This window comes from Strix uralensis, chromosome 2, assembly GCF_047716275.1.
Source record: "Strix uralensis isolate ZFMK-TIS-50842 chromosome 2, bStrUra1, whole genome shotgun sequence".
NCBI lineage: Eukaryota > Metazoa > Chordata > Aves > Strigiformes > Strigidae > Strix > Strix uralensis.
The window spans coordinates 79,147,519-80,300,951 of NC_133973.1; the positions used below are offsets into that span (position 1 = coordinate 79,147,519).

At 40.3% G+C, this 1,153,433-nt stretch overlaps 9 protein-coding genes and 4 long non-coding RNA genes across 33 annotated transcripts; 7 read left to right on the forward strand and 6 right to left on the reverse strand.

Moving 5' to 3' along the window:
* Nucleotides 1–501: 501 nt before the first annotated feature.
* MBNL2 (muscleblind like splicing regulator 2) lies at nucleotides 502–113,094 on the reverse strand. Of its 7 annotated transcripts, none has more exons than XM_074859400.1 (10): nucleotides 112,964–113,094; nucleotides 74,228–75,081; nucleotides 35,529–35,693; nucleotides 32,276–32,476; nucleotides 30,855–31,118; nucleotides 24,294–24,347; nucleotides 23,493–23,646; nucleotides 20,131–20,166; nucleotides 18,624–18,718; nucleotides 502–3,448 (listed from the first exon to the last, which is right to left on the reverse strand). In XM_074859400.1, exons 2-10 carry the CDS (start codon nucleotides 74,399–74,401, stop codon nucleotides 3,434–3,436), a joined length of 1,158 nt encoding a protein of 385 aa, XP_074715501.1. In that variant the 5' UTR covers nucleotides 74,402–75,081; nucleotides 112,964–113,094; the 3' UTR covers nucleotides 502–3,433. The 7 variants fall into 7 exon arrangements, with proteins under 7 accessions (XP_074715501.1, XP_074715500.1, XP_074715504.1 ...); XM_074859399.1 differs by lacking the exon at nucleotides 112,964–113,094 and adding an exon at nucleotides 96,202–96,858; XM_074859403.1 differs by lacking the exons at nucleotides 24,294–24,347; nucleotides 112,964–113,094 and adding an exon at nucleotides 96,202–96,857.
* A 68,362-nt stretch (nucleotides 113,095–181,456) lies between these two features.
* On the forward strand, nucleotides 181,457–183,565 carry LOC141940005 (2-oxoglutarate receptor 1-like). The gene is given in 4 exon segments (XM_074860778.1): nucleotides 181,457–181,616; nucleotides 181,619–182,158; nucleotides 182,161–182,457; nucleotides 183,537–183,565. Coding segments are annotated over 4 exon segments (1,026 nt in total).
* Nucleotides 183,566–210,439: 26,874 nt separating this feature from the next.
* Nucleotides 210,440–211,414, forward strand: OXGR1 (oxoglutarate receptor 1). Its single transcript, XM_074860979.1, has one exon. It carries the CDS (start codon nucleotides 210,440–210,442, stop codon nucleotides 211,412–211,414), a length of 975 nt encoding a protein of 324 aa, XP_074717080.1.
* Nucleotides 211,415–254,125: 42,711 nt separating this feature from the next.
* Nucleotides 254,126–578,943, reverse strand: HS6ST3 (heparan sulfate 6-O-sulfotransferase 3). The gene is made up of 2 exons (XM_074859406.1): nucleotides 578,587–578,943; nucleotides 254,126–259,913 (listed from the first exon to the last, which is right to left on the reverse strand). The coding sequence occupies exons 1-2, from the start codon at nucleotides 578,868–578,870 to the stop codon at nucleotides 259,208–259,210; spliced, it is 990 nt and encodes a 329-aa protein (XP_074715507.1). The 5' UTR covers nucleotides 578,871–578,943; the 3' UTR covers nucleotides 254,126–259,207.
* Nucleotides 578,944–587,856: 8,913 nt separating this feature from the next.
* On the reverse strand, nucleotides 587,857–595,312 carry LOC141940207 (uncharacterized). The gene is made up of 4 exons (XR_012627918.1): nucleotides 595,279–595,312; nucleotides 593,661–593,716; nucleotides 589,737–589,816; nucleotides 587,857–588,417 (listed from the first exon to the last, which is right to left on the reverse strand). It is a non-coding gene; the product is annotated as an uncharacterized LOC141940207 (long non-coding RNA).
* A 238-nt stretch (nucleotides 595,313–595,550) lies between these two features.
* UGGT2 (UDP-glucose glycoprotein glucosyltransferase 2) lies at nucleotides 595,551–687,886 on the forward strand. Of its 3 annotated transcripts, XM_074859407.1 has the most exons (39): nucleotides 595,551–595,724; nucleotides 597,164–597,246; nucleotides 605,179–605,309; nucleotides 606,448–606,560; nucleotides 610,859–611,033; nucleotides 612,989–613,085; nucleotides 614,114–614,195; nucleotides 616,175–616,275; nucleotides 619,418–619,517; nucleotides 624,128–624,188; nucleotides 630,866–630,957; nucleotides 632,526–632,676; nucleotides 633,672–633,791; nucleotides 636,403–636,488; nucleotides 640,206–640,341; nucleotides 641,895–642,026; nucleotides 643,459–643,623; nucleotides 644,063–644,186; nucleotides 644,265–644,363; nucleotides 646,221–646,315; nucleotides 648,978–649,184; nucleotides 650,539–650,670; nucleotides 652,496–652,623; nucleotides 654,235–654,330; nucleotides 655,988–656,090; nucleotides 661,796–661,875; nucleotides 663,546–663,735; nucleotides 664,611–664,769; nucleotides 665,940–666,025; nucleotides 670,718–670,802; nucleotides 672,492–672,577; nucleotides 676,533–676,631; nucleotides 677,907–677,991; nucleotides 678,423–678,605; nucleotides 679,789–679,949; nucleotides 680,245–680,359; nucleotides 683,997–684,113; nucleotides 685,366–685,507; nucleotides 686,364–687,886. In XM_074859407.1, the coding sequence occupies exons 1-39, from the start codon at nucleotides 595,576–595,578 to the stop codon at nucleotides 686,384–686,386; spliced, it is 4,569 nt and encodes a 1,522-aa protein (XP_074715508.1). In that variant the 5' UTR covers nucleotides 595,551–595,575; the 3' UTR covers nucleotides 686,387–687,886. The 3 variants fall into 3 exon arrangements, 2 of the variants coding, with proteins under 2 accessions (XP_074715508.1, XP_074715510.1); XR_012627602.1 differs by lacking the exons at nucleotides 679,789–679,949; nucleotides 680,245–680,359; nucleotides 683,997–684,113; nucleotides 685,366–685,507; nucleotides 686,364–687,886 and having other exon boundaries at nucleotides 677,891–677,991; nucleotides 678,423–678,542; XM_074859409.1 differs by lacking the exons at nucleotides 595,551–595,724; nucleotides 597,164–597,246; nucleotides 605,179–605,309; ... (2 more) ...; nucleotides 612,989–613,085; nucleotides 614,114–614,195 and adding an exon at nucleotides 617,756–617,807 and having other exon boundaries at nucleotides 616,213–616,275.
* LOC141939517 (uncharacterized) lies at nucleotides 687,125–697,511 on the reverse strand. Its single transcript, XR_012627603.1, has 3 exons — nucleotides 696,902–697,511; nucleotides 691,304–691,408; nucleotides 687,125–687,161 (listed from the first exon to the last, which is right to left on the reverse strand). It is a non-coding gene; the product is annotated as an uncharacterized LOC141939517 (long non-coding RNA).
* A 6,487-nt stretch (nucleotides 697,512–703,998) lies between these two features.
* Nucleotides 703,999–744,761, reverse strand: DNAJC3 (DnaJ heat shock protein family (Hsp40) member C3). Of its 4 annotated transcripts, none has more exons than XM_074859412.1 (13): nucleotides 738,105–738,215; nucleotides 736,298–736,355; nucleotides 735,435–735,503; nucleotides 735,008–735,132; nucleotides 733,872–733,946; nucleotides 721,544–721,696; nucleotides 720,070–720,251; nucleotides 717,920–718,039; nucleotides 716,094–716,199; nucleotides 715,866–715,986; nucleotides 710,959–711,091; nucleotides 709,970–710,118; nucleotides 703,999–707,823 (listed from the first exon to the last, which is right to left on the reverse strand). In XM_074859412.1, exons 4-13 carry the CDS (start codon nucleotides 735,074–735,076, stop codon nucleotides 707,666–707,668), a joined length of 1,266 nt encoding a protein of 421 aa, XP_074715513.1. In that variant the 5' UTR covers nucleotides 735,077–735,132; nucleotides 735,435–735,503; nucleotides 736,298–736,355; nucleotides 738,105–738,215; the 3' UTR covers nucleotides 703,999–707,665. The 4 variants fall into 4 exon arrangements, 3 of the variants coding, with proteins under 3 accessions (XP_074715513.1, XP_074715511.1, XP_074715512.1); XR_012627604.1 differs by lacking the exons at nucleotides 735,435–735,503; nucleotides 736,298–736,355 and adding exons at nucleotides 709,647–709,718; nucleotides 744,493–744,761 and having other exon boundaries at nucleotides 707,703–707,823; XM_074859410.1 differs by lacking the exons at nucleotides 735,435–735,503; nucleotides 736,298–736,355 and adding an exon at nucleotides 744,493–744,761.
* A 9,935-nt stretch (nucleotides 744,762–754,696) lies between these two features.
* On the forward strand, nucleotides 754,697–796,960 carry DZIP1 (DAZ interacting zinc finger protein 1). Of its 2 annotated transcripts, XM_074859413.1 has the most exons (20): nucleotides 754,697–755,235; nucleotides 760,490–760,558; nucleotides 760,633–761,136; nucleotides 764,644–764,728; nucleotides 766,232–766,356; nucleotides 769,371–769,532; nucleotides 770,330–770,467; nucleotides 770,971–771,033; nucleotides 772,269–772,409; nucleotides 774,843–774,891; nucleotides 776,197–776,253; nucleotides 783,393–783,452; nucleotides 786,510–786,655; nucleotides 786,979–787,171; nucleotides 787,531–787,660; nucleotides 787,858–787,908; nucleotides 789,915–790,117; nucleotides 790,468–790,598; nucleotides 795,430–795,601; nucleotides 796,385–796,960. In XM_074859413.1, exons 2-20 carry the CDS (start codon nucleotides 760,556–760,558, stop codon nucleotides 796,465–796,467), a joined length of 2,496 nt encoding a protein of 831 aa, XP_074715514.1. In that variant the 5' UTR covers nucleotides 754,697–755,235; nucleotides 760,490–760,555; the 3' UTR covers nucleotides 796,468–796,960. The 2 variants fall into 2 exon arrangements, with proteins under 2 accessions (XP_074715514.1, XP_074715515.1); XM_074859414.1 differs by lacking the exon at nucleotides 783,393–783,452.
* A 1,417-nt stretch (nucleotides 796,961–798,377) lies between these two features.
* On the reverse strand, nucleotides 798,378–858,890 carry CLDN10 (claudin 10). Of its 2 annotated transcripts, none has more exons than XM_074859417.1 (5): nucleotides 858,731–858,890; nucleotides 805,918–806,079; nucleotides 805,675–805,756; nucleotides 799,472–799,579; nucleotides 798,378–798,743 (listed from the first exon to the last, which is right to left on the reverse strand). In XM_074859417.1, exons 1-5 carry the CDS (start codon nucleotides 858,798–858,800, stop codon nucleotides 798,629–798,631), a joined length of 537 nt encoding a protein of 178 aa, XP_074715518.1. In that variant the 5' UTR covers nucleotides 858,801–858,890; the 3' UTR covers nucleotides 798,378–798,628. The 2 variants fall into 2 exon arrangements, with proteins under 2 accessions (XP_074715518.1, XP_074715516.1); XM_074859415.1 differs by lacking the exon at nucleotides 858,731–858,890 and adding an exon at nucleotides 812,352–812,657.
* Nucleotides 812,946–819,881, forward strand: LOC141940209 (uncharacterized). Of its 2 annotated transcripts, none has more exons than XR_012627919.1 (2): nucleotides 812,946–813,243; nucleotides 818,255–819,881. It is a non-coding gene; the product is annotated as an uncharacterized LOC141940209 (long non-coding RNA). The 2 variants fall into 2 exon arrangements; XR_012627920.1 differs by lacking the exon at nucleotides 812,946–813,243 and adding an exon at nucleotides 817,088–817,284.
* A 14,409-nt stretch (nucleotides 858,891–873,299) lies between the features above and the next one.
* On the forward strand, nucleotides 873,300–885,251 carry LOC141940210 (uncharacterized). The gene is made up of 2 exons (XR_012627921.1): nucleotides 873,300–873,506; nucleotides 885,004–885,251. It is a non-coding gene; the product is annotated as an uncharacterized LOC141940210 (long non-coding RNA).
* Nucleotides 885,252–891,291: 6,040 nt separating this feature from the next.
* Nucleotides 891,292–1,047,163, forward strand: ABCC4 (ATP binding cassette subfamily C member 4 (PEL blood group)). 7 transcript variants are annotated; one of them, XM_074859423.1, is made up of 32 exons: nucleotides 891,292–891,480; nucleotides 905,120–905,230; nucleotides 908,934–909,054; nucleotides 909,691–909,912; nucleotides 914,483–914,572; nucleotides 915,648–915,811; nucleotides 919,475–919,600; nucleotides 922,369–922,618; nucleotides 926,498–926,602; nucleotides 930,907–930,996; nucleotides 931,334–931,525; nucleotides 933,058–933,152; nucleotides 933,259–933,345; nucleotides 943,742–943,838; nucleotides 944,943–945,158; nucleotides 947,110–947,250; nucleotides 948,626–948,663; nucleotides 949,595–949,695; nucleotides 952,721–952,867; nucleotides 980,165–980,244; nucleotides 998,504–998,654; nucleotides 999,295–999,414; nucleotides 1,003,282–1,003,392; nucleotides 1,004,784–1,004,884; nucleotides 1,007,059–1,007,254; nucleotides 1,010,257–1,010,309; nucleotides 1,011,541–1,011,696; nucleotides 1,015,731–1,015,820; nucleotides 1,016,281–1,016,453; nucleotides 1,022,743–1,022,848; nucleotides 1,037,941–1,038,075; nucleotides 1,042,869–1,047,163. In XM_074859423.1, exons 1-32 carry the CDS (start codon nucleotides 891,407–891,409, stop codon nucleotides 1,042,974–1,042,976), a joined length of 4,047 nt encoding a protein of 1,348 aa, XP_074715524.1. In that variant the 5' UTR covers nucleotides 891,292–891,406; the 3' UTR covers nucleotides 1,042,977–1,047,163. The 7 variants fall into 7 exon arrangements, 4 of the variants coding, with proteins under 4 accessions (XP_074715524.1, XP_074715521.1, XP_074715523.1 ...); XM_074859420.1 differs by lacking the exon at nucleotides 1,010,257–1,010,309 and having other exon boundaries at nucleotides 1,007,059–1,007,250; XR_012627605.1 differs by lacking the exons at nucleotides 1,010,257–1,010,309; nucleotides 1,015,731–1,015,820; nucleotides 1,016,281–1,016,453; ... (1 more) ...; nucleotides 1,037,941–1,038,075; nucleotides 1,042,869–1,047,163 and adding an exon at nucleotides 1,008,002–1,008,175 and having other exon boundaries at nucleotides 1,007,059–1,007,250; nucleotides 1,011,541–1,011,611.
* Nucleotides 1,047,164–1,153,433: the final 106,270 nt, after the last annotated feature.

The window sequence follows — 1,153,433 nt, forward strand, 5'->3', positions numbered from 1 at the left end:
TGCTCTCCCCAGAGGAACCAGTAGAGTACGGGGATTATTGGTTGGTGTAATATTCTCTGAGATGTAGGCAAGAAAAGAGGATGCAGAGGATACACTGGTGAAAAAATCCCCCAACGGTTAGGCATCTGCGAGCCACACCGCTGAGATAACCACTGCCTGCCTGCATCCCAGCATGCACGGGCAGGCAGAAAGGGCACGAAAGGCCTGTTAGGGGCTAAAGCCATGCAGCACGGCATCCTCAGCACGCCGTCTCCAGGGGGAGAAGAGTACATGCTTCCTCACATAGCATCTACCTCTGTCCCGCACCTGGGGATTGCACTTAAGGATTTGTTACTTGAACATGCAATTAAGGAAAAAATAGAATAAAATAGAAAAAAAAGAATAAAATAAAAATAAAATATACTTTTTAAAGACTCCTCCACTTTCTTTTGACTGTTTTTGTTACCCCAGACCCCTCTTCCCAGAGCCGCGTCACAAGAAAGGATCACCGTGACTCCGCTCTCATTTTAAAATGCTTCTTTTTATTTCAGTGGTTGTACATTGGGTGAATGAATTTAACGTCACAACAGAAATAGAATGGCTATTTAACAGACCACTAGTAGTTATATGCTGAAAAAGAGTGAATGGAGGGGTTTCTTTTAACTGTTACCGAAATATTCATCGTACACGTTTGTCAATTATGTTGGATGAGAGAGGCAAACAAAAAGGTATTTTGGTGAGGTGCTGTATCCTTTGAAGAAAATAAACACTGAGACACCTCAAGTCACTTGAAATCATGTCCCAGCTACGCTATTCACTGTCTCTGTGTTGGCCCATCTCATGGTTCTTTTAGGGGGTTTTATTTGTTGGTTTTTTTTTTTTTTTAATTAAACAAAGCATTTAAAATTTAATCATTTTCATTAGACTTTTTTTAAAATATAAACAAAGTTTTGGCAAATAATATTTATACAGAAAAATAGTTTTAGATCTTCCCAAATTTTGAAATAGTCTATAAAATTACTTTATAAATAAATAAAATGCAGAATCTGTTGTACACGTATTTGCACATCTCTGTAATTGCCTCCTTACTGTTAGCATAGGTTTGTACTTGTACAGTTTTCAGGAATATTACAAAGTCATAAAGTCGGAAAGTGGATCTCTTATTAAAAATACATTTTCTCTTTTTGTCTGTCAGTTTATCTGGATGAAAGACCTGATGTATCTGAAGCTGTGTCATCCATGGGCAAAAAATAGTAGTATTGGATTAATTGTAAAAAACATAGAATAACAGTTATTTTGAAACATAAAAAGTTCACACAAAACAATGTCTTGAAGAGTTATCTACATAAAATATTTAAACAACATGGATAATTTACCATTTAGTATTATACAATAAGCTACCCAAATGCCTAAATTAACTATTATAAAAAAATAAAAACAACTTTGACAGATATAGGCAAGTTGCAGTGTCAACTACCTAGTTATAATGACTGAGAAAGTCTACAAATATTAGTGTTTTAATAGTATATAATGGTGATACCTTAACTGCTAAAGTAACAAGTTAAGATACATTATTTTTCCACAAATTAAAACTAACGCAACGTTACAAGCACTATGTTAATTTTACAATCAAATTGTGATTATTTTTTTTCTTTCGGATGATCAATCTCCAGCTTTATATATAAATAGATAGTAATTAGACATCGGACAAACAAGATTTAGCCCGGAAAATAATTTCCTAGACAAATAGTTATATGGTTAGTGCCTTCAGTCGTTCAGAACAGGCAGTGCTGCCAAAGTTTAAAATAGTTTACAATCAATCTGAAGAGGTTAAGTTAAAATACTGCAATCACTAATAATGTCCACATAGAAAACTTATGCTGCAAACAATTATACATAATATCCATTTATAACAGCTGTCTTGTTTTTTTAAACAATAATTTAAAAACTATGTCATTTATGTGATACATGTGCAACATATAAAATGTGAAATATGAAATATTTGGTACAATAGTGCTTGAAACAAATCTCAAATCAAACAAATGAAATTTTAATTATACATATATAATTACCTTGTAAATCAACAAAGTATTTAAAAAAGTAAACAACATTAAAATCTGCTTCATCCATATATATGTATGTATGTATATATAACATGTATATAATTGTATTAAAGATATCTTCATACTTTTGTGACATAAAATATGTTTTTAAAGAAAAACAATTAAAAGAACTATTTTTTTTTCTCCACTCTAATCTGGTTACAATCTTATAATCCAATTAAAAAAATGTAAATACAGTAATGATTTATTAAACTGAATCTCATTCTACATTCTTAGTGTTCAGTTAATAGTCTAGATTAAAGTCACCTACGAAGTTTCAGTGACTCAACTGAATTTTAATTAAATTAGAGTATCATACAAATCTCTTCATCTACAGCCTTCTTTTTCGCCTTTTCTTAATTTGGTCTTTTGTTTTGTTTTGTTTGATTTTACACTCGTAGAAGTTATTTCTTAACAGCTTGGATCTTTTCGGTAACCTGACTATGAGTTTGAAAGATTATTCGCTTCTGGTGAGATTTGACTGTTGGCATCAGGCTCACTTTCATCAAGTCTGATGTGACAAAATTTAGGCACTTCTGCAAAGTCTCTTTTAAAAACATTATAAATATACTCGTAAAATAATATTCTCAAGACTTTGTTCTTTTGGGGATTGAAAGGGGTATGAAGTTCATACTGTGCAAAATTTTTAAATTTTCTTCTGCTATTCTGCTATGATTCAAATGCAACTTCTCCATACAAGTCAAACACCAACCATGTGCATCTAAAGAATTTGTGCTTTACTTTGGACTTCTGGCTAAAAATATTCAGATTGGCAGGGTGTTGTGCAGGACACTGGGCTGCGTTTCACTTCCTCTGTCTTGGAATCAACTCGCTAGGGGAGCAAAACCAAGATTTTTTTTAACCGAGAAGAAAAACCCCAATCATAGTTCGGGTGAAAATTAAACCTGCAACTGGGATAAGTTTTTAGCCAATACAACTTAATTATTGCTGAGCTCGAAAGATCCATAAACACTGAATCTCACGAGACTAACTCAACTGGACCATTTCCGTTAGGTATAGTTATGGAGAAAAGACAATATTTGCAAGAATTAAACTATGCTTAGAAAATCTTTAAAACTAAATGTTACCCTTTATGTCTTGAAACATCACAGCTGGTATCAGGTAGTTAACTATTTTAGGTTGGAGTATAGTAAGCATACCATATTTAATATTCATATATGACATAGCAGCACTAGCTTTTTCGAGTTTGTGATTTGTCCATAAGAACAAATTCTTGACTTAGCATGCAGTTTGTGGCAACTCTAGAGAGGAGGAGACGGGGTAGTATGTACAGTAGCCGTGCTTGGCCGTCCGCAGGGAGGCTTCGTGACACTCCGTTCCGCTCCTGCTGGCTATTTCAGGATTATCTGTTAAGAGAAAGGAAAGCGTGATCGTGCTTTTAGGTGATGCAGGGAGAGCAGTTCACCCAGACGGCTGGCGCTGGACTAACTAAGCTCGAGTACAGCATCCCATATGGGACAGCATCCCATATCCTCACGCTGCCTGGGAGGCGTTTGCATTTCACAAACCTGGTCGTCTTCCTCCCACACACTTCCTCACGTGTGTGAGAAGATGCAGAAGGGGTATTTTACATGTCAAAATACTGGAGATGGCGCCGAAGCCACAAAGGAAGGGCCTGGCTGTAGGTGGGGTGTGCACCCTCAGTGCCCCAGCTGTCAGTGGAGGGGGAAGCAGCCCTGCACCTCCCCAGGAAGCTCAAAAGTGCATTGGTGCCTGGTACAATTCTCCAGCTCCCACCCTGCTCCCACAAAGTCAGGAACAACCAGGGCAAACGGTGGAGGCAAGGACCCTCACCACTAACAAGCAAAAAAATGTACTGGGCTGGGTGTTTTCAAGAAGCTCAAGTGTCTTTTCAATGCACTTTTAGCAGCTGCTCATTTCCTAAAAAAATTATCTGCAGGTCAGCGAACTTGAGAGGTTTTTTCATGCTTCCTTATGTCGGGGGATCCAAGGGGCTGATCATAACAGTACCTCTGTGTGCCTAGCTATTCAGTAACCTTGCTGCTTTACCTCCACAATGTCTCAAACTGAGGGTGAAGCAACCATTTCACAGATTCAAACTCCCGTGCTTCCGATACTGCGAAGGTTAAATGCACAATGTGCCCACCAACTGACTCAACCTGCTCACAGTATTGGGAAACAGTCCAGATTTCCATCACCTGCCTGAAACAGCTGTTGGTGAAAGTGATGTCAAAAGCCAGGGGTGTGATGTTTTATCACGCCATTGCTAATCTGTGCTCCAGATTTAAGCACAAGTCAAGGAATTAGAGTGCATTGCCTGCTCTTCCTGTTTAATTTGGCACTTGACATATTTTTGAGCTGTATTTGTAGGTGGTATGCAAGACAGTCATGACAGCAGTTTGACCTACTTGTGTATTACGAAGCTAGACCGCTGCTTAATGCAATATTTATTTTAAAAGGAAAAAAAAAAAAAAAAGGTGTTTTGAAAATAACTTTAGCAACATACTACCTCTGACATACAGATTGCCTAAAAGAAACACACTCGCCTCTGCGTGAAGGGCACTTGTTCCAGTCCCCTGCCCGGTCACATTTTAACACACCTCACAACCGCAACTGCCTTTCTCTCTGTACCCAATGACCAGCTCCCTGACCCCACCTAACTTGCTGGCATGCCAAAAAGTCATCTTCAATTACCATCAGCACTGAAAATCTGGTGACACGCGAGGTCCCATTGTAATGACACTGTACAAACACCTGCTGCTCCAAAGGGCTTAACATCTAAATACATCATACATACAACAAGGACATATATTTTTAATGAACTTCCACCCATTGTGAGTTTGTTAGCTTATCGCCTATCTTCTGTTTCCTATTGAAATAACAAAGAAATACCCTTGCTGAAATAATAAAGCCCTGCCTGTGATAACCCTGGCTCAGATGCAGCACGGTGATTTGACAGTATGTACAAAGAACGCAGCCATGCTGAAAATAAGAAGTGACCAAGATTATCAGCACTGATATTTTTAGCATGTTACAACCCAACATGTCAATGTAATTAATAAAGCAGCTTTAGCTATACTGGGTTAGCCATAATCACACGAGTGTACTTAAGGGATCCTAAGGTCTGATTTAATGGGACACAACCTGAAATCTACTCAGTGTAAAAACCCAGAATTTCAGACACTGAAGCTGCCTACATTGTCTGCCAGCTTCTGAGGGGATAAACTTGCATTTTCCTGTAGCTTTTTTCTTCCTGTACAGGGAGACAAGATCACTCCCCTTATGCCGAGATGTCCTAAAAGGTCAAACAGCCCCTCAAGGCTGATGCTCCCAATTCCCCCAAAATGCATGACAGTGGAGGCAGAAGGCCTAATCTCAGGCTGTTTCTTGGGAAAAGGGTTAGACTATCCCTAGTGCTTTGATTAACCCAAGTGCAACTCACCCTGCCACGTGCTGGGCAGGATGGAGGCGTCCTGGACAGTGTGAAAGATCAGGGACCCCTTCTCTGCCCTGCTCTGGCCAGCGGCAAAGCCCAGGTAAGGACTTCCACCGCCCTGTCCCTACTCCTGCCGTTTCTCCCCTCCTCTTGAAACTCAGGAAACAGCGAAGACAATGTAAACACTTTACTTTTGTGTGAGAGCACGTCCTGTTTATGGGGCTGCGGGTGCAGGAGGAGCAGCTGGAGCTCTGCCCACCAATGCTTCTCCCACTGCCAGTGGCTCCAGAGCTGGCTGGCTCCCGCCGCATCGTCCTCGCCACGCTGCCGCTCGTGCAGGGGATGTAACTAGGGCATGTTGCACCCCGGCTATTTCTAGTACACGTAGGAGTCCTCCTAGGAAAAAACCCTCCAGTCTCTCCTTCAGAACAAGCTTCTCCAGTGTGGAGACACAGAACTGTGGAACTACATTTTTTTTAACCTTATCCACAAAGTGTAAAACATATCCCGTAGTCTTTAATTATACGTTCACACCCTATTTCTCAGAAGATAACACAACTCTGCCATAACTACATACACATGTATCAGCTTCTGCAACTGTTTTTTTCACTGTGTCTGACAGAGAAACATAAAATGCTACTTTACATGGAAAGCACACTGCAAACCTCTTCTGTTTAATCTACAAATGAAGTAATAAACTGTGATGGAAGATGGAGGCTATCTTAAGTCTGCATCACTGCTAATTGCTCCACTGCTTGCACGCTGAAAAAGGAGAAGCTGCGCAGAACACACTGACAAAGGGACAGCCCTGCAAACACTTATTACAGAGTCTGTGCTCCCTCGTTACTTGTAAATAGGTCCAGCAACCTTCATGTTCACTACTGTTTGAAGAATTACATCTCAAATTTACATATATATGACTTGTCACATTTGCACTATTATATCATTATATTTCACAGCAACTTGATATAATGTATTGACATTTTTACCATAGTAATAAGCATAAAACCCTGAAAAATAGGACTATACAATGAGTTTGCATTGTGCCATGTACAAAGGCCTACAGGTCAAGCATGGGAAAGCATTTTCTCATGCTCTGTATGAATAAGATCCATAGGTATGCATACAGACATGCCAGAAAACACACCTTCTGCTGCTGCAGTAAGAGATCTAGTAAGAACACTATTTCTAGCATAAGCAGAATGGCCTGGCACTTACAGTCTGGGGTAGTAATGCACAGAAGATTTAATAACAGCAAAGGCCATTTTCTGGAGGCAGTCACAGACATAGGGTACACATTCCATTGCCTTCTTGCTTGGTACCTGTTTGAAGTGCCAGAAAGCTGGCTACTCTTTAGACTAAAATCACAAAAATTGTGCCAATGTTAGTTACTAGACCTCACTGAAACTAGTAACACATAGTGAGCCTAAATTTCTGCAAACTACTTTCTAACAGCCAAGAAGCATCTGCTCTTCAAAATTTTCCAGCTCTTTAGAGGTGACGTTTTCAGCTCCCAAATGCCAAGACTTTCTCTCTTTTCTATCAGAGTATGACTCTTTCAGACCTTTACCTTTAGGACCTCTGAGTGACCACAGTGGTCATTAAGCCCCTTGTGCAACACAGAACATCCCTAAATTCAGCCATGCTCCTATGGGTGATGCAGTTCTGCAGTGTCATCCATGGAAATGACAACCAAGAGAGATGCTACTTGCCAATGGTTTCAGCTTCTCACTGAACTACCAACCCATGATATGCAGCAGACAAACTGATGTCAGCTTGGGGTTTCCTCAGACCCAGCAAAGGCGGCTGAGATCAGTCATTGTCTCAAGACTTAAAAAGTAAAATTGAGAATCTCTTTTAAATTAAGGTGGAAATTCCACCTTTGTGAACTCTTTTTTGACACCCAGGTTACTATGTGCACAGCTTTACTTCATACACTTCACAGAATTAAACAAATAACCTAGAATCACAACTGGGTACTAGGAATTTCAAGAACACCATTTGGCTTGAGATTTTCTGTTTTTAAGCTATAACTCACGAAGCTTCTTTATTGTCTCTGTGTTAAATTCTGTTTCCAGTTCCAGATTTATTAATACAACGATGAATACAGAAGATTTACCATTCTGCATGAATTCAATGTACATGAACTCTTGTTCAACTATAGATCTGTCACAGTGGATCAGCTGGAAAACGTAACTTTGCATCTACCTCTGACATGTTTCTCTTTCAGAAGTTTTGAAATTATTTCTCCAAATCACACTTTTCTCTGTAACCATTAATATATTTTAAGGGCATTAAGATCGTGTTTGACCTCCACACTGTGAAGCCCTTATCCCTTCAAAAATGAACTCATACATAGTAAACATTTTAGACTGCTCAACCTTTCATTTTAAAAGCAATGTAGTAATAGGAGCTTCCTGTAGACAAGATTCATCTCTGATGATTTCAGACTTGTACGCCTCAGCTGGTCACCCTATTTTACATCTTCCTAGCCTACCTCAGGCAACTTATTTTAGCATGAGACAGATTATCAAGTCATGATGCTTTTTTCCCCTCCACCAAATGTAAAAGTCTGTGGCAAACAGTTCACACTGAGGTATTTAACTTTTAGACACCCGCATCAGGGCAGATGAATCCTTCCACAGTGACATTTTCTATTTTCATGTTTTTCACACAAGTAGCAAACTGGTCAGATATATCTAGGGTATACATTAAAAATGACAGATATTTTCAGACAGCCAGCTCATATCAGGCTGTCTCATAACTTCTCCTGCTTTCTAAAAATAAAACTAACACCATGTATTTCTTCCCTTTGACATGAAACCCAAGACTATTTATATTTCCCCATGCCTTTGGGAAATGTCTCCATCTCTTTATTTTTCATTTTCTCTTAGAATGCTCTTTTGTGGCATGTGTCGTTCTTTTTCTTCAAAATAAATCAGTCTTTTCTTTTTTAAATCAAAAGTGGAAAAGGATGAGTAAATATTCAGATATTTACTGAGAGCAATCACTATAGTATCAGTTATGCTTGGTCTTACTTTATTTTTACACAGCCTTACAGATGGACTTTTTCACCTCCTATTTCTCCATAGCTTCAGCAGCAGCAGCACCTCCACGGAGCACCAACCTGAGCTCTTTCCAATCCCCCACCCCAGGACTCCCACCAACACTCCCCCAAGGGACGGGGTTTGCCCCTGTCCTTGACTGGCTAACAGCCCAGCTGACTCCAACTCCCTCTTGCATTAAAAGCATCCTGTCTGCTCCCAGTGCTCAGGGTGGAAAGGTACTTGGGTACATGTGCCCCATCTCTCCCACCTTAGCTGCTGTCCTTCCTCCTTTACTGGTCCTCGCACTAGCTGTAATCCCCCGCTGGAAGCCTCTTCCTAACCTACTGTCTGCACTACATTGCAGGTCTTGTCACTGCTGCAAGAGCCCCCCTTCCTTGTCTCTACCGAGTATGTTTGCATGTTTGTGCACCCATCTAACCCCAGGCCTGCCTCACTCATTTGTCCCTTTCCACTTTCAAAATTCATCGTCACCGGTTTCTACCCCTGTCAAACTAGTGTCCTTCTACAGGGTCATCTGCAAACACTGAAAAGAAAAAAACCTGAATAAATGTATTGCCAAACAAAACCTAGAGGAACTACTAACAGAGTTGGAGGGACCTGCTGAAAGCAATTTGTTACCCCTACTACCACTGCCGTACATTTCATCACTTTTCACAAACACACTGAGCTCCACCTTGTGTCGCTGGCTTCTTTCCTTTGCTACTCCTCCTCTCTTGATGGCCAGAAACCTCATTCTCATCTCCAGCATATTATGATTTAATCTATACGTGCTTTGTTTTTCTCACTAACTGTGGACCTCTCCTCAATTCAGGGTTGAAGGAGGATTTTTATCTTATTGCTTCTCCATTAACCCAATGCATCCCCAGTACATTTGTCTACTCTGCTTATCAGTAAGGTGACCTCTGATTTGTATATAAAGGGTGAGATGTCTAGGCCACAGATGATCTCCTTGGTTGCCTGCCCATACGGTGACTAATATGGGGGGCATCAGGTGTTTTCTGAGGGGTAGAGGTCCTATTTGCTTGGCTTTCTCACAGCCCATCTCCTGCCACGGTAATTCCGGTGCCTTGCTCCATCCCTAAATCTGAGTGTGCCCAGTTCTGCCTGTCCCATATGTTGATGATATGCCTCTGGAAATAGCTGAGGGTCAGATGTCCAAGCTGAAGTGGACACACCTGCTAGTACATTTTCATTCCATCAGGTACAAGCTGTTGGCCATCAGGTTATCATAAAGCTGACAAAGACTTTGTCTGAATCCAGCTCTTCATGATGATCTAAAGAAAAGATCAAGGCAGCTATGGGATCCCAAAGGGCTCACGGGTTCAACAGCATCATTCTTCTCATTTAATGTTCACAAGATCCTGAAAAAGAGTCCAAAGCCACTTGTGCTGCCAACTCTTTAGCATGCTTATGAGCTTCAATAGGTATTCACTCAAGTAATAATGTATAATATTTAAGTTCAACTTAATAGGTATTTACTCACTCTGAAGAAACAGGACTAGTTGTTTTAAAAATGAAAGCAATCTGGCTCTATTTATTCTTCCTTAAAGTAATAAATAATGCAGTACTAAAAATTGATCATAATATAGTCTAATATATTCTACCAAAATCTATTTTAAACTAATCGCATAGGCAGCAGACAGACTACATTAGAAATGAGAAAACCACTGCTGTAATATTTAGGAGCACCCGTACAGCGACTGTTTTGAATAGCCACTCAATTTTACCTTTCATCAGGTCTGAACTACTGCAACCATCTGTGTTTTTCACTTCCTATTTTCAGGTCGTTTTCCTTCTCTTCTTGAATTTAAGAAACTGCCAGAATAGGCTTACATAGAGGAACTGAGAGCACAAAGGAGTAAAATTTGTGCATTACCTGTGAAAGTGCCAGTATTCCTCTTGTATGGGTGTTACTCCTCCAAGCCTGCATTTTCTTAGGTGTCCTCACCTAGCCTTTTCTTATTCTTTTAACAAAACCTGCTTCATATTTTCCTCTTGTACATCATTCACGCCCAAATCATGCAAGATGAGGCTGCCACTACACAGATGGCATCCCTTTTAGGCAAACACTGCAACTGCACGCAGAGCATGGCCAGCACTACTGCAGGTTCCCCAGCAGTAACCACTGCCCTGAAACCTCTCCTCTCCCAAAACCTGGTGCTCCAGCTCAGACTCCCTTCCAAGTGAGAGACAGTCCACTGTAACATCCAGAACTTAAACACAGAAAGGTACCAAACTTATGTTCATCAAGGTTACTCATCGGACACCACACTTATAACACATCAGTTTCATGAAACTCACCATACTTATAACTTCTCTGAGGAAATCCTACTGTTCCTGACATTTGACTACTTACTGCTTCCTTAATTTTCTTCTTACTGGAATACTCTCACATAAGCAGACATACATACTATTGTGTGTCACTGCAGATAATACTGCACCAAAAATGAAGTCAGTCAGAGTTAACAAATCCCTGCCTCAAGCTGAAAGTCATAACAGGTACAACAAACAAACAAATAAATAAATAAATAGATGTTTCCACTGCAGTTATGTGGGCAGCTCTCTGCACACTCCAAGCCAAAGACTGGCATTTCTGGCGGGCAACAAATCATAGACTGAGATAAAAATATCATGTTCGTTTAATTCAAGGGAAAATAGTTGGAACAGCTAGAGATGTCCAGATGCAATTATTTCAAAGAACAGAATCCCAAACAAGTACAACTGGAGCTCTGCACTGCGTTGTTAAAATTTTATGATGGAAAAAACCAGACTCACATGAGCTGTGTGTATATGCTAAGCACAATGAAACTAACTCATTTTTCCCCAATGCTACAAAATGAGTTGACCTCAGAAAAATTTTCCTATGTTTAAATAAGAAATATATGCCCCAGAAGACTTTTACTCAACTTGTCAAAGTATCATTTGTTGAATAATTGAAAGCAAGAACACAAAACAAAGTTATCGTATCAAATATAAATACATTTTTCTAATTGCAATGATATGAAAGCTAAGCCAGTCTATAACAGGAAAGGGAAATATGTCTTGATTTTTGTTATATAAAAGAAATAAGTGTTTGCCTTTGCTTACTGCTCATGTTATGTGATACTGCCATCTAGCAGGCTATCAGAGGAAGTCAGATTTCAGTCCTCTACAGGGGTGGGGGTGTGTGAGGAGGGAGTTTCTAAAAAAAAAAAAAAAACCAAAACAGAGACTTTCCATTTCTTCCCACTGGCTTCTTGTATATAAGCATGTGATCTAAAACTCTGTATGAAAGCCTGCCAGAAGTATTCATCATCTATACAGAAACAACATGCTATCTTAAGAGACCAAAAAATGTTATTAAAACAAAGACTTGGTTAAAGTTTGCATGAGACCTAAAATAGAGTTCCTTTAAATTTTCCAGGGTAATCTTTTGGCTTTGTTTCTTCACTGCCTTACAGTTTAAGAAAACAAAGTTTTGCCACGTATTTTGTAACGTCAGTTGTTTCAAGGCAATTCAAAGGCTCTTGACACTGCTTGAGATTTGTTGTGGGCTTTAAGGTTGGAAACTCTCACTTCTTGAGTCTGCAAACTGTTAATTCTGAAAGTTACAGCTACTTACGTGTAACTCAGTGTCTTCAGACTAGATAACTTGATTGAATTGAGGCTTGTGATTCTTGGGTGTCTAGCATGAAAGAGGCAGCAAGTGGTTTAAGTTTGCCTCCTACTGTGACAACCTATTGCTATTCAAATACCTTCTCTAGAGAAATGACTCTTTCATGATCAAGGATCATTTCAGTTCATTTTCCTGGCCTGGTGCAGGTGCAAGGTGAGATGTCCAGTCCTGCATCCCAGATGCCAAGGCTTGCTCGTACCTCTACATGCAGCAGCATGGCACCATACATGGGCTTGCTAGATGCCCAACACTCTTCTGCCTAGGGCTCGCTCCCTGTAAGCATCCCTCTGATAACATCTCTGAGAAAGGAACCTGTTCCTCCATCTCCTTTTTTTGACTTTTTCATGTCAGATTCAAATCGCCCTTTCTGTTGCTCAAACAGAATTTTCTACAGGAGTATTTAATTTGGGACTTTATGAAACTTTTAGACCAAAACTTTTGGTCAAAAAAAGAGAGAAAAATTGTTTAGATACTTATTATTCACAGCAGAAGTGCTTTCCTACCTGTTTCCCCATTCCCTTAGAAACTGCAATTAAAGCTTTTCAAATCACTAACCAGAATTTTGCATAGGCTCTCATTTGTAATGTATACTGGCACTAAAGATGTAAATAACATTTGTTTCCCCTTCCCACCTTCCTTCTCAAAAGCTTGCTTTTAATCAACAAAAAAGGCTGTTTCCTACTACCTTCCAGATTTTTCAAATAATTTTCACAGTATACTGCTACTCTTCTCCCCATTTACAAGTTCAGTAGGTTTCCACAAGGAAGAAAGGGAACACGAGACAGAAAAAGCATTGTCAGCAGCGCTGAGGACATCCCTCTGCCCTACCAGAATGGTTCCCATGGCTAGATGGGTAGCCTGGAGAGGAAGCCCTTTTTGGGGACACCAGGGAATATTTGCAAGAGAGAGAGCAACTGGCGCTTCTGCTTTATGCTGAAGCAAAAATTAGCCGAATAGGTGCCACATGACATTTTGGTCTAAGAAGAATCTGCCTCCTTTGGGAGTGGCGGCTGCCTTTGTGAGCACCTTGGCAAGGAGAGGTGCTGTGTTGCTGCACGTCCCAGCTCTCCTCCCTCCTGAGGGGGCTGCCATGCACGGCACCTCAAATCCCCGTTAAACATTTGGCATGTTTGTATTTTATGCTATGTTAACTACTTTTTGAATTCCGGGGCAAATATTTTAATTGTCTTTTTGTTTGTGGCACTTGAATGTAACATAACTATTTTTATTTTCACTTCATTGTATTTTTACAGATTTTGACAAGACTGAAGGCTACTGAATGATTTCATAATTAATATCTGCATAATTGCCACCTAATTTAGTGTGAACGCTGATGCATAATTTAAAACAGCTGTGCTAGATAATCACAAGCCTTAGCATGAGACAGCCTGTTGATCTGATATTTCTTTTCAGACACAGCCTATGAGTATTTCATTTTTCTACTGGATCTGCCTTTGAATTTTTCCTTCTTGGTTAAAGGTCATATAACCAGTATAATAATGTTGTCACTAAATAACTTTTTTATAGAGCATTCTCTGTAATGCTATTTCTATACTGTCAGTTTTTGGCCCAAGTTCATTGCTACAGAAAATAAAACCATGTACTGTTCTGTACTGAAGTGATGTGAGCAATACTATTTTCTTTAAAACCATCAGGAACTTGGTAGTTGCCCTGTAATAACCAAGAACTAAGGAAGCACCCACTGAGCTTGAGGACACAGATTAAGACACAGAAATGCTGGTGTCTTAACATCCTGCTGCAGTCAGTGGGGTGATACAATCTAGTCAGTAAGACAAGAAATCCTGGAGATCGCTTCATGTGATCACCCACTGCAGGCTCAGGTCATTTGCTCACCAGGCTTTTAGTACCATTTGGGCTAAGGTCTCCTGCTTGTAATCCACCTGCCAGTTCAGAACCGTGCAGATATGTCTGTAGGTCCTGTATTGCATCTGCCAAGCTTGTCAAAATGTCTTGGGTAACCTAGACTTCCAAGGTTATCTTGGGACAATCTTAAACGTTAGTAGACAAATGTTTAGGCAACTGAATGAGTTCTGAAGGGTAAGCCAGACTGTTCTCCAGACTTCATCTGACTGTGCTGATAACCTTCACAGTCTACAATGGATACTTAAACTTCTAGCTGGCATGTACACACCCACACTCAGACAGCAACACTTAGGTGTCTTGATTTTGGGCAGAGTCCTAATCTTTTAATCCTTATAGGACTCACCAATGAGTGTATGTAAATGAAGCAATAGTAAGGCTTTCTACTTAGAAATTTAAAGCCCCCAAAGCAGGTGTTGGCATTATTCAAAATTGAAATTCAGTCCCAGAATTCAGAATAATACCTCTCTAAAATAGTGCTAGGATAGGTCATTCTCTGTGAAACCTGTGAGTGAAGCTGAGCAGGTAACAGTTTCCTTGCTTGCTTGAGTACTTCTAGTCCACTAGCTACAGGAATAATAATTAAAAGCTTTGTTAAAGATCTCTCAAGTATTTATTTACACACAATTACTGTTTTAATATTTTAAATAAGATGTTTTACATACCTCTGCCCACATCCATGCACTAGAGGGAGCTAGGACCAAACTGTCCATATACATGCCCTAATGCTGCTTCTCACCATCATTTCACACTACTTGCTGGTTCCATCTTCCAAGAAAATGTTGTCAGCATCCCCAAACAACAACTGAACGTAAGTTTATGAAGGATCTAACTCTGAAGCAAGGCTAAGCAGCTGTGGCTTCCAGCTCCACTCTGGTAGGAATGGCTGGAGCAGTTGTGAAGGGGGGAAAGAGGAAAAGGGGAATGATCTCTCACCTCTGACAGGTCATGCTCCTGGACTTCTCACATACCTTTGGAAGTCCACCTGTCTTTCAGTGGAAATCCCAAGCTGAAGTCCTCCCCTCTGTCCCCTCTCATCACAGCCTGGCAGCTAGAGTAAGTGGGGACACCCCCTCACAAGATGTCCACACGCAGTGAACAGCAACACCAGCAACTCTTGTATCAACCGACTTAGATTTCAATCAGGATTTGTAAAACAGGGTTTGCTAAAGCACTTTTGCTCCATCCTGTTTTCATTGCACTGAGCCAAAGCAATTCTTCCCACCTCTGAAGAACTCTGCAAGAAAATTATTTTGGTTTTAAACCTAACTTCCGTAAGTCTCCAATTTTCCATATATTCTTAACTTGTGCCACCCTGCATGGATGTACTACCGTATAGCCTTTAACCCCACACAATTTTCTCACGTGCCTCATGCCATACATTGAACACACAACGCATAGAGCTGCTGGCCAAGCATGACTGACTGTGTGTGTTCAATGCAGGCACATTTTGAGCCTCCTATTTTCAAAAAGAAAGGACATATAGAACACATGAGACACAGTTCATCTTTTTTCAAAATACAAGCTGACAGCACATGCTAAATAATTTACTGGACCCAACAGAGTTTTTAGGGTTTTTTTAGCCATCAGCTGAGACTTTGTAACTTTTGGAATGCTGACTTTTCCTTCCACTGGTGCTTCAAGGATACCTGGGTCATCACACTCAACCCAAAGAAGTCCAACAGACCTTCCTCAGGGCAGAATACTAAGTCAAATGATACTGAGCTAAATGATTAAGTCCTGCTACAACTTTCTTCTCATGCCTGGCATTGTGAGGAGAAGCCATGGGAGCTGAAGTGGGACAGGCTGAAGACTGCAGGTTGGTTAAAAAAGTGCAGTAGAGACACTGGAAAGAGGAAACCATATCCCACAGATACGTAAAGCACAGTCCAGGAAAGGAAATTTTATCTAGATGCGAATAAAAAAGTCCTTTTCTGAAATACACAGGAGAGTTTAAATCCATACAAGAGGACACAAAGGACATTATGACCATGAACAAAGTCTTAACCCAAGTTAATTACCTGCTTCTTCTGTGTTTCTTGGGCTAAAGAAATACTGAGAGTTAGGACCTACTATAGGGACTTTCCCAGTGTGGTAGCTTTGTCTCCAACTCTTAGGAGGTTGTAGATAAACAGCAAACTTGGAGATTTGCCTCTTATGAAGAAGAAGTAACTACTACTACTTTCCCTACTTTAAAATAGAGTTTTTTTACAGAAGCTTTTAAAGATTTACAGTGACTAAAACAAAGACAGGAGTGAGAAGAAAAAGACAGTGATGGCACATGCTACAGAAGCCAACAAGAAAAGCTGCTGGGGTGGGACTTGTCTCCTCCATGTGCAGTGGTGCAGAGCTTTGGTTATGCACCTACGCTCCTTCCACAGGCAAAAGAAAGAGGCAGGACCCTCCAGGGCAATTCATCTTGCCCTAACACGGACTTCTAGAAAAGCAGATGAACTGGATGCCGAACTTCCAAATGGCTGAAGTTAAACAAGTGGAAACCCATCCCAGTGTTAAACTATCCTTTAATTTCAGCATGAAGTTTTATGTCTACACATACACAAATATATGCAACTAAATAAATACAGGCAGACACTTTTTACAACTCCTGCTAAATTTAAAATGCTCTGATTGTCCAATGCAAACAAAATCTGCACTGGGAAAGGAGGGGCTCTGCTTGCTATACTGCTAAATGAGAAAGTGCATTAAAGCACACCTATTTCTACCCAGTGGTAGTTAGTAGTTACTCATGTGAAAGTATTCCCATTAACTAAAAAAAAAAAAAAAAAGACTGCTTACTGGCCCTCTTGTAGGTATACATGTATTTATTCTACTTCAGCCACAGTTGGCCTCACTGGTGCTCAGGAGTGCAGGTGGTGGAGCTGCCCTGGCTGCAGTCCTGTGCTGGAGAGGGTCCCCAGCTGACCCCCTCCCCAAACCGCCCTGTTTTCTCATAGTCCCTTAGCATCTTCAAGTCACTCTGTCACCACTTTGGGATCACAAAACTACACTGGATACCACCCATCAATTTTCTGCTGCAGACGCTGTTCTGGGAAGGACAGTGAAATGCACCATTTTCTTGCTGCATCTTCCTCCTCATCCCAAGTTCATTAAAACAAGCTAGCTCTCAGAAAAGAACACACAAAACGACAACCCTCTTTTGATGAAAATGCTAGAAGCACAAACACCACAATGCTGGCAAACGAGCCTTTCAAAGAAAATAGAGAAAACGGACTTGTTTGTGTTTCTTTAAGAAAGTAGTGTGTATTTCAGAGGTAGTATATTTTTCCTAAATTATTATAAATAAACTCTTGCAGCAATATTTTTCCATGGGATAATTAAATAGGTTTGGACCCAACAGTAAAAAAAAAATAAATCTGCTGGTATAACATTATTAAGCAAAACATTTTCACTGATTTCTCTGTAATTCCTTGGCAGGTGAAGGGGAATGAATCAACACGCGAGTGTTTCTACTAGGTCTGCAACAGCTTGTTGGTCTGGCCAGGAGCAACACGAGGAAAGGTGATGGTGACATAAGCCCTTTGCTTTCTCCTGGTGAGCAAATCTGCTTGCTTCCTCCTCAAGTTAGACTTCTCAAAACCTGAGGGAAAAGAGCTCTCAGGTGGAAGTGCCCAAGCATGGTCCCAAAGCAACTGAAAAGCCAGAGCAACCCAACTGCTGTGCAAACCCGTCTCCTGGCAGAGTCTGGGTGCATCGGGGTGGGAATCTCTACACCCCCAACAGAGGAGTCAAAGCTACACATGCTGAGTCTACCCTGGGAATGAGGTCCTACAGGAGGAGGGGGAAATCCCACTGATATGAAAACTGCCATTAACATAACAAACCGCAGAAGAAAAGGAGAAAGTATTATCTTTCCTAGCCTGCCTCTGCCAATAACTCTAGGGGTTCTTTGTAACAATGTCTTTCCTTAGGGAAATATAATTCCTGGGTTAAAGATATGCTTTCAAACATAAAGCAGGCATAGTCATAAATATCTCGAGTGCTGTTTTGATCTCTAGCACTTACAGAAGACATTCAATTTTGTTTCTTTTCTTTTTTCAGCTGCCTTGTCCCACTTGTGATTTTAGACAGCTTCTATGCTTACAAATTAGTCACTTCCACACACCACATGGAGAAGGCTACGTTAACACACCTGAACATTTGAAACCTGTGATGATCTCCCTTTTGAACTTAGGAGTTAATAACAGACTTTTGTAAGTACTTCAGTACTAGGGTGATTCTAACTCCAGCTGGGTTAATTACACAATAATTAGGTACAAACATCGCAACACAAAACACAGCTACATCATTATTTGCAACAAATGTTAACTCTAAATAAGTGCAACCTGTCCCACAAACACTTGCTATAAACGACTTAAAAATAAAAGTAAAATTTGATGGGGTAAACACAGAAAAAAAAATTCTCTGGGAGAATTTTTTTTATTAAAAAAAATTAAAATAAAAATCTCAGCACTCATTTAGAGTTCGGGATCTTGTGAAAGAAAGCTTTAAAAGGAGCAAACCTGATTTGCTGTGGCTGTTGCGGCGAAGGGAACACTTGTTGCAGGAGTTGTTGCTGCAGAGACAGTGGCGGCCGTAGCGTTGTGCATCATGGGTACTTTCAGGAGGGGAACCATGGAAGCAATGAACAGGAGGGTGCAGCATTATGGTAAGAGAAGTGGTATTTTTGGCATGGTGAATATCAAGAGCAGCAAGCCATCATCATGGGTTAAACCGGCAGATGGCATGCAATCACAGTGCAAAGCGAGAAAGCGTGGCGGAGAAATAAAAAAAAAAAAAAAAAGGGAAAATAGCTTATTACAAGTACAATTAAAAGAAGGTTGTCAACACAATCGGCGATTCCCAGAAAAAAGAGCAAGGACCACTGAAAACGCAGGCGTTATTTCTAAGAGGAGGATTATTTGTGCAAATGAGGTCTCTACCAAAATAGGCCGTTACCTGAGAATTTTTACATGGGCAATTTGTTCTCCCCCAGGATCAATACAAAGCACTCCAAAATAAAAATCTACTTAAAAAAATACAGTGGTTTGTACTGGGAAGGAAATTGATAAATGTTTATCTTCAGTTTTAAACACAATTAAAAAAGAACTTATTTTCATGTATCTTCATTTTGAAGTAAGCCAGATACTCACTGTCTTCCTTTATAATCCAATTCATGCATTTTTCTACTAGCACTGCATAACTGTTAGACTTTATCAGAGTTAAATTACCATCTGCTTTGAGGCAAAAATCAGGAGCAGGATGATAATAATTTTTCTGATTTAAATACTACTTTGTTTGATCTAAAAAAGCAAGGTCGATTTTGTGAAAGTCGCTTCTTTTGCTCATTTTAAGAATTAATCAGCATCTTCATGGGAGAATTAACTTGATGTTTTAAAGGCTTGATATTTTAACTGCTTATCTGAGTAGTCCCACAAAAAAATAAATCACTGGGATAGGACTATATAATAGAAGAAAGATTACTTTTCTGTCTTAGAGGCTGTTGCATTGGACTTCCATTTTGCATGCCCAAAATGTTAATTCCAAGCTGCAAATATATTTAAAGGAGGAGCAAGATTCAGATCATGGGTTTCAACAGAACCTCTGTGGATCAAAGCAGGCATTTCTGGGAAACGCTGATAAAACTTTCTAACACACAGCAAAAAGGAGAAATAGGCACACCACTATGAAACTTTAAAACACTGATGAAATTTGCTGGCTTTTTCCAGTATTTTATGATTTTATAGTACTAGACAATATAAAATATAAAGAGAAATAAAACTTCGGAAACTGAAAAGCAGACTGGAATTCATGGTATTATGCTTTTGCAGTGTAGTTGTTATAGCAGGTGATATCATATCTAAACTGCAGCTTTCATCTACAAATCTAAACACTCTTCAAAGTCAACCAGAAGGACAAGCGAACCTTTAATTCTAGTCAGTGCCTACATCTTGCCTAGGATTTTTGAAACAAGTGAATATACATAATATACAGTATAAAAAGAGATCAATAAAGAAATTTGGAACCTACCAATACTGGTAGCGGGTGTCATGCACAAAACTGACCCTGCGTGTCATGCAATGGTAGGTGAAAAAAGTGGATAAAGGGAAGAAACAGGTTAGCCGTTTAGAGTTAACATTCAAAGTGAGATTCAAGCATAACCACAGAGAAGTAAGTTAGTTAAATGAAACTGTAAGGTCATTCATAGTTTTGCTTTAACACAAAAAAGGTGATTGTGTTCTTTCTAAACTCCTGCGTATACTGTGTGACTTTTGGCATGTTTCTGTGTATATACAAGATACTTCATAAACTTTTTTATTTAGTACTTTTATCCTTTCACCTAGTACTTTTGCAGCAACAGGTTTTTGCTTATAGAAACATCTTTGGTTAAATAGAACATTATTTGGGGATTTTAGAACTCATTGCATAATTCAGACAGCTCAGTAGTGTGCAGATCAACATTCACCAACTTTCTGATGTGCAGCAGAGAAAGAAATTAAAATGGAATTAGCTGATATTGTTCTGCAAGGGCTTTGCCACATTTGCATTTGATGTTAATATACTCATTCTTAACATAATGCTGGAGGTGGAGAGGTGCTTCCGACCAAAGAAAACACTACTGTGACAATTCCCCAAGCTAAACACCTCGAAGTGTGTAACGCTCCAGCAGAAGGCTCTCAGCACACCTCAAAGATGCTCTGGAAGGATGGCTCGCCTGCCATGCAGTTTAGTTTTGGTGCCTAGTCCATCTTTAACCTTTCTGAGAAGACCAAATGATAAAAAATCCCTGTGTATTTTCAGTACAGTGCATATAGCAAGCTGGTGAAAGTGAGCAGGTAAGACGACTAGTCCCAGGTACCTGCATATTTGATACAAAGTCAAATATGCTTCCTGTATTCCTGCTTAATTACTACTGCAGCCCTGTATCAGACCATCACAGCAGCAGTGTAACTATGAATGACCTTATCCAAGAACAGTTCCCAGAGAATACACAAAGTTCCTCCTCTAGAGGCTATAGAAACACTAACAAACAGCAATGGGAAGAGAGAAAAGATCTGTTGTTTTTAAGATCATCCACTAAACAATAAGGAGAAGGTGACAAAGCAATCAAACTGATGTAAAACAAACAAAGTGCAGAACTTTGGAGGTAAGCCATGCTAAGTCAAGCCCCACACTTTTTATTAGGGGAGCAAGTGGTTAAGAAAGCAGAGAAGTTATATAAAACAATTAAGTTTTATATATATTCCAGCAGCAAAACTTATCTGAAAATTTAACTTAACACACACACACACACACACAAGGAACACATTTGAAAATTTATACCAGTTCAGAAAATATCACATATTTGTTTAAAATCCAACAGATTATGTCATGCATTGCTCCTTAGGCCTGGGTGGCATGACAGTCCTTACACCCTTCCAACCTTCCCAGGAAAGGTGGGAATATCAGACGTAGCATCTTTAACGAAAAGTTCATGACACCCTCTCATATAGAGGGGGTTCCCCTTTCCTAACCTCCTTCCATACCCCACTCCTCTTCCTAACATCCCTTCTAGGTGCTCTTGGTGTTCACAAAGAGCAGGAGGTTCAGCACTTTGAGAAAGGTTTTCTGCTCTGGGCTTGGGCTCCATCTGCTATGTTATCCCTCTATTTCTTCTTTTTTCATGCACTTGTTTTGGGGCTTGCTAACAACCTGGCCCTTAAGGTTTGGTTTCAAGATCCACCCTTCCTACCATCAGAAATTTGTAAGATAAAACTATAATTACAACCATTAGTTGAAAAGAGGGATGGACAATAAAACGCACAAAGAATGAGCTACTTAAGGAAGCATGAGCACTCCAAAAGTCTGGAAAATAACCAAATGCTATTTCACTGAAAAAGGTTTAAACTACTGTATTTTCCATAGTTAATTTAAAATCCTTGGCAATTGCAAATAATAGCGACAAGCCCTGAAATGGAGTGCTTAAGAGAAAGAATAATGCATATCCTACTGCAAATTCTCAGGGTTACAATGTAAAATAAATTTCTGGAAATTTCTGTATGTCTGTAAGCACAGGGCAGTCTTCCATTCAAGTCCAAATAGGCAGTCTCACAATTTATTTATTTTTTTCAAACACTTCCATAAATGTCAGTATGTTTTCTGCCACAGATATTCTGGTGGACCAATGTGCTAAAAATACAGCATGCTATAACTTACTATTATAAATACAGGGGCAGGCTCCAAGGTTTGTTACTCAGGCCTTATAGGAAATTCCATGAAGTCAAAGCCATCTGTGTTTGTTTTTATCTTTAAAAACATATGGGAATGCTGATAGATTGGGAAATCATCATGTGTTGCATTTCATTCCTTGTTTAACCTACATTATTTCTATAAACTAAAATAACATCACTGAAATGTCAAGTGCATTTGCAAACACATAGTTTTAAACAATTCTGGAAGTTCACACTCGGTAACATTCTGATACTAAAATATGTAATTTGTTAAATTACAAATGAAATCACAGAGTTCATTAGGCAGGATATTTACCTTTGGGAAGTTTGGAGTGGGGGTGACTGACATAATTTAGAGGGTTATGTTGTTACTGTTTACACGAGCACCTAGCACATTCTTTCTCTCGCAGTGTTAAAGAGGAGCCCTGCCATAAGCCACGGTGCAGTTCAAGCCATCTCTGAATGCTCTGATTTTTACAGAATTCTGAGCACTGAAATGCAAATTACGTTCACTCGTCTTCAGATCACCCCTTTGAAGAATTACAACCCCAGCTATTAGCTGCAAATGCTAGGAAAAGTTCTGGTGGCGTTCCAAAATGAAAACCATGAAAACGTATCTGATGCCTCAAAGCCCTTTACTGCAGCTGCAACGTGGGGAGCAACGTGGTTCGCCAGTGCTTCCACACAGGTATCGACTGGAAGGTTACGGCTGGTGCTCCCCTTCTTGCTCTGCTCGTGTGCGGCTGGGGTAGTGCCCATGGCTGCAAATCAGCACCCGAGGCAGCAGGAGGATGTGCCCCAGCCACGGCACACTTTGTGTGGCATCTCTGGAGCATGGGGCTTTTCCCAGCATTTTTGTTGGCGGAACTTTGCCCTCTTGTCTCCTAGGAGAGTGCTGGCAGATAAAAGTCAAAATACAGACAATTTAAGGTAGGAAAAAAGGGGCAAACTCTGGACAACGATGAACGAGGCCATGAATGTGAAAAGCAGCCTAACGGCATGTTGAAATTTCTGCTTCAACTCTTGTACTTTGCAGGAGGAATTAAAATAATGTGTAAATATCTGTGCAGACTTCACCTCAAGTAGGGCAGGGAGCATAATAAAACCTTCAGTTAAGGGCAACTGCCTGACACGGAGGCTACCTAAGGAACACAAAATTGGTTCAACGTGGGTACAACATACCTGTTGGGATAAATGCTGCATGTTGCTGCAACTGAGCATTGGCAAGAGCCTGTTGATAGTGCAAGACACTGGGATTGAAAACGGCACTGGCACCATTGCTTTTTTCAAGTGCTTGTCTCTTTGGTAAAGGGTGAAGAACACCAGGAGGAAAGGCCTGTAAATAAGAAAGTTAGTTAAAATGGCGTCATTTTTAAGACATTGCCTGTAACACATACATAAATACAAAAACTTATTATTTTTTAAAGCAGCTAAGGATGCCTTGCCATGCATATTAACTCAAAGCACAGCAATGTAAAATGAGTGAAATTTTGTTATTGATAGCAAAAGCATGGTACTATTAACCTAAAACTGTAGCAGCACAACTACTGAAAAGAAAGGCCTTTAAAGCAACAAAAATGGCATTGCCTTTAAATAGGTTTTCAAATATTATAGGGAGAAAAAACCACTTGTGTTTCATTGCCAAGTATTTTCTTTTTTAGATTTAAATATCATTTCCTATTATTATACAGATTAATGGATTACGTTAAGCGTTTTCAATTACAGAAGCAGTTTTATCTCAATTCGACTTTTCATGAGAGGATATTTAAAAAAATGAAACCATGTTAGGAACCAAACTAAATCGTCTGCGTTTATTACGTATGAGAATGAGATGGATAAATAGAGTTTCTGGTAAATTAACGAGTATGTGAAATCATTTCCAGTTGATGTTCAAAAGTAAAGCGATACAAATTTCATTAGTTGCTTCTCTGAAAAAAAAAAAAAAAAGCTACATGCAAAGCAAAAGGTGAAAGGTCAAAGTACCAGGTCTACAGTTGCTTCGAGAGGTCGCTTCATTGCTTTGGCAGTCGACTGAGTCTTTTAATAACAGGCAGCGAGCACATGATGGCAGTGGGCCAATGGGATTCAAGCGAATTAACATACAGGTAAACAGCAAGCAGAGGTGCATCATGGGAACGGCATTGCATTTGTGGATAGGTGAGAAGGAAAAAAATATTCTGAATGCAATATACAACATACAAAACACTAGGCATGCACAACAACAAAAATGTCTTCTAAAGAAATGAATATTACATTTCGAATTAGTACCGAAGCAAAAATGCATCTACTATACCTTAGTTAAAAGCATATAAGAGAGTAAAATATAGATGTTTGAAATTCAGGAAAGTTGAGTAAAACAGCAGCTTGCAGACACTATTAAGCATCGTATAAACACTTCACAGAGATGCAGAAAGTTTTAAGGATATGCCTATAAGAATTCCTGATAAGTTAGTGAAGTCACATTTTAAAGCGGAAATATCCATTCGGAAGGCTACATTTTCAAATACAAAGCACTAATGAAAGTTGCAATGCATTACAAATGCTATTAATATCAGTGCTTGCAAGGTGAGGGTCTTTGAATTAAGAGAAGTGTGTCACTCCATAGATTTGGGGTTCAAAATGAAAGAGGTTCTCCTCTTCAAATACAAAGCAGAATAAACAGTATGTCTAGTTACACTAACTTATCATTAATTCCATTTTTTTTCCCCTACAGCTGGGTCATTTTTGTAGATTTTTTTTTTTTCCTTGAAACTTACCACATTACATTGAGAGGGGAAAAAAGTCTTTCAGAATTTAAAACATATTTTCTAAAATTTGCTACAACCTGCAGAACTAGCTTCAGAAGCAGGGAGTAAAAGTACTGCTCTAAATTCATAAGCGAACATTAACGTATAAGTTATGATACTAGTCCTGCATTATTAATTTTTTTAAAAGAAAGTATTTAGGCATAGTACATAGACATATACATTTATGTATACTTCCATAATAATATCAAACTTATGGCTGATATGATGGCATTTTGTTAATAATCTTCTCATATGAAATACTACTTTCAAGTTTTATAGTGTAAATAATTCTTACAAACCTTTAGAAAGGAAAGGAAGATTTACTTAGAAATCAGAATTTTTACTTTTGTTTTTTAAACACAGGCTGATATTTAGCTCTTTTCAGGATATGCAGATTATGTCTATCTTGACATCAGCATGTGGAAATAGGGAACAAAAGTGAAAAAAAGGAGGACAAGGCACAAAATGCCTACAAACAGGTTATGGTCACAAGATTAGCTGTTGCCAACATTGTATTTTGCAGGATAGCCCTCACTGCCTATTCCTTCTTCCTGGTTCTGTTGCATCTACGTTGCACGGGGCTTCCTTCCCCATCTCTCCTTCAGCACATTTCTGGATTACATACCCTGACCTACAGGATCTGCTCATCTGTTTGGGTGCAAGACTCAAGATATAACAAGAAACACCTGGTGCAAAGTGAGGATCTGAAGAGCCTTCTTGTGTCTAAGCAGGGTGCTGTGGCAGCCCACGTGTGGTAACCACCCATGGGTACCCCCGCAGGGGACATCACTCCATCTGCACGGGGCACAGCCTCAGACCCACTCTGCATCCACCATGGATGGAAGTCTACATGGAAGTGAAGCATTACATCTGAATTCAGCATTATGTGATGATGAAGTCCACAAATTCAAATCAACATCATTAAGAGTAAAGCACTTCAGTTAATGACCTTCATTATCCAAATACAGATCTTATCTGATCTCACTTGTTAACTTACTATCTCTCTGTTTATGATGGCCTTTCTCCACTTCTTCTCCATGCTCTTCTTAACCTCACCTCCCTATTTTGAAGCTTTTTGCTGGCTTTCCCCTCATCTTCCACAGCAAGTTCGGCCTCACTGTTTTCCCAACCTGAAGGCTTTAACTTGAACTGTTTCTAGACCTGCTCATCAACCTTGTTTGCATGTAGCCCCTGCCTCTTTTCAGGCTTTCAGACTGACTGTCCATTTTTCTCTCCCACCTTCATATTTTCTTTCATTTTGTCCTGATAGTAAAACCTCCTTTGGCTCTTCCTGTTCCATCAGGTTATCTCCTGCTCAGCATTTGATCTCCTACGTAACTAACAAGCGAAAAAATCAATAGCTACAGTCTGGAGAGGAAAAGGCTACAGAAGGAAATAAAGATGATAATAAAAATGATCAAACATATTGAGGCATAGTATTTGTCTGCCGTATGTCACATTGGTACGCTATGCCTCCTGGAACGTGAGCAAGATCTACACAGCAGAGGCCTGCATGTATGTGCAAGGAGCTCCTCACCAAAAATCAAACACAAGAAGGGAAGCACACAAGAGGTGGAAGAAGGGACAGATGGCCCAGGACAGAGGGAAACAGCCTGAGCATGCAGGGATGGGTTAGAAGAGCCAAAGACCACCTGGAGTTGAATCTAGCAAGGAATGTGAAGGACAACAAGAAGGGCTTCTCCAAGTATATCAGCAACAAAAGGAAGAGTAGGGAAAATGTGGGCCCACTGCTGAATGAGGCAGGCGACCTGATGATACAGGACACTGAGAAGGCTGAGGTACTGAACATTTTCTCCACCTCAGTCTTTACTGGTAAGACAGGCCTTCAGGCCAGTGGGAAAGTCTGAAGTGGAGAAGATTTACCCTTGAAGGAGAAGGATCAAGCTAGGGAATATTTAAACAAACTGGTTGTACACAAACCAATAGGACCTGACAGGATGCACCGACTGAGGTGCTGAGGGAGCTGGCCAATGTCACTTCAAGGCCACTCTTAATTATCTCTGAAAGGTTCCTGAGACTGAGGGAAGTTCCCGAAGATTGCAAGAAAGTCTATGACACTCCTATCTTCAAAAAGGGCAGGAAGGAAGGTCTGAGGAATGACAGGTTGGTCAACCTCACCTCAGTGCCTGGGAAAGCAGTCAAGTAAATCCTCCTGAAAACCATCTCCAAACACATGAAAGCCAAGAAGGTGAAGAGGAGTAGTCAGCATAGATTTATGAAGGGGAAATTCAGTCAGTGCTTAACCAATGTAACAGCCTTCTACGATGAGACTGGCTTTGTGGGTGAGGGGAGAGCAATGGATGTTGTTCCCGTTGACTTCAGAAAGGTTTTCAACACTGTCTCCCATTTCATCCTCATAGACAAACTTATTTCATATGGGCTAAACAGGAAACACTGAGATGGACTGAAAATTGCCTCAACTCCCAGGCTCAAAGGGTTGTGATCAGCAACACAAAGTCCAGCTGGTGGCCAGTCACTAGTGATATAAAACTTGGAGGAGTGAACGATACACAAAATAGATGTGCTGCCACTCACAGGGACCTGGAAAGGCTGGAAAAATGGGCACAGAGGAACCTCTTTAAGTTCAACAAAGAGAAATACCAAGTCCTGCACCTGGGGAGAAACAACCCCAGACACCAGTACAGGCTGGGGGCCACCAAGACTTGGCAGAAAAGGCCCTCAAGGTCCTGCTGGACACCAAGTTCAACATAAGCCAGCAGTGCGCCCTCACACCAAAGGCAGCTGACAGCATTCTGGGCTGCATTAGGAAGAGCATCACCAGCAGGTGGAGGGATGTGATCCTTCCCCTCTACTCAGCACTGGTGAGGCCACATATGGAGTGCTATGTCCAGGTCTGGGCGCCCCAGTACAAGAAAGACATGGACATACTAGTAAACAGTCCCTTAATCATCCCCAAAGACGATTAAGGGACTGAAGCACCACTTATATGAGAAAAGGCTGAGAGAACTGGGACTGTTCAGCCTGGAGAAGAGAAGATGCAGGGGAATCTCATAGGTGGATATAAATACTTGACAGGGGAATAAAGATGGAGCCAGGCTCTTCTCATCAGTGCCCAGTGACAGGACAAGAGGCAATGGGGACAAATGTACATACAAGAAACTCCATTTAAATGTAAGGATTTTTTTTATTTTTTTTATTTTTTTTACTGTAAGCATGATTTAACCATGGAGCAGGTTGTCAATAGAAGTTGTGGAGTCTCCATGCTTGGAGACTTTCAAAAGCTGATTAGGCAGGTCCTGGACAATCTGGTCTAGCTCACCTGGTTTGAGCAGGGGGATTGAACTAGGTGATCTCCAGAAGTCCTTTCCAACACCAACTATGAATTCACATTTTAATTTAGGTTGTACATACTTCAGTGACTTTTTATGCTCTCTGATGCACCATATGAATATTTGGAGCTCCCTGAGTACAGTGATAGATGACACCGTCTTCTAATACACTTCACATTTAAGCTATACACTGTCTATAGCCTCTTTCACAGTGTCTTTTCCATTTCTTTTTACTTCAAATGATGAGGTCACCTAAAATATTTGAGTAAAAAGCCCTAAACTTCAGTGTACAGAAATACAGACAGGGCATTTTCTACAAGGTCACAGATTGCAGAATTCATTGACCTTCAATGATCTTATAAGGTTTGCCTACAGTGCTCTAACCCTATCCACAACGCTCACCTATACGAGCACCTCTGGACCAGAGCAATGCAGCCAGCTCCCCCAGGAAGGAAAATGTCTCGGACACAATTTCAGCCTGGGAGCAACCTGCAAGTGAACCCTACAGGGAAGCATTTCCGCCTTACTTCTGCTCTCTAGGTCCAACTGAGTATTCTCAGTTGTTCGTGGGTGGCCTTGCAGGCATATGTCTTTTCTATCACTTTTTTGTTGTTATTGCCATTCCGGTGATTTTTCATTCGCTCTGATTGTTTCCAATCTATATTAAACAAAAAATAGTTGGATTGTAAAGAATCTTTCCTGTTTGGTAGTCTAAACAAGCCATTAAAATATTTTGTACGTCTTTTTCTGCAAAAAGTTACCCTGAATTACAGGTCCCTGCCTTCTTCTCTGTGGCATTAGAATGCTAACATTTCAATTCTGTGTTTCCAAAGATGCCTCATATTGCTTTGAGGCTAATGCAACTCCAATTACAGCTTATTTAAAATCACAGGATATATATCCAATCATTACTGAAGTGCAAAAAAATTAATCCCCTCATCTCTCTCCTTTCTTCTTTAGTATACTGCCTAGAAATATTACATTCTCGAAATGGACAATAAATATTGCACAATAGAAGCTAATTAGAAAAAAAACTCCACAATCTCCTTTGCTTTAATTTCCAGATGGTATTCAATTTCTACAAGCACAGGAAAGTTTAACTAAAAATCATCCAATTTGAAACAGAGACTGGGGATACTATAAGAACATTAAAACTTAAGGAATGTTCTTCGGTTTAGAGGTTTGCTTTCTTGCATAACTTACCCTTTGTCCCTCAAAAAGTCTGGTCTTTGCTAATTTGCTAAGTACAATAGCTTGGGGTAGTTATATACTGTACTGTATTGTGTTTCTGGCAGGCTTTTTACCCAGAGAATAACTGTATTGTCTGTAACTATTGTATGCACTGCCCACAAGTCCACAAACCACATCTGCTTAATTATTCGTCCACTGCCAGCAATGAGGACAATGATTCTTTGATTTGCTGCCAGCAACTTTGTCTCCCAAGTCAGATCCTGCCTGCTCGATTTATTTAACTTTTATCAATACCACTCTATTTACATTTGACAACCTTCCTGGTAGCAGCCGTAAGAGAGATCCAATACTGGTTAAATGGATGGGCTGACTTGTCTGAACAGTTTTAAGTAAGAGCTTAAAATACCCAATAATAGAAAGTCCTCAAATCTCCTTTCTTCTGACTACAGTTACTATGCTGCTTCTTAATGATTCCCATTTTAGTTTTCTGCTTTAAACCCTGTGATTCAACTAACTTGCCTGTGACAGTGGGAGAGGCAAGAAAAGTCTCTAGGTGTGAGATTCATCTAACCAAAGTTCAAAAAGATATAGTCAACACTTTTTAGTCAGTGGGGATAGACGTTTATCTATAGAACACAGTTCTTTCTCATCCACAGACAGGTACTAATGATAGATCAGATGAATGTGCTGGGTTTTTCCAGTACCTATAAAGTGAGACCAAGGTGGCTAGGCTAGGCTCAGATATCTAACTGTCTGACATCTAAGGTGGGGTCAGTTGAATCTTAACACAGGTTTCTTTTCTACTACCGATCTCTGAGGCAAAAGCTCTCTCTTTGCTTTTCTTCCTTTTCTTCCAAATTTCCACATGTATATCTGTCATCAAAGAGCTAAAACAGCATCTGTGCCCCTATTTTCCAGGGGACATTGAAGTTTATCAGTTTTGTTTCTGTTTGGAAATACTAGGGGCAAATTTAACATATAATCAAGGCAGAGAACAGAAGTGGTATAGAGTGTCATTTGCTTCACTGTCTTGGATAGAAATACAGCATTAAAATAAGGGCATAAAAGAAAAAAAGTGCTTCCTCCCATCAAGCAATAGTAATAATTTTATAAATTCTTATCTTCTATCAAAAAAAAAAAAAGAAAAAAAGAGGCAAAAGAGAAAAGAAAGTATAAGCAAACAGCATTAAATTGAAGCAAAATAGGCATCAAAGAGCTTCTGTCAAAAAAAGGCAGCCATATATGCCAGCACTTACCATCACAGTCGCAGCTGCCGCAGCTGCCTGGGCTGCCACCGCAGCCTGGTTGGCTTGGTGTTGCGCCGCTTTGATTTTGGCCTGCAAATGTGCAGGAGGGTGAAAATACTTGCATTTCTCCCTCATGCAACGACCTTTTATGTAATCCATACACACGGTTACGGTGTTGTCGTTTGTGTCAATCATTGTGCTGTCTGCCGGGTGCGCAAAGCGGCAATCAGTCTCTCCACGCGCACAGTTTCCCCGCTGGAACTCCCTGCACACCTACGTGCAAAACAACACGCGTTGCAGGGGAAGAGCTCGGCGCAATGCAAAAGGGCAGGGAGAGCCCCGCAACCCCAAAAGACAGACCTGCCCCCTTCCCCGGTTAGTTCAAGTTTTTCAGCAAATTCAATTTAATAAACCCTTCATCTTCTGGGAGAGGGAAATGCATCTATTTCACCCTCACATGTTTGGCTCCTCAGGTAGCTCTGCGGTATGGTGGCTAAATGAACTTGACATGCAACAGAAGCATTCCCAAATGCCTTTCCTTTTTTCTGTCTAGAAAACACCTGGGAAGGATACTTACTGAAGTAACTGCCCTTGCAAAACTAGCTGGGAATCACAACATATTCAGTCCCTTTCTGACTACACTTTATATTCTTGCAGGTCTGGTAGGGAAGAAGTTCCTCTTGCTGAGACCTGGGGAAAATATGCGTCAGATGCCCTCTATTTTTTAGGGAGTCTACAAACAAAATGGAGAGGCTCCTTAAAAATAATGAAGACGTTGATTTTCCCAAGAAGAAACATGCTCTAGACACTAGTGCTTAGGCTTTTGGGAAAGGATATTAATTTCTGCAAGAGCCGTTTGGCCTTCTTGTGTACTTGGTCACAGATTCCACTGAGCCCAGTCATGTGGGGATCCACCAACACCAGGGAGGCTCTGCACATAGCTGGGGGCTTGCCCCTTCAGCCTGATGCAGGGTTGGTAACATTCGAGATCTCCATTTGTAGCTCAAGGCTGAAGGGCTATACCACTCCCCTAATATCCACCTATAAGGCTATAAAATCCCCTAATATCAAGGCATAGAAACCTGGATAGAATTAATACTGCAATAAAAATATGCTTGTTAGATATTTCAGCGAGGCATACCTTTACAGTCATGTATACTTGAGGTATTTTGGAAGAGATTAACTTTACGAAAGATTAAAATTCATGTTGATGTCTGTGTATTAAACTTGAGCAAACACACTACCTTAAAAAAAAAAGGTGTTTAATTACCACTGGCTGCAAGTGTAGAAATCCTGTCTGATTACAAGGTCTTTATTTGTAACAACTAAATTTAAGCATCGTTTCTAAAACAATAAAGTTTTTCCCTCTAGGATCTTTCACACAGCCTAACAGAGGATTGCATTTCTAGTTACAGCGGTGTCTACAGTACCTCCAGTTTATCAGTCCTGAGAAGTTTCTGGGTAGCAGTTGAACCGGGGACTGAAACCGGTGGACTTCCAGGAACAATGACAGGCGGCGTGGGTAGGATCTCAGTCGGGACTAAGCCAACTCCCGGTGTTACTGGCGTTAGGTAAGGAGCAAAGCTAATAGCCGTGTTCGTTCCTATTGTGGGACCCACTGGAAATGTGGGCTGCAAAAGGAAAACACAGACCAAGATGAAAAAAAACAACCCCTTAATCAAGAGCTTACTAGTTGTCTTTTGTGTGTTCTTTCTGGCACTGATTCATTTTCTTTAATGAAAAAATTTCAAACAGCTGGCAAAACACACGGCATACTCTCTTCTTCTAATCAGGTAACACATTCCAGCAGCATATGAAAAACCGCCTTTGTAGCTCTATTACTAGAAAAGAGGTTGCTGATGCAAAGGAAGTTGTACTTTGAACCTGAATCTCTACAGAGGTCCAGCTTACATTGCAGGCTTATTTACACATCTAAACGTAGAAATAACATAGACTTTATTGCTTTTTCTCAATACTTGTTTTCCTTGGGAAAACAGGCTATTTTTCAAAGTACCAGATTTCATAGGTGAAGCATTATTAACTATATTTAAGCCATATTTCTAATAGGCGTATATATAATGAACTCTTTGGCATGTAACTTCCATCTGTTTGCATGCTGTATTTTGCCACCTCCTGCAATTATACATTACTATGGCTCACACATCGAAAAAACCTCACCTTTGCAAATGTTTGTGTGCTCAGCTGTCACCAGTGGCAAGCAGAATAAATATTATAATCTCAGCTGGACACAATATTTAGAAAGGGATTATTCAGGCTTAGCTAGAGTTCATCTTACGAAAAGATTTGATTGGAAGGAATGATATGGGTCTAAAAATCTGTTTCATGCCTTCCTACAGCAAGTCAGTGAAGTCACAAGCACAAGAAAGAGCACTTGTGTGATGCTAAAACACCACCCTACCAAGGCAGAATGGTGGGTTTGTTACTGCCAGCTCCGTGGAGGGTGGAGGCAGAACATCACCATGGTCAGACCACGGTCAGACCTGGAAAGTGCTTTAGTTCTGCAGAGCTGATGTTTACCCCAGAGACTGAAGCTATGATTATAAAGGAGAAAAAACTATGCAGAAAAACAGGACACATCTCAGATTAGCTTTCTCAGAAATTAAGTTCCCAAAGAAGCCGGCAGCTAGAAATGAACCATACAACAACAGAACACTAAGGAAAGACTTAAAAATGCTTAATGAAGGGGGAGTGTCTTTCTCATCAAGGCAGCCTGCATGGCCTTTGTTGGTGAAGGAATGCCAGCCATGCACAGTATATAGAAAATATGCAAAGAGAAAGCATAGGAGCTAGAAGGCTTATTTCTGGTTTGGTTTGGTTTTGTGTTTTTTTGTCTTTGGAATCAATTACTAAATTATAAATGAACGTGAGTTAGTACCAAGAAGGTGCTCTGAGCAGCAGATTAGCCAGGATATCCAACTGTAAAGAAATGGCATCTACCTGCCCTAGAGAGTTAAAAGTAAATAATGCTCTGTTTTTATCAGAGATGAAAACTGCTTGATATCAAACAGCCCAGTTTATATGTCAAGAGCGAGTGAAATTCTTTGGAGCATAATAACAAACATTTATATGAAACAACGGTTCAACTATGTTGAGGACAATATGTGTTATGTGAAATATAAATAACAGCTTTGTATCAGATATAATTTTAAGAATAAATCCACATGTCAAATGACTTCTATGGAATTTTCTTTCAGTTTTTATCCATTTGGTCAAGACTGAGTCATCTTAGTCTGTCAATTTATGCAAGATGAAGAAATAAAACCCAGTACTTTTATCACAGCAATCAGTACAGCAGGCATTACGTCAATGAAACTCTGAAGTTCTAATGATGAAATGGGTGAGTAGAAAAAAAGTGTAATTTTGACACTTCAATTTTTCTCATAATACTAAGAGATGGAATCTATTACTTCATCAAAACTTTTTCTGGTGAAAACTCACACAGTAAAAAAACCAGGAAATATCAAAACATATTATGTGCCAGTATACCAAGATACATTGCAATGAACATGAAATTCAGGGACTCCTGACACCCAAATTTTGTTCATGCCTCCCACCCTACAGCAGATATTTCATGTGTAAAAACTCATTTGAAAAGGGGATCTGGAGTGAGCTTCCTGTGACCAAATACAGATGTCTTCCTCTGAGATGCTTACACTTGGCTCCTGTGGTAGCCGTGGAAAGACAAAGGCACTTAAAAAAACAAATAATCTAACCCAAATGCAAACGTTTGAAACAAGCCAAGCAAATAGTAATTAGAAGTGCCTATGTCTTTTGATAAACTATAAATGGACCTTGGAAGCCCAATGCAGAAGTTGATGCCAACACTCCAGATGCCTCAAGTTAGCGAAAGAAATCCCACTCCAGTGGGATGCCTTACACTAGGCATTCAGATTGAGAAAACATCATTAGCAGTCATGTGTGAAAAGTTTAATTCAGACTACTTGCCTAACCATGCTTTGGAAGTCTGGTACAATGAGGAGCTCAAGTGCAAAGGCAGCCCAGAGCAACTGATCATTTTAATGTATATCCAAAGGTGTTGCTCATGCATGCAAGGCTATAGTTTTATGTCACCTTCTGGATTTGAAGTGTTCCAGGCACCGTATGCATTACCTTAAAATAAAACATGGAATTTCTAAAGTGCATGCATCAGCAATGTCTTATTCTGGGACACTTCAGATTTCAAGAGAGTAAGAAAATGCTACCCAGAATGACAGTAACTTTTGTTCCTGGTACCGGGATTAAATACTATTTAAAGCCATTCAAACCCATAGACTCCTGAGAAACTCTGCATTCCTACTCAAATAGCTTACTAGCAAATTATTATTATACAGATTTTCACCTCCAGAAGTAGTATGGATAAAAACCTTGCAAATCTAGATTGAACCTGACATGAACAGAATGAAGGAAAAAAAAAAAACAAAACCAACCAGGAAAAACATGCAAATTATTCTGGGATAAAAAACTAGATCAAATCTACAGCAACACTCCATTATATCTTCAAATGTAAATATAAATGAACATATCTCTAGCATCTCAGCAATTCCTTAAGTCAACAGATGAGGACTATTTTTATTGTTACTAGTTTAGAGTACTTTTGCAGGTCAGTATAGTCTTCTACTTCAACTTTACTTACCATTAACACCATCAGAGAAATATACTTACCACTGGCTGTAGTGGTGTCCCTGGAAACATGAACTGCATTTGCTGGGCAAGCATTGCTGCTGCAGTTTTTTGTTGGATTAAGTTGTTTCTGCCATTGATTTCCAGTTGAGTTTTTAAATGTGTTGGTGGATGAAGGTACTTGCAGTTCTCCCTTGTACAACGACCCTGGAAAAAGAAGTCACACTAATTGGTCTGCTGCTTTTGATGATAGTTTAATGCCTTCAAGCAAAATATTACACTATAAACTAAGCAATAACTAATGAAATACAGGGTGTTTCCTGGGAACTATGTAGCAGACTGGGAGGAGCTGATGGCCTTGAGCTCTGCCTCAGCCCACTACCTCTGATTGATCATTAAGGCTATTAGCCATGAAGGAAAAAAAGAGAAGGACTTTGAAACAGCATTTTCATTGTTAAGTATAGATTACTGCTATACACTTAATATTGAGTATTATCCAGACTGCCTGAACTGCCTCTCATGGTATCTTGGCTAGAGTATCTGGTGTTACCATAACATAAATATCTTTTATAAATTACATTACATTATGAACAACAAATTTAAACCTTCTTTAAAGAGAAACACAGCTTTTAAGTACATTATATTAAAAAATAATTGTGTGTCCACAGCAGTAAGGATCTAAAGTGGCTGCTCTCTACTTGTGTTCTCTCATATGTTCACCCTTATTCCAGTTCACTGCCTTCTGGCCTCCTGTTTTTATTACATCAGCACTACTTCGAACTATTTCCATTCAAGTATAAAAGAACAGAAGTCAAGCTGGTACTTTCACAGCCTAAATTTAGAAGCAGTGCATGGAGCTAAATCTGAAGGTACACAGCAAAAGGAGAGCTCCTGGTCAGCCTGAAAGCAGGAATTTTTAGACAGTTATGAGACAATAGAGACAATAAAAATATGGGTGGGCAGTCACCTCTGAGGTGGCTTGTGCTGGAGAGGATGGACATGGAACTCACATCTACAAGCAGTACATCCTGACCAAAAGGTAGGTAGTGCAGCATAAGATGTGCTGATACATTTTCCCCCAGAAAGGGAAATCGTAGGGTGCATCAGCAGGTTGTGCAGCTTACAGGAGGGGACTTGCTGAGATCAGAAGCTCCTCGATGACACGGCTCACAAACAGTCACAAAATTTTAAGAGCTGTGACCAGAGGACCTAGAGCATTAGACAAACTGCATTTGACACACTCAACTTGTAGAAGGTAAGTTTCCAAATTGAGGTATTTTTTAAAAGCGCTTTTTAAACTTTCCATTCCCTTGTATAAAGGCTTTACAATTTGTATCCAAGCAGGAATATCCTCCTATAGCCAAGAAAACATTAAGATCCCTATGCAAGAACATCACACCATACACATGTACACTCTGTGTATGCATACACACACATGCACACTGCTACAAAACCTTTAATACACTTCAAATGTCCCAGAACAACAGTGTTAATGTTGTATTTTTTACTCAGACACTTAAACACTGCTGATTCTGCCTCTAATCTGCTGTAAGGATGTAATAAGCACCTACACAGGAGTGAGTTAAACATGTTCAGGAAGGTTCTCCTGCACGGAGACTGACAGGAATGCAAACAGCTATTGCCACACTATGAAACTATTGAGAACAGCCCTTTCCTGAACTGCACCTGGCCACTACTTGGGAGCATGCTAAATGGCAGAGGCCAGAAGAGTTCAAGCAAGCTAAAAATTGAAGAAAAAAACCTGGTCTTGGCACTCAGGAACACTTCTTGGTGCTGTTTTAACCTGCTAGTATAGATGCAGCCATTTTCAGGACATCATGCCTTCCTTCTGACTTCTGTTGTGCAAGTCACTAATGTTTTCTGGAACATTACTCTGTCAGCTGGCATGAGCAGAACCAGAAATAGTCATGATTTGATGGACACAGAAGAAGGCTGGCTCTTCCATTCGAGGAGAACAAGGCCATTGCCTTCATAATGTTAAATTGGAGCATGCTCAGTGCAGGCAATGAGCAAATGCTTTTATGCTGGCTGATGAGGCCAACTGATTAAGACATTTTAAACTGAGATCTCTTTAACCTTAATCTATTCTGTAAATGAATGGTTCATACAGCAAATCTGAAAATTAAAACAGCAAAATCAAATCAAACCACTCTACCTGATGGAAATACCTGCCTATGGAAACAGAAGTGCTGCTCAAATAAGGATTGAGAGCAACTCTCAATCACAGTGGCTTTTGAAGTACCTTAAGCCTGGAAAGTGCCTTCAGTCAGCCCTCCAGTCTTACCTCTGAAAGCACATGGCTACTATATACCATCACTTCAAGCTCTGCAAAGCAACCCACAGTGCACAAAAGACTGGTTATTTCAGAAAACTTTCTAAAATAATCCAACTATACAAAAATGTACTGTCCTCTCTAAACTTATTCATGTCTGTGCCTCATTTACTAGTTTTTTGAGCTCCTGGTTAGCAATGAATGTACTATAAAAGAGCTGTGTGGCCCCGTCACACTACTACAGAAAGTGCTGTAAACAGATCAAGCCTTGTTGAAATTAAATGACCCAAAATAAACCGCAGTGGAATGAGCACTGAAAATAGTGAGCAGATTAATCCAGCCCTAGCTACCAAAATTAAATAAATTCTGTGACCAGCTTACATTTTTTGGACCTACAATGGTTGTGGGAGAACGCCTATAAGCAACTTTTCATTCCTTTTTTAACAAATGTTCCGTGTCCCACTGAACTCCTGATGAGATTAGTTTCAGAGAGGAACCGTGCTGATTCTCAACTACCGATCATTGCAAGAACAAAAATTCAAACTTGTAATGTCATCTCAGTCTAATGAGACCCTGGATGTTTCTGTTTATTAAAAAAATCAAATATGAAGTCCAACTGAGATGACAGCATATATCCACCACACAGCAGAACAGGCAACTATACACAACGTACAGGGGTATTCAACATGTTGGCTGGGTTAACATCTATAGTAAGAGTCCACTTTGGATTCTTGCAAAAAACTACTATGCTAGCAGGCCACCTCATTACAAATACTGAGACAAAACTGAGTGCTTTGACTTGTAGGATGCATCAGTATCAAGCCTCTGGAGTGAGGCTTGGTTCACCACAGCTCTTAAAACCACAGCAGTTCAGGAGCTGCTCCCCAGTCCCCTCCGGAGCACGGCAGCACAAACTCTGTCAGCAGAATGAGGCAGGCAGCAGGGAAAATAATTGCTTCATACAACTTTTAACCTGCTCCCACATATGAGTCAAGAGTCCTGAAACTGAGGGCGCCAACAGATTGGTTTGAAACTTGGTCCCTAGAAGCTCCTGTCACCCGTGAAGCGAAGGTTATCAACAAGCACATCATAAGCTGTTGTGTATTTCACATGCAAATTCACCCAAAAAAGTCACTTTCAATGAGCTGTCTCCTTATCTGCAATGGATAGTAACAATGAACAGACATCAGATTAAATTCCCAGCACTCTGTTACTCCCCTCATCTTGCAAGGATGGTACCTACCTCTAACCTTTCATTTCTCTGCCTTTGCCCTCTACAGCTAGCCTACCCTAATGCATAGAGCCACATTTCAGGCAGGTAATGGAAAATTTTAGCAGAAAACCTACTTTTCTACCGCTAATTATCCAGACTGGGAACATGCTGTGGCTCGCATCGGGGGTGTGCCACAGGCTTCATTCCAGTAAAGAAGTAGGAGAAGGAAAGCATGCACCAAGGAGCTGGGAACTCAAAGGACTCCAGTGAGCATCAATCACCCAGGCACAGCAACAAGAGGCTCCACTTCTGCAGGGACAAAGGTCTTGGGAGCTGCTACCTGGCTGGCTTAATATCAAAACCACATCCCTTAAGCCATGCCACACCACTGATGTTTTTTTAAAATCAATAGATTTCCCTATTAAGAACTATAGGTAGTCAGCCTAAAATCAGTGGCACAAGACAGCCCACAGGCTGGAGTATATTAAAAAGCTAGGTATGTGCTAAGAATTATGATTTTAAAATAAGCAAAATGAGGCGAATGCAAAGTAACACCCTGTAACTTTGCATATTAAAATACTAAGAACCCATTTCCTGTCTACAAGTTGTATGGCCGGTCACATTTCTGTCTTCAATATTTTATAAATCCACAGCTTTCCTCAGTATTTTACTACTGCTCTAATAGTAACAACAATAATAATAATTCATCCAGGCTTAGACTGGGAATTGCTTATGCATAATAATGAGTTAGTTTTTGCTTACTAAAATTATGTTTCTCTTTCATAGAAAAAAGATGTTTGAATTAATTTTTTTTTTAAAAAAAGGCAAAACAATGTTTCTTTCACCTCTTAAGGCGAGAATCAACCAATGCATCCACGAGCATTTTGCTCAGGTACTGAATTGACTAACTCATCTACAAGCGTTTTGCTCAGATACTGAGTTCTGCTTTTAAGATGGGGGTCAATACATATTCTTAGCATGCTTACTATAAAAGTCCCACTAGTGAATATAACAGCCCCAATCTATACAGTCAATCTAGAACTGCTGTAAGACTCTCTTCTGCAGCACAGTGTGGTGGGCTTTTTTTGGCAGAAGGAGAGGCTAATTCAGATTGGAAGGGGCCTCAAGAGGTCCGCAGTCCAACCTGCTCAGAGCAGGGTCAGCCCTGGGATCAGCCCATGTTGCTCCAGCCAGGTCTTGGAAACCCCCACGGGTGGAGCCTGCACAACCTCTCTGAGCAATCAGATCTACTGCTTGGCTGTCGTCATGATGAAGACGATTTTGCTTATATTCAGTCTGAACCCATCCAGTTTCCACTTACACTGGCTGCCTCATGTCCTCCCACCATGTACAGCTGTGAGGACCTGGGCTGCACCTTTGGACAACCTCCTTGTCCTTGAAGGCTGCTCTTACAGGAGGAGCACCACCACGCAACATCGTCGTGTTGTCTTCTGTTAGTGTGGCTGTCTCAGGTTTGAGCCCTGAGGGATACGTGTTATTTTTTTAAACCATACCAGCTAAATTAAGACTCCCTCTATGCTTTACCTCATACTTTGGGAAGGCAGCAGCCATGGTTACCTGCCATCCTATCAAAGCAGCAGTGTTATCCATCATCAAAGCAAGAAAATTATTTACATTTTCCTTAAATAGTTGAAATGGGGAAAGTCCAGCTTGAAGCTGGGCATATAAATCCAAAGTTAATTGAGGCAATTTATTGATACTATTAACGGGAAATAACAGAGCATGCCTCCCCCACCTCACAGCATAGCCTAACATCTGACATGGGACACCCCATCACCTTTAAAAGACAGGTTATCCAATGAGGAGCAGAAACAGGGAGGCCTACTTCCTTGCAGGCATCTGTCCCTTGTTCCTAACCTTGCTCCCCAGGGTGCTTCCAGCTCCTCCTACCCACCTCTGTTCTCTCTAAACTCGCAGCTTCCTCCTGTACCCCACCTCCCTCCTTCCTTCTCCCCACCTCTCCTAACTATAGACCAGGAAACAACTCACACGATAAATATAACTTGCTCAAGCTGTGCACGTCCTGAAGGGCCAGCCAAAATGTGCACGCGGCTGGCAGACCACGCTCAGGAGTGGCTCAGTGCATGCTCTAGCCTTTTCCTTAACGGGGCAGTAATTTGGATCTTCCTCTTCAACCCAGGCACTGATTTTTGCATAACCAGTAAGAACTTTGCAGTATGTCTTTAAGATATCTGCTTCTAGCAACTTTGCTTGAAATTGGCCAGGGTGTTCAAAAGTTATTAGGGTGCCACGATGATGCTGGCAAAAATACGGATAGTGCAATTATGCAAAACTTGTTTCCTTAAGAAAACAAGCTAAAACTAACAAATGTAGATGAAATTGTATGATCTCTCAGGATTAAATATGCAGTCTTACGGAAAAAAAATAAAATATATGACTTCCAAGACATAAATGGTTTTACAAGGCATCTGAGCAATTGGCTCTACAAGGACAAAAAGATTTTCTGCTTTCCAGCTAGAAACTCTGAGATCCAAATATTTGCTGGAGGTAGAAAAGACACACCAAAACAAATATTTATTTAAAAAAAAATAATCACCTGATTTTTGCAATTTTCTGTATCATGCAGGTTCAGCAAATTTGCACGTGCTGCTGAAGATCAGATCACACTTTGATAAATTAACACACTTGTAATTGCGAGCATGCTGGTTAGCTAAACATCACCTGCTTGATATTGATATTAGATACCTGAAGATATTACATACTGTTCAAACCTTGGCAGAGCAAAAGCTAGCACAGGCCACTGTCTGGGGCAGTGGCAGCACACAGCAAGAATAGCCACAGAGACAGCAGTGTCAGCAGCTGCAGAGGTACCTAAGCTGTAAATACTCCTCTGGAAGTTTCTGACAAGAGCAGAAACTGTTTCTTCTCCTTTGGGATTCCTCCTCAGCAGCCCCTCAGCAAATTCTGCTTGGGAACATGTGTGGCCTCACCCAATCAATTTAACAATTTCACCATTGCATAAACCAGGAACTTTTCTCAATTCCAATAATCCTAGGCTCTCTGGGCCTAAAAACAGACCCAGTCAATAGAAGGGCAGGGTATTTTGAGATATTTAAGCTTCTGCTCCTGTCCATAGACATCCACACTAAATGTACCACCCCAAAACATACAGTTAAAATGTTATTTTTCAAATGCAGAAATACCAAAAAGGAAAAAAAAAATCATCTGAAGAAAACATTGACTGTGTATTCATATCCAGAGAGGGATGATTCCTCTTGTTCTACAGGACTTGCATTTATGCATTCCCCTATATATTTTAGTACATGAGAGCTCCGTCACCAACAGTACTTTCAACGCTCAAGGAAAACCACTACACTTCAGTTTGGACTGAGTTAAAAAGTATTTTCCATCTCACATCAAAACACGGGAATTCAATTTTCCTATGCAGGTCTATCTGCTTCCTAACTTCTCTCAGAAAGTGAAAAACCAGATGCCACGCCTCCATTAAAGTATTCCCTTTGCACTTGCTGTGAATACGTACCATCTCAAACAACCTGTAGGGCTACACATGTCCATAGAGTTAAGCATATGTGCAAGGACTTAGGGGATTTAGTTAAGCCTTAAGAATGGCTACTCATAGATTTTAAAAAATGTAACTCAGCATTTTATTTCTTCTTTAAGGCATACAAAAAAATCTTCAAACATTTTCTGAATTTTGCATAATTTCACATTGAGGGTATGTTGGCCTGCAAATACGCATGCCTATGATGAAAACATGATTCCTTTAGCCCAAGTAGAATTGTATCTAATTTTATGGAAAGAAATGAGGATCAGAGTAAGATCCCCTTATCTTGAAAATGAGACATACTTGAACTATTTGAGGAAAAGAAAAATAATTTCAGAAGGACAAAACTGACTAGTAACAGAAATATTAAGCTTCTGATGGAGAGTTCAAACACCTCACACTTCACTTGTTGCCACACACCTTACCAGCACAAAGACCTAAAGGAAAAAATGTCTTTCAGAAAACCACAAGCATCTCTTATATTACACTTGAAATATTTCAGCTGTTGCATCTGTTTTCTTGGAAAAAAACGCCCAAACAACACAATACCAAACAAAAACCACTAACAAAAACAACTTAGAAACTTCACTGAGATATTAATTCTGTATTTCTAAAGCTACCTTGCAAGTCCACCCACCAAAGTTAGTGAGTGTGCATACATATTTATATGCACCTACACACTTCCGTTTCAAGAAAAAGTAGAAGGCAAATTCACTTTCTTACTTTAAGTAGAAAAGGAAAAGAAGGGAAAAAATTCTCAGGTGACTTCAGCTTGATACAGTTTCCAACAAGCTAAGAAAACCCATTAGCTGCTCTTCTAATGATTTCAATTATTTGTAAGAAACGACAAGCTGGTAAAATGAAAATGATCATTTTATTCATAAAGTTAGAGAACAAGAACTGCCTGTAACCGACAGAAAAAATAGAAAAATATTGAAGAAAAATGGAAGTCTTACAAAAAGATGGAATGTCTAGATGATGTAAGAGTCTTAACTCTAAAGACTTAATAGGAGATATTTATTTAAATGGAAAAAGACAAAATGTTCTACTGAAGAGCACATTTGCAATGCACAAAGAGCTCAGAGTCTCTCAAGATGCTCTTTCAAACAAATGTTGAGAAGGGTGGCTATAGAGAATGGTTTAATAATTTGCTTTCCAATATCAAGGGAAGTGTACTCAATATTAAATTGCACAGAAGAGAAAGAACTCAAGCAGTTATTGCAGACACCAAAAAAAAGACACTTATGAAATTGTAAGTCGTTTGACAAACATCCTCAAGATTACTCTAATAAGACAAAGAAAATTCAGACAAAGAAACAACAGTTTAAACTAATATAAACTTATTTTATTTCTGTGTTTACCGCCTTGAAAATAATTTGAGAATAATAGGGAAATAAAGATTATTTCTTCCCCTTTTCCCATTTTTTCCCCCTCACTGGCACTCAAAATCTAAACCACTTATTTTTATCTTAGCTTCATGTTTGGCTACCAGCATCAATCAGTACATCACAAGCAATTGTGGACAACCCTTGAAATAAATCTTCACTCTAACACGCACAGGCAACTTTCATGGAACGAGAGGCATCCAATGCATAGTATAGGGGAAGAGCCCTATGGAATGAACATAAAGAAAGCAGAGGGAAGCATGACCTCGTTTAGTTAAAATTCCTTAAATATCTGATTTCTATTACCTGGGTGGTGAGACTCTTCACAGGATGCGAAGTCGCCTTGTGCAGGGCTCTAACAAAAAAACCAGCTACTCCCAGGGTAGGACTAGATGCAGCCAGCCATGTGACTCAAGACGGGTTGCAGTAGTAGAGCGGTGATTTAAACCCTCCAACTCTGCCTGTTTGGAGAAGTCAACATATTCGCAGATTCCTGCATTATAGAAAAAATGCCTAAAACCTTTATGGAGTCTCATGATACAGCATTACACACAGTTAACTGATGGTTGGGCAGCTTTAATGCACCCACTCATCACAAGGATCAAGTGTTTTCGTGGAAGACAGAAGAGAGCTGTGTAAATTGCAGGTGAGATCACACAGTAACTCAAGGTGACACAGATTTTTTGCTGGTAAACAACATACTCCACCATTAAGTTTAACTTGACTGAACTGTAAAAGAAGTTAAGAGCTTGGAAAGAGGCAATTTTCTTCAAATTTTCTCAATATCTCAAAAGCAGACAAAAATAGTCATTCCAGAAGTAATGCCAGTAAAGGAAGGCAAGTTGTTTAACTGCAGGTCAGCTGGCAAAAGAAAAGGCAACAGTGGTGTAGCAGAAGACCAAGCAAGAAGATGTGCATAGCATGGTGCTACTTCCTGACATATCTCTTTCCTCACCTCCTTTACAATTCCTATAAAAGCCTTCAAGCAGACATATGCTGACTTTAATGCAAGCTTGTTCATATGAACAGGACTGAGATTAAACTCCCTTGGTTTGGAAATACCATTTTTCAGTGAAAACATAGGCAAAGACAACTGCAGAACTGACAGTCAAGCCCTGAGACACCTTATTTATCTCTTGGTGGCCTGTGAAGGAAAGCCACCATGTCTCAGCACAGGGACTACACCCTCCAAAGTCCATCCACACATTCTCCACCATAACCAGGCTAGAAAAGAAAGAGCAAGTAGTGAGGACAGGTCTTTGCTGCTGGGGTGCCCGTGAGCCCAAATGGTAAGCAGCCCAGCAAGGACCAGGCGATGGGCTGGTACACTGGCAATGGTTCCCTCAACGACACAGAGGGAATCTTAACATGCCTCAGAAAAAGCCATAAAATCAGTTACATGGCATCAAAAAGGAGCAGGAGACATGCCGTGGCAGTGAAGAGCCCAACTGACCGGATCAGAAGGAAATGGGAGGAGATCGCTGTAAAACCAATCACATTAGCCTCTTATATCACCTGCCCGAGGGAGCCTTGAGAAGATGCTTCATTTGAGAGCTGCAGTGAAAGGAAAGAGATTTGGAAAAGGTCCATTATTTGGAAGAGTCCTACCATATGGAAAAGGTCATCAGCACAATGTAGCAAGTCCCTTACATATCAAGGGACCCCATGGGTGTGCTATGGAGAAGGGTGGACCCAACATACTGGGAACAAGTGACCACCTTGGCCACCACCATGCCATAGCCCCCAGCTCTTGAGCTGGATGCCCAGCAGCCATGAACTGCTACGGGGGTGACCTGATCTGCTGTCAGCAAGTCTCTTTGCTGTTCCTTGCAGGGACACTTTCACCCTGGCCAGGCCACCCTGCACCCATGTGTGCACTGAACAACATTCTGGGGCTCCCAGTCCAGCTGGGGCTTTGCTGGGCCTCTTTCTTCTTGGGGATTTCACGCTTTCTTGACAAATCACTTTACAAACAAAGTGAAAAAGCAAGGGCCGAGTTAAATACATGAATTGCCAAGGACACCTTATGTAATTGCAGAGGTGAAAAGTACACTGTCTTGTCCCTCTGCAGAGGAGGAGTGTTTACCCGCCTTCAGCCGCAGCACTGGAACCGCAGCTGCATTATTAATAAATCACTGGCTTCGCTCTCGGGACGAGCCAGCCAGGGCTCGCGTCTGACAGCAGCTCTCAACTCGCTGGAAAGCTGTTGAAAACACACAGAAACTTCTGTCTTTTAGAAACTCCATGTATTTGGAACTGCATTAAAAAGCACAAATTAAAGAAAAAACTGCCCAACATTAAAGTATATTTGCATTTCCAAAGAAGAATTACATGTAAAATCCCCCGTATTATCTATAACTGCATGAGAAGCAGAAAACAAATTATCGAGATGAAAAGACACCATATCACTAAGGGACTACTTACAGAGAGCAAACAAATGTGCCCAATCTGAAAAGCTAAAGGTAAGCAGGCACCTTTCCTAGCCTTTTCTATACCCAATCCATGCTCCTCCTCTTCTGGGAACTGGTTTCTTAACATCAGTGATATGTTTCAGTTTCTATCTTTTCTTGCAGTCCAACACACCTTGGATTTCCCTCTTCAGGGAATGGGGAAACCAGCACTACCAGCAGGAGGGGTAGTGAGACCCCTGCTCTGAAGCAGCAGGACATGAGAGTTATCAGTGAGAAATACCCAGAGAATCAACAAACTAGACCAACTTAAAAAAAAAAAAAAAAAAAAAAAAAAGATGGGAGGAAGATGACAAGAGGTCCAGAAATTCAAGCAAGAGGAAAGAATGAAGCCCTGGCATCCCAGTAACCAAAAAACCACCTTTTCTCTTTGCTGAAGGGCTACCTGTCACCCTCCACCTGCTATTAGGAAGCTTCCAGAAGATCTAGCAAAAATAGCAAGACGTATAATGCAGTTACATTTATCTCAAATGGTAGCTTACAGAATTAAAGAGCCAAATCATGGTTATGAGAAAAGATAAGACACATTAGGATGTATTATTACCTTCCTTGAATTCATCTAAGTACTAGAATATGTGATTGTGGTCTTGAGAGTGCTTATAACTTTTCAGTGCTGTGTTGAAGGAGCAGATAATTATTTTCTTCCTTAAGACAGATTCAGCACGAACTAAATAAAGTTCTAGGTTAATCTCAAATTAAAATGCTGTCTCTAGGTTTTCCAAGGCATATATCTGTGCCTTTCAACGGATTCCCTACCATTTATTATACTGCAGCAACATTGTCAGTGTATTCCAATGTCCATGGTACCTGTCTTCATCACTGTCGTGAGTAGATGAAGTGATACCAACTTCAGTTACATGACTGCATCTACTATTTTACACAGCCTTCTTACCCAGACAGAGAATAGGCAGTGGAATTGTATTTCTTTTAACTCTGACAGTCAGTGGGTAGCAGTACTCTAACACACGTTCATCTATCTCCTGGCCCGAATGCAAGATATTCACTTCCTTTTGGGCCTATCCATAGGGCTGGTTCTGTAAGATCACATTAGGAATGGCTCTTCTAAAATTATTGATGGATCTCTTGGTCTTCTTGTGAGATTAGACAGCATTACTCCCACTCTACACAGAATAAAGTGAGACCAAATATCGTTAAAGAGTTGAGAAGTGCCCACAGTTTTTGGCTGCACATCTCTGCCCTACTTCCACTTTGCCGTTGAATCCACGTGGCACATGCAGATGTTCCACTAGACTCCTACTGCTCTTGGGTTTGGGGAGTCCAACCACATAAGGGCTAGTGGTAAAGATACCAGTTTCAGGGACTCACTCACTAGTCTCCAGAGAAGCAACAAATGCCTGACCAGGAGGCCACTGTCTGCCTCGCTTGCTGCACCAGCACCCTTTGGATGGAGACCTGATCCCCCCACGTGCCATCCCTTCTCCAGAAAGCTGTCTGTGACATGCACCCCCTGAGGCAGAGGAAAATACAAGGCTGGAAGAGAGCACACACTAACGTTACCTGGACTGCACATCTCCAACACATTTTCCGCAGCTCTTGGCTCCCACCCAGTTCACCTGGGTGACCCAGCTCTCCTCTTACTCTACCTTTCCTCACCTTCGACACTGTCTCTTCCCTGCTCCCAGCACGTGACACCAGATGGAGTAAATGCAGACAGAACTGTTGCTCGGTCCTCAGTCTGAAGCCAGCTCAGTGCACACGGAGCCTGTCTGATCTGCACGCCAGCCCATGCACAGCCTCTGCTAGGCATGCATAGATGGTGAGTTTTCACACTTGTAAAATGACCAAGTTTGGGTGAAATTTCACAAAAATAGCATAAGGCAAATTACTGATATCAGAGCAATCCTTCTGCTCTGTTTCGAGGTTCAGCTGTAAACAATGAGAAATCAAGTTTATTATTGAACCAGTTTTAAGAAACACTTAAGAAGGAAAAACAAGGTATTTACGTCTCAGCTGTTTCTCAAAAACCGTTGATGTGTTTGACCAAAACTTTAAATAAACACTCTGACTCAGTCACTCATATGCTTCAGCCCAGATAATTGCATTTTGAGAGATTTACAAACCACAGAAAAGGATAATATTGTTTGGAAAGTGGTGGGCAAGATTAAATCCAGGTGATGATGATGGCACACTGTTGGTAATAAAACACTCATGCGTGCCTCATCAACACACCCGACCAAAGGCTAATGATCACAGGAACTCCAAGCAGTTATGGGGAAATAGAAGTATTTAAACAGAATTACAGTAAACAAAACATTTAGTAACATGTTAAAAATGAAGTCTGCTGGATCATTTGTCCAGAAATACTTTAATGCAAGTAGTCATTACGTGTCCCAGCTGACGCACTCCACAGACAGAATAAAAGCTACCGAACAGCATTTTGGAGAATATAATGCCTATAAAGCATATAAACATCATTTCAAGGCAAATTCTTTGTTATATCTCAAATTGCATTGAAAGGGATCATTACTTGGAGCCATGTCTTTCCAGTGTCACAGCAAAGCCCTAGTGATCTACGCAGAAAGAAAAAAAGTCATGACCATCTGACTTGAACAAGGACTTCTCTGTTTTCTTCAGCATTTTGAGGGTGATATCTTCCCACCCTAACTCTTAACAGCTAAAATAAGTTCATCAAGTATTGACAAGCTGTTACGAGATCTACTGTAAAATGTGCAAGCCCACTTGGATAAAGGAACCACCTTTGTGACTTGTTCTCCCTCCCCATTAAAGTTTCTACAACAGACAAGCAGGCTCCCCTGCAACAGTGACAAACTGACTGCTTTCAGTCTCTATCTCTCGGAAGACTTCTGATTGGGTTTGCGTGGCAAGGTTTTGGTAGCAGGCAGGCTGCAGGGGTGGCTTCTGTGTGAAGCTGCTAGAAACGTTCCCCATGTCCAACACAGCCAGTGCCAGCTGGCTCCAAGACGGACGCGCTGCTGGCCAAGGCTGAGCCCCTTCAGCAATCATTGTAGTGCCTCTGGGATAACATATTTAAGAAGGGGGGAAAAATAAACATTGCAATTGCAGCTGGAGGGAAGACTGAGAATCAGTGAGAGAAACAACTCTGCAGACACCAGGTCAGTGAAGAAGGAGGGGGAGGAGGTGCTCCTGGTCCTGGAGCAGAGATTCCCCTGCAGCCCGTGGTGAAGACCCTGGTGAGGCAGGTTGTGTCCCTGCAGCCCATGGAGGTTAACGGTGGAGCAGATATACACCTGCAGCCCATGGAGGACCCCACACCAGAGCAGGTGGATGCCCTGAAGGAGGCTGCGACCCCATGGGAAGCCTGCGCTGGAGCAGGCTCCTGGCAGGGCCTGTGACCCATGGAAAGAGGAGCCCATGCTGGAGCAGGTTTGCTGGCAGGACTTGTAACCCCATGGGTGACCCATGCTGGAGCAGTCTGTTCTTGAGGGACTGCACCCCATGGGAGGGACCCACACTGGAGCAGTGTGAAGAGCTGCAGCCCTGTAGGAAGGACTCACATTGGAGAAGTTTGAGAAGGACTGTCTCCTGTGGGAGGTACCCCACGCTGGAGCAGGGGAAGAGTTGAGGAGTCCTCCCCCTAAGGAGGAAGGAGCAGGAGAGACAATGGGTGATGAACTGACCGCAACTCCCATTCCCCAGTGCCAATTTGGGAGAAGAGGTCAAGAAAATCAGAATTGAAGTTAAGTCTGGAAAGAAGGGAGGGGTGGGGGAAGGTGTTTTAAGATTTGGTTTTATTTCTCACTATCCTACTCTGGTAATATTAAACTAATTTCCCCAAGTCGAGTCTGTTTTGTCTGTGATGGTAATAGGTGAGTGATCTCTCCCTGTCCTTATCTCAACCCACAAGCCTTTCATTATCTTTTCTCTCCCCTGTCCAGTTGAGAAGGGGATTGATAGAGCGGCTTTGGTGGGCACCTGGTGTCCAGCCAGGGTCAACCCACCTCACCTTCACAGGTTTGGCACCACTCTCATCTGTTTCTCAGGAGAAACTAACACAGGGTCTGAAATACCGTTCTCTTAACAGGAACCAAAGTACCACATAATTTATGACTTTCTTTTGTGGGTAAAGTGTTTCCACTGCCTGCACCTTATCTGGGCAGCAGTCACAAGACAGAGATTCCCATCAAACATCTTTTTGTCAAATGCTTCCCTTTGTTTGGGTGCCAAGGAGGAAGAGGCAGGATGCAGTCAGAAGCCAAGGGCACAGCCAAGGCTTCCATCATTGCTTTTTATGCAAAAGTGGCAACAACAACTGAGAAACTCTAGGTGAAGATTGCACCATGCCCCCCAAGCAAGAGCGGAGAGAACAGAAGCGCTGAGAACTTTCCTCTCTGGAGTAAGAAGGAGGAGAAGACCACAACCACCAAGTCCTCAAAACTACACACAGATTTTGAGACGATATCTGGCTCACCACCTGGCCTGGCAGGATGGATGAGCCATGTCTTCATCATTCCCAGAAGAATCATTCATCACAGCTACATCGCAGGACTTTGGTTTAAATGTTCTTTATAAACATCACAAGGCTGAAGAACATACTAAACCAAAACTTCACAAATCAAAACAAAGTTTTATGGAAGAAAAAAAAATAATGCATAATGATCTCATGCTTTTCACAAGAGCACTCTCTCACAGCCAGGAACCATGAAGTATTTGTTTCTATTTTCTATTTTTATTTGTCTGATACACACATCATAAAGTGATTACAATTGCCGTGGCATGTCAAATTCAACCTGAAGGACATTCAGGTTAAAATGTAGTATGGTATGAAATGTTAATCATAATTGAAACAATCTTGATTCAGATTCTTCAAAAAGCCTTTGTAATTGCAGACAGTCTGGAAAAGAAGTATTTAAATGGCCAAATCAGTGTTTTTTCCCATCCTGCTGCTTTTCAGTGAAGAAAAATTGTGATGAGTACCATACACCAGGATAAATAGTCAAAAAATGAGATCACTAACCAGCATCTAGACAGGGTTTAAACCAAGTCCTTTGTTTAGTCATTGGGGATTCAGTGTCTAGATGGAGCGAGGGCAGGAGAGAGTTTAGACGACTCTACAAATTTAACACTAACATATTAGAAACATTTTAAACAGCTTGTAGTACCTAGCAATATTCATCACAGCAGAGAGAGGACTCTCTCGACCAACAGCGACTGCATGAAGGCTGGCATATGTAGCACGAAGAGCTATTTTACCATGTTAGCAAGACAAAGACTAGAGTTAGGTTTTCTTTATCAAATGTAATGTAAAATCATGCCCAAAAGATACAGGTCCCGATACAAGCTGTCATTTACTTCCTACCACTCATTCACAAGGCAGCCTACAAAATATCACTCTTCAGGCTATTAAATCCCTATGCTATACTACTTAGTAAATAAATAAAATAATGAAAGCAAAAAGAAAGGTCTACTTTCAAAGATGTTTTCACATCTTCAGGCCAGCCTTGGGGGCACATAAGCTGCTCTGTAGGGGTAAGTACCAGGGTACCAACAAATGCAGTATGGGAACCTAAAACTCATTAGGGGTCCTCTGGAAGACCTATGAGCCAGATGAAGCATCTTCATACGAGGGCAAAGCTCTGACCCTACGCACTGCCAAATAGACCGCAAGCACACAGGTGAAAGATGCAGGAGGATGGAAGGACTGCACTCATCTCCCCTCACTGTTAGGCAAGCCATACACTACATGATATGTGGATTATATATATAGGCAGACATGTACAAAAAGTGAGTTTTTTATAAGGGTACCTCTATACCTCTAAAGATACAGCCTCTGATGCAGAGATTGCTTTGGAGATGAGTTAAAAACAAATGCACCCCAAGCACGTTATTATTAACTCTACAATTATTTAGTTCTATTTATTTTTGTAGATTTTTGGATACCTTAAAAGCAGAAGTATCTTGCCTTCCTACAGCAGATCATGTGGAATATAGTAAATAATCTCAATGTTCATTGGAAAGTAACTTCAGTAGAAGGGAAGAAACTGCCAATCGGGAAAACATCTTTTAGTGAATTTTAAATTGGCATTAAGATTACAGCAGCGCTGTTAACATTTTTAAAGAAAATTATCTCCTCCAGTAGTGTCACAAGGCTTTTTATTTATTTTACTTTACTATCCCACACTGAAAGCCCAGTGTTTCATCAGCAAGTATTTATCCGCATTCTTCTCATCAATGGTAGTCCCAGTCTTAAAGTTTCAGTGAATAGAGAATGCCAAATCAGCTTTAAATGTCAACTCTGCTTTGAGAAGAAGAACCACAGTGAATTTTAAAGGTATCAAGGCCTCAATAGAAGGTTCATCATATGTACAGCCACCCACCATACTGTAGACCATGCTTTATTAGTTTTCCCATGCTATAATCCTGAGAACAATGAAACAGAGAGACAATAAAGAATGGGGATGCATGTCTGAAAGATTCCGTTGGCTGGCTGTATTTAACAAATAAAGCGTTCAGTTTTAACTAGTTAAGGTACATTTGATTAACATATCATAGCAAAACCAAAGAAAAGGTAAGAGCTATGAAAAATCTTTCCAAACATCAAACAGAAATAAAAGCAGCTTATAAATAGAGTTGTCTGCAAGCAAACAATTTCTGGAATGTACTGGGGAAGCAAAGGAGAATCCCACAACAAAGGAGATTGCAAAAGCCAACCCAGTTTAACAAGTGGAATTACCAGTTTGAAGACTACAGGGAAACAATGAAAAAACACCAGCAAGTCTGATACAAAGAAATTTTCTCAGCATTTAACAAAAACCCCAACATAAAGGTCAATTGCTAAGCAATTAAATATGGCTCTTTGGAAATACAAAGCCTTACACAGAGTTGTTAACTACTTATGGAGTACTAGAATTAATGAGGAACTGAAGGTCTCTCAAAGTAAAGCTGAACAATTTCAGATACATCTGATCACAGCTGGAAAATGTTAAGCTATTTGAGTACGAGACAACAATTTATGTATCAAACAGCTGTCTGCCAATTTATCATGTACTTCTTGCAGACACACAAAGAGCTGATAACCTATGAAGATCTCTAAAACATGATTCTAATGCTTTAAATCTACCTTTTATGATTGCTATTAAAACCAAACTCACACACACACTAGACCCTAGATGTACAATGAAGTAGTTTTCAGATCTCTTTGACTGCAGCTAAGAGGACGATGGCAACCTTGTTATAATGGAAACGTGATGGCTACCACTGCTCTCCAACACTCTAAAAGAACTCCACAATCCCACCCCAGTGCTGTAGGGGAGTACGGATAATTGAGCATTTGCTAGTCTGGGAATGAGAGAGTCATTCTGCGACATTTCTCCGTGTCTGTGCATGGCCCAAGGAGGCACTGTGGCTCATGGATCCAAGCAGTGAGCTGTCTATGGAGGCTGGTGGAGTCCCCCGGCTGTTGGGCACCACACTGCACTCCACAGCAATATTCAGTGTTTGCAGTTCCCATTGCCTCTTTCCACATGGACAGAAGGATTATCCAGGATGCTCTGAGTAGCTGCACTGGGAGGTGTGGGATCGCTGGTGCTGTCTACAAGTCAATGCCCGTCTCTGAAGATCCAACAGAAAAGACAGCAAAGAACCCTACCCAACCCAACCCCCCTCACCTTAGCACTGGCAGATGCCACAAAACACGGGGTGGGCCAGCCTGAGCTTGTGTATTGAAATAATTAGCTATACATAAGCACCTATTTAATGCTCTTCAGATAAACATCATCTTCCATTTGAAAAAGCAACTTATATGCAAAACAAACTGCAGACGGTCTTCTCTTTGGCTCATGTTCATGAATAGATTAGGGGCTAACACTAACATTCCTATATGTCTTTAGCTGCCCTATAGTTAGGAAAAATAAAATTCATATTCCAGAAGTTTAAATTTTTCTTTGTTAAAACAAAACTACATGTTGGCATTCCTTAAAATGAAACTGCTTCAAGGACAGTGGAGTCAGATAAAAATATATTTTCTGTTGGCTAGTTCACCATCACCCGAGAAGTGAAAACTGCTATTCCAAGTAATGTAGCCAGGAAGTATTTAGGACAGATATTCAGCCAACTTTAACTAACTCCCGAGCAACAAGTCAACAAAGTCAGTATCTGTACATGCTCTGACAATTTATAACATAAAAATAAGGGTCAAGGTTTTCAAAATTTTGAGCTCCTTTTAAAAATATAAAAAAGAACATAGAGGTAGAAGGTGAATGAATGATAAAAATTAAAAAAAACCAGTATGTGAAAAACACCAACCTGGAGGAAAATAATTAAATAGTGCACTTAATTACAGAATCAGTTCTGATGACTAAATGGGTAAAAGTACAGTAAAGGTAAAGTAAAAGTCTAACTTTGATGTCCAAATGTAGAAATTGGTTGGAAATTCTGTGAACACAATCCTAATCCAAAAAAACCTTTCACCTTTCCATATGGCCACATACACAGGTAAAATTAATGCCCAGGAATCTTAAAAGACCTCACTCTAAGGCTATCATTGTAAGAGCATCTTCATTAGTCCAGTGTCAATAACAGTGTTTCTATGATTCCCAGCCATGTCTAGGCTCACGGCAGCATACCACAAACCTGTTACTGACTTCAGTGGTATATGAATTAGGAACACAAAAAAAAAAAAAAAAGAACATTACAAGGCAGTAAAACTCACATCTCCATGTCTGCTTCTTAAAAAAAAAAAAACAAACACACTAACTTTTTATTAGTCTACATATTAAAAGGAAAAAATATTTAAAGATCAACATTAATGTCAAAACATAGACGCTTCAAAAAGAAGGTGTAAAAGGATGTTGTGGGCCCTTAAAGTTTTGCTAAACTGACTATTTAATAAAACATTTACCATCTACAATTTTGATAAGGTATTATGGAATTTGGATCCCCCCCGAGCTGTCTCCTATTCCCCTTCCCAAGCAGTGGCAACAACAGCTACCAAGTCTCAGGCAGATTTTGTTCCCTTTTGGCACCCCTTTTTTACCCCCCAAGCTGGGGTAGCTCCCCTCTTTCTCTGCTGTTGGGGTCTCTGGCTCTTCTCCTCCTCAAACATCCAGACTTTCTGCAAGTTGCACACTTTATTGCAACACAGACTTACTGCCTCTGCACTCAGCAGAAGGTTACAATTAGGAACACTTTTGTAATTACTTAGATGAGCTGTTGTACACCTCTGAATTTGTCTTCATTTCTCAAGAGCAAACCACAGACTCTGCTTCTCAAGAGCCACTGCAGCAGCATACAAATAAATAAAAATCACCTTTTCTGACAAATGATTCAGCGTTCAAGAAAATAAAAACAGCTGTACAGTGTTAGACCAGGGTCCATCCAGCCCAGTATCCTGTTTCCAAAAGCAGTCGGCAGCAGATGCCTAGGGAGTAGTATAAGAACAAGGAAACCATTTAATGATATATATTGAAAATATTTTTCACATATCCTTGATGAAAAACAGAGATGGAATTTTGACAGAAGAGGGAAAAAAAAGCAAAAGAAAACAAAGAGTCCAACACACACTCTTTGCAAAAGCATGAAACATTCCTTTCAAAAGAAAAAGAGAACTGAGGGAAAGATAAATCTTACAGATTTCCTTCTTTTTTTAAAAAAAAAAAGTCGCCTGCAGGAGTGAGAAAGAAACAGAATCTCACTTGCTATTTGCAGCAACAGTGTAAGCACATATTGATGCACATCATTGGCCAGATAATTTTTAAGAAACCTTGACTATGAGTGTCAACGGCTTTTCTCTTGTGCAAGGGTCCTCACAGAAACCTACAGGTAGGGATTCATGTTGTGATATCAGAGCTAAGAGCTCCCAAAGTATTTAAATTAATGGATTTATAAATCCAGCTTTGAAAAATATATACCTCAGACAGAAAGAAAACCTGTTCCACTTAATTCCCCAGGTAGAGGAACAACCATTAAGGCATCATACTGGAAACAGTCAAAACAGGCTGCACTTAGAAAGGTACAGAAAAAGTGGGGACAGTGAAGTGCCCCATGAAATCAACTAGAGGTTTACAGGCTTAGCTGGACATCAGATCAGTCCTAGGAGAAGTCATCCATGGGGACACAGGCTGGAAGGCCTATAAAGTCACAGATGCAGAAACTAACTGCTTTGATTACACTGTTAAGCTTCGTATCTCTGGGGCACCAGATCTGTTTTTTTCAGAAGCTCCAGATAAGCTAATGAAATGTGCTGGTGACTCAAGCTCATTTGGCAATGGGAAGAGAGAAGAATCAGGGTATGACAGAAGATGATGGCCTTGAAATACAGAGAACAAGAACCAGTATGAAAGAACAAAGTATTTCTAGCCAGTGACATAACACATCAGTGCAGACACAGATAGGAAGGTGTTCGACTATAAACTGGGGATGGAGCTGGCCATGGCAGAGAAGAACATCATGGATGCTTTGATCAACCTCTGACTGACAGTGCAGACACAGGTGTGACAAACCATGAAAAAGGGAATCACAGCCCCAAGGATGTATCAAACAAGGATCGTCCAGCAAAGGCAGCAAGCTGCTGCAGCAAGGCTTCTTCTCTCGCAGCAAAACTCTACTTGCAATGCTGTGTGTGTTTCTGGTCACCAACATCCAAATAAGATGGATTCGGCCTGGAGCAGGCACAGGCAAGGGCTGCCAAGGTGACTTAAGTAAAGGAAAGCCTGTCTTACAAGCAGAGAAATAGAGCGTGGTGGGGTTTTTAGGCTGAATAAAACAAAGGCCAAGGAGGGGTATATGCCTGTTTCCACTGAATGTCCCAGGAGAAGTTGGGGCGGCAGGGAGGGGTGGCAGGAAAGGGGGACACGGTTGCTTCAGCTCCAGAATAACAGCAGCATTCTGGTGAACAGAGGTAAATTGGCAGTGATTAAATCCACACTGGAAATGAGAAGAATGCACTTGAGAAGTGAAGCTGTAGAAAAGTCTTCTGATGGAAGCAGAAAAAAATCCTTCCAAAAAACCCCACCCACATTTAGTATGGAGATTAGTACATAACTTTAGTGAGGAGGTGACATGGCTGCCTGTGATAACAGCATGGAAATCTCTGCTTTCCACAACTCCCTCAAAGCTATCTTTCTAACCTGTTAGGTATCTGCTAATGTACTGGAATGGTACTGGGAGTTCAGAAGTCCTTGCTCGATAGAGCACTAATAAGCAAAACACTCGAGTGCGCTCAGGTCCTTCCTGTCTCAGCAAATCACTGGGCATAAAATGCTGCAGTGGAATGCTTAAGGGAAAACCTTTGCTGAGGAGCAGGCAAGGTGAAGGAGATATATATATATATATATGTGTATATAAACCAGATACCATACACTTTTTTATATATATGGTATCTATTAAAAAATAAAGAAACAATCAACCTCACTGGATTTTTGAGCCTTCAATTTCACACTGAAGAGTTGCATTACAGGTAAAAATTAAAAAAGGTGTGGAAGGATCGCATTCAGATTTTACCGTACCTTTCCAGGATCAGTTTTGATGACTAGAGAAAACCTCAACAGAAGAGCACACTTTCCCACTCAGAAATTAAGAGAGAAGATTACATCAAGCTTCAGCAGATATCCTAGCATGAAAAAACCCTCCTGTGTGCTTGATAGGTTTTGAGAATCTCTGGCATGCTTTACTTTTAAAAAAGATGGAAATGAAGTCTCACTCCCTGCAGGAGCAGACGTTAGTCTCTTCCAGTGCAAATCAGCACATGTAACCCACTCTCTGCAAAGCCTTCAGTGCAGCACTGGGCTGTGAGTGTGGCTGTGGGGTGCCTAGGCCATGTCCCTTTCTCAGGAGGCTTCTCATGTAACCTGCCTCCACTTCAGGAAGCCCAAATTTAAACATCTAGGCCAACAGCTCAAAAGGGAGAGACTCGACTTTAGGTACTACATCCAGGGGACCTAAATTAATGACCTGTGCCCTGAGCACTGGATTCTAACTTACACTTCAATCACCAGCTGCTAGAGGTAGATAAAGGTCCCTCTGTAATTTTGGGTGTGAATCTCTTCTCCGAGCTGCAGAAGCAATCTATGGTGCTCTTAATCGCTCTTAATTCTACTGCTTCACCCTAATCTACCAGTTTTTTGGGTGTCAGGAACTCACAGGCAAATTCCATTGCACTGCAGGAGTGACTCTACTGTCGATGCATTCTGGGTCCACCAAATCTAGTGCACAGCACACACCAAATATTCTGCGTCTCTTTCTCTCTCTCTCTCTGTATGTGATCTATGCATTCATGGACTCCTAGGTGAGTAATAAGTTGCATTACTGATGCAGTCTCCTCAAGATATTTGAAAGTGCTATTTTTTTGATGAGTATTTACAGACATGCTCTATATTTCCAAGACACTCTATAATTATCTGTAAATATGACCCAAAGAAAGGCTTGTGAGCACAAAAGTTTGCCTGTTTTTTTCCAAGCTATGTTAGCAGGTCTAATAGAAAGTATTGTCTCTCTTTACTAACCTTGAACAGCTTATTGATTTCCCCTACATCTAAAGGAAAAAGAGAGGATCAGTGAAAAAAACCCCCACAAAGCAGAGTTATATCCCTTTCACAAAAGGGAAAACAAAGGGACAGGGATGTTGATCAATTTGCTTCAAATAATATAGCACATCATGTCAAAAGCCACTATTTAAATAAACATCTTCCAATATCCGAGGTTATCTATTTGTTGTCCAATAGAGGTCTGCTACAATGTGAGTGGTTACTATGACTTGTAGACTGAAGACTTACTATTTCAGCTTAGAACAGGCAGATACAAGTACTTTGCAAGCAGAGGTGGGCTTAAATATACATACAAAGATTGATATCTTCTGATTTACCACTCACTGATTTTAAGATTGGTGTAAGAGAAAGTCATACCCATAGCAGACCTATAACTAAGAAAATATTTATAAATACTGTAAATTTTACACATATTAAGAGGTCTGCGCTGCATTGTCAGATAAATGAAGTCTTATAAAGAAAACAGAAAAAAATACCACATTTAGGAAATTGTAATCAAATAAAATTTAAGCATGTCTCCTACACAGTCTTTGGGGAAGAGAAAGCATGCTAAAGTTACTGCATTTATAATGATAAGTTATGGTTATTTAAATTGGGGTCTTAACTGCACAGAGTATGCACATAAGAAATGCAAACTCAAATATCAAACTAATCAATTTTAATAACGATCCTACAGATGCCATATCAGAAAGTTTCAGCCCTCCCTTCAGATCACTTAAGGTCTTTTTTCATTTTTCTTTGTTTATAGTTGCACAGCAAACGTTTATACCATACGCTAATGCTGTTCTCCAAGTCAGTCTGAACTAAACAGCCAAGCCAGAGAACATGCAATACCATCTAAGCACCCTCATAGCAACACTGACATTCCCATGCTCTCTGTACCTGCTGGTTTTTATCATCATACCAGAAAACAGTGAGTTTAGAGAGAACATTGCTTCACGTTACGTGTAACAGCAGCACACAGCTCTGCCCGCAGCTTTCCCCTTTCTACATGTCTGCCTTGTTCTTACAACTGTTGCTGAAAAACCAGTGCAGCATTTTCCAAACTGTGTTGTCCTCTCTGCCATCTTCCCCTGGCACCCTCAGTGATGCAGGGCACCAGTGTCTATTGCTGGGCTCTGCTACCTCACCAGTGTCACCCTCTCTTCCTTTGGGATGCTCTACTCACATCTTGTTTCAATCAATAAAGTAGTCTAAGATCACAAGCACGCTGGGATCAACAAAACCTGTTAGGTGTATCAATTAATTAACTTCTGTTGAACTGAACCAAAAACCAATTTGCCATCATTTCTTTACAGTGTCTAAAGAAACTACACATTTATTAACTTATTGCACTACTTTTCCATTTGATATTTGTACATCTATATCAATAAGTAAGCCCACTAAATAGAATTTGACCATGTGTTATGAATTAATTGATCTTTACTTGCTTCACTTGCACTTAATTAGTCGGTGGTAACATTTCACATAAAAAACTTGCTGGCTACTTTCACACCCCTGATTCTCAAGTGCATTGCTGAGATACACGGCTGCTTTATATCAAATCAAAGCACACCAACACACAATTAACACATCACAGTGGATCTTTTTGCAGCATCCAGGACTGAAAGGCAAATAGCTAATTATAAAGAACAGTCTTATTAAACTCCCTAATAGTAAACTCCCTTGCTCATTAAACACATTACATACATTGTAACAGCTGGCATGCTGAACTATCTGATAAAGGAAAACCTCCTTATAGTATTGTTGTTGCTTTAGGGAAAGCTGGCTAAATATGTTTTCTTTTTTTATAGTGGTACTTGTTTGAAAGATCATCTATGCATGGAACAGTGGAAGATTTAATTACACTGCAAAAATGTCAGGTTTGGGGGAAGAAAGAAAGAGAAAACATCTCTTAGGCCAGCATTGAGTAATGCCAAAGACCAGCTTACCCCTGCACCGGGATACAGGAAGAGTCTTGTGGGATGCTGTCCTGAAAACAAAATGAGATGCTACAAGCTCAGGACAAAATGGCATATGGTTCTTACATGAAACATAGTCATCTCTGCTTCCAGGACAGTGTTAATTTTTTTCAATCAAGTGGCTGTCTAAAGAAAAAATGCCTCAAGAAACCTAGCAGCAGAGATAGTAACTGCAAACTCCTTCCTTCCAGATGAGCTCTAACCACATACTCTAGATAGTTACATCTTCTCTTGTTCTCTTAGGGCCTTTTATAATTTCTGTGGTGCCTTCCATAAAACAGCCAGCTTCAGTGAGGGGTGTCAACCTCCCCACCTGTCATCCAGGATCCTTTCACTGCCTTGCACACCCATCTAAAATAAGACCTAAACCTGCATTCCTAATGGAAACTTCCTTCCCCCTGAAGAAAAAAAAAGCAAACCTAAGTACCAATGACTCAGTAAAATAAATCTGCTATTTGAAAAGGTCAAAAAGGAAAATATCATGAAAACTATGCTTAACAAGCAAGTGCAGGCAAAAGGTAAGAGGGAATGACTGCAAGCAGTCCTCTGCAACAGCTCTGCTCAGCACAAAGACCGTTAGTTTCATTAAACAGGTGGTACCGCAAGCACTGGCACAAATGAAGGCAGGGGCTTTACACATTTGCTTGCAAATCCCAAAACCTGGCTTCCTTGTGGTTAACTAAGTTTTAAGGATCTCCTCCTTCCTGTGCTCCCTGAGAACCTCTTCTTTCATTTGGGAGAGCTTACAGGTCTCTCCCTTTTTCTCCACCCTACTATTTGGCTGCAAGTTCTTAAAAAACTCGTAGAAACTTAATTATCCTCAAGACTATGATCTCTTTGTCAAACTTGGCTGAAACTGGCCAATGGGTTCACAAGTTAGTGGGGGAGGAGGGAAAGAGAGGCAGCCTAACTGCATAAACCTCATTTCCTCAAGAATCCAGGCTAAAAACAATTATAGCCAGAAGGTTCAATTAAAGAAAGAGAACCGTAGACTTTTCCTGCACTTCGAACACAAACCGGTTCATGCATACTAATCAGCTAATGCTGTTCTCACTGAAGTAATGAGAGTTTTGCAGCAAATTAATATTTTTATTGATTTATACTGAAGACTGTCGCAGGTTGGAACTTCAATGGCATCAACGTGTTCAGTATGAAGCACAAAACTGCCTTCATACCCACACTGTAATTTACAGAGGCTCACAGTATCTCCATAGCCATATCCACACACCTCCATCTCTGCACATGCAAACCCCATGCCTCCATTTTTACTAACACTGACATATACTGTATGACCAGTGCTATGAAGCACACTAAGTCAAAATGTGTTTGGAGAAGTAGCCTACATTTTCGTGAACATTCATTGTTATCCACTACCTTAGGAAAACCACCATTAAGATACTCTTTGAAAAGCAAGTATTTTTTCCAATTTTATATCAGAAACCAACTACATGCATATTTGATGGCACTTGACATATGTTCACATCTGCAAATGAAGTAATGGAGAATTATACTTCAGGGGAACGGGATTTCTTTGTTGCAACTTTCATGGTTTTTCAAATGCATAGACCACATTCTGGTTAACTTCTAGCTTTAAAATCTTCATGAAGAGGTAGTTACAGTTGCTATTCAATTGAAATATGCAAAAGGTTGCCCATATTTTTATTTTGTAAATAGACAGAGTTCACTGTCATAACATCCCTATGCCTAGAAAGATTCTTGTCATAGATAGCAAAAGATGAGCCCACTTACATTGGTTACAACTATTTCAAATTAACAAGTTTACATTAGCTGTTAGCATTACTAATGGTGAACTATAAAGTACACGCTGAAAATGTTCATCCCCTTCTTGGTCTCTGCAAGGGCATTTTTCTGCTACAGAAGACAGTTGCTTCTGGGTTTGGTTTATATCCCAGCTTTCCTCTCAGCCAGGTCACCACTGTGGCAAATGCACTGTCCACCTTCTTACTCAAAGCAGTTGACGTCAGAGTCTCCAGTTAGTACACAAGCTAACGCTGCCTCATGAGAAGGGCTTCACCCTGTTGCCATAGAGAAGTCAGCAGGACCATGTGGAGCACCCTGGGGCATCCTGGACCTCTGCATGGTACTAGCCAATGACACACTCCTCTGACATGTCACTGGAAAGCCATCAAGAACACTCTAAGGTATCTCAAATAGTATCAGATGCCTCTTTTTGGGCAACTGAATCAAGTCCAAAGATGCAAGTCCTATCCACAGCAAATAAATACATATTAATTTTAAAGTGATGGCCTAATCTAGAAAGTGATCTTAGGAAAAAAAAAAGCATTATACATCTCTTGACTCACATGTTACACCTAGCTTAGAGAGTTGGCTTTTTGTATCGGGTCTGGCTGAGCCAGAATTGGTTTTCCCCTGTAGCAGCCCTCATGGTGCTGTGTTTTATGCTGGGAGCTGGCAGGGTGTTGATAGCACACTGGTGTTGTGGCTACTGCTGAGTAGTGCTTACACAGCACCAAGGCTCTTTCTGACATTTCCCCCCACAGTGGGACGGGGTGGGCAAGATCTTGGGAGGGGACACAACCAGGACAGCTGACCCGAACTGACCAAAGGGATATTCCATACCATATGACATCTGCTCAGTATAAAGCTGGGAGAAAGGAGGAAGGGGGTGGGGTCACCCTTGGTCCTCCGAGGCAACCACTACGCGTATTGGAGCCCTGCTTCCTGAGAAGGCCCGACATCGCCTGTTCATGGGAAGTAGAGAATAAATCTGTTTTCTTTTTTTTTTTTTGCTTCCGCGCGCAGACCTTTGCTTCGCTTTGCTTATATTAAAACTGCTGTTGTTTTACCCACAAGGGTTGTTTTGTTTTCCTATCTTATTTTCTTTCCCTTCTTTGCCCTATTGAGAAAAAAAGGGGAAAGGGGGGGAAGTGATAGAGCGACTTGGTGGGTACCTGGCATTTAGCCAAGGTCAAACCACCACACTTTTGTTGATTTTTTTTTTTACTTAGCTGGGAGTAAGGGCTAGGGGCCTATCTGACAGCAGCCCATGGGGCTTGGTCTAGTGCCTAACATGCTGGATTTTGGTTTTTGGCTTACTGTGAACCAACAGAGAAGGTCCCAGCAGCTCAGTTAGCTTCTGAATCACAGCCGAGCTGTTCTTACAATCACTGTGTAACTCCACAGGTGCCATCAGACTGACACTCAGTAAGCTCCTCTCCTGACAACATGTAAGATGGTACCTGAACCTGTTCAGTCAGAGGTATAGCTTCACTGTGGAGTACTCAAGGCCCAAACTGGATTTCAAACAAAAGTAAATGAGGTTTTCAAAGTTTAAAAGGTGTCTGGCCTATAAGGCATGCAGGTGAGGCAGCAGCAGCACACCCAATGTGCTGCTAGCCCAGGCTGTCCGTGCAGCTTCCACAACATTGCACACCCTAGATCCCATCTTGTTCAAGCCAAACCAGCCCAGGAGGAAGCAAGGGCTGAGAACTTGTAATGGCTCATGAAAAAGGATACATCTACACCGCAGTGACTGCACCAGGTCACCTTTCAGTCAGGGGCATGGCACTGCACAGTGCCATGTTATGGAGCAATGCGTGAGTCCGCAGGGAGGAGGACGGCTCCATTGGCCCCTTGAGCTTCCACGTGCACACAAGGGTGTTGCACCGCAGCAGCTACGTGTCTCATACATTTTCATGCAGTTTTCCACTGGTTGTCGTCTTCTTTCTTTCTACCACTCAATGATTTGTCTTTCCAAGCACCGGGGCTATCTGACTTTCAAGGCGTTGTTTGCAACACCCTGCCACACAGCTCATTGACAAAGTGGATGAGAAGCCAGTTTCTTTTCCCCATTATTATTTTCTTTGTTGTGGTCAAGACTTTGCAGGAATCTAATCCTGGATGGCACAGCATGCCCACAGCCACAAGAAACACATCAGTGTGGAAGAAAACAGATACTTATGATTTCCTCTTACATTTCAGTTGTGGGACGGGTACCTCACAGCAGGCTTTCAATGATATGTTCCAGCATCTTGTAAATCTCTAAAACCATAACAGCTTTCCTGCTATTGCAATGGGTTTCCAATACAATCCACCTCCTCAAAAACAAGGTGCCAGTCTTTAAATGAGGAGATATGAGTTGGGAGAGGGGTATGGTTGTCAAACAGATTTGCAAATAAACTCCCCATTTCTTGTTGTGTTTGGTTTTTCACATTTAAAATATTCTTCTGGTGCTGGGGATGACCCAGGCTAACAGGAACATGGGTCTTGTCTCTGCTAGGCTTTTACATCAGGAAGCTCCCTGCATCTGAGCGCAACCCTGTCTTTTGTATTGATGATGCAGTCAAAGTAAAACAGCTTGGGAAGAACAGCTGACACTTGAGCTGAGAGAAAACTACATACACAGGGCCAAGGGGAAAAAAAAAAAGCCTGGAATGAAAGAGGAACCACCTGCCAGAAAAATAAAGGAGTAGGTGGGGAGACCTGGAGAGAGCAAGCCTGTGGGAACAGTGAGTGACCTGAGTTAATAGGGAGCGTGGGGGAGGAGTGGGCAGCGAGCAATTGCTCTTGTGTTCAAAATCCTAGTGATGGGATGAGTCAGAGACTCTGATTGAATTTTGCCTTCACTACACCCACAGACTGGTTATTATAAAGCTTAGGGGAGCACGGGTTGGTGCAGCAACAAAAACTACACAGTGAATCAATAGGTATATGAAGCACCCCCAAGTGCCCAAAAATCTGAAGAACATCTGCCAAACACCCTGCCCTTTCACACAAGGTTTCCTGCAACTAACTAGTCTGTGTAGCTGCTCTTCTTTGTGTAATAAGACTTAGACTGATAACCAAGTTGCAGCTGCATCTGAGATGAAGGGGTACGTCAGACTACCTGGGAATGCTCTTTGTGAGCCTGCTGGAGCTTCTGAAAGCAGCAAGCTCCCAGAGTTAACTCAGCCCAGCAAGACCACTGCCCAGGAACTACTAAATACTCTTTTAGTCCCTCAGGACAACACAATTCAGTGAACAAGAAGATATATTTGTATTATGTACTTCAGTGACTGCTCTTTAACTGCCTTTTCTTTCAACCATTTCTGCTCTTAGTGCTCATCCTCCCCAGGCCAGGGGCCAGGCGACCTGCTCAGCAAGTTCTACCACACAGAAACCAACAGTGAAAACTCCTGGTAAACACCCACTGGCTCCCATCAGGTGGTCCTAACTGGTCAAGGGAGGCACAAGTTCTTGACAGGTCTCCTGCCCATGAAAAGCATCTGCTCTGAAAACCAAGAGACTTTGCCATTTTACTGTGCAATTGGGAAGAAGGGCTTCCCACGCCTTCAGAGGGAAGGAGGGTCTGGGTAGCTCAGTGATCAGGTGTCCAACCCATTTTTCCTCTGAGAACATAACATATCAAGTTAAAACAAGGTGCACAGGTTTAAAATCTGACAGGTCAGGTGGTGACAGGGGACACCAGTGACAGCCAGGAGAGCTTCATGCTCTCAGTGCTGCTGCCGAGAGAGAAAAACAAAGATACAAAATGGGGCTTGAAGGGGAGACTCAGCTTTTCTAGCAGCCTACATAATGAACTTCAACTGGTTCAACATCTCTGCTTTTCATAGTTGCAGTTTGAGGGCAGAGACAGTGGCAGCAGGTTAGGACTTGCTCCTCCGAGTTGACTTGATGGCTAGTGCACCTCTGCTGCAGGGGCCAGCCCTTGGCTCAGCCCTGGCAGCCCGTCGGGGGCTTCTCCTGCGGGTTAAACAGCGCAGGCGGCGGGGCTGAGCTGTGCCTCCAGACTTTGCTTCACAACAGATGAGAAATGACCCTCTCAAAAGAGGGACAAATCCTAGCGAGTGGCACAGCCCCCTTCACGGTGCACAAACGTCCACAGCTTTGTTTTTAAAAGCTAAACACCATGTAACATAACAGTTAGGCTTATTTCAGTTTTGTTTGATTCTCTCCTAACCAATTCAAGCCAAGCTCATGGATTTTTAAGGGTGTCCACCCAGCAGCTCAGCTAGTTGATTTTTAACCCTACCTTTAGATAAGCAAGAAGAGCTGGCATGGAGACAGCTACATGAATAGATGGGCAGGAGGCAAACAGGAAAAAGGAAGTGTTAAAGGAACTTGTGCATACTGGGAGGACTACAGGAGAACATTCAAAAATAAAAATAGGCTTTTTTCAGAAAACAAACAAGAACAGGTGACTGACAACACAGGGAATAAAAGCCTCTAAACTCAACGAAGGGGTCTTCAGAAAGAGATTCCCCTTTCTTAAACCCCATTGTATCTCAATTTATGCTAGATGCTGCTCCCTAAATTCATAGTTCAACCTTATATTTAATGCAGTTCTTCCCTTTCCTTTGGATCACCTCAAAACAAGTTGCATGGCCGCATGATCACTTGAACAGAGATAAAAAAGGGAACTAGCTGTGATAAGGTACAGGACTGGATGTAACCATCTCTTTTTAGCAGCAGCACAGTTGCACGGGTTGGGTATAAGGTGAAATACAGACTCAGGAAATAGGATGGCATAATTTCATGCAGCATCTGACGCCCTGCACTTTATTCTGAGCCAAAAAATTCCCACAGCCTGAAAAATCAGGGCCTTCAGCAATCATACCTGTCCTGGGAACAGTATTTTCACACAGTAGATTTAAAACAATGAGTCTTCTCTCATGAGACTTCCTTTGAACTCACTGGGGAGAAACATGCCCCTTCCAAAGACAAGTCAGTGGAAAAAAACCACCCAGATTCATCCTTAGGACAATTCACAGAAGACTGTCTTCTGCTTTTCTAATACAAGAACTGGGGGTATCCACGAGGCAAGGAGGTTTGAAATGAACAACAGAAGTTTGTTTCCATGCTGTACGTAATAAAGTTGTGGAAGTCTTCGCTGTGGGTACTGAAGGTGTACACGATTCAAAAAGCAGCAGGACAAATCCAGGGGTCAGATGGTCACTGAGAGCTATTAAGTACAACCATATCATGCCTGGCTCTCAATGTCCCTGAGCAGCACACCACTAGGAACCGGGAAGCACCCCAGGAAGCCATTGCATGTTTGTATATCACCTCCTAAATATTCACTACTGGCTGTTACTGGGTCACTGGGCTAAATGGGGCTTTGGTCTGATCCAGGGTGGCCACTACTATTCTGAATACAGAGGCAGCCTACAGAGTTAATTCTCAGTCATCTAAAACTGGCCTTGATTGACACTTTCTCTTCATGCCCACACTTTGCAGCAACTCAGACACATAAAAGCTTCTGCCAGGTGGTGTTCTCAGACTACCTGTAGTTTATTGGACTTTTTACAAGAAAAAACAGAGGTGGGTGAAAAAGAAAGGATGTGACTGAACTTGTTGCTCTGCAGGAAGAGTGAGATCTGGATTCTGCAATCCCCCACCTGGAAGGTTTCAGCAAGCAACCTCCACATCCCCAGAGTCCACAACTACTGAAAAGGGCTGCTTATACGCCCCCCATTCTGCTGAAATTGGGTCACTGTGCAGCAAAGCAGGCAAAATTCATGAGCCTAGAAAGAATATACCACTCTGTTGCCCAGGGGAAATGAGTCTGCCTGTTTCAGTCATTTCCCCCCACCAGCTATAGGCACAACCCTTGAACTCACCTTGTCTTTGAAGTGTCACACCATGTAACCAGGTGATGGGCAGAAATTCAGCCAGCTAGGACACTATGAGCTCCCATTTAAATGCTTTCTAGTATAGATAAAACTAGCCAATCCCTTCTGCATATGGTGTTCATCTACAGTCTGTCCAGACTGCCTCACCTGCCAAGTGAGAGCACTATCACCTACTTCAAAGTGTGAGATGATGCTGAGTCCTCGACATTTGTAAAACATTTAGAGACCCACAAAAGAATCACAGGAAGGCAAATGACTACCTACAGCATTCCAACTCTGAGCTCACTCTCTTACGAACAGGCTTCTCACTTTACAAAGACTTTGTTTTCCTTTTTCCAAATAAAGGTGAGGCAGTCTTAAACAGATTCTTTTCAGTTCCAGATATTTCAACAAAGTGGATGTTCCTAAATTTTCTGTTTTTTCCTGGAACCCTTTTAACTTGGTAAACAGGTATCTGTGTAAAGCTTTCAATTACCTTTTATTCTGTGATGCCAAATGAGACCAGATAGGCATATTCTTAAAAGGCTTTCATGAAAATGCAAATGAACAGTTCACTAGTCTGCTGGCTCAATAAATAGAACAGTTCGAAGTGTTTAGACACTAGTAAATAGATTAAAAAATACAGAAAAAGCCATCTGTAGCCCTAAAGAAGCTTTCGTTTTCTTGCTACCACCATAAAACCTGCAATAACAGTTATCTTCAAGATACCTCCTCTGTTATCTGTATTAGCTTAGACAACATTTCCTTCTAGTAGCTGACCTGCAGAAAGGGTATAAATCTGAGCTGAGAAATAACACCAGAGTTTAAAACACAGACTTGCCTGCAAACATAAAAGAGTCAACTTCCAGCAAAATGCACAAGATCATATTTTCTCATCTGCCAAGCTTTTTCCCTCTCCCCCTCCGAGACATCACCATTAATTTTAGTTTTTTTTAAATTCCAGCTCAAATACAGCAGTGTTGCATGTTCTTGTCCCCAAACATTGTATTATATATTAGTATTCCTTTGAAAGGATTTTGGTTTTACTACTAGGCCAAGAAAGCCTTGAAAATAGGTTTGCTTATAGTGTCCAACTTGGAGGGATCTAAATGTGATATATTAAGTGTTATATATCCAGGTTCTTCACTTTTAAATTAAGCTACTTGAACCCAGTGACAAGTATAAAAACAAACAGACCAGTTCCTGAAATTCAAAATTCCCAGTTAGGCCTCTTCACAGACCCTTCCCACTGCACAAACACTGCAGCATCCAAAGGGGAGCCTGTAAGGGCTCTAAAATGGCTTTGGGAGGGTTTAAGGCAGCAGACAAGTCTCTGGCAGTGCTTCCTCAGCATCCTCCATCTTCCTGTCCACCGGCAGGGCTCTGGGCCTGGCCACGGAAGTACCCCTTCATTCACCGCAGGCCCAGTCAACCCAGATTAGCTTGGAGACACCTTCATCCTCACATTAAGCATCCCGAGGCCACTTGACTAGCACAGGTTTGGGCGTGCCCACGTGGTCATACCATCTGGCCAAGTCATGAGTGGCTTCTGCTGGAGGAAGCCCCATCGCTGGAGGTGATGCTATGACCAGCTAATGGACACGCATCTGGCACTGATGCATCCACTGGATGCACAGGAATGATCCACCTACACTCTCCTAATACCCCCAAAATGCCTTGCTCAGAACAGACCAGGCTCTGTCCTTCACCAAAGAGCAAGAAACAAATGCTGAGCTGCCTCTCAGAAGCGCGTGCGGTAGAACCTGCCTTGAAATCAGCAAGTTTTTGGCCTGAATCTGAACCAGGCTCATTAGTCTTTAGCTATTTCTGTCTAGCCTGAAGCATCTCACAGATGAAGGATATTCAGAGCCCAGAGAGTCTTCAGCAGTGAGCATTTTGGATCCTCAAAACTGTAATCAGTCCAATGGCTTGCTGTTGCAACTTTTGCTGGGTTTAAAGTCAAGTATTGCAAGGACAGGTATTCCAAGCCAAAAATTCCTTTTGAGTTAAAAGCAAACAGGGTCCGCTGACCTTTTACTTGGAACCATCAGACCTACAAATATATTTTAATACAGGAAAATTTGGATTCTGATGCAATCATGTTACTCCAGAAGCCTGGCCTAAGGCCACAGCACTATCACTGGCAGAAGTGACCCAGTGCTCTGCTGGTGCCACACGGCCCCTCTCCCTTCTATCAGCAGCAACTGCAACAACTTAGGTTTAACCACAATCAATTTACCAACCTGGTACACTGCACAATCACAAAGACAGTGGTGGGAGCACAGAGGAGTACATGGCACAGCATGGAGGCAGGTGTCCCTGGCTGGGATTATTTTTTTCAGTCCCAACACCAGCTTTTGCTAGCTTAGAACAACCCTGAGGCTACAAGCAAGTCAGTGTGAAGATGCTTCTGGTCACGCAATCACAGGACAGTTGAAGCTGGAAGGCTCCTCTGGATGTCAACTGGTCCAACCTCCTGCTCAAGCAGGGCCACCCAGAGTCAACTGTCCAAGGACCACGTCCAGACAGCTTTTGAGTATCTCCAAGGAGGGAGACTTCACAACCTCCCTGGGTAACCTGTGCCAGTGCTTGGTCACTCTCACAGTGACAAAGCGTTTCCTGCTGTTCAGAGGGAACCCCCTGTGTTTCAGGTTGTGTCCATTCCCTCTGATCCTGTCACCAGGCAAAGCCTGGCCTGTGTCCTCTTTGCAAACTGATGAGATGCCCCTGAGCCTTCTCTTTTCCAGGCTGAACAGTCCCAGGTCTCTCAGCTTCTCCTCATACCAGAGATGCTTCAGACCGTTCATCATCTTTGTCGCCCTTCACTGGACTCTCTCCCCTAGCTCCATACCAGTGCTTGGCAGCCTGATCCAGCTGGCAGATACTGATACCATGCTCCCTCATCTACTCTAGAAGTCTGGAAAGAAGGTGGCACGCAGGAGAGGGCATGTCCCTTCCCAAAAAAGAGGCTGTTTTGATCGATCAGCATGTAAAGGAGAGCCTGTCTCAAGAGTGCTGTATCTTGCAGTTGACTCACTTCTTAGGGAGCAGCTGTAACTACCAGGCACCACCTAAATGTAACACATACCTCAATCTGAGACTAAAAAAATTCTCTGTCTTCTCTGGGTAGGAAGATGTTTATTCAAAGAGACTCAACGTACTCACTATAATTTATTTTTACAGCAGGTACACCAAACCACGACAGTTAAAATGCTAAGTCTCCAAAGCTTTAGATATTATGTAAATAAACTAAATAATTGCCTGCATTAAAGTGTGGTTCAGTGTTCAGCAAGAAAAACAACTCTTGTTTTTTTTAATTAAATTCTGATTTTATCTATAATTCTAGACTGTTCTGTTTGTTTATTTACATGAAAAGTTATCCTCCTTGTTGAGTGCCAAAGCCTTATTCTGAAACTCTATGATTAACACCAGCGTTTCCAAAAGCTACACATCAAATAGATTTATGTGACTAATGACATAAGTCCCTCGACTGGCAGTATAAGCTAACTGAGCCAACCAAGCACATTCTTGCTGTACATACAGCAATTTAGAAACACTCTTATGAATAACGGAGATAATGGCTGCGAGGATACCAGTTGATACAGCCAAGAGTCATGCACTCGCAATGATTCCCAACAGCTTTTTACGCACTGCAGGCTCAGGCAGCACTCCGAAACACATGCCTCCAACTCATGCTCAGTGGCAAGGAGCTGCAATTGAAGACATTGTCATCCCGTTATCAGATCTCCCTCTGCCTGCAGCAGGGTTGGCAAGAAGAAACCTGTAACTCCACCTCTGCTGCTTCAGGCCACAATCTGGCTTTTTGGTATAATCCCATCTCTACCAGCAATTTAACCCAATAGACTCAACTAGAAAATGCAAGACTGGAGGCCCAGGTGCATGCTCCCTTCTGCCAGCTGGGAAGAGGGTGATGATGGGCAGTGGGACGGAACAGCACCACTTCAGCAACCAGAGCCGGGCTGAGTGAGCTGGCCCCTCAGAGCAGATGCCCTCCCACACTAGGACAAAACACTCCTGCTTGCTTTGACTAAATTTTTCACATGGTTTTGGACTCCTCTCCACTGAGCAATGATGCTGGCTGTCAGTAAGTTATCCACAGCGATCCCTCTGGATTTCTCTACATGGCATTATTAGTTTGGGCTGTGACTCCAGTTTCAATTCGTGCATAAAAGTCTCCAGCTCGAATAGCTGGCACCTCCGCCATGAGCGCCCTAAGCTGCCAGGAGAGCAATGCTGTCCTCAGGCAGTGAGGACAGGCGCATCACCGCTTCGGCCAGGATGATGCAGCAGCAGCACCTCTTGCACTGCAAACTACCAGCCCAGGGGTGACCAAGCCCTGTTGTCCACCTTCAGCCTCCCAGCCACAGTCCCGAGTCTTTACAAGAGTTAAAAACTGTATTTAAAAAAACTTCTACTGATTTGCTTATTTCTCATAAAAGCTGACTGTTGCCCATTTCCTGCGGACACTAGCCTGCCTGTCGAAAAAAAATTATCCTGTTGGCAGGCAACCAATATACAAGAACATCTACAAAGAAGCTGTTACAGTTTATCATGCAGTAATACATGGATTAAGGTCATTAATAGCACTCGATGACATACTGCCATGACTCCAAAGGTGCTGTTCTGGCTTGCAGGATATACAGAATGTAACCCCCTCACAAACATTTCCCCTGAGTTACTTTCTTCGAAATCTTCAAAAGAAGAGAAGAAGTGAGAAAACCCTGAAGACAGACGCCTAGCACAATATCTTGCATTGCACAAAAAAAGTTATAATGAAAATAAATTAACATTCTCAAGTAACACTGAATTTTCTTCTCATTCACACTGATGTTCTCACAGTAGGAGTTCTTGGTGAGTAACTGAAATTTTGATCTACAGAGCTAAATTTAAAAAGCAAACCAAGACATTCTCCCATGCCCAAAAGACAAAGCCACAACTAAAACTTTCAAAATAAAACCTGAAATGCTCAATTTTGCCCTTTAATTATTTACATGAAATAAGCTTTTTCCTTCTGTTGACATGAGAACACATGTATCATCACAGAAAACTCCCCATATCCCACAGGGCCATTAATCTTCTTTTATGCAGTACACAAAGTATTTTCACAGAACTTTTAAAATAGTTTTCTAAAGCTTGCCTGATGTCATTAGGAAGGCAGAAGAAGTTGATGGACTGACAACATAATTGCTAAATATCCTCCAAAGGACAGAACCCTTCATTCTGTTCTAAACTTATGCTGCTATCTGCACCATCCATACATGTAATTATCAATGCTATTAAGTTATCTGAGAGTCCCCAACACCAACGGTAAATAATCTGTTGTGTCAAAATTGAAGTAATGGATAGACTTTTCTTACTTCTGTTGATTTAAACAGAAGAATCTATGCTCTTTCCATTTGATTTGTTTCATTAGGACTCTGGTAATGGCCTAGGACTGTGCCACTGTGTATTTCCATTTGCCACGAAACAATGATAATTCATAAAATGTGCTCGGGAGAATACAATTGTCCCACCAGCTGTAAGCAATCCTGTATCCCACAGTCATATGAAATTTTTGCAAACAACATACTGACAGTGGAAAAGAAAATCCTTAGAAAGAAATCTTTTCAAAGCTTCAATAAATAAAAGTTACAACAAATAGCATTCGTATTAATATATATCTTGCCAAGAATAAACCACTTCCTGATTAAACTGGTTTAGTTGTAACTCATCATTTCACGTTTTACTTTCAGTACAATATAGTAGCATTTTCACTACACATGCAATTTTTTTTTCTTACCTTTAAGGAATCAAAGCAGGCAATAACTCTTCCATTTTCAACCTGGCAACTTTTAGGGGGGTGTGCAAATTTGCATTCTTCATCAGAGCGTGAACAAGTTCCCCTCTGAAATTGCCTGCACACTTCTAGTGTTAGCCATTTTGTATCTCTTACTGGAGCGACATTCAAAGCCATGATGAAGAGCTGATTTTGAATTTGTAAATTTCTGTCAAAGGAATTATGCCGAAGAAATTTCCAAAACTAATGACAAAGGGAAGTGAGAGAAAAAGAAAAAAATCAACAACAAACAAAAAAAACAACCAGAAAAAAATAATTTCAATTCCAATTGAAAAGAAGGTTTAAAAAAAAAAAGCAGGGGACGATTAACGATGTCCAACGCACACACAGCAGAATAAACAGAGAAAGTTTATCAGCAAGCAGTCACTCATCAATCATTAAGTCCCGCTTGTAGACTTTTGGCTGGAAAAAAACATGCTCAGTCGCATTTCTGTCTGTAAAACATGTGGGCTTGTTGATTGTATCACGGATGCACCAGTTTTAAGCCAAGATCCTTCAATGCAATGGCACTCCTTGGTAGAACAGTAGTTCTCTGACAGTTGCTTGCTGGTATTGATTACAGAAGGAAAGCAATGCAGTCATTTGTTTGTGTCCACGAATAATAATAGTTCTTCTTCCTCTTTTTCTTCTTTCAGTTTCCCATCAACTGATTGGCAAGTGGAGACAGCTGAGGTATCTTCCGCCAGGTGTAAGGTGAAGGCAATGTCTGGCTGGCAAAAAGAGGATTTTGAGAACACAGGCGTAGCAGTCCTCGCTCATAAAAGTGACTTGACAAAGGCACTTTTTAAGTCACTCACCTGACAAAACAAATACAGTATCAGTTCATGTGCAACTCATTCAAATCAACATTATGAAACCTATCATCCCCTTTTATCAGATATTATAAACATACTGCCAATGCTCACTTGTATTTCTTTTTTCCAAACAAAATCAGCCTCCTTCGTGAAGTTACGCGTGACAAGGGAATAACCAGTTGAAACACATACTGCAGTAATATTCTAGGCAGCAATCCAAAAGTTGGGAATGTTTTAAATAGATGAATGTGGCAGACACAATAATTAGGCATGCTGGTTGTGAAACAATTCAATCTAATGTGCTTCGTCTCCAAAACAATATACAAAACCCCATTTCCATTAATTTATCATTTGGCCCTTTAGATTGTGTTACTACATTATAAGCTGTTACTTGTTATTTGTTCTTCCTTAGAAATGAGGACAGTAGTATTCTGTTCATATTTTTTTCTCTTCCCCTCTGTTTCTCAAGGGAAAAAAACCAAAAAACAACCCCCAAAAAATTGTCATTCCAAAATTACAGGGAAAAAAATCCCTTCCATATCCAGAAAAGAGTTAGTTTCCCTGTTAAACTAAAGGCTGTTTCATAAAGGCTTCATGAAACGGCTCACCACTAAGTCATCATCCTCTAATGAGTTCTTTCTAATATGAAGCACTTAATCTAAATTTTCCTTTGATTAAGTTAGCTTTCATGTACCTTTACAAATACATGGTTCAGCATCAAAATCTAAGACTTAAACGTGGGACTTAAGCTATTTGGGGACTATAAAATACCTAGGATATTTTATAGATAAACAGATGTGAAAATCAAAGGGTTAGATATTATAAATAACTTTTAATAAATGACTATATTGTGTACGCAGACGGTGAAACCACGGACATGATGCTTCCTTCTATTCAGCTTCAAAGGAACACAACTTTCACTTTGCAGATACCAGCCAGAAAGTGTTGATGGATTATTTTTGTGCAAGAATAAAGAAAGGGGGAAGGACTGGAATAAGTGTGGTTTTAAAATGCATCAATAAAAATAGCTCTAAAAACACTGTCAGCTTTCCCATGCCAGAATAATTACCATTCTGTGCTTGGATTCATCTGATTTAATTGAAGTCAGTACTGTTAGTAATGCAAGAATTACTCACACACAGTTTCAGGAACAGATCCCAGTTCTGGCTTCCAGGTCTTCACATCAAAAGGCTTTTCTATTACTTAGTAATGTTACCAGAAAGGGTTTTACTACTTTACTGATACCTACACCAAAATTTGGTACTGCTAGCATGAATAAAAGGTAATGCAATGCTAATTGCTGAAAAATTCAGTTCCAAGACCAATGTGCAATTAGATGGGTCTGGATGATACTTAGCTAGCTTTACCTGGCCATCAAGAATGACGAGTTGCAAGATAATTATACTTTTTAAAATAATTCTACACAATTGTAGTACAGTACATGAATTAAATATTCCTCAAATTAAATATTCCACCAATGTTGTCCCACAGCATCAATGAAGAGTGAGGTTAAGCTGAAAACGCACAAAGAGGTGAGAAATACTCATAACTGATGAAAAGGAAAGAGGGGGAAAGACAAGGAGAGCCTCTCCACAAGAGCTTGTTGAGCTGATAGCTTGTTGGGCTGATGATTTAGCTGGCTAAATGTAAAAGAGGAAATATTCTCTCTAGAGCCACCCATTCCAATTCAGAAATGTCAGTAACGGTTTTCAGTAATAGATGTAGGAGACAGATGGAAATTTTGGGAAAAGGGTAAATGTTATACTGCACACTACTGAAAGTCACAAGTAGTAATACTCTGCCAGGTTGCATACTATTAAAATTGACAAAGTCATTTCTCAAGTAGTAGGTGTTAAGACTGAAGAAAACCAGATATTGCACATGGGGGCAAAGCAAACAGCATGCGCTATATAAGTGGCAGTAGCCACGGTTTTAAAAAAAATGTACACAACAGAATCACATACAAGATTTGTGAGATTGCAGCAAGAATTAATACGAAAAAACGTTTGGGGGATAGAGGGTAGAAGAAGAGTAAAATACAGCGTCATCTTATTTCCTATCTTCTTACTACATGAATATTTTCTTTAGAAAGGGAAGTATGGAAAGTATGTCTCAAAAATCATGACACTATCTGATTTCTCAAGAGATACTGTGTGCTTCAGCAGTTTCTACCGATGCAGGCTTAGAAGAGACAGAGCCGAGACCTTTCTGAAGGAGGCCATGCCTTCAGCAGAAGGCAGGTGCAAACATGGAGACAGAATTTGGAGTGCTTTATTCCTACCACTTACATGCCCTATGTGTTCATGACCACATCCTTGGCAGCTGCCATACCTCCTCTGCCCATCACCTGCACCAGAAGGGTGAAGGAAGAGATGCCACCTGGAAAGCCTGACCATGAGGGGGAAGCAATACAAGGAGAAGGGAGAGGAAAGACAAACTGGGGAAAAAAAATTATGGGAGGAATCAAGGAAAGTAGAGTTCAAGATATGAGGAAAGAGCTCAAGAGAAGGAAAAAATGGGAGTGGAAGGTAAGAAAGTGAAATAGCTGGTTGTGGATGAGGAAGGAAGGGAGAGGTTTCATGGGAAATGAGGAAAAAATAAGACAGATGTGGAAGAAAGAAGGAGGGAGGATGTGAACACCGGGGGAGAGAAGGGCGAGACGGAATTTTAGAAGGAAAGCAGAAGAGACGACGGTTACAGGGGAAAACTCAGCAGTTTGAGTAAACAGAGGGAAGTAAATGTGGGAAAAGAAACACGGGATTTCCAGAAGAAAATACAATAATAAATAATAATAATAAACCCTAATAAAATGCCTCCCAGGCCACAGGCCATTATTAACATCACAGCCCACCCTGACCTTACATGTTGCAAAACCCACCCATATGGAGAATGCCAGGGCCTCCAGCAAATGTGAATTCTGCTCTTCTTTCCACTACTTCTATTTGTGTCCCAACATTTCAGCCAAAGTTAGCTGTCCTGCCAAAACTGACAGGATCTCACCAGTCTAGAGCCCTCAGCACCAATGGGGTCCCTTATCCAGGCAGAAAGTTTGCTTTTTGGTTTGCCTGGGGTTTTTCCTTCATTGTTTTGTTGTTATTGCCAATGACTGATTCCAACTCAAGCCTACACTCCCCACTGTAGCTAAACAAACTACCAAAACTTATACGTTGACAACTGAAATACAAAATGTTCTTGCTGAAGCCGAAGAAAGCCCTCAACAGAATAAGTACAAAAGAACTAATTTTGTTTGGTTTTTTACAACTCCTGCTGTTTATTTTCAGTCTCTCACACACTTGGATCAATGGAACTGATCCAGAACACACATCTACAAATGCAGTTTTTCGTATGCCAAGTGAAATAAATTCGTGGACATGTATTTGTAAAAACTACTTAGCTTTAGACCCCTCTTTTCAGATAAGCATCACTTCCCTTCTGCAGAAAGCTAGCCAGGCATGGAGGAGTAGGAGGCTTTTGCCAATCTCATGTTCTCTTGAGAGAGCGGGAAAGAGTCTGTGTTAGGCTACAGATCTTCTTTTTGTTCTAAACCACAAAAATCACTTCTCCTTTTTCAAGTAAGCAAAAAAAATCCTGGTTAAAAAAAAAAATCCTTTTAATTATTAAACAAGGCAAAGCATACAGGCACTAGAAGGCCCTAGTAAAAGTTCTCGTTCTGAGGAATGCTGGGCAGCCAGCATCTTTAGGAGTTGCAACCGAGCACAAAGCCCTGACCTATTACTAACCAGCTGGATCTCTCAGATGGAAAATAGGAGCTCTTGTTATATACAAAATATGGGCTGCTCTGGTACAGTAGTTTTACTTATCAGACAGATTATGTGGCAATGGATTATGTAGCATCTGTCTAATGGAGAAGCTGAGGCTTCCTAGACATGTTGTATTCATGCTTCAGTAGATAACGTGTAGTAATGAGCAAAGACCTCGTCTTCAAAAAGTCATCTCTGCAGGTGATGACTTCCAGTAAAGGAGCAGAGTCCTCTACATGGTCCCAACATAGATCTCTAGTGGAACTGCTAAGTTAACTCAAAAGGTGTTAAAACAGTTTTTCACTTTACCCTTACAGAATTAAGCACTCTGTATTATTCAGCACATTAAAATCTTCAGCAAGAGATGTCAAGACTGGGGCTCAATTTTTTGCTCCTACTGTCAAAATTTATCAACATAACCCATATATTTCTTCTATATATACACCAGAAACTCAAGAATTAAAAAGTTAGAAACCCCTTAGTTGTACCTAAGAGAGATTGCACAGTTTAAAGTATACAAACTCTTCTTTCCCAGCAAGCCAGAAGAGATGTGCTAAATATACCTAGCTTTACAAGTTTGATCATTTACACTGTGGAAAGTGGGTGTTCCTCCTTTAGGTCACTAGCAGGGCAGAAAACAGATTTCTGCCCAAATTCATTTAAACACCTGAACTCAGGTGGGATAAAACTCACCTTCAGGACCTACCTACAGTCACCAAAATCGACCTGCTGGAATCTCTAATGCCAGGACAATGTCTTGAGAACTTAGTTTTCAAACGCAGCAGGCATATACTGCAACTCTTCAGAGAGAGACTGTTAGTTCTGCTAAACGTGGGAATGCTCTCAAGAAGACCAAAGTCACACCTCTAATCCCAGGGAAATGGTACTGCCCAGTTTTAAACCCTGGACCCAAAGCAGGTTACTGCTACAACGTTTATACACTTCCATGTAAACACAAGTTCATGTTGCTTACTTTCAGAAAATCATGTCCATAGTCTTAAATTTGCTTCAGGAATCTTTTACCAAAGAGACAAAACAATGACCCTGCAGTAGACACCAGGCACAAAGGACTTCAGGTTGAAATTTTAAGCTCTGTCTGGAAGTTGTAAGCAGCAGAAAACAGGCTCTCTGCCCTTCGACACAGTTAACACTGGCTTCACACTCCACGAACCAGCAATGTCTTAACCACACATTACCTTAATTCAGATTCTTATGACATTCTTATTTGTCCAGGATATAAACTAATCTATAAGAAATAATATCCTCAATTTAGCCACTCCCTTCAGCCTGGATTTACTAGTTTTGAGTCAGTGACTTTACCTGGGAGAAGCGATGTGGGGCAAAATACAACCATTCCCAGATGTCCCAGGACATCCTATGACATTCAAACACAAGGATTAACCAATATGCCCCACTCTACAGATGCATCTTCAGACTACTGACAAGCATTGTGTTCCTTCAAAAAGCTGCCACTCCAGCAGTTGACCACATTTGCAAAGGAAACTTGCTTTGCAGTTCACTATATTTATAGCCAAAACCTAGTGGAAAGATTCCCTGTATAAGTCTAATACATAGGGATCCTTCTATAACCAGATTAAGTGTCTTGAACATTCACGATGGAAATACAGATATTCGAAGACTGACAGCTACTGAACCCTCACCCTTTAGGCCAGGAAAAGGCATCCAAATCCTGCTAAGTCATACCTCTTGTTTGCAGCTGCACAGTGGACTCCACTTTCAAAGCACTTAAGACACAGCCACACGTTTAGGACGCATTGGCAGGTGTTTTAGTCCAAAAGATGGTGGGACCGTGCTTCAGTTTTTCAACTAAACCTCACTGTTACATTCTTTTAAATGTCATTTTCCCCCCATTGTTTGTACTTTAAATAGCATTCAAGGTCTCCAAACTGAAGAGAAGCTGCACGCCAAACAACTGCTGTGACCCCACGAGCACACTCCAGCATCATTTTCAATTCTAGCTACCTGCCATTTCCTTGACTCCCCTGCACTGTTTTCTCTTGCCCTCCCTCAGACTCCCTGCCGAGGAAAGCAAGGCTGCAGCTTAATCCTAGGCTAAAGCTAGATCCATTATGATTTGCCTCCCCAGGTGCAGAATAAAGCCAACACAGCAGCATAAAGCACCCTGCATCACACGTGCTGGCCAACTCAACCGAGATGTGCCCACTGGCCCATGCCCCACACCTGATGGAGTAAAGAGCAGGGCAGGCATGACTGGGCACAATGGCATGGGCTGCAGCCTCACTCCCGCCCCTGCACCCCACCGGCTGCAGGTCTGGCTCCTCGTTACAGGCTCCTGTAATTACGATGCTGTATCCCATGGGACGTGCTCCCCGTCCCTGGAAAGCAAGGCTGACTCTCAGTCATTGCACACTAATTTTAAGCCTCACTGTGCAAAATTCCCCACTAACCAATACAGAGAGGACCTTGTATCAAAGATGCTAACATGAATGGAAAAAAAAAGGTAATTTTCCAAACAAATAATGTGACAGTCAGCATGCTTATTAATCACATTTGAATAAATTACATTCTTAAAGAGAACATGCAAGAGATTTTTCGTGTGGTGGCTAGGCTTTTCTCACTCTGTCAGGCCACCAGATTACGAAACAGGACCAGAAAGTGATGTGACAGCACAGAGCTATCATTCATCAGTGAGTGCTATGTCCATTTCTATTCCTCTCTTGAACCAATTTCTAACATTTATATTTTAATATGTAACATAATACTAGATATGTAGTAAGACTGGACCATGTATGGTAGAGTTTAGTTATGTCTTTGCATAGTTCAGTAAAATTACAGCATTAAGACCAGAATCAGGCTTCTGGCTCTCTTCTGAATTGTTGTGAAGTCACAAAAAATAATATTCCCTATATTCAAGAAACTAGAGAAAACAAGACAGACTTCTATGGGACATCATCCATTCTTTGATGGCAAATACAAATGAAAAACCTTTCTGCCGTCATAACATTTTAAAGAAATTATAACAGAATGTGATGAATGTATTTTCTTCTACAAATTTCAAATGAAACTTATGAACATTTCTTTAATCATTTTAAGGGTTTTTTTCCCACTTTAAGATTTTAAGTAGCTTCCATTTGGCATTGAACAAACCAGCATTGCTCAAATGAGAAAGAAGCCAGAACTGCCCTATTAGAGAAGCAGCCCACTAGTTTGACCAGGTGGCCAGGAGCCAAAAATATTAAAATTCTAACCCTGATTCCTGTATTGATTTGATCTGAACTCAGCTGAAGTAAAAAGTATCCTGACTTACAAAAGAACCATTATTTATTTTATTTGCTTGACTTGGAGATGACTATTGCAACATCTCTCTTTGCCTGTTATACAACCAGAGATGAACGCTTGTCAACTGTAATTCAACACTTTACCCAGTCAATCCTAACTATTTTAGTTAAGCTGAGAGAAGTCCAGGTACAGGGTAGGAAACACCAGTCTGTTCTGTTTAAACCGAGCATGACCTCCAAATATCAGTTTTGCTAAGTGACCCATATTCTCCTTGTCAAGATCACTAATGTGCCAGGTTCAGGGTTTTTAGTATGTCCCACGCTATTTACAGTATGGCAATGAGCTTCTTATTAAAACCTGCCGGTTCACTTTGAAGCTGGCTTTACAACTTAATAACACTAATGTCCTTTGTCCCTGGGGAAGCAGGTGAGGAGGAAGGTGTACCACTGACTGTGAAACAACAGACACAGCCTGGGACCTTTTCAGCGATCCACTGTACTACTTCGCTAATGGACCATGAAATATTTTTGCTGAACTCTAAGTCTGTAGATGGCTGGAGCTCACAAGAGTATTTTCTAACATCAAAGTGCTTCGAAGTCATGCTGATAAAACTAATGCTCATTATGCTTCAGTTAAAATGCAATTGCAGAAAACAGTTTTTCTTCTTCTAGAAAACTTCTTTTTTCCCCACAATGATATTCATCCCACTCCACTTAACCTTCTTCTCCTTTCTTGGTCTGTACTTTCTCTCACAGTCAGAAACAAGAAGTGTTTAAGTTGCAAAGTTCAAAGAAACCTGATTTTATCCTCTAGGTGTATGAATTTCATACACAAAATTCTGCTCCCACCTTGACAAGAGGGTAAAAGCAATTTCTGTTTCTGTGCCTCTGCAAGACGAGTTAATCATCCCCGGCAGCAATGACGTTATCACTTGGCCTCTTGTGGACACAAATGTTTTGCTTTTGGCAGAGTGCACCACGTAATAGCTATTAATCAAACCCAACTCCCCAGGGAAGGGTACCCCAGTGCATTAGGAGCTTCCACTCACACCCAGCTGCAGACATGCATTGTATTTATTTTTTTAGGACTGTAAAAATATTTATAGAAAAGTGTGCTTATGTACTGTGAAATTTTTATAGACTGGCATGGAGGGAACACGTGATCAAATGACTGTTCTCACCTGCCAAAGGACCGATAACATGCTGTTACACAGGAGCACAATTTAAAAGAGCTCAGGCTGTTGTCAATTTTCTATTTTCTCTACTCCGGTTTCGCATGAAGCCAAAAAGGCAGAACTCTTACTGAGGTATTTGTTTGTGACAAACAATATCCTTTCACACTGAAAGACAAGGACAGGTCTGAATAAACCAAGGACTCCATGTAAACTCAGATATGTTGAACTCACAAACTGAGAATATGTTTAAGGCTGCCAACAGCATTATTAATAATATACTCCAACAAATTACCCAGCTCTGGGAAGTTTCATGGCACATACAAACAAAGCTCCTGAGGCGAGGGCAGCAACAGCACTACCTAATGCTATTAAATCCGATCGCCTCTTAAGCACTAAACCCATTCTGATGAACAGATTCCCTGCACAAAATCTAAGCAGCATCACTGTTCTGAGATAAAATACCTATATTTTTGCTGTTTTCTCCATTTGCAATTTACCTGAGCACAGGATACCGAAGTACACAAGGATGACTTTAGCAGGTCAGCCAAAAAGTCCATCTCGCCCAATATCCAGTCTCCAACCACGGCCAATACCAGATGTCTGCAGAACAGTGCAAAACCAGGGCAGGCAGAGCATAATTTTCATGAATCTTCTCCCAGCAACCTGTAACTGATGTCTTTGTATTTAATAGGTCTCGATGGATTTTTCTTTCATGGATTTGCCCACTCCGTTTTTGAACACTGTTCTTCAGAAGTGTCTTTCATCATGCGTGTGGGAAGTAGGATACTGAGAGGGAGCCTCACTGATTTTCACAATTGTTGACAAAAGCCTGGATTCTCAGGAGACGAGTGTGGATATGGAAGGAAACATTTCAGGGCTTTGGAGATTTACAAAAATTTGCAAAACAACAAATGGAGTTGGGGAGTAAGATGACTGATTACAAAACTCCTTTAAGTATATCTGTGTTGTTACTGGCTTTTTATTACCCCTGAATGGGTTAAACTAAGAGAAAACGTACCTTTTCCTTCCAGCAAAAGTGAAGCTTGGAGAAAATCACTTTTAAAACCTACCAGAAGAGGAAGAAACACTAAGACCCCTTCTTCACCCCAAGCTGCATCACCTAGAAGCATTCCCAGAAGCAATGCTTTCTTAACAATCCAATGGAGAAGGAGGAAAACCCAAGAGCATGCCCAAAGGAGCCCAAGCGAGGCACTCTGATCATGTTCTGCCAGGCCTGGAGCACTTCACAACCATCTCAAACACATTTTGGAAGCAGCAACTCATCACAATGGAAAAGAGCTTCCAACAGGGAAAAGAATAAACCTCAATAGTGTCTTTATTCTCAGAGGGCTGCCCAAGCAAGCCTTCATCAGTGTCCATTTTATCGCAGGGATTCAATTCCCCTTTCTGTCTCCATTAGGACTGTGCACGTAACACGCAACAACAGTTTTATTTACTTCCAAAACTAAAGCAATCCTCATGAAGCAGAATATATGCAAGTGCTTTACTTCTTACATGTCTCATGGGACATACTGCAAAGCCAGATTAAGCATTTATGTCGGAATACTTTGTATTTTACAGCAGTTAAAAAGATGGAACAGCAACCTAACTTTAAAGACACCTATGGAATAGCAGATTGTTATCAAGTATGTTCAAAGGCAATTTAATTTTTTTTTAAATAATGTTTTTTATGCTGACATTCAGACAGCAAATGTTTTATATACAGAAGCTGAAATCTTCCACTAAAAGCCTTTTTCAAAGACCCTTCCCAGTCAACGAGAAACCCAGTAATAGTTTTTTTTTGGCACAGCTCTGAAGAAAAAAAAGCAGTATTCAACAGGTTATTGGTGTCTTCTGAAGGCAGGCTGCTTTTTTGTATTTTGAACAGAGATTGCTTCCTGCTTGATTATCTTTGGTCCTCCAAGGCAAATAAATAAAATATCTAATCAAGCTCAGTGTGAAGATGACAGTAAAAAGCTTTCTTTTCAAAATTCAAGCCATTTATTTGTCCACAAAAAACCCCCAAACAGCCAACATTTAAAACTTCAGAGGCTACCTGTGTTGTGTTTGACAATACATAATGGAAATTTATTCTCACTGGAATAAAATAAATTTGCATCCAGTGAACCACTATTCTGTTGTCAAATAGGTACCAATGGTTCAGAAAGAAAACACTTTTCCTCTAAAATTGTTTTTGCAATTGGTGGCAAGCAATGAAGAGCTCTTCACAGAGTACTTGTATGCTCTGGTGAACTTCTGGTTTCCTGGAAATCTTGAAAACTTCTATTTAATCCTGAGGCAGATAATGGAGTTACAACTGGAAAAAGCGCACAGTAACTCTCTGCAGATATTGCCTACCAGAGTAAACGCTTTTTTTTTTTTTTCTGACACTAGGATGATGAATTTGGGGTTTGGTGTGCAGTATGGCTACTGACTCTCCTTTCTGCTTGAGCACCAGTTAAGAAGCGCTGACCCAATAAAAATGGGTCATATCGATCTGTTGTTTTAATTTGTATAACATGTCTCCCTCAATCCAAAAAGCTAACCACCCGTTGCCACTTGAAGAAAGTTACTTTTTAACCCAGTTTCATTTCAGAAAATAAACTTTTTTTTTAATAAGTAACAGGAGACAAAGTACTTAACACACAGAGAGGATACACATGAACAAACCCAGAAAGTTCATTAGCCTACAGTAAGGACACTGGATGAGTTCATACTCATTTTTCTGCCATGTGCCATAGTTCAGCTGTCTGCAACAGTAAAAAGGGGACATAAACTACATTCAGACTTCTGGAAAGAAAAAAAAAAAACACCCTACCACTGCCTTGTAAAAGCAACTTTAATGTACAGAGCCTTCCTCTTCATTTCCGTTAGCTTAAAAGTTGAAAAGGGAATGGATTCAGGCAGCAATACTGACTGGTTAGGCAACATTAATCCAGTACTCCTAGAGCCCAGACCCAGGCATGTCCCTACCTTAAATCAAAAAATTTCTCAGTATTTAAATGACAATCCCTCTCTATTTTAACTCAGCTATTTAAAATGGAAAGAGACCAATAGGAAAAAAAGTCTTTCATACTCTCACTAGGTCTTGTTGAAATCTTTCCTGAAGGAAACTTCAGCATCTGAATGCCTCCTCTGACTGAAAGGTGAAAATATTGGGGGCAAAAGTAGAGGTATTTTAGCAATATTGAAACAATTCCACCACAACCTGTTATTTTCATATGGTTGAATCATTTTATTGTAACTTAAATATTATCACAGATAAGCACACAGTTATTCAGGAATACACTGTGTGTTTCAATAGGGAAGTTGGAAAAGAGTTCTTTCATCCTTTGACACAATGAATTGCAATATTTTTGCAGTGAAAACTGAATACATTTCCCAGAAATGTTTTGACAGAGCACTTTTCCAGACCTTTTTCTACTGTGTCTGCTTACCTGTAACTGCAGAGATTTCTCCTTCCTGCTAATCACAGCCCGGCGTTCACCAGCACTTCCAAAGCAATGGATATGCTTGTGATGCTGAGTATAAGCAAGTGGCTTTTGGCAAGAAAGAGTTTTCTGCTCACATTGCAGTGGAAAATCTGGACTGGTTAAAATAAGTCTTGACAGTTTTGTCCTTTTCAAAGGTTTAATTCATTTGTTGTACTTCAAGCCTAGTCCCAAATGGGTAAATCCACATTTTGTTTATGCACTGTACAATTTGTATTGCCTTGCACAACTTCTGTGTTAAATCATTAATTCAAAAACTTCCTTTAACCCTGCATAAATCTCACATTGATAGACAGCAGTATTTTTGAAAGACAATGTCAAATTTTCCATGTTACAAAGTCAATAAATAGCAGAAAAATATTTTTGATTTGGTCAAAAAAGTAACATCAACAACAACATTCAGAGATAAAGAAACTGTCCATGTATAAACATAAAAAGTGGACTGCTGCTGTTAACCTTACACACATTTCTATTCCAAGAAAACAACTTTGCAAAAATGACTTAAACTTCTGTGTTGAATATGCCTCACTTTAATGCAATATTTGCTTAGCTTGTAAAAAAGAGATTTTATAACTTCTAACCTCCAGCCTATGTACACACACCAGCCCCTGACATTTGATAGGACTTCTTTCCATTCCATACAAGATTTCCAGGACAAAGCAGGTGAGACACAAAATCAAACCAAACCAGAAAAACAACCAAACAAATTATCCGACTCTCTCAGTCAAAATTATGCCCTCCAGTAATCCTCTGCAACTTTATGGGCTGCAAAGTATACATTACCAATATTTGGCTTTCACAGAAATATTCACTTTATTACAATGCATAGACTCTAGAAATCTTGAAAACCTACTTGAAAGGCCCTTTTCCACGTTTATCCCTCTGTCCATCATCTGAAATAGTAGTAACCATGGTACCACTTTATAGCAACTGAACAGAACTGCCTGTCTGCTACCAAAAAGCAGCACTATTATACTCTGAAAAGACAGAAAAGGGAGAGACTAAAAAGATGCAGCAGTATTCTACTTTTAAGTTTTTAGGACTTCTTCTCAACAAAGTTCACCCAATTTACATATGAAGAGGGTTGGGTTTTTTTAAATTTAATTATTATCATTCTGTAAAGTTGGATGGAAATCCACAATTTAAGATCCCAGGTTTTTTCTGGCTTCGTTATTGCCAAACATTCACCAGATGAGCAAGGTCCACCAGGAAAAAAATTAAAGAACAATCCTGCTGATGCACAAGGCACAACACAATCTGTATTTCATATCTGCAGCACTGGAATCAATGCAGCCACACAACTAAAGAAGTTTAGTATTTTTAAATCAGAAAAGTACAAACTTGCCTGCTGTTTCTAAAGTCCTATTTCAGGGCAATCATTTTTACCTCCAGTAGAATACTTAAAAGTTGAAAACCATCACATTTACCTTTTCCCTAAGTGAAAAGAATGCTGACATTTCACTGTCTGGAGGCTAAGAGGGTTGAGATACAGGTAGTTATCTTTACCAAAGCAGACCATTACTACTAAGTCTGTTTTACTTTCACTTCCCTTTAAGAAAAAAAACCACCACACAACAAAACAGCAAACCTATATTGATTCCTACAAGAATCCTCAAGTTTAAGGACCCACTACACAATCCTACTGCAGCACAGCTAGCTCTCACCTCTTTCACTGGAAGCCTGAAAATATCAAGTGCATTTCATAAAGCCTTATCATCTACAAGTATGTTTACGAGGAACTGTCAGTTTTTATTAAAGAGTACAATTTTGACAACTGTAGAGAAGAGCTGGAAAATACAAATCCTAAAAGCTCAAAATTAAGCAAAATGAAGGCAAATGAATCATCCCATCCTTGTAACCTGATGATTTTTGTGGGACCTGGTTCTCATGATGACAAGACTCTTAACGGATGTTAAAAGAAATTTAATTTAAAAGGTTAGCCAGAGTGATAAGCATTTACAGATAGTATGAAGACTGAAGTCAGAGCAGAAGTTCAGGGTCAACAAATTCTACAAAAGCCTCCAAATCCAACAGTCTCACATGGTTAAATATCATGCTTTTACTTCTAATAATCTTCTGTAATTTTCATAATGAACTTTACCAACAGAGTTGTCATCCTCTGCTTTGCAACATAACCATTAGCAATAAAAGATAGTTTGCAGTTAACATAAAATTTTTGCAAAGTCAAACCTAAAGCCAACTGTGAAGAGTTACAAAAGGATCTCATGATAATGAGTACGCTGGATGATAAAATGACATAAGAGTTTAACATAAAGATAGGCAATTCAATGGGAACTTCAGCAAAATACTCAGCAGTTGATGGAGTACAAAGCAAGCAGAACATTTGGCAATACTGAAGGAAAACAGGAAAGAATTATGCTACTAGGTATAGTCATGGAGCACATAACTCTTGAGTGATAAATCAAGTTTGGTACCCCCATCTCAAAGAGATTACAGTGGAGCTAGAAAAGAGGGGGAGGACAGCAACAGCACCATCAACACTACAGAAAGGCTTACACATACAAAGGATCAACAGCAAGGCTTCTGACAACAGAAAGAATATGATATTTGTACAGACTGATGATAAGGACCACTAAATTTTGACTAGGAGGCAGGGGGCACTCAGTGAATTACCAGTCAGGAAAACAAACAAAAGACAGTTATCTTTGCATATGGCAAACAAATAGAGTGTGAAGTTAAATGGCAAGTGATGTACTGAAGGTCAAAATATGAACAAGTTTAAAATAAACTTTTCAATTTAAAAATCAGATTTAAACAGTCATCAGAATCACCAACGGCTACTAAATTCAGTGGTTGAGAAGGAAAGTCCTCTTTGGAAAGCCTCTCACCCCTGGTGACCAAAAGCTAGAGTCATGCTCCAATCTAGGCACATACTGCTGTCCTCAGCTTACCCTCCTGCCTTCTCCACCTTCGGACAGCAGCTTCTTAGAAGCAGCCTAGATCTGCAGCCAGAGCTGGCTATGGATCCATAGGGACACGCTGATCCTCAAGCCCTCCCATGAGAAACTCAACACTTTCATCTCCTATTTCAAACAAATGGATTTCAGAAATGGAGAACTCGTTCTGCCTATCTTCAGGCACTTAAATGTGTCACTGGCCATCAAAAAGCACAGTCTCCTTCATCGTCCTCGTGCCAAAGGGGAGACAGGCACTTCCAAAGGATAATTCAGTACGTGAAGGCACAGCTTTACCTCCTCGGGCCACAACGATGCCACCAACCTAACCAGACAGACACATGCCCACAAGGACTGGCAGATCACTCAAATGACTCTGCCACCTGCTCTGCACTCCAGTGGGATGATTTACCGACTTGGGAAGGCAAAAAAACCCCTCTCAGAAACACATGTTTGTTCTCAGGCCTCACTCCCTTGCCCTTCAGTGGTTGTGTCCTGCTTCTCAAGAGACTGGGGAGCAAAGTGGGGGACAGAAAGAGAGTGGGAAACCAGAGAGAGAGAGAGAAGAGAGGGACTGGATCCCTCAAGTCCTACAGAAGTGTCCAACCACTTCCAGCTGCACAGGCGAGGTCCAGGTCCAGGAGACGGATTTAGTTCCAGGTATTGCTCTCCAGCTTCTCCCCTTAAGATGGATGTTGTGGCTTCTTACCCCTTAGGACCTTTTACACCAAGGATTAAGCCACTGGCTTGTCCCCTGCTGGCGTTTCCACTTCAAAGAGCTGCTACTGTGGATACCAAAGCCTTTGAAAGTGGCCTCACCGCACAAAGTCGTGAGCATTAAATGAGGTCTTAAAAAAAAAAAAAAACACTGGCTTTATAAACACATCAGTGCAGCCACTTTTAAAGCCTTTCATGCCTTCTCCACTGTGGCAAAGAAAATCTCTGGATTTTTGGCTTCCCCCCCCTTAAAATTATGGCAGTAAAGCAATCCAGCCCCAAAGCGTGTCCCAACATTAGCAGCGGGGAACTAAAATACACACTGGAATTATGAAAAAGAAATAAATAAAAATACACAACACGTGAAGGAAAAAGTTTTTAAATGCAAGCGCTAGAGCTCCAGGAGAGCAGCGCGCTGTGCTGCTGGTGCATGTTTAGCATGCCAATAAGGACTGCAGCACTGCAATCCCTAGCACAAGCAGCCCACACGCTGGCGTCCTCCTCCGCAAAAGCCTCTCGCCAGCCAGAGGAGCTGCCCCAGTCCCCACCACTTTTGGGCTGCGAGGCAATAAGATGAAGGTGGGAAAGCCAGCGTTGGTTTCCTCATAGCAGTCAGAGGCCGTAGCTGGTGATGCTGTGCCACAGGTGAACGCGGCCATCAGTGAAATCCCGTATGTGTTATGGCAACCTTTTAAATAAATAAAAGCGAGGCAGTGCCGAAGTCCTGAATCATTAACTGGGCACAGATGTATGCTTCCATCAACGATAGGCCTGCCCATCCCACTAGAGGCACAGCTAGAGGTGTTTGCTGACAAACCAGGGCAGCTGTAGGATTGAAATATGCATATAGCTGCTGCTAACAGCACCACAGAATGTCTGAAAAGTAGGAAGGAATGCCCCCCCCCCAAAAAAACCACCCAAAAAAAGGACTGAAACTAGGCTTTGATATCCTACAAGGCAGCCACTTCCCCTACCTCAGGAGTCTCACAGATAGCTGCCAGAGGAGAGCATTAAGGTGCAAACCCAACACACCAAAACCCAGCATTGAAAAAATCATCCTTCCGAGAGCTTGAAAATAAACAGAAATCTTGCCACTTTGCAAATTAAGGTTAGTTTTTGACTAAGTTCAGAACACTGCCCATATTACCTATAAAATGCAAAAATCATGACAGATTCAGGAAATTGGGGGGTGGGGGGCTGAGTCATTTAGTATACCTGAAGCACATATAACAGAGCATTTGAAAAAAACAGAAACACAAAAATCCTCAGAAACCTAGGAAAATAAAAAGTATTCAGCCTGGATAGGAGTGTATACTAGAGGGTTAAAAAAAGACTAAAAAAAAAAATATTATTTGCTAGGCATCTCTTAAAAGTGATGACACACACACAAAAAAACATATCCAAAAGTTGCCTTCAGTATTCACAAAAAGAAAAAAAAAGTCATTTCTAGCAGAGTCCTAGTTTCCTTCCATAAAACTAGAGGGAAAAGATTTCTGCATTTTTCCTTACTTGTATTCTCTAATTCTGCCAATTGTCAGAGGCGCTGTACTCTCTGCAGGAGAGAAGATTTTACAGAACATGAATCTCCACATCGACCTTGTCTCTATTCATGAGTTCAGTAGTGTGCGACACCCAGACCTTCCTGAAATGCTGTTTATCATCCACTCAGAAACTGATAAAAAATTATTGATCTAAAATAGAAAAAATTAATAGACTCTGATATGAACCATCTGTTCCTATTTCTTGATCCATTGCTTTATGCAACAACTGTACCGCTAATTCCCTCCTACTGTCTTTATTAGCTATTGGTTTTGTACTGCAAAAATCACAAAAATGAAAATGCATATTTTTATGAGTGTGTATATTACATATGTGAGTATGCATTTGAGGACATACATCTAGGTATAAAAATGGAAGAGGGCAGGAAGGAAAAAAAGGAAAGGAAAAAAAGAGGAGCAAGTACATGTGCATTTATCCCTTTTGTTTATAGCTGAGCTCATCTATCTTGCAAAGTTTAAGGTATCACAAATCCACCAGGTCCTTTGTCAGACTTATGGCTCCAGGAATCCTACAGGTCTTCTGCAGAAGCGGCAAGTTGCACACTGACAGTTCTCAACAGCTTTAGTAATCATCAGTAGCACAGAGTCCCCTACATAATTAGTATTTCTTTGTGTTAATTATAAGGATTTTGCATTTAATCTCCTGTTAGGTATGGTCTTCAATTTTCACAGCCCCAAAGTTTTCCTTTTTAAGTATGCCCAAAATACTGAGCTAAGAACCTTACATCACCAGCATTGTCAGAGGGAGTGCTCAGTGTTTTAACAGCCTTATTAGAACAGAGTAATTAAAAAAAAAATTAGGACATCAAGAAGTTGGCAGATTCTAGAAAGGGGCTGCATGATTTCTTTCTCTTCACACACCCCTCTACCCCAAATAGAGCCAAAAAGTTTGTTTTCAAAAGAAGACTTTGGACTCCATATATCAATAACCAACAACTGTCACTGCATTTGCTAATAATGTGTAAGAAGATTAGTTTAATTAGTCAAGCAGTTAATACCACTATTATTTGAACTAGTTTTCAGCATTGACACCCTCTTGAAACGCGTTTTATTTTCCTCAGGCTATAATTTCAGTCTGTTTACAGACCAGTTACATAGCACTGGTTCACACTACGGTTAACCATAACACATCGTATCAAACATATCAAATTAGCTTCACAATCAAAGTCTGGAAAATGGTTTTGAAAAGAAAATATATACTAAAAAACTCTAAAGCAAGTGATTTTATTCTCTTTTACTACAATATTGTAACAGCCACATTCACAAAAGAGGAAAAATCATTGGGTTTAAAAAAAAAGTGTTTCTTCCATGAAAAAAAAATAATCCTCAAAGTCAGAAAGTTCTAGTAACATAGAAAACAAGGTAACACTAATAGCTATTATGTGAAATTTAAATCTTAACAATGTGTCTATTTAGGAAATTAAAACCATATGTGAAATCATTAATGAGGAATTTCATTTGAACACTAAGTCTTTTTCTTATCTCTCAATACTATAAAAACTGAACAGACTAGAGTTTTTTTTACAAATAAACACACTACAGATTATTCCTGACATACTTGTGAGCAACAGAGAACATTCATTCACAGCAGAGATGTTACCAGATCTGAGTGCCTGAAATCCCACATAACATTAAGAGCTGTTTTTCTTGCTCAGAAAAAAAAAAGTATTTGTAGCACATGATTATCTTAGATTTCTATAAAATGTACACTTACAAATGAAGAACTTGATTTGACTGTATAAACACTCTACAGCCAAACACTATATTTCAGGACTTAGAAACTCCTATCTTAGGAAAATGAAGAAACTGATTCTAAACAAGAGTAATTATTCCTTGAAAACAGACAGACTGCACACAGTAAGACGTTACTGCGCTAATAGCTCTAATGAAATCCACAGAGCAATTAAGCAGAAAAGATACTACTAAATGAAAAGAGCTACCAGAATCTGGTCCACAATACTTTTATTACCACCTATTTACATAATAAATAGTCACTACCACCTCTACACTCCAAGACGAAAGCCCACTTACCTATCCATATAAAGTAGTAGTATATATACACCTTGAGGAGGAAATATTTTTTTTTTAAATCCTTTTGTCACTTGATTGTCTGTAAATAGTTTGATACAAACTGTTTGATCGAGTGATGGATGTGAATTTTCACTTTGGCAGTCAGGCATAAGGAGGATAATTCTATACATTGCCATCTCCAAGGTATGAAAAACAGCCACTTAAATTATTTGAAAGTAAGAGTCTCAAAACACGAGACTGAGACGGTTTTTTTTGAAAGCTATGCATGACAATGGTTTTATCTGCAAAAATTAAAAATTCAGCTCACATTTTATAGCTTGAAAAAGATTATTTGACTTGCTTCTAATTATCAATCTTCACCTCACATGCTTAACACACTCGGCACACAAACAGCACATTTAAACATCAATAGTGATAGTTAAACATATACATACATACCCTATGGATTTTTATTAATAATGCTCTATACACTGATGTGTGTTTCACTTTTTAGCAGTTTCAAATTCTCAAAAGACACAAAGCTGATTTTACTTAGAAGAGTGTAGCATTTAAAAATAACCAGTTCATGATCTAAAGATGTGTCCACAACCTAGCTGCAGGTCTTCCGCTAGTATTTAGCCAGGGAGCAGGGAAGTTAAATCCACCTCCTCTGAGCAGAGTCAGCTGTGAGGAGCCAGGAGGCGACATCAGGAGTTCTGAGCCCATGTCCTGTACTTCTCCTTGGAAAAGGGGGGTGGGGGTGGGGGGGTGGACAGTTGGTCTAGAAGGGCCTATTTAATGCAATACTTTTAAAACTAGTGTAACTTGTTCTAGGATTAGAAAAAAATCTTGAGACTTTCCCCAAAATCTCAGCACTGAAAGCTTTTCTAGGCAGTAAAATGATCTTTTACCTGATTTCTTCTTTAAAAAATCATCTTTAGTCTTCCTCAGCTCATACACTTAATTTTTCTACCGACATCCTATTTGAATACAAATATCTATGTGCAGTGTTCTTGGCTATTACAGGAGAAATAAGATGATAACATTTTCTTGCTGTTTCACTAACTGTTAGTCTTGGGAAAAAAAATTAAAAATCTTATATACAGTACATATACACGATGCTGCTGTAATGCAACTGATGACAGTCTGTTAATTCAGGTCGCTAATTAGGTGGGATCCTGAAAGGTAGTGAGCACCATCAATGCATATGGCAGTCTAAGAAAGTTGAAGAGGCTTCAGGCACATCACAGGATGAGGCAATGTCCTCAGACCCCTCCCACAATATGACGGTAAAGTTTGCTTCCAATCTAATAAATAATAATAATAATAATTAGTAACTCCCCTATTCTTCCAGAATTTTACAGACGTCTGCCTAAATAATCCTTTTCCTTCTCTCCAGAACATTTAACATAAATCTTCTCCATTCCTTCCTGTGTCTCCTCCTCAGCAAGAAAGTTGATGTGCCTCAGTACAGTGAAATCATTGCTCTAAAAGCCAGCCTGCTCATTAAATTATTCTGCTAGCTGTGTGTTCTCTCATTAAAAATGTATAAAGATCAGATAATTGTAGCACGTATTATTAACCTTGTTTTCCTTGTTTTCATGTATAGGTTCTGTTTTGCTGCCAAGAAAAGGCAGGGGAAATGCTCAGCTGAACTACAATACAAAAAACTCTCCCGACTTGCCTTCAAGAGCACAAGGAATCACGGTGCAGTCAAAAATGCCCATACTTTTTATAACTGGGTAAAAAATTGTAATCTTGTTGAATGCCTCCTACAAGTCTAAGACAGGCAGTCTTGGCTTTAGTTAAAGCGTCTGATAGGGAATTATTTAGATCAGCCAGTCTAATTCACCTAAATCTTCAAATATATCTGCTATAAACTTCACAGATTTCCAGGTTGACTCCTTCTCAAAGCTAGGAAGCACTACCAGATGACAACCCAGCTAAAAATCCAATTAGGGTAACAGCACTTCTGAAACACACTGACCTATTTCTTTTTTTACTTGCGTTATTTTAATATGCGTATACTCACATTCTATTTCTGAAGAGAGCTATTTACATTGGAAATTAATTCCCTTTGAAAACAAGTTACCATAAAATCCACTTATTGCATCCAAACAGAATACATTCACCGGACAAACATTGTTTCCCCGACTCCCCCAAGCAACACATACAGCATGCAGCATACTGCAGCAAACTCTTTAAACATTCAATAAAAGACAACGATCCTCCTACCTTGTTTAGCCCTGTCTATTCGGCACATTCCCAACGTGAACAGGAACATCTGATATAAACAAACAGCCATATCTTTCCCATCACATCACGGTAAGTCATTTTCACATGAAACAATGAGCAGCCTGTAATTTTTTTTTTTTTTTTTTTTTTTTTTTGTGCTCAGAAAGCCTTGTGCCTTAGCTGGGGATTTTTCCTCAGATGATGAAGCAAAGACACAGCCTAAACTCTGTTGCTGAAAGACTGCAGCCCTTCCTTCTCCCAGAGCCCTCCCAGCATATGGCAGCCAATCACAGCGAGCTTCGTCAGCCCTACTGCTCTTAAACTGATCCTAACGGAATGATTGACACAGCAACACAGCACTTCTAATGTGTAAAAACAATGCATCCATACTGATGAACCAGGAATTTCCCTCACGCAGGGAAGGAGTTTTACCGGTGAGGTAAAGCGATATCTCCATGAAATAACATACGCAGCAAAAGCAAACAACTCCCTTCCCCTCCCCTGCAACAGCAGCTACACCATTTCTTGCACAAGGATTTTTGAAGCTTTTGCTAATCATAAATGCTTGCACAACGTTTCCAAAACTGCAGAACTGCAATGATGCTGTTTTGGTTGTAGAGGTGAGCTGTGCACTATAAACCCATCTACCCTTTATTTTAACATGCAGATGAAATGCACTCCAATTCAGGCAGTAATAGTCTCATTTTAATACTGCATAATCTTATGCGCAGTGTTTGTACTTACAGCAATACACGCATAACGTCTTTCCAAATATTTGAGACCAGTTGTTAGGGACTGCAGGTATGGGATGCTTCTCGATGAAAACAATCTCTGTGATGGTGTTTTAACATCCTTGGCAGACAAATCACAGCAGCATCTAAACTGCAGTTTGTATGATTAGCTTACAACTGATGTTTGTTTGTTCCAAGGTACTGGCATAGGGACTATGATACCAGTTGCCATTTTCAAGTCAGACTATGGGCAGCTCGATACTCTTGGTACACAAGGTCTGCTGTCAATCAGTTTTCCCACAAATTTTGCTGAAGTTTTAAAACAAGAGAACAAAGCAGCCAAGGATTATTGAATGTGAGTTGCAATTAAGCAAAATACAAAAAGGAGCTTAAACCGAAAGTCAGTCTTTATCCAGAAAAGGATAAAGATTGCAGTGCAATACTACTTCAGACAGCAGTTCATGCAATTCAAGCCATTACGTAAAAAACATGTAAAAAGTGTTTAAAATTCCACTAAAAGTTTAGAAATATGAATAGACAAGAGGAAAACAAAGCTCTCATTCACTGGCAGCTCTGTCCCAAGGCCCCATTGTTTCCTATGGACTGTTTTGCATATTATAAACGCGGCTTCCCAAAAATCCATTATTCCTCTATCCCGCAAGTAAAAACTATCTTTTGGGCTCTACCATCTCCCATCCCGTTTGTGAAAACTCTCCCCTCCCTGGCATGGCTGAAATGCGCTCCTGCCAGCCAGTCCTCGCTCTCTGCTCAATCACCCCCTCCACTCTGCTCTATTCTGCCCTATATAAAAAAAAACCACCAACACAAAACCAAAAACCAAACCACCAAACAAAACCAAACCCCGCAAAAACCCCAAAAGCTGATTCTGGTGGGTCTCAAGAGACCCCGGGGACAGGAGTGGTAACTCCACCCATTATTAATATGCCCTGGTGCATGTGGTATTTTCCACATTCTTTTGACTTTGCCGAACTCAAGCTGCCTGTGTTAAAAATTTTCCATGCTGGACATCTGCTGCAGGATTTATTTACTTTTCTGCCAAAACACAGTTTGCCCATTTCTGAGATAGCTGAGACAAAAACATGTTGCTCTGCCACCCTTGTAACTCACCCACTGGGGAACTCTGGCTCTCCTGCCCATGTTGGGGCAGTCTTGAAATCTGGCAGTGCCGATCCCTTACTTTTTCAGCTGTTTTTTTGTTAAATCAAGGATACATTTTTTTCTATACTTATGATAATATTTTCCTATTTGACAAAGCCTTAAAACCTGCTAGAATTCAGCTGACACACATCATCTTTTTATTTTTTTTTCTGATCCCTACAGTGCAAACCTCAGAAAATGTTCTGCAGTAACCGTCCACCTCCTCCTCCAGCCGTCCATCCGTCCGTATGCGGCTGGAAAGGCACCAGCCCCACAGTGCGACTGAGCATGTAATGGGCTCAAGTTACAGGAGATTAGCAGGATTTCCCCTGTAACTGCTGCTCCCATCTGCCAGAGACCAGACATTGGAGCTGACAGCAGGAAGACAACCTCGCCTGTTGCTTTCATGACCCTTAGGCTGGTGCCCCACGAACATGCAGGAGACAGGCCCTTGAGAGCACACTGCAGAGGGGCTGTGAGAAAGGTCAGGTGGACCAAAATGTGTCATGAAGCTGGGCAGAAGAGGAAAAGACAGTGATGAGAGGGAAAGGGAGGAAGAGATGCAAGAGCCAGAGTCTGGAAATCCCGGGTCCAGTCAAGCAGAAAGTTTCAACAAGGAAGAAGATGGTGCCCAAGCCAGGTGAGAGCTGCAGAGAGCAAGTGGCACAGTCCACAGACCACCAGTCAACAGGAGCCAGCCACCCTCCCCATGGACCGCATGCACGTTCATAAGGCAACATGTGCCAAGAGCTTTTGTGATCCATTAGCTTGCTTCTAAAGAGGAAGGAAATTTGCAAGTTACCTCAAAAAAACCCCACAAACCCAAGACGAGTCACTACCACAACCCCCTGACAGGCGAGGGTTCAGCACTGTCTGCACACCCCTATTTCAGTGCCACCGCTTCACAGCACATACGCCAGCCAGTCTTCAACCACTGCGGAGCTTCAAGTGCAGTCAAACAGGGTTGAGGCACTCTGAGGTATCATTCCTAGGACTCTCAAATCACTAACACAAAACTAGCAGCCACGTGCCCACCCAGCTCCTCGCGTGGGTTATTACGCTTTGGTTCCTCCCTTGCCAAAGGATCAAAGCTGATCAACTCAGAGCATGCTGAGAACAAATCACATTTGTGAACCATTTGGCTAGGCCCCCATCAAAAAGCTCAAGAGAAAATGTATGATCTTTCTCAAAAATGACGCTTTGAGTAGTGTGCAGCAAATAATGCATGAGTTCATGCACTGAAGAAAAAGAGATTTTTAAAAACACCTGCTTGGTACATTGAGGAGTGAGGAGTTCCAAAGTGACTGATCTTAAATTGAGATATGCACACATGCCCATTTGTTTTTCACATCAGTTACAAAGAAAAAGGCCAGGATTTCAATTTTCAGGACGATTTATACAATCATATTATATATTTAATTGCAAAATGACATCAGCTTAGAGATGCTGAGAAATTCAGATGTCAAACCCAACAAAGAATAACAAATAAAGTTAAATTCCCAACTCAGAAAATGCCATCTGCTCTGCTTGACATGCTCCTATAATTAATGAATCAAGGGGAAACTGCTGCTAAAGGTGACCGTTACACACAATTTTCTGAAGGGTGTAGATATAACTTTTGGAGAAAAGTGGACTATTTTGGAAGTAATTAAGAGGAGGAAAACTGGAACATGCAGAACCCTCACAGCTGTTTTTCCTTCTTTACTCTTGAATCATAGCAATTAGGTCTAATCCCAGAAACAACAAAACTTCTCAATTTAAAGGGAGTTTTGCAAGAAGCGTGGAATGTATATAACACTAATGTTGAAAACATCAAGCAATTTATGTGACATTCAGTACAGCAGAAAGATGATTTTGAGCCTTGTATGGAAGACCTATGGCAATATTGACATTTTGGTAAGTTCAGCAATGGCAAGAACAACTTCAAAACTATTTCCTGTGTCAGTAATAGACTCTTCCCTTAGTAACTTCCCACAACTGCTACAATCAGCAAAATTCAACTTTGGTAGCTATGGTCTGAATGACAGCATGAAGAAAAGTCAAGGCAGCTGCCAAGATTTTAAAACTAGGCACCTAGACCTATTCAGGCATAACACCACTGATGCCAGCCTTTGCAAAATACCTCTCTCTCTCTCGGGGCTGAAGTGATGGTAGAAATCGTATGTTACAAAAATAAAGAGTAATGCCAAAATTCAAGTTACTAACTGGAAATAGGTATGCTATTCTGAAGAGGCACTGCTAGGTCTAATTTTGGTATTAAAAACATGCTTATCAGAAGATCTTTAATTTCAGAATTTCAATTGTTTTAACTTCCTAGCACCCAGATATCCCAACATCTCCCTAACCTAAGAAAACTGGAGATTGATTGTGGACAGACATGAAAACAGACTATTCTATTTTCATCATAAATGCTGAGAGAAATATGAAATGAAAACACACCACAGAAGCAAGCATATATTCAAGTCACACGTTAGGATTCAATCTTACCAAAATTAAGGTGGCTTCTGGAGGCCTTCCAAATCCCCTCTCTCCTTCCGCTGGTTGCACAAGAAATTTAAGCCATGTCTAAACTGTGAGATCCAAACACATGGGTTCAGGCACGCATCCAGTCTACATCCTGACTTTATTTTGGGATGACACCAATTCCCCATCAGGATGAAAACTGAGTACACGTGCACCCTTCCTTCAGAGGGTGGTTCCAGTTGGGAAGGGTGATGAAGGCACCAGCCAGAGGAGAGCTCCAGTACGCTCCAACCAGGCTTTGTAGGTGAACGTTTGAGGCACATATCCTGGGTGCCATGGAGAGCTGAGCTGCCTCTGGATTGTAGCCTTATGCACTTAGCTTGAAATATATTTGACCAAATATAAACAACCACATCTCACTGAGTCACTCTACTCCCCCTCTCTCTTTATAGTCACTGAAGAGAAATAGGCATTTGTGGGCTGTGATTCATCCTATCCCAAAGCAGCTATTCTAAGAGATTCCATCATATCCTAAAATCATCTGTGTTTCTCTGTTGGTTACCTGAGATGGTCACCCTTAGGCTCATTCTATCACGTCCTTCATTAAACATATAAGAGGTGAAATCTTACTACAGAAGAAGCTTTATTAGGAACATAAATATTTAGACACCTAAGTTACATGCACTGGATAGCACTTTTGATTTTCAAATTCATTTAAAATAACTAAAAACATTAACATATAGCTAAAGAACACCTGTATTTTGACAATGTACAGTTACAGCTTTGGTGTAAATCCTCAGCTTGCCATAAGCATGTTCCAGCTATGTTGCTATATAAGCTACATAAGCTTGTTCTCTAAGCTATGCTGAACATGTTCCAGGGTTTTTTTCCCCTGACTGAACATCAATCCTTGCACTCACTCATGCTTCCTTCCTCTGAACAACTGATTGACACCAAATTAACCCAAGAGGAGTTGGTACTTGGATCCTCCTCTTGATTTTCTTTTTGGTTTTGGAGGGGGGGCATTTGGGTGGAAGGGGTGGGGGGAAGGTTGGTAAAACAACCAATATCTTGCTGACTGTCTATATAAGCTAGGTAATATAAACTGGCAAAATAATAAGCTAGGTAAAATAAATTGGCAAACCACCTATATGTCCTTACTCTCAGAGTACAGACTTATGCAGAAGCTTTTTCAGGAAAGCGATGCTATTTTTCTTTATGACAGCTGAAAAAAAGCTATTTGCAATTTGCTGATATGAAATACCAAATCACAGAAGTATTAAAACGTTAACATTTAAATTTTAGCCATTCAAACCCAGACATCTAGTGCCTCCTTAGATGCCCTAGGGAATTCCTGGTGGCCTCCAGTGGCCACTACTGTAAAGACTGGGTTACTGGTATGTCCTGGCTTTTTTTTATCTGCCAGCCCCGTGCAGATGTCCCAGATATAACACAGTCTAGTGTCATTTTAGATGCCATATATTTAGGTACCTGTATCCATCCAAAAATGTAAACCATTTCCTCAATACATATCAGAGTAGATCTTCCCAACTCTTCTAGGAGAATGTAAAAGGGTTACATACAAAACAGTAACCCTTTATCTTCAACTGCTGAACCCTACCCAGAACAGATGTTTTATGAATCACAAGGAATCATAGGGTAAAAGCACAAGCACTATTTAAGCCAGCAATATATATCATAAACTCAAGATAAATCCTCTTTACTAACCGACTTCATGTCCCCCTATTTTGTACAGCATCTTCCACAACCAGTGAATTATCTGATGGAAGTCTCCCAAGTCTCTCACTCCAGCTGAAATAAACACCAAATGCTTAAACCTTCATAAAAATGTATTTTGAATCCATGTGGTTATGAAGAATACTTTCCAAATGTGTCAAATTAAAAAGAAAGCAAGTGTTGTACCCTTTAGTCTTTAATACCCAGTCAGAAACAATGCGAAAGTGTAAACCACCACTACTCACTAATGCCTAAATCATCCTTAGTGAGACCCCCGTACATTGGGAAGTTCTTCCATTGCTGATAAAAACATTCTCCTTCCTCCTCAGATCCCTCCATGACTAATTTCCTCCATAGCTATTGTTCTGGCCTCAGATTTGGAGTAGCTCCTATTCAAACCCACAACAGGAGGAAACCGTTTGATAAATCACCTTGTCAGAGAACCTACTAACTTCCGCCACAAAGTTACATGGGCATAGGAAAACCCTCTTGTGTTTCAGGGAGCATAGACGGAGGATGCATACACTAAGATTCTGCCCCTTATCCTGAGAATTGGCTGGCTTCCCGTAACAGCCAACCTACTGGGAAGACACAGGAGCAAGTTTTGTCCTCTAAAAAGTTCCCAAATTACCAAAATTAATACTTCACATAACTGCATGAGAGAAGTATTCCAATTACATTTTCCACAGGTAAAACAAATATTTTTTTTGTCTTCTATGAAGCATTAGTTATCAGCCTCTAATGAAACCCAGATCCTGCATATAATTCAAGCAATGGCTGCAAATAATAAATCTTCCAAACAGTGATGTAATGAGGACTCTCTAATTATTCTTTAAATCCTAAAGCTCTATTTTATTACTCCATTATAAACCCAAAGGGAAAAAGATGACACTGAAACTAAGCTACATTTTGAATTTTCCCATCTTCAATTAGCACAAAAATAATTCCATTCACTCTAATTCATTAAAATTATCCTACTCTTTTTGCACACTACTGCAAAACAGGTGTAAAACATCCCATTGCTATTTAACAGGTGATGCTAGATCTCATTTCCCTACAAGCTGCCGCTCAACAGCCTGAGTCTGTAGGGTAGTTGCTCAGGGGCATGCAGCAAAATCAGCAAGCAATCTCCACTGTAAGCAGAGAAAATAGGCTCCAGGAAACTTCACAGAAAATGAGAGCCAATTGGATAATATTTGTTTTTTAAAATCAGTAAGAGTAGGATTCAATCCCTCACCTTTTACAGCAATTAATAACCTGCACATGTAAGAGCAGAGGACTCCATATAATTAACAAAGCATTACTTTGGCAAGGAGGGAAGGCCTGGAGTATGTAAGTACAGGGTTTTATTTCTTTCTGTGAAGTATGGATGACAGGTAGGAGAAAGCTATGCCAAGTGAACTGCTGGCAAGCAACTAGTCTTTTGGTTAGCAGGCAGCTCTGTTTTGTGAAGTCTCTGAATTTGTGTTCACATAGACAAGCTTTTCTTTAAACATCAGACTTACATGCATTCAGTCATGAGTTTTGCACCAAATTTCCATTTTCACCTCAAAAGAGGTTGTTTTGTTTCAGCTTGCTCTCTGATTGCTGTGAAGTGCCAGGAATACTTTTATTTGTATAATGTTTTTAAACATTACATGTAGATCTTTGCCTAATTACTTTGCCACATAATACTATATATATATGATCATGAACTTTCGTTTTTCCCAATGTCATGTTACAGAAACCAAATAAAGAGCTGTATACACACAAAGCAAGAAGAATTGTTTTCAGCCAGGAAAAATAAGCAAACAAGTAAGAGCATATGAAGGGCAAGAAACAAGGTCCTCTAGCAGAAGCACTAGGTGTGGAATAAAATGGCATCCAAAAGCCTGATCTTGGATGACAGCATGTTTCAAGCAGCGCACGTCAAGATTTAATCCTGTCACCTCAAAAATGAAGTAAATTACAGAAAGAATCAAAATGCACACAGGACTTCATTCACCAGAAGTCCAAAGGTAGAACAGAGAGTTTATTTGTAGGGAAAAGTCTGCAAGGGGATAGCATGCAGTATTCTAACATGGTGTACTTCACCTCTTCAGCATTTTTCTCTGACTCTCCTCTCTCTCAGGAAAAAAAAAAAGTGCTATAAAATTGACAAAGCCATTCATTTGGCTACTCCCCCTCATACCAACTCTAATAACGATAACATATGAGCACTAATACATATTAGGAGAGCCAAAATAAGATTAGAAGGCATCCTGTCTGCTACCTTTAGCTTATTTAAAGGTAGTACCAGGCAAATGGGACTGCAAAGGAAAAGTGCAGGATGAAGTTTACACAGATCTTTTGCTGGGGGTATATAGACTTATGAATTTAAGATCATAAGGCCAATTTCATTGCAGTCCACCTGTCCTCTTGGGGATTGTAATGCCACCTCGTCCCCTGAAGCCATCTTTGACACAAGGAGGGGTTTGCCTGTTTAGGCAGTATTAACCATCAAAGAGCTCTGCCCCTTCCCTCTAGGCCAGGTGAGAGAAAAAGAAACCTGTTGACAAAAATAACCTGCAGGTCCTCAGGTCATAAATACAGGCCAATAATACTGATCTCAGTATTGATCACTGAAGCATTATTGTATGAACTACAAGAGTTGTATTGAGGACATGAAATTAAGTTTACCACTGAGCATCCCACAGTAGCTGGTCAGCTCAGTTCAAAGTTGCCCCAAAAAATTCTTCATTTTGGGGGGATCTGAGCCAGTCTCCTAGAAACTTTGGTTGGAAGAAACCTCTGGAGGTTACCTAGTCCAGTCCCTGACTCAAATCAAGACTCTCACCAAGAGCAGATCAGGCCAGCTGTGGCTTTGCCTTGACAAGTCCTGAAAAGCCCTAAGGACAGATATTAGCTTCTTCGGATGACCTACAATAGTGCTGCACTACCCTCTTAGTAACAAGGTTTTCCCAACATCCAACCTAAAACTCCAAAGCAACAATTTGTTGTCATTGTCCCTTGATGCCATTTGGCACTACTAAGTAGAGTTTGGCCCTCTTATCTTCATAACCATCCTCTAGTAGCTGTAAACAACTATAAACAGCTACTGGATTGTCCCTTAACCTCCTTTTCATCCAACTAAAGCAGTCCAGCTCCCTTAGACTAGACCCCTACTAGACAGCTACTATTAATAATAGTAGCTCTTCACTGCATCTAGACACAGCAACAGGACTTCATCTGAGCTGTAAGTATAGCCTTTGACAAAAGCAGTGACCATGTGCTAGTTCCCAATGGATGAACTAGCTTTATCTCTTCCCTTTACTGTTGGCAGCATATACAAGGGAATATCACTCACATGTTTTGCATGTGCATTCAAAGATTCTTCTTTGAACTACTGACAGAAGGGATAGGTTAAAAGCTCTGGATCCTGTACAGAAACGTCCACAAAATTTCAGACCTTACTATTTCAGTCCTCTTGCATATCTTGCATATCAAATGCATTTCCATTTTACAAAGAAATCTACGACCAAGCCATCTAACAGCAAAAACTGAAGTCACCAGTGCTTACTTTCTGGAAAGAGTTCTTTACAGGTCCTTCAAAAACCAAAATCTGAGGCAGATATTTCCAATTACGGCCATCTCCAAAGGTATCTTTTTGATACAATGTAACTTCAAGTGCATTGGCAGCCCCAAAAAAACCCCCAACCTTTAAGGATATCCCATTCATTCTGCTCCATTTTTCAATCTATTATGCAGAAAGCAAAAAATAACTACGAACCCACTGGCAAAATTGTGCTGAAGTAAGCAAAGTAGAACTACAACAGTTTCAATCGTTCCTTCTCTTTAGAAAACTCACCTCAATCCTAAAAGCCTTCTACACAAATCGACTTTTTCCCTCTTTCCAGTTTGTTTCCAGCAGCAGGCTCCACCAGGGACCCAGCAGCAGCAGGGACCAGATCTAGCAGGTTTGGTACTGCTGGTTGCACATAAGAAAGAGTGCCTCAATCATCTTTGAAATTTGTAAAGAAGAATGAGGTAAGCTTTCTAGAAAGCAAGAACAATGCTGTAATAATCCTCCTGTCAGCCGCAGGGCCATCACCACAATTCAGATGACCAAACCGCTCTGCTGCTTCATGAGGGAGGAGTACTGAGCTCCACCCAGATCTGGCCTCCAGTTAATGCCACACTATTAGTCAAGCTCTTTATAGCTCAGAAAGTGTATTGATTTTTCTTCCCTCTTCCTCTAATTCACAACAGCGAAGACAGGTTACTTCAAGAAAATGACTGACTGAAGCCACCAACAACACCTCCTTCTGATGGAATGTGCCTTAATCTTACCATTATGGCTATTATGCCCTCACCCTTCCTGTCCACACTCACCGCTGCTCCCACAGGATGCATATCCAAGTCTAACCGTTCCCAGGATTCAACAGCTTGCACCTCCAGAAAGAATCACAGGGTGTCCTTGCCTCTCCTGTGGCACCCAGCAATCTGAAATGCACAGCCTACTTCATCTGCCATGGTATAAACTGGAATTGGCTGTTCAAGGAATTAGGAAAAGAACCAGAGAAATCAGATACCTTCTAATAGCTGTAAGTAGCAGGAGAAATATGCTCCACCACAAACAGGAAGCAAAGAACATAAAGCATTATGAAATTAAGTGAATGAATTGAGTAACATTAAGACCTACCTCTAACTGCCAACAGGCAATACACAATCCCAAGAGTGAAATACCTGATATGAATTGCATCACCCAAAGCTGTCTAGATGAGATCTAAATCCCTGCCTTACCCCCCCCCCCCTCCCCTTACTATAGGGAGTCAAAGACTCAGGCACAAGGAGATGGCAGGAAGCACTTCGTTCACCTGTTCTGCAAACGTGAAATCTAAGGCGCTCTAGTAAGGCATCTTTACTAGATTTCATTAATCTGAAAAGCTAAAGCTAACATTTATTCACTTAAAGACAATAAACAAACAGCTCTAGGAACACTAAGAACTAATATTTTGTAATGGAAGGTAGCAAAATGTCCCAGAATGATAAATCTCAGGAATTTCAACAAATATATTGACAAGGCTGAACATGCTGAAGTCTGCAAGATTCATCTTTTCATCTTTTGTATGAAAAGACAGTTTTCCTCATAGTCCCCTTGGCACCTTCACAGGTCACCTCTGGTCCAGTCTGCAGAGTTGGTCATATTTTTGACCTGACACTTGATAGAGAAGTTGAACATTAAGGACATCACAACACTGCTGCTGTTATGGAAAGAGCATCACCTCATTCAAGCAAGTGAAAGAATGTCCAGTTTTCCAGGAACTAGAGAAAGCCTCAGTAGAGCAAAGACCGAGAAACTCCAAAATCTTTTACAGCTCACAGAAAGCCAGCAGGGCAAGGGCCTGAGGGCTCAGAGAACCACATGCTAGCGATGATCAAAAATACAGTCAACCACTGCTCCAGTAACACACCCCAAAATCACCCTGATGTTTTCAAAATCTTACCATATACACAAATAGGACAGAAATTCCAGATTTGGGAATAGTAAATAAAGGCTGAAATAACTAATGCATCAAACCCTATGCTAAGGCCTTCAATGCTCTGTGCCTATGACATCCATATAGACACACTGCACTGCAAGGAATCGCTCTACTTGTGAAAACCTTGCGTGCACTTGGAAAGCCCTCTCAGGTAACAAAAATGCACTTCACCCATACGCACCAACTGCCAGCTTACACAACTGAAGTCAAGCACATTTAGATACCCCTGTACCTTAAAACAGTTTTCTTTTTCTCTGAGACCTGTGAATTCAACCCATACTCCTTCCAGTCTTAAATCATTAACAAAATACTCAGAAGTTTCCTTCCCCCTTGAAAATGCAATAGTCCTACCATTGCTGAAGAAACTCGCCATGGATATACTCTCTTGGGCAACCACTGGCTAGTGCCAAATCTCCCGTTCCTGAAAAAGGTCAGCAACAAAGCCAACTATCGGCTCACTTAAATGAACATAACACTATACACCAGGGACAGAGAACATGGACCTTCTTATACTTCAAATTATCTCCTGTCAGAGGAGGTGTGGGCTCATATATATTCAACCTCCCAGACCTCCTTTTGGATACCAACAGGCATGAAATATTTGTCTCCCACCAGTGGGGTAGGGACACCTCACAAGGGCCCACAAAAATATGAACAACAATGTGGGTCCTTCCCGGATAAATTAGGAGCAATGGGGAAACAAGCAGCAGTACAATCTAGCAGCAGTGAGAAGCTGCTTCATGACTCGATCCTTCCCCTGTAGAGACCTACAAAGCTCAATTCCCTCTATGCTACATTCTAACATCAGTGTTAAACCACCAGGTGAACCAGCCAGAAAGAGTTTCAAATTCTCTCAATGTGGAGGCACAACAGACCTATTTATCCTTCAGCACAAACAGTTGCAGAACCATCAAAACAAGGAGGAGTAGCTGAAGTTAAACCTAAACATGGAATTTGGTGGTAAGCAGAGGAAAACACTGTCACAGACAGACCTTGGTTTTGTGGCTTTAAGATACATGATCCCAACTGGTCATAGGTCAGAAGTATTTCTGGACTTTACACTGACATTATACTTTCGCACTGAAACATTACTCAGTGACAGTGTTGCTGTCTCAGCTCTATATAGGCAGAGTGACTTGCATCTCCAGCACGCCGTGGGCAGCTCAAGAAGCCTTCTAGTCTAGAAAATTTGATTACTCCAGAACGTGTTATGTCTTTCCCCAGTAACACAGCTGCGTACCATCATTCTCCCATCTTTCAGGCTGCATCCCCACAGTGCTCAAACACCTACCCACAATCTTACAGCTCCCTGTGGTCCCAGCCAGCAAAAGGGCTACCTTGGGCTCCACAAAGTAACAGCCCCTGACAGTCATCATTGTCATCAGTCACCCAATGTGAGCCAAAAATGTTGGTGTGCAGCTGCAAATCAAGATAAACTGTTGAGTTATTCAACACTTCAAGCTCTTTGGGTAAGTCTACTCTTCCTTCATGCCTGTAGTTGATTGAGCCATACTGACTACATTTTTATTCCAAATTTAGTTGAGTGTTTCGATACTGTGTTTCTCTGAAGCCATAAGCAAATTGACTGTGTCAAACCCAGTTATCACAAATAATCCAACCACAATGATCAAGACAGCAAAAAGCACAGGGGAAATATCAGCAGTAGAAAAGAAAGAGATTGTTTTTGTTTTTAAAGGTTTATTCACCAGAAATGAGTGACTTGAAACTGAAAAGTATTTCTGATCAACACTCTTTCCTGACTTTCACTTCAATGACATTTTAATGAACACTTTCTAACAAGCTCTACTTACGTAAAGTTGCAAATGAACGTGGGAGAATATTGAAGAAAGGTAATGGGGGGGGAAAAAAAAAAGAAAATTCCATCAGGCATTTTATTTCTTGGATGCCTCTGAGAAAACGAATAATAATTCATCTGGGGAAAAGTGATCCAGCAAAGATTCGATTGGTAAAAGACATCTGGAAAGGAGTAATAAGTAGACAGAGAGTCTGAATTATGATAGAGGGACATGAAGAAAAATACAGTGAGATCTGGAAGCCAATTAGGTTACTTAGTAATTCTGCAAAGATGAAGGTAGCATGTTCACATCTGTCCTGAGTACTTCAGCCCCAGAGAGCTAACAATAAACTGCCAGAAGAAAATTTATAGAAGAGCAGTAAATGTGATTGTAGGACTGGCTGGAGCCATGTGAAGTGAGATTTCTACCCTGATAACTGACAGTATGAAAATACCCTCTTTGATAACAGGTTTAATATGGTTCATGGTTCATTATTTCTGTTTTTATTGACAGGTTGGACCAAATTCTGAAACCTTCCAGTAGAACCACAATAAAACCTATGAGGGCCTATTAAAAGTGGAAAAAAAAAGGCAACATAAACAAGCAGACTGTTCATTCACCTAGCATGGCAGGAGTTTCAGTGAGAACATGCCAAACCTAAATAAATTAGGTTCTATAATTTTACTCGGCAGCGTAAGGAGTAAAATAATCACACAGTGCTGCTGAGATTCCAAGAGCTACCCAGAGGATGAGAAAACATCTAACACCATCAGGCAGCAATGGGAATACCAATTTAATACACTTTTTCTTCTTCCTGCCATAAATTGGTAACAGAACTTTTTCCAGCGTCTTGTAACCAAGCTTTTAATCCAAGAAAAAGCAAGACCAAGAAGTTCCCAAAATGGCAGTCATATGCCACTGGTGGCAGGACTCGCATATCACTTTTGCTATGTTAGGTATACCACAGTTTAAAAATCCCTAGGTTAGTAGAAAAAGTAGTCTATTTAGTACTGCACACTACAGTTCTACAGACTCTGCAACCAGCAGAGAAACTACAGAGCAGCTGTAGTAGAAGAGATGAAAATTTCACCCACCAAGTGTTAGCAGCAAGTAGACTTTATTTTTAATCTTCTTATGACAACTGTTATTCTGTAAAAGCCAAATTTAAGAAAATGATGCTCAAATGAAGATTTCGGCATCACAATCCCAAACATACCACCGCCAAAGATATGAGATTTTGGCAGGTTTACTCATGTCTAAAAACAGGCCATCTCTTCAGAGAGAGGGCCGTAAATGATAAAGGAGATAAGTTTCAGAAAGTATGTTGAGGTGACACATGTCATGCCACCCACCCATTCCACCTGCACAATGCAGAAGTACCACTCCTGTGGTGACAGCAGGGATACCAAAACAAAACTGCCCATCTCTTCAGCTACAGGAAAACATCACTGTATAGCCACCGTCCTGCAAGTTACCTTGGACGGACAGACCGACCCCTACACTAGTGCAAATCACCACCACAGCCCACTGATATTCCAAATGTCACTCACACGTAGATGAGCCATAGCGTACACCAGCAACCATGGCAAGTGCCAAAGACCACCGTGCCCCAGCTCGAAGCTCCAGCCTGTGTCAGAAGTTTTGTTGCTACGATCTCCAACAAGCAACACCAGCTGGCACCCCACCACCACCTTATCACAGGAGAGAGGAACCGCAGGGCTCCACCCGGGGTTCATATACCCTCTAAAAGCATACGAGGTTAACAATACACAAAAGGGCCTTGTCCGTAGTGGGAAGAATTACATGCCGTCCAGCAGCGGTATCAGCTGTACTGACTGTATGCAAATAGCGTTAATGCCAAACACAAGTTACAAATTGGCATCACTGATGCTGAACCATTTTTTTTTTTATTTTACTGAACATCCCCAAAAACTGTATGAAAGATGCTTTCCACTAGTCCTTGACAGTAACTTCAGAGCATTTCCTGGAAGAGTTTAAATATGTATTTGTCCCTAAAGCCTACCACAGGCACCTTTTTAATTTGCGCAGTGTGGTATGTGCACTCACAAAGGGAAAACGGAGGACAGATGGCTAAATCTATGCATATTTACCAAGGTATGAATACCATGTTAAAATCATAAGCACTAGGCCAAGTCACATGTTTAAAATTAATTACACTTCCGCTACTACCTACAAGTCCACACTGCTTTAAAAATCTACAAGTCTGAACAAGATACGTCAGTGTGACATGATCGCTTAAGTATATTAATCCCACATGGATACCCTCTGCAGCTGAATTAAAGGCACACAAGTTGTTCCATGCTACTGTTCAAATACGTATTCAGCAACATTACTGCTGTCTGCTCCCCTCCCAGCAGAAATGCAAATGAGCCTAAAAGAAACAGAAAAAACATCTGGAAAGAGAAGCCTACAAGCAGCGTTCTCAGAGCTCCACAAAAATGTGTATATATTCCATGTATACATAGGTAAGCGTTACATATATGTACATACAAGGAATAAATATATGGTGTTTCCGCACAAAACTAGTAGCAAGAACAACACTTAATTTGTGACAGCTTTTCCCTGCTGTCACACTCACCTTCACGGGTGGCAGTTCCCCCCCCAACCTGCCCAGCGTTGCTGACCACAGCGATCCCCCGGCCACAGCGCTGAAGTGGGGTCGTGGGGAGGGGAGAGATTTGGAGGAAGCCGCTGGGGCGGCCACGGCCCCACGCAGCTCTTTTCCTTTCCCTTCCAGAAGTAACAAAAACTTATGCCTCCCGCTCGCTGCTGCTCCCCGCAAGCACGCCGTGCCAAATGCTGACTTAACAAAACCATAAATCACCGCTGAACCAGATGCAGCGGGCAGGCAGCAGCGCCCGCCGCCTCCCGCCCCGTCGGCTCCCCCACAAAACCGAAGGGGACACGAGTGGCGGGGGGAGGCGGGGGGAGGCGGGGGGCACCCGGACAAGTGCCTGCCGGGCTCGGGGCGCCTTCCCGCGTCCCCGGCGAGGCGGCAGCAGGCGGAGAGGCCGCGGCGGGCTCGGGGGCGGCCGCCGCCCGCCCAGGTGTGGCGGGACGGGCAGCGGCTGGGCCGGGCGCGGCCCGGCGGCCGCTCCCCGCGCAGGGAGGCGCAGCGGGCCGGGGCCGCCGCCAGGCTCCCCCGGGGGCCGCCGGCACCGCCGCCGCGACTCCTCCCCGGGGCGGCGGAGAAACGAAACTCCCGCCGCCGCGCACCCGCAACGTCCCCGCGCGGCCCGGCCCGGCGGCGGGTGGGGGACACGGACGGACGGACGGACGGACACGGGGACATCGCGGGACCCGCTGTCCCCCCCGCCGTGGCCCCGCCGACGCGGGGCGGAGGCGGTTGCCTTACCTCGGAGCGGGGCGCGGAGGTGGCGGCGGCGGGGAGGGGGTGGTGCTGGGGGGGGGGGAGAACGGGACACCCGCTTCTCCCACCCGAGCGGAGGCGGCTCCGCGCAGCAGCTTGTCACCTCTCCCGCCGCGACGGCGGCGGCTGCTCGCGTAGGGGCGGTGCGGCCCCTCCCTGCCGGGGCCGAGCGCCGCGCCGCGCCGCCCCGGGGCCGGGCCGGGTCGGGCCCGCCCGCCGCAGCCCGCACCGCACCGCCCCTCGCCCTGTCCCGCCGGGGCCGGGGTGCAGCCGGGGGTGCGGGCGGCCCCGCCGTGTTGTGTGAGTGGCCAAAATACTGGGTTTGAGGCGTGTTGTTCTGCGTCCTTTTTATTGCTGGAGCTGTGGAGTGTTACCTGTTACTGTCGGCGATTTTCTGGAGGAAACAAACGCGCGGTTAGGCTCCCAGAGCAATTCTTCCCAGATTTTGACCCGAATTCGTGAGCAGTTTCTGTTCCCCTTAAGTGACGTTCCCAGGCGAAAAAGCGCTCCCCCCTCGCCTGCGGCGGCCCGCGCAGGCCCGTGGTAGCCCTCGGGCCCCGGCCTCCTGCAGGCAGCTCTCCCTGGAGCGAGGGTTGGCACCTTGCCCTAAAAACCGCGGAATATCCCCAGCCAGAGAGAGAGGGGGGAGCTGCAGTGGTTCCCGCTTTGCCTCCAGCCCCTCAAACTGCGCTGATGCTCTGCCAGGTGAAGCTAGAGGTGGGGTTCAGCCGAGCTGTCGGGGCACTGCCGACTCCGGCTGTGCACCCCCGGCAGCTCCTTGGCCCCCCCACGATCTCAGCTAACCCCTGCTCTGTGGGCTGGAAGGGCTGAAGCCGATGACAAACGCCATAACCCCTCTCCAGGCAGTTTATGTCCCCGAGCCGGCTCTCTAGAAAGCCAGGCAACGAGGAGAGGGTCACGCGTGGCCAGGAGTGAGGCTGCCCCACCCTCAGTGGATCTAAATTGCTGCAGCATCACAATGGGGGGGGGGGGGGGAGGGGGGAGGGGGGAGGGGGGAGGGGGGAATAAATCAGAAAGCATCCGCACTTCGATTTCATCTAAATTCCTTTAGTTTGTGGCTGATGTCTTCTGCAAGAATCAGTAACTGGACTTTCAGATTTCTGCTACTGCAAAATGTGTTACGTTTTGAGAAAGTGAGCCTTTCAACTTAGCCACCTCCTTTAGTGTTCAGAGGCTGAGAGACAAAAAGAAACCCCTTTTTTATTTTAAAGTAATGAGCAGAGTGATGAATTAATATTTTAAGGCTAATTGGAAACCAGTTCTAACCAGTCTGTTCCAGGCGACCCCATGTATAAAGGTGTTTAAATATAACCAATGAGAAAAGTATGTTAATATTGCTCTACTTTGAAAGGGAAATATAATAAATGGAATAAATACAAAGCCCAGCCAGACCCTAGCTGAGGATGCAACCAGGTACAATAAGCACCCTCACCCAGTTGGTAGGAGGAGAGAATGGCTTTGAAAAGGGCCAGGGGAGTGGGGGGGGGGGGGGGGTGGGGGGGTTAAGAAAAAAATTCTGCTGCTGCTCCAGCTTAACCCACTGCTGAAGATGGTGGTCCCCAGGCGACCAGGAGCAGCAACAGCGTCTCTACTCATTCCTTCCCTCCATTTGTACGATTTTGGTCTTGGTGAATGGCAGTTCTGTGAAGGAAAATAAGTGAGATTGTAAAATTTTTTCCCAGCATGTTGTTTTTTAATCTTCATTAAATGAGAGAAAGCAGCACAGAAAAAGACGTTAAATATGCAAAAAGTCTCAGCAGAACGTTCCATCAATAAGACTTTAGTACACAGCTGATATTACATAAAACGCGGATCTCCCGAGGCCTTCTATTAGACATCTACTCACAGTAAAGCAGGATTAAATATATTTCAGGTCAAATTCAACATTTTTTTTTTACCCTGCCTTAAAAACCTCAAGTGAAGTGCCTGTTCTCTTCAGGCGAATTAACGTGCCCATTAACTGGTTTTGTGCAAGCCCCTCTTTCTGCAAATTAACACCATTAAATTTTGTCTTCCTCTTGTGAGTGTGGAGGACAACCGATGTTATCCTATTTACAACAGTCTTTTACATATACGTCTAAATCTATCATGAGCTGTATTTTCCCTTCAGACTTCACTTTTTGATACAAATGGTCATGTTTTCCCAAACGTTTATCGTTCTTGTTGCTGTCCTCTAGACACTTGAATGTCATGTCCACAATAGGGCACTGTGGACCAGCCAAGCCTCAACAGTAATGAAGAGAGTAGCATAATTAACGGTGACTTACATAGAGTGTATTTGCCAATAAATTGCTCAATGAGATTTGTTCTTGTTGCAATGGCAACTTTATGTTGACTCATTGAGTAGGGGGGCAGTGACAACAGCACCCTTTCTTCACCAGCTCTTCCCTGTTTGAATTTCATGCCTTCCTAAGTGCCCACCCACCACTTGCCCTCATCTTGTTCATTTTCCATACTCTCCACCAATGGAGAATATTTTTTAGTAACAATAGTTTATCAACATACATTCCAAAGTGGCTTATTGATATTGGAACATGGATCATTAATTTTGCGTTTTTCTTTAAAAAATAATTTCTAAAAGTTTAATGAAGCTTAGTCAATATTATCTTGCTTTGTAAGGTGCACCCTAGAAAACTGATGAGAAAGCAAGACAAACACCATTAACTCTTTCATATTTGCAGGGTTATTTTGTCCTGTTTGTATTATTACTTTTTACTAAGAAAATACCACAAAGACTGAAGGTATCAACAAAATACATGAATGGCCCTATTCATATTTTACAAAATGATAAAATGATATTCAGAAATTTTGCATAGACTTAAAGCCAATCTGTCAAATCTTTTAGGAGAGCATGAGATCCATTCTTCTGGTCTCCACTCTCTACTCCCTGCTGCACCATTTGCACCCTCAGGGGCTTGCCCTGAGGCCACCAGCCACGTCCCTTGCCTGGAGTCCTGGAGCGTCATACCAGCCAGCCTGCAGAAGGTGCCAGCAGACATCCATTTTCCACCAACAGCCATCCCCCGCCCAGTGGTGCCCTCATGTGTCTCCACACGTGAATTTCAAACTTTGGGATTCCAGGAATTTGTTCGACTTTTACCTGACACCAGAAAACTGGCATATGCAATCTGTATGCTGTGCAGCCCCTTTCTCTGGAGCCTCAAATCAGTTTGGGAATTTCATACAAGGGAAGACATATGGAGTGAAATAACTTGAGCCCATACTGGCATAAGCCATGCTTTTAGTTGAGTAATAGTAAGTACCAAGAAAATCCAACAATTTGTTTTAGATCATGGCAAACTCCTAAATTCAGACATGAATTCTCTTTGCCCCTTAATTTTCAAGGCTACCAGTAAAAAGAAACTTTACAAAAGACCTTTTTAGTATATATATATTCACATGCTACAGCAAGGGAAAATTTGGCATGCTTTCACTGACATTATGCCTGTCTACACAAGCTGAGATTAATTTGTTGTTTCAAAGGCAGTCAAGTCAGTTCAACCCTATCTCATTTTTTTTAAAGAACAGAAAAATTCTGCTGAGTATGAAGTTTTCCTGTATGTGGGCACTTATATGTACATACAGAGGCCTTTAGGATTCATAGACAGTTCTATAACTCATTCTTTTATTTCTTTTTTTTTTTTTTTTACTAGTAAGGAGAAAACATGAAACTTAACCTATGAACTCATGCAACTTAATTGAACAAATATTTTATTATTTAATGCTGGATCATCAGGTTTCCCTAAACAATTCACCCTAAGTTTGTTCAGTGCCATCATTCAAGAAAACTAAGTCTGCAAGCTGCTTCTTCTGCACAAGTTTTACAATGCCTTTTTTCCATGTATGCCACATTAAATTTGTTCACATGATGACTGGGGCATCTGCCCCATCTGTTCAGGATGCTTTTTGGAAATAGTACTTCAAATACCTTCACGATACATTTATTAGGAAGTTTCACAGACCTTCATTATTTCAGCACTTAAGGCCATAGTGGATCAATAGATTGCAGACACCATGTGCCATGTACTATTAAATTTTCTCAAGACACAGCCACAGAGAGCCAGCCCAATGACTTTGTTACTCATCTTCAGCAGTCACAGCAGAAGCTATCTTATCCCATAACAGACTGAGCTTTGCGTGCTATACTCAAAGAAAAGGAGTCAACTAAGGTTGACCAAGGGCCTGGTAGGGGCTGGCTTCTTCTTTAATCTGCAGTGGTGCCATATCTCCAGATGATCCTAAGAGAAAACTCATGTTCTGTGCTTCAAAGGAAGGTAGGATCCCCCTGACTTGGAAGCAAATTCTTTCCCATTTATAAATTTGTTGAATGCTTTGGCACTTTGTTCACTGTGTGAAAAAGCTGTAGCAGACAAGCATCTGAGAATGAAGGTTCTTCATATGATTTCAGAAAATGAGTGTGTCCTGGTTTCGGCTGGGATAGAGCTAATTTATTTTTTTTCATTCTTATTAGCTAGAATAGTGCTGTGTTTTGGATTCAGTATGGAATTTGGTATGAGAAGAATGTTGATAACATACAGATGCTTTTAGTTGTTGATAAGAAATCAAGGACTTTTCAATGTCTCATGTCCTGCTAGTGCACAGGTGCACAAGAAGCTGGGAAGGAGCACAGTCAAAGCAACGGACCCAAACTGGCCAGTGGAATATTCCATATCATATAGCATCATGCTCAGTAGATAGATGAGGATTGACCAGGAAGCTCACTCTGGCTTCTGGGATTGTGGTTTCAGGATTCTCTCTTCTCCGGGAACGCTAGCTGGGAATGGGATAGTGAGCGGATAGTGAGCAATCGCATTGTGCATTACTCGTTTGTATTTTCTATTATTACTATTATTATTGTCATTATTATTTTTCAATTATTAAATTGTTTTATCTGAACCTACAAGTCTTCTTACCCTTACCCCTTCAACTCTCTGCCCCGTTCCCCGGAGTGGGGGAGGGTGAGTGAGCAGCTCTGTGGTGTTTGGCTGGCAGCCGGGTTTAAACCACGACGGAGTGCTTTCCCACCAATGTTCCAGCTCCAGGAGAGACTCATTTCCCGTGTGTCAGAGGGAGATAACCCTCTACCCACAAAATACAATTGGGCTTTTGTGCATCAGAGAGGAGCCTTTCCTTAGTGTGACAGCCAACCAGCTGAAGTCCAGACATACAAGATTTTAATACATTCATTGTCTTAATGAAGAGCTGCAAATGTAATGAACATGCTCCAGGCAATACAGTGCTCATATCCTCCAGCAGGACTGCAGAGGGACACCTCTATACTACTACATGCAACTCTTCTCTGACCCTATGGCCAAGTGACACAGTGTGTGTTGCATGCACATGGATAAACTTTCTTCTATGCTCAATAAAGCTGTCCGCATCTGTGATGCGGGGTGTGCACAGGTATTCCCTGAGTTTAGGGGATGGTGTTGTCTGTTTACACGTTCAGTATTGTCTGAGTTAGCTGTTGTGTGACTATATCATGTGTTAGGTAGTCATAAACAGTATGGACCAGTGCAGATTGCCATGATGAGCCCATACTCTCACCCTGTGCAGTTTACTTATGTACGTGTAACCTCATAGAGTCCTCAAATAAAAGAAACATGCAGCAGTATGACTGTCCATCCTGAAACTAGGCTAAACTGCATGTGTGGATAAGAATTCTGATTAGGTTTTCACCCACTTAGTAAGCATGAGTCCTCCACCTTCCCCAATAACCTATTCTGACAGTTATGTTTGCTGCTAGCAGGCTGTCTCTCATTTCAAGTTTGTTTTTAGCCAACTTCAAGTTTTGAGACACTGAATAACGTTGTACCTTTGACGTTCAGGTTGAAACGCCAGCCCTGACTGAGCTCTCTCCTTTGCTTGTTGCTATACCTAGCAGTCAGTTTAATTCTCTTCAGTCTCTGATAAACCACACGCACTGCATTTCTCAAGTCTCTTATTGTAAAACTCTTCTGACCCTGAGTCTCCCACCCTATAGATACAGCTAATGTTGTTAGATTCCTTGTGTAATACATTGTATTTGGGCCTTTTAATGTGCCTTTTTGTTGGACTGTAACTCTCAGTGAGATAACTCAGACCCACTGGCAAAAGTAGTACATGCTTTCCAATATTTATTATCATCTGCAAACTTTACCATAATATTTTATGTTGTCTAGATCATTGATAAAAGTATTAGGCAAAAAAAATCAATTTCTGGGAAAAAACCCTCAACAATAATTTTCCTTGTTTATGTATTTTCATTAACAGTGACATCTGGAGATCAACCAGGGAGTCAGTTTTTAATCCGTGTAACGTTAATTTTGTATAATGGAAGTTCTTTTAAATCAAAGTGTTATTGTGGTATTGACTGAAAAGCTTTGAAGGAATCAATGACTGTTATGTGAACACAGTCGTCTTTAGCACTCAGAATTACATACTGTTCAAAGCAAGCAAAGAAGCACAGACACCCCCCCAGCAAAAGAACTATAGTAAGATCTACCTTCTGGGATGTCGTGTTGACTGATTTTAATTATATTTTAACCTCCAATTTTTGTTAATAAGATCCCAAAATAGCAATCTCTTTGCTGTGGTTATGAATGACATCATTAATTATTCAATAGGTCCTTTCAAGGTTTTAAGACTTTGACAATACTCTTCTGGAATTACCCATGACCTAAGGAAATGCCTTATTAGCAGCTGAAGACAGGTACTCGCATAACTCTGTTAAGGCTGAAGTTTAACTTGAACAGATCCTGGCCTGCTTGCTCTCTTGCAGGGGATATTTATTCTTTTTGCCTCTTTCTCACAAGGATACAATATCCCTTTGCTCCAAATACCAAACAGAAATCTCTTCTACTGTTTATCTGGCATACTTCACATATACTTGATGTAGGATTCTTCCTTTCTTTTTTTCCTAATGCTTATTAAAAGTGCCCTTTTACTGCATTTAATCCAGTTGCCCACTAGTACTCCAGTGAGTAACTTTTAAAAAATCTTGTTATTTTTAATCCCTGTCATTAATTTCTTTGTTTCCCACCTGAGTCTTTACAAATTGATTTTCTATTTTCTCATTTCCTCATTTCATTTTTTAACCAGGGTGGCTTTCTGCTCAGTAAAAGCTTTACATACTAATGAAATCATGGATATCTACATATCCAACTGGCTATCTTTGAACAACTGGCAGTTTCTCTTAACACTTCCTACTTCAAAGCCATGTTCTCTGTCCGTTATGCTGACAATTAGTCTAAGCTTTGGGTAATTAGCTCTTTTAGAGTTTCATAGATGAATGTTGGTGCTACCATGTTTACGCAAATAGAGTGTAATCAGATTCTAATCAGAAATACATAAACAACAGAGTAATTTTTCTGAGTGACAATTAACTATTGTTTGTCAAGAGAAGGTCTGATAATGAGTCATTCCCTTTGGGAGCAGGGCATACTGCATTAAGAAGCTTTAAAAAGAAAATAACCCTACTCCTTGAAGTTTGTCACTTATTTTTTTCCATACAAACTGTCCAGCAAATATTCCCTAGGTCAAATTAACCAATGGTATGTATTTTCCATCTTGATATTTTATATATAGTTCATAAACTTTAGCATAAACCAATTTGTTGTTAGGTAGGATCCAAATGTTTTGACAACGCATATATAGAAGAACATATTTCATGTGTTTTACCCTACAGCTTTTTAAGGCCAGTAGAGACAACATCAATAATCCCATCAGACCTGCATTCAAATAGGACCTACATCCAGGCCATATCCCCCTAAACTCATCAAGAGGTCAGATGTTGCACCAGTTATTCCTACTGCCATGACATTGTCTAAATCAGGGTAGAACTTAATGCTGCAGATGCTCATCTGCTAGGGAAGTTGTATTTTTAAAATAATATTTTTTTTTTTTTTTATACAAAACCACCGTGTACCTGTTTCTACACATGCTTTTTAAAATACAATTTTTGTATCTAAATGTAACCAAACTGTATAACTCTGTAAAAATATAGCACACATATTTTTAACTATTCTTAGTTCCCTACCAGAGAAGTTTTCTCAAACTCATTAGTAAGATTGCTAAAGTTCATACTTTACAGTTTCACCTGTATCTATGTAATAATTTACAAGGTGAGAATTGCATCACTGAATTATGTTTGAACAAAGCACTTAAAGTTAAGCATTTGTTTAAGTTCATTGCTATTTGTCAGGCCACTTAAGTGTGTCTTGAAGTTCCAGTGGAGCCTTGGTATGTTTAAATGATTTGCTGAATAGAGATGCATTTAAGTACACCCGTTTGTTTGTTGGGTTTTTTTCTGAAATAGAGACTTATTCTGCAATTTAATATATACTTCAGTGTTTCTCCTACTGAATGTCTAAGAATGATAGATCTTTAAGAACTTTGATTTTAAAATTACCTAGGAAAAGTATGCAAATATTTTTTGTAATATATCCTTTGAAATACAGAACAAAGCATTGAAATATCCAGTGGCTTATAAACTATAGTAAATTTTTAAAATGTGCAAATGACTCTTATAGGGATATGCCCAATGAATACTTAACAGATCCCTAAAGCTACTGGCACAACTTCACAGAAGTTATGTCAGAGTTTTATACCTATGCAGCACTGCTGCAAATGGATAATGTTTAAATAATTCATTTCCTTCTACATGCAATGCATTGACAAGCATAGGTGCCCTCCTAGTTACCTGAACCTCAGTTATGGTGTTTAAAACCAGTTAAGATTTTCTGGAAGCACAGAGGTGTAAAAGTAACATAATGAAGTAAACTGTAAATTCAGACACGAAAAATGAGCACTGAAAACAAGAGGCAACTAATCTATTTAAATTTGTTAAAAATCCATTTAAATTAAAAAAAAAAAATTTAAAAAGTACAGTAGAATTGTCCCAGCTGCAATGAAGCAGGCTCACAACCAGGCAATACTGAGTGCCCCAGTTCCTACTGCCATCTGAGCTGGGTATTGCCACACACGTGGTGCAATCAGGGAGCAAAGGCTGGGAGAGGCCAGCCAGGAGCGGCAGATGAGACAATCACGTTGGGCGACCCTGGCAGAATGTGGAACTGGAACTGAGCAACCGATCAGAGCAAAACCAGAAGGGTTTTTATTTTCAAATCAATAGAGAGAGCAATACAAAGTGAAGTTGCAGATGGGAAAGTGATACACGCTTTCACATCTACATAATTCACCACTAATGTATGATTCATATAAGCACTTTCTTGTGGAGAAATCCCAACGCTGCTCCGTGAAGAAGCAGTGCATCTGTAGGTTAACTAATAGTGTATCTGGCACGGAACGGGGAAATCTTGTACTTGATTTTACATCTTGTACTGATGTTACATATGGAATAAAACTGATTTGGCAGCATCCTATTTCTAATTGTGATTTGGCTAGTCTGGACTAAATTTACAGCATGTACGGTACAAATGGTGTCTTAAGTATGTTGAACGTATGCTTTTACACTTAAATGGCTGTCTGTACTGTGTTTTACAAATCTGAAGAGGCACATATGTTGGGTATAATCCCCATTATTTTATCTTTGCATTTTCTCTCCTACAATTTAATGAGTGCCCCCCTTTTTTTTTAAATCAGCATAACTCAAAATAACAGTGGAAGTCCTCTGGCTACCCAGGTTAGACCCTTCTTTATTTAAAAACCTTCAATAGAGTTTTATTTGGGAAAAAACCCTTTAAAAAATGAAGCTGTGAAACTGTTTCACCTGGAAGCATTATGGAAACATGGTTCTTCACCAGTGAAAGCTCAGTTGTGGTTTGTGATGTTAGAAGAAATATTAGATAGTATATAAATATACAATATAATTTCATTTTACCTAATCTTATGGGTAAAACACTCATCTTTAAAAGTATGGTTATTTTATAGCAACACATCTTAAGGGAGCTGGGTAGGGTTGAAATTATATATGAATATTTCTGTTCATTTTTGATGGATTTTAAACTGGATTGCAAAAACCAGCTGCAGCTAAAAATTGCAACCATATGAAGTCCTAGGTAATAACAAAGGTCAGCCCTTCTTATTTTGTTATTTTACCTACCATTATCTACCTTTAGATGTACCATTGCTGGGGCACTTGAGTTCTCTGCAAAGTAAATTCAATTCAGTGGAACTATAATATAAGGTAAGAGTGGCACCATAGAAAAAATGAGTCAGGCAAAATGGATATGAAATCACTGGATAATAAAAAAAAAAGTGCACTGTGTATAAATTGAGGGGGTTGTTGCAGAACTATTTCTGTTACTGGTCTTTCCAATAAATTTGGAAAACCAGAGGATTACACAGAATAATTAACTCAGTGGAAATCTAAGTTTGGGGCTTCGATTTCTCATTGCCAAAAACAAGAGCTGGGAGACTGATACAGTTGTTTGTACCCCCAAGTAAACTACCACAGTCTTTTCAAATACTCAATAACATCTTTTGCTGCATGATCAATACTTCACAGCACTTTGCCTCTTCAAAGTGCAACATAAGTGCTACAAATTCAATATAATGTTATACTAAAGTTTAATGGGCTAAGGATTATATTCATTTAAGAGAATGCTATAAAGTCAGAAATTACATTAAAGTAAGTCCTCTTATTTGTGTTATTGATTTCTTCTAAGCTGCCTTTTCTTCTAAGACTCAGTGCTATGCCTACCTATATGGGTTCTGTCTATTTAACATGAGAATAACACCAATCCTAAACCACCTTATTTCTTTTATTCTTTCCCTGCCTGAGCCATCACAGGGTTTATACACTTCATACCAATACTACAATATAAACAAAGTCCCCATATCTTTAAAGAGGCAAAGGCTCATGCCTTAATAATCTGAACTGAACTTAAGTCTTCGTACTGAATATATTTTAGCAGATTGTGTCAGAACATCCTCTTTTTTTTATATATATATCTTTTAATTATGGATGTATCTATACTAGAGGATTTTCCTGTTTGCTCCCATTGCACCTGCAATAAATACAGTAAGGATTAGTGGTAAATATTACTATTTTGAAAATACGTCTTATGTATAAGTTTCCTGAGATGGTGCCTCATATATCAGGGAGAAAATGCAGCAATGGCACATTTCCCCTTAGGACAAGACGTAAAGGCTGCCTGGATCACGACCAAACAGCCTTGGCGCACATACCACAGGTATATATTCTCAGTGCACCAAGCTGCCTGGGCTCAAGAGCAGCCTAAGCAAATGGGAGACTTTATTTCTAGGCCCTGCAACAAAACTAACACGCAATATACTAATCCAGAGCCAGAGAGCATGGAGAAAATGATGTTTTTGAGAAAACATGGCTTCTCCAGGGGGAAGATGAATATGGGTGACAGAGGCTCTGGAAAGAAAACAGTTTTGTCCAGATCCCAAAACACACTGGGCTTTCTTAAGGATGTAAACTGGATCTGTTCCTTTCTTGTATCTGAAGAGGGCCACTCCAGTAGTTAGATGAGATGAAAATGTAAGTTGTTTGCTAAAGAAAATAATTTATAAGCAGCAATTTACTCATTTTGCTAATAATTTTCAACTTGCTTTCAGAAGGCTCTTTTCTCATCTCTATCATGATTACCATGACAATGAGAGGTTGACCCAGGAGACACAGAACCATGTGATTCCAGTCAAAGGAGAGGAATGCTATGAAATTCCACACCTACCTGTGAAAGGGTCAAACGCTTAAAAGCACACACTCATTTGCTCTTCCAAATCACACGCCACTGCTTTGCTGTATTTTATAAAATCATTGCACACCATATAGAATTAAAATAGCATCTGGGAATTGGCTCAGAATTCCCAGTTTCCATATAATCCTCAGCCATATCTTTCCTATTCATACATATACCTTGGATATCTTCTGAATTATTTATATCGTCTACTTTCTAGATGACAAAAAAGCATATCTATGTGGTTCTTCAGGAATTTCTTGGCCTGCTGCATTTTTTTATTCCAACACACAAGACTGGAATTTTACATCCCTTTTTACTTATAAGAATCTGTACAAGATGATCAGTACCATTTCATCCTTGTATTTAAATCCCCATCCAAAATCTTTTTAATAGTATTGAAAGCAGCACCCATATAGCTGTGTGTTTCCACTCTTGCAGATAATTCTGAAGACCCTTACATGCATTTTGCAGCTGTGTACAAGCATTGTAATGCTTCCAGACAATCCTTCAACACTCAGCACACACATGCACATAGAGAGAGTCTGAATAATATTCTCGATCCTTTATAACGATGTTTTTTGGACAAACAGAGAAGTGGATGTCTACAACCATTTCAGATTCCCAAAGAGACACATAAATGAAGCTTGTGGTACAAGTTCTTATTTTTCATCAGATAGATCCAGAAAGAAATAACAGAGAGAGGGATAGACTTGGACACGTAATTTTATTATTCTGGAATTCCTTACAAGAGGAACTGTGATACCACAATCTTCTTCAAATTGTCTTCTGGAGCATGTGAAATGGCAATGAGCAGTGACTGATATTACACTTGCATTATTTACAACTCTTTAAAAGGCAGATTTAAATTATTCTTTTAGTTACTATGGTAATCTAGGAGACCTTTGCAGCCTCCAGCTTTTCTGAGTAACTGTTGCTTCAAAGCACTTTCAATATTGCTACAGAAGATTATTTACAATGCTTTTTTTTTTTTTTTAATCTTTTCCTTTTATACTTGTTTGGCTGGTAACACATTAGATTGCTGTCATCTGGAGTGGTGACTTCAATGTAATAATTCTGGCAACAGATCTGTAGACAGCATGGGTTAAAGATGCTCAGACTTTTATCCTCATGTGTAAAGATGTAAACCTAGATTTGCCCCATATCAGATCATAAAGGTACACCTGATTAATAAAATATGAGGTAAAAATTTGGAATTTATTTTATTATAACATTACATAGACTTTTCCATCTTTTTTGTATGTCTTCACCAGAGGATTTACATTGAACGTAAGATTTACGTTACCCTTACAGATGCTCTTTTTCTGTTGAGACTTACGAGAAATGTTTACAAGTACTACCTCTGAACTTCACTGAATAGTACTAAACATTGGTAAACTGCTTTAAAATATTACTCTATTACTCAATTTTCATGCAATCTCTATGCAAATAAATAGATTTTTTAGAAGAATTACATAGCTATGAAAGGTGACAGACTGGGAGGGCACACACAGAGAAGGTGTGATGCTGAGTAGTGCAGCACTGCAGGTTTGCGTATGTTGTCTCACCATTCTGCCCAGACCTCAGATGAACATGGCAGTGGGCTTAAGAAGGCATTTCTGTCTCTATGCTCCTCCACCTGCTTACTGTCCAGATATCTGAGTCATTTGTTAGATCTGGTGGAAGTGTGGTGGAGAGTTTTGTGATACACCCACAAACATTCAGGGAAATCAGACTGACATCACCTCAGCTGCTTTAGAGAATGGTCATCCTGATGATAACAGCTTTCAGTCATTACTGACCTGGATTTGATTGGAATCAAAAATCAAAGGATTAGCTTTAAACATGATTTATAGTTGATTTTTTCTTGTTTGAATGTCAGTAGATGTAATTCATATTCCTTTCATCCTGGGCATAATTCCCAGTGTTGATTAGAAATCATAATTTCAATCAAAAAATATATTTTAAAAATTTTCTTCTGCTGCATTTTTCCCATGTTTGCAAAGGTAGAGGCACTTAAGCATTCAAGAGATTTAGGTAGGCTTTGCATTCAAATTACTTTCTTTGTCCAAACTCCTGTATACACCTCATGGAAAATTTCACAAAAATATAACTTAACTTGTAAGTTTCTGTAAACAATCACACTGCAGTGGTAACCACCATCTCAGGACTTCTCATAGCTTAACTTGTTTCTCTGGCGTTTAAACCCATTCTCTATGCAGCATCGTAACGTTAAGTAAAATTCATATTGATAAAACTCATGCTTCTTTCCAGAGGAAGCCATTGAAATAAAACATTTGGATTTTCCCACCTCATTATAGCCCGTTCTTCAATTTCAAGCTACTTTTATGTGGTCTTTCAATAGAAGGCATATGGAATGACAGTGATTTTAAGTTACATGAACTGTACACATCTTGTTGATCTGAAGAAAATGTTGAACAAGTGACCAAATATAATTAGAAAATGAATTAGGCTCTGTCTACATTTTGTCATTTTGGCTTGGACCCTTAAAGCAGTTTTGAATGAAATTCCCCAGTTGTTCACACTTACTGCATGTTGTTGCGTAAAAGGAATGGGTTTTGTATATACAAACTAGATTTCTTTCAGAGAAACTGAATCTCAAGCCCCACACCAGGTGTTCCCCAAATGTGCTCCACCCCCATGCGGGGTCCAAACCACAGTGCCCAAAACAAATGTCAGATGGTTCCTAACTGCCTGTGTGCCAGAGACATTTGGTCCAGAACACCACATTAGACCTACTCTGAGTCAAAACTTCAGACCACATTTACTGAAGATGTAAAAGGCTCAGCATCTAACAGCAGATCTATTGATCCGCTCCTAATGCATCACATTGCTGGCTGACATACTCATAGCCTCTGTTTTCTCTGTGTGTGTAGGCCTGGTGCAGCTAGAAGGAGGGATGTGTCTGCATGCTTTTTGCAAACCATTGTGCAAACCCAGGTGCCGAGAGAGACATCTCTGTGGTTGATGGAATCACAGCTACTAAACCTTGCTCTGAGACATGCCGATCATCGCACTAACGTTGCTACATGGCTACTGTGCAGCTCAGTGTGCAGGCCAGCTCACGTCTGCCCGCCAAAAGCTGCGTGCCCATCCTCAGGGCGCTGCTCCACATGTGCTGGATGTGATTCTGCACAGAGCTTCCTTGAGAGCAGGAAGATCACCCAAAGATGCCGCTCCCAGGCTGGGGGCCTGTTCCGGTGCCCCTCAGAGGAATGTTTTAATGATGGCATGCAAAATTATACAACGCTATCAGATTTCAGCCAAATCGGACCATAGGTCACGTACAACACAGAGATGTCTGGAAAACAGATGCTCCTCATAGCTCTGGTTATCTAAATGTATGTGGTTGATTGCCTTTTTCACATTAATGAATAGAAATCATGGGAAGCCTTCAGATAAGAGATTAAAATAATCATGACTGCTGTGGGTCCAAGAGGTCCAAAGATGTTTTGCAAACACGCTTAAAAATGCAACAGTTCTGAAACTACAGTGAATACTTGACACAAAGAGTCATCTCTGTCAAAACGTATAATGTCCCCCTTATTGTTGTTGATGAGATATTCAGAATAAATTTCTGAGGCTTATTTTTAAGCCTATTTGTGGATTACTTCCAGCAAGTCGGTTTTACAAAACAATCCTAACAAAAAGCACACGGTGTAGCTCTTTATAGCAATATATTTCCTATTCCTCTTTTTTATAGACACTTTATAGTCCACCCATCTTATCACATAAAAGGAAAAACACTTTCATTACTGAAAACTGGCTTTCATATGAAATAGCATAACTCAATACTTTTCCGCTAGATTGGAAAATGAATCCTTCCTTGTTAAAAAAAATTGTTTTCATTTCACTCTTTTCTCTTTATCAACCAAAGTAAAGATGAGCAAACTTCAAACATATGTTCAGTATTTCAGCTAAAAATCCACCAGTGTATTGGAAAAAGTCAGACTTCAAACAGGCCAGAAGACAGTTTCTCTCTCATGACACAACTTCGAAGGACATTTACCAGAACACCCACTCACTTGGCCAGAAAACCTTCTAGTAACCAGAAATGACAGTTCAAGCATACATTTAAGTGGTAAATTCTAATGCCCAACATTAAATGCTTGGCCATCTCTATGGCCATCAGGCAAAAGAGCTTCGCTTTCTTTTTCTGTCTTCCAGTTAGTTCAGCTGCTTGCCTGTACGCATCTCTCCCTTTCTTATCAGACATAGAGACATCATAAGACTAATATCTGTAACAGCTTGTTCAAAAAATAGCATTTTTCCTGCAGGGTACAGAGGACTGGATGGCCAAGCAGCAAAATTTGCTACTGTGAGATTTATTCCTATAAAGTAAATGAGGAAGAAGTCAAGAAATTATTAATCTCTCTTTAAAGATAAATTCTGGATGCAACCTTGAAATGTTTTCTAGCATTTCACAGCATTTTATTTTCATAGAATTGATCCTACTGCTTAAAACATCAAGCAATAAAAGAAAAGGAAGGAAGGAAAAGCTTAAGTTAGTACCTCCTGACTGTTCTAGACCAAGACAAGTCGTCTTCATTGTTCTAGAGATACTCACTGAAGCTGTTGTCACTAGCCAGAGGTTCAAAGTCAACGTATGTCTCAAGGCATTTTAAGGAGATGTTACAGAAGCAGAAGGTAGTTTGCTCTAGTGCAACTCAATAGTGAAAAAAGAGTTAGTTGTGGGTAAAAAAGGGCGTCTTGCCTTCAGCAATTCTTCAAACACACTTGCTGCACAAATGTAAGCACTTTCTTGCTGCTTTTGAGAATGAGTCTTAAATCAGCCGAGATAGTCCTGTTGGAGTCAAGCAAAAATTAGTACCACCTAGTCCGAATGTGACCTCAGCTGGGCTCCCGTGTGCAGCTCTGCCCACCCATGGTTAAGAGAGAGGAGCTGAAATTCCAGCAGTTGCAAATGATATTCAGATAATCCAGGGAATGGAGAGCTTGTTTTACAAGAGGAAACTAAAAGGCTTTGGATTGCTTAGTCTAGCGAAGAGTGGCTGTGGGGGAATATGATTCATGTCATGTGCTTGGGCTTGTTCCAAGCTGTGTGAATTCTGACCAGCAGGCCAGTACACACGTGCTAGCTGGCTAACAAGCAAGCTGAACACATCAGAGTCACGCTGGAGCCTCTCCAACAGTGGCCTGCTGATGTGGTTGCCTACCTAGCAAAACTTTTAGTTCCTTAAAACTCACGAAAACTTAATATCTGAACTTCCAGTCCTTCTGACAAATTCAGCTGAACCTGAGCCATGGCTTGAAAAGATACTGAGTCTAGAGCAGACTGAAATGGACCGACTGACAGGCAGAGAGACAGAATCAATAGTTTCTTAGGAAAGCAGCTGTGGACACTTTATTAAAAATGTATAGTGACAGTAAACATATCTTAAACAAGGAAACAATCATGAGGCAGAGAGGTAAGGGAAGAGCAAGAGGTATTTCCATACATAAGCCAGGAAAGAGAACAGTTCTTTTGAGACTTTGATCAGCAGGAGAAGTGTATTACATTTTGAGTTTCTCTAATAAACAAATATAGACTGCAAGTAGAAATAACTACATAAAAGATACAATAAACAGCATACTATATTATTATTTCAGATTACAATGGTCATAGTTTAGGGAATTGCACTGAGGTAAGAAAAATCAGCAGTGTGGTTAGTGAATCTATTTGCACTACTATAGGTGCTACCTTTCAGCATTTAAACACTTATTTTAAGAGGACTGGTTCACCAAGGTACCCGTATAAAGAAAGAGATGAGTGTCTCTGAAGACCTATACCCCTTCACTTCCCAAAGAACCTCGGTCCTTACTTTGGGAATGGTGATTCAAGAGGCATCTAAAATTGAGGTACAAGTCAAATATCCAAGATGTATGGATTAAACATGATCCTTACAGTGAAGTATGATTCTTTTTCAGTCACGCTTTATTTACAGGAAGCAAGACAAAAGTTTATGACTCCACAGACCACCAGACTGGAAACACTTGTAGTCAAGAATTAAATTCTACTTGAAATACTCAAACATCATTGCCTTGTACATATGGCTTACAATCAGCAAGACCCATTGGTGACACTTCCTGCTAGTGGCCAGGGCTTAATTAGCACTAGGTATTGATTGCAACAGGTTGTCAGTAACCTACAGACAGATTTTCTCAGGGGGATGAAGGCAATGAGAAATCGTAAAAGAATATTTTGTGAGGGGTGGAGGGGGTCCTGTACCACCTGCAACAGGAGGACTGCCAGGAGGGATTGGTTCTACATCATTTGTGTGGAGCGGCATGGCTTCTGAGACACACGCCCACAGCAGAGAAGAACTGAAAAAAGAAAGAGTGCAGGGGATCCCATGTCACTCGTGGGCAGCTACAAGGAGGGGTGCTGCATCGTATCAGTCAGCAGGGTGATGTACACGGCACTCCAGGGGGCTAGGAGACACCTTTCTCCAAATCGCTGAAGATGGCGGCTTCTCTGCCTTCCCACTGCCAGAGGCAGTGCATGCAAAAAAGACTGAAATCCAGATGTTGGGAGCTCTCTAGTGGCCCTTGTCTTCTGGATTTCTACCAGAAAACATGAGAGAGTAACAGTGAATGTACTATGTTTGTCTGACAAACATGTCCCCATGAAGAAATCATATGGAGAGTCAGAATTGCAGCTTGACAGAGCTTTTACAGAGGTGGGGACTTCTTTTGAACAAAATCCTAACTCCTAAAAAAAAAAAAAAAAAAAAAAAAAAAGAGAGAAAGAAAAGGAAAAAAATTGAAAAGAAACCCCAGCCTTTTCTCTCTTTATTCAGCCCACTGGTATAGAGATCAGCCTGGCTTTTTATTTTGGGCTGGTTTTCAGTCTAGTTCTCCACAGGAAGTCTGTCTAATCTAATAACTGCCTCAGACTGACTCCAGGCCAGTAACTGGACCTGAGCAGGAGGACCAGCACATTCCTCTAAAGCCCCATTGAACTGGACCACCTTTCAAGATCAGGTCTACCTAGCACCATAATTATGGAACAGTTTTTCAAGTGAACATGATGTATTTCAAGAAATATAATGCATTTAATACTTACAGTATCCTAGCACTTGTGTGAGACATTAGAAAGTGCGCAGCAAAGCACAGTCTTGGCAGATGGACTGGCTGATCCAGTATAATGAAAACTTTTCATTTCTGACATCTGTAACAATGTCTCCATTTCAGGCATTTGTGACAATGATCTTTACTTGCTGTATTTTGGATTAGTCGTCCAAGTGATATCCTTTCCAAGTATTAGCAGACAGAATAATAATAGCTCATCGTTGTAGATGGCAGCAGGCATAAACAGTAGGAGACATTAATTATCACCCTTTTGGTTTACAGCAGCAGAAATCACCATTATAGAAAAAGAGAAAACCCTAAGTACAAGATAACTCTTCACTATCAAAGCTTCATTTCCTACCAAAAGGTGACCTAAAAAGGAAAATAAAGTTCAGACTATGCCAAATTTGGGTTGTGTTTTTTTAACACAGTACAGGGGCAATCTGCAAAAATATTTTTAATCTGCCTATTGGTTCCATTTGAAATTCTGATGTGTAATATATGGAGAACAAAAGGGATGGGGACCTGAGATGTAGCAGTAGAAAGTGAGCACAGGAAGAAGGAAGGGACTTACTCAGATTACATGTTTGACTATCTGTTAGTAGTGACAAGTCCAGGGTAAATGGACAAAAGGATGAGTAGCACAAAGCATAAAATACCACTTCCACCTCTGTTACAACACACAAAAAAAGTAGCCACATTATCTTTTGCTTGGTGTGACAGTAGACTAGTATCAACTCTTCTTTGCCCTAATTGCATTTTCTTATTTTCTACAAATATTTTGGGCATTATTGCAGGGAAGGCTTTCATAAGTGTAGTAATTTTTGGTATCAAATCAATTCATAGCAGCTGAAGCAGTGATACAGCTATTGACAGCATAAGGTGTAGGAGTCTGGGCCGCGCTGGACGGAAGTTAGTGCAGGAGGCAGAAGAATGCAAGGATGAAGACAAGGCCAGCAAAATAAGGCTGGCAAAAACACACAAGATAGCAGATAAGTGAGAAACATCTGTGGTCAGCAAAAGCACACAAGTCTGAGCAAAACAGGGTATGAGATAAGGGAGTTTTGGCAAGTTTTGGGCTTTACGTACTAATTGCAATTAACCAATGCAAATGCTTGTAGAGGCGCATGAACAGTGCGTGCAGATAACCTGTAGCCTATTAGAAGATAGATGAGTGCATGTACGGAACTTAGTAGAATATAAATGTAACCAGAATTGGGAAATAAAAGGTGGACGATCTGATCATCATATTGGTGTTGTGTTGTTCCTGTTCCCACATGGAGAAATAAGGACCCTGGCTAATGGTGACCCCGACAATAAGGTTCTCTACCTGTATCATGCTTCCCAACTTTATTACTATTTCTCTGAATAGACAATTTTTGCCAAGATTTTAGAAAAGATAATAAGAAGATCACATTAGCTCTGAAGACTTCCTCAGAAAGATACGGATTAGGGAATCTTCTCTTAAAAGGAGATGTGATTTAAGGTGAGGTTATAGCAATATACTAGAAGCATTTAAAAACAATTGGGATAGAACTGAACTTAAATCATATAATGTGACTTTACTCTGGAGATCTTTCAATGTCAGATCTCCATCTTGAAATAATCCTGCAATAATTCTGTTTTAGCAGTTTCATCTATTTTAGATTTTCTATTTGTAATCTTGAAGTTGACCCGAGGTGTTTGATATAAAGGCTGCATAGAAGATATTCAGGAAAGAGCATGCATTAAAAGCAAAATCTTTTATCCCACAGATCTGACACTGATCCAATTGACCCGTCACAGTATAAACAAATTGCTGCTATACCACATCAGCTTTTCCAAAACCAACCTGTGTGATTTATTGGATTGTGTGTTTGTGATCTCATCCTCTAGGTTTTCAAGGCTAATGATTCTTCATATGCCTATTGTTGGAAGTTTCTAATAGCCTCTGCTATGTATCTGACGTTTGATATATATCAAACCAATTCAATTTAATTTTTAATGCAGCGCCCCAGCTCTGCTTTTCAACAATATCTAATGCCAACATTTGGATGAAAGTTCTTGAAATCTCCCTTCTGATGGGATTCCAGGAAGGAGAATTCTGGGGCATGGAGAGGCACACACAGCAAACCCCTGTTGCAAAGGCTTCAGCTGAGGCGTTCAGCTCAGGTAGCATCAGTCTCTTCATTGGTAACAGATACTTCTGCACAAAGCTTGTTCTTACAAAAGCATAATCTGTCATTCTTAAAAAGGCTGTAAGTCAAAGAGTGCTTAATAGTTTAAGATAGCGCTGTCGCTGAAAGAAGAGGTCCCTAATCTCCTCCACTCTCAGCAGCTCATTCCCACTTCTGCACTACTGCCGCCCTTTTGTGGACACAGCTGTTTCCACAGCTACATGCTCAGTCAGACAGGAGATGGGGTCAGGCCCTGCGTTAGCTTTCAGCCTAGTCTATTCCCCAGCCTAGGTCATGGCATAACCACGCAAGCATGTATGACTCTATAAAGCAGGGAGAGAACAGCTGGGGACTAGTGAAAGCTTATTCTGTCTTAAAGAGTTCCTCAAATTACAGGCTTGGCTATAAGCCACACACAGTGATGGCTACTCAGGCTAGTCAAGTCCTGAAAAGACCCCTAGAAACATCAGAGGGACTTACCTGGGTGAGGTAAACAAATAGCACAATCAGATTAAGCTCAATGTCACTAGATAACACATGTGGGAAGGGAAACTTGAAATTATTTGGGATTTTTATTCAGGAAGGACACCTGCTTACCACTAGGGACAGCTCAAGTTAAAACCTTTCTTTAGTACACAACTATGTTCAGAAACAAAACCCAGCATTAGATTGCCTGAGAACAGCACTGAGAAAAACACCAAAAAATACTACAAACCCATTATATTAAAAGAAAACAGGTTGCAGAAGTGATTGCACCATCTGCCAACAGAACACGGTACAAAACAGAGGTTGTGGGTATTGAGAGGAAAGCAAAAGAAATGATGAGGAGTACAGAAAAACCATGCACAAATAGACTGAAATGATTAGGATTGTTCGTTTCACAAAGCAGACATTTGAAAGAGAACATGATAATAGTATTTAAAGTAAGGAATGGTACAGGCAAGGTAGATAGAAAGCTTTGTTGAGACAGCTTTGTTCCCTGGCTCAACACAAGACTGTGGAGACATTCAGTGAAATTGTAATGTAGCAAATTAAAAACTGATTAGAAATAATGCTTTTTAGCACAATATGTAATTAGAGGATGCAGTGCTGGTGCAGGAGGTGGGGTGTATGGAGTAATTTGAGGTTTCTTACCCCTCAGTGAAAGAATAAGCTACTTAGCATGAAGGGTAAGGTAAAAAAGCATGAAGTTAGGTAGTTACTATAGAGCAACACTGATTGCCACCAGCTGCCAATTTACACTAGCTTGCTGTCTGCCCTGACTTGTAACCATCCACCTCCTGTCTTGCTGAGGGGTTCATAGTTTGACAAACAGCAAGACTCCCATCTTCTGAATAGTATGGGAGGTGTCTATTCCAAGGAAGTCAAATACATTCACTTTATGGGATTAAAGGTATGCAAGCACAGAATCATGTAGAAGGGCATTTCCTAAAAAAGAATGGTTTACAAGGGAACTCTCAGTGCATACGGAAGAGATACATCACCACAGAACATGTCTGTTCTGTTTCAGAAGAGATAAACTGTCATGTCCAAAGATTTAGGCCAATTTGATGTACCTGACCCTCAGTACGGAGCAGAGGCAACAACTCTTGTTTTCCCACCATTGGGCAAGCAGTGAAGACCAATACATGAAGTCATCAAAATAAATTACTTTGGAAATGAGATCTAAGGCTGTATTTGTCAGAATTAAATAAAAAATCTGCACATAAATCACTTCACAGGGGGGAAAAAAAAGCAACATTTCAAAGCAGACTGTTGACAAGTGACATTATCCTGCCACCTGCTAAAGACAAATGACTTGTCGAACACAGCTACCCTGGATGCAGCTGTTATTTCACTGCTGGGTTTTCTGGCTCCTGTAGTCTCTCGCTATCACAATGTGTGTCCATGAGACTGTGACTCAGCGTTGCCAGACCAGGCTTTCCCTAAGGAAGGTTTTGCCATACACCAGAGCACGCTGGTCCCCAGCCCCTGTCTCAGCAGGGCTGGCATCCCTCTCCACCACCGAGCAGCGCACCATGGCAGCCACAGAGCCGAGGGCTGGGGGGGAGCCCCATCCCTCAGGGACACTGTTCCTGCACCGACCTTGCATGGGGAAGATGGCTGCCGGCCACGCCAGCCACCAGCCCCGCCAAGACCAAGAGGGCCACGGATCCCTGGGATCCTCCCACCCAGGCACAGGCAGGAGGAGGGAGGGATGGGGCGGTCTGCCCGCTGCTGTGAGATGCTGTGAGGCAGCCTGGTGGCCCACTATCAGGCGCAGGCGGTTGGACCTGGCAGCGAGGCCTGTGTGTGACATGGCTCCTCGCCCTGGAGGGCTGGGCTGGGCTGGGCCAGGCCGTGCACCTCTGCTGCCCGGGGTGTCACAGGTGTGTGGGAGGGTGATGCCTTGGCTGTGCTTGGGGCCAGGCTGTGAGGGCAGGAAGGTGCTGGCTTCCTTGCCTCTCAAGAGGCGTGACCTCTGCTCCATGACACCGTGGCCTTTGAGGCTCGGGCTCAATGGAGGTGTCGGGAGAACTGTGGAGTTTTCAAATGACAAGTGTATTGGGCCCAACAACCCTAAATAAAATTGTAATGCTGCATTTACAGTACAGCTGGAAAAGAGGAAGCCACATGATAGAGTTGGGGTACAACATAAAACCAAGGGATGGTTTTATTTCAGCTTCTTGGCACTAACAACCCCTTTGAAAGAAAGAAAAAATGAGCAGTTGCTATAATTTTAGTCATGAACTTACTAATTTTTTTTTTTGTAAGAGGAAGCGAAGACTCAGAGAAGCACTAAAAACTAATACTGGTTTCTCCCACTTTAAGGTCATTCTCTGTCCTGTCAGCTCTGCCCACCTGTTCTCTAAAACTATTTTCCTCTTTGGTGAGCTGACTCTACCAGGCCAGCCATTCTGCTCCCCCTCAATCCCCTCTGCTGATCGGTCCTGCAGCTATGAAAGTCGCTTTTCTCCCTGCCTCATTCAAAACCGAATTACAGTAGCAGAACCTTTGCTTCATTTTGGAATTACCTGCTGCTATCTCTTTATGCAGCATAGCCTTACGTACACTGTTATCTTCTCTCTTTCTTAGTCTGACCTTTCATCTTTAATAATGTTTGGGTTTTATTCTGTTATGTTATTCTGTGTTTGGTGATTGGGCTTAGGAAGGAGCAGTTTCTTGGTCTAGTTATGATTAGATTTTTGCCCTCCTGTGACTTTAATATACATTTTCTGACTTCTCCCTTCCATCCCATTCATGAGGGACACAGCAGCTCTGTGGTAATTTATATATATATGTGGTGTGCAAGGTCAAGCCACACTCTTTTAAGTATCTAAGCATCTTTGGTTTTAATAGGGCTTCAATAGGTCTGGAAACACTTGAGGATCTGGGCTTGGTTATTAGCATAGTCACAGACAGATTATATTACTTTAGTTTGGTAGCAGTTTGTTGACATTCCATGAGAACACAAGGAGAAGACAAGACAATAATTTAGCAAAGTCTTTGCAATTTGATACAGAGCACAGCAACTGTCCACAGAAGGTTAGGACCTATTTGTCGAAGAGCTCACCAAATCATTTTTGACTAGCAAGGTCAAAAACTCTAGGAAATGAACCAGAAAACAATCTAAATTGACAAGGACATTTTTCTATGGAGATCTGGAGAGCTGTTTGTGCAGAACAAGCATCTGCCTGGAAGGCTGCAGAAGACTGTGGAAGAGTACATTCTGGGCATTTTATGATGGCAAAGCTTTGCCAAACTAGGTATCTCTATAGTCCTTATAGGTTTGGGGAATGGCAAATCCTTCAAAACTATCCTTTCCCTTGACTTAAAATTTGCTTTAATCTCTGAATGATGTTTTGATAAAACAATCCTGTGTTCACAGACTACTAAGGGGAAGAGTTATACCCAGACTGCCAGTATGTTTGGTACACAAGGTGATAGAAGAGTTGCAGAAGTGGCACCCTGAAGTTGTCAGACCTCACACTTGAGGGGTCATACCCAGACAGGAGAAGAGACAGTTTGCTTGGTACTAATGGCGCCTGTGCCAAGAACTGTTAAGTTGTCTTGAGTTCATGGAAATGTTAGCAGTAGCACTGAACAGTACCTCTATGTTTACTGAGTGAGGAGACAAGAAGGAGAACAAGACAGTAGTAAATCCAAATGACCTATTTGTAAATGTAGAGGTCATCACATCCGTTTTGTAACAACTTTTGTTAAGTAATATTAGCTATATAAAAGTGCTCAAAATTGATGTTATTCTGGGCATGTTTTTCTCTGAGGCAAGTAGAAGACCATTTTGGCTCCTAACCTCAATGTATGTCCTGTCACTGTTTTGAAGGAGAGCTACAATAAGCCAGTGAAGTCAAGCAGAAAATGCTGGGCATAAGTGAGAAAGATAAAAAGAAATCCAGTGTTTCTCCACATAGCTAAAACAGACCAACACTGTTCACTAGTTGAAAAAAAGCTATTTGTTCTGTCAGCAGAAGCACAAGTTTCAGAGTTTACCAAGAGAACCAAAGCAGAGACAAATATTAAACTGCCTAACTTTTAGATGTCAACACAACTTACATTCAATAATTAAGTATGAGACTGACCTATTGAGACAGGTGATAACCGTATTTCAGGTTCAGTGGTTCTCAATAACAGCACTGGAAGAATGCAACTGAGACTGGAGACAAGAAGGTTATTTTTAGAAGCACTAATGCTAGGGCAGTGATTAGAAAGAAATAAAGATGCTTTTCTCAGGTAGTATCTTAACCAACAAGCGTAATTCCCAACATTTTGAGACAAGACTGCGCGCCATAAGTTAGGACCAAAAGCTTATATAGGAGCATACCTCTACTGAGCAAAAAGCAAAAGCAAAGATTAACTGCTTGAGGAAAGAGAAAAAGGGATGTCTACTATGAGATTTTCTATAGTGTAATTAAGAACCAGCTGTCTGCTCCTTTGGACAGGGAGAAAAGAAAGAGGAAGCCCCAGAAGCAGGCTAGAAAACTTAAGTCAGGACATATGAAGGAAAAGACCAGCACTAGCAGTTAATGACGGGTAAGGAAGGAGACTTCACTAGGGCCATGGCCAGCCAGTGTCTAGAGAATGTAGAAAGTTCTTGACCTAGCTCTTTACTCCCAAGCAGGTCTGCAAGAACAGGGAAACAAGTCCATGCCAACAGCAATCCAGTAGCCTCATACAAGCCTTGACTTACAATTAATCTAAAGAATGAAGCTGTGGCCAGTGGCATAACATGGTGAAGTTCCACACACGTGATTGAGACCCCAACCTTGAGATCACATTTTGTGGAAAGAAAATGCTGGCTGTGAGTTTTATTTGGAGGAAAGTGAACCCAGAAAAATATTCTCACCCTGAGCCTCAAAAAGTAATCCTATGGAATAAAAGATTGGTTCTGTGTGGTGTTTTCTACTAAACTTTAAGTGAATGTGTAGAGGTTTTGGTCTCACTGAAAACTTTGTAAAAAATCAACAATGCAATGATCAATATTTTTGAAGAGACATTAAAACTGTCTTGATGTATCTGGCATCCTTGATTTATTGTACTTAAGATGAGGTTTAAACTAATCCATTGACATTTTGTGATCTGCCGCTTACAGCTATTAAACCCTACATGCATTCATCAGTGGAAACATTAATGGTGACTAGTACTGCTAAAAATTGGGTATTGCAATGGGATTACATGTAACAAATTCTCTTGACCCCAATGAATGTAAAATATTGCTGGGTTTTTAGTAGTAACCCGCGGGATGCAGAAGAGCATTTCTGCTGGTATGCTAAACTGATCTGTGATCAATAAAAACTGTATGAGGACACGAGACTGGATAAATAAAACTGTCCATATAATTAATGTATTCTCTTCTCTCAGAGTATTGCATTGCTCTTCTGTATCTCTGAACTGTGCTCCCACTGCACTGTTGTAGCTGGTTTGCATTTTTATCCTCTGCTATTTTGTTCTGCCTTCTCCCTTGTCATTGTTTTATAGTGTGTCAGGGACAGAGGAGGGAAATAACGTTGTGGTTTTGTCACATGGGGGACAACTGGGGGGAAAAACCCAAACCTGCTGACCAAAACAAATATACTAGCTCATATCAGTGACCCATTGTGAGAGCAATGGGATGAGGAGACCTTGAACTACCAACAGCCTGCTATTCTGTAAATCTACTTATTCCAGCTGTGCAGTTCATTAAAATCCAAAGCACTTTTGATATAAAATCCTAAGTCTGCCAAAAACCCATGCTATGCAAAATGACATTTGCCAACCAAAATATTCATGTGTCTTCCTTTCCCTTGGCTTTTCCACTGACACTCCTTTGTCAGTCATGTTGTCTCATCTATGGGCTAGTGAGTGAGCGAGTGAGTGTGCCCCCACTACTCAGCATATCTACTCCTGAAAATGATGTCCTTTAATGACATTTTACTTTTGGGCTTTTGAACAACAGAATCCAATGAAAATTCACAGATTATCGGAGCAGTGTCATCAACAAAACAACTAATTTCCAGTGCCCATTTAACCAGGTGAAATGACCGTACTTTAACGGAGGTGAAATGACCATACCTTAATGGAGGTGAAATGGCCAAGTCCAATTAGATCATTGGTATTTGTGGATGAAATAGCCCTGCCATTTTCAGCAGTTACCTCAACACATTTAGTAAATCTCATTGTCTATAAATTAACCTAATTCTCAGTGTAAGTTGTACTGTGATACTGATTTGCAGTGTTTTGACCCACTGGGGAGCAATGATAGCTGATGACTGCATATAGCATGCAGTAACTTTGTGGAAAGGAATATATTGATGGAAATCCTCTACAAGCAGTGCAGATGAAGTTGGTTTTGTTTCTGTGTGCCCAAGACAGATAACCAGGCTGTATTTTCAGCATCTACTTTGCAGAGAGAATGTCCCTCTCCAGAAGAGGAGGACTGGCTGCTCCCTGGGGCTGGTGGTGATGGAAGTGGAGGTGGCTCCCCGGGGCTGGGTGGGTGGTAGGGCAGGGCATTGCCAGCCAGGGCTCTCCCACAACTCCAGCCAGGAGCAGGGCAGCCTGGGGACCTCAGCCCTGGCTCAGTGTGGCCCAAGCAGCAGCTGCCTGGGTAAAAATTCTAGCAGCAGAGTGTCCAACCAAAGCTAGAGTACAGAGGCAGCACCAGGTTTTCCAAACTTCACTACTGAGAATTCTTATGATTTCAGAAACTTCCTAGAATAAATACATTACTTAAACTCCATTCAAAGCAGCTACTTTGAAAACTCTCTTACATAACTCTAAATAAGCGTATAACCTCTGTTTAACACAAAAGTGTTTACTAACCTCTGAAACAGAGGTTAGTACTAAAGAGCTGAAAATACAATTAATTTGCTGCTGAAAGTAGTTTGTCAATTTGTAGTACAAGGTCTTCAAAGGTTAAACAGCTATATTTAAAATAATTTGAACAGATTCATGATTGCTGGAAGTGTTCTGGAAGCCCTGGGTTGTGAAAGCTAAAATGTTGCCTTCTTAGTTTTAGAGAGTGAAAGACATCTGAATTCAGTCCTTTCTTATCTATATATTTATTTGTATAATTATTGTATCACAGAAATAGATTCTGTAGGGGGGAGAGAGCTGCTGTTTTGAAAAGATTTATATCTCTGTCAAACTGGGAGCAAGGATAGGGGAACAGGGATGTTTCTGTCTGAGGAATTTCAGGCTGTTAGGACTCACTGAATGGATGACAACATAACCTGAGATGATAGAAAATATTTAAGCATTTTACATTAGACCGTACATTACACAGTTCCTTTATCCAATGTCCCACAAAAGGAAAAAAACAAACACTCCTCGGTTTTTGCCTCTGAACCACTATGTTCACTGAGCACAAATGATGAGCCACTTTTCCTGCAGGAATGAGAGACAGTTGTGGTATATGTAACTGTGTATACAGTGTGTACACAAGTACATAAACAATCCCTATCTCCTTCTCAACAGCCACGTTCTCTCCAGGTTTTTCTATTCTGCTGAATGTGCAGTGTGGTAGTTATTGTAGAAGTTCTAAAGATCAAAAGGTTTTGAACTAGACAGTGCCAGACCAGATATTGATTTTCTCCAGTGTGGAGCAAAAATACATTTCTCCATCACTTACTATAGGGAATGGGTGAAGGAAGGTTCATTCTACCCTGTGTTTGAAGACTCAACTTTGGTTTACTGAAAGAGAGCAGAAGTTTGTCCTAGATCTCCTGCAAATTCTAGTTCAATATCTAAGTCACTTCCTGCATATACCAAACTCAGAAAAGTTCACACCATCTAGTTGAAGGCATCTAAATGAGGTGCCTCCATTGAAAAATTGGCCACCCATGGTCCCTGTGGGGAAAGTAGAGGGAGACAGCCCTCTAGAGGTGTCTGTTTTGCCCTATTGAGATATGAATTCCTTTCTGGAGATACCATTATAGGAAACATTATGAATCTGCATTGTCATTCAAGTATTTCAGTTAAGTAGTTAAAATGAGAGAGCATGAATTTTTGCCAAAGATCTCAAACAGAAATTCCCTTCCTCGGATTTCTGTTATCCAAGTCTTTGAACTATTGCTTCAAGACGTCTTTAGTCACTGCCCAGGTTCCTTATAGAATTTATTGTAGACAGAGGTCTTACATGCACCTTTCCCAGCATGCCATCATCATCTGCAACTTCAGAACTCCTGAAATGAAGACAATGAGGAAGCCTTCATGGCCAGGTCAGGGTGATGTGTGAACAAAGGTGTTGTTAAGCAACCAACAAGGCTCATTATAGGGTTTTCCAGGGCAAGGGGAGGGGAACAGTGGTATTAAAATGTATATTGTTCTGGAATGCTTTTGTGTATTCCATATTCTCTACGACCAGATCCTCAAAGGCTTCCACCTGATACTGAGGTACCTGAACTTCTACCAAAACCTAACTTAGACTTAGGAGCTTGGTTGCCTCTGTATATCATGGCCTATGGACACTGTGTTCAGGGATATGAAAAGCTGATGATCTATTTATGAAAGGCCTTGTTTACTGGCATGTAAATAATGCAGATAAATTTTATTTAGTAATGAGAATAAATTTTAGTTCTGTTTCCTATATTAACAGTAAATGGCTGCTGTTTGGTATTCCTTGTGCAAACAGTGGATCACACAGAACAAGACAGCTCCTAAAAGGCCAGATTAAATTAATTTGAGGTTCATCTTGCCCTAACAGAGTGTACAAGACAGCAAGAGTGTGACTTAGGTCCACAAAAAGACTGAAAAGAAAAAAAGGAATAATACCACTTGTAAATCATACCTCAAAGACTCAGTAAGTTGCTTCCTTCTGTATCAACCTGACTTGAAAGTCCAAATGACTTTTAATGAAAGTTAGGCTGCATGGTGCATATGGCATCTTGAAAAATATAACTTGTACTCTTAAAGCTTTGATAAAGTAATAAAAGCCTTGAAGAAATGTACAAGTGCAAAACATTGCCAGACAGTTGCTTGGTCTGGGAAGGAAATAGTGATTTGGGGTAGTGCTGTGGCCTGACTATACGCAAGTGCTTGCTTTAACACCGAGTACTGTAGAAGAGTGCTGGGGACTGATGCCATTCTGTCTCAAGTCCAGGGAAAACATTCCACTGTCTTCAGTGAAAGCTGGACTGAGGCCTTGATTCTGAGATAAGAGGATGGTCTTTCTCACCCATGGTAAAAAGGCAGGCTGAGTTGTAGTCAACTTGACTTTATTTTTTCTTTTTGTGGTTTTTCACTTTGTAGATGCCCTTGCAGGCTTTTATCTATTCTAGGAGTCCCATGAGACAAGAACTTTCACGCTGATTTCCGGGAATGGACTGAGAAGTTTCAAGAGGCTCTCTGAGAAGCAGTTTATGCCGCTGGCTAAAATCTGAAATACAAATCTACAAGAGAATAGGGAATTAGGCTAAGAAAAAGGGTAAAAAAAGAATGATACAAGAGACAAAAACATGGCTACAGCAAGAAAACCACATTTATCTCTGAAGCCATGGGCTATTACATTTTGTACTCTATAGAGGGAAGAAAGAATTAGAATTCTACTTAGGTATCTTCAATTGAAATGCATGGAAGTAGGGGATTGAAAACAGACGCTGATGGCTCCAAATAATCCCTTTTCTAGAAAGGGACTAGAAAGTTCATCCTGTAATGCAGTCAGAAATCTGCTTACCTAAAGTCACCATCATTTTAAGAGGAACCTCATTACATGTTTGGTACTTGAGAAAGAAATCCCATATATACAAAGCTTCCACAACAACAACAAAAAAAGAAAAGCTAGACATTGGTTTTTATGTGTCCACTCATTTCTGAAGGTCTCCATCATAGCAACATCTGACCATCTATGGATGCCAGTCAGACCTTCAAAACATCCACAGAACATGCTAGAGTTTCTCTCATTTACTCTTAATGGATATTATTATTTCTTATCACAAGTTGTTTCAGACTAGAATTTAACCTCTTCTACATGTGTTTTTTTCCGCTTTCCACTGGTATATATGGACTGTATTAGTATTTGGAGAGTACAGTGGAAGGAAAAGTAGTAGGATAAAAATGAATGGTGTTTACTTTTCTTTGATTAGATCGAACAGCAAACAGTGTGAATTTGGGTAGACAAAGAAGCCTGTTATTCCATTTTTGGGTGAGATTAACTGCTAAGTAACACTAAAGCTTGCACAATGGTCTAGAAAACTGCTATCAGACTAAAAGGATAATAAAATGTTTTGGACAGAAATCCAAACAATGGTGAATAATGAATATCTAGCGATCTATAATTCTGACAAAGGTTTTTCTTTGAGGCTATGTGTTAGAATTACATGCACATACACATGCTCAAAATACTGCAGTACTCAGCATGATTTATGTACTTGATAAAATGCCTCATAGTAGCACAAAAATAGAATTACACCAGGTGCAAAACAGACATGCTACTTTTAAAAAACTCAAGTAAGCCAACTGGAGTGGGAGCCAATGAGAGCAGATGATCAACATATTTATTTTGAAAGCATCCAGAATGCCTCAACCTTCTTCAGTCACAACTATATAAACTAAGTCATGGTAGCCCCAGATTCAGCTAATCCCAGTTATGGCTTTGTTATCAGGTGAGAGTAACAGTAATTCTTTTACTCAGGCCAACTTTCTCGTTTCTCATGACTGTCATCATTGTTTGCTTTCACTGTCCATGGTCAGATAAACCTGGGGCTTCCTAAAGCCATGACCTAAGTTCATATAACCCAATGTCCAAATTAAAACAGAGAGAAGTCCACAAATCCTGCCCCAGTAGCCCCAGGCTCCAGGAACACAAGAAAATAAGCCAGTGACACAAAGAAGCAAGTGGATACAAAGTCCAGGGGAAGGGAACCTAATTGCTTTGGTGGAGCTGAAGGACAAGAATGACGACTCCTGCCAGTATAGTGGCGTCTTGGAAAGAGGTAGACTGCAACTCTGAATAAAAACTGGGCATTCCTTCTCAATAATTTTTGCTAAGCAAAGGAAAACATTTTTGAATGTTTGGATTAAAATTATAGATTTTAATGTAAATGTTCGAGAAATAGAAGTTAGGATTGAGAAATTTTAACTTATCAAAGGAAAGTAATTTTACAAAATAATTTTTTAAGAAATAGTCTGGGTGGCAAGGAAAATCATCGATACAACATCAAAGTATGGTCGATGGTAGAAAACAGGGGAATGGGATAAGCATATATCTGGTGAGAAATAACGATTTCCCAGACTCTAATTCTAGCATCAGAGTAACAAAGATTCAGCAAAGTGGAAATTCTGCTGATATAAAGTTATCATTACCTAAAAGTTTTAAGGGAGAAAGTAAGACTCGTGTCTGTTAGCTGTAAGAACAATGTACTATTTGGTCAATTTGGTATCTTGGCTTTCAGAATTTATGGATGGTGAAAGAATTACCTGATAAACAACCTAGGTGTGGAGGTACTTTGTAGTGAACACAAATAACTGCATAGGACAGGATTGGAGAGAAGAGTCAGGTAGGAAGAGAAAATACAAGAACAAACAAGCAGATCTGGAATCAACAGAGGAAAAGGATTAATCAAAGGTTTATGTAAGCAGACAAAAAAGTTTGGGGATTGTGATAGACAGGTGAAGTACAGGAATCGGACAGCAGAGGAGGCAGCTCTCATGGAAGTATCTTAACAATGATACAGTGATTTTACCTTGAGAACAGGTTGGGGATGTTGGGAGAGAAGGTTAGGAAACCAGAAAGAAATCAGAAAGAGAGCACTTGAACAAAACACATACAGCAAGACTGGCAATGCACAAAGAGAACATTGTTCATAGACTTAGAAAGCAAGCTGTTGATGTGGATTTCAGTTGATGTGTTGTGTTGGCTGTGAGAAAGGTATCAAAATGGAGACCCATTTAATGATGTAGATCTCTCCTGAAACTGCGATAGCGTACTTTTGTCGATTAGCATTTTAATGAGTCATAATAAAATATAATATGCGGATGTAATCTGTGCACAAATGCTTGAGGAAATGAAAGACTGACTAACAACTATTGCATAATTTCAGCATGGAGAAGTTATTGCCCAATTCAGATGTCAAAACCATGCAAATAGAGATGCCTTGGTCCTACTAGGTTAATGTTCAATTTGTTCTATTACCATTTCAAACATCAAGGAACACAGGCAATAATATTTCTAATTTGGATATTTAACCTTTATTCCAGTAATTTCTCTTCTGGATGAAATGAAGCCTAGAGCTAAAGCAATCTAATTGAGAATAAGGATCTTCACCTAATTCTGTGATTAGGCAAGGGTCTTCACGTAATAAATCTGGCAATATTTTCTCTTAAATCAATATTTCCCAGACAAAAAGGTCTGTTCTGTAGACCTTCAATTCCTGATTTATTGAACATAGCCATTCTCAAATCCTGAGTTCCTTTAGAAAAACAGATAGTAAAACTGAGGAACCTTTTTTTTGCCATTTTTTTTCAGTAGGAACATGTCAATTTATTGAAACCTCAGTGATGTCTGGATTCTGACCACAGCACACGGATCCCCAGCTGAAATTATGTCAGGCCAGCTCCTAAGACGAACAAATACTTCCTGATTAAAAACCCCAAACTTTTAAAATAATCCTTTTTTTTTTTTTTTTCCCCTCGCAATGTTTGATTTGCATGCTTCATCAGAGTAGAAATGGATTTTGAAATCAGTTTTCCATACAGTTGGCAAAGGTTCTTTCTTAAACGACTTTTCTTGCACAATGATATTTAATGTTCCCAAGAATAGCAGGGAGAGAAGAGAATACAAAGTACCAAATCAGGGAACAGAGAGTTTGGTAAATACGGAATTTAAAACAAGGAGCAGTTAAGCACACTCCTCTTAGTTCAGGAGTGAGGCCTTTTCAAGGACAAGGGAAAAACAAAATGTAAAATTCAGCTCCGTGACAGTAGGTGTAACATTTTAATAGCTGGCACACTGCCTGTATCTGATGCACTCGCTCAAATAGGCAGATGCTGGATTGGATAAATGGAAGGGCATGTAAGGACACGGAGTCTAGCTCCTTGCTGCATTTATTATCACAGTATCTCACCGACTGCAGAATGTGGGAAGAAAGTTCCCTGGATGTTAAGGGAGCCTTTATACTGACAACCCAAGCTGGAGGCTTTTGCTGTGATTAATGGAAACTAAAGTCAGAGAACAACTAAAACTATTCTATGTTCAACTCAACTACTGCTTATAACATTTACTAGTGTAAAAGCCTCTCTCCCCCAACTATCAACGCAAATTTAACTCACATGATTTATATTCTTCAACAGGTAATCTTATACTACTAAATTCTTTATTAGCAGGTATTTTAAAGACTGCATACTTTCATTGTTATGCAAAAGTCAAATGCTTTTTTTTGACTGGGTATGATGGATGGCTTAGCTGATTAGAGACCCCATGTCTGTTATTTCCATGCTCCATGTCCCCCTCTAGCACCCAGCTGGTGAAGCCTGGGAATCAGTAGACTGATGACAAGAAAGCTCACCTTTTTAGAGCAGAAAGATGTCAGGTTTTCCTTCTTGTTTATTATGTTTTAGGGCTGATACTAACTTTTGTCTCACCGAAACCACTGGGAATATGATTTTTCTTTAAAAAAATGGAAGACTCTCTATTTGTCTGCATATGATTCTTCATACAAATTTGTTTGAGTGCATTTGAAAAGAAAAGCTGATTTTTAACCAGTGTGTATACTTTTAGTCTTTGATGGTAGCACACCACACATTTTATGTACATATGATGTTATTGTCACTAAAAAATGTCTTGAGAAAAGCTCTAACCCTATCACCCGGTTTCTAAGGAAAGATGCTCAGATTTGCAGAGCTGCAGAGCACCTGCTTGTGCTGGAGTGAATCACAGTCATGGAGGGTGCGATACCAGTTGCCCAGGTACGAAAAACAGCTTCTTAGAAAGTATATCCTCAAATATCTGTTGCTGCCATAAACAACGTCACAGGTGTCCATGAGTCAGCACTGCAGTCCATCCTATTTTAACGCAGAGATGAAACCAAAAACTTCCGCAAGAAAACACAGCATGCAGCCGCGGCTGTAATGTGCACAGGGATCCTCCCGCCGGCTCGTAAAATGAGTTAAAAAGAAAGGAAAATGTTTATTTGCCCGTGCAGCCTTGGTTTTTGGTGGTGTTTGGTTTTTTGTTTTTTTTTGTTTTTTTTCGGTGAGTAATGACTGCTCTCTGCTACTTGACAGCCGAGGCTGGCAGCACTATGGCAACCGGCTGCAGGAAGGGCGGAGGGGAAAAGTCGCTTAGCAACTGGAAGCTTTAGGCAGGCAAGGCTGGTTTAAAGCACAGCAGTTGAAAACAAAAACAACAAAAAAACCCAAAACAAACAAAAAACCAACAAAAATCCCCTCCCAAAACAAACGCACAGTTGCTACCGTCAAAAAAGATGAGATGAGTAAAATATAGATGAGAAGAGTTAAGGATTTAGAAGAAAAGGGGGAAAAAAAAAAAGGCATGACAAAGCCAATAAGAAAGAAGATAACAGCTTTGGGGAAAAAAAAAAAAAAGTAGAGATATTTTACACTGCTCATCCTAGATGCAAGCTTCATCAATGCAAACAACAGCCCTAAACCAGCCAAGGCTGTTCCCTGTCAGATCCCAATACTGTTCCGCCAAGTAGAACTCCAGAGGCGTTACCTCCGCGACCCCCTGAGCTCTGGCCTTGAGTCCGGAGGGGCCCGGCAGGTGCAGCCCCGAGCCCCCGCACAGCCCCTGGGCAAGGCTCCCGTGGGCTGCTGGCACCCAGAGCCCACTGGCAGCGGGGCCGCCGCTCCTTGGGGAGGTGGAAGGAACAGCGCATGCGTAGTCTTGCTCTTGCTCGTTATTATTTATAGCCTTCCTCCAGCATGATAAGGACTCTACGGGCAAGAAAAAAAAATAATACGAAAGGTTATCCAATACACCAATTCAGATTTTTAGTAATAATTTTCCAGAGAGTTTTTTCCAGTGCTCCAGGCACCCTAACACTTCATTAATAATGCAGTAAAATCCCAGCAACATTACATTAATCACGCCGGTGGGAACCCAGCCAGTCAGGCACCTCTTTTTCAGTCCTCCATCCTCAGCCTTCTCTAAGCACTGTCTCAAACAGACGTCTTTCACTGCATGCTTGGAAACTTGCCAAATTTGAGCTATTTTGGACTAACAAAGGGACAATTTCATCCAAAGACACAGAACCCCCACAGAGCTGCTGCCCTCCCCCTCTCCAGTGCAAGGGGGGTTGGGTGCTTCTGCTGACCATCGACCAGGCAGAAAAACATGAAAGGAGAGACTACATTGGTCTAACCTTCCCTTTTAAAGTCTACCTGGAGACCGAGGGGGAGCTAACTCTCATCTGCAGGTACGAGGAGCCGCAGACTCCTTGCAGAGTGCAGGGTCCAGCAACTGAACTGCGACAATCTGCACATGCCACAGGGTTTGATTTTGGTGTTGTTTTTTTGATGCAGAGAAACCAGGTTACTATTGGAAAAGCCTGATCAAGCAAAAATCAAAATAGGCACTGGGAATGTGTCAGTCTGGTCAAATATCAGCATAGTCAAGTCACAGGCAGGCTGGCAGGCAGATCTGGATGGCATAGTTTTTTTTCCAGCCGAGCAACCCAACTGGCAGCCAGAACGAAGACACTGCCCAAGCTCCCGGCTGCCCCTGCGCCCTGGCCGGCCCCAGCAGCCAGCCCTGTCCTGGCTGCCTGCCGGCTCCCTCGGCCCCTGCTGCAGCCAGCTGCTGACGGGCAGCCGCAACACCAGCCACAGCCTTGCCACCTCCCAGGCTCCAGGGCTCCTGGCTCAACCAGTGGTTTTAGGGCTTACAATGCTACAGGATTTTTGTGTTCGAGTCTACCGGCAGCATTGTGTCCCCAGTAGATAATGCTGACTAAATTGATACTTTACAAAGGCACAAAGGAGTCAGCTTGTGACTGATACACAATACTGGTTAACAAGACACATACAATGGTGGTATTAGTGGGAGGAAAGAAAAGCTCAACTTTCTGTCAGTCATAGGTTCATTAGAAAGTAAAGAGTTGTTAGCAAGCAGAAAAGCTCTTTACATGCATGAAAATGGTACCAGTTCTGAAAAAAAAAAAAAAAGGAAAAATGCTGGTGGAAGCTGTCTTCCCTCAAGTAACCTTTCTTAATAGAATTCTGAAATGGGTATACTAAAAGAACAAGATCTATGAAAAACCCATTTTTCTTTGTTAAAAATACCCTCAAAGCATCTTGCATACTCTTTGACCTGAGATTGATACTGTCAACCTGAAGCGTCTTGAGGAATGTCAGACATTATTGTAACACTAATAACCCATAAAAGCTTCTAGAATTATAAGAAATAAGTAATGTGAAAGGTACATTATCTTTTCCTTTTGGCTCTTCTAATGTTCTTCTAGAGTTTGGGGAGGTCTTTCAGTCAGAGGATGTGAGAAAGATGTATATAAAATGCTTTAAATCGTCCAGTCACATACAGAGAAAAGAGGCTAATTGTTGCAGACAGTCTGCAAATTTTTTCTTCAAAAAAAATTCAGTGATTCTGGGGTTTAAAAGTCTGAGAGACATACCAGCATGCCCTAATACCTAGGTGTTTATTTCGTCTTTTTTTCTTTCGGCAGCTTTGTGCCCGTCGGATGAGCTGTCAGAGCCTCCAGCACAGCCTGGGAGTCTTGTTCCTTTATTGCTGTACAGCATTTTTGGCTGACAGGTTCTACAAACCTTATTGCAGTTCTGTTTGTCTTGGAGCAGAAATGGCAAAATGTAACCCACCTCCTTCACATGATATTACAACTCAAATAGCTGTAGATTTTAACATTGCCCATGGAATAAGGTACCACACTCAGTCTAGGACATAAGAATCCCAATACAACTGTGAATATGTAGGTTCACTCATTTCTCTACACTCTCACTCAGAACTCCACTTGAAAAAGTCCCAAAGCTAGAAAAGTCCAGGTATTAAAAACATCAGTGTAAGACATATGAATATTGTGAAGTGCATAGGCACTATCATTTACCAGGCTACTGGCTGCTGGTGACACCAATGAGCTACTGGATTAATCTATATAAGCTGTAAGGGTTAGTTTTGCCTTGCTTTGGATGCCATATATTGCAGCAAACAATGTATGTATTGGTAAGGACAGGCAAATGAATTAACTTTTTGTTAAATGGTAACTTTTGGGAAAAGACAGTGATAGGATCTAATTTTAATATAATTCTTACCATTTGTTTTCTGTAACAATATTCTAAATTATATATGCCCTTAGAGAATAAATGAAAACAAAAATATGAAAAAATGAATGTGATATGTGCAAATTAAGATTGTTGTAACAGATGCAAGAACAAGATATACTTACACAGGCAACCTGTTTTCTCTGCTAAATTTTGAGTATTTCACCTTGAAAGTTTAACGGTTTTCACCAGAAATTTCTTGCACCCTGAAAAGCCTGACCATTTTCTGCTTCTAGATGCATGGGCACTTTGTTATTAAGATTATCATCGCTGGGAAAGCCTGTGAAGACAAAAGCGTTGTCCTGGTACCATCTAGTGGAGGGAATGCTGGAGAGAGATTTTAATGAAAGGAGAATAAATTATTTGAGGTGGGAGCCAAGCTCATCAGGGCAGAGTCAGTTCTTTGGGGAAGAAATACGCAAACCTGAGAAATAGTCGTTTTCAATTTGCGCAGAGACTTTTTCAAGGTTTTTTCTCCCCAAGTCCTACAGAGATTAGTAAACTACCTAGGACTGAAATGCCTTTTAATAATACAAACCATCAAGCTTAAGAACATTTTGAAATTTTACTCTGTTTTATAAAGAAATTTATAGGCAAACCACATGTCAGTGATGCCACCTGTTTCTTATTTGACAGCAACCATCTGGACAGCAAATACTGTAAAGCCAAGAAAGTCATTGCAGTCTGCAAGGCAAGACAGAGAGCTGTAATTTAAATGCCCGAATGTCAACCACAATATGAAGAATTATACGCGGCCCAAGGGAGGGATGCATGAAATGGAGAGCATGCCTATAGCAATAAGCCTTGTATTAGAGGAAACTGATTAAATATGTAATGTATGGCCTTGAATGGCTTCCTACTCACCCTCTTTCTGTTTGCAACAACACTAGACAACAGAAGAAGCCTTTCCAGAGATTAAACCAATTTAGAGGTGGAGCGAGCAAGGCAACAGTAGCGAGAAGACACTCCTCATGACCTCTTTCTTTCACACCCTCTGGACAACCGTGAAGTAAACAGCTTGTGCCCACAGCTCAAATTCAGCTGACTTTGGACTGCTGGCTGCTAATCTGACTCTCTTCTTCCCTAATATTGCTTTTCAGTGTCCCATCAGTCTTGTGTTTACCTTCTCCTCCTTATTTCCTTCTACCCACCTATTTGGTTCCTAAAGATTAAACTAAAATTAAAAAAAAAAAAACAAAACAAAACACCAAACCTGAAAGAGCACTAGGAAAGTCCTGTATCTCATTGTAGCAGTGCAGTGCTCTGCACAAGTAAGAATAAAATTCTATAGAGTATAGGGCAATAAGTCAAAAATAGGGAAAATATTGGAAACTGAAGCGTATCATTTGCTTGTGCAAGGTGAAGTACTGAAGCAGGCAGAATAGAATAGGGTTGATTTTTAGTGCGGCTTGACTAGCTGGCAATCCTCCCATCTTCAGATAGTGCTAATTTTTAAACTACGCAAAGTGTCTCCTGGGGCCACAGAGCATATCTGGAAATGAAAGCCAGGGGATGAAGAGTAAGCTTCATTGATGGGCACTAAGCACAAGAGGAGGGCCTCAAGGTAGCAATGAGGCAACCAACCAACCAACGCTTTATTTGCATTCCCCAAGTTCCTTATAATAGTAGTGGCCACATAGCAGTGATCAAGAGATGAATTACCAATGACAAAAAGAGGAGGGAATTACTATCAGGCAAGGCCATAGATGTAGCATGCATTAGATATGATGGGCATGCTAGATCCAAGATATTTTGGAATCAAACTTGAGTACCTGATGCTTTCATCAGGAGATGGAGTAGAAGGTCTTTTCCATGTCATTCTCCCAGACATGGGTATTGCAAGTATGAGACTGTTATTTCCATGGCTGCTGCTGAGACAGCCCTACCTGACACCTACAGCAGTCCACAGAAGACTTTAACTAGGCCTCCACCTCCTTCAGCACCAAGGGGGAGTGCGCCTTTAGTGTCCAGCTCCACGCTGGAGGACCTTGAGGTCCCAAGCCAATATCCCCAGTACTCTTGGTAGTGTGTGGAGATGCTAAAAACACAGCATGGTTATCTAGACCAAAATTCTTGCTGCACATACATCTTGCACCTAAAATGTGTGACTTTCTATTAGAACATTCAGCTAGAATGGTGCCTCTGCAAGCCATGCCCCAAGACCTGCTTAGAGAAAAGGTCTAGAGTGGATGGTGTGGCAACTCCTGAGACCATGAGCCTAGAGGAGATGGCATGGTCATAGGTATCAATGCTACTAACTGTGCAGCCATGCAATATCCCTAAGGCTTAGTCTGCAGGAGGAGGAGGGTGTTCAAGTAAGCACAGGCAAAGGGAATGGAGGTAAAGAGCAGGAAGAGCCCATCTGTCTCTGCCATGTGATGAGTCCCATGGCACTTCCCTGCTGTGTCTGTAGGCTGCACTGCCAAGTGATTGGAAAGCCTTATGCTATTTCCAGTGTCTTGCTGGGAAAAGGAGAGGACATTCAAGATCAATAATAGAGCTTTGGCTAGGTTTGCTGAGTGACTGCTGGCATGTGCTGTGCTGCTCACTGGCAAGATCTGGAAATGCTACCAAAAGCCCTCTGCTCCCTGGGAATTGCCTTCACTGATCAGGAAATGGCTGCAGACTGTCCTGCATGAGAAGTTTGCTTCCTTCTGCTAACAAAAGTGTCTGCATGTGGCCAGGGGAAAATGTAATGTTCCTGCAGGAGCCTGAAATCCCAGGGAGCTCTGCCCAGAGTTGGTATAAAAGGTTTCTCCCCAGTCTTGGGGGAGACACTACCTGCTTCTGTTCCTCTGTCCTGAGAAGGGAGCAGTGCCTCTTTTGTCCTAGACAGCATGCAAGAATCTTCTCAGTCAAACCAGTTTCTTTAGGATCCTGTCCTGCAAGTGCCACCCTCTGACCGGAACAGCACACGGAAGGCTCTCCGTGCTTGAAAGTGAAAGCTTCCATGTTATGCAATGTCTTCCTCTTGCCTGACAGAAATTATGGTCTGTTTAGCCTAGCCCACATGGTTAGCACTCTCAGCTCATCATTCCCCAGCATTTGAAACACTGGGCTTCTGGGCGGCTGGCTCATTATGTTATTCCAAAAAAAGTCAGTAGTAGAAACATGGGCAATGTTTTGCCACTTCTTAAGCTCCTTGGACACCAGAACAGACACTAAGTCTCAGGCTGAACTGTGGAGAGTGACACACAACAGTAAGCTGTCTTGTATCTCCAGTTTGGTTCAACAGGGGGTAGACATTTCTGCTGAGCTCCTGGCTCTCACTAATGCCTGGGCTCACTTCTGCAAACTAATTAACTCCAGGACAGCATGGCCAAGACTGCATGAAGTGTGACTCCTTCCATCCTACACAATCTTCCAATGTTATCCCAGCAGGTTTTACAGCCTCAGACATGCTGTACACATATGCGGCTCCATGTTCCAAACCCACCACTCTGGCAATCTGCAACACAGGTTATACATTTGCTTCAGACATCTTGAACTGGGCAAAAACACATGAAAAGAATCATTTTCCATTGAACCTCATGGGCACCCCACAGAATGAAACAAGTCACAGGGGCAAGAGCTATGTAGCATGGATCTGTCTGTGCTTACCACTTGGCCTCAGCACTGAGAATTATTTCCTGTCTCTCTTCTATTTAGCAGTGTAGCTGTAGGGTCTAAGTAACCTTCTCCAGCCCTATCACAGCTAAAGTTGTAATAACATAATCCTATTATTCTTAATATAGGTCAAGCTTAGGAAGTCATTGTAGAATTCAGCCCTCTTCCATAGGTACACTTCCAGACTCTTTGAAGGATAAGGATCAGCATTTCTGAAGAATAATTTCATCTTGGTTTAGATCCATATCCTGCATCAATAAATACATTCTAGGCCAAAGAACATATGTATAGAGGTGTGGTTCTTATTTATTCCAATTTCTTTTATATTTGAGAAGATTACAGGTTACTTTTTTCTTTTTTGATCAAGAAAAAGTATAATGTGGCATGCATATGGCTATGATATAGGTGCTGTATTTGGAATTGCCAGAAAGATCAAATTTACTAGGCATTTCAAGAGCTCTTCATCTGAAATAATAAATCAAACATCATGGGCCCAACAGTGTTCTCTTTATACTGTAGCAGCCAGAGTGAAATCAATTCATAAAAGTAGAGCCAGAAGGATTTGGCCAAATGCCTATTTACCTTAAGGAAGAGTTATAAAGAAAAAAATAATGACGCTTTGGGAAGATGTCAGATTGATAGCATGAAATACCCATAACCAATAGTAAAAATCTACTCAGTTAAATGGATGCCATCTGTGTATTCTGGCATTTGGTAACATAAACAGCTTTTGATATATTTGGACTCAGAAGCAAAACTAGAACCAGTAAAGCTTCCAGAAATCATAAAAGAGAATAAAAGAGTATGAATTCACATGTTTCAGCAACTCATATTTCACACTTGTAACTCAAACTTTGTTCCATGACTTTATGACAGAAACAAGAAGAGGGACTACTGTTACAGCAGCCAGAAAATGTCTTTGTCATTGACAAGGATTAAGGAAAGAAATAGGAGAAGATGGCTACAGAGGCTCAGTGCCAGAATATAGCCCAATAGACAGCCATGATACAGATCCAGTCTGCTATGGTCTTGCCTGGGTCTGGGTCATCTGTACTACAACTGGACAGTAGTATTCTAACATAAAAACCATTTCTTTCATCACAGCTGTTTGCATTTGAAATGTAAGCTTCTAGTAACTTGATTCACCTGTGAACCAAATATAAATTCATCAGATCTATGTTATGGGAACTCTAGTCTAACACACGTCCACTTAAATCTCTGAGCTTACCTTACTGAGGTAGGTTAAACTGACTTTCCTTAAGTCTTTTATAATTCCTTTTGCTAAATGATGACATGGAAAAACTCAATTCTGAGGCAGATTTGTTTGGAAAAAAGAAAAAAGAACCATTGGAATGGAGTATCATTTTGAGATCATATTGGAAGATGATAATATTTACAGCCTTAGCTAAAGCAAAATGCTATCCTAAACACTGCCTGAGTGCAATTGGGTTTCAGAGGAAGGCTGGTAACTATTTATACGAATCTAGCAACAATATGTAATAGTTTTAAACTTGGCAGGGAGCCAAGGAAATGCCACCAGCATTTGAAATTGCTGCAGTAATATGCCTATTGCCTATCCCAACTGAATGTGATCCAGAACACTGAAGTTAATATAGCTGCTCTGTATGGAAAAAAAAATGTAATTGGGCTCTGAAATAAAGAGAAGTCAGGAATTTGGAATTCCTTACTCTCTAGCTGTCTGCTCTCCAAGAGGACTGTACCTTTTCTCAAATGCACACAGGGGACCTGAAAACTGGCAGTGCCTGTAACCTGTCTGCATCTTGGTGCTGTCTGAATCACTAGGCACTTCTCTCCTTTGGGCTGGTAGGGGTTTGGTGGTGACAGATGGTGGCAGAGCCAGCCACAGTCAAGAGTGAGCTGCAGAGCAATGGAGGTCGGGTTGCATAAAGCGATGAAAGCAGAAGTAGGTCTGTTTCAGATAGGTACCTAGACATAGATGGGATGTATTACACTCACAGGTGCTTCTTAAACCACAAACTGGTTGAAAGCACCAGAGAAAAGATTTTTAAAAAATACAATGTTGGTTTTCAATGTTTTCGGAGGAAAATAAAAATTACTAGATCCGCGGAAGAAATTAGGCACTAGAGTGCTGTGTTTTCCGCTGAATACTTAACATAAAATGCTTTAACATTCATTGCAAATGAACTGGGATCCAGGCTGCTATTATACCGTATAATTGCCAAGGAAGCAACTGGCTTCAGTTTCTGAGAACTGAGTGCAAGTTGCAGTATCATGAATGACGCATCCAAAGAGCCCGCAATGAAAGCCTGATTTATGGCAACTCAGTGTTAATGGCAAAAATCATCTTCCCACTTTGCACTCAGCTAGGCTGGAAAGGCCTAAGCAAGATGGACTATCTGTCCAAAAGTCTGCAAGTATCAGATATTTTAGGAAGTAAATTATGAAAAGAATTTTACAAGGTATTTTGTGAAAATATTGACTGCCCTAAAACTCTTTAAAAAACCCAGTGTTGTGTACCCATGCTGAATAAACCACATAGTAATTTATGAACTTAGCACTGAAGTTGTAAATGTAAGTATTGACATAGTAGCTGTGCTATACATCATATATGATAATGAAACATTAATCTTGGGCAAAACAATCCTTCAAAGCTGTAAGCCTTGGTCCTGCACGCTTTTTTTTTTTTTTTTTTCCTGTTGAATTTACTAAGAAGTAGCAAAGGCAGAGGGACAGACATCATAATTTCCCTTCTGCCAGCTGAAAGGATTTTATGGGGACATTGAAAATATGAAATGCTTTGTTGAATAGTTGGCACTAATGTCTTTTTTAGGAGCATAGAGAGAGCATGGCAGTTTGTTTTCATGGTGTCTGGAGAACTTTCATCAAAGAGGGACTCCATAAACAACTGCCACACACAGAATTTAGAATGTACAATGCTATTTAAGCAGTTGATTTAAACGTGAGGTAGTACCCTACACATTCAAAAAGGTTATTTTCTTTCCTACCGTCTGGTTTCCAAAAAGGGCCTTTGTCAAAATGTAGTTTATAACATATCATACAACATATTTGAATAGAATAGCTGAGATGAGTTGTTCTTCATCTAAAAATTAAAGGGCCCCCCCCCCCACCATCATAAATGCTGTGTTACCTTTGAGGTTTGGCAGGCTTTTAAGGTCACCTCTCTTTAAATTTGAAAATGCTTGCTCACATTCAAGTCTTCCTGCCAGGAGGACTCAATTCATTAACTTGCATTTATATGGATGGCTATTTTACTGTTTCTTTAACTGAACTTTTATGCTGGCTGCCTGCTGTGTCCTGAGTGTTTCGAGCATTTCAGAAAGTAGGTGCATGCTGTGAAGGCAGCCCTCTCTGTAAATAATGTTCCAATTAATAAGACAATTATGCAGCACTGCAGTACTTTATTGGTGTTCTCTGTTACTGCAGTGTTGGTCAGAGCACAATAGTTAAGATAGCATCAACATTTTCATGTAAGCCTTTCTCTCCAGAAGCTTAGACTTAGAAATTCATACCACTCTGAAAATTCAACATAACAAAGAAGCAGAAAGGCATGCATTTTCCAGTGGTTTTATATAAAATTGTTTATAGATTATATGAGTAAAATTAAAATGAGAAGAGGAGATTTGGTTAGAGTCTTTTTATATGAAATGGTTTATACTTTATGGGTTATAAGAGTAAAACAGAATGGAAATGTATCTTCAGTTACATTTTAAAATGTTTACTTTAACTCTCCAAAGGCATTTTAAACTGAAATTTTACAGTTCATTAGTCTGTTATATGAATGGGTCCTGGAACAACTGTAGATTGAAATTTCTAAGGTCCAGACACAACCTGTAAAGACCTGTGTAGAATTTAGTTGCCCAGCACAAAAGAGCCTGCACCCCCCTGCTGAGCTACTGTGTCACTCTGGGGATGCCTGTGGTCTACTACCACTTTGCTCTTCTAGTCTGAAGTTCTCCAAATGCCTCAGTTTGTGTTTCTGGGCACAGAAAGCATTTCTGTCTAAACCACTTGGTAACTATGTCATGTCTCAGCCCAAAAGAGATGCAAGAAGTAGTGGCTCTTATTGCCTCTGGGCCCTGACACTGTAAGGGAGCCTGAGACTATCACTTTCCTGGTAATGATGCCCTGAAAGGCTACCAAAATCCCACTACTGCTTTCTTTTAAAATACGTGAGAAGAAGATTTTGTCTTTTTCCCATATGACAGCTTTCTCATCAAATAGTCAGAGAACTAATGGAAGAAGAAGGATGTCCAGGGTGTGGTCAAGAAATAAATGAAAAAAACAAAGCAGAAAGAACAGACCTTACAGCCCAGTGGTGAGAACATGCATGGTAGGCAACAGTCCTGGGTCTCTGCATGAAATACAGATACAGTCTTCCATCAGGTTCACCTGTAATTGAGTACATTGATATATACACATATATAATCAGTGTAAATGTTATAATTCATATATATAGAATTCCTATATATAAATCCTATAAAGGATGTAATCGTTAAAATTACTACTTTAAATAATACCAGCATCATTTTTCCATGCCTCTGTTGCAGTTCATCCAGACATGATCATTTTAATTCCATAAAATGTAGAATGTCTCTTTTGTATATTTGTGCAAATTCCAGCACATTGGAGTTCTAATACTCAGTTGGGATCCTTCAGCTCTGTGATAATATTTAATAAGTATCAGGTTTGCCTGTCTTGTGCACACATGTGGTTATGCATTTTTCAGATTATCAGTTTGGAAATCCTGCTCCTTTCTGTCCTTATCAGCTCTCACAGCATTATTGCAGGCTATTTACTGTGGCTTAGATTTTACAGTATAAAATACAGAATACAAACTTCAGAGGCTTTTCTAGTCTATTTATTTGATGTTAAATCCACTGGAGAAATACCTGTCCTCAGCACCACTTACCTGACAGGGTGAAGCTGTACTTTAAGCTGACCATCAGCCAAACCACATGAATTTGCACTATTGTTGTCAAAGGATGGGGAAAAAAATAGCTGTTCATGTGCCTGCATTCACTTTTCAGAAGCCCTCCAAGGTCAGCTACTAAAACCAAGCTGTGACCTTCCCTCCAACTTCATTTGGCCTCAGATGAGGTGCCTATGGTGAGGGATACACACCTGAGCTGGGTATCTCGTCTCCCATTAAACCCAAAACTGACCTCATCAGTTAGTAAAGTCACTGGTGTTTTAAGATGAAGCAGAATTGCTCACTGTACGATGAAGTGACTGCAGCCTATACACTACTGACTGCATTGTCTAGCTTTCCATCCCTCGTGGAGACAACCTAGATTGTTGTTCAGCCATACTGAGGTGAAGCCACTCATGACTTTAGCATTCCTACTGACTGCAGAGCACGGGCAAACTCGAAAGCCACCTCGTCATAAGTGTATATTTATGCAGTTTTTTTACACTGGGTCAGTACAGTGAAATCCTGAGGAGAAAAAGAGAGCTCTACATTTATTGCAGATATGACAAACCAGGGAAGTAGAAGAACTAGCAAATCTAGCTAAGCTACTGACAACTCTTATGGGGCTGTATGGCAAGCCAGGTCCAGAAAAGTGCAAACCTTCCCAGGGTTGCAGAGAAAGTTTTTCCAGTCAGCCACACTCAATGTTGCTGAAGCTCATCACATTTCAGTACCTGGACGCTCAGCTCAGGATATCCATGCTACAACACATGCGGACTGCATTATGCTTACCTGCAACTTCATACCAATAGTTTAGTCTGAGCAGGGTATTTACATCACTCATGTGTTTCAGAGACACTAGCACATGAACATGGCACAGGATGGATAAGAATATAAGCAGAAGTAGAAGCCATTTTCATTGTCTGGGCAGAAGAGCAATGCTAAGCATGACATAGCTGAGCTGCTTGTAGGGTGTTTCACCTCCTCCCTTTTGTCCCCCAGCTCTAGCAGAGCTGTTGTCAGTTCAGTGCGGAGGCCTCGGGTAGCACTTACGTCCTTGCTCACTTTTATCAGGCTGGCTCAGGTGCAAAATAATGTCACATTTGAGAAGACAAATTGTCTTAGTTGAAACATTAGTTTGTGAGGCTACACATGAAGGTCTGTCAATGAACAGTGGGAACCACTAGTGTGAGACTAAGAGAAAATATGGGCCATATACAGGTTGTTGTTAGTGAGTTTAGTCTACTCATGCCTGCAAAATATAAACAAAGGTTTTCATTAGGCTTTCTGGGGGTGCAGATGTTCCCTCTGTTGGGTGCCCAACATGGTGCAAAGGAGGTGCACTGGTGTCAGTAGGGCCTGAGCCAGACGAAAGGCAATTGTGGGGAGGAGAAAGAGGAAGCACGACGCAGCAGGAGACACAAATAGACCTTGGTAACGTGATCTTTCTCCACTGGAAACATTTCTCCTCCTAATACATTGCCTCTTCTCATTGCTGTTGGTGCAAAGGTAGGAAATGAAAGCCTCTGGAGGAAGCCAGGTTTCCCCTTCATAGGGCTTGTGGGAAGGTGTGGAGACACCTGGAGTGGGAGAATTTCCCCATATGTATGGCCGTGGGGAAGACTGAGATGGGGAAGGAGGTGTACCCAGGAGCCAGGCTATGCTGCAGGTCTTTGGGAGAGACGAATGCCCTTGCTCTAGAACTTAGGTGAAAAAAAGTTGTGACAGCTAGAGAAGGTTGGGGAAGGAGGAATGAGTGAGCCAGCTTCCACCACTGACCTCTTTTCCACCAGAAACCAGTGGGGAGTAACAATGGCTCTGTCCTTGTCACATCAAACCCCCGCTGTCCTGCAGACAGGGCACTAATGACTAATGAGGTTTATCCCCGGCAGCCCGGGCTCAAACACTATTTTGAGTGCCAACCATCACATCATGCAGTAAGTTTACAGAGAAGTGTCACACACAGATCCCGATGCCTGTTATGGAGATTGGTGTGGCTGGAAGTGGTGAGCAGAATGGCTATTTTTGTGCTGTTACTGTTACCCAGCTGAACAGCTGGCACTGTGCTTTGACAGCCACTGAGGAGAGTCCAGCATGGCTTAAGAGCAAGAGAGCAGTGCACAAAAGAAATGCTTCGTGGGGTATTGTGATGCCCTGATCAGGTTGTCAAGATCCTTGAACTTCTTTTGGTAGTGTGTAAGAGAAGCAATAGAAGCAGGAGAAATAGTAAGAGAATCAACACTTATATGTCTACTTTATAAAAATATATGTATGTATTTCAAATACCTTATTGTTAGGTTTCTCCAGGCACCTTGTTTTGGGTTTGTCTGTGACATTACTTTTTCATTTCAGTGTTATAGTATTATTCTGGAAGCACTTACTATGAAAGGTATAAATTCATACAAGCTTTTTTAAGGAAATTGCAGTTTTCTGATGGGCTTTGTGGAGAGAGACTGTTATAGTAGGTCACTTGTGTGATTACTCTCCAGTGCTTTCCTTTGTACAGCCGTTACTGTAAGCCAAAGACCAAGAAAGCAGGCCGAAATGAGGGCAAACACTGAGTACAACAAAGTTATTTATAACAACCATAAAATTAAGTCTTATCAAGTGACAGCATTATCCCATGGTAATAGACAAATTCTTTGTTCAAAAAAGCTAATTTGTATATAAAAAAATTCAGGTTGACAACTGAAGCATGATGGTTGTTGATATGTGCAAGATGACTTGCTTTCCAAGGTTTAGCACATTTATTGCAGCTCTGAAGGCTCAGATGAACTGTTTACATGCCTAACCAGTGGCCCAAAATGTAAGATGTTTGCAAACCTCATCATGTTTTCAGCAGCTCCATTTCAGGCTGTTGAAAACCATTAATAATGCACCACAATAACTGGTTAAAAGAAAAACATGCTGTTCAAACAAATCTCCATTAAACTGTCATCTTTATTTTTATAATTCTATTGCAATTATGGGGATTTGTGTGGTTTTTCTCCATTTTCTCCATCTCTCCAACAGAAAGAGGTAGAAAGTGACTGACTAAATAGACTTTTTCATGCTTTGAAGTGTACACAAATTGAACACTGTGCACAGAACATGGAAACAACACATAGCGGTGCCGCTTGTGTTTGCAATTAAGAGATGCAGAGTCATAAAGGAAGTTCAACTACAGCTCCTGCAAATATCAGAGTGATAACTTATGTCTGCTTCTTGCTCACGGGCAAATAACCTTCACCTGGGCCAAATAAACTGCAGTGATTCTGGCCTGTGCATTAACAGCAAATAAATGTCAAGGTGGAAGAGTAGGAAGTTTATTAGATTGAGATACAAATAACAAATGGCATCATAATGAAGCTTTTAGTATTTAAACCGTAAATGAAAACAAAATGACAGAAAAATGCTGAGCAGACTGTCAGAGGAGTATTTTTTAAAGGCCAGGGAAGGAGCCCTTCCCTGCCTCCCCTGTGGTGATGGCCTCCCTGGGGTCCCCATTACCTCCTCTCCACAGGACGAGGAGTGAGGCGTTAGGGCTTCCCCACTGAAAAATCAGCCAGGCCCCACAGGAGGTATGATCAGGGTGGTGGGGGGTGCAGCCAGGCTGTGCTGCAAGGAGGGGAAGCAGAGTTTGGCTGGCGAGAGAGGGAGGAAACCCAACCCTTCTCCCAGGTGCCCAGCAAAGGAACAAGGGGTGACAGGGTCACTAGTGGCAGTGAGGAAAATGCCAGTGGTATGTTGTCCTGGTTTAGCCAGGATAGTGTTAAGTTTCCCCAGCAGTAGGGGGGGAGCTCTAGCCGGGTTATTCAGATACCATGGGAACATCACATCCTGGCTCTGAAGCGGGACAGTCGGTTACACGGGTACTGTGGGATTTGCTCTGTTCTCGCTGCTGTATTGGCAGATATTTTGCTCTATTCATTGTTATCACTGTTACTGTTATTGTTATTGCTGTTGTTTGTTGTGTTGCAGTTGCACTGTTGTATTAAACCTCTCCTTATCTCAGCCCCGGGGCTTTGTATTTCACTCCCTTTGTGGGGGAGGGGCAGCGGCCGCGTGGTCTCAGACCCCGGCAGGGACTAAACCACCACATATGTAAAGAAACAAAATCTTCCCCATGAAGGTGGTTAAGCGTTGAAGCTGTTTGCCCAGAAGGTTGGTGGATCCTTGGAGATTTCCAAAATTAGGACGGTGTTTGTTATTCTAGTTTTCTGTACAGAGTGAGGGACACCGGCAGCACCACGGTCTTTTGCGCTGCACTTGCATATAACCGCGTTAGTATAGAGATGTTTAAAAATACTGTGCTCTGTAGCAGCATGACTCTGGTAAATATTTCTGGTGTCAAAGTGGCCTTAGCCACCCATGCCTCCGCAGTGCCTACTGACGAATTAGACTATGAAGGTCAGAATATCCTATAAACTGCATAGTACCCGCGATGCCTTTTAGCTCCTGCCAAGTCACTTGCTCGTGACTGCAGGGGGAAACAAATGCGTGCCCTTGGCAGCCATGCAGCTTTCACTATGCTACAGTATTTAATCACATGCTAGGTAGCATCGGATACAGCAAGCTTTTCTTCCCCTACTCTGTTGTTTTGGTAGCTCTTTTGCAGTTCTCTTCCCAGTCTTAACACTTATTTCAATGCTCTTACCACTTTGGGAAATCTGTAGCATAGCACTAACTCTACCTTTCCATTTTCCTGTGTGAAACTTCGACTCAGTTTTTAACAGTTAAGTGATTAGTATCATACTAGCAGCTCCAAGTTACTTTTTTAGAATTTCCTTTTGACAGAAGCAAAAAATCCAGGTGACATCAGGACAGTTTTCCAGCATAACCCCCCCGTGAAAAAATCTTCAGTGCTTTCCATGTAGGCTCGAGTTTGGTGAACAAGGTTAGTGATTAAAAAACAGTTGAGAATATCTTGAATATTGATAACTTGAAACTACTGCAGTATAACTAAAAAGTATTTTAAACCATGATACATAAAGTTCACACAGTGTAAGAAAGACATTAAACTATAATGTCAGGAATGTCAGTTGCCATTCATGGATATGGAGATTGTCAACAATTTAATCAGTGATTTGAAAGCACTGATTAAAAATATCCAGTTGTCAGCGTTAAAAGATCATATACTCCTTAAAAGACAGCAAATGACCAGAGAGCGTTCCAACTATATTAATTCCACTCTAGCTGCAGCTTTGTAACATTTTCTTTACTTTTGTAACATTTTCTTGACTTCCAATGAAAATTCCAGTTCCTGCTGAAAAGTAACCTGTTTCTGAAGTTTAAGCAGAAATGTTAGACGAGCTTTGAGCAGGGAAAATACTGGAAAAAATACCTCTTCTGACATAAATATATACATATATACACATATATTGTATATACACACCTTATTTATTTTTCTAAACAACTATTTAGGCAAAGTGACTGGGGAAAGATACTGGAATTTGGCCAGAATATAGCCAAAAAGAGGGCCTTTTAGCACTCTTGTGTATATTGTCTTACTTCATAGTGATGATCCTTTAAAAAAAAAAGTGGGGTTTTTTTCAGTCAATACATATATTTCTTTGTATAGCCATGCATTGAATCTAAGGCCCCAGCGCACATGTGCATGTGGCTTACTGTATAGTTTACTTCTTCAGCTGTCATGCACTCAGCAAGGTACAGAACAGACTTTTGTAGATGACAGCAGGTAAGGCAAGGCTGATGGCAAACATAGGAGTAAGCTCTCGCATTTATATCAGTAGGAGCACAAACAGTTGCTAAGAGAGAGTAAAAAAAAAGCCCTTTCCAGCAGTTATTTTAATGCCCATATTTACTGTTCGGGGAGTTTTCCTTTGAGCTCCTAGCAATGAATGATATCATGGCAATTATTATTGTTAGAGTTGGGTAACATTTTTTTGAGAAAACAGTTAACACGGCAAAAATGGTGGGTTTGTTTTTCCCCAAGTCGATACCAATTTTCCTGGTTTTTAAATCTGAAATCAGGGCTGGAGTGGAATGGGAAGCTATCATCATAAACATTGCAGACAATTTGCTGCACTGAAAAACCCCCTGACTGGGTGGCCAGCAAGCTACAGTGCTCACTTGGGAAGTGGGCAAACTGGCTTTAACTTCTGGTACTGCCACCAGGGTTTTAAACCCGCATATTCTGGTTCTCAGGAGCATGCCGTACCCTCCTTGTTATAAGACACATAGGATGGAGCAGGAGAAATACCCTCAAACCCTCTTGTTGACAGCACAAGACCCTTAGTAACTGAACATCCAGTTGAGCAAGGAGGAGATATGATCTCCCCATCCACAGGTGAGCAGCAAGCCCTCCCAAGTGAGCAGCTACACTCCTTCCTTCCTTTCCCAAAGACTTCCTGGGTCCTGCACTTGGGTCACAAAAACCCCATGGCTTGGGGAAGAGTGGCTGGAAAGCTGCCAGGAGGAAAAAGCCCTGGGGGTGCTGGCTGACAGGGATCTGAATATGAGCCAGCAGCGTGCCCAGGTGGCCAAGAAGCCCAATAGCACCCTGGCTTGTATCAGAAATAGCGTGGCCAGCAGGAATAGGGAAGTGATTGCCTGTACTTGACACCGGTGAGGCTGCACCTCGAATACTGTGTTCAGTTTTGGGTCCCTCACTACAAGAAAGAGATTGAGGTGCTGGAGTGTGTCCAGAGAAGGGCAACAAAGCTGGTGAAGGGTCTGGAGCACAGGTCGCACGAGGAGCGGCTGAGGGAACTGGGGTTGTTTAGTCTGGAGAAGAGGAAGCTGAGGGGAGACCTCATCACCCTCTACAACTACCTGAAAGGAGGTTGCAGCAAGGTGGGTGTTGGTCTCTTCTCCCAAGTAGCAAGTGATGGGATGAAAAGAAATGGCCTTAAGCTGCACGAGAGGAGGTTTAGATTGAATATTAGGAAAAATGTCTTCACTGAAAGGGTTGTCAAGCATCGGAACAGGCTGCCCAGGGGAGTGGTTGAGTCACCATCCCTGGCAGTATTTAAAAGACATGTGGATACGGCACTCAGGGACATGGTTTAGTGGTGGACTTGTCAGTGTTAGGTTTGTGGTTGGACTCAATGATGTTAAGGGTCTTTTCAAACCTAAATGATTCTGTGACTTTTTAACAATATGGAGCTATACCACAGGAGAGACTGCCAACCAGCCAGCTTTAGAAATATCGTTCAGGTAGCTGAGGCAGGAGGATATAACTCTTACTTAGGACAGACAACTGTGCTCTCCTTGAGCCATTGAGTAAAAGCTAGCAGGAGCAGGTCAGCTTTTGGGGGGCTTTCAGTAATATATATAGTATTTTAATTCTACTACTTGTCTTGATGATCAAAAATTTAGTTTAGTATTTTATACTACAACATACTTTTTTCATTTACTTGTTGAGTGTACACTATCTGTGAAAAGTGAAAGAGGACTAAAATGTTTCAGGATCTTATTTTTTTACTTTTTTTAAAAAACAAAAACACAGTGTGCGATTGGAAGGAAAAACTGCACCATTATTGCCAAGAATATAGTCCACTAGAGTGTTCATATAGCACCATAGACACCACTGTGGTGCCTGAACACTGCCCAAAGGGCTGTGGGTGACCTGGAGAAAATTTGCTACATAGAAATTTGTTTAATTTTTCTGTCCAAGGGAATTACCTCTTAGGAAGTTTCTAAAATGCTTTTTATTAGGGTTTTTGGTGATGTTTTAACAGTTTTATGTACTCAGTGCTGAAGTCAAGGTGAAGAACAGAGTACCTGTACTGGGATGGAGCTGGTGGTACTGCCATCACTGATATCCAGGGCAAAGTGGGTCTTCAGCAAGTCAATCCTGGTGGTTTTTTGCAGCCTGCAGGAACCTTCCACGGGGGGTGAGATTTACCTTCACCATGGAGGTCTCACAGTGTCCCGTCTCCTCTCAGGGCAGGTCATGATCCTTACCTTAGTGCTTCAGCTGCCCAGCACTTGAGGACGAGCTTCACTGAGGCATCATGAAAGTAAGGACAGACACTCTCACCGTTAGTTGCTGTTGAGTGGAAAATCATTGTAAGCAGGAGATGGTACAGCCAAGCTGTTTGCAACAGTCTTTGCTGCTGAGGAGCTGCTTTACACTCTGTATTAATATCCTAAAAGGCAGCACACAAAGCTCAGGAATATTGTCATTCAGCATGGTAAATATGTGTATAGCTACTGCATGGTGTTTATAGAGGCCTTACAGTCTGGTATAATAGTTCTGTTTCAAGAAATATCAAAAAGAACACACTTGCATGATGTTTATAATCACATATTTGATTCAAAATATGTCTACAAAGCCCAATTTTCCTGTCCTACCAAACTTGTGCTCACAGTAGAGTGTGAGGCCAGTGTAAGTCTCCCACATCTTTTGTTTGCCTGACAGGCATGTGGCTGTGTAGTGAGCTGATAATCAAAGGCTTTACTTCAGAGCAGCCATATTTTTTGTGGTCTCTCCATAAAAACTTATAAACCTTTGAGAAATAATTCATGTTTGAGCCTATGTCTCCAAAGGAGGGTTGTGGGTTGTTTGATTTTTGTAAGGATGAAGACATTACCACCTAGTGGCAAGGCTTCAGAACATAGCAAACCTGGTGTCAAATCTTGGATCAAAATCAGGTATCCTGAGTTTCTATGCTTGGCATGGCAGGCATAATGAAAAAACAAGAACACGATGAAAAACAATTTTAATTGTAAATGCAAACAGGAAGCAGAAAACTGGGTGTACATGTGTGGGGGGGTGTGAATTTCTGAAACTCTCAAGCCAAAGCCTGCTGCTTGCCAGTTGCAACCAGTATGTGCTGGTTGTAAATTTTCATCCCACCTGAACCAAACAAACATGGCACATCCTGAATCCTCCAATTAATAAATAGACATGAGATAAACCCTGCAGCTAGGAGGCTGATCACACGTTGTGCTTCTGCACACAGACTATTTAGACCGGGAAAATTGGGCTCAAGGTGCTGGAAAGAAGAGTTGGTGCCAGTGAGAGGGGTTCCCAAAACAAAGTAGCAATCTCAGAAAGTAGAGGGGAGCCTAGAAAAAATAAAGCAAAAATCTTGCTTGAGGGAATAACCTGGCAGTGGGGGAAGATGCAGGACACCAGACAGCTTGTGGCCCACAATGCCTGAGACTGTTAACAAAGGGCAGCAGCACAGCATGAACCAACCTGACTTTCTGCTTGACCATCCTGGGCCAGCAGCAACCTACCTGCTGAGATGCATGGTGCTGGGGTGACCATAGTGCTGGGGTCAGCGAGGGAGTGGGTGTCTCAGAAAGTAAAGTAAAACTCTTGTCTCATTGTTTCTTAATTAAACCCCAGTTATCCAGAGCCACTGCAGGCTGTTGTTGTTCACTGTGTCTCACCCATGACAGCATCCTATTTCCAAATTACCCTTTTCAGCCAAATACAATTCCCAAACAACGTAAATGGCTGGATCCATGAGGTTTCCCTTCATGTTAACTAAACCCCTTGGTTTAATTAGACTTGCACAGTTGTCAATGATTTTTTTTCTCCTGACACACTACCATCCTCTTGCATAATGTCCTAGGTGGATGCGACTTGCTGTTATGAAAGAAATTGTACATTGAGTTCCTCTGGAGAAATTCAGGAACTGCCAGACTGACATATATCCCTGTCACTGTCTTCATTAGGGTTATTAATAACACCGCTAATTTGATAAATCTTAGATTTTTCAAAGATTCTTCTAAAAAAAAAAAGCATTTAATGCTTGACTGAGATCTCTGTTGGAGTGGGTATAGGGTGGGATTCGGAAGGAAAGGAGTCTATAGCAGATGTGTATTAGTGAAATATCTCACCTTCAGCATCTCTCTCAAGTGATGCCCCAGTTGTGTAATTCCTCCATTTCTCCTCTCTCTTGAAATTGCGTATCCACAGCAGACATTAATAATAAGGACAATCGGTGTCTTGTTTTGTAAACACCTTCTGGTCGTGTATAGTGAAACCCAGACACAACTGGAAGCATTTATGTAGTAGTTATATCAAAACACAGCATTTTTCCTGTTAGGAAAATTATCTTATGTGAGAAGTCTTTAAAGTGGTCACATTTGAGAGAGCCTGATTTCGACAGGAGACCACCAGCCAGAACTCGAGCAGAAGTCAGAAATTACTGTGATTTTTGCACATTGCTAAAAAGTGATGTTTACAGTGGGGTACAGTGAGAGTTGTCACCCCTGTGAAAGCAACTAATATTTCTCTTCAGGGAACCTGGTTCTTACCTACCAAGAAAAACAGATCAAATAGCACAGGTGCTTCCACAGGTTGCAACTTTGCAGGTGTTTTACCCCTGCCTGGGCACTGGTCTGGTCTCCCAAGATACTCAGAAGGACTCTGAACCCGTTATTAAAAAATAAGTGAGGCATAGCGACACACACGATTGCGGTATGAATTTCTCTGCAGCCTTTTGAAAGCTCCAGCCCTTGGTGCTTGTGAGATAACTGCGCTGAGGTGGTTGCACAGCTGCCAGAGAGCTGCTGAGCAGAGAGAAACGCAGGCTTTGCCTGCATGGTCCAGGCTGGCAGCCTTCCGTTACCAGACATTACACTATGGCAGGTACTGGAGTGGGTTTGGTTTCTTTTTCACCCATAAGATGGATGGCCAAGAAATTCTCCTTCAGCCCCCCAGTACTCAAATTTACTATTAAGTTTCCACTGGTTTATGTATTAAAATGGCAAGTTTTTGATGAGAGGGGCAGTTCTGCGTAATTTAGCAGGCCCCCAACACACATTTCAAAGACTGAGCTAAAAAAATCCAACACCTGTACCTAAAAAAACCCCAGAACTAAACCTTTCATTAAGGATTCAATATACCTTTATTTGGGATTCAGAACAAGGTGTGGATACAACATCTTGCCTGGGAAAGAGAAGGCTCCGAGGATACCCTATTGCAGCCTTTTAATACTTAAAGAGGGCTTATAAGATGATGAGAGACTTTTTACCAGGGCCTATAGTGATAGGACAAGGGACAATGGTCTCCTTTAGACGATTGGATGGTCTCTAAAGGTCCCTTGAAACCCAAACCATTCTATGATTCTATAAAAGTTTTCTATGCAGACATCTTTTTATCTGAAAATAAAGTTTTTCCTCAGTAGCAGTTATGATCAGCAGTCACTCTTTCCCCCGCTCCCATACACACTTAGAAAGCATCCATCCTTTCAGTGGAGAAACCAATCTCTATATGTTAGGCAAGAGTGACATCTACTGTGCACCGCCACCGGCAGCCGCAGAGCTGATGCATCGCCGTCCCGCTGGATGCCCCCGTCCTCCCGGGGTCACAAGGACACGGGTGGAGACAGACCCTTGCATTTCTGCCCTCCAATCTTCAATCCGTATAGTCAATTAAAATGAATGAGAGTCACTATTTCAGTAAATATTAGCAAATCACCCAAACTTCTGGTTGATGAACAAAAATAAAATTTGGAATTGTTAGTACCAAAGCTAGGACATGTATGAACAAAGCAGTACTACTAGCAACTCAAAACCAATGAATCAGTAGGGTGGGAGCTCTCAATAATTGAGGGTACATAACCAGAGAGCCAAATCCTTTTTCATTTTGAAGAGGAGTCTACAGGGAATGAGCATCCAGGCTGTGAAATCAAACTCAAATCAAATACGCGATTTGAATGCTGAAGCATTTTTATATTGAAAACAGATTAGAATGTGTGAATGAAGACCTCAGAGCTTCCTCACCAGGACTTGTATGCACTCCTAGCCTTGTTCCACAGTGCAGGCCGGAAAGAAAGCATTCCTGTTAAACAGAAGCTTGAAAATTTGTTTATCAGAAATTAGATGAAACAATAGAAATATTTTTCAGGCCACAAGTCAAGTCAAATGAGTAATTTCAGGATACAAATTTCTGTTTAAATCCAGGCTGCTTTCTGCGTGTGAATGCTGGGGGTAACCAAGCATGCACATATGCACACAGCCATACATGTCCTAGGTATGAAAAAAAAGAATATAAAGAACTGCACAATCGCTTACAACTTCAGTTTTGCAGCCTTCAAGATTCCTGAGAAACAGGGATTGGACAGACAAGCCTGGCTAGTAAACAGGACTTTCTAACTGTGGAAAAGGATTGGATGAGGCCTAGGGTAGCTTTACTATATCATTATTTGTCTTTTCTGAAGCAGTAGGATACTTATGTACTTCTCTTGAAATGAGGGCTCTTTGATCTTGCTTTTGACTTTTACAGCTTGCAGACTTCAGAGGATCAAAAGATTCTGGAAGCAAGCAGGTCGGAAGGGACATCAGGAGGCCTCCAGTGCAAATCACCTACTTAGAGCAGGGTGGGCACTAATTTCTGACCAGGTTTCTCAGGTCTTTGTCCAGCTGGGACTTGAAAATCTCCAGGGATGGCACCTGCACAGCCTCTCTGGGCGGCCTGTTCTACTACCTAGCTGCCTTTACAGAAAAAAGGTTTCTCTTACCATGCTCTCCAAATTCTTTTCCCCACAAAATTTGACTGGATGACATTTTCAGTTTTTAATTGCTAAAAGGCAGCAACAGAGGGAATAAGGGAAAACACAGGCCTTGGAGAACACCAGCTGGTCCATGGAGCAGCTGAGCATGCAAAGGGAAGAATATGCAGACACCAGCAGACTGGGTCAGGCACTGCTTAGGGCTAAGAAGTGTTTGATATGAGGGCACCATCACACCTAGATCTGTACCATCATCTGCTCTTCCACTGTGCATGCTCAGTGTTTGGTTACTGGTGTCTGCGCTGGACAAGGATGTCATATGCAGGAGTTTTATTCTTGTCTTCCAGTGAAAGGACATAAGGGCAAAGGTGATCCATGGCAATGTTTGCTTTTTTTGCCTGAGCTTGTCTTCACACAACATGAGATCTTATGGACTTCCTGAGACTCATCTTCCTCCTTTCCCAGTGAGCTCTGTGCTTCACTTCTCTGCCTCTCTGTTGGCCACCACTCTCTTCTTGCCTCTCCACATTCATGCTGGTCTTGTTTTGGCAAAACAGGATCTCTGCAGCTAAAGAAAAGCAGCAGGTTCAGCTTTAACTACTATGAAGTGGGCATGTAAGTAACTCACTGCAAACCCAATAAAGGGAACAGGAATGAGGAAATAACCTCAGAGGATTCAGCTGAGCTGCAGAAAGACCTATCTGTAACACCCACCCTTGGCAAAACACACACCCTGAAAGATAAGAGAAACCTTCAACAGGGTGTAGTACAAACAAGGCAGGATGATTTTCTCAATGCCATGCCAGAAACAGAAGAAAAATGTCAAACTCTTGAAAGCTGAAGTGAAAGCAGTGAATAAAACTAAGTAGCATGAACTTCTAGTTAAGACACAGGCTGTGGGCCCCCAAGTGTGATATATAATAACCCATCCCTGAAATACATGTTCTGCAGTAGTTGCCTAATTTGCCATAGCACTACAATTCCACTGAACTTAAAAAAAGAAAAAGTGCTACAAGCAAAATATACCAAAGACTAATGTACCAATTGCATACCCTGTTGTATAAGGACCCATGGGTATTTTCCACATTCGTCATTTTTTTTTGTTTGTTTCATTCCAATAAACGATTACAAAACATGTGAGAAAATAAATTGGGAACAGATGTATTTCTTTGGAATATACACATCTGACCTGCAGAGGTGCCATGCACAGGAAGGGTGTGCACCTCCCTACCCTGCTAGCTCCTGCAGGCACACCAGTACTCCCCTGGGGCACAAAAATGTTATACCAAGAAAACAGAGATATTAGCATCACATTTTAGCAGTCTGAGTTTCCCGCTGAGTGCAGGAAGGAAGTACTCAGTGCAGGAAGGGGAATGAATGGCCGGAAGAAGGCGTGATGTAGGTGCTTTAGTGGTGAAAATTGCCAAGCTGCCAACTCTCACGGGATAGCTGCACCCTGGGAATTCTGTGCAGAATAAAAGGAGAAGGAAAGTTTTACCCAAAGGAAAAACTGTGGGTGTGAATGGAAATATATGCATGTGTTGTTCATGTTTTAAATCATCTTCATGACAATTGGCAACACATTTCAACGGCGGGCCCTTAAAATGTCTCTATTGCAGGTATAAAAACTCTCTGTGGGAGAAAGAGACAGAGGGGAGAAACACAGGAGGAAGGAAGCACTCAGCCAATGAATTTAGAAGAGATTTATTAGAGGAATCAAGGGCAATTAGTATCCAACCCCTGTTGATGCCCATAACGCTTTGGAAAACCTCCTATCAGTCAACATGACATATGACAAATATAGATAACATCTTTGAAGCCTTCAGTTATAAGGGACCCAAAACATCATGCAAAGTCAGAGCAATTTCAAAGACATTCTTTGCACAGCATGAAAATGGTTCAAAACTGTATATAGGGAGATTACACAATGGATCACATGGAACGTGTGTAAAAATACATGCTAAGGAACATCTACATTTGAGCAAAGAATCCAAGCTAGCTAAATTATTTAAGAAAAACTCTTTCCAAGGAGAAAGATACAACCAGATTTCACTGGGAAAGACAGCAGGGGGATCCCATTTATTTTCTGACAGGAGGAGGAAATCTCTGACAACTGAGTCACCTTAAGGTATTTTACCATGACATTTTGGAAGCAAGCTGAGGACAACATAGCACAGCGTAGTCAGAGCTGAAAAGCAGGAGAGAGACTCTGACAAGTCTTACATTATGGAGGCTTTCCTTGCTGACAGTGCATGACACAGGTTGCTTTGCGGCATGACTTCACTGCTCTATATGCTAAAAGTTGGCAGAATAATACACTCCTTGTTGTATTGTTGCTGGTGCAGCAGCAGAACGGATTTTTGTGTGATCCTTAGACTCTATTCATTGCAATTCTTTTCTCTGCCTTTCCCACCCTGGGTGACGGTTTCCTAGCTCAGAGTATCTCTTAGCATTCCTGTCTTTCCACCATGGTGGACTAGAGGAAGATTTTCTTCATTTCTAGATTCTTCAAGAAGACAGGGATACAATGTTCATTTCTCTTCCCCTGGCAGGACAGAGAGTGCCCACAATAATCACTTGGTGCTCCAGTCATGGTAAGAACAAATACCTGTGCAATCAGTGAACGAATGGACAGAGAGGCCCCAAAGCAGGAAGGATTTCCTGATTGCTGCAGGAGAATATTAGGGCTCAGGAGGGTTGGGTGTGCAGAACAGGCCACCTTTGACATCCCTCAGCAGAATCCTCCAGGGTAGCTTGGGCAGAGCTGACTGGTGCAAGCACACTGAGGATGCCCAGAATTTCTGCAAGTCTGGTACTGCAGGCAGAAACACGCCTCCAGCCACGTTGCCCAAGATGCGGAAACCCAGGATAGAGGATGGAGGACATCATGTTCTACCTAACAAAGCCAATGGGAGGAAAAAGAATAGGCTGGAGAAGCCCAGATGCTTCTCCAGTATGAAAGGTGGGTTGGATTATAATGTTTAAATACTTCCACAAAAACAAAACACCATTGTTAAATGGTCTTCTCTCTCCTGAGAGCAGAGATATGTATGAAGTAGTTGAAAGGCTGGAAGCATGAACTAGAGAGACATATTAAAGTCTAAGGACATGATTTCAGCTGTGGGCATGATTCACCTTTAGAACAAGCTATCAAAGGAATAAGAGGATTCTCCTTATCTCCTCCTAAAAAAAAAAAAAAAAAAAAAGTGCTAAATACAAGTTACTGGGAATTCTGAGCTAAATCCCATGGCCTTGGGTGTACAAGGCCTTGGGAATACAACCCTTTATACCGGGTTTTCTAGAGATCCTTCTAGCCTTTAAAACCTATGAATCTCTCCTGCAAAGTTGCATGACGGTATCATCTCACGTTGTTCTGTGACTGTACAAATATCTATGCAAAAGACACTCAATCTTATTTTAAAATTCCAAAGTTGAAGAATCTACCATATTATTATGGGGATTTGTTTTAGTAGCTACCCACCCTCACTGAGAATTACTTGTGCTTCACTGCCAGCCTGGATTGGCATAGCTCCAGCTATGCTGATGCCAGGAGTCTCTTCCCATGGATGTGATCATGGCTATCATCTATTCCTATTTAAATCTGTTCTTGAATAAACTAACCAGAGAGAATCCCTAAAGCCTCAGAAGTCTTTCAAGGCATGTCACAACATCTCCCCATACTCCATTCATTCCTGAGCTCTTTTTCAGCTCCTCACAATTTTTCAAAATCTTTTCCTGAACTACAAACACTAAGCCTCAGATGAAGTATTCAAGTAATGAACCCATTTTAATATAGTTTGAATCATAATACCAGAGCAATATCCATTCTTTCTCAAAAATACCATACCAGAGCAGACAAATATCAAATGAATTAAAAAATAAATAAAAAAAAAAGAGCCATGAACTTGATATCCTTTATATATTGACAGGAACTTGTGAAATACAGAAAGTTCTTCATCTGTGTGTGTAGGGATAAACTGGGACTCCTGAGAACATACAGCTTCATGCCCCTGGTCTTTCCATGACTCACCATATGCCCTTTGCAAAGGGTGTTTCTGCATTTTGCAGAATGTACAGTTTCCATGATGCAGAGTACTGAAATTACTACTATCTGGTAGCCAGTCACATGGTAAAAAGCGGTTTCAACTCTTTCTATAAACAATAGTGGCTCATATCAGCTGTTAGTTAGGGCTGTGTTGACAACTGTCAGTTTATTTCTGAATATTTGTATTTAGGACTCCAAAAGTAATGTTCACATTCAACGTTGATGTGGCTAAACTTATACCAGAAAGAGTTAAGAAGAACAGATTATGTATGGCCAGAAAGCGGAAAGTCATTCATGTGAAGATGACAAATACTGAAAGCATCAGGTAAAGAAACAGGACAGTTATGCAATCATTTTAAAAGTTGTATTTACTAAATAATTTGAGCCTGATTCACCATTACATTATGCAGTACATAATTGTCATGTTTCCAGGTTCACATCTCTTATCACCATGAGAAAGTAAATAATAGCTTCAAACGAGATCTGAAATTAAGTTCAGTGTTGGAAAACATTCAAATTCTTTTCAGCCTCATCTGAACATTTCCCTCTCAAGATAATAACTTTCCTACCTGTTCACAGAAGTTTGCAAATATTTAATTCAAAATCAAATCTGGAATGCTTATGCTTTTGAAAGTGTTTTCTTCATAAAAAAAAAAAGGGAAGCCTGAAACTGGTCTAAGGATCACTGCTTTGAAACAAGGTGAAAGTCAACAGAGCACAGTTAGTCCAAGAGTCAAAACCTGTTGAAAAGGAAGAGGGAGAGAAGATCAAGCAAAATGTGTAAATACTGGCTCTGTGGAAGTTCTCCGCAATGTCATAGTCTCAGCTAGCACCACAGACTGCAAAGCTAAGTCACCCCATAAAATCTTCCACACCATAATTACCCTGGCACCTCTGGGTGGGCCCATGCTCCTCACAGTTCACTGTGCAAAGGAAATAAAATCTGTGTTGCAGGGGACCCCAGAAGGTGCCTGTGTCCTTCTTCCCTCTCCAAAGGGAGCAGAGATTTCTGCTAGCCCCTTCTGAGGGTTGGCCATCACATTCAAGGAAGTGCTGGTCTTCCTTCTGCTTTATTGTCTGGATATTTGGGGACTGTAAAATGCTCCAGATCACACAGCAGGCTGGGTATTTTTTCAAACCATATACAAAGGGACCACATCGTTTGACTTAATTCCTAGTCTTCTTCATTCCTCTGACCTCTGGACAAGTCATGCCAGCAGAAAAGCATGTGATACAGTGAGGATAGATGTCTGTCAGAGTCATGCAATTCCTTTCTCCAGCAAAGCCCTCCTCCACCCATGTTGACCTCACAAGCACATGGTCTTAGATACCTCTCCCAGCCACAAGACCCTGCTTGTGCCCCAGTTGCACAATCCTTGCTCTTCTCAGAGCCAGGTCCCTCCCTGCAGAAGGGGCAGCTGGTCCCACCAAGCTCCCAGTTTGGAGAACATGTGTACCTTCATGCTCCTTGAGAGGCAAGGGTTTGATCTCAGCTCCCAGCATCCACCTACCCTCTGTAGGGCAGCTCTGGCCAGTTTGAAACCCTGCTCTCCTCCCACCTCTCCCCCCCATCTCCCACCTCTCCTATACTGTGCTCTGAGACTTGGGGAACAGATACTCCTTCAGGTGGGCACTGCGATGGTGCTGCTTCTCCCTGCCTAAGTGCTGCTGGCCTGCCTCCCTCACCAAAGCCTGGAAGCACCTGTAACAAACCTCTCCAGCCAAACTGGACAGTGTACAGACAGTTCCAAATGATTTTGCAAGTGACACAGGGCAGGTCCCCACATCCCATGCCAGTGGCAGAGGCCAGACAGGAGGGCAGCCAACACCAGGCACAGCCCTTCTTCCAGGGACGTGACAGCTAGCCCACAAGTAGGCAAGAGGGGTCAGAGCTGCTCTTACTCAGCACTGTGGAGCCCATGCTACCTTCGCCTGGCAGACACCTGGGGACAGAGTCAGAGCGTTCCCACAACCTGCCCAGGATGTCTTTCCCAGACAGTGTCACTGCACAAGCCTGTGGAATTTAAAAGCAAACCCTGCCAGCTGGAGTAGGATATTTAAGGAACCAGTGATGAAGAGGAGAGAACTCAACACCAAGGATTTACAGGTAAAATTCATACTTTGATTTACAGATGCAAACTTAGAGGGAGGGCGAAGTGGAGAGAGATGAGCAAAGGGTTACAGGATGATGGAAGCATGGAACAAATTAAACTTATCTGGGATGCATCAAATACTCAGGTTAAATCCACATACTCTTTCTGCATGGAGATACCTCCCTGAAATATAAAGGGTAAGGGAAGGAGTATCCTCATCCCTAAATATATCATTTGTGTCTCTTAAATCTGAGCCAGTGGAAGAGTTGAACGCTGAGCCAAATCCTATTTAATTTATTCAGCAACACATCTGTGTGAAATATAGTCAAATTACAGGCATTAGGTTACTTTGCCATGGCTGCAGCCATTTGGCTTTTATTTCCAGCAGGCTCTAATTAAATTATCACAATGCAGGAGCAGACAAGTTTCCCTTATACTTGACTGCAATTAAAGACATGCAATCACAACATTTTTTAAAGTGACTCCAATCAATTGGTTACAGTAAAGACTACCATGTAATAGAGCGGTGACTCTGCCATTAAGACTGAAAGAGGGTTTCTATTTCAATAATCTAGTTCCCTTTTATTATGAGTTCTGCTCTTGGATAATTTATTTAAAGTTCATTACGTGTCTACAGCATATATCATTTGCCCTCAGCTTGGGCTGCAGAAGTCCCATTATGGCCAATTACTTAGTGTGATAAAATCTGCTACAGTACAAACTGTTCCTTAATTAGATTTAAGTTTTGTCTAAATTCTATTTGTAATTCAGACAGCAAAATAATAACAGCAAAGACTTGCAGTCTCCTTTCCTTGGTCCCTGTGGTAACCTCTTAAGTCGGATGTAATCTTAGGGCAGCTCAGAGCCGAGACCCCACACCCATGTGCTTTTCCCGCAATACCTGTCCCCACTTTGCATTTCCATAACCACTGCAGGGCTTGGGAGGTGCCCTGGCCTGTGAGGGAGTTCCTCCACCCGAATCCAGCCCTACCAGATACCTGATCGAGAGCAAAGGGTACGGCTTCAAAAGCACCTGAGCACGTGAGGCTGTCAGTAGGGACTGCAGCAGCTGAGTGCCACTGCCACGTTCTTCAATGATCGTAGCTATTGGCTCTCCAGCCCCTACAGGTTAGCTGCAGCCGCATGCTGGTTGGTGGAAATAAAGCTGCTGACAAAACGGTAGTCTCACAAAACCACAAAGAAAGTGATGCGGGGAGCAGCACCCAGCCGCGACCTTCAGCTGCCTTAACAGCTGTGCACTGTAAACACCACAGTGTGCACAGCCCTGGTGCTTCCAGCGGCAGACAGCATGTCGTGACCTGCTATTGCAGGATGGGCCCTTTGCTATTAGCCTGATTAACAATTAGGCATACCAGAGGCTTCAAGTGTGTTTGGGGACAACAGTATCACTGCATAACTTCTTAACTGAATTAGGGCCACTGGATTTATCGAAACCATCCCCTGCACCATTTCCAGTCATGAGAAGAGGTTTGAAGCTGTCTTCCTCTTTAAAAACAAATGCCAGTTTGGCATGCATCTCCACAAGCTCTAGCTTCAGTTTTCAAAGTGTTTTAAATATGTTTGAACCAAATGTTCTACACAAATTTGAATTCAAATCCTGCAGCCTGTCTCTGTGCGATCTCACAAGTGAGTGAGGGTAGAAGCTACATCAAGAAAATTTGGAGTGGAACAAGAAATAGAAGTGGTGATTCAGTGGGATCCATTTTAAGAGATCCAGGCCACAGTAATCTGAAGACAGGCATCATCCTGTAAGAAGCTGCATCCCTCTGGAAAAAACTACACTAGAGATTTATTCATTTTTTCCCCTCAAAACATTTACTGGACTTTAAAGAAGGCATTCACACAAATGCACTTACTGGATGCCATGTTAACAGTTACTTGTCATGTGCTTCAGCAGCCCCGTATTTTCTGTTGCAGAAACTATATAACAGGCTATCTTTACTTCCCTTGAATCCTGCTCAAGTCCTATATTATATCTTGCAAATGGCTGCTTTGCAAAGTTGGATGAATTTATTCTGATGTTTCAGAAAACTTATATTGAAGACTAATGTCAAAGCAAACCACCATTTTAAAATTTTATAGGGATAGAAATTTACAAAGCAGCTAATGACAAGCCTAAAAATAACCTATATTTTTGCAACATCAATCTTGTTAATGAACTAAAAGAATGAAATATTCCTCTATCGGTTGTTTCCAAGAAGCAGGGAGAAAAATGTTAACTAACTCCAGTATCAAAAAGAATATGAAAACATTTCAACATCCACCCTGTTTTCCACTTAATTAACAAGGCTGCAAATAGCTTTTATGGAGCAGTTATGTTCTGGACATTTCTCTCTATACTTTTGGTCAGTAGCACAACATGACTAGTCTGTCCTTCTGCTCCACTTGACCCCTGAGGAGAGCAGAAAGTGAACTTTATAAACCAGGGGACACACACCTCACACTGTGGGGCTGGGAATCCCTTATATTACAGCTCCATTGTCCCGGTGCAGACCCTTCCCTGAAAATGCATATTTTAAAATAAAATTCTATAGATCATATATAGACATGATAAAAGGCCTCTAGATCAGGACCAATTCTCATCAAAGCATCAGGGCCTTTCCTTATTCAATAAAGGCACTTAATAGTGGCACTGATGGGAAGTTGAAAGGAAAGACCTTGTTATTAGATGTTTTTAAGACTCCACGAGGTCTCATCAGTGAACATTAAACATTTCTCTCTTTCTTAAGCAGCAAGGAAAAAACATGAACACAACAAATGATGACTTAGCCAACCCCACCACCTGGCAAGACATTGAAGGTGATTTTCCCTATTGCACTGTTGCAGAAGTCAGTCTGAAGACTTTGTACCTTCCCATTATGTATAGCATTATCTTCCCGGTGGGCTTCCTGGGAAACATCATTGTGATTGTGTTTACAGCTTCAAGATGAGGCCTTGGAAGAGCAGCACTATAATCATGCTGAACCTGGCACTCACAGACCTGCTCTACCTCACCAGCCTTCCCTTCCTGATACACTACTATCCCAGTGGGGAGCACTGGATCTTTGGTGAATTCATGTGCAAGTTCATTCACTTCAGCTCCCACTTCAACTTATACAGCAGCACCCTCTTCCTCACAGTGGTGGTTTGTGCAGCCATTTGGGTGATCTCACTGGCAGCTGTCAGCCCTGTCAGCTTCTTGATCTCCTCAAAAGAGGCACAAAACAGATCCTTATGCCTCCACCTTAACAGCTCTGAAAACCTGGGCACAGTCAGGTGGTGTAACTGGCTGCTGACCAGCCTGGCCTTCTTGACCTTGCTGATGGTGACTCTGTGGTATGTGCCCATTATTCGCACCTTGGCTACCAGGCCCCACACATGGGCTTGCTACAGACAAAAGGCTCACAGACTCACTATTGTCCTCTTGGAGGTCATCTATGTGTGCTCCCTCCCCTTCCACGTCTTCCGGTGGCTCGGTTTGAACTACAGTTGTGTCCAGTCAACTGTCACATGGAGAAGCAAATCCACTCCACCTGTATCATCTCTCAGCCACTAGCTGCACTCAACACATGTGGCAACCTACTACTTTATGTCGTGATTGGAGGTAACTTCCAGCAGGCCATGCTCTCTCTTTCAAGGTGTAAATGGAGCAAATATGTCCAGCAGCCCAGGAGTAACAATTACATGACCAAGTCAGAAATTGCATTAAAGTTACGAAGGAATCTCTTGAAGAAAATCCCAGCAAACCCAGGATGGCTTTGGTGTTGTAAATTCCTGCAAAGGCAGGTGTGTTCACATGGTAGCAAGGACTGTAGCTGGCTTTGCCCTCTCCCTGCAGTAGAGCACTTGTCAAAAAGCTGTCTCAGAAACAGGTTGATATATACTTCTCTTAGCAACCAAAGAAAGAGGAGTGAAAAGAAGAGATTGTTAGCCACCTCAAAGGTGAAATCTAAACCCACCCAACCAGACTGTTTCCAAAGACATTTGAGAAACACAGGGTTCTCTCGCTCCAGGCTTTGCAGTTGATTACAGAAACCTGGAGAGCTTAGTCTGGACATGAGAACAACTTCCATTGATTTCAGTGTTGTCAGTGATGTAGTGCTTTGTTTATTACAGCCTGAGCAAAACACAGCAGATATTGTCACAGTTACTGAAACCACTGAATTACATGCTTAGAAAGCACCTATATAAATCAGATGTTTTCAGATTAGATGGACCTGATGAACTTCAGCATAGGGCACTGAGGAACTGAATGGTGAAATCTCAGAGCTGGCCTAGGGGAGGATGAGAGAAGTATCAGAGGAGGACATACATGGTGAATACAAGGAGAGATATATATATATACAAGGAGATTATATATAAGTGTGTATAAATATATGGGAAAAATGGAAGAACAATTAATTAACAGTCATGCTAATGTCCATCTCAGAAAAATAGTGAAACAAACAGATGATAAGTCTACAGAAGATGAATACAGGTGAGTACCAGCCAGTATGGATCTATCAGCTATGTACAATCCCAAGTCATTCTGATTTCCTACTACAACAAACTAACAGGCTTGTATGTGAAGGAAGAGATGATGTCATATATCTTGACTCCAGAAATTTTGACACTCTCTGAGATGACACATCTGAGATGATGTGTGTAAGCTAAGGAAACAGTCTGGAGGAAACCATTTTTGCTGGTTACAGAGTTGCGCTCAGAGTGGACATATTAGTGATTTACTATCAGGGCAGGGGGAGCCACTGAGTGGGGATTTGACCAGTCTGTCCTGGGTTTAGGGATATTTAGTGTTTTCATTAACAAATTGGATGATGAAATAAAGTCTGGTTATTATATTTGCAGATGACAGGAGGCTGAAAGGACAAAATTGACAAATTGCAACTATGGTCTGAAAAAACACAGGATGCTATTAGACAGTGACAGGTGCAAAGTTCTACGTTCAAGTAGAATAATGAACTGTGCAAACACTAAAGGAGAAAAAAATATTTAGGTAGCAGTTCAGCAGAGAAAGATCTGTGGTTACTGTGAATCACAGGCTGGAATGAAGCCAGTAGTTTCAGTGGGCTGACAGTGTCTGTTGTAGCAAAAAGGGCAGATGCAATGCTGTGATGTATACATAAGAATATAATGTGCGAGATCTGTGTAGCAGCCCTTACAGCCTTTTCAGAGTTGTTACCCTCCCAGCTGGAGCACTGTGTCCAGCCTTGGAGGCTGCCCTTCAGGGAAGGCACAGATGAGAGGAGCATAGTAAGAGCACTCAGCAAAATGTCCCCAAATGAAGGAAATGGACAGAAAACCAAATGGTATTCAAACCCTTCAAGGATGGGTATCAGGAGGGACTTTCTCTCAGGGCAGGTGATGAAGCCCTGGTAAGGACAAGAGGTCTTTCAACTGCCACGAGTCTCTAGGAGCAGGGTAGCCAGGCACTGGGCCAGAGGAACACAAGCCTGCCTGGCGTCTGGAGGTCCCTTTTGGCCAAGAGGCTCTGTGATTAGGCATACATTGCCAGTAACATTGGTGCTAGCAAAACAAGCAGTGCCCAGGAGCATTGCCGACACCAGAGCTCATCCCACCATGCTGCCATGGCTCTCGGGAGCCTTGGGCAGGCAGCTGGCCAGCAGCAACCAGTGTACTGCCAGCAAAGACAGGGCACCTGCCATGGGTTAGTACTGCACCCCAGTGCACACAGGCACCTAAGTAGGACAAACGATGACACCATAGTGTTTAAGATGCCTTGTGGATATTTAGAATACTTTATTTGGTAAAGGCTCAACCATCAGATTCATCTTTCAGAAGCAGTGCCACAGGCCTTTTGACAGGTTTTCTATTTTAGATTGTCTTCTTCTGTAACCACAAGCCATGAAAGCAGAAGCCCAGGGAAGAGGGAGAGCCTCCGGGCGCCTCCCCGCTGAGCCGGAAGAGTGAGCTGCCGCTAATGAGGGCGGCAGTGAGTCAGAGTGGGCAGAGACTGGAGTGACACCCCACGCCCCTCACGTACAAGAGCAGCCCCCAGGGAGCTCGAGCAACCAGGAGCCCGGTGAACAGGGTGTGGCATGTCACAAGGGTGAGGCGCGTCACAAGGGTGCAGCGCGGCAGTTCGTGCAGGCAAGGCGAGCGGACAGGGCGCAGTCCCTCTCCGGGGTCTAGAGCTTATCTGAGCTGGTTGTCATCGTCTTCCATGAGTAGACTGAGCCATGGCCTCCACTCGGGTCAAAACCACCACCAGAAAGAATGTGGCGACCCAGACGGAACTGCCACGCAAACATGCAGCGGTCCAGGTCCCAGGCTGCAGGGAGTGTCTGAGACTGTCAGTCCTGTCGGAGGGCAGCAGTGACAACACCTGTGTGCGCTGTGATCAGCTGGATGACCTGCTCAGCCTGGTGGTGGAACTCGAAGAAGAGGTCGAGAGATTAGAAGTATTAGGGAGTGTGAAAGAGAAATTGGTTGGTGGAGTAACAGCCTAGCACCCCTAAAGCAACAGGAGCAAATGGAGGCTCCAAATGAGGCAGGCAATCCCTCATCCTCTTGCTACCAGGTAGAAGGAGGGGACCTAAGAGATGGGGGAGGCTGGAAACAGGTCCCTGCTCAGGGAGGCAGGAAAATCCTCTCCTGACCTCCCTCACCCTCCATGGTGTCCCTTCACAATAGATTCAGGGCCCTAGAGCCTTTGAATGAAGAAGAGAAGGAGGAAGAGAATGAGACAAACAAGGAGGAAGACCAAGGTCCACCAAGGCTGAGTTGCTCTAGACCAGGTATTACAACCAGTTCTAAAAAGAACCCCAGAAGAGTCATTGTAGTGGGCGACTCCCTTCTGAGGGGTGTTGAAGGCCCCATATGCAGACCAGACCCGTTTCATAGGGAAGTCTGCTACCTCCCTGGGGCCTGCGTCAAGGACCTCACAGCAAAACTCCCTGCTCTAGTGAGACACAAGGACTACTACCCTCTCCTGGTTTTTCAGGTAGGCAGTGATGACATTACCAGGAGAAGTCCTAAAGCAATGAAGAGAGATTTCAGGTCCTTGGGGAAAGTGATTAAAGGGTCGGGGGCACAAATTGTGCTCTCCTCCATCCCTTCAGTTGTGGGCATGGATGAAGAAGAATATCGGAGAACTCAACAGATGAACTTGTGGCTCCGAGACTGGTGTTACCGTCAGGGCTTTGGATTTTTCAGTCATGGGTTGGTATACAGGGCACTAGACCTTTTGGCATTAGATGCAATGCACCTGTCCCAGAGGGGAAAAAGGATCTTGGGCAGGAGTTAGCTGGACTCATAGACAGAGCTTTAAACTAGATTTGAAGGGGGAAGGGGGCAAAACACCAGCCCATCTGAAGTGCATGTATTCCAATGCACACAGCATGGGTAACAAACAGGAGGAGCTTGAAGCCATGATGAAACAGGAAAATTATGATGTTGTGGCTATTACAGAAACATGGTGGGATGTCTCCCATGACTGGAGTGTGCCAATTGATGGCTACAAGCTCTTTAGGAGGGATAGACAAGGAAGGAGAGGTGGTGGGGTGGTGCTGTATGTTAGGGACTGTTATGATTGCTTTGAGCACAAGTGTAGTGAAGACAGGGTGGAGTGTCTTTGTGTTAGAATCAGGGGGAAGGCCAACAGGGCAGATGTTGTAGTGGGAGTCTACTATAGGCCACCCACCCAGGACAGAGAAGTGGATGAAATATTCTATAGGCATTTAGGAGAAATCTCACGATCGCTTGCCCTTGTTCTTGTGGGAGACTTTAACTTCCCAGACATCTGCTGGAAATACAACACAGCAGAGTGGGACCAGTCCCGGAGATTCCTGGAATGTGGCAGATAACTTCCTGACACAGCTGGTGAGAGAACCAACCATAGAAGGTGCCCTGCTGGATCTCCTCTTTGTGAACAGAGAAGGACTGGTGGATGATGTGGTGGTTGGAGGCCGACTAGGGCACAGTGATCATGAAATAATAGAGTTCTCTATTCTTAGAGAGGCCAGGAGAGGGCTAAGCAGAACTGACATCCTGGACTTCCAAAGGGCTGACTTTGTCTTGTTTAGGCACCTGCTTGAAAGGATCCCTTGGGAGATGGTCCTGAAGGGTATAGGGGTCCAGGAAGGCTGGGCACTCTTTAAGAAGGAAGTCTTAATGGCACAGGAGCAGGCAGTCCCCAGGTGCTGTAAGAGAAGCTGTCGACAGAGAAGACACCCCTGGCTAAACAGGGAGCTTTGACTACAACTCAGGGAGAAAAGGAGAGTTTACAGCCTTTGGAAGAAGGGACTAGCTACTCACAATGATTACAAAGATGCTGTGAGGCTATGCAGGGCAGAAATCAGGAGGTCTAAAGCCCAGCTGGAAATTAATCTGGTTTCAGCAGTCAAGGACAACAAGAAATGTTTCTATAAGTATGTGAGCAGCAAAAGAAAGACCAGGGAGAGTCTCTATCCCCTGCTAGATGCAGGAGGAAACATGGTAACAAGTGATGAGGAGAAGGCTGAGGTCCTTAATGCCTTCTTTGCCTCAGTCTTTAATAACAAGACTAGTTGTACTGAGGGAATCCAGCCTCCTCAGCCAGAAGACAGACTGGGAGAACAACCCCCCCACAATCCTGGAGGAGATAGTCAGTGACCTACTGCATCACATAGACATACACAAGTCTATGGGACCAGATGGGATACACCCGAGGGTGCTGAAGGAGCTGGCTGGGGTGCTCGCCAAGCCACTTTCCATCATTTACCAGCAGTCCTGGCTGACCGGGGAGGTCCCGACAGATTGGAAATTGGTCAATGTGATGCCCACCTATAAGAAGGATTGGAAGGATGATCCGAGAAATTACAAGCCTGTCAGCTTGACTTCAGTGCCCGGGAAGCTGATGGAGCAGCTCATCCTGAGTACCATCACACAACACATGCGGGACAACCGGATGATCAGGCCCAGTCAGCATGGGTTTATGAAAGGCAGGTCCTGCTTGACAAACCTGATCTCCTTCTACAACAGAGCGACCTGCTTATTGGATGAGGGAAAGCCTGTGGATGTTGTTTGCCTTGACTTTAGTAAGGCCTTTGACACCGTTTCCCACAGCATTCTCCTGTGAAACTGGCTGCTCGTGGCTTGGATGACCACACGCTTCGCTGGGTAAAAAACTGGCTGGATGGCCGGGCCCAAAGAGTTGTGGTGAATGGAGTTAAATCCGGTTGGCGGCTGGTCACAAGTGGTGTCCCCCAGGGCTTGGTTTTGGGGCCACTCTTGTTTAACATCTTTATTGATGATCTAGACGAGGGGATCGAGTGCACCCTCAGTAAGTTTGCAGACGACACCAAGTTGGGTGGGAGTGTTGATCTGCTCGAGGGTAGGGAGGCTCTGCAGAGAGACCTGGGCAGGCTGGAGCAATGGGCTAAGGCCAACTGTATGAGCTTCAATAAGGCCAAATGCCAGGTGCTGCACTTCGGCCACAACCCCCAGCAGGGCTACAGGCTTGGGGAGGAGTGGCTGGAGAGCTGCCAGTCAGAGAGGGACCTGGGGGTGTTGATTGACAGCCAGCTGAACATGAGCCAGCAGTGTGCCCAGGTGGCCAAGAAGGCCAATGGCATCCTGGCTTGCATCAGAAATAGCGTGGCCAGCAGGGACAGGGAAGTGATCTTGCCCCTGTACTTGGCACTGGTGAGGCTGCACCTCGATTACTGTGTTCAGTTTTGGGCCCCTCACTACAAAAAGGACATTGAATTACTCGAGCATGTCCAAAGAAGGGCAACGAAGCTGGTGAAGGGTCTGGAGCACAGGTCGTATGAGGAGCCGCTGAGGGAACTGGGGTTGTTTAGTCTGGAGAAGAGGAGGCTGAGGGGAGACCTCATTGCCCTCTACAACTACCTGAAAGGAGGTTGCAGAGAGCTGGGGATGAGCCTCTTTAACGAAGTAACAAGCAATAGGACAAGAGGGAATGGCCTCAAGTTGTACCAGGGAAGGTTTAGACTAGATATTAGGAAGCATTTCTTTACAGAACGGGTTGTTAGGTGTTGGAATGGGCTGCCCAGGGAGGTGGTGGAGTCCCCATCCCTGGAGGTGTTTAAGAGTAGAGTTGACATAGTGCTGAGGGATATGGTGTAGTTGGGAACTGTCAGAGTTAGGTTAATGGTTGGACTGGATGATCTTCAAGGTCCTTTCCAACCTACATGATTCTGTGATTCTGTGATTCTCTATTGTTCTCAAAGTCCGAATTTTACAGGTTGCCACTAGATGGTGATCAATCATGGTCAAGCTACCTGGTTTCACATATGCATGGTTGATTCAAATCACAAATACACAAGACAATTCACATGAAATAAATCTTTTCTGATGTAGATTCATAACATTCCAGCTCTTCAACATGGGCAAAAAGTACAAACGCACTGCACAAATTCTCTTCCTCTTCCACATAAGTGAAAGCACAAGATATATCTATGAGTTACACATACACATCTGAAGGAGTGGATTAAAAATGATCTTTTTTCCTGTATCAGAGCATTTTTAATTCTTGTTCTCAGAAGCTCTTCCTTCTTAAGCCCAAAGTGAGCTTTTCACACATGAGCAGAAGCTCTTCAATACAACTACACGTACAACATAAAATGGAGCAGCTAAAGGTGAAAAACGTGAAGTAGAAGTGCTCAAGGCTTGCCATCTCTAACAGCAACAGTCCCACAGTTTCGGTGACCTGGAGAGGGGCTACCTTTTTTCTTCCTCCTCTCTTTCCTTAACATAGCTGTTGTTTGGTTGCCTTCTTCCTGTCTCACCTGCTCATTGGCCACCTCTCCATTTAGTTTGGACTAAACTACCTGATTTTAAAGTGCTGAAGTAGATTAAGGAATTCTCCTGGGAGCCGTAGTTCTCTGGTGGGGCAATAAGCTTCAGGAGAAGGGCAGTCATGTCTTCCGGTAGCATGGTTGAGTCTGGAAAAGGTGAAAAGCAAAACCTCAACACGTGCATTTTTAAAGCATTCAAGGACTGCTCAGGTGCTCTGCAGGACTGAGAGATCATTATCTTGTGTGACATTCCTTTTGCTTACTGTGAAGGGTGACATCTCGATCACTTCCATTTTTAGCAGCTGTTAAGTTTACTGCTGAAACAAGCATAAGTGCTTCCATTGCAGTAAACAGGAGACACTTTCCAAGCTCAGTACACAGTGTGACAACACAGCTACATAAATTACTACACTATTGCCAGCTAATTCACAACATAGATATGCTCCAGTAACCAGGCTTCTATCAAAAGTCTCCTGTAGGTTTGTCTGCAAAGACAGTCATTTCAACTCAGGTACCTACCAGCAAGTTGCTCTCTGCCTGGGACCACAGAGGGACCAAGAGAATAACTTTCAAGGTAAATCTCTCAGGGGGATGCCAACTCTGATGATACTAAAGATGAAATTTTGAAAGTGCCAACTGCTTTTGTAGACATGTTGAACCATATTCTTCCCAGTGACTCATGTACTGTCACAGATTGCAGCAGAGCTATTTTCTACCCTTAATTGTCCAGGAAGGCAATCAGCAACCTTTTTCCTTTTCTCCCCAAATCATGTGTTCCCATAAGAAGTGAAAGCAAAAGGCCCTCCTTGTACTCAAACCTCCCAGAGAGCAAAAATACTGACTGTAATGTGCTCCATTTAAAAAAGAAAAAAAAAAAATCACAAAATCTGCCCTAATCCAGCTGCATCTAGCTGCCTTCCAAGCAATTCCATGTCGTACTGAACACCTAAGCAGAGAGTGTGAAGCAGATTGCATGTAACATCAAAATTAATAGCTTGGTAAACATCTAGTAGAGAGAAAGGCTAAAATAGCTTGAGAACGGTCTACTCTTACAAGGTCTGTGTTGGATATTGATGGGAGACAAGTCTGCAATTTTATCCCGATGTAATGGTATGTGCAGTTTGGATGCTGCTGCATTAGCTGTACAGTGCAACTGTACGGTAATGATCCACCACATGAAGTGGAGGGTAGTGCCAGGCTCACCACCGAGTCATTTAGACCTCGGATAGATGTTGTCATTTCTCTGATAAGGCTAAGTGAAAAGAATAAACTTTGAATGACTGCTTCCATCTGTCAATATTTTCTACTCTGAAAATGCAGGTTGAGTGAACCTAAACTTTAAAGTAGCAAACAACAAATGAACACATTGCTATTCAACTCCTACCAGCCCCAAACTGTATTTGCCTTTCCCCGCCAGCAGAAAAGGAGAAGAGATGTAAAGGAAAATATTTTGTGTGTTCCCTTAAAGCTCCCTTATGTTTTGTGACAGTAGAGAGTTTCAAAGGTGCCAGCTGATGTCACGTCAATGTAAAGGCCATGCAATTAAGTCTAGGAAGGAAAAAAGTTTACTCTAAAGAAAATGTATTTCAAGGCCTGTTTTCTGAATAGTAACTGAAAAAGAGCAGTACTTTTGACTAAGGTGTCTTGCTGACTTGATGCCCTAGACTACTGGGTGCTGTGGTGGAGAGCAGAGTGAGTTGGATGCCTAAAGCAGGACAAAAAAATACATTCCTGCTTTTAGTCAGAGCTGTACTTTGGGGCCCAGAAGGAGAAAAAGTAAAGTTGGTAAACACTGAGCTAAGTGTCTTTCCAAAATAAAATTTAAAGATCAAATGCTGCTTTTTTAAAACACACAGAGGGAACATGATTTTTCAGGGCTGCTGCAGGCAAGTATAATGCAGAGTATGTTCGATTCATCATTGCTAGAAGCTTAAAAGGCATTCGAATTAAAAAGTATTTTATCTTCTAAGATCTCTCCTCTGTTTCTTTGCTCCCCAAAATGGTTGATACCACTGATTTCTAAACCAAAAGAGAGGCACTTGCCTGGAAGCTATAGTACCAGTGATGGTCTCCACTTTTACAAGGAAAACAAAGTTCTGAGCTTCTGTTTTTTTTAAAAGAAGGGAAATATGTGTTTTCCAAATTACTTTATGGATTTCCTTTTACTTTGTAAAATATTGGAAGAAGATAAGGCGAAGAAGAAAGAAATACAACTTTGTCCACAGAGAGACAATGTCATACTGAATCCTAATAAAGCAAGGTAGAAGGTATAGTTCCTGGAGACATCTTCCTTCACGTGTTTTCATTAAATATGGTTGCATTTCCAGCATGCTCCCTGTTACCCAAGCTAGCAAACCTGACACCAGGTTACTTGGTCCTTCCCTCTCCTTTCACTGCATCCAGCCTGTGGCTCAAGACCCATCAGCTTTTTGAAAAAATGACTAAGAAACTCATTTTGTCCCTTCTAGTGGTTCTGCTAAAATCTTCGTGGTTCTTCTTTGCCCTGATCAGCACAGGCTAGTTGGCAGGATCCCAGGGCACTTTCAAGACAATTCTCATGTGTCTGGCAGAATCCATTTTTTGTCGATGGATCTGTGACAAGGTATTTTGGTGTTACCCAATTACAATTATCTGTGATATTCTCACCTCTCTCCTCCAATTTTCAAGGACTTTCATTGTGCCAGCCACTGTGTGAAGTGATGCCCTGGACCTGCAGCTAACAGGGCTAGAAAACACCTTCTCAGGGAGTGCCTCAAAGAGCATCCAAGGTCAAGCCTCCTGCTCTGCTCGTGTTACAGATCTGTCAAGCTGGTCAAAAAGGAGGTGATTTGACACAAAGCGGGAGAAGCATTATGGGTGGATTTATTTCCAGCCCCAAATGATCTCAAAGGAGCAATTTTCCACTGAGTGAGCCAGGCTGGCCCAGTCACTTACGGCCTCAGCAATAATGAAGAAGACCTAGCAGACAGTGGCATACAAATGCACTCTGCAAAAATTTCAAGCCATAAATCTTTTTGAAAATTCCCTTTTCCCTTCACTTCATGATGCTTTTTATCAACAGGAAGTTATTTTAACAGACAAGGCAGCAGCACCTGCCTACAGGAGTTTCCTTGCACTTACCTTTCTGCTAGTAAGCTGCTCTGAGATATTTATATATCATCCCTGTTTTACAGGTGATGAAACTGAGGCACAGTGGAGTTAAGTGACTTGCCTCTGGTCACAAAGCAAATTAGCAGCCAAGCAGAGAAGAGATCAGTTCCCAGCCCAGAGCTTTTACAAAGTGCATTTTAGGCTTAGGGTAAGATTTTCAATGGAGTCTTGATTGCTCAGTTGTGGCACTTCAGTAATAAAAGTTGAGTTAGAGCAGTATTTGCGCTACTCAGGCCCTGGTTCATTCCCAGCATTGTACTCTGCAACTGTGGAAGGGGCACTTCTGTTTTCCTTCAGAGATGGTTTTGGGGGACCAGCTCTTTATCACCAAAGTTATTTGGCTACCACTGTGTGTGATCTCAGCCAAGAGAGCGAAATTAGCTGGTTTTATCCCATTTACAAGCCTGTATGAAGTATTTGTTAATTTGCAGGTTAACACGAAATGTTAGCAGCATCTAGGGAAACCTTTCAGGCCGAAATGTGCGCACTGCACCACAGGTCGGGAAGTTGTTTTCTGTAGGGTGCAGAGGTCAGAAATAGGTTCCATAACTAGCGTGCTGCCTTCACCCAAGGGGCAGGGTAGCACTGCTCACCATGTATGTACATATGCCGACGCTGGGAGAGTACATGGGTTCAGCTAACACACCTCAGAGCTAGGGCCAAGCCCCTTCCGAGCACACCCTAATTCAGATCCAGTGGCCCATGTTCTGCCTTCAGATACTGCTGTCAGCACTTTTCTTCTACCAGCAGCAGGGCAAATGGAGGTAAGATGCAGATTTATCATACATCTTCTAAATTTCCATCCTCACTTTGACTCAACATGATTAATACAGCTATACTTACTTATCAGAGCTAAATATTTGGCCAACAAACACCAGTGAAAATCTAAATCTGTCCCTCTACCAGAACAAAATCCTAGCAAACATAGCCCCTACCCTTTTTCCCAGAATGCAAACCTGAATCTCACTGAGGGAGGGGAAGGACAGGAATGGGGCATCGTGTTTGCTGAAAGATCCTGAAGACCAGTCCTGCAGTAATTCCAGGCTGTGCCCAAGGGGGTCCAGCCTTCTGTACTACTGCAGCGCGGCTCTGCCGGTGCTATAATTCAAATTCCCACTAGAGGGCAGACAAAACTCTTCCAGTAAAAGGATCTCCCTGGAAAAGCCCAAGTATGCGGGGAAACGGTGTCCGATTTGGGAAAGGAGATCTGCGGTGGAGAAGCGGCAGAGAGTAGGAAACGGAAGAACAAAATTATGTTCACACCATCTGTGAGAGCAAGGTGGGAACATTGTTCCAACTTTCTCTAAAGAAACACAATCTCTGGTTTATATTTTTATATCAAATACAGCTAGAGTGACTATGTGGTTATAAACATGTAAATCGTAAATCAAATACAGCTGATCTTGCCCCCAGGGATGTTATCTTACAAACAGTGATAGAAGCCAATTAAGTATATCAAACAGTTAGGAAGGATAAATATAGGGAATTGGAGTTTATCCACTTTGGGGCAACAGTGAATTCACCCCCTCCTGACTGCCCAGCCAGAAACATCAAATGGTAGATTTCTCTCTCTCTTCTATTGTTGACCACTCTACTATTTCAGGAAATAATGGCTTGCATTTTCTCCTCACACATTTCCCTACTGCTGAAATGCAGACAGGTTTCTCTGAACCTGGCTGCGGGAGTGGAAAGTATGGCTGTGGGCATCAACACATCTTTTCTTGCTCTCCCTGAAGGAGTAGATGCTTCTCCAGGTGAGCCAGACTGTTTCAGGTTGCTCCCTGTATTGCAGATAAGGGCAAAAAGATTTTCTCACCACATATCTGACTTCTCCAAAACAGGCTTTCACTCTGATTTAACAAGCCCAATGCTAGGGAAGCCAAAGAAATTTAGAGTTTATTTTCTAATTTAGTCCCAGATCTACAAAGATGGTCTAAGACCTAGAAGCATCACCTATGCAATCTAAATGCCATTTTTGAATGCTAAGCAAGGATTTGATTCAATCTTCTTAAATGTAACTTGTTTATTCTGACAGAGGTAAGAATCAAAGAAGGCCCACCAAAGAATGCCCATCAAAGAAGCAGAGCTCACAGAGGTTTTTCCTGCAGCTGGGACATCTCCCACAGATAGGATAATTAAAGTCTGAATTAACTGTACTTGGGAAGACAGGCATGGCAATGTTTGCTACCACAAGCACTGTGCTATTGCATCTCCCCTAAACAGATGTGGGTTTTTGAAAGAAAACATTGCCCCTCTGTTCTGGATGGGTCCCATCTACTGGTCCCACATAGTCTTGTGGGTGGCAGTGACTCTCTTTCCAGTCAAGTGAGTTGATGAAACTGGGTGAGACATGGCACTACAGGCAGTAGTCTCCACAGCTGTAACATCAAAGGCTAAATAGGAGGCGTGCCTGAGGACGGATTACATTTGTGGCCCTAATGAGCCAAAGAGAGGACCCCTTGAGGCAGACGTGTGTATTTTCACAGCATCAAGGCACATGAATCCATTGCAAGGAGATTTTCACAGCACCATGTTGGGAGTGAAAGAAGAAGCATTAATGTTGAAATACAGCCATGTCAAATGAGGTTAAATTATATATTCTCTATCTGACTTGTACTGTAAGGTGTCTGTGATAGCTCTGCTGGACACTGGCATGGGCTAAGGAAAAGTATCTGGAATTTGGCACAGGGCTGCATTTGGTGTCTACTAGACTATTTCAGAGATCACATTTCTCTACCCTGTGGTTATCAAAACCTCTACCACCTGTCCTTGCCATGACAACTGGGAGAACTACTTAAAGTGATGCAGCTTTCACGTAAAAATCTCCTGTCTTCATCACTCTGAGAAAAAAAGTAGTATTTTATTGAAGGAAGAGTTATTGTTATACAAAAGTTTGTGACAGCAGATGAAAAGTAGCAAATCTCTGTTGCAGGGAATCAAGAAGGTGGATTTGGTAAGGAACAGAGAGATCTTGGCAGCTGTGCTCTTTCACTGAGTAGTTGCCTCAGGGGGGCAGCTGATATTAAATTTTGTACAAAATTTCCTGTTCTTGCATGAACTAAAGATATTGAAATAGAGAGAGCTGACTTTTACTCTGGGACCCTCTTACCTATTCACTTCTGAGGCCTTTGGAGAAACTGAAGGCTCTTCTATCGGTTCAACAAAGCTTAAACCACACACCTGGCTTCAACTGTACAGTAAGTCCTCCTTGTTGCTGTCTTTCTGGGTTCCATGAAATGCATCATCACATCAACACAAGTTTCCACCCTAAACCTTTCTGCTCCCAGGCGGATGAGCTAGAGATACTGGAAGGTGAAATGCCACACTAAGCAGATTCTGATCTAGGTCTTCAAAGAAAGAATAAACTATATCTCGGCTGACTCCCTCTTTCTATTACTTGCACAGCCCTCTCTGGTAGACAATTTATTGATAGCTTTTTGATTCTCAGAGAAGTAAGGAGGGGGGTCAGCAGAACTGCCACCTTGGATTTCCAGAGTGCAGACTTTGGCCTGTTTAGGAGCCTGGTTGATGTAGTCCCTTGGGAGGCAGTCCTGAAGGGCAGAAGAGTCCAGGAAGGCTGGACATTCTTCAAGAAGGAAATCTTAAAAGTGCAGGAGCAGCCTGTCCCTACAAAAGATGAGCCAGTGGGGAAGAAGACTGACCTGTCTGAACAGAGAGATTTGGCTAGAACTCAGGAAAAAAAAGAGAGTTTATGACCTTTGGAAGAAGGGGCAGGTAAATCAGGAGGACTGAAGGGATGTCTTGAGCTTATGCAGGTAGAAAATTAGAAGGGCCAAATCCCAGCTAGAACTTAATCTGGCTACTGCCATAAAAGGCAGTAAAAAATGTTTCTATAAATACATTAGCAACAAAAGGAGGGCTAAGGAGAATCTCCATCCTTTACTGGATGCAGGCAGAAACATAGTGACAAAGGCTGAGGAAAAGGCTGAGGTACTCAATGCCTTCTTTGACTCAGTCTTTAATAGTAAAACCAATTGTTCTCCAGGTACCCACCCCCCTGAGCTGGATGACGGGGATGGGGAGTACAATGAAGCCCCCATAACCCAAGGGGAAATAGTTAGTGACCTGCTACACCACTTAGACACACACAAGTCTATGGAGCAGGATGGGATCCACCCAAGGGTACTGAGGGAGCTGGCAGAAGTGCTCACCAAGCCACTTTCCATCATTTATCAGCAGTGCTGGCTAACTGGGAAGTCACCATCCCTGAGGGATTAAAATGATGTGTAGAAGTGACACTTACAGATATGGTTTAGTGGTGGACTTAGTAGTGTTAGGTTTACAGTTGGATGCAATGATTTTAAGGGTCTTTTCCAACCTAAATGATTCTATGATTTTATGATTTGCATAGAAGCAGAGCTGGGATCTGACCCAGCAAGAGCCATCTCTGGGCAACTTAAACAGTATTCTCTGCCTGGAGACCTGGTAGAATTGGGTACAAATTAAAGAAATGGTGAATCCATTATCTACCTAAAATCAAGTCAGACAATCCAAGAAATGTTCTTCCTCCTGCCCCGATTCACACTCCTAGATTGTTAGGTGTGGAATGAAGAGTTTTGCAGTCCATCCTAAGCATTTTTGCAATTGTAAAAGGCAATTGAAAAAAAAAAAGTTAGTAAAACGCCTGCAGGACTTGAGCAATAACCAGTGAATACACAGAAATCTTGCCACTGAATTCAGTAGTTTAGGAAACTTCAGAGAATTACAGGAAAATGAGAAAAAAAAAAGGTCTGAAGTGGAAGTTGGCAGAATTATGAAAACATTTTAATCCTTTTTTATGCTGCAAAATTCAGGACAAATTTTCACGTCAGGATAAATTTCTCTAATATTCAGCTCCTCATTGGTAGTGGAGAAGCCTGAAAGAGATCTGCAAAGGTGAAGGAACTGGAAAAATCAAAGCCTCCAGCATTTGGAAAATAAAGAACAACATAAAGTTGGTTTTGTTTTTTTTTTTTTAAATTGAAGAAGAGGACAAAAAATTGTAAGCCTCAAGTGAGCTGAAAAAAGCATATTCTGAGAAGTAATTTCCCAAGGATATATCACTAATTTTTCTTTTTCTCTTCCTTCAGAATGTTTTAGAGATAAAGGTTTTGCACTGTGGTTATGCCAATCAAAATAATTTGTAGTTTACTCAAATTAAAATTTTGGGAGTGACCTCAAACATCTGGGAGGTGACGGTGTTGCAGAATGGGGAACCCATCCATTCTCCTCATGTTGTGTCCCATGATGGTCAAAACCATTGGTAAATCAATGGTTTATAGGCAAATCCTATCATTGCAATTAGTTACGTGCTCTTAAATGCTTGGAGATTCACCTCTTGGCTGTAATATAATTTCTAAAATATATTTCTGTATTGCAGTAAAACCACTGACATCATAGAAGTAAGAACGCAGGGTGCTTTTGCAACAAAATTTTTTTCTACAGAATTAATGAAGTCTCATCACAAGTCATGGTCACACTGATCAACAAGACCCCCCCAGCTAAAATCAGTTGACATTTAATTTAAGTTGATTTAATTTACCACCATTTCTACAAAACTCAGTGTTCTGTTGAGTCCCATTTCTTTCTGCCTTTCTTTGGGAAGCCAAAAGATAATGTAGTAATATATTAAAATATATAATTATTATATAAAAGGGATATACATAATACAAATAAATTATGTAAAATCTATAGCAGCACAGCATAAGATAGTGCAATACAATATAATATCATACATAATATCTAATGTAATATAATATGTACTATAATATGTAATATTATAGGATACAATATAATATAATGTGATATAAATAACCAAAGAGATTAATTCAGAAGGTAAAGTGACGTAATCTGAAATATGAACCTGCCATCTTCTATGAGCTGCAGAAAACCATGACACCTTCAGAGCAGTGTTACTCATCGCCTTTTTTTGTCTGTTTATCAAAGGTCCTGGAAATCACCCGCCCTGAACTTGAATTAGGTAAATACCACACATTGCAATGGAGCTAAAATGTCTGCAACGAACACTGGCCATGTCTTTGATTTATTAAAATACTTTGCACTATAAACATGTACAGTCAGTTTGTATTATTACGTGCAGAAAGGAGTTGTGGTTTGGGGCTGAGCCCAGCCAACTACACGCTGTTCTCGTAAGGCGGAATTTGGGGTTTTTAAAACATGATGGCACTTCAATTTCAATATTAAAATATGAATGTGAAATGTGATTTCCCTAAGTGGAAGTTCTGGCTGACATCCCGCTCACTGCATTTTATAAAACTATTAGCATGAATTATGGGTATATCAGCCGATAATTCTGCCCACATTTAGCTTCCATCTTCATTTATGCGTCATGATGACGGAGAATTATTTAAGGGCAATCACGTGGATTGATTTAAAATGAAAAGATGCTTCAGTTGTTGTTGATCTATAAAATGCTAAGGCAAAAATCCTTGGAGGTATTTTGTATGACCTTAAACAGGCACTCATGTTCTCCAATGTTTTGATCTGAATTTGTGTAAAATTAAACTTGATGTTTTGATGCTAACTAAAAAAGAATTGGTCTTGAGGTTTTGTTCATGGAAGGAAAAGTTATAAGCTTACCAGGATACTGGTTCACGTTAAAGACTTTTTGTATATCAGAAGTGCAACATACAACCTAAACAGATCAATAAAGAACATTTCCAATTAAATTTCATGGGATTAAGTGTCTGCCAAAGGTAGCAGTAATCTCTAGAGCCTTGTGCTTAAAGCCCACTTCAATGGTTCCTCTGCACATTAAAATTCTGTAATAAAAGAGTTAAATAGCCAATGTCACTCTGATTATAGGACTAAATCTATGGAGACTTCCCAATACTGTAGGGAAATTAGAAACCCAGTAAAAACCAGGATCACTTCAGATAAAACTTGCCACATATTGAAAAATATTTTGGTGAAAGGAACTTGAAATTTTTGTGCTGTAACATCAGAGATGCTTGTATGTGTCTTGCAATGTATCACACTGCAGGTAGTACAGCTGAAGTCCAACAAGCTTAATTTTCCATAGAATTCAATGAGCAGCAAAATTATACTCCATTTGTTCATTATAATAATTATGCAAAAGCTTTTTAATTTTTCAACCAAAAAATTAATTCAACCAGAAAATTAATTCAACCAAAAAATTAATTCAATGAAATTGAAGGCATCTGCTTCTGGTCAGCACAGGGGCTCTTCTGCTCTTGGTGTTTCTCTGCTCTGTGCCAGCATTTCTTCCCTCCTCCACTCATTTCAGTCAAAATATCAGCCACGAGCAACCCAGAGATTTCAATTTGATGGTGAAAATGCATGTTTTCTCACTGCCAAAAGATTATTTCCTTCAAGCTACAGAAATTCTGTTGCCCAATGTCTTCTTCCAAGTTCTGGTATTTGGCCAAACTGTGATGAGTGTGGGTTGAAAGTCAGGATGTCCTCACTGAGGTGAGACTCAGTAGAGAAGGTGACCTTGTGCAACCCTGTGACTCCAAGTTTCAAGGGAAAATCTTTAGCATTTCTTGCCATCACTACAGTCATTGGGTAGCAATGGCTAACTACTCCCTAAGGGACTGGGGGTTGAGCTTGGTCACATAGCAAGGCAAGATCAGCTCAAAGTCCAGACCATCAGGCACGCCCATGGTGATGAGGCAGTTCCAAGGTCAAGGCAAGAACAGCCCAAAGCCCAGATCATCAGGCAAGACTGTGGAGATGAGGCAGTTCCAAGGTTAAGGCAAGAAACACGGGTTGGGATGAGGTTCAGTGATGGTAACCAGGGTCAGACACAACTCAATGGTCCCTGGAGAAGCCAGATGGGATGAAGCAGATCCAAGGTCCAGCTGAAAAGTCCACCCTCAAGTCACGGTACAGCTCAGGGAGGCCCATGGCCATGCACATCCATGGGTCTGGGCTAAAATGGGCATAAGGAAAAGGGTGGAGGACACTTGTGAGGCTCATAAAGGGTCATTAAGGCCCTTGACAATAGGAGGGCTGAGTCTCTTGGGTGCCTGGGTTCCCTGGACATGTGGGTCCCCTCAGACTGTCTGTGTCACCACCCCTGGCACCGGGGTCTCTCAGAAGATGGGGTCTCAGACAACTTGGTATCTGGAGTACTGCATCCAGCTCTGTTGGAGCAGGTCCAGAGGAGGGCCAAAAAATGATCAGAGGGCTGGAGCACCTCTCCTATGAGGACAGGCTGAGAGAGTTGGGGTTGTTCACCCAGGAGAAGAGCATGCTCTGGGGAGACCTTATATTAATTAAACTGGGCTTAAAAGAAAGATGGGACAGACTTTACTAGAGTCTTTTGCAGTAGGACAAGGGGTAATGGTTTTAAACTAAAAAAGGGTAGATTTAGACTAAATATGAGGAAGAAATGTTTTACAATGAGGGTGGTGAAAAACTGGAACAGATTTCCCAGAGAGGTGGTAGATGCCCCATCCCTGGAAACATTCAAAGTTTGGACAGGGCTCTGAGCAACCTGATCTAGCTGAAGATGTCCCTGCTCATTGCAGGAGTGTTGAACTAGATGACCTTTAAAGGTCCCTTCCAACCATTCAAACCATTCTGAGTCTATGTTTGGAAGTGTTCAAGGCTAGGTTGGATGGGGCTTGGAGCAATCTTATCTGGTTGAAGATGTCCCTGCTCATTGCAGGGGGTTGGACTAGATGATCTTTAAATGTCTCTTTCAACCCAAACCATTCCATGCTTCTATGTTTCTATGAAGGGTCTATGGACCAAGCCACCAAGACACGTACTCAAACACAGTTTTACACAGGTAACAATGTGAGTCTGGAAGCTCAAGGCTGGTGTCTGCACAGGGTTGTTTTCTGACCCAGCAAGAGCCCATTCCCCAGCCCCAAACACTCACCTTTCATCTCTGCCCAACAGTGGTGATGGCAGCGTCTGGAGGGGCAGGATGAGGCTGCCAGGAGCCCCCCATTTCACAGGGCTGGCTCCTCTCCTCTTCTTCAGGAGAGCTCCAGCATGGCCTCCCAAGCTGTGCATGGGGACAGCTGAGTGTCAGCCAAAGGTCCTGGCTCAGGGGGTTTCCTCTCCTGAGGTGAAAGCAGCCATCAGCTCAGCTGCTTGGAGGCTGTGAAAGAGGCACAAGGCTCATAGGGGCAGATGCGGCCCCAAACCCATCGTGTCCTCAGGCAGACCCCTCCCATTGTGTCCTTTCAGGTGGCTGCCAGAGATCCCAGGGGACTCCTCTGGAAAAAAGCAGCCTGTGACCGGACAACTTGAGGGCAAACCCACGCCCAACGACCAAGCATCAAAGAAGAGCCAAGTGCAGGCAGTGAAACCTCGGAGGAGAAAAGCAAGCTCCCACCAAAAGCAAATTACTGTCAATTAGCTCTGAGGCCAGCGCGCCTGAGAAGTCCACCTACAAGGTCTTCATTCAACAACAACCAAGACCTGAGGCAGCACAATTACTAAAATCAAGGCCTGAGATGTTCTGGTCAGTGCTAAAAGAACCGCAGAAGACCATATTAGCGGGATACAGCTGTGAGCCCTCCCTTTTGATGCCACCAATGTATGAGCAGCCCAGGTCCACGCAATGCCACCCACTGAAGTCCAGATCAGAGGTTGCCAGGATGTAGTGGCCGTGGCTGGCGTGATCAGGGCTCGGGGTGCCCGGAGCAAAGGGAGCACCACCTGAGGTGGCCAGACAGGTATGTGATTCAGATCTGTGTTGTGCTTGGATGCTATTTCCTTGTTGAAATGCAGAGTTAGAGGGACAGTGAGGACTCTTCAAAGAGCCCTTCATTCTGACTGATGTGCCCACCTTGGGCTCCTCCACCAGCGGGGCCAACGTACTTATTTTCCAATGTTGCCCTCTCTTCCATACCCTCAGGGAACACACAAGGCGATGTTATTTAGCCATGTTTGGAAGGCCTAACTAACCACAAGGCTGCTCTGGACTGCTTCTTCCCAGCTCATTTCTCCTTTAGATCCCTGGTGGGAAAAAGTGCTGCTGCTGGAGAGGCTGCAGAGAAACGGTAAATGGAGAGAAACAGCTGCCTTGCCCTCAGTGTCCTTACCTGAAGCCATCCAAGGTGTCTGAGTGGGAGCAAAGATCTCCCAAAACCCGCATTATTGATTCATAGGAGTGTCTCTTCTTTTTCAGAAACCCATCTGTCTTCAGGATACAAGGAGCTCAGGAAAGAGATGAATAAAAACACAAAGAAGCTGCAAAAGCGTGTCAACTTTTCTAATTGTTCGCAACGGTCCTTCACCAAGCAGAGGGGAGAAGGGTTTTACAGTTGCCAACAGCTCTGAGATCAGTCACATGTGGTGCTGGAAGCAGGGCCATCTGAGGGACCTTCCTGAGGGACCTTTTCCATCCAAGGGCCTTTTTCCACGATCACTTTCAAAGAATTTCAGCAGCTGGTAGCTGGTCCCAAAGGGAGACCAGCGCAGTAACGAAGAGACCCAGGGCCCTTCTGCCAAGATCCAGGCATTAGCTAAGGGCTGGTGTTAGCTGAGGGAATGGTATCTGGCTAATAGAAAGGCTCATCTTTGGCTGTGTATATTAAATTCATGTGTAGAATGCTGTGACGGTACAAGTTACTTTCTGAAGACAAAGCTTTATTAGAGTATCCTAAGGCAAAGGGCAGACTTTCCTTCACGTGCCATAGCACCCTTCAAACAAATTACAAGAGCAACGGTACCGCAACAGAATATATCTTCAGTGACTGAAAGCCTGCTTGTATGCTGGAGGCCACATTAACAGCACCCTTTGCTGAATCCAGCACTGACACATTACTGGAAGCCCAGGATGTACATCTCGTCTCACAAGAGTTTAGAGGCTGCTTCATCTTGGAAACGAAAAAAACCCAAAATAACAAGGCAGCAAATTGGTCCTCTCTGTTTTCAGACTGACTAAGCTGGGTCATTTTCAGGAAATGCCCCATTACCTAAAACAATTACAACTGTTGTCACATCTCCGATGAGTTTAGTTTGGCTTTTAGTGTCTGCTGGGAAAACTTCAACTGGTGCAGCTGCTGTGTTTAATGCCACTTCATAGCTGGGTGCTCGTGTGGTGGTTTTTTATTCACTGGTTTATGGTCTTGCCTGTACTGTACCAAGGTACCAGAGCACATACTGGCTTTGAGCAGGCAAATTGTCCCATTGCCTTTCCTCTCCCCACTCCCTATAGGGCAACTGATCGCCTGAAAGTTCAGCACCCATCTAAGGGCTGCAGTAGATTTTATCTTCTCTGCCCTGTAGTTGATGAGCACAAATTCACTTCAAGGACTAATATTAGCCATAAAATAGTGCCTCGGATCCATACAGGCTATTTTTGGAACTGTATCGAACTACTTCTGCTCAGCTGATGTGGCAGCAGCACTGCTTATATTCCAGATTATATATGCAATTTTCCTAAAGTAAAATATTCCTTTCCAGAAGTTTTCATTAAGTCTCTATTACCTACATAATTGGATGGCAGCATTTAACTGTGATTAATTTAGAGTTACCATGCATTTAGGGATTAAAAAAATGCTGTCCTTACCAGTCTGTCTCAGGGGAGAAATAATAAGGGAGAGCTGGAGCAGATTTCCCTACGTGATGAAGACGCACAGTATCATTCTCAACAGAACTGAGCATCTCCTGACTGTGGTCTGGTAACAACTGTAATTAGGTATTCAATCACAGACACAGAGTAAGATCAGCCCAGCAAATGTATGTCTGCAAAGGGAAATAGCCCATGGAAAGATTATATGTTTGCTGAACCAAAAGTAAAATGTATAATGAAAGCTCTTAACACTTGGAGCATAGCCCTTGCCCAACAAACTGCCTATTTTCCTACATAGTTATTAGTCAGAGCTACCCTTGCCATTTCTACTGCACCACACTGGCTGCTGTCATGTCTGAAGGTCTGAATGGATTTTAGATCAGGTTTTATGAGATGAGAATGGCCCCTGTGCTGGAGGAGCAACTTGTGGACCCTCATGCCTATGAGTCCTAATTATAGTCTAGTCCAGCGGTGATGCTGACACACCACAAAAAGCCCTGCTATGACCTCTTCCACCCCAATGCCCTCAGAAGCTAACGGGCAGCCTGTTGGGAGGAAAGAGACATTGTTTGCAACCAACCACATGTGATTTCATAGAACAAAGCCAAACAAAAGCACTGGACTTTGTTCTCCACTTCTGTATTTTAGACAGATTGTGTGCTCCAGGTCTGCAACCTCACCTGTCAACCTGTGCATCCTGTTCACCTGGCCACCACAGAAGGAAAGATACAATATGAAAAGATGATCCTATTTACATCAGGCACTCTTTGATAGCTGACCCAGCCTATAAAGTTTTAAGAGGAAGTATTTAATTCATAATCCTGCCACCAAATCATTCCAGTTTCTATACAGTGAACTATATGAACTTGGTACATATAGTGAACTACACATGAACTCTGTAGGATATTATAATGATTGTTTCAGGAAAGGTGCAAATAGCTAGCTTTTTGCTGTTGGTTTACTGGTCTTTGCAATTCTTATCAATACTCATCAAATTAGGAAAGATGACAGCCCACTTGATGAATCAATCCAGTCTGCCTGGAAGACTGTTGGAACAAGAGATGAGTGCTGTCTCCAGGGGGAGCATTGCTGGAGACCAGCTTCAGCTGAGGGTGGCTGGCTGCTGGTAACAAGAGAAACACCACTCTACAGCAAGACCCCATGGTGCAACCTCACTGTCAGCGTAAGCTGGTCCACCTCTGCTGTCTTCCTCTTGCCCCTGGTCAGTCCCTCTGTGGCAGGTGCATCTGCCTAATGAAAGCAGAGCTTCTTGGCTGCTGAAGTGTGGCAGCTTCTGGCTGCCTTTGTTCTCAAGGTCTCGTGGTAGTTGGGACCTTTGGCCAATGGGAGCCGCTATTGACTACAGGTCAGATTCGGCCTGGGTATAAATGGAGTCCCCTGGGGGAGCCATTTTGAGCTCGTCCCCTGGAGCAGCATGCTGCGGTCGAGGACTCTCCCCTTGGGTCAGGACGCTGCCCAAGGAAACTCCTCGAGGTGTCTTGGGTCGGACGCTGCCCTGAGCAGGTCCTCGAGGTTGAGAGCCCTCACTTGTCAGGTGAGTGATAGAGCGTTTTGGGTTGCCGTTAAACCCTAGGGAGTGGGGCTTTGTTCTGCGTTTTGGGTTGCCGTTAAACCCCATAGAGTTCTTTGTGAAGCGTTTTGGGTTGCCATTAAACCCTAGAAATTTGCTCTGTTCTCCTCTCACAGACATTCAAACCTGTAATTTACGGAGAGCTAGTTAACTGTGTTATTAATAATAATTTTTTAATTTTTTTAATTTTTGGTGGTTGGTTGTTTATTTGAGAGCCTCCGTGACACCCTCTCACTGCTTCCCTTAAGCCCTGGAGCTCACGCATCCATGAGAGGAGCCATAGTCCCTCACCAAAATGCCAGAAAGCTAACCTGAGAGTAAGAGAACTGATTTGTTTTCAGTCAGCTCACTTATCCAACACATCCCATGACTGCACAAGCACTGAGGCTGTTGAAAATATGTGGTTTAGGATGAGAGAGGAGGGAGGTGGTGCTGCCAACTCTTTTGACAGCAGCCTGCAGTTAGAATCACTTAAGACAACTGCGAAACCTCAGGCTATTTTGATTTCCCTCCAATGCTTATAGAGGGGAGTGGGGTGAGGATAACCCTTAATGCACAAAAAGGGCCATGTTTTTGGTAGGGATCAGACTGGTTTACCTATAGGCAGACTTAAACTGTCCTTGGACATGAAGTGGAGAAACGGTAAAGAGAAAAGGCCCACAGACTAAAGAGCTGAAAGTCACACTGCAGGATAAGCCTTAATTCGTAGAGGTCCTACACCATGCCAGGCAAGCAGTTTCAATCAGATATTCACAATTAGCCCTTGCTTATCCATAATTTCCCAAGTGCCTGACACAAGCCCCTGGGCCAGTCGCATGGCTGACATCGAAGCTGTTTCCAAAGGTCCATGTGCAATGAGGAGTTGCTGAAAGCCTGGTGAGGGATGCAGGGAAGCCGGGGAGAGGCAGGATCATGATCTCTACAGCTGATGAGAGAAGATCTGGGTAACCTAAGGAGCATAGCTTGGCCTCCATGCACAGCAGCTCTGCATGAATGACCCTCTATTAGTCACCCTCTCTTGAAATTGCTCTGAAACTGTGTGGTTTATTTTCTTTTCCTGCTCAGAGTCAGTCAGAGGTGACCCCAGTGCCTGCTTGAGACCCCAGTGCCCCAAATCCCGGGCAGTTCTGGGCCACAGTGCTGGGAAAGCCCATTTCTGCTACACATAAGGCACTGCCACTGCCAAGGAAGGATAAATATCAGCCACTGCTGCACAGGTTTTCTACCGCTCAGGGGTATAATGGATTAAGTAGTGGACACATTAAATGATCCCTAACTATAATTAGCTCCCCCTGTGCTTATAACACTACAGCCTCATACAAATGGTTTCTAATGACACATGCAGTGTCTAGGAACAGGGTAATAGCTATTTAAACAGTTGCTGATCCCTGAGCTGGTACGCGACAGTGTATTTTACAATTATTGAGAAACTTTGGACATGTTTTAAAAGGGCTGTGGGCATTGACCTAGAGAAAAGCTTGGTCAGATGAGAATGGAGATGATGCCCTTCCCCTAATGGTAACAGATAGATAATGTTGTAGTTGTCAGACATTACTGCTGCCCCAGTCTTGATTGTCCCCATTACCACTCTTTCCCTGCAGTATGATTAGGAAAACAGATAGCCTTCTCCCAACTCATGCCTATGCTACAGGCACTCAAGGAGAGTCAAGACAGTCTTCCCAAAAATATTCTTATCTGTGTGGTTCTCAGTAACTACACTCACATACATAATGTTCAGAAATGAAATCTTGCTCATTTAATACCGTATCGTAAGCCTCATCAGCGAGTAGGACCTATAAAATGGATCCAGGCCAAAAGGCTGCAGGCCATGCTGGGCACCTGGGGCTTCTTTGCATGGACCAGGTTGCAAGCTCAGGGACTGAAGCCTGCAGTTTCAAAATTCAAGATACTATGACTTTTTTTCTTTTTACGTAATAATATCTTTTCATCTTATTCCTTGAGCTAAGGACAATAATGAGATTTTTATTCAAGAACAGTCTTTTGGTTCAAGAAGCATAGAAAATTGCAGCTCTTGTGTATCATGAAGCCCAAAAGCAAAGGCTCAAAAGAAAACAAGTTTGCAACTTCAGCTCGCCCAATAATAACCAGTCAACACCAATTGTAGATACTTTATTCACCAAAAATAAGCAGGAAGTATGGCACAATTCCTGAAAAACACATTGTGCCAAAAGAAACCTTAATTTCTTACATGAGATGAAAATTGTACTGTGTTAGAAATTTGCTTTTAATGAAGACAGTATGTCACAACATTTTTTACCTGGTCCTGAAATGGCAACAAGCCTTATTCACTTTGGTGATCAGATTTCACTTCACAGGAAATGGAGAATAAAATTAATTTTCTCTTTTGTAAACACATGCACACACACAAATTTAAATGTGATCTGCTGCTATTTGAATACTACAGGTCTACCTCAGCACACAGAACTGCTGCCAGCAAAGCGTGATCTGCCCACTGAAGGCAAGACAGCATGAATGACAGAGGGTAAAAGAAATCTTATCCAGCCACCCAGGTCTAAGAGCCAATACTTGAGCCAGTAACTGAAGTTTTCAACCAGTCTCCTAATTTATGGCCACATGGAGTCTCAGTCTGCCAAGGAGAGAATGTATATGGCTGCAAAGCCATATTAAAGCCTGCTTCACTATAAGGGAGACATAAATACATTTCATTTGTAGTGCTCTTTGCTCAAAGCAATATCAAAGGGAGAAGCAGAATTGCAAGTTTTCAGGTAAGCAATATTTCTCCATTTTCAATTTGGAGGGTTCAAGATCGCAGTGAAGAACCAATCGGCAGTGCAGGAAAACTAAACTGGGGAAGAATCAAATATTCTTGAAATTTTTGACTGACTTTACTTGAAATATACCAATGAGAGGCATAAATGTGTGTGGCAGTGGTGTCACCAAGCAGCAGAAAAGAAAGAAAACGTGTGTATCCCTAGCTTTTGTCTGAATGTAAATCTGGATTTGTTTAAAACAAGCTTCATGGCCTTTAACTAATGCATCATTGGCTGCAAAGCTGCTATATCAGAGCTAACGTTCATGTTGAAAAGCATTAGCATTTTAACTAAATTAGGGGGAGACTGTTCAAATTTCTCTCTGAAGTGCTCCTGAGTAAAAAAATGATACCCATCTTTCTGACTGGTTATGATCAAATAATTCCTGTTGTGTCCCAGCTTTAATGACTGGCTTTGTCAAAGAATATTTGTCATGTTCTACCACTCATTGGGATAATGCAGAAACATCCATACAGGTAACATGCTACATGCTGTTAACTGAGTCACATCAAAACCTAATTCTATACACAGGATTTCCAGGACTACAATAAGGTACACTTGTTTTGTTATTGGTTTTGGTTTTTTTGCTTGTTTTTTTTAATGTGATGACTATATCTTGGATGTTCAGTGTAATATTGGTTTACTTTAAAGACTGTTTCTGGTACAAGAGAGAGGAATTTAGGCTTGATAGAACCCTGTCTAGCACTTTATGAAGTCACTTTAAAATATTTTCTCAGATGGACTAGGTTAGGATCTGGAGCAGTGTTGTTCACCTGAGATGCTGAAGACCACAGTGGCATGCCTCTTGCCTCACTTGAGACATCTGAAGGTTAGACATGCAGATCTGAACTAGTCACCTTGGGCTGCCTTTGTCATCAATGGAAAGAAATAGGTATGCCAAAGAAGTAAATAATTTATCTCGGAAACCTCTCTTCTAGGAAGATATATTATGTCCTGGAGGAACCGACATCTCTCCCTTGATGATAAAGGGGGGCTTAGGATGACTGGTTCCACTTTAAGCATCTAACTTTTTGATATCTGAAGTTAGATTAGATGATTTTCATCCCTGGTTACCATTCTTTCAGGTTAAAATGCTACCAAGAAAGGTTATGTCTTGAACTCACTGGGGAGAGACCCAAACTGGCCATGGCAGACAAGAAACCTTTTCAGAGACAAGTCTATCTAGTTCCAATTCGCACAAAATGGAAAGCAAGATCAGTGCCTTCACTCAATGTCCGTGCTTTCCACCCTTCCTCTGTGCTTTGAGAAAAAGTCTTTAACCATTTAAATCTGTTTTATGCCACTATGAAACTTGAATTTTAAAAAACATTTGGCTTTCATACAAGTTTCATACTCTGATGACTCCAAGAGAATAAGATCATATTCAGGGAACAAGCTATCATTGTCAGGTTATGGGAGCATCAGGTCCTAAGATCTGTATCTGAACCTAGTATCTTTTAGTTTTCATGAAACCGGAACAGCATCTCTGGTTTCATCAGCACAAAACACTGTTTAGCTCAGATTAATGAAGATAAGATATGGGTACAATTCTGCTTTCTGAAAGGCTAAGACTAATTCACAGTTTTGAAAAATCTAAGACCAAACTCTAGCTCTCTAAATGTGTGCTTCCTATTCCTGAAGGTTTACAGATAAGCAGTCTTCTTCGACGTAGGAGGTTAAATAAAGCAAGAATAAAAGTAATCATTATCAAAATTGAACATAAAGGAGAGGAAAGGCTGAGATTAAACATTTGAGTGGGGTTATCTAGGTCAGAGCTGGGTACGTTAGCAAATCCTCATTCCCTCCCTCTACTATGCCTTGTCAAACATATGACATTTGCTCCAGCAACAAAAGATTTAACTGAAGGCATTTGCACCAACAAATCAATTAAAATTAACCTCTGATTTTTGTAAAGCTTTAAGCAGATTTCTGCAAACATGGCATCTGAACACACTGGAAATTTTACTGCTCTGCCAGGCCACACAGACCCATTGACAATCTGCAAGGATGAAGACTTCTTACAGGTGAAATCCTATCTCTCTGTCCTTTACAGCCTAATCTTCCTGGTGTGCTTCCCAGGGAACATCGTGACAATTTTTGTATACTTTGTCAAAATGAGGCCCTGGAAAAGCAGCACCATCATTATGTTAAACCTGGCTATCACTGACCTATTATATGTAGCCACACTTCCTTTCTTTATACACTACTCTGCTAACGGAAATAACTGGATTTTTGGGGACTTCATGTGCAAGTTTATTCACTTTTGTTTCTACTTCAACATGTACAGCGGTATTATCTTCCTTAGCTGCTTCAGCATCTTTCGCTTTTTTGTAGTTGTCCACCCAATTAAATGCTTTTTTGTTCAAAACCGAAGATGGGCAGTGGTGACTTGCATAGTAGTTTGGATGATTTCCCTGGTGGCCATCAGCCCCTTGGGCATCTTGATTGCCACAAGGCATACGCAGAACAGGACGATCTGCCTGGACCTGGCTGCTGCTGAGGACCTTGACACTAGTCGGTGGTATAACTGGCTGCTGACAATGTTTGCCTTCTTCTTGCCCTTGTTGACAGTCACTCTGTGCTACATGCTCATTATTTACACCTTGGCTACTGGGCCCCACACACAGGCTTGCTACAAACAAAAGGCTCGCAGACTCGCTGTCATCCTCTTAGTGGTCTTCTACGTGTGCTTCCTCCCCTTCCACATCTTTCGAGGGATTCGGCTGGAGTTCCGAGTACGACCGGTTAGCTGCCACTTGAAGAACACAATCCTTTTTATGCTTATTATAGCTAAACCTTTAGCAGCGTTAAATACTTTTGGAAACTTACTGCTCTATGGAGTGACAGGAGACAACTTCCAGCAGGCGATCTTCTCGCTCCTCAAGTTTCGGACAAACAAGAACTTGAAGTAGAAGAGATTGATGACATCAAAGAGTTATAGAGGAAGGGTCCAAACCTGCCCTCAACCAGTCAGGAACAACATCCCTGCTATCAGAGTACTCATGTTAACCCTGCCAATGCCAAAGGAGAGTTAATCTGTTCTGTGCTTTGAAGTTACAAATTGATCATCAAAAGAGAAAACATAATTTAAATTAAAAAGCTTTAAATAAAATACTAAAAAATTTAATGTGAAACTTCTCAGAAATTTCTCTGCCTTTGCTTCCTGAATTCTTGATACCTCTTTTGGAGAATGGCCAACAGCTCCCAGTAAAAAATAGTTGCTTATTAGTGGCATATACAGATTCAATGTGGGAGTAATTTAATTTAATTTTAGTAACTTAGAAGTTAAGTGTCTAATCTAAGCTAGGTGCCTGCCTTTGACTTGTCTGCTAAACAATGGAGAGGGGTAAAACCCTCCAGAGGGCAATTCATCACACCTGTCTTAGACCTGTAGGAGGTTCATCTCATCTCCCTGGAGACATTGATAGGGTAAGTGTATGCATATAAGCTAATCACTTTGTCCTCCCATTATAATGGAGAGAAATAAGCAGTTTTAAAGCGTGATTCACCTAGTTATTCTTGATGCCTATATTTGGACAAGATGAATCATGACCTAGAAGTGCCTGTTTCTCTCCATTGACCATAAAAAGTAAGTAGATCAGACACAGAGCCAAATGTTCATGCCAGCCTTTACACAGCTGAGGCCCAGCTTTAGCACAGAGTGGGATGGATCACTCTTCAGACCATGTTCAGTGCCTTCAGCGATCATCTGAAAATTAATGGTGCACTACAAGACCACTCCTGTAAGGGTTTTCCATACTACCGTGATTTCTGGATTAATTTTAGTCCAGAGGTGAGAAGTGAGTGGTTACATAAATGTGCCAGATCCATAGAATCATAGAATCACAGAATGGTTTGGAAACGGGCCTTTAAGGGTCATCTAGTCCAACCCTCCTGCAATGAGCAGGCACATCTTCAACTAGACCAGATTGCTCAGAGCCCCATCCAACCTGACCTTGAATGTTTCCAGGGATAGGGCATCTACAACCTTTTTGGGCAACCTGTTCCAGAGTTTCACCACCCTCATCTTTAAAAATTTCTTCCTTATCTCTAGTCTGAATCTACCCTCTTTCAGTTTAAAACCATTACCCCTTGTCCCACAGGCTACAGGCCCTATTAAAAAATGTCTTTCTTATAAGCCCCCTTTAAGTATTGAATGACCACAATCAGGTCTCCTCAGAGACTCCTCTCCTCCAGGCTAAACCACCCCAACTCTCTCAGCCTTTCCTCATAGAGAAGGTGTTCCATCCCTCTGATCATTTTTGTGGCCTCCTCTGGACCCGCTCCAACAGGTCCATGTCTGTCTTGTCTGAGGACCCCAGAGATGAACACAGTACTCCAGGTGGGGTCTCATGAGAGCGGAGTAGAGAGGCAGAAATGCCTCCCTCAACCTGCTGGCCACACTTCTTTTGATGCAGCCCAGGATACAGCTGGCTTTCTGGGCTGCGAGCACACATTGCTGGCTCATCCCCAGCTTTTCATCCACCAATACCAAGTCCTTCTCTGCAATCCATAGGCAATAAAAACTCATTATTGCCCATTTCTTTACTCAGTGAAGCTCTGCTTGGTCATACCAGGTGAGGAACAGCTTTGGGTAATAACATATCTGATGGGTAATAAGGGCTGTCTCATAGGAAAAAAAAATAGACTTGCAGGAAAATGTGAGTCCAATACTTGCAGATACCATCTAGAGAGGTCCCAGGACCATCTGAGGTACCCCAGACAGCACCAGTACAAAACTAATTAGCAACATAATATTCAGAGCCCAGAAGTATGGCCACAGAGTGAACTCTCCCATACATTTTTATAACAGCCTTATTTCTTGTTTCATTTTTTTTTGCTCTCCACTCTGAAATGTCCATTAATCAACAGCAACGCATGTTGCCACAAGGCTCTCATGTGACCCTTCTCCTTATCCAATCCCTCTCTGCATGGCCTGGTCTTCATGTGACCACCAGACCAAGACCACCAGACCACCATTCCCATTAAGCGCATGCCTGAGTGACTGGCAGATAGCCTGTGACTCCTCTGTGGCATGGGGAGCCCATTCACTGCCTCTCTTAGGGTCAACTTGGGGAGAACAACAGGTAACAGAAAGTAACAGGCATGTTGAGGGAACAAGAGGAGATAAGAAACCATCCCTGACACAGGAAGGAAGCAAGACGGGGAAATGAAGAACAGCATTTGTCCGGGATAGGGTAGAAGTTTGGCTGTGAAGGAAAAGTTCTGGCAGAAAGCAGAGGAGGAAGCCATTTTTCCTGCAGAAATAGCCCATTTGATTTTAATATGCCTCTAGGTATTTATCAAGGTAACTATCCATCCTCAAAAATGTGGATAAGCCCTTTAGGTGAAGAGGGAAGCTCAGCTAATACAAAGTAGGAGAGATGTTGCATGAGGCAAACATCCAAAAAATGTAAAGCAAATGGCTCCCACCCCACATGATGATTGGTTTTGCCAGTCTCCAAGGGGCAGCACCATCTCCTCTACTGCACCCACAGTGCTGCTCACAACCACTTACTCCTGAGACACCAGAGGCAGCTGACCCACCGTGAGAAGGTAATGCTGAACATGGCATTGTAGATGTTTTTTCAGTTTAGGGTATCCCATAGACAAACCACCAAGTTTTCTGGAGCAAAATCAGGCTGATATATTATCTTTTAAGCCTCTACTGCATATAGACACAAGAGTTTTATTAACTCTAATTGAGTCCTACCTTAGCATCTACATCGTGGAGTCTGGTTCTTCTGGTGTCTGAGATAGAAAAGGAATTCTCTCTGGTTTTGCAGCAATATAGGAGCACTTTTTACTTTCAACTTCAGATGAAGCTCTGTATTAGTCCCCTTTCAGGTCCACTTGATATTTCCTGGATAAATTACTCAGCACACTCATTTGTTCTTACATCCAGACTATGTACTCTTTTTTAAATGCAAGATGTCTGGAGCATCTTCAGTACAGCATCCTTGTCTGGAATGATCTGGGCAGGTATCATCCTCAGTTGGCAAGGGGATGAAACAGATCTTGATTTCTCAGATTTTTCTACAAACTGTGAAGAACAAACCTATAAGCAACCTTATAAATGGTACATTTACAATTTCAATAGAAGTCATAAAAAAAAGAAAAAGAGATCTGTACAAGAGTCCTGCTTGCTCCCCTCCTCATCAATACTGGTGTCCCATTTTCATATTGCTCCATGCTGTAATAAGAAAACCTTTACATGTCTTCTGTGCATACATACTTGCATTTTTCTCCTGCCCTCGACTCAGTAAAATGTCAGAGTGAAACATCATTCTTCATCTGTCTATACCAAGTCACCTTCTAATGGCCAGGAAAAAAGTGAGAAATATTTTTACGCAAACACAGGAGAAACCCATTCAAGAAGAAACCTGGGGGTGCCAGAAGTGTGACAGTGGCAGATTGTCAGGCATTGCCTGTTAGCAGCACGGGGCTTGGGGACTTTGCAACTGTGCCAGTGAAGAAGGGGACAAGGCTAGTTTTTCCAGGTGTACAACATACCCACCTCATTTGATCCCCACCTCTAGGGAGACAGATATACCTATTTTTAGGATGCTTAAAGAGCCCAGCAGATAGTCCAAGCCTACCTAAGCGAATCACTTACTACAGACGTATGTGTGTCATGCATGGGAGTGCATAAAGGACAATGAACTGGGGAGGGGAAGAAAACCCATCTCAATTTTGATGAGACTCTCATGTCTGAATGAATGAACCCCACCCTTTCCTTTTGCTTCTTTAATATTGTTTTCTTTTTCCTCTGGCAGCCTGTGCTCTGGGATACCTCTGCAGACCCCACAAGGAGTGGGAGATACAGGTCCACATGCCCAGCACGGCTGTGGGGAGGGAAGGCACTGCACACAAAGACTTTGTAGAACAACCCACAAAACCAAGTCAGATGGTTACATGTAGTTTAGAAGGGTAAACATACAAGGCTGGACATACAAAATGCTCTTTGGTCTTGCAGCAGCAGTGGAGGAGAAGAAGTTTATGCCAGTTTATCAGCTGTGTCCATTCCCAAGGAGTAAACCTGAACCTTAATTAAACATACCATTATTTAAACATTGTATTTAAAAACGATGACTGCCACTTTTCTTTTTGTATATGTACAAATCCAATGCAAATAGCCATCTAGAATATCCCCACAGATCCATCAGCAGATTTCCACTTTATAAAACCACCTACCCAAACATTAACCTCAGTGGCTGCTCATGGGTTTGCATATGCAAACCCTGAGGAACGGAGACAAGGATGAATTAACTTGCAAGAAAGCACATGCACTAGGGTGGGAGCATGAAACAGGGGTTCAGGCATTAGCCACAAATTATGTTCAAGTTTTGAATCTGTTATCTTAAGCCTTCCAAAACTTCTGTGACATCTTGGGCCAGCATCACAGGGATGGTGGCAACACCAAAATAAATCATGGGTTTGTACAGTAGAAGGAAATGAGGGTGTTAGGGTTTTCTCAATTTCACATAAATCCACCAATGGAGGTACAGTGGACAATCACACCAGTTTGCAGATTTTATTCTCATTGCTGCACACCACAACCACAAACAAAGATCTAATTCCTACTGCTCTTCAAAAGTGACTTGAGCAGGCTTAAGAAAGCAGTCTGTTTAACTCACTCTCCTGGTCACTTGGGCATTTCCTCACCAGAGATATGGTAACACGGGAGCAAAAGAAAAGGCCAAACAGCTGCATTTGTACAACCATGTTTCTCCTCCACTACCCACAACAGGGCTGAACTGAGTACATAGCAGCGGTGATCTGGCTCGTCCTGGAACCAGCAGGGCTGACAACCAATACAAATGCAAAGGTAAAAAACTGCAAGAGTCACCAGTGCAAACCAAACCTCCTCATCCTGAGCAAACGCAGGCACCTTATTTTCAGGCTGGCGCTGGCACCTTGGCTCCAAAGAGGGCTGGGGGTTAAGGGATGTCCCTGTGCCTTGCTTTTCATGTCACCTCCATCCAGTGCTCAAGGCAACCTCTCTCCTTCCCTGCTCAGCTATGGCCACATGTTCGAGATGAGGGCCTGGACTTTAGGCACGGAGATGCCAGTGTTTTGGGAGAGCATCGTGGAAGGCTGACACACAGAGCCGGGAAAGGTGGCATGTTGGGGGTGTGTCAGACCTCATTACTCCTTGGGGGTTCCTGTCTGACAGCAATGTCCCCTTGGGGACAGACCTAGGCATCTTCCTCATACCTGCCCTTTTTTTTTATGTGTGATGGAGAAACAAGCCTGTATCAGGGAAACACTTTCTTTCCCCCTTCTACCTCAAAAAGAAGTCCAACAACAGCAAAATCTTTTCCTTACATGAGTGTCAGGCATGATTCCTAGCAAGTATGCATGTGGGAAACCAGGACAGATTTATGCCATGAGGGGTCTTCTCTGGGAGGGGATGATATTGCTGTGCAGCTCAGCAGGGGTCAGGGACATCCTGCCATCCACTGGCACAAGAGGGAGGGACAATCTGGTCATGAGTCCAGTATAAAGCCAGTTAGTGCTGCTGATTCGCCAATAAATCAGCGCTGGGCAAGTATGAATGCTTGTTCTGGTCCTGGAGCTGACCGACCCTCCCATCTAACCAGATAGAATCACTTTATCTCCCCCTAATTATTTCCTCTGCCACATTTTATCCTCTTAGAGTTACACACTCTTTGGGGCAGATGTCTTAGTGGCTGTGGCACAGCAGGACCTGAATCCCAAATGGCCCCTCCTGGCATTATGAAAATTCAATCAAGGGCTTCAGCCATAAAAATGTAAATGATGTAGCTACTTATCATTTGCACGTATAGAGACACATAAACACACATATGCAGATACACATGCTTGGGGAAGCAATGCCTAATGCAAAAATATAACTCTTTTAAAATAACAGCGCTAAGTTGTGTTTCAGCCTCTTCCTTTGTATATGAATATACATTTTACTTGTTCCTTTTCTCTCCTGTAGAATAAAAATTGTGTGACACTGGGGACAGAAGTTGGCTGAACAGAAATCACTTTTCAGGACAAAAAGCAATTGCTACAAAAGTAATTCCAGCAATGCGCAAGATCTGAAGCAGCTTTCAAAAGTTTTATATTTTTCAGAGTTTATTTTCTGCCATATACAAATTAATAAGGTTTTACTACTGATTTGAAGACCAGTCTCTAAGTATGATGTTTTATTTATATTTAATATCAGTAGCATCTGGCTATTTAGCTTCTTTTTTTGTGCCATGGAAACACGCTGTATTTGCCTGTGTGATAAATGATAATGTTCTGTAATAAAATGGATTAGGATGTGTATTCAAGGGTAGGTTGTTCAAGTCTGGGGTATTTGCTTGTGCAAATTTTGATGTAAATTTTGCTGTTAAGATGTTGATATTTCAAGACGATTGTGTGGCTTTCTGCACTGCAAAATTGAGTGTCTCACCATCCCAGCAGTTTAGTCTTATTCATGTACTTAGAATACAAAGAGCATTCTCATCTGACTTGTTTTAAATATGTGTGTTGCATTATACTGTTGTATCACCCTCTTAAGGTGACTATATTTGCCCCATGTACTGTAAAGGAACTGTTTTTTTCTCCTCTGAAAAAAATAAAGGTGTCTCTCTGTCATACCTTTTTGCTTTATTTTAATATTATTTTTTTCTTAGCTGTCATTCTGGGTAAAATTTCCTCAGCCAACCTCAGAAAACATATAGGCCTACCTTTGAGATCGCTGTCTGGGGTGTTTTTATAGTCAGCAGAGAGAAATGGGAGCTTGGAGGGTCCAATTAATCCCCTCCCTTCGTGGGTCAGATGAACTGTGCCTTAGAAGTGCCTGCACCAGGAGTCAAAGGTGGCCACACTTCTGAGGCTTTGGCATGATGAACCCGGTCCAGTGTCTCATCTGTAGGTTGATTGTTATTTCTATATGAAAAGTTTGGCCAAAAAAAGGGTGTAGGTTTTGATATTATGACAATTTTTAAAGTATATCTGCAGGGCACTTTAGTGAATTTTTACAATGTCTGCTCGATCATCATTATCTTCAGGTAACCTAGTTTAAGAAGTCAGGATTATATTCATGTGCCTTGCTAAATGAGAGGCTACAGTTATGCAGGAAAGAAGAATACAGAATATCCTATATATCTCCTCTATATGTATGCTATATATTGAGAGAATATATAATAGAACACATGGAATTTTGAAGAAATGAAAGTAAGTCTAAAAACCTTTAAGAACAAGACCCAGCTCAAATATGTGGTACGTGAGAGCTGGGGTGTCCCAGGTTCTGCCCATCCCCAGTCCTCAGGAAGCATCCCACCCTCCCTGCACACACCCACTGGGCACACACCCCATTTAAGGGGTTGATTCACCTGTGCAAGCCAGGTGCTGATGGGACCCCACTGCGTGGGGGAGCATAGGGCAGACCAAGGGAGAGGATTGTGCTAGGGTTTGGCTTTGGGCATCAGAAAGTAGCAAGAAGGGAATTGGGAAGGATGACAGGAGCCCATTCTAAGAGCTAAAAAGAAAGAGCCTGGTGAGTTACAAGAAAAATAATTTTTTAAAAAAAGAGCTTACCGGATTCAAAAAATGTATAAAAAGTTATGAGCAAAAAATAAATAAAATAAACAGGCAGGGAGACATCACAGTGGAAGAAGAGTCCAGTGTGTCAACATAGGTGCAGATACACACATACACACAAACACAGTTAAGAGCAGGAGAAGCTGTTCAGAGGGGCTGCTTATGCCCGAGTCCTGTTTGTGCACATTTGAAGTGTTACTGCTCTCTACCTCTGCAAACTTTCTGAGTTTGCTGAAGAACTTATCTGAATGGCCCTTACAGGAGCTTGTCCAAAAAGGATTACTCATTAGACCCCTTTAATTTCCCATAGCTCTGAGATGGGACACCTGTGACTGATGACTTAGATGGGGTATTAAAAAAATATTAAGGAAATTCAGAAGTACAATTTATGGGAGATTCCTCCCTGTAATGTAACCAGACTATTAAATTTCTTCATGAAACTTCTGAAATACATAATTTTCAGCAGTGAAATTGACGGACTGCCAAGTGCCTGAGAAATATAGGTGATGGGGAGATTAAAGTGAGTGGCAACCCACAGGATGACAGCTGCTGAAGAGATACCTTCACCACCTGTGGGACCTGCTCCGGAACTGACAGGTGTTAATGTTCATTCCTAATACTTAGTAATCTCTAAGATACATGTGTAGTTAGAAACTGGCACAGCTGAAAATTTGTCTCAGTTACACCCAAGCAATGTCCACGTCAAAGCATACGATACAAAAATATCTTCCATTTACACAATAATGCAACATAATGGCTTAAACAAACATTGTGAGATGAATGCGGAGAGACTATAGAGGGATGTATGTGATTTATTCCTCATGTCATAAAGCCTTTGCCCTGTCTTGTTGATCCACCTGTTTTTAAACTGACTGTTCAACATTACCTTTGTCCTTTAAAATTTACAGAGACATACTTACCAACCACAGCAACAAAGTAGGAGATTAGAGAGCCCCTTATCTATTTACAGGATCTGTTTTCAAATAATCTGCCCTAGCTCTTCATAATCTAAGTTTATTCAGACACCCAGAAGGGCTCATAAATATAGGTCATTCTGATAAATTTTCCTGTCTTGCTTACAGTGTTGTTTCCCTAAGAGAATTGTGCTTTTCCTTCACCCTGGGGACTTCTGCGAGATGATGAGCTGGAGACACCCCTCTGCAATCCGGCCTGGCAGATCGTGGGCTTCATTGCAAACACACTCGGAAATCCATCTGCTCAGGATGGGACCTAATGTGTGACTACAGCTCAGAGGCTGGAAAATCAGTGGCCAAAACATTAAGTCCCTTCATCTGCCAGAGGATAAAGGCAAGTACCCTTGAAGGCTGGGGGATGAAGGGCCCTCTCTTCATCTATCCACAGCCCATGGTCTGAGCTCATCCACTTGGTCCCACCTCCAGATAGTGGAAGGAGGCAGGCATGCTGGAAGGGATTTGTTTCCTCCTAAGCCAGCTGGCATGAAGCACCCATGGAGTATCATTTCCAGGCATCTGGACATCCACAGGTTACACATCTGCATGTGGACAACACAGGGAATCATAGAATGGCTTGGGTTGGAAGGGACCTTCAAAGATCATCTTGTCCAATATCTTCCACTAGATCAGGTTGCTCAAAGCCCCGTATAACCTGACCTTGAACACTCCCAGGGATTGGGCATCCACAACTTCTCTGGGCAACCTGTTCCAGTGCATTATACATACAGGGAAGCTAAGCTAGAGGTGACTACATCATCCTCAAAACATACCGAAAAGCCCAGACCTTGGGTTCAGTCTGGTGAGACCAAGGGCATTTCAGCCTGAGTTATCTCTTGCAAACAGGCATAGCTCAGAGTTCATCCAGGGGGACACGGTCTGAAGTGTCACCCTGCCATTCCCAGCTGTTGTGACAACCACCAGCCAGCTCCCTACCAGCTTCATCTATCTCTTCCCCCCAAAAGTCATGCACCGGGAACTCTTCTTTTTCCCTGGACCCCCTTATTTTCAGGTTTATCTTCATCATTCACTTGCATACCCATGTGATTCCTTTTACTTCTATTTTAAGATGAAGATTTGCTTATTATTCAGCTTTCATTTCTGAGGCAGTGGTCATTTGTCACAAAGTATGTATTGCTATAAATATTGCCACATGGTTGTCACCCTCACTTGTCTAGTAGAGGGTTTTCTGACACAGACTAATGACACTGGGGCTGACTGGGGCCACCACTACCAGCTCTTGCCTCACCACTGAGACAGCATATTTGTGTATAACTACTGACTTGGTGCCAAGGTCAATGGAAAAAGGACCAGAGCAGTGATGAATACCTACCCAGGACAGGCCCCAGCTAGTGCCAACATCTTCTTTTGTCCCTTTAAACAGCTTTACCAGAACTTATTCCTTGCACATGCTTTGCAATCACCAGTGGCATTGGTTATCAGAAGATGTGCTTCTCAGACATGTGGAAATGTCCTGGTTTAACCAGGATAGGGTTAAGTTTCCCCAGCAGTGAGGGGGGAGCTCTAGCCGGGTTATTCAGATACCATGCGGATGTCACATCCTGGCAGGTCACATTTTCCTGGCGCGGAGCGCGGTGCACTCGTGGTTTTGTACATCGTGCTTCAAACTGCTGTATTTGGTAGCTATTTTGCTCTGTTCATTGCTATCACTATTACTGTTATTGTTTTTGTTGTTGTTGGTTGTGTTGCTATTGCACTGTTGTATTAAACCTTTCCTTATTTCAGTCTTGGGGCTTTGTATTTCACTCCCTTTGTGGGGGAGGGGCAGCGGCCGCGTGGTCTCAGACCCCGGCAGGGGCTAAACCACCACAGGGAAGTACCACACCAAAAGCACCTCTTGGAGCAAGAGAGTTTATTTACCTTATTCTAGGAGGAGAAATATTTTGTTAAATCTGGCTGCAGCTGTCATAGGATAATTAATGTACATACCTTCTATCCGTGACTATTATTTGAATAAGCACCTGCATCTGCCCCTGAAGTTGCACATCAGTTACACAGATTTGTCACCAAGAGATAAACAAATCTTATCTTTGAAATCATGATTCATGTGCTACCCTAGAAAACCAAATTCTAAGTTTAATTAGCTCCTGGACTAATTACTTAATTTTATTTGAAAAAAAAAAAAATTCCTCTAAACCATTCCTAGCCAAGCATTTGGGAGACTGTTGCTCATCTGAAAGGTACTAATGAGCCACCAGTGGAAGATAAAGTCAACAGCAGATCCAGTGCCTGGGCATGCAGCCTGCCTCTGGCATTGGAGTACCACGGCCTGGCTTACTGACGTTTACTGCGACAGGGAGATCAGATGGTTCTTCTTTCAGTAAGAAACTGAACTTGGGGGTTGACCAAAAGGGTCACAATAAACACATTAGGACAAACTGACATTGGGATTCACTGGTATGGACTCAAACACTCAGGTTAGTATGAGTAAGCAGCACAATACTGCCCAAACAAGAAAACATGTGGTCTAAAAAGAGGCCACAACTACACTGAAGACAGCTCATATTTAAACCTGATTTTAGTCCCACTGTCAGTGAGATTTATTCAACTGCTTTACAGAATTGGGATTTAGGTAAATACCTCCATGTATATTACATAGGTAAGAATTTTAACATGAAGCTTTTTCAGTCAGTAATGCTTTTCAGATTGATAATTCTGATAAACACAATTAAATAATGACTAACCAGTAAAGACAGTACATTGAATGCTTTTTCATATCAACCCCAACAGGACCTAAGAGTTGTCAGGGCTTAATGAGCCTGAACATTTAAGTAGTTCAAAGGAAAAAGGAGGCCAGAATCAAGTCTGCATGTTCAAACCAGGAGTGAATATTTAAGTATACTTGAAGAGGTAATATTTATCTGTTATTTTAATTAATTGTAATTTTAATTAGTATTTCAGTGCTCTGCAAACTCACAAAATGGAGTCTGGTTCACTGCAGGTGGTTTTCGAGGTGTTGGGCACCTCTGGTGACAGCTACAGATTTTCTCCCTTTTGACCTGAACCTTTGGCCTGAAACATGAGCTGTGGCTCTCTCTGTAGTGGCTAGAGGGCAACCCCCTCCAACCCCTCAAAATTCACCTGACTCCAGGAGCTGGGGCTGAGAAGCAACCAGATAACCTCTGGTTCCCAGGATCCCCCACTAAGCCTAGAGGGAGTACCCTACACTCAGGTCAATGCAGGGGTGATGGATGATGTCTATGCCTGACAGTATCAGAGCAAGACACTACACCAATGGCCTGCAGAAAAGCAGAAAACATCGTCCACCAGTGTTGTGAAATAAGCTGGCCCTAATATACAATTATCATCTGTGCAATGTTTAAGGTAAGCTGCCGTTTATATACTTCATGCAAACTAGCTTCTATTGGACTTGCACAAACATTGCCAGCAGAGATGCACAAAGCCTTAAGAGCAAGAGAGGGAGCATAATAGTTCTCAGCAGTGTACTTCTTGCAGTCTGTAACATACATTAACAGACAAGGAGTCAGTGAATTTATGTATCCACTGTAAAAGCCTGGTCTCACTCCTAGCTTGTTTTACTGGGAGCACTTTTTGTCAAGTAATAACTATCTCTCTAATTAAAGACTATGGTCCCAGTCCTGAGCTGCACCCTGTGCACCCCAACACTATTGAGGGCTGCAAAGTTCAGCTTGCACGTGTAGCCACCAGGTAGGCATTTATTTGTTGCATAATGCATAGTCGTACAACCTGCATATTTGTATCAAAACCCCAATATTTAAAACAGAAAAATCAGTTCAAGATCCCTTTCAAAAGCAAGCAGGACAACAAAGCAAAGCAGAGAAAAAAAGCAGAGCCAGCCCATTCCATACCATGTGCAAGGAGCCCTGAACCTGTGCAACACAAGAACTGAAGTATTTTTATGCCATAGGATGTTCAGCTACAGATTGGACCCTGCCAGTTGTGAATCGTCTTTACCTCTCAGCTCTTTGGGCCTGTGGAAATTATTTAGCTGGCAGCTAACCCAGAGCCAGGGGACTTGAGCTGAAGCTGCAGTCCTTGGCTGAAAGATGGGGAATATCCTCAAGAAACTACTGAAATAATTAAGAAACAAATAAAAAAATATCCACAGCTCCAGTTCTTTCTGCCAGTCTGCTCCTCACTGTCATTCCCATTCTCTCCCTATGCTCTTCCTTATCACGTCACAAATACTTTGAACATTTATTTAGCCCAAATACTGGAGAATTGGAGCATAACAACATGAGCAGGAACACCACTGTTTTTTGGGTCAATAATTCAGTTCCTCAGATCATCAGGATAAACTACGTGGCCTTGGAGAGTATTCATCCACTGGGGAATTGGATTACAGCCTCATAAAACAGCACAGCACTCCTATTATCACCTAAATAAAGCTGCCATCATTCTGGAACAAATAGGTGGAAGTAGTCAGTCACCGAGTATCCAGAGTTGAAGCGAAGAATAATAAACTGACATACAGTTCTTAAGAAATTCTTCACAAGGAGGCAGATTTAATGCCCTGAAAGCTAGGCTTTTACACATACAAAAACATACACTCATCTTTTTTATCACTGTCTTATCTAAAACACTGAGGACTCTGTAAAGACAAGATCCAGGTGCAATGCTTTCTGAATAGCTGATGATGACAATGCATCCACGGTGTTATCCTCTCTCGCAAGAGGATGCCCGAGAAGTTTCTCAGCATTCATAAGCTAGAAAAAGAGCTGGTTTTGTTGCAGCTGCCCAAGATTGTAGCTGGCTCAATACAAAATCCTGGCTGATTAAAAACATCTCGCTGCAGGTTTCTGCAGTTTGTGGTGGAAAAACAAGTTGGTGAAGGATAAATTCTTCTACAGTATCAGCTGGATTCTGTTCTGACTCCACTGCTGAGCCACTGAACAAGTCAGTTTAACTTTGTGTATGTATATAAGGGGACAGGCTCATCTTTGCAAAAATCTTTGGGCAAGTCGCTATAGACAGTGATTTGTAAGTGTGATGTGCTGCCACTCTTTTTTCTTCTCTGGGTATGGGGATGGAACCGTTCACCACATAGCTGCCACAGCAGACCAGCATTTGCAAAATAAGGATGCACAACCTATTTAAAAGGCCTGTTAGCAAAAAGACTACTCCTTTTCTTTTCTGGAAATGCTCACACAGCTGTTTCACAAGGATCATCAGTTAAGATCTACCATCAGTACCACACTACCATGGAAAAATAGTATCATTTAAGGCCTAGCATCACTGCTCCCAAGTTCTTATCTGCAGCACCTAAGGGCTTGGGAAGAGGCAGGCTTCCCTCACAAGGACCAGCTCAGCCTGTGCACAGGCACCAAGAAGGGACATGTCCTCTCCTGCCTTCCTCTTCCCTCTCCCCACTCCCAGCCCTTTGTTCCTGCCACTTGCCTTATGCCAGTGAGTGGCAGATGCTCCGTGAGCCACTTTCCCTCACATAATTGCAGAAAACTACCTCACGAAAAAAACATCAGCCTGTGTAGTTTTCTGCTGTTGGAGTCAGCTGAAGAAGCTCACCCAGGAGTTTGAATAAGAGCCAAGCCTGCACAAGCTGGTAGGGAATACAGGCAGAGGAGTGGAGAGAATCCGTGGAGACGGGGAAGGGCTAAAGCCTCCCCCCAACAGCATCAGAAAACAATGAGGAGTCATGAAACTGGCCCATTTGTCTGCAGTGAGGGATGTGAATAAGCTCAGACAGTCACCAGGCAAAGGATGGGGATTTCTGCTGTACACAAGAAGGTGGTGTCACTCCTGCAAGCAGCACTGTTGGAATCAGTACCAGACCACTGTGTATGCTTTGGGTGCCCACACTTCAAATGGATGTTAAACACAGGTTTCAAAACACAGTTACAGGAGTAAACATACTGAGAAACCCCTGATGGTCAACCTATTCAGGTTAACAAGAAGGGGCTATATTGAGGTAGTCCCATTTTAGGTATAGCTTCATGATGAAATCACTGCTAATAGAAAATTCTTTAATCTAACAAACAAATACATAACAAGCTCAGCCCCCGGGCAGGAAACAGAAACTATATTTGAGCTTCAAAATGAGGTGCGCAGACGTGGTTGATTCCCTAGTACTCGAGGTGTTTAATCAAGGCTGGATGCCTTTTTAAAGGCCATGTCATAGCTCGACAAGAAGCTACAGGCTTGATGCAGCAATCTCTTGATACAATTTTATGGTGTGTAATACACAGTCCTTGCTTGCCTTTAAAATTTCTGGAGGACCAAATTCGTGAACAAAATGTGGGTTCTGTTTTTGCATTGTTGGATCCCCTGCAGTGCACTGGGCTCCTACGAGCCAAGCTGCACTTGCACCAGTGTGCACCCAGGTCTGCTCCCCAGCAGGGTGAGGAAACTACATACTCTTTATGCTGCCTGGGCAGCTGTGCATGCTGGTGCTGCTGCTGCAATGGATAACACAAGCACAGCTGGGGCCAGACCTGGCTGCCCTGGTCTCAGCAGGCATCACGTGTCCCCGTAGCAGCATCCTGCTCCTCCCTCTTCCCAACACTCTTGCCTCTTATTGGTTTTGCTGCCCTCACTTAGCACCTTTTTTGGTTTTCAGCTATGGAAGAAATCACTGCTCGGAGTCTGAATTGCTGAGGTTTGCCCCATGAGGCACACACCACTGGCCCAAATGAAATGTGTAGCTGGGACTCTGTGTGTGTGTGAGACATGGCAGGTGGAAAAGAGCAGGTACAGAAAAGACTGGTGCTGCCAAAGCACAAGGGGGAGGAGATGGAAAGTGTGCTGCCCAGCCCTTCTCCCAGAGTGCATGCCATGAGCATCACCAGCTGGAACAACAAGCCTTTCTTTCTTTCCCAGCATAAACAAACATTTTCCATACTCCAGACAGGACAGTCACTGTCCTTCAGGGCTTTGCAGTCATTTGCAAAGATGAGAGAGACCTGAAGGTCTCTCCAATTGGCACATGCAAGTTTTGAATCTATTCTTTTCAGTATTAAAGTAATATTTGAGGTGTCTGAGCAAGTGGATGTGGTTGGCAGGTTGCTACATGCTTTAAGGTGTGACACCCTGGTACAAGGTACTGGCCAGCAGTTCCCAGCTGCCAAAGGGGACACGGGATAGATGGAGCAGCCCTGAAGAGCAGGTGTGAGACCCTGATAGAGAGCCCCAATCCACACACACTTCCTCTGCCCTGTAGCTTACAGGTCAGCAGCAGGCACTCCCCAGCCTAGAGGCCAGCCTGCCCTTCCCACCGTCCCCATCCATCCCAACAAAGCCCAAGATGATTGGGTTTTTTCCAGATCTCTAGTCACACTTCTCCATACTCATCCTATTTTAAGACCCAAAGATCTCAGCTTACCCTTGCAGCTTTTAACATGGCCATAACAAGCTCCTGCAGCACAATGCCCATTTTAAATCACATTTGCTTCTGTTGCCTGACGGATGAGGCTGTGGCAGCACTGTGCAGTATTATGACATCCAGTGGTCACTCAGGTAAATCACCATTTCTTTCCAAGATCCCTCTTCCCAATTTAAGACCCAGAAGAGGTGCAGGGGTGACCACATCTTCCTTTGTGCTGGAGCAAGGTGAGCACAAGGTCAGCTTCCAGCGATAGTGCCATTCTCTAAGCATGCAGACCTCAGCTCATTCCAAAACCTGTTTGTTTGTAAACATATTTAGCCAGGAAGGCAATAACTTGTTAAGGCAAACAGCTATCTGCTAATCATACCTCAGGAGACAGAGATGCTGTGTGAGACCACCAAAAGAAGTAGACTGATGTGTCCTGTGATTACACAGACTCTGCAAGGTTTCCCTCTTTTCTCTCTCTGTCCAACTCCAGCAGAAGCAGAGAGACACAGGGAGCAGGGTGCTGACAAGTCTTAGCAGCATCAGCAAGCAGGACCTAGTGCAGATGCTTGCTGAAGCAACTAGAGTGACCAGCCTCCTCGATTTCCATGGCTAATTCTGGGGAAGGCATCGGTGCTTTATTGAGCATAAATGCAAGAAGCGCAATCAAAGAGCAAACTTAGGAGCAATGATATCGGGAGCAGGATATATTTAGTTTTCCCCAAGGACAGACAGCGATATAACCAGAATTATTACTCACTGTTTCGCAGATGAACTGTTTTTTCAGATCCTGCGAGGTGGCGGTTGCTTTCTTGAGTGCTGAATTCACTCCACTCCCACTCATGTCAGCAGCTTGGCTCGCAGCTGATTTTGTCTTTTAGCCCAAATTGCCACCTTCTCCCCTTGTGAGTGCTCTCACCAGGGAGCCTTCCTGAAAAGCACAGCAAGAACTAGATTGCTCAGGTTTACAACAAATTGGGAGAAAGTGGAGTAGGAGCAACAAGGCAGCTGCTCCCCATCAAACATCGCAGTAAGGACCTGCTTTCTCAGCTCCTCGAGGATAATGGGGAGTTCAAAAGCCTCTTCCTGGAACTGAAATAATAATTCTGCAGTCATCAGCCTTAGCATGTGGTCTTTGATTTTTATATGTGTTTCATTAAAAGACAGATACTGAAGAACAATGTAATTTAACAAAGAACTGGAAAAACACCTGAAGATAAAGCTTTCATTTGAACAGAAGTCCTTAATTTTGGCACAACATTATTATTCCTCTATGCTACATGGCCAGTGCTGTGAAGTTACCGCTTCTGTGTGTTCATATATCACATGTCTGTATGACACATCACTGAGCCAAACTATTTCTTTTCTTCAATCTCACTGCTGTCTGTGTGATCAACCCTCCACCTCCAGGCTGTGCCAACCCTTAGAACATAGCTTGAAATCCTCATGGTCCATGAGAGCAGAGGATACTTGGCAAGAAAATAGTGCCTCTTATCCACACTGCAAAAGCAATGATATGGAGTAATGGTAAAAACCTAGGTGAAGAGGTTGGGTGGCTATTGGGAATGTAACCCAATGTTGGAGTTAGCACACCTGGCACGCAGGCCTGCAGGGAAAGATGTGGTGCCTTACGCATCTCCATTTCCAGAGGAGGAAGAATTGGGCTGCTGTAAAAACATCCAGAGGTTGATCCAATCCAAGTAAGAGGAAATACTGGGCACCTCTGTCCTTACAATCTGGTTTGCATATGTTTTATATATGGCACCTAATGCAACAGGACCACCTTCTTTAGATGACAAATAGCATGGACTCTTAGGTAGTTATAACTTTCCCAAGAGGCAGGGAGGAGAAGCTGGGCTCTCTCAGTTTTAAAAGTGCCTGTGGCCAGGTATTGTCCCATCCCCTTGGCCCTGGGGTGTTTTGGGGAGAGGGACACCCTCCACACGTGCCACAGAAGCTTGATGCTGCTCATCCCAAGAGCCTAAAACAGCCTGCCCCTCTGGGAGGGGTGGCTGCTGGAGCATGGGTTTGGCACCAGCTCCACACTGAATCAGAGATGGTCCTGTCAGGAGGGACTGCCAGGTCCCAGCGGAGGGCACAGCACCTGGGCTAAGCACCAGCTCTCTTCTGGATCTGTTCTGTTGGTTTGGGTTTCCCTCCAGCCTGGTGCATCAGGCTGCAGGTGACCGCGCTGCTTCGTGAGCAGCTCAGACTCCGCTGCCTCAGCGGCAGCCACCTCTGAAGAGCCAAAGGACAAGGTGAATGGGTGGGGGGGTGAGAAGAAGCTTCTGCTGTCCAATTTTAATCTGCAATTGCAAGGCTGTCAACCTCTAATCCCAATTTAGGCAGCCTGGCTCCCACCTTTAATAAGAGGATGTGAGGAAGAGCTTCTTAAACTGTCTCTCATCTGTGTCTGGCTGTGAGTGTTTTTAGCCCATTGCACAGCAATGTCAGACGTTAATGGTGATCTACGTTCTTGGATATTGCCTGGAGAAAGCCTGGGATCAGTGGCTGGACAGCTACCACAGAAAGCCGAGGGGCTTAAGAAGCTGTCCCTGTTCAGGTGTGAAGTTCCTCCTTCCTCCTGTCAGTGTAAATACTCACCTTCTGTTTCGGCACAACAACAACAAAACATGTTCATTTAAACTCTGTGAGTGCAGCCAGGAGAGGAGCCTTTGAACAATTAGGCACAGCTCAGAGAAGGTTTAAGTGCTTTAGTGCCTCTTTGCCATTAGTGGCTGCCTCCCAGCTGAGATGCGGGGTCTGGCTGTCTGTTAATTTGGATACAGCAATTAGAGGCTGAGAGCTCTGCTGGGCCAGATCCTAGCCCCGATATGCAATGTAGATATAGCTATAGCTGTGTTTCTGGCATTTGTGGTGAAAAAAGACCTTTGCTATTTAAAACACCAGGTTAAATTTTATACACTTTATTTCCATCAAGGCTGTCTTGGTAATAGATAACATTTGCCCAGATGAGAGAGTGCCCGGTACTCCTCCAAATCTGAGGAGACCTGCATTTGAGCCGAAATTAAAAGCTGGTGACTTCAATGGTTGGGTCACTTTTGAAATAATAATTTTTAAAAATTAAAAATAAAAGAACTGCTACAAGAACTTGGAAGAAAAAATCACAGTATAAAAAGTACATTATGGTACTTGAAAGGTCATCTCGGTCACCTTAAATGAGAGAATGTTCTGGGGATTGGTCCCCTCAGCATCAATCCGGCTGCACATCAGTGGGGTGTGGGCACAAGCCTGACTTCCAGGATGGGGAGCAGGGAGGACGAAGGCCCACGGTGCCATTTTGCCCCTTGTTCCATGTTAGCACAGGAGCATCTCTGGGCGAAACCCCAAGAGTGTGGCAGGGTTTGGCAGCAGCACGCTGCTGGGGTAGGCAGGGGATTGGGGAGCAGGAACTTCTGGGTCCCCTCACCACAGTCAACAGCATCCTCTCCACAAGCACCCCATGGGTGTCCTTAGATATCTCCTAAGCTAATTTTCTTCTAGCATATTATCTTCCTCTATGATGATGTGCCTGTTTATCAAAAGCATTAGACTGTTTTTTTAAATCCTTTCTGTCTCACTGCAAACAGCTTCACCTGATGTCTCAGCCATTCACCAACCAGCTGCATGTGATTTTTCCCTTTCCAGCTTCTAGCCAGCCCCCCCTGAGGCTATGAGGACTTGTTTTTTCATTTAAGCAAGCTTTTGCTAAGAAGAGGTATCTGAGGCATGCATATACTGTTCTTTAATCCTTTACCTCCCACACGTCCCTTTTTTCTTAAACCAAGCTGTTAATAAGAATGCAGATTACTGTAGCCAGAATTTATAGCAAGAATTTGCAGTAGCCAAATATAAATTTAAAAAACTGGCAGCAGCATGATCAAACCACAGTTCTGCTCCTAAACATTTCTACAGTATATATTTTCCACAGTTTACCTATCACAGTTTACAGCCATAGATAGAGCTTTAAATGAGTAGGCCTGTTTTTAAGGATTTCCTGTGTTATAACCATCAGAGACAGCATTTCATATCTCAGTGTTTTTAAGTCTGCAGTAACTGTGAGGTCCCAATGTGATTATCACATGTAAATAGCAGAAAAAGTAAAGAAAAAAGGTGAATCGCCCCACAAGTCCTACTGAAAATAGAGAATGCTCCATATAGCTGTGGTTTGGGGAGGAATTGAGCAACTGAGTGTCTCCCTGAAATGGCAAGCACAAGATGGAAAGGCAGAAGAAGTGCTTTTTCTTCTCCATCAAGAAGAAAATTTTGATTTGGGTTTGAAAGACACACTTCGGTTGCTCTTGCCTGCTTTGGGGGTTCACAGCCCCCCCAGCCTCTCACCAGAGGTGTGGGGTGGGATGCCAGGGAGCAGTGAGCAGACTGAGAAGCAGACAGGCATGTACAGAAATGGGGACAGCCTTGTGTGGGCACACAAGTGTAGGTACGCAGTGTTGCACAGCACAAGCCCATGTCAGGTTTAGGACACAAAGCTAGTAGCAGGGCAAGCTGGGCTAGAGCTCGATTGCTTTGCAAACCTGTAGCCACCTCTTTGCCCCTTCAGCTCCTGTTCAGATGTCTTTTACTCCTCTTTTCCTCACCCTTTTCCTGCTCAGACTCATGGTGGCACAAGCCCATCAGCAGTGGTGGTCAGACCGGTGCTCAGGATGTTCCCAGGGCTCTGTGGACCCTGAATTGCCCTGCTGGGAGGGATGTCCAGAGGCAGCTGCAGAGACTGGGGGCTCAGTTGGAGGGAAAGCTCCCCCCTCCAACATGTGTGTGTGTCAGAAGGTGCCATTACCTCCCTCATGCTCCTCTTGGTGCACAAGGTGCAGCACAGCAGGAAACCTGTCACTGCAGCTAGTGCCAACCCCAGGGTGAGGAAGGGTTTCTGCACAGCACCATGGCTACTGTGCACACTCAGCCCTCCTCTTGTGTCAAAGCCTTACCTGGGATCACTTCAGCTTAGACTTTCTTCCTCACCTCGACGGTGAGTGGGAGCCATGGACTGATGTGCACCATCCCTGAGAGCTACTGCGCATCTTGGCCAGATGGGACCATCCTGCAATTTAGCTTTATTTTCATGTAAAATAGCACAGAAAGTATCTTTCAATCATAATTTACCACAGTTGCATCTCTCCAGAGGTACCTTCCTGAGTCAGGAGCTTATGTATGTGTGACTTAAGTACCCACCTACCTCTCCTGCCTTTGACCAAACCTCCTGCCAACTGCTGGCTGCTAGTTCTGAGCAGCTGCTGCTGGATCCCTGCACTGCTCAGCCCAAGGGGCATGTCCCTGCCTTCTCTTGTATGAAGCTGTACTGAAGGTTTGTAGACATTTTTCTTTGTAAATTTTTTACGGTTTGCACACAGCGTAAAAACTTACAATTAGACACATTTTAAAGGCGTAGTTTAGCCTAAGTACATTAGTCTCAGCTGAGTGCAATATCACTTTTTCAAAAGGCAGTAACCCATCACTGTAAAGGCTTCTCCATTAGTAGCACTTATGCCACTTGTGCATATTTAATACAAAATTGCCAGCGAGTAAAATGGCCATTACATCTCTCAACTAAATTGACATATGCAGGATATGCAGATCTCACATCACCTTTGTACCCTCATTCACTGCTCACTGCAAACCTCCATAACACAGAGGCTCTCCCAACAGTTTTCCATGCAAGGAGCAACAGGGAAGGACACCCCGACACCCCCTGACTCCTACACCATGTGGCATTTAGCACATGTGCCCCTGTTCACACTGGGTAAGCCATGGCCAATGCAAGTGATATTAAATGAAAGTAAAAACTTATTAGCCATGTTTCTGAGAGATGGTGAGTTTTATATTGTCGCAGTCCCTCACTTCATAGCTAAAAACCATGAGATGTGACAGCGCATTCATTATTTAAAGATCCGTTTCAGTCAGAGGATGACAATGCTTGTAAAGGCAGGGAAGATAAAGCACGTTACATTTTCAAGTTCACTGCTAGGAGCACAGATCACAATGTTTAGACAGTCCGTGATGCTGAAAATCGACAGCCTGCCAATGGCTTTCTGCTGCACCTCCAGTCTCTCCAGATAGGGGATGGGGTGATGGGTCTCAGCAGTGAGGTCCTGGGTCTCAGACAAGGTGCAGAGAGCAGGGTGAGTCCCTGGAGAGCAGAGGAACAAATGGAGAGCATGCCCGATATCAGAAGAGCAGCTATGCTGAGGGACTTGTGGCCACAGACATTTTTCAGCTTTTCTTCTTTATCACCTGCTCTAAGGAAATCTGAACTTCCGACATGCAGCAGCCCTAGTCATCTAGTCAAACTCATTTTGCTGCTGGTCAGAGAGATGCCTGTCAGCTGAAGTAAGCCAGCTTTGCTCTCTCTTTCCTTATCAAACTCTTTTATGAGGTTCTGACCCAGACTCCTCAATCGCTGCTGCTCTTTGTACCTGCTGCGAAGCTGTAACTGCAGAAACTCCAGAGAGGAGTGAAAAATCTTTGCCCTCAAACACTGTCCTCTTCAGAACAAGCACCTGCTCAGTATGATGTATCTTTTAGGGGTGGGGGGGGTCCCACATTATGCACTGCTCTCACCAGCTGTCCAAGGTCTCGGGCAAACATCTCCGGTGTCTCCCAACCTGCTGTCTGGCAGCCCCCAGCGGCTCAGACTGGCCAAGTCTATGAGCTATTTTCTGTAGAGGAATGGAGGAGGCAGCTGGCTACATCTACACTAGTGGTCTGAAGTGGGTCAGGGCCAAACCGAGGTGCTGTTTCCTTGTTAATGTTCTCCCCAGCACAGGTCTGACCTGGCTTTCTCCCAGACACTGGCTGCGGTGGTTTAGAGGATGGTAGAGTCCGGTAGCAGCTCCTAACGAGTTGCACAGGCAAAGTCAGCCTGGTTTGTGAGGAGGGAACAGCATCTGACCATGCAGACATGAGCTGGGTAACCCAGTCTCCCATGGGACCATGCAAGCTGTGGCAGTGCAGGTGTTATTTGTGCAGCCCCTGCCCACCCATCCTTTCTTGTGTCACTGTCTCATGTCCTGCTGCAATGGGCCTTCCACCCACCGAGCTGGGACCTTCCCTTACAAAACTACACCTGCCATTACTTATGGTTAATGGTTGTTGCAATTCCTGATCACACTATAAATTCAGATGTCTGCCAGGAATTTGCAGGACCATTTCAATGTGCTCCCACAAAGTGGTCGCTGTAGGCCCAGGAATTGAATCACCCCCCAAATGACATTTCACTATAGCATGCTGGAGAGCTTGTAATGCCATGCGTGTGAGGCACATTCAAGATCTGGCCACAGAGGAAGATCTATAAGCTACAATGACTAGATAGCTACTGTGCAAATAAAAACAGAAATAGCCCATTTCTATACCTGGGACATCCTAAACTACCTCTTAGACAAAATGATTTCATCAGATGAATTGTACATCAAGCCCTGAGCCCTCAGTTTGAAGCTTGGATAAGTAGGGAAGGGAGAGCAACTTCTCTCTCCCCTTGTCATAAATCATCAGCAGAAAATGCCACCATGTTCACTTACTATCATTTCAGCAGTGGGCTAACAAACTGAACAGTTAGGCCAGGCATCACCACATGCAGGGCTCTGGCACTAAGGCCTTTTTAGTTCTTGGATGATGTATATTCAACAACAGTATAGCCTATGTGTCTTTGTGTTGACCAATGCATCGACCACCTAATGACATTGCATTTCTGTTGCTGTCCCCAGCATGGTTCTCTGGTTCTCCTTCAAAGGGCTTTTTTGTCTTCAGACGTCTGTTCCCTAAAAACATGATGTTTATTATTTCTTAAGACAGGCCATATCAATTACAGTAGTTAAAGAATTCAATTTGCCATAGTTTTCCCGGAAACCTCCTTGATATTCATTACCTGCTTGGCAGATTGCATGAATTTGAATGCTGATTTACAGAACAGAGCTTAAAACCAGTGTGATATATCTAGCCAGTTGGAGAACAGGACACGAGGTCTCATTTCCAGGTTTATTGAAAGGAAACATTAAATGCTCTGTTTTATTACAGCAGTTCTGATAAGGGCCATGTTATGCTAAATGTCGGTTTCTATATTAACCCAAGTATAGGTTTAGGAGGTCCTAAACTTAACATGGCTTCCACTTCTAACAGAACAGAAACTAAAGTAAGCTATGTAGATTAAAAAAACCTCCACGTTACTTTAACATCCTCTCCTCAACCCCACCTTTTCTATTTCTGACAGTCAAACTCTTCCAAGTCCCACAATTTTCTCCCCACATAGTCCTCCCAAACACCCTGTCATCAGAGTCATTAGATGCTGGACCTCTCCAAGCAGGAGGTGCAGTGCCATTGCACTGGACCTGCGTGGCCAAGACCAGCTCTTGACCTGTCTCAGTACCAATGATGGACTTGTGTCCTCCTTCAAAACCATTATTTAGCTGGTGGCTTAGGTATAGCCAGCATCAGGTTACAGAGCTATGGTCTCTCGTGTGTTTTCTGTGCCTCAGCGGGGACCCAGAGATGGTGACTGCAACAGATGGCTCCATGTAGTAAATTGGCACCTAGGGTATAGTTTGCAAATATAAGACAAGGTGATTCAGATCTTAATGTTTGCTAGGGGAGGGGGAGTCAAGCCTTTTCATATTCAAGCCTATCCTTATGGAAAAGAATGGTAATATTTTCCCTGCCATTTTTGAGGTCTATCTCCTGTTAGACTGATCCACACGCAGGCCTGGATCTTGTGTTTGATAGTGCTTAAGGCACAGCCTTGGAGATGGAGTGAGATCTCCGAAACAACGCTGAAGTGTGAGAGCTATGTACCAAACATTGACCTTGAAACAGCAGCACGTGTGTAAGAAAATACGTCTCTTTGTGCTGGATAATTTATTTGAACTTGACAAACCAAGATTGAATGTAAGATCCCCGGCAAAAAGAACATGAGGTCAGAATCAAAAACCCCTCTCCACATGGAGATGAAGAGGGCAAGCCAAACAAATCCACAGACCTCAGCCGACCACTCTCCCTAGGAAACACAGGGACCCAAAATATTTTGTTGAGATGAGCATCTAAGAGGCTGTCACCTCCTCCACAGTCGCCCAGCTCAGCTGAAAATGGAGCAGAGAAGGTTGCTTACCTGCTCTTAACCGTCCTCCTCCCCCTTCAGCTTGACTCTGCTGTCAGCTGAACAGATGGCCAGGCCAGGCTCTTGGGAAGAAAGACCAGTAGGCTCGAACATCCTTGGGCCAGATGGATTTACAACCTACATTTATACATTTTAATCTCACTTTCTCCTCCCATTACGTTTGCAAAGAAGAGAGGTGCAGGGCATCCAGACCCACATGCATGAGGTCGGCACCAGAGCACAGGAAACGATGCACCACAGTTTGGCAGAGATGTCCACTGTGGCTGGGTAGGCACTAAATGCCGAGGTGGAGGGAAGGCAGAGGCTCTGGGCACTGCCCTCTCTTTGGCATTTCAGACCAGCTGTTTCAGGGCCCAATGTGATGGGTCCCACTGGAGCCCTCTGTGCTCCCCACCAACCTCTAACTTGTCACTGTAAGTGCCACTCCAGGAGCTGAGTGCCAACTTTTAGGCATTTCAGTGTGAATATCACCAAACCTATTATGTCAGTGGCTGGTAGTTAAGGAAATATTCTGCATTTGACCTGGCATACTGCCTTGGCATTGGCCTTTCCAGCAGAGGTCTACTCCTCCATGCTTAGGGTACAAGTCTACAGAGACACCAGTGACACATCTCAGTCACACAACCACAGCCATCAAAAATCCTACAACTGAAATACTGATTTTCATCTCCCTTACAGGTGAGATTTCATGGGAAAAAAAAAAAAAAAAGGTAAAAGAAACTCTGTGATGACATCTGTCTGAAGAAAGCCTGTGAAGCTTATTGCAACTGAAGGCATTTTGCAAATGCTTTACCTTGTTTCACTTGTGTCAGACAATCCACCAGGGACAGGACTTGTTGCCCTTGAGAGGAATGTATCCATCTCTCAGAGGCAGGAGAAGGGATAACCAGGATGGTTTCTCTTGAGCCGGGTGTCACTAAGAAGTCTGGAGGGCTTAGAGAAACCAAGCAGTGACCCTATTCTCTCACCTGTGGCTGCTCACAGCTGGCGCTGCTGATACCTGCTCAGCTGGTGCCCGGTGGCAGCAGCCCCAGTAGGAGGGATCTGCCCAGGTCTGCAGCAGCTCTCCTGGCCCTCCCTCTGCTCTTCCGCTCTTTCCCTCCACAAAAGTAAGATGTCCTTCCCCAGCTGGCCTCAGAACTGGTCATCGACCACAGCCAACCTCTCCTCCCACTTGCAATAGGGCTGAAAACATGAGGAAATGAAAGGTGGTGAGCTTGTCTGAAATGCTTTCGAGGGTAGTCCCTGGCCTGTGTCACACCTTGGCCTGTGCCTGGGCACCGCGTAAGAGGGTGCTGAGTGGCATGGGCATGGCAGGCAGGATGCCGGCAAGGACGTGCCATGGGCTTAACCACAGTCCTGGTCTGTGTGGTTCAGCAGCAGAGGTACAGTGTTCACAAACCATAATCCATATTTATCCACGTAAAGCCCCCACTGCTCAATTATACAGGCTCTACCAGATCCTCAAGAAAAAAAACCAAACCAACTCAACCCCCCCCAGACCTTAGGGTTTGTCCACAAGGGAATGTGCTTCTGGTATGAATTTTCCCATAACCTTGTGTTGGTGTGGCCATGATGACACCCAGATGGCTTTCTCTGTGACAGGTTAATTAGTCTCCTGCATAAGATAGTGTGGCCATGAGCCACCCAAACTGCTGTAACTGTTCCCAAGGGAGTGACACCCCACATGCGATGTCCCACCATGTGCAATGTCCCACCAGCCCACTGTGTGGCAGAGGGTCTGTTAATGGCTGAGTCTCCTCTGTCTACACAACTGCAAAACATTAGCATTACCCAAACAGAAAAGATAAACTTTGGGAGTTTGCCAAAGACTTAAACAATTAATAAGCTAAATTTCTTTCCCTCCTCACTGAGTTCCCAGTGTTGTCAGAAGGGCATCAAGGATTTCTCTTTGTTTATTGGAATTAATTTACTTTTTCCCCCAAATGACAACTGCAGCTTGGTTAAAGCAGTCAGTCTCACACTAATTTATTTGTTCAGTGAGTACCATTCAGCTCTTCACAGAAGTTACCAAATTAAAAATTGTCAGTTTCTGTAATGGCCTGACCTTTTCAAGCTGAAAAAGTTCAAAGTCTGTCCCAATGGATCTGAAAGGAAAGCTGCCAAGAGGAGCTGCCCACGCTGGAGCATCAATGTAAATGTTCCAACAGGTAAATAGTCACCCAGAGAGCTTGGGAAAATATCTTGCAAGTTGAGCAAGAAGACAAGGTGTCATGTGTAGAGTAAATTAAAAAGGAAATACCATTTTAGTGATATATCCTAGGGAAAAGACAGAGCTCAGGTATCTATCTAATCAGACCCAGACACTGGAAGTTTATATATTTCCATACTCTGGATTCAAAAAAGGGGAATAACCAAAAATCCAAGCTTGCCTGAACAGAAGCTATTAACTCTTAACCGTCTTTTGCTTGCTTTTCCTTTTTAGTCAGTGTCCTTACTCATTAGTTATCTTTAGCAAACTTAGGCTTTGGTAACACTCAGAGCCCTCGTGGTACCATCAATCCAAATGCACCCTTGGAGACCAGCAGAGTTTGTGCTTGCTGTGGTCTCACTGTAAGATGTTGCTGGAAGAGATACCCCCAGTCTTCCCTTTTCCCCTGTTCCCTGAGCACCCACAGAGGGAGTGGGGGTCAGCTTGAGCACCCTCCCCAGGTCTTCTACCATTTGCTATCTACTTGGTGGCCACACGACTGCTGGCTCAGGTGCAGGAGAGGCTGTGTGTCAGTGCATGCAGGCAGGGAAGAGCAAACCTGGCCTCTCCCCTGGTAGAGGAGATCAAGCATAATATAAAAATTCACCCCAATGCCCCGATCCTGTTCCACCTGCTACATGAGCAAACCCTACACAGTGCCAGGGCCAGGTCACACAGCCGCTTACACTGGCGCAGGATTAGGGCTGGGTTTTAGCCAGGCACAGATGCAGAAAATTAATGCAGGGAAGGATGGGGACTAGCTAAAGCATTGTGTTAGGATGCAGACCTTGGGCTGTTTGCTGTCACTTGCTCTAACATGGATTTGCTGGAAGGGTCTGGGATTTTGTTTTTCTGTTTGCAGTCCTCGGAAGCACCATGTGGAACTCCTGCGACTCCCACAAACAGATGACTTCTGATGTAAACTTACTGACACATTACAGCATATAATTTGTTAATGGTCTTCCCACTAATGATGCAGATTAAAAACAACAGCTGACAAATCCTTGTGCAGAGGAAAGCTTACAACTCTCGCAAGCCAGCAAGGCACAGAGAGCAAATCTGAGGGAGGAATTTGTGCAACCATTCCTGCTTTTCATATAGTTGCAGCAACAATGGGGTTAATGCACATGGTTCCTTGGGATTTATATCACATCTTTGATGAGCAGAGAAAAAAGATGGTGTCTCTCTTGCATTTTCTAAGTCCTTGATAAGTTTCTCAGTGACTAAAGATTTTCTTCTGGCTTCCTGGCATGACAGTTACCACAGAGTTTAAACAGTAATTGCTCCATGGGATGCTCTCTGCATCAACAGAGAGCAGCTTTGGTCCCTTGGATTTTATTTTTTTAATCAGAGATTCAACCATTTTACTAATATCTAAGAGGCAAAGTTGAAAGCTACATGACCATGTGCTCTAATTACACTATTTCTGATAACAGTGGGGGTCTTCACAGGTTTAAGTATTTGAACAAAGATTTTGGGGGTTTTAACAATTTTTGCCAGAAAAGGGAGGGCACTGAGAGGAGAGAATCAGCAGAGAGCTTACTGACTAATTACAGCCTAGAAAATACCGTTCCTGGTCCCTGAGAATACTCTGTTTTGATTACTGCACTTCAAGACCTTGTCACTGGCTCTACAGACCTCTCTGAAAACATTTTTCCAGTGGAATTAGGAAGTCAATAATTGATGTCACCAGGCCTCTGGCAATTCCTGCTGTCTACCTGGCTTTTCTTCTGCATGTGGTTGAAAGTATTGAGCACAGTTAGCTTTTGCTTGCTGCGAATGTTTTCTTCATGAAGAGTTCGATTTTGCCTGCCTCCTACATGTTTGACTTGGTGTCCTGCAAGCACCTCTCAGCTTCCTTCCTCCCTGCCTTGAGTCACTGGAACTTCCTCCCCAAAAGGGGTCCAGACCCGTTCTGTTCCCTCCATTGGGCCTGCTTTGCTGTGATGAACGTCCAACCAGAAAGTGGGTGGCTTGCAGGGAAGGTCCATCATAATTTCATGCATGTGAATGACACAGGGCCTAAAGAAGTTTTTAGTGTGCAAAAGAACATGGAAAAACATTCATGTGGTGCGCCTTTCTTCCCACCAATGAAGCTGCATGGGGGTAGACATTGTCTGATGTGGTCTCAGGAAGTTTTATTTTAATTCTGAGTTTTCAGTGATATATTGGGGTATTCAAGAACCTCCAAGGGACTCCCTTGATGGTTGGTGCACAGGCACAACGTGTGTGATTTTTTCCATGCCACATCCCTCAGCTGCTGTACGGAGACCTCCCCATTGGTGGGCAAGAAGGTACTGAGGGTTTCAGGCAAGTTGTCTCACTCACTGCTAATTAAGAGTCTTGAATTAACTCTCCACTGAGAAGCAAAGTCAGATATATCATTGCAGACCTTAAGACATCTGTCAGCTGAGGTTCCTTACCTGGGGTTTTGGTAAGAGTCAAGGCAGTGCACTAGATGCCTGAAGCAACCAGCACCCAAAATTCCCACTGGGCAGAAGGACCCCCCTTGACCCTCCAACCCCACTCCAGAGTCACCCTATACCCGTGGGCAGGCAGCTTTTTCTCCCTGCTTTAAGAAAGAGTGTATCAATATTCGCTATGTATTTACAGCCTTGGCGTGGAAATGCATCTCCTCATACTGCTGTATTATTTATAGGCTAGGCTAAACACCGGGATATTGAAGTAAGGCTATGAGACATTTTCAGTTTCAGAAGCACCTCATAAATAAGAAGTTAAGTCTTATATTTTAAGAAGAAACGTTAAAGTTCTTGTCCTTGAGCCTTACAGGAAAAAGCCGAAGAAAATACACTCCACAACACTGCCAAAATCTATTAACCTGATTCTTCCCCAGCTCACCTCTGCTGTAAACCACCTTGGTCCTGGGGCTGTCCTGCCACCAGAGGGGAACCAGGCAGCTGCTCTTTCTGCAGTGAAAAGGGCAAAGGAAGAGGGATGGTTTCACCCAAAAAGTCACCTGAGTCCCTCTGCAACAGCTCCTTCTTCCAACCATCTCTTGCTCACCTCCATTTCCTGCCGCTCTCCAGTGACTGACCACAAGAAGAAAGATGTCCACCTAGCCTTCAGCTGCTACTTTTCTCCTCCTAATCTGGGATTTCTGGGGGACGGGTTTATGATCCCTGTTTTTGCTCATCATGAAGGTTGGCTTGCTTCCAACAAGTGAGGAATTGGGGTTATTTACCTCAAAATGGCTTCAGTATCCTTGAGCACCAACCCTGGGTCAGCTGCATGCTCCTGGAGAAAAAATACCACAGATACAGACTGGGATGTAGCAAGGTATCTTGGCTGATCCCACTTGTTACGGCTTCTAGAGTTGGTGCCTCCTCACTCATGTCTCCCTACTGCAGACATCCAGAGAAGTAAACGAGCCTGAAATGTTGCATGCTATTGAAATATAAGCATTAAATCATTGTAATTATACCTTTCTGGCAGCTGCTAGGGTGCCAAGTTTGATTTTTGAGCTTCTAAACCAAAACACAATTAATGAGGTTTTTGCAGAACTAAAAGCACCCCCTCCTCTTCTTGACAATCTCTGCATGTAGCTCAGCCTTGCTTCCTACTGCGTGTAAATAATAATGTGGCTATCAATGCATTTTTGCTATAATTTCTAAATGCAGTTGGAGCAAATTAAATCAGAAAAGGAAGTTTATAGCACTTCACATTTTTCCATATATGGTTTCATGCTGTGTTATACACAGTGTTCATCACATTCTCCGTACCTTATTTGCTGTGAGATATCTGAAATTCTTTGCCTTATCTTATCTATGATTTAAGATTCTGACCTTTTCAGCTTTCTGTAATTTCACTGCCAGCTCACTCAATATGCCTTTGTTTATAGCCTTATAGCAGAGAGACCAAGTGAAGACAGGAGCTGCTTATGCACTGGAAAGACAGAAATTTCTGTTTGCCAAAATTTGCGTGCAAAAGAGGGAAGCAGCGATATAATTTCAAAAGTTTTTAGAGAATCTGAGAATACAGATGAGAAAGGGGATTAAACACCCTTTCAGTATGACTTTCTGCTAAAGAATGAATGAAAAAGCAATACCTTTCTGTTAATGGCAACCTGTGTGAAAAGCAATTTCAACACTAATAAAAACTGATTTTTCAGCTCCATGGCAAGAGCAGCAGAATGGCAGCATACATCTAAGCACTTTCATCAAAATGGTTGGGAAGGCAAATGAAGCCTTTATATCTGCTACTGGGATGTTATGTCAGCTTGCCTCAAGTTCTGCTCCCCTGCTGCCTAGGCAGGTTGCAGAATGAGCTCTGTGGACACTAATCTGTGCTGGAGAATAGCTGCTAAATTATTCAGGGTACTAAAGACAAGGGCTGAGTGTGAATTGCAGAAGACCTTGATGACACGGACTGACGGCAATAAAATGACAGATGAAATTCAGCTTAGATAAATTTAAAGTGAGGCACAATGGGGGAAAAAACCCAATCTAACTTCCCAGGCACTGTGCTGAGTTCTGAATTGACTATTGCTATCTGGAAATAAGATTTTGCCATTAGAATAGATAACTTTATGCAAATGTCATATTTGTGCTCAGAACTGGACAGAAAAATCCAAAACTGAATTCTAGGAAATATTATGAAAGGAACAGTAAACAACATAGAAAACATCACGCATATTCACCATACAAATTCTTGGTGTGCTTGTGTATTGAGTACTGTAGGCAGCCCTGGTCCTTCTACCTCCAAAGAAAGATGTAGTGGAATGAGAAATGCTGCCGGCAAGCTCAACCAGGATAATCAGAGACATGGATGCTTACTGAACAGTCTTACTCTCTTCTGCCTGGTATAGACACAGAGGAGAGAAATACAAATGATAGAGAACCATGAAATCATGAGCTGCATGAAGATGAGCAGGGACCTGTTGTTCGGTATCTCTTCCAATGTAAGAACTAGGCATGCTTAAATGAAATTAGAAAGTGTCCAACTCAAAACAATCAAAAAGAGGTAGTTTCCTGTTGTGTTCATGAAATTTTCATCACAGTTAATCTAAAAGGTGCTTGAAGTTAATACTTAAGTTCAAGGAAGAAAAAAAGCCCATGAAAAGCCCTGTTAAATTCAGAGATGCTAAATTTGGCCAAGAAGTCCTTGACCTGAAAATGACTGGCAGCTAGGAAACAATTGATCATATATATATATATGCATTCCAGCTCTTATAAGAAGCCACTATCAGAGGCAGGATGCAGGTCTAGTTGGCTCTAGTTCAACTCTTCCAAAAAACGTTTTTAATGTAAATCTTTATAGCTTTGTTCATAGGATGCTGTTGGCAGAGGGAGATGAGCCAGGGAAGTTAAGTTAAAGAAGTCACTGTAAGCTTGGGTTCGTCCAGTGGGCATGGCATCAAAGCAGATAGAGTCTACAGATACAATTCATTTGCTTTAGATTTCTTCAGTTTACCTCCCTTTGTAGTACACAGAAATAAAAAGGCAGATTAGTATGTCCTGGTTTAGGTAGGTGTTTCAGGAGATGAATCACCCTCTACTAGTGTCTACATTTCCCAAATCTGTGACCATTATGACTCAACAAGAGTGCATATTTTGCCCAGGAGTACCAGAAATACACATTTCCTACATATTCATTCACTCAGATACTTATTCCACTTTATGATTTATTTAAATAGGTTTGAAGTGGCATAAACAATGTTGACTGATAAATTCTGCTTGGAGTTTATAAATAAAGATGCTTCTTTAAAACAAAATCTGGCAAAGACAAGCCTCGTTCAGAGTCAGGAGAAGTTTAAATTCAGCCCATGATCTGCTGAGCTAGCTGCCCAGTTGATCCAAATAGAAGATGAAACATCCCATGATTGTTTATCTAAACCTTTCATAATCTGCAATTCATTTATTTGACATTTAATTCCCACAAACATACAGCTGAGTAAACCTATGGTTGTGCAATTTAGATGGTCATTGCTGAGGCCACATGCCAAAGTCTTGGTCACCACATGACTCACTACAACTTGGGTGGCTGTAGTTCCCATTTAAACCAACTGTTCTTGTTTTCTTTGTGTGGACAGCAGGAGGCTTGGAGGGGGCAAGGGTATCCCTATGCTCCCCCAGTATTGAGCTGGGAGCCAGAAACTGAGAAGAGCTCCCAGTTCATGAATAGCCACAGGAACTAAGCGCTTGTGAGAGCATATGAGAAGTCAAAGGGACTCACAAAGTGAGGAAGAGAAAGCAAGGAAAGCTGTGAGACCAGATAAGGTCCGAAGAAGCTACCTTGAGATAGGGACTTGCTCCATGGTTCATAAAAGCAGCCTGATCCAGAGGAAAGGATTCGCTAGAAGAAGCATTGGTCCCCAACAGGGCATTGACACAAATTCCTACAGCATGGCCAAGAATGGTGGGGGACTGAGGAAGGGATTTAGTATTTCTTATCCTATCTTCATCTCTGAAATGAGTACTGTCTTAGAAATGTTCTGTGTAACCATTTGCTACCACCAGCCAGCATTTAAAAAGAGCAGAGAGACAACAGAAAACTCATAAGGCTCTGTCTCATGGATGGATGCTCTCAAGCTAGCAAGTCATTGCCACACTTTTGGCAGTACTGCAGATAATGAAAAGCTCCTGCTCTCAGCAGTTTTTGCTGGATGGAGGACCATTTCTCTGTATCCGGTCCTTACATTAAAATATCCCCCAAATCAAAGGCAGATGCATGGCTGGGGTCTCTCTGACTGGGAATCCAAAGCATATGGGTCTAGCATGTAGGAATCAATCCAAACTGTATGCAAGTGGCCAGCAGTGGCATTTTGACAGACACCATGTATACGTGTGGGCATGCAGACACAAGCATACACACACACATATTAACCCCACCACTGCCCAGGACAATACCTGGAGCTGGACAGCATTAAAGTCTTCCAAAACATTCATGCTTCCTTGGCAGTGTTTATTTTCACATGATCTCTTTGCTGAAACCCTGTCCTGACTGGATAACCATGCATCCGCAGGCCAGTCAGATTGCAATGTTAATTACAGTAATGATGAAGTTTTATTTTGGTCTGCTGCTGATGGATTTCACCTAGGGTTGTTTTGTTTTTCCTATTTAACATCCAGCCATTTATTAGATTGCATATTCCTGCATCCTGTTAGTCAGAAACATTTTCACTTCCATGTCTGTGACACTGTCATCACTGCTTGTCATAAACATCACCAGTCCCAGATTTCCAGTCTCACAGTTGAAGCAGCAAACCTGACACTAAACTTGACGTAGACAAAGGGAGAGATCACTTGGCCTCTGTGTGTCTGTGTGGCAATAGAGGGGTGCTTGTTTTGTCACTTGGATGTCACACCATGGAAGTGAAATCCCAGAGGGACTGCTGGGTGACCTTGCTTGGTTTTGGCAGAGCACGGGTAGTCTCATATGACCTTGCAGACCCTGCCTCAATATGTTGGGCCTGAGGATACATTAAATACTCAGTATAAAGTTTTCTGAGTAAGACAGAAGTCCACCAAAATTGACTGCCAATTATTTCCTTGAAATTTGCATAGCTAAGTAGATTTTTCAGGGGATCTTCACATTCACTCTTGCCTTTTCCAGTGGGTGCTCTTTGGCTCTCTGATGCTTGCACACCCCTCCACTTGTCTCCTGTTTCTTTGCTACCTCACTCATTACAGTGGTTTCGATCATCATCTTTGTACAGAGGATCTCCTGATCAGCTCGTTCAGTCCTTAATTCTCTCCCTCTAGTCTTTGTTGAATCTTTAAATTATCTAGACCTATCCACTTGGAAGCCTTACTTCCATTTCCAGTGCAGTCTTTCCAAAAGTGAAGTGTTGCCCCCTCATCCTCTTTCATGCCTGAGGATTTACCTCCTCTAAAGTACATTTGGGGATTGTTTCCCCCTGTTTATGAACAGAGAGGGGAATGAGACATTTCTGGGGTGAGAATCTTCTTACACCATTTTAAATGTTTAAAGCAGACCAGATCTTCAGGCCCTGAAAGTGCATTTGCCTCCATTGCCCGTAAGGAGATCCCCCAGGGGTTGCATGAGGAGGTTGGCTGCCAGCTGACCTCTACTTACGTTCCACAGAGAAGTGGTGAGCTGCTTACCCAGTGGACAAACTCCTGCAGTAGCCCCTTTGTCTGAGTAGGACAGGCCTTATTCTCACCATTACATGTTTTCAACACTATGGGCTTTTACAGGACAGTTTTATAAGTCACTGACTTACCTTCATATTGTCTAATCTCACAGAATTGTAGGGGCATATTCATAAATTTCTTAGGAAATGCTGAAAGGTGTCACACCTTGTATAGCCTCTGTAAGTAAAATACAAATAAATGAATGAAACCTTAAAAATCAGAGCCTTTCTCCAGCAATACATAATACAGTCCAGCAATGTTCAGTCTCGCTCTTGCTTTGAACTGTGGCATAAACTGCACATTACAGTACAATTTTCTGATGTAATTTATTGAATGTAACCATATCATAGAATCATAGAATCATAAAATCATAGAATCATAGAACAGTTTGGGTTAGAAGGGACCTTGAATATCATCTAGTTCCACCCCCCCCTGCCATGGGCAGGGACACCTTCCACTAGACCAGGTTGCTCAAAGCCCCGTCCAACCTGGCCTTGAACACCTCCAGGGAGGGGGCATCCACAGCTTCTCTGGGCAACCTGTTCCAGTGTCTCACCACCCTCACAGTAAAGAATTTCTTCCTAATGTCTCATCTAAATCTTCCCCCTTTCAGTTTAAAACTGTTACCCCTCATCCTATCACTACACTCCCTGATAAAGAGTCCCTCCCCATCTTTCCTGTAGGACCCCTTCTCTTCTCCAGGCTGAACAACCCCAACTCTCTCAGCCTATCCTCACAGGGGAGGTGCTCCAGGTGCTCATCTTCAGGGTCCTTCTCTGGACCTGCTCAAGCAGGTCCATGTCCTTCTTACACTGGGGTCCCCAGAGCTGGACACAGTACTCCAGGTGGATTCTCACAAGAGCAGAGTAGAGGGGGAGAATCACCTCCCTCGACCTGCTGGCCACGCTTCTCTTGATGCAGTCCAGGATATGGTTGGCTTTTTGGGCTGCGAGTGCACGTTGCTGGATCATAGTCAGTTTTTCATCCATTAATACCCCCAAGTCCTTCTCTGTAGGGCTGCTCTCACTTGGCCTTTTCTAACTTCATGAGGTTTGCACGGGCCCACCTTTCAAGCCTGTCCAGGTCCCTCTGGATGGCACATCCCTTCCCTCCAGCGTGTCGACCACACCACACAGCTTGGTGTCATCGGCAAACTTGCTGAGGATGCACTCAATCCCACTGTCCATGTCTCCAACAAAGACGTTAAACAGGGCTGGTCCCAACACTGACCCTTGAGGAACACCATTTGTCACTGGTCTCCACTTGGACATTGAGCCATTGACCACAACTCTTTGAATGTGACCATCCAGCCAATTCCTTATCCACCAAGTGGTCCACCCATCAAAACTATGTCTCTCCAATTTAGAGACAAGAATTGTCATGCAGGACAGTGTCAAATGCTTTGCACAAGTCTGGGTAGATGATGTCACTTGTTCTTCCCTTATCAACCAATGCTGTAACCTCATTGTAGAAGGCCATCAGATTTGTCAGGCACAATTTGTCCTTAGTGAAGCCATGTTGGCTGTGACCAGTCACCTCCTTATTTTCCATGTACTCTAGCATAGTTTCCAGGAGGATCTGCTCCATGATCTTGCCAGGCACAGAGGTGAGAGTGACTGGCCTGTAGTTCCCCAGGTCTTCCTTTTTTCCCCTTTTAAAAAATGGGGGTTATGTTTCCCCTTTTCCAGTCAGCGGGAACTTCACTGGACTGCCATGAGTTCTCAAATATGATGAACAGTGGCTTAGCCACTTCATCTGTCAGTCCCCTCAAGACCTGCGGATGCATCTCATCAGGTCCCATGGACTTGTGTACCTTCAGGTTCCTTAGATAGTCTCAAGCCTGATTTTCTTCTACAGTGGGCAGTTCTTCATTCTCCCGGTCCCTGCCTTTGCCTTCTGTGACTTGGGCAGTGTGACTGGAGTACTTGCCAGTGAATGCTGAGGCAAAAAAGTCACTGAGTACCTCAGCCTTCCCCATATCCTGGGTAACCAGGTGTCCCATTCCCTTCCGGAGAGGGCCCACATTTTCCCTAGTCTTTATTTCATCACTGATGTACCTATAGAAGCTTTTCTTGTTGCCTTTGATGTCCCTGACCAGATTTGATTCTGTCAGGGTTTTGGCCTTCCTAACCTGATCCCTGGCTGCTTGGACAATTTCTCTGTATTCCCCCCAGGCTATCTGTTCTTGCTTCCACCTTCTGTAGGTTTCCTTTTTGTGTCTGAGTTTGTTCAGGAGCTCCTTGTTCATCCATGCAGGTCTCCTGGCATTTTACCTGACTTCCTCTTTGTCGAGATGCATCGTTCCTGAGCTTGGAGAAGGTGATCCCTGAATATTAACCAGCTTTCTTGGGCCTCTCTTCCCTCCAGGGCTTTATCCCATGCTACTCTGCCAAGCAGATCCCTGAGGAGGCCAAAGTCTGCTCTCCTGAAGTCCAGGGTAGGGAGCTTGCTGTGTGCTCTCCTTGCATCCTTAAGGATCTTGTACTCCACCATTTCATGGTCACTGCAGCCAAGGCTGCCCTTGAGCTTCACATTCCTCACCAGATCCTCCTTGTTGGTGAGAAAAGGTCCAGCATAGCACCTCTCCTCATTGGCTCCTCTGTCACTTGGAGAAGGAAGTTATCATCAGGAACCTTCTGGATTGCTTATGCCTGCTGTGTTGTTCCTCCAACAGATACCAGGGTGGCTGAAGTCCCTGATGAAGACCAGGGCTTGTGAATGTGAGGCTGCTCCCATCTGTCTATAGAGGGCCTCATCTGTTCACTCTTCCTGGTTGGGCGGTCTATAGTGGACCCCACTATAACATCATCTGTCCCTGCCCTCCCTTTAATCCTGAACCATAAGCTCTCAATCAGCTCCTCATCCATCCTCAGGTGGAGCTCCATGCACTCCAGCTGGTCATTGACATAAATGACCATGTATGTGGAAAAAAATTATCTGTCTTCTGGTGGCAAAATGCATTTCTCCTTTTGCTAGACAGTAATATTTAACAGCAACACAGATATTTATTTCATTTACCATCTTTCTGTCCCTGCTTCATAACTGATTTCACCACACTGCAGGACCCAGAAATGTAACAACATTCATTTTGCTCCTCCATCACTCACACTGCCCTACATTGCATTTAATTTTGTGCTCACAACTGGTGATGATGATGAACTCTCAGCTTGCAGATTGTCTCAAGTGATGCCCTCAAATGCTACAAACACTGTGAGAGCTATTTATGTTCCTAACCATAAGTCTTCAGGAGAGAGACTGTTGTTTGGAGATCTGCAGGTATCTGAGACATCTACACAGGGTTTACACATATGACAAAGCATCTATTCTGAGATCTGCACCCTTCTGGAGCCACAGCTGAAGGTCAGGTGGGCAACCTCAGGGCACCATAAAATATTCTGTTTAGCAGCCTGATTGCTCCCCAGTAATATGAACTGCCCACGCCATCTGGCCTTCAGTGTCAGGATCCAGCCTTCATGCCCACTCAGCCATCAGCTTCTGGGGGTTTGGTTTCAAACAACAGTATGAGTTTCCAGATGGTGGCATCTGTCTCACAGGAACTAAGCTTGTTTTACAGCAGTAATCAAGCAAGCAATGAGATACTACCACCACAATCTAGAGAAATCTGGATATTACAAAGTCCTCCGATCCTTTTGCTTTCCCAAAATGTTATACCCTAACACAGGTGGCATGAGAACAGAACCTTGCAGTGGGGATTTCATTAATAGCACTGGAAAGGGCTACAAAAGGTTATCTAACACAGTCCCATTGCAAGGCATATGTATAGTACCTAGTTCTTCATGATTATTAACCTGATCATAAGGCTCTCCAATATAAGAGTCCAGATGCATATACACCACATATATAGAATCATTGAATCATAGAATCACAGAATCATTTAGGTTGGAAAAGAACCTTAAGATCATTGAGTCCAACTGTAAACCTAACACTGCTAAGTCCACCACTAAATCGTGTCCCTAAGTGCCACATCTACACTTTTAAGTCTTTTAAATCCCTCCAGGGACACCTTCCCCCACCCTTCCCTTCTTCCTGGGCTCAGTTTTGCTCCTGATTTCTCTACCTCCTCCCCCCAAGCGGTGCAGGGGGGCAGGGGATACGGACTGTGGTCAGTTCATCACCTGTTGGTTCTGCTGCTCCTTCCTCTTCAGGGGGAGGACTCCTCACACTCTTCCCCTGACCCAGCATGAGGTCCCTCCCATGGGAGACAGTCCTCTATGAATTCTCTAATGTGAGTCCTTCCCATGGGCTGCGAACTGCTCCAGCGTGGGTCCCTCCCGTGGGCTGCAGTCCTCCCAGCAACAGACTGCTCCAGCGGGGGCTTCCCTCAGAGTCACAGCCTTCTTCAGGCACAGTCACCTGCTCCGGCGTGGGGTCCTCCACGGGCTGCAGGTGGGTATCTGCTCCACCATGGACCTCTATGGGCTGCAGGGGCACAGCCTGACCTCTCACCACGGGCTGCAGGGGAGTCTCCACTCCGGCGCACCTCCCCCTCCCTCCTCATCCTTTCTTCAGCTGACCTCAGTGTTTGCAGAGGTATTTCCCTCACAACTCCTCCTCTCCAGGTTCCCCTTCTTAAATATGTTATCACAGAGGCGCAGCCACCATCGCTGATGGGCTTGGCCTTGGCCTGAGGTGGGTCTGACTTGAAGCCGGGGGAGCTTCCAGAAGCTTCTCACAGGAACCACCCCTGTAGCCCCTTCCCCCACTACCAAACCCCACCACACAAACCCAATACAGATGGCACTCAGGATGATCTGTTTCATAACATTCCTCAGCACCAAGCTCAGGCTGACAGGCCTGTAGTCCCCCGGATCCTTCTTCCAGCCCTTCTTGTGGATGGACCTCACCCAGTCAACTGGGACATCCCCGGTTAGCCAGGACTGCTGATAAATGATGGAAAGTGGCTTGGTGAGCACTTCTGCCAGCTCCCTCAGTACCCTTGGGTGGATCCCATCCTGCTCCATAGACTTGTGTGTGTCTAAGTGGTGTAGCAGGTCACTAACTATTTCCCCTTGGGTTATGGGGGCTTCATTGTACTCCCCATCCCCGTCATCCAGCTCAGGGGGGTGGGTACCTGGAGAACAATTGGTTTTACTATTAAAGACTGAGTCAAAGAAGGCATTGAGTACCTCAGCCTTTTCCTCAGCCTTTGTCACTATGTTTCTGCCTGCATCCAGTAAAGGATGGAGATTCTCCTTAGCCCTCCTTTTGTTGCTAATGTATTTATAGAAACATTTTTTACTGTCTTTTATGGCAGTAGCCAGATTAAGTTCTAGCTGGGATTTGGCCCTTCTAATTTTCTACTTGCATAACCTCAAGACATCCCTTCAGTCCTCCTGATTTACCTGCCCCTTCTTCCAAAGGTCATAAACTCCTTTTTTTTTTCCTGAGTTCCAGCCAAATCTCTCTGTTCAGACAGGTCAGTCTTCTTCCCCACTGGCTCATCTTTCATAGGGATGGCCTGCTCTTGCACCTTTAAGATTTCCTTCTTGAAGCATGTCCAGCCCTTCTGGACTCCTCTGCCCTTCAGGACTGCCTCCTAAAGGACTACATTAACCAGGCTCCTAAACAGGCCAAAGTCTGCTCTCTGGAAGTCCAAGGTAGCAGTCCTGCTGACCCCTCTCCTTCTCCAAGAATCAAAAACACTACCATTTCATGATCGCTATGCCCAAGACGGCCTCCAACCATCACATCACCCACAAGTCCTCTGTTTGCAAACAACAGGTCCAGTGGGGTGCCTTCCCTAGTTGGCTCCCTCACCAGTTGTCAGGAGTTTTCTTTCACACACTCCAGAAACTTCCTAGACTGTTTCCTCTCTGCTGTATTGTATTTCCAGCAGATATCTGGTAAGTTGAAGTCCCCCACAAGAACAGGGGATAGCAATTGAGAGACTTCTCCCACATGCTTCTAGAATATTTCATCTGCCTCTTCATCCTGGTTGGGTGGTCTGTAACAGACTCCAACCATGATATCTGCCTTGTTGGCTTTTCCCCTGATTCTTACCCATAAACACTCGACCCTTTCATCACCATCATCAAGCTCTATACAGTAAAACCACTTCCTAACATACAGAGCAAGGTCTTCGTATGTGAAGACTTCAAGAGGAAACCAGCAGTACAGATGAATTCAGTGTTCAAGTGAATGGGGCTAGATAAATGAAAAAATGGGAGACTAATATGAAAATAAATTCTAGAGAGGTACTGATTACTATAGGCTCAAACAGCCCCTGCTTACAATGGTGCTTTTAAAACAGTGAGTCTAAGGTGCTGTGAAGAACAATTAAGAAAACAAAACTAACCAGAACTTTTGAGATCTTCCTTTCTTCTGCTACCTTCATTTAATGTTGGCTTTTTGTGTCCCAAGAAAAATTTCTCATGCAGACTATTTTTTTTTTTTCTTACCATTAATATAGCTTTCCACGGCATTTAGTAGAGGTCAGTTGACTTTGATCAAAAAGGGGTTGGTCATGGTCATTATATCCTAAATTGCCGCAGTATGGCCTTCTCTTTTAACCAGACTCATCTCCAGGGATGTGGCATGTCTGAAAAGCTTGTTGTTGGGAAAACTGAGAAATGTGAAAAAGTTTTGATCTGATAAAATAGTCATCAAACAGGGACCTGGACTACTCTTGGAAGGACCAGATCTAATAAAGGGCTTCAGTTACTCTGTAAAAGAGAGGTCAGTGTTTCCTCCTTACTTAAGTCTGTACGTACTTCTCCATACTCCCATCCCAGTCCTAGTTCACTGTATTCACACACTTACATGAAATAGTATGGCTGAACATGCAATCAGCTCCTCCCAAGGTCCACGCACCCTCAGAAGATATAAGGACACACATATGATGCTAACAGTGAGGCAACAGACTGCAGCTTCTCATCCTTCCCCACAGGAGCTTATGAGATTATCCCGACAGTTTGGACTGGTCCTCAGTGCTGCTGGAATAGAAATGAAGTCTAATGAATTCATTACCATTATTTGCATACTTAAGTCTTAATTCAGTCCAAGTATGGTAATTCTGACACTGGGGTCACTTGAAGTAGTGCTGGTGACTATTCAAGTCTTGGCTCTCCTGTCTTAATTCAATCTGAGATAAAGTCTATCAAAGTCAATTGGAATCAAAAGATTTAGTATTGGGCCCCAACGTAATTAAATAGTAAGTTATATCCACATGATTTTTCTCCATGTACATTTTGTTAAAAAAACATAATTATGGTCATGGTGGATCTTTACTAATGCTTGAAACTGGTCCAACAAGTATTTGTAATCATTTTTTATAGCTATGTAGATAAGATGGAACCTTTAGTGTTTCAAAAACGCAAACAATGTTTATTTGTTGCTCATAAGTAATTCATGGACCCAACAATATCCAACAAAACTTCTTCATTTTTAACAGATTTCTTAATGAACATCATTTTACAGAAAACCACCAACAAATAAATATAGGAAAACAATTGCTTTTGACATCACAATGGTTAAACACATTAAATAATTCATTAAATTGTGCTTTACATCAATGAAAATCCCTAGGTCTACAAACTATCTTGTAAATAGGAATAAAAGTAGATATGGTTACTCACAATACAATCTCTTAGTAGCAGAGTTCACACACATTATTGCACATAAACAGAAGGAAAATTCCTAAAGAATAAAGTAATTTACAGCCTATTAATTTACCCTTTCATATCTCAAATATGGCAACTGATGGGAACTCTTGATTTTTATGTTCTTCACTTTCAACATTTATTTGAAATCACAGAGCTAGTGATATGGCCAAGAAGAAAGCCAAGGATGTTGTAGGCTATGGAACCCATTTCCTTCCACAAAATATCAACAATGAAATTATTATAAGAACCAAACTGAAAGAAGTGTTTCAGTGCAAACTGGGTACATTTTCCAAGTATGCTTCTGCCACATATAGGGAGGTACAGCAATCTGCTCCAGCAGAATGATTTTATTGTGATTGTTCATCTTGTACAGGATAGTCTCCACCAGGCTGGAAAGAAGATATTCCTTATCTCAGACCAAAAAGGAATAATTCCACATATATCAGAGGAACAGCAACAGAGGGGAAAAAAAGTGTCAGTGACATAAGTTTTATAACACCTGTGCTCATAACTGATAGAAGACTGTGGGTGAGAAACAAGAAAACACTAGTGCAGAAGGAAGCATGTGTTAACAGGAAGAGCAGTTTGAGAAACCTCCCAGTTTAGCAGTGGACATCAAATCTAAAATATCTCCAGATGCAAAGGTGATGTGACCTGCCATTTGGTTTGGTTGAATGGATATGCTGCAGTTAAGAAGTTTGGCTCTGAATCTGACTTCCACCACTTTTTTGTTCTGTACTTCTGTTTTTAGTGAACTGCAAATAACTACGTATACTGGGCAGAATCGCAGCCTCATTAACACAACTGCAGTAAAGAACACCTAACATCAGAAACGGTGATTTTTTTCTTTCCCCATGGTGAAAAAGCTTTTTATTAGCACTGATGAGTGGGGAAGAGGGGACAAATTTTCATTTCTTAATAAAGTATGGCCCGTAGGCAATAGGCTGTGTTCTTGGACTAGACATTGAACTACCAGGAACAAGTTTTAATGACACAGCATGTTTCTCTGTCTGCTCCAAGCCTACAGTGAAGTATTACTGGAAAAGGCAGCTAGTGCTGAGGATGTGATGGGGGAGATTAGCAAGTACATCTCCATTACAAAAGAATGAGATCTATTTCAGCACCACAGTAGCAGAAGTCAAACTGCCTTGTTTAAGCAACAAAATAATGCCAGGAAGATGGACAGAAATCCTATAGCATTGTTGCTTATGAAGGTTTTGAAAGAAACACGCTGTGCTCTGATCTTATACGAGCCAGTGTAATTACAGTGAAGTCCGTGCTGTCAGAGAACCTGGGATAACAGAGATATGAACCAGGGCCTTTATTTTGCTTTTGCGTTACATTTTGGGCGCAGTGCCCAGGATGAGAAAAGCTGCAAGCCTGTGTCTTAGAAGTCAGCCTGAAAGTATTTCCGAACTGCTTTATTTGTCATGTGCCAGGAAGTTCTGCTAAGAAAAACGGTATTGTTGGGACAGTGAGTTTGCTGGATCTACTGCTGGAGCTGGGGAAGGAGGTGCTGGGTCCTTCAGTCCCCAGGGGTCTGGACAAGATCCCAGCTGCTGGCTGCCCCCCTGAAACTACTCCTTCACAACCAGGGTTATCTATATGGGCTCCAAGGAAAAAAAAACCAACCAACAAACCAACTTCATTTTTAACTAAATCCCAAGCCTTAAGGCAAATCCCTATAACATAGATGCTACAGCACATTAACAGCTCTTCAGGACCCTAATCTTGTCTCCTGGGAGATGACTGAGGAAAAGGTTAGGCATGGCATTAAGGTATTGTCAAACTATTAAAGCTAATGTAAACTGCCCAAAGACTGCTGCTTTCCTCATTAGGCTTTGTTTTGTGTCAGGCAGAAGGAAGAGTCTGGAGAATGGTTGGTGTGCTTAGACAGCTGAAACTGATACTTACCATCACTGGTGAGGCTCCAGGGAACCTTTCCTGAGCTCTGTCTCCTCTCCCCCGAAAAGATAAAACTACATTTTCTAAATGAAAAACGAGTGCCCCATTGCAGTGAGCGGCACAGAGAGGTGGCCCTCTGGGGAAAGCGGCAGGGACATGAGGAAGAAGACCCCTTTTTTGTGCTTAGGAGGAAAAAGAAGGGATCCTTTACAACAAAAGATGGTCTGGGACTGATTCTACTTCCTTGCTTATCTTTCTCCTTAATGTGAATTTGGCCTTGCATCCTCCCTCCCACGCGGCTGGCTTCTCTCCTGTGCAGCCCTGCCTCTTGCCAAGCCCCATGCCCTGCCTGCCAGCCCTGCCTCTACCACACACCCCACACCACTGCCCACCTTGTCTGTGCCTCTGCTGGGGGGGCCTTCAGGGTCCCCCCAGCACCCCTAGCCTCCTGTGCTCATGGAAACAAGGAGCACACCTGCAAATCCTGGACATATCAGGTGCCAAAGGCATCCTTCCCTTCTCTTGTTGCGGGGTCTGCAGCAAGATGCAGCAATGGGCCCAGGAATCGGGAGATGCAACAGCTCCCCATCATCCCTGCATCACCAGCCAGAAAGTTCCTTCCCTCTGCAGGGCCAGGGCCAGCCCAGCCTGAAACCCCAGTGCCAGTGGGTAAGACGTCAGAGCACTGTGAATTACCTGCACTGTGCTAAAGGTGCAAAAATAATGATCAGACTTAGCTCTTCATGGCCTTGCTGTCCTGCAGCCAGTACACCCAGAGCAAGCTTCAGTCCTAGGCTGTAAACATTTCAATTTAAATCTCTGAAGGCAGGTGTCCATATACGAGTGAGGTGTCTGAGCGTCTCTTCCAGGTGATGGGGATCCAAGCAGTACTATTCGGGGCATCTAGAGAGCTCCTCACTCTTCTCTAAGGCAGACATCCCATGCTCAGGCAGAAGAATAACAATTTGCAGTCTTGCGTTTTCCATGACTGAACTTGGAGGTGGGAGGAGATGCAAATGATCTACCAGTCGAACAGGTATTAGGGACCAAAAACCACCGCTACTCACCCCAAAAGTAGCACATTGACAATCAGGCATAAAGCAGCATATTGCTAATAAACTACATTGATAATGAGGCATCATCCTGGTAGCCCTCTTCTCTTCTTAATAGCCGTTATGATATTCCACGTTTAATGTATTATTGTATGCATTAACTCTCAACAGGATCATTAAAACATATTTTTGATATTGTGCATAGATAAGTAGCATAGCATTGTCGGAAGAAAAGAAGATACAGCATGCACTAAATAAAAAAAGACTTGGAAATGAAGGGACAAATTTTCAAATTCAGCCTCTTTTTTTTCTGTAACACATTATTTTTTTTTTACCAACGGGATAAAAACCTTGAATTTTGAAAATGTGCATCCACATCAGGTACTCCGGTATTTCTAATTAGCAAATCTGTAAGGTAAAAGCCATTCATGCATGCAATAATATACTTTCAGCATCTCGATTTAGCAGCCACGTTGAGGCACTTAGAGAAATTTCCTCCTAATGCTTTACATTTATGCTAGAAGAAGGAAAAAAACTCTCTCAAAAGATCTATGGTGCACAGGACCCTCTTTTTAAAATTTCACTATTACGAATGGAACAACATAAAATCTTGGAATAAATAGATGCAGTTTAGCCACAAGAATGTAATATGTGGAGGAAGAATTGAATCTTTTTCTAGACAAGGAAGAAAAACAGATACAGATCTCTCATCATGAAAACAATAAATTTACAAAGAATCTTCATACAGAATAATAAATATCAAGGCTTTCCACATATCCATTATGTATCCTATAAAAATGAAAGCTGATTTTTTTTCTAGACACTACTGTAGTTAGAGAGAAAACCAATTCAAATTGTATTCACTTGGCATCAATGTATTTTAACAGACAATATCATAAACCTGCCTACCTTCACAGAAATATATCTCCAGGCTTTTACAGCAAATCTGGAAAATGTCACACTAATATTTAAGCTTTTTCTGCTCTCTTTCCTCTTCCCCATAGTTTACTTGGCCCCTCTTCACCTTTTTGTGAATGTGAAAGCTGATTTCATTGCCTCCAGCCAGATAATCTCCACGACATGTGCCCAGCTGCCGCGTGGACCTCATTTCTCAAGGCTTTCCCTTTGCCACACGCACTCAGAAGGATGGCTGCTACCTGTCTGGGTTCAGTACTCTCAACATCTGCAGAGAAATAAGCTTACCCCTTCATCACTTCACTTATAAATCACCTCTGATTGCTGGCTAGTAGAACAGAACAAGCGATGCTCCAAAGCTACATTTCCTAAGTCTTTTTTAATCACCTCAAGAAATTCTTCCCTTAATCAAAACACAGCACGTAGAAGTTTGAAGGGCAATGCGCTTTCCTCCATTTCATTCACTAGAAAGCTATGCACTACAGTTGCAAAGGACAGTATGAAGTAAACCAGCTCTCATGCCACAGAGGAACCAAACCAGGGTTTTTTTCCCGATTTTTCATTCGTGTTTGCACAAGTTTTGGTAGCTCAGGTTGTATAGGGTACATTTGTTAACGCAAAGGATATAGATCACTCTTCAACCCATCCTCATAGCTTAGGGCTTTGAAGGAAGTCTTTTTGGACAGGAATCTATTCTACTGCGATTTAATAACACTAATCAATGCCTATTGAGAAAAAAATACATTCTCCTCACTGGCAGAAACCAGGAAAAACTGAGAGCAGGAGGGGTAGTTGTTAGATGGGGTCTCCTTTACCAAAGCAGTAGGCCTTCCTTGGCTAATTCCCAGGTAGTCAAATTGCACAAACTCTCTGATGCTCTCATCAGTTAGTCAAGATGAAGGAACATCACCACCTTGCAACCTGACTATTATAATCTTCAGTAACAGCTACTTCTGCTGCCTCTTCCCTTGGCCACTGGTGAGCTCTCTGCTCCCGCAGCAGCCGCCGCTCCTCTCTCCTCTTTAACCGGTTCTTCTGATGTTCCTCTTGCTTGGAGTACTGGAAGCGCTGTAGGAACAGGTCCCTTGCATATTCATACAGCTGCACATCCAAGAAATTCAGCTCCTCTATCCGTTGCCGCACATCCTCACCAATGTCCACATTGGAGGCCCGTGTAACATTGAATTGGGTGAATGGGGAAATGAATTTCAGGTTGAATGTCCTCTCAAAGAGATACTGCGTTTTCCTCTGAAATTCTGTGAGTCCGAAGAAGGCCATATTTTTCAGATTGTTCTTGGCGCTTTGGAGAAGAATCATATTTCTTTCACTCTCATTCATAAAAGTCAAGTTGTAGCATCCCACCAGGCTGAGGTCTGCCAGCATGCGCACCTGACGGTTGTTGGCCAAGTTGTAGCTACAGTCCATGAATTCCTGTAAACTGACTCCAGACCAGTCATCTCCTTCGTAACAGGTAGGCAGTTCATCTGGTGTTGGGCTTCTTCCATCGCACATATGAAGGGAAGTTTTCCACGTTGCACCCCTCTGGACATGCTTCCATTCACTCAAGTACCGTGACACTGGATCCCTCAGCATTGTGATGTAATAGAAGTTCCTGAAACATATCATTAAACACAGTTTTAAGATTCAGTGGATTTCACTTCTTTACTCTCCAATAAAATGATTACCAGTCACCGCCACCACCCCCTTCACTTTTTCCAGTGTAATGTAGGCACTTTAAATGACTACTCAGAGACAGTAAAAAGTTTAAAGCTTCATAAATACTGTGAATAAAATACAATGTAAATTGGGAGAAAGAGAGATGAAAGAAAATAAGCAGCTATCAGAGAAATGGGATTACTTTGACCTATCAGCTGTTCAGTGGTAGTTACTTCATGTAGAAGCCAATTAACTGGAGTGTACTCCCCTCTACTTTGAAATGCTGTCCTCAGTCATATCAGAAGCAGTGGGAAAGGAGATTTATATAATCTTGCCACTTCTCTTCCGAACTGAGACATGCATGTCTCACAAGATGCACAAGATGATAATCCATATAGCGCTCGGTCAGAATATAAGAGAAGCACAAGCAATTTCATGTGGATGCTGCAAGCGCTAAAAATAACACCATGTGGAAGACTGGCATGAGCCACCTACTTAAGAAGAACACTATTATTAAACGGGTTGGAGCAAAGATAATGAGAGACCCAAAATCAATTCATATGACTTAATTTTAGACAAGTGCTTGACTGAAATTAGTTATAATTGTGTAGTACAAAAGCATTTGTTGATATAAAGATTATCATTATTCAACCTCATCAGTCACGAATACAAAAAAGACACCAAGAAATATTGATTTGAAATAGAGCAAATAACTGCAGAACTCACATTGTCAGTTCATCTTTTAGCTATTGAATTCAGTTTGTACATCTATTTATGGAAATCTGAAATGAACGGCAATGGAGTATGCTTCAAGCAGGCTTTCACAGATTGAGGTTTTTTACTGAGAAATGTTTTATTCAATAACAACTCACCTGAATTACAGGGTGATATCATAAAGACAAAGCAAAACCAAAATACTTATGGTTTCTGTCAGCTAGAATAACCAGCAGAAGATTCATTACTAAAATTAACACACAGTCTGGTACAAAAATAGACTTGCGAGTTTGCATGACTCATCTGACTGCAAACAATACATTAATAAATCATGAGTCTTAAGATTTCTTAAGAAAAGTCTGATCTCAGTACTCTTTCTTGAGCCTAGAGAAGGGGCAAGCTTGCTGAAGACAAGTTACCTTGTGAATAAACCAACACTTTATGAGGGCCATCTCATACAAGAGCTAACTCCAGTTAAATGAAAAATCTCAAAATTGGTAACAATCTCCAAGACAATAACCTTTCTTTTTCAGATATTGCCCATTTTCTGCTACTAAAGATTCCTCATAAATTCTCCATAAACCTCAGGTTTGTCATAAAAATAGGTATTCCCCCCCCATATTCCTAAAAATGCAGATATATTCCCCAGAGCAGATAAAGCAAAAGGAAACAGGGCTGAATGCTTTCTCCTTATTCATTCTGAGTTCTCCACCTACAGGATCTACAATGTATTTGCTGGAATAAGGTTATGAGGCCAAACTACAGACTATGTTCTGCTGCAGGGTCATTTCTTGAACTACTATCTAACGGAAAGAGCTGTTTCAAGAATTATTTCACAGCAGAAGGGTTACAGGTGGAAGGATATAAACTAGGGAGTGCCATGGATTTCATTATCACTTGCATTGGAAGCCATGATTTGTGTTAGCATCAGATGATACTCTGAAGGGTGATATTTCCAAAATAATTTGGAGCTTGGGGTCTCTGGCTGCTGCTCACACATGACCAAACTGCACTTCAGCTGTTTTCATCCACTTCAGTTGCTTACACAGCCCACATCAACAGTGAACCCAAGGATCACACAACCATTCATAGACAGATATTTCTAAAATCTCTCTTCTATTCCTGCAGAGCAGGAAATACCAGAAATCCTCCTGTGTGCTCTGCAGTATAGTTCCACTCTGAAAAGCACTGTCTTTAAGCACTTCAAGCACAGCCTTCCCTTCTCAGATTGGATGTTCATCTTATCTTGGCTCTACTTCTCATGTATGAGAGCACATTAAAAATTGCTTTCCAAATAACAGGACAAAAAGTGGACACATTTCACTAGTGTTGTGCAGATAAAGCAGCCCAACTCTCAAACACCCATCAGCTCTGAGCGCAAGACACTGTTGTTGCAACATCCAGCAGGGACTGATAGGGTTGTGACTGAAGCTCTGAGGGAGCAGAAATGAAAAAAAAAAGGTCAAAGATTCAGAGGCAGTTGCCAGCATCCACATCGACAGAGACATGGCATTGGCTTAGTCCTTGTATTGCTGCCCCTCCCTTCTTTGGATAATTTTGGATGTTGATATGTGGTAACAGATGGGTTTAAAAGTTGCTCTTGACAATTATTTATACCTCTAATAATAGTTCTGTCTTTCCTCACCCATCTCCAGCAGTCCCAGTCAGGCATGACTCAGAGCAACAGCAATTAACAAAAATACCTCCTTTGCATCAATCATTTCCATTTCATCCCTGGATATGTAAATGTGTTTGATGTGCAATAAACAGGAGTACAAAGCAAATGCAGGGAAATGAGAATGTCTTTGGATAACATCCGCAGTTTCCCTTATGCAGACAGGGTGAGAAACTTTTGCCAGTCTGTTGCTGCTCCTCCTTGTGACTACCTGACTTCTGCATCTGTTTATACTATCCTGATTAATATGCTTCTAGTTTGTGCATCTTTCAGAGTGTTGCCTTCTTGTGTTATCAACTGAATGGCTTCTTCATCTGACAGACAACCTTTAACAGCAGCTTGACACATATTTAGTTTCCGAGACACCAATAACTAAGAGTGCAGCCATCCCTGCCTTATTCACACTTAACAACCTTCTGTTTAACCTTCTGTTAGTGACTCTCCATCACCCTTTTAACCAATCTGAGGCTGGAAGACCTTAAGATTTCTTCCACCTCATCCTGGGCACTGTCCAGATAACACTGTTACAACGCTACACAGAGGACTGGGGGATGCTGCATAGCAGTCATGGTGCAAATTTTTCTTTCAGGGAAAAGGATGTCATGTCTCTAGAATAATGATTTAAGTAAAAATACATAGGTCGTGCACATTTGTTTCAGTTGGAAAATGATAAAAATTATCTTAGGAAATTGTTTTCAAATGTTGACATTTATGGATTAAATATAGCAGCATTTCAGAGCTCTCTGTGCCTAATACAGTGTTCAATCACACTAGGAATGGCTGAGTCGTCATCTCATAATAAAGACAAGAAGCAGTTCATAAAAACATTAAACTGGGGATGGCCTTCAGTCTCTCCTTTCTTCACTGTTCAGTGAAAAAGCATCAAGTCAGCTATATACTTGAACATGCCTGAGTCACTCTGAATACAGGCATGCACTCGTTCTCATCAGTGTAAATAACGCCCTTGTGCCACCCATGCTTGTGCTTAGGCAGCTGTGTTAAACTCCACAGCTACCCACTGTGGGAAATGCTCAGCAAAGAATTAAGTAATATCTTCTGTTACCCTGTTTGACAAAGCAAACTCATCACAGACTTACTGGCTTCATTTCAATGGACTTCCATCATCGATTATTCAAAGTGCTGTCACAGACAGCCTCAGTGCCTAAAGGCTAGCCAAGCAGAATACACTGGCACATCAGTGAGAAGATGTTTTACACAAAACATTCCAACTTAATTAAAACCCATACAAATTATATCTATGTCTAAATCATCTATATCTATATTGGGGGGTGTGTGTATGTGTGTGAGTAAAAATTTACATTGGAGTCTGGCCATAAGCTACAGTTGTCAATGAAAGAAAACTCATAGTAAATGCATAGTGTGTATTTGCTGATATATTTTGTGACTGTCTGTATAAACATGTAGACATGTATGAACAGTTTAGATTACACTTCAAACAACACCAGCCCACTAGTCACGATGTTAGCTCCTCCTGAAGGGAAACTTCGTACAACTTCCCCAGATTAAACAATCTGCTTTTGAGCATAATGTACTGAGATTTAATGGGTTATAGAAGTCACCACTATGAGACAGTTGATTTTTTGGACAGATGCTAAACACCATGATGGTCAGGGCAAGGGCCTGATGATCCATGCAAGGGCCCAAACAAACACCAGTGTGAAGCATGGGCTGCACACTACTGTTCACAGTAGAATTAAAAAGCACTTGGGAATTCAGAAGGTTCTAGTCTCACTTGCATGAAATCCAGTCTTTCTATTAGCATTAGGCAAAGAAAACCTTTAATTAATAGAACAGCTAAAACGAGCTTCTAGTTATAGCCTAAGAACATGTGTTTCTTTCACATTATAAGGTATTTTAATATAAATACTCTAATCTTACATTAATCCTTCAATAGTATTGGTCTGGTTTAGAAATTAATTTCAGAGGAGCAGGCTGCTATTAGCAGAGGTGATCCCACAGCAGGGCATTTTTGCCTCTTCTATCGCTATGGAACAGACGTCCCAGCTGAGTGAGATTTACTAAATATGTGAAGGATCACCACACAGAGAGAACAAAAACATCCTGTAGGGCCTCCCAGGGAAGAAGGATGAATGGCATCTTCTCTGTTGCTCCTGCCCTCGTGTGGAGCAGCCAGCACAAGGAGAGCTCACACAGCACTCCCAGAGGCTCAGAGAGTAGAAAAAAAAGAAGTTATTCCCTCTTCTTTCAAAGCATGAGGCAGGACCTTATGTGCAGAGAGCAACGAGCTTCATAAAAAGAGAACAGCACACACATAGCAGCTGATGCAGAAATGGAGGAATATTTGAGGTGGAGAAAAAGAACCATTGGGGAATATTTCAGAAGATGCTAACAGACAGAAGAAAGAAGAACCAAAACGACTGAAAAACCCAGGTATATCATAAAACTATCCACATTTTGGTTCTTCCTGGTAGCAGGGAAAATAAATGCCCTGGTCAAGTTTATAACCCAAGTTGAGACAAGAAGTTAGTAGCTTTAATTCTGGAAGTGAGTGTGCTCCCGAGGAAAGGTCTGAAATACTCTGCAAAAGCCAGCCTGTCAGCACACTTCTGCTAACAACAGAGGTTGTGGCAAGACAAAGGGTTAAGAAGGATCTGCATGATGTGAACAAGAGCCTTATGTTTCCCAGTTTTATCCTGAAGCCCAAGTTCTCAGAGGCAGTAACAGAGTTAACCATCAATCACCAACCTCTCTTCAGGCAAAGTACCATCAGTATGGGTAATGATGAAGAGAAGAGGGTAAACAGATGAAACAAAAGTAAGGATAATACAATACATGAACAATTAGGGAACAACAGCATGCAACAAGGATGGTGGGAGGAGGCAGAAAGGAAAGAAACATTGTTGGGCTGATCGGAACCGGTCAAAGTCATCCTAACATAATGCAGATGCATCAGTTCATGGCTGGCAGCATTATTGTGCAGAGTGTCACTGCATCTATGCTGTGCTTAATTTACAGATAACCAGCCCAATGTAACAACTGACTGTATACTTTTTATTCAGAACAACAGTACTGTAACGAAAAAGCTATTTAACAGTGCACAAACTATAAACCTGTCCCTCTGGCTGCAGGAAGCATCATACACCTTATCCACCAAGCCAGACAAACTCTAGCTAGCCCACAAACTTCTGCATCATCAAAGATGATGTAGCAACAGCACATAGGTTTCTTAAGCTTAGCATCTGTCACAGGATGCTAGACTACTGTGGTGGGAATGGTTTTCTAAGACATCCTTTACAAAAGTTTGTGACCTTAATATTATTTGCTGTCCTCTCAGGTTTTCATGGATTTCTTTACAAAAGACTTCAGTAAAAGATCCTGCTCTTCCGACTGAACAGACTTCACACCATCCCTCCTGGCTAGAAAGACTGTTATGACAGATAGAGCCCAAAGTCATGGACTGAATGAACTCAGTGGACATTTGTGGACATTTTAAAGAAATATTACAGGGGTGGTCCATAGACTAAGGAAATTATATCTGTGTACTATACCAAATGATGGGAAGGGGGGTTGTGGTTAATGAGGATGTATTGAGAAGTGTGGGACCTGAGCATGATATAAATGGTATGGAGTAAGGGGTGGAGAATGTGCTGATTTTGGCTCAGGTAGAGTTAATTTTCTTCATAGTAGCTATTATGGGGCTGTGTTTTGAATTTGTGCTGAAAACAGTGTTGCTAATAAAGGGATCTTTTAGTTATTGCTGAGCAGTGCTTACACAGAGTCAAGGCCCTTTCTGCTTCTCACCCCACCCCACCAGTGAGTAGGCTGGGAGTGCACAAAAAGTTGTGAGGGGACACAGCTGGAACAGCTGACCCCAACTGACCAAAGGGATATTCCATACCATATGATGTCATGCTCAGCATATGAAGCTGGGGGAAGAAGAAGGAAGCAGGGCACATTTGGAGATAATGGCGTTTGTCTTCCCAAATAACCGGTATGTGTGATGGAGCCCTGGTTTCCTGCATCTTTTACTCAGTCTTTTACCAAAAGAACAGCAGTTACCATGAAGAAGCCAATGTTTATCCACTCATCACATCTATCACCCATTCAACATGCAGGAAAAACACTTAATTGGCTGTTTTCTCAGGGGATCTGAGCACCCACCACTTCTGCTGTTTTTAACTGGGATGATGAGCACTGTGCTTACTTAAAACAGTGTCTGTAATGTCCTGTAGACACTTATTCCATATTATAGGAGAACTTGCCATTGACTTCAGCAGAGTTAACTAAAAAAACTACATAGAGGTAGAAAATTACAAAATTTTAGATATGTCTCATTATTCCTCTGAGATTTTGTCCCATGGTTCTGTATTCAACCAGAAAAAAACTGGCCGCTGTTTCCTATCTCCAAATTGGCCACAGGTTTCTGTTGGTTAAATACCCTTTTCGCTATCCCAGTGACATGTAGTGCAGCTTAATCTTTAGGATATGCCTGCTCAGAGAAGGGACTGGATACTACTTCCAGGATAAGATAGCTAAATGCAGTAGTTTACATATAAGCTAGACACCTAAGCAGTCTCTGAAGCCAGCGGGGACCTGCTCAACACAGGCAGTGGTGTGTGTCCAGGGAGTGACGCAGCTGGCCCCGGGTAAGTGCCAGCTCTGGCATGAGCAGTACCACTTAGAGGCTCCCGAGGCATTGCACCGTGTACCTTGACCAAATAGGCGCTTAGATACCTGCTAACCTGGAGATATCTACATTGTAGGCACCTATATACAGGTGTCTCCAACTGTAAGGTGAACCCTATGCCTGCAGTCAAAGATTCCCTGCCTGAATGGACGTATTCACAGAGTGCAAACTTCAGACCAACCTCAAAAACTAACCAGTAACATACCATTTTGTAACGAGTGAGAGGTAACTACAGAGACCCTCCATTTCATGACTTTTTATACCTATGATATAGCTACCAGTCACGTTAGGATATCTAAACATGCTTTTAGAGCTGAGACATTTTCGACATAAACAGAAGTTTTAAATAGGTTTTGCTTTATTTCACACAAATCTCCAAACCAGCAGTTAGAAAAACAGTCTACCATAATTTTGTTGTCCTTGCTGATATATCAGCATATCAGTGAGGCAGGGGGAGGGCTTGGAGCCAGACAGCTGGGATTATCTTCCTGGTTCTGGGAAGTGAAGGTGGTTGCTCAGGAAGTTATCTGTGATGACACAGTATGTTACAGTGAAGAGAAATGTGGTGTTTGGGCCCTGGGAAGCACTTAGGAAATGGGAAACCTCACATTTTGTTGCATGTTAGCAGAGATACTCCCTGTCACTAACTTCAGGTTTTTTTACATTAATCTGTTGCTTTAGGATTCATTATAAAACTCACGATTTTTCTGTTTAGAAATTGCAAGCCATTTAAAAAATTTAAATATCCTCTGAAATATCAAAATAAATTATATCTTTTCTGAGCTATCAGAAAAGTCTCGGGAAAGCTTTACAGCATTATTTTATTTTTATGCATGGCTGTTGATCAGAAGATTAGTGTCCCACACCTGATTAAAGAATGACAGACGAGCAAGAGTGTCTTTAGAAATCACTCACTCTCTGACATCAAACAACTTTTAACAGCAGCAACTTATGGTAATCCAGAAGGGTAGAAGAAAGAGAGTGAACCTGTGGCAACACAAATGCTGCATGTACAACACTAGGAATTCTTCCACCTAGAGTCCAATTTTTCTTGAAGTGAAGCTAGGTCAAATTCAGTAACGGTGTAGAGGGATGCGAGGATATGAGAAGAGTGAGATACTAGGTAAGCTATTTAAACGTAGCCCTGTTTTAGATTTATATAATATAGAAATAAGATGACATTCAAAATCCAGTGCTACATCTGTACCACTGTGGTGGTTTGACCTTGGCTAAATGCCAGGTACCCACCAAGTCGCTCTATCACTTCCCCCCCTTTCCCCTTTTTTTTCTCAATAGGGCAAAGAAGGGAAAGAAAATAAGATAGGAAAACAAAACAACCCTTGTGGGTAAAACAACAGCAGTTTTAATATAAGCAAAGCGAAGCAAAGGTCCGCGTGTGGAAGCAAAAAAAGAAAACAGATTTATTCTCTACTTCCCATGAACAGGCGATGTCGGGCCTTCTCAGGAAGCAGGGCTCCAATACACGTAGTGGTTGCCTCGGAGGACCAAGGGTGACCCCACCCCCTTCCTCCTTTCTCCCAGCTTTATACTGAGCAGACGTCATATGGTATGGAATATCCCTTTGGTCAGGTCGGGTCAGCTGTCCTGGTTGTGTCCCCTCCCAAGATCTTGCCCACCCCGTCCCACTGTGGGGGGGAAATGTCGGAAAGAGCCTTGGTGCTGTGTAAGCACTACTCAGCAGTAGCCACAACACCAGTGTGCTATCAACACCCTGCCAGCTCCCAACATAAAACACAGCACCATGAGGGCTGCTACAGGGGAAAACCAATTCTGGCTCAGCCAGACCCGATACAACCACAAACAATGGTAAAAACCACATTTGTGGAGACTCTAATTATTTTTTCTTTCTTAAAGACTTGAGGAATGAAGACAACTGGCTTGGCACTAAGTAAACTGACAACTTTCTTTTAAAACACTGTAGGCTTTTGGAGTTAAGACCTGTGACTTTTTACTTTTTTTAAAGTAATGAATAACCGTTAAAATAATATTCACATTTTCTACATATCACATTGTCACACGCCCTTCAAAATCATTAGTGAAAATGGATCTCAGGACCTACTGCTGCAAAAGGAAACTGGGACTGCTGAGACCTTTTCTCTTGACATATGAGAATATAAATTTGTGAGGATGCAGATTTTAATGAAGTATTTGAAAGACATGTCTAAGATGTTAGGTGGGGACCAAACAGCAGCCTTCCAGGACCTAAGAGGGGGTCAGTGAGAAGGTGAAGCCAGGCTCTTCACTGATGTGCAATGATGGGATAATGAGAGACAACAGTCATAAATTGAAAAAGGGGAGAATACATGGAAAATAATTTTCACTATGAGAATAATTAAGCCTTGGGAAGGCTTTGCCCAAAGAAGCTGTGTGACCTCCATCCTCGGAGGTTTTGAAGACCCAGTTGGACAGAGCCCTGAGCAACCCCATCTGCGCTCAGTGGTGACCTTGCTCTGAGCAGGGAGCTAGACTAGAAACCTCCTGAGGTCCCTTCCTGCCCCAGGGGTTTTGCAATTCTGTGTGACAGTGCACAGTCTTCTGTCACCAAATGTACAGTCCTGTCAGAAAACACATCAAACCAGAACCAACTCGCCAACTAGATCATACCTGTTCTCTCTTGTTTTTTCCTGACTACCCTAGGCAGAGTACAGGGAATGTGCTTTGCCTTTTATGAGATTGGGGTTTTTTGTATATGATTTTAACTAGGGCTATAACACTCCGAAGCAGCACACCCTGAATTATTGAGCAACTTCATTAATATTTATTTCAATGATACTTTGTTCAATATAAAGTCTCTAGAAACTGGAGAGGACAGTGCAGAAACCACATGTCCCTAAAGAAATTAATTCTGTTCACAGGTATCAAGTCTGGATCTTGAACAGCTCCTAGACTAATGAAATTATGTAGCTACCCATGGTTTTAATCCTGGTATTTTAGAAAATGCACACGAATAGCATATGAATATATGTCAGCTTTCTGAGCTAATATATGTTTTTCCTGTGTGTTGCCTTTAGGATTTAAGCATAAATTTTCAAACACAGAGCATAAAGTTAGGCATCTAAATCTATATTTAAACATGTAGATAAACTCAGCCTCACTGTCAGTGGAGAAAGTAGCAGGAGCTAAGGATGCTCAGTTACCCAGAAAACATGGTCTGATGATTTACTTAGCAAAAGGAGGCTCCCAGAGCCATGAGAGTGCCCTTCCCTGCCAGCTCAGATAATGGCACTCGATTATCCCCTTCATAAAACATCCTAGCCCCTTCTGAAATATCCTCTACATGCCACTGCTCTCATTGGAAAGAACTTGTGAAGGTTGCTTCTCATGGTTAGGAACATGAGTCTCACTCCCAGAATAAACCTGTTCTTGGTCTATTTACATCCAGCTGTTCTTGGGTTAACACTGCAAATACTTCAAGAAGATTTATAAATGTAACAACAGAGAAGGAGAAATAGCATTTAAATTGGAGATCAGAGAGCAATCACATTGGCTTTCATTTTACAAAGCTGAACTAGTTGTTGTTGTCTTTTCTGATAAGACAAGCCAGAAGTGACGATGCTGCAGTCCCCTAAACACCTTTGGTCCTGCTTAGATCTCTTCACCCAGAGATTCACCCTGAATTTTCCAACATTTCAGCTCTCAATGCTAGCTTTTGATAAGAGGCTCACAAGAGTAAGACGTGCTGGAAGCTCCTGAGATAGGTTCTGGTTTTTGATCATCAGTCCTTCCTGGCATTTGACCTTGCATGACTTCACATTTCACTACACATGGCTAGAATTGGGCAAATTTTACATGAGGCATTAGAAGGTCCTGCCCTGTACAATAAATACTTGCTTATGTCCACTGGCAATGTAAGCTCTGATACATCCTCATGTTGCATTCATTTTTTTTATAGGGCTGCGTAACTCCAGAAACTCATACTCACTGTATTGTGGGCTAATATGTAGAAGTCTTTCTGCTTCCCCTATTTCAGCTGATAAGCACTCAGTTGATAGAGGAAATCTGTTTCTGCTGGCCTCAAATGCATGATCTTGCACTTCACACTACCAAACTTCATTCCACCTCTTCTACTGAAATCCTCAAGGTCATTAAGCAAATTCCATTAACATACTTCAGCTTTTTGTGCCAACATCATTAATGAAAACATGAAATAGGATCAGAGCTAAGACCAGCCCTGAGGAAATTCATTAATAACTTTCCTTTAAACCAGAAAGTTCCTCTTTCAGCACATCCTGTTTTGTTACCAGCTTCTTGTCCACCAGAAAATTCTTATGCTCAGCTTCATGTTTTCTGCCTTTTATAATAACTTTGCAGATGCTGCTCAATCAAATATGTTACTGAAGGTAAATTTCCCTTCTCCTATCAGAGACAGATGCTGGGTATTTACAAGTCTCAGCCCAAAGGCTGATAATGGTTGCCCCAGCTTTGTTGCGTGTGAGAACACAGAGAATGGTTAAGATGGGGAAATGACAATTTATTTGAGAGTGAAGAGGTCTAGAATAGAAATGTACAGATTAGGCAATTTGATGGAAAAACAAATCTGCCACTTTCCATCAAGCAACCTCAATACAAGTTGTAAATCATTTCTTGATGAGACACAAATCTAACAAAGTTCCCTCCAGAGATTTTTCTTCTTTGCCTAAATTATATCAAGCTCAGTTGTTCTAAGTGTTCTTTAAATTGCTGAAAGGAGTGAAGTAGCAAGAGTGACACTGAAAGAAATATAAAATGCAATAATAAGTCAAATAATAAGAATTTGATTGTTCTATCAAGCACACACATAATAAAAACCTTGTACCTTGTAAGAAACGGGGTGTGAGCACACATAGGAGAAAATACTATTCAAAAGCAATAGATACACATAGTGTCTTGTAAGATCCTTTAAAGATCCTCTATGCAAGACCATGCATACCTTTGTGCCAGAGAGAGTAACAAATCCTTTGTGGCCAGGACTAGCAAAGGAGGACTCCATCGCCCCCATTCTATCTCATCCCTACTGTGCACAGATCTTTGCTGGGTCACAAAAAGACCCGTGAAAATCTGGGGCACGTGTGACACTTTTACTCAAAAGTTTCTCCTACCTCTGCCTTTTCTGTGCCACTGCACAGAAGGGAAAATGAAATAAGGATATATTTGCACTACTGTACTACCCGCCTCTTCCCAGAGCTGCCTCCAGCTTGGGGAGGAACCTAAACCTTCCTTTCTCAGAGAGATGTCATGAGTACAGGAGAGACAAGCTAAGGTGATGACTCACAGCATCAGGTGGCAGCAGAAAACAAGGGCTGGCCAGAGAAGGGAAAGGTGATGACAGGCAAGGGACAGAAGAATAGCAAACCTGGAGACAGTGCAGCACGAGGGACCTGCAGTTCAAGCTTGTTTTGCCAACTTAGCCTCCAAGGGTTACAGAAACCAGGTTGGGAAGGGACCCTCCTGATCAAGTATGATGCCCATAATCATGGGTAACAGTTTAGCACAACAGGATTCATAAAATATCCCTTACGGACACAGGACAAGCCACAAAACCTTCCTCACTATCAGGTTGCAGTCTCTGACCAGCTGCCAGTAAGGTTAGAGCAAGTGCCCATTTCAGGAGGAGTCTCCCTGAAACAGATTACTGCCTGGGCGACTGAACACTCCTCCAGCTCTGTGGCAAAGAGATGGGGATGCAGAACCCCTGCCTATTCAGTAACTTAAACAACATAAGGGCTTTTGTAATGGTTATAAAGAAAAAAAAACCCTACACACTTCCAAGCAGCATTATATGAGAGATCTGTTATCACAAGAGTCCTGGCTGCCTACAAGAATACACCTGATTGATTGGTAAAATTCAGTTTCAAAGAGCCCCTGAAAAGACAAATAAGATGTAGCCAGACCCTTAAATCTTCTGACATTTATATTTCTTCAGTCAGATTTTGTTAAGCCTGAAACAGAGCAAAAATATTTATTCAACTACAATGATTACTTTCATCCTCTTCCTTGTTTTTGAAGGAACTACTACTATCCCATTTTATTCTCTGGCTAGGTAAGACTAAACAGCACAGGCATCACCAGCGTTCCTCTATAGCTGGCTTCACTGGAAACCAGTTTGTGCCGCAAGTGGCATGTATCAAGGCTCTCTCCCTAACTAAGCAGTCTCTGATTTCCAACTAATAGCTCAGTTGCAGACACTCTCTTCCAAATCTGGGATGCTCAGATGAAAGTTCTGTGGGATTTTTCACTGCAATGCATTTTGAATCAGTACAGTAATTCTGCTCAATTAATAAAGTAATTAACAATAAAAAGGACCAGTAATTGAAATCCCTTTGAAAGTACATCAATTTATTCTCTCTAAGCTTTGCCTCAAGTCTTTATTAATTCTGACATCAAGCATAATGACCATAAATTATAAATGATCATCACAAAATCCAGGCATCACAAACATTTTCTTGTCCTACGTGCCGAGTTTCTAAAACATTTAGGTTTGGTCATAACTTTTGAGATTTGCCTTCCATAAGGTAAACAATATGACAATATGGATATTAAAGAATTTCAGGTGTTTCAGCTAATGAAAACATTGTAAGAGTAGTCTTTCCTATTCATTCATTGAAACAATTCACAAAAACTAAGGAAATCGCTCAGCTGTAAGACAAAAATGCTAACTTTGTTTCCTCTAACATCCCTCTTCTTGTGAAGTAACTGCACAATTTTTCCTGTAAGACATTAAATAAGCACATGATGGGGTATTTCAGTTGAATACTTGTAAGACAGATGCCTGACTTCCCATTTTACACTGCACATTGTGTTTCCACTAAAATTCTTGATGGGATCTAATCAAACCCAGAAATACTTGCTATGTGAATAATACAACTCAAAGGTAGAAGCAAAATTGTCATCTTCCCCCTCCACCGACCTAACAGATTTATTTCCATGTCAGTTTAGAATATGTATACGTGTGTATATATACACACACACACACACACATACATACAATCTCCACAAGGGGGCCCTCTTATCTTCCCCAAATCTTAGCAAAAGCTTAACATGCTTTCCAAACTTTTGTGACAAGGCTTTTGTCTACAGATACTATGTTATCTTAGAAAAGAGTTTTTACCAACTAGAATTTAGTTTATGATAGAATTTTATACAATGAAAACTGTAATTTGAAAGGGAATCAGTTTTTATGTACAATTTCTATTATATACCTGGCATACAGAGAACTTTGATAAAGCTTTTCCAAGTTTACTACTTGCAATAACCAGCCAAAATGAGACCTTTTATACACACACACACACACACACACACACACACACAGAGTCAGCTCACACTGCCATGGCGAGGCAGCCTCCAGGACGCAGGCCGGCTCCACATTATATTGCAATTTGCAGGGTAAGCCCAAAGTAAGCCACTATTAGTGATTTCAGCTCTGTGTGAATGCATCCCCTAGGCACAAAAGTTAAGGTACAAATGGTATTAAAGTTATTTGCACTGTCCTCTCAACTCCCAGCAGATATGGAAAACAAATCTTGTTTGGGATACCTTGTTATTTGCTTTAATATTCTGAATGTTTTATGGAGACAGTGTTATATGTCCTCATTTTCTTAACTCAATTGTAGCTCTGTGAGGTTTGTATTATTTACCATCCCTCTGACCTTGGAATACCTGATAGAAATCGGACCATCTCCTTCTCCTGACCTCAAACCTTAATGAATCAAGCACATGCCAGGCTGTGCACTGTGCTGTATTGCTGTTGGCTGTGGAAGCTATGCTCTGAGAAAGAAGGTAATAAGATGAAATAAAGAAGCCTAGGCTTTTAGCCTCCAGCTTTACCTTTCAGAAGAACTAGCAAGCACAACCCCCCCAATCTGCTAACTCATTTGAGTAAATCTCTGCACCTTGATCAGCAGCGCAAGCTTTAAGCAAAGTTTTCATGATCGTTCAGCAATACTGCCATATGATAAGGTTATGTTTAACCGATGTCAATGACAGAGTTCAGGCTGCTGCAATACTTGTGCATTCAGGTAAAATACAATACCCAAGGTGCTGATGGGACTCCATATGAATGACTGGCTGCAGCAAGTCATTGGGGATGCCTTTGGCTCTGCAACCCTCCTCTGGAATGGACAAATCCTAATCAATGAAGCACATCTGTACAGTGGACGAAAAGCACTTCCCAGTCCCTTCAGGCCATGAACTGACTCCTTGAAGCATGACATTTGATTTAGCCTTATTATCTCAACTCATTTATATATAAATGTTGTTAGGGGCCGTGAAGCCATCCAGCCTTGATTAAAATCCAGCCACAGTCTCTGAGCTGATGTTCACACTCTTCTTCCTTTTTGTTTGTAAAAACAAGGAGGAATGTCTTTTTTTGAACTGTGGGTTATCATCTCTGCAATTTTATTATTGCAAAATAACCTTCTCCTCTTACATTAGTGCAGCAGACAGTTGTCGTACCCCCTCACATATGCAAATAGGTCAGGCTTTCTAGCCTCTCCCTACAGAGATAATTTGACATTGAGACTCAACATGATCTAACATCTTTCTGAACTAAAGGCCAGGGGAACAGTGTGCGGACTTTATTTTCAAATGTACCTCTCACGGAAATTAATGAACATCTGTGCAGACACTGAACGTGAATTCAGGCAGCAGAAACGAAACCCATCTGAAATTGGAAATACCTAGGAATACCTAATGGTAAGGATCTTTGTCTTTGCAAGTTGAGGATTTTTTCCCTCCCCTTGAAGAGCCAGAGTGCTCTTCAGGTCATAAACTTATCTTGCTCTAAAGGAAATGGGATGATAACAGGGTTATGAATGATATTTCTGCATTAACAAGGAGCAAAGGTGCTGATGTGTACCCTAAGTAACACAAGGATTTGAATATGAAACAATCATTAGGATTCCTTTATAGACTCTATAAATTGCTTTCTGTTTCATACAGAATATTACTGTCAATACAATCCAGCAGTGATGCAAACAGGAAAGCAAAATTCATGGTAAAATGTCATATCATGAACATTTTTCTACAGTTGTAATGATTTCAGTGTTCACATCTTTTATCTAATAGAGTAGATTACTTAGTCTGGGTCAATCTTATTTTTGATACACATAATGAATATTATATAATTTTACATAAATTAATACTTGTGAATTTAAAAAAGAAATCTCATCATAGTTTCCTGAGCAACTGAAGATATGCTACCTGCCTAATAAAAATAGCCAAAAAAAGAAAAGGATGCAAACTAATTTGGTTTTGCTTTTTTGCTCTCAAGATATTCGTTTTCAATGGGATTTTTCTAAGGCAAAATTTTTGTTTATAATTGTATCATTTTTCATATATGACAAAACTATACATTCCAACAGTCTCACCAAGTGCTGTTTAGCAATTGTATCTCCGCTCTCCATCTTGAGATAGCAGCTGCTGTACATTCAGGCTAAACTACGGCTCTGCCCAGATGAAAAGGAAGTTTGTATGCACATAGACCTTTATTGGTGACACTTTAATTTGCTCCATGGCCTTAATAAATACACCAGCATTAAGCATACTCATGCAAACCACAGCTCTAAAAATAACTCACTTCAGACATTCAGACGTTTTTCCATGTTGTTTCCAGTAACGCCACTCTTACTGCTAGGAGCAATGATTAGCACAGGCGAGGATTTATCATCAAACAATCACACTCAGAAAAGCAGCAGGGATCCTCAGAGGTGTAGCAGGGGACTAGCTGAGGGGTCACATTAGTATTCCCTGAGCATTAATGGAAAAAGACTGGCAGTGTATCTGGGCCACTGCGGTGCGCATGGCCAATGCTCCTCGTTCATCACACTGGCATCCGACTGCGGGGCCCACAGGTGATGGCTCGGGGCAGTGGCCACCAAGCTGCAGAGTCTCCCCAAAAGGTCCCTGGGGAGACGTTTTCCTCAGAGGCCAGAAATCCACCTCCGCCAGTCCAGCACCCCTTCCCAGACTGAAGTCTTCCTTGGCAGACACCCCAGCCCACCTTGTGGGAAGCAGACGGGCTGGTAGGAAGGGACTGTACAGACTCCCCTTCTCCTTAACTTCATATAGACTATCATAACTTTGCCCTAATTGAATTGCTTTTTCTTCTTGTCCCAGTATTCTCAACAGAACAGGAAGAAATATTCACGACAAATGCTGTGCAAACAGTAATAAACCAGGCAATGATAGAATACACAGGTTTCTTGAAAGAGTTTTTCACTTTTAAATGCAATTCTCTTATCTGATCCCAAAACACGCCTGCATTTGTTGTAAAAAGGCCAGCAAACTGAATATATAGAACAAACCAATGGCCTACAAACACACACAACCCAGAGAACCTTGAATTTAAAAAAAACAACCTTATGTTCATGAAAAATCCATGCTAAATGCCTTGGAGCAATGGATCTGCTGATATAATTCTTAAATCGGTGATCCCTGAGCACAATCTCAATGCTCAAACTGGGAAGAGAATGTTGTGATTCATCAGAGGTATGAAAACGGCAGTGTTTCTCACTTAGTATATGTGCTTTTTTCTTTTTCTTTTCCTCCCAGCTTCTCTCTCACTCTTTGGCACCACTTTTTTTTTTTTTTTTCCCTCTATTTCTTTTCTTCTTTTCCCCCTCATTATTTGTGTCCTCACACAGCAGCAGCATAACTCTACGCCTGGAGGAGCTGCAGAGGAAACAGAGCCTTTCCATCTGCAATGAACTGCTGGGCCGATACAGATGAAAACTGACTTTGTTTCCTAGCTAGGGTTAAGCCCATTTGCTCCTGCACCAAGTTTCTCTGCAGACTGAGCTGGCTGCAGAGGAAAACTGCGTGGGAGTGGGATGGTGTCACTCAAAGCCCTCGCCAGCCGCAGTGCTGTGCTTGCTGCTTGCGGGGTCGGAATAGGGGCTGTGCAGCCGGCTCACGAAGCCAGGCTGAGGGTGGGCGTGTGGCAGGCGGGTCCCACCCAGGGATGTGTGGGTTTAGGTACACAGCTGCTTCCCCACAGGCCATTTTCATAGCACTGCCCTCATTTGTACCTCTCCTTCTATGAGTTATTGGGATAGGGATTTTTGTTTAATCAGGATTTTTGAATTTTAGCTCATTGAAACTTGATCAACCTCGTTTTTGCATCCCAGATACACAGACCCTCTGAGGGCTCAGTTAAGATTGCTGTGCATTAGGTATATCACTGTCGGTTCAGGTTTTCTTAACAAATCTGAGAGCCAGAAATTATTCTAAAAACCTGTGTGTAACTTTCAATGCTGGACATCCTATAGCAGTTATAATATTATAGTACTGCAATTGGACTTCGTTCTATTAAACCTAGCCTGAACTTGGCTTTGGTTTTCTAAAAAGGCTTTAGAAGAACCATGTTCTGTAGAAACAGCTGAACTAAAAATGTCTTCAAGAAGCTACTTGACTAGTTCATGGAAGATAAACCCATCAAGAGCTACTAGATACATAGACATCTCCACTAAGCAAGACATTCTCATTTGAATTTTTCAACCAGAGGGGTATATTCATCAGGGCTAACATCATTACGTGCTGTCCTTGTTCTTGTCCTCCTTGGACATATCCACTGTTGGAGACAAGGTATTAGGCTAGATGGACCTTTGGTCTGACTCTGCTTAGCCATTCCTGTGCTACTTCAAGCCACCCACAGTCGTACTCTTTTTTCTTAACATTGATGAAAGAAGTTATCTCACATGCTGATGAGTTAATTCAAAGCAAAAAAAAAAAAAGACAAGACAAAAGATCTGTACAGTTTTAGTCATAAGCGTAGAGAAGAATTTGGATGTCATGCTTACCATAGAAAATGTTCTCTCACCTTCAATAAGAAATCTGTTTTCTGTTTTCTTAAAAATGGATCTCGCAATGTGGGTGTTACAAACAGCAGTTCTTTCTCTACTGCTTGTAAAAATGAACACTTTCCATTCATTTACAAAAAGACTATCAGAAAATATATTATTACCAGGGGTTGGTAGGAGGCAACATCAAACAGCATGTCAGCTCTGAAAGAGAAATGAACCATGGAAACAGACTGAACGCAGGAACCAACCACCGAGGTTCATCACGCAGGAGATGAGGATCCATTGAGGCCACAATGCAAAAACGGCAGCTGAAGAGATCTTCAGGTAGGCTGAAAACTGGCTCAGCCCCTCCTGACACCTCCACCAGGGTCTGTGTGTGTATCAGCGGCCTGGCAATGCAAATATGACCCATGGCAAACACGGGCAACACGAATTAGCTAGAGTACATGATATGGTGCCTATGTTGGCTTTATATGTTCACGTGTGCCAGAAGTGAGAGGACAGATGATATCAGATGGGGCACAGGGTGATGCAGAGCAAAGCCACCTATTCTGGCACAAAGTCTTTGGGCACAAAACCAATTTATTGACTCCTCCTGAACAGCTTGAAATGGCACAGCGAGTTTATGCCAGAGTAGCAATTTACATCATTTGTTCACCTCTCTTTTAAGCAAGTTCTACGAGATCTAACACCAATTTCACTGTATTGTCAAACTATGGCCTCGGTACCTAACCTGTTACAACTGTGCAGGAATTACTTTGGATTTATGAGCGTGCAGCCACACCAGGACAATCTGCTTAGGTTTGCTGCCCTAAGCGCTTCTTCTGTGTCTGTCCTAACTTACCTAACCTCTGCAATTCTTTCCACATAGCATACATTTCCTCGCTCCAGTGTACTAAAAGTATACAGATGAGAAGAAAGTAAATGACACAACAGAAATATTAAATTCTTTAAATGTTGAATATCACATATAAAATTTAAAGGAATACAACATATTTCGTAACAATACTGTGTCAATTCCATGAGAAAATAAATGTATGAAAGCCTCTATTACAAGATTAAATATTGTCTTCAGAGTTAGAAAATGCCAGAAATTATATTATTTGTGCAACTTTATTCTGCCACTATGATACCCTATTTATTTGCAATAAAAATTATTATTTTTCCACAGGACCCCTGCTTTGTTCAGTGCACAGAACAGGCAGTGCTCAGCAAGTGAGATGCCTGTTCAATATTTCTTTTTGTCATCATCTGAAAGCACATAGTTCAATGTTTTATTTACACCATGTCGCACAGACTCTGCTCAGGGTACAAAATGTCACATCTCCTCATCGCTTTTACTATCACAATCATCCTTGCAGTACATTGTACTTAATTCTTTGGTTTAGTGTTTCCTACGACTCCTATTATAGTCATATCCTCATACTTCTGCCCACTGAATCTTGATTTCTTTTGGGTTAAAAGGAAACAGCACCAAAACAAAGACTGGGGACAAATTCCTTCCTCAAAGAGGCAGGAGCCACAGCGCTGTAATGGTCTCGTGGCCAATGGGAGAGGCAAGCTTGAGTCCCTCAGGCAGAGGAAGAAAATGAAGAAAAACCTCTCTGTCTATCCACCACGACCAGCTTTTGACAAAAGCAGCTGTGACTACTATTTGGTGTGGCACTTGCTTAAATCTGCATATTGCACTGCATGGCTCCTGAAGCAAGGTGTTCCCTACTTGTGCTTCCTGAGAAGGACTTGTGGGGCATCTCAGACACACCCCCCAAAGCAGGCAGCTGTACTGCACATCCACAATAACACAATTGGAGACTCCTAAGAAACCTTACTAATGGCAACTAAGGCTTCCTGTGACAGTGAAATTGGGTAAGGTTTTGAGTATGACTCCCAGCCTTGGTACTTGCTCTTGATGGCTTGGGGTTTCAGACTACTTCATTAAATATTGACATCCTTGGAAATCAGGCCACCCCTTTTCAATTCCAGATGGAATCCTGAACTTGAGCAACAATATTTTAAAATATCAGCATCTAGATTTAGTTAATTTATCTACCTTATAGTCTTGCTGTGTGTACTGATTGCAAGGGTGCATGACCCAGGATGATGAAATGGTTATTGGTATGAAAATATCATTACTACTACATGATCCATTCTCTCTCTCACTTTTTGTTTGGAAATGGCTGTCTCTTATTTTTCATTGCATCTTTCAGGCAGTACAAATCTTAATAAGGAAATGACTGACATTAATAAAGCAGTAACGTGTTTTCAGAGCAACCACTTAGGGGCAGATGCTAGGAATAACTAAGACACAGGTAATGAACAATTAAAAGAAGGATGTTCACATGACATTGCTTATTTTTGTCCTCATATTTCTCATCAAGAAATATATTCCTGAGTGCAAGAATTGCCTCCAAACAGTTGATAGGGGAAAAAAATGCCTAATAAAAAAGGAATGTGTTATATGTCCACAAATAACACAAACCTTTCTGTTTTGTTTTAATCCAGAGGACATATGGACAGAATATATTGTCAGTCAATCAACAAGTAACATTAACATCCTTTAAAAATAAGTACGTCTAAGCTACATGGAAAACTTGTTTTAAAATCAGCCTGCTGCTTTATACCCACTAATAAGCACAACTTCACAAGCAAAGTTACTTGAAGACAAGAGTAACAGTTCTATGAGATGGTACAAGGGATCAGTTGGCTATCTTGTTACCATTACTACCTTGTACAAAGTTAAAGACGGGCCCGCGCACTTTGCTGAATAAAGACAGGCTTTAACTGCCTTGCTGAATGACTTCAATTATTTGTGGTTATTATCTAATTCATTATGCAGAGAGAAAGTTGTGAGCACAGTAAATTAGCTGGATGATAGGTGGACTGTACATGCTCTGAATTAAAGCAATCACAGTTGTGTTTTCTCCAACAGGGATTTATTCAGTCAAAGCACAAACAAATGATGTAAATATGGGTAAGCAAATAATTATTGCAATATTGCTTCCGTTCTGGAGATGTTTTGCATTTATTTGTGTTTGAAACCTAACTGCTTCAGACCTCAAGAGTCTGTGAGAAGGAGACACCACAGCTGACAGGAACAGAGAAGCAAAGGCTACAGGAGACCTATCTCTGTCCAAATGCCTACAACAGCCCAGACTGAAACGCTGGGGTGAAGGGCCAGGTAAACCCAGTGGGATACTGTGCCTCTGACTCCTCAAACAGCACCACCGTGCAGGGGTAAAGCAGGAGAGAGCAAACCAGTGTGCTTCAAAGAAGATAGACTCCTTCAGTTTAATTTGTCAGATAAAATGGATGTTTTCCATCTTTAAAATATGGAAATACGCCCAAAATAGAATCATATGATTCTGTGGCTTAAAGTATCAATGATTATGAACAAGATTTTATCTGATGTTTGACTTCTTCCCCATCCCTGGAAACATTCAAGGTCAGGTTGGACAGGGCTCTGGGCAACCTAATCTAGTTGAAGATGTCCCTCCTCATTGCAGGGGGGTTGCACTAGATGGTCTTTAAAGGTCCCTTCCAACCCAAACTATTCTATGATTCTATGATTCTTTTTCAATGACTGAAGTTACATGCTTTCAGACGATGAAAGCTTTGGAGACTCTTTGGAGCCAGTAATTCCATAAAATTTTTGATTTCTTGTATTTCCTCTGGTCTTTGAAGTCTGTAGGACACTACTGAACTCTTGAATATCTCTTTTTTTTTTTTTTATTTAATGTTCAGTAAATTGAAATACTGATTTTTCTGAGTTCTATTCTAAATAACCATTGCCCTGATCTATAGGCTCTGTTGGCCAAATTTCTTCTCACTCTTCCCAGTTGTGACCTCAGAATTGCCATGCGTGTGTTTTGCCATGAAGCGCTGAAATGACTGGTGTCTGTAAATGGTTTTAGGCTTAAATGTCCTTGCTCTGGATGCCTTGGGAGTGCACTTTGCCAGTGCACTACAGTGCAGCACAGATCTTGATGGTTTGGGAACAGCTGTGTCTAGGTCTTGCTTACCCTTCTGACATTTTATTTTCATTTGGCAATGGGAATGGGAACATTTATCTAAGAGAGAAAACACGTAACTTACAGGTGTTCAAACACAGATTTTCTTCTGAGCTATCTCTTAAATGTTAGCCTCTCCCATTTATAACCTATCTTTCAGGATGAAAATGGTTAGTGTAAGCACAAACATTCAAAGCATCTTCAGTTTAACACACTTTAACATACTGCGTTTTGACTTCTGCTGATACCTACCTTCTCTCACAGAACTTTTATGGTAAGACGTATTTCACCTGCTGTCAGCCAGTGTTAAATATCTAGTCTCAATTAAGCATTTCATTTCCCTCTGCAGTCAACAGAGAAAGGCAGGTACCTTCAGAGATGATTTATCCCCTCCTAAGACAGCTGTCTGTGACACATAGAATGAATCCGTCTCTGAAGGTGTGCTCCAGTTGAGCTCTATACAGTTATATTTACTTTTGCTTGCAACCCCCTGCCACAGTCATCATCAGTGAGGTTAGATCAAATGCAACTCAATGATTGACAGTCATCACATCAAGCGATTAACTGCTTGCACTTGGTAGATGCTCCTTTTTTTTCAGCAACTGGTGAGCAACATGGCAATCAGTCATAGTCTTTGATGACCAGCTGGCAAAGATATTTTCCCCAGATGACGTGCATTACATTACTGGAAAAATTACTCAGTTGCATCATTTCTTTTACAAAATGCTGACTTTTAAAGGATAGTTATCTCCTTGGCATTTGAAAAGTTGAGTGCTACTTGACCTGTTTCCCTGTGTGCTGAGTTCTCCAGCTTCGTAAGTGTGGCTGCTCAGTGATCCATTGAGTCATTGGTTTATTGCCATATCATTCAAAATAAATGATGGTCCAATTCATTTTTCAAATTTCTTTTGTGTCAGAGTTTTTGCCAAGACTTGGTCATTGCTGTCAGTTGGCAGAGGACATTACGATGCCATTTGGTGTGTGCATGGTAAGTGTGGGGTTATTTGGTCCCTTCTGCTTCTGATAAGAATCAATAACATTGAGGGATTTCACTGAGAAATGCAGTGGTGGCTTGCTTGAGCCAAGCGCTTGATAAGTGATAGCAATTTTGCCCATAAATTGTAAGCTCAGACACCAAGATTTTTAGAAACAGGGGATGGAAATTAGGCTTTTAAACGTATATCTAGATTCCAGTAGAAGGCAGCTGACTTCTTGCACAGCATGAACATGAAGGGATTTCAGTCACCACAGTGCAGGTATTAGAGGAGTGCAATCAATGTATACAAACTGCTGTAAAATCTAATATTGTCCCTTAAATCCATGAAAAAAATGCTAACATTTCTCAGCTGTTTACGTGGTTATACAGACTGGTAATTAAATGATGGGGAAAAAAATATAAATTAACATCAAGTTTGAAAACACTACAAGGAGGAATTTATAATGGGTGCTACTTTGATCAAGTTATTGGATGCAATGTTACCTAGTGTAATATACAATTAAATGCTTTAAGAGAAAAGATACCAAGTGCACTAATTAGTTGTGACAATGACACTAAGTTGGAAGATGCCAATTAACTGCATGAGAACAATATAAAGATACTTAAAGAATTTAGTTTAAAAAAAATAGAAAATTGTATGGAAACACATGAAGAAAAAATATAATCTGAAATAAGTATTTTATGGGATGGAAACATTTTAGGACTCAGAAATATGGAATAATATGGGAAGTGCACTTACATATACACTTTGGGGAAAAAAGGAAAATTTGTCACTTCACACTCAAAAGTATCCCTTTGTATGGTATGACTTTGCTCATTTAAGCATATTGATGTCTGAATTAATGACAATGTATTTGGGATAAGAAAAAATACTAACAAGCTGGAGGGAATGGCAGCAAAGTGTTGACAGGACAGGAGCAAATCTATGGAGCTGGGCTATATTAATTCTTGCTTCTTGAGCCCTGAAGACAGTGGAAGTCAACTACAGCAGTTTGCTCAGGACCATGTCCAGCTGGGTTTTGAATATCTCTGAAGATTAAGACTCCTCAACCTCCCTGGGCAACCTGTGCCAGTGCTTGGTCACTCTCACAGTGAAAAAGTGTTTCCTGATGATCACAGGGACCCTCCTGTGTTTCAGGTTGGGCCCATTGCCTCTGGTCCTGTCACTGGGCACCACTGAGCAGAGCCTGGTTCTGTCCCCTTGGCACCCTCCCTTTGGGTATTGTACATGTTGGCAAGATGCCCTGAGTCTGCTCTGCTCCAGGCCAAACAGTCTCAGCTCTCTCAGCTTCTCCTTATACATCCAGTGCTTCAGGCCTTTAATCATCTTAGTGACCCTTCACTGAACTTGCTCCAGGATGACCATGTCTTATACTGGGGAGCCCAGAACTGGACACACCACTCCAGGTGTGGTCTTGCCAGATGTGGTCCCACCAGTGCTGAGTAGATGGGGTGAATCACCTCTCTTAAGAATGATGCAATTTAAAACTTTATAACTTAAAGCATACAAACAAAGCAGAGAAAGAAGTCAATTAGGGAAAAGTAAATGGCTAAACAGTAAGGAAAGACATTACAATAATTTAAAACCCCTGTAAATTAAAGAGAAGAAAAGATACCTGGATGGTGGAGGCACTATTTTCTCTGAGAAATGATGGCAATTGTACTAACTTAAGTCACTTGGAGTTGTATTAAGCATAGCCAGACCTAAGCACTGAGAACAAATACTGGCACTAGCAGAGGGAAAAACAATGTTAGAAAATGCAATATGTCTCTTCCATTTTTAACTTCTAGGAACATGTGTTGCTTCTTTTCTGAATGCTCGCAGATGTCAGCGCCCTGCAGACTGGTTTCTCAGTGGAGGAGAAATCAGAGTGGATATACTCTAAAGGCAAATTGAGTAATTTACATTTAGACACTCATCCTGGAGCAGAGATTGTCATAAATAACACACAGGCGATACCTTCTTTCAAGACACTCAGCCAAACCCCAATGCCCTGTTCCCAGGGAGCAACTTCAATCAAAGACATCGGCCAAAAGCAAACTCTCTGGCCTCTCACACAGCGATGCCCTCATCAGAAAGGTATATTAAAATGTCAGCAGGAAAGAGATGCCAATCTCTGCATTTCCTAGCGCACAATGACATTTTGAAAGCAGTGCCACCTGGTGACACCTGCCAAACAACACTCCGCTGCTCAGCAGAGTGTACACTGCCTCAGAAATAACTCAAAGAAGGATACGGAATTGAATGAAACCAAAAGAAAACAAACAAAAAAAGTGGATATTTTTTGTATTTCCTTATTATTCCTTGTCAAGTTTCGACATGTAAAATTTTTTTTTTTTTTCTGAATAGTGGTGAGAGCAGGCGATGGGTTTAATCACTGGCATCAGTTCCTGCCTACTGGCACCGTAATTTATCTCAGCAGAGTGCAGCCCTCCCCTATGATAAGCTGCCGTGCTATCACGAGTTACGAAACCTCTTGCTAACAGCAAAGCTGACCCATAACCAAAAATACCAATCTTGGTACAAAGCGCGTTTGGAAGTACACTTAAGCTGACACAGGAGTGATCACACAGCCTTTAAATGCTGCAAACATTCAAATGCAGTCTGGAGCAGCATCGCCTCCTCACATGGCCAACACAACAGTTTTGTGATGCTGGCTACCAAGGAGCAAGCCTTCTGTGTCAGTAACGCAGAAATCTGTCTATCGGGGTTTGTTTAGAGGAGGTGGGTCAGCTCTCTTGTGGTTCAGATGCTACTCTGTCAGAGGAAATCCCACCCTCATTCACTGGTATTCATCCATCTCCCTAAAACAGCTCTTTTTTTTTTCAGTTTCAGTTCCACATCAAACTATAAACTGTAAGTATAAGGGAGCCAAGAACCTGCAGGCTGAGAGGCAAGCCAAAGCAGTACCTTCTCCATAAGCATCTCAAATATGGCAGGGCTGTTACACAAAGCAAAAAGCTATTGCTTTAAACTGTCATATCCTTCAGCTGCTGTAAAAGTAGTCTTTTATCTGTTCTCTGGATCTATTTTTACCTGCCTATTCCCAAGTATCAACATTCAGCCAGCAGAGAGAAATCTGTTGCTGCTGAAGATCTGTTGCAACTGAAATTCCCCTTAGGTCCTATGTATGACATCCTCTCTGTCCACTGAATGATTGACATTAATTACTTCAATCACAGCATGGACACTAGCTCTGGTGAAAGGGAAAGGGATTAAAGCAGGAGCAAATGGAGGAAATTTTCTGTGGGAGGATGCAACACCTCCAGACTCAACAGCAGCTTCTGCTGGTGCACTGTATGCTGCTAAAATCCATCCCCATGCTAGAACTATTTGGATATTTGTATGCATCCAGCCATCACAGTGTTTCAAGCCCAAGGAATGGATATGTCATCCCATCCAAGTAGGAATAAATTACCATCCTTGCCTTTAGAGAGAGATTAAGTAATCTCAGAGTCACACAAGGAGTCCACAGGAGAGAGAAAAACTGCATCCAGCTTCCGTATGTCTCTGGTCACTCCCAATTCATCAATAGGTCTTTGCAAAACCAAACCATCAACTACTTACGGACAGAAAAGCTACTTTTACTTCATAATATTCTAACTAAAGAAGAGACGGTAGATGAGTGAATACTGAATATTCATACCCAGCGTATTTTCCTTGCACCCTTCATAGACTGGCATGAAGTCAAAGAGGCAGGCACCACCCCAGCTCTTTGTGTTTGTACCTATCCCATCTGACATATTTACATGTCAAGTTTGAAACACAGAAGAAAATGTAACTCGCCTAACCTATTTCTCCCTGTCCTTTAAAGACAAAACTGTAGGAAAGGAGCTTGCTAAATGCTTCAAGTTGGTTGGTTATTTTTCTCCATCTTCCAATTTGCAAATCAAAAGACTTGCTCATAAAAAGATTAAGAGCAGTCTCTGAATAATGGAACACCCAGTACACATGCAAATAATAAAAACATTAGAAAAGAAAAATCACTTGTCAAATTTCCCTTAGACTTCTGGGTGGTTTTTTTTTTTTAGAAACAAATGTTCATTGAATTGGATCTGAGAGGTGTTTTTGATATATGTAACCAACCAGCTCCTGAACATGAGGGTAAGCCAAGAGAAGCCAGAATGCCACCATGAGAGGTTCAAAGCTCTTTAGTCATTTTCTTGTTTCTGTTTAAAATGGGGGTTTTTCTTCCTTTTTAAAGAGCTCTTAAAACAATGAGAGAGCTAGTGTCAATCCATGCTCTGGATCTAAATATTTTAAAAGGCAAGCAATAACACTGAAAATAGCTGTATGCATATATTCCACCATGAGTCATTATATTTTAATATTTCGGTGTCTGGCAAATCACTGAGTGCATCACTATCTACCCTGTGAGATAATTAAGTTTAAAAGTCATAACAAATGTAAAATAACACATAATGAAACAATCCAAAAGCTATGCATTCACATTCTCCTTGGAATATTTTCTGATTACCCTCTTGCAAATTGTCAGCTACCCAGTGATAGTAAAATTGTTTGAATAATTTTAAGAGAAAAATCAAACACATTAACTTTTAATAATATTTTATGAGACTCATAATTCTTTGGGATGTAATAACCTCTTATCCTACTGCGATTAGTCACTCGGATCCATCATGTTGGTCCCCTGGTACTCAAGACAATCTAAATTTTGAGTAATACTGGAAAAGGTAAGAGAGATCCAAACTTAATACAGTGCTTTTTACTTGTAATGTTATCCCTAATGGAAGCTTTTTTTAAAAAAAAACCAAACCTGAACAAGGGAGCAAATTGTGAAGAGACAGAAGATGACATAATTTGCAGGAGACAACACTGTGATGGGACCCTGGTACAAGGATTTAATTATTATCTTGAATAATCACAATTCTAATGATAGTTGTCTAAAACAACACTAGACACTGAAACTCCCTACTGTCAAGGCCAGAAGCAAGAGGCAGGAAGACAGTAAATCCCTTTTCAACTTGATGGAGTGCAGGGAAAACGTTAGCAGCCCACAGTTTACCAAGCCCACCATCCTGGGCTGCGGGAGGTACTCTGTATCTCACAGAAGACGGCCGCATTTCTCCTGTGTTCTTGTCATTGGCACTGTTCACAGTCACGTTTATCAATTTAATACCTTGGCTAATTTCACCCCAGAATAATGTTTGTTTACATAAATCTACTCTCCATGGTAAAATAGCTAATGGTTGAGTGTTTCAAATGTTACCCTATTAATGGAAGACAGGATGGTGAGAGCAGACATCCTATAGAAAATTACCACACTCTCCAATTGCCTGTGTTAGTCCTGCCTGTCGGTAAGTGGTGATTAACACCCCGCTGGCTGCAGCTGTACTTCTCAATATAGATTCTCTGAGTAGGAGGATGCACAGAGAGTACCTCATTACTATGTCTTTAAAGCTGTAAAGCAAGGAATAATGCAAAATAAATCCTTTAAACTAAAGGTCATAGACCAGAATATGTCTGCATGAACACCTGCTCGCACTTTTTTTCTGATAAAATCACAAAGATAAGTGATTTATCCGCTTTTGTTCTGTTCCCTTCTATTGCAGGTATGCAGAGGCCACACAACTGGATGTTAATAATTCTCAGCCATAGCGCTATGTTTTTATATAATGCTAGGAGAAAAGCTTAGGAGCTTAGCTAACAGGCTGCTTGGCTGGCTGAGACAGCAGAGCTGGCATTAACTATTTCCCCTCCTTGCCCCAAGCTTGTTCACTGCAGACTGGGGGAGAACAGACCAGTCATCCTGTTCCCTCCACGCTTCCAACACTGAAAAGTTTGTTCCAATTCAAGTCCTTTTTGTGTGCATATTCAATCCGCAATCTGACAGGTAAAACCTGGCTGTATTGCTAAGCTATCAAACCCAGTAATGACAAGCTTACTTATATGAGAGAAAATTATTGCCTGACAATGCAAAGAAGGCCCCATAGTCACCACTTCAATAGATTTTGGTCTCCTCAAGCTTAGAGGCCGTGCAATTTCACAGACAAGGGCAGACAACACTGCTGTACGTAAAACCTAGCAGTGCTCTGGTGTGGTCCCATCAACTCTCTTTCTAGCTGGAGACAAATCCTTTGCCTTTGGCCAGACAGAGCGCTACCCTGCACCCCTCGGCACTGATGGGTGCTGCAGGAGTCCAGCCCCGGCACGTCGGGGAGGCATTGCTAGGCTGAGAGCAGGCAGCTGGTCCTTCTCCAAAGGACCCAGCACCCCTTGGAAAATCTAGTTCCACATATACACAGTGAATGTATCTAAAAATATACCCATAAATGAGCAAGACACAGTCTTCTTGCCCTACTGCCTACCATGGGCATGGTGGAATAGATACAGCTTCCACCACTCCATCTGCCACAGAGGTGAAAATCAGTCTTGGGCAGACACTAACAAATAAAAATAAAAATAAAAATAAAAATAAAAATAAAAATAAAAATAAAAATAAAAATAAAAATAAAAATAAGAAAGAAAACCTGACCGTTGCTGGTGAAAGAAGTATAGGCTGATTCAGAAGTACTTGGACAGGAAAGATTTTTACTCAACTGAGTCACTGGAAAGCAAAGTGATCACATCTCCTGCTGCTGCGGGAACTGAGCACAGCACCCCTTTAGATCACAAACGCCTCGTAAGACTGAGTTGTCCTGAGAAGATACCACCTCTCACTGCGCAGAATTATCCTCCCAGGCACAGGGTTCACCCATGTCCAGTCTGGCTGAGCATCCTGCCAAGAACTCTGCCAGGAGGAGAACTGGGAAAACATCCACCTTGTGTTTTGGTGACTGAAAGAAACAGTACGATGGAGACTGAGCAACAGCTCTGAGAGCTCTGCAGAGCTGTGAGATGATGTCTTAAGTCCTGCTTGGGGTACTGCAATATTTAGGAGTTGAGGGTAGATTTCCTGCAGTTCCCTGCTTGTCTTGCTTCTCAACCAAAAAGATGCCAATGATACTAGTCCTGACAGGCTCTGTGATTAACCAACATCTACCTTCTACCCTAAATCACTTCGTAGTATTATCACAACTTCAGAAATTACTATGTTTCTGTAAAATTCACAAACCACTGCTGAACCTAAAACTTGTGCTTTCTATTTGTTTCTGAACTGGCTTGTTGAGAAAACAGGCACAGCGTATCCCACTGGGACTCGGGATTATTCTTTGTCAGCTCTTGGCCTGAAGACTTCCACTGAGATGAAAGGTCTCCTTTCCACAGTGAAGGAAAACACATTCTGCTGGGCCTCTGAAAGACTCGCTCTGCCCTCTCCCAAAATGCTGTTAGTGCTGCATGAAGAACAGCCAGGAAAAGCCAAATTCAAGTAAGACTGAGGTATGGGCTGAAAGAAAATAGGCAGCACTCTCAAGAATTCAAAACTCTGTGGAGTTTTGAAGCCACATGGAGACACCACTCCTTAATTCAGTAGGTTTACTGACAGATCCTGGGACCTCTGAGGAGCCACAGAAGCCAAGGGCACCAAGTATCACTGGAGACGGGCAGACAACTCTCTGCTGCCCACCCAGCCTCTTGGCCCTGACTGCATGTGCTGCCTCTAGGCCAGGTCAGTGCAGGTCTTCTGTAGGCAAGGAGCTCTGCTTTCCCTGTGTAAAACGGGGCAGCCTGGAGAAGACACAAGATGAAAAAGTTCAAGGATATGATGGAACCACCACTTAGGCATACATTCTGCCCTGGCAAGCCATGTGGTGTGTAGTGTGATTCAGCTTTCTGAACTGACATTTAATATTTGCATTTCTCTCTAATGCACACGGGATTATGCCTGGATACCTGACAAGTCACCTTGCACTCCGTAATCACAACTGCCCGTTAGGATAATTAAACTGTCACCTAACAGGGGGGAAGCTTATGAGTGCAGGGAACAAACCTGATGCAAGAGCCAAACCTGGACTATTGAACATTTTATTTATCTACTTACTTATTTTGCCAGAGATAAGAATAGTCATGAAACGCATGCCAATCTGTAAAAATTTAGCAAAGCTTTTCCTCAACATGTCATTTACAGACATAAGCACAGAAAAATTCATAATTACAAAACTCATCACATCTAGAGAATTACAAGAAATAGAATATTTTTGCTTTTAAATACTTGGGAGACACTGAGATAGTCTGGTTATGTCAGAAGGCTTTAGATTAGATTGATAATGCAAATACGTCAAACTTGCCCACCTGGAGAGATGCAGTACAACTAAGATTAATAAACGTGTCACCAGGAAAAGCTTATGTACCAGAGACTGCAGATTTGCAGCTCAAATTGTTGAGGCATTCTTGGGGAAAAAATCCTTATAGAACAAAAACGTGAGAAAAGTTCAGAAGAGAGAGTCCTGACTGCAGCAGTCGTTACTTAGAAAGTATTTGAAAGGGGAAACATCCCCTGTTTCCCATCATTAAAACAAATCTGGAGATACCAAGTGGGCCTCTGGGCTATTCCCAGGCAACTGAGTTTACCTTCACTGAAAACCTTTGTCCCCTGGAATGCAGAAATCTGGAGGAAAATCTGAAATACGTATACTTTTGCATATATTTTGGCTGAAATGGTGAATAGAAAAAGCCCTCAGGCAGCTGCAAACTTCTTCCTTCCAAGAAGGCTGCACTGCAAGATGGCAGAACAGGCTGGGAAGTCACCCCACACTACCACCAATGGCCAAGGCTATTAGAGGCACCCAAAGAGAAATTATAACCATTCAAGACAACTGGAGGAACATCCGAGAAATTAGTCACTGATCAAGGCAATCCCCTTCAAAGCCTCCCTGGCTGTATCACTGTATTATGGGCTTGTCTTGCCATTGCTGTGTCAGAAAGAGGCTCGCCCCTAAAACAGGGTCTGTGCTGGGGTGGGATGCCAGTACTTTTCCTGAACCGAGCTGAAGTTGTGATGGCCAAGAGCAGTGAAGACAGCCATGCTCCTTCAACCCACAGATCCTTGCTGAGGCAGCGTCAGACCAGACTGGCAAGCATTAGGACAGACACCGAAAAGAGAAGGATGCCGCCATCCCTATCTCTCAAATGCATTTTTTAAGGCTGGATGGAAGTATATGACAAGGGCCTCCATCAGTCAAACTCAAGTCCTTTCTTCCATGGCTATTCTCACTAGGTTTGACAGCCAGAAAAAAACTTTTTTAAAAAAAAAGTAGAGACTGTGATGCTGTCAACAAATTCAAGCCTCAACCACTCACCATTAGGGTAATCCTGTAGGGTAACCGCAACTGCTGAGGAACCAGCACTGAGGAGGTGCCACTCCAACCCGAGCCACGCTGGCACAGACCGTGTGGAGATCCTGATATACATGCTTAATGTATATTAAGTGTAACATCTTCGATCTCATGAAGAATAATTATGCCTTATTGTGTTAAAGGCACGGTTTGCCATGAGCCACCAAAAATCATTATGGAGATTACTCCTCACTTGGAGATGAGCTGAAACACTTAAATAACACCTGAACCATGGCATAACTGCTGCTTTTCTCAACAATGAGAAAAATGTTTCATTAACCGTATTTTTAAAAAGTTTTAAATCAATTAACCAAGTGAATTTAATGTTTTTTAAAAAATGGAGATTACGGGTTTTTTCTTAAGTTCTGTGATTACATTTTTAAATTAAAAAAGGGAGAAGTGTACAATATTTTGAGTGCCTCCATAATTTCACTTAGACCCCAAAATAATTAATTACAATGCAGTAAGTTACCTTGGAGTATGAATATAGACTGTCCAAAACAGTTTAACACTTTTTAAGTCTTCTTGATACTTTCATAGTCATTAACTATAACTCAATAGGATGCTCCTGGGAGCTCCACACCTAATTGCCTTTCATAGGTAAGAAAAGTTTTAGTTGAGTATTCATACTAAATGCATTCTCTCAGGAAAGAGTATGTCTCAAAGCTACATTATTACAAAATATGTACAAATAAATGCATCTGTGTAATTTGTGGCGGCTTGTTGATGTATTAGAATGAAGACTACAAAAATTATGAAAAAAATCTGACATTTTTCTTAAAAAGAAATACAGAATACATGCATAGTTAATATTCTCCATATGTACAGCACTCAACTAAAAGATTTTCAGAAACAGTCTCATTCTATGTCATGGCAAGAAACAATACAAAACATTTTGGTTATCAAACCGCTGGCATGAATTTTTACTACGCATAAAGAAGCATTAAATTGCAGCATGCGAGTTACCCAGCTGCCTTAACAAGAAGTGCATATGATCACATTATTTTAATTCTGCGATATGGATTCTTCATGAAGACATTCTGCACAATGTTTACTTATTTGTGCCACATGAAACAAAAACTTCCCCTGATAAAAGGAAAGTGCTGTTCAGAAATAATTATGGTTCACAAAGTTTAAAATATTCTTTAATTGGGTTTTATTTAAACATGCTAAAATTTCAAATAGATGCTTATAATCTGTTTGACAAATTTTGTGTAGTATCTAGTACTAGACGCCATTCTTGCTTGGGATTGCCTTCAGGAACAGACCTGCTACCTTCTCACCATGAGAGGAGCGGTCAAGCATGATATAGGGGATCAGGCCTGATCAATCCAGGCAATCAATACAGCTGTAATCCTTATGTTTGTTTTGCAGCATGTCCTGCCTATGTGAGAACAAATACCAGCAGAAAACATAACTTCCAAGCAATTAATTGTGTAGAAGGAACAAGCCGCTTTCCTACTACTTCCTAACTAAATTTTAGAAGTTTTACTCAAGTCACCACAGCAGACTGATCAGTCCTACCAGAGATGTAAGAAAACAAAGAGAAGCTGTGTGCAAGTGAAGTTCAGCGGGAGCCTGCTGCCAGGCCAGTGCAGCAAGGAGGCTTTTGGTGAAGAGCCTGAAGGGAGGGGGAAGCACTCAGTAGCAGCTCGGTGCCATGTAATTTATCACTGCATAGCCACAGGCTACAACGTATGGTGCTCTCAGTGAAGCACCGGAAGGCAGCTTGGTAGGGCTCTATGAAGATCAATGATACACCAAAGAATACCATTAAAAGACACATTCATCTTCCCCTAATCAATAACGGCCTTAAAATGATCTCGGTGACACACTATTCTTACAAGCATTGCTGCTGGGCTTCTTCAGCTCACTTGTCATCCTCTGGCTCAAGTCTTATTACTGGCAACTACTTCACATGCTCCCCTTAGTGGAGGAATTTGGCTTCCCCTGAAACTTAACAGACAGAACAAGGAAATATAAAAGTGGTATCAAGTTCAATGAAGATACTGAAGTGCATTCAGTCTCTTCAGTGACCTCTGATACAAATGTGCAGGTGGCAAGTGATTTTTTTGTCTTTTATCAGACCAGAACAGTCTACTCTTACACAATGTTCATAGGTTTTAGCAAGCCATTGCCAAGGGGATTCAGAATTAATGAAAAGCATCCTCAGATCTGACTAAAAAGCAATTAAAGAGAAAGAAGCAGCAGACTAAAAATGCAAAGCTTGATTTATCTTTTAGTGCAGGCACAGTGTTACGTGAATTTGTGTTCCCTCCATCGACAGGGATTCTTGCCCTCCTGGGATAAGCTTTATCCTCTGCATGGAAAGCCGAGGGTCGCACCCTGATGCCCTTGAGGGTGCCAGAGTCCCATATGTTTCTTGATCAGCCTGGCTAGTGTCCCACCTCCTGCATGAATGGAAACTGCTAGTGGCCCGTGTCCATGCAGCTCGGCTGCCCTCAGGGTTCTTGCTAGTGAAAGGTCTCTCTGTGGTCAGGGGAACACAGAGAATGGCAGTACTTGCTATCAGACTTTCCTTAGTTTTTGGAAATGTAGATGGTCAATCCCTTCTTCCACACACAGGCATCACACAAAGAGGATGCCTGTGGGTCCTCAACCCTCCCACCAGGAAATGATCTTTCTAGGCAATGCAGTATTCACTCCCTGAAAAACCAAATACTAAGGTTTTGCTTTGGCTGAGACAAAACAGATGCTGCTGTTAGCAGGGGGAAGGGGACTCACACATGAGTTAACACATCCTAGATAAAGCCCTTTTATTTCTGTTGATCCTTCTACATTGGCTTGTCCAAGCTGTTAAGTCTAGATATTTTGAGCATGAATGTCAGAGTAACATTGCTCATCTGCCTTATAACATGCTCGGTTAGCACTACTGAGCAGAGTTTACCATCGCAGTCTTCAGTGCAGTAACTCAGAAGCCATTTAGGAAAGGCTTCCCACAGTCTATGTCCACTGGTATCTCTAAGAAACCTTCTGCACCTATGACACACAATTGCCCCTAAGTTCACCACATCTGATTTACTGCTCTTTGGCGTGTTGAGCCATGGATAGAAAGGCCTCTGCTTTACTGCCTAGCTGGAGCTTAGTTCTGCTTCATTAAAAACACTCTACCTAAATGAAAGAGATTTCATTAGCATCTTGACAGATATTCATTTGGTAGGGGTCACAATCATGATACTACATAACTATTTTTCCTGCACCTAAAACATAGTTCCATCCAAGTTACAAAGTTCAGATCTGAACCCACTATGCTGGGAAATCCAAAACCCATACATATATTTGAATTCAAAATTGTGCTTGAGAAAGGAAAACTATGGGATAACCAGATGATCAGGCCCAGTCAGCATGGGTTTATGAAAGGCAGGTCCTGCTTGACAAACCTGATCTCCTCTATGACAAGGCGACCTGCTTATTGGATGAGGGAAAGGCTGTGGATGCTGTCTACCTTGACTTCAGTAAGGCCTTTGACACCGTTTCCCACAGCATTCTCTTGGCGAAACTGGCTGCTCATGGCTTGGATGGGCACACGCTTCGCTGGGTAAAAAACTGGCTGGATGGCCGGGCCCAAAGAGTTGTGGTGAACGGAGTTAAATCCAGTTGGCGGCCGGTCACGAGTGGTGTCCCCCAGGGCTCGGTTTTGGGGCCACTCCTGTTTAACATCTTTATTGATGATTTAGACGAGGGGATCGAGTGCACCCTCAGTAAGTTTGCAGATGACACCAAGTTGGGTGGGAGTGTTGATCTGCTCGAGGGTAGGGAGGCTCTGCAGAGAGACCTGGACAGGCTGGAGCGATGGGCTAAGGCCAACTGTATGAGCTTCAATAAGGCCAAATGCCGGGTGCTGCACTTGGGCCACAACAACCCCCAGCAGGGCTACAGGCTTGGGGAGGAGTGGCTGGAGAGCTGCCAGTCAGAGAGGGACCTGGGGGTGTTGATTGACAGCCGGCTGAACATGAGCCAGCAGTGTGCCCAGGTGGCCAAGAAGGCCAATGGTATCCTGGCTTGTATCAGAAATAGCATGGCCAGCCCCTGTACTCGGCACTGATGAGGCCGCACCTCGATGACTGTGTTCAGTTTTGGGCCCCTCACTACAAAAAGGACATTGAATTACTCGAGCGTGTCCAGAGAAGGGCAACGAAGCCGGTGAAGGGTATGGATCACAGGTCGTACGAGGAGCGGCTGAAGGAACTGGGGTTGTTTAGTCTGGAGAAGAGGAGGCTGAGGGGAGACCTCATCGCCCTCTACAACTACCTGAAAGGAGGTTGCAGAGAACTGGGGATGAGCCTCTTTAACCAAGTAATAAGAGATAGGACAAGAGGTAATGGCCTCAAGTTGCACCAGGAAAGGTTTAGACTAGATATTAGGAAGCATTTCTTTACAGAACGGGTTGTTAGGCGTTGGAATGGGCTGCCCAGGGAGGTGGCGGAGTCCCCACCCCTGGAGGTGTTTAAGAGTCGCGTTGACATAGCGCTGAGGGATATGGTGTAGTTGGGAACTGTCAGAGTTAGGTTAATGGTTGGACTGGATGATCTTCAAGGTCTTTTCCAACCTAGATGATTCTGTGATTCTGTGAAAAGTACTGTTACAGACCGAGCAGAGAGGCTACACCCCTACAGCATCCAGAATTAGTTGCTTTGCAACTGAGCCTTTGCCCAAGATGATTCTCCCATCTGATGCTGAAACTTGCAACTGTGAAAAGGTTTATATATACTTAAGAAAAAATTACAGCTAGTGATGCAGAAATAATTCCCATGCCAAAAATATTTCAGAAATGAGGAGCAAATATAACTCAATTTTGATTATAATTAGGTTTCCTGTGGTTAGTTTAATGTTTTCTCATTTACCCTTTCATTCTAGCGGTGTAATCAGTCACCTGGTTCTTTATGAACTATGCACCACAGTGTACATGCAAAACTGGCTGGAGATAGTCTCAGAACCAGCTTCTGCGAATGTGATGCCCCAGGCAGGAAACAGGCATGGGGCACATACATATTAAGAAAAATAATAATAATAATAGTAATTAAAGAACAAAGCTTAGCGCCACTTTATTGCTTAAAACTGATGTAGTTATTATACCAAGCAACAGGACTTTTAATTTCTAATTACTGTATTTATTTTCCTAAACAGATTTCAAAGTTGTTGCAAAAACCTGCATAATTATTTCACATGAGCAATTAAATATTAAGACTAAATAAACAATATTCATTGGATAATTATGTTGAACTACGCAATTATTTAGGAAAACAAAAATGAATCAATCGTTTACATTTTCTAGCCTTTGGGGAAGAAACCATTTTTGGAATTTCTTATTAAAAGTCAAATGATTTTTCATATCTTGTAAAATTCAGACTTGGGCTAGTTCAAAGAGCTGCTTGAAAACCGGATCTGTATTTGCAACAAACATAAAAACTCTAAAGAACATTTTTCACTGCTTAAAAGAAACTACTTTTGAGTATAAGACTCCTTAGTGAGATTTTATTTTCCTTTAAAGGGAAGGAAAGGTTGGCAGGAAAGCTAAACAGGGTATAACAAAAAAATGAACTTCTCCAAATCGTTCTGCATTTGGTTCCATTCCATTCCAGCTTCTCTGCTTTGCAGGAGAAATCAATAAAACATATTCACACCTTTAAAGGAACATAGAAATGGAGCAGTTCCAGCAAGTATCCCATTTACTACCAGTAGGTAAATTAAGATGACTCTTTGTGATTAGGTGCTCTGCATAGGCTCTCACTGAAGCTCACCAGCAGTTCATTAGCACTGCTCTAATTCCAAGACCACTATCTGCATTCCCACTTAAACTCTGTATTTTACCTGTACTGAAAATAAAGTGCAATATATGGTTTGGGTTTTGTTGTGGGTTTTTTTTTTTGCTAGAAGTTGCACAGAGTGGGTAGGACAGCATCTAGCTGTGGCTTATTGACCTATTGCTGCTACGGTTAAAATTTTGCAGTTCAGTTTTAAGTGCTTTCTCCTATGCTGTTCTTAACTTCAAACATCCAAACAGCATTTTCATCTTAAATGTTGTGTTGAGTTTGTGTGTGGCAGGATTTTTGGGGCTACAGCGGTGGCCCCCTCTGAGAAGCTTCTTGAAGCTCCCCCAGCTCCAAGTCATACCCGCCTCTGCACCAAGGCCAAGCCAATTAGTGACGGTGGCTGCACCTTTGCAATAACGTATTTAAGAAGGGGAACCTGGGACAAAGAGTTGGAGTTGTGAGGAGGAGAGTGCGAGGAGTCCCTGACCTGAGGAGGAAGGAGCAGTGGGACTGACTGCACCCCCCCATTCTCTGCACCCTGCGCTGCTGGTGGGGAGCGGTTAGAGAAATCAGGAGCAAAGCTGAGCCTGGGAAGAAGGGAGGGGTGGGGGGAAAGGTGTTTTTAAGATGTAGTAATACTTCTCACTATCCTACTCTGTTAAGTGTTGTTGTTAGTGTCTGAATTAAATTGATGTTTTTTTTCTTTCCTTAAGGAGTCTGTCTTCTGCCCATGACCATAATGGGTGAGTCATCCCTCTCTGTCCTTATCTTGATTCAAGAGCCTTTCGCTTTAGTTTCTCCTTCCCATCCTTGAGGGCAAAGGAGTGAGCAAGTGGCTTCGTGGTGCTCAGCTGCCCTCTGGATTCAAAACACGACAAGTGTTTCTTAGATCAAGACATTGATCTTTCACTGTGGTTTATCACTTTGAGACTGGAAACATATGAAACCTTTACTTTTTTTTAACCTTTAATTGTTAGCTGGCATGAGAGTAGCATCATAAAATCATGCCAACTATTTCCTAGATAATTGTATGTACTTGCGCATCCACATGTGTTCATTTCAATATATTATCAGTATTAATCAGCTGTTCTCTTTACTAAGTACAGGGAATACAAGCAATACTCTAGATGCTGATGTCACATCTAATTGCCCAAAATAAACCTGACAATCTTCTAGGGAAACGCACCACAGGTTCACTACATATGCTCACTGGGGGATGTCTAGTGAACAGTCAAAACAGAGCTTGGAATGGCAAAAAACACCAGCGTTCCCACCTAGGTTTTAAATACCATGGACTTTATCAAAACTAGTGATTGCCAGATTTTGAGCTTATAGATATTCCTCCCTCTTGGCTGCATATGAGTTCTGGCTCCATATGACCACAGCGGAGCAACTGGCCTAGTATTTGCAATTATTTTTCATAAGGAAAAAAATTTCAAGCAATACAATACCTTACAGAAAGGGAAAATTTTATTTGGGAGGCGTACATGACAAAGTCACTCATCCCCTAGAAATCCTGACATGTTTTACAACTAACAGTTTTGTAAAAACAAGGCAAATTGCAGAGCCAGAAACCCGTGAGCACAAACAGTCCCAGACAATTTATAATTCTGTACCATAAATAGCTGGTCCATAATTCATTGACGGAGAGTTAATGAGAATATTTGTAACTAATACCCATAAGAAAGATAAGGGGTGGTGTAATGCAGTTTATACTTTCCTACAATACTTTTCAAGGACAGCAGGGAAAGCTTCCTGACAGCACAAAGCAACAAGAAATATTGCACTGACCTACCGATTTCCTACATTCCCATCAAAGTAATCCATGTGTAGAGACATTAAAGAACAATTTGTCCCAACTGACAGTTTCCAAATAACTAGATGCCTTTTAATTGCTGGCATCATTAACCTTAATAGTATAATTGTGTGGCTCCAAATAATAATAATAATAGTAATATAATTTTCTCTCACTTCCAAATCGTTCAGCAAAACTAGAAAAAAATGATGCACAGAAAAAATTCTAAGAAGGAAAAACCAGATAAGAATGTGAACTTTATCAGTTTTATCTGCCACAGCTCACAACCTTTAAGGAGTAAGTACCTGCACGCAAACTTCTTTAGACAAGTAATAAATATTAATAATTGCCAAATGCCTATAGGTTTTAAGTGACCTTTTCAAAAAACATGTCAGCTCTCCCCATTCTGAGGACACACTGTAGAACATCGTATAAAACCAGCATTGTCTTGAGTGGTTCATTCCTGTGCACACCCAGGCTTCAGCAACTCTACCTGCTAGAGTATCCTCTACTGAAGACATGATGACATACCCTTTTATATAAGTTTAACCATGCATACAAAAAGGGAGGTATGTTCTTTGTCACTAAACAGCCAAAAAGGCCTTTCCTACCTAGTCTGGAGTTCCTGAGACACACAAGGTTGGGTACTAGTCACCACAAGTTGCCTCTGCACTCAAGAGAAAAGGAAAGACATCTCTAAAAGGCAATTCTGATTCAATGATCTGAATGACTCTCTGGGGGTAGTAGATGGCTTTATCTGTGCCTAGTTGGTGGTGAGAGACATTTGGATTAGTATCATCTATTGTGTTTTAAACAGAATAGCACAAGGAAAATTCATTTTGTCAGACAAATCTGACTCGCTAATTGTCATTGATATAAATAACCAAACTATTATATTGTTTTTGCCATAGTCACGTTCATGGAAAGGGAACAACCCAAAAGATCATTTTGTTATGCATTAGGGATGTAGCAAATGTCTGATTCAGCACATCAACAGCTGGGTAAAGAGCACTGGCCTTCAAGGGAAGACAGTTCCTCAATGTTTAAATACATGCGTAAGTCCTGTATTAAATATAAACCCCATGCTATGCAGTTCTCTATGTCAGTGAAAAACACAGAACTAAATGATAGAACCTGAATATTAATCCTAGGGAGAAAACATCATTAGAAAGCAAAGAATGAGGAAGAATTGCCTCCTGGATAATGTATGAGGCTGGTCCTCGGCTCTGTTCCTATTTTGGCTATTGTTGTACACTTCCAGCTGTCCTTTACCAGTCTCTTCGTCATCTCTTTACTCTTTCCTACACACAAAACAGGGATAATGACTCTTAGCTCCTTTAGGTAGTGCTTTGAGACCCACTGATAAAAAGCTAATCACTACAGTGAGGTTTTCTACAGTAATCGTAATTGTCCTGAAAGCCAAAAAGGTATAGAAAGAGTCCTTAAGCTTTGAACTGTATGTAAAGTATGCTTCACAAAAATAATTAATGGAAGTGTCATTTCCTAAACGTTAAAAATACAGCAAAGCAGGAACCTTACAAAATTTCTGATTCTCATACTTTCAGTTCTGCATTAGGTACACTGATTTTTCAGTGAAGGAGCCACAGCCAAAAGCATTGAACACTTTCTTTTGAATCTATATTCTCTGATGAACAAGTATTATACTGTTTCCTGCAAATGTATTTCCAGGGAAGACTCCAAGTTTATTTTGCTTTAAGCCCTCATCGATTCCTGTAACATCCTTATACTGCTGTTTCTGAGTTTGGTCTGACCCATGTGGGGCCTTCTGTATCTACCCTGCTCTGCCGCACTACAGCAGGCAACAGCTACTCTCCACAAACGTTTCTTCCCTGAAACAGACTATAACGTGACCAGTTAAAACTAGACAGGCGCTGGTGCACCTTCAGATGTGCTATTTTAATTCTTGGGACAAAGGCACAAAGCTTCAAAGTTAGCCACAGACATACTTAATGTCCTAACTAGAAAGGTTATGGGGTGGTCTGAGGGCAGCTGTATGCACCATCTCAAGTATTTTGGAATTTAGCACTTTCGCTGAATATTGCATTTTCCTGCCCACTCTATGCTCAGAATTGATGCTTACATGTGAACATCATATTGTGGGACAGATCTTTCAAAAATCAAGAGGATTTGATTCTTTGATTTTAAAAAAACTAAACCAAACCAAAATTTGAGTAACAGATGTTTCTGTAAAGGCTCAGCTCTAGCAAAGCTATCTCCAGTGCACTATGAATATTCTTGTTAAAAGGGACATTTAAACACTGTGGGTCTCTAGAGCTGCCTTGCTGAGATCTATGTAGCAGGAGTATTACACATGGAACTCCCAGCAGAAAAGCTGAAAGCTTGAGACGTCCCATAGACAACCAGTAGCAATCGTGTCATCAATCATCTCCAAATTTTATCCAATCCACTCTCATAAACTGTTATTTAATATGGCTTTGTCTGGAGAGAGCTCCTAGGAGAGCTCCTGCTTCCAAACAGAGGAAGAAAAAAAAAAGAACTGTTTCTAATCTTTCATGCTAAGAAAACAAGATTGAACTAATAAAATACAATTAGCAAATCTGTTCAGTACAGTGAAATTCAGCCAAGCCTGCTGCTTTAAAACTTTCTGCATTTTTGTTAATGCCAATTTTTGGTTTTTTCTTTTGCATTTTTGTAAATTCCGAATTATTCTCTTTTTAGCTGCATGGTTTAGGTATTCTATTGGGATAACTGGACATGGGCATTGGGGCATAAATGTTCCTCTGTGAAAAACTCTGGAAAGGTGGGGCAGATTGCATTTTTGCTTTGCCATCAAAAACCTCTTTTGTCTTAATCTTCTCTATAGACACCCTTAGGGCTGTGAGAAGAAAATCATCAAAAAGAAACATGCAGGTTGTCTCTTATAAAATGCTGGTATCAGCAGAACACAGACTTTTTGTACATGGAGGTGATATTTCCATCCATTAATACTTCAGCCAAGTATTATTGCTTTTTGTCACCTATAAAAGTATGTCTTGTTTTTAGGCTGCAGACTAGCAGTTACATATTGGGAGATAGCTGCATAAACTGTATTTGCTACATGCTGCATAGCAAAAGAGCTGACATTTCTTGGGAACAAGTCACCACACTCACAGGGCTCTGTGCTACATTTGATATTCAGAGATGTTGTTCATTAGGTTGTGACAGCTGTTGCCAAGTTTTGCTTGAGAATGTACTGTAAGAATGAAAGCATGCCAAGATCAAAGGTAAGCTTTATGAAAAATGACTGCTGTAGAAGAGTTAGAAGAGCAAAAGTCTGGCTACTAAAAATCACATAAGACTCCAGGACCAGCTAACTGAATTTCACCTTAAACAAGTTCATCTCCCCCAAGATGAACTAAAAAACTGACTTTTTGGGACCTCTGAACTGAAGAAGATTCTTAATTCTGCAAGTGATCACACAAAAGGAACTCTGCAGGGATAACTGTGATCAAAAATATCTGCTCTGTGTAAATGAAAGTGATAACATATATTAAAAACATATTTCAGACAGTTACAATGAGCAATGAGCAATTCTGCTATTGATGTGCTTTAAGAAGCTAGTGAGAGTAAGACTTTAAAAGGGAGGTTACAAACTGGATTAAACATTGAGGAAAAAACATGTACACTTCCAGGAGCTCTTGCTTAATTTGATAAAAGCTCAAGAACAGTTTCCCTCCAGACCACAGCAACAGATGATTTGATTGGGGCAAGAGTAATCCTGAGAGTCATGTCTCATGTCTCCTCCCTTTGGGTCTTCTGTTTGCTCATTAAAGCTAGGAAAGTTATTCCACAGCTCTTCAGACAGGCTTAATTGTGCCTTTCTGTAAAGCTCTTAGCAGGAAACAACTGCAATTCATGAGACCGAGTCACATGTAGTAGTTTTATCAGTGTGTCACTGACTGATACTTTCCTTAACTTTTGCTATTATAACTAGATTTTTTCAACTTCTTTTCTCCTTTGGCACATGACTGTTATCAGTTTATATATACATGTATATTTAAATACCTGTGAAGAAGTACAGTTTACATTTTGATGCTTAATGGATCAAAGCATTCTGCAAGCACAAGGTAGATGTGTTGTAGGCTTCCTTACTTAAGCTGATCAGATGGTCACGTTATCCAACTGGTTTGAACTGTTTCTACGTGACACAGAAAGAGAAGACTGATAAAAATGTAATATAGAAGATGATGACAAAAGAGATGTTAAAGAGAAGAAAAAAAAGGTTTACTGTTTCAAGTTGTGTCCAAGAGAAGGCATTACGCCCATTTGCCTGCAATCACAGTATTAAGCTGCACAGCTGTGAGGTGGCTTGCTAGTCTCATTCTCTAACTGGCATCCCTTTGTTGACTGGCACTTCAGCAAGGAAGGTACATCACTCCCCATCCAAGCTGGTGGGCCAGTAAATAGCAAATAGCTCATAGTCCCAGAAGTAAGGCCCTCATTTTTGAAAGAAGTCCCTCTATTCCTATGGAAATACTGGAATACAGTTTCCCAAAAGACATATTAATCAATTATGTTCAGCTTAATGTATTCAGCTAAAAGCTTATTACATTCAGCTCACAGGTTCCTTCTCCCTCTTTCAACAAAATATGCCTACTTCCCCTAAGGTGTTTTAAAAACAACAAGCTGTTTGCAACATAAACCAATGTCCCTTCAAATTAAGTCCCATCAAAAGACCAGTCAACTCTCAAAATCACTCAAGGTTAATGAAATGCAGTTAACACTGAGGAATCTCAGTGGTCTTCAACGACGCTATGAGAGGTTTCTTTCTTTTAAGAAGCAGTAGGTCACTAACATGATAAATTCTAGAGCTGAACAAGAATGACTTGCACCAGAAATTGTAGCTCAAGTAGCAGTCAGGCCCCTTAAGAAATACTTATTAGCTCTAACAATGTTCATGAAGTGCTGTTTGTCCAACATACAAAGGATTCCTATAAAAACATCTGGCAACCCTTGGAGCTTGGATCATACAAAGAAATTATGTAAGGAGAATTTTAAAATTCAGTTTACACATTCACTCCAATCTTCTGTTCCTGTTTCCATTTTTTCTGCTAGGAAATGTATCTAAGGCAAAAGGGAGTAATTCACTTTTAGGGGACAGTGTGATCTGGTTTGGTTTAAAAGCTTCTGGTCTGTAAAAAGCACAGTAAAAGAACACACAATGTAGTTTCTGTTTACTTAAAGCAGCATTTCCGCAGGAATTCTGGTACTGTCATAAATATAATTTCTTCCTTTTATTGCTTTGGAGATATTTCCCTTTTTCAATAATTCTAACAGAACTAAATTGTTTACATAAATTTTGCCTTCTTTCCACTAACATTACCAATCAAGCCTATATGATAGTAAGTAGTGTCAACATTTTTATGAACATTGTTCCTCTAATAATTCGGTGCAGGCAGCACTTTGTTCTTTTGAAATGGGCCAAAAATTAGACTGTTCAGGGAAGAAATATCTGGCACTTCTGTGTATCAGGCATAAACACCCTTCTCTCTTTCATGGCCACTATCAGCCTGACAGATGGAACAGAGGGCCAGCCACGTCCTGTGCAACTCCCCCCACTGTGGGTGTCCAGAGGTTCTCCTTGTCCCCAAGCTGCAGCAGTGGGGATGGGGCTTGCTTGGGATGCACAGATGAGACACTGTGGTTTTTGGAGCATCTGGGTCAAATCCATTTTCGAGATCTACTGCTCTTTGTGAAGCTGGCTCAGGAAAGGACACATCTCCATTTGGCCTCCTGTTAGATGTGAATCTTAGTCAGGAAGCCTCTGTGGCTCCTGGACTACCTCGTTCACTGCCTGTCTGGAGGTAACCTTGTCTCAGATGGTCCAACGCCTGGGCACAAATGCCAACCTACACCTGAATTCTCCAACAGTGCCTTGAACTTTGATCCTTCTGACCACTCAGTGAGAAAGGAATAAGCCCTACCTTCTTCCCTGGGGTCGAGCACATCAAATGGATTAAGTCCAGATATGCAAGGAAATGCCTATTTCAAGAGTGCACTACCAGGACATTGGCACCATCTGAGTTATGGCTTGGCAGCAGCACCTACGTGGATGCCGCACTCCGACCACCACAAAGGAGCAAAGAAAGGCTGAACAGCAAGCACGTGAATGACAGAGCTTAGCATCACTGAGGAACTATGGCAAGGAAATCTAGGTACACCCAACAGAAATTCAGTAAGTAACACTATCACAATGTCCCTTTCTTTTTGTATTTGGACGGCTGTCCAGAGGTCACACTGCTGCTACATTTGCTTCTCCTAACTTTTAGACAAAGCATTGTGTCATGTCCGAGACCTGCATGAGAGTTTGTATTTACTTGGATGAAAATCTGAAAAAATAAGCTCTTATTGTATGGCACTGGCAAGTTTTTATTGACCTTTTTCTAGGGAGGACAATAACTTCTAATGTTTCTCCAAGATATTCATATAGCTTTCCACCTTCTTATCATAGGCAAAAATCCTTATCTCTTGTGTAATGTGCTTAAACCTAGGCACACTTAAGGTTACTCCAAAGGCTATACAGTGTCTTATCTAAGCAGTTTGCTTCTTAGTTGTTGTGGTTTAAGACCAGAGGGCAACTGAACATCAGAGCCGCTCTCTCACTCCTTCCCACCTTGTGGGATGGGGAGGACAAAATATAACAAAAGGCTCAGGGACTGACGTGAGGACAGGGAGCGATGACTCACCAGTTATGGTCACAGGCAAAAGACAGACTCGACTTCAAAGAACATCAATTTAATTTGAACACTATCACCACCACTAATTTACCAATCAAATCAGAGTAGGATAGTGAGAAATACAACCACATCTTAAAAAAACCACCTTCCCCCCACCCCTCCCTTCTTCCCAGGCTCAGCTTTGCTCCTGATTTCTCTACCTCCTCCCCCCAAGCGGTGCAGGGGGGAAGGGGATACGGACTGTGGTCAGTTCATCACCCGTTGTTTCTGCTGCTCCTTCCTCCTCAGGGGGAGGACTCCTCACACTCTTCCCCTGACCCAGCATGAGGTCGCTCCCATGGGAGACAGTCCTCCATGAATTCTCCAATGTGAGTCCTTCCCATGGGCTGCGAACTGCTCCAGCGTGGGTCCCTCCCATGGGCTGCAGTCCTCCCAGCAACAGACTGCTCCAGCGGGGGCTTCCCTCAGAGTCACAGCCTTCTTCAGGCACAGTCACCTGCTCCGGCGTGGGGTCCTCCACGGGCTGCAGGTGGGCATCTGTTCCACCATGGACCTCTATGGGCTGCAGGGGCACAGCCTGACCTCTCACCACGGGCTGCAGGGGAGTCTCTGCTCCGGCGCACCTCCCCCTCCCTCATTGTCCTTTCTTCAGCTGACCTCAGTGTTTGCAGAGGTGTTTCCCTCACAAGTCCTCCTCCTCTCCAAGTTTCCCTTCTTAAATATGTTTTCACAGAGGCGCAGCCACCATCGCTGATGGGCTTGGCCTTGGTCAGAGGCGGGTCTGACTTGGAGCCGGGGGAGCTTCCAGAAGCTTCTCACAGGAGACACCACTGTAGCCCCCTCCCCCCACTACCAAAACCCCACCACACACAAACCCAACACATTAGTAGTACACTCCTTACAATAGGTCTAATTTCCTAAGACTTTACTTACTCCTCAGTCCTAAACAATATTTCTAGCAGCAGTTCAGACACTTGTTCTCATTGATTGGGTAACCACAGATTCATGCTTCTTTCTGTGACTTCCTCAGTTCCAAAAAACCTGTGGGAATTAAGATCCTACTGTGGATGGGGCAGAGGGGTACAGGAGACAAAGAATATTCCTCCAAATGAGTTTAATGGCCCCAAAGTGGACACAAGGAAAAATGGCTTCTCCTCCAGCCTACAGGTTGAAATACTACCACCAAAGTGGTGTGAACACAGAGCTTGAAATTCTCATTTACTTCCCTACATGAAGTCTCCTTATCCTTGACTTGAGAAGAGCAAGATGAATTTCACTGATGGAGAATTTCAGGACAGTGCTTGATGCATACTGGCTTTATAATTAAAAATATACAACTGAAGAAAAGATGGTCATAAAATGTTGCCTAGGGCTATATCTAATACATGATGTTGTTTCAGTTTCCTCCTTACATTATATTTTTATCATCAACCCAGGGAGTTCATTAAATCTGTAAAGCTGTTGGAAGTTATCTGACAGCGGATTGTATTACTAGAGAGAACTATCGATCCAGGCTACTCGATCCCATTACCACACACTTCCATAAAGCTTGTGAGAGGCAGCAATCTGTTGCTTCTGCACTGACTACAGTTATTTCTCATGGATGGAATAATGAAATGTTTTCTGATGTATAATCATGACAGATTTTATCTGGAATGAGTAAAACAAGTAAAAGTCAGTCATAAAATATAGCATGGCTTGAATCAAAGGAAGTAAACTCCTCTGCTCTTCTATCAGATTGACAAATAACTAGCACATTGTGCAGCTCCTTGTATATGACATTAAATCTCAATCAGTTGTTTTCCTACTGTGAGATTAAAAGAACTATTTCTCTGGAATATGAAAAAGGGCACTGCATCATGAACTCTAAACTTCTTGTTTTGATGCAGTATCTTTCCCAATAAAGACTAAACAATGTCAAATAGACTCCTTCACCACTGAAGATGCAACATATGAAACCTTCACCAGGGCAGGGAACTACCACTTGAATCTTAAAAACAATTATTAAACAGGGTTTGTGTCATACATAATTCTTATAACTGGAATTCACTAGCCTGAAATTCATGAGGAGGAACTCAAGCAAATTTGTAACATGAAGGACCCAGAGGAACTCTTTCAGCAGGTTTTACATAATGAAATACCAAATTATATGTACCAGTTTATGTTACTATATTGACAACTGGCAGAATTGTATCCCACTAAAGCAGTGCCATACTTTCATATGATAATTTCAGTACTCACAATTTAATCAGATTTGAATATTTGGGGATGAGATTTTCAAAGACTAGTACATGCACAAAGTTATTTTTTTCTCCTGGAGAGTCAGTGTTAGAGAAAAAAAATAAATCTCTATTCTTCCTAATATCCAGTTCACATGTAAGAATTTAGAATTCACTTTATGGAAAAGCCTGAACATGATCATGTTTTGGAGCAACAAATCACAGCTTAGCTGCTACCCTAGTGTCAGAAGCACATGCATGTTGTGTTGAGGTGTTACCAAATTTGGCATGTTATACCACTTCTGCAAAACAGCTCATACATGCCAATACATGCAGGACTTACTACCTTGGGGAGGGAAGGGTAGTGGTAGAAAAAAAAGGTCAAAGAAAGGCTGGGACCACGCTTCCACACAGAATTTACAATTTAGGGACCTCTCTGCAATGCTGTGCTGGCAGAAGACAGACCTGGGTAAGTGAAAACCTCACAGTCCTTCAGCCTGGCTGCTGCTCTACTCACTAGCAGTTACCTGCTACCTCATGAACTGAAAAGGTCTGCTCCCTGCTAGGATGCAAAGGAGTCTTCTGCACATGATTTGTGTGAGACAGTTTGCATCAAGTGCTGTATTTTGGCACCTTGGCCCACCTTCTCCCTGCCTCCTATCCAGCACACTTCTTAATATTTAAATTAAAAATGGTAAGATGGCACAGTACAACCAGTGAATGAAGAATTCTGCATGCATCAGGTCATCCACCTTATAATACAGATTTGGTCCTTGTGCACTATCTCACTATAATCACAAAATAAGCTAGTGTCAAGGTGAATATACATAATAGGCACCTGCCGGTCTAACATCTGGATTATAAATTATACACATGAAAGAACTAAATTAAAACAGTATGAAACAGCCTTATCTCTGGCATTTCTTGACTTCCACATACTTAATTTGACATTTTAACACTCTTCTGAAAGCCTTTTTTTTTCCCTGCATGCATGCATGTCTGCCTTTTATACTGCTACAAAGCGTATTGTACTTTCATTGTATCCTCTAAGTGTCTGTTCAGTATTGGAGTACTGCTTAGGAAGAAGCATGACAAAATGTAATTTAATTTGGAAAAGGATGCCCTATAGATGCACTGTATGAGAGGAATCAAAATGCAGCAGAAGATACCTCATTCGAGCTTGCAACATCAACAAACATGAAGGAACAGAAGTTGCGCATCTGGGCTAAGGCTCAAGCTCCAGTCGCATCCATTTCTTGTGGTTAAAACATGCAAAACCTTTCTGTTGTTCTTTGCTGGAGGGAGCCCACATTACAGACCTTCCAAGCAGAGCTCCTCCACCCAGCTACTTCACTTTATGAAATGCATAGGGATAATAATCTGAGACTTTCCACCGCTATCAAAATTTTCCAGCAGATTCACTGAGGAAAAACAGGCAGACAAACATGGTACAATCACATAACCTGGAAATTACTTTGATAAAGTGCTGTTGAGAGCTAAACAGAACAGAACCAGCAATCAATAACTCAAATGCTGCAATTTGACAAGCACAAGACAAGCAAAATTGACAAGAAAGACAACTGGCTGCAGAGAGTTCACACATACGTTGCACAACACGGTCAGTTCTGTAACTAGAGAAGTGCAGAAACCTCCTTTATAAAGGTGTCCTTAGATGCTGCCAAATCATTTCACAAATGGCTTCTTGATACTTTTGCACAGGGTGGTTTCAGAGTTTAGATCACAATATCACAGCTTTACTTCTGAAAAGCTGAGTTCAAATTCAGTGGCTGCGCTGGGCTTAAGAATTAGCTGAAGATGAAGCACAAATAATTCTAGCAGATCTCCTACTGGCCACAAAGCAAAAGCACATAATACAGTAGGTCTTTTTTTGCCATTAAAAGTGCCCATTCCTTCCATAACCTCTGGACTGCCACCTTGAATTTTTATTTTCTTCTTTGGAATGTAGTTTCTTTGTTTATCAGAGACCATACAAAAATCAGGAAAATAAAGAGGAACTCTCCCCTTCCGTTCTCCCAACGATTAATGATATGGTGTCCCTTTTCTCCCCAAAATGGCAGATAAGTTGGACTGAGTGAAGATGTGACGCAGACAATGCAGCAAAGATACGAAATGTAATCCTGGGTTGGATAAATGGAGCAACAATAGGAGAAAGATAACTTTACCTCTAAATATTGCATCGATGGAGCAATACCAGAGCATCATATAGCATTCTGCTATTTTCCTTTTACAAGAATAAAATAAAACTGGAGAACCTCTGTGATGCTTAACTGAGAGCTGGGAAAAGGTGTTATAGTGAGGGACTTCAGAAGTTAAAACTGTTTAGCTATTCAAAATAGACCAAGAGATTTGATTACAGCAAAGCTGTTACCTTTTCAGGGAGAAAATGCCAATACTAAAGGCCTATTTAATCTAATGGGGAATGACATAACAAGAACCAATGACTAGAAGCTGCAGCTAGATAAATTTAAATAAGAATTAATGTCTCTACTCCTAGCAGAGAGAGTGATTAACCTTTGAAACAAACTACCAAAGGAAGTGCTAGATACTCCATTTATTGAAATTGTGGATGAATCCTTTCCTTTGGAAAATATCCTTTAGTCAAACAAGTCAGTGGGCTCTGCATGTGAAGTTTTTCTGTGATTTCCTTAAGAGTGGAATCTACTTCACTTCTTGAATGACAGCACTAAAGCCCTACACACTACCACCTTCACTTCATAAAACCCCAGCTCCCTCCGAAGTAAGAAAAGCTTCAGTATATTTTATAAAGAGACTAAAGAACCCAAGACTAAATTGCTCCTCTTCCCTTCTCTCTCCGCATTAAAAGCAGGGCAGGGTATAGCTCCCATTTAGCATTTTCACTTGGAGGGCACGGTACTGGACTCCCAATGAAAAGAGCACGTGTTCTTGGTGGATCCCATACTGCTCTTCAATCCCAGCTCAATTCAGCCACACACCTTACTAAAAGATAACTAAGCTCTCATTACAACAGTTGGAAAGGTACTCAGTGGTATCAGTCACACGAACTGCCCTGTTGCTTAAACTTCTATTCATGCTTTTAAACAGGCACTCTCCTCCACAAGGAAGGGGCTGTGGGTGGTTTGGGAATAATGACAGTGATCACCAGAGTGATGGCAACTATCACATCGGTGCACCTCACCCCTCCAACCTGCCACAAGACCCAGAAGGACTGTGCAGCAGTTAAGTCATATGTTTTTAAAAGTGTTTCATTTAATAAGGCACAGAGGGTTTCACTCTTGAATTACCACTGTATCATATGGCATGAAATTTTAGTAAATTTATGCGTGTTTCTTAACAGGATGATTAACTGATTTTCTCTATTAGAAAAAGGTGGCATCTTAATTTAGGTGCAAATTATATTATACTGCCACCCTGACACCACTGAGAATAAAGTCTCTGCATTTTGTCAGGTAATGCATATGCAAACCAGGTACAAAAAAAATGACAGTCACCACACTCAAGTCATCGTCACCTTTCCATCTGACCCATTCTGATCCTGTTACTTTTGTCTTCTCATGCTCCAGAGCCCAGAAAAGCTTTACCTACTTCCTTCTTCTGCTCTTTTCCAACCCAAAGTCATCCTGTCCTCACCTACAGAGGTCTGCTCTGTGAAAAGTTCATGTGAGGGAGAGAAAACTGTTAGGTGACACAGTGCTGTCTATCCTTGCTATCTGCTGGTTACTTGGGTGATATTTACAGTGAATAGGTACAAGACAGGCAAAGGAGATTTTACCACCAGTCACATCTCTCCTCTCCTACAAGACACTGCACAAGACTCACAAAATTGTGGTGAGCCAGCCCAAGTGTATTTATTCCAAAGATCCCCATTCACTGCTTGACTTTCTACTGCTGTATGTGGCATTTTAAAAGTCTACCCCACTCACGAGCTATTTCTGACTGCAATGATATTCCCTATATTTAAAAGGGGGGGAATTGTCATTCCACGAATCATACAAAATATTTTTGTATTCCTCACTGCAAAATGTCAAGTACACAGTTTTCTATGATTTCTAGAAAATAAAGTTTAAGCTTCTCTTTGTTTCATGCCCACTTTAGTGCAGTACACATCCCTCTACTTTGGCTCAGGCTTTTCAAGTTAACTGTGGCTGGCTATTTTGCCAGGGTTAAAAAAACACTTACCTGATCTGTCACTGGCAGTCTTAAAGATAGATCAGCTAAGTTTGTGTAAGTAGTACCTCCCCCCCAAATATTTAAATAGCAGGTAATTAATATGCTATAATAAAAAACTGCCTGGTCCTGACAGCTTCAGTTTGCAATGAAAAGAGTGCAACTGATGGAAAGAAAATTCTAATAATTAGGCAAAAATGTTCTACAGTTCCATCAGCAAATGACTGCATAACAGTTTATACATGACCCCCATAACCCAGAAATAGAAATGTAAACTCTTAACTCCCCTTGTGACATGGGTGACTCATTGTCTCTCCAAAAAGCAAATCACAGGTTTGATCTATTTGATACTATCAGGTTTGATCAAGTTTTAGAGGTATTGCATTTAGAAAGTCTTTACATATTCTTTGAGGTATTTGTGACTGCAATGATAGTTCCTGCATGTGTAAAAGGGGATATTGCTGGGAGGAAAACCAAAATGGAATATTTAAGTGTATTCATTTACGAAGCCTCCTTCAACTCGGCTGAAAAATCAAAATGCTGCTTGCCTTGTTGTCAAAACTAATTTCTTTCAAACTTCTTGAGTATAACCAAAGAGTCAGTGCCAAGTATACCTCTCTTAAACCACTAGAAACTCTGGTGAATAAGGGACAGTTCACCAAACCAGCTCCATTTTCAGTGCACAGTCAACCTGAAGCATACCCAGAAATACATTTCTCTGTGATCTCACCACCTCCTTCAAAGCCATGGCTTGAATAGGAAGTTCATTAAACACTTTCTAATGGAAGAATTCCACTCAAAAATTCCAGAGTAAAAAAGTGATCTTGTGAAGCTGTCAGTTTTAATGAGGCTCCTGAAGGAAACACGAGACTCCCCAGACTGCTGAATTCTTGTATCCAGCTGGCCCATGGACCCACGTGACCACCCCAGCACATGCATGGTCCTTCACTATGCATTATCTTAAATTACCTAGAAAACATCGCCTACATTCAAAAGATGTCCTGAATTTCTGCATCTGCAGGAACAGTTTCTACTGATTATGGACAAGTGTCTTGCCTAGGTACAATCTGGTCAATTCTGCAAAAGAAACCAGCTGGGGAGTCTCATATGAACAGGTTCTCTACTCAAGATGTTAACCAACAGGTGGAGGCACAAAAGTAGTGCCTACCAATTGGTGCAGACATGGCAGGAGCTGCCTGGTGAATTTATAGTTCAGAAATTCCCATCTGGAGAGCTCCTGCACCAATTAGTCAAATACTTTGCTGTGAAGGTGGCTCAGAGTTGAGTTAATCACATTGTCTCAAGTTGGTCCATCATCTCAAGTCAATCCATTGCCTCATCTATGCACATGACTTAACTGGGGAGCTCCCAGACCACACAGGAAATTACTGATTTGTGTGTGCACACAGATACAGTTCTGATACTCAGCTACCCCACAATTATAACTATAGGACATCCTTGAATTTCATCCTTGTAGCTAACTTGTAATTTACACTTCATAGCTCTGGCCACAGTGGGAATCTCCCCAAAACACAATTCATCTAATGGAATTTGAATAGTAAATTATATTTAGCTTTTACAGAGTATGTTTCACCAACAGAAATCAAAGGATTAACATTATTTTTCTCATTTTACAGAGTTCACAGGTAACTTTAAAAGGGCAAAGAGACTTCCTCAAAAAATTCCTCAGCCCAGCACTGATACAGAAGGGAGAACAGAGCAGGGTAGCAGGCTTAATTTCTGTCTTCTCAAACTTTTCATCAAAATGATGGAAAAAATGTTCACCTGAAAGGTTGGTGTCATCACCTCAATTCAGCAACAAGGGGACAGGAGATGTCAAGGGATCTAACTAGGAAACTTGTGGCTGAATCACTAAGACCGACATTTTTACTGACTCTGTGTTACATGCTTTTACTCATTAAGCATTTTTCCTATATATACGATCAGAAAATACATTAAGGATATAAAGATGTACATTCTGTCTGTTTGAGTATAAGACAGACTAGAAGCCAGCTTCTCAGATCTATAATCTTGCCTTCACTGAAAGAAAGGAACCTGAAGACAGAATACACACACACACACACACAAAATTACACTTTTCCTTAAAGCAAAAAACACCTCCTCACCTTCAAAAGGCACCCTTTATGATGCTTCTCTCCTTTTTAAGTACAAAAGCCCAGGAACAAAACCCATCATGATTTAGAGGAACCACTGATAAATAAATTATAATTCAGCACTACAATTTTTAGGATGCATGGTTCTTTTATTAAAATCAGCCTTCGAGCACTAAAATGAGAAATCACAGGAAATTAGACCTATGTTTCTGCTGCAACGCAATGGCTCTGAAAATACAGAGCACCCGCTGATTTACAACACTGACGTTGCCGATTCCACCAACTGATGACTACCTACAGGCTTTGCTGTTGGTTTGAAATAGCGCTGAACTTTAGCCAGTGCAGGAGTTTGATTATGGAGGCAATCTCTTCTCGTTCTATTCATTATGCTGATAAAACAGCAGCTAGCACTTCACATTAGGTGGAACTTCTACTTTAATTACAGGATTTTTACTAAAGCTTGTCTTTCGGTGACACTTCAGGAAATGTGGACTCTGCATGTGTAATGTAAAAACAACTAATTGATTCTGTATCACTGCTACTTGCAGTAGATTATGGTTCCTGGTATTTAAAGTGTGGAGAAGTAATATAGTGATATCCACTTGCTGCCTAAGAAATATTCTGTTATGAATAAAGGCCTTTTCCTGGATGGTAATGCAAGCGTAGAATTAAGTTCTTCCATTGTATCAGATAAAACTTTATATTAAATATACAAAAGTTTGATTTGAAGAATATTTATAAAAATGGTTATCTATAGATGGTGAGATTACTCAAGTTTAAAAACTGTGTCAAATGTTGAATTTAATCAATACGTGATCTCAATGGCAAAGTCAGATTCATGAACATTATTAAGTGCAAACCTGCTAGGAATAAAAAACAATTCCTAACTAGGAACAAGTGGCACCTCGCATGAATGCTGATCTTCCCAGCTTTATCAGTGATCAGAAGGAAATACAGTTAGCAGTGCAGCATTGCAATAAGTCCTCTCATGGGCCACTGCATTCCTGAAAGTCTTAATGAAGGTCACAGGCTATGGGACATTACAAACACTTCCAAAATTACATTTTTTTGATTTCTTTTCAGGTGTTATCCATTTTCAGGAATCAGTTTTAGTCTCTCTCATCAGGCCCTCAAAGAGTCACCTTGACTGCCTAGGATAGCTGCAGATGCATCCACCAACAGCCAAACAAGTTGCTACAGACAGGCACTTCAGGGTCACAAGTCATCTGATCCTTTTGGATGCCTAAAGACATACTTCTAGAATGTAATGAATTGTGCCTTAAAAGTGTATGTTTCTCTCCATACACTATAAGAAGAGCCCAGACAAATAACTCTGATGCAGCCATCTGCAATTAGTCAGATGAATCCCATCTTCCGTGTCGCTACAGAGACTCAAGCCCAGCAACCTGGATGCACTCTTCTCATACAAAGAGGATCAGTATTTTCAGGTATGCAGAACTTCTTTCCCATTCTCACTATTTTCAGTGTAACACAGGTAATAAGTGACTTGCCACAGTAAAATATGTTTCACAGCCAGGAGGAACCTCTACGTAGCAGAGATACTATCTTTCTCCTCTGGTGAGGGGGTGTAAGTGCCTAACAGCAAATGGGAACTTGAGGACTTTTACCCTTGGGTTGTACAGGATAGTTGCCTTACTGCCTTACAAGTAGCACCATGTATCAAACCTAGGATAGCTCTGTTTGACCTATTGCAATTCTGAACTGGTTGATGGATTTAGTTCAGCCACATTCCCCACTCCAAGAGGGATCATGATCACCTCACCCAACATTTCTAGTAAGAATAAAGAATCTATTCCAGAAAATTACTGATCTAAGCATACTTTCCATAAATTAACAGTTCTGTTTTCAAAAGTGACCTACCAGCCATAACTTAAATACAGATACCGAATGCCCTGACATCAGCAGCAACACTCAGTACCAGACTATAAATAAGTGTGACCCAAGTCTGCCCAGCTGCCACCATGAGTAAAGCTGTAACTGTCCAAGAGGCCTTACACGGAATGGCTTGTTTGCAGAGAGGGACTATTAAGTGGCCATTTAAAAAAGAAACAAACCAAAAATGGATATTGCATATTTTTGCAAAATTATCTGAAAAAAAAACAATTAAAAGGTGAAAGGCAATATATAGACTTAAGAGCAGCACTTACTTTCCCTTCCTCCTACCCACCAGCTTGTCCCATGCTTCAGTGGGCTCAGTGGTGGCTGCTATATCACTAGCATGCAGCATGCTGGATCATCACTTGAATGGGAGCCAGCCAGCCATGGCAAGGATAGACTCACAGGCACTAAATAGAAAAAAGTCAATTTTGAGGTAATTACGTGTTGAATGCCCTTCTTAACCTGCAGCTGTTGGGGGCATTCAGCACATATGGTTAAGGTTGATGAAATTTTTAAAGCCACTGAAATTTATAAGGTTACCTTGGCAGGTCACCCAGCTTGAATTTTTTTTCTTGCTAGTGCACAGAAACAGCTAAGAGTGAGACTTCACTGTTTACTGATTGCAAAAGGGGAATGCAGTCACACTGCATCAGGAACTGCTCAAGAACCAAAACAACCAAAACTCCTCAGTGCTCCAGGGCAAATGATTGAGGGAGAAGGAGAAGAAAGACAAGAACAATTATCCATCGTCTCCTTTAAAGTACCGTATCACTGTCCTGGCTCTAACCATCTCTTTCCCTCAACCTCCAAAGAGAGGGAAGCATTTGCAAAGACACTGCTTCCCTTTCTGGCTGTTGCATGCCTTTGGATGTGGGTAGCTCCTGCATTGAGCGGGGGAACTCCTTATGGCCCTCAGACTATTTTTTAGCTCAGTGAGGAATTTTGACAGTATTTTTTTGGATGGAAAATTCCTTGAGAAAGATCACTTCTCTTTCTTTTTTTCAAAGAAACACATGGACAGGAAGGGATTGGCTTACAGAGTCTTGACCACTTGCTGTTCCCTTAGATTTCTGTCACATATCTCATGATATCAGGTGTGTGGCTTCAACTATAGCTGAAGCAAGTAGCCTTAGAAAGGTATTATTTTCTAAAACAGACTGAAGTCAGTTGGGGTTCTTATTTCTAGTCAGTGCTTTGTGCCATTCCCCACTGTCATAGAGCTGAACTCTTGGCTTTAAGAAAAGACATGCACTGAAGAGCTGTCAAGACCCAATAAGCCTTTGTGGCCTTGATGGTGCCAGAATGCTCTTCCCTTACTTACTGATACCTCTTTCTGCTCTCCTCTGACAACCAAGGGGCCTCAATCACAGCCTACAATTAAAGTAGCCATGACCTTGCTCTAAAAAGTTCACTCACAAAAGAGAAAATATGTTCTACAGATTTTCTTGCTTTTTATTTTCTGAGTCAGTCTTTAAAACTGTCTGTTGTGTGCCTACAAACAGGTCTTACAAACAGACCTGTACAACATAATATAAGGCAGTAAGACATTAGCTGAACTGTGCAGCACAAAGCAAGAAATCATCTGACTTGGAGGATCTGAAATGATCTTCCCCAACAAAAGGGTGTGGCTCCTTTGTATTCATGACTCCATAGGAAGGCTCCAGTGTTCAGCCCTGTACAGCACAAGTTCAGTGTTATTACAGAGGATTTCCATGCAAGTCACTGTGGAATTGTGTTGGCATTTTCAGAGAAGTAATCATGATAAATGTGATGCAAGCTTCTTTACAGTTTTTTTTAATGAGTAAAAATGTAGAGCTGGGTGATTCATAGAAGATACAAGCTTTGGATGTTCAAAAATTGTGTTACAAGAAATCATAATAGCAGGACAACCTAAGTCCTTGCCATTTACAGGTCACGACCTGATACAACAAGATGTAAATAGACCTGCTTTTTGGAAATCTTATCATTTTTGTATTGAAATTAGTTGAAAATTCTTGATTAAGTACAGTAATGAAGTACAATGGTGTAAATAGTAACAACAGTCTGCACTTAGAAGATCTGGTTAAAGTACATAAAGATCTTCACTAGAAGCGAAGATTATTGAAGGAGTTCAAGGCAAAAAGAGGCTATGCATATGCATGGCACTAATATTGAGGAGTACTTACAGAAGACTCAAATGCATTCATTTACATGCAGCTGGTCCCATTGAATAGTCTCATGGCATTGCAGAAACACAGCCACATACTGGTCAGATGACTGATAAAATTAGGTGAGTAAAGTACAATTAAACTGATATGTATGCATAGTGTAATCTCAACAATGTGTATTTTGACATAACATAGAACTTGAGAGAATTAAGCGAAGCTTTAAACATGGCAAGTAAAAAATTACCTATATAATCATCCCTTTTTGAAAACTAGAGTAATTTGTAGCGCTGATCAGTCTTGCAACAGAGGAAGAACAAAATGCAGCCATAATGGGCAAAGGCAGTCAAGTATCTCAGCCATCTGAAAGGAGGCAAAAAGATCTTCTGCTTTAGGAACAGAGTTATGAATGCTGCACACAGAAAACTTTAAACTGTAAGTGTAGGTCACCTGCATGGGATGACAAGCCGAGTCACCAAGTATTAACCAGAAAGTGAATGGGAATCACCTTATGTTAATACTTCCTATGTAAACGTTATTAGAAGCTCCTCATCCTATACCCTGAATATCAAGAAAGCAGACTAATAGAAGTCATTTTGAAAAGGAAGCCAGACTCCAGATGTATAAACTGACTGATGGAGGTTAACCATGCTGGTTATTCTGCTGCAGATACCTTTACTGCAGGTCTGTACTCATAAGAAAGAAGGGGACAGCAAGCCACTGCTGAGACAAAAAGTCACATAGTGGTTTCAAGAGACTTTCCCAGGTAAAGTCCATTTAAAGTGCTTTCTTCCACCACAGCTTGAAGAGCAGTGTACTTTACATTACCCAAGAGTAATGATGGTGTTCAGCAGCCATGTGCCTTAACATCACATCCTGATACACTCTGTGAGGTATAAATCAGACTGCACAATACAAATAGTCTAGCTGGGGCTACTGGAAATAATTAGAGAGCAGAGTACTACCTATTGCATATTATGATATTACTGCATATGACTAAAAGTATGTAAAAATTCAACCAACTATACAGTCAAACTTAACTCAGACAAATCAAAAAGGATTTCCTGACTCAAATGCTACAAATAGTTATGAGGGACCTGCTCCAGTCTCTAAAGCCAGTACAAGTCTCCTGACTGGAAAAGCTACTAGACAGGCTTGTTGCTCCAACCTCTCTGAATGGATTTGGGATTACATTGCCATGACTTGTTGCCCCAAAAGATGGGAAGAAAATAAGCCTTTCCTGTTCTGCAACCTCTAGGACAGTACCTTCTTTAGTTGTGTAATGCCTTACAGTATCTCTGACTTTGGAGGTGGAAGGGAGAAAGGAGCTGAAGTGAAGAGCCCTCTCTGCTCTCTTGACTGACCGGGCTGAGAGCAACAACATGTCCATGCAGGGAAAAAATTAACCTTAGTGATGTGTGGTCTTTCCCTGGTAAAATGAACCATCTTGTGAAGTGAGAGAAGATTAGAGAATTTTTCCCAAGTCAATCTAGAAACTGGAGGAAGGTGAGTGTCCACCAGAGAAAGAGTCTCTGCTGAAAATGGAAGATGGCAGTATTATCAGTGAGTGGGGCAGCAGACTTGGAAGAAGTCAGCCAAGGATTCTGTCTGAGAGGGATCACCTTGAGAAGATCAAGGGCAGAAGTGATAGAAACTGGAAAGTCAGTTTCATTCAGACAAACTGCAGTCTAGAGAGGAATGGAGCAAGTAAGCTTCATGGTTCAAACTGTGCGACATCTGTAGTGCCATCACTGTGTTGAGATATTGTGCCCACTTGGCGCAAATGCTGTGTCCAACATTCAGCGTCTTCCTTACCCACAGAAAAGTCATACTGCAATGAGTACTAATTTCTGCAAAGGAAACAGTTAACAATAAAGCACACCTAGTTTTAGTTAAAGTTCTCCTGCTGTCTACAGGAGCTAATTGCAATCACAGACTTCTTCCTTTCCCAAAGCACTAGCGATAGGTAATGGAAACATTTGTCATAATTATCCTTTCTGAAGAAGCGCAAATCAAATAAAATCACCACAACACTAGCTGTCTTGAAAAGGTATCAAGATGATCTATTTATAAATGTTGATATATAGCTAGAGAGTTAAGATGAAGCATTGCCTGTGCCCACAATATAGTCCTATTCACTAATCACACTGGGACACTATCAGCATCTTCTCTTTTGAAGAATTGGGCAGAAAGAAACCAGACAAAAAGAAAGGCTGAAAAACTCTCCCTGCAGTGATCTTATGCAGGGGCACTATATTTGCATCCTATATAAGGCACTTCAGCAGACCCATATGTTGTTACTACTCCTTTATCCATCCTTTATTCGAACTTCACCGCTAGTGTGGGAAGTGTGTGACAGATACACAGTTAGTACTTCCAATAATGATACAAATGAATGACATTCTATTCAAACAGTTTAGACAACGGTGATAAAAATAAAAAAGCACACTAGAAAAGGAAGGGGAATGTGTATGTCAAAAAACTACCTGTAGCTTGCACGATGGAGGAATAATTTAAAGGGTGCTATTAGAGCAGCAGAATTCAAACGAGTATCAGGCAAGTTTGAGGCTAACTTGCTCATAATTCCTTTGATCACAATCTTTCACATGTGATGGAGAGCTTTCACTTATTTATGGTAAGAAAAGTAGGGTACAAATTATTAATAGCCCATCTCATTCACCAAGTGTTAAAAAGTAGCAGAAGGTAGTGCAATGGCTGTTTAGGAAGCTCTCCTCCTCAGGAAGTTTTAAAGGAAGATCACATATAGCCCAAGCTGCTAAAATCCTTTGAAAAGATAATACAGGTTAGTGATGCCACTTCAGGGCAATCTCCTAGAAATCTTTCAGTGATGCAGAAAGAACAAAGCCAGCATTCCAGCCAGTGCTCTCCCATTTCAGTGGTAGTCACTAGCATTCCAGGTTTCCAACTCAACACATACAAGTTCTCAAATTTGACTCCCATGGTAAACCAACCAGAGGAATGATCTGCTTTTGCTGGACCAGAGCAGAAATCTTCAAATAGCCTGAAAACTAGCAAAGATGTGAGGCTGACAGAAAGAAGGAACGAATTGGGAAATAAAAAAACCACAAACCAAACCAACCAAAAAAACCAAAAACAAAAGCATAGTAAAACTTGCTGACTCTATAACGTCCATATCCTATGAGTTCCCTGGGAAGCCTAAACACTGGAGTGCAAAAAAACATATATATTTCCCCTGCAGCTGCCCAGAGCCTGGGTCTCAAATTCCATCACTGTAAGTCTCAAGAATCAGGCCAACACCATCCATCCATCTGCCATCTGAGGGGCTGATTAGAAAACCTGTTAGGTTAGGAATTGGATGTGAGTTCTGGTGGAGAAACCTTGGGCAGTTATTCACTGCATGCTCCCATACTTACACTATTCTTGACAGATGTTTCTCCAACCTATTCCTAAAGAACTCCACAAGCTCCATCTACTTCTTCATTATCCCAACTGTTGCAAAGTTAGCCTGATATGACCTGCAGCTGGCACAAAATACCAATTCCTTCCCCTGAACAGAGACTAAGCTTGTTGAAAACCTCCACAGGTGCACTTAGGTATCTGTGTTTACTTGTATTTTTAGAAGCACGCCTAATCCTAAGCATGTATAAACTAAAATGAGCAATACGTTAACCATGATTTACATTTTAAGACTCTCTAAATAACAACTTGGACTGCCAAAGAACCTCAAGTTGCACCTTAACTAACTGTATAGAAAAATCACTTCATCCACGAGCAGTAAGCAGACACCACTGAGATAAAACGCACCATCTGCTTAACAGAACTCCATGACACAACAGTTTATGATAAAAGTGAGGTGCCAGGAGGAAAGCAAACTGATTTAAAAAAATCTGTATCTATTACTCAACAGTTCTCCTCCCCGTAAGTCTAGTAACACCTGCTTTCCTCAGTGTCTAACATCTCCTTTTTTGCTCCTTTTAGTTCTGCCTAACCAAGAGAGTTATGGCAGCAAAAGCTCCAGCTCTGGCCAGCACATCATCAATGGAATTGTTAATTAAATCGCAAGGTCAGATTTCAACCTCTCTGTTTCAATATAATGAAGTACATAACCTTTGGAACCTCACAAAACTGAGCTGAAAGCATTGGGAACATAAAATACTTAATTTCTCAATTTTTTTTTTTTTTAACTTCCCTTTTTTAGTGGATGAAGCAGATATTGTGAGATCTGTGTGACTTTTAGCATCGGTTTCAGAAGAATTTGGGCTTTGGGACATGAAGGCTGCAATTTTTGGCAGAATTTGGCAAGGGCATGCAGACTAATATGGAATTTCTATGAGGCCTCAGTTAACACTTTCAGAGAGTTGAACTGAACCAGCTTTGGTTTGACCAATCATAAAGTTGTAGCAATAAAATTAGGGTCATAAATTTACCTTGTATGGATCTTATTCTATATACATCTAGCAATTTCTCTACGAAGGATGAAAACCAAACTGTGTAAGACACTTTCATAGAAATTAGCACTCATACTGGAAAGACATATTGGTTCACACATACCCATAACTGAAACAGCTATATTGGTACAAAAATCTGTCCTTAGATTACAATGTGTAAGAAGATGCTTTTTCAGTTCTCCACACCACTGATGCTTCATAATTCTTACAAGGCAGCACAGTTCTAGCAGAAAAGATTGAGAAAAAGCCATGCATCGATTCCATACCACAGTGGCTAAGGCCCCCCTTGCAAAATCAAGTCCTTTCCCTGTCTAATTCAGAGTAAGGACACAACCCAAGCCTCCTCCATCCTGTTCCACACTGCTACCATTCTAGGGTAGATCACCAAGTCATTCCTGCTGGAGCTGTTCTAAGACTGACTGAGAGCTTGTATATGCAGAAAGAAGACTGACCTTTAGGCAAATGGATTATTCATCTAGAGCTTGCAAGGGTCAAACTGCTACACCAAAGAATTTAATATGCCGTGAAAGAGCTCCAGCATGAAAGAGGCACTCTGGGACAGCCGGTGGGCCGGGGGCTTTGCCAGTCTCCTGCCATGTGGAAGAACAGAGGTAGGAAGAAGACCTGACTAATGAATTCATGCACTTACCCAGTAAGGACATTAGATACCATGTTATTACACACACCCTGGATTGTCCTGTCTGTTTTGATCTGAACTGTTTGTTTTACTGAAGTTTTACTGGAACTGGTATTTTCACTTGAAAATACTAATTTTTGATGAGCGAACATTTTCTGATAAATCACTTCCCAGCATATTCTCAGCCTCATTTTAGATGGATACATGTCACATTCTGAACAGCCATTACGCTTCCCGAACACCCTCAGATATTTTCCCATCTAAATGCTAACTAGAGGTGATATTGCCTACTTAGAAAAGTCAAATGAAGCCATAGCCCATGTTACTATAACAGCAATAAAAGGGCAAGAAAATGAGGAGCTGTGCTATTAAACATGCTGAAAATAATAAATGTTGTCAAATTTGCAAATGGACTAGGAAATATTTTGAGTGCAAGCATTTTTCTTCCCAGTCTAGAACAGAGCTTGGTAATGAGGTGCAGAGTGACAGAAGCAGACACGTTGCACCGAGACATGCTGGAATTGGTGGATCTTTCCTGCCTGCTCACTGCAGATTAGGCAAAGAGTGTAATGCACTCGGTGTACTCAGGCTGAAAAATCTACTACCTACTAGAGGACAAGGCAGATTTCAAGGAGACACTGGCACTTTACAGGGAAGATACTGGGATTTTGCTATACCGATCACTTTATAGGAACGGCTGAAAGTGGGTCTCAAGGTCTTTTATAGTCAGGTAATAAAAATTCAGAACTTTGTGAGAAAATCTTCCACTGTAGCTGCAAAATGATTCTGAAGCTGGGAGGAAAAAAACCAAAACTTTTAAAAATAGAATGAAAAAGTTACTTTTTTCTCCTTGGGGAGTTATATTTCTTTTTATAAAAAAGAGAAGAAAGAAACCGCCTCAATTTTAATACTGTCCTTACTTAGGTGCATCCTTACAGTTTAGATTTACCCTCCCACCATAGACTGCTTGCTGGTAGCCAGCACCAGGCTGATCAAAGTATTGTTTACATCCCGGCCTTGCTGTGAGTTATGCTGAGCTAATCCACTTAGCGCACAGCTATCCATCTGCTGGCCTCAATCTGCCCCTTCATCTCTTCCTCAAAGGAGGAGATGAAACCTCGTTACACTTACTCAGGCTAATCCCACATTAATCACGGGAGCTCTGGTAGGCTGGGTGTTATTTCCCTCCTCACACCTTAAAAATGTGCAATGATACAGATGAGAAATAATGAGTCCCTGAAGGTGAGTAGATATAACTCTTCTCTGATAACACGCCCTCAGACTTTCACAGGGGGGACCACACCTTGAGCAGATGAAATATCTCCTGCAGAGGCAGTTCACTCGCTGGCTGGAGGAAAAGAGTATGCAAGATGCAAAATACAGGCCAGTCCATATGCCACATTTTCATCCATTTAAATAACATGGAAAAAACCCCGCTTAACTGCAGAGGTGCAAGTTTCTATGCAGACAAGCCCTAACACTGATACAGTCAACAAAGGAGGAGAGGAGCAGCCACTTGCACTGAAAATAACCATTGGCTACTTTCTCCACTGTTCTCCACAGTTACTTTCAACTAATTCATTCAGAAACAATAACTGCCCATCTTGTCATGGCAGACTTTAAGTTAGCTTAAACATTTACAGAGTTTAATGCAGCCACTCGAACGTTTCAGTTTAGACAAGCTATGCAGCCAGGATAAAGCTAACTGATGTAAGCCACTGGATTTTCTTCAGAAGCAAGTCAAAGGCTGTGAAATAAACTCCAGGAAGATCCATGAATAAATACAACCCACACCACTCAGGAGCGAAGCACGCATCACTGATACTGACCTCAGCAGCAGGCACACAAAGCTGTAACATACTGAATTATTACAGAAAACCAAGCCACAGCAGGCTTTAATTTTTCTTCCAAGAAAAGGAACATGGAAAGAGTGAGATATGATACAGGCAGCTTAGAGTACTCTGGGAAGTACCAGGATGCCATACCTTTGAAACACTGAAACTTCAGCAGAGGAAAAGACAATTCAGTTTGTACAGTACTTAATTTTTAATCTGCTATCATGCAATGGCTAGTTTATTCGAGTTGTGTTTTTACGACTATAGCTTCAAATCTGGCTTCTCAGTCTTCACTTCCTTTCAACACACATACACGCTCTGTTTTCCTGATATCTACATCAGTTTTCAAGGAAATTACATTACTATTCCATATGCTTTGGTGTTTCCTACAAACATGACTGATCTCTCTGTTTCTTCTTCCATGGATTTGATGAACAGTGGCTTTACAATCCCTCTCCCCATAGCCATTCACATTAATGGAGTCCATCTTTATGCCCCACTCCTCTTAATACCGTTCTTACATTCTGGATCATGTCCTCTTTTTAGTTCTCACAACTCTGGCTTCATGTTGCATTGAATATTTGGTGCAAAATCAAAATATTTTCTTTTGTTGTTTAAGACTGACAGAGGAAGCCCTTTTTGGCTTTCTGTAGGGGTGGGTCTCTGTGGACAGATGATCTCAAGCAGCGTATTTCAAGACTACAGAGCTTTTGCATGTGTCACTGAAATTTAACAGCCATCTTGCCTTGTGGCATCTTTGGATCCCTTCACCTCAACCCCTTTACTTATTTTAATTGAAAGAAGCTTCACTTCCTATTAGCTTTTATTCACTTCATAACAAATCAGAATTAATATAGGCTAAGAAAGCTGGAAAAAAATCAGAAATTATTTTCCAGCATCCCAACACACAGCCTCTAGGGAAGTTATTGGGCTTGGTCTACAAGACTGCTACAAGCTGCTAAGACTTCAGTGGACAAAATGTTGTGACCATAACTAAAAAGAAACATCTGAAAGAACACAAATACCCTGCTATGATTTAGGTTTAAACAAAGACATAGGCATTATGAAAGGATTTGATTTGTGGTGAACATGAAAAGAAATAAAACTAAGTGTGTGTGCTGCTATTTCATGACCCACTGTGCAAACATTGCTGTAGGCACTGTGGGTTTTATTGCTCATTAGTAAATAATCAAGTTAAAAATAAGATGGTTGGGAAACTGCTGATTGATGAGGAATAAAATAATATGACATAAACATCTGTCTCCTGATCTAATATGTGTTAGTAGAGGAAGACATTGCTAAGGCACTTGAATGCTCAATGCACTGATGTGATAGTGATTATACTGGGAACAGTGTAAAGCAACTACAGCTGCCATTCCCTTTCCCACAAGGGGAACATTACACAAATGCAGGTCCTGATTGTTTACTTCCAGAATGTCTTTAATCCCCAGACTTCCACATGGCACAAACTTTATTTTCATATAAAGCTGTGTTCCCAAGCCAGCTCTCAGGCTCTTGCTTGCAACATGAATCCCTCCTTTACTGGAAAGCCCTTTCTCAGCTACAGTGACAGTTGACATGCCCTCTCACCTCAGGCATGCCCAAACCTACTTTATCAAACACAAAGAAAGACCTGCATTTAAGAAAGATATCCCACACAGGTGTCCCTACTTCATTAAGGAACTTCCCTGGCAGAGAAGGAGCAACACACAGACTCTTCCACTAAGGCATCTCCTTCAGTGGTTTCCTCTGCCAGGCTTCAGACCTACAGAATTAAAATCACTACAAATTTTACTACTGAACTCAATAATTCACTCAATGTCCATCCTCCATCTACTGAACTCAATTTCTGTCCTCCAAAGAGGACAGAAATGCCCTCACTCCCAGATGCCACATGTACCCTTCTCTTTTGGTCTATCTTCACATAGAGAAGAAAGGCTGCATTTGCAGTGGCCATCTCTTTGTGTTATTAAAACTGTAATGATCACACACAGATACAAAATAGCCTCACCCTTTTCCCCAATTAAAGATCAAAACACCGAGCTAGTATCTAGCACTGACAGTCTTCAGAGCTCAAGCAGTGCTTTGTGTTTTCCATACTTATATGAATAAAACTACAAAGCTGAATAAATACACCCTGTAACAGATGCAAATAATTTTCAAGATTTTAGCATTTACCTCAGATTATAATACACTTATTCAGACTTTTAACAGGCTGCTTTCAGACAGAGTTACAAGTAAGAAGATACCAATTTTATATTTAAAGGATCTACCTACTTTCCCTGGGCACACCACTAAAAATGAAACTATTTATGCAAGAGTTAGAGAAAAAAATGTTAGTTACTACCACAAGTGTTAAAACTTGGCTGAAAAAGAAGAACCTTGACTTTGATTTTATGTTTTAGTTAAAGAATCAGTAAGGGAATGAAACAGAAGCAGTATTTTCAGAACCCAGTCAGAGTATAACACCATACCAAACAAAACTCCACCTGAAAAATAAATGCACACGCACTGAAAACTCTCTTAAAAGAATATAAATGAAGATCACTAACATAGCAAGTGAAAACAGTATGAAACAAGGAGAAATAAAGAAGAGTCCAGAATAGTACTGATGTCTTGGATTAATGTAACATCCTCATTTACAACTTAAAACCAATAAACAATACACTAATTTCTAATTTGACATATTAAATTGGGAGTAGGAAACAGCTAGATCAGGGGGAGTGAAAAGAATGGGCAGAAAACAGTACCGAGGCAGAATACAAGAGATAAACATCTAAGAGAAATATGCATGACTAGTATACCAAAAGAGACAGAGACCGCAAAAGCAAGAATGAAAGTAAAGGCAGGCAGAGAACAGCAAAGTAAGATTAATTTGCTGTCCAACATGGCTGTAGAGAAGGCGCAGCAAGCTTGTCAATCTGCACAGACAGAGCACACCGCAAAGTCTGCGGCCAAACCTACATCTGATCAGACCACCACGAATGGCTGCCACCTTACCCACTATTCAGTTTGCCTTCCATAAGCACCACCACAAGAACATGTTTCAGAGTCCACCACACACATAGATCAGCAGGTCCCACACAGGAAGTAAAACCATGTATCTTTTGATATGGTCACAGCCAGCATCAGCGCCTCCTGTTTCTGACCTATGAAAGAGCCCTGTGATGGGTTAGACTTGGCTAACAGACAAATGCCCACCCAGTTGCTCACTCACTCCCCCTCCTCAGCAGAACAGGGGGGCAAAATAGGATGAGAAAGCTCATGGGTCAATATAAAGACAGGAAGATCACTCACCAGTTACCATCATGGGCAAAACAGATTCAACTCAGTGAAAATTAGTTTAATTTATTGACAATTAAAATAGACTCAGGTAGTGAGAAACAAGATAAACATTAAAACCCGCATTTCTTCACCCCTTTGCCATGTTCAACTTCACTCTAGACTCCTCTACCTTCCCTGAGTGGCACAAGGGCAGTGTGTGTGTGTGTGTGAATATGATCAGTCCACACCAGTTTCTCTGCCACTCCTTCCCTCTCACATTTCCTCTGCTCCAGCATTGGCTGCAGGGGATATGTGATCTGGCACCATGGAGCATGTCCTCCTTGTTCTGTAATCTTGGTGTTCCCCCAGCTGTTTCTCACTTTTTCCCCCTTTCTCCTCTGCCTGTCTGGGCAGCTTGACTAGGGGCTCCTGTAGCGTGTCCTGCAGTGGGTCCATGGTAGCCAGCTGGAACCTTCATACAGGACCAGGCATGGGAGTGCCTGGCCCCAGCACTCTGTGTGTCAGAAGCTGGGGTAGTGTCTGGGACTGAAAAGGTCTGGCTGTGAAGACCCTCTGGGACAAGGAGTGTTGCATGCCCAGAGGGAAATGGGAAAGGAGAGGCTAGCCTCTGAACACAGTATTGCAGTCCAAAGCCCAGAAATAGGACAGATGGGTGGCTTCTCCTGAAAGCCACATGAAAGAGGGTGAGGGGAATGGGAAAGAAGGTCATATCTCACTTTGGAGGATTAGTTTCTTCAAGGACCTCTTTTCATCCTTCAGGGCCTTATTAGTGAGTTTTGCCCTCTGCCTCCTTCACACCTGCCACATTTCCCCCTCACAAACTGCAACAGCTATTCTCCCAGCCCTGTGAAGCTCCTCTTTCCTCCCACCATCTCCTGTCAGCTCCTTGCAGAGCCACGGATAACTAAAACATAATGTCCTCTTGACCTTCCCTTGAGCTGAATGTACCAGGACTGCTACAACCATCAAGTAGTGTCTCTGGGAAGTGGCTGTACCTCAAGATACAAGGTGGGGAGTGGTGTCATGAGGGTGCTGGAGATTGTGTTGGTGTCACACACCAAATCCAGTGCACAGAGGGTCAGGAAAGACGTACCCAGAGTAGCCATTCTGGTCAGGAGTGACTGTGGATCCAGACCACCACGAAGCGTGCAGATGAAGCAAGCAGTATGCAAGGGGTATGACATGGTCCCCCATCCCTCACTAGGGTTGGAGAGAAAACAGGATAAGCAGACATTTGGGGCATCTACACTTTTTAGTCTTCATATTACAGTAATTACATTTGGTAAGGCATTGACATTTAAGTGTATTCCCTTGGTCCCATTCAGTCCACTCCTGAAGGTACAGCAGTGTTCACAGCCTTCACCAACTGGGCACCAGACAGTGCTAAAGAGCATGCCCCATGCATGTACAGGGGGTGCAAAGGTCCAGGCTGACTGCTGCTGCAGACACTGTTCTTCACTATTCCAGTTTGGATTGATCTTCTAGGGCTTAAAGGGCTACATAGGACAGTCTCCCCTCAGAAGGCTTCATACTATTGTAGGAGATGTCCAGTCAAGCAGATCAAGCTATACCTAATCTAAAGTAACCCTCCCCAAAGATATATAATGAAGATAGGATGTGCAATATGTAACGTAATCACAGCTGATGAAAACACCATCAATTAAATAATTTAAATTACTCAGGAATATTTGTTGGGAAGTAATGTTGCATAAAGAGGGGAATTGAAGAGATGACCCGAAAAGTTTATTTTTCAGTTTTCACCAGTCAATAGGCAAAACATTTCACAAGCTGACTGGGACCTCTGCTGCAGACAAGAACATCTGAAGGAAAAAATATATATCTCTTACAACTATACTGTAGAAAATTAAACTAGAAGATCCCAATAATTACGAATTATAAAATTCTCAGGCAGCTAAGTTGTACAGTGTATTCAAATAAAAGATGCTACCTATACCTTCGGTGTACAAGCTGTTGACTCAAGATGAAATCCATTCAACAATATCTCAGAAAGCTGAACCTCTTGTCACTTGATAGAAAAACACAAAAGGTCTTCAAGAGCCACACAACGGAAACTCCTGCTCCTACTGAAAGTGTGGAAGTTCTTCCCTCAGCTTTGCTGCTGGTAGGTTTCTACACTTTTTAACTTTTCTTAGAAGTATAAAGAAGCTTTGCCAACATTTGCCAAAAGTGTAGTACTTTATGGAGTCAAAGACTTAAACAGTGTCTTGGCCCCACTAGATAGGGTCTTGCAGTGGTCACATCCTGATATTTTAATTACTCTTTCTTTTCATGATTCACTATTTCACATTTTACATTGCTGCGTTTTGTTGTTATAGTTGATGCTGTTCTTTCTGATGTAATGTGAATTACGTAGGGTTTTTTTCTGTTCCACACTTTGTCATACAGACAAAGGAAATATATTTGTGTCTATTTTGAGATTATATTCTCAAGGTCAGCTTCCCAACTTCTCCTGTTGTCAGTCAGCCCAGAATGCACTTATGCACAATGCTTAACTTTAAGCATGATAATCATCCTACTGTATAGTAATTTCCATAATGAACTCAGGGTAAAAACTCTCTCACCAGCTGCCTCAAAATTAAGAGACATGGAAGGTCTCAAATCAACTGCCCAAGTACATAAATTCATTACCACTCTCTTCAAAAGTCTATATTTACTAAAGCAAAACTACTGTAGTCTTTGGAACCCTATTGTCAGCATCCTTTCCTTCTGAGATTGCCATTTCCCTCTAGTGAATAAAGTCAAACCACCAGAAACTGAGCAGAGTTCTGCTATTAGTGGTGGTTATGCATATGCTTTGTATTAATAGAATCAATTGCCCCGAGGAATTAGCCATCTATATTCATGAACTAAATGAAATAGTATTCACTAAGCAGTTGATGACAGCACAGCTGCAGAGCAGGTCAGTTCTTGTATTTAGAAAGAAATCTTTGCTTTCCATTGCAGATGAAGGATATTCTCTATGGGCTCAATAGTGTTCCACCCAGACCCTTTTCTCCTTTCACCAGTGCTTCAGTCTCCTTCTCAATGTAACTGAGACGTGTCACTAATTGAAGTATGTTTCATGGTGACACAAGAGAGTCCAAAGAAAATTTAATTAGGGAACAGGCATTAGTCACTAGTAAGGCAAAATGCAAATAGCAGATAGCTTTTGAAGATATACTAGGTGCTTTCATATCTTAAATGCTATCTTCAAGCCAGACTACTGTACCATGATTATATTATCAACAAGGGGTTCAGCAGTTGTCGTCCTCTCAGCTAAAAGGTTCAATGTCCATTTATTGATCCATTTGAATAGTGAGATATTCAAAACACAAAGATGGAGCAAAATAACGAGTGTGTACAAAACTGGTCTGAGGTAATAAAGGAAGGAAGCAGCACTGTATGGTCAGGTGCTAAGTTAAGACTTACATTAATTACCTTTTTAAGGTGTTTACTTCCAGTTTTATCTTTGCACTACATCTTTTTCCCCTTTTCAGTGACTCCACCATGACACATGTGAAAGAGCTTCTACTGTGAAAGGGGTTCAGAAGTTACCTTCTCTTTATTCTGAATGTTCACTTCAGAAGAAAACCTAGCAACAGATTGGAGAGACCAAACAAAGGGTGAGTAAGAACAGATATTTCATTACCAGCATGCAGAGATACAGTCATCGGATGTCAGAGCCATACATGCAGCCTTGACAGAGGGACTTCACCTGAATGTGTTCCTGTACCAGGTCACTATGCTAATGGGCTCAAGAGATTTCCTTGGTCTGGATAAGCTCTAGGATTTGGCCTTCCCCTGGTGCCTCTGGTGTATCCCTTGGCAGTAAGCTCCCATCCTATGATAACTTTGCAAAAAATAAACCCATACCTTATCCAGTCTGCATCTTCAGGACTTGTTTGCCCTCCTTTGCTTTCTATCCAACAATTCCAATAAGCACACTGTTCTTGAATGTGAACATCTTTGTCTCTCTTGATTGACAGTATAACGCCTGTAGTGCCCTATAAAGTTCATTGCACACACAGACCTGGTGCAGGATGCTGAAACATACATCACTCTCTCACGCTTCCCTTACAGCTTGGGAGCATTTTACCAACAAATGTGAGCTCCTCCTGTGTCTCCAAGTCATGGTGGAGACTGCTCCCATCTTCTGGTCAGGACAGCACTCTCCTCCTTACCCCTTATTCTCAATCCTGCCCAAGGAAAACATGCTCCAGTTTCATTCTCTCTTACTCAGATCTTCTGAGCATTGTCTGCAAGTCTCGAGTGCTCATATTTCCAGACACCAGTTCTCTTGTTCTGCAACTAGATACTTTCACTGCTCCCAAACCCCTTCTTTGCATATCCTCCGTTAACATGCTTGATGCTTAGTCATCGTTAACAGCATTAAGCTTAACGTCTCATCAGTATTCCTCATCTGCTAGTACATGTGGAAAAACTGCCAGGCAATTCACATAGACCAAGGTGCTCTGTGAAAAAGCATTTTCCAAAATTTGAGAATTTTGCACAGCTGGGATCTCAATGTTCATGGTTGTAAATGCACAGAGTGTCCAAGGTGATACAAAATAATATCCATGGCATTACTTCAAGAAATACCAAAGTCTTCTTTGTCTCCTCAGCCTGTGGAGATGCTTTTCTATCTTCACATCACCACATCACACTTGTTTCTACTTCTCTGGAAACAACATACACCTTTTTTTTTTTTTTTTTCCCCTTATGGGTCTCAGCCGAACACCACACACATACTAACACAGAAATTAAACATTTGCTGAGTAGTTTCACATAAGTTTAGAAAACAGTAAAATGAAGTAATCAAACTTACCCCAAGAAAATTACTATCAGGATCTTTTCAACCTTGGCACTAAAGTTTTAAACAAAATAGAGCACAGTGAAATCCTCTGGCAAAGACTGTGCCTGCCAGGTAGTTAGGGAATGTACCTTTTCACTCTGGATCCAACTAACTTCACTCTCATTTACAGTTTCCCATTTGATATTTAGGTAACTTTACAGCATTATTCATTATTAAGGCTGGATTCAAATCAGTAACCTTAAGATGGGAAGTTACATGTCCCATTTGTTACTCAGTTTTCCAGATAAGCACTTCTGCCTCAAAATCATGCATCAGTTTTGAACATGGAAGTCACAGCTGATGACAGGGAAAACCAGTATTCATTGAAGTGTTGCTGATGCACTCCTGAGTCTGACTAATTACACACAATCAACTGATTCTCAAACATCAGGATGCCGAATGTTGCCTTAAATCACTCTTACTTGATGGGAAACTTTTCCATTGCCTGAAGAGGTGAAAACAGTTGAGTTAGTAACAAAAATCAGATCCCAACATTTTGAGAGCAACCTCTTAAAGGCAGCTACATAGAAATTAAGACCTTTAACACTGTTCCCCTCCCGTGACACAGACAATAACCTCAGCTAGCATTTTTCTTTCCTACAAAACTGAATAAATGTAAGACAATAAAAACTAAACACAAAATATTTAAATGTGTGCAGTAAGGGTGTTGTTAAAACTCTTACCCGACTAAATTTGTATGTCAATACACTGCCTGGAAAACTGGCAGTTCTGGCTCTTTATCCAAGAAACACAATTCCACATGAAATTCCACACACTTCAGAACAGAATCAGCCTTTTGCAGATAATCCACTAGGATCATAATCTAAAATCAGCAGTTACCTTCACTCTGGATCCAAATAATTTTGCTTTTATTTAGAGTTCCCCGTTTGATATTTGAATTAGCTAATGGTTGGTTAATGGTTGGACTAGATGATATTCAAGGTCTTTTCCAACCTAGATGATTCTGTGATTCTGTAATATTGCTGGTCAAGACACCTTGAAACGCCAGCCATTAACTAACACAGAGGGATCTGGTAGTGGGAGACTGTTTCTGTGTTTGCAGATGCCTGTAAATTTGCAATAGCTACAGAAACAGCAAGACAACAATGCTAAGGAATACAGTAGCTGATAAAATAGACTAAGATGAAACTACTGATACCATTCTTCCTAAAACAGACTGTACCATCAATGCAGTTTCACTTCCCAGGCTAAAAGTAAAAATTATTTAGGTGTTACAAACCTACATAACTAGCAACTTGACTTATATCTGTCAATATGGTCTCCAAACATTTAATGCTGAAAAACATGGAGAGGAGAAATGTACAGAGTGGAGTGTGCCAAGGTTTGACTGCCCTCCCTCCAGGCACACACCCGTCCCTGCCCTGAAACCCAAAGTGCATCAGTGCCCTCCTCTGCTCTGCTGCCCAGGTTCTTGGTGGTGCTCCCTGACATGAGCCTTATAAAAGGGTTTAGGCATCTACAGTGGGACTTCCGAGTAGGTCAGCAACTCATGCCTGAGTCAGGTTCTCAAAACACCCATGTCTTCATAGTTTCTGCTGTTAACACAAAACATCCTGTTCAATACTTTGCACTGTTCCCCACACTTTTGTTTGGGTAACCTGACCGCTGTTTTCCAGAGTTATGACTGTTCCCTCATTTGTGCTCAATCTTTAATATGGCCTTATTTTGAAAATTTAATTTCATAACCAAAGAAAGCAGGGGGAACAAAGAGCCCCTAAACCCAAACAAGCTAATTCCCCATCAGTTCGGACATCCTTAGACTAAAACCAAGATTGCACCATTTATCTGTTTCCAAAGAACAGCATGAGTATAAGACTCCTGGGGAGGACTGTGGATGATCTTGCAATGGCTCAAAGCTGACAGTTAAGCCCGGAAAGGGTCAGAATTCAAGGTACAGCCTGAACTGCAGCACTTAAGTTTCTTAATTTAAAGCATTGCTTTCCACTGTGCATCTCTTCTGTGTGTAACTCTCCCAATACCTTGTAAACAGAAGTCAGGCACCAAGTTCACAGGTATGGATGCTATTCTGGGGACCTGGAAATGCTGAGTACCACCAAGAACAAATGATTTACAGGTATAGTACAAATGCACATGGCATCATCCATGTATGTGCAGGATTTCTATGTTTTTTTCCTGACTCTCCTGAAACCAATCAAAACTGCAGTGCTGACTGCCGTTGCAACAAGAAGCAGAGATGCCCCCTTGGAAAACAGGCATCCATTGACAGGTGGTCATCTCAGTTGAAGTCGTGAGTAAGTGCACCTAAATCAGCCCTGAAAAATAAAACTTTTTATGGTAGCTTTGCATCACTGTAACTGGAAATGGATCTGCAGCTTTGTATTTTAAAGGCCAAATCCATCTATTTCTTTGTTCTCTTTTCTTCTTTTTCCCTTTCCTTCCATCTTCTCCAAATTAACATTTGAAACACTTGAGAATGCTAATTGAGTTTCACTTCATTCAGACAGGAAATAATGACCTCAAGCTAATAAGACAAGTTAATAGTCCCCTGCAGGTAAATTAACACAAGACCAAATGCTTTAAGACCTTGAGGATCACAACTGTTAAACATAAGTATGCATAGAAAGTAACTCTGAGCATCTAACAAAGCAGGTCACAGATCATAAATCAGAGCTATTGAAAAAAAAACCTCTTCAGAAAACCAAGGGAACTGCAGAACACATGAAGTTATCTTTCTTTTAACATCTACTATAACACAACCAACTGAAAGAAGATTTTAAGTAAATAGATAAAAAAGATTAAAAAAAAGATAAAAAACCACAACCTGAATGCTCAATGTGTATGGAAAGGAGTGCTCAATGAAGACACTAACTCATCCCAAAAACCAAACAAATATGTTTCAGTAAGCCATCTATCAGAGACAGCTGCCTTTCCATTGCAATAATACAGCATTTTCTTCTTGTAATCACTTTATAGGCTTCAAAATACAAATCTGATTATATTATATCCATGAAGACACAACGCTTATGGAAATCATAATGCTGTTTAAAGTTACAAAACAAACATTATGCAGCCCATAAACTGAAAAGTGCTATAAAAGTGCCCAAAGCATAACAGTCACTCCACAAATCATCTTCATGTCAGGATGGACAAAAATGTATGACCTAAAATAACTCACAGAAGAATATAATCTCTCTTTAAAACAGAGTTGTTGACAAATAAATGGGTAATTTTGAGAAACTACTCAAGTTTAAACCCACAACCCTCTATTAAAATAACACAAATGTGTTTTAAAAGCTAGCATATGTTGCTGAATCATGTACAAATTAATAAAACATTGAACACTGATTTAAAAAATAGACAATTACGAGAAATCCAAAATTCGGGGGTACAATATCGGTGAAACGGTAGTTTCATAGATATCACCATATTTTATAATCCTTTAAACTGCCAAATTAACTTAGTGTTTAGAATGGAGAGAAAAGCTGTTATTCACAATTTTCTAGTTTTTATTTGGAGCTTTTTCCTTAATTACGTTTGGTTTCAGCACAACTATCAGGTGTCAAGAGCGTATTTTCTTTGATTGCACAATGTGCAACAGCACAGGTGGGCAGCTGATAGACCTTTCAGATGCATCTCAACAGGCTCTGAGCGGTAAAGCCATTACAGACCTTGGTTTGTTTGGTGCTTCATGTCAGGGCAGGCCCAAGAGGAGAGAGGATGCAAAGGCTCTTGCAGGCTGTAGCTCGAAAAGGCTGAGCACTGCCTGCTAGCCAGTTTTATTAGCTCTCCTGATAATCGTAACAACAACAACAGAGCTACTGAAGACATAAGATTTACAGAACATTGTCTCCTTTGAAGGGCTGCAAGCATAACCCTGACACTTTATCTGCTGGAACACACAGCTGAAATTTCTACATTGATATCTGCTTGGGTATCCAGAAAACTCAGTCCAACAGTGACTATTGAAATTTAGTAAATCTGTTGCCTTGAAGTGAAAACCAGACACTGCCAGAACTACAGTAATAAATATAAAATAAATGCAATCACTAAAAATCTGATTTAAAATTCTAGCTTTTTTTTTAAGCACTCATTTCCATCCAAACAGGAAGGGCACAAATCTTGAATGAAATAATAAGCAAATATGAAATATATCAAACTGTTTTCTGCATAGTAAAAATTAAACAGAATAATTTGATTGGAGTTTGCTAATAATTAAACTGCTTGAATTAATGTTCTGCATAAACAATATTCTGGGTTTGCAAAGAGAACTCAAAATTGACTGTGAAAGATTGTTTCAATTAGAAAAAAATATATGAGTGATTTTTCCTGGTTTTGGCCTTTCTACTAGCAACAAATGCAAAATGAGATTAAAATAAACCACCCAAAACATCCTTGCTTATTTTATCACTGCTATTATTACATTAAGTTATCGTTACAGACTTTAAATCTTTTCTATTTAAGCCAGCTTGCCCTTCTCATATCTGTGCAATTTCCTGCAATCTGTTTTGCAATGATTTTGGTTTTGGTCCTCTATAAACATCATGAAAAGCACATTCTGAAGAAGTTTCTATACAGTTTTGTCTGTAGTGGTTACATACATCATAGCAGTGCTTTCCCAAACAATGCTGATATTATCTTGTGGTTTCTGAACAAAGCTTTGCAATCAAAAGGCTGCATCATCCAGGTTCAGGATGGTTCCTGAGGAACCTGAAATGGCTTCCAGAGGCTTCATGCAAGTACACACAGGTCACAGTTACAGCAACTGGCCCAAAGCAAAGAGAAAAAGGTGCTCCAGAAGAGAGCTGATATTCATCCCAACATTTTGCTGCCAGTGCCCCAATCTAACATGAAAAGCAGTCAGAGCACCTGCATACATGCAAATGCATCCCACACCATTAGCGTAGCACTGGTACTGTTCCACACATCATTCCAGCTCTAAATAGCCTTCTCCATTGTTTCATTCTTGTTTTCAATCAGAATGGTTCCTCAAAGTCCTGTGCAGCATCCCACTGATCTGTTGCCTTCAAACTAAAGAGTTCAGAGTTTTTACAAGAAATATTGTGGTTGACACCAGTTTTAAGTACCAATGGGGGTGAAAATCTACCCCGAGAAAAGAACAATTAGGTAACTGGACCACAGTTAGAATAATACAGGCCAACCTAATTAGGTGTCTTCTACTAAACCAAATAGATATATTGATTACCTTCCAATTGGTTTAATAAAGTTATCTTAATACTGGGAGCAGGTCTCACTTACCTCACAATGGAAGCTAGCATCACCCATAACCTTTAAGAAACCTAAATCCTTGTGTTTCCCAGACTTTGTGGCATCGTCCTGAATGCTACTCTATCCTAACTTGCTCCTTAAAAATGAATGCCAAAAAGATCTGTGTAATATTTACAGTATGTTATGCTGCCATGTACAGCACACTTTCTATAAACACCCTTGCACATAAATAGAGCATACAGGAATACCTCAGTTTCATTAGTATAACTTGTACACAATTAAATTCCAGATGTGGCATTCAAATAAGTCTTAATTTTTCTACCCTGAGATATCACAGCCAGAGTTGCTCTGGTTTACTCATTTATGCCAAAGAAGTACAGGTGCTGCAGTGCCTTGCTTAAGGAGAGAGAAAAGAAAACGGTATGGCATTTCCATATGAAGTTCTGAGGAATTATGCATGACTCAACCCCAATTGAATACAGGTTCATATTGTCCTTGTTTAGATGCACATATGTAATAGCCAGATTTAATAATATCAGAGATCTGCTTACAGAATTTCAATGCTCAATGGGTTCAGTCAACTTGAAAAAATCATACAGCTGTGGGAAAATATTAGACATTGTTACAATTAAAATCTTACATGACAATGACTGAAAAAAGGTCGTGAAAAAGAAAGTTAATTTCAGTATTTCTTTACGTAGTTTGTCAGTTCGTCTTTTGCTGTTATAAATACTCACAGCAGACCAGAAAAAATATAAAAATGGTAAAAGAATTTTTTGTTTGCTAAAAAAAAATAAAAATCTAATTTGTCTTCTTACAGTGAGCTCTCACCTTCTTCCTATTACCAGCAGCTTTGACTACCCATTTTAAAAATTATTTTTTAAGCCTTCTCCTTACTTTCCTCCATTCTTCTAGGGTTGGGAAGAACTCAGCATGGAAATTACCAGCTCCTCGTCTCTTTCGGTTCCTTCTTTAACAGCAAGTCTTCTGTTGTGATGCACATGCATTACTAAATATGATTACTTTGACATTGCATTTATGAAAACTGACTTCTGTTTTTAGTGTCTATGCCTCTACCTACATTCTGTCCTTTTACTCATCTGTTCCCTAGTCAAAATTGTCTGAACTTGAGCCAGTTTGTACACTGCTTTATAGTGCATGCCTGGCTGAGGCCTTAAATTTTAACTGATACTCAAGGACACTATTCCTTGCAGAACTGAATAAAATATTCTTAATAGTTGCTGTATTGGTTAAAAATTTATCCTACTGCCACACAGCCAAAAATTCTAGGGACCAGACACACACTGTGATTTTTCCTATGGGTCTGCAAACACATTTCACCCAGTAGCTGGGTGTTGAAAAACAACCAACTTCTTGTTGTCAGGAGATTTTGGAAAAGTTAGTGGTTCTTGGTAACTTTTGAGGTTATAAGCCTTACTGGAACAAGGACTGCAAATGGAAACGAGGTGGCACTGAGAGATACTTGGGAACAGACAGCACATGACATCCCAGATACCTGATGCATCATTCTGCACCACCACCACTCAACCACTTCCCACACGACTGGCCACTGTCCCTCTTGTGTCTACCTCCAGCATGAAAGGACATGGCCTACAGAAGGCAAATATTCTTCACCTAGCTTGTTTTCAAGCTGACCAACTGAAGACTAGGTAGAAAACACCCCTTAGTTTTTTTATACATACAGTTGGTATATAAAAGTTTGACTTTTGTCTTTCACGAGTATGAGGATGTCACTCCTAGTGATCATCAGCACTTGCTTGAAGACCTGAACTTTCTGCACATACTGGAAATGCATTTAATTCATATTTTTACATCATTTTTTACATCCACTGCCTTCCAGCTTTAGAAATAACATATAATATTCTAAACAATAATATTCTTTTAAGAAACAGAAGGGCTGAATCCAACTCAGAATAATTACATGCCTAACTTAGTCCTGTGGACCAGAGCAGGGAGCATCCTGTCTGCCCACCACACACATTTCTTCTCTGGAGCAAATAAGTTCCCCTGAAAGTCCACATAACTGGGTATCTTCTTGCCTCTATTAGCTCACAAGGAATTTGTGCACTTCCAGAGGGGGTCTAAGCCTGCTCAAACTGTGCATCTATTTCTTCAGTGAAAGAATAGGGTACCACCTGGAAATGGGAAGCACGTTCAGTCAATCAGATCCAAGACTGGATTTTGCTTTTGTCAGTAATGGTGTAATTTACATCCATATTCTGGGGATCTCTGAGCTGGAAGGATCAGTTCAGCATCCTCCTCACCCATTAAACCAGTTTTCTTCTTATCTGTGTTCTTCTTGGGCCCAGCTTCCACAGCATAAAAGGTGAAAGCTCTTGCTGAGGACAGCTCAAGACCTAATAGTCAGGACAATTCCCTTACCAGAAGGTTAGGTCATACTTCTCCAGGTTGATAAGCAACCAGAACCTGTGTCCCCCACACCTGGCTGACAGCTCTAACCATGAACAATAATGTAAAAGTGCCTACCATCAAAATCCATTTCAGACATGCCCATATCTTGTATAAATCTTCAAGAGATGCCCAGAAAACACCACTTTCCTAAATTAATCTGATAACACCTACGGGGCCTGAATCTTCCCAGGCCACTGGAGTTAAGCATTTAGAGACCTTAGTGAATAAGTAATGAGTTCAAGAATGCAATTAGGCAGCCCTTGAAAGTCATCAGACTGGGTGTCTGTCTGAGCTTAAACTCTAGGTCTTAACACAGCAGGGTTTAGGAGTCTAATCTCACACTCATCCATGGTCATCTACAAATCACAGGAGCTGCATCATAAACAGCTCATGATCTAGGCCTCAGCTGAATTTCCACAAAAGCGAAAATGATCTGAAATCTATGGCCTCAAACTGCATAGGTACCCCTGAACTACCTGTATATATGAAGTGTGTTGAATAAAAGCAATAAGTAACTCAAAAGGTTACCTAAGCCATGAGTATGTACAAATGCTTTCCTGACAGATATTATTAAAACCTTTCAGTACTACCTATGGAAACTGTGGCATCACCCGTGCATTCCAGTGTTTCATTACCCTCACCGTTACAAGATATTCCTAATATCTGACCTATATTTGACCTGACCTATATTGACCTGATCTATATTTTTTTTGGTAGTGAAGTTTGTAATTTTGCCACCTTTGCAGCAGCATTTATGTATCAAGACTACATTTAATATAAAACTTTCCTTAATTCATTGAACATCTCAAGTTTCCCAAGTATCACTGATGCCAAAATTATAAATCTGTGCTTCATAAAGTGTAATAGCTGCTTCATTAATTCAGAGTAATTACAGTCATTTGAACAAGCCTGAATTACACCCATCCAACTAAGCACACCAGCATGATCCAAAAAGTTCCCAATTGCAATTAGCTGTTTCTTTCTATACCTGAAAGTACTGTGACCATACTGACATATTTGAGGGTTGCTGTTCAGTTCTCCAGACCAGTAACCACATTATAAAAAGTACTATAGAATATGGTAGCCTCTTGGAAGAGACTAAAGGAGTGAGGGTGTTCGGAGTTGTCACCCACAGGACACTCTGTCCTGTTTGCTAGTTTGAATTAAAACTGAAGGTTGGGAATGACAACCTGCCACCTACCCTAAGCTTAAGTTAATATTAAACAATTGTGCAAAAGGCGATGCTTTCAGGAGAGAAACATTCTCTACAGTGACCTGGGGAAAGCACGCAAGATGCAAAAATCCTGTTTCCTCTTACTACATGAATCCTTAACTAATCAGGGCTTCTGATCATTACATTGTTTCACTTATTTTAAATTAATACAATATACCTTATAATAAAAAAAGCATAGCTCCATATCTTGCACCTTGAGCGCATCTGCCTTAAACTGAAAACAAAGACCAAAACAAAACAAAACATGCAGTACAGAAGGACTGCCTAGAAATTTAATCAGCTATAACCCTTTGCTCACCCACTTTCCAACAGCTAGGGAAAAAGGAATTGAGCTGTAAAATTTGTTCTGGGCAGGAACTTGGCAGAGCCCAGAGCAAATTAGTGTCACAAATTTCAAATACATTGACTTAACTCATGTAAATCAAAAAACCCCAGCTTTGACTTAAATCATGATTCTGGCAGGCGGTCACACCCATGCATGGGGCAGCAGGGATCCTGGCAAAGTGAGAACAGAGGGCAGAAAAGTCCCAGATGATTTTGGCCCGGTAGGGTGATGGACTGTTTGACATCTGTTTTCAAATGCTAGTAGTAGATGTAAATACCAGTTAATCCATACCTGTGTCTCCCTCATGAAGTACTATTTAGTCAAAAGCCTCTGAGTACTGCATTTTTTGATCCCATTCTTTTTGACTAGGAAGTGTCTCAGACTTCATGCTAGCGGAAGGCCTTTTGGCTGTTCTCTAGAGATGTTATTTGCATTTGTAGGTAGGACTCACCAGCAAACAGCAATCCTGTTCTCTCTCAAACAACTCCCAGCTTTAGAAGATATGCTCAAAGCTAAAATGGGGTGAACTCCCTACTGTCCAATAAAAAGCACAAGCAACGCAAATAAGAAGCAGAGCTGCAGAAGGAAGACCTCGTAGTCCAAATAACCCCAAGGATGATCATACTCTTGGAAGTGTAGGATAGAAGAGGGTAGATTCCTCATCTTTGGTAGATCAATCTCACCATAAACAAGCGGCAAAATGGGGAGATATACTGAGATCTCTCATTTAAAATTTATCCAAAACGACAGAATGTTTTACTTTTGCTTAAAAAGAAAATATCTGCTAAGGTAACAAAGTGCGTTTCGTAACATTGTAAGACAGAAGCATTCACAGAATTTGCAGTAATAAGAAGGTGAAATACCTTCTCATCAGTATTCTTCAGCGCTTTTGTTATCTGAAATGCTCTTTTCAAAACACTTCTATCAGTCATCAGAGATTATAGTCTTTAGGGGAGAACAGAATTAATGTGGCATTTGCCTTACCTCTCTTCAAACTAATTCATGCTAGCACAGTTCTGATGTCTTCCACGTTAACTTGTACACCTGCTGTTGGCTTGGTATCAGAACAACACACTACTAGCTTCTACAGTGAAAAATATTTGGGTTTCTATTTTCAAGAAGCAGTCAGAAGCATTTCATCAAACATGTAAAAGGGTTGGGATTTCCAGAACAGATCAGGTTTCCTACATGACACAAGCCCAATCAAAAAGACTGCTCAGTGCTTAGAAGAAAATCCACCAGCAGATGAAGTGCTTAGTCTATGGTTTCACTCTTAATATTAGGTATTATTTTGGTAGAAGAGTTTGTAGAATAGCTTCTTCACCTATTTTTAGAACTGTCACCTTCCCCAGAATGTACGTATAACTGAAATTATTTTGGCAGAATAATTCATAGTTGAGATTTCCCGGCAGCTTGTTTCCCCTGTACAGCACCATTTCAGGACACAAAGAAACATGAGAGCAGTTTGAAGACAATCATATTACCTACAGTGTCTTTCTACTGCCTGTCTTGTCGTGGGGAAGAGGTCCTGTCTTAGTTTGTAAGCTAAGTCAAGGATGGAGGTAGGACCTGGAGAAGGCAATTTCATGCAGCAGAAATATGCAATGTTTTACTTATAATTGGATAGCCACTCCAAACACATTTATAAGTCCCAAACAGTTCTTTCCATTCACGTATGTTTTAGGTGCAGTGATTTCAAAGATATTTCACTATGTGGCGCATATTTTGCAAACACCAACACATAATTATTTCCCATAATAATTTAAAATAGTTCTCAAATGATTTCTTTTTGACATTACATTACTGTGCCACTGGAACCATTACAAATGATCATATTGTTTAATTATCCAGTTTCTCCTAATTTCTTCTACTATTAAGATTTTTAATTAACATCTCATTGCTCTTAAACTGAGTATAATTACTAACAGCTCACATGAAATCCAAACTAAAACTGAATCTTTTAATAAACTGCTATTCTGAAAACTGTAAGGAAATACAATGTTTAATAATTAAGCATTTCTTTGGCTAAAATCCTTATCTATTCCAAATGAAGAACTAGTTCAACAGTCCAACAGCATGACCCATCTATGCACAAAAAGGAAACATAGAATAAAAAGTCTAAGGGTACAGCAGTCTCTGTTTCAGAAACTAAAGTAATTGTACAGAAAAAAGAGGATGTTGCATCCTATGTAAGAAAAAAAAAAAGGAAAAGAAAAATCATGTTCTCACTTTCAGCTTCTGGAAGAAGTGGAAAGCAGAGTTTTGACTTCGTTGAAGATAAAGGTCACAAAGAACACAGCTAAAGTCATGGTTGGGAGCTACCATTTCAGGAGAAGGCAAGGGATTGATTTCTACAATCAGGGGAAATACTTAGGGGACAATCCAAGCTTTGGGAGGTACAAGAGAGACTGTTCCTAAAGATGAAGGAATCTACTAGAGAAGCAAATATTTTAGATTTGAGATATATTAAGGGGAAATAATTGGGAAAACTAAGTGGCAGTAAGCTCAGTGAAGATGAGAATAAAGCAAAAGAACCTGCTATTTTAAGGAAACGAATCCATGGGAAGAGAAGGGCAACCGTCTTGAGAAGTGGAATTCAACCTACCCAGGGAATAGGTTGAAAGCATCCCCTGGGAGAGAAGCATAAAGGATGGAAGTGTTCTGAAGAGCTAAAAGAGTCTTATTAAATACAACAGCAATGAACTATGCTATTGCAGAGGAAGGGTACAGAGAACAGTGATAAAATAGTATGACTGCATTTAGAGCTCTTCAGTGACCTCAGAATAAAAAAAAAAAAAAAAACCTATACAGAAAGCTTAAATAAGGACACCTATTTAAGGACAAGAACAGAAGAACAGCACCAGCATGTGGAAGTAACACTAGAAAGGTTATGACATAGGACAAGTTATAGTTTGTAAGGAACACAAGAGGCAACAAAAAAAGGTCAATAGAAGAAATGGTTAGGGAAATAGAGCTTATTTCTGTAACAGGAAAAGAGAGCCCATAAGGGATGATACAGGGAAGTCTTAAGTATTCAATGCCTACCTTCCTTCAGTCATTTATTCTCCCCGACCTCAAATTAATTAACCCAGCTTTACCAGCTGAACAGGATTGTGAAGGCACCAGCTGGGAATTACTGAGTAAGCCAGAAGTATTTGAGTCAGGACAGCCTCTGAACTGCCCCTTACCCTCTTCTAGGAAGTAGTTGAAGATGTCTCTGAACCTTATCCACCTCAAAATATTGTCAACAATGTGAATTTGTTTAAAGGCAAAAGAATTGGACTGAAATTTCTTCTCTAACTACTTCAGAGCAGGAATTTCTGCCAACGTCACCCTTCTCACTAACTCTCCTGGAGCATAAGAGCCTAAAATAGTGTCCTCAATATTTTGTTGGAGCTGTTCCCTTTTGCACAAAAAGCTTTTCCAGCAAATGAAACAGACAGCAAGAAGAAAAATACTCTGTAATTTAGGTGATTAGATTGCAGGCATCTGGGTGCTAGTCCTTGTCCCAGTGACTGTTCTCTTATCCAAAGTGGAAAGCATGTTGGTAGGCAAGGCGGAGGATGAGATCTGGTGCTTAGGTGTATTTCAGATTTGGAAAGTTTGGGTTTGTGCCCCTGAGGTAGAGAGAGGAACTGAATAAAGTTCTCCCACATTAAGGGTGAATGCCCTAATCACCAAATTAGTTATGGGATTAACGAAGAGAAAACTTCCAATTAAGCCTTGGATTTTTTTCCAGCCACAATTATTTGATGCATTCAAATGCTTCTGAGACTTTAAATCACACTGTTCAGCAAATTTGCTGTTTCTCAGTAAATATAAACAGACTCATACAGCCCTAATGATTATTGCCTGAAGGTGAACAGAGAAGGAAAGTTATAATTAGTTGAGCCAGGATACAACTTTCCGATAAAGTGTTCAGATGGCAGTTATGGCTTTCATCCCTGCCATCCCCCTTCACTCTGGCTTCTTCTAGTGGACACTCTCTGCTGGCGCTGCCAGCTGGGAAAGTGCTGCGCTTCCTGCACGGCGTGGCAGAGCTGCAGAGCAGCAGCAGCTACTTCATCATAATACCATTTACATAGCATAAATATGGAGAATTAGGGCCCATTTTTCGTAAGACGTGCTTTTAAGCTCCATATGTTGCTACCACTGTTCTCACTCGGAGTTCTCACTTGCTTGTCCCCCCTTCTCATCTTCACATTTGCAAAAATAACACGGAGTTGTTATTCAGTCTTCCTTACATAAGGCATATGCAGAGCACTAATTGGCAACAAAGGGTGAGAACAGCGTATTAGCTAATTCTTGAAAATATTTCTTCACGCATCCATTATGTCCTTTTATCAGGCTCCCATCTGAGTCAGCAATTTTGCCCAGGCTGTTGTTCCAGGAGCAATGCAATATCCAGGTGACAACAGTATCATCCACACCATCTTCATATTCAGTGCTCACTGAGAGGAGGGAAATGAAGCCAAATTTAACCCTAAGAAAAGGTCCGGGGAAAGCAGTGTAGCTGCTCATCAGATCTGGACTTCACCATCACTTCTCCTGACTGCAAGCCATCAACATATTGCAGGGGATTGAGACTGTTCAAGAACTGCCAGTTTGTCTGTCTTTTTTCTGTGGCTATAAAATATGTTATCAAAGCCATTACCATGTGTTTTCCTTAAGAAGACTGGGGACTGATAGATTTTGATGGAGTTAGCTCTTCTCCATCTTTCTCATAGATTTGCATGAGGAAACCACTGTTATCAAGCTATCATTTTAAACTACCACATTTATGTTGAGCCAGGAATTTTGTATTTTCTCTTTATATTTAAAGCCAATCATCTTAAATGTTTCTGCTGTGTGCCAGCTATGTTTTGCTATGTTTGAAATGGAAACTCTTAAACGTCTTATTTTCCACTATAGGACAAATCCTATAAGATTTGGTAAGAGAAGTAAGGTTCCTTGAGCAGCAGTCTAAGGTTTTAAATCCTTGCCTGTCATCTTCGGTAACCGTGCAACTGAGCTTCTCAAAAGAGCAGCCTCAATATCCTTCAGGCCCTGAGTGGCCTTTTCCCAACAGAAAAATGTTGGCTTAACAAAGCACAAGCTATGCTATTTGCTTCCAGTTCAAGCATTGCGGGATGCACCATTCTAAAAAGTCGCCTTTTACACTCAGCAAAGCCACCATGAATCTTCCAAACATGAAAGCATTTGCATTAGTGACACAGGAACTAGCAACATATGACTATATGAACCTATATGGCCCTACTCCTAGTCCTATATGAAAGGAATCAAGAAAAACCCGAGGGGCATGAGTGACAACTCACTACATAGCTTGAACTCATGCCAAATGCACGTGCTACATTATGTGACTTGTAGCTCCATGTCACACAGTATGTGCTAGAAAAAGGAATTCAAACAGAAGAGTGAACATCTGCTCCTAAGTGGAAAAAATTATTATATTCACATAGGAATAGATGCATTTAAAGAATTCCTTGTGGAATTTTAATATAGTTTAATTGTATTTGTTCAGGATAAGCAGCAGCACATTATAGGCACCCTGTGATTAATATCACCCACAGAAAATGAAAAATTTGCAGCCAGCTGTAATAGCAGTTAATACAATAGAGACAACCATTTGTTTTAATGAAAGTTACTTTCAGCTTCCAACTAGTTCAAGAAGCCAGGAAAACCTCTCAGGATCCATACTGCCAGACTTGCAAACTGCATTTCAGGTGCCTAGAAAAGCACTCCTCAAAGGAGTGGGAAAGAGGCAGGCGTCCCTGAAGGCTTCCAGAAGGAAAACCTCTCTGCCCAACTTTAAGCCTTTTTGTTACCAGGCATGTTTGCCTAACATATTTTAAAAGTTTCATCTCTAATACCAGTAGTTAATGCTGTATTATTAAATACTTCACTTTAATTATGAAATAAGTACTTGTCAATCTTCCTTGCTTTCATTCTGGATGTAATCTCCCTTTCAGGCCTCTGTCACTAAAAATGAAAGGCTTGATTTTAGAAGTTGGTAGATGTTAGATTACTGGAGAGCTTCTGCACAGGAAAGGACCTACTACCAATAACAGAGAAAAATATTGAAATCATACATAGAAAAGTTGTAAGGAAAACTTGATATGCTGGGGAAAAAAACCTGTAAATTCAGTATGTATGATTTTCTCTCATTTTATGTACATAGCTGCAGAATATCTCAATCAAGGAACAGTTACTAAAGCTGAGAGAAACTGAACAAGTAAGCATTCCTGACTGGCTTCAGTTATTGTAGCTAAAAATAAACCATTACAGAAAAATGTATTTTTAATTTCATCTTGACACAGAAAGAAAATGAGGTTCATCTGTGTTGTTCCCAAAGTTCTTCCAAACCAAAAAGCTATGTAAGAGTTATTATTAGTTATATAAATCTTGGAAACTTGTTGCAATCCAGACTGTAATCACTAATGACTACAGCGCAGAAAACACAATAAAAATTTAGCAAAGTGACGATTTGTCTACCTGAAGCATTTAATGAGCTGCCCCACACTCTTCCTAATGACTTCAACCTCTACCTGCCTGACCTGTTTTAGTTCCGTGTTCCCATCACCATGAGATCTTCATTTGACCTGCAGCCGTGGTTTATCTCCTCTATTCACAAAAGCCCATTCATCTTCACCACATACACAGCTGCTCTCTCAGAAGCCTCTGTTGCTCCACTCTCCCTTTCCAGGCACCGCTAGCGCTCCTCCTCACTCTTCCCTACTTACATCCTCACATCCAAATTCTATGTGATTTATAGTGCCTTAGGCCTGATGACTTTTTAGCGTAATCCAAGTCTTCTTCATGCCTCTCCAGTGACTAAGCTGTTGAAACTGTTCATCTTTCAATCACCTTGCTCTTGTTCCCTTTACGTAGCCCATGCTGCCATTCCCCTGTGCCTGGATCATTCTAATATTTGCCTCCCCTGTGCCTACTTTTAACTCTACCACGCACATTTAGTATACACTGCAAAGTATCCCTAGTGACATTCACCATCACTGGTTCATCCACTCTGCCTTTAGCTCAGCCATTCCTTTTAATACCTTCATTTTAACTTCAGGGAATCCCACGGTGACAGTCCCAGAGAGCTTTTAGATGTCCAGGATTTGTTCCTCAAAATCCCAAAGCATTTTCTGCCTCTACTTCTCTCACCACACAGAATCTCTCTGATTTTTTTGAAAAGTACTAAACGAAAAATTATTTTGGCTTTTCTCTTCTTTTCAGTCCTACTTTCGATTGAGAAAAATGAGTCAACCTGGCTCTGCCATGATTCTCATCTCTTTCTCCTATAAAAACTGTGCTTCCCACCTGTGTCATCAGCTGGTATTCATCTCACCTCACTCTAACACATCTGCACTGCAGATGTCTACAATGGAGTCAGTTAGACTCAGCTGGTCATTTTTTGCCTTTTTGTCAACAGAGAAATATGCCCTCTTAGGGCACAATTCACCTACCCCCAAGTCAGCTTTTAAAAGAGGACAGGTGAATTGTGCTCCCCAAGTGTCTGCTTCTCTGCATCATCTATAACAGGAATCTTGACAACTAACTCAGTCAGATGTAGCTGGTTAAAGTTATGCAACAAAACAAATCCCCAACTTGTGTCCTGACAGCTGCCAATGCAGCTTAGTCATGTTCAACATGACTAAGCAAGCATGTTAAATCTCCTTTCTTGTTTCTTCTGATCACAACCACAATACATATCTTGGACCTGCAACCTGTACATCAGACTTAACTCTAACCTTTTTTTTTTTTTTTTTAAAAGATCTGTTTATTCAGGAGATCACTAAGTCCTGCACATTCTTTCAAATTAATGCAAAACTGCAATTTAAATCTCCTCCCATGGTTCTCCATTGCCCCAACCTCAAAAAGCTAAGCAGATGGTACTCTGCTCTTGTGCAAAGGTCATTGTTTATCATATTACCATTTGGAGTGTTGACTGACATTCTGTATTGTAAGAGTAACTGTAGCGATACTGTATTGTTCTTTTCCTTGTTCTCCTGAAATGATCTCGTCTCTTGTCTTAAATTTAGATCACAAATTCTTAGGGGCAGAGATAGTATTTCTGTTGTGCATTTATCCAGTGCTTCTTGCAACGGGGTACTGTATCATGACTATGCCTTTGAGATATTATAAATATAAATAAATAACAAACACACACACACTAACACAATTACAGTTTGGGTTTGCTTACAGCTATGCAATTTTGCGTGGGCATTAAGCAAAAGAAAAATTAGACCTAGCATATGTAAATGCTTCTGTGAGACCCCTCCAAATTATAATATTTCCTTATATTAGAAATGCCATGTAATAAATAAAAGAATAATAGAAAAACATTAGCAGATTTACAAAAGGACCAAACAGCACAGATATTATTATATCTACTTTAATTGCTAATCTGTAGGGCTCAGAACACTTCTGTACATTTACTTTCCTCTCTTTTCATGACTGTTCTAGTTTGCTCCTTTTGCAGTAGCTCACACACTTGATGGACTTGACCACACTAGAAAAATAAGGCAAGCCTACAGTTAAAGTGTTTTTCACAAATTCATCCAGCTCTAGGAAAATGTCCTGGTTTGTGTGAGTGGCAGGGTTTTTTTGGTAGCAGGGAGGGGGGCTACAGCAGTGGCCCCTGTGAGAAGCTTCTCAAAGTTCTCCCGGCTCCAAGTTGGACTCGCCTTTGCACCAAGGCTGAGCCAGTTAGTGATGGTGGCTGTGTCTCTGGGATAATGTATTTAAGAAGCAGAACCTGGGAGGAGTTGTGGGAGTTGTGAGGAGAAGTTGCGAGGAGAACATCTGTGCGAACACCAAGGTCAGTAGAAGAAAGGAGGAGAAAGGGGAGGAGGTGGCCCAGAGCAGAGACTCCCCTGTATCCCATGGTGAGACAGCAGGGCCACCCTCCTGCCACCCATAGGGGTCTGTGGTGGAGTAGATACCAATTTGCAGCCTGTGGGGGGCTCCACGCCGGGACAGATGACTGCGCCTGAAGAAGGCTGGAACCCCATGGGAAGAAGGCTCCGCCGTTGCGGTTTGGCACTGGGAGGACTGCAACATGCAGGGTGACCCGCACGCCCATGGGAAGGAATCATGTCGGAGTTGGTTTGTGGAGGGCTGTCTCCTGTGAGAGGGGGACCACACTGGAACAGGGGAGGAATGCCAGAAGTTCCTCCCCACCCTGAGGTAGAAGAAGCAGCAGGACTGACTACACCCCCCATTACTTGTCCCTGCACCGTTGTGGGGGAGGTAGAGGTACTGGGAGCAAAGCTGAGTCTGGGGAGAAGGGAGGGATGGGGGAGGGTGTTTTCAAGATATGGTAACACTTCTCCCAGCCCTACTCTGCCTGTTACATATTGTTGTTGTTAGCATCTGCATTAAATTTATGTTCTTTTCTTCCCTAATGAGTCTCTTTGGCCTGTGCCATAATGGATGAGGTCATTCCTCCCTGTCCTTATCTCGATTTCCTGGATCTTCTGCTTTATTTTCTCCTTCCCAGCACTGGAGGGGAAAGGACGAGTGAGCAGCTGCAGGTACTCAGGTGCCCTCTGAGCTCAAACCAGAATGCCCTACTTATTTTGATATTCTGCAACTGTAAACCTTTCCAAGTTTTCAAAGGTAAGGTTTTAAGAGAAATTCCTTACATCTGTGAGAGGCATTTAGTTATTCCCATCCATCAGTTAAAAATCAGAAACTGCCTTCTTGGATGACAGGCAAAAGACTAAGCAAAGTCACTGCTGTAATCTGAAGTCTTTTAAGATCTCTTAAGCTCTTTTCCAGTTCTGCTTATAATCAATCCTACAGTAATAGGAGTTTTCTTCCTCCAACAATAAATTCATTATCTTAATGTTGAAGAAGCATGAAGGTATGAATGGAGCACAAAAATTTTCACTACTTAGACTATGCATTATCATATTTGATTATATAGTTACTAGATTTTTTATATATATATACACACATACGCAAACAGGGACAGGCTCATTTTCAGAGCTTTAATTTGATGATTTTTTTTCTTTTCTTTAACAGTTGTTGGTTGAAATCAGTGTCTTAATGTTGCACAGCTTTGTCTTTTGATTACTGCATGCGATTAAGGCAACCAGTGGCAGTAATTTTGCACAGCACTATAAACCAAAACAAAAGAACACTTTCCAGTTCTTCATTTATTCATGTAACATAAAATATAGCTGGAAGTTCACTTGGATTCCATTAATGCATGCATATGCAGAGGACAGCCAGCCACAGTCAAGGCAGTAAAGCTTTAATACGCCCTGCCCACAACGCGAGAGAATCCTACGTTGGTTATAGGACATAAGGTTATTTATTTTTAAGATGTCCATCCTTCTGCTTTTTTGTAAGAATCTTTCAAAAGATGGATGAAACACATTTTATGAACCATAGAAGTTGAGCACAATTACCATATAGTTACTCGTTCAGCCTATTAAAGAAATAATCCATAGCCCAAGTCAGGCAGGACTGATACAAAAACGTATAAGGGCAAACAAGAATCTCTCTGTTTTGCTGTTGATGATATGTTTAAAGATTGCTATTCCTACAGATACATCTTCTGAAGCCTGATAGGAAAATGATTATTTATGATACCGAAATTCTAGAGTAGTAAAAATAATCTCAGTTAGGCATACATTACAAATGCTACTGAATTATGCGCAACTTGCAAATAATAGGAGAGTGAAAGCAGGAATTTTACAGAATAATACACTTTTAAAAATTAACTGTTGTGTGGAAACAAACTCTCTTTGGTATATGGAAAAGCCAGCAACCAACAGGACTTTTATACAGGTGTCCTGTGCAGGATTGAACCACGTTTTTCAGAGATGAACATTTCGGCTGAGAAAAACCATATCTATTCCATTGTGATTATTGATCACCTACCTTTACTTTGGGGTGGGCTTTTTGTTTCTGTGGCCAACAAGCCCATGTCCTTGAGCAGCCACTGCTCTGCGCTCAATATTCTCATCCACTCTGCTCCGTGCACCAGCAGGGAATGAGAAACTCCCTATCTCAACCCCTTGGAGGCCAAATGCAATGTTCCTCTTACGCATCTGAGCGTGGTGACCCAGGTATACTCTGTGTTGGGCCAAAGTGAAATTAGAAAGCAAGGCTGCAAGCGAAAGACATAATATAGCATAATGACAAACAAACCCGAGAAAATACTGAATCAAACCAAAGGACAAAGACAGCTTCAACTGTTTTAAATGAACATTTCTTACTCCACCTTTTATTCCTCATTCAAGCCATTCTTCCTGATGCATAAAGAAATACCTGACCCTGAACACTTCTTCAATCATGCTTCCATCTAAACCTTCAACCTCCCTGAAGCTCACTGACAAGGCATCTTCACTATGAACTGGCACTTTCTCTGTGAGCTGAGGCTGAGTTGCTGATAGCCACTGGCATAACTCTGTACACTGCATCCTCTTGACCAAACTTCTTGGATGGCCAATAGGAATAAAACACAACAAAAGTGTTGTGATTTGAGCCCAGAGGGAAACTGAGCACCATGCAGCCCCTCACTCACCCCTTACCCCTCAGGAATGGGAAGGAGAAATAAAGCAAAAGGCTTGGGAATCGAGATAAGAACAGGAAGGGATGATTCACCCATTACGATCACAGGCAAAAGACAGACTCCTTAGGGGAAGAAAAACAACATAATTTTAATTCAAAGACTAACAACAAAAACACTTAACAGACACAGTAGGATAGGGAGAAGCATTACTACATCTTAAAAACACCTTCCACCCTGCCTCCCCCTTCTTCTTGGGCTCAGCTTTGCTCCTGATCTCTCTACCTCCTTTCCCCCCAGCAGTGCAGGGGGCAGGGAATGGGGGGGGTGCAGTCAGTCCCACCACTTCTTCCTCCTCGGGTTTTGGGGGACACATTCCTCACAGTCTTCTCCTGCTCCAGCATGGGGTCCCTCTCATGGGAGACACATCCTCCACAAACTTTTTCTGATAGGAGTCCTTCCCATGGGCCATGGTGTTTCCCAAGCTGCTCCAGTGTGGGTCACCCCCACATGTTGCAGTCCTCCCAGCACCGAACTACAACAACAGTGGGGACTACTTCTTCCCACAGAGCCCCATGGAGCCTTCTTCAGGCACAGCCACCTGCTCCGGCGTGGGGTCCTCCACAGGCTGCAGGTGGGCATCTGCTCCACCAGTAACCTCCATGGGCTGCAGGGGCACAGCCTGATCTCTCACCACGGGCTGCAGGGGAGTCTCTGCGCTGGTGCACCTCCCCGTCTTCCTCCTCCTTTCTTCCACTGACCTGGGTGTTTGCAGGTGTCCTCCTTGCAACTCCTCCTCACAACTCCGACAACTCCACCCAGGTTCCCCTTCTTAAATATGTTATCCCAGAGGCGCAGCTAATTGGCTCGGCCTTGGCCAGAGGCAGGTCCGACTTGGAGCCGGGGGAGCTTTGAGGAGCTTCTCACAGGGGGTGTAGCCCCCTCTCCCCCTACCAAAACCCCCTGTCACGCACACAAACCCAGCACAATAAGCATTCAGAAGTCAGCATGATTTTTAAACATGTTTTTGTGATAATTCTCTATGTCACATTTAGCAAGAGGAATTTTAGTTTCCTTAGATGTATAATATTTTTTTCGCGTTTCCTCTCCCAAGTAGTTACTTCACTCCTTTTAATGACTTCTAACACTGAGAAAACTAAGGATATATGCTGCAATTTATTCGACCTGCATTTCACAAACTTCAAAAGGAATAAAAACATTGTTAAAGCTGCATAAATGACAACTTAATCCCACATCAGATAGAGGTAAACATACCAAGAAGCCAAATTAAATGCCATCTCTTTTTCTGTTTTTCTCTTTGGACTGCCACACGCCAAACATTTCACATGATCTATGAGGTTTCCAGGATAATAAAGCAGAAAGATACATTTGTATAATTCTTTTTGTATTTACAGCAAGACAAATTGTCTTGTTTTGAAACACCAGGGCTGACTTGAGTTGTACAATGGGGTATAAAATTGTCATTGCAGCAGTCTGTGTTTGTGTATAGTCAAATATCACGTTGACAGTATAACAGGAGTTGACTGCACTTTGAAAGAATTGTATCTACACATTGTTATCTGAACTAAACCCCTCAAACCTTGCTTTACACTTCTAATCTTCTAATTTTACTTTGTTTCTAATGTGCACAGATTGATTCAAAATGCAAACACAAATGTGGAAGAATACCAGAAAGTTATTTTTACCTATGTTGTGCTGGCTCTACCGAGATGTTTTGGTATTTACATAAAAACATGTTTTCTGCTTTCAATTTTTCTTCTGCTTGTTCTGTGAAAAGCTGAAGTTATAGCAGCCAATGTTTTCAATGGTGATGCCTGAAATTATCCTTCCAAATTTATGGTCTCCATAAAAGCAGACATACTTAAAAAGACATTGGGAACAATCCTATTTTCAACAAATTGATCATGATCTGAAAATCTTGCACCTTATTGACCGAATAAGACCAGATGCTTACATGTGGCACAGTTGATACAGTCCACTTACACTCAGGACTCAGGTTTTGAGTGGGACTAGTTCACTTCACAGGACAGCACAAAGACAGATGTACAGAGTCAGATCAAAGGGTCCACAGAGTTCAATATCAGGGGGCCACAGAGAAGTTTAAGTGTAAGCATGGATATACGCCTCGCATGCACCAACTTTTGATTCATATCCCCAGAGGGAGCAACTTTTGACTTAAGTAGATTTTTCTTTCATTAATTTGTTCGATGCCTTTTTGAACCTCTAAAAACTTACAACATCCATTCATTGTCTTCCAAGCTGTCCTGGTTTCGACCAGGATGGAGTTAACTTTCATTGGAGTATTTCATACCATGTGACGTCATGCCCAGGGATATAGGTGGGTGGGCTCTCTCGGGCAGGCTCGGGATTTTTGGGTCCAGCTTGCGTGCGTGTTGCTGTGGAGGCAGTCGCCATGCTCAGTAAGCTACTGCTGCATTTTACCCGTTTCTTTTTGGACTCACTATTGTTACTGTTGTTCTCTTGTTATATTTAGTAAATTCCTTCTTTGTATTCAACCTATGAATTCTCTTCTTGTCCCTCCCCTATTTCACCAGAGAGGAGGGGCGGGGGGGGGGATGTGAACGGCCGGTCACGTGGCGTCTGGCTGCCGGCTGAGTTCAAACCTCCACAGTTTTTGGCGCCCAGTGTGGGGCACTGAGGTTTTTTGTTTGAGATAACAACAAAACAAGTAAAATGTGGATTGCTTGGCTCCTTAAGATCTTATCACCTCGTGTTTCCCATGCTGTTTCTCACCTTCCATGAGAGTTGGGTTAAGATTTTGTTTCTGTTGTACTATGTGATGCTCATCTATGATAGCGTGCAGTCATCGGTCCCAGCGCTATTTACAGTTGTGTTTGAAAAATTTGGGGAGTTCAAATATCTTTGGAATGTTGACATAAACATGGTTGCCATGCTGTTAGGAGCTAGTGTGTTCCTGAATGTGGTTCTGGTTTTGTTTATGGTTAAGCAACTATTTAAGAGTATCCCTTGGAAACCTACCCCAAGGTTGGAGAATTATGAGTGGCTGGGGGTGGTGGAGTAGCATGGTCAAGTACCTAGAACAGTGGACACCTACGGTGCATTGGAGCTTCACTTCTGCACAGGTGCAGAATCCTGAGGAACTAGTAAAATATTTGGAAAAAGTATGTTGCCACTCTCTGGCACAGCTCACTGCAACATGCTGGGGCCTAGCCCACGCTTACCAAGCACTATTAAACACTGTTCAGCACCCTCAAAAGGAAGAGAAGGCCTCTGGATCTGATAATCAAGTAACAGAAACTGCAGCCACTATAACCCCGAGGACAGGTGCTGCAGCTGAACCACAGAACCAACCCATGACAGTGTCAGTTGCTCCCATACAGAAGAAGAAACACACAAGAAAATCCCCTTGCAGTGTACAGGGTGATGATGAACCAGGCCCATCATGAGAACAGGAGGAGGAGGCAGAGCCAGTGATAGTCACCCGATCCTTATCCTTGAGTGAGTTGTGAGATATAAGAAAAGGTTACAGCTGCCATCCAGATGAGCAACTCATTACCTGGCTGCTGTGGTGCTGGGATAGCAGGGCCAGTAGCATGGAACTAGAGGGCAGGGAGACAGGCAGCTGGGATCCCTGTCTAGGGAAGAGGGCATTGACAAAGCCACTGAAAAGGAGACACAAAATCTCAGTCTCTGGAAGTGACTTCTGTCAAGTGTGAGGGACAGGTATCCCTTCAAGGACGACTTTACATGTTGATCAAGTAAGTGGACCACTATGGAAAGAGGCATTCAATACTTGAGGGAGCTAGCTGTGTGGGAGGTAGTTTACTATGACACAGATAATGCATGGCTACCCACAGATCCAGATGAAGTCCGATGCACCCGGCCCATGTGGAGGACTTTTGTACAGAGCACGCCATCATCATATGCCAGTGCATTAGCAGTAATGGACTGGAGAGATGAAGAGGGACCAACAGTGGATGAATTGGCTCACCGACTACGACAATATGAAGAAAGTGTCTCTTCCCCCATCATCGTAGCTGTGAACAAATTATCTCGAGATGTCCAGCAACTTAAAGAGGACATGTCCTACTCCCCACCTGCACGGACCAGAATCTCGGCTATTAGGAGCAATCATTTCTTTACTCAAGAGAACCAGTATGCACCACGGGGGAAGCTGTGGCATTGCCTGCGTGACTATGGAGAAGACATGAAGAATGGGATGGAAAACCTACCTACCTCCTGTAAGAGCGGGTATGTGAGCTGGAAGGAAGAACAAGTACAGAACATGTCCTTTCAGGAGAAATGCTGCTCCAGTTTCCAGTAATCAAGTGCCCAAATGGAGCAGAAAGGTTGACTTTGCTCACAATCCTATGAGAAGAACTTCTGATTTGTATTCACAAGAAGTGAGTGATCAAGATGAGACTGAAACCCGTGCACACCACACTAACCCATTTGTCGTTAGCAGGTATTATGACCAACATTAGAGGGGCCCTGCCTCCAGCCAGGCGGAGGACAGGGACAATCAAGTTTACTGGGCTGTGTGGATTCGATGGCCTGGCACATCTGACCCCCAGCAGTATAAGGCTGTAGTGGACACTGGTGCGCAATGCACCCTAATGCCATCAAATTTTAAAGGAGCAGAACCTGTTTGTATTTCAGGAGTGACAGGGGGGTCTCAACAGTTGACTGTATTGGAGGCCGAGGTGAGCCTAAGTGGAAAAGAGTGGGAAAAACACCCCATTGTGACTGGCCCAGACGCTCCATGTATTCTTGGTATAGATTATCTCAGAAGAAGGTATTTTAAGGACCCAAAAGGGTATCGGTGGGCTTTTGGTATAGCTGCCTTGGAAACAGAAGGAATTAAACAGCTGTTTGTGTTACCTGGTCTATCAGAGGATCCTTCTGTTGTGGGATTGCTGAGGGTTGAAGAACAACAGGTGCCAACTGCCACTACAACCGTGCACCAACGGCAATACCGCACCAACCGAGACTCTAATCCCTATCCATAAACTGATTCATCAGCTAGAGAGCCAAGGAGTCATCAGCAAGACGCGCTCCCCTTTTAACAGCCCCATATGGCCAGTGCGAAAGTCTAATGGAGAGTGGAGATTGACAGTAGGCTATTGTGGCCTGAATGAAGTCACACCACCACTGAGTGCTGCCGTGCGAGACATGTTAGAACTTCAGTATGAACTAGAGTCAAAGGCAGCCAAGTGGTACGCCACGACTGATATTGCCAATGCATTTTTCTCCATCTCTTTGGCAGCAGAGTGCAGGCTGCAGTTTGCTTTTACCTGGAGGGGTGTCCAATACACCTGGAATCCACTGCCCCAGGGGTGGAAACACTGCCCCACCATTTGCCATGGACTGATCCAGCCTGCACTGGAACAGGGTGAAGCCCCAGAACATTTACAGTACATTGATGACATCATTATATGAGGTAATACAGCAGAAGAAGTTTTTGAGAAAGGGAAGAAAATAATCCAAATCCTTCTGAGAGCTGGTTTTGCCATAAAGTGTAGTAAAGTCAAGGGACCTGCACAAGAGATCCAGTTTTTAGGAGTAAAATGGCAAGATGGACGTCGTCAGATTCCAATGGAGGTTGCTACGTCCCCACCGACTAACAGAAAGGAAACACAAGCTTTCTTGGGTGTTGTGGGTTTCTGGAGACTGCACATTCCAAATTACAGTCAGATTGTCAGCCTTCTCTGTCAAGTGACCCGGAAAAAGAATGATTTTGTATGGGCCTGGAGCAGAGACAGGCTTTTGAACAAATTAAGCAGGAAATAGCTCATGCAGTAGCCCTCGGGCCCGTTTGGACAGGGCAAGATGTTAAAAATCTGCTCTACACTGCAGCCGGGAAGAACGGCCCTACCCGGAGTCTCTGGCAGAGAGCACCGGGGGAGACTCGGGGTCGACCCCTGGGGTTTTGGAGCCAGGGATACAGATGATCCGAGGACCACTATACTCCAACCAAAAAGGAGATACTGGCAGCATATGAAGGGGTTCGAGCTGCTTCAGAGGTGATCTGGACTGAAGCACAGCTCCTCCTGGCACCCCGACTGCCAGAGCTGGGCTGGATGTTCAAAGGGAGTGTCCCCTCTACACACCATGCAGCCAATGCCATGTGGAGTAAATGGGTCGCATTAATCACACAACAGGCTCAAATAGGGAGTCCCAGCCATCCGGGAATATTGGAAGTGATTACAATTTGGGCAGAAGGCAAAGATTTTGGAATGGTGCCAGAGGAAGAGGTAGCACGTGCTGAAGAGGCCCCACCATATAATAAACTACTGGATAATGAGAAGCGATATGCCCTGTTTACCGACGGGTCCTGTCGCATTGTGGGGAAACATTGAAGGTGGAAAGCAGCTGTGTGGAGCCCCACACGACAGGTCGCTGAAGCTGCTGAAGGAGAAGGTGAATCAAGTCAGTTGGCAGAGGTGAAAGCCATCCAGCTGGCCTTGGATATTGCTGAGCGAGAAAAGTGGCCGGTGCTCTACCTCTATACTGACTCATGGATGGTGGCAAATGTGCTGTGGGGGTGGTTACAGCAGTGGAAACAGCAACTGGCAGCGCAGAGGCAAATTCGTCTGGGCTGCTGAATTATGGCAAGATATTGCTGCTCGAGTAGAGAATCTGGTGGTGAAAGTACGCCATGTAGACGCTCATGTACCCAAGAACCGGGCCACTGAAGAACATCAGAACAACCAACAGGAAGATCAGGCTGCCAAGATCAAGGTGTCTCAAGTAGATCTGGACTGGCAACATAAGGGTGAACAATTTATGGTTCGCTGGGCCCATGACTCCTCAGGCCATCAGGGAAGAGATGCAACATATAGATGGGCTCGTGACCGAGGGGTGGACTTAACCATGGATGCTATTGCACAGGTAATCCATGAATGTGAGACATGTGCTACAATCAAGCAAGCCAAACGGTTAAAGCCCGTTTGGTATGGAGGACAATGGTCAAAATATAAATATAGGGAGGCCTGGCAGATTGATTATATCACGCTCCCACAAACTCGGCATGGCAAATACTATGTGCTTACAATGGTGGAAGAAGCCACTGGTTGGTTGGAAACTTATGCCGTGTCCCATGGCACTGCCCGGAACACCATTTTAGGCCTTGAGGAGAAAGTCTTATGGCGGCATGGCACACCAGAAAGAATTGAGTCAGATAATGGGACACATTTCCGAAACAACCTCATAGATGCCTGGGCCAAAGAACATAGCACTGAGTGGATATATCACATTCCCTACCATACACCAGCCTCTGGAAAATTGAGCGATACAATGGATTGCTAAAAACTACACTGAGAGCAATGGGTGGTGGAACTTTCAAACACTGGGATGTGCATTTAGCAAAAGCCACCTGGTTAGTCAATACCAGAGGATCTGCCAAGCAAGCTGGTCCTGTTCAATCAAACCTCCTACATACCGTGGATGGGGATAAAGCCCCGTAGTGCGCATTAGGAATATGTTGAGGAAGGCCATCTGGGTTACTCCTGCATTGGGTAAAGGTAAACCCATGCGTGGGATTACTTTTGCCCAAGGACCTGGGTGCACTTGGTAGGTAATGCAGAAGGATGGAGAAGTCCGATATGTGTCTCAGGGAGATTTGATTTTAGGTGAGAATAGCCAATGAACCAGACTGTCAAATAACCCTGTCATGGCAATTGGTGCCTTGCAACATTCCCATGCCACATCCAAAGCTTCCTGCTCCACCGACTGAGTCAACTTCGCCTCATTCCTCCAGCCTTATAGACTGTTATGACAGATGGAACCCAAAGTTACGGACTAAATGAACACAGCAGACATTGTGGAAGGATGGCCCATAGACTAAAGGAATGATATCTGTGAGACCTGGGAGAAAAGGGGGTGGTGATTCCTTAAGATGTATTTGGAAACCTGAGCATAACATCAATGGTATGGAATAAGGGATGGAGACTGTCCTGGTTTCGACCAGGATGGAGTTAACTTTCTTTGGAGTATTTCATACCATGTGATGTCATGCCCAGAGATATAGGTGGGCGGGCTCTCTCGGGTGGGCGCGGGATTTTTGGGTCTGGCCCAGGTGTGTGTTGCTGTGGGGGCAGTCACCGCGCTCAGTAAGCCACTGCTGCATTTTACCCGTTTCTTTTTAGGACTCACTATTGTTACTGTTGTTTTCTTGTTATATTTAGTAAATTCTTTCTTTTTATTCAACCTACGAATTCTCTTCTTTTTGTCCCTCCCCTATTTCACCAGAGGTGGGGAGGGGTGGGGGGTGAACAGCCGGCCACGTGGCGTCTGGCTGCCGGCTGAGTTCAAACCTCCACACAAGGGGAAAAAATTCTACAGCTCAAATAAACACTGTGTGCAGAAGCATTTATCTTTCAGAGTTCTGCTCATTTTTGTCATCTATCTCCAGAATTACAAGTATTGACAAGATTTTCTCGTCCTATCCAAAACAGACTCTAAAATACAAAGACTATCCAGTTCTAAAAATCTCCTCCTCTCTGAAGTGAGCCATTGCAAAGCAATGTAAATCTAGTATGAATAACTAGGAAAATTTCCCAGCCTGCTTGGTGAAGGCACAGAATACTCTTCAATATCTGTACTCCAGGAGGGATTTGCATACACAAGATTTTAAAAACGGGACAGAGAGAGAGAGAGAGAGAGAGACAAAGAGTGAGAGACACCAATTCAAGTCACAAGGAGCCAGCAGAGAAGACATACTTCACTTGAGGTCCAAAGCCTCAAGAGTTAATTGCTTGAAGTGGTTAGGAATGTCAATAGACACAAGATTTTTTCTCACCTCTTTGTGGTGAAAATATTGATTGGCTTTGCATAAAGCTTTTGCACTGGGAAAGATGAAAACCAAGTCAGCTGTACTGCATAGCTATGAGTATGAAAACTGAGCTTATGAGGGGTATGGTATATTGCTTCTAATTGAGCAACTAAGTCGTGAAACAGAAAATCCTCGCCTACCTGTTAATCCAACATTATCCAGCAAAACACAGTCAAACCCAGGTCATTACAGGACTTCACATTTCCCTTAGCTGAACTTCATGAGGTTTCTCTCAGTCCAGTTCTCCAACCTGTCAAAGTCCCAATGGCAACCCAACCCTCCGGTGTATCAACCACTCCTCCCATTTTATGTTGTCTGTAAACCTGCCAAGGGTATACTCTGTCCCATCATCCAGGTCATTAATGAAGATGTTAAACAGTGCTGGCCCCAGTATCGATCCCTGGGGCACACCAGTGGTTACTGGCCTCTAGTTGGATTTTGTGCAACTGATCACAATGACCCTCTGAGTTTAGCAGTTCAGCCAGTTTCCAGTCCACCTCACCGTCTGCTTATCTAGCCCATTAAGTCACCAACAGACAATCATATAACCATTCTCTACTAAACAGAATCAGACAGAAAATCCCAGAACCTTTTGGTGCAAAGTACATCATTCAGATACTTCAGTTCAGCTTCATTCACCTTCAGCTGCAAGGTGCCTGCTGTGAAAAGTGGAGTGGAACATCCAGTGCCATAGGGCACTGTCAGTGGTTGTAGTTCACCAAAGGTACAGACTTTCACTGTAGACAACATGACATCACTGATGCAACTTTTTCTTTAGCTGTTGTCCCTTAAGATTAAAGATAAGGTCCTAAAGTGGAAAAGTATATGCCTCAATATGTAGCATGTAACAAACCAATTCCCTTAAGGAGTGGATTATCCTATGGTCATGTGGGTTTTCTGGGATGTGTTAGTCATTGTGATGTCCGTCAGACATCATGTTCTTTGCAGCTCCACAAGGAGCACCAGATCTCACAGCAGGTCCAGAAAGAGGGTCTTCATTGTTCAGCTGCTTTGCAGGAAGCATGCCCATGATCATAGTTTCTCTCTGTCCCACTGTATGCTCTTTCCAAAATCCACGTTTTTTGTAGAGCCTGACTGGACCATTGGTCACTCCCATCTAAAACCTGAACAGGATTTCACAGGCCTAGTCTGAGTTTGACATCTGCCGCTTAGAGCTCTGTTGAACTTGTGGGATCCATATGGTGGGACAGGGTCCACAAACTGGCACATTGCTCTGTCACCCATTTCATGGTGGAAAGACTAAGGCATTAGCATCTTACAACTAGCTAGATAAATTCAGAGGCCACATGCAAGTGAGATCTAGAAGATTTTAATCTGTTTAGTGTGTCTATGCTTTCTTTTCAGTATAAATGGGATTTCAGTTAAGAAAAAAAATCAATAGTAGCTCTGCCTTTGAGTCTTGTTTCTGAGGGTTAAGCAACCCTTTAGCCTGTTAATCCATAAATGGCCTGTTCCCCATTCTTTTCTGTTTCTCATTTCATACCCTTGATCCTCTCAAAATCTATTTTCCCCAGGCACTTACATCTGTGATTAATTCAGATATTTCACACTTTGCTGTGTGTGGAAGTCAAGTTTACTTACAATTGTAAATGAACTAGGCTAGAAATAAAATTATCACTGCACAGTCTGATTCATAGAGCTCCCTTCTTTTTCAGGTATTTTTTTTAATATATCCAAAGCATCTGTATTACAACCTGTCGGTCCCAATTAAAAGAGGATGAAGAGGCATAGGGCTAATTTCACCTTTTGTAGTTACTTGCCACCAGACAAAATGAATATAAAAATGCAGCTATTCCATTACAATATGATTTTAAAACTTTTGCACTGACAAATCTGGAGCAGCACACTTTCCAGCTACAATCTCATCATTAATTTTTAAAAATGAAGCAATCATTATATTTCTCCTCTAATAAAGTCACATGAAATAATGCAAAATCTTAAAGAAAATTATCTATTGCCTGGTTTCCAAACTAAATAGTCGCAAATGCTGAGATCAGTACGAACATGTCTCTTCTTTATTATTCCAATCCTAGAGAAATTACTGAAAAACTGCATGTGCACTTCTGTTTTGCCAAGGATCATTGAGAATTTCACAATACATTTCAGAGAATCCCAGAGTAGCAAAGCATCCCAAAATGTCTGCAGAGGATAAAGCACTCTGGCAATAGACTGCTGTCTGCTGATCCAGAGTAAAAGCAACACAGGTGAGAAAAGTAACTCAATAATTTGAGAAGAGCTTGGTTACAGATGATTTTCAGAAGATCATCCTTTTTTTTTTTTTTTTTTTTTGGTAAGCTAATAAAAGATATAATCTCCTCCTGAAAATCAAAGGTCAAAAATGCACAGAAAAAATGTTCATATATGAAATGAAGGCCTGCAGAAAAATGTACTAGGAGGAAAAAGCAAGGGGGAAAAGGATGTTCTGCTTAAAGAAAAGCTGTATGTCACTATCACATGCAAAATGAATTATCTGTATTTGACTAAGAAATTGACAGGTTTGTGTACAACTCTCATCAGAAGCCAGAAATGAACCATTTAACTGATAATCTCTACATACTGTTCAGGTGGGGGGCTTTTTTCTTTATTTTCTTTTTGACAACCGTGATAAAAGATGATACAGGTAGCAGTAGGGGAGCACATGGGAGGAGGGTGTCAACACCGCTACCACTTCACAGGCTCGGGGAAGTCGCTTCAGAAAGTAGGAAGAGTTGGTGGCACATCCTGAGTTTCCCTGGCAGAAATCAATAGCATGTCCTAAATTTGCTCAGTACAGGTAATGTATGTGTGTCTGCCTTCAGTAAGGGCTCTGGTGTATCTCCATAATGAAGTTAAAGAGCTGAAGGAACTTCTTGTGTGGGAAGGAGAATGCAAAGCATGCTCATTGAAGATATAACATTTAATTTTTCCAAGTATCAAATTCAGAAAAGACTGATTAGAAATGCCTACTGAACCACTAATTCCAGCTCGGGGTTCAATTAGGAACGTAGGCTCTAGCCTTTGCCTACAGATAAAAAAGTAAAGCCATGCCCTGAGGAAACTGCAGGGAAAGGCAAGAAAATAGAACTTAAAAAAAAAATCAGGAAAAATAAAAGAAATAAAATTTCAAAGAGTCTTTACATTGACTTTCTTCTGTAAAGAAAGATTCAGGATAATTTCAGTAAAATAAACATGAAAAGTCCCCTACCTCCTCTGGAAACCTTCTGCAGTTAAAAGTTTAAAAGATTTTTAAAAAGATGAAGTTAGGTTAGTGTAGACTTGGCTCCATCCTGCCATACTGGACAGAAATTACCATAATTAATTATGACATATGCCAAGAGCACTCTAGGAAAAAATTACTTACAAATTAATTTTAATGTACCTTTAGATACAAAAGATTATTTTGTATCATGCCATTACATTGTAATGACAAATTGACATCCCAGGTTAATAATTCTCTTCTAATGTAAAACCTAAATGCATATTCCTTTATGTCCTGTAAAGCATTCAGCATTACTTTTTTTGGTTGTGGGTTGTTTTTTTGTTTTTTCTAAGTACAGTCTTCCAATCTTAAGCTTTTTTGTAAAATTTTTATGAACGTTTATAACTATGCTGGTAATTAACCTAACATTCAAAGTTATTCCGGAGCCAAAGATACTGGAAAGTAATTCAAGTACTCTTGTGCCAACATAACAACATCCAGCCACGGAACTGAACAGCTTCCACTGTCAGTGGTAAAATACCTAAAGCCATTTAGCTCAGTCTAGCACTATTAAAATCTTCACAAAAACCTATTTGTGATCTATTAGCAAACCATAAGATGATTTCTTTGAAAGTTTTTAATAATTATTTTTTTAAAGTGTTTCTCTGGAAAGAGCAATAGTTCATGGCACTGCCCACAGAATTGGTCCAACATAGGAGGTTGGTCGTTGATCTGATTTAATATGAGTCAGCAGTGGCAAAAGAGAACTGAATCTAGACACATTTAATTTCTACACACTGAATTGTCAATCATATCCTATCTACTCAAAAAACCCAAAGTAATATACTCACTGATAACCACTCCTTCATATTCTACTACTTTTGGGCTTTAGATACCATGGTTACAGAAACAGGAGTTGGAGCAGGTGTCATTTTCCTTTAGTCCCACTCAGAATTTCGTACCGATCTCTATTAAAAATACAACTATCTTCTAACTAGACATGATTCGGAAACAGAAGGTGAGTAGTTACACATAAAGATGTGCTCATGCTGCTTCAGTCAAGGTGGCCAGACAACATAGAATAATGCTTTGGAGACCTTCTTCATCTAGCAAGGTCCTTTCAAGGAAGAAGGAGGGTCTTCATTTTACAAGATGCAAGCACTTAAGAGGCAGTCACTGTCATGCTATTGTCACCAAGCAGACTGGATTCTGTAACTGTTTCTAGCTCCTCAGCATACAGATACTATACATTAAACTAAAAATGTAGGCCTCACAAGAAGAATATAACTCTTGGACCTTTGCACTAAGGTGCACTAGTCATGAATAAGCAATTGGTAAAAAATCAGAAGTATTTTAAAGGAAAGCAACTGGATTTCTATGTTTTAAGAGACAATTCCTAACACAACTGTCCTGTCACTGACTATGTATACTAGATCCTATAATGAAAACACAGGAAAGTCATAGAAGTAATCAGATAATATTTTTAGATTACATAAAAAAATGAATATGATTATTTTTCATGGTTTTCCAAAAAGGCATGCATTTTTCTCATTAGCAGAATCAATTAAGTTATATGTTTTGATAACTGCAAAGGAGTTAATTTTTTTTCATAAGTTCATGCAAAATTTCAACATGATCAAATACCATTTATTCGAAACTAATGATTTGGGAAACCTTGTTATAGCTCTGTTGCTAGTGCTGGTTCTTTCAACAGATCTGCTTTGAGTACACTGATCACAAATAAAATACTGTCCTATTCTTTTAATCTTCGTAGCATCATTCCCAGAAATTTGTATGTGAACATCTTAATGTTTTTGCACTGACATGAGCTAAAGAGTACTTAAAACACTTAAATGACACACTGAGGTCAGCATGCTGCTGCTTGGTACAAACCTCCCACTTTCCTCCATTTCAGGGCTTTGAGAGCCAATCAAGTTCACAACCACTTGTCATTTTCTTTCTTAAAGCACAAATAGCTTTCTACACAGGAGACTCACAACAAAGCAAAGCAAATACACAAAACCAACCAAGCAAGCAGGCCCATCGTGTAACAGCCTATCTGTTGGGCTGGGAGAGAATTTGCACTCAAATTCTTTTTCTTCACTTTTAGGGCTGGGAAAGCAGAAGCCAGGTGTGAGGAAGCAAGCAGGAAAATTGCTGCATATATCTAAACCCCCAGAGCTTGTAGAAACATCACAGGAAACTCTCCTATTTTTTGTCATAAAACTTATCACATGGGAAAGTATCCTTACATTCCAGTTTCTAAAGGCAAATAGGGAATCTCAGCCCTCATTTCTATGCACACACACATATACCCCAATCTATATTTGCTTCTAGCTTTCATTAAGATCAACGTCGTCTGGCTACAGCAAAACAAGAAACGTATATTCATTACTGACTAGGCAGAGGGTAAGCGACAGCCACACCATCCTGTGACAACAAGTGGGTTTGCATCGATCACAGCTGGCTGCTTGGGTGGGAAGGTAGATGCCTTGTGTGCTGCTATCACTCCTATAAATCAGACCCCTTATAGTCCCTAATTTTTTCCTTCAGTTTCTTTTTTTTTCTCAGACCTAAAACTGTTTGGAGTGGTCCTTCTAACTGTACACCAAGAAAAAGATGGTGTAGAGCTGTAACACCTTCTTAATCCCCACACTTTTCTTCAAACGCAATGGACCTGTTTCTTGTGTCCTCTCTTTGCTCCTTTCCAGGCAAGCAGTGGGAGTATGATAAACTGCAAGTTTTGCAAAGCGGTGAGCAGAAGCAGATGCAGGGTCTTAAAATTTAAAAACTCACTGAGTAATATACTTAAGCTTGCAGTTGCCAGCCAGGAGGACCACATGGGAAATCAACTCTTGCATTTTCCCAGCAAACAGACTCACCCCACATTTTAGTGCCTCCCTAGTAAGTCTATTTATGAAAAGTAAAAACTAAAACCCCAAAAAACACAACAAAGAAACCCAGAGATACAGCTTGAGAAGCTCTCAAAAGTGAAGTAATTAGTCAGGGCCAAGCTGAAAAAAATCCTTGCCTGTAAACTTTTAATCAGCACACTTAGAAAATCCTCAGGAGTGGTCAGCTGTGCTTTGTTTTACTGACTGCATCGTGAAAAGCCAGGTTGTCAAGAATATGTTGCTTTTCAACACACAAGCCTGGTGTTTCTTATTTAAATAATTACCCACTAATGTCCTCAAGTATCTGTCCCCCTTGTGCACCTCTTGCTTTTTCTGACACTCGTGACAGATGGTACAAATGCTTGACATACACCTGTTGCTTCAGCGCAGAAAAGGAAAATGACACCAATGCTGAAACCCTGGACATGGCCCTCCTGAGCCAAGGCTCACGGCCTGAGAAGAATGATGTCTGAATATTAAGTTGTGAGGGTCTGGATGACTTGATGTTCTTTGTGGTATCTTTTCCCTCTTATTTTTCAGACCCTTTCTACCTCTTCTCTATTACAGACTGAATCCACTGGGTGTTAGATGTTTCCACCAGACTGCAAGACACCTTGCAGAGCAGAGCAGTTATTTCCAGCACATTATTCCAAATCCTTACAGGAATATGGGTAAACAGCTCTCTGATAATTTACAAACCAATTGCCTGCTTAAAGTAAGTAGCTTTTGAAAGATTCCTTGAACTAAATGAATCTATAGAAGCGTTGCATTTAATGCACAGATGCTCCTAGTAACAACATAACAACTTAGTACCTGACGGTAAACTGCCCCTCCTCTTAAACTGGGAGTAAAGGGCAGTACAGCATCAGTGTCTTTGACTAGCTCTGCCTAATAAACTAAGTGTGAAATTCTCATCTAACCTGCAGCTTCAGTGTGGTCTCAAGATGAGTAGGAAAGTAACATAGGTACCTTGAGATTAGCTAAAAAATAAATAAATTAAAAAAAAAAAAAATCTCACACTGGCTTGCTGGTCAAAATTGACAAGCGAAGCCGCCAGATATCTCTCATAAATGTTGCTAGGTTTTTTCCTTGGAAAACCAGATTCATTGAAATGGAAGGGCCTCAAACAAACTTCTGAGTAGAAACTGGAAGGTAGCAACTCAACTGGTTTCCTGCCAACTCACCCGATGAGATGCTGAAAACCCAGGACTTCGTGGCAGTGCAACTCTGATGTGGTATTCAAGATCCTGGGGTCTTTCAGCCCCTTGCAAGAGAGCGAGGATACAGGAGGATGGCTTTCCAGTGGGGATCCTCACAGCTCTGGAGCCACAGCCAGTACCAGGACTTGCCAGGTGCTCAGGCACTAGCAGAAGCAAGGGCTCTGGTAAACTAAAATTACAGAAATGGAGCTGCCAGTTCACACTTGTTTGGTTTTTGGTTTTGTGTTTTTTTTTTTTTTTTTTAACTGAGTATTTTCACTCTTTTGAAATCCTTCTTCCTAGAAGCTTTCTTCAAATGAAGATTTGCAGTTTTACACCCAGAAAAAGGGAATTGAAAATGACTGAATGATCATCATCCTACTATGAAAGCTGACTGTTAACAACAAAACTGTAAGCAAATGCAAATGCATTAGATCATATTTTGGCTACATTTGTGTGCATTCTCCACAAACAACCTAAACCAGCTTTGTTTCTCAGAGCCTGGTGTTCAGTGATCCAGATTTCTCTGGGACCTTAAGATTTCCAAGACAATGCACAAAAAAACAAACAAAAGGAAATACATTTGTTCAGGCTTATATTGTAGCTTCTATCTTAACTTGCCACCTAGCATTGCTGTAGAACAAAATATCAAAAATACTATCAAGAACATCTATACAAGCAGTGGGGTAATTTGAAATGCGAACGAAGAGTACAGAAATATCTATCCCCAGGGCACAGGATGCCTACTTACTCTGTCTACCTTTGTGAGTTTGTATCTGTGTTAACACTGTATTAACAAAATCTTTGCAACTACATTGACCTGCAAAGTAAAATATTTTAGAGAATCAGTTGTCATTTTCTTCCTCTAAGCATTTACATTAATTTTGCATTACGCATGCAACTCCACATTTTCCCATTTACTAGATATACAGTAAACTCTGATTGAAGTCAATAATATACATTAATAGCCTCCAACTGTATGTTTACTAAGGTATTCTTGAGTACTCGATGCATAGCATGAACATTTCACAAACCATTTCAGCTGGTGTACATTGTGTATATTTTCCTGCTGGCATAAAGGCAAGTCTACGATACCAGTACCTAACATACATTGAAAGGACATTGTTTTCTAAATCTTGTCAGCACTCATATGCTGGAAGGCATTGTGGGGCTAACTGGATCATATTCTTCTAAAATTTTACCACCAAATGGCAGAAAAAGGTGATGTTACTTTTTATGTTTTTTGAATTTGATGGAAAGGCAAGGTTCCCCTGTTAAGCAACCTTTGCCAGAGACTAATTCACTGGAAAATTGCTTCTCTAGTGCTAGGTCTTTTTCCCCTTGAATTGCATCTGATTGTCTCCAGTGGCAGATTAGTACACAAACATGACAGACATGGCCAAGTACTACTTCACCTTTTCTGATTTCAAATAACATACATTAAGCATTGCTCTATATTATTCTTTTTAATATCTGAAGTATATTTTTCTAATACGATAACACTCCCAAATCATTATTAGGAATATAAATTTTGTCAATGCATATTTTCTCCCAGCTTAGTTATGATTCTCTAACATTTTTACGTAGTCAATCACTGAGGTAAGAAAGAGCTCCACATAAAGAACACAAAAGCTAAGAGGGAAAAAAAAGTCCTTTCAATTACTCTAGGAAGAAACTGGCAATTTCTTTGGATGGACAGATGTGGGCAGATATCAGGTAACAGAAAAATCTTTCCCAAATAATAACCAAATTAGCAGCTTTCCCCAATGTCTCAAGATCTTTTCTCCTCATCTGTCCATCAGCATGCCACAGATCTTGTTAAGAATGAGGCAACAGAGTTTTGTGGGATTCCTTGATTAAGCTACAGACAACACATCATTGAAACCATCAGTGTTACTGTTGGACAGCATCTGAAAACCAAACTGACACAGAAATAGATGACCTTTGCCTAATGAGATGCTAGACATTTGCATCTCCATTGGATTTGTATGCATTTTTGTGTCATATAAGTGACGTAAGAAACTTTGTTACGGTGGTAAAGTCCATTATTTTCTCAACTTAGAATTGACAAGACTGTGTAAAAATGCACTTTGAACAAAATAAACAGCACATATAGCTTACCTCTTAAATAACAAAGAAGCATATAAATAAGAGCAGTTTAACAGAAGTCACACAAATAAATTCATTTCAGTGTCAGCACTTGAATTATCATTGGAAAAAATTAAAACCAAAAAAGTTCTTTTAGTGCAACTGATGTTGTACTGTCTCTTTCAATGAAATTTTCATTTGCCAGTCATTATCATTTTGGTGGAAGACTCAATTATTTGCTGCTTGTCAGTGAGGGGCAGAGTGTAGACGAAATGTAAGAAGTTGACAAGTTAGATGATAGAAATGAATAAAATTTATGTTCTTATGAACCTAATGGCAAGTAATTATCTCTGAACCAGCAGTACAAATGTGCTTTTTCATCATGAATACCTGACGTGTATTAGAAATTTCCAGAAGACATATTATTTATACAGCAAAGCAACAGAGTGGAAAACTTGTTAAATATATGGCTTCTGCATCCAGCATTTAATAGAAAAGATTAATTGAGTGGTGAACCTTTTAGAAAATTTTTATGTCATGTTAAAAGGCAGATGCTAAAAAACAACAACAAAAAATATCCCCCTAAGTCAACATCCTAACTTTTTTTTTCCTTTTTAACATTTACCTGAATCCCTGATTTGTCTGCCTCATATGTTCTGGTTACAGACTCCAGCATTAACAAAGCTGGTTGTAAGAGGATGTGTATATGTGTGTTTATGTAATGCATCAGACAATATCACAAAATACAGCACTGCATAAGAACAGTATTAAAGCTGTAAGTCAGCAAAAAGTTGCAGTTATCAGAATTGTGGTAGACTGTCCTACCTTTGTTCTTTTTCATGTGCTTATGTACATTTACATACTCATCACAGAAGTCTTGATTTGCACTTTTTTTTTCCTAAGATAGAAGCTCTGCCTCATTTGGATGCACAGCTCTCTATTCAGCATTTTGTGTATGACCCTGTACCTCATTTAGTAAACAATATTCAAATCCTGCTAGAAAGACAGAATGTTTAATTTCCTTGTAGACTTTACAACATTACTCATCCCTTAAGTACTTAAGTGCTTCACTAATAATTTATCCTCACAATATCCCTGAAAGATGAACAGCTGGTATTATCCAAACTTACAGAGGAGAAAACAAAGCACTGAGAAATCAAGGTCAAATATACCTATTAAACGTAGGTGCCTATTTTGAGTATCTAGATCACGTTATTGCAGAAAACACAGCACAGCATAGCTACAGCTGCAAAATGTTCAAGAGTAGCTGGAAGGATCCACCAGAGGAAAGCTCAGTGAGCTCTTCCTGCTCTGACTGGAACCATGATCGGTCACCCTCAGTGACAGCCCAAGCCCAGCTTCTCCAAGACATTGTCACGGAGCAGCAGATACAACACAGCAGCTATTTGAGACCTGTGTCCTTCCAGAGTGGCAGCTGGAGGCCAGGCAGGGAATACTGCAGTGACTCAATGACACTAGATGCCAGCATGTGGGCAACTGCCTTGTGCCCATATGTGGTTTGGAGTACAGTTTTCTTTATAAAAAAAGAGAAAAAAAATCAATTGGGAGAATATTTTTGCCATAAGAACTTTCATCTAGCAGTTCTCTTTAAAAGAAAATAGTTTTCTTATTGAGAAATAAGGAATTCTTGACATGTCCTGTGCTTTAGTCTACTGAGAAATTAAATGCATGTGTCTTGGAAGTTTTAAGAAGCAAAGCAGGCCTACTCACTGTATTTGGTTTCAAAGTACTTTTGCAAGAACTAAGTATTTTTAAGTTATGTAGGAGTACTACAAGGTCAACCTGTATAAAAATTATCTCAAAGAACATCTTATATACAAGTGGGCAGGAACTGCTAACTGATTTTTGGTGTTGATACATCCAAAAGTGACTAAGCAAGTATGTCTGGTACTTTGGTAGTGTTATTTTTATACAATAATAATTCATAAAAAAACCCTGAGCACTGCCTTGGAGCAGAACAATGCAGAACAGGACAAATAGTCCTCTACAGAACTGACAACTCCAAGCAGATATAAAAAGCTACATTTGCCAGATTGCCTTGGGCTCTTCAACTAAATAATACCAAACCCTTCCTTCCCAAGAGGAAAGACATAGGTGTGACTTAAGAAAACAGCGCTCTCGAAGGATGACAACTACTCCCATAAGCACCACCCCATCGTTCCTCCCTTCCCCAGAAGTGCCTATGCTCTCTCATAAGCTAGCAGGACATTGCTTCAGGAAGGAGGATCCAGGACTTCTAAATAAATAGGAATTAAGGAATTATTAATCCAAAGTAAACATTCAACCAAGATACTAAACTGAAACAGCAGCAGTCTTCAAAGAAAATAAGAGCTCTTTTCTGGCCTGCATCAGAACCAGCTGTGACAAGCAAAGTACTGAACTGCTCCTTAGCACTGCTACACTACCTGAAAACATAGGTTCTGGAGAACTTCTGAGAAAACAAAGAAAAATAATTCTGTATTCAGTCAAAGAGGCCTTTGGTACCACACAGCTTAAGCATCAGAGGTGAATCTCGCTACTCTTTGAGGATTTCCTACAAGGATGTATACAAAAGTTAAGACAAAAAGTCTTGTTCTTTTTATCAGCTGTATGGCAACCCTGGAGATGATGCACATTGTTTATTCACAGCCCTAACTGTATTATTTGGAAGACGATACACCCAAAGTGATTACTCTCTAGGTTCTTCCATACTGATGGCTAAGAAAAGGGTATAGCCCACTTGGATTTTCCCACATTTTAATAAAGCTGCCCACCACAGGTAACATTAGTCTCAGGACACATCAGTGTCCTATTATTAAGCTGGCATCTCAGAGAGTACAAACAATGGAAAGAGCTTAGTTAAGTGAAAATTAACTTGGCTAAAGTTAAAAATTTTCAGTCATCAAAGAAGAAAATTAGGGGGTTTTAAACGTGGAATACATCACACCTGTTTCCCTTAAAATACTTCAAAATACAGTTTTATTGAGATTATAGTGTTTAAATCACACAAGCATGGTCCCAGCCTGCATAACTCTGTATAAATTCACTAATTTTACTCCATGTTTTGAGAGGAATAATTTTTATCCAACTACATTGGTACATTTGGCACCTACTGTAAGTCACTGTGGAGATGGACAGAAACACACCACGAGGCATTTTGTCACAGTCGCCTCTAACATCCATGTGAGGATGGACAAGAAATGGCCTCTGGAAAGGCTCTTTCTCATTTGCTAGTGAACACAAGAAGGTGCCTAGATGATGAGCTCTGACCATCCACTTACACTTTATAGCCCATATATCACATATATCCACCTTTGGCAGGATCAGTCCCATCCATCATTGTCACACCAGAGTCCATCCTACAGTCCCACCGGAATACAGATAAGGAGGGCTTGTTCAAGAGCTTTTTTGACTCACATTCCCAGTGTCCAAGTCATTACTTGACTCTCAGCAAGTACACTGCCCCATGCCCATCGATCTCCTCTTACTCACCTTCACCTACCAAACCTACCACCTGACCACAGCACGAGCCATGTTTTCATCCTGCCTAATGACTTACTGTGCCATTTCTTTCTGGAACACCTTCTCCCTGGCTGACCCTTAGGCAGGAAAGGAAAGTGCAATCAAAGCCTGTAAATAACATCCCCATACTCCTTCAAATTCTTCATGAAAACATCTCTTTTGTGCTCTTCTGCAAAACACAACACCCTTACACTAATGAGGCCACTGTGAACTCGTGACTACTGATTTATACGTGCAGTCCTTCCCTTATCACTTCCCTAAACATGAAACTCCCTTGTCATCAGGCTTCCCAAAGCCACGAAACAAATGCATTTTATCTACCTGTTGAATCCTTCCATAATCCTAAACTTAAAGCTCTCTGGTTGTTTTAAATTTTATTAGTACATACAGCATACATGATTATATAAGCCTCTATCCAATGGCTACTGTCTTGCACATTATTACAAGTAGTTGTTGCAGCCTACTGCTCCTGGGTTATAAAACAAATTTGTTTTTAAAAAGAAGATTATAGTATCTCTCAATCCTCCCTATAAACTCAAGATTTATCAGAGCCTGAGAACATTTTGTTAAAAGTGTTAGCAAACTATACCTAGTGTAGCCACCTCCTCTGAGGATTTTCCTCTGACTTCAGTAATTCTTTTAAAAACTCCTTTCAGAGTTAAAATCATTTGCAGTGATCTTTCTTTTCACATGAAACAAAGAGCTAAACACCGTTTTAGCCCACAAAAGCGTAATCATTAAGTTAAGGTGACTAATTTAGCACTAAAACTACCTCCAAAGTGCCTTTTACATCTCAGTTACCTAATTCTGAAAGGGTCTGTCTTCCTCTGTTGACTAGAAGGAAAGTATAAGCGATTGCGTCACTAATGCAGGTACTTTGGAGAAGTGTGTGAAAGTAGGTAAACTGAATATATGCCTCATGACTGTGGTGTGAAGCTTGGAAACACAAAGTCTATGTGTTTGATAAATAAGAGACAATTAAAATCTCAGCACTATTTTTTTAAATCCTTTCATTTTAAAGGCAGCATAAGTTTCAGATCCTACTCCATGATTACCAATCTACCACATTTTGGAGAAAAATAATAAGGCACAGTACTTTTGCAAAAAGTGTGACGGGTAATTTAAGTCTAAGGAGACGTGCTGAATGCGTGTTCCTTCTCCGTGTTAGCTGAGCACAACCCAATTTAGTAGGTTAAGGCAGATGAAGAATGGAGGCTGTGAGAGTTCTTGTTTCGAGTGTGAAGCTGAGCTCAATAAGACCTGTCTGAAAAGTTCCAGTCTCTAAGCAGGATTTTAGCCTGGGCTTGTTATGTGTTTACATTGCACAAGACTGTAAGTATTATCAATTGAGCCCTTTGGCCTATTCTTTCTTCTCTGCATTTTATTTTATCACACACATGGAGTAGTCGCTGACCTCATTTGGAACACTTTCAGTTGACTTTGAATAAAAACTGTATCAGCATCGATAGGCAAATTTACTAGTATTCACCCAAGCATTACAAAAGGTAAAAGCTCGTGTTTCCCTGCGCTGGCATTCATCAAAGCCAGAGACACACACACAAAAGGAAGGGCGCACTCCAATGACATACACTCAGCGATGGGAAACCTGACACATCATCAGTTCAGTGCTTCTCAGTCACAGTACACAGCATTTACACAGGCTGCTTAGTCTGACCCCTAGAAACCTGTTCATTTGATGTAATCCCTACTTAGCATCCACAGTCACTTCAAGAACCAAATTTTTCCCAACGAGCAGCTAGTTCGGTTATGCCCACCTTTCCTCTTCAACTGGCAAATAACTAATTTGATAAAGATTATCAGTATTCAAACACATGTTCAATTTCAGATGGGAGGGAAAAATAGAAATATTTTAGAATATTTTAAAATATTTCTATTTTCCAGAAAAAATAGAGTAGAAAGGAGAAAGACTAGAAAGGATAAAGAATAGAATATAAAGGAGAAAGTGCTGAGTCTGTTGGTTCAACACCGGTGTTTCTATTTTGGGGATTCTGCTTATCTGATTGAGGATTCAGACAAGCTCCTTTTTTCATCTTTTCTTGTGCACTGTCAGTGGCGATAAAGGAATGTAAAAAACCCACAAAGGTTACCCTGCACTGCTGAGCACACCATTGACTTAACAGGAGAAAAAGGAAGGACTGTCAACTAAAATTGGGTGTCCTGCTCAGAAGCAAAGCCTCTGATCTGTGCCACCCTGCAGAATCAGGGAATAGACCTACTCAAATAACTCTGCAGAGTGCCGCTCATTAAAAGTAACCGTCTCAAAACAGATGGAGAAAGAACAGGCAGAAAGAACAGGCAGAGCAGCTCAGACAACAACAAAAGCGCCCCTTCTGTGACTTCTGTGACAAAGAGAGAGACTTCCTCTCCCCCCTCTTCCCCAAATTAATAATTTTATAGGAGAAAAAAAAACAACAAACTGGATAAAGGAGAGAACACAACAGTGAGCTAATGGATGAAAGGTAATCAAAAAGTCAAGACATGCAAGGTATAAACTAAAGGATTAAACTGAAGGACCGTACTGGATCAGGCATTTGTGCGCCTGGATGAGCTGGTTCAGGATTTGAACCTGCTGAAAAACGGTGGGAGTTTTTGGAGGGGCTGTGGGGTCAAGCTGGGCTACTTCGCAGCCAGCTCAGGTCCCTAACCAAGGTGACTGTGTGGCCTCAGAAGGGTTCATGCCAGCATAGCACAGGGGTGTGAAAGAGCAGAAACTGCTTTTTTACTGGTAGAGCTGATTGAAACAGTACATACTCTGCACAGAAAACGCTCTGTTTCTGCAGCTAGCAACGGCAATTTGAGGCAAGAAACAGAGAGGGTGTGGGAGCTAATGGCAGAATACTGGCCCTGCAGACTTCAAGTTAAGCTGTTTCTTAGCATGGCAATTTTAATTTCAGCTATTTAACATTGTTGCTAACACCTTGAAAAATTACATGCCACAAAACCTGCAATTTTTTTTCCTGTCACACTTTCAAATCAATATGCATTGAGTGCTCTGTAACACTTCAGTAATGACCGCTCCGACAGCTCATGTGTCCCTCTGCAGCACACCTGGAGAAGTCACATGCATGGACTTCATTCAGAGACCTCGCCACAACCTCATTTGTATTCCTAAATAATAGCATATGTTCCTCATGCATTAACCACCCACTATTGTGTCCTTTTATTTCTTTTTGCTTCACATGCTTGACACAGCTGTCCAGCTGTAATGGGACCCTGGAGCAGGGAAGAGGCTGCAGGATTGCTTGCCACTGCAAACTGGGTGCTTCCCAGCAGGCACTGTCCCAACAGGAGCCTTTCTAGGAAGCATGAGCTCATGCTACAGCCTTGTACCCACAGCTTTCTGCTATCTGTCTGGCACTATCTCAAGAGATGAACTGACACACTGAGACTTCATGAATTAGAAAACTCTGATGCGGTATTTCTGAAAAATCATGAGATCTTGGCCCTGTTCACCTCCTTGCCACTCTAATTTTCAATCCAAGTTTGTGACAAAGCACCAACTAGCTGGGAAACATCCTATTACACACTACAACGCCATGCCTAACCCCATCCAGCGGAGCACCTGACAGAAATGCCTAGAAAAGCAATCAACCCAGCTCTGAAAGCACAGCTGGAACCGCATGGTGCTGCATCCCTGGTGGTTAACCTGAGATGGTGCCTGCTGAGGTCACCTGCAGTTTCCCTTGGTTTGGTTTTGTTTGTCTGTCCATCTGTTCTCTTAAACCAGCAAATCATTGATTTCATAATGACCACCAGTATCAGAATGCATGTCAGCATTCAGACGGATGGGAAATAAAATGGTAAAAACTATGGTGAAACTAGAACAGTTTTCCCTGAGGTCAGACTCAGCCATTTTGTATCATTTATATCCCTCTCTTCTTGGTTTCACAGCCACAAGAAGCAGAAGGAAAGGACGGGTCTTCATTGCAAGTCCATGGACAGATCTAAAATTAAAAGCCTCAAGACTGCAGCACCCAGCAGAGCCAACCAGAAATAGCACACATGAGGGATGATGCGCCCAAAGCTCTGTTGTTTCCAGTTACAGCAGTATCCTGACTCAGTTCTCAGCCTAAAGATGACAGGAGTCACAACTAGCTGCTATTGTGCTTAAACCCACCCAAGGGCCTAACCTCATAAGGTCTCTGGTTTACCAGCTTATCTTTTCATAGATGGCAATCTACTGGGACCACATTCCTGGGACGGGGGACACTTGGGTCCCCTGCCTGACCCACAGTTCCCACCTCCCAGCACAGCACCCACCCAGGGCTATGAGCAACTGCATCAGGGTTTACCTTGCTTGGGAAGATGGGCCACTGCACAGCTCCAAACCGCACTTCATTACACCAAAGACAGAATAAACATGTGCAAACCTAGTATCAGATTCCACATGTGCATGTGTATTCCACATATTGTAATTTTTCTGGATATGTCAAAATCATACTGCTTGTTCCTATTTTTTGGTGACACTCATGACTGCAAGAGGGTTTTTTTCTTAGTTCTACACTTCAGTTATCTTCATCTGTCTTTCTTTTTGGATAGTGTTTTTGTAACACCATCTAGTTGATGTGTAGGACCATGTGCTCACACAAGCCTCAAGAAGCACTGTTTTATTCACTGACTGAGGAAATTGTACCTGAAATGTGTAAGGATGAGGCCCTATCTGTGTTCCAGATGCTAATACCTAAATTCTCTACTTCAGGAGAAGCAAGCAAATAATCCACCATCTTATGCTTCTCTCTTCCATATGCAGGGAGACAGTTGCCCACATAATCCTAAATACTTGTGAAGTCCTTCATTTGCCCATCTGACCTCTAAGCAATCTCTTATCTTCAGAGCATTCCTCACCATCACCCTTCAGTGCAACCCAACATGCTACACTTGCTGCTTTGCATGTTAGTAGCACCCAAAGACTCTGGGACATTTCCTGTATCATTCTTTGATCAGAGAAATAGATTTATTATCTCTTTTGGACTTAGCAATCAGACCAGGTACTAGGTCAGACTGAAACCAGTAGCAGCAACAAGACCATCTAAACTTATGCCTGACACAGCATTAACTTGAACCAAGGGCATAATTCTGAGCGATGCTCATGATGGCATGGTGCAGTGCTGGTCAGCAGCTGGCTTGCAAATTGACCACAGGTCTGTAGATCAAATCAAACATTTTAATTATCTTGTATTTTGCATGAAATCATTACGTCTCCTATAATCACCACCTGTAAAATTACTGTAGGGATAGGGAACTTTATAACCATCTCTGAGGCAGTCAGGCATTTTATTCTGCCTCCTCAGTATCATTCACGTCTCATATTCCTATTAAGCAGCCAGGTCTGACACCTGTCTCTTTAACCCACTCCCACAGATAACCACATACATCTGCATGTAAATGATTAACACTCCCCTCTCGTGAAGCCACACATCTTTGCGCTCCAGTGAGAATAACTGCTTATACTATTGGAAATAATAAAACGTGTCATTCAATCCTTGTAATAAAAGCTTAAAAACCTATGTGAGGTGATGTGGGTGTAAGTCAACATGAGCGATTTGGACTCAGAGGCATTTTAACACTATTCATGGGATCAAAGATGAGTAAATAGGCTGTGCTGGTTTCTGTACCCTACCGTCATCCTAGTATTCAGACTTCTACCAAGAATAACCTATTACATACTACTCAAAGCCCCACAGTGATCATTCCTCTTTGTCTACTCTCCCCTCTTCATTCTGGCATATAAATTACACTAGCTTTGGTTGACAAGGGAAAATGCAAAGCTGATGTGTAGAACAGTGTAAACAACCCATATTTAATACCTATCAAAAAGCTTACTTCATCTTCACAGATGGGCATATGTAACCTCACAAAACAGTACAATATTCCAGGAGACATTTACCGGTGCACTCTTATCCAACTGCAATGTATTTGTAATACCATCTTCTAACACAGTGAAGGTTTCTAGCATATGTAAAGACATGTATTCTGTCCTCCGCCATAGACTTCCAGCCCTAAATAACTGAGATCCAAAGGTGCATGTTTCTCCTAACTGTATCATACTGTGAGATTCTATCATACAGCCATAGAATGGTTTGGGTTGGAAAAGACCTTAAAGATCATCTAGTCCCAACCCCCCTGCCATGGGCAGGGACACCTTCCACTAGACCAGGTTGCTCAAAGCCCCGTCCAACCTGGCCTTGAACACTTCCAGGGAGGGGGCAGCCACAACTTCTCTGGGCAACCTGTTCTAGTGTCTCACCACCCTCACAGTAAAGAATTTCTTCCTTATATCTGATCTAAATCTACCTTCTTTCAGTTTAAAACCATTACCCCTTGTCCTATCACTACACGCCCTTGTAAAAAGTCCCTCCCCATCTTTCCTGTCGGCCCCCTTTAAGTACTGGAAGGCCCCTATAAGGTCTCCCTGGAGCCTTCTCTTCTCCAGGCTGAACAACCCCAACTCTCTCAGCCTGTATTCCTAGGAGAGGTGCTCCAGCCCCCTGATTATCTTTGTGTCCCTCCTCTGTATCTGCTCCAACAGGTCCATGTTCTTCTTATGCTGGGGGCCCCAGAGCTGGACACAGTACTCCAAGGTGGGGTCTCATGAGAATGGAGTACAGGGGGAGAATCACCTCCCTTGACATGCTGGTAATGCTTCTTTTGATGCAGCCCAGAATACAGTTGGCTTTCCGGGCTACAAGCACACACTGCTGGGCCACGTTGAGCTTCTCATCAACCAACACCCCCAAGTCCTTCTCTGCAGGGCTGCTCTCCATACACTCATCTCCCAGCCTGTATTTGTGCTTGGGATTGCCCCAAACCATGTGCAGGATCTTGCACTTGGCCTTGTTGAACTCCATGAGGTTTGCACAGGCCCACCTCTCCAGCCTGTCCAGGTCCCTCTGGATGGCACATCCCTTCCCTCCAGCGTGTCGACTGCACCACACAGCTTGGTGTCATCAGCGAACTTGCTGAGGGTGCACTCAATCCTGGTGTCCATGTCTCCAACAAAGATGTTAAACAGCACCGGTCCCAATACTGACCCCTGAGGAACAGCACTCGTCACTCATTATATGAGCAAAGGAAAAACACAGAAGCAGCATAACTAACGTTTTAAATTGACCCAGTATTAGTTAGTTAGAAAACAGTTTTTCTTCCTAGTTCTTTGCTCTCCCAGGGTAGTATGATTTGTTTCTGGTTTTAAAAGTCTATTCAAAGAATCATGATGCATGACCTTCCTTCTTTCCACTAGAATAATATGTTCTTAAATGGAGCCCACACCGTATTTTACTCTTAACTGCTGCTAGAAGTGTTCTTGCTCTTTTCCCAGAATCAAGCAAGCCTCCACTAGAGGGAATGCTCAGAGGTGCAAAGAAACCAGATCTACCTTCAAAGCGTTTGTGATTCTGGATGCAACAGTAGTGACATCTGGGTCACGTAACTTTGTGATGACATTTTTTTAAAACAGAGCTACAGGAATCAAATCACTTTGGTAAATTTACTGAAACAACAAAAGCAAAGGACATTCAGAAAGACATGCAAGTATCCCCTTACAGGGAGGAGGAGCTGAACTAAAGCATTTGAAGTCTTACACTGCTACTATTTACACAGACCTTTTTGTGAATACACTCTGATCGCCTGTAATTTATCAGCTTTGCCCAACCTACCCAAAAGGTGATCTAAGGGCTCATATGCCATTTCCATGGGAGATGGGACATTAAAATAAAATATATTCCAGCTCTTTGATTCCCATTGATTTTGTGGGTAATACAATAACCAGAATGAGATAGCTGAAACCAATAAAAACTGATTTATAGCATTAAAGGCATTCTTTATAGCACTTATTTATGGTACATTACATCTGAAATCCAATTTCACAGGCTGCTGTTTGAAACTTTCTGTTCAATCATAAATACACTACATACAGCATAGCTCAGTGCCACAGAGTCAGATTATACAAATGCCTATGTTCCCAGAAGGAACTGCACTTCTGCTGCAATTGTGGTAAATGAGTTTGACAGTAATTTTTCCCAACCAGCTTCCAACCAAAAAGTTCCAGTCAGCACTCAATAAATTTAGAATATACTGTTACTCCTTTAATCATAATAAACATCTATTTATTCATATACTTCAGTTATTGAAAAGGCATTAACAGAAATCACAGAGAACAAACTTGGCATATGTTACATGATAAACTAGAAGGTACATTTAAGCATGCTAGCAGGGGTACTCTTTGAAAAGCACACACAAGCAGGCACGAGTACCACTCCCATTTATGGGGATAGGAACATGACAATCCTGCTAGTTTAATTTTCAAAGGGTGAAAAGAAGAAGCCTCCCCAATGCATCTCAAAGCTGCTCACTTCAAAGGAACAGACCACAATCAGGTCATTTACTATAATCACTGTCCAGAAAGTGGCAAAAAATCAGATCTGACTTTTACAGAGACACTGTCATCTGAATCTGGAGCAAGTCCTTGTTTATTTGAAAAGGCTCTTCCCTGAAAGTAAAAATCACTGCAAACTATGTTTGTCAGGCTTTAAAGAAATTCAAGTTGAAAGATGTATTCTCCCTGTCTCTGATATGAAGGCAGACTTTGTCTTTGTGTGATGCTTCCCTTCTTGGTTATAAGAGATTATTTTTAAAGGTGTAACTACATTGATGTGTTACAAAAACAGAGTACCTGTAGTGTTACTACTTAAAAAACTAATGAAAAAAAAAATTCCTATTGTGGCATATCACGTTTTGCTCCTCTAGAGACACACTACTCCACAGAGAAATAGAGCGAGACAAAATTAAATCTCCAAACATACAGGAATATTCTTGGTCTTTGGTTCCTCAGCTATAAAGCCACAGACTCCTGTGGGGAATAGAAAAGCTATCAATATTGTAAAAGCAGACAGTGGCTGGAGACCTAGTGAGAATAACGAAAAATATGTCTACTTGGTATACATTTGGGAGTAGGGAGGAGGAAAAAGGAAAGGGGAACCTAAATCCCAGGTTGCCAGCTGAGAACAGACTTGACCTGACATGTATTTTATTCAAACCTCTGCAGGAAGCAGAAGGGAGAGAAGGACACTTTCAGTGAGGAAAGTTGAGACTGCAAAGCATTAATAATTTCATATCCAGACTTTCACTTCTAGAACACCAATTCAAATCCAATTCAGTGACCCAAACTTATTAACTGGCCTGCATGTTGAAATGATATGATAGACTTAATTTGTACATGAGATAAAGCTGGCCACTACCTTTGACATTCATAGCAAACTATACAATGGGTTGAAAGCGGTAGATGAGAAACACTCCCGCAGGATAGACTTCCCCCTCCAGTGCAAGTTGAGACAGTTCTCAGAAGAAATACTCCCTCATATGGGAAACAAAAGGAAGCTACCTACTGTTAAAGCAATATAAAAAATACACTGACGAGAATTTGTTACCTTGTGGCATGTATTTTTCCAAAGAATAATTACTGTAAAACATGGATATTTATTTTATTTTAACTTTTTGACACTGAAAAAAAGGTTTGGCCACTAAAAGCAAGTACTGAGCAAGACCACACAGCTAGCTGACATGGACATGAGCAACCATTTGACAGCTTGTATTCCTCTAAATTGTAACACAGATCCTAAAGCTGTAGCATAGTGAACCCAAGGATGAAAAAAGGCAGAATTGAAAGGAACTGCAGATCCCATTATCCAGGTCCTGGTCACAGACAGAGAAACACTTTTCCATTTTCCTTGACATCAATTAAAATGACTTGTACTTGAGAAAATACATAACTGTGTACCATCTTAGAAGTCTTCTGGACTCTAAACACAGACTCAGAAGCCTTGTGGAAAAAACATTTATATACAAGTAATTGAAATGAAAAGACACCATAGAACCTTTTTTTAAAATGAAATAAAATTCACTAGGCTTGAATCATAAAGTGTCCACATCCACATCAAGATTTCACTTTAAGACAAGGTATATCTAAGTACATAAGCATATAGCATTTCCAAAAGAGATTTTAATGACATTTTCAGACTAAAGCCCCTTCCACATTCCTCTTACATGAGTAGTACAGCTACAGAAACATTTTTTCCATTTTTCAGCAATCCAGTGTTTTGCTTACACTGCAGTTGAATTCGTACAAAAATTTGTGAAGAGTCTGCTCAGAATATTAAATGCAACATGCTAGTACTTTGATGACCTTTCCCATGGAAAAACATCCCCAACCAAGCCAGAAAACCTAGAAATTCTGTAATCTCTCAAGGAGAGATTAGTAGGGGCACCAAAGTTTGCAAATTAGAGAAAAAATTTCAGTCAGTCAATCAAGATTTAAAAAGGCCTAAGGTCATTAGAAATACTTCACTCAGATCAATGTACAATATTAAACATATTATTGTATACAATGTATAATGCTTAGAAAATTATTTGAATCACTCATACTTCTGAATTCTTCATTAAACCGCTCCAATGTGAGAAGAGTGAAATTTATAGTGGATAGTTCACTGACAATCTCTGCTTCGTGTAGAGATTCAACTAGGAAGATGGAATGAATTTGAAAATTAATTAAAACATTAAACCTTTATGTTATATATTGCAAACATGCACTGAATTGCTTTGTTCAGTTTCAGTAAAGCATACTCTTTGAAAAAGAATATACAAGTGTCAGAGGGATCCAAAAACACAGTGAAAGTGGTAAGACATGAGAACATCTCTTTAAGCAGATAAATTACTAAAATGATAAATTATGCTTGTATTTGCATTTCTTTCCTATAAGACAAGATCAAATTCAAAGGTAATACGCTTAAGTCTATTAAAGGAACTTTTTTAAAAATTATATATAATACATGCTCACATAAACGGCAAGCTAGGCTGCTAAAAACACAAAAATATAATCCAAATGATGTTATGGATTATGACAGCACCCCAAAATTACCCTAATGTTTGGGTTTTGTTCTTTTTAAATGAAATACATAACTCCTTAGACCTGCAAAAAGTGACAAATACAATGCTGGTACAGGTGTAATGCTTCACACTGACATATAGCTTTTCTCTGAATACCTGAGTAGGAAATTAATAGCATAACAGACACCAAAGTAAACACCTCATGAAATCTAGATCAATCTGGCTAACCAAAGAAAAGCGACAAAGAATCACAAAACGGATTCAGCTGCAGCAGGAGTTCAAACTTCACTCAGTTGCCTATGGGGTAGACTGATGGGTGGACAACAGGACACACTAAACATCTTCAGCAAATTCTTAGCCTCCAACATCAGGGTAGTTAAAAAATACAAGTGTTCTCCCTGTTTATGCATTGTGTTTGCTGTTATCTTACCTCAGGAAACTTACTAAAAAAACGCAGAAAACCAACAGAAATGGAAACATATGTCTGGGGATAGGACCTCTTGGGTTCTCGAATTTAGTCCCCTCGAATAACAGCTACCTCTCCCGTGATCCCTCTCATGAATGGATTAAGCGCCGTTTCAAAAGCAGCTAAGGGGGCGATTAGACATACAACAGCCTTGCACCCTAGGAGAGACATTAAAGATAGGCCATATGCAAAGCCTGTATCTCTCACAAGAGAAGTCAGGTTCAAGGACAAAGGAAGGAAGCATGTCATACAATTTACACCGAAGAACAGCACATAAATCTCAGAGTACATTACCTAGAATCCCACCTAACCTCATCTACGCTACAAAAGGAGGGCCAGGGTCTGATTATTCACCCCACTAGAAGCTCCATTTTCTTTTCAGCTAGTCCCATGTAGGCCAGACTGAACTGAGCAACATTATTTTTGTGTGTTTTCAAAGCACTTGAAATGTCTGTGTTGCAATAAACAAGAACGGGGCTTCATAGCAAGAAACTAAGTAGGCACTTGCATGCCATGGCAGGCAGTGGGCAGGCACGTGGCCATACTTGAGAGTGCCAAGTCTGCTCAGATAGTGTCAGAGAACTGCATGGAAGAGAGAAAGATGAACCTTGTGCCTTTTGTCCACAATATTGTTTGAGAGCAGTCCCTCAGTGAACTATCCCCAGGCCAGGTGAACTCATACCTGGTATAATCATCTGCTGTTAGGAATGCGATGCACACCCCAGGAATGAGTCCCTCCTGAAAAGAGATCAGGTGACCTTATCATCAAAACTAGATGCCTTAGAAATGGGACAAATGGTGGAGAGATGGTCAAGGGCCAGCACAAGAAGGGCATCAAAACCATTCAGAGGAACACTTTTATCACATATGCCAGCCCCGAGTTGCAACACTCTCAAAATCCTCTGAGGCCACAAGGAGGAAAGGCACACAGATTCTGAAATGGCCCCCCCAGCAGTCTCCTGCTTCCCGCTCTGAAATGGCTGGAGTCTAATAAGCCGTTAGTTGGAAAAAAAAAAAATTCTTCTTTGTTATTTGGTTCTGACTTCCAGGGCAATTTAAAACATACTACTTGATCTAAGTTCTAAAGGACAACCAGAAGACCTCTGTCAATGTTTTCCATGTGCAAAGAAAAGTTTGAAGATCACAGTACATAGACAATCAAAGTCTGAAGACACAGTACTTCCACCTACCATAAAAAGATCCTTCTTGCATTACAACAAAAGGATAAGGAAAGATGAGGTAGTGCACTAAAAAGAAAATTTTAAATGGTATCCCAAACACTGCAGCACAAACATTTTATGACGCATATTATGCATTTTCCTAATTTTTCCTTTTCATTAGAATCTCAGAAACAGGCATTTCATTACTGTGCAATCTACCATAATTCAGGCACCAAAAAAAATGTCAGTCTCAGCAATTCAGAGCTAAGATTTAATAGCATAATGTTGAAGCACACAATAAAGAATTATAATTATTAAAGCAAAGTAGACTTTGTATTTCATTTTCTTTTATTTCACATCTAAAGACTTTATTATGTTTTATTTACTAATTCATAAGATTTAAAAATTTGTAAAGTGCTTTCAATTATTGATGTGACTTAAGCTTTCAAATGTGCTCAGAATATTCCTGGTCTCATAATCTAAAGCCTAGAGGCTCTTAATTGTTCACGTAACTCCTGTCCAGCTGTGCACAGAGAATAAAAGGGAGACTCCCCAAACCAGCCACCACCACGCAGCATATGAGACCTGGGGAAGATTAACCTTGATTTTACAGTCTGATGTTACAAATCTCGATAATAACTGGCAGAGGAAGCCACCCCCTACGCCCTGAGGATGGGATACAGTGTATTTCGTTTTGTTTCCGGAGTACAGGTAACCACAGAGAACATGTTATCATTAGAAATCTTCCACATTTGGAGGGCTTCACCCACTCTTTCTGTAAAATGTTAAGAACTTTAAATGAGAGAATCTCCACTGCAGAGTGTTTTTTTCTTAGTATGTGTGACAGGTAAACAAAATATACTTGCTGTGTTTGCTCTAAATCTTTCAAGAGAGCATGTGTCACGTCATGAATGTTAGAAATTCTCGCTTTTAACTGACTTTTCACTAATTAATAACCGAAGTGCTTCTTATGTTTTTATGACCACTGTTAATGAAGTTCATGAACTCACTGCAACTGGGAAAGTTACAGCATGCCAGAAGTGCTTCAAAATTATTTTAAGTTGACGAATAATTTTTATGACCAGGTTGATCAAAGCCAATTCACTTCATTTTCAGTTAGGAGTATTTTTAAAGGGTATTGTGTCTGCAGCAGTTGTACCAGACAGCAACCAAGATGCCCTGCTCTTTTTTGGAAGTTCATAACATCCCTTCATCAGTCACCTTCTCTACTGTAATCCAGTATTATATATTACTGAGAGTTTCTTTGAAAAAACAAATCATAACTGCACAAAGAAAGTATTGCCCAATATGCACAGCCTCGCAAACATCTTTAAATTGGATCAACATTTTTTTCATTTTTTTTAAAGTTAATTTTTAATGTTTTTGTAGTAATTAAGCTCATAGGGGCCTGAGTAGATTAAAAAAAAAAAAAAAGTACCTGACTTCAAGTGGTGGCCTACAGAAATAGCTTACAGAGATGTAATCCTTGCAGCTGAAGCCAGTACCTGAGAAACAAATTGTTAGTGATCTGCCAAAGTGGTCTACTGAACAGTGCAGCTCTATGAAGCTGTCTTGCAGTTAGGAAAGTGAGATCACGTTCCCATTACCCGTTACTTCCACACTACTCAGCACGATTTCTTTGAGTGGTAGTGCTTTAACTTTGACTGTAGGAGCAGGAGGGTACAAGTGCTCAGGTATAAGCTCACTTTGACTATGCCTTTCTGACATGATGGGGTGTACAGCAACTTCCGCAATTCTCAAGGATGTCTGTACTGAAAAATCTCACCACATGTACAACCCCTTTGGATATTGACAATGTACTGCCAAGAAGCTTCATGGGTTCCCACTCTAAGCTCTCCAGTTTCTTGACTGCAGAACTGAAGCTGCAACCAGGAGATCTACTTTCTCCGATTTGTGTAAGGTGATGGGTGATTTCTCCATAGCCATGAGCTCTAAAATATTCCTACTGAAGTTCTCGGAGTCAAGGAAGGACTAATCTTTGACTTTTTGCTCTTCCTAACAGAGGCCCAGCAGAATAACCTGGGCAGAGATGATAAAGGCTGACAAGGTGAATAGCAAGGCATGAGCATGCCAAGCCTCGCTTACTTAAATTGGACAAAATACATTTTTGGGTAAGTCATTTTCCTAAACAAAATGATCAATAAACTTGCCCATTATGAAACGGAAATGCTCTCACAGAGAGCAGGGAATTTGGGAAGCAGCATTTCAGTCCCTGAACTTTTAAATATCCTCTTCTCCAAACCAAGGAGAGGGAAAGGAGAAGAGCTTGAGTACCTGCTAAACTAGCTAAACTTGGAAGGAGGTACCAAAGGATAAGGTCCTATTTCAGAAATATATGCAAAAAGTCAGATGGTAGGATAGCTCAAATTGAGCACAGATACCAAACAGCCTGGCTCTAGGCAGAAGCACTGTGGAGCCTGCAATTTATGCTGTGAGGGAAGAGAACTGCAGAAAAACCTCATGAAACCGAGTGATTAGTCAATAAAATGGCAAGTGAAATTCAGTGTAAACAAATGTGGTGCACATAGGGAAAATAGTAATCTGAACCATGCATTCAGCCTAGCAATGAGATCTTAATGGGCTGTTTCCACTCAGGAACAAGACTCTGAGATAACAGGAATTTTTATGAAAGCATAAGCTCTGGACTGATCATCTGCATACACTCCAGGGTTGGTGGGTCATCTGAACCAGATGTCTTTCTCTTTCAAACAATATATTCAAATGTCTTTCTGCTACACATTTCTGTTTCAAACATCAGATTCTGAGGCTTGGGCTGTAATTTGCTTTGTGCTTCAGCACTGTTAACATAATCATACTGGAACGGTTAAAATGCTCTGTTAGGTCTATTTAGGTAAATCCTACTATGCAGTTTATTATCTTAGAATAATATTATGGTAAATTGCTCTTCAGCCATCTTCCCATCTTAAAAATAACACCAGGACACTCAACATCACTTTCCTTTTTTTAAAAAAACTGCACCCTTAACCAGGACTTACCCTTCATGGAAAGGGCTTTTCCCAGTACCTAGAAATGCTTATTCCTTAAAACAACACTCCCTGGAAACACCTCACAAAACAGTTACACTGCTTATTCAAATAGGCAGAGCAGTAATGCATATTTACAGAACTAAGAGACTCAAATATTTTCTGCTGTTGCAGCAAAGCACAAAATTGAGGTCCAGCCTCAGAACACACAGACAACCACACACCAGCTCCTTCTCCATTGCCCCTCTTTAGTACAAAAGAGGTGAAATAGAAATAAATGAAAAATGTTTTGCACAAGTGTCTTTCTACTCAGCCTGTCTGTCAGCTCTGTTAATCTCAGCAAAGAGAAGGGTCAGAGCAGCCTAGGAGCTATACAAAGTGTTCAAAGTCAGGTTAGATGGAGCCTTGAGCCACCTGATCTACTGGAAGATGTCCCTGACCATGGCAGGGGGGGTTGGACTAGATGATCTTTGAAGGTCCAACTCAAACCATTCCACAAGTCCATGCTCCATGCAAATTAAGACTTTGGCAGCAACAACACAGGAGGTCCACGTAAGCAGCTGAGAGTAACCAGAACACAGCATGCCTTCACCACCTGCTCTCCTACTCACAGCGCAGAGGATCACCCAGAATAACAGGAGGGAAGGACACTGATACAACCCCACTATTTATTCCTCCTTTGTAACCCCACAACAACATAAGGACCTGTTGAAGACAGGAACAAGTACAGAAAAAGCTGGAATCACAGCAAAGGTTAACAGGAAAGGTATAGTTCATGCCATTTGTCACACTGTATTTTTTTTTTTTTCCCCTCTTCTCCAACAACTGTCCCGTCCCTGCACAGAAAGGAATCCTTTTTCAAAAGGTAGTTTCATGGTATGAAAGATTTAATGAGTAGTTGGAACAGCAATCCATTATCCATTAAAATATTGCAGTGGGTTAATCCAGCAAATAAAAATGGAGAATGAAGCAGATGGCCGTTTATAGTTCTCTTGATTTCTTAAATATTCCTTCCCAGTGCACAGCCATTCTTGTATTTAACACAAAATGCACAGTTCTCACCATGTGCACATTATGCAACCATTCATATGACCTCATAAACATTACATCTTATAGAGCAATTATTTTTTATGCCTTTTTTTAAAGGAAAAGCTGTATCATTTCCTGGCAAATTATTCCCAGATCTCAGATATCTTGAAATAGTTTGAAGTAGCTGCCAACAGCAAATGATAAATCCACCAAATGCAAATATTTGCTCAAGATACTTTTTGGATGTATCTTAATTTTCTGGGTTCAAGAAATAATACAGGAAAAGCACTTTGACATGGGATTTGGGTGTGATATTTCAAGTATTTAGTATTTTGTCAAACACATGTGCCAGGAAAATAGGTATCTAAGCTCCTCTCTCAGTGTGATAAACTGGAAATAGCTGCTTCATTAAAGAGATTACAATTTATACTGAAATAGCAACCGAATCTAGGTGACCGCTAGATTTCTGGATTTCATAAAAGCATATTCTGTCACTAAAAACAGTGAATATAAAAATCAGTGATTGTCTCTTAGTTGTCTGTATACATGGACAACCAAGTCCAAACCTTGTCCATGTTCCTTGCAAAAAGTTGACCGTGTAAATAGCTTAAAAAATACACTTCCTCTATTCTGAGAGCCACATAAAGTTAACAATTTCTAAAAATAATTTTTGTCATTAAGATGTACTAAGACGTTAACACATCAAGTGCAATTAATGTACCACAAATTAAATCTGCTGTGTGCAAAAAGCCAATATGAGTCTTACACACCAACTAATCTCAATTATACTGAGAGGTAATGTGGCACTTATATACATATTTTGCAATGGGGCATTGCACACTAGGTAAAAATCAAAGTGTAACCATGATCAGGTTTTATACTTTTGCTTCTTTTTTTATTATTACTTTGGTAATCTACTACAGTGTAATCTAATGTGCAACCAGGACAGCACCCAGGAAGACAGGAGTGCCTAGACAGAGCCTGAAGAACCTCCATGGAGAAGAGGCTGGAAGAGGCAAGAAAACGATCTGAAAAAGGAACCAGGCAAAAAGAAAAGACAGAGCAGGACAGGTCAGAAGTGCTCTGCTAAAAGGAGGCAGAGATGTGCACACCCAGAACACAATTTATTCCAGAGCTGGAAGGAACCCTGAGATTTCCACCACAGAAAGCCAGTTTGTACGAAGCTACTGGGAAAGGGCAAGTCATTCAGAGGATGCAGCTGCTGACTGCTAAACTAGGTTTAAAAGCAAACCTCTGCACAGTGGATCTCAAATTTTTCAGCCCTTATGATGATCTGTGCATGTACTAGCTTATTTGCTGTTTTCTTCCCAATGGATCTTCTAAAACTACTGGAAACTGCATGCACAAAATTTTGTTGAAACAACCTTATGATGATTTTAAGTCAAGCACTCCAGAGATATAACAGCAGAAATTGCTTTCCATCTGCAAATTTAACTTACTCCCTGCTATGCACACACACTAAAATTCAGTCTTTAATTGCCCGACCACAGTAGTTCATGAAGGCTGCATTCAAACAGTGGGATCTATTTGCAGACTGATGCCCAACAAAATCCTGAAGCAGCAGTCTGGCTGTAAGTGACGGCTTGTGACGGGCAGTACGCAGTGGCTGAAAACCATAAAGGTCAAATGAAAGCATCCTTAGGATAGGTAAACCCATCTGACAGACACAGCAACTGGACCATGGTGATACTTGCACAAATACACCTCTTCTTATGTACTACACAGAGCAGTCTACAAGTGAATCTCATGCACAGGAAAGAAAGATATTGCAGAAGCTTTGTAACAAGGTCATATCATGACAGAAATAATAAGAGCAAGGAATGGAAAGGAACCGTTGTGGGTTTTGGGAGTACAAGCAGATATTACATTCCTGATGTACCTATCACAATTACATGTTTAAATTCAGATGGCAGGAATCCACATCAGGAAGCCCTCAGTCTAGGTTGATTCCTGGAAGTGCTCTCACAGTTGTGTTTGAAATAAGTATAAGCTCTGTCTTAGAGCGCTTGTACAATGTCTTAGCATTACATGATATTTTACAAAGCAAGGACTTGAAAAACCTAGGTCCTACATGCCTGAATACGGTCAACTGAAGCATAATAATTTTCCACATAGTTCTTCAGTGACTCACTCCCTTAGCTATACACCAGGCAAAACACCATTCTCTGAGGCACTGACAAAAACCACACATTTATGAGGCAAACAAATCTTACTGTGATGAGGAAAAGAAATTTATTCTCATATAGCCAAGTTTAAGAAATATTAGTAAAGTAAGACACGGAGAATAGGCTGAACAAGAATATTATAGCAAGTTATTATATTTAAAGGAATGCCATGTAATCTACTGAAAGAGCAAGGAAGAGATTTTGTATGAAAAAATAAGAGATCATTTAATTGAAGACTATGTCACAGGCATAAAAATTAAGTTTGTATGCTGCTTTTGCAAGCTTATTATGGGTCTTTTAGCAATTTCTATATTTGCAACAAATTTATATTAATATTTCATGCTATACTGAAATAGATGCATTTAAACTGGAAATAATTGGTCTTCTGCTGTATTTATTTATATTCAGCAGTTTGTTTTTCTATTTCATATATTTAATTTGCATTTATTCTGGATAACATAGAATATATAAAATGGGTATTACAAAGTCAAAGATATTCTTACAGCATGAAAGAGATTTTGAGAGGAAAAATTTGTCGGTTTAAAATTGGAGCAAGCGTAATTGAATAATGAGAAGAAATTTGAACCATCTAAAAGAATTATAATTAGAGCCCAAGTCAAAGATGACAAATTTCACCATTTAGAGCTATCATGATGAAAATGGTAAATATGAGTTGTCATGCTTTAATTAAAAAGGAGTGGAAACGGCATGAAAGCATTCATTGTTAAAATGTTCTTAGCACTGTAATTATTTTTATTGATTAAAGTAATTATTAATTCATGAACAGGCTCTAAAATGTTGATACTGTACTTCATGAAATGAAGAAAGGAATATGCCATCTCATTTATTCATGAAACTCTTGGATTTCCATAAATAGATCTTTATAAATGCACGATAGCTCAAGAAAGCATACCCCAACCTGAAACAAACTTCTGAAAACATCCAAACTTAGAGTGCAGTGACTAAGAAATTTGCCCTGTGCTGCTTGGCATGAAGTTCAGCCCACCTTTAAATTACACCATTGCTCAGCTGCTCACTGCATGTGAATAGCTTTTCAGCAGAACTGCTTTCAATGTATTAGCTTGGTGACAAGAATACTATTGGTATATTACAAAAACAGGGTGCTCTTCCCCCAGATCTGTTCTATTCTTCCTCGTGGAGACTTGTGACTGGGTGGCAAACCAAAAATTGAGCCTCTATTTCTAAAATATCTGGGACATTTCAGACCTACCATAAATGCACAGGCTGGTCTGGATGAATGAGACCCCTGAATAAACACTGCGTTGCTAAGCATAAGCACAAGTACGGGAGTTTCCAGCTGCGTCAGGCTCGCTGTACATATAAGTGTATATGCACAACAAATGGCAGCTTCTCTGGACTGCATGTACACCGTCCAGTGGAGCTCTGGCTGTGTACCTACTCCAGCACATCCTGAATGGGCAGATGCAGCTTTGTGGGCTGCACCTGCACCACTGGAAAGTGAGTAACCTTTCTGAATGGGTTGAGTTTGCATTTCTTGGCTGGTGAGGAGGTGCAACAGCTAAAACAGCTAAAGGTGACATGCCCAGAAACAGCCTTGAAATAATAGCTGGATCTCTGCTCATTTGTCAGTGCACTTATGATGTACATAATATGTGTAAAAAATCAATACATTTCTATCTACAAAACAAGAGGATGAGAGCAAATTGTTTTAAATTAAATGCCTTTCAAGAGGGAAAAAAGGAAAACCAGAAAACCCGTGCAGCCTACCAATTGTTACACTTGGTGGGGGCTGAAAAAGTATAGCCACGGTGACATTTAAGGTCATGAGTTTCCCAGTCATGTCTGATACGAGGAGAGTGGGCTAGTATGAAGTTCCATCAGCTGTGAGCCAGATGGATACCAATCCTGTGACAGGATATGACTGTAAGCAGGCTGTCGAAGAGATTTTAATTATGCAACAACTTAAGTCTAAGTAAGAAAAAAAAAAGGGGAGGGGGAAGCTCATTTTGGGGATGTCAAGAATACTTTCTGTGACAGATTGCTACCTTCTTTTGTTTAGGAAGCTAGACAAGGGTCATAAGTGAGAAATAAAGGGAGCACAGCAACTGTTCATTTGTTTTTAATACTCACAGCTTTTCTTGCAGATTAGCTTTTCATCATGCCATAGTACTTGAGGAAAGATCCAGAGGGTGTTGTACAGCATACCATGCTCACATCACTTATGATTATCTACCTGCTTCCATAAAACAAGCACCCCTAACACAAACTGGAAAAAGAGAGTGAAAGCTTGGTGATTTTTGAGTTTGTCACTGTATCTTAAGAACTGCTCTGCCAGTGCACTTCTCTGACATTAGACTATAACTCCAAGTCATGAAACACTATGAACATACAAGAAATACAAGATATGTTCTCTGTTCATGGGCACACAGTAACTTTTCAAACTAGCACTTCGGGGCAGTGGAAACAGAAATGGAAAATACCATATTAAATGGCAAATGGAATGCATGATCACTTAAAGAAGATATCCTTATTGTACATATTCTGGACGCATTTGCATTACTATACCTACACCTCTGACACTCAGCATGCAACGACTCAGCCATTTACTGTCAGGGTCCATACTAGAACACCACACAGTCTACAACTACTAATACTGATAAAATGAGTGCAAAAACCATCCAGTGAATTACAAGAAACAGATGGTCTCTAACAGAATTTGTTTCCAAAGACTACACTTGAACTACTGCAAATCTGTCAGAGATTGCCAAGAAGCCACCTGATGCCCAGCGCAATGCTATCATACAAATAAATGGAAGACACAGTGGACAAAGACACAGCAATTCTGACATCCAACCTTTGTCATCTCCTGAGCCTAACAATCCTACAACCATAACAACTTCAACTTTCTCTATAAGGTGCAGAGAACTGTTTGCCTTCAAAAAAGAGATGCAGAACAATAACTGCTCCCATGATCTTTAAGTCCCAGCAACACCATGGGAACAATCTGTGTCATGTGAAATAGACACTCTGACATCCTGCAGAGTCCTGCTTCATTGAGGACCATAAATACTGTTGAGTATCACTTTGCCTAGCAAGCTCTGTGGAATCCTTTCTGCTTTGAATCCTCCAGAAGAATGGATACAAGAGAGGCCTCTGAAGCTACAACTGCTAGCTGTGCGGAAGAAATTCCACACTGGAAGCTGCTTCATGACAAACTGGACAAATCAATTCATTTCCAAAATCTGCTTAAGCCCTCCTAAGTTTCCGTAGACCTAATAATGCAGAATAGACAAGACATCTCTTCCCATCTGTTTTTACAGGAAATGATGACATAGCCTTAATTAAATGAAGATGATTCATCATTTATGGAAACATTCTCATTTCTGACAGTACAGGAAAAGAAAAAGGCATTAGCAAAGTTAGATTCTCTTATCTTTTTTGCACCATGAAAATGCCTACCATAATCAAGACTCAAAGAGAAGCCTCTTCCTCCTGCAAACGGAGATGGGAGATTTGTTCTGCTAGAACTGATGAAAGTAAGAAAAACTAGAAATAGTCGGTATTTGGGCTACAAGCAGTTTTCAGAGGCATTACTGCAAGAGAGAAGACTCAGCAGAGGAGAGACTGGCCAGAAAAATTTTACATGGCTCTGGCTGTCAGATGAGGAAATTTCACCCTTTACTGCCTGGCCTGTATTACTAGTATCTATAATCCCTTTGCTTTGCACTGGAATATTTTAACACTATTTTTAACTACTGGTACTATAATACCTGTAGCCATATTTATTTATTCTGGACAAAATTTTATCTGGGTAACTCACCCAAAGAGACACAAACTTTGAGGAAGGAAAAGAAATCTTAAAATGAAATGCTTATGTATGCCAACTTCTCTAAAAGTGCAGACAGCTATCTGAGTTTGCAATTAGGATATACACTTGATTGCCTACAGTTTCCGAAAAGAGAAGAAAAATATTAAGGAAGTGTAGTTTTCTATTTTGAATTGAATTGCCCCACAAACAGAAGACATTATTCTGTTTGTTCTCTGTCCAACATGTCATTTTTGCAGACTTTTGGTTTAGTTGGAAATATAATCTCCTGTGATACTTATACTACAGACTTTAAAGACAGTTACCTGCCAGGCTTTGAATCTCTTCAATGAGAACAGGAGGTAAATAAATTCAGAGTGTCTTTAAAACTGCGTTTACTAACTTTTCATTGTGATAACAGAAAACATCAGTGAATAAAGTATTCTTCAAAGAAGCTGCTAGGCCATTACATTTAAAACATCCCAAACCATTTCCTCAATCATACATTACAGTGTGTATCACTGTAGTTCAGCGATGTACTGATGACGGTTCATCATTTGTAGAAATGTGTGCAGGAAAAGAAAGGGACATCAGCAAAGTTGGATTCTCCTATCTTTTGAAAAGCATCATTGGAAATACATGTGATCCCATAAGCCCCAGCATCCCCTGGAGCTTAGTATGTCACTAACACGCACTCGAGCAGCTTCAAATCCTGCCGGGAATGCTCAAAGGCATCCTTGCACGGACCTGGTATAGATAGAAGACAGCTGAACACACAAGTAGTGTGCTCCTGCTATTGTGGCTAGGAGTGGTGTGGATGCAACCAGGGGGTCCCACCACAGGACTTCTTTAATTGCTATTTCAGCATTGTGTTGTAAATAGTCTTAAGCAAGGAGGATTTTATGAACGTGAGCATCCTATTGCTCTTCTTCCAAAGCTCTGCCCAGCATTACTCAAGCTATCATGTACACACGAGCTCACGTGTGCATAGTCCTAACTCAGTGATTATTCATTATATTAAAAAGTGAAGGGCACATATTTTGCAAACTCTAAGTCTAGAAGTTTAATCAAATCTCACAAGAAGGTGGTACTACTAGGACTCCAAAACTTTTGCAAGTTAGAAGCTTGACTTCTGCATGAACCCTCTTATCAGAACAGAAATCAGACTCATAGTCTTTCAAGGACAGAAACATCAAGCAAATTGAGTGATGCTATAGAATTAAATGTTGCTATGAAAAACTGTTGAAATTAAACTGACTAGATGCTGTAATCGCAGTCCTACAAGTGTGAGTTAGCACTGAGTTAGTCTTTGTATCTTATTTTTACAATCATATAAAAGCCAAAACATTTCCTTCTAAACTGCGAAAGTAGATTCCTCTATTGATAGGGATGCTAACAAAACAACTTCTACTACAACAGAAGCAAATTTTAAATGCACCAAATTATAAATGCACCATCATTTAATTTGACACTGAAATACGACTAAGCTGCCTGATTGAAATTAAACAAGAAAAAAAAATGCAGTCTTGAACGTCTTCACTGATAAAAATAAGGAAACCTCATAGCACCTTCTCCCCACAAGGATACTTCCTCCCCATCTCCTCCCTTACTTAATTACTGAATTCCTGAGGTACAAACTGTACAACAGACACAATGAAAAATAAAAATTCTCTACCATAGATTAACAAGAAACCTCATCTCTTGCTAAAAGTATGAGCTATTTTTTGCAGTTCCTAATTAGCACTCAAAAGCCCATTATTAGGTAGGATAAGGAAGAATTCAGGAAACTGAAGGACAAAAAAAGTCCAGAACAGCTTAGCACTAAAGCAGCAAATGAAAAAGGATCTCTCATTAATTTCTTCTCCCAATTTTACCAGCAAAGAAACCCATACCAATTATTTTAAAGCATAACAACTGTCAAGTTGTGCATTAATTCAAGCTCCATAGCATTATAGGCATCAAAAAGAAATCTGCAAACAGTGGCAAAATGCCTTTGCAAGCCTTGGCAGGCAATCACATGGCCGAAGGGAAATGCAAGTGTACTCCTGCTCACATCTACTGGTGATTTGATGAAAAGAGAGGCCAGGATGAGAGAAAGTTTAAAAAAGGACTTTTATTTTAAAAAATCTCAGTGTCTTTCAAAAGTTTGGTATTGATTTCTTTGAAGTCAAACCCCAAAACTAGCAAGAAGCAACAGATACATTCTTGTTTCCTTACTTCCTGCTAACAAGAAGTTTGATGTAGTCATCTTGATTGCCATGATGTTGAGCACTTACGAGTATTTTTATACAGAGGAACATTCTAATTATTCATTTAAATGTATTTAAAATGTATGTATTTCCTTTTTATAGAATCCTTTTAGTAGCGTCAAAGACTAAAATGGGTGAAAAACATAGAGACTCACCATAATTTAAGCTTAACAGTTTAGTAAATCATGCATCTGTTGTGAAATCCTCTACAGTTGTGAAATCCTCTAGAGTTCAAACAAAACCAATCTTGATAAATAGTCACTGAAGAGGTTTGATTTCTAGGCCCAAAAGACCCTTGATTATCAGATTCTTCACAGGCTTACTAGCTAGCCTACTATATTGTATATACGTAGCAGAGATGCAACGAAAAGGAAATAAACAGTTCACTGTTTTGTTCTAAGTATTGTTGTTTTATATATAGTCTAGAACCTAGATATACCTATACTATATATCTAAAACTATATATAACTATGTATAGCTATATATAACTGTACTATATATAACCTATATATAAAATATATATTATAACCTATATATAGTATACGATCCAACTGCAGATTTTTGTATTACAATTTAAAAATCCAAGCAAAACAAAACCAAAACAGGCAAAACGCCCAGCCTCCTAGAGACCTTGTTAAATGTGCAACCAGAACTACCTTCAGTGTAGAAAGGACAAAGTTTAGGCTGCATCCCTTTGAACACAATTAAGTATGCGACCACAGATACTGTTCCACAGAACCCTATCACTGGAGATATTTATACACATGTTTTGATGACTTCTGTTTACTGTACTACCTAAGCAAGCACCAAACACAGCTACAAATAACGGGATTTTTTTTTTCAAATTAAGGCCACAAAATATAAGGTGTTTAGAAAAACAGATATTCTCATTGATTGTGGCGTAGTTCCACTGCACATTCCCTGCTCAGCAGCCAGTGCCTGCCTGCAGCAGAGTATTGTGTTTTCCTCCTAGACGATGTTTCCTACCACAAGGAAATGCTAGAGTAGCTAAGATCCTTCCAAACAATGTTCTCTTCACTACTCAAAAATACTTGTCCTTCCTATAATGCTTCTACAAAATGAAGAGAAATTACATTTATCAAAAAACAAGTAGGGTGTTTATTACAAAGGGAAAAATACGCAAGCACATTCTAGACCCTGAAACTGCTAAAGTCCATACACTCCCTCGTTCATTTCCCAACATGCACACTAAATGGAAAATTAGTCTCACTGGAAACATGTTCTTAAGGACTGCAATATATGGATGTGCAAAAGGAGGTACCAGTAAAGTGAAGCAGAGAATTCTCTCTTTACATTTACAGCTTTTGAAGTTTTTCATCACAATACTTACTGTATATTTGCTGGTAAGTTTTCTATGCATTCCAAGCAGAAAAATTAAGAAAAAGAAATCCCACTCCATTCCAATTTATCAGACAGTGGCAACACTTTCACTATAGATGCATTCCACCGGTGAAAGAAAATGCTGCATTTTGTATTCATTTTTCTGTCTGGAGACTAACAAGTGGAATAAAATAGGAAAATACCCCTCCAGCTTGCTATGCCAGGAACATTTCATTTAGAAGAATGGACAAAACTTTCCCCATGAAGTGGCTTGTTCAAAAGTACATAATTTTGGAAAAATACTTCAAAATAAAATAAAATCAGTGTGCAAACTCAAGGGAATAGTGTTTATTTCCATCCAGTTTTGAATGCAAATGTAACTTACATGAAAGGCCTATGTTAAAAGCTGACCACGTGATTTCTGAACCATCCTGATCTATTTCTGAACTCTCTTTCTGCACACTCTCTAGGAAGCCCAACAAGACCAGATTGCTAGCTTAGGTAACTCACAAGCTTACACAGTTAACAGATATGAATCTTCCCTTCTCTCCAGCTTTTAAACAATCTCCTAAAAAAATGGCAACGATTTCTTAAAATGTTAGGACAGGGAGTTATATTTTCATTTTATAAGGGATCTTTTTTGGAATAAATTAAATTCACAAACCAATGAAGAGTTCATGAAAAATGAAAGAAAGAGCCCATGAAAATAAACCAAGCAATGTTTATTCTCCTATGACAGTAAAAAAGGATGTTAGTGCACTGGAAATATTCCAAATTTGTACTTGGGCAGCTAACGGAGGTGGCAAATTGTTCCCAAAATACACTAAACTTAAGAAATTGTAGGTTACTGTAGATGGACATTGAGATTGAAAGAATGCTTACTTAGTCTCACCCGTACCTTGTACTAAAGCCTTCACTGAAGTCAACAGGCTTTGCTCAGGACAGAGCTAGACATACAGCATCATTTATGCATTTCTATTGCTATTGTCTACCGTATACTACTCTGACATTTTTTGAAAATAATTATTATCATATTTTAGCCAGACATACCAAGTGGATATTGAAGTCACTTATATGAAATTTCTTGAGTGAGTGTAGAGAATAAAGTACATAAAATCCTACAGTGCAATTCCATCTTCTTTGAACCTGTTATTCTTAACATTTCAGAGAATGAACACAGTGGATAACATATATACCCATAGTAACTTGAAAAAAGCAATTTCATTACTTCAATCCTCCATAATGAAGTTTTATCTTTACCTTTGCACTGAGTTGAGATAAATCCTTCATTTCGTTTCATGTATTATAATGTTCTGCAAAATTTGCTATTTTGGTGGACTTACTTCATCTAGAAGTCTCTTTTGACTTCATAAGAAGTATCAACTAAGACTCTTTCCATAAAGAGTTTTTTGATTGATGAACAGATGCTTAGTTCCTAATGATATTTCTGAGGTTAGTCTACTCTAAATGAAACATACTTAGATTAGCTAGTTTTTAGTCTCTAAAGAATCATCTTAAATAAAGGTCACTGAACATCTCACTATGCAATTAATAAAGATTCAGCTAGTAATTCCTTGATCAAATATTAGTATTTTTGATTGGTCCCAGAAGAAATATCCTTTTTTATGTAAACCTGGCACATGAATCAGAGCCACAGCTGCTGCCTGATATAATCATTGTACAATATTCTAATCCCATGAACTCTGACTCAGCAAGCATCTGCTTTCCAAATAAACTTTATCAAACATCATTTTTTTCAGAACTAATTTTGTCACCCAAGATTTAAAAGGAGACAAATTTCAAAACCTTTGACAGAAGCACTTTGAAGTCAACCACTGTATTTCAACTTCTTTCCAGAAGACCTTCCACAGCAATTCAAATGGTTATGATACTGAGTTAGACTGTTTCATTAGTAAAGACAGTACTGTTAAGTTTTTTTACTGACATTTTATGTAGGCTACAGTTAGAGGAGCTGTTGGATCTACAAGGCTTGATGTGCAAGTTTTAAATACTAGTGTTTTACTATACCGATAGTCCCCTGGCTGATAGGAACTAAAGTAAATTTATAACACCTGCACTTAAGACTGTACATTGATTATGTGTCTAAGCACAGAGGAAGACATAAATAGTGAGGGTCCAAGGCCTGAGACAACAGCTACCATTCTCTCTTACTACCTTGCAATTAAAATCACAATTTTGTTATTGCAAATTCCCCATGCAGCTTGCAATTTCCCATACAGTTTGTAGACTGAGACCTTTCCTACCACCAACAGAAAAAAATTTGGTTGCAGATTCTTTTAGAAATTAACAATATTAATACCAAAACACGTTGACCTTCCAGGTGAGGTATAATGCCAGTTTTTTCTCATCTTTTTGCACTAATGCTTTCTAAGGTGCAATCATTTGGATTGTAAACAAGCAATCAGATCATTCTCCACAGCTGAGGGCAAGTTGGAAACAAGGACATCACAGCAACATCAACTTCTAAAAAGGAAAAGCACAAAATTATAGAAAAGGTGTCATAGGCCCATGTAACTGAGGTCCAGCCAGCCTCCCACTCAAACCAGGACTATCACCAACATTATACCATTAGGTCACCTGTAGCTTTATCTAGCCAAGTCTTGAAAAACCTTCAAGAATGCAGACTTCACCACCTCTCTCGGTGACCTATCCCAGTGCAGCATGACCCACCTTATGAAGTTCTTTGTCTCATGTTCAACCTAAACCTCCTCATACTCTGTCTGCCATTGCCACTTGTTATGTTCTCCAGCACTACTTAGAAGACCGTCATATCTGTAAATGCCTTTCAAGGCTGTTATTAGAGTGTTCCTAGCCTTCTTTACACAACCGGAAAAGCCCAGTTCCTTCAACATCACTCACACAGGATGTGGATTCTAGCTCCTGCTCATTGTGGCAGCCCTCTGTAACACCTTTGCCATTTCTCAACATCCTTACAGCACCAGGAGTCCAGTCAAAGCCTTCCAAGTGCAGCCTCAGAGGGTGACACAAAGATGAATAAAACCTCCTCTCCACCTGTTGGTCACACCCCTTATTTTGCCTGTATACACCAGCGAAGAACTGCTGCGGAGAGAGTTAGACTGGTGTAAGGAGGAAATACAAAAGAGTCTTATCATACCACACACCATTCATGTACCACTGATAGGTGCACAGGTAAAATGAAGCGCAGAATACGGGGACTCTTGCTCCATTGCTTCTTCCTAACTTGAAGTAGGTTGAGTTCCCAAACAATGTTACTCCACCATGAGGAATACACTTTCTTTTCACCTGCTTTAAGTGTTGGCTTTTATTCCTAAGGGCTTGCCATGCCAGCTTTGCTAATTATAACAGATCTTAGTATGTATGGCTTAAGTGGTGGCTATTTTAGGGTGGATTAATTGCCCCCTGAAAGCATCTCTCTTACTCAAGTGAAAGTGGAGGGAATCTAGAGGTGCGATTCACTGTGCCTCTGTCAGAGCTCTACAGAGTAGACATCTACAAATGAACTAGTTATTTCGGGTGGATACATACAGCAAAACACTTTCACAATCTTTTTTTTTTTTTTTTTTTTAAATCAATACAAGCACCTTTTTCAAACCAATGTTACATTATATCCTTTCAGTTATTGACAGGTTTGAAGACACATTAGTATAAAATAAAACAGTTTACAGACAAATTATTGCTATAATTGGTTAAAATATTGTTCTCTACCCATCGTATTTTATATTAGGAACATTCCATAAGCATTCAATCAATATGGATTCATTAAAAATAACTGCCACATGGAGATTATATAAAGCCATCATCTAAAAAATAAACAAACAAAAATGAGTTGCCTAATAATCTAGAAAAGCTCCATTATAAGACTCCATCTTTCTCCAAGTGTTACAGTTAAAATAAAGACCTATTTCTGTATTTAAAACTAAATGTAAGAATTAGCATAAGAAGCTATAATTAAGGTAATAGCATAAGAAACATTATTCCCTATTATTTCTAATAACTGCTAGTAAGTTCAGAGTAAAAAGTATCCTGTACTAGCTGAATACCAAAATATAATTATCTAGTACAAAAATAAAACAGTTAATTTCAGTGGAGAAAGTCTTTACACAATTCTATTGCAGTGCCATGGGATGGAAAAGTTCACCATCCAGAGACTAATTTTTTTAGCCTACTTCAGTAATATACTCCAATTTTAAAAAGCTACTTGTACAGGCCAAATTTGATATTTTTATTAAAGCTTCTGTTCAGCTCATAGTTATATGCTGTATTAGTTTTACTGATTTTGGTCTACACGATAATTTTTAATCTACTACACACTCAAAAGCTTCTGCAGTTCTATAATTGTTAATGACAAGTTAATAGCTGTAGTTTCAGGCCTCATTGAGCTAGACCCAACTAGCAGGTCACACTCCAGGTCATGCCATCATCCTCACTGAGGATTTAAATCTTATGCAGGTCCAAGAGGCAGAGATATGAGTATTACAGAAGCCTGTATGACACAGTGCTCTTGGAATGGCAAAGGGAAAGGGATCATTGCAGGGTTCCCAAAACACGGCCTTCATGAGGGAACAGAAGAAGTTGGAGAGCAAGCTTTAAAAATCCCTAGCCTTCCTTCAGCCTAAGAGGTCTGAAATGGCAGTTGGTGTGGGAGCCAATATGACTGCCCTCGAGATGCATGCTCCAGCATGTACGAATAACAGAGAAGATGCATATATGCTGGAGGAAGGAGAATCTCCAAGGAGTACTGTGAGCTGCAAAAGAGGGGCAAAGCAAGATTCCTCTAGCTATCAAAAGAACAAACTAGAGGCAGAACAGGTAGAAAGGGAAGAAGACTATGAATATGGGATATCCATGAAGAACATAAAAATGATAAAGACTAACCATATGCTGACAGGGAAGAAAAGTAAATGGAGAGTCACAAGGAGGGGGTGGGGCAGGAAAGTGAGAGACTGAAGAAAACAACAGAGAAATCCAGGAAAGAGAAAGCAACAGTGAAGTCACAACATTTTATTTATTTCAGATTTATGCATTTCTATATTCATTCGTTGAAGGCAAGATTCCTTCTGAACCATCAATCATTTCTGCAAGATGTGACAAGTAGTTTTTCATCTAGACTCCCTTTTTCCATTTCCTTTTTCTTTGCCTTTTCAAAGACTAACAGATCACTTCACTAAGCTATCTATCACCAGCACTGTATGGCAAGGCAGCAATTTTGGGTGCACAGGCAAACACACACACTCTTCCTCAATGATGCAGCTGGTCTGCTGACTCCACCAGTATCTACAGCTCTATACAAGTATCAATTCTGTACACACTTTTTGAGGCTGTTCAACATGACTCTTGTTCTTTTGTGTGCATATGACGCACATACTTAACTTTGGAGTGCATGAGTGTCTAAAAGACAGAAGGCATAAGGATAGAGATCACAAGAGCTTTACTCAAGTCCTCATCACCCACAGCAGTGGAGCAATGGTTTCTTGTAAACTACCAGGCAGGTTCTCTGCAGATCCTCGACATTGAGAAGTTTCTCAACCACCTGCAGGAGTAGCCTGGAGTTCTAATAAAGGGAGGAATATATCTGCTAGAGGTAGGTGTATGATCAGAAGAAGGAAGTTACTCATTTGGAAATTGTTGAGTTAAAACTGGTCTAGTTTCTACCCATTCACTCTACAAAGTGAATAGAGTGAGGGCCTGAGAGACTTTGCCCTGCCAGGGTAAATCAGTAGAGTTTCAGTGATACTAAGTGTATTGAGCCAACCTGCAGCTATAGTGAATAATGTGTTCAGGGAAAATGAGGAATATTCTAATTAAGCTGAAAGTCTATAGAGTTAGTATCAGTCAGCAATTTAGACATCATCTCTGTATAATATTGCCTCAGAAGGCTCAGATAGGACTTCCATGCCATCTATATCCTAGTAGATATGATGCATATGACAAAGATATGTGCTTGCAAGCAAGTTGTTATCAGTTTATATAATGTCTCCTGCAATCTATTAGGACAAAATTTGACCCCTAAAAATATACAGTTTCTAGTAAGATGTAATAGTCTTCTCACGACACAAGTGAATTTTACCCATTCATGAATGGGGATGAATAGTTGATGTTGTGAACTTGAAAAATTTACATATTAGATACGTCTCTGCCTTTTTAAGATGCAAGTGGTAGTTCAGGACATTTTGTGTTCTCATAAAGAGGTACCTGTGGCTATGACTGCAGTGCAAAAAATATCTCTGCTAAATAAAGCACATGATCCTGGTGGGTCCTTTTCTGCAATTCAGGGGAACATCCTGAACTGCCCATTTCTTTGTGGACAAACCAGCCATTCTGGAAGACCTAGAATAAAGAACCTGGCCCTAATACAGAGTTATGAGATCCTTCGTGCCTAGAGGTAAGTTCATAATCTTTTACAGACAGAATGACAAGGTAGATGAGCTTAAGCATTTCACCTGTCTGAGGCTATGAAATAATTTCAACATGGCCTTCTAAACTTTACTTTAGTACAAGAGGGAGTGCAGAAAAAGCATATGTTAGACCTTAAAAGGAAAGCTCAAATGCATGTGTATGCTTGCTTATATTTTTGCACAAGCGTGTGATGTTCCTTCAAAGTAAAAACAGGCAGGAGGAAGCAGGGGAGACCACCTTTCTTCTGGGGAACTACTGAGCACAGCCAGAAGGACCTACCTTCCAGAGACTGCGGTGCGTGCCAAAAGAAAAGGGAGTCACAGCTCAGACTGGGAATGCTGCAGCTCACATACGAGATTGCCCAAGCCAGGAGCAAACACTCAGACCTCAGAGAGAGAGATGGAAGGCAAATTCCTCAGTATCAGAGGAGTCAATGCAGCATTTACTGCTATTTAGAGCCATTAAACTGCCTGGAACCAAAACCCTTTTGAACAGACTCAGTGGGTAGCAGATCTTTTAAATCAACGAAAATGGTATATACTTTCTTTTCATTCCATCTTACCTAGCTACTGTTTGTTTGTTTGTTTGTTTTTAAGAAGTTACTTCTAGCTTTGACTCAGATAAAATCTGGCTTGAGTTCAAAAGCTTTTCATCTTCTTCAGGCTGCTTATTCTAGGAGAAAAATCTATGCACATCTACCTTAAAGGTCTGACTCAAGGCTTTATTCACAGTGTAAATGAGGAAACCAGGAACAAGCCTTCATCTAAAGACCACCTTGTTTTGCCATGAACAGATTAACATTTAGGCTGCCACTTTGTGACCTTGCCAGAGCATGCTGCTGCATAAGCATGCATAAGGACACATCCATGTTCCTGGAGGCCAAGAGAGCTAGAAATTAACCTCACTTTAATCCAGAAATTCCTGGGAGACTTGCTGATCTGAGGCAGAGCAGTGCAGAATACAGTGAAAATGTCCAGTGCAATTCAGTCCCATCCCATGGCTTCCCAAGAAATGACGATAGTTTCCAACAGCTGTGCAGGGAAAGAGTGCTCAGGCCAGACTAATTGACTGCCCTTGAAAAGAGCAGACACTGGCTGTAAGAGACAAGAAATGACAGCAGCTGGAACAGGTCTTCTCTGTGATTTAGATCATCTCAGGCAATTCACAGCATACTAGGTGTGACTATGTTGATGGTTACTGATCAGATGTTGCCTCACAGAGCTTACTCAAGTGACTTAATGGATAAGGACCCAGTATGGAGGATTTCAAGGAAACCTCTGTGACCTCCTGTGTTTAGCAAAAGTTAAAAAAAAATCAAGTCTAGATGATGTCTGGATGATATGCTGTAACTGAGGAGAAACTGTAGGTATGAATTTCTGTGGAACATCCAGAAACAACTTAAAGGCAAAGGTAGAACACCATGTGCAGTACCAGAGTCATCACACAAAAGTTTTTTAGAAACAGAGTGAAGTCCGTTACCTTTCCAATTAAATTACTGAGGAGGAAAGGATGAGTTGGAAGCTGATTTTGACTGAATTTACCTGCCAACTCATGGTACATGTCATGTACCTTGGTAACGAAGACTTTTTTCCCTTTCCTCTGGAGTTCCCTGAAGAGATTCCAATACAAGTGAGGATGACTCCAAAATGAAGGCCATACACTCAGGGATCACTCAAACATGAGAGGAAACAACTAAAGCCCAGGTTTCTGAAGTGCAGGGGTCTGTAATTACCAAAACAAAAATTGAAGAGCGATTTTTTCCTTTAGAGACAGATGGTAATACAGGTCACGCTACACTGAGGTCACTAGTTACATTAAAAGTCTTTGTGTTCTCCTCTACAACAGATGTGTGCTTTCATCAAAGTTTTCAACTTTCGTCCCCTTTGTCATAAAAAAGACAACAAAAAAGCTTAAACTGACAGAAAGCAACATCTTGCTTTCTTAAAAACACAGGTCTCCATGAGCAATCAAGCAGCTATTTCCAATCCCAGCTCTCCAGCCCCCTAGGTTTCCCTAGCATCTTTTCTTCCAGAACTATGCACTCTAAATTTTATTTCCTGCAACTATGAGATGGTCACTGGAGCAAATCAGGATGTCCTGGTCTTTAAAATGTATTTAGCCAAGTGATAACTGATGAGCATTGGCTTGTAAATGTTTACTGCTGCTTCACACCTTACTCCTCCCTTGTTAAACCGCTGTAAGACGACTGCATAACTTGATGGATGCATACATACAAGAACAAGAGGCATAAGAAATTCCTACATTACTGCTAAAATGATTGAGACCATGTGATTACAGAAAGCTCCATAAAATGCTGAAAAAGCCTTTGATTCAGTAGGGTGGAATAATATCCTAATGAGGTCCCAACATCACGTTCTTCAACTGGACACAAGTTTCTTTACTGAATAAAAAGACGCATAGGAAAGAGTAGTATTTTCCCTTTGTTCAAAACACCAGCAACGCCTATTCCTCTCTTCTCTGCACTGCATGTAAAGCAGTTATCAAATCTAAAATAGTAATGTCTATTTTTTTACTCAGTTATATCAGTAAAACTGCCATGAAGCTTTGAAGTGAATTTAATAGTTTTGGGACACTACAATATAAAAAAAGGTCTGGAAATTTTTCAATGAAAACTTAAGAAAATGTTATTTGTTTTAAAATAAGCCAGAATAAAGTTATGTACCAATACAATTCAGCTATATTATCTTTATTTTAATTCATTATTAAAAAATTTGAAGCAGTGCTATTACTTCTTTGCTAGACTGGATCAAAATGATTCTTCTGCCTCAAATCATCTTTTAAATCCAGACATTTCTAATCAGGCTGTTCTCAAGAATGGAAATGAGTGAAGAATGCAAACTGAAAGATATTTTATTTCATATCAAAGAAAAAAAAATACATGTATGGTCTCAATAAACCAAACATGCTGCACAAGGCAGCAAACCCAGACACACAGGTCTGTTACCATTCCAGATGGAGGTTTGTAGACTTTGCATTGACAAGTTGTTTCAGCATCCAAGAATGGCCTTGTTCTGAAAAGCCAGTGGAACTACTCTGCTGGCATGAAGTAAGATAATACATAAACTGAGAACTCTCTCCTCACTGTTCATTCCCCAAACAGCAGCCTAACACTAATTCAGGCATACATAGCTAGACAAACCAATGAATTTTCATGTTGGGCAAAATCAGGAGGCACACAAACTAGGTCAGCTGTATATAGGACCTATTGCAAGGGGATGGAGAGTCATATTGTGCTAGGCTATCCCAGTCCACACTTCACCTGTTATGATCAGACACCACAGCTAATCGTCACCATTTAGGTTAATTTAGGTGTCTGAAATTAAAGTCTCCAAATTTTGAGTTACTGTTATCACCCTGAGTGTGCCTTTAAGTTATAAGACCTACACAGAATAAAGTGGATCAACAAGCAAGACCTGCTGCCTGGTGGATGAGTATCAATCCACTCAGATAACAGTCAGGCCCAGTGACAAGTAATTATGAATTGCACTGACTATTAACACAGGAAACTCTGGTTTGAAAAGGACGATCTGATAGCTAGCATAGGAATGGGCTCATCATAAACCATGCAGACCAGCAAATCAGACAGCAGAAAAAGTCATAAATCTTGAACATCTCTCAGCCTTTGGGAAGAAACACCTTTTGGTGTTGAAAGGTAAGCTATACTTCATCAGCTTCGTATTTTTCTAAGAAAAACAGAAATAAACCAGTTTGACAGAGACAAAACTGTTGTACCCTTAGGGATTGATTAGTTCTTGTATGTATTCAACTGTCACTGTACACAAATGTCCCTGATACAGATGTCCAAGTGCAGATAACAGAAAACGCAAAGTGTATGCCTGGCGGGCAACTACCTGGGAAAGTAAGGAACAAGTTATGGCACAAAAGCCTTTAAATACACATTTCACTTGTGCAGCATTTGTGTAGCATGAGTACAAATCACAGAACGAGCATCACTCACAACTTCTTACAGCTTTTCCAGCGGCAGGTGTGTGACACATCTGTACTGTGCCAGCAGTCCCGGCAATACATCTGTATCACGGCATACATCAAAGAGGCAGTGCTTGTTTGGCACGTTCCCTCCTCAAATTCTGTGTATCGCTTAATTTTCCTAGGTAACACTAATCATCCCAGGCACCTTTTACAGTCAAGAGAGAATAATACATCCAGAAGGTGACTCACCTGGCCTCTTTTAGGTGCCTGTCTTAGGATGGTGAAATGTCCCTCGGAGTATGTTTCCCCGCCGCCGACTATAAATATGTGAATCGCCTCAGATGAATTAGCCAACTAATTCAGACTAACATGTAAAGTCTGGACTTCTAAGTTACATGAAATAAATACGGCCATATGCTTTATATAAGATGTTGCTCAATGGAAAAAAAGTTTACATTTTAATCAGTATCCATAGGTTACCACCACGTACCTATACAAATTTTTTATCAGTGGAAATGTAGAGGAAACAGCTTGTCTCAAGGAAAAAGGCAAAAATGCATATTCAGATATTTGATTCAAAATATTGATACCACTAATACTAACACTACAAAAGAAAGCAATTCAGAAATTCTAAGTACAAAAATATTTATAAACAGCTGAATATTGATGCTTGAGGAATGCAGAAACACAGCAAGCATTATTATTTGAATTCACATAGTCTATAGGAAAAATATTTTTGAGCAGTACTGTAATTCAACACAATAAATGCAAAATAATTTTCAGAAAACCTATTAGTGACTATGAGCTCCTCTCAATTAATGACATAATTTTTGAGGACATTACAAAAGACAGTACAAGACATGAGACAATCTTAAAGAATTATAGCTCAATTAGTAGGAATTGTGCTGTTATCTTCATGTCTGGAAGAAAAAGGCTTTGAACTCACAGTTACAGAAGCATTAACACATCAGATTAAAATTTAACAAGAATAATAGCAACAGACAGTGCTGTTATAAAACACATGCTTGGCCATTCTAAATGGAAGAGAAAGAGGGGAAAAAGATCACCCCCAAAAAAGTATTTACTAGCTTTTAAACTGGAGAAGTTTCAGTGTCTGTGAGAAATTAAAGGAGATGAAAACTTTTTAAGTAAAATATGAACAAACACAATGTTTTTCAAAATTTTATGTAAATCTGAACACTTCAAATGCTCTCTACCATACTTGAGGCATGAGCAAAGCAATTGGTTGCATCTTTACATATTCTCTGTATTGTTTCACTCCTTAAGTTACCTTGAGATTTCTTATCATTTGCTACCCTGATCTCCACGAGGGTAGAAAGAGATGCATTAATGTGAAATTTCAGAGAAAAACACAGAATAAATTACAGTATGTAGCTGAGCTGGTCACTAAAATGCAGGTAAAAATAGGCAGCCAGGCAAATCTGAGACTTTAAAGAAAAACAAACAGAAAGCAGTGTCTAATCTGCAAAGGCAATATCCAAAAGCCTATCCCACATCAGGAGGAGCAACTCAAAGCCAAATGGAGTAAGACCCTGCTTCTGGATACAAAGCTATTCAGGATTACTTTAATAGAGAACACTTAAGTAATCATGTTTGATGGGTGAGACTGCATCATTTATCAAAAATCTATGGTAGAATTTAATTTTCCATGTGAGTCAAAGACAGCAGTGGCAGCACTGCTTGTTGTTGCTGATCTGTGCCTGTTGATGCCTTCTGAAGTGGAAATGATGGATGCCACATGTTCTAGCTGTGATTAAATTTGCTTTGACAAAGCAGCATGGAAATCTGATTTTCAATAGACTCTTGCATTTCACCCAGTGCTGAGTAAACAGATACACAACATAATACTCTATGGTTGTCAAGCTGATGGCTAATTCATTCTGCCAGTCCAATCAATCTATCCATTAAAATATTACCTGTCAATATCAAGAAGGTTCAGCTTGGAAATTGCACGGAAACAGGAAGCTCTTTAGAAGTAAACACTACCAAAGCCGAATGTGTCAAAGTTATTTCTCCAGGTCCTCCCAACAGCTTCAGTCAGCACTGGTAACAAGGTCAGCAGAAGATTTTTGCTTCAGCGTGCTTGATGCTTCTCAAACCTGTCATCATCCAATTATGCAACAGAATGAAGGTACAACGTACCAAAACCCTCTCTTCCTGTGTTACTGCTTGAAGAGAAGGAAGCAGAAAATCACATTAAGAATACAGCTTATCTAAATGCTATTATCTCCATACTTGAAAATACTGTACCTACACTGCCTTCAGAAAGAGACATCCTTCATACACTGACTGATAGGGAATAGGAGTTGGCAAAACACAGTGACAAAAGATCTTTGACTGCACTGAGCTCAGGCACCCTTACATAACCTTTTAGTTTTACCCTTCATTCGGAGGAAATTAGGATATTACCCAGTAATCTTTATCAGCAGCAGCTCTGTAGACATTCTTGCCCTCTCCACAGTGCCTGAGCTCTCCTGTCAGCTGTCATAACCACACATGCATGATGCTCCCAATATTATCTCTGCTTTCAGCATTTAGCTTCTCACCATACAGCAAATCACCATAGCAAGTGGTATGAGTGGTACTGAGTATATCCTGTAAAAAACAAAAACCTAAAACATCTGTGTAATGATTTTTTCTTTCCTTTTTTTTTTTAAAAACAAACAAACAAACAAAAGGATGTCTATAATCATAGTATGGTTGCTAAACTGTAAAACAACCCCCACCCCTTGACAGTGTCAAACAGAGCAGTAATTAGAGAGGGTTATTTTAAGCTTAACTGAATCATGATGAAAAGAAAAAACTGCTAATAAGCACTACCAACCACTTCTTATTCTTCCGCTATTCAGACCTTCAGAATTTGAAAAAACAATCTGATTTAATACAATCTCCTTCCTAAGAGAAAGAAGAAGGGAAAAGATTTAGTTCAAATTACACCAAGAGAAAGCTGAAAGCCCTTGGCTCATGGTCACATAATTTAACAGGAGTTGCACCCAGTGCTTGGCTTTGTCAGAAAACCATAATGGAATAATGCTTTTTATTTACAGAAAATGAAAAGATACTCAAAAGTTCTTAAAAGTTTATGCAGGGACTTATACTGTCAACATAAGACAGAATGAGACAGAATGTTGTCCTTCTCACCAGCACTGCCCTCCAGTCCAAAACATAACTATATTGAGACAGTTTCTCTGTCCATACTCTTGCCTAACACACCTGGAACTGTTATGTTCATCATGACAGAAAGGTCAAGGCAGTGAACAACACCGAAAAATTACACCAACTGAACAGAACAATAATTAGTATCTCAAATTTCATCAAGATCAAAAATCTGCCAGTCTGCTTATACAGTACTGTTCACACACAGAACAAAAGGACCAAGTCTTGAACATGACTGCTATCTTGCGCCTTTGAGAAAACTACTTCAAATTTGAAATATGGTAGCTTCAGCATGTTTGTAAGGAGTACATCCATATTCTCATCATTTTGAAATACCTGTTTTCTTGTTTGCTTGTGGTTTGACTGCTGTCGTGTTACTTGGGGCTGAAACATGCAATTCCATGCCAGACAACATCCAGAGTCCACCTACTCAACAAGTACCTAACAAGGATGGTGCAAGAGAAAAATTGTACATATTAATACAAATCTTACAGAAAAGTTTTTAAAGATTCTCTAAAGCAAGCTTGATCTTGACATAAAAAATTACTTTCAGAGCTTAGTGTACTGATTCAGAGAGATGAACAGATGAGTCTGAGATTTAAGCAAAAACCCAAAACAGAAAGATTTCTGCAAATACCCTTATTTGTGAAAAAATGGATCATAAGTTATTACAATTTATTTTAAATTTGCTGATTATGTTTTGCAACTTATTGAAAAAACAGCTGGTTTTATAGAATTTATGTCAAACTTCTCTAAAGCTGCTGAAGGCACACCCTCATCAAGTAATACATTACAGGATGCAGATGCTCAAGGCAACTCTGACCTAAGCTAATACATCCATAGCACTTATGCCAGTTAGACACAGTAATTTGGGTCAAAAGGAATGTAGTTCTGTAAAAGTAGAGGTCAAAAAAACCAGTTGATAAGCTCTATCTCTTTGTAATTACACTGTTCTTAATTCCAGAGCAGCCTTGACTGAAGACTTGCCCAGTTTCATCAGAAGACATTTTATTTTCACTTTGGTAAGGACATGTCAGGTGCCCCATAACCATCTTACATACTCATATATATATTCTGGAGGTTTTCTCTCTAGAAGATTGATCTTTTTTCACACAGAATCTGGTTAAACAAGCCTTCTTTGGATGAAGTTGTGGGGAGGTAAAAGTGCAGTCAGTAGTTCTTCCTGCTATTATTTGCCACTGTAAGGCATTTCTTCGTCTCCTGACTCTGGGAATCCTGATGCATATACCTTCTATGAAGGTGGTATCTTCTTCATCCACTTTGAAGAATGAGGTGCATGAGCATGGCTTTTGCCATACTGTAAATTTTCTGTGCCTTTTGATCAGGAAACTTGCTTTGTTTTCAGCTAGTTCTGTTGAAATCCTTCTTTATTCAAAGTAGGTTGAGGTTAAACACAAGTATTAATTTACTGTATCCAAAGTAGTCAACACAGCTACAAATAGCTGTAAGAAACAAAAGTGAGGAACTGAAGGAAAAAGGATTTAGCCTACCTACACCAGGATCAAATATGAAAGCTTTCTCTCCCCTTTTATCTAGGTGACTTTGACAAACACTGTGAGACTTTCTGCATGCCCTATCCTAAGAGATAGCTTTAACTACAGAGAGCCCATGCCTCGTAGCATGCCCTCACTTTCACAGGTAACATCCTCTTTGCACCCCTCTGGGGGTTCAGACTGAATTAAGTTTCCTCCCCTGAAATGTATTTACTACTTCTGCCACCACCCCCATAATTTAATTACTTCTAATTTATTCAGGAGAGAGTCTTCCCATTCCTTGAAAGTAACTCCTCTTTCTTGCTTCCTCAGTTAGTAGAAGTTCTATGTTAGATTAGGTGTCATCTCCTGAGTACATAATCAACTGCTTCCCATTTCACTCAGAGCTGAACTCTTCCAGCCTCCCTTACACAAATCAATGCACATGTTTCAATCTGAAGAATCTCCATCCCCTGAAGTTTACATTTTGTACCTGTGTACATTCACAAACATGTCTGGAACAAATATGTAACTGGTAGAAACATGAGAAGGTCTCCATGGACTCCCTCAATAAGACAAGCAACACCAGGGACGGCAATGGGCTGAGGGTGCTCCTCCATCCAGCTAATGGGATAAAGGAAATGACTCCTGGTAATGCTGAGCTGGTACAAGTTATATGGCTCCAAGACAGTCTTGCAGACCTAATGCTAGACAGGATAACAGAATAAATGCAATCCAGAAACAATGTCTTGAGGGCAAATCTGAGAACCCTGTCTTTCCAGGCCTTTTAGAAGGAATTGCATCCGGGAATCACAAAGTCTTATCACTTTGCAGAAAAAACTCAAAATCGCTATCCATCCACCCTAGCTGCTGGTAAGGGTCTACTTACAAGAAGCACTATGACAGCAGACATTATTATCTGCCGCCTTTGTGAGATTTCCTGCCCTTCATTATACCAGAAGACTACAAAAACTGAGCAGTCTGAAGGCTATGGTTACATTAAGTATTTGAGGTGGCTGATGTTTTAGCGCCTAAATGATACACCAGGCAAATAAGAAGAGGAAATATCACATAAGGTATCTGAAAAGTTTCCACCAGGAAGAATATAGAAGGGGCAGTTGCCTGGTGTCACATGGAAGAGATATAGCATGTTCAAAGATCCAAAATAAGAAGTCCTGGAGCATTCAAATGCGTTGTCTAATTTTCACGGGACATGAGATAGAAACTTTTTATTATCAGATGTGTTGTAAACACCGTTATAAAGTTTCTAAGTAGAAGGAAATAGGATGAGACAATATGGTACAGGCAAGAAGCTCTAACTGGCATGAGGGGCATGGTTCGAACAGCGCATAATTCTGTTTCACTATTAAAATATTAGACCGGTTCCATTTTGTTTTATTTTACAAAAAAGGTCTAAGATTTTGGCCCAATAAATTAGCACTGAAACCTGAAACCTTCACCAGCACTTACGCTATGATAGACTGTACAATTAAAAGTTCTAATGAAAAGCTTCACTCTAAAATGCTTTAAAAACTGGTTCTTAAACTCTTGTATCATTCATTTTAGAAGTTTCAAGAACAGGTTCATAATTAACTGCCCCATCTTCCTACATTTCTGTGAAAATTTTCAAGTTGAAACTATTGAAAAGAATTTTTGGAGAACCAAACTCGCTGGTATAGGAAAATATCAAACTTAAGCTCTGGGAAAATATACAGCAAATAGGAAAGCATTAATTTGAGTGTCAAAATAGGCTCTGGACAGAAAAAAAATGAGGTCCACAGACTACTGTTAATCATGTCTTAACCAGATTAGCATTAAAACTAAGAGATAAATTAACCAGAAGAAATGAAGTAGTAGGATTTCTCTCAACACCAACACAAACAGAACTAGCAAATTTATCTTTGACAAAATAGAAACACCTCCCGTAATTAAAGGAAAAACAGGGTAATATTTAATGAAAGCAGAACAAAACACTATCACCAATAGCAGATGGAAGGAGAGACGGAGGAAAGGTACAGAAAGAAGAAAACCACTATGTGAAAAACACATAGATAAACCAAAAACTTATGATAACAAAGAAAAAATCCAAATATGTCAGCCCCAAACATTTTCCTTAAGGAAATTTCATAGGAATAAACTCACTAGAAGTAAACCTCTGAATACAAGACTTGCAAAACAAGAGTATCTCCTAATTTGGTTAATGGAGAAAAAAGCCATTTTTAAAAAGAAATTTTGAGTAAGGATGAAATATTGTTCTGTTGATAAGAAAAATGATATAGTGGTCATGCCAGCAGTACCTGCAATAATAGGTGATAGCTGCTTGCACAACTAATTTTTAATTATTCCTTCCAATTTAATTCTTTTTCACAGCAGCATAACCAAATTGTTGCAGAAATCAAGATGGCTACTGGTCATCATTACTTTGGAAGGGGTAAATACGTAGCTTCCCAAATAAAACAGAATTATCCTTCCCTGAAAGACTTGAAAATTCTGATACTCATTCTGAATTTACAATTTTAAGTTTTTTAATTTCTCACAGAATCACAAATTTGAGCTTCACTTACCAAAAAGAGTATTTAGGATACACTTTTGAAACCTGTCACTGACAATCAGTCTAACCAGATATTGAGAGCAAAACAGTCTTGATTCAGGGAATTTTACTTTAGTTTCCCTCCACTGCTTCTTCCTGCACCTCTGCTCCTTTGTGGGTTCCTCTGGTCTCTTCCACAGGCCACAGTCCCTTCAGGTGTGTTCGTGCACCAGTGTGGGTTCTCCACATGCTGCAGTCCCCTCAGAGGTATATCTCCTCTGGTGTGGGTCCTCCATGGGTGGCAATCCCTTTGGGGACGTATCTGCCGCAGCATGGGTCCTCCATGGGCTGCAGTCCCTTCAGGGGTATACTTGCTTCTGTATGGGTCCCTCCATAAGACACAGTCCTCGTCTGGGGGTTTCTAGCTCCAGCAGTGGTTGCCTACAGGCCACAGTCCTATTGGGAGTGTTCCTCCTCTGCCATGGAGTATCTTCTTCCAGACGGGCATCTCCAACAATGTCCTTTTCCACACCTCTCTTTCGTTCCTTCTCCCTGTTCTCCAAACACACCTCTTCACCTACCTCCTCACATATCTCCTCCTATGTCTCCTACTCATAGCAGTAAAGGCTTTTTCTTAAATGTGTCTAAGCTGATGCATCATACTGGCTCCCCTGGCTGGCTGAAGTTTTGGCACACCATAGGGTGTTTCAGAGCTGGCTTGAACTGCTTGTGTCTCACACAGGACAGTTCTTGGCCTCCTCCTACAAGAGGTACCCCCATGGCTGCACCCTGCTACTGAAATCCTGTTGTTTATATCCCATACACCAGAATACCAGTAAAACGCAAAAAAATTTTACATTTTCACTACAATGGAGACATGGAAATGTTGCACACAGTGGCTTTAAAGGCATCAAACATCAGAAGACAGAAAAGGGCATTTTTCTTACAGACGACATCAGATTCATGGACGATACTTGAGGGTGTTTGCAGTCTACTAGGAGAACAACATGAAGAGGGGTACTGAAAGACTCAAGAGTGTATTGTCAAGATGTTAACTAGTTTTGACTATTCAACTACTGAATATTGCTAATATTCAGCCATTGAATATTGCTTTTGGTTTTTAATATTTTTTTACTTTTAAGACTAAATTGCATTTTAATAATTTCATAGCTAAGGATGCTCAAAAAAATGTATAAGCTTTAGCATGTAGACTACACTTCAGAACATTTGGTATGTTCATTTTTCATTGCAAATTATGCATGATTTGTCACTAATTCATATCCTACTGCTTCTAAGTCATCATCCAACACTTTAGAAAGCCAACAACACCAGAGTAGCTTGGGAGTTGAATTTCAGAAGGGAGAGGATGTGGGAAACAGGTCATCCAATGTTTTTATCATGAAAAAATACGGTATAATTTTCAAACAAGCATCTTCAGAGTTTTTTTACTCTTTATGACATGGATCTACTGCCATGGGTAGCTGATATTATTCTTGCAGCATTGCATACCATTAAGGTGTTGAGCAGTGCAACAAATTTGTTGTTATCTTGGTTCTAGAGAGTATGATGTGTTTCTCTGGGATAACAACAGACTTACTGCGTAGTGTCTATGCTTGTTTTGTTTACATTTTTTGGACTCTACAAGCAACCTATCTGCTCAGCTGGGAAGACTATATACAATTTAGCAGTATTACTGGCTTCCCATGTCATTGCTTTTGTCATTATGCAGTGGTAACACAATGTTTTGAAACCATCTATAAATTCAGAAAGCAGTTCTCCACCCAAACCAGACGTGAATAGAAACGTGAATAATTGAATCTAGAAGACATGCAGATTCACTCTTCCACAAAGATTAATTTGATTCTAGATTATACACTCCTTGAAAAAAAACACAAATCAAAATAATGTATCGATTAGCAACAGACTATGAAGGAGGATGAGCCAACATTAATGCACTACCAGAGATAAGGAAACCTAGGAAATACTTTATGCCATTTACTAAGATAACAAAATAAAATAATTTTTATATCAATTTTTGCTTTGACCCGCAGCATTTTGATGAGTGGCATTGATTAATACATTGGTTGTAGCTCTAAGTTTTCATCTGACCACCCAAAATCAACAGGGATTTTATTGTTATTCAACTACTGTCAGGCAAAAACACGGGTAAATATAAATCATAATGTTATCAAAAGCCCACAGCAGTGAGAGACTGAATATAAAAAAAAGAAAAAAAGTTTTGTGCAAGAACAGTTTATCAGTGATAAATAAGCAATATGCCACTGAGGCTTGCTACATAAATCAGGAAAGAACGGGCTGAGACAATGTTAGTCTGACTAATACCTTGGTTAACAGTTCACATCAGAGACCTCACTTCACTCCCAGTGTTCACAACTAAATATTTAGTCCTTCTGCTCTGCAAGCCTCTGTCAAGGACAGGCCAGCTCCCCCAGCCACTGAGAGTGCCAGAGGCAGAGGGCACATGGAATGAGGAAATTGTCACATACGTATTATTACCAGCCCCTGTATAATCTGCTAGTGATCATTATCTTTTACATTAAAAGCACAGGAAGGTTAAACAATATACTGCATAAAGTATACACACCACATCGATACACACAGTAACACATGTAGATGTAAGACGCAGCCAGATAACTCTTGGCAGTTAGTGGTGGGCAAGCTCTGATAGCTCTGTCATTAGGTATTTTGCATACACAGTTTCAAATTACAGTGAATTAATAGTACAATTTTTATCTGCAGATAAAACTAACTCTTTCGTTGTCAGATATTAGCTCTCTCCTTCATCTTTAAATTCATGCGTGAAATACTGAGGACACAAACAAAACTTTCAGCCTTAGCAAGAGTATGTTAACTCCATCAGACGTTATTTATGTTTTACAATCAAAAAATGTAACAAATCATTTGCTAAGTACTTTCTTTTCCAGATGCTTCTTCACTCAGGACACTCAAACTTGAATCCCAAATAACTGAACATTTGGCTTTCAAGTTTTTTAGTTAAATTAGATCAAAGTCTCTGATTTGGAATATAAGTGAGTACACTTAGTTTTGTCTCAGTTTTTAAGTGAATTAAAATAAATCAAATTAAGGCCATTGCAATTCTGAACCAGAAAGCTTAAACAAGGATTTGATCTAATTTAACTAACTTACATTTGGCCATTTAGTGAATTCAAAGAGATGGATCCTAATTTAATTAATCTACTTTAAAAATCAATTTGGATTAGTTTTCCTGAATGACCCTGTGTAGACAAACCCCCATTCTCCTAACACAGATAAAAGTATTACTGGGCTAGCCTGCACATATCAATAAGAGATGATTAGCTCTTAGGTAATAAAGTGCTGAATCAGCTAACAAATATCCCAGGTGGCAGCAAAATTATTTACCTCTGCTAGGCTGACCAAATTGCTATGAATTATTGTCAGCAGAAGCATGCAGAGAAGCAAAAACTTCCTATGAACTTTCCAAGCTCACTGTCTTGGAATGGTTTTGCTTTTGTACTGATGACTGTTATTGAAATAGCAATGAACAACACCAACCAGCTGACATCAGCCACATGGGTTCCTTGTTCACTTAAGTCCTGGTCAGCATCAGTGACAGCTTTCAAGAGAGTTGCACAAAGAGCTCAGCTGGGGTAATGCCAAGAGCGACCATGTCCTGTCATCCTCAGGTGCCAGATGGATATTCCTAGATCTGCATCACCTCCTACATACGTGCCCTATACTCAACAGAAGTAAACGAGCTAGCAGGAAATACTGGGGAGAATGTACCCCGCTGTAGCCTGGCATCTGCCTTGTGGTATACACTGTGTTTTCATTGAAGGCCAGACTCACAGTCTGCATCCACACTTGCATAGTTTTGACTGATGGGAGTACAGAGCACTGAGACTTTCTCATATATTTTTCACAGTACTGACCAGAACAGTTCTTTACTTCATCGCCTGCTGCAATCCACTTAGGAGAATGGTGATCACCACATTATTGGTTAAGAGTAGGTATTTTCACAGAATCATGTAGGTTGGAAAAGACCTTGAAGATCATCCATTCCAACCATTAACCTAATGTCAACAGTTCCCAACTACACCATATCCCTCAGCGCTATGTCAATCCGACTCTTAAACACCTCCAGGGATGGGGACTCCACCACCTCCCTGGGCAGCCCATTCCAACACCTAACAACCCGTTCTGTAAAGAAATGCTTCCTAATATCCAGTCTAAACCTTCCCTGGCACAATTTGAGGCCATTACCTCTTGTTCTATCACTCATTACTTGGTTAAAGAGACTCATCCCAGCTCTCTGCAACCTCCTTTCAGGTAGTTGTAGAGGGCGATGAGGTCTCCCCTCAGCCTCCTCTTCTCCAGACTAAACCACCCCAGTTCCCTCAGCCGCTCCTCGTGCGACATGTGCTCCAGACTCTGCACCAGCTTCGTTGCCCTTCTCTGGACACGCTCGAGTAATTCAGTGTCCTTTTTGTAGTGAGGGGCCCAAAACTGAACACAGTAATCGAGGTGTGGCCGCACCAGTGCCAAGTAGAGGGGTAAGATCACTTCCCTGTCCCTGCTGGCCAGCTGGTGCCTTCTGTTAAAATTGTGGTGCTGAGCAGGAAAAAAATAGCCTCATTCTGGGTTTAGAGGCAGTAAGCAGATGGGACTAGGATGCTACAATCAGCAATAAGAACAGGGATACAGCCAGGGGTATCTGCACAAGCAATCCTGAGAGCAGGATGAGCTGGACAGCTTGGCTCCCCAGTGCTCAACCCCTGGGTTTCAGAGCCATGCCCCACACTGATTGCTTGCTCTGCAGCCACAACCATCTCTTCCTACTCTGCATCAGAAGCAAAAGCATCTCAGCTGCAGAGATGCACTCTTACTTGGCTTTGGTTATTACCGGAGTGCTGCCTCTCATGAAAACCACCGCAGAGCACCTAGGTCCTATTCACTATTTACAGAACGAAGGCACACAACTCCAGATTGTGAATTCTGTCTAGAGGGTCAAACGTGTAAAGCTTAAGAGCTGCAATGCTGAAACCCGTAAGTCTAGGTCCCGCAGCCAGAACATCACCGGTGTAGATCAGAGAAGCTCTCCTAAGGCTGAAATTATCCAGTCTGATGCTGAGAAAATCGAATGAAGCAGTCCACACTTAATGACAGCCCTAGCAGAACTGCAGAAAAAGGCAAAATGTAACTGATAGCCAGGTATTGCAATAAAATCAGATCCAGAAAAATTACAGAAAATACGTTTTCAGCTGGGCAGACAATTGGCCTCATGTTTCAGCATCTCTGCCCCTCTTACAGGGCCAGCATACATGTGATTATTATGATGATGATTGCCATTGCCTCCTACTACCTAGAATTTATATCCAGGAGTTTCAGGACTAGCAAAAACGGATATAAAAATAGATTGTTATTTCTGTCTGTGAAGAAGGCTTCTGTAGTTCCCAAAACTGTCACTGATTTCAGTTGCATCCATTTACCGAAAGCTACAAAAATAGCTGCCTTCAATTTGATAGAAGAAGCTGTGAGACTACCAGATATGTACTGCACCCATCCTCTACAGCTCTGTTCTTGTGAGTCACTGCATGGCACGCAGCAGGGAGCGCAAGACTGCACGAGACCACCTATATTTAGCTACAAATAAATCTAACCACTGTTGTTTCATTCACCATACTGAAAAGGAGCAAGTACCAAACCTTTCACACAAACCCATTCAAAATCAAACACTTCACAGAAGAATCGTGGGGAGGTTAGTGAGGATTGCACTGTCCTGTTTGAGAAGACGAGCGCAAGCTAAGACATTTCTGTTGAGATGATTCCCAGGGAGTCTGAGGTTTCTTGCACTTTAACTGAGACATCTTTGAATACACCTTTGATATTTACTACCTTTCCAAAGTATGTGAATATTACCATGCTTAATTATTTATATCCAAATTTCATCACTTTGGTAGTTTCTTAAACTACTGGCAAGAATTTGACCACAGAATGCAGCTGTACTGTTCTATTTCAGTGTTTTCTTGCTATTCTCCTCTCAAACTACCAGCAGCTATTGAATTCAAATTGCCTTTCTCTCCCTGTCATGCATTTGCTTTAATGCTTCAGAAGTTCAGAGAAATGTTTGCACAAGCCCTTGGGTGTTGAACCAAGAACGCTTAATACTGTAATACACATAAACTAACATACTTGCATCCAAACACTGTTTATCCTTTAAGTACCTTAGCCATTTCTTTGAATCATTACACTTTAAGCTCCCTCTACAGCAGGTTCTTGCTGGTTTCCTAATAATTTCTCCCAAACATTTTCAGATGCAAATATAACCAGTTGTTTTAACTGGAGGCAAGCATTAAGTAGTTTGGTGCCCATACATGAGTTTGCCAATACTATCACATTTGGAGCTCCTGTTTTTCCTGCTCTGTCTGGGGATCCTAGTTTTTAACATACACGTTTGAGAAAACACAGATGAACACAAACATCACTCAAATTTTCTTACTTCTCTTTAAACTGAGCAGATATAAATACATGACAAATAAGTATTTAACAAGTATCAAGCATTCAGCAGTTAGGATGAGTCCTTGCTTACTTTTGCCTTGTGGGCTTTATACCTTGCAGTGTCTTTATGCCATGCCTTGCTTATTTGCGTAAAAGGAGAGGAATGCGTTTTTCTTCTCTTCTACTATAAATTCAAACATATATCATAGATCTAATACCAAAAGCAATGGCAGGGACAATTGCAAAGCCACATGGAAGCACCTACACCAAATGCTGCTGGAAGAGAGTTGAAAAGACTGTGAAGAGAAAGGGCTATAGTTTCCTTCACACCTGCTCCCATTGGCTACAGCCTGAAAAAAAGACTGTATTTGAGTTAGATGCAGCTCTTCTGTGACATCCTAACAGTAAAATGCAGCAAAACCCCCTAATTTTTATATGCGTTCTCTTATATACTAACACTCCTGATCAAATACATGCCTCATAATTCTTCGACTTCCTGACTTTCAGTTATTATTGTTTCCCCAAATATTTTGAGCGCATTAATCAAATAATAAAAATCAACAGGAAAATAGATTTTCCTCATAAAGAAGTTAATATATTATTTAGTGAATCAGATCACATTTATCTTTCTAAAATCTTTTTTCACACACTTATTTTCTGAAAGTAATTCAGATCAAAAAAAGATGATTCCAAAACAAATGTGTTTTAACATATCCTCAAAAAGATCCAGAGTTTAATTCCGGGTCCATACTGTTGTGTAACTACCTACAGCCTTAGGCAGTGGAGTATTTTCAATACTCACATGACTGGACACAAAGCAGAGTTTTAAAACATGTTAGTGGAAGGGTGACATGAACACGAGTGTTTTTTCCTTGAATTTAAAACCTGTACCATTTTAAGACCTCACACCATCTCATGACTCTCTAATGTTTCTATACTGCAATGAGCATTTTCAGACAGATGAAGACATACTTCTGAACAAACTATATTCAGGAGAGAACCAAGGAAATGAAATGAGGAAAGAATCTGAGTAACAGTCGAAGAGTTAGTCCCTATACTCAGTTTAAACTCCACTTCTAAGAGTCAGCAGCTCTCTACTAGGTTCTCATACATGGGAAAATCACCACCCTGTGCGATCATTACTTTCTTGAAACAATTGTATAACTTTTTTCACATTAGGTATCCGACTGTCTGCATGTACATCTATACACACTACATATAAGAAGAGCTGTTTGATCTAAATATGAACATAACTGTGAACCACAAACTTTTTTATTGCCACTACTGAAACAAAAATGTAAATGGAAGCGATAAGGATGCCCAAATGGCTATTTCATTAACTGGATTCTTTCACACTTCTTCAGAGTATCGTAATGACAGTCATCAATTCTGGCATTCAAGGACAGCAAATGATTCATAGCCAACTACACTAAACTAATTAAAAGCATCTTGCATAGCGCAAGATGAAAACACTGTCATCTGCTCTAAGCAGGGCATAGGTGAAAATTATGCTGCGGAAATATTTACAAGCAAGTTTCTTACCTGTTAGAATTTAATATATACCAAGTAAAAGTCAATGTCCCCAGTGTTCACATGGATGACAGATTTGCCATTCAGCATGATCAGATCAAAGGGAAAACAACATGAAATTAAATTAGGAGTTTTATATTCAATAATACTATCTATGCTCCCACACAGTACTTTTCCTTAGTAAATATAAAAGCACTTGATTATAATTACAAAAAGCTAACAATTAACCCATTTCAGGGTATAATTTACCAGGTGTTTTTACAATTTTCTATGCTAAAAAGATCTGCTGACTTTTAATGAGGGACTAATGAAAATAAATTTGGACTTTTATCATTGTTTTATAGAAAAATGAGGGGGAGAGCATTGAAGATGTTGATGGCAGTGTATTTTCCTTTCACTTAAGGTCTAATTTAAGGATTCTCTTCTCTTTGACACAGCAAGTTGCCACTACCTTTCCTTTGAAAGTTGCAATCCTTCACAGGTATTGCTTGATGCAATCAGCAGGCGTCACGGCCAAAGGCAACAGGCAGAGTTTATATGATGCATGTCCTGGGGAAACAAGGAGGCAGGCACATAAGCAATATGAACAGTAAACTTGTTTTCCTAGAAGCAGTGAGCAATCAGGCTTGCAATTAAGATAGAAAAAGGTGTGTGCAGTGCTACAGTAGTACCATATGAGCTGTCTAAATTCCCTGGGAATGCTTACGAGACTAAGCTCCTGATCAGCAGTAGGTCTTAAAAGTACATGCAAGAGGCTGGATAAGATCACTCTGTTATTGGAAGAGACTATCTAGTAGGTGGGGTAGAAGAGTCCCCATCCCATGAAGGACTAAATTTCTTAAATTAATCAGGATTTGTGCAACGTGTTGTCATTCTTTTTGCTACAGAACCTGCTTGGGGATTCCAGCTCACCTTGAAAACACAGTTCTCCAAACAAATTTTTAAAAATCTGAACAAAGAACCTAAAATTCCTCAGCAAACTATCTAGTTTGTTGTACGCTTTTCCCATCAGCTTTTGTGTAATGCAGCACACAATTTCTGTCCACTTACAATATATTTACCAAGAACTTGGTCATACTTGGCAAGTGAACAAAATGTAATTATGTGTCTGGTTTTATCTTGCTATAATACAGGTTAACACAGAATATACGACTGGTACTTCTTGTCATCTATCTCAAACGTAAAAGCTATAGCAGGTAGTATGTAGAATTTAAAAGTGAACAATGAAAAGACACAGAGATATTTAAGGTGCCTCATAACGAACAGAAACCTGAGATAGGAAGGGCAGAAGTAAGCAAAGTAGGATACATAATAAACCAATGCAGAGATAATACATTGACTGTTTTCTATTTATAATCTCAGAAAAGCAAAGGAATAAAGAATGAAACTGAAAGGCAAAGGTAATATATTTAATAAAGACCTTCTAATTTTAACATATTTTTAATAACTTAATAAAGTTGGGGGTTTTTTATTTCTAAACCATGAATAATTAACCATGGAAGTTGTTCCATGTATATACATATGGAAAAAATATTGAAATATGTGTATGTTATCCAAAAAGCTTAGAGGGATTTGAAATGAGATTACATACTCACATAAAATGACGGGAATACACAATTACAACAGATAAGATAAAAAGAGCATAAACCCCTGCAGTGCTTCACAGAATAAACCATGAGAGATGCTTTTTGTGCAGCATCACCAGATGTGAGATATTGGAAAGATGATATTACTGGTTTACTCCAACACAGCCATTCCTGATTTTGCATTGACACTGCTGAAAGTCAGGGAATGAGAATAAGAAAAGCACAGGCATGTGGCGTTTCAACTATTTTTGCTTAGATTATGACTTTGGCATTATCAGATGGACCCATATTCTCAGAAATTTTGAGGATCTAATTCTCATTCCCAGTTCCCCACTAACAGTTCACTGGCTCAGGCATGTATCATTGTTTTCTGTGTGAAAAGGAGATGGAAAAGATGACCTTTTCAGTCAACATCCCAAAGGTGAAAAATGTTTTGAAAGAAATGAATGCAGGAAAGGGTAATACTGTGGTTGAAGCACCCAAACATAAGACTTTTTTAGGCAGCAGGAGGAAGATCTAGACATAAGAAATTCTTTAGTATCATAATAATCAACTTCAGAGTTATAGGAAAGACAGTAGCTCATATGAATGCTAGGGATGTTCAGGGATAACACAAGAAAGGCTTTTGAGCCAGCTATTTACGACTGAAAATCTGTTAATTAATGGAAAGCCTGACGGGATAACAAAGGACTGATGGCAGTCCACTGAAAGCTGAAAGGCAGCACCTCCCTCTTAGGGAAGGCATTTTAAGAGGGATCATCAGCAGAGGAAAGTTGTCCAACATCAACCCCCTTCCCATATCCCTCAATGCCATTATCAGTCAGGTCAGTATCATTACCCCAGGAATCCTGCCTGCTTCCAGCCCAACTAGATGGCAGAGCAGAGATTAAGGATGCAGAAGACAACAGAAGGCTGTTCTGCCAGGAAGGGACCAAGTCGGAGTCGTTAAAAATCTACCTTCAGTTTTGAGTCATGGGTCCCTGCCACAGGAGGCAGCTTATTTACAGAAAGCGCATGCCATGAGTGGAGGAGAAAAAATGCAATGGTAGTGAAACAGGATTTTGGTTTCATTATTTTCCCCTCCAGAAGTTCACTGAAAAGGAAGTGCAGCTGGTGCTCCCACTTCAAACCCCCACAGATCAGTGAAGATGTATGTTCTTCTTTGCAGCGCTGGCCATTCAGTCGGGAAAACACCAACCAGCACTCATTGGGATCCTGCAGGCTACCCAGAGAAGCCTGGGGTCTGAAATGATAGGGACACCATGGTTGCCTGAAATTGCAGCCTTTAACAGCAGTTTTTCTTCCAGCACAGAATGACGGTCCTGGGAAAAGAGAGAATTTCCAGCCATCTGCGTGTGTGTGTGAGAGAGCTAAAAGATACTACAGCAAACACTTTGGTTTTCACTCAGCTGTAGAGCCCTCCATCCATTTCTCTGCAAATTCATGCAGTGGTTGCATAATCACCAGGAGTGGCCAGTATGTCACTTAACAGGTGAGAGGCACAAATTCTCAGCCAAGCCAGTATGGGCAAATCTAATGTCTTATTTGGGAACCAAACATATATTACCCTCCAGTGCTGAATTACAGCTTCAGTCTCTGAAATCTACAGCATGGACATCAAATTGTTCCTATTTCACTACTGCCTCTGTAATACTCTCTGTAGAAGCCCCTGATACATTTTCAGCTGTAGTGAAATCATCTACTTGCAGCTTTGTCACACCCATGTCACAGCTCTGCAACCCTTAGACAAAGATGACTACCAGTCCCCCACATCTACATTTGTTCCTCCTTTGTTTTAATGCACAATTCAAAATTGCCTTCTCCTTGGTTTTGAACTCCTTTACTGATGTGTGGCAACCAACCTCAGATTGCGCTGCCCTTTAAATCAACCCTTCACTTTGCATTGGCCATCGAATATGCAGCAGGCATGAAAGGTCACATCATCAAAATTCCTTATCTTTAATCAGACTTGCCTTTCCCACCTCTGCTTTAATCACTTTCCATCTCATTTCAGATCTCAGCAGATGTTTTTCCCCCTCCCTCATTCTTGAAGTTTTCCTTTTGCTTGCTTATGTGATAGAAAGCTCATCTGCACCCATGTACCTTCTATTACTACTTATTTCTGTAGCTATGTTATTTAGGTCTGCACAGGGTTTTCAGAGCATAAAATCCATGGACAATTAAAAAAAATCAACAAGTCTAATATACTCTACAACCTCTTATACTACATTATTGAGGACAAAAAAAGCAAGCTTAGACTCCTTTCTGGTAATGAACAGAAGAGAAGCAGATGACAAGGCTCTGGCCAAGAATCCTTGATGGGCTGGTACACTGTAAAGATCTGTTCAGATGTCTGTTACAACTGAATGAACCTTACTGTGCTGCTCTTTTGAACTCTAGCCTCTCACACAGCAAAAGAAATGAAAGAGCAGTCTTACTAAGTCAGACCAAAGGGTCTTTTAGCTCAGGATCGTCATCAAAAGGACAGGAGTGATCACACAGAGACACATGCTAGGGATATGCTCCCAAGCCGTATGCAGACCAGCACTGTCCTGAGTCACAGGCATAGTACCTGTGAGCTTTGATAGAGATTTTTCTGGGGTTTGTAACACATTTTGATTCCATTTTACTCAATTTCACTTTGTTTTCCGAATCCATGTAAATGTCTGGAACATACAATATCCCTGATCACGTAACACATGAAGCATCTCCCTTTGTTCTGAACCTGCCATCTGTTAGCTTCATTTGTTGCCCCCTGAGATCTGGTGAGAGACAAACATCCTGAATGAGAACACTCGCTGTTCACCTTTTCCATTTGTGTTTATTATTTCCAATGCTCAATCTTCTCATTCCAAGGATGGCAAGTTCTGGTTTATTTAATCATTTACTTGTGCAGAAGATCTTCCATACCTTTTTTTCTTTATTACTCTGCATTGTACTTTCTGCAGTTCTATTCATTGCTTTTCAAAATGGAGGGACATAACTATACAAGTCATAGGTTTCTGCAGTGCTCCTGCTTTGTTCTTCATTCTCCAGATAATCATCCCCAATATTCTGTTTCTTTGACTACTGTTGAGCACAGAGATAATTCTTTTATGGAATTACCTGTTATAATTCCAAGATTTTTTTCCTGAATGGAAATAGAATGTTCAAAGCTCACTGCCCCACATAACAAGATAGGGTAATTCCTCCTATCCCACCTCAACACACAGCTTAATATTTTATCCAAGAACTGAATTTCATCTGCCATCACCCAGTCACTCAACACTTTTAATCATATAGTTCAAATTAGTATTAAATTGAATAAACATCTTTCTTACATGTTAGTGTTCACTCAGTGAGCTTGCATAGCTTAGGTTACATTAAGCAGAAAACAAACTTTCAAAACAAGTAACAAATACTTGTTAGCTCAAGTAGTGTTACCCTCCCTCCAATATAAGTTTACTCAGCTGATTTATTACTCACACACTGCTATTACACAGCGCTCTAGTACCTTGGTGTGTTCCGTTTTTGGTGCAATCCAGGTAGATTTTGCTTTCTTCCCACCAGGTAAATTTGTTCAGATAGGCTCAAAACACTAACAGCTTACTATATTTACATTATCCAGCAAAGCAAAGCAGCATACATGGGAATGATTTCAAGTATTCATAGATGCCTTGTTTTCCTTGTAATCAGTTTAAGCTGACCCTCTGCCTTCAATGCACATCAGCAGCTGACACACCAGAAGATACATAAAAGAAGGTAGTCAACATGTATAGGCAACAAAATACATTAGTGAGAAGATAGGTGAGCTGAGATAGTACGTAGTTTTCCCTTTTGTGACCCTCTAAAAATAAAATACCCATCTAAATAAATAAAAAGGTATCTAAAAAAAGGTTTGACTGACCAGAATTTTTACTGGTTTGTGGAATTTAAAACTTGCTTACATTTTTTCCTGCTTTTTCCTTCCCTAAAGGCTAGGGGAGCAAGGGGTTTATTTACTTGTTTGTTTGTTTCCTTCTTCACACCTGGGAACATCTGAAAATATTACAGGTTTTAAAATCATCACGCTGGGTTTAGGACCATGCCTGAGATGCCAGCATTGCAAGACCAAGCTGTTGGCCCAGCAGGTGCAGGAGCAGCCGGGCACCTGGCAGTGCACACTCTTACTGGGCAACTCTTACAGTCACCCAAAGCATCTCAAATGGTGTCCCGCTTCCCAGATTACAACTTAAATAATGGTAGATCCAGGCTAAAAACTTGGTACTGTAGCAACACGCACATCCCTCGGTGACTGTTCCTCACATACATAGAACAATCCTCTTCAGTGAGACAGGGCTGAATGAAGAGCCCATTCATTCTTGGGCTGTTACATGACCTGCTGCCCCTTTGCCAGGAGCAAGGAGTTGGGGAAAAGCAAGGGCCATGAACTCCAGAAACCACTGAGTTTTTGGGTGAAAGAAGAGCAGCTTCTGCTGCTACCTTTTTTTTTCCACAGGACAGGTGGGAAAAAACACGAAGCCCAAACTGAAAGCCCAGCTATCTAGGAGCAGTTAGACCTGCAGAGCTGTTGGGGGAAATGGCAAAGTAAAAGCAGAGAAACGCAGAAGAGTAAGAAAAATCAGGCCTGAGGAGCTTAGGAAAGAAGATTAATTTGAACTGAGTGAAAAGTTAACTCAGGAAGCAGAGAGATAATTTACATGCAGGACTGATTTATTTGTCCAAACAGCAAGTCAAAGTCCCAACGAAATGAATCCACGCTTGCTGATCCTGGCTGCACAAACCAGGCACTATGTGACTGCAGCAGAGCATTCAGGATCCCAAGCCCGCAAGCCAGTTCCCATAGGCAGACACACCCAATGTCTGTAAAAGAGGTTTCATAAATGGGCAAAGTGATAGGCCGAGTCTGTCCAGGCAGTAGACACAGAAACTGAACACAGGGCACCATCACTCTTTGCCATTCCCCTGCTCACCACAGCAGTACAAAGACACACGACAAGCAGAGGTGACTAGAAAGCAGTACTTGACTGGCAGCACCTAGCTGGCTTCCAGCCAGCCATTTGGCTCGATGTGCACATCTTCTAAAAATACCGATGAGCATTTTTTTTTTTTAAATTGTATGTTCATGCATCATGTCACATTTTAGTTGCTGGACAAAAGCCAAACTGCCCTGCCACTAGCAGCCTGTGTTAAAACGGAAATCTATTTTACAAATTATTGAAGTATTAAGTCATGCGGTATGTACACAGCCCAAAGTGTTAAAGGGTCAGAAAACTGTAGGGTACAAATATATGCATCTTTAAATTCAGGTTAAGATATATTTAAGAAACGAGTTTACATCTCTCATACCATCCTTCTGCATCTCTAAATTCCTGAATCCATGTGCTAGGTGACACCCCAGAGCTACAATGAATCATCCAACAGGTCCAGTTTGCTGCAGGTGGTCCAGCTTTTGTGGTAAGGAAATACAAGTGAGCCCCCAGAGAGAAGCCATGGGCAGACACCCCTGTGAGGGTCTCTGGCTGTAAACAGTTCTGCAAGAAATGCCTGTACTTACAGCACAGGCAATGGTAGCAAGCAGATCCTACTGAAGTGAGACATCTGGAACCTAGGCAGAAATTAGATGTCTGAAGCTACTACCTGTCACTATAAGCATTTTTATGCATAGAGATTACAATGTTTATCCTATTTTTATGCCAATTTCTGTTCCTGTTCCAAGAATAGCTATGAAAAAAGACAAGGAAGCATCACCCTCTAACCAGTTTCCCTTTTTTCATGCAGCACAAAACTGCAGTACCAAAGTATTAACCACTAGTTTGCTGCCTAGAGCTGCTCAGAGCAGTTACAAACACTTAAACCCAACTTATTTTTATGCACATCTGAACCAACATTGTTATTCTTAACAGAATACACTGAATTTGTTTAGGCCTTCTGCCTGCAATTGTGGATGGAAGTATAGACAAGCAGAAGACTACGCTTGCAGAGCTGTGGTCATTTCTGTATGTGCTGCCCAGCTGTTACCTACTGTAACAGATACAACATCATAAAAAATACAAAGTTTCTTTTTCTGTTCTTAAAACACTAGTCCTGGAAAACCTGTGATATTCATTGACTATACTCACACAGGCAATGTTTAGGCATATGCAAGAATAAAACAGAGATAAGGCTCCTAGATGTGTGGATCAGAATCTGCTGTGGACTACCTTTAAGCAATTTGCTGTAATCTATGATCTGAGTTCCTGGTTCTCAAGGAACCTGAATTAGGGCATCCTTACACTTGTACGCTCTTATTTTAGAAAGAAAGTCACTTGCGGTATTTCACTTCAGAGGAAGACTAGTTACAAAAATTGCAGTAAGGCACCCAACCCTCTGAAATCTAGCTATCGCATCTTTTACTGACTCACGTAACTTCTTGCTTGTGATAGGCATGAAACTATTGTTTAAAAAAGATAAAAAAAGAAAAAAACATTCCACCTAAAAGTACTACAGAATATCCACAGATAATATGGCAAGTACCATGAAGATTCAGGAAAAATTATTTTCCCTAACATAAGGTTGAACTGCTCCAATGTAACCTTAATTTCCTCATAAAATAAAGTACACCTTGATTTTAGTATAGTTGTTCTTTAACAGGCTGTGTAAAACAAAAACAAACAACAATTTTCCCACACAGTTATTATCAGGTAACACTTTAAAAATTAAATAGTAAAACGAATAAAATTAACTACCTGCAAGTGAATAGGAAAAAAAGACATTAATGGGGCAAGGATACTGAAATACTAGGAAGCCAAAACTGTCTACCCAGGCTAATTTATTTCCTTTAAGTGCTTCATTTAACCCTCCTCAAAAAAACCCAGCCCAAACCCTGTTTCTATTCTCTAATGTATAAGGGTAAAAGGCAGGCAATATTTTGCAAGTTGTTTACTAGGAAGGACACTCCGGAGACGGGAGTTTAAATAGGGCTGAGCAATGACTAGCAGGGCAAGAGGGCAGCCTGAAGAACCTTCTGCCGTTCTGCACTTCTTGAGATTGAAATTCTCTTCTCTGCTCCTCCTCCAGTTAATAAATATGTAAATACAATCTGGTGGCAGAAGTATAGAGTGTGGGAATTAAGTAAGACTCATGGTGAGAGCTGGAGAAGCCAGTTACACAGCAGCCAGGCTATGCTAATAACCTCCACTCTCAATGGGTATGGTCTACTGCAGAACACATTTTGATAGAAACCTACTAAAAGAGTATGTGCAGCCACGGCTTCACTCCTAATGTCCCAGCATAGATCAAAAAGAAGGATTCAACTAAGCCAATGATGGAGAAAAACTAATTTCATGGTAAAATAATTCTAAAATATATTTAAGGTACATTGGCAAGGCTACTTTAAAGGGAATCTGCATTACAAAACACGTAAGGGAATTGAAGACTATATTCTGATGTTCTCCAGCTGCTAAAAAAAATAGTTATTCTTTATCACTTTGACTACAATATTTTATGTAAACAATTTTCTGAGAAGAATACTTCTTCCTTTCTTCGCTGTATTGGTTAGGGTTTTATTTTTAAGACAGAATAGAGCGAGCTGCTGCTTCTCCATCATCCAGAATTTCTTTCTTCCTCTTAGAGGACAAAGAAAAATAGGATGGAGAGAAGAATTGAAAATAACATTTTAACTAAAAAGGCAACTGTCTAAATGTGAATCCTAACACCTGCTTACTAGAAGTTACTTAGAACAAATGTAAAATTGTGGTTTGGCTTTTACATGTGACAGTACCAGGAGCCACTGCAGAAAACTTGTCAAAGCAGCTGTACCTAAACTTTGCACATTTACAGAGCAAGAAATGAAGGACTGCTCTGCACCCTCTCCTGCAGCAAAATGTTCGCAGGAATAGCAGCTTAATCTTAGACAAAAATGGAATAGGTAGGTTTTCAAACCTGTGCTTCTCCAAGAACAAAATATTAGATGTTTGAACAATACCTGTGATCCTGAAATGAGGACATTAACTTTTGACTAGAACACAGAGTACCTGAAAATATCACTAGAGATCATAGATTGCTACCATATTCACTACCAGGTTAAAAAATCCCAATCTGTGAAAGATCAAATTGTTAGTACATGTGTATTTTAAACAGAAGCATAGCGTAATTTTTTCAAAAAGCAGAATTATAAAGGAAAAAAGAGCTAAGACCAACAGAAATGTAAATACATTTAATAAAGAGCTTAATTAAAACATGCAGTGCCATTCAAAATCCAAATGTCTGGTTGATGCTCATTAATGTTTGCAATGCCAAACTTCATTACAAAAATTATATATAAAGAACATTTTAAATATAGTATTTTTCTCTCATTTATGTATCTTGCAACTGGAGAAGCAAGTCCTTTGGCCAGAGAAAGCCAATTTAAAATCACATTACTTAAATCATATCACTTTTCTGTAATTGCAAGGTTTTGTCGTTATTAAGTGTGATGCCACTAGATGTAGCATAACTCAGATATAACACTGAATTTGCAGAACAGAGCCAAAAAGGAGTATTAATTTCCATAGTTAAAAAAACAAAACACAACCTGAAATGGACCACATGTGGAAATAAATAGGTTCATTTCACGCATAATGTGAAAATAAATGGTCCAAAAATGAAAGATGAACACAATATGACACCACTCAATTACATTTCTTTAACAACTCTTACTGGTCTGTAAGATATATTTTGTTGTTTGAATTTCAAAATTATTACAAACCCCATGGCTGGTTGCTCTACAAAGGTTTTATTTGGTTAGAAAAAAGATGTGGAAGAAGACCATAACAGTAAGAGTATTTTTTTTCCTTTTTTTAAAAAAACAATCTTATTCTACCATTCTCTTTTATAGACACTAGCCTGTAACAGCAACTTATCCTCTTGCTTTCTGTAGATCCTTCCTCATCGCATCTGATGCTGAAAATAGTTACGAAGGAAATCTCATAAATGCCGACCTGTACTGCATCTTGACATGTGTGATGTGATCTGCACTGCAGCCAAATTGACCTTCATTTGATTCTTGACACTGATCCATGTCATCTGTCCAAGGAGCTCCACTGGTCACTAGAGCAATACTGCTGAGAACAAGTTTTATTTATGCTTCAAAACAGTAAAATACAATCATCTCTGCTTGCAATATCCCCCACCTAGCCACAGACCTTTTTCTTCACGTTCTTGTTTCTCAGAAGAAAATTTTAAGATTATGTTTATTTTTATGCTTATAATTAAGATTATTATTAGCTCACTAGTTTTCTCACCGCTCAGAGGTTTCTCAGGTGTTAGCAGACCCTTGCTCAAGCACTGTCTTAACCCATGGATTGCACTGCAGTCTTGTCTTACCTGCTTCTGCCTATATTCTGTATTCATTTCACCAGCTCCCACTCTAGTCCCTGTTTTGCTAACGGACTTGCTGCCACAGCATATCTAAAAGTAATAGTAATATGATCAGGGAATTTCAAGTCCCCAAAATGCAATCTCAAAATGTTTTGCTTTCTATACTGTGTTGTTACTATAGCAAGTAAAAAAGTTCACAGCTGAGAAAATGCCAAGAGCAGAGAAACCTAGAAGCCAAAATCGGACACTGCAGCTCAAACATCAGATGTATCTGTATGAGAACCTTTATCCATTTGTAATTGGAAACAACCTTGCATTATTGTTTATCTGAATTTTAATCATTCACTTCAGATAACCTTTCTCACTTGAGAAAATATATCACACAAATAACCTTTTATAATTAAACTGATAGACTACCTATGCAAAGCACTCCAGTCCTATGCATTTTGGAGCTTTACTTTTGGATCACATAACTGAGTTGAGCAGTGGCCCTGGGCAAAGCAATTAATCTCACTTTATCCTGATTTCTCTCTAAGAAGTTACACTATTACTCTTTTTATCTCACAGAATCTGTGAGTAACATTGGTAAATATTCTGAAGGTGAAATTTTGCATCAAAGGTCTTCCAAACCTAAATCCAGCATTGGCCCATGATGCCTCTTTCCAGTTCTTGCTAAAAACAAATGTGTTTCAAACCAAATGTTTACAAAAAGAGAATCATTATATGCAGCTAAGAAAAGATGGATAAAATTTGCCAAAATTAATATTATGAAAAAACTGTACTCTTAAAATTAACTGGGGAAAAATTCAAGAAACTTGGATAGACTTGTGCATTTTGAACCAAAACTTGTTTTCTGTTCCACGTCAGAGACACATGATGATGATGTTTCCAGGGCTAAATTAACATGGCCAACATTCTGCAATGTAAATAGGCGCCTATTGATTAAATTAAGCATGGGGGTGAACTTAAGCTGTTTTATATGACCGTCAGTGAATGTTTTGCTGGCTAGGAATGTCCCCAAAGAGGAACAGAAGTGCTTGGAATCGATACTGTCCAAACCAATTTTTTCTCACTGTTATCAAGGACAACCCTGTAATTAAGAAGCAATTCCCTTAAACTGCCCACCACAGTACACAGGAATGAGAGTCTAAGACAGCTTCTAAGACATATGGTTTGCACCTTGCCTGGTGGGTTTGAATAATGTTATCATCCAAGCAGACTCTTAAGTGTATATAAAAGGTTTCATTGCAACTAAATCTTATTTTGCTGGTTCAAGAAAACTGCCCTTCATATTTACCTTGGTTTAAACAGACATCATCCTGAAGAACTCAGGGCATATTAGATAAATTGCATAAAGTCAAATTAGTCTGACTTTTTAGATTTGTAATAACCTCGATATCTAGGAAATCCTAGCTACACTGCAGAACTATGGGAAATTTACTCTAATCCACAGAGATAACACTGCTTATCAATCTGCCCAATAGCTACTGCAATGTTCGACTCGAGAGATCCTTACTCAACACACTCCAAATCATATTCAGTAATTTCATCACAGCAGTAGCTGTGACACATCCTCACAATGTATTTGTTCCATCCATGGCCCCATCACAGACCTCCCTCCTGAGATCTGATGTTTGCAGAACATTTTGTGTGCTGGCCTTATTTTTGTACCTTCACACTCTCTCTGTATTTACGTCAAGGTGGGAAACAGTTTTCCCTGCCCAGAATTCACAAGGTTTCAAAAAGAAAAACCTCCTGAAATTCAAATTACATAAGATGTAGAAATGGTTACTGACCAAAATAAGAATCAAAAAGTTTACAGTGAATTTCTAAAAGATAATTTATTGAGTTGAACAGTCTTACTGTAGGTTTTCTTTTCTCTTTTTTTTTTTTTTATTTTTAGATTTATTTTATCCATATGAAACATCAACTGTTTTCTAAATCACCTCTAAATCTGGCAGAATTTGGAGTTACCAGTCATTTTATTAGAAATAAGGTAGAACAGAAATAGAAATAAGTTAAAATGATGTTCAGCTTCCAGTACAGTACTCAAAAACAACTGTACAACAAATGTTTGAATCAAACAATTTTGTCCACATGAGCTATCTGTTAGAACTACCACCCGTCTTGGCAAAGACTACTGATTATTTAATAACCCTTGTGATTGAAAAAACAAACAAAACAAACAGTAACTGGCAAATTATTTTTGGCATGTGTGTTCTTTGTTGAGAAGCTGTTTTCACATTATTAGATAAATTTAAAAAGTATATATTTTAGGATAAATTTACCTATAAACCTGAAGCATTTCTTTTGTGTCTGTTTCTCGGAACCTGGAAGGGTACATTAATAGGACTTCTCAGAATGAGTTATAAAGCACAGCAGCTTGGAAGAAATGAAGCACTGTAATTTTGCCTTTTTAGTCATTAATACTTCAGTGCCCTGCAGACCTGCTTCTTCTCACCAAGCATTTGAATAACGTGTGGTTCCTCAAGTCCTGCAGCTCCTTCAAGGAACATCATCAACTTTATAGAAAGGAAAGGGGTTTTAGGTAAAAAGTGATGGCTCAAGTTAGATGGTGCTTTAAAAGTTATTTCAGCTGTAAGACAGAAAGGGTAAACTATGGAAATGTTCTTTAAGAAAGGAAATGGAACTTGGTGAAATCATGTAAGACCTGTGTGATTGAGATGTTTTCCATTTATCAGGCAAGATAAACAGGGTAAAGGAAATGTTAGCTAGAGATCACAAGAGTTGACAAAGTTCCTCTAAGCTCAGAAAGCATTTTATGTGACTATTGTTCCGCATCAATAGTCAATCAGCTGCAGGGTAGGTCCCTAGAAAAGTAAGAGTAAAGAAAAGCAGCAATTGGAAACAAATAAACCTAAACCAGTATTTATGGTTAATACCAGGCCTAACGATCATTTAATACTATGATTTGGCTAGGAATTAATCTAAGTTAGCTAAAGTAATGCAACAGTTGTTCTTACTCCCTGTGGGAAACAGCATATTGAGTTTTTTAGGTTAAGAATGTACACTGCTGTAATTTCACAATGATATCAAAGTCACAGATCTTAAGGAAAATTATTTTGGAAATTTGGTTCTTGTTTTAATATTTGCTTTGTAAGTAAATACAGGATTAGAAACTTGGGGGAAGATTAGATAGAGCGCACTTGGAGCTGAAGATGTGCATGTTAATGCAGATGCAGAGAGATGCGACTTCCTCTACCCTGCACTCCAAAGACGGTTTGAGAGAGGAGCAACACCATCCAATGTCCAAAAGATACACACACCACCGCCACAGAACCCCCCAAGATATGCACAGAGGGAGAGAACAAGGTGCCTTCTGCTCCTAAGGCAGAAAAGTATGCAAGACTTAAAAACCAGAGGGGTGAGATCAGGGAGCAGCACTCAGGAGGAGATTAAGCACTCTCTTGGGGGGAAGTGAAAGGATTTCTTGCTCCTGAACTGCCCAGCCTTATTCATCATCCAATGGCTGCCTTATCAGGGAAAGGTATGAACAAGTTTCTATCAGGAATTGGTATTGTGCAACTGCTCCCTCTCATTTTACAATCCTAAACACTATATTACTGAGCGAGACAACTGCGTTGAGACACTTACAGAAGTGTCTCTGCTTCTCAGAAAGTCATGGTGAACATACTATGTACATCATTCATTCTGTCACTTATATACAGGGTGATCTGTACACACACAAAGGTTATTCAGCGACGAGAACACTCAAAAGTATTCAAATCTGTGTATGATGTACAGACTTCTCAGCTTGCACTGCTTGACTTTCAGGCACTATGGGAATTTAACCAGAGTTACATTAGCTAAAAGTGTTTATGGATTTGGGGCTTGATGGAAGTTTGGCAAAGGTTAGGATGACACAATTAGACTCTGACACTTAAATTCCGCCCAGGTCCTACTTCACGTCTATCAGCCTTGCTTGGATTGAGTTCTTAGTTGTTTAAAGAGAAGAAGAACAGAATCAACTTAAAATTAGGTTATGACTAAAAAACAATGGCTGTATGGAGAAAGAGACAACTCTTATTGCAATCTTAGCGTGATAACTAGGAATGAAAGAGAACCCTTTACTCAATATAGGAAGATGTTTCTGAACCCTGTAGAGGAGAGTTCATGAACTACTTGCATTCAAGAAAGGGGAATATTTTTAGAGTAACTCAGCAGACCCAAATGTCATAGAGAAATGGATAAAGGTAGCAAAGAACAAGTTAGAAACATCCTTAGAATAAGGTGAAATTTTGCTGTTCCCATTTAAAACTCTCTATTTTAGATTAGTAAAAGGAAACTGAAATAGCAGGGATTAAACTTTTGAAGCAAGTATGTGAGGCAGAACCAAGGACTCTATGCTGGGAATGTTCCATGAGCAACTTTCTGATATGGAAAAATAAATTAGTAAATTGATGCAAAACCTCCAAGTAAACAAATAATTAGCAACCATAATGCTGGCTAACCCTTTCCCTTCTGAAATCTAATGCAGCTATTACTCAGCCAAAGGAAGATGCTGTGTAAAACCAAAGGTTTTTAATCTGCTATCCTGTTTCTGACATTGTCCAGTAATAGAGACCTAAAAGAGATGATAAAAATAGGCCAAACCTGTAATGCTTTTTCCTTAGCATGTCCTTCCAATTTTAGTGGAGATTTCAGATCAGGGATTTCCTTAGCCAGAGATGGCATTTTAGTGTTTAATAATCCTCAGCAGATTCTTCTTCCATCAACTTGTCTTTTCAACAAATGAATACTTCTAGCATACAGAACCATCCTCCGGTAAAAAGTTTCACCATTTCATTAATCCATGTGAAAAACTATCTTATTATGTTTATGGTGAACCTGTCAGTTGCTGACATTTAATAACTCTTAGTTCTTATATTACAAAAGGTAATGACAATCACGTCTCATATAAAACATTATTCAGCTAGAATGTTGTTTTACAAATGCTCAGAAGATCCCTTTTTCTTTTCTTGAAGCAAGAAACCTAGAGGAAAAAAAATTGGTGCAAGGCAAGTAACAGTAGAAATATTTAATATATTGAGTTCTTCTCCTGCCTTATTTGCTTGGCACATAATCCTAAGTGTTTATTGCATATTAAGTTCAGAGTTGTCATGCTAAGACTGACATATATTTGCTGTGTCTTGATTCTGTAGCAGTAGTTTATCATTCTGCAAGCAGTAATCTAAAAGGATAGGACATCCACAGCATAACCAGCTTCAAAACTCCCATCAGAGAGATAATGATCCAGTCTTCTTAACAAGGGGAGTTTGCAGAAAAGGAGAAAAAGTATGCCATGGATCCCACCAATTAATTTTTAATTTTTCCTGTACAAGCAAAAAGCTAATTATGTTTCCTTTCTTGAACAGCATTTATATTTACAGTAACTTGTGAGACTTTTTTTTTTTGAAGACAGAAAATCCAGGTCTTATGGAAGTCACAGAATTTGTTGAAGTTACCAGGTTAGTTCTGCAATATCTTTACATTCCATTTTCAAATTTTGAGAGGCTACAAAAATAGCATTAGTCAGGAGACCCTACACCATGTGTTACTGTAAAACCACAGCCAAGCGTGAAGTAGTTACTATGACCACGTTGTTTTCTGTTGACAATTTCATATTGCTGTATGGCTTTTTGGTTCATACTGTATAACAAACACTAAAAGCTGATAAGAAAAATGTAATGTAAAAGTAACATACATGTTGTGACTCTCTAGTACACTATTTTAGACTCCAATTTCTGATGGCTTCAAAGTTCTCAAATGTGAATCATAGCTTTTTTTTTTTCGTTTTCCTAGAAATATTAAGCATCTTTCATCACTTGATGAATGATGAAGAAAAACACAAAAAAACACAGGGAAAAACATCTATGAGCCTTTATCAACAATAAATTGTGTTATACAAATAACGGACTTTTGCAACATTTCAAAATGTCAAAAATCCTTTTAGGTACTTTAAGAACTAAAAACAATTAGAAGTATGCATTTCACGTCTCAAACACATTTAGTCTAAATGTTCCTCTTTTCACAGTATCTTTTCTATTTGAAGGTGGCAAAGCATTAATTAATCCAGCACAATGAATCATCCATTGCAGCATCACAAAAGTAGCTTACATGATCGCACTGTACATGGGTAAATGCTTATGTTTATTTTACAGGAGGAAAAACAGCACTGTCAGGAGTTCTCAAATTCTTATTTTAGAAAAGAAAAGCAATTAGAACCCAGTTTAATCTTGTACCTGAAAATTTTGCTTTCATTTTCCAGTCTCGTTCTACTGGTAACTGGTTTGATGTTTGTAAACACGTAGATAATTTTGTATGGTAAAATAAAATAAAGGACTTTTGCCTACACTGTAGATTATCAGTGAGCATACAGATGCTCCTGAAACAACAGCTTCAGAATATCAAGTGAAATTCAGATTGTCTAAGAGTTTCAGTCAGCACCTAACACTCAAACAACAACGCACAAGCATCCATTCTCCTAAAGCCTAAAACCATAGACACCCAGCTGCTGAAATGCTCCCTGACTCTTAACCCAGACATAGTCAGATGTACTTTGAAAGCTGGCTGCTTAACCCACCTTGAGTTCTGTTACAATCCAAGCTCTCAAAACACAATATGAACTCCAACCACTCAGCACTGATACAGCCACAACTGCAGTACTGGACTTAGCACTGGAGAGAGTCCAGGAGACGGCCACTAAGAAGATGAAAGGACTGGAGCATCTCTCCTATAAGGAGAGGCTGGTAGAGCTAGAACTGTTCATGTCTGGAGAAAAGAAGGCTCAGGGAATCTCATCAATGTATATAACTACCTGAGGGGAAGGTGCAAATAGGAGGGAGACATCATTCCCTCCCTATTACTTCCATCCCTAGTAGTGGCTGGCATTGGATGCCTAGGAAAAGAATATGCCATCCTATTTTATAGAGCAATGCCTCCTTCCCTCTGCCCAACCCTCCAGAAACCTTTCATCTTCCCGTAAATTGTGGTTTAGGGATTCCCAGTTCCCATCATTGTGCTTAATAGCCCTAGATGGAAGTATCCGTCATGAATTTGTCTAATTGCTTTTGAACCCATTCAGACTTTAAGCCTCCACAACACTCTGCAGCAATGAATCCTGCAATTTAATTATGCACATCATGAAGAACTACTTCCCTTCATTTGTCTTAAAGCTACTACTTGATCATTTCACTGGATATCCCCTTGCTCTTGTGCTATAAGAAATAGCAAATAATTATTCCTTTTTCACCTTCTCGACGACATTCATGATTTTACATACTTCTCTCATTTCTCCCCAGTCATTTCTTTTCTAAAGTGAAGAACTCTTTCTTATTTAAAGTCTCTTCACACAGATGTTGTTCCTTCCCCATGATGTAAAATCACTATGGATTTGTACAAGAGCACAATGGTTTTCATTTATGTTCTCTCCTCCTCTCCTGTTCATTCCTAATATTATCAAAACCCTCCTACAACTCCTCCTTTTCAAGCTCAAGAACTTAATTTAATCTTCCTGTGTGCAGAATCTGTTCCATCCTTTGCTTAATGCTACTACATCCTTTCTGAGGCTGGGAGACCAGAACTGCATCCACAGAGATGCCATGCACAGTAACACAATGTGTTTTGTTTTGTTCAAAGGCTGATGCTACCTGGAACAATTCTATTTTTATCCCAGATCTTAAAATCTAAGCTTTTTCACAAAAGTAGGAAGACGTCGAAATAATATGAGAAACAGCCCAGGTCAATTGAGAGAGAACACATTTGAGTTTCACTCCAATCAACAGACAGGTTTTTAAACAAATCTCAAAACAGACTGGAGATGTTCCTATGACAAATACCAGCCAAAAGGTTCATATAAGTTAATAAAAAATCAATATCACCTTGGAAAAACATCTCTGTGTGTGTAGTACCATTTATTACCACTAAGTGATGCAATGGCAGAAAATATGTTTTAAGGTATTGTTTCAACAAAGAATGAAAGCCAGCCATTAGCTTAGCCATGCACACACAAGCCCAGCTCTCCTCATTCTGTCAACTTTGCCGATGTGCAACACACAACAGAAACTGTTATCTGGATGACAAAATTAGCACTGCAACAACACACACTAGAACTAAAACATGGTAGTACTATTTCATCAGTACTCATCTATGTAGCATTGTGTTCTGTGGGCAAACTCAGTCTGTAAGTTTTAGAAAAAGATTTTTTTTTCTTTAAAGCTCTAGTCTTTCTCTGCTGTACCAAATTCCAGGACCTTCATGTTTTGGAACGGTTCTATTCTAGCAGGCAGTTATGTTCTACCACCATGGACACTTCTTTAGCCGCTTCCTCCAGATGGCTTGTATATAGGTCTTTGAAAAATTCTTCCTCACCTAGATCAAGCCTCGTACAGAGATGGAACATCTGAGCAGCTCCATGCTCTGAAGATGCCATATGCACTGCCTCTCAAAACTCCTGTGAGCTCATAGCACACTGTAGACATCATCTTCACAGAATTAAGTAAGCTCTAGGCCAGATAAACACAGATCTAGCAGACTATTTTGCAAGCACTCCTGCTGCTTCTTGGGAATCACTAGCACTTTCCTCAAATTGTAATAGGAAGACTCTGCACTGCCCCTCTTGAGACAGCAGGAAAGAGGATAAATAAGCACTTCTTGGAAGAATGAGGAATGTGAACAAAATACATATATAGGATAGAAAGAACAGAGACAGGAAGGAAGGGGATGCAAAATGGCAGTGGGAAGAGAGCATAAACAAAGCCAAAGCAGAGAAGGATGGGATACAACAGCTTACAAAAAACCTGTAGAGAACAGGATAGAAGGCATAAGCATGAACATTCATGAAAGGTATATTACATTAAGGAGAAACAAGAAACATATTATGGGCGCTGAGAAAAGGGGTGCAGGTAGGATTATGATGAGTGAATAGCACTTCTTCATAAAATAATCTCTGTTCTTCTGGAAGGTTTGCATTCTTTGCTGATCTCTCTGGGATGGTTTATCATTCTCCAGCAATGCTATCTAAATTAGGAAGATTCTCCTGACTTGGCTACAATAGGTAAATGCCTGAGCAAAGTAAAAACCACTTTGTTGTCACTTTAGCTCTCCACCATCATCTAGGGCAAAGTCTGTACAGAGATGACATTCTCATCATGCTAAGAAAAGCCTGATAGGTGAGCCTGCTGTAAAAAAAAAAAAAAAAGAAAACCAAACAACTCAAATATTACAGCTGATCCATCAAGGGGAAAGAAAGGAGAATCCACAGAGTTTCAACATATTCAGATTTTTCAAACTTGGACATTTAGAATGTTCAAACACAAAGAGGATGCTAAAATTTCAAGTCCACCATTCAAAAATCAGGAGATAAGAAAACAAACCCTGCTTAAGCAATGTTAATTCATCATCTGTGTGTTAGGATGCAATATGTAATTACATGATCATGTACTCTTTTCTCCATTAAATTACATAAAGGACAGACTAATCTAAGAATGTCAGTGATACTTGTCTACAGAATCAGCCATATGGCTCTTCTTATTTCTGCTGTCACAAAAGTTAGAAAGTGTATAATGAATCAGGAGACTTCAGAAGACAAGCAGATCATACAGTTCAGGGTGGTTTCTGCTCTCAAGATCTGGAGAACTGTATGTCATCTCTAACAATGCTGTGTAACCTCTGTATGATGTTGATCAAGACTCCTCTCTAAAGATACAGATTCTTCGCCGCTAGCTGGAGGTATTTAAGTCAGGTATTTACAACAGATGGTCAGAGGTAGCCAGGTGGACTGACTGCTCTCTTGGAGAGCTTTTCTGCTCTATAGACTTGAGAGGATGTTGGGCATCCAGCACTCTCCATCTAGATGCCTTTCTGCACCTTTATTTCACCCAGTATGACAGCTTGAGGTCTGATTCATTACTTAATAAATCCAAATAGCTGTAACTGCTGTTGATATAAAAACACAGTAAGACAGTACTAAATAAAAATGTCCAGTCCCAGACATTCTCAAACTCTTCAGTCAAACATTATTTATTATAATCTCTGTGCCTTATTTCCTCATGTGTGTGCAGTGATTACAGCATACCTCACTTCACGGGGATGCTCTAAAGATTGTTTGCAAAGATCTAAGAGGTTGCTGTAATCAGGGAGGGAGGGTGTTTTTTTCTAATGTGCCTTTGATAACCTTACATCCTACAATGAGGGCTACAAAGAACAGCTCAGAGAAATGAAAAGATTGTATCTGCTGTAGGATGCAGCTGTCATATGTAAATGACACACGAGAATGCGCAATGAACACGAGCAAACAGCAAGTGCGTGTTCACTCAACACAGCTAACCCTCTGGGATGAATAAGATGGGGATTTTTGCTGATGACAAGATGCTTGAAGAGTCTTCATATTTTCAAGAATGTTTTCTTAACACATTTTCAGCTTTTCTGTATTAAAAAGAAAGATAAAGAATCATATTTGTGCTTCTACATATCCAGTAAAAACAAGGTAAAAAGCAAAAAATTTCACTGGTTTTTCATTTTTGATCACAATAAAAATGCAATTTCTGTCCTACTTGCAGAGGGGAGGAAAAAAAATGGATTTATAAACATCAGCAAGCCAGGTTGATTTCACATCTCCATAGCCCATGGAAGTTATCCCCAAGTGAAATAAAGATGTTATAAAACCAAATGCCCCAAGAATAGCTCATTAAATAGAACACTGCATGGCTTAAGGACCCATATTTGACAAAAATAAGTAATTCCTTCAGTGAATGCAGACTTTTTACTACTTTCTGAAAAATACATTTAAAAAAACAGGAGTGAATATGCAACAGGGTGAATCATCTAGGTAATGTATTAGTTCCATTTAATTCTTCAGGGTTACTTTACAAATTAAGTCTGATGAGATGTCTGAGTCAGTAGTGCTAGAAATGTCAAAGGAATATACCCCATATATAAATTTTTACAATTTTGAGTTACTACAAAAGCGTGTCCAGTTTTCTGTTTTTTTAAAAGCTGTTCCCCAAGCATCTGCAAGCATGTGATCACAGAGCATGTACACTGTATTTTAAAAGACATTAACAGTTTCAGTGCTTTGTCTAGGATACAGTCACATAAATCTCAATGTCTGTTTGGGCAGCATAAGTGTAACCAATTACAGATCCCAGACCGGAGACCTCAAACATCATGCGTGTATGAATGTTGTATAACGTTACAAATAACAAGCGTTATTTGAAAACAGACTATCTGAAAATGGTTACCTTCTACTATCCCCTTCTGAGAAGTGTCATGATCTTTCTCATACCCTAGGCTATACAGTGTTAGCACAGTGAAAGGGGAGAATACACTACCCAACTTTCAAATCACACTTCTCATTTGGAAGTGTGTACTGCCTCCACTACTTCCTAAGGAAATAAAAACAACTCAAAGTACTTGTGCCACATGTAGCTAGGTCAGATGGTTGGTTATGATTAAATTATGCTTCAGCTTACCGACTTGAATAAATTCTAAGGCACACAGAACAAGACGATAAATTCTCACCCAACAATACCAACCACCTTCTCTAATAGCTGGATGATGTAGAGTGATTCAGTATTACTTACAGGACATTTTAAAACATAATCTTAGTTATGGCTTGTGTGCTGATTTGGACAAATTCACAAATTTACCAATGGGATTGTGAAAGGCACCTCGAAACATTTGTGATAGATTACGGTAAAGAAAAAATAACCTTTGTGATAGATTACGGTAAAGAAAAAATAACCTAAGAAAACCTTGAAGAGTATTCTCTCCTACTCACAACTATCTTATTAATTTTACTTTAAAGTATTTTAATCAATGTCATGTGACAGTATGTTTTATATCACACAATGTGCCAATCACCCTGATTTATTCCTCTGTAAATATCAGGTGATCTTGGCTCAGCACTTCACAGCACAGAATTATACAGAAGGCCAGAAAAACAGGCTTGCCAGAATATTTTTTTTTCTTAATCTATTTCTTTCCAGTTTCCACAATGCACTATACCATCTGGCATCACTAAGACACAGCAACTCACTTCTGAATACATGAACAAGTTTGAGCCCAGCACATATCCAGATCATTATCCATTTCTTCATTTATCCTTATTTAATGGATATGTTTTTAGATCTTCCCACTGAAGGTTTTCTGATTTCATAAAGCATTTCTGCTTATGCATATTATTGATTGGCTCTCTAAGGAGAATAAGGTGCAATTTACTAGAATATAACATATTTTCCTTTAATCTACTAATACATACTACATGAAAAATTAAGTCTTATCAATACCTTTTTACCCATGACATATAAACATCGTTCAGAAGTGACATAAAATCCCAGCAATACAAGATGAAATTCTGATACCACACTTGAAAGACTTTGATACAAGATTCAAGTTTGTATGTAGTGTGTCCGCTTCCACTTAAACTATTCAATTATTTCCATAAGATAGTTATGAATGCATGCTACTAAAATAATTTGAAGATTGTATCTTCTATTATACACTACTGCCTACATAAATTAGCACTAAATATCAGTGACTAATACTGCTGGGGCAAACTTCATAATTAGAAGAATATAGAGGATTGAAAAATTGAAGTATTAACATTTCCTGTATTCTGATACTTGGACAGTTGTTAATATACTTCTGCTTTCACATGTTTCTTTGAGAATAACATTAAACGTAATATATGCAGAATAGGAAAATAATAAAAAATTCTATAGCTGGTAGATCCAAAGGAGCATTTAGGGTACTACTGGTGCACAAATCAAAAGTGTGATGCAACCTCCACTCTTCATTCTCTCCTTGCAATGCAGTGCCTAAATTCACTAGTCTTTCAACATAACAGTTTCCTAAGTATCTTTAGGGTATGTTGTGCACATGTTCTGTTGTCTCCGTAACTGAACAACCAGCTACCCATCTGATTACATCGTATTTGAGGCCAGGAAACTACATAAAGCAATGCAAGAGCTCCCTGAAAAGCCGGCCACTAGACATGTTCACAGCATCCTACAAAGGACTAGCTTCATATGACCATCCCAAAACCAGAACTAATTATTTTCTTTTTAAAACTGAGCTACTGGAAGAAAAGTTTCCTCACTTATTAGCCTCCCATGCTCAGCTCTCCCTACAGGGTACAGAATTAAAACTCATGTATCTTACCACTCTCAACAGCTCTGCAGCCCCCAGGTTAGACTAGAAAGGCCACCTTTTTCCAGTCCTATTGGAACTTGGCTGACAAAGCCACAATCAGTACAAGATCTATGGAGCATGGGGGTGTATTGGGCATAACTGGCAGGGGTGGGGTGGAACTTGGAAGGGTGACCTGTGGAAGAGGAGGTCAGGGACTGCCCCTGTGCTGGTCACAGCCACTTCAGCAACAGAGAAAATGGACTGTCACCTACCAAAACTAGACAAGTCGGAGAAATATATAGTGCCTCTGCAAAAACATATTTAAGAAAGGGCAGTAACCTTTCTGGTTAGGTGCAGGAGAGACACTGGAGAGAAGAAGAAACAAGAGCAGATGCCTGAGCAGGGGCAGACACACAGAAGACAACACAGAAGTAGGAACACCTCTGAGGGGATTACAGCCCATGGGGAAACCCACACCGGGGCAGGTACAACCCCCAAAATGGACTGCAGCCCATAGAAGAACACATGCCAGAGCAGGTACAACCCCTGAAAGTGACTGCAGCCCAGGGAGGAACCCACATGGAAGCAGGCAGAGCTCCTGAAAGGGACTGTGGCCACTTCAGAAAGCCACACCACAGCAGCTGAGTAAGAAACGAGGAGGGGCAAAAATCTAATGAACACCACCACACTGACCCCACGCTTCTGCACTGCCTGTCACCTCAACGAAGGGACTGTGTATAACATGCAGCCAGGGAACTGCAATGACAACAGTCATACCTGCAGGGGTGGGGGGGGTAACTCCCCAATGACCCCCAAGCCCACTGACCCACTTCCAGAAGAATCTGAAGGTACAAACTACGCATGCACCAAAGCAAGGAGAATTCAAGAAGCATAGACTGCGCATGATGCCTAATTTGCCCAATGAGTCCAAGTGCCTGCCCGGAGGAAGAGCAGGGAATTACAAAGGGGCACGAGTCAAAGCCCTGGGTGGCTGCGACCCTCTGGAACCGGACATCTAGGCTGGCTGGACCTACACTGGAACCAGGACTGGTAAAATCTTTTTTTTTTTTTTCTTCTTTCTTTCTCTCCTTTCTCACTCTCTTTTTCTCTCTTTCTGTCCTTTTCTCTCCCATTCTCAAGGCTTGTTGGGGCATGTTATAAGACCTGCCACTAGTTGGTGTATGCTGTAAGGTTTGTCAATGTATGTTGAGGTTTACTGCTTGTTGCAGAGGTTGCAAGGCTGACTGACAAAGTTTCATGACAATATCTGTTGTGAGCAAATAAAAATTGAGTTTTGTGAATTTAAGAATCCTTGGTGTCATTTCACCTTAATCCTGACCTAGGAATCAGCGAATCTGAGTCATTGTCCCGAGAAATTGGGATGTGACAAGTGAGATGACAACAAATTTTTTTTTAATGGCTTTGATGGATGACTTTTAAGTTACAGACTCACAACATCAAATTACTGTTAAACGTGCCATCTTTTTCTGAATCAGTTTGAATAGTCTTATAATTCTCTTCATCCAAAAGACATACATTCGGATGTAAGAAATACAGTAACTAACGTATGGAACAGTGTCACAGGAATTTATTGTGCTGTTACATGAAAACTACTGAGGATATCAATTTCTCAGGCTTCTGGGCACAGAGTGAATCACCATTTAAGATCCATAAGGATCCATAGGGACCCATAATCTTCTGCGTAACGTGTCATACACAATTTTCCACTCAGCTACAGTTCTCCACAAGTTGTCTTCCAATTTTATCTTTTCAAGACAAGTTGAAAATTATTAATTCAGTATAATGAAAGTCCAAAGCTCTTCACCTCCTGGTTTAACATTTCTATCAAACAACAAACCCTGTGTTCCTTTCCACATTTTTTTTCCCATAGTCTTCCACTTCTAGGTTTTCTCTATGCTATTTTTAAACCCTTTTTTTCCACACAACTTTCTTTTACAATGTATTTCGGTAGACAGGCTGGAGATCCAGCTCCATAAACTTTAGGTCTCCCCTCATATTCAGGAAAATCTGTCTCTTAAATCCTGGCAAATTTCTCAGCAACCCTTCAATTTCTAACCCCCAGTCTCCCATTGGACTATAGACCCCTAAATGCTCTTTTTATTATCTGATAGCTGAAATAGGAAAGACATGACACAATCTTTAAAAATGCAAACCAATATTAAACTTGAGAAACTTAATGGAACTTGCCTTGTCAGCAGTCAAGCAGAGCTAACAGTAAAGCTACAAGCACACTACCACCTGCTCTAAAGTCGCTCCTAAAGTTGCCACTTTTTAACTGTTTCTAATAATCAAGACCACTACTCACCAGAACCAAAGCTTTTTATATACACACTGTATAAGTGTCCACCTCTTGTCACTGTCTCACCTCTACAATTGCCATTTATCTCTGCTATACCTTTAACACTACAGATCATAGAGACCTACTGGTCTAGACAGAGGACCACCAGAGACGCATACAACTACTATTTGCTCCATCTATTCTGCATGTGCTGCTAGAAGACTATTTACGCAGTCATTTCTAAACATATACCTCTTACAGTTAAATGTTAACCTATGTGTAAGACCAGCTGTACTAGGTAAAACCAAATGTCAGTCTAACCAAACCCCTCTTTCTAATAGCAGCTGTAGGAGATGCAGAAGAAAATGGCATTAGTGAAGGAAGTATGCAACTAACTTCCAATTTTCAGCGATCTATTTTAAAGACTTCTGAAGCTGAAGAATCTGTACACATCCTTGTGTTTATCAGTCCTTGATTTAACCTCCCTGCCTAATCCATTCAGTGGACATTCAGATGTTTGCCCTTTGCAAAGAGATCCACAGAATAATTAGGTACAGCATGAAAACTATTTCTATTAATTTTAGAGATGCTTCCTGTTCATTTTACTGAATATCCCCTAGTCTAGCGTTCTCCAAGACATTTATGATTTTTATATGTTTTTTATATTTATATATAAAATCAGTTTCTTCTCAGTCACCTCTTTTGTAAACTGGAGAACCCTCATCTACTTAATCTCTCCTTGTACAGTAGCTGTTTCCTACTCAAGATGCAAGTGCTCAATACATTTATAAAATACTTTGCATTTTGTTCTCACCTCCTCTCCTCGTCATTTTTAACATTGTTCTGACTGGTACTAAGCACAGCACCAGTATTTTCAGCCACCTATCACAATGATTTCCAGACCTCTTTTCTGAGTGCTAATGGATAATTTATAGCCCATCACTGTGTTAGCAGCAATAGTTTTATCCCCTATGCACTACTTTGAATTTATTGCTACAATTTCATTTGTTGCATTATTGCCCAGCCACTGAGTGTCATGAGATTCTTCTGTAATTCTTTGGTTTTAATTTAATGCTTTAATTATTTGATGCTTAAGAATTATGTCTTTTCACTATTCATCCTTTTTCCAGATTCAGGAATATGTTGAATAGCACATATTCCAAGAGACTATTGTTAGGTCCCGATCATAATCTCCTGCCAGATTTCTGGTAACCTCCCCCACAAAGAAATATCACGTTAACTCCATACATTGTCTCATACTATTTCCAAATTGAGTTTTCTAATAAAAGTCAGCTCTACATATTCCTGCCCAACAAAATAATGATGCTATCTCCAAGATCCCAAAGCCTCAAAGAAATTAATGACTAGAAAAATGGAATTCATGATCCCTGAAAGAAGATGAGGGAAGACAGGGATTAATGTATTCCAGTGACTGCCATGATTCCTCAGAGCTCTTCAGCTGATCCTCCTGCTTTCTCCATGTGCTTTCTTAAACAGGATTTAATACTTCAGACAGCACCGATATGAACAACTGAATATTACTTTTAGAAAGTGTTGGCTAAACTGGCCCAGACTAAGGAAGCAATCCCACAACTAACAGCTAACCTAGCAGTTCACTATTGCTTTAAGAGCAACAACCTTACTCTTCCCCTACTGAAGCAATCCTTTTGCATCAGCTGTAGCACAACTTTTCACAAGCTGATTCATCTCACTAGCCAGAAAGGAATTCGATTTATTTCACTAGCCTAGTTTCTTTCCAGACCAGTGAGTTTTAACTGTTAGGCAAAGAGGTACGGTAAGAATCAGAGACACTGAGTGGGAGCACAACTGCCTCCTTTGAGAGAAGTTCCTCCTGTCTCACACAGCCCCACACCATCAGGGGCAGGGGAGAAAGCAAGTTGCAAAAGCAAGGCTGCCTCTCCCCCTCCCACGACATAAAAGCTTTAACCTCCAACTCAATAGACAAATATACTCATCCAAAACCAGAAGTTTCCTTTTTAAACTGAGTCTTCTCTAGATTACCAGAAAATAAATGTTTTTTAAATCATATTAATAAATTTCAAAATAATATTCAGAATTACTACATCAAATTAGTCATCCCCAACTCATCATTTATTCCTCTAGGAAATATGAAGATTAATTGCCTGTAAATTCCCAAAGACACTGAACACTATCACTATTAATGTGTATTTACTTTAATTAAACTGTAAACAAGCCTCTGGTCTTGAGACTTAAATGTCCATTCAGTGTTCCAGTGAAACTGTTATTCGGTGTCGAGGTCAGAATATTATTTTCCTATCAATATTATAAAAATTCTTTTCAACTAGTGCCTATGATCTGTGCACCTCTAAGTGAATTTACACTATTCTGATCATGGTACAATTCAGAGGGAGGAAAGCTTTGGAATGATTCAGTCTGCTGTAAGAATCATCATCTGTACAAAAAAAAAATTCACTTGAGTGAATGCATTCAACACCCAATTCCTCTCCAGAACCATGGGCTGATACCTATCAGCTAAAACCATAACATCGGGTACCCCAATCCCAAAGTAATTGCATCCTTATTAGGTGGGGGACAGACAAATCTGCTCAGAGACACAGGGACTGTGCTCCATGTGTCTACAGCAGTTGTGCAAGCATTAGTTGCCTTTGGCTACTCTATGACATTGTATTAGTCACATTCGATGGCTGACACTGCTTCAAGTTATGCCAGTTAAGTAACAACTAATTCATCCTGCTCTCAGCAACCAGGCTCTAATGCAGCTAAATCTCCCAGAAACGTGCAGTCAATTGTTATTAGATTATTACCAGATCCTCTCTGACCTTTGGTGTCTTGAAATTAAGCTGCTTGGGGACTGAAATAAGCATCTCATTTAGGTGCACAGCAGTAATCTCATCTGTCATGGTTTAACCTTAGCCAGCAACTGAGCACCACACAGCCGCTTGCTTACTCCGCTCCTGATGGGATGGGGGAGAGAACTGGAAGATATGTGGGTGCTGGAGCACCTTCCTCATGAGAACAGGCTGAGAGAGTTGGGGTTGTTCATCCTGGAGAAGAGAAGGCTCCAAGGAGGCCTTATAGCGGCCTTTCAGTACTTAAAGGGGGCCTACAGGAGAGATGGGGAGGGACTCTTTATCAGGGAGTTTAGTGATAGGATGAGGGATAATGGTTTTAAACTGAAAGAGGGCAGAATTAGATTAGATACAAGGAAGAAATTCTTCCCTGTGAGGGTGGCGAGACACTGAACAGGTTGCCCAGAGAGGTTGTGGCTGCCCCTCCCTGGCAGTGTTCAAGGTCAGGTTGGACGGGGCTTTGAGCAACCTGGTCTAGTGGAAGGTGTCCCTGCCCATGGCAGGGGGGTTGGAACTAAATGATCTTTAAGGTCCCTTCCAACACAAACCATTCTGTGATTCTAAGGGTAAATGTAAAAAAACTCATGGGTTGAGATAAGAAGAGTTTAATAATTGAAATAAAATGTGATAATACTAATAAATTGCAATGAAAATGAAAATAACAAAGAGAGAAATAAAACCCAAGAAAAACAAGTGATGCAAATAAAAAAAATGGTTGCTTAGCACCAACCGACCAATGACCAGCCTGTTCCCGAACAGCAGCCCCCCAGCCAGCTTTCCCCCTAGTTTATATGCTGAGCAAGACGTCATATGGTCTGGAATACCCCTTTGGCCAGTTGGGGTCAGCTGTCGCAGCTGTGTCCCCTCCACCTTCTTGCACACCCCCAGCCTACCCACTGGCAGGGCAGCATTGGAAGCTGAAAAGTCCTTGACTCAGTCTAAGCACTGCTCAGCAACAACTAAAACATCAGTGTGTTATCAACATTATTCTCATCCTAAATCCAAACCACTGTACTATATCAGCTGCTAGGAAGAAAATTAACTCTATCCCAGCCAAAACCAGGAAATCATCTTAAAGTATAATGACAGGAAGCCATTTATAAGTATTTTCTAGGGTATTTGAAACTGCTACTTAGTAGTTGACATTTCCGTATTACACACCTCCTGAATTATTCCATATGGGGTATGGGGTAAAATGGAATCTAATTCAGCTTCTCATGCGCTTAGCTACGTGGAACTTACCTTGCTTTACGTTCAAAACTTTGTGCACACATTCATCGATCCACCTTCTAGGGGGCTGTTAGGTGTTTTCCTTAAATGCCTACAACAACTGTTTCACACATAACAAGCAGAAGTGTTCTAAATAAAAATGATTTAACTGTTGAAGAACTTTGTCTCTCATCTGTGCATATGCAGATTTGTTGGAAGTAGGAATTGTTCACTCTTTTTCTACACACTTTAAAGTTGTAGTAGGTAGCTTTTAGCATCCCACTGCATCTGATTATCAGGGTTTCAAGACTCCTTTAGTCTGAAGAACACACTTTGTTTCCTATCTTATGTTCACCTGTTTAAGTAGGTAAGTGTCAAAAAACTGTGGTTCTCTAACTTTTCTAATTTCCACTGAATTTCCACAGAAATAGTGTAACAAATTTCCCAAACCCCTGCAATAGAGATAATGGAAAGTGTGAAGGGAAAATAATTGCCTGCTTCACCTATAAAATGCCAAAATATTGTTAACCACATTTATAAAACTTTACAAACTACAGAAAGAAGTGTGGAAGACTAACAGTGGTTTACCTGGGAGGACAACATTCTGAACTCCTTTTCAGCCAAGGAACAGTGATGTTACTTTCTGCAAACAGGAGTTGAACTGTAAGACAGAGAGGATAGTGGGGAGCTCGTGGCTAAGTTTACACCTGACAGAATCAACCTCAATTCCCATCAGTTGTGGTCTTTTGGACCTACTAATTTCAGGGATGAGCTTACACTAATGTTAATTTAACTTCAGTTAACAGATTGACACAAGCTGTTTATAGTTTTTCAATGTTTCTGAACATATCCAATTACTTGTATAGGGTAATAAAGCAAGCTCAAAGCAACTCTCATACCTCGCAACCAAGACTAAGGAAAAATGTATGACTGCTAAGAACTTTTTGTGTTCAGTTTCTTTGAATAACTCTGGAATTGTTTCTTAAGCAGTTTAGCACAGAAAACAATAGAGCTGTGTAATATAACTGACATGACTTTAAATAGAAGTTTTATTGATTTGATAGGCACTCTGAGCATCAAATACTTTTGCAGAGATGCTGTAGACATACACCATTGTTGTAAATGTGTCTACAGGTGAGAAGTTCCCTAACTCTGCCACTATTTATTTAGAACATTTTATTACATTCCCACCTTAACTTTCAGTTTTCACATATTGAAACATTAATGTGTCAAAATAAATAAAAATAATACAAAATTGTCAACAGAAAGTATCAGTCTCTTAAAGAAAAGGAAAGATCTGGAAAGCTGGAATAGCAATGAGTTTAACAGTCATTGTTCTTTATACTAGCAGAGGAGGACAACCCAGGACAGAAGTGAAAAAACCTACTGAAGTCCAATACTGAACAAACTCGATCACTTTACCTGCCTGCAGGATGATCCTTCAGAGTCAAAATTCAGAAATCTATTCTATATATTGCAGCACACCGAATATAATACTTGGCTTATGTCCTCCTCGAATTATTCTGTCATTTTGTATTTTCAAAATAGTCAATACACTTATACTAAAATATTCAAATTAAAAAGATGAATCTAAGGAATGATGCAACATCTTAGGAAGGCCATTATTACTTGTGAAATCTCTTTTAGATGTCTACCTAGCCGGCTTTTAATCTGTCAGGAAATACAACAGATTCTGCTTTTGGACCGGGGACAGGAATAGATGACCATCCCAGTAAGATCTCCTGTGACTTTATCAGCTGCTGATAACCTCTATCTACAGCAAGACTCCAAATTAATTCTCGTTACATTTGCAAACCTTACAGAACAAGTGCAAGCTACTATTAATGCCATAACCATGCAGAGCAGGAATAACATAACACACTTACAAAAGGGCAGTAAGTGGTAAGACACTGTGAACTCTACTAGAAACAGACTTTGTCCCCAATTTCTCTTGCACAGGGGAAGGAAGACATAGAGGCTGTCTTCCTGATACGTCTAAGTTTTCTAATGAACTGGGTCAGACTTTGGCGGGTATGGTCAACAACTGAGCTTCACTGTTGTGGAACAGACAGAACAATTTTCTTTACCTCTCATCATGACCTGTGATGCTCATAACTCATAACATGTGAAGGGACTGGATATTGCTTAACCAGAAGATGATAGTAACAACGTGACCAAGCTCACTGTTTGACAAACACATAGCTCTTGAGGTCCTTCAACAGAAACACCATGATAGCAGGGTGAAAGAGTAAACAAAAATATAAATATAAAGTTGTTTTTGTAGGAGATCAAAACTGAAACCTAAACAGATGTTACTTGAAGGAACATAGGGAAGGTAAACCAGTATAAGAAGTGAAAAGAACAAATGATACCTGTAGGTGTTGCATAACTGGCCTCCCTCTCCCAGAAACAACCACCACAACAGCAAGAATTAGTCTCAACTGCCTTTCTTCCTCCTCCTACAGATCCCAGGCAGGGATTTGATGGTGTGGCTTGGACAGCAGAATAGTTTTAAAGCCTAGACTTACATGAACCAGGGCCATCCCACCCAGACCAAAACCGAACAGAAATTCCACTCAGCCATCTGTACTCTACACTCAGTTGCAATAGTCTACAACATGCAAATGCAGTATCTCCTTGTTCACAGTAGCAAGATAAGAAAGTAATTTACTTTGTAGTCCAGACTAGAAGAGATCAAGCTTCTTTTTTGCTTTCATAATGAACTGGTCAGTAACTCATAATGAACTGGTCAGTAACTCGAAGACTCAACTGTAACAACAGGCAGTGGTAGATAGCTAAAGTTTTCAACAGACATAAGAGTTGGCAGAAGGCCAACAGACATGTGGCACCATCAAAGGACTGCAGGAATTAAAGATAAAATCAGGAGGGTTAGTGGACCTGAGCTCTGGAGTAACAGTAAGAGAGCGGACTCAGATCATATTTTCCTGACGTGCTCCCTAACTGAGATTTAGATGTATGTACAACAGGTGCGTGGTTAAATATACATGAATTAATAAAGATGCTGCCTGCCACTTGAAGTGGCACTAGAGCATCTGTCCCACCCCCTGCCTGAGGCTCGAGACTGACCTAGACCCAAAGCACATGCCAGTCTGTGAGGAGGAATACTCATTTCCACAGTTTGCTTGGCAGACATTTCCAAGTGTATCTCTTGTTGATAAATCCGTAAAATGTACTTGACGTAAATAATTAAATATTTCTCCCTTAAATCCATGAAGTGTAATTGTAATGCAAAGAGGCTAGCAAACAGATGTTGCTACAACCAAATGGTAGCAAGTGCTGAGGATTAGATAAGTGTTCATTAGTATTCTCATACTCAGTTACAGTGAAATATAAAAAGCTATGAACTGCTCGTGTCCAACAGGACAACTCATCTAAATGAATCTCCACAACCAAGACATATAGGTCACAAAGCCTGCAAAGACAATGATGCCGATGAAGTTGGAAGCTGTTCCGCTGTAACCTTGAGATCATTTCTTTATGAACACTAACCAACAGTATTCAACTAAATCCAGCTTACTGCTCTGACGGGAAAAAAAAAAATAAATCAGAAACCAAAATTGAAATTTTACATTGAATAGAATCATAGAATCATTTAAGTTCAAAAAAAACTTGAAGATCGAGTCCAAATGCAATGACCCTACAGAAAACTCAAAAGTTTTCACAGCCATCTTGAAAGATTATCAAACCAAGGCAAAACTGCAATTCTTTTGGATCCCCCCTCCAACTTTTTGCCAGTCTTACTTGTTCCTATCGGGAACAAACATATGTCCTGTAGGCACTGAATAAAGAAGGTTTTATTCTGAATTTCTTGTCACAGTTCAAAGAAAGTATTCATAAAACAGTGGTTTACATGAGCTTTTGAGATTAGGAATTCTACAAGCCAGCGTCTAGCCAGTATTTTTGAATTCTTTTTCCAAAAAAATGTAATGAACAAAGATGTGTGCCACAAAGCAGAAAGATAAGCCTCTGTGTTATCTTTTAACTGCCATGATTTGTATTAATTAGCCAACAACGTGACTTAATCTTAATTTTTTCCTATGAGAACCTAAAAAGAAGGTATGAACTCCTACCACCTATTGCAGAATTAAGCCCTTCTGTTCACAAATATCACAGTTACTTTTGTAAATGTGCTGCACTCAAGATGTGCAAGAACCAAGTCACCATTATGTGCACATCATACTTCTCAGATAACCTTTAAAAATGTTGTCCCTCAACATTAGATAATTTACCCAGAGAAGAAGTATACAGGAGAGAAGATTTTCTCTCCTGTTGCAGAAGGAAAGGGGAAGGGAGGCTTTTTCCTACCTTGGGCCAGCCAAACTTTTTATCTATCTTGTTGGTAAGTTTAGTGTAGTACAACCTCTATCACTGCTGTATCGTACTATCATTGCATCATCATATTATGAAAGAGCTAGTCATAAGAACATAACAGGGCTTAAAATGCACTGGTACTATTGCAGACAAGTAAGATTTAAATATTCATGAAGTGAATCAAGCACTGTGTCCATTTACTGGATCACCGGGAAACAAGGATCAGTGACACAGATCTCTTGCAGCTTTTCTGATTTGAGCGAGTTTGGTAAAACTTCACATAAAGAATATACACATTCTTCCCCCACATTAATTTTGAAGGATGGAAAGGATAAGAAAAATAAGCATTGATAATTACATGCAAACAGATCTGACATGATTTTATTTGAACAAAAAATAGATCATTCAAAATAGCACAAACAGCGGGTGCTGAGATGGATTAGTGGTAAGTAATCCTCCCAATACTTACTTGTAACAGCTGATTGAATTGTTTGCAAAACTGCAGAAAAGTTGTCCTCTATTTTTCTAAGAAACTCACATCGTAATTTAGTTTGTAACCATCCCACCATACTGGGCATTCTATATTTTATTACCCTCATTAGAGCTGTCAATAACATGTTATAAGCAGATCCTTAGGATTTTTTATTTCTTCTTGTAACGGGACCACAACCTTGAGCTACTGTGATTTTAAGGATAGGTCTGCATTACCCAGCCAAAACAAAGATTCCACACATTGCAGAATAGGACATAAAATATCTGTATGAGAATAGGACATGCTGTACCTCTGACTCCAGAATACAGTTGCTAGGGTTATAACACTTTTATGATTCTGAAATGCATTATGTTTGGAAGATACCTGCAGAGCTACAGTGCAGTTATTCTGAGTTGCTTTCTTGGAGAATTTAGTCCTCTCAGGATTTAGTTTGATGGAGTAAAAACTCAACAATCTGCATTTGTTCATAGCTGGCCAAGCTGTGTTGATTCAACAAAACACTATCCGTCATTTCTTTTTATGCTAATATGATTTTTTTTATCCATAGCATAGATATAAGACCTTCAAGATGAGGTCCTGTGAGCCCCATAAAAGCCTTCAGCAAACAGCATTGCCTGTGCAATTTTTTCCTCAAAAAGCAGTGAAGTTTTTAAGGACAGGTAAGATACTAAGATACAACCTTTTGAGTGATTAAATGCCTTTTCACCAGTCCAATAAACAACTGCAACAATTTTCTGTAGGTGTGCTCAATCTCATTTCAGCAATGGTGCAGGCATAACAGCAGTTCTCATTCTGTAAGTATGTTATTTATCACCACTGTCCTTTGTTACTAAAAGATCTGAAAAGATGAGGGATTTCTGCAATCTCATTGGTACATCCTGTGATACTTCAAAATGCAGAAAGAAAATTAATTATCATTCTTGCCTTTTTTCCCTAAATCAACATTAAGATTTTTCCACCTCTTCCTAGTCATGAGCCTGTAGCATTGGACTGATTTCTCTTGATCTGAACGTATTTTAGAATAAAAACCTCACTGTTTCCCTCCATTTCCTAGCTGTAGGTATTTTCCTTGGTGCCCTTCCTTTACTCTTTCTAAAGGAACTCCCAATTTTCTGTCTATATCTTCCTCCCAGACAATTTCAAATACAGATTTCTTCAGTTCTGGGAAATTAGCCCTTTTGATATAAGTTTGTGATTGGACTTGTCCACTGTTTGCCTATACTAAATATAATCAGGTCAGGATTACTGGTCCCTAGGCAACCATCAGCTTCCAGTCCAGTGGTTAGTTCATCTTTATCCATCAAAATGAAACCTGGAATTGACTTATATATTCAATGCAATACCCTTCTGCTTTAGCAAATTATCCTCTATTTTCTAGTAACAATAGCTTGTTTTATGTCCAACTGCACAGATCTTGCACTAAATGTCTCTTAAATTGAAGTTCCCCCATAACACCACCATTTTATTAACTGTGAATTACAGAGGTACTTAAAGTAACTCTTCTTTTCTGTAGTATCATTTGATGGTTGGTAACAGATCCCTCCAGCAGCATATCGATCCACACACATTCAAAAACCCATGGTTACATTCTCAGTAACTCTAGAAAGGTAATGAAGTCTAAAAAACGAGTGCTACCTGACTTGTTATTCTCTGTTCTTCATACAATGACTCTAATTCAGTTCAAATTATCCTACCAGTTATATACAACTTCTCATCACACCTTTTGCTTGTTACCTAGACATCTACCATAATTGAAAAAGGAACTGAAAAAAATATTCTCCGTACTATATGGAGATTCACCACAATTCTTCTAGATGCACCAAGTTGCAGTCTATACGTATTTGCCTCCTTACCAACTTATGAAAATGGTAATTTAAAACCCTCCCAGCTTTTTGTAGGAAGTTTTCAATCAAGATAATTAATCTTCTTCCTGCAAGGTGCAGAACACCCTGTTTCTGTGGCTCTCCTGACTACAGATGCAATGTCGGGTTTCATAAAAAAGGACTTTCATAAAAAAAGGACTTACAGCTTTACCTCCACCAGAATACCTGTGCTTAACCTCCAGCACTTTCCGGAGTCACAAGAGAGGGAACGCATAAAGATCTCCAAACAGATCAAAATCATCCTGTGAGTTTTGGATTTTTTTTTTCTTCTTTATACAAAGCAAACATTTGTCTTCCTAGGACAATCCCTTTGGGAACTATTAAGAACATACATGGTGAATACCTTTGACTTCACTAAGCATCAGTGACAAACGATCAGTAATGCTTTTTTTTTTTTTTTGGTACTTCAAGCAGATCATGCTCATTTAAAAGGTTCAAATTCAAGTGATAATGAAGAAATTAATTAAAAGACATGGGTTTTCTGATAAATTAGTCTTCCCCTTATTCATAGTATTTAAATAGAATGTTACAACATGAATAAATAAATCCTGTCTTCTATACTGAACTATGTTACATGGTTCTATTTAAAATTTATAGTTAAATACTGCTTAATATCAATTATTTTTTAATCTTAATTCTTGTAAACTAGTGTTACAGATTTTTTGGAAGTCCAAAATACAGAAGTATAGCCCCCAGTTTTGATAAGAAAATATCTAGATTAATTTTCAGCTCTTATCTCCTTGACTTCATTGTTCTCTGAAAGGAAGTTGGCTATTGTCCAGCTTAACTCCTGTAACATTTTGTTGCTTATGTTTAATGTAATTGCAAACATGACATGCATTCATAATTAAGCCCAAAGGGTAAGCCTAGAGCCTGAGACATGCTGGAAAACGCTAAAATAAGAGTGGCTAATCTCTTCAAGAGCAAAAAGTGGAAAATATACTACTAATGAAAATAAAACAATAAAAATATCTATTATAGTTCAAACATGCTGCAACACCATTGCCCATGACATTGAAAAGTATATAGCCACTTTACTAATGAAATTAAATTATACTAGTTATAACAGACGTAAGTCTGCACAGCCTACTTAATGAGTCTGTAAATCTAATCAGAGGAACCTGTGATGATACTCTGGTCCTGCCTGGACAGACCTGAAAAGCTGGAAGGCTTTCACTGCTACACAGCAATAAATCTTAAAAAACCTTGCAACACCACTTCTGATACTTGCCCCTTCCTCTACCTTCACTCCATCTGCTGGAAATGTAGTATCCTACATAACCCCATGAAGCCTTTCCAAGAAATCCCCAAACACTCGAATAACTGTGGATGCGTCCACACAGACCACCTTTGACACTATGACTTTGCCAGAGACAAATTATATATAGTCATCTTTATAGCACTTGGCTGTACGGAAGGGGGAACTAAGATAGACTCTGAGCATGATTGATGGAAGGGGAGTAAATGTTTGCCTGGAGATTACTGATGGCAGTATCCCAAAAGTAACATGAAGAAATAATCCTAATGATCAGTACCCAAAAGTAAAATGAGAGAGTAATCAAAGAGAATAGAAAAGGGGGTATGAGATGAAATCATTCGAAGTAGTACTAGATTCAGAGACTCGTATAATGCTCAGGCCAAGAGATTGGTGACATCACCTGGCATGGTAGAGCAATATTGGCAGGGAAGAGAGGGAAGATCCTCCAAAGACCTGGAGGAACATTAGCCAACAGGACTGCCAACTGTGCAGAAGCACTGGAGCCTTTTCCTCATCATTGGACCTGGGACAAAACTCTATGTTGGTCCCTGAACTGGACCATGGTCAGCACAATCCCATCCTGGTCAGTGATCGGAGCCCAACACAGGTAGCCTCCCTCAGCCACCCCTCAGGATGGATAAGCAGGGGCAAGACCTCTCTGGGTAGCCACTGCATGGGCAGCAGAGAGTAGGCAACTAGAATAGGTGATAGAAAATGTTATTATTTGTTATTGTTTAATGTAGCTTTTTCTTTAGCTTTACTGCTTTACTAACGTCAGGTACTTTAATCAGTTAATAAAATAAGTATTTCAGTTAAGCAAGGGTTTTACTATTTCCCTGGCATTGCCTCATGCACATTAATCGATTGCCTGTCACAGCCCTACCGTGATAAAGTTCAGTGCACAGCATGTGGGCAGGAGGCACTGAAGGTATCGAAAGCTGCAGATCGATCCCCACACTCCAATGGCACAGCTGCCCTCTGACAAACTGGGGGAGCACATAAGCAGCGTGAGGCTGCCCCTGCAACAAATAAATACCCCCATTAACTCAGTAGAAAGCAACTTAAATGCTTCTTGGCACTTCACCCCCACTGCACAAAAGACCATGATATCAACTGTGTATTTATTTTCAAAGACAATGTGATGCTTGCATAGATGCTCACGTCCAGTTTTAGAATACAGCATGTTGTGTCTTATTTTCTTCTCAGAGTACATAAATAACGAAGAGAAATTGTACTAATAGGCACCAACAACTATGAATAATAAGAAGGGAGAACAAAACAAAACTCTATAGCACATATTTGTATCTGGCTGACTGAAGGAAAAAAAAAATATCACCTACAGCCCCACAGAAGAAAATCCTTAGACTTCTCATACAGCAATGGGAGACTGATTACCAGGACGACATTAGCATATGCTTATGTACCACAGTTTAATAGCCAGGCTTATTCCTCAAATTTACAAAGCTGAGGGCTACTAAGATGGCAGCAACCCCAGGGGAAAAAAAAAAAAAAAAAGAAAAGATCTTCAACATTTGGTGTCCCAGAGGATACAGAAGAAACTGGAATAGCTTATGGTATTATGAACTTATAAATCCACTGTAGTAAAAAGATCAAAAGAAAAGCCTGCCCTTATGAAGTATGAACAAATCGTATCAGTGCAACAGCGTAAGTATAATCAGAGTTATGCTGGATTTTACTGATCATTCCCATCCATATCTAAAGAAAAATCAAAAATGGAAGTAGATTAATTTTGATGCGGGACAGATTCTGAGGAAGTATCTAATAAAACTACAATACACAGAGGAAAGACTTGACAGCAACTGGTATCAGTCTACCCAGGCAATAATAGGAGAAGTAATACGTGCGCAAAGTCCCTTTTCCCATAACGTGTTTCATTTTTTCCCCACTTGTATAGCTCCAGGTCTACAAAATCTACAGTTTTACAGCAAGTACAAAGGACTTAAGAGCTGTTCTGAGACTGAAACGTAGAAGCTGGGAAACTGAAAACCAAACCTAACCATACAACTCTCACACAAGAGCATATTGTGAAAACTATGAACTCCAAGATGCTCTAGAGCTGAATAAGTTGGCCTGTATTCATTTTTGAGAAAATTGTAAAATTTTTGCAATGTATGTATAGACTTAAACAGCATTTTAAAAACTAACGCTAAATAGCTTAGCAGTTAAAGTAAATCAATAAAAAAAGTAAATTAGAAACAAATATTGAAACACTGCCAAAAATGGACAAAAGAAAAAAGCTAAAACTGCCAGGTGCAACAGAGCAAGAAAGCAGTAATATGGCTGATTACGTGGGGACCGCCTTAACTTAAACACTAGGTGGCCTTAAGACCAACATGAAACATGACAAAAGCCACAGCCTCCTCGAAGCTCCTAAGCCTCCCAGCACAATTTTTAAGAAAAACTCCTGTATAAAGCTTTAAGAAGAATCTTCCCATGTCATTGTTGTAGATCTGTGCATAGTATTTTTACACATGCTTGCTAAACCCTGCGTGTGTAAACATAAAACTCAGACTCATCCACTAGCTAGCAGGAATACTAACCTTTTACATTTTGGGAATATACTGAAAATTCTCATCCTACCCATGTGATCACTGGATACCTTTACATTACAAATTTTATGAGATTCTCCTTTATTATGAAAAATCAGACACTGACAAGGCCTCCTCTAAAACAGAACAAAACACCCAAAAAAGCAACAACAAAGAAAACCAAAGCAAAATGAAACAGCAAAAAATTTGTTGACGTCCTATCTTACAATATCTAGCTTCAGCACAACTAAAGAAAAACATGGAAGGTACTCTCAAACCTGCAGTTCACTGTCCAGTCTGCAGTCTCTACTCACCATAGCAAAAACCAACAGACATCCCATTTTAAGAATTTTATAAATAAATGTAAGAGGACCACATGAATACAAGTGTAACAGGGCAACTGGAAAGGGAAGCACGACATCTCTGTGCATCTTCCTCCCCAGCAACAACATCAGGCAATAGCTGCAGGCTTTCACACAAGAAACATGACAGTTGGCAAAAATGGAAATAATACAATTTCACATAAGTATCTTTTGCCTCCTCACCTTATTAGGCAGTTGAAAGTTGTGTGAGAAACAGCAAAACTGTAAGCCTCTGTTTCTATAATTTCTTTACAAAGCATAGAGAACAAGCATGCTAAACAATTATGTCAGTACAAAAGTACTAAATAAATCAATTAGAAGACATTGTATCTTATGCAAATATAAATATCAAAGCATTTCTCATTCATATTTCAAACTAAGGATTAAGAGAACAACCCAATTATTCACTCAATCTGCTCATTTAAGAATCCATCAACTAAAGAGATTAACATGCCTTATGGTTGTGAAACATGAGACAGCTTTGTCCCCATATCTTATATTAGTCCTTATTAATAAATGCATTCTTAGCATGTATTAACATTTTTTAGCTGTCACCTGTGATGTGACCCTGAATTTGAGGTAATGAAAGCATTCCACTTTCACTTCTCCTTTGTACCATACAATAACTACAGTAAGGAAAGCCAACTCATAATTTATTTTTAGCAAACTAATCATTGAAAAGGGTTGTTCGTTTTTTCTTTAGGAGACCAAATAAAATAAGTGAAAGAATATTTAAGTCACACTATTTAAAGTGTAACTACGTAATGACAAGCCTGTAAGCAGAGATACTCTATTGCACAATTACAAGTAATTAGAAGAATAAGAGGATGGTAATAGCTACTTTACCTAAAAAACCCACACCCTCATATAGCAATACAAAATCATTTTTCATTCACTGAAAACAGTAAAGAATAATTAGCCAACTGAAAGACAGCTTGCCATCCCATATTACAAGATGTCCCGCAAGGAACTGAGGAAGAAAAACCAACCCTGGCATCGCCATCTCCCCCTCCATCCACAAGCCTTCCCTGTCTACTACCACTCCCAAATTGAGGATGAGCAGAGGAGAGGCATTATCAGCACTTGCTCTTTGATGAGAGGAGAATACATGCATCTCAAACCCATCACTGCGAGTCCATTATTCGAAGAGCACTGCTATCACTGTTGCTTCAGCATTGCTCTCAACCACACAGGAACCACAGCACTGCTCTGAGGGAGCACCACCATGCTTGGCCACAACCACCACCATCCAGATACCTGAAGCTGAAGCAAGAGGGGTTGCAGAACAAGAAACAAAAGCAACACCTACCAAGTGTCAATTCAGATTGCTTCTATTTGGTCACATCACCTTATTTATAAGTTATGCTCATAAATAAATGCACTGGTTAGCCGGGTCTATATAAACAGCATTCTACATAACTCACAATAACTGTTGGGTTACCTCACTGCTGATTCACAAGTACAAATGGCAAATATGCATCTCAAATTCAGCACGACCTCTTACCGCTTACCATAAACCAGAGGATTAATATAGATAAGGTTATAAGAGAAATCTAATCTGAATTCCACCTTTTTTCCCCACATGGTGTACAGAAAGATAGCTATTAGGGTGACAGAGCACAAGAGCAGGCAGAAAAGCAGTTAGGTACCTTGACTGCAATAGCCTGCAGTATTGCTATGGAAAGTGATTAAGACACAACAAGGTCTCACCTTCAAAACCAACTTCAAAGAACAGGCATGTTAAAAATGGAAGTCTGAAATAACCATAGCAATTTCTGTATCAAGGAGACCTGAAGAAAGGCATTGTTGCAAAGTGCATCTGCATGAAAACACTCATTTTTAAAAAATGTTTGGGAAACAACATTGTGCCTATTTCATGTCTACAATGATGCTATGCAGCAAGTCAATCCAATTTTCATGGCATTCTTTACGTCCTGAAAACTGATTCTTTATTCCAAGTTTGCCTTTTTTGATATTCTGTCATAACAGCTTTAGACAGAACATCACAACACAGCACATATCTTCACAATAGGATCATGCTTCAGGCATTTTATTTCCAAATATTATTTGCTAAAGCTGTACTCATGCCTGCATTCCTTTTCTGTACGAGTACAATATGTAAGCAGTGCTCAGTAAGATACATATCTGATATACAGACTGAAGTGAAGGTTGGTCTCAGTTCTGAATAAACACACTGAGTATGTTAACTAAAAAGCTCAGCAACTGCAGTTTGTAAGCCCATTAAACCAGGGGAACAATAAAGGAAGGTACCCAGCACAATGCATAGATTAAGATGTATTTTCTATGTACCTGGCCATACAGTGGATCCAGATACTGCAGACACTTGTGGAGGAAGCTTGTCTTTACAGTATCTATAATGTGTGAAGGTATAATATAAGACTCTTTCTTTTGCTCTACAAATTTAGCAAAAGCAACATGTTATCTTTCCCCTTGACTCCCTCTCACCAGGGGGCTATCAGGGCTGCCACCCTCAGAGGATAAGCCTTGAACCCAATCAACTTTAACTAATTTCCATTGTTTACTGTCCCTGGCCTTCTTGTTTGTGTGCACCTTTTCTCTATAGGTGACTTCAAGTGTAATACATTCAAACTCTCAGACTGAGACACAAAACGCAAACCCAAAACCTTTTGGAGAAGCGGTGACTAAGACAACTTATTCAAGTGGAACAGCACTCCTCAGTACATTAGCACAGTACTTACAGGGTGGCTGTAATTAGTTTCAATTACAAATAGCTAGGATTAGGAGAAACGGTTGCTTTGAAGATATTAGGAATAACAATCATTTTTAAACAGTCACCCTGAGCTCCTGTGAAGTATGCTCTCTTTACCAGAAGTAACTCCATCTTAGCTGGCTCTACAGAGTCTTGGACAAGGCTGCCACCTCATTGAATAGCCACTTAAAGGAGACTGCTGAACTTTATGGTTTCTTAGTTACTCACCCATTTACAGGAAGGCCATCTGAATGGCTTGATTCTGGGCAAGTAGAAGGACTGCTTTCCACACATGGCTTATGTGCCAAGCATCTCCAAGCCCCTCATTCTACAGAAGGAGGCCTGGAGAAAAGCAGAGGCAGCTGAATTTTGTGAATCGGGAAAAAAAACAAGAGTTGGGCACAACATCAGGAATGGACTGAAGATGGACACAGAAAGAGCTTACTCCCTGTTGTATGGGAGCAGGGGGCAAGGGAAGAGAGACAGAAACCTCTCGGTCTCCTACTAAAGATGATAACCGCCAGAAAGACCCCTTTCCTAAATCTGAAAAAAGTTCCCAAGACAATCTTCCGAAATGTTTGGCAAGCCCATGAGATGTACCAAAATCAACTATACTGAACATGGATTATTACACTTCCAGAATTCACATCTCTTGAGAGAAAAGAAGGGATCTTGCACCACTATGCCAGCTGATGTAAAACTGAATCCATGGAAAAATACAATCATGTGCTCCAGAGTGCCTTGAGGTTTAATGCAGTTGGTGTTCTTGAAGGACCAGTTCTTCAACAGAAAAGCTGTCCCAGTCAGTCTGGGAAGGCAAGAAGAGCATGTCTCTGCAAACACTGAACAGCCCTTACAGTTACCTGCAAGGAAGATCAGGTTGATCTTGGAAATAAGAAAGGTCTACTCTGAAAGCACTTCCTCTGTTTCCTGAGGACAGGATAACATGACCTGAAGGCAAAGCCAAGAACTGGGTGCCATACAGGTGTGGAATTGTCTCTCTTCCAGAGCTGGAAGACAGATCCTAAGAATCATAAAATGAGCTCTTACAGCTAAGAAACTGTCTTGTGACACAGATTTTGGAGTGACAGAAGACACAGTTGTCATGACAAACTTCTGAATTTACAGAAAGAGTAATTATCTTTGTACATTCATCAGAAGACAGAAAAGATATCTATAACATTGCCTGGAAGGCATTTGAAAACTCCTTAGATAAACCTGCCCTTTGCCACCAAAACAGAGATACAGGACTAATCCCCCCAGCTATTAAGTCTCAGACTGATGATGATGTCACACAGGGCTCATAACTGAAAGCTCCAAGCACTTTGTGTAATCTGCATGTGGTCTGGTCTCCTCTCCTTCTCTCTCCCCCTTTCAAACAGCAGTATTAATATATATATATAGGGAGTTCCTACATCTTCCTGTTTAGTTCAGACCCTATAATTTAATTCTGTCCACCAGTGAGTCCCCCTTCAGCCCATGCTTCCATTCATGAAACCATCTACACATACTCCTCAATTTAAGAGGGGCTTCGGTTGTTTCCAGGACCTCATCAGAAAAGCACACTCCATATGGGGCAAGACCTGAGCACACAGTGGTCTCTCTCATGGGCTGGTTTCCACTACCCCACAAGCACCCATAACCCCCATAAGAACAGAGACACCCTCCAAACAAATGTTCAGTCCTTTCACTGGGGCAGCTGGATCCCAATACGCACAGGCTTAAGTGCAGACTTCAGTAAAAATGTGTAGAGGCCACATACAACAGATTTTGCACAATCTTTCCCTAATACCTCTGGTAAATTTACAAACTAAATCCAGGCAAACCCTCAGTAGGTCTATGTTGTTCTACTTCCATCAACATCAATGAAGCTATGTAAGGCAGCAGAGGATCTTGCATCAGACAACTACGTGTCATCCTTCTCAAAATCTTACACTGTGATCCACATGAAAAAAAAATCTTTGCATACCTGAAATGCTAAATATCCATTTTCCCTTGCTCTTCATTGTTCTCTAGATGACAATGGAAATCGCACATTGCAGATGTTTTGGCAGGAAGACAGACCCTCAAGGGTTTGGTTTTGATGCTTACTCCAAGTTTTAAATGCTTAACCAAACCTGTCAAAACCCCTTGTTGCCTCATAATCTAAGCACAGAACACCTGGACACATACAAATTTCCACGTCTACTTCTGCCACTGATCAAAGAATAAGATGATTAAAGAAAACATTCAAAGGTTTTAGTTCTATTTGGATAAAACAGACATCAACAGTTCTGACTCTTGGCCAAAGCTTCTTTGAACTGTAAGGACTACATCTGGCAAGGAATTTGAGAGTTAACTTCACACTAAAGCCTAAGAGCCTGTACTTTGTGCATCACACAAAACAACAAATCTACTTTTCCTATTAGAAAACAAAAGCTGATCTATTCTTGAGCAAAGAAAGCACAAGCCTATGGGGCCAGACTGTCAACCGCTTTTACAAGTTATTGGTTAAAAACACCACACAAAATCAAAATGGAGGATTCAGTGTGGATACCATTCCTCTGAAAAGGCAACAGACACACACAGGGCCAGAGTGGAGACCAAAACCACCAACTTATCAATGAAAATGAACCCCAAGTGTTGGGGAAGAAGCCTTCATTCTCTACACTTTGACACACATTTTAGCACAGAAAGTTATAAACACACAGTGCTTAGAATGGGTCAATCAACTGAGTCCCTCAGCTTTGTAGTTTTTTTCTTTTCACGTTCAACGTTGAGGCTGGCTTTTCTCTTCACATGTAAGAACATGGGCAGCCAGTGTCAGCTGGACACTCCAACTAGCCCTTGGTTGTGACTGTGACCTTCCCCTGTCTGCATTCTGAGTTTTGTTTGTGATTTTTTTGTTTCCTTTCAAAGTTTTAACAAAAGCCTTTCCTTTCCCACTATTACTTTTATCTCAGACTGCTCAATAAAAAGCAGTCTGTTAAAAAAGCAAGAGTGGATGAGCAGAACAAATACTGACTTCATTTAAAATGAAAACTTTAAAAGTTTGAGCAGTGTCAAAATATTTTTCCCTTATAAATCATCTACCCCATGTGCCAGACTGTATGATTCAGCTTCAGGTAGAGATACCTAAACATAAGTGTCTTCATAGCTCTTCTCCTCAGCAGAGATCTAGTTGCTACAGTCAGTGAAACCTAGAGAGTGACTTTGCTCTCCTGCAACAGACACCTATGGCTGGTCAGCTAAATCACTATTTATGTTCTGACACTACAGTGATTTTATCTCCTTTGACTAGGATGGCATGCTCATGTATAGGTAAATAAGTTACAGATGTTTTCATGCAGTCTCTTAATTTGGTATGGACAGCGAGTAAGACTAATAACCAAAACTGTGCATCTGATTCTTTGGTGGGACACCACCCCTGAAGAAACCAAGCCCGTTCACGTCAGTGGAAATGCCAAACTGAAGGTGTGAGACCAAACCAGGCTCTGCCAGTACCAGCTCGCTCATGCACTGGACCAGTGGACCAGCTTGAATGGACCAAGTCAGACACACTATTGACTAAAAAAATGTGTGTGTGAAGTGGTGTTGATGTGACCAAAACTGAATAATATAAAGCTAGGCAAGATCCTTGTTCCTCTGAGTTTTTAGTCTTAATACAATACAAAAATTCGATCTACTTGAAAGTCTTAATTCAGAATATTTAAAAAAAATAGGCTTTTGAAAAAATGGGAGTTCACCCAGGCAATATTCTACTATTTTTACCATTATTATAGTTGTTGGTTGCTTTGGTTGCTTCCAAAGGTACTTTTGTTGCTATAGCGCCCTCTACTCAAAATAGGAAGATTACGTTTCGCAATTTATTTTTCTGAAAACTAAACTAAATGAAAGCCAACTGTACAGGCTTGCCATACCAAAGGCAGCAAGCTGTTATATAAATAGGTCAAAAAATTACAGATTAATATCATGGCTTTTTTACTGGTCTTGTTGAAGTGATATCCTAAGTTGAAATCAAAGTAAACCTGAACCCTGCCCTCTCCCTATGGCCTCCCATGGAAGTTTGTGTAAGTAGCCAAGTAACATATCAAGGCCTAATAAAGCAACTTACCAAAGGCTCTTCCCTCCATTGCAGGATATTCTCACTCATTAACTAGATTTTGATGTTTCCTGTTGACACTCAAAAATGAAATGATGATTTTTTTCTCTATAATAAGCAATTAGATAACCCACAAGTAGATTGAGAAATTATAGAACACAAAAATCAGCCAAACCCTACACTGAAAATGTGAACTTTCTACTTGAGAACAGTACCCTTAAGGTAGAAAGCTTGTAATTTAAGCAGGTTGTATAAATATACACTAAAGTAAGTTAAATACAGTAGTTTATGTTAGGCAAGTTAAGGCACACAAGAAATAAAGGTGACATGACATAATTAGATGAAGAGGCAGCAGGTTCAGCAGAGTATTTCATATGGGTTGCCTATGGTTGGGGGTTAAAGTGCTTGTGGCAGTAGTAATGGCAATGCTCCTCAAGGCAGTCCATAGACTGCAGGACCAAACTCAAATCCCTCTGCTCCAACTTACTCAGCTCTCCATAATATCCTATAAACAGATCACAGTGTAAGTAGGCACAGGTGCATACAACAAAACACTTGTTGTATCTATCTTCACCCAATTGCATAAAACAGGCCCTTACCCCTCACCTACTTCTTCACATTGAGTAACCTCTGCCAACACCTGCTGCTGTTTCCTGCTATGTAGATAGGAGAGTTAGAGTTAAGACCTTTGTGGTTTTCTCAACAGGGGCTTTAAGAACACCTGATATTCAGTAATATTTCTGTTAAACACAGTTAAGGCAAAAGATTAATCTAATAGCACAATATACCAAAATTTATTTTTCAATTTTCTAAACGAATGCATTATTATTGTCATATTATCATGAACCGAGATGCACTACTGAAGCCTATGTAAAATTAAATAATGTGTCATTCAGACCCTTCTTTAATTTTTACCTAAAATCTTTACCATGTTGTTTGATCTCCATCTGCTCTAACAGCAGCGGTCACATCTCCTGCTCTCTAGGAATCCAATCTCACTCAGGTCACAGTCAGTCTGATTACTGTATGCTTTCACAGCCACTGTTTTTACAGAGCAAGTGGAATACAGGAATGAAACACTGAAAAGAAGGAAAAATGAAATAACACAAAGCAGTACGTAGTTATCAGTGAAATACTGCACTACAAGCTGCTTCCTCATCCTAGATAATCAACAACACAGTTTTCAGATCTCGATTATGTTACAATTACCTGTGCGAAGTGAACTGGAATTTTTATACTTTCCCTCATTTGGTTAGTGGCATTTGAAAGTAGTTAGAGTTAGTGTAAAGTAGTCCTTTGGTTCATCAGCACTCCTACATATAACATTTGTGAATAATGACCATAATGACCATTTTTAAAAGCAATAAGCCATTAATGCATATTTGTGCTTGATTAATTTTGTTTTACAGCTTTTTATCTTGCAATAAGTACTCTAGATATGCGAAAACAAAAAAAGAAGCCAAAAACAGAAGAATGAAGCGTAAATAGGGGGTGTGTGTGCAGAATTCTTTTCGAAACCACCATGATCCCAGGCTAATTACATACCATTTAGGTTTTACATCTACGCAGCAACTAGGTGGAGTGAGTCTATTGAGCTAATTGAGGCAGCATTAATCTATCTCAGGGGGATACCAACAGGTCTCAAGGCTGAGCAGCCAATCCAGACATGACCCTAGGCTGATGTTCAGCACCTGAATCTGCTGACACCACTATGGCTTCATTGCTTCTTGTAACTCAAAATCTGCTTGATTACACATATCCACGCCACAGTCAATTCTGGCTTTTGGCTGGACCAACTTTTATGGTATCAGCAAATGGCAACTTGCCTTACCTGTGGAAGAATATACAGACATCCGAGATGGAGCTGTGATTGCCATCCTGAACTTCCATAGTGACAAATTGCTAAATGCTGGTACATTTCTGAGCTCTTCTGGACCCTCACAGATTTTGAATACAGCCACTGGCTCCAGCCTCTCACAAGACCCTACCCTGATGCCCCTGCCGGTGACTCCAATCCCCAGATCCACCAGCTCCAGCAAGGCCTCCCAGAACCACTGTTCAACTCTACCTGTCTGCCTCCACTCACCTTCAGGACTGAGCGAAAGCTCAGGCACACACCCCATGCTTCAACTTCCATCTTTACCATCATTTGCTTAAAAAGTAAACCTCACAGGACAAAGACTGCAGAAGCTGAGAATATACTCATTGCTGTGGAAAATTCTGTACAGAATAAGGGACCTGTGGACAACCAAACCTGCCCACAAATTGCACAGCTATGACAACTTTTATTTGTTCTTTAAAATTTGATCAGTGCCTGTTCAGGGTACCAGAACTGCGCTCAGTCCTCTCCTGCACCTCCTGTTCACATCGTTTTCTTGGTGAAGAGGATCAATATTCAGACGAAGTGTTGTTGCCATAAAGTTTCAGTTCTCCCTGTGAGGTTACTTCAGTAACCCTTATACCTTGACCAAAGTTCCTGATAGATAATCCACCAACTAAGGTGAATCTGCCTGGGTGAATGGACTTCATCCAAAGATCTTTTTACATGAACAGAAACTTTAAAAACAAACAAACCACAACAACACTATTAACCCTTTCAATATTCTTTTCTACCATGAAGTTCACTCTTCCAAATGAACGCTCAAAACTGGGAAGATCTGTTGAAGTACCTGCCACAGTAGATTCTTGAACCTTTTTAAACTTTGTCTTCACACTGAAGAAATAGCCATCTGCTACTTTTCACTGAACTCTGGATTAAATATTTCTTTAGGCCTAGAGAAACCATGTTCATCCTCCATCCTCCTATTGCTGCACACACTTATGAAGCAGGTGTGAGCCTCTAGTACCAGTCTGAGAATCAGAAACTCTGCCAGTCTGATGTGTCCTTTGGGATCAGGTTGTGACCCTGGTGACTCCTATTCATGTTGGGAATTTGTAGCATACATGTGGGCCACTGTCTCTGCTAATTTCATAGAGAATTCAGGGAAGACTATGAAAATAAACATTAAACACATTTTTATTATTTCTCTCTAGATAATTTCTGAGAGTCAGCCAAGGACAGATTCACCCACAAACCCAGTTCCTGTGCTCTGTTAATGGCACAGACATCACAAAAGGACCTTGTCTGCATGGTGCAAGTCCCTCTACTTCAGCAAGAGGTGGATCTTTTACAAATTCCACCATACAGGACACTCCAAGAAAACAGACTGCAATACCTACCTCTGTACATCCTCCAAGATTTTGGCTCCGTTGCTTACAGTTTCACACTCCTCAGATGCTAGTATACAGAGTGAGTAGGGTGACGGTAAGTAAAACTATCTTTTATGAGAAAGACACAAGGAACACACCATCTCCAATATCCATTACAGACATACTGAAACTGTGCAAGATGTGTTATGAAGATTGATTCTCCACTAGCTACCAACGTATCTCTGCACAGCATAAAGCTGTGGCACACAGACAGAAGTTAAAACTAGTTGGGAGCCCCAAAAGCAGGAGAGTTGCAATGCCACCAAGAAGCCATATGCAGCCCAGGTGAGGAAACAACAGTATGCTTTCAGTATTCATGCCAGCTTCACTGCACTGCAAAGTAACACACAGCACTGATGCTCCCTGAATGCCCATTTGTCAAGAGACCAAATGTCTACCAGCTTCCAGGATAAAGAACTCTATCTTCCTTGATAAAAACTCAGGCATGAAAGTATTATAGAGGTATGTTTCAAAAAAGTATGTATGCACACATGTATATACACAGATAAATTAATTTTAGGTAAAGGATACAGAAAGCCACCAGCTGAAAATCTGCCTAATGTTGGGACAGTATCTATACTTTTCAACAGTAAACCAGAGAAATGGAATTTAGCAACTCATGGAAACCGAGCTTACAATATTCTCCATATTATACCACCCAAATACTTCAGCTGGACACATCTGAGTCTTTAGACTTCCAATTTGCACACAATTATAAAATAAGACTTTCAGAGGCATTAAGCACCTATTTCTTATTCTTACAACAAAACCTTGCTTTGCATAGACAGACAACTATTACAACCAAAAGAGCCTAGCATAGAACAGCATTCTTGCCAGCAGACTTGGACACAGCACCTTAAAAGTACTAGTAGTTGCAATGCAACTCTGACTGCCCCACACACAAGTATCAGCTGGAAGTAAAGTGACATTCACAGGGATGAAGGCTCAATCCCAGCCCCCAAGGAAAGGAACCACTTCAGCTTTCCCACTTTTCCACCTCTCAACTCCTGCATTTCTCTGCAAGCAAACACCGCTCATCCCTCTCCCCCTGCCAGATCATCAGCAGCATGGTGAAAACAAAGCCAGCAGTAGATCATTTCAGTTTTATACTACAGATTTCTTATTTTTAGAGGAACACATTCAAAGGCAGACCTGTTACTAACATTTCGATTTATTTTGTAACAGACATCTCATGTTTTACACTCCATCAAATACTAGTATATTCACAGATCTAATGATAGGACAGTTCTCAAAACTTTGCTCTCTTTTTCAGTCATATCACCTTGTTTAACAGATAGTATTACCTCCTTTAAAGCCACTTTATTCTCCAGGATATTAATAGTTCTTAGTAAATCCAAAACCAAACAGCCAGCTTGCTGGGCTTTTTGCTGCTACCAAACAGCTAACTCCAGATGATGGACTTATAAATTCAAGTCAGTGCTGTTATTTTTTGGAAATCAAAATTATCCTTGCTGACTAGTCCACTATCATGAGACACTTACAGCAATATGAACATACTTTATATGGTGTTTGTGCGTTCTGGAACTCAACCAGCTTTGTACATGGTATATACTAGTTTTAAATTTAAAAGTAAATACAGATTATTTCTTTTCAATAACAGACTGGATTCTCACTCAGTAATATTAAACATATTATTTTTAGTCCTAAATAATATAAAATATTAAGAAAACTTTTAGAAAGTTGTTTTCAAGCACAAGTTTCAGACTCTGAAAAGCTAGTTCTACATTTTCCACTTCAGAAGGGACTCTGTAATCCTCTTGTCCTCCCCCCATTTCATTCTTATTCAAGTGTAATGAAGCAACATGAAATCATTTTGCAAAATGTCCAAACCTCTCCATTCTCCATTCTTCAATTGTTTTTGCACAGCTGCTGCGGAGAGGACAGAGGCCACAGTGAGGAGCTAACAAACAGGCAGGTATGACTAGAAGGGGCACAGAATAGAAAATAAAACTGTCAGTAGTTTTTCCTTTGTCATTCCCAGAAAAAACTTCAACCTTAAAGACTGGAATATATTTGGTTCTTAGGAAATGCTCTAGAGACCAACTCCATGCTCCATAATAACAGAACTGACTTGAGCAGTACAGAGATAAACGTGACTTGCAGCAGCAATATGGCAGCAGTTAACAATACTCCAAGAATTTGGGTATTTTAATAATTATACTTTCTGCTCATCTAGACAGAGGACTAGGAAAAAAGGCAATCTATTGACTCATATCTTGGTTTCATTCCCAAAAGCTCAAAAATCTTAATATTTACATACTCCACTGCCATCAAATTTGAAAGGAGAAGAAACAGTCACTGTGGGACATTTTAAGGTCCAGCACTGCTGCTTTCTGTATCCATCATTTGTTCTAATTTTCACAAAGGGAAAAAATTGCTCAGCTGCAGAGATTTACCACAGCTGAAATAACAAGGGTCTATAATATCAGCATTTCATCAGGAGAAAATTGGAGGAGATGCTCTTTCCTAACCTAATACAAAAGAAACTAAACTAACCAACATTTTGTCTTTGAAACACTATGATCTGTGGGTGCAACCTGTTGCATTAGTTGTGTGACATGGAAAAGTCTAGAACAAGGACATAACAGAGTGCATCAGTATTTAAAGCTTAAGACAGTTTTGGAGATGAAGATCCAGAATGCTCAATTAAAGACTTTGATGACCATCTCTGATTCTATAGATCTAGGTATTCCTATACAGACAGACTATCTCACTGAATAGGACAGAGAAACTACAAACTAAAAGTCAACTTTCACACTGGAAGTGGAGGAGGAGGATCATTTGGAATTTTTGTTTTCACTAGTGAGAACAATGTTTTTTATCTTTAGTATCACTGTGTATCTACTTCTCAAAGTTCTTGCATTATATGGACATTTCACTCCTGTAGTTGAGCACTACAGTTTCTTAAAAGGGAATCCAGATTGTGATGCTGAGCTTTATTACAAGTAAAAGGTCAGTCCCTGGCTGTACCCATTTCCCACAACACTATGAATTTTGCTTTCATATCGTGCTTCTCTGTCCCACTTCAGGAGCAGAGTGGAGACTGACAACTTTTACTTTAAAGCTTCTCAGATCCCAGTGTCCAGGATGGTATTCTGAGATGCGGCGGAGGAGGTCAGCTGAAGCAACAGCCAGCAGCTTAGTCTTCCTGACTGCTTTACAGGCAAAACTAGCAAAGGTATTTGCAAGGGGAGGATGGTGTTATTAAAAAAACTGAGAAGAGCAACAAATAAAAAGAGCAAATTAACCAAAAGTTCCTGTTCCGATTTTCCCTCCCACATCTGGGATCACCTCTCCGTAAGACAAAAACAACACGATCACGTGTATAGTTACCCACTGAAACAAGTTCAAGTGGATCACATCTTACCAGGTTGACAACAGCTGACATTTTGCCCAACCAGGCAGGACTCCTCTGTCTGAGCAAGTGGTCTGCAGCAAAGCATGTGTCCCATGGCCAAAGGGAAAAGATACCTGGTCCTGGCTAGCAGCACTCTGGGATCTACCAGCACATGGAAAAACTTCTCAGTCGACTCTCTAAATGCTGGGACACACCAGAGTAAGAACTCACAGAAAACTCTGCCCCAAAGTTTAAATATTTATGTTGTCTCTAGACAGAATTCTGTTAAACTTATTTTCCAAAACTTCACCAGAGCAGCACTTTAGTCATCAAAATGGATTAGTCTCCAATCTATACACACTCTACTATGACTCTTTTTAAAAAAGTAATCTCAGCACTTAAAATAGCTATAGAAAGGGATGCTGCATTTAGTTAAAAAGAAAATCCTACAATGAAAAAGTACACTTTATACAAATATTTCATGGCTGCAACATTAAACATCTCATTACACACTTAAATTATTGATATGTTTATCCATTGTTATGAAAGTAAAACCACTTGTATTTTATGACGTTGATTTTCTGATGGTTTGAGAACAAAGCAGTTGAAGATTTAAGAGTATTTTCAGGTGTAAATTTATTGTTACAGATTATTTCCCCATCATAACTGAACATGCACTTTCATATAGAAAAAGAAATACATACCAAGTTATATCAAGAGAAAAACAAGCCAAGCATCATATGAGATTTAGATATTAATAATGAAATCACAAGTATAAAAATAAATTCTTATACAGTGCAAAATTCTTGAGCATCATACCAGTAAATCAATATTTAGAAACAACACTAGAAGAAAAGAGAAAGAAAATAGCTTATTCATACCAGGAACAAGAGATCATTGTCATGATTTGGGGTTAGCCTTTGAACTTTGGTGTTAGCATTTTGGGTTGTGTCTGCACCCCTGCTATCAATGTTTAGAAGTCCTACTTGCTAAAAATAACATACAGAACCATATAGCAGCTGCCGGAGAGGAAAGGGAATCTATACCTTCTACTACTGAACCAGAGGAACAGATAAAGGCAGCCAAACCTCATTTGCATGTTTATAACCTAACATCACTGAATCGGGGTGAATAAAATTAATGGTGTATCTTTACCACATCTCCAAGAGGCAAAGCAAAGCAACTGTACTCACACCCTATGCAAGCAGCCATCTTAACAAACATCAGAACTACTTATCCTGATAATGGAATTGCTAAAGTAAATTGGTAAATTCAAGTGAGAGAAAACATGTGTTGCCAAAGAAAAAATCATAAATCCCATTAAAGGCATAGATGGGTCATAGATTCAAATAAGATTTCAAATAGATTCAATGTGTGACACTGCTTGTAAACAATACAGATTTTTCATAGGAGCAGGGTTGGTTTGTTTAGAGACCAAAATTAGTGGTATTTTTTGTTTACCAGAATAGGAAAAGCAAAATTTAGTGTTGAAATGGAAAAGTCAACTTTCTCAGCACTTTCTACTGATTCTGGGTGCTTCAAAAATTCTCTTCAGGGCTGAGCAGCCAACCTGAAATGATCTGATATGGGTCTTGAAATATTTCAACAGATATGCTAACAGAGAAGCAACCTTGCAACCTTTTAAAATTTTGAACTTAGAAAAGCGAGTATACAAAACTGCACTGCATCCCTCTTCAATAGTAGATAGTTTCACATCTGTGAGCAGCAGGGTCTATGGAAAAGTGAGTTTTTAACTACAGAATTTAGCTTTGTAGTAGAGAACTGACATATTTTTGAGGACAAAGTGTCAACAGCCAGTCTTTTAGACAGATGTCCACAAAGTCAGAGTTGCAATATAAAAGAAAGGAAGGGAGACTGAAGGAGACTTCCTTAGATTGCTGTCTCAGTCGGATCTGGTCATTCCATGGGAGTACTATGGGAAAGACAGCCACATGTTGTACAGCACATGAAGGTCACAGAATAGTCACAAAAAAAGGAAAAGGAAAAAGACAAAAAAAATTAGTGTCCAAAGATCACCTGACATTTCTGATTTTTCTTTGGATTTTCTCCTCCCTTCAGACAGAAAAGGCAGAAAGAGTATTTAAACAGATCAAAACTGGGAGTTGATAAGCACTCTTCAATCAACAAAACTAAAATATTTTCAGCTCACTACCCCAAGAATCTTACTGAAGAAATATTTCAGGGACAAAACATTAGTTTGAACACCAAAGCAACCATTACTGTTGACTCAGCTTTGAATGGTGAAGCAAGAGGGTTCTGGAGAAGTCAACAGGGAGGGATAAAGAAATTGAAACATCCCTCACACAGGTATTGTGATCACTAGCTTTGCCTACTGATTTTTAGAAGACTATACACCAACAACATCAACTAGAATTTAATGAAGAAACTTGTATATGGTTTGAAATATTATTCATCCCAAACTCAAGTGATTGGAGGGGGGGAAAAAATGGACAAATTAAGATTTTTAAATGGTGGTTACATAAAATTAAACGACAGATGCACCAATGACTCGTTTACTTCAGAAAACTCATTAGATGCTGAATTAAGAAGTATCATCACGCAGCATGTAAGAAGAATGAAGAATAAGTACTGACTACTGGCCCTACTAGATCTGTAAATCTAAGTTGGAAAATTTAACTATTTCTCATTGAAACCTTGTAAGGATATATGACTTAATTGCAAGGACTATCTTGAGAAAATAAATACAGGTATATTAATCTTACAGAAAAGAACTGGCGGCATACCAGGTTAAAAAAAAAAATATATATTGAAGAGACAGGTTCTGCTTTGATTTCTTTTCCCAACAAAAGAAAATTTAACAATGTTTTCAGAGGAAGATGAGAAAAAGGAGGCACTAACAGAAAGCCAAGCATTGAAAAGAGCGCTGAGGACTTCTTTACCTGGGAGGTACAAAGCTATTGATAAAAACTTTTAGTGATTACTCTCAGCTGGGTGTGCCGAACTGTAATCTAGCTGCTCCTAGTGTGATAATTGTGACTGCTACTGCTCTCAGTCACATCACAAGACTGAAGCATATTATAGAGATACTACTTAAACCACACCATGAAAGCAAATGAGACCTGAATTCATTCCACTACCACTCAGGAACAAGTCTTAGTAATGAGGTATGCTCCCCTCACATTGCACGAGTGTGTGGCTGGACAGGTCTGTCACTTTTCAATTTATAGTCCTGTCACAGTGTAACCTGAAGGTAATTTCAGCAGAAAATACAAACCTATCTCCTACTGCTTGCATTCAAATCTCATCTTCACTCAACAAGAAGCAACTCCCCACCATGACCTTACTATTTACACCTGGAGGCGCAGCATTTCCAACTGAGAGCCACCAAATGAACTGATAGTTTTCCTAGATACAAACAAGTATAAATTGTTCTGAGGTTCACTGTGGAGATGGTATTTCAATCGTACCACGTGCATCACTCTGATACAATAGATGACCCTGAGTAAGGACAGAAGATGAGGGAAGGGAGAACAGACAAGATGGCTATAGGATAGAATAAAGATATTATCAGAATCATTTTTGCAGGAGGTGCTGTTGCACAAATGTTTAAATCAATTAATTCTGTTCACCACCTCTGTAGATCTTAATGCAACTCATAACAACTTACACTGTCTTACGCTCGTACATTCTACATGTTTTAAAAATAAATAAAATTGTGAAAGTTTAATATTTGTATGTATTGTTTCCATACAGGCCAAAAAACATTTCTCTAAGGATGAGCCATTTGCTCACCTTCTCCCCCACAGCTATTAGAATCCCCTGAGTAGTCTAAATTCAGAACAAGTCCCTGGGAAAATGGATTAATGGGAACACCAAAGCAGCATGACAAATGTGATTTCAGAGCAACTGTGTAATTCTACATGTGTATCACACTCCACAGTACTTTACCATGTTAACATGTTACTTTACACATACTTTTAACATCGTAACATGGGCAACATACCAGGTAGTAGTGCACTGTATCTGCTCTATAAACAGGTAAGGACTCCATTGACAAGGCTGCCTAAAAACCACTTGACTCATTTAGAACTGGAAATTTTTTCCATAAAGAAAAATGCAAATATTCCCCTTATTAAAGAGGATAAAAGCATATTATCAAAAAACTCTTGAGTCTCATGGGAACACATGATCTCCTGAGTCCCTTCTCTGACATTGGTTCAGCATCTCCTACAGTCTCCTGAGAGGTCAATAAAAGACCACCAGCTTGAGGCATTCACTAACAGTGACTCTGCCTCTCACACTACATCACATGAAATAAAATGTATCATGACATTAAAAGCCTTTTTAGAAGAAACCTTTATTGTCTCTAAGCAATCAAATCACTAGGTTTTCCCTTCTACTGTTGCTCATATCCTATATAGTGGAAAGACAAGAAATTTACCCAGATGAATGGGTTTTGCACTTGACACCAATATGAGTGTTCTCAAAGTACACTAAATCCCTTAAACAATAATTAAGCACCAAATGAACCATTTAAAAATTCACCACTACCATTAGACCAAACTAAATTAAGCCAAGATTAGCATATTAAATTTGCTCAACCCAAAAGCAGATTATTTTACATAGTTCCTGTTTAGCTATGTGTAAACTACTTTTCAAAACATCTGACCATAAGAATGGGCCAACAAATAAATGCAAATAAGCAAATCAGATAACTGGGTAACTTATATTCAAAGTATAATGCTGAACTAGCTCTTTATTTTTTCCCCTACAGTAGTTAAGATGCTTAGTGTCCACATTTCTGCTGATGAAAATTAATTCTCACATATTCTATTACCCAATTTATAAAGCTGTGTCCCTTGTGATCAGCACCTGTATTTTATCTGCTGATTGCTGTGGGTAAGAAGTGAATAAGGAGGGAATTTCCACAGGATTCCTTAGATATCTAGAAAGTCTATTTTACTGAAAACTGTTTTGTTCATATATGTTTTGTAATTTGTGACAGACCTGCGACCTTTATGTCAATAAGGACAGCAGGATCTAGGTAGCTGCAAAACTTCAGTACAGTAGGTTATCTTCTGTGTATTACTCAAACCGGGAAGTCCCAAACATGGGGTCATTATACAGGGCTGTATGTTAGATTTAGAAGTTTGAGTTATTCACAGAAATAATCCAAATTTCAATAATTAAGTGGAAAAAAAATCAAAACCTTTTCAGACACACATGCATATTCTACAGCTTACAAGTAAAAATAACTTAAGGTTTTAATTAAGTGGAGGAGGAAACTCTCTTGGAGAAATATCTGTTACCCATCAGCAATCATGGCAATGATAAAGGGGTAGCATTTCCTTGCAAGAATATTTACAGGTTCAACACCTTTTACTCCTAACACTGGTATTTTTTTAGTTTGTACTATGCAAGCAAGCAAATAATTCCTATAGGAAGCTAAATAGGGCCATCCTTTTGAGTAGTCACCTAGCAACTAGTTAGGAACTAAATAGCTCACATTTTATGTAACAGTAAGTGTCAATAAAGATGATGAACCTCTCTTTAAACAGTTTAGAGAAGTTCAAAATTATAAAGAAAGACACCAATGTTAGGAAAAAAAAATTCCAGTGCTTCCCATGTTCCAAATGTTTCAAAACATTTGGGTTTGTTCTTCATTTCACCAAAGGACAGAACAGAAGTATCTTAGTATGAAATTCCTAATAAACCAGGTTCCCATGAGATGACTATTCAGGAGTATAGTAAGGTTGCAAAGTTTTCAAATTAAAAAAAATGCTTGACAACAGACCAATTTTCAGTGCAACTACTGTTTATCTTACTCAAAAACCAGCTACAGTCTCTTGCATTCACAGTTGCCTCCCAAAATCTTTATATTCTTTTCATACAGAGTTTTAGTATAAACTAACCAAATAGGAATCAAAAACATGGGCAAAATAAAAAAGCTGAAGACTTCAATACTGTGTCTGAAGACCAGTTTATGCTGTTGATGATGTCCAAGAGTGGCTACTGTTGTGCCTTGTCCACACAGTTATAACATGAAGAATAGAGAACACAGTGTAACTCTTCTCAAAGCTACAAACCTCCCAGCACAAACTGACTAACATGACATGGCAAATAACATTTAAATTTCAAAGGCACTGCAAAATAATCTTTTCAAGGAAGTTGGACATGGCATTTTATTGCCAACTGACACAGCTTTCACATTTAACATTACTTACGCTTTTATATATGCTACTTGAAAACCTAATTATCCAACACAGTCATTCTAACCAAGTCTGAAAGCTACCTAAAATTGAATTTGACTGGTATATCAAAACTTCACCTCATTTTCAATTCAGTGATTAAGCCATAATTACATTATACATTTCTTTAGATTGTATCTGGAAAATAAAGAAACATATCAATAGAATAAAGGATATTGCAAGCACCTTTTAAAGTTTCTACTTAATTCTTCAGTATTTACTAAGCAATAGAGAGAACAATGCAAATAGATGTCAGTTATTATGAAAGAAAATTTAACAACCCCTTTAAGAACAGCTGAGGGTTCTGGTGGGGGTGGTTCCATTTTCTTGAGATTGCCCCATCACAGCCACAAGCTCCTCAGGCATGAATCTAGAAATTATAATTCTTCGCAGCTTGATAAAACATTTTTCTCTGTGCTATATACTATTGCAAATTCACAATTAACAGCTCTTTATAGTGGTGGTTTTTTACAAAGACACTGAAAAGCCAGAAGCAAGTATAATACCTATTCTCACTGGCTCACATAACGTCTATAATCAACAGTAACAAATTAGGATCCCCTAATCAACATCTCTAGTCTGCCACCAGCAGTACACTCTACACAACAGTTTTGACAACAGTCTACACACTCTTCAGAAGACCTACAAGAAGTGGTCATAAAGGCTAAATACTGTGCAGGATTCTTTGTTTACGTGTTAATTGTTTCATACCCCTTCACAAACAATTGCACAATCACAGGAGTGAGATCAAGTGTGACCTTGTATGGTTGAAAGCCAAATTCAGTACATTAAGATTCCTTTTTTTCTTTGTCAGTTCCACTCTAAGTTCTACCTATGTTCTGCTCCCACACCCCTTTTCCAGATCTTTTGTTTCTAGAAGTTTTTTCAACTAGTGGTTTGGTTGTTTTTTTTTTTTAAATAACAGTAGCACACCATATGAACATTTTAGGAACAATTTCACTGGGAGCAGAAAGATGCCAATCACCTTTGTAATACCCGTTCATGGTTTTTTGGTTTGTTTTTTTGGCTTGGGAGGAAGGGGGGGGTGGGGTGGGGTGTTGGTTTCTGGGTGTTTGGTCACGTTTTTTTAGCAAACAACCCTATTACCAACGACTTTATCAAACTGGACTTCAAAGGCTTTCTCTCAACACTCAGGAGATAAATCTCCTCCCACCATCCTAAGAGATCTTCATGCACAGATTTGTTGGGAAAGTAAGGTAAACAGTTACAGATATTCAGAAATCACATTAATTAACAACATAGACCATTTATCACTGTGTGTGCTCACAGCTACCATGCATTATGAAGCTCCTAGTTTTTACCAGAAATCAAAATACTGTTATACTCTACCGCTTCAGGTCATAGCCAAAAATACTGACTGAAAAAACTTGAAAGACATACAGCATGCCTAAACTACCCAATAATAAATAATTTAAATTTTTTGCAGAGACAGGACATAAATCAGTGATTTTTTCACTGAAGTAGTTCACAATACATCCAATGGATGGCAAAACTTTCTCCTTAGAAGCAATTAGACTTCCTCATGCCTCTGCAAGGTCAAGCACATTGAGAAAGATCTACTGGACTAGAGGTACTCATGATGTCAAATTGGTAAAATTGAAACAAGTGTCCTGCAGCCTATTTCTCTTTCTCCCTTCATGAAAAAGAGTTTCTATTGCCAGAGGTTCTTTTTTTAATCTTGTCCCCACTCTCAAGTTCACTACATCTTTGTCAAGGCTCTAAATGTTGGAGCAGGAATGTAATATCAGGAGCGCCACTGACTTTGAGTTTAGGGTTTCAATGTAGCCGTACTGAAACACTTCTAGCATTATAGTTAATTAGTCTGATCTTAAAGACACTGAAGGAACGAAGTACTTGGCATATTCACAATACATACTGCACTGCAGTTACTGTCTAACCTATGCTTCGCAGCAGTACAAGAATATACAAGATGTATAGGCACTGCTTATGGCAAAACCTGTCTTGCTTTGGTACAGGTGACACGAACACCCACTTTGTGAATGCATGCATAGACAAGGGAGACCACCATCATTAGATCTGCTCCAGTTTTTGATGAATTATGCCACAGAAGCCAGCACACGGCACATGTAGTCAGGCATGACAGCACCCATGCCCAAGCCAAAAAAGAACATGCCTAATTGGTTCACATACATTCTTGTCAGCCAAAGGTCACAGCTTTTAGCTTAACACAGGCCTTAAGTGGAAGACCATGGACCACACTGTAAGCAGGGATGTGAAGTTTCATTTGCTGGACAGCAGAATTTGAAGATTTAGAAAAAGGGTGATCTCAGGAGAGGAACAAGAAAGAAAAAACACCCACCCAGGATTCAGTCCCTTCCCTACAACATAGCAGAGTCTGAAGTAGAACAGCACAGAAATTTCTTCCACAAAGCAATAGAAATTCAGCTGAAGACCCAGACCATCAGGCCACAGACACTGGCCTTGAAAGCAGGTACTGCACTGTTTTCATATCCCACTCAGCAACTACCAGCTGACTGTGCAGCTGTTCCAAAAGTTATTACAAGAGAATGACTCTGGCACCAATATTGCCTACATGTGAAAATTATTATTGGAATAAGAAGAGTTGGAAAATGGAGAAAAGATAACAGATGTTGTTCACAACATATAGAAGACCTACAAGAATACAATACAGTTGAGAAAATTCATATTAAGGCTCAAACTAGTAAGTTAAGACCTCTCACTTTAAAAAGTGAAAGCAGTTGCTAGATGTAGAGAACAGCATAAGGGACCAGAAGCACATCAGAACAGAATTAACCCAGTTGAGGTTTTTATTACGAAGAAGGAAGCCTAAGCAGTGAGACAGATTAGTCAAAACAACTTGCAGAGTGGATTCTGGGTGCTTAGGAAGCCAGAAATCTGCCAAATTGGATTTTGCTGATCATGGGTTTTACATGATCAGAGGGTTCACTCTGAAGCTGCCTGCCTGCAGTGCACACCTGCAAGACCAGTGCTTGTCAGTCACGAACATACATACAACAATGAGGAAGAATTTGGGTTTAAACAGGAAACCGAGATGACATGTAAGCATAAAAATGCTCCTCTTTTGTAAGCAAGGATCCAGAAAAGCCTCCAAAATTAAAGTATCTAAGAAGCTTACAGACATTTGTATTGCAATTATTTTAATTGAAATTCAATGCCGCCTTCTTTTAAAACCAAAATGAAGTTAGAATACAATATTTCAACACAATTAGCACTGTTACTTGGTTAATACCAGAAAAGGGCACTCTCACTTTCTGAGCAAGAGGTTAAGTATACAACTGTAAGCATCAAGGAACTTATTCAAACACCAAGGGAAGGAAAGAAGAAAGACAGAAGCGGAGGAGACGGGTGTTGCAAGACAGCTCTGAACACAAAACAGACTTCAAACTGGGACTCTACCCCACAAATGCCATAGTTGAACAAATCTAATTTTATTCAGAAAACAATATGAAGAAAGAAATTGTTACAGACCAACAGCAGCAGCTGTTCTAAAATGTTAAACCGATTAGAGCAAAAAACTACTTTCCCCTTCCCGCAGTATCATTTCTTTTATTTATATTATGTTCAGGGACAATAACAGCAATAAGCTTATTGCAAGATTACAGCAGTAATTGAGGGGTTAAGATTAAAAAAAAAGTATGCACTACAGTAGTGGTATTGTAAAGTGAGTTTTTTCTTCTCTTTGCAATGATCTTCATATAAAGCTGTATTTAAATGTTATCAACTTCAGCATCAGTTAATCATTTTCACATTTCTTTTACATGAAATCAGTCCTCCTTTTCTCAATAACTGGTGGAAGGTGATGCCAATCCAAATGAAGCAATTATGTCAGAAATCAAGTCAAACCATTTTCCTTTTTATTCACTATAACAGTCTTTAAGTGTGATTAATCAAATCAACCTTTCCTTTCCAGGCAGAGCTGTAATTGCTAAGTGCAAATTAAAGCATATTATATATGACATACGATACTTAATCTGAAGACAAATTTTTATTAAGGTTTAAGTCAAACTTCATTACATGAGTTAAAGATACCCACTGAATATATCTTAACATTACGTAAATGCCCTATGGGAAAATAAAAAAATATTATAAAAATACTTCAAACCCAATAGATAATCCAATTGCTTGACAAAAAAAGAGTAACAGTAATAACATGCTTGCAAGAATAAATAGAATATCTTCACAGATCCTATCATGCAGTTTAAAATGGGATGGCAGATAATTCCACACTATTATAAAAAAACAAAACAAAATATCCCAAACCTAGTATCTCCAACCTAATTCTTTTTCAGCATAATGCACAACAATCCTTCACAAAAATAAAGCAGAGCTACATTCACTACTGGAGTAAGCTGATACAACTTCTATGATTTTAATAATTGTTGACAACTGTTGTGAAATCCATTGCTACCACCCTCCCCTAAGCAAACAAGGGCAAGGCAATTACCCCAGTAAGGAATTTAAAGGATGAGAGTTGAGATTCTTATTCAATATCCCAAGGGGTTTTTTACCTTCTTAATTTTGCATCTATTGATAACCATATCAATGCTTTGTGATGCGATTAAATAAAATTCTTTGTCCTACTATGTGTGTAAGTAACTGTGAAGCTATTTTATTAACAAAAGCTGGAACAGAACAATATTGTCTCAGAAATACAAATAGGAAGAAGCAGCCTGCAGAACCTCTGAAAAACCTTCACAAGCTAACAGGAAAAACAAATCCAAAAACAAACATACAAAACACGACATAGGGCTTTTGTAGGTTTTTTTACCTACAAAAACATGACCTGGGATATTGCTTTAGTTCAAAGAGGAGAAAAAAAGCATTTGGGGACTGTTAATAACAGAAACCATCTGTGGTGCTGAACAGTCAAAATGCAACATAGTAAAGGATCTACGGTTATGAAGAGTTAGTCAATTACTTTTCGGACAGTGTTCTGTCCTATGAATAATCCTTCTCAGAAAGGGTTTGCCCCACCCCCATTAGACTTTATTGTTTAGGTATCAGAACAGCTAATAACACTACCAGTCATCTTAAAAAATATGTACCTGAAATAACTATGCTGGTTTGTATTTATCAGAAAAAGGGTATTGTATCAGATGTTTTCTACCCAATTCACATTATAAGCCATCCATTTAGAATGTAAGTACAAAAGCAAAGTAATTTAAATTAGGTGTGAGATTGTCATACACTGAGATGATTTTAAGGCTGTAAATCCTCTCAGTTTAATGTGAATTAAGGCAAAATGGAAAAGGGTTGTCAATATCTAAAATCAGTTCTGGAAAAACTCTTTAGTTGAAGTTCAACTCGTGTAACAATGCCATAGCACAAGCAGTGAAATGAGAGAACTTGGTCTCCAGCAAATGTGTCTTCTTAATCCCATGAATGTCTGCAGCCCAGCCCCTTAGGTCAGCTTTCCTCTCACACGGCCCATGACATCCCTGCTGGACAGCACACTCTGACACCACACATCCATAAGGGATCCAGCAGGTGCATGATGACCAGACAGCTGGCTGCCACTATATGGAACAGGATATGGGCTCAGTTCCCCCCTCAACAGGGAAGAAGTGCCAGTTTATTTCCTACTTTCAACAGTCACAGTACAGGAAATCTAGTACCTTTGGGAACCCTGTTTTTCTTTCCTATCTGACAACTGGCCAATAGCTTCAGAAATTATTTTAGGGAAAGGAAAATGCATTTGACGAGTCAGATGACGGACAGAGAGGAAGCCTTTGACCTCCACCTCACCATGTCAGAAATCCAGGATGAAATGTCCTTGTGGGTAAAACTCACATAATCCAAGTGTGAATTTGTCCTATTTGATTCTCATTTTTCATTCAGTAAAATCAGTGTTTCCTGTAGGATGGATATATCCAGAACTACCCACACAATAGAAAATAAAGTAGAGAAGCTAAAGGTAGATTTTCAAGAAGCCTTCATTCCTAGGAGCCTCCTGGGTGTGAAAGCTTAATGCAGACTTACCTATTCCACCAAACAATACCTTAGACTGACTGGTACCTGAAATACCTTTTTAAACTCAACTCGAGGCACACCTAAACCAAAATGCAATTACCATACTTCTCTTTTGGTTTTCCCACTATTTTTTCCCATTAATTGTTGAATAGCATTTCTAATTGGCTATCACTACTTTAAAATACTATTACAAAGCCTAAATCCATCCATGCTGCATTCCTGCCATTACATACATTTCAAATTACCAATTTAATACCTCATCTCACTTGGGTTCACCTGGCATGGACAGCAGGGTATGAGGAAGGGAAAGAAGAGACAGACAAAAAAGTGGGAGAGGAGAAATAAAAAGGTGCAGTTGACCAAGTAGTATAAGAAACATCTAACTCTCCATACCTCGTCAAGACAGCATTTCATAGTCTGGCTTTGAGTCCAATAGTAAATACACTTTTACTTCTGAAATCAGCCATCTTTAAGTGCAGTTTTCCTTATACTGTACACTTCTGGCAGATGCGTATCTAACTGCCTTTACTACCTGTTTTTTTTTCCCCCATAAACAGTCATCTCTTAAAGCTAACCATGTTATTTGAGAAATATTTCAAAATTAATAAACACTATGAAAGTCATGTGGTGTTCATTCACAGAAAGCAACCTAACAGCTCACCACAGCAGGCAGTGCAGGGTTTCTTTACCAGAAGTTTTAGCGTGGACACATATCTGCTGCAGAGCTGCTTCTCCTGTTTCACTGCTTAGGTGAGAGAAATGGAATATTTCTCCCTCACCCAAACAGTGCTCAGGATCCAAAGTGTAAACCACATCTTCCATGCGTAAAGAAAGAAGTATCAGATTCTAAGCTGTCAGTCATCAGAATGACACTTCACATGCATACTACGCTATTATTTGCTGTACATATAAAAGTATTTTTCATCCTCTTTTCCTTTCATGACAGTCTATCACAACTGCTATTTGTTGTAAAATTCTACACAGAGTGTCCCTTTTTGCCTGAACATACCCAGACATCTCATGAAGTCTCTGGATTTACAAAGTTTTCTTTGAAGCTGCCTTAATTATGGGAAAGTTTTAGGCTTTTTTTTAATTAACAGTTAAGAGGAGCCAAGGACAAGATGATTAGTAGTCACAACATCAATCTTTTTGCTGTACTTAACAACTTCATGTACCATTTAAGACACAAACCCTTGTGGAGTTACTGTTCTGTTGAGCTGAAGTAGATGTACTTGCTAGGAAGTTACTTCTACCTCTTCTGCCCTCCTCTGAGATATAAGGCATGCTCTCTCAGGAAACAATCTGATAGCAAACACTCTCACTGACTTCAGTGAACTCTTACAAGGCTACACAGAAAAATAAGGGTCACAAATGACAAAGGAACCCAACACATTTCATTTAAATACAAAGACTTTGCTGTCAGTGAGAATGAATTCCCACATCAGCAATGAGATTTAGAAAACATATAGTCTGTTAATGTTATCATTACCACTTAAGAAAGGTGCACTTTAACAATTTCCAGGACAGACGTTACATACACTGCTTTCATTACATACATTCCTTTCACTGGAAGGGAATAACACAACTCATACAGTACACATTAAACAGCAGACTCCAGCCGTTAACTTCCCAGCACAGTTGAACAGCTTCATGCTACATTAGTCTAGTAATGCAAAAAGAACCCAAAAATAGAGACATTTTTAACCTGCACTGTCTAAGCCTCCAAGGAAATGATGCTTAGGCAGTCCCACATCTGTTCATTTGTCACGTTTAACTTCTAAACTTGCTGGCCAGTTTCAACTAAATTTGATAAAGGGTTTGAAGACTCAAAAATAACTAAGTTCATGCAAATTCTACAAAAAATCAGAAGTTGAGTAAGGAAGAGACATAATGCTCTTACTGAAAGCAAAGGAGTTTTGACCAATCTATTATCCATCACCTAACTAATGAAATAAACACAGTCACAGTGTGTGTGTGTGTGTGTGTGTGTGTGTGTATGAGTGTATATATATATACATAGTGTGCATATATATTTGAGTATATATACATTGTACATATTCAAAACCTAACTGGACGTGGTCCTGGATAACCTGCTCTAGGTACAACCCTGTTTAAGGAAAGGGGTTGGACTAAATGATCTTTAAAGGTCCCTTCCAACCCAAATCATTTGATGTGATTCTATGATCTCAGGAAGTCCCATCCAACCCAAACAATTTTGGGGTGGGAGGGTGGTGGTGGTGTCCTGTGTGTGTGGCTTCACTAATACAAACTGGGATGCTAGAAAAGAAACTCAGGGGGAAAAGGAAGAATAATTCTTTGGAAGGTAAAGGACATAAATCCAAAAGCAACCAAGCTTTAGCAGTTAAGCTGTTAATGATCCTTTTTCTTCAGTGACCTTCAGAATTTCACTGAAGACTTGTCACTCCACTGCTTATGTGCTATTAGCAGAATCATTTTAGAAATCATCTCTAGGGATACAAGCTACACAACTGTAATTACACTAATGTAAAACATACTTTTGATAGAAAAGATCATTCCTCTAACCTTTTATACTGATGTGAATGTACCCACATTAAGAGTTGCATAGCTTTCTAAAACATACACTCCTTATTAAATGATTAAACAAATACAAAACTGTAGAGATGAGGCTTAAAAGCTAAATTTATTTTGACCTGCCATTTTGGTGGAGGAAAGTATTGGATCACAAATTTTGAAACAATTGCTAGGGAAAAAAATGAGAAGCAGCAAACTACAGCAAATGGGAACTTTAGGGAGATGACAAACACTTCCAGCCTAACTGAAAGCTACAGAAGAGTCTTGTACAAACAAAAGAGCAAGAGTGGGGTCTGGCGGACCCATGGCTGGGTCCTCCCCACCAGCAGACCACCATATGGACACCTCTTGGACAAAGTGTACAGGAAAAGAAGGAAGCTGAGAGGAAGACAAAGGCATTATGTAGACAACGGCACAGTAATACCACAGCAGATCCAGGGTGGAAACCTGGTAAGCAGAAAAGTGATAGCTCCCAGGAACAGGATTACCCTGGAGTGTGGACATGCAAAAGTAGGTATCTACAAATGAGCTTGCCATCTAAATTCCTCTTACAAACAATGGGCCATCAAATTCATTCATTCATGAAGACTGGAACAATCCCACCTTAGAGTCAAGTCAAATGAGGAATTTAACCACACCAACAAATAGGACAGAAGGCGGCTTCAGAAGCCTGAGAAATTCTAGGTTGAAATTCTGTGCCTAGACAAGAACTAGGCTACAGCTCACAATGTGGTCTGGATGCTGACAACAGAAGCAAGATGCTGAAGGGATGAGGCTGCAAGGCCAAGAAAGACCTATCAAGGGCAAATGTCAAGACCTCACAGAGTGGGTGAGCACTTGGTTGGGGTACAGCGCCCAAAGAATTGAGACAAGAGTTGAAATTCGAAGAAGCATATGGAGAAGCAAGTCTTCATATGGCTTGGATCAGCACATCAACCAGGTTCATAAAACTGTTGAAAGGCTACTCAGGCACAATGTACCTAGATTCAGCGCTCCTGCAGGAGCAACAGAAGTTGAAGGGTTTACTAGCATTGTGCTTAATTTTAAAAATGGAAACAGCGTGAAAAATCATGAAACTTTTGCAAAATATTATAAAAAAGGAAAAGCTTTCTGGGTAATCTCAACACTATTTAACAGCACTGTCCTAAAGGGTAAACTGATGCACACCATCTATCAAAGTATTAGAGAAAATACAAGTGAAAACTATATGGCTGAGCAAAAGAATAATGTAGGCTATTAGAAGCAAAATGTATTTTTTAAAATGGGCCTATTGAAATTACAAAATTATAATTCTGACAGGCCAAAAAATAAAAGGCAATAAATCATGCCCAAAACAACTAAGGAACAATCTGGAAAAAACATAAAAACTAATGCCACTTCTCAACTAAAACTTCCATCATGCCAAAAGACTAACATGGCTAACGCCATACTAACCTTTGAGAAGATCTGTGCAAGTATGGAGCAGTCAGCTTCGTAAACTACACCAGTCAAAGTGGAAGGAACCATTCTGAAAAACAGTATTAATGGCTACACAAACAGGACATATTGCAAAAGAATTAAAGCTTTTGTAAAGTGGCATCATGATTGACAAACCTTAAAAGCAAATTCCACATGCAAGAAAAGCAAATTAGAACTCCCGCCAGACACTATTAACAAAAAAAGCAGCTTCCAGTGTCCTTCACAAAAAGCTCTTAGACACAAAGCTGCAGCACAAGAGGACCATCCTTGTCCAAACAGATAACTTTATGAAAGACAGAAACCAAGGAAAAAGAAATGGGCAGTACTAACCCTGGAAAGACATTGCCCAGCAGTATTTAATGGGATTCTGCACAGATCCACTGCAGTCTGCTATCTATAGACAATGCAACTATTCAGCAGCAGGAGCAGAGAACATCATACCCTAGTAAGAATTCATGGAGCAACATCTGCAACACTCTGGGCACTTCTGATTCCTCTTCTCACAAAAAGGGATGTAAATGGGAAAGTTACTGAGGACTTCAAACATATGGAACAGATTAATCTGGGGAACCATTAAGACACACGGACTCCTCAGTCCAGATGATAACTGAGATATGACAGTAATTTGTAAGATAATGAATAGCATGAACATGGAGACAGAACAACTGTTTGGTGTATTATCCAAATCAATAACCAAGGAACATTAAACGGAGCTAATATGTGGCAAGTTCACTGAGAGCACTCCTCACTATTTGTTATCCTATGAATTTCCTTGCTCAAGTACCTGCAACAGATTCTGAGAAGTTTCATACATTTAAAAAGCAACTGGACATATTTTTTTGACTAACACTCCTCCAAGCTATAGAAAACAAAAAACACCACAGGCTTGGAGAGTATCCTGGGGACTTTGTCCAGCGACAATGAAAGTCTCTACCTTATTGCCAACAGGACACTTCAGTTTAAGTCAGTGCACCCGTCTGTATATTTTACTGACACATTTCAAGTAAAAAGCATTGGGATAATGACCATGTTCAGACACTTTGACAATGCAAGATCCTCTAACTTTGTTCTAACCTTCAACACCATATTCAGAATAAGATAAAAAAAGATTTGTGCCCAACAAAGAGACAAAGAAAACTTGGCTTTCATATATGAATAATTCAGAAGACAGACCTACTGGTGATTATTTATATCATCCCAGATTTCCATGAAAATCTGTATGTTACACATATATAATAAGCTTGTATTACATAACTGAGCTGTGTGATCAACTTAAAGAGGCATCAAAAGAATTAATCTCAGGTCTTTATATGCAAAGCAATGCTTTAATTATATTTCTTGGCCTTAACTTCCAAGGCAGGTAGGGAAAAGTCAAAGTAGCAATATATGTGAAGTGTCCCAAGTTTGTGCCTTTTCCTGTAACATATACAGCATAGATATAATACCACAGAAAAAATACTTCAAAATCTTCATATATTCTACATTAACAAAGTAAGACAGTTAAATGAAAGTCCAATATAGTAAAGGTAGCTGGAGGCACAAAGGGGAGAGGAGAGCAGAGGGAAGCAAGATATGATAGGTGTTATGTATCCCCAATTATGTGAACAAATTATTTTGTTTGCACTTAATCTTACTATATCCTCCTTCCCAAGCTCTGAATTTCATTTATCACTGTATGTCAGTAAGCTGTCTGATGCACAAGCAAGGCTTTCATATATTTTTTTGCAAGAACGATAGAAGTGTGTTCCTTATTAAGGCTTCTTGAAGGAAAACAACAAACCACAACAAAACAGTAATTTATACTACTTTTATTTTCCATCTAATAGAAAGGGAACTTGTTCCACAGAACCAGAATATTCAGTTTCCCTAGGGGCATGAGGGGGAATGTTACTAAAACAGAGACAAAGTGTTTGGTTTGCAACCTGTCATAATAGGTTAACCAAAGTTTGAACTGTGAAAAGTTGACATAATACATGTTTTATAAGATGAGAGAAAAATTAAAAAGAAGTTCAAAATTATCTTTTGAGGAGATACATATACTATTTTAAACAAAACTTTTCTTCAGGAACCAGTTTTGAATCAAAACAATTCTTTCAAGAACATGATCCAAAATCTGCCTACAGAGCTGAACAATATCTATAACAGAACTCACGCTTATTTCCATTTTTTAAAGAGGTTAAATTAATAGTTCCTCTACAGTACAAAACAACAAGAGGAAGAGAATTTGAAGGGTAACTCAGACTCCTTGCATGGCACTTAAGAGTAGAAGAAAGAACAAAATCTTTGAACAATTCTCATTCCTATGAAGAAACATGTATTGAAAATATGCTGAAAAATTAAAGCCATACAGTGAAGCTGTTGGAGAATATAGACTGTTCAACCATCCCAAGATCTGTAGGATAACTGTCAAGTTCCATGGTAATAGTTGAGAAACTCCAGTTATTTTTACAGGATGCCTTCAGAGATACATCTCCAGAAAAAGATATAGAAAGTAATACCTTTAACACTGCAACAGTGCCAACGTCCAGAGTTTCCTTTAATATGTTTAGGAGGGTCAGAATTCAAACAAATTCTTAGGACAGATAACAGTATTTTATCTTTAGGCAGTATTTGGTCTTCTCATAGCTATGCAATATAGACTTCTATATGCATCCTTAACATATTCAAGTCAGTGACACGTATAAGCATATCTACATAAGTCATTTAGCTGTTCATGGACTGTGCACACTGAAATACTTGACTAGCAGGTAGAAGCTGTGTACCCAACTTACTATACATGCAGGCATACAATATAAGCAATTAACCAAAAGATAACTTTCAAGTATGTTATTGATTTGCATATTATCTTGCACACAGAGCATATTAAAGCAAATCTCCTGAATTTTAGCTGCTAGACCTTTTGCCAGTTTTTTTTTAGCCCTCAGGGTCACTACTCACACAAGGTCTCGTAACACCTTAGGATGAGTTTTGATGGCCCATAATCACTTCTGGCTACATAGTAACATATATATCAAGTCCTAGAGACTATATTTTTCTGCTTAGAAAATCAGTCCAAGAAACTCTTGTCACAACACAGCTTGAATAGATTCAGTCTTCCCATATTCTGAAGGGAGGCTACAGAACAAGAAACTTTGTGAAGTACTAAAGTCCCAAGAGAAAACCGGGTACATCTCACCCAACTGTTCTTTCAGCTGCAGCCAGTGATACAGCAGACATTGGACAGCAGCTGCATCCACTATTCCCCTATTAGCAGAGGCATCACCTTGCCCTTTGATTTGACTTGAAAGAGAAGAAACTTAACCTCTCCTCTGCAATGGCATCTGTCTCTAATTTCTAAGCAAGAACTATGACACATGACAGCTCCCAAGAATGATGGAACTTAACAAAATGCTGAAGCTTACACTACCAGCCCACAAGGTCACAGCACCTTCTAAGAGGACACCTATGATGTCAAGATATCCCCTTCATCTTCAGTTACTACTCACATCCACATAGCAAGGTATGAATCTTTTCTCCAAGGCTGGGACCAGCATCAGTACTAATGTTAAGCTGCAAAAAGCACTGCTAGTACAACAGAAAGGGGTGTAAGGATTGGTTGGAGCAGTTTCAGCTATCCTTTAAGAGCCCCTGGTCCCCCAAAAGTCATTGCCAGAGAACTTGCAACACTTGGACAGCCACAAACCAAAGCACATCATAAAACAGGGCATAACACAAGTGCACATCTGCTGCGGTTTAGGCATGTGCAAAGTCTGAGGGACTAAGCAGGAAGAGAGCTTCACGAGGATGCTAGCCAGCTGGCACACAGCAGGTACACCAGTTGTTCATGTTCCCAGTACAGCCCAAGAGACACCTCTGTTCAAGCAGAGGTAAGTGTGTGGGTGGGTGCACACTGATGTGTATACACACATAGTAAGTATGTATGTGTATAGGCTGATGCAAGTGGTAGCAGTCAAGCACAAAAAAAAGAACAACCCTGCACACACTAAGCCAGAGCTAACACAGGACTTCTTAACAGACCTTTGAAAAATAGCCCAGTTGTAATGAGTGTATTCTGTTATTGCGATCTCAATAACATTTTAAAAAATGTTGTCTTCCAACATCAGTTTCATGCCAAGTACTTCACATTTACATTAACATAATTTGTTTGAAAATTGTGCTGACACACACCATTTCATGGTGTTATACTGTGTCAGTATATACTGGGTGTTAAATATTCTCTTTGTTAGTCAGATACTCCATGTTAGTCACAAAATAACACCCAAACAATTTTGATGGAAAGGTGGTCTGTTTATTGTACCAGAATAAAGAACCCTTGATGAAAATTTAAAGGTTGGACTAGATGATCTTCAAGGTCCTTTCCAACCTAGATGATTCTATGAAATACACAACAGCTTCATGTAGGGCAGAGCAAGTGACAGATGCAGTTCACTGTCTCCTCATCTTTGTAGCTTCAGCTTCAAAACAAGTTTTCAGTATACAACAATTAGTTTAAGGAAATTTCTATATTGCTTCCTTTAACTCATTACATCCCATGACTTAAGACATCCTGTTCATCATGAAGAGCAGACCACTTCATTATGACGTTCAACTGGTAAGAATACTCAAGTAGATGCTTTAGTGCAATATGGATCCCTGTCAACAAACCTGTGCATATAGACAGCAGTTACTCAACTGAGCCCATAGTATAATGCAGGTATCAGTCATAAAATTAGTCAGATACAACAGTTACTAATTTTAATCAAATTCTCACTGTTTTCTGTATTTAGCTTCAGTCTGTGTGCACTACACATACATTGTTTGTATTCTGAAACCATTTGCTTATAACCTGCTGTCCTGGTTTAGCCAGGGTAGGGCTAAGTTTCCCCAGCAGTGGGGGGAAGCTCTAGCTGGGTTATTCATATATCATGCTGACGTCACATCCTGGCGTGAGCGCGGGAAGAATCGGTGATCGCGTGGGTTGGCGCAGCTGGTTCTCTCTTTGCTGTATCGGTATATACTTTGCTCTGTTCATTGTTATCACTGTTATTGTTATTGTTTGTTGTGTTGCAGTTGCACTGTTGTATTAAACCTTTCCTTATCTCAGTCTCGGGGCTTTGTATTTCACTCCCTTTGTGGGGGAGGGGCAGCGGCCACGTGGTCTCAGACCCCGGCAGGGGCTAAACCACCACACCTGCTTTAAACAAGAGTGTATGATATACAACATGGTAAAGACCTACACATGGAATTTACTTAGATGGTCTAAAAAGTAGGATTGTGGATAACAAATCAATAAGCTTTCGGACTAAATAATCTCCATCACCAGTCAGATCAGCTTAACCCATCTGAAGAAATGCACAAGACTTGCAGTACTCTTGCAACATTGATTAATGTATTCAATTTAGAGTCATTTTTGCATGTGAAGATTTTATTGAGGTACTAAAACCAATTTAATTCTGACTTGTGCTTGGAGATAACCTGTTGCTTACATCACCACCTCCTTTTGGTAAAAAAAGAAAAAGTTTAACTCTACCCACAGACCTACCAGCTTTAACTTGTTCCTAAGAATAGCTAAGGCAGCACAGTAATTGTGTGAGAAGTCAGGAACAAAAAAAGAAGAGTGAAAGGAAAAGAGGTATCGTTTTACAAAGAACATCTATGCAGAAACTCTTTTTAGACAAAAAAAAAGTAATGTAAAAACGGTTTTGCCTGACATCAGTTTTTACTGACCTGATTCTCTTTGGAATATAATATCTTAAAAGATAACTTATGTGCTCAGTTCTCCTCTCTTTTTATCTAATAATACACACAAGCAACAGTCTTTTGAAACTTTTACAGAAACACTGTCAGGTACTTAGTTTCCACTGAAGACAAAGTATTGAACTACACAAAAGAAAACCAGCATGATAGAAGTTATATACCTCTTAACTTTGGGGAATGACAAAAAGGCAGGAATAAATAGCTACAGTTAAGAGAAAGTAACACAAAAGGATGATCGCAAGCAAAGAGCTCTTACCAAACACAGATGCATACAAGGCACACCTGACAACAGTTCAAGCATTAAAACAGTTGAATGCATTCTAAATTTGAGGAGGGGGGCTATTACAGGTAATAATACCACCAAATTTCATTAATACTTGACACATGATAAAAAGTTTTGTGCCGAAAAACATGTAAAAGCCCCAGCACAGGTAAACTTACAAACATTATATCATTAATTGTATTAAATATTCTAAAAACACTTACAGAATGATCACATATATGTATTTTCTGTTTAATTAAATTCCTTTAAATAAAGATTTTGACAATGCCTCTTGGCACACAAGATAAAGATGTTTTGCTCCTGACTTCAGTCAACACAGGAATTAGTTAAACCTCAGAGAAAAGGATGATAGGAAGGGAAGGGAATGCGTCTGTTAAATGTAATGTGTCAATAAACAAAATGAACAGGTAACTATTATCATTGTAGTCAACTTATCTTCACATCCAGGCCTCAAGTTCCACCAGGAGGTGGAACATCCAAGAGGACCGAAGGAGTCTATGCGGGAGAACTCAGTCAATAGACTAAAGGTTATTTTATTTTTTTTATTAATGGTACTAAAAAATTTTTTTTCCTGCACCACAACAGATTTGGCATACACCCCGCTTTGGATACCACTGGTCTCTAGCACCAAGCCATCTCTAACCTATGTACTAGTCCCACAGTGGGACAAAGGGGCTGCGTATTCAGCAATCCAGGACATTAAAGTGCACAATGGAAATACTTGCTTGTTCTGCAGAAACAACCTTGAGTGGTACTCAACCACAACTCAGTAACCATACAAGCTGATAGCACTGATTTCTCTTTGCAGCTTTTCTATGACATCTTATATAAACAAATTATCTGGATTTTTCCAGTCTCTCTTGTTGTGTTCCAGACTTTGTCCCAGATGATGAAGAGCTGACGGTGGATCTGTCTTGCTATTTCAGTCCTACTCCTAAACAGCTGGTGTGGAAATACAGACATTGACTGCTATTGCTCAGCTAGGGTGAAATTACATCTTACAATTCAAGACATTGTCTTAAAAAAAAAAAATTAAGAAATCAATAGGCTAGGATATCTATTGCCATTTCACTGTCAAACTAACTAATCACTATATAAAACCCAAAAACCTAATTATTTCACACTATTAAAATAATTTTAACAAGAGCACAAACCAGCATTTCTCCCTCTGCCACATGCTGCTTAAAAGATGTAGCTGCAACAACAGAAAGAGGAAGCCACACAATCAGCAGGACTCCTAAAAAAACCACACTGAACACACATCAACACTTCCTAGAGAAGAGCTCCTGAACAAGAGGAGGTATCATTTGTCCTCACAATTATATGCACAAACTTAAAAGGGTTTTTTTAATTTAAAAAGTACTCTACAGTCTCAATTTATTGCAAAAATAAGTGTAAAACAATTTTGAAGTGTCACCATCTGTTACATGAAATCAAAACCAGCTATCAAAACCAGCTTTTGTATTAAGCAAACTAAGACAAGGCAAACCTTCACTGCAATAATGACCATGTTGCAAGGTTAACATAGTAGGAGTGATCAAATTAAACTTGCCTTCACAGCTGGTTCTCCACCTCAAAAGCCTTAGATTACACAGTCTCTCTCCACCTTTTCAGCCACAACATATAAACTGACCAGTGAAGCACAGCCTCTTGCACAAAGACTGAGCTCCAGAACCAAATGCAAACATCACATCCCAAGCCCAAGAATTGAATAGTACTAAAATCCAGAGGCCTTTATGCACATGCAGCATCTTCAAAGTTTATAGAAGGTGACTATAACACACAGTTCCTGCTACCTCTCAGCTCTACATGACTGTCCCTCTCTGGCTGCTACCCACACTGACAAAAGCAGCAGGCTCAATTCAGAGAGTAGAAAGCCCAGTTACAGTCACTAGATACACCATCTATTTGGGCTTCATAAGTTCTTCAGCATTTTTCCTAATCTCAATGCCAAGTTGCTCTATTTGATTTCAGATTCCTTTCATTTGATGCTTAATAGGTATTTCTCTAAAACAAGTTCAGAAAGTGAAGACATTCAGCAGAAAATTAGGCAATTTGTATCTATTCCCACTGCTGCTTCCTCCCAACTTATGTGTGTATAAATAAACATATCAAGTCAGTCAAATGGAAACAGCAGCCCCAAAACATCCACTGCTTCAGAACAGCATCACCTCTGGTTGCACCTGACTGCACTGGAAAACTGTGTCCCACCAAAATTCCGTGAAGAGCACTGTTATGTAATACAACCTCATGGTCTATTTACTGCTATACCGGCACAGTCAAGCCAAATGCCCTCAAGTAACCATGCCTGCATTAGCTCAGTAACAAGTGCTCTACCAATCAACTGTTTGAGAGAGAGGCCGCTCCTACTCTCTTATGAGTAGTGCTAGTCAAAGAAAAAAAAAAAAAAAAGGCAAAACCCAGATGTCTTCCCTCCCAAGCAGGGAGGAAAACCAAATGAAACCAATATCAAAAAGAAATAATCGGAATTATTTCCTGAAACAGCATCTTGCTCCTATGGCAAGCCTCCACAGCATGCACGTGGTGGTGAAAGAAGTATCTTCTCATAGACTCATTCCTTCACAATGCAGGTAAGGATGATTTTTAAATTACTAGTCCTCCAAAAGACTCCTTTTAGCAGTTACATTAACAAGTCATTTAGACATGCTTTATACATAAGGACAGTTAGAAACCTTACAGCAGACTAAAAATCAAAATTTATGCTCATTTATTTATAGCTGGGTAACTTTAAGACTTTAATCAAGATAGAGCAGTAGGTATGAAACAAAGTTCTCAAAGAGCTGTTGGTTTCTCAGTTGCAACAACCAACTCAACTCAGACAATTCAATCTTCATTTTTCTAATTTTCAAATTTCTAACGTTCTGAAATGCTCAGTGTAAGGCTCAAAACTAACACCTTATTTTAACTTGATTTCAATAGTTTGCAAGAAGTACCATTTTTCTCAGTTCCATTTTAACAGCTTTGACGATATTGCACAGCACACAGAAAAACACAGCCATGAAAAATGATAAAACAACCCACTTGGATGGACTTAGCGTCTTAGTTTCTGTGAAAGCACTGAAAGGCATGAGAAACAGGAGATATCAGAAAAGGCGTTAGCTTGTGACTGTAACTGCATACAGGAGTATGACTGTGGTGTAGATTGTAACCCTGTCCTGCCCCTATTCCACTCCCCTTCCCTGTTTTTTAATGGAAGGACCAATCAGAAATCTCAAGAGTACTGGCTTGGCACCCCCCACACTGTCACAGAATACCCTCTGCCCAATGCACGTCCAGTTTAGACACCGCTGCACAGTGCAGGCCAAGTGTCTGGCAGATGTGAGAGCTGGAAGATACCATCCTCACTGAGCTACTTTTGAGCGCAGTTTGCCTCCTATGCTCTGCAGGTGCACCCATGGGTGCTCAGGTTGCACAAGTTCCTTTTTAATGAGAAGAAAAACACCGGCAATGCTGAGTATTTCACAGGAGAAAAAAAAAGGGGAAAAAAATATTTAAAGAGTATCAAGGACACTTAAACTGGGAAGAATAATCTAACAGAGCAGAACCACCTCCTGTTTCACAGCTATGAAAGTACAATGACCCAGTTGGTATCTCCTCCTTTATTGGAAACAACCTGCAAGTTCAGGGCAGCTAGAATACAAGGTCCAGTGCAACTCTACTCACACCATTACTCTTACCCTCCATCCCCAAAAAATTATTTAAAAAAAAAAAAAAAATCACAAGCAAGCAAGGAAAAGTAGCTCATTTCAGAAGCACAACAACTCCCATGCTTTGGAAAACATGGACATTACCTTGACGGGAAAAATAACCTGGTCTTCTATTAGGTACACAAGGTGACCTAAGATTTGAAGAGTGCAGCTAAAACCCATGTCATTTAGGTATTAACCTGAATACTGTTTGAGTTACTTGAAACAAACTAATTCATCTTAGCCAACACCAGAACCACACAGAAACATAGCTGGTCATTGCAGGAATTGGGTATGTGTTCTTTGCCTCTGCAGTACCTCCTTTTTTTTTCTTTGTATATCACAGTATTTTGAGTTATAGATGCCAGACATCCCAAAAAACTGATGAGGAAACACTGTTTCATTGCACATACTCTTTGAGAAGTCCTTCCGAATTCAAAAGTTGCTCTATTAAATTATTACTACATTCATCAGCTCAAAATGAAAAAATATGAACACAGCAGATATAGATTAGAAAAGTATGGAACATGGTAAACACTAAAATGTCAACACTTTAATTGTCAAATCTTGCTTTGCAAACATTTACTTACAACTCTTACGTACTTGACTAAATAGGAGTTTCTATATCTAAACATTTTTCCTTCTCTATTGAGCTGCTTTTCCTCTATTTAAAGGGAAAGACAAAGCTGAAATTATGTAGTATCTATGTGCTTTATACATTATCCAAAATTATGTAATCATTTTTTCATGAGGATAGAAATATGACAATCATGTGCAAGCATACTTAAAATCTACTATTTTGAAAATTTTGATTGTTTGTTGCTGCAGGGTCCAAAATCCCCAAATAATTATTGGAAAGGCCCACTGCCATCTAGTTGTATAAACACAAATAAGCCTAAGATAACACCCCAAGCACCAAGAGTAATGACAGAGGTGGAAGAGATAGTTTAGTCAGGCATGAAATTGATTTTATAATAGCAAATATCTGTTGCCTTCCATGTGCTAAGTAAATAATTCTAAAGAAGAGAGTAAAGATATTAAAAAAAAGTCATTAACGGCTCCTACTAAATCAAATGAAAGAGAGAAACCTGTTCTCACATTGACCCTGAAACCTGTTTAATAGCTAATTAAAGCAATTACTCCAAGCATGACAAAGTCGTTAATCATCAACACCTTCAGATGCAGAGGAGATTTATTGTTGGGAGTTTTTTTTCTTACACTTTCTTCAAAGATATTAGTATTTTATTTAAATGAGAAGTTTATACCAACAGAACTTTCACCAGTTAGTCGCTACACTGTTAACCACTGACAGAGTCCCCAAGCTTCACCTACTCTGGTTAACAGATGATATTCTGCACAGACTTAACCAGATTTGACTACTCGGCAAAAGGAATATTACAGTATTCAATGATTTCAGTGCTTCTATAAAAAGATTTCTCTAAAACACCTGAAGATAGCCCTAAAATTGACTTTTTTCCTCATATTCAGAAACAAACTCAGTAGCCAACAGAAATCCAGTATTACTGCAAGGCAGCTACAAAAACAACTCTGCTGGAACCCCCCCACACACACACACAGAATAGCATCTGGAATTCTGCAGTCTTTTACATCACTTACTCTTTAAAGCTTACCTCAGCTACTTTTCTCCTCCGCCCCAAAGCCATCTGACACAGCATTAACTTAGATTCCTTCATCTCTAACTTCCAGCCACAAACAATGTTTTATTTTTAATAAAGCTTTATGGTCATTAACTTTTCATAGCCTTTTAATAATCACTAGTTATCTAGAGCCATTCCTACTGCTCTACTGGAGCTAATTAGGTTGCTGGTTTGAACACTGATCATTTTCAAGTTACTTAACTTTAGTTTCAGCACTGTGACAGTACACAGAACAATATCCTGAACTAACAGCTTGACCATTATGAAGTGTTCAGCTTGACAGTTTATCCAATCATAAATTAGACAACTAAAAGGTTAACAAAAAGCAAAAGTAACTTTATTAAACTTTACCTTGAGCTTTGCTATTTCTGCCTACACTTAAGCTCCAGAAAAACAAAGTATTCTTGTGTAGATCATACAGAGATGGAAATATAGTATTAAAAACACAAGGGAAATTAATTTCATCCTATTTAAGAAAGATCTAGAGCAATTATGAGCTAAGGCAGGGAAAGCTCCCAAATAAATTTTAAGTTGGAGTACGTAACACATTACTAAAACAGAAATGCTCAAAACACTTCTATAGAAATAACACTGCTGCCAATAACACAACAAATGGAGGTACGCTCTCTAAGAACTAGATATTCCCAAAAACCTGAAAATTGCATTTAACTAATATAGCAAAGAACCCTGCCTTTAACCAACCTGTCCTCCGTCTACTTTCTAAGCTTTACTAGTTCCATATGGAATCTTCTTCTGGCAGCTTATTTTAAGATTTTAACTGATGCCATTTGTGTGGGTTTTTTTCTTTATACCTGTGAATTAGTATAGCTATGAAAGTATTATTCAGATAAGCTGGCGACACACATTTCCCCCACTCACCCACCCAGTTTACCCCTCTCCTACCATCCTGACAGTTTTTTGCCGCTGTGCTGCAAATATTTCAACAGGAAGCTACAACTAAATCAATTCTTCCTTGCCTGTGATGAGCCTCATGTACCAGGGCTAGAAGGGCTGAAGAGGAATTTAATTTTATTATCTCCCCAATAAAATAAGTATGCTTTCATAGGCAAATAAAATAGTGCAATTTGATAAACTTATGTTAAAAGCACCTCCCAATAGATATTCACATTCTGTCCCCGAAAACTAACCTAACACAGTGATAAAGTAAAACAATACTCCATTTTTATCCTAGAAAACAGTCAAGAAAGCAAAAGAAATACTAAGGATGCCACAGATCTAGGAGAACAGGTCATTTTAGAAGAATATATTGATTTTTAAAAAAGCATGCATTATATCCACTTCAGAATTAAACCCAATTTAATTTCAACAAGTAATTTTGGAAGGGAAGACTCCCTTTAACAACCTTCACTTCTTCAGTCTGAGTTTTCCTCAATTATTCCTAAGATATTATCTTATTTCTTCATCCACTTCTAAGGGTCCTCTTCCCTCTGGATTTTGCCAGGTTATACAAAACGATAATCATACATTTTTGTGCATATCAAATACAGACATCTTTAGCATTTATTTTAAAAATCCTGTAATCTGGCTCCCTATAGAATAAAAATACAAAAATACTAATTGATAACTACTCGCACTAACTTTTGAGCTCACTGACAAGCTTCAACTGAGTTTGACAAAAACAGAATCCTCAAATACATCTAGTTCCTACATACTTTATTTTAAGCAGTATTTTTCAGTACCCGGAAGAAAGAAAAAGGTCCAAAGCACTGATGCTTCTAAAAGAAAGACAAAGATGGACAATCTTGATTTTAACTTTGGGAATTACCACATTGTAAAATAAAATAGGAGAATCTGAACCGATTTTTTAGAGTTTTACCATTATTTCTTGGTTGATTCAAATTACACCAGAAAAGGCATTTCCCCTTAAAAAGGAGAAGTTACAAAAAATGGCTGCTGGTTTAAAAAAAAAAAGTGCCCTGATGTCGTTTGAGTAGAGACTAGTTCTTATCATATATTCAGATTCTGTATATATAATAATGTAGGCATGTTGCATGCACTATTAAAAAGAAACCATGGCTCAAAGGTTCTCCTGGAAAGTAAGAAAAAAAACAACTTTACAAGACTCCTTTCTGACCTGTATCTCTACAACCGCAAGGTAAGTGTTTATCATATATAAACCAAGTATTTTCTGTAATCATTCAAAAGGACTAGTATTCCCTGAGGTTGCTGACCAAAACCCAAAAGAGAGCTGCTGCTGTCCTCATTGTAGAAGGTACAGAAGACATTTACTTACACACACCCTCACCCACACAAATAGGGAAGAAGGGGGAAGGGAACCATTTTAAGAGAAAAGTAGCATGTGATAGTTTGTCAGAAAGACTAATTGTTGAAAAGGCAGTCAGTAGTGAGCTGTATCTCATTATTGCTTACATTACATTCAGAAGACTTTCCAGTCACTGAACCTATTTTAAGAGGTAGATAAGCCTTCACTCCTCTAAGGAACAAGCAGCAGTATATGATACACTTCATACACACAAGAGACATCTTCTTTACTAAGGTAAACACAAAAGACTGCTGAAACAAAGGTAAGGGAAGTCTTTACTACTTTTCAATCTGTTTACCATTTCATTTATTCACTTTGGAGGAGCTCCAGGGGCCATAGTGAATAGCACAACAAAACAGAAACTCAAAGACAGGCTTTAGGTTCCCTTTTTTATAGTCCAAGATGGAAAAATCAAACGAAAGTTTTCTGAGCTGTCTAGGCTTGTCATCCTCAAAGCCAAGCTTATTAATCAGTACCATTCCAAAATTCATTGAAGTAGTTTCAGAAACTGATGTTTCATATAATGGATGTTTCATAAGTGTCAAGCAAACATCTGAAAAAAGTAAAATGAAGCTTTATGATTTCAGTGCAGTACAAATATACCTCAGGTGTAAATTTTAGTTTGCTGCACCAAACCTTTCAGCACTCCCAGAAGCCCCACTCATCGCTACTGAGTCCAAATTTCTTCCTTCTCTTCTGCCCACGTTGTGGGAGCACAAGTGGGGGACATGGTCGACTGCCGTGTAGGATTCCCATGATAGTTTCTCCTAGACATACACTGCCAGTAGGCATCACACACCTTCCTGAACACATACAGGTGCACTCTCCAGATGCCAAATCCAGCTAGAACTAACGCTTTCAGTTAACACTTTTCAGAAACTACAGATCAGAAATAACAGCCTCGTAATACCTAGTCCTTTACTTCACAGCCATCTGTGCTATTCCCTGGAATACTACATCTGTTTCCAATGTGAGCATGAAAAGAGTTTAAAAAAAAAAAAATGTTCTGAAGAAAGACTGCCTGTACTTCAGAGGTGCTACCTGAGCTGCCAACAAAGGTTGCAATACCATGTATAAAGGCACTATACATAGCTTGTTTCATATAGGATGAAATATCTCGTATTGCATTGACCTGGACAAAATTCTGCTTACTACACTCAGGACTCGAGTATTTGCATGTACCCTGAAGCATCTGCACAACATAGTGCTCACTTTCAGATTTCCAAAAAGTTAAAAACTGGCCCTTAGATTCACTTGGACGCATCTAAGGCATCTGTGAACTAAAGCAAGCAGGGCCACAAGATAAGATCACTTTTGGCATGCCCAGGAATACACATAAACTTTAAATCTTTCTGCTGCTTTCATAACTTTTGAGCTCTCTGCATCTTTCGTATCTCTTCAAATACAGCTCTCGGGAAATCCATATATCTGAGCTACAAAGTAAGGGCTACAGTCCGATCAAGATACACCTCTACGCTTGCATGTTCTGATTGCACTGACACACCACTCCATGCATCTGCTTCAACTCTACACTCCTCACCAACAGTGGCTTTTTTTCCCCCTCAGAACTGGCTCATATATACAATAACTTTCAACACAAAACCTAAATACAGTAGACTGTGAAGACTAAGCACACTGGAAGGAAGAGCTGGTTGGAAGGAAGAGGGGAGAGGGAAAAAGTGCTACATCCATAATGCTTCCACAATCTAAGATTAGAGCCAAGGTAGGAAATCAAACTTGTTATTGAAATAAATTTTAGTGCTTACATTTTTGGGTTTTTTATTTTATTTTCCCCAGAAAAAGTTTGCCCTCAGTGGGATGTTTTCTTTTCTAGCTGGTATCCAAACTAGAACACTGGCATTTCTGATGGCCCAGACTGAAAAGAAAACAAACACTCCAAGAGAAGCAAACCATTCCCTAGGGAGACACACAGCAATCTCTTCTCTATCCAGAATAATTGTGCCTTCTGAATTTAGCCAGCAGTAACTGCTACCTAACTGTGCAAATCTCTGAGCTATCTGAAACTTTTCAGTATTTGGCAAGACAGCTGAGATACAGAAACTTCATCACTCACCTGCTCCTGGGTCTGGGAAGCAAGAAACATGACAAAACCCAACACACTTTGATGATGAAAGATGTAAATGAGGACATTTAAGAATGAGGTCCCTATCAATAAAAGCTCATTCATCTTTCAAGAAAAATTAAAAATTCACTTGTAGCTAAAAAGCTAGCACAACAACACTCATTTTTGTGACTAATCCTTTGGATTTCTATATTGCATTTCATTTTAAAAAGCTAAATGGAAGAAATCCTAAATTCAATTATCATCAACTTTAAATTTAGAGAAATTATTTCTGAAACACTGACTGGTTAAGTAGCTGGAACACCTTACCAATTGCATTATCTTTCCAAAAGCTATCACACTATTCCAGTATCCAGATGTTAAGGGAGTAAGGATAACCTGGCACCCCTTTTTGCAATGAAAAAGAATGGAATATATTCCATTTGCTACCCCAGCTAATAACTATATTTCTACCTCATTCTTTGTTTCTCTTAGGGAGAAATGTTTTAAGAGACTATCACATTTTAACAGAAAGACAACAGCCTCTGCTCAGTGCTCTGATTTTCCATATCTGTCATGCATTTATGTAAAAACACACTCCTTACAAGTTTACAAATACTCAAGAAACATCCAGGTAGGAAGGTACATCTCAAAACTGTACATAAAAATTAATAAACTGTAAAGTAGTGTTAGGTGGTGGTGCTGCTTGGTTTTTGGGGGGATGGAAGTTGTGTTTCCTTTAAGGTAAACCCTAACTACATCCCTCCACTGTTCATAGCCATCAACTGGAAGTTCAGAACTTGAAACAAGAAGCAAGGACCGAAACATCATACAACAGATGACAGGATTTAGTTTTTAGTCAGTTATCTCCCCAAAAAACTAACAACTAGTGAAATGCATCTCCTGAAGCCGATTCAGATAAATTCTATACCATATCCTAACAAAAAAAAAGGTACAAATTGCACAGCCACACTAAAAAGAGAGAAGGTTAATGATGCAATACAAACCCTCCTTTGTCTTCAGGCTATGAACGTGTGTGTTTTTTTCAAAGCATCTATATTATATATAATAAAACCAGTATCAAGTAACCTATGAAGAGCTGAAGTTTCCTTCAGACTAACAGAAGAAAATCAGGAAAGTATGGGCACCAGGACCAAAGGCAGACTTCCTCAAAGCTGTCTACCAAACAAAAGAGATACAGACTCCCTGAATCACCTTGACTGCACAGAAGATCAGCCTGAAGGTTCATCTGCAGAGGAAATTCAGAGCAGTTCCATAAACCAGTAACCAACCTCCAGTTAACGGTCTCAAACGACTATTAGTTTGTTACTGCTATACCAGATTACAGATTTTCTCCTGTTCCCTCTTAGCCTCTCCTTCCTCTCCAGATACAGCAGCACAGATTCATAGAATCATTTACGTTGGAAAAGACCCTTAACATCATTGAGTCCAACTGTAAACCTAAACACTGCCAAGTCCACCACTAAACCATGCCCTGAGGTGCCACATCCACATGTCTTCTAAATACCTCCAGGGATGGTGACTCAGCCACTTCCCTGGGCAGCTTGTTTCAGTGCTTGACAAGCTTTTTGGTGAAAAAAATTTTCCCAATATTCAATCCAAACCTCCCCAGGCACAACTTGAGGCCATTTCCTCTCATCCTATCACTTGTTACTTCAGAAAAGAGACTGACACCCACCTCACTACAACCTCCTTTCAGGCAGTTGTAGACAGTGATAAGGTCTCCCCCTTCAGCCACCTTTTTCTCCAGACTAAACAACCCCAGTTCCCTCAGCCGCTCCCTGTAGGTCTTGTGCTCTAGACTCTTCACCAGCTCCATTGTTCTTTGGACACACTCCAGCACCTCAATCTCTTTCTTGCAGTGAAGGGCCCAAAAACTGAACACAGTATTCAAGGTGCAGCCTCACCAGTACTGAGAACAGGGGGATGATCACTTCCCTAGTCCTGCTGGCCACACTATTGCTGATACAAGCCAGTCTGCTATTGGCCTTCTTGGCCACCTGGGCACACTGATGGCTCATATTCATCCAGCTGTCAACTAACACCCCCAGGTCTTCTTCTACCAGCCAGCTTTCCAGCCACTCTTCCCCAAGCCCATAGCGTTGCATGGGGTCGTTGTGACCCAAGTGCAGGACCTGGCACTGAGCCTTGTTGAACCTCATACAATTGGCCTTGGCCCATCGATCCAGCCTGTTCAGATCCCTCTGTAGAGCCTTTCTACCCTCAAGCAGATCACACTCACCCAACTTGGTGATCAACAACCTTACTGAGGGTGCACTCGATCCCCTCATCCAGATCGTTGTTAAAGATATTAAACAGAACTGGTGCCAATGCTGAGCCCTGAGGGACACCACTCGTGACCGGCCACCAACTGGATTTAACTCCATTCACCACCACTCTTTGGGCCCAGCCATCCAGCCAGTTTTTAACCCAGAGAAGAATACACCCATCCAAGCCATGGACAGCCATTTTGTCCAGGAGAATGCTGTGGGAAACAGTGTCAAAGGCTTTAGTAAAGTCCAGGTAGACAACATCCACAGCCTTTCCCTCATCCACCAAGCAGGTCACCTTGTCATAGAAAGAGATCAGGTTAGTCAAGCAGGACCTGCCTTTCATAAACCCATGCTGACTGGGCCTGATCACCAGGATATCCTATACATGCTGTGTGATGGCACTCAAGATGATCTGCTCTATAACCTTCCCGAGGTCAGACTGACAGGTCTGTAGTTCCCCAGATCCTCCTTCTGGGCCTTCTCATAGATGGGCATCACATTTGCTAACCTACAGTCAACTGGGACCTCCCCAGTTAGCCAGGACTGCAAATAAATGATGCAAAGTGGCTTGGTAAACACTTCCACCAGCTCCCTCAGTACCCTTGGGTGGATCCCATCCTGCTCCATAGACTTGTGTGTGTCTAAGTGGTGTTGCAAGGCGCTAAGCATTTCCCCTTGGATTAGGGGGGGCTTCATATGACTACCCTTTTCAAGAGGCAAGCAACACCCCCAACACACATTCAGCCATTAACTGACATCTCCAGCTGGAGGCAAGAATGAGGCATTAGGAAACACTGAAAGGGATCAGCTTTTGGCAGAACAGCAACATCCTTCATTGGCAACAAATGCACTTTTCAAAAGTTTCTGTACCAAGCACCTTTAACTGGCAACTAACTCCTGTTGCCTTCTCCTCTCTCCTTTAAGGTCACTACGGGGTGGTTACAGTTGATTCAGGTTCTAATTAGGAGAATGGAAATATGCAGAGACATGTAAATTTTCATCTGAAAACCACATTAAATACTTTTTTGAAAAAAAAATCAACTACCAATTTCTCTCTATTGCAGTCACATATTCCTAATGTGTCTCAATAAAAAAAGATAATAGAGTCCAGAGAGATTTAATAAGCTCTCATGAAAGCTCCATCAGCTACTTCATTCCTGCAACAACAATCTAAAAAGACAGTTGAACAAATAATTTATTTACAGAACAAATGTAACTAATTACTCAAAGTAACAAATATCTGTCATTCTATGAGCAAATATAGACAAGACTAAGGAAAAGTCAGACTTTAAAGGGCCCATTTTGGGGAGTTTGTTTTGGTTTGGTTTTTTAGTATTTTTTATATAGTGCTGCCTTATTAGATTTAGAGGCTTAGGTAACTCGTTCCCAAAGTTAATCCTCAACAAGTTCTTTCAGTGCCACAAGAGAATTTTAGAGACACAAGACAATTCCACCACCCTTAACAACTTGTGTCAACTCAGTTCTGTTTTGATTCTACAACTTTAATTATGTTTACAAGTGGCAATAAATCATGTTAAGAGTTTATTTGCCCCCCTTGCCCTTTTTAAAAAAAAAAAACAAAACAACCCACACCACTTTCAACGTTGATTTTGAGGTCACTGACTATGTACCCACCAAAAGATACTAGCAGATCTCTGAACTGAAATAAAACTCTGGACAGTCACACTTCAGGAAAAAAAACAGCAAACAGCACGTGCTGTTCATCTTTCTTCAAGCTAGCTTGATACCTCTTCATTTTTTAATTGTTAAGAGCACAGATTTCCTTATGCTTCCAATTCAATTTCTTCTAGTGAAATTATACTGTAGGTAGGTCTAAAAGAATGTTCCAAACTTCCTGCATGTCATTTCCAAAAAGTCCATTCAAAACCAAGCTGTTATCTTACTGTTTCAATAACATCACGTAAGTATCTGCATAAGATCCTAGTGAACTTTCTTTCATAGCAATAATGAATGTCATCATAGCTACTTTCCTTATACATGAATTCCACTTTGAATTTTTAGTATAGCAGTTACATTCACAGGAAGTGAATTATCCCAATTTCTATCCTTTCAGGCATGATGGCTTTAGTTATGATAAAAATTGCTTCTTTTCATGGGAGAATACAGTAAACACATGCCACTAGATTTTCTCTTACAGGATGTTCTTAATATGATTAAACTGTTTTAATGTTTTTATCAAAATGAAATGATTGCCATTTCAGGCCCCCTCCTACAAAGCAGCATCTCTGTCATACAGATTTAAACTTTTTTTAAACTCATATATACTCCTAACAACTCTACCTACCCCCCATAACCTTCACAACATCGGGGATGGATAAATAATTCTAGCTTGCAAATAAGGTAAAATACACATTACAGATGTGTATCAGGACTCAGAAAAGAAAGATCCATGTTAATTCAGTGGTTAACTTTTAGTGGGCAGTCTTTATTTTGACAAGCTAGGGTCTCTCTCCACTCCTTAAATTCATACTGCTGGCAATGAAGATTGCTGTTCTATGTATGCATGAAAGTTTACTTGAAAGAGCAATGGAGGAAACATGGCATTCAGTGGTACCACAGAAACATAAAACCAGAAAAGGAAATATTCAGACATTAAGAGCACTGAATGAATATTATTCTTTATGTGTTTGCAAATTTCTATAAGGAACTTGAAATTTCAAAGTACATTTTCATGATTAAGTATGGTTGAAATATTAAGCAAAACTTCTAGCTAGCTGCTGAAATTTTTTCAAGACAAAACAAGCCAACTTGCTGATAGGATGCGGCTGTTGCATCCCAAACACCTTTGGAAGAAACATTTCCAAACAGCACCCAGGATGAAAATAGGTTTTTCATTACATTGTTATGTCTCCTCTCGTATCATAAAATATATTTCACAGATAGGAAGACTGAAGAAGTTTCTCAAGTCCAGTGTGTTTCAGAGTATTAAAAGCAACAGTTCTAAAAAAAAGACTAATGGTAACGCAGCAGGAGTGAAGACACCCTGTAATGCTGTACAGTTTGGAAACAATTCTTAAAAACCACTGCTCTGAACAGCACTATACACATAGTAACTTCTGACATTCACTTACTGAGAATCACAAAGGAAACTGGTAATACTGCAGAGTTCAGCAGGGACTTCAACTGTATGCATTGAAAACAAATAAATTACCTTTACAGTGACAAGCTCAATGATAAAGCCGTTCAGACATCTCCATCCCCAATAAATGGACTGTTTTAAAGTCTTTAAAAGGTATTCTCTGGCCAAAACCCAAAATGCAATACCAAGAAAACAACATTTCATGTATCATTATTTCATCTTCTGCAACTTGTATGCAATAGCTAAGTGTCACTACAATCAGTAAAAAGCAGTGTTAACAGTCCTTTTATCCACTGCTTTCTAACCACAATACACAAATTTATATTCTTGAAGATTTCAAACTGACTGTGTAAAGTCAACTGTAGTTACTGCATAGATTAAAATACTCTATTGTAAACAAAAATCTCACTTGAAAAGGGCTTATGGTAACACATCTGTGGCAGGTGCACCGCCCAATGAAAACAGAGCTTCTTGGCTGCTGAAGGGTAGCAGCTCCTGGCTGCCTTTGTTCTCAGGGCCTCGTGATAATTTTAAATCTCTGGTGCTGATGGATTTGAATTTTGGAGGATTCCCATGAAGCAAAGTGAATGTGTACCACACTCAGCCTTTTCCAGTGCTCATAGAGCCAATGGAAACTTTCAAACCAGGACAGTGGCAGGCAGTCAGGCTGATCATCTCTTCAAAATGCTAACCCTTGTTGCTCAATGGGAGCTGCTATTGACTACAGGTCAGATTCGGCCTGGGTATAAATGGAGTCCCCTGGGGGAGCCATTTTGAGCTCGTCCCCTGGAGCAGCACGCTGCGGTCGAGGACTCTCCCCTTGGGTCAGGACGCTGCCCAAGGAAACTCCTCGAGGTGTCTTGGGTCGGGACGCTGCCCTGAGCAGGTCCTCGAGGTTGAGAGCCCTCACTTGTCAGGTGATTGATAAAGCGTTTTGGGTTGCCGTTACACCCTAGGGAGTGGGGCTTTGTTCTGCGTTTTGGGTTGCTTAAACCCTAAGGAATTGTGCTTTGTTCTGCATTTTGGGTTGCTGTTAAACCCTAGGAAGTTGTTCTGTTCTCAAACCTGTAATTTACAGAGAGCTAATTAATTCTGTTAATAATAAATTTTTCATTTTTGGTGGTTGGTGGTTTATTTGAAAGCCTCTGTAACAACATCTTGGTTCATAGAAACATTTCATCAACATAAGTTACCTGCCAATCAGTGACCCCAACTTTTTAGGAATTGCTCATGATAAATCACCTGTTTTCACTGCTAGGTTTCAAAACTTCTTCTCACATGGCCCTGAAGACCATGGACTGGAAACAATGCAGGACACTCGGCATCTGAAAGCAAAAGCCAAAATGTCTTCTCATGAGAAAGCACTGAAGCAAGCAACTGCCTTTCTTCCCCAGATGGATTTCCGATACATTTTTCTGAGCAGCAAAGAAGTTGCACTGGCATACTACCTATATACAAAGCAAAGTTAATCCTACCCCTATGCTATCCATTTGAATAGGAAGAATTCCATTTTCATTTTTAAAGTTCTACAAACTACTCCATGATGCTTAGGATGAAAAAAGGCTGACCAAGTGGGCAGGACTGATCTGGAAGCTACCTGTCATCACGAAGGATGACAAATTACAAGCTAGTTAATGTATCAGGTAACCTTAGTCTTAGAGACCATCCTCCAAAATGGCCTTTGCTACAAAATATTTCTGGAAAGCAGGAAAATGATTTCTTGGTTTAACTGTTTATAAACAAAATGTCAAAAGCTACTCTATTCACTCTTGATAAAACAGTCTACCAACACAATTTAACTTAACATGCTCCTTCAGCAACATCTGGATATTACCCCCCAAAAGTCATCCAAACCAAAGATCTTAAAATCTGAGGGGGTGAATGTCCTCAGGACCATGCATTTTTATCAGATCATTTCCTCCCCACAGTATCAGAACCAGGACAAAAAAATATCATTCCTGAAGTCCCCTGCACTAACCTGTTCAATTGAAAATTCACCTCATGCGCATTCTTCAAGCTCTGGACGTTAGACAACTAGAAAAGGGTTAACAAGGGAAGCGTACCTGAACTGCAAATTGATACTATCTGTTCTAGCAAATTATATGGCTTAAACAGAGGGTTAATGCTGTGAAATGACATGACTAACTCAGTTCTTATTTGTAGATTCTACCCTGTTTATCCATTAAGCAAATACCTCCGAGAGGGACTCCTAAGCTTTTTCTGGTACTCCAGTTGTAGCCCCATGATATGATGACAGCGGCCTAGACACAAACACAAAAATAGAGAGCATATTGCCCATGTTTTAGTCACTGTTCAATCAGACATATAATTTTAAATCTCTGGTGCTGATGGATTTGAATTCTGGAGGATTCCCATGAAGCAAAGTGAATGTGTACCACACTCAGCCTTTTCCAGTACTCATACAACCAATGGAAACTTTCAAACCAGGACAGCTGCAGGCAGTCACGCTGATCATCTCTTCAAAATGCTAACCCTTGTTGCTCAAGAAATAGGAGTCTGAGTCCTAATTCTCACACTGAAGAACACTTAGGTTGGAAAAGACCCTTAACATTGTAAAGCTCAATTGTAAACCTAAACACTGCTGTGGTGGTTTAGGCCCTGCCAGGACCCGAGACCACGCTGCCGCTGCCCCTCCCCCACCCTCGGACCAGACAGGGCAGGGAGTGAAATACAAACCCCGGGGCTGAGATAAGGAGAGGTTTAATACAACAGTGTAACAGCAACAAACCGAACAACAACAAGAACGATAACAATAACAGTAATAACAATGAACAGAACAAGAGATATACCAATACAGCAGTGAGAGAAGCGACCGCACCAAAAGGGCAACTACCAATCTTCCCGCGCTTGGGTGCCCGGACCTGATGTCAGCATGGTATTGAATAACCCGGCTAGAGCTCCCTCCCCACTGCTGGGGAAACTTAACCCTATCCTAGCCGAACCAGGACACACTGCCAAGTCCACCACTAAACCATGTCCCCAAGTGCTGTATCCACACGTATTTTAAATCCCTCCCACAATGGTGACTCAACCACTTCCCTGGGCAGCCTGTTCCAAAGCCTGACAACCCTTTCAGTGAAGAAATTTTTTCCCAATATTCAATCTAAACCTCCCCTGGTGCAACTTGAAGCCATTTCCTCTCACCCTATCACTTGCTACTTCAGAAAAGAGACCAACACCCACCTCGCTGCAACCTCCTTTCAGGTAGTTGTAGAGGACGATGAGGTCTCCCCTCAGCCTCCTTTTCTCCAGGCTAAACAACCCCAGTTCCCTCAACCGCTCCTCACAGGACTTGTGCTCTAGACCCTTCACCAGCTTTGCTGCTCTTCTCTGGATGCACTCCATCACTTGATATGCGGGACACCTCAGCCACTGGACATGTGAAAAGAAACACACCAAAGGGCTAAGTTCCTCCGCAATAAGGCAAAAACAATAGGTAAACAACAGGTAATCAGTGCAGAAAATTTATCAACAGGGCAATTCACTAAGTGATGCAAGAGCAACAGAAAAGTCTCTTCTGACAGTTTTGATGCAGATCATGCATTGATTGAATAGGCCAAACAAGCAGCATGGATATTGCTTCTTTTAAGAAGTGGTATTTTGCTAGAGGCAAAAAGAACTGAAGAGAAAGAATTAAAAATAAATAGCCCAGAAAAAAGCATATTTTCAATTTCAGTTGCAAAACCAATGTAGCAACAATTTTCTCTTCTTTTAGTATGAAAAATAATGCTGGCAAATTGCAATGTCACCAACGTAAAACAAAGACTGAACACCAAAGAATTTTGGGTGCTTGCTTTTCTTCACTATTTCAAGAGAAAACTGTTTGCTACACTAAGAAGTTTCTTTGCATGTAGTGAAGGGAAAGTACAAAAACAATATGTAAATCTAATATGCTCAATCTCTGTATTTCAGTTTCCACTGAAATAAAACAAATTATACTTCAGAACTATTTGAACACTTAAAGACATCTCAAAAATAAGGCTCACACTTGCTTAATTTGCTTTCAGTCACTAGGATTTTATTTACACATGGTTTAGCATTTGTTCCAAAGTGACTGTACATAGGCCCCAAAAAGCAGTAGTTTAGGTCATGAAGGCCAAATAAAATTCAAAGATCAGACAAACAGATTTGGGAGGGACCTTAAGCTACTGATTGTAACAAATGCGTTTTCTATTTTGTTCCTGAAGACCTCAGACACTGTAAACAAATCTCTGGGCTCCCTTGTATTGCTGTTAACAGTCTGCCAATCCTTAACAGAAAAAAGTTTTATTACAATTTACTGTTGTTACTTCTTGCTAGGTCTATTAGAGACAAATGGAGTCCTTTCCTCTCAATACTGCAATATTATTACCACATCATTTCTCAGTTATATTTTTATGGGTTAGGATAAACTATTTCTACTCTTCGCTTCTCCTTTGGAAGTCACATATTTTACACATTTTTCTGAATAAGGTAATGTTTCAGGGATTGAGTCTCCTGACTTCTGCTGACTGAATTTTGGTGAAGGTGTGAAAAGAAACATTAGATGCCATCCACATGATCTCTAGTAAGCTCTTGAAATGGGATATTCACAAAGTATATATGGGAAGAATGGCTTAGAGGAGAGGAATGCAAGTCAGGTCCAAAACTGGTTTGCAAACTGTATCCAGCACAGTTTTCAGCATTCTACTTTTGCAGGGAATTACTGTATAGTTCTGAGGTTCATCTGTCTGAAGACAGCAGTAGTTAGTGTGCTAATGAGATAGATGTTTGTGACAGAGTTGAGAGCATCTGCTAGAATGCTGAAGGGATAGTTTCAGAATTTCAAGGGAGCTTGGTAGTTTGGAGAAGTGGTCTGAAGTAAATGAGGCGCTGACTTCAGGATTGGTTCTGCACTACTCCCTGCCTAAGCTGCTAACGTGAACCCCACAGATGAAACACAGGAATAACTCATTTACTTTTCAGTTCTGCAGAAAATGGTATGAGGCTGTAGGTGATCCCAAGTTGAATGTAATTCAACCATGTCAAGCTCTTTTGATGAAAGACAAGTTATATTGGGCTGTATAAAGAGGAACACTGCCTGCAGGCATACTGCACATGAAGTAAACTTTCTGCCCTGGTCAGCATTGGTAAATCCTCTACATTATTTTGCCCCATTTTGGGCACCGTATTTTAGGAGGGATAAATACCAGGTAAACATGATGCAGGAAGAGAGAAATAAGAATACTCCAGGTCTGGAGTACGTGACTTCCAAAGGAGAAATGAAGAGTAGAGATAATTTATCCTAACCTATAAAAATGTGTACGTTTACATAAATATTTATATTCATACCTATTTTTATACTCTTTTTCCTCTAAGCCATTTCTTCTGTGCTTACATGGTGAATATTTCATTTCAAGAGCTCACAGAGCTGTGGATGACACATGGATGACATAGTGTTTGTTTTCATACTTTCACCAAAATTTGGTAAGGAAAAGTCAGGAGACTCAAGTCCCACCTCTGAAATGGACTTCTTCACACACTGAGCTCCTCATCTTTAAATAGGAAGCATTACCTTATTCAGAATGGCAATGCTCTGCTTTCTCTGTTAACTGAGTTTTTATTAGATTTACTTAACCACTCAGATTCCCCCAGCTGATCCTACCCACTTTTTAAAGTTGGAATTCTGACTTACCAAGGGAACTGGAGGGCTGATAGGGTCACTCCAACTTCATAACCTTAAATATACAAGCCTAAAGACATGCAAGTCAGGTCACAGGTGGTATTCAGACAATACTATTCAGAAGGTTTTCAGCACATAACACATGACATTAGCACATCTAAAAGAGGATCCAAATGGATGTAATTTTAAAGAAACATGGCTACTAAGTATAGCCTTCATTCATATACTAGAAAAGTATTCTGTTGTAAAATAAATTAGTATTTGAGCTGTTTGAATTTTAAATGGTTTTGTTGTTTGAGTACTTTACCGAAGCATGAAATACTTAGTTTGACTTCAGCTGATATTAAGGTTACTTAAATCCAGAACCTTGGAAGATAAGTAGATACTTAACTCCTAACCTCATCAAAAGCCGGTAAGGTGACTAAACACATTTGGGGTAAGGTGACTAAACACATTTGGAAGTCTGAGCCTTGGTCTCTCTGATTCTCAAGTGCCCATCTGCGAAATGGTGACAATTTTTCCCTGCTATTTCCCATCATATGGGGGCAAACTAGTCTCTGTGACCATCTTATCTGACTATCTAAGCAACTGCATTGGTTTAATTTTTGTATTTTCTATTACAGATTTCAATACTTTTAACATGTTTGGGCTTCCTCTAGCAGTACATTTTCATGCAATGCAAGATATGTATTTATACACCTTTGTTTCTGAAAGTATTGCTCTTAATGCTGGCACAAGTGCAGCAGAAACAACAGTAATCAATTTGATTTGGCCTTATGAAACAAGTGTCATTTTGATAAATGATCCTAATTAAGTTGATATTTCAGGTAGAAAGTGTATTGAGTTAATGTGTTGGCACCTCTCTAGTTATAGTCAGACAAGTACAGATGTTCAAATAAAGTAGCAATAGTACATTATTAACTTTGCAAGTCACTCAGTTTGCATTCACAGAGTTTGATCAAAGCCGCACAACTCAGCAACTGAAACAAAATGCTGATTTTAAGTTTTAATTATTCAGCAACATACACAAGTAGTAGCTCCAGGAAGTTTCAAAGCTATAGGTCATTCTTTGATGATACCTCTCCAGCACGGAAATGATTAATTAGTCTAGTGGCAGCACAGTACTTAGGGCAGAGAGTCACGTTTATTTAGAAAACCTTGCCTAAACAGCAAAAGACAAAACCTGTGTTTCTTCTCTTTTACATAAATCTAATTACGGAATGTCCTGTTAAGGCTAAAAGACACCATACATTTACATAAATCTAATTACAAGATGTCTTGTTAAGGCTAAAAGGTATCATATGTTTATGCAATGCTTTCTTATGCTGTGGAAGTCTTTGATACATGGCTCGTGGTTGGCAAATACAAGTTTGTTTTCCATTTAGCAACAGTAGCAGATAAAATAACACGCTAGTCATCTGCTCTGAAGTCAAAGCACCCTTACATTTTCCCCATTTTTCTACTGAGTCCTCTGTAGCTCTAAATCAGTTTATTGCACTTATCATTTTATACAGACCTGCAGCTACCCTTACTATTAAAACACAACTCTCTTGCAGTGAGGGAGCTGCTTTCTTACCTAGCTCTCCCACGACAGGTATGACTGTAGAATATCAGCTTGAAGCTCCAGCACCAGTAAAGGCAGTTATGCCATAATCAGGTAGGTAGGTAACCACAAGCACCAGTGAGACTCCATGCAGTTCTCACTGCAAGTCTGTGGCACTCAACACAGTCTTGAACTAACTTCTGAGATAAAAGCTTCCTCCCTCAGACACCACAGGGCTACACATGTCTTCTGGAATTGACAACGAGCTGCCAGCCTGGTGTGCGGCAAGCAGCAACCTAACTCAAAGGCTCCTTCCCACTCTCAAAACACATCTTCTTGGAAACATTTCCAGAAGCACAGAGACTGAGAGGGACAAAGCACTTCCTACCTGCAGCAAGTTTCAAAGGAGTTTCAAGAACCATGCCACAGCTACTCAAACCCTGGCCGTCTGGAAACTGTCTTCCCTTCTTCTATCAAGGTTGGCCTACTAAAAACAAGCGTGCGCAGAAAATAATTTCTGATGTTTCTTGTATCCAATTACCCATCTCCTCAGGGGTTTCCTCTTGCAAGACAGCTGAGAGAAATGCTTTATTGTATTTTCTTCAGATCCACAGAAAAGTTCCCTCTAGAGCATAGAAAAAGATTCTGTTCTTGATATCTACCTGACAAAAATCAGGATATTCTCTGCTAGGTGTTTACCCCACAGAAAAAAATCTTGACATTAGATCAGTCTACTTTCATGTTGTAGACCATGAGGCAGGGATGAGTCACCGTGGTTGTAACATCTTTCAGGCTGACACATCAACTAAGCCAGTCTAGAAATGGATGTACCATGGGCATGACAACACAAGAAAATTACTTCAGGCAGCCATGCTTCTGTCAGATTCAGATAACTCAATACAAAAAAAAAATTTTAAAATTGCACACCATAGAAGAATATGTATTTTCTATACTGTAATGAGAACAGCCATATAAAGAGCAGAGACAGGGAAAAAAAGAACAATAAATTCAGTTGAATGAAACAGTAAAATACTTTTCTCTGGTCACAACTTAACAGAATATTCAAGCATCATTCTAGAAAATGGGACAAACTATATACCTATTTACTTGATGAAACTATATAATTAGTAGCATTGCCAGTCTTTAATAATAATTATTTATATCCACAAAATAACCATGAGAACACCAAGAAAACATCACTTTTCAGCAGACATGTAAGGACATAGTTAATTTTCTCAGTTTTCCCCATAATTGTGTATTCTAATAAACTGTAGCCAAAAATAAAATTCTAGAGCAATTCAGATGTGGAGCATGAAAAAAACTCACATGTACTGTTACATTTATCACAAGATGAAAAAGACATGTAAGTAGTGTGGGATTTATTGATAATTAATATTTGCAGAAATACAGCATGCAAACAGCCAGGTGGTAATCCAACTGATACAGAATTGAAAGTATCCTTCAGCTGTGAAGCATCTTTCTAGCAGATACTAATATCTAACAACGCCACTTAGGTTTGAAAACCTCTATCAGGACTTCAACAGGAGGAGCAAGTCAAATAAACTAAAATGACACAACTCCATAGTGGTGCATACTCTCTCCCTTTTACTCACTAGAAAATCTATTTTGACTTGCCATTTGGCATGTTTAGCACAAATACAAATGCCAGACAGGCACTGGAAGGCTGAAATTACTCATATGATTTTTCAGGATTTTTTTTTAAAATCTAAAAAAAAGACATTTTCATTTTCTGCAAAGTTTGCCAAAAAAGCAGGGTACATAACACTGCCACAAATCTTGCTGGATGGATGAGGAATATTAGGAGTCAAATATTTCTCGTTCCTCGCAACAGTTGTTCCAATGCGGACAAATCTTGTAAGGCTGTCAAATAAGTCTTAATGCTTTAAGATCATTAAGCACTAGTACTAATGCCAACGAGGCTGACTCGTGTGCAAGAACATAAGTAGCCCTAGCAAATGACAAAGTGCTCTGTACATTCATACCCACTCTTCACAGATCTGTTCATGCTCACTCCTGCCATCAGATAGGGAATTACAAAGAAAAACAACAACAGACAAAGTTTCATTCAACAGCACCAAAGCACTGGTGAAGTTACCTATGTTGTTGCTATAGTAATGATTGATACAAGGATTTCCAAGAGTCTCATTTACAAAAATGGCTCTACCTGTCAACATCTGGTATCTCAGCAATTTTCGTAGAAGCTGTGTTTTATCTTCTCTGAAACTAAAAAAAAAGTTACTTTGAGATAACTGATGTCTTCTGTGCATTGGGGATATTTCTTGATGCTTTTCCTAGAGGAATTGATCCTGGTTACGTGGTTGCTTCCTACAAGAAGGAACAACTAAACACTAGGTATCTGCCAGGAGTAATGACATCACTGCTGATGCAGAGAATTAAAGAATTATCACCATCAGCCACAGCACTCAGCTAGTGGTGTCTGCAAACACAGCTTGAGGGAAACACGTCATGTGTAGAAGCTGACCTGGAGACTGTAGCAACTCTACCAACACTCTTACAATATGATTCGAACTGTTCTGAGGATAAAAACATTTTCACTTCTTCCCAGACTAGCATCAGGTTACACATTCACCTGACACAGAACTTTGCCTGGCTCTGATGCAGAGATGGGAGTGGTAGCCAGCAGAAGGGAGGCAAGAGTGGCTCATCTCCACTCAATGCCATGTATGTTTTACTGACACAGTTGCCAGGAGTTTTGCAGATACTGGCTGGCTAAAACTTCAGATTAATAGTATTTTTCCCATGACCCATCCAAGTTACAGTTGGAATCTCTTCTTGTGGACTGCGCTGACAGCTATCTCTGATCTTCCCTGTCTTTACTAAGAAGGTCCAAGACAGACACAGAGTCCAATAAAGAAAATGCATTAAGGCAGAACATGCAGCTTTCTGTGGCTTTATGTAAAGGAGTTAAAACAGTGTCTAAGAGACCAGAAGCACTGAGGGGTCTGATGCTTTGTTTTGGTGACAACCTGCTAACACATTTTCAGAGAGAGGAAGGGAACACCTCTGCTGCTCAAGGAAAAAAAAAAAAAAAAAAAAAAAAATTAACATATTAAAATAATACAAAAGAGAAAGGGGGGAAAAAAAAAAAAAAAAAGAGAGATACTTCCTAACATTATTATAGCAGTAAAGCTACTGAAGGCTAAAGGAGGAGACACCACTGGAATCAGGCACTACCATGCCAGCAAGATGCATTTGTCCTCAGGTGGTACTGCAAGAGGCACCCCTGTATGTCAGTTTCGCCCAGAATCAACTGTTTTGTTTCCAGGCTTGCATACATCCATTTATAACAAAGCACAAATTGTAAGGGAATTGTAAAGAACTGTTTGCTTCATTACAAAACTAAAAATTACCATGGCCATAAAGATATACGAGAAGAGTTAGAGATTTGGAATCCAGAAGAAACAAGTTTCAGTATCATCATCACTTCCACCTTAACCATGGATAAATCTATTTTAAATATTCCTTTACACACACTGCATCTATAAAAGGGACAGAGTTCAATACCAATAACGTTCAATGCTTAAACAACAATCCACTATTTAGTTGAGTAATTTTGCTATTCTATTTAATCATTTTTCAATGGAAAAAGCATCTCTGCATTAAGCACCACTCAGAACAGCTTCTAAAAATGAGGTACACCTACCTCTAGACTTCATCTTTACAAACTTCCTTTTGAATTTTTTTCCCCAACACAGATAGCTAAATATTCCTGCATTACTGACTTGGAAGCAAGAATACATAAAAGTTGCAATTCATTTTACTGCACCATCTTGTGGCTAATAGTAGCAGCCACACCAAGAATGATCCACAGCAGATTGTTAGGTGTTGGGAAGACCTCTGCGCTGCTCCACGATTTTGGGATTAAAACCGATTCTTTCAAAGCATGCCACAAAGTCTCATTCTCCCAGTCAGGTTCCAACAGAGAGCAGAAAATGATGAAATTTCTCAGTTATTGGGTGTTTATTTGGTTATGCAGCAAGTTTTAAATGCCCACAATCATCCAGCCTTGTCATCTTTCCTCCTTAACTCTGCATTTTACTCTTCCCTTCACCACTTCACAATTCCTACAGACAACTGTACATTACAAATGCAACAAAACCCACAACCGACCAAGTTCAGGCATACAAGATGACAAACTTGTGGCACGTGGCATCGCAAAGGGGTGTATCACCTTACACAGAAACTCAGGTCCAAGACAAAGCAGAGGTACTCGTTTAAGAAACTTAATGCACTACAGCTCTTTGAATATTTACTTCATAGAAAAAACCACAAGATGTTTGCAAATAGCCACAGCCCCCGGCTAACACTGACTACAGTGATTATATTCCCTCCTAGAAACTCTTGTGCATGTAGACGAGGCAAGGACAATTTTTATACAGGTACCATCAGCATGAACACATTTTAAAAACCAGTCCAGCATTTTTTGCTTTCCAGTATTCTTAGCCCAGACTGAAAAAAGGACATTTGTGCTCTTACCGCTGTATTTATAAATGTCTTTTGAGATTACATAGATCTGTTAAAGTGAATACAGCTATTTTACTACATAGGGCAGTCACAGGGATGAAAGCCAGTGAACGCTTCACTAGATCAGTCAATACATTCCTACGAAGATAAGTTTTTCATGACAATGAATATTCAAGTACCTGATGTTTGGAAGGCATTTAAGCTTTGCAACTAAATGACAAAAAGCTACATAGAATTGGATATTTTGCAACAGAATCACTTTTTTAAACTTTACATAATATCAATAAAGTATTAACTTTCCAAGAGTAGAAAGCTATTAGCTCATTCCTATCAGTGAATTTAAAACATTCTCATCTCCTTGAAAACCATTAGCCACCAAAATATTTATGCACAAGCTGTTATAAAAGCCACTTTACTAAAACTAGATAATTTTACTATTCAACACTGACAAATGAAGCAGATATTGGTATAAATGAAGAAAAGTACTTAAAAGATCACTAAAGGGAAAAGGAGGGAGCCCCCTCACTATTGATGATGCAAATGAAGACCCCCTTAAAAGGCTAAGTTTTAAATGGCACTGTTATTCATGGAAAAGTTACTAACACAGTAAATCTGTATAAATAACTTTAAGTGTTCTAGTGCTGATTCAGTAATGCTTAGAGCCGTCAATGCAATTACTAGCTGTTAAACCTGAATAATGAGCTCTCATTTCAGCAACAAGTACAAATGAAAGAAAAACGCTCCATCTTAAAACTAGGCAGATTTTTCCTCCTCAAACACACTGGCCAATTAACAAACACTGTTTCAACACAGCATTGTTGCTCCACAAAAATCGTGATACCTCTCTGTTAGTCTACATACCTCCCAATCAACTTTTATCCTGCTCGCTGCCTGCAATTACTTCACCTACAATATTCAGATCACTAAACTGAAACCTTTCATTATTCTATTGTGTTCATGCTCCGCACAAGATGAAGAGCATGGAGCTTGTTCAGAAACACTCGTATTTCCCTTTCAGCTGTAAACATCAGAAGCACCAGCACAAGGTACTTCCCAGACCCACATCAAAGGCATTTAGCACCCTCCTGCAACAGCAGTATATCTACTCTGACAAAAAGTCATTAAGCAAAAAGTTACCATCACTACTCCATGACAGGCTAATTTGCTTCATAAAACAAGCCTATATCTTACATATTTCTTCCTAGAGTTTACATCAGCATCTTTGATGCTGTATTAAAATGCTTGTACTGTCCAATTTGCAAAAAGCAAAGCAGAATAAGTTTATATATAAAATTGATTTATAATATTCTTTTTAACCAATCTAAAATTACATTTAAAATTATTAAAATCTATGCTAGAAGCTAACCTAACTAAAATCTGTTCTAGAAAGTTTAAATAATGCATTAAAAAGTAGTACATGTCTTCTAATAAAATTAGAAGTTGCACCAGTGTCTGACACACATGGAACTACAAATTCCCAAAGCAGTAACCCAGTTTTGCCGGTAGCATCCTCTTCTGCAGGACAAGAGGCATTTTTTGCATTCTATTTTGTTCAACTGATTCCACTCATTGCCTACCTCCTTTGTAATTAAGGAGCTGACTGGGAGCTGAAAAGGCAGGAAAACTTCATGTACTTTCACATGAAGAATGAGTATCTTGAAGTGGACAGGACAACCCCTATACACACACACCCCCACACACACACAGCAGTAGAAGAACGTATGTCTGATGAGAAACAATGGAATTACTATAGTGTAGTTTTAAGCAGACTTTTGAAAGATGAGGTAAAGGCAATTTCACAACAAATAAAGGAAAAAACTTCAGAGTTCTTAGTGCAGTATCAGCAGGACTGTTAGAGAGATCATACAAGAAAAAAGATTTTTAAAAAGTAAAAGGATTACTAAGTACAAAAAGATAGGAGCAGAAGAAGAGACTGTTCTGTTAAGTCTGACATTCTTTTCAAAAACATATGCAGTTTAATATGAGAGAAAAAAAAAAAAAAGAGAAGACAGGTTTAAGTGGGAGGAATGATACATGATAGACCCTAATAAGATGAATAGAAATGCACTCCTCTGTTAACTTTTTCTACAAAGGTAAATAAATGAGGGCTTAGTTTCATACACCAATAAAAAGCATATGTACAATTTTATATCTTAACATCTTTCTATTTAGGTTCACACCACCATTTAGCTTTGATGAGCACTGCATATATTTCGCATCCAAGTGAGCAGCACAGTTAATAAGGCAAAGTAATTTACAGCAGCTTCTCAATTTAATCAATTCATATTAGGTTCCAATATGGATGTAAAGACAAGATTTGTTACTTTGTTGCAACCCAGGATCTAATGGACATGCAATTAAATAAATTAGACTTTCAGAATAGTAGTATAACTCCAAATGTTAAGAAATGCATTTAACAAAAACAGCCTTCCAGAAAAATCAAACCGTGTGCAGGCATTTTCAAACATCAAAAAGAACATCTGAACATCATTTTACCTTCATCAACTAAAAGCCCTTTTGATCAAGTAAGTGGAAATATTTTGTCCCTTTCTGGCTCCTTCTGGTCAGCTGTTTGTAAATTATCTTTAAGGCAAAGTATTTGTTAGGGATTGTTTACTCTTCCAGGACATGGATTAGGATGAAGAACATTTCAAAACATCTTTGGAGAAGTCGGGGGGGGAAAAAGTGGAACCACACATCTAAAATAAAATCATTCTAATGCCTTATCTCACAGCCCTTCCCATCATGGTCCATATTAGGTTGGGTTTATGATTTTTGCTTTTTTAAAATAAATACTGTATTCTACTTTTGGTACTCAAAGTCCTACTTAAGACAAGCAAAACCCCTAGACGAAACTCAAGAGATGAATGTTCAAGACTGCTGAATACAAAGTAAGTTCAGAGTTACTTTGATAAAATGTCTGTGGTTTCTTATTACCACATATAGCTGCGCAAACTTATGTTACTGTCACTTTTGATCCTCCCTACCGCCCCCTACAGCAATTAGCATATCTGGAAAGGAATGAGGCATACGTGTGGGAGGGAGAGAGAGTCTACATTCCAAGTAGTAACTACACTAGATTAAAACTCAAGCAACTTCAGGATTTTTATGCTTTATGACATAACATTTTCATTATCAAAGGATCAGATGCGGATCTCTGTTTTGTTATGAATTCCATGTTTCCTCTTTCTTGAATTTCGATTACTTATCCTATGCACAGGGCATACAATGAAAGTCAACAACAAACACATGGCAATGTATTTAGGAGAGTCACTGTCCAGAAATGAATTATGGAAGTAGAAGTATATGCAGACTATATCAGAATTAATCATAACTATCTCCAGAAAACAACTATCAAGACAAATGACATTCAAATGGGCAAGACATTCCTACTCCTTAATTCTTTCTGACAGTACTGAAGGCTCCTTGGAGTGAAAATTTAAGCTTTTTATAGCCTATGAAAGATTATAAATTCACAGTTATCGAACAAGGAAAGAGGCTTCAGCTCCCATATGAATGGCTCAATGAAACTGAAAGTGCAGTTGCTGCTTAAAACAAACTTGATCTAAGCAAACAAAAATAAAGCACTGGAGAATAACAGGGGATGCCTATACATAATTCATTGGTGTAGCCTCCATTATAACACTACATACTGTAAATCTCTAAAAATCCTGACATCAGAGTGAACTCAAAGAAATGCCACACAACAGATACAATACAGAGAGACTGAAAAGAATTAGAATGGTTTCCATAAAAAAGGAATAAGAGCAAACAAGAACAATCTATTATCTTATTAAAAAGTTGTAAGCCTCTGTGGTATATACGCGGATAGTTAATAGATACCCATCTGTTCTCCATACAGAAGAGAACAGTCAGTAAAATAAGTCAATAAAAAGTCAACAAAAGAAGTGGCAAACAGTAAAAACCATAACATGACATGTAAGACTTCAGCAATGATCACCAAAGTTCATCAATATCAGAACTCAGAAGGGATTGACATTAATGGACTTACCACAGTTAATGAAAAAAATACAGGCATCCAGCTGCTTCTGGCAAAGCAGAATTGAAGAAGAGAGAGCATAATCATATCCCACACTGACCCTACAGAGTCATTTGGTTTTGGGGTTTTTGCTAGTTTTGCTGTTTGGCTGTTTTGGGGTGTTGGTTTTTTTTTTCCTTTCAAAGGTCTGGTAGTGAACACAACTAGCTAGCTGACATCTAGATAGCCTAGAGGATTTCACCCAGCATGGCAAATCTTACTTTTTTGTATGTTTTTCTCTGTGCTAGTGCATGTTGCCAACAATGACATAATTTGCAAATATCAATAAACCAAGTTGCATATGCAACATTAGAAAGCCTTCAAATTAGAAAGACGCCACTAAAAACATGAGCTATCCAGCAAGCCTGCTTTGTACATCACCAAATCAAAATAATTTTGGTTGGACAGGACCTCTGGAGCTCACCTAGATCCAAACACCTGCCCAAAGCTGGTCTGATGAGATGGCACTGAGCAGTGTCCACTCGTGAACATTTCCAATCACAGAGACTCCACCATTGTATGTGACATCTCATCCCTGTATTTTGACAACCCATGTGGTTAAAAAAAAACCAAAACACCTAAGTTTCCTAGTCTCTGGCTGCAACATCTCACATGCCTCGCTAGCTGCTGAGCCCCTTCAGAGGTCTCCAAGGCCCCATGCTGCAGCCCTGCTAGACGCTCAGGGGGATGCACCCCAACACCACCAGCTGGTCCTGGACAAGGCTACCCTACCAGCAGGCAGCACCAGGGCCAAGGCTGTCCCAGCACTACACCACTGCCCCAGAGACCTCTCAACTCCTGCAACCCCATCTTGTCACCCCCACAAGCTCCCTGACCAGCCAGGGGCTATGGCCACCCAGACACCCCCCCCCATGCCCAACCTCTCCAGCTGGCCTTGAAACCCTCCTCCAGGTCACCTGCAGCTCCAGGGCACAGGCCCCTCAAACACCCTCCAGCCTGAGCCATCTTCCCTTCTTGCCAAACTACGAGCCCACCCAAAAGGTTCACCCCTCACTCTACCTGCACCCATGGGTGACCCTGTATCCCCCCTCAGCCCACCCCAGCACCCCATGCCCAACACTCAGCACACCCGACTGCTTCGTATGTGTCCTGGAAATCTTTTATTTTTCACTGAGGTAGAAATCTTGAAATATAATTAATGTACATAAAAACAGCAACATCAGTGCAAAACCATGGAGAAGCACCTTCCATCGTTAGAGCTCTGCAGGCAGTAAAGAAACCCACAGAAAATCCCAAGTTGTCTAGAAGAGCTGATAGAGAGGGGGAAGACATGAGACTTATTTGCTAACAATGGCCCAGGCAGGAGCAAAAAGGGGATGAGCAGCACAGGAATGAGTTCAACACTGTATAGAGAATCAAAAAAACCCAACCAGCTCTTGCTTACAAGCAGAGAAGGAGCATATATTTAATCAGACACTTATTAGCCAGAAGCTTGGAGAGTCTAAAAGTACACAGGATCATCCCTTTTCTGATAGCTGTAAGAGGAGGGTTGGGGGTTTTTTGGTGTCTCACCCAGGTATTGGCTCTAGACAGCATGGCTTTCTGTTTCATATCCCAACTGCATCTAGCCTTCAGTCTGGTAGGCTTTTCAAACCCTGTGACTGGGTGGTGGGATTGATGCTTGGGTGGGTGGGAGATACATGGAGACAGAAGGAGCAAGGAAGTAACAGGACTAAAACAGGAAATAAGGGTGAGGTAGAAATATGGCAGAGAAAAACAGAAAAAAAAGACAGTAAGAATAGCAACCCAGTGGCATAGAAAACCATGGAAAAGATTCTGCAAATTGCAACCAGGAAGAAAAAAGAGGAGGTGGAAAAAAGTAGGGGAAAAAACCCAACAAAGAAGAGACAGCAAAAATCTTTGGGTATAAAGTAAATTAGATATTTTTCCAGTACCAAAGTTCATTCACAAAGCCACCCATTAAACACAATGCTCCAGAACCAACTCAACCTTCATATTCTCTGGGGTAAAAGGAGTGTAGCCTTGTTTTCCCTTCATATTTTGAATCTATTTGTTCATGGTGAAGGAAGAGATGCTTTTTGATTCCTTAGGACTCTATGCCTGATGTTTCCATATGCATGCTTCTTCACTGCTTGAAAATGTCACCTGTGAAAACTGGTGAATCCTAAATGCAGATTGTGATGGCAAATGCTAAAACATGACAGAGACACCATTTCATATCAAATTTGATCTGAGTGTGATCTAAAGCTGCAACTGTATAGGCTATTTCTACAGCTACTAAGCTCAACTGATTGATTGTTACCCATGGCACTAATCAAGCTGGCAGAAGAAAGAACAGTCTCAGCCCTCCTAGCCCCAGTTGTTATCCTCACATTCTCTTCCTTTCCTTATATGCAGCTGCACGAACATAAATATAGCTAATTTTAATTGAGATAGATCTCCAAACCTATTCAATTCACAGTTACGCAAGCTCTGGGAAGTTGGGGGAGGCAGGGGAAAGAGAAACAAGCATTGGCACAGTAACTGAGATGAGGGAGAAGAGCGCAGGACTTTTTTTGAAAAAATGCCAGTTTATCCTGGCTTGAAGTCTTCTGCTGTAGTTTCATACTCATTTTAAAGCAGCTCACAGGACTACCATCTCTATGAACGCCTGCAAGATCTCCTCTGAGACAGTAAAGATATAATAACCTGCTTAACCACAGCACAACCATTTTTTAAAGGTAAAACAGTAAGGAAGGCATCTTGTGCCAGGTACCTAGCCCCATAATAACCCCTCATCAGCTTCCTTAATTTTAAAAATAAAAGACCTTTCCTCTGCATGACCACATTTCCAGAATCAGCTGTGAACAGCTAAAGGTGGACTGGAAGTGAAGGCACCTACTTGTTTAAACGTCACAGGCACAGATAGCCAGCTTCCCAGACTTGGAAGAGGAGAGAGAACCTAGATAAACAAAATCCATGTATAATATAAAACCTACATAAAGTAGGCATAGTGGATTTTGCATATTAGGCATCTAAAAAGATAGTGGAGAAAATAAGGTTCAGTAATGCTGCTCACTGAAGAACACAGAAATTCCCAAGCCAGCACTAATACAGATTTCTCACCTGGATTCAGATGCACTGTTTTGGACCAAGTAAGCCTTAACAGGCCTGGTTTGTACAGAAGCTATGTGACCAACACTGCTTATCTCCTTTCGGATCATTTGCCGTTCTGAGATTTGCATGTGTGCAAGGAAACAATCTATTTTTTCTGCACTGACAGTATATTTCATTCACACTAGGATAATCCAGACATGGGAGTACAGGCACTTCTGTATGAAAAACAAATGAGAGAAGATAGTATATGTCTGTATTAGCTCAGACTAAAATGAGAAGGGAAGGGGAAAGAAAAAAGAGCACAGTTTAAGTTTTAGGGAAGCATACAGGTTGCCTTACCCAGGTCTCAGGAAAGTCAAAAAAGCATTGAAGTGAGAAAGCAAATGGAACGCCTACAAGTGCCAATAAATTCTTACAAGGGCATTGCCTCAGTGGAAAAACCTCTTCTTCCTACAGTCAAAAGCAACCACAGTTGTATAGGTCCTGCAACCAGTCAGTAATTATTCAAACTTTTCATACTGCCATGAAGCAGGTCATTCCCCGCCAGATATGTGACTAAGGAGTTTGAACAAAGAAATAAAGTGTTGTCTTTTCTCTTTCCATGAGTGCCTTGAACTTACACTAAGGGATACACTGAATGTTTTTCCTCCACACTGTCATCACCACAGGCTACCACAAATGAGAAGGGAGTTAACAGGTACAGTTACACTGAAATTTACTGCACTGGGTAACCAGTCCACCAAAATTTCTTACAGCTAGAGATAAACACAATAAAACTACAGCATTCCTACAGTTTTATTTGATCTAGCATCCCAATATACGAAAACATTGGAGGATAAAACTAGAAAAGCTTACCCTGTGATGGGTATTTTATTATAGAACAGGTCAAACAATGAGATCTTCTAGAAGACTCCTGTAACAGCATCCTTAACATTTCAATGATCTAAATTAACACCTTGTAGAACTAAAGTGTTAATTAGGCAACAGTTTGGGAGAGCCAACTACTATAATAACCTGCTGTTTACTATAGTATTGATTGATATAGTATTGATTAATCTTACTCTCCATATGCTTACATGTAAAATTTATTATATCCTTCAAATAAAAGCCTGCTACAATTCAATAATCTTCCAACTAAACATTTTTAAATAGCATATAATTTTTTCCAGAAGTTATCCATGGCAGATTGGGAGCAAATATTAATACATTTTATCACAAAAAAAAAAAAAAGCTTTACTGTTCTGTTATTCAGTCTGGTGACTTTCTTACATAAGGAATCCTTATTATACAATTAAAACAAATCTTTGATTTTCTAAAAAAGTACTTTTTTCACTACTCTAGCTTAAGAAACTAATGCTGAAAATCACATGCAAAAATACTTTAGTAGTTTGGGGGGTTAAGTGTTTTTTTATTTGTTAATGATTAGGTAGAGAGGAGGTTTGGGTTCATTGGGGGGGGGTGTTCCTGTTAAGAGTTAGGAGGTAATTCTTACCACATTTTGCAAACTACTTCAAGATACAATACTAAATCGGACAGAGAAGCACACGGGCCAGTACATTCACACAAATAAGCATATGTACGACAGGTGACTAGACATGAAAAACCCTCAAAGAATTAATCTTTGTCAATAAGTGAATGTTATAAAAACAATTAATTGCACACCAAAAAACTTCAGAGGTAGACACAGGCACCAGAAGAACAACGCAAAGCAACTTATATAAACTGGTTACTCTTGAGAAATACAATAAAAATTCTAAATTTGTAACAAGAATCTTCCTGTCTGGGACCTCTTGGGCTGATGATCTCCAGAGGACCCTCCCAACCTAGACCACAGAATCACAGAATGGTTTGGGTTGGAAGGGATCTTTGAAGATCAGTTAGTCCAACCCCCCCTGCAATAGTCAGGAACACCTTCCACTAGATCAGGTTGCTCAGAGCTCAAGATCATTCTGTGATACTAAGAAACATCCCTATGATAAGGTCTTAAAAAGCAAATCACAGAATGAACAAACTGTAAGAAAATAAGAAAACTATATTGTGTAGACCAGATAAAATGTCAGAGTATAGTCACTTGTTCATAAATGCTTACACATTCATATATCCAAAATGTAAATGAAAATTTTAAAATAACCAAGACAGTAAACAGGTCACGCCTATTCATAACTTTGTGGTTTCTTCCTCCATTAGTTACAGTGTACACAGATTACTTCAAAGTTTGGCTAACATTTTAACAATGGATTCACAGAAGGACAAACATAATTTCAATGGCTTTTATCTGCTTTAAGGTGTAAGAAGACACTGACCATCCGTTCACAACACTGGCAACCAGAATCTGCTTTTTGTACCCATAACAGCTAAAGAGTAGCCAAGGCATTTTGATTAATATTATACTGAATCAAAAACATTTGAAAAAACACTCCAATTTTGTTTCAGCCTTCAGCAGGATACTCAAGTGATAGAAATACAACAGCTACATAAAACACATAAAACAGACAGAACAGTTGGAATACCTTCTTAGCCTTAATTCCAAGCACATTTCTTAACTATTAAAACTGTTCCCAATTTATTGCCCACTGAGTTAATTCACTTCCCACTGAGATGGTTTTTAACAAAAATATTCCATTCAGTAATGTCAATACCACCAGGAATGGGCTTCAGTATTGATACAAAGATGACTGCTAATACAATCATCTCCTATTACTTTCATTTTAATTTATAACATAGTAGTGTCTAAAACACAGTACAGGCAAAAGATTTACCCAGAGTTTTTCTTTCCTGCAAGTACACTATGAACACCTGCCTTATAAATCCAGAAAATTATTTGGTCAAATTGCCTTCCCATGCATTTTATGCAAAGAAAGTCTTTCTCAAATATTGTTTTACATAGAAACACAGAACAGTTTGGGTTGGAAGGGACCTTAAAGATCATCTAGTTTCATCCCCCCTGCCATGGGCAGGGACACCTTCCACTAGACCAGGTTGCTCAAAGCTCCATCCAAAGCTCCTGACCTTGAACACTTCCAGGGAGGGGGCACAGAACCTCTCTGGGCAACCTGTCCCAGTGTCTCACCACCCTCACAGGGAAAAATTTCTTCCTTATATCCAATCTAAATCTTCCCTCTTTCAGTTTAAAACTGTTACCCCTCATCCTATCACTAACTCCCTGATAGTCCCTCCCCATCTTCCCTGTAGGCCCCCTTTAAGTACTGGAAGGTCGCTATAAGGTCTCCCCAGAGCCTTCTCTTCTCCAGGCTGAACAACCCCAACTCTCTCAGACTGTCCTCATAAGGAAGGTGCTCCAGCCCCCTGATCATCTTCATGGCCCTCTTCTGGACTCACTCCAACAGGTCCATGTCCTTCTTACACTGGGGGTCTCAGAGCTGGACACAGTACTCCAGGTGGGTCTCACAAGAGTGGAATAGAGGGGGAGAATCACCTCCCTTGACCTGCTAGGCATTTAAGTTAAATTTTTATAATAACAATTATGATAATATAAGAATTGCTAGTCTTATTGAAGATTCAATAACTGGAAATACATCTCGGGTTACACAGGTGTGTAGGAAAACAATGCAAATGCAGGTTGTGGATAATATGGCCTCCCCTGAAAACTCTCTCAGCATCCAGTGATTCTGCACTTCTGACACCTTTGTATAGCTCTCGATGACTTTTCTTTCCATGACTTTGTCTAGTCACTTTTTACAGGCTAGTTTCAAAAGGAGCAAAGCCTAAGGTACACCTTACTCCTTTGCTTTTTCTCACGACACTAAGAAAAGTCATTTTTAAAGCCACAGAAAGCATAGTAAGAATAGTGAAACAGGTGTTTTTAAGTTACACTGAAGTCTTTATGCAAACTCCAGGGAAGTTTGCAGCTGAAGAATTTGTTTTGAAGAAGCTAAGGATTACTTCCCTGTCAGATTTACTTGTAGAGATAGAAAGCTTGCTTCTTTAAGTGTTGTGCTGGCATTAGAAGTATTTTCTACGATACACATTTGAAAATGTTTTTATCTAATGATGAGTCTTTCCATAATAATTTTATGATTATATTCTCATAGGAATAATAAAATGTTATAAATACAAGATGACTTGATGTTGTAAGTGATTACTAACAACATTTCTATCACATAAAAAATAAACTACATGCTGTTATTCACGCAACTCCTAATCAAAGACAAGAATCTCTTGAGAACTGCCAGAAAGAAAACACTCTTGCTGGCGAAGTATAAAACAAAGAAATATAACATAAGTCTTTAAAATGCAGAAGAGATAGGAGATGAAGATTTTCTATGAATTAAATATGGCAACAGATTATCCTTCAAGCACAAGCAAGTCCTCAAAAGAGGCATACCTTCCAGCTTTGAGAAAGGCTGTGGAGACCATATTATTTTTCACACTTTTCTTCACTCTTACAAACGAGCATACTCATAGTACATCTGTTTGCATCACAACAGGCAACAAGTGGCTAAAACATGAAGAGTGGCAAGAGAGCTAACTGATATGTACCACACTATGGGCAAGAGGGAGGTAACAGAAGAACTTCTTGAAAAGATAAAGAAGATTTTGAAGCAGTAATCTGAACAGAACAATGACTCACTACATTCAACTCAGTTTGTCTGACTTGAGGAAAATGGCTCAACCTAGTAATTGGAAGCAAATAAGAACCATGAAATTTAATTTTCATTTTAAATTGCTAAGTGGCTTATTTCAAAAACTTCAGATTTAACAGCTTCACATATATAAGAAATATTTTTCTGATTTTTCATAACACTTAAGGCTACTAGTGTCTCTTCTTTTGCATATTTATAGTTACGCAGGAGATAAGGTGAAGATCCACAGAAATTTTAATTAAACGTTTTTATCAAATTTTGCTTCAGTTGCTGACAACACACAAACATAGGACTTCCCAGCAATTCATGGAAGAACATCTATTTTGGTCCAAAGTTAACTTGAGAAGAACATCCCAGCTAGAGGTAAACCCATCACCAAGGATGTTATATATACAGAAAGGTCTTTCGTGCAAGATAAGATCAGATATTTACTAAAGTAACCATTTGAAATGGTTACTCATTTATTCCAACATTGATTTTTTCACTCCCTTAAGTAGTTAAGTGGCAGTATTTTTAATAGTATACAATAAAACCTGGCAAGGAGTATCCAAGAAATTAAGTCTAGAACAACAGGTTCACATTTCTGACTTGGCAATGAAACATTAATGGGAATCTCTTAACTCCAGGCTATATGTGTCTATTAATTTGAGCCCAAACATCTTAAACACAAGTTTCCTCAAGCCACTGAATTTCTCTCAGTATTTTATTATTAGAGGAAAAACAGGTTATACAGTATGGCTAAATGACTCCTATCATACCCTGTTACTGTTTGCTAATAAGCTTTGTCAAGCTTTCACCAATAAGGCTAAAATTTATCTTGCTTACTGTCTGTATGAGGCTTAGGGATATCTTGAGGAAGAATAACAGCAGACCAACAAAATGAGACAGATGTACAGAAAGTAGTGCAAGGGAAAAAAATTCTGTGAAACCATTTTTTTTTCCCCCAAGATTAATAAAAAAATCTGTCTTCACTTAGAAAAAACCTGAAATTCTTAAGCTATGAAACGGGAACTCTCAAAGAAGATGACTTGATGTCAGGAATTTACTTTTTTCTAATCTCAATGAGAATGCATGCAAACATGAAAAAGTTTGAAAAATCAGAGCTGCTAGATGCTAACAGTCCTCTAGGGCACCTAGAATTTAACAGCATCTTCAGATATTTTCAGTTAAAACAAAGTTTTATTCAAACAAAGCACCTATGATTACACTCCGGCTTTCCAGGGCGCTCTCATTTTTTTGGTGGCTGGCACATCAGCTCTCTCTGTTGAGCATGCAGTCTATATACCAATCCCCACTACCAGAGAAACAGAAGGTGCACTGCTTATAGTTCTGTGCTTGACACCAACAATTCTACTGCCTCAACCACAAAGTCATTGAACTTGACCTATCATGGTTTCTCACCCTACTGATAAGAGGGAAATGTCAAGATATAACTCCTCTTCACATCTTTTCTACTGTAATTGTTGCTCCCAGCTCTATAGAGATCAAAGCTAGTCCACACAATGCACTCACAGTAACTTTTTACCAGCTGCATGCTGGAAGAAGTCATCTGACTAGGGACAAAATCTGGACAAAGGAAGTTTGCTTAAATGTAAAATTAGTGAGAAGCTTTATTAATGTTTCTGATATGAGAGTTCTACCAATAGGTGTTCTGGTATATGCTTAGATCTGACTCCCTGTGCACCTATACTTCAGGAACATCCTCTGTGATCTTCAGAGAACCCTTGCCTTTGTGATTGATTAGAAAAGATTCACCTTAGCGATAAATCAGAGTTGAACAAGGCCAGAAGTCATGAACATGGAATCTGATGCTTTTTACTCCTCTTGCCTCCCTGTTCATAAACTCTTTTCCTTACCCACCTTTTTTTCTTTTATTTCTCTGTGGTTTAATTGGAGTCTTCTTCAGGCAAGACTAAATCTTTTCCTGTGAGTGCGCAACTACAGAAGCAATCAAAAACAGCATCTTAAAAAGCCAGATGCTGCAACAACTTTGGCAGGTCTCCAAGTGGCTAATGAAATTGTATTCTGTGCCAACCTAGGCCAGAAGCTGCAAAGTAAAGGGTCAAATACTAAAACATAGTATTTTTCCTTTTAATCTTTCATATTAGATTGAGAGCAACCCTAGAGAAGCACTTGGGGATATTAGTAGATGAAAAATGGGACATGAGCCAGCAATGTGTGCTTGCAGCCCAGAAAGACAATCATCTCCTGGGCTGCATAAAACCAAGTTTGGCTGACAGATTTAGAGAGGTGATTCTCCCACTCTACTCCGCTCTCATGAGACCCCACCTGGAGTACTGTGTCCAGCTCTGGGGTCTCCAGTGTAAGACATGGATCTGTTAGAACAGGTCCAGAGGAGGGCCAGGAAAACGGTCAAAGGGATGGAGCACCTCTCCTATGAAGAAAGGCTGAGAGAGTTGGGGTTGTTCAGCCTGCAAAGGTGAAGGCCCTAGGGAGACCTTATTGCTGCCTTTCAATATTATAAAGGAGTCTTACAAAAAAGATGGGGAGAAGCTTTTTACCAGTAATAGTGACACAGTAGTGACAGAAAAAGGGGTAACAGTTTTAAACTAAAGAAGAGGGTAGACTTAGATTGGATATGAAGAAATGAGGGTGGTGAGACACCACTGGTGTCACAGGGGAACAGGTTGCCCAGAGAAGCTGTGCATGCCCCTTCCCTGGAAGTGTTCAAGCCCAGGTTGGACAGGGCTTTGAGGAACCTGACCTAGTGAAAGGTGCCCCTGCCCATGGCAGAGAGGTTGGAACCAGATGATCTTTGAAGGTCCCTTTCAACTCAAACCATTCCATGATTCCGTGATTTTATGTTCTTGTGCTTTCCAGATCATCCCTTGACCTCAAAAACATGTTGAATTTTTTTTTGAGGTACTCAAACATTACAGCAATGAATACTACAGAAAAGTCCACACAGAAATTAATATTGTAATAGGGACTTAATAGCCTACAGTAAACAGAGCGTAAGGCTCACAATGAACAACCAGGCTAAGATAAAAGATAAACTCTTTAAGAAGAAAATCTTAATGGCACAGGAGCAGACTGTCCCCAGGTGCTGTAAGAGAAGCCAGTGTCAGAGAAGACCTGGCTAAACAGGGAGCTTTGGCTACAACTCAGGGAGAAAAGGAGAGTTTACAGCCTTTGGAAGAAGGGGCTAGTGACTCTCAGTGATTACAAAGATGCTGTGAGGCTATGCAGGGTGGAAATCAGGAGGTCTAAAGCCCAGATGGAAATTAATCTGGCTTCAGCAATCAAGGATAACAAGAAATGTTTCTATAAGTATGTGAGCAGCAAAAGAAAGACCAGGGAGAGTCTCCATCCCCTGCTAGATGCAGGAGGAAACATGGCAACAAGTGATGAGGAAAAGGCTGAGGTGCTTAATGCCTTCTTTGCCTCAGTCTTTAATAACAAGACTAGTTGTATTGAGGGAATCCAGCCTCCTCAGCCAGAAGACAGAGACTGGGAGAATGACCCCCGCAATCCTGGAGGAGACAGTCAGTGACCTACTGCATCACATAGACACACACAAGTCTATGAGACCAGACGGGATACACCCAAGGGTGCTGAAGGAGCTGGCTGGGGTGCTCGCCAAGCCTCTTTACATCATTTACCAGCAGCCCTGGCTGACCAGGGAGGTCCCGACAGATTGGAAATTGGTCAATGTGATGCCCACCTATAAGAAGGATCGGAAGGATGATCCAGGAAATTACAGGCCTGTCAGCTTGACTTCAGTGTCCGGGAAGCTGATGGAGCAGCTCATCCTGAGTACCATCACACAACACATGCGGGACAACCAGATGATCAGGCCCAGTCAGCATGGGTTTATGAAACGCAGGTCCTGCTTGACAAACCTGATCTCCTTCTACGACAGGGCGACCTGCTTATTGGATGAGGGAAAGGCTGTGCATGTTGTCTACCTTGACTTTAGTAAGGCCTTTGACACCATTTCCCACAGCATTCTCTTGGCAAAACTGGCTGCTTGCAGCTTGGACGGGCACACGCTTCGCTGGGTAAAAAACTGGCTGGATGGCCGGGCCCAAAGAATTGTGGTGAACGGAGTTAAATCCAGTTGGCGGCCGGTCACGAGTGGTGTCCCCCAGGGCTTGGTTTTGGGGCCACTCCTATTTAACATCTTTATTGATGATCTAGACGAGGGGATCGAGTGCACCCTCAGTAAGTTTGCAGATTACAGCAAGTTGGGTGGGAGTGTTGATCTGCTCAAGGGTAGGGAGGCTCTGCAGAGAGACCTGGACAGGCTGGAGCGATGGGCTCAGGCCAACTGTATGAGCTTCAATAAGGCCAAATGCCAGGTGCTGCACTTGGGCTACAACAACCCCCAGCAGCGCTACAGGCTTGGGGAGGAGTGGCTGGAGAGCTGCCAGTCAGAGAGGGACCTGGGGGTGTTGATTGACAGCCGGCTGAACATGAGCCAGCAGTGTGCCCAGGTGGCCAAGAAGGCCAATGGCATCCTGGCTTGCATCAGAAATAGCGTGGCCAGCAGGGACCCAGAAGTGATCTTGCCCCTGTACTCGGCACTGGTGAGGCCACACCTCGATGACTGTGTTCAGTTTTGGGCCCCTCACTACAAAAAGGACATTGAATTACTCAAGCATGTCCAGAGAAGGGCAACGAAGCTGGTGAAGGGTCTGGAGCACAGGTCGTACGAGGAGCAGCTGAGGGAACTGGGGGTGTTTAGTCTGGAGAAGAGGAGGCTGAGGGGAGACCGCATTGCCCTCTACAACTCCCTGAAAGGAGGTTGCAGAGAACTGGGGATGAGTCTCTTTAACCAAGTAATATAAGTGACAGGACAAGAGGGAATGGCCTGAAATTGTGCCAGGGAAGGTTTAGACTAGATATTAGGAAGCATTTCTTTACAGAACGGGTTGTTAGGCGTTGGAATGGGCTGCCCAGGGAGGTGGTGGAGTCCCCATCCCTGGAGGTGTTCAAGAGTCGGGTTGACATAGCACTGAGGGATATGGTGTAGTTGGGAACTGTCAGTGTTAGGTTAATGGTGGACTAGGTGATCTTCAAGGTCTTTTCCAACCTTGATGATTCTGTGATTCTGTGAAAATATTGATCAGCTTCTGAGGAATTGAATACCATCTGTCCACTGAATGAGGCAGGACTATGGGGGGAACGAAATGTACAAGTGATTATGCAACTAGAGGTAGTATCATGCTACCCATGCAGAAGAGGACAAAAGGGTAAATTAGAAACACACCCACCACCTTAGTTACAGGATTTCTTAAGCATATGATGTCCATTTAATACAGTCTGTGCTTAAAATTAGCACTGTTGCCTTTTTACCATCAAAATATATTATCAGTGAATTTAGAAACTTCTTTAACCATCTCATATCATTCATTATATTACTATGCAAGCAGGTGGGAGACATCAAAATACTGAACATAGCATTATTCCATTCTGGTTTTATTGATGTTTTATCCTTCAGTTTTAAAAATCCTCAAATGTAACCTATAAAAAAAAGCATTTCATTAGAGTTCTTGTTTGAATGCGTTAAACTTCAAGTAATTTATATGTGCAAACATTCACACTATCATAATGATCAAGCATTAAAGGAAAACAAGCATTTTGCCTGAGGAACATTTATGTACTTACAGATGTGTACAAAACTAAACTAAATGTGCCTGCATTTCTACACAGAGACAGATGCAGCCTCCACTGGTAAGACACTTGGAGTGTAAACAGAAAAACGGACTTCAAAATATTGAAATACTCAGTATTGCCTCTTAGGCAGTTTCTTTCCTTCTGGTCATATTTCAACTTTACCAAACTACATGAAAGATATTTAAGTTAACGTCCCAAAAAAAATTAAATTAACCACAGATTCTACAAAATATATGGTATTCTGAATTCTATTCTCAGGTATTACATTCTTCTGTCTGTAGTTAAATCACAATAGCATCCTGGATGTGTAATGTGACTTTGAAACCATAAGGCATCAATCATATACATGTTGTAGAAATAGAAATTAATACAGTTCTAGAAAATCCATGAAATCAAGCTTTTGGGGATGGGATGGAATAGAAGTACAATTATTTCTCTGCCTACACATACACAACTGTGATATTTAAGACCACTTTGAAAGTGGACTTGGACTGTTTGTTAACTGGGCAAGCAAAGCCACTTTTACTCAATCCAGTGATTCCTAGAATATATTTGGGCCAAATAAGATTCAGTAGTTTGAATGCAGACAATCGGTTCTAATTCAGGCATCCTAAGGTAACCCCGCCTACTCTGCCCCAGTTTCCAGGTTTTGCTCTAAAGTACCGCAGGTCTCCTAGAAAAATCTGCATCTCCATCTCTACCAGGCAGCTGCAAGTGCCTAGTGCACCCTAAGGGAACTAGACCCATCAGCTAGTGGACTAGGTGGAATATCTTAAAGGCATTTAAAAAGTCTCTCATCAGCAACGTTTGATAACTGATTCCTACCTTCAGCTCTGAAAATGGAGTCACTGTTTGAAGTTAGGCACCCACAATCTCTAGTCACTTTGAAAAAAACATTACTTGAAAGAAGTTAATAATTCCAGTCTTAACCTCACCTATTCTTCAAGCTATTAAAGTCCGGTTTAGATTTCACACAGCAGGGTCTTCTTCCTTGCTTGGTGCTTCTGTCATCTAGTTTCTTCTCTTTTGTTAAGTGACTGACTGTTTTCCCCCAGAGTATATTCTGCTGTACTCTCTCAATCCCTCAACTGCCTTTACACTTATAAAAGGTTATGCATAACAGACCATCAACAGTGAGCAAGTGTACCAGATTAATTCTACATATAAACAAAATACCTTTAATGCCTTTTAAACCTACAAATTCAAAGCATAATTGCCACTTACAGTCAAAGTGCATGTATATTATAAAGCTGGCTTCCTTAGTAATGCCAAACAAGGATAAGTAATACAAAAACCAAAGGACTGACCACTTCAGGAACTGTGCAAATCAGTACTGATCTTTAAGGGCCATAATTATTCACTCTCACATCCAATCTTCAACAAAATCATGTTCCTGACCTCAGTGCAATTCTGAAGATGTCTGCCCATTTCTAGAAACATTTGTATTGAAAATGACTAGCTCTACAAATTGTAATGCTATTCTTTGTGGTCAAAATTGTAGACTACCATGAACTCTGCATTAAAAAAAAAAAAAACAATACACACCACACCACTGTTCAATATTTTGCTCTTTATAGTCTTTAAAAAATACAGAAAAGCTGTGTCATTAGCTACTATCTCAACACTGATTTATTTCCAGTTCTATTCCATATATAACGTCCATCAACAGCAGACAAAAAGCGATCTGATAGCTAGTTTACAAAATAGATCAAATACGTTTTCTACAACTTGTTTAAACAACTCAATAATTACTGCTATTGTAAATCAGCTAGACCTTTGAGTAGTAGCTTGCAAACCTTCATCTGAAAAATCAGTGATTCACATAAAAATTGCTGTAAAAGGATAAAAGATTTCACATGGACTTGCAACTGTGTCATTCTAGAAGAACAGTTCCATGGTTTACATGTCAGATTTTTTAAGAAAACCCAACAAATTTAAAACCTGGAATACTATAACACATACTGAAAGAAACCCGCTGAAATGTGTAGCACTTCTGAACAGACTACCATTATGCTTATTTTCTAATGCAAGAAAAAGAAGGACAAAGCTCCCTGTCTGTTCACTGCATTTGTCTCATGGAAACTTCCCTACTAGAGGGAGGACAGGAGATCTTAGTGCCATTAGGACTATATTAAAAAAGTTGGTTCTGTGTATGTGTTGGGTTTGAGTGTGCACTGGAGTTTTTGGTAGTGGAGGAGGGGGATACAGAGGTGGCCCCTGTGAGAAGCTTCTCAAAGCTCCCCTGGCTCCAAGTGGGACTTGCTTCTGGCCAAGGCCGAGCCAATTAGTGATGGTGGCCACACCTCTGTGATAACATATTTAAGAAGGGGAACTTAGGAGGAAGAGTTGAAGTTGCAAGGACACCTCTGCAAACACCAAGGTCAGTGGAAGAAAGGGGGAGGTGTGCCAGAGCAGAGACTCCCCTGCAGCCTGTGGTGAGAGGTCAGGCTGTGCCCCTGCAGCCCATGGAGGTCCATGGTGGAGCAGATGCCCACCTGCAGCCCATGGAGGACCCCACACCAGAGCAGGTGGCTGTGCCTGAAAAAGGCCATGACTGAGGGAAGAAGCCCCTGCTGTTGTAGTATGACACTGGGAGAACTGCAACACATGGGAGGGACCCACACTGAAGGAGTTCATGAAGAGCTGCAAGTGTGGGAAAGACTCATGTTGGAGAAAGTTCATCGAAGACTGTCTCCCATGGGAGGGATCCCATGCTGGAGCAGGGGAAGAGTGGAAGGAGTCCTCTCCCTGAGGAGTAAGCAGCAGTAGAAACAACATGTGAGGGACTGACTGCACCCCCATCCCCTGCCCCCCCTGCACTGCTGGCAGGGAGTAGGTAAAGAAATCAGGAGCAAAGCTGAGCCTGGGGTGAAGGGAGGGGTGGGGGGAAGGTGTTTTTAAGATGTAGTTATACTTCTCGCTGTCCTACTCTGTTAAGTGGTGATGGTGTTTAAACTAAATTGACATTCCCTTTTTTTCTTCCCCTAACAAATCTGTCTTTCGCCTGTGACCATAATGAGTGAGTCATCCCTCCCTATCCTTATCTCCATCCCTAAGCCTTTTCTTCATTTTCTCCTTCCCATTCCTGAGGGGGAAGGGGTGAGCAAGCAGCTGCATGGTGCTCAGTTGCCCTCTGAGCTCAGACCACGACAGGGTCAATTTTTTAAGTACTCATAATTGAGAGGGAATTTTTCCAAGTCTCCTGCATTCTTAAAACACACATACACTCTTATTCAAAGATTATCTTGCTGCTAATATCACCTACAAGTCAGTGAAGTCTGAGCTACTACCCATTTTACTGAAGTGCTAGCAGCAGGTCAACACTTCCCACTGCCATCTAGTCCCCCAACAAAAGTTAGCTTAAAACAGATTTGCACAAATATGAAATTTCAACACCCCTCCGAAAACTGTCAATATTGAATTAGCTGGTCAACAAAGCACAGGTTTAAAGAAGCTGATCCTCAGTCATTTCAGGTCCTACTTGAGAGGATAAAGTTGTGGAAGACTTATCAAATAATATGAAGCCCATGGTTTTGTAATATCTCAGAAATAGTTTGCTGAGGGTTTTAAGGAGAGGGATTGTGAGAGACTGACATGTCCTATGACTGTCTCAAAGCTTGCTTGTGTCTGTGCAAACCTCCAAGAGAAGCTGCTGTGGCCCGTGAATTGGTCTGGGGGATGTCTCCCAGAGAAGCCAGAGTGTATTGAAGGATGCACCTCCCACTTCTCTGCGGCTGCATTGTCTGGACCCTTTAGACAAGACTCAAAGGGGCAGAGGTGTGCTGAGTTGGCCCCATCCAGTAGCCGTTTGTGGCTCTATAGTGTAGGCCAGACCCCATGCATGCATTGCTAATGAACTGACAAGAGGCAAACGTTCCTGCCCGAAGCCAGATGCAACAAAACCTGTGGGACCAGAGAAAAAAAAAAACACTAAAGGTGGGCAGATATGCTAATCAGCAGATAGGACGAACTTAAAAAGGCAGCAGAAAATTTTGCTCAGTGTGCATCCACCATCGAAGCCAGATCCGTGTGCACCCACCACCGAAGAACTGAAGACCGAGGACCAACGGGATGCCACTGGATCCATGGTCCATGCAGCCCTATCCCACATCCTTGCTTTATTTCTGTCTTTTCCTTCCATTCTGTCCTATCGCTACCCCTCTTCACTTCTTTAATAATAAAAACCTGTTTTGGGTATATGGCATTTGACCTCGTTTGTGTCTTAATCTCGCTCTTGGGATCGTATCAAAACTCCCCCGACATTGGATCAGGACAGGGATAAACACATCTTGTCTTGAAAGTAAGAGGCAAGTTATTTTAACTAACTGGCTAATTATTTCTGGATCACTGTATGAAGATTTCTATTAGAATGGAAGTATACGTCATATTGTATCAAGGAAACCAAGTAACAGCAAACCTCTACATTTCTTTGAGAAGTTTCCTTCCACTGGCATCACTGGTGGAGATCTCAGGGTGGCCTCTGAATCTTCACAGAAAAAACTGTAACTTTAAGTAGTGTGATTTCTTCTAGATGAAGCCCTTGAGTGAAGTAGTCTGAAACACTGAGATAAGTAGAAGCAAGCAATAAAGTAAAGACTGCTCAGTGACCTGACCTGACCTCCCTATTTATTACATTTCTCAACAGCAACCCAGGAATACGGGAAGATATAGGTCAGTATTTACTTGTTCCGTCTTCTGAAACAAAGAGATGCTGCTGACATTGTGATTTATCAGCTGTGGAAATTTGCATTCACCACTACATGTAAGAAGCATTTAAAAAAACAAAAAACCAAACCCTCCACTCTTGAGGAAACCATTTCCCCTCCCCTTTCACCCAATAACTAGAAGATGCAAATGTAGGATACGTTATTTGACAGGACTGCACAACATATGTGCCTGAATTGCAAAAGCATGCAGCAGGGACCCTTACGCAACTGTAAATAAAACACTGTGTGTGCTGGGGGAATAGTTTGCCTACAGGCTAGGCAATAACAAACAGACATATTTAGCATTTCCTAAATTAGAACAGATGAACTTCAGAGAGTTTCATTTACCCATGTCTATAAACATGAATGGCCCTTAATTCCATAATAAATCAGAATTTATGTTTTTCTTGACTTGTCAGCATTGAAACACCATTCTTTTGAGAACTTCTGCCTCCTTAAAATACATCAGCAGTACGCCAGTAAACACCTAGATATATTATCTCTGTGCCAGCAAGAATTTCTGTTCTTGCAGTTCTTGAGAATGACATGTCATTTTGTCCTGTACTCACACATAACGATAATCTTTTCCTGGACTCTTCTTTGAGTAAGAAGGGGGAAAAAAAAATAGGGGTTCTGCCACTGTTGGACTGCTGCTACAAGGCAGTGTTAGAGATACAGGAGAGCTATTTCACTATGTATTTAACAACTGTAAAATGATTTATCTTTTCACAATAGGTAATACTGTTCCTTCCTTTCTGAAAGTCACAAAGCTGAAGTCTGTTAATGAGACTAAACACAATCTTTTCAAATCCTTCCCACATGTGCAAATCAAGTAACTATGCTAAAATAGTTAGGGTAAAATACCTTGGTAATTAGTAGTCATCCTTCCATCAAGAGGATGCCTAGGCATGTCTTCTTCAAAACTGAAGATCAAATAATCTAGAGCAAGACTAATCTGTGAGAATATAATCACTCAAATTTAAACAAAATGAAGCCTCAAGTCCCACAATAAAGTGTGACTGTAATTTTTGCATAAGTAGGGTACGATGTAATTAAGTTTACACCCACTAAGCTTCTCGGTTAATTGTAGATTTGATCAATTCCTCAAGAAATTTATATGAGAAAATGTTGCAGTCAGTGGAAGCATTAGCTTAAAATTTCTTCCTATACACTTCCAGAATATTAAGGACTTTTTTTTTGTAAAAATTTCTTCTCCACAACACACTTCTTACCTCTTCTCTCTAAAATACATACACATATATATAAGAACATAAGAGGTGCAAACATAAACTGACATAATCTGAATAAAAAGAGACCTGACTGCTTTGATCAAAGTTACAAAGTAAAAAAAAAAAGTCACTTAGAAGCTGTGAAAAAATGTGAAGCCACTGGGGGAATAATGAGAGTAAACAAACACTATTTTCCTGTGTGTAACCAGTGTAAATGGTTGAGTACAACCATCTCTGGGCAAGCTCACAAGAGAACAGGAGCATGGTAAACTCACATTTAACGTTACCCTAAGAAGATACGAACTCATGTTCATGCTTTACAGAATTTGGTGTCTTCGTTACTTCATGAGGTTACATTTTACAGAACACCATAAAACTCTGCAATTCATAAAATGCCATGTGACAAAAGACTAAACTAGCAGTTTTAGGGAATGGGTTGGTGGAGAAGAAAGGAGACTTCTTCCCTAAACACTGAGCACTCAGCCATTAAAAATATAGGGAAGCAGCATACAAGTGACAGAGGGACAGTTGGCAGGTAGGGAAGCTACAGGGCAGCAAAGACTGACAGTGTTCTTGACAGCTTCAGAAAGCAAAACCACAGTCAATCCTCGAAAGGTGATTGAACAAGGAGATTTTCTCAGGGACTCTGAGGAAAAAAATCTCAAGATGGAAAATGCATATTGTCTCAAGCTGAGCAACCACTGGAAGAGGGAAGAATGAACAGGGTTTGAAAGAAGGGCTAAGGAAAAGCCAACACACTTGAATGACATGTGAAGCAAGCAGTAACTTGTTTTCCAGCCTTATAAATAACTCTCCCTCTCTCTGAGGTTTTCCTATTTTTATCCTGGTCAGATTTGTTGTGTTCTAAGCAAGTCTTTAGTTTCAGGGACTGAAAAGTTTAGTCTCTTTTGGCATGCTTGATATAAATATGGAGATAGAGATGCACAGCGAAAGTAATTCCACCTAAATGCACCGTCCGATTCAGAGTACTAAGAGATTGCACTGCATTTCTAAAAAAACCACATCGTTTTTCAAAAAGCCTTGTAGTTGAAGATTTAAAATTACAGTTTCAAGAGCCTGTGTAGTTTATCTTAAAAGTGCCAAATGAAGGTAAAGGATTTCTTTGCTTTATACATATTTAAGAACTCCCAGGTAGTATTTCCAAGCATTGCTACCATATGCACCTATGCTAACAGCTGTACCACTGAATAAAAAGCTGTCAGAATTTGCACATTCAGAACTTCAGCTGAATGGGATTTACCACAGCAGATGTATCTAAGCACATCTTTTTATGTGCAAGTACTTTTCAAACCGACATCTCATCAAGCCAAAAATGCCTTTTCATTATGGAAAGGATTAAAAGGTGCATATACATGCAGCTCACAAATTTCACATGAAGTTCACTGTATTCCACAATGATTATTTTGGTTCAGTGGATTTATAATCCATCTACTGCAGTGTCTGCCTAAATCTGAGTTTGAGTGCTATATGGGCAACCATGGCCAAGAAACTCGACACTGATGTGACAAACCAAGTACCTGCAAGGCATGAAAGAATTAGGGCATGCAGAAGCTTCCTGTCTCCTTCCCTCAAGAGTTTGCATTTATTCTGAAAAGTTACAAGGATTTCACTGCTGTTATTTATAAACTGTTTCTCTATCAATGACTTTCTCCAAATGAGTATGTCCTGAAAGGACACTCTTAATGTACAAGTTTTGGATAAGCAACTGCTAAGAGCTCAAGGATTTGAATTATTTCTGAAGAAAGGAAAAATACATTAGAGTCACCTATTGTGAGTTTTAAAAGCTGGAAAGAGCAATAGGCTTCTACCCTACCTCTGTGTTTTATGGATGGCAGTTCAATTTGGATTGAGTTGCCTGTTAAAATAAACATACAGAATCATAACCAGTTTTCAAAACTCCTCTTAAAGTCTCCAGCAGTCTCTGTTCCACTTCACTGCTGAGCTACACATATCCTCCTGCTCCTCCTCCCCACTCAGTTTCAGTTCTGAAACACCCCAGTCTCTCAACAACACCCACAGTCTTACCCCCATCTGCTCTGACTCCATCACTGCAATCTACTTGTTTACAATGTAGCACATCCCAAGCCCTTTTTCTTTCTCTACCAGCCCTCCCTCAAGCACTCCTAAAACAGGGTCCTCTAGACAGTCTGCATTTAAGCAAAGCCAGGAGTTTATCAACTTTAAGAACTTCCTCTGCCTGTCTACTTCTTGCTCTGGCCACACAAAACACATAAAACATATTTGCAATGAGCTAGTAAGTAATGAATCACTATATAACATGGCTAACCATGTCATGTCATCCTAGACTTGAGAGGCATTTGAAAGATCTTGCAGGGAAGGACTTCCTTCAGTGTGGACCATCAACATCAGATTCAGTCCCTATGAGAAAATATTATACCAGTTAAATTCTACATCTGTATCCCTTTCCTCACATCAACCACAAATTGCCACAGGGTAGAGAACTTGCTATTGACATAGCAAAACTGCTGCAGCCAAAAAGTAAGCTTCCTCATCCATGGTACCTAGAAAACCTCCTTGTACTTTCATCCCAAGTAAAAAAGAAAAAGTCCAATATATATTAAAAATCTATTATCCATTCACCCATTTAAGTAGTCACACATCTTTATCAGCCATTCCCTAAACTCCATCTCAAGTGTGTTCGTAAAATGAACTTCAGATACACTGACCATGCTCTAACACCTCTATGCCAAGTCCTTTAACTCCCGTATCAAATTCAGAATTCCTGTCTTGAACAGTTCTCCGTAATTCTACCTATGTCATTATCCTTAACCTTTTTTCCCCCCCAACTTCTTCTAATCGAGGTATTTCTGATGATGATCATCTCACACTAAATCTGTCACCTTTTTCAGCACTTCACCCACTCTTCCAAATCATAAGGAATAAATCAATAAGTACATAAAGAAGTCAACCAGTAATCAAAATCATCTCCTTTGTATGAAAGGGTGAGGTTTTCTTGAAAGGAACCACTATGTGAATTGCTAATTTGTCATCCTAGGGTTCAGTTTTGTAAGGCTGAATTTCAGTCAGGTTTTGGACTACCAAGTCTAACATCGTGGTTTCAGTGTACAATACAGACAATTAAATTAAAGCCACATCACCAGCAATACAAAAAAACCCTGCAACAACAACAAAACAAGAAAAGAGTTAAAAGGTACAAGAAGCAAGACAAACAACACTCAGCTCAAAGAAAAAACTTTAATTTACGACCAGCATAAGCACCACACTGCAAAGCCGCATTATTGAGACCCTTGGCTTGCCACCATTGCTGCACAAGCAGCAGATAAAGCTGGTTAGTTTACAGCATGAACTTCTACACAACTTACTGTTACATCTTTGCAACACAGTTACATAAGCATCCAACAATATAATGCTCTCAATTACTGCTGAAGAGTGTGTAGGCTATTAATCTGTTCTGAAAAAAGAAGAAAAATGCTCAGCTCACTCTAGTAGTTTTTCAATAAAAATACACTGCTGCTGAACTTCTCATTGAAGAGATTCTTCTCACAGCAGCATTTCAGCTCTAGAAGACTTAAACTTAAGTGAGCTACTGAAGTAAAAAAAAAGTATACCATAAGATTTAAGAATAAATTTTTAGTTCTTCATCTGAAACCCTTTCCAAAGATTGTAACCAGAAAAAGGTTTGAGATCAGAAAAAATTATGCAGATAGATATGGTTACTGGTCACCTTCAGCCTTTAAATTTGAATAGACAGCCCACTCAAATGTGACACTATACTTAAATGCATTTTCATGTGCACTACTAACCAGCTTGCATCTCAGACAAGGGAAGAACTGATCTTCATTCAGGAACTGGAGCAACCCTACACGTCACAAGACCCACGTGTGGTGCCAGCAACTGGAGTGATCATGGGTGTGTATGTCAGTGTGCAATCGCTAGCGAGTATCAAGACAAGCTAGCCAATGAGCCAGTTAAGTGACTGGGGAGCCAGGTGTTAAAGCAGCCATAAGGCCAGGGTGTTTCTCCAGGCAAAACTGAAGGAGCTGGCTCCTGAAGGGACCAGAAGGCCCACCCAGACCAACTGCTAGAGGTAGGGTCTGGTGGTCAGCTGAGAGACACATTTGCATGTATGTGTGTAAGACAACTGGAAAAGTTGGCTACCAGAGAGGCCAGGAGGTCCAGGCTAACTCTGGGGAAGACCATAATGTCTGGAGGTCAACTGGGAGGTGTGTGTCTGTGTTGGTGTGCGTAAGGCAGTCTGTACCAACAACAGGTCTCAGGGGCTCACACACACAGGCACCAGCAGCTGGGGAGACTGGGGATCCAGGGGCCAGCTCCTGGACGGACAGTATCTAAGGCCAGCTGCTAGAAGGACCCATGTTGCATATACACATTTCCCACTAATGGACTTTTATCATGATCAACCAGAGAGGGCAACAGGATAAAGTCACTGGTACCATTCATGTTTGCATGAATGCTATGTTGTCTGCCTGCACTGCATTCTGTAACTGGCCATGCATATATTATATACTGCATTTGTGCAGATGCCTGCTGCAAATACATGCTCAGCCTTGCTATTTGTTGGACCTGGAGACGTGGAGCTATAGCAGCCTTGCCTCCACTGAGCAACTGGAACTGGCAAACCCCTAACAGACATACTAGCCCAGACCAAAAGCCCAGTATCCTTGCTTCTGACAAGCAAGTGCTGATTAATAGGAAACTTAACCAATAAGGACAGCATCTAGTTTACCCTAAGCACTCATCCACCTTTCAAAAATTTGTATCTAGGAGACTTCTGAAAATAGTGTGTTTAAAGACTGTTGACAAACTTCTTCGTAGATGTACTATTGTTATTTGAACCGTGATTAACTTTTAGCATCCACAGTGGGAAGGCTCACCTCCTCTTACTTTGAACCTGATACTTCCCCATTTATCTGACACTCCTTGGTTATCTGCTCCACATGACTTACAATTTACATTAAACAATTCTAGCTCCCTCAGCACCCAGCAGTCTTTATCCTAATTAGTCAAAAAGCCATTCCTGCCTTTCCCTGAACATTAAGCATCAGATTAATAAAGTAATTAGGGTTAGGAGAGACCTCTGGCCGTCATTTAGCTCAAACTCCCACTCAAAAGTCAGTCTAACTACAGCAGGTTGCTCTTGGCTTTGCCCAGAAATTCTGAGTAACTCCAAGATGCCACAATGTCTCTGAGCAACCTCCTCCAGTGTTTGACCACCCTGACGGGAAGAGAGCTCTTCCTTCTCTAGCTGAAATTTCCCCATTTTCTAATGTGTTCATTTCCTCCTGTCCTATCACAGCATGCATCCAGAAGAGACCAGCTGACTTTCAAAAAGTCTGGTTGACTCCTACCTGCAAGTCAACTCTTATCCCCAATTTGGGGTCACCCATAAACCTGTTGAGACCAGATTCTGTTCCATCATCCAGGTCATTAATACAGACCTTTCAACATTGGCCCCACTGTCAGTTCTTGAGTGACACCACAAGTAATCAGCCATCAGCTGGGTTTTGTACCACCCCTCACACCCACTGGCAGCCCAATAGCCAGCTCACTATAGCACCCCATCACCTAGTCCATGCCTCACCAGTGTGCCTCAAATAACACTGTGAGAGAGCATGGCAAAGTCCTTGCAAAGGTCCATGCAAACAACATCCACTGCTCCTCCTTTCCATGGCCAGTCCTCTCATGGAAGGTAATTGGGTTGGTCAGGCATGGTTTGCACCTTGTAGCTTTGTGCTGGCTGTTCCCAGACCCCTTCCAATTCTTCACGTGGCTGGAAGCAACTTCCAGGAAAATTTGCTCAGTCACCTTCCCAGGGACAGAGGTGAAACCAACCAGCCTGTAGCTCCTTGAATCTTCCTCATTGCACTTCTTGAAGAGGAGTGTGTCATCTCAGAACCCATATCATGTAAGTAAAACTAGGATACTTTGTATGCATCGCTATACATTCACCAACAAAAAAAGCCAACTGTCATTTTTGCACTTACCTAAAAATGTCTTCCTGCAAGTCCTCACAGTCACCTTCTTCACAATTCATAGTATCATTATCTTAGTACCCATCTTCTTTCCAGACAATATCCCTTTATCTTTATTTGTCAGCATTTTAGAAAATAAAAAAATGAACATATTAAAAATAAAACAGAGGAAGAATATTTCTCCACCCATGACATGGCCTCTCTTCTCATTTGATAGCAGCTTAGATTCCCACAGAGTTTTTGATAGAAAGCCTCGCTGAATGTCCTTGGCAACCCAAGCAGACTATGACCACCAGACTTTCCTTATGAACATGGTTTTTGACTCCTTTCCAGAATCCTACAAGATTATTAAGGCATGATTTCCTATTGCAAAAGCCACATGGACCTCCCACTTGTGTTGTATTAGGTAACTATCCACTAATTCTATTCCCTGCAGTACTTTCTCCTAGTTTTCCATTGCAGATGTTAAGCTTACTGGTAAGTAGTAGAGGTCTTCTTAAAAACTACTTGCAAATTTTCCAAATACCAAGTTTTAAGCAGGAGGTCACGTCCACATTTAGCAGCCTGGTTGTTTTAAATACCACCTAGTTTTGGCAACTGGCATCTTTAAATACCACCTGGTTTATGCCTTCCCTTCCCCCTTTTCTTTTTTAAGCTTGTTCTGTAATTGCTTCTAACACCTCAATTTGAAGAGAGATCCTTTGATTCATCCTCCACAATGAAAGGTTCCAGATCAGAACTTCTTCAAAGCTCGAAGACAAACACAGATGCAAGAGGTAAAACAATAGCTTCTTTCTTGATTGAGCTTTATTTCCAATCAAAGGATAGAGGGGAGAGATCATCAACTGGCCTTACATGTTCTCTAATGGGCTTCTTGTTCCCAGCATGTTTCAGAAAGATTAATTTTATACCTTCTGCAGATTGTTCCTAAAACATCTTTCTTAGCAGTACTGCATTTTTACCTTACCCTGACAGAATTTATGAACTTTTGTACTTTGCTCTTGCAGACAAAACTTGACCTTTTAAAAAATGGTGAAAACTGCTCTGTGTAACTACCTCTCTTACCCTGCTATTTAGCTATGCCACACCAGTTTCTTTTTCTACTTATTATCTTTGATGTGTGCATGCATTTTCTCCAAGACTTCCACATGGCATCTTGAAGTAGTTCCCACTTGCAAGGATTTTATTTTTACAAATTGTCTTCAATATGCTTTTTCATTTTAAGTAGTTTTCTCAAAAAAAACCAAAACCCCCATAGCACGAGATTTTTAGAAGTGTTTGATCCTGTAAGAGATTTAAATACATTTTACAGTAGAACTGACAGTAACACTTTGAACCAGATCCTGTCCAGAATGGTCAGAACCATATAAAAAAAACTACTTCTCTATCTTCAGGTTTGCAAACTAACTGCTCCACAAAATACTCACTAACTGCATCTAGCAATTCAGTCTCCACATCAATCATTGCTGCAGCCACTCCCACTACCATGCAGGCACCAGACTGACCAGGGAGCAATACAACTAAGAGGCCAGAAGAGAATGAGAGGGCTCCAAAGAAAATGAAGGGGAGGAGAACAGTCACATAAACTCAGCTTCTGTGCATTTATATACCACATTGCTTATAGGGCTTCAGGTCCTGAAATTAGACATTTATCATTTTTCATGAGCTACCGTTTCTCTTCATTTCTAACCTATGATTGTAGAGAAAAAAATAAAGTTCAGATCTAGATGTGAATTCAAGAAGCAAAAAGCAAACAAATCTCTATTAAAAGATAACAAGAAAGCATAAGATAACTGCTTAAAATTAGCTCTCAAAAATGTTAAGTAAATTAAAATTTGACTGCTGAGATGGAACAAGCTACTGCAGAGCCAAAACACCTGATGAAAACTGACTTGATAGAACTCTGTGCATTCCTGTTTTGATGAAAACAGATGTTCTATTTGTTCTTGCTTATTTCTTCTACCACAAAATCACTTGCTCTCTATGTACCCCAGAGGTATCTCCCTCCACTACTTGTGCCTAAATTCTCCTCTTTACTTCATACCTTTCTGGTCCCAAACCATCACCTTTATTCCCCAGCTTACAGAAGCATCAGCAACCTTCCTTCTTTCCCTCTGTGGCAGGGGGCCAACGCCAGGACCTATTTACCTTCCTTCACCTGCTGGGAAGGACTCCCCTCCTACCTACCTCAGGATGAAACTGGTGGCTCACATCGCAGAGCTGGGCTTCAGAATTGCCGACCAACAGCTGATGGTAAAGCACGAAATTTTTCTGCCAACTCTGTCAACACTAATCTTAAATACCTTCTTCTCCAAGACATTATAAAAGCAAAAGACTGAGGCATGTGCTAAAGAGACAACTGGCAATTGTTTAATACTTTATCCTAGGAAAAACTGAATACACAAAGCAAAGCAATTATAAAAGTCCTCTGAGCAGCAGCTTAAGGGAACAGATAGAAACAAAGTTACTCAGAAATGCATCTTTTCTGCCCCTGTCAGGTAGGGGGAAGAGAACAGTTATTTTTCCTTATCAGTTTTTGTGTACTGCTAGGAACAGAGGAAACAATTAAACAAAGAATTAGGACAGATTAAAGTAGTCAATTCTTTTAGCCCTTGCAAGGCCAAACAGCTAAAAATCCAAAAGCCCCTTTGAACCTCAGCAGGGCAAACAAGCTCAACAGAGCCAAACAATTAAAACCTGCAGCTTGCCAAACAAGCCAAGCAAAAATTAGCACTACTCCAACCAGGTCATTCTGTACGCAAAGCAAGCAGGTACAATGCAAAGGGGATGCAAGTCACACAAGAAAAACATATAAAACAAAAGCAAAAGAGCTGTTAAGATAGGAAGGACAGCAATGTGGGAGAGTGGGCAACATCACCTGACAAGAAGGTAAATCAAAAGTGTAGGATGTAACCTGGATAATACAAGAAATAGGAGGCATCTTTACAGAAAAAGGGAAAGCGTGATTGGGGAAGATAAACTTTCTTTTTTCCACGTCCTTTTAAGCTCCCCTGTTATCTATACATATAGCACAAAGTGAAAATCCTCTAGTCATACAATACTAAATTTAGCTCCTGAAATGATACACAACTTGTAATTTTTTTTTAAAATAAAGGCAACTACAGTGACTTTCTTGCTATGAATACATACTAATTCACTTGATTTTTATGTTTTGTTTGGGTTTACTTTTAATGTTTTCTTTGGAACCACCTGATAATGGACTGAAATCAAGTAGCAGAAACAAGAATGATGAACATCTACCACTCCCACTGCTCTCCTAATCAAAGCTGCAGCTCTGTGTGGCCACATTTAAGCTTCCCAGTCAATCTGTTAGTCAGATACAGACCATCAGTTTTACTATTGCTCTATAGCAATGCCCAGCAGCCATTTAGATGCCTGCTACTGACCCATATCACAATAGGATTCTTATCCCATTGTCAGGTATCTGGCAATTTAATTAAAATGAAGAGAGATATACAGTAATATGAAATAATCTGCAGAAGTCAGAGGCAGTGCTGCAAAACCCAACATACATTTACATGCTTGTTGACCCGCCAGCTTTGTACGACAGAAGCAAGAGACGGGAGCTCAAAACAAAGACTTTGCTGAAGAAGGTAATGTGTTACAGAGAACCTGGGCTTTTTAGGGAAAGCTATTTTCAGTTACTCCTTTCATTTAGGCAGCTAAATTCCCTATTTGGAGGAAGCCATTTCAACGGGCATTTTCAGGTTTTAAAAGCTTGTCAAAAAAAGCATGACCACTTTAACACAGTTGAGCTAAAGTTTGTGACAGAAATCTTTAAACCTTTACTTCACAAAAAGTAGTAGAAAAATACATACACACACATACACACAAACACATTACTTGAGGTTTCACCCCAGTAGCTTAGTAACTAAAGTGATTAAAAAAGTTTTGAAGATCACATCTTCTGAATTTTTCCTACTTAGTGCTTTTAAGAATTTATAGTCCACTTAAAAAAAATGTAAAGGTATAAACACCAGTTCTTTCCCTGTATAATCCTCTTCTGTGGATTCTGTATTTGCTTACAGAAGTTTTGAACCTTACACAAAACAATCTCACCTACATTGAAAGTTCAATCCAATAACTCAATTTTGGAATAGGAAAAATAAAGGCAAAACAGTTATGCTCTTTCATTGTAAACGCTGGGAAGTTATTTCAGATTAACATATGATAATTAAGGTTTTACACTATAAATTAACTATGAACAGTTTAATAAAGAATGTTATTGCTGTAGATGGAAGTTAAAGAGCTCCGAAGAACACTGTCTGCATTGTGAATATGGAAAACTAGAAAAGTGTTAGCTTTCTGGATGAAAATAATTTGAATAGAAATGCTTGACTTAACATATCCTGAAAATGTAGAAATATTATAGAATACTAGGATTCCCAAGCATTAGTAACAACAAAAAGACAAATATGTGACCACCTGATTATTGTATTGCTATTCAAGATCTATTTTATCTAAGCTCAGCTTAATAAGAAAAAGTGGACTTTCCCTAGCATCAGAGAAGCATACCATTCCAGTCTTAAAAGAAATGTACAAAGGGACATATTTACAACACATGCTTGAGGCCAGCTTTACACTGGATGTCATGGACATATCACACATTAAAAAAGTGATTGCTAGTAATAAGTTGTTTCTTTTGCCAAACTAAAGTAATGCTCACAGTAAAAAAAAAAAAATCATTGCACCTATTCTTCCTTTATTTAATAATTATAGCTTCTGATCCTGTTCGAGGAATTCTTAAAATGAGGAACACAGAGTAGTTAAAATACTGTGTTGGGTTTGTGTGAGTGGTGGAGTTTTTGGTCGCGGGGGAGGGGGCTACAGCAGTGGCCCCTGTAAGAAGCTTCTCAAAAGCTCCCCCCAGCTCCAAGTCAGACTCACCTCTGGACAAGGCCGAGCCAGTTCATGATGGTGGCCACACCTCCGTGATAATGTATTTAAGAAGGGAACGTGGGAGGAAAAGTTGCAGTTGTGAGGAGGACATCCATGTGAACATCGAGGTCAGTAGAAGAACAGAGAGGGCGAAGGGGGAGGTGCACTGGAGCAGAGACTCCCCTGCAGCCCCGTGGTGAGAGGTCAGGCTGTGCCCCTGCAGCCCATGGGGGTCCACGGTGGAGCAGATGCCCACCTGCAGCCCGTGGAGGACCCCATGCCGGAGCAGATGGCTGCACCCAAAGAAGGCCGGGACTCTGTGGGAAGAAGCCCCCACTGTTGTAGTTTGTCACTGGAAGGATTGCAACATGAGGGGTGGCCCACACTGCAGCAGCTTGGGAATGGCTGCAGCCCGTGGGAAGGACTCAGAGTTTGTAGAGAACTGTCTCCCATGGGAGGGACCCCATGCTGGAGCATGGGATGCATGCAAGGACTCCTCCCCCAAAGGAGGAAGGAATGGCAGGACTGACCGCACCCTCCCACTCCCTGCCCCCCTGCACCACTGGTGGGGAGGGGGCAGAGAAATAGGGAGCAAAGCTGAGCCTGGGATGAAGGGAGGGGTGGGGGGAAGGTGTTCTTAAGATGGGGTAATGCTTCTCACTGTCCTAACTCTGTTAAGTGGTGGTGTTGTTAGTGTCTGAATTAAATTTATATTCTTTTTCTTACCCTAACAAGTCTGTCTTCTACCCATGACGATAATGGGTAAACCATCCCTCCCTATCCTTACCTCCATTCCCAAGCCTTCTACTTTATTTTCTCCTTCCCATTCCTGAGGGGGAAAGGGTGAGTAAGCAGCTTCATGGTGCTCAGTTGCCTTCTGGGCTCAAACCATGACAAATATCTACATCAGCACGTCGCCAGTCTTCTCCATTGTAATTTTTCACCCCCACCTCCATAAATAAAAAGCAAACCTCACACCTACCTTCAAGAAGCAGGATTCAAGGAGCTACTGGCTGGTCAGTCCCACTGGGAAAGCAACTGAGCCAAGCAGATGTTGTTTGCATTGACCTCAGCAAGGACTCTGACAAGCTCTCCCACAGTGTCATTTCAGCCACACTGGTGAGATATGGTCTAGGTGATAGGGTGATATAGCTAGATGGCCTGTTGCACTGCAAGTGGGTGTGAGCAGCAGTAGAAAATCCAGCTGGTGACTGATTACTTACGGTGTCACTCAGGAACTGACAGTGATGCCAATGCTGTTTAAAAGTCTGTATTAATGACCTAGATGATGGGACATAGTCTGGTCTCAGCAGGTTCATGAAAAACCCCAAATTGGAGAAAGAGATCAACACTCCAGAGAGCAGTGCTTCTATTCAGGGCAACCAAGAGAATTGTGTTGATGGGAACCTCATGAAGATCAACCATGACAAGTGGTTTACTGTGAGGATGGTGAGGCACTGGAACAGGTTGCCCAGAGAAGCTGTGGATGCCTCCTCCCTGGCAGTGTTCAAGGCCAGGTTGGACGGGGCTTTGAGCAACCTGGTCTAGTGGAAGGTGTCCCTGCCCATGGCAGGGCAGGTGGTACTACATGATCTTTAAGGTCCCTTCCAACCCAAATCATTCTATGATTGTAAGTAAAAGAAAAAACTTGCACCTGAGGTGAAGTAAGAACACACAATAAGACAGGCTGGGCACTGAGTGGCTAGGACACAGCCCTGCAGAAAAGGATCTGGGGTTCCTGGTGGACACTGTTGAATAATGGCCAACATGCCCTTTGCAAGTGAAGCAGGCTAACCAAGTATCTTGGCTATGTTAGCAGGAGCTAACCAGCAGGATGGGGGAAGTGATTTCCCCTCACTCATTTAGCACAGGTGAGAGCACATGTGGAGCAATGTGTCCAATTTTGGGCTCACCAGTAAGAGACTGGTGTATAATGGGGACTGTCAGCAGAGGGCTGACAAGACCATCAAGGAGCTGGAACATATGATACATAAGGAGTGGCTGAGTAAGCTAGGTTTGTTCAATCTGGGAACAAGGCAGCAACCAGGTAGACCTTATTACTCTGTTCAAGTTTCATGTGGGAGCATACAGGGAAGTCATAACCAGACTATTTTTGGATGCACACAGTGATAAGACAGGAAGAAATGAACATGATTTGGGAAATGGGAAATTTCAGCTAGGTGAGAAAAGCTCTCTTCCCCTGAGCATGGTCAAACACTGGAAGAGGTTGCTCAGAGACACTGTGGCATATCTGTCCTTGAAGTTACTCAAAATTCTGGGCAAAGCCCAGAGCAACCTGCTGTAGTTAGACTGACTTTTGAGCAGGTGTTTGAGTTAAATGACTGCCAGAGGTCCCTTCCTACATACATGATTCCATAATAAACCCAAATGACTAGTAGTAGAGAACAACATAAAGTATTTCATAAAGCTACTCTTCTCATCTGAACCTTGTTAAGTCAGCAACAGAAAAGATTCAGCTTTAGTCTGACAGGCTTTTCCAGCATGAAAACAAAGTTTCTGCAGTTACAGAAGTTATTCATCACTCACACTGAAGCTTCTTGGAAAATAATGGTCCTACTCCCATCACTAAAAATTAAGGTCTAGATGAAAATATTACATGGCAACTGTGCTACTGGTGATTTACAGCGTAGGAGCCGAAGATGTTTAATTTAAGTTTGGGTTTCTTATTACAACACTTATCTGACTTGAGAAACCTATGCCAAAAAAAGAAAAGACCTATGTAGGACAGGAGCTCAACCTAGCTAGTACTTGAAGTTTCTTATTATGTCCACATCTTTCTTTTCCAGAAAGTATAATAACATATGGAGAGCTTTAAACCCTAAACTAAGTTTTATCTGGAAAAAAAAATGGACTTTCAAATTGCATAATTTTGACCCTTCCTTTACCTCGCAAGACTAACTTTACTTCTGCTCCCTGCTCTCTTCTGCTGTCTTCCAGACTTTGCTCTCACTGTGGGCTCACAGTTTATTCCTACGCTGCTTCTCCTCTTTCTCCTCTTACTCTGAGGAGTTCCTCAAGAAAGCACCATAAGTTGCTATTCCACCTACCCCCACATTCTCAGCCTAGCCTGTGTGCAAAGACACATGGAAATAAAGTCAAAAATTGCAAGGAGTTACTTTTGAGTGTGAAAATACACAAACACCGAGATACAAATGTATTTGCTACTTGAACAAAATCCAGCTCAAAAAACAAGTTAGAAATAGGCTACCTGATTAAAAAAAATGAAGCTTTTTCCTACATTGCAACCTCTAAAATTTCATTTAACATATATTTATAATAATAGTATGCCCAAATCTTACAAATGGAAATCTGTAAGTTGGCAAGCTCTTTCCATTGACATTATTAGACTTTAGGTGAGAATTTGGAAAAAAAAATGTATTTATGATTAGTGTTCTGTGCCTCCTTCTTTCACTCACCTCACTTTTAAGTTTAATTGTTTGCAGAAAGTAACTCATCTCAGAGAGGCTGGCTCCTCCACATACTCTAACATCCTGAAGGGGCCATTTCCTTCTAGTACCAAACAGCACCCAGGACCATGTGGTCAGCCTTTTCATCAAGGTCAAGTTACTTCCCAGTTCTGGGAAGTATACTCTTAAGTCAATTATGAATATCATCGTTTCCTTCATCAATCCTTCATTATTTTGACTTTGGAAATTGAAGTTGCATTTGGTCATTGTTTTTCCCACCCCAACATTATTCTTCATGTCATTCAAAGTTTCCCCACTACTAAGCCAGGATGTTTGGAATCTGTCAGTTTGTAGACACCCAGAGCCACACTTTAACCTGCATTAATCACTTTTCACAGCTGACATACAACTGTATTAATGCAACACTTCTAATATGTCCAAAATCCACTTTACATCAACCATTTTCTAAGAGATTAATGATTTTTAAAGAAAAGAAGGGGATTAAGCCATAAGTTTAAGCCATTACTTAAAAGCCAGTCCCCCACTTCTAAGATGACTAAGCTGTGGGCCAAACTCCAGATCTTTGTAGAAGTATCCACGAGGCTACCTAATGGTACGCTTCATAGCAGAACCGAAGTCCTCAGAGCTTGAAGATAAAAGGCCCTGTCCTTACAAGAACCAATTTTATATTTTTTTATTCAATATATATTAAGATCTTGCACACTGATCATATAACAGACCACAAGTACTTTAAAGAGTTACTGATTTTTGCCACTCTAGAATTTGGTCTGAAAGAAGATCCATGCCATCTTGAATAAAATCACAGAATAATTCTGTTAATTTTCTCCCCCTAAATTAGTAGTTGTTTCAAGGCTGAATCATTACCGTAACAGCAGTCCAAATTAGACCCTTAATTCATACAATCAGCCTCCTACACAATGTTTGAAAACCTTGTTCAGCAATAACAGAACTTTGAAGGGAATTTAAGTTACCTTCTTAGGCAACCAGGAACATTAAGACATCCAATGTAGTTTAGCACTAGAAGTTGGGGTTATAGATACTTCCAGAGATCAGGCAGCAAGTTGAATGCAATACTAAATAGATTAAAGAATACAGGTTCCCTTGCTTTAATCAGATCTCATTCTGCACAGTGAGCAGCAGAGTCTTTATTAGCTCAATTCACCACAGCTGCACCAAACTCTGGGAGGAAATGTTTTACTCTTGCTTAGAAGGCAATACATGAAAACTGCCAACACACCTGAAGGAAGGAATCATTCAGTTCAACCAGCTCTCTACACTTTCCATTGAGCTTCTCTGTGATCACTAGAGCTGAACTGGCAGAGATTTTTCTTCTTCCTCCACAAAGAGTTCTCAAAAAAAAAAAATCAAGACTAAGCTTATCCCTATTTTTGCCACTGGCAGGGTCTACAGATTTAATCTCCATCAGCGGAATGGCATTACACAGCAACTTTTCTCACTTACACAGTAACTTTTCCTATTGCACCTCAAACCAATACATACCCCAAAGCTACGTAAGAATTTGAGTGGTATCCTGTTCAAGAGGATTGGAAATTACTATAAATTAGGCAGCTAGTTAATAGAAATTTAAAAAGCATCTTAACAACACAAGAGAGTTGCAACAGCTGCTACATCTTATAACACTGTAAAGCCCTGGGGGATGCTACTGACACTTCCACTCTCTTTTTTTCCCCCCAGGGTTTCTCTGCCTGGCTCCTGCATAAAGAAGAAAATAGCTCCTTCATTTTAAAGAAAATCTTTTTAGACAGTCTATTTTCCAGAATAAAATACCAGAAGAAGCCAAAAACCCACCCCTACATGATACATTAAACTAGATTAAAAAGGAAGCAGCAAGGTCTGCATGAAAGGAGCAAGCAAATTTGCTCAGGTAAATCACTAAGTTATCTTCCAGACAACTAGAACTGCTGCTCAGGTGATCATTTTCATAAAATGCACCTCCCTGTCTCAAAACTTACTAAGTTTCACAGTTATCTGTGTAAAATTACAATGATGGGCAAATAAGAACAATTGATTCCCAATTAAATTAGCGCTGACCACTTTTATCAATACTGGCACTTAACAGTAAACATGAGTTCTGGTCATCTTTGTAGGCAATCTGCTGAGTTTTATTGCAGCAGCTTCAAAAGTCTGAAGACAAGACTTGCCTTTGGGTCAAGTTTTCCAGAGCTGACAGGCCTGCTGCTGAGAAGTTCTGTCCCCATCAATCATTTATCTCCTACAATGGGCAGAGGAAATCTCACAGGAGACAAGTACAGTGCAACAAGTAGTTAAGGAGTTGCTAGTTGTTGTCACAAGTTCTAAGACAAGTTATCTTTAAATGCATAGGAGAAAAGATTAGCAAACAGCATTACTATCTCAGTCAAGTTGTGTCAAATCAGTCTAACTTCCCTCTAAAATACAGTGATTGACTTCAAATAGGAACAGTAGGAAGGAAATGCTTCTTTAAATAAAAAAATTAAGAAGCATGATTGGGAATGTTGTCTAAAGTCAATGTCATAAGCCAGAGAAAACACGGTTTGGGGAAAAAAGTGTAATGTGGCAGCGGGAGAAGTCCCTGGAAAGTAATTCTGAGAGTTGCATCAAACAAAAGGTTTATTACAAAGGGATTTAATTCTATTCAATGTTTGCATCAACAACGTGGATGCTGAATACAAAACACATTTATTAAATATGCCAATGATGAAAAGCTAGGAAGGACAAAATTAAAATTTAAATCAATTTTACAAATTAAAGAGAGAATGAAATCCAGTGGGGATGAGCACAAAACACATACAAAAAGACAATGGGAAATATAAGTAGTATTCTTTAAGAAAATTAATACTATTTAAATCCCAAACTGAACAGTCAATGTCAGGCAACTGCAAAATAGGCAAACATCACTGAAGTGTACAACCACAAGCACAACTTTCAGAATAAGCAGTTTTTGCTGCACTTTGTACTACACTTATAGATGAAATACTGTACCACCACTGAGCCATCACGTTTCAAGAAAACAACTGACACAAATCCAAAGAGGAGGAACATGAAGAATGGCCTACAATAAATACAGAATAAGCTGGATTCAGTTACTTTTTAAGAAGGGAAGGTTGAAAGAGAACTTCCTAAGAAACAAAGTACCTAGTAGGCTACTGCAGAGAAAAGGGTATCAATTTGTTCTAAGTTGCTCAAACAGAGAAGATGCAATGTGCTTAAAACTGAAGTTAGTAAGATTCACACTAACCACTGGGCAAAGACAACACCACTTTCCAGTAATAAGGGCAATGAAACCCTTGTGTGGATTACCAAGGTTCTTTTAAAGCACCAAACATTGAAGACAGTTAAGGAAGTAAAAAAGAAAAAACAGATTGTCAGTAGCAGGACCTCAGGAAATTGTTTAATCCTTGTTGTTTCCTACATTTATTAAAAAAAACACTACATAGAGTTTACTGGCACTAACATTCATTTCAGTAGAAGATACCAAGGAATGGTAGAGAATTTGTGCATTTTCTCAGTTTAAACATTTGTGACTTTATCCTCTTCTCTCCAGTACCTTCAGCAGAGTCTTAATTTTCAATTAACACTCTTACATTATTATGATGATCACATAGTTACCATGGTTGCAAAGAACAGAGTCCATCTTACACTCTGTTATTGCTAGAGTTTTAAAAACACTCAGTCCAATAAAGGACTGCCTAAGAAAAACGAATGCTACTAATAGTTTCTATTCAAGTCTCCCAATTCCATGACTCATGGGTTTACTGATGATTTATCCTTCCATAGAATAACTGAGCACACAGTAAGTTAAACAGACATGAGGAAATGGAGAATATAATGGAAGCAAATTAATGAAAATCAATAGTTTCGAAGACTAAACTGCACTGATAATAAAGCTCATGGGGTTTACAGAATTAGACTGATTTCACTGTTTCATGTAAGAAAATTAGACAACACTTTCAATGAGGTGTTCTTTCAAGTGTTTCAAGTGTGTAGTTTAAAAGATTACCTTCCTAGTTTAATCAAACTTGTAATAAATAATAATGAATAATTATGAATGATATTGCAGGCGCAGCAGCAAGGGGAAGAAAATGTGCCTTGATTAGGACTTCTAAGGTCCCCTCTCAATCCCTCAGAGTAGAAAGGCAAAGCAAGCCCTACCTCACACACCTGGTTTTACCTGGTAGGCTAAGAGACAGATAATCAGTTTGGACAATGTCTCTGCAACATTAGATAGGGAATTCTTCTCATCTAATTTTAGACACCAAGTCCCAATTAGCCACTCCAGTCCTCCCTTTTAATCAGTGAAAGGAAGAACTGCCCCTCCAGAAGACAATTCAGCACATCTCAGACATGTCTTAGACCCTCCAAAGGGCTGCCTGTATTATTCTGTTTCTCCCCAGTGTCTACAGAGGCAGCCTAACGTCACTTGCTCTGGCCTGAGACCAACTTTCCCCTGGCATCCCAGGTTAGACATCTAACAACATTGCTCTTCCCTTTCTTTCCTCGAGCAATGTTGGCTAAGGCTCCATAGTCCAATTCTTGGCATCTCTGAAGGAAAGCCAAGTTCCAGAGGTGGAGCTAAACACAAGCATCATCAACTTCAATGACTTCAAGAGAGGGCAAAGCAAATACACAAAAGACTGTTCCTTAAAAAAAACCCCAAAGATTCCACACCAGTCTCGGTTACTTTCTGTTGTAACAGCCATTTTTATAAGGAAGAGTAAATAACCAAAGTTGTAGACACAATGCACAGCAGTAACTCTCCTGTTAAATGGGGGGTGGGGGGGTGGGGGGGGGTGTATGCTACTGATGCAAGAACTTCCATGTGAACTTAACTGCATCTTCATGGGAAGAGTCCCACTGCTTTAATAACACTAATTATTTGAAATGTTGTGCTGAAAACTACACTAATAAGAATTTAATCTAAAACTTCATCAGCTGCATACCCTCCTCAATAGCTTCACTATCCAGACAGAAACGTCTGTAAAAGTGGAAGCTATACATTAGTATAAAAAAATTAATAGCCTGCCTCTGTAAAGACTTAAGCAGGTATGTAAGCAGAACATCCTGAAAATTAAAACATACACAAATGTTTGAAGAAAAGTCAAAAGTTGTTAGTTTGTTTTTTCAAAGTAATGTCATTCAAAAGAGTAAATTTGATTCTGAACAAAAAAGGTAGTTCTACAGCTTCACAACAGCATCCAAAAATTGACAACAAACAACTTTTCACACTGAGGTACCGAAGTTAGGACAAAGGCACAGGACACTTCATACTGTTAAGTCACGCAGAAGTAAAGGTCCAGTAACATCGTAATTAGAGCTGTTGCTTGGGCTTAGAGTTCAAATTGCTGGGCCACAGCAGCAACCTCTACCCTGTGAGCCTTCCTGGGACCTGAGACTTCAAAATGCCAACGTTACACTATTACCAGCCTCTAAGAAGCAAATTTTCAGAATGTAGGGATTTATACTCTAAATCCCTTATTCCCTGTATGTAGTAAAAGACAGGCTACATATATAGAGATCTGAAAGAACAGATTATATTAACAACCTGCTACAAGGGGAAACAAAAAAAATAAATCCAAAATACAGCTAACATCATCCTCACCGTACCAAATATATGGCACAAGAGATCAAACACCTCAGTACCAAATAGTATGGTTTGTCCTGCTGCCCTCCTAGCCACAAAAAAATTCATTGTCGAATATTCAGCCAATTTAGCCTGATTTTCTGACTCCATAGCTGAAAAGTAGAAAAGTTGAACTATTTGAGGAAGCCTAATGCCTTAAATACATTCAGAAGCTTTAAAGGATGACATAAAAATAATCAGTATGCTTTACATTGGACTCATATGCTAGTTTTTTGCCTATGAATGAGTCTCCTCATTCTCAATTCCCTGTTCAGATATTAAAAAAAAAAGAACTTGGATGCATGCCTCTAATAGTACAGTCCTCCAGCAAAGTATTTTAGGCTTGATTCCAACTCTACCAAAAGGCATTCACAACAGAGACAATCCATACTTCGGGGTTATTCGTTTTACAGCTCCTTGAAAAACTGAAGTCAAAGCACCTGATTATAAAGCGAAAACAAAGGGAAAAATGAAAAGGTGTCTGTCCAGCACAGGATATAATACAAGAAGGAATGAGTATTAGAACGATGCAACAAATAATCATTCACAACACTTTTCCTCACTCACGTAAAGACAAATCAAGAATCACACTAACCAAACCATTCAATAACTAAAGAAAAATTTAAGAAAATACTATTCAGATGTAACAGTGAAATGTCACTACATGTCTTTCTTCAATCAAAACACTAATTATCCACTGAATAACTACTGACCTACTTTGTAATTCAACTCAGTTTTAAATGTACTTAATATAGTCATGTTTTTATTTAAAAGTACTGAAGCCACTGCTCCAGTGTTACTGCTTATTCATAATCTTTGCAGTTCAATTTAACGCTCAGTTATTTGGCTACTAATATTCTTCATGAGAGGAAAAAAAAAGAAAGAGCACTTTGGTGGCAGATTATGTATTTTCAGACATTTCTACAAGTGTTACTCTTACTCCTTCCCTCTCTGGTTTACACTACAAGTTTACTGAATATTTCTTACAGCCGTACAGTTACCACCAAGTTATTCTGCCCTTGAAGACATTCATAGCACTTCCCTTCCATGATCACACACATACATTTTATCTTCAACTAAACACTTTTCACAAAATTGTATGAATTACCTTAACAGTATTCTTCAAGTACAGTCCAAGTCCATAACCACTGACAAATTCAAATTATCCTGAATGGAGTTATGACAAATGTGACTACCTTTGCAGCATGGGAAGGCCTTTCATGCTCACATCAAGTAATCTTCAAATTGTTCAACAACAATAATCAACTCTGTCACCTTGATGAATAGGCCCTGTGAAAGTGAGTCCACGTATGTCATGGAATGTAATGTGTTTTTAAATGACAAGACACAAAACACAATGTGTGAGTGGTCCTACTAAAAATTTAGAGTTTGCAGACTCAAAATGGTAGCAAAATGAAAGAACCTAAGTTATCTGGAAAACTACATAACAAAAAAATGCATTTTTCCTAAATGTTTTACAGATGTTGAAGTCACAATCATTATAGTGCAAAGGTTTAAGAGATAATTCAGCTCATAACTTCTTACCACACATGTTCAAAGTCTATGATGCAAATAAAGGCAGGATCTAATATTAGCAGGAAAATCTGATTTAATGATAAATACATCAGAACAAAGCCCAAAACTTACTGAATCACCTAGAGCTATCTCGTATCGAAAGAGGATCTTTCGCAAGACCCAACAAAAGCGCAATACAAGATAACATGCGGAGAGGCAGCATGCACACCAAATTCAGAAGTTTTCCACTGTCATCTGATCATCAAAAGAACACTAAGAGTGTGGTTTCTGCGAGCACTGCGTTCCCTGCACAGAGCTCGGCGCACCTCGTCTCCTGACTTTCAGCTCGCACATAGAGCGAGCGATCGGTGCACAACGGGAAGCAGGGAACCGGTCTGTCTGCCAACGAGAAACACGGGAAAAAGAGAGTTTCGGGGCTTCTGGATACTTCAGACTCCACTAGTTACAGCATTCAGCAGCTGCAGCGATCCATTAGGTTCTGCAGAGGCACTCTTCTTACGCAGAAGAGTGTAGCGTTTTGTTAAAAACAAGTTTCAAAAGGACAAATAGGAGAAACTTGCATAAAACCGGGTGCAGTTCCTCTCGCGCTAACCCCTACGAAAGGCGGCTGCATACGCGCTACGTGGAATCGGCACAAATCTGAGACGAAGCGAATGCGCTACAGGTAACAGGGAGGGGAACAGCCCAAACCTTCACCTCCTCTGGGAGATAAGCTTTTTTTTTTTTTTTTCTTCTCATCCCCGTTTGCTTCTTAATGACGGCGGCAGCGGACAATTCCTGCCAAATTGCTGGAGAGCGGGACCCGCTCAAGAGGGAGCCTTCCCCTCGCGCTGGGAAGGGTGGGATCACATCTCGAGCGGGTGGAAATCAAGCCCCACAGCGAGACCTCGGAGCAGGCGTGTGCCGACCCCCGCCCGGGCGGGCTGCCCCCGCCCCCTCGCCTCTCCCCGCGGCCGGTACTGACCTGAGGGTGCGGTTGCCGGCGCAGCCGCGGCGCTCCATGGCGGCGGGCACGCAGCTGGTGAGCTCGGTCCAGTCGGCGTGCAGCCCGCAGCTCCAGCCGGTGGAGAAGCGGGAGAAGAGCCAGGTGTCCTTGTCGCCGCCCGGGCGGTGGCAGGCGCACTTCTTCTGCCCGGCCCGGCAGTAGCAGGGCTGCTCCAGGCGGATGTTGCGCACCAGGTGCCGCCCGAAGGTGGTGCCGCCCGTCTTCTGGATGTGGAGGAAGACGATCACGTCGCGACCCCGCATGTCGAACCGCACCCGCCGGCACAGCTCCCCCCGCGCGAACGGGAACTTGGCCGCCAGCCGCGGCGGCAGCGCCGCCGCCGCCTCCTCCTCCTCCTCCGCGGCGCCCGCTGCCGCCGCCTCCTCCTCCTCCCGCTCCGCCGGGCCCCCCCCACGGCGGGCGGCGGAGGCCGGCGGGCGGCGGGGGCAGGCGGCGCCGGGGCAGGCGGGCGACACGTACTGGTAGACGATGAGCAAGAAGAGCAGCGCCAGCAGCGGCGGCAGCAGCCACCTGTTGAAGCGCTCGTCCATGGCGAGGCGCGGGGGGCGCGGGGCCGGCTTAGGCGCTGCCGGGCGCTGCTGAGGGGGCGGCCGCCCCGGTCGGATCCCGCAGCCGAGGGGCGCCCGACTGCCTTCCCGACGGCATGGTCCTCGCAGGCGGCCGCGGCTGACTGGCTCCCTCCGCTCCGCTCTCCCGCTCCGCTCCGCTCAGCGCGGCGGGCCGCGCTCCAGCCCGCCCGAGGCGGCCATCCCGCGGCTGAGGCGAAGGAGGGGGGTGGGGGAAGGCGCCACCGCGGGAGCGCCTCGCGCTGTCCCCGGCACACGCTGCCGGGCAGCGGCAGCAGCTCGCGAGTCCGCTCCGCCGGCAACTCTCCAGCCCAAACACACCGCTCGGCCCCCGGCCGGGCGGGGCGGCCCCCGCCCGCCAGCCAATCGGGGTAAAGCCGGCCGCCCGAGCAGCCAATGGGCAGGCCTAGCATGCCGGCCCCACCGCCAATGAGAGCGGGCGGCGAGTAAACGGGGGTGGTGGGTGTCGCTCCTCGCTCCCCTCCAGGTATCGGACGGAGACCGATAGCGCGCGGGTGGAGGGTGGCGGAAGCAGCCAATGAGGCGTCGGGGGCGGAGCGGAAGGCAGCTAATAAGATAGACAAGGGGGCTCCGCCAGGTGAGCCGGGATCCTGCGGCTGCTGCCCGCGGGAAGGGGCGCCAGCGGAGTCGCGCGGAGCCGAGCCGGTCCCAGCACGCGGCCCCCACCCCGCCCCCCCGGTCCTGTGCGGTTCGCCGCGACGCCTCAGGAGTGAGGCGGGGATCGCTCACGTGAGGTTTTTTGTTTTACACTCCTTCATATCCCGTTATTTTCGCTTGTGGGGGTGTGTGTGTCTGTGTCTTGTACCGTTTGCGGTTTCAAGACCGTCTTTATAACCCCAGTGCTTACGTTTTTCATACCACTAGGTCGGACAGCACTGACTGCTACACAGATTAACTAATTGTACATTAAATGATGAGCAGAGCTGTTGGTTCTTGTGATCTTCAAAGCACAAAGTCCCAAATGCTGAACTGACTGTGGGAAACTTTATCTCCCCGAGGCAGTAACATTGATACCCCAGCAGCTACTTTATTAAAGTTTCAAAAGTTGATTTTTCAAGCCTGTTCACGTATTTACAACCACCATCAGTCTGAAGCTGTGTTGCTTTCCCTATTGAAAACTATTTTTTTAATAGAGATTCAAATCTTTAGCTTACAGGTCACACTTAGCTGAGTTTTGTCAAAAAAATGCTGTTTTGTCTGCAATGAGTTCTCTGTACTTTTAAAAGTCTGTTACAAACACTTCATATCCAAATACAAGCCTCATACTGCTTCTGGATTATAATATATTAATATGCAAAGCATTTCATGTTAGAACTGATTGCACAACTCAGTTATTTAATTACAGATTGCCTTTATTTACTGAGGGATTAATTAGATACCTGACAGTGCGAAAGCTACTTTCTTGCTCAACTCTAAAGACAACTCTGCAAGGCTGATAACAGATGAGTAGTGCCTTCCCATGGGACTATTTAACTTTAAAATTTAAAAAAAATAGTTGGGCCAATTGTTTTTAAACCAAATATTTTTATATAGAAAGTAAGAGTATTTGGACTCTCGGAAGAGTGTTATCAGCTCCCATTAAATCTTGACAGAAATAATAGAAATTACCAGGAAATAGTCTGAACAAAAGGAGTTAAAACTGTAAAAGTTGTGTTCCAAATGTTGCTACCACAAGAACAATGGCATGCACCACCTGACTCTAAACACACGAACGTACCACCCACACATACACAGTTCTAGGGTCCCACAGCACTGTTAAGGTATTGCCCTGGTAAAAGTTTGAGATGATCCAATTCTCTGGTCTTGCCAAGACATCAAAAGAAATGCACTTTCATCTTCAGTGAAATTTCATAAGGAGAACAACATGGGTTGCATGAAATTCACCCTCCTACAACCATGCATCATGGTACTGGAAGCCCGATCCCTCCATCCTCTGGCAGAGGATGCAGAGTCTGCTGTGAAATGAACCTGTTCAGTCTTCTTCCCATAACGACAAGAGGTGTGCACCCACTCACTCTTACCAAAGTGGAAAACGGCATTTTTGTCTTGGAAAATTCACCGTGTTCTTTGCCAGCGAGAGAAGCAGAGCATCCATCTTCTCTCTAGGGAGACCTCACTCTCTTCTCTGCTTTGCCCACCACCGTGGCTCACCTGCTTTCAGACTCCCTGTGCTCCCAAGTGTGGACTTACTGAGGTTGCCTTTTAACCTCTCTCTTTTACTAGGTGACAGGAAGCCTATCCCAGAGAAATGTAAATATTTATACATGTAAGATATAGAAGGATTTTTTTTCTCACCTCAGCCTATTCATTACCTAACAAGCAACCATCAAAAAAAAAAAAACAAACAAACAAAAAACCAAAGACAAAGTTAAATATAGTCTTGTTTTGGTAACAGAGTAGCACTAGTAAGATTTGTGTAGGTAAATTTGTATTTGGAATAAAAGCACTGCTAAAGGATTTAGACTGAAGTATCTCTTATAATGCTTAATATTTTTAGTAGGATACGGAAATGCTATTATAATTTAAGATTTTCTCACTAAATACCAGATTGTTGTCATGTACCTTCATCTCCATGAAAAGGAGATCAAAACTAAATTTGCTAAACAGGGAAATTGTGAATTTCAGTTAAATTAAAAATTCTTATTTATTTAAACTTACTCAAGACAGTTGCTGATTCACAAACACTGGCACAGAATATTTTTTACTGGACAGAAAGAATGTACAAGAGAAGTAAAAATATTTATAATGAGGTTTAGATGAAAAACTTGGCTTTTAAAAAGCTCTCATTTTTCTGAAACTAGCAAAAAGTACTTGCAGGCCCACATGAATTAATGTGTTTGTGCAGCTTTCAAAGACAGGCTTTTACTTATTGATTTTAATATTCTTAATGATGGTTTGTGGACCATGCTTTATGTAGAGTCACAACCCACAGTACATCCAACCACCACCCAGTTCTTCCCAATCGCATACAGGGTGTGCAGTTACACCCCAAGTTATACTGAACGTGGCCCCAGTCTGAATAGCAGTTGGGGTCTCCAGCGTGAACCTGGGTCTCATGATACTCAGCAGAAGCTAGGTATCCCTACACAGAGAATATAGCATTTTCATTTGGTCGCATTTTATGTTCTCTTTATAGATGTCCATGTTACTGTGCAAGGCCATGTGGGATTAAGCTTTAATAAAATCAGTTAGTTTCTTTAGAGGTCAATGGCTGTAACTCTTTAGCATCAATGAAGCGATGATAAGGGTCATTTTGAACACAGTCGTGTTTCCATTGATTTAATGAGAACACGACTGGGTTCAAAATGAAGCCCTAAAAATTGCAAACATTGTTCAATCCCAACATTTTCCCTTTCAAATATAACTCATCTGTAAATCTCCAAAGGGAGTTTAACTAGAAGGAAAATCCAGTTACAAGCTAGTTTTGAGATACTCTTACAAAACGAATGTAGTTTCTGTGGATTTCAAAATAAACCAGTTATGAGTAAGACTCAGAATTCTTTTATTTCTAACATAATAATTCTCCAATATGCTATGCTCCAATATCCATAGCTCAGAGTTCACCGAGCATTCAAATAAAATAATCCTGAAATGACCTATTCCTTGTAACAATTTCAGGCAGAATACCTTCACCTGTTAAAATTTACGTGCCAACTCTACTGTCATTTTTACCAGTGATATGCTGACATGTGAAAATGTGCACACAAAATTATTTCAGAATTCCAACACAGTATGCCCCTTCTCTTTGCCAATTCTGAGGTAACACTCAACACATTTTCTGAGTTGCTAAAAATAAAAATTGGCATACTTACCATTTATTTTAAAGGTCAACACAGTATTTGCTAGTCTGAAGCAATGGGCATGTGAAACGGTGTCAGTGCCAACATCAAGGTTTGCACAAAATGCATGAGTAAGCAAATGATATTATGAAGCAAAGGTACAAAAAGTATGATTTCATTTAGCAATTACCTGTCTGACAAGGTTAATATCTAATAGATCTGTTAATGTAAAATTACAGTGACACCTACCTCACACTGGTTTCTTTAAATTATTTATCGTGGCTTGACCTGAGCTGTTTCAACACTTGCAGTCAGTTGAGATTTCCAATAAACCAATTTTTCATTGTGCAGCAAGTCCCAGGTGTCTCCCTTGTCACAAGGATAAAAATTGTTAAATTAATAAACTCATGCTAACTTCAGTCATCTCTCTGGGATTAATTTATTCCAAGGTTTATAGTATAAACCTCCCTTATCTTTTGTCAGATTAAATTTTAGTATGTGCACTTACTGAACCTTCTATTTCAATGGCACACTGAGTGCTTTATTCTTCCTTTTAAAACAATAATTTATGCATTATACTGTCACCAGTCCATCTTCTTGTACAGTTGCAATTCATTATGAGGCTTGTTAATTTTCCCTTCTCCTGCTTGCCATTCTTTTTCTGGATGTAATAACTTTATTAAACCTATGACCCCCTTTTATTTCCTTTAGCCAGAACGCAGAGAATATAAATGCAGTGTTTTCAGTCAGTGTCTCGTATGTGCCAGTCCATATGCAGCGGCTTCTGAAAGTCATTCCTTACACATTGCTGTGTGTTTTGAAAGAAGGGATCAGCTATATTCTGCTTTGAATATTCATAATTCCACCTGTGTAAGACACTGACCTAGGACAACTGGAACATCTTAAGTCACTTTCAGCATTCTAGTCATTTTTCTTTTGTTTAAAACCATATAGCTGCTCATAGAATTATTACAATACCTTTTCTTTTAGTTACAGTTGTTAGGAAGATAGTTTCCCAGAAAAGGAACATTTATGAAAACTTTGAGCTAGAGTTTTTAGATCAATGCCAAAACTAGATATTTATAGGTAGATCTCCTTTCTACCACATAAACTTGGTCATCTTTTGGTCTTGCACCAGAGATCATTCCTGGGCTTTGCAACATGGGCAGCTAGCAGAGTAAAGAATGAGAAAAGGATCTAACCATGTTTGGGCATGTGCCAACTAGCACTCTCCCAAACAATTCCTGGACATAGTTTGGGAGTCAAACCATTCCAGAAATCGTTTCCAACAGCACTCAGTGACCAAGATTACAACTTCAGTGTAGGTCAGACCATGTCATGCTATTTGACCTCAGTATCCAAGGAAGTTCCTGAACATGTTTAACTTACTAATGTCGACAACACCCCTGAGCCTTTCAAGTTCTTAATTTAAGGAAGAAAAATTTGTGTTCTCTCTTGCCTTTTGTACTGTGGCATAGTCAAGTTACATTACAAAACTCAGGTTGAAGTTACAGTATGTTAGCTAGCAAAGAAAATCTCTGGCATGTAGGGCCACATACGAGGCATAATGGAGTCCACTGCCTAGAGAATGGGGTGGCACTAGGGACAAGCAATGGCGGGCCTTGCTGGTAACCACCTACAATTAGAACTGTAGCAAGGATGATGTGGGGTGTGACCAGTGCCTGCAAATTAGCCTCTGGCTGCTGTTGCCATTCAAAAGATGTGTGCAGCTTCACGATATGGCCAGATAGAGTTGGTGAATGGGAAGATACTTCAAGTGGAGTTACAAATGTCCCAGTTATTGAAAGATGCAATATCAAATGACTAGCAGCTAATGCTGGTCCTGCACCAAAGGGAGAAAGCAAAGAGTATGACATGCAGGGTGTTTTTTTGTAATTCCCAAAAGCCTAAACATAGGGTTGTTCATGTATACTCTCTACAAGCAGAATCTGCAACATGAAAACAGCCTGAGGAAAGCATTTAGCAGGACTGACACAGCAAATTGCTCTCCCATTTCCACTCTGTGCACAGAAGTTAGATGTACTTACACATATTCCTTCCAGCCATCAGCCTTTTGAATCCTGCAATATTTATGATGCAAACTCTAGAGTGTAGAGCCACTCTTGTGGACTTATTACAGATCAAAGGCATGTCACCTGTACCACACCCACATTTATTTTTCCAGATTCGGGTACAAGTAGAAATGCTACAGACTCAGTCACTGTCAATCATGTGAAGGATATCACTACTGCACATGCATATGGTCTTTTGTTTTTCCCAGTAAAGAACAGTCTAACAGCATGCAATAAACTCCCTTGTTTAAAGATTAAGGTGTCCAAGTCAATGCCCAAGTTCCCACATTCCAACTTCCTTCCAAGAACTGATTCTGATCAGAAAGATCAATGCGGAGAGAGATCTGTCTCTTCTGAAACTGGTACATGCTTCCTTCTGCCTAGCAAAAACTAACGAGTATCTCTATCAGTATTCCTCCCAAGGCCCCAAAACTTCTCATATAGTAAGGTATAGGAATTGCAAGACTGTGTAACACTGCCACCTGGTGATATGCATCACAGCGATATTTTCTTCCTCCTACCATCACACAAAAACCTGCCGCTTCCTTTCAGGTGGCCTTAATTTGCAAGTCCCGAACAAACATAACTTATCCCACTATCAGTTTATCTCGAGAACCTCTGCTTGTGTCTAGAAGTCAAATTACTAAGGTTTTCAAAGTTGTGCAGGCCATGTCTTTTCCTTCAGGATTGACTTTTAGATGTGCTACGCATTAGACATGGTCTAACTTGATCCAAATACCCATTACAACTGTGTATGAAGTCTAGAAACTTCAGTGTGTTCTGAGAAATAAATCTAAAATAATATTATAAATGATCAACTAGGCCTCCCCTCCCTCCTTTTTTTGTTCATCTTTTCAATCTTTGAGATGTCATGTAAAAAAACCCCCAAACAAACAAAATGTCCCAACAGCAACAACAAAAAATCTTCCAAGAAGTTTCCCTCTCCAAGGAGGAAGGAATGATTTCTGTAGTATTTGATCTCAGACTCTTTCATCTCTTTCATCTGATCTCTGTGGGATATAGATGGAAAATGGAGAAAAGCATTGCAAATGGTAGATCAAGCTCAACTTCTAGCACCCCTATCTGGCTTTCACAGCTGTCTGCAAGTCTGAACCTTTCTTTCATAACTGACCTCCAACTCCTTCCTGAAAATCACAGCAAGTGCAAGAACCATTATCGCTTTCTGGGTTGCCACTGTTTCTTACTAGACCTTTCTTGGATTCATTTCAGCAAGCCACCTGGATACTTTGAAGTTTGAACTCAAGAACCGCACTTTTTTAATGTGCTGCTACAGGAGTTTTTAGAACAATTCAGCTCTTTCTGAGAAGCACTCCAACTCTTGTTTGGAGGTTTTTCTTACCTCTTTCTTATTTACTTATCATTCTATAAGCACCTAAAGGCATGTAATCAGTGATTCTTCCCTAACATAGAGCGATACAAAGATTTAATGTTGTCTTTCTGTGTATTCGTAAAATGTATGAATGGTAATATTTATTATCTAAATTATCCTACCAATATCAGTGAAATACTGGTCCTGTCGTCAGTTAAAAGTTCAGTTGGACTTCTGAAAAATGCTCAGAGGAATTCAGGCTTAATTATTAAAGGATGTAAGTTATTTCACAGCTGGGGCTGCAGTGGAATTACTCCTATTATCTCAAATCTGGCTGACCTACAAAAGTCACAGTGCAGAAAAGTCACTAGTACTGTGGGTGACAGGTTAGATACTCAGTTTGAAGTCTTGGTTTGAGACATCTGCCTCCAGCACTAATTTATCTTACGATCTTGGATTAAAGTATGCTAGTGTTACCATTTTGGCTGACACTAGGAACTGTAATTACTATAAGAACTGGGAATTTTAACCTATAACGGCAAATTGTGGCAGCAAATGTCAAGATACAAATAGTTCCCCTAACCCTCAGCAGAGGGAAGGATCTGTTGGCCTCGCAGTCTGTCTGCAACAGACCAATGACTAGGTAAGAAATATGAGAGGGAAGAAAAATTGTTCAACACTGTGACAGGTTTGAGATGAATAAACCATAAATTCAGAGGGAGAGTTGAGGTGAAGATTGCTTGAGTGCTTGTTCGGATTAAGAATCTGCAAAAAATGAGGGAATAATTCTTCGGCTGTCAGAAAAGGAGCTCAAAATACAGGTTGGCCAAAGCAGCTTGTTTGGCCAAGGGGTCTAAGAGTACCTGAAGTTGAAGTGGCTTAGTGAAGAAAAGCATGTACCTACAAACTACGAACATTTTATATCATTTTGGGGCAAAAGGAAAGCTGAAGTAGAATAAGAATTGCACAGCTAAGAGAAGACAGAGCTTGCCCACAGAGGTGTAGTCACACTGTGGCTTGCAGACCACTGATGGTGAGTGAAATATCAGAAGTTGATCTGTAAAACAGTTACCAGCCCTGCACACTCATCCATGGCTATGTGCAAGCATAACTGGGAATTAATAGCGTTAAAATATTTTAATTTATGTTTATGATTGTAACTTAAAAAATCATATGCTGTAAAGCTATTTTATTTAAATACAATGTTTTTAACATAAATATCATCCCCTCTCCCAACTCTTAAGAAATAGTAGGATACAAGTTTTCCAGAGATTTTATAATTGCATTCCTTTAATAAAGTGTTTGAGAACCCCAAGTTTATAGCAAAAATGTGGAGAAAATGGAAGCTTACGCTTTCTTTTGGAAGGAAGACTCTTAGAAGAACTCTTGTGGAAAAGTTTGCTGGGGCCTCCAGCAGGCAGGATCTCACTTTTCATTCTTTAGTATCATAGAGTAACCTATCATTTAATCTTAATCCTTTCAGGAGGCCTAAGTATACCAGCCTAATATAATATAGTAAATGGTTTATGATAACTGTCAGTTATTAAAATTATAGTATGAACAGCAGTTTAACAAACGTGAATAACCAGTACTGGCAGTTTCTGATGTAACTTCATTTAATCTAGGAAGTCATGATCAAAAAATAATGGAAAACTTAAATAAAGGTGAGTTTTCCAGTCAGAAACCTAGCTTTATTACAAACTAATAGATAAACATAATTTCCCTTAGTTTAAGATGAGATATTAGTTATATGTGATAATCTTAGAAGTTAGCCAACTATCTGTCTAGATGCATGACCATTTTATTTTAGTGACAAAGATATTCAAAAGAGTATGCATCAAGATAGCATGCATCTAGCATTAATCCTGTTGCCTTCTTTTTCTTCCTTCCTGCATGTTCAGTGTCGCATAGTCTGGAACTGCACATGACGGCTTCAGCAGCACTAGGGAGGGGTGAAAAAGCACATCCCACCGGCTCTTACCTCTGCGGTAAGTTTGCATGGCTGGGAATCCCTCCACCAGCTATGGATACAAAAGATACCATTAGCAGAAGCTAGCATATTAGGGGTTAAACAATTTGCATTTCATTAATAACACTTCATTTTTGCCCTCAAAGTTTATCTACATTAAAATATTCTAAATGTAGTGTGTTTCTGTAAGTCTAATTATATGCGATATGTGAAAACATATTTGATAATCACATTGCTAATTATGTGCAATCACTTCAATACACAGGTGCAAAGCTCCAGAAATACGCATATTTGAATGTCTTCATGTACAGATATAAACCACAGCCTTGCAGTTACTTAAGTGTTCAGTGACCCCTTATTTCTCTGGGAGCGTACTTCCTTGGATTTTTGAGTGGCTAGTGCCATTGGAACCAAAGAAATGTGCTAGGCTGCTACAAACCTAGGATTAAATTTATATGTGTGTGTTCCAGTGCTAAAAAACTGTAATTCCTGACTTTTCTATGGTTTATGAACATTTTAAAGTAAACAGTTTATAATTTATTGACAGATACTTCACGCTGACTTCAGAGATGTGGGAATCATTTTTAATTTTCTTCTGGGAGCTTTATATCTCACAATGTTCCTTTAGTATATATTTGCCTGGAATATCATATATATGTGCATGTGAATGTGTCTCTTCCAGTTTGGATTAAACTTAGGGGACCTTCTTAATGGTTTAATAATAGAAGGTAATAAAAGACTTGAGCAATAGATCCATTTTCATTGTAAGTGTAATAGCTTGTGGCTGCACTTTTTGCTTCTCTTTCATTTATGTGTAACTGTTATTTTTTACATTGATTTTTAAAGCTGTCTTCACAATGGATTGTAATTAGCTTTGTGTATAAATCATAAAAATTGAGAATTTTATATACTCAGATTAACTGCAGCAGACATAAAATATTAATTTGCATCATTCAAAAGTAATACTTCTATGTTCCCTCTAAAGATACTCAGCATAAATTATTGGAAGGAATAGTTTTTAGATGACTTGTCCATAAGTATTCTTTTTCAGATTTGTGAAGTGAGCTGAAATGAGCCATGACAGGCGAGGAACCTATCCACTGCTTTGCCACTAACATTACCAAAATGACAGACCAATGAGAAGGGACACAGCAAAATCTGAAAAGCAGTATTGGAATTTGTTCCACTGGATACAAATCCATTGCATTTCACACAACAAAGCAGCATGACTTGCTCTGTTTTGCTTTAGCTACCCATAGCTTTAATTAAAATAAATTACACTTAAGAGTCACAGAATAGTTGGGTTGGAAGAGCGTGCTGGAGGTCATCTTGTTCTACTTGTGCATAAATAGGGACCGGCTTCAAAGTTACCTCAGGTTGCTCAGTGCTTTGTCCAGTCAAGAGTCACAGCCACACAAAGGACAGGATGTAATCCCGAATGTCACCACTCACTGAAATTACAGGCTGGAAATTAGAACGACATAATGCAGAGGGGATCATCCTTTTAAGAAGCACGTTATATTTTTCTTTCCTGCATTAGGGGTGCGCTAGTGAGACACTCCATGGGAAGTGAGGGATAGACACACGATTTCTCCTGCCGGCTGCTCAGCCACACAGCCTGCGAGCTAGCTGCTCCTGGCTTCTGCTGTGGCCCACACACTGCTCCGCACACAGCCGGGAACAGGGAGTTACCGCAGAAGTCACCTATTTAGGAGCACGTGCCTCCTCCTGGCAGGGCAGTGGTTCCTCGCTCCTTCCGAGGCCGTAATTCAGCCTGAGCCAGGAGCCCCTGCGTCCAACAGCCCTGCCTCCCAGCCTGTGCCTTCGCTGGAGGATGGTGGGTGGTGCAGTCTACAGGCAAAGCTGCACAGGTGAAAATATAATTGCAATTCTGAACCAGTTTAAAAAGGATAGAAGAGTTTCTGCAAATTAAAACTGCACTTGGCTTTAAGTAGACTGTCGTATGTCGTGATTCTGCAGTCCTCGCTTCTCTCAAAGATGACTTGGTTGAGTGCACATTCAGAACTCACTGGCTAGTTTTCCAACTTACGTTTTCTTAGGCATCCTGGAAAGGGTTCACAACTCAACTCACTGAGCTGACTAAAGAGGAAAAATCACTGATACACTTTGTTGTACAGGTATCTTATCTTTATATTTTCCAATTTACATGTAGCAATAGCACCTTTTGATTCATACATGATAGGCCTACAAGCCAAATCCTACTCCTCTGTTCTGGGAAATACTGTATTTTCTCAGTGAAAGCACCTATACCTTCACACTAAAGTCTTTTCTCATGCTGCAGTTGTACTATGTGGCCAGAATTGCCCTGAGGTACTTCATTGCACATATCAGCTTATGAATTAATGTAAAAATACTCAATTTAGTACTTTTTATTTATAAATATTCTATCCACTGAAGTTATAATCTCCCAAATATTTGCATATGACAATCATGTCTAAAATACAAGTATGTGGCTGTTATTTGAGTCATTTAGAATGGTGATTTAATAGCCTTTTTATTGTACATTTTAGGCTAATTTTTGTATCACCAGTGTATCACCTGTGTTCCTTTCACTGGGTAAGTAGACAGATTCACAAGTTACAATTAGGGAAAGAAGAAAAAATGTTCTTTTTTTTAACCTCACAGGGTTCTGCAAGTAAGAGAATAATTATCAGAGCATGCCAATTAACAACCAGGGTTGTTAGTTGGCATCAGAAGTGCCAACTCATGTTAGACGATGAGCTTGAACCAGTAAGCTAAGATTTAGCATAGTTAGACTCAGAAAAACCTGTTATGTTAACGATAAGCCCTATTTTTATCCATTGGTACAGTTAGTTGTTCGGATTTGGCGGGTAGGAGCCAGTACAATCCAGAAATACAACCACACTGTCCTGTTGGCACAGCAGAGCAGTGGCATTGCTTATGAACTTGAGCTGGTGTATCCAAATTGAGCTGCATTCCCCATTACAGCCACATTTCACTGTTCTCCACTACATAATGCAGACATACCTGGAGATTCATGGAAAGTTTGTTGATCTGGCCCAGGAAGTATATTCTTGACATTTCTGAGGTGGGCCATTTCAAATAAGAAGATATAACTTCTATGCTTATTTCACAAAGTAAAATGTTGCTTCAGTTTCTTTTCTTTTTTAATAAAAGTTGGAAAGAGAAGCATACTGGCAGGGAGCCATTTACTGTCACTGCAGCTGCATGTGTAGGCATAGCAAGGCAGCATAAATTCTGATTGCCAGAAAGTTGCCACAGAGCAGCTTCTGTGAGCTGTTGAAACCAGGCTTATGTTACTTCTGCATCAATTTTTCTTTCACTTGCTTGTCACTGTAAATCAAAATGAAAAGCTAACAGACTATAAAATATATTTATCATTGTTTATTACATAATACCGTTATATTGAGATATGCTAATCAAATAACCCAGGTTAGTCTTTATTTTTAATGGAATGGACAAAAAGAGATGCAGTATGGCATCCTTAATCTCTTCAGGGAAGTGCCTCAAATGTCTGACACAGGAGTGACATTGACAGGTTCTGAAGAGATCGGCCTTCAATCTCGCAGCAAGATAAAAGGATGCCAGCAGTTACTGCTCAGGAGACTGTCAATTAATAACCAGATAACAGGTATATCTTTTGACTAGTGTTTGACACTTACATTACCTCCAAGTTAGGGAGAAAGGGAGCCTTTCAGCTCAAAAATTGTTTTCAATCTGTTAAAAAATAAAGTTTTATTTTCAGCTAACTGAATATGCTGATGAAACTCAACTTATTTTCACTTATTGCTACTGTTTCTATTAAATAGACATAGCTCACTGTGACTTATACTATAAAACATTTGCATCTTACTGAAAAGCATTCATTAATCACTTCCTCTATTCACACTGAAACAGCTATGATAATCAATTCTTATTTGCACAGCTGTGATATGAATAATTTTAAAATTTTGCTGTAATTGTTCTTCTGTTCTGCTGAAAAATGGTTTCAGAGAACTAAGGGGTTTTCTCACATATATATGGAATGTACGTATGAGAATGGCCAAGTGTTATATAGAATACTTAATTACATAAAAGTCTTCTGTAGAAATGAAGATTAAGTCTGCTCTCGATCTTCTAGGTTTGCACACTGCTTACAAGATTAAAATCTGCCTTTGTCCAAACATAAAGAAACAGATTTTTTAAAAGTGCATATTGGCTCTTTGTGGCTAGAATGTAGCTAAGGTACCAAAGAGAAGGGAAGATGGATAAATATGCAAAAGCTTTTGTAAGGAAAATAATGTATTTCTTTCTGAGGAGCAATCAGAACTGCATCTTAAGCAATGGATCAGGTTGCCCAGAGAGGTTGTGCAGGTGCCATCAGCAGATGCATTTTTTCAAGACTTGACTGGACCTCAGAGCTGACCCTGCTCTAAGCAGGAGCTTGGACTAGAGACCTCCTGAGGTCCCTTCCAACTTCATTTAGCCTACCTATGATCCTAAATTTTATGCACCTAATAAAACAATAATCCTAAATGGGAGAGAGAGGGAGAGATGTCTCAGCAGGGAGATTCTTTCTGTCTGAGATCTCTGAATTCAACAGAAAGGATTTTTCCTCAAGAGAAAAACTGGTCCAACTATTTTCTGTAGTTCACCACAGACTAATTATCTGACCTTTGATTCAGAGCTACCACTTTATCTTGCCATGAAATTCAAAGATAATTGTATTTCCATAGCCAGTGCCAACAAATTTTATTTATCTTTTTGTATGGCAAATCATAAATTCTCAAGATGAAACAAGTACAAACTATTAAGAATTCACATTTAAGCAACAATAGCAGCCTCTTCACTATCAATATAAAACAAAATGTAAGACAGCAACTTTATATAGGAAAGGAATTGATAGATTAGGGTAAGGTAGATGAATTCATCATCACAAATACATAGTATCACATGGAGTTATGAAAAATGCACGGTAAGTGTATATACACGGGGAACATGCTTAGTAAATTTCAGTTTCAGTTGAAGAAACAGCAAAAAGCAACTTGTTAGTAAGTCCTTTAACTACAGAAGGATTGTTAATGTTGGGGTTTTTTTGGTAGATGATCAATATAAAACAGCTATAGCCTATTCTGTGCAGGACAAAAGTAGTGTGAGTTGTACTAAGTCCATCAAATGCATTTGGAACTTTGCTAGGGAGTGGTGGAAGTGTCTTTTACCAGTTCACCGCATGTGTTTTTACTTTCTATGAATGCAGGAGTTTGGCCGCATACATGGGTTATCAGCACAGGAACACAAGGGGCCCAAACTTACTCATCCATACAGTACTCTGGCCATGCCATCCCTCTTTGCAAGCAGCAGCTTCTGAACTGTCAATATGAAAGAAAAAAGCTGATCAGACAGTATATCACAGCCTTTCTCCATGTAAAAGATGCTAAATTCTGTTATTTCTAATGGCCCTACACATGAACCAAGAGAAATACTTCTGTGGCTTTCATTATTTCTACAGAGGTATATGAAGGCTGCACTACCAGTCTTAGGTAAGGTTAACTTAAGTCATCTGACTTACACTTAAGTTGGCATCACTGATGTGTCACAGTGGTACCTGAAAATTATCTGAGGTCTTTTAACAGCACAGACTTGTGAAAATAAGTCCAGAAAAGGCCCCAGACTGAATTTACATATGAACAACCCTCAGGGACCTCTTTATCATACTTTCAGATGATAAAGACCCAGCAGCATGTTAAGTACAGGCATTTTGTTTGGTCAGAGTTTCTGTACCAAAGTTTGAGAACACCTGGCAAACAGATTCCATTTGTTTGTACGTATGATGTTATATTGATCAGTCCTGAGCATTAACAAATCAAACTACACAATCCATAGCCTGCTCCCTAGACTACTGCCCTAACTGGCTCCTGCAATCCACACAGCAGTTTTAGACAGTCAGGAGATAATTGCGAGCAAAATAAATTAAGGTGTATGCAGCTGTAGGACATTCACATTTCAGCTTCAAGTTCCACGAGTCACGTTTTGGAAAAGGCAATACCCCCTATTTTTAATACAGCTGGAGGATTCTTCCTCCAGTAAAAACCTACTCAGAGCTGCTCTGCATTCACATCCCACAATACTGCTCCAGAAGCACCCACACCAGCCTCTTTAAGCTTTGCTGTATTGGCAAAAAACTAAGGAAGTGTAGCAGCTTTGTTGAGGAAATGGAATTAACTACTGAGATTTCAAAAACAGATAAAAAAGAAATTAGAGACCAGGAGCCTGAAAATTGTGAAGTAAGCTAGGTAGACATTACAAGCAAGAGTTCCAGTGAAGCTCATATTTTTTGAGGAAGAAATTATGTACATAGGAAACAGAACCCATCTCAACACAGAAATTGGTTTGAAAAACTTTCACTTTGAGGGAGGAAAAAAATTAAGTACTTCCCCCTTCCAGCAACCATTATATTTGAATACATACATATGTTCTGTATGAAGCTGCTCACACTTCGTAAGATCTTAGCTGCTATTTTTAGGCCGGTGAAAGCCGAGGGAGAGCAACCGTTGAGTGCCAAGCACAAGCAGAGGCACTGGGAGGTTCGGGGAGCGCCAGGGAAGTCAGCTGCTGTCCTGACTCTGGGATAACACCGCCCTATGTCTCCTCAGCTGCGCGCAGCCGCTGTGACCAACAGCGCCCACCGAACGCTGAGCTAACGGCAGAGCCCCACAAGGGAAACCTAAAGATACACTACGCGGAACTCACGCTTATAAAAACACCCGAAAACGTAAAAAAATAACGGAAACGCCCCGAAGTTAGCACAGGCTCTGCCCCCCCAGCCTCTCAGGGCGGGAACAAGACCCTGCATGAGGGAGGCGGTCACCGCCGCTCCTGCGCCTGCGCCGGGGCGCGAGCCGCACCGCCCCGCGAGCCACTCTCGCCTTGCCCCCAGCGCCGCGTGTCACCGCGCGAGCCTAGAGAGCCCCGCTATTTATTCGGCGTCAGCCGCTGATTGGTCTGTGGGCTGACCAATAGACCAACAGCAAGGGCACGGCACAGCCAATAGAAGCAAGGCAGGGGCAGTGTGGGCGGGGCGGGGGTGTGCACGCCAGGGCTGAGGGAGTCGTGCGGCGCAGCGGCTGCGCTGGGTGTCTCTCGCCGCCCCTTCCTCCTCCTCCTCCTCCTCCTCCTCCTCCTCCTCCTCCTCCTCCTCCTCCTCCTCCTCCTCCTCCTCCTCCTCCTCATGGCGGGTTGGCTGCTGCCGCCGGCCTTCCTCCTTGCCCTCCTGTGTGCCCAGCCGTGCTTCTGCGGCAGGGCTCCAGCCTCCTCCCAGGCCGTGACGGCCCGGCTGGCGGCGAAGTGGCCGGCGACCCCGCTGCTGCTGGAGGCGAGGTGCGTGCAGCCTCCTCCTCCTTCTCCTCCTCCTCCTCCGCTGCCTTCCGCGGCTGCCGCGCGGGGCCGTTAGGCCGGGGAAGGGGAGCAGCGGCGATACCTCCCTCGGCCTCTCGTGGGGGGCGGGGGCGCCTGGCCGAGGGGGCAGGAGGAGGGAGGGGCTCCTTTCTTCCCTCCGCTGCGCGGGCCCCGAGGGAAGGTGGGCTCTCAGAGAAGGATGGCTGCGTTTCTCTCCTCTCTTCCTCTGTCAGAGGGCGTGTTGAAAGTACTCCCTTGATATAAGGCTGAACTGTTTTCTCCCTTTGCAAAACGCTATGGAGAATGCTGACAGGCTTTCCCGCGTTTAAATTCCCACGTATTTAAATTGCTTTGTATTTAACCTACTCAGACGTTTTGCAGGTTAGGCTGAGGAGATGCAATGGGCCTGTTACACCATCTCTACCTTCCCCTGGGTAACAGTATCTCTTCATCTCACCCAAATTACTTTCACTCATCAATAAAATAATTATGTATAAAGGAATTAGTGAAGATGTGAAGCTGTAGTAGTAAAACATACCTTTTTAAAAAAGGTATTGTTAACTTGTAATTATAATTTCGAAATAGGAAGTGAAAGTGCTTTCCAGTATTACGTGTTTGTGGCTCCCCTGCCAGTTTGGTTTAAAATCTTTTGGTTTGTTTTTAAATTTACCTGCTGCTGTTTGGAGAACTCCCACGAAAGGGGTAATTGCAAGCTTCTGTAATCAAAGGAGTGGCAAACTTCCAAAGTAAAGATTAGAAAACAATTTACTTACACTAGCGAGTAGATCTTTTTAGCAGACATAAGGGGAGGAAAAAGAAAGCAACTGATGTTCCCTTCAGAAAAAACACAAAACTAAAAAGTGTTATGAGTAAATGGAAGGAAGAATGGTATTTGGAATAAAGCAAACCTTACCTTTTATTCTTTGTAAGGATTAACCCATCTTTGAAAGTTTTTCAGAGATTGGGGACCTCCCCTGCATAGCAAAGTAGACAACGTCATCAATAAAAGCCTGTAATTTCATTAAAAACTATAACCTGACAGAGCGTGTGTTCTTATTTGTATATTTAGCCACTATTAAATAAAGTTTGTGTGCTGAATTGATTTTATTTATAACTGTATATTGGAATACCTATGGAAAAATAAAGTGAAAAATTCTGTTTATTTCTGTATCAGATAATAGTTTGCTTGCTTTACAGCTCTGATTGCTTAGTTCAGATTGATAGTATTTTGTTCAAAGTTTCTTTTAGCCAAAATATACCACTGTTCAGTGTTCTATACCTCAGAGATGTTAGATGGTCACTGAATAGTTAACACTTCATTGTTGCTGGGTATTTGTTAATTTAAACAACTGAAGATTTTTACTGTAGTACATCTTTGGACAAAGTCAGCCTATGGACAATTCATTTTTATTTTTAAACAGTGAATTTATTGCAGAAGATGGTAATGAGAAGTTTTGGCAGTTCTTGGAAACTGTACGAGAACTAACAGTTTATAAGCAAGGAGGTAAGTTACACAGCATGCTAGTTTTAATATATTATCTTGCACTGTATTTAACTTTTGAACATCAGCCTAACACAATAACTAGTTCCAGTCAGGTAAAGCCTAACTCTTCTCCTAGCGCTTACTAGGTAGTTTTCTTTAAGAAAGTTGTAGCATATTTTTCCCTGAGAGCTCTACCTGTAGAGGAGTTCTAAAAGCAAGGAAGACAAAATGGACTGAACTGTTACAATATGGAACAGAAACATAAAGATACCTACCTTCTTACATGACTCGACAAGAGCTTACAGGATATTCAGACTTCATTTTGTGCAAGATGGATGTTTGTAGGGGAGAGAATCCCACAAATAACTAAAACAAGAATGCTAGCTAAAGCCAAAAATGAAAAGAATGACCAAGAAAGGTTTAATAATTGTAGGTGGCACAGAGACTGTTTTCTAGCAGCAATACTTGTGTTTTAGAATAAATGTTTATCACTGTCAAAATAGGATTTAAAAAAACCCCTTGCATGATTAGACAGAAGAATATTAACTTGTTAGAAGTTTGGAGAGAAGAACAAAGCATAAAATCCATCAAACAAAGCATGAAAGTGAGCCACCTCAGAAGATACCTCGGAGAGCAGTTTACTAGAAATGACCATGGTAATGAAATATTTGGAAACCTACCAGGCTTTGCGACAGGTTGTGGTCAATATTAGACCTACTTAGTAGGTCAATAGATGAACAAGGTGGAAAAAGTTTCAAAACAATGTAAGGCTGTTTCATTTTGCTCTTCAGAATAGTACAGCCCTTTAGGCATGAGTGTGAGGACCTAACACTACCACTATGAGACTTCAGGTAAACTGAATGTTACGTTAATAGTCAAAAGCTAACAATTTATAGAAAGATCATGCAGGAAATGGCAGTGAGATGACAGAAGTGCATCCTTGTTATGTGAAAAATGCTGTATATGGGAGGGAGAACTTAAGAAAAAACACACCAGCAATTGTGAGTGACTGAATACAAGTCAAAAAGAGATTGTGGTGTCCATGTGACAGGTCAGTGAGAATGTTACTGGAGTGCTCATCAATGCCCATAGCAGCCAATAGACTTTAAAAATTACTGGGAAAGGAACGGGGACCTGTATGATAAACAACATTTTGCCGCTTATGATTCTGTGATGTACTTTTATGTTGACTAAAGCATGATGTTCTATTTTACTGTCTCCCTATATTTTCCTCTTCATTCCTTTAGAAAGGACATAGTAGAAGCAGAACAGGTACAAAGAGCTGTGATTATGGTTATGGGATATCAACTGAAGAGGTAAAAAAAAAAACAAAAAACCACCAAAAAACGCTGTGAGCTGATGAAAACTGGGGATGGTCTGAGGTCAGAAGTATAAACAAAACCAGAGAGAATTGCTGGGAACAGTAGGCCCGGGTGATGAATGCTGCTCAGAGCCATTCAGTGTAAGGGCATGAGGACATGGAAGATGGAAGCAGGTGTGGAATTTGACCTGTGGTCCGCTGCTGGCAGCATTTGTTGAGGCAAATACTGTTGACTAATGGTGTTTAAGGTCTTTGTCAATGCCCAGGACAGTAGCATGGGTTACACCCTCCACAGGTTGTGAATGACCCAAAACTGGGAGGAGAAGTTGAGAAGCTGAAGGGTAGGGCTGCCATTAGTGGGGCATTGGCAGGCTGGAGAGAGAGGCCAACAGAAACATTGGGAGGTTCAGCAAAGGCACTTTACAGAGTCCTGCACATGGGCTGCAATAATCTCAGCCACAGTGCAACCTGGGCACTGGCTGACTGGGAAGCATTTTTTGAGAAACAGACCCGGGGATTCTTGTCAACAGTGGGTTGCATTAAATTCTTATGCCTGAGAAGGCCAACTGCATGCTAGGCTGCATCATCAGGAGTGTAACCAGCAGATCCAGAAAAGTGGTTATTCCACTGTATGTGGCACTTGCAAGACCACCGCTGAAGTACGGGGACCTGTGTTGGTGCTCCCTGTTAAAAGAAAGACAAGGCATACTGGAGCAAGTCTAGAGAGGATCACCACAATGGTTAGGGAACTGGAGCAGTGTTCTGAGAAAGGGCTGAGAGAACTGGGTTTTACTCAACATGAGGAAGAGGAATAAGGAGAGACCTTGTATCTTCAACTTCCTAATAGAAAGGTATAGAGAGGATGGAACCAGACCCTTCCTGAAGGTAATACATAGTAATATGAAAAAAAGCAATGGGTCCAAGCTGAAACATGGAAATTTTGGTTAGATACTAGGGAAAATGTTTCTACAAGGGGTTGTGTAAACACTGTGATGGACTGCCCCAGGAGGCTGTGCAGTCTCTGTTCTTGGAGATACTTCAAAACTCTGCTGCATGAGTCCCTGAGCAGCCTAATCTAGCATTGAAATTGAATCTCCTCTAAGTGAAAGTTTGGATGAGGTGGCCTCCAGAAGTCACTTTTGACTTGAGTTATTCTTTTTTTCTATGAGTGGTTTAGATGCAGCTGGTATTGCCTTGAGACAAGACTGATGTATTAAATGATGTGTCAGGGTTTTTCTCAGCCATCACTTGTCTGCTTGCTTGGACCAACTCTCCAAGGAATTTGAAGCTTTAGTAATACAGATGTCTGTTGAAATCAGCTTTTAGCTACATAGTTTACCTACTTCACCTGGATAAACTCTGTGTGATTGAGAATAAACAAATTACCAGTAGGATGATCAGTGTAGCCTATCTTGCCAGTATAATATTTAGATGTTGGTAGTGGGGAACCTTGAGAACGTACTAAAATATTACTTTATTTAAGCATATTAAGCAATTGTTCTGCAGGAAAATTCAGAGTTCTGGCACCAAGTGGTTCATAGTTGAGGTAGTATTATATAAGCAAACCAATGCTCTTTATGAACAGGATGAGAAGGAAGGATTCCATTTTAGAGGAAAAGTGGTTATTTAATGAAAAAATCATATCAATATTGGTTCTTCCAACTTAAGAGCATCTTCCTGAAGTCAACATACTAAGTATGAAATAGAAATATTATGAGCATCATATGTGTCCAGCAATATTTATGCAACTTTCAGTAGGGAAGTCTGCATTAGACATCTACAATAAAATGGTCAGCTAGAGTGAAGAATACTGATACTGAAATGCTGAAGTCACACAGCTACTGAGAGGTGTGTAATAGTATACCTCTGAGGAGAAGTAGGTTCTCTGGATGATGTGGAATGGGTTCCGTCTTAGCTGTTGCATGTCAAGACACATTGATGTAGAGAGATATTCATGATGCATTAAGGCTGAAGTAACAATAGCTACTCGATCAAATTAAAGGATCTGGCTTAAAAAGAATTGTTTGGGGTGATTGACTTTTCAGTTCTGCTCTGGATGATACCAAGAGTAGATAGGATAGATAACTGGGAAATAAACGCATTCTTGTTTATAAATAGAAATGTTTTCATAGAAGGTAAAGAATTGCTACATCTGAAGCTGAAAAACTGGGTTTATAGAAGAATTGGATAATAGATTTATATCCAACCTACTGTTGACTATTTCAGAAGAGTCATGAAGTATTAAAGCTAAAAGGCAACTTAAAAAATCAAATATCATGTTTTGTTTTGGTTTTTTTTTCTTTTAAATCATCCCTTGGATGATTTCCAATCCGTTGCTTATTAGTTCTCAAAACTTGTTTTCAGTTTAGAGTAATCAAATCAACATCTGTTGTTAACTTGCTCTTTTAAAATATTCAACCTTAGCAAATTAGGTCTAGTAATGGTCTGTTTGGCTATGATATATGTAGCAATTTAATGGATTTGGTAGGAACAATGTACGTGGAATTTGGTAAACCATTTAGGCTGGTGATGTATTTGGTTGTTTTAACATCTTCTTTAATATGAACTCAAACCAACTTGGACATCATTGAAATTATACACTGTGAAAAACATAAAGTTAATGATGGGATGCACTGTATTAAATTAGAGTGAGGTCTTCAGGTAGCATGGACAATATTGTGTATGTCTACTTAATATGCAACCCACTTGCCACCAGGCTTGTGGAAGATTTGGAAATGCAGATGATGTTATTTTGGGCTTGCATGTATGTTACAAAGAAATCAAAGCTGCAAAAATTTCATATTAGAACTAGCACAGTTACAAAACTCTGAAGATTGCATTTGAAACTTGCTGCTGCTTTTATATCTCAAAAGGTTAATTTAGGAACACAGAGTGAAGGTAAGTAGCCAGTTCCCTGCCGATTAATTATAACTTGAGTGTTTACTGTCTTCCCAAGTGGTTCAGTTTATATATTGAATTTTCAGCAGCCTCTTAAATATGTATTTTAAAAAAAAACCCACACAAACATATTAATAGGGAAACTATTTTCTCTGAAAAAAGATAGCAGTATATTACATACAAACAACAATCATACAAATTATTTGTTGTAGTCTAAAAGACTACACAATATTCACAGCTAATTTAGATAAGTATTTTTTGCGTACTTATCAACCTTAAAGATTCAAGAGGAATCCATTTCATAAGCATGACACTTCTATAATAATTGTGCAATAAATAAAGTATTCCCTCTCTACTGGCATCTTGGTTGAATGTCATAGAGGTTTGACTGGCCAGTGATTGCCTGAACTGCTGTTACCTGGGATCTCTAATTCCCTGGCTGATCTATAGATGCAGATATATGCATCTATGCAGTTGGAACAACCGCCATACTCCCATCCTCCAAAATAATGATCCCAGCACCCTGTGCTTTTCTGACTAATTATGTCCCTTATGTTTACTCTCCCTACCTCCAGTGCCTCACTACTTTGAATTGAGTTCTCCTGTGGGCCACCAGTGTATATTCAGATTAATTTTGTGCTGTGTGTGCATGGGATCTGAGGAACGGTGATACAGACCTTTACTTCCCTTTTGTGACTGTCCTGGTCATCTCCCTTTATTTTTAATCTACCTGTGATGTGTGATTCTGCTGTAGATTGTGGATAGTAAATGTCAATGTTTAAATATGAGTCTGCTTAGCTAGCTGTTTTGTTCTTGTAGTCAATCTAATCAATTTGGCTTCAGGAGTTGAGAGCACTATTCAGCTGACAAATTTAGGCATCTTTAGAGTGAGCTAAATAGCTTTTCAGGTTTCATTGGCTGCTGGGCTCTATCTCTTAGCTAGAATGGAAGTTTACAGATATGTACCTCATACACATGCATTCAGATGTCTGAAATCTGGAGCTCTATCCTATTAATGTTGTCTCATTTATTTATTTTTAAATCAACTTTGTTAATGAATTTAGTGGTAATATGCTATCATGCATTTTATGACCAGAAACATCTGTTTCTCCATGGTTCCCTGTAACATGCTAAGAAATTCATTATGACTTCTACTCTTTGGCGTAGAGTGCAGTGTTAAAATGTGCCTAGAGGGCAAGTAGTTATCAAGTTTCAAGGACCAAATACTATGTGAAGATAATTTGCAAAATTGAAACCATACTTCTGTATATAATAAACTTTTAAAAATGTTTTTGCATTAAGTGGATCATATAGCATTTGATGTAGGTTAATTTATCTTTCTGAAGTTTAAAATATAGTTGTAGTCTGAACGAAGCCAGCAGTGTTAATGTAAGTTGAAGTAGTAGGAGTGGATGCATGATTTGATAAATGTAACCTTGTCAATATGTTATACAATCATTTTTGAAGGCACATGACAAACTATCTTTTTTTTTTTTTACTTTACTCATTAAAATAATAATTGTCTTAATCATCTTCCAGAGCAAAAATGTCAGCTGTTTTATATACAGCAGTGAAAGCACAGCTGGAATTTGTAAGCCAAAGAATTTAAAGACTTGTGGTAAAAATATTTTATTGAGGCAGTATCTTTAGAATTGTATATTTAATAACTCTTCATTGTGTTCAATAGGATGTTATTTGGGGCTGAGAGGCATAAATTTCAGATCCATTTTTTTATTTTTGTGGAGATAATTTGAAGAAAATTTGGAAGTATAGTTATTGGAAAGATGTTTCAATCTGGAAGTATTTGCCACTTCCAAATTTTTCACATTCATTACTTGGAACGTGTGGAGCCAAGTTTATCTCATTTGAGTTCTGCCAGGGCTATGTGTAGGTTTAGAAAACATAGAAGAGATGGGGTTTTCATCCACTGAATTTAATGTTACACAGTAATGATCATATACAGTTCATGGAAAGGCAGCTTTCTGGAGATGCAGATCATACTCTTTTGTAATCTTAGATATTTATTTTTTTCTAGTGAATTATGACAAACTCAGCCTTTCTAAATAATAAGTTTTAAGAAGGAGGAAGAGGCAGAAAGGAGATCCAGGAGGCCTTAAGAAAAGGAGAGGGTTAGGGGATTTAATGGGAAAAGTGAGAGGATAGGAAGTGCTTAGTTATGAAAATTGTATACAGAACTGCTGGGAGCAGTTGATGGAGATTTCCAAAACTATGGTCTGCAGGCTATTGTATGTGATCTAAAGTTTTGCTGGAACCTAGGCCCCAGTGAGGGAACGGCATTTTGATTGCTGCACTCATCCTCTGATACGAGTACTTCTGAGATCTACGGCAGTTGAGACAGGTAAAATCTGGCAGTTTAAATCATGTGAGATGGTTTACACACTCTGTAAAAATTTGGTGCCACTTTGGACCCCTAAAGGGGTTTCCTACTGAGACAAATATTCCACTTTCACATCAAGAGCACCTTTATAAGGTGTCTAAGGTGTTGACCTAAGAACACAGATAAATTCAAGCTGGACATTCAGCTAGAATGGTTCCTTCCTGGAACTCACTTTCCCTTTGCTGCAAATTTTCAACTTTACAGGACAATATTTGAATTACATGTGAAAAGGATCTTGAATCATTGCAATTTCAAGGTTGTATCTTATCAATGTAAGTAAAACACATGCTGACTACATAGACTGGGCAGGGGAGGGAAGGAGGGAGGCGGGCATAAATTGGCAATTCTGGACTGCTTCACATGTGCTTCAGGGGTTCCTACTGTGAAAGAGCAACCTCTGGAACAGGGATGGTGCACAATGCTTGGTATAGTCACAGCTTTGGTTCTCTGACTCTTGTTTGTGTTCGAGAATATCATATAGTACAATGTATATAGCCTGGTTTAAAATTTTGGTGAGCATTATTCCTAAAACAGATACAGGTCTTTTTCACAACTTGATAAAACAGTACTACAACCTCTCTCTAATTAAGCTTCTTTGCTTCACAGTCCAAGGACAGCATGAGAATATTCACTTGAATATGCCTCTAGAAGAAGAAATGAAGGTTAATTATTTTCAACCAGTGTTCTTTATTATCACTTCTGTCATTCCCAGACACCATCTACCTTCCTTCTTGGGAGTCCTAATTTTGGCCCGGAAGAAGGCAAGATATGCAGGGAGGGGGGAAGCCACTTCATATGTTGCATCCATTCTCACACTCTTATTCATCATGTATTTTTAAGGAAGAAATAGGATGTGTGAGAGTAGCCCAAGGAATGTCACCTTTATAAGATTTTTATGTATGTAAGTTGCATGGTTGGAGTATTCCAGGATTAAATGTGAGGAAATCATTTGTAAAATAATGCTGGTTGAAAGTAAGTAACGTTCAAAATTTGTGTTAAAAGGCTAGCATAAGCTTGAGAAATAGAAATAAATGAATAAGCTCTGTTCAAGACTTTCTGTCTGGGTCTGTGGAGAGACATTATTGTTTTGAGTGGATTTTTATATTGCTGGAAATGATTTAGGTGTTAACTACTGCTACCATGCTTGCTTTTGTTGTGTTTATGTTGCGTTAGGCCTTTAGAATTGGTAGTAAAGGAAACAATTATCAGTGGACAACATTCCAGACTTTTGAACTGCCAAGCATCACTAACATAGTATTTGTCTATTAGGTAGCACAAGTAGATACACCACATCATTTATGGCTAAATACTAAAAGTTTGTATTTTTTTTCAACAGATTCAGAGCATTCCTATTACAATTTAATCTTGAAGAAAGCAGGACAATTTTTATCCAATTTGCAAATCAATCTATTGAAGTTTGCACTTGCCATACGAGCATATTCTCCAACTGTTCAGATGTTTCAGCAGGTGACTATATTATCTGATATATTTGGTACATGATTTTATGTGATATTTTGGGTGCAGAGTAAAGAATGTTCATTATTACAGTTCAGTAAAATATATGCTGACATTACTTGGAATCAAACATGATCCATTTATAGAGGTGATGCTTTATAAGCTGGTTATATTGACAGGAATTAATATTCATGTTTAATTGTATGGATAGCATTATTTTCAGGGTAGAATTTTTGGAATTGTTCATTTTTAAAACTCAGGTTGTGGGGTTTTTATGCATTTCTTTAAATAATGTTATGCAAATTCAGACATTCCCAAACTAGGAAATTTCCTGTAGCTTCAAGTAATTTATATTTGTTATTTAGTGTACTTCTCATCTCTCTCATTATTTTAGTATTTGAAAAGTTGAAAGATAGAATAGTCAAATACCTGCTTTGTTAATGAAAAAGTATGAGGACATAAATTTACTGTGCCTCTAGAATAAAACTGCTCCTCCTCCTTTTAGCAATGCCACTTTCAAGATAAAGTGAGAAATCCATATTTCTGAAAGGTAATAAGCTGTAATAAAGTTAGGGCTTTTTTGCAGGTGTTCTGTGGAGAAATATCATCATCTCAGGTTCATATTTTTTCTTTTTTGTCTTTCAGCTTGTGAATCCAGAGTCGTTGACATGCAGTCATATGATTCCCGCTTTACATGGGAATAGCTGAATAGAGCTTAAAAAAAAAGGGGGCGGGTGGGAAGGAGAGAGAACCAAAAATTGATGTTAATTGTTTGGGATTTATTGGTTAGCAGTGAAATCTTTGTATATTAGCATGATTGCTGATAGCAACTAAAATTAAAAATATCTGAGAGTACAGGCTGTGATTTCAGTTTGTGGAGGAGATTTCACAGCCCTGTCTTTACAGAATGTAAATGGACTTGCATTTTCTGGAGTACGACTGCATTTGATAGACTAAATCTCACAAAGGTTATAAGGTCTTAATCTTCTAATATTTTCCATTACTTTTTTCACATGTACCCAATTTTGAATGGGCTTAATTAGAAACACAACTCAGTGGCAGCTGTTGAGTTATTTTAATCAAGGGGATGTGAGTTTAAGTTGAAGTGCAATCAAAGCATTCTGGTTGAGTATAATTGTTGAAATATTAGATTGCAGCTGATGAACCTCCACCAGAAGGCTGTGGTGCATTTGTGGTTATCCATGAGAAGCACACCTGTAAGACTAATGAAATAAAAAAGCTGCTGAAGAAGGCTACTAAGAGGTAAATGTAATGATCTGTTCTAAGAGGAAAAATAGATTACTAAAGAGGAAAATGTACTATTGCATATATACTTGTAGTATTTTGAAATTTTATGTTCTACTTACTTGATAATGCCAAGCCCATAAATCCCTGTTTACTGGATATTTAAAGACATACCCATTTAAAGTATATGTTATTTTAAGAGTTACTTTTGGTTTTGAAATATTTTAAACATTTATTGTTATGAGAATTCATCAATTACAAATCAAAGTAGGGTTTTAAAATAAAATCATAGAGCTTTGTTCCTCTAACCACATGGTTAATTTTGTTTTTCTTCCCTTTTTTTTTGGTATGGGATGGTCAAGTTTAAGTTACAGTGTACTTTCTATGCAAACTTAACATTTAATGTGTCTGAGACAGTACTTCTGCTGATAGACCTTTCTACATAGTCAGTGCCGCTGCATTTGGGGTTTTATGGATTGTAAGGGCTTGGCACAGGATTGGAAAAGAAGTCTACTCAACTGGCATAACCTTTCCTCACCTTGTGCTAGACTTCGCACCTATCAAGCCTTTCTGCAGGCTTTGTCCTGTGGAAACTAGTATCAGACCAGAATTAATTTGGGCCATGAAGTAATATATGTAGAACGTATTAAAATAACAACTAATAACAAAATAATGAAAGCAAAATATTTGATCTCTATAAAAAAAGAATCAATTTGTATTTTTTCAAGACCTGTATGTAACATTTTTTTGGTTTTTGGTTTGGGTTTTTTTTTCCTTCAGTGGTCAAGGTCACCATAATATACATTGGTGTCCATGCCCTCAACCACTTCATGGAGATTTGTGGAGCTGAAAGATGATTTAGTAGGGCATATTTCTTGGATTTTTGCTTTCTGTCAAATATAATTTGGAAAAAAAACCCTGAAAACCTATAAATTTGTCTCTTTGGGGATGGTTGCCTCTGAAAACAATTTTGTGTTCTACATGTGTGATTTATGGTATTTTCTGAGTCCATTGATACAATTACAACCTACTAAATCATTGTCTTTTACTTATTCAATAGCCAAGGTTTTTGCAAAAACACTTCACTGTCTAGTTTGCCATGTCCCATTTTTAACTATTACATTGTGCCTGACAAATGTCACTTACTTTCTTACATAAATTATTTGTACTATATTTTGGCTTTTAAAATGATGTGGAATTCTTCTGGTCATATATTAAGGCATCATGAGACCTTAACATTGTATCACAGTGTCTGAACATACTCTTCTAAAGTAGTTAACTGGATTCAACACATTCTCCTTTCTCGAGATACTCTCTCCTAATTTACAAGATTCTGGAAGATCATGATACTGAACAATAGAATACTGAAGTATTCGGAATTGAAAGAGTTAGACTTCTAGAAATCATGAACTTTAGGAACTCACAACAAAACTGAAGTTCTTTCTATTAAATTGTTCTTGTGTTTTGGATAGCTTTGTGTTGCACCTGCACCTTCAGTGCTGCAGGGACAACATCTTGATAAATTTCTTCTCCTTCTCCACACCCCAAAAGTAGTTGTGTCACTCAAATATTTAGAGTTCCTGGAGCTAGACTTTGAGAAAAACATGTTCACCTTCAGGTAATTGTTTTCACTATTATTTCCATTTGTACTCTGGGTAGCAGATGCTTTTCACTTGTGCTGGAGATGTTTAGCCTAGGTGATATAGATAGGGCTGTACTCCTTTTCTGTATGGTGAACAAATGATATTTGGGACAGTGTGCCATCTTGCTGTTGGTTCCCCTTAACCAGTCATTCTTTTTCTCAGTGGCTTTTATGAAAAGAGATTTTTTTGGTTTATTGCTTCCTTTTTTATTTCAAACTATTTCCCTTTGTGTTTCATTTTCTTTTTCCGTCTTCCATCTGTCATGACTCTTCCACTTAAGCCAGGCCAACTTAAGCTAGACTTTCAGTTATGTCCTAAAGTTCCCCATATTGGATGAGGACACTAGAAATGTTCTATTTTTAGGGATGATAGTTTCAAATCTCACTGGAAGAGAAAGAAGAGACTGCAGCATTTTGTGCAGATCAATCGGCTCAACCTGAGATCCAGGAAGTCTCAAGCACTTTGAAACCAGGAGGGCCGAAATAGCCTGGATGTAAAGATCAAGGTTTTGCTTCATCCTTTATGCAGTAGCTACTGTGATTTGGTCTGTTGCACTTTCAGCCATGTTGCAATGGTCTGCATGGCTCTAATTGGAAGTACTTTGTGTGGAGGTGCAATGGGCTGCTCAAGGGCTCTGGATGTGTCAGAGGAAGATCTTCACTTGTTAAATGGTTGGGATTGCTTATCTTGCTGATTGTCCAAAACACAACACTAAGATTTCTGGGGCTGTTGCTGCCAAGAGCAGAAGCATCAATGGGAGTCACAATTTGCTCAAAACAATCAGTGCCTTAGAAGGTATGTCAGTACACATGTCTTCTGTCCATCACATTTCTTCTGCATCCTGTCTTGGCAACTCTTTAGGCAAACATGTAGTTGCCTGTACTACCCTAGTAACTGGTTAGCGAATGCTGAACTCCACATCCATGTATTTTTTTAATCATTTTTGTCTGCCCGACTGCTGTTCCTTCCCTTTCAGGCAGCCTTCTCATGAGAATGTCTATGACAGGAAATTAATTAGCTTCCAGTTCTAAGAGCAAGAGAATCAGTTCCTTCTCACTACTATTCAGTGTCGAAAAGAAACAGAGAAGAGAGTCTTATCTTGGATTTACAAGGGCTAAACGCTTTAACTATCCAATCCAAGGTCATTATGGTAGCTCTATGCAGTGTTATTTCTCTGCAGCACTTAATCTTTTAGTGAAGCGTGTTCATTATAGTATAAAATGTTCCTTGGAGACTGTCAGTGTTCAAGAAAGTCATGGCAACACTTGGTACCCACCTTTTGAGAGCAGGAGTCACTCTTCTGCTATACCTAGGTGACTAGTTAAGAAAAGAGAAGCTCCCTTGATTTATGTTTTCAGCTCTCTATAAATGACTGTGGCAATTCTTGTCTCTGGATATGAGAGAAAGTTGCATAAGTCACATCCCATATGTATGCTTTCATTGGGGCAAATCTGCATCTGTTCTTGAACAGACCTTACCCATTCAAGAGTTGTTTCAGACTCCCTGATGATACCTACTTTGTCTGCCTTGTCCTTTGATGACAGTGGGAAAGCTTGCCTGATATTTCTGTGACACATGGCTGTATGCACTCAAGTTAATTCTCAAACCAGGCCCCTCCTTTTGTCTCTGCGTTACAAATGTGATCTTTGATCACATACCTACCAAGCTTACCTAGGAAGTTGATGTTAAGGCCCTGAGTAACCTGATACAAATTGGCTCTGCTTTGAGTGAGGGTTTGGAGCAGATCACCTCCAAAGGTCTTTTGCAGTGTAAGTTATTCTGTGATTTTATATTGAAGATATAAAACTAAACTTTGCATCACAGAAACTGAGATGTGGAGTTCAGCTCACACCTTTCTAGTATGACTTTTCAATGAGCATCTACTACACACATTTCTGTAATGTGTGTTGGATTAGAGTTTCTGAACTTGTCTTGAAGAGGTTTGGAATGAGTTTACTGGTCTTTCAAGTATGACTATGCAAAGTCAACTTTGAAAAAGAAGCGTACTCAATAATTAGCACCTTGAGTATATTACTCAATCATATCCTCTGTTTTCCATCTTTCCCAGATTTTACTCAAAACATGTTTGTAGTCATCTAAGAAATCACTGCAGGTATAGAAAGTGTAACTTTTCTGGACATGGCTTTCAATGAGGAGGGCAGGTAGGCAGGCAGTCAAAATTTGCAAAATTAGCAAAATTAATGAAGCTTGATGGTGTTAAAAAAGTATAACCCCAGTAAGTTTCCATGTGTGTTAGCAGCTTTCTCAAACTTCACTGAATATCCCTCTGCTACTCTGTTACTGATTGCTCTGTATGTCTCTAATAGATGTAATGCATCATGTAAATGAAAAGCTTTAAGCTGTAACTGATTGTTGCACAAAATCTCAAAGTGCTATGCTTTTCATTTGCTCTGTGTTGTGATTTGAAAAAATATATTAAAATTACTTACAGTTGATGGTGATTTTTCAGTTTTTTGGACTTTAATTTGCAAATTTGGTCTTTAAATTCGTTTGTGAGCAATCATGATTATTTTGTAATGATTTTAACGTGGCTTGTATACTTTTAGCATATAAGCCCTTACTATTTTTTTCAATTATGAAGTAGAAAAACTGCTACTGTTTTAATTTCTTTTCTGAATATATAATATCACAATTATTTGTTTTTAAAACCAGACCCAGGCCGTATCTTTTTAAGGGAGATCATAAATTCCCAGCTCTCAAAGAGGATGGCCCAGTGGTTGTTCTTTATGCAGAAATGGGTACAAAAGACTTTGTCAAGTTCCACAAGATTTTATCAGAGAAGGCGCAAAAGGAGGAAATTGTTTATGTTCTCCGTCATTATGTTCAGGTATGCAATTCAAATTAACGTTAATTCAGTAAACGGTTAGTATTCTGTCTTTATTTTGCTTGCTTTTTGACAAAACACATTTTCTACATTTATTTTTGCATTTGTCTAAGTCATGTGCAATATATATTCTAATTTTAAAACTTTCTAGGTGAAGTGATTCACCTAATACAAACTTTGAAGCTGGGAAAACATGATATCTAATCCTGCATGCAAGCACTATTTGCATCACTGATTGATCTTGAAATATCTCTTTTTTTAGTTATATGTCTGGTTTTTGTACTTTGTAGAAAGATTTGGGTGAGCAGATCTTGGTGCAGCAGACAACATATTAGTAACAAGAATTAGAAAAATGTGAAGTACAATAGAAAATCAAGTTCAAAAATTATTATGATTTTATATATCCTCAGTATAATCTCATATGGTCATTGTAGTACAGCAGCATGTACTATCACAGTCAACATCATTGACCAGTTTTTCAACGCTTGCATTCCACAGCATCAGTATTTTAAACAATGTTTCTGAATACTTTTCTTAACATACTCTTCTCCCTGAAACAAAACAAGACAAATACCAGTACATGGAACCATATTGTCCCAGTTTTGGTTATTGGAAGGTTTTTGTAATTTATATTCAAAGTATTAGCTCTTAAATAGCGAGGCTAATACAAGAATTATCTGATGGAGTGAGAGGTTACTGTGATTTATGTTGACCAGGAATTTCAGGGAGATGAGATCCATAGTTTGCAGATGACTTTGAGTTGTTTGCTCACAGTAATGAAATAGACAATTTGAGGAAACCAGTATTATGTTCTAAGTTGCATGGGGTATAGTTTTTACCAAACTTTATGTTCTTTTATGCACTTTAATTTCAATTAAATATCTGTAGTCTCCTTGCTCTGACTGGCTTATGCACCATGGTCCCCCCAAATGCGTGTTGTCCTCATTCCTGCACCTTCATCAGACTGCTTTTCCCTTTTCTTCCTTCCTCACAACCTCCATTTTTATTCTTTGGTTCCTACTGAGATGGTTTCTCCCTCCTTTTTTATATTAAATACCAGAAGAGGGAACATTGAGAGCAGAAGAGGTATAGTCTTTCTGCTGCCATTTTTTTTGCCAGTATCACCAAGACTGCTTAGAGAGTGCAGTGCTCTCTCTGCATTGAGATTTGCTTAGAGGACCAACAGAGAAAACCCCGAGCCCTGGTGGGTTTTCAGTTGTGGGTGGAAGGATTCTCAATACAGAATGATTCTTAGAAATTGCAAGCTAAAGCTGAAAGGCTTTCAAGAAATATCTTCTGTGCACGTGCAAATTGCATTTTGGAAAGAGCATTTTTATACATTTTGGACAAATTAGGGCACATTTTCAGAAATAAGTATGCTCTGAGTAATTACACTATTGAATGTCAAACTTCCACTCCAAAGCTAGAAATAGTGTTTGTTTTTAATGAGTGGCAACCTGTTTTTAACAGTGATACTTTAATACATTTTCTTAATCCTCCTTGCAGAAAGTGATTAACTCTTTCATCAGAACTGTTTTAAAAAAGCAGTCTGATGCAGGAACAGAGAATTTCCTCCTAACATGCTGAAAGTCTAGCAAAATTACAGTTTAAAATGTGAATTGTAAGGCAGCAATAATTGTATAGGGTGCTCTGCCTGTTCTAGTCCTTCTTCTAATACTGTGTGAAGGGACTGTGATTTTGACACAGCCTTTCTGGGGTCTGCAGGAGATAAAGGAAGTCCTTACTTTCTGTTACACACCTTCTCAATGAACTGTCAATATGCCTTACATGACTCTTGTCATTTATTTGGTGTAGCATTTTGTACTTTGAATCATAAATTGACAGATTAAGTTATGGCTGTTATAACATTTTAAAGTTAGATATTAGATATTGTTAATCTTCTATAAATACAGGTTTTTAAGTTTTATTTTTTGTTCTGTTAAAATATCATCAAACAGAAACCAAGTTCTAGAAAAATGTATTTATCTGGATATGGTGTAGAACTTGCAATAAAGAGCACAGAATATAAAGCAGTAGATGACACACAGGTTAAAGGTATGTGGTTTTTTAATTTATTTATGATATCTTATTGGAGATACTATTGAAATATGTAGTAATCTTCATTTATAAATTCAGTAATGTTTTGAAGGTTATACTTAATTACTTTTTACAGAAGGAAGTCTCAGGCATTAGGAACTAAGACATCAAAATACATGCAAGCATTTATAAACAGCTGTGCTTAGGATATAGTTCATTACCTAACCTCTTAATTGTTGGGTTTTGTGGCTCCTCAAAACGTAACCCATTCTTCTTCCTTTCAATAAGTATTTAACCTTTATTCTTCAATTACTTTATGTTTGTTGACATCTCTAATATGCTAATTACTACGGTATCTACACATCAGTGTTTCAGTGGTGAGAGCTTTTTTCTGAATTTATGTGGAAAAACTTTCACAATCTTCTGTAAGAAGATGTGCTGTATCATAGAATTTGGTTCCAGTGTATGTTACTATGTGTTGTGGTAGCTATAGTGTTCTGACACAGAGAAATTACTTTGTGTGGACATTTACAAGATATAAAGAAAGTTGGTTAATTCTCATTGGTAAGACTACGGTTTAATAGCCTTTGAGTCACGTCAAAAATAGTTTAATTTTTTTAAGGGAAAAAAACTGATCTCTGGCTTATATCAAATGCTAACTGGAGATTCAAGCGCTTTAAAGTCATCATGCTTTTCAAGCATAAATTTGGTAGTAGTTGGCTGATAAGAGTTATACCTTACCACTTAATCAAACTGAGAAATGGCTATTTTAGGAAGTGAACTATTTAACCAAACAATTTCATTTATAAAAAAAATTTAACCATTGCATGAATTATATTTAAAAATTAACTTGAATACTGCTAAGTTCTGTAAAGTGATTCATTCTGATGCCAAAATATGAATGCATAACTATAAATCTAATTGAAATTACATCTGGGAACGACAACTTTCTGATAGTATGTTTCTGTTAACCATTATGTGATTCATAAGGACATAATATATCAGTAACTTTCTTGGTCTATGTTGTCTACATGTGCTATGTTCAGGAGCAAATGAGACAAAAGAAGAGGAAGATGATGAGGAGGAGAAGGAAATTGATGTCCAAGGATTTCTCTTCAGCAAATTAAAGTGAGTTGATATAAGTTGTAATTAAACTTCTGCATTTGTTTCTGGAACCTGAACCAAAAATAAAAAATTCCTTATAGAAGAAATGAGATTTATGTTGGAAATTACTTTGTCACTGGTGAAAATTCTGATTAATTTTTTTGTGTATGTCTTGTGAATGTAAAGATGCAACAGTTGCTTATTCTATTAATTTCAATTTATTGCTCTTAGTTTTCTAATTCTCTAAGAATGTATACAGTAAACTGTTTTTAAAGTAAAAAAAATCCCTCTGGGCAACAGGCACAGAAACTTAGAACACCATGCTTTCATGTTTATATCTACAGTAAATTGTTGCTGCTACTTCTGTTTTCAGGTAACTATAATCAAAATGTTGGTTTTCAAAATGAAAGTAATAGCACAACAAATTCAAACCCATGTGTTGTGGCTACAGTAAGGTGTTTTTAAGATGGATAGTCATTCATTTTTTAGAGTTGAGGAGTGATATTTCTTGGAAGATATGCTTATTATAGATGTCTTCTGGAGATGAAAGAGATGTTTCTGTTACCTGTAAATTGTCCCTTGGTTATAGCCATGTCAAAGGTTGTACTTTTCTCAGCTGTGAAATAGTTATGAATGTAAGCAGAAGACATAAAATCTTATAAATAAAACTATTTGATGGTGCAAATTAACATAATTCAATCCCGCATCATGAGTGGGATATTCAGAGAAGGGTAGCTTTTTTCAGTCGGCTTTATGTGTGTTTGATTTTGTGCCTACATTGACCATAGCAAGTGAATAGGAAAAGTGATGGACCAAGCATCAATAATAGATCTTGTTTGTGGCTTGTGGCTAGGTCTTATTTGTCAGTTGTCTTTCATTCACAGAAGAATTGAAGGTCTGAACAGGAAAAAAAAAAATCTCATCAAGGTAAATTTGCAAAGAAGGCAGTAAAAACAGTAATTAAAAAGCTCAAATCTAGTTAAGAGTTTGCTACTTCATAGAGGCGTTTCTAAGAGTACGAACTATGTTTGTTGCTTCTAGGTCTGTCTTACAAGTAAGAAAAAAAGGGATTTTCTGTCTTTGCATCTCTTTTCAGCTGAGTATGCTTTCTTTGAGTAACTTGGACTATATTCTAATTCCAGAACAACAGTCTTCATCAGTGATATGTTTCTTTTCCTGTAAAGAGCAACAGTAAATACCATCCAACAGCTGAAAAATAAGGAGGGAGGGATTCTTTGTGAAACTTCTTAATATCTAAAATAAAATATGAAATATTACAGAACTTAAAGTCTTAATGCTTTAGATGTCTGGTTTTTAGCTACTTTTTTGCTTCTTGTTCAATACTTCTGGTAGAAGAATCTTCAGAATTCTAGTGGGGATTGTTTGATGTTTGAGGGTGTCTTGTAGCAGGCTGAAGTCTTTGCCCTCAAAACTTCTTTGCCCAATTATGTTTTCAAAAAAAATAGCCAAGCTTTTGGGCACCATGCTCTTCTTCAGGTCTGACTAGTGATTTGTGTGCTCAGTAGCTTGATTCTTGTCAGTGATGTTAATTTGTAAAAGATGTTCTCGACATTGTCTCACCTGTATCTTTTGTAGGTAATACAACAAACTCTGTGTACAGTTACAGTTAATCTATAGTACAGTTAGTATACAGTTAGGTATACATTATGCTGTAGTAAACTAACTATACAGTTATCTATATTGTTTGTTAGTAGTATTTAATCTTTGAGTTCATTTATTCCATCAAAATTTATGTGACAGTGTTTGAGACAGATCACTGCAAAACAATTGAATTCCTTCTTCTAATTACCTGGTTTTTAGTCCTCAGAAATAACCTCTTCTCATCCCAAATCCTCATTTTTGTTTTAAGAATGAATTAAAATTTTAATTCTTGCTTGTTACCCTAAAGATACAGTATTAGCTGTGGGCAATACTGTGGATAAAAGCAGACACTGATGGATGTAATAGATTTTACCTTTTTTTAAAAAAATGTTTTACTGTAGACAGATGCATCCTGATCTGAAAAATAATCTGAAAGAGTTTAAAAACCATCTAATTGAAACAACTAACAACATGGAACCACTGAAGGTTTGGGAGCTACAGGGTATGTATTGCAGTTTTCTGAATTAACACAGTACTCTAATTTTCCTTTGTTATGTAGATGTATCAACATTATGATAAAAGCTTCTTTTTAAAAGAGACATGTGGTTTCATAAAAAGGCAGTATTATATCGAATATTTAAAAGAATGTATTGGTATCTTGTCCTAGTATTATATGCTAGAAATTAAAGGATCATTGAAGTAATTTTGTGAGATGGAGAATCATAACTAGCTTTACTGATTTTAACGACAGAAGTTACATTCACTGTTTTTCTGCCTGGTGTTATCTTGGATGTGGATGTTAAATTTAGTTTCAGATTTTTTTTTTTGAGAGGTCAAGCAAAAAATAAAATTTTGACATGACTATTGAGTTGGGATGAAATACAGGTTAAGACTGTTTAGTTTATAAATTCTGACTTTTATCAGTGTATTGGAGTTCACGTTGATACATTTTTTTAATATAACATCAAATGGAAGAACATGCTTTTAAAAGCTTTCCTGTGGAAAAGGAGAACAAATATGTAGAGGATGATTTCTAAACAGGTTTTGTGCTGATGACCTGCAGGACATTCTGTAACTTGAATGGAATTATAAATCACTCTAAAATAGGTCCCTAAAATGGCATGACACTTAAATTTAGGCAACTAAATTTTGCCTGTTGCATTCTTCAGTTTTAGAGGACAACCTGATCAAAACTGACTTGCGTTTATACTAGTGCAATGAAGGAGATTGAGCAATCATCTGAACTTCAGTTTCTTTTTGGGATTCGGACTGTTACGGAGCTTGCTAGCAGTATCCACTCTGAAACTAGCTATTTGAGATAATTGTAGTTCACTTGCAGTCTTTTATCAATGAACTCCCCTTCAGCTGCAGGATTTATCTTGGTCCAAAATTTAAAAAATTTAGAGACATTGCATTTCACTTCTCATGAGAAATCTACTATGCAAATAAAAAGAAAATGCTCTTTTTGTCTATTTACATTTTTTTAATACATGATTGATTACCACTCCGTTGATGTTCAAGCAGAAACAACTGTGAAACTTTGATCCCTTTAGTGTCTACCTTCAAAAGCCAGTACAAGGTCTCTGTTTAGTGGTGGTCTTTTCTGCAGTGTCATGGCTATATAAATAAAAAATGAAATTGGTGCTGCTCCCCAAGCAACCAGTTCATACAGTGTTGAAATTAGTTAAGCCTTGGGATGCTGTTCAGTGCCAGGAAGACTGGTACTGGCTTGTGATAAGTACATTCAGGGCCTTTTCAGACAGGGTGTCTTCAACCCTCTCTTTATATGGTGCAGTTGTTTTGATACTCTTACTCCTGACATGAGTGGACTGGGTGCTTTCTCTAGTTCATACTTAATAAATTCTTAGTGGCTGAGTTAATGGCTCAGCTACTCTCTGATTTCCTTTAATTAGCTCCCAAGTAAAAATTTAACTAAATTTAACCAAAACTCCTTCAGCTATGGGGCATACTTCTATTTATAGATGACCCTAAACACCACTGAAGAGTTGTCTTTCAAGAGCCTTTATGTTTTAGGTAAGTAATTAGATTTAGTATTTGTAGAGAAAAATGATACACAGAGTATGAATATGGTATTCCCTTTAATAACTCATTCTTTTATCTTTGTGAACAGCCTCTTGATCTCTAGTTAGCTTTCATCTGCTTTAAGCTCAGGATCATCTTTTTCCCAAGGTGTCCTACACTGCTCTCTCAGCTGTGTTAGGGTGCCACATGGGGAGATCTGTAACTGACAGTCCCTGACCAGAGGTAACGAAAGAGGTGAAAATACACGTCAGTTTGCCTCAGTAGGATTTGAATACTTGTACTCTAGCTGTTCAGCATAAAATGGAAATGATTAACCGTTCACGAAGGTATTTAAGTGTATGTCCTAAGTGCACAGCAGGTAAGGCACTATCTGTGTTAACAGCAGCAATTGGGTATTTATTCACCTGATCTCAGTTTATGTGACTGTTGAAAGGGATCAGAAACATTCTTTTTGGAAACAGTGATATTTTTATACTTTTTGTTAAAAGTATTAAGAAATACCAAGTTAACATTCCACCTCTCAGACTCACCTGTTTTTTTCCAACCAAGGTGTAATGTACCAGGTACGCCTTTTTTTTTTTTTTTTTAATTCCTTATTGCTTCAGAAAGATGGTGCGAAGTTCTACTAGGCAACATCCTCTATAACTTTCTGCCCAGCACTTGTTACTATATGTGGCATCAGCTTTCCTCAAACTGAGTAACCCGAGGCCTTCAGTTTCTGCTCAAATGTGTTAATTAGCAGTTTAAGAGGGAGAAGCATCATTGCTCTGAGGTAATTAGGCAGACTGTATCCAAAGTACATGGAAGCACCTAGTGTATTATCGCCTTACCCTATTGGTACCAAAATTGGATTTTCCCCAGTCTCATGTGCCAAGATTTGTCACACCCAAATTAGGCACCAGAGAAGGCTAACTGAATTCCATCATTGTTTTTCCAGTGAATAGGCAAATGTCTTATAAACTGTCCTGATATGTGAAAATTGACTTCATTCTGAGAAAAAGCATAGAGAGAAAAATGAGATCCTTTTAAAAATTGTGCTAGACACTTAGGAGATCTGAAATTTGACAATGTATTGGCCTTTCTTTCATGAGTCTCCATTTTCTCTTCCCGTGAAATTGCTGGTACTCTTGCAAATTGTACACCTCACATAGTCAATATAGCCTTCTACATTTAATACATCTGTTCTCTGAAAATCTTGTGAAGTCCTGGAGCTGGAAAGATCTTACACCTCACGGCAGTTATGGGTGTATGTGGGTTGATGCATATCTAGATTTCAGCATGATACCCTTTTGATACTGGGATAATACCATGTGGTGAATTGTCTGTGTTTTTCAGTGTGTTTTTGTAAACTTAGAAATTATATGTACAATGTGTATACTCAAGATGTTCGGGCAGAATTCTGTAGGAAAGACTGAATTTGGTATTTCCAACTTCTAAGTGCCTGTCTTTTTGACCTTAATAATGTTACTTCATAATCTTTTAAAATGTATAATTGAAACATAAAAAATGTTAATAGTGAGAGTGTGTATATGGAACAGTTTTCTGATTGTAGGCAGTACTGATTGAGAGTGATATTTCCAGTGCTTTTTTTTTTCCCCCAGATCTTAGTTTTCAAGCAGCTGCTCGAATTATGTCTACCCCTGTTTATGATGCCTTAAAAGTAATGAAAGACATAGCTCAGAACTTCCCAATAAGAGCCAGGTATGATACTTATGCTTGTTTTTCAAATACTGTTTTTATGTTTGCATTTGAATTTAATGACAGTAATAGAGATTTATATCCAAATGATGCAGTCAGATATTCATGTTTTACAGCTTGCTAGATGGATTCCAGGGAATTTCATTGAGTAGAAAATAACTCCTGGGAGAGCTTATGATTGGTCTCTTAAATGTTTCCTGTCTGATGCAGGAGGTGCCATGAAGGCATGCATCCTAATCCTTCAGGCACTTATAGTTGAATGTCTAGTCCTCCTGGATTTTACTGGAATGATATTTTCCCAGGTGGAAAATTCTGGTGAATTAATAGCAGATCTACTCATGAAGAGGCAAAATTCTATTAATATATTTCATAGGGGATCCACCTACACTAATTCTAAGCACAACAGTGCTGACAAGATTGGGCCCCATCTGCTGTATATTAGTGTTCTTACTGGGGAAGATCTGTCTCCCATAACAGATTACCTAATAAAAGATCAAGGTAAATATTAAATAAATTAATAATATTTTCCTCTGTACTAATATTAAAAACTGGTCTTCCTGTAAGCCAATTGTATTGTAATTGAGAAATGCTTTTCTTTATATTTAATAAGCTCTTCATGTAATCCTATCAGCAATATTCGCTTGAATAACTGAATTAAATATGATGCTAAACAGGATTCTTAACTCAGTATGCTTTCATATTTTACAACTCTTGTTTAATTATCACAGTGTTTCATTGTCATCTCTGATTTTCTGTTAGAGAAAATCTACACTGTAATGAAAAAACTACCTTTAACATCTTGTTTCAAGGAAGAACTTTAAAATAACTTTTAAAATGCCTGAAACATATTATGAAATAGTAAGGTACAAGTTTACACTTAGATTAGCAATCAGAAAATTCAGCTTTCCATTAGAAGATAGTGGAAGCATACATAATGTTGAACTGCAAGGCCAGTTCTGTTCTTTAAAGGACAAGAAAAAGTCAGTTTGAAGTACGCTAGGTGACATTTAAATCAATTTTAAAAGTCATTTAATTGTTACATCCCACTCTGACTCTTGTCATATATTTGTGACATTACAGCACAATTTACCTACTATTCAAACATTTTATTTTTATGGATAAAAGTGTTAGAAGACCTTGGAATTATCAAAAGGGGAATTGCAGTTCCTGTCCTGTATGATTTATTCTACTATGCTAATCTAACATGTTATTTTTAACATGAGAAATTACAAATATTTAAATAATTTAAAGTTAGTAGGTCTGCAGTGACAACAAACAAATCAAAGGGGCATTGTGTAAAAACAGTGCACAAAATATATTTCGTTATTAATCTAATCATGCTTAACCCACTGAGTCAAAAAGACTAGTTTGTAAAAAAAAACTTAGAATAAACAGGAAATGAAAAGATATTGCTTAATCACTTGAGATAGATAACTGATCATTATAATAGTAGTATATTAAAATTATTTAAATTTCATACAGTTTAGATATAAAAATGACTGGATTTTAATTATGTAAATTTTTACTTGAAAATGCTGTATACAAATTTTAGAACTATAGTTATGAAAAATAAAAATTAAATCTTACATGTTCATTAAAAATGGAGGGGTTCCTTAGACCATAAAAAATGAATATACCATTCCTCTGGAAGTTTCTTTCACTTTCTAGTTTATAACCTGCATTTCTGTGTCTCAGTATTTCCAGTTGAAAAGGTTAGTCTGAGGTAGATTTTACAAAATGTCATCAGATGTAGACAATGTAACAACTGATATGGTGACATTTTGATAATTCATTTTATAGGGTATTTTTCATCTTTATTTTATTGTATACGTGTCATAATTATCTGCTATTTAAGAATACAATAATAAGAATTGTAATATTCTGTTTCTTGCTATTTACTTATCATTCATAAATATTAACATTATAAACATGTGAAAAGTTTCCTTTTTTCCCCTGATATGCAGTACTACATAGCTACATGTTCTTCCAGGTAAGAATAAAGATGCATAAAATTATATGTTAGAAAATAATCCAACCTTACTGTCATACAAGAACATCCCTACATCATGTAGAAAGATAAATAGCATCCGTTTGCTTTCAGACAGTTTCTCTTTAATGAGTCCTTAGCACTTAATATTTAGAAAAACGTTCATAAAACTTTGTGAGGCTCTGAACAAATTGAACAAGTGACCGAACTCAGAATGAACGGATGTCTTTCATGGGTACTTTTACACTTGTTACCTCAAATTCCTAGGGTATCCTCCTCAAGGATCAAACATCACATTTTTTCCTTAAAATCCTGCTAGAATCCTGCATTGTCAACTGCCACATGCATAGACAAGGACCTGGTTAACAGTTCTTTAATGTATTGCTTTGTTTTTACCAGAAAAGCTATCAGTAAAGCTTACCTTTTGCTGATAAGTATTTTACTTCCTTGCTAACGTTGGGCCAGCTTTGTCTTCTCCTTTCTGCCTTTTTATTATTTTCACATTAATTTTCTATGTTTCTGCCTTACTACTCTAACCTATTTGGAAAGATTTAGGTTGTTCTTTTTATCTGTGCAGTTTTTATCACCTGTGTATGCAGAATGAAGCATTGATTCCAAGAGTTGCAGGCCCTACTACTATTTGTGTTGAGTTTAGCAAGATAAAAACCAGAGCTTTTTTTCCCCTGAAGTATTTTTTACTTCAGGACTCTAAAACTATTGCTATGAAGTCAGAATAATAGTGTGGTAGTACTGCCACACATTAAATTTCCACCTTGCTATGGAGTCCTGTTAAATGGCTGTTTTGCTCATTGGCTAAGTAAATTCACAGTAGTAATACCCATCAATTAGAGATGTTCTTGTAATGGGAAAGGTTCTGTAGTGTTTCTGAATTCTGTCTATTGCTAGTAGAAGGTCCCTTAAAGCAGTGTCCTACATAGTCAGCTTTCGAGACTTCTGACTTGAGAGTGTTTTTAACTAATCAGTCTTCTCCGTTTTTCCAAATTTAAACTTGGCTTCAGATATTCTTTTCTTTGTACTTACAGTTTCTTTCAATATTTTTTTTAAATCTTAATCAGCAATGTTTCTTTTTCAACAGAAATGGTTATAGTTTCTTGCTTTCTGTGCTGCAACTTTTATTTCAAAACTAGTAGACGCAGAAAGTAGTACAGTGTAAAATATATTTACTCAGTATTGAATACACTTACTACATTCTTTATGTGCACAGAGGGTACCTAGCAGTATGATTATAATAGCTTTATGAGAAAGAGTTTAGATGAGTTGAACAATAAAAAGCAAGTTATTAAGCTCATCCTCCAGTGACTACTGATAATAGTATATTTGAACCATATTGACTTTTTTATTGCTGTCTTTCACATCACAATTTGAGTTACAGCTTTCTCATTTTGAGCCAAGGAAAGCCCACCAAATATGAGTTGGTATAAGTACAGCTCCTCTTGATCCTCTATTGCTCTTTCATTATGTGGTCCAGAAGTGATTCACAGTGACAAAAATAAAAAATATTTAAAGGGGGTGGATAGAAAAAGGGTATTTAGCTGTGATGAATTGTGTAATGTTTTTGAACAAAGCTTGGAAATCATATTGTTTGCACTTAACAAGTCGTCTCTTTGATCGCCTGGAAAGCTTGAATATTTGTTTAAAGTAAACTGATTTTATATCTTATTTCTGACATGATGTAAAAAATGTGGAGTTTACTAGGAAGATCTATTCTAAATCAGTTTCTTTTGGGGAGTGTAAGGATTTATATTATTAAATAACTGCTTTATTATCCATGAGTACTAAAGTTGGCTTAGTGGGATTGTACTCCGTTTGTTTAGTTAACTTTCACATTTAAGATTACTCCAGTTTTTCTTAAAGTCTCATCCAGATTTGCTAAACCGTGTACAATTATGTTTTGAAAAAAATATTTATGTAGGCAACTAGAGTATTTGTTTTGTCATTTATTGGGAGAATCAGACTTAGGTTAATATGGTTTAGGGTTTCTTAAAACAGAGATTAGTTTGCCTCTGGGAGTATTTTATGATAGCCTAGTAATTAGAAACGAAAATTTTGACTGTCTGTGAATACTTAACATTTCCAAAGGACTCAATCTGTAAATATCTTTTTCTAATCGCAGCTAATTTTAAAGTGGTCATTCTTTGCATATTTTCCTTGCCTTGGGCCAAAACATCAAGTTGTATTCTCGGCTACCTGTGCTGTAATGTTGAGTAGCATGGAGTTAGTAACATTGACTTAAAATGTACAAATATGGCATTTATTTAGGTAATAATTTAGATTATCAAACAACTTTTTTTATAATATACATGCTATTTTCCAGGAAAAAAAAAAAGAGGAAGGATTGAGAGTGGTAAAAAAAAATATGCTGATAATATTACTTCAACAAAACCTAGCATAAATTTGAAACCTGGGTTTACTAGGGTAACACAGAACAAAATATTTGTTTTGTAAACAAAATATTTATGACACTGCATTGCTATTCTTTTTGTCTTAATTACTGCGTTCTTCAATTAGAGTGCATTGGATATGGTATTAAAATACATATTTCACATTATTTAATGCATTTTTAAAAATACAGTGGTTGAGTGATACCAATATTTTAATTTTACAGATCACTGACCAGAGTGCTTGTAGACAAGAAAATGAGAAATGAAATAGAAGAAAATCAGAAGGTTTGCTTTTATTTCTTCAAGTGGACATTTGCATTACTATCATATTCCTGCTTTTGGAGATTTTTATTAGTGTAGCAGTTTTCATGTGGTTTCTGTCAGAGAAAAAGAGCTAATTGTTCTAAACACCTTCTACTAAGTAAAGAACACTGAAATACTCAATTCAAATTTTTCACTTTCTGCTGTTCTTGGTACATTTTCCCTTCCCTCTTTTGATTTTACAGAATTAGGCAAGGACAAACAATTTTCACAGAGTGTTGTGTTAAGTTATAAATTGTGTGCTGTATCAGTTAATTTTTGTGGAGCTTTGGTGTTGAACCTAGGCCTGCTGGCTATATTATGGTGAGCACATGCTAGCTTTGAGCTTTCCACACTCTCAGAATCACGCATGCAACTGTTCTGCAAGGTATTTTGAACATTGTCTATGGTAGATGGGGGTTTTATTTTCATCCTTGATGCGCTGCATCTTTTGTGCTTTGTATCCCATGACAAGTCATTGTTCACGTGACTTTGACTGATTGGAGATGTATCCTGAGATGCCATTTTGCATTTTTTGAGTTCGTGACACCTGTTGTATTTTCTGTCTCAGTTCAGAGTTTGGATTTTTTTCTTTCAAGTTGAGTGTTAAAATTATATGTTAGCCACCATTCTTTCAGGACTGGTCACATGAAATGACATCCATAGCACTGTCCTTAGTCTTGATCTTCAGAACATATATTTTCATATGGCGTTAAGACTGATGAACCACTGTAGGGAAAGGGGTTTATTTCTTACTTATGGCACTCCTGTACTTTTTCAATATTTCCTTGTATCACTTTGCTTTGTATCTATTCAGACCTTTTCCTCTTGTCTTGCCAAGACTTATATGTCCAGGGCAATGCCTTTCCAGTTTCTTCCACCCTCCAAAACAGCAAAAGTGAACAATGTCCCAGTTGCACTGATGCAGCCTTCTCATAAAGAGCTTGTCATCTCCATTGTAGCAAAAATTCCATATAAATGTGTTAGAGCTCTCCACCATGCAAAACTAACGTAAGGCTTTCCAGTCTTTGAGTATTTCCTGCCCAAACAGTGACAGGCTCAAGTGTTATGTTCTTGTGAATGTTTATGCAAACAATTGTATAGGGCTTTTTTTTGTCCATAGGTGATTGCGTGTGAGACTGGTCCATTGAGAATACATTTCATATATATCCCAGCAGTTCACCTTCTTGAGTCTTTCAGCCTTCTTGTGTGCAGGGTGCATGTTTGATTCTTGGGTTTTCAACAGAGATCTTAGAGTGGGCTCAATGTTATGCAGGCCTCTTGTTTCTTACACTAGTGAGAAGTCCCATAGTTTTTGCTCAAGGGATCAAATCAGTATCTGCACCCTGCTTCATTGCTTTCTGTATACAGCTGAGATACGCGTTTTCCTATATCTCTGTTGTTAAGATTATAGTCAGGATAAAGCAAAACAAAGCCCTGATGATTATAGTTTCTTCAGAGTACAAGTGTTGATGTCAGGACTTTCCTTGATTCTCGATGAAGTCTTTACATTATCTTTCTCAAATAGCAGCTCAGTTAACAGAAAAATCAAAAATAACTGCTTAATCTAAAACTACTCCTCTACCCCAAAGTCCAAAAAAGTAAAGGTGTATCAGGAGTTTAAATAGCTATTATTACTAAATATAAGGATTAGAAAAAGTAACTAAGATTTGGTTTGAAATTAAGATGTCTACATTTAGACACATCCGTATGGTATCTAAACTCCTGTTATGACAATGAAGATGTAGTCAATGGACATCAAAACCAATTTAGCTCACTCAGTGGTTGTTTTGAGAGGCATGACTGAGTTGCCTAAACCTGAATTTTTTATGTCATTTGAGATACCACAGGCTATCCAAGATAGCCACTAGTAGATCTGGCAGATGTCTCTACTGGGACATCCATTCCCTTCTACCTGACTTGTACTTTCCAGTCCAAGGTGCCTTATCCTGAAACAAATGACGTTGGATACCTATGTGGTTGGTCAGCTGGATCCACTCCTATGATTCCATGACTTTATTAAATACATTAACTATAAGGTACCTATCACACTAAGTTTAAATTTCATACTACATCCTACCTGTAGTCTAAAGGCTATAGGCTTTAGTCAGCTAAAAGCTAAAGTCTGTTGAATACAAGTAGGGAAACTTCCTGAACGCTGCTACTAGAGCACAATAAATTGGCATGTGTGTTCTTGAACTGCAGTACATCCATCTAACAGCAGGAGAGATATGATCTCATGCTGTGTGTAACTGGATGATTCCCTCTCAAGATAATGAAAGTTGAATAGGAAATGCAACGGGAGGAAATAAAGGTATTAAAAGTTGAAAGGCATGTGATGATTTAGATGTGTAATGAATTGATACCTAACTAAGAAATAGACAAAGAACTGCTATAGATAAAAGAAAAAATAAAATCTCATTAAACACAACTCGCAACTTCCAGTGCAATAATTTGCTGCCAGTTTAACAAGAAAATACTATGAGTATTATCAGCATTAAATTCTAGTCTTGGATGCCTAAATACTACTTCCATCAAAGTTGTTACGGCAAAGGGATGCTTTTCTGAACAATCAAAATTGTATAACAAGTCTCAGCTCTGATTCAACTCAGTTCTTTTCCTACTGCAGCACTGAAGGATTTTGAAGACTTCTATACTCCCATTTCAATACCCAATGGCTGATAATTTTTTCATTGTTCTTGCATTCATTTTAGTTATTATTAGGATTTTTATAACCTATACCAGCCCATTGCAGTCTTTCTTGGTATCTGTGTTTACATGAGTATCTGGGCTTATAGAAATGACCAATAAGCTTTCAATAGTGGTAAGAGGTCTTATTCTAAATGCTGATTTCAGTGCTTCAAGGAGAGGGCCTGTTCTAGCTGATCTCACAAGATCTGTGCAAGAGCCCTGAAGGATGCTGGTAAGATTTCTTGACACTGTAATCCTCTTCATATTTATTGTTTACTCCTTGAGTCCAGTGGCATCAAGGGAGTTATTTCTGCGGGCACAGTACTTCGTGGCACAATGCTGGTATTAAAACTGTAATCCAAGTTGGATTTGCTAACTATAGAAAAATTTCAGGTATACCTAGGACTTTGAGTGCTTCTCAGCCTGGTTCAGAGGATTCTCATCACTGTGTGCCTGGCTGTTTAATTTTGTCCCATCTGCCTGTTTTGGTTGTGTCTCAGGATCAAACTCTGTAGGTAAAATGATCAGAAATTTCACCTGCTGCAAGGGCAGTTGGCATCGTCAGGCATCTGTAAATTTTGGCTGGTTAGAAAGGATGTGTGGAGTGAGACCTTGGAGGGCATGTAATTCTGTGTGAAGCTCTGGTAGGAAAAATGTAAATGTCAGACACCAGCCGCTACTTCTAGGTTTTGTTTTAATGGTTGCATGAGGTTTAACAACAATAAATATGAAATCCTGCACTTGGGCTGGAGTAATCCAAAGCAGCAGTTAGTTGTAAAGAAGGTAGAAGTTCTTCCTCTTCTGTACCAAGTTTTGGGGACATAAAAAAAAAAAAAAATCTGTAATTTAGATGAGTATATTATTGGGAATAAAGTGATTTTTATAAATTAGAAAACAAATTACATCATCTCTTTCTTTTTTTCCTTATCTTACCATAGGAAATTTACTGCCATGCATTTATGCTCCTCATTTTTGAAAGCTCACTGACATCCATTTTTTACGTGCCTACTAAAATTTTCAGGAAAGATAATAGCTAACTAAATTAAAAAAAAAAAAAAAAAGGTACTTCTGGTTATTTCTTAGCGTTAGTGGGATGCAGCCCCTCCCAAATCCACAATATTCTTCACATTGTATCTGAGTTTGAATATATGTGTTTAGATACTTCATAACAAGCATAAGTAATTATATTACTCTTTTGTAAATCTGCATACAAAAAAGCAATGAAAGCACTACAAAGTTCCGGTTACACCATTAGAATAAATTAAATTTATAAATTTCAAAAGCTGTTCTTCAAAGTCAAGGACAGGTTTTGGATTTTCATAGAAATTCTTTCTGTGTTAGGCTCAGGCTTATCACAGGTGCATTTTTCCTTCACAGAGAGCCTTGCCTTTCATATGCTGATGTTAGGTGCCATTACATATTTCTATTCTGCTTTGGGTTGTGAAAATGTTTATATATACTGAGGAATATGGTATCTCTTCATTGAATGATGAGTGATGGATACTGTGCTGGGGCACATAGAAAATAAGGAGGTGATTGGTGACAGCCAGTATGGCTTCACTAAGGGCAAATCATGCCTGACAAGTTTGATGGCCTTCTACGACGGGGTTACAGTGCTGGTGGATAAATGAAGAGCAACTGACGTCATCTAGCTGGGCTTGTGCAAAGCATTTGACGCTGTCCTGCACAACATCCTTATCTCTAAATTGGAGAGACATGGATTTGATGGATGGGCCATTTGGTGGGTAAGGAATTGGCTGGATGGTCGCACTCAAAGAATTGTGATCAATGGCTGAATGTCTGAGTGGAGAGCAGTGACAAGTGGTGTTCCTCAGGGGTTGGTATTCGGACCGGTGCTGTTTAACATCTTTGTTGGAGACATGGACAGGGGGTTTGAGTGCACCCTCAGTAAGTTTGCCGATGACACCAAGCTGTGTGCTGCGGTCAACACGCTGGAGGGAAGGGATGTGCCATCCAGAGGGACCTGGACAGGCTGGAGAGGTGGGCCTATGCAGACCTCATGAAGTTCAACAAGACCAAGTGCAAGGTCCTGCACATGGGTCAGGGCAATTCCAAGCACAAAGACAGGCTGGGCAAAGAGTGGATTGAGAGCAGCCCTGCAGAGGACTTGGGGGTATTAGTGGATGAAAAACTGACTATGATCCAGCACTGTGCGCTTGCAGCCCAGGAAGCCAACTGTATCCTGGGATGCATCACAAGAAGTGTGGCCAGCAGGCTGAGGGAGGTGATTCTCCCCCTCTACTCTGTTCTTGTGAGACCCCACCTGGAGTGCTGTGTCCGGCTCTGGAGCCCCCAGTGTAAGAAGGACATGGACCTGTTGGAGCAGGTCCAGAGGAGACCATGAAGATGATCAGGAGTCTGGAGCACCTCCCTTATGAGGACAGGCTGAGAGAGTTGGGGTTGTTCAGCCTGGAGAAGAGAAGGCTCCAGGGAGACCTTATAGCAGCCTTCCAGTACTTAAAGAGGGCCTACAGGAAAGATGAGGAGGGACTCTTTATCAGGGAGTTTAGTGATAGGATGAGGGGTAATGGTTTTAAACTGAAAGGGAGAAGATTTGGATTAGCTATAAGGAAGAAATTCTTTACTGTGAGGGTGGTGAGACACTGAACAGGTTGCCCAGAGAAGTTGTGTCTGCCCCCTCCCTGGCAGTGTTCAAGGCCAGGTTGGACGGGGCTTTGAGCAACCTGGTCTAGTGGAAAGTGTCCCTGCCCATGGCAGGGGGGATGGAAATAGATGATCTTTAAGGTCCCTTCCAACCCAAACCATTCTGTGATTCTATGTATATGCACATACATTGGATTACAAGGAGCTTCAAGTAAACTGTTGTCTGATTTATGTGGGGTTGCACTTGTAATGCCACAAACCAGTTAGCTTTGAGTTTACTTACATTTAACTGTGTGAAAGTAACCACACTACTTTGAAGAAATAGTATCGCTTTAAATGTTTTCCTGTTTTTTCTCTCATTTGTTCAGTTACAGACTTATAAGTGGAGTAATATACACAGCTTGAGTTGCTTTCTCTAAGTGTGCTTTTGTTTAAAGTGTGGTTTTTGTTCACACTTACTTTGTTCAGCAATTGGAAGCTAAATGGGGGAAAAATATATTCTCAGCTTGCTTTTTTCTGCATATTTTTTGTGCTTTCCATTCTTCTGTTGGGAATTAAGACATGTCTGGAAATCTGACTGCTCCTCATGGGGTGAGTTGGAATAAACTACTGCTGTTGCTCCTGTTACTTATCTTGCTACTGCTACCATAGACTGAACAGTGTGGTGCCTCACAGCTCTCTAAAATAAAATAAGGCATACTTCACTGCCTAAATACTTCCTTCCTCTTATATTCGTTTAGTGGATTTTTTTTCTTCTTTGCAAAGCAAATGCTATCCCTTTCTGATCTCTGTTTTTTCCAAGGTCCCTTTGTTAGATGAGATTGTATGTTTCTAGTCTGTCTTTCCTAATTCCTGTAACAATTGCGACTACACGTGTTTTGGAATTAGAAAATATGTTAAGTTATTGAGAGAGCTAGTTTCGAGTGGATGTCTGTAGGATACATGTAAGGTCTCCCTTTGTTGAATAGATATGTAGGAGTCATTTTTCAAAAACGTACAAGCCATATTTCTGTATGTGTGTGTGTTTTCACTTTCTGTTGGCAGACACTGAGAAGGTGTCTTTGTCTCTACGTTGTACAGGTAGGGACACTGTAGGTGGTTTGGGGAGAATTATCAGATATTTTCATTTGTATTTGTATATTGAATGTGTGTTAAATAGCAGCCATAAAAGTATGTTGTCAATATTTTTACCAACAGCACTCAGCTAATAGAAGAAATGTGGAAGATATTTGATGTGTCTGCTACTTTAAGTTTTTTCATATATGTATATATTTATGTGTATATATATTTATATATGTGTGTTAGTGTTGACACATACGTAAATAAGTTAGCTTTTTACTTTTTAGCATTTTCATGAAATTCTTGGAATCCAACCTGGAGAAGCACGTTTATTTCTAAATGGCATTCATATTGACCTGGATTTTCATGATCCTTTTAGGTAAGATGGTACGTTTTGTTTGACGATTACAGAATTACTAATAATACTGGAGAAGTTGTACTCATGGTGATGGATAATCTCATCTGTTGCATCTTGGGAGCCAGGAAATGCTCCAATAGAATGAATACTGGTTTACAGTGGTTTTGCTTTGAAAATGAACATTGTATAAGTAGCTGAAAACAGCATTTTCTTTTGTAATATGTTTCCTAATTTGCTTACAATTTTACAACTTACCATGTAAAATTAATTTGGAAATGGAAGGAATCCAACATGTATGTATAAAAAGGTGGGAAAAGCACTTTATAAAAAGTAAGTTAAGTGCTTTCACATTCCTATTTCTTTAAAATTACAAAAAAATTGCAGGCATTAAATTTAGATACACAACACCTTGGGTTATTTTTGGCATGCTTGTGAGTCTGTGTCTGGCCACATTTTATAATAAGTTCTGTTAATGCAGAACTAATGTGTTTTTTTGGTATAAGAAATCTTTTTCCAGTTTGTGTAATTATAGTATAATTATTTTGGTTATGACTTGACTCTTTTATGCAAGCACTCATAAACTGTAAGCATTTTCCCTTGTATTTGTATGTTGTCAACAGCAGGACACAGATGATTACTTCAGTCTTTGGTGGCCTGCAAACTCTCAGTAGATCTACTGATGCCAAGGTTGAGGTTTTCTTCATGTTTCTATGATTTGTCAGAGTCTACAATTTTTTATTTTCTATTTTTTAACTCAAAATATCATCTTTTCTCCTTCATGGAGATTCTTAAACTTTCTTGGGTTTAGCATTTATACTTTCAACTTTTACTTAATTTTTTTCTCGGCCAGAGTTTTAAGATGGAGTCACTTGCATCTTTTTTGGTAATGATGCAAATATTAATAGTGCTCTTTAATGACAGTACTAGGTTTCATTTCAATATATTTTAGAAGAAACCTTTCAGAATAGAGAAGACTCAAAATGAAGCAAGATAGAAATAAAGGCATTTGTAAAATCTTGCCCGCTGTGTTCTACTGGTGACTACTTCAGGTTTGTTTCCATTCTCATACTGAATTTTCAGATTGCAACAAATGTTCCAGAGTTCTGTTGGGTCTTCTGGGAAAGAGTCTTCTTCCAGAGGTGTAGCTATGTGTTTCCTCCGTGCTGTTTTCAGGGTTCTGCCATGATGCAGACTTAGAGCTTGTCTGTCTCCATCACTTGCTGCCAGCTTCTCTGCACATCCTCTTAGGGCACCTCTGCTTGGGTTTCTGCCTCAGCCAGGACAGTGCGACAAGGAACCTTTCACTCTGCTGTCCTGCCACATCTTACTAAAGATGGATGAAATTCCTTCATATAAAATAAATGTGAATGAAGATTTTATAATCTGTTATAATTCTGTTTTGAAATAAGTTGGAGACAATATAGTATTATTAATTGATTTTGTTTTAAACATTTGACTGCAGGAGAATATAAAAATTATTTTTAATACTAAAAGTAATCCTCACATAATAGTCTGTGAAATATTTTTTTCTTTTTACATCATTACAAGAATTCTGTGTATACATTATGCATTTTGTCTTCCTGAAAAAGCATCTTAGAGACTCTTAAACTGGAAGGAAAAGTGATGCATGGCCTTCATGAACTTGGAATCAAAGAGGAGATCCTGAGTAAATTTATGAGGTTGCATATACATCCTACAGATGACAGTTATGCACTAGATATTCGTCACTCTTCGATAATAGTAAGTAATTAAACAATTATTTAAATATTGCATATTTGCTAATGCTATGTATGAGACAGTCTATCTTTTTTGTAGTGTAATTGAAATACTGTGCATAAGACCATATATTGATAAGCAGTTTAAAATGTTTTGGAGGGTGATATCTCTTCAATCTATTTTAGGAGTAATTTTCTCTAGCCTATACTTTATTAAAATTTTAAGATGTAGGATGTTTAAAGTAAGGAGAAAAGTATCTAAGAGTAGTTGCACACTCATAGCTATAGAATCTGACCTTACAGCAATTAATATTATGTAATATATTCGTATTATTCAAGACTGCTAAATGTACTTTGCAAGTATGATAAGTGAATTGTGGGCAACTTAAATATCTTGTTTTTAATTGTCCAATGACTCTGCTTTTTTCCCTTCTTCAAAATTTATACAGTTTTCACTATAAAGGTTATACCCCAGTGGAAAAGGCACTAAAATACTCATTTTCTTCACCTGAAAGAATCATATTTCATTCTTCTGTTTGCCAAGTACAGTGAGGCTTGCACAGAAAACAGTAGAAGAACAAACTTGCCATATATTCTTTAGTTATTTTGATATATCTAAAGTGCTGTTGCAGGTTATAGATAAATACTGTATTTGCCTTACAAGATGGTTACGCTGTGTTACACGCATACCTGTGTGATATGTTGTTATGACCTTTGTATTGTGAAAGTAGTTTCCACACATGAAAAAATGGTTTTATTCACATCCCGATAGAGTACAAATGGTCTTTTTTCCTTTTCCATCCTTTATTAGTTTTATTATTTACTGCAAATAACCCTGAACAGTTTGATTGAAAAGAAAAAATACTAATTTTAGAAGCTATTTTCTGTTACTATTTCAAAAAGAAGATAAAATGTTTTACTCCTTTCAGGCTTTCCATGTATTTTAAGATATCTTTATATATACATATTTTACTCAATGTTTAATGTGTGTTTTTCAAATGTCTGCCTTTTTTGTTTTAGTGGGTTAATAATATAGAACAAGATCACAGCTATAGCACATGGCCTGCAAGCTATCAGGAACTGCTAAAACCCACATTTCCTGGAGTTATACAGCAGATTAGACGCAATTTATATAATTTGGTAAGTTTGGAAAATGTAATTTTTTTGCGTAGTGTATGTATTAATATATGGACAGACAATTTATTGAAAACCGCACATGCTGTATTCATTGTTAAGATAGGTTAGAATTTCATGTTTTCTATGTGGGTCTGCTAATAGCAGTGAAAATCTTTTTGTCTAGTGGGTCATATGAGATTATTAGTCTGATTTCTAGAAGTGGACTTGTGCGCAGTTTTGTCAGGAGCTTTTCTGTTCCCTTCAATGCTACATATAGATAATTCAGTACTATCAATGAATTTTCTTCAGAGTACACTACTGAGAGAATGTAGTGATAACTGTTCTTGTTTCAGAGATGGTGAACTGAGGTACAAAAAGATTTAAGTTATAAAGCATACTAATTATGAATGTCTTGTATCCTAATTTTTCTGCTGTACCTAGCATTCTGTATCACTTAGTAAGTTAAGGAAACAGCTACTGCTTATTTAAATTAAAATTTAAATTACAAAAGGTAATGGTATGAATCACAGAATGGTTTGGGTTGGAAGGGACCTTTAAAGGTCATCTAGTCCAAGCCTCCTGCAATGAACAGGGACACCTTCCACTAGACCAGGTTGCTCAAAGCCCCATCCAACCTGGCCTTGAACACTGCCAGGGAGGGGGCATCCACAACCTCTCTGGGCAACCTGTTCCCCTGTGACACCTGTGGTGTCTCATCACCCTCATTTCTTCATATCCAATCTAAATCTGCCCTCTTTTAGTTTAAAATTGTTATCCTTTGTTCTGTCACTACAGTGTCACTACTGCTGGTAGAAAGCCTCTCTCCCATCTTTCTTATAAGCCCCCTTGAAGTACTGGAAGGCTGCAATAAGGTCTCCCCAGAACCTTCTCTTCTCCAGGCTGAACAACCCCAACTCTCCCAGCCTGTCCTCACAGGAGAGGTGTTCCAGCCCTCTGATCATTTTTGTGACCCTCCTCTGGACCCTCTCCACAGGCCCATGTCTTTCCTGTAATGAGGACTTCAGAGCTGGACACAGTACTCCCAGATGGGGTCTCATGAGAGTGGAGCAGAGGGACAGAATCACCTCCCTTGACCTGCTAGCCACACTTCTTTTTATGCAGCCCAGGATACAGCTGGCTTTCTGGGCTGTGAGCGTACGTTGCTGACTCATGTCTAGCTTTTTGCCCAGCTTTCCATCCACCAGTACCCCCAAGTCCTTTTCTGCAGGGCTGCTCTCAGTCCCTTCATCCCCTAGCCTGTATTGATATCAGGGGCCACCCCGACCCATGTGCAGAACCTTGCACTTGGCCTTGTTGAACCTCATGAGGATCACGTGGGCCCACTTCTCGAGCTTGTCCAGGTCCCTCTGGATGGCATTGTGTCCCTCAGACATGCCAACCACACCACTCAGCTTGGTGTCATCTGCAAACTTGCTGAGGGTGCACTCAATCCCACTGTCAATGTCACTGATGAAGATTAAACAGTACTGGTCCCAGTACAGAACTCTAAGGGACATGACTCATCACTGATCCCAATCCAGACATTGAGCCATTAATCACTACTTACTGGATGCAACCATCCAGCCAATTCCTTATCTACTGAATAAGCCATCAATCAAAACCATATTGGAGGACAAGAAATCCATATCAAAGGCCATATCAAAAGGTCAGAGGCTTTACACAAGTCCGGATAGATGACATCCATAGCTCTTCCCTTGTCCACTGACGTAGTCACTCCAAGTGACATTAAGTTCAGTATATAAAGACAACCAAAATACAAGCAACATGTAATAAAAAAATGCATGTTTATAATGAAACATAAGATGTGTAATATGAAGTAGATTGCATTATGTATTCAAAGTTAAATATTGGCATAGATGCATATAACAGCTATGTTATAGAAATCTACAACATATTTAACTATAATGTGAGGGGGAAGGAGTGTTCAAAATTCTTGAAATTGTTCTAATACATTTCAGCTACTCTAGCAAAATTATGATCAATTCTAAGGGGAGTTGCAGTGCAAAGCTGAATAAATAAGGTACCAATGTCATAATTAAATCTGCATAAGGATAATCTACCTATGCAGACAGATCCCAGTTTTAGATTCTGTGTGTGCCTGAAAGATCTGATTTTACACTTCAAGCTACAATAAGTGAAAGAGTGAATACAAAGATATGTGAGATAGGAAGGAAGAATTCATTCCCCATGCTCTGTTTTTTTAACTAAAGTTTTAAGTCAGTATATTCTGTTTATTTATTTTAGTTTTGTTTTCACAACAGAAGGGAGATAGTTGAAAGAAGTAATAGAAGAATCAGCATTAGGTCCTTTTAAATTAAATATCAAGTTCATTAATTAAAAAAAAATATTGGCGCAGAGTCTTTCGAAGGAGAGCAGTGATATCAGTTGGTTTGAAGTTCAATAAACATCAGTATTTGGTCCAAATTCATTAATTCTGAAGTTGCTTTCGTTTCTATTCTTACTGTTTTCTTGCAATGAATGCTTTAGGAAATTGAAAACAATTGAGGTGCACAGCTCCTTTGGAAATTTCTGTTCTTAGATTTTATGCCTGAAAAAAAATAAAAACAGACATCAAGAATAAATATTTGCTGTATAATATGTTTTCTCTTCTTAGGTACTTTTTGTTGATCCTGTCCAAGAAGATACAGGTGATTATATGAAACTGGCAGAATTATTCTATCATCATAATGTACCGCTTAGGTAAGGAAAACTGAAAGTCTTGAAGAAAAGTCTTAAAAGAAGGTTACTTTCCTTTTTTCTTCTTCATCATCTATTCTGCTAGGCAAAGAGGTGAATTCAAATGAAGTCCAGTGCAACAACATTCTAGTAAGACACACTGGTTACCCACTTGTGTTAAGCTTACTAGGGTATTGAGTATTCCTAAGCAAATAGGTTGTAAGGGATAGCATACCTGAGCGTGTGGAAGATGAACTGCAAAAGTCTGATAAAAAATTGTCTTGTCAAATATTCCCACTACATGCCCACATGAAGTTGCATTCTAAGCAAAATATTCTGTAAGTAAAACATGATTTGAGGGCATTTTTGAATTTCTAAAAATTAGTTGTCTGTATCTGAACTAGTGGTCATTTGAGAGAAGGGGACTCTTCTGAGGAAGAATATGATTGATTTGAGATGCCTACTTTAAGAAAAAATTAATTGCTCTCAGAGGTGCCTGTTGATTTCCACAGCTTATAAAAAGAAAAGTGTCCAAACTATATCCAAGGTTCAGCAAGATAAATTCCATGTTAAATATTTAAAATCTTCCTGTGAAATGGCTTTTTGTTTCCTCAATAACTTTCAGGTTTTTAATTTTCCTTTAAAATTTTACTGGTTCTGATCATTGTTTTGGTTTTCTTTGGTTTTTATCATTCAATGACAAAAAAGTAATGGAGGACAGATAGTAGTTATCTGTGCTTTTTGTCACTGTTGTCACTACCTGGAAGACAATACTGCTTCAGTCCATGAGGAGAACATAGCCTAGAACCTAATTTGCCTTTTCTGATACATAACAGCATAAGAGCAGCCAAACTGCGTCAGACTAAAAGTCCATTTAGGTCAGTCTGTCTGCAACAAGCCACAAGGAGCTGCCTAGGTATGATAAAAAGAACAAGGCAACCAGGTACTTTGCCTGAGTATTTTCCTGGCCTTCACGCATTTGAAGATCAAAGAATTCCAGACCCAGATGTAGTTTCTAAATATTTAGCAACCCTTGATGGGTTTCTCTTCCATAAACTTTTATGTTTTCCCCTTGAATTCATGTAAAGTTTGAGCACCCACAGTATCCTTTTCCAGATGTTTTCACAGTTGAACTAAGTGGTTTATGAAGAACTGCTTTGTTTTGAGCCAGGCTTTCAATAGCTTCATTCACTTTCGGTAACTCTTATAACTGGGAGAGAGACTAAGCAGTCTCTCCTGCTCCCTAGATGCCCGTCGTGATTTTGTAAAGCTCTGCCATATTTGACCTTAGTTATTTCTTTCCCTAGTTTACTAGTTATTCCTTGCCTGGAAGCTGTTCCAAAGGTTGTTTTGTTTTCTGAGTTGTCCTTCTCTGAACTATCTTAGTTTTAATATAACTTCTCTGAGACGAGATCAGTAGCCATGTACACGGTATTCAAGATGTGAACAAGCCACGGGGTTTATACTGTCGTACAATATTTTGCTTTGCTGACTGTTCCTACGGCACCCAGATGACACAAGACTTCGGGAAAAGTTATTTACAATAATGAGAAATGTAAAAAATGGGAGAAACAATTAATTGTAGAACATGGTGCATCTTTATGCATTAATTATTATTTATATCTTTTTAGAAAACTTGCTGTATTTCTTACTTCCCTCTGTCCTTTGATCCGATGCACACCCGATTATGTTCTGAACATCTGTCTAAACAATTTTATAGTGATATGACAGACTTTTTTTTAATGTAATAGTTTTTAAAATATCTAATGTGAAGTGGCTATCCCAATGAAAAGCTGACTTCCTAAATCAGCTCATTGAATTATCACTTGTAAATATGAAGGTCTTCTGAAACGTGGGCTGTCCTGGTTTAGCCAGGATAGGGTTAAGTTTCCCCAGCAGTGGGGGGAAGCTCTAGCTGGGTTATTCAATACCATGCTGATGTCATGTCCAGGCGCCCAAGCGCGGCAGCGCGAGAGAGTCGGTTAACACGTGTGTTATGCCATCGCTCTGTTCTCACTGCTTTATTGGTAGATATCTTGCTCTGTTCATCGTTATCACTGTTATTGTTGTTTGTTGTGTCGCTGTTGCACTGCTGTATTAAACCTTTCCTTATCTCAGCCCCAGGGCTTTGTATTTCACTCCCTTTGTGGGGGAGGGGCAGCGGCCGCGTGGTCTCAGACCCCGGCAGGGACTAAACCACCACATGGGCTCATGCAGATTGTCATGTTGTTGTAGTAACTCTCTTGCATTATGAGATCAGCAGGTCTCATGTTCTTGTAGCAACAGTGATGGAGTTGTACACTCTGTGGAAATATTTGAAAGATGCACAGTGTTTTGTATAGCAGAAGCCAGCTTTGAGTCTCTGTGGTACTGCTTTAGAAAGACTGTAATTCCCTTCTTCTGTCTTACAATTTTCCTCTTTTTGATAGTTGGCATAATTTTCAATCTTTCAACTGACTGCTGCATATAGAACATTATCCAGTGCTGTCATATGCGTAGTCAGGGCTAGGCAGCAGCGTATACAGCTGCATTTCATAGATGGCTGTGATTGTGTAAGCCTGTTAGCTCATTATTAAGTGGTTTTGGTTGGAGTTTGGCAGCCAGAGACATCCCTACCTGTAGGTTTGCTAAAAAGTAAATGTAGAGGAGAACAAAGTTGAATAGCTGCTTCCATAGGGGTTTGTCATAGAGCAGCTTTTTTGTGCACTGTTGTGTTTGTCTTGGGAGAAGTGACAGCTAATAGTAGAGGATTTTGCTGCAGACCTGGTATGAATAGCATTAGCTGCAGATATTCTGGACGATTCAAGGATATGTTTTGGAAAACTACATGAAGATGATCCCTGAACTGCTGCAACAGCAAAGTATTCACATAAAATCTCCCTTTTCGATTCATAAAAATATCTGGGTTTGGCCATCTTCCTATTCCTCTCTCTCATTATAGAAGCAGGCTTAATGTTGAAGTGCCGGGGGTGGAGGGGATGATATCTATTCTTCTAAGAAAATGTATTGAGAGCAGACAGTAGAAGGCTTGGAAATTCTTAGAAGGGTTTTGATGGCTTTGCACTCACAAAATTCCAGGTGACTGGCAGAATCCACCTTTCTAGTCTTCATCTCTTAATGCAGGCAACTGTGTTCATGAATAGGCAGATATTTCTCCTCTTGGGAACCTATATGTTCTAGCTATGGATATAAACATGCTCTGTCACTTGAGACTCAACGGAAGGATCTTTCCTGTCCTTTGCCTGTACCAGCTAAGAAGTGGAAGTCCCTTCCATTAGAGATCAGAAGGATCCTTATGTGTTCTCAGCAGGGAATATAACTTCAAATATCTTCAGTTTTAAGTCTCATGAGTCTTCAGTCTGTGAAGAACTTTGTGCTTTAGTCATTGTGCCACTATTTGCAGTCTATTTGACCAGATTGTCTCATTGCTTAAAGCCTTTGTTTCGTGGAGAAACAAGATCTTCACATCAATATCTTGGACTTCTGGGTTTTCTGGAGTATGTGTCAAACCTTTCAGTGACATCTTCATATGTGTGCAAATGATGATGCTCAATTTAATCAAAATGTTTTTGTATAGATAAACAAGTGGCTGTTAGGTTTGAATTTCTGCTGCTATTGTAGAACAGCAAACCTCTGTTAGAGTTTATGCTATAAATAAACATCTTGTGTTTCTATGTTGGTATTAAAATGTGTGTGAAACTGATATTGTTTTAAAATGTATGATCTCTTTTTGTTTTACAGAATTGGATTTGTTTTCATTTTAAGTACAAGAGAAGACATTGATGGAAATGAAGATGCTGGAATAGCTCTTTGGAGAACTTTTAATTACATTGCAGAGGAATCTGACACCTCTCAAGCCTTTACCTCGATAATTAATGTTAGTTCTTTCACAAGAATCACCTTTTTTTTTACTTTTTCCATATAGTTAGGATTTTGCTAACTTGTGACAACATGAAACATCTGCATTTAGTTTACATGGAAGTAAATATTAAAAACATGTATGGCATTAATATGCTATAGAATGATTTGCAGAAATATTTTCCTCCTCCAGAAACCAACTTGCTCTTGTCATTTTGCCTATCTACAGTCTTTCTTCATGAATGTAAAAAGGTAGATGCATGCCTTACAGCTTTTAGTATTTTCTTGTGAAAAATGATTTTATATTATTTCTGTTAATGTGATGTGCTTGTCTTTGTGTTTTGTATCTCTTGGAATACAGGCATTTTAATATCACTTTGCAATCCTATAAACTTTGAAAACCCCTTGATTGTTCTCTAGTGTAGAAAGCGAAACAGAGTAAGATAAGTCCTTTTTTGGTCATGCTTCTGCTATTCATGGGTGTAGAAAACAGAAATACTTGAGGCTTGCAGCTTAATGAATGAGACAGGTTTTCTGTGTGAGAGAATGCAGGGTCATGTAAAGGCAGGAATTTCAGAGATGAGAAGGGAGGGAAATGAAGTGAGCAGTCTATGTGAAGACTCTGCAGGCAAAATTATATTAGAGAATATGGTATTAATTATAACATTTTTTCTTACTTTTGTTTTCTATTATTCTGCTCAGTGCCTAGAAACTAATGTCATGGACAAACTCAGAGAGCTTAAAATGAAAGGAATTGAAGTAACTAGGTGTACCTTGGAAGAGAAATAGAAATCCACAAGTGTTAGGGGCTGACACACATGTGTGACTATTATCCATGACCAGATTACAAAATACCAGTTTACAGTGTGCTTTTTAAAATGTGGTGTTCCTCTATTTACTTTGTTTCATAATATAAAAAGGAGGGGATGATAAATATAATTAAAAGATAACAAAAATAGAATCAATAAAATAGAGGTTTGAGATATTCACAGCTATAGAGGGAAATGTATTGTTCCTCATTTGAAACAAAATGGATTGAATAATTTTCATTTCAAATTTCATTTGTATGTTTGATGGAAGTAATAAAATCTTATACTATGAAATAAAATAGCATTGGTAAGGAAAAACTATCACTGTAGGAAAAAGTAGCACTGACTAATTCAGGCTTGGATTCATCCCATATAGATTCAGGTAACTACACATGGTTAGGTAGTTTATAGTAAGAATTTAGTTTCCTTCTCTAATCAGTGGAGAGAAAGAACCTTTCACATTCAGCTCACATAAGTGTATTTCCTTTGCCACTTCAGATTTAGACTAAAGGTATAATAATAGATTAATCAGAACAGTGCTCTGATGAAAAATTGTGCATATGTGTGATGGTGATAATTACTAAATAATATAAAAGCTGCAATATAGCAATAAAAGCAATATAAAGGTATACTGATATAAAATTTACTAGAGCATTATAAAAAGATATTTACTTTATTGTTTCTTTACTTTTATTAATTTTATTAAATTATGATTGAAATTTTATTACATTTTAAAAAATTATTTCTGTTATAATTTTTACAGATGTACCATGAAGTGAAAGATGGAAATGTTTTAACAGTAAATCATGTGAAAGATGTTCTTAGAAGCGAATACCCACATGCTGATGTTCAGAGTATACTAGATGCTCATTCTGAATACGACGAAGGGAGGAAGGTATGTTGAGAGCAAAGTGTAAGACATATTGCAGTACAAAATTTATTGCATTTGCTAAGCTGAAAGATGGCTAAATGTTAAAGCAAGTAAATACAGTATCTTTGAGTCAAATTTTTCTTCAGCCACCACTCAGTCATTAGTGGAAATGTTGAAAGGGTTTCTGCATTACTGCTCTCACTATTAAAATTTACCATTGCCTGCTGCATTCAGAAGCACAAGACTTTTTTCTAGTAAGCATATCAAGGGGTCTCTCGCACTATAGAAATTGTTTACCTGTGTCTTCTGGGTGAGGACCTGAAGCCTGTCTTCTAGGCAAATCATTGTTTCCTTTAATTGTGCTTCCTGCTTATAATTTCCTTTGGGAAAGACAGCTATGAATTTTGATTTAAAGGCATTAGCGAAGACATATTTTTATCTATAATTGATTATGTAGACAATTTTCTGCTAAAATTTATATAAAAATACCATTTTCTTTCATGTGTCTTCCACCATGCCATCTATACAATCTTGTGTTTCTGACACATGCCATTCATTTTATTTATTTCCTTTTAAAATTTGTTACATAACATATATTATGTTCCTTTAAAGAATGGTGTCTAGGCAGCCAGAAAAAAAGGTGCTGTTCACTTTATGCTGCTTGTTCCTCACTGAGTTGCATGGAGGCTTCATACAGAAGGGCAGTTTGAATCTGCCCTGGAAACAGTTGGATACCTTAGGGAAGGAGAGCTTCCCACAGAGAATATCAAAGGAAGAAAAATACACAGACAGCCACCAGGAGGAAGCCCCCTGTACGAGGAGGGACAATGAGACTGTGATGAAGATCAGGGAGGTGACAATGGGATGACAGAAAGATGGATGCATAGATACTGCTATAGAGTTTGTGGCCATCTAGAAAGTGACACTGAAATAAACCATGAAAGGATGCAGAATAGGAAGAGGGAATTACAATACAATTTTTAAATTTTTATTTGTCTCACTGACTCTTCTCTAAGGACTCTTAGTTTGTTCTGCTTTCTTATCAAGTAAGGCTTGGCCTCTGAACATAAAAGCCTTTAGAGGTTTTTCTGGGGTGCTGTCTTTGGGGAAAATGTCTAGGTTGATCCACCTGAAACTATGACTGTCTTAAGGTCCTTCTCCAAAGTTATTTACTTAATTTTTTTTGCTAAGAATGTTAAGCAAAATAAAATAATATTTCTCAGCAAGATGATAAAGCAAAATTTTAAAACACCATGTATAGATCTGTAATTTCTTTGAGAAAGGAGTCCCATGCATCCTGTTTGGTTTCCAAACATTTCCTGTTTTGTCCCTGCTACTCATGAGAAGGTGTGACAGTGCTTGGAGATTGGTGTCCATTGTCTCTTGATATTAGTTTTATTTTTTGCTACAGTCAGCCACAGTCTATTTAATCTTGTGATATTTCTGATATGTTCAGGCAGGAGCAACCTTTTATAAAAAGACAGGCCTGGGTCCATTGCCTCAAGCTCTGTTTAATGGTGTGCCCTTTAACAGAGAAGAGATGGATGCTGCAGAGTTAGAGACAGTTATTCTTCAGAGGATTATTGATGCCACCGGGTTCTTCCAGAGGGCAGTGTTCATGGTATGTGTAACATTTCTGAGTGAATGCAAGATGAAATATTTGGCAGTGAATTGAGTCATGTTTATATATTAATTTTTTTATAATGAGATGGCTTGAAGTTAGTAATATCACAACTGAAATTACATTGTTACATTAATTTGCAGTCATAGTTTTGAAACAGTATATTTAGATTATACAAGACTGAAGGATCAGTTAAGCACATAGTAATTATATGGATTTTTTTCAACCAGAAACTGAGAGTTTACTGCAGTTGTTCATGGAAGAATGTGTATCTGATGTTTTGAAATATGTGTGATATGTATACATTTTTGACTTGACATTGTCCATAGCTTGGAGTATATAGAAGCTTTAAGCTCAGTTGAAAGATTGTACAAATACTTGCTCTTTGTTTGTCTTGAAACTATAAAAGTACAGATTTAATTTTTTTCTTTTACTACAGGGTTTATTAAATGATCATATAAATGCAATGGATTTTCTTATGGATCAGCACAATGTAGTTTCCCGTATAAACCCCACTATTCTTGGAGCAGAAAGAAGATACATACATTTCAGATCCACATCTGGTAACACTTTTCTCAGATCAGCTGTTGTTACGATTTTCCTTTTTTTAAGTCTAACGTGTGATGTTTTACATTTTGCAGTTCCATTTGATGTGGAGGACTTCTCTACTTTCTCCTTTTTGGACTCACAAGATAAAAGTGCTGTAATTTCAGATAACATGAAGTATTTAACAAAAAAGGGTATATTCATTTTCTATATGGGTTTTATATATATAATGTATGTATTACAAATTGTTGAAATTTGCCAGTAAAATATCCCAAGTAAATAAGTATCCCAAGGATCCCATGTAAATAAATAAATTTTTCAGTAACCCAGTATCTTCTTTCAGGAGCCAGATGATAACCTAATATTTAAACACAAATTATAATTAACAGGATAGTTATTTTAGATTTTGTAGTTTTGTAATACGATGGATATTGTGGCTAGTTGGTTTTTGTTTTACAGACATGAAGTTAAGAAGTTTTGCAAGACTTTTGCAGCTTAAAAAACAGACTCAGTTTTCATACTAATATTGTTTTACTTGAGGATATTAAAGAGTTTTCAAGTGACTCTTAGTTGCAGCATTATCAAGTGAAGAATGTATAGTCTTTGTAACATCTGTATCGAAATTAGGCATTTCTACAATCTAAGGAATAATTTATTTTATTTATTATTTATTAGCATTCAGTATCTCTTTATTTTTCCTGTAGTTAGATTGTATAATTTTGATATCTGAAGCTTTGTCTTTCTGTAGAAAAGAAAAAATAAACATATTCTGATGGATTATCACTCATTCATACATTTCTTGCTAAAACTCCCACTTTTTTGTACATTTAAAATATTTTTTGATGTAAAATATTCTTATTGCGTATGCAAGTATTTTCCCTTGGAGTTAGAAGAAATTGCAGTTACAACAGTGGGGACATAATACTGCATGGAATTTTTCAATAGCCTATACCTTGTTAACTCGTAGGAGTAGACAGTTAGCAACTGCTCATTTACATCAATCCATCAAGGGACAGAATAATCCTGTTAACAAAGTGCTATTCTTTCAATAATTTTTATGCAGTATTAACATATTTTTTACTTAGTCCATTATCAAAAAGAAATGCCATGTACTTACATTTCTTTAGAATAAAATTATTTAACTCTATTTGATTCTCTGTCTACACCTCCAGGGACATCCCAGCTAGTTGTCAAACAATGATTGGCTTTCAATCTGTGGGCTTATTTCTAAGATTCAGATCTCTTGTGTAAAATCCATAACCTTTAAACTGGAACCTACATTTCAAATCTCTGTCCCCAGTGTGTTTCTCTGAACTGCAGCAACACTTAATAATAACCTCTTCCTAGAATCTCACCAGAACCTTGTAAAATTCGCATCTAGATGTGTTACCCTTTAGGGGATATATGATAGACCTGAGTAGACCGATATTCTTCTACAGATGATTTTCCAGATTTTTTTCATCTACTATTGCCTTTCTATGAAGAGTAAAGAACAGGAAGATACAGACCAGGAAGAAGGGAACATTTCTGTGTATACACCTATACAGTAGTTTACTTTCTTTGAACTGCATTTGGTATATTCCTGTTTGTGTCCAGAAATGGTTAAGTTTTGTCCTGCCTTTGGTTGAAGGACTGTCCCTTTGATGCTAGGAAAAGTGAATAGACTAACTCATGCATTCTTCTAACTACTTAATTCTTTTCATTTTTGGCTATATGACCAGCCTCCATCAAATGTTCACAAGAAACCTCTGGTAAAGCAGGTCTTGTTAATTGGAGTCAGTTTATTACTTAGGGCCATCTTGTTTCAGTGGTACAACAGCATTTTGGCTATTTTAGTGTCTCTCTCATATTAACATGATAAATTACCTTCTGAGAATTTTATTTCAATTCAGAGGGCAAAAGATTCTGATGTGGCAAAGATTAATCTTACAGTTGAAGTCAGTAGTGAAACATACACATAAACTTCAAAATCTCAAACAGAATTAATTCATTACTCATTAATTGTGAGAAGATTCTCCAGAATATAAAGCAAGATTATCTTTAATTTTCAGATGAAGATGCATTATATGCTGTTACTATCTGGATTATTGCTGATTTCGATAAGCCATCTGGGAGACGACTGCTTTCTAATGCCTTGAAACACCTGGTGAGTTTCTAGCAGTTTTTATTAAAGTAATTATTATGAATATGTTCTTAACAACACTGCACATTCAGAAATTATATTCTTAAATAAAGGTGTAACAGTATGCGGTTTTGTGGATCAGGTGCAGACTTATGAGACTGTACTTCAATTTTACTCTACTCTTCTGCAGCACTGACATCTTACAGGCCTGTAAATGATAATTTGGTTCATGGACTCTTGATGCAGGAGACAAACTATGATACTGTGCGTTAAAAGGGTGAATTTCTTCCCAGTTACAGACCTTCTCCTGTGAGGTAACCTACCATGTTACCTGGGCCAGGGAAGTTGGGATAATGCCTGTTGATGTGAACCTAAATTATGCAGTGTTCTCCTGTATCTTATGGCATAGCTGTGGCCATGAAGTGACCATTTTTCCACATACTGTTTGTATGCTTCTGAGACAGATAATTTTTTTTTATTTATTTTAATATGCCAGGAGGATCATCCACATTTATAAGTTTGCTTATTTTTAAGTTCTTCACTACTAAGAATAGGATTTAAAGTATACAAGTAAATGTCACGTGAATATAAATGACAAAAAAACCTCAGTTCTGGGGAGGTTAGAAGAGTAATTAGACTGAAATTGGGAAAACATCTAGATTTACTAATCAGGAAAGAAACAGGAACCACCCTAAGGGAATTATAAAATAAGTATATTGCAGGGAGCGTGTGATGCCAAATATGTCTTAAAAAGAGGCTTAAAAAACTGCAAAGAGGAATATGCAGTACAAGTCGTTGTTACAGAAAAACTTTTCATATATCTGACTGCTAGGTCTGTGACCCAAGCTTGACAGATGTATTCCCTCTGTAGCTTCATTTTTTTTCCCCTTTCAGTGGGGAAAATATGCCATAGCTCCCAGCTAGGAAGTGAGAACTGTCTGGGCAAGTTCCCATGTGTTAGTGAGGAGAATTTAGGAAAAACATTAGAAGAAGCCATTCTGAATAAGTTTTGTTGGATCCTCTATGAATAACAGTTTAATTGGTTATCGTCATTCTAATCCATAGATTTGATTTAGATAAACCTCATTTGATTTAGATGAACTGCTTGGTCTAGTGATTTCTGAGTTTCATGACAAGAAGACAAAAGCATAGTACTTTTAAAAAGTCCATTGATTTGTATGGAGATTCTCTGCTCCTTTCCAGTCCCTTTTGTTTGTCGGGTCAGCGTCTAGTAGAATTTCTGATAGGTGCCAAATTGGCACAGACACCTCTTGTGCATGACTTGCCATCATCAGCGTTTGAAGAAAAAATGCAAGAATCTGAGAGGGACAGTGGCTGAAGGGAACTTTTAACTATTCCCGCTAATATATAATATTTTGAAAACTACTGATATATTTTTACTTCATTTGTAAAAAACTAGAGACGTCTTAGCTGGAAGAGACCTCTGGAGGTCATCTGGTTCAGTTCCCTGCTCAAAGTAGGATTATTGCCGTCATTAGATCAGGTCAGCTGTAAGTTTGTCTGAAGGAGTCCTGAAAATCTCCAAGGAGGTGACTGTCCCCTCTCTTGACAATTTGCTCTGGTGTTGCACGGCCTTCCTAGTGTAGTTTTTCCTGCCAGGCCCAAATTTGTGACCGTTACCCCTTGTTATACTCTTTGCCACTACCAAGAAGAGTTTGGCCCTGTTGTATTTTTCACTTCCCCTTCAGTAGTTGTTGGTTGCTATTAGAGTTCTCCATAGTCTCCTCTTTGCCAGACTGAGTGAGCCCAGCTTCTTCAATGCCTCCTCGTAGGCCTCTAACCATCTTGGTAGCCCTTAGCTGAAACCTCTCCAGCATCTCAACATCCTTACTGCACTGGGGGGACCCAAACCAGGCACAGCAGTTCAAGTGCAGCCTCACATATACTGAGTAGAGAGTAAGAACTTCCCTTGATTGGCTTGCCATGTGTCTCCTTATGTAGCCTAGTATGCCACCTGTTTTCCTTCCAGCAACAGCACGCTTCTCAGGAACAGTATAAAGTATGCATTTTCAAGCTTTTCAAGTAAGTGTTTTAACACAACTTTTCTCAAGGGCTGAAATTTAAAGTTTGCAGTTTAATTATGTTGAATACCAGTGATTTCATGCCTTATTTTTGTATTCTGTACTGCAATAGAGTCCATTTACCTTTTCTTCAGTTAGTGATGCTATTTGATCCTACCTTAGAATCATCACTCTCTCTAGTGAAATTTAAGTGGCATCACTGATTTTAGCAAGTGAAAGATTTTCCTGCTGGTTAAGATTAAAGTGATAAGTGGATAAACTTGCTTGTATTTATGTTATGCTTAGTTTGATAGTTTTTGAAAAATAGAAAGCCACCTACAAAATCAGTTCTGAAGTCTGTAAATGAACACTTGTGTATGTCCTGTGTTAAAAATACACTTCTGCAGAATGCTCAAAGGCAATTGTTCTATAAAAAAATCTTCTATTTAAAATATATATTACAGAATAGGTAAATCCTTACTAATAACTTTTTTACTCCTAGTTGAAGTTCTGAATTAGGCATTGATGTATGTTTTCTAAAGACAAATGGCTGTGAAAAATGAAATACTTAAGGGCATTTCACAGTGTTATAACAGATATGAATACATTAGGTAACAGCAGATGGAACTGTGAAATTGGCTATTATTCTGTATTTTTCTTTGCAGAAAACAAGCAGTCATACACGAGTTGGGATTTTGAACAATCCTTCATTACAAATAAAGGAAGATAACACAGCCATTGCAAGAGGAATTTTGACGGCTTTTCTAACCCAAAGCAACAGCAACTTAAAAAGTTTCCTAAGTAAACTCAGTAAGGAAGAGACAGCGAAATCCCTTGCTGCTGGAACTAAAATAGCAAAATTCCTTATCCCAGTGAGTTCAAACTAAATTAGACGACTCTCTTTTTCATTTTACATATATTTTGCTGTAGGGAAATGTTAAGAGTAAGTGTTTCGCCAAACGCTATGAAGTTTATAACCCTTTGTATACAGTTTCTGCTCAAGCAGGTTTGGGTTTTTGCAACCTTTATATGATGGAAGAATAGAGAATTTCTTTAAAGTAAAGGAAGAAAATACAAGAGTACTGAAAGATACAGAGTAGATACTGGATTACTGAGACCAAAATAGTTTAATTTTTAATTTTTGATTGGGGTTTTTTTATAGCGCTCTCTTAATTAAAATTACAGTATTAATGTTTGTCAGGAATTAAGACTTCAGAAGTAACTGGTTTTACCTTGCTGTCACGGTTGTGAGTGGTAAGAGGCACAGACTGAAGTAGTTGAGGTTAACGAGCAGTGTGTACTTCTGGCCAACATTTTCTGGTGTGTTTCTATGAAAATTCATTGGTTTAAAATACAAATGTTGCTGATTTCAAAGTTCACACGTAGAGTGGAGCTGAGTTATCAAATAACAGCTGCAAACGACAGTTTTTGTTTCAGAAGGAGCTGTAAATTTTAGTATTTTAAATAGGAAGATTTGGAAGACTAAGAACTCTCTTGCACCATATTGGAAAATTAATAGGCTGGTTTGGGTCATGCTCTTATTTCACTGTCTAATAAATCTTGAAAGACATAAAGGTAGCTAATTAAGCAGTGTATGCATGTTACTAATGTATTTTTTTATATTAATTATATCTGAATGAATCTATTTTCTTGGTCTGTATATTTCTAATGAAAAAATACCTGTCAGTAGAGTTTAGTATAGCAGGATAATTTTGACAGGTGAGGCACAGTGCCACTGTGAGCATGGCAAAGTGCCAGCATTTTTTTCCTACTTTGAGCATTGATTTGTTATGTGTCTTACTGGATGATGTTGGCTTCCCCAAAACATATTTAATCTGTATCCAATGACCACATTAAAATGACTGTTAGGTTTTTAAACTATTACAGATTTTTTGTGTACCTTTCTCCTAGAAGTAAGACTACAGTTCAGTTGTTAACAGAGAATGTTATTTTTCATGCAGCTGTGTGCTGGATCATAGAAAAAGTGCTTAACCTCAGGCTCAGCTTTCCTCTGATGGTTATTTACAGTTGCCCAAGGGTAGAAACTGCACACTAGCTAGTTGGGAGACTGTGGCTTCACACCAACAGTTATGCACTTGCACTGAAGCTGAGGTGGTTGTTTTCTGGTTACCACATAACTTGAAGAAAATCTTTGATTACCTCATCCGTTACAAAATTTATTTTTGCTGAATCATTCCACCATCTCATGCTTTACTTTTGCTTTAGGGAATGGATGATGATACTTTTGAGAAGAAGTACAACACTTTAGGACTGGACTTAATTAGAACCCACCAGATGTTCTGCCAGGAGGTTCTTAAGCTGCTTCCTGGGCAAATGGCTGTTATGAGCAATGGCAGGGTAAGAAAAAAATTTAAGTCATCTCTCAATCCTTTTGTAGGTATTTTTTACTTCCTTGAACTTCAGTTTCAAGCTAAAGAAAATACATTATATTAATTTCCCACTTAATCACCCCATTGTTAGAGCATGGTATGAATGTTTGCCTTGTTTTTTGTTTTACTCCTGATTTGTTGATTAGCTCCATTCCATTGAAGCTACTATGTGCGTACGTCATTCACACAGCTATTTAAGAGTTAATCTGACAAAAATCTCTAAACAGGTTAATATTTGATGTATTATTAATGACATTTAAGAATAAATTTTGATCCTAAATTTATCTGTATTTTACACATTTGGAATAGGATAAACTACTGCATATATAATAAAAAATGAATTACATTGACTAGGGTAGTATTTCAAGCTCTAAAACCCCAAATTGTTTATAAATACTAAATTGTTCTATAGTCTGAATTCATAATGTTCAAATAAAAGTGTAGTAGTTTAGTTGTTTCAGTTTCTTGTATGTATATGCTGAAACCAATAGCCTTAATTACAGTGTGGCTATAGATGTACTGTGATTAAAAAATACAATATTGGGTTCAATATTTAGTACTTGTTAATGACAGTCAATACCTTACATTACAAATACAATTTATGCAAACTACTCTTTGAGTTAACTCTTTTCTAATTTCTGTTTATTGCTCTACCATTAGAAAGAAATAGAGGTACTATGTTGGCATCTCACTGCTGGAAACTCTCTTTAAATTGTGTTCTTAGTTACTCTTGTGCATCTTAAATGGTTTCTGAGATACAACTCAAGTTTTGCAGAAATATGTTCCTTAAAAATACTTGGATAAATATGATAGTGTATATTCATCTATCTGAAAGTGTGTTTTAACTTTAAAAGATTACTTTTAAAAAAAGAGATGGAATATCCTTCATTTCTATCCTTGCTATTTCAGCACTGCAGTTTGTTTTTATGAGAAAATGGGTTTTTTTTCCTAATTATGAGGTCTACAAAAGTAGCATGGTATTTCATAATCACACTATGGTTTTCTCTATCTCATGCATCATTAATAACAGATTTTAAAATGGAGTTTTGTTAGATAACCTCTCATTTCTAGGAAGCAGTTGAATTTTGGGAGAGAGGCATTCAGCACCAAACTTACATCATGACATTCTACGTCCTGGGAGCCCTGTAGGCTCTTGAAGTTGACTTGGGTCAATTTAGCCTTGTAGACTATGAACAGGAAATTCAAACAACATCCTCAAAGCTATTTTCTGGGACTTCAAGGCACCTTCTTTTCCTTCAGACACCAAAAAGATATAGTAGTTGTCTCTTGTCTCTGGATATCCTCTATTTCTTATCCTTTGCTCTTTTCTTCCTTTCTATCCATTCTGCTTCATCAGAGAAGCCTTGGGAAGTTAAGATCGTGTTCACAAAATTAAACAACTAAAGAGTGCAGTAGGCAGATATTAATTTGAATTTCAGTTTAAAACAGTGTACCTAACAGAGCTTTTTCTTAAACTTAGATTTGTTATTTCTAAATGGTGTACTCCTTTACATAGGTATCTATAATGAAAAATATCATGCATATTTCCATTGCAGCTGTTCTTTGTGATTGATAATTAACTGCAATTACATAACTGTAAAACCTAATCTTGATCTTGCATAGCTACTATAGAGTTTAATACTATATAGTTAATAGTAGTGATATTTATATATAGGGCTGGGGGTTGCATATTGACTATTGTGCATTCATTTAAAATATTAGTATACTTTTGCTTACAGAAGAAACATCATTGGCACATTCTATGCTTAGTAACATTTTTTTCTCTATCTGAGGTACTTGGTCCTTTAGATGAAAATGAATTCTATGCAGAAGACTTTAATTTGTTGGAAAAAATAACATACAGTACCTCAGCAGAGAAGATTAAAGCTATTGTCAAAGAGATGGGAAACAGCAGTAAAAGGTAAAATTCTTTTGCATTTTGAGGCTTTATGATATACTGCCTTGTTTATTGCCTGTGACAAATTAATAATCCTTTTGTATGGGAAATATGAACAAGGGTTCAAATATATGGTCATAATACTCTTCATACTATATACTCATATATATACACACACTCTACATGCACTTAAAGTGTTTGTTGTTTGTGTGCTATATATTTGTGATCCTCTTACTTAGCATCTGAGTACTCTACATAGACAGGTTTAACTGTCCCTCATTTCCCTTTTAGCATTTCCCTGACAGACTTAGTATACGTACCTAGTCAAAGCCTTGCCCTACTTTCTAGAAGAAAGGACACATCTGCTAAATTTTGTATCACCTTTATGCTTGGCTAATTATGCTATTTAACATAGTTTTCCACAGTATATATAAACTGTATATGTTGGGTTTCAACTGCATGTGCCAGCCTCTTTGGTACCTCGTTGTTACAGCACAGGGCAGAAAAAAAGGCACCCTGTGTTATTCAAGAGACATGCACCCTTTACTCATTGGTCATATGTGTGAAGAGACTAAGGCATAAGAGCACGTCCAAAGAATCATATCCTCTCCAACTTGCCTCATAACATATGTGCAGCTCTGCTAAATTACTCCAAATACTTTATCTGCTTTCACTGTACTTACAAGCAAGAGACGAGTATGGCTAACTGTAAACAATTTTTACTAGCTTTTGTTTACTTAAGAGTAATTATAAAGAATAATAATAAGTTTCATAAAATCCAGTGCATCTTAAAACCACAGTAATATCGGAGTATTGATACTTGAAGTAAGAAAGTGCTTTGTCTTTGGGAATCGTTAGAAAAGGAGCCTGTAGAGGCGTGGGCAGATGTGGTGCTCTGACACTCTGCTAGGCAACATTCACACATCTGTTAATTGGAGAAATGTAAAGAAGAGTTATAGCCAGCTTTTCATCTAAGGATCCAGTTTGTGTACAAAGAAGAGAGCAAAACTATATTAGTTTTACAATATCTGTTGATTTTCTGAGTATCATTTCTTTCATCTGGAAGGACTGGCACAACTGAAAGAATAACTACCAGAAAAACAAAATCAAGAAGAGGTAGAACTATCAAGGAGATAACAGTGAGAGGCAAAACACATTTAATCAAATATTAAGACTCTATTAATGAAATAGAACTACTAAGGTTTCTAAGGAAATTCGAGTAAGAAATACAAAAAATATTAATGTGTCCAAGTAAAATTGAAACTTGTTCATTTATGTCTGTTGTTGTCACAAAGGGAAAAAATGAAAAAAAAAAAAAAGGAATAAAGAGCTATAAATGCCAGCAGATTGTACCATGCAGTCTATGAGGCTGAATGGTAATTCTGCAAATTCTGCATCACTTAATTTTAAGAAGCTTACAGTTCACAAGCTCTGAGTCAGTAGTGGTTCATGAACATTGTCATGCTAAAGGTTTTACTCAAAGCTACAAATCTTGAGGTGCTAATCATTTTAAAGAGTCCAAGTTTGGGATGTGGGCTTTTTAAATATCCCTTAGGCAGACAGACATAGATTAAAATGTGAATGTTTTGCTCCTTTTCTAATTAAAAACAAATTATATGTGCTTATTTAATATAGTGGCAGTGATTTGATTATGAAAATAGATGCCCTACTGTCATCTTTGCCTAAAACAGAGATGAGACAAGATGCTGAATTACTGAAAGAGCAGCACAGGTAAGTTCTGTCTGTCATGATAATGCACTTACAGTGCTTTCATATCAAAATTATAATTTACTGATGACTACATAAGGTCTTTGGAAACTTGACTAAGCATTCCAGTTTTAAAAGAAGTTGTTGATTCTATGGCTGTATGAACAACCTGTTCATCTGCCTTAGCATAATGTATCTTTACCTCTTTCTTAATAAATTAATTAGTAATACCTAATGATTTTCCAGGCTTATCCTTTGCTGTGAGAAGAGTGATAACAATTGGTATGAATAGAAATGGTGATCTGGAGTTAGAAAACTTGGGAGTCCATACGTTTACTAAAATGTTAGAAGTAGTTTCACAGATTAGAGCTAAAAGAAGCCCCCACTAATTTTCATTATACCTGTATAACAGTTTCTGGTTTAGCAGTGTCATTCCTGACCACAGCTAAATGCACTAGATTACATTCAAATGTAAATTAATAAGGCCCACTGGCACCTAATTCCTTAAGAAAACCTGAACAGACTGTCATCAGCTAACAGATTTACACTTGGCGAGCTCACATTAGTGTCATTAGTGTACTTACTTGTATGTTGGCTCCTTGTGTTGGAAACATTTAGAAAGTGAATATGCCCTAAGTAAGTGCCTTCTTTTGCTGTCATTGTTGATGAATGAGACCTAAAATACCAATACGTGCATCTGTGAATCCTGTCCTCTTTGTAATTGGATACTAACAGTAGATGTTTTTAATTTAAGTTTAGCTGGGGCAAGCTTTCTGGAGTAGACGTATACATTTTTTAAAAGGACATATGATAACACAAGAACCATGATGAAAATAAAAATTTTTGTAATGCTATTTCCAAATCCTTACTTGTTTTTATTGGTAAAGGTGCTGTACTGTGCTGTGCCGATGGACTGGCCCTGTTGTTGAAAATACAAGGAGTAAAATCAGTAGTGGCCTGTTTTAAGTGGCTAACACCTTTTCCAAGTTACACTAATAACAGGCAGTACTATGCTACTACCATGTTGGAGGGAGTTTGACACACTAACGGTACTCACATTTCTAGGTATATTTTCTGTGGAAAAGAAATTTTGTGTATTTACAGCACATGATTTTTTTTTTTTTTTAGGTGAGGTTTACTAACATTTCCTTCCTGTAGGTCCAGAATACTTTAACTAGGGTTTCCTTGACTTACTCTAATCAAATTTTTCAAACTAAATTATTTTCTGGAATGCATAAAGTTAATCGATCCTATCAAGTTTCACACTTCTCAGTTGCCATTTTTCCCATTGTTTTTTTAAAATTATGTCACTGCCAGCACTTGGCAAATCTGATGATTCTAGGTATTGGTGAAGGAAATTATAGACCAGTGACAAAAAGGCCATTTTAAAAATTTTGCTGCATGTTTTCCTTTTATTTTATTAATTTTGTTATGGAGTATGTATTTAATCCATAACCAATATGGAACCATGTAGTGCTAAATTTTTAATTGCTGTTCATGTTTAGCTTTCCTAATGATATCACAGGGAGCAATAACGATTACTGCTTGAAATGAGGAAAATGTCTTCGTGAGCAGTAAAATCTAAAGTGCCTCTGATATTACAAATTTGTGACTAAAAATGTTTGTTATTTCCATAATTCATTTCAGAGTTTTCATGTCACTTATCAATTTTTTTTAACAGTGTAATAAAAGTTGATCCCCAACAGAATGAACCATTCTATGATGTTATTGCTATTGTGGATCCATTGACAAGAGAAGCACAGAAGATGGCTCATTTATTGATTGTAAGATGGTGGTCATTTCTTCTAATTTGCCTATTTGTAGTTTAATTTTTACTAAACTTTTTCTAATTTCCATGTACAGTGTAGTAAAAGGGTAAACAAAATGTAGGTACTTTTAAAAATATATATTGTTTAAATTAATATTAAAAAGTTGGGCATGATCTAATTCATCATTGTAAGTACCTTATTTGCAATTAAAATTCAGATGCCCCATGAACCAGTCCTCTTAAAAGTGAGTCCATAAATGCTCTTTATAGTCAATAGAAGGAAAGGAGGAGATTGTCTGCGTAATATAGAGGGAAAGGATCTCCCATCTGAAAATCTTAAGAGGCATATGCTTCTTTCCATTAAACCAAATAACCTTAGTTTTCCAAGGTACCTAAATGAGGTGGTCTAAATCTGACCTGTAATATCATCATAAGAAGATTGGACTATAAACCTTTCAGCTCTTGGAAGGGTATTTCTCAGTTGATTAATGCTACCAAGTGAATCTAGAAGTCTTCCATTGTGTGTAGTTATGGATCATCTAAAGAGAAACTGTCCTAAAACATAGCTCCTAAAATGATTTTCTTTTTTCACTAGCTGCAGAATATCACTCTAGCTCAGGTTCCTTTATAGTTTCCCATAAAAATGTAAATTTTGTCTTCTTTTTATGGTCTGTTACAATTCTGAAGCCTATAACTTGATTTTTGCTGCATCCTGTTTTATCTTTTTCTCTGCAGTAATTATGAAAGTTTCATAAATTCTTACATTGCTTTTTCCCCTCCCATTTTCATATCCTTTTGTGCCTTTTGTATCAGATATTGAAGTATCCACTCATTCTTCATACATAATAGTGAAGCAAAGTAAAACATTAAAAAAAAAATCATGAAAATTCTGGTATTTCAAGACTCTGAAATACCAGCTTGTCTCTAGAACCAGATCTTTCATTTCACCATTCTCAGTTGAAATGAAAGCTTGATATTACCAAATGAAAATATTTTCATTTTTGAATTGACTGAAAACTCCCTCCATTCAGCCAGAAGTTCATATTATGGTAGGTTGCATCAAGGATCTTGTAGCTCAGACAAGAAGCCTCCATTCCTCCTAGCGCAACAGGCTCCCTAATGAGCAATATCTACCGTAACGCATGCCTAGGCAAGTGACTCCCATGGTCTGCCAAGCTGTTCACCCATCACAGATCCTACTTGTTTCATAGGAGCTATAGTCTTATTCAAGCCAACCCTTAGGAGAGAATAATGAAATGCTGTTGAAACTAAACAAATCAGAAATACTTTATTTTTTTAAATGAAAAAAAAAACCAAACTGAAAATTAAAAAAAAAAAAATCTAATCTGGAAAGACACCACCTCCTGGTGTAGAGACAAAACATGCATATATATACAGCGAGCCCCAAACTCAAAGTTTCTAAATGGATGCCTTTCTGATTATCTTGCTCTATATAGGTGACTTAAATAATGTAAACTTTAAGCACTGAGGATATATCTATATTTCAAGGATCTTTTTTTGAATAACATAATTGGAGTAGTGCCCAGTATATTGGGATAGTAGCTATTCATGGTGCAGAATTTGTGTAGTAGCTACCATAGCAAAACACATGATTCTTGCCCTAGTCCATGTTGAATCATGTCCACATTATGATTTTTTTTTACCCTGGTAAAAGCATGCTATTAGATTACTTTGTGTCACTTAATAGTCACTTCAAAGAAATCTTTTGCTATATTTTTTTAAAATATAAACAAAATGTTACTCATATTAAATGGAAATGAAATTGAGAAGGTGTAAACAGCTGTAGGTAAACTAATCTAAACTTTACTGCTTAGTCTGAGAAAGTGGCAATTTAAGGACAGAGGCAAGGTATGAGTCAGAGCATGAATGACAGCAGAGCCAAGGCTTTTATCTGTTTTTAAAATATATACTGGATTGTATCATAAGAACTGCTCTATATCCTCTCCAGGGGGAGGCAGGCAGAATTTATCATATAACCCATATATTCCCTTTTTCAAAAGTTTTGTCATAGACTTCAGCATCAAATATTTCCAGACAAGGCAACAGTCACTGTCTACAGTAGATCTTTAAATCAGGCCATAATTTGACCAGAGTTGGACCACATCAGTTTTCAGTAGAATACATGGAACAGCTATCTAGTCCCAAAGTTAGGAAGGTGGTCCCTAAGGTGATGTGAAAAAAGTAGAAATTCCTTCTTCTAAAAATGAGGACAAATTGAAGAGGGTTTTTTTTCCATCATGGTTCACCAAAACCAGCTGTTGTGGTTTAGGTCCAGCTGTCAAATAAACCAATTCCCCCACCCCTCCCTTCTTCCCAGGCTCAGCTTTGCTCCCAGTTTCTCTACCTCCTTCCCCCCAGTGAGGCAGGGGGGCAGGGGATGGGGGTTGCATTCAGTCCATCACCCATTGTCTCTGCTGCTCCTTCCTCCTCAGGGGGAGGACCCCTCACTCTTGCCCTACTCCAACATGGGGTCCCTCCCACAGGAGACAGTCCTTCATGAACTTTTTCAGCATGAGTCCTTCCCACAGGGCTGCAGCTCTTCATGAGCTGCTCTAGTGGGGGTCCCTCCCATGGGGTGCAGTCCCTCAGGAACAGACTGCTCCAGCGTGGGTCCCCCATGGGGTCACAAGTCCTGCCAGCAAACCTGTTCCAGCGCAAGCTTCCCACAGGGTCACAGCCTCCTTCGGGCACAGCCACCTGCTCTGGTGTGGGGTCCTCCACAGGCTGCAGGGGGGCATCTGCTCCACCAGTGACCTCCATGGGCTGCAGGGGCACAGCCTGACCCCTCACCACGGATGCAGGGGAGTCTCTGCTCCAGTGCATGGAGTCCCTCCTCCCCCTCCTTCTTCACTGACCTTGTGTCTGCATAGGTATTTCTCTTACATCTCACTCCTCCCTTTGCTGCAGGTTTTTCTCCTCAAATATATTATCGCAGAGGCACAGCCACCATCGTTGATGGGCTCAGCCTTGGGCAGAAGCGAGCCCCACTTGGAGCCAGGGGAAGCTTCCAGCAGCTTCTCACAGGAGCTGCCTCTGTATCCCCTCCCCCGCTACCAAAACCCTCCATACACAAACCAAACACACCAGCTGAAAAAATACTATAACATGGTGCCACTGAACGAACTACATGTCCCCTAGCCTAACTGCTTTACTCCAGCAGTATGTAACTCTTAGGATGATCTACTTTTTTTTTTTTTCTTGTTCCAGTAACTGTCAAAGAACTCAAAAATGTGGAGAGAAAAATCAAACCTTTTGTTTTTTCCTATCAATTATCTTTTGCTTTTTTTCTTTGTTCATTCTGTCTTCAGGGAGAAACTCTTACTCCATCCCTAAAGTGGTAGGAATCTCTGAAGGACCTCTTTTGATAATGTAGTCTGATTTCCTATGTAACATGGGTCATAGGACTTCTTTTTATCAATTAGTATTTGAAGTAGAAATAATTTTTTTAATCTAGTCCTAATTTAAATATTATCAAGCAGTTGAATGCAGATCACAGCTCCTACTAAGATTTTCTAGTGGCTAGTTAACCTGACTGTTAAACTTAGACTTGGAATTGCAGATTTTTATTTAGCTCCATCCTGTAGGCATTCATCTTCTCATCATTTTGCCAGTTCTGTTGAAGACTCTATTATAAGAGTTTGTTTTCAGTGTAGATGCTTTGTATTATGATGATGTTCACAAACAATTCCAAGTGGTTGAATGATGGTTTTCAGATGAGTTGTGGTAACTTACAGTGTTTTGCAAAGTGACTGCACATGTAAAATAAAACTTTGGTTTAAATAATTTTCAAGCCATGTAAACTGAAGGAATTCAGCCTAATTTCAGTTACAGTTTGAAATACTCTCTGAACAAAACTTCCATTTTCTTCTTTGCATTTTCTTAATTAAACAGACTGAACTCTTCAAATACCCTGAAATAAAAAAGGCTTTCCAATCTTGTAACTATTTTCATGTATTGACTTGATCACCCTGGCTTTGGTGTCCTCATGAGGCCAAAGTAACAGAACCAAATTCAGTATTCCAGAAGTTGCATTGTTGGAAAACAGTGATAATGCATTCTTGTCTTGATATTTCCTATTTAAATTCCTTTAAAATGTTAATTAAGAATGGCATTATTCTTTTGGCTACAATACTGTATTAGATTTCATGGTCAGCTGATTAATTTGGATGATACCTCAGTCTTTTTCAAGATCATTTCATTCTGCGTACAACCACCCATCAATGCAGATTGCTGAAGTATCGTTCTTACTAATGGGATGAGGTTTCTGTCTTGTTTAAGATAAAGTCCAATACGAGTATACATAATTTTGGATGCAACATCATTATTTGAGAAATGGTTTTCTTTAATGTTGAAAATTCTGGGTATGTTTTAGCAGATGAGTCTAGCTAGCACTGGTTGCAAATGCTTTTTGTTCTGAATGACAGATAGATGCTTGAGTCACTTGGACCTCTGTTTTAATTTTGGTGGTCTTTAACCCATGTCATGTCATACTTTCACTTCTTATGCTTTCAGTGCTGTTTAAGTCCTTGTTTCCTGCTTCTTCACTTGTTCTCACCCTTATGCCATTCCCTAGTCTTTGTTTTTTGCTCAGTAGTTTTTCTGTGATGGTATTCAGGTGACACAAAGGATGAGAATGAGAAACTAGGAGCCGAACAGGTCCCTAGGACTATGTAAAGTTATAGCACTATAGTAAAGACTATGTGTAGCCATAGGTTGAACTGAGGAAATAAAAAAAAATAGTTATAATAAAAGAGAGATTTAAGGATGACCATTGTCTTGCTCTGTTCCCAATTTACTTGCCGTTATAGTAATTTTAGATTTTAGCCTTAGTGGTATCAGTATTTTATCTGAGCTTTAGTATCTTATTTGCTTTTCTAATATCCATAAAGGTAGACACAACTGCTTTATGCATTCAGATAAGCACTTTGTATCAGAAACCACAGAAATGAAGGTAACTTGGTAAGTGTTTTTAAGAGTGCTTTAAAGAAATGAATAACTTCGGTAACTTTAAACAAAATAGATTGCTCACAAAAATAAGAAAAAATACTGTCCTAACGTTATGGTTCCTATATAAAAGCATCCAGAAAATTAGTATTTTAGAAATGAACATAAGAAGAAACTGAGAAAGAAGTAGAAATGTTTTAATTTACTGGAATGTTTTGAAGTCGATGGAATAGTTTAACACATCATTAATCTTTTGCTGACATTTAAAATTATTAAGTATTAAAATAATTCTCTGAGCTTTACTATATCCAACAATTTTAATAAGAGTGAAAATAATTGGTTTAAGATTTGCTATTGAGTAAAGGGCATGTGTTGTACTTACAAACGTATAAACTTTAAAGTGCTTTGAAATCTTCTAGAAAACACAATATAAGAAAAGGTGATAATACAGTTTACCTAAGCATTGGAAAATGGGGATAGCTGCTCTTTAAAAAACCACATCACTAGGGGAAAACATTAACGTTTTGACTATCAAGAATATCGTGTGCTAAATCATGCAGTTTTAGAAAAGGTCAAATCTTTATTTGGAATATCTGACAGCTTCCCTTAATATACAGGTATATTTAGAACTTTAAAATGTTTGAGATTTCTACTGAAGCTTGAGAAATGACAGGATATTGCAAAGATAACTTTAGCTTATTTTCAAAGTTTGATTACCAAGAACCATTTTTTTTACACTGAATTTTTTTTCTGTAGGTACTGAAAGACATTATCAATGTGAAACTCAGGTTGTTTTTGAACTGCAGATCTAAGCTGTCAGAAGTGCCACTGAAGAGGTAAGTAGTTTATAGCTTTTCTTACAAATATATGATCTCACTTGGTTCAGACAAAACAGCCTTAGCAGCATATATTCCCTTAAAAAATAAACAGTTGTTTGTGTTTCTGGATTCTTTTGTTGCATTAGTTACTTTCTTTGAACGTAAGTTGAATGTGACTGAGGCAGTTTCATTTGTCTAGAGAAAAATTTTAATTCTGAAGTGTCAGGCATGGGGTCACAGAGTACTGATCTAGTCCTTCAGATTCACCTCTCCTAAACAATCCTTAGAGAAATCAATGGAGAGTCTTGCATGCCAATGAAAACTTGCAGAGGGAAATGTCTGCCTAACTTGGTCAATTCTTCCAGCCCACTTTCTGTGTAATGAATTTTACAGATTAAGTACACTGATACTCATCTGAGTAAATGGACAGTCTGCATTTGACATCTCATTATAATTCGTTAGGAATGTTATACCCTGAAAGTACCTGCCTTAAACTGAAGTTTCTTTTAACAGGCTGTAAGGACCAGGGTTCACTAATTTGGTTATAGATATTTACACTGAACTCTCCAGAGAGGATTCCTTTCCCTCTAAGAGAAAGGTTTAAGCACTGCCATTCCTTTGGCAGATATTGTCCCTATAATCTTATTAAGAGAGAGTGCTAGTAGTCTGCACTTGTAGGTGCTAGTGCCTGGTTCTTTCCCTGTGCTTGGGAAAGGTGAAAGGAAGAAGTTTTCTGGCATCATTTAGAGCAGCTGTGGCTGCCCCCTCCCTGGAAGTGTTCAAGGCCATGTTGGGCAGGGCTTTGAGCAACCTGATCTAGTGGAAGGTGTCCCTGCCCATGGCAGCAGAGGTGGACTAGATGATCTTTAAAGACCCCTTCCAACCCAAACCATTCTGTGATTCTATGATCTGTCCTGCGGACAGGTCATATTTTCCTTACAGCAATGGTTTCATATGAAATGCATTGATATACTAGCCCAAATACTTTGTAGGAATTGTGCTATTCATGATGGGTACAGGAGAAATTTTTCATAGTAGTTAAATGTCCTTTTTTTGTTTCCCCCCCCATGTGAAACACTGTGCTTGCTGCTTTCATTCTCTCCATTTTCAGTGCTTTCTCTGTTCTGATTCTTTGCATTTTGTTGAATATCAGTGGAGGAAGGAAGAAAATCATCATTATTTTGTTGTTACAAGGATCTTTTACCTGTGGAATAAATGGAGTAAGAGTTGGGTACAAATAGAGAGACCTCTCCTTTCCTCTGCTCTCTGTCTTTGCTGCTGCTAGTGTCAGGAGCTGTTCCTAAAGCCTCTTTTCTTCTAGCAGAGATTAGTCCTTCTGCTTAGTTTAGTGATACAGATTCTGAGAATCAGACAGTTCACAGTCAAGGTATTTAGGTGCACCTCTTGGGTATTCACCTTTCCAGCCATTAAGAATGTTAATAGGAACTATGCATTTTCACAGCAAAAAATTATCAAAAGCAAATAGGTCTGTGTTCATCTACCAGCCCATTTGAGATGCTGTAGGTATTGTCTGATGGTATTCCAAAAGAATAGGGAGCTGCTGTGGTTCCAAACATCATTAATTTGGTAAACATTCACTATATTTTTAAAGTATTTTAGAAGAACTTTATGTTTGGAACTTCATGCTTCAGTAAATGTATTTTTTTTTAACACTTCTTTTTCAACAGCTTCTATCGTTTTGTTCTGGAACCAGAATTAACTTATGGGATCAACAAGCACCTTCCTTCTGAACCTGTGGCAAAATTCCTAGAATTGCCAGAATCACCCCTTTTGACTCTAAACATGATCACTCCTGAGAGCTGGTTGGTTGAAGCAGTAAACAGTTCCTGTGATCTCGATAACATTCATTTACAGGATGTAAGTACTAGTTTGTAAACATTATAAAACTTGCCTTGGACCTTCTACCTCAAGAGGGAAGTAGAAATCTTGTGGGATTTTTGTCTCTTGTTTTTCAGAAATGCTTTCTGTGGTAATTGATTATTTGGTCAGTATTTTACCATTTTTATTTTCATTACCTTTTTTTCTCATTCTCTCTTATTTAAAAACCCCAAGTCTTAAAGGAAAGCAATGAAACAGAAAAAAAATCAGAATGCAGAATACAAGTAAAAGCAAATTATCTGCTGTGTTGAGCTTTATAATGTTCATGGAAATAATCTTTTTTCAGATAAAAATAAAGCAATTAAGGAATTCTGTATATTAGCTTTCTATTTCTCTTTATTTTGTAAATATTTTTTGTAATAATAGGTTTAACCTTGGTAAATCTTTAAATAAGCCTAAATATATTGTTGTTTATGACTATGGATTAAAATATATTTGACCATTTTTTAGTTCACAATTTTTTAAATTATATTTTTAATCCCTCAGCTCCAAAATCATTAGATTTGTTTCAGTCACTAAACCTATGCAAAATATTGAAGGTCTTTGATCCACTAAAGCTGTATATTTGAAAGGTATATTGTGAAAATAAAGGCTGGGATTTACCTTACCAAAGCTGAGATGCCTCAGCTTCATCAACAGTCAGTGGAGAGGAGGTCCCTCCAGAAAGTGATACATCCTCTTTACCTTGGGTACCTATTTTAAAACTGAATTAACTTCCTTCTGGAAGTGCTTTTCTCCTTTTTTTTGACAGCTGAATTTAGGTGAGGTAAATCCCACACGTTTATTGTTGTAATAGGTTGCTTTTCCCACATAGTTAAATGACATAATTTATTGACGAAACGTTCCTTCCACAGATAAAAGGGACAGTTATAGCAGAATACGAACTAGAATATATCTTGCTTGAAGGACATTGCTTTGATGTGACAATGGGACAACCTCCTCGAGGGTTACAGTTCACTCTGGGCACAAAGAATAATCCTGTCATGGTTGATACTATTGTGATGGCCAATCTGGTAAGTTTTAAGCACAGAAATAGTCATTACAATATCTCCATGAGAATTCTTTATAAGCTTCTTGTTCTTTAAATCCATTTCTCTGGGTTGCAAGTTTAGTAACGCTAAAAGCAACAGGAGTATCCTGGTATTGAGACCATCTACAAAAGAAGATGGGCATTTCTAATTTGCTGAGCTTTCCTCCACTCCTCTTCTGATCCCATGTAGGTCTGGATATAGCCTAATTTTAGGTCCTTATCTGAAGTGCCTAAACTGGGAGTCTAATTTCCTAAAGTGGATAGTAGGAGGTAGTTATATTCAGATGGAGGTTCCACCAACAGACTTAAGGTGTGAATCACATTCTGATTAAAATAACCATTTTTGTTGCACAGTGATCCAGGCAAAAGAAGGTTCCTAGTTTAGATGCTTCAATTAAGTGCTTAAAGCCTCTGTGGGACAAATCCATACCTGAGAATTCCTCTGGCCATCCAAAGTAATTATATTTGGTTTTAGCAGGCTGTAGAGCAGAAGATCTTGTGATTCGTGAAGCAAAATGTTTATTTTCTATTGGATAAGGTAATTTGATAGGGAAAGATTACTTTTGATGCATAAGACCAGTTACCTATCTGCTATTTGCTGTTCTCTGTAAATATTATATCATGAGGAATAAAATGCTTAATAAACTGAGTCTTTGACTTTTACTCAACAGTAGATGATCAGCATGATGAAACTTTTAATGATTCTTCACGTTCCAAAGCTTGCTTCATCTGGCTCTCACATAATGATAGCTGTATGCAACGTTCCTTAATTGGGAAGAAGCTGTGCTGACTTGGAAAGTTGTTCCAGACAAAACTTTCAAGTTTAGAAGAAACTTTTCAGTTTAGGTTCAGTTTAGGTTCAGTTTAATAATTTATTTCTTTACTGATCACTGTTCTAGGTGAGAGATTTTGTGTACAGCTCAAATTCAGCTAGAAACAAAAGGACCACTGAAAGGCATTAATATGGATACACAGGAAAGGTGATACTTGGTTGCATCACTGCCATATTACTTCCAGGGCTAGTTTGACAGTAGGTAATTGGTTACTAGCCTTGGCTGCAATACCAAATGTTGGATAATTGATGTTTGTATATGTACATGGTTGATTCAGAAATGCTGATAGAACAAGTGACTTCCTTTCCTATTTTTCTTAGGGTTATTTTCAGCTGAAAGCAAATCCAGGCGCTTGGACACTGCGATTGCGTAAAGGAAGGTCTGAAGAGATCTATCAGGTTTTTTCGTGAGTATTAATCCATCTTTTGGAAACATAATTATAACTGAATCTGAAAGTGCAACGTATTTTGAAAAGTTCTGACAGTACTGAAGGAAATTCAGCAAAAATAACATGAAAAAAATAGAACAAGAAGCAAATGATGATTTAAAATTTATGAAAGTATCTTATTTTCTGATAGTGTAAGTTGTTGTTTGACTGCTCTGTGCATTCTTGAAGGCATTTGGATACGTTAACGCATAATAAGCCCAAACTGCTCAGGTAGACCTGATACTAGCAAAATCTCTTACTGTACAGCTACACAGCTACCAGGCACTTGCCCTGTCAGTTCCAAGCATGGTTACCATTATCATGCAACTGCTTGAACCACATTCTGTAGAAATGTCACTCATGATTTTGTTGATTAATATTTTGGCATTCACAACATACTTAACATGTAATTCCAAGATTATGTCCGGTGGAGCATTGCTAGCTCTCCAGCAGCATCTTGATCAGCTGGAGGAAATGCCTTAGAATTTTTTTCAGCCCTGAGGGTGCCTCTAAATGCAGTGTTCTTGATGGGTGACCTCTTTTTTTAACAGGAGCATGATATTTATTTCAGCTCTAGGCTTTTTTCTTCAGTTAATTCTGAGTGTTCCATAGTCATCTAAGAATCACTGTGGTTACACCTTCACCTTAGGATACAGAAGCACCTTTCAGTGCTGCACCCTGGCTGCATGTTGACTGCACCACATTTCCCTCTCTTGGGAGAACCCTTTGCATGGGAAGAAGTCACGTTGTACTCCAGTAACTGGCGTTTAGTTGCCACCTTATATGGCTTATAGATCTGCAGTTTTCATGGTCGATTTTCATATGAGGAACATATGCTAGCCATCTTTCCAACTACTCCTTGGAAGAATCATCTTTTTCTCATGTTTTATGTAAGAGCATAGATCTGTAGCATATGAAGGCTTCCTCTTGAAGCTTTGGATCCAATCCCTTCTAGAGGAACAGTATTGTTTTATTGTATTTCAGCTTCAGTTATTTCCCCAGCCCTGTAATTCTGTGGGCTGAAACAGGTCTATTTCTTATAAAATATTTATTATTACTTGGAGTTCAGGAACACATAGTACCATATGATATTTAGTCATCAGCTACTATTAAAAAAAATGAAAAAATTGATGAACATCATTGCTGTTTTGAATATTTAGAAAATGCATCAATTTCAGTGTTACAGGAAGAAATTAATGGGATATTAGGTTCATTCTATTTGTTTGCAATTTTCAATTTTTTTTTCCAGAAACTACTCGCAATCTGTTGAAAAAGCAGAAAAACATAGTCTGTATCCTAAGAAGTTCACTTAATCTCCACCAGCTGTAGCTATATCATTTGTCTAATTTAACACTCAATTCTTAAGATATATAAAGGGATTTATGAAAGAGAACATGGTTAAAAAAAATAATGTAACGAGCTGTAGTTGAATTAAAAAATGAAACAAAATGAAACAAAACCACTCAACATTCTAGGCTGAATCAAAGGAAACTTAAATCATCTGCTGTTTAAGCTTCCTGATTTTCCCTTATAAGTAATGAGCTTAATTGAGCTCAGCTAAAGTTAATACTTGATGAGGAATCTAAACAATAGTGTTTATTTCAATTAATTATTACAAGGAGTAGGCTTAGAATACCACAGCTAAAGTATGTTTGGGAGGCCGTACCAGGATCTTTGTTATTACTTTTGCTGATATCAGTATTAATAGTATGGAATTGCTATCAGAATTCAAGCAACTATTTGACAGGATGGAATTTTGCCAAGACGTATTACAGTGTATTCTCCATCCTTGTATAATAGTCATATCCTTTCCTGTTGAACTGTGAGATGACCTGTTTTCTTTGAGGCACAGACCCATACATTATGATAGGAGTTTTAGAAGAAATACAAGATTTTGAAGTTACAGCATGTTCTACACCTCAATGCATATTTGCTTCTCTCATAGTAGCATCTAACACACATGCAAGAAATTTAGTTTTGCTTTATGTAAATACACAGCTTTTGAAATAAACTTCTTTTTTTTTTTCCCTGAACACTGCTTCTAACAAGGATTATTATTTTGAAGCAGTCACACTTGTAGATTGATTCGTTATTAATAAATTACAATGAATATTAGGAAGGTGAAAATTAGTATAGTCAGCAACAGTCTGAGCACTGCCTGTTATTGGAACTTGGATTCTGTGATGTTGGTAGGAAAACAGGTATTGCAAGATAAGACTGTAGAAAATTGTTTATAGCTAAATATATGTATATAAGCTCCTGCTGAATATTTCATTTTTTAAAAAGGCTGGTAGATATAATTTATTATATTTTGATGGTATGCAGACTGCTTAACTGGAAGTTCTATCTTTTATGATTCAGGCAAGGAGTTCTTTGTTTGTTTCTTTGGTTTGAGATTTTAAAGGGCCTCCATTTATTCAACTTGAATCCTTTGGTTCTCCATATGGAAAATTGTAATTTATATTATATTGATATTTATTTGTATTTATATGTAGGTGTGTTGAGACATTTTAAAGCTGTGCCATAAATAGTCTGCTGGACATGTTTAGTTTTGTACAACAGTTATATAACAATAAAGTCATTATTGTTAACTATTTAATAGTGCAGTCAGTATGCAAGACATTTTGCAGGATTTGAAAAGGAAGTTGTGCCTACTTTCAGTGCGTTTACAAACTAAGTTACACTACCAGTGTTCAGTACCTTTTGGACAAAACACAAAATCCTTATTGGTTTTGTTAAGGGAGTTTCTAAATCATGATCCCAGTTCTTCCAAACCCCAGGTCACATTCAGAACGTTACTGACATGATCACTCATTTGTAATGTGCATCTGTTACATGAATAAAATTACAACATGCTGAGTATCATACGCACAGAGAGAGAGAAGGGAAAAGAGGTCCTGTATAAGATTCAGCACACTGATTTAGAATTAAAGAACAGTATGATTGACTCAGTTTTCTTTCAGAGAGATACCTACCTAAAAACAAGTGAATATCCTAGTCTGTAAGTAGCCATTGAGCACGTAGTTGAGTGACTAGGAATTGAAAGGAAGTACTCTGTCAGGAAAAGAAGTTACCGTAGTGTAATAGTAGGAAGTATACAAAGATGTGACTGGAAAAACAGATAAATTGGACCTTGAGACCAATGTTAAGTCTCCAAGTCACTAATGGTGACTATCACTATTTTCAGTACATTGTTCATACTGGGATAGAAATTCATCACACTGAGTGCTGTGCAGAGTATAACAATTGACACTTGGTAAAGATGGAGCCGACAGCGAGGGATCCACAGAAGAGACTTAGGGAGACAAAAGTGATATTATTAAATTTACAGCCAAATGAAACACTTTGTAAAGACTTTGGAAAATTATTTTCATCCACAGAGCTGCAGAGCTAGGTACAGAATTCATAGCATAGAGATTTTGAGGTAACTGATTAACAGTTGATTGTGGAAAAACTGAGGGCAAAAATGGGAACGCTGTGCCAACTGCTGCCATTTCTGCTATCAGCAGTTTGTGTTTGGCTCTAGTTTTCCTATTTTAGACCTTTGTAATGGCACACTTTATTTATAAAGTGGAGATCTGTGCCCTTTTACGTTGAGTACTGTACATCCCTGTGATAAAAAGACAGTTCTTGGCCGAGTGTTCATATATGCAATATTTTAAAAGTGTGAAAATGAAACTAAATCAGAGTAGAAAAGTCAAGATAATTCTGAACATCGTTTTGTGCAAGAATTGGCCATCTCTATGAAACTTAATAATTATAGGCACTTTTTACAGAAATGTATTAAATAATAGAAATTCAGTTGACTATATAAAATGCTGTAATTTTTAGATAAGTAGTATGAAAAAGATTGAAACAAGATTTAAATATTTCTGTTTTCTAGGGAAAAAAAATCAAGCCTAAGGCATAGCAGATTACTTTCTTAAACCAATTTTTTTGTATGCATAGTCTTAGCAAGAGGAAACAACATAATGTTGTTAAAAGACAGAAAGGATTGAAGGAAAAATATATGGGCTGTTGAGGTATAAAAGCTATAAAATTTGAGAATTATGTTATTACACTGTATCACAGAGTGACAGCAACATTTTTCATACTTGTTACTCAGTGGACTGCAGTACAGTTTTGAGATGCCTGAATGGCTTTAAACTGATGTTCAGTAGGGCAAATGTTCATGTGGTGCCTTGCACAGCCATATCTTTAGGGGTACAGTTACCAAAGCCAACTAGCTGAAAGTCAGTCTTTACTATCTCAGCACTGTGATGAAGCTCTCCTTAGACTTTTTAAATCAGATTTATTTTAGAAGTATATTTAATGCAATTTCTAAGATGTTTTCCGTATTTGAAAAATAAAATGTAGTTTAATATTTGAATGTAATGTATGTCTGTATAATACATGATAATGTATTCAGCTCTAGGTTGCTGCATTTTTTCATTGGTTGATAAAATTTCCTGTGAAAATCCAAATTAGAAAGTGAGGTCTACCACTGTGGGCAATGTCAAGTGATGAATAAAAGTCAAAGTTTCTGAAGTTAAGATATAATTAGGTACAAGTGAAGAAATTTTGTTTCTATAAATATCAGCAATTCTAAAACTTATACTCTAATTAAACAGAAGTAATAATGCATGTTTTAATGAGTCAGTACATCTGCCTGAGGTTTTTTTCTCCTTACAGCCATGAAGGAACAGATTCTGTAGCTGACCTGACAGATGTTACCGTGGTATTAAACAACTTCAGAAGCAAAATTATCAAAGTCCAAGTATGTAAAGAGATATCTTTTTTTGTATGCAATATTTCCTTATATGAAATATGACTAATGCTTACATGTCTTAGGCTATATTTATTTGGAACATGTATATTGAAATATATAATTTAGATTTTGTATAATTAGAGAAGAGTGTGCAAATTAATGTAGTTAATTTGATCCAATCAGGTTATACTAATTGCATGGGAGATTGTTAAATAGCTGTTAAAATAATACATCCGTGTGTGTAACATAGATAGGATTTATCTCATCTAGCTTAAGATGTCTAAGAGTGTAGTCTAGGTGCTTTAAACTCCCTCTCTGCTTAGTAGAATGAGAAAGACAGTCCAAAGGACTGCTCATCCCATCTCATGTATGTATTTAAACCAAGGGGATGACCACCTCTTGAGACATTCAGTTCTCTCCTGTGATTGGAGAGGGATTTTACATGAAGTCCAGATACCAGGGTGGAAGTTAAAATTAGGTATGTTGAATTCTACCCTAAACTATCAACTTTGTGTAAATGAAATTACATTACTTTCATTCTTAAAGATCCATAAAAAAGAGATAACAAAACACGAGTTATATTAAGGAGAAGGAACCTCATAGTATTATATGTTTTGCACTGTTTTGTAAATAACATTTTGTGTAGGTATCTTTGGTACCTTGTATCCTAATTTTAAACATTAAGAAGGAGAGAAAACAATATAAACATAAGTACAGAACGAATTTTTTAAACCACATATATGAGTCTTTTCCCCAGTCTGTAGCTGAAAGTTTCCAGAACCTGGAGAAAATTTGTAACTCTGTGGAGCATGATGAGCTTGCCTTTAAACCACTCCCTTTGGATCAAAATAGGAAAATGATTTTATGTGAAAGGTGGTACATATTAAACTTATAACTAGAATATGTAAGCTCTATCATTCAGCTGAACTGTAGAATCACTTCAGCAATACCTAGGATGTGGCTTCAGAAGCATTAGCTAAAAAAGCATATGATTTAGTGGGAACAGAAATCTGCAAGTGTTAGCTTGGCAGTATAAACGTGTGAAACTAATATGGTTATTACTGAATATGTTCAAACACTGAGTGCTTTAGAAACTATTTGTGTTTCAAAAACAATTGGGTTTCTTTTAATCAAGGAAATTAAGGTCAGCAAACAAAATTAATTTGGAGCCTTTATTAAGCATGTGGGTAAGACAGCAGAAATTCTTTCATTTGAATGGGAGATCTTATGTTTCAGCAACAGATTTGTTGCTTTCTCCTTGTGAAGGGCTTATGAGAATCAGTTTCTCTTCAGGTAAGTTCCATGCATGGCACAACACCCTGCTACCCTTCTTCTGCCAGCTAATGGCTGGATCACAAACTCATGAGGGAGGAAAATGACATACAATTCCCCACGCTTCTAGTTACTGTTTGCATAAAGAAGTACAGAGGGTTTGAACATGCTCTTTGATTTGTTAATCACCATTTAATTTTTCACAATCAATTACTTCTTATTACAGTAAGTTCTGTACATAGTTTAAAAGTATGAAGTGACATTTTTGCTGTTCAGTTCAGTAAGTAGTTTACTGAAATAGAAATTGGTAGGATGTTGGCCCAGCTCTAACCAGTAAGTACACCATAGTTAGATATCACAATTGGAGTGGTAATTACTATCAACTAACTTTCCAAATTACACAAATACATTTATTTTAATGACTAGGTACAGAAAAAGCCTGATAAAATGAATGAAGATCTCCTTACTGATGGAACAACAGGAAAAAGAGGAAATCAGGAATCAGTTACAAGGTAATGCATAATTTGCTTATACTTTAACCATGCCAGGACATGTTTATTATTACTTATAGTGTTAAGTGTTTCTTAGTTGGTAGTGATACAAATATGTAAAAAGGCTCCCCTTTTTAGGGGAAAGGACAAGCTATAATGTCTTGTACATCTCATTATTTATTTCCTTTTTAATCCCTCCTTTCCATTTCTAGTTCCTGTTTATTTTCTCCATTGGCATTATTTTTATTTTTTTATGTCAGGGAATCAATCTAAATATGAAAATCTCATCCAGTGATGTGGTACTCAGATGCATCAAACTGAACATCAGAAAAGCAGGCTATGATGCTGCTTGTCTGTTGCTAGACATAATTTATGAAAACTCAAGAAGTGATTTCGTATTTGTCAGTAAAATACCTTTTACTTTAAAGTTTGAGTTCTATAAATAATTGTAATAAATGTCTCAAGCTTTATATTTGACGGTAATAACATTGTAGTATTTCTAATTTAGGGTATACCATTGTAAAATTTTGTTTTCAGTTGCTCATAGTTATGTTGTCTGTGGATGATGTGTGGTTCAGGCTTTTTTTTTTTAAATTTTAATTTAGTTTTTATTAATAAGATACAAATTCCAATGGAATTGTTGTATCATTTTTAGGAATGAGAGAAGGGCAAAAAAGATGTTCAATCTTTGCTTAGAAAAATAATTTTAGGGGTTTTTTTAATAGTGCTGTGGATCAGAATGGGGAGTGTTGTATCATTTTCCAGGACATGTTAATTGTCCTTTCAAGAGCATTTCAATCAGATGACCTTTGACCAGCGTATTTTAGAAACAGTGGTCCAGATGCTCTCTGAGCATTCTTTCCTTGTAACACTTCAGAGACCTCTTTCACAAGAAACATTTCAAAAAGATAATGTTCTCAAGTGTGAAAATTGGGGTGCTGGCAAAAGTATTTACTGAATTCCCAATGATTTGATGAGTTATTTGTTCTCAATATTTCTTAATATCAGAGAAGAATGAGTTTGGGTCTTTAATCTGGAATGCTAGTAACACAATAAATTCATCCACTCTTCCAAGGTGATGATAATTCCTCTTCTGGACCTTCAAGGCTGTTGGGGGGAACTTAATTTGCAATACATTGTTTCCGTACTGGACTCCATCCACTTTGTGGGAAACACTCATGTTTGCTCTCAGAAAGTCTGATTTCCAGCACAGTTTATTTCTGCAGTATGCTACCAAGTGCTAAGCTGTCATGGCTGTATAATTGCAAAGAACTGAAGGTAATGCCCTCTGAAATAACCAGTTCAGAGCTAATGACTTGATTGTGTAAACAGCTTAATTCAAGTAATCATAGATCTCTTTGCCCTGAAAGAAAAAAAGAAATTGCAGTAGCTTTGTCCATAAGTACCTTTAAGCATTCAAGATTTACTATTGAGGTAAAGTCTGATTCCTCCATTGTTCAGAAGAACATCTTTGGACTATAGTTCAGCTAGTAAGAAAGGGATAATGTTGGTATGAGGGATTTAAGGAGAATGGCTTTTTCATCACTATTTTCTCTGTACCCTAAAGACTTTCGGGCCCCAAATGACTGCTGTGAGACTCAAAAAAAGGTTTTCTTCCATTTTCAGTAGCCTTGACAATGGTTGTCAGTCACAAAGTCTGTTAAAGAAAATAAAGAAAAGGCACAGCAGTTATACTTTATCTAGTAAACAGATGACCCCAATTAATGCTCAGCACACACATTTCTTGGTAGATCCAGGACTGGCTTCTGTTTCAATTTTATCATCTATCCTGACAAGGCCTCTTGTATCTCAAGTACCTGGACATTTTGAGTCTCTGTTGCTGATTTTATATTCATCACCATTTACCCACAGATGATTTTACTGTTACAATATTGACTAGATTCAGAAAGCCTTCCAGACTGCTTTACTGCAACTCTCAAAAATTTGGTCAGGGAAGTGACATTAGTTGAAGGAATTTTACATCATCTTCAAGCTTCCCACTTCCAGTTAGCCACATGAAAGGATGTATGTACAGTGGTCAAAATCATAGTTCCCTCTAAGAAAGTTACAAGGCCAGAGATCTTATGATCTTCTAGGTTTAGTCTTTTATCACAGTAGGTTGGTTCATCAATGTGCATCAAGGCACAGAGTTTGTCTGGGCTGTCTGAGGCCTCTCATCCAATAAAGTTTATTTGGTCTTCCCATTGATTCAAGGTTGTGGCTCAGGGGCGTGATTTGAAGCCTGCCATTTGTCTGTCAGCTTCTTCCTAGGAACTTGTCAAATAATCTTCCTCTTTGATATCCCAGAATGAAAATTATATCCTGCCAGCACACTGTTCCTTATAGGAATCATTGGGTGCTCTGACATGGGACACGTGCATACCATCGCACAAGTCCTTTCAGAACTGAACTGGCCTTCTCCAGTTGACTGCTTTTCCCACGTGACCTTACAGGTTAACCCAGCCATCTTCAGAGCAGCTTGTTCCATTCGGAAGATCTCTGCTTTCTGTAAAGCTTTGCATAATCAATATTTTCAAGATCAAAAACTGGTTTTCACATCTGTCTTTGTAGTCACATTAGCTGCACATCAGTTGGCTACATTATGAAGAGCTGGACATTCTTTCAGTCCTCCTATTACCAAGTATAGGAAATGGGACAAAAAGTCAGAAAGACTGAAGATTAACTTCTTGGGACTGTGAACTGCCATCTGTTTAGCCTGTGAGAACTCAGTGCTAGTTGAGGGGTTGTCTCCTTCAGAGATGTCACACCATGCAGTCAGTGCCACTCCACTGGTGTCCCTTTCGTCTGCGTTTGCTATAATCCTGATCAGGTATGGCTGTGCTCTCTCCTCTTACCATTGCTGAGTGAAAAGAATGTGGGTTTCTCAGCAGATTATTCACACCACTTACAGTGCAGCCTTCTGGGATTTCAGCTTTGTATTAGTGGAGTGATGTGAATTCTTTTAAATATGTTGGAGATCTGAGACTTGTCTCATTTGTTCTTAAAGATTATGAGGGATACTTATTTTTATACTTTTTAAAGTATACTTTTAAAAGGGATCCAACCAGAAGAAAAATTAATAGGAGTGACTCACACAATCTAAGTGTGTGAGGAATGACTCACCTCAAAAGACTGTTGAGGTGCATCTCCAACAATATCAAACCATACTGTAACCAATTTGGCAAAAGCAACCTTGCAGTTCAGAGATCTGTAAAACAGTGCTCTGAGGGTGACTGCAGCCACCATCCCCTTAGCTGTGTGTGCTGTAAGGCATACATGATTAAAAAACCAATCCTGGTAGATGTTGGTATTCAAAGCAAGCAAAGAATTCTCTGCAGCAGAAACAGAAAACCTCTAGACAACGTACCTCAAAGATCTAGGGTAGCTACTACTCCTTGGCCTTGTCATTTGCTGTTGGTCACTGCTGATGACAAGATACTGGGCTAAATATGTGGTCTGGCCCAGTGTGGCCATCTCTGTTACGTTCAGGCTGTATTTTAGAGTATATATTCAGCTCAACCACCTATGGGGCTATGCAGACATCCCTCACCTTGAGAATATGCATTGGTTCTTGTGATGTAGAATACACGTGGATGAAACTTGAAAAATAACTGTTGCTCATTTTAAAAATAACCAATTCTCAAGATATTTTGGCTGTATTTCTGATTTTTGCTTTGATAAAACGTGGAGTTCTTGCCAAATTTGGATTGTTTGATTGAAAATATTGGAGACTGCAGTTGTGCCATTGTTTGTCATGAATGACAGGGTATGAGGTGTTGGTCCCAAAAGATTTTGGCATCAGAGGCATGTGCAGTGGGAGTAGAATAGAAGTGTACTCAGTTACTGTAGGATGAGTATTTCTGTAATGTATTTTCTTACTTTTGATTCTCTACAAGCTTAATGGTAATGTAGTATTATTTTCTTTCTGATGAATGTGTACTTTATATAATAATTTTTAGGGTTTTTTTTTTTTTAGATTTTCAGAAGAAATTCCAATAGAAGAGAAGGAAAAGAAAAGTGATATTCTTAACATTTTTTCAGTTGCTTCAGGCCATTTATATGAACGTTTTTTAAGGTAAGGAAAGGTAAAAGGGAAATGAGAATTTCATAGGGATACTATAAACATTCATGCTAAAATTAAGCAGCTTAAAGAAACTGACTTTTTTAACAAGGTGTAAAGAATACATTGTCAAAACATAGAAAAGTTGTATGCAGTGAGGACCAAACATATAGATCTTTAAAAATAACATTATTCTTTGAAGAAAGAAGAATGTTCTCCATGTCTTTCATGAGTGCATGTGCAAAGTGTGAACATAAAGGATGAAGTTCAGCCTCTCTTCATAAAGACATAAGAGCAGTGGCTTCATTAGAGTTCTCATCTGTTTATGTTTAGCCCAGACTATGGATACTACCATATGCACATACAGCCTTACTCACCTCAGTGTTCATTCAACAAGCAATGATTGCTTTGAAGGAATTTTTACAGTATTGCCTCATCTGTTCACAACCATCTCTGTTACTTTTCTGATTTGAGTACTTGTCTACAGGCATCAGATTTAGTGATTTTCCTGTCCTAAAATGGAATTTCACAATTCTTTCATGCGTATTTATTTGGAAAGTAGTATTTTGTATGTGTTGATTTTTATTTCTTAGTAGTCTGATGCAGTTTAAACATCTGCATTTCTTTCCTTCAACCTACAACAACCTTCATAAAGGGAAATACTTCTTCATTTTAAAGGAGAAACAATTTTTTAAAACATTCTACATGCTTCTTTACCTTATTGTAAAGTTTATTATTTCCTGATTTTTAAGGCAGACTTGACCTCTTGTAAGGTTGTAAGGCATTGCTTATCTGTCTGGTTACACCAAACATATGCCACAACAGTGAAAAAAAACCAAACCCAAAATAGTGATTTTTACAGTTATCAAGGGTTTGCTGAAGAGGATCTTAACTTTGAACTACACTTCCTCTTTTCCACTGTTTTTCATTTCAGCAACCTCTGAAACTCAACCAATATATTTCTAAAATCAGTTATATCAGTAGCCAAGTTAATAAAAGGTATTAATTGTTGATCTAATTTTGTCAGGCACCTCTATTAGAATAAAGCTTGTTAACAGATTCACTTTTGAAATTGTTCCAATATTGCTTAGCCAATCTGGATTGGAATAAATCCATCTCAAAGTGGTCTTGAACACATGCTCTTTAAAGCTTTTAATTAGAAATAGAAATTTCTGCTTAAACAGGGTTAAAGAAAATTATTCTTAGAAAGTTTTAGCACCTTTTAGGTGCAGTTGAAATTTAATGACCTGTGTGTATTCGTTTGTTTATTATAGACTTATATTTCCACAGAATTATGATGCTTTCTGTCCTACGTCATACTAAAACACCAGTTAAATTTTGGTTTCTGAAAAACTATCTTTCACCAACATTTAAGGTAGGAGAAATGTATCACTTTTAGTATTTTTTTCTTAAATATCTTAAGTATTTTTTTAAAAAAGTTACAATTGAGTAATTATATAATTCAAATTAAATTTTCACAGTTGGAAAATATCTCTGAATGCATTAAATACCAGTAGTTTTAAAAGTCTCATGTGTAAGGTTCTTCTTTTCTGGAACCCAAAGCCCAGTTATATATTACAATAATTTATTCTCTTCTGATAGTCTCTATGAGCTTGAAAGAAATGCTTTTTATATTTATGTAGCTGAGGATACTGCTAGAACTAAAGAAACATTTTAAAATAATAATTTATGTGGTCAGTAAGGCCAACACAGCTGCAACCATGTTTCAACATTCCCTCTTTTTCCTTCTGAGACCTTGTGTGTCACATACATGTACAACTAACAGTTTTTTGATTCCTCTTCTAGGATGTTATTCCTCACATGGCTAAAAAGTATGGTTTCAAGTATGAGTTAGTACAGTATAAGTGGCCCCGCTGGCTTTATCAACAGACAGAAAAACAAAGAATTATCTGGGGCTACAAAATTCTTTTTTTGGATGTTCTTTTCCCTTTGGCTGTGGATAAAATAATATTTGTTGATGCTGACCAGGTAAGAAAAAATAGTATTGTATAAACCTATGAGGCAATCATTTGAGCTTAAATTGATCCAATTTCATTCCCCGTGGCCATTTTGATCTTGTAAGACTATAGCAGTTGTACAAGCAGAACCCGTAGCATTGCAGAACGTGAAATGAAATAATTTCACTTGTCTTAATCATGTAGAAATTAAGAATCTCATCACACTGAGATGCCCTAAATTGCCTCTAGTGCCCATTGAGAGAGAAAGGCACCTGGAGAAGTATGTGGGATCTGAAGGTGCATTTCACCTAAGGCATATTCGAATGATTGTCTCGGCTGATTGTGAGAGGACTATGGAAGGGCTCTGAGGTGATGAGGAAGATGAATCCTGCCGCTTTTGTTCTTAAATTTGTATGCAGTCTTTCACTCAGAAATTAATATTATATAATATACTGAAAGGTAACATGCTGTCTCAAATAGATGAGACATTGAAGAGTCGATCACATGGTTATTAAAAACCTCAGAACAAATATTACATATTTTGGTCCTCTTTTGAAACTTGAGAATAAATTAAATTTAGATGTAGCAATGCAAACTGCAACTTCATGCAATTTCATCTGGATACAGCAGTAGTACTGGTTGTCTGTCCTAACTACTCTAAGAATTTCTCTGTACTCTGAAAACGCTAAAACTTTTTTACCACAGTGGGGTTTGATGGAAGAATGATTGATTAGTAAATAAAGGATATTTGTAAAATGTCCTTATAACCTATTTTTAAAAGTACATTACTACTAGATACAAAGATTTTCAAATGATGCATTAATTTTGGATGCCTAAGTTAATGTAACAAATAGGAAGGATTTTTTAGAAGGCAGACGCTCAGTAGATTTTTAAAGTTACACTCCTGCATGAAGGAATTTAATATTGGGCAGCCAAAGCCACTGGTCTATAAATTAAAAATACTTTGCTTGCTTTGTTTAATTTACTTATTAAATGCATTCTGTAGATGGCCACAGAATAAACATATGTTTTTTTCCTTGAATAGTAGTTTGGTAGATGTCATTCCAGTAGAATGCTTTAGCTATATTCCATTGTTGTAGAGTCTCTGGCTTTTTTTTTTTAATAAAATTAAACTTTGGGAAGGTTGCTGCAATAACTACCCTCATACGCACACCTTAAAAATAGTATTAAATTATAAATATATTTTTATTTAGATTGTGAGAAGTGACCTAAAAGAACTCAGAGATCTAGATCTAAATGGAGCTCCCTATGGATACACACCTTTCTGTGACAGCCGTAAAGAAATGGATGGATACCGTTTCTGGAAATCGGGATACTGGGCATCACATCTTGGGAAAAGGAAATACCATATTAGGTAGGATAACTCCTTACATATTTTTGTGTGGTTTGTGAATTTGACTAAAATCCGGTTCTTGGTATTGATCAATGAGGCATTCAAAAGCAATTGCCCTATAGTCATTCTCAACAAGACATGAATAAGACGTGAATTCTGATGAAATATTGATTTTGCTTTTTTATTGTAGCTTCAGCTACTTTAAAAAATTACTCCTTTAGGATGGGAACAGTTTTTGGTTTCTTGTTATTTTCATTAATGTTACCAAAAAGAAGGTGAAACTGCACAAATCTTTTTTTTTTTTTTATCTTTGTAGTGCTTTATATGTTGTGGATCTTAAGAAATTCAGAAAGATTGCAGCTGGAGATAGGCTTCGGGGCCAGTACCAGGCTCTCAGTCAAGATCCAAACAGTCTGTCAAATCTAGACCAGGTATATATGAGTTTAAGCAATTTGGGGTTTATTTTCTTTATTTTTCTCAATATGCATGGAATTATTTTGTATTTCAATGTATGTGTAATATAATTCTGAAACTATTTGTCCTTTACTGCTGTTTTAGCACATTTTCAGGTGTGCATATGAATGAGCACAGTTCAGAAAACTGAACACTAAATGATGATTACTTTAAATAATGGTTTAACATGAAAAAAGTGAGGAAAAAACAGCATAGAGGACTGCTGTCATTTATTTGTAGTTGTTCTATGTGCATTTGTGTTTTTATAATGATAATCCTATATTCTGATAATGGTAATTATACTATTATTTAACAAGAGCTTTTTCCTCTTTCTTCTTTTTTTTCCATTAATGCAAATTTAATTTTTGCAAGCTAACTGCTAATGCACTCTAGTGGTTGCTGTACATGGTGACCCTGGGGTGACTGTAGTCTTCGTTTATATAACTCCACCGAATTTTAAAGCTAGGTGAGGTAAGTCAAGGTGCAAGTCACAAGCATGTAAGTAGATCTCAGATGTACAAAACATACTTAAATTTATTATTTTCTTCTGTAGTAGGGGTTCTTTAACTCTACTAAGATTGATAATACAGCTCATCCAATTTCTGCCTGAATAAATAATACTTTTTATTTACGTCTCTCTTGAGACATAGTTCACATTGTGAACATCAGAAGGCTTCATCAGTGAGATTGTCCCTGCTTTTGTAATTTTCCTTGTGGAATTACTAAAGCACAAAAGGTTTTTACCTGCCTATAGCAGTAAAGGGATCCCACAGTAGCAAAGCCCACATCTCTCAGTGCCTGCATTCCACCCCCTTACTCTGCAAGTGAGTTTCTCTCTCTCTCTTACATAAGTATATTATTGCCATTGCATTTTTTTTCCAGAAATAAAATTAAAAATTGAAAATAGCAGTTCTTACAATATTGGACAAAGAAAAGTGAAAATACAGCTACACTACAAACTTGAACTATACTAGACACAGGGAGTTGGAGCAGCCTTAAGCTGTAACTGTTAAGAGCAAAAGACTGATGTAACAGCGAGTCAGATTTTACCTCTCTGTCCTGGACAATAGAATGAATTATTGGCCCCGTATCACACACTTAAGAGTCCTGATGTGATTAGCTGTATGTTTTTCAAACACAGACTTACCCATATGTACATTATGTCTTTCAGAAAGACCTTTAAGATTCAGAAGCTGGTTACAGGGCTTCCACCATAATGCTGCTTTTCAGCAATAGTTCTCAAAACATTAATAATGTATATCTTTCCATTTTAATTACAGCATTAATACATGATAGCATATAACTCTTGTAAGTCTGTTGGATCAAATCAAAAGTCACTCCAGTGTCTGCTACCCTTCCCTCAGCACATCAGGGCTGAGAGCAGATGCTAAGTTAGCTAAATCTTGGCAGAATGGAATTGGAATTACTTTGGAAAGGGAAATACTTCAGTGTAATATTTTCACAGTAATCTGCTTTCTGACTGTATTGATAGGAATCACTTTCTGTCTTCATTGCTGCTACTTACACCAAACACAGCATTATTCCTAGAAATACAAACCACAGTGCAACATATTTTACAAGAGCCTTGGAGAGCTTTTATCTACTGATAGGGATGCATTATAAAGTAAATTTATTTCTTTTTATTTAAATACCTGACTGGAGTGCTCACTGCCCTTCTCAAAGAAGCAGCAATCTCAGCTCTTTGCTAATCTGCCAGCACTGCTGCCTTCATGGGTGGTACTTAAGGTTACACTAAAACAAAACACAAAATAGTAGAGTGGGAAAAAAAGGTACTTTTAAATGCCAAGGATAGTAAGTAAAGAACTCCTAGGGAGAAAAATTACACATGGTAAAAACTAGACTTCCAGTACAGCATATTTAATTGTTCTTTTTAGAGAAGCATGGAAATGTCTATATAAAGATGACAAAACAAATACTTGACAAGTATTTATACTAATAGCAATTCATTAAAAAATAGATAATCAACCATCTTGTTCTTTACTTAAAGAATAAGAATCAGTGGAAAAGAATATATGAGTAGAATCTTTTATTAAAGGAAATGGTTTTCTATTTTTAAATTTAGGTTTTATTTTCTAATAAAGATGATGCTGTAGAGGAGTCCCCCTTTAAAGTTATGTAGGTTATCTGACTAAATGTGAAAACACTCATATTGTAAATCAAATCAAAGAACAAATTTTAAATGTTGTGTGTGAAAGTCTAGAAGGCTTTCATTTCAGCAGTTTACATATTTTGGATGAACAAGAATTCTGGCACTGGCAGTAAAAACAATCTGGTCTTACCCTTGTTCTTTTATTTTTCTGACTCATGAATATTTTCTCTATGATCTTCTAGATGTATTTTAGTATTTTTGAGGATAAATCACTTCTGAAAGGATAAGCAACTTTTTGTTCAGAATTTTATTTTAACTGCTATTTACTTTAAATCCTGGAACTAGCATCTGTCTTTCTACTTTCTACTCCATATAACAATTTGTAAGTTCACAACTTTGAGAGTTACTGTAGTAACTCATGAATTGTGATTTAATTTAGAAGGTCAGAGAGGCACGACAGAAAAATCTCTTTTCTCTTGAAATTGAGATAGTGATAAACCATTTATTTTATCTTCCTAAAATTCATGGAATTGAATTTTTTCAAAAAAGAAAACATTTAAATAAGTATCTTGACTCTCAGTATACTTATATTTGATGTAATTTTCCTGTAGTAATGTCTACATTTGAATTAAATTATATGCCTTTTATAATGCAGGTATATGTGCTATTTTATTCTGTCACATTTAGCAACATGAATTGGCAAAAGAAGATGTGACTAGTACTTACCTGAGTACTGACATTTACTTTTTAAATATAATGTAGGGGTTGTACATGTGAAGGTGCTTATGGATGGATCTACCAATTACACCTGTTGTTTTTAACTATGGCCAAAGCACATGCAGTATATGACCACCTGAAGTTTTTCTCATTTGTAAATACTGTTCCCTACATTCAGCAAGATACTGGGTCAGAGTTTTCATGATGAGAGTACTTGACTGTATAATAAAGGTTAAAAAAAAAAAAAAAAAAAGACGTTTTAAGTGAAGTATGGAAGATAGCCAGAATAGCAGTTTAATAGCTTTTTCTTTTCATGCTCATGTTTCTGGAATCCATTTTCCTAAAAGAAGACTAAATTTAGAGTAGTGGCATAATCCCGGATTATATGCTTTTGAGCTTTTTTATTTCAAATTTGAGGAATGGAAAGATGGTTAAGTTATGCTTTAATAATTTCACACAGTCTAATTCTGCTCAGTAGTATTTATAGTATGACATCCAGTATCTGAACCGTAAGTATCAGACGGTATTGCTGATCTGAAGCTATGGAAGAAAATACCCAAGTACAAGAAAAAAATTACTTGAGAAATGAGAGGTGGAACTGGCCATCAAAATGAGCATGACTAAGTTTTGAATCTACTTGAAAAAGAACTAGGTGAGCACTTAGAAGGAAACATAAGAACAATTTGCAGAAATGGTAATAGGCTAAGATACTCTACTTTTAAGTAGTGGTCTGATAACCAGTTACATGAAATGCAATGCTAATGTATGATTTTACAAAATTTGTACAGGATCTTCCCAATAATATGATTCATCAAGTAGCTATTAAGTCTCTCCCTCAGGAATGGCTTTGGTGTGAAACCTGGTGTGATGATGAATCCAAGAAAAAGGCTAAAACAATAGACTTGGTGAGTTGGTTTTGAGTTAGATTAGTTTTACAGATTAAAAACTTTGCTATAATTTCTGTGGCTTTTGAGACACATATGTGATGTCATGGATGCAGTCTTGCTGGAAAGCACTGGAACACTACTTCCCTTTCCCTAAAACACAGCAACTTTTCTCCTTTCCTCTGAGACCTCTCCCACTTGCTCTGTACCAAACTTGCTTATGTTGAAGCTGAAAACTGTACCTGAAAATTAAATGTTGCTATCTGTAACTGGATAGGATCAGGGTTTTTCACACCTGTACATATATTTTTCTTTTTTCCATATTCAGTCAGGTAAGTACAGTTAACAGTCTGGGTATTGTGTGCTGCTATTGCACTCACTGCAAAGCAGGTTCCTCAGAAACCCCTGTTAGAAATTAACATTATCATGGTTTTCTCTGTCCGTTTCACCACTGTAAATGGGAGGTAAAGCAGAGCTTAAAAATTATAATGCTGAGGAGACTATCTGCATTTAGAAAGAAGAAAGTGTCTGTCTGGGAATTAAAGCAGAGAGAAAATGTTCTTCTCTGTCATTATTACCCCCATCCCATTTTTTTCCCCCATTCTCATTTTTTTGACAACCCACACACTGTGATACTTCAGAGATATAATTCTGAAGGAAAACAGACAGTTGGAATCTGGTGCGAATATTCAGTATGTAAATAGTTTTGTGTCTTTACAGTTGTTAAAATAAGCTTTTTTGTGCACTAAAGATGGGTGTTCTCTATTCAAGAAAGATTGAAATTAAGTTACTAGACCTTCTTTCAATCCCCCTTTATCATGTATCACTTTTTTTTACAATTTTCATTTATGTTATTTTATGGAAGTACTCAATAAATTTTCTAGATAACACTAGAGGAAGCATCACAAACTTAATAAAAAACCTATCAGATTCAATTTCAATATGCTAACATATATCTTGTATCTCCCCATGTAACTTAAATCTTAATAGCCTTATGCTAGCCGTGTGTCTGCTATCCATATAGTCAGGAGCTCATGGAAAAATAAAAGTATTTACAATAAAATCTTTTGAGTTATTTAAACAGGGTTTATCTACAATTTGGTTTGTGTGATTTTATTTTTTTTTTTTTTGATTAATATCAAGGTAACTGACCTTGCATGCTGTCCTTCCAATTAAATAGTAAATGCTGGCAAAATTATTTTAGGCAAGCTCCTTGAAAAGGTGGTATTTTCACCTTTGCTTTGTTTCAATCTAGTATGTTTTAAACTTTCAGTGCAACAATCCCCAAACCAAAGAACCAAAATTAAAGGCTGCTGCCCGGATAGTTCCTGAATGGGTTGACTATGACTCTGAGGTACGAAAGTTAATACAGCAAATTGAAAAAGAGAAGAAAAATCTAACGTTCTTTCAAAAAGGTAATTTACATGCATATTCATCTGCTAGCTTTTAAAAAATATATATTAATATAGTTGAAATTAAGATCAGCATCAGTAGGCACAAATACTGTATTTGTACAATTTTCCCTGCTCTTAGAGAAATTGTGTGGCTTTTAAGAGTTGCATGATTCTTCTTTACACAGATATTATGCTAAGAGGATAAAATCTTTTGTTTCATGACAGAATCTAAGAGGAAATTTAGTACTGTCCTATTCTTGGACCTCAAACACAACCAACTGTTCCACATCATTTGAGCCACAAATATTAAATAAAGCACATTAACTTAAACCTCACTTAGAGAATCTAAAGCTAATGTCTGTTAAGCAGGACGTAACTTGAGTGTCTGTTAACTTGTCTCTGCATCTCACTCTGGGCTTGTCTACATGGGGCCTTTTTGCACCAGACTAAAGGGCAGTTTAGTTTACAAATAGGTGTTGGTTTGGTTTTTTGCTAAAATTGTTTTAAACTGAGTTAGCTAAATAGCACAAGAAAAAAAACCACATTCTTATAGGACTTCCCATAAGACTTGACTTCTTAGAGTAATGTGAAACAAAAAAGAAAGGTGATCTCGGTTCTCAAGGTTGAAGAAAAAACTTAGCAGATAAATCTCGAGTCAGGCAACAAATTCACTTTTTGTTTTAAAGAATCCTTAGTAGTTTTTATTCTTTGAAAGCTTATGGTCAGCTTCTAACAAGGCTCTAAAAATGAAGTTCACATTGCTGAACTGACTGACTAGCAGTAAATAGAAAGTAAAGGGCTTTCTCCACATTTTACAAAACTAGTCATTAAGTCTTTAAGTAACTGGTTTTTATAATTTTTTTTCCTTTGGTTACAGGTCTTAAGCACGATGAACTTTAGCACAGCCTGTAAACAGCAATGGCAACAGCTCAGTGGTCTTCTGTGAAAGACTGAATGGAAGTTACAGATCTTATATTGGCACTATTTGTAACATTCTTTAATGTAAAGTCAAATATTTATAACTTATAGTGTTATTTAAAACGTTTTAAATGACATACAAAACCAGAAGAGAAAGCCACAAGTACTTGGGGGTTTTTAACCAGTATTGGGTAGCTTTCCTAATTTCTTTGGGGTTTTTTTGCTCCGCTAAAAGGCAGTTTGCCCAGAGGATTTGAGAATATAAAGAATGATGTGTTCAACTCTTCAAAGATGTATTGTGTCAGTCTGGGGGAGGACACACACATTAAGTACGTACATGAAAATGGTTTTGTGCATATTACGTGCATTAAGCTAATGTATTTAAATATAAAGAATTTTGGCTCTATGTCCATAATTTTGGCCCTGCAGAAATACTGTGGTCACAAGAAAAAAAACTCAATGTAGCAAAGATAAGACATAAAAAAATAGCTTCTGTAATTTAGACCACACAAATCTAAGTCAACTTGGAAGCTTACTAAAGCAAGGAATGTCACTTTTCATTTATTATTCAGGATTGCTGCACTCTTACTAAATTTAAAAAATCATTTTTGATTCTTACGCTCCTTTTGGTCACTTAAATAGTATGTCATAAAATTCTGTTATCTATTTTGGCTAAGATGATTTTCCAACCAGCAGACATTGCATCAGAAGGTCAGTACCTGAAAGCTGTCTCCACTCAGTTTTGATTATCGTCATCCTGTTTAGAATTGAAAATAAAATAATAAAATACATGAGTAATTTTCACTATCAGTAGTGTCTCCAGTAATTTTCTAAATATATACTCACAAACCCTTTAGTGGGCTACTGACATTTTGCTCCCATAAAAATTGCAGTGAAAAGTTCTTGCAATACATATTTGAAATAGGGAATTTATTTCTTAAATGGAAATCTAGTGCCTTAAAATACATACTCTTTTGTTTAAGCTATGCTGGTTTCAAAATAGATTGGCTATGACTACAAATTCTTATAAGAACAGCTTAATACAGTCTTTCAGTCTAAATGCTTGAAATCATAGAAGTTAAGGTTATTTGCACTAAGTGGGTGAATCCATGATGAGTTGCATATTTCCATACCAGCAAATAATTGAATAATTAAGAAAAATTAAACATATTTTGTATGTACTGTCATTGTCCTCAGGTGTTGGTTATTTAAAATTTCTTTCTGTAAGAGCAAGTATTTAAAATCCTGCTGGTTTTTTTGCTAATATTTCTCAAGTCTTAGTAATATGAGACATGCAAAATTTTTTACAGCTTTTTATATTTTTTGTTGTATTACCTTTCTGCAGTTTGAACAGTTTTAACATGTCACATATGGATTTTAAAAGGTCTGTTGTGGGCATTTTCTTTGTATGAAGTACCCAATGGAGTATTCCTGTGTAACCCAGTAGCAATAATCAATAAATCCTAATGTCAGTTCTCTTCAGCTATCTCATTACCTGCAATATCTTGTTCTCTAACATCATTACTTAAGGATATCAGGCAGCAAGTCAAACATATTTGAACATAGAACTTTAAGTTGGTATTTTTATACCATATTGATGGACTTACACTTGACTTAGCAGATGTATATGCACCATTACTATAAATTCAATGTGTAACAAGAAAACAGAGAAAAAAAGACATCATTCAGCTGCTTGCCTTTTTTTTTTCAGCTGATAACTTCCATTCTAATGCTTTACTCTGCAGCAGCATTTCACAATGATCTGCTTTGAAATTTCATGCTTCAAGCATACATTGGAAGACTTTTTTTCCAAGACAGAAGTTAAAGGTTCTTTAAGAAACCTTAGTCCTCTTTAATTATGATTACCTGTGTGGGAAATTTCTGTTATGCAGTATAAGAAGTGGATAATTTATGCACTGATTTCTTGTTCATTTTATCTGTACCATCCTCTTCGTTTTAAAACTGGATTACTTCTACAGGCTTTAAAAAACTAGTAACTATTTTAAATACTATTTCCTTGAGATTACTTAAATGATTAGAATATAATTTTTAGAAATGTAATTTGCTGGAGATATTTTGAAGATTTAAAAGGTTTCATACCATTTTCTACAGTGTTGTATGTATTTGTAAAAAAATGTTTTACAGCATTTCTTTTTCCTGTATAATACTACTTTCAAGGAAAGCTCTTTTTTGATATATATATTGGTTTATAAAACAAAGAGGGTCCAGGAAATAGATTCACTACTTTTCAAAGATCTCTTTAAAGCAGCACTTTGAATCATTAGCATATCATTATATTTTTAATACCAAACCAATGGACTGTATATGTTGCACAAAAGATTAAAAGGTGCCACTGGAGAAAAAAAATCATCATTTTCTGTTCTCCTATTTTGTACTATACAATAACAATTACATACTTGGTTAATAGATCCGAGGCAAAAAAATTGCAGCAAGCTCTCAAATGTCTTTGATCTGAACAAAGTGTTTGTGCTGGGAAGCAACAGCAATGTTCAAAACTAGGTAGCTGCTGTAGGGTGAGACCTTAGAGATGCAGAGAGACCTTATTTCTAGTTTCCAGTCTGTATGCTCTGCCCTGTGAAAGGGAAGAAGATGCATCCTGGACTAGGGGAGTGTTACTGAGACCTAGTTATCACTTTAAATACATTCAGGAATAGGTAGAATACTAAACCATTCTCACAAAACTTGGACCGTCTGATCTCCAGTGGCTGTGCCATAGATAGCCTTGCTGTTATCCCAAAAGAAGGGTTCCTTCATCTGGTATGCAAGCCAATACATGTAGGGTCGTGGTATTTCTTTTATTCCATGTCTATGCAGAGTGGGATGCTAGCTGGTGAGTCCACAAAGCTAGCACACCGCACAGAACATCATCAATGTATTTATACGCTTCAAACTACAGAAATACACATTTTCTGTAATGACCATCGGGTTAGTTTCTTATCGCTTTGTCCCTCATTGTCATGTCCCTCATGCCAGACTTCAAGTATTTTCTTGCTGTTACAAGAAGAGAAGACATTTCTAAATGTAAAGGTCTACAGCAAGGCTTTCCTGTAGATAATGAGGAAATCTTACCAACTGAAGAAGCTACTGTAGAAAAACCAACTGCCTTGTTCACCTACTGGATGCAAAAGGAAAAAAGTTACTAGGTGAGCTTCAGTTTTCAGGAAAGTGGTGTTGTGCTTCAACTTGAGAAGATGGTATGGTCACGCTAATCCAGCCCCAGCCTATTGCTGAATGATTAACACAGACCTTTTCTACACTCTTCTTACTGTATAATAGTTTCATGACAGGAGCTGCCAACAAGCAATGAAGCTTGATTTGGGCATGTGTTATTATTGGTATTAATCTTGGACTTGGAAGCTAGTAGATGTTTCTCTCAATAAGTGCACGTTTGAAGCAGAAGAGAGGTGAATGCTTAAAAGATGCTACTTTTAAAAATATACAATAAATATGTATAAATGTAAAAAAAAAAAAATTTAAAAAAAAATGGTTGGACTAGATGATCTTCAAGGTCTTTTCCAGCCTAGACGATTCTGTGATTCTGTGATTCATTGGTTAACAACATGCCTTGTCTGGACTTAAAGTTACAGTGTCTTTTCATTATTCTGTGCAAACTCAAAGGGTGAGGGGGGGGGCAAGACTTTTTGGTCTTAAATTGAGTCGGTGGTCATGATCTCCTCCTGCCACCTTTACCTTTACCCTAGTTACTGCAGAAATTGCCAAGTTCATGCCTTGCATCATTTTCTCATTTCCGTTATCATTCTTGTAACAAGATGTTTCCTTTATCAGTCTTTAAAGTTCCTCCTCTGAGTAACAGTGCTTAGCAAGGCATGCAAGGCTACAATGGAGTTGCTAATTGGCAGTTAACATTTGTCTTTGGCTTATTAATCCCCCCCTTTGGTATTTATCTAAATCTCATCTTCAGATAAATTTCACCCCTACTGTCAGAAATCAGTACATATTGCCCTGTAACTTTTTTCATTATAATGCTTTGACACATCCAGAATACCAATAATTACAATTGTTATTACAATGTAAATTATACCTTGTAGTAAGCTTTGCAACCATCCAGTTAGGGAGAATCCAAATCCATGCAGCATTTTATTCAGCCATCCTACTTCCATCGTGTCCTTAATATCACTGCTCAATTTTGCTACTTGTTCTATTTTATCCAATTGCTCATCTAAATTATCAGTAACATCAGAAATGTGAATGCAGCAGTCTTTGTCATTTAAATTTAAATATCCGCAGACCCCACGCTCGTGTAATAGCATTAGGTCCAATGCCAATCTGTTCTGTAAAGTCATTTTAGAAGTAGCCTGCAGCTGAAGGTTTAAATCTTGTAATCCTGTCCTTGTTGCATTGGCTAGTATTTCTATTTGTCCCAACAAATTATATAGCCACATTTGGTTTTGATCTGAGGTGATTTGGGGGCTAAAAATTGCCTCCAGAATCCATCCCACATTTGTTCCAGTAGAAGGATGTTCCAGTCTCCAAGAGTCTGTTTTGTCTCATTTCAATTTTTCCCATAATTGAAAACTTAATGGTTTCTTCCTCCATAGGGGGGCATAAGGTCAATACACCTAATGTGTGTTGGTGCACTCTTCTTCCTAGAGGTAAGTGGGTAGTCCATGTTCCATCACTACTAACCCATACTGTATGGCCCATGGAAGGAACTGTTCCTCTATTGCAATCTACAGAGTCATTCTGGATCATAGTGCCCATCCAGGTATCACTTATATAGGTATAATAATTTCTACAGAGACACCCTAACTGTAAAGCTCTAGAAACTGGACCCAATCATTGGATTCCATAATCAACTGTGGAACAATTAAAAACCTGTGTGCAGTTCCATCTATGATGCTGGGATCCTTTCCTTACCTTTGGTTCCTTGTCTCCACTCCATTCAATGCAGCATGGGGTGCTTTGCATATAATGCCGTTTGCCTTCCTTGGGTACTGACCATACACTAGGAAAATCCATTCCCTGTGGAAAATGATCATAAGGCTCAGGGCCTCTTAAATTTGTCCCCTGTAAAGTATTTAACTCCTCTAGGGAGGGATCATTACACCAAGTGGGCATGTTTGGTGGCTGGTATCTTGCAGATAACCATTGCTCCTGCACCCATGAGAATTTCTTTATAGAAATTAGTGAAAATGGTATTCATCAGTTGAGAGGTGACTAGGGCCTGATGGGTGGGTGCCATCCACCACCCTTCTTTGGTTTTCTTGCAATGTAACATTTCGGCTAGCTTGCTATCCTTTTCTGAATACTGGGGCAGTTCCATATTTATATTTTTCGCTCGTATTAGTGTTCCTTGAATTTCTTTTTGTAAAGCTGCCTTCTTTGCTGCCAGATCCACCTTACAGTTACCTTCAATTGTATTACCTTGGCCTTTCTGGTGAGCCCTACAGTAAATTATGGCCACTTCTTTCAGCTCCAATACTGCTGGCAAAAGATCTAAAATCTCATGTCCATGTTTAATTCCTTGGGAATTCAGTAATCCCCTTTCTTTCCAAATGGCTCCATGAGCATGCACCACACTAAAGGCATACTTGGAGTCTGTATATATATTGATTCTTTGATTGCATCCAATTCTTAAAGCTCCAGTAGGAGCTATCAGTTCTGCCTTTTGCTGAGATATTCCAAGGTAAAGGTGGACTTCAACTTCCTTGCAATAGTCACTATGGCTTATCCAGCTCTCCTGACTCCTTTGTGCACAAAGCTACTCCCATCTGTATATAATTCCAGATCTGCATTCTCTAAAGGATGATCTTTCAGGTCTGGCTTGCTGTCACAGACTTGTTCAATAATGCCCATACAGTCATAGTGTAAGGTTTCCTGTTCAGCTGTAGGTAATAAGGTGGCAGGATTCAAAGATGACATCATCTTTAAAGTTGTGTCATCCTGTTCTAATAACACTTGATATCTGGCCAACCGGCTAGGGTAGATCCAATGATGTCCCTTATGTTCCAATATTGCTGTTACTGCATGTGGGACCAGTGCTGTAATAGGCTGACCCAAGGTCAGCTGACAGGCCTCTTCGATTTAGCATAGCTGTAGCTGCTATTGGTCGCAAACACACTGGCCAGCCTTTGCTTGTTTGATCCAGTTGTTTCAAAAAAGGCCACTGGCCCTTTCCAGTCCCCAAGGGCATGGGTAAGCACCCCCAAAGTCACATGTCTCTCATGTGCATAAAGTTGAAGAAGTTTAGCCAGATCTGGTAAGCCCAGGGCCGGGGCCTGCAACAGTTCCCTTCTGATCTCATCAAAACCCTTTTTGCATTCTGGTGCCCATCCTAGAAAGTCACCTGGGCCCTTAATAGCAGCATATAAAGGTTTTGCTAGTAGCCCATAATTAGGGATCCACATCTGACACCAGCTGGCCACCCTCAATTTTTGTTTTGACTTGGAACTGTGATTTTCCCAATTCTTGCTGGCCTTAGAATTCCCATATCCTAAATATTGAACTCAATCCTGTGCTATCTGTGCCTTTTTCTTAGACACCTGATATCCAGACAGACCTAAAAAGTTTAGTAAGTCAATAGTGGGTTTTAGGCAATTGCCTCTGCAGCCTGCTCCTATTAAAATATCATATTGTAACAATGTAATATTCTGCTGATTGCTTTGGCACTGTTCCAGGTCTTTTACCAATACGTTATTGAATAGCATAGGACTATTCTTAAATCCTTGTTGCAACACCGTCCAACATAATTGTGATTTTCTCCCCGTCACTGGATTTTTCCCATTTGAAGGCAAATAGCATCTGGCCCTGTTCACTTATTGGAACACAAAAGAAAGCATCCTTCAAATCTAGTACAGTAAAGTCTATGTTAGTCTCTGGAATCGTAGTTAGCAAGGTATAAGGGTTAGCTACCACTGGATGAACATCAACTGTAATCTGATCAATTGCTTGCAGATCTTGAACAAGCCGATATTCCTGGGTTTTAGGCTTTCTCACTGGCAAGACTGAGGTATTATATTCAGATTGGCATTCTCGCAGAAGCCTGAATTCCAGGAAAGTCATAACCCTTTTCTAGCCTCCCACATCAGTGGATATTGTTTCTTTCTTACCAGCTGGGTGACTTTAGTTCTATATTTATGGGACTTACGGTTTTTGCTCTTCCTGGTTTCTTTGTAGCCCAAACCATTATGCATCCATAACTTCACTAGGTAGACTGTCATCATCCTCTTGTTTATTCTGATCCTGTAAGTCCATTAGCAAGCATATCTATGCTTTCCATGCCATTTCTGGTGGAATATGCATTTTAACCAAACTTTCAGAAAAGTTTACAAAGCAAGTCCTGTCCTAGTAGTGCCAAAAGGCCCTCCAGCATATAAAGAAACTAATGGGATAATTTGGTATTGCCAACCACACATTCCATTGGTTTACAAAAATGCCTGTTTATCCACCTTCCCATTGCTCCAACAATGGAAACTTAATTTTCTTAAAGGTCCCTTACAACTAGTCAAGACAGAATGAGTTGCTCCACTATCAATTAAGTCTGTAGGGGAAATTCTGATATTGCTCCCCTCATTCTATATCCTCTTCCAAAATCATAACATTAACGTCTTCTATCAGATTTGAGTTCTCCTTTGCATTAGGACATTCATTTTTCCAGTGTTGTTCTTGCTTACAAATGGCACACTGATTAGGTCCCAAGGGTGGTCTCAGAACCAGTTTTCCAGAAACTCTTCCTTGACCACCTCCTCATCCCATTCTCCTACCTCCCCCTCTACCTCTATTCCCAATACTTACACCATTGTTCACTAGAGCACCAGTGAGTGCCATTGCTAACATAGATGTTTGTGCCTTTGCCCAACCCTTTCTTTCTTTTCCCTATCCTCCCTATTGTTATAGACTTTCTAAGTTATTTCTATTAATTCCGTAAAGGGCTTCCCTTCTGCTCCTTCAGTCTTACTCAGTTTCTTTTTTATATTTGGTGCTGACTGCCAATTGACTGTCCATTAAACATTTTCCTATTACTGTCCTCATCTGGATCAAAATCTGTGCATTTATATGCCACTTCTCATATCTGCTCACAGAACACAGATGGGGTTTCATCAGCTCCTTGTCTAATTTCATATACTTTAGATAGATTCTTCTGTTTTGGCACCTCATTTTTTATTCCTTTTAATATCAAGTCCCTGTGCCTTTGAATAGCCATCATTCCCTCTGCCATATTTGGGTCCCAGTCCAGTTTTTGATCAGTAGGAATACTAAGCGCATTATTTCCAGGGATCTCTCTCCTTTCTTTTTCCTTTCTAGTCTCTTCCAACACCATTTGTTTTAACTCAGCTGTGAATAAAGCATCTAATAACACCTGCATATCTCCCCAGTTTGGGTTATGAGTCAGCATTATTGTCTTCACGTGCAGTCATTCAGCTAGTCAATCCCAATCTTCCTTCTCTATATTGTTGGGGAAGTCAATTAAAGGTGTATTGTGTCCCCTCCCAAGTAAAGGTGAACTAAAGTTTATCTTCTTCCCTTAGGGGAATCATAAAAACCATATCCTTAACATCTAGGGTGGCCATCCATGGGTGGGCAGCTGCCTGTATTGCCATTGCTATTGAGGTTATGCTTGGGACAGCAGGAGTTAGTGGTGAAGTATTACTGTTTAATCTCCTATAATTGATTGTCAAACGTCATTGCCCATCCAGTTTATGGACTGGCCACACTGGAGAGTTGTAAGAGGAATGTGTGTATCTCTCTTTTCTCGAGGTCATTAGTTACTTCTGAAATACTCCACTTGGCAGCACTTGCAGAGGATATTGAGAAACATGGGTTACTCTAGATTGCAGGGATACAGGAACAACCTGCCAAGTTCTCACATGGGTGCCCTCTGCCCCTCCGCCTCCAAAACTCCACATAGGTACCATCATTTGCCTGCCAGCACATCAAATCCCAATCTATTCCTCTTACAAGGGCTCAAAGCCACCTCCACAGCCATCATCCTCTTTTCCTCTGGTAGCCAAAGTTTTTGAGCTATTAACATTTTCCTGCCACCCCCATCACACCTATTATGTTTATAGTCTTTCTTTCTTTGATTCTAACTCATCAGCTTGCTGTTCATTTAAAACACTAATTTGGGCTCCTGTGTTGAGTGGGAACTTTAAACTTACTCACCTTGGGCCCACAAGAATGTGTATATAAAGCTCCCTGTTGGCGGCCTGAACCCCAAACCACAGCTCCTAGTTTTTTAATCTTTTTAGTTCCCCCGGCAGTGCCGCCAAAGGGTCAGACTTCTCTTCCTGAGGCGGGGAGGCAGTTGCTGGTGTCTCTCTTCAGTCCCCAGTTTTCCCCTTCAGCAATTCCTCCAGCCACCAGACACGGAGGGTGGGTTGCCCATGCAGCACTGCCCGGGGCGCCCCTAGCACTAACACCTTTCACCAAGTGTGGTTCCTCCCTGGATTGTAACCCCAACCCGACCTCTCTGGGGGTGGGTTCAAGATCCCAGGGGCTGTTGGGGGTTTTCAGCTGCCGGGCTGCACCTCCCCATTACTGCTCACACCACCGCCACTGTCCGGCCCATCTCCACCCCTCAGTAACTCTGTTGTGCATCACCCCCACCCAAGCCAACGCCTGCACGGGCAGGTTCAGCGAGTTCTGCTGGCTGTGCTCAATGGCCCTCGGAGTCCTTTCTCTGAGGAACTGGACATGTATTTCTAAAACATCTGGTAGTCCCCTGATAAGAGGTCTAAGGTGGTGGGGGCCCACCAGTGCAGCCTTGCCACTCCCCTTCATACATTGCCTGAACACGTGGCTTTCTGCACTCCCTTCGCTAGCTCCGACAAGCCCTTTATCTTAATAGTAACAGGTTCTCCCCTTTCTTTTGGTTCCTCCCAGCTTGGAGCTCACCGACCTCGGGTGCCATGGGGACGCAGGTTCAGGGCTTCAGACCTGGTGGGCCCCTGTGCCTCTCTGAGTGAGGGGCTGCACATCCCTGTCCCCCAAGTCCTCTGCTTCTTCTAAGCTATTCTCATCAGAGTCTCCCCAGATGTCCCCATCCCAATCCTCGGGATCTGCACCCACGATTAACTTTCGGATTTGGACAATGCTGGTGCAAGCATAATTTCGATTTTTGAATTAAACAGGCACCTAGGATGGCACACATGGTTCCTTTACCTCTGCCATCCCCAAAATTTCTGTAGCTGTTCCAGCCATACCATGAACGCCACTGGCTGGGACCACTTCTCCTGCATCCACTATGTGTCTGGTGTGAAGGGGCACAGCCAGGTCTCCCTAATAATTCCTCTACTGACATCCTGCCAATCACACCTATTTAATGTTGTGGAATCTCTCAAAGCAGACAAGGTAGGTACTCGAAGTGAGATTGATTCTAATCTAAACTGTTTAATGCTCTGACAAACATTAGTGAACTACAGATTCAGATGTCTGCCAAAAGAAACCAATACTACACAGCTCACTTAAGAATTCCTAAGCTTTAGAAATAATGACCCAAAATGCACACTCGCTTACCTGAAAGACGAGGGCTCCCAGCCTCGAGGAATTTCCTTAGGCGGTGTCCCGACCCAAATGGGGAGTCTGTGACCACAGTCCCGCTGCTCCAAGGAGACTCAGTTTGCCCTCTGACGTTTACACTTCAGTCAAACCTGAGTCGTGGTCATATATGGTCAGCGGTCTAGAAACTTCTCTCGACCAAAGTATTTCATTGGCTGAGGGCCTTGCCTGTCAGCCGAAGAGCCTGGCCTTTCTTAGTCCTCCACTGAGGTGTGTCTGTGACCAGCTCCACACCCCAACCGTGGCTTCTGGTTTTAACTCTCTCCTTTCAGCGGTCGAGGAGTTTTGGCCCTTATCAGGGCTGGTGCACCTGCCACCAGCGGCCTCGCAATGACATCAGCCAGCTCTCTCAACACTCTCGGGTGAATAACGGCAGGGCCCATCCATTTGTAGGGGTCAAGCTCCTGTAATAGTTCACATGCCAACTCCTCCTTCGCTGACAGTGGGTCTGTGTTTGCATCGACCTGGATTTTTGTTTCCAAGGCCTAGGGCCCAACAGTGCTGGTAAAGACAGAGGCGAAGGAAGTGTTGAGAACCTCTGCCCTTTCAGCATTGCTGGTGACTAATTCACTTCTCCTGTTTAACAGCGGGACAGTATTTTCCTTCTTTCTGCTTGCTGTTACATACCTGAAGAACCCTTTCTTGCAGTTTTTGACATCTCTGGCCAGTTTCAAATTCAAGCTGAGCTTTTGCTTTTCTAACTGCATCTCTGCATGCCCTGGCAATGCCCTTGTAGTTCTCAATGGGTATTCATCTGCTTTTCCATCTCTGCTACACTTCTTTTTCAGTTTTGAGCAGACTCAGAAGCTCGCAGTTTAAGCCAGGCAGGTCTCCTGCTCTGTCTACTTCCCTTACCTTTAAAGTGAATGAACTGGTTTTGTGCTTCCAGAAGAGTGTTCTTCAAAAACTCCCCGCACTTGCTAGTTCCTTTACCCTCCATGGAAGCTTCCCATGGAATCCCTCCCAACTGAGCTCTGAATGAGCTGAAGTTTGCTCTTCTAAAGTCTAAAACCTTTGTCTAGTACTAACCTTCATCGTGCTCAGACGGATCCCAAACTCCACAATACTGTGATCCCTGCAGCCAAGGCTATCACTAACCGAGATACCACAAAGCAGCTTTTCTTGGTTTGTGAGTAGCAAGTCCAGCAGTGCCTCACTCCTGGTTGGCACATCGAACACTTGTACGAGGGAGCAGTCCTCTACACATTCCAGGAACTTGATGGATGATGTGTGAGCTGCTGTATTGTTCTTCCAACAAATGTCTGGGTAATCGAAGTCACCCATAAGAACCATGTTCTGTTGACCCAAAGTTTGCTTTAAGTGACTCAAATATCGCTTCGTTTGCCTTATTGTCTTGGTTTGGAGGTGAAGTGCTAAGGCTTGGACAATAGGCCCAAGCCAGAGTTGACCTATAGATGAATCCTGTATATTTTATAACTGATAACCATTGTGCTAATAGGTATTATACTAAGTTATAACAAACCACCTATTCTGATGTAAAAGATGGAAGTATTGAAGCCTGAGCAACAGGCCTTGAACCAAAACTGCTAACTCAGTATGTAATCATTAGTGAAATATGCATAGAAGATGTAGCTTATATCCTTATCTTTCTTTGTGTGTGAGCAAGATAACAGGGCCACAGAGACAGTTGTCTGGCCTTGTGACCTGATGTGTGACCTTGCTCATAAATCAGCTAGATAAGCAGGGAAACTCCCTTAGCTTCTCCCTTGAGCCCTGGCCAGGCTCTGGGGGAACCTAATGTGAGGTGGAAACCAGATATTTCTGCTTAAAACAAAGGTGCCAGCTATTCTGGATTGCTGATTTTTAGGTATATAAGGCTGGACCCGCTCACAGCAACTTTGGATGCCTCACCTATGGGTGGATGTACCCCGTAGGATTTCCCACTTGCCGGGACAGGCTCTCCAAATCCTCGCTGTAACCGGGGCTCCCCAGCAACTGTGGATCTGGATGATGGTAACGTATGCAAGTGGTGATGTAACTTTCTTAATCACTATTCTCTCTCTCAGGTAGTAATGATGTGATGCATTACCCTGTATTTTCCTATTTGTTTGAATGCACTATTCTGTCTTTTCTTACTGTATGTTTTCTGTATTATTGTTATATTATTTAGTTATTTCTAGTAAAATACGCCTGCTCTTTTCACTCTGGTGTCTGAGTTTAATTGGTATCCCTAATCAGCAAAACAGGAGGTCAGTAGCAGACACCCACTTTAAGATTCCCTCTTGGAGACGACCCCCTCTGATCTTGACGCAGAGGCTTTCAATAGGGCTTCCACAATCACCATAGCTGACTTCCATACATTCAAGGTTCTCCTTAACACCGAGCATGACTACTTGTCCTTTTCTTCCCTGCCTGTCTTTACGAAACAGCCTATAGCCACCCATCATGATCCTCCAGTCATGTGAGTCGTCCCATGTGTCAAGTTACTCCTATGATACCAGAACTTTCTGACTGGATGTGGAGCTCCAGTTCCTCCTCTTCCCCAGGCTGCGTGTACTGGTATACATACACTTGAGGTGGTTGATCTTCTGCTTCTCATCTTTGGAGGCAGCTAAGGAACATTTGTTGCTGCTCTGCTTGGCCTGGCTTATTCCCCAGTTGGCTGCAATGGCGTGAGCATTGCCACTTTGGACCCCGCCCCCCTGAGTCCTTCAGTTTAAAGCCCACCTAAGTCGGTCAGCCTGCTGCCAAAGTTTCCCTTGCCTCTCCCAGACAGGTGGATCCCAACCCTCCCTAACAGGCTATAAAAGAATGTCCCATTGTCATAAAAGCCAAAACCCTCACGACGGCACCAGCCATGAAGCCAGAAGTTGATTTGCATTATACATTTACTTCTGGCTGCACCCCTTCCTCTAACTGGCAAAATGGAAGAGAAGATGACTTGGGTACCAATACTTTACGCTTGTGGCCCCAGGGCTTTGCAGTCTTCCTGGATTCTGCCTAGGCTCCAGCTTGCGGTGTCATTTGTGCCCACATGAAAGAGTAGCAATGGATATTGGTCTGTGCTCTTGGCAAGTTGTGGCACCCTCTCAGCAACATCTCGGAGCTGAGCTCCCGGAAGGCGACATACCTCTTGTGCCTCCCTGTCAGGCTGGCAGATGGACGCCTCAGTGTCCCTTAACAGAGAGTCACCCATTACAAGCACACGTCATTTTTTTATGGTAGCCACTGTATCCTGCTTGTACAGTTTCTTCTTGCAGATCTTGCCCATGGGTATCTACAGCTGATAAAGCTTCCTATCTGGTTTTGGGTGCAATGCTGCTTTACTTTTCCAAGCTAGATAGATGGCTTATTCTTTCCTGCTTATGCTTTGTCATCATGATTTATTCCTTGTTCAAAGTCTGGATTTAAGCATTTGCAAGAAAATTTGAGTGGAAGTACCAAAACATGTATTAGATCAAATTCTCAATTGGTTTAATCCAGCATCATGTCTGTACTACATTGTGTAGTGCCATGTATGGGATAATCTGCTTCCCAGCATGACAGCGGGCTGCCATCCAGCATGCATTGTTTTCTCCAGTATCTATTTTTTAGCCATTACTTTTAGAGTGACATATTGACTCTCTGGTTGCCATAAGGCAAACACTCCTTGTACACCACGCTGAAGTCTGGTCTTGGCTCCTGATACACTTCAAGCTTTAGCAGCAGCAACTATGTAACGTAGACTGATGAAAAGCAGTGGTGAGTCCGTGCCCTGCTCCTCTCAAGGAAGGGCTTCTTCAGGGGGCAGGAGACTCAAAGCTACTCCCTTTGCTTACACTTTTGCACCGATTTGATAAACATCAGTATTTTGCCCAGGTCTTGCACTGAGACTCATTCAGATGCACTCTTGAGATGCATGGACTCAAATCCCAGTGAAGCAGAGGAGTTGAAGACCTCAGATCTCCCACTGCCTAAGACGGTGTGCTCACAGTGAGGCTATCCTGTACGAGGACGGTCTCAAGACACCACTCATGTTAGCACTGATTTCATGCTGAATATCGGACACGTCTCAGCAGCTCCTTCTGACACTTCTCACCCAACTGCGTGTTGAAAGTCTTAATCTGGTTTGTGAATTCCTCTCCCGAAGGCAGAAGTCACACAGTTATAGCCAGAACTATTATTGCTGAACTTAAATCTCTCTCTGCTGATGGAGATCTTGGTCCTTTTACCTTTGAATTATCACTCGTTTGAATGAAGCATTCTGGCAGCTTCTCATCACACATTGCCAGAAATCTTGAAAAGGATGTCACATAACTAGCTTTCTCCAGTTGTCAGTGTGTCACTCTGGACCAGATTTTGGGCTCTGACAACTGTAAAATATAGAGATGCAGATGGGTTTTAAAGTGTCTTTTGCTAAACACAAAAATTTATTTATATTCATGGCTTAAAAACAGAATCAATCAATGCTGCACTCACCTTTTTTTTTTTTTTTTAACCTAGACATGCATGAAGAACACATTAATAAAATTGTGTAGTTAGTTACATGGTTACTGACCTTTTATTATCAGAAAATTATTTCCTTCCATTGCAAGAGATAATGGTTCTAAACAGATGAATGTATATAAAATTGGAGGCCTGAAAGTTCTTGGTGTCTCTACACTTCTGAGGTGCTTTATCTCCAAGGCTACTGTACCGTAAGGTCAGAGTTTCCCAGCACAGTACAACAGGATTGAGCAGTACGTAGGCGTTGCCCAGCACAGGGAGTAGCCAGATTTGCACCTTGTGAAAGCGTTATGGTAGTCACTCTGATAGTACAAACTGCATCCTAAGCTGATGTTGGACTTAGTGGAAAGAGAGTGTCTTTGCTTGCAGACCCTTTTCTTTCAGCACAGAATGGTGCAGGTGAAAGAGAAGCAACCAAAACTTCTCCCTTAAGGGCCTAAAAGCAAAGGCACTTTCAGCAAGGTCATTTTTTTCCTCCAAAGTTGACTTGTCATACTGTTTTTAACTTCTGCTTCCAGGTATGTAACAGACTGATGACACATGGTCAAGTTGACTCACACCTCCTTTAGTGTAACTATCTTCTCTGAAATGTAAATGTTCTCTTTGTCCATATGTATGTAACACCATTTAGCAGCAGTGTTTGTCAGGGCCTGTAATTTTAGCTACTCATTCAAATGCATGAGGCATGCTGTCATTCTACCATGACTTACCTCTCATATGGACATGCTGTGTAATAACACATTTTCAATTCTTTACCACCCTTAACAGGAGCTATCCTATAGAGGCATCTGGTATTCTCTAAAGCACATTGAGTCCTGCAGTTGCAACAGTAGGGAAATATGTTTAGCCCGTACAAAAATTTTTCACATTTAGGAACATGATGCCAGAGAGACACCACTCTCCCAAGTTCTGAAAACTGCCAGAACTTGGCAACATTATAAACCCTGACAAACAGCTGCTCAGCTGTGACTACCTGTAGCTTCTCCTATACGCTCTGTCCCTCCTCTCCTCAGTTAGGCAGACATTCTGCTTACAGCTGTGAGCCTGAAGAGACCACCAACCACACAACCACCCCAAAAACAACCCTGCACTCCTGCTGCAACTCCTTCCCCGATCCTCGCAGAGTTGAGATTTCAAGATCCTCTCCTGGACCCTAACTGCACCTCTTACTGTTATGCTTTTTCGAGGTCAAGAATGTCTGAAGTGCTCCTATCTGACAGGTCAGCCACAGGCTTCCACAGACAGATACTGGGAAACCAAACTAAGGAATCTCACATAAAACCCGGCCTCTTAAAGGAGCCCTTGCTACCAACCACCTACCAAAAATCTCATCTCACTTTCTGTCGTCCCTGTTCACTTTCACACATTTGGCAGCTGCAAGCCATGTAATTTTAAATTTAGCCACCTTCGCTCTCACCAGCTGTGTATGCACCTGTGCCCTTCACCACTGTATACGCATGCAAGCCAACACGTAAATTCCTTCCAACCAGGAATTCCTAAAAATTAACAGTTTCTAAGGAAAAGGTTAGAAAAAACAACATGCATGTTTTGAGGACTGATAAGGAGCTCATTTACTTATTCATGTTGTCATTCATGCCTGTATACATGCTCTGGATGGCTTCAGGTGGGATGGTCACTTTTATAGACACCACACACACGACTCCGTGTCATTTCTCACATTGCTGCGCAGGAGTTACACTGGTGAGTAGATTGAGCCCTCGGTGGTGCTGTATGGTGCTGTATATGAACTGATGCTTGCTTTGGTGAAGCCACCAATGGAGCTCAAGCTCTACTGGAGTACTTTGGTGGCACGGCCTGCTCAGAGGCCCATGACAGTTCCTGCTCCAGCCTCCTGCAGAGTTGCACTGTTCCCTTCAGCTAGCACCAAAGTCTTGCTGAAAGGGCTGCTGCATAAGTAACTCCTGCAGGCTCAACAACTTCTCACCTGCCTCCCAAGTTCCACACTTTTATCAGCCCTGTTGGAACATTCACTGGATTGAAAATAAATAAAAAATCAGTTTACTTCTTTAGAGGTAGTTTTTATCATTGCCTGGAAATCACAGAGTACGTGCTCATCTTACATGCCCCCCACCTTCTCTCCCCAGAGCTGCCGGACTGGTCCCGAGTTCCAGCCTGAGAAGAGAGAGCAGAGGAGACGACTCCTCTCCCTTCCTGCCACCAGCAAGCCAGGGGCTTTCCTGGGACAGGCCACTCTCCAGAAAGACCAGCTGCAATTTGATCCTGCCCCCAGCACAGAGCCGGGTACCGGTCTGGGTCACTTTCCTCTACATGCAACACCCCACCTCGCTGCGCCCCAGCTACCTGCTCAGCTGCAAGGAGAGGGGCTGCACCCACGGGCAGGAACTAGCTGCCTCCCACCTGGTGGGAGGAAAACTTAAGTTTTGAAATCCGAGTGTGAGGTACCCAAATGCTGCCTCACTCTGTACCTTACTTGTTAAAGCCTGACAACTTTTGCACGAGCTGCTCAAGAAGTTTTAATTTAGCCCTCAGGCCAGCGTTTCAGCAGCTTTTTACTGCATTTCTGCACAGCTCTAACTTCAAACTTGGCAAGCAGGATAAGGAAAGAAGGGCAGACAAATACACTGCAGTGCTTTGTCATCATAAATATCTTTATTGTGAAAAATACCATAAAATAATTCCCACAGTTCTAGAAAAAACAGTTGCTTTTAGATTTATGATTTTATATAAAGACATTTTATAATTTGAAACATTTGATAAATCTCTGGCTAGCTTTACTTATCCTTCTTAAACATAAAACTGCTACTTTGAGATTTGCTGAGGGCAAAAAAAAAAATTATTCTCCCTTTTTTTAAATTATTTTATGGATAAAAGTGTGTATTACAGAGCAAACAAACAATACCTTACAATAAGGCACTTTTAAATACAACTAACCTGCTATGCTATACTGGCTAATTTCCAGCAAAGCTCCTACAAATCACAGCCCTAAACAGAAGAATAATTATTCCAAACACTGCTCTGAAAACTGAAACGGTAACAAGCTTTATTTTTTTTAAAAAGTTTAAGCTGACACATTTTCAGCGTATGTCACAAGTTTGAGCTCTTAAGTTTATAATTCACTTTGAATCTCTTTTAATATTGATTAATACATCAGTATTAAGCATGTACCAAGTAAAATACGCTCCCCTGCACCTTCATTTTAAAACAAGTTGGAAACTAGTTTATTAAAACTGAAAGAGAATTCAGAGAAAGTTTGCATCTACATATAGGCCAATTATTGTAATGATGCTTCATGCACATCTCAGGGTTTACAAACTACCAAGACATTTATTTCAATGTTCAGTTATTGAACATTATTGCACTACAGACACCCACTAATAAATAAAAAGGTGGATTCAGCTTCCTTGTACATCGCTTGCACCATTAATGCTCAGCGTGTAACCAGTGCTTTGTTTTCTAGTCACATCAGGAAATGCAGCGCCATATCTGGAGAGCCTCAAAACACAAATGCTTTCTAACACAACTTTGTCTTTCCGTATTTTCAGAACTACCTTAGAGCTAAAAGCCAGCATCTGTTCCCTTAACAACAGCACTGAGTTGTAACACTTCTTGTAATCAGCAGCTGCTTGATATCAGAAAGCCTTGTTCTCCATTGTCACTTTTTATTTTTGTTTTCAAGACAGTCTTCCACAGACGGAATCTATCTATGAACAGCATTCACACATTAATCGTCTTCCTTCTTCTGCCGACTACATTCAAGCTTTTTTTTTTCCTTAATATGTAATTTTCCCTTTCCCATTCACTCTCAAAATAAACATAATCCTTTTTGTTCCTGACCGCTTCCAGTGTACAGCAGAACTGTCCATCTCCTTAGGGAAACAAATCTGCACTGCCTTGTATGAATACTTTACTTTTGAAGGACCATCTTACTCCTTCCCTAAAAGAAAGAAACAAAAATCAGGGAACAATTTCCTTGGCTACAGCTTTTAAAAACAGAGAAGGCAAAGGGATGAGAACAAAAAAACTGAACAAAGGTAGTCCTTTAAAAGAAGGTGGATCATTTCTAGCACTTCCCTAGCACACAAACAGGTGTCTGTGGTGTTCAGTGTGGCTTCCTGATACTGAACTACACTCCTGTACATACAAAATGAGACATACTGCTTACACTGGTCATTCAATAGTAATTTAAAAACAGTCCCTTCTGTAGTGAACAAGGCAATACGAGAGTGTTTATACAGAGCAGCGGCTCGCACACGGACACACACGACCAGCAATCCACACAGCAGCAGCCCCCGGCCCGCAGCAAGCGCAGCAGGGCCTAGCTCACCCCTCAGGGACAGAGGGCTGGTGACAACCACGAGTGGCCATTGTACGTGAAAGCTGCCTACCAATGTTTTCCTTACTGTGAGCAAAAAGCACACACAGAGTTGTCTGCATCAGCTGATACCCGGGGGTAACAGGTTATTTATTGTGCAGCAGGTTCCTATGTCTGAGCCCCAGAGGTCCTACGAGAACCACGCCAGCCTTGAACAGCATGAGCAGCGTTCCAAGCATCTTCTACAGAGTTTAAACAAAAAGCTTTCAGACAGGTCAAAAGCGGAAATCAAAGTTCTAGGAAGTCATTCAACTTGGAAAATATCTGACACTGGAGTTTAACAGGCTGCTGGGGTGGTTTTGTACCACAAAGTGTTACAAATCAGTAACACACTCTTCAGCTCCAAGATAAATTTCTGCTGAACAAACACTGACCTTTATATTGCTGTTGAAAAACATTTTACGAAGCCACATGGTCTCACGATTGTTTGTAAAGTACTTGAGGCAGGAGACAAGGGTTATGCTTCAATAGCAACTTCGATTACAGTAATAAAAACCCCTACTTTCAGATTGAAGACCTTATTTGCTAATTTCATTTGTTTTACAGAGGCTGCTTATGCTTTCAAATGCTATGAGTTGAAGTGAGAGAAGATTCCTACCAGCTGATTATTGTTTTCCAATTAAAATCCAATCACAGAAACATTGATGAACTGTAATTCTTGCATTCTAAGAAAATGGCTGCTGACAAAACTCATCAGTAATTATGATATATTCCATTACAGAATGAGAAGGCTATTCACTCAGAGCAGCTACACTCCTGGTAATACCTCACACCGCATTCACACAGTTCGATCAATACACTTAACCCATTTTAGCTATGTGCATACAGAAAAAATAAACCAGACTTTTGGCTAATGGAAAGTTAGTCCCTCTTTTTGCACACAGGCAGTTGTTTTTGCAGTACTGTCACTGTTACAGGAAGCATAAAATTACTTCAAACAATTTCACATAGTATTAACTCACTGTTGCATCACCCATCAGAAATGAAGTTGCATTACGGGGCAAGGCTAGAGTTAATATCGTATTCCTACAGTCTGCAGTACACTCGCCTCAACCTGCATCAGTTCTGAGTTTATGTACAGAGAAGTAACAAATCGCTGCATAGTTGGGGAAATGCCACATCAAATTTTTTGCTCAAATCTCAAGCAGGTATTTTGTTAAAGTGCAAACTACTCAAAAATGATACCTAAACATCTCAAATCACATTCAGAAAAAGTCATTCTAAAAACATCAGGTATATTTTTTTTACTTTCAGAGTTGACAGTTACCGCCAAGGAAATCATCCCAATTCATTTCAGGTTAATGAATAAAGCAAGTAGACATTTTCAAATACAATTAGTTACAAGCAATCTTCTTCCAGAGCAGTTGTTCAGTCTCATTCAGTACGCAGCCTCTTCACCCCACCCATGGCACTGCCGACAGTAATACAGCAGGTGGTCACTAGGGTTTCCTTTTAAGAATACTGAGAGATGGATCATCCTGCTGAGCACGACGACTAACAATTCGTTAACGTAGAGACTATTGTAACTACCCCTTCCATGTTTATTAGGCCCCGATTCAGAAAAATATTTACATGCATTTTTACCTTTAAGCATATACTTGAGTCCTAAATTTATGTTTAAGTGTTGTCCTAAGTAGCTTCTTACTGTTTTCTCCATCCATAGAAATAAACATGTCCTGGATATCCACAACAAATACATAGGCAGTAACAAACCCCCCCAACCAGTACGAGCTTGTCAAGTTCACCACAAAGCAAACCCTCTGAATACTAAAAGAAAGAAGGAGCTTTCTTCTAGTGTAGTAAGACTCTGGGTTAAGGACAACATTAGAAATTAAGATTTTGGGGTCTTGAACTGAGAGACTTATTTTTTTTTCAACGAATTAAGTAAAAAACAGCAGCAGCCACCAGAAACAGTCTTGGCTCTAACTGAAGTGAAATTTGAATGTAAACGGTCCTCCTCCAGAACCAAAGGGGTTGAATCCTTGCCATGTGTTCCAGTTCCTGTGGAAAGGGTTGCCCCCTCCCTGTTGACTCTCCGCATCCAGTGGGTCCTCTCCCGCATCAAACTTCCGCCTCATTTCTGAAGGAAACAAAACCAAGGTTGAATCACGGCACAGTAGTTAGGGCAGACCCCATCCCCGCCCCTGGCCAGAGACCTGCAAATATCACTTGTATTGGCAACATCTGTAGAACTTTGAGTTTTTCAAAGCCGTCCAGGACACTGACAAAGGAGAAGAGACTAACTCCGTAAAAACACTGTTCAAGAAACTTCAAACAAGTCATTCAGTTTAAAACAAGGCAAGACAGTACCTGGCTGTCCAATAGGACAGGTATGAATTTCAACAGGGATAAGACAGTTGCACTTTCACCACCTGCGTCCCACAGATAATTGGGACATTTTGTCCTCTGTGAGTTTATTGCACCTATTCTCTCATAGCTGCAGCCACTCAGGGTGGTCTGAGGACAGATCCTGCCAATTCTTCGCAACCAGTAAATTCCAATATTCGTCATTCAGCCACAGCACAAAAGTCAGCACACAGAGCCCCAAACTTTTTCAATCTTCTCCACATACCACTCAGGCAGAGCTGTCTAGGGCACAGCAGCTTGGAGTCTAAACGCATGTTCTTTACATACATTTTTCCAGCAGGACAAAGTTGAAAGCCTTCCTGAAGACCCACAGACAAGTCACAGGCTACAGTGCTACTTCGTTATTTACACCCGCACAAAACTTCCAAGCAGCCTACAGGCGCCACAGGGTTTTTGATCACACAGTGCTTTTTCAGGGTGCCCATGTTATCAAGGCAGAGAAGGGAAGCAAAGGAGTTAGGGGGAAGTCATGAGACTGACCGGGGAAGGAATGTGGAAGATGGCTTCAAAGTACACCAGAGCCCTATGATAATAAGCTTGCAAATCAAAGCTCAGAGATTCAGAGGTCCACAGGCTTTATAGTTTTTGTTTACATACTAGATCTAGAAAATGACCTGTGAAAAATATCTGGATGAAAGGAGAGAATATCATTGCAGTAAGAAGAGACAGAAAGTAATACAGATGGCAATACAAAAGCCAAATACAACCGGTGTTACTTTTCTTGCCTGGTTGGTTTGACAGGAATGGTAAATGTGACATAAGAAACAGTGTCTACAAGAAAGTAGATGAACCTGTCCTGGAGATGTTGACAAGGCAAACAGCATCTCAAACAATTCCAGTATATAAAACTCTTAATTTATGTTCATAATTAGGAACAAAGATCACATTAACACAGAAAAAGGTTTTCTGACCAGAAGTGTTTGTCATATAGTTCATCACTCTCAAGCTCCCTTCCCTTCCTCCAAGGAAGTCTGAGCCCATCTGCCTAATTATCACTTTGATGTTCCTGAACAGTTGAAGATAAAAAAAATGGGAGACTCTGGTATCTACATGTTTTAGATGCTTCTCTTTCCAGTAACCATACAGGGACAACTTAAAGACAACAACCAAACAGATGGCTCTGGTTAAGGATTGGGGTTTTTGTTTGGTTGGTGGTTTTTTGGGTGGGTGGGTGGGTGTTTGTGTGTGGGGGGGGGTGGGGTGCATTTGTTTGTTTGGTTTTGTCAGTTGTTTGGGTTGGTATGTTTGCTTGTATTTTTTAAAGGTGGTGAGATAACCACACCACTCCATTTTTTTCTTACATTCTTGACTAAATGCTCCAACCCTTTCTGTTCACCTCCTGGTGATACAGACATCGGATCTCCTAGACACCACAGGGTCTACCAGGAGAGTGACTGCACTCTTCACTTTTTTTTCCCCCCTCCTCCAGAGCTGACCAGCAGACAGTCAGATGTGACAGGGCTCCTTGCTCCTAGGGACTGGGCCTGCAAAACTAAGCCTGGTTTGCAATAGTTTTAGGCAGAAGGAGACACCCACATCCTTCAAGTAAGCAACTCCAGAGTTAATCAATCCTGGAAATCTCTTCAAGATAATATCCTCAAAAGAGACCTTTAAAATAATAATTTTTATCTGACTTTAAACAGAAGTCACTGAAACGCAAGAAATAATTCTATGTTTACATCTGACTTCATACTTGCATCTAATCTGTTGCATTAGTGCATTGCTTTCTCAAGATGGATAAGGGGAGAAAGGGAAAAAGGGAAACTGTAATGCTTGTTATGATTTAGACTTGCTGCATTTTTACATTACTGTAAAAAAGTAATAAAAAAATTAAGTCACTGCATAAGAACAATCATTACCTGGGTCAGTGAGGACTTCTTTAGCAGCTGCTATATCAATGAATTTTTTCTCAGCTTTCTTCTTTTCTTCCTCACTCTGGAAGTTATCAGGGTGCCACTGGGATGCCAGCTTTCTGTAAGCTTTTATGATTTCTTGCTTTCGAGCATTTCTGGATGGACAAAATTATATAGATACCAAAATTTTCTAATTGTTCATATGCCACACTAGTGAATCTACAGGTTTATTTTAAACTCTTAGACAGTAATTAAGGGCATCAGGAACATTATGAGGTGTTAGTTAGCCTTCTGCGGGTGGCACTGAAGATTCTTTACACAAAACCCAAAGGAAGCAGGTTGCAACTTTAAACAAAGGTTACTCACTCTTTCCTTCACCACCCATTTACTTTGCTTGGAAAGATGCTACTGCCAGCTACTATGCAGAATACAGTTCCCAGTCTGAAGAATTTACAATCAGGTGAGTAACAAAAAGCACAAAGAGTAGAGAGGAAATTAGTTCACAATTGGAAGGATGACCAATACTAGTTCAGAACTGACCATTTCTGTGGTGCTCATCAGAAAGAGAAGTTGTTAGTTTCTTGAGGTTAATGGCAGAAATATTTTAGATACTGTTCAGCAAGTCCTTTCAAACTCTTCCAATCCATTACACCATCTGCCACCATTTTATTTTTTGCTGCTTTCAGGAATTCTTTCCAGTCTTCATTTCTTCCTCAATTGATTCACCTGACTCTTAATCATCTATACTAAGAATTTCTTGCCAAGGGATTTATTCCCTTCCTTCCCAATGTTGTTTTCTCATTCTTTATAAAGGCACTGTAAACAAATGCTACTTAAAAGCTGAACACTGCCAAACTAGTATAGTAGGAAAGTGAAGGCAGCAAGGTACAGGAACAAAAACTAACACTCAGCAGAACAAATTCAAGTGATCAGCCCCAGTTGTACTAGTTTAATAACTAACTTTCACATCATCATCTCAGATATTAATATCTCACCTTTTTACTCCTAAGATTTTATAGTAATCCCTCTTCTGTGATTGCTTCAGCATCCTCTGGGCACGTTCTAGCCCCTCTCGAATCTGCTGGTCATTTTCACTATTGGATTGAGCGGTCTCATAGTCTTTAATAGCTTTTATAAAAAAAGTGAATGAAAATGATTACACAACTCTTTGAAAATTTCAACTTAAAGAACTCAACCACTCACCAAAACTGAAGTTTTGCTATTATCATATATAAACAGCAAAACTCTTATTTCAACTTGCCATGTTCTTTTTCCAAATTAGAAAAACCTCGGAGTAGAGGAGATTAATTTTCACATATAAATTAGGTAATTCTCTTTGTTTAGGTTCATCACACTTTTTGGAAAGGAAGGAGAAGGGAGATTACTAGTGGTAGGTCAGAACACTATAAACGTTACAAGTCACATGGATGAACATAATGAACATCTAGGACTGGGATGAAACAGAAGTCAAGAAGCAAGTTTCAGCAACTAGTATTTGAAGAGTCCACTGCACAATGTTAGTCCCACATTGCTGTTCAACTGAAGGATGCATCATACAGTCTTTAAATTAATATTCCTTCTCCCACAGTCTGCACTCAATCAACACGCTAGCAAGTCTCTTCCTCTTTAATGACAAAAAAAGATGGATTTCAGATTACCAGTAAATTCATACTGTTAGTGAAAGACAAAGATTTGCTTTTTACACCTCTGCATAATATGCAGACACTTATATTTTAAGGTTTTTTTCTCCAAAGGCATGCTCTCACTCTTATTTCAAGAGTTGCATTTCTCGGGAATGAAAGCAAGATAGGGAGAGGTGCTGTAACATATTCATGAATTTAAGAAATTCCAGGTCTACATTTTTTTTTTTTTTAAGTAAACAATATTATTATTGTAAGTGGTAAGTGAATGCTTAAGACACCAATGTTAAATATTCTTTGATATCAAGATTTATCAAGGGAAGCAACTGTTGAAGTCTTTAATGAGACTGCTCTTCTTTCACTGTTATAATCCTCAAAGCCTCATTTGCAGATCCAAGTCTCTTAGGTTTCTCAAGTTAGACAAAGTACTTGCATCAGATTATTTCCAAGCAGATGCTATTTCTCAGCAGGTGTTACATTTGTTTTTCACTGTTTCTGAGCAAGACAGCAGGAAGTGCTAATGAATTTGTATTACCCAGACATCTGATACCGCTGCAATCTTGCTTTGGTTACTGAAAAATAAAATTCCAAAAAGTATTTCCAGTGCCCCAATAATTTCATATGCTATTACAAACAAAACAGAACTTCTGTTTGTTCTCACATCGCTTGACACTGTCATTTGCTGCTTGAACAAAAGATTCTGCCTTTTGCTAGTATTTTTATTAATCTGTCCAGTCATGGAAAAACCCCAACAAACGGGAGAGCACACTAATGCGTGTGCCCAGTACATACTGTCAAAACTAATAATGAGAATAAAGGGATTTCATTATGCTGCTTTACTGCTCCAATAATTGTAAGCACCAGAGTGCTTAATCTGCTTCATGCAATAATGGGAGGTCCCATCACAGCGTCCTGCCAAATGCAGATCAGATTACTCAACTTCACTGAGCACTGTAACACCTACAGCATGCGCCACTGCTGGACACCAAGCTGCTCAGGGGTCAAGTATTTGCAATGACAATACTAGATTCCTCTTTTTAAAAACTGACTACCTTATTTAAAGGCTGCAAGTATTAAGCATTTGGGAAGGTATGCTTTTTAGTGCTACACACCACAGAGGGAATGCACCCAGCACACCTGACAATGAGTATGTTTTGCACTTTCTCTCAGTTAGAAGAGACTTCAATTTTATTCTGTCCCACAACATGAAAGGAACAACCAGTTTCCAGTATCGCCTTCAATTTAAATACTTCAGTCAAATCTAATTCTCCTTCTTTCAATACAAGAGTCTTCACAATCTCTCAAATAGCAATTGCATTGTATCTCTAAAAACCTTAGCTGGCTTTCCTACCTTGCCTGCATTTTTAGAAGACAGTGACCAAGACTGGCCATTATTCCATATGCAGAATTAATTTCCTATCAAACACGAGTAACTGCAGACAACCTATGTCCACGCCAACTCTGTCAGAGAAATAACTGAACCAGTTTTGCTCTTACTGAAATAGGGACTGTTTCCTCTACAGTAGTAGGGCAAGGAGGGGGAAAAAAAAATAAAGCGTCCTGACTAATTTTGAAGCAGCAGGGTGGGTTTTTCACCTTCTTTGACAAAACTTGTGCTGTATACTTTAGACTCCTGTACTTACGAGGTAAGCCAGAAAGGGAGTCATTACACATCTGTCTCTGTAGACAAGCCCTGGATTCCATGTGATTATAAAGTAATTAAAACCATTTGATGGGAATCAGAACTCAGCTATACATACTGAAGTGCATCTTGAACATTTAACAATAATCGCCTTCAAAGTTCCGAATTACAAGTACTTTGCAATTTCCTGTCTTTAAACAGGAAAATAGGTGCCTCCAGCTTGAAATTTTCTTGACGGAAGAATGAGAATCAGTCTGCCCCTTTAAATATGAGAGTACAGTTTTAATTGCTCTACTGTTTTCTACAGCAGAGAGAAATCAGCCATCATTTTATAGCAGTTAAAACTGAAGGCTAAGTGAAGACACCTTCAGGCAGACTAACATTAATGGACTATAATACTGTTTATGGAGGCTCTGCTGGAAGGCAGAGTGTAACTATAACAATCTCACTACTGTCAAGGGCAGGAGGAAGGCAGGGGATATGCTAAACAACAGGGATTTGGAGAAGCACGGTTCCACTGCAGTGTGGTCGTCCACTCAGAACCAGGCTAGGCCAAGCCCAGCAGGCTCCAGCTCAGGAAAATAAGCTCTCCCAGATCCCATGGGTGTCCTCTCTATGCTTTCTTATAACCCATAATAGGGAGGCATTTGCTCCAGCACAAGACCAAGTTGGCTCTGTGCATTTGTGCAGGATCTTGTCACAAAACTTTTTTTCCCCTCTAATTTGCAAGAGTTGCCGGATTCTCTCACTCCAGAGGAAATGGATATAGATGAGGAGCTAATAGAAGATAATGTTAGAAAGATCCAAATTGAGATTAATCAATCTCAAGAAAACAAACAGATCAATTCTGTTCATTAGTAAGAAGCGAAAGGTACGTCTAAGAGGATTCACAGTGAGGCCTGTTTGGCCCGCCCCTCTCTGAACCCTCCTCTAAGCTGAAGATTCATACACCTTGAGGGGAAAAAATAATCTTAAATTTTCTTTGGGTTCTCCTTTTGCTGATACTCCTTCCTCTTAAACCAAAAACCTTTGTACAAGCCATAATCTACATTTACAGGATATAGTTGGTGTTCTGTACCTTTAACTATTTTTAGGGAAGTGGGATTTTTAGTCATTTGTAAACCTACTTTTCACAACAGACTTGAGTTTACTTCCACAGTACTGAAGTACAGAAAAAGATGTGGAAATGCCCAAAGGGGGCCTCATCACTGTGAAACCTTCCTGAGCCTCACATTTTAGGTTGACAGTGCAGTTCTAAACAAAAGACAGAAAAACGTTACCCTAAAAAAACCAGAAAGACAATTTTTCCTCACACTTTAGGGGTTTTTTTTAAGCAATCCCTTTGTACAAGAGTCATCAGTTCTCTGAAATGCTGTTGTCTTCCACCCTTTTTCTTATAAAGAGGAAGAAGGCTTGCCACCTCAACAAAGAGGGACTAGGACTAGGTCACTTCAGAGGTACAAAGACTACAGGGCTGATGAAGAGGACTGCCTGAAACCACACCACTTCCCTTTATACCATGTTTTCATTTGAGTCAAGGAGGCCTAAAAAAGAAAAAAATAAGTATCTCATTTTTGAAGTGAGCTTCAAGAGGTGAGCAATATCATCTCTTAGCGATTAATTTCTCAAAAAGACAAAAAAATCTGAGCGTGCTATTAATGAGAACAGCTGCCTCATGAATGTTTAAATCAAAAAGATTTTTTTTGTTCAGCTATAAAGCAAAAGATCCAGCACCAGAATGCAGAAAACTGTTCTGTAAGTACTAAAACTAATGGAAGTAGTTTTCTGCAGATTTAAAGCCTACAAGTTCTTTCCCTCATCATATTTGACTCAAACAGCCCAATGCTTCCAAGCCTGCTGCATGACTGAGCACAGAGATGGAACAGACAGATTGTCCACATTTCCTTCTTAAGCCTGGTTTCTTGTGGAAATGAGATTCACTTAATTAAATTTTGAGGATTTTTTTTATAGCACATTAGCATTAGCTAGGTAACAACACAATGGTGTGCTTGGAGACACCCATTACTCAGTCCCTACTTTCCATGGCTGTAGATGGGACCACGTAACAGTATGCATTTTATGGAAACCCCATATGGAAAATGTAGCCTCAAGAGTAGAATCAGTTTACTGGTCTTCACAGCAGCACTACAGAGACCCACTGAGGTGAAGCAATGGCTGCTATCTTCCTCTGCCCTCAACATATACTAGGGCAGAAAAAAGTATTGTTTCATGCTGCCATCTAAAGACATTAAAATGGAGTTCCTAAAATGGATTTACATCACCCTAACTATAATTACCTTTTATCTCTAAATGCAATTGTCTGCCATAAACACAGTTTATATAATCAGCTGAGTAAGTTGAGTAAGCTGTACTGTCTCAAAACATCCTGAACATCGCCCACAGTTGTAAAGACAACTCTACTGTAGATAAAACAAGTACATTCCACTTATACTAATCAAGACAAAATTACCAGCAGGTATTTTTATAAATCTGCAACTACCAGTGCTGATTATGGATAACAACATAGTGTAGAATTAATGTGCATGTTAAAAAATTTTTGAAACACTGACTGCATTTTAAACGGCCACAAAAAGTATGTGCAAACTGCATACAGCTGTACCTTCTTCATACAGGTCTTCCAACAAGTAAGCTTCTGCTCTGTCTTTCAGGGCATTCACGTTGGTTGGTTCCAGTTGCAGAACTTCTGTACAAACTTTTATGGCTTCTGTAGCCTGCTGATTCTAGAGAGGAGCAAGTAAAACGAAACATGAAGTTGTGGGTTTTTGTGTGTGTGTGTGCACATGTGTTTGTTTTAAAGAAATCTACAGAGAAAGATACACAGAATTACCTTTGATAAACAGTGGCAAATCCTTTCTTTGGCACGAGTAGCATAAATTGGGACTTCTGGCTCAGTTTTCATTACAGATTCATATTTACTGATAGCATCTTCATACCTGTTTAAATCACAGAGATAAGCATATCATCATGAAATGTAATAACTATTTCAGGGTGTTGTCATTTATTTACAGATTTTTGAAAATTAAAATTCAGATTTTCACATCCTTCTAGCAAGGTACCTTAAATTTAATAGTCTTAAAGGTGTGGTGTGAGACAACAGTATGAAGAAAACTTTCAGTCACTTCAGTTACATCCCCATACCCTTTTCTGTGCTATGAGACAGACACTATGCCTGGTAGGCTTTTGCAGAAGATAATGACTACAACCCCTCAGTGTGCACAGAGAGTCTCTAGATGTGCCTCCTGTCCAACACACCACTCTGCACTTGGGAAAAAAGCATCTCCCTCTCTGGTATCTGAGATGGACTAAGTCCAGGTCTTGCTGTGAGCACTGTACTATCTGTATTCTTGGTACAAAAAAGAAAAAAGTTCTTCATGCCAGGTTGAATCAGGTGGCTGTTTTCTCCCTTTCTTCTTCTCTGCATGTCACACAGTAAAATGTATTTTTGCTGTGAAGGTTTCAAAGATGCATTCACCTAAAAATGAAAGCGTGTGATTGAACCCATGGGTTGCTACAAGCTAGGAGAAATTCAAGATCTCAGAAGACTCCCTGAAAATGTGCAGAAGAGTCCAAATGAACTGCTCACAATAAAACTGTCTTCAGTTGTGCTGATTCACATTCCTGATATATTTCCATTTTAAAAAGCCAGCTTGACAATGTTTAATCACTTGTTAGGGATCCTTACAGTTGGATGTTGTGTGCTTGGAAACATAAAAAACTTAAGTAAAGCAAGAAGCAGAAGAATATAGAGGCACTGTCTATCATTTAAGAGGGTGCATAAAAGAAGCCCAGCAGTCAGATCCACTTTTGCTATCAAGACACTGCAGAGTTACTAGGTAGTTTTAGTCTAAAGATGAGGTCCTTTGAATAGTTGAGGACAGAAGGGATCTCTGGAGGTCACCTGGTCCAACCCCCCTGCTCAAGCAGGGCCACCTAGAGCAGGTTGCCCAAGGCCACATCCAAATGAATTTTGAGTACCAACGAAGTGGGGAGACTCCACAACCTCTCTAGGCAACCTGCCCCAGTGGAGACAAGGGGGTGGTGGGAAGCATTTCCTTATGTTCAAACAGAATTTCCTGTTTCAGTCTGCACCCATTGCCCCTCATCCTGTCACGGGGCACCACTGAAAGGAGCCTGGCTCCGCCCTCTTTGCATCTTCCCTTCAGGTATTTATATACATCGATGAGGTCACCCTGTAGCAGAGAAGGCTCAGGGGAACCAATCCCAGCTCTCTCAGCCTTTCCTCACGAGAGAGATGCTCCAGTCCCACCATCACTTTAGTGGCACTTTGCTGGAGTTTGTCTCAGTAGCTTCACCTCTCTTGCACTGGGGAGCCCAGCACTTCAGGTGTGGCCCCATCAGTGCTGAGTAATAATATACAAGGGCTGACAAATATTATCCCTATCTTGGTCTTACTGTCTGCTCCACAAAGTTGTTAAGTATGCAAAGAGACGACACTGGCATCAGAAGGAATCAGAATAGGATTGTCACTATGTGAATCAATATTTATTTTAATTGTCATTTGAGAGCTGTGCTCAGTTATCCTCTTCAACTGACAAATGCAAAAAGCATCACTTCATCAACTCCTCAATCAATAATAAGTTGGTGTCTCTGTAGTGATTTTTTTTTTTTTTTAATATAGCAGTGAACACTTACCTGCCTTCTCTGATGAATTCCTCTGCTGACTCGATCTGCTTATTGAGTTTCTTTACTTGCTTATAGAGAGAGAAGCATTGCTTATGGTCTTGGTCCAGTTTCAGACACTCCCGGACTTCACTTTTCACAGGGAGGTAAGGAAGAAAAAATAATAAACCACCCCAAAACCCAAAACAGAAAGACATCACCACACATTATGAAATTTCACCTAGAAACACAATGCAGCATCTATAAGCTGACCAGAACAAGAGCTGACTGCTTTACACAACCTTTCTCTTCATTCAAAAATGAATTTAAATCAAGACAAAATAAGTCTTACAGAATATACAGGGATATTTGTCTAATTTTGTTTTTAATTATCTTGTATTGCCAAATGTGCAAAGATGGAGAAGTGTGACATTAATAACTGACTAACCAACAGAATAAAAATATACCCTGGGAAAAAAATTATATTCAGCAGATACAACTGGTTGTCATTTCCCTGTATATTTAATAACTCAGCTATATTACAAAATACTTATGTAGAACTACATTTTATGCTGCCTGAAACAAAGCTCAGCTAAGACTCAAACCTTCTCCTTTTGATGGAATCTCAGCCAAGCCTGAGCCTGACTTCTCAGTGTGAAGACCGTTTAATCAGACTCTGCTTAGGGCAGATAGCTCTTAAAATAGTTGAAAGTTTTTTTAAAAAAAAAAAAACCCAGAATGCAATCATATGGAGGAATAAAAAGTTTGTATCATATAGAGTCATCATAGCACAACCAAGGTGTTGTTTTCAGAAGATCACAAAATCTTATTTTGTTCCTAAGCACAGACAAAAATATCTATTATTTGAAAATCATTAAGCCTGTAAAGGTAAGGGAAAGAAACTAAGGGAAGGATAAGATTAATCACCCAGCAAGTCCAAGAGCTACAGAACTCTTTCTTAGTATATTTTATGATAAAAAAAAATAGTACCAGAGAAGAATGAAGAAAAGAGCCTTATCCCTTCACTCTGATACCATTTGGTTCAACAGCTCTCTCAACCATACTTATAAAAGTCTTAAGATTTGGTTATTAACAGAAGAAGCCCCTGTGTGGATTTCAGAGAAAAAAAAATTCCACCTAGTCTTGAAATCACCAGGCTAAGTGATGGCCAGCCACCAAAAGTCACGACTGAAGTGACCTGTGAGCTTCAGAGATTCAGTATACTGTGGAAAGGGGATTCCTAACGCAAACCAATTAGTTATTTGGTGTTTACTTTTGTCAAGCTATGAAATGAATTTTTGCAGTTATAATCACATGCAGTTTCCATCCACCCACCAAGAAAAGAAACTCAGGCTCTTCCAGTTCCCTTCACTTCTTACTGAACAGATCCTCTGGCAGAAACTATATTGGAAGGAGTTTGGAGATGAAGGTAGCACATCTGAGATAATGAGCTGCACAGAAACCATTTGTGCGCAAAAAGGATTATACCATCTGTCCAACTGAGCACAGAGTATGAAGTTAACAGTCCAGACTGGGCAGGGGCAGCTATCTGCAGGACTGACTAGGGTCATATGTGAATAACACCCTGAACTTAAATGAGTATGAATAAAAGGGTAGGGTGTTACCAAAAAATCATCCAAAACACTGGACACTGTCTGCAAGAAGGGAAGATTGATAGCTCTAGATCCCCAGCTCCTCAATCCTTGGATGCTCCTGTACTTTTTATTTATTCTTAAGATTGTAACCCTTTGTTTCCACTCTTGAAAATAAAAATCTAGCCTTAAGACTTAATGCATACATTTTTTGCTTGCATTGTAAACTTAACTTGAATGGAGGTTCAAGGTTAAAAAAAGGCTCCACCAAAGCAAGTCTAGAGAAACAATTTCTTCTAGGATGAAGAAATACAGTAAGGAAAGTAAACGTAAGCAACTCTGACAGACCTGCACTATGGCTTCTATTAAAGTAAACAAGATGCTAGGAACCATTGATGGCTGGTCTGCCAAGAATAAACATGGTGTCTTCACTGCCAGGTCTTAGCTTCTGGAAAGGAGCTTCCTTTATCAGATCCAGAGTTGCTACTCCATTCAAAAACGAGACAGCATAGATATTTCATGGTTTATCATGACCTGTATCATCACATTTTCTGTCTCAATTATAATGATTACAGAAAACAGTAAAATTACCTGAGTGATAATTCATGGTCCCCCAGCTGATAATATATTCTGCTGATTTTATAGAAGGCTTCAGTGTTATCATTCTTTAATTTGGCAGCAGCTTTCAAGTCACTAATGGCTTTGCTTGGTTCCCCTTCCTTTATATAACACTCAGCTCGAAGTTCCCGTAGCTCTGCATCCCAAACACAAACCTTGAGAAATCAAAATTAAAGCTTGGTTTTGGTCCATAACACTTCACTCCTTTTCCTCCCCAACAAGAAAAAAATCCCATTTAATTTCACTTTGCCAACTGCAATAGCGTAAGGCTCAAGCTGCATGCAGAGCGCATGAAATTAGCATCTCTGCTTCCTGGTGGATGCTGTGATGCACCTGCCCAAATAGAAAACAAAGGCCTGAAAAATTTGTAAATGATTCAATGAGCTCATGCAGGGAGATGAATTAAATCTACTGGCACTGCTTAAACTGGGACAGTCTGTTGAGCCTCCAGGGAAGGATATCAGAATCATAAATTATTGTATCTTCCCAAAAGAATAGGGGTAATGAACAGCAAGGACCAAGCTGTCAGTTGTCCTCTAGAAGCAAGACTGTGGGTAAGATTCAGCTATGCAAGATTTGACCTTAGTATCTGGATTTTAAATGTCTATGTCATGACTAATGATGTCACAGAATAATTACTTAAAAGGAATTGCCTATCATAATTCATTTTAGAGAACTTATTCTGGGTCTTACGATTTGTCTGTAAACCATCATTTTAGAGAGAACAAGGCTTTTCTGCTTTTCCACATTCCCTCCCCATAAACATACTCCCACACTTTGGCAGTTTCTTCACCAAAAGCTAGTGCTGTAAATGCCAAGTCAGCGTTAATCTGTATGTGAAGAGTCATAGCAGTTAACTGTCTTTTAATATATATTTCTATATGACACACAAAATGCACACATGATTATTTACACTTATACTAGCAGACTACATACACTGATTAAGATTCAACAAATACAGATATCCAAGGAACAAGCTGAAAATCCAGATAGCTATGTATTTTAACTTTGTGATTTTTTTCATCTTTTGTTACTCAATTTTCTCAAGACAAAAATTGCCTGCATATAGTCAATGAAAAATCTAGATAAGAAACCTACACCCCCTATATTTGGCAAAATCTCATTGGTTTGAGAACAACTTTTTTCCCAGCTTCCCCAAGAACACTGAACTGTGGAAAAATGGTGAAGTATAATCAAGAAAGTTATCTGTAACAGAAGTTTGGCTGAAGTTGTATCTTTAACCCAAACTACAAGATATTATTTTGACTTTTTTGCAGCTAGCGTTCAGCATTCTCCAATTTCATTATGGACTCATGGTGCTCAGCAAAACTGAGTCAATTACACCAAGTGTTTTCACATCAGTGAAGAAGTTATTAAACAAAAATACACAGATGTCAGACAGGAGCTCTTACTTCCCTTTCACAGTACCATTTTACTCAATACTTACTGCCAAGATTTCATCAAGAAGAGAAATAGCGGCTTCGTAATCCTCTTGCTGGTAGGCAGATAATGCTTGTGAATGCAGGCGCTGTAGCTCATCAGACTTTGTCAGCTGAGTCTGGGCTTCTTTTTCCTCATTATTGCTAGGATTGGATTTGAGCTGCAAACATTAACAAGGGGAGAGACAAAAATGCTTGTTCAAGGATCTCTTTTTGTCCCATTAATAATCATATCATGAAGAACTGACTAAAGCTGCAAATAAAGCAAAATTAGTTTTAGAATTCCACTGGAAATGTGTCAAACTCCAAACTTCAGAAAAATGACATTTTTAGCTTCAATACAAGTTGTCAGAAGTCACAGAAATCTAATTCCTCCCCCCACCACACTTGATCATTTACCATTAGAGACATCATACAAAAGAGTTGTTGTCCCCCCATGTTGGAAGTCACGGACCTCTCATTGCAGCCTAGTTAATTCATCTCTCTGCAGACAGTTATTAAACACTGGATTCCTCAGCATCAGTAGAAGGTATATCCACATGGAATAATCACATCTCTCAGTTAAGCACAATACGTATTTATAAATTCATGACAAAAAATGCCACACGTCACAAAGTATTAGTGTAAAGCTGTGTTTCTTACATTTTCCCCAAAAGAAGCAGCTACAGCAGCAAGTTAAGATGCTACAGATGGGGGAAAGGCTCAACTGGGATCATCTGGGAATTTCTGCACTTTCTTTCATATGTAGTTTAAAACAAGTCTAAAGTTTTGTCTACAAAGACTCTCTCAAACTCCTCTCTCTGAGCACATAGAAAGGGTTACATTGTACTTGCTTTCATTTGTTTAGGCAGCTTTGTATTTTCAAAAAAAATATATTAAAAAACACCTCACAAGCAACTCTGCTATGACCTAGGAAGACAAACATGGGCCAAGAAGAATCTCAGCCATTCCCTTGCAAAGCCAGGAACTCATTTGTAAGATTCATGTAGTCTGAATTAGGTGATGGCTTCACACCTGTTGCTGATCAGAACACCTTCAAAAGTTTTAAAAGGGACAGGTCAGCAGGACTTTTTTTTTTTTAATTTTGATTGTTTTAAAATCAAAACTTGCACCACCTTGCATTTTATGCGTGGAATGTTGACTGAAGTTAGATTCCTCAAAGTCATCCAGCACTTTTTCTTTCCTCCTTTATCTCGAAGCGGCCTCTTTGCTTTTTCTCATCAGTAAGTTCTTCAAGCACTCACATATGTTGTACTTAAGTCTCTAATGTAATTCAACATCAGCCTTCAGAACTCCTTTAACAAAGTTTCCCCTGGTTCTAACACTTAAATATATGAAAAGCCTAAATACAACATCAAAAGCATGCACAGGCCCCACCTCTGTCTTAGAGTCTTCATTTTAAGTCTTTTTGAACCTTATGCAGTTGTTTCATTTTACTCTGGCAAAAATTAAGCTGTACATAGACCTGAAAATTCTCCTTTATCCCCTATACTGTCTTTCAGCAAGACGAGAGGAATGTGATCAAAGAGTTTTCTTCTTTTTAGGCTGACTCCTAATCTAACTCTCAAAAAGCTTTTCTTCTGGTTCAAACAGAAATTCTGCCTATAAACCCCTGATATTGTGCATCTTTTCTTCCCCAAATCTGGAGCTTGTAGTAGAAGCAAACTTGTGCACCTGTAATTTTAAAAATTCCAAGACTACAAAACTCTCTTCAGTTCCAGCTGACTCGCTAAATTTCTTCCTCAATTTCTCAGCATTTTCCTCTTAAAAATTAAGAGCTTTTGCTATAGATGAACTTCATGCTTCCCTTTAAACTTATCTCACAATAGTAACACTGCACTGTATGTTTCTTGTAATTTATTTGGAGCAAAACATCAGTGGAATATGAAAAGCAATGTGACAATCCTACAGACATGTCCAATACTAATAAAGACCATTTGAGTGAAACATCCTAGATAACTGTTCAGTTAACAAAGAAAGGGAAACTTTTCAAGCTGTCATTCAAACTAAAGCCATCGAGCATTTGGGTGCTACAGTATGATGAAAATACACACTCAGAAGCTCTTAATAAGTAATTTAGTGTATTACTATGATGTTTTAATAAGTAATATTAACAGAAAGACGACTATTCATTCAGCTCCCAGAAAAAAAGCTGGAAACATGATGCAGTTGTTTGATACTCTCATTTTGGTTTACTTCCCAATTTTTTTCTTTCTGCCCCGTGATCAGGGGATTGTCACATCACTATCAATTACGAATCACATTTCAATTATTTCTCCTTTTCCTGTGGAGCAGTAAACTTGGGGGTGGCAACTCAGAACAACTGCTTGTACTAAGTGCGCTAGATTTCCAAGAAAGGAGCAAAGTATTAAAAAACCCTTCAGCTGAATTTAATACAGGTCTAAGGCAAGCCTAACACTCCTCTGCATGCTTCATCAGCGGACCCAAAGCACGAAGTCAGAAGCTATGCTCTGCTCAGTTCTGCTGGACAAGCACACTGCTACTGGTGAAACATGTTCTCAGCACAGTATCCTTTGCTGTCTTTGAGATTTACTACATTTGAACACTAAATTAGTTGCAGTTTAAGTTGCAGCAAGAAGAGCTAGCCATCTGTTAACAGCAGCTTTCATTCACTGCCAACCCTCTGCCACCAAACCCGCACCTAATTCCTTTACAGAAAACAAAGGCCAGTATACAGGAGTGGCTTTGTTACTGTAAGTAATTCTCTATCATAGATTGACTACTATAGGTGCTGCTTTATTTTATAGCCTAGTCTCAATATAGGGGAGAAACACACCCTAGGGTAAGCAAACCCCCACTTTTTCCACCCCAAGTAAGCAAGATTAAAGGGGAACAAAATCATTATCTCCACTCAATTTATCAAGTTGAGCTTTAAAAGCATTTGCACATATATCTATCTTTCTCTCCGTTATTCTCAGTGAGGAAGATGGCTTCTTCCAGAACTTTATCTCACAGACTTGACTCAAAACTTTGCAGCATTACCTTGCTGCACCCAGGACAGTAGGAAAAGGCATTAGTAGTTTGCTTCATGAAATCCAGCATTTTCTTGGCATCTAGAAAGTGCTTAGATAATTTCTATTTAAAGTAGGCAGCCTGGGAATTGCTGCCTTGTGTTTGCGGTCAAACATCAAGTATTTAAAAGTTTTCTGATGGGAAAAGCATTTTAACAAGCTAAACAATTCATGCTGGTTTCCAAAAAGCAACATAACTCCCCTTGCCATACTTCATTTTATTTCACAAGTCCGTCAATATGACCTCTCTAACCATACAGAAAAGTTACACCAGCCACACACACAAAAAATACATGAAAAATACAATGCAGCACTACTTCAGAACAATACTGTGAATACCAGGCCACTGATACAGTCAAACTAGTATATCTGCAGTGACAAAACACTGAAGCAAGACCACTGTTAACTACACAGGATCCATTTGTATTGTGTGCGTTGGATGCTGTTACCCTGCATATGCCATGTGCCAGTCTGAATTAATTAGCATACTTCAATGTGTTGCACCTACATGTATCTTACAATTATGCCTTCCGGATCAGCAATATGCTTTTTATTTAACAAAGCTTTACAACATTGTCTGTTACCATGCTAAAATAGGGATCCCCGAACACAGAACTAGAAATCATGAACACGGAGCAAGTGCCTCCTACTTATTAAGTTTAGTAAGGACTCTTTGCTTTACGATTTTTTTCGGAAGCATAGTTACAAAACATGGCTAGGTTAATTCAGTGGCTTACCACGACCTGTCCAGCTTTCCAGCTACACAGTTGTACATCTTCCTTTGCAATGGCCCATTAAAAATAACGGGAAAAGTTGGGCATTTAGTACAGGAGTTCTAATGAAGAACAGTCAAAACCACCTTGAGAAAAAAAAACCCACAACAACTCAAAATCCAGACTCTCAAAGAGCATAGATTCAAGGTACACAGGCAATTCATCTGTAGCATTTGAGTATCTTAGTATTATAAACAGACACTATCAACTTGAAAAACTCTTGGAATACTGTTGTTTAAAAAACAAGATACTGTTAAAAAAGCCAAAATGTTATAGACACACTGTTTCTATACTTTGCTTACAGTGGTCCAGTGCCACTAACAGAGGCATACATCTACACATTCTAAAGCTGTTTTATTTTCTTGCTTTTCAAACTGATAAATACTCAGACAAGTTAAAGAAATCAATTAGGCTTGCGAAAAACATTCCAAGAGAAACTGGAGGAACCTCCATGGTTTGCGTTACCTAAGATCAAGACATCTGCACACTTAGCAACACTGCACAAAGGAATATAACATAGTATATTCCAGGCAGAGCAATCTATTAGGTAACACAACTATGATGTCAGACAGATGGAAAAAAGGAAATATTTAAATACCTTTTATTCTTTACCCAGGAAGCTACAGATGATCACAGTACCACAGAGGAATGTATTTGGAAACAATCTAATGTTACTTTCATCTGGCTAAGAGAGCTTCAAATACCCCACCCAAGCTTGCCCAGTGACTTACTCAGATGAACTTACAGTACCATAAGATGGTTTCCTCCACCTACATACAAAATAGTATTACACATACCAACCAACCATGAAAAACTATTGTCCAGCGTATGTTGCAACAGCTGAGGACTTCTCTAGATTAGGAAACAATTTGCAGATGTACAGTGTTCAATCACTTGGTCTTGGCTGACATCTAGTGGAGCTGGAAGCAGCACCTTCAGTTTCCACCTTTTAAATGTTTATGCTTCCAAGGGAGACAGAATTGCATATTTAGGACACCTCAATTTACAGTATTTACTGCAACAAACTGCAACTGTGAACATTACAGTCAGTCTAAAAAAAAAAAAAAGAAGATAATTTAAAAGAAATATGACAACTTGGTCCTTTACACTGTACTGGGTCTGGCTGAGCCGGAATTGGTTTTCCCCTGTAGCAGCCCTCATGGTGCTGTGTTTTATGTTGGGAGCTGGCAGGGTGTTGATAGCACACTGGTGTTGCGGCTACTGCTGAGTGGTGCTTACACAGCACCAAGGCTCTTTCCGACATTTCCCCCTCACAGTGGGACGGGGTGGGCAAGATCTTGGGAGGGGACACAACCAGGACAGCTGACCCGAACTGACCAAAGGGATATTCCATACCATATGACGTCTGCTCAGTATAAAGCCGGGAGAAAGGAGGAAGGGGGTGGGGTCACCCTTGGTCCTCCGAGGCAACCACTACGCGTATTGGAGCCCTGCTTCCTGAGAAGGCCCGACATCGCCTGTTCATGGGAAGTAGAGAATAAATCTGTTTTCTTTTTTTTGCTTCCGCGCGCGGACCTTTGCTTCGCTTTGCTTATATTAAAACTGCTGTTGTTTTACCCACAAGGGTTGTTTTTTTTTTTCCTATCTTATTTTCTTTCCCCTCTTTGCCCTATTGAGAAAAAAAGGGGAAGGGGGGGGAAGTGATAGAGCGACTTGGTGGGTACCTGGCATTTAGCCAAGGTCAAACCACCACATACACACTTTCCAATAGACTAGGCAGCTCTGTTTTATTTTTGTCTCTTCTACAGAATTCAGCAACTCAAATGCTTGTCATTTTGTCTAAGACACAAGCAAGGTTACAGACAATATTACAATGCATATATAGAGGGCCACCAGGACTTGCATTGGTTTTGTCACCTTTTCAGAAGGCCTTTCATCAACCAAAATATACCACTATTCCTTTTATTTTCACTAAAAAATCACATGCTTAAAGATAAAATATACCAGGGCTTTCATGAATTGAGGCCTTAGACATAAGTGTTGATGTGCACACAGATCTGTCCTGTTGACTTCTATTATTCAGAAACTAATAACCAAAACAGAAGGAACTTGATACTAAAGCATATGAACACTCAACCGAAGTTGGAGCAGAGAAATAAATACTATTCCTATACTGCGAGCAATGACTCTCTAAAGTAATCTAGGGATTTCTGCTTAATCCTTGTTCCATCCTGTGCACTCTGAACACAAGAATTAGACCCCTCTGCTGACATGTTTTATTACCCTCCAGGTTCTAGATTTCTAAACTGGTAGATGAGTTGCAAATGAAAAAGCTAGAGCTTAATGACTTGTCATTCTTATCACTAGAAAGAAATAAAAATCTGGTCCACATAAGGAACTTCATCAATGGTGCATCTGTTGGCCATTGGGAGAGGTTTCTAGAAATGTAGTATTGCTTAACATGTCAAGGCATAAGAATCATGTCCTCTGTCCAAAATTCATGATTAATTTCAGCCAACAGGGAACTACACAGCAAAAAAAAAACCCAAAACAACAATCTCCAGATAAAGCAGGAAGCTGGGGTCACAAGAGGCTCTGCTCCTGAAAGGAGTACTCCCATCCTTTCCAGTCAGTCACTCCCACTGCCTGCTCTCACACGGGCACTGCCTCACAAGACAGCCAGTACCGATATGCCACATGGGGTAGAAACATCACAGAATGGTTTGGGTTGGAAGGGACCTTAAAGATCATCTAGTTCAAGCCCCCTGCCATGGGCAGGGACACCTTCCAATGGATCAGATTGCTCAAAGCCCCGTCCAACCTGGCCTTGAACACTTCCAGGGAGGGGGAAGCCACAACTTCTCTGGGCAACCTATTCCAGTGTCTCACCACCCTCACAGTAAAGAATTTCTTCCTCATATCTAATCTACCTCTCATCCTATCACTACACTCCCTGATAGTCCCTCCCCATCTTCCCTGTAGGTCCCCTTTAAGTACTGGAAGGTCGCTATAAGGTATCCCTGGAGCTTTCTCTTCTCCAGGCTGAACCACCTCAACTCCCTCAGTCTGTCCTCACAGAGGAGGTGCTCCAGCCCCCTGATCATCTATATAGCCGTTCTATGGATCTGCTTGAGCAGGTCCATGTCCTTCTTATATTAAGGACCCCAGAGCAGGACACAGTACTCCAGGTGGGGTCTCATGAAAGCACAGGAGAGGGAGAGAATCACCTCCCTCAACCTGCTGGCCACACTTCTCTTGATGTAGCCCAGGATACAGTTGGCTTTCTGGGCTGCAAGCACACATTGCTGGATCATAGTCAGTTTTCCATCCACTATTACTCCCAAGTGTTTCTCTGCAGGGCTGCTCTCAATCCACTCTTCACCCAGCCTGTATTTGTGTTTGGGATTGCCCTGACCCTTGTGCAGGACCTTGCACCTGGCCTTGTTGAACTTCATGAGTTTTGCATGGTCCCACCTCTCCAGCCTGTCCAGGTCCCTCTGGATGGCACATCCCTTCCCTCCAGCGTGTCAACCACACCACACAATTTGGCATTGTCAGTAAATTTGCTGAGGGTGCACTCAATCCCCCTGTCCATGTCTCCAACAAAGACATTAAACAGCACTGGTCCCAACACCGACCCCTGAAGAACACCACTCATCACTGCTCTCCACTTGGACATCGAGCTGTTGACTGCAATTCTTTGAGTGTGACCATCCAGCCAATTCCTTATCCACCGCGTGGTCCATTCAAATCCATGTCTCTTCAATTTAGAGACAAGGATGTTATATGGGACAGCGTCAAAAGCTTTGCACAAGTCCAGGCAGATGACATCAGCTGACACCCAGAGAAACTGCTCTGCTTAGCAATCATGTAACTTTTAAGAGGTTTAGGGTTGTCCTGGTTTCGGCTGAGATAGAGTTAGCTTTCTTGAGCTGGGAGGGAGCACAGCGAGAGCACCCTACCTGGATATCAGCTAGGATGGAGTTAACTCTTCTTGAGCTGGGAGGATGCACAGGCAGAGTGGTGGGCCTGGATTGGCCATTGGAATATTCCATATCATGTGACGTTATGCTCAGTATATAAAGGAGGCGGGTTCTCTCTCGCTTCCATGTTTGCAAAGGCGAGATCTTCATTCTTCTGGGATCACTGGATGGGAGCGGGCTGGATATCAGTGAGCGGGTGGTGAGCAATCACATTACCCATTTGTACTTTCCATTATTGTTACTGTTTTCATGCAATCACTAAACTGTGTGGGTTTTGGTTTTTTTTTTAATCTCAACCTACGAGTTTTCCTTGTGTCCCTCCAGGCCTCTCCCCCATTCACCGGGCAGGATGAGGTCAAGTGACCCGCTACATAGTGTTTGGCTGCTGGCCATGTTCAAACCACGACAAGGGTGCTCATGAAACTTTTCCCACATACTACAAAATGGTGTAGAAAGAATTTAAGTGTATGAAAATTCTTTCTTTACACAAGTATACACCAAGGAATAGTTTTACTATTATATGTAAAGAATAGTTTCAATAACTCTTTTAAGGTCTGCACCAAACTGCTGCTGTTACAAGCTGGGAAAGTTTACCTGTGATCTTCCCCTCCATCTAGATGGGCTGAATTTTTCTTACTCTTTCTCTCCTTTCAAAATGACTGCATCTCCTAAACTGCTGAGATCCCTTTCAAAGAGCATGACTCTAAGAGGAGAGATAGGAAGAAAAAGGAAAAAAAAAAAAAAAAGCTTTTCAGAGTCTCCACTGGGATTTGACAGACTTCTGGAATATGCTAGCAGAAAACAGCATTTTACAGACAGCTCAGCTCATCTCATCAGTCACTGTCCTGGTTTTGTCTGGGATAGAGCTAATTTTTTTTTTCACCCCTTCTTAGTAGCTAGAATAGTGCTGTGTTTTGGATTCAGTATGACATTTGATATGAGAAGGACACTGATAATGTACTGATGTTTTCAGTCGTTGCTAAGAAATCAAAGGGTTCTCAACTTCCCATGTCCTGCCAGTGCACAGGTGCCCAAGAAGCTGGGAGGGAGCACAGCCAAAGCAACAGACCCAAACTGGCCAGTGGAATATTCCATATCATATAGCATCATGCTCAGTAGATAGATGAGGGTTGATCAGGAAGCTCAGTCTCGCTTCCAGGACTCTCTCTTCTCTGGAATGACTAGCCAGGAATGGGCTGGGCATCAGTCAGCAGGTGGTGAGCAATCCCATTGTGCATTCCTCGTTTGTATTTTCTATTACTACTACTACTATTATCATTATCATTTAAATTGTACTTTATTTCAATTATTAAATTGTTTTTATCTCAACCTACGAGTCGCCTTACCTGTACCTCTCCAATTCTCTCCCTCACTCCCTGAGGAGGGGGAGGGGGAGCAAGCAGCTGCATGGCATTTGGCTGCTGGCCACGACAGTCACCTTGCAGTTCTGGTAGGCATGGAAAGCAACACTGGTGACACTGACACTTAATGCAAGTGTCATACACGGAATTACAAACCATTTCACTTGTACATGTCTGTCCTTGAGTAGTCTGAGTAAAATTACTCTCCTTAGTTTCCACACCCTGACCTGGTTTCTCCAACCCCAAAGTGGGGAATATTTTCAAATCTGATCTGCTCCCTTGAAGTCAACACCCGACCCAAACAATGTCTTGTGTGAAATAACATAAGCGATAACACATCTACTGCCATTCAAGGGCATACAATCTACTTCAAAGAAGGATGGCTTTACCAGAAGAAAGCCCATCTCATCTACATAACTATTTCCTATACCCATAGAAGGTAACAAAATGACATTTAACACCCCACAAGTAATTTCTGTAAGCATGTGACACCCTCAGGACCACCTATTCAAGGTAATGTTCTGAAACCCTGCACAGTAAAGAAAGTGGATTTCTCTTCAAATTATGACTTCCCTTTCAGTGAAGGGGGATGGATGGGGTGGAGGTTTGTTTTGTTTTTTAAATACAGCATTTCCACTCCATCTTTCCATGATACTCAACTTCTGCAGACTCAAACGTATGACCAGGCTGGTGCACACCTACTGACTTACACTGACTGTTTGTAGATTTAGAGCCTATGCACTTCTAATGCAGGATGGCCCAAGCTTTTTTCCAATGTAGCTCCAGATTTGGACACCAAAGTTTGCTGATGTGCTACATGCTTACCCAGAACGAGAGCATTCTGGTAAGCTGACACCCAGCCAACCAAGTGAGATGATAGAGGGCTGTTCAGATCCTGACCTACATTTACTCAACTAAAGAGCAGAATCATAGATTACATAGTCTGTTCACATGTAAAACACACAATTTTAGGTACCCAATCCACAACTAAATTCCAGCCTAAAAGCTATTAAGATCCCACTGGCATTTATTCGTGCTGTATCTACGCTAGCAATAGAAGGAACTTTCATTTCAAGGTATTACTTCTTTTGGCTTCTTGACCACTGACTTACAGTATGAGTCAAAGCTTCCTAGTGGCTACTATTTACCTTGCCCCTATTGCTTCTGGTAGCGAAGACAGCATCTGGATGTAAAAGTCTTGAAATCATTTAGAAAGCTATGCAATCCCTAACAGTCTTCCTCCTTCTCTCCTCCCCTCATTTACAAAAAAACCCCAAAGAAACACAGAATGTTAATACATTTCACAGTATTGTGACTGACTTCCTTTCATCTTGAGATTAAATGCAATTTCATATTTAAATGCAAACATACTGCCAGAGTATATTAGATATTTTAGACACACAGAGAACTGGTAGAATAATCAGATTGACTATCTGAAAGACTTAGAAGAAAACAAGGGAAATTTCTCAAAGAAATCTGTATTCTACTTAAAAGATTCAAGGTACACAGGATAACTTAATCCTTTTCCCCATATGAATAAATTAACCTATTACAAAGGATTACTTTAATAATGGCTTATTTTGCTTGAATATACTGTACTTAACTGAAAACTGTGCTCTTCAAAAGAGACTGCTTGCCATATTCTCTAAGTACGCAGGCACTATTTTTCACAGAACCAAGGAAACTGGATCTAAGATTTAGGACCCAATACAGTATCTTTGTAAATCAGCTTCTGAGAAGAAGACTCTGTTCCACTTTGGATTTAAAACTTGACTGAAGACTGAAACTATCTGACTGTCCAAAGGCAGCAATCTAAATTTTGGCAGCTGGTTTGGAAAAAGGGCAAGCTACTTGACAGTTGGCTGGAGAAGCATTTCCATGTGTAGCATTAAGCAATACTTCAAGAAACAGTAACTGCAAAGAGATGCACACACAAACTCAGAATCAACACTGACATCACGTAATTGGTATTGCAGCAACTATGTCCTCAGTTAATCAGAGTTGAGCGACATTCTCCCACGTTTGCAAACAGCAGCGCTGCACTGCAATCAGACGTGCAACTGCAGACCACACACTCCTAACAAACTTACTAAGGAAGCAGCAGCAGCCAGAGGAGCCATTGCTACATGAATTTCAGAATAAGCTACTGCAGCTTTGCTACAAACACAAAGACTGTCTGGTATTCATACCTGCAAGAGCCATTCCTCCCAACTGCCCTGCAGAGAGTACGGTAGAATGGCTCTGTTTTTGTCATACATACTCACTAGTAAGATTTCCATTAAACATCTGTAATCTGCAACACAGAACTGCTTTCTCCATCACAGTCTTCAAAGAACGCCAACAAGACAGCATCAGTTTCACTGGCAAATTCTATTTATTTTGGCATAAGGGACATGCAAGCTGTTCGAAGCAAGAGGAAGAACTAATTTTATTTATTCTTAAGCTTACAGAAATTTTGTGTAACAGAGGGAATAGAGTTTCACATATTCTGAGGAATTTTGTTCTGGGGTTAGATCAGTTTATTTTTGCAGTGTAAGGCTGAAATGCACAAAATACCCATTGAAGAAAAAAACCAATCCAAGTGAGTTTTAGGTGGGTAATATCCAACTGTGTTTATATGGAAACTCTGGGCACTTCCTGATCATGAAGTATTGTCAACACATTCATGAAAGATGGAGAACTCCTATGCAGGTGAGAAAACACGCAGATGCATGCCACTGAAATTCACTGATTTTAACAGCCCAGTGACTAAATTAAGAGCCTGGGATCCTTCTGCAGTTAGTGAAAAGACACAGAAACCTTCAAAGGTTGATCCATGAGGCCCCTAGTGATTTCCCAGGGTGACCTGAATATAGCGACATAAAGCAGGGTTCAATTACGTACTTTGAATCCCATGTTACTTATCCTTTCTTTGTGAACCAAGAATGATCCCTAGTGTAAGTGTCATCGAGCAGAGATCATCAACTGCCAGGCACACAAAAGAGACTTTTCAAAGTGCTGTGCTAGTTCACGCAACACCTTCTGCCTTCACCTTCATCACTGCACTGCAACTTTTATCAGTCATTTATTCATACAAGGTAGCTTAGCTACAATACCTTTAAAGAACAGGAAAGACAAACTCAAGTAATATGTACACATATGCTCTAGAACATCAGAACTGAGATGAAACTTGGCTCAGAACCCAGTCTTAAAAGCAGTGTAGTTCCAACTTAGGCCTCCAACTTACCACATTTTTGAAGTCATCCTCTGCTTCATCAAATTTTCCTTGCTTGAGCAGTAAGTGTCCTCTCTGTAATCTTGCCTGAAATGAAACATAATTTCTGTTGATTTCCAAATTGGAATTCAGCAAAGTATGAACATAAGCTTCAGTTTTCTTCAGTAGGGGGAAAAAAAAAAGTTTCATTTACTACAGCTAACAAGCTGAAACAGACAGATTATAACATCTATTCTGTCTTCTCCATTTGACAATGTTTTTATGAGGCCTCTCAGGTGGTAAAGGATCACTCTGCACCAGAACTGAGGGACAAAAAGCAGCCAGTTTTTATGAGCAGCTGCAACTCATGTTGAAGAGTTGCACAAAACAAAGTGAATGTTTACCTTACACCACTTTCCTGATTAGAACTGCTTACAGATTTTAAGAAATTAGAATAAATAATAAACAATTCCCACATTTAATTCTTCCACTAAACTTTCAGAATAATAGAAGCTATGTAAAAAGACAAGTTAATGATTTAGAAGATTTTGATTTATGATAAGAATATTTTCATGCAATGATGAACTTAGTATTTTCTCCTTCATTGTAAGTGATACAGGACATGCCCCTGCCCATGGAAAAGGGAGACAAGAGAATCAGATGGAGAGGACTTCAGCATCAGTCTCCAACTAGCGAGGCAGTCTCCACACACAGAATGTAGTAGTGAGAAAAGGGCAAGTAAATCAGAACTTGCAACAATCCCATAGGAAGAAACAGTGAGATTAGGACAGTTCCTGCAGAGAAGAGATGAGTCAAATCAAATGCTGATTAAGACAGAAGAAAAACAGAGGTATCTGTGCACCTCCCCACCACCTCAGAGGTCATAGCCTTGGTGACTGAGAGGAGAATAACCACAAGTGAGAGAAGGAAAGTGTTTAGCACAAATCCATGAGGGACTTAAAACTACTATTAGTTGTCAGAATAACTGGCTAGACTGTACTCAGCACAGTTGCAAGTTCAAGCACATACACCATTGCTATTATTTTATCCTATTTAAAGCCTTCAAAGCAATAGCGTATTTTCTATTTCTGTTTAGCAAAATCTGAAAAAACAACCTTCTTCGAAGTACGTTTTACACTTGAACAATTTTCAATTCCAGTAATACTTACTGATGTGAAGTCCTGCTTCAGTTCAACCACTTTACTTAAATCACGAATTGCTGCTTTAGATTTGCCCATGGCCAAGTACACTGTGGCTCTTCTGTAATAAGCAATGTAGTTATCAGAGTCTCCCTCTGCAAGTGAACAAAAAGTAATCAGAATACTATTGCAAAGCAACCAAAACTTTGGGTACAGCAAAACTGTAATGACTAAGAATATGTTATCTGACTTTTAAGCCACTGGAAAAAATGGTATTTATCAATAAACCATAACGTTTGTAATATCCAAGCAGTGCTTTCTACACAGTTTGATTATTTAATAATAAAGATTACAGAAAACACAGTAAATGCCAAATAATTAAGAGTATTGAAGGTGAAATATGTACATGTTTTCCAGCTCTGTAGAGGAAAACAGCCACTACATACTAACTCTTTACCTCCAAGTGCAGGCCTACATTTGAAAGCATGTTAATTCATCATTCTCCATCCCAGTCCCTGTCCGTGATCTAGGATGCAAGCAAATAATCCCCAAATGACCAATGTGTTAGTCCAACGTCATCACAGACGCATAAACGCTTACACCATCTATTGAAATAGCAGCAACTTCTTTAATATTAAAGCGGGCACCAACAGCCCCTCTTAACAGCAGACAAATGCATGTACATTATTAAAACCTGAAGACTAATTTCCAGGCTCACATATTCCATGTTGTCTGCCTGTCAAACTTCCAAGATCCAGCAATTTTAACATTCTCTAGGCTAGCACATATACATACACCCTTCCAGAAGGCAAACACCAGTCTCTGAAACTAAGAAGAATTTTCTTAATATTCTTCTCTATGCAGTATTTCAAAGAAACACGTGACAGTTACTGTGGGCTCTCAGGGAGGGGTAACTCAGACCACCCAAACAACCATATGCAGTAGAAGACAGTAAACTTTTTACTGTGCTATTAAAGAAAACATAATGGTCAATCCAGAATTTGTAGACAAGAACATCTATATCTGAGGAATAAAACAAGTATTTCTCTTCCTCACCTCATTTGAGGTTAAAATTAAGCTTTAAAATAAATGAACAAACAGCATTGCTAAAAATTTTATGGTAACCAAACTTCATAACTGGCCACTTCCATCTCCAAAACATTAGTTCAGTTCTCACTGGAAAAGGTATGTGCACCCTTTCTCTACAATGTCTTGGCTGTGGAAATGCTAGTGTCCAGCACGGAAATTTAATAACTCCCATGCCATATGCCACCTAGCACACCAGCATTATGGACATCAAGTAAATTCAAATGTTACTACCTTTAATAAAAGGAAGTCCTACTGCATACAGCTGTGTAGAGTAGGCGCAAATCAACAGCTGAAATTAAGGAATTTTATTAATACACAAAGGATGAAAGACAGGAAAAAGCTAACCTAGAACCCACGTTCCAGCACCACATGATGATCTTTCTGACAGAATATGGTTTTGTCTCAGTTCCCCAGTAACAGTAATGAATAGTAATTGACATTTACCCAGAGAGAAGGCATAAGCCATCAACCTGACGAGATTGAAGAAAGAGTTGAAAATCTGAAGAGAAAGGAAATGGACAGTAGCTTTCTTCTATTTTAGATGTTTGCAAAAAAGAAAAATAGGTTGGCTGAGGCAAGACAAAAAGATCCATTTACCTCACAGTCTACAATAATGCAGTACAGGCAAAAAAACAATTAGAGAAATTTCCTCTCCCCTCCTCTACAAACACAGTAGACAAATTGTGCTTAAAATAATTTCAAAAAGGCAAAATAAGAAGAAAAAGAAGTCTGATGAAAGTTGAGGCAATCCGGCTCAAATCAACATCCAACTAAGAATCCCATCAAAGTCACAACAGAGGTGGTCACACTGTAGTTCTACCAGGTGCTTGAGTGTTGCTGGCAATGCTGAGTTTCATCCCATGGAGGCACCTCACTGCCCATCCCACCTCACACCCCTGCTGCCTTTGCACCACCACAGACTGAACTGGACTTTTCACCAAATCCAAGTTAAAGCTTGCCAACCAATAATAAAGGAAGAAACCATGCTGTAACACTAACCCTGCTCAGATTGCAAAGGAGTGCTTTGGCAGCGACACACAAGGCAAAAGGAGTAACAGACCGCCTCTTGCTGGAATGAGAAGCTTCCTTAGCACAGAAAAAGGGGAAGATCTCCCCCCCCACTCCCTTTATATAAGGGAAGTTAATCTGAGAGAACTCACAGAAAATATTAATAATTCAGAATCAGCAGATATTTCATTTACATATCACTGTTAGACCAAGGCATAAATAGAAAAGTTTTAATAGTATGACTCATTAATGTGTAACAACTTGGTATTATTGTTCTCACAGAGAAAATGATGCACTTGTACACATTATAACAAAGTCCAAGAACTTAAAAAAAACCCAAAACACCACGCAAGTGAGAAATTGTAGTGTTAATGGACACTGCTCTTTACTGGTGCTGTCTCTACGCTTCAATGCAGCAAAATTACTTTAATAGAACAAACACTTAATCTCTCAGTTTGTTGAAAATGCAGAACACCAAAACAAGAACTCAGTCACTAGTTGAGTATAAGACAGTGACAGTTCAGTATCTCAAACCTGTCGCATCAGTTTCACTGGAGCATTACTCACTTCAAGATTTAATTAAAAAAAAAGAGACTATTTTAAGCATTGAATTTTTTACAGTGCTAGAGAGAAGAAAGCATGGATAAATTCAACCTTTCAAGGACATACTTCGAAAAACTTCATAAAGATAAAACCTAATCTTGATGGGACTAGATACAGGCAATACCTCATCAAACAATACCACAGTCCATTATAATCGCTTTCATACAGCTAGCTTGCAGAACAGCCGTGACTTCGTGTTCATGTATCATGTAGTTAATTTAAGAGTTTCTTTTATCAAAATCAAAGCATAAATATTCTACTGCATCTCTGTTGGCTCCTGTCCAAACTGCTGTATAAAGGTGCCCCAATTTTTGACACTCATGGAATGCAATTTGCAAGACAGCAGGATACTTAATAAAGCAAATAGGAAAAAAAAAACCCACCCAAAGGCATTTCAGTGCAAGAGCCACTTTCCTGAGGTACATACCTATAGCTGCATGGAAGTGAGACAAAGCATCTGCTAGCTGTCCAGCAGCCAATAACTTCTTTCCCATTTCAAGCTGTTTCTCTACTTCTGCATTTATTCCACATTCAGCTCCTTAAAGAAAAACAAACAAACAAAAAAAAATAAATAAAGGTTTAGAATGACCAGTTTGATTATACCAAATGCATAGTGATAATACAATACAGATAACAGTTATTGATGTTGAGGCAGAAGCCACATTTTCCCATATCAAAATAACCTGCAACCTAATAAACATGTAGCATATGTCTTCCCTGTCCTAAAAAGGGATGTCAAAGTAAATAGATAAACACTGAAAAGCACCGCATTGTGAGAAGGTGCCAAATATGCATTTCTATTCCTGTCTATACGTTTAGTAACATACTTCTGCACATCAAGCTTTATATATCAACTATAAAAAGTTTGACAAAATACCCTTCTATGTGGGTTTTCAATTTCAAAAGAATCTGGAAAAACACTCATAATGCACACATAGCAAATATAAAAAGGCTTTAAGTTAAATTTTGTGACCCTACTGATAACTTAGGAACACACTGAGAACTGTTAGCTACTTCAGAGATCCGCCTCTCATCTACTGCACTTCTGTCTCATCTTTATTTCCAAGGCAAACTGTTTCCAGAGCACAAGTTTTGATATAAACAAAATTCTTACTCCCTTTTCCTTTAACCAGTAGTATGAAAATCATACTGAAGTTGTATGATTTTGAAGTGTCAGTTTTAATTTAAAGCTAATAACTTACTACTGCTCAACCAACAGGGAAAGACTATTGTTGAGAAGTGAGCAGCTGAGTGCAAGAACATGCTGTACCATACATCAATTCAACCACAGAGGTTTTTCATTTGTACTGCTTCCAGCATTCTTCAAATCAGGACAGAATTTCACTGCAACTTGTCAGTTTATGACTATTAAAACTTTCACACTATAAACAATTTTCTAAGAGCATATCCTATGCATAAATTTAAGCAAGGTAATATATTAAAATCCCAAATACCTTACATTAGAAAACAATGAACTACTATTACTAGGAATCAGTTTCTTTCATTCAGGTTTTGTATCAAGCTAATTCAGATAGGCCCTTGAATTAATCTTTAGTATGAAAGTCGTTTCTTAAGAGTCTGAATAAAAACATTATACTACACAGATTGAAGGAAAGTATATCAAAACTTCTCACACTGAAAGGTGATTAATCTAAGTATTTGTAATGAAAGAACAATAGTTTCTGATCATCAAGCCATCAAGGTTTTAGAACTAGGAGCTCTCAGTACCTGGGATCATAATTTAATTTTCCTTCCTACTCCTTAATACAGTTAATAATTATTTTAATTCCACAATATAAGAAAATCATTGAGCTGTCCATATTAAAATGAACAAAATGCCCTCTGTATCCACTGGAAAAAGCTCTATCTGCTAAAAGATTGGTAATAATTCAGGAAACTGGATTCAAAGGCTTCAATTCAATTATTTGCTTTAGAACAGTGACAGTAAATAAATTCCTTTTTTTTTTAATTAATGGAAATTACTTTATAAAATAAGCCCCAAATTTCCAGTCAGTATTTCTTTTGTTTAAATAAAGTTAAAATAGTAGTTACTTATCATATAGTCAATTTGGGATCTTATTAAATGATACATTTTAAAATCCATTCTAGGTATGTATAGCTCTGAATAAAATATAAATAGCTCCACTGATAGTAGAGAAGTATTTCTTGACTAATCTTTTCTCACACAGTATTCTATTTCAAGGCAGCTTTTACATGAATGTCCAATTATCAGACAAATGGTGATCAAAGCTTTAAGCTAGTGAAGAAGTAAAATGGCAAAGAAGAATGTCTGAGTAGTCTAACGTCCTCTAAAATGACAAAGCACGCACTGGAATAAAACAAAAAGAAACCAAAAAACCCAACAACAAACCCACCACAACAAAACCAAAACAAAACTGGAAAACAAACCCACCACAAATTTCCCTGACTTTTGAAGTATAGTAGCAACAAATCAGGTATCAAACCATAAACAGACAGAAGTATTCAACATGAGCTGAAACAAAACAAACAAACAATCAATCTTAATCTTCATCCCTCCTGTCTCTCCCCACCTATTAGTATTTGAAATCTTTCAAAACTTGTCTGTTTGGAGCAGTATCCTAGAAGTGGGCTGTAAATTACTCTTTGATGAACCTTCCAACCGCCTAAACATGGCATTCAATTTTCACGGTCTCAAGCATCTGAAGGAGTGCCCTTGTTTCACACTCAGTCACATCAGGAAAGCTCCAAGAACAGATTTTCCACAGTAAAATACACCTATACAATTCAGTGTCTTACATATATGTTATGTTAAGTACAGTTTTACAGTTACATAATACTTTAGGCAGGAGAGCCATCTTCTTCCTTGAAGATACTGATGATAATAAAGGAAATTAAAAAGCTGACCATGAATAGTAAACAGGTAAGAAATAAACGCAAAAGCAACACGAATAGAGAAATAAGGCAAACTGTGAAAGACGGTAGGTTCCCTGCAGAACAAGGCTAATTATACTAGACATACATTAAAACTTGGCACTGCAAGTTGCTGAACATCATAAATTGAAGTGGGAATCTCCAGAAGCAGCCTATATAGTCAGTGTAACCATGATGAAAAGTGACATTTACCATAACTACTTGGGAACACAAGCCAGTACACTGACCTGATAGTTGGGCTGTTTATCCATATAAATCTATTGCTTTTTCATTTTCTGGCCGTAGGCAAACAATTGCTCTAAATAAACCACTCCACAGTAGACATCTAAAAACTGTTAACATAGGCAGAGGAGTCTAAGGACTCAAATTCTGTGTAACCTATTTGGGTACCTATTCCCTCTTTGGTCTGGGAATGAACATAAGGACTCAAGTTCAACTGGAGGAAAAAACCAAACCAAAACAAAACCAACCCCACAGAGCTCTTTCCAACAGATAGCCATCAGTGAGCTGGATACCAAGGGCCCAGCACTACAGCTGAAGAAGCTTTGTATGCTCCAGCAAGAAACTAAATTTATACAAGGGATATGCATGCATACTATTTATTTTTAAAACTTCCAAGTATTTTGATTTGCATATTATGTCTAAAGCCTGCCTAATTGTTACCTATTCACCAAGGACCTCAGAAAACCACCCACAAGAGCCCCAGCTGTCAAACCAAGTCAGATATTCTGGATAAATTCAGAGTCTGTAGTGCTCGCACTGATGCAAGAGTGGAAGAGTGAAAAAAATACCCCAAAAACCCCAAACAAAAAAACCCACCCCAAACTACTCCCAGATAAGAACTGGTACAAACCCTGAGGACTTGAAGTCAGTCAGAAGGCACAGGAAAGATAAGCAGGTGCAGCTAACCTGTTTTTCCAGTTAAATACACTCACTTCAAATTAATTATAACTTCCTGGTAAGACTTTTGTTTTATTAGAATAATTGGTACTAATATGTGGGTACCTAAGTATACAAACTTCCAACTATATTCTCCTATAATCAGCCATATCCACAGTGTAAAAAGCTTAAGAAAGCCTTCCAACCTGCAAACAGTTTCAAGATTTTACAGTTGTCTACATACTCCTCTTTTTCCCCCTTGTAGAATTTCTACCTACCTTTTTTTTTTTTTTTTTTAAATCTTGTCCCCAAGCTGGGCAACAGGACTATGAAAATAAACAGAATTAGTTCCAACTGTGTACCAGAAACAGAATTGTTTGAAAGACAAAGAAGAAACACACATGTCACTAGTCTTAATTACAATGATCTAATTTTTTTTGTTGTTGTTGCCTAAGCGAGCTTGAAGATTGTCTTGTCATTTGAGTTGGAGATCCTGCTTTTGGGGCAGTCTTAAGTTTGCTGTTATTTTTAAACAGGTTTGGGCTTTGCTTTTATGTGTGTTTGCAAGTGTGTCTGTCAAGGACAAGACTGAACAAAGTAAGAAGTGGACAAGCAGTTTCAGGAGCAATACAAAAAGGCTCACAAGGAGCCTCAGAGCATCCAGTTGAGCAGTGTGTAACTTCCATCCATCAAGTTTTTACTCCCTCCATTTACAAAGACAGTTGGTAAATAGAGCTAAGATTGGCAAATCAAAAAGCCACCCCCCTACCCCCCCAAGTATCCTTTGCTATTCGGGGTGAGTAAAAAAACCTCTCAAACCCAGGACAGAAATGTACAGCATGGGGGGTGGGAGTGAGAGAAACACTTAAAGCTGGTGGTCTGACAATAACTAACTGAGCTCTGTATACTCAAAGCCTGTTTCTTCTTTCTCTTACTACATTTCCTTTCTTTTACTACTAGGAAGTAGAGGAGAAAGAGGAACAGTGTGGACAAACAGCCATGAAGGACGGATCTTCCCAAGAGGTGATTTGTGTCAAATGGGAGCTTATTCAGCACAAGTTGGGGTATTTGAAGAGGTGGAATTCAGGAAACACAACAATAAAGGCTGAATGGCCCCCTACCACATCACCAAGCCTTTGAAAACCTTTTTACTGAACTCATTTACCAGCCAGATAAAAATTAGTATTCACATATATCAACTGTAAGATGAGAAGTTAATACAGGCTGACCATTCCACTGATTCATGAATCAGATGGCACAAGGCAGACTTCTATAATCAAGACAGCAAGATGCAAACTTAAATGTGAATATGAACACCTCAAAGACCAGTAATATTGGGGAAAAAAAATCCAGATACTTAAATAATGTAACCTCCCTAAATTCCCTAACTACACACTCTGGAAAATGAACTCATGAACTAAGAGGTTAGTAAGTTCAGTAAATAAGATCCAAAACCATTGCATTTCATTCTATTACTCTACACCTTTATTAACTGAAGAAAAATATACCCCAAATTAGGAAACGGGGCTTTGGTAAGTCCACATAGCCATTAAATCATATACTTGAAATAGGTTGGCAACTCCAAATAAAGAATCTTCAGCAGGAGCATCACTGCCACAATCTTAGGGAAAAAAAAAAAAAAAGTATACTTTGATCACAGTTACTATTTTTCCTCTAACACTACCAGAATACACATCCAAAAAAGCAATTCAACACCACAATATGTTGTCTTATACTACAGAGCATCTTTGCCACAGTATGTTCCTGTTGCCACTCAGTCTGAAGTATTCATTAGTTTAGTATATCAACTGAATTTCTAATGTCAAACCCAGGTCAGTCTTAAATCTACAGACTTATTCTAACTATTGACAGTTTCAGTTCTACTTCAGTCTGCCACTGCCAGTGAAAGAACATTTCTCAGATGAAACTCTGACTATGTGCGCAATTGTATAACCAAGTTATAAATTTAACAGGAGCCTGTGAATAAAAGTTTGATCATACAGGTGTTGCTGACAGCATACTCTGAAAGTAAACAGGCTGCATAAAGTTCTGATAAACTTCTCTGCTGAACTTCAAATACTAATGGTGAGAGAAAAATCAAAAACCAAAAAACGCACAACAAGAAGACAGAAACATAAAAAAGTTTCACACCACTGTCAAAAGCCTTAGCAAATTTGCAGGCCTGATACCAATAATGGTTGTGACTGAGGACAGCTGAAAAAGCCTTTGAACTTGGGAACACATAAAATACATACACAAGGGAGAAACTGAACTGGTCAGTATGGAACTGGCCAATGCTGTCACACGGTTGCACTAGAGGACACTACGACGTTTTCAGGACCTCACAGTAGTTGGCACCCTATCATCAAGCCAAGGAAAACGAAGCACCCATCAATCTACCTCAGCCAGCACCGCCAGGAATTCAGATAAAGCCAAACAAGTTGCAAGCAGTGACGGTGCCCTCATTACACACGCTTCGCCACAGCCTTGATGAGGTGGCAGTTCTGCACCTCCCTCTTCCTCACACCCCTTCCAGCAACACTCCCCGCTCAGGACACCCCGCGGGGGCTGCCCCGCCGTCACGGTGGGGTCGGCCCCTGGGCCTCCCCCCGGTCCGGCCCGGCCCACCCCGCGTACCGCCTGGCTCAGGCCCGCTGGCTCCCCACGGGCAGGCCGCAGCCCCGCCGGGTCCGCTCCGCTCGCCACCGGCACCTCGGCCCGCCTATACCGGCTGCCCCACAGCCCGGGCAGACACCCCAACACCCCGCACCGGTGCGACCGCCGCCGACAGCCCGGAAGGAGGGAGGACGATCGGTCATCGGCTCCCCTCAGCCGGACACCGCTGCGGGCCCAGCAGCAGCCCCGCCTCGGGCTCGCTTGCCCCACGTCCCGGCGGGCCGCGGAGGGAAGCAGCAGCCGCCCCTACCGCCACACAGCTGTCGGGCCGGGCCGCAGCTCCCCCGCGGCGCCCTCCCACTCCCACGCGCGGCCCCCGGAGACGCGGACACTCCCCCAGCCCTCACCCTGGTACTGCAGGTCGAGGAGCACGAGCAGGAAGGGCAGCGCGGAGCCCAGGCGGCCGGCGGAGGCCGCGGGAGACACCATCTCCGCCGCCCCCCGACGCCCGCGGCGACAGTGGCGGCACCCCGGTCCAACGGCTCCAACTTCTCCGGGGTGGGTCGTGGGCGTCACTGATTGGCTGCGCCGCGCGCGCGCGCCCTCCCACTCGCCCCTGGCGCTCGCCGAACGTGGACACGGCGTGAAGGCGCCCGTCCGCGCGACGCCGGGCCCCGCCTGCGCGGGTGGAGGCGGGGGGAGAGGAGGAGGGCGTGGCCCTGCGCCTGCGCAGCACGACGGGGCGGGGCGCCGCCGCCACTGAGCTTGCGCGTTAGGGCAGCCTCGCCCCCCCCCCCCCCCCCCCCCCCCCCCCCCCCCCCCCCCCACGGCCCCGCGCATGCGCAGGAGAGCGGAGCGACGCCAGCGCCCACAGCGGAGTGCCCTCACTGGACATGGCGGCGCGGACTGGTGGGTCTGGTCAGGCGTCGGGTTCCAGATCTCCAGCGGAACGATAGACGCTGAAGTGTCCCTCTCTGAGTCTGTATTTATCTCGGGTCTCTTTGCTCCACCCCCTCCTACCGCAGCCAGGCCTCTCTTGGGGCGAGGAGGGCTTTGCTGCAGGCACGGCTTTAGCCCGTTTGAGGGTGCTCTGCAGGTGCCGGCAGGCCTAGAGAAGGACGCGGGCTGCTCGCCCCGGGCTAACCGGGGGCTGAAACGGCTGGCTTCGGCGCTAACGGAGCGAGTTTAACACTGACAATATAAAGGGCCATATTTTGGGGTGTGATGGTTGCTGTTATTCTTCATTCTTTAAAGATGGTATCTCTGGACTACTCAAATTGTAGAAAAATTGAGCAGTAAGTCACTAGTAAGTTGATCCTGGTTCTTTATCGCTGTGTCTGACCTAGTCATAGAGCAGAGGATGGCAAGTGTGATTTCAAACTGTGCTTGACTGCCCCTGGGACACAATCCTGTTTTCCACTGAGAGCAAAGCCCAGATAGTCAGCATGGCCTTAACTGTACGCTGACTTCCAGGCAGGCAAAAAAAAAAATATTAAGGAATTTACCAGACCACAGAAAAATTGGTGATGTGACTTAACAGCGTGCAGTATTTTCAAGATAAAAGTTTGTATTGTATCTGTACACTGAAAGCAAAGCCTATGTAAGATAGCCTGCAATGTAATGCATATTTTTTGAGATCTCTTTTCATTTTTTTCCTTATAAAAATACTATCTTTTCTTAGCTACCACAGAAAAACTAATCTTGTATGTGCCTAGTTAGTAGTTTGTTATTTCAAATTACTGTTGGATGAACAATTCATATTAGGGGTGTATTACATGTTATACTCCATCAATGTGAAAAAAACCACTATGTTCTCAGGAGAAATCTGCCGAGAAAGTAAAAAACTTGAGGCTTGAAGTCTGATTTGACAACCACAGAAATGTCTTTTCATTCAGCAGGTACGGTCACATTACCTTTGTCACCCTAGACAATTATAATTTACAAGCTTTTTTGAAAGATCAGACTGGAGAAAAGTTACCCCTCTTCAATGTTTCATTTGGAAGATGATGCTTCAAAGGTATCACCTTGAAATTTGACCTGCAAAAGACATTCAGAAATAAGAACTTGAAATAATTAAAGAAGTGATAGATGTGAGATGAATAATTGATGACATTCTAAAGATGTCAGCATGAGGAAGAACATGACAACTCTGTACCACTATGGATGAGACAAAATATGAAAGCCTAAAACTGAACTGAGCAGAATGCAATCAGTGTTACAGTAAATTAATTCCTTTGATTTACCTGAGGAAAAAAGTATTAGACCAAAGCCAGATGAAATGAATATGAAAGGAGAATTTACATCTCCAGCCCCCTAAGATAAGTGAAAATAATGCTAAGGATGATGATATACTTAATGGACCCTTAAGATTAGGAGAAAAAAATCTGGAGAAAAGTCAGTACTTCATACTGGAACACCAAGCATAAAGGTTCAAGCATCAAATCCCTTAAAGCAAGATGAAAGTAGTACGATTAAAGCATCAAGTATCATTTTAAGTAGGTGCTTGACAAGCCCTTGCATCTTGACATTGGCCCTGAAATGCTGAGCCAAGGTCAATATTTCAGGCTGACACAGTAATGTGGAGAACAGTGTGTAATACCAACACTACAAAATTAGCTGCTCAAAGAGAAAGCATTTATCAGTGTCACTCTGTGCTAGAAATGCCATCAGGTACATAGGATTACACTGTAATTCTTGAAAGAGACCGTAAACCATCAAGGACCATTCCTGATTATCATAGATCCCCAAACTTATATTATTTAGATATTAGTATAAATCTGGGATAAAAAGTTCTTTAACAAATATTCCCTTGTGCAATTTCAGAAATGGAAAACGAGAAATACTTGAAAAAATGAATATGACATGCAAACTGTATCTTGGAATTTGAAAAATGGCAAAGCAATACAGCTGTAATGTAAAAAGTATTTCAAAGGGATTTGTCAAAATTAGACTGGTATCAGAAACAAGTTTCTTCAGCAGTCTTGAGTTTTGGAGTGAAAGGGTGGATGGCAAAGACTAATGTTCAAAGTGCTCAAAAGATAACCAAGGAATTTTCTCTGAGTTACTGCTGGTAAAATATATAGTAACAGCAGAGGGCGACAATCAGCAAGGAATGACTCTTAAAGCTAGTCTACTTCTCAGAGACGGTGAACTGAATACGGTGACATATGGTGGAGGTAGTTTAATTTGTAGTTTCTACTTATTAACTGAGAAATCTTCTCAGATATAATACACTAAGTCTGGATTAGACATTGGCAACACACAGGGTCCTGGAAGGACCCTGGTGTGCTTGGCAATACATTTTAATTAATAATCTTAATTCCAAAACCACCTGAACAAATAAGATTTTCCTGATACAGGAAAAGCAGCAATAGAGCAGAATGTTATGTTGCATGCACAGTCTAGTATGAAAATAAAGGAGGAGGCAAGAGACAATCATAACACAGAGATACTATTCTCAGGGCTTCTTCTAAGAGGTCTCTTAGACTTACACCTTGTTTTTATTCTTACCTATGTACATCCCTATCAGAAACTTAGCTGTGTTGGAGCTAAATGAAATAGTACTGTGGAATTTCTACTCTGAAATTAAATTTTAAAACTTTGCTTCAAACATTAAAATATTGTTATATTTCTGAAATAAAGCATTCTGTTTTGAAAATATAGGGAAAATTTTAACATTAATGAACTCTCCTCTTTTTCTGATTGCAGCCTATTTTCATAACTAGTTTTGATTTCCCTGAAACTGTTTTTGGTTTACCTATCACTTATTACAAATATTTTTCTCAGCTCAACTCCGAGTTTCAAACCTGGATGATAACTCCAGTCTCTTTGTTTCTCTCAAACTTCTCTTTGATTTTAAAGACTGTGAAAAATGTCACTGACAAAGTACTGTGCCATCACTGAAGGTGTTTGTTCCTACCTTATGTGCTGCCAGAACACCAAGGTCTGCAAAGCTCACACTTCTGAGAATTAAGAGTACAAAGAGAGTATGTATGTATGTGTGCAACTGTACCTCTGCCTGCTCCAGCAGACACCTCCATACTCTTCCTTCCTATGAGGTGGGAGTTTCCCGTGTCTCTTAAGAAATTATTCAAGCCATTCAGCAACAGAATAGTCCTCACACACATTTTTACAAGCATGTAAGCCATAGGCATGTGATGCCATCTAGCATCCTCTTTTATGCACCCACCTCTGAATCAACAGTCTTCATTTATCCTCTAACTAACAGTCCAAAAAGGCAACAAAATTCGCCTTGCTGATGCAGCAATGATGGCCTGAGGAAATGAGGCATCCTGCATCTCTCTTACCACCAGATGTCCAGAGGCCAAGCAGAGATCATCTATATATATACATTGCCTCTCCTCACACTCACAGGTTTGCTTCAGCTAATCCTTTTTGCCATTCAGTACAGCAACCTGCAAACAAGTGCAACCTAAGGGAGACAACAGAGAGCTTGTGTACATCCCACAGAGTGACGGTATGTTCATTAACCGTTCATGTCCTTGTTTTCAGAAATTAGAGTTTTGCTGAATCCAGGACTCTGAAAAGTCCAGAAGGGGCACAGAGTCCTAAGGCACACCCTTAAATTTTGAGTATCAGGATTAACAGTGTTTGGGAAAAAAAGGAAAGGGGAAACAGATGCTTTGTGACTAAGGTTGTGAGAGATGGTGGTTCATTTTCCTTTCTCATACAGTTTACTTCTTGCCCACAAAATGTTTGTGTCCCTGTCAGTGTAAAAGCGCAATGTAGTTGTTAGAGGAAGAACAAATATCTAATGTATGCCATTAAAAATTCACCTAGGGTTTTCTAAGTGTTAAAAACTGAGTCCTTGATTCATTTTCAGTGTTCAGTGAGCTTCCTAATCTTCCAATTATATCAGTGGTTTCTAAATACAAAAAAGTTAAATACTACACATGTCAGACAATGGACAGTGGATGTTATTCTGAGTGCAAACTTGAGCTTGGCTGAGCAGAGCTCACTGGGTGCACCCAGTGGGTTGGCAGAGGGATATCTGCCCTGCCTGGAGATGCAGACCACCTGGAAGCAGTGCAAATATGAGTCCTGTTTCAGTGCTGCGTCCCAAGCTCAGCAAGAGAACTCTGGGGTGTGCTGACTGCTGAGTTACAGCAGACAGTGAGCCAGGCTGAGGCTGACATCACTTGAGTTGCTCTGCTGAGTATCCACAGAGGCTCCTGGTCAAACTCCACTTGACAAAGGAATGGCCTGAGCCAAGGGGAATTGCAGTCATCCTGGCTGAGGTCCTGCCTGCAGCCTTCCCTCTCCTCATCACACAGAGGTATGCAGTGTGTGCCCTGAGACTCTTGGACACATGTAAATTACAGCAGGTCAAGAAAGGGGTCTGAATGGTTAAGAAAATATCCCTGTGCTAAAGCTGTGGTACCTGTAATTACCTTATTCTTCAAATACTGGGGAAGAAGTTAATGGGAAGGCAAGAAGTCATCAGAAATGAGACAGAAATTTCAGGTTACACTCACCCAAGAAGTGAAAAAAGTTTCATGATGCTGTTCTTGGCATGTGACTTAGGTGTTCACCCTAAATAAGACAGACAGGACGCTATTACAATAACACCTATGTGTAAAGCAAATGCAAGTCACAATCAGTGAGTTTACAGACATTTCTTTAAAGTTGAATTCCCTCCATGTTTGGGAGAAAGGAAGATGAATGAACTGTGTGGCCATCTCAGTAAAATCCAGCTAGACTCGTTACATGAAGATAAACCTTTAAGAGAAACTGCTTTATTTGAAGAAAAGAAGATTTAGTTGAAGAACACTCTGAAGTACCCAAACTTGAAAATGAAATTTGTTAAACTACATGGGGCAGTGTCTCTTCAAACTGTTTAATCACAGCTGATGGTGTGTGTTGGAATGAAGGAGGTGGAATGTAGGAGACAGGAGAGTGGCTCAGCCTACCTTTCTTTTCTTTTAAATTCTTTGTTTTCCTGTGATAAAAATATATATTTAAATAATTTCCTCTGGTAAACTAAGTGGTGGAAAGATTGAATGAATCAAAGTATTATAGGCATTAAAACTGAAAAATGTGCAGTGGAGGGAGTTGGCAGGAAGGAAAAGATTAAATAAACTGAGAATCTGGCTAGACTTATCATTATACCTGTACCGTGCTACTCAAGCCATCTTTCCACCAGAACCAGTCTATTTCTCGGTTGCCAAGACAGTTTTTACACTGTCCTCTCAAATCAAAATATCTTGCACAACATGTATGGCATCCTCCTCCATCCCACAAAACACGCAGATGATTTTTTCACTTAGTACATTGCATCAGGGCCCCGAGGGCACTGCCAGGCCTGGCTGTCCCTGCCCAGCCTCTCCCCACCTGCCCAGGGGCCAGCACCCCACGTCATCTCCCCTGGGGACACCGCAGCAGGGCCCGTCTCCAGGTCCCCACAGCCTGGCCCTGCCGGGCCATGGGCCCATGGGGAGCCTGAGCCTCGGCCTGTCGCTGTCCCCAGAGAGGTGCCCCATGCTGGGGGCTGGGGCTGCCCCGGTGCCCCCGGCTGCCCTGCTGCTGGGGCCTGGGATGGGCCCTGTCTGCCAGGTCCTCCCCTGCTGCCCCATGGGGAACAAGCAGCTGGCCATGCTGTGCTCTGACATCTTCCACAGATACCCAGGACGTTTCCCAAGCAGCTATGGCCATGATGCCATCGTATTTCACCCCACAATCAGAATAATCTCTCCTTTTTGTGTTCTCCAGTTGCAGGTACCTCACAAATACCTTGCTCCAATCAAACTATACTAGGTTTACTTCTTGCACTTTAACTCTCTTTCCTCATCCCATTTAATTCTTTAATTCTTAGCTCTCTTCACCAGCTTCCCCATAAAAATCTTTCTACTTCCTAGAAACCTCAGGTCTTACCTACTTGTTTTTAATTAATTCTACCAAGAAAAAACATATTCAGCATTGCACTGTGCCAACAGAATATGGAAAATCCTCACAGAAGAGCAGATCATACAAAATAGTTTCATAAAACCATCATGCACACAACCAAAACACATTGGCACAGTCCTCTACGTTAAGTAGAAGACTTAAGAAGTAATGCAGGTGTAAGATTATTTGATAAACTTGGACCACAAATTGGGAATGTTCTTTATTTAAATGATTCCCCATAGTAGGCTGGCATGTGGAAAATAATGTGTTAGTGAGCAATAATGGGACTAGAATAGGAAAAACATAAAAATTTGAAGTGTGAAAGCACTGGGTGAAAGGCTGGGAATAAAACAATGCAAAGGGAAGAAAAGGATTTGAGTTAGGATGCTAGAAAGTGCGTCAGCGCAAATTTTAGCTTCCCAAAACACCTATTCAGCTATCATCTAGTAATGTAAAAAAACGTTGGTAGCTAAGTGGAGAAGCTAGTATTTCACTGTTTCTGAGGCACCTAAAAAAAAAAGCATACCACCTTGTCTGAAAACACCCAAAGCACCCCATATTCAAGAAATGAGCTGCTGAGAGTCTTTTTTAGTGCTTTTTGGGGTGCACAAGCTGGGCATACCCTTAAGCTAGTTCACCAGAGGAGCATATCCCACGTGTTCTCATAGTACGTCTGTTAAATGTGATGGTTACTGAACTTCAGAGGCAGCCAGCAGAGAAAGTTAACTGCCTCTCAAGGCAGCAATTCAGAGGATACATCACCTGTGCAGCTGGGTATCAGCTGAAACCTTCTAGGCAGATGTAGGTGCATGTTGGATTTATGGTGGTTGCACACCACTGCCTGTTTGTGCATGAACAGTAATTGCCTGTCTGCTCCAGCCAGACTGCTGGCTGTCCTAAACCTCCTGTGTCAAGTCATGCTGATAGGGAAAAGCTAAAATGCTCTTGGTTCTCTCCTAGTAAATCCATGCATGTTTTAGGAGAGCACTTTTGTCACCAAGCTATACGATATAGGGTGAGGAAGGAGGAACCAGGCACTAATGTGGGTTAAATAATGCCCGCTCTTGCCAAGTCAGGCTGTACCACTTGTAGCAAGTCATTGAAGATTAATCAAGGTCTGGAAGGAAGTAATAGGGAAAGAATGAGACTCTGCCTAGCAGACAGGGTGATGGCCCTCCCTCACAGAATAGAAAACTTGGTTCTAGCTCTTGTTCCAAGGGCTGACTGTGTATTTTATATTAAATAGATACTAGAATAAGCAACCAAGATCCAAGTGTTTCTGCACACTCCATACCAACTCCCCTCATCAACTGACGAGAATCTCTAACATTTTCTCACCCAGTCAGTGTTTACTTTGATACGAAAAACAGCTTCAACCAGAGATCCTTAGAAGGCACACCGAACAGCCTGTGGTGTTGCCATCTGGGCGTTTTAAGGCATGGGGTATAAAACTTCTTGGGCACAGAAGGGACTGCACTTGCACACCTCTCTTTCCAAGTGAGTGCTCCAACTGTTCACATAATGTGCTCATCAGCTTCTATTGCGTATTTGCCTCTGGGCCTGACCAAAAGAGGCTGTGACTGTCACACTGCTAGTTTTAAAAGTCCTCTCTTCATTACTAGTGTTAGTTAAGGTTTTCCACACTAAAGCCTTGATATCCCCATCTTCCTCTGGCAATGCCTGCTTTAGCAATTAGTGCAGCCCAACAGGAGCAGATCTGCAGAAGCAAAAGTCAGTACTGAGGATCTGACACCCACATTTTACAGGTTTTCCTGCAGACTACTTCTAGCCTGATTCAGTGGATTGAACACCCATTAGTGACTGAGCACAATGAGGTACCCACAGGACACTAAAAACTGGAACATTCAAATGATTACTTATTTTCTTAGATCTGGTGTACTCAGCAGGTGTGCCCACATCAACACTGTCACAACAGAATTTCATGGTTCAGGAAGGAAAGTTGGCATCTTGGTAAATCTCTGAGCATGCATGTTGAGAGCCAAAAGGTTTTCCAGAGCTTAATGCCTATGTACTCTGGAAAACAAATGGTGTCTCCCTGCCCAAATGGAACTCCTCAATGAAGTTTAGGTGTTGTAAATGTGTGATGGTCACGTCCTCTGCTGAATTTTCCGGGTATTTTATATTAGATACATACTATTTGAAATTTTCCTCCTTGCCACAAAGACTGCACAGTATTTGTTTTGGGAAAACAGAATTCGGAACCTTGCAGGGAAGTGAAAGAAAATGAGGAGGATCTCATGTAATCTGTAGCCGTTGTCCTGATTCCACCTGCACAATACTTGTGCAAAGCTTCTGACACTGTCCCACATGGCATCCTTGTATCTAAATTGGAGAGACAAGGATTTGACAGATGGACCACTCTGTGGATAAGGAATTGGCTGGATGGTCACACTCAAAGAATTGCAGTCAACAGCTCGATGTCCAAGTGGAGAGCAGTGATGAGTGGTGTTCCTCAGAGGACCAGTGCTGTTTAGTGTCTTTGTTGGAGACATGGACAGGGGGATTGAGTGCACCCTCAGCAAATTTACTGACAATGCCAAATTGTGTGGTGTGGTCGACACACTGGAGGGAAGGGATGTGCCATCCAGAGGGACCTGGACAGGCTGGAGAGGTGAGACCATGCAAAACTCATGAAGTTCAACAAGGCCAAGTGCAAGGTCCTGCACAAGGGTCAGGGCAATCCCAAACACAAATACAGGCTGGGTGAAGAGTGGATTGAGAGCAGCCCTGCAGAGAAACACTTGGGAGTAATAGTGGATGGAGAACTGACTATGATCCAGCAATGTGTGCTTGCAGCCCAGAAAGCCTGGGCTGCATCAAAAGAAGTGTGGCCAGCAGGTTGAGGGAGGTGATTCTCCCCCTCTCCTGTGCTCTCATGAGACCCCACCTGGAGTACTGTGTCCTGCTCTGGGGTCCTTAATATAAGAAGGACATAGACCTGCTTGAGAGGGTCCAGTGAAGGGCCACGAGGATGATCAGGGGGCTGGAGCACCTCCCCTATGAGGACAGGCTGAGAGAGTTGGGGTTGTTCAGCCTGGAGAAAGCTCCAGGGAGACCTTATAGCGACCTTCCAGTACTTAAAGGGGGCCGACAGGAAAGATGAGGAGGGACCCTTTATCAGGGAGGGTAGTGATAGGATGAGGGTTAGCAGTTTTAAACTGAAAGAGGGCAGATTTAGATTAGCTATAAGGAAGAAATTCTTTACTGTGAGGGTGGTGAGACACTGGAACAGGTTGCCCAGAGAAGTTGTGGATGCAACCTCCCTGGAAGTGTTCAAGGCCAGGTTGGACGGGGCTTTGAGCAACCTGATCCATTGGAAGGTGTCCCTGCCCATGGCAGGGGGCTTGAACTAGATGATCTTCAAGGTCCCTTCCAACCGAAACCATTCTGTGGCTCTGTGGTTCTATGATATGATGCACGTTTTGATTGAACTGAATTTCTTCACGTAATATGCCGTCAGGAAAGCATACTCCCGCCTTATCCTCTCACTGGAATTGGGTGTCCTTTTCTTTTGGCACGCTTCAGGAAAGAGGTCATGAGAGAGCCGCCCCGCCGTGGGAGGTTACATCCCCCAGTGCAGCCTCCCGAGGTGCCCCCGCCCGCCCTGGCGCGCTGCCGCCCCGCGGCGGCAGGGACTCCCCTCGCACTGCGGGTACGGTCCTGGAGCCGTTTAAATGCGTTGTTTTCGGTGACTACGTGGCAATAAGTGCCTTTAATTTCAAGAGTGAACGTTTGAAAAGCTTCTTTTAACTTCCCTTATATTTAAAAAACAAACAAAAAAAAAAAGGTTTGCTGTAGTCGAAGACGCTCTGGACGCCGCTCCTGGGCTAGGACCAAGACAAAGGACATCCCTCCTGGGCATAACCATCTGCCGGGCAGCTTTCAGGAGCCGAGAGGCGGCGAGCAGCGGGGCAGCCCTCGTCCGCGGCCCGCAGCGCCAGCCTCGGCCCCCGGCCCCCGCGCCGCTCCCCTCACAGCCGCGCTGCCACGACTCGGGAGGCGCAGGGGCACTGGGGAGACGAGGAAGAGGAGGAGGAGGAGGAGGAGGAGGAGTAGAAGGAGAAGGAGGGGAACTGCCTCCCTCTGCGGCACGCACCAGTAACCTCCCGGGGCGGGAGCGGGGAGCAGCCGCAGCCCCCGCCGCCCCTCCGCGCCGAGCGGCGGGGAGCCCCGCTCCGCCGAGCGCCTGGCCGCACCCCCGCCGCCGCGCGGAGCAGCAGCCTGAGGTGAGCGGAGGGGCTCCCCCCCTTATCTCCCCCCCTCCCGCCCCGGCGGGGCCGAGCGGCCGTTGGGGCGCAGGAGGGTGAGGGGAGGGAAGCGCGCGGCGGGGCCTCTCCTCAGGGGAGGGCGGCAGGGAGCGGGGAGGCAGCGGGGAGAGAGGCTGCTCTCCGGAGCGGAGCCGGAGGTTTTGGCGGGGAGATGGAGCCCGGCTGAGGGCCTCCTGCAGGCCCGGCCCTGCTCGGCCGGCTCCCGCGGCGCCCCGCCGAGAGCCCCGCTGCCTGGCCGGCGGACCCGGGCCTGGCCGGCGGGCACAGCCGGGGTGAAACGCCGCTTTTCCCCTGGGCCACCCACCCCGGTGGGAAGGGGTGTCCGGGGGAGCAGGCCTCCTCCGCCCCCCGCCACCCGCTCTGACTTCTGCATGGGCACAGCTCCAAGGATGGAGTAAATCTGACAGAAAGAAAGGGAAAAAGTGATCCGAAAAGGGCTGTCTCAGCCCGCCCGGACTCTTTCTGCCTCCACTGAGGTACCTGGGCGGCTTGTGCCTCTCCTCAGCTTCATGATGTGCCATTGCGAGCTTACGTTCAGTTAAAGCAGGTTTAGTTGGAGCAGCATGAAACTCTGGATATTCCCAACTAAATACGTTGGTCGAGGAGAATAAGCGTATCCATGGGTCTGGTTTAACTTTGCTGGCTTTAAATGACATGTGTTTTTTATTAAACCAGTGCATCTATGAGTTAAAGACCCTTATTGCATGTGTGCTTTTTCAGGCTCCTGCTTGACACACAAATTGGTAGTTTATAAAATTCATGTGTTTTCTATGCAAAGAAATTTCTCCTATGTCAAATAGAGTGTGTGTTAAGCTCAGATCTTTAGGAGATAGATTTCATTATGTACAACTTAACATTTCCTTTGACTAGGAAAAATATCCAAATACAAGTTTTTAAGGTGTTTTAAGGAGTTTGAAGCATGAACATTTTGGACAGTAGTCAATATATGAGCATTTTTTAAAAATCTATCTGCTTACGAATAAAAGTGTATTTATACACTGTAAATGGAAGTGAGTCTGCAGTATATTAGAAATAGCTCTAACGGAGATTAGCAGTATATTTTCTTACTACTTAAGGAGTCAGAGCGATGCAAAGTTCAGTGCTAAATGAGGCAGATCTCTATTTGATACATATCAAAAATGAACAGATTTCTTTGTAGCAATTGCTGGAGGCCCTGTTCATGGAAAATGAGGTGGAAAAAATGTCATCCTTGCAGGAGAAGACTGTAATGTTACAAACACCAGACAGTATCTTTCAAAATTTAAAAAAATGTCATGGCAAGGGATGGAAGAATGTGAATGGAAGATGCACTGAACCTTAGGCATTGCGGTAAAGTGTGGCCAGTAGGCCTAAGGTTAAAGGTCCAGAAAGTAAGTTATAGTGCCAAGTATTTTGGAAGATTGCCTTCCAGGGTGGCTTGAGCCAACAGGCAGGATGGCTGGCTCTCTTGTGTTCATGTTACTAACTTCTCTGTTTGAATTTCCAATACATTGGAATTCATCTTGTAGGTTAATGAAACCTTGTGCTGGGCCTAGATATGTTCTTGGCAAAGTTGATTTCAAGCTTTTTACAAAAGTGGGGAAGACAGAAGAGTGTAACTTTTCAGTATGTGGATAAAGCAACAGAGAAGTCCTCCTGATTCTCTGTGGGTATGAAAAGAAAGGAATCTCCTGCATCTTTCCTGTTGTGTGGGGGTAGATGTGGGTGTGAAGAATGGGAGAGGCTGGTAAGGGTTAAACCCTGGGTTGCTGAAGTGGGTGTCTGACCTTCCCTGCGACTGATCTGGGCCTCTCTGACATTGGCTGGGGTAGGGATTTGGTAGCCGAGGGCTGGAAGAAATGCTTGGGTCTGTACTGTGAAGCAGAGGTGTGTCCCACAGTTGTGGTTTTGGGGTGCATGCTGGGTGTGCTGACTGTGAGGAAGACACCTCTGCTGAGGGTGTTCAGTACCAGACCCCCATTTCTGCCTGTCAGAGGTCCATCCTTTTGGAGTGTGAGTCTGCTATGTGCCCGGGTTTCCTTTCGGAGGAATGGGGACGTGCAGCCCACTCACCTCCTGACGCTGAATCAGAATGTAGCCAGCGTGCATGTGGGGAGTAGAGCTCATGGGGGGCACCACAGAAGAGCTATCCTAGGGGTTGCCCTGACCATAGGTTGGATGTATATACTGGGGTGCGTCAAACAGAGCATAACCAGCCAGTCAAGAGAGGTGATTATCCTGGTGTAGTCAGCATTGGTGTGGCCTCACCTGGAGTACTGGGCCCCAAAATTTAAGAAAGATGTGAAGGTACTCGAATGCGTCCAGAGGAGGGCAACAAAGCTGGTGAAAGGGCCGGAAGGAATGTCCTATGGGGAGTGGCTAACGACTTTGAGGTTGTCCAGTTTGGAGAAAAGGAGACTGAGGGGTGACCTCATTGCTCTCTGCAGCTTCCTGAGGAGAGAACATGGAGAGGGAGGTGCTGATCTCTTCTCCCTGCTATCCAGTGACGTGACGTGTGGGAATGGTTCAGAGTTGCACCAGGGGAGGTTAAGACTAGACATTAGGAAACATTTCTTTACCAAGAGGGTGGTCAAACACTGGAACAGGCTTCTGTCCTGGTTTAGCCAGGGTAGGGCTAAGTTTCCCCAGCAGTGGGGGGAAGCTCTAGCTGGGTTATTCATATATCATGCTGACGTCACATCCTGGCGTGAGCGCGGGAAGAATCAGTGATCGCGTGGGTTGGCACAGCTGGTTCTCTCTTTGCTGTATCAGTATATACTTTGCTCTGTTCATTGTTATCACTATTATTCTTATTGTTATTGTTTGTTGTGTTGCTGTTGCTCTGTTGTATTAAACCTTTCCTTATCTCAGTCTCGGGGCTTTGTATTTCACTCCCTTTGTGGGGGAGGGGCAGCGGCCGCGTGGTCTCAGACCCCGGCAGGGGCTAAACCATCACAGCTTTCTAGAGAGGTGGCAATTGGACTAGGTGATTGTTGTAGATCCCTTCCAACGGATTCTATTCTATTCTATTCTATTCTATTCTATTCTATTCTATTCTATTCTATTCTATTCTATTCTACCTATGTCTGCTAATATGAGGGGAATTAAATGAGGCCAGGTTTGTAGGAAGATCCAGTGTATTTTGTTATGTCAATTCATATATGTAGGAAAAACAAACAAGCTTTTTGGCACAACAACCAACATAAAAACCTACATAAAACTGAGAGCTTGTAATTTGTGAGGGAAATGGTCCTTGTATCAGTGCATATAACAATGTTGATGGTATTTGCATGGAAGTAGATGTATGTTGTGATTAACGGTAGACACGTTACTATTTACATTGGAAAGGGCAGCGTTAAAAGTGCAGATGAGAGGTGAGGTTCATTGCAAGTTCCCAGAAGGTAAATGGAGGAAAATATTAAGGGGGAGTCTGAGGGATGTGGAGAAGCTGAAAGGGTACAGAGGAGGGCTAACAAGCTGGTGAGGGAGCACAGCACATAATCTACAAGAAGAGGATGAGGGAACTGGGCCTGTTTAGTGTGGTGAAGAGAAGGCAAAGGGCACTCTAATAGTGGCCTACAGTTACTTGAAGAATAGTTGCAAAAATATCAGAACGATGTTTTTCTTGGTAGTAGATACTTGGTGAGATATGAGGAAAAATGTTTTCATCAGGAGGAGAGCACAGCCGTGCAACAGGTTGCCCAGAGAGGTCATGGACTGTTCGTTCCTCTTAAATGCCACAGGTGATATGAACTAGTGTTGGTGATAGCCCTGTGCTGAGCAGAAAGTTGGACTGGGTGATGGTCACCAGAGGTCCCTTGAGAACGACATTTCTTTGAGTCTATGATGTATGATGCAGAGGAACCTATGGAATGGAGTGTAAGATAAAGTATTTATTGTGTGAATGTTCTTGGAGAGGTGTGTATCTAGGAATGACCAGGAAGATGAGAAACTGAAGCGTGTGGAGAAGGGACTGAGAAAAGGTAGGTATAAACAGGGTGGTAAGGCAGAGGCAGCATAGGGGACTGAAATATTAAGAAATGGTAACAGGAAGAGCAGGTTTTTGGAGAGGAGTAGTAAGGATGAGCGAGGGAGTAGGATAATTTTGTATGATGGAGGAGAAAGATGCAGCTGCCTGGGGACAGAGTTTGAAACAACGGAGCAGGAGCAGGGAAATGGGACACACCAAGCTGGGGAGTACTGGGGATTGTGGTGACGCGGGGAGTTGGTTGCCTTGAAGAAAAGTATTTGGGTATGAATGGTGAAGTAGAGGATGTACGCAGGCCATGAGGTGCTTCGTGGGGATAAAGTGTTTGGGATGGGTAGAGTGAGGCGGGAATGACGGGTGGATGTGGTGAGGTTGTTGGGTTACATGGCTGTAAGAGGCCACCTGGTGTGTGGTGATAGCAGGCGGAGGCGTGTTGGTGTGATGAGTGAGGGGAGCATTGGGAGGTGGCGTGTGAAGGGTGTATGACTGTGTTAGGGTGTGTGAAAGCGCCTGGCAGGAGGCTGGTGTGCAGGTGCTGCGAGGGTATGGAGCTGCGCTGCAGAGATTGCATGGAGTTACCAGCTGAGGGTGGCAGCAGGGTGAAGCGGGTGTACAGAGAAATGGCATATGTACCATATCCTGATGGTGGGAAGGTGACAGGTGGCACCACATCTGGGAGGTGAGGCTGGAGAAGGGCATAAAACAGCACGGGGGTAGAGGAGTGTAACGTTGTGGTAGAGTGAGAGAGGTTTGTGAGTCAGGAGCAACAGGGAGGAGGGACAGGGGGGTGGGTGAGGAGGCGCGTTGATGCAGTGAGTGAAATGGGTCTGTAGGGTGTCACTTCGGTGGTGAAGGGAATGTGGAGAGAGAAAACATACGCTGTGTAGCTCTGGTAAGGGTCCATTTACGTCATCGAGGATATATTTGTCGGTGTGAATAACGTGTGAAGGTGGTAGAGGATGCGCTGGTACAAGCGGGAGGCATCCAAGGCAGGAGGGGGCTGGGACCCGCGGGAGAGGGCGAATTGGCCCGGCGCTGCCGGGCGGTGTGGGGGTGCTGAAGGAAGAGGGTACCGGGACGGGGAAGGGGACGGGATTTGCGCCGAGTGGCGACAGAAGTGGCGCCAGCTGTCCCGGGGTGGTGCCGGCGGCCCGGGCGGTGGGGCGGGCCCGGGGCGGGCCCGGGGCGGGCGGGAGGGAGGGAGGCGGTGCGGCCGGGCCTCACTGCCGCCTCCCCTCCGCGCAGGCCGAGGCTGCCATAGAGACGCGGAGGACGCCGACGCCGAGCGGAGCCGCGGGCCGGAGCCCGGGCATGGTGAGCGCCGGGGAGGGCGGGCGGTGGGGCGGGTGCCGGCCCGGCCCGGGCTGAGCCGTGCCTCTCTCCCGCAGCCCTTCACCGAGCGCGCCTACTACCCGCCGGCGGCGGGGGGAGCCGGGGCCGGCGCGGGGCCGGCGCCGTTTCCCGCCTTCCAGTTCCGCGGCCGCCATGAGGGCCCGGACTGGCGGCGGCTGAGCGCCGTGGACGTGGGCCGGCTGTCGCGGGAGGGGGACGTGGCGGCCCTGCAGGAGCACCTGGAGCACGTCACCTTCTGCAGCGCCGAGCGGGAGCGCTGCCCCCACTGCCAGGGCCCCGCCGACCCGCTGCTGCTCAAGCTGCTGCGCCTGGCCCAGCTCTGCACCGAGTACCTGCTGCACTCCCAGGAGTACCTCAGCGCCCAGCTCGGCAGCCTGGAGGAGGCCCTGCGAGCGGCCCAGGCCCAGCGTGACCAGCTGGGCAAGGAGGTGACCCAGCGCTCGCAGGAGATCAAGGGGCTCAAGGAGGAGTGCCGGCGGAGGAAGAAGATGATCAGTACCCAGCAGATGATGCTGGAGGCCCGAGCCAGCTACCACCAGGTGAGACGAGAGGTCCTGGCGGCCCGGTCACCCGCACCTTGCCTGCTCTGAGCTCACCGGGGACGGGCGGCAGGGCAGCCCCATGCTGCTGGGGTGCAGTCGCTTGCTGGGTGAAAGGCTGGATGGAGCTGCAGGGACCTTACAAAAAGGGAATGCATTGCTCGCAGGTGCTTCACTTCCCATCCATGTTCCACAGACATTTGGCTGGTGTTGCAGACATTTGGGAGAGTGCTACGTCACCTTTAACAAACCCTCTTTTAACTAACAAGTGCTCTTTATTCTTGGATTCACTTTTGACACATCTGAAGTGTCAGGTACACACACATACAAAACCTGTGGTAAACGTGTTGCTACTTTTTGTTGCTCTCTTGTCTGTCAGCTACATGGTTAGAAAACACACAGGGCAAGTACATCGGAACTGATGCTAATCAGTAACCTGTCTGTCTGTGACTTGTCACTTTCCTGCAGTAACATTGTCCAGGCACAAAGTTTCTGCTTGTATGTGTGTCTCAGAAGTGACTCAGGCATGACAGTAGAGAGCCCCAGTGGGGGTAGCTCATCCCTAACTCCTCAACAATCTGTTCCTTAAGGGTCTTCTCTAAGAGCCTTAGTACATTGCTGTTCTGACTCTCTGTGTCATGGCACTGAGTTTTTTTGGGAGGAGTTTTTGTGTTCTGGGTGTAATAGTTTGATTTAAATATTTTTCAGCTTCAGCATTTTCCAGCAAGTTTCAGGAGTGCAAATTGCAGCTTCAGATGTATTCTGAAGTCTAGAGAGTACACTGAAAACAGACTTGACATGATTTCAGGCTAGCTCTTTGTGTCTATACATTTAAAGTTGTAGTTTTCTTTTTTTTTTTTTAATTCTTGGAATACTACTGTCCTGATTGTTGAAATTCTCCTTAATCATGGTACAGTTGCAGTATAGAACAAATGCAAGTTTTCTTACAGTAGTACAAATCTTATCCCACAGTATGATACCAATTTCAGTAGTTAAGCAAAGTTTAATTTTTTAAGACATCAGCTAAGTTGGTTCAAGTGTTTCTGTAAGGGAAAAGATACCTTATACCCCAAAAGTTAAGCTATACATATGTTAGGTATAGGTTAATGGGAACCTTGCCCCTATGCGTTACACTGTTAGCCTTAAAGACAAGCTGCTGACATGCTATCATTTTAAAAAGCCTTTATGCAACTTACAGAGCAGTTTGTGTGTCCTGTGTTGCAAGAGAAAACTGATCACATGCATCATTTTATGTGTAAACTTAAATAATTCTCATGCTATGGTTGCCAGCTAAATATTACCCAGTTTTCCTGAAATATTTGTAGAATACAACTGTCTCAGTTGTAAGCTGAAAAACATGGTAGTGAACTTGGCTTATCACTAATCTTCTGTTCAGTGGCATTTACAATAAAGCAGAGATGGAAAGCTATTTCCCATTTTTAATTTAATTTCATATAAAGCGAACATCTGCTGTCCCTCTTTTTTTCCTCTCTGTTAGTAAATTCTTGTCTCTAGAAGTTATTTAGGTGGGGAAAGTGAATTCAGGGAGTGACATTGAACAGTTCCTGCAGTTCCTACTGTGTTTTCAGGATTCAGAGAGAAACTCTTTCTAGGGTTTGTAAATGCAGGGCAGCAGTGTAATCAGTAAACAGTAACTGTGTGTTACTTATCTGTGCCATGATCTTGGCTGATCTGCAGTGCCAGATAACAGGGGTTTTACTGGTGTTCCTGAGAGGGTAGTTCAGATTCCATCTCCTCAAATTCTTGGCTGTTTTGCAAACAAGCCTGTAAATAGGTACTTGCCTTTTTTAGTGGAGGTGCACTTTGTATCTAATGTGACCATGTTTTGGAATCAGATTTAATGCCTTCAGTCCAACCACCAGGGTAAATTTAACCATGAAATAGTACTATAAAATGGTACTGGTACCTACAGGTCATAAATTTCAGACTTGTTGGTCAATACCTTCATATGAATAATACAAATTTAATTTTAAATAATAATTTTTCACTTTTTTGATACTTTGTTCACAAATCTAATATTCTTGTACAATATGTAGGCACAAAGGACACTTGTGACCAACACTGTGAACAGTAGTTGCAAGAATAATGTTACATAATTCAAAACCTAAATATTCCCTGTGTTAATACTGTCTCCTGCAGTAAGAGATTTCTTTCACTACCAGCAAGTCAAACTGACGTGAAATTTGTGCTTGAATGGATAACATTATTTCACAGCCAATTTCATTCCATAAATCATGTGCAATCTGTTACACTGTAAGCTCCCTCTTGGTTGGCAGTAGTGCTTTGCTGTCATACTATATCTCTTTACTTTGGTTTTATGTTAGCACTTTTTTGCATTTGTCCAACAAAATTTGTCTTAATAATTCATGGCTTTAGTGTTTGCTGAAAGATGTGTTTAACAGGATACCTGACTATCAATGGCAGTATTTTAAATATTAGATGAACTCTGGGAGTTTGATTATGGCAACAAGATCTTGAATCTGTTAAGTCAGTCTCTTACAGTCATATCATCTAATAAGGAAAAAGGACTCAGCTGACTTTTAGTGGTTTGTTAAAATACATTTATTTGTAAAAAAGGTATGAGAAAGAGGTAACGAGCAACCCTACCTAAAGCGATTAGAGGATCTGATTCACAGTCTTACCAGTATGTTGCAAAATCTGTAGATGTAGCTTCTGTCCTTGTACGACCCATCTGTTTTTAAGATATGAGCACTAGTGGAATGTACTTTGAAGGTGAACAAAAAAAATATTTTAAAATGGGTAGGATCCAAATTTGACTTAAAATATAACTTAAAATTCAAATTAAAAAAAAAAAAGTAAATTATAGGTCCAGTAATTTAAAGAGTTTTATACATCAGAAGGATGCTAGGTAGCATGCTAATACATATACACATGTACCTTTTCTTGCAAAATGTGTATTGTTACCTGATTTTGGTTGAAATGTCTGATCTTTTTACATATCTATGGTCCTTCTAGTATTGTCATCTTACAACTCCCTTATGTATACTCAAACCCATCTTTATTGTTTTTTTTCTGACTGTATGTGTGGTATCACAGTCTCTTCTGCTGTGATACAAGAGTCTTAAGAATACCAGAGCTCCTAGTTGGCTGAAGTCAGTGTGTATTTTGCTGAATAGTGTTGTCTTACTTTTTCCTTATACTTCTCTACCTACCTATATTAACCTCTTATCTGTGGCTTATATCTGAATTTAAGCTTACTTGGTCAGAGTCTTTTGTGCAGAGTTTGTACAGTGCTAGTACAGTGCAATTCTTGCCCATAAGCATCACTGAGAGACATTAAATACCACAAATATATTAATAACTTTACAGAAATTTGGCACCGTGAGAATTTTAGTCATTATTCTTGTGAAATGGAATTTTATTACAGTTACCTGTTTTTGGACAAAATGTAATAATCTTAACCTCTATACTTACCAGACAGATGTTACTAGTAATAACTAAAATGTTTTTATCTGTTTTTTGTAGTGTCAGTTTTGTGAAAAGGCTTTTATGAACTATTCCTTTTTACAAAGTCACATGCAAAGGCGTCATCCGGAAGAATCTCAGATTGGTATGTACTTTAATGTTATCAAAAAAAATTAAGATAAATAGTTTAGAAAAGTGTAAATACAGTGAGGATATGCAGTCCGTGCTTTTGTGTAACTGGGAAGAATGATTTTCACGTTCCACTTCTAGGTGGCAGATACCAATTTGTGTGAATGCAGGGAGCACTGACTGACAAAATGTTTTGGGTGACATATGTTTGAGTCTCTGGAAAATAATTAACAAAGAATTGCATGCCATATTTATGGTAGCTTTTCAAACTAACGTTTCCACCAAATGCTTTAGTCAGCAGCAGAGGTGTGAGTAAAACGAACAAGTTGTCCTAAGGAAAATAAATTTTGTGAATATATGTGAATTATCAGTACAGAAATAACCCAACTCTCCTGAAATCAGTTTGAATAGGATCAGGCTCTCCTGAACTAAACTGAGTGAGAAAAAGAAACTGTCAAGAATAATCTAAAGTCATGTATCTATGATAATCTTGGTTGCTGTACCACTAATTTATATACTTTTGTCTCTCTTCATTGAAAAATGTTTAGTTTGAAAAACATTGATCTCAAAGTTTGTTTCATTCATCTCTAAATTCTCTCCTTCCTGTTAAGCTGCATGCTTATAATTTATTGCTAAGGACTAACAAGAACTGACAATTAGAATGATTAGAAATGATTAAAGGGTGACTAGAAATGAGTTAGGAAAAAAGAGCATTTGGGAGGAGAAAGAGTGGGAAGAATCTAGCGAGGTCTGAACTGCAGCTTGTCGGACAAATAAAACAGCAGAAGAGGTCTGAGGAAGCATTAATATATTGGAAGAAGAAAGAAACTTGTGCACTTTACACTTGATGAAAACAGTAGTGGAAGATGCTGCACAATCAGTTGAACTAATTATCATATAAAGAATTAGTCTGAAATGGCTGTATGTGGGAAGTATTCCATGGAGTTATTTCTGAAATAATATCTGCATTGGGCTCAGATTCCCAGATGATGGGCTAGTAAATCCTTGGTAAAATGATAAAATGTTTCAAGATTAAAGATTGTTATAATTTTTGCATATTTTAGCATGTTTTATTACAGTGACATTCCCTCTGACTCATTCCAGATAAATAATGAGTTGTATTCCAAATGACTTCCTTACCAAAGTTATTTAGAATAAATTAAACCAAACAGAATTGATAATTGCGGTTCACTTCTTCCTTCATACATCCTTTTTTTGAGCCTGTGTTGCTTAGATAACTTTGAAATTAGATAGTATAATACTTTTTCTTGTAAACATTTCATAAACTATTTCACATGTCAGTAATATTGGTATTTTTCAGTCTTTGAGGATAATGTTAGCAGTCCACGGTGAGGATAATGTTAGGATCTTTGGAGAATCATGGTAGTGGGAGGGGAAATGGTCTATGAGAGTCACACTTCATAAAGATGTTACTGAAGTGCTATAGAAACACATTTGCAGTGTTACATTTCCAGAAGTTACAACAAACATTTTGAAAATCTGTGTTTCTTTCAAACAGAACAGAAGAGGAAAGCAAACACAGACAAATTGCAGGATGAGATTGATAAACTGAAGGAGCAGTTGCAGCTCACCAAGTCCCAGTTAGAGGCTGAACAACAGGCTAACATGATCAGGTTTTCTAAGGTAATATGTACTAAATAATATGAACCTCTCAAAAGAATTAGTACTTTGTTCTCTCATTTTGTAACTGGAACAGAACAAAAATGTATCTACAGCTTGTGTGCCTGGCAGCAATGGTGCTTGGGCATTAGAGCATATCTCCCCCTCGCCCTCCCCATAATTTTGAACATCTGCTTTCTGCTTACTTTTGTTTTAGACATACTTTAAATGACTACTTAAGACAACACTTTTATTAGCACTTGCCAGTTCATAAGATAAGTGTGGCCTATACTGAAGCAGATAAAACTGCCTTGCTGTGGTGAAATATAAGCTATTTTTAATATTATGATATTTTGTGATGATTAAACGTTTCTTACATATGACTGATTTTATATGTGACTTTATAAACTGAGTAAGATTTATTCTTTGCTTGAAGAAAGCAGTCAAGGAAGAAAGATTGAGAAGAAACGAAGCAATCTAGACCTCACATGTTGGTCTTTAAATGCTTAGAATTTGGTTGACCGGAGAGCCAAAGCAGAAAGTAATCTTAGCTACTGCTGTGTAAATAAAAGAGTTTAAACCAGAACAATTTAAAAGCTGTAGTTATCTGCTTGTACTCACATGCAAGGCTTTATTTAGGATGATACTGAGCCTGGTGGTAGTGCTTACTAGCTCATAAAGAGAGAAAAAGTCTTTAAGTTACTTGTTTCTGGTCTGTTAAAGCTTGATAATTGGGGGAGGGGAGGGCTTTGTGATTCACTAAGGAGCAAATTCTTGGCATAAGAGACAAGATACTTCTAATGATTCACTTAGATATTGATCTTGGTATTGCAGTTTGCCCTGTATCACATTCAAAAGCAGGGTTTTGTGGCTGTTAACATAACCTGTGAGAACCTTGTCTTAATAGATCGCCCAATATTCAGAACTTCTTAGTGGATTTTGAGGACCTTCAAGCATAAACCATTAAGTCTGGAGAGGAAGACTACATTTTTAATTTAAAGGGAATCAACCAAACATCACTATCATTAATTATTTTCTTCCTGTTTTCAGAGCAAAAGCTGGTCTTCTGTAAAACATGCGGTGTTTCTTTTCCTGAACACAGCTTCAGACTCTCCTTTCTTCAGTCTTCCTGTTCCCCTTCTCCCAGGACCCTTCAGCTTCTTGGTTTTTTTCCATTTTCAAAAGTAACTGGATGACCAAATGCAGAGTGTGGGTAGCGTTTCACCTAGGAGTGCAAGCAGAGGCAGAATAATGAGCCTTGGCCCTGTGTGGACATCTCCTACGTATTCTACTCGTTCATTCTGTGCCTCAGTTTTGAGAGGTGTATCTAAACATATTTCTCCTGCCCCTGAAGCATTGTTTTTCTTATGAGATGGAACTTCGAGTATTCATAACAGTGCAGTGTAGATTTTTTTGGTGCCTTAGGGGCCCATTTTGAAGTCACTTGTCTTAGCTGGGACTCCTAAGTACAAGGGGACTGCCTGAAATGTCCTGAAGCTACAGCTTGCAGTGTTACACAACAAGAAGCTTTCAAAGCTTCTGTGTTTTTCTGGGATGTCAGGGAAGATAGAAATGTGAAGTGTGACTGGCTGCAGTTTGTCTGCCATGACTAACATCCACTGTCAATTCAGGTATCATGATGTTGTTGTCTTTTGATTGAAAGAGCAGGGGATCTTTCCCCTGTGTTTTGTTTTTTGTTTTTTTTTTTTTTAGGAGAACCACTGCTAGAGGGAACTCGGATAAAAATTGTCATGCTTCCAATTCTTGGTCCCTTCCACTCCTTTGAGGTGAAAGGGTACAGAAGATCCTGTTCTTCATAAGTGTACAGTGGTTGCTTGTTATAGTTAGTCACAGAATGCTGTGATGGAAAGATGTAGGGGTTAACTAAAAAAGTGTGTATATTCTGGACAGTGAAATGCAGAACTTTGAACAAGTTGAGGACTATACAAAAATAAGTGACTAGGTAATAGAATGGTAAAAGTAATTCAACAGATAAAGGGAAAAAATAATTCTAACTTCGTCTACAAAGTGATGGGTTCTGAGCAGAGTGTTATTACTGAAAGGCAAGATCTTAAGGTTGTGATACATAGTTCCGGGGAAATGTCAGCCCAGTGGTTGGTAGCAGCCAGCAAAGAAAATCAGATGCTACAATTCATTCTGAAAAATCACCGTGCAAGCCACAGCCTCAGTACTGTGTGTAGGTCTAGTCCCTTCATCTTAAAAAGGATATGATAGAGTTATAAAAGTTATGGAGATGGGCTACAAGGATGATCAGTCTGTATTTAGAATGACTGAGCATGCTAAGAGTTGTCAGTCTGAAAAAGAGGCAACAGCTTAGTGGGGATGAAGGCTGAGATACTGATGTCTGCGAAGTCATGAGTTACAGAGTGAATAGGTATCCATCATTCACTCTCTTTTCCAGTTCAGGACCTAGCCTCCACCAAATGAACCCAGCAGGAGATAGATTCAAACCAAAAAAAAGTACTCTGCTCTTCATACAACTTGTAGTAGACCCATGGAGCTCATTGGCAAAAGGTGTTGCCTTTGGTAAAAGCTGATACAGCCACAAGGGAGGACTCCAAAAGTATATGAGAAATGTATCAAAGGTTACTAAGTTTACAAAACTGTATCAAGCTGAGGAAGTCCTCTGGGCTGAAAACAGCTGGCAACTTGGAGACTGTTAAGGAGAACGGGCCTGTTTGCTTGCCCTGGTATTATCCTTTTCCACTGATCCACTTACGGCCTCTGTGAGAAACAGAATGCTGAACTAGGTGGATCTTTGATATGACCAGGTAAGATCATTCATGTGTTATTCAATGAAAAATAATGAACTACCAAAACTTCTTGAAGTGTACTTGTTTTGCTAGCAAAATATATAGTTTTTACCCCAGAATTCTTCAGAAACTGGTGTTTTTTCATGTTTTTTGATGTCATAATGTTGCCCGTCTAAAGTGACTGCTTTCCACACATAGTTTGGGTGCTTGAATTAGTATTGAATGTGGGGAAAATAACAAATAATGTTTTTAAAATAATTTCAGGAATGTGAACAGCAAAAATCAAAAGAAGAAGAAATTCTACAATCATTTCATAAATGGAAAGAGGAGGAAAAAGAGAAGTTGGCTGATGAAATAGAAAAAGTGAAAGAGATGTTTATGAAAGAGCTTAAGGAGTTATCTTCAAGAAATTCAACACTAGAAAACGTAAGTGGTTTAAATTTTCCAACATATTAAGGCAGGAATCCCTTATAGTAGATGGTAGTGAACTTCACATATTTGAAATCTGATGTAGTCATCTTAGAGGTCTTCTTAGAAAACTTTAAAAATAATGGTTGAATGATAGCCATAATCGTATCTTTGTATACTGGTACTTTATTAACATAATTTCAGTTCTTCTTTAAACAGCGTTGTTTTGGATGAATGTATTATGCTTTCAGCAGCTAAGTTAGTTTTTTCTTACTCCTCACCTTTGAGTGCCTGTTTATAGATTGGTAGATATTGTTCCTGTTGCTGTCTGTTAGGCATCCATTATATTAATATTCTTGTAACTGGCATGGAGGGGACTAACCTCTGCATTATAGTCCTGATATTAATATTCTTGTAACTGGCATGGAGGGGACTAACCTCTGCATTATAGTCCTGACAGAGGAACTGCGTGTATTTTCAATAGATGCTCTGGAAATGCTTTCCAGAGTTTTGACTAGAAAGAGAATTGTAAAAGTGTAGGTGGGTCAGAAAACAAATATATACGGTATTACCAGAGCAGCTTATATTTTGTAGCTGCTAGTTCCTGTGTATGTTTGCAAGGTATATTTATGTTAGATGTATATATTAATTATTACAGGAAACTTGATAAATGCTGAACTCATGAGAAATGTGAGAAGTGTCTGATGCAGTCTGTGTGTAGTTATGTTTAAAATAAATTTTGTATTAAATGACAGTTTTAGAAAACAAAATCTGTATACATATTCAGGTCTTCATTTTTTCCCCCCTCCTTTTAGCAACTGTTAGAATTACAAAAGTCCAATATGCAACAAAAATCCAATTTAGGGACGCTGAAAGACAGCCAAGAATTTACAGAAGAGAAACCTCAGAGTCCTCAGGATTATCACAATGTGGTTAAACTTCTTGAAAAACAGGTACATGTAACTTTTAATGTATTGCTTTTGACAGGCTACTTGTGTTCTTTTCATTTTTTTTTTTATATCTGATTTTAAATCTGTAAGTAAAAGTCTCATCCCTCTCACTGTCTAGAATAGCTGTCTTTAAAGATTTACTACTATTTAGTACAATGACTGTAATGGAAATCAAGGAATTATTTCCCTTATCCTTTATAAATAGTTATTTATTTATTGATATTCTTTATTATTAAATATATCTAGCTTTACCAAGTATGGTTGCAGTTCAATTCCAAAAGGCTCTGATAAACCATTTATGTCTGCTTATCTGTGAGGTTACTTACGGAAGAACTGGAATTTTCCATTTTGCAATATGAAAAAAAAAGAAACTTTCTGACAGGATTTGACATCCTGTGGCTGACAAGGAAGTGGTAATGTGTTACCGACAAGAAATAAAGCTGTGTATATTGAACTAAATGGTAATGTGTTATTAACAGGAATTAATATTGATTTCCTCTATGCAGGAAAGTAAGTGGACATCTAGAATACAAGCCCTTCATCATGACCACGAGACAGAAAAGTCCCTGGTAAGTGGCACAGCAAACCACTTAAACTAAAAGGAGAGTTTTAATTTTCTTACCCTTTCAGTCATTTTTGCTATGCTGTCATAATCTGTTGGATTAGAAAGTCTAGATATCAAGAGTTTATAAGAGTGTGTCCTCTTAGATGTATTTACTACCTCTGTATTACTGTTATGCTAGGGTTCCGTTAAGTCCAGGGTTGAAACTGAATTTATCATTTAAGAATCTGACATACACCTGAAACTGTATCTTTCTTTTGAAGAGCTTACAACTAATTGTGAACACTGTATTATACAGTGGTTTTTGTGTTTTGTGGATAGACTGGACAGTTGAGATACAACTTGCAAACATGTAGTTTTCATCTACCCTGTACCTTCTGCTACCATGGATCTATGGCATATGTCTCAATCTTTTTTTCTCTTTTTCTATCACTTCTCTGCTGCTTTTTCTGTTGTAGCTTTCTAATGCAGAATCTGTTCAGCTTTTCCAGGAAAAAAACACCATGGCATTTTATTTTGCATCAGTTTATATATTTTACTGTACAAAGCTTTGTTCCTCAGATTTTTTTTATGTCTGCATTTCTTTTTAATCTCTTTCCTGCTTTGTTTCTCTTGCTTCTTTTCCTTTCATTTTCCTTTCATCTGCGTGACCATGTAAGAACTGAGCAGATCATAGTGGTCTGACCAATGCTTCTCCTCCTCTGGCAAGAAAGCAGTGGGGAGGAACCATGGAACATTCCCCAAAAAGGATGTAGTTAATGATACACCCACATACAATGCAAGAATAGAATAAGGGAGGAGTAATGTAAGTATTACTTTTGGGATGGTGCACCTAAAATACTGTCTCTTTCTTCTACATTCAGAACTAATATGTTAGGTTTATCATGCCAATTCACATCTCCTTAAAATATTGTTATTTGACACCATTTATAACCAAAACATTTTTATTTGGTTGTATGCTTTTTCCTGCAATCTTATTTTTAGGCAATCTCAGCAATGTGTTTGTATGTCCCTTTCCTTGTATTGAGATTTAGGTAGTCTTCCTTGTGTAAATAAAAAGTGATCCAGACAACTGTTTTGTAATATATGCAAGTCCCAATGAAATCACAAGAGACATTAAGTTTTTGCTGAAAAAAATATTAAAAATATTTAAGCGTGACACTTGCTTGTTTAAACTTTATAGCGTTAAAATATTCTATGTAATATTAACATGAAGTTACTTTTCTTCTGATTGCTTTCTAGCTACTGTCACAGATTGAGAAGCTTAAGTCATCAGTGAGAGAAGACCTGAATAAAAATAACACCTTTTACAAGAGGAGGATAGAAGAATTGGGGCAGAGGCTTCAGGAACAGAATGATCTGATTATTACTCAGAAGAAGCAGGTCTGTTTTGTGAAGCACTCTATGTACTAGCATTTGGTCTTTGATACATCTCTGGCTGCATATTTAATATTCCCAATTTGTAATAGTATTGCTGTAGTATTTTGGTTACACTTTGGAAATTATGTTGATAAATAAAAATCCATCTGGAAAAGAGATATGGGAATGTAAACCAGGAATTAAAACACAATTTAAAAGGAAAGGCTTAATAAACCAAATATTTTTAATAAGTTCAACACAAAGTTAAAAGATTACTAGGTCACAGTCACCAAAGACCTCTACAGATGAAAAATTTCTGATGGTGAAGAGGATTTAATCTGCCACAGAATAATCATAATGAGATTTAGTGTTTGAAATCTGAAAGTACGTGAATTCTCACATTAAAAATAAAGTATCATATTTATCACTGTGAGAATAATTAATTACTGTATGAAATTTAACAAGAGCAAGTGCCAGATTCTCCACCTGCGACAGGGTAGTCCTGACCGTTCGTACAAACTGGGGGACGAGAGGCTGGAGAGCAGCCCTGCAGAAAAAGATCTGGGGGTCTGGGTTGATGGCAAGTTGAATGTGAGTCAACATTGTGCCCTGGCAGCCAAAAGGACCAACTGTGTCCTGGGGTGCATCAAGCGCAGCATCTCTGACCAGTCGAGGGAGGTGATTGTCCCACTCTACACCGCACTGGTGTGGCCCCACCTTCAGTACTGTGTGCAGTTTTAGGCACCTCAGTAGAGGATATCAAACTATTAGAGTGTGTCCGGAGGAGGGTGACCGAGATGATGAAAACCCTCAAGGGAAAGACTTAGGAGAAGTGGCTGAGGGCACTTGGTTTGTTCAGCTTGGAGAAGAGAAGGCTGAGGGGTGACCTCGTTGCTGAGGGGTGACCTCATCTCAGTCTACAACTTCCTCAAGGGGGGCAGTGAGGGGGGAGGTGGTGGTCTCCTCTGGTGACCAGTGATAGGACACAAGGAAATCGAATGACACTGCATCAGGGGAGGTTCAGATTGGACATTAGGAAAAGGTTCTTCATTGAGCAGGTGGTTGGTCACTGGCACAGGCTCCCCAGGGAAGCGGTCACAGCACCAAGCCTGGCAGAGTTCAGGGAGCATCTGGCCAGTGCTCTTAGTCATATGGTTTAGTTTTAGGTAGTCCTGCGAGAAGCCAGGAGTTGGACTCAATGATCCTCGTGGTCCCTTCCAACTTGAGATAGTCTATGATTCTATGAAATTACTTGTTTAGAAATGAATTGTTTTTTCTTAAAAATATGCTTTTGTTCAAACATAACTATTGATTTTTTTGAGGCGGTTGGTGGATGGAGATCTGGGTGTTGTGGAGTTTAGACTATGGGACGATTATGTGGTCCTTACAACCTATTCCTTTATTAGATGATGTGTTCTTTACAAATCAACATCTGATTTTACACTTTTTTTCTTGAGATTAATGTTAAACCTATGCTTAAGTGCTTAAAGAATTAGAGAGACAAATAATAGCTTTTACATCTCCACCTTTACAAATTTGATAGCTGGAGCAATAGAGGACTTAATCCTAGACCAATTTCTTGCAGTAAAGTGACCTTTTTAAAGCAGAACAGTATGACCACAGATGTAAAATAGGTTTGGGGGGATCTTAGTTTGGTGTCTATAGAATAAGTTGTGAAGACCTGCATTCTCAATCCCTTGAAATTGGAAGGGCTTGAGAAATAGCTAATACTTTTGTAGAATTCAAACTGAATGGACAATGAATTGAGGCACTACTGGCTGTATCCAAACTGATAAATGAAAGAGGACCAGGGTCCAGTATCTTGTGCCAGCTCCGGCTGACATTGACTGTGTGTCTGTATGGTTTGGGTTTAGCTTCTGTTTGGGGAATTGAGTGCAGACATTGTTTTAATGATATAGGAGTCCCAAGTTTCCTGTTTTCTTTAGATCAAATTACAGCCAGCTTGTTTCCTTTGTGCTCTCAGTTTTGTTCAGTGCATGTCTTGGGTGTCAAATAGACAAAACTGTAGAGCAGACAGGAGAACTGTTCATACATTTAAAATCCACGTGTAATTAAGCGTTTCCCTGGAGTGGAGCTAGACTTGCAAAGTTGAACATGAATTGCTGAAGCAGAAAGTATTGAGACTGTAAGTGCTGAAGTGGTCCATAAGCCTACTCTCATTTCACTTTACAGCTTGTAATAATGGGGTGTACAAAGCATGAATTCACATAAAACAACAAACAGAAATAAGTCTTCAGCATTCATTAAGCATGAATGAAATATATGTTAGGCAGTAGAATAGAATTCCACAAAAGTAGTGTTTTTCTCCCCAAATGACAAACAGTAATTTCTGTTATGGATTAGTACTGAAACTAGGTATTTTGTACTAAACATTAATTTCTAGATATTGATCATTTACATTTGTAACTATTTGTGTATCTCTCTTTTCTCTTTTAGATAAAAGAATTGTCCACAAGATCAGTTGCGAGCGTTAAACCATATGATGGTAAGTACAAACTGTAAGAAAAACCAAGTTTTGTTTCTAATTTCAGCAACCTGGCTGAAACAAGTGTTATGATTCATTAAAAATATAGACATCAACTTTGCTAACTAAATATTGAAATCAAATCAGTACTGACGATTTATCTGTGTTTCACAGGGTACCTACCTGTTTCCATGCTATGATTTGCAAAGATAATGTTTTGCAGCTGTAAGGACTTCTAACGTACAAAGTTGATTGCTTGAGTAGTGAAGAGATGTGACATATAGCAAGTCTATTTTATATTATGTAAACAACTTTTGGCTTTGCTTTATGAAGTGTAATTTTAATTGTTTTTTTCATGCTTGACTGTCCTTGGGCTGCAAAACTCACAAAAGGGAAAATACAAAATTGATGAATTTGTCAGTTAAGATACAGATGTTCAAAGAATTTTAAGAATTCTGATGTTTTTGTCTGTGCAATGCTTTAACATCTGAAGTCCATTACAAACAGCTAAACCTGATAATAGCGTTCTAGGATGCAGTCCTGCAACCACAAACACCCGTATAGTTGATGCTGCAGTTGCAGTGACTTGAAATAGATTTATTGCAATAGATGATGACAGCTGAATTAATTTTAATCCCAGTTTGGAAACCATCTTGCTCTATTAGCAAGACATTGGCTTGAGCTGAATCTAACAGCAGGGAGTAGGTTAGTTTGAGGAGAGCATAGTAATAGTGTGGCTGTATGGCTTTTCAACTGGAGCTGGGCATGTTCAGCCACACTGAAGCACAGACAAGTATGAGACCGTGGCACACAAGCGAATTTGCTCCTAGGCCCCAAGCTGATGTGAGGAATGTAGAATTGAAGTGATAATTCACTCCAAAGCTACACTCTATACACGATATAGATAAGGTTTGCACTAATTGAGATGGAGTGTGGATGCAGCAGATCCTCTTTGGGGAATACAAGCCTCAATCAGACTAGACTAAGTAGCTTTCGGCCAAGGCTTCTTCCCTGGGACGCAAAGGGACAGCATACAGATGTGGCCAAAGAGATGATCACATTCCAGCTCAGTGATGATTTAGTTACTAGTTTCTTTTCCTGATTCTAGAAGTATTAAAAATGTTAAGCATATATAGAGACATACTTTTATGTTGTGAAGGACCATTTTTTACTTTGTAAATGATTATTTAATTTTTTCCCCATTAAACCCCGAAATTATGTCATTTACAAATACGATTAAATATTGCTACATTTAAAAATCTGTATAAGTCTGTTAATATTTACTATAATAGATTTACATTATTTTTTATTTTTATGCTATTTTAGTGAACACTACTGTAGAGCATCTTGAAGAATCTAAACCAAGTCTACCAGTGATGCATGGTAAGTTTTTTTGATAGGTCCAGATCCAATACTTTCAAATCTAACATTCTGTCTTCTTAAATGTGTTGCTTGTCAAATCATAGCTGTAAGAGTAGTTATATTAAAAGAGCGAAATTTGAATTGCTTTGCTGTCTGTCAGTATTGAGAATTCCTGTCGTGTAAAGGTGCACTATTGAAAAGAAAAAATGAAACACAAAATAATTTGAGAATATTTCCTAGCATGTGTATAGTATTGAAACACTTTAAGGTAAATTAAACTAACTGAGGAAATAAAATTATGTTTTCTTATAGAAAATATGCTTGTTTGGTATATGCATAAGCTAGATAGGTATATGCATGTACTAGAATTTGTCTAGGGAAATGTGTGGAGATGTTTGTTTATAAGTCTTGAAATACTGTATTTTTCATGTAACTTCAAATGTCAAGGAGGAAAAATACAGAAGAAATAATCAAAACAGACAGTTGTCCCAGAGTATGTTCTTCCAGAGTATATCTGTCATTGCATATAGACATTATTTAGTTATTTTCACTTGTGGCATTGTGATATTGTTTAGAAGTAGGGGGAATGGATGAACCTCCGTTTACATTGGTTTGTACTTTGTGAAAATAGTTTTCTTTTTTTTTTCTCACTAGGCAAAGTAATAAAGAGTATTGTTACCATACCAATATTCTGTGATCAATTAATTCTTTATTTTCATTTTAAGTAGGAAAGTAATGAAAAATGAACTTTGAGCAAGTGAAATATTTAAATATTTAAAACGTTTATTAATTTGAATTATTTAATTATAATTAAATAATTATTTTTGTTATATTTCTCTTAGTTTTAAAACCTGTCAAAGGGAGACAAAATGGAATTTGTCTAAGAAAGATGTACAGAATTTTTCTTTTTCAACAAATTCAAAAAGTTCTGAAAAGATGTGGGGATAAGGGGTAGTATACAATAGAAGCTTTCAATAACTTGTTGAGGAATGAAAAACTGATGAGTATGAAGTGTTGTTGTGACAAGAATTATTAAAGGAAGGAAAATAGATTTTGTTTATTGTAACATTATTTGAATAACACAAAGATTTTGTTCTAATCTATGCAAGGTTAGTAGTTCATTGCTTGAAGCTTTTTAAGTGAAACTATATAGATGAAATGTTGTGTAGAGAAAAGTAATAATATATTAAGTATCAATTATTAGTAATAGTATTTTAAATAATCTAATTCTTTTTCATTCAAACGAGCTTCATTGCGCCATCACAGTAGTGCTGGTTCTGGCTAAGAGATCTCACAGCAAGTAGCTTGGCTATTGCCCTGAATTTAGGAAACAAGTTTTATGAAGAATATTGCTGCTAAGGGCTTACACACCAAGCTTGTCAAGCATTGCTTTCTTAGTGCATTTACTTTCATTTGTACTGAGGAAGAAAACAGTTCTATGAACATGAGTATTTTTTGTACTCTGACAATTTAAATCAGCTCATTCAGATCATTCCCAATTTCCTATTCTTCCAAATATGAAGTTTGTGACACGTTGTGAAACTTCTCAAGATAGAAAAGGCTGTTCCTGCCACTGATATACAAAAGTTTCACTATCAGTTTATTATGAAGCCTCAGAGAAAGTGTTTCCTTCAGATTCCTTTGCTGATGATTATTTTATTTATCTCTGCAGGTCTCTCTGTCTGTCCCCTTTCTTCCCTTCTGGATTTTTTTTAAACTTACCCTACCTAATTTCTGGATATAAAGGTTAGCAGAAGTTACAGTGTCTCTCTCAAAATTTTCAGGGCTCCTCAAGGGATTAACTTAAGTACTGAATTAAGACAACATGGCTGCTTTTTGTGTCATTATGAAAATGAAAGCGCTCACTGGTGACTTCTGTACACAAATTTATTTAGCACAGAGCATCTCTGAAATCACAAGAGCTGTAGTTTTCCTACCAAACAATTGCCTGCATATGGAATATCTTCCTCTTTTTTTTTTTTTTTTTTTCCTTGTTTGAAAGAAAATTAATTCTAGACAAGGCTCTTTAATGTGAACCTTAAATACACTTTTCAAAGTTGCTTGGAAGTTTTTGCATCCTAATATTTGTTCAGCACATCTTAAACCTGTGTTATGAAAAGATACCCAAATTACAAATGACATATTTTAGGTGTAAAGTAGTGGAATAACTCTTTTAGTCTGGTGCTTTTGTGTTAACGTTCCTGATTTCTTGTGAGAGCTAATAGTGTGCCTTGAATGCCATCCTGGCTGACCATTCTTCTGTGCATTTCTGAGCTAGCTGTAGGGTTTTGTGCAGATAAAACTTCAGTCTTATTTTCAAAGATTACTTCAGTCTCACAAAAAGGCAACAGATTAATTATGTTGTTTTTTTTTTTTAAATCATGTTCTAAAATCAGGCTTTGGCTCCTGTATTACTCATGAAATGTTGATACTTGTTCAATGTTTAATCTTTGTAAGGTCAATAATATTAGGTGGAATTGAAGGCAGTAGTTAAAAAGCAAAGACATTAATTAGATTGTCCATTAAAACCTATGTCCCAGTCTTCACACATGGTGTGGACTAAGGCCCAGCTATCATTAGGGACATAGCTGAAGCATCTGAGGAAAATTGAGTCAAAGTAGCCTTCCTATACAGTTAACAGAGGAAAGGGGCACCTTCAGAGTTTGGTTCAGCTGAACTAAGATCTGAATTGCTCTTTGAAGTTGCCTGTGTCTCTTCATTGACTGTAGAAGGAGTCTGAGATGACTAGGCTTCTAACTTAGAGGCCTCAGGTAAGTGTCAAAAATTTATCATATTTAAGAATATTGGTTTAAAGTTAATATTTATGCTGCTTATGCGCAGTGTATGGCTTCCTGTTGATTAGTTAGGAGAAAAATATATGAAGTATGTTGATTCAGAGATGATGGTCAAAATTGTAGGTATAAGTCTGGCAGCTCTTTGGATGTGAAATTTGAGTATAAATTAAATGAGTATATAATGACTATAGCGATGGTTTACATTGCAAGAAGTGCAGCAATTTACAGCAAATAAGTTTTACATTTTGTCCTGGGTTTTCACACTGCAAGTGCAAAGTACTTACTGTAGGTGATACTGCACTATAGATAATTGTAACACTTCTGTTCAGGCTGAAAGTTCTTTAGCATTTAATATTTCAGAGTAAATAGACAGGATTTCTTCTTTAAATGTTGGCCAGAAGACTGCTTTTCCAATAGTACTGTCAGAATATTGGGATTTTTTAAACTAGTTGATAAGAACAGACAAATAATATATGATATGCTTGAAATATACACAGCCTGAATTTTTCATTATTGTATTTTTCTATTCCACCTGCATAGAAATTGTCTTAAAATATTATTTAAAACAGATATCTCATGATTTGTCAAAGTATGCCAGGCACATAATTTTTCAGTAGTATCATTGTCCACTGGAGAATTTAAGGCAACCTGTACTTTTGATACATCTCATCTATGTTTCCACAAATATTAGCTGGCAGAAGAGAGATTCTGGAAGATGTGGCATGACAGACATCATCGTTCTGGTGATCATCTTAAGGTTGCTGGCCTTAATGATGGCTAATATTAATATGGCTTGATTTGGGCCAGTGAGAGATGAGTACGACCAGCCTGCATTGGCTGGTGTTGGAAGCTGCCATTTCATTAGGTTCAAGCCTGATGCTGACAGGAACCATTCTTCTGAGGCTAAAGATAGAGCTAGGTTTGGGACTGAGGCTGATGATATATCAGGAGGATGTGTCTAGAATTTGCCACTGGTCTAGGTATAGGATCTAGCAATAATACCATTTGCTTAAGGTCAGATGTGGGACTGTTGGGGAGGACCAGATGAATTAGGTTTGGAGCTGTGGTTCACGCCAGCAGAAGTTGTCAATTTATGGCAGGGTCTGCAAAGCGCTGGTATCACCCAGAGACATCTGGTTATTGCTGAGCCAATGTTTGGCAGGGATCACTGAGCTTGGGTTAGGGTTAGGATTAGGTTTAGACAGACGTCAATTGGAAAAAAGAGTTATGTTTGAGTTAAGAAGGATCAATTAAGCAAGGTGGCAGCAGCAAAGCCGGACTGATTAGGTTTAAGTATGAAGTTGAAATTTATCTCTATTTTGTAGCCAAGAAAGGGGTGGAGATGAGAGCCGGGGTTCAAATTGGGTCAACGAAAAGTATAATTGAGGTTGCATCTGAACTGCAAGACTGATGTAATCTCCAGTTCTACCAGTACCCTGGTAGTCCAAAGCAGGTGATCTGCTGGAGCACAACATGCCTCCTGCCTTGCTTCAGCCTCCTGGGATCCACTTCCAATAAGGCAAGGACACAGTTTGGGTGTTCAGCTGGAGTGGGGAGCTGAGAAGTGACCAGAGCAAGGAAGGTGGCAGTGTGTTTAGGTTCAACATTCAGGCTAGGATGAAAGCTAGGAGTAAGATCCTGGCCAACAAGGTCTGATGTTGAAGATGCTGATGTAGAGCAGTGTCCACTAGGGTCAGCTGAACTCGCTTTAGGGCTGACAGGGAGGTAACTGGCTCTACTAAAGTCAAAAGTTGTAGTGATTTCTTGTTTAAGGCTAACATTTGATTGTGGCTTGGTGAGATTTTGGGCAAAAAGGTCGGATGAACTTGAGGAAGTTACAGTAATTCAGAGTAGTTAGGATTTCAGTCTGCATCAGCAGCATTGTTTTAGATTTGAAGTTAGTAAAAACTGCTTTGTACAGATTTGAGGTCTAGTTGGGTAGTCAGACTTAAATGATTCCTAAAAATAAGCTTAGTAATATTTAAATGCTGCTGATTTCAAGGATGTATACTAAGGTAAGAGCTGAGAGGTCTGATCAGTTGGCTTGGAAGCAGCACATCTCTGGTAAACATAAGGAGAGGGCTCCTTAAGGGGGCTGATCTCCACATGTGTGTATAAACCAGAGGAGTGGTGAACCAAGTCGCTTTTTCTTACATTTGATTCCATTGATGTTTAATAAATATCTCTTAGAATGCGTGTACAATAAAGAGAAAGAAAAGACCTGCTTATGCTGGAGAAGTTGCTGTTCACAGCTGTTGCACTCCGCTGTGCCTTAGCTTTTGATCTCCTCTGTCATCATGCAGTGAACAGCAATATTACACGTAACAGTAATACATTTTGGTTTTGCTCCAATCAGTATTCTTTTACTGATTTTTAACTTCCTCTGTTTCTAGTATATTGAGGAAGAGAAGCATGTACCTTTATGCCTGATCAGCAGACTCTTTTCAGGTCTGAGTTCTGGGAACTGGGCTTTTCCTGTTAAATTAAGTTACTTGACAAGGGCTTGTGCAGAGATGAGTCAGCTCCTTTAAGCATATTGCATTTGAATAAAGTACAGGTAAAACAAGTATAGATTAAATCCAGTTACACAGCAACTGGCTTACTGTCTAGTAGGTCCAGCCAAGAAACTCAGAGGCCTCAATGCCCATGCAGCTAAATTAAATCCCCCCAGAACATGTCATCTGTGCTTCAGGCTCTGTCCTCCCAGAACAGGCTCACTGCAGGCTTTTGGGAATGATCCCAAACTGTGCCTGAGAATTGTTTTGGAGAATGTTAGTTGGTGCAGGGCAAGTGTGGCAGGAGCAATAGTGTGGAGGATCATGTTCCAGTGCCCAGGAATGCTCTGGCCACTGTTAAATTTTGCAGCCTTGGAGGCTGAAAGACCAGAAGCCTATTTGTCTGGGTTTGGCTTTTAAGTGTTTCCATAAAATTTATTGGCATTTGCATCTTGTTAGCATCTTTTGATGGTGTAAGAAGCATTTTTTTAGAGTTTATTTAGTACAAGTTATATGGGAGCAAACCTTAAATCTGGTAACCTGTTTGGAAAAGCAGGTGAGAGGCTAAATATAACCTCAAGTATGGAAAGCATGGAGAGAGCAGCTACCGTACACAAGCATTTACACCACCAGTTTTAGTCCCCTTCACGTGGGGAATATTGGAGATGTGACAGTAAGTGTCACTTTGCTCCAAGTGCTCATTTCATTGTGATTACCCATCACAGTGCATCCATGTGTGTACCCCAATTGTATGAGAAGTGCTGAAGAGCAGGCACCTTTACTGCAGCATCACTTTCTCCTCTTCTACCCATACAGTGTAACAACCATTTCTAGTGCCAAAGGTTTCTTGTGAAGGCTGGAGCAAACATATGTTGGCCCAAAATGTTGGCCAGTAAATTGTTTTCTCCTATATTGCCAGTAGTTGAATGCTGAAAGTATAGTTTGTGCATCTCTGTTATCATAAAACCTAGAAGAAATTCAAGTTCTAGTTTTCACTAAAATAAATTAATTTTAGGAATTAATTTAGGAAGGTGAATATTAACATTTTAAAAACCTGAATTTTTATTAGTCTACATATAAGCATGTTCATGCATCTCTTATATCTGAAGTCTATGAAATTGTAAATAAACTCTGGCTCCATTTATATAAAGCAGATTGTACCTGACAGCCTATGGAATGATAATTTCAATGTGTTTAGGAAGCTGTTTTTAGCAGAGGACATTTCAAGATTTCTTTAAAACGTGATAATACTGAATCTCATTATATTGGAGTGACTGAAGATTTTTAAATTAGTTTTATTGGAAATTATCATATATATATATATAAAAAATTTTTTTCTATGTTTTGCACATATGGACTCAGTACTTAATAGTTCTCCAGAACAATGAGTTAACATTTTTTCCATATATTTTTGAGGATTTCTATGTCTGTCCATTTCACTTGCCTTTTGTAAACTTTTAGCATCAAATTGCGCATAAACTATTTTAAAATGAATTTTAAAATTAAAATGCTTCTTATGAGAAATGAATGACAATATTCATTTACTTAATCCTAGGTGGCCTTGTCGCTGTAGATGCCTAAAAGCATCCCACCTGGCCTCAGGGTGCCATTCCAGAAGGGCACGGGTTTTTCTATAGTTGTGTGGGCAACTAAATTGCTTCTGGGGGGACTATTGTATTGGGGTCTCCTCTACAAAAATGTACCACCAGGGCAGTGAAGAGTCACAGTGCATTGGGTTTGTGATTAAGCAGGTTGTCAGCAATCAGGAAAATTGACATCAGTGTATTTTTTTTTGCTTAACTTTCCTACTCTGGACCTTGACCTTCTTCTGTCCTGTTTGTCTGGTGTTCCTGTTCTTCCTGGTTATTAGAGCAGGCACCCTTGGTGCATATGCTGGAGCCCATAGAGGAGCTTTCAGAAGAGGAGAAAGGTAATGGTTGATTCAGCTCAAAATATAGAGGCATGTGTTTCTTGAAAATAAAAAGTAAATGTAATTTGATACCTACAATATTTTTCATTGTATTTCAGTATGCTTATGTGATTTGGGTGGGAACATTCCTTGTTTGCGTCAGTCTCCTGTTTGCTATTGATCCTTGCAAATATTATGATTTCCTTATCCAAGTTCAATGTTTTTATGAAAATCTGGCTGACTCTTTAAAGCAGGCATATTCCATACATCTCAAGGCACTTGAGCTAAACAGAGCAGAAATGTTTGATGGGGAATAGCCCCTTACTAGGAAATTTTTGGGGCTGATGCAATGTGTGATTACTTCTTTTTCAAACACAGCGTAAGCGGATAAAGAGTTCAGATAGAAGGAGGAAGTTGGTGGTGGAGGTTGAAGCTGCCTACTTTCATAAATGCACCAAAGATACTTTTGCAAGTAATCTAAGTTACACCTACCTCTAAGCAGCCACAGCTCTAGCCAGGGTTGTGCAATTCTGAATGAAATTACGTAGCCCAGTGTTGGCAGCTGTTCTTCTGCTTCATCTGAGGATAACTTGGAGAAGGCCAGTTTTTCAGTGACAGAACAGAAAGCATTGTCTCATCCTGCATAGCATTCTTCTCCTGAAGAAGGCAAACAGTACTTCAGATGAAACACCAAATAGTTGAATAGCATAATAATCTCTTCTGTCTGCAAAAATCAAAATCAGTCTTGAACCTTATAGCCAATGAGTTTAAATTTTGAAGGAATTATGCTGTTTTGGAAAAAAAAAAAAAATGTTGTTCAAATACGTCTGTGTGTAAGTGAGAGGTTTCCCCAGGGAAAATCCAGTGACTGAACAATCTGAAATAAAGACGGCTTGCATTTTTGCCGTTCTTTCTGCTATTTCTCTTGCTTGCCATCTTCTCTCTTGATGGATTGTCTTTGATTCTTCTGCTGTGCCTAAAGGCATGGCCTGCAGTGGAAAGGAGAGAAAGAAAGAATGCAGTCTGAAAAGATAGACCAAGATTTTTGTGTTTTCGGTGACAGCCATTTGTAAGGGAGAGTGTGAAAATTCTTGACTTGGCACATTATTTCATAGGATTATGTAGGAGCTGAGACAGTGGACCAGACTTAAGGTCCCTTGTCTCTGAAGTTGCTAAATCTAGTATTTAGAGGTTTTTTTTAAAAAAACAAAAAGGAATAAGAAAACAGTTCCTTAAATACTTGGCTTCAGCAAAGAGGATTTGGCTTGAGTTAATTAGCAAGAATTAGTATTTTAATTAATTAGAATAATGCTGGATAGTCTTGTTACCCATATTAGTATGTAGTAATCAAGAATTTTAAAATTATTTTAGATCTATTTTATTGTAAGGATTAACATCTGAAAGGGGCAGGGTTTTCAGAAGGCTCCTTGGAGCCTTCCACTTTAAATTGTCTCATGTCTGGCTTTCTGGGAGGGTTTCATACTGTATAATACACCTTTTCCTGACTAGAGATAGTCTGATAGCCCTATGTTTCCTCACTGACCGGTAGTTTGCCTCTTTTTAGGACTCAGTTCTCCAGCCAAATCACTTTTAATCCCACCTCGGTCAGGGACTGAGTTGTCCACACAGTTCCCAAAGCCAGGGAAGATTTCAGCCAGATTATGTCTTCAACACAGGTCTATTAATACAGTAGCTGGACTCTTTTTCAGTTTTCATGATGTATAGTTCTTTCAAGGATCTATTGGAAGCCACTTCCTCAAAACAACTTAAATATCATTTGTGTATCTTGAGGTTTCTTTGGGTCCTCTTCAGGGTGCTTATCTTTCCCTTAAAGAAAAATGAGAAGTAAATGGAGCTGCTTTTTAAGCAATCATTGATTAAAAATAGAAGTGGCACGTCTGTTTTGAAAGAAAATACTTGAAAGTCACAATATGGAATTAATCCTTCAATTATGTCCTTGTCTGTGGGCTGCCAAATGACTCTGCTGCCCTGTAAGGCATACCGGAAAGAGACAAAGTCCTGCCCAAGATTTACCTTTTATTCCAGGGGGCAAAGTTGGGAGTGTGGTTTACAGCATGCTTTCCTGTGATGTTGCATACCCTTCTATGTAAGCTTTGCCAGCTTTGCTGACCACTGGCAGACAGAAGCAGCTACCGTGGTGCCACAGATTATTGGTTCACTTGGTATAAGTGTCATTCAGTAAAATTTTGTCTTGCCAGAGACACTTTATAGGCAGGTTCCAGATGGGTGTTTTGCTTCTTTACTCCCCTGTATGACCCTATAATACTTTGGCCTAACTTAAATGTCAGTCTTTAAGTTAGATGGAAGAATCTGTCTAGATGATTCTTTTTCTTGCATAAGAGTTCATGTAATTACTGACACTTAAAGTGAGGGAAAGAGATACAAACTTCTTTGTCTGCTTTTAAGTATGTATGATGTCATAGACCTGCATGGAAGAAAAAACAACACTGAACTTTGTCCTTGAAAGAGTTTTGAAGATAAGTATTACCCATCATGAATTTTCTGTGAAACGCTCTGGCTCAGACTAAGGTTTTGTCTTTATCAGACTTGAAAGTGTTACAACTTTCCAAAGACTTAATTTCAGTAGGTGTTTTTTATCAGAGGACATTATGCTGTTTGAAGCTTTTCTTGAAAACAGGTTTGTCATATTCCTGTTCTAATTCCTGCTAGAGTTCAGCTTTGATTTGAAATACCACTTTTAGAGAACTTATCAGAAGATAGTCTTTCTTTATCAGAAGTTTCCAAGTACAGTTCTAAAAGTAAAGATCTTTGCTGCTAAATATTCAGGCATGTATCTTTACAGTGATTCTGTAACATGAAAAATAAAAGATATTTGTGATGGTGAGTATGAGGTACTGAGGTATAGATTCCAAGTGAACTGCCTTCTGTAAGCTAGCCCAAGATTTTAAAAAGAATACAATTCCATGTAGACAAAAAATGCGCATGTATGTCTATGGTGTTTCTAAAAAATGCATGCTTCAGTGCAGTTTTTAATTGTCTCGTGTACTGTGGATTTTTCAAATGTCTCTTAAATGCATTTTTCCATTCTTATTTCAGAAACTGAGAAAGGTGATCATAAAACAGGTAGAAGTAAACACTATTTAATAAATGCTTTGAAGACTGATCCTTCTTTAACTAAAGAATTACGAGTTGTTTTGGAGCAAGCCCTGGAGGACAAGCTGGAATCCCTGGGAATTAAAGCAGTAAGATTATTTTAAATCATGTAAGGGGGGTAATCTTTGTCCCACTTTTTTGCTATTCTCTTTCACTCTTGTACCACAACCCTCAACCTATAAAATCCAAAGCTAAATTTCCATGTGTTGTAAGTGTAATTCATTACCTTGAGAGGATGTCCATCAAATTGCAACTGTGGAGGATATGGCTACACCTGTGAGCAGTGTTATCAACTTTTGTGATTTCTTTACAAGCTTTGTGATATTTGAAGTTTAAAAGAGTGTATATGATTGTAGGATATAAATCCCAGAAAAAATAGCCTCTCTGTTTACAGTACAATTTGTTTCCTTAGGGCGTTCGTGGTATCCCAAGTGATCGCTTAAATAAAATTTTGCGTGCTATTGAATCTGCTAGAGAAGGCAAACAGAAACAAGAGCCTGATATTCACCGAATTCGAGAGCATCTTGAACGCCAAGTTAGCTTTAGGGTTGAAGAGAAATCATCTTGGAATAGACCTGTTTCCTGTTCTCAGCTTCCTTCAGAAGGTTAAAATGATATTTTTTTTTTGTTCTCTTACATTTTATAACTGCTATTTAAGGTTTTATTTCACAACATTTCTGTATAGCCACTTTCATCATTTTTCACATAAATATTCTATATAGTTATGGCCAACTAAACAGTTTCCGTTAAAGGGTTCTTGACATTGTGTTTAACTGCAGAAATCTTAGCTCCTATATTGGCAAGATACATAGTAACACTGAACTGCTTTGAAGAAGAAAATTACTTTTTTTCATCTTTTTTGTAAAACTATAATGTGCAGCAGAGGCCTCTTTAATTTTAGAAAGGAAATATAAAAGATACCAAACCTTGTTTCTAATAATGAGATAGATAACTTCTCTTGCAGATAAACAAAAGTGCAATCAATTGGGAATTTCCTCATCTGCCACACCACAAAAAACAATAAAACGGTCTTCAACAGCTGTCCGCCCAGCTGAACAAAGAACAACCATCGCTGAGAATACATCTACACCAAAGTAAGAGATGCTCTTCTCATAGTACTCATACCTCAGGTAACAATCCTATGGGTTTGGGTTTGGGTATTCGTGACTGATGTGAACATTTCCTGATAACCTTGTAAGAAGTGAGCAAAGAATTTACATTACTTCTATATAAATTTTATGCTTACTTAGTTGACTGTCAGTCTTGAAATAACTTGCCTTGTTATTTTTAGATCCAGAAAGCTTTTTGGAAATGGAGCTTCCAGAAAGACATCTAGCATCACGTATGTTTTGTTCCCTTGTATTTTTGAAGGAAACATTTTTGGTGACTGAATATTCACATGCTTGCCCCACAAAAGCTGCTATTAAGCTAAAATTATAAATACTTTCTGGAATGCATATTTCATATTTTGTTTTAAAGTATTATTCCATTTGAGTGTGTTGTTACAATTCCTGAAAGACAGCATGTTCTCCTTTCAGCAGATGTATTCTCTGTTGTGAACTAGAGAGGGATATTCAGTAAAATCAGGTAGTATCAATTTCTTTAGTTTTGTTCTCAGGTGCTTTTTCTGACCCAGTTAAAAGCATTTAAAGACTTTGGTGACCTAATTTTTTCAGTTTATTGATATTGTCTTATTATGACCAAAATTAAACACAATATTCCAGACTCCACTCACATCAGGTACATTACTTTGTAATTTCCTGCACTGAAAAATTCCTAAATTGCTGTGGATGTTGTCTCCCTTGGCTTCAGTAAGGCCTTTGACACCGTTTCCCCCAGCATTCTCCTGATGAAACTGACTACTCGCGGCTTGGATGGGCACACGCTTCGCTGGGTAAAAAACTGGCTGGATGGCCAGGCCCAAAGAATTGTGGTGAACAGAGTTAAATCCAGTTGGCGGCCGGTCACGAGTGGTGTCCCCTAGGGCTCGGTTTTGGGGCCACTCCTCTTTAATATCTTTATTGATGATCTAGATGAGGGGATCGAATGCACCCTCAGTAAGTTTGCAGATGACACCAAGTTGGGTGGGAGTGTTGATCTGCTTGAGGGTAGGGAGGCTCTGCAGAGGGATTTGGACAGGCTGGAGCGATGGGCTAAGGCCAACTGTATGAGCTTCAATAAGGCCAAATGCCGGGTGCTGCACTTCGGCCACAACAACCCCCAGCAGCGCTACAGACTTGGGGAGGAGTGGCTGGAGAGCTGCCAGTCAGAGAGGGACCTGGGGGTGTTGATTGACAGCTGGCTGAACATGAGCCAGCAGTGTGCCCAGGTGGCCAAGAAGGCCAATGGCATCCTGGCTTGTATCAGAAATAGCGTGGCCAGCAGGGACAGGGAAGTGATCTTGCCCCTGTACTTGGCACTGGTGAGGCCCCACCTCGATTACTGTGTTCAGTTTTGGGCCCCTCACTACAAAAAGGACATTGAATTACTCGAGCGTGTCCAGAGAAGGGCAACAAAGCTGGTGAAGGGTCTGGAGCACATGTCGTACGAGGAGCGGCTGAGGGAACTGGGGTTGTTTAGTCTGGAGAAGAGGAGGCTGAGGGGAGACCTCATCGCCCTCTACAACTACCTGAAAGGAGGTTGCAGAGAACTGGGGATGAGTCTCTTTAACCAAGTGACAAGTGACAGGACAAGAGGTAATGGCCTCAAGTTGCACCAGGGAAGGTTTAGACTGGATATTAGGAAGTATTTCTTTAGGTTGTTAGGCGTTGGAATGGGCTGCCCAGGGAGGTGGTGGAGTCCCCATCCCTGGAGGTGTTTAAGAGTAAGGTTGACTTAGCGTTGAGGGATATGGTGTAGTTGGGAACTGTCAGAGTTAGGTTAATGGTTGGACTGGATGATCTTCAAGGTCTTTTCCAACCTAGACAATTCTGTGATTCTGTAAATTATTTTCATCTAACAGAATGTCAGAACAGACTTCCTGTGGTACAGATTTGTTGACCCTGAACTTTGTTCTCCCTGCTGATCCATGAAAGCCTACCCTTGTTTGCCTGGCAAGACTTGTTATATATTGGCCTGTTGTTTTGTAAAGATAGTTGCATGGATAGAAATAGACATGTCTATATAAGAGATAATTCTGTGATAACTTTCTGAGTTTACTTAGCAGCATGATTTCTTTTAAATAGTTCTATGGATAGCTAGAAGTTATGGGAGCTCCTGTTATTTTCATGTGAGAAATATGCACATGTTATTGGAAAGGAAAATACAAGGAAGCTTAAATATGTATATAGCAATGCAGTCACTGAAACCCAGTAAATCCTTGGTTGGCTTGTATGTATTTTTGCTTAGAACTCCACCATTCAGCTCAGAGGAAGAAGTAGATGAAGATGATATTAAACAGTATTACATGTCACCAGAAGTATTGCAAAAGCAGTCAAAAACATCAAGCAGCAAAGTCAGTGCTTTTCAGAAGGCTTCTGGCAAAAGCAATATAGATGGGATGGAGGACAGTGAAACTGAAGAAACTGGAACACCTGGCAGAACTTCAAAAGGTATTTTCACTACTTTTGTATATGCATGTTGTAACAGCTGTGCAGAATTTTGCATTTCCTGATAATATTTCTGTGTTAGAAAACATAATGAAGCCAGACTATCTAGTCTTAAGTGTATATATATTTGTGTGCACTTTATGTTTTTGCTAATGTGTTTATATAGTAGTTAGAGTCAGTTCAAATTAGATGTGTATCATGCTATTTTATATAAATGCAGAAAAAGAGACAATCTCTGCCTCAGAGAGACTTTTTTTACTTATTTTTACTTTGTGGAGGATTTCTAGAGGGTTTACAGTAAAGCCTTTTACTTGTGAATGGAAACTGACAATGTAATCTTTTGTGAACTTTAGGAACAGTTATTCAAAAACTGACTGAACAAGTTGGAAAGAGTCTTTCTAACCATGGAAATAAGAACAAACCAGCTGGAGGGATTAACGTTGCACAGGCATTTATTAAGAAAGAAGAGGTGAAAGAACTGAAGGTATCACTTTTAATAGTCATTATTATTTAATTAAGTAATTGAACTATATATATATGTTACTTTTTTTTTTCATGCTGAAACCATCTTGACACAGTGGTGAACTTAATTCTCAAAGACAGTTTTGGAATTACAGCGAAGTGGTATTTTTGGGTAGATCTGCACTGGTATATAGTCGTGAATAGCTGTGGCAAGTGACCTTCTCATCCACACTGCTTATTAGCTTATACCATGACTGGTTTGGATCACTACAGCTAGCCCAAAGTTTGGGCACAATTGGTATCATTTTCATCTCCTGTTCTAGCAGCATAGAGGGAGCCCTTCTTTACTTGGTTTCCTAATATCTTGTTTTGACGGAGGAAAAAATGAATTTGCTTATCTAATATTTTAAAATATTTTTATTTCTAGAGCTTTATCTGATATGGAAATTTTAAATACATTTTAATGAGGGGACAAATTCCGTTTTTGAGTATGGTCTTTGTTCTGCTGCATCCATTTACAATCATATACTGTTTTCACTAAATCAGATCTATCACTGATGTCTCTCCATTGAGTATGGCATGTGTTCACCATCAGAATACTAACACAACTTATTCTTTACCCTTCAGGCTCCTAAGGTCCCAGTCTTGCCCTCAGTTTAGAGTTTTATAATTGGTAAGCTACTTTGATGCAAATTGATCTTTGCCTGTTTTTAACAGTTTTTAAAAGGAACAAAAGTTACTCCAAATCAGAAGTCAACAGCAGGTAGTGTTTTTTATTTCAGGTTTAGTAGTTATTAGATTGAAGTAGGCAGCCAGATACTAGTCCTAGCATCTAAGAAAATATTTTTTCACTAAATAAATTATAATTACTGAGAATCCTGTTGCCCATAATAAAAATGATACCTTAGGGCTTCCTGATTGCCATTAAATCTGAAATTTATCACTCCTTCCAGAAACAGTGCCATTTCTATTTCAGTTTCCAGAAGGGGGTGATTGTCTTAATCAACTTTAGCTCTAATGGTAGGGTAATCACATTTAGCCTGTGTGCTTTTAATTGCCACTGGTGACACTTAACTTGTCCATGTGGGAGCTGCAAACCACACCAGGCTCAAAATTACCAACTCCGATATGACGGCTACAGTGTTAATTTTCTGTCCAAATGTTACTTTGAAATTTTCTGCAATGTCAGATGATACAAAACTGTAAAATGTTCACAGGTAAATTTAGGGGATGTTACATTTGTAAAGATCACAGTGGGACACTGTATTAAGGAGTTTGGGCTTCAAGAGCAAAGAACTGTAGCAAAATAAGCCTTAAAAGCTGTGTTTTAAAGATGTGATAGTGTTCACTGGTAACCTCTCTTCCCACATGTCTCAAGCCCCTGAACCTCGAGGCAGGGACTGGGGGAATGAAATCCCCCCCATCACAGGAGAAGGTCAGGTTTGAGACCACCAGAAGAACATGAATATACATAAGCCCATGGGACCTGATGAGATGCTGCCCAGGGTCCTAAGGAAATTGTCTGATGTAGTTGCCAATCCACTCTCCATCATATTTGAAAAGTCATGGCAGTCAGGCGAAGTCCCTGACTGAAAAAAGGGAAACATCAAACCCATTTTTAAAAAGGAGGACCGTGGGAACTACCAAGCAGCCAGCCTCACCTCTGTGCCTGGTAAGATCGTGGAACAGATCCTCCTGGAAGATAGGACAAAACATATGGAAGACAGGGAGGTGATTACAGACAGATGACATGGCTTCACCAAGGGCAAATGGTCCCTGACTAATCTAGTGGCCTTTTACAGTGTAATGACTGCATTGGTGGACAAGGGAGGAGCTATGGATGTCATCTATCTGGACTCTATAAGGCCTTTGATATGGTTCCCCATAACATTCTTACCTCTAAATTGGAGACACATGGGTTTGATGGGTGAACTGTTAGATGGCTGAGGAACTGCATGGATGGCTGTGTCCAAGGAGTTACACTCAATGGCTCAGAGTCCAAGTGGAAACCAGTAATGAGTGGTGTCCCGCAAGGGTCTGTACTGGGACCAGTATTGTTTAATATTTTTATTAATAGTGCATTGAGTGCACCCTCAGCAAGCTCGCCAATGACACCAAGGTGTGTGGTGTGGTCGACACGCTGGAGGGAAGGGATGTGCCATCTAGAGGGACTTGGACAGGCTGGAGAGGTGGGACCATGCAAACCTCATGGAGTTCAACAAGACCAAGGGCAAGGTCCTGCACATGGGTCGAGGCAATTCCAAGCACAAAGACAGGCTGGGTGATGAGTGGATTGGGAGCAGCCCTGCAGAGAAGGACCTGAGGGTATTAGTGGGTGGAAAACTATGATCCAGCACTGTGTGCTCTCAGCCCAGAAAGCCAGCTGTGTCCTGGGCTGCATCCAGAGAAGCGTGGCCAGCAGGTCAAGGGGGTGATTCTCCCCCTCTACTCTGTTCTTGTGAGACCCCTCCTGGAGTGCTGTGTCCAGCTCTGGGGCCCCCAGTGTAAGGACATGGACCTGTTGGAGCAGGTCCAGAGAATGGCCACAAAAATGGTCAGAGGGCTAGAGCACCTGCACTCTGAGGATGGGCTGAGAGAGTTGGGGTTGTTCAGCCTGGAGGAGAGAAGGCTCTGCAGAGAACTTACTGCGGCCTTTCAAAAAATAAAGGAGACTTATAAGAAAAATGGAGAAAGACTTTTTACCAAGGCCTGTAGTGACACAACAAGGGGCAGTGGTTTTAAACTGAAAGAGGGTAAGTTTAGATTGCATCTAAGCACAAAATTTTTTATCATGAGGGTGGTGAGACACAGGAACAGGTTGCCAAAGGAGGTTGTGGCTGCCCCCTCCCTGACAGTGTTCAAGGCCAGGTTGGACGGGGCTTTGAGCAACCTGGTCTAGTGGAAGGTGTCCCTGCCCATGGCAGGGGGGATGGAACTAGATGATATCTAAAGGTCCCTTCCAATCTAAACCATTCCATGATTCTATGATAAGTATTTTTGCTATAATTCATTTAGAATACGTTGTGTCCCTGATGTATCAACACAGTGGGTGTTCCTGTATGGACATGAGTTCAAATGAGTTTATGAACCAGGGCAGGCATTGCTACTTGGTTTCTGTAATCTTTACAGAACAACACAATTATTATCTTTGCTAATTATATATGAATGTGCATATGTTCATGTCCATATTTGTATGTTTAAATGTAGACGTATAGTGCAAGTTCTTTAAATTTTAGGTGGGATTTTCAAAGGTCCCCAAAGACATAATTTTTTATTAGCTTAAATACTAATAGCGTAAATATTTATAGCTGTTAATGGTCATTCTCAAAACCCACAACACCATAAAACCTTTATAAGGCATCCCATTGTCGTATGTTTTATAAAGGTTATGTTTCACAGATGTTACTTCAGAAACATTTTAGAGAAAACTAATTTTGTGCTTACCTGAAGCTGTATTACCTGAGTTCACCTGTATCAGATATGGATTATGGTATTTCTTTGGAGTCAGTCTTTGAGTTAATAAAACTGCTTAGCAGTTTTGATTGGTGCTGTGTATTTACACTTGATCAGAACTGAATTCAGTTTGCAGTTGGCATTTTTCTCTGTATTTTGTATTTTAAAAATCCGTTGGGACTTAGTGGATGTTTGAGGAAGCTCTTCCCCCAGCATTCTCAATATATGTGACTCTGACTTTCCCATTACCACGCCCTCCAAATGCAGATAATTTAAAACAGCAAAATGTTGAATCCTGGTATGTTAATAATACAGCACACTGAGCAGATCTGTCAGTTTCTGAAAAACAGTTTGCAATGTTAAAACTGAATTATGTTGCAAGATAGAGCATTACTGCAGTCTCTTCCCTTCTTTAAAGACACACGACACGTTCATATTTGTTGATTTTTCTCTAGTATGTACATACCTTACATTGTTCTCTAATAGCATGAGTCTTTCTTCTGTGCAATAGAAGCACCTTCTATATCTTACTGTAATATTGAGAGACTCCAGTGAAAGAAGGTTTTAGCTTTGTGAGAAACCATCTTTCACTTTCCACAGTTAAGCTGTTTTAATAATGGCTTGATTCCATTGAACTGCATCCGATTGACAAATAGGGAGATGCTGTAGCTCTCCTTTCCAAAGCTGAATGAAGATATTTAGTTCTCGGGCAGATGAGGTAAGAAAGAACATGAACTCACTGCCTTCAAGTTCCATTTGTTTGACCTGACTCTCACTTTGTGAACTTATTATGCAAATCCACCACTTAATTAAAAATATGCTTGTACATGCTGACAGTGATTCTTAAGAGGAATACATATTTTAACATTGAACACCATGTGTTTTTTTAACTTTCATTATTTAATTTTCTCTTCAAATAAATTAGTTTTAAGTTGAAAAGGCCTTTATTGCAATATTAAATTTTTCTGAATACAGAATGCTTATATGACAAACTAAACTGCCAATTTGCATGGTAACACATCATGTCTTTATATTCTTAAAGGACTTTCCATCTCATTGGAATAGCTACTATCCCAGAAAAGATAATCCTTATTTAAGTTAGACATGTAATACCTGAAAAGATAGGTTTCTGTCAGTTATAGAACTGACAGAACTTTAAACTTTTGCAGTTCCTGACTTGCTTAAAAAATACCCACTTTTAGCTTTGGAATTATAATAGTGAATTAATATCATTTAGGTAATTGAATTATGTGGATTTTAAAACTGTGGTGATAGATGTCATAAAGGCCTTGTGCCAGTGCATTTTTCTTTAGCGGTTTCACATTGTTGAGTTTATGGAAGATCTCAGCACAACTTGAATGGACAGAGAGAAAATGCATGGTTTTTCTTCTCCTTGTTAGTTCACAGAAGTTGATGAAGATGATTGGGATATATCATCAGTAGAAGAAGACTTTTTATTGATGAAAGATGATAGAGCTCAGAAGGCACTGACAGTTCAGAAAAATGAGACAAACGCTGCATCTGTGGTCCATGCATGGGGTCTTCCAAAGACAAGTGTACCAAAGGAGGAAGGTAACGTATTCATTCTTATACATTATAAGCACTAGGCAACTGACACACCTAGAGGAGAATTTAAGTATATTACACATTGTAATTCAATATATGGTATTTTGTAAGAAAAGAACAAGTAAGAAAAACAAAGTGCTTGGTTTTAGGTCATATAAATATCATATATGATATTTGATACATACTTACACATAAACAACACACACACATAAATATACAGAGATGCCAAGAAACTTAAATTGGAGATTTTAAAACATATAGTACAATCAGCCTTCAACCTCATCTTAAAAATTAATCATCCAGGATTTTTTTTTTTAATCCCTTCCCAAATTTAAGGGAGGAGGGGAACTTTCTTACTTTTTCTTGAGAATAATATTTCAATTTTGTTCAAGATTTCTAAGTGACTTACCAGGCTGAGGTAAGTGTTTGAACTACTGGTAAAGTAATAGCCCCAATCTTACATAGAACTTACGTAGTAGTTTCTAGCCTTAACATTTCAATATACTTAAAGGTTAAAGCTATGTCAGTTATATAAAGATACTTGGGGTTGTTTTTAAAGAGAAAGTAATGTAGACACTGACTGCTTGTACTATGCATTGTGTTCTGTGCAGAAACAGCCTTCATATTATCAACACTTGTCATTTCCTCAGCAGTTGAAATTCTGGACTTTCTGAAGTCCACAGGTGTTTGCTTACATAGCATGTGATTTTATCTCATAGATATATACAAAGTAAAAATACCCCCAAAATATTACTAATAATTGTTAATATTTTTTTGTTATTTTAACAGGCCTTCATGAAGCTGATAACACAAGCACGTTAAAAAGCAGCTTAGTCACTGTAACAGATTGGAGTGATTCTTCAGACATATAATTGTTGTGTTCCTGACAGGAGGCACTGCTTTTGGGTTCTGTTGGGGTTGAAAATGTAGTCGAAAACATCAGGTGTTTCCTATTCATTCCTCATATTGGTCATGTAATAACAAGGAATACTGTTTACAGAGCTCTTGTGTCTTTCAGTCCTGAATTTGAAACAAGAATATTCATATACGCATTACTGGCCATGTCTATTTGGAAACTGAGGGTTAATTCTTCTTTCTCATGAATTCAATGGTGAAAGTCTCTTCGATTTCACTGAGGTGAAGATTTTGCCTCTAATGTTTACGTTAAAGATTGAAACTGGTCTTGCAAGAAAGAACAGAATTTGTGGCAGAGTATTAATTTATGAAATTTTTAACTGCACATTTTCTTGTATTTTATCATAAACTTTATATAAAATTGTGAACATTTTAAAGAAAATATTTCCATGTATTAAAATGTTACGTTTCTACCATGGTTTACAATAAACACCAAATGAAAAGAAAAAAGGCCTCAACTATAAAACTAGTTATTATTAAATGCCTCTTATTTTGTGAAGCTATTCTTTTTTTTTTTTTTGTATTAGAGTTGAGTCTTAGTTAACATAAAAGCATAAAAACTGGAAAAAAAACTAAAACATTAAGCTAAAGTGAGCAAAGTACTTACCTGCTATTGCAGAAATACTTTGATAATGTTTTTGTCCATATTGGCTGCCTTCTTAAAAAAACACAATAGTGTTTTGACTTAAATGAAATAAAAATAAAATAAAAAGAACTTTGAATGGCTTCTGATGTATTTTAGAAGGTATCAGTTATAAAACCTTTGCTATCATACTGTACAGTATTAAATAGAACTATTCATTTTTTATATTTACACCTTTGTCCCAAAATAACTAATGTATTGAAACTCCAAGGGTTCATCAGTTCAAGCCTCAAGACAGACCTCAGTTTGCGTCTTATTTTAGGGTCTCAGTCTAGAAGGCATTTTGTGGTTATTTATAAGCTCTGATCTCATTTACTGACTTGTCATACAAATATTCCCTCAAAAGCCATCACATTTCTATGAACAGGTTAAAAAAAAGTACTAGCTGAATTTCGGAAGTGTTGTAACTAATTCAGGATTATCTAAAATAGTGCTGTTAAGTATTGCCTGCTTTTATTTGCTCAGCCCTTAGGAACGTCACTGGCAGAGCAGGCCGGCTGGCATTGCCTGGTGTTTTTCCTTCCCTTTCGTAAACCCGTGGCTCGGAGCCGAAGGTGCCCCAGCGCCCTGCCCAGGGGGAGGGAGTGAAACCAAGGCCCTGGAAGGGTCTTGTGAGGAGCAGGGGTGAGTGCTGAGGCAGGGTGGGAGCCCAGTGGCACAAAGCAAATGCAGAATGCAGGAACTGTCTCCGAGTCTTGTCTTGCCCACCACAAAACTCCCCAGGGCCTGCAGCCTCGCTCAACCTTTGCTCTCCCTGCCACACACATGAAATCTCAGAGTCACGCATGCGTTCTTCTCGTGTGTGCATCCTTCTTAGACCATGCAAGACCCTCTCTGGTGACTTGTTTTTGTAACAACTGGCCCTGATTCTTCTTAGTAGCTGCTCCTGCCTCCCCCTGTCCCATACTTCTTTTCACTTCACCCAGTCTCTTCTTATTCCTATGGCACCAAACCAGCCAAGTTGCACGCTCTTCCACCCTGGCAATGTGATAAGGAGATAACAGCCCGCCACTTCCCACTGACTGTCATCCGGTGCTGCAGTTGCCACGTGCTCTGCAATTCCAACGTCACTGCTAATCAGTGGTGAGCTATTTTACATACTAACCTGCCCAGAGTATGGCTGTTTTGTCCAGCACTGAGCCCATTTCAGACACGGTTGCAATGATGCACTGCAGGCCATATGATGTGTGCGAAGCCATTCCCATAAGCAACTAAAATACCAAATTGGTAAATACCTCATTTATTTTTTTCAAGAAAGCAACATCAGCTCATGATTTTCAGGTATAAACTTTACAATAGCAACATCAAACTTAAAATATTATATAATAAAATTTACAGCGGTATGTAAAAAGCTGCAAGTTAGTGTTTTAAAAAGTCATTGTCGTAGTGGTAAGTACATTGGGGGTGGGGGGAATCACTCTGAATGAAACATACAAACTCATTTTTAAAATGCTTTAAATCCTCCAACAGTACAATTAAACATAAGCATTCTTGTCAAAGTGCTTTGGTGGGGTTTTGTCTGGGACACTGTTGTGGACCTTTGTACGAGAAGACATCACAGATGTGGCTCCATTATATGCATACCCCCTCCTGAAAAGAAAAGAGAATCAACAATCTACAGCTCATCCCACAGACAGGTAACATCTCTGCATCCAAGCATTTTACTCATATAAGACTAGAAGAAATGTATAAGAATGTACCTATAAATTTCAGGGGAGGGGGTAGGGGGGACGCCTCCCCTCCCTGTGTGGTCTCATTCTGGTTTGACATTCCCCCTCCAGCATCTCTCTTCTTTGCAATTCGCTTTTCTATAAAAGCATATCCCTCATTCACAGCTAAGCTAAATTAGGGCCCACTCATGAAATAGGCTGTGACAGATCCTAGGTGAACAGTTACTCCCTCCAGCTGTGCTTCTTTGTTATCACCCCTCCTCTGCTGGTGGAGGTCCTGCTGCCACCACCGCTGTCCTTCGTTGCTCTCACTTTTGATCTGATGATTTGGGATTAAATAAACTTGTCTATTCCCACTGTAAAATAACCTGACCGCTTTTCCTACATCAGTGAATGCATTTTTTTCCAGCTGTAGTAAACTTACGAAGTATATATAACACAAGTATTTTCTCTGAGGCAATAGCTTTTCTTAATTACATTAATGATGGACAAAGCATTATCCTTAAACCCCATTATTTTCTTTCATCCACAGAATCTTTGTCTGAACCTCACTCAAAGTGTTTTGGACAAGTAATCAAACCGCATATGTATAGTGGATACAAATGTGCTAGTATTGATTTCTTTCAATAAGTACAATTTGTGTTTTACCTTGGAGAATTACTGTTTTCAGCTATTGAGAAGCAGAATATACTGCCACCAATTATGCAGAGTGAAGCTCCAGCCCATCCAATGAACAAAGCTGCTCCTAATTCATACCTACAGGAAGTTAATAAATGGGTTTAGTAAAAGAGAGCATGGATTTAACAATTTTTTTCAGAATAAAAGAACTAAATTTTACTTTTTTCCTGAATAACTTTCCATTGACATACACATCATTCATCGCAAAGTCAGCAGCTCTGCCATTCACCCTTGTTCTTTTCATTATTTCCCTCTTACTCAGGAGGCAAACTCTGTCCCTGCAGTACAGTGGGGCAATGCTTACCTCCCTGCACAGCCAGCGGGTGCCACATCCCCTCCTGCATTGCTTGGCTGCGGGCTTACGTGATTCTGTGGCCTGTTTACAGCGCAGTGCACAGCTTCTGTCCCCTTGGACCATTGCAGGTTTGTTCCTGTTGGCTCCCAAACTGGACTGGGGCTTTTGCTGAGCCGGCAACTAGAGCTGCTGCCTAGAACTCTGCTTAACTCTCCCCTCTGGCGCTCAGGATCTTTCTCCCTCCCTATCCACACTCCAGCCTGCTTAAAACATGAGGTTTCTGTACATACATATGTGTATGCAATATATATACACACACACACACACGTGCAATATATGCATATACAGATGTATCTGATATATGCATATACAGATATGTACAAGCATGCATGTGCAGATGCACACATGTGTACACAGGCACATGTGCATGTGCCAGCAACTTTTTGCTCCTCTAGTCCTTGTGGCTGGATCCAGGCTGGAAGACACCGCTCCCCTCCAAGGCCTTGGGCACAGCTCCAGGTCACCAGCAATGGTCCTCTCCGCCGGCCGGGGCAGCCACAAATTGCAGTCAGAAACTCCTCAGTTTGACTCCAAGAGGAGATGGTGGTGCTTTAGGAGCATTATCACACAAGGATAAAGTTTCTAAAGCAACAGTAGCGAATGAAGGAAAAGAAGGGCATGGGGAAGAGATTCTTTTCCTCCCCCTGCTCAAGCTCAGCGCCCATAACCTGCTCTCTGGAGCTTCAAGACGAGCAGCAAGCCATGGCTGCCACCTGTCTGCTCCATTCCCCAGCTTTTTGCCTGAGGTACTGCTCTTTAAAACGCTTTCGGGATGACCTGCGTTAGACTGCAGGCCCAACAGTCTCCAAAGTCTCATATCCCTCACTATTAGGACAGACTGTGTGTCTCTTTCTCCTTCTTCTCTGCTCCAGTTCCTCCTTGAGGAAACATTTATCTCCTCCTGGCTCCTAGGATCCTGCGGTCAAAACAGAGGCCCCTGTTCCCCATCCAGCCGCAGTTACCGGTCAGGTGGCTGAGCTGTTCAAGCCTTTGTTAGTAAGTTTGTTTATTTACTGTAAGCTCTGGTGAGGCAGCCAAATGAAGGCCTCTGCTTGACAGCCTGCCTGTACAACTGAAAGACTGCGCAGATGCTAGTCTGAACATTTCCATGTGAACAGATCCTAATTTCATATTATCTGAAATATATGACTGAAAACACCTGTAAGCTGTTCTACAAAACTTGTATCTTTACAAAGATGACACTGTGGAAACACTCGAAAATTGCCTGTGAGCCCAGACCCCCAGAAAATGATATAGTGACTTCTATAATAGGTCACAAGAGGGTGAACACTGGCTGGAGAACAAAAAAAAAAAACTTTTCCATGTTTTCTAGAGATTCTAACCAGAGGTAAAGAACAGACTTTGGGGGAAAAAAAAAAAAAGTCACATAGAGAAAAAGCCACACTTAGGATATCAGTGCTAGATGCTATGGATGCCCAGGTTCAAGTAATTTCTGACTCAGGGACTTACTGCCAAAAAAAGAAGGAGATATTGGAGCTCAGAGGTAGGGCACTTCGTGAGGGCTTGCACCTGACTCTTCATGGCCCTGCTAGTGCTCTAACTTCTAGGCTTCTTTTTTCATTTGCCAATCACATCACCTAAGCAGAGTTTTTACATATGACCCATTGCTAAAAAAGGATCAGATTCCCCCAAACATTCTCCATACCCAGTGTGGGACTTAGGCACCCAAACCCCAAATTAAACTGCTGGAAACGATAACTCAGCTGCCTTTCACCCTGGAAAACTCTGCACCCAGCCCCATTTGACTTCAAAATCTGCCAAACCTGTAAAGCTTTCATTCTAACTGCTCACATTTCCAACCATGTGCTACAGTTTTCAGAAGATGAGCAGAGTTCTGCCTGTTCAAGGACTGGGGGTTCTCAGATTAGAAGCAGGTATCTACATCAGAGCTCATCACCCAGGATCCCATTACAGTCAACAGACAAGAAATGCACACAAAATACACTTCTAAAACACCCTTGAGGCACCTCTTTTAAGGAGCTGTAAAGGCAGATCAAAGTGACTAACTCTGATGTGAGGTAAGCCCCATCCTGGGGATCCCTCCATCCCCTCAGGTACTGCCAGACCACACCTAAGGTACGTGGACCAGGGTTAGGCTCCCCACAAAAGTCAGCACAGACCAGCGCAGTGCTGGAGAACACAGCTGGGCCAAGATCCCGGAAGGCTGTTGCTGTAACAACTTACTTGCCAAGACCATTTGCCTAGAAAGTGAGAAACACAAGTTCGTTTCCACATTTCCATCTAACAACATTAAACATTTGGCCAGAGGCTCTAATGGGAGAGAAAGAAGGAGGCCAGTTGCCATCTCCCCTCCTGAAGCTCTTCAGTTGTACAGAAAAAAAAAAAATCAAGATTACATTGGGTTTAATTGGGTAGAAAAGGGTTACCTGACTGTTGCCTACTAGTTGGGAAAGAAGACATGGGGTCCAGCCTTTGTTCTTGGGATGGTTTGCACTTTTTAAGCAACATTTGTTACTATAACGTGTATAAACAGATTGCATTATATGGACCCTTCTCGGGTGACTGCCATGCTGCTAGGTTAATAAGTTGCAGAGTTGTCCCAATTGGTCTTTCCTCCACATCTTTATACAAATAAAAAACCTTTCTGATTTACATGGTGCTTACGAGGAAAACTTCGAATTTCTATCTGTGTATGGTTCCCTGGATTTTATCCAATCCATCTTCTCAGCATTTAAGAAGCCAACCCTAACCTTCCATTAAAATCCAGTATGTAAAAAAATCTTACCATATGAAAAAAACCTTACATACATAGGTACCTCCAGAAAAAGAGAAAAAAAAAGCAGATAGGCTTTTTTAGAAGAAATTTCTGCACTTGCTGTTTTATCTTTAAAATCTCTGCAGGAACCACACTCTTCTGTCCCTATAATTCTTGTTTCCAAGAACCAAAGCAGCCACTCTCCAAAGTCTGTGGCTGCATATCCACTGTCTCTAATCAACGAAATCAAATTAGAGACCGCTTAGAGATCGCTGGCAGCTCAGGGGGGAGTAGGACATGGATGAAGAGGCTCAGAGGTGGTAACTACTGAGGACTATGAGAATTCAGCTGCAGAGAACTGAAAGCCACCTTCAACTACACTGACCAAGCAGGCTAAAAGCAGAGTTTTTGCTGCAATCCAAGGAGGCAGAATTCAATGAAAGAAAGAAAGTACAGTATCAGTATAGAAGTACAATATCAATATAGAAGAAAAATATTCTAGTTGTTACTTACATTAGGACCATGAAGCAAAATTCCAAGCAAACCAGTGGAAGCTTCATTAGCCACCCGGATGTCAGCATATGTAAAGGACATACCTACCTACCTACCGAATCAGCACAACTACCCAAGGGAAATACACATTTTGAATGTCTAATTCTTACAATTCTTGGAAAATGAAAAATAGATTCAAATGTAACAGCAGGGCAGTGGAAAGAGGGCCTATGCACAATCCATTCAGAGACAAGAAAGCTAAAGAGAAACAATTCTCTATAAAAGAGAACGAGAAGTTAGTCAGATAATTTGGATAAACTAACCCCATTTAACAGTAAGAATGATCATGATTACAGAGTTCAAACTGTGGCAAGGGACAAAAAGGATAAAGACTCTACGAGGGTTTTTTTTTTTAAATTAAAAGTGACAAAATAGTTCCCTAAGAGAAGCTGTGTGAGCAACGATAGCAAGACAGCAAACCAGAAGCACAGATTGTCCCCTATTAGAGGTGTCTGAAGAAAAAGGAAATCCATCTTGGCTGCAAGAACCAAAGTGTCCCGTGCTGTCCCTAAGACTCTGCGAGTGTTATTACGTAGGGTCAAGCAATTCCTTTGGAGCTGTTTTAAACTGGCAATGCAAACTATTGCATTGGGAACATACAGTCCAGCCTAAGATTTCTTTCTAAGTAGGGTGGGTTTTAGGGTGTCCCTGTGGTGCCCGTCATTCCTAGTCAGGATGCCTATTCCAAATGCAGAAGGCTGGAGAGAAATTCTAATGGCTGAGACTGAGATGATGTCAAACATCTTGTGTTATTTGTTTTTCACAACAGTATCTCAAGGCTGTCTTGGACACCGCCAGAATAACTTCAGGAGAGAAATGTGCAGTAAAAGGTGAAAGGTTGAAACCCTCTCTCAGTGAAGAGCCAATGCCATATTTCCACAATATACCAAAAAAGCATATTAAATTCTTCTGCAATGTGTATCAAAGTAAGGGCTCACAGATAGCAACGAAATACATTATTCCAACATGTTTAACATTGGTTGAGAGAGTCGAATGCCACCATTAGCTTAATCTGACACAAGGTCATTGCATGAGATACATCTACTGTGCATAGCTCAAATCACAACTCCTGGCTTTCCTCTCTGCCTTTATCTTTGGGGATGTGATTATGTGTGCCCACAGCTGAGCCATGCTGGTTGTTCAGGAAAAAGGTAATTTCTTCAGAGGATGTTTTACTACCTTTATTCTGATATTTAAACTGGATTTCTCATTCCCTTGCAGTAAAACTCCGCTGTGAGGTCTGCCTGCTCTTTTGCAGCAGAAGAGCGGGGGAATACAGTGTAGGAAAGGGACTTCTGGCAACAGTCATGGTATTTTTCACTAGGGACAGTAAGCCTGATGAATAAGTAACTTCTGGCTATATAGCCAGGCTCCATTTTCTTCACAGTGCCTCACACCCTTGTTTCTTTCGGAGTCCTTTCAATCCTGTCCTCACCGTATCAAACAAGCAGAAACTATAGAAGAATTACGGAGGAAACTAATATCAACTTGTTTTCAAGACAGGAGAAGTAGTGTCAGTCCTACCACAAATGTGGATCCAGTTAATGCCATTTATTCAGACTATTTTCTTTCTATCAAGAAAAAACAAAAAAGCTCAGCATTCCTTACTGAGCCCTTACTTTGGTGTCAGGAAAATGTATACTCAATATTTGACATATCCTGGAATCACCAAGAAAACTTTTGAGATCCTTGCCTTTAAAGACAACTTTACATTATGTGAGAAGTCAAAACAGGAAAATCTATGATGCTATAATTTATAGCCAGCGTTTGCAGACTTGGTAGTTAAAATATGAATCCAAAATCCAAGTACTGTTTAGTGAACTGCTGGTTTTGTAGGGCCTGAGAACTTGCACAGCTTTAAAGGGTGTCTTTAGGGATGCTCATTATTTCTGCTATGGATCCTGCAATTCTATAAACACTCACTTCCTTAAATTATATTACAAGTATAGTTAAAGCATTTATGTCAGTACTTGTAAGATCGTGGGTTACAATAAGGTCTATGATTCACATTTCAGTCATCTGGATTTGAAAATCTGTAAGCAAAAAGTCCACAGAGCCTGCAAAAACCTCTCTTCAAGAGCAGTCAAGATTGCACACTGCTCGACACCTTTATGGAAACCACCTTCTATCAAAAGCTTAAGGAAATAATTTTTTTCCTTGCCTATTGAATGATGCGCCTAATGAGTGCCTCTGTCTTGTGCAATCCTTTTGCTGCATCTCTGACATAAATGCAAGCTTCACTCCTGATTAACCCCATTTGCTCTGCGGCAAGTGGGGCAGAACCCTGCCGAGCCACAATAAGCCTGGGCACAAAGATTACGGAGCAATCACTGTACGGGAAGGTGTTCGCTCATTAAATTTCAGCACACGGTTACTCCAGTTGGAAAATACGATTAAATAAAACTGCAGCCCACTTTCCTTCTTTGCCCAACAAGAGAAGCATATGCTCTCTGTTTAAATGGGCTCTGGTACGCAGTATGAAACTTAAGGTCTACTTTGAAAGATTTATGGGTATAGGAAAGTACTTACTTTTGTGCAACAAAAGAAGGATCAAAGAATTCAGACGTAATCCTGTTTGCATACAGGGAACAACTAGTCATAGAGCACAACCCTGAAAAGCATAAGACAAACCATTCAGTGGAGCCAGCAGAAGAGCTTTGGGCCTGACCCTGAAGCCAATGAAGTTATGGAGTATTGTGCGTGGATTTCTGCAGAAAAGCAGCTCTGGTATGACTTCAAATATGCAAACTTAGAGAAATAAGGTATATTTACCAGATAGTATGAAAATCAGTCCAGCTAAACAAGCTATTTTTGCTTTAGTCTGATCAGAACCTCCAACTTTTGTACACTTCATCCCAACCAGTCCAAAAATGGCACCGAAGAAGCCCAGGCAGACAGCGGAGATCATCAGTCCTCTGCAGGCTTGGATGTAACCTGCAGTGAGAAAGAGTAAGGCTAACGTGAGAACTGGAACCACAATGGGTTCTGCTGTAGTTCCTCTCCTCCTGCGCAGCGTTAGGCATTCACTATTGCAAACTGCATCAGACCTTGGCTGGAGTGATGTCACCTTACCCCAGAGTGTCATCTTCTAGGTGATGTCTGCCCTTCACAGGGCATCGTCACCTGAGCCCAGCTCATAAGAAACATACTATGGCATTCAGGGCTGCAAAAAACAATCCTGTGGCGTTGGGTACAGTATCTGCAAGAGATTGTACCCATGAGGTTTTGAAGAGCAACTCCACATGGCCTGCGCAGCGGCTGTCACAGGTTGCAGAGCCACTCTGTGCACACAAAGCAAGTCTTACATGTCAGTCTTGTGTGTGTGTGTGTCGCAGATGCAATACAACTGGCAGCAGGTCGGCAGCACTGGCCCTGGCTGGGGTCCTGGGCCTGCCTGGACATGCCACTGATTTGATTTGGATCTGCCAAGAAGGCCTTCACTCTGCAAGGAAGTCAAACACATGCTCAGCTTCATGGACAGCAGCGGCCCTTCAAGATAAAACACATCACTGCCATACTTAAGCCTGGAGAAATGGCTTGTGGCTGGCTTTAGCCACGCACAATTTTGCCACGCTGGCTGAGGCTGCTCTGAGCTGCACCTCCCAGGGACAGGGCCCTTCAGCAGGACAATGGGTCGCTTGGCCTCTTCTTCCTTCTGAGAGTATCTTGTAATTGAAAGACTGTGATAATCTTCTATCACTGTTTACAGGGTGGAACACTGCAATCTTACACAGCTGAATAACTATCACAAGATGTTTTTCTTCATAACCTGTTGTTACATCTCATTTAAAATGAAAAAGTACTTCCACTATTAGGGTATTCATTCTTTTTGCTTTGATCTCCAGTGAGTGGAAATATTGAGAGCTAAACCATGTTTTCATTGCCTATTACCTCACATTTTATGTTATAACAAATAAACACCACCCCCACATAAAAGTCTTTAATATATAGGAAATTAATACATTAAAACAGGGACTAGAGGACATCTAATGAAAACAGAAGGCAGCAGATTAAAAAAAAAAAGTGTGCTTATTCATATAATGAAGTTGTGGAACTCCTTTCCACAGGATTTGTGGATGCTAAAGGTTTACAGAGGTTCAAAAAGAGACTGGATACATTCATAAAAGAGAAATCTGTGACTGGCTAACAGGTCCTTGAGCTGCAGATGGCTACCACTGATGCTTGGCTGCCTTCTGCTCTCCTTACTGCCACCCGGTTTAGCTGCTGCTGGAGGTGTATCAGCTCCAGGATGACTGCTCTGTGAACAATAAAAAAACCCCATTGATTCATAGCTTTGTGCAACAAGCAGCACACAAGAAGCAATTTGTAGCATGTAGCACCCCATTTTATCAGTCCTACCCAACTTGGGTGCCATGCTGCACGTCTGCGAACGCAACCTACTGGCATTTATCTACATCTGTTGGCAAGCACACAGACTTCTTTCACTTGCAACTGCTTCTGTAGCCTGTCTGCTAAAGAAATACAACAGGCAATGAAATAACTATAACTGTCAAACGACTCACATGTTGGAATATAAGAGAGAGAGTCATGTGTGCAAGACCCAATCTGAAGAAAGCAGCCTTGCTTTGTTAATTTTTGCTATAGGCACGGAAAAGTTGGCTTTTACTACTTTTGGCAGTGTATAATGCATTTCTTGTAGCACACAGGTAAAGCAGGGGATGAAGACTGGCAAGGAAGCTATTATTTTTGACAGGTCCAATTTATTGACACTGTTAGTAGCTAATTGACACATTAAAGTGCTGAACCATGAACATATTTACCCAGAGGTCCTCTAAACTTTTAGTTATGTCTGAATCTCCTAGGAGAAACAGTAAATATTCACCCCAACCAAAATAACCAGAATATGCTAGGAACCACTGGGCTGAAATTCAGCTGTTCCTGAAGGTCAATGCACAGTTTTAGTATAGGTAGAGGGTAGTGAGACAGTAAGAAATAATTAACTCACTCACCCAGAAATCATTTTCAATTATAAACAGCATGAGCTGGAGGACTGCTCGGTTCTGCTGAATGAATAACCTTCCTCACTAAATATTTCACCGAATTGCGCAGGCCAGCCACAGCAGGACTTGTTTCAGTTCACCACAGCAATCATCCAACTGGCACGCAGTTTTGAAACAAAACGTATGGAAAAAAAAAAAAAAAATCACAATCTACACCAGTAATGTGGAAGAGCAGAAGACTCTGTTAGTCCCACTAGGCTGACTAGGAAGAATGAAAGGGTGAAATCAACCTTCTCTCCAAATCCAGCATCCTATTGCTTGGACCCTAGGTTAAAACTCTGTATAGCGTTTGGCTGTGACTTTTGCTTTGCTTCCTAGAAAGTAAGAACATTACCTTGCTTACCAAGGCTTATAATGCAGGAGCTGCCTATTTCTTTACACTCCTCCACTCAAGACCAAAGATGTCCCCTTTCCAAAAGATTACTGTCAATATTTACAGCAAGTCCTGTAGAAAGCTTGTCATGTACATATTAACCACCCAAATGAAGGTCCCAAGCAACAAAAAGCCATGTTTTAAACAGACAAGCAGACAAACATGCATTACTCATAAAGTCATGTTTAGCAGCATTCCAAGAGAAACCTATTTCAAAGTGGGTTTTTTTTTTAAACAAATGTGTTTTGTCTTGCATCCAAATTAATCTTGTTAGATCTTCATCTTTCTTGCCTCACTGCTCCTGATGCTCATAAAGAGTTAGGAGGAACGCATATATTCCTATCATATGACAGTCAGAGAAAAAATATATATACAGTTCTGAAGACTGTCACTTTCACAATAAATGCCTCTGGTGGCATCCTGCAGTCTCCATCATGTGAAGTATAAGAGGTTGCCTTCAGATACAGCACAGATTCCTTCTAAAAGTACACACCCATTGCTTTTGTATGTTTTTCTAAGCTCTATTACCTTCTTTTAGCTCATAAGTAATTTTTGTTTAGTTCTTGAAAAAGGTCATCGGATCCACTGTTGGAAACATGGGAACTGATAGGCCCTCTTTTGGGTAGGTGGTTTCATCACTAAGTTTCCACCTATGACCAGTAGTGCACAAACGCAAACCCAAAATGATCATAAGTCCCACAGACAGCAAGAATATTTTTGCTTGCATACAGAATGTGGGGCTGAGCCCTTAACAAGGACTGGCCAAATCAATTTCTTGCACAGGAATGCATAAAGGTGGAAGGGCACCACGTGCAATTTTCTCTGGTGGCCGCTCATGTGATGGAGTGATGGCCTGAAAGCCTTTGGGGCAGCCCTGCTGCCAGGCCACCCTACAGCAATCTGGGGAGCACAGTCCAAGATCGCTCCGTGATGCAAACCAAAACAAGGGTAATGGGGAACCATCTCCGGATCACTCCTGACTCAAACTATGACACTGTTTCTGAAGAAGGAAGGACTTCTGCATCCCACAAGAGAGCCCCAGCAACTGGCATGGTGATAGCCCGATTTCTTACCCCCTCGTTTTGCCTCTGATCCTCCGGCAGACCTGAGCGGTCTCTCTGGACAAGAAGTCCAGCAAAACTCTGAGGTTTCTGATTGGACAAAAAACCATTGCCATAGAAGAGGAACTGCTCTGCAAGGCAAACCCTCTCCATCTACATAAGGAAGGAGTGGAGCAGAGCCACCTTTCCCTGAGACAACAAAAATATTTCTAGTAATTTCCCAGTCCTGCCCTACCATTTCAAGGAGAGCAACACATTATCACTATGTGCATCTCTACAGAGTAACTGTTTCTGCTCACAAGCACCTCAGCGAAAATGGGAAGACCGATGTCTCCTTTTTTGTGCCTTCTGAGTCCCCCACCTGAGGATGGAGTGAGGAAGGTCCATGTTCCCAATCACAGGGAAGGGGATTCAGCTTAGCCACGTAGTCTGTGCAAAGAGGAAGAGGAGGGAACGGAGAGGCTACTTGAAGGCTGAGGCAAATTCGGCTTCATGCTGACATACAAATCCTTCTAAGGTATGCGTGACACACTCTAACCCTGAAGTACGCTCCTGCACTGTGCAAGGGTTGGGGCAAAAAGGGGATGTACACACCCACTGTCAGGTGCTAATGGGTTCCCAGGAGAGCCCGTAACGGCGAGGACGGGACTCTGGGCTAGGCTAGCTACTGAAAGCACCTCTGACTCTGGTGGCTGCCCCTCTGCCCCACCCCAGCTCGCATGGCCTCTGCTGTGAGGGTTATGTTACTCCCTCTCCAGCCTGCCTTTCATTCGCATCGTGCCTGGGTACCAAGGTCTGGCCCCACAGCGTTTAGAGATGTTACTGAGAAACACTGAAGCCAAGAACCTTCCACTAATGATAAGCAGTCTGGCCAGGAGGGTGGGATAAGGCCCTTCCAGATGTGCATTTTGGACTCACTTCTGTCCAAAATGAGATAGTGCTCGGGTGGCTGTTTCACTGTGCAGAAGGTGCCTCAGAAACTCATTCCTTGGGCAGGTGGAACCTGTTACCCAACACACAAGGTTTCAATGCACAGGAGTTTGGAGGAAGAGGTGGCAAGGACTTTGCTGTCAAGTTTCTTTTTCTTTTTGGAATTTTAAATGTTCCAAATTCTGCACACTTTGCAGCTACGCTTTTCTTACTGTGAAAATAGATTAACCCAGAACTAAAAGAACAGCTTAAACAATAGATTCGGTGGATCCAAAAGGTTACGCACCAGCGATCACTCCATGCCCGCCTGCACACAGACCACAGCTCCTTGGCCAAGCCTGGAAACCACGTTCTCAGCTGTCACGCTCGGCTGTAGGGTGACTGATGCCAGCAGAGGCCAGCCAGCCCTCTCACCCTTTTGCAGGAATGGCAAACCCCTCTATCACTGTGGGGCTGGGTCAGAAAAAGGTCTGGGGAACAGTACTTCTCTACCCAAGGGAAGCATCCTGCAAAAGTGATGCTTAAGGGTTGCCTGTGTGATCTCTTTTTAGTATCTTGACTTCTTTTAGCCCTTTGTACATACAGAGATTAAAGGTTTTCTGATACTGGTATGAATTAGCTTTGTGATAATGTTAATCCCTGTTATATTAATCTCTGTTAGTGATTTAACAGACTTTCTTTTCCTTTTAAACAAACCTTTCACACCAAAATCCACTCTCAGGCTCCAGTGCAAAGGGAGTGTCTGGCCAGACCGTTGAACAGTAGACCTGAATTTTTGTATCAAAGCCACTGGGACACTGTATATTTTATTAATTTACAACTATAAATACTTGGAAAAGGTGCCGTAATTTTAAAAACCTTTCATGCCTTTCTTTACAGTCATTCCTGAGGCTATAAAACCGATGCCATCTGCACTTCCACTGTTTCTGCCAGCCACAATCAGTGCGGATTAATCAACTAAAAGTTGAGTTGTGAAGATTTCCTGCAGTGACCCTGTTTCCCAGTAGGGCTTCCTTAAAGGGCAAAAATGTTTCCCCTTAACCAGGGAAGAAATGCAGCACCAAGTCAGTGTTTGGTTTCAGGCACTACAGCAAAACTCCCAGCTTTGCTTCAAATTCACACTGCCCTAAATCTAAGCAGAGCTATGCATCGCTTTAGCATACCTTTGCATCCCTTACTGCCCCAAGCTTTTACGCTGTCATTTATCAATGAAGCAATTACACCCGAGTTAATAACTGCTTAGCAAAAAAAAGCAAAGGAACATTAATTAAAACAAAATGACGCCAAGGCTTGTTCTTCTCCACCGACCGTTGCACGGCTGGCAAAACCATAAAAAAGAGGAATGTCACGACAGACGGAAAATAAATCGGCCAGAAAAATTTGCCTACATTCTTCTTGTGTCAAATCCACACGCACAGCGTCTTCCGTGGGGGAAAAAAAAAAAGCAGGTAGCGACAGCAAGAGGGGCCGAAACGGACACTCAGGCACCAAATATAAACTCAATCGGTGGGTTTTAGGGGAAAAACCCCACTTCTACGGGCGCCTGCAAGCAGCGAGCTGCCACCTGCTAGGGGACCCGACGGCACTTGCCCACGAGCCCGCGTGGGAGCCACCGCCGCCGCCGGGGTCCCCGCCGCCCCCGCCGGCCCCGCTCGCCGCGCCCCGACCCCCCGCTGCCCGCCAGCCCCACCGAGGCGCCGCGCTCGCCCCCGCCGGCTCCGGGGGGAGCCCCGGAGCCCCCCCGGTCCCGCACACCACCACGTAGGGGGAGGGGGGGGGGGTGGGGTGTGGAGTTGGGATGGGGGTCGGCGGGAGCCTGACCGTCCAGCGCCAGCATGGATGGGAAGTCCTTGCAGTTGGAGACGCCGGTGGAGTCGGTCACGCAGGTCTTCCAGAGGTTGGCCCAGAAGGTGGCGGTGGTGATGACCGTGCCGTCGATGGTGGACACCTTCCAGTAGTCGGTGGGCAGCGTGGAGGAGACCAGCACCCAGCCCGAGATGGTCAGCAGGAAGGCGATGATCTCCGCCGACGTGCTCGCCATGGGCCCGGCAGCAGGCAGGCAGCGGGCGGGCAGCGGCGGGCAGCGGGCGGGCAGGCGGCGCGGAGCCGCGGTGGCGGCGGCAGCCCGGCAGCAGCTGAGTCCCGGCGGCGGCGGCAGCGGGCGGAGCGGAGCGGGGCGGTGGCGGCGGCGGTGGCCGCCCCGGGCCGCGGAGCCCAATCAGCGGAGGGAGCTCCCGGAGCCCCCGGGCCGCCCCCTCCCGCCCGACCCCGCCGCGCCTCGCCGGGGTCCCCCCGGCAGGGCGGGAGTGGGGGGGGGTGCTGCCCCCGGGGTCCCCCCGGCAGGGCCGGAGTTGGGGGGGGCGGTGCTGCCCCCGGGGTGCCCCCGGCAGGGCGGGAGTTGGGGTGCGCGGCGCTCCACGGGGTGGCAATAAAAAACAGACTCGAAAACAAACAAACAGCGACGCGGCCTCTAATGAGGCTTTAGTGTCTCCTTCCCTGCAGGTGAGCGTTGCAGGGCATGGCAAGGGCGGGCAGCAGCCTGGCAGGAGCTTCCGTAGCGTTTTCTCAATAGTTTTCAGGTTTGCATCTCGTTCTGCATGCAGGCAACCCCCTGCCCCCCCCCGAATAGCGTTGCCAGGGGGGTAGTTTTGAGCAATGCTTGTAGAATACAGGCCTGCCGACCGTATGGAGCGCTCCGTATTCATACAAGCAGGTAAGCGTTTCAAATACGTAGCAAGGTTTTATAATCCTCTGAATTTCAGCTGGCCTCTTGTTATTATCTGGCCACAGACGATACAGCTTTTAATAGCTGGTTTTGCAATGCGAGGTGGTGAACTTGGGATTTTCTACCTCGGTCTTAATGCACTGGCATTCGAGCCTGCAGCTCACAGGTGTAAAGTTATTCACCGCGGCTTCTTCTCTTGTTTGAAGGTGTTTACTTTCCACATCAGTAGTATATTTGCCATTGATGTGGAAAGTACACTGCTGGTCTTTACTTTCCTCCTATTTATTCCAAAACTATTGTTACATTTTCTAAACCTTTTTGCCAAACAGGCAATCACTGGAGGATAAGAAGCCACATTTCCATCATTATTCTTATGATGAAAGCTCTTTGGTTTTGCTGTGTGGACACAAACCCGGATGTAATCACCTTATAGACGTTTAAAAAAAAAAAAAACCCAGCTAGAGTTAGGCGTACCCTTGGATGTGTGTCAGAGCTCAGTGGGAACAGGCTGTTTGTTGATCTGTTAATGCCCCAGCAGGATACAATGGGGTCCACAGCTGCGTTTTACTGATGCGATAGCTCTCTGCCTACTCTCTGCTTCCTTGGTACCCTCCGACTTGCAGGTGACACACAGGGGCACTGGCAGGGAAGAGGGAGAGGTGAAAGCAAGCAGTAGGCTTGTTTGCACAGCAGCATTGGGCATGGAATATACTACAGCTCCCATTCAACCTCTATGCCAAGATGTCATCTCCTCTCCTCAGGAGGGAAAAGAGGGAGAAAAGAAAGAGAAAGGGTCTGGATGTGGGTGAGCCGCACTCTGCTATGGTATTAGACTGTAGCCAGAGCTCACTTTGGGACACAGAGAAGTGCTTCTGACTCAAGGAACAGGGCAGGGGCATGACTGTAGATCCAAGTCCCATCTACACAACATTATGATCTATTTATTGTAGGGCATGGCAGCAGTAAAGAAAAAAAAGGGGTTTTTTAAATATTTTTCCCCATCATAGCACTTTGAGGTCTTGCAGACTGGATTTCTCTTGGCGGTGGAAAGCTAGGTCAATCCAAGCAGCTATCAGCTGGGATCTAATCTGGTCTGAGGTAGAAGACTTGAGTCCCGGTCTGGGTCATTGTGTTTTCTTGATGTGGGGAGCTCACCTTTTGTTGATAAGGCTGCTTTGGTGGTGTAAAGCTTGTTGAATCCAGGGACTAGTGTCTAGGCAAATTTTGTCCAGGGCCCATCAGAAGTTTTCAGTGTGCTGAAAGGGACCTTAAAGATCATCTAGTTCATCCGCCCTGCCATGGGCAGGAACACCTTCCACTAGACCAGGTTGCTCAAAGCCCCGTCCAGCCTGGTCTTGAACACTTCTAGGGAGGGAGCAGCCACAACTTCTCCAGACAACCTGTTCCGGTGCCTTACCACCCTCATAGTGAAGAATTTCTTCCCTATAGGTAATCTAAATATACCCACTTTCAGTTTAAAACCATTACCCCTTGTCCAATCCCTACACTCCCAAATAAGTGCCTCCCCATCTTTCCTGTAGGACCCCTTTAAGGGGGTCTTTAAGGGGGCTGCTATAAGGTCTCCCTGGAGCCTTCTCTTCTTCAGGCATGACAACCCCAACTCTCTCAGCCTGTCCTCATAAGGGAGGTGCTCCACCCCCTGATCATCTTCGTGGCCTCCTCTGGACCCGCTTGAGCAGCTCCATGTCCTTCCTATGTTGGGTCCCTGGAGCTGGACACAGCACTCCAGGTGGGGTCTCATGAGAGCAGAGTAGAGGCGGAGAATCACCTCCCTCGACCTGTTGGTTGTGCTTCGTTTGAGGCCGCACCAACACTACATACAGTGGGATGATCACCTCTTTTGACCGGCTGGTTATGCTGTTTGACACACCCCAGGATGTGGTTTGCCCTCTTGGCTGCCAGGGCACACTGCTGACTCACACTGATCCTGCTGTTGACCAGCACCCCCAGATCCCTTTCTGCAGGGCTGCTCTCCAGCCACTTCTCTGCCAATTTATACTTGGGCCCAGTGTTACTCTGTCACAGGTACAGAATCCGGCATTTGGACTTGTTAAATTTCATCCCACTGGTGATTGCCCAATGCTCCAATCTATCTAGATCCCTCTGCAAGGCCTCTTGTCCATCAAGAGAGTCAACAGCACCTTCCAGTTTGGTATTATCAGCAAACTCGCTAATAATGCATTCAACTCCTGCATCAAGATTGTTGATAAAGATAAAGATATTGATCAGAACTGGCCCTAGAAGTGAGCCCTGAAGAACATTGCTGGTGACCAGTCACTAGGCAGATGTAGCCCCATTCAGTACAATCCTTTGAGCTCTGGCCTTTAGCCAGCACCATGAACCTGCGTATCCCACAGGTGGACAACTTGTCCAGAAGGATTCTGTGAGGGACAGTATCAAAAGTCTTACTAAAATCCAGAAAAACTACATCCACCTCCTTCCCTTCATCCACTAGGTGGGTGACCTTATCATAGAAGGATATCACATTAGTTAAACAGGACTTTCCCTTTGTGAACCCATGTTGACTGTGCCTGATGACTGCATTGTTTTTTAAATGCCATTCAATAGCACCCAGTCTTCTTCATAATTTTTCCAGGAACTGAGGTTAGACCAACAGGTCTGTAGTTTCCTGCGTCGTCCCTCATGCCCTTCTTGTTAACTGGTATAACATTGGCTAGCTTCCAGTCAGCAGGGACCTTCCCTGACTCCCAAGATTTTTAAACTACATATATTTTACTAATCAGAATGGAATATTATTCAATAGTTGGATTTTTAGAACATACAAAGGTTTATTGTATTACTGTGTACAGAAGAGTCCTTCAGAAATGGTTTTGCTCCCAAGTCTGGAATACAGGATATTATTGCAGGATCAAAACCACAAGCAATCATTATTGCCTCGTAATTTAAACACTGGATGACAACAGCATTTGTTCTGCAGCCAGGATAAGCAGGCCAGGGTCGTCATGCCACTGTCCTGGAGTAATTTTTCTTGTAAATTTACCATCCATAGGTTGGGCAACTTGAGACTCTTTCCTAGCTCTGCCATGTTATGATTTCCAGGGTGCCTAGAGCACTTGTGCAAAAGGAAAAAAACCCCCAACTTTATTTTTCTAAGGCTGAAAGACAACTTCCTTGTTTGCTAGGGTTTCCCTGAGAATTTGAATACTGAAAAGCTAAGGCAGACATGCGGGGGATATAGCCAGTCTTACAAGAGTGTCATCACCTGGGCAAGGTCAGGTCTGCTGTCAGTGATAGATCTGGCGAATAAACCTGAAATTTGCATATGCATTAGAGGAGATTAACACAACTGTAAAATGGGGAGGCTTGCATGGTGTTCTGCATTGTGCAGAACAAAAAGAGCTGCCTAAAAATTGAGCAGCTAGATCCTCTTCTCCAAAGGAGAGTAGACAAAGGAATGTTTCTGTGTTGCCTAAAAAAAAAATCCATCATAGTGGGAAACATCAGTTAATAAACACGAGTCCTTGCTGATGTTGTCACTGTTGTTTTTCTTAAGCTATCAGAAATGGAATTAAATGAAATTACTGCACGTCTTTTGTAAACTGCCAGGACAAGAATGACTTTAAGCTATGCGGTTCATATATTACGTAACAAAAAGTGAAAAATTAATAGGAAGTGACAACCCAGAGCATTTTAAAGGAGTGAAAAATTGCATTCCATGAGCCAATAAACTTTCCCCTCTCCCATTCCGTGCAGTGCGTTTGGACATTACAGACTTTGTTTCTTGACACCAAGATTAATGCATTATTTCTTCTTTTTTTTTTTTCAGCTTGGCTTAATTTTGTTGAAAAAAGCCTGTGTTGTTGCCTGAAAGTTTGTAATACAATGCTTTTAAAAATAGATATAACCTGTTTAACAAACTAAGCAGGAAATGTGAAGAAGTGCATCTCCTACTTTACTGGAGGTGCATTCCACCTGGCCAACAGCACAGGTGCAGCTCTTGGCATTCAGAAGTTGCCTCCACATCAAATTAAGTTTCTCTAAACCCAGGTAGGTCACAGTGTAAAGGAGGGAAACTTTTGAACTGATTTTTAGAACATGTGGCCCTATGTAATGTGATTTACAAAGTGTTTGCAAAATAAAAGAATACTGTATCTAATGGAATTTAAAAGGATTTAATTGAGGTGGGAGGCAGACAGATAAGCAAATGTCTTTCCAAAGCAGCCAGTGTTCAGAAGTGAGCCATAAAGATGAAGTTGTTGAGTCCTGACCGGTGGCTGAGCTGCAAGCCAGAGTTGAGACCCTGGTGTTCCCGGAGCAGGAATGCTTTCCCACCAAGCACATCCTCTGCCCTTGTGTGCCACAGCTGGTCTCTGCCATTTCCTGAGCACTTGGTAGATCTGGCCACAGGGAGTCTGTCATCTTTTACAGGCACCAGGATAGCTCCCAGTTGGAGGACTCGGAAAAGCTGGAGCCGACCCTCTGGGATGAGCATAGCAACAGGACAAGGGGCGGGAGTCAGAACGTGGGAAATTCCCATTAGGTATTAGGAAAAAATTGTTTACCATGAGGATGGTCAAGCAGTGGAGCAGGCTGTGCAGAGAGGCTGTGGGATGTCCCTCCTTGGAGGTGTTCAAGACTTAACTGGACACAGTCCTAAACAAGCCCATCTGATTAGACGTGTTTTGGAATAGATGACCTCTGGAGGTCCCTTCTAACCTGAATGATTCTACTACCCTATGATTTTGTTACCTCACTGAAGCAAATAAAGTAGCACTGGGATACATCTGTCGTCTTATAACTCTAAGTGGCGCACTGGTGCACTAATGATTACATATTACGTGTTATGCTCAGAACATGATTGCATGTGGTCCCTGCTACCCTGTTGTTTGGCTCACATACTGAAATCTTCTTTTCACAGATATGTGTGTTTTAGTTCATAACAGCAGTACATTGAACTACTTTTCTAGCTGTTGACACATGGGGAAATTTTTCTAATGGTCATCCTTTTTTGTTTGAGGTTGCCTTTGGATATGCCAAAGAAAACCCAAAGTGGAGAGCACGGCACAGAGGCCTTTAGCTCTGCCAGTGTAATACCCTTCACGAGACAGTGGAGCGGGGATGAGGAGAAGAGATGAGCTTCTGGAAAAGAAGGACTCATTTCTCGAGTGGATGCAAAAAGCAAAACCAATAAACATGTGCTTCAGCTCATAGGAGGTGGTAGCAACTGGAGACAGCACTTGAGGAGATGACACCGTGTGAGGTGACTGGCAGTCATGGCAAACACCCTGGAGGACGCAGAAATAAACTGCAGGAGAGCATGGGCGAGGAGTGATAATTTACACCATGGTCTTTGTACTTAGCCCTGCTTAGGTACAGCCTAGCCCTCAGCACAGATTTGTCCTAGTTGCCAGCTGGGAGGAAGGGGAGACAGATGAAGATGAGCGTCTGCCTTATACCTTCCCACCATTATCTCCATGTGCAAGGAAGCTCTTCCCCATGCCCTCCTCCGGTTCCTCTTCTCAATTCCCACAGTGGCCCCTTATTTGCTCAGAGAAGTGTTGTGCCATGAAGAGGGTATTGTGGTTTACCATCTCTGACCCCACTGTTTATCAGGCACCAGTTGTCCCAGCTGGTGGCATAGAAAGATTTCATTTAACTAAGAGCACGAAACCACAATCTGGAGCAAAGCAGCTTCTGTAACGTGATTTAATTTGAGAGCAAATGGGCTGGGATCAAAAAAGGTCACGGTGACAAAGCAGAGTTAAAAGCTGACTTAGATCAACATGCTCAAGCAACTCAGCAACAAAGGGAATAAGAAAATAATATGTGACTTTTTTTGATCAATACAGATTCAACAGCATTGATAAACAGTTTGAAATGAACATGCATTCGATCCATCAGCAATACTGCTTCTCTTGATCTACTGGTTTGATCTGTTTTCTGAAATGGTGTGTGTATTTGAAATAGAAGTGATAGCCAGACTGGTTTGACAGAAGTGGGTAAAACCCTCCAGCGAAAAGGGGGGCTGCCGGCAGGTGCAGAAGCTCTTGGATAAAGAGGATGTTTAAAATCAAATTTGAACTTGCTGAACTTAAGGTATCACAAATAAAACTGACAGTAATAAGATCTGAGGAGAAGAAAACACCTGAAAAACAGATGCTGATGAGAGCATGTGTGCACTGGGGGACATGATCAGGTTCCCCCCACCTTCCTGTCTTCTGAAAGCACTGCCTTGTCAAAAATCAAATGGATCAAATGTACTCAGAAGTTTTTTAGTGTGCCAAGCAGTGCTTCGGCTCATTTTGTGTGCAATTTGTGTGCAGCATGGGGTCTTCCTATTCCTCAGTGCAATGTCATGCCCCAGTGCTGACTCTCGAGAAAATACTCTGCTGGTATCTACTGCATGTAGTAAATGAAGCAGTGTATTACCTAGGAGAAAATTCATTTGGACTGCTTATTTTTGCTGGATCACAGTCCACAGTAGCCAACAAGACATTTGCCAAGGACAGGACACAATGTGCTCTGCCTGTTATGTTAATGCTTTCATGTTCCCATACTGAAAATATTTTTCTTTCATTGCATTACAGTAGTTCTACCTTGCCATTGCCCTTGTAAAGAAATTAAACTTTTTCCACTGATAGAGATTCAGGTGTGCACTGTGTTTTTCTGTTTTCCTCTTTGTTGAAGTGTCTTTTCTCAGCTCTTTATTTCAGTGGCTCATTTAGATGTTTGTTCTAGCTTTTTAATTCATTTTAGCTGCAAGTCAGGTGAAGAAGGGCAGCATCACTTTTGAGAATTTAGCATTAAAACTATGTAAAGTCTTTTTTCATGTCAGAAATGCATTTCAACTTTTAGAAAATGAGAAATTCTTAAACAGTTTTGGCTTAAGTCCAATTTGCAAGGGAAATTGCAGCACTGAATGATGCCTCATGCACATGGTCAATGTTTCTGATTTTGGTGGTAAGTCTTTTATGTGGCTTTATATTTAAAGCACTGCACTGTTTTTCAGGAAACAAAGTTGTAAAGTGGGAGAAAATGGGATAATGAAGCAATATCTTTATGCCAGCTCTGGGAAAATTTAGTTTCTTTTTCTTTCCCAGTGTCTGGTGTAGTTATCTCATGTGCTACATGTAGGTAGGAATCAGAAAACCTTCCAACAGCAAATTCATAAATTTCAGAAGTCTCTGTGTGACAAGGTGGTTGCTTTTGATTGTAGATCGCTTGACAAATAGTAATGAAATAAAAATGCCGGTATATGCCAAGCAATGAAGTTGGAGACACCTGTACTTATTATACCGACTACTCTGTTTTTCTACGGGATAGTGCACTATTGACAAAAATGACTTTCGGTGATGTCTGGGGATTAAGGGTTTATTTGGAAAGATGGCCTAGAGCATTTTTCATGTGGTATTCTGGGAAGTGTTAACTTTTCTATGTACATACGGGAAAAACCTGATTTGGTAAGAGAGAGTTAGGACATAACCTGGCATGCAAAAGCCACAGGTTTGCTGCATCCATTAAAGAACCTGATACAAATGTTAAAATTCAGCTGCAGGAAGTGTTTGTGTTATTGCTGGATATACTGTTAATGCAAAATACGTTACTTTAGCATGAAATGCAAAACATAATTATTCGTTAAATTAATTTCCTACCCTCCCCCCCCCCTCCAGTTTACACAGTCCCATTAAATACAGGGCATCTTTGGGAGATGTGCAGATTTATGGGAGGAATTTTCTTGCCTGTAAAGGAAACCTAGAGGGACTGCCCTTGGCCTAGGCATCAGCTTATAGCAGCTGGTGCGCAGGCTGGTCAGTGACGGAGCGCACTAGAGCCTTGTGAACCTGCGGTCCTGTGCCAGCCATTGTCCTCACCGGGCACGTTTTGGTGACACGTCACATGCCCTGAGCTGTGAAAATATTGATTTTGAGATCATGTGCCTGAAGCAGTTTCAGTTTTCCTCCCATCCCAAACAGGAGCTAACCTCAAGCTGGGATCCTCATCAAGCCAGTGTAATGTCCTGGAGGTTACTCCGAACCCTTTTGCTGCCTGTACATTGCAGGAGCTTTTACCCACCTCTGCCACAACAGTTTTCCAGCTCTGGCAGCACAAGTCTCAGCGCCAGACACCTCTGCAGGCTGAGGTTTGCTTAAGCATGACCCAAAACGCGAGTCCCTCTCGCCTGCCTGCGGTCTCTCCCCCCAGAGCCCTGCAATGTCTCTGTTTCAAGCCACTGCTTCTAGGGGGACGCTGGCCAAAGGTCGCCAGACTCAGGCAGGTGTTATTGCCCAGCTCTACATAGCGTGAACAAAGAATGAAAGAAATGATGTTTTTTGAGGACTGAGTTTAAAGTATAGAAAGGAAAAGCAACAGTTAAAGGGAAAGTGTAATCCTCCCCCGTGTTCAGTAAAAGTTATTTTCTCATTTTTTTTTAGCAAGCCTCACTCCTCGAACACTGACTGAGCAGCCTCTGCTCACCCACTTCACCAGCCCAATATTGTCCTGGGCTCTCCAGGCCTCCCACCTGACTGTACACATTGGCTTCCTGCTCTCATCCCAATGAGTTGCAGCATGAGTAGCTGAGCTTGCAGGTGTCCTCGGGTTTTGAGCCCTCATCCCTCCACCCCTTTCACGTCTCCAGCAGTGGCTCCCATGGACAAGCATCTCATGCAAGCAGAAACTGCCCAGTTGCCTGGCAAACCTCACAGGTGCTGGTGTGTTCCTTGCTGTTTGGCAGGGACCAGCCACATCCTTGGATGCACGCCTAGCGGCTGACAGGCTCTTTGCCCAGCTGTGTTTCAGTGATTAACCTGCTACATCCATCTGTCAGCTTAGGGGTTTCTACCTCACACCAGAAAGACAGGAAAGTTAAAGATTTGCTTGAACTCTCTGAGGCTGGTATGATGCCCCAAGGGTGGGCTGGTATGGTGCCTGTCTGGATGGATATTCAGCTAGATATTTGCCACGTGGTCCATGCAATACTAACACCTGTAAATAAAGCCTGTTACAGATCATGTTGCAGACCTTGATCTCCATACCAGGCTTGGAGAAGCCAAGGGGACATGTTTTCCAAGGCAGGACTGTAGGAGGTTACTCTCCTGTTTGTGCTGCCCCGGAACTCAACCCTTCTTCTGCAAGACACTTCTTGGCATGCCGGTGTCTATTGGCTTGTGAGGAGGGCCCCTGCCAAGTTTTTCAGGCGTGGAATAGGTCGTTCCTTTCTCATTTTTGAAGTGTCGTGGTTAATTTCTAATGAGAAGTGCCTCTGAACTTCTGAACTTTGAACTCAGCAGAGGAAGCCCTCCCTTGAGGACATCAAAGGCTGTAGCTGTGCTTAGGGGAACGATTCGTGCCACATACTCTTCATGCCGAGAAATTATCTCTAGTCCTTTATGTGGCACATGCATCATTGAATATATTAATATACATGAGTAAATAAAATAAAGCCATTAGACTAGGATGCACATCCCTGAGAACAGAATTTGCTCTGCAGATTAGGAAATGGACTAAAATTCCAATCACTGATTTTTCACAAAGAAAATCTGTCACATCTTAGAACAAAGCAAACAAGCACATGCACACACACACATATATATCTCTCTCTAAAGAATGTGATACAAAGTCTTTTTTATATCCCTGCCTTATATTATGTCTAAGAATAGGGAAGAGAGATCAGGCTCTTATCAAAACTGCTATTTCCTCAATATAGGAGAAAAATTATTAGCCAACAACCCCACCAACCACTTTTTCATCTTTTCTTAACAAAATTAAATGCCTATGCAGCTCAATAAGTAAGCATTACCACTACGAATTGATGAAGCCAATTTTTAAAATAGTAAGATAAGTAGAGGAGACTAGAGTAACCCAACCCCCCTTTGCAGATAAAAATGTTATTTTCCCTCTTCTTACATAAATCTACTACTAGGGACCACAAATCATGTCTGATCACAGGGCTTCTCTTTATTCACGGAATCTCTTCTGCATGAGATATTCCTACATACTACTACCCACCACCTGTATATCCCTAGAATTTTTCATTACTAGAAGTGGGATGGGCATGTAATAATTACAGCAATTCATTAGACTTATCAGGAATTATCCAGATTTACTTACAAAACAGAGAGATACTTCCTTTGTAGTTTTGCCTTAAAAAACCATGGCCAGAAAATGCCCATCAGGACATTAATTTCATTAGGATTTTGCTTTTCATACATTTTTTTCCTCCTTCTACACTATTTGTGTTCTTGCTAGTAAGAACTTGTTTTAGTGTGTTTAATCCATTAGAGAAGATTTCCCAAATGAGCCATTTGTGAATCGCAGGTTGCTGTCTTTCATCAGTTCCACTCAAACAGTGGGTTACGATGAGATATGACATTCTGGCTTGGTTTGTTTGTGCAACAGCTGGGATTTTTGTAATGGGGAAGTAAGGTACTTGGGTAATCTCCATTTGTTTTCAATAGGGCTGCAGTAGCCTTGAATGAAGAGGTGTTTCTGAGGTTCTTTCCCTGTTGGTTTCCAGCATTTGATGTTGATTTCACTTTTTTCTTTTATGGCAGCAGCCAAGCCTGGCTAGATAAGCTATCTCAAGCCCTTCCTGATACTGAGATGGGTAATAAGGATAGTGTTCAGCATTTCTGTGGGCGTGGTCTGTAGCATTACAGCACGGTATTTTTCACTTTAGAGTCCCATCACATTCAGTGACTTTAACTTTACTGTCCAATTATATTTGTAACCTTGGGAGTACCCAGAGCTTTGATGGTGCCCTGTATAATCACTCTCATGTGCATAATTCTGGAGTAATTTGTACTCATCAGCAGAGCTTGCCAGATTTTCTATTAAAAGGATGAAGTTGCCAGCTCATGTAAATTTGCTGTAGTCCTGCTTTGCCTAGTGTCTTCCTTCAGAACAGCCAGCCGTTGGTTTGCACAATTATTTCTGCACTGTGCATCCAGCGACTTACAGTCTTATTTGAATGAGGTCTGCTTATGACCAACTCACTAAATAGTTCACATCCAAAACCAATTGCCAGTGGTTCTTTCTTCATTATAAGCCTGATCCTGGTGGATTTTATTATTATTTTGGAAACAGCAAAGGATCAACACCATAAGAGGCAAGTCAGTGAGGGATTTACTTTGTTATTATGTTAATATCAGAGTATTTTAATGTAGATGTGAAGCAGCTGTGAATGCTGTTTCTCCAGCTCCCAAACCCTTTTCCAATGCCCGTTTCAGGAAGGATCTCTAAATTGTGATAGTAAGAGTTGACCTTGCCTTATGTATTAGCATGCTCATGAATTTCTCTTAGACTTACTTTTGTTGCTTCTTAAACTAAGACACTACTGCTACATAATTATTACCTATCCCTGTCTGCCGGGAGCAAGGCTGAGGTTAAAATGCATTTGTGCCTGGGAAGTCACAGAGAAATAAATAATTTTCTCCACCTTTGTAGGCTGAGACAACAGGACACACTGTGTAACCTCCCCATTTGGCTGGACCACAGCTAGAAATGTGGTGCTCGCTTTGCACACGAGTATGCAGAGACACCTTAACAGAAGTGATTTTGTGTGATGACTACTGTATATATGCTTAAGGGGCAGGGTTACATCTTTGAGCTGAAAGCAACTCTTTGTGCACGCATAAATCACAGAAGGGCTGTGTTTGAAGATTGTATCATATCTAGTGGAGGTGATACAATCTACACAGCATGTACATCTCTGAAATGAGTCATTATTTTGAATAACGATCCACACTTGTTCATTTTCGTGTGAACAGTTATATGAGGAAGGCTTAGCAGGAAGGGCTTACTTCAAGCTTTCAACCCCTCCTCAAGATCCACTGGTCTGTGAAGTTTAAAGAGCACTGACAAAGGCCATGTGAAATGGTAACAGGGATTGATGACGTGAAAAAATGGAGCTATTGAGCTGTGCAACAGCTGGCATAAGTAACAGTGTGGTCTAACCACAGTGATGCTCCTCTTCCTCTCCCTTTCCTTGCCAGCCATTTTCATCATGACTTCTTTAGCACCTCTGCAAGGGGCCCTTCATCCTGGTCCTATTGAAACGTTGGTAACAGCCCCACAAACAAAGTAGTCAGAACTTTCCATAAGTTCACTTAAATTTGAAAGGAATATGATGTAATATGTCAACTGGTGTTTGGCAATCAACACAGTATGGGCAACCCTGTCCCACACTGTCACTGTAGAGCATTACCTGGCAAATGCAGGAGGTGGGATTCTCTCTAACTTAGATGTTCAAGATGCAGATGTCCACATCTGGGCTAGTCATTGGAACTCCAGACAATATAGTCAAAGGAGTCTGGAGAGCTACTCAGCTGATCAAATATGGGGTGAAAGGAGATGAACTGTGTCCCTGAAGTCCTTGTTTTGTTTTATGGACTATAAAAAGAACGAAGAAAGACAGATTTATATGTAGTCATCTATATTATAAATGTCATGGGATGGGATTTTTACTATGTTTAATGTCGAATCCCATATTTACAAATGGAGACAGAAACAGTGTGAAAAGGTTTTGGCATTCACAAACACAGGCTGGCAGTACCGTAGTTCTTTTGTATTGCTGGAGATAAATTTTGCGCCCTCTTCTGGAAAAAAAGTGTTTGGCATATTGATGTAATAAAACGTAAAAAAAGAGATGTCGGTACAGTGAAGTCATCTCCTCATTTTCCTAGAGCAAACTTGGCACAATGAACAACTCATTAAATGTTGACTGTTCCTTCGGTTCTGATCACTTACAAGTACCTGTACATATGGCTCCTGATTTGTGAATTTAACTGCTGATTAAGTTAATAACCAGCCCATAGTCTCTTGTGAAGTGTTGAATGACTTTCAGATGACTACACTGAAGCTCAATGAAAACAAAGATTTTTTTAAAAAAAGTCTATAGGTATCTGTTCACCTGGAAAATCCAGAGCAGAAAATGACCTGACAAGTCTGAATATGATCTCAACTATGGCAGTTTTACAGCAACAGCACTCGATTAGCATCTACACTGTTAAGATTTATTCAGCTCTGAGTTCATAATCAGATCCTATATCCAGTCACAGGAAAGGAAATGTCAATTATTATTTCACTTACAAGAAATGGCACTTTCAAGGGCTAATTCACATGCCTTATCTCCCTGAACAAGCTGAAATGTGGCAGATGGATAATGCAAGGAAAAGAAACAGTTGGACCTAATGACACCAGCCTTGGAAGAATGGTAATTTCAGCTATCAAAAAAGAGAGAGCTACCAGTTCACCCACTTATGTGGGAGGTTCATTGTCTGAAACTTGAAACATGTGTGAAAGGGGGCATGAGAAGAGTATGGACAACTTTCCAGTGGGATCTGCACATTCCTGTCTCTGAGGGGTTTCATCCAATTCAGCTGAATGACACCTCTTCCAAACTTCTCATTTAAGCAGGATAAACTAAAATGGAGCAGGCAGTTACCAGAGTCCCCAGTCTGTATACTCTCAGCAGAAGTGTTTGCAGGGTATCTGCTTTCTGCTGATACTATGTGGTCACATGCTGGAGATGTGTGATCACTCAGAAGCTTGCTGCATGCTGGCTAGGTATCAGCAAGTGAATAGCAAATAAACACTTATATTAACAAACCTGTGTTAAAATTGCAAAGGTCACAAACTACTCTTTGTACTGTTGACAGGCCGATAATGTGTATTGACACTGGTTATAACATCTTTGGCGGAGCCTTAGCCAATGGTCTGAAAAGGGTCACTGGAATAATCAGTTCCCTCCAATCATTTTGAGCTTCAGAAAGAAAAGAAGAAATGAGATCTGTTTTCTCTTCCCCAGTCTGGATAAGGCAGGATCAAGTCAGACACTGGCCTGACCGTTAGCTTTGCTTTGCTGAGCTGTTAGGTGCTAGCTAATGGGAGGAGCAATGGGGCAGCATATGGATATGCAAAGATGGGGACCCAGCACCTCTTCTGGGGGAAAGGACTAACACTGGAGAATACATATATAAAACTTTTGTGTCCAGTCCTTTTGTCATTCCACAAAGAGTAGGCTGGGTCTGAAGCTGCTCTTACCCGCAACTGCACAAAACCGGCTTGTTAGAAATGCCCATTTTTTTGCATCAGTAAAGGTCTGGGATCCTACTGTGCAGCTCCTGCTCAGTGCTGGGCATTGCAGCAACCACCAGCATTCTCTGTGTGGCAAACAGAGTCATGCAGAGTTAGCAGAGCCCCAGTGGCCTCCCCAATCCTCAGAACCGTCATCTGAGCCCCTGAAATGGAGACCTTGCAGCTCTGGCCAAGCTCTGTGCCCAAAGACCCTCAACTGTTCCACACTCCCAGCTTCGCCTGTGCAAATTGGTGGTGGCTCCCACCTCCTGTGGACATGAATGGCAGTTCGGCTTCCTGCACTCCAGCTGATCTTGGGACTCGAACACATTTTGCTACCAGGACCTTGCAGTAACAGGGCACCTAGGATTTCCAAGGATGGGAAAAATCTGTTCTCTGGGAACTGAATTTCCTGTGAGTTCCCAAACTCCACGCTGTGACAGAGGAATAGATCTGTTCATACTTCAATACTGCATAAGAGCAACACGGGAGCACGGGGATGAAGAGGCTGCAACAGGAGTGGAAGGTGAAAAAAAGTGAGAAAGCAGAAAAAAGAAACAAACCTGTCTCAAATAAACCTGAAGGAAAGAAACCTGTCTCCTGTGGACCCAGGAGACATGGAAATGTGTGGCACTTCAGAATATGCTGCCCATGGGTAGGGAAAACACAGATATGAAAGTAGTAGCAAGACCTGAGGAAGAACCTCTCAGCACTTAGGATTGTCTTGGCATGAAGGTAGGAAGGCACAGGAAATGAGATATATGGTCATTTTATAAGAAAGACTTACTCTCCATGTAATAGGGCTATGAATGCAGAGGAGTCCATGAGGAATCTGTAATACACAAACCATGGGTCTCACCTGTGAGCCACAAGCCTGAGCCACTTACTCATTTTGCATAGAATTTGTTTCTCTTAACTTAGCTGTCTACTGACACTGTCTCCATGTCACTGACTCCATGTCTAGTAGACAGACACTTCCAGAGGTTGATCAAGCCCATTGACCTCATACAAATTGCCCTCTGGGGACGCCTGTCTGTTTTCACTTATTGCAGAAAGAGTTTAAGATTATGACCTTAGACATTCCCTTTAGACTGCTAAAATTAGTGAAATGAGTCCCACCTCCTAAGCACAGCTCAACTCAAGAGGTAATGCTGTTGAAATGAGTGACTGTGTCTGTACACCTTTGGGACAGCAACTTTCTGGATGAGTGATAAACTGCACGTATTGCCCACAGTTTGGTGCCTGTCTGCGTCATCTCCTGTTTGTGGACAGACCCTGTGGTCACACTTGGGAAGGCTTTCTCTCCTCTTAGATGATGCCTGCTCCTGCTGTGGTTGGATGGGCCTGGCCATTGACTAATGATGTATAGACACAACTAAAAAATCTGCTTTCAGCATAACAAGTGAGTTGGTATCGTACTGTGGATAGCTAGAACACAGTGAAAAGGTCACATTGGGAAAGGGGAAGAAATACACTTTTGTTCATTGTCTTCCCAGGAGCTGCCGGTATTTATGTAATTTGTTGTCTGTGTGAGCCCTGGCTGCCAGAGTATGCAGCTTTTGAAGCATCTTTCTTTATCCAGGCAAGCAGCAGGTGGGATCAGTGGGCAACATGGTCATCCTTGCCGCAGGAATACCTCCGATCTGCCTTTCAGGGCTAAGGAACAGGGATGCTATGTTTCCTCAACGTCTGCTCCGTTGGGAAAAGGATGTGTCTGACCAGTACCTTGGGAAATACAACATTCACATTTACTGTGTCATTTATGATAGGGTGAAATTTCACACTGTGTTGCAAGTCATCTGGAATGTGTTTGCCTTGGCATGTCCTCTGACTGCCTTCAGTTGAATTACGGCCATCTCTTCAGATATCTATTCATGTAGATCTTGTTTATCAAGTCATTCACTACCTCTGGGAGGAGGACATGGCAGGCTGCTGCAGCTCCAGTCTCCAGTACCAGGTCCTTCTGGCACTCCATGGGTGGTGAGGGAGGGAGGGAGGCGTAGGAGAGCTTTACCACTCAGTGCTTGCAGGATTGGGATCTGTTTAACATAGACAGCTCTGGACCTGTTCTTGATGTCTGTTAAGAGACTGCCACATTTTGTTGTCTGGAATGGGAGTTATGGGAGATTTTGAGACAAATGTGTTCTGTGCAAAGCGAACTCTATGGAAATGTCTGGGTTTTTTCTGTTCTTTGATATTCAGCAGGATAGTAGGGAAGCTCCAGTGTGAATGGTTTTGCCCTAAATAATAATGTTTTTCCCAAGTAAGGTCTACTGCTGCAAACTTTGCCATGTGAGTAGGCCTGGATTTTTAATGAGTGCTTATTGGTCCAACCATCATGATACTCTTCAGCTAAGTTATCTGACAGGCTTTACATGTATTCACTCATACTTCATGGCATCTCTGTGGGGGAGGGAATGGCTTTTCACCTGCTTCATTTCCTTCCTGAAATCTCCTTTGCTACATTTTCACTCTTCTGTCATCACTTTTGTTTTTCTTGCCTGTTTACTTTTTCCCTTTCACAGCCCTAAGACAAGAATATGGATCACTCCTTCCCACTGTACTTACTTGTTCAACTTTACCCCACCTAGTGACTCTTCATTTTTTGTCTTTTAGATGCCTTGGCTGTCTCTGTGTTGTGTTGAAGAGTTTCAGATGTTACAGGGCAAATTTTATGTCCCCTATGGTAGTGCACCTTATATTTCAAGGAATATTATTTTCTGCTCTTGAGGATTCATCTGTCTCCACAATTGTAAAATGACTGCAAGAGTTTTCTGGAGATAGGCTTTCATTCTTTTTTTGATGATAGAGAGGAACACAGAACAAACATGCTGGTAACAGCATAAAATGGCCATTGCCTCCCTCTCACAAAGTCACATAAATCTGTCCCTCACCATCACTCCTAAGGCAAGCAGCAGGTTGTTCCCCGGGCAGGAGGCATGCCTTTGTTCTTGCAGGGGAGAGACCTGTGTATGTGGGAGATGTTCTGTCGCTTTTCCCCTGCTATTATAAAAAGTTGAGACAACAAGGTATTTTTTTGATACACCTGCTCATTTTTTCCAGACAATTTATTTGTCTGATCCTCTTGGTGGTACTTTTTAAATGCTACTTTTTTCTATTTGGAATTGGTGAATGACACTGCCTGACCTCCCAAGCATCAGTTCTCCAGATATTATTACATTTTAGACTTTGAGCAGAATTAAGTCATAGTAAGTGACCTGGTTGGTAGTCCTTCTGAGGACATGAAAGCATTTGTTTTCCTCCTACCATATAATTTTGTTTCTTACATCTGAGACTTGCGGTATTTGAAGCACAATTCTGTATCTTTTCTCAATAGCTTCTGTATTTATCTTTTTTCTTATGAGTAGATCTTTCTCTCAGTTGCCCCAATATACTATATTTTCCCTTTCTACAACCTTCCCCAACTTTAGCTAGGATTTGACATCTACCACAAAATGTATAACAGGCTGGACTTGAAGATCTGCAAGAATCCCATGTTTGAACATCCCAGCACTAGTGCATGTAGCTACTCCTGCCTTCTGTTCAGCTTTTGTAATGAGTGGTCTCTGTAGGGAACAGAGGCAACAAGGCAAAGCTGCAGAGCAATGCAAGAGGTAAATGCCTGGAGTTCAAATCTGGGGCGGTGCTACAGATTTATAGGTTCATAGAATCATAGAATTGTTTGAGTTGGAAGGGATTTTAAAGATCGTCTAGTTACAACCCCCCTGCCATGGGCAGAGACAGCTTCCACTAGACCAGGTTGCTCAAAGCCCCGTCCAACCTGGCCTTGAACATTTCCAGGGAGGGGGCAGCCACAACCTCTCTGGGCAACCTGTTCTGGTGCCTCACCACCTACCTAGTGAAGAATTTCTTCCTTATATCTAATCTAAATCTGCCCTCTTTCAGTTTAAAGCCATTACCCCTTGCCTTATCACTACATGCCTTTGTAAAAAGTCCCTCCCCATCTTTCCTGTAGGCCCCTTTTAGGTACTGGAAGGCTGCTGTAAGGTGTCCCCAAAGCCTACTCTTCTCCAGGCTGAACAACCCCAACTCTCTCAGCCTGTCTTCCTAGGAGAGGTGCTTCAGACCCCTGATTATCTTTGTGGCCCTCCTTTGGACTCACTCCAACAGGTCCATGTCCTTCTTACACTGGGGACCCCAGAGCTGAATGCAATACTGCAGGTGGGGTCTCACAAGAGTGGAGTAGAGGGGGAGAATCCCCTCCCTCGACCTGCTGGTCACGCTTCTCTTGATGCAGCCCAGGATACATTTGTCTTTCTGGGCTGCAAGCACACAGTGCTGGGTCATGTTGCACTTCTTGTCAACCAGTACCCCCAAGTCCTTCTTCTTAGGGCTGCTCTCAATCCATTCTCCACCCAGCCTGTTTTTGTGCTTGGGGTTGCCCTGACCACGTGCATTCATTTCTCTAACCTTGAGCACTTCACTGAGGCACTTCCATAAGGAATATTTAAACTTGTATTTAAAGTCAGACTTTTCCCCCACGTGATGGAGGGGAGCCTCACTTGTGGGATAATATTTGTGTCCCTGTGCTATCTAAAGGGCTTACTGAGGCAAGGGTCTTAGTGGCCCCAGCTTGGTAGTTCTCAACTGAGGCACTTGTAGTACTTTGGGTAACTGATCTAGTACCTGCTGCTCCTAAGATAACCAAACTGTGTCTCTGTGAACTTTCTTCTCAGATTTACCAGACATTTTTAGGCTTGAGTACAGGGCAATTTACTCCCTGGAAAACTTTACCAAAATGAGACTTTGCAACACCTTTGTGTTCCACGCTCCAAGATACAAACTGTCTGGGAACATAACATACAGACTCCACAGCCAGTGCTTTCAGATTATGGAGATAAAACTATCTGCACAGGCAGCTAAGGAGGGTGGACAGGCACCAAATGACCATAACAAATAGCACACACTGACCATCTGCCAGTATCACAGATAGGTAGTAAATCTCCCTTTCAAGAGGTGGTCATCCTAGCTCCAGGATGAAGCACTGCTGAAGAAACTTGCACTGTTAAGGTATGTCTCATCTAGCCCAGCTTGAGCAGACTAAAATTTCAGGGGGTAGTTTATGCCAATTGTATAGGCTTTCTCTATAGGCAAGAAAGAGACAACAGAGGGTAAGGGACACCATATCCCAGATGGAGTGAGTTGCCTCTTTCTTTCTCTTGACAGTAGGGAGAGCAGAAACTAGTTATTTAATTCTTATTGTCTCTTTGCATCCATTTTTTGGACATTAGAGGATTTCCATCTTCAGTTGTGACAACCTGATACCTCCAGTCATACTGTATTTGAAAGAAGGTAGGATCTTTTTCTTTATGTTTGCAGGATAGTGATCTATCTGACTGGGGAGAGATAGGATTAGTTATTTGCACTTTCTGCATGCTCAGGTGGACAAGAAATCCCTGATCAGCTAATCTTCAGTGAACTTGAGGTCTGTCATATATCTTTGAGAACAGTTTTCCCCCAAGCCAGCCATACTCTGAACAGTGCTTTCCAATGAATCTAATTACTAACCTGTTTATCCCCTTATTCCACTGCACTGAGCTACTGTCGTAGGCAGCTTTGGGTCTATAAAAAGTGAATAAAATCTTACTGGTTTTATATAACTTCTTTCTATAAACAACTTCCTGGTAGAATATTTATCTTACATCTTCTCCTGTTTTAACATCTCTTTGTGCCCCCATCACCTGTTGAAGAACATAATGTTTTCTGTAAATAATACTTAGTTGTATTCAGGATATCTCATTCTACTGTATATTGTTCTCTGTTCTCACAGAAGTGTCTCACAGAGGTTTGGACTCTGCAGATACTCTGAACACAGTTCTTGCAAAACTGGTTATGTCTAATGTTTTGTAGTTGTTCCAAAACACCTTCGGCAATATCTGCTCTCTCACCTATTTTAACAATTTCTCATTTATTAAGGTTGAATGTTCTGTTGCTTTTATGGGCTTTGTAGTTTTGGGCTGACCTTGGAAAGTGTGAGGCATGTGGCAGCACTCTCGTTAACAGCAGGAGTTAAGTGCAGAAGATTGCAGGGCAGGCTGTATGGGTGCAGAAAGCAAAGATGGAAAGTCTTAAGAAACACTGAAACTGGATTCAGGATCAGCTTGGAGAACAAAGGAGGTACACCCTCATAAAACAATACAGTAGCTCAGGACTCAGATCTAGTTCAAAGTACCTAAATCACCAAGGTGGCTTAATTTTGATTTTGTTCTGTCTGCTTTGAAGAGAGTAAAGATCTGCAGAGGATTTCCTTTGCAATGCCTTTGTGACTAATACCTTTGGCAGGTCCCCAGTAGCAATGGCTTTGCTATCGACTGGGAGAGCGTTGTGAGCTGCAGAGTCAGCTTGGCTGGCTGCTGTGAACACTATGTTCACACACAGCCTTGGTACCTTCCTAAAGGCATAAGAATTACAGGCTGCCTTTGCATAGCTGAAGGCAGCTAAAGGCACTCCAGGGCATGAGACGATGCTCTCAGGCCAGATTTTACAGGGTGGCTTATATCTGCCAGCTAGCTATCACTAAAGCAAATTGTCTGGTATTTCATTGTATATCACCAGATCACTCGGTTTGGATCTCTTCCAGACCCGATGTGATGTCTCTAAGACATGATTATGAATTTTAAGGAGTTTTTTTCAGTATTTTTATATCATGAAACAGGATTTAAAGTTTTCACATCCTAGTATAGCATGTCAGCGTGTGTGAGAGAAGGTGCTGCCTATTGGTAAAGCCAATCTGTGAAGCCTGATGTCCTCAGAATTACATCCCAGTTTATGTTTTGGTCAAATTAATTAGTTACCTCCAAAAGAGATCCTGGAAGTGAACTAAAAGACGTAGTGTGGATGATGATGGTGAGGATGATGAAGGGCCTGGTGAAGACACAGTGGCAGTGTGAGCAACTCTACACTTGGAGAATTCAGTCTTTAAGAACAGGACCCCAAACAGCCAGGAGTCACCTGAAATCACTACGCTGCATCCCGAGGGGGCTAAAACACTCATAAGGAGCCCTACTGCTGCTTCCTTATATTGGGGCAGGGTGCAGCTCAGCCAGTCTTAGCTGAAAGATTTACCCCAAATTTGTCATGCAGATTCTTCTAGTTTGCAGAGAGAGAAAGAGGCAGTCCCAAAGGACAATTCCTTCTCTGGTTAGGGCAACTAAAGAGCAATGCAGGTGCATGAGCCTATGTGGCTAATGCCATTTTAATTGCCCTAAGGTATTTTCCAGTGCCCTGACTGTGGGATGTGGGTGTCCTCTATTGTGTTTGCCAGCCTGTGGAAAGGACTTTTAAGATGGCTATGTTTAAATACTTCAGCTGTTCCTTTCTCTCTAGGTTAGATGAGCCCTCCTCTCAGGCCCCTGTTCATCTGATTTAATTCAGGAGTATAACTAACTGTGCTGCGCTCTCCCAGAAAGGACTGAAAATGGGTACTCAATTTACCTAAAATTTGATCCCCTCCCCTCTGGAGATATCTATAGTGTGCTGAAGATGAGCATAAATGCTGGCTGACAATGTTCATTATTCAGATTACAAGTATGCTTAGCGATTATACTATTTCTCACTGTCTGCCCAAATAAACAAGTAAACTTTAAAGGCCTTCTTTTTTTTTTTTTTTAACCAAGCAGACAAAATGACCACCTTCTCAGTGTGCCACTCCAGCTTGGGCTTCTCTTTATCCACTGAGTGCAGTGGGAGTCCAATGCCTCAGTTAAAGGTCTCAATTTCATGGTACATCTCACCCTCTCAGATGAAGGAGCAATTCACCTTTTGAGATAAGACACAGTCTGCCCAAACTCTACTATACCAGAAAGTTCCTTACCTGGGATCACGTGAAACTGCAGCAATACTGCAGTTATACCTGAGATGTTGAACACCCCATCATGTTTGGAGAGAATCACTTACTCCTCTGAGCACAGGGCTGGGAGTGAGGACAGCCAGTAGCCGTGCAGTAAGGTACTACTTCAAAAGCATGCGTGCTTCAGGCTCAATTTTAGATAAATTTTATCATTAAAACCTCTGCTTGCTGATAAAATCTATGACTCTCCTTAAGTCTTATTTCTTTTAAGCTCTCTTACAACAAGAAGAAACTCTTAAAGTATTTATTCCTCTCCTTCACAGAGCTCAAACACGTCTCCAGATAAGGAATACATCTGAGAATTGATTTTGTGTTAAGACTTGATGTTCAGGGCAATAGCATAATTCACTGAATGGCCTTTAGAGGGAAGCAGATCCAAAGAATCCATGGAGAGAGGCAAGCATTTTGCAAGAACAGACTGCCAGGTCTTGGTAAACAAAAACCCAAACTGAGACACTTGGCTTGTTCTCTTTGTCCCTGCATAGTACTGGGTGAGATTGAACACCCCTCACATTATTTGAGTCTGAAAGCTCTCACAGAACAAAGGAAGCCAGGGCTAAATTATCTTAATCTGCTAATGTCAGGACACCTTGCTGCTTTTTCATCTGGAGAGTCTTATTTTAGCCTTCAAAAACTCCCTTGAGAGTAGGATTTGGGAATGATAGAGAACCACAGGAGCATCGAGGGCACTCATCAAGTCTGGAAAGAGGTGCCTTCCTGTCGTACATTATAAGGCATGATTTGAAGTGAATCTGTGACCTGAAGCTTCCTGACTTCTGTTTGCTCTCCTGTGAGGGATCAGGCAAAAATGTTGTCTGAATAATAACTAGATATGGACTTAGAGCCAAAATCTTAAAAGGTGATTTTAAAATACTGCATATTTGAAAAGCTGTGATATGTGTGACGTTGTAATTCTACCTGTTTGAAGCATTGCTTTTACACTAAAAAGTGTTTTAAAGACAGAAGATTACTTTAAAGATCTTTAAAGATCCGAAGTGGCAGCAAAACCTCCATGGGTAAAGTTCTCTGCCCTTACTATGTTCTCTTTATATCTTGGTGGCACATTGATGGTGCAGGAATTCCCCAGTGGGCGTTCAGCCAGGACAGTGTGCCTGTGTGCCACACTTCTGACAGACCAGAGCTGTTGTTTTATGGGGAGAAGGCAGATGTCCTATATATAGCCTGGAATGAGATAATGAGTTTGAAGCAATCTTAGGGAAGTTCACTCAATTTTCAGTATATGAATACTTTTAGAGAAAGACCGTCCAAGCAATGAGCTCTGGCATTGGACTTCTGGTTGCCACTTGTACAACTTTATGGCTCAGTTTAGGCCACACCAACTGGCTCTTCCCAAGACCTATCTGCTCTGGAGTGTGCCCTAAGCAATCCTGAACACCAGTCTGTCCTGTTTTATTTCATGCCATAGATGGAGCCTTGACAAGCTCATGGAAGATTTGTAAATGGCAGAAGTCTGGGAAAGGACAATCAGGGCCAAACTTAAAAAAAAAAACGCAATAAAAACACAACAGAAACATCAAGCAATCAAAAATTCATACACCTAATGTCAATTGTTGGAATTTTTTGAAACAGTGAAATAAACTATTTGTAAAAACCTGTAAGACATTGAAGAGATACGTAACAGTCAGTACAGATAAGTCATGTCAAATCAATCTAATTTCTTTCCTGATAGAGTAGAAGGCCTTCTGGGTAGGAAGCTGCACTTAAATGTTGTATACTTTGAGCTTTTTATGCTCAATAAAAACAATATGAAGTTTGCTGAAATCACCCTAAAGCAGGACCCCAAACACCCGCTGAATCATCAGTGGCTTTCTGTCTACAGTGCTCTCAGAAGGGGCCCACAGGGATCCATGCTCAGCCTGCTACTTTTTGGTCCTTTGTTAGCATAGCTAGAAAATAGGATCTCTGTTATTGCTGGCAGAGCTACAGCTTGAGCTATTGAAACTATGTGCATGTAAATTAAAGTATTCCCAATTCTGTCACATTATTTGCGAGATTTTCAGACTTGTGCCTAGTTCCTGGGTAGCCCCTGCCCTCACTGAGTTTGGGTGCTGCCCTAGCCGACACAGGCCACAGTGGTCCCAGTTAAGACTCCTCTGGAGTTCCCAGGCTTACGAAAGGAGGTGCTAGCCCCCTTTTAAATGAGATGTCATGCCTCAGACTTACATAAACCCAGGTTAATTACATCAGGTTTGGTGTATACCTTTTCACTGATATTGCTGAGGAAATCTATAAGCAGATTAACAAGTGCTGGGTGTAAGTTTAAACTTTAATCACATATGTTAACATCCAAGGGTTGTGCAAGACAGCATTTCAAATGAAATGTGTAAACAACATTTGATAATGTCTTACATGTTGTGGAAACCTTACCAGATTTGTATACTCTTACATGTCTTAGTCATCATTGAACTGAACATCCTAACAGAACTATTTTAGGTTTTTACCAATGAAACTTTGAATCTCTAGAAATAGGAGTTAAATTCATAGGAAAAAAAAAAAAGAGACAAACAACAAGGTCCACATTCTTGGTTATTTCAAGGACAAAAAGGATTATCCACTGTAAAACCTCTCCTCTTTCCAAGTCCAGTTGAACATGCCAGCATAAAGAGCGAGAGGAACTGGAGAAAGAAGAAACACCTATGCCTGGGTAATGCGACACTATCCTCTCCTTTTTGTCTGTAGGTGAGAAAGATTTGTTTTTCTGCGTGCACAGTAATTTGGGAATCCCCAAATCAAATTTTTAGACATTATCCCAGAGGATCACATCAAAATTTTTAATCCTGCCACCAAAGCCAATTCTTGATGCAGTTACATAAAGTTCTTCCCCTAATGGTTGTTTCTTGGACCCTAGTTTCAGCTGTAACTGGCTGTACAAGAGCCTCTGTCATATACATGTTAATGGACAATGATAAATGAATTATTAGCACAGAAGCAAGGCACAAACTTAAAGAAATAATTTGTTTCTTCTTAGGTATAATACAGAAGCTTGGATAAGTGGCCACTTCATTCCTGCTCAGATGGGTAGGACCAGACTGGTATCTACATTAAACCTACTTCCTGTGCTTGCAGATTAATTTCTCCTGACACACAAAAAAAGAAGAGGACAGTGTGAGATACATAAACTGTATCAAAGGGGAAAATACAAATTCTTTTATGGGATAAAGGTTTCAAATGATGCAATCAAGAGCACATTATCAATTAGGACTACTATCTTTATCTCTTCCTAGGTTGTATCAACTGACAACCTCCTTGATCATTTTGGAGGCACAGCAGGGGAAATTTCCACCACTGAAACTTTCTGTGGTGCTTACTGAGAATCTGTATGGTCAAGACATCAGTCTTTATCCAATTATATAAAAGTTCCCTACATATATTCTTCCCAGCCTCAGATTTATTTTAATACAGTAAAAGTTAGAGACATCTTTCTCCTAGGAAATCTCTGTTGTCTTATGTCTTCTCCTCAAGAAACAGTCAAACCCTTTATGTGTTTAAATTATTTCTTCCTTGGAAAACAGATAAATCAATTTAAAACATGACTTGTCTGAGGTGGTGAGTGGAGGTACCATTTGAATCTTTCTTGTATTGATACCAAAACATTATTCTGGTGCTATCACCAACTCAGAAATCATTAAACAATTTGAGAAGGTGGCCATGGGATTTCAGAGCTGAGATATTTTCTCTTTCATAATTAGTCCCCTTTCCACAAGCTTGTTCTCTAGCTCCAATGTTGATCAACCACCCGAAAACACCCTCTCAGCATACAGACTATGTTTTGCCCTAAAATGCACTTAAGGTTTTGTGTGAAACTCAGGAGCTGGAGAGGACTGCATCCAGTTTCCCATGTCGCTCTGCCATTCATGGGCTGACCACCTGAATGGTCTAGCAGAGAAAGGTGCCCTCCACGAACCCGTGGGTGCTGCAGAAGAGGCGGGGGCCACCGAGCCCCCAGCTACCACTGTCATGGACGTGGTTTCCTATCTGGCGGTCACGTTGTGGCCAAAGGTTCTGGCTCCTGTCTCATTTCTGGGTGCAGTCTGGCTGGACATTTTGATCCTGTTCTTCAAGACGCCAAAGAACTATAAACTATAAAGCATTTCAAAAGGAGAGCTGGGGTGCTGTATCTTCTTGATTTTGACAGAGATGATTCCAAGCTGGGAAACACAGCAGTGACTGGTGGAGTAACTCCCAGCACCCTGGAGGAAGAGCCTGACAAAGAGTCTACAAACCCCACCAGTCCAAAGGGTTTTTTCCTTTTGTGTTTTGGGAAGCAGCATGATCAAGTGATCTTGATCTTCTTCTTCCACCTCCTTCTTCCTCCTCCTTTATGGCATAAGCCTACACACTTCTTTTGAAGTTCATTCCCTAGATTATAAACACTCTGGGACAGAGCTGTCCTTTGTGTTCTGTGTTTGTACAGTGCCAATTACAAGATGTACTCCTAGAAGCCAATAATAATAAAAAATAATAAACATTTGTTCTGGTTTCAGTGGTTCCTGATAAGTGCAAACAGAACACAATGCCTGTGTTTGGTTGCTTTGTGGAGCACTGCATGAGAGAGATGTAATCCCCAAAATATGTGAATATAGCTGACCATCAGTAGAGCAGTGAAAATATCTCATGAAGCAGAATCAGGTTCACAAATGCCCTAAGCACCCTACAGAGCAATATTTTCCTTCTAGTCCTTGTCAGTTCTAAAATCCATGTGGCTCATGGTAATAGTGGCACAGCCTTTCCAATGTAAATACAGTATTGACTTCAGTTTGGTCCTTCAAGAAAAAGAACACAACATTATTGCTGGAATTAAAACATAGATATGGAATTCAATAGTATACGAGCTACTGTAAAAGGGAAGTCATATAAGTCAAACTTTGGCGCTACTATTGGCCACGTTGCCAAATATCAACAAGGCTCCTACGTTCTCATGAGGAAATGTGAAATTTCTGTGCTTTGAGGATATTCCACCAAAGAATATACATCTGAAGCTTGTTCACTAGTCTCTTTTCAGTGGAATTTGGTGAGTGTGCACAGACGTGATGGCCTGTCCTTCCTTGTATACGCATGTTGAATACAACATTAGTGAATAAATGTGACAAAGGCTGTCACTTTTAGGATATGTCCTGCTAAGGGACTTGGTAAGTGAGGAGAATTTTTAGGTTTTGGGAGAGGTATCTCATGGAAGCAAGTGCTCAGTAATGGAAATTCTACCTCTGAGAGACCTCTCTGTACTGCTTCTGTTAGGAATCCAGCCATCAACATGAGCTGAAATGTATTTATTGCTTTAATACTTGGGTATGGGTAATCCATACTCAAGCCATCTCCTTGCAGGTCTCCTTGCCTGAAGGACACGATCACCAGCTGCACTTGGTGTAGGGAGGACTGGAGCAGGACAGAGGTGGCCACAGCTATGTGGGAGGGGAGCGCCAGCATGGCATGGGAAGCATGGGATGGGAGGACAGTGGAAACTCACATGAAAGCTGAGAGACTTATGTATCCAAATGCACTCCAGGTAAAAGAGAATCCACCCCTGAACCCTGCTGGACTTGCTTTCAGAGGCACGGACAACTGAAGCCAGTGAGAACTGCATCCTCTATGCACAAGGTCAGTTAATCTGCTTATTTATCTGACATTAGGCACTCAAAGTGTAATATTTTGGGCTGAGATGGCAGCTATTAGGAAACAAACACTAACTAGGTAAGAAAAGCTTCCTCACAAAATTTTTAACTTCCTCAACCCATTTAAAATGAGCCAGCAGTGTGCCCAGGTGGCCAAGAAGGCCAATGGCATCCTGGCTTGTATCAGAAATAGCGTGGCCAGCAGGGACAGGGAAGTGATCTTAACCCTGTACTTGGCACTGGTGAGGCCGCACCTCGATGACTGTGTTCAGTTTTGGGCCCCTCACTACAAAAAGGACATTGAATTACTCGAGCGTGTCCAAAGAAGGGCAACGAAGCTGGTGAAGGATCTGGAGCACATGTCGTACAAGGAGCGGCTGAGGGAACTGGGGTTGTTTAGTCTGGAGAAGAGGAGGCTGAGGGGAGACCTCATCGCCCTCTACAACTACCTGAAAGGAGGTTGCAGAGAGCTGGGGATGAGTCTCTTTAACCAAGTAACAAGAGATAGGACAAGAGGGAATGGCCTCAAGTTGCGCCAGGAAGGTTTAGACTGGATACTATGAAGCATTTCTTTACAGAACGGGTTGTTAGGCGTTGGAATGGGCTGCCCAGGGAGGTGGTGGAGTCCCCATCCCTGGAGGTGTTTAAGAGTTGCGTTGACACAGTGCTGAGGGATATGGTGTAGTTGGGAACTGTCAGAGTTAGGTTAATGGTTGGACTGGAAGATCTTCAAGGTCTTTTCCAACCTAGATGATTCTGTGATTCTGTGAAAAGCAGTGCTTCTTCCTTCCCACAAGCTGCTGCCTGGTCACACTGCTACAACTGATGGTGTCTTTCTCATGCCTTACTTCTCCCCTCCCCAGACTTGGGTCCTTTGCCAGACTGACAGGCATTCCAAGGAATGAGGTAAGGACACTGGTAAAAGAAGGAGCTTTTAAAAAGTATTTTATATAAAAATAATCATTAATATATAGGCTAAACATAAGGATAACTGGAATAATTATAAAGTTATCTCTGTTATTATTTTGTCTGTATTTAAGACAAGAAAAATTTAAAAGAGTTCAGATTTTTTGTGTATTTTAGACCCAGTAAGGCAGATTACTTAAGGCAACATGTTTGGAATAAGGCAGTCATGTTGCCTTATCCCAACTCATGTTGCCATACACTACACATCCCCCAATTTTTATTTTTTTTTCTGTTGTTGTAGAATGTGATTTCTATAAATGTAACCTGACATTTTCTTTCAAAAAGATCTGACAATACATTTTTAATAGGACTAAGTTCTGTAGGCCTGATTCAGTCTGAGTCTGATGTAATTCCATCAAAATCTGTGGAGTTTCCCTGGCATCAAAACTGCAGTAATTTAGGAATGACTCAGCCTTTGAATTTCTTGGATTTTGCCAGTAGGAACTTGGAACGAGCAATTCAAAAATTACTTTTAATCGCATCCGGAGATCCCCATTTACTTTCAAAGATACAATCTTCATCGTCACATACTCTGGAACAGCACACTTGCATTCATGTTTAGAAGCTTAATTATGCATCAATTACATGGGGGAATTTTAAATAAGATTTGCTGATCCTTTTGTTTCATGGATTTGACTAAAACATTCTGTTTATTTTGGTATCACTCTCATAGTTGGCATGACTGATTTATCTGATGACTAATTTATTTGACTCCAGCCAGAGATATACTGCCAAAATTTCAACAAAGGGCTCCTTTGGAAAGGGTTTATATTGTCTCAGTGCATTCTAACTATTAAAGACTTTACAAAAATGTTCATTGATTCCCAAAAGCTGCCTGGCAACGATATAGCTTTAAACAACTGAGCTTAACCAGCCCTTCCTCTTGATTAGCCTTTTTGCCTGCTGTAACTGCTTCTCCACCAGCCCGGTATTAGTGAAGCATCTTTCAAGAAGGATAGCATTATTTCTGCACAAGGAAAATGAGCGACAGCTTGACTTTGTGTGTGCGTGTGTGTGCACAGAGTATGTTTTGTGTAAAAGCTTGATCAAACGAATAAATGTCAGGCTTAGTTTTTGAAATAGCTGGCGTTATCTCTTGCGTGAGTGAGATACCAGCTCTCAGTGAATGCCTATCAGAGACTTGTTTTCCATACTCATGTCCATCACTGCACTATGGCTAAAGAAGAACATGGATTTCGTTGGGGCATCTAGGCTGTGTGGAAAGAGGGGGCAACAAGGCTTTGCACATCAGGGACAGTTTGAGTCCTGGTCAACTAAAGGTCCATTCAATGAAGACTGAATAATATTGGATGGAGAGGAGCTCCTCAGTCTGAGGTGACATTTTAAGGGCTGCAGTGCTTTACCCCTGCAGCAGCTTTCAGTGAAAGTGTTGCTCCCTTTGGGCACAGATTGGGAGAGAGGAGAGATGTGTCTCTCGGAAATATTGGAAAAGTAGCTACAGGAGGAAAGAAGGAAATTCCTCTCCATGTGGACTCTGGTTTGGATTGAAAGTTGTGGGTATAAACTACATCTAACTGATCTGAGGTAGGGGTAGGGTTCACCTGCAGGTATCTGCTAACTCAGGGTGGGATCCAGTTGAATCCTGCCTGGTATGTCCATACCTTCACTAGTCATCCATCTGCTTTACTGTCAGTTGGCATGTCCAGACTGCTCCTCCGGCCTGGTGTAGGTGTCTCCCAGGGATAAGATGGATCCTGTCCTAGAAGAGGACAGGATCCCCTTTTCCTGTTTACTATAAGGTGATCACAGGGTGACTAGCTCACACACAGCATTTCACACCACAGATGTCTAAAGTGGTCTGGGATAAATCCTAAACTTACCCTTGAGACCCAGCACAGCAATTTTACCTCATCTGTACCCAGATTCAGGTGCCTGATGAAGCAGGACAACATCTTCTAGCTAGGAAGAAAGGAGAACTATGGGACCCACACCATTCGAGATTAGTAATGCGAGACTTTGTTCTATACACACGATGACAATCTCATGGCAAATCTCAGCTGTTACAGAGGACATAAAGCTTATTCAAAGCATTGCCTCTCCCTGCCAGCCTCTCTTGTCTCTACCCTGAGCTGGCCATTAACTGAATGTTTTTTGTTCAGATTCCAGTCTAATGCTGTTTATATTTAATAAAAGGAAGATAATGTATAGCTTGAGTACTTCAAGCATTTTCACCTATATTGTCCCCCCACCTCCTCTGTTTTGGGCTGTTTCAGATACAGTAGGAGAATATTGTTTGGCAGTGAAAATAGCACAGAGAAGTGAAATAGGATGAATGTGAGTGTGCTGTCTTTGCTCAGGGCTGTAGACTTCTCAGCAGTATCTAGGCCAAATCATGGGCATCAAATGTGTTACACAGAACTATGTGCTCTGCAAGCACAGAGCAAAAATCCCACTCCAAATTCAGACAAAAAGTAGAAAACGTATAAAAAAAGCACAAGAGGATTTAATACCAACCAACCTTTGCAGACCAAAAGTCCACTAAAAGACCTTTGTAGACCAAGGGCTACTAACAAGTGGACCTTAGATACTTTATAAACTATATTTTCTGAATTACATCTTACCACCTAAGCAGGCTGCAAGGGGGAGTCCAAGAGAAAAGAGGTGAGGACTTCAGGGGGCACATTTCACTTCTGGCAGCTAGAACTGACCATGGGGTGTAAGGCTGAACTGATTCAGGTAACCACGTAGTTAAACAACCACGGAGTAACAAACTTAAGCTAAGGGTTAGAGGTAGTCTATCCATAGACAGACAAAAAAGGACAGTTGCTTTTAGAGTAGAATGCTAAAACTGCTAATAGTCTTTGTGGTAATCTAGGCTCACCATTTCCTGTGGTATTGCCACTGGAACTGATTATGCTCTTCCTGCTTGCAGACACTTTTTACGTATTTTAGGGCTATTTTCGTGCCTATAGTTAGTTTACTCTTCTTTAGACTAAACAGTCTTAACTCTTCCAGTCTTTCCTCATAGGTCACGTTTTGTAAACTTGAGGGATTCTCGTTGCTCTTATCTGTGTGCTGTTTCCAAGTGCTCTGCATCTTGCTTCAAGTGTAGTACCCAAACTGGACACAGTACTGCAGCAGAGGCTTTGCTTGGGCCAAGCAGAAGCCATCTCACATCTTACAGACAAGATATTTTTATGAAGACTTGTTTGGGTTTTTTTTTTTCAACACGGTACAATCATGCACTGTCTGATCCCAACTGAGAAGATCCTGGATATTGGATTGATCCCTGCTGGTCCATCTACACAGACCTGAAAGCTTGTGGGAATTTTTTTCTGTTGAGTTTCCAGTAAGTTATTTAGAAAGGAGAGGTAGATATTTTGAGGAAAAGGAGGGGATAGACTGTAAAAACTAAACATTAATTGAGCAATAGTACCAGGTCAGACATAGCACTGAACTAATTTATGATCGTGTCTCTGCTAGTGGCATGAAGGAGACAGTAAGGCTGCAAAGATGTTGAGAGAAAAGGAAAAAAATATAAATAAATCCATTTAGAAAATACTGCTGTTGGTAGAATTGAGTGAAAGCAGATGTAACCCAGTGAACTTCAGACCTTGAAGTAATGTTATTTATTTTGCTTACTGAGAAAAGTGAGCAATGCCAGTGAAAAAATCTCTGGCTCTAAAAATCACTTTGCATGACTCATGAGTTATAGAAATTAGTCTTGTTCGGAAACAGACTTTTCCTCATCATTCCTTCTTCTTTTAGAGAACTACTCAGGAGCCTTGCACACCTAAAATAAATGTCTTTGTTTCCTAGTTTCTCTTCCTTGTTCAGCAGTGCTTTCCCTTCAGTATTATGAACTATAACCATCTTGCTGCAAGGCTGTATGAAGAAGCAGGCACAATATGGAACTCTGTTGCTAGACATAAATTTTTGAAATTATCCATGGTGGTAAAACTGTAAGGAACAGGTTATTGAAAGCACTCTGGCTCCTTAAATAAGAGCTCCCACTCATTCTTTTGATTAAGATGCTAGACGTTTTTAGAAATGGTCTAATTTCTCTCAGTTGAGCAGTTAGCCTTTGCCTGAGATTGTGGAAAACTTGGGCTCAGTCCCTCTTGTACCAAAAGTGGTGGCCGAATTGTCACCACCAGGTCAAGGCAGAGCCTTGCACCTCACAAGCTCACTTTCTGCTTTCCTAATGATCTGCTTCCATCAAGCTGTCTGATGTATTTTGGGTGTCTGTGGCCTTTGTGTTTTGTCAAGAGCTCTCTCCCTGGCCAATGCCCCAGCTGTCACACACTAGACTTGCTTTCCTTGACTGCAAATGTTTTGCCTCCTTGCAAACTGTTCCCAGGAAAGAGGAGTTCAAGAGAAAGCCACTCCTATCTCCCTGACTCTCCTTTCACTGGGCGAGGTCTTGCACACTCAGATCTTGCTGATTGTGTGCAAATCCCATCAGCGGGCCCAGACAACCTTACTCTGCCCTGGGCTTGCCCTTAGGTCTCTGCAGTAACTGGAGCAATTGCCACACTGCAGCACAGATAGCAGTGACCTTAGGAAGCACTCAAACATTTGCATATTATTGCAAACATAAAAATAATAATAATAATCTGTGGGATATGGGGTGGTGTGGAGTATCTCTTATCAACAGGCTCCACAAAAGCTCCTTCTTTTGTTTATAAGGAACTGCAGACCAGAGATGACTGGATTTGCAGACAGGAAGGGTGAGGGGGGAAAACACCCCCACTTGTTTTCTCCTTTGAGCAACAACATTTCTCTTAAGCTTAACCAAAGAAGGTAGTGAAACCACTTGGCAAATAGACCTGTGTTAAGTACCTTGGCTGGAAATGTTTATGCTTGTTGCTATTAACACACACAACACTCTGCTCCCTGCGTGCTGAAGGGAGGGGAAGGACTTGCCACCCTGTGCAGCCATACACCTTGTAGCCCACCACACCCCTACACCACATGTCTGAGGAGAAGTTTGCCCACAGACAGTTAACTGCTGCCTGCAGGGAGAGATGCTGGCTTCAGCTGCCCACCTCTCCTCCTGCCTCTCTCCCTATCTCCCTAGCCATGCCAAGCACAGACCCTCGAGAGAGACCACCACCACCACCAGCCAGGGCAGGGGAGCTTCATTGCTTGGAAGGAAATTAGCTGAGCCATGGGTTGGGGGTGTCTGCACCCCAGTGAAGCCCAGGCCAAAGTATGGCTAAGGCAATGCAGGATGTGCTAGCCACAGAGACCCAACTGGCCATTGACCCTCTGAGAGTGAGCCTTGTACCACAGTCTGGAAAGTGGCCAAGATGCACAGAGATGGAGAAGCACAACCCTTTCCATCCCTGCTATAACACTGCACTGAACCTCACCATCTCCAACCAGCTGCATCTCATTTGCTTTAGGGGAAGATGTCTCTATGGCATGTGGCTTCCAACTCCCTCAGGGACACACATTTCCAGCTGTAGATTATTTCTTTGCCTTTGGCTATCCCACCTTCTACCTCAGCTGAGCTCCCTGTGCCTCCTGGAAGGATGTATCCATCTCAAACACCTACGCAGAGGCAGTGGTAACATGATGGTCCCTCTGCAGCCTGTGCTGTCAGACTCTGTTGGCCAGAAACACAAAAGGAGCCCCGTGGTGGTCTCAGCTGGAGATGCCCTTGGGAGAAAAGGGCTGAGGGACAAAACTAAATAAAATGAAGGCTGTGAGGTTGACAGGGGATGTGCAGGATGGCCATGCCATGTTCACAGTGCCACAGGCACCTTCTCAGCAGACCTCTGTGAGCAGTGCCAGTCTGTGGTGCTTGCTCAGCTTCTGGGATTGCAGGGTGAGAAGCCCTGGCTGCCATCAGCTGGCTGGAATGGCAGCGAGTCTTTCTGACTCAGCAGGAATTGGCCCAAATCCCTGGCAGGGAGGAAAACAAATTTTCTGCCTTCCACTCATATCCTGTCTCTGGCTGTGGTGGGTGCCCTTGTTTTAAAAGTCCAGGTCCAGGGCTCTGACTAGGATACTGGGTGACTTTTCAGCTGGTGGGGCTTTTTGGTCAGGTTGCATCACCATTTCAACAAATTCCACCTCTGGGTACCAATGTGAAGGTTTTGTAGCCTAGCAAGATGACACCCAGCTCATCAAGAAAGCTGAAGAAGCTTTGGCTTTTGCACTGAAAGGTCATCTTTGCAGGGAGCTTCAATCTGAATGGGGATGCACTCATGAGGGTCAAAAACCCTGCTGGGTGCCAGCGTTGCACCAAGCCAGGCAAATAGGTCTGCTTGAAGGGTACCTAAGCCTTGCTGCACACAGAGGCACAGGAGTCACTGACACTTGAAAATACTGAATTATTGTGAAGAACTGAGTTTCTAGGGACAGCATAAAGTAAACATTATACTGGAGAATTTGTAATAGCCACTGAGTAGAGCAAAACTACTTGTGGCATGATGATGTTGAAAGGTGATAAAAATTAAAATAAATTGGTTTTGCTGGAATATAATTGTATCATCTCTTTTGTAAGGTGGAACGTTTCCATTAAAAATATGCTATGGAAAAGCCAGATGCCATTAATGATTATTTAGTTAATTAAATTACCTCTTTTCCCCACTGTGTGAGATAACTACTTCTGTTATTAACCAAGGGTGGCTGACTCAGGGCCCAGTATGTGGTGTGATGCTTGCTTGGGATGGGATGCCAGCCTGGGGTAGCAGCTTGGGCTCATGGTGGGCTTGCAGTGGAGGAGCTGTTTATACCTCTGGAGAGTCTTGTTCTCCTGGCTGCCCAATTAAACACTGTATTGAATACAGTTAGTGAGTCACTTTCACTGTTTCTTAGTGGCTGGGGTTTGGTTTTGCTTTTGCTGCTTACAGGATGAAATATCAATAGAAAGGCTTTTATGTGACATTCTGTGTTATTGTTTAGATATTCGTTTGTGAAGAAGGAAAAGGCAGTCTCCAAATAACAGAAGATTTTGGCAGCTTTCCATTTGCAAAGGAAATTTAGAACTTCTGAGCTCTCATTTCCTTTGGAAATATGAATCACTGTACGTTGTCCTGAATATGAGCCCAAGACACATCATTGTGTCTGATGTTTCTGCAGAAGAGTAGCCTCACATCTTAGCTGGATACAAAAATAATGGCAACTATAAAAATGGGTAGAGTGGACCTGGTAGAAACCAATATATATTATTATGAAAGCAAATTCATGGGAATCTTCAAGTATTCAATTTTACATCTCTTTTTGACTGTCAGGTTATGTGATTGTACTCTTTCAAATACTAGTAGAATCTGTGTAATTAACTTTTGGGAAAATGAGGGGCTAGAAGGGAAATTTGGAAGTCTAAACTATAATAATCTCATAAAATAAGATTAATGACATATCCAGTTGATGGTTTACAGTATTAAAATCTACCACATGGAAGTCTTAATTTATGGAAAACTGTTCAATAGTAAAACATAAATCTTAGCCTAGGATGTGGAATTTAAAAATTCTATCTTTAAGCAGGTTAATCCTGAGGACATGTTTTACTAGAGCTTGGTTAATTACCTCCGGACTAACATATGTTTTCTTTAGGAAAGTTAACACAGTAAAAAAGAAACATAACTGTAAAATGATCACATCAGTAGACTGTTGGGCATGGTCTTTAGAAGTCTTCAATGCCTCTGCATTTTTAACTCTTTCAGATCCTTTTTTAGAAATTTAAATGGCAAATGTCTGGGTGACCAGTACAAGGTATTTAAGGTGAGAGATGAATAAGATGTTCTCAGGAGACTTTGCATGTGCCTGAATTTCAGTATGTGCTTTGCTGAATTAAGACCATAAATGTTTAAGTTCTAGGTTTTTTAATATTTGGGCAGGTAACAGTGTCTCCCAGCATCTCATAAAATGTCACTGTAGGGGCAGAACAAGAATCTGGCTTTCCAGCTTTCTCTCCAGGCCAGCACATTTGCTCATTCCCTGTCAGTCCTGCACCTGGCATGAAGCAGATATGAGGCCATCTCGTTCTACAGGTCCATCCTATTTGGCCACCACCCTCGAGTGACCTCAGCTAGCTAAAGGCCAGTTCATAGCATCTACACTAACAGATTCTGGTAGATGTCTGCTCAGTGTTGTTGGTTATCTGTGCCAACTCATCAAATGACTCTTTTTAACATCTCTTGTTCTGTTTCCTTTGACCATGGTTTCATGCCTTTCCGTTCATTTCTCTCTGACAGAAAGCATCCCTTGGAAGAGAAAGACTTTGCTGGTTTACTATTAACAGTGAAACTAATGAAGGGTTGAATGCTTGGCTTTGTAACTTGAATTTTGTTTTGAATATATGTGCATTTTTAAAAAAAGAAAAGTAATAAAATCCAGGAAGATTTTAATGACACAAAACCATTATTAAATCCTGAATACCATCAAAAGGGAGGTGCTGCTTCTTCACTTCAGTAGTGAAATGTCATCAGAAGTGCCCCTTTCCTTGCCAGGTACCCCACTGCCAGGCCTGTCTGTCTTATACATTCAGCTTGGGACCCTTCTCAGCTGCCCGTCTCCCAGGCCTCTGCCTCACCTCCTGCACCATGGCTTGCCCCCATTCTAAGATCATTTGATCAGCAGGTCCATGAGCAGTTGCATGGCTGTGCTGGGCAAATGAGGCCATGGACTGAGAGTCATGGAGTGGGAAAAGAAAGTGCCGTTTCACCCTGCTTTAAGGCACAGCCATCTGAGCTGATGTGCTTTCTCCTGTGTTAGGAAATGCATCCCTGGCGAGGAGAGCCATGTAGGAGCCCTGGGCTTCAATGTCCAGTGTGTAAGAGAAGATTGAGTGGATGGCAGGCATCTGCTGGGCACAGCCAGACGTCCCTCACAGTACTGGCACCAGGACTGAGTCAAGGAATAAGTGCCCTGAAAAAGCATGAATGTGAAGCCCTCAGAAACGCCCCTGGTGACACCTCTGCTCCAAGCATTTGATTTCATTTGAATCAGTGAAACACCCAAGAGGATACATTGATCAGCCTCTAAACCGCCAAAGAGTCCCACAGCACTCACTCCAGGGAAGGCTTATAAGGATAACGAGACACTGTAGGACTTGAAGAATGTGGGGTATGGAGAGGAATCCCATGTGCACAGCTCTATTAAAATGGCTGCGCTCATCTGGCATCTTGCTTGACATTGCAAAACTATGTGTAAGTACCATGAGACAAAGAATAATGCTTGCATTGAGGGATTTAATACCTCTATTGTCTGTGTAGTGATTTGTTTTCTCTACCAAATTGGCACTTAACTCACAGTTGCCCAGCCAACTCCATATGGTATTCACAGCAGAGACTTTTATGCACATTTTTTTTCTCTACAGTTTCTCATCTCATGACCATTGGTTACACTCATTCCCTCATACCCATTTCCAAGCTACTTGCTGCTCAGCCTCTGTCCTCCTCCTTGCACCACTCCCTGAAGATGTCATATGTGCTAGAAGGGTAATGATTTCAAATCTTAAATCTCAGCAGTGTGAATTCCAAAATCATCAGCTATAATGATTTGTACTTCAGTCTCCTTCTCTCACCCATCCGCCTACCACAGCTGTTTTTGCCAGGTCTCTCCCTTCCTGCTGCAGGGACTTGTAAAAATGAGATGGATTGTATCTCTGTAACTTTGAATGAAGCTCTGGTTGTAGCACAACTGCTGAAAAGATTAGAAGAGGTACATTGGCCTTAGGCTCCACAGCGCACGATACAGAGAAGCTCCCCTCACCCACCTCAGCGCTCACAAGGCAGACCAGGGTACAAAACCTGTTTGAACAGAGGTATTTTAAGACATTGGCTGCATACCAATTACAGCTGAGTCCTATTCATTTTGCAGTACACTCTCTGCTGCTATGCAGGAGTAATCAAAGAAAGCTAAAAGCAAAGTAGAGATAACAATCTATCCTGGTGTGAGTATTAGAAGATGAAAGAGTTTTGTTATTAATGCCCCAATAACAAGCTTTGCATTCCCATCCTTGCACCAGCTGCATGGGAATGCTAGCAAACAGCAGTACTTTGCACCTTCCAGATTTCCTCACTGATTTTCTGCAAATGAAGACCACCTCTGGGGGACTGTCCACCAGGTAAAAATGTGTAAGGATGACTGAAGAGAAGCACAAGCAGCATTACTCTTGTCCAGGTCTTGACAAAAGTGAAAAAGATCTCAGCAACACAACCATTGTCCTTGTACAAAAGTAGGAAGACAGAAGGCTTATAGCACAAACAGAGGATTACAGAGATGATGCCAAATTGCCAGGTGTGAGTAAGAGCTAAAAAGGAAGGCTGGTCTGCAATGCCATATGCTTTCCTGGAATCCTGCAAGGTCAGAGTCTGTCCTTTGTAACCTGCCATCAGCTTCTCCTCCAAAACGGGTAGCTGTCTGTGAAAGCCTCCACCTTCAGTGTTTTCCAGCTGGTCCCATGCAGTCTAGTCCTGCAGTTCTTGAACTCACTTTGTGTATCTTTCTGGCTGCAGACCCCCCAGTAGGCACCCCTCTCTCCAGTCTGCCTCATAGCTCTGGACTATTCTGGTTCAAGTAACTGGCCAGAGCCAGACAGTTTTCATAGTAAACAGCAGTACATAGTGATTCACTGTGGTTTAAATTCATGAATTTTCAAAGCTTATAGATTAAAATCTTGGAAACAAAGAGCTCAAAGAGAAGACAAAATTTGGCAGCAGGATTTCTTGTGAACCACTTCAAAATCTCTAACCTATGTTTCAGCTCTGAGATTCAAAACCCGGGTTTCACAGAGTTGTTCTGCCTCTTGGGGGATTCCTGGGCTCTGGATGATTCCTCTGCAACTTGCCAACCCACGGAAGCTCTGGATTTTGCTCTGGATCTACTGCAAAGCTGCTGCTGGAGCTCCCTGGGGGAAAATCTCTTGGATACTTGGGAGTTAGCCCCTTCCTTCAGTTCATATCTGTTCTGCCAGGGGCTGCTAGGTCAAACATGGCTCTCTGCTTCGTGAATGGCTCTGCTGCATATGAATCAATTCCTTCCCTTACTTGAAACCACCCTAATAAGACCCATTATTGGTCTCAGACTAACGCTGACCTAGTCTGACTTGCTTAATTTACTTTCTTCTTTCACTTTTGGGGATAGTGGGAGGGAGAGAGTGGGCTATAATATAACAGATTCCAAAAACATTTACTGTATATTATCATGATGTCTCATGACCTCTAGTGCATCACCAGCTTCCTCTAGGGACCAAACATGCATTTCAGGCTATCTTGTTTGAGCAGAGAGCAGACCTAGTCATCTAATGGCAGAATGGAGGCCATGAGCTTGGTAAGAATCTTGCTACAATGGAGAGGCAAACTGTGAGAATGGAGAACCTTTTGTTATCAAGATTTAACACCTTATTTATCTGCATACACAAAAGTGCCTGTGCTGGAATCAGCATTTCAGTCAGTTCAAACAGTGACCCTGCTGCCCTGCTGAGAAATGGAGAGTACTTTGGAATTAAACCATAAAACTCTGAGAGGAATTCTGGCCATGTCTCATGGTCACCATTTGCAAATTTGCACTATTGATCCTAGTGTATATTTCTTTTTATATTGATGCAACTTTGCTAATGCTGTTTTGACTTTGTTTTTCTAAATCAGCAAATGGATAATGTACTTACTGGGCTGAAAAACTTAATGGTGGGGTGGCTCAGGCTGTCGAACACAAATCAACCTCCCTTCAGTTACCACTTTTCCTAGAAGGATTTGCTTGCTGCAGGGAAGTTCTCAGACACAGTTATCCTCTAACCTCAATAGCAGACTCCCGTGACTCTGTCCCTTTGACTACCTGGAACATCCCTCAGCAGAGTCCTCTGTGGGTGGCCATCTGTCTGAAGAAAACCTCCCCGATGCCCCGATGCCCCGATGGATTTCTTCCTTCCTGCTGATGGCCGCAGCCATTGACCCCTGGCTGACGACCAGCCCTCTCCCCTTCCGACCTCCCAAAAGTGCCACTCTGCTGCTGCTTTGCCGTGGCTCTGGGTACAGCTAAACCGCTCCTCTCCTGCGGCCGCGCACCCCGGGGAAGCCGCGGGGCAGGAACGCTGCCTGTCCAGGACGAGAGGGAGCTTCTTGCCCCGACCCGGGCGGGGCGGCCGCTGCCCCCGGGCGTGGCCGGCACCTCCCCGGGGCCGCGCCTGCAGCACCATGGAGAGAGGAGCGCGCTCGCCTCCCGCGGGCAGGGCGCGGGCAGGGAGCGGGCAGGGAGCCGGCAGGGAGCGGGCAGGGAGCGGGCAGGGAGCGGGCAGGGCGCGGGTAGGGAGCGGGCAGGGAGCGGGCAGGGAGCGGGCAGCTGACAACGGGCAGGGCGCGGGAAGGGAGCAAACAGTGGACGGAGAGCAGGCAGGCAGCGGGCAGCGGGACAAGCAGTGGACGGAGAGCGGGCAGCCAGAAGGCAGCAGGCAACAGGCATGGCGCGGGCAGGGGGAAAGCAGTGGACAGAGAGCAGGCAGGCAGTGGGCAACGGGTAACAGGTAATGGGCAGGGTGCGGGCAGGGAGCAAGCAGTGGACAGAGAGCGGGCAGACAGAAGGCAGCAGGCAACGGGCAATGGGAAGGGAGTGGGCAGGGAGCAAGCAGTGGACAGAGAATGGACAGGCAGTGGGCAACAGGCAACAGGCAGGGCACAGGCAGGGGGCAAGCAGTGGACAGAGAATGGGCAGGCAACGGGCAGCAGGCAACGGGCAGCAGGCAACGGGCAATGGGGATCTGTCAGGCAGAAGGGAGCAGGAGTGCATTGTCTGACCCCAGCCCTCACTCCGCCTGCCCCCTATGTAACCCCACTTGCAATGTGTACAGAGCAGTGGCATTGACAGCTGGGGGATTTAGCACTAAGTTCCCTCCTCCAAGGCTGAGGTGAAGCCTGGCCTTGGCTGCCACGCAGATACCTGGCTGGCTTGTTGTTGGCAGGCAGCAATCAAATGGATGGTGTGTTTTTCCCGGCAGTAAGTTTCTGTCTAGTGAGGAAAACTCTCATGTCAGTCCTTTCCTGCTCTAGGTTGAGCCCTCTGGGAAAGTTGCCAGTGTCACTCCAAATCATGGTTGGAATTGCTCTCCACACCCCAACGAACTCAAATGGTGTTTGACTATCAAGGCTGTTCTGGGTACAGGTGCTGCATAGTTGTGTTTTTTCAGCTTCCTTCCACCCTTTAACTGCATTACAGTGGCAGCTTCATGAAATGACAGCTCTGAATCTGTCTGCTGCTGTGATCCAGACGTCTGGGCATTGCCCTTTCCATATTGGCTACCATTAGGATAGCACTACTTCCCCCACCTGGCTCCATCAAAACAGGCACTAGCAAGACTAAGAGATTCCAGCAGAAGACCTGAGGCTTAAACAAGCAAAGGTGCAAGGAAGTACATTTCTTCTACTTTCTGGTACACCTCCCTGAATGCATGGCATGGAAAACCAGAGCATGCAGAGGAGTCATGAAACAGCGCTGTAGGCTAGACATGCCAAATGCTAGAACTAATTGTTTGAAGAAGCTTAGTGGCTGCCCTGACTGACTAGGGAAGTGTCACAAGAAAGGGATGTGGGAACAGTTCAGTTTCTTAGTTACACTTCTGTATTTTATGTAAATAAAACAGCTCTCTGTAGCATCACCAAAAGCAAAATACTTAAATAAAGTGTCTAAGCATTACTAGACAACTAAAAGCTAATTCTTGTCAAATCTGGATAATTCTGGGATTGTAAGAATTCAGGATGATAAACATGAGAGGAATGAGAAAGAGAGGTAAATACTGCCTGTGGAGTACTCAGGAGTTAGCAGGAGACTGGGTGGGTGGAAACTCTGCTTCCAGTATCTTTCTGGAGTCCACAACAGCTCTGACTCCAATGAAGTCAGGAGCTTTAGTTTCCAGGCTCACCCCTTGAAGGGTCTTTGTGGGTCTTTCTTACTGATAAGGACTGACAAGTTAATCAGAAGTCAGTGGTTTTGTTAAACAATATTGTCTCTCTTCTAGTTTTCATTTCTGGCATTTATTGCCCGTGTGAGTTTATGCCTGTATGTAATGGTCCCTTGGTTTTGATCATATAATTTCCATGAGTATATCTGGTGCACTGATAATCATAATGAAGTTAACTGAAGAGACAATGTTCCCAGATAATATTTAGCTTCAAGCTTACTGTATTTGTCTCAGATCTGATGAATTACTTTGTTGCCTACTTCTCCCAAAGCAGCTGATTTAATAAAAGATATTGCTTCTTCCCACAAACTTTGCCTTAAATGACTGTAGCTACAACACTATTACTATTCATACTCCTCCAGGATCTTTTGTCTGAATGTTTCAGTCACTGCAGCGGATTACACTGGCTGTACATGTGAATGTGCATGTACATTTGGCAACAGCCCAGCTAGCTTGGCTACTGTTAGCAGCATGGCTGTGCTAACCCAGACCTCCAGAAACATGGATCCCTCAAGATCTGCAGGTGGACTGGGTTGCAGAAGCTGAGCTCTTACTGCCTTGGCTGTGCTCCTATCAGCACAACTAGCCCTTTAGCTGAAAGTCAGTTCTGATAAATACCTACATACTGCCAATGACTGCAGGGCAATCCTGCTCAAAGAAAGACCTCTGGAGTCTGTTTTTTGTTTACTGTGATTTAAATAGGAAAAAAACCTTAAAACTTCGTAGAGCTTATGTAGAAGCCTCTCCTGCAAAATCCCCCAAGAGTGCAATCAAAACTTTAATGATCAAATGAATCTGCTTTGGAGTAGACGCGACTTATGCTATTTACTGGTAATACTTTCTGTGGGGTAACTTGAAGACAAATAGGTAGGAATGGAGTGAGGTGCTTGTGTAAGAGAGTTATCTTTGGCTACAGGACAAATTGCAAATAGATTCCATAAAATCATAAACATGCAGAGAAAAAGATATATTGGCAGCCCACCCTGACATCAGTATGCCAATAACAATGATATATTGAAGCTCTGAGGACAGAGATGGGAGTTAATCACTTCTTTAATCTGAGCATTTTATTGTTTTACAATGTAGGGCACAGTGAGAGTGCAAAGCTCTTTCCCCGTTGAACTCTTGTTTTCCTTGGATTACCAGAAGTTTATGTTTAGCAGGTTTTCCAAACAAAATACCTCACTCTTTCCCAGTAGTGTTTATGCTACGTGTAACATTACCCTTTGCTGCTGCGTGCACTGGCAGGTTAAAATTAGACTTCTAAATGTCAGTACAGCAGCTTGCTACTCTCTTACTTTAACAAGAGCTTTCTGCTTTGATTTGTTGTGAATTTCTTGTCTATGTTACTCTAAACAGCAAATAATCAAAATCTTACTCAGATGCTTAAGTATATAGTTAAAGGATGCACACATAATGATGTGTATTTTGTTTATTCAAGTTTCAGTCTGACAGTGATCAAAATAATAATAACAAAACAAAGTGGCAAATGGATTACAGCTGATATATTCTGAAAGCAGCTTTTGTACTACTAATAATAGCAATAATGGCAGCTTATAGTTACTGAAGTACTTTCATTGCTTTAAACAAATTTGATCATATGTGTCTGAGAAACAGTTGCTGTTTTTTTCTTTCTTTAAATCTTGGCAGAAATAATGCATAAATGGTTATTTGCGAAGATATAATATTCCTTTTTAAAGCATATGTGTGCTTCTATGTCTTTTAAGTAATTTTTGATGAACAGCATTCTTTAAAAGAAGTAAAACTATACCTATCTATTCATATGCCTCATGTGCAATTTGTGATGGTTTGGAGCAGGGCATGATAAAATGTGTACAAAAAAGATGCTGAGTTTTATCTCAAAATCCTCTCTACATGTAGGAGATGATCTGTATCTCCCAGCACGCAGTCTGATGTGGCAAGGGCATGAGAGGCAAGAAACAGTATGGATCTGTAACATGCCTGTGTTTCCATGTTTCCACGTTTGTGTGAGGTATGTGTATGTCTAAGACCCTGTTTATGTAATATGGTAAGAACCACACAACAGTACATTTTATATCTCGTTCAGCCCCTGGCTGTTAATACCTTAGAATTGTGCTTCTTTATAGTCTCATAAAAGCTTTGGAAGATGGGCCCTGTCTATCCTGGATTTCTTTTTTGGTTCCCTAAAATAACTGTGTTTTGATCCACTTTTTCCTACTCTAGCCTGACTCCATCTTGCTCATCCCAGCACAGCTGCCCACATCCAGGAAAGAGCAGTCCCTCTGCCCTTGTCCTTGTGAGTGCTCACACACAGTTTCACTGAAAATACTGTCTTGCCTACTGTCTCAAGGCTTAACATCAAATAGAAAACAAACCTCTTAATTTACTGCTTTACACATGGAGCAAAACAGAAAACACATTGTGCAGTAAACTTTCCGTTAGTCTCTATCTCTGAGAAAACCTGTTCCTGATATAAGGCAAGAAGACTCCATTTGTTTTTTACCCTCTGATAGATGGCTTCCAAATCCAATGATTTCCATTAAAATGGACATTCTGAAACAGCACACCTTTGATCTTTAAAGTTAAAATATTAGCCTGTGATACAGCAAGTATATACACGTGCACTTAATTCCCAGCATATGAATATTTGCACAGTATTCGTGGAAGCGGTTCTTTGCTACCTCATTTCCTTAGATACTAAAAAGAGTACCAATAGCTGCCACAGACCTTGCTATCTTTCCTCCTCTCCCCATCCAGCAAGCAGGACGCTTATTTTTGCATGGAAATTAGAGCTGGAAGACAGTTTAGTCCATGACTCAGCTAACAGTGGTTTGTTACTGATAGCATATTTACTGGGACTTTGTCCAGTATATTTATCGCATATTACCAACTACAGAGTAGAGCTTACTGTCTTTCTTGGAATACATATCATTCCTACAAAGTTGTTTCTGATATTCTGCCTACAATATCCTTTACCTATATTCATCACAATGCTTTAATCATAATCTCTTGCACAAGCCAAAATAATCTTTTTCTCCTCAGGCTCACATCTTGCAATACACACAGCTCCCCATATGTTCCAGTTAAATTACACTTACTTACCTTCTACTTTGAAGATAGTAAGGTGAGGTCTGCAGTGAAAAGCACCCAGTGCATTGCCGGCACAGTTCATCCAAAGACCCTGGAAAACCCACGTTGCAGTGATAACAGATGATGCTCGACTAGTGACTTTCCACTCATTTGATGCAGTAGCAGCAATAGCAGCTCCCAGCCCACAGAAACAAAATATGAAAGCTATAATCTGTATTCCTAGCATGTTTCTCTGTAACCCAGGGACTTAGTAATGCCACTGTGTGGAGAGAAAAGTACTTTAGTCATGTGAGTAAGCAAAAAGGCATAACATAAGCAAATTATACTTGAACAAGTTCAGTAACACTTGCTACAGAAAGTTAATGTGGCTGAAAGAAATTGTCATGCTTGAGTGATTTAAGAAAGGCCCTAGGCATTACAAATGTTTAGAAAGAAAGTCAAGGTAGAACTTTATGGGAGCTAATTACTAGTACTTACTTACTAATTTCTAATTGTTAAAATTAATTAAAATGTTTTCGTATTTTTTTCAATTAAGGTATGCCAGTTAATGCTTAATTTTTAGTTAATTGGAAACTTACAACCATTGCATCTAGCAAAATAAGGTCAGAGTCCAAACTGTACAGCGCTATTTAACAGATTACCATAACATTTTAGAAGGATCACACAACACTTGAAAAATAAATTTTAAAAAGGCTGTAAGATTAATTCAACCATAACTAGCCACCATACAAGCAGCTCTAAACCAGTAGCATCTTGGAGGTGGTGTCTGTGGATGTATTTGTAGAATAGCAAATCTAGAGAAATAACAGAAACAGCAAGTGGTCCCCTAAGCAGTGATGCAGCTGCAGTAGTCAGCAGAATGAACCTTGTGTAGCCCCCATTGAGACTTCTTCTTTGGTCAGTGTAGAAAATTTACTGCTTCTTATGGTATGTTGGCTCTGCACGATGAACATAGCGCAGAAACATCTGTCCCACCACTGACTGAGCTCCTGCAACCTCATGCCATGAAAAATCCTCAAAGAATATCACTGATTTAATAAAATGTCATATTTAAAGTAGCAGGCACAGACAGCACCACATTGAAACAGCTATTCTACTTCCAGATCCTGAATCATCATCATTACTGGTGTGGGACCTACACACGGTTTTACAGACATGTGTGGTCTTCACTCTTTTAAGATGCCAACTTCCAGCTTTATTCATGCTTCTCCTCATTCTCTGGTCCTTTTGGCCTCCTCTCTGAAGAAGGACCATGCATCTTTTCTCTTTTGTGTTACCATATGCCACTCGGTGACATGAGATCACCCCCCTGGATACTGAGCATACACCATCACTTTTGACAATGAGAGTGGTCTATTTTTTTTCCCTTTGGGTGTATCTAGTGTTGCTTCTCCGTTACAGCTGTGATAAACACCACACTGAACTTTGGCATCAGAGTTTTTCTGCAGACATTTCAGAGCTCAAGGAGGGGTAATCAAGGATGCTAAACTATCATTGACATTCCACGTAAAGAGCAAGAGGAGTTTTACTGAGCCTGTCCTGTTGAACCATCACCTGATACTTCCACTTCAAACAGCCTTTGGCTCACTGTTGAGAAGTAGGACCCAAAAGTATGATTATACAGACCAGAGAATTACACTACAAGAAATAATTTCTTTTCAGAATAATTAATAGGCTCACATCCCACACACTAAGGGCAAATAGAAAGCTTTTTATTAACATAGCCAGCTTGAGAGACATGGAAATTGTTTTTGCTACAGACCAACCCTGTAATGTAGCAGGTTGGTTTAGTGATGAGGACAGTATTACACAGACAGGAAGCAATTTTTCCTTGCTGTCAAATAATGCAGTAACATATTTTTCTTATGCCAAGGGTCAAACTCCATGTAATCCTTCATTCACCTTTTCACAAAATTTGAAAGGGTATAGAGGAGAATACAGAAATGGGTCCATCTTTGAAGCATATTCCTGAGAGCTAACATTATTTTTTGTTCTACCTCTGTTATAAAAAATGGAGGGGTTTTTTGATTGTTTTGTTTGTTTGTTCGTTTGTCAAAGGCTGTGTTAGTTCACAGAGGAGATTGAGAAGAGATGTCATTAGGTACCTTTTATTTTTTTAAATCAGCCCAGTGACAGTGATGTTGGCTGAGTGCTCAGGGAAGCTCAAAAACATGTTTTACATCTGATGCTAAATTCAGGCCTTGTTCTGGACTTTCTCTGAGTGTTCTCCTCACTGATCCAGAAAAAAACTGAGGAGCTGCTCATTTGGGCTGCAAAAGCAAAGGTGACTAGATGCAAACACTGTCCCATCCCTCCCTTCTCTGTTTTTTTTACTCTGCATAGCAGTGTGCCTTATCAACATAGCCTGTGAGGAGCTACCCAGGTTCAGCAGGACAGGACTACCTGGTTGCTTCTTAGTGACCTGGGCCAAGAGGCAGCAGTGCCTCCTCAGTAAGATCTTGTTCTTTTAAACCAGTATCATGCTAGGAAGGGTCTTCACATTTGTCTTTCTAGATAAACTGCAATACAAATGCCTAAGTCATTTCCCCTTCTCATTCTTAGATTGATGGTATATATACAGAGGTCCCATCCAGTACACATTTACTCGTGAGTGTCATACTCCCGGGACACTGAAAGCCACTTTAGTGGAAAGTGCTTGTAGCCACCACTTGAACTGTAGTCTACACTTTTAGGGCTTAAGGAGGACTTAGTGGTTTCTTGGCCTTTATCCCGATTCTCCTCTAGTGCATGACTTTGTGGAATTCATGGTTACAAGCACTTCACCCTGCATTGTTTCTAGGCAGTTACTGTGTGAGTGATGAATAAATTAAACAGATACTTAAGTGATAAGAAAGAAGTAAGCAGTCCTGTTTACAACCCTCATTTCTTCTATAAACTGTCAGGAAGTAAGTTAATCAGTCATTTAAGAAGTTCAAGGCAAAGTTGAAAGTTAACCTGTTAATGGCATTTTCCATTATATCAAAACTTCTTTTTTCTGTTACTGAACAGTCAAAAGTTGGGAAACAGCTGGGAGCTTAAGGAGTGTTTAAATACAGAGTTGGAAAAGGGAAGACATTGCTACAGGCCTTTGTTGAACCATATTTCCCAAAACTCCACAAATACACTAGTTGATCACGTGACGTATTGCTGGCTCTGTTAATTGAACACTGTGTCAGTAACATGTAATATTTTTATTGCTATTGATATTCTCTTTTTAAATCAATCCAATGTCAGTTTTTAAACACAGCTGACGCCTTTGCAGCAAGGCAAGAATGTTTATACATGTAAGCTGTAGCCTCCAGTACGCGATTTCTACTTCAGCCTATGTTAATTATTGTAACCTACTAGCTAGAAGAATTCCCAAGGCTGATATGTTAGCTGGTACATATCTGACTGCTGACAATATACATTTCCCTCATGAAGACATACACACTTAGCTAAACTGAATTAGTTGTGAGGAAAGTTATGGTGAAATGAAAAAAAAGAACTAAGTGCAAATCAATCCTGATGGTATCTGGATAAGAAAAGGAGAGCTCTGCAAAGGAGGTAGCTAAGGTAGACAATGTGCCAGATAAATAAGTAGTAATGCCAAAGATATCCCTCTGCAGAGTGGGTGGACAATGCACATTGATCCTGAGCACAGTGGAGAAAGTTATGAGAGGCCTAAACAACCATGAAGAAGATGGATGAGCAGTGAAATTAGAAGTTACAGAGACTGAATAAGTGACCCAAGTGTCCTGATCCAATGTCGGGGGAGGTTTTGATACGATCCCAAGAGCAAGATTTGAGACACAAACGAGGTCAAATGCCATACACCCAAAACAGGTTTTTATTATTAAAAAGGTGAAGAGGGGTAGTGATAGGACAGAATGGAAGGAAAAGACAGAAATAAAGCAAGGATGTGGGATAGGGCTGCAAGAATAGTCACCACCGTGGATCCAGCGGTGTCCCGTTGGTCCTCAGTCTTCAGTTCTTCGGTGGTGGGTGCACACGGATCTGGCTTCGATGGTAGATGCACACTGAACAAAATTTTCTGCTGCCTTTTTAAGTTCATCGAATCCGCTGATTAGCATATCTGTTCGCCTTTAGTTTTTTTTTCTCTGGCCCAACAGATTTTGTTGCATCTGGCTTCAGGGCAGGAACGTTTGCCTCTTGTCAGTTCATTATCAATGCATGCATGGGGTCTGGCCTACACAATAGAGCCACAAATGGCTACAGGATGGGGCCAGCTCAGCACACCTCTGCCCCTTTGAGGCTTGTCTAAAGAGTCCGGACAATGCAGCCACAAAGAAGTGGGGGGGTGCATCCTTCAATACACTCCCGCTTCTCTGGGCGACATCCCCCAGACCAATTCACAGGCCGCAGCAGCTTCTCTTGGAGGTTTGCACAGACACAAGCAAGTTTTGAGACAGTCATAGGACATGTCAGTCTCTCACACCAAGTCTTCTGGAGAAGTTAAAGAAGTTAAAAGCATTGTGCAAAGTAGTGACGATATCAAAAAGCCTGGATACATCGCTACTCAACACAGGCAAAAGCTAAGCTGTATGACAGTATGGCTGGGCAAATAACACAAACTCAAAAAGGGTTCTTGAGAACTGGCAGTGATGAGATGGTGTTGAAAGTAGGAAGGATGCCAAATCCTGCTGTCTCTTCCAGATCCATGCACTCTAGAAACCGGGTAAACATGGTAGCAGGAAAAGGCTGAAGGGTCACCTCCTAGAGAGGAATTTCAAGAAGCAATTAAATCACTGGAAATGGGAAAGCTGAGGGAAAAGAGAATTTCACACTTTTCTATAGCAAAAGGACAACATCAAGTTATAGTGGTATGAAGCAGTTACGGTTTGAGACGTTTGCTGCTCACCTTGTTACTCACAAAGAGCTGGCTGACATACACAGCTAGTGAAGATACTGTCAGAGTCTTATGCTCCTTCCAAATTTGTTGCTTTTTATTGAGTACTGCAGTCACAATACAATAATATTATTATAATATTAATGTTACATATTATAGTATAATCCTATTATTAATAGTACAGTTGTTATATTGCTGTAGAACAGAAAGAAAAATTTCATATGCTGATCACTAAGAGAATTGCTATGAGAATATATGGATACAGCAGGTAACCCAGTTCAGGATTTACACTAACTTCATACAAGCTAGGTATGTGGGTGTTTAAGAGTATACATATATGTATGTATTTAATATCTATATAGATACAAGCTATGCTTTATTACATTTTTAAGCGTTTATGTTAGTTGCTTAATGGGCAAACTTTTTATTCATGTACATTATTTACATGAGCACTTTTTGATTATTTGTCTAAGAATGGGTGGGATTTTGAACAATTGGTTCAAATCAGTGTTTGGTGGGAGAATAAAAACACACAGGTTAACCTTGTTTTTTTCATCATGTTCCTTTGGACATTAAGGATAAAAGATGGATTTGAAATTGATATTTCTGAGTGATCTAGCATTAGACTCCTTAGTTTATGCTGTTGACACTGGACACTAGCAAACATATTTGGATTAAAGACATTTGTTATCATTAATCGCACCATTATTGTAAGCACATTCTGCCTTGACTTGCAATAAGTGGCAGGAAGCCAGAATGGTTGTATCTACATAAAACTACAAAATGCAAAGCACTAAAATGCAGCGAAGTTGAAATGGTAGGACAAGTCATATGTTTGATCAGTGCTGAAAGCCAAGGTGAAATTGAAGGTCATTGTAGTTTGCTGAGAACTTCTGAACAGACATTGATGAAGTGATGGGCTCAATAAAGACATCATGTTTTTATAGAACAAACTCATCAAAACCAGCCACTATTAGAATTAACCTGTACTACAGTATACTGATAGCATTACTGGAAGCAGTAATATTAGACATGAACAAGCCCCAGGGTGCCGTAGACAGAAGAGTTCAATGCTTTGAAATTATTGCAACACAGATGAAGAAGGAATGAGGCTGGGAAACAGGGAAAGAGGGTAATAGCAAATATTGTGATGTGCTACAGATAAACGCTGAAGAAAAACACCACAATGCTGAAAAAAATCATTAGTCTGCCATCCAAGTGAACTCAACCTTGAGAAAACCCATGTATGGGCCTTGAGTGCATCCTTCCCTCCTGGAGGTTTGGCTGCAGGGACTCATGGCCAGCTTACAAACAGTGCAGCTGAGGGCAGCGCCCTTCCTGCTGGAGACATGGGGAGAGGCTCCCAGCCAGCGTGGTGCTGCGGGAGGCTGCGGCAGGTGTCCCTCTCTGCCCTGTGGGATTTGCTTTTAAGCTGAAGCTCCAGAGCTTTGCTCTTGCTAGAGCTACAGCGCCCGCTGCCTGGCCTGCGCTGGGCCATGGGCCACTGATCCGGAGCCGGACCCTGACCCTCACCTGCCGACTTGACTTCCCAGCTTGACCTTGGACCTGCCTCATCGCCACGGACCTGCCTGGCGATCACTGGGCTGTGTCTGACCCTGGTCGCTGTCACCATGCACTGCCACTCCCCGGGCTGCCCTGCTCCCTGGCTGGGGCAGTGGGACAGGCCCTGGCCGGTGAGGCCCTGCCCTGCCGCCCTTGTGGGGAGCCCCCGCTGCCCCACAGCCAGCTCGGGCCACCCTGAGATCTGTGCTGAGCGCCATGGGGCCCGGCCCCTGCCAATCCTCCCCAGCTGAGAGCTTCAGGTGTGCCCCGAGGCTCCCCACAGCACCCACTCTTAACACAGCCCCAAGCCCTCTGCGACCCCTGGCTCGGCCCTGGGTCCCAACCTCCTCAGTGGCACCTGAAACCATCCACCCAGCACCGAATTCCCCTGGGGCAACCCCAAGTCCCCCCATGCCCCCAGAGCTCTTCAGGGATGGCCTGACTCCCCTGCCTCTCTGTCTGCCGTGGGCCCTGTAATGACTCCCCTGCAATATCAGCCCAGGCCCACTGGCCGCTGGGGCTAGATCTATCACCCACCGCACCCCGAGCCAGGGAGCTGCACGGGCCCTGGAAATAGCTACATGGCGACTCCTGACATGGCTTGGGACCCATCAGACATCTCCCAGGCCACCCCACGGCCACAGTGTCTCACACTCAGCACCTCTGACCCCAGGGCTATGCGAGGGGTGAGGACACCCATTGTTGAGGGGGCGGCCATAGCCAGGACCCACCCTGTCCCATGGGAGCTGCCTTGAAGGCAAGATGTTGGTGCTGGATCCCTAGCAGAGCCACAGACCCTGCTGAGGTGCTGCCCAGCCTGCGTCTGGCCGTGGGCCCCGCTGATCCTGACCCACAATCCCCACACCCGTGGGCCAACACCTGAGCCTGGCCTAAGTCCATCCCCATCCCCAGGGAGGTGCCTGATGCACAGGGCTGGGGCTGCTCTGGTGCCCCTGACTGCCCTGTTCCTGGTTGGGGGTGGGATGGGCCCTGCCTGCCAGGTCCTGCCCCAACACCCCCAGGGAGCCATGCCCTCAGAAGCCATTGTCCAGACGTCTGGGCATTAACAGCAGAAACCAAGGTAGAACTGAGGAATCAGAAATCCTGTCTATGCATAGTTCACGTTATCTGGTTGTGTTAGCAGTTTTGAATGAGTATATTTACAAGTACATGAAAATAACCCTTCCCGAGTACTGCACCATGTTATTATGGACACAGGGATAAAAAACTTAACATGAAGAATATACCTGAAATAATATTGTAAATTTTGAAGATAAGGTCCAACTGTGCCAAAGTAATCAAAATTGCCTAAAATATTGTGACATAAAATAATGATGTTACAAAAATTAATAATGAAAATGAGCTACTGAATGACTTTGCTAATACTATGCTTTGCAGATCAGAAAAGGTTTTCGTGCCTTCACAATATTCCACATCATAATACACCTCTTTAAAATTACAACACATAATCAGATTGCAAAACTCTCTCCACACCTCTTTAGCCTGTTTCATTAGGAGTGTGTCAAACACATGTTTTTGCCTCTATCCGCCTTCCATGGTACAGCGCTCTAGGATGCTACCGCTTCGCATGGGAATTAGACAAGAACAAAAAAAGTGTTGTTGCCTTCCTGAACCAATTAACCTCCCCAACTCCTTCAAGAAGGTGCCTCCACTCAGCCCACTTCCCATTCTGATGTGGTGGGGAACCAACACCTCCTCTGAACTACTACATTTGTTGGGCATCTGCCAGTGTGCAGCTCTAATGACTTTTGCTATGCTGCTAATCATTCTTTCCCTAAAGGCAGCAGAAACATATCTGCTCATAAGCATTCATATGTACCCATCTTAAATAACTGAGATACTGAGGATGATACGCAAGTTCCTTTGAGCAATGCCAACCTCTCTTGCTCACATAGGCCCTTTAGCACCACCTTGTCTACTGAAAAAGGCTAGGTGATTGCCCCTAAACGTGATGCACAAAACACAGAACTATGCCTACACATCCAGGCATCAATTCCTGTGACCTGCTCATAAGATCCTGAAAGCAGAATTTGGTAGAGTTTATTACTTTTATGTCACTGAGAAATCATCTTCAATAGGGCCATTAACACATTTGCTTGTCACCACTGACACCAAATCCATGATATGCCAGATACACCTCTTCATCACTTTAACCAAGGTCTAATATCGGGATCTGGATAGGTTCTTCTTGCAAATTCTTTGGATTTCTTCTGGGAGCAGCCCAAAGTGTTCCATTCTTGCTCCAGCTGTGTTTGCCTCAGACCATTTCCTTTAGAACAGGAAAGGAATTTGGGATTATATATCTCCTTTTCATTCATGAACCTTAGCAGTACTGCTTACCCTGCCAGAAAGCCCAAAGCTAGTGTTTCATATAACACATATGAATTAGCTTTCAGATCTGGTTGGTCTCCAGTCTTCCCCTCAAAGGGAAGCTTATTTCAGTGTTCAAGAAATACTCCACCTCTTCAGTTTTCAGGTAGAAATGCATTAGACCGAGCCATGATTGAGAGCAACTGACACTGCCCAGAGCCCAAGTTTGTAAACTGAACAAAGCCAGTATTGTCCTGATAGCCTTCCTGAATGTCTCAGCCCACTGAGCCAACGGCACCAAGCTTGCCAGGAGCAGTGAGATGACTACATAGATTTGTCTCACACCTCCAAATGGACCAGGTGGAGAGCATATGTGAGGAGCTAAAGGTGTGGCACAGCTCTTTGTTTGCTAGTTTACCACCTAACTGGATTTAGGCCCAGCAGCTACAGCCCTTTTCTTAAATCCAGCCTTGCTGCTAATTAAAAACATACCCAAGCAGTCCATCACCCATGACTCACACATCTGACTGAAAACTGCTAACCACATTAATGTCTTCCAAAACTGTCAGGAGCCAGTAAAGCATGATCACAGCCCTCCATGGGCTGAGCCCAGTTTCACCTGTCTTGTAACAACCAGCAGATGAATGCAGGCAGTACTGAGAATAGTTAGGAAGTTTGGTTCAGTGGGATTTGGGCCTTTCTCAGCTCTCTGTTCACAGCAGGGCAAGCATTGAACAGGAGGGGAAATGCAATGCTGCAGCTTGCTCATCACTCTCTAGCTGCCTCTTGTACAAATTACTGGTTCTTGATATTGCAGCACCTTAAAGCAAGAAGGAACCCTTAAAATCTTTTCATCTTTCTGTATGTCACAACATGGATTAGATTTCAACAATTTCCCCTTTTCACTGAGGCTAGTCTGACTAAAGCCAATCTTTGCAGAAGGCATTCTGATTTAATGGATGAGCAGTTTGTTCAATATCTTAAATGCATCTTCATCATTCAGTGTCTCTTCTTTTGCTTTATTAAACAGACTTTTAATATTGGCTATTCTGGAAATGGACCAGGTTGGACGAGATTATTTTCTGAGTTGCCTTCCAACCTAGGGTGTTCTATGACATAATATTATACTGGAGTCAGTGTATAATTGACCCTCAATTATGGCTTTCATAAACTAAACATATTAAGCTCTTTCAGTCTCTTCAGTTAAGTATTTTCCTGAGATTCCAGATACTTTCTGGGGCTTTTTTCTGCATCTTTTCCAATTTTTCAGCGTTCTTGTCAAATTATGGGCACCAAAATGGAAAGTTATAGTCTGGTATTGCCTGTTCCAGTGCCAACTCTATTTTTTTATCCAAAATAATCTGATTAATTTTATTTTCCACAGTACTGCATTGGAAACTCATATTCAGTTATGGTTGTTGAGCACTTTCTAAAAGCATTACTTTCCAGAACTGGAAATTGAGTAATCTTCATGTGCTATTTTACAAATGACTCTGTTAAAAGAAAATAATATCTGATGCCACCTATGTCAAAGAAAGGCTTACTCGTTTACTGTCCTAAATGAAAGATAGTAATAAAATTGTTTAAAATACAAAGAAAAAAAAGTCTTGATAAAAGTAATAGTCCTTGGAAATTAAGAAGCAAGGCCATGTTAGATGAATAGCTCTTACACATACACAGCTGCTTTAGCAGAGTAAAAGCAGTCCAGCTGGGAAACAAGTAGTTCAATGACCTTTCAACAGTAAAACATATTCCTCCTAAATATTTTAAACCCTGGGATCATGCCAGAGGTACCTTTTTAGATTTACTGACCATACTTTCCCATTCTGTGCTTTGCTTAATTCCATATAAGTAGCCAAATGTGTTGCATGGTGCTTGGAAAGCAAATCATGGTCATGGTGTTACAGTTTATGATGGGAAATACATGACTGATCTACTTCAATTTTGTGGTGCTATCTATTTTGGCAACCAGAGCAAAATAAATGTTATCTTGTTAGCAGTGGTTTTTTTATACCTCTGTATCTGTACTTGATCATGTCCCAGCAATGTTTGCATATTTGCCTGAGAAGTTCTCAGGCAGACTGAAAAGCCAAACTTCAGAATAAATCAGGACAAGAATTAATTCAACTACTCCTGCAATCTCATGACAGAAGTGGTGATATCTAAGGAAAAACTTTGCCATTTCTTATAGCAGTGTCTGCAGGCTCAGAGACTAAAGGAATTTCATTAGCAGGATGACAATATTTATACATGATGATACATTGTGCTAATGTTTGTAGTTTATTGTTATTATTTCATTTGGCTTGGGAATGGAAGGATGAGGGTGGGAATGGGGAACTATATCACTGGGACATTTTTACTGGAATGTTTGAGAACTGATAGTTATGTTGTTCAGAGGCTGAGCTTTGGCCGGAATGAACACTTTGTATTCCTGTGCAGAGCTGGCTTCTCAGGGGTCCAGGAGCAGAGTGCAAGTGAGAAGAGCTGTGCCTTCTCCCATCTGGTCCTTGGCCCTGGTCTGAGGGAATTCTCCTTTTCCTTTCCCTCTCCTCCCTCCTGAAACACAAGTTGATGGCAGGGCAAGAAACAGAGCAGAGAGGGGAGGGAAAAGATGGTCAGGGAAGGAGAGGGGAAGATAGCGTAGGGGCGGGGAGGTCTCTGCAATCAGTCACAGTCGCTGGCTAGTGTTGATCCATGCCTGACTATGGATGTGCATTGGTACGCTCAGTGGGGCAACATCTAGGGCCAAAGTCCATGCTTCCCACATAGTGGGAATAACAGCTTCTCTTTTCTGTTCCAAAAGCCTGCAATGATTTTTCCTGGACATCCTGAACCAAACCTTGATCCTCACCCTGGGTGACTGAGCTGATTGGCGCCACAATTTGAGTCTGATGGAGCAGCATCATGGGCAGTAGCTTTGAAAACACTCATATTGTCCAAGTCAACATCATCTCCTTGTCTCAATCACCTTTCATCTTGCATGCATTAATTGTCTTTTTGTCTTTCTTTAATTGAGTTCTTTACTCACAGCCAAGAGATAATTCAGTCTGGAAGCTTTTTCATTTTTGAGGAAGGACTCTAAAAGAGTGTCTAAAAGAGACTGTACAGATGTGAGGCAAAATAAGACTGCTGACATGACTTTAGTGAGCATAGAACAAAAACCAGTTTTTCATTTGGGCTGGCAACCACAATCTTTCTGAAAGTTCTGTTTCTCCTTGGCACTGCCAAACTTATAAGCTATCATTTACTTTTCAGAATTGGTCAAATTCCAAAAAGCAAATGGTTGTGAGAGATTTGGAAGGGACTAAGTGGAAACACCTTCTGCAGCAGGTATTTTACAGCTCTCTGAGTGATGCCATGTCAAAGCCTCTATCATGTTACACATGCATTCCAAATGTTCCACTGTTTCTCCCTGTGCCTTTCAATGGATTTGCAGTGGACTCAGAAAGTAGAGGACATCGGTTTAGACAGCTGTAATCAGATGTCAGTATGATCTCATTTCCTATCAAAAGCATGCACATTTCAGTAGTGGTGAAAAGCATGCTCTTTGCAAAATAATATTGTTTGATTTACCATTCTTTCCTGGTATTCATTATTGTTCCAATGCAATAAAATCCATCATGCTAATTCTTACAAAGTATAAACAGGTATATACCCATTGTCTGATGCCTGGTTAATGATTTATAATCTTCTTAAATCACTGATCTATTTGGGATTTGATGAAAGCAGGAGTCGTATGTTTACGGAGAAGGGCAATCGTGAGAGAAGAGTAACTACTGAATTGCCACCTCCTCAGCTCTGGAAACTTACAAAATCTCATTCAGACAAAAGAGACAAAACACATTTTAAAGTGTAGAATTCTTTGTCTACGCACCACTCTCAGCTGCATTACACACATACTTCACAGATCTCCATCCAAAGTCCAGCTCCAAGAGCAGAGCCTCATTTGGCCATAGATCCACTGAGATCAGTGGAACTGCCCTTGGTGTTAACACCTTACACAAAGCTGACATTACTCACCTGTTTTATTTTTCTTTCATATTTTCTACCCACTTCAGATGGTTGAATACTAACACTGCTTCTTGAACGTAAGTAGACAGAAAGTGTTTTGAAAGTCATGCTTACAAAATATATCTTTTATCTTCTTTAAATGAAAGCATAGGATTTGCATCTTTGTCATTATTTCCCTCTGATAAAACTAATATAGGGATGTGACTACACATACAAACAATGAAATAGAAATTAAGAGTGAAATAATCATTTGAGGGGATATATACCGCTCTAGAAAAAGAAAATATGAAGGCAGTCCTCATCACTAATGTGATAAGATTGCAAAAAATAAGGAAGGAAAATGAGGCTAGACAAGAAAACATCTAGGTCAAAGTGCCTTAAAAGATGACCTGCTTGGGTAACACTGGTAAAGACCACCTAATCTAATTTTGCAGAGGAACACAAACACTGGCAATTGTATCTAAAAGGTAAGTAACTCTGATAATTTGGAATCACTGTGGTGGAATGTATCTTTTGGGAATCCAAAAAGGACATGATGCTTTGGCAACAAATTCCTCTGTGGTTTCTGTCTGTTCTTGACTAGCTTCTTTTGCTCCCTATCTCTGTTCTTTGTTGATCCTCTTGTGCCAGCTCTCCCTGTTCCTTGACCAGTCCTATACTACATGCTTATTCTGTAATGTAAAACCTTGGCAGACATAAAGGGATGGAATCTCAAAATGTTAGCTACCTGAGCTGCTTTACTCCTCTTTGTGCTCACAAACTTTCTAGATATACATTCCTAGACATGCATTTCTATTACATTTCTAGATATGCATTTCCTGTTTCCTTTGTAGCAGTAGAGCATATTATTTCTGACTGTGAGAGATGACAGGTTCCTCTCCAAATAGTAATTTAAACATCAGGAACTGATGTAATTTTAAACTTGGTTTTGAAATATGTGCTTTATGGAAGATCTGGCTCTGGGGTAATGAGGTGTGATCACTTAATCAATTTAATCAATTTAACCAATTCAAGATAAAGGGAGAAATTAAGGTAGTTTTGCAACTAAACTCCCTGATTTTGAAACCAGAAATGGTGATGAATTCATAGGACTTATCAGTAAAATCAGCTGCCTTAAGTTTAGGGACTTGAATGTAAAGGAAGTCTGTAACCTGCAGCTATACAAAAGGGAAAAAACAGCTTCAAACCTACTGAATGAATAGGAAAAAGTGACTACCAGAGACCATTTTAGCCTGCCAAGCTACTTATCTGTAATTCAGAATGCAGTGGGATAACATTAGGAATGCCAAAAATCAAACTGACTCAAAGCTCACAGAGAACTTCAAAGTAAACAACAAAAGGTTTTGAGATGTACAAAGTAAGAGAGGACAAAGAAAGAAAATGTGGATCAACTGTATGGAAAGAAGGAGATAAATATTAATGCTATGCTGATATGAACCCAAAATGAAGGGATCCAATAAGGGACGTGGGCTGTGTGATAGCACCCAGCCAGGAGTGCCCATGCAGTTGTTTGTTATGCACTGACTGAGGAGACGTCACTACAAATGGGATTTGTAGCACCAGAAGGCTGTAGCATTAAGGCATATGTGAGACTTAATAGAGAGTACCGAAGGGTGGTCTAAAATGCTGCCTGTCTCCTGGATTTAAGCATCCTGTTAAGAGCTACAGAAAGTGCCCCAGTGAGTCCTGGATCAGTTCTGTGCTTAGTACATACATCATACATTGGGATGCAGATGACTAGCTCACAGCTTCCTTAGCAAAGATAGGGAAGAGGAATAAATGGGAAAAAAAATCAGTTCTGAAGAATAATACATTAATCAAAGCAGTTGGCAAAGAAGTGGAAGTCCCATTTTCTGACTTGTGTAAATCCAAACCTCCAGGTCCTAGGTAAATCCTGCAGACTACGTGACCAGTGGATTTGGAGCAAGTGAGATGGAGACACACTTCAGCCTCTGCCCTAGGCAGCCACACGTCTGCCAACGCAAGATTCGTGATTTCAGAAGAGACATCAAACCTGACCCTGCGGCCTAGCAAGTAAGGAACATAGTCAGATAGGATGACACTTATCATCTCATCTTTCAATTCTTGTATATTTTATGTTATCCAGTGTAACAGGATAAAAAGCTGAAATAATTTTGGTGTGAGAAACCATCTAAACACAGGCTGATGTAGAGTCTAGGCTTGTGTTATCTTTATCCCTTCAAAATCAGTAAAGCAGAAAAGCTTCCATCTGGTTTGTTCTCCCCTCATAATTGACATCAGCACTTAGTGGGACACAAACTCCTTCTGCAGTGTACAAAACTTTTTGAGATTCTTCAGGGTGATACTAAAGCAAAAATGACACATCTTTATAATTTCCACATGAGTGAAGAAATCAATACGTCCTGCCATACAGTGCAGAAGCAATCTGTGCAGGGTTCACTTTCTGGATGCAGATTTGGGCTCTTTCTCCTGTGGCAATGCTTCAGTGCCTCCGTATCCTTCAGCTTCCAAAAGGTGTCTGCAGCATGACCATGCTGCTGGAACCGCTTCTTTCTACCAAGGTCTTGAGGGAGTCATTGTCACTGGGCCAGTTTTACAAATTAAAAATTCCTGCATCTCTAATGACTGGATCATCTGTGGAATCTTTTAATCTAATTTCTAAATGTTTCAAAGTAACAGAAGTCCCATTCTTTGCTGCAAAAAAAGGAACAGCAGGTCTACCAGTTCTTCTGTTTCTTGAATAGTTTGAATAGGAGCACAGCTTTTACCTTCCTCAAGAGACAGTCTTAAATCTTTTGATTACCTCAGGGTTCAGATGGAGCAATGCCAACACATTTGCTAAGATGTTTGACCTGACCTGTATTTGGAAACTCATGCTTGGGGTTCATGCAGATGATGTCTACTTTAAAATATCTCTCTCATGCTTTCCATGCAGTTTCAAATGGCTGGAGTGTTTTAAATTGATAGGCAGTAGCACTACTCTCTATTTAAAATGCAAACAAAACAATGCCCAGTTCTTCTTTAAAACTCTGTTATGGTGATTTTGTTGAAAAATCTCTAATGGACTCAATTCAGGTGTGCTACAAATGTGCCACAGACTGGGCCTGTGGAGGATAACATAATAGTACTTAGGAAGCTTATTACATCTCACAAAGTGTCCTGTAGTCATTCACGAGGATAATGCTAAGATCCTAATCCTGCAAGAGCAAATTGATTTTTTTTTTCAATTGTTTTGCAGTGATATCAAGTGGATTGCCTTAATGTGCAAGTGTCATCGACCATCATTGCTCATGTTTGCAAAGCCCACAGACTTAGTCATACAGATACTTAACATTACATCATCTAAATTAATGTAGGGCCCAGGCACCTACATACCCCTGCCAATCTCAAATCCAGGGACTGCTGTCCTATTACAGCACTCCTGGGAACACCTTCGAGGCCAAGGTCCTGTACAATCAAATGCAATAGGAAGAGTTAAGCTTATTATGAATATATTGATGTCACAAGCAATAGCAGATAAAATGGAAAACAAAATTATCTAGTTCATGAAGCAGAGCTGAGCGATGATCTCATGCTACTCACCACCTGGTTGGTGTGTGTTAGCTGTTGCTCTTGGGCTGATGTCACTTTTAACTCAACAACTACATCACATTCTCAGGACTTGTGTTTGCCTGGACATGGTCCCCCATCCCTTATTTCTTCAGCCAGTAGCAAGTGGCTTGTAGGCACCATAGTAGGCACCAGAACTGTCCAAAACTGGTACACGGAATCAGACGAGAGAAAAGTCAAACATTCCCCATACTTTACAGTCTTTGCTTTCTCTTCCCATCCACTTCTAGCCAGCCTGCATCTCAGAGGCCTCAAAGCTTGGCTCTTCCCTCCTGTCCTCCAAAAACTGCAGTGATAACACACTTCAGAGAGACAAGATGGCATAAGATGGGGTAATGTGCCACTCACTAGCTGTCTTACTCCTACCTAGTTTCAGGCTAGACTGGACACACGAGAAGGAAACCCCATTCAGTGTACTCTGCATCACCTAGATAGCCTAAAATTATGTCCTAGTAAACTGCTTAGATTACTGGTACAGAAGTGGTGTTGCTTTGTCAAAGGCATCCCCAGCATAACAGCATTAGCAAACAAGGCTTTCAGTGTTGGCTGGACATCCCACCACTCCTCTGCAGAGATGCAGCCGCCCCCGCAGTCTAGCCCGCTTGCTCTGGAGGAGGGAAAAATACTTTCCAGGACTCTTAGAAATGCACGCAGCCTGCCAGAGCTGGTGATGTGGAAAGGCACCATCCCTGACAGAAAACAAACTTTGGTCTGCCATGTCTGAGGAAAAAATCTTCATGGGTTTGTCCTGGAAGAATACCAGAGCCTGGTTTTGGCAGGGGGCTGTGCCTGCGACAGACTGCAAGCTCCTTCTGCTTTGAGGGTGAAAAACAGGAACAGGCCCAGAGGTGCTGCAGGGAGCTTAGATATCTCATTTTATCCTTGGGGCTTTCTCATTAGATAGTTGTGTGTTGTTCTAACCACATTAGCTGGCTGAGTTGTCTGGGCTGAGCTATCTGGAGCTAAAAGCTATAGGCAAAATGCACATTTAATTCAGGAGTCTTCTGTGAAAGGTGTAGCCAGGAAAGTTTCATCTGATGTTGGGGAGACTTCCAGAGCCCTAGCAGTCAAGGCCCACTGACCAATGCCAAATTTCTGAGTTTTCTGTGGTGGTCTGAGAGCGACAGTCCCCACGTTACACCGCCTCGAGAGGCCCACAGGGAGCACAGGATTACCGTTCTTTGGGTGCCAGTTGTAAGGGTCCAGATTTACCCATGGCCTTTGCGAGAAGAATGAAAATGATCTATCCTGGATATCAGCAAACGTAACTGGCTTTTGTTGGGTTGCAAACATGTTTTGTTGCAGATGGGCCTTACTGCCCGAAGTACTCCCTTCTCCTGGCTTCACCTATGTGGTGATGTCACATAGGATACGCCCTCTGACCTCCTGTAGCCTGAGGTCTTCTGAATCTGGAACACTCAAAAAGAGGGGGGCATCCAGGCATCCTGCCACAAGCCAGAGATAGAGGGAAGCACATGGCTCACTATGGGACAGGGTGGGGAGGCAGAAAGGTCCTGCTCCACGCCAGCATTTGGGCAGGCTGGGCCTGCAGGAAAGGGTTCAGGGCAGTGACCCCAGCAGGGCTGCCAGGTATACCCCAGGAAAACCCTTGGACAATATGGAAAGCTGTTAGCCTGGAGGGCTGGTTCTTGATTTTTACCTCCCGTTTTGTTATTAGACCTTGATGGGTAAAGGCATGAGGCAGCTGTGTGACATGGTCAGCGGGTGTATATGGAGCACAAGGGGAGTGTGTGGTACAGGCACTGTGTGGGAAAGGTGGGGACCGTGGTACAGGTATGATGCTCCACCTTTGGGGTCCATCACTGTGAGAGCTCTGCAGCATACACAGCGCTCTCATAGGGAAAACTGCCTAATTGAGTAGCACTTCCTTTTTTAAAATAGTTGTTGGAGATGTTATTGCTGCTGTTCATCTTTCATACTATGGTCAAAGCACTTGTGCATGAAGTGTGCATTTAACGTTCAAGATGGTATAGCTAGGGAGAAACTGTTCTTTTAAAGCACGTCTCCACACATGTTGTGGTACCCATTAAAATCGGGCAGTTGGTAATAAAGTTCTACACGTGGGCATAGCAGGGATAAGTGGTTTCTTATTTCTTTGTAATTTTAAAAAAAATACATTCACATTTAAATATTTAAGATTTTTTTTTTTGGTCTGCTGTGATCTTTCATATCTGTGGTCTGTTTCTGGGCAGGAGAGGAGACCAAGTGGATAGAGACAATTGTGTGTAGCTGTTTAGGGAAGTGGCCGTGTCTATGTCTGTGTAAGAATATGTGCAGTGCATTCTTTCGATCTTGATTGCATCCTCTGACTAATATAGAAATGTATCTATGTAATCATAAAAATCTGCTTATAGTAAAAATGAAAAGGTTAATTATTCCAGTGCCTGTGCAGATGTTACTGATAATGCGTTTTATGTGAAAGAACATGAACAAAGCAGACCTCTGGCTTTCAAAGAGAACAAAGGAATGAAAAATCCCCATAATGTGCCAAATTTTAAAAAGAGAAACCCTTAAGCGAAAGAAAAATAGAAAGTTTGAGAGTCCAGAGTAAAAACAGCAAGTATTAAAAACTGAGAAAAATCTTACCACGACCACATTCATTAGAAAAATTCTATTCTGAGTTACCCTTTGTAAAATATCAAAGATTTATATCCCAGCACAACAAATAAGAAACATAAACGAAATCAGGAGGGTTGAATTACATTATATATTGCTTCAGTTAAGTCTTCAGTTACTTGCATCCTCAGCCTATAAATGCACTGATTCTAGAAGATAAAAATGCTCTTTTATAGGATCAGAAGAGTAGAAACCTTTAAACCAGATACTGCCTAAATCCAGTAATAAATATAACACACTGGGTTTGAAAAGCCATCATCCTGTTCAACATTTTACCTTCTGTTTTCTCCATGGTTGTTCATTTTTACTATAAGCAGATTTTTATGATTACATAGATACATTTCTATATTAGTCAGAGTATGCAATCAAGTTTTGCTTGTGGTCCTACTTAGGGCAACAATTCACAGAAGGTTTCATGCGAGAAGAGGCATGAGCCTGGCATGAGCTAGTGGACCCTGGAGCTGGGGGGCAGGATCACTGTGTTACAGACCCATCAGGGTAAATCAGGGATGTCTGCCATGTGCCATTCAATTTTAATTCAGAAAAAAAGCACGTGTCCCATGTACCACAAGTTTTAGAAATGCTGGGTTGGAGCCAGTTTAAAAAGAATACATGAATCTGTAGCCCTAGAGGAGCCAAGAAACGATGCCTGCTAGTCATGGAAAGGGGATGTTAATAAAAAGCCAGCTAGTGATAAATTTAAATATGGGCCCAGAGAAATGAAATGCAGTGAGAGATTGCTTCAGGCCTAATAACATCTAAATTTAAAGTTTTGGGTCTAACAAATTCTAAACGTAACTTTTTAGAGGGGATAGGTAGAAGAGCACTATCTCTATTGCTAAGTCAGCATGAAAAGAAAGACAGGGAAGGGGATATGCAGGGATTAAGATATGCCAAATAGAAAATTAAAAAAATAATAAAAAAGAATTTTCTGAAGTTTCCTCAGATCATAGTTTTCTTGAAATATGTTGCAAAATATTCAGTAGTCTTTTATGGAAAAAAAGTAATTCTGGCTAGACAATTTGTGCTGGATTCACATAATTGTGTCAAAAAAATCCAAACTGAGAATAACAGCAAAAATGAAGAGGAATATTTTTTATGTTAAATAAAATGTTTTCATTCTTCTATTTGAAATTACTTGTTCAGTCTGGAATTTCTTTTAAGATTAAAAATGTAAAGTGGTCAGATTCACAGGCTGAATAAAAAACTTTTTTCAACCCGAAATTAAGCTTTTCTGTGAAATTACCATCAAATAATTTTTAAAAAGTATCATTCACATAGGTGCATCCATCCATTTAACCACCAAAAGAGCATACTTTTTCTACTTCCCTTACTGCTTTGACTATCTTCTCTCATTTATTATTATTTAATTGTGCTGCCATTCATCCAAGCCAGGGCTGAACTGTGCTAGCTGCTGCATGATTATATTTCAAAACCTTTAAATTAACTGTTTCACTAAAGAAACCTTTTAGATTAGAGACATAAATAAAAAGGGTTTAATCGAATATTTGTCCAGTGCAGTCAATCAGAAAAAAAAAATGGTTGCCATGGCATCTAAAATTTCCCTGTACGAGTGTTGGTAGCTGTGATAGTTCACTGGTCAAGCCACAAACTTGGGAGGCCCTGCTACTACAGATTTCTTCTTCAGCTGTAGGAATGTAGCATAGGTCTCTGCTTTCTTCTCTACTTGTTCAGCTGCTGCTAAATTTAGGTGTAGTTCTTTTAAAGTTGCAATCTGCTAAAGAACATTTACTTTCTGTCCTCTGTATTATGTCCACCCTAAACACACTTTGCAAATGATGCTTTTATCATCAAGTCCCATTAGGGAGATGAGGATGTGCCTAGCCTAAGCATTTTGCTTCATGACCTGTAATAGTTCTCAGCTTGAAGAAAAACTCTAAACTTTTCTACTGGCTACTGTAAGGCACCATTAGCAGAAACTGAAATGCAGGCTTATATTAGCTAGGCATTTATGGAATTAGGCCATACAGTATCACCACTGTGTTGATGTATGATTTTTTCCCTTGTGTCAAAGACAATGAGAACTATATCTCCATATTTCTTTTGTAATGTTGTCGCACCTTTAGAGAAAAGTATGTTATCTGAAATGTCATCTAGTTCACATAGAAGTGACAACAAGTGGCACTTTGCATCTGTTCTGGACTCCCAGCAGCTTAAATCTTTCTGAATATGTAAGAGCTGCAGGGATGCTTAGTGATGCATTTCCTATTTGGACTTACCTGAGGGGTTGTACAAAGAATGGGAGCAGGCTGTAGCTTTGGAGCCTCCTGGGAGCTCAGTAGGATGCTAGTTTTGTTTTAATTTCCAAAAGTGCTGTTTATTCCTATTTACCTATTTGGGTGCTCTCACTCTAATTTATGTGCAGATATGTCCAACAAAACAGCTGGGTGTACTGAGTCACTCCTGCTGAACAGAAACTCTGCAGGAGGAAGGGGAGAGCACTTACCAGTTCACCTACTCAAAAATGTTCCAATGCAGAAATTACTAATGCCATGTCTTGTTCTGGGCGGGCCTTCTTCCTTCAAAGAATGACCTTCCTATAAGGAAATATCAGTCTTACAAAATTACTAAAGGAAAATATTTTAAAAAATTTGGCAGGTTAAATGAGTCATTCAAAGGGTCATTATTTAATGTGTAGAACAAAAGCTGGCAAGATTATTCTTGTTCTTTTTCTGTGATAATGTAGCTCCTGGGAATCCTGTTCCTGAAGTAGAAGCACTATGCCAGTACTGGACAATTAAAGAATGAAAAGGATAGTCAATCCCCAAAGGAGCTCAACATCAAAGTATGAAGACAATGATTTATGCAATCCTCTTGAAAACTCTCCGTTATAAACGTTACCTGGTAGGAAAATTATTGTTAGAGTTCACCAAGGTGTTTTACTCTCTGTTTTCCTCTGTCAAGAATAGCAGGAAGGAACAGCCATCAGCACAGGTGCCAAGTTGGAGGGGGGATTCAAAAAGATCCCATCTACATTGTTAGCAGCATGACAGGTTTGTGGAAGACTAATTCCATCAGAGACTCCTGTTGGGAAAGGATAACCATGGTGCTGCCTGCACTTAGGAGGTGGGAAGCTTTTGTGTCTCCTTTTAGTTATTGCCAGAGAGAGGGGGGGTACTTTTGTGCAACCCTCTGATGGCTGGTCATCTCCTTTGAATATGATCTGGAGAAGAAAGGAGCACACATGGTGGCACTGACTTTCTGTGTCAGGAGGGATGATAGTATAACAGCAAACTGTGTATTTTGAAGGGTATGAAATGCATTTAGTTACAGAAACAGAACTACAGCTATGATTACTGATATAGCCTAAAGCTATCCCATGCACAGAGATAGGAGCCTGTATATATACACACAAATTTATCCCACCTATTCCTGCCTGTCCCTGGTCACAACTGAGGGGGTTTGTAAAAGAGTTTTCTCTTTCTCAGTCTGGTCTTGAATTTCAGTTGTTGTCAGGACCTGATGCATACACGGCAGCTACTCCACACTTCACCATCTGCTGGTCATCTTAGTACCTGACACAACCATCCTCTTTCTCTCTCTCACTTTCATGGTTAACGTCACCTCTCTTTTATTTTTATCGTGCTCAGCCTTCTATTCTTCCACCTCATTTCCCTTGCTTCTCTCTCTGCCACCACATCCACAACCATGCCTTGCCCCCAGCCCTTCTTCTGTTCTTATTCTCTGTGGCTCACCTAGCAGTTCTTACTGCCACAGATGTTGTTCTTATGCTGACATTTCTAACTTCATGGTTACTTCTCCTCCTTTTGCTGTGCCTGGAACTATCACTCCTCCTCTGAAAACATCCACAGCCTTTTTATATCTTTCTAGCCCAGGGTATAAAGGTTAAAAGGCAGAAGATTTGATCAGAGAAGTAAGAATCATTTGCAAGGACAGGGACACTAACAAAAAAAAGTTTAAAATGTAATGAATGTAAACATGGCCACAGGATTCCCAGGAAAGCTCTGCAGCTTAAAAGCAAGAGCAAAAGGTGCATATGTATAAGTTTGCACCTGGCCAGTTCAAGTCACGGCATGGGAGCGCTCCCACATTTCTCACCAACACTAGCCTTTTGCATATTAGCAAACACAAGTACATCTTTCTCTTATCTCCCATAGAATAGAAGACTGTGACTTAGTTTGGTGCCATTCATCTGAAGCCATGGCATTCTTCTCTCTTTTTTACATTTACATACCTGCCTGTTCCCTCTGGACTACACCCGCTCTGTGCACTTGAACATGAAACCCTCGGCCCATAGGAAATACCACGAAGTGCAGAATACAAAGTGCACATCCACAGGGTAACACAGAGTACTATAAACACATATCTGAGGCCTGTTCTCTGCTTTGTCTTCCATAAACTATTGTTAAATGCAAGATCTCAGTTCTTGCCCTCCAAATGCACTGTTGCTTGTTCTCAGAGATCTAAATAAATGCCTAAACGACCAAGGTAAACATCTTCCCACCACAGTGGAAGTAGAACGTCCCTCTGTAAGAGCAAGCCTCCCTGTGTAGGAGACAAAACTTTCCACCTTGGTTTGTCTGAGGCTGAGAAACAAATAGTCACGGCATGGGAGCACTAAGGAAGACCTCATTGCCTTCTGCTCTAACAGCAATACATATTGCTTCAACATTTTTTCTCTAACCTAAACACAGCTGTGGGTATATTAGCCTGAAGCTGCACTAAATCAAAACAGATTGAAAGCAAGAATAAACACTTGAGGTGTGTTAGTCATGGTACTTAATGTGCTGCTATAAGATACTCAGATGTAACAGCGATTAAGATGTTGTAAGAATCTATCCACAGAAAAATGCTGGGTATGCAAATACCCTTGGTGCCTGTGAGTCAACATTTATAGGCAATTGAATCATAGAATCATAGAATCATTTAGGTTGGAAAAGACCCTTAAGATCGAGTCCAACTGTAAACCTAACACTGCCAAGTCCACCACTAAACCATGTCCCTAAGTGCCACAGAATTACAGAATCATCTAGGTTGGAAAAGACCTTGAAGATCATCCAGTCCAACCATTAACCTAACATTGACAGTTCCCAACTACACCATATCCCTCAGCGCTATGTCGACCCGACTCTTAAACACCTCCAGGGATGGGGACTCCGCCACCTCCCTGGGCAGCCCATTCCAACGCCTAACAACCCGTTCTGTAAAGAAATGCTTCCTAATATCCAGTCTAAACCTTCCCTCACGCAATTTGAGGCCATTCCCTCTTGTCCTATCGCTTATTACTTGGTTAAAGAGGCACATCTATACATCTTTTAAATCCCTCCAGGGATGGTGACTCAACCACTCCCCTGGGCAGCCTGTTCTAATGCTTGACAACCCTTTCAGTGAAGACATTTTTCCTGATATCCAGTCTAAACTTCCCCGGCACAACTTGAGGCCATTTCCTCTTGTCCTACCGCTTGTTATTTGGGAAGAGAGTCCAACACCCACCTTGCTACAACCTCCTTTCAGGTAGTTGTAGAGAGCGATAAGGTCTCCACTCAGCCTCATTTTCTCCAGACTAAACAATCTGTAATATTTGGACTTAAATTTACCATTTTAAAGTAAACCAAATAAATAATTTAACACAAATATAGGACAATACTTACATTAAAATCCTATAAAATTTTGATTCACAAAATGCATGTGATTCAGAAAAAACTTGGTATATAGTCCACCCTTGCTGGCAATACCCCAGACAGGTGTCAGACTGCCAAGAAAGAAATAAGGAAGAAGAGTCTTGCCCAGTGGTGTGTGGTTAGGTGAGTAGGATATGGAGACCAAGGATATGTGGACAAAAAAAATTGCCTTTTGGGAGCTCTGTGTTGGCAGGTAATTGGTGCCCTGCTGAGAGCTGTGCCCAGAAGTGTCAGAGAAACTTCTGTTTCTTCTCAAACTGTGGATGCCCCAGAAAAGGTGGAAATTCTGTGTGATCCAGCCAAAAAGTTAGGCCATGGACCTACACGTACTAGACCCTGGTGAAGCAGCCAAGAGCTAAGGAAGGCCAAGTGATAACAGTGTTGACTGTGTTCTGTGTTGGCTGAGAGTAACTATGCAGTTATTTGACACTGTTTGTGTTCTGATTTGACTGTCTATACTTGATGGTGAGTGCCTCATATCCAGGTCAGATGCAACATATTTTGAAAATGGCTCTGCTGGCCTTAGCTTATTTCTGTTAGGACTGAACTGCCTTTTTCCTCTTTCCATTTGTCACCAGCTTTCTATTAAAGTATTGAAAACCAAGTAAACCATCCTCTCTCAGAAGAAAAATGAAGAATAATTGTACATTTATTTTATTATTTTTTTTTATTTTCCTGCCCTTAGCACCTTGCTAGAATACCTGGTCACCTTTCATGCCTTCTGTTATCTAAAGCTAACAGTGTATACACACAGAGTTGTATTTGACTTTGCATTGTAAGGTTCTTGTTAAAGCTAGAAATCCAGTTCTCAGTGTGCAGTGTGAGTGTGTTTCATTTGCTATTAAAAATTATGTGAGTGCTTAATTTTGTGACTTCTAAATATCATTGAACCTTGCAGTATTCTAGGCTTTTTCTGTCTTCATCCAGGATGCTGGATGACATTAGGCTTTTGCTTAGTCCATTGATGGCAGCAAATACTATCAAGGCATCTCAGAAAAACTGAAAAAACATATATTTTTTTAGGTTAATTGTTATTTGAAGAAAGTGTATAGACTGAAGATTTCTGCTGGCAGTTTCTACTTTGAGGTCAGAAGTACTGTCTTAAAACAAGAGAAATTCTTTTAATTATGTCCAACGTCCCATCATAGTTGGTAACCCCCAGCAGGGCAAAAGCCACACTGTGCCACTTAATTTAAGCAAGCTTTTCTGTGGCTTTATGTCACAGAAGGAAAAACTCAGATCTATGTAGCAACTTAAGAATTTGTCTGTGTTGTCTTCTGTCCCCTTGCTATTGCCAAAAATAACTTTCTTAAGCTGAAGTTTGGCAATGCCAAATGAAATACGATCAGGATCCAGATGATCTTGATGGTGACGTTTCATTCTGAAAAGTGACTTATGTGCCTTTTCTTCCGGACCTTGTTGATTATTTGTGTTACTACTAGAGGGAAAGAAATTCTTCTGGGAAGAAAGGCAGGTCTGTTTGACTATCTATGTCTATTTTTCTGATTTTAGCATGGAAGCAGAGTTACTTCAAGAACAACCAGAAATGTCTGGGCCATAATGGCTGATTGATTTGCTGTGTGGCTTATGAATGCATGAGTGCTCAACATCTGCTTTTTCCTTCCTTCTTTACTCCTTAGGCAAGGGAGAACTTACATGCTTCTGCTTTTGATGTCTCTCCTCTCCCTCCTGCCTGTTTAGGCTGACATCAAATGAAAGAGATCATGCAATGGAAACCATGTTCATGTAAATAAATGTGGAGAATGCTGTAATCAAGAAAAGCTTTGAAAGAAGAACAAGCTTTACTAACTCAAGTGGAAGAATATTGTTTGTTAGTCATTTGTTACGTCTTCTTAGCCACTTTTGAATACAGAGCTTTCTCACCAAAGCCACTTGAATTCTGAGTTTTTAAGTGTTGTATGTCCTAAATGTTGCTTTAGAAAATCAAGACAAAAATCTTATGCCTAAGATCCTCATCTGTACAGCAAGAGCACAGTATCACTGGAATCAGACCTACATGAACCAAAGTGGAGATCTGCCATTCACCTCCAGGCTCTGAGAAGAGATTTTAAAAAATAATTTTCCCCTTTATTGTGTGGAAGTCATGACAACACCCTGGTAATCTTGCCTAGTCAAATGAGTCCCTGGACACTGGCATTCACAGAAAACATGGATGTCAGGAGGTCAGCTAATCCACTTCCTACCCTTAGACTAGGTTGCCTTTGTTGAGCAAACATCATGACAGAGATGAATCTAATCTATTTTTTAAATGTCAGGGATGGGAAGTCTTTATTTCCCTAGGCCATCAGTCACAGTCTGCACAATACTTACAGAAGTTTGTTTTCTGTTTGCTGACTCACCCTTGCCATGAAACTAGTTCAATTTAATTTTTCTGTTACTGTAATTCACCATTGCTTGGAGATTATTCTGGGCTGTGTGGGCTAGTATTAAGCTAGAAAAGCAAGAGATCAGGATAGGAAGAAGGCAAATAAAGTGCAAGATTTTCCGCAACATATTGGTTGATAGAGAACGTAAAGAAAGGCTTTGCTCTTCAGAAGCTGTATTATCAATATTAGAAATGTGGGTTAAAAAATGGAAGACTTGAAACTGTAATGATAGAACCAGGAAGTTTAATGTCTATTACCCAGTGAGACTAGAACAGTGAAGTAAGCTCTTAGCTGCTTAGGAATGGAGAAGAGAGGGCTAGGCAGCTCAGGACAGCAATATTGTAAATACACGTGAATCGGTGTTTTAACTAATAGCACAGGGAGCTGCTGCTGAAGTCCTGCTGCAAGCTCATCCAAATCATCCTACAGAAACATCAGTCCCTCAGTATCTGTGCATGAAGTACAGAGATGAAATTGTTAGGGGCAACTGAACAGGTAGTAGGTGTGTCAATTTTAAGTTTTAGTACAACCTTTTCTGATACTTTTCTATGGCATCAAATATTTAATTTAATAGAAAGTAACCTGTTTGAGTCTTACCTTAGCATGTAATCAATACAAACTATTTGCTATGAATAAATTATTTTAACATAGTTTTGTGTAAAGCAAATAAGTGGACATCCAAACATCAAAAGAACTGAACTACGCAAGTTAACAGAAATATTGTGTGTGCATGTATGCGTGTGTGGGACATTTAGATAGAAAAATGTGAATGGAAATTAAAAGTCTTGAGGAAGAATCATATTGGCCAAAATAACCTTAACACAGTAGTCGAAGACGGAGACGAGTCGTGCTTAAAACCCAGACTGATTCAGTAGTGAAGATGGTAAGGGCGAAATTCAGTTGTTTAAACATAGGTGCCTACTGTCATTTATAAGGCATCAGCATGGGACGGGTGAATATGACAAAATCAATGGAAGACCTGAAACCTTCTGGAGTGGTAACTTGTGGCTGAGTGGAATACCCTACCAGGTCTAAAATGGAAGAAGGCACCTATGTGTAGGCAACTGAATTGCACTGTAATTTAAGGAGAATGAGTAAGTCAATTAGTATAAATAAGAAACTGTGGTATGTAGAAAATTGATATGGGGAAAACAGAGATGGCTAGCGGGGTAACAAGAAGAAATAAGAAGAGCATCTGAGGAAGACTGTTGGTATTACACACTGATGACCAGATCAAAATAGCGAAATTCCTTACAGCTTGGTTCTGCAGCACTAACATTTCTGTTCTGCAGCTGAACAAGAACAGGCTGATATGTCTGTATTGCAGAAGGATGAGCAACTATTCTCCAGTGGTACGTCAGCAAGATGATGAGTCAGGCCACCGGATAGTGACAAGCTGGGCTCACAGCCAGCAGGACAGCTTGCTTTCTTGCCTGTGGCACTGCGGGAAACAAGGCTGCCTGTTTGGTTTGTCAGGCAGGCATACAGACTGCCTTTCTGCCTGGCTTCTATCAAAAACATTAAACTCAAACAAGGTATTGTTGTAAAGCCTTCACATTCTGCTATCATAGCTTGTCTTTGGGAAACTACTCCCTCTGATGTGTTTCAAGCAACTTTGAATCTGATTCTGTCCCTAGTACTGTCTCAGAGATACCACATAGTGCTCAGCAAATCTTTTATCCAGACTTCTCAGACACACTCATGCACATCTTCTTAGTTTTCTAGGTATCATCTCAAGGCCCTGGGGTATGATATGGAGAAACTATTCAGCCCTGCAATCAGTGCCTGAAGGGGTAAGGTTATAGTGCTACATCCTCTGAAAGACTAAGCATTAGGTTCCTATTGCATAATTGGGATCAGTGGCTGTATTTCACCTTAAGATCCACATGTTTTTATTCACCATTTGGAAATCAGTTGAAACTGCCCAATTATCTTCTAAGTGTTTTGAGAAAAGCAGATGTTTGTGAACTTCTTGCACTCTAGTGATAAGTGCCATAGAAAATGCACATGAAGAAACTTGCTAGTCTGACTGTATTCAGAATGAGAAGAAAGTAGAGCAAAGAAGGCTTAAGACTACACATCATACTGATGCTTATTTAGTGACTATTGTCCTTCTTGTGCACTGGGAATCTTGTGTGTTTGCATGTTTGTGACATCCTCTGTGATCATCGAATTGATTTCCCTAGCACAACGTATATGGATAACAGGTTTAATTCAGATGCCACTGGCTTAATTTGGCCATTACCCTATTTGAGTAGTTGGCTTTACTAGACTGCTATCCATGTTACAGATTTACTATGGTGCACCTTGATTAGATTGTTATGTATCTTGCTCTTTCCATGTTGTGACTATACCGTTGCCATAGCAAAATATTCAATGGATAAATTGGCAGTAGTTTTTATTTTCTCCTAAAACAGTAAGAAGTTTATTAATTTCATCACTGTGCTATTTTCCCTTCCCCTTTCTCTCCATGTGCTGTCTCAGATTCTCCTGAGCATCTCTGTTGCTAATAGCTTCACACTTCTCTATTACTGCATCAGTTTCTAATGGTTACTTGGACACTTGACAGATAGAGTTACAGATTAATTTGGCTTTCAGGATATTATTTTGTTTTGGTTGAATTTTATTTTCCCCTTCCCTTTTAGTTTTCCCTTCTCCAAAACTTCAGAGAGTGTTTTGTTTTGGACTTAGAAGTAAACACTAGTATTTTTTTTTAAATTAAGTAGTGTCAACATTTGTCACTGATAATGCTGGCAAAGGAAAAATATATTTCTTAAGATTCGTTCTTTGTCCTTTTCCTACCATTACAATAATACTGGAAAAATATAATTTAATATTTTACTTTAATACTTTTAACTGTATTCTTAAAATAAATTACTTGTTCGTGACCAGTATTCTATTCCCTTGTCCAAACTAAGAAATATTTGGATAGTCAGTCATTGCATATCTACTTCACAAAGGTAATGCTTCATGAATAGAAGTCAATTTTAAAGTTTACGTCTTCCTTTCTCCCACTGCCTGACCCAAACTTTATTGACATCTTGGGACTTGCATTGCATCATCATAGCTTTTAATTCTGAGTATCTAGTTAGACAAATTTGCTTCACAGAAATCTAAACCTGCCAGATTTTGCTGATGGGCAGAGCTTTTCTTCATATGTTTTGGGAGATGATTTAAATTAATTATTCAGGTTCTGGAATGCATAAGCACTGTTTTGTTAAAGCCTGTCCTTTCAAACCACTGCACCATTTCCATAAATTTATTTCCTTGTTTTAATCTGGAAGGATCTACAGACAGTTGTTGACATGTGTACTGCTTATTGCTTGCAAAATTCTGTGGAACATTGTCTACGCTCACACAGTGCATGCTGTTGCCAGCCCTGTCATTGTTCACTGACAGCAAGCTTAAGCTTGATTTTTCTGACTTATGGTTATTATGACATACTTGCAAGCTCGAACTGATGCTGTTTCTTCAGTAATACAGTGTAGCCCAGACCCTACCTCTCTTTTAGCTCAACAACATGGCAACTCCGATGCCTCTAATGAAGGCCAGGTGCCAGCCCTGTTAATTGTTTCACTGGTAATGCATTTTAGTGGGAAGAGATAGGGCTGGTTGCTACTGGGGGCATGAGATGAATGAACAGAACGTAAGAATGGTGCCTGTCTTGCAGCTGGTTCAGCTGGAGTGGGAAGGAGTCTAGGAGATCAGGGTTGTGATTAGTTGTAGGAGGTCAGTAACTAGTGGTGTAGATCAGGGGTTGACACTGGGTTCAAAACTATCCAATATCTTCATAAATCATCTGGATGATGGGGCAGAGGGCACCCTCAGCAAGCTCCCTGATGATGCAGAACTGGGAGGAGAGGCTGACACACCAGAGAGTTGTGCTGTCATCCACAGGGACCTCAATGGGCTGGAGAAATGGGCTGACAGGAACCCATGAAGTTTGAAAAAGAGAAGCTCAAACTCCTGCACCTGGAACAACCCCAGGCACCAGTACAGGCTGGGGGCTGCCCAACTGGTTTTCAGCTTGGCAGGAAAGGACCTGGGGGTCCTGCTGGGCACCAAATTGAACATGGGCCAGTGATGTGTCCTTGTGGCAAAGAAGTTAATGGTATCCTGGGCTGCATTAGGAGGAGTGTTGCTAGCAGGTTGAGGGAGATGATCCTTCCCCTCAGCACTGTGAGGCCACGTGTGGAGTCCTGTGTCCAGTTCTGGGCTCCCTGGTACAAGAGAGACATGGAGAGTCCAGTGAAGGGCCATGAAAATGTTGAAGGGACTGGAGCATCTCTCCTATGAGGAAAGGTTGCAAGAGCTGGGTCTGTTCAGCCTGGAGAAGGCTCAGGGGAAGCTTATCAGTGTGTACAGTGGGTGCAAAGAGGACCCAGCCAGGGTTTTCTCAGTGGTGCCCAGTGACAGGACCAGAGGCAACGGGCACAAACTGAGACACAGGAGGTTCCCTCTGAACATCAGGAAACACATTTATATTGTGAGGGTGATTGAGCACTGGCACAGGTTGCCCAGAGAGGCTGTGGAGACCTTGGAGATCTTCCAAGATCTTCCTTGGAGATCTTTCAAGAGAACTGCCCCTAGGTTGTCCTGCTTGAGCAGGGGCGTTAGACCAGCTGACCTCCAGAGGACCCTTCCAACCTGAACCGTTCTGTGATTCTGAGACTGCAGAGAGGTAACAGCATGGCAGGGACTCATTCTGCCAACTATTTTTTCATGGAGATTAATTGTTCTTTGCTTACTTCAGATACACGTCCTGCATTCCTATTTTCTTTGGTCTCTTGCAGTTTCCTCTACTCCCTTGGGTCACACTCCCTGTGGCAGGCAGCGGTGACAGTACTAGAGAGGAGCACGGTGATTGCTCGCTTAACTTTTAGAGAATTGCTTCAAGGAATTAAATAGCTACTTTACTTTGTACCACCAGACGCTCCTAAACATTGTGAAACGACGAGGAGTCTTTTTGTTTGTTTGTTTTCTTCATAATAGAAGCATCTGCAACATGGGGGAAGGAGAGGTGACAGCAAGCGTTTCTGGTGGGGTTTCGTCCCCTTCAGCTGGACTCGCCCCTGACTCGCGACGTGTTTTTCTGTCCAGAAAGGCGCGGGGCCCCCTTGCCTGGCGCTGCGTGCACCGAGGAAACGCTTTCCCTCGGCAAGGGGCACACACCGGCGAGAATCCAGGGGGAGGAGAGCAGAGCCCCCCGCGGCGCCGGCGGCCGCCTGCCGCCTGTTCGACCCGGCCCGCGCTGAGGGGACCAAGGTCCGCCCGTGCCCCCTCACGGCGGTGCGGCCCCACTTCCCTCCCGCGGGGAGCTCGGCAGCGCCGCGGGGCGGCCCCTGTTCCTCCTGCGGGGGGAGGCGCGGCCTCCGGGGCTGCCCGGCGCCTCTGCCTCCGCCTCAGTCTCCGCGCCCGGACGGGCGACGCGGGGGAGCTAGGCCGGCAGGAGGCGTCCTGCGGCGGGAGGGAGGAGAGGGAGAGGGAGGAGGAGGAGGAGGAGGAGGAGGAGGAGGCGGGGGGCGCCGGCGTTCCCGGAAACAGCGCCGGCCGGCGGCGGCAAAGCGGCGGCGGCGGCAAAGCAGTGGGAAGTCGCCTCTGGTCCTGCGCCCTCGCCGCCGCCGGCCGGGCGGGTTGGCGTGGCGTGGCGGGCGGCATGGAAGCGGTGCCCCGCGAGGAGAAGCCCAACCCGCTGCGGGATGCCAACCTCTGCTCCCGGCTCTTCTTCTGGTGAGCGCCCGGCCGAGGGCAGGGGGAAAGGCGCCGCGCCGGAGCTTAGCGCCGCTCGCCTCGCCTGGCCGCTGGGCTGCGGGGCCCAGCCGGCGGTGGGGGGGATGCTGAGTCCCGGCGAAGGGCTTCACGCGGCTCCCCGGGAGGGTCCGGGTGCCCCGGCGGCCGGGGGGGATGGGGAGGGATGGGAGGCGGCGGCCGGCGCTGCCAACGCTCTCCCGTCGGCTGCGGGCAGTGACTCCGCGGCTCGGCCCCGACCTGCCGCCCGCCCCCGCGGGCCCGGCGAGTCATCCCCGCCGGCCGGGGCAGCCCCGCCGCCACCTGCGGGGCGAGGCGAGGTCTCCCGAGGTGAAGCCGGCAGCCTGCGCCGGGCGGTGAGCTCGGACCGCGGTCTGGGGACAGCCCGGCCCCGGGGGGCCTGCCCGCCTCAGGCAGGGCAGCCCTCGGGCGGCGCCGAGCACGGCCCCGTCCCCCCCTTCGAGCACACGTTTGATTCCCTCGGTGGCTGCGGGGAGGGCGGGAGCGTCCTCTGCCCGGTCCCGGGCTGCTCCCTGCCATTGTGCTGCTTCCCCGCTTGCCTAACGGATCGCGGCCAGGTAGTGCTTAGCTCGGCAGGGTTTGCTAATCTCACTTTCGGCGTGGGGCTTTCCCCCTCCGTGAAGGAGGTGGTTTCTGAACTGCGAAGCTGCGTGGGGGTTTGCCGGTGTGAGTGGCTGCTCTCATCCACGCTTCGGCTGCAGTCGGCTGCCTGGGCTCTAGGGGGGCTTAGGGTGTCACAGAGCGAAGGCGAGGGCTGTTACCCTGTCACCACAAACCTTTACGGGACCAGATGACTACTAGTCCAAAGTTAGTGCTTGTTTTCTTATTAGTGGGGACCTTGGCATGGGTATGTATATAATTACTCAAACTATATATATACCCATGCAGTGAGGGATTACAGCTCGACTTGGAAGTATATGCTTTGAAATATATGGCCAGCTGAAGGTCATCCCATTCTGTCTGGACTTCCTAGCAAAGCTGTTTCCAACATGGGCACCCTTGCTTTGAAATACAATAGGAAAAGATGTGCAAAGTGAAATGGGAGAGCATCGAGCCTGTCTGTTTTAGCAGATCCCCTTTGGAAGAGAGCAGTTACAGAGGTAGCACGTATTCTGCTTCACCTGGTGTAGCCTGAGCTGGGACACACAGGCTGTGTTATGGTGTTATGTGGTGGAGGAGGGGGAGTGGAGAGAGGGCATGGCACATGAGGCTCTTTTTTTGAAAGTTTCTGAAACATAAGTAAAAAACTCTTTGGTCCTATCAGCAACTGAGCAGGAGCAGAAATCCCTTTTGGAAGGTAGGGGGATTTTAAAAGCCCCAACAAAGTTTAGCTAAACAAATTTTCAGTCAAGGGTATGTCCTCAGAGGCACTCTGTGCAGAAAAAAAAAAAAAAAAAAGGAAGTTGTATGCCTGCGCAGAACTCCCTGTGTTCAGTGTTTTGACTTGTAATTTCTTTTTTGACACCAGGGGTGCCCATGTTGGAAATGGCTTTGCTAGGAAATCCAGACAGAATGGGATGAACCTCGGCTGGCCACGTAGCATTCCAGGGCTGCTTCTGGTTTGTTCCCTTTCCCTTGCTGGGATCTTGTGGTGTTACTGGTAGTTCTGCCAACAACAACCCATCTAGAAGTGAAAAAGGAAGTGTGCAGTGCTCGTAGCTAGTTTTCTGACTGCTCCTATTGTCCTTTTTCTAGGCCTTTTGTATCAATCTCCACGTATTGCAGTGAAGTGTTCAACAGCAACAACGAAGTACCTTAAATTTCCCAAGTTTCAGGCAAGCACCTGAAAGGTTCTTCTTACCTCAAACTTGTTTGTAGGCTCTCATTGTGCAGAGGGTAGAATCTGTGGAAGTCTGTGCTTGTGGGATGACAGGCCAGTTGAAAGTCCAGAGATTGATTGGGACTTCATGCTTTGCAGTCAGATGGTAGTGTACAACTGTAGGGCTTGTGCTTTGAAAAAGGGTTTAATGCAGTATGAAAAGCTTTAGAAGTTGCCCTATGTACTGTTTTTCAGGCTTTCTTAGCAGTGTAATTCACAGCAGTGGAAATACCCTTTTAAAGTCTCTTCTCTCACCTGTGCTGCATGTGATCATGAAAAATACCAGTACATCCTTATTTCTAGTCAGAAAGCATTAGTGTTTTCTTAGTGAAAATTTCATCTGAAATCATGGCTACAGTGGCTTACATTGGGTAAGCAGCGACTGTCACTCTTCTGCAAGTTAATACTGTTTTACATAAAATCAAGGAAGTATTAAAACACCCTTCATTAGCTGTGAAGCTAACTTTAAGGGTAGCTAAGAATTGTTCTTCCTTTCAACAAAGTGTATAGCATCCGACAGACAGCTGTGCGAGTAGTGCTTCAGCACTGCTTCATTTTAACTGCTGTTTCACACAGAATATTCTGAGATGGTTTCAGCTGGAGAACTGGAAAAACAGTGCTTGAGGAGGGCCGTCCTGAGAGTAGTGGCAACCACCAATGTGCAGTGCTCGAGTGTGCCTGCTCTGCTCTCCAAATTCCAGGTGTTGACTGTTTGCTGTCAGTGGGGGTAGAAAGTAGGGCATTTCAGGTAGCTGGGCAAGGGTCCTTCTTAATTTTGTTTTATTTATGTTTTGCTTCAAAAGTGCAATGTCACCATTGTAAGGAAGCACCTTCTCATTTGTTGCCAGTGGTGTAAAAGAAAAGCTAAAATTATTGCCTGGCAGAAGCAGGATCAAACTCACAGGAGAAAAGAAGTCGTGTTTTCATTGAATTATAAAACTAAGGTAATGAGTGTGTAGGCTGAAGACACATTCTTCTCCTGTTGTTCAAAGCTTGTCTTCTTGCTTTTGGGTTGTGACTTTGACAAGTATGAGCTTGATGAACGTTAAACACTCTAGTAGTACATTCATGGGAAAGAGGAGCATCTGGATTATGTGTGAATATTATTTTTATAATGCATCCCTTGTGTAATGTTAGTCTGGATGTTACAAGAACAAAAAACTTTATGGCTGAGGTATGAAGATCAGAGCAGTTGCAAAATATTCTTGTTTTCTGTATTTCTCACTGAATTAAGTATATTAACACAGGATTATCAAAGCCTACGTTGTCATTCTGGATGATCCAGATATTACTGGAACTGCCGACCTTCAGAGTCACAAGTTCCCATGCTCACCAAACTTTAAGCTCTGGCTGGTAGTTCAGTTACAGAGTTAGCAGTGCTCGGGTATACTTCTGATGTATTTCATATATGGTGTTTGGGTTTTTTTTATTGCTTGCTCAGCTTGCTGGTGAGAATGGGAGCTTTGAAGGATGGATAGGAGGATTTGCTTTCTTTTTTAGGTCCGTCCAAGAGAGAATTCAGTCCAGTGTTTTTCATGTTTAAACAGCTATTCTGCTGTAGAAAGTGTTTTGAGTTTAAAAAGCCTTATGCTCCATACTTTATGCAGCTGAAAATAGCACTTTTCACGTCTTTTTTCATGCTGGGGGGGGGATTATTAAATTAATAACTGTACATGGTAAGAGTATTTCTCTTTTCTAACAACCTATTTTTCAGCTTGCATGTTCATTAAGAAGCAGGTGTATTTTTATTTGCTTATAGCATTTGCTCCATTTATCAAAGATGTTCTAGCTATACAGCAGTTGAATTTTTATGTGCTCTGTTGTTCAGGCATCGAACCCACTTTGGTGGGAAGTTACAAAACATGAGCTATGATTAAATTTTTAAAAGACTGGGTAACTTTTGGCCCATTAATAACATGAGAAGGAGGGCAAGCTGGAACACCCTGGAAAGGGTATACAGTGTTTTTGTTCAGAGAAGTAAAAGAGATTAAAGTCCTGCTAAATTTCATATATTTATAATTTATTTTTAGTAATAATTGTAATTACTCATCTGTCACAGACTTGCTGTGACTGTAACAAGTTCCTGGCTCCTTTGGATCACTGGACGCTGTCAGCATCCTAAGGCAGGATGCCTTTTTACATCATCACTTGACATGTGGCAGTTGCCATTACAATAACAGCATTAAAACATGAACTGAAAACTTGCCCCAAGGCATCTGCACAGTTATGATTCCAAGGAATATGATTGGTTTATGATTACCTGTTGGCACCTGACACATTGTTCTTGGCTTACTAAGCATGTGCTTTAGGGAGAAAGACAAAACCACTAAGTCTTCTTCATGGCTTTGACTTGTAGTGGGAGGAGAGTAAAAAAAATCTTAACCTTTCGATTTAATGAATGGGGTAAGCACAAACACGTAAGTCCCAAGATTTTCAGTGGTGACTGCACAGTATGTAGCTGTTTGTCTGGTCAAATGCAGTCATGTCACACACCTCTCTTGTAGCAGTGTAAATAACTACACACTTTCCTTAACTACTTCTTCCTCTCTCACCCTGTAGCTTAGAATTGGAAGTGCCACTGCCTGATTTATTGGACTTCTGAGTAAGCCTAAGTATCACCTGCATTTTAGTCCTGTAACTTGGCTCTCTTCAAAAGCGTATCTTGTCTTGCATTGAAAGAAGTTAGAGAAATAATTCCTTGCCTTTTTTGGAAGTTCCAGCTGGAGTCCAGCAGTGCCACCATTTTAAAACTGATCCATGTGCCTTACTGTGTCAGTGAATAGATTTGCCTGTGAGGATTTTACATTTACTTCAGGTAATGAATGAAAATATTAAGCTGCATCGGGCTTTGCGATTTGCCTGGGATCTTGTTTTGATACCTAGTGAATTCCCACTGGCAATGCCTGAAATTGATGATGATTCCTAATAGATGCCACTTTATAAAGATCTCTGAGGTAGCTAATTTTTAGTTAATTTATTGATTTATTGGTGCAGAATGATTGTGGTACTGTAAGAAACTGTAAAGAAATATGTAAGCATCTTCAGTATAGATAAACAGAAAACACATTTTCAATACCCAGAGATTGAAATCACACTTGCTTCTTTTTTTCTCCTGATTGAAAGAAGACTGAGGACCATACGACTTTTTTTGAAGATAATGCCTTGTTTGTTTATTTGTCAGGTATTTAATATCTTGTAGTCAAATTTGAATCATTCAGTCTCTTGAACTACTGCATTCATTTGTAAGTTTTGCTTGTTTGTTGCATTGTATTATGCAGAAGAAATTATTGTTTGAAAATCATCGTTTATGAGCTAATGAAGTTAAAATATGTGGGTAAAGAGTGCTAAATAGATTATATCAACTATGGCAAGTGTGTATAAACTATTGGAATGTTAGCATTTGCTATCTGCCATAAATATGTGCTTAGATATGCAATTAGATGAACTGTTTGAGTATAATGAAACACTGTGTCCCTCTTACAGTTCCTGCAAAACTTCAAGATTAGGTGTATGTTGTGCTGTTGGTTTTTTCTTTTTTTCCAAAAATAATTTTTTTCCCCCACTTCTAGAAAATTCATCAAGGCCATAAGTAGAGTGCAGGAGGGAGATAACACCATTGGGAGATAACACCAGTGGAAGGTTAAAAAGACCAATATCTATTCCATCTTTTTTTTTTTGTATCCTTGGCACCCAACGTAATACCAGTGTGAACTCACAGGTGGCTTTAATTCTTCCTATTTCCATTACTTCTCAGAAAGGAAGTTAATATAGAAATTGCTACCATTAGGTTTCAGCATTTGCATTTTCTTTCGAAAATTGAAATCAGAGACCATTATGCTCAACTAGACTTTCTGCGTAACTGGGTTTCAGGATTTGAGCCTTTTTTTGTTGCTGTTGGTTGCCTTTTTTTCTATTAAACATGTATGTAAGCTGTGTTACAGGTTGTTTTTTTCAAATGGTGATGAAACTACCCACTCGAACTAAGTTGTTTCGATAGTAACTAACCTGAGATTAGATACTTGTTTGGATAATCAGTTCTTTTCTGTGAAATTGAAGAACTCTTTTCACTTTGCTCTATGTAATTACTTAGGCCCTACTTCAATAAATACCTTGTGCTAAAACTTATACGGCATAATCTTAAGACCTCTGTGTCAGATCTTTGGTATTTTGGATATTGTTCTTGGCATGTGGATGCTGGGTTTGGAAACAATATTTTAATGGTAGTCTTTGGAATGCCACAGGTGCAGGTGATGCTGTTCCTCCATTCCCAGCTTCCAGGCCTTGCAGAAAATGTTAGCCACAGTATGTTGTGGGTTTCTTTCCCTGCCCCCCCCCCCGCCCCGTTTGTTCTTCCTGTCATCTGGAATATCAGGAAGTATGTTAGTGTAATCGGATATTTCATACCTGGCTGATGCAGTGTAGATGAACAGCATGGAAATAGCCTGCAATAAATGCAATCAAATACCAATTGAGTTACCGTCAGCATCAGAAAGTGGATGTTCAGCAACTTAGCTGCTTACACTGTACTGTGAAAAAGCAACAGCTTGGAAGATGAGATGAAAAGGTTAATATGGTCTGGCATTGCAACTGGAAACCTGAAGGGTGTTTTTGAGTAAATATGGCTTTGAAGTAATTTCATTGTATTTCTATTTTTTTCCTACTGTAAGCAATGAGAAAATCTACTGTTTAAGCCACAGTAAGCTGGGGAGGGAAGCTGCAACCAAAACACCAGTTGAAAAGAATCTGAAGAAACACCAGAACTTTGTTTACTTTATTAATTGTAGGTGACTGGTAAGGGGAACTGGGAAAAGGCAGCTTACTGAAGAGAATGGGTGAGCATGTGAAATAGAGATAGGTTTAAAAAAACAGTAATCACATAATGACTACAGACTGTTGCAGTGATATTTATGAATTCTTGCAAAACAACACTGGAGACTGTCAGTGTGTTGTCCTTCTGTCTGTACATCCCATGCATACATCCCATCTCTCTGGAGTGAGAGCAACCACATAGCAGTGTTGGGTTTGTACTGCTGGTGTAGAACTTGAAGTCATGAAGGTGGATAATGCACAGTACAACAAAGCAGGTAGACACCTGAGGTAAGCCATGGAGGATAAGCAACGTGGGTTTGTAATCAAAAGGTCCCATGAGGAAATCCCATTCATTTTACAAAAAAACTAGCTCCAAAGTAGGTGATTAAAGAGAAAGAAATATGTGTTACTTTGCAGCTTAGGAGCTGAAGTAGTGCTTCCAAGCTGCTCAAGGGGATGAAATCCTAGTGTTATGGAAAAATTTGAGTAAACAAAGACTTTCCTGTGCAACTGTTGAAAAATAACTGGACATTGAGTGTAAACAGATGATGCTTGCAATGTAATGCACAAATAGGCTTGAGAGGAATGGGGAAAATGCAGTTCGTAAACCACCTCCTTAAGGAAGTAGTTGGTGAGAATATACAGAATGTGGCTTTGACTGGCTGCTGTAAAATTACCCAGAAGTTAAACTTCTGTCTATAATTACAAATAAAGAAGGACAAAAAGAAAAGATTTTTCTACTTACAAAAGTAGTCTATGTAGTCTGATTTTCTGGCTTGGCCAGTGATAAAGCAAGGGCTTTTGTGAAACTGATGAGAGCAAAATTTTGCACTTATGCGGAGGAAGGTACATTGTTAGTGGGCGACTGTGGTGTAACTGTCATGGGGCTGGTCAGGGCAACTGAAGCCTGTGGGTGCGCCCAGGGCCCCGACAGACACGTCCTTTGACCTTGGGACTTTTTTTATTTGTGTCAGCTTTGTAACGTAATTGCGAACGCTTCTTGACTGTGTTTTTTAAACTTTCTCAGTTCATGAAGAACCTAAAATATATGCATGGGTTTCTGGAAGGCTCTTCAAGCCTGCTCAGCAGTGTGAGAATGGTACTTTTTTGAGCATTTGCAAGCAGGACGCAATATAAATCCAGAGGAACAGCAGGTCCCATTCCTGGGTTAATGAACCAGTTGAGCTGGACACTGCTGTTAGTTTAATGTACCGATCTGTAATGTGTTTCTTCCTTGGCTGAAAGGAAGTTCTTTTGGAATGCTAGCAAAATTTACAAGCTTTCTCATTTAGGAAATTTTATTTCATGTATGAAACAGAGTAGCATTACTATTCTGATTGCATAATGACCCTACCTTTTGGATAGCAGGGCCTGATTCTCTTACATGCTGTCTCTATGAAGAAGGGGATGGCTTGAGAACTCCCCTTGAGGTCTCACTTCTCTTACGAGGGTAAGAAAACTCTGTCATACTATTTTCTGCAGACCGACCTTAGAGGCTTTTCAAAATCTTGGTGGAGTTGCTCTAGTTACAACTGGTAAAAATTGCACTTTCCTGAACAATCAAGTAAATTGTGGCTGGTTGACTGTGTTGTAATGTTATAGGGTGTGTAATGTCAGGGCCCGGGAGTAGGGAAATGCAGGAAGTGAATGTTTATATTGTGGTCTTTGTGTATCTGCTGGTTCAGAAATGAATCACTTTCTTTTTTTACCAGTGCTCAAGGTACTGCTGTAGAGGTGGAAGGTTTTTTGGGGTCAGAACAGTGAGTTACAGTTTTGCAGTTGGCTATCTCTTGGGTTTGCACCAGGTTACGGAGTGATTTTTTTTTTTTTTTTTCAAATGTATTTTTTAATCTTTGTTCCTGGTGACATCAGTATTCTGGCAGTAACAGGGACTAATTCTGGGCTTCTTTCCAGACTGATGTCTTTGATCGGCTAATCGCCTTGATAGAACAGAAGCATTCCCAGCAGAACAGAAGGTACTCAGGATTCTTCCAGATACTTGCATTTTTACATGTAGTTCATGCTACCAAAAATTTGGGCTAAGCTCTTTGAAAGGCATCGTGTGAACCCTGTGTTTTGAAAGAGTAACTAAAATTAGGTGATGTGTAAGAACCAAACCATTACTCAAAATTCTTATAGGTACTTGGGGAAGGTACCTGTAAGAATTTTTGAAGGTACCTGGGGAAAGAGAAGACAATGACTAAGTGATCCTATTTTTATTTAAGTTGAACAGCTTCTTTAGAAGGAAATACATAAATGTGGGACTGAGCTGCAAGTCTTTCCTCCGCACCCCATTGTTTCTCTCTTTCTTCAGGCAATAGATGGGTAGTGAGTCCATTTTATGTCCATCCTTGGGATAAGAGGAGTAATTTGCATCACTGTCTATATATTACCTCCATTTCTCTATGTCATCTTTAATGTTCTTTGCTATTTTAGCTGTTTTATTAAAGAATAATGCAGCTTGCACGGTTTCTGTGTTCATAACAAATCCTACTTTTCTGTGGGCTTTTTTTAATCCCCCCTTGAAGAGCTCAGTGTTAGCTGATCTCTGGACAAAAGACATACCACTGTAACAAGTAGTCTTCTCTTATGGATAAGTTGAGGTTTCAGGGATGTTCTTTATGTAGTCCACTGCCTTATTTGTCAGCTTCTTTTAACAACCCTCTTACAGCACCCTTTAACTGAGCCTTCAGGAAAGAGAAGGGCTTGGTTCGTTTGCTTGTTATGAGTGTGACTCGAGTAACAGCAGGCTGTGTGAAATAGGTTGGTCTCAATTCTGCTTCAGTTCAGAGAATTCCACGGGGTGTAATCTGCATGTTGGCACCCTGGTAGAAATTTTTGCTTTAATGACTGAATGTGAACATCTGCTAAGTCTTCTATCTGAAAGTAGACCTTCCAGCATGAAGTTCAGGACGCATCAGTGAGATGGTGAAACTTGAACTGTTCTTGCTGTACTGAGAATTTGCAGTGCGCAGATAGAAGACATCACTCGTGGGCTAAAAGCTGTTCAAGTACTAAGAGTAATTTAAAAACAAAAATTTTAAACCTTCTTCTGAAGATTTTCAAGCATAGTCTACAGTAAGACAACATACTGTTAAAAGCTTTTGTGTACTCTTAAGACCTCCACAGCAATGGCTCTTGAAGACCAGTGTTTTGGGGGAGAGTACTCAGAAAGCTCAACAATTGCTGAGTTTTAAATGTTTGTTTCTTCTTTTGCCTTTTTTTTTCCTAACCCTACAGAAACATGTGAACTTGTGCTGAGTCTTTGTCATATTGTCCGTTATAATAAATGTGTCACAATGAATTACCACAGTTTTCTGCATACTCTGGATTGGTTTTCTTTGCCTTCTTTAATGTTAATGTAGAGGTTGTAGTGCAGTGTATTACTGTTTTCAAAAGTATGGTTTTAACTAACGGAAAAATGTGAGAAGCCCTGAGTTTGCACTAGGTCTCACTGGAGCTCATAGTCTGAAAACCTTGAGATTTTTGGCAGTTTTTACCCTGCACTATTATCTCCATCCACTATTTAATTTGGAAATTCAGTCTCATACTATATACAGTACTTGATTAGTGTGGGGATGGCAGGACAGAAGGGATTTGCTACAAACCATAAGAACTCAGCGGAGGTAGGTGTACCATCAGTAAGTTTTGTGGGGTTTTTTTGAGAGTTTAAGGCTAAAGGATAAGCTCAATGACTGTAGCAATCTTGTAGACTTGAGACCATTATCTTTCATCTGGTTACTTTGCAAGCCACTCTGTGGCTATGGTCAACACTTCCTTCTGCTGTTGGCTGTAGTGCTGAATCAAACAGACATCAGGATAAAGGAGTCGCCCTCAACAGAAGCATTGTTCTTCCTGTGGCCTGGTTATGGTTTTTTGCCATGTTTTGAAAGGTACGAGTGAAGGAGTGGTGTTCTACAGAGTAACATTAAAAGCATTGTTTTGTTTTTTAAAAGAGTATATTTTTTAAATGTCTTTTTATTTTCCTCTGTGTATTCTGCTACGTGCCAATAATGGACAGCAGTATTCAGCACTGGTGAGACCACACCTGTAGTCCTGAGTCCAGTTCTGGGCTCTCCAATACAAGAGAGAGATGGACATACTGGGGAGAGTCCAGCAATGGGCCACAAGGATGATGGACTGGAGCATCTCTCCTATGAGGAAACACTGAGAAAGCTGGGACTCTTCAGCCTGAAGAAGAGAAGGCTCAGGGGGAGCTCACTGATGTATATAAATATGTGAAGGAAGGTTGCAAAGAGGACAGAGCAAGGCTCTTCTCAGTGGTGCCTGTTGACAGGAACAGAGGCAATTGGCAACACAGGAGGTTCCCTCTGAACATCAGGAAATACATTTTCACTGTGAGAGTGACTGAGTACTGGCACAGGTTGCCCAGAGAGGTTGTGGAGTCCTTGGAGATCTTCAGAAGCTGTCTGGATGTGGTACTGGGCAGCCGGCTCTAGGTTGTCCTGCTTGAGCAGGAGTTTGGACCACATGACCTCCAGAGGTCCTTTCTAGCCAGCCTCGGTCATTCTGTGATTCTGTAATAAATATCCCATTTATGTTCCTTGTTAAATGGTAGAATGACTTTTGTTTTCACCAGCTTGGCAACAGTAGCTATTGGAATCTCATAACCATTTCCATAGATGTGAAAAGGATTTGTCCCTGTATTTTCTTAAAAGAGCTGCCTCATCCTGCTTCTGATGCTAAAGGGGTTGGGAAGATAACTTGTTCTCTATCCTCCTCTGTCAGAAAGGAGACCTGTGACTTGTTTATGGAGTATGCTGTAGGCTAATACTGATGTTGCAAGCTGAGAAACACTTGGTATCGGCTGCATGAGTCAACTGAAGTCTGTAGATCTTTCCCATAGCTCTCTGTCCTGGAGCAAATAGAGTCTCTCTCATCCAGCAGGCAGAAATTGTTTTAATGGCCTTGAGGTTATTTGCCGCGTGTCTGCTTTTTACCTGTGGTTGGCAGCAAGAACTGAATCTGAAAAAGAAGTGTTTCGATGGAGCAGATTCTTTGTGTCAAACCAGGCAGAAGCTCTTCTGCTGGTTGGAGCTATTGATCTTCGAGACTTTTTTGTCAGGAGCTGTAGGGAACTCGTGGCAGTGATTTGGGCCCTGATGCTATTTCACTATACAGCTTAAGCAACAGACTTGTCTGACAAGTACTTTTTTTCTAATTGTACTTTTAAGATACATTGAGGACTTAACAGCTCACATATACAGATCTTCAATACTCACTCCAAGAGTTCAAAAAGGGCTGTTAGGCATCAAAGATGCTACTGTAAGGATAGAGACTTAGTCTTTGAATGAGTCACACAAACACTGTGCTAACACGCTAAGTAGTAAAGGAAGAACACTATTAATCCAATTTGTTAAATGCAGTTGTGCCACGGAGCCTGTGAAAAAGGTTTTTGCAACACTTCTATCTTTGAAGAAATTATCTGAGCCCCGCCTTCCAGGTTCAACCTGCCCCTACACCCTCTCTAAAACTAATCAACAAACTTCTTATAAGCCAGTGTATACAAAATTTAATTGGAACATGCCCGAGCAAGAAATGCAAAGTTAGTTTATGAGTATTCATGACGACTGCTGTGGTTGTGAATAAATAAATGCCTTCATTGTAAACCATCCCGGTTTTGGATTCTCACATGTTGGCCTTCCAGAAGATAATATGCTTCACCCAGTGCACCAGGTGATCTTTTAAAAACAGTGTTGGTGAAGTCAGGGAATAATTAAGCATCAGAAACTAAGCAGCAGTTACGAACTTTCACAGGCAATTGACAGCCGTGAGTGCTCGAGTATTTTTTTCCAAAACGGGTCCATCCCCGACCTCTTGGTTCTGATTGTGTTGACCAGCTGAGAAAGTACTATGGGAAACAAGCCTGAGAGCCAAAATCCACATTTCTCCTGGAAACCAAGTATCATGGATTCAGTAGAGAGGCAAACTAAACACAAATTGCAAGTTTCCTAACTCCCTTGTCCCCACTAAGCCATGCCTGTTTCAGAGGTACCATTCTCTTGTGCTCCATCTCATGAAGAACTTGGTCAGTTTTGTGCTTTCTGCCATGCATCTGTCTTCTCAGTGGAGGACAACTGAAACTGTTTGGACCTCCTTTACCTGTATTTCAGGCTTGAAGAAGGATCTAAGTGCATAAAAGCCTAGTCTTACTGTTCCCTGACAGTGTAATTTCATCTGACAAAATAGTCTGTTTTCCAACAGACCTACAGTAGTGCTATTACAACTTGTTTTTAGAGTGCTCTCATAAAATACTTCTTTAAAAATCTGTCCGCTAAGGAAACTGAACTGTTAGACAATATTTTCCTTTTTTGATCCTACACACTGTGACTTTTTTGTTTATATTTTTTATATTGTCGTATTTTTCACTCATGTTTCTAAATATGGATAGGATCAGTTCTAGATCCATTGTTTACCCATTTTTACATTTGAGTGCTTGTCTTTAAATTACTGACCTTTAATATTTGTCAGGGTGGCAGTTGAACAGCAGTTTTTTCCTCATATAAATTAGTAGCCATACTAGTTACAAAAAATGTCTTTTAATATGTATTACAATTTTATTTAGAATTCTGTCAATATTTTAATAGTTGGATTAAGTGTGGTTTTTTTTTTTTTTCCTAAATGTTTAAAGAATGCTAATTTTCCTTAAATATAGGGAAATACTGTAACAAAACAGTTGCCTTAAGGCCAAGAAGAGTTGTACTAGCTGTCTGGATGCCTGAGAGTAAAGTGCTATGGGGCATAAACAGTTTTAGGAAATGGGAAATGCTTTCTTACTTGTAAAATAGAGGTGACAATTCTTAGGTAACAGAAAAGTGCAGTAAAATGTGTGGATGTTGAGTGACACAGGAGAAGAAGAGGGAAGAAAGGGATAAAGCAATTGAATTAATATGTAGAGAAATTACTCTTTTGGTCTGCTGATCAGTTTATTAATAATTTGTATTTAAATAGGTGGTTGAATCCCTTATTTATTATTGGCCATAAACGGAAGCTTGAAGAAGATGATATGTATAAAGTGCTGCCAGAAGATTCCTCAGAGAAGCTTGGAGAAGAATTGCAGTGGTAAGGAGAAAATAATTGTTCTCTTTCATTGTATTTCTGCTGGCAAAGGTGAAAATCTTATTTCTATTCTAAAGTTAAGAAAGCTTGTTGTAAAGTTTAACAAGGTCTACTGTTAAAAATGCTGAAAAACTAAGAGTAATATTTAGAACTTGTTTACCATGGAAGCATTTTAATATTTTCAAGTTATACATAATGAATATGCATTAGAGTGTTTCTATTACGTTATTTATAATTCATTTGACACTTTGCAGAATGCTTGGAAAAGAAGGCTTTTCATCAGCTGTTACTGCAGTATTCCTTAAATTTATGTGAGTCTTCTGGCCTGTGGTAGAATAGCTATGGAAACTTTTTGAATTTTTCTATATAAAAGTGGAGAAAAAATTTTAAGGGCTTTTTGTTGGTTTTGGTGTTGAGCACAAACTGAATTAAGTGACAGCTGTGTACCCTTTATATATGTGTGTATAGAAATATATGTATGTTGAAAATATGCTAAACTTTGGTAAAGTGGATAAAATGCCAGGACATTCTCCTGGCAAAACTGTCTGCTCGAGGCTTGGATGATCACACGCTTCGCTGGGTAAAAAACTGGCTGGATGGCCGGGCCCAGAGAGTTGTGGTGAGTGGAGTTAAATCCAGTTGACAGCCGGTCACAAGTGGTGTCCCCCAGGGCTCGGTTTTGTGGCCACTCCTGTTTAACATCTTTATTGATGATCTAGATGAGGGGATCGAGTGCACCCTCAGTAAGTTTGCAGACGACACCAAGTTGGGTGGGAGTGTTGATCTGCTCGAGGGTAGGGAGGCTCTGCAGAGAGACCTGGACAGGCTGGAGCGATGGGCTAAGGCCAACGGTATGAGCTTCAATAAGGCCAAATGCCGGGTGCTGCACTTGGGCCACAACAACCCCCAGCAGCGCTACAGGCTTGGGGAGGAGTGGCTGGAGAGCTGTCAGTCAGAGAGGGACCTGGAGGTGTTGATTGACAGCCGGCTGAACATGAGCCAGCAGTGTGCCCAGGTGGCCAAGAAGGCCAATGATATCCTGGCTTGTATCAGCAATAGCGTGGCCAGCAGGGACAGGGAAGTGATCTTACCCCTGTACTTGTGTGGTGGTTTAGCCTCTGCCGGGGTCTGAGACCACGCGGCCGCTGCCCCTCCCCCACAAAGGGAGTGAAATACAAAGCCCCAAGACTGAAATAAGGAAAGGTTTAATACAACAATGCAATAGCAACACAACCAACAACAACAATAACAATAACAGTAATAGTGATAGCAATGAACAGAGCAAAATAGCTACCAAATACAGCAGTTTGAAGCACGATGTACAAAACCACGAGTGCACCGCGCTCCCGCGCCAGGAAAATGTGACCTGCCAGGATGTGACGTCCATCCGCATGGTATCTGAATAACCCGGCTAGAGCTCCCCCCCTCTGCTGGGGAAACTTAACCCTATCCTGGTTAAACCAGGACAACTTGGCACTGGTGCGGCCACACCTTGATTACTGTGTTCAGTTTTGGGCCCCTCACTACAAAAAGGACACTGAATTACTTGAGCATGTCCAGAGAAGAGCAGCGAAGCTGGTGAAGCGTCTGGAGCACAGGTCGTACGAGGAGCGGCTGAGGGAACTGGGGTTGTTTAGTCTGGAGAAGAGGAGGCTGAGGGGAGACCTCATTGCCCTCTACAACTACCTGAAAGGAGGTTGCAGAGAACTGGGGATGAGTCTAACCAAGTAATAAGCGACAGGACAAGAGGTAATGGCCTCAAGTTGCACCAGGGAAGGTTTAGGCTAGATATTAAGAAGTATTTCTTCACAGAATGGGTATTTAGGTGTTGGAATGGGCTGCCCAGGGAGGTGGTGGAGTCCCCATCCCTGGAGGTGTTCAAGAGCCGGGTTGACATAGCACTTAGGGATATGGTGTAGTTGGCATCTGTCAGTGCTAGGTTAACGGTTGGACTAGATGATCTTCAAGGTCTTTTCCAACCTAGATGATTCTGTGATCTTAAAGCTTGCATCTAAGAGGTGTTTTTATTTTGTTATAAATACTCATTCATGGACTGTGTACCAATTCATGTTGTCATGGACACAGGTGGATCTATCTTTTTCTTTTAATAGTGAAATATCTTCCAAGAATAACAGCTTATGGCAATTGTCTTGAACCTTGCAACAGGGAAGGTTTTTGTTTTCAAATGATCTTTTGTTAAATATATTGGGAGCAAGAGGTGTCTCCTAGTTGGAGGTGCCCTCTGTATTAAGAAAGTGTGGCCTAGCTGTTTCTTGCCTTCATGGTGAAGGTAGACCAAATCAACTTTCCTAATAGTTTGGTTGAGATGAGAGATGACTCAAGAAGTAAAAAGAATCCAGAAACAAAAGATTATGACCAGGTCTTACATCATCCTGCTGCTGATGAGTTAACTGAAGAAAGAGGATCAGTGATAAAGTCATAGGAGCGCCGCTTTTAACATCTTTGTAGCTGGAGAGCTTTGTCAAATTCCATGGTTGAGTCTTGAAGCAGTTCAGGGAGTTTTCTGTGAAAGTAGATGGACTCATTCTAGTGATTCTTACAATAAAAGCACACACTTTCCATGAGTCGTGAAATGGTAGAAAATACAGCATGCAAAAAGAAGAGTGATTTTTAATTCTTTAGTGTACTTGGCCAAAAAGCAGAGAATAAAATTCATAAATAGCAACCTAAGGAAGTAGCCTTTTCTCTTGGGCCAACAAACCCCACAGAATCTACAGTTTCAATTCTGATGCCAAAGCATTTAGACAATAATTCTATAATCCTTGTAACAACAACAAAAAAATGTGTAAAAATAAAAAAAAAAGTTTTCTTATCCATATTGTGTGCTTCAAACTTGTGTGCTTTGTTGCAAAATAATTTGGCTTTCATGCCTTAGACTCATTTCAGCCCTCAAACTAGCAAGGTCAGAGGGTCTGGCAGAACATTTTTAGCCTCCAGAAGCAAGGGGGAGTATCCTGTCTGACAACAGTGTGCCTTAAGAAGCCTGCTTAAGTTCTGATACTTTCCTGTTAAAATCATGCTTGCTGTCTTTGATTTTAACATGAACAGATTGTGTCCTACTTGTGGGCAGACATGTGGTGTAATGCAAAGGTCTTTGCCACTCTACTGCTGTAATCCTTGCCTTCAGAGAGACATGTGGAGTGTTGAGTGACAGAACTGCTGCACACAGTTCCCTCTGCTTTTGTGCCATATCTGCTCATCCTCATTGAAGCATTTAGTGGAAAAAAGAAAGGGCCAGACATGAGAAAGGGTTGTGCATCACAACCTTTCTGTGGAAGTGCAGAATTTATAGGAAGATAAAGACACTCTGTGCTGCCTCAGTTTAGTCCATAGTCAGGAGATGGTGATAATAGGCTCTTAACTAAGGTGAGTGGTTGTCTGAGCTGAGAGGAGAAGAAAGAAAGAAAGAACGAACAGATTCCTCATTGGCAAATATGCCAAGGGCAATAGTAGTCAACAGTGGTGAATTGTTGTGATTATACAAGAGCAAATAGGCCTATAGTACTACGTGTTTATGTGAATGAGAAAACATGACTATCTGTTAACTTATTTTATATTTTTTTTTGTTGTTGTTGTATAAAAGTGATCATGGCAATCCGGCTCTAAGTCTGAAAGTATTTTATTCCAGGTAACTGCTTTGTGATTTTACTTCTGTCCTACAGCATGTTTGTGTTTTGTTTGTCAGGTACTGGGATAAAGAGGTGCAAAAAGCAAAGAAGAGAGGAAAAACGCCACATTTAACAAAAGCCATTATTCTTTGTTACTGGAAATCCTATTTAGTTTTTGGAATTTTCACAATGATTGAGGTAAGTGGTGTAAAATGTCATACAACGTACTTGTTGGCTAACAGCAATGTGAAACTTGGCCTCTTAGATTGCATGATACATACTGGTGAGTTTACGCTGGGCTGTTCAGAGAACCTGTAACATTCATGTGTGCTCTCAGAAGCTATCACCCCGTAGGGACTGAAAACTCGAGTCATAATTGTGGATTATGGATGTGGAACAGATAGCTGGTTTCAGAGCAATATTTTTGAGATGTTACAAGCCACTGACTTGCTTTGTAAGGCTTAGCTGTATTTTATGTATCTGAGTGGGGTGCTCAATAGAAAAAGGTTTTTTTTACTGTATGTGAATGGCTGTAAAGGACACATCTTTAAAGATGGAAGTGTAATACATATGCATGCAATTTTTATAACATCAAAGTTTTTATTGGTAATTGAGAGTTCTTTTTAAAGATTCAGCTAAATTTTAATGTGGAACATACTTCTTTTGGATTATATGTTGATAAAAATTGGCTTGACATTTTAGAGCACAATAAAGACAAAATAATACGGGATGTGACTTGCGGCAGTACTTGGCTCTTGTTTGCCCAGTTACAAACTTGAGTAGCATGGCATGATATGAAATTGTTAATACTGTCTTTCCTTCTTTTTCTTTCAGGAAACCCTCAAAATAGTTCAGCCAATATTTTTGGGAAAAATTATTAATTATTTTGAACACTATGATTCCTCAGATGAGGCTTTGAATTTTGCATATTGCTACGCAGCTGCTCTGTCTGTGTGCACGCTTATTCTAGCCATAATGCACCACTTATACTTCTATCATGTACAGCGGGCTGGCATGAAGCTGAGGGTAGCTATGTGTCATATGATTTATCGGAAGGTAAGCAAACCTGTTTACAGGTATATTTGGCAGCTATTTCATTAGGGGAGTTTAAAAATACAGTTATTTGTTATGTTCATGCTTGCAATTCCATTGAAGTTACTCACTTGTAGAAATGTAATGCATGCTAATATGTATCAGGCCTTAAATCTGTATATGTGCTTTTGCTCTCTTTTTGGTAATATGGTGTCTGAATGACAGCCTCAGTCCTCCTAATGAAGGTGGTGAACTAAATAGCCCTAAAGCCTAGGGAGACCCGCTGATTTTTCGCCTGCTCATGCTGTCAGAGAGGAACTCCCCCACTGGTGGTGAAAGGGTTGTGTGCTGGAGTGGTAAGAGGCCTCAGCATACAGCAGGAGGGGGGCAGAGCTCCCAGGGGATGCTGGCAGTTACTCAGCCCTGCAGTTTCATTGCAGCGGAGGACATTATTCTTGGCTGTCACCATCTGCTTCAGCACTCTCAGTTGCCTGGGAATTGCTCCACTGTGTCCTACCCCACCCTGTCCGTGTTGTGGTTAATGATGGGATTTATTTATATTTTATTCCAGCAGTGCTGTAGAACTAGTGCGTTGCCTCATTTGTGGGTCAGAGAGGCTCCCCCTCTCTCTGGGGCACCCATCAGGTTAGTTCAGGGAGAGGCAGCCATACTGTGGTAGTGCTGCTGCCTGCTCCAGGCTGGGGAGGATGCTTGGCATCTTCACAGGCAGGTCCCTTTACTATCCCTCCTACTTGGGGGGCAAGAAAGAGAGGAGTGGACAGAGGAGACAAGGTTCAGAATCAAGCTGAATCCTAAAGATACGGTAGAGCTGGTTTTTAGTATCAATTACTGGTTTTACTGTGGCAGCACTGGAGTCCTTCATTAAAGCCAACGAAGTGTGAGAAGGGGTGTACGTTCAGCAAGCTGTGTCTGTGTGTCCTGGTCAAGAAATAGCTGTCCTCGACTACAAACGGAGCCAAGGTTGCTGTCACATGGACAGTGGAACAAGAGAAGTTATGGGTATTACCTACAGGAAGGAGTTGAGTGACGTCCAGGATGAAATGCTGGCCTTGGTGTGCTCTGGGGAGCATGTAACCCAATTGTAAATGTCTGCTTCCCTATTCTGAAGCTGTTGGCAATACCCAAACCACTGAGCCCATCTCTCCTTCAAAGCAGGAAGTCCATGCTGGAGATGCTGGAAGGGAAAATGCCCTATCTTTCTAGCTTTAGTGCTGCTAGAATAGTGAGTGACCTGCCAGTTCTTACCTCAGCAAAGAAGTTTAATTGAAGGATCAGGACTGTAAAGTTTCTTTAGAATATAAAGAAATCCATGTTATTTTAATCATTAAACATAGGTACCATCCACTTAAGGCAAACACTTGTACTACTGGTATAGGTCGCGTGAAGGTTTTGGGCAAAGCAGTAAAGTGAAGAGTAAAAATGTCCCATTGTAAGTGGTGATTGCTTTTCATGCACATATTTATTCTCCTCCCTCTTCTGATACCTTGGAAATTATCTTCTGGGAAATGAGCTCTAACATGGCGCACTGTTCTTGTACATAAACATCTCTCTAAGGTATTAATTTACTAAACTGATTATCATAACACAGTTGGAAATTCATGAAATATGTATATAGTGATGTTGTTTGTTGCTGTGTTGATATTAGCTTAGAAGCTTGGAAAAGAAGTGTTCATAATGTGCACCCTTTTTTCTAGAGATGTGATTAAATGGAAAATTGATCTCCCCTCATCTCATAAATATTTACTCCTGAGGGTAAAGGCTAAGGTCACAGCAGAACATTGATAAACCTTTCTAATCATTTGTCTTCATTATCTGAGGCTTATAGATAGGTCATACTTTCTCTTTATCCTTATACAGGCTTTCGAAAGAATCTGTATGCTAATTTACCAGCACTTTTACAGTGTTCGTTAATTGCTGTAGTAAATAAAAACTTGGATTTGCAAGGATGAATGGGTTGAATGAGAGAGCATCCTTAATGGAGAACTTCAGATGCTCGAGTTTTAGACCCTTTTTCATTTCCTGGAAGGTTAAAATATCATTTGCAAAAACCATGTATTCAAACTCCTAAGATGATTTGTGATCTGTAAGAAGTATTAGTGATGCACGCAGGAAGCTTATAACAAAAATGAAAATGGAATCTGTCTTATGACTCACAATCTCATGTTTTAAAGCCAAACACTACTTATGGGAGGCTGATTAATTGTGGTGGTTTTTTTTTTTTTTTTGAAGACTTAACTTTTAGAAGTTCTTTGAGGTTCAGAATAAACACTAAAGCAGTTTAAGCTGTGGAGTAGTTGGTTGGGACATAAAGCAGCCAGAAAAGCGTCAGAAGTTATTTGACTGGACAGTTATATTATTTCTTTCTATGGCCAGTTCTCTCTTTTTAATGTGCTTTTGAATTAACTGTTTGGGGCAGGAAGATATTAAGACAGTAAGATGGGAGTATGGAAGGCAGAGAATGGTTAAAGAATTGAAATTGGGCCTGCCCAATTACATCTGGGGAAAAAAAAAGTTTAACCTAAGACATCAAGTATGCAAACTGCTTTCATTAGTTCATATAATTAAGACCTATTTTCCTCGAGAAAGGGTGCTTGCTGGTAAATACATCTGTATGGAAAAATTATAGATGGAAAATCAAGCAGATCTTTGTGCTGAAAACGGATAATTGGTAAATGTAAAATAAAATGTAAATTTAAACTACAGTCGGTTTTTAAAAAGGTGTGCGGCCCTAGATAATATTCAGTAGTGTTTCTTACCTTTGGAGGGAATTCATAAATACTATTGTCAGAGCAGTATTTAAAGCCACAGTGCACTGACTTTGGTTGGGATAGAGTTAATTTACTTCATAGCAGCTCATATGTTGCTGTATTTTCGATGTAGTAGAAAGGGAAATTACCAAAATTACGAATTTAAGTCACTTGTTTCCCTCGTCTGAGTGGGACATGACACCAGTGCAGTGTTCTCCCAGGTGGCTTAGGTGGACCTCAAATAGCAGATGTGTCTGTATGGTAAAGGATTGTCAGTAGCAGTAGGTGCTGTAAACACACCCTGGTGGGCAACTTCTTCAAACACACATCACTTGAACTCCTATTATTATGGTCTATGGATATCTAACAGCTTTTCTAGGAACTTACCAACCTTGATCTGTCATGTGGAGTAAACGTGTTAAAAATGTGGATGCGCTGTGGCTGCATTACCTGCAGGCAGCTTTGTGGGGGATTTCAGATGTATGAGAGACAAATGGTTTAAGACAGGCAATGAAGTGATGGTTTTCTCAAATAATTAAATCTTGTTTCTCATATACCCAGTGTCCTAGATTTATTAATGGAATGTCAGAGGAATTTCTTAATGGAGTCTTAAATGTTTCTGCCTGCTGGTTTAAATGAAGTTAGGGTTGGGATTCTTTCTGTGATTACTATCTTTGTAACCCAACAGTGAGGTGCAAGAAATGTAAGGCACTTCAGTTGAAATGATGCTTTGAATAGTACTTTGATGTCTGATGTTCTTGCACCTGATTTTAAATACTGGAACAATATTTTGAAACAGCACTTTTCAGGTTAGATTATTGATCAAAAAGGAATCCTAATAATAACTGTTTAGAGAGGGAGAAGTAGCTGTGCACCACCTAAAAATGTGAAGTGTTTTTGAGGAGTGAACTATTGCTGCTACAGGAAAAAGCGTAACATGTTTTGTATATCGTTTTACTTGTGCTGCAAAACTGTTTTCTTTCTAGTGGGTGTAGAAGGAAGCGGGGCCTGTTATCTGTGTCTTTGAACAATTTCAGTTTGGATCTTTGCAGTAATGTTCAGACTGCATGTTTCCAGATACGATTTGGGGGGGGGGGTATTTTATAATTGCGTACTATTTTCTATTAACTTAACCTGTGAAAATACTTAATATTTACTCTTGTTGCTTTTCATATCATGTGTTAAACTTCAGTTAATATAATTCAGAAATCTTATAATTTTACCAGACTTATTAACAAGGGAAATACTTATTAATTTTAAAAAGGATATTAACTCTGATTTACAAAGACAGAAAGCACAGTTTGCAGCGTTAGAAAGAACTGATAGTGTAAAATAAATAACTTGGGTTTTTTATCTTCTGTCAGGAATCTCATTCAAAATAGAATTCTTTCAATTGGCCAAACATTGTCCTGATTTTAATTTGGTCTTCAGGTGGAGTTTTCTGTTCCTGTTTTGAACAGATGCTCATAATGTGGGGGAGAGCAATGCAAATGAAAAGTTACAGGCTCTTTAGTTTTAATAACTTGCTCTATTGGTATTTTCCCATTTTTAATCACTTCAGACATGAAGATAGTGGCACTTTTGTTCTCACAGTTGTTCCCTAGATACTTTTTTTATACTCTCTTCTTCAGGACTTTCTTCAGAACATTTAACCTAACCCACATGTTATCTAAGGTTCTTGAACCGCTCACAGATATTCTCAGGCAAAAGCTGAGATGTACCTTCAGCTTTTGTCTCAGTATTGTATTTGTCTATTGAGTCTTTTGTGTATAGGTGTACTGTAGTCTATAAGCTGTGAAAATTTAAGACTGTTCTGACTTTTTTAGGCACTTCGTCTCAGTAACGTAGCTATGGCAAAAACTACCACTGGTCAAATAGTAAATCTTCTGTCAAATGATGTGAACAAATTTGATCAGGTAAGAAGTATTACAGATCTTTCCAAGGGGCTGAAGAAATGGTGGGGTTTGAGTTAAGAAGTTTTTGTGTACAACTAGTCACAGAATCACAGAATCATCTAGGTTGGAAAAGACCTTGAAGATCTTCCAGTCCAACCATTAACCTAACTCTGACAGTTCCCAACTACACCATATCCCTCAGTGCTATGTCAACGCAACTCTTAAACACCTCCAGGGATGGGGACTCCACCACCTCCCTGGGCAGCCCATTCCAACGCCTAACAACCTAAAGAAATACTTCCTAATATCTAGCCTAAACCTTTCCTGGCACAACTTGAGGCCATTACCTCTTGTCCTATCGCTTGTTACTTGGTTAAAGAGACTCATCCCCAGCTCTCTGCAACCTCCTTTCAGGTAGTTGTAGAGGGCGATGAGGTCTCCCCTCAGCCTCCTCTTCTCCAGACTAAACAACCCCAGTTCCCTCAGCCGCTCCTCATGCGACATGTGCTCCAGACCCTTCACCAGCTTCGTTGCCCTTCTTTGGACACGCTTGAGTAATTCAATGTCCTTTTTGTAGTGAGGGGCCCAAAACTGAACACAGTAATCGAGGTGTGGCCGCACCAGTGCCAAGTACAGGGTTAAGATCACTTCCCTGTCCCTGCTGGCCACGCTATTTCTGATAAGCCAGCATACCATTGGCTTTCTTGGCCACCTGGGAATTAGTGATTACACACCAGTGATTAAGTGTTTCTTATGAACATTTCTTCTAGTTGTTTCTCAAACATCATAGGAAGAGAAATACTCTCTTAAAATATGGGAGGAAAAAATACTTCCCCCCCAATATTTTCCTACTGTTTTCCTAAGGTCAGAGAAATGCTGGTGCCTGAAGATAAAACAAAATCAATGTGGTAATTTGCTTACTTTCTGGAGGTGAGGCAGCTCTGTGTACATTTAGGTCTCTGAATCTGGTGCAGAGTTCTAGCTGGATGCCTCGGTACCTGCCACGGGCAAAGGTGCTTCCTTAACTTTGTGTTATTAGGGTTTAATTTTTTATCTCAGACAAAAGCTAATTTTTGTTTCTTAACTATTTGTCTAGGTAACTATTTTCTTGCACTTCTTGTGGGCTGGACCAATTCAAGCTGTAGCAGTAACAGTACTTCTCTGGATAGAGATAGGCCCATCATGTCTTGCAGGAATGGCAGTTCTGATTATTCTTCTTCCTGTCCAGACGTGCATTGGGAGGCTTTTTTCTTCCCTAAGGTAAGGTCGCACATCTTAGGTTGTAGGTTTTTTTTCTCTCCTGGGTTTTAAAATGTGCACACTGGATGGAGGTGGAGTACTGCTCTGAGATCAGCATCTGTCTGGTGATGTTTAGGGAATGGTTACTACAAAGGCAATACTGTCAGTCCTGACGTAAGTTTGACTTGCTGGGGTGATACAGGAGTTGCAGCAGAAAGCTCTGAAGGTTTCGTGTTCAAAGATCTTACTCTCTCTCCTCCAATACAAAGAGAGAAAAGAAGAAAAAAAATTATGGTGGTGGTTTTGATGCCAGCTGTGAGGTTTCTAGCTGTAAGATTCTAGGCTGTGGAAATATAAAATGAGTTTGCAGTAATTTTCCATTATCAGCCAGATTTAATTTGTTTTTCTGTGACTTCCTCCTAAAAAACCCACTTGCCTCAAGTGGGAATGTTGAATTATCTTCAGTGTTCTTGCTTCGTAACTTTCTTGTGTAATTAATCATACGCTACTTAGATCATGAGTTTATAAATGGCTTTTGAATCTAAATGGGAGTATTTTTGTGTTCCTTTACTGTGTATGCATATGCTTACTAGTGTTATGCATCTCTGTTGCATTTGTATTCAGGGTGAATGGGTTCCTTCTAGCTCTTCGGGTAAGTAAAACTTTTTAGGGAGTTACTGTTGATTTCAAGTTGCATTTTAAGACAAGTTTTCCAGAGAATGAGACTGGTATTGCCATTGCATGGCTAGGTATGCAGAGAGAGCTGAGAATTACAAAATGAGACCAACTTGTAAGTTTCCTTCTATTTGTAACCACTGTAATAGTCTTCAGTTATTATGCTTACATGCTATTTCTCAAATAATGAGCCATTCAGTGTTCTCTGTCGAATTCTTAGGTTTTTTTATGATAAAACCTGTGTATAGAACACTTCCAATGTATTCTTATATGTGCATTTTCACTGCATGTGTGATATGCATGCATAGGTATCAAGCTACTTCACTGTTGGGTTTTTTGAGTTTCAGGTTTTTGAGGTTTTGAGCTTTGAGTCAGTAGTTAAAATACTTAGCACTTAACTAGTGCCTTATCCATGGTGAAAAGCATTATTATCCCCATTTTACAGATGGGAAACTGAGGCACAAAGAGATTAAGGGACTTGTCCAGGGTCAGACAACAAGGTGACAAAAATCTCTTCTTGAAGGTATGTATTTTAGAAGTTAATCAGTGGCAGCGTAATGTTGTTTGGGTTTTTTCCCCATTCATTAACAGCCACTTGTTTGGATGCAGTGCAAGGGAAATAATTTGTTAACCAGAAAAACTATTGCTTGTCTAGGTGTGCACAGATCTTTGTATTTTTAAATAGAAATGTGCAGTGAACAGGAGTTCTGGTTACTAGAAAAACTGAAATGGATTCCAGCTCCATAATGATGAATGTGTTCACAATGGCAATTGCTGGGGATCTGCATGCATTTAAGGAAATCAGCCTATGAAGAAGTAATTTAAGGATTAAAGCTTTTGCTAAAAACCAGGCACGCTTGGTGTGGCAGCTAATTTGTGCCATTATTCAGCATTGTACTTGTGACCCAGTCTTGTAAACACATATATGTGCACCAGTGTATGATGCCGGCATTAGCTTCAGTGCTGTAGGAGTTTGTAGAAATGGACTCAGTATCCTGTGGAATGGTATACACTGTATTATGCGATATTGCTTTTACCTGCACGAGTACTAGAAGTTTTACAAAACACACATGACCTAATACATTATTTGAGAAATAGTTCGATTATGGGACTGAAGACCATTTTATATATATTTATTTACAAGAGCTCAACCTTTTCACTGCTTAGCCATGCAACTGTAATATTTTCATTTAAAGCTCTTTTAAGTTTTTTTTGAGAGAAAAGCTATATGGAACTGTTATGTCAGACATGATTAAAAGCCACCAAATATGCCTCATGAAAGCAAAATGGAATTCTGCAGCTTGCTTAATTTAGAATGGTTATTAGTATCATAGAGGGGACTTCTCAGACACTTGAAGATTTTTCAGTTCCTTTCCTACTGCACTCTTAAGCATGCTATGTGAACGTGTGTTTCCCAGTCGTCCTGACCTGCATGTACTCTGGTTACTATGATAATATTTCAGTGGAAAAACTGAAAAATTGGTTTATAAGAACTATAGCCTCTTTGATTCACACCATTTAAAAAAGAAACCTCCATTAACTTCATTATTTTTGAGTCATCTTCAACCTTCTGTTATCTGGAGACCAAGCCTGGAAGTTAGGCCTGAAAGGTGACTGTTTCAAAAGATTGCACGTGAGAATTGTTGTTCGCTGCTGCAAAGATATGAACACCACGTGCTAAATTTTGGCTTTTGCAGTGGTGTTGTGGGTAGGAGGAAGAAGGGATGAGCTCTCTTACATTCTTTGAGGAATTGTTTTTGTTTTACTGGTTTGGGTTTTTTTGAAAAAGAGAAAGAGGATTTAGCAAAGATAATCTTGTTCCATGTCAGTACGGTTGGTTTAGGCTAAGCTATCTTCCTCAGTCTTACTAAGAAGCCTTGACTGTATTAGGGCCAATTTCCTACATTTCTTTCATCAGTTTTCTTTTATAAATATTTCTTAATAACCTGCTTCAGCAGGAATGTTGGTGCTGAGCAGTTTTTTTAAAATGACGAGCAGACACCTGAAATTCTTTCTGCTGAAGTGCTTTAAACATGGCTATTTCTTCCAGAGCATCAGAGAAATCTTACAGGGGACAGATTAAGCTGACAAAACATAGCCACTCCTTCTAAAGAGCTTGCTTTTTTTTTTTTTTAAAAAAATATGATCTCTGAATCTTAACTTTCATTGGAATATACAAAAATAAGTAATTTGTCGAGAAAAGGTATGTTTTATCAGAATATGGACTACTATAGCTCACTGTGCAATATATGTTTGTCTACATGAATGAATTCAGAATTGTAATAGGCTTTAGTAGCATGGTTTATGCATTCATTACATGGCTTCTAACTTTCAATGCTTTTTTCCTAATTAAAACTGTGACTTTATTATTTAATTACATATATTTTCCAGTTTGTTCATCAGTGCAAACATAATGTGGGACTAAGATATATATATATATTTAGTGTTAATTACAATTAATGCTTAAATAATATTTATTAAACCATATCTAGATTAGCTTTCCTAAATCATAGCTTGTGTACCATTACTAAGTAATCTGTGCTTCAACTAGAGTTAATCTTCAAAAGACACAGAGGCCTATTTCCTTAACAACATCAAAAGAGCCTTATGTCTCATAAGAGTTGTTATTTTGGCATTACAAAACCATTTTTAAAAGTAATTTTCTGATTTTTCTTTAGTTCTAAATTTAATATTTGTAAATTTCTTTATTTGAGGTTTGTTTGTACATAATATGTTGTTTAAGAAATACTATGTGTTTGTGCAAGCTAACGTATAATTCTGAACATTGATTCAACTCTCAGTTCCCTGAGAATAGGGAATACCAGGAATACAGATGTACCAAGTCTGTCTGCTGTGTGTCAGCTTTGGGGTACTGTTTTAGGAAGACTCTTTAATGCAATTACAATTATATGTGTTCCCCTTACAAGTAAAAGCAAATATGAGTATGTTATGCGATCGTAAATAGTCTCTCTTCAGAATCAGAGAATTTTTACTTTGTGCTTTTTACAGAAGCAAGACAGCTGCCTTAACAGATGTCAGGATTAGGACCATGAATGAAGTCATAAGTGGTATGAAGATAATAAAGATGTATGCTTGGGAAAAGTCATTTGCAGAACTTGTGAATGGTTTAAGAAGGTAATCCTGGAAAGATACAGCTTGGTATATGACCTATACTTGTTTCTATTTACTTACATGTTAATAAGTGCGGTTTACTTAACTTCTTTGGCTTTTTTTTTTTTAAAAACTTTCTATAGCAAGGGTGAAGGAATGAAAATATAAAGGGACAGAAAAAGAAAAGAACCTTTAATGTTTATAAATTCTGGGGTTTTTTTATGCTTCCTTTTATGGTTGTGTTTAAAAACAGCAACTAATAAGCTGTAGTAGTTGTAATTGAACAGTTTCATCCTCACAGTTCTGTAAACTAATAGCAAGGAATCAATAAGCAGACATTGCCCTTCTCATAAATATATGGAATCTGACTTTCTGTGCTAAATGATAGCATCCTCAGGTAGTACTTTGCTTCCCTTTCTGTGTTTTGAGGTACTGTTCAAGCCATTTGGGAAGGGTGGAGGGGAGAAAGGCAGCAGCTCAGAAATTCCCTAGTTGTTCAACTGGCAAGGCCGGCTGAGTTTGGTATCCTAAGACATTTCATTTTGGAGGTCTGTCAGCATCTGATCAAAACTTACTCATAAATTTGATTTTCAGTCAATATTTGCAATTTTACTTGACAGTATAAGAGCATTCAGTGCTAAAAGACAACTGTAGGAGTTCAGGTGCCTATTTCTCATCGTTTAATTTTCATGTTATGTCCCTCTCCAGCATATGAGTAGAAGGTTGTTATCCTGCTGTAGATTCTGTTTTTTAATTTTTTAAAAAATTGTTTTATTTGGAATTTCTATTTTTTAAAGGAATTTTTTTCCTTTATATCCATGTGTAGGCTTGCAGACTTGCTAATGTTCCTGAGACATTTCTTCCCATGCACATAATCCTTTCCTCCGTCAGATTATAGGATCCTGTGCTGATTGAACATTCTTGATTGAGAGCTTTGCTCTCTTGTGTGGAGCCAGAGAGGATAGTTCTTTATTGAAAGCTTCCTCAATGGGTGAATTCACATCACTAAATTTTAGATTTCCAAGTTCAACACCTCATTAGGATTAGAGGCTTCCTTTTTAATGATGGAGAGAAATAAGCTCTTCCAAAACACAACTTGAGCCCTTTTTCTTTTCTTTAACTGTGGTGTGGAAAACCGTAGTTAAAAGTCTTAAATTCAGCCAGATGATTTATTGCCCAGTATTTCCACAGTGGCCCTTGACAGTTGCTAAGATGACATCTGAGCCCCTCCATTGCTCTCTTTTCCTGTGGTTGTCTGTTTTAGTTTCCTTTTATATAACTCTGTGCCTTAAGACAGTGTGGTGTATTATATGCAGCCTGCGGGTAGGCTGTAATTTATCTGATATTTATGGAGAGTAGCACAAAGAACTTGCTGATTATCCACAGATAGTGAGAGGATTATTAAGGATTATTAGAGGGTGGGAAAAGAGTTTCATCCAGGATTGTAGAAGTAATTGAATTAGACCCAATTCAAATAGTTTACATACAAATGTTCTTTCACTGTACTCTGGAGGAGATCAGAGATTGTGAGCCCTTAAGCTGAAAAAATAAGTCTTTGAAACTCTTTGAAAGTCTGTCAATTCAGCCAATTTGGCAAGTATAGTGGGAAAGTTGCTTAACTAGTTTTCCAGTAGCGCATCCTGCATCCTTCTGTCTGTTAAGTGAGGATTTAATTTACTTCACATTGTATAATCGTAACTTGAGTCTCTAATCTTAGTATATAGTTCCAAGTGGAAGGTAATCAAAATGATCAAGATTTTCCCAGAGAATTGCCAGAATATTTGGGAAATTAGGAATTGTTTCATAATTTTATATTCTGTATTATTTCAAGCAGATTAAATTAGAATATATGGGGAGGGAGTAGTAAGTTGTTACGGCTCACTTGATAAAGAAAAACTATTATTTTAGTAAGAAGTTAAGCCTGATGGCATCCACATTGTAGATAGTGCAGTAACATTTTAAGGGTTGGATTTGATGAGTCATTTAGAAGTGGAAACTGAAATTTAACTGAAGTGGAAATTGGGAACATACGCAGCAGCTTTGTGCTGTACTTCGATCACTATTTAGTTTGGGTAATGGCTGGCAGAACAATTGGCCTCACAGATCAGTATTTTCTGAATTATGAACCAGAATTCCTAGAGCAAAAGAATCCAGGAGCAGGGTCCAAATCAGGAAGGATTTAGACAGAGATCAAAGGGAATACTGCAAATCCTGTGATCCAGCTTGAGGAGCAGCAGCTGAATAATGTCAGATACTTGGGCAATGGGTGAACTCTTGATCTTCTGGAAGTTGCCCTCTTTTTTCAACTGCAGAGTATGTGTCGATCTTATCAGGAGTTTTGCGACTGAACTCTACTTGATTTTGATATTGGAAGGATAAGGAGTTTGTGGGTGTTTGGCCTTTCTACAGAGGGTTTTTTCCTTTTTGCTCTTGTATGCAACCCAGAAAGATTCGAAGCAGATTAGAATCTGAATTGAAATACTAGTTTGACCAAAGCAGAAAAAAAAGAATATTTTGGTTTTCTGTCTCTGAAAAATAATCATTTTCTATAGCTACTAAGATATTAAATATAATAATTTTCCCCACTCAATTTCTAAGCCTTTTAAATTCTCTTTTGTTATTTACCATATAACATACTTCCTTTACAGTTCTTTACATATGAATTGGGGTGATTCAGGGGGAGGAGAAGGAATGTAAAAGTGAAGTCCTAAGAGTGGGTTTCCCTCATCCTATTTTTGAGGGCAATTGCAATGGGAGAGATTAATGTGATTGTTTATATTTTGCATTTTTAGGAAGGAGATTGCCATGGTTATGAAAAGCTCCTACCTTCGAGGACTGAACTTAGCCTCTTTCTTTGTGGCAAGCAAAATAACAGTGTTCATGACTTTCATGGCATATGTACTCCTTGGCGAGGTTATCTCTGCAAGTCGGGTGTTTGTTGCAGTGTCCCTGTATGGTGCAGTAAGACTGACAGTAACTCTGTTCTTCCCTGCGGCTGTTGAGAGAGTATCCGAGGCAGTGGTTAGCATACGACGAATCAAGGTATGGTTATTGATTTGAATGGTATGTGGATTTCTTCTGTTATTCTGACACTGGTTTAATGTCACCGACAAAAGCAGCCTTATTTTAGTTTTGCAGTTTAGGATTTTTAGTGAAATAACCTGTTTTGAAAACTGAACATGTTGCTGTGTATGCATGTGCAAACACATGATGTGCACTGGTAGTGCAGGCTGAAATGTAGGAGAATAGTGTACGTGCAAGGAGGTGTTGTATGCCTTTTTGGAGAGGAACATGTGGACAGATATGCAGATATGTTGGGATTGGGAGTTGGAGGACAAAGCAGGCAAATAGGAGCTGTAGGATTCATACTCATATTCCATGTGCACTGCACTACCCTGTCAGCTATGGAGGATGGGTGGGAGCCCTAGCTGGTGTCTTGTGGATGCTTTCAATACTGGAACGAAGACTCAAATTCAGTAAGGATGAACATAAGTAATGATGTTGGTTTTGGCAGATGGACTGTATTTTGTTTGGTTTGCTGTGTTTAGTATGTGTTGTGAATAAAATAGTCATGTTTGCTGCATGTACCAGTACTTTAGCATAAACTGTAAGAGCAAAAGACTTAAATGCAAAATGCATTTTGAGTTTAAAACTTAAAAAATCACAAATTGTCAGGTTATTGAAATACAGAATTAAAGCATGCCATCCATTTTAGAGCTTAATTTTGTAAAAAAACCACAGGTTAGTCTAGAATAGGGGAAACAAACCCTTTAGATGTCATCATACAGCTCTGCATGGTGTCACTATGCCATGTGTTGATGAAAGTAGCTAAAAATCTCCCATTTTATTTTCTTCTCCATGTGCTTGAATACAATAAATCAGGTTTTTTGTTGTTAAATTTTCTAGCTGTATTAAGCCCTCATCAAAAAAATGTATTGAAGAGGTAATCTTTGCACTTCAAAGGAGCATTTTGTAAACATTGATGCAAATGGAGTTAGAAAAGGTTAATGTGTGAAAATCATGACCACAGCAATATTGTAGGCATTAACATTTATTATTACTGCTTAAACTAAACTGTGGGAGGGGAGAGAAGTGCTTCGGATACTGGATGTTGCACACTGTCCTTTCTGTACTCTCATATACCCTGTGTTCAGCTGCAGAGCAGTGCTCTTTCAAGGGATCTTTCAAGCTGTACAGGTTGAGAGACATGGGTGGCTGAAAGAGATGCCTTAGGAATGGCAGAATGGCACTTGAGCAGAGGCAATGACAATCTGTTCCTTTTTTTTTTTTCCCCTCTTTGTTTCTGACATATCCTAGTGGTCACACGATTTTGTTTCTGACAGCTGTCTCCAGCTCCCTTGCACTTACGTTCCTTAAGGATGGTTCTTGGAAACCAAATCCAGAATCGAGGTTCATTGGGCAAAGAATTATCCTAATAAATCTATAGCATCCTTGTTACTGTCACCAACTTTTTAGCTTCAATTTCCCAAACTGTTTCAGGGTTGGACATTTTGCTACTGAATGACAAGATGCAGCCTGACCAAAGATGTGTTATTGAAACGTAAATAAGTGGAAAGGAATTAGAAGAAGAGAGTGAGAAGTACAGATAAAATTATGAATATGATGGCTAGGTATATTTGGGCAAAACTGAAAATGCATTTTTTTTTTTTTAAGAAGGTGCTTCCTCTTAGGTTTTGTAGAACAAGTGAGGTTTCTGCACTAATCATAAGGTACACTTAGAGGGAGAAAAGGAAGCAAGAGATACTATGCTTCAGGTGACAATAAAGAACGATCGTCAGATGGGAAGTAGTGGCCTTTACTCCATATGCATTTATACATGCATAAAAACTGTGTGGCAAACAGAATAGTGGTCTCCTTACTGTGTTTGTCACCTGAGCTCTCTTCCCCTCCCCCTAGCTACACATCTGAGAGCTGGTCTGCATCTCTTGAAGCTTATTAACTCTTTTGTGATGGCGCAGTAGGCTCAAGGTCCCCTCATGAAACAAAGTGAGAGCAACTGTTTTTCAGAGGGTTATTTTGGCAGTCATGCAGAAAAGAGAATAAGTTTCAGCTTAAAAAAAATCACAAATTGTCAAAAGATAGAGGTTTCTCTTTTAAGGACACAGTCACATCTCAAGCTAGTGTTTGCTCCTCAGCATCCTGTGGATGGTAGCAACTTTATTTTTATCTGTGTGAAAGATTATTAAGTACAAAAAGAATGGAAGAATGTTTTAAGAGAACTTAGAGTCTCTAAGGCTTAAGTTACTTATTGCATTGGGAAGTTTTATTCCTAGTGTTGATTTTTTTCTCCCAGTGTTTAAAATTCATGGTGTTAACTGTACTACTTTTTTCTTCATTTGTACTAGTTTTATTTGACATCTGCCACACGTGGTAGTATAACATTTTTGAGTTAAATGGCTAGCTACCAATTATACCTGGGATGAATGCTACTGCTAGAAGAAAAATTCCTGGTAAATGCAGAACCAATGAGAGACTGATTCCGTGCTTATAACTGCTGTGGTATTTCAGCCATCATCTAAATCCAAATCACACTCCTGAGGCCTCTTCTCAAGTCACACACCCCAATACTGATTTAGGCTGTGTCTGGAGTTTCTTTCCCTGCCTACCACTCTCTTATCCCAAGTTCTCTTTTACACACCCATTTGGGCCTGCCTATCTAAAACAGTGCTCAGCGATACTCATCTGGCCAGAGAGCTCAGGTATGTGTGGCTTTGCCCTTTTACCTTTTGGTGGAGATAAATGTTTATGTGCACTGAGTCTGCAGACTGCTGCATGAAAATGCTTGGTTTCTCACTGCGCTCTGAAACGATACCTGCCAGCTGGAGTTTGAGCAGTACCTCTGTGCTATTAACACTTAGCAGGGCTCTTCCTGCCCTCCCATGGCTCCTGGCATTCTCCTTCTGCTTGCCCTTAGTTACTGACTTCTGTCAGGCTTCAGCAGCTATCTCACATCTGCAAACTGTTAGCTCAGAACTTGTTAACTAATCCTGACTTCTAAGATCAAGACCTTCCTTCTTTTCTCAAAGTATTGTCTGCTAGAGCTTATTTAAGGTCTTTATACTCTGATTCAAAGCATGATAAATTTTTCTGGTTTTGTCTTAAAATTGTGGTAGCTGTTACCCTTGAAAGTTTTCTCTAGAATTTGCCCCTTGCCTTTCTAAATGTGTTTGAGCTATTTATAATCTAGCATCAGGCAAGGTGTGCTAGAAGTGTGGCTGTGGTACAAAAGTGCATGTTTATGCAATTTGAGGGAAAGGTTCTCTGACTGGGATATGATGTAGAAGTACAGTAGTGAAAGTGCAATGAACCAGTTAGGCAGGCGCAAGCAATTTATTGTGTTAATGCTGTGGACTTTGAAAGGAGGAGAGGTTCAGATAGTGTTCTGCAACCTTTTTGTCACTTGAGGAATGCTTAATAGGAACAGTGGACAGCTGCTTACTGCATCCTCATTGTTCTTCCAAGTGAAACAACATAAGCCTTTACCAGCAAAGGAGTGGAATGATAAGGGTGAGGGTTTTACCTCTTCTGCATGAGAAGGGGGAGTCAAACAACTACAAGATTTGTCAGTGTTTCAGGAAAAAGACACCATGGGTTCTTAAGGTCCGTTTGCTTCAGGAATTCTGTTTATTGAGCAGGTGTCATCCTCTAGTACTTTTATGCTATTAAATCTACAATTCTGGGTTTTTTTTAGGGAGGGGACAGTTAGCTACTTAGAGGTACACTGTTGAAGGAGTGGAGCATTTCTTTGGAAATGTAATTCCTTGATCAGTTTGTGGTTGTTTTTCCCCCCTCCCCCCATAATTCATGTTCTATATGCTTCTTCCAAAAACAAGTGCTTGGGTTCCTTTCCCATTCTCAGTCTCACATTAGGCAATATCCTGTGCTTTTCTTTTATTGCAGAACTTTCTGATACTTGATGAGGTCTCACACTTCAAGCCACAACTGCATGGTAATAGTGAGAATGTCATTCTTCATGTTCAGGATTTGACTTGCTATTGGGATAAGGTAAATTTGTTTCTACTAAATGTAAAGTATATTGGCACTGCAGCCATTTTTAAGTCTAAAAAGCAGGATGTCTATTTATAGTGTGGTGATGTTTTATATTCCATCTTTTGTATATGAGACTCCTTTTAGTATGTTAAGCTAATTCTGTAGAATAGTACTGAAAACACTATCAAATGTATCTTAAAAGTAGCTATTCCTGAATATTATACTAAATGAAAATATGTGCATTTCTATGTGAAAATATCTCTTGTTAAACAGCACCGTATTGTAGCTGAGATACTTAAATTGGAATTAAGGACAGACAGCACAGTAAAGTGGCGTTAGCATGTGGGGGCTTTTTTTGAACTGAATGCTGATCAGTCCATTAGTCTAGAACCAGTACAATATTACACTTGTCATAACAGATTTGAGAGCTTTAGAGACTAGTCTGCATGTATTTGTTACTCCGTGTATTTTAATTGAGACTGTTCAGCTACAAATTGTTCTCTGCTTAAAATGCACCAAACCCACGAAAATACATGGGTGATAAGTCTATTATGTATCCTTTTCTGTAAGCAAGACAAAGATTGATTGTTGTTTCAATTTTAAAACTGCAATTACTATGGTAAGCAGCAATTTGTGATGAATTGTTGGGGCTATTACGAGCTGCCGGTATCCTTGCACAAGGGAAGCTTCAGTCTCTGCAAGAAACGCTGGAAGCTCTAAAAATGAATTTTGCATATAAATGTAATGCAACTAAGACATGTCACATATTTCCCTTTATATACCCTCTTCCCCTACGTGTGCTGTGTCCCAAGGAAGATAAAAGTGTGAAAACATATGTGAAGATCTACCTACTACTACTCAGCTACAAAAGAAAATTGCTGTATTGTACTTTCTCAGAATTGTCTCTATGACATAAACCTTTGAGACATTGAACAAATTTTTTAAAATTAATTGATATGAAAAACTTGATGAATGCGTTATAAATGCAAAATGGAATGTATTTCTTAATCTTTGTTTTCTTCCCAAACCAACATTGGTACCAGTGTTAACAATTTATAGGAAATGGTTGCATAATATGCCCATAAAATGGCTTCTGTTTTTTTCATGAGTTGTTTATATTGCATAAAGCAGGACAGCATGACTGGAATTACCGGTTTCCTTTCGATTTTAAAAAAACCCAAACCAAGAAACCACCCACCAAACTCTTAATGTAACTTTCATTTTGATACTTAATTGCAGTGTGCATGGGAGAAGAATAGTTCTCCCAGAACTACTGAGGACTGCTGAGAACACTTCTGTTATATACTCTAAAAATGATGCAAAATAATTCTATAGAGTTGCTCACTGAAAAGGTGATGAGTTCTGAGAGAGAGGAGTTATAAAAGGAATAATAAAAATATGCTATCTTTTGTCAAGTAACTGACTTAGCTTGCTACCCTCACTAGGTTTCTCAAGACTCTTTGGATCTCTGTACAGACACTGTACAGCTGGATGATAATTTTTTTTATTTTTAAAGATCATGAGCCAAAAGATATAACTATAAAAACCCAACAACCCACAAATCCAAAATCACTGAAAGTAAAAAAGATATTACTAGCTAGACTTCTGGGAAAACAAAATAGTGTATTACAGTTTATCAATGATAAAGATAAAACCAATTAATTTATGGTGACACCCTTGTTTTCCTAAGGCAAGTATTATCTTGAGTACCACAGGCTAGTCCGATAACCCACATGGAAGTAGGGTTTCAGTGAGGGTTTTCAATGATATGCCTTGAGTTTACAGAACAGTCCGTCTGCTCAACTGAGCAACTTCAGATTTGAAATTCAATTTGGAATTAAAACTTGAATTTGGAAATGAAACTTGAAATTCATTTGGACAGAGGCCAAATTTGTCCCTTGTAATTTTAGTCACTTAAATGAGGAGCGTAAGTAGTATAGTACTTCCGTGCAGTATATGATCTCTGCATCCCTCAGATGGGATGAATTGCTTCTCAAGTGTAGGATGTGTAAGGTCTGCTCAAGCACACCTAAGGAGTTGCTGCCCCTGGAGGGATCATTCTTCTTGTGTCCTCCTGTCCTCACACTCTGTGTCTCTGTTCCCTCCCTTGTGGTGGTGTTAATGCTTGTATGTACGACCCTGTGGTGAACCAGTTCGGAGGGATAAAACAACAGAAAATTAATCTCTTCTAAGGTGATTTGTTTTCTGATAGCCAAGTCCCATGACCATACCGTTTGCAAGGTTAGGCAAGAGCAAGTGGCAGAAGGGAAATGAAAGACATGGATAGTTGACAGGGCACAGGAGAGCTGGGACATTTGTGGTAATGAGCTGTCAGATGAACTTAGCTGTAATATTAGTCTGTGCTCTGATTTAAGTGGCTCAGTTTAGTGCCTAAAAATAAGTGTGATGAGTTCAGGACAAATTGTCTTTAAGGAATGCTGTTTTGCTAAAATGCCGTGTCCCTTAGGCGTTTGTGGCCATGCTGTTTGTTTGCATTACTACTTTTGTATATGTTCTGTGATATCTTACAATACTGCTTTAATATACAATACTTGGGTAATAGTTTAAAAACTTTTTTAAATTTTTCTGTAATGTTTTTAGGCTCTTATGATATACTTTTTTAAAAACCTGAGTGTGGGAGGAAATATCTTTGCACATTTGTGAATACAGAAGCACAGCCTCAAGAAGTCTGAAGAAGGGCCTTTGTGTCTGAAAGTTTATTTACTTTTCCATATAGATTAATTGATTTAATAAAAGATACAAACTTTGCATTAAAAAAAAAAAACCTTGGCTGCCATAAGTTGGTAGAGTTCTGCTGTCCTTAGCACTAGCTGAACACCTGAACTGTGTACTCTGGACTGAGAAATTAAATTCATGCTAAAATGCTGATTGAGAGCAGAGGGTGGAGAAAAAAAAAGCTGCGTTGATGCCACCTTGTGGAAATTAATAATAGCAACAAAAGTAGTTTTGTGGAGTTGCACAATACAGACAAGTTCGGGTTCTCACAGTGTGACTCTGATATTGTGTGAACCCTGTGGTGCTTCTGCGATATTTAGTGGGAGCTGTGATGGGGAATGTGCAGCTCTGAGCTCTAGGTGCAGTGCTGCCTAACCAAGTATTTCTCCTGGCATGAGTGGACACGTGCGTGCTAGCCCAGCTCTCCCAGCCGTCATAGGTGTGGATGGATGCTGTACCTGTGTTTCTCCCAAATAATTTGAAACGAGTTGCAAGCTTCCCCTTTTCGCAGTCCCAGAACTTGGTCATGTGGCATCTTCCGTGTGGGGTTATGTGGTAGCCTCTTGAGCTTCAAATTGTGGCTGGAGATTTTAAATAGTCTGCAAGCTGTCAGGAGGCACACTAGGTATTCTTCACCTTGCTCTTCCTTTTTGAAGCTTAAGGCTGGGTTTTTGTTTGGTCCTTTAATAGAAATACTTTTTTTTTCTTAAATGCATATACTTTCCTCTTTGCATTTTAGTATCAGTCATGCTTAGTGCGGTCTAAGATGCATGTAAGGGCAGATCCTGTTACAAGGGTGTTTTGCTTTCATGAGAGGGAGCTGCACCAGGCCCTTAGGAATTGTGGTTTAGCGTAGCTATTAAAGACATGAGCATCCTTTCATTTCACGAGAAACAGGCGTTTTTACAACCTCGATAGGAGAGGTGAAAAGTATGTTGGGAAATAAGTTCTTATCGGTAGCGTACAAAAAAGGAATATTAAACAAACAGTCTTATGGTAGTGAATTATCACACAAATAGCCCACTATGTTGTACGTGAAAAGTCTCTGAGAATCCATGATATACAAGATGAAGTTGTGTAAAATCAAATGGTGTTTTTCTGTTTTCACTTTGGATAGAGGCATGACTAGAGCAAACAGAGACCTGGCTTTCCTGGGGCTCCAAGAGAGCTTCAACAGCCCCCTTTTTCCAGCATTTGTCCGGCTACTCGGAGTCGCCGGGCGTGCTGTGCTGGCGCCGTGAATGCCGGTGTGATGGCCAGCAGAGAGCTCCTGTTCCCCAGGCTGCCGCCCCAGCCTTGTGCTGAGCTGCGGCGCGGATGTGTGGGCTTTGAGGAAGCACTGCTGCTGCTGCCCTTGGGTTCCTTACTCCTTGAACACTGTTTTATCTGTGTTACTTGTTTGTGGTGAAGGATCGGGGTCTTTCAAAAGTGTTTGTGAATTACTGAAGTGGCAAACTGTATGCCTGAAAATATGGTGGGCATATGGGTTGCTAGTTTATAGTGATTTATGTGCGTTGTTTTCTGTTTCTAAAGAGCTGCGTATTTCATTACTGAGGAAGCCTAACTTTTTCTCAAATCCACAGAGTTTAGAAAGCCCAGCACTTCAACAACTATCATTTACTGTCAGACGAGGGGAATTATTGGCTGTGATTGGTCCTGTAGGAGCTGGAAAAGTAAGTCTTAATGTTTGCTCAATTCTGTGGGGTTTTTATGAGTCTGTTAAATGTGACTAGAAACTTTCTGTGTATATGTTTCACATCAAGATACTGGCATTCAAGAAAGGCAGATGTCCTTCTGGAGGTGGGGAGTAGGTGATTCAGAGTTAAACAGCACTTTGTACGTTGCTTCTAGACTGCATGTAAACGGTACTAGTGCTCTTCTACTGTTAGCAGTAGTTTGAATGATGGGGTGAAGTAGGCCATCATGCCAGTAAACACTGCTCAGTCTCTGTAATGTCTTTAATGCAATTAAACTTTTCAATTTTTATTTTATTTCTTTAATCTTTTCCAGTCTTCACTCTTAAGTGCTGTGCTTGGTGAGCTTCCTAAAGACAAAGGTTTGATAAATGTTACTGGAAGAATTGCCTATGTTTCCCAGCAGCCTTGGGTGTTTTCTGGTACAGTAAGAAGTAATATACTGTTTGACAAGGAATATGAGAAAGAAAAATACGAAAAAGTTTTAAAAGTCTGTGCTCTTAAAAAGGTATGGTTTTCTCTTTGTGTGTTTTATTTTCATGATCTTTATTTAATGTTCTTTCAGACTTGGGGTACACGTTGCAATCTATAATATATAGACTTGATTATTATTAGTAGCATGTGAAATCCTATTGCTTAACAATATGTGCAATTATTTTTGACATCTGTGTGTAAGCACATTCTTGTAATTCCTAAATATTTCACTAGAGGGAGGTGTAGTTTATGTGAAGCACAGACAAATTTGGAAAAAGCTATTCCCAATTATTTAATTTCATAATCGCATTTAGCCTTTTTCAGTGGCATTGTGGTAGATCTGTGTGTAAATGCAATAAAAGGTGGAAAATAAATGATCAAGTTAGCACCATTTTGTGACTTCCATTTTGTAAATATTCTATATGCTTTTTTTAAAAAAAAAGTCATGTGTATCATGTATTGTGCATTGCTAATGGCTATCAAAAGAACCTTAGTGCTATATATGGGAGAACTTTCTGAGCCCAAGTAGTTTTATAAAAAAGTATTTCTGAAAGGTCTGTGCGCAAAGGAGTTTGTGACATGAGATACAGAAGAGGATTAAGCCAGATTTGTCAAGAAACAGACATTTTGCTTGGCAGCTAAAAAGGTTTTATGCAGCATGTTACGATATTCCTGTCAGCAGCGACACAGGTGAAAAGCAGATGGTTACTGTGATGAAAATTTTTTGCAAGGTTTTCTACACATGGTAGATAGAGGTTTTTATATCTCCTGCTGATATTCAGTCATATGCTGTTGTCTAAACTTAAGGTTTCAGTGACTTTAAAAGACAGCAAACTGCATTTAAAAAAACCCCACTTCATATTTGATGGTAGATTTGCTTTCATAGTTTTCTTTCAAATTTATGTATCTTATAAAAGCTGTGAATAAACTTTCAGAATATGTTTTATAGCTTAATATAAAAGTTCTGTACTTCCTGAATAAGAATTACAATAATATGACATAATAATATAATTTTGTTCTCTTACTCGTAGTCCCAAGCTCCGTAAATTAACCAAATTTGTGTGATGAATGTTGTGGTTATTTCTCTTGGATATATTGCAGTAAGAATAAAAGTAATGCAATTCTTAGGGACATTTGCAAATGGAAGATAATTTACTGATAGTAGTTCAGGCGTTTTGATTGTGACAGCTCATTTTGTCTAGTAAATAATCATTAATTTACTGTTATACTTCATAAGTTTTAGTTTGATTTTTTGAATTGCCAGCAAATATTCCTTGTAAGCACTAAGAATAGTAGTGCACTTCCCTCTGGCAAAGCTGTAGAAAAAGTGAACTTTAAGATCTCACCTATTTTTCCTGCTTTCTTAATTATCTTTTGCTGAAGGTACAAATTCATAAAGTAACTGTGGATATTTCATTTAGTATGAATCTTTGTATTTTAATGTGAGATAAGTTAATATTTTTCAAATAAGAAAATGTTATGTTGAAGCAGCTTTGTCAGTCTTTGAAGTTAAAATGATTTTAAAAAAAAAAAAAAATCTTGCTATCTGTTCTTTGACGTTCACAGGACTTGGAATTATTAGAAAATGGTGACCTAACAGTAATAGGAGATCGTGGAGCTACACTGAGCGGGGGACAGAAGGCCCGTGTAAATCTGGCCAGGCTAGTGTTTTTTGCTGTTTCTAAAATTTACAAATTGTCAGACATTAGTGGCTGAAGTAAACAAATGTAAGACTTTATGATACTGACTTTTCTTTAACCCTTTTAGAGCTGTGTATCAGGATGCAGACATCTATCTTTTGGATGATCCACTGAGTGCAGTAGATGCTGAAGTTGGAAGACATTTGTTTGAAAAGTATGTTACTGCTTTATTTTCATTTAAAATATAATTGTTATCTTCTAATTCCTTATAGAAAAACTTGAGAAAGCATTTTTGGGGAGGTGTATCTCTTCACAAAACTTAATGCATTCACTTTCTGCATTTATTTTTCTACTATTTTACGTATTTGGAAGAGGTATAGTTTTTTTCTTCTGTGTGTCTTTCATTTTGTTCTTTATTTTTAAAAGGCCTGTAAAAGTCTATTTTGAAGATATAATAATTAGAATTATTCTTAAGGGAATATATGGCATTTTCTTGAGGAAAATGTCAGATTTCATACATGAGTATGGGGGTTTATGAGTATTAGTACTGTGTGAAGAATAACATAGGGTGGGATTTTTCAATCACTTCTTAGTTTGCTGCAGCTTTGTTTGTATAGTAATAAACACTTGAATTAAGTGGCTAAAGAAAAGGACAGAACTCTCTTAGCTTCTTGAGTGATTTTTCATTTTGTTTCTTGAATGGTTGAAATTTCTGAGGTAGGTGAAACAGGGAACCGTGGCCTGCAGAGTAGACTGTGGAGAGCAGAGGTAGAAGAAAAAAGAATGTATAAGCTTACCATGAAAGAGAGAGATATTGGACCTTCCTCTATTCCTGAAGAAATAGGAGGGTGTTCATTTAAAGTCAGGTTCCCATCTCAATAAATTTCCTCTTCTCTGTCTCTGCCTTCTTTCAAACTGCCTAATCTACAGCATGTAGTGAGTATGAGAATAATCCAGTTATTCCCAGCCTGTGTTTTGTCCTTGCTTCTTCATAGCTTGTGGTCTTGGTATCAAAAAGTATAATCTAGAATTTATTAGAAGTAGAACAAATTAAGTGGACTTTGGTTGAAACCTTAATTGAGAGTATTTCCTTGAGCGTACTTACATCCTTTGAATTCCATGCTTCAAATACATGAATTAATTTGGTTTTACTGTTGTTCCCTCCTCTCCATCCCTAGACAATCGTAAAAACTTGTCTTGCAGAAACGGTCGTAGAATTTGCGTTGACTAGCACTGCATGCAAGTTCTTTTCCCCAGGCTGGGAAGCTTTTAGTATCTAAATTTGAAAATTGTACATCCTATTGATGATTGCAGTTTCAAATCTGGAGATCCTCTGAAACCCCATCAACATTTTGTTTTATTTTCTCGATTTCTTCAAATGGCTACTGTTTATTTCTGTTAGCCAGTATGGAGTAAGAGTTTTATGATGCGTAGACTTTATGTTCATTATTCTGTACAGGATCATTTTCACCTGCCACAACTGATAGATGGAGTTCGTTACTTCTGTAGTTCACATACTCTATCAAATTCCTGTTGCAGCTATCTAGGCTTTAGCTGCTGCTTTTCTGTTTCTGCACAAGACTGCTCTCTACAGCTGCAGCATCTGAGTTCTGAAAGTACACCTGCCTGAGCTGTTAACCTGTCTCTCCTTTAAGTCTTAAGGTCTTTTCACAAAGAGGAAAACAGGGGAGTACAGTAGTGCCTTGTAAAGGAGGGTTGCCTCTTCAATTTATTCTAGGTTTTATGTGAGCTGTGACATTGAGAGCATCTACATCCTACTGCAAAACTAGAAGTCTGGATTTTTGTACACACGCACTGTAAAGGAGCTAGAAACCATTGCTCTGCAAGCACAGTGTATGTTTTGCTGATAAATGTATGGGGATGAGGAGGAATAAGGAGATTATCTCAGAGAATTTGAAACTCGGAAAACTAGTTGGGATTCTTGCTTTACTTTTGTTTACTTTTTTTGTCCAACTAGATCAGTTTGAGCAAAAACGATAAACGTAGAGTGAAGGCATTTTGTGGAAAAAGTGGACTGGGTGGAATAGTAGTGGCAAGGAACACTGAGCAATGCCTCCTGGTTCAAGATCTTAAGGGAGGGCTTTTTTACAAACAGAAGTTGTTTTCTGAGGCCTTCATGGTAGCTATAAAGGGTGCTGGGAATAGTGGGGAGAGTGTTATGTTCAGTAGCTCACTTTGAAAAACAAGGCAGGACATGTTCTTTAATGCTTCTTGAATAGTGCTAGAAATGTGGAGAAGAGAGAACACTCGGGCAAGAATGATTTCTTAGAACATGGTACTGAGGAATGTCCGAGACACCACTTCATACAAGCTGCCCCCAGGAGTCCAAACCGCGAGGCATAAAACAATGGATGAGATGGAAGAAACAGGGAATTATTTAATGAGAATCTGAAGTGGGTATTGTTTGGTTCACTCGTGCTTTTTTTTTTTTTTTTGTAATTTTATATTAATGTTTAATTTTTTTAGAAGTGCCTAGTCTATGTGTTTACATCAAAGATAGGTATGTTCCTAGAGATTCCCCAAAGCTACTGTCTGTGGATGGCTGGTTCATTACATTTGCTGCTTCTCTCTGTTCTGTTCGGCTACTGCAGTAAACAGTTTAAAATACATAAATACTTTTAAAATGAGAAAGAATACAGGTAGCACAGCTCCAGTGGGAAAACAGTCCATAATATTATTAATAAGGGATTGTGTCTCTTAAAAATACCTCCATAATACAGACAAGTTGTTCTGTAAATGATGGAGCAGATAAAGCCAGTTTTCCAGTGAATTCCTCTCTCCTGGTCAGATTCCTTGGGGCTTAGTAAGGTATAAACTGAAGATTGCCTATTTTTGTGTTATTTTAGCTTCTTTTTCCTGTGAGCTCTCTTGATAGTTAACAGTAGGCATGCTTCAGCCTTTTCTCAATGGGGAGCAGCAGTATAGTTCTATGTTTTTGTATATAAGTCTATGTATATGAAGATATGCATATATTATATATAGATAAAAATAAAAATAGCTTTTCATTAATTTTTACGGAATGTGGTGTTTTGAGACCTCTAGTTTTGAAATGAGGGACAGCTATACAGATACAGTGGCATGTTTCTTTTTGTGATGAAATTTGGAAAAGCCTGTGATGTTCTGAGAAAATCATTTAGTTGTGGTTAGATCCCAAGAAATTTCCTGCTCTCCCTGTACATCTTTGTAAATATATTTCTATAGATTATATGGTTTCAGATCACCTTTGGATAGAAATTAAATTGTGTCATATCAGTGATACTGACTCAAAAATGGTGTTTTTAAGAGTGAGATTTATATTCCATCAGTCTATTGACACAGATGCTCTTCTGTAGGTATTGTTCTTCCCTTGTGTCTTTTCCAGTGACAGAAGCATCTGTTGATGATCAGTCTGATTTCTTTCTGTTCCTCTTCTGTGCTTGTGAGAATAGACAGAGTTGCATGATGGTTTGGGAATATTTTAAAATCAGACTTAAAATTGTGATGATGCTTGGGAGTGGTATGCTAGTGTATCATTCCTACTATCAAACAGAATTCTGCAAATCTTTTTTTGTTTTAGCAGGAAGCTGTTTTGAATGTATGGTCATTTGTCTTTTCTCTTTCAGTTTTGCCTCTGGAGCTAGGTAAAAGCTGCAGAATAAACCACTGCATTTATCACAGCACAATAATGAACTGCAGCATTTATTCAGATGGAGCACCTTTTGAACTAGGCAATGACGTCCCATAGGAATCAAGGGACATGTAACTGGGCAAGGGGTCATGCAACAACCATACGTTGAGGCTGACTGGAGAGTCACCTGGCAAGTTGACCAGGTGTCATGAAAGATGAAGTCTCTCTATTGCTATCTGAGGTAACTGAGCGTTCCTCTGCAAGAGAGGGAAGGGAGCAGGCACGGGTTTGTAGCAAAGGTGTCCTTTGTAACTGCAGAAAAAGGTGAGGAAGAATTGAACTGATGGCGAAGGAGAGCAGGAAATTCCATCATGCAAAGGGCATGGATTAAGAGGTCCTGAATTCCTCAGTGTGTTCTTACCTAAGCCCCAGAAGTGCTTGAAGGGAGGAGCAAAATGAAGTGGGGAAAATGAGTAAAAGAGGTTTTTTTTTTTAATTAGATATACAGCTCTGAATATTTACTTTGTCTGTTTAAAGCAATTTTGATTTTTTTAAACCCTTAGGAGTCCATGAATGCTTCCAGTCTCGTATCTTGCAAAGTGGGATATGTTTGTAGATCTCCTGTAATGTTGGAACTTTGAGGAAAAAGTGCTGTTACGGTGGTGTAGGTAATTAAAAACAAGTGGAGCTCATCAGTCTTGTAAAACTAGCAGATAAAAGCTAGCATGTCTCGTTTCTGTAGAGGGAATATGGACACAATCAGTGTGTCAGAGGAATCAAGCAAAGATAACCCTGGCGTGTACTTTCCAGTGCTGTGTTTAAAGGCGTATACATATTACATGCTTTGTCCACTGATGGCAAGCGTACAAGGGAGTTGGTGTGTAAGTTTAACGATTTCACTTTGCTCCCTTTCAGGTAGGATCTCTCTAAATCAAGGATAGCTCTAAGGCTTCCCACTTTGTGTTTCACACCTGGTCCATGCTCATGATGTCTCTGATACCACTGCAGTGATTATAGCCCTAATGAGAAGTACTGGGCAAACTCAAATGCCCTTTACATCTTTTTTTTGTATTACAGGTGTTGATCTTAAAAACATATATTAGTTATACCTTTACATTTAGATGATACAATTGAAATTTGTTGAACTTCATTGTATTTATTGTAGGGAATATATTTAAAAGGTATGAATACATTGTAGTAATGTTGCTTGAGATTTTGGGGTTTGGGTTTTTCTGTTATTTTCTTTTCCAGAAAGTGAAAAGCATAAGTGTGATTGCTGTACATTGTGTTTTCAAAAACTGTAAAATTTTACAGTTTTTACTTTGCAGAAATGCATGTGGGTTTGGTTTTGTTTGGTTTGTGTTTTTTTTTTTTTTTTTAAAAAATCACACAATATGAAAGCAAAAAAACCCACTGCAGAACCCCAGTGTAGTTGTGTGCTTTAGTGGTCTGTGGGTGCAGTTGCAAAACAGTATTATGAATACTAAACCAGAAATGGGCTCCAGAGGGAGGTATGAAAATTCATGTAGGAAAAGTTCATGAAGAGCTACTTAAACAGTAAGATTTCTGGCTCAAAAAGTCCCTAATAAATGGACTCTGGAAGCTGGAAATGTGTATCAAAGGAAGCATCACTGTATGTTTGCTTATATACTTTTTTCAGTCATCCACTGCTGACTGGTGCCTGGGACAGGGCAGTAGATTTTGTGTACCAGTTGCCCTTATGCATTAGTCCAGTGGAGACTGGAACTTGTCATGAGATGGAGAGAAATGGTTAGCAAGATAAGTACAGAAATAGAAACAGCATAGAAGTGTGTGTGTTCTTTTTGTCTCTGGCAAACATACCACACCTTTTTTTTTTTCTTTGTTCTGAAATTTTCTAATCTTTGAAATGTGCAAAAACAACTGGGGAGTTGTCTTCTCTAAACCACTTAAATTTAAAGGGAAAGGAGAGGAAAGCAAATGTAGTAAGTAAATTAATATAACAAAGGCGTTATGCCTGTGAGCACTTACACATGTGCTTTAATTTCATTTTAGTGGTTATTTCCATTGTAACAAATGTAAGTATTAACTAGAGTAAAGTTAAACTTGCATGCGAACTTTCAAAAAGGAGAGACAAAAAGAATGGTAAGGAAGAAAGTGGAATCATTAAAGAAGAGACACTTTGCAGAGGTGAAAGAAAGCTGGTTCTTGGAGATAAAAACTTAAAAAAGATTAAAGAACAACTTGTCTCAAAGAAAATAAAACCTGATAGGGAAGAAAGAACAAATGAAGACTCGTATGCATGAAAGCGACAAGACACTGCCTGTGCACAGAGGAGCACTGTGTTGTTGTAGGCCCCCTTCTGAGTAAGTGTCTTCTGCTGCATGTTCTGCAGTATCAAAGCTCAAGCTAATTTATTTTTTTTTAATTGTATAGAAGTTTGCTGTCAAAGTGCAGTGAGTTTTTTAAATGGGTATAGTATACTGTTACTGAGGTTTGTTAACTTAAAGCATTGGTTGATTGGTTGGTTATTTTTGTTGAATTGGAAGAGTATAATTTCTGGAGAGATCTATCCTGAGTCTGGTATTCCTGATAATGAATGAAGGTCATTGATGCTACGTTTTCAGGTGATAGAAAACAGGCAATACTCCAGGCAGTTTGGAGACAGACAGGGATTTGGAAAGTCTTGGTTACAGGATGTGAATTAATAGATGCTTGCAGCAGGGATAAGTGCAAAGTGTTGACTTCATGAACACACAATGAGCAGGGAGCAGTAGTGTGGCAGTTCTATGGAAAAGGAGGTGCAGATTGAGGTAGATCACAAATCCAGTATGTCAGCAACGTCATGCTCTTGTTAAGCAAACTGTGCCCTGGGATTTATGACCAGTACTGTATCTGGCAGTACAGGTAAAGTAACCCTCCTACTATGTTTTGTACCTGTAAGGTCTCAACTGGAATAATGTTTCAATTTTGTGCACTTCCAAAAAATGTAGACCAGCTTCAGACTCCAGTGTAGCCATCAGGAACATTCAGGTGTCGAGGGTGGGGGGAAAAAAAAAAAAAGACAAAACTATTGTCACTTAACAGAAAAAAAAAAAAAAAAGTAGTCTGTTTGGGGGACTTTTTGGGTTTTTTTCCTTGTCTGGAGAAGAAGGAATTAATGTATGAAGGGACTGTGTACACAGAAATAAACTGGTCTATTTTGGGAAGTAGTGGATTGAAATTCCACCAGAAGATGTAAACTTGGACTTCAGAGAAAAATTTTGTAATGGTGAAGGCAGCTTGCCCTTTTTCAAGGATGCTGAAGTTTCTGTTGCCGAGTTTAAACATGCAGAACAACCCATCCAACATCTGTCAGGAATGCTTTTAAGTTTAAATTGATACTTGGGGAAGAGGATGCAACTTTCATAGTCCCTTCTTCCCCCTTTTCCTTGAACTGAAAAACCTTTGGGTCTTCTCTGTTTGAATTTCATCTGGCTGAGTGCACCCGTGCGTGTGTGTGCGTGCTTATGTATTTAATAAATGTGGCAATGGCAACTGCAATTTGTGCAGTAATTTGTCCTGTTGTCATGCATTAAATGTGCTCGCAGTCTAACTAACAGTATGCCTCTTAAGACTAACGGAGAAGCACAAGAAAGGTGAACTTCGTGTGGTTTTTAACAGCGTGTAAAAAGGTGGGGATAGTTCTGGGCGTACTCCAGCAGATGTCTGAACCCTTGGACCGGGTATGGCCACTGTTGAGGCATGCTTTCCCTGAAATCTCTGTATCATCAGTGAGAAAGGGAGACACTTTCAGATGGTGGTTCACCTAGAATTGGGTGTTTCACTAGAACTGATGGTTGCTTTTCTTCAGCTCCACAGAGCAGTATTTCTAAAAATAGATGCATGATGAAACTAAGCCTTAGTGAACCAGTTAAAAACATAAACACCTACGGACTATTTTGGGGTTTTTGTTTTTTTCTTTTTCAGTTCTAAGTCAATACCAAGTTTTCACTAAATTCAGCGAGCTCTCCAAGTTTGTGCCAGCCCTTTTATCACATTCAGTTTTGCTGAGCCTCTCTTTGAACTCTGGCTTCAGTCTTCTGTGGCAGCCAAGGCACCATACAAACATAATGCTCACTGTAAACTGCAGAATGGATATTGTCAAATGGGAGAGAGAATATTAAAAAAAAAAAAAAAAGGTTTTGAACCTAAAACTCAAGTAGTTTGGTATTTTGAAACAGACATTAGGTATATACTTAGTATTTGACTAGTTTTGCAACTTCTGTGCTTGATGATGATACAGTATTTTAAATGGCAAAATTTTCTAGTGAGCTGTCTGAGCAGTGAGTTGTTTAACTCAGTAATAGATCTAAGTATACGCTCTTTGTTGAGATTTTTTCCTCCGTGTGCTTGTGCCAGTGAATTGTGACAACAATTTTTCTACTCACCTGTTATCAACAAACTATTCAGCTAGCTTCTTTCTACCCAGATAGACATGAAATCGAGAATTGTTGGGTTTTTTAAAAATTCTCAATTGAATGACCTGATATATCAGTGGAAATTTATATTTCCACAGAGGTCATTTTTGCCTTCCATCCCAAGATCAAGATCACGCAGGACGCTGTGCTGACAGCTCTGACGGTTCTAATTGGCTTGGTCTGATGCTGTGATAACCCACTTTTTTTTCCCTCTTCTCTTTTTTTTTCACCTCCAAATGCAAACTTGAAGTGCAGTGGTCTTGCCATGACTCAGGATCAAAATTTAAAGGTTTTCAGCCATTGGATTTTCTAGTGGCTAGTTTGTCCCAGTAAGCTATTAGACCTACATCTGGCACACAGAAAATCCAGTGATCAAAGTGGTATATAGGCTGTGGGACTATGTAAGGGAAAGCTAGATCTCTCCATGGTGAACACCTGATATATTCTGTTTTGGCAGCTTTCCTGCCAGGCAGGTAAATATCCTGTAGCCTCTCTGATCTTTGTCTAGTTCTCTGCGTAGGTTTTATTGCAGATTATGTTTTGTTGCATGTTTTCAGCTGGTGCTTTAGTTGTCATGTGGCTTGTTTCAGTGACTGCTCAGAGGGTGGACAGTAACTACACCAGAATAATACTCCCACGAAGAGCTTGGTGTAAAAATAGTTGCAACTGCTCAAATAGTTATGCAGCTGCAAATCCCTTGATTAATTGTTACCTTGGCTACCTAAGAATGACATCATGGATTTATAGGTACTTTTTGAATGCTGCATAGCAAGCATGTAACTTTGTCAGAAAGAATGTTGCTTTTAACTTTACTGCACAGTTTATTTGGAACACTATAATATACTTTCTGCATGTAATTATGCTGACTAGTGCTACTATTCACCATTTTATAGTACTCTACTTTCAACAGTCTTTGTAGGAGTGATGAAATAGATGTTAAAAGCTGTGTAGGGAGTTAATTGGATATACAACATGAATGCATGAAACACAGTAAGCAATATGATGATATTGATATTAAGATAATGTTTTTTTTCTGCCTTACTCCTCTTACTGCTTATTTGCATTTCTGCTTTGAATTTGTACTACTGGATTGCTGTGGTTTTGCTTGTGTTTTTTGGAGACTGGAGAGAGAGAATGGGGGGGGGGGGGGGGGGGTGGTGTTTGTTTTGTGGTGAGTGCTACCCTTCTTTGTCATGTTAGCAAATGGGAATTAGCATGTTAACGAAAATGAGCCAACAGGGGCAGATCTGTGAGGAAAAACGTGCGATGCCAAGGTCCCAGTGCAGTTCAGAAGGTTACTCTTTGAGCAGGCTGCAGCCTGGCCCTTCAGGCTTCATTCCTCATCAGCTGAATACGGATGAGGAGTGCTACTGAAATGTGTGTTCCCACTTCGTTTTGTCTAGAAGCCCAGTTCATGGGCCCCAGTACAGTACAAGCAACAGCAGATTGAGTTGAGACAACTAGGAGCTCTTCAAAAAAAGCACTCCTGATACAAATAGAAAATGCGAATGTATACATCTTCACTGAACACTTCAGTCCTAGACAATATCAGTTTTCCTTGTTTTCTTAAGATAGTGAATAGTTGAGAAAGGGACGTCCTCTCGATGGGTTTGTCTCCCTGATATTGTACTGTGGGGATGAAGGCAATTAAGAGTGTTGGTAGTGTTGGATTACAGTTGTGTCTCTGCTGTCCCTGTTGTACATGAAGAACATGCTTGCAGGCCTCTCTGCTTGTAAACCATTGCTCCACTGCTATATTTTTGTTGGGTTTTTTTGTTGTTTTTGACTCTGGCAACCTTTCAAGGCTCTGCTGAAAAGATACCAGATATCTTTTCTGCTTAAATTGTATGGGATTGAATTGCACTTGCCAACTGGTTCTGGTGTGCCCAGTCCCTTCTTCATTTCTCTCTCCAAATCGCAAACTTCTGGGGAAGCCTCTAGGGTAAGCAGGTAAGGTACTGGAGAGGAAGGTAAGCCCTGCATCCATGGGAAAAGGTCAGAGATGATTGAAGGATCTCGCTCCTCTACCTCAATGCATACCTGGATGTAGCTCAAATCAGTAGTACTGTTTACTTCTCCAGAACTCTCACTGGCTCACTGTTACAGCTGCTCTGAAAGCTCATCTCAGAGAAGTTACTTTTATTTGCTATGTTTTTCCATAATTGTCCACAGTATGTTGCTCTGCTTTCTCTTTCTGTTAGTTTAATTTTTGTTAAATACCTTCTTTGCAATTCAGCTTATGACACGTACATTTGTTAAGAGGATGCTTAAGGCAATTTTAATGAAGTGTCCTTATGATATTTCCTTCTCTTTCACCCCAGACCAGAAATACGAAATTTCTTTTCCCTACCTTGAAAACTTAAAAAGTTAAATTAGGAAAATGTTTGTTAAGTGTGATTTTTTTTTTTTTTTCTAAATCTAATAAGCATGAGCATATTTTTTTATTTTAAACATTGTATAATTGAATAGAAGATGTTTTTCAGAAATAGTCAAAATGTTTTAGGACACTGCATTTTTTAATTAATTTTTCCACCTCTTTGCAGATGTATTTGTCAGGCCTTACATCAGAAGATCTCTGTTTTGGTCACTCACCAATTGCAATATCTCCGTGCTGCAAATCAGATTCTAATTTTAAAAGATGTAAGTTATTTTAGTGTTTATATCTCACGTATTTCTAACTATCCTTTTTAATCTAGGAATGGAAAACAAACAGTTAAATATTCTTATTTTTAGTTTGTAAATATATTTTGTGTCTACTAATGACCATGTATGTTTTTTTAAAGATAATAATTATTAATGAAGTTGATTTTTCTTCTAATACCTTACCTGAAAAATCTGTTTCTGAATTTTGTCATGCATATATATAATATTACATACTGTTTTTTTTCTTACATATGTATAATATATTGTGAGAGAATTACTTAGTTTGAGACTATGTTAATGCTTGGCTTTTATTCTTGTTTCTTACACTTTTGTGTGAATTAAGAACTATGTTGATTTTGCAACCAGTCCCTTTTTTTAAATTAAGGCTGAGAAATGGTCACAGATACCTTTGAGAATGAGCAGGCCTCCAGTGAAACTGGTTCCTTCCAAACTTCATTGTACCGGATATTCACGGGTAGAGGGGAGATGCAAGAACTTCAGCTGGTTTTTGGGATTTTTTTAAGGTTGGATAGTGAAGTACTTCAGATTACTTCTGATGCATCACAAAGTTGCAAAAAAGGACACTAGCAGTCTTTTTCTTCCCATTCAGATCTCTTTAAAAGTTACAGTAGCTTTCTAGAAATTAGTTTGTGATAGAGCTGTAAGAAGTGGGGAAATGGTCTGTGTTGCTCCTTGCAGATCTCTGTGAGGACCAGAAAATTAAGCTAGTATTTATTCCTAGCGTGGTGTAGTATAAAAAGACTGATATTTATGCATGTAGTTCAGTAGCTTGTCCTAAAGCTCCGTGGCTGTCTCCTGCAGCTTCTCCAAGGAGATAATTCTTTGTAACTAGGACTTTTACCATCCCATTTGTATGCTCCTTGGCCTGGTTAGCTGCCAAGAAGAGACTGGTTAGAGGGTGAAGAGCCTGTTTCTGCTCTTCTAAATGAGGAACTGATAGTTAGAGCCTTCAGCTCAGTTACTGCAGTGGGATGAGTGCTCAGCAACTGCAGAACCTCAGAGGCAGCAAGGGTAGATAGGAAAAATTGTCCTTTACAGAAAGTGTATAATGAAGATAATCAAAGCTTATATTAATTGTAGGGTAAAATGGTGGGGAAAGGTACCTATGCAGAGTTCCTGAGATCTGGCATCGACTTTGCTTCCCTTTTGAAAAAAGATGAGGAGGTAGAGCAGCTGTCGGTTCCAGGAACCCCCAACCTGAAGTCTGCCCGGAGCCGAACCTTCTCCGAGTCCTCAGTCTGGTCCCAGGATTCTTCTGTCCACTCACAGAAAGATGGAGCAGTGGAACAACCACCTGTGAGTGCTCAAAGGATACATGTGTCTCAATTCTTGTCTGGCTGGTTTTTAATTTAAACTTCGACAAGGGCTTTCTCTGCTGCATTGAATTTCAGGGTTGGATGGATTGCCTTAGCAGGTGAGAGCTCGCACACAGTGGATCTGCCCAGTGCTGTGCTTGGCTGGCAATCCTGCCACCTGTGCTGCAGAGGGCAGGCATCCCACGCTCTGTGCTGTTCTGTTCAAACCCAGCAGAGTGAGTTTGTTCAGGTTCAACATCAGCTCTGCTGGATGCAGAAAGGATGGCTGTAGCTGTCCAAAGATACCGCACTGTGCTTCCTTCATCTCGTCCTCTGATAGTGGTGCTTTAAAGGGCCAGTACCACTGTATTGGGTGGGTTCTGTCTCTTTGCGCAGTGCTGAGCTCAAATGAATACTTTCCCTGAAATCCTGAGCTCTGGAAAATGCGTGCAGAAGCGGTGGCTTTAGACAAGGTCTACATTTGCATGACTGGTGTTAACATACCCACATGATCTTGAGCTGGCCCTGACAACATAACTTTGGGACACCACTGCATTGCTTTCCCCAGACCCTTCTGTTAGTGGAAACAGAACACATTGTATGGTGCCAGCTTGACTTCCAGATGCCTTGTTATCTCTTGATCTGCACAGTGCAAAAGTAGCCGTAAGGTTTCTCTACCAGAGGTGGCCTTCTGCTGGTGTCCTTGCATTCACACAGAACAATACAGGAGCCCTGTAACACTGCTAGGCTTGTGCTAGCACTGCATCTATGGAACACATGGAACAAATGGAACAAGTAATCCCTGCGTGTCCCTGATGATTGTCACTGTTATGATATGGGTATATATTATTTCTTTTCCTTTTCTATAATGAAAAGCAGTGAGACTAAAAAAATAAAAAAGAATACTACAGACTTTTTCATACCTTTTTGGAGGAATGGTTTTATGCCCAAAAGCAGTAAACTTATCTGATATTATTAATGTCCCAGCGGCAACTGCACTATTAAATCAACAAAAGTGTGCCAAACGTTTTAGCAGCATGTTGGATGGGGGCAGGGGGTGAGGGATGGGGGATAGGGCTGGAGAAACAAAAAACCAAGATAGGCTTCTTTTATGGGTGAGTAGGTGGGATTTCTCCTTTCACATCTGAGTCAGGTCTGTTGATTCCCCTGCTCTTGTACAGCCATGTCTGCTGACAACAAAATCAACTGTTACGTGTCCACTGACCTGGCACTAGTTTTCCTATCACATATACTGTTTAAAAAAAAAAAAAAAATCGGCATTTTGAATAGTTCTTTTACCTTCTTTATGTCTGTCTCATTTCTTTCCTTTTCTGTCTTTCAGTGTCCCCCATCCATTGTTTGCTTAACTTGACTTCTCATTTGTCATTTTACTTCTTTTTCCTGTTAACAGATGCTTATGCTTTGTCAGTACTTACAACGGGATGATTAGAACTTTGTGGGTAATTTGTTATTCTGGGCATATGTTGATTGGTTTTGGTTCATACTTGCAGAATAGTATTTGCTTTAAATACTTTTCTGAAAAGGAAAGGTTACACACACTTGCATTCTGAAAACAGAATCTTTTCCAAGTCAAGGCTTTAGTTTCCAGAGCTGTTATGACTGAAGGTACTATATAAGAAAAAAAAACTGGTTTATCAGTCAGTTAGATGAAATATTTCTGGCTGTAGATGAAGTCATGTTACATTCTGTGAGGAAGTGCAAAATAAAATCCTCACAGTGTCATTTTGCAGAGTAGATTTTTCAGTATTACTGCAGTGAGACTAAATTTTTTTGTCAAAGCTATAGTTTCAATAATTAAAGTTTTTATATGCATAATCGCTTTATCTCCTTATTTAATTGTTTGCTAATTGTGAACCATGACTTTCAAGTGGCTTAGTCAGAATCTGTAACTGCAAGGTTGATGTTTTTTATTCTGTGTTCTTTTTTTTCAGGCTGAAAATGCACTGGCTGCAATGCCAGAGGAGAGTCGCTCCGAGGGAAAAATAAACTTTAAGGTTTACAGAAAATACTTCACTGCAGGAGCAAACTACTTTGTGATTTTTATACTTTTAGTATTCAATATTCTGGCACAGGTAAGTTGTTGGGAGCCACAAATAATATTGAATGTATTTTGGGTTTGCCTTTTTCCTTTCTTTTTCTTGTTAACAAAGTGTATGCTTGTTACTGTGACGTTTCGTCTGAAATGTTTGGGAGCATGGTGTTTTTTAATAATTTTGTCATATATGCAATCAAATTTTTTATATCAGCATGGAATTTTGGTACAGCATTGAGAGGTCTTGCACTGATACTTATTTCAACAGTTTCAATACTTCAATAAAGTAATTATTTTTCTGGCAGCATGGCACGGAAGTTATAAGCCAGTCTAATTTTTGGAGATAGAGAACAAAATCATAAGATGTATAAAGTAGTGTTTAAGAAACCTGAACAGTCAGTCTGTTTTCAGTTGAGGGGAGGGTAAAGAGATTTACTGGGTATGGGAAGACAGAGTCTGACAAGTGTTAAAAGAAAAGCTCATCTGCTGATAAGTGCAGGTTATATGAAGGGCTAGAGGGAGGGTCACTGTTTAGTAGAATAAGAAAGTGAGGAAGAGGATAGGCAAATATTGTGTGTAATGCAGACTATAGCAGGTATGTAAAAGAATTTTTAAACATGGAAAATTATTTTGAAACCCACTGAAAGAAGTGGTGAGCTGAGGAAGCTGTGTGAAGATAGCTTTTGCCTTTTTCTCTGTTTCCTGCAGAGAAAGCTTAAATTCATTTCATGGAAATGATTGGTCTTGGCTGTAAAAAATAGGCTATATATTTACACATGTTACTTCCTTTTTCCTTGTCCTTGAATTGAGTCTATTGGAAAGATAGCTGAGCAAGATCAAATCTCTGCAGTAGACCGCCCAGAACTTCAAATTCACGTGAACAGAGGTGTATTTTGAGATAAATAACCCTGTTACAAATTTGTAGTCACAGAAGGAAGGTGGCAGTAGGAGTTTTTCTCTTCCTATCTTCTCTCATCCTCCTTCAACCCTGTTTCTGGTAATTATCTCCTGTAAACACAAATTTCTGGACTGGTAACATCAGAAAGTTTGTTAATCAAAAAGCATTTTGGAATATCTCTAGTAGCAAATTTAGGAACTGAAAAAATTACTTCTTTAATGTGCAATTAACATACATTAGGAAGAGCTACTATATTTTGTTTGCTTAAGAGTATTGCTTTCCTTTAGTCTGCTATCATGTAAGGTAATTTAAGGTAACTTCTTTCTTTGTAGATGGTTCTTATGCACCTTCTAATGTGCTTTGCAAATTGCTGCTGGTCTTGAAAGACTGGATGGCATACTTTCCTGAATATGTGATGTTTTCCCAGAGAACATGAAAGAATAGCAAGGAAATTTAATTTTACAATGTTTTTTTTCATTTTGTAAGATGATTCTTATATTTGCCTCTTTTGCTCAAGGTGGCATATGTGCTCCAGGACTGGTGGCTTTCTTACTGGTAAGTTGAAGATAGTAACTGGTCAGTCATTTCTGTCTTTTCAGTCAAGTGCTGTTTGCCTAATAGAAATCAGTATTGTATAGGTGGTGGTGGTGGTGGTAAACCTGTTCTAGAAAACTTCAGAATATCATAGAATCATATCATAGAATGGTTTGGGTTGGAAGGGACCTTGAAGATCATCTAGTTCCAACCCCCCTGCCATGGGCAGGGACACCTTCCACTAGACCAGGTTGCTCAAAGCCCCGTCCAACCTGACCTTGAACACTTCTAAGGAAGGGGCATCCACAGTTTCTCTGGATAACCTGTTCCAATGTCTCACCACCCTCACATTAAAGAATTTCTTCCTTATATCTAATATAAATCTACCCTCTTTCACTTTAAAACTGTGAGCCCTTGTCCTATCACTACACTCCCTGATAGAGTCCCTCCCCATCTTTCCTGTCGGCCCCCTTTAAGTACTGGAAGGCCGCTATAAGGTCTCCCCGGAGCCTTCTCTTCTCCAGGCTGAACAACCCCAACTCTCTCAGCCTGTCCTCATGAGGAAGGTGCTCCAGCCCCGTGATCATCTTTGTGGCCCTCCTCTGGACCCACTCAAGCAGGTCTATGTCTCCTTATGTTGGGGGCCCCAGAACTGAGCACAGTACTCCAGGTGGGGTCTCACAGGAGAGGAGTAGAGGAGGAGAATATGCTTGATCTTTTTCTGATCTCCGCTCATTCTGTGTGTGTGTGTGGGGGGGAAATTAAAGTTTATGCTGAAGTGTAGCCTGTGATTGCTTCTACTCATGGTGTGGTTCGTGACAACATCAGTACATGTGATATTTTGAACTAAAGATTTCAACAGAGTTGAATCCAGAAACAGTTAAATGTAGTGCAAATGAGTATTTGCAGCATGTGATTTGATGATCGTTATCTTCTGTATGCATTTCCACAGGGCAAATCATCAAGAAAAGTTGAATGTCACAACAAATGGAAATAATGGAGCAAATGAGACTGAACACCTAGACCTTAATTTTTATTTGGGAATTTACGCAGGTAATTACACATGCGCGTGTATGTGTCTGAAGAACTGTTCTTTATCTGACCTATCATAATAAACAGTTTTGAAAGGTGCAAAGCAATGGCAATGTGGGGAACTGTGATTTCCAGCAGTAACCGAATAATGTTTTAACAGATTAGGAGCCTGAGTCTGTCTTTCTGACTAAATTAAATGGAATAAATAACATTTAAAAATCTAACAGAATAGACAGGGTGAATGCAGACGCTTAATTTGCTTTGCCTGGATTTTGGGAAGTAAACTAGGAATTGAGTATTCAAAAAGTCAGTCACCGTAAGGTTGTGGTTATTGTCTATACTAATAGGTCATTGAGCTAAATCTTCAGTCATTATATGGATGGGCAAGAGGGATTAGAAATGGATCTTCATTCTGTGCTGTTCTAAAACTTGACATGGCTACATTCCTTCTGAGTCCCATAGCAAAAGAACCAGTTTTTAAAAAGCATCCTAGATGGGTATGCAAAGCAGGATGTTAAAAAATCATTTTAATATATTTCAATAGGTAGCCATATGCTTCTATTCAGCCATATGGTTCTATCCAGAAAAGGGCATTGACCCTTGTATTCAGGCATCCAAACATCTTGAAATACTGCTCTGAAAGGTAGTAAAAATTGGCATAGAAAAATCGTGTGTGGAAATATGCTCTCAGACTCTGCTATTTAGCACTTCTTGTGGTGTACAGTTTTCTATGGCATGGTAATGCCTTGACGGAGATTTAAATGATAGGTCAGAGAATACAGGTGGAATACCAGAAGAATATGCATTGAATGTATTCAGAAACATCTCTCATGAGTGAGGGTAGGTGGAGGATTTGGGATTTAGGATAGGTTTGGGATTTTTTTGGGGAATCCACGTGATCTAAGTGCTTGACAGAAAACATTGTGCCTGGCCTGGGAAGCAACAATTTAGGAGCCAGATAAACTTGGCTCTTATTTTCTCTGTGTAATGTCTTATTTCATGAACCGTTCCAGTGGATTGCACAGTATGATTAAATGTGGCAAACTTGGTTTTCTCTGACCATATAACCTAAATCAAGTTATGGAAAATTTTATTCTTTAAGGAAATTTTTTTTTCTAGATAGCAGAACAGCAAAAGTTACCTTTATATTGAAATGTTCAGATAGCTTAGTGAGATATTTGCAATAGTTGAACAGACAGCATTGACTTACCTACACAAAATTGTAAGTGCAGTTGAAAAAGTTATAAAAAGATGGCATATTTCATATGAAGTACATGATAATCTAACAACTTTTTCTGCAACCTCTGAAGCTGTATAAAATAATTTAACATTTTAATTTTGATTCTCAATGTTTGGAAAAAGAAAAAAAATCACCATGGTAGTTCCTTCCTAGTACTTGTTATTTGAGACATGACAGAGATTTAGAGGAGTAAAATTTCTGTTAGTGGGAAACCCCATTGGCTAGAACTGAGGCACCAATTCCACATCTTTTCTGTAAAGTGAGTGTGCAGAGTCCTTGCCTCTCATACTGAGGTGGTAAGCTTGTAAATGGGGAAAGCTAAAACCTTTGGCGTGAGACAGACCGGATGAAGGACTCGAAAGTCTCATTCCTCCCACTTCTCCCTGGCCATTAGGGTCTTTTCAGGTGATTCGTTTGGTGAGGGTCATGCCAGCAGCTTTCAGTAGCTTCCAAGCCTGAGTGAAGTTGTACAGAAATGTGGGGTTCCCAGGGTGTGCTCCCTCTCCTCCCATCACTCCCACAGACTGCTGTTAGGCATGGGCTCTGCCACAGCCTTCTGCTTAGTACCTCTTCTGTTCCCTTTTTACATGACCCACTTTTCTGTCTGGGTATGTGCAGTTACTCTTGGAAAAGTTGTTTTCTTTTACCTGGCCTGGAATACAGCAGTCAGGACAAGTCAAACAAGCTCTTATCCCAGCCACACGCTTTTTTCTTAAAAACAGCACCACATGGAACATGGGCAATAAATTGAGAGCAGACAAATGAAGTAGTGATACCTTTTCTTGCATCCTGGGAGGGTACAGCAGTAAGCAGGATGGAATAACTCATTGACTTAACCACATCGTATTAATTTAAAACCTCACTATTTCCCACTGTTACTATAGCTGTATCTGAATTACGTCCAGTTTTAACCTCTCGTTAGTATAGGCAATGTTTTATGTTGATAGTTAGGGTCTAACCTAAGGGTGTCCTCAAGGTCTGAGCATCTGGGCTTGTGGTGGCTATGCTTAGTTTCTACAGCAGATTACCTGGAGGCCTGGAAGCACCTTCACTGTTCACCTTCATTGACTAGGAATTTGGGCAGCCACATTGAAGATTACACACAGCAAACAGAGCAGCACCAATCTCATTCTTTGTTTCCACCTTTTGCCCTGTAGCACACCTGTCTTGTAAGTGGAGATGTGCCCAGAAGAAAGACAAACAGTCTACAGACTAATTCCCTAGAAGGGCTCTATTTCACATGGCATAAGGGATGCATCTTATACTGTGTTAAAGAAATACACATAATTTAAATGATTTGATGTGGTTTACAAGGGGAAGAATGGCATGAGTGGTTTGGGCTGATTGAGAATAACTCAAGGTTGTCTCTAAATAGCCATGTATATATTACTTGGTTAATACCTGCTGGCAAATGTTGAATCTTCACAGTGACCTCTGCAAGCCACAATTATACACGGCACTGTGAAATGAATTTCTTAGCAAAGCTGTTATGCAGGAGGTTTTAATACAGATTTATTTCATGGGTTAACAGACATTTCCTACATTTCTATAAAGTACCAATTCTTTCAAACTGAAAAAGAGAAATTGTTTAAATTGATGATATGATAGTAACTGAAGCTAGTGACAAATAGAAGATACCTGTTCTGTACTCAGTCTGAGTCCCTAGGCTTACATTTGGATTCCTGCTATATACAGAAGTGAACAAAATTTGGTTTTAGTTCAGTTTTATTTTAAAATTCTTTTCCTTTTGAAAGATCCATATGTGTATGCATGCTCTGTCCATGTTGTTTTTTTTTTTAATTTCAGGTTTAACAGTGGCTACAATACTGTTTGGCATAATAAGAAGTCTTCTGGTGTTTCAAGTTCTTGTTAATTCTGGTCAGACTTTGCACAACAAAATGTTTCAATCCATTTTGAAAGCTCCTGTCTTGTTTTTTGACAGAAATCCTATAGGTAAGTTTAATAGTAAAAAAGCCCTTAACACTTAATGTACCTCATAGATTATGTTAACTATTGTATTTGTGGGCAGTTATGATTTTATAGTATTTTTGCACATTTGTGTGGCTTTTTGCTTCTTTTACTTAAAATCTTTAAGTTTAACAGTGTGGTCTTTTTAAACTCAAAAGTCAGAATTTTGACTTATTGATGGTTGATCTTACTCTCTTCAGATGCAGTCTACAGAAAAATGAATTATCTGTTGCTTTGATGTTGTACATTGACCTGCTACTTGCATTGCTATTCTGATTCAGTACATAGGGGTCTCTTCCATATGCTGCATATATATGCATGCATTTTGTGGGGATGCCTTTCTTGTGCTTTTCTTTGAAAGCTTAACCCCAACAGTCATTTTCCCTTTTTAAAAGTAATTCTAAGCATGTGTGGTAATTCACAGTTTTGAGAAACTGTGTAGCTTACTGTCCTTCCAGAATGCACAAAAGCATAAAGCATACGATTTAAAACTGTAATCCAGACCCTTATGTTCTTAAAAAAAAAAAAAAAAAAAAAAAAAAAAGAAGCTGGAGCAGAGTGAAGAGAGTGGGGAGGTGGGGTAGTACTGATTAACTAGCCAGTCTTACATGAGAAGCAGAAACATGATGGTCTTCACTCCCTTGAAAAGGAATATAGGCTTGTTCTCATAGTTCCAGAAGCTGTTTAATGATTGTAAGGGTTTATAAGGATGGCTTTATTGTTTCAAAGAAGCTAGTAATATTTTCAGGAAAAAAATACTCATGTGGAGAAAAGGTTTATGTCCATAATATGATGAATGAAATGTGTACAGTTTCCCCTTTATTTTTTTAAAGGGGAATCTATAACTGCAGAAGTTTAAGGCTCTGTTACATGGTCTACTTGTACTGTGAGTCTGTGGTAGTGTAAATTCAAGGCCACTGCAAAGGATTAGAAGTGAAGCCATAAGTTCAGGAGACAGGTTAGCGGAGAGCTAGTGAGAGCACATACATCAGAAGAAATTGTAGTACTGATGGGGTTTGTTGTCAGATAGACAAGGATTTTCCTCTTTGCTTGCTTTTTGTGTGTGTGTACAGCATATGCAGTAACTGTATTTTTGAGGCAATACATAGTCATGTTGTAAAAATACCCATAAACCTGGCTCATCATAACAAAATAAGAACTACAGAGTAGGGACAACGTAGAGTAATAAATAACAGTTTGCTTTGTAACATACTGTGAAGCTCAAATTAGCAGTGCTTTGTAAAAGTGACATTCATAAAATCTGCCTATTGCTGGTATTCACACACTGTCGTGACTTACAGATGTGTGTTTCTATTTATCAGGAGATACTTTATAATAGAAGATTAACTTCAGTGTGCATATATTTCTTTCCCTTGATCTTTCTTTTGGTCATGGCAGCATGCAAAAGTACTGCTGTTCTGATCTGTACATCTTTTGAAAAAGGAAAAAAGAATGACATGTGAGGTGATGCTCTTGTTCAGAACTGCAGCATGTAGCAGTTCTGAAATTCTCTTTTTAGTGTCTATATTTCATTGTCTGATTTATGCGGGGTTTTTTTACCATGTATTTATCTTTTAGAACTTCAGATGCTATTTTTTCCTCATTGGGGTGAGATTTGTTTAAGTAGAAGTCTCTTTTTTTCCTTCTTCTTTTCCTTTTTTTAGTATGCCTTATTATGAAAGACGCACTAAAAAGAAATTGAATTTATTAAAGGCTTCTTTTTCTACGGTTGTGATTGTAATAGCCAGGCCAAACTATTAGTTAGCAAAGCTATTATATTAGCAAAACTATTATATTAGAAAAGCTGATACTGCAGTGTCAGATATGTCATTAAGCATCCAGCATGTTCTCAGTATTTGCGTGAGGTCTCTAAGACCATAGCAGAAGCAACTGCTGAACTGACTGTTGCTGTTTTATTTATCCAAAAATAATCAGCAATTAAAAAATGCTACGGTCAGTATTTTGAATACATGGTGATCCATGTTCCAAAGTCAAGGAAGGAAACTTAAATAAATAGATATCCCAAGATCTCAATCGTTCTTATTGGGGAAACAGACTAATGAGCAGCATCAGGGAGTCGACGTTAGGAAATGGAAATATGTAGTGAATCATGACATGTCTGTCAGCTCCCAACAGTGTAGATCCAATCAGTCGTGGTGAATAAATGAGATGACTTATTTCTAAAAAAATTATGCTTTATGAATCACTTTAGGCATGAGCCCAAGATCTCTCTTTACAGATTGCATTAGCAATATATAGGGAGAGGAATGTTTTAAAGGGAATAGTAACGAGTATCTTACCCAGATGATATAAGAATTTGAATGTATTTTTAGAACCTGGATTATATAGCAGAGACAGAAGAGGAATATGAGGACCCCCTGTCCTTTCTCCCTCCCCACCCAAAAATATTTGTACGTACACAGATTTCACCTTTCTGTTATTTGGCATAGATCTAAAAACAGTTAGACGTTACTGCTATGTTTTCCGTTGGAAGAACCTTATTAATAAACGACTGTCCCTTTCTTAAGCACTTAACCTAACCCTGTTGAGCTGATAATCCTGGCTAAAGTTTATTGTGTTATCCAGCATTCAGAAAGAATGATCAGCTATTTATGACTGAAATTCAAATTTATCAGCAGATATCTATACAGCATCACTTAAACAGCTATAGTGAAAGCTTGATGGGAAGTTAGAGGGTAAGCGGTTGTATTTTGGGCTTTACTACATCTGACTTGTCTGTTGACAGAACTTTATTTTTTGGAGTGTAGAATTTGACTCTTTTGAAATGTCCTTTGCTTTTCTATCTGTATCCCAGTAAGGGAATTGCGTGCTTATCAAGGTATCTGTAAGGAGGAAAACGTGGATGTTTTCTACATCATAGTGAATGCTTTATATATTCCTCTTCATGTGTCACTTGCAGGAATAAAGGGGTTGATTTCTGTGCACATCTAGCACAAGAGGGCAGCATGATCTGTTTTATCCCAGTCCAGCATTACAACAGCTTGTTAGAAGGATAACAAAATTTACCTGCTATGTTTTTAGAGGTGATATTTGAGGAGTGAATTTTCAACCTCTCCAGTGAGCAATAGTAAAGTGGTTCCGTTCAGTTCTCCTCATTATCTGCAAGTATAATACTTTCTCTTAATCTTTTACATGGTAAGATTTTCAGCTTCATATATTGCTGAGTTCAGGAACTTTGTCGGCTTTGTAGTTAGTGGCCAAAAGTCAGATAACTCTATAGAGTCTGATGCTTTGGTCCTGTCAAGGAGACCTTCTTCAGCCATTATTCCTTTTAATTTCTTTTTTCAAGATGTTTGTAACATTTCAAAATGAATTTTATAGAAAGCTAGGTAAAAGGGACCAGGACTTCAGCAGCAGTGACTTGAATTGGGGGTTCACTCTTTTGAAATTAGTTTCTTATTGATGGTTTAGGACACCCTAGTTTTGACAAGCTTCAGGATTTGATTCAAGATTACTTGCTTAGCTTGTAAATGAATTGTTCTTTTCTGGGATTTGGGGACAGAGATTTCTTTAGAGAAGGGATGCTAATGTGTAACTGCATCACTTTCAGTAATGGTAGTTTTAGTAGAGATTGAGTGCAATTTTGAATTGCATTGAGTTTAGGAAACTGAAACTTGCTGCTGCTGTGCTGATGGGTGCTATAAGAATGAATGAATGATATACATGAATTTGTTCAGATAAAATAGGAATCTCTTCCCCCTCCAGAGATATGTCTAAAATTCAAATTGAACCAGAACCACTACAGAAACGCATATGAAAATCTAGCGCTTTTTTTTTTTTTTTTTAAATTGTATCTCTTCAAACTCTTGGTCCTGACAGTTCATAGAAAGAGAAGAAATGCTTTGGCAGATAAGACAGCATTTCTGGCCTTCCTAGAAACAGAAAGCACTGAATTTTGTGGTGGTTGTCCTCTACCTGTTAAATTAGCAGAATTTTTTTTTCCCACAAATGCTTTGTGGATGTAAATAAGCATTGATCCCTTTGAGTGCTTACCCAGACTTTGAGATTTGACCAGATTGTAAAGAGAAATATTCTCCTGTTTTGGCAGTCAGAAATGACATGCTGAACTGATAGCTAATAGCAGCACATAAAAGCTAATTCCAAATATTAAAAGATAAAAATGTGAAAGAAAGTTGTTGTTATAATGAAGAGTTTTTCTTTAAGGCATAAGGATTTTAATTACGGTGTTCATAAATCAAGTGTTGAAGCACCTATAATTCGACAGAGAAAGTTTCTTTATAGGATTAAAAGCATGTTCATCAGTGCACAAGTCCCTATCTGCATTTTATCTGACAGAAGCGTCAAACAGGCAATGTTGTTAAAGTGTTTAAACTGTATAATATTTGCAACAAATATGACATTTCAGCAGTCTGAAAATTACAATGCTGATAATGAGGTTGTTAAATTATACTCTATCAGTTGGATAGTGAAACTGCTCTAGTTAGTGTACATTAATGTATGCTTGTTCACACAAGTGATTCTGCTGAACAAGTAGCATGTTTAAACAAGAAATACTGGTCTTAAACCCTGTGATTTACAGTAGGTGGTGTTTTGGCATATCATGCAGTTAACAAGGCAAAGCTTCATGTTAAAATATTTCATTTGTAGTCTCATTCATCATTGATATAAATATTCAGTAGCGATGCCAGAAAATGTATTGTATTCCTATTTGACTCAATGACTCAGTTGCTTTCTTTTTTTTAGAAACAAGATCTATGCTATCTTTCTGATGCAGTTTTCAGATATTTCCTTGTGGTCAAGATGAATTCTGTGGGGTTGTGAAAAAATATACCAGCTCTTTTGACAGCTTTCATGTTCTCTTAAGCTAATACAAAAAAATACGTTGTCCTTAAAGCAGCAGAGGCTTTGTTTTTGACTTTCTGTGCCAAGCTCTAAAGCATGTTCACGTGTGTGCAGGTTTGTTAGTTTATGTTGAAAAGAAGTCCCTATAGGACAGCCTTTTGTTGTAATATAAAAACACAGATTCTCTCTTCCGTGTTGGTAATCACTTGCATTTGTTGTTATTAAGATGGTAACACAATAGGTTCCATCAATCATCAAGATCCTTAACAACCACACAATGTTGTAAATATTATGTTTGGGTGTTTGAGTGGAACAGCTCGTCACTGAAGAAGGTGTGGTAATTAAAACCTGTTAGGTTGCTACATGTGTTAAAAAAAAAAACCCCACACTTTAATGTTTTTTCATAGAACAATGGCAATATGTACTTTAGACCTTATCAGGGCGTGATTATTAAATGATATTTTGTGGGAGTTGCTCATTTACTGTTAGTATTATCATGGCTTTTGTTAAGAGTTTAAATAGTCTTACACTTCCATGTGTTTTATCACCATTACGATTCTGTCAGGAACCTTATAAAGTTGATTGCTATAGGAGTAGTCTTTAAAGTTAGTAAATAGTACTTTGGAGTTATGTTTACATTTATTATCTATTAGCATAACTCAATTCAACTCTATCCTATTTTTCTTTGCAATAATAATTAAATAAAACTTGGCTGCAAACTGATGAGACAAGCCTATTACATTTTCAGATCACCAAGTCCGTGCTCACCGTATTTACGCTTAATACGGGAGATAAAATTAAAAGGTTTATGGAAAAGCTGTTTGTAGGAGGGGACAGGGCATTATTTGATAGGGAAATAGCACGGAGCTTGTACTGACAACCAGTTAGTTCCAAGTGCAGTCTCCTGCTTTCCTGGCGCAAGATTTCACATCCCTTCACAGAGATTTTCTATCTTCTTCACATTAAGATCCCCTGGTGGGGAGAACGGCCTGCTGCGAAACTCATTTCTGACCATATGCTGACCTGCCCAGATACTGCAAAGTCTAGTTTTTTTCATTTGCTAAAGCAACTCTCTTGCCCCACCTCGGCCAAACAAAAAGGAGACATGGAGGAGTCAACCAAGACAGAAAAACCTAATTAGAAGTATTGAATTTAGAAGACTGCACAGAAGCTGTTCAGACATATCTTTCCTGCAAGTGTAGCTGGAAAGTAAAAACAGAGTTATGTTTTAGTCTCATATAGATGGCAGACTATTTTGATGAGATTTGTGGCAAGGAGGAAGGAAATGTTGGTTGGAGACACTTGAAAACAGAGGGAGAAACTGCAATAATATCGATGGAAAAACCGCAGGGTGCTTAAAAAGAGGGCCTAGCTGAGGTGATGCAGCTGCAAATAAACTTTTAGAGATTATCTGAAGGATGGAAGGATTTTTTGGTTTTGATAATAACTATTTTAAATACACACTTTTTTTTTTTTGCTATTTTTAATCTGCTTTAAAATTGCTGGATGCTGCTGTGACTGTTGTGGATAGTGGGGATTGGAGGTGCCACATGGATAGGACCTCTTCTCTTGATGTTCATGGATGCCTGTTCTGGGTGGGAAATGAGCATTTTTGAGAAATGAGGAAAATCTTATCAAAACCCCACTTTCATTCCACCTTGGAACAAGACAGAAGCATTTCCAAAAGAATTATTTTGAGGAGGAACAGGGCAGGGATAATGTAACAGCCAGGTGGTGAAAGCATGTATGTGGAACGTGAGGAAGGCAGCTCAGATCTTCTCCCTCTCTGCTTTAATATGGGCCTTGAACATGTGGCTTGCCCATCCCAGGTGAAACCCTTACACATCAGGCTCTTGACTCTTCTGGGCTCTTCTATGTGCCATAACCTTTCATTGCTGTCTCTTACAGACACACAGACACAGACTGCTGTGGTGTTTGCAGAGAAAACAACCATTTTGGTGTTTTGGTTTTGGCATTTTTTTTTTTAATCTGAATGACTGTAAATTAAAATAAAATTAATACTATCACAGTGCAAACTCATTTCATTAGCACTGTTCTGCTTTATACTGCACAGAAATCTTTCTCCCAGATGATCCTAGGTAATCTGCACTGCAGCATCTGGGTGAATTAATCAGTTCTTTGGTTGTTTTTTTTTTTCAGATTGCCAGCATCTTGCAGATTATGCAACAAGTGAAGATTAGTTTGTGCCTGTGGTGATCTTGGAGAGTGTTTGGAAACAAAAGGCACTTCTCAATCCAAAATTAAAATTTTAGTGTAGAAGAGAATGGGTGTTGTATGTGATCTGCCTGTTCTGGCAATCCAGAATAAAAACCAAAGGATAGAAATCAACAGTTAGGGAAGTGGAAGTATTGAATCAAGCTCGACTTTAGTGTGCTCTTCAGTTTAAAAAATATAAACTTCACAGAGTTAATATATATAAGCTATTTGCGAATAGTACAAGACAACATTACTCGCTTGCTTTCCACCCTGTCTGCCCCAGGTGTTCTTTTTTCTGTCAGAATTAGTAGGTACTATATCAGAGGCTTTTTGTTATGTATTCAGGTGAATACACACCTGCAGGACCTCCTTCAGGTTTTGGTTTCTGATGTCATTTTATGCAAGATAATGTTATATTTGGAGGAGGCAGCGTTGTGACAAGCTGCATATGTTGAAAGCTACCAGTCTTAAGTGAGCTTTACGAAGTGTTTTAAAATAGCATCAAGCATACGAAGAACATTTTTGGTTTATTAGTTACTGGACAATAGTCCTGTAATTAGAATAGTAGTATGTAATGGACATTAATTATTGCTTGTGGCAATACCAGCCTTGAGGGTAGGTAGCTTGAAACTGGAAACTGCAAGTTCATGGAGGTTTGTTTTTAATGTCCATTTAAATTGGGGTTCTTGTTGAACACTTTCCTAGGTGATTCTCCTTTGTGTATTTTGTTGCTGTAGCTTTTGATTTCAGCTTGAGCAGAATATTTAGTTGTGGTGGTCCCTAACAAGAGGTTGTGGAGTGAGGAGGTTGCTGAAACATCTGGAGACGCTGAGGCTGCTTTAGCTGTTACTCACCTAATGCTGGGTAGGAAATTGTATTCACAGAGCCAGTATGTAAAGCAAGCTGACTGGTGTATGGGAGAAAGGTGTCAAAAATCTTCATTCTCAAATGTTTGATTCAGAATAGAAGTGCGTTGTATACTAAGGAGGTGGTTTTGTTTTCATGTTGGGCTTTTCACTGCTATAGAAGACTCACAAATGACTACTGACCTGCTTGTCTACTAGTTGTAGCATCCTCTCATTCTTCTCATTTGCCAGTTAAAAAAAGAACATAGTGGTCACTAATACTCCTTAAACCTGAGCTTTTATCATGTGCTACTTGTTCAACATTTATGACATTCATAAACTCAAAAGTTTATAAAGTTAAACTCCTCATAAGTTCATGGGTTTTCTGTCCACTGGCATGGTTCTTGTCAGTTTTCAGCCACTGTGTATTTTCACACTGTGAATTTATCCTCTGCTTTCCATGTCTGGGAATGCTACTCATCCATCTCTCCCAACTGCTTTACACTGTCTTCTGCATATGTCCTGCCCTCTTTGAAGCATAAATCTTCACTAGTCTGTGCTAGTGTTGGGGCACAGAGTGCAGAATAATCTGAAGGTGCACGGAAAACTGAGAAGGTGACGTGGACATTATTGCTGGCAATTATAAGGTGTAATGGATAAAGGATAGATGCCCTAACTCTTCTCTTTCTCAGTTTTCTTTTTATCAGATGTGATGAGATTTCTCTGTGTGTGTGGTAAACCTGTTTTTTCTCAATGAAGTTATTGTCTGTTCACTATGCAAATGATGCAATGCAGAATATTGCTAATTCGTGCGTAGGCAAGAAAAAGCCCTCTGCTTTGTGGTAAGCTTCCCTTCATTGGGAATACATGTTCCTTTGTCCCTGCATGTATTCATTTCTCAGCATAATTTCATGTTCATCAGTCTGAATGTTCACAACCCAAAATAGATACAGTTCAGTCTAAATTTTCAAAGTTCCTACATCTGTTTTTAAGATGTCATAAGTAATGTCTCATACAGGAATAGTGTTCTTGCTCCATCCTTTCTAGGACTGCCCAGAGGACAGTAAGTGATTAGATGCCAGTGGCATTTGCTCAGTGTTGGGTTTTTTTCTTCTCTCCATTTTAATAGGAACATTTAAAACTGTAAATAATAAACTTTACACTATCTTATTCATTTCTTCTTCTACTGCACTTATGTTTATAATCTGTCATTCTGGTCTTTAGAGAGAAGGTGGTGAGTGTCTGTCTTCACTTACAGAGATTGGGTTTAGAATGTTGAATGTTTTATATGCAGCGATCTTCTCATTACATGGGATAATGAACAATTTCAGAAGTACTGTTGCTGTCCATCACTCCTTTTTTCTTCCTGTTCCCTCTCATAAAGTAGGGGAATATCCTTAATGCTGGGCAACTTAGTGAAGAAGGTTGTATTTTTGTTATGACCTGTAAACATGAGTAAATCTGTGCATTGCCTAATGAGATAGAAGCCTAACTTACTTTCAGTTTGCAGAAGGAGAAACTAAAAGCAAACTGAAGTGCTGGGGTTCCTATGCCTGTTCAGACCAGATTTACTATATGACACTTACTTGATTAAGTTATCATTAAGTATAAAGTACAAACGGCATCTTTGTTAGAGTAAGATTATCCTTTCAGTAATAGAGGTTAAGGGTTCAATGAGTAAAATTGAGTACACAATTTTCTGGTATAAATTAATAGAAGCTTTTCAAGTCCATGCTTATTTCTATTTTCTAGCCATTTAGGATTCCAGTTCGAAGAGTATGGATAATAAGGAATGACCAGGCAAAGAAGGGTATTCACAAAGGTTAACATTAGCCTAGGTTTACCAGGTACGTGATAGGGAGGCAGGCTCTTCCAGGGCATTACCAAGAGCACCAATGTTAGGCTTTTGCTCTAAATCTCGCTGGAGAAGAGCTGTCTTTCCTGCCCGCTACAGTGTGAGGGTTCAGGGTACCTTGCTGTCTGTGTGCTCAAGAATAGGTATCTTAAAGTCTTCAGTATTCTGAATTTACCACTAAATTTAAGAGAAAGGAATGAACCATAATTTTAATATGTATTTTTATATATATATATATACACACATATATCTATTAAATATATATATTCTCTATATGCTTTACCTGATGTTGGTATAATGCTTCTTTCCCTTCTTCCTTCCTTCATTCCCTAGTCTCCTCATAGAAGAACAATCCTCCCTCCCCCCTAGTCTCAACAGCCAGCCCAAAGTAAACAATTACTGTTAGCCTTCCAGAATATTTCTGGTATTTCCTGACTAAAAAATGATAAAATGGTTTAAAGAAGAGTTGGTAGTAGTTACCTTTAGTCAGCTAATGTTTCCTTACTGTTGGAGAAAAAAAAATACTTGATGCTCATCTAGGACAAAAGATGTCTGCAGAAACCTCTGCAAATCGAAAGCATCAGAATTGTGAAATACAGAAGGTTTTAGCTTTAAAAGTGTTATTTTTTTTTCTATTGAACTAACAAGATAGAGGGAACATTTTTTTCCCCCAATATTTTCAACAGAAAACTAGTTATACTAGACTTGCTAAGATACTAAGGAATCTTATCTAGGGAGTGCTTTCAAAATAAAACCAAATTTGAGAGTAAGAAGTGCCTTGAGGTTTTTCTAAAGCTGACAAGTTTTAATATTCCAAATATGTAGTGACAATGATCTTTTTTTCATAATTAAGCTGCAAGTATGGTTTAATACTGAATTCAAAGCCATTCACTAAATGCTGCTTATATTTAAACCCCCAAAAATCCCCAAGAGAAAAAATAGAAAAAACAGTCCCAACATATTTTTTTAAAAAAATTGAGATAAGAAAAAATAAACTCTGCTGCACCTCAGTTTAATAACCAGTGTTGCTCAGCTACTACCGAAGGCTTAAGGAACAGTGTTTAGAAGTGATTGTTCAGAAATAAGTGTTTCTCAAAGATTATGAGGGCTTATACAGATGATTTTGTTCACCTGCTGAGTGTTTGAGAGTAGAAATGTCCAATCTGACACTTTCCAGAAGTGTGTGTTTGCTTAAAAAATGGAAACACTCCTGTGGAAAAACAGGATTTCAGTAATTATTTTCCCATCTTAGCCATGCAATAAAGCAATATTATGTACTTTTAATAGAGACATTAACATTTTGTGAAATGAAAAATCCCAAGTTTCTGAAATGATCTGAGATGTTTTCAGCTTAAAATATAGTGCTGTGACCACTGCTTAATTTCCTAATACTTTTGCGCCCTGTTTCTGTTGTTTGTACTTCTCATGAGATGCAAGACATTCAGATGCTTATTGACTGCTTTCTATTAATTGTCAAGTAGGCATGGAGGTGTTTTGAATAGAAATCTGACATATTTTTCTATTAAATGGGCAGGAGAACAAGTTAGTTTTATGATTCTTGGAAAAACAGAAGAATATATTAATTCTTTGACTCCATGAGAAGGAGATGCAAGAATATTATCCCAGCTAGTGACCTCCAGTACTAGAATAGAATAGAATTTGCAAACTTCTTTGGGTTGTATCTGAATTACTACAAAGTAGATGTGATGGCTTTCATCATGGAGGAAAAAGGCTTAAAAGGCCTTTCACACCCCTTAGATTTGGTGCACAGCAGTGGTTTGTACTTGACTTTCATCTCATCTTTGAAGGCATGGTGATTCTTCATAATGGAGCTTGACCAGCAGCATAGACAAAGTATGCGGTTGGTGTAAGAGGAAGTGTGATGCGTATAACGCTTGCTCCTTAGACCAGATTTGACTGTTGCTATATGCCTTTCTGCTCTAATGCCAAAGCAATGCAGAGAGGAAACAGAATAAGGAAGGCAGTTATTTTAATTAGTGAATTCTAGACTATCTTCAAAGGCTCTGATACTTCGATCTAATTCAGTTTTCTGATTTTCTGTTGATTCTTCCAAATGCTTCAGACTTACTCAGACAAAAGCCTTTTTCTTCACAATTGTCAAATTTCATTGAATCTCAAGTCTTGGTGATAGAGCTTAATTGTCAGCAAAATAAGTCTTGGTTTCTGTAAATTGTTTGATCCTCAATTGGTTTAGAAGTGACAATATACTTTCTTTTACAGGGTTTAGATATTGTTTCCATGTGGCATATGGAGCAAAGTTGGACCAACTAAAGAAATTAGTTCAATTGTTTTCTGTCAGGAAGGCTTAGACAAAGAGCTTAGTCTCAGATCCTTTAAAGTTCAAGCATCTGCCACTAGGGGCAAAAATAATTTTCCTGTAGGCATTCATTTTTTATTGTGGATTTACTGTGCTGCTTCACTTGGTTGATAATCTAATTTAAACCTCAGAGATGAGTCATACCTCCTCAATGGGATTCACAGCTAGTTTAAATTCTCTGATGTCAGAACCTTTCAGTTCTTCCAGGATCTCTTTTCTGAGCTTAATGGCCCTTTGGATGTTTGAATGTACTGAGGAGGAAAGAATGTGACCCATGCAAGCTGTAACACTTTAGTGATACTGTTTTACAACATAGCTCAGGTTTTGTTTTCTATATTTATTTGGGTTTCTAGTTCAGGTAATTTGTGGTGTCTTGACTTAATTTAGGTCCTAGTCATGCCAAGTGGTCCGTTGTGGACAGACATTTGCAGGTATGAGAGTGATACCCCTTCTGGAAGGTGGAGTAGACAGCACCACATGGATTGTGTGCTGTACTAGAGACTTTTGTTTCATAGAACCAGCTTTTTCTATACCAACTATGATATGACAGTTTTGCGGAAAAACACTAGATTTTGAAAGGGTATAAAACCTTGATGTCAAGAGACATTTCAGTCTCCTTTCTTCGGAAAAACAACAAACAAAACCCCAATTGTCCAGAAGGTCCTAAAAGGTTTTAGAGTGATCCAAACGCATAAACTTGTTTATGACCTCTTTCCTGATATGACCTCTTTCCTGAAAGCATGACCGCTGTATAGTTGACCACTAAGAACTTTAGGAATTGAATGTTTGTATTTGGAATGTGAATTGCTATTTAAGGACTTCCTCTCCAGAGTCAGTCAGGGACAAAATAGACATTCAGAAAGTTAAGAGGCGTTGTAAATACCATTCAGCTGTGATGAAAAGTTTATTGGATGCTTTTCATATGCATTCTAAAGTTAAGCTACATTTTGAAAACCATCAGAGCCAACATTTGTTCTCTAAATACTATAATTAAATATCTACAATGCTAAGTTGTTACTAATTAATACTGTGTAATGTTAATAGTGGTTAAGTTATTGACACAATTTTGCTTTCCGTGGTGTTTTTGCTTGAAGTTATACTTTTGTTCTGTATGTTTTAATGATGTATCCACAAATTGATCCAGAATCAGGTTCTGTGCTCATGCTGTTTCGTGAAGAGGGAAGGAAAAACACAAGTTACTGTTATGTCATTTAATTTCATTTTTTCTGAATGTGTATTTTTCTGTTTTAATCCTGTCTTTTGGTTAATGCCTTTTTAAATGCAGAATAACAGCAGAACTGTTGTTTTAAAACAGCTTTTCCTAAAACATCTGAGATCAGATTATGATCAGTAATTATTTGAAAAATTTGTAGTGTTTATTCCACAATATAACCTGTGCTTTAGGTCCATGAGAGGATGTTATAGTGTTTTATATATTGGATATGGATACCTGAAAGGAAGGTATTTTTGTCATAGTCTTTGCATTGCTCCTTTGGTTGTCCAATTCCTTACAGTCCTGAAACTTTTTTCATTCTAATATGTCTGATGTAGTTTCAGCAGAGAAGCTGCTGGCTTAAAAAAAAAAAAAAGTTGTGATGAAAATGTGCGTCATAGAAACGAAATAAATGCATAAATAAGTGAACGGTTAAGACCCAAAGGCAGACATGTTTATTTTGAAGGAAGAAAGAAAACTTTTATTGAGAATTCCTCTACCTGAAATTTTAATTGGTCTTGTGAAATCTTGAGACCCCATGTGAATGAAATTAAGCAAACTAATTAGAGTGTACTCTAAAGACTAACTTGAAACAAAACTGACTGTTGCCCCTGCAGTTCTGTAGTTAAGAGTTAAGAGTGAAATATGCTCCTGTAAGAGCAGTTTAAAGCAAGAAGTAACTAAAATCCTCTGAATTCTTCTCCAAAGGCATCTTTCTCAATAGATAGTGGGTTTTACCTCATCTGTCTAAGTATAACCTTATGAATAGTCTGTGTGTATCAAAAGCTTATGGCTATGCAGTATGCCCTGGATGCATTTTGCCATCTCTCTTCTGATGACAATGGCCTTTTGGCTTCCACTATTTTAATTTGGGAACTATTGCAGAACCTGATGTCTCACTTGCTGTAAGGTTTTCCCATGTTTTTCAGTGTAAAACACCCGTCCTGTTGCCTTTACAGCTCATGTAGTTATTGTAGTTCCCCTATCTGGCTCTTTTTGTCACTCTGCATTTCCAAAACATTAATTCAGGCACTCTTCTAGTTTAAGTGTTGCAGCCACCTTCTGTTCACCTTCTGTTCTCACTTGCTTTGTCCCAAACTCTTCCACGCTTCCTAGCCTATGCTTCGCCTTGTTAAGCTTCACGCCGTGGTTGTGTGGGATGACATTCTCTTTTTCAAGTGTTCTTATTTGCATCCAGAACTTGTGCCATTCCACAGTGAAGGGGAATGGAAGAAGCAGTGTTGAAGGAAGAGGGAGGAGAGGAAACGGGGAGCGGATATGCGGTGAATGAAGCAGGGGGTGAAGGATAGGGCATGTGCAAGCAGCCAGTCTGCACAGGGCAAAAATTCAAGTCAATATGTACTAAGCTCTCTCAATATCCGAACATCCCAAGTTCAGCAACTTCTGTGACTGTTACTGCCAGCTAGTCTTTTGACAGTTCTGTCTTGCAGCTCTTCCCCAGGGCCAGATGGAGAGAAGGCTTCTTCTTGATCTTATGGCCCCGGTGTACTTTGAGGAGTCTATCAGGAGGTGTAGAAAGGAGTGTGGTTTCGTTTGAGCATTAGCCCTCTTCCTATGCAAAGCTTTTACTGTTTCTGCACCTGGTAGCTGGAGCTGTTGGCACATTCATGTTTTTTTTTTCCTCCCTCCATCATCATTTTGTCTGCTTATCTTTCATGCTTACATCTTTGTAACTTCCTGCTCTCTGTGCAGTAAAGTTCATCCACAAGCTGGCTGCTCTTCATCTTAAAATCATCTCTGAAGATACACCAGTATCATTGTAACCGCAGTGTAACTATACACTGACAGTAGTTAAACATATGGGTGGAGAAACTCATTAATTCCCTGACCCCTTTGTTTTCCCATACTTAAAAAAAAAAAAAAAAAGGCAAAAAGGCATGCATCTTGTCCTGCAACTTTCTGTTCCAACTTACTGTTACATCTTCCCTTTGCTTGTTGTTCCTTTTATAGTCAATTGTGTTGGTTTCTCTTAACTGACACAACAAACTCTTCAGGGCAGAGCATGTTGCTGACTACGTGATGGTCCAGTGTGCATCCTAGTGAGGATCTGCCTCCCACTTCAGATATATTAATCCTCTTTTCGGTGTTTCTGTCATGCAAATAACAAATGGCAGTGTTCTCAGGAGTCCCTTGTTACAGGCAGCACTCTTCTATTTTTGTCTATTTATTTATTTAGGAGTTCATAGTGCTGGACAGCTGTAAATCAGAGCTTCACAGTGAAGTCTGTCTTTGAATGGAAGAAGGACAAAATAGACTGTAAATGGTACTCACTTTTGCTTGAATGACTGCTCAGTGAAGCCATTTTTTTCTCCGATGTGTGTGAATTTTTTTCTCTGTTTATAGACAAGTGAAGAAATGTTGCTGTACATATTTATGTTTGTAATTCTGAGTTTCTTATTTAAAAGCCATGAAAAATAGAAAATTATAGGGCTATGTTGGATTTTTCTTTAAGTGATGTATATGTAAGCATATTTTTAAAAATAACTTATAGCATTCAGCTGTCAAAAACTCTAGGGGGATGAATTTAATGTATGTTTCTACATGAGCATTAAAAGTTCTCTGGTTTTGATTTATACACTATTAGTGTTTTAGTATGGTCATGTGGTGGTTTAGCCCCTGCCGGGGTCTGAGACCACGTGGCCGCTGCCCCTCCCCCACAAAGGGAGTGAAATACAAAGCCCCAAGGCTGAGATAAGGAAAGGTTTAATACAACAGTGCAACTGCAATGCAACAAACAACAACAATAACAATAACAGTAATAACAACGAACAGAGCAAAATATCTACCAATACAGTAGTGAGAACAGAGCAAATCCCACAGTACACGCGGTAACCAACTGTCCCGCTTGGGGGGGGGGGGGGGGGGGGGGGCACCAGGATGTGACCTCCGCATGGTATCTGAATAACCCGGCTAGAGCTCCCCCCCACTGCTGGGGAAACTTAACCCTATCCTGGCTAAACCAGGACAGGTCAGCAGCTACTTACTCCTGGTATGTTTTTCTTTGTTTTTGAGGTGAAGCTTTCTAATAGTTGCCCAGTAGAGGGGGTCCAGTAAAGTCATATGCAGTACAATGTAACTTTTCAAAATGCTTAGCATTTAATAATTTAATTATTAAATTTTCTTTCTTTTAATATGAATATAATATACAGTAGAGAAGAGGTCATATTTTGGTTTTTTTCTCATTTGAATGTATATTATCTCCCACATTTCCATTTTAGTGTTGTTAATTATAGTTTAGACTGTGAAGAAGTTTATATTCTAGAGATATTTTTTTTCCCCAGAAGCTGTTGACCCAAAGAAACGCGTTGTCAGACTATATCTAGATTCCTTCGGACAGCACTCCTTCCTAGAAGAAAATGGTTGGGATGTGGTTGCCTTCAGCTTTTCTGAGACAAAAGATGTTGGTTGTTTCTCAGACAAGATTTGCAAGTGGAATTTGGTGCCAATCACAAAACCAAAGAGGAGGTGAAGTCATCCCTCCTTATACCCTACAGCCCACTCCGCAGGAAAGGATCCACTACATGCCCTAAATTAGGCCAAACAAAAAAAAAAAGGGATTTGAATCCATCTGTAATCCCTCCCATGCTGATTGCTGTAGCCTTCAGGCACGCACTCATTTGCCTTCTTCCAGTGCCGTACTTATTTACTGATTCATCCAAAGGGCGAGCAGCTTCAAGAGCAGAGACTGAAGGAGGCCTACCGCAGAATTGCCTCTAGTAGAGCAATTAACATGCTTGCTGGAGAGGTGGGCAACCCCACATTCAGTGCATGCTCAGTGACTGGTAAAAACAACACATTTTCTTGCATCTCTGCCGAATCTTCACCTCTCATGTAAGTGTCCTGACCCCTGGGCTTGGCTGTATTTTTTATAAACAGGACAACAGGTTTCCCAGTATCTTCTTCCTTTGTGGTTTTGTGAATGATACCTAAGGTGGGAATCTAGTTGTTTCCAAATTTTCTGTGGCTTTGCTCTAACATGTGGTTTAAAATGTCCTAAATTGAAGAAAAATTTTTAATTTCATAGGGGGTGTGTCTTTGTTAACATACAGCAAATTCTTCAAGCAAATGCTTTGATTATTTGCACAGCAAACTAGAAGAGACACAGTTCTAATTTTCTGATAGTTATACCAGAATTTCTCTTGAGTTCAGTAGTAATGACATTTCATGTGAAACAGGAAATAAACCCACTGAAAATTATCCAGTGTCATCCATTGCGAATTCTGGATGGCCAAACCCATGTTGTTGCAGTGGCTTTTTTATAATATGAGTAGTTAAAAAGGAAAAGGTATTTCAGGAATCATTACGTGGATACATAATGAATGAACTTTAGAGAGAATCTCTCCTTGCAAAACCATTCCCGTTTTCGAGGAGACACAGAAAAAAGAAAGTGAAGCTAAAGAAAAATGAATGATCAAACCAAAGGAACATGCCAAGCAGAAGACAAGGGTTTACAAAGTCAGATGAAGACATGAAATGCCTCTGCTGTTTGAGCTGCCTGAAGGCTTTATCCTCAAAATAGGTGGGCTAGGTAGAGGCCAGAAGTCTTGACTTGGTTTTCACAGCAACAGTCTGTGTAGAATTCCCTTCCGTGGTTTCAAAAAAGGAAGAAAATGAATGGACTACCTCAGAATAATTATCTTTTGTGTGTGGGAGGGGATCTGAATATATATGATTGGTAGCATACAGAATAGTATTTGTCTTCTGAATAATAACTGTATCAGGCAGATAGCAGTCTCAGCTGAAGATTTCAGGATGAAAAAGCTTTGTATTCATTAATATCCGACTTGGTTATTGTCATCTTTGAGTGGAGTGATGATTGAGCCCCTCTAACTTCAATGCCTAAAAAAAAAGGGAAGAAAAAAAAAAAAGAAGCAAATTAAGTTTCTTATTCAGTGAATTATCTTTAGGAGATGGAATGGTAAGAGAATCAACAAGTATGAGCGGATTTGCAAGAGCTATGTGAGATATTTTCTGACATACAGTATTTAAAGCCTATTCTGAATCTAGTCTTGATAGTATAAATAGCAGAGGAAAACTCCTTTTTGTTGTTGGAAGAACCTTACCAGAAAGGTGACAAGTATTTCCAGTTTTGTTTTATACCTTGTATTGATGTATATTTATATATAACCCCCAAATCTGAAAGTAGCTCTAGAAGTTGTTTATTCCTCTCATGTAAAAATTCCAGCAACAGAATGCTCTTCAGATGTTTCAGTCCATCCTGACTTGCAGCATTCAGTTTAATTCATTGTAAGCCCCCGCCCTCCAGCAAAACAACACTTGGGACATATTTTCAATCCAGATTGGATTTATAGCAGAAAGGACAACTAGACTACACAAATGCTCTTTCATAGAAGTGGGTGTGTTTGTGGTTAAATAGTTTAGCAAATGATTAAATTAATAATCTTGCTAGTAAAAAGCCAGTATAGGACTATATTTCATATATACTATACCAGGTTTCTATTCTGGTAATGCTTTGTATTGTGGTGAGAAGTTAAGTTAGGTAACTTTACATCTGGACTAGAAGAAGAAGGTGGTGTAAATGAAAATTTGTAGGTAGTGTACAACTTGACATCTTTTCGGAGGGCAGTTGATAAGAAGTTGCAAGTGGTTACCATTTTTAACTACTTTTTTTCCTCCTTTCAGGAGGAGGAGGGAGGCCAGTGTCACCTCTTCCAGTACCCCTTCCTCTGTATAAATACTTTTGTTGTTGTTGTTCAGTTGGACTATGTGCCTTTAAAATATCTTGTTGCTTATGTTGTAGTATACAGCAGAAATTAAGTTGTGCTGTATTTTGGTAGTACATTAGAGTTGGTGGCTTGGGTTTAGTTTTTTATGTCTTTCAGTATGTTTAAATGTAGATTTTATTCATTAAACTTAGGATAACTTACATAGCTGCAGTGAATAAAAATGAGCTTAAAAAAGATGCAGAAAGGTTATCCAGAGCTTAATTTCTGGAATTGTTAGAACTTTGTTCTGGCAATCTTCATCACAGAATTACATACGAAAGGTTTACTATTACTCCAGGGATTGGGAGGGAGGGGGTGGACAGGTGTAATTCTAATTATGAAGCAGATATGTAGCTTTGTATGCAGGTTATGGGATAAAACTTCTGTTACACAGACAGAAGTTTGCTCTTTTGAATGATTCTCATACTTTCACCATAAATTACAAAAGAAAAAATCTGTAAATGTTAATTATTGTGATAGAGGGTATCATTGCAGGGATCAATAATTTGAAAGTTGCTAATGAATGCATTATCCCAGACCTATCATGCTTTTTTCAAAGAGATCATTTCATTAGCATGTATAATACAGCATCAAAGTTAAATTCTGTTCTGCTGATTTTGTTACAGCTGAAATTGTAGTCAACTTGGTTAATTGTTAATGATATATAATATGAAAGGCAGTTACAAGTTAGGAGCAATGTATTTGTACTAGGTAATGTAGACATCTCCATCAGCAGTAAAAGTAGAAATTCATTTCCAAAGAAGCTTGTTTTCCATTCTTTGTCATAGTTATCCTTCTTTCTCTAAATTCTACACTTAAAGTAAGATCAAACACAGTGTTCACGTTTTCTTCTCGTTTCCTAACTGTTTTCCTGTTTGACAGCATTTGTGTAAAAAGTCCTTTTCAAGTAGTAAATTAATTTGGATAGAAGGCATCCCACCTGAATTCATTACATGCTGGCAGTTTAGATAAATGGGTATTATGATCTGAGCATATTTTGGCCCAGCACCACTGTGCCCATTTGCAAATGTCTAAGAAAGTGATAATATTCCTGTCAGTTTCAGGCTGCTAAAGAAAAAAAATGGGGTAGAATTTCTTATTTATATTTATAGGATGCCTGTGGGGAAGACAGTAATGCTGTATATGGCAGTTTGTGTGGACATGTGGTGCTAAACATATATTAAAAAAAGATAACAGACCTATTGACGTTTCTTTGTAGAAATATGGAAGAAAAGCCAGAGTAGATCAGTAATTGACAGCTATGCAGGAGATGTATTTCCAGATTTCTTTCTGAAGAAATATTTCACAAACTTACAATTCCTTTCAAAGTCGGTAATCCATCTTTAATTATTTTGTTGATTTCATAGTTGTATTTTACAAGGTTGATGTAATGTCTGCTTCCTGCCAACATTTGATATGGACAATCCACTTTGTCACTGCTTTGATGAAATGGAAGGCTGCTTGTAGTTGCAGTACTTTTTTTTTTTTTTTTTTTCTTTTTTCGGCGTATGTGTGTGAACTGAGCACGGGTGAAGACTTATCAGTCACTGAATGCCATAGCTTAACAGCAAGATACGTGGGGAGCTGTCAATTTATACCACTGACAGAATGGGAAACATGCTCAGTGTGGTTAAATTGATGGGCATTTAAATGTACCCAGTTCTGTGCAGCTATTTCTTTTATCCCTACCTTTGAGTATGCTTTTATTACCACATACACACTTCTGAGCATTATTTTACTACCATGCGTACGTTTGAAATTGCTTTGGTTTTATAAGCTGTAGTTCAGCCTCTTAAAGCACATGATTTCTCTCTTTAGGTTAAGTTAACACCTCTACACATCCACAAGCCGAGATGCGGTCTGTTGTAGCGCATCTCCCCGGGGCCGAGCGCGGTGACGACAGCCTGCCGTGGCGGCCACCCTCGCACTGCCTCCTTCATGCAGTGGTGCCGGCAGGGTGCGATGAGCAGGGGCCTCCTCCTCCTCCTTGTCGAGTCACAGAGGTGGCGGTGAGGCGTGCGCTTTTGACATGGGTCCCTCTGAATTACAGTTGTCTTAGACCAGAAGAGCATCTCTCTGGCATGACTGCCTTCAAGCAAAGTGCAATCCCAGTCCGGGGTGCTTACATTTAGTTACACGCGTATAATGAAGTACCTTCTTGAATCCATTCCTAGCGGTACAAGTTGCTTTCAGACAGGTTTCTGCGCGTTCGCAGCAAGGAGTGGGAGATAATAGTGTTTAATTTGTTACTTTTTCTTCATGGAGGCTGGGCAGTGGGGGAGTGTTCCCAGCTTCACTGTTGTAGAGTAGATAAAGAGATTCTGAATATTTTTTCCTCTGGTAAATGCAGTATACTTGTATGTGAAAACTGTTATTTAGGCCCGTTGCCATGAAGGAGTTTAGGTTACTAAGCAAAGCAGTATTTATTAATAACATTTGCGTATTGAACTAAAGTGTGATGCAATTAAAATTCCCTGGATTGAGGATTAGCCTGATCTCAGGGGAAAAAAATTCCAAGAGTGTGCACCTGTGCACACACGCACATACACACACAAGTGGCAAAAGCTTTCTATCCCTGGAAGGACCTTCTCTTAAAATCTTTCTTTTCCAAAGAGGCAAGTCAGTGGACTAGAGAAGTAGCAACAAAATATTTCTGCAATGTGTGATGAAGCAAGTGGGTACAAAGGCTTTGTAAACTCTTTGCGAGGTATATAACATCAATCTGCCCACTCAGTTCTGTTATACAGAAGTATTTCAGTGAATGCACTGGCCAACAAAGTATATTAGAAATGCCAAATACATTTAGAAATAATGTACTGCTGCTTTTAGGGTCCTTGATATATTTGGAATTTAGGTTGCACAACATTAAATGCTATTGGTGACATTTGACTGTTCCAGTGGAGGATCCTAGTTTCTGGTTTAAAAAAAAATCCTTTTTTTTCTGGTTTACATCCTAAGTGTTGACTCACTTTGCATTATATTTCTTTCATGGTGAAGTATGTATAAACATTTTAAATAGGTGTGGCACACTGTCAAGTGTTTTCATTATTTGGATGATAGGTTTGAACATCTATTCCAAATTATCAGTAGGCACCTGCAGAAGTAAAGTGGGTATGTAGCACCTGAACACATTCTGATTCATGCAATTAAAGCAGTTTACAGAGCGAGGCAGAAAAGAATATCACATACTGAGGTTTGATGTCTTTTTCATGGAGAACAAAAGAGGTTTGATTCTTTCACTTCAAGTTTAGCCTAACTATTGTGTAGTGGAGGAGGTTTAATGAATCATTGTTTAACTTTGATACTGCCAAGTATTTGACCATTAAATAGTCTGAAATGTGTACATAGCACTTTGGTGACAGACTCTTATTTAACTGTGATTAATTGGCATTGAATAGTTATTTAATTACTTCGGAAGAAATCTAACAACAGTGCGTGTTCTGATTAAGTTATTTGATGTAAAAACAAACATAGGACTGCTGAAGAGAGCACGTTCCATTTTGCAGCTTGCTACTGACACTGCATACCACGTGGGAGCCTGAGAATGATTAAAACAGCAGGTACTATTCACAAATTTGGATGATGTTATAATGCTGGCATATGTAGTTCTTGATTTCTTAAAAGAGTTTTTTGTTAGTGGTTTCATGAAATTTCCTTTGCCTTACAAGTTATAGATTTAGTATTTTCTTTTTGCTTTTGAAGCCCAGACTGAAACTTGCTGGGTAAGTAAAGGGTACAGGTATTACGTGAACTTGAAAATTTTTGTAAACTGAAAATACTGGACTAGATCTAAGAATTATTGTCTCATGGCATCTATCCATATCACAGAAATGCTCACTTAAGAAATTTGGGTTTTTTGGAAGTATGAAGTATTGTGGGAAGGTGATGTTTATAGTCTAAGTTTGAGAGAGAAGGATATTAGACATTTTGGAGAGAAAAATAATAATTGGGGGGGGGGGTGCGTGCAGTGTGTAGGTGCTGCCCTTCTTGAATAGTGGGTGCAACAGTTTCTTTAATCTGCAGAACCATCCCCAAAAGTTAGGTTTGGACATGCCAGTAGAAACTGTAGTCATAACTGTAAGCATTTTGAGTCCTGACTCAAAATGGCTGCTTTAACTTTCATATCTGGAATGTTTTCTCTTGCATGGTTAATAATGCATAAGCAAGCCACTGATTTACTGTGCTTCCAGTAAGTGGAAAGAGTTGTTTCTTCATACCTTGCGAAATAGACCTCATTTACTCGTAGACATCCTTACAAATGTAGCAATCGCTCTGGATGCAATATCATGATGGCTATGGGGCATTTTGCAGATATTTCCAAAGCACAGCACTTCTGCTTGGAGGTGCATTGCTCTCTCTGGTATGTGGTGAGGGAACTTGCTTTAGTGGGGGACCGTAGCTTGCTTCTGCATAGGACATGCTGAATAAAATGCCAGTTCAGTTATATCTGTATGAACAGGGTCTGAAATACATCTCCAGGCCTGTGTTTTCTCTTATACAATCACTGGGGTAATATCATTGAAAACCAGGAACAGCAAAAATAGGGCTAAGGCTTGTGGCCTTGTCGCTTGCTTTTAGCAGTAGAAAAGCATTAACGGTCACTGGATTAACATTACAAGAGGGAGACGTGGACCCCTTCGCAAGAAGCGAGGTATTTTCCTAGGCTTAATGACTTCGGGTGTCATTTTCCAGAATTACTATGGGTAAAAACTAAATAGACCATTAATGACTTTTTTCAGTAACTTGAAAATTCAAAAAAATTAAATTCTGTTACCAGAGATTCACCTGAATGCTATTTTGGCAAATGGCTGATTCACATCACCACTTTAAAAATGTTTTAATTGTATCAGGTGGACTGTAAAAGGTTCCAGTTTTCAAGGTTTGTCTTTTTGATATACCATTTCTTTTGCTCACTCATATTTGAGTTCATGTCATTTTACAGAATTACTGTATTTACATTTTAAAGAGGATTAGGCAGATTAAAAGATGTATTCATGTTTTATTGATAATGTCAGATTAATTTCCACTTTCGTAGTGGCAGCTCACAGCTCTGTCAAAACACAGTCTGTAGAAACACCGTTATACTTAACAATTTCATAAGGCAATTGCCAAAAGTACAGTTTTGGCAATTAATTAGCAGCGTGATTACCAATGGGAACTGGAGTAATTGGTGGTTACTGGATATACAGAAGAGACAAGTAAGACCAAGAGTACTACCAAGGCCAGCTCAAGTGAGATAAGTTTTCCTTCATGATCATGTTCCTCAAAGAACTTCACTGGAAGAGATGTTACTGCAGAGAATGTTGCCACAGTTGCTCTTGGTGTGCAGGATAAAGGCGGGTATTCTGCAGCTCTCATTTAATATCGATGCCGGTTTTTTATTCCCGATAGCACTGGGACAGATACGTATCATGCTTTCAGCCTAAAGCTATCCTTGTTGCAACACAAACTTTCTCAGGGAATGGTTGGAGGTTGTCACAGCCTCCTGTTGATCTCTTCTCCCTGGTATCCAGTGATAAGACTTGTGGAAATGGTTCAAAGTTGCACCAGGGAAGGTTTAGACTGGACATTAGGAAGCATTTATTTACTGAGAAGGGTGGTCAAACACTGGAACAGGCTTCCTAGAGAGGTGGTCGATGCCCCAAGCCTGTCAGTGTTAGAGGCATTTGGACAATGCCCTTAACAACATGCTTTAACTTTTGGTCAGCCCTGAATTGGTCAGGCAGTTGGACTAGGTGATCATTGTAGGTCCCTTCCAACTGAAATACTTCTATTCTATTCTAACAATTGCAAAAAAAAACCAAACAAACAAACAAACAAAAAAAAAAAAAAACAAAAAAACCCCAAAACCCAGACTCAAAATCTGCAAAATTCATCCTTAAGCAACTTTTGATGGGTGAGTCTTGAATAGAAATCTCAAGGGAGGGAAGATGACAGCTGAACTCCGAGATACTGCTGGAACTGAAATGACCCAAGAGTTAAATTCCTTTCAATAGCAAGCGTTTTGTAATGGCTTCTCTCCTCTAGCCCTTAAGGCCTTGTCCATACTGTACAAAGTGAGAGTAAGCACAGTGCTTTTCCATGAACAAGTTCAGATGTGTTTTTCTGCTTGTGGGGTGAGGGAGATCATGAAGGCATTGCTTGATTCCTGGAGGTGCTGTCGTTGACCTGACCTGCACTATGACCATGGAAAGTAGCCAGCCTGAGTGACCTTGCTGCCTCCCGGTAGTGTCATGTGGGATGGCCTTTACGCAATAGCTTTTTATATCAGTCTGAAACCACTACAAATAAAACTTATTTGAGGTTAAGAGGCAAAGGGCAGTTCTGAGGCTGAATTAAGGTGAGATTTGCTTGTTATAGGAATAATCCTTTGCCCTTGTGTACCGCTTGTCATTGGTGGGTCTCACAGTGTTTCACCGAGGGACTCAGCACTGTCACCTCTCCTTGTTCTGCTCTTCACTCTGTAAAATAAAGTGAAGTCACTCAGGAGGCAAGTCGCAGAGCTGGGAAGAGATTGCTAATATCCTGAGCCCAATCCATTATGCTATCTTGTTTCCCTCATCTGCCCCTTCTAGACAGGCCACTAAGGAAAGCCCTGTCAGAAGGAAGCATTTAACCTCTTTAAATGATTTTCTTTTGGCCCGTGAAATAACCTGGAATGTGATATTTAGGGATAATAAGAAGTCTTAGCTACAGCATGCATGCGGTATGTGATAGATCACTCTTTCATGGCCAGTCTCCATGTAAGAAAATGACAGGAAAAGGAAACTTTAAAAGTTGCCTTGAAGTTCCTCCTGATGTATCTACCCCAACATGAAATAAGTGAAAGGGAACATTCCCAGCTGCCATTCTCAGTAGAAACGGATGAAAGAGATTTTGCTGAGTGTTGTGCTGCTATATACCCTTCCTCTCTTTGTGCAAAGCAAAAAAATAGGATGAATTCTACTGTTGTCTGCCTTAAGTAACTGTCTTTGGTAGTAAAGTACTGCAGAATAAGCTGTTTGCCACCAGTATCTCTATTTGGAGTCATGTCCCAGGCTTGAGGAGAGGATGTTTTGCATATTGCTTGGTGTGGAACAGAAATTCCCTTGAAAAAAGAAATTGGTGTTATGCAACAAAATTCGGAATTCCGAGACAGCTGTGAACAGAAAACTAGAATGATGGCTGCTACAGAAGTTACTTCAGAAGCTCTTATCTCTGAATTAACGTCTCCAGTGCACTCCATGGAAACTTTAAACTTAACTACTTTCAGTTTAATGAGCTCCTTTGAAAAGGAAAAAAAAAAAAAGGCTTTTGTTGCCAATGCAGTGAATGTGTTTGTACCAGTTAGAAGTAATAACTGAATCAAGATATATGTAGATAAAAAAGCAATGTGAATGCATGTACAGGCATTACACACCTTAGAAAAGGACACATTTCTATCCTTAGCTTAGTTTCTTTCCTGGTGAGTAGAGATATTGATTAACAGAGAGAGATACTAATCCACTTATGGGTGGCAGTGTTGTGACTTTAATTATTAAAGAACTCTTGCTATAACTGATTTTTTCACTCAAGTAGAACTTGGGAAAATAGAGAAGTGTAAATGCTTCACTGACCGCAGATTAAAAATTGTTTTATTAGCTTTAATAAAGATCAGTATTGTCAAGGTTTTGAATAAATATAAATGTAAGGCTGCATGAACGCAAATCTTTCTCAAATTTTATTTCAGAAATGCCTGCACTTTGAATCCATGTATAATAGTGGAGGAGTGGGAACAGAAATACTAAAAAGGATCAGTTAGATCAACTATGATCTATCTGGGACATGAATGCACTAGTGAGTTTCAGTCAAGGATAGGAGCAGATTCTGGTTGATGTTACTTGATGAAACTTGCATTAAGTTGCCTGAACTGTAAACCTTTACCTACACATGTTGAGCATATCAAGCATGTTTGTTTCACCTGTTAAATTCTATTGAACTATTATCTTCAAAGCCCCTTTTAATTTTTTTCCTAGGAGTTTAAGTAAAGGTTTTATATTCGGGTGAAAAGCATTTATAAAAAAGTATTCTTCTTCAAAATATATTGCAGTGGTTGTAAAAGATTTCCTTCATGGTGATTTCAAAAAGTGTTTTTTTAATCTTTAGATTCCAGCTGTTTCCTTTTAACTGTTACTGAAATGGTAAAACATGGTGTGTTTAAGATATTTTGATCTTTTCAGGAATTATATTTACTTTCTTCTTCTTCTCCAATCCTGTTTCTGTAGGAAGAATCTTAAATCGTTTCTCCAAAGATATTGGCCACCTGGATGACTTGCTTCCATTGACGTTTTTGGATTTTGTGCAGGTAATACGGTTGCTATTGTCAAAGACTTCTGCACTGCATTCTGAGTTTAGATTCCTGTACGCTTTGGTGAAGATCAGCTATTTGTCACAGATACAGCTGAGTTGAATGAAACTACTTGTTTGTGAAAGAAAGGTGCGGTTGAAATTTAATGTGTCAGTAAAAAGCTAACATGAGTAATAACTGGCAGGTAGGAGTGGTTATACACAGCTTGCTATTATGTCAAGATTTCAGTTCATAGTAGCTACATGCTTGGTAAATTGCTCCTGATTTGCCTCCAAGCAATCTGGCAAGCTTATTGCTCTTACAAGAAATATGTCCATAGTAAAGAAACAATCAACTCACATGAAAAGATAGCAGAGATTAACCTAATTATGTGTCTACTTCCACAAAGAATCAAATGCTTACCACACCATTTTGGATTAAAATAGGTGTGGCTATTTACAAAGAAAAGATTAGTAGTAATAGGGTGAATATAATAGCCTTAATAGGAACAAGTGAAATAAGTTGCTGCAGACAAGAAAGATGGACAAAGCACTGAGATTTTGATTATGATGAGAGGATAAAGGATTATATATGACATCAAGGTAATTCTTCTGTTGCAGTTGCTATTAATCCCCCTTGTAAAAAATTGCAGAAGGATAAAGCTGCAAAAAAATTGATCGTACTGTATGAAAATAACATGAATCACAGAATACACAGAATCATGGAGACTAGAGAAAGAAAAGGCGTAGTGTATCATCTGGATCCACTTAGTGGATCAGACCTGTCATGCTCAAGTCAGAAACGTTTCCTAAGTTACTACTGCTAACTTTGCTTCATCTCGTAGGGATAACTTACGCGGGATCTAAACCTTGTTTTGACTTCTTTAAAAATAAACCAAAGACATTTCGGGTTGAGCAGTTTAATCATGTTGTTAATGCTGGACTCTTGAAAATAGGAAGAAAAAAAATTATTCCAAGGAGTTAGTACACTTTTTAAGATAAAGTCTTTTTCTTACTTCAGTGAAGTTGTTAAAGTTGAGGTATGTGTTTTTTCAATACATTACAGTGCCACATGTCGTTTTGGGGAAGAAAGGAAGGTGCTGTATTTTACCTACAAATTAAAGCAATTGGGGTTTTTTGTGAGTTAGGGAATTGCTTATAGTGAATATTAAGATTTTGAGTTCGTGGGCTTTTAAGGCCCTGACAAATTCTTTCCTGAAAGTGCAATATAAACATATTTCTATAATATACTACTCATTTTCTACTGTTTATACAGATTCTGAATTTTCTTCTGTCTCATTAACTGGGACAATACATGTGTGCCTTTTTTTTTTTTTTTTTTTTCCCCTGGAAGTTCAGGCTGTCCTGAAATCCTTATCCTCTTCTTTTAGCGTAGGATTTACATCCACAAAGTCAAAACCATCTCCTCGGTATAGTGGTTCTTGGCCATTAGACCAAGCAATGCAGAGGGGTTTGTATTTGTCGCCTTTACAGCAGACTGTGCTGTGTATGTTCATTCTACATACTGCTCATGGCCAGAGCATCCTCTGGGTCCAGTGGTCTTCAGATAAAATTATTAACCCTTTTCCTTAGTTCCATGCATTTACAATAATGTGGGAGTTGCGTTGCAGCCCACTTGCATGGTTTTTTTATAGCAAGAAACCGAGTGTTTTGCATGCCCTGGCATGTGGTTTAAAGGCATGTGGGGTTGTCTGAGGATGCAAAATCTGCTGGGAAAATGTTAGAGAAGTCTGTGTAAGCAGAGGGAGCCAAAATTGGTGTGGTCTTGTCTGTACTTCCTTTTGGGAGCAGACCCTGAAGCAAACCGTCTTGAGAATTATACTCTCTTTTCTTCTGAGGGAACTAACTGGTTTGCTCCTAAAGAAAGCTAAGGAAGGAGGTAACCTGTATGCATGGCACATACAGAAGACCGAATCCTCTAGTAGCAAATTGGAAAACCTGGTTATTTGACCAGCGTATAGATACTTTAGGCAGTATATGCTTACCTAAACTTAACTGATCTGGGTTGAAAGAATGAAGGCTGTTGCTCTAGATGCAATTGTTTTCTTCTTTCAAGCTCCTACTGTAAAGCGCATTTTGTAAACGTTTCCCCTCATGGTGATTACTTAGTGCTTTTCTTTTAAATTGGCTATTGAATAATTTGTCAAATTCTGAAGTTTGTATTCTAAGTAAAAAGTTTTCCGAAAAGTAAAGTAGATGTTACAGGTCTAGTACGCTATTAAAAAGATCCTATGTTTCAAAGCTTGCCTGTTCTATTTGGCATCAGAAAAGAAAATTTAGCAACCTACTGTTGATTAACAATGCAGTGCTATCCATAAGACAAAAGCACTTCCTTCTTGGCAGGTTTTGTAAAACTTAATATTCTTGATCGGCAGGCTTGTTGGTTAGTGGATGCCTTTTGAAATTCAATAGCAAAGATACAATATTTATTTCTGAAGAAGCACAGATTTTTACAAAGCATAACTGTTATCAATTATGATAGAGATCTTTTGTCACTTGTTTTGTTTGCAGGTGTCTTTTATAAGACGTCCTATAATCCCTTCAGGAAGAAATATTTTCTCCTTTCTAAAAACAGTATTAGCTAAATATAAAAGCTCTGATCCCAGCCATTGTTGCTGATTCTTTGAGAGACATTTCCCAACATTCATTGTTTAAATGGTTGTCAGGAGGAATCAAGTGAAACTTAATAAACAATGCAGTAACTGGTTCATTTTACTTTGTGTGTAGAAGCTTTTCTTGAGCGGATTTGCATTGAAGAAGTGGTCCTTTTTCTGAGTTATTGCTAGGATCGTTGTGAAGCATTCCACCCTTTTACTATATTGGCAAGTGAGTGTATGATTTCTGCACAAATATACACAATGTGATTGGACACCCAAAAACTACAATATGAGCCCATTTACCTATAAATAAATAAATTATTAAAATCTAGTTTTGAGAATTTTGTAGTTACACTGAGTACAGATTTTACAGCAATTCTAAAAATTGGGAATGTTCTTTATAGAGTGTCTAATAAGATTTATACACTGCACTACAGTCATAATGAGCACGATTAGTCTAGACAGCTATACTGGATGAAAATTAATTCCTTGAACTAAGAGAGTTGAATTTTTTACATCTTCTATCAAGTCAATAAAGAAGAAAGAGTCAGTTCTCTTCAAGACAGTGGCTAATTACTGTACACTTATTTGTTAAAGCAAAAATAAAAAGTATGTGGCAAGCACAAAAATGCGTCATAGAGCTTGTGTATTCTTCTGGAAACCTGGCTAGATTTTGCAAAACTGTTGCTTTGCAATAGCTCCCAAAGTAGCAACTCTCACTGAGTTTAAAGTTTCCTGCCGTCCTTTCTTTCTCTGGCTTGCTTTGGCACCAAAATGTAGCACACCTGTCTTTGAAGAGATTGGGGGCAGGAGGGGCAGTCCTCACTAGGAGGAGGCAGTCATTTTTTTCTTCTTAACTTATGAATTTTAACAGCATATGAGATGTGTCATGTTAGTGGAGCTGACTATCTTTTTATAGAAATTACTGCTGTATCTGCAAGAAATGTAAATAAAAAATAAGTCTCTCTTATGAGAACACATTTATGGCTATGTTTGACTACATGGCTGTTGAACAGAACTTCGTAGGTAGATGTGAAGTATAGAAACTGAAAAGAAACCAAAGACTAAGTTAGGCACTCAAACTGAGATATTTTTAATTGTATGTTTACAGTCCAGTTCAAAGCTCATTAAAGTAAAAAATAAACTTTACAGTCTGCAGTCCAAGCCTGGGCCTTATCTTCTGTAATGGATTCTGGCTGACCATAAGGTTCCATACCAGCTCTTCTAAAAAAAAAAACCAAACCAAAACAAAAAAAAAAAAAACAAAAACCCAAAAAAACAAACCAACCAAAAAAAAAACCCAAAACAAGCAAACAAAAAACACCAAAAAAACACCTCAATGCTATGTTCACTGTGACACCTGTTATTTCTGCTAAATACAGCACTAAATATGTTTGTAAAATCAGGTAGTAATTAACATTTATAGGTTGATTCAGATAGTTGTAAAGCTGAATGAACTTGTTTGGTGAAGGTGGTGTATTTTTTTTTTGTGAGCTCACATATTTTTAATTACCTGTCTTAGTACTGTTAGCCTCCTTAGCCTCAGTTCTGCATCTTGCTTTGTTTTTCCTATCCTGAGTTACGTATTTTTGGCAGGTGTTTTCCAACTAAGTTACAGTCTCCTCAGGTAAAGGATTACTTGTGTGAAGATCATTAGAGTACTTTAAAACTTTCTAGGAGGATTTAAACATTTACTTCATTTAGATACGTATGCTTTATTTATGTATTTGTTGGTTTAATCAGAGGGCAGGCCTGACAGCAGCCTCAAAGGGCTACCCAAACACAAATAATTGCAGAAATTCTTTCTTTAGTTGGTACGTGCTTGATCATCCTGTAAATAAGGGACTTAAGGAAGTCAGGTGCCATTTAAGATGACAGGGATTTTGTTACTTAATTTTCTTAGGTGCCTCTGAAAATACCAGCTGATGTACTCAGTGTTATAACCAACCGTTGTTCCTCCTCCTGCCTTAAGCTCTGTGGGAGTACAAAGTTCTGTTGAAGTGGAATTCACTGATAGGTGCGGGGCTTGTAGTTTAAAATGTTGTGGCTAAAATGCATAGCAACGTCTAGCTCAATGCAGTGCTAAGAAAATACACTATACTAATTTGGGAAAAGGTCATCCAAGGAATACAATAAAGGAATTTAACAAGAAAATATTTGGAATTAAGAATCTAATACATTTAATAGTATTTTATGTACATTAGCCCAGATATTCCTAAGTGGGCAGTGTTTTGGATGCTGTATTTTTGAGAGCTTGTCAAAGGCTTGTTTTTCATACCTGAATCTCACTTTGACTTGAGATTGATCTGCAGGATGGGTACCCAAAACTACTGGGTGAAAATTATTTCTATAAACTCATTGAATACATAGGATGTTGAAAGATATTTCAATCTTTCTTTTGGATTTGTTAATTATTATGATAAATTTTAAAGGGATGGTTTTCTCTGTAGTTTCTTGCCCTTTTGATTCTTCAGTGATCTTATTACCTATTAGCAGAGTTGATTTTCTGCTTTAGTTTCTAGTGAATTTGAGTAACTTAATGTGATGGCCCCTTCATTTTGATTTCTTATCCTGTGTTGGATTGAGGGGAAAGAAAAAAATCATGATCTGTTTTGTTTCTAGAGAACACTGTGAACATGTGAACTATCTGCAGCTGCCCTTGGAGAAGGGCAGTGATTTATTGAGGAAAACTGAATTGCAAAACCTTTTTCCTCCCCAAAATCAACAGCTTGACTGAGTTTAAATAACTGACTTTTCATATCCTTTCATCACACACAAAGACCTAATCCTGAGACTACTTGAACCACCAATGTAGGCTGTGGCTGAGACCACCACTGAATGTGCCATTCCCTTCTCACCACACACAAAACACATTGACTGCAGCTTTATGAAGTGAAAATGCTGAAGAAAAGGAAAATGTGAAGGAGGTGTCCACAGTAATTTCTTTTTTTTTTAAAAAAAAAAAGTGAAAAAAAAAAAGCTGCTGCATCTGGATATTGGGAACAAAAAGTGCCTCAGACTGGAATAATAGCTTGGGTCACTTGCTTTCGTATGTGCACAAGAGTGGAACTGCCGTTCCTTGTTTCAGTACCACTGACCCCTGCATTTTATTGTGTGAAGATGTCAGGGAAAGTGTGTAGAAGGAATTCCAGGATCTTTTAGTTTAACAATGACGTTGTTATTTTGTGATTTCTGTGAGAGGTGGGATTCCGGGGGGTTTGTTGTGTTGTCTTTTCCAGTTTAGCCAGGTTTTGTATGTATGCATGTGTGAGTTTCAAGAAACATTTTTATTCATTAAATAATAGTTCTTTCTGTGTGTTTGTATGTGTGCATTTGCATGTGTGTGTTTAAAATATGATCATAAATATGTCGTGAGAAAATAACCAGTGGTGGGATCTATGTTAAACGTCAGCATATTCTCTTTAGCCTGTTACATAGAGCAGGCCTGTATCTTGGAGACACATTTTGGTTTCCCTTCTGCTGAATCCTGGTGGTTTTGCTTGATGGTTAGATCACAAGATTCTGCAGCTGTGCTGATTTTTAGATGAAAAATAAGTAAATAAAAAAACCCCAGTTGCCTCGTGGCACTTGATGACTGAAATCTCATGGAACTTTTTCTCTGTGGAACTCATGTTCTAACTGTACATTGCCAAGATGCATACTACAGTGCATCTTGCTAGTGCATGATGAAAGACTAATTAAAACTTAAAGAAAAATAATATATTTTTTGTATTGGTTACTTTTGAGCTCTAATTTCAGAAAAGGTTAAAATTATCATTATGATAAAAAACTAATTTTTGGTATTGTCATTTGATATTTGTATGTGCTTTCAGTTTTGTTATTTTCTTTGAAATAAAAAGAGGTTATACACTGTGGTGTGAAAAACAAACAAACACTGTTCATTCTGTCTGCCTGGTCATCATCATACCATTTCCCACCCCCCCAAAATTTTAAAAAAAAAAAAAAAAAAAGAGGTGGGAGGTTGAGGAGGAAGAGAGAGAGAAGGCTTGGGTTGCACTTGTGTCTCCAAGACCAGCATGCAGGAGCTGTGAGTTTAGCAGACACTTGTCTAAATAATGCAGTTCTTTATTGACCTTTCATTCCTCTGTCCTTGAATGCCTTGATTGTTGAGTCCCAGTAGCCAATTAGTCTTGTTGATGGTGACCAGCAGTGGAGATAATCTATGCCAAAGCTATTGCTGGTCTTTACTCTGTACCTGTCATCGCATTCCTTTGAATGTAAGGGTGAGTGTCTTTGCATCATATGGACTGCCTGTTTACTTAGATTGATGGTATGTGCATAGGATAAAACATGTAAAGTCTAGAGTCACAGATAATAGGTGGATTCCTGTTTATACAAGGACCTCTGTTTTCTACTGAAGGCTAAAAGTCTGTTCTCACTATAGCGGTCATATGTAATCCTGCCCAACCCCACTCCATTTTTTTTTTTTTTCCTATTTACGTTAGCATGTAGAATTTTTATAAATTAGGTATGTGTGTCGTTCTCCACATATTAGTGTCAAGGCATCAGATATCATTGCAGCAACAAAACTTAATTTGTGTGGGAACATAATGTAACTTCCTTAATATTTTAGGGTTTGTTTTTACTTACTGTTAATAAATTTTGAAGATGTAACCCCTTATCTAACATGGGAAGGAAGATAAAATAATACTGAAAAATGTGCTTTCATTACCTTTTTGTCATCTTGCTTCCTTGTCTTTCCTTTACCACTTTTTGGCTTTTCTTGTTTCTCTTAACCCTTTTCCTTTTAGTTTTTATTCTTCATTTATATGGTAAATGTAGAAATACCTTGGTTACTGCGCTGTACTTTCCATTTTCTCAATGAAACATAGAATACTGGTGTTTTGAATATAGTACTTGGAAAAATAAATCTAGCTTTCACTTAGTGGAAGTCTGTCTTCTCTGTTTCTTTTTCTAAAGCGTGTGAGCGTTGTGAGATGCAGTCTTCCTCTTAATTTCGCGAACATTTTGGGCAGATTGTGGCTTAGTGGTAGGAAGACAAAAATGTAGTTGCTCTTACAGTACTTTGGTATATTGGACTGAAACCTGTAAATACAAAATTTCCATCAGCTCTTCTCCACATTGGTTTCTCTGTTTTCTTTATCAGATTACTCTCAACACATTTTCAGCTACTAGAAAGCAGGATAGTTGTATGACAGTCCAGTAATGTGACCCCATTCTATATGGTTTGGAAATTTCCCCCCTTTTGGTTAAGGTGGAATTTGTAAAAGTTCCACAAAGAGATTCCATTCATCTGGGGGGCTCTTCATATCTGTTGGAAGGTATTTTCTTGTTTGCTTTTCTTGCTGTGAAAGAGGGCAAAGAAACACTAATGTAAGTGAGCTTAAGTTCTACGGTTTTCTCCTTTTCTTTCTGCTCCATCTTTTTATATACACTACTTCTGCTTTTGGTGCCAAAGTGGGAATTTTTGTTATTATTTATAGGTATTTACCTTACTTTTTAAGCATCATTGCAACCTTTCACATCTGTAACTCAGACTGATGATTAAGACTTCCTAAGATCATTAACGTTTCTAACACTTTACAGTAGCTAGAAATCTCTTAATTCTGCTGTCAGTCATAGAGTGTAACAATCCTGTTCCAAATGGTGATAAGTACAAATCTTCTAGATTGCCTTAAACTACTGATATATTATAGATAGGACAGTGTGTGCTTACAAACAAATTAGGATTTCACTGTTTGGCAAAAGGACTGGAGATTTCACTTTTGATTCAAGAGGAAGGAGAAACTTGTATATAGTCTGAATTACTAAGCCATATAGCTGGTGTTTGTGTTAAATCATTATGCATATTTATGCCCAAAACAAACATGTGAGACAAGGAATTATCTTCAGTAAAAAAAGACTGCATCTCATAGAAATGTGCTGCCAGGGTTATGTGTGCATTTCATGCAGAACGTAAGAACTTTTTTCTTACTGAAGCTGATACCGTGGCTGCCTGGTGAACTCTGCAGCTGATCTGAAAAGTCCAGATGAGTTTATTCTTCAAAAAGTAGAGGCAACAGTGTGGGCAGTTCTATACAGCAAAAGATGAGAGTTCAGCTGGGAACTGAATGTCATATGTCTTTGGGAAGCTTATACCTCTCTGTGTTGCATCAACGTTACAGGATGTAACGCTGGGGTACATGATGGTTTGTGATAAATACAATTCTGAAAGGTTTTCATGATGGTCTTGGAGCATATTTGTAACAAATTATGAATGAGCATATGCTTACCACAGTAAATAATGTTTGTCCTCTGCCAAGGAACTTTCTTTTTACTCCTTTAGATGCCACAGGGTTCTGTACCTGCAGAGAATGGCTGAACTGGGTGAAACCTGAAGGTGGTGGTAACAGGGTGATGCTGATTAGTTGAAATACGGTTGCTGAAAGCATGAGGCTACTGTTAAGCTTCCTGGAGCTGAATAGTCACTGAACAGAATGTAGTACTGAAGAATTATGAGTCAAGAGTTTATTTTGAATAGGAAAGTAGTATTTTATAGGTCTATCAGAGTAGCAGAGCTCTGGGGAAGTTAGGAAAAAAACCTAGAGACCGGCTAAAAAGCATTTTTTGCATATCTCCTATGAAAGAGTACGACCAGAAAAGAACAGAAGGTAGTTTTACTTCTTAGGATAGCTGATGCTGTAGTCCTTAATATTTTTCATAGTTTTCATTTAACTGGGGCAGAGGGGCTGCTGTGGAACTTACAGAAATATGAGTAGTACTTCATTCCACCTAAAAATAAATATATTAATAGTGTATTTTAAATAGCAAGAACAAACAGTAAAATGCTTAAAAGCTTGTAATTGCTGTAAGGCTGAAGAGCTGTTACTGAAGAGCTGATACTCTTTTTAACAGAAGAGCCCACAGTTCAAATGTAGCACAAAGCTTTTAAAGCTGCTGAAAGACCCAGAATTGACTTCTGGCAAAACAATTAGACTTGACTGAGCAGAAAAGGTCATGCAGTTGAAAATGAGGTATTCTTGGGTATGGTGCAGGGCTGCTCTGGCATTATGGCCATGAAGGACAAGAGGCCTGAAGTGGGAAGGTCCATATAGTTCAAAGACAGAGTTTGTAGAACTGCAACATATGGGGCAGCAGCATCTGTGGTAAGCAAAATTTTGCCAGACATTTGGAAGAACTGGGAAAAAATGTGTACAGTGTGGATGAAAAGGTTATGATAGCATCTTCATTAGCTCAGAGGAATTCCTCACAGGAACAGTGGACAGTATCTTAGCAAATAAGTTAATGGACTAGACCATAAGAACCCTAAATAATGCCTTGCAGGATCACAGCAGTGGTTGGCCTAGCCAGTGGTCTTTCTCCAGAAGTAACAATAGGAGATGCTCTTTAGGGAGAGCATGAAAACCTGGCTGCTTTCTGTGGTCCATTCCCTGTTTAGTACCCCAGCATTCACAGTTTTGTACTGGGAGTGTCAAAAGGCCTATCCCTTCCCAGTTCTTTTACTGTCCATTTTTGACATCGTTTTGTATCAGCTTGTAAGATCTGCCTCCTGCAATCTAATAGCTTGAAAGCAGTGAGATATTTGTTGATCTTTTTATTTTGTTCTATGTATATGTGCCCCTTCTGTGGAAAGAAAACAATAATTATCACTGAAAGAAAAACTACTTTTAGAAGGGTTGTAAGTAGGATAAGATTGAGGACAGATATTGGTGAATCAGCCTCTGCTGATAAAGGGCTAAACGTAGGAGCGAAGCACAAAGTAGGAAATACACCATTTATAGTAGTACTAAAGAGAAAAGTAGCCATTGTTGAATCAAAAGTTTTGATTTCATCAGGGTCTGTGGCCAGTGGGGCTGTTTTGGGCTTATATAGCTGGGGAAAAGTTTTGGAAATGGTTTCTAAGAGGTAGGAATGGAGCAGAAATTGTCAAGCCATTCTTTATTTTCCTTTAAAAATATCAGTTATTTGTCAGCAGGGTCTGATAGAGGAGATATAAAAATGCATTGCGTTGGGAATCTTGAAGCAAGTGGAACAGCCAACAAAGTGACTGCATTTGGTGATGATCACTTTGGTATTGGAATCACAAAACCCCTAAATTAATATAATGGGAAGGGGTGCTTTCCGCTACCTGAGAGGAAGAGTAACTCTGGGAGGGTTGGGCGGTGCCAGACATTTTTCTGCATTGTTTCAGGCAGGTTCTGGCAAGAGCTATTGAGAAAGCAAAGCATGTGTGTGTGCATGTTCTGCACTCTCTGATTAATGCTGTTTCCTCAAGCTACCATGTAAAATTGTGCTTGGCATCTGAGGTATTCCCAGGAAGATATAACATATTCGTCATGGTACAAAAAGCACTATAGTTTATGTGACTAGTTTTTTTGTGTGTGCCTTTTTTTCCTTGGGAAAAGAACAGTGTAAGAATATAGCCAGGGACTGTGGGCATTTACAGGAGAAGACAACAAATGTAGCACTGCTGAACAACAAAAACGATTAACTTTTTATATAATTTTTACAGAGAGATCAGAATAAAGTTATAACTAACTCCCTATAACTTCAAGAAGTGGACCTCTCGTTTTTATTTAGATCCTCATTGCAAAGTTGTGCCTTGCTGTTCAAATCACTCAGAACACTTTTGTGCAAAAGTGCGTAGTGGGCACAAGGTGCAATAGAAGAAAAGCATTTGCGAAAATCAAATTAAAGGTCCTCCAAGTTTTTACTGCTTATAAATGGAAAAATACATTGTCCACAGACATCTACAGGAGTGGGTGTTGGCACTGTCCGTTTCTGTGTGACAGCATTGGTTTCCATGTCCAGTGGGCGTGAACAGGAGCTGCATGTAGAGATGCATAAGTAGAGGCCATGGCTTTGGCTCTAATAAAAGCTTGTTATTTCATGGAAAATCTGTATTAGCTGGAAGTAACATATTACTGTGGCCAAAGGGTCGTGGCAACTAACTTTGTACATGAGTGAAGATAATTTATTATAAAAAGGAGAATAACCTCCATGTGATGTAGGAATGTAATGCAGAGTTTTAAAGGACGAGTATTTTGAGTGTCTGGCAGAATCACAAAGTCCAGAGCTTGATTATGCATCTGTTTCTAAAGCATCAATATCTGGAACTCTCAGACAATATATGGACTGTGATTTTTTGGGAACTGCTATTGGGATCAAGACCTGCGTTAAGATAGTTAAGCGCCTTGGCCCAGGATGTCCAGAAAGCCTGTTTCTACCCCTTGTTGTAGGGTAAGAGATTATTGATGATAGAATGCTGTTTAAATACAACAGAATGGTGGCAGTGCCAATGTATTAAAGAAAACACCCTTTTTATTATAAGGTCACTTGTTAAAAAACAATTGGACACAGTTCACCATGATCTCAAACAAAGACAAAGGCTTCTCACTTAATGGCAAAATGCATGCCAAGTCAAATGAATGAACGTGTTGGTGGCACAGAAAACGTGCCCTAAGGAGCTAAGTATATGCTTGTTCGGTTGGAAAAACAATGATTCAGAAACACTATCTTATAGAGACAAGAACAAATAGAAGGTACTAGCATTAAGGATGTGATTGGGAATTTTGACTACGTTTCTGTGGTATATCTGACAGATGTATCCAGCCCATTTGCAGTGACATACGGATTTAGTTAGGTAACCTCTTGTCGACTAATTGCAAATAGCAGGATTCAGAGGAGGAGAGGGTGTCTTGCAGAAGATAAGACAAGCTTGCTGTTTTTGAAGCTTTTAATGCTGACAGTATTTAGTTCCTACTCTTTTCTTTCACTCAGTTTATCTGAAATTACAATTTTCATTTCTTTCCCAGCTGTGCCTTTTTTTCCCCTTTCAGTGCATTGGTTGTCTTGTCTTTATATTCCCAATTTTCTTGTGGATGCACATTTTCCTGAAGCTGAATTAACACCGACTGAGAGCTGTCATTCCTGTCAAAGATTGCTGTCACTGGTTACTTCAGAAAAGGACGACGTCTGAGATGTCTTTTAAATATTGGAGTTATGTGCAACACTTTTTCTTCTGTAGTCATAAGTCTTCATTGCTTTTTCTCTCAAGACAAATCTGTTCCTGACAGTTTGATGCAAGCAATAGTATAAACAGCCATATGTACTTCTTTTAACCAGTTCCGAAAGAAAACCCATGCATTTTATTAAAAAGGTAGTTTAAAGACAAGACTATATGCCTCAACTCAGCCATTTTAAATGAGTAAATTGAAGTAGAGCTGTTTATGTACTAGGATTAGAGTACAAAGGTAAAGGGTTTCTATTTGGATGTTTCCTGGGTTTTTTTGTAATAAAGGAGAAAAAAACGCAAAAAATCTACGATGTGGTTTGATATGCTGCTCTGGATGCAGCTGGTCCGAGTGAAGTGTTTATCGCTCTGATCTGCTCATTGCAATGTCTTGTCCCCAGGAAAGCTTGTCCTCTGGTGTGCCAGTGTAACCAGCCACCTGTGTGGTTGTGCTTTAACAGTCAGTCCAAACAGTTCGGTTTGAAAAAGCGTGGGTTGTTTTGTTTTTTTTTTTTTTTTTAAAAAAAAAAAGGTATTCAAGGAAAAAGGAAATGTCTGAATTGGACTAGGGATTGATTGTACGTGCAGTTATTTGGCAGAGACAATGAGGAAGTAATTTTAGTTAGGGGGAGGGGAGTAGGAGGAAGGGTGATGCCAAGCAAGTACAAACAGAGTGGGGTTTTGTAGTTTCTTGACTTTCTAGCTCTCTAGCTTTACTTCAGACAGCCCAACCTGACTGATAGTGTCCTAAATTACTGCAGTTAAGGTTGCAAACTTGAAATCCATGATATGCACCGTTGCTGTTATTGAATTAGTATGGTTTTGTGGCAGTGTCCATGGGCTAATAGAATCCTTGGGAGTGCATATTGGGGTCCAGCGAGTAGGAGCTGGGGGTGGGGGCAGGGTAGGTGTGTTTGACTTCTGCTTAAATATTGGTAAAACTGGTCCTGGAACGCTGCAGTTCTTGGGTGGGATTTGACTGCAAGTTCAGTCATCAAAATTTAGGTATCTGCATGTTGGGCTTTAGATGCTTACCTTGCTGTAGTCAGAGGGCATCTAGTCAATACAGTTAGTGGACTCTAGAGAAATATTCAACCATAGGGTCACTAGGTATCCACTTAAACATTAGACGAATCACTTTCTAAACTTCTAAACTAGGACAGGAGTTTCACTATGTAGGTCGCATGTAGACTCCCACATTCAGGTTTCTGAGTCTCAAATCCCATCCCTTGGGCTTCACTCATTCATTAGAGATCCTGCCAGGTCACCAACTGCAAGTTCCAAATGGTGTGGTTCCTATGGTAGTAGGTCCTATATCACAGCTGTCAAACCCATGTGGATGACTTGGCATCACAAATCACACTAGGAACTTACACAGACCCCTAATGCGTATATTTCATAAGAGATGCTGAAATACATTGTAAGGTCCATTTAAAAACAAAACAAAAAAAGCACAAAACTTATTTTTGAATTATGGAAGAAAACGGAAGACCTCAAAGATCTGATTCTGTTGAGCTTGTTAGAGAAGAGACAGAGAGGTGTTCTATAGGTACTTCATGAGGAGATAAAGGACTCTTAAAGGACTTAACTGGAGCAAAGTGTGAGCAGACCTGAGAGGTTCAAAATGGGGTTCTACATGAAGACCACGTGCCTTTTTCGAAGAAGTACTTAAGCCAAACATGAAATATTGACCTCAGGGTATAACTGATATGAAAGGGCAGTGATCTATAGGATGAAAGGGTAGACATTCTTATGAGACATCTTGAACTCTAAATTTTGCTTTTGCATCTTTTTCCTGTCAACTTTATGAAATGACTTCAAATGACGTACAATTTGTCATAAGGTTTCTAACATTACGTAAATGGTATAGCTTCTGCAACAAAGGGGAAGGCTTATAGCTTGTAATTCCCATGTTTTTCCAGATTTTTATTGGTTTTTTTCTTACTGTTTCTTTACCTCACATTAAATGTTTTTCTATTGTGTGGTTGTGGTACAGAAATACCTTGTTCTTCCTAGAGCAAGACCTGTTTGAGATAAAAACTCAAGGATATCGCTCTCAGCACCTATAAGAATTACGAATATGTAGGTCATCAGAAGATGAAGGGAAAGCATGTGTTTCGCAAATGAATGTGCTGATTAGGGCATTCACTTCCCGAGAGGGTTATAATAGGGTATGCTTGCTCCAGTAGGACAGGAGATTTCTTGAGGAAGAATAAGCCACAGTGAATGGAGTGACTGACCAAAGCATGAGGGAAATCTCTCAGGACTCTCGCAAGCAAGAGGATTACTCCAACAGAAATAGCACATGCTTTTTTTGTACTCCTAGAGTATGTGCAGTTTGTGAGTGGGAGATTCTTATTTCTTCAGGGAAACTGAAACAAATTTGAAGGTGGACATTGGACAATATGGCTCCATTTGGAAGCAAATTAGATTTCCCCGTCCAGGTCTTTTCAGTCTCAGTAGCCTGTGCATCTGTTGTCTTTTGTATAAGGTGGCCTTGCTTCCAATACTGTTCAGATAGCTATAAAATGTAATTAATCAGCTTCTATTTTGTCTTAATTTGGCTAATGTTTTCTGCACAGTCATTACAGAAGACTTTTAAATGCTAAAATTAAGAAATACAGTAAAAGATGTTGTTTTTATAGGCCATGTTTCTTTTATGTAGGGAAATCTTGCCTGCTTAGCCTTTTGGTGCAATTTTCAATTGTAAGCTGATTCTGCTAGACAAGGTCGAGATCTTGCTGTGCAAACTGAATACCTAGCTCACTGCTTGCCTCCAGAGAGGAGAGCAGTCAGACTACTCATATTAGCATTATCGTCAGTCTGCTGATTATCTCGGGTCTTCCAGCTTGCACGCAGTGAATCTACTAGAAGTTGGAGCAGTCTCCAGCTTAGGAGGTTAGTTGTCTCTTGTGAAACTTGGGAGCTAGAACCTTTGCCTTACCTCACGCAGTAGCTACATGATTACAGTCTGCAAATGGTTGTGTCTGGCTTCCAGACTACTTCATTAAGAGTTAATTTATATGCAAGTTTGGTTTTCCAAAAAAACAACACACATGACTGATCCACCCTATCATAAATTTTTATAATGATAAGGTGGTGCAGGCTCATCTAAAATTCCTTCCAAAGGCGGTGTCAGATTTTTACTTTAGTCATCCTAACCATCTTTTCCTTCCCTGTATTTCTGCCATAGCAAGGCTTTGTTTACATGAGCTGGATCCTAATAGTTCTACTCCCACTCCCACCCCCACCGGCACTTTGCAACATATTGTAGATTATCATCACTAAAACTTGAGTTTGGCTTTTTTATTTTTTATTAAGAAACATTTATTTTCCTCGGAATTTTTTTCCTTGAAAGAGCTGTCCTTAATTCTTCACATCAGGTTTGAGGCTGCTGGTATGAGGAGACAAGAAGTACTTCAGAAAGTTTTGTGACTGTCTAGGAGGTGATGGAGGGAGAAAGGGAAGGCAGCAGGCGTATAAAGCAGATTGGAGAGTGAGTTGTGAGAGGGACGGAACAGACTTCCATTTTCTGTTTGCCGATGAGGATGGAGGTGAAGGAACCTTTAGAAATTAGCTAGTCTGTGGATGGCTGATAGGCTTGGCAGAGACAATGAGCGGTACTGGGAAAAACAGTGATCTAGACAGAAGAAAATTTGGAGGAAGTCAGCAATCTTTGTCTCCTTTCTCCTCAGTGATAAAAACGACATATGCTTACAGGGTTTTAAAGAATGCCGAGGAAGTAGAAGGTAGAGCAGCACTGGTGAGGAGTCCGGGTGCTTTGTTTTGCTTTGTGCTGACATACCATGTGTATAATTGATCCAGGTGAAATACCATACACTCTCGCTGCCACCTTACCTCCTCGTGATGAAATCTAGGTAAAATGTTTGCAATCTACTGTATGTATCTAGAAGGTCAAACAACATGATGCCATAAACACCTAAACCCACAGATGTGCAGTGTAATGGTAATGCAGCTTCCTTCAGAGCTCCTACCCCATACCTACCCTATAGCTATTTTCTGTAATAGATTTATGAGACCCTATAATGTGCTTTCAGGATCTATGAGATGCAAGGCTGTTACACTGATAAATCTTCTATCATGAGCTAAGATCTTGCCTAGAGCCGAAGACTGAATTGTGCTGACTCATGCAGTTGTAATGCATAAGGTGTGTGGGTTTGCTGTTTGGTCAGGTGAAATTAGGGTAAAGTCAGAGAAGCCTCAAGAAGAAAACAGATGTAGGGGAAAAGGTTGTGCTCAGTTTTGGCTTTAGAGTGTGTTGAGTACGGGCTACCAGAAGTGCAACAGGAAATGCAGTGTTTCGTAGGCACTTCCACTGAAAGTGTTTGAAAATCCAGGTAACTCTCTGGTATCCAACCTTAGCTGATGTGTTGCTTAGCTTTTCCAACTTAGTGCACAGATACAGGAACGGAAACCTTTTTGCTGTAAGACACGCATTCTCAGGACCCAGTGGTCACTAATGCATTTTTGGCATCCAAAAATCAGGCAGCCACAAAGTTCGGTTGAAATCTACTTGTGTGTCATATGTGGTGATGGAAGTGGCTTCTCGAGAGTCCATAAAATGGAGACCTTTTAGAAAATATTTTGCTTTCTAAGGAATTTGTTAAAGGAAATAATACAGGAATTTAGTGTTGAGCTAGAATTTCAGTTGCCTGGTTTTTGTACAGGGTGGGTTTCTTTTTTTATATGTTTCCCCCCACCCCCTTTTTTAAGGAGCAAATGGGCACACCCTGGTTTCAGTAGGTGACTGGACTCCTGCCATACATACATACATACACCGCTGGTGTTCTGAAAGAAATTTGTGTGCAGATAATGCTTTTCATAGTGTATTTAAACTGAAAGTTTTATGTGAAGGATGTGAAGTGGTCTGTAGAAAATGGGAGTTTTAATTCAGAAAGTTAGGACAGGATCCACTGTCCTAAGCAACAAAGCTTCATTCCACATTATATCTAATTTTCTAAGAGTAAATTCAGGTTTAGCCCAGCCGTTCATCTCGTACTCTGAAGTAAACCTGGTAAAACTAGTCTCTTATGACACTTCTTGCAGTGTTTAACATTTCCTTCTTATTTGTAACATTTCCCAATGCAATCCTTTGGAAGGAGAAAGCTCACTTTCTCTGATACTGGGTTTTCTTTCTAAATGGGACAGAGTTGTTTTTAGGAAAATTTAAAAGCCTGTTTTGAAAATTGCTCTTCCAACTGTTAAGTCTTTGAAGTGAAAGTCAGTCTTTCAACAGTTTCTTTTTACCTGGAGTGAAAAAACATATCCCTCATTCACCAGGTAGCTTGGGTCCATTAAAGATTACTTGTCTTTTTCATTAATCATCTGGTACTTTGTTAAAGCAGTCACAGAACAGTCCACAAAGAAAGATATTAATGTTCAGTCAGCCAGTTTGTAAAGACATTTCTTAAAGAACAAGTGTTGCAGAAAACCATAAACTGAAAGTCAAATTAGGTATTACTGTAAATTCTTCAAGTTGCTTAAAAATAGATGTCGCTCATATGTTATACAATGCATCCGCTCTTAAATTTGGTAGTTATGTTTAAATATTTAAGTGTTTCAATAGTGTTAAATAGTTTTCTACTTGTTCTAAATTAAATTCTTCTGTCAAAGAGTTTTTTTATTTTGTTTCTATTGTGTTGCAGACTCTCCTACAGATTTTTGGTGTGGTGGCTGTGGCTGTGGCAGTGATTCCTTGGATACTCATCCCCTTAATTCCACTATTTATTCTTTTCATTTTTCTTCGACGATATTTCTTAGACACTTCAAGAGATATTAAACGTCTAGAATCCACAAGTATGTGGTTTGGCGGGACTTAATGTTAGTTTGAACCCTGCTTATTATTATGTGAAATGCTAGTATTTTATAGACAATCCATCAAAGATTTTTTTCTTTTGCTATGCAAATAACTTCCTTATTGCCTTGGTTCTCAACTAGTGAATTACATGCTTAACTCCTGTTTTGCATAATTATAAACCTTAGGTATGTCAGTTTAACTATCTGTAAGTAAAGCTAGTTAGGAACCCAGCTAACTTGCTGGGTTTTGGGACCTTGTATGCACATACTAATGGTGTTTCTGACCTAATCTGACTCTTGGGCCTGACTTTAGCGTGACTATGATATGAAATATTAAGCATTTTGAATAACAAACATGGGTGCCTCATGTCATTAATAAAGCTCAAAGAATTTCTTCAGTGACAGCTATTGTTAAAAAAGTAAGACATTTTTGTATAAATTAATCTGCCTGGCTGTCTGACTGATTCTAATTGAGTAAGAGGACTTTGGTTAAAGAGATTGCATATTTATTCTAAAAGAATGCAGTATGGTAACTTGTATGGTTAAATATAAAATAGTAGGATTAAAGATTAGTGTGGTAAAAAAGGAATTAAATGTTGTCCTTCAGCTATTGCTAAGTTACTCTCATTTTCCTTTGTAGCTCGAAGTCCAGTGTTCTCCCACTTGTCGTCATCCCTCCAGGGACTTTGGACTATTCGAGCTTTGAAAGCAGAGGAGAGATTTCAAAAACTATTTGATGCACACCAAGACCTCCACTCAGGTTTGTGATGAATTGACGTGAAAAATCAAATACTTTGCTCTGTAGGAGGGAAATATCTTATGCCCTCAGCAACATGTATATAATGTGCATTAAAATCAGTAGGAGCTTGTCTCTTTAGGGTAAAATTTCTCTATTAGAACAAAAACGTTATTATCTGTCTAGATTTTGAGAGTTTACTTTGGGCTGTAATATAATTTGAGATACCCATGCATATGTTTTAACAGTGTCTTAAGATAAACATAAAGTATGCCTGATAAGAATATTTAAAGATTCATTTTTGACATTTTCCTCGATTCCATCTTTTAAAGGGGTGTGTGTGTGTGTGTGTGTGGAAACAAGCTATATTATGAAGCATTTCATATTAAGTAGTGTGCTAGGAGTGGGCGGAGATGATTAATATAAATCATCTTGGAAAAGTTTCAAAGGTCTCACTTCTTTTTTACTTTGAGCAGCTTTCAGGGCTTAAATCCAATATACAGTATTAACATGACCAGAAGGTTTAAAATACTAGTATTCTGCAAACATAAGTAATATAATTCAGGTTTGCACTGTGATTCTTTACCTTCTGTCAATTAAATGTTCTCTATTACAATGGTTTTCAAGATGCAGCAGAATGCAAGTTTGCAATTTTGTGTTTGTTAGCTAAGATCTTGAATTTCCTCTGTCATAAGGTGTACAAGTATATGCTATGGCATTTTTGTGATTTACAGACTTCTGAGATAGCAGACCAGACCAGCTGATCTTTTCTGAAGTACAGTTTATCACAGGCTGTAGAATGGTGCACTGATCTCTGTGTTGAGCCCAGTAACTTGTGACCAAGGAAACATATCTTCCAGGGAGGCACCTCTAGCTTTGAATTCCCCATTTGTTAATATTATCAAGTCGCTAGTTACCTGACCAAATCAATTTTACAGTAGCTGATAGCAAGGGAGCACAAAGTTGTTTTTTAAGCTTTGTATTAAAAGACATCTTTAGTCTATAAACTGTATATAAAAGTTTCACTATACAAAGAGGACCGTGACCTTTATAGCAAGTATTTTCTTGTATGTTAAGGTCAAATCTAAGGAACATGAGCACACTATTTTCCTGTCAATTTTATGCATCTAACAAAACTGTCGGTAACACACCTCTTGGGCAGTTCAGGAACCTGCTTTTGAGATCAAGCTTCAGTGCTTATAGTCGCACTCCTCTGTGCACCTACACACTTCGCCGTGGTGTCTCTCCCACCAGAGTATTTGGGGTATACCAGCTTGCTTAGTGTGTGTGTGCTGATTGGTCCTCGGAGGGAATATGAGCCAGCAGTGTGCCTGTGCAGCAAAGAAGGCCAGCAACATCTGGACTGTATTAACAGGAGCATAGCTAGTGGAAGGAGGAAAGTGGTTATCCCCCTCAGCGCTTGTTAGCCCACATCTGGAATACTGCATCCAGTTTTGGACCCCCAGATGCAGCAAGCACTCTTAACAAACTGGAGTGAGTTCAGCGGAGGGGCCACTAAGATGGTCAGGGGACTAACAGGAGAGATCTCCCTGTGAGGAGAGGCTGAGGAAACCGGGCTTGTTCAGCTCACAGAAGAGAAGTCTTATAGAGGATTTAATAGCTGCCTTCCAGTACCTGCAAGGTTGTTACCAAAAAAGATAATCAGGCTCTTCACAGTGGTACATGGTTGGAGAAGCAAGAGAATAAATTCTAACAAGAGAGATTTAACCTGGATACCAGGAAAAACTTTTTCACCATAAGGAAAGTCAGGCAGAGGAACAGGTTGCCCAGAGATGTTGTGCAGGCTCCTTCCATGTCAATTTTCAAGACTCGAACTGCATAAAGCATGGAGCAACATGGTCTGACTTCAGAGCTGACTGTGCTTTCAGCAGGAGGTTGAACTAAACACCTCCTGAGGTTGCTTCCACCCTGAATGATTCTTTGATACTAAATGTGTGTATAAGCAATAGCCAATAGAAGAGGGCGCCTTTCATACTAGCTCACAAAGTTGGAGTCCTGGGTTCTTAAGTCTCCTAAAGAGTTTTAAATTCTTTCCTGCATCACAGAAGGCTCTCCCAACCAGCAATCATTTTGTTTAGCACTTTTGGCTGGAGTGGTATCCTCTCTATTTAGGGCCAAGCCTGGGAAACAGGACACTCACTTCGAACCCTCTTTCAGGGATGCCTATGAATTTGATCTTAATAATCTTGAGATAAAAACATCTAAAAGGCATGCTGAGGATTGACCAAACCTAAGTTTCCTTCCTGCCAGTGCAACATCTCTATAAGCAAGCTCGTGAGTGAAGTTACACCACAGTGAATCTTTGTTAGTACCCGTGATTGCCATATTCCTGCATGCATGCACAGTGACCCCAGTTACATAGGGAGGTTGCAGAATGACCCATCTCAAGCTGGTAGTTTCGTGCACCGTCCTGGACAACAGGATCAATGGAGCAAAACCTCGGAGCTGAAGAACCTACAACCTAACTATCCTATTTCCTGGTCTTACAAGTATACTGTTGCACCAAAAATGACCTTTCATGTCATCAGGAAGCTTCCATAGGCTGTTTCCAGGGTCACTCAGCTCCTGTGTTTTAGATAGCTACCTAAATTATCATGGTGAATTCAATTTCTGGAACTAGTTTTGTGACTTGATATGGCACTCTCTTCTGCATATGTCATTCCATGTGCCTAGGTGTATGATCGTCCATTACACCATATCAAACATCTTGTTTAATGAAACCTGCTGCTAAATGTCTGGTCAGACATACGCAGTTAAGAGTTGATGTAAATGGGACTAAGAGGTTACCAGCTCTAGGCTGCCTCTTGTCATCCTTGCTCTTTCCCTTCGCTGCCTACCAGAAGTTACATGGAGTTCTGTTGGCTGAACTTTTGATTTGATGACTGTGTAATCTAGCTATCCAAAATGATCTGACTTAAAACCAGACTTACCTCCTCTCTTTTTTTACAAAAGGGAGGATTTTTTTTTTTAGTTTGAATATTTCCCAGCACTGGGCTAAGGAACAGTGAAACAGTTGAAACAGCACTGATCTTTAGCATGGAGTAATGAATGACAAGCAATGAGAAAGGGTTGGAATGGTAACCTTCTGCTGTGACTTGGTAGCAGCTGGAACAGTTCATCTGACTGCAGCCTAAGCAATAAATAATGCCATACTTTGTTATGGCTACTTGACTTCTGGTTTTGGCTCTGAATTCAAACACTTTGCCTTCTGTATTGCAATGTCTTTTCCTGCTGTCTCCTCTATCTTGTTCTGTAGTGTATCTATCTGGGATGGAATTTATCACCAAGTTGTGGACACCTGGATGTGAGTGCCCAGTGGAGATGTCCACCTGTGAGCTTCCCTGAAAGTGGTTATGTGTATTTACTCAACTGAATAGCTCTGTAGCTCCACTGGCTGTATTGAGTAGCTCTTATGGGAGCTTAACCAGCTGCAGCTGCCTTCTGAAGACTTGGCTCTGACAGTTGTGTTGTGATTCGTTCTAGCTCAAAGCCTGTAGGCTGTGGTCCAACTACAGCAAATGTAGTTGTACTTCTGCTTTTTGTATAAGACTCCTGAGTCCACTAGAGTTAAAAAAAGGCTTCCATTTTAAATAAATGGACCATGCTTCAGGCCTTGACTGTTTTTCTTCCTAATACTGTGTGTACTAGCTGTGGTTGCTGTTGTGGTTGTTATTAGTGTGAAAGCTAGGTTAGACCATTTCAGGAAAACTGAACAATATTCTTATCATCATCAGTCCATACAGATGTGCACTTGAAGATGGCAGCGGGTTTGTTCTAACAACTTAGAATATTAACATAAATTAATAATAATTATACAGCTTAGTTTTCTAATAATCCACTGTTCTTATGTCTTTGTAAAATGTACTTTAGAGGCCTGGTTTCTATTTTTGACGACCTCGAGGTGGTTTGCTGTGCGTCTGGATGCCATCTGTGCCATTTTTGTTATAGTGGTTGCTTTTGGTTCCCTGCTTCTTGCCAAGAGTAAGTACAAATGTTAGAAAAAGTTCATCCCAGTAATTACCATGTATAGTAATGTCTAATTTTTTTTCATAGATTGCTGTTTCTAATTGTTTAAGGACTGTAATTAAGTTAAATGTTTCTTTCTAGATCATGATCTCTTCCTCAGTCTGGGGCATTGGGGCTGTATCTGCTTTCCTGCAAATACTGGAGGCAGTTCAGACATCTTCCAGGCTTAGGCATGCATCTGCCATCATCCCCAAATGTGCAAACAAGCTTGCAGATCTGCACTCTTCACTTTTGAGATTCTGGCTTTCAGAGCAATAACAACAAATAAATCTTTTTCTTTTTCCCCACCTTTGCCTTTCTTTTTTGGGCCTACAGGGCTTTGCTTTTCATACGGAAACACCCACAGAGCTGCTTCTTAACAACTTTTTTCCTTTCTAAACATGGCACAGTAGGCCAAAAGGCAAGCTAAAATTCCTAGGGATACTCTTCTAATATCTTGGATCAGCAGGATAGGCCAGTTCCAGAAAGAAAATCGCCTTGTAATAATACATTTTACGTTCACTGTCACTCATGAACTGTCATTAGTGTATGCATCATCCAGGATGTAATTGGGTTAGATGTACTAGAATGAGATAGTCATCTAAAATATGAAGGAAGGAGTAATTATCTTGGACATGAAAATTAGCGCTAATTTGCTGGTTTTGTTTCTTTTCTTTTTCTTTTGGATAAGTTCTGTATGTGCATGTGTGTTTTAAAATTTGAACACTCTGTTCTGCTCAACACTGAAAGTTTTGAGCTAGGTTTGGTGTTACTAGAATGCAAAAAGACAAGTCAAAACAACGGTCCTGAATCTTTCTTTGCCTCTGGATAAGGAGTAGCTCTCTTGAAGTCAATAGAGCTATGCTAGGATAAAGTTCAAGTAAGTTAGAGCACAGTCATGTTTCATACTGGGACAGACAGAATTAATTTAATTTAGGAGAGTAGACCCACTGAACAAATAAATGCTTATATAAACAGGGGAAAAAATACTCGGTCCTGTTACTTTATCTGATCACTTGCAAGAGTACAGAGTTGATGTAAATGTTTGTAACTTATTTTGAAATCATTTTATGCTCATTTTCTGCTTAAGTTTAGGGACTGATGTAATTCGCTTACTAAAAAGTGAAAAGTTACTAATGTTCAGCCAGATAGGGATGACCCTAACAAGCTACTTAAGTAAGGTAAATGCAGCAAGCAGCTATCTGCCTGGAGCTACTCATTGCACAGATGGCAAGTATAGTGTAACCAAACAAAATTCTGGCTGTGATGCTTCCATCATGTAAGTAACCTCATGAAAGTGAAGTTAAGTAGGATTTTGTGTAATTACCAGTGTACCTATTTGATTCTCTTTTTCCTTTGTTCTGCAGCTTTGAATGCGGGGCAGGTTGGTTTGGCGCTATCCTATGCAATCACCCTCATGGGAACATTCCAGTGGGGTGTTAGACAAAGTGCTGAAGTTGAAAACCTGGTAATGTTTATTTCTTCCTTTTCACTTCTTGGTTGCTTTTCGTGGTTGTGACATGAGGCCTTAAGGATGAGATTCTTCTTAATTAACTTAGGACATTAATACCTTAGCAAGCGATTGAGGCACCACTTACAGTCCATAAAGAAAAACAGCCTCTTCTAGTGTGTAATGTTTCTGACTGATTTTGAGTGTTTGTTAAGATGCATTTTGTACCTAGTGACTGTGCCTCTCCATTCATAGTAAGGGAGGCTTTATAATCTCCCTTTACAGCAGAAAGGAGACTGACTAGTTACAGTATAGACAATTGCATTGCAACTTACTAAATTACAAGAAATTAATCCCTCTCTATAAGATTTTTTTTTTTATTTGGGATTTTTAATTTATTATTATTTATTATTGCATTTTAACATTTGCTTTATATTCCTTATGGCATTTTTAGGGTCCTGTTAATTCATTGTAAAGACTTATATCTTCTTAGTCTGTTGTAAGTTAACAAATATTTGAAAGTATTTCTTTATATTCAGCTCAGAGAATTGTGTGCTTTCCAAAATACATAACGTAAAAAGCCTTCCACGAATCTACAATATTTACTAGCATGTTCTAGTTTGCCTATTTAAGTTGATATATAAGAAAGAAGACTATAAAAAGAGCATACTGCGCATAAACCTCAGGGTCTTTTCTGTTGTGTGGACAACTAAAGGTTACTTGTAATTATGATTTGCTGACCATATTCTAGAAAATACCTGTAGTCCTTTTGTAGAAGTTACAAAGCCACATTTAATAACAGATAAAATTAATAGTGATGTTAGATTTGTATTTTTTTGTCTAGCACATGGCTTCTTCAGAGCATTTTTCAGACATGAATAAACTAGTGGTGACAGACTTTGGTGAGAAATGGGAAGAAAGCTTTCAGGTTTTTTGTACCAGTTGGGAAGTTTTGGAAGTGTCAGTCTGTAGGACTGTCTTGTGTAGTGAGTTACTCTCTTGGAGGCTGTGATTCAGAAATACTTTGAAGGAGAAAGGCTTGCCATTCACTGAGCTGGCTTGGATGTGGAACGCTGGTTATTTTATGGAGCTATGATTAGCATCAACTTCTTTGGCAGGTGGACATTCACCAAAAATCCCTTGTTATTAAAGACTGACTGCATTTAGGGGAGGCAAGAACATTTCCTCTCTATTGTGCTCTGTCATTCCTTCCCTATATGCTTTTCCTTGGAGCTTATCTTGTAATGTGGAAAGGGTAGGTGGCAGTGAGGTCAGAGAACTTGCTGCCTGATGACCTCTGCCCTTAAAGCCACTCCAGGCAAGGTAAGCCTACTGGGTATCTTTATGATTTTTTTTTTTCCGAATCCATCTGTGAGTCGATACCATTAAATACAATTAGTTGGATTGAGATGATGTATGGGTAAGGATGCACACCAGAGCCTAAACAGAACTTCTATTATTTGCCCAATAAGGGAAAAGGAGTGTCTAAATAGCTTAATTTCTGTTTCTGTTCCTTCCTTTAAGAGTAGATGCATCAGCAAATATTGCAGTTTCTTTCATATCTGGAATTAAATACATAGGAAAAGCAAGTTTTATTACATACAAGTCGCTAATAGCATGGTGACAGCTATCTTGGATTGTGGAGTTACTTGTGACAAACACATTTAAAAGATTTGCTGGGGGTGGGTGCAGTGGCAATAATGAAGGCAAAAAAAGGGATGAAGACAGTAACTGGGTGCTAGCAGCTATCATGTGTCTGCCTGTAGCTCGTAGCAGTTTGATTTCTACCTTTTTCTTCCCAACACACAATGAAATGGTGTCATCTTAGCCAAGACTGACAGACAACTCTCATAGCTTAGATTTCTTAATACTTGAGCACATACTTAGATTTGTAATTAATCCCACTGATTAGAAATGAATGCTTATGTATGGATTTTATGTATCGTGATAGATTTAGGTCTATAGTAGGACATGAGATGCATTCTTTCCATTTTTTCGGTTGTATGTAAGCATAGGATGGTACCAAAACTCTTATCTGTGCTCAAAGAAAAAACTCTGGAATAATTTGCCTTGAATCTTTGTAGTAAAAATATACACACACACATGCATATATGTATATATATGCATGCAATATTTGCAATACATGCAATAAGCTGAAATTTATGTGCGTATGCCTTCTTTCTTCCCCTTAGATGATATCAGTAGAAAGAGTAATGGAATACACAGAACTTGAAAAAGAAGCTCCTTGGGAGACCAACAAGCATCCACCACCTGAATGGCCAAGCCAAGGAATGATAGCATTTGAAAATGTTAACTTCACTTACAGTCTAGATGGACCTTTGGTGTTAAGACATCTGTCTGTTTTAATTAAACCAAAAGAAAAGGTATGTATATGGCTGTCTTTGGCCATACACAGAAATTAAGCAGATGATAAGTTGACAAGCTTTGTGATAAAAGTACATTATAAAATGTATAGATGTTAGGAAATCAGTGGTTTTTTAAAAGATAAGCCTTAGTCATATTTAATAACAAAAGTTGGAGCCTCTTTTTCTGTAAGTATAGCATAAATGTGCCTGGGAACATGACATTTCAGTCTGTCAAAAGATTAAACAGATAATTTTCTGACAAAATTTGGGTTTCATCAGAAAGCGGAGACATACAAAATACTGACTAAACCCAAAATGTTGGTTCAAATCCAAAGGAAATGGAGCTGCATTAGGAAACTGGGGATTCAATGGAGGGAACATAAATGGAACTAAGGATGTCAGCAGACAAGGTGAGCAGAGACAATTGAAAATAAGGAATGTACATGCTCTTGCACAGAGCCCCGCATGGGAGAGAGAAGAAAAAAACACAAATCAGTTGCAGAACTTTAGAATTGAGGATTTTATTTCAGTTCCTTTCGGCTACCAATCCAATTAACTGTTGCCATTAATTAGATTGGTAGCCAAAAGAAACATAGAAATAAAACTCTTCCTCCTCTGCAAATTTGACTCTTCCTCCCCAATTTTGCACTATCCCAATTGAAAGAGTGCTTCAGGAAAGGTCTCCCCCACAGACAAAATTAAATTAGAGCCCTGCAGTGTTAATTCATGCTTTGCTACATTTCAAATGCACATGTACTTTTTTGATTAGGATATCTTCCCTAGAAGGCTGGTTCAACTCTCCACAATCGTTGCCCTGGCCTCATTTGTAACATGCTTTTCCATTCAGTCCCAAACCTGTTTCGTTCGTGGACCTTTTTAATAACATGCATGTTACAACAATTCAACCCAGCTTTGCTGCATGGAGATGATCTCGTGGAATTAGGTACGGGTGAGTTAAAAGTGGTGTTTAAGAAGAGCAAAGGGGATGTTTATCTACTCTTTTGTGTATGGGACATCTCTCTAGCTGTTACATATCACTACAATGTAATAGCAAACAAGATTTACATTTCTTAGTGAGAGATAGAAATAAAAAACAGAAGCAAGAGATATTAGCAATGTACGACTCAATCCTTGGTGGGGTCAGGAGGGGGAGGGATGACTGGGGGTATTTATGTTTGCTGAGTGGTTATGCTGCGGTTTTGTCATCCTGAAGTGAATTTGCCAGGCTTGAAACTGTTGCCAAGAACTTCGTGCTTGTCTTCTGTGATGTTTTGCACAATACTGCAGTAGACTGCCACTGTGTAAAATAAATCTCCCAAGCATCTGTGCTCCTTATATTGGTTTTAATTATGGAGAAGTGTCTCTTCAGAATCAGGTTTCCGGATCCACTAGGGATTCTGCCCATGCGACTGTCAGTGAGAGCTCTTATGCCTGTTCAGGCCCCTGGCTCATACAGACTTCTGGTGACTGCAGTGCCACTGGCAGAATGCATGGGTTTAAACTTCTGCTGTGCTTGTAGTTTTTGTTGTAGCCACCCCAGCACCCAGTTTGGTAAGCTTTATATGTACAGTAAGAATGGAGGAGGTGAGTACTAGCAGATCACTCGTGGGTTAGGGTCTCTTTTGATATGTTTGTCTCAGCGTTCAGTATTTCCCTACAGTCGAAACAGGCTAGGAAGGACCCTCTGTTTTAACCATCTTCGCTAACATAGCATAGTCTGCCAGATACAGACCAGGGAGTGCTCATGTAAGGAGTTCCAGCAGCTGACTGTGATTAACCTCTTCAGCTACTATAGCTGCAGCAGGAGAAGGTTGGCATGTGCAGCCTTGGGTTTTAAACACCACTCTCTTTGTTTTAGGCTGCTTATGAATGCTTATCGACTAATACATTGTTAAATGCACCTTGTTCTGACAGATCCTAAATCTAAGGGTATGGCTACATGAAAAAGTTAGGAGAGTGAGGGTCTAGATTTACGACATGGCAGCTGTTCGCATATATACTCTCACATCATAGCCCGAAAGGGGGGTTGCCTGAGGGATAACAAAGACAGGGGCAGTTTCAGTGAAGTAGCTGACATGCTGTAAATCTCACTCTCATTTTTTGTGCAGTTCTACTTTGAAGTACGAGTGACGCTTGAGTAATGATGAGCCCAGCATAGCAGGTGTACCCTGTATATGCATGTGACTTATATCGGGCAACAAAATCCTGGCCATGTGATTCCTGTTAGGTGACTGGGACTTCCATTTGCAGCGATGGCGCTGTATTTGCACTGGCTGTGAACATTGGCCTCTGAAGAACAGAATGTATTAAAAAAAAATAAATAAATGTGTATACTGAGAGCTGTTTCAAATTCATGTCAATTTTCAGCAGCCTGTAGTCAGTTGGACCAAAAATACAAATAGATTCCTCTAAATACTGAAGAGCATAGTCCTTTCATTTGATGCCAAACTGAAAGTGGGATTTTGACAATATGCAGAGCAGCTGCATTTTTATTTTAAGTATCAATGTATTTTTTTATGTTTTTTCTTTATATCCTTAATACAATACTTTATATCACTGACATTTACAGCGAAACAATTGAACTTTTGTTTTCACAACTCTGGGTGTCTGTGTTCTCCATTCAGCATTTTCTTTCTGAGCTGTAGTGTTACTGTTCAGAACTATTTTTCCTTTGTTTCACTGATATAATTTAGTATACTAGACATTTTATCATTTATTGTAACAGATTTGCTTAAATTAGGCTGTATCTTTAATAATAAGCACTGTATAAATGTTAATTAGTTTATATACAATAGTACAATAATGAATTGTTGGATGAAATTGTTGAATCAGAAAATTGAAGTAGCAAATACCCTTTAGATTATGCAGTGTAAATTGCTTCTTGCAGTATAGTTTTTTTAGTGTTTTGTGTATTTTTGATCAAATGTGGGCACTGCTGCTTTGTCTGAGCTTAGTGTGTCTGACTGTTAGAAAGTTTCTTCTTGCTCTTCAATATAATGTTTCCTGTGCTTAATTTAATTCCAGCAGTCATTACTGCATACGAGTCTCAGGCAGTGGGTAATTGCCTTCTGGTGTCTGTACGTATACTCAGAAAGGTTTTCATCTTTTTTCCCTTCTGCACCCCAATCACTTTGCCAGACTACATTGTACATGTTTAATCCTTGTAAATCTTTCCTCATCAAATCAGTATCTCCAACTCATATAAATTTTGTATTGCACTTCTCTGAACTCTTTCCAGTGTGCTGATTTCTTTCTAGAAATGTAGCGAATAGAACTGAGTGCAGGAAATAACAAATCCTGCCAAATCAGATCTGCGTAGAGGGTTACACCCATCACCTTCTCCGATACAATTGATTACTGTACATTGTTTTCTCTAAGAATCCTTCACCTGAAGACAACATTTAAAAAAAAAATAGTTTGCAGTTCAAGTAGTATTTAATCACCACTAATTACATGTCTCCCCTAATTTATTAATGGGCCTGCTTTCTCCCAGGTGTTGGTTTCATACGAAATATTTGTAGGTCTTAACCCCTTGTCATTAAAGTTAGCAATCCCACATTTTATGTTGTCTCAACCTCTTTCTTCTGAAAGCATTATTTTATCATGTTGCATACAGCTTCTGATTTTTGTTTGGGAACATATAGAAGCCTGAATCAATCTGATTTTATTATTCACTGTTTCTTCTGTTTGGAAGGGAATTGCAGCTTGCACCCATGGCCTTGTAGTTTCAATACTTGTGTCCTCTCTGTCGAAGCTGTCTGAAGCATGAATACAGTTTAAAATCCTGCTAGTTTTGGCTTTAGAGTTTGGCTACTTTAAAGTACTTCACCTTAACCATGCTAACAAAATCAGTCTCAGTTATTTAAATTGGGAATACTGCTCGTTCATTGTTCCCAAAGTGCTTTATGGGAGTCCTTTTTTGGGTTGAGTAGTAGATGCATGCCTGAAATAATTTGCCTAACATCACCCAGCAAACCAGGTTTAGTATAGAAATTAGCAGCCTTGATTCACATTACTCTATACGCTGAGCCACTTTATCTTGTTTACACAATAAAACACCACACATCAAGGGAAAATATTTCACTTCTGAATATGATCCAAGAAATTGTTGGGTATCCAAATGTCACCTGAATCCAAACTGATTTGGGGGGAGATTTTTCTAGTCTCAAAAAAATGTTAATTATGAAGAAGGTTTTTTTGGTGCTTGTTCTACTGTAAATCCTGTGATGTTGTAAAACTGTTGCTTGACATACTAATTTATCCTGAAAAGCTCCTGGTTTAATCGTACAAGTTTGGCTTCCTCTGTAGGTTGGAATAGTGGGAAGAACCGGAGCTGGGAAAAGCTCTCTGATAGCAGCCCTCTTTCGCTTGGCGGAACCCGAAGGAAGGATTTGGATTGATAAGTACCTGACGTCAGAGCTAGGACTCCATGACTTGCGGAAGAAAATTTCAATTATACCTCAGGTAAGAGTGTGACTTGGTCTGCTATAAACATTTTCAATATAATGCTGTAGTATTTAAAATGCTTTGCTGGGATATGTTCCCCCTGCACCCCTGTATGCAGAAGACATAGGAACTTTAGTGAGGCGTTACTCTTAGTTGAGTAAGGTCTTGATTATTTTAAGATAAAAAGAACCAGCTTCAGGGACTGGAGCATTTTCTTCCTAGTTTTGTACCCTGTCTATTCCTCTGGAATACTTGTGAGTAGTGTTAGCAGTATGCTGTCCTCCTATAGTCTGGGAAAGAGTAGAGAAAATCTGATGGGAATATACCAGTCTTCAGCAGTCCTCTGAAGTTACTTGATCCTTTGGCAACAATTCCTGTCTGATGCATTGCCTGAAACTTCCTTAGTAAGGGACTTTGACGGACCACTTTCCATCTCAAAGTGTCTGAAGTTGGGTCCAAAGTCCCACTCTAGTCACGCCTGTACAAACTGACTGAGGCTAGACCTAGAAAGAGCTCACCTAGAAGTGAGCTACCAGCCTTTCCATTATTTGGAGAAGGTTGGACAGGAAGAGGCCAGGGGAACAGACAGAAGAGTGGGTCATTATGACCCACAAACAAAAACTTGGTGAGTTTTAGAAGCTGAATGCAGGGAAGGCTGAAATACAGGAAAAAAGCTAAGACAGTGTTGGGAATAGTCTCTTCTCTGGTCCTGGACCAGAAGAAGGGATATTGCAAAAACTCCAGTAGGTCACAGGTCTTCTCTTCTTTGGTCTTACTTTCAAATGAGACATTGAATCAGAGAAAGGTTATATATAATAAAACCTCAAAACTTCCTGAAGTCAGAGCCTGTGCAAGTACCATGTTTCATGAGAGCTCTGATCTCTTCCATGATCATTTGCTTTCCACTGGAGAGGGAGGAAGAGGGAAAAGCTCATATGCTGCGAATGCAAAGTCGTGTTTTTGGCAAATAATTCATCTGGGATGTTCTAGCAGATAGAACAGTAGGCTGGAAAACAGGAATTTGTTTGCCGTGTTTAGCATTAGTTCTTAGATCTCTGTATTTTATTACAGAAGCTGTATTTAGGGTCCTTGCACCATCTATGTAACTGAATTTTTCCTAGCCTGTTGGCAGGATGGCATTCAGAGTGTATTACTTTCTTTAAATTGAGAATCTGATAAAAATAATAATGAACAGTGGTTCTAAGCCACTCTTGATCATCTGGGGTTTTTTTTCCTTTCCCAAGAATAGAGTCAGAGAAAAGAAGCAGATATACTATTACCAAAAAAACAGAAAGGTACTCCCCCAACAGTTGGATTGTTGCCTAATGCAGGATGTCTTTTGTTTCAGCATGCTGAAGGCTTTGTTATTGCACAGTGGAGGTACTTACTGGAAGTAGCCATCTTTTGTATGTAGAGAGGACTTCATGTGGATTTAAGTTCTATTTTTTTGTTTGTGTGCAGCGATCTTTTCTCCTGAAAGCAGATGATCATCAGTTCATTTAAGGCCTACAGCTTTTTGAAAGCCTTGCCCATAGCTATTGCAGGTGATTTCTATGGTTGGAAGAATTCGACCCGGTTGAATAAAACAGAGTATTGAGACAGGAAAACTGCTGGTCAAATACTGTTTCTACATGTTGAGTGATGCAGATGCTCAAGGGTCACTGCATTTAATTATACATGGGTTTTTTTCATACACTATCTATTGAAATGGTTGTAAAACTATTTTAATCCAGTTGAATTCTGTGACTTTTATCAAGTTTATATGATAGCATTTTCATCATGGTCCCAGAGGGTTTTAAGTGTCCAAAGACTAGCAGGTAGCATTCCTTTTCCACATAAGGAAGACTTGTTTCCACTAAAAAATATGCAAAACTATGAAGTGGTGGTAGTAAGAAGAAGAGGAGGGTTTGGAATCGGGCTTATACTATAGTAAACTGAGTGATAGGCTTTGTCTTGTACTGCATTAATAGTAGTGTCAATAATAGAAATAGTTATGTAACATCAGGTAGTTATTTTGCAGCAAATATCTTCATAATTATGTGGGAGGCTAAGAAACCAGAGGGAGAGATGGTTATTAAAATTGTAACATAAAATATGCTAAACAGAACCATTCCTAGAGAGTGATGAGGCAAGACTGAAGTTTTCTTATATGTAAGTTTAAATACCTACCTGGAGAAATAAAAATGTGCTTAGGCCTCTTAATTGCTTGCTTGGATGGAGCTGTGTGAAGGTTGTGTTTGTAAATCTTTTCTATGCAAATGTTGTCTGCCTCCCTGACTGCAAGCATTTTTACAACAATTATTTACAGGTTTGTCTTATTACTTTCCTCTCATAAACCAGACTAATTTAAATAATAATCTGTGTCAGAAATGGTAATTAAAAAATATCCTTATCTTCTGTTGCAGTACATGTCTGTTGTTAGGACTTTTATAATAGTTATGAACACTTTATAAATTCTGCCTCCTATTTTGCCAACCTATAAAAATGGATTGAAAAGGAAAATAAACGTAACAATACCTTCAAAACACACCAAATGGTGTATTAAAATATGTATTGTTAAACAAATTACTTTCTAGGTGTTTTTGAAGAAAACTGTTCTTTAACCTGTTAATGTTTTTTAAAATCCTTTTGTTCATTCAACAGGTTTTTAGTGACATGTTGCTAGTGCAACAGATACTTTCAAAAAATTGGCATGTTACCTCAAGAAATGCATATGCTCTTTTACGTTGCTTGTGGTATGTTCTGTCTTTGTTAATCCTTTTATACCATTCAGAGTGGTTTAGAAATGAAGGCACAGTAAAAGGGTTAAGGTCTAAATTCTGTTCTGATTTGCTGCAGCCCTTTGGAGCTGGGAATCATTAGGGTTAGATGGGGCATAAGTCACAACAGAGGTTAATCTCAGACTAAGTTGAAGTTATGCAATTTAAGTTAGACTTTATTTCCTAAGGGAGAAAAAAAGAAAGCATTTTGCATAAGTTTTCTCCAATTTAAAGACTGGCAACATGATGAATGGTCCTTAATTTATGATTAGCACTATTAGGGCTTTTGACTTGTTGTTGTCTTTATGTGTGGTATTAAGAGGACTTTAGCCCTGAAGTCGTGTCACTGCATGACTCTTGGGCCTGGCAATTCACACGAGTGAGTACAGATCTGTTGCTTAAGAAGTTCTGGACCAAAAGTCATCTTCCCACTTCTCATTTTCCAGTGTGAATTGATTTATGCCAGTTTGGTTAATGATCTGTTACTGCTCTGACCAGGAGCTGAAGTAGAACAAAATTGCTTTGACCACAGGTAAACCCACATTGGTACCTGAATGGGAGAAGGTACCGATTTGACTCCCTGGTGTATTTTGAGTTAGAGCTTTGCCCAAAAGTACTCCAGTTCTAAGTAAGTTTGCTTTGATTCTGTGGCAGTATAGATTAACTTCTATGTGTATGGTTTTAAATGTTGTGTTGAGATGGTGAAAGCTGTTCCTCTTAGGCTCTGGTGGTAAATTGATGGGCTTTTATGGTATGAAATGAAAAAAAAAACCCACAACCAAATAGAGAAGGAAAACCAGAAAGGCATTGTGAACTCTTTGATTCCTCTCTGGCTTATGTACTTCAAAAACAAATTTTCAAAACTGCCCAAATGTAATTTAGGACTGTGAGCTCATTGACGGTGGTAGTTGCTGGTTTTCATTAACAATACCAGGAGGATAGCAGTGATTTCATGTAAGTATATATATAGCTTGTGGCATCAAAACAGTGGCATGTAAATGCCCGTTTGAGTACTGACATAACTGTGTACAGCAATTTGCAAACAGACCTGTCCTGTTTGGTAAATTATCTTCATACAGACTGCTTAAACACTTGCCTTCCCCCTTGCCGCCCCCCTCCCCCCCCCCCCCCCCCCCTTTAAGCATGCTATTGTGAAATACACCTTTGCATTTCATAAAAGGTAGCTTGTTGTTGGATATTTCTGTGCTGTTGTTAGTTCTGATTATTATTAAATTACCTATTGCAATATAAAACCTGTGTTTATAATGGAATGCTAATTTTACTGGGTTTTAGGAGCCTGTTTTATTCACTGGAACTATGAGGAAAAACTTAGATCCTTTCAATGAATACACCGATGAAGAGCTGTGGAATGCATTGGAAGAGGTGACTTATTAAATCTAGTAATGTACATCTGATATTTACAAACCAAATAACACTACAGTGCTTGTGTGTGTTAGGTTTTAGATGTTAAGGGCATAGCTGTTGATGGAAAAAGGTGGATCATTGTGTGTGCGTTTGTATATGTGTGTGTTTGTGCATGTGTGTGTAGACATGTATATTGTTATATAAGTCTCTTATGAAAAAATTATCCTTTGGAATGATGCTTTGGTTACATTTTGATTCATATCTTAATTTTAATGAACATTAATAGATTCTTAACAATGTACTTTAATGTTTTTAGAATTCTAATAACTGACACACTGTGTAATCCAACTTGGCACTTACTCATTTTGTGTCAGAATATAAAAGGTAAACCTTGCATACTTATTGTTGTGTCATCAGACACACAATAGCTGATTTAAAAGAGAGTTACTCATCCTACAATATGTTGACATGTCAACAGGTGCAACTGAAGGAGGTTGTGGAAGATCTACCAAATAAAATGGAGATGCAGCTGGCAGAATCTGGGTCTAATTTTAGTGTTGGTCAGAGACAGCTGGTGTGTCTTGCCAGAGCGGTTCTAAAAAAAAATCGGATTCTTATCATTGATGAAGCAACAGCAAATGTGGACCCAAGGTAAAAACAAAATCTGTCATATTAAGATGAGCTGTTTTTTCTTCTAATATGATCATCTGCACTGCAGAGCTGAACTTAAATGCTTTGTATTTCATGTAGTTTGTATTGCTATTTTATGTTTTTAATGATAGCATCATAACTATTCAAAATGGGGCGGTTGAGCTTTGGCTACAGAGCAGATGATATAAACTAAGAGCTCAAAATATCCCTAATTTCAGTGCATTCCATAGAGTTTGGGAAATTAATGTTCAAAGTTTATTTGTCTTTCAGTCATAGACAAGACAAGAACCTCCTTGGAAATGCACATCAGTAACATCAGAATAGCCATGAAACAATTTGAGTTCTGTTGATTTCTGGAAGATATGTCTCTTGGAAATAAATAAATAAATAAAATTTAATTAATCTTCCCCCCAAAAAACCCAAAACTAGAAAGGTGAAAAATGGCTATAAGCAAAACCAGATACTTCTGGTTATGAGATGCTGTCCTTTCAGATGGCTCAGATGCCACAGTGTAATACAGATAAAATAGGGGCGGGGGGGAAGGTAAGCTGTCCTAAACACCACAGGAATTGCAAAACAGATTTGGAGATGTTTAAAGCTACAGGAGGGACTCATTTATCATCCATTATTTTGTCTTGTATAACTCAGGCCATCAGAACTTCGCTGAATTCATTCCTGTTTGAACTAGAGTGTACTTCTAGAAAAACATCCAACCTCAATAGAAGAAAAATTCAATGACAACCCTTGTTAAATTGTTCCAATAGCTAAGTACCCCCACTGTTAATTTTTGAAACATTTGAAACGCTGGTGGAAATACTTTGGAAACAATACTGCAAACGTACTGCATCAATTAGTCTGAGCTGAATATATAGTTCCAACAAACTATGGCTTGAGGGAGAACTCGAAGTCCAAAGAGGACAATAACACAGCAAGTCCCTCAAACAGATGCATTAAGGATTTTGTATGTCATCTGGGCGTGACTCATTTTTATAACATCTTCTTGGGAGAGAAGTGGTGCCACTAGGGTAGCTTTGCAGTTCATCTGACAGTGTATTTCTAAAACCTTTAGAGAAGTGCATTCCCTTCCCAGAGGTTGTCTCTTTTTTTTTTTTTTCTTTTCCCCTTTTTTGGCTATTAGTTTATTTTTGTCTGAGCTCTGATAGATTAACTGTGATTAATCATAGCTGTGGAAATTTAATACTGTCTTACTCATCCTCCCTATTTTGGCATCTCACATGTGTGTGTTCTCAACTTGCACTATCCATTTAATTGATCTTGATTAATGTGTGCTGCAATATATATTATAATAAGGTAAATGTTTGTATCAACTCTATGCATAACAATACAAATAATAACTTGGAACTTCTTTGAATTCAGTTTGCATTACAGTCATTATTACCTTTTCCTTAATGTGTTGCTATAACTAGAGCCAAGTATTTTCAGCTGTGCAATCTGATAGGATGCTCATCAGGAAATGCTGATGTGGGTTGCTTAACTGAGCAGTTAGGGAGGCATTTTTGGCATGTAAGGAAAAACCTCCTTTTCTGATGCACAACCCCCATACCTGGCACCCTTGTTTCTAGCCTGGCGGCAAGCACACATCGTATCAAGCACCTGGGATAGGAAACCATGGGGAGCTGCCGCCAGCTCTGGAGATACTATTTCTTTTTTTGTTTTTCTGGTGCTCAGTCTCTTTGCCTCAACTGCTGCTGCAACCATGTCCCTTCTCCAGTTCAACCTGGAAGCACATGTGAGAAGGCAGGGTTTTTGGGGTGGGAGGAGGAGAAGGAAGGGTGAAGTGGCATGAGGCAGTGGATGGACAGCAGGGTGAGAGGTGTGCAGTGTGCACCTTCCCCAAGGGTGAGGGACTCCCCGCCATGTTTCTCCAGCTCAGCTAGGCCATTCTTGTCTGCTGCTGAGTGAAGCTGAGCAAAGAAGTGAAGGGAAGGAATTTGGAGTTCATCCATCTTCCTTCCTCTTACATCTTAGAGCTCCCATACATACCCTTGTTTTCCCCTTTGCTCCTTGTAGCCACCAGCTGCTCTGAATGCTGCAGGGGTGTCAGCACTGTCATGAGGGAAAGGAGGAGCTTGCCATAAGGAAGGTTGCCCTAAGTCAGACTACTTGCATGCTTTACATGATGACTGGCAGACGTTTCATTTGATCTTATCTTCTTGGTTCTGAAGCCAGCATTCTCACCCTGAAGAATGGATTCATTTTAAAGTAGTTGAACCATTCTGGAAAGTTGTATGAAATCTGGAGCAGAAGAGCTGAAAATCTTTCTATAGTCACTTTGGTGATATATTGAAAAAAGATCCTTAGTAACTGAGACTTTAAGTACTAAGTTCAACTTACTAAGCTTTCTGCGCACTGACTACAGTATTATGTGTAATTTACTGTTTATAGAGGACAAAACTTTTTGGGACCAGTTCACTGCCACATTTTTACATTGGTTGTTCATTAAGTTTGGTAAAAACAGCCATTGCACATAGTTCAGTTCATTAGCCAGCTTACCCTTGTAAGGTTTAACCTTTCGTTACATCTAACTGCTATCTGTAACTGTTTCTCTTTTGGAGAAATTATCTAAAGCCACTCAGGAATTCTGTAGTGTGAGATATGCTTCCAGGACAATCCCAGGAGGACATTAGACTGAAGATAATGACTTATCCAGTGGTGCTTTCAGCAGCTTGGTTGCTTCTCATTCAGGTTGTATTTATTCTTGCTCTTTAGATAGTTTTCTTTTTACACAGTCAACTAATTCAGGTTATACCAGATCTTGGGTTGCTGTGAAACTTGGTGTTAGGTTCTCAACCTGTAATGCCAGTGGGACAGCTATACCACCATTTTGTGCTTTGTTATTGTACTGTTCCTTGCTATGGGGAGTATCCTGGTTCCCATTTTCATATAATCAGATTAGCGTTGAGCTTTTGTCATCTAGCAGCCCTCATTTTGGTATTCAGGTTGCATCTTTGGTTTCCAATGTGCCTGAAAGATGATGGGGTTTGATCCACTGAGTTGGGTGATGGCGCTTGCCTGGTACTTGGCACTTGCTTGGCCACTTTCTCAGTGTGGATAGGTGCCACAAAGGGTTCATTTATGCCCTGAAAAAAGAACAGAAATTCTGCTTCCTTTGGTGCTTTTCTAGAGGGTAGATGGCTCTAATTTGCATGTGATATAGTCTCCATACTCTGTCAGCGTGTAATTCTGTACACAGATCCTTTTCTTAGTCTTCTAGATTTTCTTGCCTTTCCTACCTTCGTCCTGAGATTTCCCTGGAGGTTACTGATGGTGCTTCTGCCTGACACCCCAAAAACTATACTCCAAGATCTACCATGAACCTTAGAGAGGATCTGATTGAGTCCCTATCAGCGGACATGTATTCATGAGATTTCATACTGTGATACTTGAAGATGGAACTGTTAGGTCTGTTTCTGATTACTTTGTAGTCTCATTTTAGAACATCCACAATACGGCCAGCAGTTTCTTACTAGGGATAAGCTTATATTCAAGAAATACCTGTTTAAGATAATAGTTTGATAGTATCTATCTAAGAGTGAGAAATGGCTTCTATTGTAAATGTAGGAAGAGGTGGTGCTATAAGGAATGCACGTAATAAAGGAAGATATAATAAATGAATGCAGAGGACAGGGATGTTCAAGGATGAGGCATTCTCCTCAGTTAACAGTAGAAATAACCTGAGAGTTACAAATAATTTTGAGCCCTTTAAAAAGTTGTTTTCAAAATTCCTGAGCAAGCTACGATTCTGTGTTTTGTAGTAGCTCTGCAGGAAACCTCACCTTGAGCTTGACTATAAGGAAAGAAAAAGGCTTTCTTTACATAATTCCAGGGAGTATTGAACCTTTTGTTTCTGTTTCGCTATTCTAACCACTGCAGAGAGCACATCCCACTGTCTATATAAGCCTCTTCCCTACTGAGTGCTTTCATGTATAGCCCTGATATTTTTCGTTTGAAAGTAAGGGTAGTCAGGTCATTGAGGCATTGCTGAGAAGATAGCAAAAAAAGATACATGCGTTAACACTGGGGTGAAAGCACTGGTATTGCTCTGATGTGGGGCATTAATGAACAACTTCCTTTTCTCAAGAGGACTGTTAATACACAGGGCTAAAGAGCCTGGCTGGGTCCTGACTTCTCCTCCTGTCTCTTTCCCTGATTGCATACTGTCCTTGGTTCAAAAGGAGGAGTTGAGGAACACCTGCTTCCCACCATGCTCTTTAGCTTCTTTTAGAAAGTCGGAGCAGAAGGACCAAGCCTTCTGAGACTGCTGCCCGGAACCCAGTTCTCTTAAGCTCATGACAGAGCTTATATGTTTCTGTCCCCAGATGAAGATGACAGTGAGCATGCATGGGAACTCTTACTTAACTGTTTATGTCTTCCTTCTCTCTGATGATTTGTGCTGTCATTAGCAGGGATCTGTCTATTCCTTTGTCATGCTGATTGCTTAAACTTAGTTTGTAACAGAAGTTATGTTCAGTCCTTCAGAGCATGAGCTTGTGCTTCCTACTATGGAAACTTGATGGTTACTCCATTCCTCTTAAGTCATCCTGTTCTTCCAGAGTTGTCTTTATCCACTTTTTATTGTTAGTGCCTCCTGACATGGTGGCATCAGAGCAATTCTTTTTGCTTGATTTGTGAAGTGATACCAAATATTTATCATGTGCAGACCGATTCAATGTAAAGTACTACTTCTGTCTTAAAAAATACTGAATTGTCAGAGGAAGATGTGTTGCATGAATCTTTGTTGTATTTTATTTGATTTTCTACTTACTTTTAACAATTTGAAGAATTAAGACTTTGCAAGCAACTGGCTGGAGACAGCATGGCTGCCTAAATATACCAGTTTATCCAGATATCCCCTTTGTCTTGTTTTAACCCTATCTACAACATTTATTATTCTTCAGTCATTATATATAAAACTACAATTTCATATTTTAATAGAAATCTTGGAAACAAGACCCATGCCTTCAAGTGACTGACTTCTAGGCTGAAGCTTCCTTGGTCCAAGTAACCCCAGTATCTTTCGAGTTCTTTGTGTCTTCCTTCTTATCTTGGATGAGAATTCCAGTTTCTTTTTCTCCATTGTCGCCACTCATGGGTTTTTTTGAAGGCTGATGGGCACCATGTGAGTATTCACATGGCTTGGCTTTGTGCCCAGGTTGAGAGCAAAGGTTTCCTGTGCAATGTGGGCTGTCAGTTACCTCTAGAGGGCATTCATCACCTGATGGCTGCCTAATTCAGTTTCTCCGATTCCCCTTCTAGCCATGCCTTTCCTCTTTCATTGACTAAAGAGAGGGCTATATAGATTTGCACATTTAAGCCTCACTGGTATGCTCTAAGTTAGGTGGTGGCAATGCTTCTCTTGTACAGTTAGTTACTTGAATAATCTCTAGTTTTATGAGTATTGCACCTCTTTTGCCTTAATGCTTGTTTATATAGCTAAAGAAAATTTTAGTGTCTTACGTATATTTCAGTATAATTTTATTTCCTTTTCTCAATTCTCAGCTTTATTTGTGACAGTTAACGCTTTAACTCTGTACTTCAGTGTCTGTGCTCTAGCTTAATTTTCATTCTTTTCAAGTCTTATGTTTCCTCCTGATATCCTTTCCTTAGGTGGTCAATTCATATAGTAAGTTGAGGCTCTTAACTTGAAAGCTTTTATCCCTTTCCTTGGGTTGTGCGTTCCAGTTAACACTTTTGATTTCGGAATATGCCAAGTTGTTTTTTTTCTGTATTCAAGTTCTTGAGCTACTCCAGTCCTAGCTTAGTATGCCAACCACCTCCTTTATTTAATCCCCTTTTGCAGTTGAAATCAAGAACCTTAGTTATAGGCTGTCTTGTTCTTCAGTTCATTTGCAATTAAGGATATTTACTTTCACCAACTTTTCTTCGCTGTTTGCAGAAACTAAAGCTTGAAAGAAAATAACAATTACTTTTTTTTGGTGTAGAAATCTGTAGGAATATCTGACTCTACAGAGTTTTCCTCTTTCTGTAATCAAAGCCTGGGAAGTCAGTCTCCTGAAATGAAACCTATTTCTCTACTTGCAAGAAGAAGCTCTTTTCTCCTGAAGTATTAGAGAATGGATTTTGGAGTATGTTTCGTGATATGCCTTCAAGTCATTTAGTATAACGAGAGGAAGAAGCACTTTAATGACTTCCTAAGCATATTTCCTGCTATACAGTCATGTTTGATGAAGTCATAAAACCTGACTGCCATTCAGTTATCCATGCAAGCATCTTAATTTTTGTCTGCATTGCTCTTGCTGTGTTTCAGAACAGATGAGTTCATTCAAAAGACCATCCGTGAAAAGTTTGCTCACTGCACAGTGCTGACCATTGCACACCGCTTGAACACCATTATTGACAGTGACAGGATTATGGTAAGACAGTTAACTGTTTAATTTTTTTTTTTTTTTTCCTGAAGAAGAATAATGCTATTGACTCTTTCTTCTTAATTTTGATCCAAAAGTGGGCAGTGGTTGAGGTCATACCTTAGACTTACCCTAGTTTAACCTAGTTATCCTAGGTACTGTGATTGATAACTCATAAAACTGGAGAAGTAATGACCTGACAAGACTTCTTACATTATCTGGCCCTGTGGTTTCCAACCTGCAAGGCATGAACCCATCGCAGGTGAGACACAGCAGCAGACCTGAGCAAATAAACTCCGCTAGCACTAGGAGCCTGTGAAGACACACCCAAGAGGCTCGGGACAGAGTCAGCCGGATTCGGTCAGGTTTATTAATTCAGTCTCGGTGGGCTGAGGGAGGCAGTGACAATAGTTAGTGGTATGGGATGTGCGAGGAGGAAGTGGTAGAGGTTCCAGGGTAGGAGACATTAAGGCAGCAGCTGCCCTGGGGCAAGGGTGGTGGGAGAAGTGGAACTAGACTGGTGAGGTAATGAACATAGCCAGCTTTCTAAAGCGAGGTTCAAACAGAAAAGATGAAGCACCACTAATCCAGCAGCTTCTGCCATCTTTGTTCCCAACAGAGCAGTGATATACTCTGCCACTCTGAAATACCCTCTCTGCCATCTTGTCTGCCCCACAGTAGAGGGCACCTGCATAGAAATTAGGAAATACTTGCTGATTATTTTCATAAAGGCAGTGGTCTTCCCTAGGCTCTCAGGAAATCAGGCTGGTTTGTGTCCTTGAAATGACATGCAGCCTGCAGTTTTCTGCAGTAGGAACAGGAGCCCTTTGCAAGCATTTTCTTCACAGTCATTTGATGAAGTAACTGACATAGTGGGCAAACCGTGTTTGCGAGTGGAACTTAAATCTAACTGGGCTTCAAGCAGAAATTACCCTTCACGTCTCGGTGGTAACCTTAAAAAAAAATACTTTCTTCAACTTTTGTTTTGTGAAAATGAAGCATGTTAATTCTTTCCATGTTTTTTTTACTGGATGCTCAAAACATTTTAAAATCTGTGGTTGAGTTACAATGGTTGCCTGAAGTACACAAAATGAAACAGTTGGATCTACTGAGGTGAGTGGTGTTCTGAGGAGTAGAATAGATTGTGAACTGAGTGATTATAGTTTACTTACAAAGACAGAAACCAGCAGAACTGCCATAAGTATTCATATAATTGCAAGCATTTAACATATAATAAATAAATATTTTCTTCACTGGTGAATACCTCCCCACAGGTCTAATGGATATGTTGGTGTTTTCTACAACTAAAGTGAACAAAAGATTTGTGAGGAAACAACTGTGACCTAATTAATAGCTCTGTGTGTTTGTTAGCTGTCCAAAGGGATTTCTGTGGGTTTTGGTTCATTAACTACTATTAGCATGTTATGCACAGAATGCTCTTTCCATGAAGATGTTTTCTTAGTTTTACCTTTAATATCATGCAGTTGTAATGAAAACTTAGACGTTTTATTTTTTTTTTGCCAAAAATCATTGCAACAAAGCCTAGAAATCGCCATTCTTCCCAAAGTGCTTATTAGCAACTATATAGCTACTCTTACTGCATTTTTAGAGTCTGTACATTATTCTTAACCTGATGTTGTTTCAGTTTAGCCACTATTAAGATTTCTAGTTTCCTAAAAGGAAAGTTCGTTTATGTGCATACATTGTTTAATACAGTCTCTTTTGAATGTCTTTGAACTCTTTAGAGTATTAAGAAACTCATTGCAAGATGTGCCTTCGAGTCCGCAGTCATTAGTAACTCTTAAATATTTTTCGTTGCTTCATTTTCATCTTCTTACTGGTTGCTGTAATATTTCGGAGAGAGAGTAGTGTGAGAAGCATAGGACAGAAAAAAGGAAGAAACTTGACATGTGACTCCCTTAACAAACCTGTTTTCTTGACATCCTTATTCAGTTATTGATTCTGTTTCCAGACAAATTGGAAATATGATCGCATATTTAAAATGATCAGAATTATGGCAGCTGTGCTTTAGTTACACTTTTAATTACTTGGTTTACTCAGGCATGTAACTCCTAGTGGGAATATAACAGAATTTTGGAAGAATAAGAAAAATGTGTGTTAAAAATGCAAGGAAAAATAATATTCCTCTAGAAGACTAACTGTTAATGAGTGCTGTTAACAATAAAAACAGCATTCATGGAAAATTAATCTTTACTTAAATATCACAAAAATTGAGAAGACTCCACTAAAGAAAGCTTTCAGTGTATTTTAAAATTTGGTTAGTCAATAATGTATTTTAGTAATTCTCAAATTTAACTTGATGCAGCTTCTTTTTTAAGAGTAAGAATGCACAAACTGCAGTGTATTGTTCTTCCATTGCCCACTATTAAAAACCCTGGTTTTGTTTCTCTTGTTAACTGAGACCTCTAGGTGCAATAGGTGCAATAATGCCTTCATTTATAAGCCATCCCAAATCTGTGTTGTTTGCTATCACAGTAAATTTGTTAGAAAATGAGGGAAGAACAACAAAGTCGGAACCTAACAATTGTCTTTTGACAAATAATGAGTGAAGTTATTTTTCAAACGAATTTTGCTCAAACTTGTTCAACTCTCTTAATTCAGTTGCAAAAGTCCAAGCCCATTCCTGAACAAGTATACATAACCTTGAACACAAACTAGGGTTTCCCTCCCTTCCCACTGAATCAGATTGAAAGGAACCTCAGGAGGTCTCTAGTCTAACCTCCTGCTCAAAGCAGGGTCAGCACTAATTTCAGATCAGGTTGCTCGGGGCTTTTTCCAATTGGGTCTTGAAAACCTTGAAATATGGAGATTCCACAACCTCTCTGGAAAACCTGCCCCAGTGCTTAATTATCTGCCATGAAACCTTTTATTTTCTTAATATCCAGTTGAAGCCTCGCTTGGGTTTATGGCAATTGTTTCTTGTTTTCCCATAGTGTATCTCACTAAAGAGCCTGCTTCTGTCTTCTCAGTAACTTCCTTGTAGGTATGGGAAGATTGCTGTAAAGTCCTCTGAAGCAATCTGTTCTCCAGAGTGAGCAAGCCCTTCTGTGTCAGCTCCTCAAAGGTTAAGTGCTCCAGTCCACTGACCACCCTGGTGACCCTATTTAGAACTAGCTCCAATTTACCCTCATCTTTCATGTACTAAGGGGTCAAAACTGGTCACCATATTCCAGATCTGATATGGTGATCACTGAATAAAGCAATTCACTTGATCTGCACTCCTGTTGATACCCATGGCACACTGCCTGACTCCTGTTTAGCTTACGGAACACCAGGACCCCACCTCCTTTTCAGCACAGCTGACGCTCAGGCAGTTACTTCCAAACTGGTACTGATGCAGGGGGTCAGTCCATTCCAGATTCAGTACTTTGCATCTGTCATTGTTGAGTGTCATGAAGTTCATGCTGACCTATTCCTTTAGCCTGTCTAGATCTATCTTTGAATGTCAACCCTGTCTTAAGTGTATTGACTGTAATCTCCAGTTTGGTGTTGTCCACAAGCTTTTGACTTAATTCAATTTAATTGCTGGTTAAAGCAGAGCTTTCCCAAAAAAAGTTCACTTTTAGAGTTAATCCAAACATTTTTTAAAAAAAAATTTGAACAGAAAATAATTTTGAGAAAGTCATGAGAAAATGTCAAGTTGGATGAGTATGGAAATAGGAACTGAACGTGAACTGTTGCATGTCTGCTCACACCCATCGTAATAACCGGTTCTATTTTAGAAGAGAAGAAAAGCCTACTGGAAGAGGAAAAAAAGGAAGAACAGAATAGATTTTATACAACTGTAGACAAATCTGGCCTCAGGAGTTGTTTTAATTCTCGTTTGTTCCATTCCCAAAACCATACCTCTGGTTTCATAATCCAGGTCACGCCTTAAGAGTATTTCCATTATATCTATCTTAGTGATAAACATATTTTATCAGAACTTCAAACACTTAAAATCATTGAGGGAAGAGCTGTATTGTGTAACGTGATACTCTCTAACCCAATCACCTCAATGAGTAATACTACATTGCACTTGCATAGGACCTTTCATCTGGAAATTGTAACGCTCTTTACAAACATTAATTAATTAAACTTCAAACACCTGGGTGAGATAGGGAAGTATCCATACAATCTTTGGAACCAAAGTTCGAAAGACTTGCTAAGTCAGACCATCAAATAATACTACCATAAAATTATAATCCAGTGGTTTTCAAACTCTTTTATTTTTTTCTTTTCTTCCCTCTGAGCTTCTCCAGAGTCTCATAGGAGATCTTCTCATTCCTTCTTCTTCATTAGTTTGAGAACCCAAGTTGTAACTCCTCCCATCAAGTGCTAGCAGTACCCGTTTTGCTCTTTGGCACAGGCAGCCACCCTGCTTCCTGGCAGAAGGATGGGATAAATGTTGCAGCTGCCTCTTCTGTGATGGCAAATCCTGGCAGAAGCTCAGTTTAGGCTCGCTCCTCTGGCCCCTCATTCCACATAGCTTCCCTCCACCGCAACAGCTGTTTCCCTGCCCTGTCCTCACTTTAGAGGGAGAGAGCCTTTTACATGAACTGCATCTGCAGCTCACCAAACCCAGCCAGGAGCAGCCCGGGGTAGCCGAGAGGCACCACTCCCAAGACTTCCAGTCAGATCTCATAAAATCCTCATCACCCACTCCTCCCCCTCCTCTTTGCTTCTTCTCCAGGTTGAGAAATACTTTTTAGAAACTCTGTTTTTACAGAGGGGACAACAGAAGCATACAGAAATTGAGGCTCACCCAGGGACATAGTGGATCAGTAGCAAATTAAGTATATGCATCTGACAAGAGTGTGATGCAGTTGTTTGCTCTATATACTATGCTGTGGTCTTTCTATAGGAAAGCCACGGAGTAGTCAAGACTTGTGCATTTTCCAATGACAAGGACGTTTCTCCACAGAGACTTTTCATATCAGTGCAATACTTCTTTGAACTGGAAACTCTTCATGCAAGCAGAACTTGATCTAGTAATTAAAAACTGTCATTCAAATAGGAAGTTTTTGATGAAGAGAATCATGGGAAGAGATTTGATTTATTTATGGGAAAACCTGTTGTGGTTGCATTCTGAAATGACTGATATTCAAGGTAACAATACAATGTGCTTCACAGCCAGACTTGAGTTGTTTTTTTGGTCAATAGAAATTTACTTCCCACATCTTTCCGGTAAGCCTCCCTCGTTCAGTTGTTCTCATTTTTCTGATGTTATGTTTATGGTGGTAGAACATCTGGACCTCATAAATCAGGTACCGTGTTTCATGCACCGTACGCATCTAACCTCAGCAGGGCAATCAGTCCACCAAGAGTAGGTGTAAACATCTTGAAGGCAAAGGGGAAACTGGAGAAAGAGCCAGGCAGTTTGCATGATGAAGAGGTCACCTACAGCTAGACAGAAAATGCTATGCCGTAGACAGGGTCTGAGCGCTTGTCTCTCTGGAGTTCTGGTATCTGACCCAGTATTGCGCATCAGTATCCTTCATCCATCCAGTTGGAAATGAGGCGGTGGTGTTAATAAGACAACCTAAGCAAACATGATAGTGATGGCAATGCTGCCCTTCCTTAGCATGGGGATGACAGCATTCTTCCAGGAAGTGAAGAAATCTGTGCTTTACATTGTCTTCTGTCTGAGGAGGTCTGGATGCAATGTTCCCCATTCCCAGAAAGATGCCATACCCACCAGTGTACCCAGGGCAGTCAGGTTAAGGCCAGTCTCCACCCTTCCTTTTGAAGTGTTGTGCTCCCAAAAATGCAAGAGTCATGGAGCTAGAAGGAGAATAAGCGTGAAGGAATCTGAATCTGCAGCCCAGTGAGAAGCAGAACTCTTGAAAGATTTGGGGAGCTCCAGCTGCCGTACCAATGCTTTCATGTGAGCTTTCGCTGCAGTGGCCCAGCTTCAGATGGAGATGTGGAGAACGTAGGAAGGTGGTGCTGTGTTCGATTGCCTCTTCTTTTGCTGGCTTTTTTGCTACTTATTTAAATATCACTGCTGGAAAACAAATATGTTTTACAGTAAATCCTAGACATTCTGTTTAGGGGGGATTATGTAGGTTGCAAGATACAGAAATGTGCAGTCCTAGTTGCAGAACAGTTCTTTGTGAAAACTCTGCACGTTGCTGTTAGCGTTGAGTCTCTCCTCTTAAGTATGTACATATAGGACTGTTTCTTTGGTGGAGAGCTACCTGCTGTTAGATACAGGCCCTCAAGTACATAAGATGTCTAAGAGAGGTCAACTGGCAAGACTGTAAATTTTCCTGAAGCCTGGGATGGTAAAACATGAAACTTTATGAATAGTAGAAGTAATTAGGGCTACATTCAGAGCTGTTGTTCAGTCCTTCAAAATTCTAAAGTAGGAGAACTGTAAGGGTATAAAATGGGTATTTTTTTTTTTGTTCTGTAACACAGAGCTGAAAAGGGTTTTGACCTTACATTAGCCCAGTATCTAGAGTGTAGTGAAATATTATTGCATATTATGCTTGTGCTATTGAAGTCCGTTTATTCTGTTAAAAGAGTATAAAGGGAGCTTAATGGATTATAGTGGATTGAATGAAAGCCAAATTTTTGAAACTAGGGATCAGGTCTCCAAAGATACTTAGGCACCTAATTCTTCGTAGAAACCTTAAAGTACCTTGTGGATCTGAATCCAGTAATCCACAGTAAAGTTGCTACATTCATATTTGTGCACCTGCTGTCATTATTCAAAAGGAACAAACACTAATAAAACTCCATTTTTGACTAAGCCTCTGTCTTGGAAATATTAGAATTTTAGAATATTAAAATTTATTATTTTCTATTCAACCTAAGAAAAATCCCAACTGTGCTGTAGGACCAAAGTCTCTTGAGTGAAGAAATGTGAAGGTAAGAATATGAAGGATAGTCACAGAAGGGGACCTGCATGGAGCAGAAGACAGAAATTAATGGTGATAGGTGAGATGCCTTGCAGAGGGGAGGTGAAAGAATACTTGGTGTCGGCATACCTGAATATCAGTATGTACACAGTAAAAACATTGCTTGTGTACATGTGTTCTGTAAGGTGACTGGTAAACTGTGGATGTCCAGATTTTCAGGATTGAAACAATCAAAGGTGAAAACTTAGGAAGGAGCATTTAGCTATAAGAGCTGATCAAATATTTCAGGGAGACTCTTTGGTGTTTTTAAGCAGTTCCACCAGATGTTGCGTGTGATTAATGCCAGCCTACCTACTTGGCTCTTGGCTGAGTTGGAGCCTGTCTGGCCAACTGATGGAAAGCAAAGGGCCTGGGAACTGTTGGGTTTCTCCTTTCATTTGGTAACTCAAGACTTGCAGAGTTTCTGGAAGAGTTGAGCATTTAGCAAGTGATTTTTCAGAAATGATCAGTTTTCTTTTGAATCTGAACAAAGGCAATTTCTACCATTCCCAGATCTTCTGAAACTGGGTTGATGTTTAGCAAACCACAAGGGAAAACCAGATCCTTCCATGTTCTTTCTTGGAATTTAGTAATCGAGTTCAACAAATATCAACAGCGAACACATTGTTTTCAAAGCTGAGTAATTTATGCATCTTTACTATTAAGAGAAGATACTGATGTTTAGGCCAGATTTTGCATAAAATACTGAGCTATGTGCTATGTACTGAGCTATGGTCATGTATCAGAGCAGGTGTTGTCAGCTGAAATAAAGTGTCTATGAAGTTGTATATACCACATCTGGCCCAGCTGTCTCTAAAATGAGTCAAAATCCCAGTGCGCTTGAAAAGATATTAGGACTGTTGATTCTCTTTGCCAGTTTTAAGCCACATCTCTCCAAAACATGGGCATCTTTGAGTTCTTAAAAGCTGCTTCCATTTGAGGAGGGCTGCCCAACAAGATTTTTTCTTTTGCCCAAATAAAACAACTAATTATTGAGGCAGTACTTTAGCTGGGAGCATTCAAATGAAGAGCTGGATTTGAATTACTACAGGAAGTGAAGCCAATGTTTTATGCACCTTGATCTCTTTCTGTCAGGCATTTGTGTGTAAATGTGTTTCCATCAGTATAAGGACAGGATGGTCGAATGATGTTTCTTTAAAGACAATGGTATGGAATCCAGACCATACTAGGCATACTAAAACATCTTTAGAGAATGATTTTTTTTCTCTCTCAGAAATACTATATTACTGTTTAAAAGCAAATTAGCACAGGACATGCTGGTGGCTGATGCTTTGAGCAGACAGTTTCTGATAAGGTAAAACTGTGTGCATGGCAGCTGAGCCACAAGTTCATTGTCATCAGAAACTGATAAAACCAAGAGACATGCCCAGTCACCTGCAATATTGCTTAATGTCTTGAAAAGTATGATATCCTTGTAGCTTATCTAACCTTATAAGACCCTCAAAAGCCTTATTAAAGAGTGCGATTTCTTAAGCTGAAGTGTATCTTCTATCACTTCAAGGCCGCATTTGAGCCATTCTGCAATCCCAATTGAGAAATGTGGCTTTACAGTGATGGAAACAGTCATTACTGATTGACCAAGGGAGAGTTTTGTCAGCAAGTTGGTAAGAACTGGCATGAGGTCCCTTCATACTCTCTAAGGGAAAGGTTGAAGCTGCACTGGTTTATCAGATGTTTTGAGGTGAGGAAACTGAACAATACAAGAAGCATCTGCAGTGACTCCTTAACAGGCTGCTTTCCTCCAGCAAGATACACAAGGAGTTAATATTGAATGATTATCAGTAGAATAAGACTCATTACTACATGCATAATTGATATTTTTTCCCACAACATTCCAGACAGCTTACAGTGGGGTGTCGTCAGACAGAGAAAAAGAAGGTAGATTTTTAAGCCTCTGCAAGAAAAATAAAGCTAACTCATACGTGGAATAATTTACCAGGCAGTGTTGCATGCTCAATTTTCCCTAAGTTATAGCTCAGGAGTAATTTCAGTTTAAAGAAATCCGCTATTTCTGGTTACAGAACAAAATGTCTGAAGTTGCCTTTTCTGTGAAACAGGGGAAGGTGGGCAGGAGATACATGTCAAATCCCAGTGACTGGAGGCATATTTGGCATTGTTACAGCAAATTTAAACTCTACTGAGGTGAAATATTTGGAAAGTGTGAAAATAATAATTCAGATTATAAGAAGGTAAATGCTCAAGTGTGCTCTGCTTTGTTTGTACACATGATATATGTATGTACATTATTTGACACCAAATTTGTCTGGAGTTACTGGTAATTTGTCTAGGAACCCTGAAGGAGCTTGGGGAATGCTTAGATTAAACCTGAAGACTGAAAAAAAAAAACCACCCCAAAGAAACAAAAGACAGCCAAACAAAGCTCCACCACCAAAACTTTTAAAAGGGGGGGAGAGAGAAAAACCCCTTAAAAAAGAAAACAAAACCAAAAAAAACCCAAAACCACTTTAAAATGGCTCCTGAGTTATATCTGTGGCCTTCTCAATGTTCTTCAATGTTCGCAAACCTGTTTAGATAGGTTGGTATTTATAAATGATTATTCAGAGAAGTATGTACATGTTTCTGATCTGTTTTGACAAACCATGATGAGACGGAAGAGACAGAACATGCTTGCATCTGAACTTAATGCCAACTGGAGCACAGGCTGTTGACTCTTTCCCACAAAGCTATGTATTGTCTTGGGTAAATATATTTCTTATAATATGATGTAACCAGAAGCATCTCCTGAATATTCTCCTCTTCCCAGGACTTTATTGAAGATCATCTTGATGTATGCTCTCTGAGGAAAACATTGTTCAAAGTTGTACTCCTAGTGGAGTTTTGAACTTTAATAATAATTTTGTTGTTTGGTGATGTCTTCTCCAAGTCTAAATTAAATCAGATGTATTCCCTAGGAGATAATTTGCTTGAATTATTTTCCTTTTGAATAGGAAATAAAAACATTTATGATCAACTCTTAAATGTCCCATTTTCCCTCTGGCTTTATGGTGAAGATGAACGTGAATAAGAATACTAGTCATTCCTCAATAGTAATTGAAATAAATTCCCATGCCCCCCTCCTCTGTTGCTGAACACTTCCAACCTTGGACTGGTTTTTTTCTCAGAATGTTTTATAACTATTGTTCTCTTGGTTTGTCTGCTTTTGTTGCTGAAAGTTAGAAAGATTTAGAACTTTCTTTTTTGTGTCTATGGATAGCCATAAGTACATGGTATTTGTTACAGCATTTTTAAGGGTCCATGCTCTTTCTCATTCTGTGGCTAATGATATTTCTTTTAGTTATATTAATCCACAAAGAAGACTTTAAATTCACTTACAAAATGAATGTTTGCTTTTCCAAAGTCCTGTGCAACAGAACAATATAGATTAGCTGCAGGAAGCATCAGGGAGAAAAGGTGCAGTCCTGGTTCTGCTGTCTAGGTCTCCACTGGAAACTGGACTATCTTGATGTAGTATTCTTGTCATTCATTGTCTCATTTCTCTCTTTTCTTTGTGAAATGGATCTCTGATTTCTTTCTCTCTTCCATCCCCTGCTCTTTTGGCATGGTTAATATGTTAAACTATGAGGCTACAGAATGGAAATACTGCAAAGTTTGGGGGTTTTTGGGGGGACCTAGGCAAAGTGGAGGTAGATAACCCTGGTAGGTTACAGATGAAGCAAAATGGACAACTATTTTGTAGTTGGCAATTCTTATACAAATTTAGTTCAGCAACATTTTTATGGCATAGGCAAATAGTCTAACTGCTAGCTAGAGTTAACATAAACAACACATTTAATTGGCTAATACTTTTTTCATGTTTGCCTTTGCAGGTCAGTCAAATTCAAATACTTTTCTGTTTCTCTGTCCTTCCCTGCCAAGATTTTAATGTCATTCTTTCTATGTTATTCTGTTCATCTATGTCAAACAAAGTGCTGTTCAAAACTATGTTGCCTTCTACCTAACATGGTGCTTATCCTTTGGAAAAAATCACAGCTGAGGTGAGCAGTCACTGCCCCAGACTATTCAACGAGGATGAAACACTAGATGGAGTGGAATTAGGTGGCATGAGAGGATTTTGCTGACGACAAATACAGCATTTGAGCCCTGTTTGAACTTAAGATGTCTGAATAGTGCTGCTTGAGAAGGATAATCTGGATAGCTATAAGTAAAGAGCAGTTTCACCTTACGCAAGGACGTGAGCAAATTTCATTGAAAGAGAATTTTCCTGCGTGCTTTCTTTTGCATGATCACCAGCAGCCGATTTTGTACTGCTGGAGTTAACTCTTCCACTTGAGAAAATCCTGCTGAAGTCATAAGAATGTGACTACAAAGGCAAGAATAGTGCAGGCGAGGTAAAAGAAACTGCCAGTGCAAGACAGTGGAGAATCTGGCACTGGTTTATGTAGGACTACTTGGGGTTTATATAGCTTTTTTATGTTTGTTTTTATTTTACTCTGGGCTAAGTATGTCACAGGCAGTTAACTCCCACAGAATGATTATGAGTCTTTATTTGGTGTATTTTACAGAGTCAGCCCAAGGAGCTGAAAGGTTGAATGATTTGTCCACAAAATCTACCTCTCTCAATATCTGCATTAAAAGTCTATAATGAAATCCCAGTCTGATTCAGAGTTCTGTGCTCCTGCGTGTGTCCTCCATAATCACGCTGCCAATCTGATTTCGCCAGCTACGAGCTTCTCTGGCTTTTCTGTATCAAGTTCCACTGGTACAACTGCCTTGGAATGCATCTGGGTTCGATTCGGTCGTATTGTGCAGTGATAAGCATTGTATGCAAGTTGATCAGAAAATATGTGGCTGGTAAACACCAGATTCCTCCTTTCCTGAATGATTAGCTGGCTTTTTGAAGTCCTAATGATTTAAATTTGGCTTGGAGTCAGTGAGTAAGAGTATGCAAAGCCTTAGCCAAAGTACCTGTTTGTTTATTTAAATTTTATCAGCACATATTTCTTCAAAGAAGAGTGTCTATCTCTTTGTCTAAGCACTTTTTAATAAATGTATAAGTATATAAATGTACAAATACCAAGTAAATCAACTTAAATTTTCTCCATTGTCTCATAGATGACAGCAGTTAGTAGAAACTGTTTTTCCTTGGTGAATAGGGTTTATAGACTTCCTGACTTGTAGGAATGATACTGTCTGTTCAGTTTCATTCTTTATTTCATTTCAGATTTTTAAAAAAGTAACATGGCTTGTTTTCTCTGTGTTTGTTCTGTCTATTTTCATCACACAAGTTTGGTGTTACTCCCCAAGAAGGGTTATGAATAGATTAATGATTTGTTTAAAATGTGAATGGAATTATTTTCTTCTAGACATAAATCGCTCACTCTATCTGTTAATCTTCTGGACTTGGCTGTTTAAAACGTGTCAAGGAAGAATAAATTTTTCCTTTTTCCCTCCCAGGTTCTCTGGAGGAGAAAGATTATCCATGTTTGTGGTTGTTTCAGATATTTGCAAAATTAATGTTAAAATTCAAATACCGCAGTAATATAATTTTTAAAAAACCCTTTACTTTTCTACGGTAGCTCTTTTACTTGAGAGACACATTTAATAAAGATGCTTTTTGTTTTCTTTATTAAGGCATGGTTACATAATCTAGTGCTATGTTGAAAAAAACTTTACTTATTCAAGGCACCAGAGATGTCCTATGCTGCATCACCTCAATTTAATTATGTTGAACGCTATATGATAAACTAATTTATTGCATTTTTAAGGAAGCTGTCCTTAACTGTGACATACTGTAGTATATAAAATTTCATCTAAAATTGCAATTTAAAATTATATTTGTAATTAATCCTTAAATGTTCAGTTAAATGGGATAGGACTAAGTACACTGAAAAATCAGCATGTGTATCATTGCAGGTGAAACACCGTACCTATTGTATATTAAATTACTATATATTGTGCTATGCAATATTACTAATATTTTAAAATTTTTCCATGAGCACGTTCTTCAGCTATATACCAAACAGTATTGGAAGTCACTTGCAAAGGAAAATCATAGCTGGGTGCTCTAAGATACAAGCTTTGAAAATAGCAAATAACTTCTTGTAGGTTTCTGTGCATACGGTTTATAAAATTAAATGTAATTATGCTGCTGTTGTTGACTGAGCTATTTTCCATTCAAATGCCATGTACTTAATTGAACTGGAAGCGAAGGAGTGGAGGCTTTTCCCCTGGTGCTGGGTCCCTGGTGGCAAAGAAGTCGACAGCAATCTCGGCAACGTGTAATTTTCATACCAGTGCAGGCAAAGGGATCTGCTCAGCTGTCCTGCTTCACTGAGGGTTTTGTCATTAACGGGGGTCCGGGCTGTTTGCTGATGTGTCCAAGCTCTTGGCTATCAGGATGTTTTGCTGTAAGGAGTTGCACAGGCAAAATGCACGTTTTAAAGATTCTTCACAAGACTTTGAATTCATCTCCAAGCTCATTGGAGTTTCTTCTTTCAAACAGAAGTTTTCAAACTATTTTTGTTGGTTTGGAAGTTGTCCTCATGATACCTTTTATTAATTTCTTTCCTGAAATCAACAGCTCCAGTTTTTTAGATCTTTTTTTTTTTTTTTCTTACAAGTATGTACACCACAATTATGGCTTGGATTAGGAGTCCTTGAAGTCCCTCTGTTGTGGCAATATCTTTTTCAATAGTATGCCATGTGTATTCAGTTTTTTATTTATATAAGAAGAAAAATATTTTCTGAATTACTTTTGTTTTCTCACATAAATTCTTTCTTTTTTTTTTTTAACTTCACTGCTTCTACACATGGACTAAAGTACTGAACTTGTAGACTGATACCCAAATCTCTCTCCTGAGTCAATACCATTAATTTATAAGCCAGTTAAGTATTTGAGTGCATTGCATTTGTCAATATTGACTTTTCCCTGCTATTGTGTTTCTCATTCTCTTGGGTTAGTTAGGTGTATCTGAATCTCCTCTGGTCTATACTTACCTGCACATTTTTGTAGGTTTGTCACTTTTCTGATAACTCCTTTTTCTGATGACTAACAAATACGTAGCTGCCACATATGCCAGAACGATGTGGTTCCCACCAGTTCCAACCTGTTCAGATTTCCACAAAGAAAAATGCACTGTTTATTTCTATTTCTCTGTTTTCTGTCCAGGTTCTTGAAAAACATTTGTCCCTTGTAGCACCATTATTTAGTTACACCAGATACCTTTCTGGAAATCCATATAAACCAGTTCTTCTTTGGTTGTCTTCTGGTGCATTAAGAATTGTATCAGATTTGTGAGGTACAGTTTACTTTTGCTAAAACTGTGGAGAACAAATTCTACTTGTGATCTGTGTATCTTCTATTTGTGTTTTAATGATTGTTTTAACTTAATTGCTGTCTTATCTCAAAATATATATGCTAGTCTAAAAGCTCCCTGAATTAATCCCGTAAGGCTTTTGAAAATGTAAGTGCAGTATTTGCTACCATGCAGTCCTCAGAGTCACTAGTATGAGAATATTTTCTTAGAGGTTCAATCAGCTTATTCTTAAATTTTTCTGATACTTTTGACTGTATATATCCTCTGTGGATTACTGACTTAATGCCTTTTTCATTTCTCTGTTGTTTTTTCCTTCTCCCTTCCTCTGTTTTGGGCACCTATGTCTCTGGTGGCATCTCATCTTTTTTTATGTAGAAAGAATAGGTTCAGGGTAAGTATCTTTCTAATACGTAGTTGGCAAAAACTGATGCAAGAAACTGTTTATCTTTTCAGCAACACCCTCATTTTCTTTAATTACATCTTCACCTCCTCTAATCCAAAAGATCTACTTATTCTCCCTTAACCATCTTGGTGGTTATTGCGTGGTTTTTACCCACAGCTGTTTACTTCAGAGCCCATTTTAGGTCTCTTTGTTTCTTTCTTACACAATGAATCGTATAATCTGCTTTGTTGGCTTCACAAACATTGTATTTCCATATTCTGCATAACTTTGCATTGGATTCCTATAGGTGGAATGGCTGTAGGGCACTCTAAAATTGTACAACAGGTCTATAAACTGAAAAAGTGCTATGCTAGTTTGAAAAGGACGTATTTTATTTTCAGGATACAAAATTCATCTTAGCACTTAAAGTACATACATTTCCCCCTTTGCGCGTAGTCTCTAACATCCATTTTTTAATTTCATGTGTTAATACATTGGTTTCTGATGATTTAACAGGTTTTAGATGCAGGAAGACTGAAAGAATATGGTGAACCTTATATTTTGCTGCAAGAACAAGATGGCTTGTTTTACAAAATGGTGCAACAAGTGGGCAAGACTGAAGCGGCTTCTCTGATTGAAACAGCCAAACGGGTAATTTTAGAAGAAGGGATAATTAAATTTGTCTCTGCAGTTTGTTTATCTCAAGTTAGCATATTCAGTGTTACAGTAAGCCTTCCACTAAAGAATCTGTCAGCTTTGCAAGGCAAAGCCATCATTTTCAGTGCTTTTTTTAGTGAGATATACACAGACTTCCAAATGATGTGTATTTATATACCCCTCATTGAAAGACTGTTTGGATATCTTACATCCTTCTCTATGTACACAAAACGGTAAGTGTAAATAATATATGACATACTCACCTGTGCTGGGCATTGATCTTAGAAAAACTTGCTGTAAAAACATGGTAGGGCTGCAGAGTCCAGCATTTATCTGTTACTTCTCTATTTTCAAAGTCAAATTTTAGTTTGAAGTTCAGTACCTGTGCATTATAGCATGGTCACTGGGGGTGCAATCACATTCTTATTTTTGTGCTTTCTCTTACTTCATTCTTGTACCCTTACTCTGTCCTGCACATAGGATGGGCAGGGCTCAATTAAGAAACAGCTGTTGAATGTTTTGTTGCTTCCTTGTTCACTACAAAGCTCTGCCTGATTACTGCTTACTATTCAAATGCTACTCTGAGTATCAAATTATTAATGTAATTGTGAGCATTCCTCTGGCAATCAAAGTGTTTAAGAAAGATCAATGGATTAATTTTCATAATATGCCTCTAAGGTGAGGCTATAGCATCTCTACTTTTCAGATGGAAAGCTGAAGCAGAGATAAGATTAAAAAAATGACCTGTGATTGAGGAACTTGTTTTGACTAGCTTTTGGCTTGATTTCTCTTTTCTTGATGATTTACCTAGCAGGATGTCCAGAGCAAGGTCTTATTTCTCTCAGCGTCAATGAAGTTTCAGCACTGAGACTGCCAGTGCTCAGTTTGACAACAACTTGCTTCATAGTCATGTAACTTTACTCCAGCCTGCAAGTAAGGCACTGGTATTAGGCATGTAGCGACCTGAGAGAGCTTCTCAAGATGAGGCAAAGGTCTTATCTCTAGCCTTTATGCTTTCCTCTCCTCAAGTTGCTGGATGTGTGGAGCAGAGCTAGGGGAAGGCAAACTCCAAACTGTTTCCTGGGGAAACAGGAGACGAATAGGCAGGAAGCAACACACAGAGACAGGAAACAAAATGGCAGGTGCCTGGCTATTTCCTAGTAAAAATAGATACATTAACAGCAAATTGGAAAAAAAAAATGAATATTGTGCTGTCATGGAGGCTGCGTGCTCATGTCTGGAGGCTATTTTACTGGACTTTTTGAAGATTAGTGACGAGACTTCAGTGTCTGTTTATATTCTTAGAATTTTTTTAGAGCTGCTGAAACCTCTTTCTTTTAAGAGTTTTTCAAGTGAAGCTTTGTGGCTAAGAGTTTACACTATAAATTCATACGTGGCATTAATTGCAGAACTGAGGAAACAGCTTTGTCCTTAACTAGACTATGTAATGAGTCCTGCTGTCCTTCTTAATTGCTGCAATGTACCTTCTTATATTTTATAACTAGAAAGGAGTGGGTTAGCCACGTTTTTTATGGTATGTGTATGACAATCTGGAGGTTATATGAATTATGTTTAAAAGGATAGCTTCAAATTCATATGACCAGTATTTGTCTGTAAAGTGAAGGCCAGCTTCCTTGGAATGGCAAGAGGTGAGGCTGTCCAGCTGTCATCTGTAGAGATTTAGCCATGTCATGCTGTCTCTCCTTCCTTCCCTGCAGCCCTCCTCAATTGCACAACTGCATTCAAAGATAATTCAAAATACATAAAAATAATTGCCTGATGTTACTTGCCCATATAGTCATCTGCAGTTACCACATCAATGTTATGTGATTTTGTACAGGAAGGGAAGAGATCCAGGAACCAGTCTCTGCTGAAATGTGGTTTGATGAAAAAGTTTGCTAACTCCCAGGCTAGAAGGCAGATACAAGCTTTAGCATCTGCCAAGAATGCAAAGCATGGTGCTTATCCACACTCAGCCCAAAAATATGGGAATCGAGAGACTATATCTCCAGTCAGCAGCTACCCAGAAGCACAGTTAAAGTTCTTCCTGTTTGAAGGACTTGGACATTAATTCAAGGTTTTTGTATTACTGTCCCTTGTGTTTCGTGCATACTTTCAGAAAAGTTGCTTAGTCAGAAGAGCTGATTCCAATGGCTTTTCTTTTTACACTAGTAAGTCTGTTACATTCCTACTGTGGTTACTAAGAACTGTTTTTATGAAGAACAGCTTTTTTTCTGTTGTTGAAAAACAGCATGCTGCACATAAAAAGAAATGGTAATATGACATATATACATACTTTTCAGAAGGCATTACAGTGGGTTGCTAAGTAAAATGGTTTGGAACGTGGCCATGCTTTGGCAATGACTGTTTGATTTATTGCATTTTGGACCTGAATCTGGTGTAGAACAAACTTGTACCAAGAGCTTTTTTCGGTAAGGTGAGACTTTAAATGCATTTTCTGGAACAGTATTGATTCTGCATGTATCCTTTAAGTATAAATGAAGAGGGACTACACATCTTAAATTGGAAGAGTACCTTGGATGCCTTTGAAGAAACCTAATTTTAAAAAAAAATCTTGTGGGCATCTTAGCTAAGCATTGCAAGATCAAGCTATTGCTGGAACCTTAGCTCAGGCTTCCAAATTGATCCAATGTTACTATTTATGTGTCTCTCTGGATCACTCAGTATCCCCATTTTTTGTGCAAATGTCAAAAAAAAAGCAGGCATGGCTCAAACTGGAGACTGCTGAATATATATTAACTAGCCCGTAAGCCTGACTGCAGTAGAGTTATGCTTGGCATCGTGAGTCTGTGTTTTTATCTTTGCTCAGTTTACAAGAAGCTATTAGGAAAAAATTCTACCGGGAAAGTGAGAAATAGTCATCAAACAGTTAAAAAAGAAAAAACAGAAAGTCCTCATTTATTCAGATAAACAAAAGTTGGTGTGTACTCCGTGCTCCTGGCAGCATTGAGAGAGGCTTTTCCACAAGCTTTGGTGGCATCAGGATATAAGGCTGGTTTTCCGTCAATCAGTTTTGAGTAGTTTGAGGGAAAAATAAGGTTTATTTTATTTTAAAGCTATGACAGATGTGTAAATATTAAAATACTAGGTGTTATCTCACCTCAGTGATTACTTTTAAAAGGGTTGCAGCTCTGTTGGCAGTGGAAGAGGCTTGTATAAAGACTTGGGCATTTAATATCTTGAGGGATTGGACTCAGGGGAAGAATTGCAATGAGACAGTTGAAAAGCAGCTGCCATTTCATTACGTCTCTAGTAACGTGCCAAGGTTTTCTATTAACTTTACATTTTTCTAAAAAATGACATTCAAAAGCTGCATTAAATGTACGCCAAAGTTTTATGTTTTAAACCAGGAATGGGATAGGAATACACAACTGGGGCTGCCATCTTTGCAGCATGTGTGCAGGCAGGTGCCTGATTAACTTTCCTCTGTTGCATCTGATCATGGCTGGTTACTGAGGAATGCCTCTTAACAGGACTTCCAGTTCTTTTGTTGTTTCAAATCAGACCTTAATATTCTTTAAAACTTGCATATATCCTGCGCTAGCATGTGTGCACAAAAAATGACAGTGGTACTTACGGGAATGTTTTTATAGAATGACTATTTCTTTTTTATCCCGCGTGTTTTATACATGCATTCATATATGAGAAGGACATTATTATCAAACAAACTGAACTTTGTTGACAACACTCTCAAATATAAATTGGAGAAATGTTTCATAAGCCGTAGTCAAAGCAGTCTGACTATGAGACCTAACTCGTGACACATGTCAGCTTTACGAAGATAGTGTATTTTCTGTTTTTAAAGACTCAAACAAAACTTTTCACATTCTTCTTTGAAAAAATTGTATTTGAAGTCCTTTTTCACCCAAACACATTTTTAGATAAGAGCACACAAGTCTTGACATTATTTCATTTTGTTATGCGCATCTGTCAAGGAACAGAGATATGATACAGCTACTAAAAACTGGTGATTGTGGAACAGTGAAACTTGACAGCATTTCATTTCCTTTATGTTCTGATTATACATTTATCAGGAAACCTGTATCTCTTCTAGTTGAGCTAGAAATTGGTAGAATTCAGGAACTCAAAGGCTTGGCAAAGAACTGTCCTATTATTTGGTATCATCTTACATTTTAGAGAAGTTGCTTGGTTGAGTCATTGTTAAAGCTTTTGCTTCTTCTTTCATTATTGTGGTTCACTATCCAGAGATCACATTTCTATAGGCCCTATAACTGCTCTGCAGCACAAATTAAACGCTGGGATATTTCATACATATACCTCGAAGTTTCAATGGTTGTCAATCATAGTTTGTAAAATATAGGGATTACAACCTGATATTAACATCCAAATCCATTGTGTTCATTTTATGTGTGAAAATGAGAAACCCTTGTGCAGACGCAAGATTTCACAGCTTCTTTGTCATCCTGTTTTTAATTTATCTCCATGTTTTGAGCTAGTAAAATGATTTTACTTACCAGTTTAATGTAAAGTGATAAAACATATCTATTTATCTGAATTACCAGAATTTGAGTTGATCTACAGGTTGTGTGGGATTTTTCTCACACTTTGTTATAATGTAAGATCATATAGTAATTTTACTAATTTTTCCAGTGACACACAGTTACTGAATGCCATTAACCAGAAGTTCCTGTTGGGATTCCTTAAGGACATGTATTTATCTTTGTTGTATTTACCTCCTGAAATTTTATGTGAAACTAAAATGTGCTTGATGCATAATTACTCACAGAATCTGATATTTTTCCTAGGTGTACTTCAGTAAGAATTACCCAGAAGTTGTTCAGAATGGTCAACTTGCTACAGACTCCTCCTTGGATCCTTCCTCAGGATTATGCATAACTGAAACTGCACTGTGATTTCGAATAACCTTAACTGTTTTCCACAGAATGTAAACCTGAGATCATCTAAACTCAGTGACAATGTTTGCAAGTGTCAATGGGAGAGGAAAGGGGGGGGCGCGATTCTTTGCACTGGACATCCTTCCTATTTAATACTGAGAAGAAAATTTTTACTGTCCCTCTTTCTTTAATTTCAGTGCAATATGTTCAATATGTTTTTCTTTCCAACTAATTATGTTTGTATTGCTAAGGAAATTAGGCAGACTCGGTTTTTATTTGAGAGTTATGTGGTAGAGATCTCTTATTTAAACAGGTGCGGGACACCTAACAGGTCTAGAGTGCATATTTGGAGCTTATTAAAAAAATCGGAATGTGTCCTTTTTCTCTTTTGGAAATATTTTGAGAGCAAAAAACCAAATTTTTTTTCAGTGTCACTTTAGCACAACAGCTATGTCTAAACAGCAGATTTGGTAGTGTACAACTTAGTTGTCTAGTGCAACTGTCTTTCTACCTGTCATAAGTAGCTGTGCAGTTTGGTAGAAAACAGAATTGAACAAGCCAAAAATACTTCTTTTTGATAGCAAGAAGTACTATATACTTTTTCTTATAAATAATTCAAATAATGCTGTGCAAGATGAATGTAAATATTAGTTTTATTTTGCTAAAATCCAAATGCTGAAAAATCAATCTCAGTCTTCTATACTTCAGAAGAAAATTACCACATTTTGCACTGAAGAAATATTTAAATAATTTAACACACATTCCTCTCTTTATCCAGGTTATCAAAGAAAAAAAGGTATTAAAATAACTTGAGGAAACATTTGAATGACATGTCATTATACCTAAATACCGTGTAGTACAAAGTTATCTTCAACACAACACATTGAAATGTATACATTATTTGCATTTATTGTGCCTTAATATTTGTGCCTTCAAGCCAAAGCTGTAACTGCAGGGTACACAACAAATTCATTAAATATATGTTAAAAATATGTAACCTTAGTATATTTAAAGTTTTGCATCAGGGATTCTGTTGAACTCAAGCTGTTTGAAGTTACCATCCTACCAGAATAGGTGGGAAAGTACAACCTGTAGTTTTGAATGGCTGTTGCTGATAGTGAGAGGAATGCAGTGAGAGAGAGAGGTTCTGTATTCGTAGGTTATGTCCTGATTCAGCAAAGCACTTTAACACAAAGGCACTATTCCCATGTTTAAAAAAAAAAATCAAGCAAGTGCTGTGCTGCTTCAGATTTTTTCAAGTTTAGTGAGATATATACTCTTTGAGGTCCGGTAGAAAATAAATCTATTCATTTTACTGTTTAAAGGGCACAGAAGAGACTAAAAGGCAATGCATCTCTTCAGGACATGGAAAATACTGTGCTTTTTAAAAAATACTGAAGATGCTTGCTATTACCTTTGTAAGACAAATGTTATTTAACCAGTGTTCACCCAGTGGTCTAAAAGTAAGGCAAACACAAATGTTTCTCGTTTCAAGCAGTTCTACCAGCAAGTAACTGATTCAAATACAGAATTACTTTCCTTGTTGAGAAGTAAATTGAGGCCAAAGCCTCATACTACCTGCAGTGCCACCAGCCAGCTTCCCCGGTGGGGCTGGGGGGAAGCAAACATCAGGTTTAGCTGATACCATCCTCTTCTATCATTAGTAGGAAGTTACAAAATTAAATGCTTTTGTCCCTAGCGTTCTTTTGGCAGGTTCTGACGTGTCTTCTGTGGTGTGTAGCACCTTACACTACAACAAATCCCGCTGAGATCAGTGGAACTGAACTTCACGCAGTGATGCGCAGGATGAGGCTTGTGCTACATCTGGTGCTGAACAGCAGACAGGCAGGCACAGCTACCTGTTCCCAAAGCCATATGGCACAGATTGGCTCATGTAAGCAGTGCTTATGGCTGATCCTTCTTAGAGCACACCAGCCACATTCACTTTTCTGTATCACTTGGCCCTTGTCTTCTCCAGACTCATGCAGTCCACTTATGGACCTAGCACACAATTATCATTTAGTGTGCTTTGGTGTGCTTTCCTTTTCAATTCAAATTGTCTGAAATAAGGATAGGGCTATTCTGCAGCTCAGTAGAGTGGTGTTTGTATCGCAGAGGTATGTGAAGACATAAAGAAGTATTTGAGTGCATAGAGTCACATGGGATAATGCTGGGGGACTGTGTAGCATGAAGAAAGCTCAACCTTGCATGGTTTTGTCTGTAATTGCCTTTTGGAAGGGCTCTATGGCATGAACCATGTCCAAACTGCTCAGGATTTGTCATGGAAAGACCTGGCTGGAGTGGTCCAAAACAGAGCTGGGGTGAGCTGACCAGTAAGGCAGTGGACTCTGGTGCTTGAGCTCATTTGTTTACCTTTTTTATTTTTTTATTGAGCAGGACATATCCAGAGCCTAACTGTGTTTTACAATAGTGAATTCTTTTTATTTTTAAATAGTTCTTAAAAGAGAGTAAGTATGATGTATAATAATACACTGAGACTTTTAAATACTCTTAAGAGAACAGTACGTTCTCCTGGCCATATACCTGGAGTTTACTTTTTTTTATCAGAACCAAGGAGATATGCATACGTAAACCAAGGGTATAATTACAGTTTTAGTTCATTTCAGCTCTGAAATGAATCTATGGTAAGTTATATTTCAGAGCAGAGCTCCAAAACGCTGGCTGCTGCAGACTCACTGGTATGAGACCCTGACAGATCTAGCTATCAGTCTATAAGCTAGAATTAATTTGATCCTGTAGCTTTTTGAATGTGCACAAAAATGTTAGGTATCTCTGAAAATGCTGATTCTGCTTCTTCACATGTTTTGGCAGGACATTACTAGCTGTAGGTATCAAATGTCAATATAAGAGAAAACAAATTTTTTACAAAATCACACTTGAAACCCGTAAATTGCTGAGTAGAACAACTGATAGCAAGTCATTCGGGTCTGTCACTGGCAATGTATCATCTTTTTAGTTTAACAAAAATATTTTAATCAGGAAATGTTTTTTCAGATTCTTTTGTTGGTTTTGTTGTTGATAGTTGTTTTGTCTAGACGAGTATTGGTTAAGATTGACCTGCTTAATTTCAGTTAACTAAAGTGCAGTGTACCTGAATGGCAAAACTCAGATCAGGTATGAGAAAGGCCTTCCTCTGGTGAATGTCTTAGTCTGTTAAATGGACAAATTATGTTTCTGGCAAGGTGTTTTATGTTTCCTTTTAAAGAAATGTTCAAGCAGTTCTAAACTTCCACTTTGAAAATTTTCATGCTTTATTTGGAAATAGCAAAGCTGGTTACCCTAAGCTACATTCCTTCTTGGGGATCTCGGAAAAAGAACTCAGTCTTCTGAGTTATTCAAGCCTTTAAAATAGTTCTTGGTCATGAGGTGCCTTAAAGTATTCCAGAGTCTTATTTCTAATACATATAATTTTATAGAGTAATACTGAAAATCATCAGTTGCAGAACTGTTGTTTGTTTGGTGTAAAAGACTAGGAACAGCCTCTACTTCTGATCTCAAGAATTGTTCTTCAGACATTCATTTTTGTGTATCTTTGCTCCTCACCTCCTCAAAAGACCACTGGGAGAGTCAGAACTAACAGTTCTCAAGGATTGGTTATCTTGTGTTTTGTTTATTTTAAGGGCAAAATTCTTTTTAGTGAACTGAACCAGAGCTTATTTGCCAGATAGGCATAGTCTTCTGCAATACCGTTTGTACTGCCCTTTGGAAGAGGGAGGGCCTTCTTCTGAGCAACATCAGTAGTGCCGGTTGCTTAAGTTGTGTTGATGGTTTCTTTTAACCTTCCCAATACATGTTTAAAATAAGATGGCAGAAAGGATCAGAAGGGGGCAAAACATCCAAATGTTATAGAAACTTTCCTGGAAATGCTGCTTTTTGTATTAATCTGACCCTTCGAAATATCTCACTTTAAAGTTTGCCTCTTTTTTGGGGGGGGAAGAAAGAGTTGAAATAACTTATTTCCTGTGATGGTGATGAGCATCTGACACTTTAGCAGAAGAATGTGGCTTTCTGTATATGTTTTACATTGTGTAACAGCGCACTGCTTTTTCATCATCTTAACTCTGGTTTTGTTTTGGGTTTTTGCATTTGTGTAATAATCTGATTTTGGTATTGCTATGGAATGATATCTTTTGTTGACGTTCACGTGACAACTCCTGTCATACAATAAAAGGCATTTCTTAGAAGCGTGCAGAAGCCTGTGGTTATTGCGAATGTGTGGTTGAAGGCAGAAATGCTGGGCTGAGCCAAGTCAGATCATGCCTGAAATCTCCAAACACCTCTTGGTAGTATCACCAACTCCAAGAGCTGAAAATTCTCCATTTGGAGGTATAACACAGAATAATACTTCCCAGCTTGGTTTTACCAGTCGTCTGCAGCCTAAGATCTCTCAGATCATGTTATCAAGCTTTTTGCTTCAATGACAAGGGCTAAAAAGTAATCCAGATAGATTTTCAAAAATTGGGACAGAAGAACCACAGCAGTTGCACAAGTGCAGATCAGGTACAGTCTCTGCCTCAAGCAGTAGCAAGCTCAATGGACTGGGCAGCCAAAAGGTGGAAGGTTAACGGACACAGAAGCAAATTGGGTTAACAGCACAAATCCAGAATCTGGTGTCATCTTTGAATCCTGTACTTATGTCTGCTGAGTTTGTTGCTTAATTTACAAGACACTAAAACTGCTCGTTTCTGAAAACTGCTCAAAGTTTCTCCCTATGTCTACCGTCTCAAGCACTTAAATATTATTTTGATGCAAGTTTTTAGAACAAGATAAATTGTGTATTTGTCAATAATCCCCCAGTGCAACGATTTCCAGGACCTGATGCAACGTGAATTGTCATCTATCCTTTTATAACATGATGCTGAAATATGTGTTCAAAATTTCTCATGTTTCTATCAAAAGTCTACCTCGCAACCACTATGCAGCTATCTTTCTTGCCTGTAAGTGGATTTGGCTTAGGCTGTATGTGCAGCATCCTCCTGGAGCATGCACTTGCCGAATTCGTGTGCTCCTGTGTTAATACAATTCTGTCTTAGAAATGGGTGAGGTAGATTTGTTTGGTTGCCTGAAAGAGAGCTGCTGGTAAATAGCAAAGCTAAGGATGTCTTTTATGAATCTGCCCACAAAACAAGCATGAATTTCATAAACACAAGTATAAAGCTGGTTCATGGATTTGAAGCAATATTAATGTATAAAAAAATTAGGGCCATACTCTGATCTCTGAAACTGAGTTTCCACTGTCTGCATCTTGGCACCACTTAACTCCCAAAATTGCCTGGAATCAATAACCTCGTCCGTTTTGAGATACAAAATTCCCTGTGGATCTTAGCCACAGATCCAGCACATGCTCAAATGTACAATAACCTTGAGAAGAAACTGGAGGCAGTCCCACTGCCATTCAGGAGCCAGGGCACATGTTACACTAAGTTACTGGAGGGGCTTAGTGCAGGGTACTTGGATCATCCCTGCTTTCTTCAAACACGGCTGAGTTAAAAGCTGCAGTGGAGCTCTTGTCCCTCTCCTGCATGGGATACCCTGGTTTTTTAGAGCACGCATTTGGGAAATAAGAGGCAGAGGGTTGCAGGCTTTCCTTACCCTGAACTGCTTGGGTCTTTCCATCTTCTGCATTGCCAAAGAATAATATTCAGGATGGGTTTGATGGGAATATTCACCATGAGTGAGTGACATGGGGGATTGTTTCCTCCAGGACAAAGGAAATCCCAGGTTCAGGTCCCAGTTCCAGGGAATATTTATACGTTTTATTCAAAGATTGTCAGTAGAAACACCAGAAGGTGCTGGGGATTCAACTCCAGGGCTTTTGCATCAGTATAGCTGCAGTCTTGCTGGGCAGCAGGATCCCTTTGCTTTTGTCCACTCCTCCTCTCTCGCCCCAGCTGGGCAGCGGCAGCCAACACTGCAGCTCCCACAGCGCACAGGCCTGCTATTTGCAGTGGGTGCTTTAGCTGTTGGGCAGCTCTTCAAAAGCAAACATGCTTCTCCTGCCTCCCCAAGGATGCTGTTGCCCTCAGTACAGTCACTACCATGTGAACGTCTGCTTTGGATGGGATGCTTTCTGTACCTGGCTATTCCTACTGCAGCTGCTCCTCGTGCAACATATGGGCAGTGAGTCTCCCTATAGACCAAGGTTTTCCTTAAAATCAATAAAGCTCCTAACAGAAGAGCTCTGAAATACTAGCTGAAGCCTCTGCATTGACTATACCCAGAGAATAAGCTCCCAGTTTATGCAGTTTAAATTACCGTGTTGAAGCCAAGGGGATATGTATCACCTGGTCACTCTAAACATCTGAATTTGATGTCAGAAGTGTGGCTGGTGGGTCGTGTCAGGCACATGAGACTTACAAAGGAGCTATGGCTTTTTTTGTTCTCTTTTTTTCACCTTTTTTTTTTTTTTTTTAGTTTTGGAGACTTGCTATGGGAAATTAAAGTGGGATGGGACAGTGAAAAATAGTTCCCTTTGTTTAATTCCAGTAAGCTTTGTACCTCACAATTCAAGCACAGAGAGAAAATAAAGGAGTTATTTATCCTGCGAGTAGCCTGAAGAAAGCAAATTTTGCTATTGTTCATGCCAGTTGACATTCTTCATGGAGCTCTGTATTTTGCAGGAAAGGACCATAATTACCTTATGGCATTAAATTGAGTTGGGTGGGAAATGCAGCCTCAGATATATTAGTCAAAGTTTCATCATCAACAAGAGCTTGCTATTGAATATTACAGGCCCAGGTTTTCTTTTTAACATAAATATCAGGCAAGAATAGAACAAGCAGGTGCTGCTGAACTGTCTCTTGAAAACATTGCCAGGATACCAAAAAAAGAGGATTCCCCCCCCCCCTCCCGCCCAGCTGAGAGGATTTTTGTTCATTCTGTACTGTCAAGAAGACGGCATTGTACCAAGAATATGGACCACTCTACGTTTTGGTTGATTTAACATGTATGCACTTTTGCAGAGTAGTGATTTCCATGAGTGGAGTTATGCAAGTAATTCACCGTGAGTCATTCATGCAGTGAATTAAGTGCCTCTTTCCACAACCAGGTCATCTCCTGACAATCATTCTTTTTTTTTTTTTTTTTTTTGGAATTACTCAACAAATCCTTTTGCAATTACTTTTAAGCATTCTGTGTAGATCACACATTTATTTATATGGTTAATGTTTATTGATTTGTTGAGTCATATTCATAATAGATCAGAGAAACTACATAGTATTGTCTCTGTATAGGTTGGTGTAAATGTCTATACCTGCAAATTTAAAATTTTGTTTTCATCTGGTTTGGGGCACGCATGTGTGTATTCATTTCTGTGAGGAGTATTCCTGTCAGTAGAGCTAGATTTACTTGAATGGCGTGTCACATCATGCATACACATCGACACAGAAGGGAAGAGTATCTGCATTTTTCAAATAGTTTTATGGAAAAGTCTGTGCTGCCATTTCTAGCAGCAAAAGTTAGAGACCATCATGGCCTTGGAAGAATAGGAGGGTGCCTCTGCACATGCCAAGAGAACTTAGAGAGCAACAAGTTGCCCACAGTCTGCTGGGATGAAGCAGGGCTGGAAGAAGTCTCCCTGCACTGGTTTTACTTGCCCAGGTTCTTTGTGCATTTCTGTGCTCATAAGAAGTTGCAACAGATGCTGTGCAGAACCAGTTCTTGTTGCTGAAAGTGAAAGGCCAAGTGCTGCTGGTAAGCAAGAGCAGATGTTTATCCTGTGCCAAGCATGGCTGAAGCCTGTTCCCCTCAGGTGTTGTCCTTAGGACCGTGCTGGCTGACTGTGCCTCTGCCCATTTTGAGTAATCGGGTTTATTTTGGAGGAGGAGCCCTCCAAAAAGGAGACATTTCTAGGGAGACCTAGAGCGTGAAGGAAGCAACAGCAACGTTTCCCTCAGAGGTCTCTATCTCGCAGACAAAAATTTTCTCTTTTCTCCTCTTTTCAGGGCGTGTGCTGGAGTGATGGCCCACAAAGCTCCTGGGTGCTCTGCAAGGAAGATGTAACAGCCCACAGTGCTTACAAGGACCTCCTAATGGGGTAGTTAATTGGCTAATGGGCATGCCTTTGCTGCAGCCTAATGAATGTGAGTGCAACGATTACTTAACAGAGAGAGTGTAGATCTCTGGGAGATGACTTTGCTGGGCTGCCAAAAGGAATGGGCAACAAACCAGTCAGAGCTGCTGATGCTGTTGTCACAGATTTACCAGAAAGGCTGCTTTTCCTTCCAGCTTTTTTTTTTTTTTGCCTTCTTTTTTTTCTCAAGAAGCGATTATCAGTTTATCCTTTCCCTGGATCTGATATTGTAGCAAACATCTATCAGATATTGCTGCATGTAATGTGCCTTTTCGTGACTTCTCCTTGGTGGATGAGAGCTGCCAAGCTCACATGATATTTAAGCCCTGTTACTGTAACTGTGGCTACTGTTGTTGGTAGCTGTTCAGGGCTTTCATTTGCCCATGCTGAGGGGACTGTAATAAAGACTGGCCCCTACTGTTAAATTGTTTGCATAATTCCTTTTTCTTTCTTTTTTTCTTTTTTTTTTTTTTTTTGACTGGGAAAATTGACCTTACACTGGGAGAAATATCAGCCAAGCTAGAGTTTTAACACCTAATCGTATCATAACTGAGATAATCAGGCTGAGTGTGTCCCTCTTCTCTAATCCATTGCCTTGAAGTTGAGGAAAGAGCTTGATTTCCCACTTTGATTTATCTGGACAGCCCTTAATCCCAAATTTTATTGAGGAGCTGATTTATTGTCTAACATCAGAGAGGGGACATTAATTCCCCGTCTGCCACCCAGTGTGCCTGCTTGGAAAGAAAGAAACCTCCTCTGCTGTAGGTAGGATCAAAACCAAAGGGTATAAACTGAACTGAAGTCCATGTGTTTGGTCAGCTTGTCTGGAAAACTCAACTCTACTGCCATTTAACCCTGTAATCGCCTTGAAACCCTAGAAACACCTGATTCTTTACCTTGGAGCCTAGCCAGGTGTCCAGAGTCATGCTCCGTGGGGTCTTCAGAGCTACCGAGACAGGGCAGCCTCATGCCTCGCACTCACCTAAACTTCCATGGCATGAAGAAAACAAGTATTTCACTTGTTTAGGGGCTTGGCATGCCCTGATCTTGGGCACCCACAGAGTGAGTGGGAGAGGGGCAAAGGAGGACCCTGCCAGCTGCCTCCTGGGAAAGTGCCCTCAGGGGCAAGGATGCCCGGGGAGGGGGGGGGGGGGGGGGTGGGGCCCTGGAGGAAAGACCCTCTCCACCTGTCACAGTGCCACCTTGCTGAAAGTGTTTCCTAGAGTCATGGTGCCAAGGAGAGAGGAGGAAGTTGGATGCCATAACCCGCAGTCAGCGTGCAAACCTCCCCATATAACAAACGTCAGGGGAGTGAGGAGGAAGCCCGGGGCTCCCCACTTCCTGGTGACGCTGCCTCCTCACTCTCCCCCGCCCCTCCCCGACCTCCTGAGTCTGAAATTCTTCACTGTGGAGCGGTGCAGTTTCAAAGCAGGGGTGGAGGAGAATCCTCCGCCCAAGGTAGCCTCCAGCCTGGTTGTTGGGGCGCTCTCATGGGATGTGGGAGACTGTGGGTTTGGGCGCCTCAGGCTGAGGCGGGAGAGGAACCCAGGCCTCCCACTTCCTCAGCATATACTTTGAATACTGAGGCATTATATAACAAAAGCTATCACCACCTTTTCTTCTTCCTGCTTTGTTTTTAAAAGACTGATCTGTGTGGAGTCTTTTGAAAGACAGGGCGTAGGTACCAATCTCCAGGAGAAGATTTCAGACAATGGATCCCAAGCAGACAGGATTGCCTCACTCCAGCCTCAAGGGGCTTTTAGAGCAAGAGAGAATTGCAGATACACCCTTGTCCTCCACTTTTCCTATTGCTTGAATGCAAGCAGCTGCGTGCTCCCTTCAAGAAGATCCCACTGTATCCTGCCAGCTCTGTTGGGTTCAACTCTGAAGCACCCAACCTTCACCATCAACCACGTAGGGAGTCTGAGTGCAGCTCATAAGCTGCTGGAGGTCAGATGACCTAAAATTCAGAGATTTCAGTGCCCAAACCTCTCCTGGATCTAACCTTAATTTCTCTAGTTAAATCAGGTTGTCAAATCCAGATGAAATTACTTGCCTCTTTGAAAAGATACTGAGGATAGAGGCTAGATCAAGCAGGATGTACTTGAATAATTGCATAAGCAGGTAAGACAATTTTTGTTGCTTTGAAAACTTTAGAAGACTTTAGACTAGAAATAAACCTCCACAAGTAGTCTTAATCGTTGCACTCTGTGAAGACTCATTTCAAATTGTCTGGGCAATGAATTCTGATGTAGTTCTTTGGCTGGAAAAGCCCAGACAGTCCCAGATGTCTCTTTGATGCAGAATCACACAAAGATTCAAGTTTCCATTGCTCTGATCAAGCAAAATGTCCCCTGCCCTAACTGAGGGGGAAGAAGTCTCTGCTTCCCAAAGCATAAATATGTTGCACATGGTACCTATTAATCAATGGAGTCAAGTCTGGATCAGCATCAACTCTTATAACTTGTACTCAGTGGTGAGATTATACAAATAAAGCTTATGCAAATACAATATTGCAAGCTTGAAAATTTTGTGTGTAACCTGTTTTTAAAACATTCCATCTATGTAGATCTATTATTTCCCCTTCATTTTCTAGGAAGAAACCTCACTCCAGAGGGGAGGAGGCCAGCTCAGCAGTAGGGTCTTCATGAAAGATTAAAGTCTTTGGCTTATTGCAGCAGATACTGCAAATCAAAGGAGATCAGACAACCAAAATGAAGAAAGGATGTCAGTGTCCTTGCCACTCTTTTATCAAGAGAAGTCCCCAAACGATGGCAAGGACCCCCTGGAGCCCCTTCATTCACATCTTCATTATCATAAATTGCCAGTGGAATGATAATCAGCATCTGATCAGTTTTGTTTTCAGCCATGCTCTTCTCTGTAGGCATTTTTTAGTGTTGACCACTACTGCATGAGGACACAAGCTCTGGTAGAGGGGACTGAGGCTTTCTCCACTCTTGGAGGCAGTCAAGAAAGCTGAAAGATATTAAATAGAAACCTTTTCCAGGATGTCCTGAAAGGCTAGTGTACATTCAAGGAAGTCCAGCTGCAGTAGAAATGGCTGCTTACCCTGGGCCTGGACTGACTGCCTGGATATGATGCTTCATGGATCCTCAGGTAGTTTTTGCCAGGTGCTGTGATGAGATGCTGCTCTGATACCATCAGGAGATGCTCATTGCAGTGAAATAAAAGAAAGAAGGTATTATAGAGGATCATTTCAGTACCTGACACTCTTACACTTAGCTAATTGTATTTGTTCGTTATGATAAGGATCAGCATTCAGCTTCTCCTACATTTAGGTCAGCCTTCCAGTACATTTGCACTTGCAAGGGAGAGCTGCTTTAATGAGGGATAATGAAACGAGCTATGCAGCATTGCGTCATGACTTCTGTGTTAATACATTTACACATGATAAAATGCAAACAATATTGACTGTCAATGCACAATCATGCTTAATCCTCTAAACCCACACACATACATGTGCTAAAACTAATCTCCCTAACAGTAAACAAAATATACATCTGTGCCTCTCTCCATCCTCATGAGAACATTCATTCGCCTAAACTACGAGATGCATCAGCTCTACCCACGCAGCCAAGCAAATAGGTTACCCCGGCTCAAAAGGGCTCTGACTCCTGCAGGTACCCTCATTCCCTGTTTGCAGTTCACAGAAATATGACAGTGCCGTGAGACCTTACTGTAAACAACCTTATGTTAAACAGACCCACGCTCTGTATTACAGGCATTCGGATGGCATTTCTAATGCATAACTCTCGTTCACTCTCCCAATGCACCTTGGGTGTCCAAGGCCTACTTCTGCATCTTCTGGAGGCCTACTTCTTCATCTTCTGTAGGACTCCTAATTTTGAAATGGACATCTCAGCTAAATGGTAGCCAGTAGAAATGCTCAAACTCTGCTTCATTTGGTATTTGTGCTGGTAGAAGGGTACCAGCCTACTCTTTTTTACATCTGGGTTTTGGAGCTGGAATGAAGTACAAAAGGCAAGATATTAAGCTGAAGTGGGATCAGTTAGTGACTAGCCATCTTCAGTGAATAGATGTTCCCTAGAGGTTAAATGGGCTCACCTGTTTTAAGAAATGCAAATTAAGCACTCAGTGAAAGTGAAATGTATTTAATTGTAGTTTTGTTGTGGGAAGTTCAGCTCACAATGTCAGGATAAGTGAACCACTTTCAGGTATCTTAATACCATGTGGATGTTCATATTTCTGAGAGAAAATCATCTTCAGGTTGCACTGCTATTTGAGAGTGTTATCACTGAACTGTATGTTTTTAGGGACTTTCTGCATCTCTGATTCCCTGAGAGGTGCGATACCTTTTTTATCAACTTTTCTTACTCTTTGAATGTAAACAAACTTCCATTAGTTCAGGACTAATGAAAAATTCTCTTTGGAAATTTCTTCCCAGCCTTATGAAATACCAGGCTGCAACAACTATTTCCTATTTCTCAGCACTATCAACAAAACACTGCCTTGGGTTTTAATGATCCAGAAAAATGCAACAGGCAGCAGTTGTCTGGAGAAACGATAGAGTTGTGTAGGACACAATCCTTGGGGAGGCGTCCCACTGGTGAGGAAACCCTGAGGAGCAGCTGAACGAGCTCAGTGTCTTTCAAAGGCGCTTTTCTCCTTTGATTAACTAGGCTCTTATTTCAAGAAGGCTGCTTCATGAAGCTAGTAAAAGTTAGCTTCACGATGCCTACCAGCCAAGTCTCACCATGGACAATCAAAGACTTAGCAAACAAAGTTTGCTCTTCAGAGAAGGGAAGTGTCCCAGCCTTTGTCACTAGCTAAGCCTGATGTTCACAAATTTGATCAGAGAGTGCTCAGGGTTGAATACAGATGTGCCCTTTAGACACTTCTTTGCCCATATGAAGCTTGGGAATATATTCCTGTGCATACCTGTAATCACATTATATTCCCACAGCAGCCATAGAGTGAAAACTTTTTTATTTAATATCTGTGAAAGCAGATATTATTCAGTATTCATTGTGTTTTCAGTACCTTTGCAGCTGGAACAAGGAGTGTGTGCCAACAGCGTGTGTTAGAAAGCAGAGGATGTACACCCAAGGTACAAAAGAGCACAAGCACAGGGGCAGCATCTCCTCCCAGCAGACTGGGCAGCCCACTGCCAGTGTTTGAGTCAAGGACCTGAAGAGACATGGCCTCATAGCAGCTGAATGTGGACTCCTCCCAGCTGGACGGCGTACTCAATTTGAGGATTATGCATGTTAGATCCTTGCTCTGATACCTTCACTTGGGCAAAGCCTTCGCTCCATTCACTCTGGCAAAGTCAAACTTGGGTGAATCAGCTTCCTTCAGACCATGCAGCCTGATTCACATGCTAGGAATCCAGCCTCTCCTTATTGAAGAATAACCAACGTAAACTCCGGCAGTGGAGTCGCCTTTAGTATCAGCTCTGCAAGCATTTTCATACGCGAGCCGCACAGGTGAAATCATGGACCTTTTGAACCCTGGCTGGCAGGAGTGTGCCCTGGATTACTCCCACTGATGGCCTTTGTAAGAATGAGGCTGTGGATGCAAAGGGGGAGCCTGTGCTCCTAAAGAAAGGGCACAAAGTTTTGTCTGTAACAGTAAGTTAGAGGGTCTGAGCTCTGTGCTGCAACTGGGCACTCTTTGAAGTGAGTTCACACCCTGGCATGGCTTTGGCCCGTGATGGCTAACACCCTCTTAGGTAGTGCAAGGGTGAAGCATGTATCAGGCTCTGCTCTTCTTCAGGGGCCGTATGGATGAGGCCAAGTGTTTTGGAGGGGAAAGAGTGTTTACCCATGCATCTGCAAGTCATGCATGACATAAAAAGGATTTGCCATCCTGGTGCCAGAAACTTCTTTCACAGCTGGTAGTGTGTGTGGGAACATTCACTAGACTGTGATGTATGGACATGTGATACATATATGCATGTACATACATAGATACATATATGTATATACATACACACATGCATGCATACACTACACTTTTATGCAGTTCCCAATTTTAGTGCTATAATTACCTATACTGCAGACTAAGAACCACGGCCTGTTGTTCTGTTTCTCTTTTTGGAGAAGGCAGGCCAACCCATGCTAATTTTAAGAGATCTCCCTTTCTGAGCATTGGTGGGCTTCAATACCCTCAGCACCACACTGTCATGAGATGGTTTTTCTCCCTAGCCTAGCTCCGGCTTCCCTCCCATCATCATACCATCATGTCCCAGGCACCCGATTTTGTTACCTGCCTTTTGTGTAATTGTCTAGATGCCTCTCCAGCAAAGACTTACTTACAGACAAAGAACACTAACATGCGATTTGCCAAAATTCTCATGGACAAGAAAATTAACACCCCCCCCCTCCTTTTTTGTTGTTGCCATGGTCACAGGAAAGGAATTAAAGCATCAAAGCCTTCCATTTCCTGATGATGGATTAAGGAAATTATTAATTTGTCTTATAAAAAGGCAGGTTGTGTCTCTGCAATTAATGTTAGAGGGCCCTTCATGAGGGGAATTTCAGCCTCCTGGGCGGAGAAGGCTAAAGCATCTGCTTATTCAATAGCTTAGATAGATGGGGCTGCTATGGGGGTCTGTGCTGTACCTCCTGCCTTCATTAGTCACTGCAGATAGGATTTGGCTGCCTAGGCAGTGGTTTCTTTGGGGCACAGGATTAAAAATTCAAGCTCCCCTATAAATTAAGCCCTCTCCTTTATCCATTTTTTTATGCTCCATCCATGATCTCTCAGGATTTTTCCATTACAGGATGAGAAAGAGAAAACTTAGGGAAAAAACCTACTTACACATAATTGTCTTTGATATGTTCCTACTCATCCCTTACCCTGCTTTTCTGGCTCCCTAGCACCAGCATCTACCTGCTGACGAGGCAGCTGTTTATATGGGAGCTCTTTATAAAGGTCGGCTTTGCAGTGGGATGCCTCCCCCCAGGGAGCTGTGGGCTTGGCCGTGGCCACCACACCTGCCCCAGCATCAGCCATAAAGACTTGGTCCGTAAAGACTTTCTGATGGATCTGGGCCTGTTTTCCAGATGTGAGCTGCCCTGGCTAGAGCCCTTTCAGGTAGCAGCTGAAATTTCCCTCACTTTTGGGGCCGCCCATGCTTGCAGGACACAACTGGGAGGAAAATATATTACTCTGTCTGCTTTTGTTATAGAAAATTCTTTCTTTTGCTTCACCTTTTCTTTACCATTTCCATTTTTTTCTAAACAATTGCAGAAAATATGGTTTTGAATCCCAGTATTTGCTTTCAAAATTAGGAGAGGGAAAAAAAAGCAGCACCAAAGCATGGAGATTTTGATCTTGAAACTCATCATAAGTCACTTGGCTCCATAGTGAGTCTCATTGTTCCAGGTTTCATTTCATCAGACTCCCTGAGCAGAAGGGTGCTGCTCCAACTTTCCACCGCCGGCAACGGTGTCGTCTGATGACAGAACCCAGCACGCCACGCAGGCTCTTTTAAATTCATCCTTTCATATTTCTTCTTGGTGCGTTCAGGTAATTTGGACCTTTTATTTACCCGAGCCCTTTTTCTTCTTCCTGAAAGGGAGTATCTTAATGCTTCCCATTGAAACCCATGAAAGTAAATTGTTGCAAGATAATACCTGGTGAACTAGTGCCAGCTGGGTAAAGGGAGGTTGAGCAGACCTTGTGACATGGAGCGGTGCCTCATGCTAACCTCGTGGCTCGTCCCTTTGATATGGTGTCTCTCAGGCACTGTGCTTTGCCTACTTTGCCGCGGGAAATGCGGGAACTTGTTTGTCACTTTTCCCTACGCTCAAAGGGCACAAAGGAGGAAAGGATCTTTTCTCTGAGTGGTAATCAACCCTTTCCTTTTGATCTGCTTTATGGGAGTCCCTTTCCTCTCCGAAAGAAAAAAATGCCAGGACTACTTCTTGGAAAAGCTGAATGTAATTTGGAAACTTAACAGGAGTTTGCATACCTGCCATATTTCTATGAGTAATACAGTGCTGCTTTCCCAGTGACCACATCCAGACCACACGCAACTGTCATATCTTTCTTGAAGACACTGCCGCAGTCAGGAAGGCTCCTTTAGTTGATTGAAAGATATGAAACCCTTGTTCCTGGGCTTGATGGGTCTGTAATTAAGAGCTTTAAAATCAATGTTGTAACTCCATGAAGGACATTTCTTTAGCATAAAACATGCCAAATGACCTATTACTCTCAGATGCTGAGCTATAGTCCTTAAATTCTCAGTTGCTGGGGACAAAAACCCTACTTACCTCTGTATTTGTGCTATGGTTGTGGGTCCTGGTTGTATTGGTGTTACAATAGCACTTTTGCATGCAAACACACGAGGAACCTGTGACATCTAAAAAAGTAAAATCTTTCACCATGTGTACCCTGGGTATATTTATACATTAATTAAGCCCACCTGAAAGTGGTTTTATTTATTTATGTGTTTTTCCTTTGGTCAGCAATGGGTACACATTGTGCGGGGTTTAAAATAGACCCCAAAAGAGTTTACCTTCACAGATAGCCTTCGAGGACTCAGAAACACTGATGTCATCTTCTCTGCCATGCCTTTTCTTTCCAGCTGTGTTGAGTAATTTAGTTGGTAGTCCAGGTGGCACCTCAACCCCTCTGCAGACCTTGATACGAGCTCTTTTTGGCCAGCCTGCAGCAAATATGAATTGTGCTATCCTGTTGATCTTTTTCTCCATATTCAATACCAGAAGGTTAGAATGCTTGCTCTAATCTCTCCTTATGCTGTTGTGAGTGTCCAAATGCTGGTGGCCACACAGATATATCTTGGTGTTCAGCATCAGGACAGTGAGGAGAGAAATGTTTATCTACCACAAGAGAGGGAAGAAGGAGAAGCAGACATCATGCAAAAACCCTTTACCCAGGCCGCAGTTTACCTTCTATCAAGAGAAAGAATCAAATTTACCTGTAAATCCCTTTAAATTGAAATGTCCACCTTCTAATTCAGAGAAAGCTGAAAGAAAAAAATTATAAATCTCATCTGTCTTCCTATTTCCTTCCTCCCAGACTTTACACAGACCCAACACAGGTCCCCAGAGGAAGTCTGTAAATGTCTCTGCTCCGTGGCAGTCCTCCTGTGAGTGCCACGTGCTTTCTAGGGAATATGGAGTATGCTTTGCACCATTTAAACTTTTCTTTCTGGCTCTTTGGCTTTCTTTCATGGACTCCCATGTGAAGATTTCCAGGCCTGCTCCACAAGATAGGGGAAGCTGGGATTGGAGACTTCAGTCATGGAGTGATTCCACTTGTCTTTGGCTCCATAGATGCTGCCGATGGAGGCATACAGGCATGCAAGTATGTCCATATAGACCTCGTAATCCATTTCCAGAGGGATGTACATCATCTTTTGTAAGTCTGTGGAAAACCAGAAAGAGAGTTAATGTCACTAAACTCATGCTGTGGAAAACTCATTAAGAGATGGGTTTCTTCCTCAAGTGTTATGAAAGAGAGGACTCAGGATAGAAATCCTGACAAGACAGCCTTATTTCCAGGTAGTCAAAGGAGGAAATCAGACCTGGGAGCTGAATATGTGCACACTCTTTGCCTTGGAGATTGTTGACTGGCTCATTGGACAGGTGAGGATTTATTCCATCTAGACACAGTTGGGGTAAATTCCTCTGGAGTTTTCCAGCGCCTTTTCTTCTGCAACAGCCCAAGCCTTTCCAGGTGGGTGGTCAGCTGCTGCCAGTGTCGCAGCTTCCCCTCCTTTTCCTGTGCAAGGTTCTCAGCTCGTTTTGTATCTGCTGACACACTAGAACAAGATCCTAACCCCACAGTAACTCCAGTCTCATTTGCCAAACTTTTACCTCATATAATGCACCTACCAGGAGAGCATCTGAAACCTGTGCTGCCAATCTCGTTATTCCACGGGAGCAAAAGCCTTCCCATTAATCAGACAAACAACATCCCCCTCTGTGTGCCACTAGACAAAATGCTGGAAGTTTAGCCAGGATCGCTGCCACAAAATGTGAGAGACATCACTGCCTCGGTCACCGGTTATGTGGAACCTGCTGATGGAAATGGTGTACAGCATTTGTGTTCATTTTGTGACAGAAAGTATTTTCTCTTACAAAATGTATACGTGCATATAAATAGCTACATATTACCCAATAAAGGCACCAGGGTTGTCACACATGGGGCTGGCTGGTAGGACACATGGCTGCAGGAGGCTCAAGCAACAGCTGGGGATGAGTGAGCAGCCCTGATGTGTTTGAAGCAGAACTATATGCACAGATTTAGGGACACAAATTGCCCTGGAGAGCTGGTGGCAAGGGATTTCTTACTTGGCAGAGGATGGACAGACAGATGGGAAGGAAAGAAGGAAGGAAGGAAGGAAGGAAGGAAGGAAGGAAGGAAGGAAGGAAGGAAGGAAGGAAGGAAGGAAGGAAGGAAGGAAGGAAGGAAGGAAGGAAGGAAGGAAGGAAGGAAGGAAGGAAGGAAGGAAGGAAGGAAGGAAGGAAGGAAAGTTTAGCTGTATGAGTTTTCATCATATATACCAAAAATTGTTTGGTTACATAAAGAGGAAAGCAGGTTACATGGGGAAAAAACAACTGGTATGTTGAGAAAGGATGATTTTTTATTTGGTAGAGACAACCAATGGAAAAAAATTTTTAAAGCCCACAGAAAATACTAAAAAAGAGTTGTAGCCTGATTAAATGGATTAACTATATTGCAGGGAAAAAACTGCAATTTCTTGCTCAATTTACTACTAAGAAGTCAGCTGGCAAAATAATGGCAAAAACTGTAAAACTGTGCAAGAAGACTTACCATGACACATGGGATGTCACTACTGAGGCACACTGAGCTTTCAGCAGCAAAACCAACAGGTGGGCAAAGCTGGTTTCTCTCCTGGCACAGGATGGATTCTCCATCCACAGCAGGATGAAGGACATTATCAGAAAGCTGTCAGTTTTATGATGTCTTGAACAGGAGGTGGGGTCGCTCCTGGAGGTACCCAGGTGAGGACCATGATGGAGGCAGAGCTCACACTTTGTCATGCCACTGATGTTGCCGTGCCTGTGGAAGGGCTGGTAGGACGGTTTTGGCACCGTGCTAAGACAGAAGGGGAGCGGCGTAAAATAATTGTGGCACTGAGTAGTACATGGAGGAGCCCAAAGCAGACAGAAGCATGTCACCATCTGAGAGGAGCTCCCCCTCACCCACCTGAACATAGACTTAAAGGTAAATGTTTGAGAAGGTGTAATAGGAAAGGGCACCTCCAGAGAGGCTGCTGCTTAGGGAAGGGTAAAGAAAAATAACTTCTGAAGGATGGGAAACTAAATAAAAATATGCATGCTGTGGACACAGATAGTGCTGCAGACTGTGAGACTGGGATAGCCAGTTTAGAAATATTCATCTTGCGCAAGATGGATAGAAATATAATCTGGTTAACACCCTGGGTAGTGGGGAGAGACTAAAGATGAAGCTGGATATAGGATCATCACACAGTGGCTGTCATCCTGCTTTGGCGGTATTAAAAAATCCCTCAGTGGCATTGCACTAATGCAGCCACTGGTGTCACTGAAGATTTAAAACTCCAGCAAGATAGAAAAAGCCAGGACAAGGGCTGGGTATCTGTATAGTACCAGTAGGGGCATATCCAGCACTGCAAGAGCAGAAAAAGCCAGTGAAATTTAGCTAGACCAAAGCTGAAGTAGCACTGGCCTGCCTCTGCCCAGCACATGAATATATGGCCCAGTTCAGGCCAGGTGCATCCCTATACTGGGATGCCTCTCAGAGGAGTTTTGCCACCCCAGGCGCCATCAGTGGCACAAGGGTTTGCGCCTGCACCTCTCCACGGATCTCAGCCAGACGCCTCAAGTTAGGCGGGATGACTAGGGATCCAGCTATGTAAAATATTCGCGGAGAGGATCACCGGATCCCGGGGAACATGAGTCATCATTTCATATTTGGCACTCTGGGTCCCACCACAAGAGCATGCTTCAGCACATAGCAGAGAAGCTTTCATGTCTCAGGTTGTGGCAGAGCGTTGCAAAAGACTGTCATGGATATTATCTCAATAGCAATTTCTGGCCACACCAAAGTGGTTGGTTTTTTTTAAAATGGTTATGGTAATAATTTACTAGGTTACTAATTAGTCTATTAATTTTGAAATGGTTCAGAACAAGGTTGAAAAATGATGATTCATATGTATTGTTTATCAAGAAAGATTTCAGAGAGGACAACTACTTATTACAAGTATATCACATTATGAAATCAATGGAAGAATAAAAAATAAAAAATCACAGAAAATAATAAAAAAAAATGAGGAACACTACTCATCTACCAGGATAAGAAAAAACAGACCACTTTATATGTTCAGGAAATTAATATGAATGATATGAAAATAAAATATATCTGTAGCATTCGTTAAGTGTTGTAAGAAGAAATAAACAGGCCTCTCATCTTCTGCTCTTACCATCAATTATGTTTCTTTTGTTTCCTGGTGCATGATTATACAAAATTGCCTTTAAAAAAAGGGTCATCTCCCTTGTTCATTAGTCTCTAATCCTAGTCCTACTCTCAGATGTAATGTAATTTTTCAGTCAGATTCCTCAGTGATTAAATCCCCCATCAGAGATGAATTCACTGACAAACTCCAGGAATTAGGGCAATGGGAAGAATTCCACTTTGGTCCCAATAAAGTGTAGCAGTGTTGATGCTGGAAAGTTGAACGTAGGGCTCTTTTAGCACCTCCTGTTGTACTTTTATAACAATAAGGGCTCCTTTTTGTGATCACTAGAAAATATGCTATTATTTAATATAAATATTATTTATTATAATATAATACTAAATGCACTATATTAAAAATATAGAATACAATATAATACTAAATATTTTTTATGAACAACCTCTCTAATGCAGAGGAAAGCCATGAAAACATAGGTTATCAGGCCTGGTAAACTCTTTTACGGCTTCAGAAAATTTTGAGAACAAGGGGACAGTTTGTTCCTTGTTTCCAAAGGGCTTCCATCCAGGCAGCAATACAAATAGATGGAGTAAAGGGAAAAGTACCTGCCTGAAGTTTTGTGGGTCGGCCACTCACTGGCCACCATTACAGCCTCTCTGAGGGGAGCTGAGCAGCACTTTTCCCATCTGCAACAGGCATGTATGTAGTCTGGCCCTTCTCCTTGCCTGGGAAACACGCTCAGCAGCCATGAACCCCATGGCACTTACCCAGGTTCTTCCTCGAGGTACCTGTAAGGCTGCCTTTTAACTGCCACCAGGCTCTGGCTTCACTATGCTAAATGTTACTGACTGCACCTCCCGTTCATATTGCCCCTGTTGCTAGAAAATGTCTGCTTTGCCTGTCGTGCAGAGCTGCTAGGGTGGACGCCTTCCCTGGCTGGATAACCTGACTCCCATCCCAGGTTTCCCTGCCTGGTAAGTACACTCTAATTTACATTCCTCCTGAGTTAGTAAGCTCAATCTTAGCCTTGAATCCTGCTTGAAAATCCTGGACTGATTCATTTTCCCCCTGAAGAAGCTCCTCATAAACTCTGGCTCACCCCACATACATACATTTCATTTTAATTAAAAAATACCTTGCTGGCATGACAAGCTATACAAGTTTTGCTAAAATATTAAATAATAATAATAAAAAAAAGACCTCAGAACCCTCAGGTCTCTGTCACAGAGAGATACAATACATCAAACATCTGTCCAGAACAGAACTGAGGATAGTCATAGCATTTGGAGGTTTAACTTCTTTCCATTTATCATCATGACGCGTTTTGGATTTGGAGGCAAGTTCTTTTGCAGCATAATCATAGGCCACCTTTTTCTTTTCTCCCATAGTTGTGTGAAGGTTTTCCTCGATATTTTTTTAATGGGAAGTCTTTTACTACTTTTAAATATTTTTTTTTTTTAATAAAATCTCCTCCTCACATATCCACCTGTTTTGGGCACAGAAATAGGATGCGTTTCCCCATTTCAATTCCTCCGTTATCACATTAGTTGCTCAGTGATTTCTTTTCAGTTCTGCACTGTGCTTTTCCTCTTCCAATTTCCACTCCTAGTTTACAGTCATTGATTCTTTATATGCTGAGGATCTACTCCAGGCTGGCACATTTCACCCTGTGAAGCTATCCATTAGTCTCAAAGCGCTATTTAAAACTCTTCAGCAAGTCCATCTTCGGGGCTTTAATATATCTGTGACAGTGACCTGTATATAGTTTTGATGTAGGGTTAGGCTTGGGGATGGAGACATGTGTTTGCTCCACATACTCCGGAGTCCCAAGCTCCCTGTCCCAATGCTGGAGGAGGAGATATAGTTCACAGAAACTTGTGTGAAGTGTTGAGAGCTGTGTAAGCAAGCCCATAGAAATGCAGAGCAATGAGGTGGAGTGTAGGTATGTAGTTAGGCAACTCCAGCTGCTGGGGTTCTTAGCCAGCATATTTCTGGGGTGTTAGGAGAGACAGAGTGAGAGCAAGCAAACAGGGAAATGTAAACCAGCACAGGCACACTGCTGAACAGATGCTACAGAGGTGTGTTAAGATGGTGCTTTACCTGGACTTGATGTTATAATCCCTCTCTGAAGATGTTACCAGGGCATCGTGGCATTGTGCTATGCAAGAACATCAGCTGCAGCCCACAGCTCACAGCCTGAGGGTTCAGACACCCAACAGAGGCATAAGGGACCTGAGTGTGAATTCCTACTCAGCTATTTCTGCTGCCAAGAGAGTACTTTAATCATGAAGTGCTGGGTGCACCTTGGAGGGGAGTATCTTCCCAACTTCTCAGTTAAGGCGAGTTACTGCGCAGAAAAAACAAATCAAATTATGTGAGACTGGGGAGATGGAGGGCAAATGCTAAAGGGAGTATATGCAATGCCACTGTGCAAGTCATTGGTTTTGTCAGGCGATGGAGTCCTTGTTTTGTTATGCGTCGGATCATCAGTTGTGGTGGCTTTCCTCTGCTGATCCTAGGGCTCGGCTTGACTGGCCACATATTGCAGCTGCTGGTGTGCTGGAGATTCAAGGACAAAGACACGAGCAACACAGTTAGGACAATGCAATGCTGTGCTTGAGCAACTCAGTTGCCCCTCTCAGCCCAGCTCAAGAGCTGTGCCTTGCTGACAGAGCTATACCACTCTCAACTCCACCACTACCTTATCTGCTGCTCACATAAGGATCTCCCCACTGTGCTTCAGCTCAAGGCTTAGACATTCCTGGAGGCATCCCCAGGGAATTTCTTTTGGTACCAGGGTGCGTGTTGATATAACTTCTTATCACCCAAACTAATGTTTTAATCTGTTTTGGCAGGTCTTTTGCAGTGACAGTCTTCTGGGGTGCATTTCTTGGCCATATAAATTCCTTTGCTCTTCATCCACGCACTTAATTTCAAGAGCAAGCATGGCAGAGGCGTTCCACCTCCAAGCCATTTTGCTGAGGTTTCCAGAAGTGTGGTCTAGTAGATTTAATATTTATTGCTATTTGTATAGCATTTAATACTTATTTATTGCCTGTATAGCAATAAACATGTTTGAGGCATGCAGTAGCTCAGCAAAACAAAGTCCAGCTAGGCAGCATTAACAGACTGAGTACAAGAAGAGGAAAGGCAGCAAAGAAATGTCATCAAGCCATGACATTTCTCAAGTGTCTTTGTAGTGAAAAATACATAAACAGTGGCTGCAGGTAGCCTTGCGCACTGTCTGAAATCATGGCCAGCACTCTATATGGTGGAGAAGGAGGTAAGAAATTGCATTGTGGAGAATTACAATGTTAATTGTTCTTAACAGAATTTTACTCTTAACTCTCATTATTGAGTTAGAAAAACAGTATGGGCTGTATGTGACTGACTATTGGCGTGGTCATGACCTTCATGGCTTCCCTCTTCTGTCCCAAGACTTCATTCATCATCCCATGGTCCTTCAGTCCCCTCCAATGCCTTCGGCCATAAGTGCTCATCCAGGGCCTTTCGGGTGCCTAGAGAGGAGGTGGGAGGGCAGGTCTCAGCAAGGTCGGGGCCTTACAGCAGAGCAGGTAACTCCAACGAGCCAGCCAGAGGCACAGGCCCGGGTGGATGTGCTCAGTCCGTGCCGTTGAGGAGAGCCTCTGTACCAGCCTGTCCAGCCACGGTATTGCTGTTGGAGGCAGTGGCCTCCAGCTCTTCCTCAGAGGCCTCTGCAACCACAAGACATGGACATAATGCAAAATTAATTTTTAGGCAGTTTCCTTGTATGACAAGTCTCCTTGTGTTGGAATGTAACCTGTTTTTCATTCTAGCTAATGTACCACGACTCTCAATATTCATGTCACCCATATAAATACTAGCCCATTTTAAAATCCTCTTTTTCTAGCCTCAGTGGTATCTGTGGCTTAAGGTCCCACACATTAATTATACGTTGTGTAATAAAGTATTTCCTTTAGCAGCCTCTTAATTTATACAGCAGAAAATGTCTACTAGGTAGCATTTAATTTAACTTGTCTGTGTTTCCTATTATTCATTTCTTCTCAAAACTGGCATCCCAATATTTTCAGACAATCATTTGTCCTCTCCTTTCTTGTCAGTTTTGAAGCCAAGGATCAGCCCTGAGCACAACATCCATTTCAGTGTGTGCTCCTCTAAGTTATAGTTTCAATATTACTTCCTAAATAGTTTTGAAACCAGCTAACTCTAACTTGCTTCTAGGTTCCCCTGGCTCCTGGCGTTCCTCTTCTCTGTTCCCTTCTCCTCTGCCATGGACCTTTCCCTCCACCTCACTCGAGTTTCCCATGCCCAACACCATGCAGAAAGTCTTGCGTTTTTTTCTCTTCTGAGACTGTGCCAATTCCCTCACAAGCGACAACGTCCTCAAGACCCAAAGTCTTGCCAGTTTTTGGAGAAACTACCAGTAAAACTGGGGTCTCTCGGGAAAGAGGGATGAAGCAAGTGCACCCTTGTCAAAGATTTGGAGGGGTACTGAAGAGTGGTTTCCCCTCTCTTTCCAGTCTTTGGGGTTTAGGTAATGACAGAAAGTTTCACAGCTTCTGTTTCATTGAGTGATTGGACAAAGCTTTTCAAAAAGATGGGGGAAACACATCCTCATTGCTTTTTTCTAGGGGAGATGCAAGGAATTTTCCCCATTTCGCACTTTACACTACTGTTCTGAGAAGGAAAACATTGCACTATTGTCAATGAAGTGGCAATAAGAGAGGTACTGACAGATTTTTTAATCCCAGAATAGTTTTGGTTCTGTACTCATGGTAACATCCTCCACAGTGCTGCATGGGCTTGGCTGGAAGAAAGACAATGTGGTAGACCTGGGAGTATATATACCCTTGCAAAAATACAGTCTGACACTGTTTTCTTCTATGGTGTGATTTTCCTTCTTCTACCTTTAAATTTCTGTAGGTGTTTCCAATTAAATCAATTTTGCAGAGACTTAGGATAGCCATAAAAATGTGCTAACTCTGCAGATATTTAAGATGTGACGTTCTCATCCAGATGGGATTTTTAAAAATTAAATTTTGTGCAACTGTCAGTACAGGATTTTTTTCTGGGTTTTCTTAGTGTTGAGAAGTTTGAGTGTGTGACTCTGTGTGTGTGTTTGTACATGTGCATCTGTTGTCTCTGCTAATTCAAAACTACAGTATTAAGGATGCCTAATCTTCTTATAGATAAAAGTTCATGGAGAGTTTTTTGGGGAAAAAAATTAAGAATATTTTGTCTTTATCTCTCTCGCAGAATTTAATTTTATTTATACATACAGTTTTAAAAGCTTCTCCACCACATGTAAATAAATAAATACATAAACAAGCAAATGCTGGGGTTTAGCGTGCTGGGAGGTGTGTGCTGAAGTTGGATTTGTGTGGCTAAGGCTCCACGCACCGAGATGAATGTAATTACCTCTAGTTCCTGTGCACAACATCTAATTTGTGGATTTAAAAGTCCATAAGTGCTCATTGCCATGATGGATCATAACAGCTTTTGAGGCAGTTTTCAGCACCAACTTGGTAAAAGATATTAATTTAAAATTACTCTGCATACATACATTTTTCTCCAACTGTGACAGACCATCAGTACTGACCACTGTAATGAAGGGGATCCATTACGGACTCTCTCGGGTTCCCAGGGGAGAAATGTCGTGGTACAAATAAAAGGAACTATGTGCACACACACACATATTTTTCCTGTTACAAAGACAGTATTGAGCTGAAATAAGACAAGAACAAGGTAGCCTGGTACCTCTTCTAAGCTAAGAGGTTACAGTGTGGGAGCTTCAACCTAAACCGCTGCTGTCTGTCATCTCCACCAACCCTGTTTCACGCTGCTTGAGGCAGAGGCACCGAGGGTTTTCGTAAGCCTGCTCTTATTCACTACATCTACCTCTAGGTATTGCAGATAGTGGAAACTTCCATCAGGGGTCTCTGGCTAGCAGATGATCTTTACACATCATGTGAGCAATACATGGGAATTCACAGAGGTCTGAGGAAGGAGTTGGAGCTTTTTCACTCTATTTCTGTAAGGGGCAAATCTGCCACATGGGGACATGGACCTTTGACCACGGCACACATGCGTCTGTACAGGGAGCCCCTGCATGGGCATCCCAACTGCACCAGACTGCCGAGCCCTGCAGAGTGATCCCACCTGTGCGTGCAGAGCATAAAAGCACCACCTAGGATAAAAAAAAAAAAAAAAAAACCAACAAAAAACCAAACCAAAACAAAACAAAAAAACCAAACCAAAACAAAAATCACAAACCGGCCGCTGCCCCTCCCCCACAAAGGGAGTGTAATACAAAGCCCCAAGACTGAAATAAGGAAAGGTTTAATACAACAGTGCAATAGCAACACAACAAACAACAATAACAGTAATAGTGATAGCAATGAACAGAGCAAAATAGCTACCAAATACAGCAGTTTGAAGCACGATGTACAAAACCACGAGTGCACCGCGCTCCGCGCCAGGAAAATGTGACCTGCCAGGATGTGACGTCCGCATGGTATCTGAATAACCCGGCTAGAGCTCCCCCCCTCTGCTGGGGAAACTTAACCCTATCCTGGTTAAACCAGGACATTAGGTCTACACTTTTGACCAAGCTGCTGAAAGTCATGGCTGCTGGATGCTGTAAAAATCACAGGAACGGGTTAGGAAGAGGTGTGTGAGAGGTAGCAGACAGTCGTCTTCCTTGTGTTTCATTTTACAGCAAGTGTGTCCATCAGATTAGGGGGGGTTGCGTGTTGGGGGGGTGAGGGGGGTTGGAGACCTAAAAAGCACATGCAAAACCACGGACTGCTGCTGGTGAGCACTCCCTGTTTGCAAGAGGCTTTGCTCAGAGGATCTCAGCTGCTTCTTGCCTAGACAAGCTTTGGTAAGTCAGATAAGGAACAGATACACCTGGAAAGCACAAATCTAATCACTTTTTTTTTTTTTTTTTTTTTTTTTTTGGAGGCTCTCAAACACAGCAGCAGGAGAGGTGAGGAAAGGGCTCCTGAGCAGGCATGAAATCTAAGTGACAAAAAGCCAAGCCCTGCTTTGAGGAGGATCTGCCTTCTGCTGCGCATAGGCACAAAAAATCCTGAGGAGAGGGAGTAACTTGAGGGGACAGTTTAGCAACGTGCTTCTTTCTGCCAGAAAAACAGGTCTTCTCCTGGGCTGGCAAAAGCTACGCACAGCCCTCTCCTTGTCTGCGTGGGGATCCTTTCTGTAGAACATGAAACGAGGGGAAGGGAGGACCCTATTTGCCATTCACAGCAATTATTTCAGCTTTTAATAAATACCCAGGGTATGTGTACAAAGTATATTCAATGTATGTAGCGCATGTTTAATGTATAATCATATGTTACTGTGACACCCATGACAGAAAGTAGGCACATCAGCATATATGTAGTATGTGATTCACAGCTCAACATTTCTCTCACAGATGCATATATTATCTATATGCTTATCACATGTATGTATGCTTACATACTTACATATCTGTATTTTCTATAGGAAAAAGATGAATTTTTTAAAATTCTGTATCATGGGTGTATTATATAGTACACTGAGGTCAGAGGATTGTTTTGACAATGTTACAGTTTTTTGGATTAAATGAGAAAAATGTAAATTGCCTGAAGCCTGAGGAGCCTAAGTCTCATATTCAGAAGTGATTTAGGAAAAGAGTCCCCCTCATGTGAATTAATTTTGTACTGGCTTTTCTGAACTGAACTCAATTTTTTATATATGTGTATATATATACAAAATTATATATATAATTAAAGTGTTTAAGTATTTCAAAATGCCTATTTATGGTCTCTTTCTGTTTGAATGTAATGAATTGAATTTCTGAGACACACAGGTAACAGCTCTAGTGGGACCCTAGACGTCAATCCCATTGCTAGAAGAATGAAAAAAACCATGCTTGGCAACCATGGTACAGAACTGCTCGAAATTCAGCTTAAATCTTAAGTGTCGGATGCCTATGATTTTGTGGAAGTGTTTGTGATGGGAGAATAAGGCTATTTAAGGGCTGTGTATCATCAGACAGGCTTGCAGTGCATGCAGGTTTCCAGTATGGCTGTGTTTCTGTGAAATACTTTCTGTGTGGTATAATTTTTTTCAATCATGCTTTGGGTCATAAGACATCGGTTAATGCATCCTTTCCCAAACAAGTGCCAGCAAAACCTTTATACTCTGCCCCAACATGGGCTATTCTGTATATGCTACCTTTTATTAAAGAAATATTTTGGAACAATCGCAGAGAGTTTTTAATAACGTTATTGGCACTCCAGCCTTCTGCCTCTAAAGCCAGATGACTTGGGGCTCTGTAAACACCGGCAACACTTTCTTCATGTCGGTAGCCTTATTGACTTCAACTCTGTACAGTACCTGTAGCAAAACCAAGAGTGCAACTCAACCACATGAATAGGGTTCTTCTTTTTTCCACTTTAAAATCTTTCACCGTACATCATACTGTCATAATTTTATGTTATAAGAAAGCTCAGGAATTTCCAGCATGACAAGCAAGCATCCCGCAGGAAAGCTAAAATTCCCCCCTCACTCAGTGGAAACCTCTCCACCCTTCATTTACCTCACGGAAAATCTTCGAGCTGGTCCCAAGCAAGTCTTGTGTTGAACCTTGGCTATTGCAGTCCTGGACAAGTCAGAAGGCCTAACATGAGGACTTAACCCAACTGCCTTGCACAATTTCAGAAGTTTTCTGTACAGCTTTCCCAGTCTGATGCCTGCTGGATGTCAGGAGCTGGATGGCAGGAGACATGGTAGTGGTGGTGGTAGTGGTTGCCTCTTGGGCTACCTGATGACATAAAGTACTGTAGACCTTTAACTACCTGCAGAATCAGAGATTTGGTAGGAAAGGAGGGAGTTTTTACCTGGCAGGTCAAATTAAAAAAGGAAAAAAAAATTAAATGGCAGCTGCTGTTAGCTGTTTTGTGCTTGGGAATAGGGAGAGCAAAGTCAACAGAGAAGGGTATGAGATGGGACAGAAAATGCAGGTGACTATGTCTGGAAGGCATAAAAATGTAATTTAGTATGCAGCTTTGCAATTTATCACATACCGATCACCCTGCATGTGTTGTGGATGAGTGTGTGCAAACAGACAGGAGGATGCTGAGGGCATGCGGATACACGCGGACCTGCGTGCACATGGTGGGGCCACGGGGAACCCTCTGTGGTACCTCGAGGACCGCCACTGTGACCACCACCACTGCCTTTTTGGGGCTGGAGGCAGCCAGGTGCTCCCGGGAGGTTTTACGCCAGCACGGTGACAGGAGCAGCATGCTTTCCTGAGCGCCTGCCAGCCGGCTTTTCTCTCCCGAGTGAGGGAGTGCAGGGGGTGCTGGCTTTTCCCGCTCACTGGGGTGCAGGCAGTGCAAGAGTGAACCACCTCCAGCTCCTGCCCCACCACTTCTGGACTCCCTCCATGCAGCACCAGGGAGGCAGAGCCCGTCCTTCCCATTACTCAACATGCTGCTGCTGTAGAGAAAATAGATGTTGCCAACCCCTCCAACCTGGCAGGGCTCCCTTGGCAGCTGTGTGGCTCCATCTGAAAGCAGTGGGGCCAGGCAGATTTGGGGGTGTCTGCAGAGGGAGGGCAGGGCAACCGTCACCTTCTGGTGGGTGCCATGCAAAAAGCCCCCAGTCCCCACATGCTTTTGCCTGATCCATTTTGGAGAGGGAGGGCCAAGACCAGGACTGGGAACAGGGGCCACCCTCAGGCTTGTTGTTGCGGCTGTGCACAATGCTGTGTGTTAGCAGGAAACGTATTTTGGATTTGTTGCTTTGCCCCTCTTCTTGCTGCACTATGAGGGAGGGAGCATCCTGCATTCTACATCCTGCATTCTGCATCCTGCATCCCGCATCTCACATCCCCTGTCCTGCATCCCACACCCCTTATCCTGCACCTTGCATCCCGCATTCCACGTGGGACCCAGCGTAGGGAGGAGCGGGAGCCCTGCCCGGTGGCACGCAGTGTGCTCCCTTGGTGCTGGGACAATTAGAGGGGTCCCGGGCTGCTTTAATAACAGGCTGCCCTGTGTGCTCAGCTCAGTCACAACAAAAGGCATGGTCACTGCTGTCAAGGGAAGGATGTTGCAACAGAGCTGGCCGTAACCAAGCTCCTGGCTTTGTGCCGGCTCTGAGAAAACCTTGAGAGTGTGGACGGGACAGCAGCCCCAGGGTGCAGCCTGCCCAGCCCAGCGAGCCCAGGACAGGGACACAACGCCTTTGCCAGCCGGGCTGTAAACAAGCACCTGGCCGTGCGTCTGGCCTGAGTCAGCCCCCGGCTTCCCTCCCTGCCGCCAAGGCTGGAGGAAACTTGGGAGGCAAAGTCCCTTCCCAGACTGCCAGTCCCTTTGTTGGGAGCTGGGCGGAAAGCCCGTCGAAGTTGAGGAGGAGGAAATGTGCGCCGAAAACTGAATTGCAAAGTAGAAAGGCAATTTTGGCTTAGCCAAAGTGTCCTGAATTTCTTACTTGGGAAAATAAAAATCATGGTGTGAATCTGCAGCTTAAGAGCCTTCCTAAAAGTGTCAATAATTTCCATATACAAAGAATTTATTTTAGCCTGGGATTTCAATGGTAAGTGATTCGACTACAGTAAGTAGGACCACTTTATTGCTGTTCACAAATTCACATGCATTTATTCTGCTGAAAATTTGATATAGGGCATTTTTTGTATTCCCATTTATCGCTTGCCAAGAAATAATTAAGAATAGGAGCTAGAAGATTAATTTTAAATAAAAAATCTTCTCAAATGAAAATGTCAGGTCATAAAAATTCCTTTTAAATCATAACAGCATATAAATCTTTGAAATTAACCATGTAATTACAATGTCTATCAACTTTTACCTTGAGCTTTGAGCCTCTCTTTTTAATCTCCCATTCTTTTTTAATGAATAGCTATTTTGAAATTAAAAAGTACTGTTCATTACACATGCCCCACTATAATAGGGTTTTTATCATATTTGCTCTATTTAAAAATACTTGCTACTTTGTAATTATTCACACGCCGATCCCTTCCTATATTGAGTAGAAAATAAAAAATGAAATAGAAGTCAAAGGTGCTTTAGAGCTGAATGATTTACACAATTCATTAAGGACGGTGATTTTTCAGTTAGCATCAGATTAAATGGTTACTTACTCTCAAATAGCCCTTGGGGAGTTGAATTGCTGGGTAGCAAACAGATTAAAGTTTGCATTGAAAGAAAAATTGAATTCAGAGGTAATCAATAGCATAATAGGGGCAGTGAGTGGTGCCTGCTGCCTGAAATGAAATTACCATATTTTTAATCTTAATTTTCCACTCTGTTTATCTGACAGTGTGGATGTGCAATCCAAACAGATAATGAGAGAGTGGGATATTGACACTGCTGTCCTCTGGAGTGCTTGTTTTCAGTGATTAAATGCTGTGATCTGTGATTACTTTGTGCAGGGATGTCAGAGCTGCTGGCCAGGACTATGGGAGGGACACTAGCTCAGCAGCTGTAGCTCTCTGGTCTCTCAGGTCCTAATGTCTGAAATTCATTTTCTGCTGGCTATACGGGGGGAAAAAATTGCCTATTTATGTATATACTTCTGCTGCACAAATTACAATAATTAATCCCATTACTATTGTTGTCCTGATTCAAAAAACGTTTAATTAGATCAATATGTAGTGCACCCTCTCTGTAAGCTCTATATTAATGAGCCACCGAACTTGTGAGGGATAGTAAGACATGAGTTATTATACAAAGCATGACTAACAAAGTTTGGAGGTAAAGTGAATTATCTTTGTGGCAGAAGAAGACGGATAATGGAAAGCATGATTGTATCAGAGATCCAGCAAAGCCAGTTGGTGCAGATATATGGAAATCTGAAATGTAAATAATACCCATTGTAAGTATAACATCCGCAGTCTTTTAAAATGCAAATGTAATGATAGAGATGTTTTTGTAAAAAACATAGAAGGATTTGGGAACAAAACATGATTTTAAAATTGTAATACATTAACATAGCTAACACAACTGGAAGGCAGAAAAATATAATGACGCAACCTCCTCTTGACAAACATCCTCAGAGATTTCTTAATTCCATGGAATATGAAATCTCAAAATATTCCTGGTGTTTGTTGCTTAACCCAAACGTGGTGTGAGCCATTTGCAATTGGATTAGAACCATCAAGATGGTATGTTCAGTATCAGGGCCAGATCCTGCCTGATAATGGGATTACTGGCATGAAGCAAGGTTATTTGTGTCCCTCAGCCTTGCAAGGATCAGGCCCTGGAAACAGAATTTAGGAAGCTTTTAAGTGTGTGCATATGTGCCTGTGTGATGGATGGGTGGGTTACTTGAACCAGAGTATGTCAGGTCTTGGCAGTGTATTTATCGGTGACAACTATCATGTTCTCTGGAGGATTAGCATCTCTCTATAATACAATTTCCACATTTGATTACAGTCTGAATTGGACTTCTTGCTGTTCTATCACCAACACTAGTAGGTTCTCCTTGTGCACCCTCCCAAACCTTTGTATCAAGGATTACTTTGGTCTAACAAGAGAGGTTAGTGTTTTAACCAGTCATTAGCTGTTTAGCTATTTTTAGGTTTTGGGTTTGTTTGTTTGGGTTTTTTTTTAATCTTTTACTACAATACAACATAGAAGGCAAGGCTTTATTTTCACAAGTGCTGGGTTCTCACAGCTACTGTTGCAGTCATTAATGTCTGCAAGGTTTTACTCTTCCTGAGAATTAGGTGCAGTATAAAGAGCTGAAGGACCCCTGAGCACAGCTCTGAGCTGTAAGCACAAGACCCTCGCTCTCTGTGAGTATCTGCATCTTCATGGGGGTCACGTTTCTGGATCTCTAGCTTGACAGAGGGCAAGGAAGGTACACCTCACAGCAGATAGTTCAAAAATGTCCAAAAGTCAGATCCTTCTTTCCTTGCATGTATAGATGCATGCATGCATGCACTAGATGAACAGCAGATTGATTTACAGGGATGAAAGCTGCAGTGTACAAGCATCCTCAAACTTTGCCCCTCCATAGTTATTTCTACAAGTTGGAGCAGGGATATAATGCATGAGCTGATGTACAGCTGTTCTCTGATCAGGTGTTCTTCACCAGGCACAACTCTCTTTGCCCTTCCCCTTAAAACTAATTCAAACAGATCTAACGATATGCTGATTCACTCTTAGTTTTACCTTCCCCTCTCTTTGAACACAGTTTGGAGGCTCAGGTGAAAACAACACAAAAGAGCTTCTTTACCTAGAGAAACCAAATCTTGGGACCTCTGTAAGATCTTCCCTGAAGGCTCAGAGAAAGCCCAGTGTTACTTATAGGGAGCAAAAATAGTAAAACAACTGCTACTCCAAAAGAAAGAGGAAATTGCCACAGAAATACCACCCCACATATCAAAAACTTACACATGGCAAACAAAAGGAGTATCTGTAGTATAAAATACATTTAAGATATCAAACTGAAATGGATGTAATGAGATTTCCTCCATTGCCTTCCTTAAAGAAGTACTTTTTTGTAGGAGTACTTTTTGGGGAACATATTCCTATCCCAGAGAAACTGAGACTAGAAGGGACTTCAGAGGGAGATGACAAAGGATGATAAATCAAAAAAAGACTTTGGCATATGTGTGTGTGTGTCCCAGTATGGGGTTAGATTACACACTGTGTAATGCCCAAAGGTGCAGATCCAGAATAGCCCATTTTAGTTTCTACATATGGTAAGAATTTAGAATCTGATACAAAGAAATATAATAGAGCAGAATGTAGCTCAGTGCATGCTAACAGAGATATCTGCGAGTGTTTGTTAATCCCTATTAATATTTTTTTCTAAGTAAATCATGATTGGTCATGTATCTTGCATGATGCTATTCTTCTACCCTTACTTAATGCTTACGCGCTCTGATGCAGCACTACTGAAACTAATGGAAGTTTTATCACTTCTGTGGCAGCAAAACAGGGATCAAAATGCACGTGGAGATTTCCCCAGTCTTAATTCTGTATTAGTGACTGACCCAGTGAGAGGCTGGCTAAGACTAGGACAGTACCATGAAAGCAATTGATTTTTTAAGGGCACTCTTTTTTTTTTTTTTTCTGATTTCAAGCCTTGTTGTTGGCTCAAATGAGATAATTATACAAGTATTTCTAGCATGAATAGTCATGCATGCTAAATTATAATGCCTTTTCCAATGAATACTTAACTATATGACCTTGAAATTTCCTTTTTTTTGCAAATGCTTATGTCAGTAAAATTAAAATACACTACAGTGCTTGGAAAGTGAGTGTAAAAGAGGTGTGAGTGTGGCAGAAGCAAGTCCAGTTAAATGTCTGATCAAACATTCATGACAGTATTCACCCACCTTTAGTAAGAAGACAGTATCCAAAATATTCACATAATTATAACCCATGCTTTCAGCAGACATTTAAGATGACATTATTCTCATATTAATCTTTGAACAGTGCATTGAGGTGATACTTTGTCACCTCCATATGGTCAATGACATGAGTTCCCCTCAGAATTGCCAATATCTCACTGAGTCACTTGCTTTACCATATTTCTTTGAAACTGTTTTCTCCTGAAATTACTATATCTGCCGTGTTTGTCACATCCATTAATATAAAATACAATGAATTAATATTAGCAATATTTTTTAAAATTGCTAAAAAGTCTTGACATGAGAAACTCCTTTGATTCATGACGTGGGGTGCAGATTTGCTCTTCTTATTCTGCAAACTATTTTAGATAAAGATGACATGGAAAGATAGGTGTTTTGCACAGTTATGTAGAGTTTACAAACCCGCTGAAGTTGAGGAGCTTCTTTGAGGCTAGTGAAGTAAGAAACTATCTAGAAGAGATGTCAGTAGGAGAAGCAATATGGTTGCAGTTTTTTCCCATATATTAACACCCAGCTACTATTTGTGAAAAATTATAAACTCAGATGTGAGTAACACTTAGTCCTTCAGCTTTCTTTAAAACACGGGCATCTATAGTCATTATTGCTCTTTGCATTGTGTTATCTGTACATGCATCAAACTCCTTATCAGCACTTTCAGATGCTGAGCTCTGGGACTCGGCAATATTGCTAATAAACACCCATTGAAATGGAAAGTGGCTAAAAAACTGTTTGAACTTCTTTCCTGCCTTCTGACTATAGAGGTATAGTCCAAGCAAACGCTGGGGTTTATAAGAGCACAAAAGCTTTCTTCTGCCCATGTACCTGCAGTCACCATTTTAAGTATATTGAGCTTCAGAGCACACAAAGGAGAGGCAGAAAATCCAAACCAATCTCTTCCCTTTCACTCCTTAAATCCTGACATGCTCCATCACCTCTTCAAAATAGTGAGCTGCCCTGCCCCAAAATGGAGAAAAGAAACAAAATCAAATGCAAAACAATGAAGAAGGGATAATCTGATCTTTAAATAAGGAGACATGTTGCTTGGGGCTTAAGCAGGGTAAAGTTTCACAATGATGTCACCTTCTTCTGAGAACGTGACCCCCATGAGAGGTGAAGGGTGAAATATAAATACCGCTAATCCATTGTGTTTGTATATCTCTTAAATATGTGCCAAGTTTGGCATGGCTGACTCCACAACTGTCTGGCAAACTAGGAAGTCTTCACTACAGGCTTTGAATGGGCAGTATTCATGGAAATTAAATGGCTGCTTTTTTTTTTCTGACTGAAATACAGTTCACTGATGCATTTTTTCTTTAAAAATAGGCCATTTTTTTTGTTTCATTTCTGACAAAACTAAGTCTGATTTTCACATACAAAACCAGAGAAGTCATTGCTTTTCATTCAGACAACAACATCCTCCAGATGTAGTGGTTTCCACAATGCTAAGTTAAAAGTCATGTATGTGAAGTCCATTGTTTCTTTCTTTGTTTTAAATATCTGCTCCAATCAGATTGACTTTCATGAAAGTCATGTTGTCTGTGCATTAGAGGGTCTCAGAGTGGATGACACAATGGTCTCTCCTTGCCTGGTTGTCTATGTGTTGTAAGGTGGAAGAGAACTACAACAGTACAGTTTTCTATTTTTAATGAAATATATTGATAATAGAAAAGTTTTAAGATTTTTTTTAAGGATATCAGTGGGTAACATTTGTTTGCTATTGGAATGTCCTTGGAGAGAGCCTTGTGTTAGTGTAGTAGGAGCAGAAATGGAAACTGGTTGAGAAACCGCTGTCCAAGCTCTTTCTATTGTCCACAGGATGCCTGTTTGCTTTTAAGATCAGCAACATATGAAGCACAAATATAGGTTGCATTTTAATAATATTTTTATTTAAAAACACAAATGTTTCTATTCATAACAGATGGTAAGAGGACCAGAAGCTGTTGCCCTATCTCACAGAATAGGAGCAAAATCAGTGCTCTGAAACTTGAACCAGGGAATTTGTTTAATCCAGCATTCCTCTGCAGAGAACTTTACTGAGCGGGACACAAAGAGAAGGAGGATGAAGGAGAAAGAAGAAATACTTATTAATTTTTAAGAGGAAAGACAGCCTTTGGCAAAATATTGTACCCCAGGATGCACAACTTTTCCATGCAAGGGCAGATCCTGCAAAATCCTTTTCTGTGGACTTAAATGCTTTTTTGCCCTGCTCTCACCTAACCAGGTCTTCTCTGCCACTCGTTCTCTTGTTTTTACTACATGAAAAAAAGTTTCTTGTTTTCGTTGGTAAGGGCTTTCAAAATCTGCTGTCATCCAACCTGTCATCTCTATTTTAAGTAGGTCCCCACTAGTTTTGACTGGGCAAAATGTTGCTCTTTTCCATGTTAAATTTTTCCACAAGTACTCTTGGACTTTTTCTAGTGCCTGGAAAAAGTTTCCTGTGATGATCTCAAGATTATCAGTCAACACTGATTCTTTTTGTTTCTTCAGGTTCTTGCCTTTTCCTTGGAGTTTCTGTAGTCCGTGCGGTACTCATCAAAACCAAGGCCTAACCCAAGGCTGAGGCTCCTGGTTGGTCTGATAGTACCAATTCAGTAATACCTAAATCAGGAAAAGCTAAATATTTGTACATCACATTGATCCAGTTCCCACAATCATGCATGTACCAGTCTTCACTGCTGAAACTGCAGTCTCTGAAGAGTGGGAACTGTTTTTCACTCTCCCCACATGCAGGGAGGTGGATAAAAGTTATGTAGCAACTCACTCAGGTGCCTGAACATGTGTCTAAAGTGATTTTAGATGTCTTAAAGCATCTAAGACATCCATGTGGGCTGGGAGGCATGACACAGGACCAACAGGAGCCACTGTTGAGAGGCCATGAAGGCCAGGTAAGATACCCTAAAGCAGCTGAAGTGACCCTGTGCACCTCTCATTCAGCTGTGAACCCCACCAGAGTGACTTTCTGTGAGCCATGTTAAGACTGTTGTGTCAGGCTGGAGTGCGTCAGTGCATAGGTACCCCTCCAAACAGGCCAGAAAGTCTGCCAGCAAAGAAGAATATTAAAGTTTCAGCCTAACTTTTATTTAGCTTTTAATTAAGCCACTGGCTGCGTCTAGACTACAGGACCTGGGACTGCTGCCAAACGCCTGTGCGTGGCATGTACCCACCCTGCTGCATCTTGGCTCCAGCCTGGGGCACGATGCCCATGTTCACCGCCCACAATGCCCGGCCCTGTCGGGACCCCCAGCACACACTCATCGGTGCTGAATTTGGGCGACCATGACCACCACTCCAGGAGTCTCACAATTCACAGCCAAAGGCTAGTGAGGACACGGCCTCTGTCATCAAAATAGAAGATGACTATTTTCCAGATAGTTTTATAGCCCCCTCAAACACTAGGTTGAAAATGTTGAAAAACAGTCTTCTAGACATGCTAATGAAATACTAATAAAATAATACAGCCAAGTCCCACTAGCTTTGAGAAATTAAGCAGACAGCTGAACTCAGCCTTATGGTAAAGTTAAGTGACATTTAGCAACTCTGGACACACACCAATTATCTGCATTAGCAGAAGGTAAAGCCAAATGTACCCTGTGTGATGAACCAAAGATATGGATGAAGCTATCAAATGCAAGAGCTTCTCATTAGGCAAAATGAAGAAGTTGGGTCACTACTTAAAAGTCAACAATTTTCATTTGTTGACTCGAGTCGTAGATCTAACTTGCTACAAAAATTGTATTTTCAGTCTCATTTTGCATTAATATACATTTAAGGATATCTCCTGGGATGGACTCAGCATCTGAGGTACAATCTAGGTAACTTCATGGTGTGGTTCACTCTGTACATGGATTAATACAAGAGAACTGTGAGGAGGAGAAAGGAAACCTTGCCTGGGAAGCAATGGGAAATAGAAGAACTGGGAGCAGGATTCAATGGCAGTCTAAGGACAAGGACAGAGCAAGCAGCAAAAATCTAGAAACTTGTATTGCCTGAGTAAATCAACTCCTATGTACTTCATATCAGCACTTTTGCAAGGGTGGTGTATAGTTCTCAATTTAGAAGTGGATTGCAAAAATAGTGCAGGCTCATGATGTCAGAGTCCCTCTTCCCCCTGAAATGTATGTGCCAGCTAGAGGTGGTATTCACCCAGACATGAATGAGAGACAGGGACAAGCAGTTTGAGACAAGATTCATCTCATCACAAAAGGTGCATCTAAATGAACTTTTGCCTAAAAAGTATGCATTTTTCTCCCTTGACTGAGATGAAACTTCAGAGAAGTTGGCTTATGTGCAGCCATCTAAAGATCAGGAAAGAGAAAGCTGGTGCAGATGTTCCCTGCTAAGCAGAAGGAAGCTGCCCATAATCCTCTGCAGCTTCTCCTCATGGTCAGGTCTACCCACTGAGCAGAAGTCAAGCTCCCTGCTTCTCACGGCCATGCAAACAGGGACGCTCCACCTGACACCTTCATTTTACTGGCAGGTCCAAACCCTGTGTTTGTTTTGAGGAACAGAGACTGCCATGTGGTCAGAAAGGCACTGAGATAGATAGCACGGACAAAAGAATGTCCAGTCGTCGCTTTGTGGTTATTGGTGTGAAAACATCAGCCTGGGGCTTTACAGGGCAGCCTCCAGTGGACACCAAACCAGCAACATCATCTGAAGACACTCCAAGAGCAACCCATCTGCCCCTGTTTTTGGGTAGGCAAGAAAGTGTCTGCCGCTAAGGATTCCCACCTAATTTCCAGCACTGAAGAGTAGCTATACTTCAGAGATGGACCCATTTTAGAGATCAAAGGAGGAAGCAAATTCCCTTGTTGTTCGTACAGCTGTTCTACCTAAAACCTTGTATAATAAAGAATTACTGGCAAGACAGACTTTTTTCCTGGAGTAAAAACTTGCTATCAATCTAAGAAAAACAATTTAGAACTGAGACACCTGCCATAATACTATTTTCATTTGATACTGTATTTCATTTGAGCTTGACTTTAAAAGGACATGTGTGCCTGTGTGCGTTAGAAAAACGGTAGATTTAACTGTGGAAAGTGGAGTCAGCAGTCATGAAAAGTTTTACCATGTGGCAAGTATATAATCTCCCTGTAACACCAGACCATAATATATAATATATAGCTGGGAACCAAGCAGAAAGGAGAAAATCAGTCATTTACAAGTAGTCCCTTGTGTCGTACCTTTATTACAGAAAGGCTTTGCATACAGTCTGTCTTGCCAGCGTTAGTGTGCCACTCTGCAAATGAAAGGGAGGAGGACTGCACAGGCAGAGGGCTTCCCAGACAGAGGTTATAATTTCTCTCTCTGTTAAAGGTGAGTCCCATGAAAAATAATTCACAGTGTGGGGCACGTAACCTACTGCATATATGGGTTAGCAGTGATATAGAGCTCTGATGATGCTGGCAAATGAGAAGTTATAGCAACTAACCGGGATGGCTGCAGGTCTTACAGGTATCACTCACATTTGGATCAATACGTAACAGCAATTCACATGCATTTCCTGGACCAGGATCTTTAAAATTTTACTGCCTACAATTGTACAGCTATTTGGGATAATTCTTCCTAGGTGCTAGCAGTGGTAGTAAATGTTTATATTTATATTATGGTGGTGTCCAAAGGAACCAGTAGGGGAGCATTATGCATAGAACTGTATAAAAAAGAAAAGATATAATCCCTTCCCTGTGGAGTTAACCGTCTAGAGGACACAAATAAAGGGTAGAAGAATGGGAATAAAATGTACATGCAAATCAGTATAGGAATGAATTGGGACAGCTTTGTGAGTTGTAAGATTTTTTTTTTATTATTCCTTTAAGGAAGAGATAAAGGTACACAATGGTTGCTATCAAGTCAGTGGGAAATTCTAGGGGACTGGAATTCATTTTTGTTTCAGAAAAGTGCGTTTATCTAAACTTTCTACTGTCATTGGGGAGGATATTTTTGTTTGGTTTGGATTTTTTTTAAATAGAGGAAGGGGAAAAACCATAAATCATAGCAATTTCTGCTTCTTTGAATGTGTAAGCATTGGACCAGGAATTTATTATCTATAATATGCCAAAGAATGAGCCATAATTTGCAAGTCATGTCTATATACGTTCAAGCCACATAAGAGATCCAACTGATGGTCACTGTCACACCTGGCTTTAGTATGGGGCTCACACGGATAGCATATCAGCTGCACCCCCTGGGAGGGACATCCATTCCTCTCCTCATGGGGCTGCATAGAAAGCAAACCTCCCAGAAGCACACATACGCACCTGATGAACAATTCCTGCTCCCTTAAATAAAAAAATGAAAGAAAAAATCAGGGTTAAATTATGCATCTCCCCTTTCCAAGCCCCGGTGGAAGAAGGGGAGGAGAGGGTCACCCTGCCTTTGGGGAGGTTGTAGGGTTGACTGCCATTGCTCCTGGCTTGCCACCTCTGTGGCATTACTCTGCAGCTGAGGGGGACAAGCAGGGACGGGGGCTGCCCCTGTCCCAAATCCATCCCTGCTGTCCACAGGAGCAGCCCTGGCGGCAGGCGAGCTCCAGCAGGAAAATAGAGCATTAAGATTTGGTATTTAGCTCCTGAGTTTAGCTCCCTCAATTGTTGATTGTTTACCAGTTAAAGTGGAGTTCTTGGGGTGGATATTAGCAAAGTAGGAATTAATTAGGCAATTTCTGTAATCCTGTCAACACTGCTCTGGCTTGCTAGCACTAGCTGAGGCATTTTCTCTTTTTAGTCTTCTTTATTCTGAGCATTTCCCAGGTAACAGGGAAGGCAAAGAAGATGACAGCCTTTTAAAACTGCCTCCCTATAACTTACCTTGACAGTGAGATGAAACTGCTTTTTCTCATGTTTTCTTGGCATAATCCCTTCTCTCTCTTTTTTATTTTTTTTTTCTTCATTTCAAGGAAACCTGTAATCCTGGACTGATCTAAAGGATCCTTGCTTTGCACATATCTGTGTCTTATAAAATGTATTCTTCATCACTCTCCAGGAAAAAACATGTCCTAAAACACTGGAGCAAAGCAGAGCTTCAAGCAACACAGTAACAATTTCATTGTTTAACTTAAATAATGAAGGCTTTGGGGTTCTGGTTTTTATTTTTAAATGTTGGAAGTGAAATATGGTAGTGATGTTTGAGTTATGAACAATGTCACATTCTTTTTCTGCTTAGGAGTCAATACAGTGATGTTCTGGGCTACAGTGCTTTTAGCTGTGGGTATTACTGATTAGCTAGATTTTGGGCATAAATAGGTAAAAAGAAGGATGTCAAGGAACACTAATGCTTTTTTGTGTGCTACTTTATGGAAAATTTGATTCTTGTTTATTGTAGTTTGTCCTTTTCCTACATCACAGGAGTAAGAGTTGATTAAAGAAACAAAGAGCATGCACAAGCATAATATAAGGTTGCTAACTTAAATTTACATAACTTAAATTCTTAGTTTAAGAGACATAAATAAGGAAAAAAATCCCTCAGGAGTTCAAACAAAAGTTCTTTGGATTTTGTCTTTTCAACATTATAAACAAAATCCTCATTGCACAAAAGCAGAAGAAAACTTGAGACTATAGCTGCAGGAAGGGGAAGAAGGAGGTTTAAGTTTCTGAGACATATTAGAAATTCATTCTAAAATTAGAAGGACAGACATTATTATCTTTTCTCACCCTAAATGACTTTGTCTGTTTGTTTGTTTCTTTTAAGAGGCTGCAGAGAGCTGCTCCCTTGGAGAAGGCTGTTTGGTAACTACCAGTGGCTCTTGCTAAATAACCAACAAGGACAATCTCCTCCTGGTTGAGTCAGGTGAGAAGTGGATCTCTTTTTCATTCCCACTCTGGGTGTTCTTTTTGTTTCTCTGCTTTTACTGCTGTTTCTGCTTATGGCATAAACCCTGTCTCCCTCCCCTGCAATAATTTTCATGATATCTGGGTTTAGTACTATATTTTTAAATTTCCTTTTCTTCTCACAGTTTCTTGTTTAGTCTGTGCACACAAATAATAACACCTCCTCACAGCTGAAAGTATTACAATTCCCCAAAGAGCTTTCTGTTTTCTAGCTCGGAAATAAAGCACTACAGGTGTGTTTGCAAGTGTCAAGTGAAAAAAAACCAAACCAAAACAAAACAACATGGAAATGGCAAAAACAATAGCAGCATTAGAAAGGTTTGTTTATTCATATGATAATGGGCAGCTTTAATGTGAACTTTTTACATAGTCAAGCCAGTGAGATCAATTTAATCCGGGTGGGTTATTCTTCTCTTAGTGTAAAAGACCATTGATTCCTTCTATTGGCTCAGTGAGGGAGCTCTTCAGCATAGTGGCACGCTGAGGAAACTAGTTGAAAGCCACTGAAATCAGCAGGAGCCTTTTAATTGACTCTGAATCAGGTCCCAACACTGTACATAACTGCTCTCCTTTTGCAAAGCTTTCTGTTTCTTGAAGACAATTGAATTATCTAAATAAAACTTTATTTTCCCATTTAAATATTCTGTGCAAATCGATTCTTTATGGAGAAATATCTTGCTTGCACTACATCTTCTGTGTGCTTAAACTCTGCAAGTCTTGCCATTTATAAACACTTCATCATCCTTTGTTCAGGTGACTAATTATAATAAAATATATTTTATGTATAAAACAGTATGAGACTCCTTTTTATACATTTCATTTAATTACTTTTTACTGTGACAAATCACATTGTTAGAAATGTACTAACAGATGGGGTGGATTTTAAAGTTGGTATAAATTATGACTCCTTAATTTTTGCAAGTGTTGAAGAATTTAATTGTCTCCATTCAGATTTTTGGCTTAACTCCTGTGGTTTGACTTGTTAGGATTCCAGACATGCAACACAAGGAGCAGGGAATTTCTGGACTATGCAGCGTCTTTTGGGGAAAAAAAAAAATCCTAAGGAAGTTAAGACAAAAGGAAGGTCTGAACAGAAATGCTCAAAATGGCCTGTCACAGAGCAAGGGTTAGGATGTCGAAGCGCTCTTGTTGAATAGACCTGCTTGTTAGGGGCAGCAGAAGCAGGACTCTCTTGTGTTGCCCACATACCAGGTGCAACGAAATAAAGGCTCTGAGTGTGACCCCAGTCCAGGAGTGGGAGAAACTCTTATCCAAGAATAAAATCAGAGCTTGGGTAGCGACAACTAGCTGTAAAACATAGTTAGGAGTGAAACACTGCTTCAGGGTGCCTTTTTCTTTTCTTTTCTTTTCTTTTCTTTTCTTTTCTTTTCTTTTCTTTTCTTTTCTTTTCTTTTCTTTTCTTTTCTTTTCTTTTCTTTTCTTTTCTTTTCTTTTCTTTTCTTTTCTTTTCTTTTCTTTTCTTTTCTTTTCTTTTCTTTTCTTTTCTTTCTCCTCTCCTCTCCTCTCCTCTCCTCTCCTCTCCTCTCCTCTCCTCTCCTCTCCTCTCCTCTCCTCTCCTCTCCTCTCCTCTCCCCTCCCCTCCCCTCCCCTCCCCTCCCCTCCCCTCCCCTTTCCTTTCCTTTCCTTTCCTTTCCTTTCCTTTCCTTTCCTTTCCTTTCCTTTCCTTTCCTTTCCTTTCCTTTCCTTTCCTTTCCTTTCCTTTCCTTTCCTTTCCTTTCCTTTCCTTTCCTTTCCTTTCCTTTCCTTTCCTTTCCTTTCCTTTCCTTTCCTTTCCTTTCCTTTCCTTTCCTTTCCTTTCCTTTCCTTTCCTTTCCTTTCCTTTCCTTTCCTTTCCTTTCCTTTCCTGCCTTCTTCTCAACTATCCTTTAGTCTGCTCAGCAGCTGTGTTACTCTTGGTACTTCACCCTTCCTCCTTCACTCTCACAGAGCAGATCTTCATCCTGCCACCTGAGCAGATGGACCAACATGAGCAAAGCAGTGTTTCTCACTCACTGTTCCAATCCTGTCACTATTCTTCTCAAATCCCACCCCCCACATCCTTTAATATATATTACTCCAAACCCTGCTCCTGGTGCTCCTGGAAAAGCCACCATGACCAAATCTCGATTTATGACCTTTTCACAATTTCCTTTCTCCACACTTCATTTTACACCATAGCTGTTTTGCAAACTCTGCCTGTTTACACCCTGTGCTGTGTTTATGACTGGCAATAAGTTGTCTAAACATAGGTGTAGAGTCCCACCTAGCCTTAAGCTATACTGTAAGGGTGTGGGTCATATCAGCAAACTCTACACAGCTGTCTTGAGTACAGTTAGACATCTACAATGACTCTGGGTGTTTGTGTTTTGTCAGCTGCGTACTACCCCATGTGAATGAACACAAGCTGCCTTTAGTGACTGAAAAACTGCATTGCACGGCCACATCTCAGGCACCTGCAGCTTCTTGCAGTGCTCACGATGGTCTTCAGACTGCCCAAGCTTAAACTGCTTGAATAGCTCATTTCATCAGGCAATATCAGGGCTCTTCAGGAAGGGTCTCCTTGGTCATGTGATGATCACAAAAATATGTCAATGGGAAACAGAGAAATGGCTAGGTTTCCCAGAGGAACCAACTGAGCATGACTGACCCAACTGCTTCGATGTGTCCCATCAGCCCCTGAAGTGATGCCCTGCAACAATGTTTGCTTTCCTGATAGGTCTGCACTTGGCACACCATTCCCCTTTTGGATCCAAAATGCTCTTGTAGTACTCCCCAGATGTCTCCTCTCTCTGTCACCTGAAGAAAGGCTTGTGCCCATGTTTTCCAGTGGGTGGAGGACTTATGCCTGTGTTCAAAATGAAGTAGGGATATTATTTACATTGGTACTTGCTGTTTACAGTGCCACTTGTCTGCCAATGAGGCTTCATTTGTACATAGAGTACACACAATGAAGAGCAGCCATACATGTGTGTGGAATAAATTCCACTACATGTGCTATTCTACTTCTGAAGATAAAAATCACGTTAAATTAATGAGGAATGTCATAAAGTCCTAGCAAGTGATTAAGCTCATAGATCTGTGGCTGTAAGGCTGCGGTGTTGACTAGCAGGCTATGTTTTTTTCCATGCCTGCCAGTTTTGAACTGGTATTAGAGAATTTCAAAACTCTGGATTTAGAGTTTGGTTTTAAAAGTTCAGCGGATTCAGAGATTAGGAAGAACTAGTCCAGCTTCTGCACCCATTATCTCATGATTTAAATGTTCTCTGTTTTACATTAGCTAATGATTTAAGTGTCATTAGATATCTTTGTATGACATCCAACATGAAATGATCAACTAGCTTAGTGTAACATTGGTCCCATCAATCAAACTCCCTATTCCTCCCACAGCATTGTTAATGAAATGTTGGTAAGAAAGCCCACAGACGCAAGTATAGCATTAGAATTAAGGGGGTGAAAGGTGACATTTCATTATTCAATTTTTTTTGTCTTGGAGTCCCATTTCATTTCAACAAACTGTCCAGAAGGGACATTTGCTCAGAAAATGTTTTATAACTCTTATGATATCTGTCCTAACTGTTATTTGTGTTTAAGCTGATTTGCTGATAATATAGCAACATTCAATGGACAAGGCATCATCTCCTTTAAAAATATACCTGATGCTGGAACTTGACACGGTTCCTTTGAGGAAGGATCCTGGTAGGTCTTTGTGTCCTTGTGTTCTTTGTGGTGAGATGGCTGCCAGCTCGAGCAATAGTAGTTTTAATAATAAACTTTGTTGTTACAATGGAGCTAAACACATGCATGACCTCAGAGTTGCTCACAGCCCTTTCAGTGGAGTCCTCATTAAAAGATAACATACCAGCAAATTAAAAACAAAACTGGCATCATTGCACACTCATGTAACAGGGGACTGAATAAGGGGGAAGTGAGCAGCATGGCAGGGCTCTAGACTATTTAGTCACCTTCCTCTCCAATGGTTGAAGCCTCCAGAGAGACAGCGGAGATCTGCTGAAGTGGGAACTGATCAGGCAATAAGGAAAGGCCTTTGGAGAGAGACAGAAAGAGAAGTCAGGGTGGAGGAATGAGCACGGCGGTCCAAGGACCAGTCAGTCAGGAAGGGGTCAGTGTTTGTTTTGTGAAGTTAATAATAAAGGCAAACCCCAGGAAAGGCGTAAAGTTGGAAAGCAAGCCTGTCTGCATGTCTTCTGTTCAAAGCAGAGCAGGGACTCCAGCTGCTTGGAGAGACACCTTTCTTTGAAGCAATTTTGAGGTGAAAATTTCAGCGCTTTGTGTGACCAGTTAAAGCTTTTCTAATTCCCCTTTAATTTGGAGTACTCAGAAAGCTCTCAGCGATTTTGCAGGTAACTGGCAAGCTCTTTGCCATTCTTTAATGAGCTCTTTTCTTTTGCTGAGAGATCAGGATTGAATTATTGTTAATATACACGGAAGAGGGACATTAATTAATTCTGAGGAAAAGAGGATATTTAACCCATTCTTATAATTATCACCTAAAGTACATAAACCCTCAGCTGGGACTGGATTCTTTTAAGACTGTTTCAGGTTATCATGAAGTCTTTTTCAATCAGGCACAAGCTCCATTCAATGCTGTGCAAAAAGCCAAAGTCTCCATTCTACTGCATTGTCCCAATACTGTACTACGCCACAGGCAACTTCATCCAGCCAGCTGTAGTGGAAAGGCTCGAGATTGCTGGTTTTCTCCTCTCTGAAGATTTATGTGGTATTAAATAGGCAAAAAATGCGTCCTTCTGCTTGTGAAGAAAAGGGACACTATAATAGGTTCAGACTTTTTTGTGGAGGAGTCGAAATGTGGCACCAAATTCTGAAAAGGGTTTAATTAACAGCTTGGTTTTGCCAGACTTTTCTAGTGAAGAACTAACTTAGCTTATGGACTATAACTCCAAAAAAGAACTATTGATATGTTAATTGTATATGATTATGAATGGTTATTTATGGCATTGGATCTCTCTGCTAAACCAATTATGCTCTATTTGTGAGATTTGCATTATACTGCATCCATGGCATTTAATTAAACTTCTATTTCTCTTCTTTCTTTTTGTTTCTTTCTTTTTGTTTTCCTTTTCCAGCCTTAAATGTATGATAAACTACACTAGACACTCAGAGGTTAAAGCTGAAATCAGCTATTCATTCGATCACCCTCATGCGCATCCTACTTGGTTTGTGCTGCCCAGAAAATCTTAGCTGTGCCCCCTTAAACGTTAACTTACCAGCTCAAGCTCAATGAATTTTTATAATCATATTTTACATATTTCTAGAACCAGATGGACCAGTCACTCCGTCTCAATTGGTGAAAACCATCTTCTCTATTTTAATGTATGTTTAAATATATTTATATAAACATAAAGGGGATGTTTAAAAACAGTGTAATGGCACAGCATGCTATAATTTGAGTGTTTCTTTTGGTCTCCTTCTGCCAGTTAATAAACAGCGTGTAAAGTCAACGGCATAACCAATGCTCTAATTCAGAACATATCAAAAGGTTTGCGTGGGCGAGGTAAATTGGGCTGATAGTGAGTCAGGAGGTAGCTGGATCCCTCATTTGTTCATTCAGAGAATTTTTAATGTAGAACTAATTTTCAAGTAGTTGAATTTTTGTAAAGGAAATGAAATCCTTAAGGGGGCAATTTAGCTGGAATCCTCTGAAACACAGTTCAACATGGATTGCCTTTTCACAGCTGTTTCATGTGGAAAAGGATCTTAGGTTTTCATTCCCTCGACACCTGCTTTCTCTTTCTTTTCTATAAGTGCATTACAGTGCACCTATTGAAAGAGCTGATGGGGTTAGTGGAGAAGGGGGTTAAATCATGATATGGGATATACTTTGTTACTCAAAACTTGCTTTGTCTCCTGCTTACGGTGTCAGTGCCAAAAATGGTGGTTTGGGGTTTTCTGTGGTTGAAGCGTCCAAAAGTGGGAGTAAAGGGATATATATCCATCCTCTCTGCAGCCCCTCATGTGTACCAGTTGCTGTATTACTGGGGCAGGGTGCTGAGAAATCAAAAGTACAGGAGCTGATCTTCCATTCCACAGATATATATATATATCTCTACACACATGTACGTGTACATATATATGTGCACATATATATATATATATAACTCCACTCTCTGCTCAGGCAGTGTCAAACAGCACAGAGCCAGTTCTTCAGTTTCAGAACATAATAATATCCTCTTCCTGGCCACAATGCTATTCATCACAGCCTTTTGCCAAATAACAGGCCTAAGTGGCCTGGAGGTCTTTCTGTGGACACTATCCCAGATTCAGTTTCCCAAAGAACATTTTGAAACATGCCAGTCCTAAAATATTTTCAGTCTTACTCAGAAAAACTCTCACTAACAAAATTCGACTCTCAGACCTCTGTTCTCTAAGAACCCAAGTCCCTTCTGTCTCAGCTGAACTCTCGACAGAAAGGAGTTTTAGTATCTTGCTTGCATCTTAAGTGCACAGTTTAAAAGGTTAAAAACACAAGGCAGGAACAAATTGAAGCTATTTTCTATGTGTGATCATGGGGACGAGAGAACATAGTTAGATCAACTGTATCAGAAGGGAATCTATTTAATTAGGTTCCTTCTAGTGTTACACATTAGCAAATAAAGTAGGACCACTGCAAGAGCATTCATTTAGTCCAGTTGTTGGGGCAAGTACAAAAGTGTTTATCATCATGACATTGCTAAGGAAGCCATTGCTAGAATTTAGTTTGAGATAGCTGAGGAAAAAAAATGTATCTCTTGATTTCAACTGGAACAATTTGCAAATACCCAAATCTTCTATTATTTGAAGGGTTTATTTTATGACACAGAACCTATAGTTACTGCACCCCAAAAGTTCTTTTTTATGATTAGCTGAAGCACAGACAAATCATGAAAAGACAATTGTACACTTTCTTGTGTTGCTTTATGGGCTTTAAGTGCCTACAAAAAAGGATTCCTTATGCTTTAATTTCTCTTTATTTTTTTGACTGTAAAGACCCATGGGGTAAATGCCAGTCCCACAATCCTGCAGTTATATGGTTACTGTCAGCCTGCTCAAATGATGCTTCCTGTTCATTAGGCGTCCTTTCATCTGACAACAATGTACTGGCTTTGCTGCAATTCTTAGTCAACGCCCATCTCTTCAATAGCCTGTGAATAGTATTAAATAGTGTTTATGCTAGCTATTGTTGCCTTTTGTGTGGTTTGTCTAATTCACAGAGAAAAGTCTGCTTTTGTGGTCTAAGGCTGGCTACGTCATGGCACGCCATGTGCCTTCTGATGGGATCCATTCCTGCTGAGTGATAACATTACAGGCCTGAACTCCTTTGCAATACAATCCAGCATTCTTAACACAGTCAATACACTCACAGGCAATCTAGTTTACTCTTTATATTAAGAGGTTTAGGGAGACAAAGCTCATCTAAATACCTGCTCGTGAAACAAATAAGATGAATTCAACCGATTTGAGAATTACTCCCCAGCTCCCACACAACTACACAATGAGCTCCAGAAATCAAAAATTTAAAAAAAATACTGAAGCTGTGCAAGGAATGCCCAAATGTCCCAGGTAGAGTCATTCTGCGTATACACACACACACAGAGCACATTTTAACAAATAAGGTGGCATTATTGTTCCTAGTTATTGTTCAAGATGAGGCTTAATACTAGAGTCAAAGCGGCTGCTTTTCTTTGCTTAAACTACTCACAAAAGAGAAAGGATATTGTATGGATGACTACATTATCCCATAGCCCAGGAGCCTTTGCAGGGCAGGTATGTTGCTGTGCCTTGAAAGGGCTTTTGATGTAAGCAGATCATTAGAGGCTCAATGTGTAACTGATCCTTAGCTGTCTCTGGCTTTTGGTGTATATGGGTTATTCTTGTCTAACCATATGCTCCCTGTTCTAGGTATCTAAAATCTTATTGTTCTCCTTCCCTCCCTCCCTCAATCCCTCCCTCCAGCCTCGTCACTGCACAGCTAAAGTTGGTTTCCAGCTTTGCCTTGGGAAGCATACTAATACATACAAATGCAACTGGAAAGTGAGGCTTACACTGCTAAACAGTGCCATTTGTTTGTCCCAGGAGTTGTTATCCTCCGTGTGTCACACTTTGAACAAGATCAAGAGTAGCTTCTAAAAAATATGTCCATGAAAAGAATGCACACAAATAGTAATTATTACTCAGTAGCTGCTGAAGCTATAATACCCTCCATGGCCAGAAGCAAGCAGGGAGGCAGGGGACAGGGTGGGGCTGAGAGTAGGTGGAGGCTGAACTTTGTTCTCTGTGCATTGCCCTCCTGATCAGCATAACAAAGGAGGTCCATCATACCTGCTCTTCTCTGAGGTATTATGGGCCAGATCCACAAAGGAACTTAGGACTGTAAAGCTCCTGGCAAATGAGAGGTGCTGGGGTGAACACCCATAGACAGCTTGAAGATAGACTTCTCCACCTGAAGTGGACACTCTTTAGAGTCAATTGGAAGAGACTACTTACTTCATCCTCGTGTTCACCTCTGACATCAGTCTGTTGAAGTACATCCTACAAATGCTTATTTCTTGCCACTATTAGTAGAGGTTGGGATAACCAGCACAGAAGTGGGCATGTAGACATCTATCTAAAGTTTGGAAAGATGAATCCCACCCACATGTACTTCAGTGCTTGTGTGGATCTGGAGCTCCAGGTTCTGATGTCCTCCTGGGCCTCATAGCTAAAAGCTATTTTTTCCAGCTAGATAGCATAGAAAAGGCATGAAGTCCTTACTAGTTTGTTTTTTTTTTTTTTAAAAAAAGAAAGCTTCTGAGTGCCTCCGAGCTACACAGAAGGCAGTTGTTCTTTCCATCTTAGAGTGAAAAATGAATAAAAAAATCTGTCTGTCATAAGAACATGAAAGCATTTCCTGAATTACAGCCCTGACTTTTGAATGAGGGTGTTTGCCTGAAATGAGTCAGTGCGAGTGGAAAAGTGTGTTGCCAAAAGACAAGGAGGAACCTGAGAGTCTAGAGCAGTTGCTAGATAAGAGCTTTTTCCCCTGTATTCAGATCATCTTCCTACAGAAATAAGTTGAGCAAATGCTCACCCAGTCAGTCAATGAAGGAGAGCCTATGCCCTGGACAAATGCGTTACCTTATTTTGCTCCTGAGAATGAATGAGGTGGGCTTTGACTAACGCTTTCAGCAGAAGGCATTGGAAATGAACTAGGGTTGTCAGGAAAGCTCATTGATTTTGCAGGACCCATCCAAGTTGTACATTATAGTTTGGAGGAAGAGCACTCCCTTTTCAAAAGATAATTTTTCAATGTACTGCCCATGTTTGTGCTTTTGTGCAAGCAATAATGGTTTCATAAACGTTTTATGTGATCAGCATTTAGCAATACCTGGGAAGTTGGCAATTCTGACTAGATTTTACAGATACCAACTTTTTTTTTTGCCATTAATACTTTTTTTTCCTTTCTGTTTATGTTCCCAGATTGATTTCCAATAGTTAAAATTTAAACAATAAAGGCAACCTTAGTTTTCAAGTCTGCAAATAGGACAGACAATGTATGCAACCTCCTCATTGATTGACTCTTCTGTTTTTATAGATTCGCCCTCTTGAAAGAATCATTAAACACCAGAGAAAATGATTTGTTGCCATTGATTACATGACATACTGCTCTGACATACACAGTTTTTATATCTAAGTTATTAATTATGTTGTTAATGTAATTTGCAGAGCATGAGATAAATCATTCAGCTTCTGACTGGATATTACTGGATATGTTGCATATATAAATACATCTTTGGGTGGGAAGGGAACTGTTACGAAGAATAATAGATTAGAAGGCTACTAGTTTGCCTTATAAATCATTATGAGCTAAGGAAAACTTCCTCTGCCTATTTATTTTATTATCTTGGAAATGCTGAGTTTCTCAACATCTCTGTCATTTATGTGCTACAGTGATCCTCATAATCATTTCATTTCATACAGGGGAAAGTCTTGCAATTGTTCTGTTTATACTCTATCATTCTCTCAAGAATTTCACAGTTTAAGGTTAATAAGCTACAGGACATAGAAAGCCAAGTTTAATTTGGGTCTTCCCAAAGGCTTCACTAAACGTTTTTTCCCCTCTTCTGGTGGTGGATACTTTGTGCTAGCTTAATTCTCTGTAACTTTCTTTTCCCAGCAATGATTGCCAAGAAATTAATTATGACAGCCAGTGTCATGAATGCATGCTGCGGTAGTGTGCTGCCACCAGTGACAGACTCATGCGCTTCAAAGTGGAGGTCTCTGCATTTGTACCAACAAATTGTTTTTAAAAGTTCCTCCTGTTTTGTACTTCATTTCAACAGGTCCAGTTCTATCCTTAGTTTCAGAAAGGTTTAGCAGCAACTATTCAGCAGTTACCCTGGGAGCACACTGCAGATTATGCATGCTTGCCTGACATTTGACAGATGCCCTTAAAAGGCTCAGTTTCCTTTTCATAGAGGCCAGGGGGTTGAGGAGGGTGGAGGGCTAGAAACATTTTTGAAGTGAGTGACATATGTTTAAATGTCAAGGTGGTCTTACTGAATCACTAAGCACAACCCTTGTACATTGAAACAGAGACTAGATAGGAAATGTCCTTTATAGTTAGAGCTAAGAATTCACATCTTTTCATATTCTTGAACCCAGAGATGACATAGTACTTCATTTGGAGGGGGAACTGAATGCTGAAGATTAAATTTTGTTGCTAGTATATGCTAAGACTCCTTTGAAAGTCTCTCCACATGCGAATAGTGAATAAAACATGGTTTTTAACATGTACTGCCGAAAGTGTGAAACTCGAGGAGGTAAACTTTCTCCCCTCCCTGCTCCCCTCTGTTCATGCAGGGGTTGACATTGAGTGTTGGCACAGTAATGATGAGCAGAACCACAAATGCAGCTGGGATATAGTCTGAATGTAAGGAGGATGAGTATTTATCTTACCTCTTAAAAGAAAGGAAAAGTCTGCAACCTGAGGTGAACCCAAATCCCTTCGTTGTTTGCTTTAGCAGCTTTCTCCGTTTAGGAAAAGTTCAGCATCTCAATAACAGGGCTTGATACAAAGGACTTGAACGTCATGGCTGAAATCTTTTCAGAGCGTTAGCACCACAGTCATTCCCAAATCAAAACAGCAAGGTGGCCTTGAAGGGAGGTGCTCCTGGTTTCAGAGCTGGAGGAGTCCTGCCTGCAGAAGGACCTACGCACAAGCTCACCTCTTCCCCTTCCTTTGCCCTGGGGCCCACCAAAAAGAAAGTTGTGTGTTCAAACTACATGCAAGTCTGTGTTCAAATGTGTCTTCAAATCCCCAGTGCAGATGACTGGATAACTGAGGTTAGGAGCATGCTCCTATGTGTTTCAGCAGGTAAAATGTGGAGACCCTAAAAGTTAGTACGTTGTTCTGGAAAATGGCTGACTTTAATGTAACCTTTACTGGGTCTCCAGATCCCTTTTAAAACCAACAGAAGAATTCTTGTCATCAGTGTGGATGCAGGTTTGAACCCCTCCAGCAGACATCTCTGTTTTTAATGAAACCATTATTTTGAGGTACTGTATACAAATTTCCTGATCATAGGGAATTAGCAGTACCAGTCAGAGTAAGGAATGGTGCAGGCAGCCCTGGTTCAAGGTTCAGTGCCCGGCAGTCCCTATCAATCTCAGACCTAATTTGTCCTGAGAAGATATTGCCAATTATGTCATGGTACCTGAAGGTAGATAGATCTATCCTTGGGAGGAAAAAAAATGGCCACCATCATTTTGACTTGTCATCTAAATTGAATTTGAACTCAGCTCTCTAGAGAAACATGTCCACTGCATTAAACAACTGGGGGAATTAATGCTCTCATCGATCCTGCTCATCATTACAGATGTGTGTGCTCACATCTGCATCCAACTTCTCCATCTTTGGGAGTCAAACCATGGCTCTGAAGAGGCAGAGCGAGCTGGTCTCTCTAGCTGTGCAAAACAGTGCCAGCTCTGCTCCTGGTCTCACAGTGCCTTCCCTACTTGGACACTCTGAAATAAAGGCCCTTAATTGATATATGTTGCATCTACTCCCAGATTTATTTTTTTTTCTGGAAAGTTTGGTTAAAGATCATTTGAAGATAGAGGATGAAACACACAAAATTTCAGGGAGATCACATTTTTATTCTTGATGCTTTGAAATTTTAGAAGGTTTCTAAAAGGTTATTATGATTATCTGGCCAATCACATATATAGATATGTAAAAGATTTAGCTGCTAAAGACTACTTTTTTCTGGGGTTTTTTTGTTCCCCTTATACAGAATAGCAGGTATTTCTTAAACAGATTAAAGTAGACATTGATTAAAATGTATGAAAAAAATTGTTCCAGAAAACTGAGAGCAACCTTTTTACTATATCAGTTTATACACACAAATTGACTTTCTGACTGATAAGGAGGGCAGGAGGTAGATGAGCAAGGAGGAAGGAACAGCATCCTAGGAGTGATGACAAAAGGTGTTGTAAGGATCCCAGATTATCAGCGCAATGTAGGAAGGGGGTGGAGGACAGCATGCAAATGTCCTTCTCTGTGTGCAGTTTGTGTGAGGGCCCTGATGGATGTGAGGAATGAGGCTAAGCAAACATAATACTGACAAGCTGTAAAAGCTGGAGGTAAGTCATAAAAAAAGCAAAAAAACCCAGGAGACTGAGGAACAGAGGCTATATCAGTTAAATCCATCTTAAAACTGAATTGTTTATTAGGCTGAATTGTTTATTCCTGTTTCTCCTTATTAGATGATTTCAGATCTTCACTCTGAGGTTGTAAAACTTACTTTGAATGTTCAGGGAAAATCTATTCACAAGCTATTTTCTAATCCACCTTGAATTATAGCTAAGAAATTAAATCAACCTCCAAACCTTCTATAGCCTTCTCTTCTTCCCTCACCATGCAATTCTCACTGAGGAAGTGAGGCAAACATGGTGTTGTCTGTTAATAAAACACACATAGATAAAAGACATAAAATTAACATATCACAAGATTATAAAATCACAAATTCTATTCAGTCTTCTGTTCCAGTAGCCTCCCTGTCAGTTATTAATTTGACCTTTGCAAATACTCTTTGCAGTATGTCACATGTTTATAAATCAGCGATGCCTTCAAAACTGCACACAAACCTCCAAAATACTAAAACAGCCTTATAGCATAAAAAAACATGCTGGTAATGCAATTTAAAGTGTATTGGTCTCCATAGGCTTAGAGAGTACAGTTTTGCCTAAGGTTGCCTGGCAAGCATGGAGTGCAGCTGGAGCAGGACCCAGTTTACATGACCCTTAAGTTCCCTAGCTCCAGAGACACCCTCTATCTTCTTGTCACTCGTTGCCACGTTCTCTTTCATTCCTGATTTATAATCTCAAGCTTGTCCATGATAATATTGGTAGGTCTTTAAAACTGCAAGTCAAAAAAGGGGATAACAAATATTTTTAAGAACTCTGTAGCTCACTGCTTCTAGACTTTTCTATCCACAAAAAAGGCCATTAATATTTTAGCTAAGAGAGTAACTGGCAGAAGTAAGATTTGTTCTTCTTTAGCACCCAGACATGCAGAAAGAGGAAAAAACTCCTAGTTTTTTCTGCTGCTAGTAGTTTATGCCATCTACGATATGCTAGGCCACGGGGGAATCTTGCGAATATGATCTGTGGGTGCTATTTGTGACTCTGAGGGTGTCTTCAGTCCAGGTGATACAGGTGAAAGTGATGTTCATTTGGCATGCCTGTGCTGAAAAGCAGTGATATGGAGCAGGTGACTCTTGGGTGTGTCAGAACAGAGACAAAATTTTACTTTCTGTTCCTTGTAATCTGATGTCAACTAGTACACAAACACCAACAACAACTTAACCGCTGTTCAACCATTCGGTGCCTCTCAAGCGAGCTACCGAAAATGACATGGGGCGTACTCAGTCTGCAGCAGGGACAAGGTAGGGTATTCCTGGGATAACCTCAGCCAAAGCAAACCACTTAACAAGCAACTTGTTAAGCCCTGGTACCTCAATCCCGTTCCAGCACCTGCCTTTAGTGCTGCCCTCAAACAGCTATATATGGCACAAGGAAAGGCTCCGCCAAGACCCCAGGATCCATACAATGAGTGCAAAAGGCAGCTTCGCTTTTCACCTTGCAAATTACTCCCAGCATATGCATTGTCCTCTTTTTGTGTTTCACCTAAATCCAAAGACCCAGGGTATTTAGGCACCTAAAGCTGTAGATAGGCATCTGCAGGCCCCAATGCCTCTCTCCAGATCTGCCCAGAGGCCTTCTGCCTAGATGCTGTTACCAGTTTTCTGAACCACATCCCTCTTTGCCAGCACATTAGCCCATTCATCTTCCTTTAAAAAATGTTGCAGAGCAGTTAACAGCTCTATGAGGAACTGTTGACATCACTAATGTTTACGGATTAGAAAATGTTAGTTCCGTGCAAATTATACTTAATTACTGTTGTAGGATAATAATTATTTTTCATTAATAGAGTCCTAAATCTTTGAAAGCCTTAAATACTGTATCTCTCATTATGTTACACAGTACAAAACCAGTGAAACCCTTTCATTAATTCATTAATGATTAGTTGGAAAAGCAAAGTGACAGATTATTATACATGCTACTAAGTACTATTAGTACACTGATATACACAGCTTAATTTAGAACTTTAATATTAGAGTTTTAGTTCTTCAACCATGGAAATTGAGTAGACTATGAAGATAAATTTTCATTTGATACTTTCTTGTCAGCTCCATTTTTCTACCATGTACTCCTTCTTTTTTTACAATTCAAACAATAAGAAACAATAAGAATCAAAAATAAATATGACTTTAACATATATTTAAGTATCATTTAGTTAACGGACTTCCAGTCAGGCGAAATGTCAAAAACAGCAGTGCTGTACCTTTGAGAAGTGGTGAACCCTCTCTCAACCCGGTTGAGAGACCAGGCAGAACCGCTTAACCAACTAAATCAAGCCCTTACTTCTGGACTTCTGCACTCTCCCAGTGCACACATGCCAGGAAAATTGGTTTACAAGGTTTGTGAAAGGAAGTTAATGAACATCCTCTTATTGGAGAGAGAAAGAGAACAAGAGAGAGCATGAATCTTGTTCTCTACACACTTTTGTCTCAAGTGGAGACAAGGGGGTACACCTAGCATGCAACATGTGCTAATACAGCAGTCTGGGATGGGTCAGGCAAATAGCATCCTAAAAGCTCCTTTATCACCCCTGTGACTACCCTGCAGATCTACACCCCAGGCACAGATAGCTGCTTGTTTGGGCAGGAAATCTGGGATGACATGCTGGGTGGGGAGCACTCCCTGAGCCAGGCTCTGCTCTGTTACCCCTGTGCCCATGACCACACCATTCAGGTCATTGAGTCTAATTGAACTGGCATTATCACTACATATGAATAGTAGATGACTGAAGGAAAAGATGCACGAATGTTTGCCTGAATGCACTCTTGCAGCAAACTGAGCCAAGGTTAAATGCACATGCATTGTTGTTTCATTTTTGTGAATGCCACATAAAATATGGAGTCTAGCCATACGAGAAAATGTCTTTAAATGAAGGCTATGTCAGTAGTCAAAGTAGATGTTTTGCAGGAGATTCTGCAGTAACTTCTGCTTGGTGAACTGGACTCTTTTTCTACTCTTAAAATGGAAAGAGAAATTCACAGATCAACTCCTCTGTTTAGGTAGAATATTATGGGAAAATGCACTGCAACAACCCTTGGAGGATACCTGTCAGCCACCAGGCATTTTCTTCCTTTCCTATCCCTGCATGGTGTTGGGTTGTCTTTGGTGGTTGCAGGACTCTACTCAAGTTGTACCTACTCTAAATAGAAAGCTCCAACTTTCCAGAAAAACTTTGTTAAAATACAGGCTTTCTGTTCCACACGAAAGTCCAGCATTTTGAAATGTGCTTTGATCACACTGCAATATCAAGTCATGGAGCTATTATTATACCTGTGCCAATTTAAAAAATAAGAAAATACTTTTTAAAAATATTGTAACAGTTTTTCAGACCTTTTCTAATGTTCCATTCAAATTTTTAATGCCAAATTATAATACAGGAAAGCACTGTAAAAATTAAATCAAAACTTGGAGGCTTAAACAAGTTGAAGTCAAAGTTTCAACGCTTTCACGTAGAAAATGCTGTTGATGTTGTGTACCTGCAAAAATTTTAAAATTAACTTGAGTCTACTGTCCAGTAGAAAGGTCTACCATCAGAAATGTTTTGTATTCATGACGTTATTCAGAGCAAGCAGTTTCACATGCTCTAACAAGCTGTATGTGAAGACAGAAGACATGCACTTAACCAACAGTGCTTTTTCTCCACCCCATACTCAACAGAATGCAAAATAAATTCCATTATTTGCTTCATTTGCATCTTTTGGGGACAGTAATATATGGTAAACATTATTAGTGCTTTACATTGACATCTGTCTGTGGAAGAAGGACTCAGAAGTTAGTCTTACCACAGGGTGTAAATTATCACTGACCTTCTGAAAAGAGAATCCCAGACTGTGGCTGGGAACACCAGGAGAGGGGATGTCCCTGCAGGCCAGCCAGTCTTTGAGAATCTTTTTTAATGCTCATTGTAAATCCTGAAGATGTACAGAAAACTTCAGTTTCTGTGATGCTTTCTAAACCACAGGAATATATTTAACACATTAATAAAGGGGAAAAAAGCCAAACAAACCCTAGGAACAATCCAGTTCCTGTCATCTCTCTTGATTTTTCACTTAGTAGACTTCTTTATGGATTAAAAAACTTTTTTTCTTATTCTTCTTGTAAAGAGTGTTCATTGAAGCTTGGCCAATAGATGGTATCACCCTTTCCAAAGTCTATGCTATGGGAGGCCTATGGAAGCATATCTGCTCAAGGCATTCATGCAAATTATTACTTACTGCCCTATATGCTCATAAATTAATAGCTTCTCTGTGGATGAAAAACAGAAATTAGACAACCATTAAGGTTGAACAATGTATAAAGAATATTAAATATTAATATATGAAATGAAAAAATATTGCAAGAGATATGAATAGATATGCCAGGAGCATAACAAGCCAAACCTAGGAATGTAAATAATAAAAACATGTTTTCAGCTAGATATTCTGGATGGTTTAGTATTCAAATTAAAGTTTGTTTTCCCATTCAGTAAAAACAAAACAAAAAGTATTTACCGTTGTTGCCTTATTTGCATGAGAGTTCATTTTCCTCCTGTGAACAGAAACAGATCTTTAAGCAGAGGTGAATCAGGATGGAAAGGCCACCTTCTCATCAGTGTGTTTTTCAAGGAGCATTTCAGAGAGGTGTGGATGGCAGCTCTGCAACTTCAAGAGCAAGAATACCCCTTACAATTTTAAGTGTTATTTGAATGAATAATTGCGAAGCTAGCTTGTGCATTTTAATGACTTGTGTCGGCAGCAACTATAAAATTGAAATGGAAATTGGATGAAGAGTTTACTTAGTAGTGGGATAAGGTTGCCTGTTGCTAAAGTGTTGCGGCTGACTGCATGTGTCACTTGTCTCCGGCAATGATGACTCTTGTTAGAGTCCCGTCGGAGCTATAGGATCTGTCATTTCACATGGTGCAGCAGCTGTAAACTATCATGTTAAAAAGACCTGATTTCTTTGTGGATCCAAGTTCATTTTTTAAATACATTATACTCTGGCCAGCTTCAGCTTATTTCTGCTAATTCTGAATTAAATACTACCATTCTGTGTCCTCATGAAAATTATTGCAAAGGTGCTCTCTATGGATTTTTGACCTTGACTGTAGATTGCTTCAGCCCGATCAGTCCTTGATTCAGCTTCCTGTTAGGTCCCTAGGAGTGACAAGTGCACCCATTATAAATATACATTTAGTGAACCATTGGATGGATCATGCCCTTGTTCCCATAGACTGATTTTATACAATTTCATTTAGCTATTATGATGTTCATTTCCAAGAGCCCAGGCTGGACTGTATCACAGGGTACCATCAAGAACTGTAGAGCCACTCCTGCCTAAACCCTTGGTGCAAATCCTACCAAGATACAACAGCACCTCACTTTTAAATTGTGCACATATAGTTGTACGGGCTTCGCTTTAGATAGGGTACTGAATCTGGGCTGTTCCCTTGCTGTAGGCTGTTCTGTGGGATTCATAGGGATGAGAAAACAGTAAGGAGGAATTTGGTATATCTGGAGTAGGCAGAAATTGTTTCTCAGGATAGTCCTAAAACAGTCTAGCGAACATAGATATCTGAGGATTTCAGATCCGGATACTTGGCTTAATCAACACATGCACACACACACACACACACACTCAGAGCACACCCTGCCTCAGAAAATGATTAATTGCTAAAGCTTTTGATTAATATCTACCATGGAAAAATCCCAACATGCATCTTAGAAAGGAAATCTCTTAGTTCTGCCTGCAGTTTGAAAAAAATCTGAATCCTGACTACATTTCAATGCTGGTAGGAAAAATGTTTCAAAATGACTGCTGTATTTTTATAAAACACAATAAGCACACAAGGCAAGATACCAATCCTTCCAAAGGCACATGAGAGTAAAGTCTAGTTGTTATAGTGCTTGGGGCTGTGTCCAACGTTGAGAAAATCCAAAATAACATTGCGCAACTGTACTATCAGACATAAGGTCAACCAGGTTCAGCTCCAAAGGAGGTGGCATCTGTTACCTACCTCATGTTTTAGTAAATAGTCTGGTTTTTATGTGACAAGTGCAAACACAGATACAAATTAATGGGAAAAGAAAAGCCCCAATTGTCCATTTGTGTCACATTGCAAACTGCTGGGTGAAAAACAGCCCAGCATCATTTAATCATCCTGTTTTCCCTATCCTTTTTCACTCATTACATTCATTACTGGTCACAAAAGACTGCTCACAAAACAGCTAGTGATTTTAATTTAATGCATCCTTTCTAAAACCTGCAGGGAAATTAAAGGAGGGAGCAACCTGGAGAGGGCTGGGGAGCAGGAGGGGGAAATGGGGCTTGGCACATCTGAAGCTTTAAATGCTAATAGTCAAACATTTCCCAAATAGATCTGAGCTGACCCTAAACACATTGGGAGGGCTTAACTCATTAGTTTGCAAATTGAGTCAAATTGACACAAGGAGTTTCCTTGCAGTGCCTTTAAAGCTCTGATGGAGGCTGGTGAGTGACCTCTCAATCTGACAGACCAACAGTTGCCAAACCATCTCAGTATCACAAAACCCAATAAAACAAACTACCCAGGCAGATCATCAGGGGCTGGTGCTAGTTTTTTTCCCCTCATTATGCAAAAGGTTGTTGTTGCCACCTCCACCTAAATTTACAGGCATCATTGGTTTACAAAGGAATAACTAAATAAGAGAGCAGTAACCAACAGATCTGGTAAGGACAGGGTGTAATATTTGGGAAACTTGACAATATTTAGTTGGGTATGTAAAAGCCCATGGAGCACAGCTCACCTGGGGGACATTGCTCTAGCAAACACCCTTCCAAATTGTTCCATGCTAGCCAGTATGGGGGCTTTGCTGGTAGATTTGCTCTTTCAAGTCCTGTTTCCTCATCTGCTGAAATCAATGGAAAGGCTCCCACCAACACTAACAGGGTGAGAAGAGAGAAATATGTACTGTGAGGAGGGCTGAAAGGGGCTGTGCTGGCATGAGCACAACCTGGGACAGGGCACAGCTCACTGCAGCCAGAGGAATGGGATTTATCTCCCGAACAAGGTGTTCAAACTGGGGTGTCTGCCCAGGAGTTGGGTGCCTGCACTGGCAGAGCCTGGGAAGCTATTGCTCTCCCCAGACAGAGGTGCCTTTCTCCTCCTGAGCTCCCCCAACCCCACTGACCAGATCGCCAGCAGCTGCCACGGGAACCTCAGCACCCAGCTCACTCCACACTCCTGTACGCTCATTTGCCTGAACCCAGACGTCCTGGGTGGCAGCACGCAGCTTTCTGCTTTGCCAGTCCTTTCTGTGAGCTATTTGCCTCCTTTTGTAGAAGAAGATGCTGCAGTCACTAGGCACCTGCTTCTGGCTAGAAATGATGTGGGAAAAAAATGATGCCCTGCTCCCACAGAAGAACTCCAAAAGACCTTGATGGCTCCACTATCTACCACTGGGAAAAGGTCTTGGTGGCTGATTTTGATAGCACATTGTCAAGGATGCATCACAACAAAAGTGTAAGACTTCTACTTAGTTTTCAAAAATAGTATCACAGCAACCTGGGGGAATTAAAACAGATTACAAAAGTCTGAAAGGGCTATTTATATATGAGTTTAGTAAGGCAGATTTGCCCAAAGCATACAGTGTAAAAGTCCTCCAACACACTATTCTATGCATCTTCCTTAAGGTGCAGTCCAAAATCTATTGGTCTTGATTCAACTTCCAAGTCACTTAGCTTGGAAATCGGTCTCAGTGCTTATTTTTCTCTTTTTCATATTCAAAGTGTGGTTCTGGTATTTTACTCAAGGCTCTTCAGAAGCACCTTCTACTCCCATCTGTCAGAATCATGTCTGCTGTGATGCCCTAGTCAAGTAACTCACAAGTTACTAGTTAAATGCTCACTTGTAACCGTAATCAAGGAATGAAGGCAAACAGCCTAGGGAGACCAATTAAGTCATGTGGTTCTTTTGACAGACCATCTCCTAAAGTACAACCTGTTGAACACAAAAGGGGAAAATATGTCCTTCAGAAATATTCCTCTGTGTCCTAGCACTAAGGATATGAATACGGGAAGTAATTACTGCTGGCTAGCTAAAGTGTGAATGTGCCTCAAAGCTGGCTCACTTTAATTGCTCCCTCTCCTCACAGTAGATTTGCCCTCTCAAGGCTGGCTGTTTACTCCTCATTTACTTGCTGAGGAGGGAACTCTCTCGCATGTACCCCATGCTAAGAACTAGTGTACTGGCAGTTATTGCAGGGCAGCTGACTTATGCAAGTTTACAACTTCTCCTCCCTCACAGTAACTTCTTTGTGTGACTATCCCATAAACCTAGAAAATTAATTTAGCAGCAAAAATAGGGGCAGTGAGCTAGGTCTAATAAAGGACTTCAGCACTTCCACACCTAACTGCCTGCCCAGTGTGGAGACCGGAGCCCAGGTTAGGAGTCCAAAACCTCAGCTCAGTGTCCCCATTGCATCCAACAGTCGGTACCTCGGTTTGTCCTGTGGGTAGCTCAGTATTGCCTCGTGAGTGACCTCAAATCACTCCTTCGGTGCTGTAGCATGAACTGTGTTCCCTTTAGCTTGACTATTTACCCAACAGAATTATTCTGCAATGCAACCTCTTTTTGTTGTCCTGGCTGGAGTTCCTGTTTCCTCCTAAGAATTAATTGTGATAAATAACTGGATACGATTTGCCTTTTGGGGGGATGGAGGGAGGGAAGGCCATAGGAAATGAGATGTTGAACACTTCAGTCTGCTCTGCCTCATTGCTATTTGCTCTCATTTGACTTTTACTAATGGGTGTTATACTTCCCTTTATTTTCCTTTTATTTCTGTTGTTTTGAAGAACTTCTTTTGGTCGCCTCTTATGTCCCCTGCTAATTGAAATGCATTTTGTGTCTTAGTTTTTTTGATTTTATCTCTGTCATATAACCCTCAGTTTGGTGGGAGAATTTTAACAAGGGGGTTTCCAAGAGGCTTTGCAGCTTCTTCTGCCAATGCAGTAAACCATTGTGTTGTAAACACATCCAGGGCTGCCTGATGATTGTGGGTTATTGTGCTCCTCATACTAATTACCCTCTATAGGGAGAGAGTGTGCAGAAACATTGTGAAAACCTTGTCTTCTCTTCCTCCAGCTTTTTGTTCCATTCTCACATCCTCGGCATCTAGTTTTTTGCCACTCCTCAGCATCTCAGGCATTACACAGTCCTTTTTGTCTGCCTCCTCTTTTGCAACAAATGTGGCGTCTGTTTTCTTAACTTCCCTTTCCTGCTGAAACACCTGAGGCCTCCTCTCATACTTGTTGCCCTTTTCTGCTCTGTTTCTACCTCTCCGATGCCTGTCTTGTAAAACAGCACCTGGTATAAACACACCATTTCAGGTGTGGTCTTTCTTGCACGTTTCCAGCTGCTGCCAGGCAAGAATTTTATTTCCAAGTTCAAAACTGCTCAGCTCTTGTCTTGGATTGTGTTCAGTGGTGCGGCACCTCTGTTGGAATCCTCATCCTGGTCATCCAATGAAAAATCCTTTTGTCTGTGCAAACACACTCAGTCACCATTTGCTGCAACAAGGTACCCTTTGCACACAGTTATTTCTATTTGCCTTTTTAGACTCTAGGCATGTTAGCTATTCACCCAGTTTTTCTGCAGTAGCATCCCTCACATTACGGTTCCTGCTGTAAGATACAATAATAACTGTTAATCTGCTGAGTGACTGAACTAGAGAGCTGCTTTACTTGCGTAGCTGGGAGAAGCTCTCTCAATGTTTGAAAACCCACTTCTCCACATGGATAAAATGAAACCTGTGGGAAGAAGCTTTTGTACTAGCTTTTAAAATTTTAGACCTCTGAGATAAATCAAGGGCCCAGCCCTGAACTCTCTTTTTGAGATAACACCCCACTAATTTGACAAAAGAGTAGCCCATGCCAAAGGCGCTAAATGAAATCACATCTAGTTTTCAATGGATCCTTCAGCCCCCAGAAACATCGCCCAGCCCCCAGTTACAGCAACATGCCTGAGTCATGGCCCGGTGCCATCCCAGGAGATATCCAGTCATTTGTCTCCATCCTACTCTCCGCCTTTTCCCATCTCCAGCTCTGAGGAAGGGCCTCCACAGCACCCACCACAGCAAAGAGCCAATGAAGTCAGGGTGAGCTGATGCCTGGAGCCTTTATTTAAAGGAGGATGAACACAAACACCCCCACTGCAGAGGACGTTTTTGGATCCCTAGCCTGGATTGTGAGGTCTGGGAGAATATGGACTTGATTTCTGTCTCACTGGAGAGAGGTCAGCTTCGTTGAGAGTTTGAATGGTGGAGTTTGGAGGTAAAATACCCTGCTGAGTGCTGACAGGGATGCCTGATTTTTAGTTGTTTTTACATGCAGGAGAGTGGATATTGCTAATATAACATGCAAGAACACCTTCTGTATTTCATTCTTTGTGGCAGGTATTTAAAAATCAACAAAACTTTAAAAAAATATGTACACATTTAACATCTGTTATCTCTTTTCTAATCCTTTAAATCCCTTAATTTACTCCAAAGTTGTTTAAACTGTTATCAACCTCTTTTGAGGGCTCTACATCTTAATCACAACTATATGACAAATATTTGATGATGCAGTATGCATTTGGCAAATACTTAGGACTCAAATGATAATACCAAAATAGAGGTTTCATATGATTACAGAGACTAAGGGATTAGAAATTAGATTTAAATGGGTCCAAGGGGCAGATTCAAAGACTTCAAACATCTTTTTAAAAACAACATGCCATGGTTTGAAAAAAATTTTCTAAAATGAATTTGCCGATGATCTCTCCTCCAGAAAAATTCTATCACTTCATCAAGCTTATTTATTTATTTAAACTGCCTTTGAAGCTCTTTTATTTCAAGGAAAAAAAAAATTTAGTTCAACTGCATACGTTACACAAGTGGAAAAATAACACCCATGTAAAACCTCAGTGGGAACTTTCTCTCTCTTTCTGTTTCATGAAGAGTAGTCGTTTCCGCAGAGCTGCTTTTGAGTTTTGTGGTAAATTGATCCTCCAGGTAAATCTTTCTGAGTGGGACTGAAGCACATAATGACAAGGTGGGGTTTTGATCTCCATGTTGAGACAGTGAGCTTGAGAAGCATCCAGTGGAGCATCCACAGGGTGACTGGCTCTCAGCAGTGGCTAATCCCAATGGAGGTCCAGTGCTCAGTGTGGCTGCCCACACACGGATGAGCAGTGCCATCCAAAGTGTCCACCATGGCCAAAAAGTCCCCGCGGGGCTGGCAGGTACATGGCACCTCAGGGAGACCTGCGCCCTGGTATAGCCTTCTCTGTCCAGCTGGTGCCAAGTTAGAGTTACAGACTTGATCTCCCTCAGCAGGGCTCACCAGACTAAGGCACTGTGCTGATGTGACCATATCACTGCCATTTCCAGAGCTGGTCTTCCTGGAGCTGGCTTGAGCACCCCTGCACCATGCTGAAGGATACACTGTGGACTCACTGAGTCAGGGAATCCCTGTTCCAGGCTAGCACATCTCCTCATCTCCCTTTTTCCCAGGATGAGATAAGGTTGGGTCTGAACTTGTGGGATGCTCATTATCTCCAGGAGCTGCTGAGCACATTTAAGATCAGGTTCTGCAACAGTTTTAAGCTTCCATTCATTATTTTTTTCAATCCCGAGTTAGATTTTGGCTAGTTTTGTGCCTGGAGCTAACTCACTAGAGGTTCAAATGAGCACTGGTGCCAGAAGAAGGGGGGGGAAAGGAATGCATGGCCCAGGGTGGAGAGGGAGGGTGGATCACCTCGTCCTGAGCCACCATGCAGCAGCACCCTCTGAGGATGAGGAGTGCAAAAGATTGTCCAGAAAATCTTTAGCATTATGGATACTGGAGACTACAGGCATGAATTTTTCTTCTTACAGTGTTTCAGTTTATGACACTGATCATCAAAGCAAGCCCATAACCAAACATAGCAAGCTGTGATGCCAGGCTTCAACACTGATGCCTACTCTTCCTCCTTGCTGCATGTTTCACTGTATTGCCATCAGCTCCAAAACAGTATCAGTGAGCAACCCTCATGGATCCCAGACCCACCAGAAATCCTGCAGCAGGGGTGCAGGGATCCAAGGAGAAGAATTAGCGTGCTGAGCAGTAGAGTACGTTTCTAGTTGGATTTCTGCTTGGACTAGGACTATAGGGGAGTATGGCCTGTGCCCCTGAGTCAACTCTTCCTACCATGCCTTTTTCCACCCCAAAAGCCTGATAATGTAATCATCACTTGAAAGGATTTATGTACTGGGTGGCTACCAGTCCCTAGGTTGGGTAAAACTCCTAGGTTTAACTACCACCCCTAGGTGGCTGAAAGTCCCTAGGACTTTTAGTGGGTTTTTTCCCATCCTTTTCTGCTTTGATCTCCCTGCACAAAACCTTGAAATGGAGAGTCATCACATAATACCAAGAACACAAGAAATACCACTGCCTGTAGATGAAATAGTACTTAATACAACAGTGATCTGAAAGAGTATATTTAAATTACGTTTTATCAGCATTGAAACTTCTGTCTTACAAAAGGGGAAAACCAGTCTTTGCTGGGTGTATGCTCTGAATAGGAAAATCAGGAGTTTATGGATTCGAGAGGCTCTTTTGCTAATGCTTTGACTGATGCTTAGAATACTATAAAAAAGAAAAGTCTCGCGAGCGAAGGACAGGCTTTGGCTTTCGTTCCTGCTAACACATCTTCCATCATCTCCAAACAAACTCAGCTCAGGTGTCTTGGTCTACTATAAACTTCAGAGGCAAAGTTTAAGAAACAAGATGAATTCAAAAGAGTTTGTGTTGTCAGCTACAAGAGTAAAAAAATGTTATCGGCTGTTTAAGCACTGCTGACTAATGTATATTCAAAAGCAAATCAACACAGTCGCACCCACTCTTCAAGCATCAAGGAAACCAGATGAGACCAGTGTCTCAGAGATATGGTGTCAAAAGATTTTTTTTTAGTCGGTGGATGGAAGGGGAGAATCGCATTAAAATGTAATGTTTGTCAATGGCAGTGATAAAAAAAGAAAACTTCCCTGGCCATTGCTGGCTGCCGCATGCAGCAATCTGAATACATTGGTAATGTGAGGGACTGATTAGTCCTGTAAGGCTGCCTACAGGTTAGCAGGCCTCATTTCAAATCTCTGACAGCAATATGTGTCGTTTCATGCTTCATCCTCATTCCCCATGTTCAACACAAACCGGGGTCACTCTATATATGGAAATCACTGTCTTCAGGGCAAAAAAATTAAAAAAGGTGAGATTGCCGCTTTAACCTCACTGGCCTCAGAAAATATGTTTTAGTCTGATACATTATACTAGTAGGAATTATTTATCAAGAAGATACAAGCTCGATATTTCAGAAATAATGAGATGTTCTGGTTTTGCAGCTGAAATTTTATGGTCCAGAGAGCATCAGCTATGAATCCAGAGAATGAAGTAAACTCGCAATGAATGATACACAGCATGCAGCTGAAGTAAAATGGCTGTGCAAAGGGTAATATGAAAGTTATAACACAGTGCAAAGCTCACTATGTCTAAAGCGCCTTTGTTGCCAGAGACAGATGTTTCGAAGACAGTGCAGGCCCAAAATGCTTGCAGCATTTATTGAGGGAAGTTTTGACCGGGAATGGAATTGCCCGATGAGGAACTTTAGTTGTTAGTCCTCAAATCCTGCAGCTTAGAAGACCTACTGAAGAATTCATGGCAAGATAATTTGAGAGCAGAAATATTTGGTGTGCAGAGATTAGTTAGGCTGCAGCAAAGGCCAGAGGTTTGCTCCTAATATGGAGTGGATTTTCACTCGTACCTTCATTTTGCTAGGACAAAAGCAGGTGTGTAAATCTGTAAGTGTCATTTTATACCACTGTTTCCTAGCAAATGTCGGTGATTTGAATGAGATGGTATCGAGCTATGTCTGAGCTCAATATACTTTTGTCCGATTTTGTTTAGTTTGCTTTCTTGTCTGATTGAACAAGCTGAGCAAAGAACTTCCATTTGGTCTTTTATTAGTCTTGCGTTAGGGTTCAGCAGAAGTATTTAAATGTCAGACACAGAATCAGTTACCACATGCATACTGCCATCCAAAGTATTTAATTCATTTGGCATGGTTTGTGGGGATTATAAACTCCATGTGACCTAATGTGGACAGGAGCACAGCCATGAGGAGCCATAGTCAGTGCTTGCAGCTGATCACATCCCTACAAGGCCAGCTGGCAGGTGCTTTGTAGCTACCACAGGTAGCAGGACTCTGACCAGGGACTCATCCCTGGCAGTGCCATAGAGTCCTGTCCTTGCATCATCACCAAGCCCTCTCCCACGCCTGCTTTCCTTTCTGCTGGCACAGGCTAGGTAGCAGTTTATGATCTCCTTTTGAGCGTTTTACCATCTGTAAAATTAAAAAAAAAGAACCATAAAGTTTCATAGGATGATACATTCAAGTCAGTTTTTACCTGACAGTGCTGGGGAGCTAATCTGAAAAAGGAGAAGGGGTATCATACCAAAAACTAAGATCATTGCAATATGCATCCCAATGACCTTAGAAAGAAACACAGCGAGTGGCTTCTCTCTTTCATTTCCCATTTCAGGCTGTTCAGGATCATTTCCAAGCTCTTCTTGGCTACAGAAAAACACTGTTGCTTCCTCTGGAGGTGGGGGAATAAGTCAGTCTCTGAACACCTGGGACCATCTCAGCCCCCAGCAGTTTTGGGCTACACTGCACATGCTGGTGAACACGCAGGAGCAGCACTACCTGAGAAGCACATCCCCCTCCCAACAGCAGGGTTTGTCTCATGGACCTCAGGGTAAGATTCACCACAGGTATCTGGGGAGAGGGTGATGAGGAGAGGGTGGTGAGCGTCAATGCTGCCTAAAACTCAGACTTCATCTAGATTTCTATCATCAGCCACCAAAAAGAGAGGCTGATGATAAGTAAGAGGGAACTAACTAAGAAAGGAACAATAAACCAAATACTTTATTTTATTTGTGCTGCAAAATGTGTTCAGTCTGTCAATTTTAGCTAGTCTAAGCCCCCAGGAAGGCTCCCTTTTGCTGACACAGGACAGGCCCATGATACAGCATTGACAAGGAGCTGGCACTCAGTTATGTAGAAGCAATAGTGTCACTTTAGGCACCATGAAATGTCCCAGATGGCCTCCAGCTGTGTCTCCAGAAGCACATGGGTCTCTAGTCCTGTGCTATCTCCTCCAGCCCATGCAGAAATGTGGGATACCTGGTGTATTTCACAGCCACTGAATCCTTCACCAGAGAAAACATGTGTGCTATGGCTAGACTTCTTATTTTTCAGGTCTTTTTATTCAACATAAATATTTAGCAGTTCTTAAGTCTGTGCAAAGATCATAAGACTGCGACACAACAGACCCAGGACAATGTAAACATGATGTGATATTTTAAATCATCTAGTTACAGTCCACGTCCTGCGCAGATCTGCACTGGTGCTACACCTGCCCATATCCAGACCATTCCCAGGTGTGTTCCCAGCCTCTGGCATCCATTTCTGTACTCCTGTCTTTGGACCCACTCAACATCCACAGTGCCTCCAAGCCAGATTCCTCTTCACAGAACCCTGGAAATCAGAGCAGTCAGGTCTGGATGCACAGGGACAGCTTTTCTAAGAATGCACAAGGTGTCAGGGCTGAGACCTTTCAAAAATTGCACCACTTTTTAAGTTTAGTTGCACTACATGTGTCACCAGAGGAACACAGCTTCTTGGAGCTCTTCTGGAAGATCTTCTCATCGACACAGAGCTTGGACTGAGGGATACTAATGAATAATGAGAAAGAGCAGAGCTTAATCTAATGTCAAATTATTCTAAGTATAATTCAAACCTGTTTCATGTGACTTAATCCAGGGTAAAACAGATCAAGAAGTGCATCTCCACGTTGTTTCTACTGTCAATACACTCACAGCAAGCAACAGTGTAAATCTTATGTGACTGCTAGAACTCTATGTCTATAAGGTGGGTTCAGGACATACTTTTGAATACCAGTTAAGAAGAACCTGCATTTCTTCCCACTCAGTGGCTATGGCGAGCTCTGTTTTATTGTGTATAAATTAATGGGTTGAATAGCAGGCCAATATCATTCAACATGGGGTAGCTTATCACAGAGGGCAAGCCACTGTAGACCGTCATGGCAATGCACAGAATCACCCACCAGCTGCTCCAGTTCTGGAAAAAAGTTTTGTTACTGCTCTGGCTTTCACAGCACTGACTTCTTTGAAGAACAAATATTCTTCTCAAAGAAGGGTTTCAGGTCTGTAGGTCACTTGGGCCTGAAAGACCTGGTAAAAGGTAGCATAACATGATGATAATAAGGCACCTATTGTCCTGGACCTGCTTCTGGATTTCTTATTTCTAAATGTGTATCCTCAGTGCAGAGGTGGAACCACTTCCTGGGTAAACTGAAGTAAATCAGGCACTCAGTCTCTGCATCACCTGTGATCGTATATACAGCTGGGATGCTGGGAGTGCAAGCAAGGACTGAGATTATGTATTTAAAATGGATAACTCTGTTTCAGATTTATCATCTGACCTCCTTTTAGGCACCCAACAGTTCACCCAAGTCAGGAATCCAAATGCAGTGGCTTTCTCACTCTGTCAAAGGGGGGGAGGACAGACTTCCAGAGAGGAGATTCAACCTGTTTAGCATCCTAGCCTGGCTATCTCCGCTTGGTGGGTGACCTTAGGTGGTGTGAGTGTGGGTTCCCTCCTCTCTGTGCAGCCTGTTTGTTTTACACAAGTACTCTGCTTGTTGTTCAAACCCATCCAGTGCTGAGCAACGCCAAGATGATACCACCTGTAAGTATGAACCACGTGGGTCTAAAAAGAAATTGCTTAATATTACTGTCACATGCTTGTCCAGCTACAGTTGATGGCAATGTTCTTATTGCTGGTAAGTACATTGGGATTTGGCCCTAACAGCTGACACAGACAAGCACAAAGTTAATTTTAACACTGAAAGAAGAAGAAAAAAGAAAAACCATGTACAAAATCGTGACAAGAGGAAGGGAAAAAGAAGAAGAGTTCATCTGAAGGTGACTGAATGCTGTTTCAGAGCTGTTGGTTGTTCTTTGGACCAGACTTGTGCATTAGTTAATATGACTGATTTTCCTTCTTTACATTTTCTTCTTATTTTGAGTCCGGATTCTGTGCAACATTTCTGCAGAAAAAAATGCATTTGTGAAATGCTGATTTTCTGCAATTAGTTTCTGATTTTTCAAATTTGTCCTTCACTCCAAGGCTTTTGAGCCTCCATCAAGCAGCATTTTTGAGAGACTATGGGAAAAAAAATCCTTACAAAACAAAAACAGTATTTTCAGAATTCCACTCTACTGCTTTCAGACTATTTCCATCAACCCTCTTATTCATTTTGATTTATTTCCATCCATAAGCAGACTAACGCTTTTCTATGCTTTTATTGTTCTTCAAGAATAGGCCTTCTATTGGAGAAAAATAATGTCTCTACGACCACCACTTTGCTCAATGCAGATCTTCATTAATCTGCAGCCACAGTACAGGCTTTTAGCAGCAAGCACTTTTGATGGGAATTGAATTTGATACTGCATTATGGTTGTAGGGCTTCTCACAATAGACTGTGTTCTTTTCTGTGTCTGTGCACAATCAGAGAGACCCAATTAAATAATTTGGTGCAATAATGGAGAACAAAAGAGTATGAGGGCTTAAAGTGAGGGCTTCAGCATTTGTATTCTCCCTTTTCTGTATCATGTTAATTAATTTGCCTGAAAACCAAAAGAAAGAACATAATGTGAAAAGCATAGCTCATCTACAACATGGAGGCACTTTAAATGCAGATACCATACCAAATCAACATGTAACAAAGGAACATTCTTTGCATTTCCATAAGAAAAAAATAAAATAAAGTTGCCAGCTAATGTTGAGTGGTCCTGGTTGTGGCCACTGGAAATAACGGTAGCTATTTGGGGGGGGGGGGGGGGGGGGGGGGGGGGGGCGGGGTGGGGAACCAAGTATCAAGGGCAGGATAATACTTTGTGCCCCTGTGGTAACATCTACAAATAAATACGCAGTTTTGAAGCCTAATTGGTGGGTGGACAATGACTGGACTCAACAGAGACAGAGATCTCAATCTTTCTGGGCCTTTAACATTTTCTTTTATCTTCTGGGCTCGATTCTAGTCTATTCTTCCCATAAAATAGCTCAAAGCAGACGCTTCCAGAGAAGTCCAGCCCCTGCTCCTCTGTTTGATTTAGAAACTCTAACAGTATTTCACTGGGCACTAGAGCAGTCTCTGCTCTGCTGTCATTCCAGTCTGCCACTGAGTTTATCCAGCAGAAAAGATCCATTTACCCCCTGCTGAAATAAATACTGTGGCCCAGCAGTCCTGCAGTCCTTATTTGCTCCTTGGAGCCTGGAAGTTGAGGTCAGTGAGCTGAGATTATTTGCAGCTTGGATGACAGGAGCTATGCTGCACTCTGCAGTGCTATCTCCTCTGTAGTCCCCATCTAAAGGCAAACCACTAAGATCTGTAAAAACAGCAGTTACACATTTTTCCTGTAATATATCATTTAAGCTATTCATTGTTTGAAGTCCTAAAAGGTGCAAACCAGAGGATTATTCTATTGTCTCTTGTTCATTAGCAAGTGGAAATTTACAGAGCTGTGATCCAATTGCATTCATTATTATTACCTGTTAAATACTACTTCAGGGATATCAGGGCGAACAATTTACTTAAAGGTTATGGAACTTATTTCACAATTTATTAATGAAAAGTATTGCATCTGGGTAAAAATACCATCACAAATTGGGACTTCAAACTGGTTTAGAAATTTACACAATTAAGTCTTTTTAAAATAGACAGATGTATGTTTTAGCTAGGTATAACTCGCGTCTTTCTAGCTGGAAAAGCTAGAAAACTTCCTAGCATCAGCCCTGTTGTATCCTCCCACCTCCACAGAACAGCTTAGTTTGGGGTTTGAGCTATACAGCAGCTTCATAACTGCAACTGTCAGGCTACCTGCATATCACACGTCCTATTGAAAGTACTGAAAATGATCACCACATCACCTCTCATCAAGGTATATTACATACCTTTGCTGCTACAGTGCCATACTTCCCAGTAGAGATGTCTCTTTTATATCAACATTCCTCCTGAATATTACTTGTGTTGACAAGTTACTAGAACGAAACCTGGGTGGGAGGATCTGGAGGTATCACAAATGGCTAAGATATTTGTGGATTTTAACCATTGCAGTTATCTGTGCATTTCCAAACAACTCTTTTAGAAGATAGAGGTCTTATCTTCCTCCCTTCTCCTTAAATATATTAAATATATCACAACAACAGCGTGAGGCATTGTTAATCACCGTTCTTTCTCAAGATCAACTTTTCTGGGATACACTACCACCAGCCATCCTGGATCAACGGGATCAACGGGAGGCTGCAGCCCTGCTTATCAGCCTATTTGGTAATACATGTGAGTTATCATGACACGTGTTGTTCATTTCGGTAGGTCTTTGGCCCATAATTAAAATATATGAGGCTTACAGTTGTTATGTTTCTACTTCCAGCATGGGGACATGAAAGCAGAATGTCCTCCTTGGATCTTAGCAAGTTACTTCTGATCCAACATTAAAAAAAAAAAAAAAAAAAAAAAAAGAAAGCATTTCTTCATACTCTCAGTTAATTCAGTCTAAAAGTGTCACACTTATTCAGCAGCAGTTAAAATAGGCTGTGATGAGAGCATGACAATTTCCAGCTAAACTAGAGGATAATTAGAAATGCCCCGTAGCAGGCAAGTCAGTGCTTCAATTTATTTGCTGTTTATTACCAAGTCCCTGCCCCTTGGGTGTAATGACTGTAAAGCAGCACCTGCAGCTTCCCAGTGTTTGATTTAGTGCTGTAAATGGTGCTCAGAGAGTAGATTAAGCTGGAATGTGATCAAACCTTATTTGCAATCCGATTATACAAACTGCTCCTTGCACTGACCAGATTGAAGTAATTTCCCTATAGAAACGTTACACTCACTTTGGTGTAAAAATGATTAACATTTGCTGACTGTAGGTCAGCCTTTCACTTCCAGTGTAATTCTTTATCAGGCAGGATGCCCATCTTTTTCTTGTGTTTGCCACGTTTGTGTACCGCACGGTATTTAACCAATGGATATAATCAACCCCCTTTTTTTTCAGGTCTTGTTGATGAATGATTGTAATAAATAAGCACTCCAGCATAAGCAGATTAAACCATTTTTTTCCCCATTTGATTGTTCAGCAGTATTGACATGCTTAATGATCTAACAGAGAATGGCTACAGAATGAAGGAATTTCCATATTTTACTGAAAATGGCTATTGAGGTATTTATAAACAAACAGCCAGTACACACGTGGTGTTTTAACTTCAGAGTTGGATAGGATTGCTGGGCACCCACATCAATCCAAGAACTAACCTACATTTCTTTCAAAAAGTGCCTAAATATTCGCTGCCACTACTAATCCTTTCACTCTTAAATAATCAGCAACATAAGGCTTCTTGGTTCCCAGTAGCCTGTTTTTTTTTTTTTTTTTGCACCGTATCAGGAATTCTGGATGTGAAAACTGTTTCTCAGACAATTAGCCTCTGGTAATGAAATGCAACCAAATATATTCTGCACACTGAAAGCAAACACTTGGCTCTCCACATAGTTCTGTGACAATCAAAGAAATATTTTTGCCTGAAATGCATTATCAAGCCTGACTCAAATACCAGCAATAACATGTTTTGTTGTATAACATTTTAAAGCTGATTTTCTACAGATGTTTTAGCTGTAACCCTTTAGAGACCACTGTCCTGAAGGTTTCACAGATCACTACATTCACTTCACACCCAGTCTCCTGAGCTGTGAGCTGGGAGAATATGGCTCCTGCCCCATTCAACAACCTTCGGAATGAGATTCCCAAAGTGCTTTGCAATATGTACCCGGTACAGTCATGCAGGCACCTTCCAGCAATCCCCAAATACGCCATGCAATCTTTTGCTCAGATAGCCCTGCTCACCTGGTTACAGCCAGCAATTTGCTCCCACTCAACTCCTGTGCGAAGGCTGTGCTGAGGCAGCGCCACGTTTGTCCCAGCACAGCTCGGAGGGGCCACGTGCAGGTTTCTCTGACATCTATATCTTCTGGCTGTTTTTTTCTGATACCTGAAAGATTAGAATTAAGTCATGCCAAAAATATCCATTTAACTTCAGCATTTTTAAGCTTTCTGTACAAAAAGCTTTGAGGAAATTAACATCTGCAAGACAACAGGCTGAGTTATGGGTTTATTTATATGCCTTTAATTTTATTCCCTGATTGGAAAGAAAGAAAATTGGGTCCTGATGGATCTCTTTGTCAAAGTCAATTTTATCCCAGTCCCACTGGAAAGAAGTCAGATCCTGCCACCCATTGAGAGGGTGTCAGATCAGCCCATTACCTTGCAAATGGGAGGCTTTTTTTTCACCTCATTTTCTGAAGATTGCAGCAGTCGCCTGTAACAGAATACAAGAGCTGAGTTTCATGAGAACAACTGGTCACAACAAAACAATTTCTAATAGAAGTTTTCTTTGGTTTTTCAGCAGCAATTCACTTTCCTTTGGACAGAGCCGCAGACGTACCATGACAGGAGCATGTCATATAGGTGTATGGAGATGCTGCACTAAGCACTTCATTCATAAAGACAGCTCCTCATCATAAAGCAAAGTATTTTGATGGCCCTGATATGAAATTACATTACTTGGTGTTTCACAAATGAAGCTCCTTACCTTCTGGCTCTGTGCTATGTCAAAAAGAAAAAATGAATAGTTGTTCTTGCGCTCTTACAGGGGGAAAGCCAGAGATGTAATGACACCCCGATTTCTGAGTCTTACTGAGCGGGCAGGCAATGTAAAGCCTGTCCGTATGGAAAGCAGGACTGAGGTGACAGGGCTCTTATCCAGAGCAGCACAATGGGACCAGTATCAGGGTAAGCAGGAAATGGCTCAGTATTTAAGCGTTTGTAGCAACGATGTGGAGCTGCGTGACGTACAAGTTCTTCTAGCTCACATAGATTGCAAAAACGCATTTTAAGAGAACCTGCAGACCATTTATAGGTTGAATGACTCCCTAAACATAGGAGATACATGTTTTGGTTTTGCTGTTTCTTTATCTTAATTCTTTCTCTGACCTTTTATTTCAGTTAATCAAAAAATATTGTGCCTTTTTTTTTTTTTCTTAACCATGATGCACATGCCGTTTTGAGTTAATATCAATGGGAAGTTTAGACCAGATTTGAAAATGATCATGCTGGGAGCTGTTTGATATCAGTAGGAATTTGTATGTCTGTGTGGGGATGGGATGTAAGAGTCTAAGCATCTGGACCAGCAGCCTCCACCAAGGGAAAATGGGACTTCTGTTTTGGTGGTAATAGGTCTGAAAAAGGATCTCAGAAATTGTCCCCAATTCTGGAAAACTATTCTTTTTTTAAGTGAGAAAAGGGAAAGGTAGACCATGTTTGGGAATGCTAGGTTTTTCTAAGTTTGACATTTATTACGGAAAAAATCTTACGCTCAATAGCACGGCAATACAGACTGCCACATTAAATTTTCCTGTTGTGTTTTTTCCTGGGTTGTATCAGCTGTCTCACAACATCCCACTTCTGCAGCCTTTTCCTATGTGTTTTGTCTTTATTTATTTAGGCCAGCAAATGAGATTTTGCAGCTCTAACAAGAATCCCCAGGGCCTGGTTATGGCTGAGGAAAAGCTTGTCTTTAATTTGTACCTACCCTTCCAAGGGAGTTCGGGAAAGCCTCAGGAGGTTGTGTTGGGGGGAGGGAGCTGCTTTTCCCAGGGGACTGCCTCTTCCATTACCCTCTCACTCACTCCGGCAGCCAGCAAGGTTGGAAAGGAAAGTGACAGCCCAACAGCCCCTGCAATGATTTCAAACAAGGCAACGGTCTGTTGTTTCTTTGGCAGTGAGTGGAATACACCCAGTTATGTGTTTAACAGAATGGTTATTTTTACACCAGTTGTCATTACATCTGCAGTCATTATCTTGCCGCTGCCTCTGTTTTTTCCAAGCTAATTGGAGGTTGCCCTGTGTTTACAGTGAAGCATACGGTGAGTGCTGAGGTATTTAAATACTTCAGATAAATGAAGACAAATGTCCTGGAGAAGGTTTTCAGGTGTAGCTGGAGGCTAAGGAGACATAGGATTGGTCTGGGGATGTGCTAGTATTCTATCTTCCAAAAATTGGTCCTACCTGAAGCTATCCACATCAGGCACCTTGAAACTAATTTGGCAGACCAAATTAAATCATACTTTGAGAAATTAAAAGTTCGTATTAGTTAGGTTACCATGAGTACCACCAGGCTTTACTGCCCCTGATGGGACCCCCATTCCCCCACCCATGGCTGGCTGTGGGGTCCCTGCAGCACCCTGCTCCTCATTCCCCCTCATGGGGCAGCTCTGCTCCTCCTGTACCCTGGCAGTGAGCTCAAGTGCCCATGGGCAGGGCAATGGGTGGGTCCCAGGGATCTCCATCTCATGGGTGCTCTCAGACCCCCAACAACACCACCACCTCACACAGCACTTCTGATGGGGGCCAACTGTGATTTTACATCCTCTTCTGTTAGATTTTGGTGTCTGAATCTGCTGCTTGTGGATGATTGGGAAGTCCAGGTAAGGACAAAACCATATGGGCTCACATGTACAGACCTGCCTACAAAACCTGTCCTGTTTCAGACTGGCCGTGCTTCCACAGGGTGGTCCTCAGTGGCTCCCAAACCATGCTGTACATTTCAGGATTCACAAAAAGCAGAGCAGTTCTCATGATGTGAATGCAGGAGGTGGGCACTGCGCAATTCATTTTTGATTCTCGCTTAAGCCAAGATTTGGACCCAGAAGGCCAGAGTTTTAGAAATATAATTAAAATTAATATCACGTACATTGGAAATATACTCTGCGTGTCTTACATGCATTGAGGTCAACATTATTCGAATGAGAAGTTCACTGTCTGTATTTTAACACTTTTCCTTCCTTCTCATGGCCAACATTTTGGATACTTACAGCTACAAATGGCCATGGTTTATGAGTAGTCACCTGATCCCATAACAAAAATTAAAACACTTTAATCCAGTGTGATGGCACAGCTGCTGAGAACTCAAATGCTGCAATCCCTCTGTGTCACTCAGCTCATATAAATGAACAGTTTTGTATCAGCCCCCTTCATTACTGCTACCCTTGGTTGAATCCAAGGGCTGGTTGAGAGGTAGTTATCAGTTGCTAATAAAGTATTTGGAGTTGCAGCCTGATACAGATTAATTGCAGAGGGATCTGCAGAGTCACTGTCACAGTGTCACTGTAAAATCCAACAGGAGCATCAAGAGAATGAAAAGCCACCTTATAATTCACTGCTAGGCCAGAGAATCTGTCCCTCTGCATCTGCTCACAGCTTTATATATTAAAGCCTCTTCTACCCTCCTATGGAAAAAGCAGGAATGCAACAGTGGTGCTGGGAAGTTGTCTGGTTTTTCTTTCCTTCAAATCCAGGACTGAGCTTTCCAGCTCTGTGAATACCAGGACCTAGAGGAAGAGGAAACCCCTGCCCCGGGGTGCAGATGGACATTCAAGGAAGCCTGATGTACTTCTTCCTCACCTTCCTCCCTTCTTCCTAGGGTGGGCCCAGGCTGCTACACGCACCCAGCACTGCAAAATACAGTAAAGATTAATCTTGAAGGAAATAAATTATTATAGAAATTATGTTAGCTCAGCGCCATCAGAAGATAATTGTTGGCCTCATTAGGCAACATCATTAATACTCAGGGATGATTGGGATATCCTGCAAAACAAAATGAGTGGCTTGATGCAGAAGTCTGATGAAAAATGCAATAGAAAATGTAATGGTGAGAGCTGGGGGCATTACTCACAGGAATTTCTACTGCCAGCTTGGAGATTCCCGTTTGGAAGAAAGTGAGGAGGGGAAAGACTTGGGTATGTCAGCTGGTCAGAGCTTCACAATGAGCTGCCAGTTGTGATGCAGCCAAGAAAAAAGCAGGAAAAAAAAGCTTAAAAAAAGCCAAGAAAAAAGCTCAAAGGCGCCAGCCAAGGTATTGCCAGCAAATGCAGGGAAATACTAAAGCCAGAACAGTAAAAGAGCGAAGAAAGAGGTGCCAAAATGGGACAAATAAATCCATGATGCTGCAGCTGCTGTCATCACTGCCATGCAGGCAGTGGGACTGCTGTTTGCCTGGACTGTGGGCAGAGGGGCTGGGGAGAGGGGGGCACCAACGAGTACAGAGGAAGGCTCCTTGGATAACTGGGAAAACAGAGATCTTCTTTTAAAAGATGTTACAAGTGCTTGTCTTGCTTGGCCCAGCAAAACAAAGCTCAGTTAGGATACAGCTGCTCTCTGTACATCAGGGGAGCAATGTGCAAGGTGGGAGAAGTGTGATTTGAAGGACAATGTTGGCACAATAATAAATAGGGTTGAGCTGATCCTTGCTAAGTTTCAGCTGAAAGTCAAAGGATTTTGAGTCATGAAGTTCTGGAATAGCAATCAGATGTGGAAAAATGCACCACTTCTTAAGAAGGAGCAGAATAGTTTTATGAAACATGAAGTGATGCTTGTGGCAAAGGAAGTTCCTGTGTCCCTTGTTTTCCAGGATAACCCCATGGATTTCTGCTGCATAACTAAACGACTCTGACACACAGAGTGGGGGGCTTTGCAGCCCGTTCCTACCCCCCTTGAAAGGTATTAGCCCAAACACATGTTGGCAAGCGCCTGAGCGTCCCTGCCCAAGCAGGGCAACAGTGAGTGCCCAGCAGAGGACAGATGAGACACATTATTCCCCAAGTGCTATCCTCCAGCTAGAGGCAAAGTCTGCAAGGGAGAGTGGAGTTTCTTAGGTTACTTGGTTTTCTTCATGTTTTTTTCAGCAAGGTGGTTTCTGGGCAGTAACTGCAATGTGGAGGCTTGAATAAGCAGTGTGCAATAATGTGGATTTCCACGCTACAAGCTCAAGAGAAGCAACCAACATTAGTTATGCTTCAGAGTACTAGAAAGCCTCTGTAACTGAGGCAGACACGAACTGCAGGCTTACGGATGCTTCCCCTACCTAACTATTCTCCTGTGCTGCCAAAGTCCTGTCCCAGCATGCGTGGCACATAACTGGGGAAGCACAGACTGGGAACAGCCTGTTCTTCCGATGTTCCCAAGTGGTAGTCAGCAATCTGGAGGCGCTTCCCAGGATGACACAGTGTTAACAAGCCCGGAGTGAAAGACAGGTGGTACTGTCATAAATAATAAAAATAAGAAAAGGTGGAGCACAAGATTCATTTGTAGTAGCTACAATGCTAAATTATTGCTTGCCCAGCCCATCTGAGCTTTTATATGTAAGTTAAATCATTTTTCTCTAACACTTGAAAAAAAATGCATCTTTTGGCCTCATCTAGGCAAGTTTATAGAGACTAATGCAACCTCTGTCCTGATGAGTTTATAGACTAAGACACTCATGCTAAAGCCAGGTAATTATTATGAATATCATTAACAAATTTCTCAATAGAATTAATGCACGTTGTCTGATCTCTAACCTCTTGTACCCAGAGATGTCACTGCAACCCTGTAAAGACTCCATTGCAAGTCTGGCTTTAAATGGCATTTAATGTGATCTCAATATGGTTTCAATAACTGTCATTATATGTTTTCCCCATCAGAATACTGAAACGGCTTCATGGTCAAAAAGGCATAGAGTATCATTCTCATCCCAAGAAAGGGGTGACCCCTGAGTGCTGAGGTGTGTGGTAAGAAGCCACTGCCAGGCCTTGTACTACCCAGTAAGAGACTGTCTTGCAGCAGATTTCAGAATCTGAAGCATTTCATGGGTTTCATCAAAAATTGTAGGAGTCATCCATGCTATTGCTCTACTTTCTCAATTGGAGCCTGCTTCTTATTGAAGCTCTCATTCCTAATGGCCACCCTAGTCTTATGCATGGCAAGTAGCTAATCTTGTCTGTCAACATCCAGGATGCGGCACGAGGACAGTGAACATTTTCAGTGTGGCATAATGTTTGTGGGTGTTTCATAAGAATGGATTTTCAGGACACACTTGATGGAGGAAAGGGGTAGAAGGGAACTACAAACTCTATCTGGTAAGAGACACAGTGATGTGTGTGAAAGAAAACAGTAAAGGGACCAGCAAGGCTGATACTTCTGGGATGAAAAGCATGAAGAGGAATATGGCAGGGGTAAAAAAGCCCATGATACAGGAAGGTCAGCATGAAAAGTTTCCACTCAGTTTTGTTAGAAGCTGCAGTCGAAGGAAAAGATTTGGTGAAGGATATGAAATGATCTGTCCAAGGAGAGGGCTTTTTTCTTTTAACAGCAGCAGTGCTCAGATAGAACTGGAGGGTGTAATATATGTGTCGAAGCATAATGCAGAAATTATGAGGGATTTTAAGTCTGTAGATAAATACCTTGGCTATTGGAAGGAATCTTAAGTGCATTGTTGAAAAGAGAAACAATTGAATATGGATACAGTGCAGGTGTGGCAGAAGGCAGTAAGGGAAAATGAAGGACATCTTCCATGGCTTTGTGTCTGAATAAAGGAACAGACAGGTGTATTTTCAACAAAAAGGGAGCAAGTGGTGTAGTGGGAAAAAAAGATTGCAAGTGTGAGTTGGTCATGTTAACTGTGAACTGCTGTGCAATATAGGATAGTGTTTCAGTGGAGTGGGGAAGCATAGGGGACTGAAAAGAGAAAAGGTCCTTGAATCTTTAGCAGTGGCTGAATCCACGGAAATGTAAGGCATCTCTCAGCATGGTATCTTCAGGATGCAACAAGGAATCTTGTAGACACCACTGACTATACTGACTAGAGGTGGGATTCAGCTGCCTAAATTTAGGCAATTAGAGTAGCCTCCATCCAGCTACCTCTCCCAATATCCAGTAATCCTAGTCGTATCTTCCAGCACTATGAAGGTATCTCAGATACCTTATGACAGGCTCAAAGGACACTAGACATTTATGCCTCTGCAGTGACATCTCAGTCATGATCTCCTTTACTGCAGTGGAGACCTGAAACACCCAGCTTACATTAGACATCAACACTGTACGCTTTTAAATTTGAATGCCCATGATCTGGAGATGAATTACACTTTAGATAGTTGTAGTTAGTTGAGATGAAGGTAGCAAGCAGGGCTACCTTCTACATGTAGAATTGTAAAGATGATTGCCTTCAAATCTTCTTTAAAAATGTGAAATTGGATGAAAAAGGATAAATACATTCAATTTTTTTTTGGAGAAAAACAGAGACCAGTTTGGGATTGGATTGATGTTTGGCCAACCTGTTCCCTTTCATCTTTAACTCATAATATTGTTATCTGAAACCAACTATAATGTATGCTTTTTCAAATCCTGATTTATGAATTTCATGGTTTGAAGCAAGTATGACAATGCTGGCATGTACACATAAATGAGATACTGTAAGATTTGCAGTGTCTGGGGCTATTAGACGATTGTTGATTTCAGTGCAATTCCTATTTGACAGGTGTCTAGAGTATAAATTTTAAGTGGCAGCTTGATTGTTTTATCTCTCCTGGTGGACTGGTTCAGGTGATGCCTCAGTCGTCTTGAACTTTCACTGCCTGTGATGAAGACAGCTGACTGAATCTAGATAGGGACACATCTCCTTACCCTCTCATGTCACAGACTTGCTCACAGGCATGCTCACAGACAAGTGACAGAAAAAAGGGGCACCCCAAGTACCCTTCATTGGTCAAATACAGTATCTATATATTTGTAATGCGATGGCTTACTGCAGACCATTGCTGGCTGCTTACTCAGATCCCTGGGCATCACCAACACCATCAGCATTTCCTTGTTTTTCCTCTAAATTGCCTATTTTCTTACAAGAAGAGTGAGAAAAATCAAGAAGGAACTAAAACGCGGAAAACAGGAACAAGGAAGGTGAGAAAAACTACGGGAATATAGAACAGGTAGGGACCTGTCGTTCAGTTCAGTTCAGTCATATGCTATTGCAAGTACACAGGCCACATAATCTATTTAATAAGCTCACAGAGCAACATCTCAAGTGCTGTTAGCATTTTGCCCACCCTCTTCCAAATAAAAGGTTGATACAAACCCTCTGCCTTCTGACAGCAAAGAACCCTCTTTTCCAGGCAAAGTTTACCCATGGCCAGTTTATATCTATTTGTTCTTTTGCCAACATTCTTTTAGGTGAAGCAGCTCTGCTCTGTAAATATATCAGAGGGGTAAACATCAACAGTGGAGATCAATCACGTCTTATTATAAGCAGCTAATGAAGCCAGTCTTTTCTAGATCCTTATGTGAACAGATTCACTTTTCCTACTAATGATTCTCTGACTGTGTGGGATTGAATTTTCCTGATTGCTATGCCTAAAACTGTACATTCAAAATGAGGTGTTACCAAAGCCCTGTACAGTGGTATGGATACTTTTTTTTCTCCACTGCTGGAAATACCTTTGCTTACTCGACACTTAGTGGGTGAGTTGGAATCAGAATCAGCAGCCAATCTAAAGATCTGGAAAACCTGTAGCTTAAATCATCTGCAAGCCTTTCTTGTACGGGGTTGTTCTACAAAAATGGGATTTGTGAGTGTGGCTTCTGTAGAAGTTTGCTTTTTTTGCCTCATTTTGACTGTCTTCCTCCTGGATGTCCCTCCATTACCAGGTCCCGTGAAGCACCCATAATTTAGCTGAAGGGAGTTTGCATGCAGTCTAGCAAAGAGTCAACTATGAAGGCAGACGAGACATGTTACGAAACATGTCATGCCTGCTGTATCATCAGTAAATGTTTCTGAAACTGAAGAGTCATCTGCTTTACACCATGTGAAAGTCAGGATAACTTACAAGAACAGTGGGTGTCTTATTAAAGACCTATAAATGTTATAGATAAATATTCTGTCCTTACGGTGATTTCCTTACTCCACACTTGACTCAGCTTATTAATTATTAAAAAAATGTAGGCAGCCCTTCATATAAATGGAAGTTAGAATAGTGACTCTTTTCTTAAGTGCAGTCCTGTCATTTCACACCTCCCCAGTGAGTGACCCTTAAAACTCTAAGGAAAATCCTAAATATATATAGAGAGAGGCCATGGACTTGAAGTACAGTCAAAACAAAGTTATAGAAATCTATTAGGCAAAGAGGCAAATTATGTCTCTTTCTGCTTCTCAGTAGCAGTATCTTGAACTAAAAGGGAAAGATGACCCAGATAAAAATATAGATAGCTCAGCAAAACAGAGAATAATGCAACTACCCTTCATAATAGAACACATCTGACAGACATTGGTCGTTCAAAATTAAAAACTGGATGAAATATGCTTATAGATTTTTTCTATATTGAGACACATGTTCCTTCATTTACAAATGTATGGATTGGCAACACAACAAGACACCTATCTTTCATTGCTGGGCCTGTCCTGGATAATACTGCATTCTCCTGAGCTCTATAAGTGAAATTAAGGTGTTAAAGGACTTTGCATAAATACATTTGGAAAAAATAGCAAGATTTTGTCAAGACACAGAATCATGCAAGAAAGATTTTAATGTTCTTAAGGATAACTATCCTCAGTAAAATAGAAATTTAGAGAAATTCTGACTAAAAGACATTGTTTGGGCTAGCAAAACCTGTAACGTTGCCATTCACAAAGCCAAAATAGGTATCTCACCACAATTATCTTGCCACCTGTCCTCCATAATACCAGAATTGTTTTCCCTTCATCTCAGATGATACCTTATCAAAGAGAAGTGGAGCGAATGGGCCAACCTATTTTTTTATAAAGATGGTGTGTATCAAATGAAATGGAATTTCCTCACTGAATAATGAGCATAAGGGAATGTGTTAGAGCATACTTACAAATAGCTGCAGGTCACCTTTAATTTGGGCATATGTGGACTTTTCACGCTCCTTTTTATAACTGTAAAATTTTCCTGACATAACTTATTTGTACTGAAAACACATGCAAGAAATACAATGGCACAAAGCTGGCCTAGCTCTTAGTGAAACACACATAAAAAGCAAAGTAAAATTCCCATCACTGATCATATAACAGGCTGCGCACCTTGATCAGAAAAAAACACTAACCAAAATCCATCTCAGCAGTGCAAACATCCTATCTGCATCTTCACTCACAGGAGTCCTTTGGCTTCATGTAGCATTTGTATTAAAGCAGCACGTAGGCTCCTGGGCCATGTCCCTGGATCTCCTGGTGTTCTCTCCTATTGCGGTAGCATTTGTTACCTATGCGTCCCTAAAGGCATTGTAAAGGGGAGTGAGCTGAGCCTCCCTACATACTCATCAGCTGTAAATGTTAATGAGCCTCTTCTAACGGCATTTCCACAGCCAGGCACGTGCTGGTAGATACAAAGGTGAGGGAAAAAGTCAGAAATTATGACTCTGAGCAGCCCCTAACCCTCCCTGACCCATAAGGAACAACCTACTAATGGCAATATTGTACTTTGTCTCCTCTGTTGCATCCAGCTTTCTCTTTTTAATTCCTTGTGGCTCAGAAAAAAATTGCTGTGAGTCTTGAGCTGGGGGACTACTGCTCTGACCTCCATGATTCCCAGGTATGGAAAGTGCAGATCCATAAAGAGAAGATAAATTATAATATAGTTTTGAGTGACAAACAATTCCCGCAGATCTTTAAAAAATACAGTGGTCAGTCACAGACCAGGAGGAGGGACTAACTTTATAATCTGCTTTTCACAAAAAGAGAATGCTGCCTGGGAGACATATATTACCCAGCCTTGATAAATGTTCTCTACTCTTCTCAGCTGGGGAGGTGTTCGTTTTCAATGGATAAAGACAAGTTTCATCTCCCTGTCTTTGACTATATGCTATAACGAGAAGTGAATTATTTGGCTTCTCAGTGTATTTTTTTTTAATGCTTAGCATATATATGTTTTCTGGTAAATTTGCATGAGACGGTACAGAAATGGATTCTACCTGGCACAAGTTGTCAAAATGCAATCCATGAACATTAAAAATACATTCTCCCACGGGTATGCACTTTATGTTCCTAATTGTCAAAATGTTTGCCCTGTGACACTTTATTAGTAAACAGCTGAACACCTCCATATACCATATGAAATTCCAGCTCCTTTGTGGTTTGCCTCCACAGTTAACCCCTAAAAAGGAATTATAGATTATGCTTCCTACAGGTTTCATTTAAACCAAAGGGATAATGATTTAGGGCAGAGGATAGAGGAAGAGGAATAGAGGAATTTAGCTGGACTATGGCTGACTGTGGAGCAGTTTGACTTCCATGAAATGAATAGCCACCATTCAGGCACATATTTCATGGTACAGTTGACTACATTAAGGTTAGATGACATCTCACCAGTTTTTCTGAAAGTTATAAACCTTTGACTTGGCATCCTAAAGTATTCATATTTCCCCCTTTCCAAACACCAATAACACCATCACTTAACACAGTAACAGGCAAACCAAAATTGTCACACTGGCTCCATCCGAAGCTTCACCCTGTCCAGCAGCACATCTCTGACAACAGCAGGCACTCAAGACCCCAAAGACATGTGTACAAATCCCCAGCTGGCAAATACAGAATAAAGTCCCTTGCATTAAGTCTCATTCCCTCCTTTAATAGTTAGAGATTTAGAGTTAGACCCAAAGCATGATATTTAAATTGAGTATTAAAAAAAGTGAAAGTGCAAGCTCTGGCTATTCTTTGTATTTCTTGGAGAACACCCAGCACACAGACACATGGAGTGGGCTGATCCCAGGGCCACTCAGATGAGGGAAGGTCTTTCCATTTGCCATCTATGGGCTCAGGATCAGTTTCGACATTAATGTTTTGGATATTTAGAGCAGGACCCAGGCCAGTGTGCAAGCAAGGGGGATAGACTGCTAACTGTGCTCTGCCTCTGTGTGCTTGCTTGTGAGAGTGTCTCTATTTAGAGGTGTGTTGTAAGTGTTAATTAATGCAGCTGACCAATGATTTAAGGAGGCATAAGGGATGGAAAAGGGAAATTTATTAGTATGTACATATTCAAATCCATTCTCTCAGTTGAATTTATAACCAGAAGTGTCTGGACAACTACTGTGGTTTCATTCATCTATCCAAGGTATTTACAGTATATTTACAGTAGCCATTTATAGTTCATGAGCTTTTTTTCTTTGTAAACTTTAATTTAATAACTCCTAATATCCTCAGTTGCTTTCACACACAGTGTGCTTACTGAACTAAAGCCTTCTATTTCCTTCTGAATAGAAACCACTCCTGCCCAGTCCTTGTGCAGCTAGGGATTTGAGTGCAGTAGACAATTTCAAAGACTGCTCTTTCTATTTAACAATCAGTGCATTAGGCTAAAATATTCACACAGATGCACTAGCAATTGAAAGGGTGTGCGGTGTAGTGACAAGGTCCTTCTGTTACCTGGAACTGTAGAATGATGAATGAGCATTAGTGGAATATTCTTTTGGCCTTTAGGTTTACCTTGATCTTCTCACAGAATGCAAATTGACATTATACCCACATTTCTATAGTATTTATTACTGTGGTCATGATGTGAGGGCTTTTTTCAATATGAATAGTGTAAAAGGGGAAACATATTACTGCAAAGAAGCATTATTGTGCTGGGAATGTATAAACAGCTGAGAAGAATAGAGCGACATGCTCATAATGGAAACTGAAAGCTCTTCATTTTGTCCTGATTGTCTACCCTTCCTTTTTAAACAACCTTCCTTTTTCCTAGCTATCAATACAAAGTTCTTTTTGGTAAAATGAAGTGCATTCATGCTGCCTGAAAGAAGCTTTTAAAGTTGATCTGTGCCCACACAAAAGGGAGGCAGTGTTTGAGCACATCAAGTTGAGGAAGCAAACTTGGTCAATGTTCATTACTCATGGCTTGACACTCTGAGCCTCCATATCATTTTGTAAAGAATCAGATAAACTTTCCTAGTGATAAACAACTGAAATAATTTTTCTTAGCTGTCAAGTCCTTTTCTCCCATTTCCAGCCTGTTCTCACACTCTTCCCAGCTCGTAAAAGCAACTGAGCACAGCTCTTTGGACTGATAAATGGGCTCCTTTCAATTGGTGGCAGGCTTCAGGAAAAAGAGATAATCCTGGATAATGTGGACACAGTTTTCATTTCATGTCACCCAATTAAACTGCAATTATCCGGAGTGCAACAGCAGAAAAACTGGAAAGAATGGTTGGAGAATGAGGAGCCCTGGCTCCCTGGGACTCTTTATACTACACACATTAGCCTAGATTTGTTCTATTCTGATAATAAAGTGCCAGTCTAAGCACTTAGCAGCACACAGTGAGAGACAGACCAGCTGCAACCTGTAGCTCAGAATGAAATAGTATTGCAAGTACTCTGGGAAATATCAGTTCGATCCAGAGTAACTTTCTGGGAGATTATTTGCATCAGGAATCCAAAGCCCTGTGCCATGGTTAATTACATCCAGAGCAATATGGTCAGGAGGTGTTCTGAACAATGCGGCAAGGTTCAGATTACAGGTAAAACAAGGACAAAAAAAGCCTTTTCTTAACATGACTCACAGTAGCACTGCAAGCCAAAATAAAGCAGATATCAACCACTTTATTATGAAGGCAAACTGCACTAATGTATCTTATCTCTTCAGCATTTTGGCTGAGATCTAGGGCAGGATGAATTTAATATGTTAATATGTCTTATTAAGTTACCGCTCTTGCACTAAAATAAACTGGATAATCTAACAGATCTGTTTTATCTCTAATTACCATGATCCCGGTAAACTGCAATTAAATAAACAGATGGAGTTTTTAAGCTTGTGGTTTGGTGCATGGGAACATTTAGTAATTGAAATGCATGTATTATTATTGCTTTATTTCATTTACCCAGTACTGTGAGTGCATGGCAGCTGTGCTGTAGGCATGGGCTGTAAGTATGAGGGTGACATCTAAAGTGTCTCCTACAACTAAAAATCTTTGTTCCTGGAAGTCCCTAAATTTTGCCCTTGAATTTTTTATTTAATTTACTCCTACATGAAGGACCACGCAGGGCTACCCCAGGCTGTGAGACAAATTAGGCAATTTGGCCTAGGTTCCCTTTCCTGAGGGGTAAGATGGGCTTTAGGGTGTAACTGAGAACCACCACCTTCAGTGGCAACACCTGAGACTGTGTGCAAGTTCCCATGCCCGGTGGTGTGTCTTAGTGAAGTCCCACACAGGGGCTACCAGCCTTACTGCAGTTAATCAGGTGTATCTGCCCTATATAACAGTGCAAAGGGAGCAACAAGGGGACAGGATTTCCTAGGTCAGACTCAGCTCATCACCATGACCATTGGAGACTCTTAAGTGTCACTTAAGCCTTCATCGGGCACTAGAATTCATGTTTTTATGTAAGGCGATATCAAGTAATGAAATATTTTTGCAATATTTTTTGTTAGCAAGTCATGTAACAGAAAAGTGTGTAATACTTTTGCAGGAAAAACAAAGCAAAATCTAAAACTGTGTGGTGATGAAGCACACAATTCCCAAATGAAGCACAGCTATTTCATAAACAGGTAGTTTTTGGACTAGAAATATTCTGGTTTACCTGAATTTTTCAGTTTGGCCCTATATCCATTTATTTATCAAATGGAAAAATGCATTTCCCCATCCCACCTGGGAAAACCCCAGGTGCAGAAAGATTTGGATTCTTCAGAGATGTTAATAAAATTGGGATTTCCCTGTTTCCAAAATAATACCATGCCTCCCACGCTCTTTATTCCATCCCTTCACATTCCTACCTGAAGCAGGTTCTGGGCTGCTTTGAAGATTGCTTTTCTGTTTAAAACTTGAAAGCTACCTTGTTCCTCGTGGAGCCTATTTAAATAGCAAAAAGCTGCACCTTGATGTGAGCAGGAACTACAGAGGGGAAAGAGGGGCTGCAGCCGGGGTATGGGCACTCACAGCCTCAGCTGATGTTAATGGAGTAGTTCTGTTCCTCTGTGAAAGGAAGGGATTTATACCAACAGAGATCCACATTTTAAAGTGTTGTGGCAACTTTCTTTTAACTATTTTCTGGTCTCAAGGAGCCTTTAAGCAGCTGTGCTACAAAGAAGGGCAGTCAAAAAAGCCCTAACTGATAGTTTACTGGCAGCAACAGAGGTAGCGTGATTTTAAGGAACAAATGCACTTTCCTTTTGGAAGTTCCCTCTCAGGGACAAGGTCGGTTCACCAGTGATTTGCTCCTCTGGGAAGCTGAAATGGAAGCTGACACCCTTTTCCAAAGCCAATCCTAACATTTCAAAGACGAACAAGACTGAAGAAGCGAGGGGACTACAGGAAGTGCCAAAGACTGATATCTATACATAGGTAAAGAAAGGTGTTGGTGTTTGATTTAGGGAACAAAGGTTGGGCAACAAAGCAAAATAAATCAATCTCTGATGGTTTTAGGAAGAAGAAGGTCAAGTGCTTGAGCAATGTAAATCTCTTGTCACACCTGAAATCTGTCCTCACAAGAATGTCAAGACATTGATCTTACTAAGTGACATTTATTTATGTAAAAACAGAAATTAGGTCCGGTGTATAACACAGTATAGTGCATTAGTCTGTCAGTGGAGTGCCCTATGTATTAACAGCATATAGTGCAGTGTCATGGAAAATGACGTTGCGTAGTCTTCTTACACTGATTACACCAGGCAGCATGCACATGTTAAGAGAAGGTCCTTTCCTGAGCAGATCTGCTGTCCAAGTAGGCAAGGGAGACAAATTCATGCACAACACCTTGACGTGCCAGGCACAGAACCTGGGCTTTCCAGCTCTTAGCTCAGTTACGTCCCAGGAACTAGACAGTGTTGGGTAGGAGATCTGCATATCAGTCACATAACTGTTTTATCATCTGTTTTCTTATCTTAGAAACACAACAACAATGTAAAAATATCCAAGCCAGATGCTGACTTCATTTACAGCAAGGGAGAAAAGGGAGTCACACCTTCATAAATGTCTCTGTTTTCTCATTTCTTTCTCCAAAGAGAAATGCTATTGTGCACTTATCTTCAGGAGAGGTTACTAGATGAGGTTTGTAAATCCCTTTAAAAGTATATGCATATTCTATAAATATATATATAAAGGTATATTTATATGGTACTTTAAAACATCACTGCGAATGATTTTTCATTCCAGTATGGAAAAGGGAGTATCACACCTTGTAAGAGCATGGATTTTAAATTATTGTAATCTCCATGTGATCCTTCTCTCCATTTCTACCTATTTGAACTTGCTAGGAAGAAACAGAAACGCTGGGATGGCTGCAATTTACCTCATGGTCTGCTGTGCCCCGTAAAGTTGTTCTGGGAGGAGAAATACCAACTCCTGAGGATGTAGCTTTTCCAAAATATGAACGTGTATTTTTCATAAGAGCTTCGTTAGCTGATGGCATTTTACTTGACTACCAGCAGTCATTGTTTCCCTCAGAAAGGAGCAGTGTCAGATAATTTCACCCCCTGCTTTCTCTTTGGTTGCATAGTGGCCAGAAACAGGAATTAGAGACCCCCAAACCAAGAGGAGGCCAGGACTCTGAATGGAGCAGCTCTGTCTGAATCTCATGCTAATGAGATCAGGAAGGGAGGAAATGTTGAACTCCAACCCTGGGCTGCCAAGCAGCTTGCCCCTGCCTCTGCAGAGGGCAGAGCCAGCTGCGGGCAGGGAGGATCCCGAGGTACGGAGGGGATAAGGATGCTACTCAGCTGGCAGGAAAGGGAGCAAGAGTTTCGCTTATCTTAATAGCTCCTTTTGTTCAGGAATCACAGTAGCAGCCCTTATTTGCAAACTTGAATAAGTATAATGCACTCTGAGCTCTTGCACAGGTGCTAGGCGCGAGTGGTTTTTCTCGGTGCCTGTACAATGACTGTTTTTTTTTCTGGGGCTGCAGGAAAGACTTATTCACTCTGAGCTGGAAAGACTCATTCAGACAAAAGTGCTGGCTGCACATTTGGGCAAAGTGCTGACTGGCTTTTGTTGCTGTGTACGTGGTGCCATCCATGAGCCCAGTGATGATGACCTAGAAGGTGATCTGACAATGAATGTTTCTTTTGGAGAATGTGTCAACTATTATAGAAGCTGGCACATTTGTAATGAGACTAGCTGGTTCCAACAGATAATTGCCTGGCAGTCTCTCTTGATAGCTGGATAGATAAACAGTGTATTTTCTTCCCTTCCTTCAAAAACTTAACAAGGGAGGCAAAAAAAGGGCCTTGAGCATCTGCAGGGATGAAGTAAAACAAGAGTAAATCATAGTAGGATGAAGAACTTAAGAAAAGTAGACACAGTCTTGTTGAGCCATTTTTCTGAGAAGTTACACCCAGTGAGGAGTTGTCTTACTGAATTTAAATGTGTTTACACCACCTCGATGCAAATTTGCTGACTTGCCTTCTTTGAGAATCTGGCATTGGACTGTTTCAGTGTTTCAGTCTTCAGTAAAGGTTGCCTGCCAAATATGATGTTTCCTTTCTTTCTTTCTTTTTTTCCTCCAGTCGTGGTTTACAGCTTGCCCAACCCAGAGGAGGTGATTGATGTTGCCATATGGTGGCTATTGGATGTAATACTGTCCAGTTCATGAGTAACATCCTTTTCGTCTTAAAGCTCTGCTGCCCTCCAAGTTCGCTAGATGCTGAGAGACTGTGAAACTTTAGTAGGCTGAATATCTGAGAATAAAGACAGACTTATGAAATGCCTGTAAAGTACTTACCTTTTCAAATGGGCTAAAATTCTTGTGGATTAACAGTTAGAGGAACCTTAGAGCATGTGACTTTGTAATATACTGCTGCTTCTATACAGGCTTTTTTCTATCTTTCTGTGTTAACTTCTGCTGCAACTTAGGAGATGGAGCAGCCCATCACATGGGATTCAGGATGAAGTTGATTAGCCCACCATTAAAATATGTGAAACAAAGTCTGTCCTCATACATGAATATATTTCCTCTTGTTAAGATTTCTAGAAAGCTAGAAAGATGCTTGGGGCAAAAGAAATCCTCACCGTTAATGAGCACATCTTTTTCCAATAAATAAGGAAGAAGGATCCAGTATAACCTTAAGTTTTTTGCTGTCTGCTTTGTTGTGATTAGTAATGTTCTTTTGATGTAAGATATTTCTCTCTTTGTGCATCAGGCTGTCATCATAATAACAATTCTCAATGATTTCTATTTTGGTAAATGCAGGTACATTTGATCAGTATCAAGCACCTGTTGTGCTATGAACATACATAAATGTATTTGCTGGTCTTATCCACTATGGATTATACATCTTTTACTTAATTATTTTAAGTTATAGCATTACTATGTGCTTCTAATATAGATTATTGAAAGACCTTTTTTTTTTTTTCTCTGGAACCATTAATGAAAACCTCATTTCCATTAAATTTTTTTCCATCAGAATTTGCTCCTTGAAAAAATGTCAACACACTAACAATATTCTTATTAGAGAAACCAGAAAGCCAAATATATTTCCTCATTCTTAATGTTAATATGGGAGGTAATATAGTGATTCATGACTTTTCCAAACCAAGTTATAATATTTAGTTACAAGAAAAGTAAGCAAAAAGTAACTCTGTTAAAGAAAAGTATTTGGGGAGGTTGGGAGAGGTTTTTCCCATTTTCTTTTCAAGAAAGATGGGAATGTAAGGTACTCTACCAGATGACCCATGGTGGCTTTAATCCATATCTTATAATTTTTAACTCTTTCAGGATCTAGAAGACGAAATTCAGTTTTCTTTCCTGCTTAAAGAGTTGAGACAACACCTTTCACAAGGATACTTCAGTTTACGAAATACAGAGTAGGTTTCACCCATGGATCCCTTCTTCAAAATAATTTAAATAATCATATGAGAATTATGGCAAGACATGGTGGCCTCTCTTCATGTGAGCTAGGAGGCACTCTGGGTGGGATTTCCCTTCTAACTCCCACCACAGTTATTCAGCTGCAAAAAAGCTTAATCAGTCATCGAGCGTACGGGTAAGGAAGAACCTATGATGGGTGAATTAGTGGGGATATGGGAATCAAAAAATAAGTAACTTTTACAGCCTTAATTAGGATCCTGATATGGTGCTGGAATGTAGAGGACTGTCTACTAGTGGATTTTACGTTCATCTGACCCTGCAAGCCCAGAGAACACAGTGGTGCATTGTCCTGCTTTTAGGGTCAGACTGAATGGCAGCCCAGCAAAGCATCCATCCTGCCCGCTACCTGACTGCTGCCTGCACGGGCCGCTGGTGCCATAGGCAGCAGCAGCTGCAGGACACTGCACATAGCTGTGGTATATATGGGAATATGGGAATGAATGGTGACTGGGGTTGCTGCTGCTGTTTTTATTTTGGCTAGTTGGCAGACATTTCGCTATTCTTTAGCTTTTGAATTAGGATGATGTAAGAGGCCCAAGTGCTATGCTAAACACTCCACTACAAGGTTTATCAGAAAAGGCTGTCAGTCTTGAGAGAGTTACCCAGAATTGCAGAGAATTAGGAACAAATTTTGTGGGTAGTCAACAAGTTCATGGACTGAAGAAGTGAGTTAGCTCCTAATCCTCCATGGCTCTGGGTTACTCTTTTTGTAGGCAGACCACACTATATCTGTGGGAAGGCAACTGGACATCTACTTTGTGTGTGCATCCACGAAGGCTGTCTAATGCACACCCGCAGCCATGCACAACCTTCCTCTCAGGGCTGCCTGTCCCAGGAGTCTCTAGTACCCGTTGTTAAATCCGTATGCTTGAGCTGTCAGGCAGATGCATCACCCCTGCATGACCCTGGCTTTTTGTAAAGCAGGACGAGGAAGCTTGTTTGGGTGAGTGTATTGGAAACAGAGAAGCTCAAGTGCTGGTTGTTATTAGCATAGCACGCTGAAAACATGCACTGCCTCAGCCTTAAGCCCTTCAAGATACCAGGTCTGTCACGGTGGATGATAACTCCCTTTCTCTGAGGTCATTCTCTGGGATTTCCTGCATTAGTTCAGTTGCTAAGTCTCTGTGTCATTTCCTAAAACACTTTTGAGGGGCTTTTAAAAATATAGAACTTGATAACTCATGCAGGGCCAAATTCAAAGCACCTTAAGATCAGTGAAAGTCTTCCTGCCACCACTGGTCGCTGAGGCAGGAGTGGTCCCTCCCTCAGTTCAGAGGTCTCTCCTCTGACTCCTGAGGGTGGCTCTAATTAGCTTAGACCACATCACCTAGCCTCGAGCTGAATCCTGTTTCAGCCCAGCCTTGTCAGAGCACTGTTTAACTTTTTTTTTGTCCCGGACTTCCAGTTGTCTCATGTACGAGCACTTGCCATCAGCTCTGCTCTCCTATTGTTCGCTGCCAGTGTGCGGGGCTGTGGGCTGCAGATGGAGCTCCTCAGGAGATTAATGATGTGCTGAACAATGCGTTGTAGTTGATACCCTCTTGAACTCTGACACTGGACACCTTCAGCTGTAAGAGTCAAGGGTTGAGCGAGTAAGCAAATTCTAGATAGATACTGATTTCCCTTGAAATATCTGTGAATGCTTCTTTGATATTTGTCACAGGTAGCTCTGCTTTTACTGGTTTTTGTGTAGATACTGGAAAATATGGTATTTTTATGGTTATAAAATTCTTAGAAAAAGTATTTTGAGCTCTGCCAGTCTGTGCCTCTGGCCCATCTCTCTTAGAGGCAGGAGGAGAATCAGGTAATTAAAGTATTTGTGTAACAGTTTGTCACAACATAGTTGACAATACAGACAAAAGCACCAGTTCCCGTTTATCTTTTAGCAAGGGCTCCCAGTGTCAGCATGTCAACTGTCCTGCTTGAGGACATGCGTTAAAGTAGTTATCAATGCCCCAAGACAGATGAGGCTCAAGACGTTAGCCCCACTCAAGTGGGATCGTGTGTTTTCGCTCTCTCCCCCCGCCTGCAGCCCCTTCCCTGTTCGTCAGTCCACTGCCCTTTCGTGACACAAACCCCACGGTTGGGAAGGCGCTGGGTATTGTTAGCGCTGCTCCCTACAGTAGATTGGCAGCCAGGAGTGCCAGGGAATGACAGGTCCCATAATGCACCCTCATCTCAAAGATGGAGAGTGTCACCTCTGTAACATTCCCAGCTTTCATTAGCCTGAATGCAATTGTGCTAGGTTTAATTTTTGGAGTGTTTGCAGTTTTTCCAGCAAATAGCTGTTTGAACACAGTGTCCCCATTATATCACCACAGTCAAAGAGAGGAAAGATAAAGGCATTGTGCAAAGTTTCTGTGGCTTTGCAGACAAGGATTTATGTACTGGAGAACTCTCATCTGGCAGTCAATTTGCCTTTGTCTTTCAAAGTAGTGGAAGTATCAAGGGAGTATGCCCAAGAGTTTTATTTGCTATTTACCAGATTACTGAAGTATCAGGCATCTTTAGATCTGTTGTGAAGACAAATGCTTTCAAAATGATTTTGCAAACTTCTGCTGAGGCTGAGGGAGAGGCGAGTGAAACCCTTGAAATGTTGCCCTTTGAACTGCTAGAGGGATACATGATTGAGGAAAGGACTTGAGACTGTACAGTTTCATGAGTTTAAAATGTGGTCTGTTGTAAGGGCCTGTCCAGCAGAGAGAAAAGGGAAAAATGCATCCACCATTATCTGCTTTAGAGGGGTTACCATGTTAGTGAAAACTGTTCTCTGGAAAATGACAGTTCCTGGTTAGTGTATATAAGGATAAACTGAGTTTTTAAAAAGCAAGATTTTCTAAACGGGCAAGGGTGAGATTCATTTATAGCTCCACTTAGCTAACAGCTCAGCTTACAACAAGCAAGAAGTATTGCAGTTAATGGGATCGGTCCTGGCTAACATTTTCCCTCTCAGTCTTTCCCTAGTGTTTGATTCTGACTGACACAGCTAAAATTGTAGTGAAGGCAGAGCCTGTAAGACCAGGCTTTATTGTCTGAAAGCAGAACTGAATGGTATTCATCTAACACTCCTGAAAGTGGGTGAAAGCTGGGGGGAAAGCTGCTTACAAAAATGTGTAATTTAGCATTAAAATCAACTACTGTACTGGAGAGCCTGCATTATAAATACCTTGGCCACTACAGATGATCCTGGGATTTGTGGAACAGTTAGCTTTGCTAACATGATAATTAACTGAAATAAGTCATAAAACAATGTGATTCACATGATGTTGCAGAAAGAAATCAGAACAGAACCTGTCAAGGAAATAAAGGGCTTTATACCAAAATAAAATATGACCCACTGATTTAGGGTTATCAGTAGGGACCAGTAAATACACTGGAATGTCTAACTAGCTTGAAACCCTACCAGTGCCTGAAGCCAACATTTACAAAGTTCCAAAAAAAATACCTACCTGAATGCCTGGCATCCATAAAGTTCTTGTAATTTCTGATTCCAGGTAAAATATTATGTGAAAGGCCATTTCTGTAGCTAGCCTTGATAAATCCAAGAGCTGTGAGGTATCTCCTTAAACAATGCTTATCTCCCATGGAATATGTGAGACTAACCTTCTGCTGTGTTTTCATTATCTCATTTCAGGTGAAGTTTCCTGGCCTATTCTTTAACAGAGGTAGGTGGTGTCTGTGTTCATTTCTGAAGAGCTGGTTTCTGTCCAGACTGCTTAGCTTGCCTCAGGCCACAATCCACAGTGCAGAATACGACCCCTTTTAAGATATAGTTTTAAAGATTTTCCTTTGGCCAAGTGGGCCCTCCTTAATGTAACGTGAACCTTTCTCGTCCTAGCGCCAGCAAGGAACAGTCCAAAGTCCTGCTCTAGAAAAGAGCAATGGTCCTGCTGGGAAGAGCACCTTTTTGATTCACCACAGGCTCCATTTCAGCCAGACATGAAACAGTCACTATGAAGACATGCCAAAGGCCAGTACTGAGGTAGTGCCACCATTATTTCAGTCATACACATGGTGCTGATGGTTGTTTCTATCGTCTTGTGAGAGATTCTTTCTCCTGGGAAAAGGATGAACAGGAGGACATTGACCTCATCTGCTGCCATATCATTTCCCTGTGTGGCTGGGGAAGCTCTGCTCTGGCACCTAGAGTGTTTTCAACTGGATCAGTACAGCAGTCACAATCTACAGGCATCTGCAAAACATGAGCAGAAGGTCTAACAGGGACAAGGAAACAAACCAAGTCTTTTGTTTAAGGTACTGGTCTGAGGCTCAGGAGACGTGGGAGATCCATTCCTGCCTGGATGACAGATCTTCATTTTTGATTTATTACACCATCTCTCTGTAGGTCCCCTGCTCATGTTGCCCCTTTTTTTTCTCTGTTGAGGGTATATGTGCCATGGGGCGCTGATTGCATCTGCCTCTGTGGTTGTACAGGGCTTGGTGCTGGGATAGATCATTCTGGATACTCCCAGTAACAGCAAATAATAAAACCAACTGTGATAGGTTATTTGGCATGTGATTTTGAGGAGAGGGACATGTAGGTTATTTGGCATGTGATTTTGAGGAGAGGGACATGTAATAGATATTCTAAAAATACCTCATCTCCTTCTTTATAAACTCTGCAATATCACTTGTAACAACTCTTTTCCTCCAGACCACACCCTCAGTTCTCCTCAGCACTGCACTCTCAGGACATTCTTGTAATAATGGTAATAACTTTTCACTACTATGAAAAAAGATGCAATTATTGTCCCATTTTTATGTATTTTGGACCAAAAATTTTAACTACCACCATCAGGGCTGAGCTGCCTCTGTAATTAATACTATAGAATTGTCCTCTCATCTGGGCCTTGGTTGCCCACATTTCTGACTAGAAAATGTGGTGCTTTGGCAAAATTAAACCAAGGATTTATAGTATAGACACATTTACAAAAATCTGTATATGATGCTAAACCTATATTTCTCATTCCAAAACTTCATAATAAAAGTTATTAAATTAATCTGCTATAAATAACTGGGTTGAAAACTACTTGACTTTTGTTACAATACACGGAAAGGTATTTCAGGGAACTCATATATATAGCCATACATACACGCATGCATGCATGAATATATAAAAAGCACTTACTGTGATGGGTTCAGAAATGCAAGGAATATTACACAGATGGAGAGGCTGATTTATTCTTTCTGGAGAAACTTTAAGGCAGTCTGGATTTCCTCCACTCTCCTGTTTAGAAACTGCCAAACAAGAGGTTCAAGAAGATCTATAATAAACTTCAGCTATTGATCTGTGTCCTCTCTGGGCTTGACCCAGGTTGAACATACCTTACACAATTCCATCATTTTAAGACTTTACACCCTGGTGTATCCAAATGGATGTCCTCTATATCAGGCCCAAAAGTGAACAGAATACAAGTCTTATGCCTAACTTGCAGCAGGTGAGTGCTTTGTTGAATAAAGCTTTACCCAAGCATGTACATTTCTGAACCAAAGGCTCAATTCCATCTATTTAGTGGACCTTTAGATAAAAGAAATACAAACAACAGAGGCATCCCTTGGCCCTTCACCCAAGACCTCAAAAAAGCCCTGATTAACTAGGGAAGAACAAGATTTCACCAGAGTCAAAAGCAAAGCTTGTGAGAGTCTGTGTAATGCGTGCCCTTGGCACTAAGTATGCAGCAGTATCAGTGCCCTGGGCACTGCACCCAGGTCTTAGACCCTCATAAGATCAAACATTGCGTATGTGGAGCTGGCTAAGTATGGAACCAGAATATTTGTGACTTGCTCTCAATTTACTATGATTCATGGTGTACAGTTGTGAATCCTTGCAGTTTCTACAGTCTTTTCCTCAAACCCTTCTTCTTTTTTTTTTTGGTTGCGGTTATTTTTTTGGGGATGTTAGCATTTGTTATTTCTTTTATGTCTCAGCTCTAGCACTTTGGGACATACCTACACTGTCCTCTTAACTATGCGGTGTACCATAGCCCAAGTCTGGGCTATGTTCCCCAACAGGAAGGTCTGGTGCTGCTGCAACACAAACAGTGGGTACCAGCACTGTGCTATGAATTACTCATTACTGTTAGTGACTATCCCGGTCAGGTACAATAAAGGGTCTAACCTCCAAAGCCTGATGCATGAGCCCTTAGTCTGGAGGGGCCTGATGGAGCCAGAAGTGCAGCTGGAAGTGGAGTCCTTTTGGGGTTAATTTTGCAAGGGTTAGGCCACAGAAATACAAGCCCAGCTGCAAAGCACATCTGGGGGGAGTCAGAAAGTGAGGCTCCCCTTCCCGCTCCTCCATGGATCTGGAGAGAGAGCGTAAACCAGCTCCTCTGTTTTCCCAGAGTGGTTTTCTGATCCCACATAGCCAAAACCATGCTTGGCAAGGGCAGGGAATGAGCCAGACTTCTTTTCATCTGGAAAATCACCATCCTGCACTCTGTGCACAGGAGGAAGTGAGGGGAAGTATCAATCTGCTCCTCACGATTAGCTCACCCTGATAAACATGCAATATGGAGGTCTGACTGACAAACTTCTTGGGGTCTTTTGTAGTAGTCAGCAAGCAGGAAAAGGCAAATGTCCTGCTGCTGAGATCCTGAGGAGCTTTGCCTTGGGAGAGAAGGAGGATGAACACGCTACCTCTCAGGCTTGCCCTCCTCAAAAGGAAAAATATGTGATGCTAGTTGGGGGAGCAGCCAGATCTGGAAGGCCATATGCTGGTTTTGGCTCACTGACGAAAGCCAGCATCTGGTTTGGCTCTGTTTCAAAGTTAAAATTTCTTAAAAGGAGCCAAATATTTAAATAATATTAGTAATTTTATTTCCTGAATATTAACTATGGTATATGGTAAAATGACTGCTGTACCTGCAATAAAGGGCTTTTAGGGCTTGTGAGCTGCTCGGTCTCTCTGTCAGCATTTACACAGTCATGCAAGCCAACTATTCACTGCATGGCACACGATTTCAACTACACATTGACTGCTTAATTAAAAGTACTGCTTTTAAAAGAGCAATAGGTTTGGGTTTGGTTTTTTTTAGTAACTGCCATAGTAATCTCTGTACTAAAATGCTAAGTGCTAAGAAGTAATAAAAATTTATGAAACGCATGCAAACTCAATAAAATATTAGTTAAAAATTCATAACATGGTATGTCATTTTGTATCAGGATGCACACAAACACTGTTCAGAGCTATTTGGAGGGGGGGAGAAAAAAACTCTAACATACATTGTAGAGCCAGTACTAAGTGCCAATTTTCACTAATTGTCTGGCATTCTCTTTTTTCAAGTGGGTGGGAGCTTTGTGAAACCTCTCTCACGTTGGTGAACACCCTAAGTTTCAAGCTACCTGAATTTCTCTGAAGGGTGTGGTACATGTGTAATGTTTGGAAGGCGAATAGAAGACCCAGTGGGATCCTGGTGTTTATCTCACAGAGGGCATCTCAGGCAATCATCTGCTCCAGAACATCTTCAAGATCCCTTTTCACTCTGCGGTGCGAGAATGGTGTGGTTAGCCTAAGTGATCCTGGTAATGACAGCAGGTCTCAAAGCAGTTTACCCCAGAACAAGGAAGTTTTGTGATTTTGCCATTTACAAATGAGAAACTGAGATGTGCACAGGTCAGGGCATAGATGTTCAAATACAGATGTATTAAATACAAATACAGTGGTTAGGTTGATTACTTTCAGACCTCTCCAAATCACCTCTGGTGACAGTCTGATGGCAGGCTTTTCACACCCCCAGAGATCATCCTAAGCACGGGGCCGTTGATGGCAGCAACAGGAGATAGAGGAGGGAAGTTTCTATCAGGTTTGCTTCCAGAGAGGACTGTCCCAGATTAAGCCCCCAACTTCAGAATTAACATCCCATGGCAGAAGCCCATGGGAAGGCAGGCGTCTCTCTCTGGCTGAGAAGAAGTGCCCTCGCAGAGCGGCAGCTCTGCCATACCTTCCTCCACAAAATTTGCCACTGATTAGCTCTGGCAATGCTCTTCTCAATTTTCTGGCTACTCTGACTCCTGTTCATAGGTTCCTCGTTCTCCTTACACAGTCAACTCCCAATTACCTGTGGGTGGTTTATCCAGGTGGCTGATAAACCATAGATGTCGGGTGCAGAGCCAACTCAGATCTAGCCAAGCTTATTAACTCTTATGTGGTGTTGCTGTGCTGCTACTTGGGCCAGCTGGGATTCAGGAGAGGAGCAGTCATCTCTGTACCAGGAAGAGACCAACCTAAGGTACCTGGTTAGGCATGGAGCCAGCCATGGTCACCCTGACTTGACTTTCCTGCCTTGGGGGCAGTGGGGATACAAGTAGAGAGATGAACAGACCCTCCTTCATGGAGACAGCATCATGCCCGAGCCAAGCTGCTGAGGCTGGCTGGTCCAAGAGAATTCCGGAGGAGTTACTGAGATGTTCTGGCACTGGGACCCCAGTACTTTTTGGTGTGTTTGTACTGATTTTGTTCACCACGCCTCACTTTAGACACCTGCATTTGCAAATCCTGTGTGACCTGCTCAAGCTTGCAGAGCAAATCAGCTGCACAGCCCAAATTGAGGCCTTCTGCCTCATGGACCAGGTAAAATGGGTGACAATCTTCCACACTAACTGGGAGCTCCATGGGGCTCCCCATAGTGTACACTGATGTGGGATTCAGCTGGAAGTGTTGCTGTTACTACTGCAGTACTGTAAATGTGATTTGAAAATTTTAGAAAAAACCTTATTTTTAACCCTCATTTACTCTCTGTTTTCCCATTTCCTGTACTTTATTTCTCTTTGAAGGACAGGAAACTTGCATCGATCCTAAAGCAAAATACCAAATTAAAATATCAGACTCAGACATGCAGGCCAAAGCAGATGCTGACTACTCATAGAGCAATTGCATCTGGATACATTTAATATTATGTCCTCACATTTTTATGCTCAGTTTTTACGGTTGTCAGCAGATTACTTATTTCCCAAATGTGGTATTTCTGGATTGGACCTGACAGTCGTGGCACAATGCATGAAATCTACTTTGGGAGCATGGGATGCTCAAGCCATGTGACCCATAAGTTAGCCTCATGGGGGGATATAAGAAAAAAAAAATGCACAAAATGCAGATCTTTCACATTACATAGCTGGGGAAAGCATAGGTCTGTTTTCATCAATGAGTCTCTGGGCTGCCTTCTGCCTGGATGGCTTAGAAATTTCCTATTTCATCTCAGTGCCCAACAGTGACCTCAGTGTTTTCAAGAAGAACAGAACAAATAGCTGATAGAAAAAGGAGTTAAAGTAGCCTTACTGAACAAATAAATTGGCAAGTGTATCTAATAATTGCATGGGTTCAGCGTTTTTCTGCGATAAATGAGTAAACTTTAAATGTATCTCTGAGATGTACTATCACAGGCATTGCCATGGGCAAGTTTTATCCAATGATGAAACAGCAAGGCCTTGTGAGATAAAGATGATAGAAGGGGTACTATCAGGTGGCAGCTGGGTAATTACAACTCTCTATTTGGGCTCTGTAGTGATGCTGCATGTGATAAGTGGAGAATAATGAAGAAAAAGGAGTAGTGATAATACAGGAGCTAAATGGTAGAAAATAGCCTATCATAGCCCACAGCCCTCTGAGTGCCTATGGGGACTTTGAACTATCTTCTTCAGTTTTCAACCACAGAAAAAATACTCTCTCTTTCTTCTTCCTTTGCTAAATTTATGTCTGGTGGGACAAAAGGGAAAACTGAAAGGAAATCAAGGGTATGTGAAGAGAATATGACCTTTGCAAATAACACTGAAGGTCACTGTGTAATTATTCTAAAATAAAAGTATCCTGTAATCTTGTCTGTACCCACAAAAGATGTAAGACCATTTTTTAATGTGATTCCGAACAATTTTGTTGGGGATCATGGTTTATGAAAGGTCAGCTAAAGTATTTCTAATTATATCTTGTCTAGCTCTTTGCTCAGAAGAACACAAATGCCATTTGTTATGATAGAGTCAAACTTTGATTAAAGCAAAAGACTGTCAAAAGACAAACTCATCACACATAAACAAAAATACTGCTTCCTGAGTGAAAATTGGCTTTGTAGCTTTAAAAAAAAACACAGGAAGGGAAAATACCCTGGAGCTGGTCACTGAAACTTTAACCCCAGTTTGTTCCTTTTTATTTTTTCCCTACATATAGTAATACCTACTATAGCACCTGGTGAACTTGGCACAGTTTGCCATTTATCTGGGTGACTCTCTTGGTAATTTTTTTGACTCCCATGGGGAAGATAATAGTTCCATGGCACTTCTTTCATTTGGGAGTCTGATACCTAAATGCCAGTTACACTGGATGTGATATAGTGTGGATGCACACATGTATGTGTTCATACATGAGGGAACTGCACATAAAATATCCACTGGTTAAAGATAAGCCACAAATTGTTTTGCCTTTTTTTTTTTTTTAATACTTAGTTAAACAGCTAGAGTAAGAAGTGTACTGTGCATCGTTCACGTACATTCATGTCTTTTTTCCTCTTAGGACATTGACATTACCACAGACCTAATGTAATGGGGCACCTCACATCACAGAAGGTGAGGTTGTATCAGAACATTGCTGGGATGCGGAGTGAGTCTCTTAGGAACGGAAAGATTCAAAATGAGACATTTCTTGGTATAGCAAATGGTGATGTTTATTGACTTAGACATTAGTGAAGCCAGTAGTGAAACCAAGGAAATTTTATATAGTGCCTGGATTAGGGAGGCTTGTAGCTTGTTGGTAAAACTGAGAAAATCCTACTCAGTTTTAGGGGAAAAAAATTAACTGAACTCCTGTTCTCATCATGACAGAGCCTGACTGAAAGTATGACAAAACCATTTATGCGTTACAAAAGTGAATGGCATGTAATAAAATATTTACAGCTGAACAGAATGGTTGTTTATAGGCTGAAATGCTACAAATGAATAAACAAGGAAATTCACACACATGTAAAAAAAAGTTTTTTAAAGTATATACCTGATTGTGATGATTTCTGTTATATGATTAAGTTATGTTCATTCTAAATTTTTAAAAATTCAAACCATTACTATGTTTGGTGAGGCACTGAGATGACTCACACCAAGTCCAATCCTTCCTCTGATTTAAGATAAAGGTCCTGGTAAAAAATAGATAAATATCACAAATCAGAAGTTCATGGTGGAAAGAATTATTAGGCCATCTCAGTCAGCAAGTGTAGTTTCTCATTATTGACTGATTTCTACTCCCCTGGAGTAATGGAGTTTTGTCATTGACCCACGAGGCCTTATTTATGTACAGGTCACTTAGTGCTTTGGTCGTGCAAGTGAAATACAACTCTGAGCATATGACTCTGCAGTGGTACCCAAATGGTCAGATTCCCTAGGACAGGATTCATCTCACCTACCTTTACACACCTAAAAATTAGACATCTGAGTCTGAGTTAGCCATCTTGCTTCTTTTTTCAGTCAATGGGGAGAAACTGGCACTTTCAGAAAGAAAATTATGTGACCTGTGTCAGATATCCACCTTAAGGAGGGATCAATCACCCTCTGGAAACACCTATTTCTCCTGACTGAGTACAAAGGGAGCCTGGGGTGACTCACTTTGACATTTAACTTTTAGATGACTCAAGACAGGTAAAATAAATTGCATCCTGACTTTAAAGGAGATTTGTGTCCAGTGAGATCAAAACAGGTCTCTATATTTGGACATTTCTTCCATTTTAAATCATGCTAAGTGCTTCCCAAACCACAGTGATGAATAACCTTATTGTCGTTCATCTCAGTCAGTCTGGCTTGCGTTTCACTCATCTTCGGGTATACGAAGCTCACACAGAGCTTTTCAGGTGACCATGATGATTTAGGCAGTCTCCTGCTCCTTCTCCTAAACCCCATGCTCCACTGGTCATTTGTGTGGTCACATAGTGAAGCAGACCAGGACACTGACCTGACTGAAAAATGAGTAGGGGAAAAAAAGTTATTCTCCATTCTGGCTCAAATGACCATACAAACAATTACATTGGAAAAATGGAAGAAATACCAGAAGAGCAGCATCAGGGCTAGAGACTGCTTCCAGGCAGCTCCTATTATATGCCTTTTCTTTTTGTTGTCCATTTTTCTGGACTCAACACTAAAATCCTTATCAAGGCTTCACTATCTTTTCTGGATCTCTGTAGTTTTCTCCTCATCACCCACACCGCTCTTCATCTCTTGTCTACCCAGCAAAAGCAGTCCCTTAGGGTGGTCTCCCTCACCCTACTCCTTCTTTAAGCAATCTACTTATTTTGGGGGGCAGCAGAAACCAACTATGAAAGAACCAAGAGCTTCTTTGCCAGTCTTCTGACTCAGACAGTTGTTTGTTGGCAGGGTCCATCATTTCCCGAGACTGAAGATCCACAACTTTTTCCTCACTTATGGTGATGGTATAATGACTGTCACTGCACTCACTCTGGCCGTTTTGGACTGCTCTCCTATTTCCCTTTGGTGGCCAGATCAGGTTCACAGTTCATAAACAAGTATGTCAGCAAAACTGAGGGAGTAAGCTGTGGCTGGGAGGGAAGAGGGGAATGGGAACTCTTTAAATGGACATGCTGACTGCAGAAAATGTACTGTCTGGCTCTGAAAACCCAGGGGTTTAAAGGAAGAACTGCCCCACAGATTGAAGCTTGTATTAGTTAGGGAAATTACTTCATTTTGCATAACCAGTTTTGAGGATTAACATCAAATTGACCCTTGACATTGGCTGTTGAAATGGTGTACAGAGGAAAACTTGTCACTTTCTCGACCTAGCAAGAAATTAGTATTTTAGCTCAAATCAAGAGTTCACTTTCAAAGTGGATTTCCTGGTTGTCCTCATTCATTGGGCTTTGGTTCACATCACACCTTGGCACGTATCAGCTGTATTCCTGTTGGGTGAACCTGCCCCAGAAGACATGCTCTAGAAGCTCACGTAGTGTTCCCACTGCTTGTAGACATTCAGTCCTTTGGCCTGTGCTGCAGCTAGTCCAGATTCACCCTCTCTGAAATGCACAGAGTGTGGATATGGGATCCTCAGCACCAACTGTTTTACCCTTTCAGTCTGCTCCTACTGGTCCAGATGACTTTGCCAATGGAGATGTATCCTATATATTACCCAATGTGACCAAAATAATTTCTCCCTATTTCATATTTGCCCTCCTCTCAAGACCTTGAAACAAAGTCAGAAACTGACTGCCACTTTTGCAAAATGAAACTGAAATCAGAACCAGCCTTTGAGTCAGATGACCAAGACCCACTAACAAGTTTTAGCTTTGTGGTCCTGATATGATCCCTGTCAAAAAACAGTTTTCCCCTAACTATTTACAGTCTTAGATTGCACTCTTACTCATTGATTTCTAACACCTTAGTCCATAAAATGTACATCCATTATACATCACTTTTACACCTGCATATAGCAGTTTATAGATATTGTATCCTACACCTATACACTTGCTCCATACTGCTCCCTGATTTCTTCCTTTCTTACCAGTCCCCTTTTACCTCCTAAAATTACAAGGCCTATACCAGGGAAATTAAGTCAGAAATTTTCATAATTTTTAAGTGTATTCATAAAGGCAGGGAATAATCTGTTCTCCATGTCCCTGGTAGATAGGACAAGAATTGATTAGCTTAAATTTCTGCAAAGGGGATTTAGGATAGTCATTAGGAAAAACGTTCTAGCTAAGCCTTGGAATAGATTGCCTAGGGAGGCTGTAGGATCTCTATCACTGGTGTTTTTTTCAAGAACAGGTTAGACAAGTGTCTTGTCAGGAATGTCATAGGTATATTTTATCTTGCCTTGAGGGGGCGGAGGGAGTAGACGACCTCTCAAAGTCCCTTCCAGCCTCTATTTCCTGTGATCTTCCAAGGTATTCTGAATGCCTTATTTACCTCTATCAGTGCATCTCAGTATTTCTAATACAATGTTTATCCAGGACTGAGATTTGAAAATTCATAATCCTCTAAGACCACAGATCACTCAGAAGTATGTGTTTTGCTTATCCATTGATGCTTGACACTAGTGCAGACACTGGTGATCAACTATTGAGTCCAGCTGGAATGCTCTCTATCATATTTTGCCCTATTCCCAATTCTCCTGATAAATTGTTATCCATGTTTGTAAATGTGACATACCATTGAATCTGGATTTCAAATGTTAGTCAAGATGAAAAACCTACTGATAACACCATTAAGACCAACTAGCTTATTTATGCCACCAATTTTTGAAACCTTCCTTTTAATCAACAGAATTACTTTATCAGCCAGTGGTCCTCTAAAACTGACAGACTTAAAATATCAAACTGTATTTTTCTATTAAATGCTTAAGTGTACTGGGTGACATGATGATTTTACACCCAAGAAAATCACAGTAACATTGCACTGCAGACAGTACAATGTTCATTAACAACACAATCCCTTGAAACATGGGAAAAAACCACTATGTGATTGGTTTTGTACACTGACATTGTGTTGTGATACAGTGGTCTCCTCTTACCCATTTCTGTGTTGATGTAACAGGTTATGTCCTTCCTATTCCTCCCTCCTTCCCATTTCCTTCCTGGCTACTGTTCCTTGCTTCACTGTTCGGTCTTACCTTCAGTAACACATGAGTTCATGCCCATGAACAAGACTGCAGTCTGGTTTGGGAGATGAGGAATGCTTCCTAAACTCACTTGTTGAGAATGCAGCCCTCCACTGGAAATACATAGGTATGTGGTGCTGAAGAGCTTCTGTCCTGCACAGTGCTAACTGAGCAGTTAACCAAAAGCCACCATACTCATTTTGTGTCCAACTCTGACACCTGACTGAATTCAAGGGTTTCTCCCAAGTCAAAACTTCTGGTTATGCTATGCTATGTGGAGAGCTGCTCTCCACATCTCTGAGAGATATCTCCTATCTTGCTTGAAAGCTGATATACCCTCCAATTCTGCTGAAGCTATTTTAGTTAAGCTACAACAACTCAATTGACTAAATCCTTACTAGTGATATGTAGTTAGAGATCACCCAGAGCTGATACTGGGGCTGTGGATCTTGTCCTTAAGAAACTTTAAGATCTTTATTATTTTCTCAAAAATGGCAATGGAAAATATAATAATAGCGAAGGATGGTCAGGGACTGATTTGTCAGCAATGACATCAATTCAAACGTGCATCAAAACACAGTGGCCTGACAGAGATGAATGACAAAAAACCAGCT

Excerpts from the sequence above, each read along its gene's own strand:
- MBNL2 (XM_074859400.1), bottom strand. The coding sequence starts at position 74,401 with ATGGCTTTGAATGTCGCTCCAGTAAGAGATACAAAATGGCTAACACTA. Across the intron at positions 32,477-35,528 it reads GGACACCACTACAGCCAGTG|CCCACATTTCCAGTGGGTCC; the intron begins GTAAGTATATTT and ends TTCCTTTTGCAG. Across the intron at positions 20,167-23,492 it reads TGCAGCATTTATCCCAACAG|GGTCAGTTTTGTGCATGACA; the intron begins GTATGTTGTACC and ends CATGACACGCAG.
- OXGR1 (XM_074860979.1), top strand. The coding sequence starts at position 210,440 with ATGGCATCTGAACACACTGGAAATTTTACTGCTCTGCCAGGCCACACA.
- ABCC4 (XM_074859423.1), top strand. The coding sequence starts at position 891,407 with ATGGAAGCGGTGCCCCGCGAGGAGAAGCCCAACCCGCTGCGGGATGCC. Across the intron at positions 891,481-905,119 it reads TGCTCCCGGCTCTTCTTCTG|GTGGTTGAATCCCTTATTTA; the intron begins GTGAGCGCCCGG and ends GTATTTAAATAG. Across the intron at positions 915,812-919,474 it reads AGGCTTTTTTCTTCCCTAAG|AAGCAAGACAGCTGCCTTAA; the intron begins GTAAGGTCGCAC and ends TGCTTTTTACAG.
- UGGT2 (XM_074859407.1), top strand. The coding sequence starts at position 595,576 with ATGGCGGGTTGGCTGCTGCCGCCGGCCTTCCTCCTTGCCCTCCTGTGT. Across the intron at positions 630,958-632,525 it reads GATTTTCATGATCCTTTTAG|CATCTTAGAGACTCTTAAAC; the intron begins GTAAGATGGTAC and ends TTCCTGAAAAAG. Across the intron at positions 652,624-654,234 it reads ATGGGAAACAGCAGTAAAAG|TGGCAGTGATTTGATTATGA; the intron begins GTAAAATTCTTT and ends TATTTAATATAG.
- HS6ST3 (XM_074859406.1), bottom strand. The coding sequence starts at position 578,870 with ATGCGGGGTCGCGACGTGATCGTCTTCCTCCACATCCAGAAGACGGGC. Across the intron at positions 259,914-578,586 it reads GCCGGCAACCGCACCCTCAG|GAACTTCTATTACATCACAA; the intron begins GTCAGTACCGGC and ends GATATGTTTCAG.
- CLDN10 (XM_074859415.1), bottom strand. The coding sequence starts at position 812,571 with ATGGCGAGCACGTCGGCGGAGATCATCGCCTTCCTGCTGACCATCTCG. Across the intron at positions 805,757-805,917 it reads ACTGATTTTCATACTATCTG|GGTTGTGCTCTATGACTAGT; the intron begins GTAAATATACCT and ends TATGCTTTTCAG. Across the intron at positions 798,744-799,471 it reads GAAAACAGTAATTCTCCAAG|GAGGGGGTATGCATATAATG; the intron begins GTAAAACACAAA and ends TTTTCTTTTCAG.
- DNAJC3 (XM_074859410.1), bottom strand. The coding sequence starts at position 744,574 with ATGGTGTCTCCCGCGGCCTCCGCCGGCCGCCTGGGCTCCGCGCTGCCC. Across the intron at positions 735,133-738,104 it reads TCACTTCCATGCAGCTATAG|AGGGAGACTCTGATAACTAC; the intron begins GTATGTACCTCA and ends GTTCACTTGCAG. Across the intron at positions 721,697-733,871 it reads AGGATGACTTCAAAAATGTG|CTCAAATCCAATCCTAGCAA; the intron begins GTAAGTTGGAGG and ends TAATGTTTGCAG.
- DZIP1 (XM_074859413.1), top strand. Across the intron at positions 766,357-769,370 it reads ACATGATCAGGTTTTCTAAG|GAATGTGAACAGCAAAAATC; the intron begins GTAATATGTACT and ends AAATAATTTCAG. Across the intron at positions 790,599-795,429 it reads AAGAGGTGAAAGAACTGAAG|TTCACAGAAGTTGATGAAGA; the intron begins GTATCACTTTTA and ends TCTCCTTGTTAG.